Here is a 1,153,433-nt window from a genome sequence, read left to right on the forward strand (position 1 = left end):
TACAACAACTAACAGTCAAGTAACACCAAGCCACTGATGTAAAGAATATAACTATAAAGATCTTGTCTTCTCCCAAAATAATGTACAATAGATTTATAATCATTTTCAGTTTTCTTATATTTTGAAACATGCTGACCTTTATAAATTAATATATTTCTGTTATATGAAGTGATAATGTTTATTATATAAAAAGTGCTTGTCTATATGTTTCACATTCTGCCAGCTTGCAGCTATGAGAAGAGTCACTCCAGAATCGGCATATTGACAGTAAATTTACTTTGAACCCTGTTCTATTGTTCTGGGCACCAAAATTATGGTAATTTCTGCTACACAACAAATAGCCAGAAAAAGACATGGTTTATGTTATTATTTACGGTATTTATGGTGCAGACCAAAAACACTCTTATCACAAGCACTGACAGACAACATATTCTAAAAGCCTGGGCCTCTTTAGATGAATCAGTAACAATAAAAAAAGGCTTTGTATGATTTTAAATGTTTTGTTTTTCCACACAATGCTAAGAACTATGTATTTGCTTCAAATGGTCTAAAACTAATATAGCATTTATGAAAAATCTAACCTATATCCATAGGCTTGTTGTTCAATGTGCCGAAGGACTATAGGGGTCCACTCTCCATTGCAGATTAAAAAAAAAATAGAATACAGTGGAGATAATACAAGACCTATTAGTCAAAATTAACAAATCAGATCACCAGTGAATCTCTCCAAAGTACAAGGGGTCCTGAAAAGGTTGCATATCTCCACACCCCCTCCCCCTTCCCAAAAACACTGTCTGATTCATGTACTGGAGTGGGCCGGAACATGACACGGCTGCAATACAAATGCTTTATTAAATTAACCTTTTAGTGCTTAATGGTGATTTGAATTTAGTGCTTAATAAGTAGACTAAGGGGTGTTATGTAGTAAAAGTCCTAAAGTTTGTTAGTAACTTATAATATTTTTTTTCTTTCAGATGAACAGTAAAAATTACATGCTTATTGGTTGATTTGGGTTTCTAAGACAGGGAAAAGTTGCACTTGTATTATAAGGTTTTTTCTGATACTGGTCTGTGTAATCATTAAAAAGAAGGGAAAGAGAACTGTCTGGGTTTTTCATAGATAAAACATTGAACTGCACTGTGTGTTTAAACTCTTCAGCTATTGAGGTCTACATATGTATGAATAAAAAGGTATATCATCACATTAAGGGATTGAGAATATTTTTACGTTATGTGTTTTGGTAGGTATCATAAATTAATAAAGACTTTTCTCTGTTATTCTGGTGATGGTGCAAATACTAATGAATCCTAAAGCCATTACCTAAAGTCACCTAACAAACTAACAGTGTTAGATTGTGATATACTGGCATATCATATGACACTAACTAGGAAACAACATAAACAGTGAACTGTACAAACTATTTTAGAGGTGTGCACTCAAAATACATTGTAATAAAAGGGAATGGTAGTATGAATATAGTGTTTTTATAAGAATAGATAATGTGCTTACTTTTGTGAAACATAAACCTCTTTGTTTCTCTAATACAGTTCATTAAAAATAGAATTTGTGTATTTAATAAATATGTATCAGGCTAATATGCAGCTATTTTTTACAAAGTGACAAGGTAAAACAAGGTAAATGTATATTTTTTTTCTGCACAAATTGGGCTTTAACATACACTGAATTTTATAATTTTTCTGAAGATGTAACCAAATGTTTTTTGCATTTTGTAACTTTAATAAATAAAGAAAACTTTGAACATTTTTTAAATTTATCATTTTAATTTCCCCCCAAATACATTTTATAATCTTCACATACCTCACTACAAGAGAGAGACATTATAATAAAACAGAGAATAGTAAGAGAAAGAAAAGAAAGAATAAAACATAACATTGTTACCAAAGATCAAGCATGTTCATTTATTACCTTTCTGTATATTATACACATAAATGTACCTATCTACTCTTATTCCACCTATCTAATTTTTGATAGTATTTCTTAAAAAGACTACAGTTCTTGGATTCAATATATATAAGTCCAAGTAGATAACATCCAATACCATTCCCAGCATCAAGGTTACTGCTCACCTCCTCATAAAAAGCAATTAAATTAGTTTGGCAAGATCTGTTATGCATATAACCATGCTGGCACAAACTTATAGTATTGTGATTTGCAATGTATTCAAGTATCCTATCCCTTATTACCCCTTCCAAAAGCTTTCCTACCACTGATGTCTAACAGGCCTATAGTTTTTAGGGGTCCCTTTTTGAATAACGAAACCACATAAGCAATTCACAAATTCCTCGGCACCATGCCAGACCTCAATGAATGAGAGCCAAGATCGTTTAACCCTTTCACTGCCAGCCGTTTTGAACAAAGTGGAACTTCTACTGCCAGACAGTTTTTGAACATTTTGCACTGTTTCACTTTAGGGGCTTTTCCTCGGGGGGACTTTTAGTTTACCCAGGAAAACAATATTTTTTTTTTTCAGGACAACCTAAGCTTTCAAAATATGGTGGTAATTCCAATTCTGTAACAAGATATAGGCTTCTAAATGTCTAAAAAATGAAAAAAATATAATATTTTCTATAATATAAACACACACACCAGAAACAAAAATTTTATGCACAAAAATACAACTGATTTGGAAAGTCCCATGTGTCCTGAATGTGCCAATACCAAATATATATAGTTTTATGGAGATTTCTCACTTGTATAGATCAAAAACTACCAGCAGTACACTACCAAAGCATTGCTCCAGAAAGCTGCATACTTTAGATTTCAAGGTCCGGCTCGTGCAGTTTTTGCACCCGGTATGTGTATTATGTGCCATAAGCAGTGTCTGAGACTGAGACTGCAGGGGCCCACCAGAAAACCCTGGACCATGGGCCCACTCTCACAACTCCTCCTCTCCTCAGTCAAACTCTTTATTATCTTAGTCTCTACATACTATATTCCATTCTTCCATCTATCAAGCTTCCTTGTTCCCATACAGAAATAGGGAATGACCGTAAAACAGGCTAAATAGATAGAAGCAAAAGGGCCCACTGACACCTGGGCCCACCGGGAGTTTTCCTGGTATCCTGGTGGGCCAGTCCGACACTGGCCATAAGACCCCCTAACAGTACGGAGACCCTATAAAACCATACATTTTCTGAAAGCACACATTCTGACAAAACAAAAATGGGTAAATACATCTTTCTACTGCAAACTACCAAACTACAAAGCTAAGCTAAACAGAATGGTTTTTATAACATTTCTGAAAATTGTCACAAGGCTTGCATTTTGCCCCATTATGTAGCCCACATTTCATAACGTACCAATGTAAAACACCCTAAATATGAACGCCAGGGGTCTACTAAACAGTTTGATGCCCAATATGCATAGATTTACCAAACTATGTGGGGTACAGAGGAAGCCAAATTGAAATACAGCAGACAAAATGTCCATGTGCAAGACAAGTAACAAAGAACAATATGAAATGCAATAAAATTGCTAAAATCACAAAAAAACCCTAAAATCAATGGGGTTTTTTTCCTAGTGATATCTGCAATCAGAATCACAGTTTGAGTATTCTGGCTTGGGCAAATTAGTTTTACAGACAAAGTGAACAACAACTATGCATAACTGAAAATGCAATAAAATGGCTAAAAATGCAATAAAATGACTAAAAATGCACCAAAAACACAGAAAATGTAATAAAAACACCAAAATAATACACAAAAGGTATTGCGCAGTGCGGATAGCGAATACGCTATCCACAATGGCAATGAAACAATTTTTTCAGGCAAGAATAAAAACGATGCAATAAAAAAAAATACAAAATTACATGTGTGTAAATGAGTGTGTACACTAGGCAAAATGTGTTTTGAGTGCATGTGTGTGAGTGTGCAAGTAAGTGTGAGTGCTGTAAGTGCTGTGAATGTGTGAAACCCCCCCAAAATGTATGTGTGTGTAAGTGTGAGTATAAGTGTGTATTTGTGTAATGTGTGTATGTAGCACTTAACTTGGGTCAAAGGAGCTGAAGATCGCTGGAGATTGCAGGAGGGAGACAGGAGACGCTGGACAGCAGCTGCAGTGGTGAGTAGCTGGCAAAGGAAGCGGGGGGCAGAGAGGGGGAGCGCAGGAAGGGAGGGAGAGAGCAGAAAAAATCAGGCACATAGAATCTACATGCCCGACTTTTTCTATGGGGCCCCTGGGCGATCACGCCCCAGGGGCCACTGGGTACCCCCCTCCGCTCGTTCCCTAGGGGGTTCTTTACTTTGCGCTCATTCTCTGCACTCGGATTAAGCAGCTAGCACAGAGAACGAGTGCAAAGTAAAGAAAACGTAGCTCCTACGTGCTCGGCGGTTAACATCTTTTTATGCCAGCACGTAGGAGCTACAATGTTGGCAGGGAAAGGGTTAATACCCTGGGATTACCATCTGGTCCTAGACCTTTGTTTACCTTTACATGTTCAAGTCTCTTTTGAATTTCCTCCTGAGTGACCCATGCGTCAGTAGCTAAATTACTAGAATTGGGCATATTAAAAGGGAAGCCTTCATTAGCTGGCTCCTCCGATGTATAGACAGATGAAAAATAAGAGTTCAAAATTTCTGCTTTTTCCCCATTCTCATCAACCAACTTACCCCCCCCCCCCCCCTCGTGATAATAAGGTTCCCACTCATTCTTGCTTCATTTTTTTACTATTCACATAATTAAAAAATAATTTTGGATTATTTTTGCTTCTAGCTGCAATATCCCTTTCCATCTCTATTTTAGCTTGCCTGATAGCTTTTTGCATGCTTTATTTGTTGCTTCCTTGTACCTGATGAACATTTCTGCTGTCCCAGCTAACTTGAATGCTTTAAATGCATGTTTTTTCTTACCAACCTCGACACTAACACTTTTATTCAGCCATAAAGGTTTTGCTTTGCGATGCCTCTCCTCGCTTACAAGGGGAATATACTGTTGTGTATACTTGCAAAGCAATGTTTTAAAGATGTTTCATTTTCCTTCTGTGTCTAACCTTATGAAAAGCCTTTCCCAGTTGACACATTGCAGAGATGCCCTTATACTGGCAAAGTCTGCACGTCTAAAATCAAGCGTTTTAGTTAATCCATTGTAGAGCTGTCTCTGCAGCATTATCTCAAAGGAGACCATGTTGTGATCACTGTTCCCCAAATGCTCACCCACACAAATGTTAGGTAGATATCACCAGGTACAAAATAGAGTCATTCCTAGTAGGTTGTCAATTAGCATATTTACAAACCTACTAGCTTTTCCTGACTTAGCCACCCTATTACTCCAGTCAATGTCCGGATAATTAAAGTCCCCCATAATAACAACTTGACCTAGTTGTGAAGCCTCCTCCATTTGCAACAGTAGCTGAGTCTCATCCCCCTCATCTATACGGGGTGGTTTATAGCATACACCAATGATCATTTTCTTGTGACCTTCAGCCCTACTGAGATTTCTACCCAAAGAGATTCAACATTTTCATTGTAATGTCTTTATTACATGGCTTTAAATCTGACTTTACATAAATACAAACCCCTCCACCCTTTTTAATCCCTCTGCCCCTCCTAAAAAGTGTATAACCATTTAAATTCACGGCCCAGTCGCATTTTTCATCCCACCGGGTCTCAGTGATGCCAATGAAATCATAATTTTCAATACATGCAATAGTCTGCAGGTCCCCTAATTTACCCAACAAGCTTCGCGCATTAGCCAGCATGCAGCGGAGATTATTACTTCTCCCTCTGATGTTTACATTAGCTAACGGAGAGTTAGAAATAAGGTGAAAATTTCCCTTGTAACAACGGAAGCTCCTTATCTGATAAACTATATGCCCCCCACAACCCTCTACTAGTCCCACTACCCTGTCTACACTAGCTTTCCCATAAAACTCTAGCTCACCCCCTGTCTAGTTTTAACACTCCTCCAGCCTCTTAACCATTCTCTCCCCTAGCACAGCAGACCCCTTTCCACTGAGGTGCAATCCGTCACGGCTGTATAGATTGTACCCCAAAGAAAAGTCAGCCTAGTGCTCTAGGAACCCAAACCCTTCCTTCCTACACCAAGACTTTAGCCATGCATTTAGCCTAAGCTCCCGCTGTCTCCCTAAACTTGCACGTGGCACAGGCAAAATTTCCAAAAAAACGACATTGGAGGAACTTTGCTTAATCTTAGAGCCTAGATCCCTGGACTCACTCTTTAAGGTCCTCCACCTACTGTTCATTTTGTCATTAGTACTGATATGTACCAAGACAGCTGGGTCATGCCCAGCCCCTCCCAATAATTTGTCAACTCGATCCACTACATGCCGAACCCTGGCACCAGGAAGACAGCAAACTGTTCGGTTGAAGTGAACCGCACAACAGATTACCCTGTCCACTTTCCTAATGATTGAAATCTCCTATAACCACCATATGTTTAGGCCTAGCTCTGCTCTCCTCCCCACCACTACTAGAGAAACTGGTCACCCGGCTGTTGGAGAGATCAAGCATAATCTAGAACCGCCAGACCACTTCACACTCCCATCTTCTTCACACAATCTGGCAAATCTGTTGGGATGTGCAAACCCTGGCGCAGACTCTGTCTTCCTTTTCCCCCACACTGGATTGTCTAACTGTCACCCAGCTTTCTGGGTAAACTAATCAAACCCCACCCACCTCAAACTGAGACTAATTACAAAGGAATGTAACTTCTGGCAAACCTGCTGTAAGCCTTATAAGCCTGTAAGCCTTCTGTTACTCACCTCCCCCCAAACTATCTGACCCTGCTAGCTCTTGCTCAGTAAGCAAGAGACTCCTCTCAAGATCAAAAGTCAATCGAACGCAGTGTTGCAACTTGTTACAGTAGGGCTGTAACGTGAGCCTATAAAGGGGCAATTCTCTCACAACCACAACAGAGGTATGCACTGTGGAACTGTTGTTCCACAACTGCATACATGTGGCAAGCTGTGCACTGTATCAGACCTTCACTGTTGCTGCCACTCATTCTCCCAGTTACAGAAACAGTTAAACAGAAATAGGTGAAAAGACTTGAAATAAATGCAAACTTAGTACCTTAAACTCCCTTAGTTTGTAACGCCTGTGTTTATAACTCCACTTACAGAGCACCCACTAACTCCTGTGTTTATAACTCCACTTACAGAGCACCCACTAACTTCTGTGTTTATAACTCCACTTACAGAGCACCCACTTAAAGAGCAATCACTTACAGAGCACCAACCACCAGAGCAAGCTCCACTGGAGTGCCAGTAGGTCTATTTATACAGTCTGTCCAGGTAAACTAATCAAACCCCACCCACCTCAAACTGAGGCTAATTACAAAGGAATGTAAGTTCACCAAATTATCACCAAAAACAGCAAATAATTAAACCCAACAGTTAAAAAACAAAGATTTTGTATAAAGTTACCATATATACTCGAGTATAAGCCGACTTTTTTAGCACCAAAAATGTGCTGAAAACGGACCCTTGTCTTATACTCAAGTGTAAGGATTCGAAGATGGAACAAGTTTGTTGGGTGTGCACAACAATATTTTGGGCAAGTACAAATAAAATGACAGGGAATGTGTGAGCAGAAAGGAACAAGATGGTGGAATGTATTGTTGACTTTTTAGCGGTAAATATCCAGGGTGCCTACCCCTGAGGTACTAGGGTTGGTGTCACCAATGAGCATTATGTAAAGCAAAAGCAGAATCGGACTAATGTTCAGGGTGTCCAGGGCCCACCTAGGCTTATACTCGAGTCAATACATTTTTCCAATTTTCTTAGGTAAAATTAGGTACCTCGGCTTATACAGTAATAAAAAATACTTATCCCTATTTTGTTGAAGTGAAAAGCAAGTTGATTCAACCAGCCACTGATTTTTTTCTTGTAAGTGTGTCTACATACACCAGAATGTGTCCCAGGTAGGCCTTTACTGCTAGGGGCACACCAGCACATCACAATCAGCAAGCTCTTTATAAGAAAGAAAGGAAAATATTGGTTACATTTAAAGATAACGTGATAACGTGATAACGTGATAACGTGACCAAACTCATCATAAGCATGGTAATAGCCATTCAGATTGTGTGTGCCACAAACTTCTGTTCTATACCTACACTGTAAGGAGATCCCTATATATCAAGGCTTAACGCCAATCGGAGTTGTTACTGCACTCTCCAAAGTCACTGTTAGGTTCATACAGTGCCAACATTGAGTACAAAAACACACAGTAGCGAAACATACATATTTTTGTTGGCATCATTCATTTTCTTCTGGTTAACAGTTTCAAGAGGAAGTTAAACATATTAATGAGACATATTATAAAGTGAATGATATGCTCAACTTACAACAAAAGTGTGAGGCGATGAGCTGATCATGCACTCTTCTCCCCTGTGGTTGGTTATCCGGCGCCTGGACATCATTGGTGTCTGCACGTAGGCCATGGTGCATTTGCCACATTGTGCAACATGATCTCTGAAATAAAGAAGAGCTCCCCCTGTGATTGGGAGGCATCGGAAGTGTGACTTGAGCACCCCACAAGACATTTCACGTCTTCTGATGGGCCCTGTTGTACCTACGTTGGGCAGGTGTGTGGTGAAACCGGACAGGGGTCATCAGCCAAGGCAGAACCCCATATCCTGCGTCTCCTAAAACAAAGGAAAAAAATTGGGAGGAAACACATCCAACCCTTAATTAAAAAGTCAGATACACACCAATTCTGTAACCTACCTTGGATTCTGTAACCTACCTTGGGTACAAGTCCCTATATTCCGCTAATTTCCCACCCTTGATTCAACGCACTAAACAGCTACTACAGAAGTGGAACACCACCTCAATATCTTGGTTTGGGTGAATCTCAGCCATTAAAATGAACATTTTCCCCAAAATCCTCTATCTGTTTAAAACCATCCCAATTGCAGTCAACACCAAAATGCTCAAAGTGATACAAACTGCATTTCATAAATTCATCTGGGCTCTGAAATGGTACAGAATTTCCAAATCAACTCTTACAACGTCAACCAACAACAGTGGATTAGGGGTGCCTTTGCTCCAAAAATTTTACAAAGCAGCCAATCTATGCCAACTTCTAGCATGGTCACATTGGAACCCCACAATCAAATGGGCCCAAATCGAAAACCTATTTTCCATGGACAAACGCCTAGACTCAATCTGGTCCACTAACAAACCTTTAACACTGCCCCCAACATTGCTAAGCTCAACTACCTTCACTATACACATCTGGAACAGGCTGAAAACAAACATGGACGGACATCCCCTCACCCTGTAAATACTATCTACTTTAAGAACCCAAATTTCAGTCCAAGCCTCAGCCCATCCTTCTTGGGCAATAACAAATTCACATACCATTAAAGACCTGCTACATAATACAACACATTTAATGCTATCTTTCGCAGATATTGCAGATAAATCACCTGGACCACATATCAAGATGTATGAATAATTTCAATTGCGCCATTTTCTAATACTCTACATCAGACAAAGACAAAATACACCCCACAAATAGCCCTAGGGGGCTTGCCTCAAAAATGACTGATATCACGGCTATACAAACTTCTTACTGAACCACCGGAGGACTCTCTCCCTCAGCATACCTAGATGGTATGGAATAATAAACCAATCACTAACTAATGCAGAATGGAGTAGGATTTGGAATAACGCTAAAAAGATGGTAACCTGCAAAAAGCAAAGGGAACATATATATAACATTATGGGGTTGGTTCACTAAAGGTCGATAACGCTTATCACATGTTTTTTTGCGCTAAAATTGACGCGATAAATAAGTACCGATTCATCAAACTCTTTTTGCATGCGTTAAGATGCTAAGGCATTAATTTTAATGATTCACAAACACATAAGAAGCGTTAAATACACTAAATATCGCATTAGTCTGTTCGAAGATTAACACCTAATTGGGGCAGGCGGTACTTAAAGAAAATTGTGGTTCGTTAGCTTTTGGCAACACAACATCCGTAAAACAGGCAGTGGTCAGTCCAGGCAGAGTCCAGGCAAGGTCCAAAGGCAGGCTGAGGTCAGTGGCAGGCAGCAGGCAAACAAAGTCAAGTAACAGGCTGAAGGTCAAACCAGGGAGATCCAAAAAAGACAGGGTACCAGGTGGGGACAGGAGAACAAAGATAGGAATCAGGCAGGGACCGGAGGAGTCACGGGAGTCAAAATCAGGATGGCACAATCAGGCTCAGTAGCAACGATGACCAACTGGGTGTTGCCCAGAGAGGGTTTATATAGGCTGCTGATTACTAAAGCAGCCACACATGTGATAAACAAGGTAGGTTGCGACTGAAGGGAAACTGGTAGAAATGCTGAAAGCACATAAGGGCAATTGACCCCATGTAGCTCAAAGAGTCTCCTCTGGCTCAGCAAGCAAGTGCACCTGCAGCTCGGCACAAAGTCCAGGGTTCGAATCCCCACAGTTCCTGACAGTAATGGTTACATGCATTAAATCATGCATTAATATAGCAAGTAGCGAAATATATCGCGTGCAGCGGGAATTAATGCACACATGGAAAATAATACAAGAAAAACGCTCATCGCAATCTAAATTACTGCAAGTATCCTTTTAATGAACCAAAATAAGAAGCAATAAAATTTTTAACGCATGCTATAAATAGCGCTTGTTTTAACGCACTTTAGTGAATTAACCCCTATGATGTTCTGGTACCACACATCAGACAAACTTAATAAGCTTTTTCCCAATCATTCCCCCTCCTGCTGGAGACTCTGCGGACAACAAGGGACTTTGGAACATATATTCTGGGACTGTCCTGTAATTCAGTCGTATTAGGACAATATTGCCTCCATAATAAACATACTGGTTCCAACTCAACCACCGCAAGACTATCCATTGCTTCAAACTGGAAATCAACAGCAATAAGGATTTTGAATACAGAATTCAACTACACTTGGATACATGGCAAATCTGGGAGTTCCGCAGATTGGCAAACCCACAACCATCATTCTTTTAGACACCGAAACCTAAACTCGAACCCCATCCACTCAGTCCCCCTTTAGGTACCACACCGAATGCTATGGACCCCATATTCCAGAAACAATTTAACATTACCAGAGTTAACCACTTTATTTCCTCACTGCTTATCCTACCCAAGGTGCAGGTTTTGTTCTTGTTTCTTCCCTGTTCTTCTCTCTCTCACTGTTCCCCTCTCTACTACCCTCCCACCCCAACTTTTCCCGTAACTACTCTCCCCTTTACCCTTCCTTTTATACAGGAAAAAATATGTTGAATACAATTTGCTTCAAGACTGGGCTCCCAGACGGTGGATAAAGATAGACTGAGATCAGCACTGGAGTCCTTTTAATGAACAAGAAACGCATCAGTCATTCTCATAATTTTACCTTGAAAGTTGCTAAATTTCTGTAAGATATAATGTTTAAAAATTGCTGATCTGAATGCCATATATTTTGTGAATTCAACAATAAAAAAAAAATCAAGTTACAAAAAAAAAACAAAAAAAGGTCACATACACATGCATGTGAGGGATTCCAAGGCAACAAGGCTGCCTGCCATTCACCAAAATCACAACTATTACACATGCTCAGGTGTGAGGAGTTAATTTGTCCATTAATTAGAAAGAGGCAAGTTCAAATAAATGTTTTACAAAACTACCATTCCCAAGATGCCTAGTCAAACAAGAGTAAACATAATTTGTATGTTTGTACTATTAAGAACTGACATGATTATTTAGTGAAATTCAAACTCAAATAATATTAGGCCAGTTATATGCAAATATGAGTAAGAGGTGTGTATCACCATGACCAATAAACTGTCGCTAGCAGTCACATACATTGCCTTCAAGACAGCATATCCCTTTTATGGGAGTTGATGTAAAAAAAATGATTAAAAAGAACTTACCCACCAGCCCCGCGGCATTTTTCCTTGAGTGAATCTCTCATAGAGGGCTGATTGACGCAGGATATGGGCATTGTGGACACTTCCAGGAAAATCAGATCTTACACTCGTGATTCGCAGGTGGGAATTGCACAACACCTAGACATTGATGGAATGGGTGCTCTTCCTGTAACAGTAGTGCTCCTGAAGATGTCTAGGTGGTGCGAGTGGAATATGAGTGAAATCAATGGCTCCCAGGAAATCGGAAAAACGGCCCGTGAGGTGAAAGTCCTGCTTTACCATTACCACAAGCAGTTTGCGTATCCCGGGCAGAGCCTGAGATCGTGCGGCATGGCTCAGACCGTACATCTGCACCACCTCGTCATCAGACAGCTTGTCAAGGGAAGGGAGCCCTCCAGAATTGATGAGGTTGTCTGATCCTAGCACACGGCAAAGGAACAGGTGGCTTCTGTTGTTGCTCCTCTTGCTACTCCTCTGCCCTTTGTTGCCAAAAATGAAAAAGTGCATGCAGCAGAGGAAAAAAGAAGTCATTCTCCTTATTGCAAAAACTGGTGGATCCTGCCTGCCTGCTAGGGAAGACTGTGGATCCTGCCTGCCTGGGAAGATGATTGATCCTGCCTGACCCCCAAGCCCATGGTAGCCTCCATCAGGCCTGACCATTAAGCCCCAGGGAGAAGGCCTCCAGCCTGCCCAACTATTATGCCCTAGGGAGCACAACTGAAACCCTCCCTCCATCCCACAGACCAGCAAGGAAGCCTCCTTCCGCTGCCATTGCTGGGTGTTCATACCCAGCTTCCCTTCACTTGCACCTGGACACAACTATCCTGCTTTCCCCGTGAGTGCATGGAAGTCTCAGGGGGGTGACCTAGGTGTCCATACCTGGCTTCCCTTCACTCACGCCTGGACACAACTATCCAGCTTTCCCTGTGAGTGCATGGAAGTCTCAGGGGGGGTGACCTGGGTGTCCATTTCCGGCTTCTCTTCACTTGTGCCTGGACACAACTATCCGGCATTCCCTGTGAGTGCATGGAAGTCTCAGGGGGGTGACCTGGGTGTCCATACCTGTATTTTCCCCCTATTCAGGGCTGGAGTATCTCAATTGTGTTATTCCTTCCCTGATCATATGCCAGGTGTTAAATATTGGGTATTGCAAAACAAGTTGTATCCCAGGCCTGAATGGGTTAACATGTTACAAGTGTGCAACTGACTTGCCATTCACACTATACCTCACATACCCCATTGTTCATTAAGTCTAGAATGTGATTAATTGGAAACATATGCTCTTAGGGGATAATACAGTGGGGGAGGGTTTTCCAACAGGGATATATATCAGCAACAAAAGGCTGGTCTCATATACTGTATACCCTTACACACTTACCCTTACACACTTACACTCACACATGCTCTCGCTTACACACATTCACTCTCACACACATGCATACATACTTTGTATTGTATTGGGAAGTAGTTTTGGTCTTCAGTACTCGCATTATTGGCAACTAGGGCAACTAAGCTGGTAAATGGTATGGAAAGTGTCAGTTAAGAAGAAAGACTGGCCAAGTTGGATTTGTTTACACTGGAAAAGAGGCGCTTAAGAGGAGACATGATATCTATGTATAAATAACGGGATCATATAGTAACCTCTCTAATGCTTTATTTACCAGTAGGTCTTTCCAACTGACACATGGGCACCCACTCCGTTTAGAAGAAGGGAGGTTCCGTTTAAATATTCAGAAAGGATTTTTTACTCTGAGAGCTGTTCCCGGAACCAGTCGTACTGGCTGATACATTATATAGCTTTAAGAAGGGACTGGATGGCTTTTTAGCAAGTGATGGAATACAGGGTTATGGGTGATAGCTCTTTATAGGCATATTTTCAATAAGGCTAGGGGAGGCTAAGCCTCCCCAAACCTGCTTGGCACATTAATAACAAAACAAAACAAAAAACCTCACTTTGTTTCTGCACTGTCCTGGAAATCTTCTGTTCCCCCAAACTCCAGTTCTGCTGTGCGCTGATTGGAGAATCCACAAGAAGAAAGATCCAATCAGAGCACAGCTTTTTTGACAGACAGTAAAATTGACCAATCAAAGCACAGATGCAGTCAGGGCAGTGCAGAAATGAAGACTGAAAAGAAGAATCTGCAGCTGTAACTTTACCTGAGAACCAACTCTCAACTTTTGCTGCAGTTTTCAGCCCACTCCCACAGGTACTATACACGGGCACTATACACGGGCACTATACACGGGTACCATACACGGGCACTATACACAGGTACTATACACAGGTACTATACACAGACACTATACACAGGTACTATACACAGGTACTATACACAGGTATGATACATAGGTATTATACACAGGTACTATACAGTTCTAAAGGCTGAATCCCTGACATTAAATTGTTTTTTGCCTTACCTGACATAATAATAATATATAATCTATCCCCTACCCTAACAGATGGAGGGTAAGTTAACTCTTTCCCCCTGAAAAAGCTCATTGTGCTTTTATATATTTGTTGTTGTTTTTTACACATACTATTTTTTTTTAATTTTTGTCATTGTTTTGTTCATTTCTAGTTATTTACAGTGGGGCCAATGTTGTGTATTCGTGCCAGTGTTATAGTGCCAGGGCCTGAATATCTGCCATCAGCAGACATATGAATACTTTTACATCCTAAGAATTTTAGGGTAAAAAAAACCCACTCCCCCCCCCCCCCCCCGCATTTTTGTACAGAATCCTTGGAAGTCAGTGGGAATGGCAAGAGGTAGTTGGGAGGTTAATTTTTTTACTAGTACCACAGAGACTCTATCCGCACACCCTAGCACTCCAAAATTATATGCCCGGTGCACACTGCTGGAGGGATCGGCACCCTCCAAAATCTGTACAACCACAAAAAATGCAAATGGCACTCAGGGCTACAAACAAGGGAAAAACCCTTTTAAAAGTTTATTGCGGAGGTGCAACGTTTCGGGGCAACCTAACCTGCTTGATAAAGGGGTTAGGTTGCCCCGAAACGTTGCACCTCCGCAATAAACTTTTAAAAGGGTTTTTCCCTTGTTTGTAGCCCTGAGTGCCATTTGCATTTTTTGAGGTTATTTTTTTACACCAGCAGCGAATCCACTAAGTCTCACATTAGCTGTAGGTCAGTCTATGTATGGCCCATCTTTAGCCTCCCCAAACAAAAAAATCACCCTCCGCCTATGTAGCTCTTAGTACAAGTTGATCCAGGGACTGGTCCGATTGCCATCTCGGAGTCAGGAATTAATTTTTTTCCCCTCTGTGGCAAATTAGAGAGGCTACACTTGGGTTTTTTTTGCCTTCTTGTGGATCAACTAGCAGTTAGGCAGGTTATATATTATTATTATTAACATTTATTTATAAAGCGCCAACATATTCCGCAGCGCTGTACAATAAGTGGGTTTCATACATTGGACATACAGAGTAACATATACAGCAATCAATAACCGATACAAGAGGTGAAGAGGGCCCTGCCCAAAAGAGCTTACAATCTACAAGGAATATATATAGGCATTATGGTTGAACGTGATGGACGTATGTCTTTTTTCAACCTAACTTAATATATATATATATATACAAATCCAGAAGTATAAGGTGCACACCAGGATTTTAAATATAAAACATGACTTTTATTACATCATACTGATAAAACAGGCCAACGTTTCGGTCTCCACCTAAGACCTTTATCAAGATAAATATAAAGATCTTGATAAAGGTCTTAGGTGGAGACCGAAACGTTGGCCTGTTTTATCAGTATGATGTAATAAAAGTCATGTTTTATATTTAAAATCCTGGTGTGCACCTTATACTTCTGGATTTGTGGATAATTGGATACACGGAGGTAGCACCTAGGTAATTTGCATCTATATGTTTGGTGTGCTGAAATTCTTTTGGACTATATATATATATATATATATATATATATATATATATATAAAACCACCAATGAAATGAAAATGTTGCACTTCTCATGACTTATCATCTCAGTAAAAAAATTTTGTTGCGGGAGACTGATGTTTTGGCCCCACCAGGGCCTTTCTCAAATTGACTATACAACACAATATATACAGGTAGGGGACCCATTATCCAGAATGCTTGGGACCAAGGGTATTCCGGATAAGGGGTCTTTCCGTAATTTGGATCTCCGTACCTTAAGTCTACTAAAAAATCAAATTAACATTAATTAAATCCAATAGGATTGTTTTGCATCCAATAAGGATTAATTATATCTTAGTTGGAATCAAGTACAAGGCACTGTTTTATTATTACAGAGAAAAAGGAAATCCGTTTTAACATTCTTAATTATTTGATTAAAATGGAGTCTATGGGAGACGGGCTTTCCGTAATTCGGAGCTTTCTGGATAACAAGTTTCCGAATAACAGATCCCATACCTGTACAACTTTATAGTCACTTTAAGAAAGGCCCTGGTGGGGCCAAAACCTCAGTCTCCTGCAATAAAAATTTTCACTGATATTATAAGTCCTGAGAAGTGCACGATTTTCTTTATCGGTGATTATGCATATTCCTTGACTGCATTCAAGCGAAGTATTCAGTGCCTGCCTTTTCCTACGTATAAATATATATAGCAAGACAGTGAGCCTCACACACAGGGACTTAGATAGAAAACAAAAAAAAATTTATTAATGAAAAAAATCCAACGTTTCGAGCACCAACTGTGCTATTCCTCAGGGACAAACCAATATATAAATATATATACATATTATTTTCACATCCTTTACTTAACTGTTGCTTGTCTACTAACAGGCTGGAAACAAGGTTTGAAACAACTTGCTTTTTCAAATCAACAAAAAAAAGGGATAAGCATATTTTATTAACTTTATTCCAAATCATTTGCGTTACTCAACTGTTGGGTTTAATTTTTCAAAAGTATTTGCTGTTTTGGTGCTAAATTACAAAGTTTGGTGAACTATAAGGCTTACAGCAGGTTTGCCAGAAGTTGCATTTTCTTTGTAGTTACCTTTAGTTTGTGGTGGGTGGGGTTTGATTAGTTGCACCTGAACAGACAGCATAAATAGAACCAATGGGACGCCAGTGGAGTTTCCTTCTGGTGGTTGGTGCTATTTAACTGACTGCTTTTTAAGTTGGGGCTCTGTAAGTGGAGTTACAAACCACAGGGGTTACAAACTAAGGGAGTTAATAAAAGGTAGTTTGTATTCATTCTAAGGGACACAATCATGAAAACACGAGTTCGAATCCCGAATGGGTTAAATTCGGATTGGATACGATAATTTCTTAAGGTCGCAAATATCACGAATATGCTTACGAAAAATTGTATTAGTCACAGTAATATCGTATTGGTGATCTGAAAGTCACAAAATTTTTGTACCGAATGATCGTAAAATGCAGGAAAACCTTTCCAACTTTGAGCCTTCTGTGCATGATTTTGGAAGCCTCCCATAGGAATCAATGGCACTCTGCAGCTCCAACCTGGCCCAAGGAAAGTCATAATACCGAAGCTTGAATGAATTCTGAAACTTTTGTACTCGGCACAACAATACGATTTTGTCGCACAAATTTTGTCGCAAAGTACAAAAAAGTTGCGTAAAATACGAAAAAGTCATGCAAGGTACGAAAAAGTTGCCAAAATACGCTCGGAGTGTTCATGGATTAGTAAATCTCCCCCTAAGTCTTGTTTAATTGTTTCTGTAACTGGGAGAATGAGTGGCAGCAACATTGAAGGTCTGACACAGTGCACAGCCTGCCACATGTATGCAGTTGTGGAACAACTGTTCCAAAGTGCATACCTCTGTTGTGGATCTGAGCTAATTGCCACTTTAGAGACTCGCGTTAGAGCCCTAGAGGAACAAGTTGCAACACTGCATTAGATTGACATTCTTGAGATGAGTCTCTTGTTCACTGAGCAGGAGCTAAAGGGGTCAGATAGTTTTGGGGGAGGGGAACAGCGAAAGGATGATGAGGCAGTAAGCTGGGTGACAGACAATTTAGTGTAGGTAAAAGGAAGAGGGAGGCTGCACCAGGGTTTGTGCATCCCAACAGATTTGCCAGATTGTGTGCAGAAGATGGGAGTATGACCCCATGATGTGGTTGATTAGGTTGACAAATTATTGGGAGGGGATGGGCATGACCCAACTTTTTTGGTACATATTGGTACTAATGACAAAATGAATGGTAGGTGGGGGATTTTAAAGAGTGAGTTCAGGGATCTAGGCTCTAAGATTGAGGAAAGGTCCTCCAATGCCATTTTTTTGGAAGTTTTGCCAGTGCTGCATGCAAGTTTAGGGAGACAGCGGGGGCTTAGGGAGCTAAATGCATGGCTTAAGTCTTGGTGTAGGAAGGAAGGGTTTGGGTTCCTAGAGCACTGGGCTGATAGTTTATCAGATAAGGAGCTTTCATTGTTACAGGGGGAACAGACTAATATTCACCTTAGCTCTAACCAGTGTCAGACTGAGATGGCAGGGGCCCACCAGAAAAACCTGGACCATGGGCCCACTCTCAAAACTTTAATTCTTCCTCTAATCCCTCAAACTCTTTATTGTCCTAGTCTGTTTTCTCTACATACTATATGCTATTCTTCCATCTATCAAACTTCCATGTTCCCATACAGAAAAAGGGAATGACTATGAAATAGGCTAAATAAATAGAAGCAAGAGGGCCCACTGACACCTGGGCCCACCGGGAGTTTTCCTGGTATCCTGGTGGGCTAGCCCCACACTGGCTCTAACTCTCTGTTAACTAATGTAAATAGCTAATGTAAATATCAGAGGGAGAAGTAGTAATCTTCGCTGCATGCTGGCTAATGCACAAAGCTTGTCGGGTAAATTAGGGGAGCTGCAGGTTATTGCATGTATTGAAAATTATGATTTAATTGGTATCACTGAGACCTGGTGAAAAATGTGACTGGGCTGTGAATTTAAATGGTTACAGTTTTTAGGAGGGACAGAAGGATTAAAAAGGGTGGAGGGGTTTGTCTTTATGTAAAGTCAGATTTAAAACCATGTGTAAAGACATTACCAAGAAAAATGTGGAATACCTTTGGGTAGAAATTTCAGCAGGGCTAAAGGTTACAAAGAAAATGATCATTGGTGTATGCTATAAACCACCCAGTATAAGTGAGGGGGATGAGGCCCAGCTACTGTTGCAAATGGAGGAGGCTTCACAACTAGGTCAAGTTGTTATTATGGGGAACTTTAATTATCTGGACATTGACTGGAGTAATGGGGTGGCCAAATCAGAAAAAGCTTGTCGGTTTGTAAATATGCTAAATGACAGCTTTTTATTTCAGGCAGTTCAAGAACCTACTAGGAATGACTCTATTTTGGACCAGGTAATATCTCAATAACTCATCTCTAACATTTGTGTGGGTGAGCATTTGGGGAACAGTGATCACAAATTATTTTTTAATAATGTGAGTAGTAAAAAAATTAAGAAGGCGTGGAACCTTATTTATCATGGGGGGTAAGTTGTTTGATGAGAACAAGGAAAAATCAGAAATTTTGACCTCTTATTTTTCATTTGTCTATACATCTGAGGAACCAGATAATGCAGGCTTCCCTTTTAATATAGTTACCGAGGAGAAGGAAAGTACATTATCTATTTTACACTCTATATTTTGTATTTGCTTTTATTCCATTTTAGGCTTGCACAAGGTATCTGCCACCAATATCAAATTTGTAAACACAGGAAAGGTTGTATGTGCTCCGCCTTAAAACTTAACCTTTATTAGAAAACTCTATATTAAAAGCACAAAGAAGGAAAATGTTAATTCATTCGAAACCACACCCAAAATCAAGTGAAAATAGAAATAGAAATATTTTATTTGATGTTAGCGAATTGCCTGTTATTAATTAACAGAGATGTAGCGAACTGTTCACCGGCGAACTAATTCGCGCGAACATCGGGTGATCGTGTTCGCGCAAATTCGCGGACTTTTGCCGATGTTTGCCACTTTGGGTTCGCCGCGTTTTTTTTTTTTTGGCGCCGCGTTTTTTCGCCTTGGTTTTTCCGCCGCGTTTTTTCGCTTCGTTTTATCGCCTATGCATATACATAGGAATAGCTTGCGTTTTTTTGGGGGCGTTATTTTTTGGCGTTTTTTTTACAAAGTTTTTTTTTTTTTGCCCTTGATCCCCCTCCTGCATGCCACTGTCCAGGTCGTGGCACTCTTTAAACAACTTTAAAATCAGTTTTCTGGCCAGAAATGGCTTTTCTAGGTTTTAAAGTTCGCCTTCCCATTGAAGTCTATGGAGTTTTGGCGAAAGTCCGCGAACGGGTTCGCGAACATTTTTGGCGATGTTCGCTACATCACTATTAATTAATCTGTTTCACAATATATTACAGAGAGGTCCCATAAATAATAATTCGTTCAAGTAAATTCATTTGCCACCGGACAATCAAAGGGATACAGTGGGGGGAGGAAATCCAATTCATTAATGGAGGTGTTATGTACAGATACCTGTAAATAAATAAATGAATAAGTATGTAAATAAGTACAGCTGAGGAAAATCCCCATAATCGATTCAGACTAATTGAGAATGATGAAGCTGATTCACAGTTCCGGTAGTGCAGTTAGAGGGCACATGCAGTGTGTTATGTCCTATTAATGGCACATTCACAAAGTGCCCCAGCTTTCTAATGTTGGCTTTCCTGCATAGTCTTGTACGAAATGGTGCCCAGCTAAATTCTTATGGCTATCAAGAGCCGTGCTGTAGTGTCAGTACCGACAATCAAGTAGTGTAACCAGTCGGCACCCGCACCTATCACGAGCCGCGCTCCAATATAGGTGCTGACACTGAATCAGTTAGTGTGGTAAGTCAGCCCCGCGGCTATCATGAGCCGCACTGTAATGCTGTAATGTAAGTGCTGATGCTACAGTAAAAGTTACTCGGAGGATGTGGCGAGGTAACTCTCACGGCTATCACACAACACTACAGCACGGCTCTTGATAGCCATAAGAATTTAGCTAGGCACCATTACTTAAAGGTTAAGTTTTAAGGCGGAGCACATACAACCTTTCCTGTGTTTACAAATTCCCTTTTAATACTCCCAGTTCTAGTAATATAGCTACTAATGCATGGGTCACACGGGAGGAGATTCAAAAGAGACTTGAACATGTAAAGGTGAACAAAGGTCCAGGACCGGATGATATTCATCCCAGAATATTAAACAAGCTTAGCGCTGTGATTGCCAAACCTCTTCACTTAATTTTTCAGGATTCAGTGAGGTCTGGCATGGTGCTGAATTGCTAAAGTGGTGCCGTTATTTAAAAACGGATCCCGTTCTCAGCCTGAAAATTATAGGCCTGTTGGTCTGACATCATATTTAGGAAAGCTCTTGGAAGGGGTAATAAGGGATAGAGTACTTGAATATATTGCAAATCACAATACTATAAGTTTGTGCCAGCATGGTTTTATGCGTAACTTGCACAGACTAATTTAGTTGCCTTTGATGAGGAGGTGAGCAGGAACCTCGATGCTGGAATGGCAGTTGATGTCATCTACTTGGAATTTGCTAAAACATTTGATACAGTACGTCACAGAAGATTAATGATAAAACTGGGGAATATTGGCCTAGAACATATTTGGATAGAGAACTGGCTGAAGGATAGATTACAAAGAGTGGGGGTAAATTAAAAATGTTCTAATTGGACCAGTGTTGTTAGTAGAGTACCGCAGGGGTCAGTCATTGGTCCTTTGCTTTTTAACTTGTTTATTAATGACCTGGAGGTGGGCATAGAAAGTAATATTTCTTTTTTTGCTGACAACACTAAATTGTGCAAAACTATACTGTAAGTTCCATGCAGGATGCTGCCACTTTGCAGAGCAATTTGACAAAATTAAAAAACTGGGCAGCAAACTGGAAAATTAAGTTCAATTATTTGAGCAGGGTCCTCCCCCTAGTGTCTCCGATCCTCATCCAGTGAAACTGCAAACCATTTTTGTGAATTGTTTATATGTCTTGTATAAAAAAGGGCATTGGCTCAAGGGATGAAAAAATACTGTTGAGGTTGGGGTTGTTTTCTCTGGAAAAAAGGCGCTTGCGAAAGGACATGATTACTCAAGTATATTAGAGGGGGTTATAGGCAGATAGGGGATGTTCTTTTTTCCCATAAAAATGATCAGTGCACCAGAGGCCACCCCTTTAGATTAGAGGGACAGAGTTTCCATTTGAAGCAGCATAGGTGGTTTTTCACAGTGAGGGCAGTGAGGTTGTGGAATTCCCTTCCTAGTAATGTTGTAATGGCAGATTCTGTTAATAACTTTAAGAGGGGCCTGGATGGGTTCTTGAACAAGCATAGTATCCAAGGCTATAGTGATATCTACAGTTAGTATTAATGTTTAAATGAATAGTTTATGTATGTGAGTGTATGGATAGGTAAGTATAGGTTTGTGTGTGCTGGGTTTACTTGGAAGGGCTTTGAACTTGATGGACTCTGGTCTTTTTTCAACCCTATGTAACTATGTAACTCTGGTATAGACACATTTGTTTTTGTTCACTTTTTATTTTTCAAATGGTGCCTAGAGTTTTGTTTAACCACACATGTAATTGCTTAGTTATTAATTGAATTGGCTTTTCAAGCCCCTAGGCAACGAGCACATGGGGGAACGAGTAGCCCCTGCGGTGTGATTGGCCAGAGGCCCCATAGCAAAAGCCTGGCAATGCACGTGCCTAGCTTTCACTGCTCTCCCTTCCTCCACTCCCCCCTCTGCCCCCCCTTGCACCGCCCACTCACCAATCCGACTGCAGCTGCCTCTCCTGTGTCCCTCCTGCAATCTTCAGCTTCTTGTGCCCAGGTGCCACATACACACAAAAACACACATATTACATACTACACTTATTACTTTAGTACACACTTATACTTACACTTAAACACACACACACACACATACATTTTTGGGGGGGTTTCACACATTCACAGCACTTACAGCACTCACATTTACTTGCACACACACAAAACACATTTTACCTAGCGTACACACACACTTACACACTTATGTAATTTTTTTTTATCGCATCGTTTTTATTCTTGCCTAAAAAAATGTTTTATTGCCATTGTGGATAGCGTATTCGCTAACTGCTCTGTGCAATACCTTTTGTGTATTATTTTGGTGTTTTTACTACATTTTGTGTACTACATTTTGTGATACTGGTGCATTTTTAGGTATTTCATTGCATTTGTAGCCATTTTATTGCATTTTCAGTTATGCATAGTTGTTGTTCGCTTTACTTTGTCTGTAAAACTTATTTGCCCAAGCCAAAATACTCAAACCGCAGATATTACTAGGCAAAAAACCCCCAAAAAACATTGATTTTAGTGTTTTTTTTTATTTTTAGCAATTTTATTGCAATTCACTTGTTTTTGCACATGGACATTTTGTTTGCTGTATTTCAATTTGGCATCCTCTGTACCTCACATAGTTTGGTAAATCTATGCATATAGGGCATCAAACTGTTCAGTAGACCCCTGGCATTCATATTTAGAATGTTTTATGTTGATATAGTACAAAATATGGGGGTACATAATGGGGTAAAATGCAAGCTTTGTGACAATTTTCAGAAATGTCATAAAAACCGTTCTGTTTAGCAAAGCTTTGTAGTTTGGTAGTTTGCAGTAGAAAGTAATGACGAGCGAATCTGTCTGTCGAAAAATTTGCAAAACGGCGAAAATATCGCACGGAAAAAAAATTGTCATCCATGACTATTCTTTTGACGCCTGCAACTATTCTTTTGACATGTCGGACGCGCGACTATTCTTTTGATGCCCGCGACTATTTTTGCGACAATTTTTGGACGTGCAACTATTTTTGCAACTATTTTTGGACGTGTGAACAATTTTTTCATCTGTTTCGTGAAACAATCCGCCAATGGCAAAACATGGAAATTCACCGTGAATCCATGCCTGGCAAAATATTTCGCCCATCACTAGTAGAAAGTTGTATTTACCCATTTTTGTTTTATCAGAATGTGTACTTTCAGAAAATATATGGTTTTCTAGGGTCGCCATACTGTTAGGGGGTCTTATGGCACATAATACACATACGGGGTGCAAAAAATGCACGAGCTGGAGCGTCTTATGTGAAACTTCATATGCTCTATTCAAAATGTGGGGGTACATAATGAGGTCAAATGCAAGCTTTGTGGCGATTTTTTAGAAATGTCATAAAAATCGTTCTGTTTAGCATAGCTTTCTAGTTTGGTAGTTTGCAGTAGAAAGTTGTATTTACCCATTTTTGTTTTGTCAGAATGTGTATTTTCAGAAAATGTATAGTTTTCTAGGGTCTCTGTACTGTTAGGGGGTCTTATGGCACATAGTGCACATGCCAGTAGCTTATATTGCAGTTTATACGCTAACTTACTTTTGGGGTCTCTAAATGCCAGATACATTGGTGATCCTATGCACAATGGGCATCAAACTGATCAGTGGGCCCTTGGCTTTCATATTTAGGATGCGTTTTCTTGGTACCTAATGTTATGTTGGAGATAAGGTTCTTGAAATTGGAAGGTTTAATGCGATTTTCAGGTATTTCATCAAAACCGGCAAAACCAGGTGCCCATTTTGGGGGGGTCAATGTATTTTTTTGTTTTTTTAACCCAAAAAAATGCAATTAATTTGTTGAATTTCCAGTAACTAAAGAGATCTCCTGGGCAATTTGTATGTACTAACTTCCTTTTGGGGTCTCTAAATGCCAGATACATTGGTGATCCTATGCACAATGGACATCAAACTGTTCAGTGGACCCTTGGCCACTGGTATTTCATCAAAACCGCAATTTTGGGAAAGCATTGCGACTCTATAGTTTAATGTAGAAAGAAATGGGTACCAATTTTGAATTCACCCAAATGTGTACTTTACAAAAATATATGGTTTTGGGGGGTCAATGTATTTTTTTGTGTTTTTACCCCACAGAAAATGCAGTAAACGTGTTGAATTTTCAAACTGTTCAGTAGACCCTAGGCTTTAATACTTAGGATGTATTTTCTTGGTACCTAATGTTATGTGGAAGATATGATGCTTGAAAGTGGAAGATTTGAGGCAATTTTTTAGAATTTTCATAATTTTTTATAGAAACTGCTAAATTCAGTAAAGCATTGCCATTTGGTACTTAGGATTTGGAAGACATAGTTACCCATTTTGGATTCATCAGAATGTGTACTTTTCAAAAATATATGGTTCCCTGGGGCAAACCTAATGTTCCAGGATTTTTGGCTTTGGAATCGAAAGTATACCGTATTCTGCTGTAATTTGAAAATTTGGTAATTTACTGCTGGGAGTTTTTGATCTATAGAAGTCAGAAATCTCTATAAAACTATACATATCAGGAAACATAAGGCTTTCCAAATCAGTTGAATTTTTGTCCATAAAATAAAATATGTTTCTGGTATAAATCCCTATATCATGAAAAATAGCATTTTTTTCTTTTTTTTTTTGTATTTCAAGCTCCATATCTTGTTCCAGAAGTGGAAATACACAAAGCTCAGGTTCTTCTGAAAAACAAAACAATATATAGTTTGCCTACAAACAATACTAGTTTGCCCTAGTACTTTGCCCCCAGTAAAAGCCCCTAAATTGAGAGAGCACAGAATGTTTACAAAACGTCTTGCACTGAGGGGAGCCGAAACTTTAAATTCTGCTGGCACTTAAAGGGTTAATAAATAAATTATTAGTTAAAAGAAGGGAATTGAGATATCTAGTAAATCTAAAAAAAAAGTAAAAGTAAATCTAGAGCAACTGGACTGAGTAATCATTGAGTAGTCATTGAAGATGTTTCACTACTCATCAGCTTCTACAGTTCAGCTAACTGGTACAGGGAGTCCTTGGTACATAAACGTTTACACTGATCCAATCACAATGGTGCATTGTAACTTTTCAGAGAGGTGATAACAGAGAGGTGTCATGCAACTCAGAGAGAGATGTTACTTGTGAGAGTTGCATGAATTGATGTGTGAAGTGTTCTGAAGTGATATTTAACATGTCCAGTTGTTCTAGATAAGGAAGGAATAATAGTGGTGAATTGGAAGGAAGCAATAATAGCGGTGAATTGGAACTAAAATTCGGTCTGCTTTTGGCCGTATTCATACTCAGGTACTAAGACTGCGCAGTGATTTTAACTCTATAATTTTCCTTCTTTATAATTTTTTTCTTTTAACTTTAGGATTTTAAAAATTAAATTTAATAAAAATTTGTTTTAAATGTTGTATAGTGGAGTGCCGAGATTTGTGTACTTTTTTCTATTTTTTCATTTTATAAACTTACCATATACACATTGTGCACCAACTTTTTCTTGTGCAAGATTTTTTTGTGCTAATAGTTCTAGATATACCATGCATTGGATGAATAAAAATCTTTATAGTCATAAGGGAATTGAAAGCTATACTGGCTGTAAACTCATCAAGGCCTTTTTTATAGCTAAACAAAGAATGTGTGAATACGGAAATTAATGTGGGAAACATTTGGCAAGCAAGCTTAAAGTGCAATTTAAAAAGGCCTAGATTCAGAGAATGAAAGATAGGAACAAGATTAAGGTCTACAGAACAAAGGATATAACACGAAGCTTTTAGCTATAATTTAAAAGATTCAGAAAATATTAAGTTAGGGAGTAAAAAAGATGATATTGAAAAGTTCTTAAAATAAACTAAGATTTCTCCCCAGATAACAAAAGAACTTTTACCCGTTGTTTCGTATGTGCATAAAGTTGTGTTATATTTTATAAAGTTATATGCTTTTGAAGGATGTTGCCTTGGGAAATAGTGGGAGGAGACTGGAAAGCTAGTCTCTGTGTGTAAAAAATAAAGATGATGAACTGTTAACAACCTGCCTGCATTACTGTCCAGCATCACTGATATAACAATGGCGACAAGGACATCTAAACCCTCTGTGCAACCCCCTGAAAAGTTACTGCAGCACCCTGGGGAGCCTGCAGTGCCCTGGGATCTCTGGTATGAACAGATTTTTATCTACTTACTGGCATCTGGCCTGGATGGGACCTCCCCTGAGAGGAAAAGGGAAAAGGAACTCCCTGGGCTCTGAAGCATATCACATTTTCACAACTCTAGGAGCAGATACCTCATACACTGCTACAGTATAGGCCCTGGAGAATTATTTTAAACCTGCCCCAAATGCTTTAGTGGCCAGAGTGCTTTTTCACAAGTGCTGTCAGGCTGAAGGGGAATCTATACGTCACTATGTAAATTCGGGTCCTTGCAAGACAAAATCATTAGAGACCAACTTATTGAAAAAACAACAAACCCTAAGCTCAGAGAGAGGTTGCTTATGGAACCAGATCCACTTACTTTACAAAAAGCTGTGGAATTGAGGTGCCAAATGGAAATGGTCTTGATGGAGACCAAAAATATTCTGCCCCCTGCAGGAGGGAGTGAGATCCCCATTCATGTACACAAACTGACTGACAGTAAATCTAATGCACACTGTTTCAATTGTGGAGGCAGCCGCCATAAAGGTGGCGTGAAACTGTGCCTGGCACAAGGGAAACGCTGCAGGTTCTGTAATAAAATGAACCACTTTGCTAAATTCTGCCACTCCATGCCAGACACATCAGTTCATAATTTAGTGCAAGATAACTGTGTACCCAAAGTCAGATTCATGCTGTGGGTAAGGATAATGCAAAACTCTGCCACTGTGTTATTGCTAATGTCACAATACCACTTCTTTTGGACACAGGGGCAAAGGTTTCCATTATAAACGCTGCTACATACAATGCACATTTTCAGCATTACCCACCATTATACACTAACGTGCTTAACATGCTACAGAAATACCCAACTTTTTGTCTTGGGCAAGGTAACCTTACCTTTACATTTTATGTCACTGAGAAAGAAGCAAACCTACTAGGCCGGACTTGTTTCATGCACTGGGATTTCTTGACCAGACAAATGCTGAAATACACATAGTAGACACTGTCTGGAAAGAAAAATAGACTAGGTCGCATATGCAAATTCTCTCACAATCCAATGGTGAACACTCAAGTGCATATGCAAATTCTCTCACAATCCAATGGTGAACACTCCAGTATCTCCAGTGATGCAGTCCTTGCGCAGGCCCCCTCTAGCAATCCACGCTGCAGTAGAAGCAGAACTCAATAAGCTGTTAAAGGAGGATATTATAGAACCAATTGACTCCTCCCCATGGTTCTCAAACCTAGTACCGTATATACTCGAGTATAAGCCAATCCGAATATAAGCCGAGATACGTAATTTTACCTTAGAAAACTGTGAAAACTTATTGACTCAGGTATAAGCCCAGCCATCCATTTCTTTTAACACACACCTGCACACTAGCTTGTGTCCGAGTAGTAAGGGCAGAGTAGTAAGGGCAGTGCCGGACAATGTGGTTTCATAGGGACCAGAGCTCACAAAAATCCAACTTGGACATCCCCCTGGCACCATCCCCAGCACTGGTTCTCCTACATGTGCTACCACCAGACTTAGAGAAAGGGAAAGCCGACACAATATGCAGATCCTGCAACAATTCACTGTGGATGGCCTGGCACAGAGTCCAATATATAGAGATTTGCAGACAACTACCTCCCTACCTCCCTTGCTTGAATGCTCTTATTTATTGTTTGCTCTTATTTATTGTTAATTGGTGACGAGAATGATTGTCACACATTCCACACCTAGATCTTATGCAGTCTGGCCAAATTGCATTTCCCTCACGCCATGTGAATTTGGTACAATTTCCTTGAATTTGTTAAAATTGTATAAGACATCTGGGGTGTATATATTTTCATGATGGAGCTACATAATTGGTGGGTGTTATGTTCGCGGGATCACCAAAACTGCCCTCTTCAACATCAGGCACTTTCATGTAGGCACAAATGTAGTACATTCTTAATGGCTGAAAGTGACACTGCTGATGCCTTAACAGCACGAGTTGTGTATGAAATATAGGCACCATCAGTGATTTAAAGCAATTGAAGTAGATTACACAATGTTAATCCCTAAGAGCAGTACGTGTATTTAATAAAAGATAAATCTGCACTATAAAAATAGCTGAAACAAATGTAAATGGGCAGAGTCGTATATTTTTGCACTCCCTGGGACATGGAGGTCTGACGTAGGAAGGAAGGTTGTAGAACATGCTGCCGTCCAGATGTTCATCTACAACTCTTAGCACCCTGGATACTGGGAGTTGTAGTTGAACCACATCTGGAAGGTGGCAGGTTGCTCATTCACCCGATCAATCCTCATATTTTCTTCACACTGCAAACTGAGCGCAGCCTTGGCAAGGGTTACCTTTCCTACCACCACGTCGCGCACGCACGGTGTGCGATGGCCGGTAGGTAAGGTAATACGGGGCTGACTTTACTACTTACATTCCCCTAAACATAAACCAATAACTCGGATTGCTTCATTAATTCCCTGTACTACTTGCCTCGAGTCATGATGCTCGCACGGGGGGGTAGGTGGGGGGTGGCGGCACCCTTTGGCAGTTCTCTTGCCAAGGCTGCGCTCACTTCCTTCCAGATGTGGCGTGCTTGCGCAACGGTAGGAACGGTAATATGGGGCTGACTTTACTACTTGCCTCGAGTATAAGCTGAGGGTTCCTTTTTTAGCACATTTTGAGTCCTGGAAAACTCGGCTTATACTCGAGTATATACGGTAATTGCAAAAAGGATGGGCAGATGTGTGGACTTACATCAGGTAAACAAAGCAATGATACCCGACTGTTACCCTCTGTCCACTACAGAAGATTTAATTTCCCAATGCCATGGGTCAAACATTTTCACAAAGCTGGACCTCTGTCAAGGCTATTTACAAATACCCATGTCTTGGCAGGCTAGAAACCTGACCACTTTCATTACACATCAAGGACTTTATTAATTCAAATGCATGCCATTCGGGCTGTGTTCTGCCCCAAGCTGTTTCCTGAAAGTTATGGTCTTTTTATGTTATATTTTTGCAGGAATCTCTGGGGTAACAATTTATCTGGATGACATACTTATCCTTGCACCCTCTCTGGAGAAACACAATGCAATCCTTGATCAGGTGTTCCACAGGCTGATGGACTAAAACCTCACCTTGAATGAAGCAAAATGTGTTTTCACACTGAAGTTGACTTTGTGACAATCCAATATTGAGGCCATACATCAATTGCCTGAACCAAAAGACAGAGCAGAACTTGCTTCTTTTTTGGGATATACAAACTATTATTTAAGTTTCGTAGCTGACTATGCAGAAATCACAACACCATTACGTGCCTTATTAAAAAAAGATGTACAGTGGGACTGGACACCAGCTTGTTCCCAAGCAGTCTGTACACTGAGGAAGTGTATTGCTTCAGCACCAACCCTTGCACATTTTTCACCAAATGCATCTCTTGTGATGCTTCAGCCGTTGCCATAGGTGTAGTCTTATCACAGATTCTTCATGGAGCGGAACACCCTGTTGCTTTTGCTTCTTGAGCTCTCCCTCCAGCTAAGCAACAATATCCTGTGGGAGAGCGGGAGGCATTGGCTATATATGGGCTTGTGAAAGGTGGCATCATTTCTTTTATGGCAAGATGTTTACCCTGAGAACAGATCGCCAAGTCCTAACTTCCTTGCTGTCTACATCAGGATCAGGCCATTTTCCCCTGCGTGTTCACAGATGGTCAGACAGGTTATATCAATACAACTTTGAAGTCCGCTACAGTAGTGCATTACCTGTCCCGTATGGTCCTCGAGCCTGAGGAGACAAAGACTTTACAGGAGGACAGTCTGGTGATATCCAATTCATTAGTCTCACCTTATTATTAAAGAGTTTTTGATGTGGAGCCCTGGGGGGAAGCAGGGGGGGGCACCTTGTGCAAGGGTGCGTGAGTAAGTGGTATGGGGTCTTTATCCATCTCCTTCTACGTCTAACCAGTCGCCCCAAACTTTTTGGAATTTCTCAAGGCAATTCCTTCTCATATATGTTAATTTATACAGTGGGGCCCTGGTTTGATTTCCAGTGGAGGGCTATAGTTTTCTTAGCATACATTAGCAGAATTGAGAGGAGGGTACACTGTGCCCTTCTGGGGGTTATTTCTTCTACTTGGTTCAGAAGAATTGTTATGGGGTTTAGGGGTATTATAAGTGATGTCTTGCTTTGGATGGTTTGGGTTACTTACGTCCAAAAGTCCTGGATCACTGGGCAGGACCATACCATATGTATGTAATCTGCCTCTGAGGCGAAGCATTTCAGACAGGTTTGTTGAATATCTGGGTTCATTGCATGTAATCTTTGTGAAGTGAGGTATGTTCTATGCAAGTATTTTAGCTGGAGTAGCTTATCCCTGTTGCATACCATGCCCTCAAAGCAGGAGTCTAAAATATCTCTCCATGTTTCAGTGTCTAGTGTGGGTATGTCTTTTTGCCATTTGGTGAGAGCTTTGGCAGCTATAGATGGTCCAGCTATTATTAAAGAGCTGTAGAATAGTGATTGGGGCTTTTGAAGTTCAGGTGTGTGGGCATATTCTTCCAGCCTCCTGGGGGTAGTGTTTGGCACTGGAATTGGTAACTAGCCGCATGTCTCACCTGTAAATATCTAAACAGCATTTTATTAGGCAGTGAATATTTTTCTTTAAGGTTTTGGAACTGCAGAAGTTTCCCCTCTATGTATATATCATGTTTATATCATTGATGTACTTTATGCCATGTGTGGCCCAGGCCTGTGGGTCCGGGACAGTGCTGAAGTGTTTCAGATTTGGATTGTGCCAGAGAGGGGAGTATTTGGAGCAGTGGGAAGGAGGACTGGGGAAGAGATTAAGTGCTATATTCCATGTTCTCACTGTTGTGGACATTAGTGGGGTACAAACTTTTGAGAAATGAGAACTCACCTGTGACAAGGCACACCAGCTTGAGACCATAAAAATTACGTTTTATTTTGCTTGCTTTAAAACCATACTTTAAAATTTATACATACAAAAGAAAAGAAAGAAAAATTAAAACAAAGGTAACCTTATATCTGTTTGATTCTTTCTAGGCACAAATACGTTAGAGAGTTGCAACTGGTATCGCTACGTTGCTAATGTGTCTTAAACTGGGCAAACTGCCAATCAGCCACTTGCAAGTGAAACAATGTAACCACTTAGAAGAGCTGTAAAAAAAGGGCTGCCATTACTGATAATTTGTTTGCTCCTAAAAGCAAAGAGTTATGTGTGAACACACTGGTCTATAGTATTATTTGACCTTTATACCTGCACCACATCACATTTTATAAGTGGGAAATTCTCCAAGGGTAAGTATAGGGTTTGCGTGGTCAGAGAACTGCCTTTTCTACAATCAGCAGTACGTAATACAGTTGTAAATTCAAAAAGTTTGCAGCCTCTGTTTACATGAACAGTAAATAAAGAGTCTGTTTGTATTGTATGATGCAGAGGATCAAAAGAAATGTTACGAGGTAATATTAGCTTAACTAGGCATTCAACTAGTAGACATATATCACTTTTGCCATGGAAATTCAGGGGAGAAAACCGTATCTGCAGATCACACCATTATATTGAGACCCTTTCTCCCATATCACGAGACCAAGAAGGCTTACGATCCCAAACTACTTCTGGATCTCCACATTATATGCGCCTATTACCCACAAAGGAACTTACTAATTATATTTCGAACGGCGCCTATCCCTACTTTCAACCAATGATTCGAGTGATACGATAACGTATAGACACACTGACAATTATTGTGTCTTCACAGAAAGTCCCTCCATATTATAAGGGTTTGATTAACCCATTCAATCTCTGTAAGAGACGCGTAATTACTGCAAATTCCCCCCAAAAATATTACTCATCTTGTCGGATGGTAATTACAAGTAACGTAATTCTGTCCCGCCACTCTGACTCAGGCAACGCTCAGCCATTAGTGGGATAGCTTTCTTTGTGTACTTGGTGCCTGTATAGAGTAAGTTTTTGAGCTCCTCAAGGGAACCAATTACTTGTGCTTCTAGTGTTGTAGTGGCATTTTGTATAGAAGGGGAGGCCCATCGCCATGCCATGACAAGTTGGGCTGCCAAAAAGTACAGAAACAGGTTTGGTGCAGCTAGCCCTCCTTGTCTCACTGGGAGCTGGAGGGTGGCTAAGGCACTTCTCGGTTGTGTGTTATTCCAGAGTAGTGTTATTTCTAAGCTACGGAGGGTTCTGAACACTTTCTTTTTAATCATTATGGTGGATTGCCTAAATATATATGTCAGTTTTGGGAGAAGAATCATCTTAAAAAGATTTATTCTGCCATAGAGCAAGAGGGGTAGGGATGCCCATGCCTTTATTTTGGATTCCGTGAGTTTAAGAATTTGGTGCCAGGTTTAGGTCTGTAAATTTTTTTAGGTCTCTATGGATCCAGATTCCTAGATATTTATAGGTATCAGACCAGGTTAGGCCCTGAGTTTGAGGGGATGCATCTGGGGGTCTAGGGTCAACGGAAAACAGTATGGATTTACTCCAATTTATCTTGAGGCCCAAATAGGCCGTGTGGGTGTTGATTATTGTGCCGGTCTGAGCGCTTTGTCTGGGTTTGCCAGGTATAGAAGGGTATCATCAGCATACATAGAGATTACTTCTGTATTGCCCTGTACCTTTAATCCCTCTACCTCCTTGTCTGATCTTACCCGGCATGCCACAGGTTCCATGGCAAGGGCGAAGAGAAGGGGGTAGAGTGGGCAGCCCTGGTGAGTACCCTTTTTTATAGGGAATGGCTGTGAGACTTTGAAGTTTGTTCTGACCTTGGCGAGCGGGTGTGCGTAGAGTGCCTTTACCCATTGGATATAGGTTGGTGGGATGCCTACTCATTTCATTGTGCCCCATAAATAAGACCATTCGACCGAGTCGAAGGCCTTTTCATTGTCGAGTGAGGCTACTATTCTGTTGCCCCCATTTTCATGAGTGATGGATAGATTGGCGTATAACCTCCTGATGTTTATGTCTGTGGACTTGCCCATCATAAAGCCTGTCTGGTCTGGATTGATTACTTTGTGTAGTATTGGGGCTTGGCGGGAGGCTAGAATTTTGGCTAGGATCTTGGCATCTGAATTGATTAAGGAGATGGGTCTGTATGATGCACACTCAGCATTTGGGATTCCTGCTGTTCAAGAGTGGGGATATCTGTGTCATGGAAGTATATATCTATTTCTTGTTCCCCCTTCTGTATATTCGTGCTGTACAAGTCTGAATAGAAGTTCCTAAAGGCCCCGTTCACTTCTGTTAAATCAGCAGTGATTTCCCCTGAGGGACCAAATTGAAACCTTGATTTGAAACTGTGAACCTTGCTTACTCACTGGGAAAAATCTGAAGAAATCTGCTGCACCACTACAAGTTAGGCCTTTTCCACAATTCAGCTGGATTCAACAAGGACATAGTAAGTTAGGTTGAAAAAAAGACATACGTCCATCAAGTTCAACCATAATGCCTATATATAACCTGCCTAACTGCTAGTTGATCCACAGGAAGGCAAAAAAAACCCTATCTGAAGCCTCTCTAAATTGCCACAGAGGAGAAAAAATGGCAATCGGACCAGTCCCTGGATCAACTTTTACTAAGAGCTATCTCCCATAACCCTGTATTCCCTCACTTGCCAAAAAGCTATCCAGTCCCTTCTTAAACCTATATAATGTATCAGCCAGTACGACTGGTTCAGGGAGGGAATCCCACAACTTCACAACTCTCGCAGTAAAAAAAATCCATTCCAAATATTTAAACGGAACCTCCTTTCTTCTAAATGGAATGGGTGCCCTTGTGTCAGTTGGAAGGACCTACTGGTAAATAAAGCATTAGAGAGGTTATTATACGATCCCCAGATATGATGATATATTTAGACATAGTTTTCATGTCACCTCTTAAAGTGATTCTGACACCTATTAAACCCATTTTTTTTAAAAAAAAATTTTCACACCTGCCATTGTGTTTATGTTATGAGCTTCTAAACTGTTATTTAAAAAAAATCCAGTTTGGTCACATTACTATTAGGAGCAGATCAACTACTGCTCCACAAGGCAGCCATGTTTGCTCTGCTGCACTGCCATGCAAACGCCTCCATCAAAAAAAATCACCCAGTCACATTGCCTGCTTTAGGGGGCTCTCCTTCTCCCTTCTGTTACACACACACAGAGAAATAAACTTTGCTCTTGCTGTCCCATAGGCGGAGGGTGACTTTTTTGTTTGGGGAGGCTAAAGATGGGCCATACATAGACTGACCTAAAGCTAATGTGAGACTTAGTGGATTCGCTGCTGGTGTAAAAAATTAACCTCCCAACTACCTCTTGCCGTTCCCACTGACTTCCAAGGATTCTGTACAAAAATGTGGGGGGGGGGGAGTGGTTTTTTTTACCCTAAAATGCTCAGGATGTAAAAGTATTCATACGTGCACTTCTATGAGGGGATCTGCAAACATTTGTGTTTGTGATCAGTTAGCTTAAAGGGGTAGTTAGCCTTTGAATTCACTTTTATTTTAATGGTTTTTCAGTTATTTAGCTTTTTGTTCAGCAGCTCTCCATTTGGTAATTTAGCAGCTATCTGGTTGCTAGGGTCTTATTTACCCTAGCAACCAGGTAGTGGTTTAAACAATATGGGAATATGAATAGTTAAGGGGCCTACATGGAAAAATAAGTAATAAAAAATGATGACAATAATAAAATTGTTGCCTCGCAGAGCAATAATTTTAGGCGCTAATTTGAAATCTGGAAAGAGGCAGAAGAGAAAGGCAAATTATTCAAGAACTATAAAAAAAATTAATTAGGAAGACCAATTGCAAAGTTGCTAGGAATAGGCCATTTTATAACATACTAAAAGTTAACTTAAAAGTGAACCACCCTTTTAGATGTGTTCACGTTAGTTTTATAGCAAGAAAGGTAGTGGGTACTGACACCCCAGGCACATTATATACAGTGAGACACAGTCTGTATTTACAAAACCAGCACATTATATACAGTGAGACAGTCTGTATTTACAAAACCAGCACATTATATACATTGAGACGCAATCTGTATTTACAAAACCAGCACATTATATGCATTGAGAGGGTACTGATGGCAGATATTCAGGCCCTGGCACTATAACACTGGCACGGATACACAACATTGGCCCCACTGTAAATGACTAGAAATGAACAAAACAATGACAAAAAAAAAAAAAATAGTAAGTGTAAAAAACAACAACAAATATATAAAAGCACAATGAGCTTTTTCAGGGGGAAAGAGTTAACTAACCCTCCATCTTTTAGGGTAGGGGATAGATTATATATTATTATAGATGTCAGGTAAGGCAAAAAACAATTTAATGTCAGGGATTCAGCCTTTAGAACTGTATAGTACCTGCGTATAATACCTGTGTATCGTACCTGTGTATAGTACCTGTGTATAGTGCCTGTGTATAGTACCTGTGTATAGTACCCTTGTATAGTACCCGTGTATAGTGCCCGTGTATAGTGCCCGTGTATAGTACCTGTGGGAGTGGGATGAAAACTGCAGCAAAAGTTGAGAGTTGGTTCTCAGGTAAAGTTACAGCTGCAGATTCTTCTTTTCAGTCTTCATTTCTGCACTGCCTTTAGTTTGTAATATCTCCCTAGCCCTGACTGCATCTGTGCTTTGATTGGTCAATTTTACTGTCTGTCAAAAAAGCTGTACTCTGATTGGAGAATCCACAAGAAGAAAGATCCAATCAGAGCACAGCAGAACCGGAGCTTGGGGGAACAGAAGATTTCCAGGACAGTGCAGAAACAGAGTGAGGTTTTTTGTTTTGTTTTTAATGTGCCAAGCAGGTTTGGGGAGGCTTAGCCTCCCTAGCCTTATTGAAAATCCGCCTATGTGCTGTCCCTTGTCTGCTTCAAAAGGACTCTCCCTCTCCCCCTCCACATTACATGTACAGAAAATTAGCAGACGCCATCAATCAGTAAAGCTGAAGTAACCGTTCTCCAAGCTTGTATTGTGGTTGGAATCAGACCTCAGCTCTGAAAGATTGATGGCGTCTGCTAATTCTCTGTGCATGTAATGCTGTGGAAGGGGAGAGCATTTTGAAGCAGGCTACGGACTGCAAGAATGTGAGTGAAAGGGGAGAGAAGCATAAAAAGCTGCAAAACAAACTCACAAACAGCGAAGGAACACATCCACAGCATTGGGAAGGGAGGTTACATGGTCATGTTTAGTTACGCTGCTTAAAGTAATGTTAGGATCCTCCCAGTTTTTTGATGTCAGCTACTCCACTTCTGACAGACAGCTTCAGAAGCTACAGTCGGCTTGCCAGACAGTCGGGGCCAGCTATCTTTAATAGGATTTACTTAGTAAAACAGAACTTTCAGGAAAAAATGGTCAGCATGACCTATAGGTATGTTTGGATGTAGAATCATATTTTGAAATGTACTTTTTTGCTGTCAGTATCACTTTAAGTGCCTAACTTACAAAGCCAGTCTTTCTTCATAACTGAGACTTTACCCTTTACCAGCTTATTTGCTTTTCTTTGGACCCTCTTTAATTCAATAATGTCCCATTTGAGCATTGGAGACCAAAACTGAACTGTGTATTCTAGATGGGGCCTTACCAATGCTTTCTAAAGGGGAAGAATAACACCATCCTCCTTTGAATCTATGCCCCTTTTAATACAGCTCAAAACCTTGTTTGCCCTAGCAGCTGCTGCCTGGCATTGCTTGCTACAGCCAAGTTTATTTATCCACAAGGACTCCAAGGTATTTCTCCATTATGGATTTGCCTAGTGCAGTCCTATTAAGTGTGTAAGTGGCTTGGAAAATCAAAATTGAAACAGGCAGGCACTCCGGATTTTTTCAAAATGTGGAAAAAGGCAGCCAAAAAAGAAGTTTACATTAAAAAAGTATAAATTTTATTTGATCCATATGTAAAAACAAGAAGCCTTACGCGTTTCGTACCATGAGGTACTTGATCATAGGCTATAGAGCCTATGATTAAGTACCTCATGGTACGAAACGCGTAAGGCTTCTTGTTTTTACATATGGATCAAATAAAATTTATCCTTTTTTAATGTAAACTTCTTTTTTGGCTGCCTTTTTCCAAGTTTTGAAAAAATCCGGAGTGCCTGCCTGTTTCAATTTTGATTTTCCTATGATGGCTCCCTATGCTGAAAGGTCAGGGGCATGAGCACCTGGACCCACCATAACTGTGGGTAAGAGATATTTGTATATTAACAACGTGTGATCATCCCCTTATTGTTTTTGTGTAAGTGGCTTGCACATGACCTTACATTTATCCATATTAAATCTCATCTGCCACTTAGACACCAAGATCGCCAGTTGGTCAAGATCCTGCTGCAAGGATGCCACATCCTGAATTGAATTGACAGTGCTGCAAAGTTTTGTGACATCTGCAAACACTGATATATTACTTATAATACCCTCCCTAAGTCATTTATGAACAAGTTAAACAAAAGTGGACCCAGTACAGAACCCTGAGGGACCCCACTGGTCACCTTACTCCAAGTAGAGAATGTACCAATAACCACCACCCTCTACACCCGATCCTGTAGCCAGTTTCCTACCCACGTGCAAATGACTTCAGGCATTAGTTTAGAAAGCTTCTTACTAACCTCATCATAAAAAGCAACTAAATTGGTCTGACATGATGTGTTCTTTATAAAGCCATGCTGATTACTGCTCATAATGCCATTATCCAGTACATAATTTTGTATGTGATCCCTTAACAAGCCTTCAAATAACTTTGCCACCATGGATGTCAAACTTACTGGCCTATAAACAGAGGCCACTGTAAAACTGACCCTAGCTCTCTCAGTACCTGAGGATGTATTCCATCTTGCCCAGGTGCCTTGTTCACATTAATCTTGTGTAAACCTTTAAGCACCATATCCTGTATCAACCACCGACTAGTTAAAGCTGAGGCAACAGTGCAGCTATTGGGTGGGCTTGGGTGGGTCTGGTGATGTGCAATGCTGAATTTCTAATTACGGATCCCAGAGGCCATCCCCATGCCTGCTCCCTCTCCTCAATCAGCTTCGCACGCAAGCTGGTGCTCCATATGTAAGCAAAGTTCGGGTGCAGTTGGGCGGGCAAAATTTATACCGCCCTCGCCACAATTTGGGCCTGGCGATGTGTCACAGGACCAACCTTGTTTGCTGCTTCTCCAGCTTCCAACTCCCCCAAGCACCACCAACTCACTTCCTGCTGTGCAGAACTCTGCAGGCACGAACCCCCCAAGCAAGCCCTGCATCTATCCTGCTCCAGAACACGTAAGTGGCACAATTACACCCACTTACATACATCTACACACTTTTGCACACTTATAGACACTCATATACACACACTTTCACACAACTTTTTACAGAAACACGCACAAACACTTTTTGACTTATTCATTTTACCCTTTAGTCTTTTGTGTTTCTGATAAAAATGGCTACACAGTGTGTAGTGACTACACAAATTACCCCTCAAATTACTCTTTATTTCATTGATATGCACAATTTTTATAATTTTATTGCATTTCTATCTCTGTATTATTGTTCCTGATCTGGTTTTTAGCATAGCTTTGTAGTTTGGGACTTGAAAGACTAGTTTGGGGTAGAAAGACGTCTTTACCTTTTTTGAATTAATCAAAATATGTACTTTCCAAAAATGTATGTTTTTCTGGGGTTCCTGTATAGTTAGGGGGTCTTAAGGCACATAATATGCTGTCAGGGGGCTCTGTTTGCAAAAGCTGAGTTGGCAGGTAAGAAAATTTATTTTGGGGTCTGTACATACTGCATACTTTAGTATATCTATGCATATTGGGCATGGTGTTCATATTTGGGGTCATTTGCCTTTGTATGCAAGAATTGTTCTATTGCAAATTTAGAAAAGCTTTGCAGATTTGTACATTGGTTTAGAAAGGCATCTTTACCCATGTTGGATTCATCAGAATGTGTACTTTCACAAATATATGGTGTACAACATAAGATGCTGCCAAGTGGAAGTTGTGAGGTGATTTTTGAAAGTGTCATTAATATCTGCAAATTAAGGAAAGCTTTGCAGCTTGGTACTTTGGAGTAGAAAGACGTGTTTAATTTGGGGCAATGTTTACTTTCAAAAATATATGGCATTCTGGAGTGCACATATTTTTTTAGCTTTATCCTACATATAATGATGTAAATGTGTTGAATATGCAGAAGCTGAAATAACACAAATGATAGATCATATGGGGTATGCTCACTTTGGGACCCCTAAATGCTACATGCTTGGGTAAACCTAACCTATAATTGGGAATTAAACTATTCAATGGGGCCCCTGGCATTCATATTTAGTATGTTTTATCTTGGTACCTAATGATATTTAGAAGATAAAATGCTGCTTTGAGGTGATTTATATATATATATATATATATATATATATATATATATATATATATATATATATATATATATATATATCTTTATTTATAAAGTGTTACTTACTGTATGTATGCAGCCATGTACAGTAGAATACATTAATACAAAACAGGGGGTTAAAGATAATAATAGATAAATACAAAGTATAACAATCAATACAAATAAATATAAGATACAGTTGCAATACGTTAAGAGTCAAAGACACAAGAGGATCTCTGCCCTGTAGAGCTTACAATCAAGCTTACAATTTCTGGAAATGTAATCAAAATCCCCAACTTTAGGAAAGCTTAGTGGCTTGGCACTTTGGGTTAGAAAGACATGTGTACCCATTTTAGATTTTGGGTACTGTGTACTTTCCAAAAAAAATATGGTTTGTTGGGGTGAACTTACTTTTCTGTAGCTTTACCCCACATAAATTGATGTAAATTTGTTGATTTTACAGGAGCTGAAATGACAGAAATTATAGACCATATGGGGGTAATTTCATTTTTGGGCCCCAACATTTCACATGCTTAGGTAAACCTATGCATATTGGGCAAACTGTTTGGTGAACCCCTGGCCTTCATATTTAGGATAATCATCAGATCAACCAGATAAATCGGTCTGGTTAGTCTATATTCTGTAGTAAATAAGATGCTATTTCACACATTTTTATAAAAACCGAGAACTTTTGGAAAGCATTGCAACTTGGTAGTTTGGAGTAAACAGTTTTGTCTATTCTGGATTTGCCAGAATCTGTTATTTCCAAAAATGTATAGTTTTCAGGGGTAAACCTTCTGTGTAATTTTTGGCCTTGAAATCTAAAGTATGCAGCTTTCTGGAGCAGCGCTTTGGAAATTTGGTAGAGTACTGCTAAGAGTTTTTGACCTATACAAGTGAGAAGTCTCCACAAAACTAGAAATAATTGCTATTCGCACATTCAGGAGACACGCGCCTCTCCAAATGAGTTGTATTTTGTTTTTTTTAGACATTTAGAAGCCTATGTCTTCTAATAGAAGTGGAATTACACAAAAAGCATAGGTTGCGCTGTTGTTTTCCTGGTTAAACTAAAAGGAAAGGCCCCTAAAGTGAAAGTTTAAAACCTGTCTGGCAATTACAGTTTCACCGTAACCAAATCTGCAGGCAGTGAAAGGGTTAATTAATGCAGCTTAAAAAATATTTGCTATTCTGTAACCTAGTCGCTATAAATTAGCAAATATTTTTAAGAAGGGGAACATAATATAATTAGAGCTTTAAATTTTATTAAAGAGGCAAAAAAAAAATCATAAAGCAACTATTATAACAACTGATGCAGAAAAGGCCATTGAGGGCATATGGGATTTGTGGAAAACCTTTTAAATAATGTCACCGTATTTATTTCCAGTAACCAGAATTAGGATTAAGGTATTTTGTTGGAAAAAATTAATATTCCAAATGGTGCTAGACAGGGATGTCCCCTATTATGATTATTATTTGTTTTAATTCTGGAGACCCTACTAATTGCCATTAGGAGCAAAGAAGATATAAAAGGAATTGTAATGAAAAATGAGCACCACCCCGGGGTATCAGGAAAGTGAGTACAAGTGGGTGTGGCATGTGGGGGCATGGTCACAAAGCAGGCGTGGCCAAACAAATTTTGCTGCACTACCCGCATCACATATTTTTGTCCCTTTTACTCAATGAAATGTTGGGTGGTATGATATGGTATCATGGTATGATATAAGTGTTTGCTTTTGCTGTCAAAAGTAATGAGTTCAATCCCCTTTACCTCCTCAAGATTTACCAAATTCTCTTATCGGTATTGGAGTAAGTATGGCAGAGAAAGAAGGCAGGAAAACATTACAGCAGGACGGTACAATTGAGATCGTAATAGGGTTGCAGTAACTTATTCCCTCTCTGCAGCAGCAGGTGTCCTAGATGACAGCCAGCTCTTCAACTCCTTTCACATCCCTACAGAAAAGCACTCTCACAGTGCATGGAGTCCCACTCTCCACGCTCGCTCCCTAGATTTTACATGAACAAGCTTCCAACTCTCCTCTGATTGGCCCACTTTGCCTGAGCAATACACCCCCCCCCCCCCCCCCCTCTTTTATCTGTTTTACAAGGAAGGCAGATCAGTTAAACCAATATATTAAAAAATGATGTTTTTTTTAATGTTTTTTTTTAATTTTTTCTTTCAGTGGGTTTCATATTTTTATTAGTACAACAACGCTTAATGTATCCATAAGATCCTATGTGGTACCCAGAACTATTACTTTAACATGAAAAGCCTCTTTTACACCTAGTTCAGACCAGCGGTCTTATCTGGAGCAGTTGCTTCATCTCCCAAATGTATATGTCTGAGCACTCTACACTACACAGAGTGTACAGTATGCATATACCACATTGCCTTGGGGTTTTTTTTGGTCTGTTTGTTTTTTGGTGTTGGTATTGGATCCTTTGGGTGTACCAGTTTTTTTCTAGTTCTGATGACACCCAGTTTGTGATTTCTGCGGATGATGGGAATCAAACAACAGATATCGATCCAAATTAGTGGGTTTCCTCTATACTTCTGTTTTCAAGTTCAAGTTTTCAAACAGTTCAAAAAGGCAAGTTTGTTCTCATGAACATCTTCCCTTGTGAACTTGATGTTATTGTCTACTGAGTTAATGTGTTCTGTAAAGGCCGCCACTTCATTGGATCTGATTTTACATCTACATGACTTGGTGTAGTTCCTTTTAATGTAAGTAAGGCCCTGCTTTCCACTTCCTCCATGTACAAGTTGGCTACAGTGGGAGGTACTGAAGTTGGTCCTTGTACTTGAACTATGTGGTGTTAAGGCACAAATCTAACAACAAACATACTTGGTTAGGACTGAGCTTCATTCTGCTGCTGAGGGTATTATCTTCTTGAAATCAATTTCTTACAGTCTCAATTGTCACTTTGGTAGATATACATGTGAAAGGTGAAGTGACATCATATTATAGGATTGTTTTTTCTGTCTCTAGATTAACTCCATGAATCATGGTTACAAAGTCTTTGGAATGCTGAATATAATGCACTGTTTTGCCTACCAGTAGGGTTAAGATGTTAGCCAAGTATTTTGTGATGCTTAGTCACTGAATCAATGCTGCTGACAATGGGCCTAAGTATGGTTTCCTGTATTGTATAAACTGAATTAAAGAACTGATTAATCACATATGCATTGTCTGTATCTGTTATAACCGCATTTTTAGTATTAAACCACATCTTTTTACTATAAATATGCATAAAAAACTTTTTTCAGTATAGTACGGTCAGGTTGAGATTGTAATGCCTTAGAGACCTCGCTATGATGGACAAGGCACTAATGACAAGAGGAGGGAAGGAAAGGTTACTCTCTGATGTCAGCAATTGTAAGTTAGAAATTCCCAGTTATGCAAAAAGAAAATCTATTATATAGATGCATGAGGGCTGCCCGCCCTAGGCACAAGCCCTTGGGTGCCTATATATAAATTTGCCACTGCTTGGGGGTATCTGATACCCCATGCTGGTGCTTCTGTTAGCAGAAAACTGCACCAGCCTGGAGTTCTTCTGTGCAAACAGCACAGAGCAATCCTCTTTTTTTCTGCATGGGTTTGCCTGTGTAGTAGAGTAAGAACCAAGCTTTAAAAAGGGCATTTTTTACTTTACTGCACGCTCTTTTTGATGTGCCACAAATTTTTGCCAATGGTGAAATGTGGAAATTCGCTGCAAATCCATTCCTGGTGAAAAAATTTGCTCATCAGTAGTGACCAACCTATCTGGCACTGAGTACCTGAATTGGCAGAACACTGGCAGGATTACAGGCCAGCAGCTTCAGTTCAGGCCACTGGTTGAGTTGCAACACCTAGAAATCCATGCAATCATCAGTGCGGATATGTACACCAATAGGTCATATGTATTCAGCCCCCATGTTAGCTGCTGTTATTGGAGGCTGTGGCTGCTGCCCTGGCCTGCTGCTGCCGACACTTGAAGAAGTGTCTCCACACATCAATCACATCTACATGTGCTGTTGCTCATTCCACTTTTTGGTAGCCATAGTGGCAGCCTCAGATGTGCCAGACAGGGCAAAAAGCCTCTATCAACTTAAGCACAGAACCCTCTTCAAATGACCCACCTCTCTAACTGGGTACAAGGAATTACCCCCTAAGGTGGTCACTCACCTTGGTCTTTAATGGTTTTTATTTGGGGATCTTTCCTCATGGAGTCCTGTGTATGGGGAGCCATGTAGAAGACATGCCCCCTGCCTTCTCTATCCAACACATAATTTCCTTACTTTTGCTGTTGCGTGCTGTCCTAGCCACAGACATTAGGTGGGGTGTACGGCTGCCCTGGCTCTGCTTCCCCCTCTTTTGCAGACATCCACTTCTCCTTTCCATCACCTTTCTCATCAGACAGTCTTTCCTCGTCCTACCTGCCTCCTCCATCTGCCTGCATGCCTGGCCAGCCCTCTTTCTTGCCCTAATTGGAAACCTTGCTTTTTTCTAGTAGGCCATCTGACATACACTTTAACAAAACCAGGAGGATGATGTTGCTCATACATGCCCTGTCCCTACTAATAAACCATGTGGCCTTCTTAACGAGGGCTAGTATGTGGAAGCAAGCATTGCTCTCTACTGAAATACCCCAGCTGTGCCCCCTTTATACCCCAGTCAACATACACAGCACGTAATTGCTGACCTCCCATCACCACTTTACAAGCTGTTCCACCATATGCAGGATAGCGTTCCAGTGCATCGGTAGGCTACAAATGAGCTGGTGAGTATAGGCAGGTGGTATTGCCACGTTCCTTCTCCAGCATGCCATCCAAACCAGGTTAGCTCCTCCATTTAGGGGATGGGGAATAGGCACCACTTGAATCCACACAGAAGAGGACAGGAGGCATGACTGTTCTGTGCCACATTGGTGTTGCTCCCACATTATTACTATGATGCTTAACTGCCCCCATATGTATCCTCTGATGGCAGAGGTTATATACTGCAAAGCCAGGATCCCCAATCTTTTTTAATTGTGAGCCATGCTCAGATATAAAATGTGTTGGAGAACCACACAAGCATGAAAAAAGTTAAATGGGGGGTAGCCAAATAAAGGCTGTGACTGGTAGCCCTTTGTGGATTGTTAGCTTGCAAGAGGCTCTGCTTGGAATAAAACTGCATCACTATGCTTTTAAAACTTGCCTCCAAGCCAGAAATGTAAAAATGGGCACCTACTTTAAGGCCCCTGGGAGTAACATCAAAGGAAGTGGTAAGCAACATGTTGTTCTCAATTCACTGGTTATGGATCACTACAGTATCACTAAGTACAGTTTAGTACTACTAGTGACAATAAGGTTCTCTCTTTGAAAAGCAACTATATCCTTCTCTATCTACAAACACTATGAACAATTACCTCCCGGCCTGCTCCTAATATAAACATTTGGTGGGCTTCACCCTGTTTTTTTATGTGAAAGACAAGGGGACAGTTATAATGACATTTGTGTTGGGTTTTCAATCAATCAAAATTATAACACATGGTCTACATTTGAAAAAATCCTTACACCTTAAAGGAATGATGAGAAAATACTCTGGCACAGATCTTTTGGATGAGCAAATCCCAGTACATTAGCAGCAGGGAATGTTCCTTAAGTTTTCCAATGCTAGTGTGCAGTCTATAAGGTTATTTAAGATGACATAATACTAACTAGAAAGGGAAGTTTGAGAACAAACTTCATGTTGGGTTGAAAAACATGAAGTCACTGAATGGGCTCTGCCCACTTTCTCTGACCATGGACCACAGTTATAGAGTAAAAAACACTGTGCAAAGTTTGGGGACCCTGGTTTTAATAGTGTCTGAATGGCAGCAACATAAATTTCCCCACTTAAAGTCAACGACATCTGATTGGCGGTTGGTGGCTCCACCCCCTTTTTCTAACCTGGAACTGCAGTTACCCAGTGACTAACTCTGCGAAGTTTAGGGGCCCTAGGATTAATAGTTACAGAACGGCAGCAATTAAAATTTAAGCCAATAAAAGTCAATAGGTGAATTGTGATTGGTGGTTCCGCCCACTTTTTCTAACCTTGAGTCGAAGTCACCCAGTGACAAACAGTGGGCACCCTGGCATAAATAGTTTGAGAATTACAGCATTTTAAATTTAAACCAATAAAATTCAATGGATGAAATCTGATTGGCTGTTAGTGGCCCAACCTATTTTTCCTATTTTTGAACTGAAGTCCCCCAGTGACCAACTTTGCAAATTTTGGGGACTCAGGCATTCATTTTGAGGCTGACAGCATTTTACATTTCCCCATTGAAAGTAAATAGGTGAAATGTTATTGGCTGTTGGTGGCTCTGCCTACTTTTTTCTAACTTTGAATGGCAAATACCCAGTGACTAACTCTGGAAACTTTAACAACCCTGGAATTAATATTTAAATAATGGAATCAGCTTAAATATCAACCAATGAAATCTAATGGGTGGAAATGGATTGGCTGTTGGTGGCTCCTCCCACTTGTTTGGGAACCCTGACACAAATAGTGTGAGGAAAGCAACATTTTAAATATAAACCTAAAAAATTCAATAGGTGAAGTCTGATTGGCTGTTGGTGGCTCCACCCACTTTTTAAAACCTAAAAATGCAGTTCCCTAGTGACCCTGGTGTTAATACTGTGAGAATGGCAGCAGGTTAAATTTCCCATTGAAAATCAATAGGTAAAATCTGATTGGCTGTTGTTGGCTCCGCCCACTTTTTCTAACTCTGAACTGCAGTTACCAGGTAACTAGCTCTGCAAAGTTTGGAGACCTTAGTATTAATATTTAAAGAATGGCTGCAGTTTAAATTTAAACATATGAAGTCTATATTTGAAATCTAATTGGTTGTTGTTGGCCCCACCCACTTTTCTAAACTTGGAACATAGTCACCTAGTGACAAACTGTGCAAAGTTTGGGGACCCTGACATTAAACATGTGAGAATGGCAGCAGTTAAAATTTTCCCACTGAAATCAATGAAAGAAATGTGATTGGCTTTTTGCGGCCCCGCCCACTTTTTCTAACCTTGAGTACAAAGTCACGCAGTGACAGACTGTGCAAAGTTTGCGAACTCTGGCATCAAACCAATAAAATTCAATAGGTGAAATCTGATTGGCTGTTGGTGGCCCCGCCCACTTTTTCAGAACTAAAACTGTAGTCCTCTAGTGACCAACCGTGAAAAGTTTGGGGACCCTGGTGTTATTACTGTCAGAATGGCAGCAGGTTTAATTTCCCCATTTAGAGTCAATAGGTAAAATCTGATTGGCTGTTGGTGGCTTCACCCACTTACAAAAATACAAAAAACCTTAAATGCAAAGTCACCCAGTGTCTGACTATCAAAGTTTGGGAAGCCTGGCAACAAATCAATAAAAATCAATAGGTGAAATCTGATTGGTTGTTGGTGGCTCCTCCCACTTTTCAAAACTAAAATTGTGGTCCCCTAGTGACCAACTGTGAAAAGTTTGGGGAACCTTGTGTTAATACTGTGAGAATGGCAGCAGGTTGAATTTCCCCATTGAGAGTCAATAGGTAAACTTTGATTGGCTGTTGGTGGCTCCGCCCCCTTACAAAAATACAAAAAACCTTAAATGCGTAGTCACCCAGTGTCTGACTATGCTAAGACTATGCTAAAACTAAAATTGCAGTCCCCTAGTGACCAACTGTGAAAAGTTTGGAGACCCTGGTGTTAGTACTGTGAGAATGGCAGCAGGTGGAATTTCCCCATTGAAAGTCAATAGGTAAACTCTGATTGGCTGTTGGTGGCTCCGCCCACTTTTTCTTACCTTGAACCACAGTTACCTGGTACCTAACTCTGCAAAGTTTGGGGACCCCGGTGTTATTACTGTGAGAATGGCAGCAGGTTGGATTTCTGCCAAGTTAATAGGTAAAATCTGATTGGCTGTTAACGTCTCCGCCCACTTTTGGGCATCCAACAATCATCATATATTTATTCAGGCTGAGCCCATGACGGTGTGATTCAAGTTTGGGGAGTGTAGCTTCAAAGCTGTAAGTTTGGCAGCAGTTTCAATTTCCCCATAAAAGTCAATGGGTACAATATGATTGGCTGCTGTTGGCCCCACCCACTTTGCGGGTTTTTTAAAACAAAAAACCTGAATGCATAGTCACCCAGTGGCTGACTGTGCAAAGTTTGGAAAATCTGGCATCAAACCAATAAAAATCAATAGGTGAAATTTGATTGGCTGTTGGTGGCTCCGCCCACTTTTCAAAACTAAAACTGCAGTGCCCTAGTGACCAAGTGTAAAAAGTTTGGGGACCCCGAGGTTATTACTGTGAGAATGGCAGCAGGTTGAATTTCCGCCAAATCAATAGGTAAAATCTGATTGGCGGTTCACAGCTCCGCCCACTTTTGGGCATCCAATAATCATCCTATTTTCATTCAGGTTGAGCCCATGACTGTGTGATTCAAGTTTGGGGAGCTTAACCTCAAAGCTGTAAGATTGGCAGCAGTTTCAATTTCCCCATTAAAGTCGATGATTAAAATTTGATTGGCTGTTGTTGGCCCCTCCCACTTTGGGGTCATCCGACAAATGTTGCTGCTTCATTCGGGGTGACCCCATGATTATGTTATTCAAGTTTGGGGGGTGTAGCTTCAAAGCTGTAAGTGTGGCAGCAGCAGTTTGAAAATCTTCCCTGTCAAAGTCAATGGGAAAATTGGGGGGTTCGGAGCGGCGCCACAAAAAGATGGGGGGCCGGATCGCTTAGAAAAGCACAAGCAACCTGCTCCACTATAGGGCGAAGATGTGTGGGGAGTTTGGGTATTGTACCCCTAAAACTGTAGGAGGAGTAGCGTTTAGAAAATGGGGGGAGCTAAGAAGAAGAAGAAGAAGAAGCGGAAGAAGCGGAAGAATAAGCTAAAGTCGAAGAACAGTATGTTGGGGTTTTCAACCCAACATAATTAAGACACAACTTGACCAATATAATGACCATCTAAGTTTCAGAATCTTAGTTAGAAACTAAATAATAAGAATAATTTAGAGTCTAACATTATGGTTTTAGACTAAAAACTTTACTAGAGACAAAAATGGATTATGATTATCATAAAATGTATAACTGGTCCAGATTTCATAGATAGGATAAACAACATAGAAACTAACATGACAAAACATAACAACATGTTAGTTTTTCAAGTATAGGTTTTAAATCCTCTGATGCCAATAAAATGGATACTTTGGTCTGCTCCTCCACTCCTTCTTTGTCTTTACAGAAAACAAGGGAATCAAAGGCCTTTGAAGTATTGTCAGATGAGGATACTAGGAAAAGATAAAAAAAAAATATTAGCAATTAATCAATATTATGATATTGTTCAACAAAAAAAATGTATGAAGAGGAAAGGCAAAAGTATGAACTAAGTAGAAGTAAGAAGAAGCAGTACTGAATGTATCTACATGTGAACTAACAGAGACTGAATTAAGGGTATTGAATTTGTCTTTTTCTCCATCTAGGAATTTAATAGAAATGGTTATAGATACAAACAAGGAAGTTACTTATAATATAATTCTTAATGAATAAGATAAAAGTGAGTGTAGTAGAAGTAAGAACAAGCAGTACTGAATGTATCCTACATGTGAACTAACAGAGACTGAATTAAGGGTATTGAATTTGTCTTTTTCTCCATCTAGGAATTTAATGGAGATGGTTTTAGATACAAACAAGGAAGTTACTTATAAAGGGTAAAAATTATGTATACTCAAAACAATTGCTGCCATCTTCCTGCAGCAACACATAGGGTATATTTTTTTCATGCTGTGTAAAAAGTGGAGTAAAACATTACTGGCGATGTTGGTCATAGCAGTCAGATGCTTTGCTTTGGTTTTCTAACTGTTGAAATCTAATTGCTAATTGATTGACCAGGGCAACATTACCAGTTCACTCCACTTTATACACAACATGATAAATATACCCCCTGTTGTCTGTCTCTGTTATACTCCCCTAAATCAGCCTCCCCTAGATCAGATTCTACACCCACTCCCAGAATACTGGCCTGCTTCTCTAGACCAGCAACAAAAACCAAAGTACATAAAAAAAAGTCCAAAAAAAAATAAAAAATCTAAACGCTCCAAACGATTTGATGGCTCAGATATTCTGCTAGCGGGTTTTGGGGGTTTTAAGCTTGAAAGCTGCAGGTAAAACTCAGTTCCTTTATTAAATGTATATTGATGCAGTAGAATTCTTAATGAATAAGATAAAAGTGAGTGTAGGACTGGCCAGACCTGGGATGACTTTGACGTAGTTGGCCTGCTTGTAGTAGATTGCAATATATGCAATATTCAAACAATCCCTGTTTTGCTTAAAGGGGAGGGCATTGTTATTTCTATTAATAACCAAATGTGGATGTTTTCCTGTATGCACAGTGGTTTTGGTAACATTATACAGTATAAATGTGAGAGTCTGCATGATATCATTCATGTTAAATGAATGCCAAACCCTTGATCCAGGGAATGTTTTAGATAGCCATTGGGGTCAGGAAGGAATTTTTTCCCTCTTGAGGCATAACTGTCACAGTGGACATATGATAATGTATTTTAAGTTTTATTTGTGCCAGCACCGATAGGACCATGTCAGAGTACTGCACAGGAGGGAGAAAGGAGGTTATCTCCTTTGACTGCACGGTGGGTTGATCAATACAGATGTTACTACTGCTTGTGCTTGGTGACATTCTGCTTGGATTTCCTATCATCGAGACTGATGACTGATGCAGATTCAGGACTGGCAGCAGGGCTGCTGAACTTCTCTGATGGTGGGAAATGCAGCTCCTGCTGGTAGCAGAGTTTGGGGCTATCTTTTCTATAGGCAGAGGCACTAGAGTGGTGGATATACTCAGTGGTGGATATACTCAGTGGTGGATATAATGACATAGTGCTGATCTCAAGTCTTCAGTGAGGCAGAGCATAGTACTGATCTCTTTTGGAATTCTGGCTTTGAATATTGCCTTGGGGTGAGGCGGGCATGGTCCTATTTATTTGATAAAATGTGAATAAATTATGTGGCCATTTTACCAATTTCTGGCTCCTGGTGTTTTATTAAGGTATGTAACCTGCTCCTTCCCCCACTGTATTAATTTAAAATACACGTGACGTAGACCTCCCGGCCTTAGCTCTTTCAGGTCCAGTCTCGCCTCCTTTAAAGGAACAGTAACACCAAAAAATTCAAGTGTATAAAAGAAATTCCAATATAATGTACTGCTGCTCTGCATTGTTACAACTGGGTTGTTTGCCTCAGAAACACTACTATGGTTTATATAAAGAATGCAGCTGTGTAGCCATGGGGGCAGCCATTCAAAGGAGAAAAGGCACAGGCACTTAGCAGATAACAAATAAAACACTATTGTATTCTACAGAGCTTATCCGTTATCTGCTATGTAACCTGTGCCTTTTCTCTTTTTTTCCAGCTTGAATGGCTGCCCCCAGGGCTACACAGCAGCTTATTTATATAAACTATAGTAGAGTTACTGTAGCAAACACACAACTTTTACCAGTGCAGGGCAACAGTACATTATATTTCTTTTACTTTAAACCTCTTTAATTTTTTGGTGTTACTGTTCCACGTATGTGGAGAAAATCCTGCACGCAAGTGGACTTTATCCATTATAAATTCCTGTTGGTCTGCCTCAACTCTGCCTTGTCGAAGGCTAAACAGAAATACTACAATACCCTTTTAACAATAATAAATCCAACTCGGGACGTCTATTTTCTATATTTTCTATATTTCTATATGTTTTACCCTTCTGATTTCTAGGGCAGTTCCCCTATGCTTCTGGCTCCTGCCGCTGCATCTCTTCTGCGTCACCATGGCAACCTGCTGTATGCGCATGTGCCGCCTGCATTTACAAGTCGCCAAGTATTGAGGGAGCGATGCATTATGGGAATCTTCTCTACCCAGCTCAGCGGGGTTTTTTTCTGTTTGGCTTCTGATCTTCTGAATGGGTGAAGTATGGGGAGACTTAAAGGCACTATTAAGACAACTGAAGGTATGCCTGCAGCTTTGTTAGCCTTTCCTTCTCCTTTAACGCCCATAATTAGACCCGCTGCAATCTGGTTTTCGGCCTGTGCACTCTACTGAGACGGCCTATTATTATCTTAATAACTCCCTGTTTGTATTAATGTATTCTACTGTACAGCGCCTGCGTACATAAGTAGCACTTTATAAATAAAGATTTACATACATACAATTTGGTTCAGAGGGATGGTTGAAAGTGAATAGTCAATTTAAGAGTTGTATTGTACTATTAATACATTTGAGTCATGTACAATATGGCATGTACAATATTCTCTATGTTCCTCTAGTCTAACACAATGTTTGTGTGTCAATCAAAGGGAAGAAACAGCTTAAATAACATTCTTGTGTCATTAGGCACTCATTATGATGTAGCAGTGAAAAAGGAATTAAGCGGAGCACTGGATTCTCTCTCATTAAAAGCACTTTTTTATTATTATTTCCATTATTAAAAACATAACAGTGAGCCTTGCTTAACGCGTTTCATGGCAACATGCCACTTCCTCAGAAGCCACTCATTATGATGTACACTACATCATGGTGCATGCCACATCACCCTGTTACTACAGTACTAGAATAGAATAGTAGTATATTTAGTAACTTAGGTTGAAAAAAGACACATGTCTATGAGGTTAAATTTTATACGCCCATATATAGCCTGTTTAACTGTTATTTGATCCAGAGGAAGGCAAGAAATCCTTCTGAGCCCTAGGGCTCACCTGAGAATGAGACAGGGAGCTAGGTAGTGATGAGTAGCTGGTGAGGCCTGATGCAGTGCAGAGGAATATAACAAAGGATTGGTCAGGCAGATTCGGGTCAAGACAGGCAGCAGCGGTTCTTGAGCAGGAGATAGGCCGGAGTCAGAAGAGGAGATGAGCGGGAGGAGGTCAATCAGGCAGAGGTCAAACTGGGAAAACAGGAACAGGCTAGGCTTCTAGGGAAGACATAGATAACCAGGCGCTTATAGCCATTACGGTCACCTTTAAATATCCCAGGAGGAGCGCAAGGATGCACGCATACAACACATACACCGTGTGTCTAAACGTACGCCGTATTTACGCCGCATTTAATTGCCATGCAGCAAGACGTGCACATTGGAATGCACACAGTGTGACGTGATGTTCTGGTCATGACATGCACTGTGCATCGAATTCCACGAGGATGGCGAAGTGCAGGAAAAGCTGTGAGTATCCTTACATTGCCCCAGGACATGAGAAGGGTTCAGCTTATCAGTAAGTTTCCTGTGAAATTCTCTCAGAAGCTTCATTGTGTGAATGTTAGATAGTGGCTCTCACAAGTTTTCTTCTGGACCATAACCTTTCGACTTGACCAAATACTGGATCCGTTTGCCCTTAGCCCGTGAATCCAGAATACTCTCCACTTCAAATTCTTTTTCACCATCTATGAGAACTGGAGGAGGAAGAGATAAATATCGACCCAAAAAAGTAGTCGGTACTAAATGGAAGACTGGATGAATATGCCAAGAACTGGGTAATTTCAGTTGGAAAGTCACTAAGTCAGTTAATTTGACGAGTAATAGGAAAAGGTCCCAGAAAACGTTGACCAAGCTTCTTTCTAGGGCAAGAAAGTTTTAGATTACATAGTTACATAGTGTTGAAAAAAGACCAGAGGCCATCAAGTTCAACCCATCCAAGTAAACCCAGCACACACAACCCACACCTACCAATCTATACACTCACATACATAAACTATATATACAACCACTAATACTAACTGTAGATATTAGTATCACAATAGCCTTGGATATTCTGATTGTTCAAGAACTCATCCAGGCCCCTCTTATAGGCATTAACAGAATCTGCCATTACCACATCTCTAGGAAGGGTATTCCACAACCTCACTGCCCTCACCGTGAAAAACCACCTACGCTGCTTCAAATGGAAGCTCTATTCCTCTAATCTAAAGGGGTGACCTCTGGTGCGTTGATTGTTTTAATGGGAAAAAAGAACATCCCCCATCTGCTTATAATCCCCTCTAATGTACTTGTATAGAGTAATCATGTCCCCTCGCAAGCGCCTCTTTTCCAGAGAAAACAACCCCAACCTCGACAGTCTAACCTCATAGTTTAAATCTTCCATCCCCTTAACCAGTTTAGTTGCACGTCTCTGCACTCTCTCCAGCTCATTAATATCCTTCTTAAGGACCGGAGCCCAAAACTGCACTGCATACTCAAGGTGAGGCCTTACCAGGGACCTATAAAGGGGCAAAATTATGTTCTCATCCCTTGAGTCAATGCCCTTTTTTATACAAGACAGCACTTTATTTGCTTTAGTAGCCACAGAATGACACTGCCTTAAATTAAACAACATGTTATCAACAAAAACCCCTAGATCCTTCTCCATTAAGGATACCCCAACACACTACCATTCAGTAGATAGTTCGCGTTTACATTATTTCTACCAAAATGCATAATTTTGCACTTATCAACATTGAACCTCATTTTCCAGTTTGCTGCCCAGTTTTCCAATTTTGTCAAATCGCTCTGCAAAGCGGCAACATCCTGCATGGAACTTATAGTTTTGCACAATTTAGTGTCATCAGCAAAAATAGAAACAGTACTCTCTATGCCCACCTCCAGGTCATTAATAAACAAGTTAAAAAGCAAAGGACCAAGGACTGACCCCTGCGGTACTCCACTAACCACACTGGTCCAATTAGAAAATGTTCCATTTACCACCACTCTTTGTAATCTATCCTTTAGCCAGTTCTCTATCCAATTACAGATATTATGTTCTAGGCCAATATTCCTCAATTTGATCATTAACCTTCTATGAGGTACTGTATCAAACGCTTTAGCAAAGTCCAAGTAGATGACATCAACTGCCATTCCAGTATCGAGGTTCCTGCTCACCTCCTCATAAAAGGCCACTAAATTAGTCTGGCAAGATCTGTTACGCATAAAACCATGCTGGCACAAACTTATAGTATTGTGAACTGCAATGTATTCAAGTACCCTATCCCTTATTACCCCTTCCAAAAGTTTTCCTACTACTGATGTTAGACTAACAGGCCTATAGTTTTCAGGCTTTTTAAATAACGGCACCACGTTAGCAATCCGCCAGTCTCTTGGCACCATGCCAGACCTCAACGAATCCTGAAAAATTAAGTGAAGAGGCTTGGCAATCACAGCGCTCAGCTCATTTAATACCCTGGGATGAATCCCATCCGGTCCTGGACCTTTCTTTACCTTTACATGTTCAAGTCTCTTTTGAATTTCCTCCCGAGTGACCCATGAGTCAGTAGCTAAATTACTAGAACTGGGCATATTAAAAGGGAAGCCTTCATTAGCTGGCTCCTCAGATGTATAGACAGATGAAAAATAAGAGTTCAAAATTTCTGCTTTTTCCCCGTTCTCATCAACCAACTTACCCCCCCGTGATAATAAGGTTCCCACCCCTTCTTGCTTCATTTTTTTACTATTCACATAATTAAAAAATAATTTTGGATTCTTTTTACTCCTAGCTGCAATATCCTTTTCCATCTCTATTTTAGCTTGCCTGATAGCTTTTTTGCATGCTTTATTTGCTTCTTTGTACCTGATGAAAGTTTCCACTGTCCCAGCTAACTTGAATGCTTTAAAAGCACCTTTTTTCTTACCAACCTGGCAAAGTCTGCACGTCTAAAATTGAGTGTTTTAGTTACTCCCTTATAGAGCTGTCTCTGCAGCATTATCTCAAAGGAGACCATGTTGTGATCACTGTTCCCCAAATTCTCACCCACACAAATGTTTGAGATGAGTTCAGTATTATTAGAAATTACCAGGTCCAAAATAGAGTCATTCCTAGTAGGTTCTTGAACCGCCTTAAATAAAAAGTTTTCATTTAGCATATTTACAAACCTACTAGCTTTTTCTGAATTAGCCACCCCATTACTCCAGTCAATGTCCGGATAATTAAAGTCCCCCATAATAACAACTTGACCCAGTTTTGAAGCCTCTTCCATTTGCAACAGTAGCTGGGTCTCATCCCCCTCATCTATATGATTAGACGATGACAGCCATGCACGATCTGCAACCTTAAATTCTGGACCTCTCCTTCGTTTCTGATCGGCATATGTCTTAAAATTAGACTGCGCTTTGGTCAAGGTCTGTTGCAACATTTTGTAGTTATCAGCCAAAAAGGTGAGTCAGTCTTGGATGGCAGGGACCGAAATCTTTGAAGAAGAAAATCAAGGAAATACTGCTGGAACTCAGCCAGAGGCAATAGCGACAACCAATACCAATCGTATAGATGAGGGGGTTGAGTAACAGCAGAGATATTGTTAAAGTGTTTGGTTTGTCTGACCGTTAGATTGAGGGTGGAAGGCGGAAGAGATCGATATCTTAATTTGAAGAGTATTACAGAGTGACCTCCAAAATTGCGAAGTAAATTGTACACCACGATCAGATATAATCTAATCAGGAAGACCATGTAACCTGACAATTTCCTTGATAAAAACTTCTGTGGTTTCAGAAGCAGTAGGGAGTTTCAGTAGTGCAGAAAAGTGTGCCATCTTGGTTAGACGATCTACACATACCAATATAGTTGAGTGCCCTTCGGAAGGTGGTAATTCTGAAATGAAGTCAAGGAAAATGGAGCCTCAGGGTCGGGAGGGAACAGCCAAGGGTTGAAGGAGTCCCAGAGGATTCATACGAGAGTCTTTATATCTGGAACAAGTTACACAAGAAGAGACATAATTAGCACAGTCTCTTGCCATACCAGGCCACCAGAAAAGTCTCTTGGCCAAAGCAGTGGAATTAAGTACTTCGAATTGTAGTATGGGCGGAATAAAAATTTGATTGTGATGAAAGAAAAGTCCTTTCCTCAAGTATAAATCTTTCACAGAAGGAGAATCAGACATGGTGCTCAAGACTTCCTTTAATTGATCAATCAATCAAGTTTGTAGTATAAGGAAATGATTAGGAGAAAGGTTGGGTACACTAGCTTGCGTAGGGTTTGCATCTTGGAACCTGGTCGATAAATTATATGAAAGTTAAACCTCATGAAAAATAAGGCCCACCTGGCTTGTCTTGGTGATAATTGTTTAGCTGAGTAAAGATATTCAAGGTTGTGGTGGTCGGTGAGTATAAGGATTGGAAATTTAGCACCCTCCAAAAGATAGTGCAATTCTTCCAAGGCTAATTTGATGGCTAAAAGTTCTCGATCCACAACATCATAATTTTGCTCGGACTTACTTAGTTTTCGAGAGAAAAAGGCTACTGTATGTAACTCTTCCTTTTGGCCCGCTCTTTGGGAGAGGATAGCACCTACCGGCGACTCCGAAGCATCCTCCTCCAGCATAAAAGGAAGAGGGTCAGGATGAAAGTGGATGAAGGTGGACGTGAAGAGTTTCTTTGAAGTCTCAAAAGCAGACTGAGCAGACAAGTCCATACAAACTTGTAATTAGTATGGGTTAGTTCAGTAATGGGTAGAATTATGTGGGGAAAATAATTTTAAATTATAATTTTAAATTTCAATTTTTTAATAAGTTTACGGTAAAAGTTAGCAAAACCAATTAGCTGTTGAATGGGCTTGAAGGAATGGGCCAGCTTAAGATGACTGAAATCTTTCTGGAATCCATCTGAACACCAAGAGGAGAAAAAAATGAAACCCAGGAATCCTATATTGTCTTTTTCAAAGAGGCACTTTTCGAGCTTAGCATAGAGTTTGTGATCACGAAGACATAAAAACACTTTCCTCATATGTAACCTATGCTCTTCAAGAAAATATGAGAATATCATCTAGATAAATGATAATGAAAATGTCCAGAAAGTCTCTAAACATGTCATTAACCAAGTGTTGGAAGGGCGCTGAGGCATTGCATAGGCCAAAGGGCATGACCAAGTACTCAAAGTGACCATACAGAGTATGAAATGCCATCTTCCATTCATTCCCTTTACAAATACGGATTAAATTATACGCACCCCCGAAGATCCAATTTGGAGCAAACTTTTGCTTCCCTTAGGCATTAAAAAAGTTCAGGAATAAGGGGGCAAGAGATATCTATTCTTGACAGTAATTCTGTTAAGATCACAATAGTCTATGCAGGGTCTTAACAAGTAATCTTTTTTCTCACAAAAAAAATCCGAGCCCCAGCAGGTAAAGTAGATGAACGAATGAACCCCTTGGCCAACTTATTTATCCAAATAATGGCATAGCTACAATAATTCGGGTTCTGCTAACAGGTAAATATGCCCAAAAGGAATTTGTTCCCCAGGAAGAAGTTCTATTGGGCAATCATATTCCCAATGAGGTGGAAGAGTGTCAGCCCCTTTTTTATCAAAGAGGTCAGCAAATTCATGAAAGACTCCAGGAAGGGCATCAAGTTTGTCAGTAACTGGTACAAGTGAACACACATTTAGTGTGTTAATAACACAGTTCTGGAAACAAAAGTTAGAACAGAAAGTCATTTTCCAGAAGACCCAATCAATAGAAGGGTTATGTGCTTAGCAACCAGGGTAAACCAAGAATTACTGGATATAGGCCTAGAAGTCACAACATCAAAGCACAAAGTTTCTGTATGCTTTTTATTAAGAGAAATCAATAGGGGTAAACTCTCTTGTGTCACTGGGCCAGAATTGATAGAAGATCCATCAGCTAGACGGATTAGGATGGGAACTTTCTTAAACTGAAGAGGAATAAGGAAGGATTTCACGACTTTAGTATCCATGAAGCATCCACTGGCCCCTGAGTCAATGATTGCTTGAAGTCCTGCTGACTTGCCTTCCCACTGCAAGGTAAGAGACACAACGAGACGTGACGCTGGACACAGATCAGAAAAACAACTTTGAGTATTAGGGGCCGATTCACTAAAGGTCGATAATGCTTATGGCATGCTTTTCTCGCATGCCCGATTCATCAAAGTCATTTCGCATGCGTTAAGACGCATATCGCATGCACAAAGAAACACACTCGCAACGCATGATTCACAAACACATAAGTAGTGAAGCATCTATACCTTTTGTCATACCGCCCACTTCTGGTAAAGTGACAGGTGCCCCGCCCCTTTTCTGGGTTAAGCCCCACACACTACACCCATCGATCTGTGCTTGAGACCCGCCCAGTACACACACAAGAATGTCACCACTTGACCCTGAATAACCAATAGGATGGCTTATTCAAGGGCGTCACCATGTGACCCTGATCAACCAATGGGGATGGATTAATGGAAATTGAAGGCATGCCCGAGCATGTATAGTGTTATGCCCAGACACATCTGTGACTAAAAAAAAAAAAAACACAGGGAATTCTGTGCAGTGTGGTTATAGTTTTTGCTGTATATTGTAAAAGCACAAACCCTCTGTAATATGATGCTATGCCCTCTATTAAACTTTTAATAAAATAACAATAGCACAACAGTTTTATTCATTAAATTCTCTTTATTAAATAACAAGTCATACAGTAGAATTATAAACAGTATGAATAGATAAAGCAAAAATGTAATACACAATCAATATTCACATTAAAACAAAAGATGTATTTGCAGTGTTACAAAACATTTACAGCGTCAACCAGGCTGTCTGTAACAAAGGGAAACTTCTTTTCTTTAGAAGTAAACTACCCTGTGTTAATCCTGGTGATGTGGGTGTTAAAGTTTGTTTTTCGTAAGGTCCAAGAGCCCTAGTGTTCAGTGGTGAAGAAGCCCCATGTAGCTGTATGTTTACATTGTCCAGAGGTGATCTTGTAGTTGAATTGCCAATAACTGCAGAGGGGATGCAGCCATGGCATGCATAAAAGAATCCCAGCCATGCGTCATTTTACTTTTGATCATTCCGTGACTCTGTGTGGTAGTTTGTACCAAGTCCAACATGTTGGATCCAGGGATGGTTTTACCTTTGTAAATAAATTCCCTTCTGTCATTCCAAGATGTGATTTCTCCAGCCTGTCGCAGTTTGTTTAGCAATAGTTCTGCATTTTTCTTGAAACGGTCATTTACATGTCTTAGTATTTCTGGGACAGCATTATCTTTGTTACTGATGGCACTTTGTGTTTGCTGTGTATTATTAGGCATTAGCAATATTAAAGTTGACAATCCCCTTGCATCCTGTTTACCAAATACTAAGGGGCTGATTTACTAATCCACGAATCCGAATCCGAATGAGAAAAATTCGGATTGGAAAACGAACATTTTGCGACTTTTTTGTATTTTTTGCGATTTTTTCATCGCCGTTACGACTTTCCTGTAAATTGTCGCAACTTTTTCGTAACCGGTACGACTTGCGCGAATTGTCGCGACTTTTTCATAGCCATAACAAATTTCGTGAATTGTCGCGACTTTTTCATTGCCATTATGCCTTTGGAGAATTGTCGCGACTTTTTCATTGCCATTACGACTTTCGCGAATTGTCGCAACTTTCGTATTGAGAGCTCGAAAAAGTCGCAACAATTTGCGAAAAAGTCGCAAAGTACCGATCATTACGAAAAAAACGCATTCGGACGCTTTTCGGACGTTCGTGGATTAGTAAATGTGCACCTTAGTATCTCTGCAACACAGTTGTGTATTTTTTAATTTTTTCATCATCTGATAGGTCATTCCCATGTAAAATTTCACTGATTTCAGCATCTAAACGCTGTGTAACAGTCTGGCGGATGTCAGGTGCTGCGGGAATGGGCCTTTTTACCCTGTCAAGTTCAAGCTTGGATACCAGGTACATTTTATCAGCATTTTCCATTATGATTAGCTAGCAGTCTTATTACCAAACAAGCTAGCTATTAATGGAATGACAACGCTCAAAAGTAGAGCAAAGAAGCCACCTGTCTGTATCACAAGCCATTTCTTACCTTTTTTAGAATGCTCTTTTGGGACTTTTTTAGAGGTATTCGCCCTTTAAGCACATTAAGAGCAATTCAGTAATGGCGGCTATCAAATCATTACTGGCTTTTTCGTAAAATAGATTTTCTATCAGATGTTCTAGTGGTCACAAGGGCTTTTAAGAGGGCCCAGTTGCAACGTATTCTGCTAGACATCCTACCACCAATGCATATAGTATTAAGAATACCCACAACAATTAACAACTTTTTAGAGCTATTTTTCTTAAGTATGTATACCGCTGGAAGGGCTGGTGGGAATAGACTCATTCTTAACTGGAGTTTCTCAGGGGTGTTGTATCTTAAATCAACTAGTAAATACCCATAGGGCTGTTGTGTTGCATCTTCAAAAGCTTCTAAAAAGAAATGTGTTTTTCCAGGGTACATTTGTCGTGACAGTGTAACAATTTGTAACTTATCACACAGATTTTTAAAAAGCACCATATATTTGATGTTTAAGTTTATTGTCCGGCTTTTCTTACCCTGACAAAACACAGTTTGCACAAGATACATAATACTTAAATTTCTGTGATGCTCATACTTTTTTTTTTTAAATGCTTTTTCTATTTCAACATTCTCACTAGCACTTTCCATAAGGTCATCAACAATTGTCAAATTTACCTTGCCAGGTGGGAACAAATCATCATCCATAAATGATTGAGGTTGCCCCTCAATAAACCTAATATGGGGAAATGAACAAGATAATTCATCATACAATATTTGCCAGCATGCGTAAAACCAAATAATATTATCAGGTTTGTGTGAGAAATGTGTATCAGCATTGACTAATAGCTGTTTTACAAAATAACTTTTCCCTGAGTTAGATGGACCTGCTAAAATACAGGAGAATGGATGCTGAAGCTTTGTATCCATGGCCTCTATTTAGTATCCAAAAGGTAATGTAAAATATCTTGACAGGTGTCTCTTTGTATAAACACACTTTTGTAGCGTCCTGGTCTCTATCTGCCAAGGTTTCTTGTTTCTGACAATACCAGATTATTCAGTTCCTATTGTTTTTTGCGTCTTAACATCTGTGTTGTGTGGGTAATCCAGAACCAGATCTTTTAGGCTGTCAAAATTAATAACCTGGTTGTTAGAAACATTGAGTGTTATGCCCTTCACTTTCAAGGTTGTTTTACCAGTGTTAATCCTGTAACCATATGTCTTGGGCCCTGCAGATACAAATTCTGTGATGTGTGTGTTATTTGGCACCTCACTGGTCAGTTCACCCAGGTGATTACCAGTGGTGGATTCCAGTCACCGTCTTTACTCACAAAAATAACAGAGTCTGTGTCATGATAGAGGCACCTTTCTTGTAGTCTGTCTAGAAGTTTGTATAATTCTAGTCTGGCATCAGTCATGCTGGCTGATACATTATATAGCTTTAAGAAGAGGTTGGATGGATTCTTAGCAAGTGAGGGAATACAGGGTTATGGGAGATAGCTCTCAGTACAAGTGAGGGAATACAGGGGTATGGGGGATTCCAGTCACTGTCTTTACTCACAAAAATAACAGAGTCTGTGTCATGATAGATGCACCTTTCTTGTAGTCTGTCTAGAAGTTTGTATAATTCTAGTCTGGCATCAGTCGTGCTGGCTGATATATTATATAGCTTTAAGAAGGGGCTGGATGGATTCTTAGCAAGTGAGGGAATACAGGGTTATGGGAGATAGCTCTCAGTACAAGTGAGGGAATACAGGGGTATGGGGGCAATCGGGCCAGTCCCTGGATCAACTTGTACAAGTTGATCCAGGGACTGGCCCGATTGCCATCTTGGAGTCAGGAAGGAATTTTTTCCCCTCTGCAGCAAATTAGAGAGGCTTCAGATGGGTTTTTTTGCCTTCGTCTGGATCAACTAGTAGTTAGGCAGGTTATATATAGGCATTATGGTTGAACGTGATGGACGTATGTCTTTTTTCAACCCAACTTACTATGTTACTATATACTGTAGTAAAACAGGCTATAAAGATGTTAGTGTTTTTATTGATTGTGTACTGTTCCTTACTGTATTTCCAATTTACAGCAGCTGTCTCATCATTTATAAAATTAACCTCAGAAAGTTCATAGTAAGGCAGAAATGCTAACTTGAAAAGTCCATCAGGGTCTGTGACAATGCTGGTGTGTGGTAGATTAGATCTCTGACCAAACTTGCCCCACAATGAATTGAGAAATAATTTGGAAATTTTACGTTTTGTAGGGTTTACGGCTATCTTATTAGCACGTAACTGAATGCCCTCTTTTTCATAAAATGTGTCAATGTATTGCTTTTTCTTGGCAGCATCTGTACACCAGGTTGGATAACCTGATTCTTCTTGTTTGTCCCTGAGGTGTAGTTTAATGTATTTGTGTAAACAAGTCATTGCTTGCATTGTAAAAATGTCAGATCTCATAGATTTGTACTATTCTATAACCCTTTTTGTATAGCTACCTCTAGTTCCATAGTCGTCCACGTACCTGTCAGAGAGCGCTGTTCATCAGAGTGCGTGCATAGCTCAGCCTGACAATCCAAAGCACATGTGTAACAGAGAGGGAACATGAGTTTTTTTTCAGTTTCATAGGCAAGACAAATCCCTTGGTGGGTATACTTTGACCTTAGCAAGACCAAAGTATTTTTACTCTGTAAAGCATTTGCATCTAGCTTCCCTAGACTGTTTTGTTGAATATACAGCATCAAAAGTGTTTCCACCCTCAAGACGCAACTGTACAAAATCTCCTGGTGCTATGTCTGGTAAGGTTCTGTTCAGTAAATTTTGAATAGCGGAATGCACAGCATTAACCGCATCCACAAATGAGTGTATTCTGTCTAAGTTTACAAATCTAAAATGGTCAATATACATAACACCGTTAAAGCTGGCAAGGTCTCTATGTTAATGGTAAATAGCATCTAAAAATACAGCATCATGGGGGCGTGGCTAGCCATGGAACTGACTGCACGCACGCAGTAGAAGCTCCGTGCTTTGAGCCAAATATATGCCCGATTATAAGCTAACACCAGCATAAAAACTGAAGCTCGGGACAGAGGATCACAGGGGGACTCCTCGAATATGCCAATTATGGGGAAAAAGAAACCCTGAGAACAGAAAATGACTCTCTCTCCATACCTGCATAGAGCCACTGGGGCCGAAAGCTGCAACGACACACAAGATGGCGGCAGTCAAGCCAACATCGACTTCTCCTCGCCGCTCCTTCAACCTGCATCGCGACCTACATCTGAGAGTTCAACCTCGCCAAGACCCATAACTAATTCAGGTCAGTCTGCTCTTCACCTCGCCAATGCTTCGCACCTCTCAGGCGACACCCCAGTAACGGCAAAGATATTACAAGAGCAACTCGCTCTGCTTCAGACACAACTTAATACCTCCATTGCCCACTCTATAACGACAGCTATTTCAGCAGCAATCAAAGACATGCAGCGAGATGTTATAGAGTTAGGAGAAAGTACATATAAATTGGAAACATAAATGGACCATATAGTCCAAAGATTAGCGAATCTAGAGTAGGAGAATAATGACCTAAAAGACTAAATGGTACAGCTCAGAGACACCTGCGAGGACCTTGAAAATAGATCCCGCAGGCAGAACCTAAGATTCCAGGGAATCCCAGAAGATATCTCTGGTGCTGATATCCCCAAATACTTCACAGAACTATTTACACATCTATGCCCCGAGATACCAATGGAACTATGGAGACTAGACAGGGCAGATAGATAGATCATTGGCCCCTAAGCCTCCACCAACAAAACCACCACGGGACATCATAGTCCGCTTCCATTTTTATGAGAGCAAAGAAGAAATCTTGGCAAAAACCTGCACGCTTAACCCACTGCAATTCCGCAATCATAATCTGCAAATATATACAGACTTATCCCCGGTCACTTTGGCCAAAAGGAGAGAGCTAAAACCATTTACTCAAATATTGAGAGAAGCTAAGATACCCTATCGCTGGGACTTTCCTTTTAAATTGATAATTACTCACAAAGGCCAAATTCACACCTTAACCCACCCGAGACAAGGACGGAAACTGCTATCTGTACTTGGGATAAGGCCCAAAGATACAGCTCAAGCCAACAAATCTCTGCCAACCAAACCCACCATGAGCCCACAATGGTCCAGAACCTCAGGCTCTCCACAACATACAGGGCTTGCACTGTCTCCCTCTCCACCACGAGACAACCTACCACCATGACCAGATGACCTATTACACATTATGCTTTATATTTCAGCGAGGAGTCCAAAGAGAGTCCACCTGTATGCTGACCTGGCTTAAACCACCTATTAAGTCAACCTATTGAACATATTCTAGTTCGTTGCGTAACAAATAGTTCCACGGATCTGTTACCGAAACCCACACTTTCGGAATCTGGAGATACCCACAGGTCCTGTCTACACAGAAGAACTCTGAGACTGGTCCTAGTAAAGAGTTATTTTATCCTTACATTACCTATTTGCCTTTTATAAGCTTGGGGGACAAATATACCCCCAAAATATTACCAAGGATTGTTAGGTTTATATGTTAAATACTGTCATATATCTTCTACTTATATCTCTATTTCCTTCTCTGATCACCATATATTATACCCATGGAGACTCAGTAACTTTATTGCATGTTAATATTTTGCTATGTGAGGGCCCCCGCACACCTGGTCGGCCCGAGAAAGGCCCAACAGCACCACCTTTGATAACCTCAGCAAACACAGCTGATCGCCCCAATAATACAATATGGTAAAAATAATATCCATTAATGCTAAAGGCTTAAACTCGATTACCAAATTATATTTAGTATTGAAAGAAATCCGCCACCTACACGTGGACATAAGCCTTTAAACAGGAAACCCACTTCCAGCATAACAACCCATATAAACTCCAATCAAGGTACTATCCAATAGCATACTACTCCTCAGCCCCATCAAAAACAGCTCGAGTGGCAATACTTATACATAAAGACTGCCCTATAGTGGTTGACCAGGTGTGCTGCGACCCAAAAGGACGATATATTGTCCTGATAGGTAAATACATGAACATCCCTCTGGTTCTGATCAATATTTATGCCCCTAACAAACACCAACTCAGGTTCCTGAAATCCATACTTAATAAATCCTTATCCCAGGACACAGCTTACCCAGTGATAGGAGGTGATTTTAACCTAACATTTTCACAACTTAGAGATAGAAACAACCCATCCCTTGACAAGTCAGCGCATCATATGTCCAGAGAATTTAGAAAGCTGACCAGGCAGTTCTCATTTTTTGATAGCTGGAGGATCAATCATCCAAAAGATAAACAATATACCTTTCATTCCCCAATGCATAAAATACATTCCCTCCACTTGCAATATTCCAGTGAAATTCATCCCATAACATGGTCTGACCACTCACCCATACAATTAACATTAACCGAGGGAACCACACTGGTGCCTCAATGAATCGATATTACATGACCCAGAAACCTTTAGTCAGATTGAAACAACCATTAAAGAATACTTCAGAATTAATGAAGGCACAGTACTCTACATCCACTTTATGGGAAGCACATAAGGCCACACTTAGGGGACACATTATAGTGCTTACCACAAGCAAGAAAAAAGAGATACAAGCCTCATACATAACCCTCCAAACCCATCTCCAAACCTTGGAAACTCAATACAATAAAACACGTACAGAACAGCTCCTAACACAAATCTTAGAAACCAGAAGCCAACTTACAGCACTAAAACTTAAAGCAACAGAGAAAGCTATTTTATGGACAAAACAAAAATTCTACGAGCAGGGAGATAAGCAACATACTCTCTTAGATAGAAAGCTTAAGGATAGTAAAGCCCTATCCAAAATTAACTCAATCAAAACCCCCTCTGGGGAACTGACATACAACCAAAACTCAATCGGAGACATATTCAATAAATATTACACTCATACAATCTGAAGCCCTCCACCTCTGAAAACACACTCACAGCCCAAAACAACACACTGTCAGACTTCTTAACAAAAGCCAGCCTTCCTAAACTTTTGGAAGAAGTTAAACAGGCACTAAATGACACTATCACCCTAGAAGAACTAAGTTATGCTCTCAAAAATATGCCCAATGGAAAGTCTCCAGGACCAGATGGTTTCCCATATAAATATTACAAACTATATGCCCACATCCTAAACCCTAATTTAGTAAAACTCTTTAATGAGTTCCTAGAAGGCCACGCTATCCCCGCCTCCATATTGAGCTCGTATTTCACACTCATGCCCAAAGAAGGGAAAGACCTAAATCTATGCTCCAACTATAGGCCCATAGCTTTGTTAAACTTGGACCTTAAATTGTTCACCAAAATCTTAGCTAACAGACTAGCTCCTATTTTACCCAAACTTATCCATAAGGACCAAGTTGGCTTTATTCATGGGAGACAAGCAGGCGACAACACAAGGCTCACCATTGACTTAATAGTAATTCTCAACAGGAGCACCACTCTGGCGGTCCTACTGAGTTTAGATGCTGAAAAAGCGTTCGACCGCCTGAGTTGGCCCTACCTGTTCTCATTATTAGCACACCTCAACTTCTCAGGACCCTTCCTAGAAGCTCTCTGGTCAGGCTTCTAAACCAATAGCCATATCCAGACAGGGCTGCCCCCTATCCCCCCTTCTGTACGCACTCAGTATAGAGCCACTGGCAGCGGTCATTAGGAACTCACCACATATCTCAGGGATTATAAAAAGACACTTACCTGCCATCGGCGGGGACGCCCGCCGCGCCTTTCTCCCTCTGTGCCGGCTCCTTCCTAAGTGCGCGCACCCTTCCGCATTTTAAAGGCGCATGCGCGCTGGCGTCATGACGTCAGCGCGCAATGGCGCGAAATTCAAACTATTTAAAGGGATCTTTGTTTACATTTGTTGCCCGTGATAGGATTTGATTCCTGGTGCCTTCCTGAGCCTTGTGCATTCTTGTTCCTGCATTCCTGCTAGTGTTTCTCCTGTTTTGACCCAGCCTGCTCCTGACTATCCTGAAATCCGTAACCTGACCCCGGCTTGTACTCTTGACTCCGATTTTGCCTAATCCCGCTGCTTGATTATCCGGTTGACCCTTGCCTGTCTGACGATCCCTGTTTTCCGCCTGCCTCGTTCCAGCCTGCCTGACGACGAACTTGCTTAACCCTATTTGTACTGTGATCTTTGGCCTAACTGACTTTATCTACAGTCGTGCCCCTTTGCTTGCCAGAACTCCTCGCCTTGTTCCCCTCATTAAGTCCAGGTGGCATCCGAGTAGCTGAGGGCTCCTCCCGAAGCCAAAGGCGGTCACAATACTGGTGAAGCCGAGCCGAGACCAGGGAACTTGGCATCAGTTCTGGTTTAGGGTGCCGACCGTGACATTATGGTACAGTTGACAACCTATAAAATAGCTCTCTTTGCAGATAATGTTTTACTCACATTGACAAACCCAATGGTTTCACTCCCAAATTTACACAAAGTCTTAGACATGTATAGCCTACTTTCAGATTATAAGGTCAATCTCAACAAAACAAAATCTGGGAGAACGCAAGACGGATGGTAACCTGCTCGAGACAAAGGGAACAAAATATCTACAAAATATTAATATCTTGGTACCATACCCCCGCCAAGCTGCATAAATTATTCCCAAACCATCCTCCTCTATGTTGGAGAAACTGTGGGGAGACTGGTACTTTGCTTCACATCTTTTGGACATGCTCAATCATAACCCCACTTTGGTCAAAAGTATTTCTCACCATGATACCAATGGACATAAGTACATTCTTTCTGGGCAAACCATTCCCACAGACTCATAGATCTACTCAAACTCTGATCAGTCATGTTCTTATGGCCACTCACAATTGCAGTGAAATGGAAATCCCCTATTCCTCCAATACTAGCAGAAAGCAACAAACTATTTGAATCAAGTATCGCCCGACTACAAAACAAGACCCCACATTTCTTGCAAATATGGTCCCCCTGGGAAATGTTAGCCTCAACATCCTGAGTCTCCATGGCTACCAATGCTAACACATTAGCAATGCATTGGAAATGGAAATAAAACATAACAACATAACAGTTATATTGATCTCCTACCTTCTACCTCTCCTTTCTCTCTTTTTTTACTATCACCTTTTTTTTTCTCTTTCATTATGTATGTAAACCATTGAAATGCCTTTTAAAAATTCAAGTTACAAAAAAAAAAATACAGCATAATTTTGATCATGAACAGCATTAACAGATTCCAAACACAGTCTTTGGTCACTGTCCTGTACATTACTGCCCCCACTATTCTGTTGCGTGGCATGTATTTGTAACCTATCAGATTTGTGTGGCTTGTCATGTGGTTGTATAGTGTCATTACTAACACAAGCATCTGTGTCTGTGGTGTGTCATTGTTTTGAGGGCCCCTGATTGGTTGGGTAAAGAAGTCATTGTAGCACGCAGATTTGCATTGTTACAACAAAGACGTCTATGTGCCCTTGCCTTTAAAGAAGCCCTGGCGCTTATTAACATTTTTACAGCCTGATTGATAGTTTTAGCTCTGTTCACAGACAGTTTAGGAAATTTTTCTAACCTACCACCACCAACCATTTTTAGTCATGCTGTTTCTCCTATTTCTTTTTCAAAAGCCTTAAGAATCTTACTTAATTTTGTGTACTTTTCAGATACAGCTATTATGTCTGCGCCATTAGACTCTTCAGGTGCAGCACTCCCTAATGCCATGCCCTGTCTGTTAATGTGCCCTAAATAATTAACCATGTTAAGCCATCTGTGGTTTAGGCTTCCCATCTGACTCAAGGCACTCTCTAAACTGATTTCTGTTTGTGTTTCTGCGATGCGTTTTTGTTTAGCAGGTGGGGCATTTTCATATGTGAGTCGCCTCTTTACATTACTCACACCCCTACCAGCTAAAGGTGTGCTTATGCACAAACCTGATAACATTACTTGGTATTATACATGTTGACTCACCACCTTTGACTGATTGTGATGTAGATTCATCCAGATTAGAAATTGGCGACAATGGCAAGGTCCCTATCGATCCATTAAAATAATTTTTTAGTAATGGCTTTGATTTAATGGCTTCTGTTTTGTTGAATCCAGGAACAGTGGGGTGTGTGATGTTTTTGGTTGTTTTTCTTTCTTTTGTATCAGATATCTGGCATGTTTTACTTCTCTTAGCTGTAAAGAGACAAGAAAAATAGAATATTTTTTCAGTACAAGTTTTTTTTTAAAATAAATGCTATTTAAAAGAAGAATAGTTTGCTATAGTTCTGTACTTACATATTTTAGTTGTTCTATTGTGTATTTCAGCGTGGGTTACTTTACGTGGAGCTGAAGGCATCAAAACACACTCTACAGGGGGCATATTCTCCTTTTCTGATGCGTTATTTGCCTTGATTTTTTTACCTGTAGAGACAAAATCATAAATTAATTAGGGACCTTGGTGAAAAAAACAAAAAAACCCAAAAACAAATTAACATGTCTTTTTAATGTACACTCACAAAATGTTTTCCCCCTTTTTTCAGTCTGTTATGGTTTTTTGTGTGTTGTCCGGCTTTCAACATTATGCGCAATGATCTCAATGTCAGGCTCTTTTAGAGGTGCACAGTAAAGAATGTTTAGGTCTAAAATAAAAATATAGATTTCTAAGCTCCGTGGTTATGATATCATTTGAGCACTATACTAATAACGGTGATTAATGTACAAACAATACAGTACGCTCACCTCTAGCTGTTACTCCTAAAAATATCTTCTGTTTGTGAATAGGGCAATGGTGGTAATACAGCTTCCATAACAGCCGCTATAACAAAAATTGATTCATAAATAAAAAAGATGGCAGGTATACTACATACAGTAAAGATAGATAGATAGATAGATAGATATAGATAGACATACATAGATAGCTAGCTAGCTAGATACATAGATGATAAATAGATGATGATAATAATAGATGATAGATAGATAAAATAAAAACATACCTAACTGAGAATCTGTAATGTCCCCAAAGTTGTTAAACATGCTGTTAGCGCTGTGTTGATACATCTAGAAATACAACACAATACAAATAAAAATGTGTTAATGTAATATTGACGCTATACTAACATTATTTACAACAATATTAACAGGCTTATAAAGCTATGCTGGGACGTTATCCTTATAATATATACTAAAATAACCATCTGAAAAAAAACAGACTAAATTTTAGGAAACCATCAGCCCTTTATGTGTGAACAACAGGCTGTTTACAGAGTATGCTAAAATGATGTGCATACACAGAACATAAAAGTATAACATTTTAATAAGCTTTAGTTGCACAAAATATAGAACAAAACCATCTAATAACTAAATAATAATTCATTTTTAAGAAATAAATGAAATTAAAATGATCTGTGTATATCAAAAACAAAAATATATATAGCAATTAAGGTATAACTAAAAAATAAATCTACAAGTATAAAAATATAAAAGATATAAAATAAATAAAACATACCTTGTTTTTGTCATCAGAAGTGTTTCTGTGAAGAAAACTTTGCACTGTCCAGGCCTCACGGTACGCTGTATTTATGTGCAGTCTGTATTCCCGCCCATAGATATCTTGTTATGCGATTGGCTAGATATTAGTATATTTAACCCCCTCAACTTACAATTAATTAGACTAGATACTATTTAAACATGTGTTGCTAATTTGTATATGCTTTTGTCCCTGGTCAGTTCCTGGGGTCAAGAGTACCCAGACACAGGATGTCTTGATTGCTTATATAATTGATGTTTCATATGTGTTTTGTCTTTTGTTTCTGGTCAGATCCTGAGGTCAAGATTGCCCAGACACAGGATGTGCTTATTGCTTATATAATTGATATATCATATGTGCTTTGTCTTTTGTTTCTGGTCAGTTCCTGAGGGCCAAAGGGCATACATCTGGCATTAGTGATTATATATTTGAATGGTCACACTTCCATATAATATATGGAATATATAATATAATATATATAATATAATATATATAATATGTTCACTGACAACTACTAATTTTACAATCTGGGAAAACACCTTTGCATCTCAAACTAGCATGTATCACTTTTGCTTTAGAAAATACACACAAATGTTGGACATTAATAAATATGTTTATTGTATAGTTTAATAGTATCAGTTACAGATCATAGCTGTGTTTTCACAATACGGTATAAATGTTTGATTGTTATGATAACACTGTCTAAGCCTAAATGTTAAATACAGCATACGTTTCTTTACAAAATGTTTTACTATTCTATCATTTCTTTTAAAATCACTATTAAAGAATTTTAATACATTTTTATAAGACATACCACGGGCTATATGGTGTAACATGAATATACAGTAATGACCACAGTATGAGCTAACAGTATCCTGTAGCTGTCTATTTTGGTATGTTATTCTTGTAGAATTTCTTTTTAAAAATTGTATAAAATCCTTAGTAAATGCAACATTTTCTAGTGATAACCCATAGCTATCAAAAAATATAGAGTTCTTATTATCACATAAAATAATTAAGACCCAGTGACGGCCTCATTGTTGTGAATTGTCTGTATTTACAATATATGCAGCAGGCTTCTGTTGGACCTTATGTTGCGGTAATAAGTCACATGGAAACACACCCATAAACATTCTCTGGGCAATTGCATCTGATTTCATAATGTGGGTAATTTCTAAGTTATTCATTTTTAATTGCAGTCATACAATATTTCTCTTCTATTATTGATCTCAATGATGTTTGCATTTACAGAATATACAATCATATTAATGGTGTTTAGTGTAGGTTCTGCAAATCTTATTTCAGCTCTTAGCTTGCCCAAATAAAGTAAAACCATTCATAAACTCTTCGCGATCCACTGAAATCCCATTATCTGATTTTTGTTTGCCAGTAAGGTGTACAAAGGTCATGTATTCACGAATTGCAGTGTCATTTTGGAAGGTAGGCTGAAATCCTATCCCACCAGGTACCTGTTGCCCGTCAACATATAAAGCTGCGTGACTTATATTATAATGATGGAAACATAACGGATTCCTCTGGTAGCTTCCACTGAAAGCATCATTATCCACTAACCCTAATATTACAGTTTTAGGAATTTGCCCTAGAAAGATTTTCGTGGTTTGTGATCCTTGTGCCTGCAGGTATACTGTATACTTTCAGAGATACTCTATCAATGGCATACTTTGCTTTGTTGTCAACAGCGCTTGGTTGCGGCCTATTCTGACTGCTGGAGAGACCTGTACTCTTTTAACATGGAGGGCAGCTTGTAAGATTTGCTCATCATCAGCAGTCATCAAACAAAAAGTGTCTTTATTTCTGGACAGTTTAATTTTGAGATGAAGTCCATTTAGTATCAGGCGCAGTGAATTAAAAATATCACTATAAATGTGACCTATGATTTCTACAGTTTTTGAGCCGGCTGTAAACCGGGCCCTTTTGTTGAATTCTGTATTTTCCCCATTAGGTGTCCTATCATGATGATGACCGGCTGTGTCTTTATAAAATAATCCAGCTGTGAATTGTGAAGATAGAGTTTGTGGGCTATAGTTCAGGAGGGTTTCAATGTAAGCTCTGTAAGTATATAGATTATCAGATTGTGAAATGAGTCGATCGCCCAAAGTTATATCCACTTGATTAAAGAGACTGGCTATAGGGTATTGATAAAGCCCACACAATTTTACAAAGTATGTAAAATTCCAGCGGGCATTGTCTGCAAGTGCCGCTATGAGACTCTACATAGAGGGATTTTTCAATACTTGTCTGTGTAGGAGGTATTTGAAAGATGTCCAGTTCAGATTTAGCACATTCATCAGAACTGTCGTGTACAAAAGCCATGTGGCTCTCTTAAAAGATGTCACCGGATGAACGTCTAGTTGCTTTTTACTTATGTATGCAATGCCTGATCCTTCTTGTTCTTGCGCTGGGCGGTTTATTCTATCCATAACAGCTGTTGAGACATTGGCAACTGCGTCTTTGACTATGTTTTTTGCAGCATTCTCTACATGTGGTTTTATAATTTCTAGGCCTCTTCTAAAAGTCGGGGAGATAGTCCTAAAAAAACCACGGAAGAGACCCCCTATTCCTGCTCCATACATATATTCACTGCCACGGAACCCATCCAGCCCATAGCCACTTTGTGTAATGTAATAATGGGTATATACAGCCGGGCCCCCATACGTTCTTTTGGACAACATTTTTAGTATGACAGTTCCTTGCGGGGTCTAAAGTGTAATAGCACCAGGCATTTACCGTACTTGAATTTAACTGGTTTACACTGGTCCGAATAAATTGAAATTACCACTGAATCAAAGTGCTGTTTGCATACAGGTATGTAATCTGGTCATGTGCATCGCTGTGTGATTATTTCATTGTTTTTATCACTGATTTCTACAGTCCAGAGAAGTTGTACATAACTGTCACCCACAAGTTGATGTTGTATTATGTCTGTGTACACAAACAATGTGTAAAATATATCTGCATAAATCTTTTTGACTTTTGGTAGAGAGCTACCGTATGGAGCTATATAACCATCCATACCTAAAATATGGGCCAGCTTTTCTCCGGGTGCAAAAGTGTATATTGGCGATTCAGATACTGATATGCTTCTTTCTAAATCATCATAACGCAGTTTAATATGCTCATGTGGAATTTTTAAACTATCGAGTCTCGCATTTATTGCTTTCACAACCTAATTAATAGTGTTATAATACCCCAATTTAATATGGTACTCTATTAATATTTTCATCTTTATGCTTTCCAACAACAAAATTACCTTCCGGTGGCTCAAATGTGTTCCATGTGTGGGGGTATTGTATTTCTGTAAGGGCTACTTCCCATGGGCCGCAAAGGTCAACACTTTTTGCTAATTTAGTTGTGTCAGGCTATATCTTAGAGGATGCATTGCTGGGTAAGGTCATATAGAATGATCCATCATCCATGGTCTATAAACCAGTCAATTGATTCTCTTCAATCCAGCTGTTAAACTTCTGTGGGTATCCTAACCACTTTACAAAATATAAAGTATTTCCTTCAATTTTATTTCTTTTAATTATTTTCTCTATTCTGTATATGCGATTCTAAACTGGAGGAACTTTTTGTATTTCTTCTGCGTAGAAAGAGCCATCTATGGGGTCATCAGCCAGATCCTTCAGTTTATAAAGTGGTCTGAGCCCCTTGGTGTTTATATCATAAATGGTGAATATTTCATCTGTGTAACTCTGCTCATACCCTTTACTAAAAGTACCTTTATATTTAGAAATTGTGACATTATCACCGAATTTTAATTTGAGTTTAATCTTTTTAGAAGAAAAATATTCATATTAAAGATTCTTCCAGATTATTAATGAATTTTGTTTTGTAACATCAGCTGGTCTACACCGAATTATTGAATGATATGTGTAATTGTAACTGTATACCAAGTTGGGTAAAATATCAATATACCTATAAGTGTTACGTTTTGTGAGATATCGCCACATTTTAGTCTTTAATGTACAGTTAAACCATTCCTCTAAAGAGCATTTCACAAAGGTGCGTTAAAACGAGCGCTATTTATAGCATGCGGTAAAAATGTATTTTATTTTTCTTGTCTTAACGCACGATTCACTAAAAGGATACTTGCGTTAATTTAGACGTGATGCTGTTTGCGTTAGACGAAGACTATTTTTGTGCGGTATTTGACGAAACGTGCGCTAATTAACACAGCATGCTCAAATTGTCACCGCGTACGAAAAAACACACGCCATATTAGCCATACACGCCATTACTTTCGGAAAACTACTGTTCTGAAATGACCATTTCCTGCAAACTGGGGGATGCATCACTCTAGGGCCAACACATACTTGAATAAATCACACTGCAAAGTCCATATTGTGTTGCCAAAAGCTCATGAACTGTACTTATTTTTATATTTAGCGCGTCTAAGTGTTTGTGAATCATGCGTTAGTATTATTTCTGTGCGAGAATTACCGCAATGCGTTAAAATTAATGCATTCGTTTGAACGCTATTTAACATACACGATATGAGACTTAAAGCATGCAATACTAATTTAGCGAATCGCACATTTTTTGGGGTCAATTTTAATGCAAAAAAGCATGCGATAACGCTTATCGCACTTTAGTGAAACAACCCTAAAATGTTTTATTCTGTATTTATCAAAAAGCTGCTTTATTTCTTTATTCAAGAATTCCTTACCACGATCTGTTTGTATTTTAAGCGGGGTTCGGTGATCCTCTTCAAATATTCTCTGAAAGGCCGTGGCCACTGCTGTCCCTGTCTTATTGTGCAGGCCGCAACACCAGGCATAGTTTGATAGGACATCTATAGCTGTCAAAATATATTTTATACCATCATTTTCTTTAGACAAATCTATCATGGATACCAGATCTGCTTGCAAGTCGATATCTGAAACCACAACTTTGTTTCTTTTAAAGTTCTTTCTAACAGGTTTTTGCAGTGCATAGACATCTTGCTGATTTAACCATTCTTTTACATCTTTTCTTTTTAACCTGTGTTTTTTTACTTCTCTGTACAGGTTTTCAATACCGCCATAAAAGCCGGGTGCTCTGGGGTTAAAATATTGTCTTTTTAATATGTGTTTTTTATTCCTCCGCCGCAGCATGATTGTAAAGCAACAACCACTATAACCACACTGCGCAGAATCCCCCGTTTTGTTTTGGGGTTTTTTTTTAAGTCACAGACGTGTCTGGTTATAACACTATACATGCCCGGGCATGCCCTCAATTTCCATTAATCCATCCCCATTGGCTGGTCAGGGTCAAGTGGTGACATTCTTGTGGGTCTACTGGGTGGGTCTCAAGCACGGATCGATGGGTGTAGTGGGCGGGGCTTAAACGGGAAAAGGGGCGGGTCACCTGTCACTTTACCGGAAGTGGGCGGTTTGACGAAAGGTATAGACACTTCACTACCCACATATGAAGCATTAAACGCGCTAAATATTGCATTAGTCTGTGTGAAGATTAACACCTACTTGGGGCAAGCAGTATTTAAAGAAAATTGTGGTTCGTGAGCTTTTGGCAACACAACATGGATTTTGCAGTGATGCAATCACTGATGCATCCTCCAGTTTTCAGGGAAATGGTAATTTTCAGAACAGTAGTTTTCCGAAAGTAATGGTTATAATGGTGCGTAAAATCATGCGCTAATATAGTGAAATAACGCAAGAAAAATGCTCATCTCGAGTTAAATAACGCAAAGAACATTGCTTCTTAATTTTGACATGTCCTTTTAGTGAATCGAGCATTAAGTCACAAAAAATAAGAAGCGATAAAATTTTTAACGCATGCTATAAATAGCGCTCGTTTTATCGACCTTTAGTGAATCAGCCCCTTAAAGTCTTTGCCCGAAGTTGAAGGATGGGTCAGACAATCATGAAGGAGGTGTCCAGCCAACCCACAGTAAAGGCACAAATTCAAACGGCGTCGTCTGAGGCATTCCTCTGGTGATAGAGAGGACCTTAGAGCACCAACCTGCATAGGTTCTGGATCTAGTGGGGAAACAAGGAGAGGGCATAGCTCGAATGGGAAGCAGAGCACGTGGGGTGACCCATGAGGGCACAGGAAGAACCTGACATTCCATCTTCCTCTCTCGAAATCTTTGATCAAGCTGGATTCTCAGCAAGATGAGATCCTCTAGAGAATTAGGAATGCCGGTATGAGCCAGTTCATCTTTTAAATTTTCTGTGAGACCTATATGAATCTGATGCCTCATTCCAATCGTATCAGCAGCAAATTTACGAAATTCCAGGTTGTAATCCTCCACTGGATATTGGCCTTGATGTAGAGAACAAAGGGCCGTTTCAGCAGATGAAGTACAGTGTGGGTCATCATATAGGACCGCCATGGTTTGAAAGAAAGTCTCTACATTGGATAATGCAGGATTCTGCTGGTCCATCAGCTGAAAGGCCCAGGTCTGAGGTTTGCCTTGAAGTAAGGATATGACCACACCGACACAAGCTTGTTCAGAGGGATACGTTCAGGGCTTTAACTTGAACAACAATTTACAGGCATTCATAAAGGAATGGAAAGTCTTTCTATCCCCTGTGAATCTATCAGGAAGACAAGACCAGACTGATGCTCCAAAGAGGGGGCAGTTGTTGCGGCAGCGGCAGTCCTGGCAGTACTATTGCTCCAGTCAATATCAGGATAATAAAAATCCCCCATTATTACCACTTGCCCCAAACTAGCAGCCTTTTCTATTTGTAGCAGGAGCGGAGCCTCCTCCTCCTCACTTACATTAGGGGGTCTATAGCATAACCCTACCATTAATTTACTACCTGTGAGAAGTTCAACCCATAAGGATTCAGCTCCCTCTGTTACCCCCATCACTTCCTCCTTAATATTTGCTTTTAATTCCTGCTTAACGAACAGACACACTCCTCCTCCTTTTCTATTGCCCCTGTCCCTCCGCAACAATGTATAACCTCCAATATTAACTGCCCAGTTATGCGACTCAACCAAGTTTCAGCAACGCCAATCACATCATACAGTATTTCTGCTCCAATGCCAGTACCTCCAGCTCTCCCATTTTACCAGTCAGACATACATTTAATACTAGTGTGAGAATGTTGCGTAAACAACTTATGGTCCTCCCTGCCATTATCAGTAACCCAAAGCAAATCTCCTCCCCCATTTTCCCTTACTATCCCCACTACCTCATCTATCCTGCCTACCCCAGAATTACCCACTGCACCTTCCCCCACCACCCACTTCTAGTTTAAAATCTCCTCCAACCCTCTAGCCATCTTCTGCCCCAAAGCAGCTGCCCCATCATCATTGAGACGCAGCTCATCCCTGGCAAAGAGCCTGTAGCCGATTGAGAAATTAGCCCAGTTCTCTAGAAACCCAAAGCCCTCCTCCCTGCACCAATCTCTTAGCCACGCATTAATCTCCCTAAGCTCCTGCTTCCTTCTTAATGTTGCTCATGGCACAGGTAATATCTCTAAGAAAATTACCTTGGAAGTCCTTGCCCTCAACTTATCACCTAGTTTTTTTAAAATCATTCTTGAGGACTTCCCCCTCCTCTAACTTTGTCATTGGTACCTACAGATGAAGCGCTGGTTATCCCAAAACTTAACTGGTTACAAACAGGATAGCCTGTGTTATCTTGTGCCATCTCCCTGCTGTGTCAGGGAAAAAAATGCCTTCTCCTGCCTTATCTGTATGTTCTTTTTTCTGGAATATGGGAAGTGCTAAGAGTGATTAAGATGACCCCCTGGTAAAAGCAAATAGAGCACTAGTCTCTGCTGTGGGTAATTACACACTGGGCTGTTTCTGGGCACTGCATCAACCTAGGTGCAGACACACGGAGCCAATTTTGGTGCAAAAAATCTGCTTCATGTGTCTGCACCCAGGCCTACTCAGTGCCTCCAGGTGCAGACAGCAAAGGAGAGTAAATGCAAGTGAAGGGGCTGTTTCTTGGCCTGCGCTTATACATAGGCCAAGAAACAGCCATGTGGCATAAGCCTTAGGTTATTTGTAAAATCTGAGAAAGGATTGAGGATGGGTTGGAGGGACTACTACTGGTGGTGAAATATTTTCCTAAGGAATACAAAGGCACAGTTAATTTGTTTGTGACCTTCTGAGCCTTGTACCATATCATAATAATTTTATGTTTGATAATGAATTTTACCTGCAAACCCAGGAAACAGCCAAGGCATGTGCTCCTCATATGCAAATGTTTTCCTGGGCTTTCAGGAGGAGACAACAGCTTCTGGCAAGAATATCACAAATGCCTTGGCATAATTCCTTAATCAGCACAGTTAGGGGCACATTTACTAATCCACGAATCCGAATCACAAATGGGAAAAAATCGTATTGGAAACGAAAATTTCGGAAGATCGCAAATATCACGAAAATGCTTACGAAAAAATTGTATTAGTCATAATATCGTATTGGCGATCCGAAAGTCACGAAATTTTCGTACCGAACAATTGTAAACAGCGGTAAAACCTTTCCGATTTTTTCGTGCAAACGTCCGAAAAAGTCGTGCACCGTACGAAAAAGTCGTGCGGACGCCCGAAAAAATCGTCAAAAATACGCTTGGAGCGTTCGTGCCTTTGTAAATGTGCCCCTTAGTCTTAGGGCAAGGGCACACATAGAATTGAATCCACAGCTCTCAGCCTGTGGTTTTTATACAGGTTGAGACAGCTGCCTCTCTGTATATTTGTATTGAAAATCACAGCTTTCATGTGCCCATACCATACCATACCATACGTTTTTCGGGCTGAAAACGCAAAAGCTGGCATTTTCGGTCCAATCTCCACTTCCACTGTGCTCCATGTAGCTGACTTCTGCCAGCATTGCCCCTGTGTTCTTTGACAAATCCAGTTGGTACAATTTATATCAGGCGCATAATCATATTTTTTTAATGCTGTACTTTGGAATTTTTCCCTTCTCTCTTCACCATTTTTTTATGCAATTTTGTTTTCCTCAATAGTTTAACTATTAGAGCTCCCAGATCCCTGCAAAGAATGGGTCCAGACAATAAATAAGTTTAAGTAAATCTAAGTACAGTTAGCGATGATATAAATAATAGGAACTAGTCTTAACAGCAGATGATAGTTTCCTAACATCCCAGGTCTTAATAATTAATCTTTTAGTAATGTCACTCTCAGCACTCTATAGCAGCTACACATGTTCTCTGCTTACCCCTATGCATACCTATTGACCTGTCTGTGTATGGGGCTCTCAGGAGGGACTGAATAAAAATTGGTCAGATATCAGTGCTGCACATGGCAACAAAAGGCCCTCTCCCAAAACCAGCCTAACAACAAAAAAAAACAGTGTAAAATTTAGGAAAACTAAATTAGAGGATGTAAAACTGAAGTTTTATTTATGACTATGGCACTTATATATATATATATATATATATATATATATACATATATGTATTTATTGTATTTATTTATTATATCACTCATCCTCCCTGTGTGTAATTTTGTATTCTGTAAGACTGTACAGCGCTGCGTACCCTTTTGGCGCTTTATAAATAAAGTTATACATACATACATACATGACTATACATCTATCTAAATATAGCTACAGGTATGGGATCTGTTATCCAGAATGCTGAGTACCTAAGGTTTTTTCAGCTAAGGGATATTTCCATAATTTTCATCACTATACTTTGTCTATTAAAAAATAATTTAAATATTAAATAAACCCAAAAGGATTGTTTTCTCTTCAATAAGAATTAATTATATCTTAGTTGGGCTCAAGTACAGGTATTGTTTTATTATTACAGAGGAAAGGGAATCATTTAAACATGAAATAAACCCAATAGGACTGTTTTGTCCCCAAAATGGGGTAATTATCTTATTTGGGATCAGGTACAGGCATGGTTTTATTATTACAGAGAAAATGGTAATTATTTTTACAAATTTAAATTATCTGATTGAAATAGAGTCTATGGGAGATGGTCTCTGGATAACTGATTTCCAGATATGAGATGCCACAGCTGTAGAGAAATAGACACAAATATCCATAGATATACTAGGTAGGTAAGTCTCATAGGCCCGGTAGAAGAGACTATAACATTAAGTCAAATTACAGTACGGGTGTTGGGATGGAACTGTAGTTTCATGGTCTTTCTGTTCCACCATTCAACTGTAAATTTGCTTATCACTCCTGTTTCCCAAACTGACTACCCTGGAAAGCTGATTAAGCTGGGACTAAAACCACAAGTCCCAGCATCCTCAGTGGAACAAAATGTTGAAAAATTAGGAAAACAATAGCATAAAAATAATGCTCACTAGCAGCATCTAGTGGTGACCTTCATTCATTGCAGTTTGGTTAACTAAATTAGTTATCTTGTGATATCACAACCAGACACCTTTTGGGATAGCTGGTGCTTCATCTGCATGTGTCCCAAGACCACAGGGTCTTCCCCAGCCCCTCACAACAATTTGTCCACTGGTTCCACCACATGCCGAACCCTAGCACCAGGCAAGCAACACACAGTTCAGCATGTAGGGTCCTTGTAACAAATTACCCTGTCCACCTTTATAATAATTGAATCCCCTAAGTAGAGAATGTACCATTAAAAACACTCTCTGTACCAGATATTGTAGCCAGTTTCCTATCCATGTTCAAACTACTTCACTAAGGGCTCTGGCACATGGGGAGATTAGTCGCCCGCGACAAAACTCCCTGTTCGCGGGTGACTAATCTTCCCGAGTTGCCATCACCTGCCATCCCACCGGCGAAAATGTAAGTCGCCGGTGGCATGGCACACGCGGTGGCGTGATTTTGGGAAATCGCCGAAAAAGCCTTGCGAGGCAACTTCGGCGATTTCCTGAAATCGCGCCGCCACGTGTGCCATCCCACCGGCGACTTACATTTTCGCCGGTGGGATGGCAGGTGATGGCAACTCGGGGAGATTAGTCGCCCGCGAACAGGGAGTTTTGTCGCGGGCGACTAATCTCCCCGTGTGCCAGAGCCCTAAGGGAGAAGTCACGTGGAGCTACTAGTAGCAGCTACTAAAAAAGACAATGATGATCATTTACTGATAACTGTTTCTACATATGTTTTAGCAGAGGCAATTCTCGGTATTGTCTATGGCAGGGTATTTTCTGAAGTTTAGGAGCCATGACAAGTAGCTGCTACTAGTAGCTCCACGTGTCTTCACCCTAAGGCCAACAGACCTTAGTTTAGAAAGCAGTTGATTGTGGGACACTGTATGAAACACTTTGGCAAATCCAAATAGGTCACATCTACTGCACACCCCCACTGTCTAGCTTCTTTCTAACCTCATCATAAAAAGCAATTCATTTTGTCTGACATGACCTAGCCTTCATAAAGCCATGCTGATTACTGCTCATAATACCATTCAGAACATAATTTTGAATGAGAACCCTTAACAAGCCTTCAAATAACTTGCCCACAACAGATGTCAAACTTACTGGCCTATAATTGCCAGACTAAGATCATAATCCTTTTTTAAATATAGGAATCAGCTTTCCTCCATTCCATAGGTACCATACCAGATGAAAGCAAGTTTGAGAATATCAGAAGGCCTGACTAGCACTGAACTAAGCTATCTCAGTACCCTAGGGTGTATTCCATCTGGTTCTGGTGCCTTGTTTACATTAATTTTGAGTAACCCTTTTATGTACTGTGACATGCTGACTGTGCCTTAGTGCCCACATCAGAACACCCTATGTGACATGCTGACTGCCTGTACATGCAATTTTGGGGGAATTAGCAATGGTAGGCAGGCATGCAGAGGATCTGGAGCATAGAGACAGGGACACCACATCTTCAGGCAAAACACAAGTTTATTTAGGGCCAATTCTTCCCAACATCAACATAAGACAGTTCATAAACAGTTCAGGGTTATGATTTGTCGCTCCTTCAGGCTCTCACCTTCCAGGGTAACTCACACTCAGGCTTCCCCTTAAGCCTTGCTGACTCCTGTCAGCTCTCATCCACCTGGTCACAACTCCCTCTGCTCCTTGCAGTGGCAGGAGGCACCCCCAGCTCCTCTGGGAGTTCCTGACACAGGCAGGCAGCCTTCCTGCCCTTTGCCCCACTCTGAGAGACTTTACTCAGTGACTCCTGGCACTTCTCTGGGTGACTCCTCCCTTGGTTACCACTCCCTCTGCTCCTTGCAGTGGCAGGTTGCACCCCCAGCACCTCTGGGAGTTCCTAACACAGGCAGACCTTCCTGCTCTGTGCCCCGCTCTGAGAGTGACCTCCAAGAATCAACCTCCAACTCAACCCCCTGTGTAATCCCACAGCCATTTTATTTGCTGCTCACCTGCAGCCTAATCAGGCAGCTCCCTACAGCTGGCCAAATGAAAACATTAACTGGAGTTCGGAATGGAGGGTCTTTCCTGCTCTCCATTCACTCCAGGGACCTTTTAATTTGGCTTTTCCTAAGCCAGTAACATAAAACACGGCATTACCTGCTGCAAAATCAGGCCTTTTACCTGGTGCTACTTGTATCCCACCTTTAACACTGGTGTAAAACACACTAAACAATGATCTTTTCCATTGCATCTCTCCCAGTACCAAATCCTGCATCAGCTACTGACTAGAATGAGCTGAGCCAACAGTGCAGCTATTGGGTGGGCCTTGAAACTCTGGCTCCTCTATTATATACATTGAAGAAAAAAAAAATATTTAGCACATTTGCCTTTTCTGTATCAGTTATAACCATATTGTTACCACAATTCAATGGAGCCACACTTCAACTCACAACTTTTTACTGTCAAGATACTTAAAAAAAAATTTGGAGTTTAGCCTCTGCCACAATGCACTCCTCATTTTCTATCTTTGCCTTCTGGGTTGCTGTTTTACAACACTTATTATAGTGTTTATATTCATTAAATGGCAGCTTCTGCCCCTCTTATTTGTATTGCTTAAATGTTTTTGTTTCCCAATTAACTACTTTACTTCTAAATTAAGTCACATAGGGTAGTTCTTACTGCTTCTACATTTACGTCCTAAGGGAATAAATTGAGAACAGTAATGATTTAATGTCATTTTAAATGACAACCATTTCTGTTCTATATTTTTAGCAGAAAATCTAGTGCCCCAATGCTGTGTTAGATACTATGATGCAACCTTAATCACTAAAGGCCTATTATGGGCCTGATTTTAACAGTTTAAAATAAAGTCCTGCTTTTAGGAGACACAAATAATGATCTTTGAGACTTGATGGAATGTATTTTGGGCAAGGTATATAGGATTGGTGTAATAGGTTTCTCCACAGTAAAGAATTCTTTCAGTTCATTAAAAATCACCCCATTTTCTAGCATCAGGACCAAAAAGAGAATATACGTTTTCTAAAGCCCCACATTGGATCTCCATTAGTTTTGTCTTACATGAGTATAAGGGGGGGAGAGGATACAGACTTTTTTCGGAACTCGTAGTCAGGGAATGTATCCCTGCCTCTCTTGCTCTTAATGTAGCTTTGTGATGAAGGGTAGATCTTTTAGACACCCAGAAACTGGGAGGGAGTTCTTTATTAGGGCATACCATACCTGTTTGACAGAATTTGTACTATATGTCTTGGTCTGTCTGTGTGGTCTCCTTTATGTGGGGGAGACCACTCTACAGATCAAGATGTGTATCTCCCAGCATTGTTCTACTATAAGGAAGGGCAATGTAAAATTGCCCATATCTAGACATTATAAGGAACATGGACACAATGAGAATCAACTTAAATTTATGGTCTTGGAGATGGTCCCCCACATAGGAAGGGTGGTGACAGGCAATGGACATGAGGTGTGGTGGATACACAGGCTTAATTCTCTGGCACCACATGGGTTAAACAAAGACTATGATTTATAGAGCATTTCCTCTGTTCTAGTGGGATATGATTATCCTGTTCTTGATCTATCCTTTTTCCTTTTTTATCTGTAGCTGCTCTGTGACTTGATCAGCATCTGGTATAATATATTGTCGTTTGATGGTTTCCGAGAGACACATGGTGATGTCATATCCTATGTATGGAAGTGGTTCCTGTGTGGGTGTATAAATGTGGGTCACTGACTGTTGTCCATAGCTTGACAAAGGAGTGGAGGTACTCCGAAACTTGCAGTTGGGGAAATGTACAATACACAATATACAATATACAATGTACAATATATAATTATATAATAAATAAATGGAGGGCATTCACTTCACAAAAATATTGTGCAGAGGTAGGCCCAAACTCGCTCAACCCGTGGATAAACCCTTAGGTCCTGCAGGTATTGGGCCGGCCTGTACATCCCATGCTGGATTTGAGAGAATGAGTACTTTACAAAGATATCTAAATGATGTATTTATTAATAGTCACTATAATTTGTAAGTTGAGTGTATGAAAGTTTCAAATTTGTATTATTTTTATTAAAAATTTCAATCTTTTTTCTTGAAAAATTTCATTTCCATCAATTTTTCCCAAACAGGAAGTGCTCCATTTTAGTAGCATTGGCACTCATTCTTGGAAAACAATAATGCTTTTGAGTATTACATGAAAGTGTGTAAAATAAAACATTGATGTGAATAACTTCCCCGTGAAAGTCACTTAGGGACTCGTTTACTAAGATTTATATATGTGTTTTTGACAGCATACATTTTTTTTTTAATTCTGATAATATGGAGTATTTTCTCAAAACATTAGCATAATTTCTTTAAAAACCATAAAAATTTAAGATTTAAAAAACTTTGTGTGGCTTGTAATGTTCAAACAGAGGGAATACCCTGCCCCAGATGACACAGATTTGGACCACATCTTCCCACCTTATCAGTAGGGTTAAGTAATTCTAGGTATCTATGGGTCAGCAGCCCACAGTAACACAGAAAAACGGTCTGCTGACTCTTAGATTGGAAACGAACATTTTGCAACTTTTTCGTATTTTTTGCGATTTTTTCGTCACCGTCGCGACTTTTTCATAGCCATTACGACTTGCACGAATTGTCGCGACTTTTTCATAGCCATTACGACTTTCGTGAATTGTTGCGATTTTTTCATAGCCATTACGACTTTCACGAATTGTCGCAACTTTTTCATAGCCATTACGACTTTCGCGAATTGTCGCAACTTTTTCGTATTGAGCGCTCAAAAAATTCACAAAAAAGTCATGACGGCGATGAAAAAGTCGCAAAATACCGATCATTACGAAAAAAACGCTTTCGGGCGCTTTTCAGACCCCCTTAGGGTCACATTCATGAAATCACAAGTTCAAATGCCGAATGTGAAAAATTCGGATTGGATACAATATCACAAATATCATGAAAATGCCTATGAAAAAATCGGATTAGTCACGATAATATTGTATTGGCGATCCAAAATTTTCCAAATCTTTCTGACTTTGATCCTTCTGTGCATGATTTTGGAAGCCTCCCATAGGAATCAATGGCACTCTGCCGCTCCAACCTGGCCCAAGGAAAGTCACGATGAAAAAACTTGAATGAATCCGAAACTTTCGTACTCGGCGCAACAATGCGATTTTGTCGCACAAATTTTGTCACAAAGTTGCGCAAGGTAAGAAAGAAAATATGCACGGAGCATTTCGAACGAATGCTCGGAGCATTTGTGGATTAATAAATGTCCCCCTTAGGGGCAGATATCCTAAATGTTAACATTTCTCATTTTTTATTTTAAAATTCGATTAAACTTGTTTCCACAAATGTCTTACATATACTAAAAAGTCTGAACTGAAAAAGTCAGAGCAGGAAAAGTCACAAATTTTTGGACTTGTTGGATAAAAACTTGCGACTTTTTGAATTCTACACAAAAAAACAGGATCAAAAATCCAAAACTTCTAGTTTTGAAGTTTTAAAGCAAAAGACGGGTCCTCCAGGGAAAGAAAGGAACATCTGCCATTGACTACATGATCTCCTCTAGTTTAGGCTGGCAGATTGTAGGATTAAGATTTTTAGCTGTCTTGATGCATAGTAAAAGTCGTGACTTTTTATTCTGTGAATTTTAGCTCCTAAAATCCGAGTCAAAATAAGAAAAATCCTAGGGTTAGTAAACGGCCCCCATAATTTCACAATTAACAGATGTGTTCAAAAAACTCCCTGGTAAAACACTTATGATACATAAAGCAGAAACAGACCCATGGTGAAAGTTAAATCTCACCTTCCCTCACAGTAAAAAGGATTTTGTGAGGAAGGGGCAGAAATACTTAAATTCCTGGGATTTGTAGAGTTGGTCATTTTATAAATATGCTTCTAAAATCTCCATAAAAATTAATAGAAAGTTGGTGCATTTTTCTGTAGTGAGTGCTTATCTGCCCCTAAGTGAGCCAAAAAAGGAGAACAAAGGGGTGTAAGGTGCCAATGTTGTAAAGCAGTGCTGTCCTCGTATACATGGTGGAGGGCCGCTAATGGAAGCCAGTTTTGACCACTCCCCCCTTTAAACCACACCCACTTCAAACCACACCCGTTTAATCACAATGGTGGTAGTGGAGCTAAAACCCAAATGCTTTGTCCTCACTGCAGGGATATCAACCACCATTCATATGTGAAAGAATTATATAATGTCATATTAAGACATACCCTTAAATCCATATGCCTCCTCCTCCCCTGTGGATAGCACAGCAACCCCCAGCATATAATTACACACCTTAGGGACCATTTAATCACTATTTCCAACTGCTAACACACTCCCAAAACAAACCCCTGCCAGGTTCACCTCCCACAGCATAGGGAAGGCAGAGTCTGGCACACACAGGCAGCACTCTGCCTGCCCTATGATGCCTGTGTGTGCCATACTCTGCCCTATGCTGCCTGTGTGTGCCATACTCAGCCCTACCCTGCCTGTGTGTGCCATGCTCTGCCAGCCCCATGCTGCCTTTGTGTGCCATACTCTGCCCTACCCTGCCTGTGTGTGCCATACTCTGCCAGCCCTATGCTACCTGTGTGTGCCATACTCTGCCCCACCCTGCCTGTGTGTGCCATACTCTGTCTGTCCTATGCTGCCTGTGTGTGCCATACTCTGCCTGCCCTATGCTGCCTGTGTGTGCTATACTCTGCCTGCCCTATGCTGCCTGTGTGTTCCATACTCTGCCTGCCCTACCCTGCCTGTGTGTGCCATACTCGGCCAGCCCTATGCTGCCTGTGTGTGCCATACTCTGCCCTACCCTGCCTGCATGTGCCATACTCTGTCTGTCCTATGCTGCCTGTGTGTGCCATACTCTGTCTGTCCTATGCTGCCTGTGTGTGCCATACTCTGCCTGTCCTACCCTGCCTGTGTGTGCTATACTCTGCCTGCCCTATGCTGCCTCTGTGTGCCATACTCTGCCTGCCCTACCCTGCCTGTGTGTGCCATACTCTGCTTCCCCTATGCTGCCTGTGTGTGCCATATCCTCCCTGACCTATGCTTCCTGTGTGTGCCATACCCTCCCTGCCCTATGCTGCCTATGTGCCATACTCTGCCTACCCTATGCTGCCTACATACAGGCAACATAGGCCAGGCAGTACATACAATGTCTGAGGTGTGAACAGGAGAACAATGTGGGTGATTCCTGCCTGAGCCTGAGGTGTGAACACTGCAGTGGGTAAACAATGCAGAGATTTAAAGGTGTGAACAGTACAGGGGGTTACGTTTTTAAACAATACAGGGGGATTACAGCCTGAATCTGAGGTGAGAACCATGCAGGGGGCCAGTTAAACTCAGTACTGATACCATTTAAATCTTACACAAAATTAAGCCATCAAAGCAGCCAGACAGGTGGGGGGCCACACAGAGGCCACAAACAAATAAACATTTCAAAGAACAAGTACTTCTCTTATCTGCTATTTTATCAGTAGTCATTGAAAAAAAAACTACACGTGATAACGATTAGATACTGATAACTTTCAAATAATAGCTTTAAACTAGAAAGGGAAGTTTGAGAACAAACTTCATGTTGGGTTGAAAAACAAGAAGTCACTGAATGGGCTCTGCCCACTTTCTCTAACCTTGGACCACAGCTATATAGTAAAAACCACTGTGCAAAGTTTGGAGACCCTGGTTTTAATAGTGTCTGAATGGCAGCAACTTAAATTTCCTCACTGAAAGTCAACGAGTGACATCTGATTGGTGGCTCCACCCCCTTTTTCTAACCTGGAACTGCAGTTACCCAGTGACTAACTGTGCAAAGTTTAGGGACCCTAGGATTAATAGTTAAAGAACGGCAGCAGTTAAAATTTAAACCAATAAAAGTCAATAGGTGAATTGTGATTGGTGATTGGTGGATGTGCCCACTTTTTCTAACCTTGAGTCGAAGTCACCCAGTGACAAACAGTGCGCACCCTGGCATAAATAGTGTGAGAATGGCAGTATTTTAAATTTAAACCAATACAATTCAATGGATGAAATCTGATTGGCTGTTAGTGGCCCAACCCACTTTTCCTAATTTTGAACTGCAGTCCCCCAGTGACCAACTTTGCAAATTTTGGGGACTCAGGCATAAAAATTGTGAGACTGACAATTTACACTTCACAATTGAAAGTAAATAGGTGAAATGTTATTGGCTGTTGGTGGCTCCACCCACTTTTTTCAAACTTTGAACAGCAAAGTTTGGGAACTCTGACATTAAACATGTGAGAATGGCAGCAGTTAAAATTTCCCCACTGAAAACAATGAAAGAAATGTGTGTGGCAGCGCTTTTTCTAACCTTGAGTATGAAGTCACGCAGTGACTGTGCAAAGTTTGGGAACCCTGGCATCAAACCAATAAAATTCAATAGGTGAAATCTGATTGGCCGTTGGTGACCCCGCCCGCTTTTTCAAAACTAAAACTGCACTCCTCTAGTGACCAACTGTGAAAAGTGTTAATTCCATAGAATGGCAGCAGGTTGAATCTCCCCATTAAAAGTCAATAGGTAAAATCTGATTGGCTGTTGGTGGCTCCACCCACTTTCAAAAATACAAAAAATCTTAAATGAGTAGCCAACCAGTGACTGACTATGCAAAATTTGGGAACCCTGGCAACAAACCAATAAAAATCAATAGGTGAAATCTAATTGGTTGTTGGTGGCTCTGCCCACTTTTAAAAACTAAAACTGCAGTCCTGTAGTGACCAACTGTGAAAAGTTTGGGCCCCCCCGTGTTAATTTTGTGAGAATGGCAGCAGGTTGAATTTCCCTATTGAAAGTCAATAGGTAAAATCTGATTGGCTGTTCACAGCTCCACCCACTTTTGGGCATCCAGCAATCATCATATTTTCATTCAGGCTGACCCCATGACTGTGTGATTCAGGTTTGGGGAGTGTAGCCTCAAAGCTGTAAGACTGGAAGCAGTTTCAATTTCCCCATTAAAGTCAATGGGTGAAATTTGATTGGCTGTTGTTGGCCCCTCCCACTTTGGGGTCATCCAAAAAATGTCGCTGTTTCATTCCGAGTGACCCCATTATTATATTGTTCAAGTTTGGGGGGTGTAGCTTCAAAGCTGTAAGTGTGGCAGCAGTTTGAAAATCTTCCCTGTGAAAGTCAATGGGAAAATTGAGGGGGTTCGGAGCAGCACCACAAAAATATGGGGGGCGGGATCGCTTAGAAAAGCACAAGCAACCTGCTCCGCTATAGGGTGAAGAAGTGTGGCTAGTTTGGGTGTTGTACCCCTAAAACTGTAGGAGGAGTAGCATTTAGAAAATGGGGGGCATTAATAATAAGAAGAAGAAGCGGAAGAATAAGCCAAAGTCGAAGAACAGTATGTTGGGGTTTTCAACCCAACACAATAAAGAAAAATGTTTGTTTTTGTAAAATGCAAAAACATATACAGTATCTTATTAATATAGAAATGATTAATATATATTAAATATAGAAACTACTTAACACTTACCTTTGCAGCCTTGAAATCTTCCAGATTTTCCATACCACGTACATTTCCTCCATCAGATCTTTGCTGCAGAAACTTCTTGCATGCTAAATTTCTGTCCCGCTGCTTCATTAGAGTAATATAAAGTATAAATACATTTAAGATGTGTACAAATGCAAGGAATTTTTAAATTTATACTGTATGAATTGAAGTTTATTGTGGTAGCCACTAGCTGTGTTGGTGCAAGCCTCTAGCTGAATACATTTACTTTTCACATGTTATCGCCTTTTAAGTTCCAGCAGAATATGTAATTTCATTTGTTAGACAGTTTTGAAAATTTTAAGTTATTTCTTTAGAGACATTTCCTGGGAGTTACTTTTAGTTTATAGAAAACTATACATAATTTTGTTTCAGGACAACCTAAATTTTGTGTTATTTCACTTTCCTAAATATATAGGGATCTAAATATTGAAAAAGCAAAAACATTTTATATATTCCATAATATAGGAATATATGGCAATTTTGTGCATAAAATATGATTTTGATTTGGAGAACCCCATATCTCTCTAGGAAACCGAATATCTAAAGTTTTATGGAGACATTTCAGGAATATACTACCAACTTTTCAAAGCTCTGTTTTTACATACTTTAGTTTACAAGTTTGAAAATTCCACTGACCGTAAATTAACCCCAAAATAATCACTTTATTTGAAAAGTTCACATTTTGATGAATGTAATGAATACAAATATTTCTTGACTTTAAAGGTTACGATTTTGGCAGGCAAAGGAGACTGGTGGGACGTAGGATTAAAGGGGGCATTTACTAAACCACAACAAATTTGGATTGGACTTTTTGTAGCTGACAATCCAAATTTGTCGAAGAAAGAAAAAAAAAAACACTTTTGCGAGATTAATTATGTGAAACAACAGTGACAATTTTGAATAGGACAATACTCCAGCGAAAAGATCATGAAGAAGTCAATGGCAGATTTTTTTTTACAGAGTCTTTTACAACTGGAAGATCTTTCTTTGCTTTGTTTTCTAGGTTTTCGGTTGTTTTGATGCTGGCTTTTGTGTGACAGTAGAAAAAGGTTGCAGTTACCATGGGAAAAGTCGAAAAAGAAGCAGTTTTCAAGCTGTTTGGATTTATTGTTAGAGATGTAGCGAACCTCATAAAGTCAAAAGTGCGAACTTTTGCGAACTTTGCGAACCCCATAGACTTCAATGAGAAGGCAAACTTTAAAACCTAGAAAAGCCATTTCTGGCCAGAAAACTGATTTTAAAGTTGTTTAAAGGGTGCCACGACCTGGACAGTGGCATGCAGGAGGGGGATCAATGGCAAAAATGTATCTGAAAAATACATTGTTGACACAGTGTTGCGTTTTGTGCTGTAAAGGGCAGAAATCCCACTACATTTCTAAACTTGTGTAATAAACTGCTTTTACAAGGACTACTGGGTTACAGCAGATGAGATCAGCAGGACAGCTGTCCCCAGCAGCTACATACAGAGCAGTAGAAAGTAGATTACTAGTCAGCAAAGCTACCTAAACTGTCCCTCAAACCCCTGCACAGCTCTCTCCCTATGCTAACTCAACAAGCACACAGAGGCAGAATGTAAAATGGCTGCTGGGCTTTGGTTTATATATGGAAGGGAGTGGTCCGGGGGTGGTCCAGGAGGGAGAGCTGCCTGATTGGCTCCCATGTATCTGCTGGCTCTGGGGTGAGAGGTCAACATTTAAGTAGGAAGAAAGGGCACACACTTGGTCAAGGCACACCATATAAATAATAAAATAAACTTTATTAAATTACTACTAAAAGGTTGTTAAAACAACATACACGGGGAAGGGAAGGTTAAAAAGGAAGGATCCTATGTTTGTTGGAGTTGGAACTGTTTCACTTTCAATATTGCAACATTATAACAGTGTCGCAAATAAAGGTTTGGGCTATGATTGTTACCAAGGGACAGTTAAATGTATCGCTCTGTATCAATTGCTAGCTGGTGGCGTCTGCTGGTGAAAGACCAGGATTTCTGAGGTAAATAGGGATTTAACCTCAATAATACCTCAAAAATCATAAATCACCATGCGTCATTCACACATAGCTAAATATTTGAGTGAGTTGTAGTTCACGTGGTTATCTCATACCCGAGCCGAGTGCAAACTATATCGCTAACATGGGTAAGGAATAATTATGTTACTAAGTGCGCATAAATTTAGCATTTATTTCAGGACCCAGGTACGAAAGTGAAGCTGCAACTTGCCGAACGGTCTACTTTGTAGTGTTTGTTCAACTACAGATGGACACAGTTTATCGTATCAAATTAGCTATATTTCTTAACTAGAAGGTAAGTATCGTGTACGTCAGTTCTTTGTACAATCTACTATACCGTGTAGTGTGGGAAGCTGATTATTAGTAAATTGAATTAACCGACACACCCCTCCAAATCATACGGATTACTATCTCTGCCGCCTGTCCCGGTCGGTGGCCTACCTATTGCCAGGCTGGTAGATTATTACCGCTGCCGAAAACCGGCAGTTTGCCCAAGGATTACTATCTCTGTCGCTTGTACCTGTTGGTAATCTGCCTAATGTGTGCAGTAAGGCTAGATCCCTGCAGCGTACAGGCGAACCGGTCGGGCCAGAGCTAAGATACCAAATTATCTCAATATAAAGCCGCAAGCTTTTTCGCATTAATAAATTTCAAGCAAAACTATGTGCAGATGGTATCTCTCCCATTAGTCTTTTTATACTGAGCAAAAAGCGGCTATTCAAGTCCCTTGGCAACCATAAGTTGGTGCCGTCAACATTAACTGTCCCTATTCATTCTAAAGCCTGCTATTAACATTAATTGAGCAGGGTACAGGACCAACAAACATAAGAGATTTAAACGCCGACGCGCGTTTCGCATATGATGCTTTATCAAGGCGAACATCAGAGCCTCCGTGGGAGTTGTTTAAATATATTCCCCCACCAATCGCAATCGTTCGTCATTTTCACGTAGGCTGCGGTTGCTTTTAAGAGATTGTTATCAGCGCAAGAACGGAAAGAAGCATACCGTCAGTATTTTTTAATATGTTAGGTAATTGCTTTTTATTATATGTGATTTTTGGATATCCACAATTAGGTCACCGATCCATTGGGTCCAGCTATTTATTAACTGAATACTTGTATTTCGATTCTTTATTTATTTATTATTTTTGGTGATCTTATTTCAGAAAGAATAAAGTGCCCTCTACTGGCTCAAGAGAATTTTTAAAGAATTACTTATCTAATAAATTTAAGGTTATTTATTGTGTCTTATTACTATGTGATCAAACAAGGATACTATCGTGCACCTATAAGTTATGTGTGGCGAAAAGTTCGGGCTTTCTGCCCGGAGTGAGTAGGTGTGTACAATCAAGTGTTAAGTCTCTATTATGGAAATTGAGAGTATGTGCAATTTGTAATCCCGATGACAAAGGTAAGAATGTGTAGATGCATCAACTGTGAGGGGTTGTGAAAACAATCTATTAAATTCACCATTATTGTTAATAATGGTCAAAGTGAAGTGAGACTAATTGTGTCCATCTAGGGTTAATTAAGGGAACAGAAATAAATCGTGATCATGTGTCTGTTTATAATGAATGTGGCCTTAACAAAAATAAATGTACGTGCTAACACAAGACTTATTAGATTATCAGTGATTTCAGACATAGTCAGATAATCATCTTAAGAAGGTAGAGAAATCAATTTTCTCGTTTAACCCGACCGGGGCTAAAGTGTTAAGTGTGAAAATCCATTTACTTTCACGTTTCAAAAGGAGTTCCGAAATGTTACCTCCTCTGATGCCAAGGGACACATGTTCAATTCCCCAGAACTGTAATTTTTCTGGGTTGGCATTATGATACCTTAAAAAATGACTTGCCACTGTACTTAAGATTTTATTCTTTTTCTGATCTTCTTTGGCCATATTGATGGTACTTACATGTTTTTGTATCCTTTTGTTTAGTTTTTGTGTTGTCATGCCAACGTACTTTATATTGCAGGGACATTCAATGCAGTATATCACATTTTGTGCCCTACAATTAATATAGTCATTTACGTACTGTGTGTACCCAAAACGGTCAGTAAACGAGCTCTGATTTTTCACCATGCTGCAAGAAACACAACTACCACATCTAAATGTTCCTTTTGCTGGAGGTTGGCGTTTCCTTCCAGAGAAGTGACTTCTGGTAAGATGGTCTCCTAAGTTTTGGCATCTTCTATAGCAGAAGGAAACTTTTTCGGGTAGTATAGATTGTAAGTCTGGATCTTGACGTATTATTGGCCATAATTGCTGGATTAACTGTTGTTTTTATATGTTTGTGGGCCATATGTAGTTATGAATCTTAGTTGTTGATCATCCTGAGTTTTCACCAGTTTATTTTTAAGAAGGTCATCTCTCTTTGTGGCAAGTGCTCTATGGTAAGCTTGTTTCAAAATTTTATTGGAGTAGCCCCTATCTTTTAATCTGATCTTTAGCTGTTCTGACCTTAAGCGAAAAATTTCAAGGGATGTACAGTTACGTCTAAGTCTCAAAAATTCATTCGTGTTCTTGTGATAGCTCTCAAAATGTAAAATTGTGTTGGTGGCTGTTTCTTTTCTATATAGGTCGGTGGTGATGTTTAGTTTCTCATCTATACCTATTGTTAGGTCCAGAAAGGGAACCATTTTTTGGGAGGTATTTTGAGTAAGTCGGATATTAAGATTATTAGTATTCAAGATGGTAACAAAGTCATTCAGGAGATTTTGTGGCCCCTCCCACAGGAACAGGATATCGTCGATGTACCGAATCCAAAGTGGAATAAAATTGGTATAAAAACTCAGGTCATCTCCAAAGACGACATCCTGTTCCCATTTTCCCAAAAATAAATTAGCATATGTTGGGGCGCAGGAGGTACCCATCGCGGTTCCTTGTATTTGCAAATAAAAAGCATTATTGAAAACGAAATAATTATGATGTAGTATAAAACTTAACATTTTTATTATAAAATATCCAAAATCTGCATCCACTGTTAAGTCTGTATCCAGAAAATATTTGGCCGCTTCGATGCCATCTTTATGTCTAATTGACGTGTAAAGCGCTTCTACATCTAATGTTACAAGGTAAGTGTCCTTCATTACATGGATGCCATCCAGTCTAGCCAACACTTCCGTTGTGTCTTTGACAAATGATGGTAGTGCAATGACGTATTTTCTTAATAACCGATCCACATATTTACTGGTGTTTTCAGTTAAGTTACCATTCCCGGACACAATTGGTCGTCCTGGAGGTTTTACTTTATTCTTGTGGATCTTTGGTAAAAGATAAAAGGTAGCTATCCTAGGATTGTTGACTAATAAGAAGCTTTTTTCTTGTTCAGAAATTAAAAGATCTTTAAAAGCATGCTTTATATTGAGATAATTTGGTATCTTAGCTCTGGCCCGACCGGTTCGCCTGTACGCTGCAGGGATCTAGCCTTACTGCACACATTAGGCAGATTACCAACAGGTACAAGCGACAGAGATAGTAATCCTTGGGCAAACTGCCGGTTTTCGGCAGCGGTAATAATCTACCGGCCTGGCAATAGGTAGGCCACCGACCGGGACAGGCGGCAGAGATAGTAATCCGTATGATTTGGAGGGGTGTGTCGGTTAATTCAATTTACTAATAATCAGCTTCCCACACTACACGGTATAGTAGATTGTACAAAGAACTGACGTACACGATACTTACCTTCTAGTTAAGAAATATAGCTAATTTGATACGATAAACTGTGTCCATCTGTAGTTGAACAAACACTACAAAGTAGACCGTTCGGCAAGTTGCAGCTTCACTTTCGTACCTGGGTCCTGAAATAAATGCTAAATTTATGCGCACTTAGTAACATAATTATTCCTTACCCATGTTAGCGATATAGTTTGCACTCGGCTCGGGTATGAGATAACCACGTGAACTACAACTCACTCAAATATTTAGCTATGTGTGAATGACGCATGGTGATTTATGATTTTTGAGGTATTATTGAGGTTAAATCCCTATTTACCTCAGAAATCCTGGTCTTTCACCAGCAGACGCCACCAGCTAGCAATTGATACAGAGCGATACATTTAACTGTCCCTTGGTAACAATCATAGCCCAAACCTTTATTTGCGACACTGTTATAATGTTGCAATATTGAAAGTGAAACAGTTCCAACTCCAACAAACATAGGATCCTTCCTTTTTAACCTTCCCTTCCCCGTGTATGTTGTTTTAACAACCTTTTAGTAGTAATTTAATAAAGTTTATTTTATTATTTATATGGTGTGCCTTGACCAAGTGTGTGCCCTTTCTTCCTACTTAAATTAGTTTCCTACTACATTCAAGTGCACCCTAAGAGGAAGCTATAGTGCGAGGTTTCTCAACTTTTAGGTATGAACAAATAAAGGGGTTTATTCTCCTTCTTTCCCTTTTTTTCGACCTCTGCACATAGCGGTTTTCGTACGAATATGTCACTACGCACAGGTTCACAAATAGGGGGGGAACCCCATACGTTTAACGTAAGAGAACGCAATGAACGGAGAAAAGAAAATTTAACTCAGATTTTCTCAAACTCTATGACTGCCAATTTATCCTTATTGTCACCTAACAACAAAGAACTGTTAAGGAATCTTAAGGACACATTGTTACAACAGACAAAATCGTGGTGGAATAAAAGTTTCTTTGAACAATATGTGAAACAAGGCTTAGTCCCTAGAGGTCTGAGGATACACACTTTTCCGTCATTTGAGTTGGCTAATGACAATTTTAAAGAAAAATGGGAAGAAACTCTAACCACGTGTTCCTCAGAATTAATGAATATTTTAATAATTAATGAACATGAGAAACTGGAAAAATTGGAGAGAGAAATAGAGAACATACAACATAAGTTAGACAGTAAGAACACTGAAATTCATAGGAGTTATGAAAGACTAATGACAGAAATAGATAAATATGAATCTATAGTCATTGAACGGAAAAAACGGAAATTGCTAAGGGACCAACAAGATTTTGAAACAAGATCAGTATATATTTGGCCACACAAAACCACTCATGCCCCTAGGAAGTTAGATAAAGAACTAGATACTTCTGACACTGATACAGAACCCCAACCAAGAAGACCAACTAGATTTAGGACTGATTTTTTAGAGAGTATCACTCCACAAGACAGACCTCGTTTAAAAAGAAATCGAGGAGAACAATCGACAGGGTACACCCGAAACGTAAAATCAGGCGGGGACAGGGAAAGAGAAAGGGAATCCCTAAGACCCCTGACCAGGCAGAACTACAATTACAAATATCGGGAGAGACAGCGGAGAATGTAGAAAATGATGCCCTACAAGTTATCAATTTATCAAAACATACCCTTAATAAGGACCATATGACATTACTTTCAAAAGGACTTTCTTTCTGTCCTACACCACATGGTGATTACTTTGAGTTAGAAAAAGATCTAAATCTGTTTTGTAGAAAAGTTCTCTTGAAAAAACACTTTAAAAAAGAAAAATCAAGAGAACCCGATACTGTAGACAAAGATAAAGAAATTTTGGAGGTCTTAGAGGGCCTATTAGAAGAAAATGAGCTCGATAATGGGGACCCGAAAATTAATAGATCAGGGCTAAAGAAAAAATCTGACTTCACACCAGGGTATGGCTTTAGCAATCATGTCTCCGTATTTAGAGACATGGCCTCAGATGCCCTTCTAAAACTTAATCACAAACGACAAATTGATAATCTAAGTAAAGCTGAAAGACAAGCACTAAAAGAATTAAAGTCTTGGGAAGATGTCCAGATAAAACCATCAGACAAAGGAGGTAATGTCGTGATCTGGGATAATGATATGTATAGTTTAGAAGCAAAAAGACAACTACATTCAGATACCTATAAAAGACTGTTCAGCAACCCTACAGAAACCTTTTTGGCGATACATAACAACTTGATAAATGATGCTTTTAAAGATCTTTTAATTTCTGAACAAGAAAAAAGCTTCTTATTAGTCAACAATCCTAGGATAGCTACCTTTTATCTTTTACCAAAGATCCACAAGAATAAAGTAAAACCTCCAGGACGACCAATTGTGTCCGGGAATGGTAACTTAACTGAAAACACCAGTAAATATGTGGATCGGTTATTAAGAAAATACGTCATTGCACTACCATCATTTGTCAAAGACACAACGGAAGTGTTGGCTAGACTGGATGGCATCCATGTAATGAAGGACACTTACCTTGTAACATTAGATGTAGAAGCGCTTTACACGTCAATTAGACATAAAGATGGCATCGAAGCGGCCAAATATTTTCTGGATACAGACTTAACAGTGGATGCAGATTTTGGATATTTTATAATAAAAATGTTAAGTTTTATACTACATCATAATTATTTCGTTTTCAATAATGCTTTTTATTTGCAAATACAAGGAACCGCGATGGGTACCTCCTGCGCCCCAACATATGCTAATTTATTTTTGGGAAAATGGGAACAGGATGTCGTCTTTGGAGATGACCTGAGTTTTTATACCAATTTTATTCCACTTTGGATTCGGTACATCGACGATATCCTGTTCCTGTGGGAGGGGCCACAAAATCTCCTGAATGACTTTGTTACCATCTTGAATACTAATAATCTTAATATCCGACTTACTCAAAATACCTCCCAAAAAATGGTTCCCTTTCTGGACCTAACAATAGGTATAGATGAGAAACTAAACATCACCACCGACCTATATAGAAAAGAAACAGCCACCAACACAATTTTACATTTTGAGAGCTATCACAAGAACACGGTAAAAAGATCCTTACCAATTGGTGAATTTTTGAGACTTAGACGTAACTGTACATCCCTTGAAATTTTTCGCTTAAGGTCAGAACAGCTAAAGATCAGATTAAAAGATAGGGGCTACTCCAATAAAATTTTGAAACAAGCTTACCATAGAGCACTTACCACAAAGAGAGATGACCTTCTTAAAAATAAACTGGTGAAAACTCAGGATGATCAACAACTAAGATTCATAACTACATATGGCCCACAAACATATAAAGTACAACAGTTAATCCAGCAATTATGGCCAATAATACGTCAAGATCCAGACTTACAATCTATACTACCCGAAAAAGTTTCCTTCTGCTATAGAAGATGCCAAAACTTAGGAGACCATCTTACCAGAAGTCACTTCTCTGGAAGGAAACGCCAACCTCCAGCAAAAGGAACATTTAGATGTGGTAGTTGTGTTTCTTGCAGCATGGTGAAAAATCAGAGCTCGTTTACTGACCGTTTTGGGTACACACAGTACGTAAATGACTATATTAATTGTAGGACACAAAATGTGATATACTGCATTGAATGTCCCTGCAATATAAAGTACGTTGGCATGACAACACAAAAACTAAACAAAAGGATACAAAAACATGTAAGTACCATCAATATGGCCAAAGAAGATCAGAAAAAGAATAAAATCTTAAGTACAGTGGCAAGTCATTTTTTAAGGTATCATAATGCCAACCCAGAAAAATTACAGTTCTGGGGAATTGAACATGTGTCCCTTGGCATCAGAGGAGGTAACATTTCGGAACTCCTTTTGAAACGTGAAAGTAAATGGATTTTCACACTTAACACTTTAGCCCCGGTCGGGTTAAACGAGAAAATTGATTTCTCTACCTTCTTAAGATGATTATCTGACTATGTCTGAAATCACTGATAATCTAATAAGTCTTGTGTTAGCACGTACATTTATTTTTGTTAAGGCCACATTCATTATAAACAGACACATGATCACGATTTATTTCTGTTCCCTTAATTAACCCTAGATGGACACAATTAGTCTCACTTCACTTTGACCATTATTAACAATAATGGTGAATTTAATAGATTGTTTTCACAACCCCTCACAGTTGATGCATTTACACATTCTTACCTTTGTCATCGGGATTACAAATTGCACATACTCTCAATTTCCATAATAGAGACTTAACACTTGATTGTACACACCTACTCACTCCGGGCAGGAAGCCCGAACTTTTCGCCACACATAACTTATAGGTGCACGATAGTATCCTTGTTTGATCACATAGTAATAAGACACAATAAATAACCTTAAATTTATTAGATAAGTAATTCTTTAAAAATTCTCTTGAGCCAGTAGAGGGCACTTTATTCTTTCTGAAATAAGATCACCAAAAATAATAAATAAATAAAGAATCGAAATACAAGTATTCAGTTAATAAATAGCTGGACCCAATGGATCGGTGACCTAATTGTGGATATCCAAAAATCACATATAATAAAAAGCAATTACCTAACATATTAAAAAATACTGACGGTATGCTTCTTTCCGTTCTTGCGCTGATAACAATCTCTTAAAAGCAACCGCAGCCTACGTGAAAATGACGAACGATTGCGATTGGTGGGGGAATATATTTAAACAACTCCCACGGAGGCTCTGATGTTCGCCTTGATAAAGCATCATATGCGAAACGCGCGTCGGCGTTTAAATCTCTTATGTTTGTTGGTCCTGTACCCTGCTCAATTAATGTTAATAGCAGGCTTTAGAATGAATAGGGACAGTTAATGTTGACGGCACCAACTTATGGTTGCCAAGGGACTTGAATAGCCGCTTTTTGCTCAGTATAAAAAGACTAATGGGAGAGATACCATCTGCACATAGTTTTGCTTGAAATTTATTAATGCGAAAAAGCTTGCGGCTTTATATTGAGATAATTTGGTATCTTAGCTCTGGCCCGACCGGTTCGCCTGTACGCTGCAGGGATCTAGCCTTACTGCACACATTAGGCAGATTACCAACAGGTACAAGCGACAGAGATAGTAATCCTTGGGCAAACTGCCGGTTTTCGGCAGCGGTAATAATCTACCGGCCTGGCAATAGGTAGGCCACCGACCGGGACAGGCGGCAGAGATAGTAATCCGTATGATTTGGAGGGGTGTGTCGGTTAATTCAATTTACTAATAATCAGCTTCCCACACTACACGGTATAGTAGATTGTACAAAGAACTGACGTACACGATAAACTGTGTCCATCTGTAGTTGAACAAACACTACAAAGTAGACCGTTTGGCAAGTTGCAGCTTCACTTTCGTACCTGGGTCCTGAAATAAATGCTAAATTTATGCGCACTTAGTAACATAATTATTCCTTACCCATGTTAGCGATATAGTTTGCACTCGGCTCGGGTATGAGATAACCACGTGAACTACAACTCACTCAAATATTTAGCTATGTGTGAATGACGCATGGTGATTTATGATTTTTGAGGTATTATTGAGGTTAAATCCCTATTTACCTCAGAAATCCTGGTCTTTTACCAGCATACGCCGCCAGCTAGCAATTGATACAGAGCGATACATTTAACTGTCCCTTGGTAACAATCATAGCCCAAACCTTTATTTGCGACACTGTTATAATGTTGCAATATTGAAAGTGAAACAGTTCCAACTCCAACAAACATAGGATCCTTCCTTTTTAACCTTCCCTTCCCCGTGTATGTTGTTTTAACAACCTTTTAGTAGTAATTTAATAAAGTTTATTTTATTATTTATATGGTGTGCCTTGACCAAGTGTGTGCCCTTTCTTCCTACTTAAATTAGTTTCCTACTACATTCAAGTGCACCCTAAGAGGAAGCTATAGTGCGAGGTTTCTCAACTTTTAGAGGTCAACATTTGGCTCCAGCTAAGGCGAACCCAAAATTGCGAACATCGCTAAAAGTTCGCGAACTTGCGAACTTGCGAACACTCGATTTTCGTGCGAATTAGTTCGCCAGCGAACAGTTCCCCCTTCTTATTCTTAGTGCCCCCCATTTTCTAAACACTACTCCTCCTACAGTTTTAGGGGTACAGCACCCAAACTATCCACACTTTGCCCTATAGCAGAGCAGGTTGCTTGTGCTGTCTCTAAAGTTCTACTTTGTTTGAGCACTGTAATGGTTAAGCTGAGCTCAGGAGAAAAAAATTGAAGCAGACAGCTAGAGCTGAGTTTCTATGGGAACCAGCAATGCCATCTCCCCTTAATCACTTAGATTTGCTTCTCCTCCTGTAACCCACTCAGCCCCCACCCTCAGGAATTTGCTTTGGCTGTTGGCTTGTAGGCATGCTCAGTTGTTCTAAGCTCTGATTACTAAACGTGCCTCCCAGTCTAGCAGCCAGTGAAGAGATGGCATTGCTGGTTCCCATAGAAACTCAGCTCTAGCTGTCTGCTTCAATTTTTTTCTCCCAACCAACTCTCCTGAGCTCAGCTCAAACAAAGCAGAACTTTTATCAAAGACAGTTCTGCCTGTGTGAACCTGCATTCTTGATGAAATGTATGCTGAATAAGGGTCTGTGTGTAGGCTGTTTGCAGATTTAAATGTATCCAATTATGTATCAGAGGAAAAATGGCCATCACGTGAGAGCTGCTGTTTGCTTTAGGAAAATGTTATGGTGCTGGCAAATGGAGGGGATATATACAGTACACATGATGCCATTTGGGTGGGGGAAATAAGCCTAACTGATATACATTGTAGGCAAATGTAGGCTTTACATGTCCTTTAAAGCACAATTTAAAAATGGCTACAAATTGGTATTGAGTTAAAACTGACCCATCCTCGTGACAAAATAAAGATAGATTACCCTCAGGACTGACCCTAATAAAATGACTGTAACAAGAAACAGGACAAGACCAACATCCTAAATTGTCATAAAGGTAAATTGGCAAACCCTTTCCCCATCTGTCTGTCTTAGAACGCAGTATCCTGATGGCCAAAAACCCACCCTTACAGTAGACATCCTGTAACTGAACACTCCCAGGGCATTTCTTGGACTTACTCAGTAACTTGCTAATCCTAAAGGCCCCATAAAAAGCCCATGAAAAAGCAAATTTGAATAAAATTCTTTCATAAAACAAATGACACACTCCCTCCAACTGCTGAAATAAACCAAACAAGATATTAAATGTAATAGGCTTTTTAACATCCTTACAAACCTGACCCTTCCTAAGCCCTCTCAAAATCTGCCGTACCATGAAAATCTTTGTCACATCAGCCAGGCCCTAAACCTTGAACCAGAATGACAGGGTTGCCAACACTTTATTCAAGTATGCAACAGAACCTTGTTCTTCCCAGGACTGGACAGACCTGGACGGCGTGCCCCCGAAACGTTATATAGTTTGTTACTATAAAAAATCAGCAGGGTTTATCCTGCTTAAATTAAGTCCTGTTGTGCCGGTATTTTGTGCTATTTGGAAAGTGGTGGAGAGTGCCAAAGTCTCTCCTAATACTGTGCACCAGGCGGACCAGAGTGGAAAGACCAGGGTATGCTGGTGAGTGTGGATTGGCTTCCCAGGACCAAGCCATAAACCAAAGCAAAATATCCAAATAATCCTTTTCCCTAAAGGCAAAGGAAAAAAAGGAAATAAACTGAATCCAATAGATTAAGTGAGGCTGTATATACAGCCTGAATCTCTCTGATTCCCATCTACCAATTTTTTTGATTAACCCATCCTCCAAACCCCATCTGGCAACTTCCGTAGCCGCCCCGATTCTAAAAGAGTGGGAACCGTAATCTCCCACATCCAAGCCCAAACCTTTACAGGACCCCACACACAAAAATTTTATCAGTGAACAGCCTCTTAGAAATTCAGTACTTGCCACACTGGTTGTCCAGAGGTTAATAGTAAGGCTGCAACATCCCCTTAATCACTCAAGACAAGCCAGATTTTTTGTTAAGCTCGCTTCACACCAAGAACTAGGCCAGACTCCCATGCACCACCTGCCTCCAAAATAAGCTTCAAACCCATGCACCCCTGCAGCATTCGCAAATAAATTAATATCCCCATTAGAAACCATGGTCTCCTGCCACATTGTCCGACCATTGTAATCCTGTAAGAAATTTTCCCAGACCTTCAAATCAGCCTTATGTTTTTTAGAAAGGCAAATGTAATGGTTCTTGGACTCCAATGCTCGACTTATCAAAGATTTGGGTTCCTCCAATTTGTCCAAAGGCAACCTGAACTCCATAGCCATCAAATTAATGGTATTTCCCAAGAATTTCAAAACAGACATAGGGCCCTCGGTCTTCTCCTCCGCAATAGGAACCCAAAACGCTTGAAAACCATTCGTAAGGTATGAAGCAGGATGCCACAATCGCTCAAACCCACTGAACCAACACAGAAAAAATCATCCAAGTAATGTATTATATTAGTAGACCCAGCCTCCTTTCGAATCACCCATTCCAAAAAGGAGCTGAAAGCCTTGAATAGAGAGAATGAAATGGAACAACCCATTGGTAAGTATCGATCAATATATTATGCCACCCTCAAACGAGCAACCCAATAAATGAAGACATTCCGGGTGGATAGGCAAGAGTCAAAAAGGCGCCTCTATATCAGCTTTCACCATGAGGGGCCCTTTTCCACACCTCAGAACCTTCAGAAGTCTTATTGCCTCCTCAAACGATGCATAAACAACTTTGGTGAGTTCCTCATCAATGTCATCATTGACCGATCCACCTTTCGGATAGATGAAGTGATGAATTAGTCTAAATTTACCTGGATCCTTTTTGGGAACAACTCCTAAAGGAGATAACCGCAAACTGGATAGAGGGGGAGTGGCAAAATGGCCTGTCATCCTACCTAATTGCACTTCCTTTGCCAATTTTTCCCGAAACACATTCAAGTGTCTCAAAACAGACACCAAATTTCCACAACTTATTGATCCCGTCACCCTGAAAAGGTATACGAAACCCAAACTCAAAGCCATCTCATAATAAAGTGACTGTATCTTTGTCCTTGTATCTATTTAACCAAGGCAGCATCCTTCCATCCTTCACAGGGATCATCCCTTTTTGCAAAATTGTTTCCAGTTTTACCTCCAGGAGGTTTTTGTCTCTTAAAAGGGGTGATTGGTGCCACCACAACCAGAGCACTCATGTTTGAATCTGCAAGAGTTGCCCCACTTACAATGCCCTTCATTGAACTGCCAACATAAACCTTTTCTCTGCTGCACCGACGGGTTTGCAACACTGGATCCGCCGGTGCTGGAAAGAAAGGGCGAATTACCTGAAGGAATGTGACTCGTCTGAGCTGTCATTAGCCTCATCCAGAGACCAATATCTTTCTGATCCCACTGTAAGGTCAGTCTAACTGCCATCCGTTGCCTAAATTATTCATCATATCTAAGCCACACAGAACCATCAAAATTCCTATAGGCCTCCTATATGGTATCGACAAAACAAACCTGAACAAAATTCTGGATTTTTTTCCCCAACAACACTACCTAAAATGGCAAAGATTTGTAACCAATTACCAAACGTTGCGAGGTATCAAACGAAATCTCCTTCTATCATTATCCTCCTCTTTCCTATGCTCTTTACCTTTTTCCCATTTATCAATATTAAAACGCTCCAAAGGCAAAAGCGTAAAAATGTCCAAATATTCTCTATTCCAAAATCTTTTCTCTAACTTCCTTTTTTAAATGTGCGCACAAGGGGCCTTCATAACATATATATGTACTACTCTTTGCAGAATCAGAAATAGGAACAGGCTTTATCCAAGGCCTGAACTGAAACCTCCCCAGGACCCTTTGGCAGCTCAGAACCAGGGCATGACCCACTGCCGAAACTGAAGAAACCACATTGAATTCAGGTAAATTAGAACTAGGTGGGCCAGATTCCACACCCTGACCCACGCCTTAACTGGAGGTGACCCCATGATACTGACACTAGGGGGGAGATTTATTAAGACACAATTATACAATTTTGCAGGTGTTTTAAGAGACAAATACCTCCTGGAGGTAAATCTGGAGACAATTTTGCAAAAAGGGATGATCCCTGTGAAGGTTGGAAGGATGCTGCCTTGGTTAAATAGATACAAGGACAAAGATACAGCCACTTTATTACGAGATGGCTTTGAGTTTGGGTTTCAGGGTGACGGGATCAATAAGTTGTGGAATTGTTTCATTCGAATGCTCCGAGCGTATTTTTGCTGACTTCTTCGTGCTTGCCACGACTTTTTTGTACGCCCGCGCAACTTTTTCGTACGCTTGCACGAAAAATTCGGAAAGGTTCTGCTGCTGTTTACAATCATTCGGTATGAAAATTTTGTGACTTTTTGATCGCCAATACGATATTATCGTGAATAATACAAATTTTTCGCAAGCATTTTCGGGATATTTGCGATCTTCAGAAATTATCGTATCCAATCTGAATTTTTCCCATTCAGGTTTCGAACTCTTGTTTTAATGAATCGGCACCTAGGCCTTACTGTGTATGAAGTAACCGCATTGTTTTTAAGCGCATCCCATTAACCAACTAGGGTCTTTAGACTTTTGAAAAATTCTGTGACTTCTGAAGTAGTTTGCACATTGCAACAACATCAGCAGACCCAAAAACCACAGATGAAAAACCTGACTCCCCAGACAACATTGACATAGTAGATGTAGCTGAATGTGAAGCCCCTGTCTCTCCACCACTATTTTGTCCAGGCTGCTGACTTTCCAAGGCCTCCAAAGTTGGTTCAGCCACTTGACTAACTCTGTTGCCTCCCACTGGCCCTTGCCAAGGAAGTAGAAGGGAGGCGACTCCAGCTGTAATGGTGCCAGAAGGGTTCTGCCACCCTCACTTTCATGGGAATGACCATCTCTGCCCTCTGTGTGACCTGCAGAAACATCTGTGGGTACCCTGTTTCCCCGAAAATAGTACATCCTCCAAAAGTAAGGCACCCCCCCGATTTTTCACCCCCCTCAGAAAATAAGGCACCCCCTCGAAAATAAGACACCCACCTAGGGCTGGGCGATAAATCTCGCCCAAACGATGGAATAAATGTGTACTGTATTCGTCTTCATGGAAAAATAAGACATCCCCTGAAAATAAGACCTAGTGCATATTTTGGAGCTTAAAAAAATATAAGACAGTGTCTTATTTTTGGGGAAACACGGTAGGTTTTGTAATCCGTTCCCTGAAGCGAGTTCTGTAGAAATGGGCCTGGCATTAAAATCCCCATCCTGTGGTAACCTAGCAGCTTTCCTAGCAATGCCTGCAGACAAGCCAACTCCCACTCCAGTGCTGGTAATCTCCTCCCTGCTGCTTCCAGATATTGCTGTGCCCCTCCTCCTTGACCTGCGTGGCTCCTCACAGCTGGGCAGTGCCACTAGCATGCTCTGTTTGCTTCTCTTGCTCCTCTGTGTTTCCTCCCGGGACCTTGCACACTCTGGACTGCCGCTTGTATCTCCTCCAATCCTGGGGTTACTTACTCTGCTGGTTCCCGGACTTGCACTCCTGTGTCTTCTGCCATGAGGGGGGAAGAAATATTCAAGTGATCCGGAGGACGGCTCCTGCTATGGCTCCCTTTCTGGACATCTGACCTGGTGTACAGGTCCAGCTGTTGCTGCAGCCATGCTCCTCCATTAAGCTCAGCCTGGATTCTAAACCTGGTGAACAGATCTTTTAAATTTGCCTCCATTTCTTTGAAGGTTGATAGATCCTTTGTTGTGATGCTGAAGATTTCAGCAAGATTGCTTGTGATGTTTATTATATCACTTGTCCTCCCTGTGTGTAATTTTGTATTCTGTAGATTGTACTGCGTACCCTTGTGGTGCTTTATAAATAAAGTTATACATACATACATACATACATGTCTGACTCTTTCCTCCCTTCACCAACTGCTACCAACAATGTTTAGGCTCAACAGTATGTATAGCATCCCCCCAACCCACTATAATAGCTGTGGCCTGATTAACCCCCCAATCCTATATTTAGCATGTCCTGCACAGATCGTGTGACTCCTGCCTCCATGCAGAGCCATCCGTCTGTACTTTTTTTTTATTATAAATTATAAAAATTATAAAAAAAAGAAAAGAAAAAAAATATTTTTATTAATGATAACTCGTGGTATTTGAACATACATCATTCATAATAAGGTCATAAACCTGTGGAGATATATTCACTCCATACCCCATACTTGCCATGTAGCGAACTATTCGGCGGCGAACTAATTCGCGCGGACATCGGGTGTTCGCAAGTTCGCGAACTTTCAGCGATGTTCGCAATTTGGGTTCGCCTTAGCTGGCGCCAAATTTTGACCTCTCACCCCAGACCAGCAGATACATGGCAGCCAATCAGGCAGCTCTCCCTCCTGGACCACCCCCCCGGACCACTCCCTTCCATATATAAACCGAAGCCCAGCAGCCATTTTACATTCTGCCTGTGTGTGCTTGAAGAGCTAGTGTAGGGAGAGAAGCTGTGCAGTGATTTGAGAGAGAGTTTAAGTAGGTTTGCTGGCTAGTAATCTACTTTCTACTGCTCTGTATTTGTGTAGGGAGAGAAGCTGTGCAGTGATTTGAGGGAGAGTTTAAGTAGGTTTGCTGGCTAGTAATCTACTTTCTACTGCTCTGTATTTGTGTAGGGAGAGAAGCTGTGCAGTGATTTGAGGGAGAGTTTAAGTAGGTTGTCTGGCTAGTAATCTACTTTCTACTGCTCTGTATTTGTGTAGGGAGAGAAGCTGTGCAGTGATTTGTGGGACAGTTTAAGTAGGTTTGCTGGCTAGTAATCTACTTTCTACTGCTCTGTATGTAGCTGCTGTGGGCAGCTGTCCTGCTGATCTCATCTGCTGACTGCTGCAGCTCCGTCTGTGTGTGTTGGAGACAGGCGTGCTGCTCATAGTAGTGCACCAAACATGTTACACATAGTAGTGATATTGCATTACAATAAAATCACCTGAGTGACGTTTTTCCACCAGCAATAATATATTCCGTATCCACTACTGTATGCGTTGCCCATGCAGGCCTTGTTGCCCGGTGTCTTCAACCAAGTGCCACCTAGCTGTGTGAGCTTTTTCACAATTTGTCTAAATAACAATAATAATTCCGTGTCCAGAAACATCACCTGAGTGACGTTTTTCCACCAGCAATAATATATTCCGTATCCACTACTGTATACGTTGCCCTTGCAGGCCTTGTTGCCCGGTGTCTTCAACCAAGAGCCACCTAGCTGTGTGAGCTTTTTCACATTCTGTCTAAATAACAATAATAATTCCGTGTCCAGAAACATCACCCAAGTTGTTGTTGTTTTGTAAAAATAAAAAAAATGCCAGGCAAAGGCAGGCCGCCATGCAGAGGCACTAGGGGCCGTGCTGCTATGATATCCTGTGGCCCTAGGAAATTGCCCAGTGTTCCGAAGGCACTTACCCTGAACTCCCAAAATTCTGAAGAGGTAGTTGACTGGCTTACACAGCACACCCCATCCTCTACAGTTACTAACTTTGCCACAACATCCTCATCCTCCTCTGCTATGGACAACCCACCTACCACTTCCTCCACCACTGCCGCCCCTTCTTCACTGGAGTCAGAGGAGTTATTTACTCATGAGTTTGTTGAACTGAGTGATGCGCAACCATTATTGCCAGAAGAAGATGAAGGAGATGAGGACGTTACACCAGATATCATAACTCAGGCAGGCAACACAACAGAGATGGACATAAGGTGTGATGAGGTCCCCGCTGCTGCTGCCTTCTGTGAGCTGTCAGAAGAAATTGATGCATCTGAGGAGAATGATGATGAGGAGATTGATGTTTTGTGGGTGCCCACAAGAAGAGAGCAAGAGGAGGATAGTTCAGATGGAGAGACGGAGAGTCAGAGAGGCAGGAGGAGAATAAGACTTAGAAGAAGCAGGGACAGCTCGCAGGGAACAGTAGGGCAACAACATGAATCGGCACCTGTGGTCAGCCAGCCAACGCACCCGCCAGCTTCTACTGTTACCGCTAGAAAGCCCGCATCAAAAGGCTCAGCAGTGTGGCATTTTTTTAATGTTTGTGCCTCTGACAAAAGTGCTGTAATTTGCAATGAGTGCAGTCAGAAACTGAGTCTTGGGAAGCCCAACACCCACATAGGTACAACTGCTATGCGAAGGCACATGAACGCCAAACACAAAGCACTATGGGAGCAACACCTCAAAGGCAGCAGCCAAACTCAAAGCCACCCTCCTTCTGGTTCAGCATCTTACTGCTCTACCGCTGCTGTCCTTGACCCGTCTCAACCACCCTCCACTCCGCCTTTCACCTTGACCACCAGTTCCTGCTCATCTGCCCCCAGCCAAGTTTCTGTGAGGGCCATGTTTGAGCGTAAGAAACCAATGCCTCCGAGTCACCCCCTTGCCCGGCGTCTGACAGCTGGCTTGTCTACGCTCTTAGCCCGCCAGCTTTTACCATACCAGCTGGTGGACTCTGAGGCCTTCCACAAATTTGTAGCAATTGGGACACCGCAGTGGAAGGTACCCAGCCGCAATTTTTTTTCCCAGAAGGGAATACCACACCTGTACCAGCATGTGCAGAGCCAAGTCACCGCATCTCTGTCATTTAGTGTTGGGGCAAAGGTCCATATGACTACTGACACATGGTCCTCCAAGCATGGTCAGGGCAGGTATGTCACCTACACTGCCCACTGGGTGAATCTGGTTATGGCTGGGAAGCAGGGAATGGGTGGTTCAACAACAGTGGAGTTGGTGTCACCGCCACGGGTTGCATGCGGGTCTGCCACCACCTCTACTCCTCCTTCGCTCTCTAACTCGTCTTCTAACTTGGCTTCTTCCTCCTCTGCTGCTGTGTCCTCCTCCACACCTGTGCACCCCCAGCTCCCCATAGGCTATTCGACGTGCCAGGTACGCCGTTGTCATGCTGTCTAGGGCATGATGTGCCTGGAAAGCTAAAACCATACTGGATCTGCACTCCTGTCATCTCTGCACTCACAGGCCGATCGGTGGCTGACCCCACACCAACTGAGGATCGGAAAAGTGGTGTGTGACAACGGAAGCAATCTGTTGGCAGCACTTAGACTGGGCAATTTAACACATGTGCCCTGCATGGCACATGTTCTAAATTTAATAGTCCAATGGTTTGTCTCGAAGTACCCAGGATTGCAGGACATTCTCAGGCAGTCCAGGAAGGTGTCTGGCCATTTCAGACGTTCCTACACAGCCATGGCACACCTTGCTGACATTCAGCAGCGGCACAACTTGCCAGTCAGGCATTTAATTTGCGACAGCCAGACAGCTGGAATTCAACGCTCCTCATGTTTGAACGTCTGCTGCAACAACAAAGAGCCGTCAATGAATACCTGTTTGAACTGGGTGGTAGGACTGGATCTGCAGAGCTGGGGATTTTTTTCCCCCGTTACTGGGTGCTTATGCGCGATGCCTGCAGGCTCATGCGCCCTTTTGACGAGGTCACAAATATGGTTAGTCGCACCGAAGGCACCATCAGCAACCTAATACCCTTTGTGTTCTTCCTGGAGGGTGCCGTGCGACGAGTGACAGATGAGGCCGTAGACCAGCATGACCAGGAGCAGGAAGAGTACGATTTGTGGGCGGAATCACCAGAACGAGCCCAGGCACCTGCTGCAATGCAGGGAGAGGTGTCAGAAGTGGAGTCAGAGGAGGAAGGTGGCTTTGTGGAGGAGGAAGACCAACAGGAGAAGGCTTCCCAGGGGGCTTGTGGTCACCTTTTGGGGACCCCTGGTCTTGTACGTGGCTGGGGGGAGGAGACCGTGGTGGATGACGTAGTCCTTGATAACGAGGAAGGGGAGATGGATACCTCTGCATCCAACCTTGTGAGAATGGGGTCTTTCATGCTGTCATGCCTGTTGAAGGACCCCCGTATCAAGAGGCTTAAGGAGAAGGACCTGTACTGGGTCGCAACACTACAAGACCCTGGTTACAAGCATAAAGTGGCAGAAGTGTTACCAACGTACCACAAGTCCGAAAGGATGCTGCATTTCCAAACCAGCCTGCAAAACATGTTGTACAATGCTTTTAAGGGTGATGTCACTCCACATTCCAGGGGCAGAGCTGCCAGTAATCCTCCCACGAGCACACCTGCAAGGACAATGCACTTTGGCCACTCTGTAACATCAGACATGCAAAGTTTTTTCAGTCCAAGGCAGCGCCAGAACCCTTCTGGATCCACCCTCAGAGAACGCCTCGAATGGCAGGTAGCGGACCACCTGGCATTAACTGCAGATATCGACACTCTGAGGAGCGATGAACCCCTGGACTACTGAGTGCGCAGGCTTGATCTGTGGCCAGAGCTGTCACAATTTGCCATAAACCTCTTGTCTTGCCCCGCCTCAAGTGTCCTCTCAGAAAGGACCTTCAGTGCAGCAGGAGGGATTGTAACTGAGAAGAGAACTCGCCTAGGTCACAAAAGTGTTGATTACCTGACCTTTATTAAAATGAATGAGGCATGGATCTCGGAGGGTTACTGCATGCCAGAAGACTTGTTCTGACTCCCCATGCAGCTGTCCTTCTCTGCACGCCGCATGACTCCACACACAGCTGTCCTTTAGCGTCCTCCTTTTTGAACAGGTAAATCCTGAGTTTTTCTGGCCTCTGTGCTTCAGTGGCTTCCACAACAAAAAAACAAAGATTTTCAACATTTATCTAACATATTTTTTCTGTCCTCTTTGCTTCAGTGGCTTCCACAACAAAAAAACAAAGATTTTCAATATTTATCAAACATATTTTTTCTGGCCTCTGTGCTTTAGTGGCTGCGACAAAAAAAACCTAATTTTTCAGGAATGTACACATTCCTGATTTTTCAGGGTTCTGCAACAGCGGCAAAATCGTATCTTTTATGGTCACCGCAGGTGATCAATAAAGTAGGCCAAAACTGGGCCCACACTGCAGAATCAGTGTTTTTTGGTTCACTTCACTGTACATTGAATTACCTCTGCCTGACCATGCACATGCGCACAAGCACGGTGACTGCTAAACACACCACTACAGAAATATTCCCACCGACAGGACGAACGTCCTGGAGGTGACAAGCAACTAGTAAAAACTATTATTCGCTCACTTGACGGTATCATTAAAGCTTATTGCGTTTTTTTTTCGTTGCAGTAAACGCGGTGTTTTGTCTTTGCGTGTGAACCGGCTAGTAACCTTTACATGACTTGATTGGCATGTAGACGCCGGACATTTTAAAAGCAGTTTATTACACAAGTTTAGAAATGTAGTGTGATTTCTGCCCTTTACAGCACAAAACGCAACGCTATGTCAACAACGTATTTTTCAGAGAAATTTTTGCCCTTGATCCTCCTCCTGCATGCCACTGTCCAGGTCGTGGCACCCTTTAAACAACTTTAAAATCAGTTTTCTGGCAATTATAGGCCTGTAAGTTTGACATCCGTGGTGGGCAAGTTATTTGAAGGCTTGTTAAGGGATCACATACAAAATTATGTAGTGGAGAATGCCATTATGAGCAGTAATCAGCATGGCTTTATGAAGGACAGGTCATGTCAGACCAATTTAATTGCTTTTTATGATGAGGTAAGTAAGAAGCTGGACAGTGGGGATGCAGTAGATATAATCTATTTGGATTTTGCCAAAGCATTTGATACCGTTCCCCACAATCGACTGCTTTCTAAGCTAAGGTCTATTGGTCTTAGTGAAGTCGTTTGCACATGGATAGAAAACTGGCTACAGGATTGGGTACAGAGGGTGGTTGTTAATGGTACATTCTCTACTTGGAGTAAGGTTCTCAGTGGGGTCCCTCAGGGTTCTGTACTGGGTCCACTTTTGTTTAATTTGTTCATAAATGACTTAGGGGAGGGTATTATGAGTAATGTATCAGTGTTTGCAGATGACACAAAACTCTGCAGACCAGTCAATTCTATCCAGGATGTGACATCCCTGCAGCAGGATCTTGACCAACTGGCAATCTGGGCAGCTAAGTGGCAGATGAGATTTAATGTGGATAAATGTAAGGTCATGCACCTGGGATGTAAAAATATGCAAGCCCCATATACCCTTAATGGGACTGCACTAGGCAAATCCCTAATGGAGAAGGACCTTGGAGTCCTTGTAGATAATAAACTTGGCTGTAGCAAGCAATGCCAGGCAGCAGCTGCAAGGGCAAACAAGGTTTTGAGCTGTATTAAAAGGGGTATAGATTCACGGGAGGAGGGGGTTATTCTTCCCCTTTACAGAGCGCTGGTAAGGCCCCATCTAGAATATGCTGTTCAGTTTTGGTCTCCAGTGCTCAAACGGGACATTATTGAGTTAGAGAGGGTCCAGAGAAGGGCAACTAAGCTGGTAAAGGGTATGGAAAGTCTCAGTTATGAAGAAAGACTGGCCAAGTTGGGTCTGTTTACACTGGAGAAGAGGCTCTTAAGAGGTGACATGATAACTATGTATAAATATATAAAGGGATCATATAATAACCTTTCTAATGTTTTATTTACCAGTAGGTCCTTCCAACGGACACCCACTTCTTTAGAAGAAGGGAGGTTCCACTTAAACATTCGGAAAGGATTTTTTACAGTGAGAGCTGTGAAGTTCTGGAATTCCCTCCCCGAATCAGTCGTGCTGGCTGATACATTATATAACTTTAAGAAGGGGCTGGATGGATTCTTAGCAAGTGAGGGAATACAGGGTTATGGGAGATAGCTCTTAGTACTAGTTGATCCAGGGACTGGTCCGATTGCCATCTTGGAGTCAGGAAGGAATTTTTTCCCCTCTGCGGCAAATTAGAGAGGCTTCAGATGGGGTTTTTTGCCTTCCTCTGGATCAACTAGTAGTTAGGCAGGTTATATATAGGCAATATGGGTGAACTTGATGGACGTATGTCTTTTTTCAACCCAACTTACTATGTTACTATGTAATTTTGTAACCAGTGCATGGACATGGGCATAAGGTCCCTCCATACTGGCACAGAAACAAGATATTGGCAGAATGCAATGCCTGCTTTGATAACAGTGTCCACAAAATGGCCCCTGCCTGCATGCTGCAATTGTGAATTCCAAGGCTGAAGAAACTAAGATTAAAATAATATACAGTATATAGGGCCTGATTCACTAAAGTGCGATAAAAATTATCGCACGCTTTTTTGCGTTAAAAAACGCAAAATAATTTGCGCGCGATTCACCATAGTATTATCGCGTGCGAAAAATCGTCATTTTCGCATGGGTTATTTCTCGCGCTAGTTTTATCGCATGCGTTAATTTCCGCACTGAAAAGAATACGATCGCATGATTCACTATAACTTTTGCGCGCTAAATATCGCATTCGGCTATGCGAAAATTAACACCTACTACAGGCAGGCGAAAAATTATACAAAAGTACAGTAAATGAGTTTTTTGCAATAAAATATGGACTTACAGTGTTATTTATTCAAGTATGTGTCTTTTTACTCAATTTTACTAAAGTCTTGGCATATATGGAATTTCGCTACTAATATACAGTACTATAGCGGTTAATATGTTGTCGCCAAAATATACTGTACTGTAGCGGCGAATATTTTTTTCGCACAAAATACATTACTATGTATATTTTGGCAATTTTTTTTTTCGCGATTTTGTAATCTCGCGAATTGCGGACATTTTGTGGCGATTTTGTAATCTTGTGACATGTGCGACTTGGGGCCATTTTGTGTCATTCAGCCAAACTGAGAGGAGATGCCTGGGGTTTCTGACTTGCTACCAGGGGAGAGGCGCTATATTATCAGCGTGCTCCTGCGTGCAGGATATGACCACCCACCTCCGGGGGACTTAGGGGTCCACGAGAGGAAGAGGGCAATCCTGGACGAGCTAAGACAAGGTTTGCTCGCCAGGTTTGCCCTTGATGTGGGCCCACACCAGCTCCGGCGGCTGTGGTCCGACCTTAAGCGCAGGAGCCCAGAACTGGTCGCTGAAATTAGAGAAGGTAATTATTGTACTTTATTATGCTTTTACAGTATACGTTCAGTAAAAGATTTAGCAAGTAATTTGAACTAAAGGTACAAATGTAAGAAATGTCAGGGATGATGAAAGTAACATAGTAAGTTGGGTTAAAAAAAGACATACGTCCATCACGTTCAACCATAATGCCAGTGAGGAACTGAAACGTTGCTCACAACAAACCTCTGAATATTAGATTTTGTTTTGCCACAGGCACCCATGTGTTATTGTTCCTTATGGTGTGCAGCTTCCCAGCACTTCCTATTGTATATATATATATATATACACATCTATTTTCAAATACATATGCATAAATAAGTTTAAAGCAGGGGGGAAGCAGCAGGGAGTGGCCCATAGTGTGAGTCATTTGGGGAAGGGCCACGAATGTTTTAGGGGGCCCTGGCTAACAATGTCTGTGTGTCCTTTGTATTGATGTGAGGGTTCACAGGGGGAGGGGCCATTGGGGCCGTGGGAGGAGGGGGGCCCCAAAAATGTTGTTGTGAGGGGCCCCGTTATTTATGATGGTGTATGAATGTATATATATATAATATATTACACAAAATAACATCTTGCAATACTATTTCACAGAACTTCAGCTGGCGCCTCCTCCCCAGGCCCAACCCCAGGCCCTCCAGCCTCTACCGGCCCCAGCGGCCTGACCTGCGGCCCCCGAGGTCCATCCACCGGCCCCCGAGGCCCAACAATTGGCCCCAGAGGCCCGACCAGAGGCCCGACCAGAGGCCCCAGGACCCAGCCAGGCCCCACAGGCCCCAGGACCCAGCCAGGCCCCACAGGCCCCAGGACCCAGCCAGGCCCCAGAGGCCCCAGGACCCAGCCAGGACTCTGATGAGGGGGAGGAGGCCGCCGAGGCCGAGGAGGCCATGGAGGCCCCGGACACCCCCCCTTTACTCCTCCCCCAGTTTTAGCCCACTTTCCCCGGCCCTTTGGTTCCCCCCCCCAGCCCCCCGGATGCCAGCCACCAGGTTCTCCTGCCGAGGAAGGCCCACAACATCGGTCCATGCAGGAGAACCTGGACAATATGAGGGCTGAGCTGGCCCAGCTCCGGGGGGAAGTTGCTGAACTGAGGAGGGACTTTCAGGAACTCAAGGGCAGCAAGCCCTAAGTTTCCCCCCCCCCCTTTTTTTTATTTTAAATAAAAGTTTTTAGTTTTATATTATTTTTGAATTATATTTGAACTGAGTAATGTGTCATTATTTATCCTTCCTTGATATGGTATTCTATACTTTCATGTAGTTTCCCCTACACTCAATATGCTATATGGTTTAAATGTTTGCAAATATTCTGCCAACAATTTTGTCTTGAGCCCATTTTGCTGAATAGTAAAACTTGCGTTAATTAGTACATAGCGTATGTTCTGGCGAGTGTGATAACTGCCAATCCAATGTTTTGTTGCCAGAATAATTGCAATATTATATTTGTCCCCGTTTAATAAAGTGCCCATAACATATTTGCCATTTATTCTGTGTCTAAAATCTCCCACTTAATTTAAGCCACTTTAGCTAACGGACCCCTAAGTACAACAACAACAAACATTTGTAAAGCGCTTTTCTCTCCCGTGGGACCCAAAGCGCATGTATTTGGCTAAATATTCTTCAATGCCCCCCCCCCCCCCATTTTATTATCTCTAGCACTTCTTTTTTTTCTTACCGTATATACTCGAGTATAAGCCGAGTTTTTCAACCCCCAAAATGTGCTGAAAAAAGCTACCTCGGCTTATACTCGAGTAACCCCCTTCGCTCTGTGCCCCCCTCACCAACAGGACAAGCCCACATGTAAGCCCGCTAAGCCCACATGTAAACAAACAAAACGTGCTGCTACCGGTAAATACGGCACTTCAGTGTTAAGTCCCGCTCCTGCCCCCCTCCGCTCTGTGCCCCCTCCGCTCTGTGCCCCCTGCCGCTCTGTGCTCCTGGCCACCCTGTGCCCCCTTTCGCTCTGTGCCCCTGGCCACCCTGTGCCCCCTTCCGCTCTGTGCCCCTGGCCGCTCTGTGCCCCCTTTCGCTCTGTGCCCCCTTTCGCTCTGTGCCCCCTTTCGCTCTGTGCCCCTGGCCACCCTGTGCCCCCTTCCGCTCTGTGCCCCTGGCCGCTCTGTGCCCCCTTTCGCTCTGTGCCCCCTTTCGCTCTGTGCCCCTGGCCACTCTGTGCCCCCTTCCGCTCTGTGCTCCCTGCCGCTCTGTGCCCCTGGCCACTCTGTGCCCCCTTCCGCTCTGTGCCCCCTTCCGCTCTGTGCTCCCTGCCGCTCTGTACCCCCTTCCGCTCTGTGCCCCTGGCCACTCTGTGCCCCCCTCTCTGCTCCCTGCTGCTCTGTGCCACCCCGATCCTACCCCGCTCTGTGCCGGATGTCTTGCTGCGCTCTTCGTGCGCTCTTCTTCTCTTCAGTGCGCTGCTGTGTCACCTGAGGAGGAAGTGACATCACGAGCCCCTTCATGGCCTCTTCGGTACTTCTCATTCTTACTTTGCTGTTTAGTTACCATAAATATTATATAACGGTTCCAATTACTGGTATATTAATGCATAAAGATCTAATGAATACCTAAATATAATCTAATTATAGTTAAGAATTATTGATTGAAGTTAAACGTGTGTTTAACACATCATGTGTGTTTAACTTTAATCAATCAATAATTACCTATAATTAGTACCTAATTACAGTATTTCCAATTATTTCTGCTCTGTGCCCCCTGATCTGTGCTCCGCTCTGTGCCCCCCGCTATGTGCCCCCCTCCGCTCTATTATTAGCAATGCTGATCAGGTATATCCATATTATGTGATCAGTATTGCTAATACAGGTGAATAGTGTAATTTAAAGTTACCCATCCTCGGCTTATACTCGAGTCAATACGTTTTTCCAGTTTTCTTAGGTAAAATTAGGTACCTCGGCTTATACTCGGATCGGCTTATACTCGAGTATATACGGTACTTATATTTTTATTGTTTTTTGGGGTTTTTTTTGGCAAATAAACTTTTATACAGCACCTCTTTAGCACTCTGTGCTCTCCCAGAGCAAAATGTCGCAATTTTGATGCTGCCGATAAAAAATAAAATAGCGCACGTTTTATCGCCCTTTAGTGAATCAGGCCCATAGTGTAAGTAAAGTTTATTTTGCTTGAAAACCACAATAGAAAACATTTTGGAATTATTTCTTAAGGTGACAGGTCTGCTTTAAGGTTATAAATTTTAATCAATTCTCTCTTTTTCTTTCCTTTTGCATTTTATCTCCAAGTATTGATTTTAATTGGCTTTAATAAAGTTTTGTTTTTTATAGTAAATCTTAGGCAGGTCTGCCAAAATCCCGCATCTTTCCAAAGAAATGTTATACTTACCGTTACACAATGTGCACCCTGTGCACCCTGTGATGTAACTATAGTGCGAGGTTTTTTCCATTACATTCTCACAGTATTAACACCAGGGTCCCCTAACTTTTCACAGTTGGTCACTAGGAGACTGCAGTTTTAGTTCTGAAAAGTGGGCAGTGACACAACAGCCAATCACATTTCTTTTTTTTATTGAATTTCACCTATTGAATTTTATTGGTTTGATGCCAGGGTTCCCAAACTTTGCATACTCAGTCACTAGGTGACTACATACTTAAGGTTAGAAAAAGTGGGCAGGGCCACCAAAAGCCTATCACATTTCTTTTTTTATTGTTTTCAGTGGGGAAATTTTAACTGCTGCTCACATGTTTAATATCAGGTCCCCAAACTTTGCAGTTTGTCACTGGGTGACTACATTCCAAGTTTAGAAAAGTGGGTGGGACCAACAACAGCCAATCAGATTTCACCTTTAGACTTTATATGCCAAACTTTGCAGAGCTAGTCAACAGGTAACTGTGGTTCAGACTTAGAAAAAGTGGGTGGAGTCACCAACAGCCAATCAGATTTTAACTATTGGTTTTTAATGGGGAAATTTAACCTGCTGCCATTCTCACAGTATTAACACCAGGGTCACTAGGGGACTGCATTTTTTAAGGAGTGGGTGGAGCCACCAACAGCCAATCAGACTTCAACTATTGATTTTTTTTATTGTTTATACCAGGGTTCCCAAACTTTGCACAGTCACTGTCACTGGCTGACTATGTATTCAAGGTTAGAAAAAGTGAGCGGAGCCACCAGCAGCCCATCAATTTCCACCCATTAAATTTTATTGGTTTAATATTTAAACTGATGCCATTATTTAAGTATTAATTCTAGGGTTGTTAAACTTTCCAGAGTTTAGTAAAAGTGGGTGGAGCCACCAACAGCCAATCACATTTCACCTATGGTGATGTGAAATGGTGATGTGAAAAATGCTGTCAGTCCCACAATTTTTTTGCAAAGTTGGTCACTGGGGCACTGCAGTTTAAAATAGGAAAACAGCAAATTACATTTCATCCACTGAATTTTATTTTTTTAAATTTAAAATGCTGTCATTTTCACACTATTTATGCCAAGGTGCCACTGTTTGTCACTGGGTGACTTCGACTCAAGGTTAGAAAAAGTGGGAACACCCACCAATCACAATTTACTTATTGACTTTTATTGGTTTAAATTTAAACTGCTGCCGTTCTTTAACTATTAATAGTTAATAGGCCCCTAGGGCCCCTAAAATTTGCAGGGTTAGTCACTGGGTAACTGCAGTTCCAGTTTAGAAAAAGAGGATGTAGCCACCAACCGCCAATCAGATGTCACTCGTTGACTTTCAGTGGGGAAATTAAAGTTGCTGCCATTCAGACACTATTAAAACCAGGGTCCCTAAACTTTTCACAGTGGTTTTTACTATATAACTGTGGTCCAAGGTTAGAAAAAGTGGGCAGAGCCAACAACTGCCAATCAGATGTCACTCGTTGACTTGCAGTGGGGAAATTTAAATTGCTGCCTTTCAGACACTAATAAAACCAAGGTCCCCAAACTTTGCACAGCAGTTTTTACTATATAACTGTGGTCCAAGGTTAGAAAAAGTGACTTCACGTTTTTCAACCTAACCCTTTCTAGTTGTTATTTGAAGTTCGCAAACCTGACTGTTTTGCCAGCTGACTGTCCCTTCTCAACCAGTCAGCTTCTAATGCTAATGGACTCCTGCTGCACAAATATGGCAGTCTCCTCATAAAGGAACATGGGGTATAAGATAGGTAATATAAAAGCATCAGGCAAATAGTTATATAAAAATTAATTGCAAATGTGGATAAGTTATATTTCATTCTACTGCCTCCCCTATACTCATCCTTCCATTGAGTCTGGCATCTCTGTCCTCAGATGATGTGTGAAATTCTGATTGATCAGTAGCTATTAGGCTAATGTAAGTGAGTTAGGCATGGACTCCACGGGTGCTCTCTTGAACTTTGGGATTATTGGAGGTGTAAAAGGGATTTTAACGACAGGCAGCTTTTCCTGCAGGGCAGGAAAGCTGCCTGTGTTAGGAACTCCCAGAGGCGCTGAGGGAGCCACCTGCCACTGCAAGAAGCAGAGGGAGCAATAATCAAGTGAAGAGTGACCCAGAGAAGTGCCAGGAGTCACTGAGTAAGGTTTCTCAGAGCAAGGCACAGGGAAGGAAGGTTGCCTCCCTGTGCCAGGAACTCCCAGAGGAGCTGGGGATGCCACCTGCCACTGCAAGGAGCAGAGGGAGTCATGACCAGGCAGATGAGTGCTGAGTGCGGAGTCAGTATTCCTTTAGGCTTTATGTTGGGAAGAATTTGCCCTAAATAAACCTGTGTTTGCCTGAAGACGTGGTGTCCCTGTCTCTATGCTCCAGATCCTCTGCATGCCTGCCTACCATTGCTAATTCCCCCAATATTGCGTGTACAGGCAGTCAGCATGACATATATGGTGTTCTGATGCGGGCACTAAGGAGCTGTTAAAGAGACATATCTATGTATATCTTTATTGATAAAGCACTACTTATGGACACAGTGCTGTACAGTAGAATACTTTAACCCTTTCACTGCCAGCCGTTTTGGACAAAGCGGAACTTCTACTGCCAGACAGTTTTTGAACATTTTGCACTGTTTCACTTTAGGGGCCTTTCCTCGGGGGGACTTTTAGTTTACCCAGGAAAACAATATATCGTTTTTTTCAGGACAACCTAAGCTTTTAAAATATGGTGGAATTTTTGTGTAATTCCAATTTTGTAACAAGATATAGGCTTCTAGATGTCTAAAAAATGAAAAAAAATAATATTTTCCATAATATAAACACATATACCAGAAACAAAAAATATTTTATGCATGAAAATACACCTGATTTGGAATGTCCCATGTCTCCTGAACATGCCAATACCAAATATATATAGTTCTATGGAGATTTCTCACTTGTATAGGTCAAAACCCTCCAGCAGTACCCTACCAAATTTCCAAAGCACTGCTCCAGAAAGCTGCATACTTTAGATTTTAAGGCCAAAAATTCCGCTAACAGAAAGTTTATCCCAGAAAATTTTACATTTTTAGAAAGAACAGATTCTGGGGAATCCAGAATAGGTAGAACTGTCTGTCTGCTCCAAACTACCAAGTCGCAATGCTTTCCTAAAGTTATTCGTTTTTATCAAAATTTGTAAAAAATTTTAAAAATCGCTTCAAAGCTTCCAGTCAATAGTATCTTAACTCCTAAAGGTCATAAAGTAACCAAATAAAACACCCTAAATATGAACGCCAGGGGTCCACTGAACAGTTTGATGCCCAATATGTATAGGTTTACCTAAGTAAGTGGCATGTAGGGGCCCCAATGGGAACATACCCCCATATGTACTGTCATTTCTGTCATTTCTGCGTCTGCAAAATCAACATTTACATCATTATACGTGGGATAACGCTAGTAAAAAGTAAATTCACCCCAGAAAGCCATATATTTTTGGAAAGTACACATTCTCCCGAATCTAAAATGGGTACCCATGTCTTTCTACTCCAAAGTACCAAGCCGCAAAGCTTTCCTAAAGTTGGAAATTTTGATAACATTTCCAAAAATCCACTCAAAGCTTCCAGTTTCCAGCATCTTATCTCCCACATAGCATTAGGTGCCAAGATAAAACACCCTGAATATGAACGCCAGGGGCCCACTGAACAGTTTGATGCCCAATATGTATAGGTTTACCTAAGAATGTGGCATGTAGGGGCCCCAATGTGACCATACCCCCATATGATCTATCATTTCTGTCATTTCAGCTTCTGCAAAATCAACACATTTACATCATTATATGTGGGATAATGCTAGTAAAATGTACATTCACCCCAGAAAGTCATATATTTTTGGAAAGTACACATTCCCTCGAATCTAAAATGGGTACCCATGTCTTTCTACTCCAAAGTACCAAGCCGCAAAGCTTTCCTAAAGTTGGCAATTTTGATAACATTTCCAAAAATCCACTCAAAGCTTCCTGTTTCCAGCATCTTATCTCCCACATAGCATTAGGCACCAAGATAAAACACCCTGAATATGAACGCCAGGGGCCCACTGAACAGTTTGATGCCCAATATGTATAGGTTTACCTAAGAATGTGGCATGTAGGGGCCCCAATGTGAACATACCCCCATATGATCTATCATTTCTGTCATTTCAGCTTCTGCAAAATCAACACATTTACATCATTATATGTGGGATAATGCTAATAAAATGTACATTCACCCCAGAAAGTCATATATTTTTGGAAAGTACACATTCCCCCGAATCTAAAATGGGTACCCATGTCTTACTACTCCAAAGTACCAAGCCGCAAAGCTTGCCTAAAGTTGGCAATTTTGATAACATTTCCAAAAATCCACTCAAAGCTTCCAGTTTCCAGCATCTTATCTCCCACATAGCATTAGGTACCAAGATAAAACACCCTGAATATGAACGCCAGGGGCCCACTGAACAGTTTGATGCCCAATATGTATAGGTTTACCTAAGAATGTGGCATGTAGGGGCCCCAATGTGAACATACCCCCATATGATCTATCATTTCTCTCATTTCAGCTTCTGCAAAATCAACATTTACATCATTATATGTGGGATAATGCTAGTAAAATGTACATTCACCCCAGAAAGTCATATATTTTTGGAAAGTACACATTCCCCCGAATCTAAAATGGGTACCCATGTCTTTCTACTCCAAAGTACCAAGCCGCAAAGCTTTCCTAAAGTTGGAAATTTTGATAACATTTCCAAAAATCCACTCAAAGCTTCCAGTTTCCAGCATCTTATCTCCCACATAGCATTAGGTACCAAGATAAAACACCCTGAATATGAACACCAGGGGCCCACTGAACAGTTTGATGCCCAATATGTATAGGTTTACCTAAGAATGTGGCATGTAGGGGCCCCAATGTGACCATACCCCCATATGATCTATCATTTCTGTCATTTCAGCTTCTGCAAAATCAACACATTTACATCATTATATGTGGGATAATGCTAGTAAAATGTACATTCACCCCAGAAAGTCATATATTTTTGGAAAGTACACATTCCCTCGAATCTAAAATGGGTACCCATGTCTTTCTACTCCAAAGTACCAAGCCGCAAAGCTTTCCTAAAGTTGGCAATTTTGATAACATTTCCAAAAATCCACTCAAAGCTTCCAGTTTCCAGCATCTTATCTCGCACATAGCATTAGGCACCAAGATAAAACACCCTGAATATGAACGCCAGGGGCCCACTGAACAGTTTGATGCCCAATATGTATAGGTTTACCTAAGAATGTGGCATGTAGGGGCCCCAATGTGAACATACCCCCATATGATCTATCATTTCAGCTTCTGCAAAATCAACACATTTACATCATTATATGTGGGATAATGCTAGTAAAAAGTACATTCACCCCAGAAAGTCATATATTTTTGGAAAGTACACATTCCCCCGAATCTAAAATGGGTACCCATGTCTTTCTACTCCAAAGTACCAAGCCATAAAGCTTTCCTAAGTTTGACGATTTTTATGGCATTTCCAAAAATCACCTCAAAACTTCCACTATGCAGCAACTTATTTTCTACAGATCATTAGGTACCAAGACAAACCTCCCTAAATATGAACCCCAGAGGTCTACTGAACAGTTTGATGCCCACTGTACATAGGTTTATCAAAGCACATGGCACTTAGAGACCCCCAAATATACCTTGTGCACACTAATTTCATGGCTTATCTTTACCCAATTCATAAACACACTGCAGTTTTATGAGGGGTAGAAGCTGCAGAAATGTAGGGTGACCCCTAAAAACCATATATTTTTGTAAAGTACACATTCTGACAAATCCAACAAGGGTAAAGAGTCCTTTCTACACCAAAGTACCAATCTGCAAAGCTTTCCTAAAGTTAGTGGTTTTTATGACATTTCAGAAAATCGCATAAAAATGTTGCAATTTGCCGCAATTATCTCACACAATTTCTTGCGTACAAAGGCAAGTCACCCCAAATAGGAACACCAAAGGCCTACTGAACAGTTTGATGCCCAATATGCATAGATATACCAAAGTCTGTGGTGTGTACTGAACCCAAAATGAAAATAGCGCATATGGATTTCTCGTCTGCCAACTCAGCTTTTGCACACAGAGCCCCCTGACAGCGTATTATGTGCAGTAACCCCCCCTAACTATACAGAGAAACCAAGAAAACCATATATTTTTGGAAAGTACACATTCTGACAAATCCAACAAGGGTAAAGAGTCTTTTCTACACCAAAGTACCAAGCCACAAAGCTTTCCTAAAGTTAGTGGTTTTTATGAGTTTTCAGAAAATTGCATAAAAATGTTGCAGTTTGCCGCATTTATCTCACACAATTTCTTGCGTACAAAGGCAACTCACCCCAAATAGGAACACCAGAGGCCTACTGAACAGTTTGATGCCCAATATGCATAGATATACCAAAGTCTGTGGTGTGTACTGACCCCAAAATGAAAATAGCGCATAAGGATTTCTCGCCTGCCAGCTCAGCTTTTGCACACAGAGCCCCCTGTCAGCGTATTATGTGCCGAAACTTCCCCTAACTATACAGAGACCCCCACAAAACCATATATTTTTGGAAAGTACACATTCTGACAAATCCAACAAGGGTAAAGAGTCCTTTCTACACCAAAGTACCAATCTGCAAAGCTTTACTAAAGTTATTGGTTTTTATGACATTTCAGAAAATCGCATAAAAATGTTGCAGTTTGCCGCATTTATCTCACACAATTTCTTGCGTACAAAGGCAACTCACCCCAAATAGGAACACCAGAGGCCTACTGAACAGTTTGATGCCCAATATGCATAGATATACCAAAGTCTGTGGTGTGTACTGACCCCAAAATGAAAATAGCGCATAAGGATTTCTCGCCTGCCAGCTCAGCTTTTGCACACAGAGCCCCCTGTTAGCGTATTATGTGCTGAAACTTCCCCTAACTATACAGAGACCCCCACAAAACCATATATTTTTGGAAAGTACACATTCTGACAAATGCAACAAGGGTAAAGAGTCCTTTCTACACCAAAGTACCAATCTGCAAAGCTTTACTAAAGTTATTGGTTTTTATGACATTTCAGAAAATCGCATAAAAATGTTGCAGTTTGCCGCATTTATCTCACACAATTTCTTGCGTACAAAGGCAACTCACCCCAAATAGGAACACCAGAGGCCTACTGAACAGTTTGATGCCCAATATGCATAGATATACCAAAGTCTGTGGTGTGTACTGACCCCAAAATGAAAATAGCGCATAAGGATTTCTCGCCTGCCAGCTCAGCTTTTGCACACAGAGCCCCCTGTCAGCGTATTATGTGCCAAAACTTCCCCTAACTATACAGAGACCCCCACAAAACCATATATTTTTGGAAAGTACACATTCTGACAAATCCAACAAGGGTAAAGAGTCCTTTCTACACCAAAGTACCAATCTGCAAAGCTTTACTAAAGTTATTGGTTTTTATGACATTTCAGAAAATCGCATAAAAATGTTGCAGTTTGCCGCATTTATCTCACACAATTTCTTGCGTACAAAGGCAACTCACCCCAAATAGGAACACCAGAGGCCTACTGAACAGTTTGATGCCCAATATGCATAGATATACCAAAGTCTGCGGTATGTACTGACCCCAAAATGAAAATAGCGCATAAGGATTTCTCGCCTGCCAGCTCAGCTTTTGCACACAGAGCCCCCTGTCAGTGTATTATGTGCTAAAAAGTAAAAAATATGTATGTGTGCACACTTGCAAAGAAGTGATAGGGTGTATAGGTGTGTATATGTGTGTGTAAGTGTATGTAAGTGTAAAAAAAAAAAAAAATTGAAACTGCAAAAAAATTAAAATCAGCAATAAAAATGACAGTTAGTGTAAATGGTGTAATGTGTGTGTAATAGTGCAAAAAATGTACCTGGGGGCAGATCTCAAAGGCAGGCAAGGCAGATCTCTGTGCTGGAGGGTTGCAGGGGGCTGCAGGCAGGTCCACGAGGCTCCAAGAGTGAAGGGGGCGGCGCCAGAGAGGGGATTTTTATACACCATGCAGCAGGCACGTCTTGATGACGTCGCTGCGACTTTGGGTCAGTCTGGGGGCGATCGGAGGAGGGAGAGGACCATCAGCGCAGGTAAGCTCGTTGCCTAGGGGGTTGTGGGGCTGGCAGCGCGTCTCTGCACTCGCATTGATCGGCGAGTGCAGAGAACGCGCTGGCTGCATGAGAAACGTAGCTCCTACGTGCTGGGCACTTAGCAACTTTTTTTGTCAGCACGTAGGAGCTACGGTCTTGGCAGCCAAAGGGTTAATTCAAATGTGGTATTAAGATAATAATAGATATATACAAAGTATTACAATATACATACAGCGAAAGTGAGTGACTGGTTTGCTGAAGGCAAAAGTATGTGGGGAAGTGTGTTGAGACACCCACAGCCAAAAAGTGAGCATAGAAGGGTTATATAGGAGCTGCGAGACTGGCAGCAGCAGTTTAGTGACAAGTTTCTGCAACAGCGGTGTGTGGGCTTGCAACAGATGGCAAAGGAAGTGAAGGAGACTTCGCGAGTGGCAAAGGTGGTCGCTTTGACTTGGTGCAAGCCAGGAAAAGTGTTTCAGAGAGGTATTGGAAAAGGTCAAGGAGGTGGTGCCCAAAGGTTGGAGCCCATGGAGTTGGCGCAAGTGCATCATGCCAAGGAGAGTGGCTATGCTGGTAGCACAGTCTGGTCTGGAGAGGTTGGCCAGAGTTTACCCACAGCAGTTCCAGAGTGTATGCCCTACAGGAATGGTAAGACTGTTCTTAAAGGGGTGGTGGAAAAGGAACAGTATGCTAGTGGGGTATAAGACTGGAACTTTAATTAAAGGCAAGGTCCTGGGAGCTGAGGTACAGCAAGAGTTAAGTGCATGGTCAGAGTGTGCTGTGTCTCTAAAAGGGACAGTTAGTGAAAGTGAATGGGATTTCATTAAAGTGATACTGACACGAAAAAATGACTTTTCAAATTATGAATCTACATAAAAAGTTACCTATAGGTCATGTTGATCTTTTTTTTGTATGTAATTGTTGCTTGAAGTTCCTCAACCTGACTGTTTTGCCAACCCGACTGTCCCTTCTCAACCTGTCAGTTATAGCTTCTACATAGTTACATAACTATGTAACTATGTAGAAGCTATAACTGACAGGTTGAGAAGGGTCACTCACTTTCAGTCACTCACTTTCGCTGTATATATAGTTTATGTAACTACATAGGGTTGAAAAAAGACCAGAGTCCATCAAGTTTAACCCATCCAAGTAAACCCAGCACACACAACCCACACCTACCAATCTATACACTCACATACATAAACTATATATACAACCACTAATACTAACTGTAGATATTAGTATCACAATAGCCTTGGATATTCTGATTGTTCAAGAACTCATTCAGGCCCCTCTTAAAGGCATTAACAGAATCTGCCATTACCACATCTCTAGGAAGGGCATTCCACAACCTCACTGCCCTCACCGTGAAAAACCACCTACGCTGCTTCAAATGGAAGCTCCGTTCCTCTAATCTAAAGGGGTGACCTCTGGTGCGTTGATTGTTTTTATGGGAAAAAAGAACATCCCCCATCTGCCTATAATCCCCTCTAATGTACTTGTACAGAGTAATCATGTCCCCTAGCAAGCACCTCTTTTCCAGAGAAAACAACCCCAACCTCGACAGTCTAACCTCATAGTTTAAATCTTCCATCCCCTTAACCAGTTTAGTTGCACGTCTCTGCACTCTCTCCAGCTCATTAATATCCTTCTTAAGGACTGGAGCCCAAAACTGCACTGCATACTCAAGGTGAGGTCTTACCAGGGACCTATAAAGAGGCAAAATTATGTTTTCATCCCTTGAGTCAATGCCCTTTTTTTTATACAAGACAGCACTTTATTTGCTTTAGTAGCCACAGAATGACACTGCCTGGAAATAGACAACTTGTTATCAACAAAAACCCCTAGATCCTTCTCCATTAAGGAAACCCCCAACACACTACCATTCAGTAGATAGTTTGCGTTTATATTATTATATTATTTATATTATTTCTACCAAAATGCATAACTTTGCACTTATCAACATTGAACCTCATTTTCCAGTTTGCTGCTCAGTTTTCCAATTTTGTCAAATCGCTCTGCAAAGCGGCAACATCCTGCATGAAACTTATAGTTTTGCATAATTTTGTGTCATCAGCAAAAATAATGCTTCAAATGCTAATGGGCTCCTGCTGCACAAATATGGCCGCCCCCTCATAGAAGAACATGGGGATCAGATAAGGAATGGAAAAGTATCAGGAAATACTTTTTTGGCAAAATTATAAAGCTCATGCAAAGACAATGTTATGATAGATGTAAAAATGTTTTCATTTCTGGTGTCAGTATCTCTTTAAGCGTCACACCGGACTTAAGGGTAACTTTGTCTAAAGTGCTGCATGAACTGCTGATATTTGTTCTACCCTGGCAAGAGGTACCAGAGATACAAGAGGTCTCTACTAAACCCACTGTATGTTTGACTTTTGAAAAAACAAAAGGGAGAGTTGGCCACTCACTTGTGGTTGTTGATGACATTGATATTGTTATTATTCTGGGAACAGACTTTCCCCTATTCTGGGAGTTGTGGGGAAACAACCATTCGTTGGTTGAGGGGCAAACAAACCAGTTGGTTAATACTGTTTGCTCTATGCGATGCAAATGAGAGTCTGCATGTAGAACTGCTGAGCAGAGTGTGCTCAAGTTCTTCAGTGAACAAGGGGTTAAAACCATGCGTTGAGAGTAACTCTTTGTTACCCTGCTGCAGCTCATCTTCTGAAGGTCTTAAAGGGGATGAGTGTACTAATGAGCAATCTCAGTCAAATGATATAGCTAAATTGACTGATCTAATTGAAAGGAAAAGGTGTACCCACTGTTGTGGTACTGGGTACGTTACTGCTTACTGTCCTGTATATGCAGCAATACAAAGGTCACTAGAAGCATATAAGGAGTGCTGGGGAAGTAAGGCACTTGAAAGTGTGTTCAGTGAGGAGTCAGGTGAACTTCCTGAGTTTATTAAAGGTCAAACGGTGTGTGTGAACAGAACTGTTGGAAATGTTAAAGTGGAAAATGGTAACATGGCTGTGAATGGTGGTAAGCCAGACAGTGTGTCTGAGGAGGTAAATGAGGAAAAGGTAAAACTACCTCCTGATTCTGTGTGTGAGGATGTGCCGGCCACAGAACTGGTCTCCAGTAAGCTGAATTGTGTGAGAGTGGAAACACAATGTGCTGGAGAGAAAAATGTCATGACTGGAAAGTGAGACTGTATGGGGAAGGGAACCTATAAAGTGCACCTATTGCTATGCCCTAGGTTATACTGCAGATAGTTGTGCATTTGTGAAGGCAGTGGCTGCGTTGGCCCTGCTGAGAGAGGCAAATGACCTGCAGTTGGGTGAGCAAGTTGATACAGGCGAGACTAAATGTGTACCTGGTGTGAACACTGAGTGTGTGCCAAATTGTGTGGCACAAAAATGTGCAAGAAGTGACAAATGCTACCAGTGGGCAGGGTGCATCTGGGGAGCAAGAGCTTGAAGGCAAAGACAATCATTTGTTAGAAAACCCCGTGTTGCAGCCTGAAGAAAAGCCCACTGTAGGTTTTGAGACAGAGAGCAATTGTAAAATGCCATGGGTGCATGATTGTGACAAGGATGGTGAGGCATGTGTGTCTGACAGTGTTGGCAACAGTCTGGCCACTGTTTTTTCCATGTTGAATGAGAAGCAAGAGAAGAAAGTGTGTGTGGCTACTTGCATAGATACACATGTGTTAGATCCCAGTGATATAGGCAATAAGGCTGCCTTAAAGAGTTTTTTCAAATGTGACCCACCATTTTCCATTGATGGTAATAAATTGGAAAATAAGCCAGAAACTACAGAGGCAAGTTTACTGGCAGAATGTGTGACTGTGCAGGATAAAGATGACTCCAATAACTCAGATGGGATAACCCTGTTGAGTGAAGCGATGCAGACGTATGAAAGAGGGATGCTAATGCCTGAGAGAAAGGCCTTGCAGAAAAGCACCTGTGATGGCTTCCTGTGTTAGGAACTCCCAGAGGTGCTGGGGGTGTCACCTGCCACTGCAAGAAGCAGAGGGAGTGGTAACCAAGTGAGGAGTCACCCAGAGAAGTGCCAGGAGTCACTGAGTAAGGTCTCTCAGAGCAGGCAGGTTGCCTGCCTGTGTCAGGAACCCCAGAGGAGCTGGGGGTGCCACTGCAAGGAGCAGAGGGAGTTGTGACCAGGCGGATGAGTGCTGAGAGGAGTCAGCAAGGCTTAATGTGAAGCCTGAGTGTTCCAGAGTGTGTAAGTTACCCTGGAAGGTGAGAGCCCTGAAGAAGGGACAAATCATATCCATGAACTGTATGTTGATGAACGGTGTTCCTTTAGCAGGGCCGGAACTAGGGGTAGGCAGAAGAGGCAGCTGGTATGGTATGGCCTGCCTGAGGAGAGTTTCTCACCTCACCTCATGGTGCCACCCCTTATTCCCGAACTACTTAAAAAAAACTTTCATACAGCACAGTTCTATCCACAGTGCTCTGTGTGCCCCCCTTGTGCCATATTTATTAAAATTAGAGACAAACACATACTACAGATGGGGAAACAAACCAGGACATCTATTAGCTAACATAGTCAAATCACAAAAACCAAATACCTATATACAACACTTAAAGCTCACAAACGGATGGGCCACAGACACCATCAACATAAATAAAACCATGGCAGAGCATTTTAAAACCTTCTATAAAAGGGAGCCAGATGACCCAACAGACGGCCTGAAATTCCTACAGGAAGCAAAACTCCAAAAATTGACAGTGATAGGGATATTCTAGACTCCCCCATAACAGAGAAAGAAATAAAAGAAACAATAAAAAGCCTAAAATCAGGAAAAACACCAGGACCAGACGGTTTTAGCGCAGAATTTTTCAAATTGTTAGCAATAGATATCTCACCTACTTTAACAACATTATACAATCAAACATTACAAGGTCACCCTCTCTGGCATACAGCAAACGATGCAAGAATAATTGTCCTATTGAAACCCGGTAGAAACCCAACAGAACCATCCTCATATAGACCAATATCTCTACTAAATCAAGATTTAAAAATCCTGACAAAAACAATAGCCGATAGACTCCAAAAAATTCTCCCAAGAATACTTACCGACAACCAGGTAGGATTCCTTAAAACAAGACACCTAGTCAAAGCCCTCCGAAAAATCATAGCAGTATTATATCAATGTAATCTAGAAAAGAGAGAACATGGCATGCTTCTAAGTCTAGACGCAGATAAAGCGTTTGATAGAATCTCTCACACACATCTCCGTAGACTCCTGAAATTCCAACATTTTGGTATCCACATGCTTAATCTTTTCAAAGCACTATATAAAGAAATATATAAACTAAACCTACGACAGAAAATAGACTCACTACAACAAGAACTTTCAACGTGGAAAAAATTAAATCTCACCTTCCTTGGACATGTACACCTACTAAAGATGGTATTTTTTCCCAAACTATTATATGTAATGCAAATGCTACCATATCAGATAAGACCCAAAGATCTCAAACTAATAAACCAAACATTTCGATCCTTTATTTGGGACAAAAAACGCTCTAGAATAAGCTTCATAAAACTACAACAATCCAAACAGGAAGGTGGACTTAATCTCCCCAACATAAAAGAATATAATGAAGCAGCCCTTACCAGATACATAGGGGACTGGTTATGGCACAGAGACATATATACCACAAACAGCTTAGATCATCTCCCAGCTGCCGAACGATCCTTAAACCATTTACTACATACATCATTTGCCAACATCCCCTACACAATGCGAGAAAACCCACTATTCATTTACTCATACAAAATATGGCAGACACTCCAAAAAAAATGCAAATTACCCTTTACCCAATCTATTTACCAAACATGGAATGGAAACACATCTTTCCCAGTAGGCATAAACAATCCCATTCTATACCAATGGGAACTTGGCCTTTACAATATCAAAAATCTATTAGGACCAAATCACTTAATTCTCTCACAAGAAGCGATACAATTCAAATATCCATTCACCACACAAAATTACTTTCTCCTCAACCAAACGTCAACCAAATTAAAATATCTCCCTGAAACTGATAGGACCAACCCTCTTAACCTCATATGGAAAGACAAAACATCAATAAAATCTACATCCCAACTATACCAAGCATTAAGAATCTCGATATATAAAGAGAGCGAAGATAAAACATTAGCAAAATGGACAAACATGCCCCTGCAGACAACAACGCAAGACATACTAAAACTTCATAGCCATTCAATGCAACTTCTCACATCAAGCAAATACCAAGAAATGGCACTCCAAATCTTACATAAATCTTATCTGACCCCGCTCAAACGCCACAAAATGGGTAACCTACCCACATCCAACTGCCTACGCTGCAACACCCCAGAAGCAGATCTAGAACACTGCCTTTGGACATGTCCAAAAATACAAAACTTCTGGACAGAAATTAGCAACTATTGGTCTAGCCTAACAAATAAAACTTTACATCCCTCCTTCGAATGGGCACTCTTTAGCAAATTAAAACAATCGACCCCACTCACAAAATCTGAAAGAGTCCTCGCAGAATACCTCGCCGCTGCCGCACGCAAAACAATCCTACACCTATGGCTTACTCCAGAACAACCAACAATAGAACTGACCAAACAAAAACTGCAGTATATCTTCTACATGGATTTTCTGGAAACAATGATATATAAAGAACAAAATACAACCAAATTTTTCACACACTGGGAAAACTACATAACATCCCTTCCAGAGCACGCCAAACACCTAACTATATACTCCCTACAGAACACGACATGGTATGAAACAGAACTTATAAGAAACAACCAACTATTATTAGAAACCCAGACATACATACAAACAACTACAAATGATGAGAGATCACAACGATTGGAGCCTCCCAGGAGTCATAGAACTGCTAAGATATTATCAATGAGAACAAACATCTCCTAAGAAAAAGAAATAAACAGACTGAGCTTGAAGGTGGGTCACCAGGTTTATACTTTATTGGTTTATTGAAAAAATTAAGTTAAATGAGATGCATATAGAAGATAAAGTTACAATATCAGTATCTAAACCGTGAAATGTCATAGATGAAACATGCTGACAAACAAATAAATATTTTTGTCAAAAGATACAGAAACGACATAGAAAACACGAACTGTAAATGTAACCTATATGTAAAAACTCAATAAAAACATTTAAAAAAAAAAGAGACAAACATCACTGCTGTTGTTGACCATAACTAGTGATGAGCAAACCTGTCCCATTTCACTTTGCCAAAAAAAAAAAAATGTAAAACATTGAAAAATTTGCAAACTTTTTTTTTGTTGCATCTGACTTTTGACATGCAACATACTTTATTCGTTGTGCAAAGCATTTGAGTGAAACTAAATTAGATTCTAAGGGCATTTTGTTTGTGGGTGGCACCATTTTTCAGTTTTGGGACTACCAGTCAAACATTTTCCCTTACTTTCAAGCTTTGTTGAAAGCGTGTTATAAAAAAAAAAAAAAAAGTTAGCTTTGTGTCAAATTTGTTAACTGGTGTCAAAATTTGCTGAATTCCTTTGGAATCAATGGGAAGACCAATTCACATGCATGTTTTGCTTAGTATGTCTGCTACACATGCCCTACATTGTTAGAAAGCTATGATAGATCTGCTATGCTACAAAAGAAAAAAAGGCTCCCATTTTGCAAGTTTCTTAAAAACATGTCTGTTATTTTCTATATTACTTCTGGTCAACTGGTAATAGTATCTACTACTAAACTATGTTGCTGTTTAGCCAAAAAGTACCATCTATAGTTTATATATTACTACTAGCTTACAAACACAGCCACAACTAATACATCTGAGCAGATAATATCTGGGTGCTTTGTATCCCACATCAAAATGAATAAAACATATAATTATGTGTAGATGTAATGAATCTAAAATGCTATGTAATGTAATGTTACATGACTGAGATCGAAAATAGTCATTGTTGTATTACATAATAAAAAATACAAAGCAACAGTGCTAATCTTAACTATTTATAAACACAATGTTTTAATCTCCTGTAGCTCCAGCCTCATTTGATTGACCTGCTGTACTAGCCTAAACAGCAGGTCAGTGTGTTAGTCTAGCTCCCTGGTTTGTGTAGCAACATGGCTGCCACTGCTTCCTGCTCTTCTGGCAGCTGGGGTGCTTCTGCAGGTTCTAGCTGGAGATCTGCAGGAGATGGTGGTGGTGCTGCTGCTGGTAATCCTGCTGCATCCAGTGCCACAGCCAGATCCACTTGGAACCATTCAGCTTGCAATGAAAGAATTTCAGTTTGAGTAATATAGCACTTGCATTTGTACAGAACAAATTATACAGGCTGAGGTGTGTTATGTAACAGGAAAACCATCATCTATAAGGATGGCAGGTAAGGGGCAGGGGCATCTATAAGGATGGCAGGTATATGCAACATCATTAAGAGATTTTTGCATCAGATAATCTCCATTTGACAGCTGATTTACTTGTTCTCTGCAATTACATGACAGTCAACTGTTCCAATCCTGATGTTTAAGTATTCACCTAAACACACTTTATAGCAAACAAGGGACAAGAGAAATATTTACTGTTTTAAAAAAAATCTACCTTTCACTTCTGCCTGTAGCTCATCAACTAAATATGGGTGCCGTCTCTTCACATCACTCCAGATATGCTGAAAGACACAGACCTTCAGATTCACATTGAATTGATGCCTCCGTCTGCGCCGCAGCCTCTCCATAATTACCCTTTTCAGTTCCTGAATACCGGGGGTCCCTAAAAGGATATTGTCATACTCGTCTCGGTGAAGGAATGTTATAAAGTAGTGCAGCTGCTGCCGATTCAGATTGCTTCCTACAGGTGTAAAGGCAAGGCACTAGGTATTTATGCTGGTGATGCTCATTTCTGACACACAAGCGCCAATTTTGATGAACAAGCACCTATTTTGATGATTCTGCTATTAAATTGAGTGGGCCTCAGATCCATTATGCTTCTTTGATCGCACCTTACACATAATGCAAGCCTTCAATACAAGTAGCAAAAACATAGTTTGGAGCCTTAACAGACCCCAAACCAGAAGAAATTTGAAAGTGGCAGCAGCAGGAAGTTTATTAGAAACTGACATACCCCAAACCATAAGTAATTTGATAATATTTTAACATCAGATTATTAGAAAACGACAGACCCGACACCATAAAAAAATTGACAATATTGTGGTAGCTGTAGCAGGAAGATTATTAAGAGCCCAAACAGGCCCAAACCAGAAGAAATTTGATGATATTTTAGCATCAGCAGAAAGAGTAGAAAACAACAGACCAAAACCATGAAAAATTTGCTAATATTGCGGAAGCAGTACCAGAAAAATGATTAGGTCTTAACAGACCCCAAAACATAGGAAACTTGATGATATTTTAGCAGCAGCAGGAAGATGATTAGAAAATGATAGACCCCACACAATAAAACATTTGACAATATTGCAGCAGCAGTAGCAGGAAGATTATTATGAGCCTTAAAAGACCCCAATCCATAAGAAATTTTATATTTTAGCAGGCATAGCAACAACATTTTTAGGAGCTGTGACATGCTGACTGCCTGTGTACGCAATTATGGGGGAATTAGCAATGGTAGGCAGGCATGCAGAGGATCTGGAGCATAGAGACAGGGACGCCACGTCTTCAGACGAAACACAAGTATATTTAGGGCCAATTATTCCCAACATAAACATAAGACAGTTCATCAACATACAGTTCAGGATTATGATTTGTCCCTCCTTCAGGGCTCTCACCTTTCAGGGTTACTTCCACACTCTAGAACCTTGAACCTTTATGGGGTTTTCCACTGTCCCCAGTGACTTTCACACATCCACAGGGACTTACACTCGTGAACACTCAGGCTTCACCTTAAGCCCTGTTGACTCCTCTCAGCTGTCATCTGCCTGGTCACAACTCCCTCTGCTCTTACAGTGGCAGGAGGCACCCCCAGCTCCTCTGGGAGTTCCTAACACAGGCAGCCTTCCCAGGGGCGGGCTGAGCCGACCAGGCGCCCTAGGCAACCTGGTCGGCCACCTCTCCCCTACACCTGCGCTAATGCACCCCCAAGCCCCCGTTTTGCCACGCACGCGCATTTCGCGGGGGGGTTGCAAAGCAATCGTTCATTGCCCCCGCCGAGTAATCACAAGCAGTGGGGGCAATGAAAACAGAGTGCACAGACTAGGGGGCACATTTACTAACCCACGAACGGGCCGAATGCGTCCGATTGCGTTTATTTGTAATGATCGGTAATTTTGCGTTTTTTTTCGGCGTCTTTACGATTTTTGCGTAAAAACGCGAGTTTTTCGGCGTCTTTACGATTTTTGCGTAAAAACGCAATTTTTTCGGCGTCTTTACGATTTTTGCGTAAAAACGCAAGTTTTTCGTAGCCATTACGAAAGTTGCGCAAAGCCGCGATTTTTTCGTAGCGTTAAAACTTGCACGAAACGTCGCGCCTTTTAAGTTTTAACGCTACGAAAAAGGCGCGACTTTGCGCGCAAGTGTTAACGCTACGAAAAAATCGCGACTTTGCGCAACTTTCGTAATGGCTACGAAAAACTCGCGTTTTTACGCAAAAATCGTAAAGACGCCGAAAAACTCGCGTTTTTACGCAAAAATCGTAAATACGCCGAAAAACTCGCGTTTTTCCGCAAAAATCGTAAAGACGCCGAAAAAATCGCAAAAAATACGAAAAAGTCACAAAATGTTCGTTTCCAATCGGAATTTTTCCAATTCGGATTCAAAATCGTGTCTTAGTAAATCAGCCCCTAGGTGTAGGCAAGAGAGGCTCCTGCCTGGCGCCCCCCAATCGTTGCATCCTAGGCAGCTGCCTCTTCTGCCTACCCCTAGTTCTGGCCCTGAGCCTTCCTGCCCTGTGCCCTGCTCTGAGAGTGACCTTCTGAGTCAAGAATCAGCCTCCAACTCTAACCCCTGTGTAATCTCACAACCCTTTTATTTGCTGCTCACCTGCAGCCTAAACGGGCAGCTCCCTACAGCTGGCCAACTGAAAATACCAAGTCGAGTAAGGAATGGAGGACCTAACCAATTAACCCAGGGACCTATTCATTTGGCTTTTCCTAAGCCAGTAACGTAAACACAGCATTACCTGCTGTAAAATCAGGCCTTTTACCTGGTGCTACTTGTATCCCACCTTTGACACAGGTGGAAAACACACCAAATAATGATCTTTTCCATTGCATCTCTCACAGAGCCTTAACAGAGACAAAAATTTGACAAGAAGAAATTTGACAATATTGTGGCAGTAATAGCAGCAAGAGTATTAGGACCCTTTGACAGGCCCCAACCAGTAAAAAATTGTCTGACAATGCAGCAGTAGTAGCAGCAGCAGTAGTAGCAGCAATAGTAGCAGCAATAGTAGTAGGAGCCTTGACTGGCCCAACCAGTAAAAACTTGTCCGACAATGCAGCAGTATTACTAGTAGCAGCAGCACAGATAGCAGCCAGATGGGGAATAGGCAAACTAGTGAGGAGTCGTATATGAGAGGATTGTATAAAGGAGTATAACTCGGCAATGGAGAGTGGAGGGTACATCTGTGAGGAGGCTAGTTTCTGATGTCTGCAATGGGCACTTGGATATCTTTGCTTATCCATGCCTCTTCCATCTTTATGAATGCAAGTATATAAACGCTGTCCGTGAATAGTCATGACCACCCCACCTGCGGCACTGAAGACATGCTCTGTCAAGACACTGGCAGAGGGGCAAGCCAGCACCTCCAGAGCGTATTGAGCCAATTCTGGCCACTGGTCGAGCTTGACACCAAAAAATGCATGGGGTCATCATCAGTGTGCATGGTGCACACTCCCAGCCACCATATTCTCCAGCCACAGTTGGTGGCAACTGTGGTTGCTGACCTGGCCTGCTGCTGCCTGTCAAGGTTCGCGGAAGCTTCTCCACACATCTGTGAAATTTCCACCACCTCTATCCGTGCTGCTGCTGCTAGGCATGTCTGCATATGGGCAGCCATGTAGAAGAGATGTGCCTGACCAACCTCTTCTTGACTGCTCTCTAGATGTATCAGATGTATAGGGGAGGATCCCCTACTCTGTGCCCTCTCAGCTGTGGACAATAGCTGTGGTGGTTGGGTGGCATGGGCCCTGCTAGTCCTGCTCTCCTTCATCCTCCTCATTGGGCAGCATTTCCTCCACGCATTGTCCCCGCTAACAAAACATGTGGCCTGCTCAAAGGGGGCAAGTACTCGGCAGACAGGAGGAGACAGGGGGGCTGCAGAAGAGGCAAAGCTGCACAGTGGCCACCTCCAACTGCAAGCCTTAGTGGTATTGTGCCGCACTGCGACACAATACTACACCAGCACCATCACCAGTCAGCACCATGGCCTCTCCCACCCTCACCTCCCACCCTTCCTCCCTCTCAAACAGCCCTTCATATTGGACTGCAACCTAAACTAGAAAAGAAAAAAAATAAGGGGGGTTTTGGATATTTGGGGGAAGGTAAGGATACATGAATAAAAGACTAAACTAAACCCAAAATATATGAAAGGCAGGCACTCCGGATGTACATGGAAAAAAGTAAATCAGCAGTAGCTCAGAAAATAACGTAAAATCAAAAAGGTTTATTTAAACTAACACATAATGCTACAAAGCCTTACACATTTCGTACCTACATGGTTCTTAATCATAGGCTCCTATGAAGTCTATGATTAAGTACCATGTAGGTACGAAACGCAATTTTTTTTCCCGCTTAATTGTACTAAACTAAACCCCTCAGCAGTAGTGTGCACCCAAAAGGGATACACAAAATCTAACATAGCCCTAACAAAGACTCTTGTGTCTCACAGGGGAGCGGGGGAGCAGGCAAGCAGAAGTGGAAAAGCAGTAAACTTAACTTCCACTTGCACTGGCTCAGACAGCTAGCTCTAAGAACACCTACAAAAATAAAAAATAATTGGTGAACTTTGTATAAAATACAAAAAAAGCTTTAGCTCCTAGTTGTTGCTCTGTGCTGCAACCAAATACAATTGTAGAAATCCAAAAAATGATTTGTGGATTTCTACTCTAACAACACCTACTCTTTTCCTTAAAGGGATTGTTCCCTTATGTTGTTCAATTTGAAAAATGCAAAATAAAATCTTTAAAAAAAAAAAAACAACACCTACTCTAGCTCAATAAAACAAAGTAACACACTCCTAGCTCCTACACTAGCCACAACCTCTTTACATAGACAGTAGAAGGGCTCAGATTCAATTGGCTGATGTGGAAGCAAAGGGTAAGGTTAAAATGATGTCTTTGTTTGTCGCACACTTCCTGCAATGTAAAATTGTCTCCTCCAACAAAATTTTTTTTGTTTTCTAACTTGTAAGTGACTGTTCAAATCTATTTGCTAATTGGTTGCTATGGGCAACATCACTGGTGAGGTTTGTTTCCAATGTTAATAAATACACCCCTACATTATCATGTGGTTGGTATATAAAGTAGTTTTCATTGAAGCTTGTTAACTTTTCAATGGACATGAATGAAAGTTTAAATTGTTGTGAAACTACTGGGGTAAGTATAATAAAGCTGAATTGTATAATACCCTGTGGTTTCACAACAATTCATATTTTTACACAAGTACATTAAAATATTAACACCTGCTTTAATGAGAATCATGTTGCTTTTGTGATGGGATCACTTATCACATATCTGTGAGTTTCAGTTAACACCTAAATGAATACATTTAATGGAACCATTGTGATTGGGTGTGTGTACAACCCTTAAGAGTTTAAGAATTTAAGAGGATGAATCTAGTAGTGGTAGCATGATTCTCATTGAGGCAGGTGGTAATCTTTCAATGTACATGAATGGAAGTGAGAATTGTTTGTGAAACCACTGGGGTAAGGGCTGAACTTGATGTACTCTGGTCTTTTTTTAACCCTATATAACTATGTAACTATATATTTGCAAATTGCGAATATTTATGCGCACACTCTATGTCTGAGTTCCACCACAACTTAAGTAGCTTGATAAACACTGGAATGCAATGTTGTTGACAATTCTTTTGTTGAATTTTTTTTCCAATGCTCCAGCCACATAGGAGATGACTATGTTGCTTTGCTTTCTATGCTCCTCCCCTGTTTGTTGGTCTGGTGTTCTTGCTTGACTTTAGATTTGTTTTGATAAAGGCCCAGTCTGGGTATGCACAGGTTTTCAGAGCACTGGAAAAACATTTCAACAAAAGAATTGTCAACAACATTGCATCCCAGTGTTCTACTCAGTCACTAAAGTTGTGGCAGAACTCGGACACAAAGTGTGCGCATAAATATTCACAATTTGCAAATATGCCATATTTAAAAGCTTTTAGGACATTCACACTGCAAATACAAATTTAACAATTATATTTGTGTATTAAATGCACCAGTCTAGCCCAGCTTTATAAATATAAACACAGGCAGAGCAAATATGTTTACTATGCAAATAATCCTGCACTGTGCAAATTTTATAAATGACCCCCACAGTAGGGAATTCCCTACCACTCAGTTGAAGATGACTTGTGAAAAGTTTTCAGAAAAACTCAGAGAGTTCAGTTGCTTTAGACTTAATTGTAGTAGATACTATCACTGATTTGGTCTGAAGTGTTGCAGCCACTAAATTTATTGTACATAAATATAGGAGAGCTCAAATTGTAACTTTACATTAAGGAAATGTTTTGCATATTATGGTCATGGACTCAAAAAGGTGCAGGGTTATTTAAAAGTAATTGTGGTTATAGGGTGTGTCTGGGAGAAACTGGGTCTGGCTATAGCAGATCAGGCATTCAGGCTGATGCCACATGTGGAGTTTTTACGCTGCGTATTTTCTAATTCTCTCGGCGGCTGAAAAACGCACGATATCATCATTCATAGAAATAACTTGAAAAGACTAGAAGCAAACCACACAATGCGTAAATACGCTAGAAAACGCCTTACCACGGATTTTTCAAGCGTTTGCTGAAATACGCCAGTATTTGCACAGCAAGCTATTCCTATTTATACACAAAGGCAGCTGCCAGACCTAGCGGAAATACGCAGCGTTTTTTACTATTTAGCACTATTAGCACCATGGAAACGGGATTTGCTATGTCACCAGTACTAGGCTGAAAAACGCCATAGTCAGGGGCAGTGTGGCTTGTGCGGCGTTTTTAGGCTGAGAAAATATGCAGCGTAAAAACGCCACGTGTGGCATCAGCCTCAGGAATGTAAGGGGTATGTTTGCTAATTGACAACATTTCTATTATACAGGCACAATAAAACATAATTTACCTTCATATTACAAGCATCACTGTGGGAGTAGAAATGTAGGAAACTTCCTTCAGACTTTTTAGCCAGCATACAGATGCTATGAGCTACTAGTAAAATGGAGATTAAAATTTGAGCCATCATGTCCACAGGTGCAGATTAATATCAGACCTATATCAAAGCAAAAGAGATAAGGAGGGTTGTAGCTAGATAACATTAAAACATTATAAAATGTAATTGTTTCAAAAGAAATTAATGAGAAGAAATAAATGGTTATATTTACATTATATGCCCGTGTTAGGGTATGAGTTCATACTGCATTTATCAAAGATCAGGAGCTTGCAGTTGTTGAAAGGAAAATTTATTTCCAGAGCAAAAATCAGAACAAAAACAAAAGAAAAATGTCTTTGCTCACTTTTCACGGAAAGCACAGTTCCAACTCCATAATGAAAAAACAGGACGCGTTCAGGCAGCTTCCCTTTCCTGGCCATCCCTGGGCAGCATAAAACGAAAGGGTTAACCCCCACTGACCTAACTAGACACGTCACAAAGCAAACAGTTAAGAGCCCAGCCCCCCCTACCTTCCCTGTCTTTTTTCTTTTCTCACTGGACCTAATTGGACATAAGATTTTTATTTTAGTGCTCACCTTAGCCCTAATGGGCTAGATTCCAGGCACAGTCTTTTATGCACTCCTTCCTCTGCCTGAAGATCCGCGCTCCTGTGATTGCCATAGCGCTCTCTCAGCCCTGATCCCCTCTAGCACCGGGGGTTGTGTCTGGAGCGTCTGCTCTCTGCCGGTCCCTCTGTGGCGACGCGCGCCCGCTGACGTCATCAGCATGCGCCCGGTCAGGCTTCCAGCGATTGGGTAGCGTTGCGCTGGGTGCCTGTTGGTGCCTTTCGGCAAATCTATTTAATTCCGGCGCTGGTGTCCCTGGGTGCCCACTCTGCCTTTGCTTTGTTGGCCCCAGACATGGATCCGGCTGCCGAGAAAGGTGCTGCTCCAAAGTCTACTAGGTGAGTCCTTAGTACAGGTAAGCTTTGCTGCTTCGAAATTAAGGAGTGCTAAAGGGGTCTTTATTTTTTCAGACACCCTGAAGAGTCAACCTTTCATAAAAGGAAAAGGTCTGCGGAGAAGGAGGAGGGGGTTCCCACGTGTAGAGCCTGTAAGGCCCCTACTGAAAGGAACAAGAGACTTTGCAATAAATGTATTATTGATGCTACTAGTGAAGACTCTCTGTCGCCTCCTAGATGGGCGGTTACTGCGCAGGTGCGTCAGCCTCGTGTTCCTGCTTCTCCTATTCCTGAGATCCCATCTACCTCAGAGGTACAACCTGCGGATATCCTTTCTTGGATTAGACAGGCAGTTTCGCAAGGGATCAAGGAAGCTAGCGGAGGTCCGTCTACCTCAGTACTCTCCAGGGAGGAGGAATCTTCGGGCATGTCTGAGGAGGCTGAATCGGAGTCCGCTGAGGAGGATAATATCCCCCTTGCATTTGATTTCAAGATGGTCCCTAACCTTACTAAGCTAGTTAGACAGAACTTAGTCCTGCAAGAACAAGAGGAACCTACTTCACTGTTCTTTTCTAAAAAGAAATCCCATACCTTTCCTGTTCATAAGGAGGTTCAGGACTTAATCTCTTCAGAATGGCAGAAGACGGCGAGGAAGGTTCCCATTGAACCTAAATTCGAAAAGTTATATCCCTTCTCCTCTGAAACTACAAGTTTGTGGGAGACGTCTCCGATAGTGGACGCCCCTGTTGCAAGGTTGTCTAAAAAGACGGCTATTCCTATCGATGATGTCACCAACCTTAAACATCCCATGGAGAGGAAGATAGAGACAGAATTTAAAAAGCTGTACATTACTTCCAGTACAATGTGCAAACCTTCCACAGCCCTGATTGCAGTTTCTAAAACCTCATCTCTACTTTTAGAGAAGCTGGAGCAAGCTTTAAGGTCAGGAGTTAGTAGGCAAAACATCCTGGAGTATGTAGATCAGCTGAAGACTACAGCTTCTTTTTCATTGGAGGCAGCGGCTGATCTGACGAAATTGGCTTCTAGAAATATGCTTATTTCAGTTATGGCCAGAAGGGCTTTGTGGCTAAAGAACTGGTTTGCTGACACGGCCTCCAAGAATGCTCTTTGTAAATTGCCCTTCGAGGGAAAGAGGCTATTCGGAGCTTCGTTGGATGATATAATTTCGAAGTCCTCTGGAGGGAAGAGTACCTTCTTGCCTCAAAATCCCAGGAGGTTCAGAGAATCTAAGAAACGTTCGGAGAGATTTGCTCCTAGACGTAAAGAGGATTCTAGGGCTTATAGACCTGGTAGAGAAAACTTCAGATCTACAACCTGGAAATCAGGTCAAGCCTCTTTTTTTCGAGGGAACAGAGCCAGACTACCAAGATCTCCGAAATCTCAGCCCAAGCCTCAATGAGGACTTGCCTGCCGCACTTCTGCCAGTTGGGGCAAGACTCTTAAAGTTTGCGGAGGTGTGGGCAGGAAATATCCAAGATGCCTGGGTAATTTCAGTGGTGTCCCAGGGCTACCTTATAGAATTTTCAGACACTCCATTCCGAGATCATTTTATCCAGACCACCATTCCGGCAAGAGGAGACAAAAGGCAGGTATTAGAGGAATACATCTCCCAGTTGCTGCTCAAACAGGCAGTGTGCCATGTACCCAGAGAACAGAGAGGCAGAGGGCATTATTCCCCCCTCTTTTTGGTCCGAAAGGCCTCAGGGGATCTTCGTCCTATTCTAGATCTCAGGAGGCTCAATATGAGCGTGAGAGTTCAAACCTTCAAAATGGAGACGATTCAGACCATCAGGGCGGTCATCGGCTCTGGAGACTGGATGATAACGTTGGACTTAAAGGACGCCTACCTGCATGTTCCAGTAGCCGAGAGCCATCAACGTTTTCTCAGGTTCGCATATGGCCCACTACATCTCCAGATCCGGTGCCTCCCATTCGGGTTGTCAACGTCTCCCAGGACTTTCACGAAGGTTCTGGTAGTCGTAATAGCGCTTCTCCGGGAAAGAGGAATCCAGATCTACCAGTATTTAGACGATCTGTTGATTGTGGCAAAGACAAGAGAATTTTTACTGCTTCACAGGGAGGAGGTCAAGAGAACTCTCATCAACTTTGGCTGGATTCTGAATCTAAAAAAGAGTCAGCTCACACCTACCCAGAGAATCGTCTTCCTAGGGGCCTGTCTAGATTCCAGGTTGGGCATCATTTCTCTACCTCAAGAGAAGAAACTGAAAATTACAGAAATTGTCGCGTCAGCAGTCCGAGTCAGAGTCTTGTCAACCAGAAGCTTTATGAGATTTTTAGGGTTTTTGGCCTCAACGATCGGTCTGGTGCTTTGGGCAAGATGGAAAATGAGGCCCGCTCAACTTCTCTTCCTAGACCAGTGGTCAGGCCAGAGCCAAGACCTAGATCAAAAGATCGTCTTGTCCCAAGCAGTAAAGCTACAGTTGCGATGGTGGATGAATCTGGCAAATTTACGTCAGGGGATACCGATTCTAGATCCAGATTGGCTCGATTTATTCATGGACGCTTCAGGTTTAGGTTGGGGAGCCCACCTTCTCGATACGGCTATTCAGGGTTGTTGGCCAGAAGATCTGAGTCACTTGCCTTCCAATCTTCTAGAGCTAAGGGCAGTCGCAGAAGCTCTTTCAGTTCTGGGAGACGACTTGAAGGGCGAAGCGGTCCGTATCAGATCAGACAACCTAGCAGCAGTGTCATACATAAAGCGTCAGGGGGGCACTGGAAGCAGAGCAATGATGGTGGAGTTGGAGCCAGTGATGGAGTTTGCACTGGCAAATCTGGTGGACATAACGGCAGTTTATATACCAGGAGTTTTGAATTCTCAAGCGGATCTGTTGAGCAGAGAGAGACTGGATCCGACGGAGTGGAGCCTGAACCAGGAGATTTTTTTGTGGTTAACAATTATTTGGGTGCGACCCCAGATAGATTTGATGGCGACTCCTCACAATTCGAAGAGCAACATCTTTTTTTCCAGGAGTTGGTGTCATCAGGCTCAGGCGACAGATGCTCTCGCCCAGTCTTGGACAGGCCTCTGGGCCTATATCTTCCCTCCTCTACCTCTAATCACTCGAGTCCTCCGAAAGATCCAATGGTCTCGGATGGAAGTGATAGGAAGTGATAGTTCCGGACTGGCCACGCAGGCCATGGTACCCCCTGCTGAAGAGTTTAGCAGTCAGCGACCAGATACGCCTTCCTCTCAGGAGGGATTTATTAATTCAGAGGGCATTCCTGCATCCAGCTCCGCACCGCTTAAAGCTAGCGGCTTGGAGGTTGAGAGGGCTAGGCTAAGGAGTCAGGGCTGCTCATCGCCGATTCTAGAAACTCTGTCTAAATCCAGGAAAGCAGTCACGTCTCTGAGATACCAGATAATTTGGGAACAATTTCAGGTCTGGGCAAGTAAGAATTTGGTGGATGTAATGCAACCTTCTGTTCCAGGAATTCTCCAGTTTCTACAGACTGGTTTGGAAAAGAACTTCAGTGTCAGTATGTTAAGGGTGCAGATTTCCGCATTATCCGCCATTTTAGGGCAAGCCTATGCGAAGGAGCCTCTAGTGGTAAGATTTTTTAAGGCGGCCATCAGATTAAATCCACCAGCCAAAAGCTATGCGCCGACATGGGACCTTCCTCTAGTACTACGAGCTTTCAGGTCCTCACCCTTCTGGCCTCCTGAAAAGGTCTCCATCTGGAACTTAACATTAAAGACTGTTTTACTGGTTACCCTAACATCAGCAAGACGTGCCTGCGAGCTTTAGGCCTTATCAGTGAATCCAGATTATACCTCTTTTCAAGCGGACTCGGTAGTGTTGTACCCTGTCCCACAGTTCCTGCCCAAGGTGGTCACTAAATTTCACATCCAGGAGCCTATTATCCTTCCGGGTTTTCAACCGTCAGCTGAAGAAACGACAATACGCAATTTGGAGGCTCTAGATGTCAAGAGTTGTCTTCAGGTTTATATCCAGAAGACTGATTCTGTCAGGAAGACAGAGAGACTTTTTGTGATACCCGGTGGTTCGAGGAGAGGGGAGGCAGCCTCAGTGGCCACAATCAGGAGATGGATTGTTTTGGCAATCAAGAAGGCCTATCTAGAGCAGGGTGTTCTAGGGCCGTTTGGAGCTCGAGCACATTCGACCAGAGGGATTGCTTTATCCTGGGCGGCAGAAGCAGGGGCCTCGTCGGAAACCATTTGCAAGGCCGCAACTTGGGCAAATCCTACTACGTTTATCAAGCATTATAAACTAGACGTTAGAGCCTCAACCTCAGCTCCTTTTGGGTAAAAAGTCCTTCGGGCAGCCCTGTGTTATTGAATTAAAATTTTGAAGCAGCCTTGTGATATTCGTTATTCCCCCCCCTGGGTATTGCTTGGGCACTGACCCTTTCGTTTTATGCTGCCCAGGGATGGCCAGGAAAGGAGAAAATCATATCATACTTACCGTGATTTTCTTTTCCTGGCCATCCCTTTGGGCAGCATAAAACGAAAGGGTTAACCCCCACTGACCTAACTAGACACGTCACAAAGCAAACAGTTAAGAACCCAGCCCCCCCTACCTTCCCTGTCTTCGTAACAAGCTATCACCCAAACTACGGGCGGGTATGCTGCCCAAAGGGATGGCCAGGAAAAGAAAATCACGGTAAGTATGATACGATTTTCTCCTATACTCTATATAGTCTATACTATAGACTGTTTGATCTGAGATCTAGAGTTCTAATAAACAGCATTCTGCGTGCCACTTAAGTATGTGAGACTGCCTTTCCCAGCCCATCCTCTTAAAGGAGAAGGAAAAGCCAAAATGTTAGGCACCCCCAAGTGACTTGAATCGCTTACCTTTTAACCCAGGCTGGTGTCCCTGTACGGAGAGAACAACACCAGCCCGGGGTACCTGCAGCGCTTCCTCCTTCCTTCTTTGCCGCACGCGCAGTAGAGTGAAAAGCCAAACTTTAACAGAGAAGTCGACTTTTTCACTCTACTGCGCATGCGCCTGACTCACAGTCAAGGCTTAACGAAGGCGGAAGCGCATCGCCCCAGGTGCCCCGGGCTGGTGCGGTTTTCTCCTAATAGGGGCACCAGCCGGGGGTACGAGGTAAGCAATTCAAGTCACTTGGGGGTGCTTAACATTTTAGCACCCCCAAGTGACTTAGCCTTTCCTTCCCCTTTAAGCTCAGTGCATGTCTCTTGCAATCACACACAGTGCTAAGGTTTTGCTCACATTGTACTGAATGGAAACAGACACACTTGGTAAGTACTATTTTTGGTGATTTTTGTAATGCTGGGTAAGACATGAAGAGCATAGTTTATTACTTTGTCTGCAGAGAAATAAAGTGGACAGGAAAAAAAGGTTTTCTGGCCAGCAATATAGAACAGAAGGGAAAACACATTTATACCACACATACAGGCAGACAAAATAAATCATTATGCTTATGCTAACAGCCCATTAGTACACATTTATGGAGCATTTGCAGAATGCAGCATGTGCCTTGCACAATTCCAATGCAATGTGCAAGGGATATTGCTGAGAGTACAGCTCTGTGCTTAATGCCTGTAATAGGGAAGGCAGTAAATATACAGCACAGTTGCATCCAGCTCCCACTTGTGCTCCCTAACTAGCATATGTAAATGACATACAAGTTAGGAGGCATTATTGAGTATCATGCCTATGCAGACAGTGCTGTATTCACTGTGAAGCCACAGGTTTTGCTTACTGCCCCACATGGTATTCCTTTGCTAAGGGAGTCCGTATAAAGTTCATAAACTCTTTTTGAAGTAATTAAAGCCTTTGTCAAAGTCAATTTTAAATTCACTAAGTACAAGCACTTTGAGAGAAAACCTTTTAGGGTTGATTCACTAAAGTGCGATAAAACGAGCACTATTTATAGCATGTGTTAAAGATTTAATCTCGTCTTATTTTTTCTTAATGCACGATTCACTAAAAGTATATTTGCGTTAATTTAGACGCGATGCTGTTTGTGTTATTTAAGTCGCAAAGACTATTTTGCGCACGGTATTCGACGCAATGCACACTAATTACCGCAGCGCGCTACTTGTCGCGTGGCCTAATTAACGCACATGCGCTACTTATCTCGCGCACGCCATATTAGCCAAACACACCATTACGTTCATAAAACTAATTTTTTTGAAAATGACCATTTCCCTGCAAACTGGAGGCTACATCATTCTAGGACCAACGCATCCTTGAATAAATCACACTGCAAAGTCCATATTGTGTTGGCAAAAGCTCATGAACTGTACTTTTCTATAATCACGGCCTGCCCCAAGTAGGTGTTAATTTTCGCATAGACTAATGCGATATTTAGCGCATCTAAGTGTTTGTGAAACATGCGTAAGTATTATTTATGCATGAGAATTAACGCAGTGTGGTAAAATTAACACATGTGGTTGCACGCTATTTAACGCACGCGATATGCGACTTAGCGCATGCGATAATACTTTAGCGAATTGCGCTTTTTTTGCGTCAATTTTAACACAAAAAAAGCATGCGATAACGCTTATCGCACTTTAGTGAATCAACCCTCTTGTGTGTTGCAATATGTATTTATTTATTGTAATTCCAACCAAACCTGCTCTTTTGCCCCAAGTGCTCCAAACTCAATTTAATTTGCATGCAGAATGTTGTTATCAGAATGTCTAATTGTGTTTTGAATTTGGTTGAGGCTTAACCCTTTCACTGCCAGCCGTTTTGGACCAAAGTGGAACTTCTACTGCCAGTTTTTGAACATTTTGCACTATTTCACTTTAGGGGCACTTTTGGTTTACCCAGGAAAACAATACAGGTCCTTCTCCAAAAATTAGCATATTGTGATAAAGTTCATTATTTTCTGTAATATACTGATAAACATTAGACTTTCATATATTTTAGATTCATTACACACAACTGAAGTAGTTCAAGCCTTTTATTGTTTTAATATTGATAATTGTGGCATACAGCTCATGAAAACCCAAAATTCCTATCTCAAAAAATTAGCATATTTCATCCAACCAATAAAAGAAAAGTGTTTTTAATACAAAAAAAAATCAACCTTCAAATAATTATGTTCAGTTATGCACTCAATACTTGGTCGGGAATCCTTTTGCAGAAATGACTGCTTCAATGTGGCGTGGCATGGAGGCAATCAGCCTGTGGCACTGCTGAGGTGTTATGGAGGCCCAGGATGCTTCAATAGCGGCCTTAAGCTCATCCAGAGTGTTGGGTCTTGTGTCTCTCAACTTTCTCTTCACAATATCCCACAGATTCTCTATGGGGTTCAGGTCAGGAGAGTTGGCAGGCCAATTGAGCACAGTAATACCATGGTCAGTAAACCATTTACCAGTGGTTTTGGCACTGTGAGCAGGTGCCAGGTCGTGCCGAAAAATGAAATCTTCATCTCCATAAAGCTTTTCAGCAGATGGAAGCATGGAGTGCTCCAAAATCTCCTGATAGCTAGCTGCATTGACCCTGCCCTTGATAAAATACAGTGGACCAACACCAGCAGCTGACATGGCACCCCAGATCATCACTGACTGTGGGTACTTGACACTGGACTTCAGACATTTTGGCATTTCCCTCTCCCCAGTCTTCCTCCAGACTCTGGCACCTTGATTTCCGAATGACATGCAAAATTTGCTTTCATCCGAAAAAAGTAATTTGGACCACTGAGCAACCAACAGTCCAGTGCTGCTTCTCTGTAGCCCAGGTCAGGCGCTTCTGCTGCTGTTTCTGGTTCAAAAGTGGCTTGACCTGGGGAATGCGGCACCTATAGCCCATTTCCTGCACACGCCTGTACACAGTGGCTCTGGATGTTTCTACTCCATACTCAGTCCACTGCTTCTGCAGGTCCCCCAAGGTCTGGAATCGGTCCTTCTCCACAATCTTCCTCAGGGCCCGGTCACCTCTTCTCGTTGTGCAGAGTTTTCTGGCACACTTTTTCCTTCCCACAGACTTCCCACTGAGGTGCCTTGATACAGCACTCTGGGAACAGCCTATTCGTTCAGACATTTCTTTCTGTGTCTTACCCTCTTGCTTGAGGGTGTCAATGATGGCTTTCTGGACAGCAGTCAGGTCAGCAGTCTTACCCATGATTGCGGTTTTGAGTAATGAACCAGGCTGGGAGTTTTTAAAAGCCTCAGGAATCTTTTGCAGGTGTTTAGAGTTAATTGTGTGTACTTCAGTTGTGTGTAATGAATCTAAAATGAAAGTCTAATATTTATCAGTACATTACAGAAAATAATGAACTTTATCACAATATGCTAATTTTTGGAGAAGGACCTGTATATTGTTTTTTTCAGGACAAACTAAGCTTTCAAAATATGGTAGAATTTTGGTGTAATTCAAATTCTGTAACAAGATATAGGCCTCTAAATGTCTAAAAAAGTTTAAAAAAATCATATTTTTCATAATATAAACACACATACCAGAAACAAAAATTATTTTATGCACAAAAATACAACTGATTTGGAAAGTCCCATGCCTCCTGAACGTGCCAATACCAAATATATATATAGTTTTATGGAGATTTCTCACTTGTATAGGTCAAAAACTCCCAGCAGTACACTACCAAATTTCCAAAGCACTGCTTCACAGAGCTGCATACTTTAGATTTCAAGGCCAAAACTTCCACTAACAGAAGGTTTATCCCAGAAAATTACACATTTCTGGAAAGAACAGATTCTGGGGAATCCAGAATAGGCACAATTGTCAGTCTACTCCAAACTATGAAGTCACAATGCTTTCCTAAAATTATAGGTTTTTATCAATATTTGTGACGTTTTTAAAAAATTGCTTCAAAGCTTCCAGTCTATAGTATCTTATCTCCTACAGGTCATAAAGTAACCAAACAGTTTGATGCCCAATATGTATAAGTTTACCTAAGTATGTGGCATGTAGGGGCCACAATGTGAACATACCCCCATATGATCTATCATTTCTGTCATTCCAGCTCCTGCAAAATCAACACATTTACATCATTATATGTGGGATAAAGCTAGTAAAAAGTACATTCACCCCAGAAAGCCATATATTTTTGGAAAGTACACATTTACAAATCAACACATTTACATCCTTTATGTGGGATAATGCTACAAAAAAGTACGCTCACCCCAGAAAGCCATACATTTTTGGAAAGTACACTTTCCAAATGCATGCCGCTTCTGCAGAGAGAATCTTTATCTGTCAAATGACATACGGCGCACGCCGTTGGCAAGGAAAGGGTTAAAGGGGTTAAAAGCCTTCCTCTAGCTTCCTCAGAGGAATTACAGACACATTGGCTGAATGTTGCATTAGGTTGGTAGTAGGACAAAATATATATATATATATATATATATATATATATATATATATATATATATATAATATGAGTAAAGGTTCCCAAGGAAACATTCAGTTTTTAGGGGTTCCTCATTATGTTATACAGTAATTGTTGAAGTTATCTAAGCATGTTTTATATGGTGTTTTAAATAGAGTTTTAAACTGTAGTGTGGCTCGAATATAGCATATGTTAAAGAAATACTGACACCAGACTGAGTTTTATAATTTTGCCTTAAAAGCATTTCTTTCTGATCCCCCATGTTCCCCATGTTATGAGGGGGCTGCCATATTTGTGCAGCAGCAGTCCGTTAGAATTAGAAGCTATAACTGACATGTTCAGAAGAGACACTCAGGTTGGCAAAAGTCAGGTTTAGGAACTTCAGGTAAAAATTACTTACAAAATCAAAGTGAAAAATTATCCACACAACCTATAGGTAACTTTTTATGTACATTAATATTTTGAAAAGTATTTTTTTCGTGTCAGTATCACTTTAAAATATACTGAAGTAATTTATAAACTCAGAATTAGCTACAGCAGTTAAACAAAAATGGGCAAAATACTTTTCTTTTTGTACTTACCTTTGCAGTTACCCAGAATATGTCTTTAGGAGAGTCTGCTCAGGATTGATAACTGTATTGTAATGCTGATGCTTTTATAATACTTTGCATGCATTTCTTGTGTCCTTAGAAACACTATTTAATGATTGAAGATAACGTAAGAATTTAGAGAGAAATTCCATTTTAACTAGACAACTAATACTAATTCTGTTCCTGAAGTCTTGCCATCTTGCAAATAAAACCCTATAATAAAACTATCTATTTACAGTCTCTCTAAACAACAAGCTATCACATGTTGTGCTATTTAAAAGCATAAACAAAAGGTTATTTCTTCTAAAAAAACATTTTATCAATTAAATCTGTTTTTGTTTATTTTCCATGAATAATGTAAAAAAATATTCATACTGAATATAAATCATTTTTTTGTTATATTAAAGTGCTATACAGTAGGATATTTACATATAATGTTTGATAGCTTAGTTTCTAACACAAGCACAAAGTGCAAAATAGCATGTTAAAGACTAAAATGCGATTCCTAAATGTACTATATGTGCTTAGAAGTCAGTCTGCTTTGTGAATTGCACTTAAGGTGCAAAGTATAGGCATACAGATTAAAGAGAACCCTGAAATGAACACTTGTTTATTAGTACTTCTAAGGTTACCTTTGCATGTCAGGCATACACAAAACTGACTTGACCTAATGAATCACTGACAAACATCAATTCTGATGGTGCTTGCATTGACACACTGGAAGTGAAATGCTTTGCATCTTGGGGAAGATTTACAAGTATGGGCACTAATAAACACCTGCATTTGTAAATCAGGCACAAGTTGTAGGCACAATTATGCTTGTATGCGTTGTAAGTTAAGATGTTATTTCATTGCATTTTAATACCTTGCACGTCATGCTTGCATTCTAAATAATAAATCCTTTTTTTTTCCTTTACAAACCAACTGGATCATTTTTATTTATTTCTATTGTTTGTTGATATACTGTACATTAACCATTTCTTTGCCACAGATCGTAAAATTTATGATCCCATCAAGTGCTCCACCTGCTGGCAGTGGGATATGTTACAATACACATTACGTCTGGGCTTAAAACCTGATTGTCATCCTTGGAGCCAATGGAGAACTTCAGTCAAGCCATAAATGGGTAGAGGTGCATGTCACTAGGCATGTGACATCTGGGTCATGTCAGAAACCTATATCCTTGTAGCCAATTGGATACTGGCGTAGGCCTGAATTATCTGTTGGCGGAGGCTAATTGCCAAACAACTGAAAACATATCTAAAGTTAATTAAAAATTAGAATTCAAGAGCCAATATGGGATGCACACTTGGGGGCCGATTCACTAAAGGTCGTTAAAGCTTATCGCATAATTTTGGTGTTAAAAAGTGTTCAATAATTAAGTACCGATTAATCAAAGCCATTTCGCATTCCTTACTAATCATATCGCATGCGAAAAAAATGCATTATCGCAAAGCGATATTTGCGTGGCATTGCGGTAATTATCAAATAGAAATAATACTAACGCATGATTTACAAACCCATATGAAGCGTTAAATGCGTAAAATATCAATGTAATCTGTGCTAATATTAACATCTATTTGGGGTAGGCAGTACTTAAAGAACATTGCGGTTCGTGAGCGTCTGGCAACACAAGATGGAGTTTGCAGTCGGATTTTTGTTGGATTGGGAAGAAGAGGATTAAGTATATAAACGTCCTAGAGTGATGCATCCTAGAGTTTTCAGGGAAAGATCAACTCTAAAGGGATTAACAGAGGAGGAAATAGTGAGGCACAATAGGTTAAACAGAGCAGCAATCTATAGCCTGTATGAGGTACTGGAGCCTTACCTGCAGCCACTAACACACAGAAGCCATGCTGTTCCTGACATAGTCAAACTTCTGTGCTCCCTTAATTTTTTTGCCACAGGAAGTTTTCAGAAGGTTGAAGGGATCTATGGTGGAGTGTCACAGCCCATATTCTCACAGTGCCTTGGCCAGGTCCTGGATGCAATACATTCAGTGTCTGCCAATAATATCTCCTTTCCCACCAATAGAAATGAGTGGAACACTATGTGAGTGGCATCCCCAATGTGTTAGGTGCCATAGATTGCACCCACGTGGCATTAAATCCCCCCCTAGACAAGGAGCATATTTTTCGTAACAGAAAAAGTTACCATTCACTAAATATACAAGCTGTAGGAGCATTGTGTCCAGATGCTTACATCCTCAAGCAGTCCAGACTTTATGCTGATTTTCAAAGCCAACAAATGCCTCACGGGTGGCTTTTAGGTAAGTATTTGTGTCATGTATAGCACAAGTTTCCTACATTTGCTTTCTGTCTCCCACTATCAAACCAGGGCCTGCCTGCCATAAGCATGGTTTGCAATTGCAAAAGGTCCCTCTTTTGACAGTGGGAGACTGGAAGCAGCTTATTTGATTTCAGCAACTTATTCCATCTTATTTTATTTCAGGAAATGCTGGCTACCCTTGTTCTAGGTGGCTAATGACCCCAATACCCAGGCCGCATACAAGGGCCGAATCTGCTTGCAATGAAGCACATGTCAGAGCGCAGTCTGTTATCATCGCTTCCAATGCCTGGACAAGTCAGGAGAAAGTTTGATGTACAGCTCCACTAAAGTTGCACAAATAGTAGTAGCCTGCGCTGTACTGCACAATCTAGCTAACCGGAATAGATTACTTGTGTTTGTGGCTGAGGACCTGGATGACCCAATTCATCCCATACATCCTGTCCAAAGTGCAGATGACAGAGGCAATCGAGTACGGGGAGAAATTGTAAACAATTACTTTGCCTGTAAGTAACTACAATCTTTAATACCATAAAAAAGAAACACAAAACAACATCTCAAACAATACTGTTTTTATTTCCACTCAAAATTGTTGCACGCTTCCAAAAGAAATGCTCATTTATTTTATTTCTCTCAGCAGTAGTGAGTGGCAATATGCAATATTTCTGCATTGCCAGGAACTAGGATTGAGTAACTGCTTATTGCTGATAATAATGAAGTAATTAAAGGTGCAACAGCTAAGTTCAAAATAGTTCTATAGGAACAAAAAAATTGATCTTATCCACTAAGACTCATGTCCCTTGGAGCGGGTGATTCCCCCTCCCCAACAAATAGCAAAAAGAGAAATGTTTATTTACATAGCACTAAAAGCACATAGGGCTAATGTGTATTAATATTATTGCTTAATACCAAATGTTCCCATGAAAAATAAAAGATTTCTTTCAAATTGCAAAATAACTCTTTGCTTGCAAATTTACAGTGTGGAAGTATAATTAACCTTTCTACTGCCGGCCGTTTTGGTCAAAGCAGAACTTTTTTGTATTGCCAGACAGTTTTTGAACATTTTGCACTGTTTCACTTTAGGGGCCTTTCCTCGGGGGGACTTTTAGTTTACCCAGAAAAACAATATATCGTTTTTTTTCAGGACAACCCATGCTTTCAAAATATGGTAGAATTTTTGTGTAATTCCAATTCTGTAACAAGATATGGGCTTCTAAATGTCTCAAAATGAAAAAAAAAACACATTTTCCACAATATAAACACACATACCAGAAACAAAAATAATTTTATGCATGAAACTACAACTGATTTGGAAAATCCCGTGTCAATACCAAATATGTATAGTTTTCTGGAGATTTCTCACTTGTATACTGTAGGTAAAAAAACTCCCAGCAGTACACTACCAAATTTCTATAGCACTGCTTCAGAAAGCTGCATACTTTAGATTTCAAGGCCAAAAATTCCTCTAACAGAAGGTTTATCCCAGAAAATTATACATTATTGGAAAGAACAGATTCCATAATAGGCACAACTGTCTGTCTACTCCAAACTTTCAAGTTGCAATGCTTTCCTAAAGTTATTGGTTATTATCAAAATTAGTGACATTTTTAAAAAATCGCTTCAAAGCTTCCAGTCTATAGGTATCTTATCTCCTACAGGTCATAAAGTAACCAAATAAAACACCCTAAATATGAACGCCAGGGGTCCACTGAACAGTTTGATGCACAATATGTATAGGTTTACCTAAGCATGTGGCATGTAGGGGCCCCCCATGTGAACATACCCCCATATGACCTTTCATTTCTGTCATTTCAGCTCCAGCAAAATCAACGCATTTACATCATTATATGTGGAAGAAAGCTAGTATAAAGTACGCTCACCCCAAGTCATATTTTTGGAAAGTACACATTCCCCCAAATCTAAAATGGGTACCTGTGTCTTTCTACTCCAAAGTACCAAGCCACAAAGCTTTTCTAATGTTATAAAAACACCTGTCCTGAAGCAGGGATTGCAGTCCTGGTCCTCCTGCTGCAGTCCTGGAGTCGGCACTTGGGTGGGAAGCAGGAAGCAGGGTCCAAGCAGCAGGCGCAATGCGATCGCATCTGCTGCTTGGAGTTCGGTCCTGTGACGATCGCTCATTGCCAAGGGGGCTGTCAACACTAAAAACCAGCACATGCCACTTCTGCAGAGAGAATCTTTAACTGTGAAACAACATGCAAGCCACGTTGTTGGCAGTTAAAGCTTTTTTCTGCAATGAGGTGCCAAAGTATTAAACAGTTTAACCAAATCTGTCTCTCAGCATATCAACAAAACATGGACATTTTTTTTTTTTTTACAAAGCTGTCGACTTGTAGTTGCAGAAGTGCTTGCTGAACTATCTGCACTATCTTTACTACTAGAGCGTGTTGGCATTACTTGACTGGTATCTAGAACACTTGGCAAGTTTTGGTTCAATTCCTGTAGTGAATTACTCATGTTCTCTAAAATGGCATTTTGTTTTTCCAACAAAGCAATTTTTTTTCATTGGACCTTTGCTCGTGCCCAACCCTACCTTGCTGATCCTTCATTTTTGGGACCTTTTTCCTACCGCCACTGCTGTCTTCAATATCACTATCATCCCTCCTCTCCATTGCTTGCCTCGCCAAGGTGTTCTTTTGCTGCTCCACAGGTGATAATTGCACAGCTGCACTTTCCACGTTCTCCATCTTAACACTGACAGCGGAACTGCACAAAATGGCGGAAGTCATGTGGTATGCGGCACGTAACGCTTACGTGTGGAATAGAGCGCGCTAATATCACGTGCTACGAAATATATTGCATGCGTTGAAATATCATGTAAAAATCTGTCATCGCCAGATAAATAACGACAAGAACCTCGCTTTTTAATTCAGACAAGTGTCGTTTTAGTGAATCGATCGTTAACTATCAAAAAATAAGAAGTGATAATATTAGTGAATCGATTGTTAACTGTCAAAAAATAAGAACTGATGGGGGGGCGGAGCTAACCGACAAGCAATATGGACGCTTGATACGAGAGCTCCACACTAAGACGAGCCCAAAAGCACACTTAAACTAAGGAGACTGTAGCAAACCGAGCACAGCGACAAGATTCGGGACCCCCAGAGAGCATGGGACCGAAACAACAAGGAAAAAAGGCAGCCACACAGGTTACCGCATATTTTTCCACTCCCGCTCACGCGGCCCTACAGACAAGTACGCTAGATCAGCAGACAACCACAGACAGCGCTGATCAGATGCAGGCGCCGGACCCAAAACTTACCTCTACGGAGGAACTAAAAACCATGCTGGTCGACCTAAAACAGACCCTGCAGGCCGATATAAAGCAACTCGCCACAGACATACATAAAGAACTTCACGAACTAGGCGAACGCACGGCCCACATCGAGACAAAAATGGGTGAGTTTGCGGAAGCCCACAACAACCTAGCTGACACGCAGGGAAAGCTAGAAAAAGAAGTAGAGCGACTAGCAAGTAAAGTTGCCGATCTAGAAGACAGATCGAGATGCAATAACATTAAGCTTTTGTAATTGGATAGAGAACTGGCTGAAGGATAGAGTACAAAGAGTGGTTGTAAATGGAACATTTTCTAATTGGACCAGTGTGGTTAGTGGAGTACCGCAGGGGTCAGTCCTTGGGCCTTTGCTTTTTAACTTGTTTATTAATGACCTGGAGGTGGGCATAGAGAGTACTGTTTCTATTTTTGCTGATGACACTAAATTGTGCAAAACTATAAGTTCCATGCAGGATGCTGCTGCTTTGCAGAGCGATTTGACAAAATTAGATAACTGGGCAGCAAACTGGAAAATGAGGTTCAATGTTGATAAGTGCAAAGTTATGCACTTTGGTAGAAATAATATAAACGCAAACTATCTACTGAATGGTAGTGTGTTGGGGGTTTCCTTAATGGAGAAGGATCTAGGGGTTTTTGTTGATAACAAGTTGTCTAATGCCAGGCAGTGTCATTCTGTGGCTTCTAAAGCAAATAAAGTGCTGTCTTGTATAAAAAAGGGCATTGACTCAAGGGATGAGAACATAATTTTGCCCCTTTATAGGTCCCTGGTAAGGCCTCACCTTGAGTATGCAGTGCAGTTTTGGGCTCCAGTCCTTAAGAAGGATATTAATGAGCTGGAGAAAGGGCAGAGACGTGCAACTAAACTGGTTAAGGGGATGGAAGATTTAAACTATGAGGTGAGACTGTCAAGGTTGGGGTTGTTTTCTCTGGAAAAGAGGCGCTTGCGAGGGGACATGATTACTCTGTACAAGTACATTAGAGGGGATTATAGGCAGTTGGGGGATGTTCTTTTTTCCCATAAAAACAATCAGCGCACCAGAGGTCACCCCTTTAGATTAGAGGAAAGGAGCTTCCATTTGAAGCAGCGTAGGTGGTTTTTCACGGTGAGGGCAGTGAGGTTATGGAATGCCCTTCCTAGTGATGTGGTAATGGCAGATTCTGTTAATGCCTTTAAGAGGGGCCTGGATGAGTTCTTGATCAATCAGAATATCCAAGGCTATTGTGATACTAATATCTACAGTTAGTACTAGTGGTTGTATATATAGTGTATGTATGTGAGTGTATAGATTGGTAGGTGTGGGTTAAGTGTGCTGGGTTTACTTGGATGGGTTGAACTTGATGGACACTGGTCTTTTTTCAACCCTATGTAACTATGTAACTATATGTAACTATGTAAGCTGAGGGGAATCCCAGAATCAGTTCACACACAAGAACTAGAAACTTACCTGAAAGAGTTGCTCACAACAATTATGCCCAATATGCCGCCAATAGAGCAAACCATAGACAGGATCCACAGGGTGCCCAAGCCTAGGAACGCACCAGAAGCAGCTCCTAGAGACGTACTAACAAAACTACACTTCTTCCGAACAAAGGAAAAACTGCTGCAAGCAGCACGCCTTAAGGAAAACTGGCCCCCAAAATACCTGGACCTACAAGTATACCCAGACCTCTCACAAGCAACATTAAGTAAAAGGAGATCATTCCAAGAAGTCACTAAAGTCCTACGTGACAACAAGATACCTTATAGATGGGGATTCCCAATAAAACTAATCATCACCAAACAAGGGATTCCAATGGCCTTCACCTCACCAGAGGAAGTTAAAAAAGCACTGCATAGATGGAATCTGCAGCAAGCACCAGGCTCCCCATCGAGCCCCACACCCCAGAAATCACCAAGAAAAATCACGAAAGACTGGGCAACAGCTAAATAACAACTGCCAACCGGACCCTCAACAGATCTCCCTCAGGAAAAAAGAAAACCATGGCTCACTTAAAGGAGCAAGAATTACTGTTCCGACACCCTCTACCCCATTATCTTCCTGCCGCTAGGCACTACCAGGATCGGTTTTGGCCACACCAGAACACCAAGAAGCACCCCCCCGTATCCAGGCCAAGCAAGCCTGGAAACAAGAACGGCGCAGTTCTACCCATTTGGTACACACGCCACAAGGTGGCGCTCCTATCGGCATGAACAGCTGATAAGTATTACCTCCACCTTTGTTGAAATGTTTAAGGTTATAAGTTTTAATGTTACACAAACAAAACTACAGTTAATGTTATTATATATTGGCAATGATCACAAATATCACAACCGGCAGGCACTGGGGCGCGGGCCCCCTGAACCCAACAGTGTATATGTTCTATATGATGTCTGGTATAACCCCCAAATAACATGCAAGTACAGGGTAAAGCAAACAGTTGGTGCACAAAATGGTTAAATTTTACTCACTAAATGTAAGGGGCTTAAACACCCCTCAAAAAAGAAATTTAGCCCTTAACGAAGGTAACCAAGGTAAAAGCGGATATACTCTTTTACCAGGAAACGCACTTCAAAAAACCCAACTCCCCATCGTTCCACAGCAGAAAATACCCAACAGCTTACCATGCCATGTCATGTACCAAATCCAAAGGAGTGTCAATACTAGTAGGCACAGCAATAGCATTCCAGCTGCACCAACAGTTTGCGGATCCCTCAGGTAGATACCTTATGCTGATATGTTCTATAAATAACCAAGTATATACGCTAATTAACGTATATACACCTAACGAAAACCAAATACAGTTTCTTACAAAAACCTTAACACACCTTATGCAACATAGACAAGGCAAATGTATCGTGGCGGGAGACTTTAACAATACACTGAATCCCACATTAGATATCTGCAGAATAAACACGAAACAAAATAACAGAGACCAAGTCCCAGCCAGGAAATTGAGGGAAATACTACACAAATTCGCCTTAATCGATGTATGGAGAGCAAAATACCCAACAGAAAAAGAATACACTTACTACTCTCCCAGACATTTTACGTACTCTAGAATAGATTTAATATTAGCCGACCCCCAAACAACAACACAAATAACAAAAGCCTGGATAGGGATCCAAAGTTGGTCAGACCACGCTCCAATAGGTATAGATATACAACCACTTTCCATACAACATATTATCTCACGGTGGAGACTTAATGATTCCCTGATAGCGCACCAAGACACACAAGCATACATAAAACAAGAAATAGAAAGTTACTTCCAAACTAACACAACGGAAGAAACAAACACTCAACTAATATGGCTTGCACACAAAGCCACCCTACGAGGGACCATAATAGCGAGAGCATCACAATTACGTAAACAAAGAGAACAAAGGGTAAATGAACTAAACACTAAAATAAAGTTAGCCCAAAAAGAACAGCATAACCAACCCTCCAAAACCCAAGAAAAACTAATCCAGACGCAAAAAACAGAACTACAACAAATACTCTTAGCCAAGACAGAATATCGACTTAAACTGCTCAAACAAAAGTATTACACCAAAGGCAACAAAGCAGACAAATTATTAGCAGCACAACTCAGAATCAAACAGGCCCAGACCAGGATACAGTACCTCACAAAACAAAACCATAAGATCACAGACCCCCTACAAATTGCGAACCAATTCGCACAGTACTATAATTCTTTATATAACCTAAAGGATAACAAAACAGAACCCCAACCCACCACTAAATTAATACATCAGTACCTATCAAACTTAAACTTCCCCCAACCATCTCCCAAGCAACGAGAATCCCTTAGTGCCCCAATAACAATAGAGGAGATAACACAGGCAACAAAGCAATTAAAACTAGGAAAATCACCAGGCCCAGACGGTTTCACAAACATATACTACAAAACCTACCAAGCCACACTCCTCCCACACCTACAAAAACTATTCCAAAATATAATGGAAACAGGACAAATACACCAAGAATTCCTGCAAGCGCACATCTCCACAATCCCTAAACCAGGAAAACCACAAGATCAATGTCAAAACTACAGACCAATAGCGCTACTAAACACAGACTTAAAAATTTACTCCAAAATCTTAGCACTCAGACTTAACACGGTTCTACCCTCCCTAATCAATTACGACCAAGTAGGATTTGTACCCGGAAGACAGGCCCCAGACAACACGAGAAAACTACATAGCCTCCTACACATCATCAAACAACAAAAAATACCGGCATTAATACTCTCCCTAGATGCCGAAAAGGCGTTCGATAGGATACACTGGGACTATATGAACCACACACTTCAAAAATTCGGACTAGGAACAAACTTTATAAAAGCAATTTCTCCACTATACTCAAAACCATCAGCCAAAGTGTGCACCGGGGGAGTACTATCGAACGCCTTTCAACTTACTAATGGCACAAGACAGGGCTGCCCACTATCCCCATTAATTTTTGCCTTAATGGTTGAACCGCTGGCAATCAACATACGCCAAAACCCAAACATTACAGGAATACCCACACGTTCAGGACACCACACCATAGGACTATTTGCAGATGACGTCATCCTCTCAATAACAAACCCACAAGTAACCCTCCCCAACATAATGGTAGAACTAAACAACTTTTACCAAATTTCCTGGTACAAAATAAATTCAAGCAAAACACAGGCTCTACCAATTAATATACCAGCACTAGAGATAACAAGATACAAACAAATATACCCATTTGAGTGGAGGGAAACATATTTAACCTATTTAGGAGTCAAACTAACAAAGGACCCAGAGCTATTATATAAACACAACTACATCCCACTCCAAAAACAACTACAAGACCAATACACCAGATGGAAACCCCTACATATCTCCTGGTTGGGCAGGACTGTAACCATAAAAATGAATATCCTCCCAAAAATCCTATATCTATTCAGAAGAATACAAATCGTACTCCCGCCACGATATATAAAGCTACTACAATCCCAAATAAGCAATTTTGTATGGGCAGGAAAACGCCCTTGAACAGCAGCTAACATCCTACAACAAATGGAGGACTAGGCCTACCCAACCTACAAAACTATTACAAGGCAGCCTTACTAGACACGGCAATCAAAATGCACAGCCCACGACACTACCGGAAATGGGTAGACCTAGAAACAGAGGAACTACAGAACACAACAATCCCCCAACTGATATGGCTCCCTCCTCGCAAGAGACCTCACTGCCCAAACCTACTCCCAACCACCAAAGTAATACTAGACACCTGGGATAGATTGTCACAATCTAACACCTTCGTCCACTACCCCTCGCTCAGAATGCCAATTACAAACCTAACACACCTTATTCCAGACCTACACCTACAAACATGGATAAACCAAGGACTACAAACCATCTCAGACCTATATGAGATACGCAGACCCCGGACATTCGAAGAGATACAACAAAAATTCCACCTTCCTGGGAAGGAAAAATACACCTACCTCAGAATAAAACACTTCCTAACCAAGCATTTAGCGAACTATAAAACCAAACCACAACCAACATTCATGGAACACCTATGCAAAGATGGCTGGAATAGTAGAGGTACACTATCACAATGCTACCAAAACCTTAACCTAGATCCCCCAGATCTCAAACACCCCTACATGAACAAATGGGATAACAGCTGAACAATGGCGAGAAGCCACAGCAGCACTATCAGGAGCTACCAACTGCACCAACCACTGGGAATCCTATAAAAAAACTATATACAGATGGCACCTGACACCAGAAAAATGCCATAAATTCACCAAAAACTCATCACCTATGTGCTGGAGAGGGTGTAACCAAATTGGAACACTATTCCACATGTGGTGGGAATGCCCACCAGTTCATCAGATATGGACGCAAATCTATCAACTAATAAACTCAGGATTACAAATAAACCTACCCTGCGAAGCCCAAGTAGCACTTCTACTACACCTCCCGGACAATATTGCCAGAAACAACAAAAAACTCCTATTCCATATCCTAAACGCCACAACTACAACAATAGCAAAGCACTGGAAATCAGGAGGACCCTACAACCTACAAGAAATAATACGAACTATTGACGACAGAAAAACAATGGAGCAAATGGCAGCCAGAAATGCAAACAAAATGACAGTCTATGAGCAGGTGTGGACTACATGGACAACCTACAGAGAAAAAAACACCTCCTCCTCAACACAAAACAGACCAGATAACCAACAACAAATATTATGTCCAAGAGACACTAGTGCAATCCCTGACCCCAGTGACACAAACTCAACACCATAACTGAATAACGAACTAAGTGATCAATGAATGCCATTATTTATGTTTTTTCTTTTTTGTTAGTTTACCTGTTTATTCTTACCTAAGGTGTTAGATTGTGACAATCTATCCCAGGTGTCTAGTATTACTATAAGGTTTGAAATGTTTACTCTCCTATATGCCTTCAGTACTTCAGTAATAAACCCTACGACTGGTAAAGTAACGATAAACAGTAAATATGCATAGGGTATCTACCAATTCAAAAAAGAAAACAAACCACTAAATAACTGAATGCATTTTCATATACCTTGTTGCATGTATGTAACCTCAAAAACCTTCAATAAACAATAATTGTTTAAAAAAAAAAAATAAGAACTGATAATATTTTTAACGCACGTTATAAATATTACTCGTTTTTTTCGACCTTTAGTCAATCGGCCACTTAGTATTTTGTCCAACGAAGGGGCCTTGGTGCTCAAAAAGCTTGTAGTGTATGTTAGTCAATATAGTTATCTTTTGTACAATACTTTTGTATTTGTTGAGTTTAGAGCTTAATAGGTAAAAACTCACCCATGTTCAATTCATTCCTATGCGATTATTAGAAGTGTATTTATCAATGGGTGAAAGTTAGAACTTACTATTTGATAAAAACACTTTTAAAAACCCAATAGGAATAATAAAACATGGGTGAGTTTGTATGTATTAAGCTCTAAACTCACGTTTTGATAAATTTGCCCCTTACTGTGAAGGATAATTAAACCACAATAGACTCACCCCCCCCAATTTAAGCTTTTCAGGGGACCAGAAAAAGATTATGTAAAATCCAGGAAAATGTAAAATCAGGTAAATGTATTACACATTATGAGGGGAAATTTAAAAATAGGGTATATAAAATTGAGGTTTCACTGTACTTCAATATCCATGGAGGTAAAGGTGCAGTATTGTGTAACAAAGATATATATTTCTAAATTTACACGGCTGGCAGGATAAATCTTGGGGTCTCTCTCAGGATCTAGGAGTCTGAAGACTTCTGCAGTAGTTGTAGCCTCTGAGTGATCCAGTAAGAATTCAAGACCCATTAGCCAGGAAGAACCTGCAAAGATAGCTGTGGACACTGGCCTAGTTGCATGCTCCACAGGGTTAATTTCAGATGGTACATAATGCCACTGTTCAGGTTTAGTGGATTTCCTGATTCTTTCTACTCGATTGCTTACATACACGTAAAAGCGACTCGTCCGATTATATATGTAGCCTTAAACAACTATACTGTCTGTGTAGATTTGAACAGCATCAATGTGAATATCCAGCTCACACAAAATAAAGTCTGCAATCTCTACTTCTAATACAGATCCGCAAAGTTCAAGTCTTGGGATGGTGTGCTCTGGTTTTGGTGCTAACTTAGCCTTGCCAAACAGAAAACCTATGTGAGGTTGATCACAGGTGTCTTTTACTTTTAGGTAGGCCACAACTGCTATGGCCTCAGTAGATGCATCTAAGAAAATGTAAATCTCTCTCCTCTAATGTTCGGCAAGGGAAGTTGAAGTGTAGCACCTAGGTGCATTAGATACTTTAGAGGCTGCTTCCAAGACACCCATTTTCTGATAGTCTTAGGAAAGATTTACCTTGTATGGTGATGGGTGTTACAAACCCCAGTGGGTCATACAGGCTGTTCACTACTGACAGGACACCACACCTAGTAAATGGTTTGTGTGTGTTGGTAACCTGGAAGCCAAATGTGTTGTTCAATAAGTCCCATCTTAAACCAAGGCTTCTCTGAATGGGTGGTTTGTCTGTTCCCAAATTTAAATTCTGTGGCATGATCATCAGGTTCAAAGGCCTTCATTATAGTACTGTTTGAAGCAATCTTATGGAGTTTAAGGTTAGCCTCAGAGAGTATACTTTGTGTCCTCTTGAGCAGGTCGATAGCCTCTTCTTCTGTTGGTAATGATTTTAGGCCGTCATCCACATAGAAGTCTCTTTCTACAAAGTGCCGTGCATCTGCGCTATACTCATTTTCACCTTCATGAGCAGTCCTTCTTAGGCCATATTTTGCAACAGCAGCTGATGGACTGTTACCAAAAACATGCACCTTCATACAATGTTCTATTACATCATTGTCGATCTGAGGAAATCTCTGTGGTCCTCTTGTATGATAAAACATTGGAACATCTGCTGGATATCAGATGTGATTGCAACTGGCTCCCTTCTGAACCTCATGAGCATTCCTACAAGGTTGTTAGAAGAACATCAGTGAGGAGAACATCATTGAGAGGTATACCTTGATACTTGGCACTTGAGTCGAATGCCACTCTAATTTGTTGATTTTTGCGGGTGATACACACCAAAGAAAAGTGATACATGCCGAATGTACCAGCATTCATCATGTTCTTGAAGTGGTGGGGCTGGTTCTGCACGATTATCTTCAAATATTTTCTTCCTAAAAGCAACAGAGTGCAGTGAGGCAAATCTGGAAATGGCTTGCTCATGATTGTTATGAAGTTTGATCCTGGTAGTGCGGAATGGTAAGTGTGCAACCCAACTGTTGGCATTGTCTTTGAAGAATTCAGTGTCCATTATTCTGATGGACTCTTTGCCCTCAATGGAAGGTACCATTTTGTTATCTTTTTTTAGTATGAAATACTGTATTCCCAAAGTTATCATCATCTTCAAGAAGTAGCAGTGACACTGGTTCTGGGATCATATCCTTAGTATTCTCTGTCACCTCAAAATGAGGGCACGGTTTGAAGTCAGTGGTGTGTGTGTGTTTCTATTTGACCAGAACAGGTATTGAGGGTATATGGTGATGCATCTCAAAGAACTGTGGTCTTGCAAGAGATATGTTGTTTTGGTCATCAAGGATGGCATTAAATCATGATTGCCTTCTCTAGTTGTCCTTCAGGGTATACCTGTACTAAGGATACATTGGCACAGCATTTGGAACTGCAACCTTCCCCACAGACTTTAGTACATGAAGTTGAAATCTTTGTTGAAGCTGGAACATACCCTTGTTCCTCCCCACCATGATTTGAGACAGGGGTTGGAGACTGCAGCAGTCTGGAGGAGGAGTTGGATGCATTGCTTCAACATGGTTATTGCTATTGCACTCTGTACACTTAATAACAGTCTTACAGTACTTTGAAAAATGGTACGAGGAAGCACAGCACTTATAGCAGACCCCATACTTCTGGAGAAGTATCTCCTTGCGCTCCTGTAAAGACTTTGGGGCTGATTCACAAAAGGCTGAAACAGTGAGTGTTATTTTTAGAATGCTTTAAAAATGGTATCACTTCTTATATTTTTACAATTAACAATCGATTCACCAAAACCTCAGTTGTCTGACTTAAGAAGCAATTTAATTGTCATTATTTTTCGGTGAGCCATGTGCAATATATTTTTGCATGCCATCACAAATCACATGTCTTCCGCCATTTTCGCCATTTCCGCTGTGAATCATAAGATGGAGGATGCAGATGACGCAGTGCGCAATCACCACCTCAAGCGCCAACATGGGGCCCCTTTGCTACCCAAATAAAAATATAAAAAAAATGAAATATGACCAAGGTAGGCATGGCATGATTAGACATGATTGGGCATAATAGAGGTGACAGCAGATGGAGGCATGAGTGTTCTCGGAACACTAAAGCAAACACAATGCAAAAAAGGAAAGAAGAGAGTTGAAAAGAGCAGAGGCCAGAATACAGAAAACTCCAAATTGCAAACAGAAGAGACGAAGGGAACTTTTTTATGAGAGATTTGGCCCAAACCACCAAATATGTAAGCAATACTGAATGTGAAAGAAAAATTAAAAAACCTATTCACCTTAATGAGAGCAGTGAGAGCTCAAGTGTAAGCAAATACGAGAGAATAGAGGCTCAAGAAAAAAAAGGAATCACGTGAAAAGATTATAATTTCTGCAAATTCGGATTTGTTTAACAATGGAAGGTGGAAGAGGCCTCACTACATTTCTTATAACAGCCCAGAAGATTTATCTGATAGTAAACTTAAGGTGGCCACACACGTGGCGATCTGCGATTACACGAAAGGTCATCAGACCCGCCACTAACCTTCAGGGCTGAAACGGCAGATAAGGAGGTAGAAACAATAGGATTTCTACCTCCTTCTGCCGATTCAGCCGACGGCAGATTTTGCTCAGGCACCTTCTATGGCGCCCGATCAAAATCTTTTGACCTGGCCGATCGGGGAGTCGACCGATATCAGCAGCCTCCTGCGATACTGGTCGACTTGCCATACATGCACCGAATATCGTACGAAACGAGGTTTCGTATGATATTATCGGTGCGTGTATGGCCAGCTTTACAGACAAAGATTATCTTCCTAAGGAAGAAAGTGAAATAGAAGGTGAGGAAATTGACACACTCTCCTCACCCAAACAAAGAAAAAGATCAAGAAGAAATCTCAAATTTACAGAGCTTGAAAATGAAGCTCTTATTGAAAAATTAGTGCCATTGTTTGACAGAATAATTGGCAAATATTCTGCTAAAACTGCTACTGTCCTGAAAATTAAATACTGGAAGGACATAGCTGACCATGTGAACAGTATCGGTGTATGTCCAAGAACTGTGCAGCATTGCAAGAAAAGATACCAAGATATAAAAAGGGTCCTCAAGAAAAAACTTTCTGATGAATCCAAATACACATCATATATCACATCAAAAGTAAATATTTCTATTTAAGAGTTGCTCATCTGCTTTTCTGATCAATCTGCTTTTACTTTTTGCTTATATATTATTTAATTCATTACTGCTTTCTTTACTTTTATGTACGTATGCACGCATATCTTTATCTGCACTACTTATGTACCCAAGGTTGTTGAGTAAAACAATAAATTAATACAGTAAATAGGGGGTCATTACAATAATATCCTAAAAAATACATTGAAAAATGTCCTGTACTCTCCTTTATGAAGGAGGATAATTCTGGAAGCATTGTTTAATTCAGAATATAAGGGAGAGAGATAGTAGTTGGCAAGGCCAGTTTGTTGCAAGTTGCAGTACTTTAGTAGGGTTGGATGGTACCTAGAGATAAGTTCAGAGATGTAGGGTGGGGCAAAGTTATGAACTGCTTTGAATGTAAGAGTCAGGAGTTTGAATTTTATCCTGGATGGTAGGGGAAGCCAGTGCAGGGATTGGCAGAGTGGCATGGCAGAGGAGGAGCGGTTGGAGAGGTGTATGAGCCTGGCAGCAGTATTTATTATGGACTGGAGAGGGGACAGTCTTTGGAGGGGAAGGCCAATTAATAGGGAGTTACAGTAGTCCAGGCGAGATATTATAAGATAGTGAATAAGAATTTTGGCAGCATCATGGGTGATAAATGATCATATTTTGGAGATATTTCTTAGGTGAAAATGACATGATTTGATAAGTAATTGGATATGAGGAGTGAAGGACAGGGCAGAATCAAGGATAACACCAAGGCACCCAAGGCTGATGCAGAAGAAGCATGATTTTTTTTGGGTGTTTGGAAATAAGGTACATTTTTAATTGTTTTTATTTAATCAATTATGTGTTTCATTGGTTTTACAAAAAAAGTGTATTTTCATATAAAAATTTTAATGCATTATGATGTGAAAAGACTGCTCACTAGAACTGAGCAATCCATTTATTCAATGCAAATACATGCAATTGCAGGTAACACATTAGTGTTACCTGCAATTGCATGTATTTGCATTGGAATAAACTCTTGATTATAGCAGACAGTAAAATATACTATGCAATTTAAATAATCAAATATATATGTAATATGCAATGTTTTGTGGTATTGATTACGTATCTTATTGCCTTGTATCATAGCAAGTATGAATGAGAGTGAATGGTATAACGTTTTTTGAACTGAGAGATCCACAGGTCCAAAGATGATTTACCACAACTTGCCACTACAGTAATGATTTCGTTTGCATAGGATATCCAAAATTATTCTCACAAAAAAAGAATACAGTACTGCATTTTGGATATTATACAGTGAACCCACATGCACACAACAGGTTACCAGATATGTTGCCTTTCCATTAAATGGCAGCTGCAAAGATCTGGATGATAGACATCCTGCCATAAAACTACACAGCAACCCTTACAGCTCAATAGCAGTTCATATCAAAGAGATGGAAATGACTGTATGTTATGTATGTGCATAAGCTGTGTAATGTTTTATAAAGTTTAATGCTTTTGAAGGATGTTAGAATGTTGCAGCCTTGGGAAATAGTGGGAGGAGACCTGGAAGCTAGTCTCTTTGTGTAAGAAATAAAGATGGTCAACTGTTAACAACCTGCCTGCATTACTGAACTACATCACTGATATAACACAGTGCACACTGGTGTGGGTGCAGGGCCAGAGTTCCTACAGAAAAGAGATCCTGCTGAATCAACAAAGAAAAACCTGCAGCGCTGGACACAATGGGATTTGATCTTCAGGGCAACCTATCTTGATATAACTCTTTTGGCTTACTGAGAAGAGATGAATCATCCTAAAAACAGCTAACATCGACCTGATTGGCTGGGACTGTCCTTTGGGTGTGGCTGTCCTGGGACAGGTATAGTATAGGTTATGATGAGTTGAATGGTCTTCCTCATGTATATAAACAGCATTTGTAAATACTTTGTTAGTTAGGCACATTCCTCTCCCCTCCATTGCACCTTTCCTCTGCCTTTCTTCCTCCCTCTATTTTAGTTATTTTCCCTTTTTATTTTATACCAGTTCTGCTTCACATGAGCCCCGTGAGTTGAAATAGAGTAATAGACTCATAATCAAGAAAACTTGGTCAGTAAATGCAACCTTAAATAGGGCTGAAACAGGTTGCTATGGTAACACTACACTTTTACACCCCTCCCAATTGGGACAGTAGGGGTAAAATATTAGTAATTAGAGTTTATTCACAATAAGTTCATTTGATTACAAATCCATGTATGTGTGGTGTGAATATACATACAAGGGATAGGTTGCTAGGTTGCCGGCATCATAGTAACACATTATATGAGCCATGAACCAGGTAAGCAAAAACACTTGTTGTAGTTCATAAAATATAATTTTATGTCATTTTATGCAAGTCATTATTCTCGCAGGGGATAACACATCCCTATCTACAAAAGCAGGAGAGAATACGCAGATGTGATTTGATATGAAAATAAAGTGACATGTTGAAAGCTTTCTCAAAGTAGAGCAGTACACAGTGAGAGGAGTAAAGATAAAATGAAAGTAATTGGCTGAAGAAAGGAACCTCTAATTGAATAGGCCAAAGAAAAGGTATTGTTGGAGTGTTGCAGTCTACGGCAGAGGGTTAAGGGCACCCGTTGGAGAGTTTTGGACTCAGGTGAGTACTACACACACAGTTGTTATGGTCAGTTGTGGAAGCATCTTGTCACCAATGAGTATAATAGATTATGCAAAGGACCAAAAGGACGCTGGATACTAGGTGTGGTCCACCACCTGTCAAAACCCATACAGGAATTAGGGTATAACCAGGGGTAAGTGACACACCACCCATCCAATAAAGTGTCCAATGGTGATGAACAGGTGTACCCAAATGTGGTTATGGAGAGTATAATAAACCCTTTAATGTGAGGGTACTTGCTGGTGAATAAAAAGTTAGCAGGAAACATTGTAGACCAGACCAGACAGAGCATTTGGGGCCCATAATTAGCCATACTGCGTAATACAATGAGAAGATTAATTATATACCTCGTAGTGTTCAGGTATCCACTGAGGTCCCCTTTGCATGATGACAAGGAAAAGGGAGGTTCCTGTAGCCAGTTACCAAAGAATCTCAGGCTTCGGAAGAATATAAAGTACCCAGTGAGGGCTGAAGTATAGCAGTAGAAAGTAGAGAGTGTAAAGGACACAAAGATCAACAGGAGGATGAGTGCTAGTGCCAGGGAAAGAGTGAAGATACAGATGTGGGGGCTATTAAATTAATAATACGGAGTGTGAGGGATAAATAAATTCAAGCATTATATGCATGTTGTTAATAATATGGAGCATAAGAGACAAGTTCATTGAGTTCTCGTGGGCTGATAGTGTCCAACGTGTGTATCCATCTTAATTCAGTTTCTCTCGGTCACCCCCTCTTAGGGTCTAGGGGCAAAATCTATGATCATACTCCTCATGCTGGCCAGTGTGTGCTTAAGTTCTAGAAAGTGTTTGACCACCGGTTTATCCCCTTTACCTGTAGTGAGAGCTGTCCGAATTGCTGATCGATGATTGGCCATTCTGTCCCTGAAATTGGTGATTGGGACACTTGATGATGTAGATTATAAATTTTGATGTACATGTGACCCTGTGCTTGATATGGATTATCCTACCGGAATGAGGGTGGTTAAATGTGGCTCCTGTTGTCATCTGTCGGCACGTAGTGCAGTCTATGCATCGGTAGCAACGTGGTTTTGTGGAGGGTGGCCAAGTTAAGGTTATATGCGCTTTACAGCTTGTTGCAGTTCCACTGATCTGCCATTTCTGGATTTACAGCTCTGCATCACTGGTACCACCATCAGCACTAAAACATACAGATAGGAACACCTTATTACATCACACATCATTTCACCCCCCACAACTTCTACAGGGTATCCCATATTCACAAATGCTGAGGATGGTCCGCAACAATTCCAGTCGTAATACTCTGATGATCCAACGTGATGAACTCGTGGAACGGTTTTCATACAGAGGCTACCCCCTGCATGAATTGCTAGCCAGCAAAGAAAAGGCTATTGTTTCTTCACAGGACTCTATGCTCATAAGGACTATGAAAACCAGTAATAAGGCACAGGATGACCGAATAACTTTCTTGACAACATACACCCCCTCCATGAGAAGGATCACTGAGGCAATCCACAAACACTGGTCAGTATTACAATAAGATAAAACTTTACCTCCTGTGTTTAAGGTGCCCCCCAGGATTGCCTACAAAAGAGGACGGAACCTAAGAGACCTACCTACCATTCCTCTATAGTAGGAGGGTTTTCGTCTCTCCAGTGTCTAGGGATAAGAACCTTAGCGGCAAGGATCATCTGTAGTAAGAGACTGTGTTTAAAAATATATTCAGGTGTATCTGTATGGTACAATAATACTAATTGGGGAGTTAGTGGTGTTTGGCAGCCTAGAATCTCTTGGCAGGTAGATTGTATACTATTCCAAAAATGTGACAGTTTCGGGCATGTAAACCAGATATGGGTAAGTGACCCCTGTGAGGAGTTACATCTCCAGCATGTATCATTTGCTAGTAGGTGCATTCGGCAGAGTTGGAGTGGGGTTCTATACCATTTCGAGAGTATTTTATAGGAGTTTTCTTGGTATCTGTTGCTGATAGAACATCTCGCTATTAACCTGAAAATTTTTCCCCATTCTTTTTCTTGTAGGTCCAGACAAAGCTCCTCGTTCCAGGCCCGTGTGAAATAAGGTAAGTTTGGGTATTTTGCAGAGAGGACAAGCTTATATAATATAGAAATCAGATGCTGTATGGGCGCTTGGGCATCGCAGATTTTTTCAAAAGCAGTGAGGTTCCTATTAGCTTTATGTAGGTCCGGATTTTTGTGAAGGAAGTGTTTAAGTTGGAGGAATCTCCAGTGGTCTCTCCCAGACCAATGTGCAGCAGTTGAGTGTATCATAGCAGGTTGGGTGGGTGAGTCCAGAATGTGTCTTAGTTGTAGATTTTGTAATCCAAATGCATGGGGTAGACCGTCATCAGTTAGTCCAGGAGGGTATTCCAGGTTGGAGCCGAGCGGGTACAAAGGGGCTATCTGAGATTTCTGTTTGAAGAATTTCCAGAATGCGGAAATAGCAAAGACCTGGGGATTGTTACTGATATTGGGGAATTTGGGGTTGCTCTTGTTTCAGATAATGTTTTGTAGTGGTTGTTTAGCCCAGTAGTCTTCTAATGATTTCCACTGCTTACTTATGTCAGGTTGTGTATGTTCCATTACTTTATCTAGTAGACTTGCTTGATAGTATGTGGTGAAATCTGGTAAACCTAGGCCACCAAGGTTTTTGGGAAGATACAAGATACTTTTCCGTAATCTAGGACGTTGTTTGCACCAAATAAAACTGCTGACAATTGAATTTAGGGATTTAAAGAAGCTTGCCGGTATGTTAATCGGGAGAGTTTGGAAAAGATATAAGACTTTAGGGAGCACAGTCATTTTGATTACACTAATCCTGCCAGTCCAAGTGAAATGTTTGAGGTCCCAGTTTATCAATTGTGCTCAGTAGGGGCGTATAGTTATAATGGAAGGTTTCATTTAGGTTTCTAGGCACATATATCCCTAGGTAGCAAAGCTTGTCTCTTTGCCATTTAAAGGAGAAGTTCGATTTCAATAATATTTCTTGTTGCTTCGATAGGGAAATGGGTAACACCTCTGACTTGGACATATTCACCTTATAGTTGGATATTTCTCCATAAAGATGTAGCTCTTTTAGAATATTAGGCATAGAAATATGTGGTTTCGTTATAAACAATAGGAGGTCATCCGCAAATGCTGCTGCTTTATACTCCTTTTCCCCAATTGTCAGGCCACTAATATCCCGATTAGCCCTGAGTGCTATCAGGAGGTGTTCCATACATAATACATATAAAAGGGGAGATAATGGGCACCCCTGCCTAGTCCCGTTGTGTATAGAAAATGTTTCTGATCTAATACCGTTTATCTTTATTTGGGCCGTGGGAGTAGAATAGAGTGCCATTATCTTGTCCCTAAAAGCATTAGTAAGTCCCAACCCTTCTAGCATCTGTTTCAAAAATTCCCAATTGACCAGATCAAATGCTTTTTCTGCATCTGTTTGATAGGAGTTGTGAGGGTAGGTGTTGTTTTTGGGCAATCGCAATTAAGTGTAGTACTTTCATAGTGTTTTCCTTCCCTTCTCTACCCTTTACAAATCCTACTTGGTCTCTATGTATGAGCCGAGGTAGGAGGGGGTTGAGCCGATTGGCAATAATTTTTGTATATATTTTCAGATCAATATTGAGAAGAGAGATAGGTCTATAACTACTACAGTTAGTCGGATCTTTACCTTGCTTATGGATTACAGATATGTTAGCGGAGAGAAATTCCTTGTCCAGAGGACGGGTTAAGTCTATATCATTAATAAAATTTAAGAACAACGGACTTAGGGTGGGGGCAAATTGTTTATAGAATTGTCCCGAGTAGCCGTCAGGGCCTGGGGCTTTATGTGGCTGTATGTGTTTGATAGCTTCTAGTACCTCTTGCAGTTGGAAGGGGGCACATAGATTTGTTATGACTGATGCCTCTAATTTTGGCAGGGGATGTTTGGTTAGGTATTCTTTAATTTTAAGAGTCAGAGTCTCCTGCTTATATGTTTGCGGTATGTTATAGAGGTCTTCATAAAAACTCTTGAATATATGTGCTATTTTTTCTGGTAGGACTTGCAGCTCACCCTTAGAATTTTTAATTTTATGGATATACTGATTGGTTTGTCTATTTTTAAGGTCCTTGGCTAGTAGTTTCCCGGATTTATTGCTGTATTCATAATATTTCTGTTTGAGTTTAACCATGGCGAATTTGGTCTCGAGATTAAGGTATTGTTTAAAGCTTGTTAAAGCTTGTTAAAGTTTTTTCAGCTTGGCCCCGATGTTTGATTAAAAGTCCCCTAATTATACATTTTAGAGCTTGCCATTTAAATTGGTGGGGGGTAGGGTCGCTGGCCATTGTCTTTTTGTAATCTTCTATATTATCTAGGATTTCTTTTTTGCACTCGGGGTCTTTTAAAAGATTGTCATTTAGCCTCCAGCTCCATACTGTTTTAGTTCTATTAGGGATGAGCAGGGATGCTGAGATAGCGGCATGGTCTGATCAAGTGATATTATCTATAGTAGCTTGCTTTAACCATTGGAGGTGATGTTGAGAGATAAATATGTGGTCAATTCGGGAGTAGCTATTTTGGGCATGCGAATAAAAAGTAAATTGTTTCATAGTGGGATTGAGATATCTCCAGGAGTCAATTAGTCTAAGTGATTGTAAATTTTTATGAATCCTTTTGAGTACTGTAGTTGTGTGATTTGAGACCCCTTTGGAGGTGTCCAAAAGGGGATTAAGAGCTAGGTTAAGGTCACCCCCAATTATAGTGATGCCTTCTGCGAAGTCCTGTATCTTGGGTATTAAGTGTGATAAGAATTTTTGTTGTTTGGTATTAGGTAGATATACACTTCCTAATGTGCAAGGTGTATGGTAGAGTAGTCCTTTGATTATTATGTATCTCCCATTTTGGTCAGAAAGGGTCGCCTGGAGTTTAAAGTCTACGGTATTCCTGATGGCTATTGCTGCCCCTTTCATTTCTGTAAGGGGTTATTGCTATAGAACCATTGGGAAAATGTGCCCAGCTTATGCATTGGGGGAGCTTCTTTCCTAAAGTGTGTTTCTTGTAGGAAATTAATATCTCCCTTTTGTTTCCGCAGAATATTAACTAGTTGCTTTCTTTTTTCCGGTATATTTAAACCATTAAATTACCCGCCATCATATCTAGAGGAGTATATAGAGCAATATTCATACATTAATGACCATACGTTTACAGTATTAATGCCATACCGAGAGTTACTATGAAAGAGAAAGGGGAAGATAGCTAGAGTTTGCCGTGAACTATATACAAAAATATCAAGTATTAGACATTTGCACATTTTCCGCATTAACTGTAACTCATCCGGATCGGTTCCGGAGTGACCAAAAATAGCATAATGATACATATCAATATACACATAAACAAATGGGTATTTTGCCGTGCTGTTTCTGCCTGCAGAAGGCCGATCTAATGGCGGGCCCATTTTATCCAGGGGGGGAGGAAGGGCCTTTCGGAGGTGTCGCACAGCCTCTGTGGAGTTAACGAATCCCTCACGCGGGATAACGGGGAACGCTTAATATAAATGTAGGCATTGTAGTATAGTAAACTATGAGCTATGATGCTCAAGAATCTTCGCAAATAATTGGGAGTAGAGATTAAGTGAGACCATAGTTACCAATGTCAACCGGGTTCCATATCCTCTGGGGGGTTCCCTGTTTTGTCTGGGATTTGCCTGGGTCTTTTCCTTTTAGCTTTTGGAGTAGATACTTCTGTCCAGGCCTCTTTAGCAGGTAGCGGGATTGGTTCTGGTAGCTGTACAAATTTAACCCATTCGGCTAGCGAAATTTCTGGTGTTCCGCAGGCTTGGAGAAAGGGCTGTATATCAGTCGGGTCTGCAATAGTGTAAAGCTTCCCCGCTATTGTGGCTTGTAGGCTGAAAGGGAACCCCCAGCGAAATAATATTTTCTTTTCTTTTAGCATATTGGTGAGTGGCTTTAGCATACGTCTTTGCTGTAGTGTATACCAAGACAGGTCTTGTAGAATGGTAATGTCCGAGTTTTCGAACTTTACAGTCTTCATTTGTCTAGCTTTAGTGAGTATTTCGTCTTTTTCAGTGTAGTGTAGCAGACAGCAGATAACATCTCTAGGTTTTTCTGATGCTAGCCCCTTTGGCCGAAGAGCTCGATGAGCGCGCTCAATGTAGATCTCAGTAGCATCAGGCCTGTTCAATATAAAGTTAAACAGTGATTGAACTTTTTGCTTAAGTATTACGGGGTCTACCATTTCGGGAAGGCCCCTAACTCTCAGATTGCATCTCCTTCCCCTGTTATCTAGATCTTCTATTCGTCTAGTTAGGGATTGAATTGCTTTACCTTGTGTCTGTGTTACCGACATAAGTGAGTCCACGGATATTTCAATTGTCTCTGCTTTCGTTGCGTTCTCCGCGGCTTTGATATGTAGCGATGCTATTTCTGCCTTTAGGTCTGCTACCTCCTTCTTAAGTGTCGCTTGAATTTGTTGTGCTAGTATTGCAAAGTCCTGCTTGGTTGGCAAAGTTTCCAAGTATGCAATTGTGTTTCTCTCAGATATAGATGAATCGTCATCAGACTCAGGATCGTTCCCGCCCGCCTCAGGAGCACTAGGCCTCATTGCGCACCTCTCCTCTTCTCCGTCGGATGGCATCAGGAATTTCTTCAGAAGTTTCTGCGATTCGGTAAGTTTGCGTGGTTTTGATTCATCTTCCGATATATCTTTCATTTTGCCATGTTTGCCCATTTTAATTGCGATCTCTGTCTTATAATCCACAGGTCTGCAGCGGAGCTACAGGACTATGCGACCATTCCGTTAGGCAGTCAGCCACGCCCCCCTCCCTGTGGTTTGGTTTATGTGGGTAAGACCATCACCAATTTCAGGGACAGGATGGCCAATCATCGATTGGAGAGCTCTCACTACAGGTAAAGGGGATACACCGGTGGCCAAACACTTTATAGAACTTAAGCACACACTGGCCAGCATGAGTATGATCATAGATTTTTGTTATTCAGAACTGAATTAAGATGGATACACAAGTTGGACACTATCAGCCCACGAGGACTCAATGAACTTGTCTCTTATGCTCCATATTATTAACAACATGCATATAATGCTTGAATTTATTTATCCCTCACACTCCGTATTATTAATTCAGTAGCCCCCACATCTGTATCTTCACTCTTTCCCTGGCAGTAGCACTCATCCTCCTGTTGATCTTTGTGTGGGTATAATACTTTATTTCTTCTGGGTTCTGAAGCCTGAGCTTCTTTGGTAATTGGCTACAGGAACCTCCCTTTTCCTTGTCATTATGCAAAGGGGACCTCAGTGGATACCTGAACACTACCAGGTATATAATTAATTTTCTCATTGTATTACACAGTATGTCTAATTATGGGCCCCACATTCTGTCTGGTCTACAATGAATAACCTCTAATTACTAATATTTTACCCCTACTGTCCCAATTAGGAGTGGTGTAAAAATGTAGTGTTACCATGGCAACCCGTTACCATAGCAATCCGTTTCAGCCCTATTTAAGTTTCCATTTACTGACCAAGTTCTTTGTTATGAGTCTATTTCAACTCACGGGGCTCATGTGAAGCAGTGTTGATACAAACTTGTTACTTTCTCGGCTCATCCCTGAAAGCTAGCTACAATAGCATGTTAATTTTGATACTTTTGTTTCTGTTTAAGCTGCTGCTTAGACCTTTCGATTACTTGCTTGTACTTTCTATTATTGCTCTTGTGTTTTTTGTTTTTATTGCAAGTTTCAGTTTTTTTATTGGTTTATCTCTGGTATCCTGTCTCTAGCGATGTATGATGACATCATCTCCACTTTTTCCTGCCACTTTGTGATTTTTTAGACACTGTGTTGTATTCACCACTTTGATAAAGGCTAGAGTGCTAGCCAAAATGTTAGTCTCCTCTTTAATAAAAATAATTTGTTTATATAAGTCCTGTGAGTGCTGACCCTCTCTCAAGCACCATAATTATATATATATATATTGTGAGAGATGCAATGGAAAAGATCATTGTTTGGTGTGTTTTCCACCAGTGTTGAAGGTGGGATACAAATAGCACCAGGTAAAATGCCTGGTTTTGCAGCAGGTAAGGCTGTGTTTTTTGTTACTGGCTTAGGAAAAGCCAAATGAATAGGTCCCTGGAGTAAATGGGGGGGTTAATTGGTTAGGTTCTCCATTCCAAACTGATTTGGCCAGCTGTAGGGAGCTGCCTGATTAGGTTGCAGGTGAGCAGCTAATAAAAGTGCTGTATGATTATACAAGAGAGAGTTGGAGGTTGATCCTTGACTGAGTGAAGGTCACTATCAGAACAGGGCAGGAGGGCTGCCTGTGTCAGGAACTCCCAGAGAAGCTGGGGGTGCCACCTGCCACTGCAGGGAGCAGAGTTTTGACCAGATGGATGAGTGCTGAGAGGAGTCAGCAAGGCTTAAGGAGAAGCCTGAGTGTAAGTTACCCCGAAAGGTGAGAGCCCTGAAGAAGGGACAAACAATAATCCTGAACTGTATGTTGATGAACTATCTTATGTTTCTGTTGGGAAGAATTGGCCCTGAATAAACCTGTGTTTTGCCTGAAAACGTGGTGTCCCAGTCTCTATGCTCCAGATCCTCTGCATGCCTGCCTACCATTGCTAATCACCCCAAAATTCTGTGTACAGGCAGTCAGCTTGTCACAAATAAAATACACAAGAGCCATAAACATCATGTAAATGATATCATTAAACTATGGTCCCTGATGTTATCAGTTATAATAAATGTTTAGTGATGTCATTCTGTCACATGACTCACTGAAACATATAAGGATATTAGAAGTCTTACTTATAGACTTATATTATCCCTATATTTTACAATAGTGGGTACATTATTCTCTATCTATATGATATATATTGGAAACATGCTTAGAATTACATTTTCTTTTACTATGCAAAACATTTTTTTACAAAAAAGCCCACCTTAAAAAGGTTATGTATGAACTAGAAAATGTACAGAGACATGCAGCTAACTGCTAAAATGCATTTCAGTATCCTCAGTGAACCAGCCCTCCCTTGTCCTTTAAAGATGTGGCAGATAAAATGCCCTATGTAACCCAGTGTGCTATTGCCCTTTATTTTTTCTGGGATTTGTGACTCATATCAAGGATAAAAATTATTATCAGTATTTTTTACTATGCAAAAAAAATATTTTTGCATGAAAGCCCACTTTAAAAAGGTTATGTATGAGCTAGAAAATTTGCAGAGACATGCAATTAACTACTAAAATGCATTTCAGTACCCTCAGTAAATTAGCCTTTCCTTGTCCTTTAAAGATGTGGCAGGTAAATTGCCCTAAATAACCCAGTGTGCTATTGCCATTTATTTTTTTCTGGGATTGATATGATGTTAGATACAAATGATTGACCTTTTCAAAGTACCATGCCATATGGCATTTACTTTATACACAGAAGATGTTTCACCTTCATTTTTAACATCCTTCACTAAGCTCTACAGTAGTGTTGTAAAATAGAAGGCTCCACTGGCCCATGCCCACACTGTTAGATGTACATATATGTAGGAGACTGGGTCTCATGAAGGGGCAAGAAGATTTACAATCAGAGAACTTGGTTTTGTCATTTTTTTATTATAAACAGTCAAGTAGAAAATCATTTCTCAAGACTCCCTGTGATTTACATGCACACATAATTTGCATAAACACAGGCACAACAAAAACTTTCAAAAGGAGGATCCAGAATAAGATACATTGCCATTCTGAATAATCATATTTAAAAAGTGACAGCAGGAATAGATGCATTTGTAATAAGGTCAGATATCAACCAATTTTCAAAATAATCATTTAAATAGAATTCTGCCCCCTAAAGGAAACTTCTTTTGCTGCTTCAGACATACTACGGTGTTTTTTTTTGTTTTTTTTTAAAACAAAGTTCCATCCTTAAAATAATAAATTTTTTTATTAAAAGTAACTTTCTATCATGAGCTATTATGTTGATTTATAATGCGTGAATATTGATAAAAAAACTATCTGTTAAGTTAAAATGTTATCTGCTGGTACAGGCATACATCGAAATAATGTAGGAGCAGCCTCAAGAACGGACTACTGCTATATTGTTTGAATTGTACATGAAGTCAGGACAAACAGCGCAGTCAATAGCAAAGGACAGACATATTCTGCTTACAATAGCAATTGCCTCCACATGAAAGTTTCCTTTGCATTGCCATTGCACTTCAAAAAGTATTTGCCTCCTTTGATAAGAAGTGAATAGCAAAGGACAGACATATATATGGTGTTCAATAGCAACTACATTTAATACAAGTATTTTAATATTATTAGTATATTTAATGTATGCTAGGAAGCTGCTTAGAATTAAAGTTGCTTTCCAAACACAAAATTTTATATTATGATTTTGTTTCCCTTTATACATTTTTTCAGTTGGGAGTGGAGATGTCCTTAGGGATACATAATATACAATAAAATGCAAAATTAGAACATGTGGTAGGCAAGCAATAGACAGATAGAGAAAGCAAGCAAGCAATAGAATTATATACTGAAGAAATACGTAATGAGAAAAGACATTAGGATATTTATACTGGCATAGACAACATAATCTAAAAGTGAATAACTACTTTATTCATGTTAGCGTTTATAAATTCCATATGTAAAATTTAAATTTAAAACATTCTTCATTAAGAGTAAAATAATGTTTAAAAAAAGAAGTTGCAGGCAGGCAAGAAATTATTAAAACAGACAAGACAACAATATTTATTCCATCTTTAGGAGAAGGGGCATGTTTTACCGCACTACAAGGTTTTATAACAAACTATTGTTTCATTGCAATCTATTGCCATTACACTCACATATCAAATCAGAACTATGAGCATTTCTGAAAAAGAAAATACATGTTTCTGTATATAAATGCATAAGGTAAAACCTGTCTTAAAAACAGAAAAGCTTTAAAATGTAGCTGATAATTTGATTAAGAATATTTTTAAAGAAGGAAATAAATTGTCGTGTCTCCTTATTCTCAGATACTGCCTGACAGAAATCAATATTCTGCTAGGGTGTTGGGCTTTTAAATAGAAGCCATTTCTGTATTCCGAGTTTGTTCCCAGACATTCTGTTCCATCTCACCAGATGACTAGCCATCCTAAATTGTTCAGTGTTCAGTATAGGGCTGACCCAAACATTACAGTTCTACCACTGAGAAAATGCTTATTCATCTTTCCGGTTATATGGCATGGTTACTATAACTTACATAGGTAGGTTTAGTAGCCAAAGCTGTGAAAAGAATGAGAGATTGAGAAAGAAAGAGAGATGGTTAAGATAAAATAAGCAGTAGTAATAATATAGTAATGTAAACTGATGTTTACACGCTTGTACTTTTTAAACTATGCCAATATTTGCATAGCATATGGTTTCTTTCCTTCATAAAATACACACTTCCAGGTTTGTCTACTTCAGATTAGAAATATTTCAGAACCATGGAATTACCTAAAAATTAACCTATTAAAGGAGAAGGAAATTCATTTTGGCATTTTAGGGCCAAAAGATTAGCCACATTAGTGCCACCTAGAATGCTATATTTATTCAGCAGAAAGCTTTACCATACCTGAGTAAACAGCCCCAGAAGCTCCCTCAGTTTGTTTAAGATTTGTTTAAGCAGTCATTGTAGTTTGGTCTTGGTTAGTGATGAGCGAATTATTTTGCCAGGCATGAATTTGCAGTGAATTTCCACATTTCACCACTGGCAAATTGTTTTGCAAAAATTCCCGTGAAAATTTGCTGCTAAAAAATCTCTTTCATAAAGCTACTTAATTTTTACCTTTCCTTCACCTTTAATCATCTCCTAAGGAGACAATACATTGTCTCATCTACCTCATATCAGTACATTAATCATCTCCTAAGGAGACAATACATTTTCCTCATCTACCAGTCATCATTCATAATTGGATATATAAATACCCGCATTGTTCCCTATAAGTTTCTAAATGTAAACCCTAGGTTATAGACCAGGGGTCCTCAACATTTTTAAACAGGCCCCCACCCCTGCTGCGTCCTCACCCCTGGCAACCACCTGTCTGCCTCAGCGTGGTCCTTGGCCCCAGCATGGAACATTGCCTCATCACACCGGCTGGACAGGGTGAGGACGCAGGAGGGGGTGGGGGCTGGGTAAATGACCTAGGGGAGCCATAGTTTGAGAACTCCTGTTATATACTATAAAGTGCTCTTTTCAAGCCTTACTGCATAAACTATATTACAAGAACCGGACAGGTATCATCATAAGCAACTCGATTAGGTAGGTTTGATTTTTCTGTTGGATTGGGCACAGCTTTGGCTTGTTGATATGGTCCCTGAACTGAAATTCAATTTGATTGTTAGCCCAATATTGCCCATCTATAGGTGGGCATATTGGGAGAAGATCTGCTTACTTGGTGACCTCGCCAAACGAGCTAATCTTACAGTGTATGGCCACCTTAAAACAAGTTTTTAATTGATTAGACAGGTATGGGATCCGTTATTAAAAAAAAACCCATTACCCAGATAGTTTAGAATTACATGCCCCCACCCACTGGCCTAAATCACGGGTCATCAACAAAGAGCAAAACTTTGTGGGTGACTAGCAATTTGGCATATGCTGCAGGTCACCCATGGGCTTATAGACAGGCCCAGATATGGCAATTCATATTCTAAAAAGATCCCTTATCCTGAAAACCCATGGTTACAAGAATTCTAGATTATTTATATAGCCCTATACCTGTATTCAGAAAGTTACTTATTTCCATGAGATAAATCTCATTAATTTTTGCTATATTGTTTACCTTTAAGAGGACCTAGGAGCTATAATCGTATTTCCCACAACATAGATATGTATACTTACACACACTTGTGTTAATCATTTAGATATTCTTTTCTCAGTAGTTATACCTTGTACCTCCATGTTGTCACATAATTCAGTCTTGGCTTCCCCATTAGGTCTATAGCTTCCTTTCTGGGTAAACTTGTTGCTCATAGTAGCTGCAGTGACAACGGCCTTCAGACTTCGTTTGCGTTTAGGCACATTTTGCTCTGGATGGAAAAGGATGACATAGACCTTGGGCATATATAGCATTCCCAGGGATACTGAGGCGCTTAGACTTACTGATATAGTCAAGGTTGTGGTTTGTATATGCATCTGAGGAAAGAGTTTTAATAAATTAACAGTAGGACCCAGTATGCACAGCTATATTAAGAAAAACATTTTTTAACTCTAGTAATATATCACTTCTTTAAAGAAAGTCACACCATGTAAACCTTAGATAAATCCACAGTTCATTTATCAAGAATTTAAAAATGCATAATTATTTTTACCTTTGGTAATCCTGGTCATTTAAGATTTAGCCATTTAGCTCCATGTATGGAACTTCTGCCTACATAACAGCCACAACAATGAAGTTTTATATACTGGTAATCAAATTTATCAAATGATCTACCTTTCTAAGACCAAACATGGAGTAGCTTCAGTTTCCTTATTTGCCCTGTTAAGATCAAGCAATAACATAGGTTTTTCAGAATGAAAATAACAAGTAAAAGTATGTTCACCAAATTAACTTTTCATCTTACAACTTGGTAGGATTCTATAGAATAATGCAGACAGAAGAGGAAGTGATTGCAGATATGTGAATCTTGGTCCCAAACTAAAGACAGGGGATAAAAAAAAAGAAAAGGGAAAAACAGGAATATACTCTCAAAGGGTTATCCCTGTATAGACTTCAGAACACTGCACCGAAAACCCCAAAAAAGAGGGTGTAATTATTATCAGGTAAATTCCTTGATCAGGTATGGTACAAAAATTAAGACTTAACAGTCCTTGAGAAAGCTCCGCGTGTATAGGAGCGAAACGCGCGTCGGGCTTGGAGGGGGGAATGAACGGGTGTTGATGTGGGGCTTTGTGGTTGGAAGGGTGGGTTGAAAGGGTTGTACGACTGATGTGCATTTTAGGAAGCGTGGGTGTTACAATCTAGAAACGAGAGACTGGGCTGAAAGCTAGGGTTAACTTCACTTCACTGCGGGGTGTTGGCACACCAAAATTACTTTATTTTAGCCCTATACTTAAAGAGAAGTACATTTCTCATTTAATAACAACGGGGTCTGAATCTCCCTTGTGACAAAGCAGTTATTTTAGATCATAAGGAAACTGAATTTTCTGTGTCCTTATATGGTAATAATTTCGTAACAATAGTTTCAGATATCTTTCAATCTCCCTTGAATTGCCCTCACAGGCCTGGGAGAATTAAGTTATAACGGCTACTTTGTAAGCTGAAACATTGTAGCAAATTTTAGGAAGCAGGTTAACTCTGAGCAGCCTTACTTGGTGTTATAGTTTTCTTTTGAGTTGCATTTCACCTTACGCGTTTTTAATGGGGTTCTGTCCTCGATAAACTTTATCTTTTTAAATGTCAATAATAAAAGTTAAGTCTTAATTTTTGTACCATACCTGATCAAGGAATTTACCTGATAATAATTACACCTTCTTTTTTGGGGTTTTCGGTGCAGTGTTCTGAAGTCTATACAGGGATAACCCTTTGAGAGTATATTCCTGTTTTTCCCTTTTCTTTTTTCTGCCATATAATTTCACTTCAGTTGCACGTCACCCCTATACTCTCAATTTCTTCCATGTACAGTTAATGTGGATGGTGCTAGCCTTTTCTATTTTGTACTATAAAGACAGGGGATACCTGGTAAAGTTTTTCTTTAAGCTTAACTAAACAGCATGAAAACATGCTTTGGAGGTACAGAGAGACTCCAAGAAAAAAAAACAGATCTTATTTTAAACACAGTTTATAATGGTTCAAGTACCATCTGTGGCCCCTTGCTATAGCTTTTCTCCCCTTTTTTGGGAAATGTGACTGAACAAAACTAGTATCAGTGGGAGGTTTTGGATAAGCTGAATACCCTGGTCCCTTAAAGGACAAGGAAAGTCTAAAAACAACATGAGCTCAATAACTTAGCCTTAATACAGTTATAAACATATTTCCTGAACTCACCATTCTGTTGCTTAATCTGGCTCTGACATAGAAAAGTCTTGTCAGTAAATGCAGTACCTGCTCCTAGCCTCTGCAGCTTCCCCAGCTATCCCACAGCCACAGTCTCACATCCCCAGCTATCCCAAAGCCAGTCCCAGAGCAATCCGACCACAGTCCCACTATCACACAGCCTTAAGCCACAGGCACCATCCCACAACCACAGTACCACTATCCTACATCCATTCCACAGCGCCACAGTCACACAAAACCAGTACCAAACAGAATTAAAATTAATATTATTTATTAAACATATCATTTAATAAATACAGCAGGTTGAAAAACAAATGTTTAAGCCACTTACATATCTCAATATTAATAAAAACGAACTGTGCGTAGGGCTCTTAACTGCTCCGTTAAGAGCAGTGAAAGATAAGAGCGCCAGTACAACATACGTCACTAGGGTCACGAAGCCAGCGCATGTGCATTAGAAGCAGGCACAAGGAGGAAGTGATGTCGAAAGTTTTAAAATGGTGGCGCCAAAGAATGAAGAGCGGAGAATCTTCGGATGGATGGTGCACCGATCCAGAAGCAAGTTGTGAGTTATTAATGCGGCAGTTCAAGAGGGGGACTGATGCTTGAAAGAAATATACCATTATCATTTTTTGTCTTTCCTTCTCCTCTAAAGACTTAATGAATAGTAATGAGGGAATTTTTTCACCAGGCATGGATTCGTGGCAAATTTCAGTGTGTCGGATTGGTTTATTTTTTCAAGAAACAGGCACAAAAATTTACTGCCTAAAAAATTTGCAGCATGTAAAAATAGGCGTGCGTGTCAAAAAAAAGTTGTGGTTATGGCAAATTGGACAATGTAGCATCAAAATGGGTGCGGTTGGGTCAAAAGGTTGCATGGTCACTGGCTACAGAGGGTGGTTGTTAATGGTACATTCTCTACTTGGAGTAAGGTTCTCAGTGGGGTCCCTTAAGGTTCTGTACTGGGTCCACTTTTGTTTAACTTGTTCATAAATGTCTTAGGGGAGGGTATTATAAGCAATATACAGTGAGGAACATACGTATTTGAACACCCTGTGATTTTGCAAGTTCTCCCACTTAGAAATCATGGAGGGGTCTGAAAATCACATTGTAGGTGCATTCCCACTGTGAGAAACAGCATTTAAAAAAAAATTCCGGAAATCACATTGTATGTTTTTAAACAATTTATTTGTATTGCACTGCTGCACATAAGTATTTGAACACCTGAGAAAATGTAATATTTGGTACAGAAGCCTTTGTTTGCAATTACAGAGGTCAAATGTTTCCTGCAGTTCTTGGCCAGGTTTGCACACACTGCAACAGGGATTTTGGTCAAAATATTTCAGCCAGCACAACAAGTAAAGTGCAAGCAGGGCTTAGCCCCTGCGTGTTTATTCAAAAAGCAATGTTTCGGGGGCGTACCCCTTCGTCAGGCATACAGACACACCAGTGCACATGATTAAATAGTCACAACCTTAACATATGTGATTGTTTGGTTGATATATTAACCTTTAAAACACTCTAAAAAAAACTTTATCCAAATTGTGCAATACATAATTCACAAAAACTTTGATTAATTATATTATACAAAATTAACCATCCTTCCCAGTATTCAGTGTCCATAACTGAAACCTCCATAAGCAAGGCATAATTCAAACAATGGGTATAGATCTGCAAAAATTAATACATAAAAATCCATAAAAGCATACTCCATCAGTCTTATTTAAAAACATTATCCCTTTAAACAGTTTCCTATGTCCTTAACATTCATTATTGTTACATAGTCTCAATTTAACCGTATAACCTTTTAACAGTGTAACCAATCCTATAAAACCTAAATTTTGTTTCCAAAACTAACGAAAGGTTACAACAGGGGTCGGGAACCTTTTTGGCTGAGAGAGCCATAAACACCACATATTTTGAAATGTAATTCCATGAGAGCCATACAATATGTTTAAGCCGGGCCTCGATTTGCGGCTGCCTGTGGAGGATTATGCGGCTTCAGGCCTGTTTGGCCGGGGATGCTGCGGGGCAAGGTAGGATGGGTACCAAGGATGCTGGATGCGATGCGGAGGAGGGTGTGGCCTGCGCTCAGCCAATAGAAGACGTGTTCTATGCCTTAGACTCAACCTGAAGGAAGAAAGGATTCCCTGTCATTGTAGTTCTGCATGCTTCCTCAAATGTATAATAAATTATCTGCAGGGAGAAATATTTATATATATAATTCACTGAACATACTACCAACAGAGTCTATAAGAAGCAGGACATAATGCATTCCTCATTTAACCCTCTAGGGTATTTCGTTTTTAAAGCCCAGATCCAGTAACACTCCCTTTGTAATAAACGTATTTTTATATCATGATCTTCCCTTCCTTTCACCTGTTCCAGTATTTGCCACCTCAGTTGCGAAACTTGATGGTCACATTCAAAAAAATGTTTAGCTAATGTAGTTTCTCTTTTTTCTTTTCACAATTTTTTAACCGGTTCATTTTTTTTCCTTTTTCCAACACCATGGAGACAGGGGGTTTATAGTTACGTATAGTGGATTTATGTTCATTCAATCGTACCCGTACTGCGTGACTGGTCTGGCCTACATAGCCTAGTCCACAGGAATTTTGGCCCACTTCTCCACACAGATCTCCTCTAGATCTGTCAGGTTTCGAGGCTGTCACTGAGCAACACGGAGTTTCAGCTCCCTCCAAAGATTTTCTATTGGATTTAGGTCTGGAGACAGGCTAGGCCACTCCAGAACCTTGATATGCTTCTTACAGAGCCACTCCTTGGTTATCCTGGCTGTGTGCTTCGGTCATTGTCATGTTGGAAGACCTAGCCATGACCCATCTTCAATGTTCTGACTGAGGGAAGGAGGTTGTTGCTCAAAATCTCACAATACATGGCCTCATTCATCCTCTCCTTAATACAGTGCAGTTGTCCTGTCCCCTTTGCAGAAAAGCACCCCAAAGCATGATGTTACCACCCCCATGCTTCATAGTAGGGATAGTATTCTTGGGATGCAACTCATCCTTACTTTTCCTCCAAACACGGCGAGAGAAGTTTAGACCAAAAAGTTCTACTTTGGTCTCATCTGACCACATGACTTTCTCCCATGCCTCCTCTGGATCATTCAGATGGTCATTGGCAAACTTCAGACAGGCCTGGACATGTGATGACTTGAGCAGGAGAACCTTCTGTGCAATACATGACTTGAAACCATGACGGCGTAGTGACCTTTGAAACTGTGATCCCAGCTCTCTTCATGTCATTGATCAACTCCTCCCTTGTAGTTCTGGGCTGATTCCTCAGCTTTCTTATCATCAGTGATACCCCACAAGGTGAGATCTTGCATGGAGCCCCAGTCCTAGGGAGACTGACAGACATCTTTAGCGTCTTCCATTTTCTAACAATTGCTCCAACAGTTGATCTATTTTCACCAAGCTGCTTGGCAATTGCCCCGAAGTCCTTTCCAGCCTTGTGGAGGCCACAATTTTGTCTCTGGTGTCTTTTGACAGCTCTTTGGTATTTTGCCCATGGTAGTAGTTGGAGTCTGACTGACTGTGGAAAAAAGCTAGATTAATGAGCGGAGTAGAGGTGGACTATTTAAAGGCAGAGTAACAGGTCTTTGAAGAGCCAGAATTTTTGCTGATTGCCAGGGGCTCAAATACTTGCAGCAGTGCAATACAAATACATTCTTTAAAAATCATACAATGTGATTTCCTGAATTTTTTTTTAATGCTGTCTCTCACAGTGGGAATGCACCAATTTGAATTTCAGACCCCTCCATGATTTCTAAGTGGGAGAACTTTCAAAATCGCAGGGTGTTCAAATACTTATGTTCCTTACTGTATCAGTGTTTGCAGACGACACAAAACTCTGCAGACCAGTCAATTCTATCCAGGATGTGGCATCTTTGCAGCAGGATCTTGACCAACTGGCAATCTGGGCAGCTAAGTGGCAGATCAGATTTAATGTGGATAAATGTAAGGTCATGCACCTGGGAGGTAAAAATATGCAAACCACTTATACCCTTAATGGGACTTTACTAGGCAAATCCATAATGGAGAAGGACCTTGGAGTCCTTGTTGATAATAAACTTGGCTGTAGCAAGCAATGCCAGGCAGCAGCTACAAGGGCAAACAAGGTTTTGAGCTGTATTAAAAGGGGCATAGATTCACGGGAGGAGGGTGCCCCCCCATCTAGAATATGCTGTTCAGTTTTTGGTCTCCAGTGCTCAAACAGGACATTATTGAGTTAGAGAGGGTCCAGAGAAGGGCAACTAAGCTGGTTAAGGGTATGGAAAGTCTCAGTTCTGAAGAAAGACTGGCCAAGTTGGATCTGTTTACACTGGAGAAGAGGCGCTTAAGAGGTGACATGATAACTATGTATAAATATATAAGGGGATCATATAATAACCTTTCTAATGCTTTATTTACCAGTAGGTCCTTCCAACGGACACGAGGGCACTCACTCCGTTTAGAAGAAGGGAGGTTCCATTTAAATATTCGGAAAGGATTTTTTACAGTGAGAGCTGTGAAGTTCTGGAATTCCCTCCCCGAATCAGTTGTGCTGGCTGATACATTATATAACTTTAAGAAGGGGCTGGATGGATTCTTAGCAAGTGAGGGAATACATGGTTATGGGAGATAACTCTTAGTACAAGTTGATCCAGGGACTGGTCCGATTGCCATCTTGGAGTCAGGAAGGAATTTTTTCCCCTCTGAGGCAAATTAGAGAGGCTTCAGATGGGGTTTTTTGCCTTCCTCTGGATCAACTAGTAGTTAGGCAGGTTATATATAGGCATTATGGTTGAACTTGATGGACGGATGTCTTTTTTCAACCCAACTTACTATGTTACTATGTTGGGACAACACCAATTATAAGAGGGAAGCCACTGTGCCGTACATGTTTGGACCTCTGTGTCATGAAATGTTAAAGACATAGTGTCAGTATTATGTCATGATATGACATGATTGGGTCACTGTCATTGTACTGGGGGTCAATGTCTGGGGTTACTGTCATATGTCATATATTGCTGGGCTACTGGATCATATATTGCCATATACCATGTCATATGTCACTGAGGGCCACTGTATAAGTAAATACTTCAGTATCTCTGTTATACATTGCATGGGGCACAGTTTGATACCTTGTTTGGGTCACTATCATGAAATGCTGGGGCAATTGTGCCATTATATCACATAATGTTGGGGTCAATGTGACGTGTTTCTGGGCCACTGTGTAAAGGAGAGTTACATTGCTGGTCTGTGCAGTGAGTGACAGTGCTTTCCAATGTGTGGCATGCTTAACTAAAAGGTTGCCTTTGTCTTTAAGGGCATGTACAGATTTTGATGTGTTTGTGCTCTACCTTCACAAGACCTGTGTACTAAATTTTAAATGCAGGAGCCTGTAGATATAGGTAAATGTATAAATGTTGTTGACCATCTTAAATCTGTATAATATGCCTACGTAGAGAGTATATTTAGGCAGAACCCAATAAGAATGGTTTCTATATTGCTACATTGTGCAGGGCTGCACAGCTACCTGTTATATGGATGTGTTAACTCTGACTCGATGTGCAGGTGTAAAGCGCTCTTTGCCCATTCTGTGCCCTTGCACAGAATGGACCCCCTTCTATTGAGGTGCAGTCTGTCATGGAGAGATAGACTTGTACCTCAAGGACAAATCAGTCCAGTGCTCTAGGAGTCCAAACCCTTCCTTCCCATAAAAAGGCTTTAGCCACACATTAAAATATAATGTAATATTGCCCTGCACTGGTAAAACTGGTGTGTTTGCTACAGAAACACTACTATAGTTTATATAAATAAGCTTCTGTGTAGCCATGGGTGGGGGGGCAGTCATTTAATCTGGAAAAATGGAGAAAATGAACAGGTTACATAGCAGATAACGTATAAATTCTGTAGAATATAACAGGGCTTTGTCTTTTATCTGCTGTGTAACCTGTGCCTTTTCTCCAAATGGCTGCCCATTCATATATACTGTATATATAAACTATAGTAGTCTTTCTGAGGCAAACACACCAATTGTACCAGTGCAGAACAACAGTGTACTTTTATACACTTTCATATTTTGGTGTTACTGTTCCTTTAAAGAGAAGTCATCCACTAGAGCAAACTTTACTATAGTCCCAGGAGTTTATATATATCTGCATTACATCTCCAACAAACATCTGATGTATTAAACATGTTTTTTAGTTTTTCTGGAGTGACAAAATTTTATAACTTAGTTCTTGCATTTTTGTAGACGTAAATATGAGTTCTGCACAAATTTATTGATGGGGAATTTAAAGAACGGTTTTATCCACATCCCCAGCAAGAGTGGGAATTTTCTTTGTTAAAGGACCCTTCTCTTAGACCTTGTATTAACTATGAAGTTAATAAATTTACAGTTAAGAGCTGTTACCCTCTCTCTTGATTCATGAGCTTTTTCAAAAACTTTCTTCTGCTTCTGTTTTTTCAAAACTGGATGATATGCATTAGGAAGGGTGACTTTCTGGACTAGATATGGACCTTACAAATAGTAGTTATAGTAATTACAGTCAGGCTTTGTAATGCCCCTACAACCTTTCAAAATTTCTTAAATGATATCCTTAATGTATTTGTAGTTGCATATCTTGACAATTTTCTGATTTATTTCTCCTCTTTAGAGGAACATTGAGGCATATGAGGGAGGTGTTTCCATACCTACCTGTTCTGTCCTCCCTACGTATTACCCTGGGGTAGAATGTAGCTTGACATGCAGCTAAACCTTCCCACACTCCAATTAAAGAGACTGAGAGTGAAGTCTGTAGAATTTTACTGGATGATTATGGGAAAAGTGAAACTGTAATGTAAATGAAATAAAACACAATGAGTATATTGCAAATTATAGTAACACAGAAAAATATCTGCAACATAAACACAACAATGCTGGCACAAATTATATGTAACAGTGACCCTGAGGTGCTAGCAGCTTTAGTGGTGGCTTAGTGCAGGTTTATGTCCCTATGCTTACCAGCAATGCTACCATACAGGGAAGAAGATATGGTGTGCTTCTTCCACAACATAGGCAAAATGGAGTCTGTACTCCCACAATTCATTGTAATATCTCACATGTTAGAAGTATGGTTGTTCCAAAGGGTCAGAGATTACACTGAAAAATGGTTCCCGGCATATACAGCAAACAGCCAGCAGAGGAAGTTCAATGCAAATGAATAACAAAACATGACAAAATGATGGAAGCTTATGCTGGAGACATGACACTCCCCATCTGGTATCTATAGATGCCACCATCAATTTGTTTTTTCCTTGTTTGGAGATTTTAACCTTAACTTTGCAGACTCTTCCATCCTCACTGGGAAATGTTTTGGCAACAAGACCTAAAGGCCATTCATTTATTTGAGACTGGCAGTCTTTCACAAGAACAATATCACCAGGCTTAAGATCAGTTTGGCAGTTGGCAATTTGTTCCATGGCTGCAAAGTAGAAATGTATTGCTTTTTCCATCTGTCCCAAAAAATGTTTGCAAGACACTGCACTTGTCTCCACTGATGCTTGTACAAGACTTTGTAAATTCCCAAGAAGGAGCACTCACTGTCACAGTTTTTTGAGTAAGCAGAGTGGCAGGTGTAAGCAAGAAAACATCTTCTGAGTCATCTGTGACAGGAGAAGGGGGTCTAGCATTTATAATAGCTGAGACTTCAGCCATGAAAGTGGTTAAAGACTCATGGGTGAGCCTTGCAGTTCCTACTTGCAAGAAGATGTAGTTGAGGATCCTCCTGGCTATGCCAATCCTTTCCTAGGCTCCACCCATGTGAGAGAAGTGAGAGAAATGAGGTGGGTTGAAAGTCCAGGTGCAGTCCCGATCAGCTAGGTTTCCCTACATTTTTTACATTAATGTTTGATTAGATTTGCAGTTCTTTGGCTGCCCCATCAAAGTGCCTTTGTCAGAGTGAATATGTTTCACAAGCCCTCTGTGGCCACATGAGCCAAAGTCCATCACAAGCACCAGTGGCCATGCATGTTCATAGGGCCAGTGGCCACACAAACCAAAAGGCAATAGCAAGGACCAGTGGCCATGCAAGTGGACATGTGAGCCAAAAAGCCACAACAGGGGCCAGCGCACATGCGAGCCAAGGGCCACAATAAAGTGCAATGGCTCTGGGAGCCAATGGCCAGTGGCCACGCGAGCCAGAAACCATAACAAGGGTTGGCAGACATTTGAACCTAAGGCCTTAACAAAGGCCAGAGTACAGGCGAGCAAATGGCCATGACAAGGTTCAGCAGCCACACAAGCCAGAAGCCACAACAGGGGCTAATGGCCACGTGAGCAAAAAAGCCACAACAGGGGCCAGTGGACATGCGATCCAAGGGCCTTAACAGGGGCTAGCAGACATGCAAGCAAAGGGCCATAACAAAGGCCAGTGGACACATGAGCCAAAGGCCATAGCCAGGACCAGCAGACATGTGAGTCAAAGACCATAACATTAAGACAGCAATAATCCCTGATTAGTGCTGAAACATAGAAAGAGAGGAAGGTGGTACCAAAGCCCCAAACCACCAGCCAATCCTAGAAGCACCTGGGGTAAAAAAAAATTACCACATATACCAGCTGTGTCTGCACAGAGGGCTCAGGCTCACAATAAAACTTTAGATGTCAAAACAGCAAAGTGCCCTATATGAATACAAGCACCTTACAAGATAGCATTGTCTTGGTGGCAAAATGCAAACTCCAGTCAAAATCCTGAGAAAGGCTGCTTATTGGGTACACAATATTATTGTGTATTATATTATTATGAGAAAGAAATGAGGAACAATACTGCTACAGCAGCGCAATCCCCAACCAGTGCTGGAAGCACCTGGTGTAATAAAGAGCACAAATACCTAATATGTCTGCACAGAGGACTTTCTGTGTTTTAAACACAGTGGATACTGGTGAATTATACTCACAGGATTTAGGCTTAGCTGACACTAGCCTATATCCATACCCATACCCATGGCCCTTTCGTCTAAATCTTTTCACAGGGTAGGAGTACTTTAGAGCCTCGCAAAACCATAGGAAAAGGGAGGCTAACAGGTAGAAACGTGGAAAAAACCCACACCTGTAGCGCTACCCAATAGGCATCAGTTTGAATATTGTGCATAGTTGGGTATACCGCAGGGGGGCTATTTTAGCACAAGGCTAGAACCATGGGTATGCCCGCATCTGCATTTCTTCCCAATAGGTGTCAATCTGAACATTTTGCATACTGGGACATCAGTTAAATCCTTCTCCATTACCTAGGCATCCCTCTATGTCTACACAGAAGTAAAAAATATAAATATATAAAAGGAAAAAGAGAAAAGAAAAACCAAGGGTGGGGAGGGAGATCCCACACAGGGATAGTAGTAAACCGCACAACAGTGTTGTTGGGTCACAAGTTGTTAGTTACAAAATAGGTAAATGACACACAAGTATAGATGTTAAGATGTTATTCTGTCAGGTAAATTAGATATTCTGGTGTCACAATATGTGTTCCACCGTGCCTATATACAGTATTATCAACTTATTATTAACTGTTTTAGTTTGCTCTCATTTCGCTATTTTTTCCATTGCTGCCCTGCAATCCATTGCTAATGATATTTGTTTGGATATCAAAGGGTCCTCCGGATTCACAACATTTTGCTATAGCCATTGTGGCTGCGTTAAATATGTGGAACAGAATTTTTTCTTAAAACTTATACAGTCTGTGAGATGCGGCAGTAATGCCACCTCAGGGGTTTTTGGAAGGTTAAATTGAAAGTCCTTGGTTAGCAATCTGAACACTTGTTGCCATAGTTCCAATACTCATGGACAGTTCAAGCACATGTGTGGCCGCAACCTCTCCAATAATCTCTGCTGCATGCTGGCTAAAGCGCGAAGCTTGTCGGGTAAATTAGGGGAGCTGCAGGCTATTGCATGTATTGAAAACTATGATTTAATTGGTATCACTGAGACCTGGTGGGATGAAAAATGTGACTGGGCTGTGAAATTAAATGGTTACACGCTTTTTAGGAGGGACAGAAAGATTAAAAAGGGTGGAGGGGTTTGTCTTTATGTAAAGTCAGATTTAAAGCCTTGTAGTAAAGACATTACCAATGAAAATGCTGAATCTCTTTGGGTAGAAATTTCAGCAGAGCTAAAGGTTACAAAGAAAATGATAATTGGTGTATGCTATAAACCTCCCCGTATAAGGGAGGGGGGTGAGGCCCAGCTTCTATTGCAAATGGAGGCTTCACAACAACGTTAAGTTGTTATTATGGGGGACTTTAATTAACCAGACATTGACTGGAGTAATGGGGTGGCTAAGTCAGAAAAAGCTAGTAGGCATATGCTAAATGCCAACTTTTTATTTCAGGTGGTTCAAGAACCTATTAGGAATGACTCCATTTTGGATTTGCTAATATCTAATAATACTGAACTCATCTCTAACATTTGTGTGGGTGAGCATTTAGGGACCAGTGATCACAACATGGTCTCCTTTGAGATAATGCTGCAGAGACAACTCTATAAGGGATTAACTAAAATGCTCAATTTTATAGGTGCAGACTTTGCCAGTATAAGGGCATCTTTGCAATGTGTCAACTGGGAAAGGCTTTTCATAGGGTTAGACACAGAAGGAAAATGGAACATCTTTAAAACATTGCTTTGCAACTATACAGATCAGTAAATTCCCCTTGTAAACAAGGAGAGGCATTGAAAAAAAGCAAAACCTTTATGGTTGAATAAAAGTGTTAGTGTTGAGGTTGGTAAGAAAAAAACATGCTTTTAACTAATAAATGGTAGTTTGTTGGGGGTATCCCTAATGGAGAAGGATCTAGGGGTTTTTGTAGATAATAAGTTGTTTAATTCCTGGCAATGTCATTCGTTGGCTACTAAAGCAAATAAAGTGCTGTCTTGTATAAAAAAAGGGCATTGACTTTATTTGTCCCTGGTAAGGCCTCACCTTGAGTATGTAGTGCAGTTTTTGGCTCCAGTCCTTAAGAAGGATATTAATGAGCTGGAGAGAGTGCAGAGACGTGCAACTAAACTGGAAGATTGGAAGATTTAACTATGAGGTTAGACTGTCGAGGTTGGGGTTGTTTTCTCTGGAAAAGAGGCGCTTGCGAGGGGACATGATTACTCTGTACAAGTACATTAGAGGGGATTATAGGCAGATAAGGGATGTTCTTTTTTCCCATAAAAACAATCAACGCACCAGAGGCCACCTCTTTAGATTAGAGGAACAGAGCTTCCATTTGAAGCAGCGTAGGTGCTTTTTCACGGTGAGGGCAGTGAGGTTGTGGAATGCGCTTCCTAGTGATATTTTAATGGCAGATTCTGTTAATGCCTTTAAGAGGGGCCTGGATGAGTTCTTGAACAAGCATAATATTCAAGGCTATTGTGATACTAATTTCTACAGTTAGTATTAATGTTTGTATATATAGTTATGTATGTGTTGGTATAGATTGTTAAGTATAGGTTGTGTGTGGGGTTTATTTGGTACACATTCTGATGAATCTGAAAAGGGTAACCATGTCTTCCAACTCCTAAGTACCAAATGGCAAAGCTTTACTGGATTTAGTAGTTTCTATAAAAAATTATGAAAATTCTAAAAAAATCGCCTTAAATCTTCCACTTTCAAGCATCATATCTCCCACATAACATTAGGTACCAAGAAAATACATCCTAAGTAGGAAAGCCTGGGGTCCACTGCACAGTTTGATGCCCATTGTGCATAGGATTACTAAAGTATCTGGAATTTAGAGACCCCCAAAAGGAAGTTAGTACATACAAATTGCCCCGAACATCTCTTTAGCTACTGAAAATCCAACAAATTAACTGCATTTTTGTGGGGTAAAAACACAAAAAATACATTGACCCCCCAAAACCATATATTTTTGGAAAGTACACATTCAGGTAAATTCAAAATGGGCACCCATGTCTTTCTACTCCAAACTACAGAGTCACAATGCTTTCCTAAATTTGCTGGTTTTGATGAAATGCCTGAAAATTGCATCAAACCTTCCACTTTTAAGCACCTTATCTACCACATAACATTAGATACCAAGGAAACACAACCTAAATATGAAAGCCAAGGGTCCACTGAACAGTTTGATGCCCATTGTGCATAGGATCACTGATGTATCTGGCATTTAGAGATCCCAAAAGGAAGTTAGTGCATACAAAGTGAATATGCTGCAATATAAGCTACTGGCTTGTGCATTATGTGCCATAAGACCCACTAATAGTACAGAGACCCTAGAAAACTTACTGGTCCCTAAAAAAAGTACAAATTCTGACAAAATGGGTAAATACATCTTTCTACTGCAAACTACAAAGCTATGCTAAACACAACGGTTTTTATGACATTTCTGAAAAGTGTCACCAAGCCTGCATTTTACCCCATTATGTACCCCCACATTTTGTACCATATCAATATAAAACATTCTAAATATGAACGCCAGGTGTCTACTGAACAGTTTGATGCCCTATATGCATAGATTTACCAAACTATGTGGTGTACAGGGGCACCCAAGTAAAAATAGAGCATATGATTTTTCACATAAGTTTTTGCACCCGGTATGTGTATTATGTGCCATATGACCCCCTAACAGTACAGAGACCCTAGAAAACCATATATTTTCCAAAAGTACACATTCTGACAAAACAAAAATGGGTAAATACAATTTTCTACTGCAAACTACAAAGCTATGCTAAACAGGACAGTTTTTGTGACATTTCTGAAAATCGTCATAAAGCTTGCATGTTGCCCCATTATATACCCCACATTTAGTAACGTATCAACATAAAACACTCTAAGTATGAATGCCAGGGGTCTACTGAACAGATTGATGCCCAATATGCATAGATTTACCAAACTATGTGGGGAAGAGGAAGCTAAATTAAAATACAGCAGACAAAATGTCCATATGCAAAGAAAAGTAACAAAGAACAATGGGAAATGCAATAAAATTGCAAAAACATTTTAAAAAAATCACTAAAATCAATGTTTTTTTTTTGCCTAGTAATATCTGCGGTCAGAATAACAGTTTGAGTATTTTGGCTTGGGCAAATAAGTTTTACAGACAAAGTCAAGCGAACAACAACTATGCATGGCTAAAAATGCAATAAAATACCTAATAATGCACCAAAATCACAGAAAATGTAGTAAAAATACCAAAATAATACACAAAGGTATTGCGCAGTGCGGTTAGCGAATACGCTATCCGCAATGGCAAGAAAACATCTTTTTCAGGCAAGAATAAAAACGATGCTATAAAAAAAATTACAAAATTGAAGTGTGGGGTCTATGTCCTGTGGTACTTCAAGGGTTAATATTGTCTAAATGGCAACAATTTAAATTTCCCCACTGAAAGTCAACGAGTGACATCTGATTGGCGGTTGGTGGCTCCGCCCCCTTTTTCTTACTTGGAACTGCACTTACACAATGACTAACTCTGCAAAGTTTAGGGACATTAGGATTAAAGAATGGCAGCAGTTTACATTTAAACCAATAAAAGTCAATAGGTAAATTGTGATTGGCTATTAGTGGCCCATCCCACTTTTCCTATTTTTGAACTGCAGTCCCCCAGTGACCAACTTTGCAAAGTTTAGGTGAATAGGTGAAATGTGATTGGCTGTTGGTGGCTCCACCCACTTTTTCTAGTTTCGAACAGCAAATACCCAGTGAGTAACTTTGCAAAGTTTAACAACCATGGAATTAATACTTAAATAATGGCATCAGTTTAAATATAAACCAATGAAATTTATAGGATGGAAATAGATTGGCTGTTGGTGGCCCTGCCCACTTTTTCTAACCCTGAAACGTAGTCAGCCAGTGACTGACTGTGCAAAGTTTGGAAACCCTTTCATCAAACCAATAAAATAAAATAGGTAAAATCTGATTGGCTGTTGGTGGCCCCACCCACTTTTTCTAACCTTGAACTGCAGTTACCTGGTGCCTAACTCTGCAAAGTTTGGGAATCCTGGTGTTATTACTGTGAAAATGGCAGCAGGTTGAATTTCCGTCAAGTCAATAGGTAAAATCTCATTGGCTCTTCAAAGCTCCGCCCACTTGTGGGCATCCAACAATCATATTTTCTTTCAGGCTGACCCCATGACTATGTGATTCAAGTTTGGGGAGTGTAGCCACAAAGCTGTAAGATTGGCAGCAGTTTCAATTTCCCCATTAAAGCCAATTGGTGAAATTTATTTGGCTGTTGTTGGCCCCTCCCACTTTGGGTAATCTAACAAATGTTGCTTTTTCATTCATGATTAGGTTATTTTAATTTGGGGGGGTGTAGCTTCAAAGCTGTAAGCGTGGCAGCAGTTTGAAAATCTTCTCTGTCACAGTGAATTGCAAATTTGGGGTGTTCAGAGTGGCGCCACAAAAAAGACACAAGCAACCTGCTCAGCTATAGGGCGAAGAAGTGTGGAGAGTTTGGGTATTGTACCCCTAAAACTGTAGGAGTAGTAGCATTTAGAAAATGGGGGGCGCTAAGAAGAAGAAGAAAAAGCAGTAGAATAAGTCAAACAACAGTATGTTGAGTTTTTCAACCCAACATAATAAGTAATCCTTAAGTGTGTAAATTGTTGTTTGTTAGGAAGGTAAAATTTTTCCTGCAATTGGGGAAATCAAACCTGCCCAATCAAGATCTGTCCAATTTTAGGCCAGGTGTCAGTCGGGTAGGCCTTTGGTAATATTGCCTTTGTCAATCCAGCTTTGCAAAAGTAGATCATGTATGGGAGTTAATCAGGAGGGAAAGCAAGCTAGTTCCTCTTTTTTTGTTGAGAGTATGTCAGTTTGATAACCAGGGCGTTAGGGGTAGGCAGAAGAGGCACTTGCTTAGGGCACAACAATGGGGGGGGGGCAGGCCTACTCCTACTCCCTGTTCCTTGCCTCTGCCCCTTTGCGTGGCATAACCCCCCCTCCCCTGCAATGTCACTGCGAGGTGGGGGGAGGGAGCAGGGACGATGTGGCCAGCCATCAAACTGGAATATATACATAGGCGGAGGGTGACTTTTTTTGTTTGGGGAGGCTAAAGATGGGCCATACTTAGGGGCATGTTTACTAAGATTGGAGATAAATATCTCTGGTGATGTTGCCCATAGCAACCAATCAGCAATAAGATTTGAACAGTCGCTAACAAGTTAGAAATCAAAGCAAAGACCTAATTGGTTGCTACAGGCAGCATCACCGGTTATATTTATCTCCAATCTTAGTAAACATACCCTATAGACTGACCTACAGCAAATGTGAGACTTAGTAGATTCGCTGCTGGTGTAAAAAGTTAACCTCCCAACTACCTCTTGGCACTTCCCACTGACTTCCAGGGATACTGCACAAAAGTGTGGATGGGAGTGCTTTTTTACCCTAAAATGCTTAGGATGTAAAAGTATTCATACATGCATTTCTGTGAGGGGTTCCCCATCCATTTATGTTTATGAGCAGTGGGTAATGATGGTAGATATTCAGGCCTTAGCACTATAACACTGGCACTAATACACAACATTGGCCCCACTGTAACTAACTAGAAATGAACAAAACAATGACAAAAGTAAAAAAAAAAATAAGTGCAAAAGACAACAACAACAAATATATAAAACCACAATTAGCTTTTTCAGGGGGAAAGAGTTATCTTACCATCGATCTGTAGCCTAGGTCATAGGCATATTAGAAATGTCAGGTCAGGCAAAAACAATTTAATGTCAGCTAGCTTAATGTCAGTTAGCCTTTAGAACTGTATAGTACCTGTGGGAGTGGGATGAAATCTGCAGCAAAAGTTGAGAGTTGGTTCTGTGGTAAAGTTTACAGTCTACAGATTCTTCTTTTCAGTCTTCATTTCTCCACTGGCTTTAGTTTGCAATATCTCCCTAGCCCTGGTCTGCATTCTGTGCCTTAATTGGTTAATTTTACTGTCTGTCAATAAAGCTGTACTTTGATTGGCGAATCCACAAGAAGAAAGATCCAATCAGAGCACAGCAGAACCCACTTGCAGGAACAGAAGATTTCCAGGACAGTGACGGAGTGATGTTTTTTTGTTTCATTTTTTTAAGGTGCCAAGCAGTTTTGGGGAGACAGCCTATATATATATATATATATCAATCCAAATGGTGTCCGCACTCCAAGGCTCAATATTCTGCGGGGTGCTTAGCCAAAATTATGTATGCATAGAAAATAATCATCTGTGGCCAGCACACCCTTCAATGTTTCATCAAAAAATTTTTTATTGCAGATATATTGTTAAAACCAACGTTTCGGTCCTTGTTAGGACCTTTCTCAAGGATAAAAAACAATAGTGCATCACATCACATCTAAATACCTGTGTACCCTAGCATGTGAAATTAGGTGCCCAATCCCCATTCTCTGACCATTATGTAATTGACCAATGTGGTTACTTGTGTACAAATTTGAATAGTCCAATGTGTGGCCATTATTTGTGCATGTGTATATCCATTCTAAAAAATATATATCTCTTATTATATCATGACCTGATTCTATAAAATATCAAACTAAGTGCAATAATCGCATATCATAAATAATTGCATGATATAAAATATTTGTTACAAATAATTTGTTATAAATAATCAAAGTGTAATGCCATAAAATACAATTATAAAGTGCAGTGTACATTCTCACCATACGGTGTCACTAGTGCATCAATGAGCTCAAATAGTGTCCATGTTAAAAAGTTCATTCATGAGATACCTGTAGAAAAAAATCTTTTTATAATACCATCTCAAAAAATGTATATCAATAAAATCATATATGACACATTCAAGAAATACTACAAAGTTATATACAGAACACATCTCTGATCAATATTTCGAGACTTGCTAATCTATGTAAGAAAACAACTCAAATTTAAACTTCCATTTAACCCTTGCGGATACACGCAATTTAATTCACTGATCAAAAAGGCCTCCCTCTTAAGAAGCTTTTTACCACTGTCGCCTCCCCTCGGATGTAGCTCAATCTGCTCTATCGGCATGCACCGAAAGGAGGAGGCATCGTGCTTTGCCTCAGCCCAGTGCTTAGCAACTGGTTGCTGGGCAATATCTTGCTTGTGTTCCTCCATTTTTTTTATTTCAGTCGCCCGCTCTGGATCTAGGGCGGCCCTAATGCTTGCTCGGTGCATGCCTATTCTTGCCGCAGTATAGTAATCCGCATGGACATTTTATGATGTATACCACATTGGCCGATTCACATGTCATACGTTGCCTGATCCTATATGTTTTTCCAGTATGTGGATGTGTGAACTGCGTCCCCAATATTAGACAATTGCACATCACACACCCTGTGCACCTATATACGCCGGGGCGTGGGCTTAGGAATTGTGTGTGACTTCGTGTTACATATTTATCCCTTGGGTCAGTGGGGCTCAAAATTTCTTTCAAATTTCTTCCCCTTGAGTAACTGAATTTTGGTCTTTTGCCTACTTTTGACTTTAATTGTTCGTCAGTGTATATCACATCCCAATACTTCATAATGGTATTCCTCACCTCTCTACTATTGGGACTAAACTGACATACATAATATACCTCATCATTATCTACCTTCTGGCCCTCATCCACTCGATCTTGTTGTGTCAACACTTCATCTCGATCAACCTCCATTGCCCAATTCATTACATCCTGTACCAATTGTTTAGGATATCCCCTGGTAATAAATTTCTTTTTCATTATCTGTAGATCTTGAATTCTGTCGGACAACTCACTATCGATACGAACTACCCGCAACTTCTGTGACTTGGGCAAGGAGTCTAAGAGATGCTTAGGATGGTGGCTCTTATAGTGCAACAGCGTGTTTCTATCAGTGGGCTTCGTATAGATGCGGGTCTGTAGGCCCTGTGTATTTTTATATACAGTCACATCCAAAAAATTGATGCTGTTCCTATCATATTGTGCTTGGAATTTGACGGGGCTATCTGATTGATTCAGGCTGCTTACAAATCGATCAAGCAATTCTATAGGACCCTCCCAAATAAAAAAGACATTGTCAATGTAGCGTCTATAAAATGAGTCATATTTTCTAAATAGCTCATTACCATATATATATAGAGGCTTTCAAACTCATACATATATACATTGGCGTACGATGGTGCCACCCGTGACCCCATGGCGGTGCCTGTGCGCTGTATGTAAAACTGATTTTCGAACTTAAAGTAATTTTTATACAGTATACATTCCAAAAGTGACAGTGTAAATTCAATAGGAGGACCTTTATAGTTTGCATTTTCCGTGATCAAATTTCTAACGGCCGCCAAACCTGCCTCGTGGGGTATACATGTGTACAGACTCTGTACATCCATAGTGACCAGTGTTACCTCGCTTAAAGGTACTGTAATACTGTTGATCAATTTCAAAAAATCATTAGTGTCTTTTACATAACTGTTAATAGTTTTGACACAAGGTTGTAATAAAAAATCCACTAATTGAGCAATTCTCTCATTGAGAGACCCCCTGGAGGAAATGATAGGCCTCCCAGGCAGTTCTTTTAAATTTTTATGTACCTTAGGCAAAGTATATATGACTGGTACCACTGGATGCATCGGCACTAAGTATTGCAACATATTCTCAGTAATCCACCCCTGTAGTTTTGCCATATTCAACAAATCCATCAGTTCTCCCTTATAACTGTTGGTGGGATTAAATGTTAATTTACTGTAGCTATGAGGGTCAGATAATTGCGATAACAGTTCTTTTTTATAGTACCCATAGTCCATTACTACTACCCCACCACCTTTATCAGCATTACGTATAATAATATCCTTCCTTTGTTTCAAAGTCCTGATCGCCTCTTTCTCCACAGCACTTAAGTTCCCACACCATTTATTCCTAGCTGTGTGACCATGGGGTCACGGGTGGCACCATCGTACGCCAATGCATATATGTATGAGTTTGAAAGCCTCTATATATATATGGTAATGAGCTATTTAGAAAATATGGCTCATTTTATAGACGCTACATTGACGATGTCTTTTTTATTTGGGAGGGTCCTATAGAATTGCTTGATCGATTTGTAAGCAGCCTGAATCAATCAGATAGCCCCGTCAAATTCCAAGCACAATATGATAGGAACAGCATCAATTTTTTGGATGTGACTGTATATAAAAATACACAGGGCCTACAGACCCGCATCTATACGAAGCCCACTGATAGAAACACGCTGTTGCACTATAAGAGCCACCATCCTAAGCATCTCTTAGACTCCTTGCCCAAGTCACAGATGTTGCGGGTAGTTCGTATCGATAGTGAGTTGTCCGACAGAATTCAAGATCTACAGATAATGAAAAAGAAATTTATTACCAGGGGATATCCTAAACAATTGGTACAGGATGTAATGAATTGGGCAATGGAGGTTGATCGAGATGAAGTGTTGACACAACAAGATCGAGTGGATGAGGGCCAGAAGGTAGATAATGATGAGGTATATTATGTATGTCAGTTTAGTCCCAATAGTAGAGAGGTGAGGAATACCATTATGAAGTATTGGGATGTGATATACACTGACGAACAATTAAAGTCCAAAGTAGGCAAAAGACCAAAATTCAGTTACTCAAGGGGAAGAAATTTGAAAGAAATTTTGAGCCCCACTGACCCAAGGGATAAATATGTAACACGAAGTCACACACATTTCCTAAGCCCACGCCCCGGCGTATATAGGTGCACAGGGTGTGTGATGTGCAATTGTCTAATATTGGGGATGCAGTTCACACATCCACATACTGGAAAAACATATAGGATCAGGCAACGTATGACATGTGAATCGGCCAATGTGGTATACATCATAAAATGTCCATGCGGATTACTATACTGCGGCAAGACTGTCAGACAATTAAAGGAAAGAATAGGCATGCACCGAGCAAGCATTAGGGCCGCCCTAGATCCAGAGCGGGCGACTGAAATAAAAAAAATGGAGGAACACAAGCAAGATATTGCCCAACAACCAGTTGCTAAGCACTGGGCTGAGGCAAAGCACGATGCCTCCTCCTTTCGGTGCATGCCGATAGAGCAGATTGAGCTACATCCGAGGGGAGGCGACAGTGGTAAAAAGCTTCTTAAGAGGGAGGCCTTTTTGATCAGTGAATTAAATTGCGTGTATCCGCAAGGGTTAAATGGAAGTTTAAATTTGAGTTGTTTTCTTACATAGATTAGCAAGTCTCGAAATATTGATCAGAGATGTGTTCTGTATATAACTTTGTAGTATTTCTTGAATGTGTCATATATGATTTTATTGATATACATTTTTTGAGATGGTATTATAAAAAGATTTTTTTTCTACAGGTATCTCATGAATGAACTTTTTAACATGGACACTATTTGAGCTCATTGATGCACTAGTGACACCGTATGGTGAGAATGTCCACTGCACTTTATAATTGTATTTTATGGCATTACACTTTGATTATTTATAACAAATTATTTGTAACAAATATTTTATATCATGCAATTATTTATGATATGCGATTATTGCACTTTGTTTGATATTTTATAGAATCACTAAGGTCATGATATAATAAGAGATATATATATATATATTTTTTAGAATGGATATACACATGCACAAATAATGGCCACACATTGGACTATTCAAATTTGTACACAAGTAACCACATTGGTTAATTACATAATGGTCAGAGAATGGGGATTGGGCACCTAATTTCACATGCTAGGGTACACAGGCATTTAGATGTGATGTGATGCACTATTGTTTTTTATCCTTGAGAAAGGTCCTAACAAGGACCGAAACGTTGGTTTTAACAATATATCTGCAATAAAAAAAATTTTGATGAAACATTGAAGGGTTTGCTGGCCACAGATGATTATTTTCTATATAATATATATATATATATATATATATATATAAAATCAGTAAATATTGCCCTTTTACATCCTTTCCCTTGATCCACATTTAGTGATGGGCTGTGCACTCTCTCAGATATCAACTGACAGAAAAATAATACAGCTCTAACTGTAACGGGAAGAAGTGTGGAAGCAAAAGAGTGAAGACTGTTCATTAATTGCATAGATCCCAACTGTCCTGATTTTCGCAGGACAGTCCCTCTTTTGACACCTCAACCCACAATCCCAGATTCTTACTGAAATTTCCTCATTTCCCTTTGATCTCCTGCACTGAAAGCTAAAAAAGATTTAATTAAAAAGTAGCTTTTGGCAGATAGCCCAGAATTCTTAACGAGGTTCACCTGCACTTAGAAACATTAGGGCTGATTCATTAAAGGTTGATAAGTTTTATTGCACGCTTTTTTGCGTTAAAATTGACGCGAAAATTAAGGCGCGATTCACTACAGTATTACCGCGTGCGTTAAGTCGCACATTGCATGCATTAATTTACGCACAACCACATACTAGCGCATGATTCACAAAAGTACTTAAAGCGTAAAATGCGTTAATTAGCGCGCAAATGTGTGCGTATTTTAGCGCCTAATTGGGGGAGGCGTTGGGCAGAGCACTTTTTTCATTTTTGAGTGTAAAAACCTAAAATGGGGTTTATGCTTCTTGACATGGAGGAGGAACAGCAACAATAGTCGCAGAATATTCGCCGCCTCAAAGTTGACTAAGCAGCGATGTGCATGTAAATGCCAGCGATCATAGCGGCGGATATTTTGGCGACAAAATTAACTTTGCAACTATTCTTGCTCTAAAATTGTCTACTTTTATGGCGTCCCTAGTGCTATGCTTTCTGCTAATCCCTATGCCAATGTCTATTTTTAGCTTCTCTGTGAAATCAAATCTTCATAATGGTTTACTTTCAACTTTTTCTCATTTTCCTCTAAAAGAAAGAATATTTGGGATTTTCATCAGAGTGAATAAAGTTATCATCTAGAACAATGCAATATTATATAAAACAATTAGAGAAAATTATTATGAGAAATTATTAGGGTGGTGCAAATATGCGACTAATTTGAGCTCATAATTTAACGCACCCTTACAATAAACGCAAGTATATTTGGCGACTATTCGCACAAATACATTACAAGGTATATTTTGGCGACTGTTCGGTCACAACGTGACGTCATTGTAATCTTGTGACATGTGCGACTTGCGGCCATTTTGACTCAGAGAGCCTGCAGTGACAAGAGAGCAACATGCCTGGGGTATGTGAGCTCCGTCTGGAGGAGAGGCGTTACATCTGCCGCTTCCTCCTGCGCTCTTCCTATAACACGCAGCTGCTGGGGACCATAGGGATCCATGAGAAGAAGCGGGCTATCCTCCGCAAGCTAATGCGGAGAATGTGGAGGAAGTTTGCCCTCGAAATGGACCTGCGAGATCTTCAGCGGCTGTGGTCCGACATGAAGCACAGGAGCTGCGATTTAATAGCGGAAATTGTGGACGGTAATTATTGTACTATGTTAATGTTTTAAAGAATACGTTGATGAAAATAATTTGAAATTAATTTTACCTAAAAGTAAAAAAATGTAAGAAATGTATATTCTATGGGGCTGATTTACTAAGACACGAATTCCGACCGAATTGGAAAAATTCCGATTGGAAAACGAACATTTTGCGACTTTTTCGTATTTTTTGCGTTTTTTTCGGCGCCTTTACGACTTTTCGGAAATTATCGCGCCTTTTTCGTTACCAATATGATTTGCGCGAAAAACGCGAGTTTTTCGTAGCCATTCCGAAAGTTGCGATTTTTTCGTAGCGTTAGAACTTGCGCGAAAAGTTGCGCTTTTTTCGTAGCGTTAAAACTTAAAAGGCGCGACGTTTTGCGCAAGTTTTAACACTACGAAAAAATCGCAACTTTTTGCGCAAGTTTTAACGCTACGAAAAAATCGCAACTTTCGGAATGGCTACGAAAAACTCACGTTTTTCCGCAAAAATCGTATTGGTAACGAAAAAGTCGCGATCATTTTCCGAAAAAATCGCAAAATACCGATCATTACGAAAAAAATGCAATCGGACGCATTCGGCCCGTTCGTGAGTAAGTAAATGGGCCCCTATATATATATTTATAAGAAGTGACGGCACTCTTCAGGAATTTACACTCAGAAGTGAAAAAAAATTTTGAAAAATAAATTGAAGATTGACAATTTATTTTTCAAAAATTTTTTTGACTTCTGAGTGTAAATTCCTGAAGAGTGCCGTCACTTCTTATAAATATATGTTCAAAAAATTTTTTGCACAGGCACCCAGGTAGTATCTAAGTCTTGTGGTGTGCAGCTTCCAAGCTTTCTACATCTATATATATATATATATATATGTATATATGCAGATAGGCTTGGAGTGACGGGACACGCAAGATTTACACACTCAGTCGAAGGATTTTGCAAAATAGTAATCCAAGGTTTATTATGACCAACGTTTCAGTTCCATACAGGAACTTTCGTCAGGGATATTAAGTTCCTGTATAGAACTGAAACGTTGGTCATAATAAACCTCGGATTACTATTTTGTAAAATCCTTCGACTGAGTGTGTAAATCCTACATGTGCCGTCACTCCAAGCCTATCTAACTATTTTCTGCACAGGCACCCAGGTATTATTACCCTTTATGGTGTGCAGCTTCCAAGCATTTTTGTATCTATATATGCATGTTTTTTCAAAAACCACACACAATAAAGTTCACAATAAAGAGGTAGTTTTAAATATGTTGTGGGAATTTGAAAAAATAATACATATACACATATATACATCTATTTCCCAAAACATATATACATACGTGTATATATACATATGCATAAATAAGTATATAAAGATCAATATGTATGTATATTTAGATGTGTATATATACATATATATGCATTAATATATGTATATATATATATATATATATATATATTTATATATATATATATATATATATATATATTTAATCGATCAAGAAATAGGCCGCTTCACACAGGACTTATCACAAAATTCAATAGTTTATTGGAAGCTAGTGAAGAACTGATGTTTCGGCTACTCCTGCAGCCTTTATCAAAATTAACACACACGCAAAAAAACTAGACTTAAATACCCAGTGTGGCGGGAAACACAGAACTGCGACGTAAACATGACGTGTTTACAATACTACAGTATATACAGGTTATACATATACCAAAGTGAAAACCAATAAAGTGTCATACGAAAAACAAGATTACTATACATAAAATACAAATAAAATGATATACAAGAAATATCATTTGTATCATTTGTATATCATTTTATTTGTATTTTATGTATAGTGATCTTGTTTTTCGTTTGACAATTTATTGGTTTTCACTTTGGTATATGTATAACCTGTATATGGTACTGTAAACACGTCATGTTTACGTCACAGTTCTGTGTTTCCCGCCACACTGGGTATTTAAGTCTAGTTTTCTTGCATGTGTGTTAACTTTGATAAAGGCTGCAGGAGTAGCCGAAACGTCAGTTCTTCACTATCTTCCAATAAACTATTGAATTTTGTGATAAGTCCTGTGTGGAGCGGCCCATTTCTGGATCGATTATCTACGTGTTGAGGACTGCACCCAGGCGTTCAGTGCTGAGTTATCGTGAGTGCCGACCTGCTCTACATTTTATATATATATATGCATCAGGAGAGAGCCGGCACTCACGTCAATCGGGTCACAATAGCCTGGGTGCAGGTCCAAGTGAAGAATTAGATACAGCAGTGAAGAGATCCGCACTCACAGGTCTTATAGAATTAATCTGGTGTTTATTGAGAAGACTAACGTTTCGGCTACTTCAGTAGCCTTTTTCAAAGTGACTCACACAGCTAAACCAGTGTCTAATTAACATTCAGGGGCGGGAAAAGTGGGGAATGACATCATCAACACAAGTCAATCATTGGGGGAAAACACCAAAGTTGTGAATAAACAAAAGAATTTGCAAAAAAGTAAAAATAAAAGGGAATATATACACAGAAAATACGGCATATAACAACTATATACAGGAGTTCTGAAGCACTTGTGTCTCAGGAAAGCGCAACATTGTATGCTGTTAAATGTAACAAAACAGAGCTCAACTGGTGAGAAAAAAAAACATCAGCTACATCATCACAGATTTGTTGCAAAGTTAATTCAAGTACCTTAGAGTCAGTGAAGGAATAGGGAGTTCACACTAGGCATATGTTGCAATAATTAGGAGCGGTTACAATGTATTAGGGACTTACTGTTACAAATGTTACATCCAGTATTGTAGCCAGATCCTGTCAGTGAGAGGCGGGAATCGCAGGGCAAGGACTGCTGTTCAAAGGGGAGCACACCTGCTTACTACTCCAGGGGAAGACCCTGTGTAAGGTGCTTGTTGCCATGGTAACGTCTATGCGTTGCTATGGTCAAGTGTCTGGTGTGGAAAGGTTGTCAAAAGTAAAAAATTAAAAATAAAAAATGCGAAACTGGAACTTTCCCAATTAATACTCTGTATTGGGAAATTCAATAACCACTAGAGTTACAGGCACTCCTCTAAACTCAGAAACTCCCACCTAATGATCAATTGTGCTCATAAACATATCATTTTGGGGAACAGTGTAGGAAAGTAACCTTACTTATGTTTTACCAGGGTACTATATCATACGTAATTTACTGAATTGGGCGAATTAGAGAGCCCTAGAACAGGAGAATAAAAAGAGGGAAAGAAAAAAAAGAGAAGATGAATTAAGACATATATCACCCAGTGTTGCGCAGCAAGAGTGCATAGTCCACAGGAGCAAAAGTGGTATATAAGTGGTGGTATATAGGGTGAGTGGTCCATAATCCACATAAGTTAATTTACATGGCAAGTTAAGGGACATATAAAGGGGATAGGACACTGATCACCAAGTTATGCCATAAGAGGTATGGGAGAGACCAGACTCAGAACCAGAAATAGATATATAAGGCAATGGTAGCATCTGTATATAATTTAAATAAACCATTAAACCAATGCGTCGTGTTTGAATTGTTGGAAGCATTTGAAGCCACTGAGTTAACGTTGGTATAGTTAGTTTGTGCGGACAGAAGGCGCTGGATTCTGGGAAGGGTCCACCACCTGTAGAGCCCATACTGGAATTAGAGGAAAACACTCAGGCTGTGGAACCAAACACCATATATCCAAGTGAAAATGTGAAACTAAACCAAGAAGAGTAGAATAGAAGTTAGAGTGAAGTAGTAGAGTAAAGTAGTAGTGGTGGACTACTCCTCCTACAGTTTTAGGGGTACAATACCCAAACTCGCCTCACATCTTTACCCTATAGCGGAGCAGGTTGCTTGTGCTTTTCTAAGCGATCCGGCCCCCCCCCCCCCGTCTTTTTGTGGCGCCACTTCGAACCCCCCAATTTTCCCATTGACTTTGACAGGGAAGATTTTCAAACTGCTGCCACACTTACAGCTTTGAAGCTACACCCCCCAAACTTGAATAACATAATCATGGGGTCACTCCGAATGAAGCAGCAACATTTGTTGGATGACCCCAAAGTGGGAGGGGCCAACAACAGCCAATCAAATTTTAATCATTGACTTTAATGGGGAAATTGAAACTAATACCAATCTTACAGCTTTGAGGCTTCACTCCCCAAACTTGAATCACATAGTCATGGGGTCAGCCTGAATGAAAATAGGATGATTATTGGATGGCCAAAAGTGGGCGGAGCTGTGAACCGCCAATCAGATTTTACCTATTGATTTGGCGGAAATTCAACCTGCTGCCATTCTCACAGTAATAACGTCGGGGTTCCCAAACTTTTTACACTTGGTCACTAGGGGACTGCAGTTAAAGTTTTGGAAAGTGGGTGGAGCCACCAACAGCCAATCAAATTTCACCTATTGATTTTTATTGGTTTGATGCCAGATTTTCCAAACTTTGCACAGTCAGTCACTGGGTGACTACGCATTCAGGTGTTTGTTTTTTTTTTTTTTTAAACCCACAAAGTGGGAGGGGCCAACAGCAGCCAATCATATTGTACCCATTGACTTCTATGGGGAAATTGAAACTGCTGCCAAACTTACAGCTTTGAGGCTACACTCCCCAAACTTGAATCACATAGTCATGGGCTCAGCCTGAATTAAAATATGATGATTGTTGGATGCCCAAAAGTGGGCGGAGATGTGAACAGCCAATCAGATTTTACCTATTGACTTGGCAGAAATCCAACCTGCTGCCATTCTCACAGTAATAACGCCATGGTCCCCAGACTTTTCACAGTTGGTCACTAGGGGACTGCAATTTTAGTTTTGAAAAGTGGGCGGAGCCACCAACAACCAATCAGATTTCACCTATTGATTTTTATTGGTTTGTTGCCATGCTTCCCAAACTTTGCATAGTCAGACACTGGGTGACTACGCATTCAAGGTAAGAAAAAGTGGGTGGAGCCACCAACAGCCAACCAGATTTTACCTATTGACTCTAAATGGGGAAATTCAACCTGCTGCCATTCTCACAGTATTAACACCAGGGTCCCCAAACTTTTAACAGTTGGTCACTAGAGGACTACAGTTTTAGTTTTGAAAAAGTGGGCGGGGCCACCAACAGCCAATCAGATTTCACCTATTGAATTTTATTGGTTTGATGCCAGAGTTCGCAAACTTTGCACAGTCAGTCACTGCATGACTTTGTACCCAATTTTAGAAAAAGTGGGTGGGGCCGCTAAAAGCCAATCACATTTCTTTCATTGTTTTCAGTGGGAACATTTTAACTGCTGCCATTCTCACATGTTTAATGTCAGGGTCCCCAAACTTTGCACAGTTTGTCACTAGGTGACTATGTTCCAAGTTTAGAAAAGTGGGTGGGGCCAACAACAACCAATTAGATTTCACCTATAGACTTCAAATGTTTAAATTTAAACTGCGGCCATTCTTTAAATATTAATACTAAGGTCTCCAAACTTTGCAGAGCTAGTCACCTGGTAACTAGTTCAGAGTTAGAAAAAGTGGGTGGAGCCAACAACAGACAATCAGATTTTACCTATTGATTTTCAATGGGAAATTCAGCCTGCTGCCATTCTCACAGTATTAACACCAGGGTCATAAGGGAACTGCATTTTTAGGTTTTAAAAAGTGGGTGGAGCCACCAACAGCCAATCAGACTTCACCTATTGAATTTTTTTGGTTTATATTTAAAATGTTGCTTTGCTTACACTATTTATGTCAGGGTTCCCAAACAAGTGGGAGGAGCCACCAACAGCCAATCCATTTCCACCCATTAGATTTCCTTGGTTTATATTTAAACTGATGCCATTATTTAAATATTAATTCCAGGGTTGTTAAAGTTTCCAGAGTTAGTCACTGGGTATTTGCCATTCAAAGTTAGAAAAAAGTGGGTGGAGCCACCAACAGCCAATAACATTTCACCTATTTACTTTCAATGGTGAAGTGTAAAATGCTGTCAGCCTCACAATGAATGAGTCCCCAAAATTTGCAATGTTGGTCACTGGGGGACTGCAGTTCAAAAAATAGGAAAAGTAGGTTGGGCCACTAACAGCCAATCAGATTTCATCCATTGAATTTTATTGGTTTAAATTTAAAATGCTGTCATTCTCACATTATTTATGCCAGGGTGCCCACTGTTTGTCACTGGGTGACTTCGACTCAAGGTTAGAAAAAGTGGGTGGAACCACCAATCACAATTCACCTATTGACTTTTATTGGTGTAATTGCTGCCGTTCTTTAACTATTAATCCTAGGGTCCCTAAACTTCACAGAGTTAGTCACTGGGTAACTGCAGTTCCAGGTTAGAAAAAGGGGGTGGAGCCGCCAATCAGATGTCGTTGACTTCCAGTGGGGAAATTTAAGTTGCTGCCATGCAGACACTATTAAAACCAGGGTCCCCAAACTTTGCACAGTGGTTTTTACTGTATAACTGTGGTCCAAGGTTAGAGAAAGTGGGCGGAGCCCATTCAGTGACTTCATGTTTTTCAACCCAACATGAAGTTTGTTCTCAAACTTCCCTTTCTAGTTCAGTCTGTAATAGTAATCTTTCACAATTCCCACCTCTGGGGGGTGCCGGCATAAAGTCAATTATCATACTCCTCATGCTTGCCAAAGAATGTTTTAATTCCAGGAAGTGTTTTGCCACAGGCGTGTCACCTTTACCTGTGGCTAATGCCAACCTAATTGCCGAATGATGGTTGGCCATTCTGTCTCTAAAGTTAGTGACCGTCTTTCCCATGTAGACCAAGCCACAGGGACACTTGATGATATAGATGATGAACTTCGTAGTGCAGGTGACCCTGTGTTTAATGTGGATTGCCTTTCCTGAGTAGGGATGATTGAACGTGGAACCAGTTAACATATGTCGACAAGTAGTGCAGTTTGTACAACGGTAGCAGCCTAATTTTGTGGCAGGTAACCAAGTGGATGTTTCAGTGCATTGGTAGCAATGTGTAGGGTCATTTTTAACCAGAAGATCCCTCAAATTGCGTCCCCTTCTATAAGCCAGACGTGGTGATTGCTTAAACGTAGGAGGTAGTGTTTTATCCTTTTGCAGTACTGACCAATGATTATGGACTGCGTTGGTGAAAGTTTTGGTGTGTGGGGAATATGTTGTTAAGAAGGTAAGGCGATCATCACTCATACATGTAATTTGTTTGTCCTTATTGTTGAGTACTGAGTCTTGTGTGAGTGACAAAGCTTTGTCCTTACTGGTGAGAAGTTCATGTAGGGGATAACCTCGTTGTAGGAAACGTTGCATTAGCTCGTCCAATTGCAACATGAGTGTTGTCCGGTCGGTGTTATTGCAAACCATACGCAGCATTTGAGAGTAAGGGATGCTGCGAAGTAAGTGTGGGGGATGGCAGGAGTTGTAATGGAGTATGGTGTTCCTGTCTGTGCTCTTCCTGTGTGTTTTAGTCTTAATGCATGTGCCAGTGATCTCTAGTTGGAGGTCCAAAAATGGCAAGTGTGCAGAGCTACAAGTTGCTGTGAACTGTATAGGTGTGCACAAAGAATTTAAGTTGTTGGTCATCTGGTGAAATTGATCAAGGGTTCCAGTCCATAATATAAATAGATCATCTATAAAACGCCAAAGTCTATATATACATTTACCGTAATTGGGAAAAATATCTTCTGTTCATAGGCCGTCATATATACTGTAGGTTAGCAAATGCTGGAGCGACATTAGAGCCCATGCTCGTGCCACTAATTTGTAAATAGTGGCATAGTTCAAATTTGAAATAATTCATTTTGAGGCACAGCTCCAAAAGGTTAATCAGGAATTCAGTCCTGGGTCGAGTTGGATCATTATGTTGTATTAAAGCATCACGGACAGTTTCTATACCTTGGTCTGTTGGGATGACTGTATATAGGGAAGTCACATCCATAGTGGCAAGAAGTGTATTCGGTGGCAGTGGAAGTGATTCTTTCAATTTACTTAAAAAATTGCCTATATCACGAATATAAGAGGGGGATTGTTGGACAATCGGTTGCAAGTAGTAGTCAACATAAATTGCAAGTGGCTGCAGGATTGAGTCACGGGCACTGACTATTGGTCTCCCAGGAGGGGCCTCTGTACTTTTATGTACCTTGGGTAAAGTGTACAAAACTGGACAAATCGGATAATCCTGTGTGAGAAACGAGTGTGTGGTCTCGGATATATAACTATGTAGTAGTGCAGATTGTAATACTGAGTCAACACGTCGTTTGAATTGGATAGTGGGATCTTGTTCAAGTTTTGTATAAACTGTTGTATCGTTCAGTTGTCTGAGGACCTCTTTTCTGTAGTCACTGTAATTAAGGACCACATCGGCACCCCCTTTGTCAGCCGGCCGTATGACTATATTTGGGTTATTAGCTAATGTTGATATAGCTGTTCGCTCCTAATTGCAACATATGCCTAGTGTGAACTCCCTATTCCTTCACTGACTCTAAGGTACTTGAATAAACTTTACAACAAATCTGTGATGATGTAGCTGATGTTTTTTTTTTTTTCTCACCAGTTGAGCTCTGTTTTGTTACATTTAACAGCATACAATGTTGCGCTTTCCTGAAACACAAGTGCTTCAGAATCTCCTGTATATAGTTGTTATATGCCGTATTTTCTGTGTATATATTCCCTTTTATTTTTACTTTTTTGCAAATTCTTTTGTTTATTCACAACTTTGGTGTTTTCCCCCAATGATTGACTTGTGTTGATGATGTCATTCCCCACTTTTCCCGCCCCTGAATGTTAATTAGACACTGGTTTAGCTGTGTGAGTCACTTTGAAAAAGGCTACTGAAGTAGCCGAAACGTTAGTCTTCTCAATAAACACCAGATTAATTCTATAAGACCTGTGAGTGCGGATCTCTTTACTGCTGTATATATATATATATATATAATATGAGACGCAGGGGAGCCGGAGGAAGCAGGGAGGGGGGCACTGGAGGATGCTTGGGGGGACCCTGTGGGAAGCAAGAGTATGCAGGATGGGGGAACGGGAAGAAGCAGGGGGGAAGCACCAGGGTGCGGGCCATAGTATGAGTAATTTGGGGAAGGACCTCAAATGTTTTAGGGGGGCCTGGCTAACAATGTCTATGTGTCCTTTTGTATTGATGTGAAGGGTCACAGGAGGAGGGGCCATTGGGGGCATGGGAGGAGGAGGGGGGCTCAAAAAATGTTGTTGTGAGGGGCCCCGTGATTTCTGATGGTGGCCCTCTGTGTATGAATGTATATCTATAATATGTGTATAATATATTTAAACAACATCTTGCAATATTATCTCACAGAACTTCAACTGGATATAGCGCCTCAACACCCTCCACCCGCCAACCTGATCCCCTGGCCCCAGATGCTCCCCAGGCTCCAGATGCTCCCCAGGCCCCTGAGTCTCCACAGGCCCCTGAGTCTCCAGAGACCCCTGAGTCTCCCCTGGCCCCTTACTCTCCCCAGGCCCATGATGTTCCCGAGGCCCCAGACATTCCCCTGGCTGAAGACTGGGAACAAAGACCTCATGCAGACCCAGACGAGGGAGCATCATGTCAGACCGAAGATGTGGGGACCCAAACGACAGCTGGGTGGACTGACCCCACACTTCGGTCCATGCAGGAGGACATTACCACCATGAAGGCCCAGTTGGCCAGAGTGGAGCAGAGCCTCAAGGAGCTTAAGGCCAGCAAGGCCTAACCAGTTTTTTTAAAATGTAAAATTTAAAAAAAATGTTATTGTTCGAATAAAAGTTATTTTTGTACTTTTGAACTGTGTAATGTCTAATTATTTTGCCGTCATTCATGGTATTCTATACTTTCATGTAGTTTCACCTCCACTCTTACATTTATCAGTAACAGCATCAATATGCTATATGGGTTAAATTTTTGCAAATATTCTGGCGACAATTTTATCTTTAGGCCATTTCGCTGAATAGTAAAGCTTGCATTAATTATTACATAGCGTATTTTCTGGCAAGTGTGATAACTGACAATCAAATGTTTTGGCGCCAGAATAATTGCATAATTATATTTGTCCCCGTTTACTAAACTGCCCATAACATATTTGGCATTTATTCTGTGTATAAATTGTGCCACTAAATTTAACCCACTTTAGTAAACGGACTCCTAAGTATTTTGCCAAATATTTCTTAAATGCCCCCCCCCCTATTTACTGGACTAATTTGATGTTGTACTCCACAGCTTTGAGGACATAAGTTGCGCACATAATAATAGGCGTGCCGTACATACTTTACATACAAGTAAAGTAAGTAGGAAAGAAGGCAAAAAGGAACGAAAGTCAGTAAGCCAAAAGGAAAAGCCGGTTGAGTATAAAAACAGATAAGCAAGTGTTAAATAGAAAGATGAATGTAAGATATTTACCTGTATCTGGAGTCCCCTGCCAGCTTTTTTTTCAGGACCCTCTTAATGTCCTGGTACTGCTTCTTGCAGTGTTGGACACTGCGCAGACACACCCCCTCACTATTAATGTGCTCCACAATGTCCCTCCAGCAGTGGGTGTCTTAGTGGCATATTTGCCGATGACCTTGTGGTACACCGGCACGAGGCTCTCCACTAACGCCTCATTTTCAAACTCTGTGAATTTTAAATTTTAAGTACCGCACGTGCGTTAATTAGCGTGCACGTTAGTTATCGCGCGTTGCGTCTAATACCGCACGAAAATAGTCTTCGCAACTAAAATAACACATGCAGCATTGCTCGTAAATTAACGCAAGTATACTTTTTGTGCGTTAAGTCGTGAAGATTTAGACGCGATAAAAATTTTAACGTACTTTAGTGAATCGGCCCTATTGTTTCCTACATTTAATTAATTTTAAAGTGAAAAGTAACAAATTATTTGAATCAAGCATTGCCCGACTACAGAATAAGACTCCACACTTCCTACAAATATGGGCCCCATGGAAAATGCTAGCCTCAACCCTCTGAGTCTCCATGGCCATTATGAACATAATAGCACTGTCATTAAAATTGAAACTTTAAAACAACAGAAATGCTAAACTGATCTTCTATCTATCTCTTCTCCAGCTCTTTTCTTTTTCTTTTTCCTATCCACTTTCTCTCAATGTTTGTAAACCACTGAAATGCCGTTTCAATAAAAAATTCAAGTTACAAAAAAAAAAAAAGGGAATTTGGAGTCTCTGCAGATAATAAACTTGGCTGTAGCAAGCAATGCCAGGCAGCAGCTGCAAGGGCAAACAAGGTTTGCAGCTGTATTAAAAGGGGTATAGATTCACGGGAGAAAGGTGTTATTCTTCCCCTATACAGAGCGCTGGTAAGGCCCCATCTAGAATATGCTGTCCAGTTTTGGTCTCCAGTGCTTAAACGGGACATTATTAAATTAGAGAGGGTCCAGAGAAAGGCAACGAAGCTGGTTAAGGGTATGGAAAGTCTCAGTTATGAAGAAAGACTGGCCAAGTTGGGTCTGTTTACACTGGAGAAGAGGCACTTAAGAGGTGACATGATAACTATGTATAAATATATAAGGGGATCATATAATAACCTCTCTAATGCTTTATTTACCAGTAATTCCAATGGAAAAGAGGGCACCCACTCCTTTTAGAAGAAGGGAGGTTCCGTTTAAATATTCGGAAAGGATTTTTTACTGTGAAGTTCTGGAATTCCCTCCCCGAATCAGTTGTGCTGGCTGATACATTATATAGCTTTAAGAAGGGGTTATATGGCTTCTTAGCAAGTGAGGGAATACAGGGTTATGGGAGATAGCTCTTAGTACAAGTTGATTTTTTCCCCCTCTGCAGCAAATTAGTGAGGCTTCAGATGGTTTTTTTTGCCTTCCTCTGGATCAACTAGAAGTTAGGCAGGTTATATATAGGCATTATGGTTGAACGTGATGGACATACGTCTTTTTTCAACCTAACTTACTATGTTACTATATAATTTGGGTTTCATGTTGAATTTGAAAAGGACCTTTAATATACATCTTGTAATGTCTGGAAAACTGGTCCCCTTTAAAGCGACATACACCTGCTTAAAGGGCTGGTGATTACCTTTAAGAGACTGTCATAATATGGCAAGTATTGTTCTTATCTGTGTGGTTCAGCTGTTCCACAGGATGCTATGGGAGCTGTGGTAAAGCAGCAGGAGCAGATATATGGCAGCTGGTGAATGCAGTTTCACAAAGACTGGAGTCTGTAAGCCAAGTGTGGTAAAGATGCCAGTGGTGAAGAGAGGGTTGATAGCCTCAACAATGAAAAGTGAGTGTTGCTATGTGCTGTAGGATCTGGGAGAGCGGCAGCTAAATTACAACCCAAAGTCTCAACAATAGCTGCAAAAATGGGCAAAGAAAAGGCTAGCAGCTAAGCTTGTTTGTGAGTGTGGTGAGTTTCCAGGAGCAGAGTCTTTAGAAAGAGCAAAGTCTTTAGAAAGGGAGACTAAATTGTTGTGTGCCACAGAGATTGCTGTACAGACAGGAGGTCTTAAAGGTACTGCAGAGGAAAATATGACAGATGAAGTACAAGCCAGATGGAGGAGCCATGCTGGAGATGTCAGAGTTCACCAGTGCATCTCATCCTGTCCCATGGTAAAGCGGCCAGAGGTAGGATGGCCAAGCGAGTGTGGTGATGTGCTGTGATGGGCTCACAGCGTGAACAGTCAAGCAACCTGCAGCAAAGGTTTTGCAGGCCCAGTGTGCCCCAGTCCAAGCGTTTAAATCCCAGAGGTGTCTGTAAGATTGTTCTTGGCATAAAGGGAACTGGAAAAAGTTAGACTGAAAAGAGTTTAAACATGGGACTGTGTCAAATTCAGAGACACTGTTGGGCAACGGGCCTAAAGCATACCTCCCAACATTTTGAAAAAAAGAGGGACAAAAATAAACGCCATGCCCATTTTTTGTGACCACACCCCCTAAATACAGCTCCCATTTGACTAAATTTGGCAGGCTATTTAAAGTTTGAACACATTTCTGGGGGTTTCGGGGTCCTGTATTATGTGTTATTACAGTTTTGCTGAAAAGGGTGAAATTGCCCTTTAAGCTGCAAGTCACCGTTCCCCCAGGAGACCTGTTTAGCTTTATTAGTTACAATTGTATCTCAGTGCAGGTGGGTTGTTTTGTTTTTTTTAATAAAAAGCGAGAAACAATGTTTCTAAGTGCAGGTGACGCTCATTAAGATTTCTGGGCTCTCTGCCAAAAGCTACTTTTAATTAATTTTGTATCTATTTAGCTTCAGTGCAGGAGATCAAAGGAAAATGAGGGACTTTTCATTAAGAATCCGGGACTGCGGTTTGAGCTGTCAAAAGAGGGACTGTCCCGCGAAAATCGGGACAGTTGGGAGGTATGGCCTAAAGACTGGCTGGGCAAGCTAGGAAGGCCACTGCCTGGAAAAGGACTTAATGAGTCCAATAATGCTAATGTACTGTGTGTCAAAAGCAATACTGCGATTATGTTGCCTAGATTACTATGATTAGGGTAATATTTATGCTTGTGTAAAGAGCTTTGCTTTGGTTTTCTAATTGTCGATTGGTTGCCCTGGGCAACATCACCAATAATACTTTACTTTTTACACAGCATGATAAATATACCCTTTGGTGTTATGCCTGAGGTAAAGAGAGTGGGGGCAACCACCAATGTAAGCATGTTCGTAGCTGGAGTGAATGATGCAGTGAGTTTAAACTGCTTTGAGTCTGTTAGAACAGAAAATGTTGCCAGTGTGAATGGTGATGTTTGTGCAGCTCTGTTGCAAAAATATGTTGCAACTGATACAGGTGAGAGTCTGCACGTTCGACTGCTGCGCAGAGTGTGCTCAAGTTCTTTAGTGAACAAGGTGTTAAAACCAAGAGAGAGTAACCCTTAAAACGGATGAGTATACTAATGATAGTCAGATGATATAGCTAAATTGACTGAGCTGAAAGGGAAAGGCGTACCCACTGCCGTGGTATATGGTAGGTTAATGACAACTGTCCTATATATTCTGTAATACAAAGGTCACTAGCAGCATACACGCAGTGCTGGGAAAGTAAGACATCTGAGAATGTGTTCAGTGATAAGGCAGTTGAATTCATAAATTGTCAAGCTGTGCGTGTGTACATAGCTGATGAAAATAATGATGATAAAAATGATAGCATGACAGAAGTGAGATAGAGGATCTGAGGAAATTGAAAATGGTAACATGACTGTTAATGAATCAAGATAGAGTGTCTGAGGAGGTGAGTGAGGAAACTGTCCTGATTGTATATGTGAGAGTGGAAACACAATGTGCTGGAAAGGAAAGGAAAAAGCTGTTGTGTAAGCAAGTGAAAGCAGGTAGAGTTTCCCAGTTCACTTGTAAGGATGTGAAATGTTAATAGTTAAAACAAATTAGTTTAGCCTCTAGGTGGCAGTGTGTTCTAAGGTTAAGTAATAAAGTTGCTTTAGAAAAAAAGTAAATAAAGGAAAGAGGAACAGGAAATGAAGTAGCCATTTTGGCAGTGAGAAGATAAGGGAAAGAAGTGCTTGTCAGGGAAAGCTTAGGAAGGAGAAGAATGCCAAAACTGTGTGCTGTACTGAAGTCACACAAAGTTGAACTGGTTTAGAGGAGAGTCTTCCATCACTTGTGTCTCAAGGTAACACACTGATAGCAAGCTTTTAGAGGTATCTGATGAGACAGGTGAAAGGGTGGAGCTCACTGTTTTTTGTGTATTGAGTGGGAAAAGAGCTGAGTGCTGATATTAATGATAATGTGGCTGCCAATGGTAGAAAGCCAGATGGAATGATTCTGAAGAGTGAAGTAATTTTAAAATTTTCTCTTAAGGCTCCTTGCTGTGAGATTCTGGACAGCACAGATCCTACTTATAGTGAGCACAATGGGGTGAAAGAATTGACTGAGGAACTTTAAGGTGAAGTCACCAGTCGTATGCTAAATGTTGGGTAAGAGGAAGGAAAAGAGATTCTCTCTGTATGGTTTCTCCTTGTGTGGCAAAAATGTTCTGCCCCACGGGTCAAAACAGGGAAGGAGGATATCTGACAGTGTGTTTAGATAACAAAGCTGATTAGCCTGAAAATGTACTGGAAAATGTGCATTTGAGGAGAACGATGTGGAATGCAGGGGGCTACCTACAGGAACAGCACCTCTTATCTTTTTAGATTAAAAATGCCTTTATTGCAACATCTTCTTGGGCAAATAACAATAGCAGCAATGTTTCAGGTCACATAAGACCTTTTATCAAGCTAATTGCCAATTACACACAGCACCTTTTATACCCTATGCACCATCTAGTGGATATGTTCTTAATTACAACAATGTATACAATGTAAACAGCAGTGTAACTAAATAGACACTCATGTGTTACAATTAAGTGATCAATGTGTATCTTCCAGTGTTAGTTAAAATACAACATAGCACCCATATATATTTTAAAACATAAAAATGGTATTAAAAACTAAGGCCAGAGGAGAATAGGGAAGAAAAAGATAAGTTTTTTATCTAAAGATTGGTCTTAGGTCATACTCTTTATTCAATCCTAAAGGACTTAACGTTTCTAGTTTACATATCCAGAAAGCCTCTTTATATAGTAGTTCTTTTAATCTATTTCCTCCTCTCCTCTTTGGCTCAACTATTTCAACAACTTGAAATTTAAGCTGATTCACTCTGTGTCCGCATTCAATAAAATGGCCTGCAACAGCCTGATCTGTTTTTCCTGTGTTAATTGCTGACTTATGTTCTCTTATCCATTCGCAGACTATTCTCGTTGTTTGCCCAACATATGCCAGCCCACACGGGCATTTGATGACATATACTGCAATTGTAACATGGAAAAGTGCCTTGTTTCCTTTTCATATCATCTCTATGTACACTCCAAATACAGAGGAGAGCACCATAAAGCAGAATTCTGCTAAAATGCTATTTATTTCAGATCAAAATACACGACATGTTTCGGGCAATGTGACGCCCTTTATCAAGTGTAAGTATTACTTGAACAAGGTAAACTATTTAAACCATAACTCCACCCTCTGTGTCCATTGATTGGTATTCAGAAGTGTCCATCAAAAGTCAAAATTTTCTCATGTGTTGCTTGTTTTTCCTTGCCATTCATTCCAATTTTAACACTGTGTTTCATCAATAACATTGATTATAAATCTGTGAAAAATTCATATACTAAGCTTTAGAAGTGCTGTACCTTTTACCCAAAGTGCACAAAACTTTGTGTAATCCCCCGGGGAGACCTATTGTCTCAGGTATGGGGTCTGTATTAGAACCTTTGTCCAAATATGTAGATAGTTATTTACAGCAAGAAGTACGGAAAATTAAGTGTTGCTTGAAGGATACAACTGACCTCTTAGTGAAATTACAAAAGTTGGGCACTATGCCAGAGAACATGATTCTTTGTGGGATTGACATTCAGAGTTTATACACCTCTATCCCCCATGAAGAAGGAATGGCCTTTGTGGACGAGACTTTATTGGAAACAGATTTGGCTAACTCTAAAATATTTTTCTTGCTTGATTGTTTGAATATGGTTCTGTCTAGGAACTACTTCAATTTTGAAGGTGATTTCTATTGGCAGACGCAAGGTACGTCAATGGGGGCGACGGTCGCCACCTTCTTTTGCCAATATTTTTGTTCACCGGTTGGAGAAGAAGTTTTTCCCTAGATAATGAACCTTTTTGTCAATCAATACATGCCTATTTTAGATTTGTGGACAACATCTTGTTGTTCTGGAAAGGACTATTAGATAAATTGCATGAGATGATTAACGAGGCAAATAAAGGCCACAATACTATTAAATTTACATATGAATGGTCGACATCTGAAATTAATTTTTTAGATGTTAGGTTAACTCTGCAGGATGGTTTATTACAGACAGATCTTTATAGGAAAGATGTTGATAGAAATAACTTATTGCATGCAAAGAGTTATCATAACCCTAAAATAATGCGTGCAATACCGAAGGGCCAATATATGCGTGCTAAGAGAATTCCTTCATGTGCAGAGAAATATGAGGAGGCCAAAACTAGGCTTACCGAAAGGTTTATTGAAAGGGGGTATGAAACAAACATAGTCCAGACTGCAGTTAAGGAGGTAGATAAAATTAATAGAAAAGATTTATTACAAAAAAACAAAAATAAAACTGACGAAAATCAGAGAATAACCTTTGTTTCTACATATGGTAGACACAGTTGGAGAGTACAAAATGTGGTCTATAAATATTGGCCTCTAGTACAGAATGATAAACAGTTTGGCAAATTGTTTCAAAGTAGCCCTCTGTTTTGTTATAAACGGGGGTCCACATTGAAAGATATTTTGTGTCCCTCAGACACTAGAATAAAGAAGTCAAGATTTAAAGGGGTGCAAAAAATTGGCACCTATCCATGTTTAAATTGTAATGGCTGTTCCTCAATCATAAAGGGAAAGTCCATCTGCCACCCTTCCAAAGGGTATGATATACCACTGAGAACTTTTGCCACTTGCAATTCTTCGTATGTGGTCTACTTATTAAAATGCCCATGTGGGTTAGGGTATGTAGGCCAAACTGTAAGAGAAGTGAAACTTAGGATACAAGAACACAAAGGAAATATTAGAAACTTTAAACCTGGTACACAAACAGATACACAGGTGTCCAGACACTTTATTGAGTTTAAGCATAGCGCTGCACAACTTAGGTGGTGTGTAAGAGTAAGAGTAATTTTTGATGGTGTGATTACCATTATTATTATTCAATCAATGATCTATGTATTTTAAAATTGTGTAGTAATATAACACTGGATATGAGATATGTTTTAGCCAGTTTATGTTTGTTTTTAATAATTTCTATATGGTGTAGGGTGGTTGGGGACCATCTATATTGTAATTGTACTTCTAAAGCTTAGTATATGAGTTTTTCACAGATTTATAATCATTTATAATGTTATTGATGAAACACAGTGTTAAAATTGGAATGAATGGCAAGGAAAAACAAGCAACACATGAGAAAATTTTGACTTTTGATGGACACTTCTGAATACCAATCAATGGACACAGAGGGTGGAGTTATGGTTTAAATGGTTCACCTTGTTCAAGTAATACTTACACTTGATAAAGGGCGTCACATTGCCCGAAACATGTTGTGTATTTTGATCTGAAATAAATAGCATTTTAGCAGAATTCTGCTTTATGGTGCTCTCCTCTATATTTGGTTTGTATTGAAGGGCTCAGCGGTGTGCCTTGCGAGGATTGATGCATCAAGCCTGATCTAAGGGCTGTGCGGTGGAATACCTATTTGTTGATCTCTATGTACACTGTTTGTTCCCAAATCTGATCTTACTAGATAGCTATCCACACTCATTCCTTTCTTGTAAGCGATAACTGGGGGCCTCTCGAACTCTTATATATGGCAAATTGTCTCTAACCAGTGACCAGTGTCTCCTTAGAATTTGAGCAACATGCTTACTCAAGGTGTTATATTGAGTCACAAAGGTCACATGTTTTTCTACCTTTTTTGGCTGCATCTCAAGCATCTCCTCTCTACTTTGAGTCTGTACCTCTTCTAGCTGTCTCTGTAATAAATCACTCGGATACCCCCTATCTTTGAACTTGTTACACATTTCTTTCAATCTTTCATCCACCCTTTCCTCAGTGGAAACTATCCTTTTAACTCTACTTAATTGAGATTTCGGCAATGCTCTTTTTAACTGTGGGGGATGAAAAGAATTGAAATGTAGTAACAAGTTCCGGTCTGTCGGTTTAACATAGAGATCAGTAAGTAACCTATCATTACCTTTATAGACTTTTGTGTCAAGAAAAGGAATTTCAACAGAACTAACATTCAAGGAAAATCTAATAAAAGGAAGTGCACCATTTATATCTTGTACAAAAGCTTCTAGGGTCCAACGTGGCCCACCCATAACGCAAACACATCATGTAACCAACCGGAGGTCCTTGACATTACCAATATCTTCTGACAGTTTCAATATAAAGTCACTAGTGTCTCTAATATAGGACTGGTGTGACAACACATAAGATCTTATTACTTTATCCACAAAAATAGCAATTGGAGACAAGATAGAGTCTACACTTGAGATTATTGGCCTCCCTGGAGGATGCTTTAGATTTTCATGGATCTTTGGCAAGACATAAAAGATAGGAGTGAGGGGATGTGCACATTGTAAGTAGGATGCCAATTTCCCATCAATCACTTTCAAATTTATAGCTTCCTGTATTAGTGTTTTTTTCTTCTTACCTATTTCAAATACTGGATTTTCATCCACCCTACGGTAAATTGTAGAATCCATTAGTTGCCGTTTCACTTCTGAGACATAATCCTCTTTATTCATTACCACCAAGGTACCACCCTTATCTGCCGCCTTGATAATAATACCTGGTTTATATTTTAAACCTTGTAGGGCTTGGTTCTCAGTAAATGACAAATTAGTTGGTAACAAGTGCACATCTCCTCTCCTATATTTCTCCTCTAGTTCTTTAATTTCTCTTTCCACATGTTTAACATAAGCTTCAACAAACACATTATCTGATTTTGGCATATATTCACTAATAGGTTTCAACCCCAAGGCATCCCCACAAAAGATATTGATATTATTCAAACAGCTTTTTTCCACAGTATTGGTAAATTGTACTTTTAACCTTAAAGTCCTATATAGACGAAACAGTTCCAAATCTAGACTAAAAAAAATCCGGTTTGTTCACTAAACTATAAGAAAGACCCTTTTGTAATACTTTTAGTTCAACATCAGATAGTTCAACATGAGAGATATTTACTACCGCGCCCGGCGCCGTTTCGGTTGTTTGTTCTCTTTGTTTCTTATGGTGTTTGCGCCCCCCTCGCTTCCTTCCTTTAATCCTGGTGCCAGTGAGTCCTGTGATCCAGTTAAAAAAGAAGAAGAGGAAGCAGGAGAGGAATCCTGTGTGTCAGACATTTCTGACAACCGCTGCTCTCTATGGGTGTCTGGAGACCTCCGTGCGCGACCTCTTCTGTATCGCATTCCCCTCCGGTCATTGCGCTCTGCTGCCCATGAGTAAACCTCACCTGCGGCGTATTCAGCCAGTGTTTGTTTCTGCAGTTCTAATGCAACATAGTTACGTTTCAATTTTTCTATTTTCTGGAATTCCACTGTAGCATAAGGCACATTAAGGAAATCTTCTGTGTGTTTAATCATGCCAGTTATACGTGTAATATCCCCATTGGTATATGTAAAAGTCATTTTTACTCACAGTAGTGCACGACTCACGTGGAACACAATTTGGAGAGTAGTAGTCAGCACCAAACTTTGTGGTTAATTAACGGCAGTGCAGGTTCCCCAATGGCCACTTTCCATCGGTATATCCAAATGTCGAAGAACAGGAACAGCACCTCTTATCTTTTTAGATTAAAATGCCTTTATTGCAACATCTTCATCTCATGTGTTACAATTAAGTGATGAATGTGTATCTTCCAGCATTAGTTAAAATGCAACATAGCACCCATATATATTTTAAAACACAGAGGAAAGAGGAGAGGAGGAAATAGATTAAAAGAACTACTATATAAAGAGGCTTTCTGGATACGTAAACTAGAAACGTTAAGTCCTTTAGGATTGAATAAAGAATATGACCTAAGACCAATCTTTAGATAAAAAAATTATTTTTTTCTTCCCTATTCTCCTCTGGCCTTAGTTTTTAATACCATTTTTATGTTTTAAAATATATATGGGTGCTATGTTGCATTTTAACTAACACTGGAAGATACACATTAATCACTTAATTGTAACACATGAGTGTCTATTTAGTTACACTGCTGTTTGATACATTGTTGTAATTAAGAACACATCTACTAGATGGTGCATAGGGTATAAAAGGTGCTGTGTGTAATTGCCAATTAGCTTGATAAAAGGTCTTATGTGACCTGAAACGTTGCTGCTATTGTTATTTGCCCAAGAAGATGTTGCAATAAAGGCATTTTAATCTAAAAAGATAAGAGGTGCTGTTCCTGTTCTTCGACATTTGGATATACTGATGGAAAGTGGCCATTGGGGAACCTGCACTGCCATTAATTAACCACAAAGTTTGGTGCTGACTACTACTCTCCAAATTAATATCCCCTCTCAGTCGGGTAATCGGCAGCTGAGAGAGGAGCTGTTTGTGGAAGTAAAAGGGGTGTGCTCCAACACCTATGGGCTTTTCTTGGATGGAAAGATGGATGGATCTGGCCTGTGTGTTTGAAGGAGAGACATGGTCCTGGTTGTTCCTGGTGTGTGAGAGGAAACCACAGGAGAGTACCAAGGAGCCCGAGCCTGAGACACTGAGTGTCTGATAAAGAGAGCATAGTGCCTGAGCTTGAGAGAGAATTTGAGTGCCAAGTGGGCCTGTGACTGTGCCTGGAGAGAGGCAGTATTTGAAGAGAGTGCAGCAGTTAAGCTGACTTGGAAGTAGGCTGTGTGGAAGCCTGACTTATAAAGAGCTCATTCTCTGCATGACTTCTCTGCCTGACTTATAAAGAGCTCATTCTCTGCATAAGAAACCCATTTGCTTACCATTAAGGCTAATCTTCTTACACTCCCATAACCCATAATCAAAATTCATATGGAGAAAAACTCATTCTCACATTCTCAAAATGGGATAACAATCACAAAAACATATTAATGACAAGCCAAAGGGACATAACTCCAGAAAATGTGTTTGATAGTACAACTAGTTTACAAAAAATCCCTGGTATATAATCAACTTCAAGAGAAGAATGTTTTCTAATAGCTTCTGTGGTGGCCAGACTTTTGCATTCTATTACTGAAAGTTATTATAAAGCTCTAGCAAAAATAAATTTTCAAATGGACACATTTTCAAAACTATAACAGCCCAAAACAAAAAAAATAGAAGATCTGGAATCATCATTTATTATAGCAAGTGATGACTCTAAACATTAGAGAAAAAAAAGATCTTCAGTATAAACTTAATGATCTTGAAAATAGATCCAGATAAAACAATTTGAGATTCATTAGTATTTCAGAGACATTTAAACAGTAATAACTACTATCACTAGTCTCAAAAGTTATTCCTCAAAAACCGGGTCTTGCTGTACCTCAAGGTCTAGAAAGAGTTCACCAAATTGGTCCATTTAACCTGTGGCAATTACAAGATTCCTTGACTACACAAAACAAAAAATACTCAGGCTTATAAAATTAAGATTTAAGGCAAGAAACTACTGATTTTCCAAAACTACTCTAATGCATTGTCTCATCTAATGTGTGAAAACCTTAGTGAACATAGTAACATAGTAACATAGTAAGTTGGGTTGAAAAAGACATACGTCCATCACGTTCAACCATAATGCCTATATATAACCTGCCTAACTACTAGTTGATCCAGAGGAAGGCAAAAAACCCCATCTGAAGCCTCTCTAATTTGCCGCAGAGGGGAAAAAATTCCTTCCTGACTCCAAGATGGCAATTGGACCAGTCCCTGGATCAACTTGTACTAAGAGCTATCTCCCATAACCCTGTATTCCCTCACTTGCTAAGAATCCATCCAGCCCCTTCTTAAAGCTATATAATGTATCAGCCAGTACGACTGATTCGGGGAGGGAATTCCACAACTTCACAGCTCTCACAGTAAAAAAATCCTTTCCGAATATTTAAATGGAACCTCCCTTCTTCTAAACGGAGTGGGTGCCCTCGTGTCCGTTGGAAGGACCTACTGGTAAATAAAACATTAGAGAGGTTATTATATGATCCCTTTATATATTTATACATAGTTATCATGTCACCTCTTAAGCGCCTCTTCTCCAGTGTAAACAGACCCAACTTGGCCAGTCTTTCTTCATAACTGAGACTTTCCATACCCTTTACCAGCTTAGTTGCACTTCTCTGGACCCTCTCTAACTCAATAATGTCCCATTTGAGCACTGGAGACCAAAACTGAACAGCATATTCTAGATGGGGCCTTACCAGCGCTCTGTAAAGGGGAAGAATAACCCCCTCCTCCCGTGAATCTATACCCCTTTTAATACAGCTCAAAACCTTGTTTGCCTTTGCAGCTGCTGCCTGGCATTGCTTGCTACAGCCAAGTTTATTATCTACAAGGACTCCAAGGTCCTTGGCACAGGATATGGTGCTTAAAGGCTTACACACGATAAATGTAAACAAGGCACCTGGGCCAGATGGAATACACCCTCGGGTACTGAGAGAGCTAGGGGCAGAATTGCAGTGGCCCTTGTTTCTGATATTCTCAGACTCTCTTTCATCAGGTATGGTACCTAGGGATTGGAAGAAGGCGAATGTCATTCCCATATTTAAAAAGGGAGTAAGATCTCAGCCTGGCAATTATAGGCCTGTAAGTTTGACATCCGTGGTGGGCAAGTTATTTGAAGGCTTGTTAAGGGATCACATTCAAAATTATGTAGTGGAGAATGCCATTATGAGCAGTAATCAGCATGGCTTTATGAAGGACAGGTCATGTCAGACCAATTTAATTGCTTTTTATGATGAGGTAAGTAAGAAGCTGGACAGTGGGGATGCAGTAGATATAATCTATTTGGATTTTGCCAAAGCATTTGATACCGTTCCCCACAAACGACTGCTTTCTAAGCTAAGGCATATTGGTCTTAGTGAAGTCGTTTGCACATGGATAGAAAACTGGCTACAGGATCGGGTACAGAGGGTGGTTGTTAATGGTACATTCTCTACTTGGAATAAGGTCATCAGTGGGGTCCCTCAGGGTTCTGTACTGGGTCCACTTTTGTTTAATTTGTTCATAAATGACTTAGGGGAGGGTATTATGAGTAATGTATCAGTGTTTGCAAAACTCTGCAGACCAGTCAATTCTATCCAGGATGTGACATCCCTGCAGCAGGAACTGGCAATCTGGGCGGCTAAGTGGCAGATGAGATTTAATGTGGATAAATGTAAGGTCATGCACCTGGGATGTAAAAATATGCAAGCCCCGTATACCCTTAATGGGACTGCACTAGGCAAATCTATAATGGAGAAGGACCTTGGAGTCCTTGTAGATAATAAACTTGGCTGTAGCAAGCAATGCCAGGCAGCAGCTGCAAGGGCAAACAAGGTTTTGAGCTGTATTAAAAGGGGTATAGATTCACGGGAGGAGGGGGTTATTCTTCCCCTTTACAGAGCACTGGTAAGGCCCCATCTAGAATATGCTGTTCAGTTTTGGTCTCCAGTGCTCAAACGGGACATTATTGAGTTAGAGAGGGTCCAGAGAAGGGCAACTAAGCTGGTAAAGGGTATGGAAAGTCTCAGTTATGAAGAAAGACTGGCCAAGTTGGGTCTGTTTACACTGGAGAAGAGGCGCTTAAGAGGTGACATGATAACTATGTATAAATATATAAAGGGATCATATAATAACCTTTCTAATGTTTTATTTACCAGTAGGTCCTTCCAACGGACACGAGGGCACCCACTCCATTTAGAAGAAGGGAGGTTCCATTTAAACATTCGGAAAGGTGAGAGCTGTGAAGTTCTGGAATTCCCTCCCCGAATCAGTCGTGCTGGCTGATACATTATATAACTTTAAGACGGGGCTGGATGGATTCTTAGCAAGTGAGGGAATACAGGGTTATGGGAGATAGCTCTTAGTACTAGTTGATTCAGGGACTGGTCCGATTGCCATCTTGGAGTCAGGAAGGGATTTTTTCCCCTCTGCGGCAAATTAGAGAGGCTTCAGATGGGGTTTTTTGCCTTCCTCTGGATCAACTAGTAGTTAGGCAGGTTATATATAGGCATTATGGTTGAACTTGATGGACGTATGTCTTTTTTCAACCCAACTTACTATGTTACTATGTTACTATATTACTATGTCCTTCTCCATTATGGATTTGCCTAGTGCAGTCCCATTAAGGGGCACATTTACTAACCCACTAACGGGCAGAATGCGTCCGATTGCGTTTTTTTCGTAATGATCGGTATTTCGCGATTTTTTCGGAAAATTGTTGCAACTTTTTCGTTACTAATACGATTTGTGCGAAAAAACACGAGTTTTTCGTAGCCATTCCGAAAGTTGCGCAAAATCTGGCGATTTTTCGTAGAGTTAAACCTTGCGCAAAAAGTTGCGATTTTTTCGTAGCGTTAAAACTTGCGCGAAACGTCGCACCTTTTAAGTTTTACCGCTACAAAAAAGGCACAAATTTTCGTGCAAGTTTTAACGCTACGAAAAAATCGCCAGATTTTGCGCAACTTTCGGAATGGCTACGAAAAACTTGCGTTTTTTCGCGCAAATCGTATGGGTAACGAAAAAGTCGCCGAAAAAATCGCAAAAAATACGAAAAAGTCGCAAAATGTTCGTTTTCAAATCAGAATTTTTCCAATTCGGTTCAGATTCGTGTTTTAGTAAATGTGCCCCTAAGGGTATACAGGGCTTGCATATTTTTACATCCCAGGTGCATGACCTTACATTTATCCACATTAAATCTCATCTGCCACTTAGCTGCCCAGATTGCCAGTTGGTCAAGATCCTGCTGCAGGGATGTCACATCCTGGATAGAATTGACTGGTCTGCAGAGTTTTGTGTCATCTGCAAACACTGATACATTACTCATAATACCCTCCCCCAAGTCATTTATGAACAAGTTAAACAAAAGTGGACCCAGTACAGAACCCTGAGGGACCCCACTGAGAACCTTATTCCAAGTAGAGAATGTACCATTAACAACCACCCTCTGTACTCGGGTACAACCACCCTCTGTACTCATGTCACCTCTTAAGCGCCTCTTCTCCAGTGTAAACAGACCCAACTTGGCCAGTCTTTCTTCATAACTGAGACTTTCCATACCCTTTACCAGCTTAGTTGCACTTCTCTGGACCCTCTCCTGTAGCCAGTTTTCAATCCATGTGCAAACGACTTCACTAAGACCAACAGACCTTAGTTTAGAAAGCAGTCGTTTGTGGGGAACGGTATCAAATGCTTTGGCAAAATCCAAATAGATTATATCAGTGAAGCTGAACCTGATTTTTTTCTCAATTATCCTGCTAGGCTAATCAATACCACTCAAGTCATTGGGCCTGATTCACTAAAGTGCGATAAAAATTATCGCACGCTTTTTTGCGTTAAAAAACGCAAAATAATTTGCGCGCGATTCACCATAGTATTATCGCGTGCGAAAAATCCGCGCTGAAAAGAATACGATCGCATGATTCACTATAACTTTTGCGCGCTAAATATCGCATTCGGCTATGCGAAAATTAACACCTACTACAGGCAGGCGAAAAATTATACAAAAGTACAGTAAATTATTTTTTGCAATAAAATATGGACTTACAGTGTTATTTATTCAAGTATGTGTTTCCCCTAGAGTGATGCAGCCACCAGTTTGCAGCGAAATGTTCATTTTTAATACAGTAATTTTCTGCAAGTATTGGCGTGTATGGCTAACATGGCGTGCGTTCATTTGCGCGACTATTTATATTTGGCTACAAGTGATAAAATGCTTCGCCAGGCATGGATTCGCAGCAAATTTTTGGACGTGTGTTGAATTTTTTCGCGGCGGATTTTTTCATGCGTTTCGCAAAACAATCCGCCAATGGCAAAACGCATGAAAAAATTCGCCACGCAAAAATTCACCGCACATACAAAAATTGATACAAGCGTCAAAAAATAATAGTCACAGCAACAATTTTTTTGCCCGCACAACATTTTTGCCGTTTCGTGGATCTTTCAAAAGATTTGCTAATTTTTCACTAAAGATAACCAGAACACTTTTGCTCATCACTAGTGGCTACTATTTATAAGCATCTACTATTTATATGATACCATTTATATGCTACCATTTATATGTGGCTAATATTTATATACACCATTTATATGCAGCGACAATTTTTATACACTATTTCTAAGCTACCGTTCATATGCGGCGACTATTCGCGGGCGTAATTTAGCACATGTACCAGCAAATACCGCATTGAAATTTCAACTTCCCTTTTCATAACAGTAAGACAATGCATTTAATATCTTTGTGTCTAAACAACAAAAGGAGGGAGACTAAAGGATACAAAAGTGGGAAAGATTAACATCTTAAAGAGACAGACTCAACCCTTGAAATTCAGTATTACATTTGACAATTTTTGACACTGGGTAACTATATTTTTAACCTTTGTAGTAATATTCAGTGATTACAATAAGGAGTTAATTTTCCATGAAAATCAGAAACTTCCTTCTAATCACATTAGAAACAAGCAATTTACCTCTATTGGTTAAATAATGATCAACCATATTTTAAGAGTAATTTTAGATTACACAAGGGTTATGGCTCCAACACAAATATTCAAGGTTCATATGGCTGTAGATTCCAGGTGTCTGTGTACCAACCCCAAAGTATAAGCAACTGATGCAAATAAATCAAACAGTTCCAAGCAGTATTAAAAAAACTACAATGTTTTTTATTAGCAGTGTATGCACACTACAAGGCTTATTTATCAATTTTCAAGTTTGTAAATTTGAGTTTGTTTTTCTAAATCAAATAAACTTTCATATTGAATGACTATGAAGATTTTCATTCATCCAGGTCATGGTATATCTAGTACAAATAAATCTAAAGCAACTGGACTTGTTAAGTAATCACTGAAGACTTTCACTACTCATCCGAGGAGCTTCTTCAGTTCAACTGACTGGTATGGGAAGTCCTCAGCATATATATATTCTTCCACTAATCCAATCACAATGGCACTTTGTAACTTTTCAGAAAGGTGACATCTGAAACTCAGAGGTGTGAATACTGTGGAGTTACTATGAAAGGATTAGCAAAGTAGCATGCAGCTCTTCAAAACAGGTGTTACTTGTTTGAGTTGCATAAATGGATGTGTGAAGAGTTCTGAAACTGCCGGGATACAGATGTTAGAACAGCACTGTATGTAGCAGACAGATGGTGTTGAAGTCACCGTCTCTGTTTAGGGATGGTTTCTCCACTTTAACATGAATGGCCTCTTTTACACCTCTTTCAAACCAGCGGTCTTCTTTGTCCAAAATTTGGATGTTGCTATTTTCAAAGGAGTGTCCCTTGTCTTTTAGGTGTAGAAAGACTGGCCTGTAGAGTTCGCCCTCCTATGTTGAGCCATTCGCTTGGAGAGCAGTTGCTTTGTCTCACCAACGTAAAGGTCTGTGCACTCCTCGCTACACTGACTGCATATAGAAAATTGCTTTGTTTTTCCTTTGGGTGTTGCTAGGTTTGAAAAACACAGGGATGTGGTCTTTGTTGAAAATTCTCCTGAGTTTCTCTGACACTCCTTCTACATATGGGATGACTATATTGCGCCTCCTCTCTGTCTCAGGAAGGTTATTCCTTTTTGGTGTTCCTGTTGGGCTTAGTTGCTGTTGTTTTGACAAAGGCGCAGTCTGGGTACCCACAAGCTTTCAGTGCTCCTCTGAGATGTTTGCATTCCTTGTCCCTGGACTCTGTATTGGTTGTCACACTTTGCGCCCTGTGGTGTTGAGTTCTAATGACACCCAGTTTGTGTTCCAGCAGATGGTGGGAATCGAACAACAGATATTGATCCGTATGAGTGGGTTTCCTGTATACTTCTGTTTTCAAGTTACCCCCCTCTTGGATGGATATCAAACAGTCCAAAAAAGCAAGTTTGTTCTCATGGACATCCTCCCTTGTGAACTTAATGTCATTGTCCACTGAGTTAATGTGTTCTGAAAAGGCCGCCACTTCATTGGATCAGATTTTAACCTAAGTGTCATCTACATACCTGAACTAGTGGCTTGGTGTAGTTCCATTGAATATAAGTAGGGCCCTCCCTTCCACTTCCTCCATATACAAGTTTGCTACAATGGGAGAAACTGGTGAACCCATTGCACAGCCATGTTATTGCCTGTAAAATTGGTCCTTGTATTTGAAGTATGTGGTGTTAAGGCACAAATCTAGCAATAAACATACTTGGTTAGGACTGAGTTTTGTTCTGCTGCTGAGGGTGTTATATTGCTGCAGCCGATTTCTTAGAGTCTCATTAGACTCTGTGGTAGGTATACATGTGAATAGTGAAGTGATACCATAGTTTGTTCTGCCTCTAGTTTAACTCCTTGAATCTTGGTGACAAACTCTTTGGCATTTTGGATATGATGTACTGTTTTACCTACCTAAGATGTTGGGCAAGTATTTTGCAATGCTGTAAGTCACTGAATTGATGCTGCTGATAATATGCCTGAGTGGTGCTCCATCATTATGTATCTTGGGGAGTCCATATAAGCATAGTGTAGCTTCTCTGGGGTGCAGGCGGTGGTATAAAGCTCGATCAATGGCTTCCTCCTTTTCAAGTTGTTGTAGCCAATCTATCACCTTTTTCTTGTAACTGCTGCTTGGTGTATCCTTGGTGTTCTTGGATGTCTCATCTTTCTGCCTCCAGGTTAGTTCTTCAGTCCTTTGCAAACCGCTGCTACGTGACAGTAAGTTGGTGAACTTGCTTATTTGCCTCACCTGTTGGGCCATCTGTGCATGTTCAATGAACTGAACCACCCTTTCCAGAGTTATCAGGTAGCTGTTTTGTCAGACTCTGTTTCATAGTAACATAGTAAGTTAGGTTGAAAAAAGACATACGTCCATCACGTTCAGCCATAATGCCTATATATAACCTGCCTAACTACTAGTTGATCCAGAGTAAGGCAAAAAACCCCATCTGAAGCCTCTCTAATTTGCCTCAGAGGGGAAACAATTCCTTCCTGACTCCAAGATCAGACCAGTCCCTGGATCAACTTGTACTAAGAGCTATCTCCCATAACCCTGTATTCCCTCACTTGCTAAGAATCCATCCAGCCCCGTCTTAAAGTTATATAATGTATCAGCCAGCACAACTGATTCGGGGAGGGAATTCCACAACTTCACAGCTCTCACAGTAAAAAATCCTTTCCGAATATTTAAACGGAACCTCCCTTCTTCTAAACATAGTGTGTGCCCTCATGTCCATTGGAAGGACCTACTGGCAAATAAAACATTAGAAAGGTTATTATATGATCCCCTTATATATTTATACATAGTTATCATGTCACCTCTTAAGCACCTCTTGTCCAGTGTAAACAGACCCAACTTGGCCAGTCTTTCTTCATAACTGAGACTTTCCATACCCTTTACCAACTTAATTGCCCTTCTCTGGACCCTCTCTAACTCAATCATGTCCCATTTGAGCACTGGAGACCAGAACTCAACAGCATATTCTAGATGGGGCCTTACCAGTGCTCTGTAAAGGGGAAGAATAACCCCCTCCTCCCATGAATCTATACCCCTTTTAATACAGCTCAAAACCTTGTTTTCCCTTGCAGCTGCTGCCTGGCATTGCTTGCTGCAGCCAAGTTTATTATCTACAAGGACTCCAAGGTCCTTCTCTATTATGGATTTGCCTAGTGCAGTCCCATTAAGGGTATAAGTGGCTTGCATATTTTTACATCCCAGGTGCATGACCTTACATTTATCCACATTAAATCTCATCTGCCGCCCAGATTGCCAGTTGGTCAAGATCCTGCTGCAAGGATGCCACATCCTGGATAGAATTGACTGGTCTGTAGAGTTTTGTGTCATCTGCAAACACTGATACATTACTTATAATACCCTCCCCCAAGTCATTTATGACCTAATTAAACAAAAGTTGTTCAGTTTTCTGTTTAAGGGCCTTAATGGTGAAGTTTATGATTCATTTAGTAGATGTTTTTGGGCCTTCTGTAAGATATTGCTGGCTCTGTGACCTTTTACAGTGGAACCCAGGCATAGGCTACAAGGAGTCTGCTGATGTCTGCATCTGAGTGTAGATGGTTTCGATAGTCTGCGAGTTTTCTTGCTGTTCTTTCATATTCCCGAACCAGTTTTAGAGTATTCTCTCCAAAATGAATGGCAATATGACTATGAAGATTTTAGAACAGCATTGTATGTAGCAGACAGATGGCGTTGAAGTCCCCCGCCTCTGTTTAGGGATGGTTTCTCCACTTTAACATGAATGGCCTCTTTTACACCTCTTTCAAACTAGCTTCTGTTCTAAAATCTGTACCTCGGCAGTATCAGAACTCTTCACACATCTATTCATGCAACTCTAACAAGTGACACTTGTTTTGAAGAGCTGCATGATACTTTGGTAATCCTTTCAAAGTTACTCCACAGAATTCACACCTCCTGTAAGTTTCAGATGTCACCTTTCTGAAGAGTTACAAAGTGCCATTTTGATTGGATTAGTGGAAGAGTATATATGCTGAGGACTTCCCATACCATTCAGTTGAACTGAAGAAGCTGCTCAGATGAGTAGTGAAAGTCTTCAATGATTCCTTAACAAGTCCAGTTGCTTTACATTTATTTATACTAGATATCTCATATTGAATGGTTGCTTATTTATTAATAAGGAAACTCATTCGAATAAAAAACATGAATATCTAAAATTTTTCAAGTTTACAAGCTTTTAAACGCAAAACAATTCTACAATCTAGAAAAAAATAGTGCTGATGCTTGGGCCACCAGTTTTGAGAACAGAATCCTCTTTAACTGACCCACCCTCCACTGTCTGGGTACAAGTAATTACCCAGCTTTTTCTTGTACCATGGGTCTGGCAGGGTGGCCACCCTGTAAATATCTTGGTCTTTAATGGTATTTATTGAGGATGACTACTAAGGAATTTGAGCAGTCATATAGAAGAGGTTCCTCTTAGCCAACCTCTAACTGCCTTCCCCTGTTCTATAATTTTCCATCTGCAGACAATTCACTCTGTTTGTCTGGAGGCTCCCAGTCATTCCTATTCACTTACATGCTTGTGTAGTGGTGAACTATAACCTTAAGCTTAAACTTAAATTTAATGGTTTCTTATAACAAGCCAAACGCTCACCAAATTAGACTACAGGTCCGGGTGCTTATGTCTCGAACCTCTCGCTCTGTAGATGTATGTATGTATGTATAACGGTTAGATATACACTCACCGCTGCTTCTTGAATAAAGCTTTTTGAAGTTTTACAACCGCTGTCCTGGAGTCCGTTGAGTGCATACCAGTGATGTTTCTACACCTAATTTGAGGTCATCTGCAGACAATAGCTAAGGTATGTGGGTGAAGTGTGTGAATGGCTCTGCACCACCTCTGCAGTCACCTTGACTTTCTCTCCTTTTATCCTCTTCATCAGGCAGCTTCTAGTCCTCTTGCCTTCCTCCATTTTCATAATCATAAGCAATGTGCATTTAATATCATCCTCTCTATGATGTTCCTGTAAGGAGTCATGGGCATTATATTATTGGTCCAGTCTACACACAGGAGGGTATAAAAAACTCACACTGTTGTGCTAATGACAATGCCCCTTGCATTCCTGGGGGAGGGGAGCGTTTCTAGTTACCTGATGCCCTGATGATAAATTGTGCTCTCTGCACTAGTGGAGCTGAATTTCTGTTTTAAAAAACAGACTCTTAAACTCTTAAATTTACCAGAAGCGTTTTTTTGCCTCTGCTGTAGACAGCCATGCCTATAGTCATGTGCATCTGGTAATAACATAATCGTGATAGCCCTCCTCTTCCTCCTCAGCCCCGGGTAGCTCTTTAGATGTGGTACACCAAAAGCACATGTGGGTTGGAAGGCATATGGGTCAGTTGCCCTTGGTGGAGGGTATCCAGCAGGTTGGATCCATTACTGAAAACCACATTGCCTGTTTAGAGCTGGTGGAAAATTAAGTACCACTGGACCTGTGCCTGAAAAGTGGGCAGGAGTTGCACCACAGCCTGACAGTAGCTAGTCTGCACTGGAGTGTTGTTCTGGGCACACTTCAGGGAGGAAGAATCACTAACTTGTTTTGGGGTTGGGGCAGTGGAGGAGGAGAATGAGGAGGCTGTAGTGGAGGCAGTGGTTGTTTGGAGTTTTCCCTTCCCTTCAGCCTCAGAGTTCTGCCAACCCAATTCCTTTAGTCCCCAAGAGGATTTTGACTAAACTTGTGACTTACATGGCCATGGGTTCAAACTCGAAGGTTCCCCCAGAAGATTTACACACTTAAATTGGGAGTGTAGAATAGTTTGGCACATTTTTACTGAAGTCCTGCATGAAGCTAAAATTTGAAGCAAGATTTCAAAGGGCGGTGCCTGGATATGCATCAGCGGCCGTTATTTTGTGCCTAATGCCGGAAGGAGATGGACGCGACTCGCTGATGCTCCTGTATTGGTATACACTCCCAATACCAATAGTGACAACAACTACGTTGGAGGGTCAGATGCCCAAAAGGCCTGTCCGTGCCAAGTGCAGACTGCTGCTGCGGAGGATAGCTACTAGCGCTAATTTAACTGTCAATCAGACCAGCACCTCAACCATACCTACCATGGCGGATGGAGGGTGGGATGGCTTGGCCCCAATCGCTACCTGATGTGCGGATGGGCAGTTCATGTGAGGGGCCACAGCAAGGTAAAATCTTTACCAGCCTCTGCTCCTGCATCAAATAAGGAGAACTCATGACTGGTCCTATGCTGATATAGAACCCGGATGGGATGAACCGGAGCCCGAGCTGTCCACAGTAGATCCTCCACAGTAGGACTGCAGTCCCTCAGTGGGAAAGGCCCTAACACTTCCTAGAGCTCCAGTGAGAGGCAGTTGAGGACTGTCTCCCATATCCAGCACCTCATTCATGCCCGAGTGCAGGAGGCCTATGGCTACTACATGCCTTACGCACCTGAATGGGTGTATGACGAAGTAGAAAAGAAGTTAGGGGAGTGGATATACGGAGAGTTGCTGAGAAGGGAAAGCTGTGGGAGCTGTGGGTAAAAAGGGACGTGGACTTTTCTTACAATCTCATCCGTGAGTGGTGGTTTGGGCGCACCACCTTTAAACCGCTATGTCAGAAGTTGTGGAAAGTTCCAGGAGGAGAAGCACTTTAGCATGAGGAACCTCCCTACAGAGGGTGTATTGACAAACTGCACCCAAATTACTATCTGTCTTTGGAGGACACTATGGCCAAATTCCGCCGGAACATACGAGTTGTTCCAGAGTGGCCCTCTGACTGTTATGTGAGACTGTGTAAGGTGCTCTGCCGGTACGGCGCGTTCTCCTACCTTAGGACGCGCCGGCCGGCAGGCTCGCTCTCGCAAGGGCTGGGTTCGTCGTGGCGTTACTGCGCATGCGCGATGACGCGCTGACATGCGCAGTTGCGCGCCTTGAAGCTTTAGGCGCCATCTTTGTGTAGGTTTTTTGTTTCTTCCGTTTCCTTTTGTTTGGCGCCAAAATCTGCTATTTAAACCCCTTCCTTCAGTCTTTCATTGCCCAAGCTGGCTTCTGGTTATTTATCAGTACCTGCTCAAGTGTTTTGATTGTTATTTCCGGTTTGACCTTTGCCTGTACCCCGACTACGATTCCTGCTACCTGCCTCGAACTTTGCCTGTACCCCAACTATGATTCTTGCTACCTGCCTTGACCTTTGCCTGTACCCCGATTACGATTTTGCCTTCGCCTTGCCGGTACCTGGTATTTTCGTCTGTACTCTGAAAGTTTGCAGGACCCCAGGTTGGACCGCAGCGGAAAGTTCCGGGGCCCCAAAAGGGCGTCGGTGAAGACCGGGAAGGGCTGGGAGTTCCTGCTATACTGGGAGAGTCAGACTTTGCATCCAGCGGTCGCACACTGGTTCCTACCTAACTTGAACGTTATAGACTGTTCTTATTTTCTCCGGTCCCAAGGATGGGAAGGTGCTCCTGAGAATCCATTTTAAGCTGGCCCTATGAACTCACTGATGTTAGAGATATCTAGGGTTAATATTGTCTCCAGAAACCTAACCTGAGATAGCATGAAGTTGCTGCTACATTTTTGTTCCTGTTGATGGGCTATGGTTTAATTTAGAATTTCAGACATTAAGACTTTGTCTGGAACTTGTAAATAGCTGGGTCAATAAGAAAGACTGTTGAGCCCCCACCACACTACAACTTCTACCTCTACCTGTTAAGTGGGATCTTCAAGTGACTTTGTCCTAATCCTACAGTGCATTTAATGCTACTATGAATGCTGGGTTAGGGTGGGAAAGGTTGCAGGTACTGAGTCCATCACTTTCAACCATAATGCCTATATATAACCTGCCTTACTGCTAGTTCATCCAAAGGAAGGCAAAAAAACCCCCATCTGAAGCCTCTTTAATTTGCCGAAGAGGGGAAAAAATTCCTTCCTGACTCCAAGATGGCAATCAGACCAGTCCCTGGATCGACTTGCACTAAGAGCTATCTCCCATAACCTTGTATTTGCCCACTTGCTAAAAAGCCATCCAGCCCCTTCTTAAAGCTATATAATGTATCAGCCAGGGGGAGGGATTCGGGGAGGGAATTCCACAGCTTCACAGCTCTCACAGTGAAAAATCCTTTCCGAATATTTGAACGGAACCTCCCTTCTTCTAAACGGAGAGGGTGCATTGTGTCAGTTGGAAGGACCTACTGGTAAATAAAGCATTAGAGGGGGGCTGTGTCCAGCCATGCTACTGGGAAGACGCATCCTACGGTGCTCCCGGGTCTGAAGGGTAACCCTCCTGCATCCTACCTTGCCGCGGGGCCCACACTGCTTGTGAGCACCAGGGACTATCCCCCAGTCTCTCCACAAGCATTTGAGGCAGATATCACGGCTGTAGGCACCGGCGCTCACGAGAACCAGCTGCAGCCTAGCAGGGCCTCAAAGCCACAGACTAAATTTGGGCGCACATCCGAGCGCGGCCTAGCGCCCACCCAGAACAGCGGGCTAAATCTGGGCGCATCCAAATGCGAACAAGCCCAATTGGTGGACCGGAGACCCAGCTGCGGCCTAACACAGACCCGGAGCCGCAGGCTAAATTTTGGTGCACATTCAAGCGTTTTGTGGCACATTATCCCCCAGAGCCATCTGCAACCTGGATGCTGGGAACTGCCACTGGGTGAATGCAGTATTGACCTCGGGGGCACCCCCCTTCCAACTCCTGACAAGAATCAAAGAGGGGCTTCTCCCTTATAAGCACTGCAGGTTGATGCCAGCTACACCACTAACTAAGCTGCTCACCTCACTACTCAATATCCATAATATCCCGAAAAACTCTCCACACGACAAATTGGCGCAGGTACTAGCCGCCATTGCTAACTGCCAAGCCACATTAACAACCCCCATAGACGAAGTTAAAATTGATCTATCCCTGATAAAAGTGGACTTACAAACTATCTGTGAGCACACAGCAGCAGCTGAAACAAGGCTGAGCACTCTGGAAGACACATGTAATCCACTGCCAGTGCAGATCTCAGACCTAAAACGGCAACTACAATCACAAGCTGACCAACTCGACGACTACGAGAACAGGCAACGCCGAAATAATGTGTGGGTTATGGGACTGCCAGAGGGCACGATGGGGGATTCCCCACCCGACTTTGCAGAAAAATGCCTGCGCACCCTCTTACCAGCAGCATCATTCACCCTCCACTTCTCGGTGGAGAGAGCACACAGGGTGATGGGCAGAACAAGACCCCCAGAGCCCCGCCAAGACCTTTCTTGATCCGTATGCTACACTTCAGAGACAGAGACATTGCTCTCACAAAGCTGGTCACCTAGAATACAATGGGGCAGTGATCACAGTATACCTGCAGAAACAACGTAGCTCTTTAACACTGGTCAAACGCAAACTAAGAGACCTCAACCTTACCTACACAATGCTCTACCCAGCAAAGCTCAAGGTTATCAATGCTAACAAATCTCACTTTTTTACATGGTCTGAAGACGCATTCGAGTGGCTGGAAGCCAGACCTAGACAACAACCCCCGTGCCTGAGAGAATGGGAACACAGTATACAGGTCGACAATTCGGGGCGAGTTGCTGCCTACACAACACGTACCTTTGTGACTGCACAGATAATATGACCCTCCACACCTTTCCACGTGGAAATAGGTCACCAACCGAACGATGCACCCTGACAGGGAAAACCGCACAAGTCCTGACTTCAGGAGTGAACTCCCCCCTTACTACTTTCCACCCTAACTAGAGACTGTAGGGTGATGACAGACTGGATGCCACACACCCTTCTAAGTGAACCACAAGGCAACCAAGACTAAAACATGCAGTCAATAGACCGCCTGATACCTGGCAACTGACCCCCCCAGGACCACGAGTTTATTTACACAGCTGGGGACTCTTCTCCACCACAGAGCTCCTTAGTTAGAACCTAAAGCACACTCAGTGCCTTCCTAGTTAGTTGGCAACCACATTTCCTTGCCAAATTTGTTATGGGTACAAGGCCCGCCCACATGGGGAGGGTTGGGCAGGGTGGGAACCGGGTTTTGTTGGGGCTACTGTTTGTAATGTTAACTACTCTATTTCTTCTTTACTGTCCTTCCCCCCTCCTTCTTCCTTCTACATCCCCAGGATCCACATTAATGGAGACGTGCATGGCAGCATAAGTGGAGGTGTCTGGACTCCAAGTGACCCATCTGGTAAGGCACACTCACTAACAGAATATCTTTTACAATGGGTGACCTAAAAATTGTTTCATGGAACATCAGGGGCTTGAATGACAAAATCAAGCATTCCCTGATCTTGAACTACCTCAAAACCCACAATCCACATATCTGACTATTACAAGAAACACACCTAACAGGCCAAAAAGTTCTGGCTCTGAGAAAACCCTGGGTAGCATACGCATATCATTCTACTTACTCTTCATACAGTAGAGGGACTTCAGTCCTTAAAAGGAAGGGTGTACCCTTCCATTTGGAAGAGCTGCGCACTGACAGGTCTGGCAGATACCAGATAATTTTTTGCAAGATAGCAGGTACCCCAATAACTTTAGTAAATCGGTACATACCACCACCATTCTCTGACACAGTGTTACTCGACATAGCGTCCATACTAGCACAATTACATCCCCAGTCTGCATAGCAGTCGACTTTAACACATACCTGGACCCAGGTTTAGACAAACTACGTCCCTCTACAGCCTCTCCCTCCAAACTTGCAGACTGGCTCATTGCATACAACCTAACTGATATATGGAGGTGGAAGTACCCGCATACCAAAGAATTCACATGCCACTCAACCACCCACCATACCCTAACCAGGATAGATTTAGTATTGGTCTCACCAGACCTTCTCCCCACAGTAAGAGAGATCAAATTCTTACCCCGCACAATATCAGATCACTCACCAGAGTACCTCTCCTTCCAGTTACTTCCACACCCCCACCACAAACAGTGGAGATTGTCACCAGCCTGACTCAAAAACCAAACAGTAGCGGAAGAATCCTCTACCTCACTTCAGAACTATTGGTCAGAAAACACAGGCTCTGCCAGTCCAAATATTGTCTGGGAGGCAAGTAAAGTGGTACTGCGGGGGTTTTAATACCATCCATAACCAAAGCTAGAGGTATAGCTAAAGATCATATAGCCTCCCTAAATCACAATGTAACTCAAGCAGAGCAAAAATTTGTAGACAATCTTAACCTGTAAAACCACGCTGATTTTACGGCAGCCCTCAGACAGGCAGACTTGCATAGACTCTCACCAAGAAACAGTTGTTGTACTCATCCAGTAAATCTTTTGCACTAGAAGACAAAAACTGGAAACCTTTAGCTTTTCTTACCAAAATAGTGGAAAACACTATAGCAGTTCCCAAGGACATTCTCTCCCCACCCGTCATAGCTACAGAATTTGAGAAGTATTACTCAGCCCTATACACCTCCAAGGCGCAATACACAAATGAGAAGCTACAGTCCTACTTAAACACAATCACCCTTCCTCGCTTATCATAACATCAGACAAAATACATGGATAACAACATTACACAGCTAGAAATTGCAGAGGCCATTTTGTCTGTCAGTGGGGAATTCCCCTGGCCCTGAAGGATTTGGTATTGAAAGGTACAGGCTCCACATCCGCCAACTTGTTGCCAAACTACTAGAAACATTTATGTATGCACACGAAAATTTCTTACTCCCGCCCTCCTTCTCCGAAGCCACCATTATTGTACTACCCAAACCAGGCAAAGAGCCCACCCTATGTGCTTCGTACAGGCCCATATCACTTCTAAATACCAAAATTAAGATCCTAGCCAAAGCTCTTGCAAGAAGGTTAGCAAAGGTTATCACTACACTGGTTCACCCAGACCAATCTGGTTTTATGCCCTCTAAGTCCAAGGCCATTAACATACGCTGCCTCTACTTCAACTTGCAAATAAACTATGAAAATGGGGAGTCAGGCTTGGTGTTGTCTCTAAACACCACTAAGGCATTCGATTCCATTGAATGGCCCTACTTGTGGGAGGTTTTAACCAGACTAGGATTTGGCCCTAGTTTTTTTAAATGGATCCGCCTGTTATACAATAGACCCATGGCAAGAATAAAAGTGAATGAAGTATTATCCCCCCTCTTCAGCCTGACCAGAGGGACTAGACAGGAATGTCCCCTATCCCCCTTGCTATTCTCCCTAGCCATAGAACCAATGGCCATATTAATTAGACAGAACCCTGAGATACAATGCCTAAAATACAAAGGCATTAAAGAAAATGCTGACGACACCCTGTTACATTTAGCAGACCCAATAAAATCCTTAGAAACAACCCTTAATACTATCTCGCTCTTTGGGAAATTCTCAGGCTTGCAAATAAACTGGGACAAATCCCAAATCCTTCCACTTTCAGCCCGGGCATCTCAATCTATAGATCCTGCAATTAATCTTAAAACAGTGGACACCTTCAAATATTTGGGCATTAACATACACAACCCCACAAACTTAATTTCCTTAAACCTCCAACCTCTTATACAACAAATGAAGAATACACTATCACGCTGGTCCACACTACCTCTTACACAAATTGGCAGAGTTAATATATGCAAGATGATATACCTTCCCAAATTACTTTATGTTTTCGCAAATTCGCCTTGCTACATTCCCAAAACCACACTACAAACAATAGACCATATACAAGCTGACTTTGTCTGGGCTCAAAAAACTCCAACAGTAGCTAGGACCACACTCCATGCACCAATCTCACAATTAGTATTAGCAATGACCAAGTTTGAACTCTATTACCTCGCAGCACAGGCAACGCATGCCTCAAACAGGAAAACATTTGACACTGAAAATCCAGCTTCTCTATTAGATCTATTAGAAGCACTGTATTTTGGCTCCATTGAATCCCTACATCATGCTCTATACAGGCCTAGCAAATGCCTTTCCCCCTAATTCCCCTTTTAAATTCTACAAAAGAAGCCTGGGACATGATGTATACAATCTCCAACACAAAAAACTCAATTTCACCTGACATATCTTTGTGGCACAACACCCTCCTTAACAACTTTACAACCTTTGAAAATGGAGTGACATGGGCAAGATCAGGGGTCAAACAACTCCATCACTTACTACACGCAGGGTCCCTAAAAACCCGCAAACAACTCCAACAACTACCTGACGGACCTGTCGGTGTTCAGTTACATGCAAATGCAACATCTCTTCCACATACAGTTCCAAAGCAATACTCATCCAATACAATACAAGGTAGTAGAAAATGTAATCTCTGCCCCGGATAAACTGAAAACTCTCTCCAAAGCATATGCAGCAATCACTGCTCACAAATATGACTCCAGACCCAAAGTCAAACTCAAGTGGGAAACAAGTGGCCTCCACCTGGACCCGGATGACTGGGAAGAGGTGGTAGACAATCTCTATTCCCCATTAATAAGCACGAGAGAAATTCAAAATTATACACCAAACCTACTTAACACCTAAGAAACTACACCAGATGGGTCGCTTGGAACACTCCAGATGCCTTTGCTGCAATGAACCTGATGCTGATTTTATTCACCTACTTTGGAACTGGCCAGACATCCAGAGATTCTGGCAACAAGTCATGTGCTTCGTAGCAGACAAACTTTCCTTACCTCAAGTTCTAAACCCAATTTCATGCCTGTTGGGCCTGGTGGACTCCCTATTACCTAAGACAGCTTCCACATCACTTATGAGGGCTCTTTTGTTTTATGCAAAAAAAAAATCTGTGGCTCTACATTGCATAGGTCCCCTATCTCCTACTTTAAATAAATGGATAAAGCTGATAAAATCTCAACTGGAACTCTGCAGGTTAACTTACTTAGCCAGAAGATGCCCACAAAAGTTTGAGAAGATTTGGAACCCATGGCTGGAGTCTCCAGCAACTGCTGTCTAAAATACCATGATACACTCTCCATCTCCTACTCCCTCCTCCCCCTCCTTCTTCCTTCCCTCCTTCTATTCAAACCCCTTGTTTTAAAAAATAAAATCAATAAAAGTTGACTATTAAAAAAAAAAGCATTAGAGAGGTTATTACTGTATATGATCCCCTTATATATTTATACATAGTTATCATGTCACCTCTTATATATTTATACATAGTTATCATGTCACCTCTTAAGCGCCTCTTCTCCAATGTAAACAAACCCAACTTGCCCAGTCTTTCTTCATAACTAAGACATTCCATACTCTTTATCAGCTTAGTTGCCCTTCTCTGGACCCTCACTAATTCAATAATGTCCTGTTTGCGCACTGGAGACCAAAACTGAACAGCATATTCTAGATGGGGCCTTACCAGCACTCTGTAGAGGGGAAGAATTACATCCTCCTCCCGTGAATCTATGCCCCTTTTAATACTGCTCAAAACCTTGTTTGCCCTAGCAGCTGCTGCCTGGCATTGCTTGCTACAGCCAAGTTTATTATCTACAAGGACTCCAAGGTCCTTCTCCTTTATGGATTTGCCTAGTGCAGTTCAATTAAGGGTATAAGTGGATTGCATATTTTTACATCCCAGGTGCATCATCTGCCACTTAGCTGTCCAGATTGCTAGTTTGTCAAGATCTTGCTGCAAGGATACCACATCCTGGATAGAATTGACTGGTCTGCAAAGTTTTGTGTTGTCTGCAAACCCTGATACATTGCTTATAATACCCTTCCCTAAGTAATTTATGAACAAGTTAAACAAAAGTGAGCACAAAACAGCATGCACTCGTCGGACTCCAGGACAGCAAACAAAAGTGGACCCAGTACAGAACCCTGGGGGACCCCACTGAGAACTTTTCTCCAAGTAGAGAATGTACCATTAACAACCACCCTCTGTACCCGATCCTGTAGATAGTTTTCTATCCATGTGCAAACGACCAATAGACCTTAGTTTAGAAAGCAGTTGTTTGTGGAGAATGGTATCAAATGCTTTGGCAGAATCCAAATAGATCACATCTACTGCACCCCCACTGTCCAGCTTTTTACTAACCTCATCATAAAAAGCAATTAAATTGGTCTGACATGACCTGTCCTTTATAAAGCCATGCTGATTATTGCTCATAACTAGAATCAAAGATAATTATATTTAATGTGACAAAATACATATAAAGATGCAAAGTTTAAGCATCCTGGATGTAAATTGTTTAAGGGCCCCAACACTGCCAGCTTAAAAGAGATACTGACACCAGAAATTATACCCTTCTTACAACTGTCTCTATAAAGCTGCTGCCATATTTGTGCAGCAGTAGGCCGTTATCATTAGAAGCTACTGACAGGTTAAGAAGGGACAGTAAGATTTAGGGAATTCAAGTACAGTAGATCAATTACTTACAAAAGCAACCTGATCAGTGAAAAATTATCAACGTGACCTATAGTTAACTTTTTAAGTACATTAATAATTTAAGTTATTATTAATATTATTAGTTATTAGTTTTTTCATGTCATTATCACTTTAAGAACATTAGGGGAGTTCCCAAGCACACACACATTTTAAATTTCAGATATTTATTTACCTTATCGTTTATTTTAAATGCCAGTGTGGTTTAAATTGCATTGCACTATAATTGGCATTGTTGCCTATTCATATTTTCTGCATTTAAATGCATTTAATTTACCAACTCATTTCCAGTCCCTGTATAATAAATCTTGTTTTACTTCATATTTGTGTTGGTATTTACTGGGAATCTTTAGGATGTCATATCTCTAGTATATAAAGACATACCTGTGCCGGTCCTTGCAGGTATATGCCAAAAACTCCTGGTCCAGGACTTCTAATTTCTGGAAAATTTCTGCCTTTCTTGACCCTCCTTTAGCATTCTACTATGGTTTCTTTTTCACTAATTGCAACAGTTTCTAGATCAATTTTGTACCAAGAGTTAATTTCAGTTGCCCTGCATTGTATCACTTGCTTTAAAGGTATCAAACCCCTTTTTGAAGCTATTGAATGTATTTGCCTGTAAAACAGCTTCAGAGTTCTCAGTGTTCTGCTTCTCCATTCTAAGCATTGAAAGTGTGATCTCTATAATGTATCAAGTTGTCTTGAGATAGCAATAACTTCCAACTTAGTAGGGTTGGCAGACAGTTGATTCAATCAGAATGGCACCTTAGAGATCATTGAGAAGTTTATTCCAAACTGTGAAGATCTTGATAACCGTAAACACACAGATATATGTGTGTGTGTGTGTACTAAAATAGAGTCTAGAAGATACTGCTGGGGGTGGAGTTAACAACACAGACAGAAAACTGAAGAAACTAAGGAGGAAGAGATGGGAACTAATGAAATGAAAGGCAAAGCATAAAACAACAATGCATATGAAACACGACACTCCTCGTTTGAAATCTTTAGATTTCAAATTATAAGCAAACTTTAGTAATCGAGTTCTAACATATGCGATGATCACTCTGTCCTGGAGCATCTGAAAAACAAGAGGGAAGGGAAGAACTAGGAAGACAATGCAAACATCAACATTAATACTTGTTGCCATGTCCTGGGGCTTTAGATGGTGCCTGGAACAGAGGACAGTTCATGAGTCTATTTTGGAGACACATTCTTAACTTTGCATAGAAGAAGCAGCAGTTCATCAATTGGTCTGAAGAAGAGCTCAGGTGAGCCTTCTTTAATGACTTTGACCTTCCGCACCTTTCCATCATAACTGGGTATAGTCTTGGAAATCAGACCCATAGGCCAATGATTACTGTGAGCGTCTTTATCTTTCAGCAAAACTATGTCACCTACTTGTAGGTTGGGTTTGCCATTTGCTACGCCTTTGAGAGTTGCAAAGGTGTTCCTTTTTTCAATGAATCCAGAACACATCAGCAAGGTATTGTACCTGTTTCCATTGTCGTTTGTGAACATTGGGGCAATCAAAATCTCCGGAAGGAGTAGCAGCAATTCCAATTTTTTGAGTGAGGAGAGTGGCAGGAGTCAGCAACACTGGGAACTCTGGGTCTAAAGAAACAGGAATCAGAGATCTGGCATTGATTATAGCAGACACCTCTGCAAGTAGGGTGATTAAGAAAGGGTGATGAAAGAATTACATCATGGGTGAGATTTGTGGTCAAGCAGCATAGAATCCAAGATTTTTCTTGCAATCCCAATAATGCGTTCCCAAGATGGGTTAAATTCCCATCTGCACCTATTTTCGCTCAAGAAATTTTCCACTCTTTGTGCTCCTGTAAAATTAGTTCCACAATCAAATCTCAGTAACTTTACAGGTCCTTGTAAAGAGACAAATATTCGGAAGGCATTAATAAAGCAAGAAGAGTCCATAGATTCTATAACTTTAATGTGCACTGCATGAATGCTTAAGCACGTAAATAGCACGGCCCATCGCTTATTATTAGCGACTCCACCATGAGTCCTGCGTGTGACTATAGACCGGGGCCAAAAACATTTATGCCAACATTGGTAAAGGATAGTTCAGTACTTAATCTGTCGGCTGGGAAATCTGTCATCTGTTGTTGCTGTTGTCTTCCTCTTAATTTTTGACACTTCACACATTTGTGGAGTATGGAGGATATATATGTTTTCATTCCGACAATCCAGAAACCTGCAGATCTTACTGCACCTTCAGAAAAATGACGGCCCTGGTGCTGAACTTGCTCATGGTAATGTCTAACCAGCAGAGCAGTAATGTGATGACGGCCTGGAACAATGAAGGGGTTTATCATTGCTGTACAGGTTGGACTTTCCTAGACGACCACAGACTCGAAGTAACTTGTGGTTATCAAGCACTGGGTTTACTTTAAACATTGGGGTTCCCTTAGAAAGGCTGAGTCCCTTAGATATGTCATCTACCTCCTGTGAATACATTTCATGTTGGACACATTGAATATTGATATTTTCTGATAAAGATCTTCTCAATTGCTGGAGGTCCCTTGCAGATATGCCACCTGCGACACTCCTTGCGTTCCACAGTACTGTTTGCAAAGTGATGAGCAATGTGAATGAGTCATGCGATAGCCCATACAACAGAAGACCACTTTGAAAATTGTTCAAAACGGTAAGAACTCAACTTTATACTGTGACAGCAATATCTCTGATTTCCTCCTACAGCCTGCACCACTGCATTCTTTTCTGCTCCGTTTTGCGTGTCACCCGGCTGCCATTTTGCCGGGTGACGTCATTGAGAGCGCGCGCCTGACCTCTTCAAGGGTTTTTTTTTTCAAGCTTCTGCTTTTTTAAACAAAGCTGTACAGACAGTTTTTTCCTTAAAATGAAACTGTTAGGGCATTAAACAACAATAAAATTAAACAGAAATGAAGTGTACATTGCTTAAGTATTTCAGCAAACACTGTTTAAGCTTACAAGACTCACTTATAAAATACCTGCAGATCAGATTCAGCGGTGAAAAGGTTAAACTTTCCTGCCTGCATCAATAACTTTGGTTTGAAGGGGACATATAAATGTGGCAAAAAGAGATGCACCACTTGTTCTTATGTAGCCCCCAAGAAATTACATATAGAGGGTATACCTACGGTTAGGGAATTTATTAATTGCCGTTCCATTTATGTGGTTTATTTATTGGTGTGTCCTTGTAATAAGTGGTATATAGGGAGAACCATCAGATCCATTGGTACTAGAATAAGGGAACACATACGTAATATTAAGTTAGGCAAAAATAACCATGGGGTCTCGCGACACTTTAAGATGGTACATAATTGCGGTCCCACTGGGCTGGTGTTTTTGGCATTAGAACAAATCTCCTCTAACATTAGAGGGGGTGATAGATTCATTAGATTACATCAGCATGAGACCTACTGGATTTTTAAACTGAACACATTACAACCTCATGGTTTAAACATAGAGCTAGATTTGGCAGCATTTTAGTTTAGCTTTTGTTTTTGTACAATTTTGTGTTTTGTTTTATTTTTACTTATGAGAAGGAAAGGAAGGTGAGAAGGTTAAAGGAATTAATGGTAAAGCGAAAAAGGGAGGGAAATAGAGAAAAAGGGGGAAAAAAAAAAAACTGGCCAGGGGGGACTCATGGGATTTGTATGCAGCTCCTCTATATGGTGGGTGGATCACAACCACACTGATTATGTCACTACTCCCTCCTCCTTTCCCCATTGGTTTATACTTAATGTGCACCTATGTTCTTTGGGTCAGCTGTATCTCATCTTAATTACCATTTTATGCATGTGATTTGCTAGTAAAAGATGTTGTTTTTACATCACATTTTTATTGCTCCTGATGAAGCGTGGCGGACACGTGAAATGCGTAGAGCTATTTGTGATACGTTTTGTTCTTATCCAGATACTGTAAGTAGCCTGTACTGCAGCAGGACTATTTTTAATAAAGGGTATTACACTATATTCTGTTTTTATCTTTTGCTTTCCCAAACTAAATGGAGATCTTGAACCTACCTCTATCAACAGTGGATTTCACTTACCTCTGCATATCTTAACTACCATCTGGTGAGTGTGCAACTACACCACTCTGCCATTTGTATATTTTATGTGCACTTTGCTATTATTTGGAGTTATAGGCATAACTCTTTCATTACAGTTTCATTAACTTTTGAAACATATTGCACTATTTTGTATTTTTATTTTTTATTTTTCATGCGCTTCCAACACACTGGGTCTGCACATGGTAAAAGAGTTCAATCGTCTGCTGTGTAGAGAAGAGATTCATCTCAAGTGAGCATGCTCATTAAAACGGCTTGGAACTGGGCATGTGCACCACGCCAGGCAGACAAGGAGATTCTGAAGGGAGCGGGGAGAGGGAGTTATCCAGCTCTGCAGTGAGAGAAACTCCAAGGGATCACTGCAGCTTCAGTGTTTGCTTTTGAGGGACAGGAGTGGCAGGTATTTAAACTAAAATTTTTGGTTGGGGGTTTGACATGTCCTTTAACCAGATCAAATGTAGAATCTGCATGGCTTAAAACGGATGTACCATTCAAGAATTCAGGTGGAGATGACCATGAAATGTCCTGAAATGCAGCAGCTGGTACTTCACGGTTCTGTAATCTGCAGGGTTGAGGTCAGTAGGTATGTAGTGCCATTGATCAGGTGTGGAAAACTTTCTAATGTGCTCCACTCTATTGCCAACATACACATAACTGTTTTGTTTGATTGTGTATGTATCCCAACACTATCTTGCTGTTGGTATAAAAGTCAAATGAATGAATTTCAAAGTCTACTTCACGTTTTATAAGCTCAGCAATTTCGACAGCTAATATGGCTGCACAGAGTTCAAGCCTTGAAACAGTATGTGCAGGCTTTGGAGTAAGCTTGGCCTTACCCAGGATGAAACCAGCACTTACTTTACCACTTGGATTTGTAAGCCTTTAAATAAGCTACTGCAGTTATGGCTTCAATGGATGCATCTTGTAAAGGATTTCCAACAGTGTAGCAGTGTGGTATCTAAAGTTGTTCCAATGATTTCAGGGACTTTGTCCATGATTCCCATCTTTGTTTTTTCTCTTTGGGTAATGGGCTATGTGTTTTCAGAAGTAAGTTGTCTTAGCAGTATCTTACCATATATGGTAAAGAGTGCTGTGAAACCCAGAGGAACATAAATGCTGTTTAACACAGACAAAACTCCTCATTTCATGAAGGGCTTGCCATAGGCTGCTATTGGAATGTGAATATGCCTTGCTTGACATCCCAAAGCAATCCAAGGCTGCGTTGCATGAGTGAAAGGCTCTCATTACCTTGTCACTGTTAGTAACAATTTTGTGAAGTCTGAGATTGGCTGTGGCAAGCATTGCCCGAGTTCTGGTCCGAAGATAGATTGCTTCTTCTCCTTTTTTTCTTTCAAAAAACTGACGTGCATCAGAGCCAAACTCTCTTTCACCAACTTGAGCAGTTTTTCTCAAGCTATAAATTGCTACTGTGGGTGAAAGGCTGTTACCGAAAACATGTACTTTTATCGGGTAGTCTATCACTTCATTGTTGACATCATTATTGCGGTACCATCGGAACCTGAGGAAGTTTATATTGTCTTCAAGAACAATGAAACAGTGAAACATGTGCTGAACATCAGCCATCAAAGCAACTAATCAGGGTCGGACTGGCCCACCAGGATACTGGGAAAACACACGGCCGACCTTCCCCAATGACAGCAGGGCTCATCGTCACTCTCCCTGCCAGAATGATGCCCTCCCCCCTGACAGCCTTTCAAGGGTGATAAAGAAATTTAAAGATTCCACTGTGGAACGCACAGCCATCTCTAATTTTTTTCGCAGAGGCAGAGCATGATGATGTAATTCTGCTTGTGTACAAGTGAGCAATGCTTTTGATCTTAATTATTTTCAGCACTTATCTTACTGGCATATCTGGGGTTAATTTAGTTTTTGTCCATTTTCTATGCCGATCTTACTAGCAATTCTGGGGTTAATTTATTTATTGTCCATTTTCGGCACTGATCTTAGCCAGCATTACTGACATGTCCAAGGTTAATATACTTGTTTATTTCTTACTGGCATTTCTGGGGTTAATATGCTCATATTTTGTTGAGACAGCCCTGCTTGTGGATGTACATAGCAGGGGGTGTGGAGTTGCGTGCACATGGGGGTCATGGGGCCTGCAGCAGCTGGCATGCTTATTATATGGTGGGCCCCTGGGGTGAGATTCTCTGGTGGGCCCCTAGGTACCCCAGTCCAACACTGCAACTGATTCTTGCCTGAAACTAAACAGAACTCCTACAAGGTTGTTGCTCAGTGAGAAGGTCGTTAAGGGAAACACCTTGATATCTTATGCTTGAGTCAAAGACTCTGATCTGGTCTGGTTTACGAGGATGGTACACACCAAAACATGGAAGGTATCAACATTCCTTTCCCTTCTTTAATGTTGGTGCAGGCTCAGCGTGATCTCTTTCAAACAACTTCAACAAATAGTTTTTTCATCTCAGGTTTCCTGTTTAGGGTGCGCTCTAAAGAAATAAACCATGTTTCAGAAAGCTGACTATTATTTGGTAGTCTCCTTCTAGGGACACAAAATGGTAGGGGTGCTACCCAGCTATTGTAGTCATCCTGGTAGAACCCCTTGTCTTCCATTGAGGTTGCCAACTCATTGTCTTGAGTGGTTACATCGAAAACTATGGTGCCAAGGTTTTGACCTTGTGTGATACACTATTGCATACTTTCACTGCATAGTCTTTCCTTCACACAGTAGTGGTGTGGACACTGTTCAAAAGAAGTATTGCGTCCAATTTGGTAGAATGTATGTCTTAAAGAAAGAAACCATAGTAGGCCTTCTAATTTGGTCTGTTTCCTCCCCACCTTTCTTTGCTACAGGAGGGTTATCTGTGGACATAGAGGGACTGCTTGTACGTGATCATTACTGTTGCATTCTGTGCACTTAATAGTAGTCTTACAGTCTTTAGCTAGGTGCTCTGTGGAGGCACAGCATTTGAAGCAGATCCCAAATTTTCTCAAGAGTTCCTTATGCTCTTGCAGGGTTTTTTTCCTGAAGCCAATACATATCCTGAGCCCATGTGGTTTGTTGTGTAAGGGGCATTGACAATTTGGGTTCTCAATGTTGTTGCTCAATCAGTCCTTTGAGGGACTGTAGTAGGTGCAGATAGAACTTCAGTCCTTTTTACTGACACTGGATGTCTGTGGTCTCTGTGTGTAATGCGTGGGCACGTGGGCTTGTGGGCTTTGGAGTAGGTCGACGAAGAGGGTTGAATTCACCAGAGGCAAAACTTAGGTCATTCTTAGTGTCTGCAATTTTCCTGATAAACTCACAGAAGTAGGAAAAGGGAGGAAATGAAACCTGGTTTCTTCCTTGTTCTTTGATCCAAGCGATGCCCACCTTTCCTGAATACTGTATGGTAGCTTGAAAACTATTGGGTTGACTCCATGGGCGGCGTCAAAGTAACTAAGGCCAGGGAGATGGATGTCAGCCTTGGAGCGTTGGAGCTCCAAAAGAAGGTCACTGAGCTCTTGAAACTTTAAATTGTCCTTGCCAGATATCTTTGGGAAATCTTGCAACCTTTTGAATAAGGCATCCTCCATTGCTTCTGGCCTGTGAAAGCTATGCTCAAGTCTGTTCCAAGCAGCATTAAGTCCTGCAGCAGGGTTGTCAATATGCACTGCTTTGTATGTATTTAACAAACTGCAACAAATCTGTGTTTTCAGGCCTTGGATTTATGGCTTCAGGTGGAACAGAGTTGGAAACAAAGGCTGGTGCATAAGCATTCAGCCCTTGACACTGGTTTAGAGTCCATGGATGTGTTGGGTTGCAGCTGTGGAGCAGTGGCTAGATGTACTGGAGCATAAATATATACAGTAGATTGTCTTGAGATGCAGCAATGGTTTTAAATGATGCAGACATGGTGACTGGGAGCTGTAGTTTTGGAGAAGTATCTGAGTCTGCCATGTTAGATGCAACTGAATGTCTGTTGGGCTGCCACAATTTCTTTCACTCTCATTAGCCTGTTGTCCAAAACTTTCAGCCTTGCCAGAGCTGTGGCGTGCTCACACTGCTTTTCCAATGCCTCCATTTCTGCTTTCTTGCAAGCGGCTTCTACTTCCATTTCTACTTTTTGTGTGTACATAGTTACATAGGGTTGAAAAAAGACCATTGTCCATCAAGTTCAACCCATCCGAGTAAACCCAGCACACAACCTATACTAACCAATCTATACACTCACATACATAAACTATATATACAACCAGTAATACTAACTGTAGATATTAGTATCACAATAGCCTTGGATATTCTGCTTGTTCAAAAACTCATCCAGGCCCCTCTTAAAGGCATTAACAGAATCTGCCATTACAACATCACTAGGAAGGGCATTCCACAACCTCACTGCCCTCACCGTGAAAAACCACCTACGCTGCTTCAAATGGAAGCTCTGTTCCTCTAATCTATAGGGGTGACCTCTGGTGCGCTGATTGTTTTTATGGGAAAAAAGAACATCCCCCAACTGCCTATAATCCCCTCTAATGTACTTATACAGAGTAATCATGTCCCCTCGCAAGCGCCTCTTTTCCAGAGAAAACAACCCCAACCTCGACAGTCTAACCTCATAGCTTAAATCTTCCATCCCCTTAACCAGTTTAGTTGCACGTCTCTGCACTCTCTCCAGCTCATTAATATCCTTCTTAAGGACTGGAGCCCAAAACTGCACTGCATACTCAAGGTGAGGCCTTACCAGGGACCTATAAAGAGGCAAAAATATGTTCTCATCCCTTGAGTCAATGCCCTTTTTTTATACAAGACAGCACTTTATTTGCTGTAGTAGCCACAGAATGACACTGCCTGGAATTAGACAACTTGTTATCTACAAAAACCCCTAGATCCTTCTCCATTAAGGATACCCCCAACACACTACCATTCAGTAGATAGTTCGCGTTTATATTATTTTTACCAAAGTGCATAACTTTGCACTTGTCAACATTGAACCTCATTTTCCAGTTTGCTGCCCAGTTTTCCAATCTTGTCAAATCGCTCTGCAAAGCGGCAGCATCCTGCATGGAACTTATAGTTTTGCACAATTTAGTGTCATCAGCAAAAATAGAAACAGTACTCTCTATGCCCACCTCTAGGTCATTAATAAACAAGTTAAAAAGCAAAGGACCAAGGACTGACCCCTGTGGTACTCCACTAACCACACTGGTCCAATTAGAAAATGTTCCATTTACCACCACTCTTTGTACTCTATCCTTCAGCCAGTTCTCTATCCAATTACAAATATTATGTTCTAGGCCAATATTCCTCAATTTGATCATTAACCTTCTGTGAGGTACTGTATCAAACGCTTTAGCAAAATCTAAGTAGATGACATCAACTGCCATTCCAGCATCAAGGTTCCTGCTCACCTCCTCATAAAAGGCAACTAAATTAGTCTGGCAAGATCTGTTACGCATAAAACCATGCTGGCACAAACTAATAGTATTGTGAATTGCAATGTATTCAACTATCCTATCCCTTATTACCCCTTCCAGAAGCTTTCCTACTACTGATGTCAGACTAACAAGCCTATAGTTTTCAGGCTGAGAACGAGATCCCTTTTTAAATAATTGCACCACATTAGCAATTCGCCAGTCTCTCGGCACCATGCCAAACCTCAACGAATCCTGAAAAATTATGTGAAGAGGCTTGGCAATCACAGCGCTCAGCTCATTTAATACCCTGGGATGAATCCCATCCGGTCCTGGACCTTTGTGTAGCTTCTGCTTCCATTTCTACTTTCTTGCATGCAGCTTCTGCCTCCATTTCTACCTTCCTTTGGGTGAAGGCTGCCTGAACCATAACAGCTTCTGAGTTGGTGCGTGCCTTTAATAAGTTGTTGGCTGAGGATGGAAGTTCTTGATTGTAGGGATTTGGAGGATGTTGTGGAGTGTCTCCCAGATACAGAATGATGAGATCTGGATTCATGAAGTTATGTGAGTCTCACTTCTGCCTTTGTCTTTGTTTGTGATACTAAGCTGTCTCTGTTTAGATTCAACTTATCAAATTCCTTTACTTCTTTCTGTGACTCTGAAGTCACTGAAGTTGGTATCTTGGTACAATTGCTAGTAACTCTCATAGGTAGCAATTAATTGTTTAAGAGTGCCTTCAAGTTGCAGTGGATCAAAGGCAGGTTGAAAAACAGCAGACATACAGTTTACAGTTTTAGACTATTAGTGGTTAATACTAGAAAGCAATACTTCTTAATCCGTCTCAAACATTTGTTCAGACTTCCAAGTCAATTTGGTTGTAAGCTTTGATTTTGCACTGGGTTCAAGGTTTAATTCCTGACAGCACCCCGGATTTCTACTGGAGGCGCCCCAAGTCCACCCCCATTCTGTACTGTGTTTAAGTTGCTGTATTCCTAGTGTCCTAGTATAACATCTCACATTATATTCCAGAGCTATCAAAATATCTTTTGACTGTTCTGCCTCTCCATTCCAAGCATTGAAAGTATGATCTCTTATCAAGTTGTCTTGAGACAGCAATAACCTCAGTAGTGTTGGCAGACATTTGAATCAGAATGGCACCTTGCAGATCACTGAGAAGTTTATTCCAAACTGTGAAGATCTTGATAACAGTGAACACTCAGGTCAAAAGATGATGATCCACTCTAGCAAATATATGTGTGTACAGGTATGTGATCCCTTAATCTGGAAACCCGTTATACAGAAATTTCAAAATTATGAAAAGGCCATCTCACATAGACTCCATTATAAGCAATGTATATATAATATAATTATAATTAATATAATGTATATAATTAATCCTTATTGGAGGCAAAACAATCCTGTTGGGTTTATTCAATGTTTAAATGATTTTTAGCAGACTTAAGTTATGGGGATCCAAATTACGCAAAGATCCCTTATCCGGAAAACCTCAGCATTCTGGATAACAAGTCACATACCTGTACTAAAATGGAGTCTAGAAGATACTGCTGGGGGGTGGAGTTAACAACACAGACAGAAAACTGAGGAAACTACGGGGGGAGAGATGGGAACAAAGGAAAGTGGAAAGGGAAGTTTGAGAACAAACTTCATGTTGGGTTGAAATCTGATCTGTTGTTGGCTCCGCACACTTTTCAAACCTTGGACAACAGTTAAATAGTAAAAACCACTGTGCCAGGTTTGGGGACCCTGGTTTTAATAGTGTCTGAATGGCAGCAATTTCAATTTCCCCACTGAAAGTCAACAAGTGACATCTGATTGGTGGTTGGGGGCTCCACCAACTTTTTCTAACCTGGAATTGCAGTTACTCAGTGACTAACTATGCAGAGTTTAGGGACCCTAGGATTAGTAATTAAAGAACGGCAGTTGTTTGAATTTAAACCAATACAAGTCAACAGGTAAATTGTGATTGGTGGTTGGTGGGGGTGCCCACTTTTTCTAACCTTGAGTCGAAGTCACCCAGTGACAAACAGTGGGCACCCTAGCATAAATAGTGTAAGAATGGCAGCATTTTACACTTCACCATTATACTTCACCATATGAAAGTAAATAGGTGAAATGTGACTGGCTGTTGGTGGCTCCACCCACTTTTTCTAACTTTGAACAGCAAATATCCAGTGACAAATATGAAATTTGCAATGAAATTTAATGGGTGGAAATGGATTGGCTGTTGGTGGCTCCGCTCACTTGTTCTAATCATGAATACATAGTCAGCCAGTGACTGACTGTGCAAAGTTTGGGAACCCTGACATAAATAGTGTGAGAAAGGCAGCATTTTAAATTTAAACCAAAAAAATTCAATAAAAGAGTCTGATTGGCTGTTGATGGCTCCACCCACTTTTTAAAACCTAAAAATGCAGTTCCCTAGTGACCCTGGTGTTAATACTGTGCGAATGGCAGCAGGTTCAAGTTCCCCATTGAAAATTAATAGTTAAAATCTGATTGGCTGTTGGTGGTTCCACCCAGTTTTTCTAACGCTGAACCGCAGTTACCTGGTGACTAGCTCTGCAAAGTTTGAGGACCTTAGTATTAATATTTAAAGAATGGCAGCAGTTTAAATTTAAATATATGAAGTCTACAGGTGAAATCTGATTGGCTGTTGTTGACCCCACCCACTTTTCTAAAATTGGAACATAGTCACCCAGTGACAAACTGTGTAAAGTTTGGGGACCCTGACATTAAACATGTGAGAATGGCAGCAGTTAAAATTTCCCCACAGAAAGCAACAAAATAAATGTGATTGGCTTTTGGTGGCCCCACCCACTTTTTCTAACCTAGTCATCCAGTGACTGGATCTGCATTTCTGTTCTGCAGGTGTAAGACCTAGAATCATATATTTTTACATAAAGGTAAGGCTACTTACATTAGCAACCAAGCAGTAGTTTTGAAGTCAGAATGGCCTTTGGTCGCAAGGGATTCCAACAATTCAAACTCTTATTTCCTACACCAATCCTTTCAGCCATACAGTTAGCTTCCTAAGCTCCCCCTGTTTATTCAAAGTTGTACATGTCACAGGTAAAATTTCTAAGAAAATTGGGATACCTTTTCTTAATGTTAGATCTCTTAAGTTGTTTTCTTCTTACTAATATTTTTTCCTATAACTTTTGTCATGTGTACCAGTATGTACCAAGACATGGCCAGCCCCACCCAATAATGTGGTTTATTTATAAACAGTGGGTAAATTTGCTCCTGGTAGTAACCCATAGCAACAAATCAGTCTTCCTAGAGTGATGCATGCTTGTGTTTTCAGGGAAATGGTAATTTTCAGAACAGTAGTTTTCAGAAAGTAACTGCTACGTGCGTAATAGTGTGCGCTTATATCAAGTGCGGCGGAAATTATCGCACATGCGTTAAAATATCACTTAAAATCGCTCATCGCCAGGTAAATAACGCCAAAAACATCGCTTCTTAATTCAAACAATTGTCCTTTCAGTGAATCAATCATTAACTAGCAAAAAATAACAAGTGATAATATTTTTAACGCATGCTATAAATATCACTCGTTTTTTCAACCTTTAGTGAATTGGCCCCAATGTGTCTACCCCATCATTCACATGCTAAACCCTGGTACTAGGGAGACAGAAAACTATTTGGTGTAGCGATCCAGACTATAGATTGTCTTATCTGTTTAAGCCTTGCTCTACTTTCCTCCACACCACTACAAGATAGGCTAGTCGAGTTGTTAGAAAGATCGGTCCAATTTATACTATCTGTTTAGGTGCAACTTATCAAACCCCATCCACCTCAAAACTAAGGTAAATGCAAAGTATTGCAGCTTCTGGTAAACTTGCTGTAAGTCCTTTAGCTTGCACACATTGCTATTTAGTATCTGAGAAATCTAAATCTGTACCAAAAATTTAAATAAACAACTCTTACTTAAAATAACAGTTAATAAAAATAACACTTTTTTGTTGATTTGTTTGTTGTAGTTGCATTATCCAGCTTGGAGAAGGTGGAATGTACCAGAGAAACATAGAGGGCAGCTGCGGTTTGCACATTATTCTCAAGTGCATAATCTGGAAGTGGCTTAGGTCTACTGGTCATAGGAGATAAAGCAGTCCTATGGCCTAAACCTAGGCCATATTTTGCAGGCTTTAGTTATGCTTTAATGCCATTTAATATATAAAACTTCATGTTTTGCTGTTTCTAATTGAAGCACAATTATTTTTATATTTTTTGTTTCTCCAAAACCAACAGACTAATAAATTAACAACATGCATCACAATTCAATAAATTCATATATGAATATAGAAGTTTAGTAAATAACACAATTTTACCTTTTCAGCAGACTGAGCAGTGCCAAAAAAGATTGGAATGAAGGCCAGCCATATGATGCAGGTTGTGTACATGGTAAATCCAATAGGCTTTGCTTCATTAAATGTTTCTGGGACCCCACGGGTTTTGATGGCATAAACTGTACAAGTGACCATCAGAAGCATGCTGTAACCCAGCAGACAGATGAGGGAAAGATCTGAGATGTCACATTTCAGAACTCCTCTCGTTAACTGGGGATCGGGTGTGCGCTGATTCTCATAGTCTACAATGGGCCTGGAAGGATCAACCAAAAACCACACAAGAACTCCAAGAAGTTGAATTGATGAGAGACTTGCAGTAATGACCAACTGAGAGGATGGGCTAATATATCGAGGAGCACTAACAGATCTTTTCCCCTGTTCAAATATACGATATATGCGGTTTGTCTTAGTTAGTAAAGCAGCATAGCTGATACTCATTCCCAAGCCCAAGAACACCCTTCTTAGGGAGCAAGTTCCAAAACCTGGTTGTGCCACCATTATGAATGTGTTTACATAGCACAAGAAAATACCAGACAGAAGGACATAACTGAGCTCACGGCCTGAGGCTTTAACAATAGGTGTGTCATTGTATCGCATAAAGGTGCCTACTACAACAAGCGTGGCAATGATTCCTAAGACAGCAAGCAGCAGGGGCACCACAGCCCAAGGTGAACTCCACTCCAACTTGATAATAGGAATTGGTATGCAGGAAGTGTGGTTGACATTTGGTCGCATGTGAAGGGGGCAACGTTTGCAGGTGTAGGTATCAAGCTGGTACTGGTATCCATCACATCTCTCACAATGCCAGCAGCAGGGAATACCTTTCACAACTTTCTTGCGCTCTCCAGGGCGACAGGGTTGACTGCAGATAGAGGGTGGGATCTTAGGCAAGTGGCTTGATGAGACAGAAGAACTAGAGGATGAGGACAAGTCTGGCCAGTGCATTTGATCAATCTTTAAAAGTAGACAAGGAAAATAAAGTCAGTTACTGTTAGAAAAGGATAACTTAAGAAGAGAAAGAACAATGAAAACAAAAAATGATTTTTTAATTCAGGTAAAATAAAAATAGAAGTGAGATGCTCATAGTCTCAGTTCTTCTTTGAATGTGAACTGTAATGTGAATATCACACATTTTCAGTCAAGCCTTGCTCAATCAGCCAAGATAAGTTAGTATTTATTAACTAAAATTATCCAATGTTGGTTCAAGAACTGATTGATTTGCCACACATGCCACAGTTGGGGATTTTTTTTGTGTATGTGTGTTTGGTCTCAATATTTAACCCTTTTACTGCCAACGACGTCCGACATACGTTGTTGCAGTAAAAGGCTTTATCTGCCAACAACGTGCGCCACTTCTGCAGAGGGTTTTTAGCAATGATAGCCCCCTGGGCAACGTGCCAGGGGGGCTGTCATGTCGGCCCTGCAACGCGATCGTCACAGGTCCGATCCCCAAGCAGCAGACACGATCGCATCACGTCTGCTGCTTGGTCCCGCTTCCTTCTCCCCCCCCCCCAGTGCCTGCCCACTGACTTCCTGTGACATGGAGGACCAGGACCAGGCAAGCTTCAGGACAGGCAAGGGTGATTTTTTATTATTTTTTTTTGCATTTATACACACTTACACTCAGTTACCCTCACTTACACACAATTTTGCAGTTTTTTGTTTTTCATTTTGCACATTTATATACACCTACTGTATATACACTCATATACACACTTACATGTATGTACACACATGTATACACAAACACTTTTTTTTTTACCACCTTATTTTTAGTCTCTTTTCCCTAAAAACTGTTTATTTTGACAGCATGACTATTGGATCAGATATTCTGACCACTAATTACACTGTCATGTGACTTATTTTGTCATTTTACTAATTTGCACAATTTCTGTTTTTAGCATAGCTTTGCCATGTGTAAATTTTGAATTCATCAGAATGTGTACTTTCCAAAAATATATGGTTTTCTGGGGGTCTCTGTATAGTAAGGGGGTGTTACAGCACATAATATGCTCTGTGTGCTCTGTGCAAAAGCTGAGTTGGCAGGCGAGAAATCCATATGCACGAGTCAATACATACCACAGACTTTGGTATATCTATATATATTGGCCATCAAACTGTTCAGTAGACTTTAGGTGTTTCTATTTGGGGTGATTTGCCTTTGTATGCAAGAAATTGTGTGAGATAAATGCAGTAAATTGCAACATTTTTAGGCGATTTTCTGAAATGTCATAAAAATTGGCAAACAGGAAGCTTTGCAGCTTGGTACTTTGGAATAAAAAGACATGTGTGCCCACTATAGATTTGGGGGAATGTGTACTTTCCAAAAATATATGGCTTTCTGGGGTGAGTGTACTTTTTTTATAGCATTAGCCCACATAAAGGATGTAAATGTGTTGATTTTGCAGGAGCTGAAATGACAGATCATATGGGGGTATGTTCCCATTGGGGCCCCTACATGCCACATATTTGGGTAAACCTATACATATTGGGTATCAAACTGTTCAGTGGACCCCTGGTGTTCAACTTTAGGGTGTTTTATCTTGGTACCCAATGCTACATGCGAGATAAGATGCTGCAAAGTGGAAGCTTTGAGGGGATTTTTGGAGATGTCATCAAAATTGCCAACTTTAGAAAAGCTGTGCAGCTTGGTGCTTTGGAGTAACATAGTAACATAGTAACATAGTAAGTTGGGTTGAAAAAAGACATACGTCCATCAAGTTCAATCATAATGCCTATATATAACCTGCCTAACTACTAGTTGATCCAGAGGAAGGCAAAAAACCCCATCTGAAGCCTCTCTAATTTGCCACAGAGGGGAAAAAATTCCTTCCTGACTCCAAGATGGCAATCGGACCAGTCCCTGGATCAACTAGTACTAAGAGCTATCTCCCATAACCCTGTATTCCCTCACTTGTACTGAGAGCTATCTCCCATAACCCTGTATTCCCTCACTTGCTAAGAATCCATCCAGCCCCTTCTTAAAGTTATATAACGTATCAGCCAGCACGACTGATTCGGGGAGGGAATTCCAGAACCTCACAGCTCTCACTGTAAAAAATCCTTTCCGAATGTTTAAATGGAACCTCCCTTCTTCTAAACGGAGTGGGTGCCCTCGTGTCCGTTGGAAGGACCTACTGGTAAATAAAACATTAGAAAGGTTATTATATGATCCCTTTATATATTTATACATAGTTATCATGTCACCTCTTAAGCGCCTCTTCTCCAGTGTAAACAGACCCAACTTGGCCAGTCTTTCTTCATAACTGAAACTTTCCATACCCTTTACCAGCTTAGTTGCCCTTCTCTGGACCCTCTCTAACTCAGTAATGTCCCGTTTGAGCACTGGAGACCAAAACTGAACAGCATATTCTATATGGGGCCTTACCAGCGCTCTGTAAAGGGGAAGAATAACCCCCTCCTCCCGTGAATCTATACCCCTTTTAATACAGCTCAATACCCTGTTTGCCCTTGCAGCTGCTGCCTGGCATTGCTTGCTACAGCCAAGTTTATTATCTACAAGGACTCCAAGGTCCTTCTCCATTATGGATTTGCCTAGTGCAGTCTCATTAAGGGTATACGGGGCTTGCATATTTTTACATCCCAGGTGCATGACCTTACATTTATCCACATTAAATCTCATCTGCCACTTAGCTGCCCAGATTGCCAGTTGGTCAAGATCCTGCTGCAGGGATGTCACATCCTGGATAGAATTGACTGGTCTGCAGAGTTTTGTGTCATCTGCAAACACTGATACATTACTCATAATACCCTCCCCTAAGTCATTTATGAACAAATTAAACAAAAGTGGACCCAGTACAGAACCCTGAGGGACCCCACTGAGGACCTTATTCCAAGTAGAGAATGTGCCATTAACAACCACCCTCTGTACCCGATCCTGTAGCCAGTTTTCTATCCATGTGCAAACGGCTTCACTAAGACCAATAGACCTTAGCTTAGAAAGCAGTCGTTTGTGGGGAACGGTATCAAATGCTTTGGCAAAATCCAAATAGATGATATCTACTGCATCCCCACTGTCCAGCTTCTTACTTACCTCATCATAAAAAGCAATTAAATTGGTCTGACATGACCTGTCCTTCATAAAGCCATGCTGATTACTGCTCATAATGGCATTCTCCACTACATAATTTTGAATGTGATCCCTTAACAAGCCTTCAAATAACTTGCCCACCACGGATGTCAAACTTACAGGCCTATAATTGCCAGGCTGAGATCTTACTCCCTTTTTAAATATGGGAATGACATTCGCCTTCTTCCAGTCCCTAGGTACCATACCTGATGAAAGAGAGTCTGAGAATATAAGAAACAAGGGCCACTGCAATTCTGCCCCTAGCTCTCTCAGTACCCGAGGGTGTATTCCATCTGGCCCAGGTGCCTTGTTTACATTTATCGTGTGTAACCCTTTAAGCACCATATCCTGTGCCAACCACTGTGTAGTTGGAGCTGAGGCAACAGTGCAGCTATTGGGTGGGACTTGTCCCACTGGCTCCTCTACTGTATACACAGAAGAAAAGAACTGGTTAAGCACATCTGCCTTTTCTGTATCCGCTGTAACCATATTGTTATTATAACTCAATGGGGCCACACCCTCAACCTGCATCTTTTTACTATTAATATACTTAAAAAACTTTTTGGGGTTAGTCTTGGCCTCGGCCACGATGCGCTCCTCATTTTCTATCTTTGCCTTCCGGATTGCTGTTTTACAACACTTGTTATAGTGTTTATAATCATTAAACGCAGCTACTGTCCCCTCTGACTTATATTTCTTAAAAGCTTTCCTTTTTCTCCCTATTAACTTCTTTACCTCAGAGTTAAGCCACATAGGGTAATTCTTAACACTTCTACTTTTTCTTATTAATGGAATAAATTGAGAACAGTAATGATTTAATATCATTTTAAATGACAACCATTTCTGCTCTGTGTTTTTATCAGAAAACATAATGCCCCAATCTATGCCCTGAAGCGCTGCCCTTAAGGAGCTAAAATTTGCCTTCCTAAAATTCATTGTCTTTGTTGCCCCCGTGTAAATTTGTTTCCTGCACCAAACATTAAATGAAATAACATTATGGTCACTATTACCCAGGGGTTCAACCACTTGCACATTTGCTATACGTTCTGGGTCATTAGAGATCACTAGATCTAGTATAGCATGGTTCCTGGTTGGCTCCTCAACAACTTGTGAAAGACATGGGTACCCATTTTAGATTCAGGGGAATGTTCAAAAAATATATGACTTTCTGGGGTGAGCATACTTTTTACTACATTTATCCCACATATAATGAAATGTGTTGATAAATGTGTTGATTTTGCTGGAGCTGAAATGTCAGAGATGATAGATCATATGGGGGTATGTCAGTGTTTCTTTCCCTCCTCCCTGCCAGGTTTTGAAATGATGCAGAAAAAGAAGAACAATCTTGCAGCTGGATTTCAACATATAAAATTGTATTCATTCATCATTTTTAAAGGACCAGATTACAGTGATATATTAGGGCAGGGGTAGGGAACCTATGGCTCGGGAGCCAGACGTGGCTCTTTTGATGGCTGCATCTGGCTCGCTGCCAAATCTTTAATAAAAAAAATAACGAGGGGCGTAGCCTGCGCTCAGCAGATAGAAGACGTGTTCTAAGCCATAGAACACATCTTCTATCCGTCGAGCGCAGGCCATGCCCTCCTCCACATCGCATCCACATCCGGCATCCTTGGCACCCGCCCTTCCTTGCCCCTGCGCTCGGCGGATAGAAGACTTGTTCTAAGCCTTAGAACACGTCTTCTATTCACCGAGCGAGGCCACGCCCTCCTCTGCATCGCATCCAGCATCCTTGGGACCCACCCTACCGCAGCATCCGTGGCCAAACATATTGTATGGCTCTCACAGAATTACATTTTAAAATATGTGGTATTTATGGCTCTCTCAGCCAAAAAGGTTTCTGACCCCTGTATTAGGGGTTTCTGTGTTGCGTGGGGCTCCTTAACAAATTTTGGTTTGGAGTTCCCCTTTAAAATCCAGAACAGGGGTTCTTGACCCTTTTATTTTTCTACCAAAGCCTTAAAGGAGAAGGAAAGGCATTTTGGCATTTCATTGCCACTAGTCACAATAGTGCAAGGTAGAACACTATATTTATTCCGTACAAAGCTTTACCATACCTGAATTAACAGCCCTAGCTGTTTTAGCTGGTCTCAGTAACTTCCATGGTGCAACTCTGGCTGCTGGTAGCTCAGATTACAGCAGAGACAGTGGAAAATGGAGGGGGAGAAAGAAGCAAGCTGCGCAGACTCATGCTGTGCACTGAAGGATTTTTCTGAAAAAAGGCAGTCTGATACTGAAGAATGTGTACACAAAAGAAGAAAAGAAATCCAATGTTCCTTTGATGGAGATGCAGTTGTTCTGTAAATGAGGCTTTATCTACAGATAAAGCTTACTTAGTTTTAAAAACTGCATACCTTGGATTTAAAGGCCACAAATTACACTAAGGGGCTGATTTACTAACCCACGAATCCGACCCGAATTGGAAAAGTTCCGACTTGAAAACGAACATTTTGCGACTTTTTCGTATTTTTTGCGATTTTTTCGGCGTCTTTACGAATTTTTCGTTACCAATACGATTTTTGCGTAAAAACGCGAGTTTTTCGTAGCCATTACGAAAGTTGCGTAAAATCGCCCGATTTTTCCGTAGCGTTAAAACTTACGCGAAAAGTTGCGCCTTTTTCGTAGTGTTAAAACTTAAAAGGTGCGAAGTTTCGCGTAAGTTTTAACGGTACGAAAAAAACGCAACTTTTTGCGCAAGTTTTAACGCTACAAAAAATCGCCAGATTTTACGCAACTTTCGTAATGGCTACGAAAAACTCGCGTTTTTACGCAAAAATCGTATTGGTAACGAAAAATTCGTAAAGACGCCGAAAAAATCGCAAAATACTGATCATTACGAAAAAAACGCAATCGGACTCATTTCGACCCGTTCGTGGGTTAGTAAATGTGCCCCTAACAGTAGGTTTACGCTAGAAAACTATATATTTTGGGTAAGAATAGCTTCTGCCGAATCCAGAATAGTTACATAGTAAGTTGGGTTTAAAAAAGACATACGTCCATCACGTTCAACCATAATGCCTATATATAACCTGCCTAACTACTAGTTGATCCAGAGGAAGGCAAAAAAAACCCATCTGAAGCCTCTCTAATTTGCCGCAGAGGGGAAAAAATTCCTTCCTGACTCCAAGATGGCAATCGGACCAGTCCCTGGATCAACTTGTACTAAGAGCTATAACCCTGTATTCCCTCACTTGCTAAGAATCCATCCAGCCCCCTCTTAAAGCTATATAATGTATCAGACAGTACAACTGATTTGGGGAGGGAATTCCACAACCTCAGAGCTCTCACAGTAAAAAATCCTTTCCGAATATTTAAACGGAACTTCCCTTCTTCTAAACGGTGTGGGTGCCCTTGTGTACGTTGGAAGGACCTACTGGTAAATAAAACATTAGAAAGATTATTATATGATCCCCTTATATATTTATACATAGTTATCATGTCACCTCTTAAACGCCTCTTCTCCAGTGTAAACAGACCCAACTTGGCCATTCTTTCTTCATAACTGAGACTTTCCATACCCTTTACCAACTTAGTTGCCCTTCTCTGGACCATCTCTAACTCAATCATGTCCCGTTTGAGCCCTGGAGACCAGAACTGAACAGCATATTCTAGATGGGGCCTTACCAGTGCTCTGTAAAGGGGAAGAATAACCCCCTCCTCCCGTGAATCTATACCCCTTTTAATACAGCTCAAAACCATGTTTGCCCTTGCAGCTGCTGCCTGGCATTGCTTGCTACAGCCAAGTTTATTATCTACAAGTACTCCAAGGTCCTTCTCCATTATGGATTTGCCTAGTGCAGTCCCATTAAGGGTAAAAGTGGCTTGCATATTTTTACATCCCAGGTGCATGACCTTACATTTATCCACATTAAATCTCATCTGCCACTTAGCTGCCCAGATTGCCAGTTGGCCAAGATCCTGCTGCAAGGATGCCACATCCTGGATAGAATTGACTGGTCTGCAGAGTTTTGTGTCATCTGCAAACACTGATACATTACTTATAATACCCTCCCCAAGTCATTTATGAACAAATTAAACAAAAGTGGACCCAGTACACATTTAATAGGTAAATCTGTCTGTCTACTTCAAACTACCAAGTTGCAATGCTTTTTAGAGTTTTTTCATAAAAATTAGTGAAATGTTTGAAAAATTGCTTCAAATCTTCCATTCTATGGCATCTTATCTCCTGCAGGTTATAAGGTAACCAGATAAAACAAGCTAAATATGAATGCCAGGGGTCCACTGAACAGTTTGATGCCCAATGTCCATAGGTTTACCTAAGTATGTGACTTTTCATTTCTGTAATCAACATATTTACATGCCAGTAAAATTACTGAACTGATAAAGGGCTTATCAACTTCAGACATGAAAACAGTTCTGTGCATTTCCAAAGTTATAAACACGGCCAATTCCAGTGGTACATAAATCTATGTTATTTCCTTCCATTCTTAATCAGTTAAAAGCAAAATAATATTAATGTACTACTAGAATTTCTAGTAGTATTAACAAGGCCAGCCTAAGGTTCCCAAACTTATATGAGCCCATTTTAAATGTCTGCTATATTTTATGAACAGATCAGCGATAACTCTGTCTATTCACCTGCATGCTGTGCTCTGCCAGAGATTCCCAGGAGTGAGAGATATATGTTAGGGGAGGACAAGATGAAACTGTCCAGCACACAAATAAAGGCAGCAGCCTCTTCTGCCTGATAAAAGACAGAGTGCACTCCCAGCTCCTGACACCGGTGAGCAGGAGCAAGGAGATGAATGCACGCCAATGCAGAGAGTTGACCCTTGCCTGTCACAAATGCTCCTCCCAGGACAATTAAACATCAAGGTAAACCTGTGAGCTTGAGGTAGCAGGGGAGATTCAATAGTTAAGGGGGGTGGGCTTTTTTTCCCAGAGCAGAGCAGGCACAGCAATCAATTAAATGGCAATTCTGAGAAGCGGGACATCTAACAATGAATCCAGGACAGCGGGCAGTGCTATAAATATCGGGACTGTCCCGCTGAAAGCAGGACGGTTGGGAGGTATGTACCAAGCTGAAAAAAAGTTTTCTTAAAATTGGGGATTTTGATTATGTCCCTAAAAATCACCTCAAAGTTTCCACTTCTTATTGTGCCAGGGGTGGTCCACTGAACTGTTTATCAAAGTATATGGTACTTAGAGACTGCAAAATATACCTTGTGCATACTAATTTCATGGCTTACATTTACCTAATTCATAAACACATGGCCAGTTTTATGTGTGCCAAAGCTGCCCTGAAAACCATATATTTTGTACACATTTAGACAAATCCAAAATTAATAAATATTTCTACCCCAAACTACCAAACGGCAAATCTTTCCTAATATTAATGGTCGTTCACTTAAAAACAAAATTGTCCCGTGCAACCATGCCTGCCAAAAAATTTTGCTTATCACTAGAAATCAGTTTTATGAAAAAATATTAACACCAGAGATCTACTGAACAGTTTGATGCCATATATGCATAGATATACCAAAGTATGTGGTATTTACAGGCCCCAAATGAAAATACTGCATATGGATTTTTTTCGCCTACCAAATCAGTTTCTGCAAAAAAGAGCCCCATGACTGCATATTATGTGTCATAAGACCCCCTAACTGTACAGAGAAACCTGGAAAACCAGATATTTTTGGAAAGTTCACATTTTGACAAAGACAACATTTTCTACACCAAAGTACCAATCTGAAAAGCTTTCCTAAAGTTCGTAGTTTTGATGTGATATCTGAAAATTGCCTAAAATTGTTGAAATTTGCCACATTTATCTCGCACAATTTCTTACATACATGGGTAAATCACACCAATATTATGGCAGGGTCTACTGAACAGTTTAATGCCCAGTGTGTATAGATATGTACATATGGACCCCAAATGTTAATAGTGCCTATTAATTTTCTCGCTTGCCAACTTAGCTCCTGCAATCGCAGCTCCTGCCAGACTGTTATGTGTTGTACAAAGACCCCCAAAAAACAATATATTTTTGGAAAGTACACAATCTAACAAATTCAAAATAGGCAAAATGGTAAAACTACAGTAAAAAAATTGTAACAAGCCACAATACAAGCATGAAACTGCAATGACATCACAAAAATCAAATGAAATAACAAAATAACTGATTTGAAAGCATGGTTAGTGGTCAGAGTACCTGTTGCAATAGTCGTGCTGTGAAATAGTTTTTAGAGGAAACAAAATGATAAAATAAAGAAATATAAAAAGCAAAAAAAAAGTACAGTATATGTGTGTGTTTGTGTATTCTTCTAAAGAGTGTGTGTATACTGTATGTGTATGTGAGTGTATAAATATGTACGAAAGTGTGCAAAAGCAAAAAAAAAACAGAAAAGCAAAAAACAAAACAAAACTGAAAAGCAGAAAAAAGCTACAGTTAGTAAAAGGTGTATTATATGTGTAAATGCGTGTATGTGTGTGTTAATAGGTAAAAAAAAAATCGCAGGACTGACTTGGCAGCCCCTTGGCTCATTGCTGAGGGGATTGGGGGCATATCTGACTCTCTGTACTGGCAGCAAAAGTCGCCAGTGCAGAGAGAAAGCCTTTACTATGTTCTTGGCAGGTAAAGCCTTTTCCTGCAGAAGAATTTAGTATCTATTTCTTGGCAGGTAAATGGGCTAAAAGGACTAAGTGCATGGAAAAATTTGCCCATGTCAAAATAAATTGTTGTGCGTGTCAAAAAAATGAAGCATGTCAAAAAAAAAATTGTTGAGCGCATAATTTTTTTCACGCGTGTGTAAAAAAATGACATGCACGATTTTTTATTCTCTTTATATGCAAGAGAGTATTACATTCACTTTAGATGACACTGGCAGTCTGTTGTCCAAAAAAGTCTCAAATCCTGTTCCACCGCAGCACATATAGCATTTATTTATTTTTACCAGTGCAATTATTATGTTTAAGTCCAATATTCCTTCATTAAAGCAGTAACCTTCTGTGTGGTGCTGTAGGAAATGTACTAGCAAGATGTAAGTAAATTAAATTCCCCAGTACCACAATGTCTAGGCTTCTGCTCACCTCTTTATAAAAGGCAGTTCAATTTTTTTGGAAGGTCTATTGCGTGCAAAACCATGCTGGCACAAAATGACAGTATTGTGATTTTAAATGTATTCCTGCAACCTATCCCTTATTACCTCTCCCCAGATTACATACTAACAGTGCTATAGCTTTTAGACTGAAACAAGATATAAGCTTCCAAAAACCCAAGACATTTTTCAAAAATTTTTATTTTTTATAATATAGACTTATATGACAAACATATTTTATGCATAAAAATACAATTGATTTGGAAAGTCACATGTGTCCTAAACATGGTAATACCAAATATGTATAATTGCATGAAGATGTCTGGCCTTGCCTAGTTTAAACACTACTTGAGCCTCTTAGGTTATTGGCACACAGGGCTGAGGATCAGCTCTTTCCTATACCTGCACTGACAGACATTGTTCTGTGTACAGACGCTACGTATTCAGGGTTAGAACAAGTGGATGGAGCCAATCCATTTCCACCCATTAAATTTCATTGGTTTATATTTAAACTGATGCCATTATTTAAGTATTAATTCCAGGGTTGTTAAACTTTAGTCACTGGGTATTTGCCATAGTTAGAAAAAAAAGTGGGCGGAGACACCAACAGCCAATCGCATTTCACCTATTTACTTTCAATGGTGAAGTGTAAAATGCTGTCATTCTCACACTATTTATGCCAGGGTGCCCACTGTTTGTCACTGGGTGACTTCAACTCAAGGTTAGAAGTGTTTTGCAAAGCTTGTCACTGGGGGACTGCAGTTCAAAAATAAGAAAAGTGGGTTGGGCCACTAACAGCCAATCAAATTTCACCCTTTAAATTTAAAATGCTGTGATTCTCACACTATTTATGTCAAGGTGCCCACTGTTTGTCACTGGGTGACTTCGACTCAAGGTTAAAAAAAGTGGGCACACCCACCAACCACCAATCACAATTTACCTATTGACTTTTATTGGTTTAAATTTAAACTGCTACCATTCCATAACTATTAGTCCCAAGGTCCCTAAACTTTGCAGCCACCAACCACCAGGTGTCACTTGTTGACTTTCAGTTGGGAAATTTGCATTGCTGCCATTCAGACACTATTAAAACCAGGATCCCCAAACTTTGCGCAGTGGTTTTTACTATATAACTGTGGTTCAAGGTTAGAAAAGTGGGTGGAGCCAACAACAGATCAGATTTCATTCAGTGACTTCACATTTTTCAACCCAACATGAAGTTTGTTCTCAAACTTCCCTTTCTAGTCTAATCATGTTCTCAAACTTTTTGTTGAATTCCAAAGAAAGAAGAAAAGGATAAAAGAAAAAAATCTTTTATTTAAATGTACCAAGTGTCTGATATATCCTTCCCGGCTTCTCTCTGTTTCTCCTCTGGATATAATATTCAACAAGCCATAGATACATTAAAGTCATCGCTAAAAAAAGAAAGTAGTGCAATTAATCCTTAGGGTAAACACTAATTACATGACATGAGAGTTTGGAAAAGTCCACTATAGAAACTGTGCTGCCACAGCAGGAGTTCTGCCCACATTTTAGGTATAACAATTGTAGCCCACTTTACAAATGGTTGTGGCACTACCTGCTGATATTTCACTGGTTGACGCTTCCAGGAGTCCTAAGCCCTGCTTACTATGGGGGAAGCAGGGACTTCTCTGATAAATGGCGTGCCTCCACCCAGGGCTCTGCTATGGGAGAACTACAACTCTCACCCTGGGAATTGATATGGTGTATTAACCCCTCAATGGGATCCACTGGCTTCTGGCCGATTTGCCCCTCCCTGGGGTAACTCCTTACCGGCTTGTAGTGGTCCTGGGTACACACACACAGAATACAGCAGATTGCAATGAACAGATTGATCTTTATTGGGCAGACCTCTCCAGGAGTGTATCATCAGACAGTCAGGGCACATCCACAGGTTACATCATAGCACAAGGAACCTCTCTCAAAGGTACCCAGGGTACTCACGCCAGGATGATCTCATCTAGGAGGTACTACACGCCAGGAGACCCTCTCTTAGGGCTCTCCCCGGTACTCTCGCCAGGCAGACCCTCCACATTACATTACATTACATTAACATTTATTTATAAAGCGCCAACTGGAGCTCCTCTCTCTAGAGACTCCCAGACTAAGATGGCTCACAGCACATGGCTGTTTCCCATTTTATAGGCCTATGCACCACCCTGTGGCCATAACCCGAACTGCAGGGATACTCCCCATTAACTGTAGATATACCAGGCTATACCCATTGTACCTTAACCATTACCCTCCCGGGGCCTATCCTAGGGGTACACATCCTGATGGGCCTATTTTAGCAAACCCCTACACAATTTTTAAAGGGGATCTGTCACCCAGACATAAAAAGCTGTATAATAAAAGTTTTTTTTAAATTAAACATGAAACCCTCCTCACCATCTAATTGTGTTGCCAGTGCTTCAGGTCCCTCATTCTGTCACATAAACAAGATTTTGGGGTGATACAAAGCTTGCCTTAATAACAGTGTCCACAAAATGGCAGCTGCCTGCTTGCTTTGATTATGATTATGTAATTCCAAGACAGAAGGACGCAAGATTTATATTATTTTTACAGTGTAAGTGAAGGTTTTTTTTGCTCATCTAACATGATAGAAAACAATGTGAAAATTATTTCTTAGGATGACAGGTGCCCTTTAAGTGTTGCAAGTTTCTTCATATGTAACGATTCCTCTGGCCACTTCTAGTACTGTGTCCTTGCAGCTGTTTATTTTTTATTCGGATTTTTACTCTTACACCTCTGATCAGGGCCTGATCAGAAATCATGGGGCCCCTCACAAGAAAAAATTCTGGGCCCCCCTCCCACCAGTACAAAGGACTCACACCCAGCAGGGCCCCCCCTAATACATGGTAGCCAGCAGTGCCCCCCATTACATTGGTAGCCAGCAGTGCCCCCCACTAGTACATTGGTAGCCAGCAGTACCCCCCACTAGTACATTGGTAGCCAGCAGTGCCCCCCCCAGTACATTGGTAGCCAGCAGTGCCCCCCAGTACATTGGTAGCCAGCAGTGCCCCCCCAGTACATTGGTAGCCAGCGGTGCCCCCCAGTACATTGGTAGCCAGCAGTGCCCCCCCAGTACATTGGTAGCCAGCAGTGCCCCCCCTAGTACATTGGTAGCCAGCAGTGCCCCGCACTAGTACATTGGTAGCCAGCAGTGCCCCCCCTAGTACATTGGTAGCCAGCAGTGCCCCGCACTAGTACATTGGTAGCCAGCAGTGCCCTCCACTAGTACATTGGTAGCCAGCTGTGCCCCCTCTAGTACATTGGTAGCCAGCTGTGCCCCCTCTAGTACATTGGTAGCCAGCAGTGCCCCGCACTAGTACATTGGTAGCCAGCAGTGCCCCCCCTAGTACATTGGTAGCCAGCAGTGCCCCGCACTAGTACATTGGTAGCCAGCAGTGCCCCCCACTAGTACATTGGTAGCCAGCTGTGCCCCCTCTAGTACATTGGTAGCCAGCTGTGCCCCCTCTAGTACATTGGTAGCCAGCTGTGCCCCCTCTTGTACATTGGTAGCCAGCTGTGCCCCCTCTAGTACATTGGTAGCCAGCTGTGCCCCCTCTAGTACATTGGTAGCAAGCAGGCCCCCCCTAGTACATTGGTAGCCAGCAGGGCCCCCCCTAGTACATTGGTAGCCAGCAGTACATTGGTAGCCAGCAGGGCCCCCCCCCCTAGTACATTGGTAGCTAGCAGGGCCCCCCCAGTACATTGGTAGCCAGCACAGCACGGAACAGAACAGACATGCATGTACGCACAGGGCGCAACCAATAGGATCACCCGCTGACCACCAATAACAGGGGGCCTGAAATTGATTAAAGGGGGCCCGAGCTTTAAGAAAACTGTAGCACAGGCGGGTCCCCTTTTAAGGTTAAAATTGTCCGGGTCCGGGACGACTGTACCCCCTGTGCCCCCTGCCTCTGATTACATCATTTCCTGGTGCTGGGAGGAAGCAGCCATTTCTGTTTTAACAGCCACACTTTGCTAGGGCTAGTGATATCAGCATCTATACTATCTTGAAGCAGGCCTATCCAAGCATCGTTGGTATGTTTCCATTCTGGTTAATGCCTGCTTATTATAAGCTGTGTATTTTAACCATTATGTGCATTCTGGTTGTAGTTTGTGATTCACTATTTCTCCCTTAGCCGCCACCTGTTAGGCCCCACTAGGACTGTATAATTCATATCAGATGTTTATATCTGTATTTTACGTACTCAGAATGTATTCTGATACCATTGTAATGTTTGTACCTAAAGTTCTACCTTCTTTTAATCATCATTATTAAACAAGTTCAAAACTTATACAGTGTGGTGATTGAAGGGTAAGTAAACTGCCCGTTGATTCACTTCTCACAGTGATGGGAACAGGGCAGTAGAACAATGCTGGACACAGGCTGTGATTGGTCTGGGCACCACACCACCATTGAGCAACGCGGTGCAGCCACAGCATCCACCACAGCGTGACTGAAGGTATTAACACACTTAGGGGCCGATTCACTAAAGGGCGATAAAACAAGCGCTATTTATAGCATGCGTTAAATATTTTATCGCTTCTTATTTTTTGCGACTTAACGCTCTATTCACTAAAAGGATACGGCTCATAATTAAGAAGCAATGCTGTTTGCATTATTTTACGCAGCGCGCGGTAGTTTATGCACGGGGTACGCATCATATACATGACTAATGTCATTTTGTGCACGAATGGTGCAATTGCTCAATTGCCCTAGCAACGCAAGGTGAGCCAAGCAGTGTGGGAGTGGGAAAAAGGTGGAAACACACAGGGAACACCAAGGTAGGCTGGGGCCTGAGGAATCTGAGAGGAGGCACAGGCACACTGAACAACACCAACAGAGGTCAAAAAGGAAAAGCCTACATGAACCAAGCAGGTTCTACGTGAGAACCCACACCACCAAAGCTGCAGAGAAAGGGACACTTGCCAAACCAACACCTGCAAGTATTCCAACTTCTGCCCTGTCACATGGCTCCAGCAGTGACACTGAGGGAGAAGCAAGAAAAAAAAACAGGAGAGCAGGCTCCGAAATCTCAAGAGTTAAAAAAGTTAAAAAGAGTTAATCTCAAGCTGCAGGCATACCTTCAGTTGTCTCAATAGTGCCCTTAAGTCTCCCCATATTTCACCTGTTCAGAAGATCTGAAGCCAAACAGGAAGAAAAAACACTGAGCTGTGTAAAGGAAGTTTCCATAATGCCTCACTCCTGTACAGACATGCAGACCAAGTGAACATGCTCAGTTAGTAAGACTAAGGGGGAGATTTATTAAGACACAGCGCTCCGAGCGTATTTTCGCGACTTTTTTGTATGCCCGTGAGGCTTTTTTGTACGCTTGCATGACTTTTTCGTACGCTTGCACGTAATGGTTCTGCCACTGTTTTCAATCGTTCGGTACGAAAATTTCGTGACTTTCGGATTGCCAATACGATATTATCGTGACTAATACGATTTTTTCCCAAGCATGTTCGTGATATTTACGATCTTCAGAAATTATTGTATCCAATCCGAATTTTTCCCATTCGGGATTCAAACTCGTGTTTTAATGAATCGGCCCCTATAAGTCAGCTTCCTGCTGATTGGCTCAGATCCACATTCCTAAGGGGGGGAGTGAGTTCTTAGCATTCTTGAGGGAGGTGGGAGCAGGAAAGAGCAGAGAACAGAAAGCTGTGTGTCTCTGGCACAGGAATTACAGACACAACTAATCTTTTTTCAGAGAAGTCAGTGCAGTGTTTCTGTGAGTGCTTATGGCTGTATTTACATAGACCTTTCTGATAAAGCTTACTTAGATTTTACCTTTCTTTCTCCTTTAATACAGAATATAAGGGATAGCCGTGGGAGTTCGTAAGGCCACTTAGCAGCAACTTGCAGCATTTAAGTAGGGTTTGTTTCAGAGCATGCCTTAATATTGTTTACACTTGAAAGAAAAGGGAATTGATTGGGGCAACAATGAGGAACAAAGAGTGAGTGCGTTGTTATGGCTTGCTTATTGCAGGCAACACAATAAAAGCATTCATATATTTTCTTTAGGTCTGGAACTGGAGGTGGGCCTTCCAAAAAGGGTTTTTATAGGAGGTATGAGGAGAGCGTGATTGGTGTAGTTGGCATCTTTGATTCGGACAGGAATGTCGGCAAGGTAGGTGTAATGACATTAATACACGTGTATTTTCTCTTGCAGAGAAGCTTAATATATTAATATTCCTAATATAATTCCTAATATCCATTAGGAATACAATGTTTTGTAAAACAGATTCATCCTTACCACCACCTGGTAGAAGCAAAGGCCGACAATCCTCATTTGCTCCTATTCCAGGTATTTGTGTTTTGTGTTAGGCTTGTGCAATGGCATGAGAGTTAATTGTGTCCATGTATTATGCAGGTGTTTAAATTACAGAAATGCAGTGTATTGGTAATAAGATAGGTGTGTCTTGCTGGGTTAGGTGCAGTCAGTTCATCTTCATGTATGGCAAAACATTTTACCTTTTTTGCTCATTTGGAATGAATCAATGTCCACAAATATTTTTTGAAAAATAAACTTTGTCATGTTGTAAAAGAAATGATAAACACTATTGTCCATTAAGTTTTCCTGGCATCATGAACATAATTCAAAACATTGAATTTTTTTTTTTTTTTTTAAAGGTGGCCAAAGATGCGTTGGACAGTCCTCAAGTCAGTTCCACTCGCCACAGCAACAACAACACGATCCTGAAATGGAAGAGGCAGCATTTAGTGGGGAAGCTAGTGACAGACGGTCTGGGGAATGTGGCAGTGACGTTGCTATTTTTTCAGAGGATAAGCCCTCCAAAACACCAAGTCACACACAAGGCCAAACCCACCACATCTCAGGTGCCCCCCGAAACAGTGGAACCTAAGAAAGATCGCTTCCACAGATCCCTAATACGGTACAATAAGTCGTTAATGCGAAAAATGCACATTGTCCATCTGGACTTGTGTGTTGCCACCAAAGCATATAATGACAGTCAGGCACGACAAGCCTCGTACAAGGCAGCTATGTTAACCCTGCATCAGGAGCACTTGAAGGTCCAGCAACACAAAGTGGCATTGTTGTAAAATCAAAACTCCCTCTTAACCAAACAAAATTCCCTGATTGAGAGCATGACACATACCCAAAAGGAAATGAACACCAATTTGCTAAGTGTTCTACAAACAAGTAGAGCAATGCCAACACACTCTACTACTAGAGATAGTGCTGATACTTCAGCAAGTACTTCTGCAGCTCCCAGTAGACAGCTGGGTAAAAAATAAATAAATGTACATGTTGTGAATTTTTAAGTCACGTTTTTTTTTAAGTGGCAAATGTTGTATTAAGCAATAATATTAATACACATAATCCTATGTGCTTTGTAAATAAACATTTCTCTTTTTGCTAATTGTGTTGGGGGTGGGGGAATCACCTGCTCATCAAGCTGCCTTCCCAACTTACCCAGGCAGCGGAAGCGGCTTTTAATCACCCCAAATGTTCGCTCAATCACAGACCGCGCTCTGACATGTGCTTTGTTAAAAGCACATTCAGCCCGTGTACGCAGCCTGTGAATGGGGGTGATCAGCCATCTAGAGCACAGGTAGCCAGCATCACCTGAAATAAAATAAGATGTAATAAGATGCTGCAAACAAATAAGCTTCCAGTCTCCCTGTCAAAACATGGCCCTTTTGCAACAGATGGGACAGTGTGAGACTGATAGGTGACACTACAAGTAGCTGCTTTGACTCTCCCAGTGGGAAAAGAGGGCACTTTTCAAATTGCAAAACAAGCTTATGGCAGACAGGGCCTGGTTTGACAGTGGGAGACAGAAAGCAAATGTGGGCAAGTTGTGCTAGACATGACACAAATACTTACCTAACAGCCACCCTAACAGGCATTTGTTCGGTTTGAAAAGCATCATAAAGCCTGGACAGCCTTAAAGGACAAGGAAAGGTTTTTATAAATTAACACCTAGGGGCTGATTTACTAACCCACGAATCCGACCCGAATTGGAAAAGTTCCGACTTGAAAACGAACATTTTGCGACTTTTTCGTATGTTTTGCGATTTTTTCGGATTCTTTACGAATTTTTCGTTACCAATACGATTTTTGCGTAAAAACGCGAGTTTTTCGTATCCATTACGAAAGTTGCGTAAAAAGTTGCGCATTTTTCGTAGCGTTAAAACTTACGCGAAAAATGCGCAACTTTTCGCGTAAGTTTTAACGGTACGAAAAATGCGCAACTTTTTACGCAACTTTCGTAATGGATACGAAAACTCGCGTTTTTACGCAAAAATCGTATTGGTAACGAAAAATTCGTAAAGAATCCGAAAAAATCGCAAAACATACGAAAAAATCGCAAAATACTGATCATTACGAAAAAAACGCAATCGGACTCCATTCGACCCGTTCGTGGGTAAGTAAATCAGCCCCCTAGTCTAGAGGCGTTGGTGTAAAGTACTCACTATATAGCTTGATTTCCAGATCCCTGCTGTCTTGTGTCTGATATGGCACTGGCAGCCTACATCACTCTGAAGACTCCTGTGACGTTACAGAATTTCTCCCCCTCTTCCTGTGGGCTGCCAGCGGCAGCCTTAAGTCGCAGTGCTTTGTATTTTGCTCTTGTGTCCATGTGTATAATGTGGTCTCCCTTCCCTGCTGTGTCTATGCACGCTCCCTTAGTAACGCCCAGTGTCAGACTGGCCCATCAGGATACCAGGAAAACTCCCGGTGGGCCAAGGTGTCAGTGGGCCCTCTTGCTTCTAACTATTTAGCCTATTTCATGGTCATTCCTTATTTCTGTATGGGAACAAGGAAGCTTGATACATGGAAGAATAGAGTATAGTATGCAGAGAAAAGAGACTAGGAGAATAAAGAGTTTGAGGGAGGAGAGGAGGAATTAATTAGTTTTTAGAGTGGGCCCATTGTCCAAGGTTTTCTGGTGGGCCCCTGCCATCTCAGTCCGACACTGGTAACACCCCCTAAACGCCCCCAGCCAATAAGAAGCAGAATTGCCACTGCCATAGCAACGCATGTCCGCAACTGATTCATTCATTTCTTGTGTGCTACCTAGGCTCAGGGGGGAGGGAATGCTGCACATGCTCAGTATAGACGGTGAGGGAAAGGAAGTGGGCAAACCTTTTCAAAGATGGCGGCGCCATTCACAGAAACAAGTATGCAACATGCAGTATGTGTAACTCTATAAATCTTTCATTAGGCAAGCCAGAAATATAGCATTTTTACTTAACAATAGTAGTAATATTGAATAGTGTGCTTAATAGAATTTGACTTTCATTCTCCTTTAAGATGTAAGCATTGTGAGAGGAGCCAGGAAAGCCAGACACGATTGCTCATAATGTTCATGCGTGTATCACACACCACTTGTATATTCAGGGAGTGGTAGCTCTTCCTGTTGTGGAAAATATGCTCCCTGTCTTGGGGGGGTTTAACGCCACATGGGTGCAATCAATTGCACCTAACACACTGGGGATGCCACTCACGCCATAAAACTGCCTTTTCACGGTGTTCCACTCATGTTTCCCTGATTTTGGGGAAATGAGATGTAATTCCCAGACACTGAGCGGATGGCATCCAGGACCTGGCCAAGGCACTGTGAAAAAGTAGGCAGTGACAACCCCCATAGACCCCTCCAACCCTCTGGAAACTTCCTGTGGCCAAAAAATGCAGGGAGCACAGAAGTTTAACCATACCAGAAACAGCGTGGCTTCTGCATGCCAGTGGCTGCAGGTAAGGCTCCAGTACCTCATACAGGCTGTATATTGCAGCTCTATTTAGCCTGTAGCACCTGACTACTTCATCCTCAGTTAAGCCCTCTAGAGTGGATCTTCCACTGAAAAGCCGAGCATGCATCACTCTGGAACGTTCACGGACTTGCTGATCCTCCTCCAAATCCAACAAAAATCCCATTGCAAACTCCATCTTGCCTTCACAAATGCTCAAAAATCTCAATGTGCTCTGACTAACGCCTCCCCCAATTAGGTGTTAATATACACACAGATTAGTGTGCTAATTAGTGCGTTTAACGCTTTATGTGCTTTTGTGAATCATGCGTTAGTATTCTTTCCATTCACTTAACGCAATTCGTTAAAAATAACGCTATTTAACACATGCAATATGCATCTTAACACATGCAGAATGATTTTGATGAATCGGTACTTATTTATCGCGTGCTTTTTAACGCAAAAAAGCATGCGATAAGCGCTATCACCCTTTAGTGAATCTGCCCCTTAGTTACTCATCTAGCAACACAAAGATGTCTGAACGTTCATTCAAGACCAGATCTAGGGTGTCATGCTCATATCATACTCATATCGATCCTACACTTCTGAGACAGCAGCCTATGCTGAACAAGAAGCAGAGATAAAGAAAGAAAAGGCATGTCTAGAAGCTTCACTGGAAGTGCTGAGTTTGAAAAAATCAGTTAGGTCTCTACAAAGGTCCTTTAGGTTGAAGCCTGAAATGTAGGAACATTTCTTTGCATTCATGGAGAAAGTGATGCAAAATGGCCATGCAGAAGTAGTGCCACCCCTGAGTACAGAGGAAGAGCCCTGGTATCTGTCCCTCTTCAGAGTATATCACCCAAAAAAACCTCTGCAGATTAGGGTGGTCTTCGATTCAAGTACTCAGTGCATCTCTCACGATGTCTTCCTAAAGGGCCCAGACTTCAACAACAATCTCCTTGGGGTGTTGCTCAGCTTTCAGAAAGATGTTATTGCCTTTGTGGCTGGCATTGCTCAAATGTTTCACTGTTTTGTAGTCAGACCTGAGAACTTTTTAGATTCTGTTACAAGGATAATGACCAGGCACAGGATATCATTAAATGGCAGATGAAAGTGCATATTTTTGGCAACAGCCCTTCACCAGCAATAGCTATATTTGGCCTCAAATGCGCTGCACGTGAAGAAGAGAAAGAGTTTGGTGCAGACGCTAGATGATTTGTCGAAAGAGACTTTTACGTTGACGATGGATTAAAAACGGTACCCACTACAACACAGGCCATTGACCTCTTGAAAAGGACAAGAGAGATGCTTGCATGCTCCAACCTTCATCTATATAAGATAGCATCTAACAGCAGTGAAGTCATGATGGCCTTCCATTCTGAAGATTGGGCAAGTGATTTGAGAGACTTTGGTTTCACCACTGATACCTTGCCCATCCAGAGAAGTCTCGGCATTTACTGGGATCTTAAATACAATGTTTTGACATTCCAAGTGTCACTTGAGGGAAACCCTTTCACTCATCGAGGAGTCCTCTCTACGATGAACAGTGTGTATGACCCTCTGGGAATAGTTGCAGCAGTTACCATTAGAGGAAAAGCTCTTCTTTGTGACCTTACAGCAGACCCCAAGAACTGGGATGCAACAGTTCTTGGGGTGAAACAGTGGGAAAACTGGCGAGAATCCCTCCAGCACTTGAACAGATCCAGGTATCTAGACCTTATGTTCCAATTTCCTGCTCTAATGCTCAGTACAAAGAACTCTGCATGTTTTCAGATGCCTCTGTACAGGCGATAGCAGTGGTAGCCTACTTAATGGTAGTTGACGTCAAAGGAGAGGCTCACCTTGGATTTGTCTTAGGAAAGGCAAAACTAGCCCCATGTCTAGATCTCACTATTCTATGGCTAGAGTTCTGTGCTGCAGTCCTTGCTGTGGACATCGCCACATTTATAACGACAGAAATTGACTTGAACATAGACATTGTCAGCTATTTCACTGAGAAAAAAAGATTTTATGTGTTTGTCAACAATCAAGTCCAGGGCACAAGGACCAAAAACCTTCTAAGCTTACCCATGAAGTTCTAGTCACAATGATGGCAGAGATGACTGCTATTGTAAACTCAAGACCCTTGACACCAGTTTCATCTGATCCTGAGGACCCACAAGTGCTTACCCCAGCAATTTTACTAACACAGAAGTTTGCATCTAATTCTGTGCTTTCTGAAGAATTTAACAGCAAAGACCTCTACAAATGCCAATGGAGGCAAGTTCAGAGCCTGGCCAAGGTCTTTTGGGACAGATGGTGTAAACAATATCTGTCTACTCTGCAGTAGAAGTGGCAGTCAGACAGGCTTAATATCCAGCCAGGTACCATTGTACTGAATAATCACCAATCCAGGCAGATTAAGTGGCCCATGGGTCAAGTGACCAAGACTTTCCCTGACGAGGATGGTAGGGTCCGTAAGGTAGAGGTAAAACTCACAAAAGAAGGAAGTTCAGTTTTGTTTGTTAGACCAGTCATATAACTAGTCTTGCTTTTACCTTCTTAGGAGTGACCTTCAAGGTTTAGGTTAAATTGTATCTCTTATAGATACCAGGCGGGGAGTGTGCTGCCACAGCAGGAGTTCTGCCCACATTTTAGATATAACAATTCTTAAGTGTTGCAAATTTCTTCATATGTAACAATTCCTTATATGTATTGGTCTTTATGTATCCTTGCACGTCCCCCCCCCCCCCCCTCTCCTCTGGCCATTTCTAGTACTGTGTCCTTGCAGCTGTTTATTATTTATTTTGATATTCCGTGTGACACCTCTGTCTGCATTGCTTTCTGGAGCTGGGAGGAAGCAGCCATTTCTGTTGTAACAACCACACTTTGCTAGGGCTAGTGATATCAGCACCTCATCTTGAAGCAGGCCTATCCAAGCATTGTTGGCATGTTTACATTCTGTTTGATGTCTGCTTATTATATGCTATGTATTTTGCGGTTATGTGCATTTTGGTTGTAATTTGTGAGTCACTATTTCTCCCTTAGTAGCCACCTGTTAGGCCCCACTAGGACTGTATAATGCATATCAGATGTTTATAAATGCTTCTATTCTATTTCATCTGTATTTTATGTACCCAGAATGTATTCTGATACCATTGTAATATTTGTAACTACAGTTCTACCTTATTTTGATCATCATCATTAAACAAGTTCAAAACTTATACAGTGTGGTGATTGAAGGGCGAGTAAACTGCTTGTTGATTCACTTCTCACAGTGATGGGAACAGGACAGAAACTAAACAAATAAAATTTAAAAGAAATTTGGAAGACTATAGCTCTGGTCATGTGAAAAATTGGAGTAAAAGGAGAACTCCACCTTCCCTATTTAAAATACAATAATGGAATAAAGGGGAAGTAGAAATTAGAGAAAAAGAATCAGGTTTGGACCAAAGAACTATAATAAACAAACTCTGCAATCCATTCCAAAATACAAACATAAAAATAATTATGAAAATAACAATGAGAATTAGTTTTTAGGAAAAGGACACAATGGGAGACACAAAGGGAAATACAAGGAACCACCACAGATCAGAACAGAGCAGGGATACAAACAATTTTCCACACAATTTGTAAGCTCCCTGGAGCTAAGAAATCAGAGAAAAGTAACTATCCAGGGACAGAGAGATGCACAAAAAGAGGAAAGAAAGCAGGGGGGAAGCTCAAATCTAAATCACTAATGGAAAAGGGTATATTTAATTTAAGTAAAACATACTTAACATACTTACACACGATTAAGTAAATGTTTTGGCAAATGGGTTAAATTATACACCCACTAACACAGTAAGCAAATGTGGAATGTTCATAGATACAGAAAAATTAATTAGGAAAATTATGCTAAAAAAAGCATTTGCCAAAAATAATTATATAGAAACCAATTTTTAAACCAGAGAACCTTTACCCAGAACGAATAATTGTTTTATTCATACTTCTCTTAAAAAAATTCTGAATATGTCTCCACTAAAGACAAGGGTAATTATGTGCGGATATATGAAGGACTGATAAAGAAAGACTTAATAAAGCTACACTACACTGGAGAAGAGGCGCTTAAGAGGTGACATGATAACTATGTATAAATATATAAAGGGATCATATAATAACCTTTCTAATGTTTTATTTACCAGTAGGTCCTTCCGACGGACACGAGGGCATCCACTCCGTTTAGAAGAAGGGAGGTTCCGTTTAAATATTCGGAAAGGATTTTTTACAGTGAGAGCTGTGAAGTTGTGGAATTCCCTCCCTGAATCAGTCGTACTGGCTGATACATTATATAGCTTTAAGAAGGGGCTGGATGGATTCTTAGCAAGTGAGGGAATACAGGGTTATGGGAGATAGCTCTTAGTACAAGTTGATCCAGGGACTGGTCCGATTGCCATCTTGGAGTCAGGAAGGAATTTTTTCCCCTCTGCGGCAAATTAGAGAGGCTTCAGATGGGGTTTTTTGCCTTCCTCTGGATCAACTAGTAGTTAGGCAGGTTATATATAGGCATTATGGTTGAACGTGATGGACGTATGTCTTTTTTCAACCCAACTTACTATATTACTATGTATATTAAGAGAGTTATGAAAATAACAATAACAGAGTTGCTTAGAACTTAACAAGAATTGAGAAAGCAGCCTTAAAGAAGTTAAGGAAAGACAAATCTATAATAATTAAGATTGCTGACAAGGGAGGAGATACAGTTATTATGGATAAGGTAAATTATTTAGAAATGTGCCAAAAACTATTGTCTGATGGTAACACATATAGCAGCCAATTCACTAAAGGTTGATAAAACGAGTGATATTTATAAGCATGCGTTAAAAAAATACTTCTTATTTTTTGGGACATAACGATCGATTCACTAAAAGGACACTTGTCATAATTAAGAAGCAATGTTCTTTGGCATTATTTATCTGATGACGAGCGATTTTGTGCATTATTTTCCGCAGTGTGCAGTATTATCCACAGCGCGCATTAATATTTCGCATGCGATATTCTGCACGTAAGCGTAACTCGCTGTGTACCGCATGACTAACGCCATTTTGTGCAGTTCTACTGTGAGTGTCGAGATGGAGAGCGCAGAAGGTGCAGATGCGCAATTCTCAGCGGGGAGCAACCAAAAAAGAGGAGGATGGAGAGGAGGGATGACTGATGTGGAAGCCAGCAGTGGCAGGATGTTCTATATAAAGGGGACATGATAGGAACAGATTGTTGGCCCCCATTCTTGAGCAGCTGGTAGCAGTACCACACTTGCAAACCAGCAGAGATCTATACAAACAGCAATAATCTGGCGAGTAAAGATTTGTAATTGATACCACCCTGAGGAGGCGGTCCATTCAAATAACATAAGGTTATCACCCTTCTTTAAGACTTAGTGAAAAAATGGAGGAAGCTGGAGGGCAGAGCTATGCTGCAATTATTTTATTCATAGTGCACAATACTACATGTTTTAGGCGATTTATCAAGGGTATAACATAGCCAAACATACACAACATTTTGAAGACAATCCAATTAGCATGAATTAACTGGACCCTCCCACTTCCTTATCATCCAAAAGAAAATTAAAAGTTTATGAAATTGACAGGGACTGCTCAAAGGCAAACATTTTGGAGCCTACCCTTCAACACATAGTCCATATTATCCACAGATCAATCCATTAGTTAGTAAAGAATCCAATGTGCATAAAGTCTGTAAGTGCTGCAAGTCCAGTCCAATGGGTCTACCCAATAGTGCACACCAAACATATAAAATCCATGTACATTTAGATTAGGCTGCCTCAAATTAAATGTAAATCTTACCATGCATAGCTTCAATTTTAACTAGAGCAGCAAAATTATCTGTGGATAAAAGAACACAAAATTAGCACACAGTTATAGAACACACTTGAAACTCCAAACATTAGAGCCAAGACTATTCAATTCCCTTATTAATACAACCTCACGCTATAACAAGATTTTATTTACATTACCACCCCTTACTGGATAGTTAATTATGTTCTCTGCCACCGAAGTTGGGACTGATTGTGTTTGTACGAGTTTTTTCTTTAAAATTTTGAATGTTCCCCTTGTGTTCTTTAATCCTGCTTTTTACTGGACTATTACTCTGGGCAACTTAAATTTAGCCACATCGACATTTGAGCAAGTAAACTACATGTTTAATGTCACAGGGGGCAAAACACTAATTATTGAATGCCTCTAGAAGTCTCTAGAACTTCAATTGCCTTTTTAATATCATGTGTTGGATAATTTTCTCATAATGCCCAGGGACATTGAGCTGTCTCTCAGCTTCCTTTATATAGCTACTGGTATGCATTACCACAATCGCATTTTCTTTATGAGCTTTTTTTTATAGTTATGACTACAATGCATTTTTTTCTTTTCAGGGCATTTTGTGAGCCCTCCCATACTTTTAGGGCTTCTGAGATTACAACTTGTTCAAATGTGTCAACAGCAACACTATTAACAGCAGGCATGTAAGCATACCTCCCAATATTTTTAAAAACAGAAAGAGGGACAAAGACATGTTTTGACCACGCCCATTATTTCGACTACACCCCCTAATTACCACTCCTATTTGACTAACTTTTGCAGGTTATTTAAAGTTTGAACACACTTCTGGGGGTTTTGGGGTCTTGTTTTATGTGTTATTACAGTTTTGCTAAAAAAGGTCAAAGGGAAATGGACTTTTCAGTAAGAATCCGGGACTGCAGGTTGATCTGTCGAAAGAGGGACTGTCTCGCGAGAATAGGGACGTTTGGGAGGTATGATGTAAGTACTTGGATTTTTAAGGTTATCAAGTAGGGTTTTCTGAGAACTAGGCTTATCTTCCTCTAGGAAGCACATTTTTAACCTTAACAACCAAGTGAATTTTCAAAAAAACAATTTCCCAGTAAGTAAAGTCACTTTTATAGTAGGGAAAAAACCCAATACTTTGTTAAGTAAAAAGAGTTCAGCAGCAGTAAATTCAATGAAAGAGATTTTAATTACAAGGCTGCTTACCTCCACAGTTGTCTGTTCTGCTGAGGATACTTGTCTCTCTGTATTGGTGCTCTTGGGTTGGGCTTGGTGCTGGTGCTGTCTCCTTTTTCCTTTCTTTTCTACCCTTCTAAAAAAGAGGTAGAGGCCAATACAGAGGAGGTAGAGATACCTCTTCTTTTTCCATTATCTGATCTGCTTCTTCTTATAGTCGATGCACATTGCTTCTATGGGAACTGGACCTTGAGTGTCTGTATGCTTTGCTGACCTCCTGTGATGTACTGATGTGTATGATACTTCCTTTTCCAGGTATATACACTGTCTTGTTGGTAATCCTCCAAGTCTCGATTGGACTTATGCTGCTTGCGTTCAGTGATTTTGTTGATGCGATATATCTGCTTGTTCCTTAAGGACTTTCACTTTCTCCCTTGCTTTCTACGATGTAACCTTCCACAGAATCGATTGAGGACTTCAGGTCTGCTAGCTGCACGCCTCAATAGTAAGTACCATCAGGTCCGTCGTGCTGAATTTGTTATACCTGAGTATAATTAGGGAGGAAGTACGCGCTATACCAAGAAAACACCTTTTTACCATTAGAAAGGTTAAAGCAACTAGAGAAAATCAGATGGTGTTTGTGATTTCAGTAAGAAACTGGAGAACATTATTAGATATTATTGGCCTATCTTACAGGGTTATCAAAGAAAACAACATCAGTCATCTACAAAAGGGTACAAGATTTTCCTCAAGTGTTTTGCCACCTGTGAACAGGTAGGTTACTTGCTCAGATGCCCATGTGGTAAAATTTATGTTGGCCAGACTAATATATCAGTAAAAAGCAGGATTAAAGAACATTCAGAATTTTAAAGAAAAAACTAGTACAGACATAGTAGTGTCCCACCACTTTAATGAAGTCCAACTTAATCAGTTCCAGTTCCGGTGGCAGGTACTAAAGATAATTAACTATCCAGTAAGAGGTGGTCATATACATAAAATCTTGTTACAACATGAGGCTGTGAAAAGAAATAGTCTTGCTCTGTATGTACTTAATGATGCTTGGAGTATGCAGTTTTTTTTTATAACTCTGTATAATTTTATAATCCTGTGTTCTTATATCCACATAATTTCGCTGCTCTAGTTAGAATCAAAGCACTCATGGTAAGATATACATTCAATTTGAGGTAACCTAATCTAAATATACGTGCATTCTATATGTTTGGCATGCTCTATTGGGTAGATCCGTTGTAAGGGTTGTTCCCAGGCTGGAGTGATTTCTTGGATTTGACTGAACTGTGGATAATATGGACTATGAATGGAAGGCTAGCCTCCAAAATGTTTGTCTGCGAGCAGTCCCCTTCCGTTTCATACACTTTTAACTTCTTTCGGATATGTATTATAATAAAAAAGGGCGTTAATTAATGCTAAATGGATTGTCTTTAAAAGGTTGTGTATTTTTGGCTGCTTGGTAAAGGGTAAGAATGCCGAAACATGCTGCATAGTTCTGCTCTACAACTTCTTCCTTCTATCACTAAGTTGCATTGTGTGTAAGTGCTAGGGAAAGGAGTATAGGGGGTTTGTCACTGCATTTCAGCCCCTTCACTGAGAGATGCATGGCTTGGTATGTATTAGATACCCTTAATGTGTACCATATGATCAGTTCTCCTCTAGTTTTTATGGCTGATGCTTGGAGCACATTCAATACTGTGGCTAAGCCCCCCAAACCTGCTTGACACCTCAGAGGAAAAAGAAAAAAAAGTCTCCCTTATTGAATGTCTGGTTATGGTGAAAAAGGTGGAAAACTCTGATGCTGCACAAATCAGCTGTAGTCTAATTGGAGCTTTCTCCGTGAAGAATCCCAATCAGAGCACAACAATCTTTACAGACTGTAAAATGTACCAATCAATGCAAAGAAGTAGGCAGGCCTTGCTCTCCTTAGGGACAGGTACTATATACTGTAGGTTTTATAGACTATAGTCAACTTAAATGAAATTGCTTTACTAGCTGAAAGTAAACTGCTCGTATCAATCATATCACAGTTACCCATGACCTGATTCTAAATTAACACTTTCATCTGAAAAAGAAAGTTTAACACATTCATCTGAAAAAAAAGTCGTGCTTTTCAGGGGAAGCCCTTATGACACTGGAGGGAAAAATATACGAAAGAAAGAAGTGACTGTGGAGAGAGTGGGAGTAACAAAAATAAAAGAGACTTATAGGGAAAGGAAACTATAGGGAGTGGGGTCAAAAGACAATATAAAAGGAAAGAAGAATATACTGTATGTGTACCTCTATGTCAGAATAAATACCTATATTCTATTTCAGTGATCATGAATGTACCCTACTGAGAAAGCTCCGTCCGATCTTTAAGTAACGTGGCATCTCACATGGAGGCCTATGAACCACAACAGGCACCTAAACGACAAGTTCTGGAGGCCTTACTCTCCTGTCTTCTTGCCACTGCTCCGGTTCCCAGTGCTTCTTCAGTCACAGCAGTTGCACCACCTACTGTGAGTTCTCCCAAGAAGCCCTGTATACCTCTCCCACCCATGATACAGCAGGAATCCACAGGCTTGCAGCGAGTTTGTAAACCAGTGTCTAATACAATTTGAACTTCAACCTTCACACTACGCATCTGAACAAAATAAGGTGATGAATGCCAATTATGCTAAGGCCTTCCAGACTGTCTTTGATGCCCCTACCCCTGTTGCTACTGCCTCATTACGTTTAATGCAGATCGATCAAGAAAACTGCAGTGCTAGCCAGTATGCCATAGAATTCTAAACACTAGCTGCAGAAACCACCTGGAATAATGAGGCTTATGGCAGCCTTTTATCAGGGATTGTCTGACAACCTACAGGACAATCTAGTTTCAAAGATCTCTCTGAACAGCTGGAGGTTGACACTCGCCATAGAAAACACCAAGTAATAATGATTGTGGCAAAAGATTCCAGCCGATCTTGACACCACAGTTTCAAAGACCTCTTCTCCAAAGTCCCGCTCCCCAGGCTGCTTCTACTCCCACCGAAGGGAGAACAAGATTATGTTCTTACTAACAGTCATAAAATTACAATATTTCTCCAACATATACTTCTGCCATATCCACATCATTCATACCTTGTGTATCAATTATCTCCTCCCCTATAGAATGTAAGCCCTTGCATGCAAGGCCCACATTATCTAATGTATTAATTTGTTAATTATTATGTATCTTGATGTACAGCACTGCAGGAAATATAATAAATGTAATAATAATTCTATATTCATGTACAGATGTTGTCCATATTTCTATTTGTATCACCACTAAGGAACAGGGTAGGGCCATACTAAATTGTAGCCATACAGCATACTGTATCACCATAGTCAGCTATGTCTAATTTTTTTTTTTTAATTACAACTTTATTTGTTAATGTGTACTGTTATGCTGTATAACTTGATTACGTTTCTTAAAATCTCGTCTTATATTAAAGCCAATATAAATATGGTAATTGTTTTCTATACTGTTTAAATATACTTGCCTTTAGGTGCAAATGATCTGCCCACTGTCCAATAACTCTGTATTCTGTGCTGCCATTGTTGATCTGGTACTGATAGATTTCATAGCGTCCTGGAGCATCTCCATTTTCATTGAATGTCACTGGTGTCCCCGCAATACCTGTTAAAAATATTCACTTAGTGTTTTAGAGTAAGGAAACTGAATCTCAAGTGATAACTATGTTTATATTAAGTTTGTATGAATATCAATTTGATTAACTTAAAAGGGATTTAAAGAAGAAGGAAAGGCTAAGTCACTTGGGGGTGCCAAAATGTTAGGCACCCCCAAGTGACTTAGATCGCTTACCTTCTACCCCGGGCTGGTGCCCCTGTACAGAGAGAACAGCACCAGCCCGCGGTAGCAGCGATCGCTTCCTCCTTCCTCTCTCGCTGCGCGCGAATGCGCAGTAGAGTGAAAAGCCGAACTTTAACAGAGAAGTCGGCTTTTTCACTCTACTGCGCATGCACCGGACTCGGAGTCTAGGGGAAAGGAAGGCGGAAGGAGGAAGCGCATCGCCCCAGGTGCCCCGGGCTGGTGCGGTTTTCTCCTAATAGGGGCACCAGCCCGGGGTACGAGGTAAGCGATTCAAGTCACTTGGGGGTGCTTAACATTTTAGCACCCCCAAGTGACTTAGCCTTTCCTTCCCCTTTAATTAAGAATATTAGCACAAAAAGACAAAAAATCTATACTGAGTTTCCGAATACCTTTAGATGCCTGGGCAATAACTGATGAGCCATGAGTATACTGCACATAAACAGTTATACAGTATACTAAGATAAAGTTTCAGAACACAAAAATTACCACTTTTACTTATATATCAACAATCTCAAAGCAATCAAAGTTATACAATTTAAATAAACCAGTAGGCAGCACAACAAAACAGTGCTGGAGTCATAACAATCTCCGTCTGATTTTGTAAGATACCACCCATTTTAAAGTTCTCTGGACCAGATCAATAGGATTAGTTCAGATATTGGTTTTAAGAAAAAGTTTAGTCTCATTCTAACACTGTCCAGATTGCACCTTCACTTCTTCCTTCTCCCTCCCTCTGCTCTCACGAACTGCTCTCATTTCTGAGATCTCTCACTCCTTCACCCCATACTACCAAACACAAGCCCAGAGCATTCAAATCCTGCTCACATCTCCTCTCTTTAAGGTCCCCATACACGGGCCAATTATAGCTGCCGATATCGGTCCCTTGGACCGATTCGGCAGCTTATCGGCCCGTGTAGGGGCAGAACCGAGGGGCCTGGCCGACCGATATCTGGGCTGAAATTGGCCAGATATCAATCGGCCAGGTTAGAAAATCCAGTCGGATCGGGGACCGCATCGGCTCGTTGCAGAATTCGTGCAGAATTCGATCGTTTGGCCCCAGGGCCAAACGATCGAATTCGCCTACATGCCTCCCCGATATCGCCACCCATAGGTGGGGATAACGGTGAAGGTCCGCTTGCTTTGCTTGGCCCGTGTATGGGGACCTTAAAGAGAGGCGATGTGAGCAGGATTTGAATGCTCTGGGCTTGTGTTTGGTAGTGTGGGGTGAAGGAGTGAGAGATCTCAGAAATGAGAGCAGTTTGTGAGAGCAGAGGGAGGGAGAGGGAAGAAGTGAAGGTGCAATCTGGACAGTGTCAGAATGCCAAGCGAGCGGATCTGCGCGTGTATGGCCAGCTTTACACTTCTCCTCCTCCTGGAAGCAGGGGATATCTCTCCAAATCCAGGCCCCCCACCCAAGCTCCTACACCTACCCTACCCCCAATTCCTGCTCTCCTTTAAATTCTCACTCTGCACGCCTCCAAAAGGGTCATAACACTAACAACCTCATCAACATCCCAATCATCCCAGCCACTCCTGCACCAATAGCATGTGCCCTATGGAATGCACGCTCAGTTTGTAACAAACCAGCTGCCGTGCATGACCTCTTCATATACAGGGGCTTCCAGTTTCTAGGCATCACTGAGCTGGCAATAGATATGGAGGTGAGGTTGGTATTTTACTGTCCGAGCATTGCTCATTCCAGCCCATTGCTCAAATACCATCCCTCACCTTAAACTCTTTTGAAGTCCATGCAATTAGGATCTATTCCCCATTTGTTTTACAGGTTGCAATGATCTACCACCCTCCAGGAGCTACTTCTAAATTTCTAGATGATTTTTCGGCCTGGCTCCTATCATTCCTGTCTTCTGACATCCATCCCTGCTATAATTATGGGTGACTTCAATATCCCCAATATCACCATCTCCTTACACTCTCTCTCGCACACCACTCTTCCTCCTCCAAATCCTACTGCCAGATGAAAGAACCTTCATCACATTAATCTTCAACAATTTTCATCAACTCTACAGCCTGTCCTCTCCTCTATCTCTTCATTCACTGACCCTGAACCTGCTGCATCTTTCTACAACCACATAATCAGCACTGTCTTGGACAATTTTGCTCCCCTCTCCATGCACCACCCACGTCGCACCAACACACAACCCTGGCACACTAAGCTCACAAAACAACTCCAAAGGCAGTCCCGCAGGCTTGAATGCTACTGGAGAAGAAAACAACTCCAGGTCTAATTTCGACCACTACAAAAATGCATTACACAACTACAGAGATGCTTTGTCCTCTGCAAAGCAGTCCTACTTCGCCAATCTCATATCCGCACAATCTAACAACCCCAAACAACTGTTCAATACTTTCAACTCCCTTCTACATACACCCACCAAACCTACTGCCACCTCCATCACTTCTGAGGACTTTGCTAGCTATTTCATAGACAAAATTAAAAAAATCCACACAGAAATAAATCAAAACCCTAAGAACATCACACTATCATACATTCCCTCAGCTGCTACTTTTCTTGCATCCTTTCCTGTGCTTACCGAGGAGACAGTCTCCCTTCACCTAAAAAGCCTTCTCAGGATCCTACACTCCCCACTAACTATCGCCCAATCTCTCTACTCCCTTTCTCCTCAAAACTGCTTGAAAACATGTACATAACAAACTCACACCTTATCTAACATCTAACTCCCTACTTGACTCTTTTCAGTCTGGCTTCCGCCCCCCACCAATCTACAGAAACTGCCCTCACTAAAGTAGTGAATGACTTACTCGCTGACAAAGCAAATGGCCACTACGCTCTCTTAATCCTGCTTGATCTTTCTGCAGCTTTTGACACTGTCGATCATTCTCTCTTGCTCCATATTCTATCCTCACTGGGGATTCAAGATAAGGCTCTATCTTGGATCTACTCCTATCTTTCCAACCTTTCCTTCAGTGTCTCCCATTCAGCCTCCACCTCCACTCCTCAGCCTCTCTCAGTTGGTTTACCTCAAGGCTCTGTTCTTGGACCCCTTCTATTTTCAATCTACATCACTGGGCTGGGTCAACTATTTAGCTCCTTTGGATTTTACTATCATTTATATGCAGATGATACCTTTCTTCCCCAGACCTGCCCTCACTCCTAGCCTAACTGCAATTTCTGCATTCATATCCTCTCGCCACCTAAAAATCAACATGGTCAAAACCGAGCTGGTCATCTTCCCACCCTCCAACTCCGTTTCCCTGCCTGACATCACTGTCTGCGTGGAAAATATTCCACAAGCTCCCTGTCTAGGAGTCACATTTGACTCTGCACTCTCTTTCACTCCCACATTCAAACACTCTCTAAATCCTGTCAGTTCCACCTCAAAAACATTGCACGCACTCAACCTCACTCATGAGACAAAATTCTCATCTTGTCCTCGTCATATCTCGCTTAGACTACTGCAACTCACTGCTCTGTGGGCTTCCCCTATCTTACCTATCCCCACTCCAATCCATCATGAACAGTGCTGCCAGACTTATACACCTCTCCTCCCGCTCCTCAAGTGCCGCACCTCTCTGCCAATTCTTGCACTGGCTACCTGTCACGTACAGGATTCAGTTGAAGATTCTTGAACTCCCCTTCAAAGCACTCACTGGTGCCACACCACTCTATTTAACCACCCTAATCTCCAAGTACACCCCCAGCCGTAACCTTCGCTCTACACACGGCATCCTTCTATCCTCCTCACTCATCACCTCCTCTCACTCTCGCATCCAGGACTTCTCACGCACTTCTCACCCATCCTCTGGAGCGCTCTTCCCCATCCCATTAGGCACTGTCAGACTCTCCAAAACTTTAAACGGTCTTTTAAAACTCACCTTTTCACTCAAGCCTATAACCTAAACCCCCCAAACATTCGCTAACCACTGGTTTCCTCCTCTCACTCTGCACATACTGTCACTTTACACACCGACATGAACTCCAACACCATGCTAGTTACCCTGACCTTATGTCTCAGCCCTCCCTTTTAGAATGTAAGCTCCTGCGAGCAGGGCCCTCCCCCTAGTGTCTCCGATTGTCATCCAATGTAACTGCAAACCATTCTTGTGTATTGTTTATATGTACATGTTAACTATTATGTCTTTTGTACCCCTCTATTCTGTAAAGCGCTGTGTAAATTGATGGCACTATATAAATAATAATAATAATTCTGCCTTGAGACCTTGGTCTCCACTTTTCAGACTTTCCCATCTTCACTTGGGAACACTCTAGTATCTAAAGGATCTTCAATGGTGTTAACCTTTTGAATAAGCAAGGTTGATGGTGTAAGTAAGAAGGGATCATTGGCTATTGAGGTCAAAGGTCTGGCATTCATGATGGCTGCTACTTCTTGTTTCATTACAGATGCAGCCCAACACAACTTTGCTATCGGTGTAGCATTCAGCCTCACTTAGTTGAAGGTCAGCCATTTTCACTAACACAGTTGTGCACAATTCTTCTTAACCAGAAGAATCTGAAGAAGTTCCTAATATCTTCTCTCACAAGGAAGCTATGGAACATTTGCTGGGTGTCTGAATGAAGGCAATAGGATCTTTGCGGAAGCATTTGAGTACTCCAAAGAATTTGTTGTTGAGGTCAGGACCTGTTAAAAGTACATCATTTACAAAAACTCTGTCATATTTGTTACTGGAATCAAACACAACTCTGATCTGATCTGGCTTCTTTGGGTGGTATACTCCAAAGATTGGCAAGTACCAGTATTCTTCTTCTCTTTTAATATTAGGAGCAATTTCTGCATGACCATTTTCAAATATCTTTCGCATGAATGTAAAAAACTCTTCTCTCATCTCTGGTTTCTTTTGGAATGTACAAGTGAATGAAGTTAAAATGTTTGAGTGTTTCTTCTCTAGTAAGCCAACGTCTGTGTGGTTTCAAAGGAAGTGGAGCTACCCAGATCTTTATCCTTAGTGATAGAGCTCACAACAATGGCTTCCTAAGAAGTTGGTTAGAAGTTATTTAGTGTTACTTTAAATATCTTCAATCAAACAATGTATTAGTATACAGAATGTTGATATTGGTTGGCCTGTTTACATCTCCCATGCATACATCACCTATGACACATCCAAGATCTAGCTTTAGAGCATAAGTTGCATTGTAAGGGCCATTTATCTGGTCCCTTGCTTTGTGGACCCATAGGATATCCCTCCTAAGCAGAAGCATTATATAAGCCATAGGGTCAAGTTTAGGGATTAAGTGCATTAAACATTTCAAGTGCACATGGTGCATTGCTACAACTGGTGTGTAAAACTTTATTGTGATATAAGAAGGTGTTGTGGTCCTGTATGGGCTTGCCTCTGAAGGCTCTGCATTTCAAACGAGGGTGAGGCTTTTGGTGGTAGGACTCTGCTGACCAGGATTTTTGTTCTTTGTTTCCTCCTAAGAGCTTAGTGTGCTTAGTGTGTTAGACGTTGGCAGAATGGGGCAGAGTGGGTTCTTGGCTTGCTGGTATACAATATCCACAAAAACAGTGAAGGGAAAAAATGTGACATTGTTTCTTGTTCGAATTTAGACCCATGTGCAATCCACCATTCCTGCAAGTTGTAGGGTATCTTTTGCAATATGGGTACCTCTGGCTGTGTCAAGGAATGCAAGTCTTGGTAAGTCTCCTTTAGTTCTGGCTACATGCAGTTCCATTAACAGGTTAATTAGTCCTCTAAGTTTTTGGTAACCATTATTAGATATTTTAGGTAAATCATCAATTCTTTTATATCTGTAGTAAGTCAATCAATTCAATCATTAATTCATTTGAAAAGTGCATTCTCTTTTACCTCTGCTTAGCCATTACACTTGCTGTGCCAGATAATTTTAAGACCAGTCTCTGGGTGGTTTATGTTGATCACCCTGATCCTGCTGTCATGCTCTTCTGATTCATTTCCTAAGTATTTGATTAGAGGTCTATCTCCTTACTGTATGTGGGGTCTAAGTCTCTGAAAGTGTTTTAAAAGGAAGATTGCCAGGCTGTGAAGCCTTCTGGGCTGTCATTAAACTTTAAAAATCCTTTGGTGTTTAGCTCACGCTGGGTAAAGAACTTAGCAAAGTCCATTGTAGACTGATTGGTACCAGGATAGTTAGGTGGATGATTGTAATAGTGTGAAGTATTGTGTAATCATAACTGTCTGGAGGTTCTCCTGCTGATTTGTGACATACCATTTGGGTATTTAGTTGACTTGGGTACCATAAGCTTGATCGCTTTTCCTCTTTGGTGCACTCGCAACTTACTGCTGACATTGAGTCATATAGCCTTCTTGATCAGGCTCACGTGTAGCACATTGACCTAATTCTTGTGCTGAAAGAGCATCTGTGTCCTGCTTGGACTACTGGTGCACAAACTCAGAGGTGCGCTGCAGCAGGTCCTGGGCCTCAATCTCTAGATCAGGCATCCAGCTGTGTTTTTTGCTGTCAGGATATATAAATGTCTCTAGAGCTTCCACTTCAGCTATGGCTGCTGCAGCTTCCTTCTCTATGATGAGCTTCTCTATAAATGCTACTAGATGATCACTTTATATTTTCCTTTATGCTTCTAGGAGCTTACTTTCTAGTTTTCTTTTGGCTTCTAGGCATTCACTTTCTATTTTTCTTTCACTTCTAAGAGCACTCTTTCTGCTTCCAGGCATGCCCACTCCATTTTTGCCTTCATCTCCTTTTCTACAAAGGTCTTGGCTACTTCTGCTTTTGTGCAGGCAATTGCGGCTGCATTGATGACAGATGAAGCCATTATGGTTGTGACCTGGTTATTATTGTGGGTGTCTGCTTCTGTGACATTATGCAACAGTGGAGAAGTCTAGCGTGCTGTAGCTGTTCTGGCTTCTTTGTCCTACCATGAATTAGTAGTAGCGGCTGAATTTGAATATTGCTTCTGCTTGCAGTAGCTCCTAACTTGCTCTGCCCGCTGTGCAGCCATTGTTTCACTGTTCTGTCCTCACTATGTCTTAACCTGAAAATTGGAAAACTGGGCAGAAAAATGGAAAATGAGGATCAATGTTATGCACTTTTGTAGGAATAATTTAAATGCAAGTTACACACTGAATGGTAGTGTGTTGGAGGTTTCCTTAATTGAGAAGGATCTGGGGAATTTTTGTCATTCAATGGCTACTTAAGCAAATAAAGTGCAGTCTTGCATAAAAAGGGCATTACCTCAAGGCATTCCTCTTTATAGACCCCTGTTAGGCCCTCACCTTAAGTATGCAGTGCAGTTTTGGGCTCCAGTAAATAAGAAGGTTAGAGGTTATGAGTTTAGACTGTCAAGGTTCGGGATATTTTACCTGAAAAAAAGGCGCTTGCTAGGGGACATAATTACTCTGTACAAGTACATTAGAGGGAATTATAGACAGATAGGGGATGTTCTTTTTTCACATAAAAACATTCAGCGCACCAGAGGCCACCCCTTTAGATTAGAGTAATGGAACTTTAATTTGAAGCAGCGTAGGTGGTTTTTTTACGGTGAGGGTAGTGAGGTTGTGAAATGCTTTTCCGAGTGATGTTGTGATGGCAGATTCTGTTGATGCCTTTAAGAGGGGCTTGGATAATTTCTTGAACAAGCATAATATCCAAGGCTATTGTGATAATAAAATCTACAATTAGTATTGATGTTGGTATATATGGTTTATGAGTGTATAGATAGGTCAGTAAATGTTTGTGCTTGCTGGGTTCACTTGTGTCTTTTTCCAATCCTATGTAACTATGTAACTGTAAGAATGGCAGCATCACATTAGCAATTCACCAGTCTATCATCACTATGGCAGATATCAATGAATCCTGAATTAAGTGAAGAGGTTTGGCAATTACACATCAAATCTCTTTTTTTTTTGTTGATTTTTGACATGTTTTACAAACATAGCATGTTATTTATTAGGTATGTCATCTTGTTTACGTATTCGTTTTCATTACAGTAATAATAGTAAGGGGGAAGGAGAGGAAGGGGAGAAAAAAAAAAAGAGGGGGAAGTGGGGGGTGGTAATGAGGGGGAATATATATTAATATAACTTTTTGGGCTCTAGGTTTCTATGTTAGTGTGAGTAATTTGTTGCTAACAGATCAGGTTCTCCTTCAGTTATCTTTTGTTTTCTGTCAGGTTAGGAGGGGTCCCTACCCATAGCTTAGTGATCAAGAGAGGTTATCTTTATTTAATATCCAGGTGTCCCATATCTGTAAATAAAGTTCCGTTTCATTTTCCAGTTGGTATTTGAGGATTTCGTTTGTATGTATTTACTCAATTTTTTCCAGAACCTTTTCGATATGTAATAAATTCAACTTCCATTGGGCTGCGATATGGATCCTTGTTGCCATACATATTTGCTGTGTAAGGCGTTGGGCCGGTTTGTTGAGGTTTTGTAGTTTGTGCCCTAAAAGCATTACTTTGGGGCATGGGGAGATGTCTGTGTGGAACAATTTAGAAAGAATAGTGGCCACTTTTGTCCATAGTTCTTGGACCGTTGGGCAGGTCCACCATATATGCCACATGGTGCCTCGTGTGGCACATTTCCTGAAGCAGAGTGGTGAGGATGTTGAATATATATGGGAAAGTCTCTCAGGAACATAGTACATCCTATGGAATAGTTTAAGCGAAGTTTCCAGTATGGTTACATTATAGCTCCCTTTAAAGATGTTTTGAGCCATATTTCTTGAGGCAGTTCTGTTCCAAGGTTGTGTTCCCAGTTCTTCATATGTTGTAGTTTATTATTTGTGTGCATATGGTTTAGGTAGTAGTATAGCATAGAGAGGGTTTTCCTGCCCATTGGTGGTTCTCGCAGATAATTTCCATCTGTGTGTTTTGTGTTTTCTTTTTCCCCCATAGTTGCTGTACAAAATGAGTTATTTGTATTGCCCGGTAGTGTTCGGTTTTTGGTACCTTGAGTTTTTGTATTATCTGGGTTAGCTATAGTGGTTTTGCTCCATCTGTTAGTTGATGTGCATATGTTATTCCTTGTTGTATCCACCACTGGAATGAGTCATTATTATATCCTGGTGTGAAAAGGTTATTTCCCCATATCGGGGTCAGTCCCGAGGGTTTTGATGCCAGTCCATATTTGTATCTAAGTGTGTTCCCTAGCTGTAGCATTTGGTGGGTTATTTGTGAAAGGTCTTTGTGTATTTTGAGGTCTTGGGGCGGGTTCCAGACTAAGCTTGTTAGTGAAGTTGGTTGTATAAGGGCAGATTCCATTTCGGCCCATAGTGGAGTTAATTTTCCCCCGTATATTGCCGCAATTTGGGCACATCTTGCTGCCCTATAGTATTGGTGCGAATAGTGCTGGGGACAGTGGGCACCCCTGTCTTGTGCCCTTTTGTATCTCAAAGTTTTGTAGTGTAGATGTGGGTAATTTTAGCGTGGCTGTGGGAGTAGAGTAGTATGTTTGTAGAATTTTTGTGAATGGGCCTTGTATTCCTATTGATTGCAGTACTGCTTCTAGGTAATCCCAATTGAGGGAGTCAAAGGCTTTTTCTATATCTAATGCCAGGATTCCCATTTGTGTGTTTGTCTTTTTAGCTTTAAATATAATATTTAGTATTTTCCTAATGTTGTCTCCTGCTTGTCTAAAGGGTATAAATCCTACCTGATCTTTGTGTACTATTTTGGGGAGTAGTGCTGACAGTCTCTTAGATAGGATTGAGGTAAGTATTTTAAGGTCTAGGTTCAGGAGGGAAATGGCGCGATAGTGTTTGGGGTGTAGTGGGTCTTCATTGGGTTTTGGGATTAGTGTGATGTGTGCTGCTAGTAATTCTGGGGCTATACTCTTGCCTTGGGCGATATAATTGAATAAGATTTTTAACTGTGGTATGGGCCCTTTCCTGATTTCAGGGTTTTGATGGCTTCACTTATATCTTCTAGTGTAATGTCTCCATTAAGTATAGTTATTATGGAGTGGATGAACACTCCTGAACCCAGCGCTTCTTGATGAGAAATCCGTGCATGTGAATCTTCAATGTAGTAAAAGGTCAATGCTGCTTCCTCCTGATGTCAGCTCCCCTTAAGATGAGCCTCAAAGTATATGTGCAGTAGTGTTGGTGGAAGCGCATAAAAATAAAAATGAAATATATAGTGCAGATCAATATAATAAAGAAATCGAAAAATTGATTAAGGAGGTGTGTGCTTAATTAAAACACCAATGCTTAGGTAAAGTGACCCCAATACCATAGGCTAATATAGAATCTATATCTGCTCACCAGAGCAACTTATAAAGAAGCATGTAGAATCATCCCAACCGGGCATTGATAGAAGAGGGATCCAGTCACACAATATATATGGGATGGAGAACAAGGCAAAATATAGTGTAAAAACGTTTATTATATTAAAATCCTGAACAGTGCAGGCTACTTACAATGTAGTAGAAATGTAAAAACATGGAACAGAAGAAGAGTCAATGGTAGCTCAACGCGTTTCGCGTGCTGACTGCACGCTTCCTCAGGAGCAAACAGGAAATGTCCCAACAATGGCCTTATAAACCATGTTGTAAACAAGGTTAATTAACCCAAAGCGGCAACACCGGTATGAAACCGGAAGTGTAAGTATCAAACCGCATAGTAATAGTGACGCTGATGTCACACCTAAAGTGGGGGTGGTCACTAGCCCAAGAAGGTATACGTCACCTTGGAGACGCGTTAGACCCGGAACCGGAAGTGTGACTCGCTGAGGCGAAGACACGTAGTCATAGCAACACAAAACAATGACACGTGCACTAAACCCAGGGAGCCACTAACCAAGTAAGGGACGCGTAACCCAGGAGACGCTTGGGCTGCAGTTGTTAAGCGAGCTATCTATAGAGGGAGCCGCTCACTAAATAAAGGACGCGTAACCTAGGAGACGCTAGGACTGCAGCTATTGTTAACGCTATTGTAAATTAGAAACATGCATATAAAGTAACTCTACATAATACAAGTGTTGCAAAAGGCCTATAACTAAATAGTGTAAATGAAGTACATAGAAAGTGCTTCAGGAAACCTATAAAATGGACAAAATATATAAATATTGTAATACTACTGCATAAAGGGTTGCTAAAAACATGTACAAATCTAACCATACAAGGACAAAGGGACATGGGAAATAGTTGAGCTGGGACATGTAATGGGACAGTGACAAGAGGGAACATAAAAAGTATAGGATAACCCAATAACAAAATATCTCTCTCTCTCTCTGTATTTAGAAAGCCGCCAGATCTAAGTCAATGTTAAGACCCAAGGGTTGTAACGTGTTCAACTTGAAGATCCAATAAGTCTCACGTTGTCTGAGTTTGATGAAACGATCCCCACCCCTAATATTGGCCGGTATTTGTTCTAAACCAATAAAAACCAAACCCTTTGGATCACAATTGTGTGTTGACTTAAAGTGTCGGGGAACACTATGATTGATTTTGCCTGCCCTAATATTGCGTACATGTTCCCCAATCCTAGTGCCTACTGACCTGATTGTTCTCCCAACGTATAGCTTTTTACATGGACAAATTAATAAGTATATCACATATATGGAACGGCAATTAATGAAAATTTTGATTGGGGGTATATCTGTAATGCTATAATTCTTGGGGGCAACAAAGGTGCAAGATGCACACTTTTTCTTTCCACACTTGTATGTGCCCTTTAAACCAAATGGATTCAAGTGCCTCTTATGTTCCTGGCGATTCCATACCTTCGAGGGAGCCAACATATTATTCAAAGTCTGTGATTTTTTAAAGTAAATTTGTGGCTTTGATTTGCAACACTCTTTTAAAATGGGATCAGCCAAAATCACATTCCAGTGTCGTTGAATAATGTTTCTAATGTTGTAAGCTGACGAATTGAACCTGGTGTAGAAGTTACATTTAGGCAGAATATTCTTTTTAGACTTTTGGGGCTGCAGAAGAAGATCCCTATTGATATTATCTATTTTATGTCTGGCCTCCTGGAGCCAGGATTTTTTATATCCCTTCTCCAGGAACCTACTTTCAAGAATGTGACACTCACGTTGATAGTCATCTACTTTAGAGCAATTCCTTTTTGCCCTCAAGAATTGCCCTTTAGGAATGTTTCTAATGCATTGGGTATGGTGGCTACTGGATGCATGTAAAAGACCATTACGGTCAGTTGGTTTCCGATACAGTCTAGTTTCTATCTTGTTGTTCTCACAAAAAAGAGTCAGATCCAAAAAATTAATGGTATTGGGATGTATCTCTGAGGTAAATTTGAGGTTAAAGGTGTTGGTGTTAATGTGTGCGATAAAAGATTCCAAAAGACCTTGGGGGCCATTCCAAATAAAGAGTAAATCATCGATATATCTAGTATATAGGATAATATGTTCACTAAATCTAGATGAGCCCCAAATGAAATCATCCTCCCACACTGCCATGTACAGATTTGCATATGCAGGGGCAAATTTACTGCCCATGGCTGTGCCTTGTTTCTGTAAATAAAATATACTATTGAAATTGAAATAGTTATGTGTCAAGATGAATGATATGCTGTCCAATAGAAAAGTTTGGAATGTTGATGGTAAATTACTTTCTAAATCCAACTTTTTACGAATAGAGTCAATTCCCCTCCCATGTGGAATATTAGTATATAAAGAGCTGACATCACAGGTAATCCAACAGTAATTGTCTTTCCACTCTATATTATTTATTTTCTTCAATAGATCTCTAGTGTCACATAAGTAAGATTTTTGTTTGATAACTATATCCTGTAAAAAGTGATCCACAAAATCTGAAAGGTTACTGGTCAAGGAGTCTATTCCCGATATGATGGGTCTCCCAGGTGGATTCATAGCATCTTTGTGTATTTTCGGAAGATGATAATACAAAGCTAATCTCGGAAATTTTGGAAAAAGAAAGTTATATTCTCTATCCCCTATAATTCCGGTTTTCTTGGCATCTCCCAATAATAATTCTAATTCACCCATGAATTTGGTGGTAGGGTCTGTAGTTAATTTCTCATATGTATCTATGTCTCCCAGGATTCTCTCTGCTTCAGTGAAGTAATCCTGTTTATTCTGAATGATTATCCCCCCCCCCTTATCTGCTTGTTTAATAACTATACTTTGATCTTTCATCATAGATTGTAAAGCTTTTTTCTCACTATGTGTCAGGTTACTCTTGAGATTATGGGTATTACTAAACAGATCATCAAAGTCCTTTTGAACTAATTTGTGATACATTTTAATGTGTTCACCTTGACTCTCCCTTGGATAAAAATTGGTTTTTCTATAACAGTTAAAACTTTTTGTAGGGGATAAGTCTGAAGTGGTACTAACAGTAGTAATCGGTGTCTGTGCCGTATGATATCTTTTAAGGGTCAGTTGGTGTACAAATTTATGAAGATCGACATAGAGTTCAAATCTATTTGGACCTGTGCTGGGTGCAAATTTAAGACCCTTTTTTAATAATTGAGTTTCATGTACTGTTAATGATCTATCAGAGAGATTAAAGATGGATGTCTGTTTTAACGCCGATAATCTCTTTTTCTCCTGAACCCTGTGTCCTGCCCTAGTTCCTCGATATGATTTGCTCCCCTCTTTGTGCCCCTTGGAACAGGAAACGAATGAAAATCCCTAGTTTCCTTCCCCTGAGGGGATGGAGCTATAGCAGGATTTCTAGCGGACGATGGATTAATAGATGTATATGTGCTCGAGGGGTTAGGACAGTGGGATGTGTCAGTACTAATGGGGCTGAAGCGGTTGGGATGGGCAATTAGATAGTTACTCTTAGGAGTTCCTCGACTATCTGGAGTAGTACGAAAAGGAATCTTATTAGCTTGTCTCTTTGGAGCATGAGTCCGCCCCTTAATATAGTGGTCCTGTTCACGATGTGATTCACTATGTGTGGATTTATTGTAGGATAGTTTTGTAGGTCGACCGTCATGATAATCCCTATAGTCACGTGTCAGTTTTCCCTTTTTGCGGTTCACAACTGTCTTTTCATGAGATTCACAACGTGCCATAATGTTCTGGTTTAACTTCTTACAATTTTCATCCTCACTATATTTGTTAAGTTTATCCTGTATATTGGTAATCTCCTTACCCACCCTCCCTAATCTTCTATCTCTATATTCAATAAGAATGCTCATTAGTTTAAAGGAGCAGTCATCCAAAATCTTGTCCCATTCAGCAATCAAATCGGTGTCTCCAGAGATATTGGAGAAATCCTGCTATAGCTCCATCCCCTCAGGGGAAGGAAACTAGGGATTTTCATTCGTTTCCTGTTCCAAGGGGCACAAAGAGGGGAGCAGATCATATCGAGGAACTAGGGCAGGACACAGGGTTCAGGAGAAAAAGAGATTATCGGCGTTAAAACAGACATCCATCTTTAATCTCTCTGATAGATCATTAACAGTACATGAAACTCAATTATTAAAAAAGGGTCTTAAATTTGCACCCAGCACAGGTCCAAATAGATTTGAACTCTATGTCGATCTTCATAAATTTGTACGCCAACTGACCCTTAAAAGATATCATACGGCACAGACACCGATTACTACTGTTAGTACCACTTCAGACTTATCCCCTACAAAAAGTTTTAACTGTTATAGAAAAACCAATTTTTATCCAAGGGAGAGTCAAGGTGAACACATTAAAATGTATCACAAATTAGTTCAAAAGGACTTTGATGATCTGTTTAGTAATACCCATAATCTCAAGAGTAACCTGACACATAGTGAGAAAAAAGCTTTACAATCTATGATGAAAGATCAAAGTATAGTTATTAAACAAGCAGATAAGGGGGGGGGGATAATCATTCAGAATAAACAGGATTACTTCACTGAAGCAGAGAGAATCCTGGGAGACATAGATACATATGAGAAATTAACTACAGACCCTACCACCAAATTCATGGGTGAATTAGAATTATTATTGGGAGATGCCAAGAAAACCGGAATTATAGGGGATAGAGAATATAACTTTCTTTTTCCAAAATTTCCGAGATTAGCTTTGTATTATCATCTTCCGAAAATACACAAAGATGCTATGAATCCACCTGGGAGACCCATCATATCGGGAATAGACTCCTTGACCAGTAACCTTTCAGATTTTGTGGATCACTTTTTACAGGATATAGTTATCAAACAAAAATCTTACTTATGTGACACTAGAGATCTATTGAAGAAAATAAATAATATAGAGTGGAAAGACAATTACTGTTGGATTACCTGTGATGTCAGCTCTTTATATACTAATATTCCACATGGGAGGGGAATTGACTCTATTCGTAAAAAGTTGGATTTAGAAAGTAATTTACCATCAACATTCCAAACTTTTCTATTGGACAGCATATCATTCATCTTGACACATAACTATTTCAATTTCAATAGTATATTTTATTTACAGAAACAAGGCACAGCCATGGGCAGTAAATTTGCCCCTGCATATGCAAATCTGTACATGGCAGTGTGGGAGGATGATTTCATTTGGGGCTCATCTAGATTTAGTGAACATATTATCCTATATACTAGATATATCGATGATTTACTCTTTATTTGGAATGGCCCCCAAGGTCTTTTGGAATCTTTTATCGCACACATTAACACCAACACCTTTAACCTCAAATTTACCTCAGAGATACATCCCAATACCATTAATTTTTTGGATCTGACTCTTTTTTGTGAGAACAACAAGATAGAAACTAGACTGTATCGGAAACCAACTGACCGTAATGGTCTTTTACATGCATCCAGTAGCCACCATACCCAATGCATTAGAAACATTCCTAAAGGGCAATTCTTGAGGGCAAAAAGGAATTGCTCTAAAGTAGATGACTATCAACGTGAGTGTCACATTCTTGAAAGTAGGTTCCTGGAGAAGGGATATAAAAAATCCTGGCTCCAGGAGGCCAGACATAAAATAGATAATATCAATAGGGATCTTCTTCTGCAGCCCCAAAAGTCTAAAAAGAATATTCTGCCTAAATGTAACTTCTACACCAGGTTCAATTCGTCAGCTTACAACATTAGAAACATTATTCAACGACACTGGAATGTGATTTTGGCTGATCCCATTTTAAAAGAGTGTTGCAAATCAAAGCCACAAATTTACTTTAAAAAATCACAGACTTTGAATAATATGTTGGCTCCCTCGAAGGTATGGAATCGCCAGGAACATAAGAGGCACTTGAATCCATTTGGTTTAAAGGGCACATACAAGTGTGGAAAGAAAAAGTGTGCATCTTGCACCTTTGTTGCCCCCAAGAATTATAGCATTACAGATATACCCCCAATCAAAATTTTCATTAATTGCCGTTCCATATATGTGATATACTTATTAATTTGTCCATGTAAAAAGCTATACGTTGGGAGAACAATCAGGTCAGTAGGCACTAGGATTGGGGAACATGTACGCAATATTAGGGCAGGCAAAATCAATCATAGTGTTCCCCGACACTTTAAGTCAACACACAATTGTGATCCAAAGGGTTTGGTTTTTATTGGTTTAGAACAAATACCGGCCAATATTAGGGGTGGGGATCGTTTCATCAAACTCAGACAACGTGAGACTTATTGGATCTTCAAGTTGAACACGTTACAACCCTTGGGTCTTAACATTGACTTAGATCTGGCGGCTTTCTAAATACAGAGAGAGAGAGAGATATTTTGTTATTGGGTTATCCTATACTTTTTATGTTCCCTCTTGTCACTGTCCCATTACATGTCCCAGCTCAACTATTTCCCATGTCCCTTTGTCCTTGTATGGTTAGATTTGTACATGTTTTTAGCAACCCTTTATGCAGTAGTATTACAATATTTATATATTTTGTCCATTTTATAGGTTTCCTGAAGCACTTTCTATGTACTTCATTTACACTATTTAGTTATAGGCCTTTTGCAACACTTGTATTATGTAGAGTTACTTTATATGCATGTTTCTAATTTACAATAGCGTTAACAATAGCTGCAGTCCTAGCGTCTCCTAGGTTACGCGTCCTTTATTTAGTGAGCGGCTCCCTCTATTGATAGCTCGCTTAACAACTGCAGCCCAAGCGTCTCCTGGGTTACGCGTCCCTTACTTGGTTAGTGGCTCCCTGGGTTTAGTGCACGTGTCATTGTTTTGTGTTGCTATGACTACGTGTCTTCGCCTCAGCGAGTCACACTTCCGGTTCCGGGTCTAACGCGTCTCCAAGGTGACGTATACCTTCTTGGGCTAGTGACCACCCCCACTTTAGGTGTGACATCAGCGTCACTATTACTATGCGGTTTGATACTTACACTTCCGGTTTCATACCGGTGTTGCCGCTTTGGGTTAATTAACCTTGTTTACAACATGGTTTATAAGGCCATTGTTGGGACATTTCCTGTTTGCTCCTGAGGAAGCGTGCAGTCAGCACGTGAAACGCGTTGAGCTACCATTGACTCTTCTTCTGTTCCATGTTTTTACATTTCTACTACATTGTAAGTAGCCTGCACTGTTCAGGATTTTAATATAATAAACGTTTTTACACTATATTTTGCCTTGTTCTCCATCCCATATATATTGTGTGACTGGATCCCTCTTCTATCAATGCCCGGTTGGGATGATTCTACATGCTTCTTTATAAGTTGCTCTGGTGAGCAGATATAGATTCTATATTAGCCTATGGTATTGGGGTCACTTTACCTAAGCATTGGTGTTTTAATTAAGCACACACCTCCTTAATCAATTTTTCGATTTCTTTATTATTTTGATCTGCACTATATATTTCATTTTTATTTTTATGCGCTTCCACCAACACTACTGCACATAATGTCTCCATTAAGTCTGTCTATTTCTTCTTTTGTTAGCATTGGGAGTGGGTGTTGTGTAAGGAATTCGGCTATAATTTTTTTGGAGAGCTTATGGGATTGGGTTTTGTTTTTAAGTAAGTTTGCAAGAAATCTGTCTGGTTTATTGCAATGTTTATAGGATTTAAAGTTTGTCCATCTTATTGCCTTGTCTACCTTATGTTGCTGTAGTGTATCTAGTTCTTGTTTGATCACTTTGATTCGTTTGATTGTATGGCGAGAGTATTTTGTTTGGTTTTGAAGGATTCTTCTAGTCTGTTTTGTGTCTCTCGTGCTTTTCTTTGTTTTATTGCTGCCTGTTGGATAAAGTGGCCCCTTATAGTTGCTTTATGGGCTGCCCAGATAATATCTGGTGTTATTTCAGGGGTATTGTTTTCATTAAAATAGTTGTTGAGTATGTTTTCACAGTCTATGATTAGTTGTGGGTCATTAAAAAGACTTTTCGTTTGTTTTTGGTAGGAATATCCGTTACATGTAAAGAAATAGTTACTAGGTCATGGTCAGACCATACACAAGGCTTTTTTAGTTTTTTTTAGTGACCTTTGTGTTTTTTTTACTGCCTAACACCATCCATGTTTTGATATATATGGCTTTCCGCTCCCCTTCCTGAGGATCTATGGCTGGTGCACCAGTATCATGTCTGAATTGTAGTGAGTTATTTATTGTAAGAGACTTTTTTTTAATTTAAGATACTGTGAACAACTTATTGTTGTTCTTCTCTTGTAAATTAAGTACTCAAGTAACATATTTTGGTGTTACTTTAATACAAAGACAACATATCAAATGTTGAAAATTAGAATTTTTTTGTTTTCTGAAAAATATCTTCATTTTGAATTTGATGCAAGCCACACGTTTAAAAAAAATCTGGAACTGAAGCATGTTTCCCACTGTGTTGTATCACCTCTTCTTTGACCAATAACTGTGGTTTTGTAAGTAAAACGTTGTCCCATTCTTGTCAGTTAAAAGTCTTCTTTGTTGTATTTTTCCTTTCAATTTTTTTTAATAGAGGTGACGGCAAGCCAGTTTAGCACCCAGAAACTTTTATTACATTTGACATATAGTTTATATATGTGAGATAGACAGGTCGGTATAAGTCTATATATGTGCACTGGGGTTCATTTAGAGGGCTTGAATTTGATGGACTTGTGTTTTTGCACCCCAGCTTAACTATGTAAATATATATATATATATATATATATATATATATATATAGCTATTCATGCTTTGTACTGTTTGCAATTAAATATAGGGTTTGAACCTCAATAAGTTTCTGACTGCACAGCGAGTTTGGGAGCTGCTAGCGAGTGTTGCTTTTAATCTAAAGTGTTGCATGTAGATTAAGTGTATAGTAGGCGTTAAAAACAAAAAAGGCACTTGGGGTTTACTGTGCATGCTGGGAGTGCTGGCTGAAAGGAGGAAGTAAGTGCAATTAACTAACTGCTGTGTGACTTGTAAGTGCTACCTGGCTGACTGAGCATACTAATTAAGGGGGTGGAGTAAATCTGGTAAATTCTCAACAGACTTTTGGCTGTTTGGTTTGAACCTCAATAAGTTTCTGACTGAACAGCAAGTTTGGGAGCTGCTAGCGAGTGTTGCATGTAATTTAAAGTGTTGCATGTAGATTAAGTGTATAGTAGGCGTTAAAAACAAATAAGGCTTTGGAAACTTAAAAGGCACTATACAAGGGATTGCACTCGGGAGACTGTAAGTACCCAGTCGCAATATGAGTTGCAGTATGATTGCTGGTGTTACTCAGTGTGCATCTTGCCGCATGTATGTGGTCCTGGAGCAGCAGTTCCATGCAGCATTTACTTGTGAGAGATGCAGGTGGGTTTTCCTCTTGGAATCTGAGGTGCAGAATCTAAGGGGGGAACTGGCAGCACTGAGGGCAGCTGCAAACATGGGGGAGAACAGGAGGCTCACTGAGCAACCACTGGCAGGGGCCGGTGTAGTGGGGGGTGGAGAAGGGACAGTGGAGGTTAATGAGGGAGACAAATTTGTGACAGTTAAGAGGGGAAGTAGGGGATACAAGGGTAGGGGGGCTGGGTCACAGCTTGTACAAACCAACAGATTTGCTGCTTTAGGTGAAGATGCTGGGGAAGACAGCTCTGAGCTAGCATGTATGAAGCGGGCTGACTCTCAGAGCACCCTGGGAGCCGGCACCTCTAATACAGGTGGGGGGAATAGTGCTAGGAAGGGAAGGCAGGCTATAGTTGTAGGGGATTCAATTATTAGAAAGGTGGATAGGGTAATTTGTCGCAAAGACCCTACATGCCGAACTGTGTGTTGCTTGCCTGGTGCTAGGGTTCGGCATGTGGTGGAACGAGTGGACAGATTGTTGGGAGGGGCTGGGGAAGACCCGGCGGTCTTGGTACACATAGGTACCAATACCAAAGTTAGAGGAGGGGGGGAAGTCCTCAAGAACGATTTTAAAAAGCTAGGTGCGAAGTTGAGGGCGAGGACTTCCAAGGTAATTTTCTCAGAGATATTACCTGTGCCACGAGCAACATTAAGAAGGCAGCGGGAGCTTAGGGAGATTAATGCGTGACTGAGAGATTGGTGCAGGGAGGAGGGCTTTGGGTTTCTCCAGAACTGGGCTGATTTCTCAATCGGCTACAAGCTCTTTGCCAGGGATGGGCTGCACCTCAATGATGATGGGGCAGCTGCTTTGGGGGAAAAGATGGCTAGCGGGTTGGAGGAGATTTTAAACTAGGAGTGGGGGGGGAGGGTGCAGTGGGAAATTCTGTGGGAGATAGGATAGATGAGGTAGTGGGCATAGTAAGGGAAAATGGGGGAGGAGACTTGCTTCGGGATACTGATAATGGCAGGGAGGCCCATAAGTTGTTTACACGTCATTCTCACGCCGGAACCAGTATTAAATGTATGTTTACCAATGCAAGGAGTCTGACTGGTAAAATGAGAGAGCTGGAGGTACTGGCGTTGGAGCGGAAATATGATGTGATTGGAGTTGCTGAAACATGGTTGAATGAGTCTCATGACTGGGCAGTTAATATTGGGGGGTATACATTGTTTCGGAGGGACAGGGGCAATAGAAAAGGAGGAGGAGTGTGTCTGTTCATTAAGCAGGAATTAAAAGCAAATATTAAGGAGGAAGTGATGGGGTTAACAGAGGGAGCTGAATCCTTATGGGTTGAGCTTCTCACAGATAGTAAAGAATCTACCAAGCTAATTGTAGGGGTATGCTATAGACCCCCTAATGTAAGCGAAGAGGAGGAGGCCCAGCTCCTGTTGCAAATAGAAAAGGCTGCTAGTTTGGGGCAAGTGATAATAATGGGGGATTTTAATTACCCTGATATTGACTGGGGCAATAGTACTGCAAGGACAGTAAATGGGAACAAGTTTATAAACTTGCTGCATGACAACTTTATGTCACAGGTTGTTGAGGAGCCAACCAGGAACCATGCTATACTAGATCTAGTGATCTCTAATGACCCAGAACGTATAGCAAATGTGCAAGTGGTTGAACCCCTGGGTAATAGTGACCATAATGTTATTTCATTTGATGTTTGGTGCAGGAAACAAATTTACACGGGGGCAACAAAGACACTGAATTTTAGGAAGGCAAATTTTAGCTCCTTAAGGGCAGCGCTTCAGGGCATAGATTGGGGCATTATGTTTTCTGATAAAAACACAGAGCAGAAATGGTTGTCATTTAAAATTATATTAAATCATTACTGTTCTCAATTCATTCCATTAATAAAAAAAAGTAGAAGTGTTAAGAATCACCCTATGTGGCTTAACTCTGAGGTAAAGAAGTTAATAGGGAAAAAAATCAAAGCTTTTAAGAAATAAGTCAGAGGGGACAGTAGATGCGTTTAATGATTATAAACACTATAACAAGTGTTGTAAAACAGCAATCCGGAAGGCAAAGATAGAAAATGAGGAGCGCATCGCGGCCGAGGCCAAGACTAACCCCAAAAAGTTTTTTAAGTATATTAATAGTAAAAAGATGCAGGTTGAGGGTGTGGCCCCATTGAGTTATAATAACAATATGGTTACAGCGGATACAGAAAAGGCAGATGTGCTTAACCAGTTCTTTTCTTCTGTGTATACAGTAGAGGAGCCAGTGGGCCAAGTCCCACCCAATAGCTGCACTGTTGCCTCAGCTCCAACTGCACAGTGGTTGGCACAGGATATGGTGCTTAAAGGGTTACACACGATAAATGTAAACAAGGCACCTGGGCCAGATGGAATACACCCTCGGGTACTGAGAGAGCTAGGGGCAGAATTGCAGTGGCCCTTGTTTCTGATATTCTCAGACTCTCTTTCATCAGGTATGGTACCTAGGGATTGGAAGAAGGCAAATGTCATTCCTATATTTAAAAAGGGAGTAAGATCTCAGCCTGGCAATTATAGGCCTGTAAGTTTGACATCCGTGGTGGGCAAGTTATTTGAAGGCTTGTTAAGGGATCACATTCAAAATTATGTAGTGGAGAATGCCATTATGAGCAGTAATCAGCATGGCTTTATGAAGGACAGGTCATGTCAGACCAATTGAATTGCTTTTTATGATGAGGTAAGTAAGAAGCTGGACAGTGGGGATGCAGTAGATATCATCTATTTGGATTTTGCCAAAGCATTTGATACCGTTCCCCACAAACGACTGCTTTCTAAGCTAAGGTCTATTGGTCTTAGTGAAGTCGTTTGCACATGGATAGAAAACTGGCTACAGGATCGGGTACAGAGGGTGGTTGTTAATGGTACATTCTCTACTTGGAATAAGGTTCTCAGTGGGGTCCCTCAGGGTTCTGTACTGTGTCCACTTTTGTTTAATTTGTTCATAAATGACCTGGGGGAGGGTATTATGAGTAATGTATCAGTGTTTGCAGATGACACAAAACTCTGCAGACCAGTCAATTCTATCCAGGATGTGACATCCCTGCAGCAGGATCTTGACCAACTGGCAATCTGGGCAGCTAAGTGGCAGATGAGATTTAATGTGGATAAATGTAAGGTCATGCACCTGGGATGTAAAAATATGCAAGCCACTTATACCCTTAATGGGACTGCACTAGGCAAATCCATAATGGAGAAGGACCTTGGAGTCCTTGTAGATAATAAACTTGGCTGTAGCAAGCAATGCCAGGCAGCAGGGGCAAGGGCAAACAAGGTTTTGAGCTGTATTAAAAGGGGTATAGATTCACGGGAGGAGGGGGTTATTCTTCCCCTTTACAGAGCGCTGGTAAGGCCCCATCTAGAATATGCTGTTCAGTTTTGGTCTCCAGTGCTCAAACGGGACATTATTGAGTTAGAGAGGGTCCAGAGAAGGGCAACTAAGCTGGTAAAGGGTATGGAAAGTCTCAGTTATGAAGAAAGACTGGCCAAGTTGGGTCTGTTTACACTGGAGAAGAGGCGCTTAAGAGGTGACATGATAACTATGTATAAATATATAAAGGGATCATATAATAACCTTTCTAATGTTTTATTCACCAGTAGGTCCTTCCAACGGACACGAGGGCACCCACTTCGTTTAGAAGAAGGGAGGTTCCATTTAAACATTCGGAAAGGATTTTTTACAGTGAGAGCTGTGAAGTTCTGGAATTCCCTCCCCGAATCAGTCGTGCTGGCTGATACATTATATAACTTTAAGAAGGGGCTGGATGGATTCTTAGCAAGTGAGGGAATACAAGGTTATGGGAGATAGCTCTTAGTACTAGTTGATCCAGGGACTGGTCCGATTGCCATCTTGGAGTCAGGAAGGAATTTTTTCCCCTCTGCGGCAAATTAGAGAGGCTTCAGATGGGGTTTTTTGCCTTCCTCTGGATCAACTAGTAGTTAGGCAGGTTATATATAGGCATTATGGTTGAACTTGATGGACGTATGTCTTTTTTCAACCCAACTGATGATTTGAAATCATCCCATTCCCTTTATATTTTCTACAGTGTCACCATTTTTTGGGGAAATGGGGTTGTAAGTGTATGCCTCTGATGATGCTGCCAACACACCCCATCATTTTTTTTGAAGCACATTACATGCTTTGGGCCTTTGTTACCTTATCTTAGAGACAGATTCACAACATATAGTATATATACATAAAATTTACAATACAGAACTGTAATTAGTTAGCATTTAACTAGCATTTATTAAAATAAATAACTGAATCTAATGCTAAAAACTCAAACATATAGTTAATACTTGTGTTAACCTATTTCTGACATTTCTAAAGAGGTTGTACCTACTTCTTATATTTCTTAAAAGGTTGTACAGGTTGCTCTGGGTTTTCTAAAACACAAATGTGTGTCCTAATGATTGGCAGCTGTGCACAGACATTAACATAGCGAGCAGCTTTTGTTTAAATGTATTTTTTTCCCAAAGGCTGATGCCACACATGGCGTAGGGCTGATTTTTTCGGCAAGCGGAAAACGCTTGCCGAAAATTCAGCCCTATGCCTGCTACTTGTGCCTGCACCCGAATGAATGAGATACACTTGGGTGCAGGCACATGTAGCCGATATACGCATGAAAACTTGTGAGAATGCAAAGTCTCGCGTTTTCATGCGTATATCGGCTACATGTGCCTGCACCCGAGCGTATTCCATTCATTCGGGTGCAGGCACAAGTAGCAGGCGTAGGGCTGAATTTTCGGCAAGCGTTTTTCCGCTTGCCGAAAAAATCAGCCCTACGCCACGTGTGGCATCAGCCTAATCCAGGTATCCTCAAACTACGGCCGCGGGCTGGATTCAGCCTCCCAAGGTAATTTACCTGGCCCCCACTGTGATCTGACGCGTGGACGCAGTGGAGAGTGGGAGGGGAGAGCCAAAGGAAGCAGCAGGGAGAGCCAAAGGAAGCAGCAGGGTGAGCCAAAGGAAGCAGCAGGGTGAGCCAAAGGAAGCAGCAGGGTGAGCCAAAGGAAGCAGCAGGGAGAGGGAGGAAGCAGCAGGGAGCAGGAGGACACAGTGGGGAGTGGGAGGACACAGGAGGGAGTGGGAAGATGCAGCGGGGGAGCAGGGAGCAGGAGGAAGCAGCGGGAGCGGGCCATAGTATGAGTACAAGGGGGAAGGACTTTAGTCCGGGCCCCCCGACAGTCGGAGGGACCATAAACTGGCCCCCTGCTTAAAAATTCTGAGGACCCCTGTTCTAATCGCTCATTTCCCTTTGATCTGCACTGAACGCCAAAAAAGATACAAGGTTTCTCAAACTTAATTAGATAAGTAGGCTTTTGGCAGAAAGCCTAGAATACATAACAGGCAACACCTGCACTTAGATATAATTGTAACAAATAAGCAAAACCTGTCCCTTGGGGGATATGAGACTTGCAGCTTAAAGGGTAATTTCACCTTTTAGCAAAACTGTAATAACATATTAAACTAGACTCCCAAAACCCCCAGAAATGTGTTTAAACTTTAAATAGCCTGCCAAATATGGAAAAATGGGAGTGGTATTTGAATTTTTCAAATGTTAGGAGGTGTGATAGTGTGTGCTATGAGTTTTGAATCTAAAAGTACACATATAAGATAAATTTCCTGAGTACAAAAGACTGGCAATGACACCGGAGAAATTTTGTATTAAGCAATGTGAGAAATAGTTTAAACATGGAATGAACACCTTTTCAGCAAGAAAGGATGTAAGCATTTTTCTTTTTAAAATTCAGCAATACAATAACTTCTTGCATACTTTGTGCATACAAAAAAACTGTTGTATGTCCTTCTCACCAGTAAAGTTGACACTACGGATATATTTCAGAAGTTCAACACCATCAACTGGGTCCATGCGACTGCAAAGTCCAACACTGCCAGGGCAAACAGTTTTGTGCATTGTATGAAGCGCATAGGCCATGGAGTACACCGCATCAATAACAAACTGAACTTTCCCTTCCTGTTCATAGGCAGACCCCACACCAATCCGTTCCTGATCTGTAATGAAGGTAAAATAGAGGGAAAAATATACTAAATACTGATAAAGATTCTGTTTCAACAAATATATTTATTTATCTATGTATAGTTTTATTTACACAGCACTACTTGTGTACATAGCACTGTGCAATAAAACAATATCATATATAACAATAAAAGAAGGGGGTTCTGTACAATAATAGATTATCAACTAGAAACGGAAGTTTGAGAACAAACTTCAAGTTGGTTTGAAAAACGTGAAGTCACTGAATGAAATCTGATCTGTTGTTGGCTCTGTCCACTTTTTCTTGGACCACATTTATCTGATTGGCTGTTGGTGGCGGCTCAACCCTGGTGTTAGTACTGTGAGAATGGCAGCAGGTTGAATTTCCTCATTGAAAGTCAATAGGTAAAATATGATTGGCTGTTGGTGGCTCCACCCACTTTAAAAAAAAAAAAAAAAACCTGCATACGTAATCAACCAGGGTTGACTGTGCAAAGTTTAGGCCTGTGGGTGGGTATTTGGCCCAGGCAACCCTACTTAGCATACTATACTGTCAGGGGTGCTACAGAGGTTGCTGCTGTTTGTAGCAACAACCACAAAGCCATTATTCTTACCCTGAGCATTATGTCCATCACTCTGCCTTGTAAAATGGTTTCCTATGTTCCAAACAACTTGTTTTTCTTTTTATGCTATTGTTTTCCTAATTTTCCACCATTTTGGCCCACTAAGGATGCTGGGACGTGTGGTTTTAGTCCCAGTTGAATCAACTTGCCAGTGTAGTCTGTTTGGGAAACAGGAGTGATAAGCAAATTTACAATTGAATGGTAGAACAGAGAGACCATTAAACTACAGTTCCTTCCCAACACCTACACTGTAATTTGACTCCATCTTATAGTCTGTTCTACCACACCTGAGACTTACCTACCTAGCCCAGTGTGTTGTATATCTATGTATATCTGTGTCTATTTCTCTACAGCTGTGGTATCTCGTATCAGTTAGCCAGAAAGCTCTGACTAAAATATTATCTGTACTTGATCGCAACTAAAATATACTTAATTCTAATTGAAGGGAAAACAATCCTATTAGGTTTATTTTATATTTAAATTATTTTTAGTAGACAAAGTATAGTGATCCAAATTATGAAAATATCTCTTATCTGGAAAACCTAAGGTGCTCAGCATTCTGGATAACAGATCCCATACCCATATTTAGAAAAAAACTTTTATTTTACATCGTAAATTTAGTTTTCCTAAATTTTTCACCGTTTTTTGTGGTTAGGCTAGTTTAGGGAGAGGGCCTTTTGTTGCCATGTGTATCACTGATATCTGACCAATATTCAATATCAGTCCCTCCTGAGAGCCCCATACACAGACAGGCCGATAGGTATGTATAGGGGTAACCAGTACATGTATGTAAAATGTATAGCTGCTATAGAGTGCCAAGAGTGACATTATTAACAGATTGGTTAGACCTTGGATGTTAGAAAATTATCATCTGCTGTTAAGTATAGTCCCTATTATTTATATAGTTGCTGACTGTACTAAGATTCACTTGAACGTATTTATTGTCTGGGCCTATTCTTTGCAGGGGGCTGGGAGCTCTGATAGTTGAACAATTGAGGAAAACAAAATTGCATAATGTGTGAAGAAAGGAGGGAAAAAATGCAAAACTATGGTATTAAAAAAAAATATAATCATGCGGCTGATATACGTTGTACCTACTGGATTTGTCAAGGAACACAGAGGGGCAATGCTGGCAGAAGTCAGCTACATGGAGCAACAGTGGAGATTGGCCCAAAATGCCAGATTTTGCGTTTTCAGCCAGATCTTTGCTCCGTGTAGCCACAGGCATGCAAACTGTGAAAAAACGCAGGCTGACAGCAGCAGAGTCAATACTACATGTGCCCTTGGTCTAAGACTATCTGGATGTACTGCTTAGGGAATTATGCCAAGCCATTTGTGGGGATATTCTGGATTGACAGAAGCTTTTGTCTCCTCCCAAAAGCCTAGGAAAACATTTGTATATGTGAGAGCCTTGGTTGTTGCCTGGGTTTGCAGGTAAAATTCATTATCAAATGTAAAATTATTATGATATAGTAAAAGTCTCAGAAGGTCACAAACAAATGAATTTCTCAAGAAAATATTTCACCACCAGTAGTCCCTCCAAGCGTCTGCATCTGGTGCAGACACATGGAGCAGATTTTTCCACACCAAAATTGGCTCTGTTTATCTGCACCTTGGTTGATGCAGAAACAGCCCAGTGTTTAATTACCCACAGCAGGGACTAGCGCTCTATTTGCTTTTACCAGGGGTCATCTTAATCACTTTGCACCTTCCAGAAAAAAGAACTTAAAGACAAGGCAGGAGAAGCCTGGTGTCAAAGTGGACACCTACTGTGCACATCACTTTCCAGGCACCACCTGCTGTCTGAAAGCAGAATTACAGCCTAAGAAGGCTTTTTTTCCCCTGACACAGCAGGGAGATGGCACGAGATAACACAGGCTATCCTGTTTGTAACTAGTTATATTTTGGGATAGCTGGCACTTCATTTGTACCTTCCCCCAGATGGATCACTCACCGGGGACTTACACAGAGATAAAGGCATCCAACAGCAGCTAATCAGATCTCTCTCTTTATATGGCTGGAGCTCAATGCTACAAGCAGACTACACACACCCTTTTACTACTCTCTAGATCTGACTGGTTGCTGCAGCAGGGCTCTTTTATAACCTCTGCTGATCTACTCCCTGGTTTTGGCTACAAAGCAAGGCACTCCCTGGGTCCTACACTTTTCCAAGACGTGCACTGGGGTTCCCAGCCAATTGGATTTCTCTTCAGTCTGTAACCGAGCTGGATGATGTCACAGACAGCAAAACAGGGGAAAAAGTTCTCTGATCCAATTACAGGAGTTATCTGGAATTGATTTTATAATGATATACAGGATATCTGATTTAAAGTAAATCAAACCATAGAGGGCAGATTAATTAAAATGTGACTTTAGATCTTAATACATAAAAATGCACCCACCTTCTATTCCTTCCCATTACTTTCTCCCATTTATAAATATGCTCCATATTCTAATCACCCTTCTCTGTAAAAGGCTAAAGCTTGTGCTTTTTTCTATTATTTTAATATTTATCACTTTTCTCTTTTCATCTATTTTCACCATCTTTCATTAAACATTACCATTTTTTAAAAACATGTATTTATAACGCGCCAACAATGTTCAGCAGAGTTGCACAATAAATGAGTTTATACATTAAACACAGGTCTAGACTGGGGTTCAAAATTATCCCTAGCACTCCAACTACACGTAAATTCAAACAGCCAGCTCAATAAACAGCAACTCTCTATGGGATCTTACAGCAGCCCCTCTGGCATTTGCCAGAATCCACAGTTTGCCAGTCCAGGCCTGACTGAACAAATAGAATTTCATACAAAGCAACAATCAATACAAGAAGTGAAGAGGGCCTTGTCCAAAGAAAACTCACAATACTTTGTTTATATTTTATCTTGGCTGTCTTCCTTGTGATATTGTCTCGTGGCCCGCTTCTATCTGTCTCTGCAGAAAATTTTCCAGATCAAAGACATCAACCAATCGCTGAATGCTCATGCATGCCTCTTACCTGGGGGGGACTGTACAGTGGAATAGCACATATTGATGGGAATGTGTGGGGGTTCAAAACTAGGTGATTCCCAAAGGAACAAGCCAGTCTACAGGTGCTAATATAACGCCATTTTTGTATGAAATTATTTTATTACAAAAGACCAAAAAATATTATTGTTTGGATAGAAAGGTGTCATCCTTCTCTACATCCTACGTAATAGCACAGATGAGATAATAATATGGATGTCTTTTCATTTAGTTGCAAGAAAAAGCAAAATAGTTCCATTTCATTTTCCTAAAGGAGAAAAGGCACAGGTTACATAGCAGATAACAGATAAATCCCCATTATATGGGGCTTATCTACTAGTTATCTGCTATGTAACCTGTGCCTTTTCTCCTTTTTTCCAGCTTGAATGGCTGCCCCCTAGCTACACAGCAGCTTATTTATATAGTAGCCAGTTTTTTTGCAGAGCAACAGCACATTATATTTTAATTACTTTAAAACACTTTAATTTTTTGATGTTACTGTTCCTTTAATATACCATGCATACTTTTAAGCCTTTACCACTTTTACTGGCAAGCACATATGTGATACATGCTTCCAGTAAAAGGCTTTCTCTGCCAAGCACATATCACATACCTACTTCACAGTAAAAGCTTTCTCTCTGCACTGGCAGTTCTTGCTGCCCAGGCAGAGAGTCAGATGCACCCCAACCCCCCTAGGCAACAAACCAAGTCAGTTCTGCAGTGCTACTGTTTCAGCCCATCAGCGCCTGCTAACGCATTTCTTGCTGCAAAGGCTCCACAATCCTGGGACCCTCATCGCTGGAAAGGACCCCCCTGCACACAGAAAAGGTGAGGAGCCTTTTTTTTTTTTAACACAAATACATACAAATAATACACATTTTACTAAAATTAGCTTTTTATTTGCTTTTCTGTTTTTTTTTTCTTTTGCACATATTTAGCCACTCACATACACACAAGCATACACATACTTTTTTTTTTAGTTCTTTATTTTATCATTTTGTCTTTAGTTTTTACCATAAAACTATATATTTCACAGCACATCACCTATTGGATCTGACCATTAACCATGCTGTCAAATCATGTGTTTTGGTTTCATTTTTGTGATTTTATTGTTCATTAGTGATCATAATATGGTCTCCTTTAAGATAATGTTGCAAAGACAGCTATCTTATTACCACAGAGTAGTCAGTTAGTTGATGAATACAGGGAAAAAGCAAAAATTCTGAACTCTTATTTTTCATGTCTAAACCATGTGCCAAAAACAAGGCCCGTGAGCCAAATTTGGCCCGCCTGGCTGTTTTGTGTGGCCCGTGGTGACTGTGCCTCTGTGCAGCACCAATCGCCTGACTGCCCGCTCCAGTCTCAGTGGCGCTGTGACTGTGCCTGACCGTGCACCTAACCAATTGCCTGACTGCGCCACTCTAGTCCCAGTGAAAGAAAGATTCTAGCTAGAAATTCTAGCCTGATTGCTATGCTCCAGTCAAAGTGAAAGATTCTAGCTAGAAATCAAATGGATGAGCAATTTCTAAACCATATATAGAATTATAGATAAATGTATTAAAAAACTGTTGGGTTTGTAATTTAACCCTTTGGGCGCCAAGCACGTAGCTCCTACGTGCTGCTATAAAAAGGCGTTGAATGCCCAGCACGTAGGAGCTACGTTTTATTTACCTTTCGCTTGTTCTCTGCGCTCGCTGCTTAGTCCGAGCGCAGAGAACAAGCGGAAGGTAAGGAACCCCCTAGACAACGCGCAGAGGGGGGTTACTAGTGGCCCCTGGGGCGCGATCGCCCAGGGGCCCCATAGAAAAAGTCGGGCTCGTATATTCTACGTGCCCGACTTTTTCTCCTCTCTCCCTTCCTTCCTGCGCGCCCCCCTCCGCCCCCCTGCTTCCTGTTACTCACCATTTCTGCTGCTGTGGCTACATCTTCTGCCTGCGTCTGATCTTCAGCGATTCCAGCGATCTGCAGCTCCATGGATCCCAGGTATGTGCTACTTACACACACAAACACACATACACACACATATTACACTAATACACACTTATACTCACACTTACACACACACACATACATTTTCACACATTCATAGCACTTATTACACTCAGTTACTTGCACACACACACACACACATGCACACATGCACACAAAACACATTTTGCCATGTGTACACACTCACTTACTCACTCACTCACTTTTGTAATTTTTTTTTTTTTTTTATCGCATCGTTTTTATTCCTGCCTAAAAAAAATGTTTTATTGCCATTGCGTATAGCATATTCGCTAACCGCACTGCGCAATACATTTTGTGTATTATTTTGGTGTTTTTTATTACATTTTCTGTGATTTTGGTGCCATTTTATTGCCTTTTTTAGTTATGCATAGTTGTTGTTTGCTTTACTTTGTCTGTAAACCTAATTTGCCCAAGCCAGAATACTCAAACTGTGATTCTATTGCAGATATCACTAGGAAAAAAAAAAAAAACATTGATTTTAGTTTTTTGGGGGGGGGATTTTAGCGATTTTACTGCATTTCATATTGTTCTTTGTTACTTGTCTAGCACATGGACATTTTGTCTGCTGTATTTCAATTTGGCTTCCTCTGTGCCCCACATAGTTTAGTAAATCTATGCATATTGGGCATCAAACTGTTCAGTAGACCCCTGGCATTCATATTTAGGGTGTTTTAGGTTGGTACGTTATGAAATGTGGGGTACATAATGGGGCAAAATGCAAGCTTTGTGACGATTTTCAGAAATGTTATAAAAACCGTTCTGTTTAGCATAGCTTTGTAGTTTGGTAGTTTGCAGTAGAAAGATGTATTTACCCATTTTTGTTTTGTCAGAATGTGTACTTTCAGAAAATGTATGGTTTTCTAGGGTTTCTGTACTGTTAGGGGTTCTTATGGCACATAATACACATACCGGGTGCAAAAACTGCACGAGCCGGAGCGTCATTCGTGAAAACTCATATGCACTATTTTCATTTGGGTGCCCCTGTACTCCGCATAGTTTAGTAAATCTATGCATATAGGGCATCAAACTGTTCAGTAGACCCCTGGCATTCATATTTAGAGTGTTTTATGTTTATACGTTACAAATTGTGGGGGTATATAATGAGGTAAAATGCAAGCTTTGTGACGATTTACAGAAATGTGATAAAAACCGTTCTGTTTAGTGTTGCTTTGTAGTTTGGTAGTTTGCAGTAGAAAGATGTATTTACCCATTTTTGTTTTGTCAGAATGTCTACTTTCAGAAAATGTATGGTTTTCTAGGGTTTCTGTACTGTTAGGGGTTCTTATGGCACATAATACACATACCGGGTGCAAAAACTGCACGAGCCGGAGCGTCATTCGTGAAAACTCATATGCACTATTTTCATTTGGGTGCCCCTGTACTCCGCATAGTTTAGTAAATCTATGCATATAGGGCATCAAACTGTTCAGTAGACCCCTGGCATTCATATTTAGAGTGTTTTATGTTTATACGTTACAAATTGTGGGGGTACATAATGAGGTAAAATGCAAGCTTTGTGACGATTTTCAGAAATGTCATAAAAACCGTTCTGTTTAGCATAGCTTTGTAGTTTGGTAGTTTGCAGTAGAAAGATGTATTTACCCATTTTTGTTTTGTCAGAATGTGTACTTTCAGAAAATGTATGGTTTTCTAGGGTTTCTGTACTGTTAGGGGTTCTTATGGCACATAATACACATACCGGGTGCAAAAACTGCACGAGCCGGAGCGTCATTCGTGAAAACTCATATGCACTATTTTCATTTGGGGGCCCCTGTACTCCGCATAGTTTAGTAAATCTATGCATATAGGGCATCAAACTGTTCAGTAGACCCCTGGCATTCATATTTAGAGTGTTTTATGTTTATACGTTACAAATTGTGGGGGTACATAATGAGGTAAAATGCAAGCTTTGTGACGATTTTCAGAAATGTCATAAAAACCGTTCTGTTTAGCATAGCTTTGTAGTTTGGTGGTTTGCAGTAGAAAGATGTATTTACCCATTTTTGTTTTGTCAGAATGTGTACTTTCAGAAAATGTATGGTTTTCTAGGGTTTCTGTACTGTTAGGGGTTCTTATGGCACATAATACACATACCGGGTGCAAAAACTGCACGAGCCGGAGCGTCATTCGTGAAAATGAATATGCACTATTTTTATTTGGGGGCCCCTGTACTCCGCATAGTTTAGTAAATCTATGCATATAGGGCATCAAACTGTTCAGTAGACCTTAGGTGTTCCTAGTTGGGGTGATTTTCCTTTTGTAGGCAAGAAATTGTGTGAGATAAATGCGGCAAATTGCAACATTTTTAGGCGATTTTCTGAAATGTCATAGAAACCACTAGCTTTAGGAAAGCTTTGCAGATTGATACTTTTGTGTAGAAAGGACTCTTTACCCATGTTGGATTTGTCTGAACGTGTACTTTCCAAAAATATATGGTTTTCAGGGGTTACCCTACATTTTTGCAGTTTCTATCCCACATAAAAACTGCCATGTGTTTATGAATTAGGTAAAGGTAAGCCATGAAATTAGTGTGCACTAGGTATATTTTGGGGTCTCTAAGTGCCATGTGCTTTGATAGACCTATGTACAATGGGCATCAAACTGTTCAGTAGACCTCTGGGGTTCATATTTAGGGTGATTTATCTTGGTACCTGATCACCTATAGAAAATAAGATGCTGCATATTGGAAGTTTTGAGGTGATTTTTGGAAATGTCATAAAATTGGCAAACTTAGGAAACCTTTGCGGCTCTGTACTTTGGAGTAGAAATACATGGGTACCCATTTTAGAGTTCGGGGAATGTGTACTTTCCAAAAATATATGACTTTCTGGGGTGAGCGTACTTTTTTGTAGCATTATCCCACATATAATGATGTAAATGTGTTGATTTTGCAGAAGCTGAAATGACAGAAATGACGGATCATATGGGGGTAGGTTCATATTGGGGCCTCTACATGCCACATACTTAGGTAAACCTAAACATATTGGGCATCATACTGTTCAGTGGACCCCTGTCGTTCAAGTTCAGGGTGTTTTATCTTGGTACCTAATGATACATGGGAGATTAGATGCTGCAAACTGGAAGCTTTGAGAGGATTTTTGGAAATATTATCAAAATTGGCAACTTTAGGAAAGCTTTGCAACTTGGTACTTTGGAGTAGAAAGACATGGGTAACCATTTTAGATTCGGGGGAATGTGTACTTTCCAAAAATATATGGCTTTCTGGGGTGAGCGTACTTTTTTTGTAGCGTTGTCCCACACAAAATGATGTAAATGTATTGATTTTGCAGGAGCGGAAATGACAGAAATGGCAGATCATATGGGGTATGTTCACATTGGAGCCCCTACATGCCACATACTTAGGTAAACCTATACATATTGGGCATCAAACTGTTCAGTGGATCCCTGGCGTTCAAATTTAGGTTGTTTTACCTTGGTACCTAATACTATGTGGGAGATAAGATGCTGCAAAATGGAAGCTTTGAGGGGATTTTTGGAATTGTCATCAAAATTGCTAACTTTAGAAATGCTTTGCGGCTTGGTACTTTGGAGTAGAAAGACACAGGTACCCATTATAGATTCGGGGGGATGTGTACTTTCCAAAAATATATGGCTTTCTGGGGTGAGCGTACTTTTTTGTAGCGTTATCCCACACAAAATGATGTAAATGTGTTGATTTTGCAGAAGCTGAAATGACAGAAATGATGGATCATATGGGGTATGTTCACATTGGAGCCCCTACATGCCACATACTTAGGTAAACCTATACATATTGGGCATCAAACTGTTCAGTGGACCCCTGGCGTTCAAATTTAGGGTGTTTTACCTTGGTACCTAACACTATGTGGGAGATAAGATGCTGCAAAATGGAAGCTTTGAGGGGATTTTTGGAATTGTCATCAAAATTGCTAACTTTAGAAATGCTTTGCGGCTTGGTACTTTGGGGTAGAAAGACACAGGTAACCATTACAGATTCGAGGGGATGTGTACTTTCCAAAAATATATGGCTTTCTGGGGTGAGCGTACTTTTTTGTAGCGTTATCCCACACAAAATGATGTAAATGTGTTGATTTTGCAGAAGCTGAAATGACAGAAATGACGGATCATATGGGGGTATGTTCATATTGGGGCCTCTACATGCCACATACTTAGGTAAACCTAAACATATTGGGCATCAAACTATTCAGTGGATCCCTGGCGTTCAAATTTAGGGTGTTTTACCTTGGTACCTAACACTATGTGGGAGATAAGATGCTGCAAAATGGAAGCTTTGAGGGGATTTTTGGAATTGTCATCAAAATTGCTAACTTTAGAAATGCTTTGCGGCTTGGTACTTTGGGGTAGAAAGACACAGGTAACCATTACAGATTCGAGGGGATGTGTACTTTCCAAAAATATATGGCTTTCTGGGGTGAGCGTACTTTTTTGTAGCGTTATCCCACACAAAATGATGTAAATGTGTTGATTTTGCAGAAGCTGAAATGACAGAAATGACGGATCATATGGGGGTATGTTCATATTGGGGCCTCTACATGCCACATACTTAGGTAAACCTAAACATATTGGGCATCAAACTATTCAGTGGATCCCTGGCGTTCAAATTTAGGGTGTTTTACCTTGGTACCTAACACTATGTGGGAGATAAGATGCTGCAAAATGGAAGCTTTGAGGGGATTTTTGGAATTGTCATCAAAATTGCTAACTTTAGAAATGCTTTGCGGCTTGGTACTTTGGAGTAGAAAGACACGGGTACCCATTATAGATTCGGGGGGATGTGTACTTTCCAAAAATATATGGCTTTCTGGGGTGAGCGTACTTTTTTGTAGCGTTATCCCACACAAAATGATGTAAATGTGTTGATTTTGCAGAAGCTGAAATGACAGAAATGATGGATCATATGGGGTATGTTCATATTGGGGCCCCTACATGCCACATACTTAGGTAAACCTAAACATATTGGGCATCATACTGTTCAGTGGACCCCTGGCGTTCAAGTTCAGGGTGTTTTATCTTGGTACCTAATGATACATGGGAGATTAGATGCTGCAAACTGGAAGCTTTGAGAGGATTTTTGGAAATATTATCAAAATTGCCAACTTTAGGAAAGCTTTGCGACTTGGTACTTTGGAGTAGAAAGACATGGGTACCCATTTTAGATTCGGGGGAATGTGTACTTTCCAAAAATATATGGCTTTCTGGGGTGAGCATACTTTTTTGTAGCATTATCCCACATATAATGATGTAAATGTGTTGATTTTGCAGAAGCTGAAATGACAGAAATGATAGATCATATGGGGGTATGTTCACATTGGGGGCCCTACATGCCACATACTTAAGTAAACCTATACATATTGGGCATCAAACTGTTCAGTGGACCCCTGGCGTTCATATTTAGGGTGTTTTATTTGGTTACTTTATGACCTGTAGGGGATAAGATACTATAGACTGGAAGCTTTGAAGCGATTTTTAAAAAAAATCACAAGTTTTGATAAAAACCAATAACTTTAGGAAAGCATTGCGACTTGATAGTTTGGAGTAGACAGACAGTTGTGCCTATTCTGGATTCCCCAGAATCTGTTCTTTCCAAAAATGTACAATTTTATGGGATAAACCTTCTGTTAGTGGAATTTTTGTCCTTGAAATCTAAAGTATGCAGCTTTCTGGAGCAGTGCTTTGGAAATTTGGTAGTGTACTGCTGGGAGTTTTTGACCTACACAAGTGAGAAATCTCCATAAAACTATATATATTTGGTATTGGCACGTTCAGGAGACATGGGACTTTCCAAATCAGGTGTATTTTAGTGCATAAAATAATTTTTGTTTCTGGTGTATGTGTTTATATTATGGAAAATATTTTTTTACACATTTTTTAGACATTTAGAAGCCTATATCTTGTTACAAAATTGGAATTACACAAAAATTCCACCATATTTTGAAAGCTTAGGATGTCCCGAAAAAAACGATATATAGTGTTCCTGGGTAAACTAAAAGTCCCCCCGAGGAAAAGCCCCTAAAGTCAAACAGTGCAAAATGTTCAAAAACTGTCTGGCAGTAGAAGTTCCACTTTGTTCAAAACGGCTGGCAGTGAAAGGGTTAACTGTTTCACTTAGTTTGCTTTGTGCTTGTTGTTATTTTCAAAACATGATTAATGGATGAGGATGGCGTGTAATATGGTGTTTCAGGGCAAGGAAGGATATATCCTTAACTAAAACCAAGGGGCCGATTCACTAGGCCAAAAAAACGAGTGTTATTTTTAGCATATGCTAAAAATATTATCACTTCTTATATTTTGAGAATTAACGATCAATTCACAAAAAGGACACTTTTCTGAATTAAGAAGCAATTTTATTGTCATTAATTATCTTCCAATGACATTTTTAAACAGTATTTGAAAGCACACAAAATATTTATGCATTATTTGGTAGTTATTTGGTATTGCGCGATATTAGCGCCCGCAATTACACACGTAAATGTTACGCGACATATACCACGTGACTTCTGCCATTTTGCCAATTTCCGCTGTGAGTCGCAAGATGGAGGACACGGAAAATGCAGCTGCATAATCACCGCTTGGAGCGCTTTAAATAAACCCCATGGGCAAGGCAAACAACGGAGAGGAGGGGCAACAGCAATATTGTACACAGTAGTGCCGGTAATAAACATCTGAAAAAAAATGAAGAATCACCAAGGTAGGCTGGGGCATGATAGAGGTGATAATAGATGGAGGCATGAGTGCTCACAGATGCCCTAAAGAAGAGTACAAAACACCAGCAGAGGCCACAATCCAGAAAACTCACAATTGAAAACAGAAAGGAAGAAGAGATTCAGCACAAACCACCAAAGATGCAAGTGTTAGTAAATGTGAACGGAAAATTGAAATACCTACTCACTTTAATGACAGCAGTGAGAGTTCAGGTGTTAGTAAATATGACAGAACACAAACTCAACACAAACTCAACACAAAAAAAAAAAACGTGCAAACATTCAAACTTGTGCAACTTCACATTTGTCCAACAGTGAGAAAAAAGAGGCCTGGCTACATTAGCAGCTTGGAATTCTCTGATCTTGAACTTATAGACTAAGATTATCATCCTCAGGAAGCAAGTAGAAAGTGAGGAACATTCAAAGCAAGAAAAAACAGCATGAGAACAGACTTAGAAATCTGAAATTTACCGAATTTGAAAATGAAGTTCTTATTGAGAAATTAGTGCCATTGTTTGACAGAATAATTGGTTAATATTCTGCTAAAACAGCTACTTCCGTCAAAACCAAGTACTGGAAGGACATAGCTGACCATGTCTACAGTGTTGGTGTCTGTCTAAGAAGTGTGCAGCATTGCAAGAAAAGATACCAGACATAAAAAGGGTCCTGAAGAAAAAACTTTATGATGAATCCAAATATAGGTACACATCATACCTAGATATTTCTATTTAACACTTGCTCATCTGCTTTTCTCATCAATCTACTTTTACTTTTTGCTTACTGTGTTTCCTTCCTTGTTTTTTTATTCTTTACTGCTTTCTTTAATTTTATGTTATGTATGTATGTACTGTGGGGATTTAGCTGGTAGCAGCCGGTAGCGGATGGAAAGCTGGGCTTCACAGACGAAACAGGCAACTCGGGTAGGCAACCAAAATGATCAGGCTCCTGTCTGTGCTTTATTTTCCACAGCAAACAATATATCGCCACATGGTATTTGAAAGTAAAACAGTTCAACAAAACAAAATCTCACCAGATTGTAGTTTCCACAACGGGTCTAAACAAAATCCTTACTGCCAATGCCCGGCAGACCTTTTCTGGAGTCCTAGAATAAGTTTGTAACCAGTCCAACCTGCCCCTCACAGTCTCTCTCAGATACTGAACACTTGCTGCACACCCAGGCTCACCTTAAAATCTTCAGGTGTTGCCTAATTGGCTCCAGAATTCTCTCACTTCAGGGTCCTAGCCTCTCCTGCCTTGGGGATTTAAAGGAGCCAGTACCTCAGCCTGGGTGCTATATACCTGCGATCCAACAGACAATTCTCACTGAGGCAAATCTTTTTGTCACATACCTCCCCCCTCTGTTCGAGCCCGTGGGTTCGGACACTGCTTACAACCATACAGTAGGACCTTGATAATGCACCTGCATTACCTTGCAGCCGGCCTGCTCAGTGTTCTACAGTAAAGTTGAAGTTCTGCAAGGAGAGAAACCACCGTGTCACCCTTGCATTCTTTTCTTTTGCTTGTGACATCCAAGTTGGAGGAGAGTGGTCTGTAATGAGTACAAACTGACGGCCCAGTAAATAGTATCGCAAAGATTCCAGTGCCCATTTAATTGCCAGGCACTCCCGCTCCACGATACTATAGTTCTTCTCAGCAGGGTTCAACTTCCTGCTCAAGTAGACCACTGGGTGTTCTTCTCCCCTAACCAGTTGTGACAAGACCAAGCCTACACCAACACCTGAAGCATCGGTTTGTACAATAAACTGCTTTGTGAGATCTGAAGCAACCAATACTGGTTGCTGACACAAAGCTGTTTTAAACTCTTGGAAGGCCTCCTCTGTCTCTGCACTTCACTTAACTTATTGTGTACTCTTTCCGTTTTGTCCGTTTCGTCTGTTAAAGGGGCTACCATGGTAGCAAAATTTGGAATAAACCTCCGATAATACCCAACCATACCAAGGAAGGTACGGGGACTTGCTTCTTGTTGACAGGTGGAGGCCAGTTTCTAATGGCCTCCACCTCGTTTACTTGAGGCTTTATGACACCCCTCCCTATAGTATACCCAAGATAACGGGCCTCTTCCAGGCCTATGGCACACTTCTTGGCTGTCAAGCCTGCATCTCTAATGGAATTTAACACAGCCTGTACTCTGGGGAGGTGACTTTGCCGATCCCTACTATCAGCGTAGTGCTGATAAGGGGCACATTTACTAAACCTAGAATCCGAATCCCGAATGGGAAAAAATCGGATAGTGAATGAAAATTTTGAGATTTTTTCGCCGCTGTCGCGATTGTTTCGTATTTTGTGCAACTTTTTCGTCGCCATCACAACTTTATCGTATTTTGCGCGATTTTTCCGATTTTTTCATATTGAGCAATTGTAAACGGCGGAAAAACCAATCCGAATTTTTTGCAACAATGATGAAAAAGTCACGGAAAATATACTATAAAGTCGTAACGGCGATGAAAAAGTCGCGCAAAATACAAAGAAATCACACTGGTGATGAAAAAATTGCAAAAATACCGATCATTGCGAAAAAATCGCATTTTGACACTTTCGGAAGTTCGTGGATTAGTAAATGTGCCCCTAAGAATATGGTCCATCATCCTCTGGAATGTTGCTGGGGCCCCTTGGAGCCCATTCAGACATACTGAAACAGCCCAGGGAGTGGAAAAGGCAGTTTTAATCTTAGCTGATTCTGTCAATGGCACCTGGTTTAGGAACAAGTACTATGGGGCTACTCCATTCCCTTATGGACTTCTTAATTACCCCCAAATCAAGCATTCTTTGCACCTCCTCTGTTACCGCCTGTCTACGGGCTTCTGGGATCTGATAGGGCTTAAGACGGACCCGGACCTGGGGATCAGTAATAACATCATGCTTTATTACATTGGTACAACCTGGTAAGTCTGAAAACACATCAGTGTTTCTTTGCAGAAACTCCCTGACGTCCTGCTTTTGGGTTCCTGACAGGGTTTCTGCTATTTTTACATTTGAAATCCCTCCTGGTCATGGGACAGGGGTTGAACTACGGCCGAGAGGACTGTCCTTCCAGGGCTTTATTAAGTTTACATGGTAGATTTGTTCTTTTTTCCTTTTGTCTGGTTGGTAAACCTTGTAGTTCACCTCTCCCACTTTTTCCACCACTTCATACGCGCCCTGCCACTTAGCCAGGAACTTGCTCTTCACTGTTGGGACAAGAACTAATACCCGGTCCCCAGGGTTGAAGGTTTGCACCTTAGCTGATCGGTTGTAAACCCGACTTTGGGCCTCCTGGGCTTGCTGCATGTGTTCCCTAACTAGGGGCATAACGGCAGCAATCCTGTCTTGCATAAGAGAGATATGCTCAATTACACTTCTATGGGGGGTTGCCTCTTGTTCCCAGGTCTACTTTGCCACATCAAGGAGACCTCTTGGGTGACACCCATAAAGCAACTCAAAGGGTGAGAAACCAGTTGATGACTGGGGCACCTCTCTAACTGCAAACATAAGGTATGGTAAGAGACAGTCCCAGTCCCTTCCATCTTTATCTACAACATTCTTTAACATACTTTTCAAAGTTTTGTTAAACGCTCTACCAAACCATCTGTTTGGGGGTGGTACACAGAAGTTCTTAGTTGCTTAATTTTCTACAGTTTACACAATTCCTTCATGACCCTTGACATAAAGGGAGTACCCTGATCTGTGAGGATTTCCCTTGGAATGCCAGTGGCTTACTAACAGGCTGGTGGCTGGTTGAATCAACTTGCTTTCATTTCAACAAAAAAGGGATAAGTATTCTTTAGTAACTTTATCAAAACCATTGTGTTTTTTTGTTTTTTTTTAACTGTTGGGTTTTATTTGATTTTTTTTCAAAAATAATTTGGGGTTTGATTAGTTGACCTTTACAGACTGTTTAAATAGAACCACTGGCACTCCAGTGAGCTGCTTACTAACAGGCTGGTGGCTGGTTGAATCAACTTGCTTTCATTTCAACAAAAAAGGGATAAGTATTCTTTAGTAACTTTATCAAAACCATTGTGTTTTTTTTTTTTTTATCTGTTGGGTTTTATTTTTTTTTTTCAAAGTAATTGTTGTTTTTAGTGCTAATTTACAAAGTTTGTGGGATCCATAGGCATACAGCAGGTTGCATTCCTTTGTAATTACCCTCAGTTTGAGGGGGTGGGGTTTGATTAGTTGACCTTTACAGACTGTTTAAATAGAACCACTGGCACTCCAGTGGAGTTTGCTCTGGTGGTAGGTGCTCTGTAAGTGTTTGCTCTTTAAGTGGGGCTCTGTAAGTGGAGTTATAAACTCAGGAGTTAAACACTAAGGGAGTTAAAAACAAGGTAAAACAAGGTATTTACTACAAGCCCTTTCCCCTTTTTTTGTTTAACTGTTCTTGTAACTGGGAGAATGAGTGGTAGCAACATTGAAGGTCTGACACAGTGCACAGCCTGCCACATGTATGCAGTTGGGGAACAACAGTTCCAAAGTGCATACCTCTGTTGTGGATGTGAGCGAATTGCCACTTTAGAGGCTCGCGTTGAAGCACTAGAGGAACACGTTGCAACACTGCGTTCTATTAACAATCTTGAAAGAAGTCTCTTGCTAACTGAACAAGAGCTAGCGGGGTCAGATAGTATGGGGGGAGGGGAGCAGCAAAAGGATGATAGGGCAGTAAGCTGGGTGACAGTTAGAAAATCTAGTGTGGGTAAAAGGAAAAGGGAGGCTGCTCCAGGGTTTGCGCATCCCAACAGATTTGCCAGATTGTGTGAAGAAGATGGGAGTGTGAACTCTGGACTGGCAGTTCTTGATGAGGCTGATCTCTCTAACAGCCGGAAGACCAGTTTCTCTAGTAGTGGTGGGGAGGAGAGCAGAGCTGGGCCTAAACAGATGGTGGTTACAGGGGATTCAATCATTAGGAAAGTGGACAGGGTAATCTGTCAAGCGGATCGCTTCAACCGGACAGTTTGCTGTCTTCCTGGTGCCAGGGTTTGGCATGTGGTTGATCGCGTTGACACATTATTGGGAGGGGCTGGGCAAGACCTGGCTGTCTTGGTACATATCGGTACTAACGACAAAATGAACGGTAGGTGGGGGACCTTAAAGAGTGAGTTCAGGTATCTAGGCTATAAGATTAAGCAAAGGTCCTCCAATGTCATTTTTTCGGAAATTTTGCCGGTGCCACATGCAAGTTTAGGGAGACAGCGGGAGCTTAGGGAGCTAAATGCGTGGCTAAAGTCTTGTGTAGGAAGGAAGGGTTTGGGTTCCTAGAGCACTGGGCTGACTTTTCCTTGGGGTACAATCTATACAGCCGTGACGGATTGCACCTCAATGGAAGGGGGTCTGTTGTGCTAGGGGAGAGAATGGTTAAGAGGTTGGAGGAGTGTTTAAAGTAGACAAGGGGGGGGGGGTGAGCTAGAGTTCTATGGGAAAATTAGTGTAGATGGGGCAGGGGGACTAGCAAAGGGTTGTGGGGGAGAAGTGAAGGGGGCATATAGTTTATCAGATAAGGAGCTTCCGTTACAAGGAAAACAGTCTCATATTTGCCTTAGCTCTAACTCTCCGTTAGCTAATGTAAACATCAGAGGGAGAAGTAGTAATCTCCGCTGCATGCTGGCTAATGCGCGTAGCTTGTCGGGTAAATTAGGGGAGCTGCAAGCTATTGCATGTATTGAAAATTATGATTTAATAGGTATCACTGAGACCTGGTGGGATGATAAATGCGACTGGGCTAAGAATTTAAATGGTTATACACTTTTTAGGAGGGACAGAGAGATTAAAAAGGGTGGAGGGGTTTGTCTTTACGTAAAGTCAGATTTAAAGCCATGTAATAAAGACATTACCAATGAAAACATCGAATCTCTTTGGATAGAAATTTCAGTAGGGCTGAAGGTCACAAAGAAAATGGTCATTGGTGTATGCTATAAACCACCCCGTATAGATGAGGGGGATGAGGCCCAGCTATTGTTGCAAATGGAGGAGGCTTCAAAACTGGGTCAAGTTGTTATTATGGGGGACTTAAATTATCTGGACATTGACTGGAGTAATGGGGTGGCTAAGTCAGAAAAAGCTAGTAGGTAAATATGCTAAATGACAACTTTTTATTTCAGGCGGTTCAAGAACCTACTAGGAATGACTATTTTGGACCTGGTAATATCTAATAATACTGAACTCATCTCTAACATTTGTGTGGGTGAGCATTTGGGGAACAGTGATCACAACATGGTCTCCTTTGAGATAATGCTGCAGAGACAGCTCTATAAGGGAATAACTAAAACGCTCAATTTTAGACGTGCAGACTTTGCCAGTTTAAGGGCATCTCTGCAATGTGTCAACTGGGAAAGGCTTTTCATGGGGTTAGACACAGAAAGAAAATGGAACATCTTTAAAACATTGCTTTGCAGGTATACACAACAGTATATCCCCCTTGTAAGCAAGGAGAGGCATCGCAAAGCAAAACCTTTATGGCTGAATAAAAGTGTTAGTGTCGAGGTTGGTAAGAAAAAACATGCTTTTAAAGCATTCAAGTTAGCTGGGACAGCAGAACCTTTCATCAGGTACAAGGAAGCAAATAAAGCATGCAAAAAAGCTATCAAGCAAGCTAAAATAGAAATGGAAAGGGATAATGCGGATAGGAGTAAAAAGAATCCAAAATTATTTTTTAATTATGTGAATAGTAAAAAAATGAAGCAAGAAGGGGTGGGAACCTTATTATCACGGGGGGGTTATGAGAGGTTGGTTGATGAGAACGGGGAAAAAGCTGAAATTTTGAACTCATATTTTTCATCTGTCTATACATCTGAGGAGCCAGATAATGAAGGCTCCCCTTTTAATATGCCCAGTTCTAGTAATTTAGCTACTGACGCATGGGTCACTCGGGAGGAAATTCAAAAGAGACTTGAACATGTAAAGGTAAACAAAGGTCCAGGGCCGGATGGGATTCATCCCAGAGTATTAAATGAGCTGAGCGCTGTGATTGCCAAGCCTCTTCACTTAATTTTTCAGGATTCATTAAGGTCTGGCATGATGCAGAGAGACTGGCGGATTGCTAATGTGGTGCCGTTATTTAAAAAGGGATCCCGTTCTCAGCCTGAAAACTATAGGCCTGTTAGTCTGACATCAGTAGTAGGAAAAATTTTGGAAGGGGTAATAAGGGATAGGGTACTTGAATACATTGCAGTTCACAATACTATTAGTTTGTGCCAGCATGGTTTTATGCGTAACAGATCTTGCCAGACTAATTTAGTCGCCTTTTATGAGGAGGTGAGTAGGAACCTCGATGCTGGAATGGCAGTTGATGTAATCTACTTGGACTTTGCTCAAGCGTTTGATACAGTACCTCACAGAAGGTTAATGATCAAATTAAGGAATATTGGCCTAGAACATAATATTTGTAATTGGATAGAAAACTGGCTGAAGAATAGAGTACAAAGAGTGGTGGTAAATGGAACATTTTCTATTTGGACCAGTGTGGTTAGTGGAGTACCGCAGGGGTCAGTCCTTGGTCCTTTGCTTTTTAACTTGTTTATTAATGACCTGGAGGAGGGCATAGAGAGTACTGTTTCTATTTTTGCTGATGACACAAAATTGTGCAAAACTATAAGTTCCATACAGGATGCTGCCGCTTTGCAGGGCGATTTGACAAAATTAGAAAACTGGGCAGCAAACTGGAAAATGAGGTTCAATGTTGATAAGTGCAAAGTTATGCATTTTGGTAGGAATAATATAAACGCGAACTATCTACTGAATGGTAGTGTGTTGGGGGAATCCTTAATGGAAACAGTCCATTTTTGTTGATAACAAGTTGTCTAATTCCAGGCAGTGTCATTCTGTGGCTTCTAAAGCAAATAAAGTGCTGTCTTGTATAAAAAAGGGCATTGACTCAAGGGATGAGAACATAATTTTGCCCCTTTATAGGTCCCTGGTAAGGCCTCACCTTGATTATGCGGTGCAGTTTTGGGCTCCAGTCCTTAAGAGGGATATTAATGAGCTGGAGAGAGTGCAGAGACGTGCAACTAAACTGGTTAAGGGGATGGAAGATTTAAACTATGAGGTGAGACTGTCGAGGTTGAGGTTGTTTTCTCTGGAAAAGAGGCGCTTGCGAAGGGACATGATTACTCTGTACAAGTACATTAAAGGGGATTATAGGCAGATGGGGGATGTTCTTTTTTCCCATAAAAACAATCAACGCACCAGAGGTCACCCCTTTAGATTAGAGGAACGGAGCTTCCATTTGAAGCAGCGTAGGTGGTTTTTCACGGTGAGGGCAGTGAGGTTGTTCCTAGAGATGTGGTAATGGCAGATTCCGTTAATGCCTTTAAGAGGGGCCTGGATGAGTTTTTGAACAATCTGAATATCCAAGGCTATTGTGATACTAATATCTACAGTTAGTACTAGTGGTTGTATTTATAGTTTATGTATGTGAGTGTATAGATTGGTAGGTGTGGGTTAGGTGTGCTGGGTTTACTTGGATGGGTTGAACTTGATGGACACTGGTCTTTTTTCAACCCTATGTAACTATGTAACTATGTACTATGTACTATGTAAACATATTAAACAGCTCCTTAGCAATATTCTTGGAGGCGGTATTTTGTAAAGGCACCGCCTCTGGATACCAGGTGGCATAATCCATTACTACGAGGATATACTGATGCCCCCGGACTGACTTTAGTAGAGGCCCTACTAGGTCCATTGCAACCCTTTCAAATGGGACCTCAATGATAGGCAGTGGTACTAAAGGGCTACAAAAGTGGGGCCTTGGGGTAGAGGCATTCTGGGTAAGAGTCACAGTACCGCTTTACCTCCAAAAAGATGCCAGGCCAATAGAACCTTTGAAGTATTCGTTGTTGGGGCCCCCAGGGCATGAACGTGGGCCAGATCCAAGTCGGCAAGTCGACCGATATCACAGGAGGCTGCTGATATCGACTCACCGATTGGGCTGGTTTAAAGATTTTGATCGGGCGCCATAGAAGGCGCCTGAGCAAAATCTGCCGTCAGGGCTGAATCGGCAGAAGGAGGTAGAAATCCTATTGTTTCTACCTCCTAATCTGCCGTTTCAGCCCTGAACGGTTAGTGGCTGATTGTACGATCTTCTCCCAAATTGCTATGTGTGTGGCTACCTTTACACCTTGGACCATGTCAACCCGGTATAATAAATCCTGATTGACCGTAAAATGGGGAAAAATACTCTCAACACCCGGTTCCTGTGGTTCACCATTAATGACCATAACATTTTCCCAAGCCTTGTAAGGTAGGATCCCTCATCTGGGATGTTCCAAAGTTATCCCGAGAAACCTCCAAATCCAGCATAGCGGGCGTTTCGGAGGACTCTGAGGGCAACTCTGTATCCCCGGCTAACACCTCTAGGGAAAAAAATTATTTTTCATCTTGGGTCACCCCTACAGTCTCAATGGGGGAACAAGACTCTAAAGGCTCAGGACAATCTGTGAGTATGGCCATTGAGGCCACCTCTTCCTCCTCTGGCTCTTGTTTAGGGAAGACAGGAGGAATTGACAATGGAGGCACAAGTCCCCTGTAAGCCCCTTCGTTTTGCCCCACACCCTCCACCAATTGTGGGGATTTAAGCTGGTAGCAGCCGGTAGCGGATGGAAAGCTGGGCTTCACAGACGAGACAGGCAACTCGGGTAGGCAACCAAAATGATCAGGCTCCTGCCTGTGCTTTATTTTCCACAGCAAACAATATATCACCACGTGGTATTTGAAAGTAAAACAGTTCAACAACTGAAACAGTTCACTTCAGGGTCCTAGCCTCTCCTGCCTTGGGGATTTAAAGGAGCCAGTACCTGAGCTGTCACAGTACGTATGTACATGACAAAAAGATTTGTATGTACATACATACATACTACTTTTGTACCCAAAGCTGTTGAGTACAACAACAAATTAATACAGTAAATAGAGGGGTCATTACCATAATTTTTGTAAGGATACGTACCCTGCTGCATCTTCCAGTGCGCAGACGTGTGCATTGCCATATCGATGTCCGTCTTGCACACTGAGGCGATAGCGCCACGTCATGATGCGTCATTACACGGCGCACTATTATGCGGTGTGTCATTACGGGGTGCGTCATTATGCAGCGTGTCATTACGGAGTGCGTCATTATGCGGCGTGTCTTTACGTAGTGCGTCAAGATGCAGGCGAATTGGCGCCAAAAGACAAACTATTTAAATCGGTTTGTAGTACTGATCAGTGGCTGGTTATTGTGGTTATCCTGAAGCCTAGCTGTTACTTCCTGTTGATTCTCTGCAGCTGACTTCTGCTTGTCGACCTTGAATCCTTGCCGCCCATCCTGACCTCTGCCTGACCCTGAATCTGAACCTACGCTACCTGCCCTTGACCTGTAACTGCCTGACTACACTTTTGCCCTCTCCTTTGGTACCTCATCTTGGTTAGTTGCTCAGGCTTCTCTTCGCTCTCGACTCCTCCTATCCTCACCCTGCGAGGCTTCGTCTTATGTGAGCCGTTTGTGTGACGCTAACTTTGTGCTATCCTAACCCTAGCTGGTGAGTTTTGGTGACCCCGACTACAGAGCGACCTGGTAAGCCTGACAATATTGGCAAAAATTTTACTATTTGTTGTGGGGGGACTCACCCACTCCAAAGGACATGAGCCTTAGTGGAGACTCTCCAGTTATGTTTTCATATATAACTATTATCAACTTAGCTGTTGCAACTTTAATTACTTCATTATTAGCACCAATAAGCACTTAGTCAATCATAGCTACTGTGAATGCAGAAATATTGCATATTGCCACTCACTACTGCTGAGTTCAATAAAAAAAAAAAAAATTTTCACTGGAAATAAAAAGAGTATTGCTTAAGATGTTGTTTTGTTTTTCTTTTTTATGGTAGTAAAGATTGTAGTTACTTACACGCAAAGTAATTGTTTACGATTTCAGCTTGATTGCCTCTGTTATCTGCACTTTGTACATGATGTGTGGGATGAATTGGGTCATCTAGGTCATCAGCCACAAACCCAGGCAATCCATGACGGTTGGCAATATTGTGCAGTACAGCACATGCTACTACAATTTGGGCCACTTTACTGGGGCTGTACATCAGACTTCCTTCTTACTTTTCCAGACATCTGAAGCAGCTTTGCAGAACCCCAAAAGTTCACTCAATTACAGACTGCGCTCTCACGTGTGCTTTATTAAAAACACATTCAGCCCTTGTACGCGGCCTGGGTATTGGAGTCACTAGCCACCAATAACACCCGTAGCCAACATCTCCTGAAATAAAATAAGATTAAATAAGTTGATGAAATCAAATAAGCTGCTTCCAGTCTCCCATTGTGAAAAGAGGTCCCACTTGCAATTGCAAACCATGCTTACGGCAGGCAGGCCCTGGTTTCACAGTGGGAGACAGATCTAGGAAACTTCTGATAGACATGACATAAATACTTACCTAAAAGCCATCCATGAGGCATTTTTCCAGTTTGAAAATCAACATATAGTCTGAACTGCTTCAAAATATAAGAATCATGTGAGGCGTCTTGAAATCGTGACACAATACTCATGATATTCATGTTAGCATCACAGGCGATTTGGATATTTAGACAATGGTAACTTTTGCGATTACGGAAAATATGTTTTTTGTCTAATGGGGGATTAAATGCCACATGGGTGGGGTGCAATCTATGGTACCTTTTGGGATGCCATTGAGACAATAGAACTCTCTTTTGACAGTGTTCCAGTAATTTTCTATTGTTGGGAAACTTTATATAATTCCCAGACAAGGAACATATTGCATCCAGAATCTGGCCAAGGCAACATGAAAACGTGGGCTGTGACACTCCCCCCATATAATCCTCCAACTTTCTGAAAACTTCCTGTCCCGAAAAAATGAAGGGAGCACAGAAGTTTCACAATGCTAGGAACAGCATGGCTTCTGTTAGTGGCTGCAGAAAACACTCCAGTACATCAAACAGGTCATAGATTGCTTCTCTATTTAGCCTATAGCGCCTCACTATTTCCTCCTCTGATAAACCCTCTAGAGTTGATCTTTCCCTAAAAACTCTAGGATGATCACATACTTGATTCTCTTCTTCACAATACAACAAAAATCCAACTGCAAACTCCAGATTGTCATCACAAACCATAATGTTTTTTGAGTGACGCCCACTCCTACTAGGTGTTAATATTAACACAAATTATCACAATATTTCATGCTTTTAATGCTTCAAATATGTTTGTGAATTATGCGTTAGTATTATTTCATTTAGATAATTACCACAATACGATGGACATAATGCTTTGCGATAATTGAGATTTTTGTGTATGCGATATGAGCAGTAACGCATGCAAAATTACTTTGGTGAATCGTTGCTTAATTAACGAACACTTTTAACGCATAAAACTATGCGTTAAGTGTTAACGACCTTAAGTGAATCTGAAGTATCTAAATTAAATATTCGTCCCGCCTGTGTTTTAAATTTCAGTTCCCTTATGGACCCCTGGACTGTACACAAATGAGTAGCAAGTTAATCAAGGCTTCCCTTTTAATAGACCCAATTCCCTACTGATGCATGGGTCACTCAGGAGGAAATTCAAAAGAGATTTGAACATGTAAAAGTAAACAAAGGTCCAGAACCAGATGGTATTCATTCCAGGGTATTAAATGAGCTTAGCTCTGTGATTGTCAAACCTCTTCACTTAATTTTTTAGGATTCATTGAGATCTGACATGGTGCGAGGCACTGGCAAACTGCTAATTTGGTCCCTTTATTCAAAAAGGGAGTTTGCGAGGGGACATGCTTACTCTTAAGTACTTAAAGGGGGTTATAGACAGTTAGGGGATGTTCTTTTTAAATAAAAAGGATCAGCACACCAAAGGCCATACCTTTACATTAGAAGAATGGAACTTTCATTTGAAGCAGCATAGGTGTTTTTCATGGTGAGGGCAGTAAGGTTGTGGAATACCCTTGCCAGTGATGTTGTGATGGCACATTCTGTAAATGCCTTTAAGAGGGGCTTGGGTGATTTCTTGAACAAGCATAATATCAAAGGCTATTGTGATACTAAAATGTACAATTAGTATTGATGTTGGTATATATAGTTTATCTATGTATACTCTATGTATGAGTGTATAAATGTATGTGTGTGCCGGGTTCACTTGGAAAGGATGAACTTGATGGATTTTGGTCTATTTTCAACCCAACTTAACTATCTAACTATGCAATTTTATTGTGTTTTTATGCTTGCTTTTTTTTTTGTATAGCTTTGCTGTTTGGTAGTTTGGTGTAGAAAGGTGTCTTTACACATGTTGGATTCGTCAAAATGTGTACTTTCCAAAAATATATGGATTTCTTGGGGTCTCTGTACAGGTTGGATGTCTTGCGATACATAATACATAGTCCTGGGATTCTATTTGTAGACACAGATGGCAGGTGAGAAAATTCATAGACTCTATTTTCATTTGGGGTCTGTACATACCACATACTTTGGTATATCTATGCATATTGGGCACCAAACTATTCAGTAGACTTCCAGTTAATTTTTGGGGTGATTTACCTTTGTATGTAAGAAACTGTGTGAGATAAATGTGGCAAACTGCAAAATTTTCAGGCGATTTTCACAAATGTCATAAAAAACACTAACTTCAGAAAGCTTTGCAGATTGATACCTTGGTGTATGTTGGATTGTTGAATTGATCAAAATGTGTATTGGGGTCTTTTGTACAGTTAGGGTGGCTTGTGACACATAATACATAGTCCAGGGGCTCTATTTGCAGAAACTTAGTTGGCAGGTGAGAAAATTCATATGCAATATTTTCATTTGGGGTCCATATCTATACATATTGGGCATGAAACTGTTCAGTAGACCTCTGGCACAGTATGTCACGGTATGTAAGAAATTCTCTGAGACAAAAGTAGCCAATTGCAACATTTTTAAGCGATTTTCAGAAATGCCAAAAAAAGGCTAACTTTAGGGAAGTTTTGCCGTTTGGTAGTTTTTACAACACACAGAAACTGCCTGTGTGCTTATGAATTAGCTAAATTTAAGCCATGAAATTAGTATGCATACAGTATATTTTTGGCTATGTACTTTGGATATGAAACTGTACAGTAGACCTCTGGTGTTAATTTTTGGGTGTTTTATATGGTTACCTAATGAGATATGAGATATAATGCAGCAAAGTAGAAGTCTTAAGATGATTCTTGGAAATCTCATCAAAATCACTAATTTTGGAAAAGCTTTGCAGCTTGGTACTTTAGAGTAGAAAGACACGTGTACCAATTTTAGATTTAGGGGAATGTGTACTTTCTAAAAATATATGGTTTTCGGGGTGAACTTACTTTTTTGTAGCTTTATCCCACATAAAATAATGTAAACATGTTGATTTTGCAGGAGCTGAAATGACAGAAATGATAGATCATATGGGGTATCTTCAACTTGGAGCCCCCTAAATGCCACATACTTGGGTAAACCTATGCACATTGGGCGTCAGACTGGTTATTGGACCTTTGTGGTACATATTTAGGATGTGTTATCTTGGTACCTAATGGTATGTGGGAGACAAGATGCTACAATGTGAAAACTTTGAGGTGATAATCAGAAATATCAAATATCAAAATCACCAGTTTTAGGAAAGCTTTGTGGTTTTGTACATTGTAGTAGAAAGACGTGTGCCCATTTTAGGGGGAATGTCTACTTTCCAAAAATATATGGCTTTCTGGGAGGACAGATCTGATCATATGGGGTATCTGTTACTAGTGCCGGGAGACTGTCGCTTGCTCTTACCTGTAGGTGTGCCAGTCCCCAGACTTGTCTTGTGCACCACACTCGGTGTGCATTCTGATGCTGCGCATGCATACGCACTAGTTTTGGTGTTGACGTGACTTTGGTGCCAAATCTTTTTGGTGAAATAGAAGAGTCCTAGTAACCCAGGCTTTCTGCTGTGGGGAAGACATTTGCTGCTGTTTTACATTCCAAAGAAATTTCCTTCTTGATAATAAGTGTCCTGCCACTCCAGTTATTCTCAGTATACCTTGGTTAGAACATAATCCTGTTATTGATTTGGTTTTCAGGCAACTCATGGCTTCTTCTTCTTCTGTCTCTCCTCGTGTTTACCTGCCAGGTCTTATTGTGAGAGACCCAAGGAGAGAGTTCTGAGCAGGCACAGGAACCAATCATGTGGCAGGCTGGTGGGGAACACTTTGGAGTGGTCAGGACAGGCCGGGTTCAGCAATGGTCAGGCAGTGCAGCACAGAATCAGAATCCAAGAGAATAGTCAGCCAGGCAAAGGTCGGTTCAGGAAGCAGACAAGAAAGGTCAGGAACGGGCAAAGGTCAATTCAAGCAGCAAGCAAGAGAGGTCAGGTACAGGCTAAGGTCAGAACAGCAGATAAATCACACCCAAGAAGTCACCTACGTTGGGCAATGAGTACAAGACAGTGAGCGCTTGAAATATTTGAATTTCGCGCCGAAATGACGTCATGCGCATAAAAGGCGGACCAAGGTGCGCACGTCCCCGCACCGGAGGAGGCGGCGCACTAGACCACCAAGTATTGTTACATTACCCCCCCCCCTCCAGAGGGGGCCACCGGACCCCTAGGCTTATCAGAAAACCTGCCATGGAATTGTTGAACAAGACGATCTGCCCGAACATCAGAGGCTGGGACCCACAACCTCTCTTCGGGGCCATAACCTTTCCAGTGTACCAGGTATTGTAGCCTACCACTGGAGAGGCGGGAGTCCACTAACCTTTGTATCACATACTAAGGCTGTCCTTCAACAGAAACGGGAGGAGGAGACCTCTACCGAACCACTCTAGCAGGTTTTAACAAAGAGACATGAAAAGAATTTTTGAGTTCGGGAGGAAGCTCTAATCAGACTGTGTTGGGGTTAATAACTTCAGATACAGAGAAAGGACTAATATATTTGGGTGCAAATTTGGAAGAAGAAACCTTCAGAGGAACATTTTTAGAAGAAAGCCAAACTTTATCACCAACCAGATATTCTGGCGATGCTTTATGATGCTTATCAAAGGCTTTCTTTTAAACAGCTACTGCGGTGGATAATGACTTTTGAACCTTTTGCCAAATGTTGGAGAACTGATTGACTAAAGAATTAACAGCAGGCACATCCGAAGATGCGGTAGAAAAAGAGAAAACTCTGGGATGATACCCAAAGACAACAAAAAACTGAGATTCTCCAGTGGATGAGTGAGTGGAATTATTGAATGCAAATTCAGCCCAAGGAAGAAAATCAGCCCAAAGGGATTGGTTACTGGAGACATAACACCTGAGGTACTGCTCCAGAGACTGATTTGCCCTCTCCGTCTGCCCGTTGGTCTGTGGATGATAAGCAGAGGAGAAGGACAAATCCGTACCCACCAGTAAACAGAAGGCCCGTCAAAATTTTGAAACAAACTGAACCCCTCTATCAGAGACAATGTTCAGCGGAGCACCATGGAGCCTAAAGATATCAGTCGGGAAACATTCTGCAAGAGACTTTGCAGATGGGAGGGCGGGAAGGGGAATAAAATGAGACATTTTACTAAAGTGGTCCACAACCACCCATATGACAGTACTCCCTTTGGAAGGAGGTAAATCTACAATGAAATCCATGGAAACGTGAGTCCACGGCCTTTCAGGAATTGGAAGTGATTGTAGCAGACCCTGAGGCAAAGATCTGGAAGGTTTAGAGCATATGTGTCAAGCTGGCGGCCCGCGGGGCAATATGATGGCTGCTGGCACAGGTACATGGGGCAATATGATGGCTGCTGGCAAAGTTACATGGGGCAATATGGCTGCTGGCACAGGTACACGGGGCAATATGGCTGCTGGCACAGATACACGGGGCAATAATATGGCTGCTGGCACAGGTACATGGAGCAATAATATGGCTGCTGGCACAGGTACACAGGGCAATAATATGGCTGCTGACACAGGTACACGGGGCAATAAAATGGCTGCTGGCACAGGTACACGGGGCAATTATATGGCTGCTGGGTACAGGTACACGGGGCAATAATATGGCTGCTGGCACAGGTATACGGGGCAAGAATATGGCTGCTGGCACAGGTACATGGGGCAATAATGTGGCTGCTGGCACAGGTACATGGGGCAATAATATGGCTGCTGGCACAGGTACATGTTCGGCCTACGACCGAAAGTGTGTTTTGAATTTTGGCCCCCTGTGCAATTGAGTTTGACACCCCTGGTTTAGAGCGTTGACAGGTTGGTCAGGAATCAACATAATTACTAACATCTTGTCTCAAAGTTGGCCACCAGAGGGTGCGGGACAGAAGAGAACAGGTTTTATAGCGACCAGGGTGCCCAACCAACTTACAATCATGGGCTTCTAAGAAAACCACCTCACAGAGGTTTTCTGCAACAAATAACTTCCCCGGGGGTAGGTTGGGAGGAGAGTTAACCTGGGCCTTAGACAAAGAAGAAAGTAAATCTGGACTTAGGGCCATACAATCAACTCCTTAGGAACAATAGGGTCAGGTTGACACCTCTCCAGCGGATTGGAGTCAAAACTTCTAGACAAGGCATCTGCTTTAACGTTCTTTTCGCCAGGTCTATAGGTTATAATAAAATTAAATCAAGAAAAGAATAATGCCCACCTGGCCTGTCTAGGATTTAAGTGCTTAGCAGATTCAATATATAAGAGATTCTTGTGGTCTGTGATTACTGTAACCACATGTTTAGCTCCTTCCAAGAGGTGTCTATGAATTCTATGAATGCCAATTTTATGGCCAGTAATTCCCTATTACCAATATCATAATTCATCTCCGTAGGAGAAAACTTTTTAGAAAAGAAACCACATGGGTGAACCTTATTGGTCACAGGGTGACGCTGAGATAGGATCGCCCCTGCCCCAACATCAGAAGCATCTACTTCCACCAGAAATGGGAGAGCCGAATCAGGGTGCAAAAGTACAGGAGCAGAAATAAAAGCTTCCTTTAGCAATATGAAGGCTGTTATAGGGCCTCTACCGACCAAATACTTGGGTCGGCACCCTTTTTAGTGAGAGCAGTAATTGGAGCAACTGGTCTGTAATAATTGGGGAAACCCAAAAATCTTTGTATGGCCCGTAGAGACAAAGGTTGTACCCAATTTAGGATAGCCTGAACCTTGGCTGGGTCCATTTCTAGACCTTTATGGGAAATAATATACCCAAGGAAGTGAACCGAAGAGACTTCAAAGATGCACTTCTCAATTTTAGCATACAAATGATTCGGCCTTAATCTAAGTAAGACCTCCTGAACACTGACATGATGATCAGACAGACTATTTGAATAAATCAAAGTATCGTCAAGGTAAACTACTACAGAGCGACCTAAAAGATCACGGAATATGTAATTTACCAATTCTTGGAAGATAGCAGGAGCATTACATAACCCAAAGGGAATTACCAGATACTCATAATGCCCATCGCGGGTATTAAAAGCTGTTTTCTATTCATCCCCTTCCCGGATTCGTATTAAATTATAGGCGCCTCTTAGATCAAGCTTAGAGAAAATAGTGGCTCCCTTTACTCTGTCAAAGAGCTCAGAAATCAAGGGAAGGGGGTAACGGTTTTTGACCGTGATTTTGTTTAAACCCCTATAGTCAATACACGGCCTGAGACCCCCATCTTTCTTCTCCACAAAGGAGAAACCAGCTCCTGCTGGAGAGGTAGAGGGCCTTATAAAACCTCTCTCCAGATTTTCTTTAATATACTCTTCCATAGCCTGGGTCTCAGGAAGAGATAAGGGGTAAGTTCTACCTCTAGGAGGAGAGGAACCAGGAATTAAATCTATGGCACAATCATAAGGTCTGTGTGGGGGAAGTGTTTCGGCAGCCTTTTTAGAAAAGGCGTCTGCAAATGGGGAATAAGGAGAAGGTAGCCCCTGTAAAGAGGTTGCGGCCGCAACTTGGACAGGCTTCAAGCATAAGCTCTGACAGTCTGTTCCCCATTGAAGTATCCTGTTAGTTAGCCAATCAATTTGGGGACTGTGCTTTCGCAGCCAAGGGAGACCTAAGATCACCGGGGTATGCGGGCAATCTATGATAAAAAAGGAAATTTGTTCCACATGAAGAGAACTTATAGACATGGAACAACTTACAGACTTGAAAGATACAGACTTGATACAGTACCTAACACAAGATCAAATTGAGGAATATTGGCCTAGAACATAATATTTGTAATTGCACAGAGAACTGGCTGAAGGATAGATTATAAAGAGTAGTGATAAATGGAACATTTTCTATTTGGACCAGTAGTGAAGTACCGCAGGGGTCAGTCCTTGGTCCTTTGCTTTTTAACTTGTTTATTAATGACTTGGAGGTGGGCATAGAAAGTACTGTTTCTATTTTTGCTGACAACACTAAATTGTGCAAAACTATAAGTTCCATGTAGGATGCTGCCACTTTGCAGAGCAATATGACAAAATTTGTAAACTGGGCGGCAAACTGGAAAATGAGGTTCAATGTGGACAAGTGCAAAGTTATGCATTTTGGTTGAATTAATATAAATGCAAGCTATCTACTAAATGGTAGTTTGTTGGGGCTATCCTTAATGGAGATGGATATGGGGGGTTTTGTAGATAACAAGTTGTCTAATTCCTGGAAATGTCATTCGGTGGATACTTTTTTTTTAATTATTTTTTATTTCTTGATGAAGCAAATTGACGACAACATTGTTACAGTTGCGTGTCAAAAGTTCAATAAAATAGTACAACAAAGAAAATAAAAATCGTGCCTTGTTTCATTTGCAAGGGTTTTAAATCAGTTATAACTTCACCGATTTTATACAAAAAAACAATAATGGTAATAAAGAAAAGAAAGGATAAAAGAAAATAGCAATGCAAAACATATAAAAGAAGATAGAAAATAGACAAGAAAAAAGAAGAAAGAGAGCACTACTGGCTCCAAAGATGTATGTAGCCCAGGATATAAATAAATATTAGTTAGCTTAAAGAATGACAGATTCTATAACAAATTGTGGTTTTATCTGATGACTCAGTAATTCGTGGGGATGTAAATTCAAACATGGTTTAGTAAAAAAGCTGTAATGTTTTTATCTGAATATTTGCTAGTGTTCCATGGATCCCATTTAGCATGATATTTATGTAAAAATTCGGTGGATACTTATGCAAATAAAGTGTTGTCTTGTATAAAAAAGGGCATTGACTCAAGGGATGAAAACATAATTTTGCCTATTTATAAGTCGCTGGTAAGGCCTCACCTTGAGTATGCAGTGCAGTCTTAGGCTCCAGTCCTTAAGAGGGATATTAATGAGCTGGAGAGAGTGCAGAAATGTGCAACTAAACTGCTAAAGGGGATGGATGGAAGATTAAAGCTATGAGGTTAGACTGTCGAGGTTGGGGTTGTTTTCTCTGGAAAAGAGGCATTTGCGAGGGGACATGATTACTTTGTACAAGTACATTAGAGGGGATTATAGGCAGATAGGGAATGTTCTTTTTTCCCATAAAAACGATCAATGCACCAGAGGCCACCCCTTAAGAGGAATGGAGCTTCCATTTGAAGCAGCGTAGGTTTTTCACAGTGAAGGCAGTGAGGTTGTGGAATGCCCTTCCAAGTGATGTTGTAATGGCAGATTCTGTTAATGCCTTTAAGAGGGGCCTGGATTAGTTATTGAACAAGCATAGTATCCAAGGCTATTGTGATACTAATATCTACAGTTAGTATTAATATTTGTATACAGTTTATGTATGTGAGTTTATAGATTGGCAAGTATAGGTTGTGTGTGCTGGGTTTACTTGGAAGGGTTGAACTTGATGGTTTTTTTTCAACCCTATGTAACTATGTAACAGCCGGACTCAAGGCAAATCAGGGAGAATAGTATCAAATGCCCACATAAACTCCTGAACAACAGAATCATGTGTGTCTAAAACACTGTAACAGTGTGTGGTCTCTCAATCATCACTTGGAGCAAATTGCGTCACTTGCATGAGCAGTGGCCAATCATAGACCCACCAAGTCATGAAATTACACAGGACAAACGCTACTCAGAGGGCGTGCTTTTCTTTTTCTTTTCTTTTTTTTTGTATGTATTTTATTTATATTTTTCTATAATTTTAAAATATTCGCACATTTGCTCCACATGTATGTGACAGAGTCTATTGGTTGTGCACTTGTGGTAATTTTTCTAATGGAGCTACATATTTGGGGCGTGTGAATTGGCCAGCATGTCGGAGCTCTAGGCGCTATTATATAGTAATATTCACCCTAGCAGGGTCGTTATTCATGTGCGGCTTGTGAGCGTAAAATGGTTCATGGCGGGGTTTACAATTACCCTTCTTTGTTAATAGACTGCTACATCTTACCCTGAACCTGTGTCTGCTACAGTACAAGTTTGCTGCCTTTCCATTTTGATTAAACATTGGGCTTACTGCAAATGGTGTGAGTTATGGTTTCACCCTGAAAGTCGTGTGAGTTATAGTTTCGCTTCGCAGGTGGTATGAGTTATAGTTATACCTCGCACATGGTGTGAGTTTTAGTAACACCTTGCCCTAATGGTTGACTTTACTTGTGAGATAGTATCACCTCTTGTCACACAGATTTCTATGCATTGGTACAGGGCACTTGAACCTGTCACTGCCTGCCAGCTGACCTGCTGTCTATTACTTCAATCTAGCTTAAAGGACAAGGAAAGTCAAAATCTATTAAGCACACTATTAAATTATACTACTATTGCTGTGTAAAAACGCTGTATTTCTGGCTTGCCTAATGAAAGATTTACAGAGATACACATACTAGAAACTACATACTTGTTTCAGTGAACGGCGCCACCATCTTGTCCAGCATGTGTGTATGGGGTATTGCTGAAAAGCTCTGTGTTGTGCTGTGATTTTGAATCTGGTGAGTGCATTGGCTCACCATATTGTACCTGGTGGTTGATATTTATCACTCAACTCATTTTCAGTGACAATATTCATGATTACACTTGATGGTGTTTATTATAAGAAATATCTAGTATAAATAAATGTAAAGCAACTGGACTTGTTTGGTAATCATTGAAGACGTTTCACTACTCATCCAAGTAGCTTCTTCAGTTCAACTGACTGGTATGGGAAGTCCTCAGCATATATACTCTTCCACTAATCCAATCACAATGGCACCTTTGTAACTCTTCAGAAAGGTGACATCTCAAACTCACAGAGGTGTGAATGCTGTGGAGTTACTTTGAAAGGATTACCAAAGTATCATGCAACTCTTCAAAGCAGGTGTTACTTGTTAGAGTTGCATGAATGGATGTGTGAAGAGTTCTGAAACTGCCGGGGTACGGATGTTATAACAAATACTGCACCACATTTTCACATTTCCTTTATTTTCATGCGCTTTAAATTCACGTTGCTTGGAGAGTTTTTGAGTACCCAGTCAAAGGGGAGTTGTTGAGAAGGAGGCTGCAAACAATCAACGCATTAAAGACTGATTACATATACCTTACGAAGACCACGAGGAGCGCTGAGTATTTTCATGTTTAGGCTGATGCCACACCAGGCGTAGGGCTGATTTTTTCGGCAAGCGGAAAAACGCTTGCCGAAAATTCAGCCCTACGCCAGCTACTTGTGCCTGCACCCGAATGAATGGGATACGCTCGGGTGCAGGCACATGTAGCCGATATACGCATGAAAACGCGAGACTTTGCATTCTCTCACGTTTTCATGCGTATATCGGTTACATGTGCCTGCACCCGAGCGTATCCCATTCATTCGGGTGCAGGCACAAATAGCAGGCGTAGGGTTGAATTTTCGGCAAGCGTTTTTCCGCTTGCCGAAAAAATCAGCCCTACGCCTGGTGTGGCATCAGCCTTAAATCACTTACACTTAACTGCAACACTTGTAACACTATAGTTTCACCTACAGTATTTGCACTCTATTTTCCAGGTATAGGACACATTATCCAGAATGCTCGGGACCAAGGGTATTCCAGATAATGGGTCTTTCCGTAATTTGGATCTTCATACCTTGTCTACTAAAAAATCATTAAAACATTAATTAAATCCAATAGGATTATTTTGCATCCAGTAAGGATTAATTATATCTTAGTTGGGATCAAATACAAAGCACCGTTTTATTTTTACAGAGAAAAAGGAAATCAATTTTAAAAATCTGAATTATTTGATTAAAATGGAGTCTATGGGAGATGGCCTTTCTGTAATTCGGAGCTTTCTGGATATTGGGTTTCCGGCTAAGGGATCCCATACCTGTACTAAATTTCTTTAAATCTTTTTTCCATGCTGTTTGTTTACAGTGGTTGCTATGGTTACCAGGGTCACTTTTTGTCACCAATTTTGTGGGAGGGTACTTAAATTGTGTGTTGGTATTCAGTCTCAGTTGGTTTGTCCCTGAAGAAGAGTTGAGGAAGACTGTTTGTACTTGTAAAATTTGAGTTTTCTCAATAAACGTTTTCTTTTGCACGAAGTCCCTGAACGTGCGGGACTATTTCTCTATATGTCTATTATTTTACCTGCACCCAGGGCTGTAATTTTGGTAACGGCTGTGCTCCACTCTGTTCTCTCTCTCTCTCTCTCTCTCTCTCTCTCTCTCTCTCTCTCTCTCTCTCTCTCTCTCTCTCTCTCTCTCTCTCTCTCTCTCTCTCTCTCTCTCTCTCTCTCTCTCTCTCTCTCTCTCTATATATATATATATATATATATATTGTGAGAGATGCAATGGAAAAGATCATTATTTGGTGTGTTTTCCACAGTGTTAAAGGTGGGATACAAGTAGCACCAGGTAAAATACCTGGTTTTGCAGCAGGTGATGCTGGGTTTCATGTTACTGGCTTAGGAAAAGCCAAATGAATAGGTTCCTGAAGTAAATGGAGGGTTAATTGGGTAGGTCCTCCATTCCAAACTCCCTTTAATGTTTTCACTTGGCCAGCTGTAGGGAGCTGCCTGATTGAGCTGCAGGTGAGCAGCCAATAAAAGGGCTGTGTGATTTACACAGAGAGAGAGTTGGAGGTTGATTCTTGACTCGGAAGGACACTCTCAGAGCAGGGCACAGGGCAGGAAGGCTGTCTGCCTGTGTCAAGAACTCCCAGAGGAGCTGGGGGTGCCTCCTGCCACTGCAGGGAGCAAAGGGAGTTCTGACCAGACAGATGAGTGCTGAGAGAAGTCAGCAAGGCTTAAGGAGAAGCCTGAGTGTGAGTTACCCTGGAAGGTGAGAGCCCTGAGGAAGGGACAAACAATAATCCTGAACTGTATGTTGATGAACTGTCTTATGTTGATTTTGGGAAGAATTGGCTCTTATGCTCCAGATCCTCTGCATGCCTGCCTACCATTGCTAATTCCCCCAAAATTACGTGTACAGGCAGCCAGCATGTCACAATATATATATATATATAATGCTGATTTGGGGGCCCTACCTGGGTATGCTGGTACTTTGTGTAATTACAGCTGAGGGGCATGTTATATAATTAATTCTGCTCTATTGAATATATATTGATATTGCAGAAAGTGCTTTGGCTGGGACCCCAGCCTTTATCAAAGTGAAAATCAAAACACGAGCAATGCCCTAAAAACACTTGTGCAGCTATTATGTTCATAATATATGCCTTGAGAAATCTCTGGGAAATGATGCTTCAATATTAATATTGACCACCTTTGGCACTAGCAATAATGCTAGTGGTATATGGAGTAATTCTTTAACCCAATTGATTACTAATTGAATATTTTAGCCTTTCACCCCTGTGGATTACAAATAGTGTCTTTCTGCTGAATATCCAAAAAACCTACTTGTGATTTTACTATGGTGAAAATATATTTACAACTGACGTCAAAACAAGGTATGGCTTCAAGAGACAATGCAGTAAGACTGAAAACCATATTTCTAGTACAGCACTCTGTGTAATTTTGGATGATTCTACCTGGACATATAAGCTATCAATAGTGATGAGCGAATCTGTCCCGTTTTGCTTCGCCATAAAATTTGCGAAACAGCAAGAAAATTAGCGAAACACTTTTGTCGCTCGATTTTTTTGTTGCCCGCATTTTTTTGATGCGGCCGCGCCCAATTTGACGTGCAAAAAAAAAATTTGCGAAATGTGGAAATTTGCTGCGAATCCATGCCTGGCAAAAAAAACTCGCTCATGACTAGCTATCAAGAGATTTAGTATTTGACTAAAGGAGTTTGTAATCTTTTACAATAGTGGCAAGTTGACTTCTCTGGATTATATCCATTCATCATTGACAGCATAAATTTTGTTTTATGTCACTGTCTAATTACATTTGGGTTCATGGTGCCTCATTAGCGTGATGTCATAATGATGTCACTCAGGCCTCTATTTCTCCGCACACAAGTGTTTTTACGGCATTGCTTCTGTATGGATTTTCACTTTGATAAAGGCTGGGGACCCTGCGGATATGTTAGTCTCTCAAATAAATGCACAGTTGAAATCTTATAATCTACTTCTTTGCAAGATAAATTATATATATATATATATATATATATATATATATATATATATATATATATATATATTAATAGAAATTAACTTACACTTACCTTTCTTGGTTAACAGATGGCATCATCTACAATAGGGATATCTCCCTGCCCTGCAATGCTGACTGGACAGAAAATAACATAGCAATAAAGCTAATTAAAAACGCAGTTACATATACAACCCCCACACTTTACCTTCTCAGTCTTGTTACTTAGCATACCCCAAAAGAATTGTGGGCTGTTATAAATTATGTCATCTGTTAACCAGGAAAAGAAAATTTGGGTAAGTATGATTTAATTTTCTTTTTTCCCTGGTTAACAGTGGCATTCTTTTAAGTACTCTAGCAGTCTAAACAAGACAAGGGAGGAGAGAAAAAAAGAACAAACACTATATATGCTGCTAAATCACAAATATTTATTCTCTACAAGATTCCACGGCACGCAGAACTGCAAGTCAAAAAATTGACTCAAATGTTGAATTCACATCCAAGTAATAATGCTTGAGGAAAGTAGAAAAAAACTCCATGCCACTGCTTTACACACCTCCTTTGTGAAACTTTGTGAATCCTTTTAGCCCAATATGCACTGATAGCTCTGGTAGAGTGTGCCTTTAACCCCTCTGTTTTCCTTTCACTATATAAACCTTCCTGATTGCCTGCACTATCCATCTGCTGATTGTAGTCACCACAGCAGCTTGACCTTTCTAACTTCCTGTGGGAATTACAAATTAGTTGACTTTCTGTAAAATGTTGTTCAGCTAAGGTAAACTGAAATACATCTGACCATATCTAGAGTACTCCATCTTTCTCCTGTTAAGTTTTTGATTCAGAATAGAAACAACTTCTGCATTCAGATGAAAAGGAGTAACTACTTTCAGCAGAAATTAAGGGTCTGGTGTCAATACCACCTTGTCCATATGCACAATAGTAAGTGGCTCCTCTGATGATAAAGCCTGTAATTCACCTTTGGTGTCAGCAAGGTCAGCCAAATCTCCTGAATAGACTCAACAAGAGAATTCTCATTGGAGAATTTTAGGGACAGACAATGACCTCCAACAGTGAATAGGAGAATCACCCAATGTTGTAGAAAGAAGAGCCCCAAAATTGAGAAATATGTTGGTTCCGAGTGATCACTGAAAAAATGCAACTCACACATGGCTGAGGAAAATGAAAATTAAAGGAAACTTCCCTTGTGGCAATTGTGAAAGCTGTACTCACATAGTGAAAGTGGATAGATTCTGAGACATTACTGTAATTTTCATGCAGTAAAAGAGTTTGTAAACTGTAAAACCAAAGGGGTAGTTTACTGTTTAAGGTGCATATGCCAGAAATGATATATTAGTAAAACTATTGGGAATTTTGGCACTCAAATTTTAGAGCATAGGAGGGCCTTTAAAAACCAAGACAGTAAAAGCTCTGTGTCACTACACTTATGGGAATCACATGGGGGAGAATCAGAGGGTTTGCAAGCTTGTGCATTGAAAAAAGAGTGAAATTCCCTAAGACCAAATAGATAACATTAATGGGCTCACTGCACCCCAAAGGAATGATTGAAAGCCATTTCATTTAAGGCTTTTCTGTAATATAGAACACATAGTTCATGGAGAATTTTGGGGAAACTAGTATAATGACTAGTAAACAGTATGCCATCTACTAACATGTAGGATAAAAATTGTATTATTAATGTATGATAGGAATTGTGTGGTTATCAAAAGTCTGGCGTTTCACTTTAAATTCGCAAGGCATTCTGCACTTATCTGTGTTTAAAAGGAAGCATGGAATGTCACAGGAAATTGACCCGGAAAAAACAGCCAGAGCGAAATGTGCGTTGGTCATCTTGACTCATGGAAAAGGAGCATAATGGCTGTGGGTGCCAGGCAGTGAATGAAAGGAGCAGGAGGAAGGTATTGTAATTGTAATATATTGTAATAATAGATTGTAATATATAATTGCCACTATGATAAGGACAGCATCAGTACCTACAAGCTCGTGAGCGGCTGGATGCGGAACGGTGTGGCAAGTATATGACTTTGGAAGCACTAGTTTGGGGTTAAAAGTGTGTATGGGAATATTAGAAAACACAAATACAAGAGTGTTGTAGAAATGATACCTTACGAAGGGGCCTTAGAGCTCTGAAAGCTTGCAATGTATTTTTATTGTTAGCCAATATAGGTATCATTTCTACATTACTCTTGTATTTGTGTTTTTTATTATTTTATTTGACACTGGCTAACACGGTAATACAGTTTTTGTTTTGTGTGGGAATATTGTGATTTCTTCTGCGTCCCTCCATGTCAGTACACATGGGTAGCATCGCCCCTCCCCCACAGGAGGTAGGACCTATACCAAGACAATTAAAATTAATCCTGCCCTTTAAGACCACCTGACTTCCTCCTCACCACTGTTATTTTTTGTCCTACCGGACAGGTAGGTAGGTTCTCCCTCCTCACTTGATTGACTTTTTTTTTTATTTTTCCTTTTTATTTACTTCTGTGTAGACACAGAGGGATGTTTCCCGGGTAATGGAGAAGAATTTACCTGATGCCCCAAATACACAAAATGTTCAAATTGACGCCTATTGGGAAGAAATGCAGGTGTGGGCATACCCATGGTCCTAGCCTTGTGCTAAAATAGCCCCCCTGCGCTATGCCCAACTACGCACAGTATTCAAACGGATGCCTATTTGGTAGGCTGCAGGTGTGGGTTTTTTTCCACATTATTACCTGTAAGCTAACTTAGCCTCCATTTTTTCCTATGTTTTTTTTTGGCAAGGCTTTAAGGACTCCTGCCCTGTGAAATGATTGAATTAAGGGCCATGGGTATGGATATGGGCTAGTGTCAGCCTAGCTTGAATCCGGTGAGTATGATTCCTCAGTTTCAACTATGTGTCGTAACACTCAGTGCACTGGGAATCTTGCATACTAATTAGCAATTCCATCCCTCAGCTGAAAGCTATCAGGGTTCTTGCTGGAGGTCCCATCCTGCAGACGTTCACTTTCATCTGGTAAGGTGCATGTGGCTCTTTTGCTTATAATTTCTTATGTGTAAGCAAAGAGGAGGAGGCCCAGCTCCTGTTGCAAACAGAAAATGCTGCTAGTTTGGGGCAAGTGATAATAATGGGGGATTTTAATTTTCCTGATATTGACTGGAGCCATAGTACTGCCAGTAAATGGGAACAAGTTTATAAACTTGCTGCATGACAACTTTGTCACAGGCTGTTGAGGAGGCAACCAGGAAACATGCTATACTGGATCTAGTGTTCTCTTATGACCCAGAACGTATAGCAAATGTGCAAGTGGTTGAACCCCTGGGTAATAGTGATCATAATGTTTTTTTATTTGATGTTTGGTGCAGGAAACAAATTTACACTGGGGCAAAAAAGACACAGAATTTTAGGAAGGCAAATTTTAGCTCCTTAAGGGCAGCGCTTCAGGGCATAGATTGGGGCATTATGTTTTCTGATAAAAACACAGAGCAGAAATGGTAGTCATTTAAAATGATATTAAATCATTACTGTTCTCAATTTATTCCATTAATAAGAAAAAGTAGAAGTGTTAAGAATCACCCTATGGGCCTGATTCACTAAAGTGCGATAAAATTTATTGCACGCTTTTTTGCGTTAAATAAGTTGCAATAATTAGCGTGCGATTCACCATAGTATTATTGCGTGCGTTAAGTCGCCATATCGCATGCGTTAGTTTTAACGCATGCGTTAATTTCCACGCTGAAAAGAATACGATCGCATGATTCACAAACACTTAGGCGCGCTAAATATCGCATTCGGCTATGCGAAAATTAACACCTACTACAGGCAGGAGAAAAATTATAGAAAAGTACAGTAAATGAGTTTGGCAATAAAATATGGACTTACAGTGTTATTTATTCAAGTATGTCTTTTTACTCAATTTCACTAAAGTCTTGGCATGTATGGAATTTCGCTACTAATATACAGTACTATAGCGGTAAAAATTTAGTTGCGATATTATACAGTACTATAGCGGTGAATATGTTGTCGCGATAATATAGAGAACTATAGCGGTGAATATTTTGTCGCGATAATATACAGTACTGTAGCGGAGAATATTTTGTCGCGCAAAATACATTACTATGTATATTTTGGCGGGTTTTTTTTGTCGCGACTTTGTAATCTCGCGACTTGCGGACATTTTGTGGCGATTTTGTAATCTTGTGACATGTGCGACTTGGGGCCATTTTGTGTCATTGAGCCTGCAGCCACAATACAGAGAGGATCATGCCTGGGGTTTCTTATCTGCTACCAGGGGAGAGGCGCTATATTATCAGCATGCTCCTGCGCTCAGGATATGACGACCTGCCGCTGGGGGACTTAGGGGTCCACGAGAGGAAGAGGGCAATCCTGGGCAAGCTAAGAGAAGGTTTGCTCGCCGGGTTTGCCCTTGATGTGGACCTCCGCCAGCTCCAGCGTCTGTGGTCTGACCTGAAGCGCAGGAGTTCAGATCTGGTTGCTGAAATTGCGGAAGGTAATTATTGTACTTTATTATGCTTTTACAGTATACGTTAAGTAAAAGATTTAGCAAGTAATTTGAACTAAAGGTACAAATGTAAGAAATGTCAGGGATGATGAAAGTAACACCGTAACATAGTAAGTTAGGTTGAAAAAAGACATACGTCCATCACGTTCAACCATAATGCCAGTGAGGAACTGAAACGTTGGTCACAATAAACCTCTGAATATTATTTCACATCTTTGTGACTCCTTGTGAAAATCCTGTGTGGCCCGTCACCCCATGCCTGTCTAGATTTTGTTTTGCCACAGGCACCCAGGTATTATTGTTCCTTATGGTGTGCAGCTTCCCGGCACTTCGTATTGTGTGTGTGTGTATATATATATATATATATATATATATATATATATATATATAAAATATATATATACACAGACATCTATTTTCAAATACATATGCATAAATAATTTTAAAGCAGGGAGGAAGCATCAGGGAGCGGCCCATAGTATGAGTCATTTAGGGAAGGGCCACGAATGTTTTAGGGGGCCCTGGCTAACAATGTCTGTGTGTCCTTTGTATTGATGTGAGGGTTCACAGGGGGGAGGGGGCCATTGGGGGCGTGGGAGGGCCCAAAAAATGTTGTTGTGAGGGGCCCCGTTATTTATGATGGTGTATGAATGTGTGTATATATATATATATATATATATATAATGTATAATATATTACACAAAAAAACATCTTGCAATACTATCTCACAGAACTTCAGCTGGCGCCTCCTCCCCAGGCACAACCCCAGGCCCTCCAGGCTCCTGTGGCTAACCGGCCCCCGAGGCCCGACCACCGGCCCCCGAGGCCCAACCACCAGCCCCCGAGGCCCGACCTCCTCCGGCCCCCAAGGCCCCAGGACAAGAGGCCCCCGAGGCCCCAGGACAAGAGACCCCAGAAGCCCCAGGACAAGAGGCCCCAGAACAAGAGGCCCCCGTGGCCGAATATGCCCCAGAGGCCCCTGGACACCCCCCCTTGTTTCCCCCCAGGCCCTTAAGTTCTCCCCCCAGGCCCCGGACTCCCCCTAGGCCAAGCGCTGGGCTCCAGGTTCTCCTGCGCACGAGGGACCATATGTGCAGGAGGACCTGGCCAACATCAAGGCCGAGCTGGCCCAGCACCGGGGGTAAGTGAATGAACTAAAGAGGGACATGCGAGAACTCAAGGGCAGCCCTAAGTTTTTTTTTTTCCCCCTTTTTTATTTTATTATATTAAGTAAAAGTTTTTAGTTTTCTACTTTTGAACTAAGTAATGTCTCATTATTTTTCCTTCCTTGATATGGTATTCTATACTTTCATGTAGTTTCTCCTACACTCTTACATTTATCAGTAACAGCATCAATATGCTATATGGGTTAAATGTTTGCAAATATTCTGGCAACAATTTTGTCTTTAGACCAAAAACTTGCGTTAATTAGTACGTAGCGTATTTTCTGGCGAGTGTGATAACTGCCAATCCAATGTTTTGTTGCCAGAATAATTGCAATATTATATTTGTCCCCATTTAATAAAGTGCCCATAACATATTTGCCATTTATTCTGTGTCTAAAATCTCCCACTTAATTTAAGCCACTTTAGCAAACGGACCCCTAAGTATTTGGCTAAATATTCTTAAATGCCCCCCCATTTTATTATCTCTAGCACTTCTTTTTTTTTTTCTTACTTGTATTTTTGTTTTTTGGGGGGTTTTTTTGCAAATAAACATTTTTACAGCACCTTTCTAGCACTCTGTGCTCTCCCAGGGCAAAATGTCGCCAGTTTTATGCTGCCGATTGTCGCGTGCGTAATGTCGCAACAATTAGCGCATGCGCGAGTATGCTTATAGTGAATTGTGTGAAAAGTTGCGAAAATTAAGACACAATAAAATTTTTTGCGCACGTTAAATCGCACTTTAGTGAATCGGGCCCTATGTGGCTTAACTCTGAGGTAAAGAAGTTAATAGGGAAAAAAATGAAAGCTTTTAAGAAATATAAGTCAGAGGGGACAGTAGCTGCGTTTACTGAATATAAACACTATAACAAGTGTTGTAAAACAGCAATCCGGAAGGCAAAGATAGTAAATGAGGAGCGCATCGCGGCCGAGGCCAAGACTAACCCCAAAAAGTTTTTTAAGTATATTAATAGTAAAAAGATGCAGGTTGAGGGTGTGGCCCCATTGAGTTATAGTAACAATATGGTTACAGCGGATACAGAAAAGGCAGATGTGCTTAACCAGTTCTTTTCTTCTGTGTATACAGTAGAGGAGCCAGTGGGCCAAGTCCCACCCAATAGCTGCATTGTTGCCTCAGCTCCAACTACACAGTGGTTGGCACAGGATATGGTGCTTAAAGGGTTACACACGATAAATGTAAACAAGGCACCGGGGCCAGATGGAATACACCCTTGGGTACTGAGAGAGCTAGGGGCAGAATTACAGTGGCCTCTGTTTCTGATATTCTCAGACTCGCTTTTATCAGGTATGGTACCTAGGGATTGGAAGAAGGCGAATGTCATTCCTATATTTAAAAAGGTAGTAAGATCTCAGCCTGGCAATTATAGGCCTGTAAGTTTGACATCCGTGGTGGGCAAGTTATTTGAAAGCTTGTTAAGGGATCACATACAAAATTATGTACTGGAGAATGCCATTATGAGCAGTAATCAGCATGGCTTTATGAAGGACAGGTCATGTCAGACCAATTTAATTGCTTTTTATGATGAGGTAAGTAAGAAGCTGGACAGTGGGGATGCAGTAGATATAATCTATTTGGATTTTGCCAAACCATTTGATACCGTTCCCCACAAACGACTGCTTTCTAAGCTAAGGTCTATTGGTCTTAGTGAAGTCATTTGCACATGGATAGAAAACTGGCTACAGGATCGGGTACAGAGGGTGGATGTTAATGGTACATTCTCTACTTGGAATAAGGTTCTCAGTGGGGTCCCTCAGGGTTCTGTACTGGGTCCACTTTTGTTTAATTTGTTCATAAATGACTTAGGGGAGGGTATTATGAGTAATGTATCAGTGTTTGCAGATGGAATAAAACTCTGCAGACCAATCAGGATGTGACATCCTTGCAGCAGGATCTTGACCAACTGGCAATTTGGGCAGCTAAGTGGCAGATGAGATTTAATGTGGATAAATGTAAGGTCATGCACCTGGGATGTAAAAATATGCAAGCCCCGTATACCCTAAATGGGACTGCACTAGGCAAATGGAGAAGGACCTTGGAGTCCTTGTAGATAATAAACTTGGCTGTAGCAAGCAATGCCAGGCAGCAGCTGTATTAAAAGGGGTATAGATTCACGGGAGGAGGGGGTTATTCTTCCCCTTTACAGAGCGCTGGTAAGGCCCCATCTAGAATATGCTGTTCAGTTTTGGTCTCCCGTGCTCAAACGGGACATTATTGAGTTAGAGAGGGTCCAGAGAAGGGCAACTAAGTTGGTAAAGGGTATGGAAAGTCTCAGTTATGAAGAAAGACTGGCCAAGTTGGGTCTGTTTACACTGGAGAAGAGGAGCTTAAGAGGTGACATGATAACTATGTATAAATATATAAGAGGATCATATAATAACCTTTCTAATGTTTTATTTACCAGTAGGTCCTTCCAACGGACACGAGGGCACCCACTCCGTTTAGAAGAAGGGAGGTTCCATTTAAATATTCGGAAAGGATTTTTTACTGTGAGAGCTGTGAAGTTGTGGAATTCCCTCCCCGAATCAGTTGTACTGGCTGATACATTATATAACGTTAAGAAGGGGCTGGATGGATTCTTAGCAAGTGAGGGAATACAGGGTTATGGGAGATAGCTCTTAGTACAAGTTGATCCAGGGACTGGTCCAATTGCCATCTTGAAGTCAGGAAGGAATTTTTTTCCCCTCTGCGGCAAGTTAGAGAGGCTTCAAATATGGTTTTTTTTGCCTTCCTCCGGATCAACTAGTAGTTAGGCAGGTTAGATATAGGCATTATGGTTGAACGTGATGGACGTATGTCTTTTTTCAACCCAACTTACTATGTTACTATGTTACTATGTTATTGTGAGCCTGAGTCCTCTGCGCAGACACAGTGGGTATTGTGCTCTTTATTACACAAGGAGCTTCCATAGCTGTTTGGTGTTGCACTACTGCAGCAGTATGGTTCTCCTTCCTCTCTCATATTGTGTGCTCACAATTAGCAGCCTTCCCCAGGTTCTTACTGGAGTTTGCTAGCTTAGTTGTAGTTCAACCTCTCCCACTGAGTGTTGGTGGCTGCTTGGTTCCCATACTCCTTAGGAATGCCATGTTTGTGTGGATGGGCAGGTACTACTGCCTCCTTTCTGTCTCCTGAGTCCGCTTTTTTATTTTAATTGCATCACAGACTCAAAGTCATTAGACGGTGTAGGACTCACGTACAATGAGGGGCCTTGACGTGGTACGTGAGCTTACATATTTTGGCCAAAGTGTGGTACTAACACCTCATTTTTTGTAAAAATTATTTTTAAAGGCAAACTAAGCGCTGGCAATCTTTCTGTGTCCGCTGGCCCCTGTTTTGGCCCTTGGCTCGCGTGTCCGCTGGCCCCTGTTTTGGCCCTTGGCTCGCGTGTCTGCTGGCCCATGTTTTTGCCCTTGGCTCGCGTGTCTGCTGGCCCCTGTTTTGGCCCTTGGCTCGTGTGTCCGCTGGCCCCTGTTTTGGCCCTTGGCTCGCGTGTCCGCTGGCCCCTGTTTTGGCCATTGGCTTGCGTGCTTGGCCCGCGTGTCCGCTGGTGTGTGTCGTGGCCCTTGGCCCACGTGTCCGCTCTGGGTGGTCTTTGGTGACCATGGTTCATTTGGCCACTAGCCCTTTATCTTACCTGCTTTGGGCATGTGTGGTGCTGTTCCTTGCCACGTCACGGGCCCTTGTTGTGGCCTTTGGTTGGCCCTTTGCTTGCATGGCTATGGGTCCTTGCTGTTATGGCTTTCTTGTCCCTGGATGCTTGTGGTTGCTGACCTTTTCCTGGGGGATTGGCTCATGCGTTAGCTGGTCTCAGGATAGCCTTTGGTGTTGGTGACCGATTTTGTTTGGTGTGGCCCTTGATGCATGCGGATTCTGGGCTTTGCCTTAGTTATAGCCTTGTGTTGTCTTTTGGGCAATGGGCATGCATGAGGGTCTGCTCTCTGGCAGTTCTAGAGAAGACTAGGGTCATTGCCTCCCGGGACTTCTGACTTGGTTCAGTGCTCCAAAAGTTGGCATGCTTGCAGCGGGAGTGCTCATACATGGATTCACATTTGGTGTTTGGCAATGTTTGGTTGTTTTGGGTGCTATGGTGTGTGTGCTAGCAAGCCTTCCCTCTCAGGGTTTTGTCTGTGTGGTTGTTGCATTGGCACACCAGTTGTGCATTCAGGCCAGCTAGCTCGTGCAACATTGTTTTGGTGTTCATTGCCTGGCTTCTGTGCCATTGACTATATACATTTTGACTTTTTGGTTCAGAAGGGTGTGCAGACTGTTAGTTGTTTTAGCATCAGCAGTTGCTTGCACAGTACTTATACCACTGTTACTGGTTCATTAGGTTTTTATGTTCCCCAGTTTGGTTGGGCTTAGTGGGCTTTGAGTGCTGCAGTGTCTCAATACAGTTGGACTTCTTCATGTTGCATCAGCGCTTGTTGGGTCTTCTTTTGGTAGGTGTAGACAGTTGTCCACTCTTTTTTGAGCTGCTCCCATTGAGCTGTGGAGTAGATGCTTGCAGGTGACAAGCTTTATTTTCTAGGGCCACTGTTTGGGGCTTAGGGTCAGTTTCTTAGCCCCAGCACTAGTGAGTTTATTATCCTAGTTGTTGCCAGTTTCTGGTGTGGTTTTTCTGGCCTGCTGGCTGTGCTAGGGTAGTGATAGTATTGAGCTGGTTTTGCCAGGATTATGGTTGTCTGCAGTGAGCATCTGGGTCTTGTGAAAGGCCCTCTGGTCTGTGAGGGAACCCCTGTCACAGGGAATGGACATTTATTGTTCTGGCTTGCTTTTCTCTCATTATGTTAATTGCATTAGTTGGAAATTTTAGCCTTGGTTGTCAGCCACTTACCAATACCTTGGGGGGGGGGGGGGGCATTAGTGTCCCTGTTTCCTCTACGGGATGTTGGCCTTGTTTTTGGCCTTTCTAGCTCTTTTGGGTTTTGTACCTTTTTGTTTCCCACCCCTTACTGTTTTGTGGGGCATGGCTTGGTAGATCCCATGTGTACTGACATGGAGGGATGCAGAAGAAAAGCAGAATTTTACTTACCTTCTTGATGTAAATTCTATTTCTTCTAGTCCCAACATGTCAGTACAGGTTTCCCATCCCCATTTTGCTTCCTGCACTGCTATGGCAAATGTATAACAGTGATGAGGAGGAAGTCAGGTGGTCTTATAGGGCAGGATTCATTTTAGCTGGCTTGGTATAGGTCCTACCTCCTGTGGGGGAGGGGTGATGCTACCCATGTGTACTGACATGTCGGGACTAGAAGAAATAGAATTTACGTCAAGAAGGTAAGTAAAATTCTCCTTTTATGCAGCATGCATTGCCACACGGCCATACAGCAGGGGTGGAAGCCTTACTTGGTAGATGAACATGTTCCCCCACTGATGGTACCCATGATTTATGTTGACAGTGGTATGCAAGAATATATGATAATGCAGTTAAACAGAGGACCAAGTAAGGGGTCTGTTTCTGTACAGGGCACCCAGTTATTTTATGCACTCGAACATTTTTAGCTACTGGACACTGTTAAGAAATCTCAGGGTGTTATCTTCTATTTTAATTTGACTTCAAGAATTTTGCCAACTTTTAGTTTGCTACATCTCATTTATGCGTAGTTGGTGTTTAGTATGTTTGTGATGCACCTGATTCGTGTTAAAATACACAATTGATCCAGGTGGGATGCAGTTTTTATATTTTATTGTAACTTATGGTGTGATGTAGAATAAAGTGGCGGGAAGGGAATGGCACAAATAAAGGATACATTTTCTATTTTTCATAACACATTAGTGTGCCCCAAGTCTTTTTATCTCCATCTTTTTTGAGGCTCAAAAGGTGGTTCAATGAGAGCATCGAGAACTAAAGGTAAACTCCAAGATGGTGTGATACTTTAACTTGGTGGCCTTATTCTTATGACTCCAGCCATAAATTGACTAATTGCTGGAACTTGTGCCCACGTCTTTTCCTTTAAAGGCTGCAGAACCTGAGACTTAACCCATTGTCCAGCCCTGCTAGTAAAAATTCCAACAATTTTGAAATAGTCAAATCTGTAACGGTTATTTGTCTTTCTTGTAGCCAATTTGAAAGAACCTTTCATGTTCTTTCATACACAGCATTTCTTGAATTTCATGATTTCAACACAGTGTCTACAGCCAATTCCAGAAGTCCTTGTTGTATTAATCTTTCCCTTTCAAAATTCACACCCTGAAGGATAGCATTTTCATTTGAGGATAATAAATCAGACCCTGTTTGACCATTTCTGAAATTAATGGTAGCGATATTGGGGGTGCTATCAGCAACCTCTTCAGTAACTAACAGATACCAGGGTCTCCTTGGACAATCTGGAAGGATGGCTATTACTTTGGCTCTTTCTAGCCTGATTTTTCTCCTCAATACTTTTGGAACAAGAGGAATTGGAGGAAAGACATATAGCGCATTCCGAAAGCATCCACTGTTTCTGCTCCTTCCTCTTGAAACTTTGAAAAAAATCTTTCTATCTTTCTGTTCTCTTGTTTTGCTGTCAAATCTATTGTTGGGCATCCCCATTTTTGTTTATTTGATAGAAAACTTTCTGATCCAATTCCTATTCCTTTCTGTCTATTAGATTCTACTTAAGAAGTCCGCTTTGTTTTCCCTATAAAGAAAAAAAAAAAGCAGTCCAGATTTTCTTGAGCCCATTTTAATGGTTTTCATACAAAGAGATGACCCAAAGTCTTTAGGGCCATATGTACTGCTCTCATTTCTTGCACATTGGAAGACAGAAAACCTTCATCTTCCCTCCAATAGCTCTGAGCTCCACGCAAGCCACAAACAGCTCCTTGCATCGGTAGTTAGATGTCTCCACTGAGTCACTCCTAACCTTCTTACTCTTGACAGATTTTCCTCCTTCATCCACCAAAGCAACGCTTCTCTTAAGGCTTGAAAAAGAAATCTTCTGATTCCAATTCTACTCTACTTCAGTCCACTGTTCTAGGAATTGTAGCCGTGGGACATATTCCACCTTGCCCACTGGACCATTGGTATGGTGGAACTTAAAAGACCCCAAAAATTTGATACCTGTCTTGCCATACATGAAGACCTTTTTAAGATCAGTAACACTTCATGCATGATTTTGTTCTTCTTGTCTTGGGGGAGGAAACCAGACCCAAATCTATTCAGAAGTCTGGTGCAATCAAACTGTGACTTTGTAAATATGTTATCATCCAATCTCTGTTTTATAACAATCTTTGAGGGCAACTTCGTATTACCAGTAGGGCATCCTGAATTCATTCCTTCCTTAACTCTGAAAATAAATTTACACTTTTGTAAACACCCTTGGTAAAGATGCCAGGCCAAAATGGAAGGCAAGTGGACTGATAATGTTAAAGACCCCAGACAGCAAGCACTGAACTTAAAATATAGAACATAACACAAGAAAAACACTGCCTTTACCTAGGACTGAAAATAACCAGTCAGCTTGAGAGACAGAAAGAAAAAGACTGAGGAGGTAGAGTGTTGGGATTGTATATGTAACTGTATTGTTAATTAGCTTTATTGGTATGTTATTGTATGTCTAGTCAGCACTGTGGGGCAGGAATTCTTGTAAAGGACGCCATGGTAAACAAGGGAATAAAAAGCTTATATATAGTTACAGATGGCTGAAAAAGAGACCAGAGTCCATCAAGTTCAACCCTTCCAAGTGAACCCAACATCAGTACTAATTGTATATTTTAGTATCACTATAACCTTGGATATTATGCTTGTTCGAGAAATCATCCAACACCCTCTTAATGGCATTACAGAATCTGCCATCACCACATCACTTGGAAGGGCATTCCACAACCTCACTAACCTCACTGCCCTCACTGTGAAAAACCACCTACGCTGCGTTCCTCTTTTTATGGGAAAAAAGAACATCACCTGTCTATAATCCCCAACATACTCAATGTGAGGCCTTACCAGAGACCTATAAAGAGGCAAAAGTATGTTTTTATCCCTTCAGTCAATCCCCTTTTTTTATGCAAGAGAGTACTTTATTTGCTTTAGTAGCCACTAAATGACACTTCCTGGGATTGGACAATTTGTTTTCTACAAAAATCCCCAGATCCTTTTCAATTAAGGATCCCCCAAAACACTACCATTTTGTCATTCGCGCCTTTTTTTGATGCGACCGCACCGTATTTGACGCGCAACAAAAAAAAATTCTGTGCGACTAATTTTTCCGCTGCGAATTTTCACTGAAGTATCGCTAAACAATTGGCCAATGGCGAAATGCAGAGATTCGCTGCTAATCTATGCCTGCCAAAAAAATTCGCTCATCACTAGTTATGAATAAAACCATGCTGGCATGAACTTATAGTATTGTGATCTGCAATGTATTTGAGTATCCTATCACTTATAACTCCTTCCAAAAGCTTTGCTACCACTGATGTCAGACTAACAGGCCTATAGTTTTCAGGCTAAGAATGGGATCCCTTTTTGAATAACAAAACAACATCAATTTCGCCAGTCCCTTGGCACAATGCCAGACCTCAGTGAATCCTGAAAAATTAAGTGAAGAGGTTTGGCAATCACAGAGCTAAGCTCGTCTAATACCCTGAGATGAATACCATCTGGTCCTGGGCCTTTTTTTGACCTTTACATGTTCTAGTTTCTTTTAACTTTCTTTCTGAAACCCGCTATACAGAAAGCTCAAAATTACGGAATGCCCGCCTCCAATAGACTCCATTTTAATCAAATAATTCAGAAATTTAAAACTGATTCCTTTTTTCTCTGTAGTAAAAAAACAGTACCTTGTAATTGATCCCAACTAAGGTTTAAATAATCCTTATTGGATGCAAAACAATCCTATTGGCTTTAATTAATGTTTTATTGATTCCTTAATAGACTTAAAATATGGAGATCCAAATTACGGAGAGACCCCCTTATCTGGAATACCCTTGGTCCCGAGCATTCTGGATAATGGGTCCTATACCTGTACTAGAATTGGGTCTATTAAAATGGAAGCCTTGATCCGATTATCAGTATTTTTGCTTTTTCACTGTTCTCATCTACAAAGTGACCCCCTGTTATAAGGGTCCCACCACTTCTTGCTTAAATGTTTTACTATTTACACATTTAAAAAAAAAAAAATTGGATTCCTTTTACTCCTTGCTGCAATACCCCTTTCCATTCTCTATTTTAGCATGCCTGATAACTTTTTTGCATGCTTTATTTGCTTTCTTGTACCTGATAAATGTTTCAGCTGTCCCAGCTAACTTGAATGCTTTAACCCTTTCACTGCCAGCCGTTTTGAACAAAGTGGAACTTCTACTGCCAGACAGTTTTTGGACATTTTGCACTATTTCACTTTAGGAGCCTTTCCTTGGGGGGACTTTTAATTTACCCAGGAAAACTATATATATATCGTTTTTTTCAGGACAACCTAAGATTTCAAAATATGGTGGAATTTTTCTGTAATTCCAATTCTGTAACAAGATATAGGCTTCTAAATGTCTAAAAAATAGAATAAAAAATATTTTCCATAATATAAACACATACACCGGAAACAAAAATTATTTTATGCATGAATACAACTGATTTGGAATGTCCCATGTCTCCTGAAAGCTGCATACTTTGGATTTCAAGGTCAAAAATTCCACTAACAGAAGGTTTATCCCAGAAAATTATACATTTTTAGAAAGAACATATTCTGTGGAATCCAGAATAGGCACAACTGTCTGTCTACTCCAAACTACCAAGTTGCAATGCTTTCCTAAAGTTATTGGTTTTTATCAAAATTTGTGAAATTTCTTAAAAATCGCTTCAAAGCTTCCTGTTTATAGTATCTAATCTCCTACAGGTCATAAAGTAACCAAATAAAACACCCTAAATATGAATGCCAGGGGTCCACTGAACAGTTTGATGCCCAATATGTATAGGTTTACCTAAGTATGTGGCATATAGGGGCCCCAATGTGAACATACCCCATATGATCTGTCATTTCTATCATTTCAGCTTCCGAAAAATCAACACATTTACATCATTTTGTGTGGGATAACACTACAAAAAAAGTATGCTCACCCCAGAAAGCCATGTATTTTTGGAAAGTACACATTCCCCCAAATCTAAAATGGGTAGCTGTGTCTTTCTACTCCAAAGTACCAAGCCACAAAGCATTTCTAAAGTTAGCAATTTGGATGACATTTCCAAAAATCCCCTCAAAGATTCCACTTTGCAGAATCCTATCTCCCACATAACATTAGGTACCAAGATAAAACACCCTAAATATGAACGCCAGGGGTCAACTGAACAGTTTGATGCCCAATATGTATAGGTTTACCTAAGTATGTGCCATGTAGGGGCCCCAATATGAATATACCCCCATATGATCCGTCATTTCTGTCATTTCAGCTTCTGCAAAATCAACACATTTACATCATTTTATGTGGGATAAAGTTAGTAAAAAGTACACTCACCCCAGAAAGTCATATATTTTTGGAAAGTACACATTTCCCGAAATCTAAAATGGGTACCCATGTCTTTCTACTCCAAAGTACCAAGCCGCAAAAGGTTTCCTAAGTTTGCTGATTTTTTTCCAAAAATCACCTTAAACCTCCAATATGCAGCATCTTATTTTCTATAGGTCATTATGTACCAAGATAAAATACCCAAAATATGAACCCCAGAGGTCTACTGAGCAGTTTGATGCCCACTGTACATAGGTTTATCAAAGCACATGGCACTTAGAGACCCCAAAATATACCCTGTGCACACTAATTTCATGGCTTACCTTTACCTAATTCATAAACACATGTATGTATGTATGTATGTATATCTTTATTTATAAAGCTCAACTTATGTACGCAGCGCTGTACAGACGAATAAATTAATATAAACAGGGGATTATTAAGCTAATAATAGATAAATACAAAGTACAACAATAAATACAGATAGATACAAGATAAATACAGTTGCAATAAGTTAAGAGTCAAAGACACAAGAGGATGGAGGTCCCTGCCCCGTAGAGCTTACAATCTATATACACATGGCAGTTTTATGTGGGATAGAAACTGCAGAAATGTAGGGTGACCCCTGAAAACCATATATTTTTGCAAAGTACACATTCTGACAAATCCAACATGGGTAAAGAGTCATTTCTACACCAAAGTACCAATCGGCAAAGCTTTCCTAAAGTTAGTGGTTTCTATGACATTTCAGAAAATCGCCTAAAAATGTTGCAATTTGCCGCATATATCTCACACAATGTCTTGCATACAAAGGCAAATCACCCCAAATAGGAACACCAGAACAGTTTGATGCCCTATATGCATAGATTTACCAAACTATGCATAGTACAGGGGCACCCAAATAAAAATAGTGCATATGAATTTTCACATATAACGCTCCGGCTAATGCAATTTTTGCACCCGGTAAGTGTATTATGTGCCATAAGACCCACTAACAGTATGGAGACCCTAGAAAACCATACATTTTCTGAAAGTACACATTCTGACAAAACAAAAATGGGTAAATACATCTTTCTACTGCAAACTACAAAGCCATGCTAAACAGAACGGTTTTTATGACATTTCTGAAAATTGTCACAAAGCTTGCATTTTACCTCATTATGTACCCCCACAATTTTTAACATAACATAAAACACTCTAAATATGAACCCCAGAGGTCTACTGAGAAGTTTGATGCCCTATATGCATTGATATACCAAACTACGTGGGGTACAGAGGAAGCCAAATTGAAATACAGCAGACAAAATGTCCATGTGCAAGACAAAGTAACAAAGAATATGAAATGCATTAAAATTGCTAAAATCCAAAAAAATAAAAACTAAAATCAATGTTTTTTTTTTTCCTAGTGATATCTGCAGTCAGAATTACAGTTCAGTATTCTGGCTTGGGCAAATTAGTTTTACAGACAAAGTCATGCGAACAACAACTATGCATAACCGAAAATGCAATAAAATGGCTAAAAATGCAATAAAATGACTAAAAATGCATCAAAATGTAATGTAATAAAAACCAAAATGTAATGTAATAAAAACACCAAAATAATACACAAAAGGTATTGCGCAGTGCGGTTAGCAAATACGTTACGTGCTTGGCGCTTAAAGGGTTAAAAGCACGTTTTTGTGTTTTTCTTACCAACCTTGACACGAACACTCTTACCCAACCATAAAGGTTTGGCTTTGCAATGCCTTTCCTTGCTTACAAGTGGAATATACTGACCTGTACACTTGTTAATCAATATTTTGAAGATATTCCATTTTCCTTTTGTGTTTAACCCCATGTAAAGCCTTTCCCAGTTAATACATTGCAGGAGATGCCCTTATGCTGGCAAAATCTGCAAGTCAAAAATTTTGTACTTTAGTTAATCCCTTACAGAGCTGTCTCTGCAACATTATCTCAAAAGAGACCATGTTATTATCACTGTTCCCTAAATGCTCACCCACACAAAAGTAAGAGATGTGTCCAGTTTTATTAGATATCACTAAGTCCAAAAGAGAATCATTTCTAGTAGGCTCCTAGACTGCCTGAAATAAAAAGTTGTCATTTAGAATATTTACAAACCTGCTAGCTTTTTCTGACCTGGCCATCCCATTGCTCAAGTCAATGTCTGGATAATATAAGTCCCCCATAATAACTGCTTGACCTGAGCTCAAAAAAGATAATATTAAATAACAAGTTTCAATCTTGCCCTGTTTAAGGGAGAAACCAAAACTAAATGGCATGTTCTAAATGAAGCCTTACCTAGCTTTGTAAAAAGGAAGTAGGACTCAGACCCTGAGCTGTGCGGTTACCGTTGCTGCAACAGGAGCCTTTTTAAAGGAGAAGGAAAGGTAAAAACTAAGCTTTATCAGAAAGGTCTATGTAAATACAGCCATAAGCACTCACAGAAACGCTGCACTGAGTTCCCTGTCAAAAGATTAGTTGTGTCTGTTTTCCTCTGCCAGAGACACGCAGATCTTCGCTTCCTTCTCTCTCCTGCTTCCCCCTCCCTCAAGAATGCTAAGAATTCACTCCCCCCCCCCTTAGGAATGTGGATCTGAACCAATCAGCACAAAGCTGACTCATAGGGGCACATTTACTAATCCACGAACGTCCGAAAAGCATCCGAATGCGTTTTTTCCGTAATGATCGATATTTTTGCGATTTTTTTCGTCACAACTTTTTCGTCGCCGTCACAACTTTTTCGTGAATTGTCCCGAAGTTTCCGTCGTGAAAAAATCGTACTGTCGCGCCGAGTACGAAAGTTTCAGATTCATTCAAGCTTCAGTATCGTGACTTTCCTTGGGCCAGGTTGGAGCTGCAGAGTGCCATTGAGTCCTATGGGAGGCTTCCAAAATCATGCAAAGTCGGAAAGGTTTGCCCGCCGTTTACGAGCGCTCAATATGAAAAAGTCGCGACAATTCATGAAAAAGTCATAACGGCGACGAAAAAAACGCAAAAAATACGAAAGTTGCAAAATGTTCACTTCCAATCCGATTTTTTCCCATTCGGGATTCGGATTCGTGGATTAGTAAATGTGCCCCATAGTCTTACTAACTGAGCATGTTCACTTGGTCTGGGTGTCTGTGCAGGAGTGAAGCATTATGGGAACTTTCTTTACACAGCTCAGCGTTTTTTCTTCCTATTTGGTTTCTGATCATCTGAATGGGAGAAATATGGGGAGACTTAAGGGCACTATTGAGAGAACTGAAGATATGCCTGCAGCTTGAGATTAACTCTTTATTAGCCTTTCCTTCTACTTTAAGCACACTTTTGTTGACAGCTCTGATATGTTTCACTAAACTAACTGTTCTCAACATATTCTAGTTTACATAAACTGCAGGTTGTTGCTTAATTAAGGGCCTATTTAAGCCAGTCCATTCCTGTCTCCTATTGCTCGATCATGTTCAGTGCTCTAGTCTCATTTATACCTTTTATATATATTTGTATGTTGTATATATGTATATTTTTTTTAAACAAACATTAAAGGAGATGGCAAGCCCAAATTTATAAATGGTACTACTGAATAGAGCTACAATTGATAAGGAAAAACGCCACACTTTTGGCTCTATTACAGCAACAGAAACGTTTAAAAACTTACTTTGAAGTTTTATCTCTGTTCAAAGAATGGCGCGGCCATCTTGGAAGTGGTATGCCAGCTTCCTTTCCTTCGCTGTCTACACTGCGCATGCACAACCTTCTCTCCACCCCCCCTGGTCCTCCTGAGCGCATGCGCAACCTTCCCTCCCCCCAGCCTAGGCGCGCGTCCGTGTGGGCGCGCCTGATAAAAGATTCCAAGCAGCGCAGGCACGTCTGAACCTCTCCGATCGTCGGTCCTCTTATTAATATTGTGAGTAATCGTCTGCCTTATCTGTCCATCTGTATTTATATTAATACTATCATTTTAATTTTTTTGTTTAAAGTCCAAGTTCATACCAGCTTCTCTATGTTTTACACTGTTTTAAAGGGCAAGTAAATGTATTATATTAAATGTTTTATACTATAGAGAGGAAAGTATATGCAATTTCTAACGTTTAAAGGTCAAGTAAATGCGATTTTTTTTTACACTTTTTAAAGGGGAGTAAATGCAACTTTTTACAATTTTTAAAGTGGAGTAAATGCAAATTTTTACACTGTTTAAAGGGCAAGTAAATGCGATTTTTACACTGTTTAAAGGGCAAGTAAAATCGATTTTTTTTTTCACTTTTTAAAGGGGAGTAAATGCAACTTTTTACAATTTTTAAAGGGGAGTAAATGCAAATTTTTTCAATTTTTAAAGGGCAGTAAATGCAAATTTTTACACTGTTTAAAGGGCAAGTAAAATCGTTTTTTTTAACACTTTTTAAAGGGGAGTAAATGCGATTTTTTACACTTTTTAAAGGGGAGTAAATGCAACTTTTTACACTGTTTAAAGGGCAAGTAAATGCGATTTTTTACACTGTTTAAAGGGCAAGTAAATGCGTTTTTACACTGTTTAAAGGGCAAGTAAATGCATTTTTTACACTTTTTAAAGGGGAGTAAATGCAACTTTTTACACTGTTTAAAGGGCAAGTAAATGCGTTTTTACACTGTTTAAAGGGCAATTAAATGCGATTTTTACACTGTTTAAAGGGCAAGTAAAATCGTTTTTTTACACTTTTTAAAGGGGAGTAATTGCAACTTTTTACAATTTTTAAAGGGGAGTAAATGCAAATTTTTACACATTTTAACGGGCAAGTAAATGCAACTTTTTACACTGTTTAAAGGGCAAGTAAATTCGATTTTGTTTCACTTTTTAAAGGGGAGTAAATGCAACTTTTTACACTGTTTAAAGGGCAAGTAAATGCGATTTTTTTACACTGTTTAAAGGGCAAGTGAATGCAACTTTTTACACTTTTTAAAGGGGAGCAAATTCAACTTTTTACACTGTTTAAAGGGCAAGTATATTCGAATTTTTTTACACTGTTTAAAGAGCAAGTAAATGCAACTTTTTACACTGTTTAAAGGGCAAGTAAATGTGATTTTTACACTGTTTAAAGGGGAGTAAATGCAACTTTTTACACTGTTTAAAGGGCAATTAAATGCGATTTTTACACAGTTTAAAGGGGAGTAAATGCAACTTTTTACACAGTTTAAAGGGCAAGTAAATTCGATTTTTTCACTGTTTAAAGGGCAAGTAAGGTATTGTGGAACGCATACATTATAAGTACCTTATTCATTAATAAGAAAATAATTTTTTAAATATAAAATCTCTACCAACCTTCTCCCAAAGACTTTCCATGTAAATTTTGGTGGTTTGGGGTGATCTACTTGCAGTTGGTGGAATTGATATTAATTATCATTTCTTAGGTCTAATATTTAATATACCTTAATAATTAATTAAACCACATTTTCTCATTATTTATTAATTATAGAATAACTTGACACAAATGTATTATAATGTGAAGAAGAGTCTGTTCCTACTACATCGAGAGCCGCTGAAGAGAAGGTAAATTTTTTTTTTCCCAACAATTCAATGTTATATTTATAAATAATTATTACAATATTTTTTTAGTATCAAAATCTTCTCACAAGAATGAGATCAAGACCATACGTAGTTAATAAAGGTGACACTTTCCCTCACGACCCATCAATGGAAAAAAAGAAACGGGCCTAAATGCAAGCTGAAACAGATTTGGAAACAAGCAGTCAAGCTTTGTCAGGGGCAGATGGAAGCATCATAGAAAGTAAAGCAACAATAGACCCTCAAGAACGAATAGGAAACACTGACTGGTGTAGGTGTGGAAATTGTGTGCCAATGCCAACAGCTATAGAGTGTATATGTTGAGGAGCCAGCAACTGAGGGGAAAATCCCAGAAGGAAGTAAATGTATTATAGAGTGTACACATTTTGAAACACATTTTAAAAACAAAGAGCAGGCGGACTTGAATCTCAAGATGCTATACCCTAAAATGACGAAGCAACCGAAAAGTTCAGAATATCTAAGGTAATTTTTCCTTTTTAATTTTTTTTTTCTTTTTGTAATGAATATTCTGTTTAATTTTTTTATTTGTTTTTGTTTTACAGAGGACTACGCAAGGCAAGCTACAGATGCTTCACTGCATGGGCATATGGATATTTGGGAACTGGTGTTCGTAAACCAATTCCATTGTGTGCCGTAAGAGCTATAAGATCAGCCTTTCCGGACCCAAAAGGAAAATATATTGGCTTTCTACGGGTCTGTGACTATGCAGCTGAGCATATGATCTATGAGTAGATCCCCTATATTTATTATGTTATATTTAATTCATTTATTATGTTTGCCATTCTAAGTTATTAAAAAATATTTTTGAAATGTTTACATTTTTCTGGTTATTAAAATGTTAATTTTGAATTATTTAATAAACATTTTTTTTATAAATAAAATATTAATATCAAACCATTTGATATCATGGTTTAAGAAAAATTATCCCCATATCCCTGTATTCCCTCACTTGTACTGAGAGCTATCTCCCCTACCCCTGTATTCCCTCACTTGTACTGAGAACTATCTTCCCTACCCTTGTATTCCCTCACTTGTACTGAGAGCTATCTCCACTACCCCTGTATTCCCTCACTTGTACTGAGAGCTATCTCCCCATACTCCTGTATTCCCTCACTTGTACTTGTATACATCTACTGCCAATACTTATCTCATTCAAAATTATATTTTATTAGGAAAATACTATACCCGACACAGTTGATAGTTATTGAAAAACTTTCAAATTTTTATAATGGTTTATTTTTACTAAGTTATATTGATTTAAAATAATGACAATTTTTGGAAAATATTTTATTTTCAATATATATACAACAAAAACTTTGTGTTTACTAAAAATAATTTTTTTAATTAACATTCTATACATACAAATTATATACCAACAAGTTTTACATTATAAAAATTTTTTGCTACATATAATCTTGTTATGTATTATTCCCAAAAATATTCAAAATAGTGAGTGTACATAGGATTATAATGTTCCAAACCTTGAGAAGTGTTGTTGTACAACAACAGATTTTTCAGGCCTTCCTTTGTTTGCAATATTTTTAGGCAATCCCTTGGTATGAGATTCTCAACGGTGAACAATCTCACCTTTCACTATTTTGCCTGCATCAGAAATAATGTCAAACAGATGAACATCACTAATTTCTTCAAAAATAGGTTTTGCTATCCATTCTTTTTTATGTTTAGGAAAGACTATTTTAAATCTTTTTTCTCCAACAGGAAATTGAGATTTTTTGCTACAATGAATAGTAGCCTGTGGGCGATCCACGTTTCTGTTGTGTGAAAGCGCTGCCAGCATTGTCTGCGTGTACATGGAATCTAATTTAAAAGCAATTCTCTTAGGCCGGTATTTCAAGACTTTGCTGTGGTAGTTCTCCAGATCCCCCGTATGGCAGAATTTCTCAAATTGGATAATGTCTTTAATCAGTTGTTTGTCGGTTAGTATAGCCACTAAAGTGCTATAAGCCGGATGAGATGGAGTTATCCATTTTTTATCTTTCATTTCCTCTGCTGTAATTTTTTTGTGTTGGCATTTTTTATAAGTTTTGAGATTTCGAAATGTGTGTTTGTTGGCGATATGATAGAGCACTGATCGCCATTTATCTAAGAGATTTTCAACATTCTGGTCGCATGTTTGTGAACACCACCACAAGTGGTTGGTGATTGGACCTATCCAGTGTGCTATATCCTTCAATTTACTTTTTTGCAGCTGTAAGCTTCTTTCTCAGACTTTTACAAATGTGCCATACATCAAATTGGTGGTTCATTGTCTTAGATTTTGATTGCATGATTTTTCTAATACTATTATGTCTATCAGTTGCCATCACTTTAACGTCTACTCCTTTTTTTTCCAAGTTTGATAGACATTTTTCAAATGCAATTGCCTCCATTATCCCTGAACCTTTTCCCGGACAAATTTGCTCTATAGTGAAATCCACTATTTTTTTGGTCATTATGTCCATCATGGTATAGGTACAGTATTTTGCACAATGGCCTGGACTATCAAATTGGCCGTCACCAGCCAAAACAACAGCTTGATCTGCAATATCCTTTTTCAATAAATCTTGTTCCTTGATCCATGCCAAATCAATAGCTGGGAACAGATATTGTTTCTGATAAGTGTAATATGTGGTATGAGAAAAGAATGGTATAGACATTAGCTGAAACATTTCTTTCACTTTTGTAAAGGATGACCCACTTCACTTCTATCATAGTTCCATTCAATTTTTTTTCTATTTCAACTATTGGTGCATGGCATGGTGAGTTAGCACTATGTTGACATTTTATTAGATAAAAGAGTTGGTCCAGTAGTTCTTCAAATACTATAAAACTTCGCTGAAGAATTTCCTCTTTTTTTTCCGTAAATGTGGAATCATCTTCTGTAAAAGTAACACTTTCCTCTGGTTCATAAATAGATGTGTCCTTTTCTTCTTCTATACTGGCCTCCATTGCCTGGATACTGCTTAGCTGACTGTCAGGAAGTTCAAACAATTCCTCTTCTCCCTCCAAATTAGATTCTTGCTCTGTTTGCATGTCTTTACCGGGTAAATTTTGATTAGGTTTATCTATATCCAAGATACATTTCATCAGTGTGGAAAATGCAACGGGATAGCCATGATCTTTTTGGATTCTCCAAGCTTCGGCTGGCACTGAATCATCTCCTGTCTGTACTCCTATATCGAGCTGTGAATGTGGATTATCAGAACCACTGGCTTTATGAATACCAAGCTGCATATCCATGGATGTGGTACTTGCATCAACATAGATCTTTTCTTCAGTTTGGGTTGCAACAGTGATAAAATGTTTGACAATGCGCACAATCGTATGAGAGGTGGAAGGAATATCATCCTCTACTCTTCTTCTCTTGTGACTTTGTAAGGATGTAGATTCCATAGCTGTTACCAAAACTGGAGTGGGCTGAATATCAAAAATCTTGGGAACAGCATTCGGTTTCAGCATTCCTTTCGCACCTTTGACGACGAACGAATCCTCTGTGAAGTGGACAGAACAAATTCTGTGTCTTCCTGTTTTTGCTGATTGATGAATTTCGTTAGCGACGGATTCCAAATTATCACCATACTGCGCAGTTTGTCGTTATTGCATTGAGGTCATTTGGAAAGTGATGCAAGCTGACATTTGGATATTTGTCTTTGTTTTGTGTGGACACCCGCGTACTATGCAATTAGGCATTTTTAAAAATGAGTCTGGAAAAAAAAATATGTAACACAGATATTATAAGACATAGCTAACATAAAACTTTTGTCCAGGGACTGCTTATGCACCAATTTAGAGATGCTTTTTTTTGGTCATAAATATTTTCATAGCAACAAGATTTCATACAGAAAAAAATAACAGTGTAGTATTGTTAGAAGGTAAAATAAATATGGTTATTCAGCTTATCAATAGTGGAAAAATAAAATATATATGTATAATATATATGATATAATGTATAATTGACCAACCAAAATAATAGAGCTATGGCATTTGATAATAAAAATAATAAATAAAAAAATAAATAAAATCTGAGTGAAAATACATCATTATTATATTTAAATTCGTTGTGAACAATCAATTCAATTAAATCTCGTTATATGCCCTTTATCAGGACAGACAGCAGACTCATTGTCTCCCTGAATTAATAATTGCAGTGATTGTTCTAATTAAATTAATTAGTGCCTGATTGAATTAGACATTTAATCTAATCAAAAAAAAAAAAACAATGGTAACATTATAGCTAAGAGACACATTGTCTGGAGCACGCTATAAGTAAGCAATAGGAAAATATTTTATGGTAAACCCCCCACAAGCAAGAATGAAAACAAAATTTATCTTACAATTAAAATAAATCGATCTGAAAATATGCACTTTATATTGCTATAAGATATCTTTTTTTAAAATGTTGATAAACAAACTTATTGGAATGGATATTGTAAAGAAAAAAATTAACTGTGAATAAAAGTATTGTATATACTTATGGCAAATAGGTAGAAATTAATTAATATAACTGTACTGATTTAGGCATATGAAAAGCCCTAACAGGCCTTGAATTTCCTTTTTTATATGCAGCCAAGCAGATAAAGGGTTAAAATGACAGTGCTAAAATGACAGAAGCAATATTGCAGGGCAGATGGATCCAAGCCAAAAAGAATAGAATGTAAGAAGCTCCAATTCCCAGCAGGGAGAGAGAGAGAGCAAACTTAAACATGCAACTAAAGGGTTAATAGATTTGTAAACTTACACTAGCAATATTGCAGGGCAGATGGATCCCAGCCAAAAAGAATAAAATTTAAGAAGCCCCAATCCCCAGCAGGGAGAGAGAGAGAGCAAACTCGAACAGCAGCTAAAGGGTTAATCCATTTGTAAACTTACACTAGCAATATTGCAGGCAGATGGATCCCAGCCAAAAAGAACACGATGTAAGAAGCCCCAATCCTCAGCACTGACATGCAGCAAGGAGAGAGCACAGTCCACAATCGCGTCCTTTGAAAGAATGAATGAGCACCGCCGGTTCAGCTTCTGTTTATAGTGCGTCACCATAGCAACAAGACGCTTGCTAATGGTGCGCGCTTCTAGGGGCCGGCTCAGGGGATTTGATTGACAGGGAGCGCACCTGCTTGTGCGCGCTCCCAGAAGAGACAACTGCGCATGTGCAACTTGAATTACAAGTCCTCAAGTCCCGGCGCGAGGGATCATGGGAAATTTTATCACACTGCTCCTAGGATTTCTTTGCGTTTCTGCTTCGGTTCTACTAAACCATGGGCGTCCACAGAAGGGGGCAAGAGGGGGCACTTGCCTCCCCTGCAAAGGCAGATTTTCCATAAGGCTAGGGGAGGCTAAGCCTCCCCAAACCTGCTTGGCACATTAAAAAAAACAAAACAAAAAAAAAACCTTACTCCGTTTCTGCACTGTCCTGGAAAGCTGTTCTTGCAAGCCCGTTTTGCTGTGCTCCGATTGGATCTTTCTTCTTGTGGATTCTCCAATCAGAGCACAGCTTTCTTGACAGACAGTAAAATTGACCAATCAGAGCACAGATGCACACAGGGATCGGGAGATTTTGCAAAAAGAATCTGCAGAAGAATCTGCAGCTGTAACTTTACCTAAGAACCAACTCTCAACTTTTGCTGCAGATTTCATCCCACAGGTACTATACACAGGTACTATACAGTTCTAAAGAATCACTAGCTGACATTAAATTGTTTTTTGCCTGACCTGACATCTATAATAATTTATAATCTATCCCCTACCCTAACAGATGGAGGGTAAGTTAACTCTTTCCCTCTGAAAAAGCTCATTGTGTGTTTGTATATTTGTTGTTGTTTTTTGCACTTACTATATTTTTTTTTTTGTCATTGTTTTGTTCATTTATAGTAAGTTACAGTGGAGCCAATGTTGTGTATCAGTGCCAGTGTTATAGTGCCAGGGCCTGAATATCTGCCATCAGTACCCACTGCTTCTCACTGTATATAATGTGCTGGGTTTGTAAATACGGACTGCGTCTCACTGTCAGTCTCAGAGTCAGTACCCACTGCCTTTCTTGCTATAAAACTAACATAAACACATCTAAAGGGGTGGTTTACTTTTAAGTTAACCTTTAGTATGTTATGAAATGGCCTATTCCTAGCAACTTTGCAATTGGTCTTCCTAATTAATTTTTTTGAATAATTTGCCTCTGTTCTGCCTCTTTCCAGATTTCAAATGGGGCCAAAAATATTGCTCTGTGAGGCTACAATTTTATTATTATTATAATTTTGTATTACTTATTTTTCCAAGTAGGCCCCTTAACTATTCATATTCCCATCTCTTGTTTAAACCACTACCTGGTTGCCATGGTAAATAAGACCCTAGCAACCAGATAGCTGCTGAAATACCAAATGGAGAGCTGCTGAACAAAAAGCTAAATAACTGAAAAACCATTAAAAATAAAAGTGAATTCGAATGCGAACTAGCCCTTGAAGCTAACTGATCACAAACACAAATGTTTGCAGATCCCCTCACAGAAGTGCACGTATGAATACTTTTACATCCTAAACATTTTAGGGTAAAAAAAAGCACCCCCCGCACTTTTGTACAGTATCCCTGGAAGTCAGTGGGAACGGCAAGAGGTAGTTGGGAGGTTAATTTTTTACACCAGCAGCGAATCCACTAAGTCTCACATTAGCTGTAGGTCAGTCTGTGTATGGGCCATCTTTAGCCTCCCCAAACAAAAAATTCACCCTCTGAGGAGGGTCCATAGGCGCTTACATGGCACAGGGTTATGTTGGGTTTGAGTGCAGCTGCTCAACCCTCATAAAATAAACCACTGTCTCCTGTGAATGTTTCCCGAACCGATGTTGTTTCCATACAGGTTGGAACTGGCCAGTGAGTCCAAACACAGGACTGTAATTTTAGAGGCGATCCCGGGATATTATTAGTTATATTACATATGTGCAACACTTTATACTGTTCTACTCCAGTTGCCCTCTGTCTACATGTACATGTGCAGCACTATCGCTGCTCCTATCCATTTGCCCCGCGGGCTTTTCCCTAGCAGGTACAGGTGCTGGACACGCCCCTAAGTGACTTCAAACTGTCCCCGCCCACATTCTGGTCACGTGACTGTGACATCACGACCTCCTGAAAGCCGCTCCAGTCTGGCACCCAGTGAGAGTTTACATCATGTATATGTATATATATATTTGTCTGTTGCAGGATGATGCTAGCTTACTTGCCCCCCCTTGGAAAATTTTCTGCGGACGCCCATGTACTAAACCATGGAGATATGGGGAGACTTAGGGGCACCTTTGACACAACAGATGGTAAGCCTGCAGCCTGAAATTAACTCTTATCTAGCCTTTCCTTCTCCTTTAAATGAGATAATATTATGGCCACTATTGCAAGATGTACTTGTATATTTGTAATTTATTCAGGGTTGTTATAGATCACTAGATCCAATGTGACATGAAGCTATCATGCAAAACGTTTATATATATATTTTTGTTCATTAACTGTCCTAGCAGTGTTATTTCTCCACTTAACGCCTGATTAATTGATACCGCCATTAATAAGACTTGCCTCAACCTTGCAGCCCTTTCTATTTCTAAGAGACATTGAACCTCTTCCTCTTTACTTACATTAGGGGGACTGTAGACATTCCCCTACAATTTACAATCTGTGAAATTTCAGCCTATATGGCTAAAGTCCTCTCATTCTCCTCCACAACTTCTTTCTTAATCCAAGGTTTAAAATAAAATAGATAAAAATATAACCCTTCTCCTTTTCTATTTCCACTATTCCTCCGAAACAAGATAAAGGGACGATTTATATAACTGGTGATATTTCCCATAGAAACCATAGATTTGAACAGTTACCTTCGTAGTTACAAGAGCAAAGCTCCGATTGGTTGCTATGGGCAACATCACTAGTGTTAGTAAATACACCCCATGGCCCTCAGTATTTACTGCACAGCCATTTGACCCATTCAGCAATGTTTCAACAGTTCCAATAACATAACTTCTTATCCAGAGCCATTAGCTTTTTCATCTTACTGACCAAGCTTCTTGCATTAGTAAGCATATTTTTTAAGTACCAGTTATATTTTCTATTGGTGACTTATGGTCCTTCCCACCATGTGTAATATTCTATCAATCTCTCCATCATCCATTTTCTCTTACTGCTCTCTCCCCCTCCCACCCAAATTTAAAACCTCCAAACTTCTAGTGATTCTTTCTCTAGAACAGCTGCAGGGTGGAAGGAAGAATGTGAGGGAATGAAATGGAGTAAGGCAAGTAACTGATAATTCAAAATGGCTTCTGTCAGGAACTGTGGGGAAACCAACCCTGGACTTTGTGCGGAACCCCAGGTGCTCTTACTTGCTGAGCCACAGGAGACTCTTTGAGCTACATGGGATCAGTTGCCCTTATGTGCCTTCTGCATTTCTACCAGTTTCCCTTATGTCGTAACCTATTGTGTTCATCACATGTGTGGTTGCTTTAATAATCACCTGCCTATATAAACCCTCTCCGGGCAACACCCAGTTGCTCGATCATCGTTGCTACTGAGTCTGGTCTTGCCACTTCTGATTCCTGAGTTCCCTGCCTGGTCCCTGTTTGGTTTTCGTGATATTGACTTCTGCTTGACTTTCTGGATTGCTTGAACTCTGCCTGGACTGACCCCTGCCTGATTAACGGATCTGCTAGAACTCTGCCTGGACCGACCCCTGCCTACTTAACGGACTTGCTTGAACTCTGCCTGGACTGATCCCTGCCTGCCTTACGGATTCACCTTTTACTGGACTCTGTATCTTATCACAGGCTTGTACATTACTTTTATTTTTATTTTGTTTTGTTTTCATTAAACTTCCTTGTTTCATCTCACTTGGCTGTCCGGCCCTTTAACACTTTCACTGCCAGCCGATTTGTCCCAAAAGTTAACATCTACTGCCAAGCCATTTTTAGACATTTTGCACTCATTACATTTGCTTCGGTTTCTTGACAAGAAAACTTACATGAAATAAAGCATGTTATACAGTATATCGTTTTTTTCCGGAACGAATTGGGCTTGAACATTGTAATAAAATTTTGTACTCTTTGTGCAGATTTAACACATTTTTTGAGTGAAATATGTTAAAAAAAAAAAAGTGAAATAAAGAAAAATATTTTTATTTTGTGATTTATTTCCAAGAACGATTACATTAACATACACAAATTTTACTGTTTGTAAAAGCCCCGATTCTGCTGAATCCAACAATACCAAATATGTATTGGTAACCCATTTTTCTTGTCCAGAAGACACCCCAATAATAAAACAGCATTTTGTGCAATTTTACATTGAAAAAAAGTGAAAAGGACATCTCTATTTTAACATGGCATATCTTATTGACAGAAATGGAATACCCCCATAAGTCACACATTTTTAGAAACTGCACACCTCTATATTTTTAGTTGTTGTGTAGTTTTTGCTCTAAATGTAGCTCCTGTCATACAGATACTGTAAAAACCATATACCATCTTTTTTAAAAAAAAAAAAATTCTGAAACACTATCACAGTCACAAAGTACAAAGTAAATTTGAGAATAAAACACCAATGAAAATTTTCAAATGAAGGCAGGTTATGAAAGAACAAGTTATCCCGAGTAAAACGATACCCCACATGCATGGGTGCACCTAAAGACACGGCCTCCAAACAGCCCAAAACAGGGGCAATGCATAAGGGCAATTTCAACTGGAAAGTTTGGAGCGGCGCTCTAAGTGCACACCTTGCAGGTTTTCAGTCTAAACACCCTCTTACTTTACTACATGCAGATATGTGGACACAGTTCTCCGTAAAATTTGAAAAGTTAGATTTCTCCACAAAATTGCCATAACAATGAAAAAAAAACACTAAAATATCAATCTGCAACTTGTCCTGAACAAAATGATACCCCACATGCATGGGTGCACCTAAAGACACGGCCTCCAAACAGCCCAAAACAGGGGCAATACACAAGGGCAATTTCAGTTTGAAAGTTTGGAGGTGTGCTCTAAGTGCACACCATGCAGTTTTTCAGTCTAAACACCCCCTTACCTGTGAAATTGCAAAAATGCAATAAAATCACTGAATATACAAAAAAGTGGTTATGACCTAATTACTACTGAAATAAAAGTAACACAAGCAAAGTTCTCTAAATACAACCAAGAACAATAAATAAGCAAGAACAGTAAATGAACAGCAACACAAATCTAAAAATGCAATGAAACCATGCAATAAACATGCAATAAAATGCAAAAAAAAAGAAATGTGATTATGCATTCAGGGTACCTGATCACTTGTCACACTGCAAAATCAAAGGTAACACAAGCAATATAACTAATCAAAGTACAACACAGAAAATCACTGAAAAATACAAGAAAAATGTGGTTATGTCGTGTGAATTGCGTTCAGGGTACCTGATCACTTGCCACACTGCAAAATCAAAGGTAACACAAGTAATATAACTAATCAAAGTACAATGCAGAAAATCACTAAAAAAAACAAGAACAGGACCAATATAACATTAATAAAAGTATAACGCATAACTTAGATATCAGAAAATCACTGAAAAATTAGATTATGCCGTGTGACTTGCATTCAGGGTACCTGATCACTTGTCACACTGCAAAATCAAAGGTAACACAAGTAATATAACTAATCAAAGTACAACACAGAAAATCACTGAAAAATACAAGAAAAATGTGGTTATGTCGTGTGAATTGCGTTCAGGGTACCTGATCACTTGCCACACTGCAAAATCAAAGGTAACACAAGTAATATAACTAATCAAAGTACAATGCAGAAAATCACTAAAAAAAACAAGAACAGAAGCAATATAACATTAATAAAAGTATAACGCATAACTTAGATATCAGAAAATCACTGAAAAATTAGATTATGCTGTGTGACTTGTGTTAAGGCTACCTGATCACTTGTCACACTGCAAAATCAAGCTAACACAAATAAAGGCAAAAAGTAAAAAATATGTATGTGTGCACACTTGCAAAAGGAGTGTATGTATGTGTGTGAGTGTGTGTATATGTGTGTGTAAGTGTATGTAAGTGTAAAAAATAAGGACAAAAAGTGGAAACTGCAAAAAAATTAAAATCAGCAAAGAAAAATTACAATAGGGGGCAGATTTACCAAAACATGAATTCGAATCCAGAATGGGAAAAATTCGTATTGGAAACGAAAATATTGCAACTTTTTAGTTGCCGTCACAACGTTTCGTATTTTTTGCGACTATTTCTTCGCCGTCGCAACTTTTTCGTATTGAAACGGTGGGAAAACATTTCCGAAACTTTCGTACTTGGCGCAACAATACGATTTTTTCACAACGGCGACAAAAAAGCCACGAAAAATACGTGCAAGATACGAAAAAGTCACGACGGCAACAAAAATGTTGCAAAAATACCGATGTCTATGAAGATTCTCATTCATCCAGGTCATGATATACAGTATCTAGTAGAATTATATATGTGGATGACACCTGGGTCAAAATTAAAGAACACGAGGTTCCAGCCTTCACCAAACACATAAACTAGGTGGACAAAAACATCATGTTCACAAGGGAAGATGTGAAAGACAGCAAACTGGCTTTTTTGGACTGTGCTATAGTTATCAAAGAGGGGAGGGACCTGGATATTGAAGTATACAGGAAACCCACCCACACAGACCAGTACTTGCTGTTTGATTCCCACCACCCTTTGGAACATAAACTGGGTGTAATTAGGACTCTACATCATCGGGCTGAAACTGTGGCATCCAATACAGAGGCTAAGGAGAAAGAATATAAACATCTAAAAGGAGCTCTGAAAACTTGTGGGTACCCAGACTGGGCCTTCATCAAAACCAAATCAAAGACCAACAGAAAGACCAGACCTACAAACAGAAGGGAGGAACACAGCAGGCGAAACAACATAGTCATCCCATATGTTGCTGGAACATCGGAAAAACTTAGGCGAATTTTCAACAAACATCGCGTTCCTGTGTTTTTCAAACCCAGCAACACCCTGAGACAAAAGCTGGTGCACCCGAAAGACCCAACACCCAAGCACATGAAAAGTAATGTGGTCTATGCTGTCCAGTGTAGTGAAGAGTGCTCTGACTTATACATTGGCGAGACAAAACAACCTCTCTGTAAGAGAATGGCCCAACATAGGCGGGCAAACTCCTCAGGACAAGACTCAGCGGTCTATCTACACCTCAAAGAAAAAGGTCACTCTTTTGAGGACAGTAACGTGCATATTTTGGACCGAGAGGACAGATGGTTTGAAAGAGGTGTGAAAGAGGCCATTTATGCCAGCCTGGAAAAACCATCCCTGAACAGAGGAGGGGGCCTGAGACACCGCTTGTCACCAACATACAATGGCGCGTTGACATCCTTACCCCGGCAGTTTCACAACAGTTCACACTTCCAGTCATGTACTTTGAAGGATTAACACCTTCATCAATGAGAATCTTGGTACCATTGTGATTGGATCATACCTTCTTACACCTGTCAGTTTCAGCTAACACCTAACTGAACAAGTTCAATGGAACCATTGTGATTGGATGTCTGTGACTCTACTACCATCAAGAGTTTAAATACCGGGGAATTCCCTACCAGTCATTTGAACTGAAGAAGCCACTTGGATGAGTGGCGAAACGTTTTCAAGAAAAACTCAGAAAAGTCCAGTTGTTTTAGACTTAAAAATACCGATCATTACGAAAAAACGCATTCGGAGCGTTCGTGGATTAGTAAATGTGCCCCAATGTGTAAATGGTGTAATGTGTGTAAATAGTGCAAAAATGGTACCTGAGGGCAGATCTCAAAGCAGGCAGGCAGATCTCTGTGCTGGAGGGTCGCAGGGGGCTCTAGGCAGGCTCCACAAGGCTCCAAGAGTGAGGTGGCGCCAGGGGCAGGATTTAAATACCCCACGCAGCAGGCACATTTTGATGACGTCGCTGCGACTTGGGGTCAGTCTGGGGGCGATCGGAGGTGGCAGAGGAGGTCTAGGAGCGGTGAGCTCGTTGCCTAGGGGGTTGTGGGGCTGGCAGAATGTCTCTGCACTCTCATTGATCGGCGAGTGCAGAGAACGCGCTGTTTTAGTGGGAAACATAGCTCCTACGTGCTGGGCAGATAGCGACTTTTTATGCCAGCACGTAGGAGCTACGGTCTTGGCAGGGAAAGGGTTAAGGGAGTTCTGGGGGTTATCTGCACATAGGCTCCTACCTGCCAGCCACCCACCTGTGGCTGCACCTAAAAGGAGAAAAAAACCTGCTCCTTTGCTGACCCTGCTGGTCCTTTTAAACAGGGCCGCCATCAGAAATCACGGGGCCCCTCACAACTAAATTTTCTAGGCCCTCCCACGCCCCCAATGGCCCCTCCCCCAGTGACCCCTCCCATCAATACAAAGTACACACAGACATTGGTAGCCAGGGCCCCCTAAAACATTGGTAGCCAGGGCCCCCCTAAAACATTGTTGGTCCTCCCCCAAATTATTCATACTATGGCCCGCTCCCCGCTGCTTACTGCTTCCTCCCGTGTCCTTCGGCTCCCCCCCAGCATCCTCCAGGGCCCCCCAAGCATACGGCTGCTTTTTCCAGGGCCCCCCCAAGCATCCTTCAGTTCCCCCCCCAGTGTCGTCCTGCTTCCTCCAGGCCCCCCAAGCATCTTCCAGTTCCCCCCCCCGTGTCCTTCTGCTTCCTCCAGGCCCCCCCCAAGCATACTGCTGCTTTCTCCAGGGCCCCCCCAAGCATCCTCCAGTTCCCCCCTCCAGTGTCCTCCTGCTTCCTCCAGCCCCCCCCCAAAGATCCTTCAGCTCCCCCATCATCCTCCAGTTCCCCCCCCCAGTGTCCTCCTGCTTCCTTCAGCCCCCCCAAAGATCCTTCAGCTCCCCCATCATCCTCCAGTCCCCCCCAGTGTCCTCCTGCTTCCTCCAGCCCCACCCAAAGATCCTTCAGCTCCCCCATAATCCTCCAGTTCCCCCCCCAGTGTCCTCCTTCTTCCTCCAGGCCCCCCCCCCCCAAAGATCCTTCAGCTCCCCCAAGCATCCTTCAGTTCCTCACCGGTCCCCCTGCTACTTCCTCCGGCTTCCACCGCTATGTCCCGCTGCTGTATGCAGCATCTGCGCTTTTATAAAGGTTGCGCCCCGTGCGTGTGACGTCACTACGCATGGGGCGCAACCTTATATAAGCGCAGATGGAGCAGAGAGCAGCGGGACATAGCGGCGGACGCCAGTAGTGACAGGGCCCGGACTCAATTAAAGGGGGCCCGAGCTAAGAAAACTCTAGCACAGCCGGGCCCCCTTTAAAGTTAGAAACGTCCGGGCCCGGGATGACTGTCCCCCCTGATGGCGGCCCTGCTTTTAAACCAAGATGGAAAGCTCCCATTCTCTCTCCAAACTTGATATTCAATATTTCTTCTTGTAGTTTATCCAATTAGAGCACAGCTATCGCTACAGACACCATTTAGGTGCAAAAGTAGGCTGGGCTGTGTATACTTTTCAGGCTGAAACCATTGGCAGAACTGAGAATGAAAAAAAGGTGACATTTTTACTCCTTTCTTAAAGGAGAAGGAAAGGCTAAGTCACTTGGGGGTGCCAAAATGTTAGGCACCCCCAAGTGACTTAGATTGCTTACCTTTTACCCCAGGCTGGTGCCCCTGTACGGAGAGAACAGCACCAGCCCGGGGTAGCAGCGAGCGCTTCCTCCTTCCTTTTCGCTTGCGCGCGCATGCGCAGTAGCGCACTTAAACAAGTAAGTCGGCTTTTCACTCTACTGCGCATGCGCCGCCCGACAGATTTCGCCGGCAGAAGAGAAAGGAAGGAGGAAGCGCTTCCTACAGGTACCTGGGCTGGTGCTTTTTTCTCCTAACAGGGGCACCAGTCCAGGGTACAAGGTAAGCGATCTAAGTCACTTGGGGGTACCTAACATTTTGGCACCCCCAAGTGACTTAGCCTTTCCTTCCCCTTTAATGGGTATATCTGAAGCATCTTCCATTCCTGTCTGAAATGTAATAACTAAATTTTGAGGACTGAGGGTCACTCACAGCAATTGTTTAATGTGCATTTTTTTACTGTAGTTTTTTTTTTTTTAATTTTTAATTGTTTTGTGTTAGTTCAGGTGAAACCCTTGTAAAAGTGCATTACCCTGATAAATATGCTGAGGGTTTTGAACATGCCATTGATTTTGTGTTTAACCTACCATTTTCCCTGAGGCTATTATATGTAAAATTAGCACTTAATTTATCCTAGTGTATTTTCTGATTTTCCACTGCCATTGCAGGGGTCACACTGCACCCCAGCTGCACCCCTTGAGGCCTACCAGAGATGCAATGCCTTCTAATGGTGTGTAAAAATACACAAATTCAGAGGAGATTGTGCACAAGTGCTGAAGGGAGAGGGGCAGGGTATAAATCCGTTACCCAGGGTTAGTCAGCACTAGTTATGTCACTTGTGGATCCTATTAAAGTCAGTAGAAGAGGTACTAGTGGGGGTGGTCACTTTTAAACAAGCAGAGAATCTGCTACATCCAACATAAGCTTGTAGTCAGCCAGTGTATGGCCATTTTTAGCCTCTCCAAATCAAAAAATCACCCTCCACCTATGGCTTCATTGTAGGCAAGACTCCATGGATTTAGTGTGTATAGACTTTCTTTGTTTTGAGGATGATTTCAATGGTAATGATTATGTACTGGTAGTTACAGATCACCTTACCCGGTATGTCCATGCTTCCCCCACCAAGGATCAAAAGGCCTCCACAGCATAGGAATCACCTATGTCCTAAACTCCAAGTGAGTAATGTTTCTACAGATGTTGATGCAGAGGAGGATCCATTGGAGGGTACATCTAAATCCCATGATACCACTGATACTCTACTTCCTGATTAGCAGTTCACTTTGGATACTGGATAGATTGAACCTGTTGAAAATGGCAATGATGCAACTCTGAATGACTCATTTTGATGACTGGTATACTCCAAGCAGAGACAGTTTGAATCCTGCATCTCTAGAGTTTGTTCCAAGGACTAAAGCAAACCAGAGGTTGTTGCAGAGGGATGGAAGTTCATCTCATGAGGACGATTCTAGAGGACTACCCCAGAGTTGTAACAGGAAGCACAAGTTCATCAGGCCCCACATATACTAACTTATGACACTTTGGGGAATCCCTCTTATGTGGCATATGCTGGGCTTTACCATGCCTGGGTGGTAGCTGTGTCAAATTTAGTAAACATTCTTCCAGTATCTGCACCACCAGGACTGTACTGTCATTATGTCTGTTTATATTACATGCATTGGTAACTATCCTATTAAGTATGTTATATGCTGTTTCTTTTCAGCTAGTATTTATGTTACTGGGAACTGTGAACAGGCACCAAATATTTTACTTTGGTTATGTTTTATTGTATGTCATCCAGGTCATCATTTCTAAGATATCATTTCTAACATAGTAAGTTGGGTTGAAAAAAGACACGTCCATCAAATTCAACCTTAATTAAATAGCTTATATATAGGCTAATTAATGCCTATATATAACCTTCCTAACTGCTAGTGGATCCAGAGGAGGGCAAAAAACCCATCTGAAATTCCTAACTCCAAGATAGCAATCGGACCAGTCCCTGGATCAACTTGTACTAAGAGCTATCACTTATAACACTGTATTTCCTCGCTTGCTAAAAAGCCTCCCAACATCTTCTTGAAGCTATTTAATGTATCAGCCAATACAACTGACCGAGAGAGTGGATTCCACAACTTCACAGCTCTCACAGTAAAAAATCTTTTACGAATATTTAGACAAGACTTCCTTTCTTCTAATCGGAATGGGTGCCCTCGTCTTAGTTGGACCTACTGGTAAACAAAGCATTGATGAGATTATTATATGATCCCTTTATACATAGTTATAAGCACCTCTTCTCCAGTGTAAACAACCCTAACTTGGCTAGTCTTTCTTTATAACTAAGACTTTCCATACCCTTTACCAGCTTGGTTGCCCTTCTCTGTACCATCTCTAACTTAATAATGTCCCATTTGAGCACTGGAGACTGGCATATTCTAGATGGGGCCTTACCAGCGCTCTGAAAAGTGGAAGAATAACGCCCTGCTTCCGTGAATCTATGCCCCTTTTAAAACAGCATTGCTTGCTACAGCCAAGTTTATTATTATCTACACAGACTCCAAGGTCCTTCTCCATTATGAATTTGCCAAGTGCAGTCCCATTAAGGGTATAAGTGGCTAGCATATTTTTACATCCCAAGTGCATGACCTTAAATTTATCCACATTAAATCTCATCTGCCACTTAGCTGCACAGATTGCCAGTTTGTCAAGATCTTGCTGCAAAGATGCCACATCCTGGATAGACTGGACTGGTCTGCAGAGTTTTGTGTCATCTGCAAACACCGATACATTACATATAATACCCTCCCCTAAGTCATTTATGAACAAGTTAAATAAAAGTGTACCCAGTACAGAACCCTGAGGGACCCCACTGACAACCTTACTCCAAGTAGAGAATACACCATGTGACATGCTGACTGCCTGTACACGCAATTTTGGGGGGAATTATCAATGGTAGGCAGGCATGCAGAGGATCTGGAGCATAAGAGTCAGAGACACCCTTTCTTCAGGCAAAACACAGATTTATTTAGGGCCAATTCATCCCAACATAAATATAAGTCAGTTCACAAACAGTTCAGGGTTATGATTTGTCCCTCCTTCAGGGCTCTCAACTTCCAGGGTTACTTCTACACTCTGGAACCTTTACAGGGTTTCTCACTGTCCCCAGTGACTTTAACACATCCATAGTGACTCACACTCATGAAAACTCAGGCTTTACCTTGCTGACTCCTCTCAGCTCTCATCCGCCTGGTCACGACTTCCTCTGCTACTTGAAGTGGCAGGAGGCACCCCCAGCTCCTCTGGGAGTTCCTAACACAGGCAGGCAACCTTCTTGCCCTGTGCCCTGCTCTGAGAATGACCTTCTGAGTCAAGAATCTGTCCTTCATAAAGCCATGCTGATTACTGCTCATAATGCCATTTTCCTGTAGATAATTTTGTATGTGATCCCTTAACAAGCCTTCAAATAACTTGCCCACCATGGATGTCAAACTTACTGGCCTATAATTGCAAGGCTGAGATCTTTCTCCCTTTTTTTTCCAGAAATAGAGGCCACTGTAAAACTGACCCTAGAGTTCTCAGTACCTAAGGGTGTATTCTATCTGGCCCTGGTGCTTTGTTCCTATTATCTAAAGGGGTGGCCACTGGTGCTCTGATCCTTTTTATGGGAACATCCCCTATCTGTCTTAATGCATCTTTAATGCACCTGTAAAGAGTAATCACGTCCCCTTGCAAGCACCGTTTTTTCCAAAGAAGACAACCCCAACCTTGACAGTCTAACCTCATAGTTTAAAACTGCACTGCATAATCAAGGTGAGGCCCCATCAGAGACATAAAAGAGGCAAAATTATCTTTTCATCCCTTGAGTAGATGTCCTTCTCAATTAAGGATCCCCCAACACACTACAATTTAGTGTAAAAGTCACATTTATATTATTTCTACTAAAGTGCATAACTTTACACTTTTCAACACTGAACCTCATTTTCCATTTTGCTGCCCAGTTTTCCAATTTTGTGAAATCACTCTGCAAAGTGGCAACATCCTGCATCGAACTTAGTTTTGTACAACTTAGTATCCTCACCAAAAACAGCACCCATACTTTCTATGCCCACTTCCAGGTCAAGTTAAAAAGCAAAGGAACAAGGATAGACCCCTGCAGTACTCCAACAACACTGGCCCAATTACAAAAAGTGGCATTTACCACCAGCCTTTGTAAGCTATCCCTCAGCCAGTTCTCTATCCAAGTATAAGTATTATGTTCAAGGCTAATATTCCTCAATTTTATCATTAACTTTCTGTGTGGCACTGTATCAAATGCTTTAGCAAAGTCCAAGTAGATGGCATCCACTGCCATTCCAGCAAAGAAGGAAATTAAAGTATGCTAGCAAGCGGAAAGTAGAGGAAAATGTGTGGAGTGGGGAGAAAGAGAAAAAGACAGCTGAAAGCATACCTCCCATTATTTGAGAATGAGAAAGAGGGACACATTTTTTTTCTTGCCATGCCCACTGTGACCACACCCCCCTAAGGTGTACTTCCCCTAAAAATATCATAGAGTCATTTGAATGAGAAAAAGGATCAAAAAGTTATTTCTATAATAGTGGAGTGTTGGCAGGACTGCATATGACGTTTAAATTCCTACTGAATTCTATAAAGGTTTTTAACAAGTTTGCAATAACTTTTTGGAAAAAAGTATAAAAAAAAAAGTTCCTTAGTGAAGAGAATGGAGCAAAAGCCATTGGATATGAGAAGGTGAGCTCCATACATAAATATGTATTGATGACTGGTATACTTGTGGGCCTAGCAGTGTTGCTAATTACTAATGCAGTGGAATTTTTAAAGACTGGAGAGCTAGTAGAACTATACAATAATAACGCATGAGAATAAAAGACTATACTCCAAATTTCTGCTTTTATAAACATTGCTTCTTGGTAGGGGGAGTTCCGTAGTGCTTGGGATGCTAGTATCTATTGCCTCTAACTATTTAATGTGCAATTTATATAATTTTTGGGGTGTCAGTCCCTATGCATTAAGTGGCAGCACTTTCTGCCTCTCTCTATATAATGCGCTTTAGATGTCTGTGCTCCTTGCTTTCACTATGTAATGTGCTTGAGGTGACAGTCCCCACGGCTTCTTAATGTATAATCTGATTGGGGTACCAATTCCCTTTAACTGCCAGCCGATTTGGTCAAAGCAGAACTTATATTGCCAGACCGTTTTTGAACATTTTGCCCTCTTTCACTTTAGAGGGCTTTCCTAGAGGGTACTTTTAGTTTACCTGGGAAAACTATATATGGTTTTTTTTCGGGTCAACATAAGCTTTCAAAATAAGTTCGAATTTTTGTCAGAAACATGAATTATTTTATGAACAAACATTCAAAGTCTCTTGATCGTGCCAATACCAAATATGTATAGTTTTATGGAGATTTCTCACTTGTATAGGTCAAAATGTCCCAGCAGTACACTACTAACTTTACAAAGCACTGCTCCAGAAATCTGCATATTTTAGATTTCAAGGCAAAATATTCCACTTAGAGTAGGTTTACCCTAGAAAACTATACATTTTTTAAATGAACAGATTCTGGTGAATCCAGAATAGGCACAACTGTCATTCTACTTCAAATTACCAAGTTCCAATGCTTTCCTAAATTTACCAGTTTTTGTAAAAATGTGTTAAATTGTTTCAAAGCTTTCACTCAACAGCTTCTAATATCTCACATATCATCAGGTACCAAGATAAAACACCCTAAATATGAATGCCAGGGGTCCACTAAACAGTTTGATACATAATGTGCATAGGTTTACCAAAAATATGCGGCATGTAGGGGCCCCAAAATGAAAATAGCCTCATATGTACTGGCATTATGAGCAGTAATCAGCATGGCTTTATAAAGGACAAGTCATGTTGCTTTTTATGATAAGGTTAGTAAGAAGCTGAACATGGGGGTGCAGTAGATGTGATCTATGTGGATTTTGCCAAAGCATTTGATACTGTTCCCCACAAACAACTGCTTTCTTTTTTTTATATTTTATTGGTGAAGAAAAATTGAGAGCAACATTGTTACAATTACATGAGAGAATGTATGAAATAAAGAAGATACAACAGAAAAATTGCGTTGTATATCATACAAATCTATAACTTCACCAGTTATATAACCATTGAACAAAAAAAAAACAGGAAAAAAAGGAAAGGAAATAGGAATCTAAAATAGAAGAATGCTTTATGGGCACCAGAATAATAAAAGAAAAAAAAGTAGAAGGAGAAATAACATGAGAAATATAAACCAATTACTTTATCTAAACTTTGTTCAATTTTATGAGGACCCAAAGACATGTTATAAGTGTGACCATTACCTAAATGTATCTTGGATATCATGATTAAAGTGGACCTGTCACCCAGACATAAAAAGCTGTATAATAAAAGTCCTTTTCAAATTAAACATGAAACCCAAATTCATTTTTATATTAACACATCCAAACCCAATATAAAGGCATTTAAAAATCCCAACTGTCAATCATATATTGCTTGCCCCACCTATAGAGGTGGTGCAAGCAATATATGATTGACAGTTGGGATTTTTAAAGTTTATAGTTAAATGTGCACTGACATCTAGGTAGTGCTGAATGGAAAGCTAAAGTTATTTTCTGCCCCGCCTCTATGCCTAAGGCATAGGCCTTAGGCATAGAGGCGGGGCAGAAAATAACTTTAGCTTTCCATTCAGCACTACCTAGATGTCAGTGCACATTTCACTTTCCCCCTCCCTCCTCATCATCTAACTGTGTAGCCAGTGCATGGACATGGGCATCTGGTCCTCCATTCTGGCACATAAACAAGATTTTGGCATGATACAAAGTTTGCCTTCATAACAGTGTCCACAAAATGGTGCCTACCTGCTTGCTTTGATTGAGTAATTCCAAGACGGAAGGAAACAAGATTTATATTATTTATATAGCGTAAGTAAAGTTTATTTTGCTTAACTAACAATATAGAAAATAATTTGGAGTTATGTCTTAGGGTGACAGGTCCCCTTTAAGAGAGTTTAGTTGATATAACGGATATAAACCTTTCGGCATATTTACTAGTATTGCATAAATTCCATTTGGCATGATACTTATGCAAGAGGTGATAGTTCCTGGCATTATAGTATTCCATGGTACTGTTACTGTTAATTAAAAGCTTTAAGTCTTTTAATGTCGGGATCAGTGTTGATTTCCAATTTCTTGCTATCAGTAATCAGGATGCTGCTAAGGTATGTATTATAAAGCATTTTTTGTTCCAAGTGATGTGATCCATGTCCAAGTTTAGGAGAGTAGATCTGTGAGATTTTGCAAAGTTTGTTTGGGATACTTCTGTTAGAATTAAGAATATTGAGGACCAGAATTCAGAGATCTTAGGGCAATCCCACCATATGTGGATAAAAGGTTCCAATCTGGTAGTTTCTATAAATTTTTGTTCCAATCAATAAAATCTATTGTAGTATTAAGTTCGGATTCCAATTTTTTGGTGTAAGAGTCCATTTCTTGTAAATTTAAATCCAACAGCATGCCATAATACCGAGACATTTTTGAAGGTTGTTGTATTAAAGTAGTGGGGCCATTTTTGTTCAGTTTATAAAGGTTTTTAATTTTTGTAGTGAATGAGTTTTTAAGTAGCTGGATAGTTGCAGGTAGTAGAAAATGTTGTATTTGGGACATTAAATTTGTTCCTTAAGTAAGTAAAGGGTTGGAATATTGTTTTTTTTTTTTTTTTTTTTTTTAAAGATCTGAAAAAGTGGAGATATTCATTTGTTTCCATGGTTGTAAATTAGTTTTTGGAACCCAAATAAAGGAAAAAGAATATGTAGACCATTCTTAAAACAATCAGACTGTCCCAGACTTTGATTGTCCATTGAGGGGGGTTCTCCATATCAGAAAATTGTAAGAAATTAAGATGACAGGCTTGGTTGTATTTTTTAAAGTTAGGGAGGGCTAACCCTCCTTTGTTTTTCGATTTTGTTATATGCAATCCTAGGTTTCCATTTTTGCCAAATAAATTTAGATAGTAGTCCTTGTAGTGATACAGAAAAAATTAGTGGTAATGGAATTTGGAATAGTTCTAAATATATATAAAATGTTTGGTAACAAATTGCTTTTAATAGCTGCTAAGTGGCCGAGCCATGAAATGTCCTTATACATTCAATCCTGTGTAAGTTTTTGAAATAATGCAAGTATAGGATTACATAGTTACATAGGGTTGAAAAAAGACCAGAGTCCATCATGTTCAACCCATCCAAGTAAACCCAGCGCACACAACCCACACCTACCAATCTATACACTCACATAAACTATATATACAACCACTAATACTAACTGTAGATATTAGTATCACAATAGCCTTGGATATTCTGATTGTTCAAGAACTCATTCAGCCCCCTCTTGAAGGCATTAACAGAATCTGCCATTACCACATCTCTAGGAAGGGCATTCCACAACCTCACTGCCCTCACCGTGAAAAACCACCTACGCTGCTTCAAATGGAAGCTCTGTTCCTCTAATCTAAAGGGGTGACCTCTGGTGCCTTGATTGTTTTTATGGCAAAACACCCCCCCCCATCTGCCTATAATCCCATCTAATGTACTTGTACAGAGTAAACATGTCCCCTCGCAAGCGCCTCTTTTCCAGAGAAAACAACCCCAACCTTGACAGTCTAACCTCATAGTTTAAATCTTCCATCCCCTTAGCCAGTTTAGTTGCACGTCTCTGCACTCTTTCCAGCTCATTAATATCCTTCTTAAGGACTGGAGCCCAAAACTGCACTGCATACTCAAGGTGAGGCCTTACTAAGGACCTATAAAGGGGCAAAATTATGTTCTCATGCCTTGAGTCAATGCCCTTTTTTATACAAGACAGCACTTTATTTGCTTTAGAAGCCACAGAATGACACTGCCTGGAATTAGACAACTTGTTATCTACTTGGCTCAGCTCATTTAATACCCTGGGATGAATCCCATCTGGTCCTGGACCTTTGTTTACCTTTACATGTTCAAGTCTCTTTTGAATCAGTGTCAGTAGCTAAATTACTAGAATATTAAAAGGGATTTTTTAGCTGGCTCCTCAGATGTATAGACAAGATGAAAAATAAGAGTTCCAAATTTCTGATTTTTCCCCGTTGTCATCAACCAACTTACCCCCCCCCCCCGTGATAATAAGGTTCCCACCCCTTCTTGCTTCATTTTTTTACTATTTACATAATTAAAAAATAATTTTGGATTCTTTTTACTCCTAGCTGCAATATCCCTTTCCATCTCTATTTTAGCTTGCCTGCATGCTGCATGCTTTTTTGCATGCTTTATTTGCTTCTTTGTACCTGATGAAAGTTTCTGCTGTCCCAGCTAACTTTAATGCTTTAAAAGCATGTTTTTTCTTACCAACCTCGACACTAACACTTTTATTCAGCAATAAAGGTTTTGCTCTGCGATGCCTCTCCTTGCTTACAAGGGGAATATACTGTTGTGTATACCTGCAAAGCAATTACATTACATTACATTAACATTTATTTATAAAGCGCCAACATATTCCGCAGCGCTGTACAATAAGTGGGTTACATACATTGGACATACAGAGTAACATATAAAGCAATCAATAACCGATACAAGAGGTGAAGAGGGCCCTGCCCAAAAGAGCTTACAATCTACAAATGTTTTAAAGATGTTCCATTTTCCTTCTGTGTCTAACCCTGTGAAAAGCCTTTCCCAGTTGACACATTGCAGAGATGCCCTTATACTGGCAAAGTCTGCACGTCTAAAATTGAGTGTTTTAGTGACTCCCTTATAGAGCTGTCTCTGCAGCATTAACATAAAGGAGACCATGTTGTGATCACTGTTCCCCAAATGCTCACCCACACAAATGTTAAAGATGAGTTCAGTATTATTAGATATTACCAGGTCCAAAATAGAGTCATTCCTAGTAGGTTCTTGAACCGCCTGAAATAAAAAGTTGTCATTTAGCATATTTACAAACCTACTAGCTTTTTCTGACTTAGCCACCCCCAGTCAATGTCCGGATAATTAAAGTCCCCCATAATAACAACTTGACCCAGTTGTGAAGCCTCCTCCATTTGCAACTATAGCTGGGTCTCATCCTCCTCATCTATACGGGGTGGTTTATAGCATACACCAATGATCATTTTCTTTGTGACCTTCAGCCCTACTGAAATTTCTACCCAAAGAGATTCAACGTTTTCATTGGTAATGTCTTTATTATGGCTTTAAATCTGACTTTACATAAAGACAAACCCCTCCACCCTTTTTAATCTCTCTGTCCCTCCTAAAAAGTGTAAAAACATTTAAATTCACGGCCTAGTCGCATTTTTCATCCCACCAGGTCTCAGTGATACCAATTAAATCATAATTTTCAATACATGCAATAGCTTGCAGCTCCCCTAATTTACCCGACAAGCTTTGCGCATTAGCCAGCATGCAGCGGAGATTATTACGTCTCCCTCTGATGTTTACATTAGCTAACGGAGAGTTAGAGCTAAGGCAAATATTAGACTGTTTTCCTTGTAACGGAAGCTCCTTATCTCATAAACTATATGCCCCCCTCACTCCTCCCCCACAACCCTTTGCTAGTCCCACTGCCCCGTCTACACTAGCTTTCCTATAGAACTATAGCTCACCCACCCCCCTTGTCTAGTTTAAACACTCCTCCAGCCTCTTAACCATTCTCTCCCCTAGCACAGCGGACCCCCTTCCATTGAGGTGCAATCCGTCAGGGCTGTATGGATTGTACCCCAAAGAATAGTCAGCCCAGTGCTCTAGGAACCCAAACCCTTCCTTCCTACACCAAGACTTTAGCCATGAATTTAGCTCCCTAAGCTCCCGCTGTCTCCCTTATCTTGCACGTGGCACCGGCAAAATTTCTGAAAAAATGACATTGGAGGACCTTTGCTTAATATTAGAGCCTAGATCCCTGAACTCACTCTTTAAGGTCCCCCACCTACCGTTCATTTTGTTGTTAGTACCGATATGTACCAAGACAGCCGGGTCATGCCCAGCCCCTCCCAATAATTTGTCAACCCGATCAACCACATGCCGAACCCTGGCACCAGGAAGACAGCAAACTGTTCGGTTGAAGCGATCCGCTTGACAGATTACCCTGTCCACTTTCCTAATGATTGAATCCCCTATAACCACCAGATGGTGGCCTAGCTCTGCTCTCCTCCCCACCACTACTAGAGAAACTGGTCTCCCGGCTGTTAGAGAGATCAGCCTCATCTAGAACCCCCAGTCCAGAGTTCACACTCCCATCTTCTTCACACAATCTGGCATATCTGTTGGAATGCGCAAACCCTGGAGCAGCCTCCATTTTCCTTTTCCCCACACTAGATTGTCTAACTGTCACCCAGCTTACTGTCCTATCCTCCTTTCTTTGCTCCCCTCCCCCCATACTATCTGACTCCGCTAGCTCTTGTTCAGTAAGAGACTTCTCTCAAGATTGTCGATTGAACGCAGTGTTGCAACTTGTTCCTCTAGTGCTCTAACGCGAGCCTCTAAAGTGGCAATTCGCTCACATCCACAACAGAGGTATGCACTTTGGAACTGTTGTTCCACAACTGCATACATGTGACAGGCTGTGCACTGTGTCAGACCTTCAATGTTGCTGCCACTCATTCTCCCAGTTACAAGAACAGTTAAACAAAAATAGGTGAAACGACTTGTAGTAAATACAAACTTAGTACCTTGTTTTAAACTCCCTTAGTTTGTAACTCCTGAGTTTATAACTCCACTTACAGAGCACCCACTTAAAGAGCAATCACTTACAGTGTTCTTTAAACAGATTTTTAACAGAGAAACTCAGGTGAATACCCAAGTATTTTATGAAAGACTGCTGCCATTCAAACAGACACCTACTGGGGCGTGGTCTGTCCAGGTGGCAATGCCTATATAAACTTTCCATGGATTGTAGGAGAAATTATACATTTTAATTAATTGTTTTAATCCCTTAGCCAAATTCAGAGGAGTACGTAACATTTGACCTTTAGGGTTTGGAAATTTATCTAAGTAATGGTCAGTAGCTATGTTAAAGTCACCTAAAACTATTACTTGTCTTTGGTCCATGAGAAACTCTGGTAGGATTTTTAAAGCTTTATTTACAAATTTAACTTGGCGTGAGTTTGGAGCATATACTGTACATTAAGAATGGAATACTTTTTTGAGTACATTTCAAAGTAAAGCAATAAGAACCGCCATGTGGGTTCTGATATGTCTCCTTAACGGATATTGGTATATAGTTTTTTATCATAATGGCAACTTCTGAGTAGTAAGAAGATTTGAGCATAATGTGTAAGTGGGCTTTAAAGTGTGTCTCTTGAAGACAGAGAATGTCACTTTTGGAATCTCTAGCCCAATTGAGTACTGTTTTCATTTTCTGGGGACTAGTCCTTTAACATTCACTGAAACTAATGCAGTTGTGTTTTAAACATAAACTAAAGAGATTAAAACAAAAAATAAATATCCTGGTACCTAAATAGAAACAATTAAGGTAGGAAGAGAATAAAGAAAGGAGAACAAGCACAAAATATACTTATTAACCTAATCGCTAAAATAAGAAAGGGGAACGAAGAAAGTAACGGCCCACTTGCAGCACTAAGGGCTTGCTTGAGCGATTTAAACAGAAAAATCAGACTGTTATTATAGCAGCACAATCCAGCCAGTGGGGAGATGAGCCAACTAGAATCTAAACTAATGGGGAATACTAATCATAACTAATCATAACTAATGGGGAAGGTAGAGAAAAAAAAGGATGTAAACCATAAAACATAAAAGCACTACCTAAACCATATCCATTAGTTAGATTCTTCAAATTCTCATATAATGAGAAAAATGAATCCATTAGGCAAACAGCATGCATTGAAATCTGAACAGTTTCATCAGCTAGGAGCTGGTCTTTGTTGTTCCGCAGGGAAACAGTAGACCAGTCCAAAAGCCTTTTCTTAGGTATTTTGAGGTAGAATTGTCCATTTGTAAATCCGGCCCCACTCTGATAAAGAGACAATAGCTTCTTTAGGATTCATACAATCCTTAGGATACAAGGAGTATTGGGATCCGTTTCTAATGATAATCAGTCTCACTGGAAATCCCCAACATCCTTAGTATCCACCATAAACTCTTTTCTGGGAGTCAGGGTATGAGCAGACAAATCAGCATATATATGTAGACTTTGATATTGGGTTGGAAGCTGTGTTTTGGTTCTAAAGTGGCTGATTAGAAGCTCTTTGGTTGGGTAAAAATGTATTTTGGCAATTGTGTCCCTTGGGGTTTCCAGTGAGAGACTTTTTGGTTTTGGTATTCTGTGGATACAGTTGACCATTAGTTCAGTGGCCAAGAGATGGGGCATAATTGTAGTAAGTAAAGTGTGTAGATATGAAGGCAGTGCCTCCTGTTTTATTTGTTCCGGAATGCCTCTAACACATATGTTGTTTCGCCTCGTGCGGTCCTCTATGTCAGCCATTTTGTCTTTCATAGTCAATAATAGCTTATTAAATAAGTCCAAACAGTCAGTATATAGATTTTGTGCATTAATTTTTGATCTGTGCTTGTTCAAGGCTGTTCACCATTTGGCCAATATTTTGCATGTTAATGCGTAAAAGGTGTATGGCTTCATTTATGTCAGCTTTTAAGGAGCTTTTTAAGTCAAAGAGTAATTTTTCATTACACTCAAGGTTACAGGCGCTAGATTTGCAGACTCTGTTTTGGAGTTGCTGTTCTGCGTAATCATTTCGGAAGATCCGGCACCATCTTCGATTTTAGCCAGTAACTGTTTCGGCTTGGCCAAAAAAGGGGTTAGATCGGGTTGAGATGATTTTCTGTTCAATTTGGAAGGCATATCTAAATGGTAGGCAAGAGGACCACACAGGATTCGTGAGTCAAATCGGTTTGTAGCCGGTTCTTTTTATGGTTCAGGAAGAGGAGCTCCTTTCCCATGTCTGACCTCATCAGCTTCCTGGCCATGCCCCCAAACGTCTGCTTTCTAAACTAAGGTCTTAGTGAAGTCGTTTGTACATGGGTAGGAAACTGGCAACAGGATCGGGTGCAAAAGGTGGTTGTTAATGGTACATTCTCTACTTGGAGTAAGGTCTCAGTGGGGTCCCTTAGGGTTCTGTACTGGGTGCACTTTTGTTTAAATTGTTCATAAATGAGGGGAGGGTATTATAAGTATGTATGTGTTTGCAGATGACACAAAATTCTGCAGTCCAGTCAATTCTATCAAGTACTGTAAGTAGCATCCTTGCAGCAGGATCTTGACCCACTCCGTTTGGAAGAAAGGAGGTTCCATTTAAATATTCAGAAATTTTTACTGTGAAAGCTGTGAAGTTGTGTAATTTCCCCCCTGAACCAGTCATACTGGCTGATACATTAGCTTTAAGAAGGGGTTGGATGGCTTTTTAGCAAGTGAGTAAATACAGGGTTATGGGAGATAGCTGTTAGTACAAGTTGATCCAGGGACTGGTCCGATTGCCATCTTGGAGTCAGGAAGCAATTTTTCCCCCCTCTGCGGCAAATAAGAGAGGCTTCTGATGGGGTTTTTTGCCTTCTTCTGGATAAACTAGCAGTTAGGCAGGTTATATATTAGCATTATGACTGAACTTGATGGACGTATGTCTTTTTTTCAACCTAACTTACTATGTTACTATGTATGGTGTATCATTTTTGTCATTTCAGTTTCTGCAAAATCAACACATTTGCTGCATTTTATGGGGGTAACGCCACAAAAAACTAAGCACACCCCAGAAAATCACATTTTTGGAAAGTACACATTCCTCCAAATCTAAAATAGATAACTGTGTCTTTCTACTCCAAAGTATCAAGCCGCAAAGCTTTTCTAAAATTGGCGGTTTTGAGGAGATTTCTGAAAATCACCTCAAAGCTTTCACTTTGCGGCATCTTTTCACCCACATACTATTACCCAAAATGTGCTGAAAAATTAACCCTTGGCTTATACTCGAGTCCCTCCAGCTAGCACCCTCTGCTAACTGATTCCCTGTGCGCTCTTTTGCGTGCCGCTCCTTCCTGACTCCTTGCTCAGCCTCCGGCGTGTCACACGCTCCCTGCTTTCAGCTCCATTGTCTATGTGTCTTATGGGGAGGGGGGGAGAGCCCTTAGAAGCAGGCAGGCATGCACGGGAAAGCTCAAAGTAGCCTGCTATTTATTTCTTTGTGTGGCAAGTGGGGAGAGCTCTTAGGAAAAGGCAGGCAACAGAAAGATCAAGCCTGCATGCTATCTAGTTCACAATGCAATGAGGCGAGGAGTGAGTGAGGGGGAGCTCCTTGAAGGAAACAGCAAGCTGAATCCTCTAGGCTGAGAAGCTAGAGTCGGGTTGTCAGACAGTCAGATTCAGGATCTTTAGTAGGATATATGTAGAGAAACAGGACTTTCAGTCAAAATGACCTATAGGTAGGTTTTGAAGTAGGTTCATATTTTCATAAGAAAATTTTTGGTGTCAGTCTCACTTTAAATATCTTACTGTCCCATATATATTGTTATGGGTTAGTACAGAGGATTTGTAATTTTTGTCAATTTCCATCAGCCCCTGGCAACCTTGTGCATTTTGTGGGAATCGGGGAGGGGTGGTCCAATAGCAACACAGGTATTAACGAGTAATTCCTTCTCCAGGTGATCATGCTGTTAAGCCTGTGGGAGGCAGGGGGCACCCTGCTAGAGGAGGCAGTAGGGGGAGCCTGGCATCTTGCATAATCATTCCCTGCACATATTTGTTCAGTAAGATTGATAGATCCTAATGGGGACAGTCTTTGGAGGGGAAGGCCAATTAACAGGGAGTTACAGTAGTCCAGGCGAGATATTATAAGAGAGTGAATAAGAATTTTGGCAGCATCTTGGGTGATAAATGATCGTATTTTGGAAATATTTCTTAGGTGAAAGTGATATGATTTGATAAGTGACTGGATATGAGGAGTGAAGGACAGGGCAGAATCAAGGATAACCCCAAGGCACCGGGCCTGGGAAGATGGGGTGATGGTGGAATTGTTAACCTTTATAGATACCTCGGGAACAATGTGGGCGTTGGATGGGGGAAAGAGAACCAATTCAGTCTTAGAGAGGTTTAATTTAATGTAACGTTGGGACATCCAAGTGGAGATAGCGGACAGGCAGGAAGAGACGTGAGTTAGAAGCTCTGGGTTGAGATCAGGAGAGGAAAGATAGATCTGAGTATCGTCAGCATAGAGGTGGTACTGAAAGCCAAAAGAATTGATTAATTTGCCAAGTGAGGAGGTATAGAGAGAAAATAGTAAGGGGCCCAGGACAGAGCCTTGAGGAACCCCGACAGAAAGAGGCAGGGGAGAAGATGATTCCCCATTGTAAGAGACACTGAAGGAACGACCTGAGAGATAAGATGAAAACCAAGATAAGGCAGTGTCACGAAGGCCAAGAGAGCAAGAGTCTGGAGGAGAAGAGGGTGATCCACAGTGTCAAAAGCAGCAGAGAGATCGAGAAGTTTTAGTAGCGAGTAGTGTTTTTTGGCTTTAGCTGATAGGAGGTCATTTGTTAGTCGGGTTAGAGCAGTTTTGGTGGAGTGTTGTTGTCTAAAACCAGATTGTAGGGGATCCAGGAGGTTATTTTCAGAGAGGAATAGCGTTAGTCGGTTGTAGACTAGGCGCTCAAACAGTTTGGAGATGAATGGGAGCAGAGAGATAGGTCGGAGGTTAGTAGGATTGGAGGGATCAAGGGAGGGTTTTTTCAGAATAGGGGTTACAATTGCATGTTTCAGTTGGGAGGGAAAGATTCCAGTAGAGAGCGAGAGATTGAATAGATGAGTTAAGGCTTTGATAAGACAGGGGTTGGCATTATGTAGAAGTTTGGTAGGAATGGGATCAAGCAGGCAGGTAGTAAGGTGAGAGGAAGACAACAGTTTTATGTGAGGAGAAAGAGTTAACTGGAGTTATAGAGCAAAGCACTTCATGTGCTGAGAGGGAAGGAGAGGAGAGTAGAGAGGCAGTGATTGTTAGACCTTGCTGACTGGATGGAGGCAAGGTCTAACAATCTGGAGATGGCTGGAGATGTTTTAGGAAACATGAAAGTGCAAAGAAAAGGAAGGCAGGATAAAGCATTTTTTGGTAGGAAATAATAAACTACCAGGAACAAGCAAAGTTGTTTTCTTGCAATTCAATGTTCTTCAGTTTTGTTTGGAGATAGTTTGGAGCCTTGTCAATGCCTTGTCCAACTGCCTTGTTTAACTGGCATTTTCCTTCCTCCTAGCACTTGTGAAATAATAGCACTGCCTTGTTTAACTGGCATTTTCCTTCTTCCTAGCACTTGTGAAATAATAGCACTGCCTTGTTTAACTGGCATGTTCCTTCTTCCTAGCACTTGTGAAATAATAGCACTTAGGAAATGTTAGCACCAGTGCCTGCCCCTGACACTAGTGCCATCCCCATGGCTGCATCTGAATTTATATGCAGCTGATTGGGGAAAGCCAGAACCTGATTGACTAATTAATTAAATTAATTAAACAATCAGGGATCAAAGTAAATAGGCTGTGCGGGGAGGGGGAGACTTTTACAAGCACCAGAACTAAGTTTTGGGGCTGTAAAAATATCTCTTGCTCACTGAGGAGTAGACACAGATGTGAGTTTGAGACAGCTATTACAAGTACTAAATCAAGGTAGGCCTAACAGAAAAAGTTATTGGCATAGCAGATACAACAGATAGATGAGAATTACCATTAATAAGGAGGCTGCAATATATTGGCTTATATAGCAGTATACATCAGAGAGATAAGCAGTTGAGAATTACCATTAATAAGCTTTCCTAAAGTTCGTGTTTTTTGTCATTTCTGAAAATCAACTAAAAAAGTTGCAATTTTCTGCATTTATCTCACTTAATTTTTACATACAATGGCAAATCACCCCAAATATTAATGCCAGAGGTCTACTGAACAGTTTGATGCCCAATATGCATAGATTTACCTAAGTATGTGGCTATGTACGGACCCCAAATAAAAATAATGCATATGAATTTTCTCACCTGCCAACTCAATTTCTGCTAACAGAGCACCCAACTGCATATTATGTGGCATAATACCCCCTAACTGTACAGAGACCCCCAGAAAACCATATATTTTTGTAAAGTACACATTCTGACAAATCAAACATGGGTATGGACATCTTTCTACACCAAACTAGCACACAAAAGTTTTCCTAAACTTAGTGGGGTTTTGATGACATTTCTGAAAATGTCACCTGCCAACCCAGCTTCTGCAAACAAAGCCCCCGACTGCTTATTATGTGCTGTAACACCACCTAACTGTATAGTTATAGAAAACCATATATTTTTGAAAAGTACACATTTTGACAAATCTAAAGGTGAAGACTTCTTTCTACACCAAACTACCAAAAAAGCAAAGCTACGCTAAAAGAAATGCAACAAACAACAATGCAAGTGTAAAACTGCAATAACATCACAAAAAATTAATGCTCAGGCAAGAAGTGAAGCTTAATCATTAGCTCATCAAATCAAAAGTTACAAGTTTCTTGTTTCATTGGTTCTTGGCATGATTTATTATTTAAAGTAAATTTTGTTAGCAAAGAATTGCAGAGCAATACAGGTATTTCCTCATTTGAAAAGCTCTTAGACTGGCTGAAAAACTATAGAGAAACTGGCTTTGAACAAGTCTTAGTTGTGGTAAATGAACTCACAAATGACTTGGAAGTTGATCAGGAATTTCAAATACAACATTACAAAAGAAAAAGACACTTCAGTTACGAATCTAATATCTAAGGTCAAACATGCATCAAGAAAGACTCAACAGCTTTGCATTATTATCTACAGAATGTGATGAAGCAAAGAACTTGAACTTTGACAGTATCTTAAAAGAATTTGCAGAGCAAAAAGCAAGAAAGATTTCTTTATAAGTAAGTATGTATGTATGTTATGTTTATAAGTTAAAATAGGCATTGTGCTCAGTGTTTTGCATAGTTTATTTCTGATACTCTAACTTTAAAAGAAAACTGTCAGAATAAATTGTTCACATTGCCAGAAAACAATGAGAAATATTGTGTTTGTGTAGTTTTGGGGAAAATTTAACTTTCCTTACTTTGTAAATTACAGAACATTTCAAATAGTTTTATACATATAAAGTAGTAGGACATGTTTTACCAAGTAATCGTTTATTTTGCAGGTGCTGACTTAAAAGATGCAGACTTAAAATATATAAAATTACTTTTATGTTACTGGTTCTTTAAATCTGGGGGGCCCTGCCAAAGTTCCCCCATTTGGGCCCCGCAGTTAGTAAGACCGGCCCTGGCTCCAAGAATAGTGGCTTTGCTCTACTGCTACTTATTTTTTATACTGGGATATCAGCTGTATGAACTTTTATTTTATGTCAAAACTGCTGTGTTAAATAAATTCACAGACCAAATTTCGGTATGAAACCCTGTGTACCTGTCTTTTACCTGTGTGAAAGAAGATACCGCTTCTACCTAAAGAGTTAAATTCCCACAGTATGTACACCTCTAAAAAGTGTGTGAATGTGTGTATGTAAGTGTGTAAATATGTGCAAAAGCAAAAAAGGCAGAAAAGCAAAAACAGGCAGAAAAGCAGAAAAAAAGCCACATTTATTAAAAGATGCGTTGTGTGTGTGTGTGTAAATGTGTGTACCGTATCTACTCAAGTATAAGCCGATCCGAATATAAGCCGAGTAGTGATGGGCGAAATGTTTCGCCAGGCATGGATTCGCGGCGAATTTCCGCGTTTCGCCATTGGCGGATTGTTTCACGAAACGGATGAAAAAATTTGCCGCGGAAAAATTTGCCGCACGTCCAAAAATTGTCGCCGGCGTAGAAAAATAATTGTCGCAGGCGCCAAAAGAATAGCCGCACGTCAAAAGAATAGCCGCGTGCGACAAAACAATAACCGCGCGACAAAATAATAGCCGTGGGCGACGAAACAATAGCCGCGCGATGAAATAATAGCCGCGTGCGACGAAACAATAGCCGCGCGACAAAATAATAGCCGCGCGACAAAATAATAGCCGCGGGCGATGAAACAATAGCCGCGCCACAAAATAATAGCTGCGGCCGACAAAATAATAGCCGCGGGCGACAAATTTTTTTTGTCGCACGACATTTTCGCCATTTCGCGGATCTTTTTAAAGATTCGCGAATTTTTCGGCGAAGCGAAACGGAACTGATTCACTCATCACTAAAGCCGAGGTACCTAAGAAAACTGGAAAAACTTATTGACTCGCGTATAAGCCCCTCAATGGTGCAGCATGAAAAGCATCCATATACCAGTATAAAAAATCTTTAATCCCATAACTAAATATGGCATACACAATGAGATAGCAGACATGGATACATACAATACTATAGGGGTAATTTACCAAAAAGTATAAAAAACAGGTATAAGCCCTGAGCACATACAAATGCAGGTCTTTTACATAGTAGCCATGTTTCCCAATTATAATTTCACAGTATTAATCTTTAGTTTATATTTTTTAATCTTTAGTTTATATTGTTCAGTAGAAGCATTACAGTCCCTTCCTTTTTTTTTTAAATAAAACATAACATAACCTCATTATTTTCAACTGTAAAATACACAGCTTTCCAACTGATACTCCTCAAGCACATTGTATTGTACAAGACTTGTAAATAACATAAACAGAAGTCCATGTGACATTCTGCAATTACTCACTGTGTCCCGTATCAACATGCTGCTTAGGGAGGGTGGGGGCTTGGGGGTGCTCCTCATGGCCGCGCCACTCCCTATGTGCAGCGGTGCCGCACACTCTATACTGCTGCTCAAGGCTGACGAATGGTCATCCAGGAGGGGGGTCTTGGGGGTGCTCCTCATGGCCGCGCCGCTCCCTATGTGCAGCGGCGCCGCACACTCTATACTGCTGCTCAAGGCCGACGAATGGTCATCCAGGAGGGGGGCTAGGGGGTGCTCCTCATGGCCGCGCAGCTCCCTAATGTCGCACGCACGCTGCGTATACATGCCGCTCAAGTCGCGCGCAAGACCGTATTACCTGTAGTTTGAGTGCAATTACCGTATATACCCGAGTATAAGCCGATGCTTACTTTTTAAGCACATTTTTAGGGCTGAAAAACTCGGCTTATACTCGAGTATATACGGTATATAGTGTAGGTAAAAAAAAGGCCACTTACCTTTTTTGTGAGCAGGAGGGTCCTTGGCTGCACAGAGGGTCCCAGGATCACAGAGTCTCTGCAGCAGGAAGTGAGTGGGCAGGTCCGGATTTGTGGCAAGGCCACAAAGGGCAGCACAAATTTAGGGGCTGTGTGCCACACCGAAGTTTTGAAATTTTGGTGAGGTTAAGTTTCCGCACATGCGCTTGCGGGGGGGATATTTGGGGGCGACGAAGGGTGGCGGCCTCGGGGCATCCAGATGAGAAATCCGGCGCTGTGAGTGGGCAGGCTCAGGGGGGCTGGAGGAGGAAGCTCTAACAGCAGACACAAGTGCGAACGTGTCTGCTGTTAAAAGTCAGGTCTTGCCAGCTCTCTTGGCTCATTGCCTAAGGTATCATACGTGCTTGGCAGTAAAAGCATTACTACCCTAGGATGAATACCATCCAGTCCTGGAAATTTGTTTACATGTCTCTTTTGAATTACGTCCTGAGTTACCCATGCATCAGTAGTTATATTACTAAAAATGGGTCTATTAAAAGGGAAGCATTGATTAACTGGCTCCTCAGTTGCTTTCTGCTTTTTCCTTGTTCTGATCAACCACCTGCCCCCTGTGATAATATTAGCTAACTTGAATGCTTTAGCTTTGGAATGTCTTTCCTTGCTTACAAGGGGAATATACTGACCTGTATACTTGTTGAGCAACATTTTAAAGATATCCCCCATTTTCCTTCTTTGTTTAACCCTGCGATAAAGCCTTTCTTGTTTGATACTGGCAAAGTCTGCATGCCCAGGTCCAAAAGAGAGTCATTCCTAGTAGGTTCTTTAAAAATAAAAAGTCATCATTTAGCATATTTGCAAACCTACTAGCTTTTTCTGACTTGGCCACCCCATTACTCCAATCAATGTCTGGATAATTAAAGTCCCCATAATAACAACTTGACCTAGTTGTGAAGCCTCATCCATTTTCAATAGTAGCTGGGCCTCATCCTCCTCACTTATATGGAGTGGTTTATAGCATACACCAATAATAATTTGCTTTGTAACCTTTAGCCCTGCTGAAATCTCCACCCTACCCTTTGGTGTCTCTAGTAATTTCTTTCAATCTTTCAATCCTACAATATACACAATTATACACAGGGAGGACAAGTGTTACAATAAATACAATAAATAAGTATAAATACACAGGGAGTAAGTGCCATGTGGTATGCGTCTAAATCCCTCTGTCCTTCCTAAAATGGCTGTAAGCATTTGAATTCACAGCCCAGTCGCATGTTTCATCCCAGCAGCTCTCAGTACTACCAATAAATATCATAATTTTTATACATATGTAACCCCTATTTGGCTATAAAAGACAAAAGTCCAGCTAGTGATAGAGCATGGGGTACATAGGACTCTTTCCACAGGATGGGCGTTCGCTAGGTGGAAGTTACTTAATGGAGGGTGTTGTACAACTACACCCCCCACTGACAAGTGTAAGTACTAAATTTAAAGAAAATGGTACCTCTTATGAGGTATAGAGTAATTATTCAGCAGTACAACTGATGATATTGTAGACCAAGCAGAAGGGTATGGTGGTTTATCCCACCACAGCAGTGTGAGCAGGGTAAAAACAGCCAAACAGCAAGCAGGAAAATAGGCAGTTCACTGGTTTATTATACTTCAGGTAAGTGTGGGCAGGGTAAAGACTAACCTGATATCCCTGTCAATACTGCAGTTCCTTCCCTAAGGCAACAGATCCTTTAGGACAGTGGTCCCCAACCTTTTTTGCACCACGGACCGGTTTCAAGCAAGGACCGGGGGTAGGGGCGCAACTAGTGCATAGTATATAATTTAATTATTACATATATAATGTTAATGTAATTATTAAATGTTATATTATGCACTTTATTATTATTACATACAGCTTAATAAAGTACTTTGGTCCTTGTCCTGATCAGTAGAAAGCTTCCTGGGCTTCGAATAGCTGTTGTCATGGCTGTGTAACACATCGGGGAGTTGGGATCACAGGTAATTGGGACCAGAGGTGGCCCGGTTCAGCACAGCCCAGCACCGGTCCCTGGACCTGTGGTTGGGGAGCCCTGCTTTAGGAGACTTCTCCTTTAACTATACTCTCTAGACTGGAGCTGAAAAGCTGCTCTTTTTAGCTAAGTGCTGACTGACTCACTTTCAGAGTTAACCCAACTTTTAGAGCTGCTCCCCAACTTCACTAGAGTTTTGATGGTCTCTAGGGTAGATGGCTTTACTGGGCCCTGTTGATCCCAGGGTCAGCAGAACTTCCACCTGAGGCAACAGATGCAGGCCAAAGAGGAAGATCCCCCCTCTGCTAAACACTATGTTAGCGTGTGAATGGGAGTGGTTTACCTGTGAGCCAATAATGCAGAACATGCTAATAGCAACACAGATACATGGGTCTTCGCCCAGTAACAAGGAATAAGGTAATAGCAAGGTCTAAAGCCATAGGGGCACATTAACCCTATGGATCCCTACACATGCAATAGACTCCAACTCTTCTAATTTCCCTGACAAGCTCTGTTTTGAGAAGGATCCTCCAGGGAAGAGAAGAGGCATCTACTATTGACATTTACATGATCTCAACAAGTTTTAGCTGGTGAATTGTCCGCCATTTTTTTGCATAGTAAATCTTGAAAAAGTTGAAACTTTTTTTTTCTGCGACTTTTAGTGCTAAAAAGTCCAAATCGTAAACAAAAAAAATCTGTTTGTAAATGCCCACTTAGTATTTATTTGGTGCTTGAGACACAGAGGGGTATGTTGATAAAGACATTTGCACAAACCAAAATGTTAATATCACTTTAATATTGACCTTTTGTACAAATCCTGTGTGTGCGCTATACTCCTTCCATTGGTTATATATGTATAATAATAAAATAAAAATCAACAAAAGAGCCCTACATTCTTTAGTTGCTTTTTTGTTAAAAATTATAGAAAAATACAGGCAACGTTTCAGAGCTTCCCGCTCCTTTCTCAAGCCACAATAATTAGAAACCACAGCCACACTTTTAAAAGTCCACCATACCTTACCACTTCAACACAATAAATTAACCCTTCCATTACCTTAGCTCTTTCCACAGACTACTGTATATAGTAGGTTCCACAAACCACTGTACATAGTATGCCCAAATATGATTACCGTATATACTCGAGTATAAGCCTAGTTTTTCAGCACAAAAAATGTGCTCAAAAAATAACCCTCGGCTTATACTCGAGTATACCTCCCCCTACCTACCTCCACTTGTGTCCGTCCTGCCGACGCGTGATCTGAAGATATAACGCGCTCGCAACCCCCCCCCCATGGATGGATGTGCACGGACACGCATGCATGCGCACGCGCGCACGGTCAAGCACCGCGCCTTACGACCGCGTCTTCAGATCCTGATGCGGCAGGACTGACAAAAGAGTCGTCAAGAGTTGACAGGATGGACACAAGTAATGTAGATAAATATTATTTAGGCATTTTATTATTCGAGTGTCAAGACACACTGGCATTTCAATTCCCTCCAGGCCCACCATGTGTAAATCTTGCTGTATACAGATTAGTTAGTGGTGCCAAGGTAATTTAAGAGTGCATTAGGTCTCAAAAACTTTTGTGAGTACAGGGTGTAGATAAAGGCTAAAGCTTTCTTACTAAACCTCAGCTCCAAAACAAATACCTTGCCAATGCAAAAAACAGGGAATATAAAATAAATATACAATAAAAATGTATTGTATAGCTCTGCTTATTGACTGCAATTGGAGACGTTACCTTTGATTAGGATGACAGAGCAGAAGATGCAGCAGGAGAGGGCTTTGCAAGGCAGTACCTGGGGCAAGAAAGTATTACCAATAACTACAGTATGTGATATCATTCACATTCGCATTACCCCAAGGCTTGGTAAACAGCACACTTTGCTTTGGGCAATAATTCCAACTGGGGTAATTGACATTCTCACTGCTCTTTTCACTATTCTGTATCTTGACATTAACTCCCTACTGGTTCATAAAGATTTATTGGAGAAAAGATGAACATCCAGCTGAATTAATGAAAATTTATTAATTTAATAATTTAATTAATTTAATAATAATTTAATTAATTTAATGATTAATTAATTAATGAAATCCACTGGGGGTGAGAAAATAGCAGGTTTTTTTTTGTAAGGTGGCTCATCTAACTGTGAAGGCTTCACCAGCATGCGCGCGCACGCACACCGCACCTTACATCTTCAGATCCTGAGTCGGCAGGACGGACACAAGTGGAGGGAGGGAGGACACACGTCCGTCCACGGGGGGAGGGGGGGGTTGGGTGTGCAGAGCGCGTTACATCTTCAGATCAAGAGTCGGCAGGACAGACACAAGGAGGGAGGGAGGTAGGGGGGAGGTATGTATGCACGGACACAAGTGGAGGGAGGGAGGTATGTATGCACGGACACAAGTGGAGGGAGGGAGGCGGGGCGAGGTATGTATGCACGGACACAAGTGGAGGGAGGGTGCGTGCAACGAGCGCGTTACATCTGCACATCAATCTGCACAACGAGCCAGAGTAAGTAATTGGTACAATAACTTGTTATTCACAAAAATTTAATTTGTCCAGCATCAAGAATTATTTTGCCCTTGTAACTACTATTGTAGTACTGTGGTGGGACTTGTACACCACTTATACTCGAGTCAATAAGTTTTTCCTGTTTTCTTAGGTAAAATTAGGCACCTCAGCTTATATTTGGATCGGCTTATACTCGAGTATATACGGTATTATTCCAGCACATTAAATATACAAAGAATAAAAGCCCATACTCAAGATATCCATTAGTTATTTCCGAACATTCACAATGTACCTCTTTCATACTCTACTACCCCTATTCCCAACATAATTATAAAAAACAGTCAGATCATATTCCCAGTTCATACCTTTCAGCTCTAGAGTTTGTAAAGTATGTATCCAAAGTTTCTCCCGTTTTTGTAAGATTAGTAGTGGACTAATGCTAAATTATTCTGTCTTTAATGGTTTGCACTGTTTCACCTACATACAGAAGCCCACATGGGAACTTAATGAGGTAGACTGAATACTCTGTAAGACATTTATAATACCCATGAATTGCACTCTCTGTATAAACTTCATTAGTCCCAATTCTAATGTCTCTTTATCCTCTTTACCCAAAGGAATTGTGACCTAGGTAGAGAATGGATACACGATTGGGGAGGGGCAGAATAAATAAATTGTTGTGATCCGTCTCTTTTACGAATAAATATGTTAAGATCCTTCCATCCCTTACGAAGACAGTAGTATTCAAAAATTTTACTGATTTAAGATCATATACCATTGTAAATTGTATCGTAGGTAAACATGTGTCCAACACTTCCTTAAAACCTGTCAAGGATCCAATGTCACCCCCCCAGACCACCAAAAGGTTGTCTATATGGCGCCACCAATGTAAGCAATTCTAAAATAATGGATTTGGATACACAAATGGCTCCTCAAAAAAAATTCATAAAAATATTGCGTGCACAGGGGCGACATTGGATCCCATCGCTGTACCTTGGTACTGCACATACCATTGATTTTGACACATAAAAAAACATTGTTAATTAGTACCAATTGCAACATCTTTGTTGATCACCTGTGTAGCTGGAGTCCTGGAGGGTCCAGCGTACCACCTCCATCCCCAATTCATGGGAAATAAGGTACGGTGTATAAACTAGACAGATCTAGAGCAGCCCGAACCACAGGTGATATACCCAAAGAAATTTAGCCAGCAGAACAAGTGTGATGCAAGCGGGGCTTAGCCCCTGCGTGTTTATTCAAGACAGCAACGTTTCGGGGGAGTACCCCTTCGTCAGGCATGTCTGATGAAGGGGTATGCCCCCAAAATGTTGCTACCTTGAATAAACACGCAGGGGCTAAGCTGTGCTTGCATCACACTCGTTGTGCCAGCTAAATTTCTTATTGGATTGTGCTGGGAGCGACGACTCTCTGGGCTGTGCACCGAGTATTAAGTATTGAAGGAGGTAAGGGTGTGCTGGTGGAACTTTTTGTTTTGTGGCACCAACAGTGAGCCAACACTCCGGAGGACAATCCAACCGTTTATGCATTTTTGGCAAAACAAAGCCATAACTGGATAATTAGATAATAAATAAGTACATAAATCATCATTTAACACTCCCAACTCTTTATAATGCTGTAAGAGCCCTTGGAGTTGTTCCTTAAGGGTGAAGACACACAGAGCTACTAGTAGCAGCTACTTGCCATGGCTACTAAAATAGACAATTCTGATCATTTACTGATAATTATCTCAATGTGAGTTTAAGCAGAGGCAATTCTCAGAATTGTCTATGGCAGGGTATTTTCTGGAGTTTAGTAGCCATGAAAACGTAGCTGCTACTAGTAGCTCAGTGTGTCTTCACCCTTAGGACTGTGACAGATGGGGAGATTAGTCGCCGCGCATCAAATCTCCCCGAAATGCCATCACACCAGCTAGAATGTAAATCGCTGGTGGGATGGCATACCCAGCTAAGTTGCCTTCATTCTACCCGGTGGGATGGAATTTCAAGGAGATTAGTAGCTGCGCGGCGACTAATCTCCCCGTCTGTCACAGCCCTAACACTCTCAGTGGGGTCTGCCCATAATGGTTGGTATGTAATATGATCATTACACTGCTGTTTAATCTCAGCAACATAATCTACTTTATTGGTAATTACCAACGCTCCACCCTTGTCTGCAGGTTTACATAAAATATCCTTCTCATGCTTTAATTGTGTTAAAGTTTGTAACTCCTCCCGTGACATATTATTAGAGAAGTGGAAATCATTGTGGCTTGAGAAAGGAGCGGGTAGCTCTGAAAAGTTGCCTCTGTATTTTTCTACAATTTTTAACAATGAAGCAACTAAAGAGTGCAGGACTCTTTTGTTGATTTTTGTATGGAAGCCTGCAGCAATGGGCTAAATCCTTTTGCACCTAAATGAGAACCAGCTGTGCAACTTTTCTTTGGAGATGGAGATATATATATATATATATTGTAATAAAGTGGCTGGGTTAGTTGTAGATGGGCAATATGTTTTTCCTGACCTGAGCAGTAACGTAATTGCTGCAGTTGACTTAGCCTTTTAAAAAGACTCCAGTGGCGGAAGGTGGGTCTCTCTTCCCTTACTACACAGGTAGCAGGAGCTGTGCTGCAAGGGAAAGGTACTGATTATCTGTTATTGTTTTGGTTTTGTTTTCTTATGTTAAGTTGGAAAAGCCACCCAACTGTAGTAAGACTGCCAATTGTGTTTAGCCAGCGCTCTGGTGCAAGGGTTTATTTTTTTGTTTCTTATTTTGTGTTTGTTACCAAAGGTTGTGTAACAAAATAAACTGCAGGCACTTGCCTTTAACCCTTTAAGTGGCAGTAGATTTCAACATTTCGGTTCCCAGGGCCAGAACTAGGGGTAGGCAGAAGAAGCACTTGCCTAGGGCGCAATGGTGCCCCCCACCATTGGGTGCCAGGCAGATACCTCTTCTTTTACTTGCCCCTAATTCCGGACCTTTTCCCCCGCTGCAGCAGCCCCAGCAACCCCGCCACCTTGTGTGTGTGCACAACGTGTGCATGTTTGCACATGGTCTGAATGCTACAATATAAGCTCCTGGTATGTGTATTATGTGCCATAAGAACCCCTAACAGAAAGGAGACCCTAGAAAACCATATATTTTACGAAAGTACACATTCTGATGAAACATAAATGGGTAAATACATCTTTTTACTGCAAACTACAAAGCTATGTTAAACATAACAGTTATTATGAAATTTCTGAAAATCATCACAAAGCTTGCATTTTCCCATTCTGTACCCCACATTTTGTAACATATCAACATAAACCATTCTAAATATGACTGCCAGGGGTCAACTGAACATTTTGATGACCAATATGCATTTACTAAACTACGTGGTGTACAGAGGCACCCAAATTGATATATAGCAGATAAAATTTCTATTGGCAAAGACAAGTTACAAAGAATAATGCGAAATGCAATAAAATCACAAAATTCACTAGGCGGTTCGCCTAGTGTAATCTGCAGTTAGAATCACAGTATTTTGGCTTGGGCAAATTAGTTTTACAGACAAGTGAACAACACCTATGCAGAAATTAAAATGCAATAAAATCACTAAAAATACACCAAAATCACTTAAAATTTAATAAGAGCATCAAATTAACATACAAAGGGTAATGCACAGTGCAGTTAGCGAACACGCTATCCACAATGGCAATAAAAAACAACGCAACAAAAAGAAAATTGTGTAAAATTGTGTACACTTGGGGAAAAATGCGTGTTGTGTGCGCTTGTGCAAGTAAGTGTGAGTGTAATAAGTGTGTGTTTGTGTGTTTTTTTACTGTTACCTGGGGTTGGCAGGCAGATCATCCTGGAGAAAGCAGGAGGGACCCAGGAAATAGATGATAATCTTCATGGCTGAATCAGGTGAGTGGGCGGTGCTGGGGGAAGGCAGGACACCAGGAAACAACAGGTACGTGGTTACTAGGTTCCCCACCTCTGCTCGTTGCCTAGGGGCTGGGGAATGAGTGTGGAGTGAAGGAGCTGCTTAAAAAGTCACTCCTCTGCTCCCAAACACTGAAGCGCAGCACAACATAGATTCTACATTCTGTGGCGCTTCAGTACTTTTATCTACAGAACGTAGATTCTGCATTGTGTGGCACTTAAAGGTTTAAGAGAGCAAATTCTGTGAATGCTTTGTTTACCCTAAAAGACTGTGGAAAGCGGTCCTAGGACACTGACCCAAACACCTTGTAGGCTCAAGTGTCACAATATATATATATATATATATATATATATTGTGGTATGGTGACAAAAAGGTCCCCGGTTTCCTGGGGAAAAGTGATTGACAACATGTATGTTGGGCCACGGATTCTCAGACATTTTTACTGAGGTGAGACCAGCAGTGTTTTGGGGCATAGAAACACTTTGGGGCTGATTTACTAAGACACGATTTCGAATCCGAATTGGAAAAATTCCGATTGGAAACGAACATTTTGCGACTTTTTCGTATTTTTTGCGATTTTTTTGGCGTCTTTACGATTTTTGCGTAAAAATGCGAGTTTTTCGGCGTCTTTACGATTTTTGCGTAAAAACGCGAGTTTTTCGTAGCCATTACGAAAGTTGCGCAAAGTTGCAATTTTTTCGTAGCGTTAACACTTGCGCGCAAAGTCGCGCCTTTTTATTCGTAGCGTTAAAACTTAAAAGGTGCGACGTTTCGCGCAAGTTTTAACGCTACGAAAAAATCGCGACTTTGCGCAACTTTCGTAATGGCTACGAAAACCTTGCGTTTTTACGCAAAAATCGTAAAGACGCCGAAAAACTCGCGTTTTTACGCAAAAATCGTAAAGACGCCGAAAAACTCGCGTTTTTACGCAAAAATCGTAATGACGCCAAAAAAAAACGCAAAATTACCGATCATTACGAAAAAAACGCAATCGGACGCATTCGGCCCGTTCGTGGGTTAGTAAATGTGCCCCTTTGTTTCTCTGCAGTTTTTTTAAATTGTTGATCCGGGGCTGGTCTTACTGGAAATCCGCAAGAGCAGGGTGGGTGGATTCCCAAATCCTTAGGCCAGGTTTTCAGGACGCCCTAGGCCTATTTGTAGTACACCTGAAGCTGTGCAGGAGAACTGTTGAGCCTGTGTGTGTGTGAGAGAGACACGCTGCTGGATTTGCTCAGCTTCAGGAGAAAGAGAAGCATTTATTTTTGTGTTAGCCAGGAGGCTTGATATTTCTGTTCCAATTGTTGTTTTGTACCCCCTGCGAGGGGAAACTTCTGCAGCCGCTGAAAAATAAACGCGGGCAGGAAGCCCTTACACCGGTCTTGGTGTGTGAAGTTGCCTCATTTGCAGCCTACCAGCGAGTGAACCCCCACAATTGGTGTTTCGGATGCGGGCAATCGATTGCCACACGCGGGAGTCACCTGACCACAGTAAGTCTCCTGTGGGTATTGTGCGGACTGTATATCATATAAGTGATATTTAAAGGGATACTGCACATAAAAGTTATAATATGGAGGATGTCCTCAAGGCTTTGCTGCAATCCAGGGCTACCTTACAAAGGGCCCACCAGGAGAGCCTGGTGCTACAGCAGCAGTCTAACGCCAACCAGCAGCAGTCTAACGCCAACCAGCAGGAGGCAAATCGTTTGTTGGAAGCCCAGATTACAGCACTAGCACAGGCTACAGAGAAAGATCGGCAGTTGTAAATTGAGCTGGTAAAACAGCTGACAGCCAAGGTCTCTGGGGATGCTGCTGTGGCCCCTGGAGTGCATCGCTCCATCCCAGGCAGCAACCTCCTGCAGAGAATGACTGGGCAGGATGATGTGGAGGCTTTTCTCTGTACTTTTGAGAGGACGGCAGAGCAGCAAGCCTGGTCGAGGGAGCAGTGGGCGATGATTGTTGCACCACTACTAGTGGGGGATGCCCAGAAAGCTTTTTATGATCTGTCCTCCGAGGACGCCAAGGACTATGACAAGCTGAAGCCTGAAATCCTGCGGAGACTGGGGGTAACCACCTCTGTGAGGGCCCAGCGGGTCCACAGTTGGGACTTTAAGGTTAAGGGGTCACCGCGTTCCCAGATGTATGATCTCATTAACCTAGTGAAACGTTGGCTGCAGCCAGGCTGGCTTTCCGGACCTCAGGTAGTGGAAAGGGTCACAATGGACCGATACCTGACCGATACCTTCCCACTGAATTACGGTGGTGGGTGAGCCAATCTGACCCAAATACAGCAGACCAGTTGGTGGAACTGGTGGAGCGATACCTCGCTGCTGAGGACTTCACTACCCGGGCGGTGTGCACCCCGAAGAGGCTGTCTGCAGTTGTCCTACCCAAGAAGTCGGCTACAGTGGAGAAGCCCAGCACAGAGGACCCCGGGAACCCAGGTTCAGAGTCAACAAGAGGAAGATCTCGCGGAGACAGCCCACGCCAGACCCGCAGAGCTCCCCAGTGCTGGAGGTGCCGAGAGTGGGGACATATTGCCCCCAACTGCCCAGCTGATCCAGAACCCATGGAGTGTGGAACAGAGAGGAAGTTGTCTCTGTTCGCTCGACCAGGTCTTGTTGCGGATCCTGAGGTACCTACTTGTGTCGTCCAGATTGGTAAGCGCACTGTGAAGGCACTATTAGACACAGGTAGCTTAGTCACACTGGTAAACACACAGCTCCTGAAAGACTGTCCTTTAACCCAGCGTCAAGTGGGAGTGGTGTGTGTACATGGGGACTGTAAGAAATACCCCACGGCCCTAGTGACTTTTGTGACCCCCACAGGGACTGTGTGCCATGAAGTGGCATTGTCTCCCATACTCCTGCACAGTGTAATTTTGGGCAGAGACTTCCCCTTATTTCGAGAACTGTGTCAGGAACAGGTTCCTGAGACTGAGCTTGGGGAGGAGAGACTCCACCCAATTGAACTGGATCCTGCCCAGAGTGTCAGAAATCTGCTCCATTGCCCCATTTTCGCAGCCCGTTAGTCCCATTGCCAGTAATTGAAATTCCATTTGAGCGTATTGCAATGGACTTAGTAGGGCCACTAATAAAATCTGCTAGGGGGCATCAGTACATTTTGGTAGTCATGGACTATGCCACTCGGTATCCAGAGGCTGTTCCCTTAAGGAACACCTCCTCAAAAACCATTGCCCGAGAGCTGTTCCACATGTTCACCCGTACGGGAATTCCAAAAGAGATCCTTACAGATCAGGGGACTCCCTTCATGTCTAGAGTAATGAAGGAATTGTGCAAGTTTCTCCAAATCAAACAGTTACACACATCTGTTTATCATCCCCAAACTGACGGGTTGGTAGAAAGGTTCAACAAGACCCTCAAGGGGATGTTAAAAAAAGTGGTTGGTAAAGATGGGGGGCGATTGGGATTGTTTACTTCCCTATCTTATGTTTGCCATTAGAGAAGTCCCACAGGCCTCTACGGGGTTTTCCCCCTTCGAGTTGTTATATGGGCGCCACCCACGAGGGCTGTTGGACGTGGCAAAGGAGACATGGGAATCTGAATCCACCCCATACAAAAGTGCGGTAGAGCATGTTGCAGACATGCAAGACCGTCTTGCAGTGGTCATGCCCCTTGTGAGAGAGCATATGCTTCGGGCCCAGGAAGCTCAAAGCCGGATATATAATAGATCGGCTCGTGGCTGAACTTTCCAGCCTGGGGACAGGGTGTTAGTCTTGGTTCCTACAGTAGAAAGTAAGTTCCTGGCCAAGTGGCAGGGCCCTTACGAGATTATAGAGCGCATAGGGGAAGTTAATTATAAGGTGTCCCAACCAGACAAGCGTAAGAAGGAGCAGCAGACTGATAGCAGTGGGTGGGATCAGTTTGTACCAGTAGATCTCGTAGGCTCCTGCCCCTTCTACATGCAATGCATGGGGGAGTCCTGAAGATGGGAGGAAGGGTACGGTCTTTCTCCAGAACAGACCAATGATACAGTATTGAGTCTGTTAGCGGATTCTTATCCGGGGTATAGGTTGTAGTGAAGGTGAGTCTTTTGACCTGGTCTTTTTGGTGTGAGCCAGACTTTGTCCGCAGGGTCTGTTCATGTGACAAATTAAACGCTCTATCTTTGCACTAAAGTAAATCCTGGAGATTATAACCCCTCTGTAGAAAACGCAATAACACAAAAAAGATTTGCAACTCGGTGTGTGCTTTCAACGCTACGTGCCTCTGCCAGGAGCACCATTGCCAATTGCCCCGATCGCTACTTTCAAATACTATGAGCAGGTCTAGTCGTACCTTATATAAGGTAATGCCGGTTTTGCTTTAATATCCGATCCAGGCTTGAGCACAGATAGTGCGAGTTATAGTTCAGTGTTACTGGGTTTCCAGCGCTCTTTCAATTTTTTATACCTTCATTGTCAAGAACACCTGGTGTTATCTCTTCACATGTTTTCACTCTACTTTTACTTTATTTTTATGTTTATTTTTGTTATGTTGTTGGTTTGATCACTGTATAACACTCCCATAGTATGACGTCACTCTGCATTTGGCGCCACTGTTGGGTTTATTAGGGGGGGTTTGTTTGTCTTGTTTGCACTTTGAAAAAGGCTGCACAGACAGCCGAAACCTTTGCAATAAAATACCTTTTTGTATTATAAGACCTGTGAGTGCGGAATATCCTTTTCAGATGCAGATGATTCTTTGTATACTACACCCAGGCATGATGTACCATTCATAGACGTGAGTGCCTGCTTCTTTTGATTTTTTTATATATATAGTACTCCTCAACGGCACTCACAAGGCACACGCCGGGGGCTCACCAAATTAAATTCATATACTGCCAATCAAAAGCACTCACGGCTCATAGTAGTTCAAAAAAAAATTTTGTTTTATTACTCCACACTTATAGCAACGCGTTTCGGTCCACTGGGGACACTGTACACAGTGTTTAAATAGTAAGCACAACCAATCATTGTACAGAACCAATTGAATATGCAAATGTGTCCAAATAAATACCATACCAATTAAAGGGTAACAAAGCTCATTCAAAATGCAGCTATCTATGTAATAAATAGTTAAATCAGTTAAAAAAGTGAATAAATAGTGATAATTAATTGTGATTAAAAAATCTATGGGTTATCTCATCCATTAAAGGGCTATTTTGATCTTTACTGGTATCTAAAAACTATTCACTAAGAAGGGGCAATTATAGTATTTTTAGTATTATCATAAGGAAATATCATATAATTCAAAGTTTGGATAGGACTTGGTATTTGTTCTTATCCAAAACTATAATTATGAAAAGTCAAGTCCACAGCCCCTTTTAGTGCAAGATCATAAATATACATAACTTTACCGTTATTAATATTAGATATGGTCACAACCAAAATTAACTACATAGATACTTATCCGGTCATTCTACTCATAGTTCACATATCCACATGGCCAATAATCTTACCTAGCCCATCATTATTATGTAACTCATATTCAAAAGTATTTAATAACAAATAAATTCATTTAAATTCAAAGGGAACCCATTCAAATTCATAAAAAAAATAATAAGGATTGCATCTCATTAAGTCCATGAGGAGCTATAGTGTCCAATACATGTATCCATCTTGCCTCCTTCTGTAACAGTTTCTTAGCTCGATCACCACCTCGCATCAGCGGTGGTACATGATCAATCAGTATAGCACGTAAAGTGGAAAAAGAATGTTTAAATTGCATAAAATGTTGTGCCAGGGGGGTATCAGCCTACCCAGTGGCTAAGGCTGCTCGTATTGTTGATCTATGATTATTCATTCTTAGTCTAATTGACGTAATGCATTTCCCAATGTAACATAATCCACATGGACAGGTGATACAATAGATCACATGATCAGATGTGCATGTGAGCCTATAACGTATCTGAAATCTCTTTCCATGATGCGGATGTGGGAAAGTGTTACCAGTTAATAGACATCCACATGTTTTACATCCCCCGCACCGAAAGCATCCTGCTTTCTGAGTATTTAGCCAAGTATTCACTTTTTGTTTGGATAAATCAGTCACCACCAACATATCTTGCAGAGATCGACCTCGACGGTGAGCACAAATAGGTGGTGGAACATTTGTAAAGGGTAAGCCAGAATCAAGTTGTAAAATAGGCCAATGTAAGCTCTTTTGGGCAGGGCCCTCTTCACCTTTTGTATTGATTATTGATTGCTTTATATGTTACTCTGTATGTCCAATGTATGAAACCCACTTATTGTACAGCGCTGCGGAATATGTTGGCGCTTTATAAATAAATGTTAATAATAATAATAATAATGTTTTTTCACTATGTGATTCACTTTATCACTTACTGCTGTGAAGTCTGTAACAAAAACCATCCTCTCAGAGTTATTTTTGCAGGAACAAACCAGGAAACCTAAAGATATAACTAACTCTGAGAGGATGGTTTTTGTTACAGACTTCACAGCAGTAAGTGATAAAGTGAATCACATAGTGAAAAAACATTATTATTATTATTTTACGAGCTTTATCCAGTTCTGACTTCAAAAAATAAGCCGTATACCAACGTTCCAAAAAACGTTCCAGCATTTCCATAGCTTGTATTTCTGCTGTTGCCCAATTGGAATTGGTTCTAAACACTCTCAAAAATTGTGTATATGGTATAGATTTCAAGATAGATGGTGGATGGAAACTATGAGCAAGCAGTATCGTGTTACGATCCGTATCTTTACAAAATAATGTAAAGCCCACCCCTTCAGTTGAGCGATACTGTCTCACATCTAAAAAGTCAACAGTGTCAGTATGCCAATGTAATATAAATCTCACCGGTGTGGGTTGTGAATTCAAGTTTGCCACAAACGATTGTATTCCAATGGAGTCCCCTCGCCAAATAATCAAAATATCGTCAATAAATCTACAGTATAATAATAACTGCTTCTGATACTTGGAGTAAATGAAATCACGTTCATCTGACCCCATAAATAAATTTGCATATGAGGGGGCTACATTGGAACCCATCGCCATGCCAGTCTTCTGCAAATAAAACGTCTGTTCGAATCTAAATCTAAACCTCTATAGCAGGATTCCCTGGGTGACCTTGTATTAACGCTTCCTTACATGCTACTAAACCACCCACCAGAGGTCTACAGGCTACATACATCCAGTGTTGCAAAGATAGTATCATGTGGCAATGGGCCTAATTGTTTCACAATCGTAAGTAAAGCTGACATGTCAGCAATATGGGATGGCAGTTTTGCACATAAAGGTTGTGAAAAACTATCAACATAACAAGGCACATTCGAAAAAAGTGAGCCACGTGCTGACATTATTGGGTGACCCGGTGGTTTAGATGCATTCTTGTGTATTTTAGGGAGAGTATAGATGATCAGACACTTTGGGTATTCAACTGATAGATACTTATAGCAGTTCTCACTTATCCAACCTGCTGTAACAGCAATATCCAATAACATTTTCGATTTGAGCTTAAATCTATCAGTAGGATCTCCCTTTAATTTTTCATGTGTGTCACCATCGGACAACTGTTGTAGCAATTCTTGTCTATAATAAGACCGATCTAATAACACCACCGAGCCTCCCTTTTCTGCCGGGCGTATAATTAACTCCTGATCTTGTTGTAAAGTTTTAATAGCTTCCAATTCAATTTTAGTCAAATTGGAGTAAAATGTATCCTTCCCTTTAGATAATTCCTTGCAATCATGTTGTACAATCCCACAATATGTTTTAATGGAAGTTGCAAGGTTGGGGGGATCAAACGTACTAGTCAGGCGAAATTTCTTAATCGGTTTAACAATCTCATCCTTATCTTTGAAGTGATCTTTCAACTTCAATTTACGCTGAAAGCAAAATAGATCCACCTCAAAATCAAATGAATTATTTTTATGTACAGAGACAAATGTTAATCCACGTGATAACAATGAATGTTGACCTTGTGTCAAACTATGTTGACTTAAATTAAAAATCACTGTATCAGTTTCCTTGGGGGTCTGCCTCTGCGAGTGCCCCCCGCCCAGCCTAGTGTGTTTCCTCTTCCTCTGACCTCTCCTAAAAAATTCATACATGTTTGCACCCCCATTGGGGTATTTTCCTGAGTAGAACCTATTGTTACAGGAGACAGTGTATCAAAGTCAGAGGAAGGGGAATCACCAGAACTATCTACTGTGAATAGTCCCCTAGCTTTCCGAATCTTACGCTTATTCCACCTCTGATTTTCTGTCCTCCCAATCAGCCACCCATATACTCTACAATCTTTATAATCTTGATCAACTTTAATCACTTTAGATTGTTTAAATGCCATTAAATCCTGGCAATACTGTTCTAAACTAGATTCAAGTTTACTCTGCCAATTAACTGATTGATCAGCTTGTAAAATGGCTAACGATTTAAGCTCCAGCTCAGCAATTTCTGTACGTATCTTAACTAATTCTTTCCCAGATTCCTCTATCACAAGCAGCATAAGATCCAAAGAGCATTTATTTAATATCCCACACCAACGACCACATAATTCAGCATTAGACTGCCCTATAGTCGGTACATTACGTATCCTAAAGCCCCTTGGTATCTTACGCTGCCTGTAATAATCGGACAAAAATAAACAATGTAAGTGAAAATCAATTTCCCTCTTTTTGAGAGTGTTTAGTTGGTTGAAAATATCCTTACCAATCCGTTGCGCAACAGCAGAATCGGCAAAGAGGATGCGTGTGGCATCTTCCTGTGTGAATGCGAACTCTCGCGTTGTATCAACATCAAAAGCATGCACAGTCAGACATTCCTCCATTAGTAAACAAGGTGAAGGGTTTCCTTGAATCACTGAATCCCGTAACTTCCAGTATCCCAAGGGAGCAACTAAAAGTCAATTAATACACATCAATAGTCACAATAATAAGCTGCAGGGGTGCTCAGTCCACACCAACAAGTTGGTCAATATCTAGTGCTCCTCGACATCACTCACCACTCACAAGGCACACACCGGGTGCTCACCAAATTAAATTCATATACTGCCATTGCACGACATTTTATGCAGTTTAAACATTCTTTTTTCACTTTACGTGCTATGTTGATTGATCATGTACCACCGCTGATGCGAGGTGGTGATCGAGCTAAGAAACTGTTACAGAAGGAGGAAAGATGGATACATGTATTGAACACTATAGCTCCTCGTGGACTTAATGAGATGCAATCCTTATCATGTTTTTTATGAATTTGAATGGGTTCCCTTTGAATTTAAATGAATTTATTTGTTATTAAATACTTTTGAATATGAGTTACATAATAATGATGGGCTAGGTAAGATTATTGGCCATGTGGATATGTGAACTATGAGGAGAATGACCGGATAAGTATCTATCTAATATTAATAACAGTAAAGTTACTGTATGTATATTTATGATCTTGCACTAAAAGGGGCTGAGGACTTGGCTTTTCAAAATTATAGTTTTGGATAAGAACAAATACCAAGTCCTATCCAAACTTTGAATTATATGATATTTCCCTATGATATTAAATACTATAATTGTCCCTTCTTAGTGAATAGTTTTTAGATACCAGTAAAGATCCCTTTGAAATAAAATATAACAAAATAGCCCTCTAATGGATGAGGTAACTGATAGGTCTTTTAGATTTTGATTACAGAATTTAAATCACAATTAATTATCACTATTTATTCACTTTTTAAACTGATTCTTATCACTATTTATTATACAGATAGCTGCATTTTGAATGAGCTTTGTTACCCTTTAATTTGGATGGTATTTATTTGGACACATTTGCATATTCAATTGGTTCTGTAAGGCTCTGCTGAGGATTGATCCTGGGACCTACTGGTTCTTGGCTGCTCTCCCTAGCCGTTGAGCCAGGAGAGCAGCTGGTGAGAGGGGATTGCCTTGTCTTCCCTTTCACCAGTGTCCTGGGCTTCATAACATTACCCCAGCAGCCTTATTGGCTAGGTGGGGTCAGCCAATCAGGGCTGACTCTGCCCTATATAAGCCCAGCCCTCCTCACACTCAGTGTCTGAACATTGTTTACATTTAGCACTGTGGCCTGACCCTAGCTGGTGTTCCTGTTCTGGCTCCTTTGTCTTGCTTCTTCTTTTCTTTGTTCTTTAGCCTTGTTTTCTTGCCCCTTGTCTTGTTCCTGTTTCGCTCTTTGCTCCTCACTCCTCTCCTCAGTCCTCACTCTTGATCTTGCCTTGTCTTGCCTTTGTCTGCTACGTCCTGTTCTGCCTGATCTTGCCTTTGTCTGCTCCGTCCCTTCCTGTCCCATCTGGTCTACGCCCGCTCCGTCCTGTCCCATCTGGTCTACGCCCGCTCCGTCCTGTCTCATCTGGTCTACGCCCGCTCCGTCCTGTCCCATCTGGTCTACGCCCGCTCCGTCCTGTCCCATCTGGTCTACGCCCGCTCCGTCCTGTCCCATCTGGTCTACGCCCACTCCATCCTGTCCCATCTGGTCTACGCCCGCTCCGTCCTGTCCCATCTGGTCTACGCCCACTACATCCTGTCCACGCCTCCTCCATCCTATAACAGCCCCTGCCTGAAGGACTCAACTTACCTTCTCCCACTCGCAACAGAATAACTCTTGACAGAATGTTCAGGCCACAAGAGTCTGCAAGGGCTGTTTCTGTTCCCTCCTGCCCTGTACTTAAGAAAAAAACATTTTCCCTGGTTACTCGGAGGCACTTGGTGGTACCCCTGCTAAATTGCCTGTATTTCTGGAGGAAGTCCAGCTCCTCATGAGGGCGCAGTGGTTTTTGGATTCCTCCCCCATGGACCAGGTCACAAAGATCATATTTTTCCTGTTGGAGGGGGAGGCTCGATCCTGGGCAGAAGATTTACTGTGCTGCAAGTCCCCGGTGATCTATGATACTGTTCTTTTCCTGAAGGCTTTTCAAGAGAAATTTGTAACTAACTTGCTATCTACGCCTTCAGTACCTGCTCCAGGGCCGGCTGCCCAGCCTTCAGTACCTGCTCCAGGGCCGGCTGCCCAGCCTTCAGTACCTGCTCTAGGGCCGGCTGCCCATCCTTCAGTACCTGCTCCAGGGCCGGCTGCCCATCCTTCAGTACCTGCTCCAGGGCCGGCTCCCCGAAAGCTGTCTGCTCCTGTGCCGGCTCCCCGAAAGCTGTCTGCTCCCGTGCCGGCTCCCCGAAAGCTGTCTGCTCCCGTGCCGGCTCCCCGAAAGCTGTCTGCTCCCGAGCCGGCTCCCCGAAAGCTGCCACTGCCTATGCCCACAGTCCAGTCTCCGGCTCCTGTGTCTGCGCCCCGGAGAGAGGGGCCTCAGCCTGTGCCCCGGAGAGAGGGGCCTCAGCCTGTGCCTGCGCCCCGGAGAGAGGGGCCTCAGCCTGTGCCTGCGCCCCGGAGAGAGGGGCCTCAGCCTGTGCCTGCGCCCCGGAGAGGGTCCTCAGCCATGTCCTGCGCCCCGGAGAGAGGGGCCTCAGCCTGTGCCTGCGCCCCGGAGAGAGGGGCCTCAGCCATGTCCTGCGCCCCGGAGAGAGGGGCCTCAGCCATGTCCTGTGCCCCAGAGAGAGGGGCCTCAGCCATGTCCTGCGCCCCGGAGAGAGGGGCCTCAGCCATGTCCTGCGCCCCGGAGAGAGGGGCCTCAGCCATGTCCTGCGCCCCGGAGAGAGGGGCCTCAGCCATGTCAACCTTTTAGGGTGCTTCCTCCCATGTACCCACCTGAACCCACGAGGGTAGCTCTGCCCTCTCTGCAGTCGACTCCCCGGGCACCCACGAGGGTGGCTCTGCCCTCTCTGCAGTCGACTCCCCGGGCACCCACGAGGGTGGCTCTGTCCTCTCTGCAGTCGACTCCCCGGGCACCCACGAGGGTGGCTCTGCCCGCACTATTGCCTGACCCCCGGGCACCCACGAGGGTGGCTCTGCCCGCACTCCTGGAAGTCGCCTTGTGAGGGGGGGCATAATGTAAGGCTCTGCTGGGGATTGATCCCGGGACCTACTGGTTCTTGGCTGCTCTCCCTAGCCGTTGAGCCAGGAGAGCAGCTGGTGAGAGGGGATTGCCTTGTCTTCCCTTTCACCAGTGTCCTGGGCTTCATAACATTACCCCAGCAGCCTTATTGGCTAGGTGGGGTCAGCCAATCAGGGCTGACTCTGATCTATATAAGCCCAGCCCTCCTCACCCTCAGTGCCTGAACATTGTTTACATTTAGCACTGTGGCCTGACCCTAGCTGGTGTTCCTGTTCTGGCTCCTTTGTCTTGCGTCTTCTTTTCTTTGTTCTTTAGCCTTGTTTTCTTGCTTCCTTGCCCCTTGTCTTGTTCCTGTTTCGCTCCTTGCTCCTCACTCCTCTCCTCAGTCCTCACTCTTGATCTTGCCTTGTCTTGCCTTTGTCTGCTCCGTCCTGTTCTGCCTGATCTTGCCTTTGTCTGCTCCGTCCCTTCCTGTCCCATCTGGTCTACGCCGGCTCCGTCCTGTCCCATCTGGTCTACGCCGGCTCCGTCCTGTCCCATCTGGTCTACGCCGGCTCCGTCCTGTCCCATCTGGTCTACGCCGGCTCCGTCCTGTCCCATCTGGTCTACGCCCGCTCCGTCCTGTCCCATCTGGTCTACCCCCGCTCCGTCCTGTCCCATCTGGTCTACGCCCGCTCCGTCCTGTCCCATCTGGTCTACACCCACTCCGTCCTGTCCCATCTGGTCTACGCCTGCTCTGTCCTGTCCCATCTGGTCTACGCCCGCTCCGTCCTGTCCCATCTGGTCTACGCCCGCTCAGTCCTGTCTCATCTGGTCTACGCCTCCTCCATCCTATAACAGCCCCTGCGCCTGAAGGACTCACCTTACCTTCTCCCACTCACAACAGAATAACTCTTGACAGGTTCTGTACAATGATTGGTTGTGCTTACTATTTTAACACTGTGTACACTTCTGTGAATTATCCTGACGACGGTCTCCAGTGGACCGAAACGCCTAGATAGAGTGTGGAGTAATAAAACACGTTGATTAAACTACTGTGAGCCGTGAGTGCTTTTGATGGCAGTATATATATATATATCTTTTTGAATTGGGATCAGAGTGCACACACACAGAAATATATACATATATATAGTATATACAGCGAGTTGGTGCACACCACTAACAATGATCATACCTGGGTGCAAGAGCAAAATATAGTACAATTAAGCAAAGAAGGGTCAGTAACTCTTAGACAATATGCAGGAATGTTCTAAAAGCAATTAGATCAAGATTATAGTCATATGATAGTTATATCATTAGATATGCCCCATACAACAGTAAGGGAAGCCATTAATATTTGTACAGTGCCACTGTGACCCCACGTGGGGAAATGTACCCTCTGTGTAACTGTATGTGTGAGTTGTAGTTCCACAATAGATAAGCCATGCATAGAAAGAAAATGAGGGCCCAAGAGGGGAGTTGCGAGTATAATAGAAAGAGCCAAGCAGGAGAAAGTCAGATGAACGGAGCAAGAGAGCAGGAGGCAGGAAGCTGGGGGTGGGGGAGCAGAGGTTGTGTGTGTCACTTGTGCAGGGAGCATGTGCGAGTGCGCCCAATTGCCTGGTGTCTTTTGTTATTGCCGGGATCAAAAGAAAGAAAAATAAAGAACAAAGAGGAGCACTACCCTTAACTGTAGAGCCAACTTTCCCAGGTGCAGTAAAGAAAATCATAAAAGAAAAATTTTTGCACTTAGAGGGACTTCTTAAAACAAAAAGTGTTTTATTTACAAAATTCCAACATTTCCAGCACCAGCTTTCCTCTTCCTCAGTGACAATCCTTTAACTATTTAAGTGCCACCCCACGTAAAAGCTACTTTCTGTGTATAAAAGTACCGAAGTGCCACAGAACGTAGATTCTACATTGTGCTGCACCCTCACAGTTTGTGAGGGGAGGAGTGGCTTTTAAAGATGCTCCTTCGCTCCCCCCTCATTCCCCAGCCCCTATGCAATGAGCAGAGGTGGTGAACGAGGTCCCTGGGGTGCAATTGCCCAGGGTCCCCATAGGAAACGACAGACATGTGCCTGTCATTTCCTGCGCTCCTGCCCCCCCCCCCCGCCCGGCGTCGCCCACTCACAGGACCTGCACAGTAAAAAACTTATTACACTAATGCACACACACATACAAACAATTATGTTTAGCATAGCTTTGTAGTTTGGTAGTTTGCAGTATATGGTAGTATACAATATATGTGTAGGGACCCATAGGGTTAAGCTCCCTATGGCTTTATACCCTACCTCTTCACACCTTTATTGTTACTGGCCAAAGCCCTCTGTACTCAGGTTACAGTAAGAACCACTATCCCTATTGGTCTAGTTAGGTTGTTCACACCCCCTGCAGACTGATATAGTGTCTAGCAGGAGGGTGTGACTTCCTCTTTGGCTGAAGTCTGCCTTCCAAGCAACACTCCATTGAGGCCCCATTTTGCCCCAAAGTGATGACATCCACTTTGGAGAAGTCGGGGACAGGGCCCCGTGAATGAGGTTAGCAATCACAGCAGATTGTTTTAAAGCACTTTCTAGGAAAGTGAAGGTAGCCAGTTCTAGCAAGAAAGGGCAGCCATTAGCCCCATCAAGGAGTGATTAGATCCAGGAGTAGTTCTCCTATCCAGCAATGTTGCCTCAGTGCAGGGCCACAGAGTAGAGATAGTGACAGGCAGGATAACCCCTGATCCCTACTCACCCGAAGGACTCATCCACTAGAAGGAGTTCCTACTACTTGGACTACCTCCCAAGGGACACTGGTTGAAAGGTGTGCTTCCCTGCCCAGACTACCAAGAGGTGGGATAAACGGTGCATACCCTCTCTTCTGCAAAAGAGCATTTCCTTATTGTAACATCTCAATCTGCTTGTCTGTGAGTATGATAACCCTGCGTAACATCTGTGTCTTGGGCCAATAAATCTGTATTATAGTTCACCATAAGAACCTCTCTGACATCCTTTTATACCATCTGCACTACACAGCCTCAGAAAGTTGTAGTTCAACTACACCCTCAGCTCCTATCCAGTCTTCTTCCATTTAGCAAAGGCCCATCCTAAGAATTAAGGGTTGCATGTAACACATGCTCTACATCATTTCTAGCCTGGGATTACCCCTGCATAGCCAAATAAGTGTTACGTATGGTTTCCTAAGGTCTCCATACTGTAAGGGGGTCTTACACATACCGGGAGTTTATATTGCACCATTCAGAGCATCAGACATAACAATTCATATGCTCTATTTTCATATGGGTGCCCCTGTACATCACATAGTTTGGTAAATCTATGCATATTGGGCATCTAACTGCTCAGTAGGCCCATGCCATTCATATTTAGAATGTTTTATGTTGGTACGTTATGAAATGTAGAATATAGAATATGGTAAAATGAAAGCTTTGAGAAATTACATTAAAATCGCTGCATTTACCTTAGCTTTGCTGTTTGGTGCTTTGCCATACAAATACATACTTACCGTATATACTCGAGTATAAGCCGATCCGAATATAAGCCGAGGTACCTAATTTTACCTAAGAAAACTGTAAAAACTTATTGACTCGAGTATAAGCCTAGGGTGGGAAATGCAGCCGCTACTGTGGCTATGAGTTCCTGGATTTTTGCCACTGTGATAATGTTGCTATAAGTTCTGGGCAATTATACATAAAATTGACTTTTATTTACTTACTGAGTATGTATCAGTAAAATGTAATAGAGCTGCTAAAGCTTGAGTTTTCCAGCTCTCTCGAGTGGAACCTAGGCAGGAAAACATCAATCCCTAGTTCTGTACACTCCCTACTCTTGGCCAGTGCACCCAGGGCTCTAATCCTTACTAAATCTCTGTGGTTGAGCTCAGGCTGCTCACTAGCTACCCTACTCCTAGCTATCATTCCTAGAGTGATCTGTGACAGGGAATAACCTTGCAACTAACTACCTTTGCCTAGGCTCAATCTTCTTCCCCTGCCTTCCTAGGGGAAAATTCAGAAAGATAGACAGATACACCAAGATAGACACTGGGGGATGATTCAGCTAAATAGAGAAGACCCTGGCACTTGTTCACTCTATTTGGTCCTTGTGTCTATGGGTTGGAAAATCAGAGCCCAATGGGATAGGCCATTCAGTAATTTCAGGCAATCCCCATATTGTCATTGCACTGTGTAGGCACCCATGCTCTCCATTTCCCTCTTCATTACTGTGTTGCTGTGTACTGAGGATGTGACACCTTTCATTAATATCTGTTGTGATGCCTACAGCCTGTGTTTAGTGACCTATGTTTTATCCTCTCCACCGTGCCGTTAGGAGCCTATAAAGAGCTGCTTGCCATGATGAGTGCAGTTGGCGCTGCACCCCCCCCCCAAAAAAAAGCATAAGGGGTCATTTACAATGCACTAGCCAAGGTGCAATTGGCTGTTTCTTACACACTGCCTGATGCCGTTGAAGAATGGCCGCAAGCTGAGGCAGAGACCGGTGACTTTCTCCACAAAGACAACACTGTCTGCACTAGTCAGCGATGTAATGCAGAGGGAGGCACATCGACGCACACACGCGAATGGATCGGCGTGCATGCCGAATGCCAGCGCGCCGAGTGCTGTTGGCAGGTACGCACACAGCGATGTAATGCAGAGGGAGGCACGTCGGCGCACACGCGCGAATGGAGCGGCGTGAACGCCGAATGCCAGCGAGTGCTGTTGGCCAGGTACACACACGGGGATGGTGCGGCATGCACGTCGAATGCCAGCGCGCCGAGTGCTGTAGGCAGGTACACACACAGCGATGCGCACACAGCGATGTAATGCAGAGGGAGGCACGTCGGCACATACACGCGAATGGAGCTTGCCTTCTGTCGAGTATAAGCCGAGAACGAGTTTTTCAGCACATTTTTCGTGCTGAAAAACTCGGCTTATACTCGAGTATATACGGTACCCATTTTGCATTTGCCAGTATATGTATTTTCTGAAAATATTAGGTTTTCTGGGGTCAACCACATTTATTTCTGCTACCAAAAAATACACCGCCTGATTTATATCCCATTAAATATGTATGTACTAACTTCCTTTTGGGGTCTCTAAATGCCAAATACTTTGATGCCCATTGTGCATGGGATCACAAAACTGTTCAGTGGACCCTTGGCTTTCAAATTTAGGATATTTTTTCTTGGTACCTATGTTATATGGGAGTTAAATTAGTGGAAGGTTTGATAAGATTTTTAGGTATTTCATCAAAACCACCAAATTTGGGAAAGGACTGCGACTCTGTAGTTTGGAGTAGAAAGACATAAATACCCATTTTTTATTTGCCTTAATGTGTACTTTCAAAAACTATATGGTTTTGGAGGGTCAACATATTTTTTTGTATTTTTACCCAAAAAAAATGCGGTGGTAAATGTGTTGAATTTTCAGTAGCCGACGTGATCTCTGGGCAATTTGTATGCACTAACTTCTTTTTGGGGTCTCTAAATGCCAGATAATTTGGTAATTCTATGCACAATGGGCATCAAACTGTTCAGTTGGCTTTCATACTGAGGATGGGTTTTCTTGGTACCTAATGTTATGTGGGAGATATGATGCTTAAGAGTGGAAGCATTGAGGCAATTTTTTAGAATTTTCATAATTTAGAAAAAGCATTGCTGTTGGGTACGTAAGAGTTGAAAGACATGGTTACCCATTTCAGATTCGGCAGAATGTGTACTTTTCAAAAATATATGGTTTCCTGGGGAAAAAACTTATGTTCCAGGATTTTAGGATTTGGAATCTAAGAATGCCATATTCTGCTGTAATGCTTTGAAAATTTGGTAATTTACTGCTGGGAGTTTTTGATCTATAGAAGTCAGAAATCTCCATAAAACTATACATATCAGGTATTGGCACGTTCGGGAGACATAAGGCTTTCCGAGTCAGTTGCATTTTTGTCCATAATATAAATATGTTTCTGGTATAAATCCCTATATCATAGAAAATATGATAGAAGTGGAAATACACAAAAACAGATTTGGAAAGTTTGGGTTCTCCTGAAAAAAACTATATATATTTTTTATGCCTTGGTTTTAGGGCTCTGAGGGTGGATATTTGAGGCTGCTACATTAATTTGCCATCTTTCCTTGTCTAATTTGTTTTTTTGGTAAACATATGAGCAAACAGCTGCATTGACTAAAGAAAAAAGTCAATATCCTAATCAAACAGAGTGTCTAAACAGATGTGTTAGTGACTATATGTTCTTCCTTCACATTCCCTGATTATGTAGCAATTTTGCAGCTTGTATGGATTCTATGGACATATGATATATTTTTTTTTTAAGACTTTTATTTTTAACAGCGCTGTATAAAGATTGATTCTAGGGGCATTTTAAAGTATTTGTAATGATTTATGAATTGTATATGAATTCTAATAGTATAAGTGTTATCTGTTTTATTTATTAAATCCTAAAAGTTTTCCATTTTAAACAATAGAGGGCACTATATTACCATTTTTTAAAATCAGATTTTTGGTAAAGACTAGATACAGAAACTGGCTATTATTATGTGTTAACATGAGGTTGTGACAGGTCATTAACATACTTCACATATTTTAAGTCATTAACATATTTTACATATTTAAAGTTAAAGGACATGTCAACCCCAAAAATATTTTTTTGCCTAATAAAGGAAAACATAATTCAAAGGAACTTTCCAATGTGAATTTATTGAAAAATTTTAGTGCTTTAAAAGTAATTATGTTGCTTTGAAAAACACTAAACAAAAGATCCGGCTACAATTTCATTACTGCTGTACACCTGGTATTTGCTACCTCTATTCAAATAAACCTACAAAATTTCATTTGGTGCCTTTTTGCAATTAAAATATAACCTTTAATTTAATCAGTTTAAAAATAGGGAGTAATCACTCCTTCATAAAATCGGATCCACAATTACTAAGAGAAAAAAATCAATGATTTATTAAAAACAATTCTTTATGAGTGCGGAGTTTATATTTATATTATTCTCATTAGAAAATTGCCCCGATGTTCCCAACAGTTCATCTCATATTCAGGCCAATTTACTATTAATTCCAACAATTTTAAATAAATTCATTCCACCACTCAAGGTGCCTATATTTAGTTCTATAGCTGCTCACAGTATAGGGGAAACCACTTCTTTTAAGTCAGAACGCACAGTCAGAAAGTCACAGGTTAGGGGTCTATCAGAGGTTAGGAAAGCTAGCAATCAGGCGAGGTATATAGTTACCCGAATTATCTACACAGCCTGGTCCCTATCCCCCAATTCGCTGCCCTACAGCTTTCTCCCTCCCCCAGGCTGTGTACCCAACTCAGATTCGTATTAAACAATTTACAGCACAGTTTTTTGCTGCTGAATAATGGCGATGCCTGTTCTGTTCCAAATAAACAGGCATCCACGTGGCATCTCAATCACGCCACCACCAATATAAACTGCACAACATCCAGTCCCCTAATCGGCATTTGCTAGCCGCACTGTAACCACTTTCCTCCCCACTCCCCCAACCTCGCGTATCTGCTCCGTTCCCCCTCGAGCTAAGCTAAGGCGCGCTTAGTTTGACGTCACTAAGCTGCGCCCATCCAGACAGAACTACAGGCGCCCATTCCTAAGGTCCGCCCAACGCGTTTCGTCACAAGCATGTGACTTCATCAGGGGCTATCATTGGGTTCCATCTTACTAAGGGATATTTATATCGTATTCAATCAGAAAATCGAGGGGGAACGGAGCAGATACGCGAGGTTGGGGGAGTGGGGAGGAAAGTGGTTACAGTGCGGCTAGCAAATGCCGATTAGGGGACTGGATGTTGTGCAGTTTATATTGGTGGTGGCGTGATTGAGATGCCACGTGGATGCCTGTTTATTTGGAACAGAACAGGCATCGCCATTATTCAGCAGCAAAAAACTGTGCTGTAAATTGTTTAATACGAATCTGAGTTGGGTACACAGCCTGGGGGAGGGAGAAAGCTGTAGGGCAGCGAATTGGGGGATAGGGACCAGGCTGTGTAGATAATTCGGGTAACTATATACCTCGCCTGATTGCTAGCTTTCCTAACCTCTGATAGACCCCTAACCTGTGACTTTCTGACTGTGCGTTCTGACTTAAAAGAAGTGGTTTCCCCTATACTGTGAGCAGCTATAGAACTAAATATAGGCACCTTGAGTGGTGGAATGAATTTATTTAAAATTGTTGGAATTAATAGTAAATTGGCCTGAATATGAGATGAACTGTTGGGAACATCGGGGCAATTTTCTAATGAGAATAATATAAATATAAACTCCGCACTCATAAAGAATTGTTTTTAATAAATCATTGATTTTTTTCTCTTAGTAATTGTGGATCCGATTTTATGAAGGAGTGATTACTCCCTATTTTTAAACTGATTAAATTAAAGGTTATATTTTAATTGCAAAAAGGCACCAAATGAAATTTTGCTTTGAAAAACACAACATACTGTTCTTCGACTTCAGCTTATCTTCTTTTTCTTATTATCCTTATTATCCCCCCCCCTTCATTTTCTAAACGCTACTCAAACTTCCCTTTCTAGTAAAGGTAATTGCTATTGAAAGCAGCATTTGCTGAACTCCTGGTTGTTACTTTTTAAACAATGTTGCAAAGGTCTGTCTCCTCCAGAAAGACAAGTTTGTCAGTCTGCTGGTTTGTGTTACAATGTTTAAATTGCCAGAGCCACCAGGGCAAAGAACAGAAAAGGACTGGCAAACACTATTTCTAAGGGCGAGATCACACATGAAGTGTATATCTGCGGATGTTTTCCAGGCCAACCACCGATCCCCTTCTCTCAGCCTGGACAGAAAAACGCAGGGCTGAATAAAGAGGATATATGCTTCGTGTGACCTCGTCCTTATAGCAATTATATATACAAATAAGTAAAAAAACTTTGCAAATTAGTAATGAATGCATATTGGAAGTCGCTTAGATTTAAGTTTTCTTTAATTAGGCAAAAAATTATATTTTGGGTTGACTTATCCTTTGAATGTATTTCTATTGCATTTATTTTTCTCCGTATACCCATGGCTCCATTATTTCAAGAAATCCCAAGCGGGGAAGTGTTCCTAATTCTTGTTTGTCTAAACAATTCTTTGTTGCCATTATCCTTTGATCCTTTGTTCATTTTTTATACTGACTGAAATGGTGTATACATATATTGCTATATTTGTATTGCAGCACTGTAAAAGCTAAACTATGCCTTTGAAAGTATTTGAACAGTGGCTTAAAGCCACAGCCTTTTTTTTTTTAAGAATATGTTTTTTATAAATACATTTGCATGGTAATAAATAGTATGTGTGTCTCTACACACACAGCTCCATGTTAATGTTTTTGCAATATGCTGTATGTTGTAACACAACTTACTTGTGCACTTTTTCCCATGTCCCCCCCTGCGCAAAGAATTTCTACTCAGTCTGCAGTGAAAATTATCTTCCCAGAATTCAGCAAACCACACATTTCTCCTGTTGTTATCTAATGTCCGACTAGTAAAATAACGATCAAACCCTAAGTCAAAAAGAAATAGGGAAAAAACAGACATTATTTGATGAGTCAAAAGACGTAGCTTTCGATAGGAAAATCAAACGATTTATCAAGTCATGACATTAGGCAAGATACCTTTAACTGTTGCCCTCTTAGGCAGGATGGTAACTGCTCCCTCTGCCACTTCCTCCTGTAGATGCACTGGGGAGATTTTAGAGCCCCAACTGTCAGACCCAACCCACATAAAATGTCCTGTCTGGTTAGCTCTTTTTGCTGCTGCAAGCACACGCCTAAAGGAAAGAGTTAGCAGGGTGTTAGAGGAAGTGCATAGTACACAGCAATATAATAGGAAAAATTATAGTAGATTAGACAAGGGGGTAGACAGAGGTAAGAATGAATAAGCAGACCAGAATAAAACTCAAATGACCTTAAAGGACTTTTATAAATTAAAAGTAAGTCTAAAGGCATTCTTTTTAAGTACTTACTGCATATCTAAATTCCCAGATTCCTGCTTGCTTATCTGAGATATGGTGCTGGCCAGCCTACAGCAGTGTGAAGACTACAGTGGCATCACTGAAATCTCTCTGTCCTTCCTGTAGGCTGCCAGTGGCAGCCTTCCTATTCTCTGAGCATGTGCGTAACTTGATCCTGTCTGCTGTTCTGAGCTACACATGCCCACCAGCCAATCAGAAGCGGATCTGGCAGAGGGGAGGGGGAGGGAGGGAATGAAACACATGCGCAGTATGAAGCAAGGTGGGAAAGGAAGGGAGAATACCTTTTTAGAGATGGCTGCCTGTTCTAGAAATTGTGAAGTAAGTGTGACTTAACCTTTAACCTTTGTTACATAGTTACATAGGGTTGAATTGTATCAGTAACTTTCTGTGCGGTTCTGTATCAAATGCTTTAGCAAAGTCCAAGTGGATGACATCCACTGCCATTCCAGCAGTCCTGCTCACCTCCTCACAAAAGGCAACTAATTTAGTCTGGCAAGATCTGTTACGCATAAAACCATGTTGGCACAAACTTATAGTATTGTGATTTGCAATGTATTCAAGTACCTTATCCTATATTACCCCTTCCAAAAGCTTTACTACCATTGATGTCAGACTAACAGGCCTATAGTTTTCAGGCTAAGAATGGGATCCCTTTTTGAATAACGAAACCACATTATCAATTCGCAAGTCCCTTGGCACCATGCCAGACCTCAGTGAATCCTGAAAAATTAAGTGAAGAGGTTTGGCAATCACAGCATTAAGATTGCTTAATACCCTGGGATGAATCCCATCTGGTCCTGGACCACTGCTTACTTTTACATGTTAAAGTCTCTTTTGAATTTCCTCCTGAGTGACCCATGCAAAAGTAGTTATATTACTAGAATTGGGTTTATTAAAAGGGAAACCTTTATTAGCTGGCTCATCAGTTTCTGCTTTTTTCCCGTTCTCATCAACCAACCCCTTCTCACTTCATATTTTTACTATTTACATATTTGAAAAATAGTTTTGGATTCCTTTTACTCTTTGCTGCAATACCCCTTTCTATTTCTATTTTTGCTTGCCTGATAGCTTATGATCACATAGATAATGTATTAATATTATTTAAAACACACAAAGTAGAGAAAACAAATTGAACCCACCATACGTACAGTGGTGCATTTGTGAACCCTTTTGAGGTTAATATTTTTGCATAAATATAACCTAAAACATGATTTAATGTAGCTCCTAAAACTGGGAAATCAATGCTGAGCAAAATTGAGCAAAATTATCCAAAGTTACGTATTTGCCTATGGCAAAATTATGTGAAACTTTGATTTCAGTGCCCCCCTTGGGCAGCAATAATTGCAACTAAATAATTACAATAACTGTTTATTGGTCTAGTGACTGTATCACCATTAAGAAGTTATAGACCATTTCTCCTTACAAACTCAGGGATGTCAGTGGGCTTTCTTCCATGAACTTACTGCTTCCAAGTTCTTCCACAACATTTATATAGGATTATGGCCTGCTTTTACAAATCATAATATCCAAGGTTGTAAATGCTGATGCTAAAATACAGTTAGTATTGATGTTGGTATATATGGTTTATGTATGTGAGTGTATAGATAGATCATTATAGGTTTGTGTGTGTTGGGTTCACTTGGAAGGGACTTCATGGACTCTGATCTTTTCAACCCTATGTAACTATGTACCTATATAAGATTAGTGGATTGACTTGTGTGACGCTGCCTTGCTGCATGACTTACATTACCCTGAGGTTCATTTGATGGAATAAAACCCTGACATTGCAAAATTTGCTGGTGCAATTCAGAATTCATAGTTCCACCAGGGACAGCAAAGAATAATACTGCTCCCACCATACTTTACAGATGGGGTGAGCTTCTTGGTTGCCTTTCACCAAATATAATGCTTTTCGTTCAAGCCAAAACATTCTGTTTTGGTATTATCCATACACAGAGCATTTTTCCCAATGGTCTTCAGATTTATCAACTTTGCTGCCAGTCTACAACTAAATACAATGTTCTATTAGCATAGTAGTGGCTTTCTCCTTGCACATTTAGTACTTTTCTAAAGGTGGATTCATAAACACTGACATTCACCAATGCAAAAAAAATATTTTTTATTCTTTAGAAATAAACATAGGTTGTCTTTTTTTTTTGGACGGCCACTCCTGGGTAGGTAACAGTGGGGTTGAATTGTATCCATTTATAACCAATCTGCATGACAGCAGACTAGCCATCAATAAAAAATTTTGAAAAATCTTTTTGTTTGAGCTATGAAACACTTCCACAAACCTGTGTTGTTAAGTTCATATACTTTTGCCACACAAATATGTAACTTTGGATATTTTTTCTCAATACATAAAATGTATAATGTTTTTGACTAATTTGTTTAATGATTTCTTGATAGATACACTATGATGGGTAAGTTCTGCATAAAGGGGCACCCTGAAATCCCATAGTGTCCCCCACCAAGACAACCTAAGCCAGGTCAGGAAGAAGTTATAGGTAATATACAAATATACAATAACCCATCTTACAAAACCACAGGGGACGTGATTGTGATGACAAGTTAGCTAATCTCAACATGTGCTTTGCTGTTTGCCCAGTTGTAACCACAAAATACACAGAAAGTTTTAAAGATGGGTGTCATTTCTGATAAGATATGTCATCACCTATAAAAGGCTGATCTCACCTGAAGCTCTCCAGTAACACTTTAGCTTCTATTTTTGTTATTGAGACAATCTTCCACAAGGCTCTGTATTTGTTTCATAAATAAAGTAAAAGCTGTGCTGAGAACCTGATTCTTTTTCTATAACAAGGTTCTGGTAAGTAAAATTACCACCATTCTTAATATCTAGGTTTATGACTTGCTTGAAAAAATAAAATTTTAGGTCATATTGAAGCAAAAATATTGAAAATTTGTGTGGGTTTACAAACGTCCAAACTTTACTGTAATACATGTGCAAATAAACGAGTTCTATAAGTTATCTCTTTACCGTATATCATCCTCACTAGCGAAGATAATCACAGCACGAGCATTGGATGTTTCTAAAAGGCGACGAATGATCTTATCAAAATCACCAGGTTTGGCATCTCTTGGTATCTTGACTGACTGTGCCACACACAAGCTGCCTGAAAAAAGAAAAAGGTTGGTAAGCTGTACTGTATGTAGTTGAAAAACATGCTGCAGACCTAATAAGCTCCAGCATTCCTAGTAATCCACCTGTAAACCATGCATGTTTGCAATGCTAATGTCACACACAATATCCCAAACCAGAATAAAAGCCAAGATCCCAGTCTCAGCTTACTCTTTTGCCTATAACAGCCAGCTTTCACTTCGGGAGGAGCCCTCTGATACTCGGGTGCCGCCGGGACTTAATGTGAGAGGACCAGGGCAAATTTTCTGGGCAGGCTAGGGAACGTAGTGTTTGAGCAGAGTCAGGGAGTGGAGACAAAGGTGGAACAGGCCGAGGTCAACACCGTGCAAGAAACAAGGTACAGAATCGAGATTCAGAAGACGTAGTCAGAAAACAGGCAAAAGGTCAGTACAGGCGGCAATCAGTGAAGTCAATGTCAGGCAAGGGTCAAAACACAAAGGAAAATCTGAAACAAGCACACCCAGAAACCAGGAGGCAGAACCAAAGTTATGCACAGGCGCCTTTAAATATTTGAATTTCACGCTGTGCGCAATGGCATCACGATGTGCCAAATTAAAAGGACGTGTGCACTTGTCACACACCAAAACAGAAGGACACGCATGACTGGAACCAAGAGGTGGGCGTTCGTGTCTGGAGACTGGCCTTTGGGCTGGCAGTGGATGTATATTTGCTTAAGCATTTGATACAGTAAATTAAAAGAATATTGGCCTGGAACATTATATCTACACTTGGATACAGAAGATTGGTGGTAAAATGAACATTTTCTAATTAGAACAGGGTTGTTAGTGGAGTTCATAGTTACATAGGGTTGAAAAAAGACCAGAGTCCATCAAGTTCAACTCTTCCAAGTAAACCCAGCACACTCAACCTATACCTACCAATCTATACTATCACATACATAAATTATATATACAACCACTAATACTAACTGTAGATTTTAGTATCACAATAGCCTTGGATACTATGCTTGTTCAAGAACTCATCCAGGCCCCTCTTAAAGGCATTAACAGAATCTGCTGTTACCACATCACTTGGAAGGGCATTACACAACCTCACTGCTCTCAGCTTGAAAAACCACCTACACTGTTTCAAATGGAAGCTCCGTTCCTCTTATCTAAAGGGGTGGCATCTGGTGTGTTTATCGCTTTTATGGGAAAATACACCCTCTATCTGCCTATAATCCCCTCTAATGTATTTGTACAAAGTAATCCTGTCCCCTCGCAAGCGCCTCTTTTCCAGAGAAAACAACCCCAACTTTGACAGTCTAACCTTATAGCTTAAATTTTTCATCCCCTTTACCAGTTTAGTGGCACATCTCTGCACTCTCTCCAGCTCATTAATATCCTTCTTAAGGACTGGAGCCCAAAACTGCACCGCATAATCGAGGAGAGGCCTTACCAGGGACCTATAAAAAAGGCAAACTTATGTTTTCATCCCTTGAGTCAATGCCCTTTTTTATTCAAGACAGCACTTTATTTGCTTTAGTTGCAGAATAACACTGTCTGGAATTAGACAACTTGTTATCTACAAAAACCCCTAGATCCTTCTCCATTAAGGATACCCCCAACAAACTAACATTTAGTAGATATCTTGCGTTTTTATTATTTTTACCAAAGTGCATAACTTTGCATTTGTCAACATTGAACCTCATTTTCCAGTTTGCTGCCCAGTTTTCCAATTTTGCCAAATCGCTCTGCAAAGTGACAGCATCCTGCATGGAACTTATAGTTTTGCACAATTTAGTGTCGTCAGCAAAAATAGAAACAGTACTCTCTATGCCCACCTCCAGGTCATTAATAAACACGTTAAAAAGCAAAGGACCAAGGACTGACCCCTGCAGTACTCCACTAACAACACTGGTCCAATTAGAAAATGTTCCATTTACCACCACTCTTTGTAATCTATCCTTCAGCCACTTCTCTATCCAATTACAAATTTTATGTTCGAGGCCAATATTCCTCAATTTGATCATTATCAGAGGTCTGTCCTTGGCCCTTTGCTTTTTAACTTGTTTATTAATAACCCTGAGGTGAGCATTGTACTATCTCTGTTTTTGCTAATGATACTAAATTGTGCAAAGCTATAAGTTCCATGCAGGATGCAGACCAATTTGACTAAACCGAAGAACTAGGCAGCAAACTGGCAAATGAGGTTAAATGTTAATATGTGCAAGGTTAAGCACTTTGGTAGAAATTCACTAAAATGCGATAATGCTTATCGCATGCTTTTTTGCGTTTAAAAAGCATGCGATAAATAACTACCGCATGCAATAATCCACATATCGCATGCGTTAAATAGCGCATTATGCCATGCGTAACTTTTAATGCATTGCGGTAAATATCGAATGAAAAGAATACTAACGCATGATTCACAAAAGCACATGAAGGGTTAAACGCGCTAAATATCGCAAGAAGCTGTGCGAATATTAATACCTACTTGGGGGAGGCGGTGCTTAAAGAACATTGTGCCTCATAAGCGTTTGGCAACACAACATGGACTTTGCAGTCGGATTTTTCTTGCCTTGTGAAGAAGAGGATCAAGTATGTGATCGTCCTAGAGTGATGCATCCTACAGCTTTCAGGGAAAGATCACAACTCTAGAGGGATTATCAAAGGAGAAAATAGTGTGGTGCTATAGGTTAAATAGAGCAGCAATGTATAGCCTGTATGAGTTACTTGAGCCTTGTCTGCAGCCACTAGCATGCAGAAGCCATGCTGTTCCTGGCACTGTCAAACTTCTGTGCTGAGGTTGTGAAAATCCCCTTCTGATGCCTCGACAAGTCTGGTGGAAGCCTGATGTACAGCCCCAATAAAGTGGCACAATTTGTAGTAGCCTTTGCTGTACTGCACAATATTGGCAATCATCATGGATTGCCTGGGTTTGTGGCTGATGACCTAGGAGATCCAAATCATCCAATATATCGTATACAAAGTGCAGATGACAGAGGTAATGGAGTACAGGGAGAAATCCTAAACAATTACTTTGCGTGTAAGTACCTACAATAAAAAACAAACACAAAACATCATCTTAAACAATACTCTTTATTTCCTGTGAAAATAGTTGCACACTCATTTATGTTACTGAGCTCAGCAGTAGTGAGTGGCAATATGCCACATTTCTGCATTCACAGTAACTAGGATTAATGTTTGCATGGGTCTTACATTATCATCAACAATAAACCTCTTTTCCATTTCAGGAGATTGTTGTGGTTCTCTGTGGAGCTGTCTTGCTGACTTTACATCCACTGACCTTTCTGATGTTGTTGGAAAATGATATATTTTTGCCAATCTTCTCAATGATGATCATCATGACATGAAACATACAACTTTATGGACAATAATGTAATTCTGGTATTTTTGGACATTACAAAGTTCATGTGAAGAAAACCTTTTTGCAAGGAGCACCTTCAGTTCCAGACTTATATAAAAAAATATATGAATGTTTTTATTGTGTTGGCTACAATAAGCAAGCCCATCACAACATAGTGACTTTTTGCTAGTCATTGTTGCCCCAATGAATCCCTTTCTTCCCATTTTTATCAATAGAATAGTAATGTATGCTCTGACACTAACCCTACTAACCTACTGCAACTTGCTACTAACTGGTCTCACTAACGCCCATCCCTCTCCCTTATATTCTGTATAACTGTACTGTGTAGTTCCTGACTTTCCAGCTTTACTTGTTTCCTCTGGATGATAATCTTTATCTGTGCCCTCAATATCAGACACATCTGGCCTGCTAATGTAGCCAGGTCTCTCGCCCTCACTGTTGGCCAAATGTGAAGGTGCACATATGTTTTTTGGCTTTTTGTGTTGAGTTTGTGCTGTGTCATATTTACTAACATCTGATCTGTCACTGCTGTCATTAACATGAATAGGTATTTCAATTTTCAATTAACATTTACTAACACTTGCATGTTTGGTGGTTTGGGCTAAATCTCTGATTTAGAAGTTGCTTTTTTTTTTACTGTGTTGTTTGGTTTTTGGCATCTGTGATCACTCATGCCTCCTTCATGTTATTCATTTGTTTAATTACTGCCACTACTGTGTACAATATTGCTGTGGCCCCTTGTCAAGGGTTTATTTGGTCGCTCCACAGGCAGTAATTGCGCATCTGCACCTTCTGAGCTCTCCATGTTAAGTATCTCTGTGGAACTGCACAAAATGGCAGAAGTCATGTGGTACGCAATGCGTAATGCTTACTTGCTGAATATTGCGTCGTAATATCGCATGCGGCGGAAAATGTGTTATCGCCAGACAAATAACGTCAATAAAATGGCTTCTTAATTATGACGTGTGTCCTTTTAGTGACTCGAGCGTTAAGTCGCAAAAAAATAAGAAGCAATAAAATTAACGCATGCTATAAATAGCACTCGTTTTAGCGCCCTTTAGTGAATCAACCCCATAGTGTGCATCCTTAAGTAAAAAGGATTTAGGGACTTTTGTGGATGACAAGCTTTGTAACTCTAGGCAGTGTTGCCCATTGGCTACCTAGTAAGTACTGTCTAGTATAAAAAGGTATTATCTTGAGGGATAAACAATAATTTTGCACTTTATAGGTCGCTGGTAAGGTCTCACCATGAGTTTGCCATGCAGTTTTGGGCTCCAGCCCTTCAGAAAGATATTACTAAGAGAGTGTGCAGAGACATGCATCTAGGCAAGTGAAAGGAATAGAATAATTTAGTTATAAGAAAAGAATGTCAAAGTTAAGGTTATTTCTCTAGGAAAAAAAGGCACTTGTAAGGCCACATGATTATTCATTTGGTGGTTATTTACAATAAGGTTGTAGAATTCTCTGCCAGGTGATGGCAGATTCTATTAATGTCTTTAGGAGTGGCTTGGATAATTTCCTGAACAAGCATAATATCAAAATGTGATACTACAATTTGCAGTTACTATACATATTGGTTTATACCACCACTATATATCCCCAATGAGTTAAATAGCTTTATACGCAATGTTAATCTGAAGAGAAGATGCTGTGCGAGGGCTCCTGTTGGGACAGGACTTCAGACTAATGCCCCAAGGAGAGATTATTTATCCGTGATAAATGTCTACTATCACAGGTGACTAATCTCTCCAAAATGCCTTTCCAATGGCAGCCAACGTCAAAATATAAATTGACATATTCCTTTCCACAGCCAATTCACTTTGTTGTTGGTGGAAAGGCATTTTGGCGCAACTAATCTCTCAGTGGGGCATAAGCATTTACCTTTTTTTTTGGTAGATATATGCAGGCAATCCTTTGAATATTTTTAAGCTGATCATTTTCTTCCTTTGCATCTATACATAACTTTGTAAGGGCACAGTTTTAAATTTACAGATGGGATGATGGGAAAAATTTTATTCGGTTCACTGCGATGGTTCGACAGTATTTGAACATCTATGACAAACTGTTTAACAACAGTAGTATGGGGTGACAGCAAGTAATGACATTTGCCAGTTGGGGGTGTGTTGACAGGCGGGTGATGTTTCTTTTGTGTGGTATAAACATTTGTATTAAAAACTATGTACTCCCTTTTTTTAGAACCCTATAAACAGATGAAGGCCAAAAGGTACTACAATTTTACATATATATGTACAATAACTTGTGTATTATAAGTAATTACGTTGCAGGTACGGGACCTGTTATGAAGACTTGGGACCTGGAGTTGTTCCAGAGGGTTTTTGTGTAATAAATTGGATCTCCATACTAGTCTACTACTAATCGTTAAAACATTAAATAAACCCAATAGGTTAATTATAGCGAACAATGCCAAATGTTTTAACTTGAGAGTATATGGGAGATGGACTTCCCTTAACTCTGTACCGTAATGGGGATTGACTTTGAGTACTTACCCTAATATTGTATCCATATATTTTACCAATATATCTATTTTTTTATTTAAAATATAGACATAGATTTAAAGTACATAAATCATATAAGGTTATAAAAAGCAAAACTAATTCAGTTATATGAAGATTGTAAAAAATCTAATTTTTTATTACAAAAAAAACCACGGGTTTTTTTTAAACACGTTTATCATACATAATGATTTCCATTCAAAAGACATTTTCTCACCTATACAACAGACTATTGTCTTTCTATTATAAATTCTGTAATAGACTGATAGAACAGTTTTCAGAAGTCACACAATGTCCATAAATAAAAAATATGCTTTTGTTATTTTTTTGGACATAGGAAACGGAATACAATAAAATGTTCAGGCAATATATTACAATATTTTTTTTATTCTTGTTACAACTTTTGATCATGTTTGTTTGACTTGTTAAAGTAAAGCATTAGGAATAAAATGTGCTTTCTTTATTTGTTTGGACCTCAAAAAAAAATAAAGCTATACAACAGAAAATAATGTCTTTCTGTAATAAATTTTTATGATAGTACAGTTTGCAGAAGACACACAATGAAAAAAATGTTTTGGGTTTTTTTGGGGGGCAAAATATATATATATATAATATAAAATTTTTGGGCTTGTGAATAACTTTAAATGTTTTTGGTTTTATTTTTGCACATACAAAATTAGAAAAAATAGAAAAGAGAAGAAACAGAAACATTTAAAAGACAATATTTAAAAAAAAAAGAAAAAATCTTCAGGCAAAATATATGGCAAAAATTCTATAGGAGTTGCCATTTAATTTTTTTTCTGTCTAACTTCAATTTATAATATGCCAATTTCTTAGTCTACTTGGCTTTTTAATATCACTGAAACTTTGATTTTTATTATAATTAGGTCAGGCTCTTTTTTTCTGTTTCTGTTTCGCAAACCTGCTGTATCTTGTAATAAGATATGAGGCTGTTCCGCTAACATTTCACTGATGCAGTGAATATTCTTTAATAGCACTGTTTTGTAGGTGGCAATTTTCCACAGCTTTCAATAGCATCTTTAGCTGCATGACGTTGATCTTTTCGGGTTCTACCTCAAAGTTTTTTTCCCCTATGGATATGATCGCATATTTAATGAATTTCCCACAAATGAAAGAATGTTTGCTTGAAAAAAATAATATCTTTTCATGTATTTGGTTGATATTTTTTTCCCATCAAAATCTTTTCTTTCAAAATATTGCACCATACAAATCATCTCTGCACAACACATAAGGCTTGCCCTTTTTTTTATCTATGTCACAGGGCTCCTTTTCATGTGTGACTCGTTTTTTTGTTTTGGCTGCGAAGTGTGTTGGTCATCTACACTTTTCTCAGCCGCAGGTCTTGCTCACGTTCCACCTCCATGCTGTGCAGAAATCAAAGTGATGGGAAGACTGAAGTAAGTGACATAACCGGAAGTGGTCAGGTGCTGCAAATGATCAATCTTTGATACGTTTTGAACATTGAAGAAACATTGTTGTGATGAAGTTGCAAGCAAGTTTACATGAAGGCGAGTGAGAATGTAAACGTTGGTAGTGTTATATTAGCATACTGATTGTAAAACCTATAAAGTGGTGCAAAGTCTACAGGAAGTGTGTCAGGAACTGTGGGGAATCAAACTTTGTGCTAAACCGCAATTGCACCTACTTATTGAGCCACAGGAGGCTCTTTGAGCTACATGGGGTCAAGTTGCCCTGATGTGCTTCCAGCATCTCTGCCTGTTCCCCTTCAGTCTCCACCCATCTTGTTTATCGCATGTTTTGCTGGTCTAGCAATTAGTGACCTTTATAATCCCGCTCCTGGCAACACCCAGTTGCTCGGTCATTGTTGCTACTGAGCCTGATCTTGCCACAGCCTGATTCTGACATCCGTGATTACTGACTCCTGATTTCTCCTGATTTCTGCAGTCCTTGCCTGATTCCTGCGTTCCATTCTCCTGTCCCCACCTGGTACCCTGTCTTTTGTAGATCTCCCTGGTTTGACCTTCGGCCTGCTTACTTGACCTCGTTTGCCTGCTGCCTGCCACTGACCTCAGCCTGCCTTTAGACCTTGCCAGTACTCTGCCAGCCCTAACCTACTTGCATGTTATCGGACTCAGTCTATCTTGCCTATCATTACAGGCCTGTATATTTACTCTTTTTGTTCTGTTCAGTTTTTATTAAATATCTTTGCTTCACCACACTTGGCTGTCGAGCCCTTAATGGGAGTTCTGGGGGTTACTCTGCACATAGGCTGGTCCCTCACCAGAAGCCAGTCCTGACAGTATGATCAAGCCATACAGCAAAGAGAATCCTGTGGCTCAATAAGTAGGTGCAATTGCAGTTTAGCACAAAGTCTCCGGGGTTCGATTCCCCACAGTTCCTGACAAAGTGATGTATCAGGAAGTGGTCAAGCCAGGCACTACGAACAATCAATCAAGCACGGAAGCAACCCAGAAAGACATGTGAGAGAAGTCACGTAAGGTATGCGGCCACTTCCACAGATCCCTCACCACCACTATGTCCTTGGAACGGATGCAGCAGCACCTTGTTTAGAACTAGGCCAATGCTCTTTTGGGTTGAGCCTCAGGATGTAGTGTTGTTTACCAGGGCCGGAACTAGGGATAGGCAAAAGAGGCAGGTACCTCTTCTGTCATCTTCAACTTGTGCAATTCAACAGTACATTATATTATAATTGCTTCTATACACTTTTTTTATACAGCATTTTCCTTCAATACCCTGAGCTGGATCATAAGCCTGTCTGCTGAGACCAAGCCATATGAGTTCTTGTCTTGTAAGTGGGTTCCTGCCCTGCCCTTGGCCTCAGTGTTCTGAATATCCTGTTTTGACTCTTGGCCTGTTAAAGGGGTTGTTCACCAAATCATTTAAAAACACCAACAATGCTTTCTGCATGTATGTATGTATGTATGTATATCTTTATTTATAAAGCGCTACTTATGTACGCAGCGCTGTACAGTAGAATACATTAATACAAACAGGGGGTTAAAGATAATGGATAAATACAAAGTACAACAACAAATACAAACTAGAGAGGTACATTTCCTGAAGAAAATGTGAGTGGTGCTTGCCGTGGCAAAACTCGTGCCCCAATATTACAATGTTTCCTTCAGTTCTCTGTGACAATTGCCCCTGCTGGGGCATTTAACCGCCCACCCCTCAGAAAAGTCATAGCACCCCATTCCCGAATAAGCCGCACGGTTTGACACCTCATTCATGGGTCTACGACAAACGGTGGTTAATTGCCCCCTGCTGGGGCAATTAACTGCCCACCCCTCAAAAAAGTCACAGCACCACATTCCCGATTAAGCCACACGGTTTGACACCTCATTCATGGGTCTACGACAAACGGTGGTTAATTGCCCCTGCTGGGGCAATTAACCTCCAATCCCTCAGAAAAGGCATAGCACCCCATTCCCGAATAAGCCGCACAGTTTGACACCTTATTCATGGGCCTATGACAAACGGTGGTTAATTGCCCCCTGCTGGGGCAATTAACCTCCAACCCCTCAGAAAAGGCATAGCACCCCAATCCCGAATAAGCCGCATGGTTTGACACCTCATTCATGGGTCTACGACAAACGGTGGTTAATTGCCCCCAGCTGGGGCAATTAACTGCCCACCCCTCAGAAAAGGCATAGCACCCCATTCCCGAATAAGCTGCACGGTTTGACACCTCATTCATGGGTCTACGACAAACGGTGGTTAATTGCCCCCTGCTGGGGCAATTAACCTCCAACCCCTCAGAAAAGGCATAGCACCCCATTCCCGAATAAACCGCACATTTTGACACCTCATTCATGGGTCTATGACAAACAGTGGTTAATTGCCCCCTGCTGGGGCAATTAACCTCCAACCCCTCAGAAAAGGCATAGCACCCCATTCCCGAATAAGCCGCACAGTTTGACACCTCATTCATGGGTCTACGACAAACGGTGGTTAATTGCCCCCTGCTGGGGCAATTAACTGGCCACCCCTCAGAAAAGGCATAGCACCCCATTCCCGAATAAGCCGCACGGTTTGACACCTCATTCATGGGTCTACGACGAACTAGTTATTTACCAAAATCCCCATTATAAGTCAATGGGGCAAATTTGGGGACCTCTCTTGCCCCGGGGGTAAAACTTATACCCTTGTGTGGGGTATCTTCTGACACAGGTTGCAAACCTCTTCAAATGTGGTAAATTTCACGTTTCTAAAAAATTCCCTCTCTGCGCTACAATCCGTCAAAGTTGGCCTCAATGTTAAGTCAATGGGATTTTTGGCCCGGTTAATTGCCCCCTGCGGGGGGGCAATTAACCACCCACTCCTCAGAAAAGTCATTGCATCCCATTCCCGAATAGGCCGTACAGTTTGACACCTCATTCATGGGTCTACGACGAACTAATTATTTACCAAAATCCCCATTATAAGTCAATGGGGCAAATTTGGGGACCTCTCTTGCCCCGGGGGTAAAACTTATACCCTTGTGCGGGGTATCTTCTGACACAGGTTGCAAACCTCTTCAAATGTGGTAAATTTCACATTTCTAAAAAATTCCCTCTCTGCGCTATAATCCGTCAAAGTTGGCCTCAATGTTAAGTCTATGGGATTTTTGGGCCAGTTAATTGCCCCCTGCAGGGGCAATTAACCGCCAACCCCTTAGAAAAGACATAGCACCCCATTCCCGAATAGGCCACACGATTTGACACCTCACTCATGGGTCTACGACAAACGGTGCGGGACAAGTTCCGTGCCGAACTTTTGTTCGGAAGAATAATAATAATAAGCCTGTGAGATAATAGAAGTGATGCTTTGCTTCGCAAGCACCACTAATAAATACAAGGTACAGTTGCAATAATAGTCAGAAACAAGATGAACGAGGTCCCAGCCCCGTAGAGCTTACAATCTATATGTTAGAAATTATTTTAAATCAGCCCTTCTTCTTGTCTTTCTGATCAGTCTTCTAAAGGGATGGGAGTGGCCTATTTTGAACCTGACACACCAAGAACTTCCTAAATGCTTACATCATCCCATCCAGGCTTTGCAATTAATTTTTGCTATTTGACCAATTCATTGGATGCTTGTGCAGTCTAACCTGTTGCATACATTGAAAGGTCATTGGTTAATTTCTTCCTTTCAACAGCGTAGGCAAACAGACTCGGCATATCACAGATCAAACATACTGTTAGGTTAGATTTGCAGAACTCTGTCACAGACACAGAAAGCAGTGTGAGACTGACAGGAAAAACAGCCAATAGGAGTTATGTCTGCTCCCAGTAAGTACTATGCGTGACACCATATATGGAAATGATTCTAAGGTGAATATCTCTTTAGCTGCACATTTTTTGGTAACTATGTATATGGCAAAGATTGATAAAGAAGCATCCACCATTATGTATTTTAAAGGATCCGTTCAGGTAGATTAGCTGGATCTGTTTAATGAAGTTTCCCATTCTAGTATCATTCACAGAGGGTGGCTCTTACTTGTGTCGTTGGTCTCTTTCAGTGGAGGTAGTCCCAGAGTATTAAGGAACTTATTGCTCATATCTGACAGGGTGTGCGGTTGACCTTGTGTTATAACAATCACTTTAAAGGGGTAGCTCCGTCTCTACATTATTAGCTCACTGGTGTTTCTGTTATATGTTTTAATTCTTTCCTTTTGCATTACGGACTTTGCCCCTTGAAACAGAGGGGAGAGAAATAGCAGCATACTGTAACATCTCTTGGAATCTGCTGGCCAGGCCACTTTGGGCCTAACTCACTGTGGGTCCTATTAAAGCACCATGCTTCTGCTAGTAAGTTGGGACAGAGCTTATAGAATAGGAATTTGAGGATTGCGTAATGTCTTTATGTAGTATGGATCCAGAGGCCCTCTGATTATAAGGTTTTAATGGCTGCTCCAGTCTTCCAAAGCTTTAAGTTGACCAATTCCTCTTGTGGTGTAAGTGGGTCTTCCTCTAGGACTGTGCTGTCCAACTGGCAGCCCCCAAGTCTACCTGGTATGCCCCCCCATTAAATTCTGGCTGCTGTGACCCCTGCGTTGTTGATGACTCAGACTGTAAGTGCCTGCATTGTTTAGCTGTTCATACCATTTACAGACTGTAGGAGTTTTGTACCACTATAAGTAGCATAATTCAAAATGTTCATCTTAGAGTGGTCATGACTGGTTACTTACATAGTCCAGATAGGGTTCCCTGTCTCCTGCCCTGCTCTGCCTGTGCCTACACTACTCTGCCTGTCCTGAACTATCTGTGGCTGTTCTATGCTGCCTGTGTGCCATGTTTGCCCTTTGCTTTCTGTGTGTGCTATACTACCCTATGCTGCCTGTGGGGCGTGAGCCTGGTGCAGGTTTGTTAGCATGTGGAAATAGTTGTTTAGGGGTCTCTTCGGGCAACTTTGGGACATCGCAGCGACACGTATGCCATCCCACCGGCGATTTACATTCTAGCCAGTGGGATGGCATTGTAGGGAGATTAGTTGCCCGCGACAACGAAGATTTGTCACGGGGCAACTAATTTCCCTGTGTACAACTGCCCTTAACCCTTTCACTGCCAGCCGTTTTGGACAAAGCGGAACTTCTACTGCCAGACAGTTTTTGAACATTTTGCACTGTTTCACTTTAGGGGCCTTTCCTCGGGGGGACTTTTAGTTTACCCAGGAAAACAATATATAGTTTTTTTCAGAACAACCTAATCTTTTAAAATATGGTAGAATTTTTGTGTAATTCCAATTTTGTAACAAGATATAGGCTTCTAAATGTCTAAAAAATGAAAAAAAATAATATTTTCCATAATATAAACACATATACCAGAAAAAAAAATATTTTATGCATGAAAATACACCTGATTTGGAAAGTCTCATGTCTCCTGAACGTGCCAATACCAAATATATATAGTTTTATGGAGATTTCTCACTTGTATAGGTCAAAACCCTCCAGCAGTACACTACCAAATTTCCAAAGCACTGCTCCAGAAAGCTGCATACTTTAGATTTCAAGGCCAAAAATTCCGCTAACAGAAAGTTTATCCCAGAAAATTTAACATTTTTAGAAAGAACAGATTCTGGGGAATCCAGAATAGGCACACCTGTCTGTCTACTCCAAACTATCAAGTTGCAATGCTTTCCTAAAGTTATTGGTTTTTATCAAAATTTGTGAAATTTCTTAAAAATCACTTCAAAGCTTCCAGTCTATAGTATCTTAACTCCTAAAGGTCATAAAGTAACCAAATAAAACACCCTAAATATGAACGCCAGGGGTCCACTGAACAGTTTGATACACAATATGTATAGGTTTACCTAAGTATGTGGCATGTAGGGGCCCCAATGTAAACATACAACCATATTGTGATTTCTGTCATTTCAGCTTCTGCAAAATCAACATTTACATCATTATATGTGGGATAACGCTAGTAAAAAGTAAATTCACCCCAGAAAGCCATATATTTTTGGAAAGTACACATTCCCCCAAATCTAAAATGGGTACCCATGTCTTTCTACTCCAAAGTACCAAGCCACAAAGCTTTCCTAAAGTTGGCAATTTTGATAACATTTCCAAAAATCCACTCAAAGCTTCCAGCATCTTATCTCCCACATAGCATTAGGTACAAAGATAAAACTCCCTAAATATGAACGCCAGGGGCCCACTGAACAGTTTGATGCCCAATATGTATAGGTTTACCTAAGAATGTGGCATGTAGGGGCCCCAATGTGAACATACCCCCATATGATCTATCATTTCTGTCATTTCAGCTTCTGCAAAATCAACACATTTACATCATTATATGTGGGATAATACTAGTAAAAAGTACATTCACCCCAGAAAGTCATATATATTTGGAAAGTACACATTCCCCCGAATCTAAAATGGGTACCCATGTCTTTCTACTCCAAAGTAACAAGCCATAAAGCTTTCCTAAGTTTGACGATTTTTATGGCATTTCCAAAAATCACCTCAAAACTTCCACTATGCAGCATCTTATTTTCTACAGGTCATTAGGTAGCAAGACAAACCTCCCTAAATATGAACCCCAGAGGTCTACTGAACAGTTTGATGCCCACTGTACATAGGTTTATCAAAGCACATGGCACTTAGAGACCCCCAAATATACCTTGTGCACACTAATTTCATGGCTTATCTTTACCTAATTCATAAACACATGGCAGTTTTATGAGGGGTAGAAGCTGCAGAAATGTAGGGTGACCCCTAAAAACCATATATTTTTGGAAAGTACACATTCTGACAAATCCAACAAGGGTAAAGAGTCCTTTCTACACCAAAGTACCAATCTGCAAAGCTTTCCTAAAGTTAGCGGTTTTTATGACTTTTCAGAAAATCACATAAAAATGTTGCAGTTTGCCGCATATATCTCACACAATTTCTTGCGTACAAAGGCAAGTCACCCCAAATAGGAACACCAGAGGCCTACTGAACAGTTTGCTGCCCAATATGCATAGATATACCAAAGTCTGTGGTGTGTACTGACCCCAAAATGAAAATAGCGCATAAGGATTTCTCGCCTGCCAACTCATCTTTTGCACACAGAGCCCCCTGTCAGCGTATTATGTGCAATAACACCCCCTAACTATACAGAGACCCCAGAAAACCATATATTTTTGGAAAGTACACATTCTGATGAATTCAAAATAGGTAAAGTTATTTTTGTACACCAAAGTTACACATGGCAAAGCTATGCTAAAAACAGATCAGGAATACTAATATAGGGATAAAAATGCAATAAAACCACAAAAATTGTGCAAATCAATGAAACAACAAAATAAGTCACATGACAGTGTAATTAGTGGTTAGAATATCTGATCCAATAGTCACGCTGTCAAAATAAACAGTTTTTGGGGGAAATAAAATTAAAAAAAAAAAAGAAGTAAAATGAAAAAAAAAATTTTTTGTTAACCTTTTTAGTGCCATAGGACGTAGATTCTACGTCCTAGGTACCAAGGGACCAAAGTGCCATAGAACGTAGAATCTACGTCCTACAGCACTACCGGGTTTACAAGCGCTGCGCTCGCTTTTAAAGCAGCGCAGCGCTTGTAAACCCTTCACAACCCCCTAGGCAACGAGCATAAGCGGTCATACTCACCGATCGCGTCGCCAGCCAATGACAGCAGTGGACACGCGTTTATGACGTGTCCACTGCTGTCCCTTTAAATATCGCCGCCTACTGTCGGCTCCTCATTCCTGCTGCGCACTTCGGACCTGATGGAGCTCCCCTGCTGCCTTCCTGCTGCCTTCCTGCCAGATTGGTCGCCCCTGATCGCCTGCCTGCCTTGGGTAAGCTGAACTACAACTCTCTACCACTGTTTATTTTGCTTATTTCTATCTCAACTGTCTAAAAATTTCATTTTTTCTTCTATCTTTGTCATTATTACACTTTTGCACACATACACACTTATTTACAACTTTCCCAAGCACACACAGACACTTACACACACACTTACACTTTTTTTTTTTTTTTTTTTTCTATCTTTCTTTTTTTTTCTTTCTTTCTTTGCTTTCTTTGGCAGTCTTTTTTTTTTACTAAAACTTTATTTCTGATCTTGCTCTATAATTATCTGATTTATTTGGTTGAATTTTAGTGTTTTTTTGGCATTTTCATAATTGATTTCTGTTTTTTATTTATTTTATTGTATTGTAACTTTTTTTATTGCTATTGGGTGCTGAATTTGCAGTGACGTTGGTGGATCCAGGGCTCTGACCACCGATTTCATTGCAATTATTGTTCTTCTGTTGGTTTAGGTGGTTTTATTGGATTTTACTGATTTTATGGTGTTTTATCTTTGCATTGTTCTTTATTGTGTGTTTAGTGCCCCCAAAAAGGTTGCTTTTGCAGTGACATTGGTGGATCCAGGGCTCTTACCACCGATTTCATTGCAATTATTGTTCTTTGATTGCTTTTAGTGGTTTTATTCCATTTTAACTTTATTTGATTTCAGTTGTTCTAGAAAGGTCCAGAGGTGCTAAGATTGTTCTGGTAGTTTCTATTGCCAAGGGTTAGGCTGATGCCACACATGGCGTAGGGCTGATTTTTTCAGCAAGTGGAAAAACGCTTGCTGAAAATTCAGCCCTACGCCTGCTACTTGTGCCTGCACCCTAATGAATGGAATACGCTCGGGTGCAGGCACATGTAGCCGATATACGCATGAAAACGTGAGCCTTTGCATTCTCACGCGTTTTCATGCGTATATCGGCTACATGTGCCTGCACCCGAGCGTATTCCATTCATTCGGGTGCAGGCAAAAAAAAAAGGGGTGCATAGAGTGCAGCCCCAATATTATGCATTTTCAGGTTTGGCGGCCATGTACTTATGTGCAACCAGACATAGGTATCGTTTTATTCAGGGGAACTTGCAGATTGATGTTTAGTAAGTTTTTGGTAGTTGCCATGGAGATATTGGGGAGAAATCTAGGTTTGTATCTGGTTTTTCCTTGATTTCTGACCAAAGCGCTGACTTCTGCAAGGGACTGCGGCCACAATTTTCCATGTAGAAAGAGAAGAGTGGTGTCTCTGAATAGCTGAAGCTGTGCACTTTTCGTAAATATATAGTTTGCGGGGGTTATTTCACAGGTAGGGGGGTGTTTAGACTAAATAACTGCAGGTAGAACACATAGAGCACAGACCCCCCTTATGCATTGCCCCTGTTTGGGGGCATTTGGTGGCCACGTCTTTATGTGCACCCATACATATGGGGTATCGTTTTATTCAGGGGAACTTGCAAATTGAGGTTTAGTAAGTTTTTGGTAGTTGCCATGGAGATTTTGGGGAGAAATCTAGGTTTTTTATCTGGTTTTTCCTTGATTTCTGACCAAAATCTAGGTTTGTATCTGGTTTTTCCTTGATTTCTGACCAAAGCGCTGACTTCTGCAAGGGACTGCGGCCACAATTTTCAATGTAGAAAGAGAAGAGTGGTGTCTCTGAATAGCTGAAGGTGTGCACTTTTCGTAAATATATAGATTGTGGGGGTTATTTCACAGGTAGGGGGGGTTAACACTGAAAAACTGCAGGTAGTGCACATAGAGCGCAGCCCCCAAAATTTCAACAGAAATTGCCCTTATGCATTGCTCCTGTTTTGGGGCATTTGGTGGCCACGTCTTTATGTGCTCCCATACATATGGGGTATCGTTTTATTCAGGGGAACTTGCAGATTGATGGTTAGTAAGTTTTTGGTAGTTGCCATGGAGATTTTGGGGAGAAATCTAGGTTTGTATCTGGTTTTTCCTTGATTTCTGACCAAAGCGCTGACTTCTGCAAGGGACTGTGGACACAATTTTCCATGTAGAAAGAGAAGAGTGATGTCTCTGAATAGCTGAAGGTGTGCACTTTTTGGAAATATATAGATTGTGGGGGTTATTTCACAGGTATGGGGGGTTAACACTGAAAAACTGCAGGTAGTGCACATAGAGCGCAGCCCCCAAAATTTCAACTAAATTGCCCTTATGCATTGCCCCTGTTTTGGGGCATTTGGTGGCCACGTCTTTATGTGCACCCATACATATGGGGTATCGTTTTATTCAGGGGAACTTGCAAATTGAGGTTTAGTAAGTTTTTGGTAGTTGCCATGGAGATTTTGGGGAGAAAACTAGGTTTTTTATCTGGTTTTTCCTTGATTTCTGACCAAAATCTAGGTTTGTATCTGGTTTTTCCTTGATTTCTGACCAAAGCGCTGACTTCTGCAAGGGACTGCGGCCACAATTTTCCATGTAGAAAGAGAAGAGTGGTGTCTCTGAATAGCTAAAGGTGTGCACTTTTCGTAAATATATAGATTGTGGGGGTTATTTCACAGGTAGGGGGGTTAACACTGAAAAACTGCAGGTAGTGCACATAGAGCGTAGCCCCCACATTTTTAGCTGTAATTGCCCTTGTGCATTGCCCCTGCTTTGGAGTGTTTGGTGCCCATGTCTTTATGTGCACCCATACATATGGGGCATCATTTTATTCAGGAGAAGTTTGTCTTTCAAATTTGCCTTTGTTAGAAAATTTTTATGAGATTTTTTTTTGTCAAATCCACATTTGATCATGCGTCCAAGTTTACGTTTTAGAAAAAAAAAAAAATGTCATAAAAAGTTCCAAATTTCACAATGCACTCACAAAAGGTATTTGGCTTTTGAGTGAAAACTACTTTGCACCTAGAAACCTGAAAGTCTGTAGTTTCTAAAGATACCAAACATGAGGGGATATTTTAGATTTACATATAAGTTATGCTGCATCAACTGTTACAAGCGCTTTTCCGCTTTGTTCTGGTGTGATATTGTACTAAGTATTGCTTTAGTTTGGGGGTTACTTCTGGACAGGAACTGTGGGGTACCACCACATATTTGGTATCGTTGGACTTGGGAGTATCAGGGCTTTTACAAACAATAAAAAAAAGTGTGTAAAATTAACTTTTCTATGGAAAAAAACCTCAAAATATACAGAAATTTTTCATAATTTTTTTTTTTTTTTACATATTTCACCCAAAATACACATCATATCTCCAGAAAAGTTATAAAATTTGGTATGTATGTTGAAGCCCAATTAGTGACGAAAAAAACGATATATAATTTCCCTAGTTTCATGGAGGTTTTCCTACCAAAAAACATTGTTAAAGTGAATGAGTACAAAATGCTTAAAAAACGTCTGGCACTGGGGGGAACCGAAATGACGAATTCGGCTGGCACTTAAAGGGTTAAAGTTTTTGTGAGTTTGTGTATACATGTGCACATGTAAACATTGTGTGACAGTGTGTATATGAGTGTATATAAGTGTGCAAAGTGGAAAAAAAACAAAAAAAAACCTGTGCTAAATTGTGTTGTATGTGTGTATAAATGTATATAAATGTATATAAGTGTGTGTAAAAGTGTGTATAAATAAAAATAAAATCACTCTTACCTGTCCTGAAGGTCAGATCGGTTCCCTGCTCCTCCTTCCTGCAGTCATCGAGGAAGTAGGTGGGAGGCGGCTCTGGGGGGGGAAGCAGGAAGCAGTACAAGCAGCAGATGCGATGCAATCGCATCTGCTGCTTGTAGGATGGTCCTGCGACAATTGGCTCGTTGCCAAAGAGGTTGGGGGCACATCTGTCTCTCTGCACCGGCGGCTTTTCCGCCAGTGCCAAGAGAAGCGCTTAGGCTGAAAGAACGTAGGTACTACGGCATTGGCAGGAAACTGCTTTTTTTAAAACGACGTAGTACCTACGTTCTTGGCAGGGAAAGGGTTAAGGGTATCTCTTTCGGGAACAGTAACACCAAAAAATTAAAGTGTTTCAAAGTAATTAAAATATAATATACTGTAGCCCTGCACTGATAAAACTGATCTACTTGATTCAGAGAGACTACTATAGTTCATATAAATAAGCTGCTGTGTAGCCATGGGGGCAGCCATTCAAGCTAGAAAAAGGAGAAAAGGCACAGGTTACATAGTAGATAACGGATAAAAAAACCATTGTATTATAAAGAGTTTCTGTTACCTGCTGTGTAACCTGTGCCTTTTCTCCTACTGAATGGCTGCCCCCATTGCTACACAGCAGGGTATCTATATATACTATAGTAGGGTTTCCGAAGCAAACACACCACTTTAACCAGTGCAGGTCATCCGTACATTATATTTTAATTACTTTGAAACACTTTTATTTTTTGGTGTTACAGTTCTTAATATGACTTAATAAGCTTCTTTCACATATGAGCGAGGGGTGATACCCCTGCAGTGAGCACAAACCATTTGGTATTTTGGTGCGCTACCACCATTAATTTGGGTATGATCTTAAAAGTTTTTGTGATAACATGGATGTAGTTTAAAGTGTGTTTAAACATAGGAATAGTGGCAAATTTTGACGCAGGTTTCACAAAACAATCTACCAATGGCAAAATACGGAAATTCTCCCTAAATCCATGCGTGCTGAATTATTTCGCCCATCGCTACATAGGAGTAATCAACACTGGCCTATATTCAGCCCTCCACCGTGCTGGCCAGAAAAAGTCCAGCCTTTGGTACCACAGAAGTTGAACAGCACTGCTCTAGGGTCTTAAAATAAGGTAGTAAGGTAATCCCTGACAATCACTGTCCCAGTGACTATATGTCAGTCTTAATTTCATGTACTGACACTTTAACAGTACTCAAAAAAAGAATTCTGAAGCATAGATAGTTGCTGCGCAAGAATGGCTACAGACCAGTTGTGTAGAGTTTTCAGAGAAGTCCAGATCACTGGCTGGTTGAGAAGAAGGAGCAAAGTTTTGCTGTGGTGTACGCATTTTGGAGACTGAGCTTGCCTCTGACTCAAGCTCCATATCTTGCTTTCTATTGCCATCTTGGATCTTTCTCTGCTTGTCCATGGCCACTGGCCATGTGTGCAACACAGCTGGCCGAAGAGACATAGTTATCTTTTTATGATGTTGATGAAAGCTTTTTTCTTTAACTTGTACAGCGCAGTTGTCCATCTTTACAAGCGATGAAGATGGACCTCTCTCACTAAGGAACTCTTGGATGTAGCTGCCATGCATAGGATAAAAATGGGGAAGAAATTTCTTGAGGCGGTGGAGAAGTCCATAATTAATATTAAATTACCCTGGGAAAAGTTGGTGGGACTAACTAACAATGACGTACCTGCAATGTGTGGAGAAAAATAAAGGCTTGGTTGGACTAATGAAGCAGAAAATGTTAAAAAGTGACTGCCACACACATCTGATTACCTATCATTGCATTATCCATCAAGATCCTATGTGTGGTAAGGTTCTGGAAATTAATGATATAATGACTATGGTCACGAAAATGGAAAACTTTATACGGGCGCGTGGCCTGAATCACTGCCAGTTCCAGCTGTTTTTTACAGGAGTTGGTTGCAGAGCATGGACACATATGCCATATCACACAGAAGTAATGAGGCTGAGCAGGAACACAGTCCTCAAAACGATTTTTTGCTCTCAAGGAACAAATCACTCATTTCATGCAAGGTAAAGGAAAGCCCTTGCCTGAACTGTCGGATCCAGCCAGGCTTTGTGATTTTGCTATTATGTGTGATTTAACCAAGCATCTCACCCAAATGAATTAGAGACTGTAGGGACGCAAACAAGTCATCACGAAGATGTTTTATATTACAGCATTACAGTGCAATACATCATATCAGTTCCAACTGGAACAGGACAATCTTTCCGAAATAGCAAAACAGGGGAGCACTCACCAGATGGGATGAACTGCAACTAGGTGTCCGTGCTGCAACGTCTCAAACACGCCCCGATCCAGGCAGAACTCAGTGCAATATAGATAAATTGTAGATGGAGCACAGGAACATCCTTCCATAAAATATCACTTTTATTCAAACGATTAAAACCATCACGGAGTTAGGCCCCCACAGCTTTACGCGTTTCATGGCTTATCGCCACTTCATCAGAAGCTACACAGGTGCCATGACACAATTGCATTTAAATAAACACCCCCAGCCAAAACCCTCTATGTAATTTAACCCTATATAAACCCCAATTGATCCCTTAAAAAAGGTAAGTTAGAAAACAGTGAAAAATACATGTTATTGAATTTTACATCCCAAACTCAGTATTAATCCCCATATAATACGATTTATACATTAGACTCCATTTATACATTGCACATATGTTCATATATATACACCATCTAAATAACTGCAAAACAATCTCAAACATGAAGCTAAACCGGTGGTACCTGTTACAATAAACCATACAGAACAATGTCTATCCCTATTATATCTTCTTGGTCAGAAATATTTTGTTGAGGTACACTATTAGTTGCATAAATTCTATGTATTTATTACAGGCCATTAGCTCTTTTATGATTTTATCATTATAGTATATTTTATGTTAGTATATTCTAATATATTTTATTCAATTATATTTTATCATGACCCACACTGCAAATTTAATTCATATCAGTCATTACACGTCCTAATCCCTTTAACAAAAGCATGAAATCTCCCATTCCCTATTTAAACCACCATACTGTTCCACAGAATTCAAATGATATATCCACTTTGGTTTATCAATGACCCGAAACATCACTGTCCCTCTGCCAGCATGCTTTTCAACGACGTTTGGCAACAGCAGATTTCCAATCCTTCCTATCTATTGCTGCCAAGTGTTCAAGGAACCTAGTTCCTGCTCTCCGAATGGTCTTTACCCACATACTGGACTCCGCATTCACAAGTCACCAGGTAAACTATACCCTTAGATTGGCAATTAAAATATTGAGGAATGGTAAAATTGCGACCTGTGTAAGTACAGGTAAAAGTATCTGAAACCTTAGTCATGTTGCAGACCTTACGCCTGTTTTTACCACATTTGAAAGTGCCCTTATATCGCAGCCATGTCGATCCTTGTTCATCAATACCAGAGGAATACAGACTCCTGGAAACCCAGGAGGCTATGTTCCTTCCTCTCCTGAAAACAAATTGGGGATTTTTATCAAGGGTACTACCCAAAACAGGATCTTGTAATAGCACTCCCCAGTGCTGCCGAATACTCCTGTCTATTGAATACTCCTCTCCCGTATGTTGTGCAGAACCTGTTCGCACCCTGAATCCTTAGTTTTCTGATTCAACATATCAGATCTACTAGTGGCCACGGCTCTATCATATGCCATTTTAATAGTTTGAGTATCATGGCCTTGTTAGGTAAATCTGTTGTTGTGGGGACAAGCAATGCAATTGTGGGAAAGATTTACCCAACTGTTTTGCTTACGGTTTGCTTTGTGCTTATTAGAATCTACGTTCTGTATATAAAAGTACCTAAGTGCCACAGAACGTAGATTCTACGATGTGTAGTACTTTCGGGTTCCCCAGCCCCTAGGCAACAAGCATTGTCTTTTTTCTTGCTGAAAAAAATGTTTTATTGCCATTGCGGATAGCAAATTCACTAACCGCACTGCGCAATACCGTTGTTCGCTTGACTTTGTCTGTAAAACTAATTTGTCCAAGCCATAATACTCAAACTGTGATTCTGCAAACTACCAAACATTGATGCATCTGCAAACATTTTATTGCATTTCACATTGTTTTTTGTTAGTTGTCTTGTAATTTGGCTTCCTCTGTACACCACATAGTTTGGTAAATCTATGCATATTGGGCATCAAACTGTTCAGTAGACCCCTGGCGTTGATATTTAGAGTGTTTTATGTTGATACGTTACAAAATTTGGGAAACATAATGCGGCAAACTGCAAACTTTATGAAGATTTTCAGAAATGTTATAAAAACTGTTATGTTTAGCATTGCTTTGTAGTTTGGTAATTTGCAGTAGAAAGATTGATTTACCCATTTTTGTTTTGTCAGAATGTGTACTTTTGGAAAATATATGGTTTTCTATTGTCTCTGTACTGTTAGGGGGTCTTATGGCACATAATACACACACCGGGTGCCAAAAATGCACAAGCTGGAGCATCATATGTGAAAATTCATATGCACTGTTTTAATTTGGGTGCCCCTGTACGCCACATAGTTTGGTAAATCTATGCATGTTGGGCATCAAACTGTTCATTAGACTCCTGGCACTTATATTTAGAAAGTTTTATGTTGATATGTTACAAAATGTGGGGGTACATAATGGGTAAAATGCAAGCTTTGTGACGATTTTCAGAAATGTCATGAAAACTGTTCTGTTTAGCATAGCTTTGTAGTTTGGTAGTTTGCAGTAGAAAGATGTATTTATCCATTTTTGTTTTGTCAGAATGTGTACTTTCGGAAAATGTATGTTTTCTAGGGTCTCCATACTGTTATTAGGTCTTATGGCACATAATACACCTGCCAGTAGCTTATATTGCAGCGTATGCACTTTGTATGCACTAACTTCTAAATACGTCTCTAAATACCAGATACGTTAGTGATCCTGCGCACTGTGGGCATCAAACTGTTCAGTGGACCCTTGGCTTTCATGTTTAGGATGTGTTTTCTTGGTACCTAATGTTATGCGGGAGATATGGTGCTTGAAATTGGAATGTTTGTTGCCATTTTCAGGTATTTTATCACAACTGCCAATTTTGGGCAGACATTGCAACTCTGTAGTTTGGAGTAGAAAGACCTGGATACTAATTTTGAATTCACCCCAATGTGTACTTTCCGAAAATATATGGTTTTGGGGGGTCAATGTGTTTTTCCCTACAAAAATCCATTTACTTTTTTGAATTTTCAGTAGCTAAAGAGATCTCTGGGGCAATTTGTATGCACTAACTTCCTTTTGGGGTCTCTAAATGCCAGATACATTGGTGATTCTATACACAATGGTCATCAAACTGTTCAGTGGACCCTTGGCTTTCATATTTAAGATGTGTTTTCTTGGTACCTAATGTTATGTTATTTTCATAATTATAGAAACTGCTAAATTCAGGAAAGCATTGCTGTTTGGTACAATTTTTGTCCATAAAATAAAATATGTTTCTGGTATAAATCCCTATATCACAAAAAATATACATTTTTCTTTTTTTTTTTTTGTATTTTGAGCTCTAAATCGGGCAGATTTGGAAAGCTCAGGTTCTCACTGGGATAGCCCCTCTCCACTGCTCCCATCAGAAGGACTATCCACAATTTTTTACACGCCAAACCCTGCCCCCATACAGGTGTCTTTTTTTGTCCTGCATTACTTTTTGTTTTGCTCCCATTGGAAGCAAATTTTTCTATTTAGCCTTGGGAAAGCATAAGGGCTTGCCGGAAAGCATCCTAGGGACAGGGTTTTTTGGACCTTGACATCTTTTATTTGGATTTGCGGCGAATTTCTGCGTTTCGCGAAATGGATGAAAACATTTGCTGCGGAAAAATTTTACACACGTCCAAAAACTGTCGAAAGAATAGTCCCAGGTGTCAAAAGAATAGTCACGCGTCCGAAAATTGCTGCAAGAATAGTTGTGGGCGTCAAAAGAATAGTCGCGCATCCAAAAATTGTGGCAAGAATAGTAGCAGGCATCAAAGGAATAGTCGCAGGTGTCAATTTTTTTTTTGCCGCGCAGCATTTTCGCCGTTTCCCGAATCTTACGAAAGATTCGCTAATTTTTTCGCTGAAGCGAAACCGGACAGATTCCATTTGAAGCAGCGTAGGTGGTTTTTCATGGTGAGGGCAGTGAGGTTGTGGAATTCCCTTCCTAGTGATGTTGTAATGGCAGATTCTGTTAATGCCTTTAAGAGGGGCCTGGATGAGTTTTTGAACAATCATAGTATCCAAGGCTATTGTGATACTAATATCTACAGTTAGTATTAATGTTTATATATATATATATATATATAGCGAACCAAGGGTGGCACTTTGCTTCAGCTCTTACCTCGGGTGCAAGGTAAATTGATTTAAATATCCAAAAAAAGACCAGCAACACCGAGTTATATTCCAAAAAGATCAATCATGTATTAAAAACGTATGAACAGCCAACGTTACGTTTCGGTCCCCATCGGGACCTTTTGCAAGGCCAATGTTGGCTGTTCATACGTTTTTAATACACGATTGATCTTTTTGGAATATAACTCGGTGTTGCTGGTCTTTTTTTGGATATATATATATAATAGAAAGAGTGCCACTCTCACAGGGACTTGATACAAAAGAAAAAGTGTTTTTATTAAAAAAAATTTCAATAAAAACACTTTTTCTTTTGTGCGTGCGGCACTCTTTCTATTATATTTTTGTTTTTGACCTGCACCAAGGGCATTTGGACTTGTATAGGGTGTGCTCCCTCCCTGTGTACTAAAACTATATATATATATATATATATATATATATATATATATAAAATGTATGTGATAGTATAGATTGGTAAGTATAGGTTGTGTGAGCTGAGTTTACTTGGAAGGGTTGAACTTGATGGACTATTAACTATATCCCGGTGAGTGTTGACATGTAGTGGGAAAGGGAAAAAGGAAAATTGTATCATACTTACTGTGATTTTCTACTGTAGGAGAGGTCTCCAACTCCCTATTCCACAACTTCAAGCAAAGATCAGCAGAGGTCAAGGGCAAGGCACCAAAAGTGTCAGGTACTACTGCTCATGCTCTTGTCTATTTTCTTGCTCATTTGTATAGAATAACTTATTTTGCTAGCACATGTGATTAACAGAATGCAAAACAGATAAGAAGCGACAGGACACGCACAGTAGTGGAAACTCAAGCTGCCCTGACTCTTCCCGGACAATGAACTAAGAGTGTGCTATTTATACTGAAAAACCATTTTTTGTATCAAGTCCCTATTGACAAAATGGCTAGTTTGCCAATAGTGACAGCATAGAAGGAGGTTAGGAAAATGTGAACAACTAATTTTAGAAATGCTAAGGATTTTTGTTAAATGAGACCTGAACCCTGAATGAATAGAATGGCTAGATATGCCATATTTTGTATACTGAACTTATTGCACCAGCTAAAAGCTTCAGCATCTCTAGAAGTGATGATCAAGGCCTTCATGTTGCCACAGGAATTCACGTTTTTTTTATTCTGTTAGGAGTATTAGGACACACAAATGCTAAGTGTGCTCTGGGCAGCTATTAATAAACTAAGCTTAGAGGTTGTTTCAAATTATCAAACAGAACATTAGGCTGGCCTGTCATAGAAGCTGATGCTAGAGAGCTAATTATAATGCTAGTTTACTGGTTTCAGAACTATCATGTATTAATAATCTGAATGAATTATAATCCTGACATTTATATTCTGCATATACTTTATACTGTATATTGTGTCAGCCCCAAAGTATTGCTTGTCAGTCTTTAGGTAAAGGTGGCAAGGTCGCCAAGTGAGCGGATCTTCTTTGGATATCCCTACCTACTGATGGGCTATATTGTGCTGTCAGGTCGTTTGGCCCGGGGACCAAACAGTGGGTATAGGCGCTGTCAGTTCAGGGGCTGCATCAATGAGCTAATGCGGCCCCAGATCTGACGGGGGCAGATAAGCTGCTGAATAAGTCTAAAGAAACGATATCGGAAGTTAGAATCAGCTGTGTATGGCCACCTTAACACAGAGCATGTGCAGTGAATTATTAAAAGAGCAACACAGAGCATGTGCAGCGAATCAACAAAAGAGACGATGGGGAGCTACTGGGGCATATTTGGAGGCACAGTATTTAACTCCAAAAGAGCTGTGGTTGCTTTGGTCTAGTACAGAAGCCCAAAACATAATGTCAAAAATATCTGCCCTCCTTTTTTTTAGTTATGCTTTAGCTGTCCTTTAAATAATGAAAATAAACATCACCACGGCTTTCTGAATACCACTTTTATTTTACTCCATTTTGACATAAAATGTTTTAAACAACCTAATAAACATGGTTCTATGCATAGTACTCTTTCTTACCATCCTCTCTAGACTTCTGAATAAATGCTTCTACTCCACTTTCTCCATAGCTGCCTTCAGAGGCCAATGTAGACACATAGCTCCACTTCAAAGCCTTCACAATATCCACCATGGCCTGGGCCTGATAAGTGTCAGAAGGAACCACACGAGAGAAGAAATCATAACGGCTGTTGTCACTAAGTTCTGGAGCAGTAGAGGCATAACTAACTTGAGGGATCTGTGAGAAAGAAAGAAAATAGAAAAGAAATATCATAAATTATATAAATACAAGATTAGTTTTCAGAGGAAAATTTGTCTCTGCTAATATGCCAAGTATGAGAAAGAAAAAATTGGCAAAATAATGATAGCAAAGTGGAGGATTAAGACATGAAAGGTTCAAAAAATGTAAGAAGACATCATATCATAATATTAATTTTGCTACCCGACAATACACAATGATCGTGCACTTGAAACACTATCTGAATCCAGAAATTGTCACCATGACTGCTTAAAATGCCTAAAAGAGACCTTTTTAAATACCCTTGTAAGCAAAACCAGTGTCCATGCCCTTGCTGAGTAATAAACCTTTCTATTTTTTGCATTTACATTTGCTTAGAATTGTTTAAATCCTAGGAGTGCTGTCCTTGTTCCAGTGCATTTTTTTGTTACTACCCAGGTTTTGTTGCCATATATATATCTATAAAAATACTGAAACATGGAAAAAAATTGTAGTTTTTACAATAAGGGTGTAAAAGTAGGTTTTACAATACAGATTTTTTTCTTGAACACCAATATTAAATATATATAGTGCTATAGAGGTCAAAAACTTCCAACTATACACTATCAAATGTTAAAATAACTGCTGCAGCTCATAGCATACTTTAGATTTCCACTTTTGGCAGTATGTTTGCCCCAGAAAATAATTTTTCAAACAAATTCAAGATGGGTAAATAAATGTCTTTCTACGCCAAACTACCTAACTGCCTACTTTAACTTAAAGTTAGTGTAAAATTAGTGTTTTTTTATGAAAAATTCTAAAAATCACCTCAAAGCTTACGTTATACATGATTTTATTTTTCATGTGTCATAGGTACCGTGAAAAAATATTTGTAAATATGAATGCCAGGAATAATGAATGCCATGGTTTTACCAAATAGTTTCATGCCCAGTATGCATAGATTTTCAAAGTATCTGGCATGCAGAGACCATAAAAATAAAAACATGCATGCAAACATGTCACAGCAGTCACTTTAGCTACTGCATAAATATTTAAAACAGGATAATTAGAACTCAGTTAAATGAATGATTAAACAAAATTGTTCAATTGTTCATACTTGTTAACTTATTTATGGAGGAAAATGTATGGCAAAACCATGTGAACATCTAGAATTATTAGTTCATTTGAAGTGAAAATTAAGAATCTGTTGTTTCAGTCAATGGAATGATAATCAGATGTGTGGCAGATGTGGGGATAATTAGAGTGTGATAGGCTCTGGGTCTTCACTATCTAAGTCTGACCTTTCAGAGGACCTCTGAAAAACAGTTATTGATGCTCACCAGGGTAGGTTACGAAACTATTTCTAAAATGAGTTTGGAATCCATCAGTCCACTATCAGGCAGATCATGTACAAATGGAGGCAGTTAAATTGTTACCTTCCCCTGGGAGTTGCCGACCAACACCCAGAGCTATCATCGAAGGAACTAAAGACCTCTCTCGCATTGATAAATGTCAGTATTCATAAATCCACCATCAGGAGAACACTAAAAACAAATATGGTGTACATGGCAGGCTTGCAAGTAAAAAGCCAATACTATCTAAAAGAACATTGCTGTCCATCAACAGTTTGCTAAAGACCATTTAGATAGTTCAGAAAGGAAAGAATATTCTGTAGACAGATGAGAGCAAAATAGCACTTTTTGGCTTGAACGAAAAGTGTTATGTTTGGCAAGGCAAACACTGCATTTCAGAATAAAAATCTTATCCTATCTGTAAAACATGATGGTTGCAGTATTGTGGTTTTGACCTGCTTTGCTGCATCTGAACCTGAACAGCTTGCAATCATTGATAAAACCAATAAATCTAAATTAAACCAGCAAAATCCTGCAGGAAAAGGTCAGGGTTTCTGTCCATAAACAGAAGCTCAAGTGAAAGTGAGTCATGCAGCAAGACAATGGCCCAGAAGTCAATCTAACTAAGAATGGTTAAAGCAAGAGAAGGCTAATTTCAAGTATTGCTAAACTGACATGGCGATTAGTGATTGGACGATTGTCACATCAATGTCAGCGAGTCCTGCCTAGTTTTCCTACTTTGGAAAACCAGGCAGGCAGTTTTGCCACATACAGCCCTAGGAGCAAATTTAACCCAAAATTAAACTTATTAAATGTATCCTCACAGAATGGTTAAAGCAAAAGAAGGTTAATTTTATAAAAATGTAACCCTATCTTGGCTAGTATTATGTCAATGTCCAGCTAGAGGGTATGAGCACGGGCACATGTGACTCTAACACGCAGGTTCAGCCTTCGAAAAGAGGAAGAAATGCACTTATGAGATGTTGCGAAATCCAACCCTCCACTGCCAAAGTTATTAATAATGAAATTAGGACGCCAGAGGTTCTTTGCAAATAACTAGAACTTGATTTATTTGTCCAAGACAAAGCACATGCAGGGTGAATACTCACGGCAATAAGGTTGTAAAATAGAAAATAAATAAAAATAGTTGTAAAATAGTTGCAGTTGGTACAAAGACAGAGTTTTGTAGCACCACTGTGAAGACTGTTATGGGAAAGTTGACTAAAGTCCCAAGGGTGTCCACCTTAAATGAGCTGGATCCCTACAGCTGACTTGAACCAGGGAGCCAAGCCATGCCCGAGTTCCCTGTCACTACTGCAGTCCCAGGGGCAAGTTACCTGCAAGTTACCAGGGCTAGCTCTTATAGCATACCTCCCAACCGTCCCGCTTTCAGCGGGACAGTCCCGATATTTATGGCACTGCCCGCTGTCCCGGATTCATTGTTAGATGTCCCGCTTCTCAGCATTGCCATTTAATTGATTGCTGTGCCTGCTCTGCTCTGGGGGAAAAAGCCTGGCCCCTTAACTCTTGAATCTCCCCTGCTACCTCAAGCTCACAGGTTTACCTTGATGTTTAATTGTCCTGGGAGGAGCATTTGTCACAGGCATGGGTCAACTATCGGCATTGGCAGCATCCCTCTCCCTGCTCCTGCTCACTGGCTCTGTCTTTTATCAGGCAGAAATTTTTCGGAAATTTTGCCGGTGCCACGTGCAAGTTTAGGGAGACAGCGGGAGCTTAGGGAGCTAAATGCATAGCTAAAGTCTTGGTGTAGGAAGGAGGGGTTTGGGTTCCTAGAGCACTGGGCTGACTTTTTCTTGGGGTACAATCTATTCAGCCGTGACGGATTGCACCTCAATGGAAGGGGGTCTGTTGTGCTAGGGGAGAGAATGGTTAAGAGGTTGGAGGAGTGTTTAAACCAGACAAGGGGGGGGTGGGTGAGCTAGAGTTCTATAGGAAAGTTAGTGTAGACGGGGCAGGGGGACTAGCAAAGGGTTGTGGGGGAGGAGTGAGGGGGGCATATAGTTCATCAGATAAGGAGCTTCCGTTACAAGGAAAACAGTCTAATATTTGCCTTAGCTCTAACTCTCCGTCAGCTAATGTAAACATCAGAGGGAGAAGTAGTAATCTCCGCTGCATGCTGGCTAATGCGCGAAGCTTGTCGGGTAAATTAGGGGAGCTGCAGGCTATTGCATGTATTGAAAATTATGATTTAATTGGAATCACTGAGACCTGGTGGGATGATAAATGCGATTGGGCTGTGAATTTAAATGGTTATACACTTTTTAGGAGGGACAGAGAGATTAAAAAGGGTGGAGGGGTTTGTCTTTACGTAAAGTCAGATTTAAAGCCATGTAATAAAGACATTACCAATGAAAACGTTGAATCTCTTATTTCAGTAGGGCTGAAGGTCACAAAGAAAATTATCATTGGTGTATGCTATAAACCACCCCGTATCGATGAAGGGGATGAGGCCCAGCTATTGTTGCAAATGGAAGAGGCTTCAAAACTGGGTCAAGTTGTTATTATGGGGGACTTTAATTATCTGGACATTGACTGGAGTAATGGGGTGGCTAAGTCAGAAAAAGCTAGTAGGTTTGTAAATATGCAAAATGACAACTTTTTATTTCAGGCGGTTCAAGAACCTACTAGGAATGACTATTTTGGACCTGGTGATATCTAATAATAATGAACTCATCTCTAACATTTGTGTGGGTGAGCATTTGGGGAACAGTGATCATAACATGGTCTCCTTTGAGATAATGCTGCAGAGACAGCTCTATAAGGGAGTAACTAAAACTCTCGATTTTAGACGTGCAGACTTTGCCAGTATAAGGGCATCTCTGCAATTTGTCAACTGGGAAAGGCAAAAAAAAAAAAAAAATATGAAAAATAGGGTTAGACACAGAAGGAAAATGGAACATCTTTAAAACATTGCTTTGCAGGTATACACAACAGTATATTCCCCTTGTAAGCAAGGAGAGGCATCGCAAAGCAAAACCTTTATGGCTGAATAAAAGTGTTAGTGTCGAGGTTGGTAAGAAAAAACGTGCTTTTAAAGCATTCAAGTTAGCTGGGACTGCAGAAACTTTCATCAGGTACAAGGAAGCAAATAAAGCATGTAAAAAAGCTATCAGGCAAGCTACAATAGAAATGGAAAGGGATATTGCAGCTAGGAGTAAAAAGAATCCAAAATTATTTTTTAATTATGTGAATAGTAAAAAAATGAAGCAAGAAGGGGTGGGAACCTTATTATCACGGGGGGGTAAGTTGGTTGATGAGAATGGGGAAAAACTATGAGGTTAGACTGTCGAGGTTGTTTTCTCTGGAAAAGAGGCGCTTGCGAGGGGACATGATTACTCTGTACAAGTACATTAGAGGGCATTATAGGCAGATGGGGGATGTTCTTTTTTCCCATAAAAACGATCAACGCACCAGAGGTCACCCCTTTAGATTAAAGGAACGGAGCTTCCATTTGAAGCAGCGTAGGTGGTTTTTCACGGTGAGGGCAGTGAGGTTGTGGAATGCCCTTCCTAGAGATGTGGTAATGGCAGATTCTGTTAATGCCTTTAAGAGGGGCCTGGGTGAGTTCTTGAACAATCAGAATATCCAAGGCTATTGTGATACTAATATCTACAGTTAGTATTAGTGGTTGTATATATAGTTTATGTATGTGAGTGTATAGATTGGTAGGCGTGGGTTGTGTGTGCTGGGTTTACTTGGATGGGTTGAACTTGATGGGCTCTGGTCTTTTTTCAACCCTATGTAACTATGTAACTATGTAGAAGAGGCTGCTGTCTTTATTTGTGTGCTGGACAGTTTCACCTTTCCACCCCTAACATATATCTCTCACTCCTGGGAATCTCTGGCAGAGCACAGCATGCACAATAGAGGTATCGCTGATCCCTTCATAAAATATAGCAGACATTTAAAAGGGGCCCTTATAAGTTTGGGAATCTTAGGCTGGCCTTGTTAATATGGCTAGAAATTCTTGTGGTACATTAATATTGTTTTGCTTTCAACTAATTAAGAATGGAAGTAAATAACATAGATTTATGTACCACTGGAATTGGCCCTATTTATAACTTTGGAAAATGCACAGAACTTTTGGCATGTATGAAGTTGATTGGTAATTTTACTGGCATGTCTGGGGTTAATATGCCCTTTATCAATTTAATGTAGTCATACTGGCATGTTTGAAGTTAATATGTCCTTTATTCTTTTTATTTAGCGATTATACTGGCACATCTGGGGCATGTAAAGTGGGTGTGGCATGTGGGCGTGGTCACAAAACAGGCGTGGGCAAAAAAAATTTTGCCGCACTACCTGCGTCTCATTTTTTTGTCCCTCTTTCTCTTAACGAAATGTTGGGAGGTATGTTATAGTGCAATTGCACAGAGGGGGGGTGGCATTGGGAAAGCCACGTTAGCTCTAGAAACGCCACTGTGTGATCCCTTCACTAAGGCACCAGAGCCTTGGGTGTATTAAAACCACTAAATTCTCTTTGTTGGAGCACACAGCTGCTCTTTTTAAATAATCCTGAACTAGCTCACACTCCTAGAGTGTGCTCTTACAAATATATCTATTAAATATATAATATTTAACTGCACACTGACTTATTCACGGGGTCCCTGCTCCCCGACTTAGATCACTAAAGTATTTGCTTCCTCTAGGGCTCAAGACTTCTGGGGCTAGTTGGTCCAGGCTCCCTGGAACACAACCTTTTGCTTATAAGTAGAGATGTAGCAAACTGTTTGCCGGCGAACTAATTCACGCGAACATCGGGTGTTCGCAAGTTCGCAAACCTTTTCATTATGTTCGCAATTTGGGTTCGCGTGGCGTTTTTCCGCTGCGTTTTTTCTCGGCCTAAAAACGTCGCACAAGCCACACATGGCTCATGGTTTTTCAGCAAATCCCGTTTCCATGGTGCTAATAGTGCGAAATAGCAAAAAACGCTGAGTATTTCCGCTAGGTCTGCCAGCTGCCTTTGCGTTTTTACGCAACGCTGTGTCAACAAAGTATTTTTCAGAGACATTTTTGCCCTTGATCCCCCTCCTGCATGCCACTGTCCAGGTCGTGGTACCCTTTAAACAACTTTAAAATCAGTTTTCTGGCCAGAAATGGCTTTCCTATGTTTTAAAGTTCGCCTTCCCATTGAAGTCTATGGGGTTCGCAAAGTTTTTTTTTGAGGTTCGCTACATCCCTACTTATAAGAGGAAGGCCAAAGAGGAAGTGCCCACGCCCTGCCTGACACTATATTAAAGTGTGTAGGATGTGGTCATCCTATCTAAGGGCCAATAAATGTACAGATGCAAATAGCAAATGTGGAAACGTATTATTCTGCATAGTAACAGCAAATTAGGAAGTGTAGGGGATAAGGCCATAGGGATTGTTAACCCTATGGGTCCCTACAGAAATGTTGTGAATGAAACTGACAGCAGACAGTTCATGCAACAAAGCCCACCAATATCCCCGAGCTAAAGCTGTTCTGATCATGTTCTAGGTCATATTTATGCAGAAAAAAGGTTCACAATTTTTCAAGCCACATTTGCATTTTTACAACAAAACCATACTGCCTGTTTTATATATTAAATAAAAGCTGCAAAAAGGACCCCAGAAAACCATATTTTTCTGGAAGGTACACATTCTACCAAACCCAAAATGATGAAATATATATTTTAACTCCAACTACCAAACTGCAAATCTATTCTAAACTTTTTTATGGCATTCTAAAAATTGTCTTAAACCTTGCATTTTATCATATGCCCAACATATCCAAAAATACCAACATAAAACTTCCTATATATCAATATCAAAGTATGTGCCATGTAGACCCCAAAAAGAAAATAGTACATATATTGCTGCAAAATAAGCACAATTTTTTTATGCTGTTTTTTTGTGTGACAATTAGAAAAATTCGAGGTTCTGGAACAACAATTTGAAAAATTTGGCATTTCGTGATTTTCTGTGACTTTTTCCTGCACAGACCTTTTTAGTTCAGACTTTTAAGTAAATATCAGACATTCATGCATATGAGTTTCATGAAATTCATCAAATTAAATTTCTAAATATAGATTAAAAGCGTGCATTTTACACAAACATATGTCACATATCTTAACACACTAATTATAGAACATCTGAAAGATTACCTCTAGGGGTCTTCTGTACAGTGTTGTGCCCAATATGCCAAGATTTATCAAACTAGGTGGCATATACGGGCACTAAAATAAAAATATTGCTCTTCCTGGGGCAAAAGCAAGTACAGTTATAGGACCCGTTATCCAGAATGCTCGGGACCAAGGGTATTCCGGATAAGGGGTCTTTCCGTCTGCTAAAAATTCAATAAAACATTAGTTAAACCCAATAGGTTTGTTTTGCATCCATTAAGGATTGATTATATCTTAGTTGGGATCAATTACAAGGTACTGTTTTATTACTACAGAGAAAAAGGAAATCAGTTTTAAAATTCTGAATTATCTGATTAAAATGGAGTCTATGGGAGACGGGCTTTCCGTAATTCGGAGCTTTCTGGATAATGGGTTTCCGGATAAGGGGTCCGATACCTGTATTAACAACAATGCAATCAAATCAATTTTTATTTTCCCTAGTGTTCCCTATGTTTTGGTGGCAAAAACATAGTTTCAGTAGTTTCTCTAATGCAATAAACAAGCAATCAGCTATGCAAAACCAAAAATACAATAAAATGATAGAACACAAAATATATTGCACAGTGTGGTTAAATAGTAGGTTGACCTTACACCTAACTTATATTAAATCTCATCTGCCACTTAGCTGCCCAGATTGCTAGTTTGTCAAGAACCTTCTGTAAGGATGAAACATCCTGGATGGAATTAACTGCATAGTTTTGTGTTATCTACAAATACATTATACATTACTTACAATATTTAAGTTAAATAAAAGTGGACCCAGTACAGGACCCTGTATCCCACATCCCCCTACTCCAAATGGGGAATGTTCCATTGACCATCCTATGTACGTGATTCTTTAGCCAGTTTCCTATCTATGTACAAACAATATTACCGTATATACTCGAGTATAAGCCGATCCGAATATAAGCCGAGGTACCTAATTTTACCTAAGAAAACTGGAAAAACTTATTGACTTTAGTATAAGCCTAGGGTGGGAAATGGAGCCGTTACTGCTAAGTTTCAATAATCAAATGTGAACTCTTCATAAATATATGTTGGCAGCTGCAGATTAGGGAAAGGTGATTATGGAGGACCCATTGACCCTCCTGCCTTGAAGAGTTACAGCACTGCTGATAACTTCAGGGAAAGAAAAATGCAACAGCAGCAGACAAAAGCAAGTTTGGGAAGGCTAAGAAAGCTGCCATACTAAGTATCAAGTACTTGCCATACTGCTGTGTGTGCTCCCCTGTGTGCACTTCCATCGTATCAGTCATGGAAGACAGGTGCAGCTAGTCCACTTAATTTTCTTATTTTGTGCTATAAGACGTTATACAGTTTATGTAGAATATGATCGATTGCACCAATTTCCCAAGTATCTGACTCAGCAACGCATTCCAAACTACCTGTTAGGTGCCAGAGATTGCTTCATTAACTCCACTATATCTACTGCTCTTTCCAACCAGGGGGGCGCTGAGCAGCTGGAGGGCCCTGCACAGTAACAGCGCAATAATGTGCACAGCCAATAACACTGAGGGGTATGAGTGCCAGCAACCCATTAGCGCACATCTAGGGATACGCCCTTGAACAAGGGGGTCATAATAGCCAGAGCCCTTTCGCATTCCTAGAGAGCCCACTTCCCACAGTGCCATTCCCAGACCCCTCGGCACCCAAAGGGATCTCACCGGCTCTCAGCTGCTCATTCCCGCATGGCCCGGAGAGATGTGAGGGGCTCCGGTCCCCCCAGCACACGGAGCCGACCGCTCACCCCCCTTCCCCCCGGCTGTGCGTGTATTCGCAGGCACGCACAGCCATGGAGGAGGAGGGGGGTAAAGAATGCCAGAGAGCTAAAAATCCATATACTCGAGTATAAGCCGAGGGTTACTTTTTCAGCATATTTTTGATGCTAAAAAACTCGGCTTACACTCAAGTATATACGGTACTAAGACCAACAGACTTTAGTTTAGAAAGCAGCAGTTTAATAGATCACATCAAGTGAAACCCTGCATCAAACTTCTTACTAACCTCATTATAAAAATGAGGGCCCAGCTTTTCCCTGCTTCTGCTTGTTGCCTATAGGCAAGAGAATATAGGGGTAGGTTTAACCTTTTTACTGCCAACGACGTATGGGGAAAAAGGGCTTAACTGCCAACCAGCGATGAAAGCTCCCTGGGCAACGAGCCAGGGGGGATGTCATGTGGGTCCTGCGACGCGATTGTCACGGGACCATCCATCTCGTCTGCTGCTTCCTGCTTCCCCCCCAATGCCGCCGCCCACTCAGATCCTGCAGCCTGGAGGACAGAGGCAAGCGATCGGTGCTTCAGGACAGGTAAGGTGTTGGGTTTTTTTTGCACTTACACACTTACATACATTTATACACACTTACATACATTTACACATACTTACAGCACACAATTTAGTTTTTTTTTATTTTTCACACTTATATACACTTATATACACTTACACACTGTTACACAACTTTTACACATGTACACACATGTATACACAAACATTGTTTTTTTTTTTTTTTCATTTTACCACTTTGTTTTTAGTTTCTTTTACCTAAAAACTGTTTATTTTGACAGCATGACTATTGGATAAGATATTCTGACCACTAATTACACTGTCATGTTACTTATTTTGTTGTTTCACTGATTTGCACAATTTTTGTGGTTTTATCACATTTTTATCGCTGTATAAGTGTTCCTGAACTGTTTTTAGCATAGCTTTGCCAGGTGTAACTTACACTGTACAAAACTGTACGAAAATAACTTTACCTATTTTGAATTCATCAGAATGTGTACTTTACAAAAATATATGGTTTTCTGGGGGTCTCTGTAGAGTTAGTGGGTGTTACAGCACTCAATACGCTGACAGGGGGCTCTGTGTGCAAAAGCTGAGTTGGCAAGCGAGAAATCCATATGCGCCATTTTCATTTTGGGGTCAGTACACACTGCAGACTTTGGTATATCTATGCATAATGGGCATCAAACTGTTCAGTAGACCTTAGGTGTTGTTATTTGGGGTGACTTGCCTTTGTACGCAAGAAATTGTGTGAGATAAATGCGGCAAATTGCAACATTTTTAGACAATTTTATGAAATGTCATAAAAACAAATAACTTTAGGAAAGCTTTGCAGATTGGTACTTTTGTGTAGAAAGGACTCTTTGCCCTTGTTGGATTTGTCAGAATGTGTACTTTCCAAAAATATATGGTTTTGTGGGGGTCTCTGTATAGTTAGGGGAAGTTTCGGAACATAATACACTGACAGGGGGCTCTGTATGCAAAAGCTGAGCTGGCAGGCGAAAAATCCTTATGCGCTATTTTCATTTTGGGTTCAGTACATACCACAGACTTTGGTATATCTATGCATATTGGGCATCAAACTGTTCAGTAGACCTTAGGTGTTCCTATTTGGGGTGATTTGCCTTTATCTGATCTTTATCAAGAAATTGTGAGAAATAAATACGGCTGGGGAGAGAATGGTTAAGAGGCTGGAGGAGTGTTTAAACTAGACAAGGGGTGGTGAGCTAGAGTTCTATAGTAAAGCTAGTGTAAACAGGGCAGGGGGACTAGCAAAGGGTTGTGGGGGAGGAGTGAGGGGGGCATATAGTTTATCAGATAAGGAGCTTCCGTTACAAGGAAAACAGTCTAATATTTGCCTTAGCTCTAACTCTCCGTTAGCTAATGTAAACATCAGAGGGAGACGTGATAATCTCCGCTGCATGCTGGCTAATGCGCGAAGCTTGTCGGGTAAATTAGGGGAGCTGCAAGCTATTGCATGTATTGAAAATTATGATTTAATTGGTATCACTGAGACCTGGTGGGATGATAAATGCGACTGGGCCGTGAATTTAAATGGTTATACACTTTTTAGGAGGGACAGAGAGATTAAAAAGGGTGGAGGGGTTTGTCTTTATGTAAAGTCAGATTTAAAGCCATGTAATAAAGACATTACCAATGAAAACGTTGAATCTCTTTGGGTAGAAATTTCAGTAGGGCTGAAGGTCACAAAGAAAATGATCATTGGTGTATGCTATAAACCACCTCGTATAGATGAGGGGGATGAAACCCAGCTACTGTTGCAAATGGAGGAGGTTTCACAACTGGGTCAAGTTGTTATTATGGGGGACTTTAATTATCCGGACATTGACTGGAGTAATGGGGTGGCTAAGTCAGAAAAAGCTAGTAGGTTTGTAAATATGCAAAATGACAACTTTTTATTTCAGGCGGTTCAAGAACCTACTAGGAATGACTCTATTTTGGACCTGGTGATATCTAATAATAATGAACTCATCTCTAACATTTGTGTGGGTGAGCATTTGGGGAACAGTGATCACAACATGGTCTCCTTTGAGATAATGCTGCAGAGACAGCTCTATAAGGGAGTAACTAAAATGCTCGATTTTAGACGTGCAGACTTTGCCAGTATAAGGGCATCTCTGCAATTTGTCAACTGGGAAAAGCTTTTCATGGGGTTAGACACAGAAGGAAAATGGAACATCTTTAAAACATTGCTTTGCATGTATACACAACAGTATAATCCCCTTGTAAAGTCTAGTGTGGTAAATGCAATACCGTGTCCTCAGCGCTCTGTAGCTGATGATGTTCAAAATAAATAAATAAGGTGATTAAAATGTGATCTTGCTGCTCCTCCTCAAGTCACCCCTTTGACTGGGTCCCAAACGTACGTAGAGAATTATGGCAGGAGCGCATGTGAAGAATAAGAACAAAAAAAAAACGAACAAATAATAGTGTAATACTGTTAAAACAAATGAAGAGTCAGGAAATAAAGAAACCGAGTCCCAGAGTGAATACGTGAAAGGCTGGTTTTCTTTGTGTATCACCACGTGCTATAATACTTTATGCTCACCAGATGGCAATATTGAGTAGGCAAAAAAGAGATATCCAGAATCAGCTTGCAGCCATAAAGTGTAGAAAAGAGAGCCTGAGAGCCTGTATATTTTCTACACTTTACGGCTGCAAGCTGATTCTGGATATCTCTTTTTTGCCTACTCAATATTGCCATCTGGTGAGCATAAAGTATTATAGCACGTGGTGATACACAAAGAAAACCAGCCTTTCACGTATTCACTCTGGGACTCGGTTTCTTTATTACCTGACTCTTCGTTTGTTTTAACAATATTACACTATTATTTGTTTGTTTTTTTTTGTTCTTATTCTTCACATGCGCTCCTGCCATAATTCTCTACCTATTCCCCTTGTAAACAAGGAGAGGCATCGCAAAGCAAAACCTTTATGGCTGAATAAAAGTGTTAGTGTCGAGGTTGGTAAGAAAAAACGTGCTTTTAAAGCATTCAAGTTAGCTGGGACAGTGGAAACTTTCATCAGGTACAAAGAAGCAAATAAAGCATGCAAAAAAGCTATCAGGCAAGTGAAAATAGAGATGGAAAGGGATATTGCAGCTAGGAGTAAAAAGAATCCAAAATTATTTTTTAATTATGTGAATAGTAAAAAAATGAAGCAAGAAGGGGTGGGAACCTTATTATCACAGGGGGGGGGGGTACGTTGGTTGATGAAAACGGGGAAAAAGCAGAAATTTTGAACTCTTATTTTTCATCTGTCTATACATCTGAGGAGCCAGCTAATGAAGGCTTCCCTTTTAATATGCCCAGTTCTAGTAATTTAGCTACTGACACATGGGTCACTCAGGAGGAAATTCAAAAGAGACTTGAACATGTAAAGGTAAACAAAGGTCCAGGACCGGATGGGATTCATCCCAGGGTATTAAATGAGCTGAGTGTTATGATTGCCAAGCCTCTTCACTTAATTTTTCAGGATTCGTTGAGGTCTGGCATGGTGCCGAGAGACTGGCGAATTGCTAATGTGGTGCCGTTATTTAAAAAGGGATCCCGTTCTCAGTCTGAAAACTATAGGCCTGTTAGTCTAACATCAGTAGTAGGAAAACTTTTGGAAGGGGTAATAAGGGATAGGGTACTTGAATACATTGCAGTTCACAATACTATAGGTTTGTGCCAGCATGGTTTTATGCGTAACAGATCTTGCCAGACTAATTTAGTCGCCTTTTATGAGGAGGTGAGCAGGAACCTCGATGCTGGAATGGCAGTTGATGTCATCTATTTGGACTTTGCTAAAGCGTTTGATACAGTACCTCACAGAAGGTTAATGATCAAATTGAGGAATATTGGCCTAGAACATAATATCTGTAATTGGATAGAGAATTGGCTGAAGGATAGATTACAAAGAGTAGTGGTAAGTGGAACATTTTCTAATTGGACCAGTGTGGTTACTGGAGTACCGCAGGGGTCAGTCCTTGGTCCTTTGCTTTTTAACTTGTTTATTAATGACCTGGAGGTGGGCATAGACAGTACTGTTTCTATTTTTGCTGATGACACTAAATTGTGTAAAACTCCATGCAGGATGCTGCCGCTTTGCAGAGCGATTTGACAAAATTGGAAAACTGGGCAGCAAACTGGAAAATGAGGTTCAGTGTTGATAAGTGCAAAGTTATGCATTTTGGTAGAAATAATATAAACACGAACTATCTACTGAATGGTAGTGTGTTGGGGATATCCTTAACCTTTTTAGTGCCACAGGACGTAGAATCTACGTCCTGTGTATCAAAGGACCAAAGTGCCACAGAACGTAGATTCTACGTCCTGCTGCACTTCCGGTTTTGGGAGCGGAGGAATGGCTTTTCAAGCCATTCCTTCGCTCCCCACTCGTTCCCCAGCCTCCAGACAATAGTCAGAGGTGGGGAACGAGTGGCCCCTGGGTAGCGATCACCCAGGGGCCACATACAACTTACCTGCCATCCACGTGGCTTTCTGTGCAGCTCCTCTCCCTTCCGCAGCTTCCCCCTCTGGCCCCCTGCTTCCTGACACGCCCCCTCACATGAGCTGATGCTGCTGTGCCAGATCGAGTTTCTCCTGCAGATCCTGATCTTCTAGACCCCAAGTAAGTGGCAAATACACACACAAACACACAATCACACATTTATTACACTAATACACACTTATACTCACACTTACACACACACACATGCATTTTTGGGAGGTTTTCAAACATTCATCACTTACAGCACTTAGAGAAAACTCACACTTGGTTGCATACTCACACACATGCACACAAAACACATTTTACACACACACTTACACACTTATGTAATTTTGTAATTATTTTTTTTTTTCTAATCGCATCGTTTTTATTCTTGCCTGAAAAAAATGTTTTATTGCCATTGCGGATAGTGTATTCGCTAACCGCACTGCGCAATACCTTTTGTGTATTATTTTGGTGTTTCTACTACATTTTCTGTGATTTTGGTGGATTTTTGGGTATTTTACTGCATGTTTAGCCATTTTATAGCATTTTCAGTTATGCATAGTTGTTGTTCGCTTGACTTTGTCTGTAAAACTTATTTGCCCTAGCCAAAATACTCAAACTGTTATTCTGAACGCAGATATTATTAGGCAAAAAAAAAAAATTATTTTAGTGATTTTTTTTTATCTTTATCAATTTTATTGCTTTTTACATTGTTCTTTGTTACTTGTCTTTGCACATGGACATTTTGTCTGCTGTATTTCAATTTGGCATCCTCTGTACCCCACATAGTTTGGTAAATCTATTCATATTGGGCATCAAACTGTTCAGTAGACTAGTGGCGTTCATACTTAGAGTGTTTTATGTTGGTACGTTACTAAATGTGGGGTACATAATGGGGCAACATGCAAGCTTTGTGACGATTTTCAGAAATGTCACAAAAACCGTTCTGTTTAGCATAGCTTTGTAGTTTGGTAGTTTGTAGTAGAAAGTTTTATTTACCCATTTTTGTTTTGTCAGAATGTGTACTTTCGGAAAATATATGGTTTTCTAGGGTCTCCTTACTGTTAGGTGGTCGTATGGCACATAATACACATACCGGGTGCAAAAACTGCATGAGCCGAAGCATCTTATGTGAAAATTCATATGCACTATTTTTACTTGGGTGCCCCTGTACCCCACATAGTTTGGTAAATCTATGCATATAGGGCATCAAACTGTTCAGTAGACCCCTGGCGTTCATATTTAGAATGTTTTATGTTGATACGGTACAAAATGTGGGGGTACATAATGGGGTAAAATGCAAGCTTTGTGACAATTTTCAGAAATGTCATAAAAACCGTTCTGTTTAGCATAGCTTTGTAGTTTGGTAGTTTGTAGTAGAAAGATGTATTTACCCATTTTTGTTTTGTCAGAATGTGTACTTTCAGAAAATATATGGTTTTCTAGGGTCTCCTTACTGTTAGGTGGTCGTTTGGCACATAATACACATACCGGGTGCAAAAACTGCATGAGCCGAAGCATCTTATGTGAAAATTCATATGCACTATTTTCACTTGGGTGCCCCTGTACCCCACATAGTTTAGTAAATCTATGCATATAGGGCATCAAACTGTTCAGTAGACCCCTGGCGTTCATATTTAGAATGTTTTATGTTGATACGGTACAAAATGTGGGGGTAAATAATGGGGTAAAATGCAAGCTTTGTGACAATTTTCAGAAATGTCATAAAAACCGTTCTGTTTAGCATAGCTTTGTAGTTTGGTAGTTTGTAGTAGAAAGATGTATTTACCCATTTTTGTTTTGTCAGAATGTGTACTTTCGGAAAATATATGGTTTTCTAGGATCTCCTTACTGTTAGGTGGTCGTATGGCACATAATACACATACCGGGTGCAAAAACTGCATGAGCCGAAGCATCTTATGTGAAAATTCATATGCACTATTTTTACTTGGGTGCCCCTGTACCCCACATAGTTTGGTAAATCTATGCATATAGGGCATCAAACTGTTCAGTAGACCCCTGGCGTTCATATTTAGAATGTTTTATGTTGATACGGTACAAAATGTGGGGGTAAATAATGGGATAAAATGCAAGCTTTGTGACAATTTTCAGAAATGTCATAAAAACCGTTCTGTTTAGCATAGCTTTGTAGTTTGGTAGTTTGTAGTAGAAAGATGTATTTACCCATTTTTGTTTTGTCAGAATGTGTACTTTCGGAAAATATATGGTTTTCTAGGGTCTCCTTACTGTTAGGTGGTCGTATGGCACATAATACACATACCGGGTGCAAAAACTGCATGAGCCGAAGCATCTTATGTGAAAATTCATATGCACTATTTTTACTTGGGTGCCCCTGTACCCCACATAGTTTGGTAAATCTATGCATATAGGGCATCAAACTATTCAGTAGACCCCTGGCGTTCATATTTAGAATGTTTTATGTTGATACAGTACAAAATGTGGGGGTACATAATGGGGTAAAATGCAAGCTTTGTGACAATTTTCAGAAATGTCATAAAAACCGTTCTGTTTAGCATAGCTTTGTAGTTTGGTAGTTTGTAGTAGAAAGATGTATTTACCCATTTTTGTTTTGTCAGAATGTGTACTTTCGGAAAATATATGGTTTTCTAGGGTCTCCTTACTGTTAGGTGGTCATATGGCACATAATACACATACCGGGTGCAAAAACTGCATGAGCCGAAGCATCTTATGTGAAAATTCATATGCACTATTTTTACTTGGGTGCCCCTGTACCCACATAGTTTGGTAAATCTATGCATATAGGGCATCAAACTGTTCAGTAGACCCCTGGCGTTCATATTTAGAATGTTTTATGTTGATACGGTACAAAATGTGGGGGTACATAATGGGGTAAAATGCAAGCTTTGTGACAATTTTCAGAAATGTCATAAAAACCGTTCTGTTTAGCATAGCTTTGTAGTTTGGTAGTTTGTAGTAGAAAGATGTATTTACCCATTTTTGTTTTGTCAGAATGTGTACTTTCGGAAAATATATGGTTTTCTAGGGTCTCCTTACTGTTAGGGGGTCTTATGCCGCATAATGCACATGCCGGTAGCTTATATTGCAGTGTATACACTTTGTATGCACTAACTTCCTTTTGGGGTCTCTAAATGCCAGATACATCGGTGATCCTATGCACAATGGGCATCAAACTGTTCAGCGGACCCTTGGTTTTCATATTTAGGGTGTGTTTTCTTGGTACCTAATGTTATGTGGGAGATATGGTGCTTGAAAGTGGAAGATTTGATGTGATTTTCAGGTATTTCACCAAAACTAGCAATTTTGGGAAGCACTGCGACTCTGTAGTTTGGAGTAGAAAGACATGGGTACCAATTTTGAATTCACCCGAATGTGTACTTTCCAAAATATATGGTTTTGGGGGGTCAATGTATTTTTGTGTGTTTTTACCCCACAGAAAATGCAGTAATCGTGTTGAATTTTCAGTAGCTAAAGAGACCTCTGGGGCAATCTCTATGCACTGACGTCCTTATGGGGTCTCTAAATGCCAGATACAGTGCTGATCCTATGCACAATGGGTATCAAACTGTTCAGCGGATCCTTGGCTTTCATATTTAGGGTGTGTTTTCTTGGTACCTAATGTTATGTGGGAGATATGGTGCTTGAAAGTGGAAGATTTGATGTGATTTTCAGGTATTTCACCAAAACTAGCAATTTTGGGAAAGCACTGCGACTCTGTAGTTTGGAGTAGAAAGACATGGGTACCAATTTTGAATTCGCCTGAATGTGTACTTTCCAAAAATATATGGTTTTGGGGGGTCAATGTATTTTTTTGGGTTTTTACCCCACAGAAAATGCAGTAAACGTATTGAATTTTCAGTAGCTAAAGAGATCTCCTGGGCAATTTGTATGCACTAACTTCCTAATGGGGTCTCTAAATGCCAGATACATTGGTGTTCCTATGCACAATGGGCATCAAACTGTTCAGCGGACCCTTGGCTTTCATATTTAGGGTGTGTTCTTTTGGTACCTAATGTTATGTGGGAGATAAGGTGCTTGAAAGTGGAAGATTTGATGTGATTTTTAGGTATTTCATCAAAACTGGCAATTTTGGGAAAGAATTGCGACTCAGTAGTTTGGAGTAGAAAGACATGGGTACCAATTTTGAATTCGTCCGAGTGTGTACTTTCCAAAAATATATGATTTTGGGGGGTCAATGTATTTTTTTGTGTTTTTACCCCACAGAAATTGCAGTAAATGTGTTGAATTTTCAGTAGCTAAAGAGATCTCCTGGGCAATTTGTATGTACTAAGTTCCTTTTGGGGTCTCTAAATTCCAGATACATCTGTGATCCTATGCACAATGGGCATCAAACTGTTCAGTGGACCCCTGGCTTTCATATTTAGGGTGTGTTTTCTTCGTACCTAATGTTATGTGGGAGATAAGGTGCCTGAAAATGGAAGATTTGAGGTGATTTTTTAGAATTTTCATAATTTTTTATAGAAAATGCTAAATTCAGTAAAGCATTGCCGTTTGGTACTTAGGAGTTGGAAGACATAGTTACCCATTTCGGATTCGTCAGAATGTGTAGTTTTCAAAAATGTATGGTTTCCTGGGGTAAACCTAATGTTCCAGGATTTTTGGCTTTTGAATGTAAAGTATGCCGTATTCTGCTGTAATGCTTTGAAAATTTAGTAATTTACTGCTGGGAGTTTTTGATCTATAGAAGTCAGAAATCTCAATAAAACTATACATATCAGGTATTGGCACGTTTGGGAGACATGAGGCTTTCCAAATCAGTTGAATTTTTGTCCATAAAATAAAATGTGTTTCTGGTAGAAATCCTTATATCATGAAAAATAGCATTTTTTCTTTTTTTTTTTTGTATTTCAAGCTCTAAATCTTGTTCCAGAAGTGGAAAGCTCAGGTTCTCCTGAAAAAAACAATATATAGTTTGCCTACCTAAACTTAACCCTGCCCCCAGTAAAAGCCCCTACATTGAGAGAGCACAGAATGTTCACAAAACGTCTGGCACTGGGGGGAAGTGAAATGACGAATTCGGCTGGCACTTAAAGGGTTAATGGAGAAGGATCTAGGGGTTTTTGTAGATAACAAGTTGTCTAATTCCAGGCAGTGTCATTCTGTGGCTACTAAAGCAAATAAAGTGCTGTCTTGTATAAAAAAAGGCATTGACTCAAGGGATGAGAACATAATTTTGCCCCTTTATAGGTCCCTGGTAAGGCCTCACCTTGAGTATGCAGTGCAGTTTTGGGCTCCAGTCCTTAAGAAGGATATTAATGAGCTGGAGAGAGTGCAGAGACGTGCAACTAAATAGGTTAAGGGGATGGAAGGGTTAAACTATAAGGTTAGACTGTCGTAGTTGGGGTTGTTTTCTCTGGGAAAGAGGCGCTTGCGAGGGGACATGATTAAACATGAATATCCACGTCTATTGTGATACTAATATCTACAGTTAGTATTAGTGGTTGTATATATAGTTTATGTATGTGAGTATATAGATTGGTAGGTGTGGGTTGTGTGTGCTGGGTTTACTTGGATGGGTTGAACTTGATGGTCTTTTTTCAACCCTTTGTAACTATGTAAATCGCAACATTTTTATGCGATTTTCTAAATGTCATAAAAATCTGCAAATTTAGGAAAGCTTTACAGCTTGGTACTTAGGAGCAAAAAGAAATGTTTACCCATTATAGATTCGAGGGGATGTGTACTTTCCAAAAATATATTGCTTTCTGGGGTGAGTGTACTTTTTTTGTAGCATTATTTAGGTAAACCTATACATATTGGGCATCAAACTGTTCAGTGGACCCCTGGCATTCACATTTAGGGTGTTTTATCTTGGTACCTAACACTATGTGGGAGATAAGATGCAGCAAATTGGAAGCTTTGAGGGGATTTTTGGAAATGTCTTCAAAATTGCTAACTTTAGAAAAGCTGTGTGGCTTGGTACTTTGGAGTAGAAAGACACAGGTACCCATTTTAGATTCGGTAGAGTGTGTACTTTCCAAAAACATATGACTTTCTGGGGTGAGCGTACTTTTTACTAGCTTTATCCCACATATAATGATGTATATGTGTTGATTTTGCTGGAGCTGAAATAACAGAAATGATTGATCATATGGGGGTATGTTCACATTGGGCCCCCTACATGCCACATACTTAAGTAAACCTATACATATTGGGCATCAAACTGTTCAGTGGACCCCTGGCATTCATATTTATGGTGTTTTATTTGGTTACTTTATGACCTGTAGGAGATAAGATACTATAGACTGGAAGCTTTGAAGCGATTTTTTAAAAATTTCACAAATTTTGATAAAAACCAATAACTTTAGGAAAGCATTGCGACTTGATAGTTTGGAGTAGACAGACAGTTGTGCCTATTCTGTATTCCCCAGAATCTGTTCTTTCCAAAAATGTAATTTTCTGGGATAAACCTTCTGTTAGTGGAAGTTTTGGCCTTGAAATCTAAAGTATGCAGCTTTCTGGGGCAGTGCTTTGGAAATTTGGTAGTGTACTGCTGGGAGTTTTTGACCTATACAAGTGAGAAATCTCCATAAAACTATATATATTTAGTATTGGCACGTTCAGGAGACATGGGACTTTCCAAATCAGTTGTATATCAGTTGTATATTCATTCATGCATAAAATAATTTCTGTTTCTAGTATGTGTGTTTATGTTATGGAAAATTTGATTTTTCTTTTAATTTTTAGACATTTAGAAGCCTATATCTTGTTTCAGAATTGGAATTACACATATTACCATATTTTGAAAGCTTAGATTGTTCTGAAAAAAACAATATATTGTTTTCCTGGGTAAACTAAAAGTCCCCCCCCCCCCCCCCCCCCGAGGAAAGGCCCCTAAAGTGAAGTGCAAAATGTTCAAAAACTGTCTGGCAATACAAGTTCCGCTTAGACCAAAACGGCTGGTAGTAAAAGGGTTAAAAGCCACTCCTCTTTCTGGAAGTTATTGCAGAATGTAAATTCTATGTTCTATAGTACTTCTAGCCCTTTCTCCACAGAATGTAGATGTTGTATTGCAACTTTATGCCATTTATGGGCAATATTAAGGTATATATCTATACTAGTATCTAACTACCTTAGAACTAGAACTACCTTTATTTCTCTTTACATACACACAAGGAAGCAGGTAAGTGTAATTATGTTGGGTTGAAAAACCCAACATACTGTTCTTCAACTTCAGCTTATTCTTCCGCTTTTTATTCTTCTTCTTAGCGCCTCCCATTTTTTAAACGCTACACCTCCTACAGTTTTAGGAGTACAACACCCAAACTCTCCACACTTCTTCGCCCTATAGTGGAGCAGGTTGCTTGTCCTTTTCTAAGTGATCCTGCCCCTCGTCTTTTTGTGGCACAGCTCTGAACACCCCAATTTTCTTTTACTTTGACAGGGAAGATTTTCAAACTGCTGCCAATCTTACAGCTTTGAGTTTACACTACCCAAACTTGAATCACATAGTCATGGGGTCAGCCTGAATGAAAATATAATGATTGTTGGATTTTACCTGCTGACATTCTCACAGTAATAACACCGGGATTCCCAAACTTTGCAGACTTAAGCACCAGGTTACTGCGGGTTAAGGTTAGAAAAAGTAGGTAGAGCCACCAACAGCCAATCAAGTTTTTTTAAAGTGGGTGGAGCCACCAACAGCCAGTCAGATTTTACCTATTGACTTTCAATGGGAAATTCAACCAGCTGCCATTCACACAGTATTAACACCAGGGTGTTTTCACAGTTGGTCACTAGGGGACTGCAGTTTTAGTTTTGAAAAGTGGGCAGAGTTACTAACAGCCAATCAGATTTCATCAATTGAATTTTACTGGTTTGATGCCAGGGTTCCCAAACCTTACACAGTCAGTCACTGGGTGACTACGTACTCAAGGTTAGAAAAAGTGGACGGGGTGCCAAAAGCCAATTACTGTACATTTATTTCATTGTTTTCAGTGGGGAAATTTTAACTGCTGCCATTCTCACATGTTTAATGTCAGGGTCCCCAAACTTTGCACAGTTTGTCACTGGGTGACTATGTTCCATGTTTAGAAAAGTGGGCGGGGCTAACAAGATTTCACCTATAGACTTCATATGTTTAAATTTAAACTGCTGCCATTTTTTAAATATTAATACTAAGGTCCCCAAACTTTGCATAGCTAGTCACCAGGTAACTGCAGAGTTAGAAAGAGTAGGTGGAGCCACCAGCAGCCAGATTTTACCTATTGATTTTCAAAGGGGAAATTCAACCTGCTGCCATTCTCATAGTATTAACACCAGGGTCACTAAAGGACTGCATTTTTAGGTTTAAAAAGTGTGTGGAGCCACCAACAGCCAATCAGACTTCACCTATTGAATTTTTTTATGCTGCTTTTCTCACACTATTTATGTCAGGGTTCCCAAACTTTGCACAGTCAGTCACTGGCTGACCATGTATTCCTTGGTAGAAAAAGTGGGCGGAGCCACCAACAGCCAATCCAGGATTGTTAAACTTTCTAAAGTTAGTCATTGGGTATTTGCAGTTAAAAGTTAGAAAAAGTGGGCGAAGCCACCAACATCCAATCACATTTCACCTATGTACTTTCAAAGGTGAAGTGCAAAATGCTGGCAGTCCCACATTTGTTATGCCTGAGTCCCCAAAACTTTCCAAAGTTGGCCATTGAGGGACTGCAGTTCAAAAATAGGAAAAGTGGGTTGGGCCACTAACAGCCAATCAGATTTCATCAATTGAATTTTATTTGTTTAATTTTACAATGCTATCATTCTCACACTATTAATACCGGGGTGCTCACTGTTTGTCACTGGGTAACTTCGACTCAAGGTTAGAAAAAGTGGGCACACCTACCAACCACCTATCAAAATTTACCTATTGACTTTTATTGGTTTAAATTTAAACTGCTGCCATTCTTTAACTATTAATCCTAGGGTCCCTAAACTTTGCAGGGTAAATGCAGTTCCAAGTTAGAAATAGTGGGCGGAGCCACCAAGCGCCAATCAGATTTCACTCCTTGACTTTCAGTGGGGAAATTTAAATTGCTGCCATTCAGACATTATTAAAACCAGGGTCCCAAAACTTTGCACAGTGGTTTTTACTATATAACTATGGTCCAAGATTAGAAAAAGTCAACGGAGCCAACAACAGATCAGATTTCATTCAGTGACTTTGTGTTTTTCAAACCAAAAACACACAAGTTTGTTCTCAAACTTCCCTTTCTAGTTATAATATTGTTATGATAAGCCTTGTATGTTGACTGCTTCTTTCACTATAAGATTGAAAGTAATTGATATAATATTATTAGAATATATTTGTGGCTGTATTAACCCTTTTAAGTGTCACAGATCAAAGAATCTAAAATATGTAAATAAAATCCTTGAATCCCCATAAATTGTAGATTCTACAATCATAGCAATTTCAGGCAGGAGAGAGGGATGCTTTTAAAGCAACACATTTGTCCCCTCTTCAATCCACAGCTACTAGGCATTGAGGTAAGAAAGTGCCACAGGCAACAGGAAAAGGCAACCCTATCAACATATCTTCAGTTTACTTGTCTTTGGAAAAAAATGGACTCCTTGCCTTGCCTGAGATCTGCCTTGCCTGCCCCTCCAGGTAACACATTTGATCACCTATTACATGCACACAGCATACTAACTGAAATTTTTTGCTTGATTTGTCTTCTATTTGCAGTTTTCACTTTTTTTTTTTACTTAGTTTAGTAGACTCGCACACATACCTTTTACAAGTTTGCACAGATAAATATTTTAGACTTTACCTTATTTTATATTTTTAGCCTTACCTTTGCACACTAATAACTCTGATCAGTTTTCTTTTATATAATTGATTGATTCATTGCATTTTCAGTAATTTTTCTGAATTTTCAGTTCTGAATTGTACTGTATTACTGTTATATAACCATAGCTCCCAACTGTACCGATTTTCTCTTTTGACAGCTCAACCCGCAGTCCCGGATTCTTACTAAAAAGTCCCTCATATGTCTTTGATCTCCTGCACTGAAACTAAAAAAGATACAAATTTAATTAAAAAGTAGCTTTTGGCAGAGAGCACAGAAAGTTAAAAAGCCCCACCTGAACTTAGATACCATTGTAACTAATAAGCTAAACAGGTATCTTGGGGGAATGGAGACTCTTAAAGTGCAATTTCAGCTTTTTTTAACAAAACTGTAATAAAACATAAAACAAGACCCCAAAACCCCCAGAAAGGTGTTCAAATGTTAAATAACCTGCCAAATGTAGTCAAATGGGAGTGGTATTTAGGGGGTGTGGTTGCAAAAATGGGCGTGGTCAAACAAATGTTGCCGCTACTTTTTCCACACATTCCCCACACTTAGGTAAATCTATGCACACTGGGCATCAAACTGTTCAGTGGACCCCTGGCATTCAGATTTGAAGCAATTTTTCAAAAATGTCTTTTTTTTTATAAAAAAAAAAAAAAAAAGAGTTTTAGGAATACATTACAACTTGGTAATTTTGAGTAGACAGACAGTTCTACTTATTCTGGATTTTAATTAGTTTTTTCCAAAACTGTATAGTTATTTTTAGGGTAAACCTAATGTTAGTTGAAATTTTGCCCATGAAATCGAAAGTATGCATCTTTCTGAAGCAGTGCTTTGGAAATTTGGTAGTGTACTGTTGAGAGCTTTTGACCAATTCAAGTGAGAAATCTCCATATTCAGGAGACATGGGACTTTCCAAATCAGTTGTATTTTTGTGCATAAAATTATTTGTTTCTGATATGTGTATATATTAGACATTTGGAAGTCTTGTTACAGAAGTGGAACACAAACATTCTAGCATATTTTGAAAGCTTAATCAGAGAGTGAAAAGATAAACAGGTATATACAACTGTTTTTCTAAAGTAATTGGCACATACAATGCTCCTGGAGTTCCAGCAACACGTATGCAACAGCAACATTCAGTTATGATGGTTCCTATGTTTAATAAGGTTATACATAATGTGATCCCCCACAAAAGTGTCACAATCAAAACAAATTGTGGCCTGTAGTGACAAACCTAAAAAAACACACTGGACTTCTGCTGCAATCTATAAAAATCTGTATAAAATTTCATGCAGTAATGTAGATACATTTTTATTTTACGTTCATGTTCTTTAGATTCCCAAAGTCTTTTTAAAGGAGAACTAAACCCTAAAAATGAATATGCCATATTTTATATACCAAACTTATTGCATACCTCCCAACATTTCATTAAGAGAAAGAGGGACAAAAATATATGACGCTGGTAGTGCGGCAAAAATGTTTTGGCCACGCCTGCTTTGTGACCACGCCCCACATGCCACACCCACTTTACATGCCTCAGATGTGCCAGTATAATCACTAAATAAAAAGAATAAAAGACATATTAACTTCAAAGGTGCCAGTATGACTACATTAAATTGATAAAGGGCATATTAACCCCAGACATGCCAGTAAAATTACTAATAGAAACTGATAAATATCAACTTCAGGCATGCCAACAGTTCTGTGCATTTGCCAAAGTTATAAACAGGGCCAATTCCAGTTGTACATAAATCTATGTTATTTCCTTCCATTCTTAATCAGTTGAAAGCAAAACAAAATTAATGTACCACTAGAATTTCTTGCCATATTAACAAGGCCTAAGGTTCCCAGACTTATAAGGGCCCCTTTAAAATGTCTGCTATATTTTATGAATGAGCGATACCTCTTCCCCTGCATGCTGTGCTCTGCCAGAGATTCTCAGGAGTGAGAGATATATGTTAGGGGTGGAAAGATGAAACTGCCCAGCACACAAATAAAAGCAGCAGCCTCTTCTGTCTGATAAAAGACAGAGGCACCTTCAGCCCCTGACCCCGTGAGCAGGAGAGGGATGCGCCGCCAATGCCAATAGTTGACCCTTGCCTGTCACAAATGCTCCTCCCAGGACAATTAAACATCAAGGTAAGGCTGTGAGCTTGGGGTAGCAGGGGAGATTCAAGAGTTAAGGGGGCGGGCTTTATTCCCCGAAGCAGAGCAGGCACAGCAATCAATTAAATGGCAAAGCTGAAAAGCAGGACATCTAACAGTGAATCCGGGACAGCGGGAAGTGCCATAAATATCGGGACTGTCTCGCTGAAAGCGGGACGGTTGGGAGGTATATTATTGCACCAGCCTAAAGGTCATCATATCTATCTATCCAAAGGATCTTTGGATTTTGTGAAAAGTGCCAGTGACAATCAGTGTTCTGAGCAGCTGTTGAGAAGCAAATATTAGGGGTTGTCGCAAAACAGAAAATGAGATTTGCCTGTCATATACAAAGATGTTCCAGGGCTGAGTATTAAATTCTGATGCAAACTGCAAACTGTTTCATAGCTGCCACATACCAGTAATCTGTATTATTTTCTAATCAGCCTTATATAGGGACATTTATATTTTATATATACAGTATTGTGAGTCAGTCCATAAACTCAGTAACAGCACAGAGCAGTGCAGTAATTCAGTAGAAAAGATGATGAAGAGCTACTGGCAGCATTTTCAGAGACACAGATCTTCACAGCTAAAGGGCTGTGGTTTCCTTGAGCTGTTACGTGCTGTAATATACAGAATATGTGTCCTACTTCCTTAGTTAACCCTTTCACTGTCGGCCGTTTTGGTCAAAGCGGAACTTGTATTGCCAGACAGTTTTAAACATTTTGCACTTTAGGGGCCTTTCCTCAGGGGGACTTTTTGTTTACCAAGGAAAACAATATATCGTTTTTTTCAGGACAACCTAAGCTTTCAAAATATGGTAGAATTTTTGTATACCGTATACACTCGAGTATACGCCGATCCGAATATAAGACGAGGTACCTAATTTTAGTTTGAAGAAAAATGGCACGCACTCCTTGGTCCACTACAACAAAGGTCCTGACGCGTTTCGTATACAGAAGATACGTAGTCATAGGCACAAATTTCAAGTGAACACAAACAGCTATTTAAAATCCAAAAGGGGAAATGACATCAGAATTCCAATTAGCACATATGCTAATTATTAACCCCTTATCCATGTTTTCATGATCTCCTAAAAACATTGGTTTTACAAATATAAAGTGAGATACAAAAGTTTTCTAATGGAATGCATCTATTGCTACTTTTTAAACAAAATGTATATAAATATAATGAATAAATACAATAAATAAATACAATGTTGCAAAAATGTATAATGTTGCAAAAATTTATACAATTGACATTATCTATTAAGACTTCAAGAGATGTAGCCAAACTGAGCCAAAGAGCACCACCTATTGGTCAGACACAGCACATTACATCAAATTTTAAATTCAAACCTTTTGGCTGCCGGGTATCTAAATGAAATATCCAATATGCTTCCCTATGAAGAAGCCTGGATGTTATGTCACCTCCCCTGTTAGAGGGAAATAACCTCTCAATGCCCTGTATTCTTAAGCATGCCATATCTCCACCATTGCATTCCTTAAAGTGCCTTGATACCACTGTACTTGTACTCTCGGAGACAATCTGATTGATATGCTCTCGCATTCTACATTTTAATTTCCTTGTGGTACAGCCTACATACTGCACTTTGCACTTAAGACATGTTAATACATAAATCACAAAACGCGAATTGCAGTTTATGTATTGCCTAACCTTGGAAATCCTTCCTGTGCTACTGCTGATCACGCTCTGAGATACCTGTATACATTCACAGGTTACACATCGTGCATGCATTCACTCGAGTATAAGCCGAGCACGAATTTTAAAGCACATTTTTTGTGTTGAAAAACTCGGCTTATACTTGAGTATATACAGTAATTCCAATTCTGAAATAAGATATAGGTTTCTAAATGTCTAAAAATGAAAAAAAAACAAATTTTTCCATAATATAAACACAAATACCAGAAACAAAAATTATTTTATGCACAAAAATACAACTGATATATATAATTTTATGGAGATTTCACACTTGTACAGGACAAAAACACACAGGAGTACACTACCAAATTTCCAAAGCACTGCTTCAAAAAGCTGCATACTTTAGATTTCAAGGCCAAAAATTCCACTATTTTACATTTTTGGAACAGATTCTGGGGAATCCAGAATAGGCACAACTCCAAACTATCAAGTCGCAATGCTTTCTTAAAGTTATAGGTTTTTATCAAAATTTGTGAAGTTTTTAAAAAGATCGCTTCAAAGCATCTAGTCTATTGTATCTTATCTCCTACAGGTCATAGTAACCAAATAAAACACCCTAAATATGAATGCAAGGGGTCCACTGAACAGTTTGATGCACAATATGTATAGGTTTACCTAAGTATGTGGCATGTAGGGGCCCCAATGTGAACATACCCCAATATGATATCATTTCTGTCATTTCAGCTCCTGCAAAATCAACACATTTACATCATTTTATGAGGGGAAAAAGCTAGTGAAAAGTATGCTCACCCCAGAAAGTCATATATTTTTGGAAAGTACACATTCCCCCGAATCTAAAATGAGTACCCATGTCTTTCTACTTCAAAGTACCAAGCTACAAAGCTTTCCTAAAGCTGGCAATTTTGATGACATTTCCAAAACTCCCCTCAAAGCTTCCACTTTGCAGCATCTTATCTCCCACATAGCATTAGGTACCAAGATAAAACACCCTACATTTGAACGCCAGGGGTCCACTGAACAGTTTGATGCACAATATGTATAGGTTTACCTAAGTATGTGGCATGTAGGGGCCCCGGCGAACTAATTCACGCGAACATCGGGTGTTCGCAAGTTCGCGAGCTTTTCGCAATATTCGCAATTTGGGTTCACCTTAGCTGCCGCCAAATTTTGACCTCTCACCCCAGAGCCAGCAGATACATGGCAGCCAATCAGGCAGCTCTCCCTCCTGGACCACCCCCCCCTGGACCACTCCCTTCCATATATAAACCGAAGCCCAGCAGCCATTTTATATTCTGCCTGTGTGTGCTTGAAGAGTGAGCGTAGGGAGAGAGCTGTGCAGGGATTTGAGGGACAGTTTAAGTAGCTTTGCTGACTAGTAATCTACTTTCTACTGCTCTGTATGTAGCTGCTGTGGGCAGCTGTTCTGCTGATCTCTCGTCATCTGCTGTAACCCAATATTCCTTGTAAGGACTGCTTATATTTTCTGATTACTGTTACTCTAGTCTTCTTTTCATTGTGTACTGCAGCTTCGTCTGTGTGTGTTGGAGAAAGGTGTGCTGCTCATAGTAGTGCACTAAGCACCAACCACACATTCACATCATTTTTTTTATTTGTGTTTTTTTACTTTGCTACTATAATTTATAGTGCCCAGTGCTATTAGTCTAGCTGTGTTGGGGACTGGTGTGCTGCTCCTAGTAGTTCACCACCAGCACCAACCAGAGATCACTTTTGTTTTATTATTATTTTTTATTTATTTATCTTATTATTTAGATATTTAGATATTAGATATATATTAGATATATATATATATATATATATTAGATATATATATATATATATATATATTAGATATAGATATTTATTTAGACATTCCGTCTAAAAATAATAATAATAATAATAATAATAATAATAATAATAATAATAATAATAATAATATAATAATAATAATAATAATAATAATAATAATAATAATAATAATAATAATAATAATAATAATAATAATTCCGTGTCCAGAAACATCACCTGAGTGACGTTTCTCCACCAGCAATAATATATCCACTACTGTATACGTTGCCATTGCAGGCCTTGTTGCCAGTGTCTTCTTCAACCAAGTGCCACTTAGCTGTGTGAGCTTTTTCACATTCTGTCTAAATAACAATGATAATTCCGTGTCCAGAAACATCACCTGAGTAACGTTTTTCCACCAGCAATAATATATCCACTACTGTATACGTTGCCATTGCAGGCCTTGTTGCCAGTGTCTTCTTCAACCAAGTGCCACCTAGTTGTGTGTGAGCTTTTTCACATTCTGTCTAAATAACAATGATAATTCCGTGTCCAGAAGCATCACCTGAGTGACGTTTCTCCACCAGCAATAATGTATCCACTACTGTATACGTTGCCATTGCAGGCCTTGTCTTCTTTAACCAAGTGCCACCTAGCTGTGTGAGTTTTTTCACATTCTGTCTAAATAACAATAATAATTCCGTGTCCAGAAGCATCACCTGAGTGACGTTTCTCCACCAGCAATAATATATCCACTACTGTATACATTGCCATTGCAGGCCTTGTCTTCTTTAACCAAGTGCCACCTAGCTGTGTGAGTTTTTTCACATTCTGTCTAAATAACAATAATAATTCCGTGTCCAGAAACATCACCCAAGTTGTTGTTGTTTTGTAAAAATTAAAAAAATGCCAGGCAAAGGCAGGCCGCCACGCAGAGGCACTAGGGGCCGTGCTGCTATGATATCCTGTGGCCCTAGGAAATCGACCAGAGTTCCGAAGGCACTTACCCTGAACTCCAAAAATGCTGAAGAGGTAGTTGACTGGCTTACACAGCACACCCCATCCTCTACCGTTACTAACTTTGCCACAACATCCTCATCCTCCTCTGCTATGGACACCCCACCTACCACTTCCTCCACCACCGCCGCCCCTTCTTCACTGGATGAGTCAGAAGAGTTATTTTCACATGAGTTTGTTGAACTGAGTGATGCGCAACCATTATTGCCAGAAGAAGATGAAGGAGATGAGGACGTTACACCAGATATCATAATTCAGGCAGGCAACACAACAGAGATGGACATAAGGTGTGATGAGGTCCCCGCTGCTGCTGCCTTCTGTGAGCTGTCAGACGAAATTGATGCATCTGAGGAGAATGATGATGAGGAGATTGATGTTTTGTGGGTGCCCACAAGAAGAGAGCAAGAGGAGGATAGTTCAGATGGAGAGTCAGAGAGGCAAGAGGAGAATAAGACTTAGAAAAAGCAGGGACAGCTCGCAGGGAACAGTAGGGCAACAACATGAATCGGCACCTGTGGTCAGCCAGCCAACGCACCCGCCAACTTCTACTGTTACTGCTAGAAAGCCCGCATCAAAAGGCTCAGCAGTGTGGCATTTTTTTAATGTGTGTGCCTCTGACAAAAGCGCTGTAATTTGCAATGAGTGCAGTAAGAAACTGAGTCTTGGGAAGCCCCACACCCACATAGGTACAACTGCTATGCGAAGGCACATGAACGCCAAACACAAAGCACTATGGGAGCAACACCTCAAAGGCAGCAGCCAAACTCAAAGCCACCCTCCTTCTGGTCCAGCATCTTACTGCTCTACCTCTGCTGTCCTTGACCCGTCTCAACCACCCTCCACTCCGCCTTCCACTTTGACCACCAGTTCCTGCTCATCTGCCCCCAGCCAAGTTTCTGTGAGGGCCATGTTTGAGTGTAAGAAACCAATGCCTCCGAGCCCCCCTCCTTGCCCGGCGTCTGACAGCTGGCTTGTCTGCACTCTTAGCCCGCCAGCTTTTACCATACCAGCTGGTGGACTCTGAGGCCTTCCACAAATTTGTAGCAATTGGGACACTGCAGTGGAAGGTACCCAGCCACTATTTTTTTGCCCAAAAGGGAATACCACACCTGTACCAGCATGTGCAGAGCCAAGTCACCGCATCTCTGTCACTAAGTGTTGGGGCAAAGGTCCATATGACTACTGACACATGGTCCTCCAAGCAGGGTCAGGGCAGGTATGTCACCTACACTGCCCACTGGGTGAACCTGGTGATGGCTGGGAAGCAGGGAATGCATGGCTCAACAACAGTGGAGTTGGTGTCACCGCCACGGATTGCATGCGGGTCTGCTGCCACCACCTCTACTCCTCCTTGGCTCTCTACCTTGGCTTCTTCCTCAGCTTCTTCCTCCTCTGCTGCTGTGTCCTCCACACCTGTGCACCCCCAGCTCCCCATAGGCTATTTGACGTGCCAGGTACGCCGTTGTCATGCTGTCTTGGGGATGACGTGCCTTGAAAGCATAAACCATACTGGATCTGCACTCCTGTCATCTCTGCACTCACAGGCCGATCGGTGGCTGACCCCACACCAACTGAAGATCTGAAAAGTGGTGTGTGACAACGGAAGCAATCTGTTGGCAGCACTGAGACTGGGCAATTTAACACATGTGCCCTGCATGGCACATGTTCTAAATTTGATAGTCCAACGGTTTGTCTCGAAGTACCCAGGATTGCAGGACATTCTCAGGCAATCCAGGATGGTGTCTGGCCATTTCAGACGTTCCTATATAGCCATGGCGCGCATTGCTGACATTCAGCGGCGGCACAACTTGCCAGTCAGGCGTTTAATTTGAGACAGCCAGACTCGCTGGAATTCCACACTAATGATGTTTGAACGCTGCAACAACAAAGAGCCGTCAACGAATACCTGTTTGAACTGGGTGGTAGGACTGAATCTGCAGAGCTGGGGATTTTTTTCCCCCCGTTCCTGGGTGCTTATGCGCGATGCCTGCAGGCTCATGCACCCTTTTGACGAGGTCACAAACATGGTCAGTCGCACTGAAGGCACCATCAGCGACCTAATACCCTTTGTTTTCTTCCTGGAGCGTGCGGTGCGACGAGTGACAGATGAGGCCGTAGACCAGCGTGACCACGAGCCCAGGCACCTGCTGCAACGCAGGGGGAGGTGTCAGAAGTGGAGTCAGAGGAGGAAGGTGGCTTGTGGTCACCTTTTGGGGACCCCTGGTCTTGTACGTGGCTGGGGGGAGGAGACCGTGGTGGATGACGTAGTCCTTGATAACGAGGAAGGGGAGATGGATACCTCTGCATCCAACCATGTGAGAATGGGGTCTTTCATGCTGTCATGCCTGTTGAAGGACCCCCGTATCAAGAGGCTTAAGAGAAGGACCTGTACTGGGTCGCAACGCTACTAGACCCTCGCTACAAGCATAAAGTGGCAGAAATGTTACCAACGTACCACAAGTCTGAAAGGATGCTGCATTTCCAAACCAGCCTGCAAAACATGTTGTACAATGCTTTTAAGGGTGATGTCACTCCACATTCCAGGGGCAGAGGTGCCGGCAATCCTGCCACGAGCACACCTGCAAGGACAATGCACTTTGGCCACTCTGTAACGTCAGACATGCAAAGTTTTTTCAGTCCAAGGCAGCGCCAGAACCCTTCTAGATCCACCCTCAGAGAATGCCTCGACCGGCAGGTAGCAGACTACCTGGCATTAACTGCACATATCGACACTCTGAGGAGCGATGAACCCCTGGACTACTGGGTGCGCAGGCTTGATCTGTGGCCAGAGCTGTCACAATTTGCCATAAACCTCTTGTCTTGCCCCGCCTCAAGTGTCCTCTCAGAAAGGACCTTCAGTGCAGCAGGAGGGATTGTAACTGAGAAGAGAACTCGCCTAGGTCACAAAAGTGTGGATTACCTGACTGTTATTAAAATGAATGAGGCATGGATCTCGGAGGGTTACTGCACGCCGGAAGACTTGTTGTGACTCCCCATGCAGTTGTCCTTCTCTGCACGCTGCATGACTCCACACACAGCTGTCCTTTAGCGTCCTCCGCCACCGTACAAACTAGGGTGCAAATCCTACTGGTTTAATTTTAAGCCAAACTTTTTGGACAGGTAAATCCTGAGTTTTTCTGGCCTCTGTGCTTCAGTGGCTGCGACAACAAAAAAGCAAATATTTTCAACATTTATATAGCATATTTTTCTGGCCTCTGTGCTTCAGTGGCTGCGACAACAAAAAAACGAATATTTTCAACATTTATATAACATATTTTTTCTGGCCTCTGTGCTTCAGTGGCTGCGACAAAAAAAACATAATTTTTCAGGAATGTACACATTCCTGATTTTTCAGGGTTCTGCAACAGCGGCAAAATCATATCTTTTATGGTCACCGCAGGTAATCAATAAAGTAGGCCAAAACTGGGCCCACACTGCAGAATCAGTGTTTTTTGGTTCACTTCATTGAACATTGAATTACCTCTGCCTGACCATGCATGTGCGCACAAGCACGGTGACTGCTAAACACACCACTACAAAAATATTCCCACCGACAGGACGAACGTCCTGGAGGTGACAAGCAACTAGTAAAAACTATTATTCGCTCACTTGACGGTATCATTAAAGCTTTTTGCGTTTTTTTTCATTGCAGTAAACGCGGCGTCTTTGCGTGTGAACCGGCTGTAACCTTTACACGACTTGATTGGCATGTAGACGCCGGACGTTTTAAAGCAGTTTATTACACAAGTTTAGAAATGTAGTGTGATTTGTGCCCTTTACAGCACAAAAAACGCAACGCTGTGTCAACAACGTATTTTTCAGAGAAATTTTTGCCCTTGATCCCCCTCCTGCATGCCACTGTCCAGGTCGTGGCACCCTTTAAACAACATTAAAATCAGTTTTCTGGCCAGAAATGGCTTTTCTAGGTTTTAAAGTTCAACTTCCCATTGAAGTCTATGGGGTTCGCAAAGTTCGCGAATGTTAACACTTTTTGGCGGAAGTTCGCGAACTTTTTTGTGAGGTTCGCTACATCCCTAACCCCCATATAATCATTTCTGTTATTTCAACTCCTGCAAAATCAACACATTTACATCATTATATGTGGGATAAAGCTAGTAAAAAGTAGGCTCACCCCAGAAAGGCATACATTTAAATCTAAAATGAGTACCCATGTCTTTCTACTTTGAAGTACCAAGCCGCAAAGCTTTTCTAAAGCTGGCAATTTTGATGACATTTACAAAACTCCCCTCAAAGCTTCCACTTTGCAGCATCTTATCTCCCACATAGCATTAGGTACCAAGATAAGAAATTTGAATGCAAGGGGTCCACTGAACAGTTTGATGCCTAATATGTATAGGTTTACCTAAATATGTGGCATGTAGGGGCCCCAATGGGAACATACCCCCATATGATGTGTCATTTCAAAAAATCAACACATTTACAACCTTTATGTGGGATAATGCTACAAAAAGGTATGCACACCACAGAAAGCCATATATTTTTGGAAAGTACACATTCCCCTGAATCTATAATGGGTACACATTTCCTTTTACTCCAAAGTACCAAGCCACAAAGCTTTACTAAGTTTGCCGATTTTTATGATATTTCAGAAAATCGCCTAAAAATGTTGCAGTTTGCCGCATTTATCTCACACAATTTCTTGTGTACAAAGGCAAATCACCCCAAATAGGAATACCTAAGGTCTACTGAACAGTTTGATGCCCAATATGCATAGATATACCAAAGTCTGTGGTATGTACTGACCCCAAAATGAAAATAGCGCATTTGAGCGTTGATTCACTAAAGTGCAATAAAACGAGCGCTATTTATAGCATGCATTAAAAATTTTATTGCGTCTTATTTTTTGCGTCGTAACGCACGATTCACTTGCGTCACTTGTGTTAATTTAGACACAATGCTGTTTGCGTTATTTAAGTTGCGAAGACTATTTTCAAGCGGTATTTGACACAACGCACGCTAATTAACGCAGTGCGCACCAATTGTCACTGCGTGTGAAAAAATGCACGCCATATTAGCCATACACGCTTTCCCTGCAAACTGGAGGCTACTACACTCTAGGGCCAAAACATACTTGAATAAATAACACTGAAAAGTCCATATTGTGTTGCCAAAAGCTCATGAACAGTACTTTTCTATAATTACCACCTACCCCAAGTAGATGTTAATTTTCGCACAGACTAATGCGATATTTAGCACATATAAGTGTTTGTGAATCATGCGTTACTATTATTTCTGAGCACTAATTAACACAATGCATTAAAATTAACGCATTCGGTTGCGTGCTATTTAACGCATGCGATATGCCACTAACGCAATACTTTAGCGAATCACGCATTTTTTTCGCGTCAATTTTTACGCAAAAAAGCATGCGCCTGCCAGCTCAGTTTTTGCATACAGAGCCCCTTGTCAGCATATTATGTGCTGTAACGCCCCCAAACTATACATAAAAACTCAGAAAACCATATATTTTTGGAAAGTACAAATTCTGACAAATCCAACATGGGTAAGGAGTCCTTTCTACACCAAAGTACCAATCTGCAAAGCTTTCCTAAAGTTAGTGGTTTTTAGGACATTTCAGAAAATCGCCTAAAAATGTTGCAGTTTGCCGCATTTATCTCACACAATTTCTAGCATACAAAGGCAAATCACCCCAAATAGAAACACCTAAGGTCTACTGAACAGTTTGATGCCCAATATGCATAGATATACCAAAGTCTGCGGTATGTACCGACCCCAAAATGAAAATAGCGCAAAGCTGTGCTAAAAACAGATTAGGAACACTTATACAGGGATAAAAATGCAATTAAACCACAAAAATTGTGCAAATCAGCAGAACAACAAAATAAGTCACACAAAAGTGTAATTAGTGGTCAGAATATCTGATCCAATAATCACGCTGTCAAAATAAACAGTTTTTAGGGAAAATGAACTAAAAATGAGTGGTAAAATGGAAAAAAAAAATAATACAAAAAATGTGTGCTGTATGTAGGTATAAATGTATGTAAGTATGTGTAAGTGTGTAAATGCAAAAAATAAAAACACACTTACCTGTCCAGAAGCAGGGATCGTATGGCTGGTTGTCCTGCTGCAGTCCTGGTGAGTGGGCCGGCGCTTGGGGGGAAACAGGAAACAGGGGCCAAGCAGCAGATGCGGTCGCCTCTGCTGCTTGGAGGTCAGTCCTGCGACGTTCAAGTCGGAGGACTGATATGACAGCCCCCTCGGCTCGTTGCCCAGGGGGCTTTCATCGCTAAAAACTCTCTGCAGAAGCGGCTTGCACATGCCGCTTCTGCAGAGAGAATCTTTATCTGCTAAACGATGGCAGTTAAAGGGGTAAAGTGATAATGGCACAAAAAAATTTCTTATAAAAATATGAACCTACTTCCAAACCTACCTATAGGTCATGTTGACTGTTTTTTCCTAAAAGTCCTGTTTCTCTACATAAATCCTACTGAAGATCCTGAACCCCACTGTCTGGCAACCCGACTGTAGCTTCTCAATCTGCCAAAAGGACTATGTCCTAAACTGGGATGATTCAGCTTGCCATTTGCTTCAAAGAGTTCCCCCTCCCTCCCTCGCATCGCATTGTGAACTAGAAAGGGAAGTTTGAGAACAAACTTCATGTTGGGTTGAAAAACATGAAGTCACTGAATGGGCTCTGCCCACTTTCTATAACCTTGGACCACAGTTATATAGTAAAAAACACTGTGCAAAGTTTGGGGATCCTAGTTTTAATAGTGTCTGAATAGCAGCAACTTAAATTTCCCCACTGAAAGTCAACGAGTGACATCTGATTGGCAGTTGTTGGCTCTGCCTCCTTTTCGAACCTGGAACTGCAGTTACCCAGTGACTAACTCTGCAAAGTTTAGGGACCCTAGGATTAATAGTTAAAGAACGGCAGCAGTTAAAATTTAAACCAATAAAAGTTAATAGGTGAATTGTATGTATGTATGTATGTATGTATAACTTTATTTGTAAAGCGCCACAAGGGTACGCAGCGCTGTACAATCTTACAGAATACAAAATTACACACAGGGAGGACAAGTGATATAATAAATAAATACAATAAATATATCTAAGTGCCATGTGGTATGAGACACAGTAAGAAAGGCACAAGTTGGAAGGTAAGAGTGCACCAGGTATGGACATTGAATTGTGATTGGTGGTTGGTGGGTGTGCCCACTTTTTCTAACCTTGAGTCAAAGTCACTCAGTGACAAACAGTGGGCAACCTGGCATAAATAGTGTTAAAATGACAGCATTTTAGATTTAAACCAATAAAATTCAATGGATGGAATCTTATTGGCTGTTAGTGGCCCAACCCACTTTTCATATTTTTGAACTGCAGTCCCCCAGTGATCAACATTGCAAATTTTGGGGACTCAGGCATAAAAATTGTGAGACTGACAGCATTTTACACTTCACCATTGAAAGTAAATAGGTGAAATATTATTGGCTTTTGGCGGCTCCACCCACGTTTTCCTAACTCTGAATGGCAAATACCCAGTGACTAACTCTGGAAAATTTAACAACCCTGGAATTAATATTTAAATATTTAATGGCATCATCAGTTTAAATATAAACCAATGAAATATAATGGGTGGAAATGGATTTGCTGTTGGTGGCTCCTCCCACTTGTTCTAACCCTGAATATGTAGTCAGCCCTGACATAAATAGTGTGAGAAAAGCAGCATTTAAATTTAAACAAAAAAAAAAATCAATAGGTGAAGTCTGATCAGCTGTTGGTGGCCCCACCCACTTTTTAAAACCTAAAAATTCAGTCCCCTAGTGACCCTGGTGTTAATACTGCAAGAATGGCAGCAGGTTGAATTTCCCCATTGAAAATCAATAGTTAAAATCTGATTGGCTGTTGGTGGCTCCACCCACTTTTTCTAACTCTGAACTGCAGTTACCAGGTGACTAGCTCTGCAAAGTTTGGAGACCTTAGTATTAATATTTAAAGAATGGCTGCAGTTTAAATTTAAACATATGAAGTCTACAACTGATTGGGTGTTGTTGGCCCACTTTTCTAAACTTGGAACATAGTCACCCAGTGACAAACTGTGCAAAGTTTGGGGACCCTGACATTAAATATGTGAGAATGGCAGCAGTTAAAATTTCCCCACTGAAAACATGAAAGAAATGTGACTAACTTTTAGCGGCCCGCCCACTTTTTCTAACTTTGAGTACGAAGTCATGCAGTGACTGTGCAAAGATTGCGAACCCTGGCATCAAACCAATAAAATTCAATAGGTGAAATCTGATTGGCTGTTGGTGGCCCTTAAATGCATAGTCACCCAGTGTCTGACTATGCAAAGATTGAGAACCCTGGCAAGAAACCAATAAAAATCAATAGGTGAAATCTGATTGGTTGTTGGTGGCTCCGCCCACTTTTCAAAATTAAACTGCAGTCCCCTAGTGACCAACTGTGAAAAGTTTGGGGATCCTGGTGTTAATTCTGTGAGAATGGCAGCAGATTGCATTTCCCCATTAAAAGTCAATAAGTAAACTCTGATTAGCTGTTGGAGGCTCCACCCACTTTTTCTTACCTTGAACCAGAGTTACCTGGTGCCTAACTCTGCAAAGTTTGGGGACCACGGTGTTATTACTGTGAGAATGGCAGCAGGTTGGATTTCCACCAAGTCAATAGGTAAAATCTGATTGGCTGTTCACAGCTCCGCCCACTTTTGGGCAGAGCCGTGGCCCTGCCAATCCTTCATTGGCAGGGCCAGAGTCTGTTCAGTTCTCTCCTCTCTCTCTTCTCCTGCTCCCCCCCCCCACCCACAAGAATGCTAAGAACTCCCTACCCCCTCCCCCTTAGGAATATATGATCTGAGCTAGAGCTATATACAGCAGGAAGCTAAAATGGAAGCTGCAATCTTAAGCAAACAGAGAAAGCATTTAGGGCTTTTTACTCAGGTATGGTAATGCTTTCTGCAGAATTAATATAGTGTTGTAGGTGGCACTATAGTGGCGAATCTATTGGCAGTAAAATGCCAAAATGACTTTCCTTCTTCTTTAAAGAAGCTTACAATCTTAATAAAGATACTTTCTTTAATGCAGACATTTTGAGTCAAATGGGAAGAAATTTAATCTAAATTTAATCAGATGCAGAAAAATATCAAATAAAAAAAGTCTGGCTTCCTACTTTCATGAGTAGGAGATCGATTCCTCACGTTAGTAGTAGAAATGGAGAATGGCCAGGCCAGACATGATACTGGGTGGGACAGACTAAAAACAATTAACACACCTTACAATAGGAGGACAAATCCCTTTACTGGAGGTCCTTGAATCTTTAAAAACTTATGTTAATGAGGACCCCTTTGCTTTCCTTGGAACAGTCTTTGAACAGTCTTACAGACTTGTGATGGGCTTAGAAACAAACAAACTCCGGATACTAGCCTTCATAATAAAAAAGGTAAATACTGCAGCAAGCATAATGGCATCCAAAATGGATACATTAGAACAAGCTGCTACCTCACATTGATAGGAGAGCTAAAGTCTAGACCCAAGATAGCTGAAATCATTCAGAAGTAGTCACAATCATCCCTATCAACCCCTACTATAAATCAAAAACCCACAAGACATGAGGTTATATATCTCATATAAGAGTGCATATACAAAAAGGACATACATAAAAATAATTACAAACAGATTTTGTTTTTTTGTTTTTTAAATAAAAGAGGAAAACATAGAGGTCCTATACTGTACCAAACAAAGTCCTTCTAGTCCTGGAGGCAAGGACAAACAATGGGATGAACTTCGGATCAAAATTGGTCCTCCAAAGTAAATCCAATTTTTAGTCAGAAGAGCTGAATATTTATCACAGTTTGTAGGACATCAGGTAACTGGACATTCCTCCCAATCTCAGGAATGCAAGGGTGCATGGCCATAGCTTGAGTTTTTTATAGCTTCCCATGAAGAGGGACTGGACCAAGAATATAATGCCCATACCTCCTTAGGGGAACAAAATAGAAAGATGATCTTATATTCATTGGTTATAAATTCTTCTCCTGATTAAATAGAGAACAAAAATTACTCCTGTGTTAACTGCTCCTGCCCAGACAATCCTGTCTGATAAACCGAGTGCCCAAAGCCAGTTTGGACTCACTTTGAGGCCATATTAAATTAAACCTATACCCAGTTTTTGACACCACTGGTATAACTGGTATGGGTTTGAGAGCGAGAAATGTGTGTGAGTTTTAGTGTGACCTCCACATCACCTATTATCGGTCACAATGTTACTCTATGTAACCTCTCTGTGGGCTTCCCCTTCTCCCACCTAGCATGGCTCAGTCTGTTACAGCCAGGGCTTGGAAGAGGACATCACTGGTTGAAAGACCTTTACACATGGGTGATTCCAGACCTCAGTGAAAAGATGCCTGTTTCTGATTTTGGCAGAATGTTTATTGAATACCTTTTCTAGTGTAATCCCTGCAAGTCTAAATTAATTTTTTTTTGGCATGACCGTATACCCTTACCGGATTTCAAAGACTTATATGCTACTGGTGGCCATATAATTCTGTAGGACACCAAGGAAAGATTTACCTCCAAAAAAGGCAGGAAAAGAAATTGGGTTTATTAGGCAACCCACTGCACCCCCTATGAAAGTACCATTGGTACCCACGGAATTGCCTTATGTACCTCTTATAAGACAAGTGAGGGAACTGACAGTTGGTTCTGTCCCACAACCTGTTATTTCCAATATACAGAACAACACAGACAAACTGTCCAAAACACAATGACTAGCTGTCCCCATACCCCAGTCATTAGAATCTCTATCACCCCTTCTCTTGGATGAAAGAGAGAGACCCTTTGCCCAGGCAATGCTTGGGGAAAAAAAGAAAGAATTATTGATTGACACAAGGGCTCAACAACAAACAAAAAGTTACCCATGGTCCAAAAGGAGGATGCACCCTTTAGACCTATTGTATGATTTAGTGGAGCAGGAAAGTCTACTGCAACCATGATGTTGGATATTCTTTCTGAAATACCAGGATGGCTAAAAACAAAAACATCCCGAGAATAGATATAATGAAAAATGGGGATGGATTGTTGACTTGGGCAACAAGGCAATTTGGAAAGATGCCAAAGGTAAATAAATAGGGTGATAATTAATTCCACAGAAAAAGGCCATGTAAGAACTATCTGTTCCATGGAAGGAACTCCAAAAGAATTCAAATGGCCAGACACTGGGGAAAATCATGCCCTAAAATAAGTCATTCAGAAATATTCAAACCTGTGGGCCCAAGGGAAGAATGATTGTGGCAGGATGAAATATGTCCTTTTAAACACAAGGACCTAATTCTATCCCACAAAGACAATATAGATTTCCTTCTGAAGTAATTTGGACCTATAGCCCAGATCTTAGATGAAATCTAAAAATGCAACAATCCCCTATGGCTGATGGATCATCGAGACTGACCATTGATTTGAGGGTGTTAAACTAATATACCCCACCCTCTACCCAACCTGTGGTAGAGATGCCAGACATAACATAAAAAAACAGACTACTGCAAGGTGGCTTTTGGTTTTGGGCAAAAGTAATGGCTTCTTTTAAATCCCCATTTCTTCAAATTGTCAGTATAAATTTGAGTTTACTATCTAACACCAATATGTCTACCAAGTCTTATCAATGGGGTGCCACAACTCCCCAACTTTCTTCCAAATTGCAGAAGAATAAGTACTGACACATTTTTCCCATTTAGAATGTTACAGTATGTTGATAGCATACTTCTCCAAACAGTAGATGAGAATAAACATTTGGTGTTGCTAGAAGAACTGTTCACATTGATACAAAACTCAGGCCTTAAACTTAACACCAGGAAAATTATTAAAACTACAAGAAAACCTGTGCAAGAAAGAATTAAAGCTATTGCTACACTTCCTGTCCTAACCTCTAATAAGGCCAATTTTTGGGCCTGGTAGCTTTTAAAAGGAGATGATTCTGTTTTTAGTCCTTGGGAACAAGTGAGACAGGAAGCTTTTGAAACTCCTAAAAGAGCCAGCCCGGCTACACAAATAAACCCTTCATTCAACCCTCATTGTTTTAGAGGATGCCTGGAGGAAGGCACCATGCTACACATATGGTGGAAGTGTAGTGTTGTAGATGATAACTGGGACTCTGTACTTTTATCCAACGAGCTACATACTACGTTTCAGAAGTATCCATTCGTTTTGCTCCAGGGGAAGAAACCCAAAAAACTTCACTATGCCAGCACATTCTAAAGGCAGCACAAATCATAATTACGGCCATAGGCGGAGGGTGACTTTTTTGTTTGGGGAGGCTAAAGATGGGCCATACATAGACTGACCTAAAGCTAATGTGAGACTTAGTGGATTCGCTGCTGGTGTAAAAAATTAAACTCCCAACTACCTCTTGCCACTGACTTCCAAGGATTTTGTATAAAAATGCGGGGGGAAAGCTTTTTTTTTTTTTACCCTAAAATGCTTAGGATGTAAAAGTATTCATACATGCACTTCTGTGAGGGGATCTGCAAACATTTGAGTTTGTGATCAGTTAGCTTAAAGGGGTAGTTCACCTTTAAAATCACTTATTTTTAATGGTTTTTCAGTTATTTTGCTTTTTGTTTAGCAGCTCTCCATTTGGTAATTCAGCAGCTATCTGGTTGCTAGGGTCTTATTTACCCTAGCAACCAGGTAGTGGTTTAAACAAGAGATGGGAATTTGAATAGTTAAGGGGCCTACATGGAAAAATGTCATAAAAAATGATGATAATAATAAAATTGTCGCAGAGCAATAATTTTTGGCCCCCATTTGAAATCTGGAAAGAGGCAGAAGACAAATTATTCAAGAACTATAAAAAAAATTAATTAGGAAGACCAATTGCAAAGTTGCTAGGAATAGGCCATTTGATAACATACTAAAAGTTAACTTAAAAGAGAACCACCCTTTTATATGTATTAACGTTAGTGATGTAGATGTATTCGAGTTAGTGACACCCCAGGCACATTATATACAGTGAGATGCAGTCTGTATTTACAAAACCAGCACATTATATACAGTGAGACGCAGTCTGTAGTTACAAAACCAGCACATTATATACAGTGAGATGCAGTCTGTATTTACAAAACCAGCACATTATATACAGTGAGACGTAGTCTGTAGTTACAAAACCAGCACATTATATACAGTGAGATGCAGTCTGTACGTATAAACCCAGCATATTAAATACAGTGAGACGCAGTCTGTAGTTACAAAACCAGCACATTATATACAGTGAGATGCAGTGGGTACTGATGGCAGATATTCAGGCCCTGGCAGTATAACACTGGCACTGATACACAGCATTGGCTCCACTGTAACTAACTAGAAATAAACAAAACAATGACAGAAATAAAAAAAAAAATAGTAAGTGCAAAAAACAACCACAAATATAAAAAAGCTTTTTCAGGGGGAAAGAGTTAACTTACCCTCCATCTGTTAGTGTAGGGGATAGATTATATATTATTATGGATGTCAGGTCAGGCAAAAAAGAATTTAATGTCAGCTAGTGCTTCAGCCTTTAGAACTGTATAGCACCTGTGGGAGTGGCATGAAAACTGCAGCAAAAGTTGAGAGTTGGTTCTCAGGTAAAGTTTACAGCCTGCAGATTCTTCTTTTCAGTCTTCACTTCTGCACTGCCTTCAGTTTGTAATATCTCCCGAGCCCTGACTGCATCTGTGCTTTGATTGATCAATTTTACTGTCTGTCAAAAAAGCTGTGCTCTGATTGAAGAATCCACAAGAAGAAAGATCCAATCAGAGCATAGCAGAACCGGAGCTTGCAGGAACAGAAGATTTCCAGGACAGTGCAGGAATGGAGTGAGTTTTTTTTAATGTGCCATCAGGTTTGGGGAGGCTTAGCCTCCCCTAGCCTTACTGAAAATCCACCTATGATTGCGGCCAATTGGAAAAAATCTAACCTTTCTTTAGCAAAGCTGAAGGCCAAAATAATTATCATAGCAACTAATGAGAAACTGACTTACATGTTACAAAACAATATGGAAGCATATGATAACAATGAATGACCCTCAGCTATTCTCCTCCCTACATGTGTAAGGTACACTCCAATACAAACTGCACAGAAAGTCAAAGCATGTTTCACTGTCTACCTCAATACTCAATTATAGTTTAACAAAACCCAGCCACTGCTTTAATGGTTCATGTTATATATCTCTTGAGTTCACTAAAATACTCTTTTTTTCTTCTCTTTTCCTTGGTCTTTTTTTTTTTCTGCTTTTTTTCTCTTTTTGTTTTTACTCCTGTAATGCAAAAACAAGGACCCAAGGTCCTTTCTCTTTTTTATTGCTTTATATTTTCTGAAAAATCAACAAAACATTTCAGTTAAAAAAAAAGAGAGAACTTCTGGCTCCCAAACTAGCCACAGTTGAACTATCGGCTCCCTTTGCCATACAAGTACACACATCTGATATTTCAGCTGTGATACTACAATTACAAGGATAAAAATTTTTCTAGACTTTTGATTCCAGTAGAAAAAGATTGATGTATTTGATATATCTCTTGGGAGTCACATAGTAACATAGTAAGTTAGGTTGAAAAAAGACATCCGTCCATCAAGTTCAACCATAATGCCTATATATAACCTGCCTAACTTCTAGTTGATCCAGAGGAAGGCAAAAAAACCCCATCTGAAGCCTCTCTAATTTGCCACAGAGGGGAAAAAAATTCCTTCCTGACTCCAAGATGGCAATTGGACCAGTCCCTAGATCAACTTGTACTAAGAGCTATCTCCCATAACCCTGTATTCCCTCGCTTGCTAAGTAGCCATCCAACCCCTTCTTAAAGCTATATAATGTTTCAGCCAGCACAACTGATTTGGGGAGGGAATTCCACAACTTCACAGGTCTCACAGTAAAAAATCCTTTCCGAATATTTAAACAGAACCTCCCTTCTTCTAAACGGAGTGGTAACACATCAGGGATGCCCACTCTCCCCTTTAATTTTTATACTTACCCTTGAACCTCTTGCAGAAAAGATTAGAAACAATCAATTGATCCATGGTATCCAAGTTGGCGATGCAGAAACAAAGCTAGGCATGTATGCCGATGATATTTTACTATATTTGCAAGATCCCTTAATATCACTACCAATAGAAATAGAATTATATAACTTTTCAAAAATCTCCTATTATAAACTCAATAAAAATAAAACAGTGATTCTACCCTGTACAATCCAGTCACTCAAACAGTCTTCCCCTTACTCTTGGTCTGAAAAGTCAATCAAATACTTAGCTACAGTTTTAGATCAGTCTAGGGTAATCTGGACAGAGGATGGAACTAAAGAGTTGAAGAGTTGGAACAGAATCAAACAATTTTCTCCTCATATAAAAACCTATTAGAAACCAAATTAATATGGAAAACTTACAGATCAATACCCAATATGATGATAACAAATACCCTGAAATTATGAAAGATCTAATCAAATCAAACTCTAACAATCCATTAGCTATCACTCAACCTGTCCCCTTATCTACGTTAGCTAGTGTAATTAAAGAACTCTATTTAGGTAATTGGATAGACCTAGGGGCACATTTACTAACCCACGAACGGGCCGAATGCGTCCGATTGCGTTTTTTTCGTAATGATCGGTAATTTTGCGATTTTTTTCGTATTTTTTGCGGGTTTTTTTGGCGTCTTTACGATTTTTGCGTAAAAACGCGAGTTTTTCGTAGCCATTACGAAAGTTGCGCTAAGTCGCGATTTTTTCGAAGCGTTAAAACTTTTTAAACTTTTAAACGCCTTTTAACTTTTAACGCTACGAAAAAGGCGCGACTTTGCGCGCAAGTGTTAACGCTACGAAAAAATCGCGACTTTGTGCAACTTTCGTAGTGGCAACGAAAAACTCGCGTTTTTACGCAAAAATCGTAAAGACGCCAAAAAAATCGCAAAAAATACGAAAAAATCGCAAAATTACCGAAAAAGTCGCAAAATGTTTGTTTCCAATCAGAATTTTTCCAATTCGGATTCGAAATCGTGTCTTAGTAAATCAGCCCCCTAGGCTTAGATACAGTAGATAAATTGTTTCAAAATACAGAACTAAAATCTTTTGAAAAATTAAGTCAACAATATAATATCCCTAAATCTGAAGAATACAAATATTTCAAAATCCGGAAATTTTTACAATCCCATACTTCAACCCCACTACTCCTACCCTCCCAAGTTACTACCAGAAAAGACATTTCAAAAAGGACTATCCGTGTTCTATAAGACATTATTATCAGATAGAGTAGAACCTCCTAGGTGTCAGTTGACAAGATGGCAGGAATATTTATAGTTAGATTTAGACCAAGAGGAATGGGAGCTAGCAGTCAAATCGCTGAGAAAGTCCACACACTGTGTGTCACATCATGAGAATCTCTTAAAAATGATATGGAGATGGTACCTCACTCCAGTAAAAATCGCCAAATTCGATACCAAAGTTACTCCACTTTGCTGGAGAGACTGTAAACAAGCAGGTTCTTTGGAACATATCTTTTGGGAATGTCCTAAAATCCAAGGATTGTGGAAGGAAATAGAGGTTTTTCTTATGAAATTACCTGTGAATTTGATGTGTATTCCTCCCAGTATGGCCCTTCTCCACATAAAGACCATGGACTTGCCTCCCAAGGAGAGACTGATTTTTAATCAAATTTTTGTGGTTACCAGGTGTAAGATAGCAGAAAATTAAAAAGCTAAAATAATTCCCAAAATTGATGATATTCTTAAAACTGTAGAGTTTAATCTCAATGCAGAAAAAACCTGGGCAATTAGATCAGGAAATTTACAGTCCTTTCTGGTGAGATCAAGTTTATGGCATTCGATATATCCAGATACTAAATTGAATGATCTTAATTAGAGGTTATAAATCCCATAAATCTAATAAATCCAATACATCCTATAAACCCTCTCACAGAGATGGAGACTTTTCCAGTTGTGTACATAACACATTTCTTAAGCAACAATATTAAATTATATCATATCATATTTTATCATATGTTGACCAATACTGAATGTATAAGTTTTCAACGGCTGTTATCATTTGTACTGCAGATTATTTTTCTGCATAATGTAAATATTAATGTTTGAAAATATTTTATTTTATTTGGCTATAATGTTTAAAAAATCCCAATAAAAATTATTGAAACTTAAACGGAGTGGGTGCCCTCTTTGCATCTCAGCACAGTGGGATTTAAATAAATAAGTCTCCAAACTCCACATACTCCAATAAAGTTTCTACTTCAAAGAAGCATCCCAGGGGCATCAGGCCAAGTGGTTGTCAGAAAAACAAATCAAGGTAGCTCATAAAGCAAAATATGTTCTTCCTTTCCTTTTTAGGAGAGAAGCAAATGAGGCAAATGAGATGGTGTAGAGGTTTCATTCAAATGGAAAATACTACATTTCTATACTACAAAGGAATGTTAAGATCAAACAAATTTACTGGACATTACTCAGCCCAAACAACAGAATTGGAAGCAGTAAACATGGTTTTAGAGAGAACCATTAAAGAGAAAAAACACCAATTTGTCATCTACAGTGATAGTTCCTTTGTCAGAAAACCTTTAACATCTAACAATATAGCAAAACAGAGGTTTTAACCCTTTCACTGCCAGCCGATTTGTCCCAAAAGTGAACATCTACTGCCAAGCTGTTTTTAGACATTTTGCACTCATTACATTTGCTTCGGTTTCTTGACAGGAAAACCTACATGAAATAAAGCATGTTATATATCGTTTTTTCCGGAACGAATTGGGCTTGAACATTGTAATAAAATTTTGTACTTTTTCTGGAGATTTAACACATTTTTTGAGTGAAATATGTTAAAAAAAAGTGAAATAAAGAAAAAAGTATTTTTATTTTGTGTTTTTTTTCTAAGAACGATTACATTAATTAATTTACAAAAATGTTACTGTTTCTAAAAGCCCCGATTCTACTGAATCCAACAATACCAAATATGTATTGGTAACCCACTTTTCTTGCCCAGAAGACACCACAATAATAAAACAGCATTTTGCGCAATTTTACATCGAAATAAAAGTGAAAAGGCCATCTCTATTTTAACATGGCATATCTTATGACAGAAATGGAAGACCCCCATAAGTCACACATTTTTAGAAACCGCACACCTCTATATTTTTAGTTGTGGTGTAGTTTTTGCTCTAAATGTAGTTTTTTAAATTTGTTTTTTTTTTCTGAAACACTATCACAGTAACGAAGTCCAAAGTAAATTTGAGAATAAAACACTAATGAAAATTTTCAAATGAAGGCAGGTTGTAAAAGAAAAAGTTATCCCGAGTAAAACGATACCCCACATTCATGGGTGCACCTAAAGCCACGGCCTCCAAACAGCCCAAAACAGGGGCAATACATAAGAGCAATTTCAGCTCGAAAGTTTGGAGCTGCGCTCTAAGTGCACACCATGCAGCTTTTCAGTCTAAACACCCCCTTACCTGTGAAATACCCCCACAACTTGTCCTGAACAAAATGATACCCCACATGCATGGGTGCACCAAAAGCCACGGCCTCCAAACAGCCCAAAACAGGGACAATACATAAGAGCAATTTCAGCTCGAAAGTTTGGAGCTGCGCTCTAAGTGCACACCATGCAGCTTTTCAGTCTAAACACCCCCTTACCTGTGAAATACCCCCACAAACTATATGTTTTCTGAAAGTGCACACCTGTGGCTATTCAGCAGCGCCATTCTTGCTTTCCTGCATGCAGAATTGTGGACGCAGTTCTCCGTAGAAGTTTGCGATTTGGCCTGAAATAAAGAAAAAAAATGATCCAAAGTTAGATTTCTCCCCGAAATTGCCATAACAACGAAATAAAACCACTAAAACATCAATCTGCAACTTGTCCTGAACAAAACGATACCCCACATGCATGGGTGCACCTAAAGCCACGGCCTCCAAACAGCCCAAAACAGGGGCAATACATAAGAGCAATTTCAGCTCGAAAGTTTGGAGCTGCGCTCTAAGTGCACACCATGCAGTTTTCAGTCTAAACACCCCCTTACCTGTGAAATACCCCCACAAACTATATGTTTTCTGAAAGTGCACACCTGTGGCTATTCAGCAGCGCCATTCTTGCTTTCCTGCATGCAGAATTGTGGACGCAGTTCTCCGTAGAAGTTTGCAATTTGGCCTGAAATAAAGAAAAAAAATGATCCAAAGTTAGATTTCTCCCCGAAATTGCCATAACAACGAAATAAAACCACTAAAACATCAATCTGCAACTTGTCCTGAACAAAATGATACCCCACATGCATGGGTGCACCAAAAGCCACGGCCTCCAAACAGCCCAAAACAGGGACAATACATAAGAGCAATTTCAGCTCGAAAGTTTGGAGCTGCGCTCTAAGTGCACACCATGCAGCTTTTCAGTCTAAACACCCCCTTACCTGTGAAATACCCCCACAAACTATATGTTTTCTGAAAGTGCACACCTGTGGCTATTCAGCAGCGCCATTCTTGCTTTCCTGCATGCAGAATTGTGGACGCAGTTCTCCGTAGAAGTTTGCAATTTGGCCTGAAATAAAGAAAAAAATGATCCAAAGTTAGATTTCTCCCCGAAATTGCCATAACAACGAAATAAAACCACTAAAACATCAATCTGCAACTTGTCCTGAACAAAACGATACCCCACATGCATGGGTGCACCTAAAGCCACAGCCTCCAAACAGCCCAAAACAGGGGCAATACATAAGAGCAATTTCAGCTCGAAAGTTTGGAGCTGCGCTCTAAGTGCACACACCATGCAGCTTTTCAGTCTAAACACCCCCTGACCTGTGAAATACCCCCACAAACTATATGTTTTCTGAAAGTGCACACCTGTGGCTATTCAGCAGCGCCATTCTTGCTTTCCTGCATGCAGAATTGTGGACGCAGTTCTCCGTAGAAGTTTGCAATTTGGCCTGAAATAAAGAAAAAAATGATCCAAAGTTAGATTTCTCCCCAAAGTTGCCATAACAACGAAATAAAACCACTAAAACATCAATCTGCAACTTGTCCTGAACAAAACAATACCCCACATGCATGGGTGCACCTAAAGCCACGGCCTCCAAACAGCCCAAAACAGGGGCAATACATAAGAGCAATTTCAGCTCGAAAGTTTGGAGCTGCGCTCTAAGTGCACACACCATGCAGCTTTTCAGTCTAAACACCCCCTTACCTGTGAAATACCCCCACAAACTATATGTTTTCTGAAAGTGCACACCTGTGGCTATTCAGCAGCGCCATTCTTGCTTTCCTGCATGCAGAATTGTGGACGCAGTTCTCCGTAGAAGTTTGCAATTTGGCCTGAAATAAAGAAAAAAAAGATCCAAAGTTAGATTTCTCCCCGAAATTGCAATAACAACTAAAAAAACCTGCCCAATTTAGCCCCAAAATATATTCTATTTACCTTTATCTGTTTAGTTGAACATCTTTTGACTGTATAGCTTCATCTGTATTCCTGCGAATCTTCGGGTGATGCGGGGAGGTGGTGAAAGGGAGTCATTGCCCCCACCGAGTAATGACAACCGGCGGGGGCAAGAGAAGGGAGCGCGGGCTAGGGTTAGGCAGGAGAGGTTTCTGCCTGGCTACCCCCAATTGTTGCACCCTAGGCAGGTGCCTCTTCTACCTACCCCTAGTTCAGCCCTGGCATTAGCTAAAGCATACCTCTCAACATTTGAAAAATGAAAAGAGGGACAAAAAGATTTGGTATGCACAGCGCGGCAATTTTTTGTGTGTGCCAACTTTTTTGTACCAGGCCTTAGTTTTTCGAGTGGCGTTGTAGTAATGTTGGAGTTGATCAGTTCTGTCAACGCCACCCATGTACCTGCTGTATTCCCTGCAACAGAGAGGTTTTGTTTTAGGGGGCCTACCAACTCTCTGTACCACAGTTACTGACTCATCGTGGATTGTCGTCAGCATGAATACATTTTTTGTGTCATAATAATTTATGGCAAGGAGCTCATCATTTCTGAGGGCATAAACTTCTCCACGATTAAGTTTTTTGCTGACCAGATCCCTGGGCAGTCCCTTTCGGGTACGATTTATAGTGCCACAGGCTGGGGTATCTAAGCAATATAGGGCAGTGAACAGGGGGATACTAGTGTAAAAGTTATCCACATATAAGTGGTAACCTTGGCCCAAAAGTGGAGAGATGAGCTCCCATACAATTTTGCCACTGACAGTCAAATCAAGGGGACAACCAGGGGGGTCTAATTTGGAGTCCTTGCCTTCATAAATCATGAAATAGCTGGTGTACCCCGTAATGCTTTCGCACAGTTTGTAAAATTTGATCCCATAGCGGGTACGCTTGCTTGGGATGTACTGCCGAAATGCGATGCGCCCTTTGAAGAGGAGAAGTGACTCATCTATACAAATGTTTTGGGAAGGGGTATACACTTCTCCACACCGCTCAGACAGGCTATTTATAAGGGGCCTCAATTTATGCAGCCTGTCATGGCCGGGCACATCAGGGGGTACAGCCGTTGCATTGTTATTGAAATGCAGAAACCGGAGCAGTAGCTGATACCGGTTTCTCGGCATGGTGGCAGAAAAAACAGGGATAGACAACACAGTAGTGGTATCCCAGTAGGACTCCAAGGAATTTGCTTTTATGAGACCCATAGCTAAAGTGAGTCCCAAGAACTTTTTCATTTTGGCAATGTCAGTGGGATGCCATGCCTGCGCTCGAGCATACCTAGGTAGGGGATTACGGGCAAGGTATTGCTCGGCGTATAAATTTGTGTAGAGGACCATATCCTGTAGGATGGCCTCAGTAATATATAATTGAAAAAATCAACTGGTTCAAAATTCCTGGTGTCCACCTTAACACCAGCGACTGCAGTAAATGGGGGAATCTCAGGGGGAAAATTACAAGGAGGCCTCCACGCAGGCTCTCCTCCAGCTGCAGCATCAGCCCTATCACCCTCTCCCTCATTTGGAACACTCTCCTCTACCTCCACCTCCATGGGCTCCTCAAGAGCACTAACCGTGCTACTACTACACCATGACTCCTCAGTAGAGGAGTCACTCTCTGAATCAGGGGGCACATACTCGGAATCAGAGTCACTGAACTCCTCCGAGCTAGAGGCCATGCACAGTGCAGCAGCCTCTTCAACAGAGTACAACCTTCTAGCCATATTGCCAACAAAATATTTTCAAAACTAATATAACACCCTAGTCTAAATGCCCCCAATCAGTCACACAAAAAATCGAGTAAATCACAATATGATCAGAAGCCAGACAAACTACAGCAACACAGGCAAGGCAGAGTAGAAGAAAAAAAAACCGGATAAGATAAACAAATCTGGCAAAGAAACCCCACCCCTCCCTTGAACTCTAGACCTCCCTAAAAAAAACCACCAAGGACAATGTAGAGCAAGAACAATCCGGAACAAGCAAAGAAAAAAAAAAAAAAAAGCAAAAGCCAGTAGACCAACAGCAACACAAAAGTTCTGTAAATACAACCAAGAACAATCAATAAGCAAGAACAGTAAATGAACAGCAACACAAATCTAAAAATGCAATGGAACCACTGACATGCAATAAAAGGCAAGAAAAGAAATGCAAAATCAAGGTAATACGCAGAACTGGAAACTCAGAAAATCACAAGAAACACAAGAAAAATGAGATTATGCCGTGTGACTTGCGTTCAGGCTACCTGATAACTTGTCACACTGCAAAATCAAGCTAACACAAGCAATATAACTAATCAAAAGTACAACGCAGAACTGGAAACTCAGAAAATCACTAAGAAACCCAAGAAAAATGAGATTATGCTGTGTGACTTGCATTCAGGCAACCTGATCACTTGTCACACTGCAAAATCAAGCTAACACAAGCAATATAACTGTAATAAAAGTACAACGCAGAACTTAGAAATCAGAAAATCAATGAAAAATGAGATTATGCCGTGTGACTTGCGTTCAGGCTACCTGATCACTTGTCACACTGCAAAATCAAGCTAACACAAGCAATATAACTAATCAAAAGTACAACGCAGAACTGGAAACTCAGAAAATCACTAAGAAACCCAAGAAAAATGAGATTATGCTGTGTGACTTGCGTTCAGGCAACCTGATCACTTGTCACACTGCAAAATCAAGCTAACACAAGCAATATAACTGTAATAAAAGTACAACGCAGAACTTAGAAATCAGAAAATCAATGAAAAATTAGATTATGCCGTGTGACTTGCGTTCAGGCTACCTGATCACTTGTCACACTGCAAAATCAAGCTAACACAAGCAATATAACTGTAATAAAAGTACAACGCAGAACTTAGAAATCAGAAAATCAATGAAAAATGAGATTATGCCGTGTGACTTGCGTTCAGGCTACCTGATCACTTGTCACACTGCAAAATCAAGCTAACACAAGCAATATAACAGTAATAAAAGTACAACGCAGAACTTAGAAATCAGAAAATCAATGAAAAATTAGATTATGCCGTGTGACTTGCGTTCAGGCTACCTGATCACTTGTCACACTGCAAAATCAAGGTAACAAGCAATATAACAGTAATAAAAGTATAAAGCAGAACTTAGAAATCAGAGTAATACAGTAAAACAAGTAAAACAGAAAATAAAGTACAATGCAGAACTGAAAAAGCAATGAAACACAAAAGCAATGAACAAATGAAATCAATAATATAAAATAAAACTGATCAAACAGTGATAAGTGTGTAAAGGCTAAAAAATAAAGGCAAAGTAAAAAATATGTATGTGTGCACACTTGCAAAAGAAGTGAGTGTGTGTACAGGTGTGTATATGTGTGTGTAAGTGTAAAAAAAGTAAAAAAAAAAAAAAAAGTGGAAACTGCAAAAAAAAAAATCAGCAAAAAAAAATTACAATAGTGTAAATGGTGTAAAGTGTGTAAATGGTGCAAAAAAATGTACCTGGGGCAGATCTTAAAGGCAGGCTGGCAGATCTCTGTGCTGGAGGGTCGCAGGGGGCTGCAGGCAGGTCCACGAGGCTCCAAGAGTGAGAGGGCGGCGCCAGGGGCAGGATTTAAATACCCCAAGCAGCAGGCACGTCTTGATGACGTCGCTGCGACTTGGGGTCAGTCTGGGGGCGATCGGAGGCGGCAGAGGACGTCCAGGGCCGGTGAGCTCGTTGCCTAGGGGGTTGTGGGGCTGGCAGCGCGTCTCTGCACTCGCATTGATCGGCGAGTGCAGAGAACGCGCTGACTTAGTGTAAAACGTAGCTCCTACGTGCTGGGCACTTAGCGACTTTTTTTGCCAGCACGTAGGAGCTACGTTGGCAGCTAAAGGGTTATAGATGCAACAAACAAAACTTTCACACAAAAAGACACACCAAAACCATATTTAACCTTGCATCTGAATCTCCATGTATGTATGCTATAGTCAAAGTGACTGCACATAAGTAAGGTGATGATCCTCTAACACTAGTTATCACTGTAGCTGACTCACTAGAAAAAGAAACAAGACAAGCAGATGCACAGTTTCCTACTTTATTAGAGGAATAAGGAAAAGATCCATCTCTTGATATTCCTCAGGTTGAACTAACAAGTGAATTCTGGGAACTATAGCATTCTATATATAACATAACAAATATATAATAGGAATCTGTAATAAAGATTCAACATCTTCCGGCCCCATGAACTCTCTTTAGAAGTTCATAATTTTAGATCTTTAGAGGGTACAGTTATTGTATTAATCGCCTCAGCAAAGTTCCTGATGGTAATCTCAAGGAACATGAGCAAATGTGATTGTCTCTTCCTGGAAAAACTGCTTCAGTTATTCCAGTCTGCCACATTTGTCTTGGTATCTTGTCTTCCTTAACTAACACCTAATCTCCAACCTTGACTGAAGATTAAGTACATTCTTTCCCTGAATCCTCCCCCACCAGCCACCTCTCTCAACAATGTTCTTTCAAATAATTCCCTCCTCTGTGAAGGACTCCTTTAGGAAGTAGTGTTAAGGGTTTTCCATAGTTCTTGGAGGGATAAATCAGATCTCTTAAATGTCTTTGCATTGTCAGAATATACAACCTTGTATAACCACCTTCTGACAATAAATATTCTAAAGGCTAATATGTTTTCACTTGTCTGTTCTTAAACAAGTTCTAGGTGAACAGCTCTAGTGATTGCACAAGTAAACAATGCAATGTAAGATGTTTTGTCCTTCATAAATAGAGGATCTGCAAAATCAACCCCTTATACTTCAAAGGGAGGAGCTTCCAAAACTCTTCAGGGAGTGGTGCCGGTGGTTCACTTGCAACCTTGATATTATATTTGTTACAGATATTACATTGTTGTAGCACAAGCTTTACTAACGGTCTGTCTTGCTCTTATTACCTAAAATTGTTCTCTAAATGTTGCCAGTGTTCCCTGTATCCCCAAATGCATCACCTTTTCATGCTAATATTGCACTTCTGACTAGCAGTCCTTTCAGTCAGAATTGCCCAATGTAGCCTTCCAAGTACACACAAGAGATTTGTCAATAAATGGATTTAAGTCTTTTATTTTGGAGTTCTTAGGCAAGCTCCTTCCAGTGTTTAAGGGGATTTCATCGCTGAACTCACATCTTTGTGAGAATCTGACACAGTACCTTTAAGTCTTAAAGATTTCTTCTACAAACAGTTCCACAGTAATTATTTTAGTTGGTTGACAGATGTTTTGAATGAATCTGTATATCCAGGCAGTGATTCTGTACACAGTACCTACTTTAACTAAACCATTCTAAAGGGAAAACTGGATCACATTTAAGCTTTGCACTAAGGTTAACATATACAGTCACTTGGATATCTAATTCCACATCTCTATAGTCTGCGACACTAGTAACCTTTTGTAAATTCTGTGGCCATACTGACTGTGGACCTTGTAACCAGTCTGGCCCATGCCAACAAAGGTGATTGTTAATTAAGTTATTTGTATCTTGACCTCTTGTAAGAAAATCTGCAGGATTATTCCTACCAGCACAGCGTGACCATGCTGCTGGTTCTGTTAGTGATTTTATCCCTGCTACTCTATTTGCAACAAATGGTTTCCACAGGTTTGAGGGACTTTGGATCCAGTGCAATTCAGTTATAGAGTCTATCCATAAATGAGGTGGAATACTGAGACTGGATACTTAGGCAATCTAGCAAACCAACTCTAACCTTGGCAGCGTGCAACTCATCACTTTGAAGCAACAGAGCATGTAGATGCAATACCTTCCTTGATATACAGTAACTAAGCAATGGCTCCATAAGCAGATTTACTGGCATCACAGAAAACATGCATATTAACAGCTTAATCTGAAGGACACTGACAGTATTGTGGGGATTGATAAAGCCTCTAAACGTGGCAGTTCTAAACACCAAGTCCAATTACTTGTTAACCCTTTTAGTGCCACAGGATGAAGAATCTACATCCTGTGTGTAAAAGTAACTAAGTGCCACAGAACGTAGATTCTACGTCCTGCTGCACTTCCGGATTCGCTCCCCGCTCGTTCCCCAGCCCCTAGACAACGAGCAGAGGGGGGAACGAGTGGCCCCTGGTGCGCGATCGCCCAGGGGCCCCATAGGAAAAGCTTTGGCTTTTTCTTCTCTCCCTTTCCCGTCCTCCGCTCCCCCCCTTCCTGCACCGCCCACTCACTGAATCGGCTGCAGCTGCTGTGCCTGATGTGTCTCAGCGATTTTCAGCTTCTTTTGCCCAGGTAAGTGCCACATACACACACAATCACACACATTACACTAATACACACTTATACTTACACACACATACATTTTTTTGGGGAGGGGGGCTGGGGGGTTTCACACATTCACAGCACTTACAACCCTCACACTTACTTGCACACACACACACATATGCACACAAAACACATTTTACCTAGTGTACACACACACTTATCTTATTAGGTAAATGTTTTTTTTTTTAATCGCATCGTTTTTATTCTTGCCTGAAAAAAATGTTTTATTGCCATTGCGGATAGGGTATTCGCTTTTCTGTATTATTTTGGTGTTTCTACTACATTTTCTGTGGTTTTGGTGCATTTTTGGGTATTTTATTGCATTTTCAGTTATGCACAGTTGTTGTTCGCCTGATTTTGTCTGTAAAACTTAATCACCCAAGCCAAAATACTCAAACTGTTATTCTGACCGCAGATATTACTAGGCAAAATTTTTTTTATTTTAGTGATTTCTTTTATTTTTATCAATTTTATTGCATTTCACAATGTTCTTTGTTACTTGTTGTCAGGGAAACGCCACTCACAGATGCGCCTGACACTGGGACGGGGAACCAAGGGGTTACACTCAGTCACCTTTCACACAGGTTAGACTAGCATCAAGCACCCACAAACACACCACTGCCCCAAAAGAACTCTTTGCTGCAAGAGATTGAAAGTCCTGAGCCAATCCCCCAACATATTGGGACCTCAGAATGTGCTAAAGAATACCTGGGCATGCGTGCTTTTATCCCACATTGGGACCCTCCCTCATTACCGTATGCATGAGGAGGGAGTGCCCAGGGGCTTGTCACATGACCTCCCCCTGTAGAGAGCTGCACGTCTCATGCCAGTTTCTTTTCATATGATATTATTACTTGCCATTACCCAATATTAATATGAAAGTATGGGATTGTTTTAACCTATATGTGGGCAATCAAAATGATACCAAACATGAGGGGTGTCTCCTGTACCAGTCCCCCCGAAACTATCCCTCCTAACTGATGGGTATAAAAAGTCCGTTTGGTATCATTGGGAAGCATGGGGCCCCCTCATAAACCCTATGTGATTTATGAGGGTGTGGACCGTAAAGCAGCGGAGATATGGATCCATTTCTATAATCCATATTTTGTGTATGCTGTCCCCCCCTGCTGTTCCTAGGTCCACACTTTGCCTCTCTTTGATCAACAGATCAAAGACCCCAGCTTCATGCCTCAACGGGCTGGTCCCGCATTGTCTGATGAAGTTGTCACCTTCCTGCAGTCCCAGGTTGCATATTTAATTAAGGGTCTCTGTGGGAGCCCGAAACCAGATGTTGATAGTGTGTATTGGGTTAATTAGGGGTGTCTGGTGGACACTTGTCTTTTCACATGGACATTTTGTCTGCTGTATTTCAATTTGGCATCCTCTGTACCCCACATAGTGTGGTAAATCTATGCATATTGGGCATCAAACTGTTCAGTAGACCCTTGGCGTTCATACTTAGAGTGTTTTATGTTGGTACGTTACTAAATGTTGGGTACATAATGGGGCAATATGCATTGTATTTGCCCATTTTCGTTTTGTCAGAATATGTAGTTTTGGAAAATATATGGTTTTCTAGAGTCTCCGTACTGTTAGGGGGTCTTATGGCACATAATACACATACCGGGTGAAAAAATGGCATGAGCCGGAGCATCTTATGTGAAAATTCATATGCACTATTTTTATTTGAGTGTCCCTGTACGGCACGAAGTTTGGCCAATATATGCATATAGGGCATCAAACTGTTCAGTAAACCCCTGGTGTTAATATTTAGAAAGTTTTATGTTGATACGTTACAACATGTGGGGGTACATATTGAGGTAAAATGCAAGCTTTGTGCCGATTTTCAGAAATGTCATAAAAACCGTTCTGTTTAGCATAGCTGTGTAGTTTGGTATTTTGCAGCAAAAGATGTATTTACCCATTTTTGTTTTGTCAGAATGTGTACTTTCTGAAAATGTATAGTTTTCTAGGGTCTCCGTACTGTTAGGGGGTCTTATGGCACATAATGCACATGCCGGTAGCTTATATTGCAGCGTATACACTTTGTATGCACTAACTTCCTTTTGGGGTCTCTAAATGCCCGATACACTGGTGATCCTATGTACAATGGGCATCAAACTGTTCAGTGGACCCTAGGCTTTCATTTTTAGGATGTGTTTTCTTGGTACCTAATGTTATGTGGGAGATAAGGTGCTTGAAATTGGAAGGTTTGATGCGATTTTCAGGTATTTCATCAAAACCGGCAATTTTGGGAAAGCATTGCGACTCTGTAGTTTGGAGTAGAAAGACATGGGTGACCATTTTGAATTTGCCCGAATGAGTACTTTCAGAAAATATATGGTTTTGGGAGGTCAATGAATTTTTTGTGTTTTTACCCCACAAAAATGCAGTTAATTTGTTGAATTTTCAGTAGCTAAAGAGATCTCCGGGGCAATTTGTATGTACTAACTTCCTTTTGGGGTCTATAAATGCCAGATACTTTAGTAATCCTATGCACAATAGGCATCAAACTGTTCAGCGGACCCTTGGCTTTCATATTTAGGGTGTGTTTTCTTGGTACCTAATATTATGTGGGAGATAAGGCGCTTGAAATTGGAAGATTTGATGTGATTTTCAGGTATTTCATCAAAACCGGCAATTTTGGGAAAGCATTGCGAATCTGTAGTTTGGAGTATAAAGACATGGGTACCAATTTTGAATTCACCCGGATGTGTACTTTCAAAAAATATATGGTCTTGGGGGGGGGGGGCAATGTATTTTTTTGTGTTTTTACCCCACAGAAAATGCAGTAAACGTGTTGAATTTTCAGTAGCTAAAGAGATCTCTGGGGCAATTTCTATGCACTAACTTCCTTTTGGGGTCTCTAAATGCCAGATACATTGGTGATCCTATGCACAATGGGCATCAAACTGTTCAGTGGATCCTTGGCTTTCATATTTAGGGTGTGTATTCTTGGTACCTAATGTTATGTGGGAGATAAGGTAATTGAAAGTGGAAGATTTGAGGCAATTTTTTAGAATTTTCACAATTTTTTTATAGAAACTGCTAAATTCAGTAAAGCATTGCCGTTTGGTACTTAGGAGTTGGAAGACATAGTTACCTAGAGACCTATATAGAGGCAAAATTATGTTTATGTTTAACATTAAAATCCTGTATTTCAGTCAGAGGAACTGGCAATTTTATCATACAGGGGCGGTGTCCACAGAAAATTTTTTATTTGTTTTACAACATGAAAACCATTATTATGGTATTAAAAATGTGAAAAGTTGGGGGCGTGGCTAACCTAGCACCGAAGCAGACGTGCTTTCTAAGGGCGCTCCCGGGTTCCCACAGCAATCCTTTGCCATCTGCCCTATCCAACCCCAGCAAAACAGCACAAGCTGCCCCCGAGACCCATTGCTGCAATCTGGGACAAAAACGAGCTTTCCCGCTCCATCCACCGCATAGTTCCAGTTGCGGCCTAGTAACACAGTGAAGCCGGGGACTCACGTGATCGCGGTCCCTGCCGGAGGCCCCATCAGAAGCGTGGTTCTCCCATAATCAGCTACTGGACGCAGCTGCAGGGGATATAAAGGTACAGGAGGAGGCAGAGCGGGGAGAAGAGACTTGGGGGACCCTGGGGCGCCCATCATTTGCCTTCAAAAACCCAATTGCCCTCAAAAACCCAACTCACCAGCCTTATCTGTGGCAAGCAGCCACGTCAACTAGTTCCCATCCAGGCACAGAACACCTAACAGGGACATTAAACAACACACAATACAGCAAAATCTGAGGCACCTGGGAGGGTTCAAGATGGAGATCTGAACAGTCGCACTTAACAGGAGCCCCGTGCATCATTTAGTCCTCCTGCCGGTAATCCGGCGTTTAAATCAGTGGCAAGTTACCCAAATCTGCACCGGAATCACCCAGAGCACCCAGATAACTTAAATGGGGAAAAACACGCAAAGGGCCCGCTCGGAAGCGGCAGGCTCCGCCTGGAGTAATTTGCACACACGCACCAGGTCTCAGGAGACAATGGAGGATCACAGCCACCGTCACCAGCCCTCCTGGATTCGCAACCGGAACCCTCGCCTACAGAACCGACTATGAGTGAACTGCTGGGGGCTATAATTGAAAACCGCACTACCGCCACCACACAGCTGGAGGAAATCAAGGTAGATCTTTCACTACTGCTCCATGACTTAAAAAATATTAGAGAGCGCACCACCTCGCTAGAGAATAGAGTTTCTCACATAGATGACGCTGTCCCCCGCATGCAATCAGATATACAGGCCATCAAACAGCAATTACAGCAAGCCGTAACCAAGTCTGAGGACTTGGAAAATAGACTGCGCCGCAACAATGTGCGCTTGATAGGCCTACCTGAAAGAGCAGAAGGACAACAACCAGAGCAATTTATAGAGAGATGGCTGAAAGACACATTGGGCCAAGATACATTTTCCAGCCCATTTGTGGTGGAAAGAGCGCACAGGTTCCCCACCAGACCTCTACCACCAGGGGCCCCTCCGCGCCCCTTTTTGTTTAAGCTGCTCAATTACAGAGACCGAGATGCTGCACTCAGGGCAGCAAGGCTCAAAGGTCCCATCCTGCTCAATGGCGCCACTATATCTCTATATCCAGACTTTTCACCAGCAGTGCAAAAGGAAAGAGCGACATATACAGCCGTCAAAAAAAGGCTCAGAGAGGCAAATGTTCCCTACAACATGCTCTACCCGGCAAAGCTGCGAGTCCAGGAAGGAGGAAAAGCTATATTTTTCACTACCCCATCCGCAGCAGATGAATGGCTTACCCATAGAGGAATACAGAGATCCCCGCCAAGGGCAGGGAGACCCCCCACTTCCAATTCAAGGCAATAAAGATGGCCAGCGACCGGCAGTGAGTCGGCTACATCTATATGGCAGAACCATGCCCCACGATACTGCATACCAGGCCTGCTCAACGGAATAGAGCTCTAACACAGTTTGACCATCCTGGTAAAACGGCAAGCCATCTTCACCGATCAACCATATGGCCACTTCACACTTAAGATACAATATAATGGTGCACGGGCACAATGTTAGTACATGCTCAGCACAAGGTTGGGCCTAGCTACTGGGTCTCCAATAATATCTGGGAGCCCAGTCTGCCTACTAAAGACCCCTCATAATACACCTGGTTGACTCTAACTGCCTCAATCCCCCACTAATGCAACCCAATGGCTATTAACAACCCCAGCAATCGACAACCCTTGTTAACTATACTCTCCTGGAACATAAGAGGACTCAATTCCAAATATAAACGAAGCTTAGTCTTCAATTATCTCAAAAGAAGACCCTGCGATATCCTCATGTTCCAGGAGACTCATTTAACTGGACAAAAAGTCCTGGCCCTACGAAAACCGTGGATAGGCTGGTCCTACCACTCCACTTACTCCACACACTCGAGGGGTGTCTCAATCCTAGTTAAGAAAAATCTACAATTTGAACTCACCAAGATGGTCACGGACCAGTTCGGTTGATATCTAATAATACAAGCCAACATAGCAAACAAACCACTGATACTGGTTAACCTATATGTTCCACCGCCATTCAACATAGATATACTCAATCAAATAATGAACAAACTAGCACAATTTTCTCCAGCCCCACTTTGCCTAATGGGCGATTTCAATTCATGTATGGACCCATCCCTGGACAGACTAAACGCCAACACCCAAGGCCCAACAAAACTTGCACGATGGACCACCTCCATGCTCCTCCGAAATGCATGGAGATGGAAACATCCGACACAAAAAAGCTTCTCCTGTCATTCACAAGCACATAAATCACTGTCTAGAATAGATCTAGCACTAACTTCCCCAGACTTGCTGCCCCTACTCGACCAAATAACTTATCTTCCACAAGCCATCTCCGACCACTTCCCTTTACTACTAACTCTTAGATGGTTACCCCCAACAACACATAGAGCCTGGCGCCTGAGCCCTCTGTGGCTAAAAAACACAGAAGTAGAAGCCAAGAACACAGAGGCCTATGAGGAATACTGGACTATCAATATAAACACGGCCTCCCCAAACACAGTCTGGGACGCATCCAAGGCTGCTATGAGGGGAACTCTGGCAAAAGCAATAGCACAGGCCCGTAACAATGCTAAAGCCCAAGTGAAACAAGCAGAGGAGAAGCTGACCCAAGCAGAGAGAGAACATATTCTCTCCCCCTCAGACCACTCCTATAATAAGTTACTCCAAGCCAGGAATGCCCTAGAGAGAGAGGAAACAATTCTTACCAAAAAAGCTATCCTATACCAATCCCAACAAACCTTTGAAAAAGGAGACAAAAAACGGGAAACTCCTGGCCTTTTTGGCCAAGGCCCAAACTTCTCCCTCTGCAGTAGCAAGAATCCAAACTTCAACAGGGACATGGGTCAATGAACCCTCACTCATAGCACAAGAATTTGCAATGTTCTACCAAAAACTGTACACCTCCACAGTAAAGTATACCCCTACTGAACTCTCCCAATACTTAGACACTATTACTATACCAACACTATCCCCAGGCTCCCGGGCACTCCTAGACCACCCAATATCCACCCAAGAGATAGAACAGGCCATTGCAGACCTACCCCCCAACAAAACCCCAGGCCCAGACGGACTCCCCGCAGAGTGGTATAAAGCCCTGTCAAAACCAATCTCAATTCACCTTCTGGAAACCCTACAATATGCATATGACAACAAGACGCTCAAATAGAAGCCCAAATAGTGGTGATCCCTAAACAAGGAAAGGACCCAGCTGATTGCTCCTCTTATCGCCCTAATTCCCTCCTGAATACCGACGCAAAAATACTAGCAAAAATCCTGGCAAATAGGCTAAAAAGGGTTATAGCTGACCTCATACACCCCGATCAATCAGGATTTATGCCAGGAAGGTCCACTGCCTTTAAAATCAGACGCTTATTTACTAACCTGCAACTGACACAAGCAGAGAAAGGATCCAGAATCATTGCCTCCCTAGACTCAGCCAAGGCCTTCGACTCAGTCGAATGGCCATACCTCTGGGAGACACTGAAAAGGTTTGGCCTGGCTCCAAGATTCACTACATGGGTAAAACTTCTATACAATGCTCCAAAAGCATGTGTCAGAGTAAATGGGATCACCTCGGCCTCGTTTCCCCTGACAAGGGGCACAAGACAGGGATGCCCCCTATCCCCTATTTTGTTTGCCCTAGCAATCGAGCCCCTGGCCATACTCATTAGAGAATCACAGTCTATCAAAGGTCTCACGTATCAAACTATAACCGAAAAAGACTCACTACTTATATATCTAGCTGACCCCGACACATCCTTATCTGCTCTGTTACAAACAGTCAATCAATTTGGTAACTTCTCAGGATTAAAAATAAATTGGGAAAAATCGGTCCTCTATTCTCTAGATAATCCAAACCCCCCAGCCCTGGCAGTAGATACTCCCCTCAAATGGGTCTCTTCCTTCAAGTATCTGGGCATTACAGTACACCCAGGACTTGATCAATATATACCCCACAATCTAAACCCTATCATAACATCTCTCACGAATGACACGGAGAACTGGGCGAAACTCCCACTAACCCTATGGGGGCGAGTCAACATCTTTAAGATGATCTATTTACCAAAGTTATTATATATTTTTCACAATGCTCCAGTATATCTTACTGCCAAAGTATTCAAAGCTATTAACAAAATACTCATTCCTTTTCTGTGGGGTAATAAACAACCTCGTATTGCATGGGAAAAATTAACTGCCTCCTACACATAGTTATATAGGGTTGAAAAAAGACCAGTGTCCATCAAGTTCAACATATCCAAGTAAACCCAGCACACACAACCCACACCTACCAATCTATACACTCACATACATAAACTATATATACAACCACTAGTAATAACTGTAGATATTAGTATCACAATAGCCTTGGATATTCTGATTGTTCAAGAACTCATCCAGGCCCCTCTTGAAGGCATTAACAGAATCTGCCATTACCACATCTCTAGGAAGGGCATTCCACAACCTCACTGCCCTCACCGTGAAAAACCACCTACGCTGCTTCAAATGGAAGCTCCGTTCCTCTAATCTAAAGGGGTGGCCTCTTGTGCGTTCATTGTTTTTATGGTAAAAAAGAACATCCCCCATCTGCCTATAATCCCCTCTAATGTACTTGTACAGAGTAATCATGTCCCCTCGCAAGCGCCTCTTTTCCAGAGAGAACAACCCCAACCTCGACAGTCTAACCTCAAAGTTTAAATCTTCCATCCCCTTAACAAGTTTAGTTGCACGTCTCTGCACTCTCTCCAGCTCATTAATATCCTTCTTAAGGACTGGAGCCCAAAACTGCACTGCATACTCAAGGTGAGGCCTTACCAGGGACCTATAAAGGGGCAAAATTATGTTCTCATCCCTTGAGTCAATGCCCTTTTTTATACAAGACAGCACTTTATTTGCTTTAGTAGCCACAGAATGACACTGCCTGGAATTAGACAACTTGTTATCTAAAAAAAACCCTAGATCCTTCTCCATTAAGGAAACCACCAACACACTACCATTCAGTAGATAGTTCGCGTTTATATTATTTCTACCAAAATGCATAACTTTGCACTTATCAACATTGAACCTCATTTTCCAGTTTGCTGCCCAGTTTTCCAATTTTGTCAAATCACTCTGCAAAGCGGCAGCATCCTGCATGGAACTTATAGTTCTGCACAATTTTGTGTCATCAGCAAAAATAGAAACAGTACTGTCTATGCCCACCTCCAAGTCATTAATAAACAAGTTAAAAAGCAAAGGACCAAGGACTGACCCCTGCGGTACTCCACTAACCACACTGGTCTAATTAGAAAATGTTCCATTATCACCACTCTTTGTAATCTATCCTTCAGCCAGTTCTCTATCCAATTACAAATATTATGTTCTAGGTCAATATTCCTCAATTTGATTATTAACCTTCTGTGAGGTACTGTATCAAACTCTTTAGCAAAGTCCAAGTAGATGACATCAACTGCCATTCCAGCATCGAGGTTCCTACTCACCTCCTCATAAAAGGCGACTAAATTAGTCTGGCAAGATCTGTTACGCATAAAACCATGCTGGCACATACTAATAGTATTGTGAACTGCAATGTATTCAAGTACCCTATCCCTTATAATACCTTCCAAAAGTTTTCCTACTAATGTTAGACTAACAGGCCTATAGTTTTCAGGCTGAGAACAGGATCCCTTTTTAAATAACGGCACTACATTAGCAATCCGCCAGTCACTCTGCACCATGCCAGACCTCAACGAATCCTGAAAAATTGAGTGAAGAGTTTTGGCAATCACAGCGCTCAGCTCATTTAATACCCTGGGATGAATCCCATCCGGTCCTGGACCTTTGTTTACCTTTACATGTTCAAGTCTCTTTTGAATTTCCTCCCGAGTGACCCATGCGTCAGTAGCTAAATTACTAGAACTGGGCATATTAAAAGGGAAGCCTTCGTTATCTGGCTCCTCAGATGTATAGACAGATGAAAAATAAGAGTTCAAAATTTCTGCTTTTTCCCCGTTGTCATCAACCAACTTACCCCCCCCCCCCCCCCGTGATAATAAGGTTCCCACCCTTTCTTGCTTCATTTTTTTACTATTCATATAATTAAAAATTAATTTTGGATTCTTTTTACTCCTAGCTGCAATATCCCTTTCCATTTCTATTTTAGCTTGCCTGATAGCTTTTTGCATGCTTTATTTGCTTCCTTGTACCTGATGAAAGTTTCTGCTGTCCCAGCTAACTTGAATGCTTTAAAAGCACGTTTTTTCTTACCAACCTCGACACTAACACTTTTATTCAGCCATAAAGGCTTTGCTTTGCGATGCCTCTCCTTGCTTACAAGGGGAATATACTGTTGTGTATACCTGCAAAGCAATGTTTTAAAGATGTTCCATTTTCCTTCTGTGTCTAACCCCATGAAAAGCCTTTCCCAGTTGACACATTGCAGAGATGCCCTTATACTGCCAAAGTCTGCACATCTAAAATTGAGCGTCTTAGTTACTCCCTTATAGAGCTGTCTCTGCAGCATTATCTCAAAGGAGACCGTGTTATGATCACTGTTCCCCAAATGCTCACCCACACAAATGTTAGAGATGAGTTCCTTATTATTAGATATCACCAGGTCCAAAATAAAGTCATTCCTAGTAGGTTCTTGAACCGCCTGAAAAAAAAAGTTGTCATTTAGCATATTTACAAACCTACTAGCTTTTTCTGACTTAGCCACCCCATTACTCCAGTCAATGTCCGGATAATTAAAGTCCCCCATAATAACAACCTGACCCAGTTTTAAAGCCTCCTCCATTTGCAACAGTAGCTAGGTCTCACCCCCCTCATCTATACGGGGTGGTTTATAGCATACACCAATGATCATTTTCTTTGTGACCTTCAGCCCTACTGAAATTTCTACCCAAAGAGATTCAACGTCTTCATTGGTAATGTCTTTATTACATGGCTTTAAATCTGACTTTACGTAAAGACAAACCCCTCCGCCCTTTTTAATCTCTCTGTCCCTCCTAAAAAGTATATAACCATTTAAATTCACAGCCCAGTCGCATTTATCATCCCACCAGGTCTCAGTTATACCAATTAAATCATAATTTTCAATACATGCAATAGCTTGCAGCTCCCCTAATTTACCCGACAAGCTTCGCGCATTAGCCAGCATGCAGCGGAGATTACTACTTCTCCCTCTGATGTTTACATTAGCTAACGGAGAGTAAGAGCTAAGGCAAATATGAGACTGTTTTCCTTGTAACGGAAGCTCCTTATCTGATGAACTATATGCCCCCCTCACTCCTCCCCCACAACCCTTTGCTAGTCCCCCTGCCCCATCTACACTAACTTTCCTATAGAACTCTAGCTCACCCACCCCCCCTTGTCTAGTTTAAACACTCCTCCAACCTCTTAACCATTCTCTCCCCTAGCACAGCAGACCCCCCTTCCATTGAGGTGCAATCTGTCACGGCTGTATAGATTGTACCCCAAGGAAAAGTCAGCCCAGTGCTCTAGGAACCCAAACCCTTCCTTCCTACACCAAGACTTAAGCCATGCATTTAGCTCCCTAAGCTCCCGCTGTCTCCCTAAACTTGCACGTGGCACCGGCAAAATTTCCAAAAAATGACATTGGAGGACCTTTGCTTAATCTTAGAGCCTAGATCCCTGAACTCACTCTTTAAGGTCGCCCACCTACCGTTCATTTTGTCGTTAGTACCGATATGTACAGCTGGGTCATGCCCAGCCCCTCCCAATAATGTGACAACCCGATCAACCACATGCCGAACCCTGGCACCAGGAAGACAGCAAACTGTCCGGTTGAAGCGATCCGCTTGACAGATTACCCTGTCCACTTTCCTAATGATTGAATCCCCTATAACCACCATCTGTTTAGGCCTAGCTCTGCTCTCCTCCCCACCACTACTAGAGAAACTGGTCTCCCGGCTGTTAGAGAGATCAGCCTTATCTAGAACCGCCAGTCCAGAGTTCACACTCCCATCTTTTTCACACAATCTGGCAAATCTGTTGGGATGCGCAAACCCTGGAGAAGCCTCCCTTTTCCTTTTCCCCACACTAGATTTTCTAAGCTTTTCCAGCTTACTGCCCTATCATCCTTTCGCTGCTCCCCTCCCCCCATACTATCTGACCCCACTAGCTCTTGTCCAGTAAGCAAGAGACTTCTCTCAAGATTGTCGATTGAACGCAGTGTTGCAACTTGTTCCTCTAGTGCTCTAACGCGAGCCTCTAAAGTGGCAATTCGCTCACATCCACAACAGAGGTATGCACTTTGGAACTGTTGTTCCACAACTGCATACATGTGGCAGGCTGTGCACTGTGTCAGACCTTCAATGTTGCTACCACTCATTCTCCCAGTTACAAGAACAGTTAAACAAAAATAGGTGAAAGGACTTGTATTAAATACAAACTTAGTATCTTGTTTTTAACTCCCTTAGTGTTTAACTCCTGAGTTTATAACTCCACTTACAGGGCACCCACCCAAGAGCAATCACTTACAGAGCACCTACCACCAGAGCAAGCCTCACTGGAGTGTCAGTGGTTCTCTTTATACAGTCTGTAAAGGTCAACTAATCAAACCCCACTTACCTCAAACTGAGGGTAATTACAAAGGAATGTACTTCTGGCAAACCTGCTGTAAGCCTTATAGATCACCCAAACTTTGTAAATTAGCACCAAAAACAACAATTACTTTTGAAAAAAAAAATTAAACCCAACAGTTAAAAAACACAATGGTTTTGATAAAAGTTAATAAAGAATACTTATCCCTTTTTTGTTGAATTGAAAAGCAAGTTGATTCAACCAGCCACCAGCCTGTTAGTAAGCGATGGAGGATTGTCGCTCCCGATTTTACAGTTGTATTATATGGCTTCACAGATATATTATCTGCATTGGTGCTTCCTCCCAGACCCTTACAATCCAAACATGACACTTCAGGCACTTACTCTGGGCTCAATAGAAGGGATGAACAATTTTCCCTACTGGCACATGAACGACTTTCCCAAACTGGGCAGCAAACTGGAAAATGAGGTTCAATGTTGACAAGTGCAAAGTTATGCACTTTGGTAGGAATAATATAAACGCGAACTATCTACTGAATGGTAGTGTGTTGGGGGCATCCTTAATGGAGAAGGATCTAGGGGTTTTTGTAGATCACAAGTTGTCTAATTCCAGGCAGTGTCATTCTGTGGCTACTACAGCAAATAAAGTGCTGTCTTGTATAAAAAAGGGCATTGACTCAAGGGATGAGGACATATTTTTGCCACTTTATAGGTCCCTGGTAAGGCCTCACCTTGAGTATGCGGTGCAGTTTTGGGCTCCAGTCCTTAAGAAGGATGTTAATGAGCTGGAGAGAGTGCAGAGACGTACAACTAAACTGGTAAAGGGGATGGAAGATTTAAGCTATGAGGTTAGACTGTCGAGGTTGGGGTTGTTTTCTCTGGAAAAGAGGCGCTTGCGAGGGGACATGATTACTCTGTACAAGTACATTAGAGGGGATTATAGGCAGTTGGGGGATGTTCTTTTTTCCCATAAAAACAATCCGCGCACCAGAGGTCACCCCTATAGATTAGAGGAACAGAGCTTCCATTTGAAGCAGCGTAGGTGGTTTTTCACGGTGAGGGCAGTGAGGCTGTGGAATGCCCTTCCTAGTGATGTGGTAATGGCAGACTCTGTTAATGCCTTTAAGAGGGGCCTGGATGAGTTTTTGAACAAGCAGAATATCCAAGGCTATTGTGATACTAATATCTACAGTTAGTATTACTGGTTGTATATATATAGTTTATGTATGTGAGTGTATAGATTGGTTAGTATAGGTTGTGTGCTGGGTTTACTCGGATGGGTTGAACTTGATGGACAATGGTCTTTTTTCAACCCTACGTAACTATGTAACTATGTAAAGTACCCACCACTCTCTCGGTGCCATACATGAACTGGAATGCAGCCCTGAAACTCTATAATAGAGACCCACCACTGGTCTCAGCTAGGCTTCCATTATGGGGGAACTCCTACCTTTCACATCTCCGAAACCTGCAAGAATTTATATTTTGGCCAACTCAAAATTTCAAATACCTCGGGGACCTGCTGATAAACTCTACCTTCCCCACATATGAAAAAATATCCTCAAAGTGCCAGCCCCCAAAACCACAATTCTATAGATATTTGCAGCTCAGGCATGTGCTTTTAATGCCCAATTTGCTACACTTAGCCCAGAAAAAACATCGCTCGACATAGAACATATCATCCATAAGCCTGAGGCTCCTAAACTAGTGTCACATATCTACAGTATTCTCCTTTCTACCAAACCCAGGCCATTCGAAACAGCCAGAACCCGATGGATCACTGACATTCCACAACTGACCTCAGAGGTCTGGGAGGAAGCAACAGATAACTGCTACAATTATTTAATATCAACCAGAGACCGCCTGGTACAGTACAAAATTATGCACCAACTATACATCACACCGTACAGGCTACACAAAATGGGGAGGAACCCAGACCCCTCATGCCCCAGATGCAATGCTTCACCAGCAAGATTTTTCCATATGATATGGAGCTGTCCTGACATCGCCAGGTACTGGTATAAAATCCTAAAAAATCTAGCTGATAACCTGGGTTTTCCCCATGTCACCTCTACCTCCATATGCCTTTTTGGAATACTAGAATACATTATTCCAAGCAGTTACGCCAGAAATCGGTACCGAACCCTTCTTTTTTATGCTAGGAAAAACATCGCCATGCACTGGATAGGAGCACGGCCACCTTCCATAAAAACATGGAAACAGTTGGTAAACCAAGCAATTCCACTAATTAAACTTACCTCAGAAGCAAGGGGAACACAGGCTAAGTTTGACCTGATCTGGAACCCGTGGATTGAGGCAGGGTTGGACTAACTCTATACAACAAGTCTTATAAGCAAAGTGAAATTACATCTCTATGTAGTATGTCTTGCAGATCTGTATAACCAATTTAAAGTATTGGGAAATGTACACAACTGTCTGTCTGCTGTTAATAAAAATTTACCTTTAAAAAAAAAAAAAATGTGAAAAGTTTTATTGGTGAGGCATACTTTTGTGAGAGATGCAATTCTGTGTATCACCACAAGAATAATCATGGCTGTCAGCAATTTTGTAAAGCATGTCATAGAATGGACTGTAGGGATGAAATAGGTATTCAGCCTAGGTGTTTTAACTGTCGTGTGTTTTGTTTTTCAAAAGACTGTTTGGAACTGCATAGACAGATGGCTCTTGATGACGAGAGCATTTGTAGACTTAAAACGTTTTGTGACTCCTGCTACCGATATGTGTGTAATGGGGATGAACATAAATGTGGTGGGCTGCGCTGTAGTGTGTGTGGTGTGCGTGTTGGGAAATGTGACACACACATTTGTTACATGCAAAAGTGCAAAGCACAAAAAAGGTGTGAAAAATACATTATCTATGACTTTGAATGCATGCAGGAGACAGGTACACACATTCCAAATTACATCTGTGCCACAAACTTGTACGGATCACCCACTTGGGAGTTTGAAGGTATCGACTGTGTGCAAAAATTTGTCTTTGTTTTTTACTAGTGGCGTATTTGAACCTTACACATTCATTGCACACAATGCAGGGAGGTACGATTCGTATTTTATTGTTCAAGAGCTGATCAGGGAAAAACTCCAAATACAAATAATAAATCAAGGGGGTAAACTGTTGTGTGTAACACTACCTGATTTGAAAATGCGGTTCATAGACTCTTTAAATTTCCTGCCCATGAAGCTCAGTAAATTACCAGAAGCTATGGGCTTTTCAGGGTCCAAAGGTTATTTTCCACATTTTTTTAACACAGAGCAAAATCAAAACTATATTGGGCCCATGCCAGGCATCAAATTTTATGGTCCAGATTACATGATGCCTGGCGAGAAAAATGAATTCATGACATGGTACACAGAACACAAAGATGACACATTTAATCTTCAGAAATAAGTAAAAGCATATTGCAAACAGAATGTAGAGGTTTTAAAAAGGCCTGTGAGCGTTACAGAGACAGGATCATGGCAATGACAAAAAAAATGTTTACTTATTACTGTAAGCGTAAAAAGAGGCGTGTTATATCTGTAGATATATTGATCCTTTTCAACTTGTTACACTGGCATCTGTCTGCATGGCTATGTACAGATTTAAATTCATACCGTTAAACACTATAGCCATTGTACCAGGAGACAGTTACCACAAGACACAAAAACGTTTTTCTACACCGGCTATCCAGTGGCTGATGTATGTAGCACATACAGAAAATATTACCATTCAGCATGCATTAAGGGGTGGTGAAAGGAGGGTTGGAAGGTACTTTTTGGACAGTTATGCTTTTGTTGATGGTAAGCACATTGCTTTTGAATTTCAGGGCTGTTTTTATCATGGGTGTCCTGTTTGTTCCTATTTGGAGGATGACTCCAGTGATGTAACAAATTCAACATACGGTATTTCACAATACCAGCAATGACTTGTTTACACAATACATTAACCTACACGTCAGGGACAAACAAGAAGCATCAGGTTATCCAACCTGGTGTACTGATGCGGCCAAGAAAAAGCAATGCATTGATGCATTTTATGAAAAAGAGGGCATTCAGTTACGTGCTGATAAGATAGCCGTAAACCCTACAAAACGTCAAATTTCCAAATTATTTCTCAATTCATTGTGGGGCAAGTTTGGTCAGAGATCTAACCTACCACACACCAGCATTGTCACAGACCCTGATGAACTTTTCAAGTTAGCATTTCTGCCTTACTATGAACTTTCTGAGGTTAATTTTATAAATGATGAGACAGCTGCTGTAAATTGGAAATACAGTAAGGAACGGTACACAATCAATAAAAACACCAACATCTTTATAGCTTGTTTACTACAGCATATGCCAGACTAGAATTATACAAACTTCTAGACAGACTACAAGAAAGGTGCCTCTATCATGACACAGACAGTTATTTTTGTGAGTAAAGAAGGTGACTGGAATCCACCATTGGGTGATTATCTGGGTGAACTGACCAGGGAGGTGCCAAATAACACACATATCACAGAATTTGTATCTGCAGGGCCCAAGACATATGGTTACAGGCTTAACACTGGTAAAACAACCTTGAAAGTGAAGGGCATAAAGCTTAATGTTGCTAACACCCAGGTTATAAATTTTGACAGCCTAAAAGATCTGGTTACCCACACAACACAGATGTTAAGATGCAAAAAACAATAGGAACACACAAAAGTGTGTTTATACAAAGAGACAGCTGTCAAACGATTTTCAACATTACCTTTTGGCTACTAAATAGAGGCCATGGATACACGGATTCAACATCCATTCTCCTGTATTTTGGAAGGTCCATCTAACTCAGGGAAAAGTTATTTTGTAAAACAGCTATTAGTCAATGCTGATACACTTTTATCACACAAACCTGATAATATTGTTTGGTTTTACGCATGCTGGCAAAAATTTTATGATTAATTATCTTGTTCATTTCCCCATATTAGGTTTATTGAGGGGCTTTATGGAAAGTGCTAGTGAGAATGTTGAAACAGAAAAAGCATTTACCAAGTATGTGCATCACAGAAATGTTGTCAGGGTAAGAAAAACCGGACAATAAACTTAAACACCAAATATATGGTGCTTTTTAAAAATCAAGTTACAAATTATTACACTGTCACGACAAATGTACCCTGGAAAAACAAGTTTCTTTTTAGAAGCTTTTCAGGATGCAACACGTCAACCCGATGGGTATTTACTAGTTGATTTAAGATCCAACACCCCTGAGGAACTCCAGTTAAGAACGGGTCTATTCCCACCATCCCTACCAGCGGTATACATACTTAAGAAAAATAGCTCTAAAAAGTACGTTTTTTCATTGTTGTGGGCATTCTTAATACTATATGCATTGGTGGTAGCATGTCTAGCAGACTACGTCGCAACTGGACCTTCTTAAAAGCCCTTGTGACTGCTAGAACAGCTAGAAAATCTATTTTACGAAAAGCCAGTAATGATTTGATAGCAGCCATTAGTGAAATTGCTCTTAATGTGCTTAAATGCAAAAGAGCATTTTTAAGAGGTGGCGAAAAGCTATAAAAAAAACGTGATAAAAAATGTCATATCAGAGGTAAAAAATGGCTTGTGATACAGACAGGTGACTTCATTGCTTCGCTTTTGAGCGTCGCCATTCTATTAATAGCTAGCTTGTTTGGTAATAAGACTGCTGGCTAATTATATTGGAAAATGCTGATAAAATGTACCTAGTATCCAAGCTTGAACTTGAAATTTTACACAGGAATGACTTCATCAGATGATGAAAAAATTAAAAGATACACAACTGTGTTGCAGAGATACTTGGTATTTGCTAAATAGGATGCAAAGGAATTGTCAACTTTAACATTGCTAATGCTGTAAGAAATCATTCATCTTGGATGCCCTTATTTGTAATATACAGTGGAGGAAATAATTATTTGACCCCTCACTGATTTTGTAAGTTTGTCCAATGACAAAGAAATGAAAAGTCTCAGAACAGTATCATTTCAATGGTAGGTTTATTTTAACAGTGGCAGATAGCACATCATGTGCCGCCGCTGCAGAGAGTTTCTATCGATGACAGCCCCCCTGGGCAACGTGCCAGGGGGGCTGTCATCAGGGTCCTGCGAGCCGATCGCTCGCAGGACCCTCCAGGAAGCAGCAGACGCGATCGCATCGCGTCTGCTGCTTCCTGCTTCCTCTCTCTCCCCCAGCGCCGGCGCCACTGAAGGAGGAGGAGATCGGTCTTCAGGACAGGTAAGGAGTATTATTTTTTTTTTGCATTTATACACTTACACACACTTTTACATACATTTATACACACTTACATACATTTACACACACTTACAGCACACATTTTAGCATTTTTTTTTGTTTGTTTGATTTTTTTTTTTCATTTTTCACACTTTTATACACTTATTTACACTCATATGTATATATACTTACACATATACTTACATATACTTACATATACTTACACACTATCACACAACTTTTACACATGTACACACATGTATACGCAAACACTTTTTTTTTTTTTTCATTTTACCACTTTGTTTTTAGTTTCTTTTACCTAAAAACTGTTTATTTTGACAGCGTAACTATTGGATCAGATATTCTGACCTCTAATTACACTGTCATGTGACTTATTTTGTTGTTTCACTGATTTGCACAATTTTTGTGGTTTTATTGCATTTTTATCCCTGTATATGTGTTCCTAATCTGTTTTTAGCGTAGCTTTGCCAGGTGTAACTTTGGTGTACAAAAATAACTTTACCTATTTTGAATTCATCAGAATGTGTACTTTCCAAAAATATATGGTTTTGTGGGGGTCTCGGTATAGTTAGGGGGGTTACTGCACATAATACGCTGACAGGGGGCTCTGTGTGCAAAAGCTGAGCTGGCAGGCGAGAAATCCTTATGCGCTATTTTCATTTTGGGGTCAGTACATACCGCAGACTTTGGTATATCTATGCATATTGGGCATCAAACTGTTCAGTAGGCCTCTGGTGTTCCTATTTGGGGTGACTTGCCTTTGTACGCAAGAAATTGTGTGAGATAAATGCGGCAAATTGCAACATTTTTAGGCGATTTTCTGAAATGTCATAAAAACCGATAACTTTAGGAAAGCTCTGCAGATTGGTACTTTGGTGTAGAAAGGACTCTTTACCCTTGTTGGATTTGTCAGAATGTGTACTTTCCAAAAATATATGGTTTTGTGGGGGTCACTGTATAGTTAGGGGAAGTTTTGGCACATAATACACTGACAGGGGGCTCTGTGTGCAAAAGCTGAGATGGCAGGCGAGAAATCCTTATGCGCTATTTTCATTTTGGGTTCAGTACATACCGCAGACTTTGGTATATCTATGCATATTGGGCATCAAACTGTTCAGTAGGCCTCTGGTGTTCCTATTTGGGGTGACTTGCTTTTGTACGCAAGAAATTGTGTGAGATAAATGCGGCAAATTGCAACATTTTTAGGTGATTTTCTGAAATGTCATAAAAACCAATAACTTTAGGAAAGCTCTGCAGATTGGTACTTTGGTGTAGAAAGGACTCTTTACCCTTGTTGGATTTGTCAGAATGTGTACTTTCCAAAAATATATGGTTTTGTGGGGGTCACTGTATAGTTAGGGGAAGTTTTGGCACATAATACACTGACAGGGGGCTCTGTGTGCAAAAGCTGAGCTGGCAGGCGAGAAATCCTTATGCTGTATTTTCATTTTGGGTTCAGTACATACCGCAGACTTTGGTATATCTATGCATATTGGGCATCAAACTGTTCAGTAGGCCTCTGGTGTTCCTATTTTGGGTGATTTGTCTTTATCTGATCTTTATCAAGAAATTGTGAGAGATAAATGCGGCAAATTGCAACATTTTTATGCGATTTTCGAAATGTCATATAAATCTGCAAACTTAGGAAAGCTTTACAGCTTGGTACTTTGAAGCAAGAAGAAATGTTTACCCATCATAGATTCGGGGGGATGTGTACTTTCCAAAAATATATGGCTTTCTGGGGTGAGCATACTTTTTTGTAGCATTATCCCACATAAAGGATGTAAATGTGTTGATTTTGCAGGAGCTGAAATGATAGATCATATGGGGGTATGTTCCCATTGGGGCTCCTACATGCCACATACTTAGGTAAACCTATACATATTGGGCATCAAACTGTTCAGTGGACCCCTGGCGTTCATATTTAGGGTGTTTTATCTTGGTACCTAATGCTATGTGGGAGATAAGATGCTGCAAAGTGGAAGCTTTGAGGGGATTTTTGGAAATGTCATCAAAATTGCTAACTTTAGAAAAGCTGTGCGGCTTGGTACTTTGGAGTAGAAAGACATGGGTACCCATTTTAGATTCAGGGGAATGTGTACTTTCCAAAAATATATGACTTTCTGGGGTAAGCGTACTTTTTACTAGCTTTATCCCACATATAATGATGTAAATGTGTTGATTTTGCAGGAGCTGAAATGACAGAAATGACAGTACATATGGGGGTATGTTCACATTGGGGCCCCTACATGCCACATACTTAGGTAAACCTATACATATTGGGCATCAAACTGTTCAGTGGACCCCTGGTGTTCAAATTCAGGGTGTTTTATCTTGGTACCTAATGCTATGTGGGAGATAAGATGCTGCAAAGTGGAAGCTTTGAGGGGATTTTTGGAAATGTCATCAAAATTTCTAACTTTAGAAAAGCTGTGCGGCTTGGTACTTTGGAGTAGAAAGACATGGGTACCCATTTTAGATTCGGGGGAATGTGTACTTTCCAAAAATATATGACTTTCTGGGGTGAGCGTACTTTTTCGTAGCTTTATCCCACATATAATGATGTAAATGTGTTGATTTTGCAGGAGCTGAAATGACAGAAATGACAGTACATATGGGGGTATGTTCACATTGGGGCCCCTACATGCCACATACTTAGGTAAACCTATACATATTGGGCATCAAACTGTTCAGTGGACCCCTTGCGTTCAAATTTAGGATGTTTTATCTTGGTACCTAATGCTATGTGGGAGATAAGATGCTGCAAAGTGGAAGCTTTGAGGGGATTTTTGGAAATGTCATCAAAATTGCTAACTTTAGAAAAGCTGTGTGGCTTGGTACTTTGGAGTAGAAAGACATGGGTACCCATTTTAGATTCGGGGGAATGTGTACTTTCCAAAAATATATGACTTTCTGGGGTGAGCGTACTTTTTACTAGCTTTATCCCACATATAATGATGTAAATGTGTTGATTTTGCAGGAGCTGAAATGATAGAAATGACAGTACATATGGGGTATGTTCACATTGGGGCCCCTACATGCCACATACTTAGGTAAACCTATACATATTGGGCATCAAACTGTTCAGTGGACCCCTGGCGTTCATATTTAGGGTGTTTTATTTGGTTACTTTATGACCTGTAGGAGATAAGATACTATAGACTGGAAGCTTTGAAGCGATTTTTAAAAAAAATAAAAAATTTTGATAAAAACCAATAACTTTAGGAAAGCATTGTGACTTGATAGTTTGGAGTAGACAGACAGTTATGCCTATTCTGTATTCCCCAGAATCTGTTCTTTCCAAAAATGTACAATTTTCTGGGATAAACCTTCTGTTAGTTGAAATCTAAAGTATGCAGCTTTCTGGAGCAGTGCTTTGGAAATTTGGTAGTGTACTGCTGGGAGTTTTTGACCTATACAAGTGAGAAATCTCCATAAAACTATATATATTTGGTATTGGCACGTTCAGGAGACATGGGACTTTCCAAATCATTTGTATATTCGTGCATAAAATAATTTTTGTTTCTAGTATATGTGATTATATTATGGAAAATTTGATTTTTTTTGCATTTTTAGACATTTAGAAGCCTATATCTTGTTACAGAATTGGAATTACACAAAAATTCTACCATATTTTGAAAGCTTAGGTTGTTATGAAAAAAACGATATATTGTTTTCCTGGGTAAACTAAAAGTCCCCCCGAGGAAAGGCCCCTAAAGGGAAACAGTGCAAAATGTTCAAAAACTGTCTGGCAATACAAGTTCCGCTTTGACCAAAACAGCTAGCAGTAAAAGGGTTAAATAAAAGATAGCAACTGATTTGCATTTCATTGAGTGAAATAAGTTTTTGAACCCCTACCAACCATTAAGAGTTCTGGCTCCCACAGAGTGGTTAGACACTTCTACTCAATTAGTCAACCTCATTAAGGACACCTGTCTTAACTAGTCACCTGTATAAAAGACACCTGTCCACAGAATCAATCAATCAAGCAGACTCCAAACTCTCCAACATGGGAAAGACCAAAGAGCTGTCCAAGGATGTCAGAGACAAAATTGTAGACCTGCACAAGGCTGGAATGGGCTACAAAACCATTAGCAAGAAGCTGGGAGAGAAGGTGACAACTGTTGGTGCGATTGTTCGAAAATGGAAGGAGCACAAAATGACCATCAATCGACCTCGCTCTGGGGCTCCACGCAAGATCTCACCTCGTGGGGTGTCAATGATTCGGAGAAAGGTGAAAAAGCATCCTAGAACTACACGGGAGGAGTTAGTTAATGACCTCAAATTAGCAGGGACCACAGTCACCATTGGAAACACATTACACCGCAATGGATTAAAATCCTGCAGGGCTCGCAAGGTCCCCCTGCTCAAGAAGGCACATGTGCAGGCCCGTCTGAAGTTTGCCAATGAACACCTTAATGATTCTGTGAGTGACTGGGAGAAGGTGCTGTGGTCTGATGAGACCAAAATAGAGCTCTTTGGCATTAACTCAACTCGCTGTGTTTGGAGGAAGAAAAATGCTGCCTATGACCCCCAAAACACCGTCCCCACCGTCAAGCATGGGGGTGGAAACATTTTGCTTTGGGGGTGTTTTTCTGCTAAGGGCACAGGACAACTTATTCGCATTAACGGGAAAATGGACGGAGCCATGTATCGTGAAATCCTGAACGGCAACCTCCTTCCCTCTGCCAGGAAACTGAAAATGGGTCGTGGATGGGTGTTCCAGCATGACAATGACCCAAAACATACAGCAAAGGCAACAAAGGAGTGGCTCAAGAAGAAGCACATTAAGGTCATGGAGTGGCCTAGTCAGTCTCCGGACCTTAATCCAATAGAAAACCTATGGAGGGAGCTCAAGCTCAGCGTTGCACAGAGACAGCCTCGAAACCTTAGGGATTTAGAGATGATCTGCAAAGAGGAGTGGACCAACATTCCTCCTAAAATGTGCGCAAACTTGGTCATCAATTACAAGAAACGTTTGACCTCTGTGCTTGCAAACAAGGGTTTTTCCACTAAGTATTAAGTCTTTTTTTGTTAGAGGGTTCAAAAACTTATTTCACTCAATGAAATGCAAATCAGTTGCTATCTTTTATTTAAAGTTATTTTTTCGATTTTCCTTTTGATGTGCTATCTGCCACTGTTAAAATAAACCTACCATTGAAATGATACTGAGACTTTTCATTTCTTTGTCATTGGACAAACTTACAAAATCAGTGAGGGGTCAAATAATTATTTCCTCCACTGTATATATAGATGTATGTATGTTTGTGTCTCTACACATATACACTGTGTAGAGGGGATCTCTACTGATTACTATAAACCAGTTGTTCAAGTTACATCTGAAGCCAAATCTCCATATCAAAGGGTTTTTCTGTGGATGGTGGTGGGACAGTACGTCTGCGAGAAGCCATAAAACTCAACAGTTACTGAACAATGGGCAAGGAGTGGTTTTTATCAACCCCCATCTGATCAGTTGGTATGTGGGGGGCAGTGGCTGAAAGGTGTATAAATGTGAGCTGGACAGTGGTCAAGAGAGCAACCTGGGGAGAGGAACCTGGTGGAAGAACCTGGGAGGAGCACCTGGGGACTGCATCAGAAGTGACCGGGCAGGATGGGAGACAGACCAGAGAGGAGGCCATGGCTAGAGAAAAGGAACCAGACCACCATGTTCTTTGTTTTTTGGTAGCTATAATAATGTAGACTTGTTATTAATCTGGATATGTAAATAATGTAAATATATTGTGTTTTGTTAACTAATCTTTTCATTGTAACAATCCATTGATTTGCTACTCAATATATTCATTTTAATATACACTTATTGGTGTGGGTTATTTGTCTGCTTCTCAAAAGAACCGGAACCCTAGTAAGAGGGGTGGTTAATATTATTATTAATATTATATTATTATTATATATAGTTCAAATTTTACAATGCCTAATAATACACAACAAACACCAAGTGCCAACAGTAACGTAGATAATGCTGTCCCAGAAATACTAAGACATGTAAATGACCGTTTCAAGAAAAATGCAGAACTATAGTTTAACAAACTACGACAGGCTGGAGAAATCACATCTTGGAATGACAGAGGGGAATTTATTTACAAAGGTAAAACCATATCTGGATCCAACATGTTGGACTTGGTATGAACTACCACACAGAGTCATGGAATGCTCAAAAGCAAAATGCCACATGGCTGGGATACTTTTATGCATGCCATGGCTGAATTAAACATCCCCTCTACAGTTGTTGGCAATTCAACTACGAGATCACTTCTTGACAATGTAAAAATACAGCTACATGGGGCTTCTTCACCACTGAACACTAGGGCTCTTGGACCTTACAAAAAACAAACTTTAACACTCGCATCACCAGGATTAACACAGGGTAGTTTACTTCCAAAGAAAACAGGTTTCCCTTTGTTACAGACAGCCTGGTTAACTTTGTAAATGTTTTGTAACCCTGTAAATACATGTTATGTTTTAATGTGAATATTGATTGTATTGTGTTAATATTGTGTGAATATTGATTGTATATTACATTTTTGTTTTATCTATTCATACTGTTTACCATTCTATTGTATGACTTATAAATAATAAAGAGAATTTAATTAATAAAACTGTTGTGCTATTGTTATTTTAATAAAAGTTTAATAGAGGGCATAGCATCATATTACAGAGGGTTTGTGCTTTTACAATATACAGCAAAAACTATAACCACACTGCGCAGAATCCCGTTTTGTTTTTAGTCACAGACGTGTCTGGGCATAACACTATACATGCCCGGGCATGCCCTCAATTTCCATTAATCCAACCCATTGGCTGCTCAGGGTCAAATGGTGACACCCTTGGATAAGCCATCCCATTGGTTGCTCAGGGTCAAGTGGTGACATTCTTGTTGGTGTACTGGGCAGGTCTCAAGCACGGATCGATGGGTGTAGTGGGAGGGACTTAACCATTTTACTTCCAGCTGTTTTGGTCAAAGCGGAACTTGTATTGCCAGACAGTTTTTGAACATTTTGCACTGTTTCACTTTAGGGGCCTTTCCTTTTTCAGAACAACCTAAGCTTTCAAAATATGGTAGAATTTTTGTGTAATTCCAATTCTGTAACAAGATATAGGCTTCTAAATGTCTAAAAATGCAAAAAAAATTTCCATAATATAAACACACATACTAGAAACAAAAATTATTTTATGAACAAATATACAACTGATTTGGAAAGTCCCATGTCTCCTGAACGTGCCAATACCAAATATATATAGTTTTATGGAGATTTCTCACTTGTATAGGTCAAAAACTCCCAGCAGTACACTACCAAATTTCCAAAGCACTGCTCCAGAAAGCTGCATACTTTAGATTTCAAGGACAAAAATTCCACTTACAGAAGGTTTATCCCAGAAAATTGTACATTTTTTGAAAGAACAGATTCTGGGGAATACAGAATAGGCACAACTGTCTGTCTACTCCAAACTATCAAGTCACAATGCTTTCCTAAAGTTATTGGTTTTTATCAAAATTTGTGAAATTTTTTAAAAATTGCTTCCAGTCTATAGTATCTTATCTCCTACAGGTCATAAAGTAACCAAATAAAACACTCTAAATATGAACGCCAGGGGTCCACTGAACAGTTTGATGCCCAATATGTATAGGTTTACTTAAGTATGTGGCATGTAGGAGCCCCAATGTGAACATACCCCCATATGATCTATCATTTCTGTCATTTCAGCTCCTGCAAAATCAACAAATTTACATCATTATATGTGGGATAAAGCTAGTAAAAATTACACTCACCCAAGAAAGTAATATTTTTGTAAAGTACACATTCCCCCGAATCTAAAATGGGTACCCATGTCTTTCTACTCCAAAGTACTAAGCCGCACAGCTTTTCTAAAGTTAGCAATTTTGATGACATTTCCAAAAATCCCCTCAAAGCTTACACTTTGCATTATCTTATCTCCCACATAGTGTTAGGTACCAAGATAAAACACCCTAAATTTGAACGCCAGGGGTCCACTGAACAGTTTGATGCCCAATATGTATAGGTTTACCTAAGTATGTGGCATGTAGGGGCCCCAATATGATGTATCATTTCAGCTCCTGCAAAATCAACACATTTACATCCTTTTTGTGGGATAATGCTACAAAAAAAGTACACTCACCGCAGAAAGTCATATATTTTTGGAAAGTACATATACCCCCGAATCTATAATGGGTAAACATTTCTTTTTGCTCCAAAGTACCAAGCTGTAAAGCTTTCCTAAGTTTGCAGATTTATATGACATTTAGAAAATCGCATAAAAATGTTGCAATTTGCCGCATTTATCTCTCACAATTTCTTGATAAAGATCAGATAAAGGCAAATCACCCCAAATAGGAACACCTATGGTCTACTGAACAGTTTCATGCCCAATATGCATAGATATACCCAAGTCTGCGGTATGTACTGACCCCAAAATGAAAATATTGCATATGGATTTCTCGCCTGCCAACTCAGCTTTTGCACACAGAGCCCCCTGTCAGTGTATTATGTGCCAAAACTTCCCCTAACTATACAGTGACCCCCACAAAACCATATATTTTTGGAAAGTATACATTCGGACAAATCCAACAAGGGTAAAGAGTCCTTTCTACACCAAAGTACCAATCTGCAAAGCTTTCCTAAAATTATTGGTTTTTATGACATTTCAGAAAATCGCCTAAAAATGTTGCAATTTGCCGCATTTATCTCACACAATTTCTTGCATACATGTATGTAAGTGTGTGTGTAAGTGTGTAAATGCAAAAAAAACAAACACCTTACCTGTCTGCAGCACCCGATCGCCTCCTCCTCCAGTGGGCCGGCGCTAGGGGGGGAAGTAGGAAGCAGCAGACGTGATGCGATCGCGTCTGCTGCTTCCTGGAGGGTCCTGCGACACAATCGCTTGCAGCCTTTAAATGCCAACGACGTACAGGACACGTAGTTGGCATTTAAGCCGTTTTACTGCCACGACGTATCCCATACGTCGTTGGCAGTAAAAGAGTTAAACCGGAAAGGGGGCGGGGCATCTGACACACTAGACCAGAAAAGGGGCGGGGCACCAGTCACTTTACCAGAAGTGGGCGGTTTGACGAAAGGTATAGACGCTTCACTTCTCATGCCCTTATCCTTTCCCGCTTAGATTACTGCAATCTCCTACTAACCGGCCTCCCAGACTCCCACCTCTCTCCCCTGCAATCAATCTTAAACTCTGCTGCCAGGATCCTCCTGCTCCTCTCAGAGACTCCGTTTTTTTTACACCATCCACACCCACTGCTCTCTCTTGTCTTAAAAGTTTCTATCTCGCTGCTCCTTACCTCTGGAACTCTATCCCTGAGCACTCACCCACTCTCTTTAAGATGAAACTCAGATGCTACCTTCTGGAGCACTAAAACACTATTTTGCCCAGTCCTGCGCTTAAGGGCAAATGCCCATACCTGGTGCACTCTTACCTTCCAACTTGTGCCTTTATGTTACCCAACCACTTAGTCTGTAAGCTCTATGGGGCAGGGACCTCCTTCCTGCTGTGTCTCATACCACATGGCATTTATTCCCTGTGTATTTATACTTATTGATTGTATGTATTTATTATTACACTTGTCCACCCTGTGTGTAATTCTGCATATTGTAAGATTGTACAGCGCTGCATATCCTTGTGGCGCTCTATAAATAATAATCTATAATAATACATACAATAAGATAAACTGGTCTCTTGGGGGAACTGAGATTTGCATCTTAAAGGGCAATTTCACCTTCATTAGCAAAACTGTAAAAACATATAAAACAAGACCCCAAAAAAACCCAGAAATTTTGACATAACCTGCCAAATTTTGTAAAATGTGAGTGATATGTAGGAGGTTTGGTCACAAAATCGGGTGTGTTAAAAATTTTTTTATCATGCTAACTTAGAACCCATGTAATGTCAAGCAGTGCAACTTTTGCAGGCATTCCTCTTAACTAGGAGGAAACGGACATATGAAAACTTGAGATCTGTTGCTTCCGTATACCGGGAGACCGGCAGTGATCTCAGGATCATACACATACCCATAGCCTTTTGTTCCCACAAACTTAAATACAGAGGAATATGAAAATAAGGAGTAGTGGAACTTTTTTTAAACAAAGGATGAAATATTAAAACACATACCATATGAACACAAATGGCACATATCTAATTCATCAGGGGCAACAGTCCTATTTTACTGGTGCTAGCTATACTAATTGAGATTAGAGTGGTATTATACTGGCCTGATGTAAAATTACCCCCTGGTTTCTATTTCTTTTCGCATAAGATGTTTCGCCATGTAAAGGCATACTGCAGGCAGTAAATGGAGAGCATTTATAATGAGCATTATCATTTGGACGGCTAACTCAGCACATATATCTCAAGTTTTGTCTCTTCACATACTTTACTGAGTCTATTCTTAATTTAACCTTTAAATTTCCTTGTCATGCCTCCAGTTACTCTTTAATTGTTTTATTGCACCACCTATCGGTTTATTTGATTGACTGCGTTTAGTGTTTTAAGAAATGTCCTTTCTTGGGTCACCATATGTTACCATGTGTTCATGTGTAATCCAGAAAATGATCAGTAAAGCTGTGTCCGATCTGAGACCCGTTCAGCGCATGCACCAAGTAGGTATGTTTATCACGCACAAGCCGTTGTTTTGGCACCAAAATTAGATTTTAAAAGGACGCTGAAGGAAGCAGTCATTGCTTAGTTATAGGCCTAGCTGCTGGTTGTTATTTTTTGTGATTCTACTGACCTCTGCTTAATTAACAGATTCTGCCTGAACTCTGCCTGTCTTGACCTCTGCCTGATTAACAGAGCCCACATTCAGCCCCATATATCCTTCTAACAGTGTGTGTGTTGTGGTGTATTCACAAGGAAATCCTGGCATCTAAGCTCCACCCTCAAGAAATTCTTGACAATATAATCAAGCCAAGCCTAAGTGGGAGTCACCCAACAGACTGCAGCCTTGACTCAAGCTGTATGAGATTTGCAAGGAACAGCTTCTGGATCTTTGGGGAACTTTTGCCCCTGCTACTGCTTTGACTCCACAAGGGTTGTTTGCATCTTCCGCTACGGACTTTTCTTATGGAACCACTTCATTGCCTGAACCTAAAGTGCCTATGCCAGTGAAATTCTCTGGAGACCTAGCCACCTTTCGGAATTATTAATAGCTGCAGATTACGTTTTACCTTAAAGCAGCATACATATTCAATGGATCAAGTAAGAGTTTGAGAAATGTCTAAACCTGTGCTTATATATACTGTGGCCAGTGTGATTTCTTCTTAGAAGTTGCCAAATTCGTCCAAATGGTAAATTAACTCCTGATTCATTGTCTATCACACCACCTCTTTCTTCAGCTCATACCTATTTCGCATTGCATCTTCTCTTACAGATGGATGCAAAGATAACTGAAGTTGATGCAGTCATTGACTCAAGGGGCTGTGGATGTTTTATGAATCAAACTTTTGCTCATATTAAAGGCATTCCACTTCTGTCCAAATCCCAACCAGTTCCCATCAAGATGGCTGACGGCACTCTAATTTCTTCTGGATCCATTCTATTCGAAACCTTACCCCTTAATGTCATCTCGTCAATAAAATTTGATTTGATGGAATCTCATCTCTTCCCTGTATTTCTTGGAATTATATGGCTAAGACTTCATAGTCCTTCTATTGATTGGCAATAAGGAACTGTAAAGTTTGAGTCTGACTTTTGCAAACAGAATTGTCTTCCTTCTTCTCCTCTTCTCGTTTAATCTATTTTGGATGAGGAAATTGATGTCTGTTTTATCATGAATTTTTAGATTTTTTCAATAAAAAAGGAGCAGATTCTCTTCCCCCCTCACAGAGAATGACTGTCCTGTTCCAGGACCCACCACACCATTTGGTAGGGTCTATCCTCTTTCTGAACCTATAATTTTAAAGGAATACACTGAGAATTTGTTGAGAAAGGGTTTATTGGACCATCTACATCTCCTGCAGGCATGGGAATATTTTTTGTTCACAAAAAAGATCATGCTTTGTAGCCATGCATTTATTATCGGGACTTAAATAAAATTACTATTAAAAATCATTATCCTCTACCTCTGATTCCAGAACTTTTTCGAAGACTCTGCCACGATAAGATTTTTTCCAAATTGGATTTAAGAGGAGTTTTTACAACTTCAAGTTCATATTCAGAAAGGGGATGCATGGAAAACTGCTTTTTGTTCCCGTTATGGACATTTTAAGTACATAGTAATGCCTTATAGCAAATGTAATGCCCCAGCAACTTTCCAACATTTTGTTAATGACAGTTTTCATGATCTTCTAGACCAGTGCTGTCCAACTGGCGGCCCTCGACCCCCCTCTGTGTGGCCCCCCACCTCTCTGGCAGCTTTGATGACTTCATTTTGTGTTAGCTTTAAATTGTATCAGTACTGAGATTAAATGGCCCCCTGCATGGTTCTCACCTCAGATTCAGGCTGTAATCCCCCTGAATTGTTTAAAAATTTAATCCCCTGTGTTGTTCACACCTTTTAATCTCTGCATTGTTCCCCCCTGCAGTGTTCACACCTCAGGCTCGGGCTGTAATGACTCACATTGTTCATCTCTTCACACCTCATTGTATGTACTGCCTGGCCTATGCTGCCTGTGTATAGGCAGCATAGGGTAGGCAGAGTATGGTACATAGGTAGCATAGGGCAGGGAGGGTATGGCACAAACAGGCAGCATAGGACAGGCAGAGTGCTGCCTGTGTGTGCCATACTCTGCCTACCCTATGCTGCCTTTATGTGCCATACTCTGCTTACCCGATGCTGCCTGTGGGAGGTGAACCTGGCAGGGGTTTGTTCTGGGAGTTTGTTAGCAGTTGGAAATAGCCATTAAATGGTCCCTAAGGTGTGTAATTTTATGCTATCCACAGGGGAGGAGGAGGCATATGGATTTAAGGGTGTGTATTAATATGACATAATATAATTCTTTAACATATGAATGATGGTTGATATCCCTGCAGTGACCATTGTGATAAAATGGGTGTGGTTTGAAGTGGGTGTGGTTTAAAATGGGGGAGTGGCCAAAACTAGCTTCCATTAGCGGCCCTCCACCATATATGCAAGAGAAATTCCGTCCCTCTGCACCGCAGAAGTTGGACAGCACTGTTCTAGACCAATATGTTGTGGTTTATTTCGTTGACATCCTAGTCTTCTCTTCGTCTCTTCAGGAACACTGTGTGCATGTCAAAGAAGTCTAGTTTCCAGACTCAAAAACACCACCTCAATGCCAAGGTATCCAAATGTGAATTTAAGTATCTTCAAGTGAGTTTTTGGGGTATTTGCAGATGGATTTCAAATGAATATGAAGAAAGTTGAGACCGTTCTGAAATGGCCTCGCCCAACTTACCGCAAGGGGGTGCAATGGTTAGTTGGTTTCTCTAATTTATTCAAAAATATTCTGCCAATATTAAACCGATCACAGATTTAACTAGCAAAAAGGTTACATTTTTGGTTCTATGCTGCTCAAGAAGCTTTTGAAAAACTCCTATTCCCAATAGGTCCTATTTTAATTCATCCCAAGCCTTCAAAACCCTTTGTTTTGGATTTTCAAGAACTACAGTACTGGCTATCAAAAGTGCTCTTGAAGAATGACGGCTCTTTACCCTATTCTCATTTCAACTGCTAATAAGAACTTGGAGTATCCTCAATCCTCAATAAACCAGATGGGCACTTTTCTTTTCCCAGTTCCAATTTCCCATTACTTACAAACCTGGCTCAAAAAATATCAAAGCCAATGCCTTATCTCCTCTGTATCATGAAGATGAATCTGCAACAATTCCAGATACCATCTTACATTCTGGAAATTTCCTTCTGCTCCAATCAGCTTTCACTGAAAATATCAGATTTATCAGTCTATTCAGGACTATCCTGAATCTGTATATCTGCAAGATAATCTTCTTTTATCAAACTCATGTTCATCCTCTAGCTCAGTGTTGTCCAACTTCTGTTGTACCAAGGGCCGGAATTTTTCTGGCCTACATGGTGGGGAGAGCCTATATCGGAAGCCAGTTTTGACCAATTCCATTTTTTATATTACACCCACATCAGACCACACCGATGTTATTACAAGAGCTTTTAAGATCATACCAGTACAGGTATAGGACCCATTATCCAGAATGCTCGGGACCAAGGGTATTCCGGATAAGGGGTCTTTCCGTAATTTGGATCTCAATACCTTAAGTCTACTAAAAAATCAATAAAACATTAATTAAACCCAATAGGATTGTTTTGCATCCAATAAGGATTAATTATATCTTAGTTGGAATCAATTACAAGGTTCTGTTTTATTTCTACATAGAAAAAGGAAATCAGTTTTAAAATTCTGAATTATTTGATTAAAATGGAGTCTATGGGAGACGGGCATTCCGTAATTCGGAGCTTTCTGGATAACGGGTTTCCGGATAAGGGGTCCGATACCTGTATATAATTAAACGCTTTAGAGACCATATATCGTCAATATATTGAAATTGCAGCACTCCCATTTCATATTCAGAAAATTTCAGAAAATTCAAGTTTTCTGAAAGCCTGTACATTATCTACACTGTGTAAGTAGATTCTTTTATTCTGTTACTTTTAAATAAATGATTTGCACTATCTGCTGCTCTCTTTTCCATTTTGTTCCTATGTGTGAGGAGACGGCTGCAAGTTGAATCAGGAAATTTCTAATGCCTACTCAATATTGCCATCTGGTGAGCATATAACATTACAGCACGTGGTGATACACATTAAGCAAACTAGCCTTTCACCTACTTTCTTTGGGATTTGGTAGCTACATCTCCTGATCCTTGATCTGTTTTACAATATTACACTATTATTTGTTCTCTGTTTTATTTCTCACATGCGCTCCTGCAATAATTCTTTGTGTGCCATACTCTGCCTGCCTTATGCTGCCTGTGTGTGTGCCATGCTCTGCCTTCCCTATGCTGCCTGTGTGTGCCATACACACAGGCAGCATAGGTCAGACAAAACATACAGTGACACAATGCTGACACTGCTCCTACAGTGAGTCTGAGATGTGAACAGTGAATAGTGTGGGGGATTACAGCCTGAGACTAAGGTGCGAACAATGCAAGGAGTCAACAATGCATGGATTAAAAGGTATGAACAGTACAGGGGATTACATGTTTAAACAAACAATGCAGGGGGCCAGTTAATCTCAGTACTGATACCATTTAAAGTTTACACAAGGTTAAGCAGTCACAGCAGCCAGACAGGTGGGGGACCACACAGAGGGGGGTCGCGGGCCGCCAGTTGGACAGCACTAAGCTGTCTCTAGCTTGTCACTCTGGTATTCAAAAGGCTTTAGATTTAGTAAGATGTTTCTTTTGGTGGTCCTCTATTGTCAGAGATTGGCATTACCTATGTCTGTTCCTGTGAAGTTGTTGCTAGATCAAAAATTCCTCAATCTAAGATACTTGGATTACTACATCCCGTCACTCCTCCTGAAAGACTTTGGAGTTCTATTTCTATGGATTTCATTGTAGAACATCCGCCATCCGAAGGTTTTAATACAATATTTGTAGTGGTGGACAGACTAAAATGGCCCATTTAATTCCGCTTTCCCAGTACATAAATACTAATTGTAGATTTTAGTATCTCATTAGCCTTGGATATCATGCTTATTCAAGAAATCGTCTAAGCCACTCCTAAAGGTATTAACAGAATCTGCCATAACAATATCACTCAGAAGGACATTCCCCAACCTCACTGCCCTCAGCATGAAAACCCACCTACGCTGCTTCAAATGAAAGTTCAGTTCCTCTAATCTAAAGGGGTAGCATCTGCTGTGCTGATTGTTGTTATGAGAAAAAAGAACATCCACTGTTTGTCTATAATCCCCTCTAATGTACTGGTATAGAGTAATAACGTCACCTCATAATTGTTTTCTTAAAAAAAAAAAAAAAAAACCCCACCTTGACAGTCTTGCGTCATATTTTAAATATTCCAAGCCCCCCCCCCAACCCCACACACAAACCTGAACTGCAGAGGCAAAATTATATCTTCATCCCTTGAGTCAATGCCCTTTTTTTGCAAGACAGCATTTTATTTGCTTTAGTAGCCACAGAATGGCACTGCCTGTAATGAGACAACTTGTTATCTACAAAAATCCCTAGATCCTTCTCAATTAAAGATATGCCCAACACACTACCGTTTAGTGTATAACTCACATTTATATTATTTCTACCAAGTGCATAACTTTGCACTTTTCAACACTGAACTTTATTTTCCAGTTTGCTACCCAGTTCTCCAGATTACTCATATTGCAAAGTGGCAGCATCCTGCATCCTTTGCACAATTTCATATTATCATTAAAAATAGAAACAGTACTGACTACCCACCTCCAGGTCACTAATAAACAAGTTAAAAAGCAAAGAACCAGGGCAGACCCCTGCTGTGCTCCACTAACAGCACTAGTCCAATTAGAAAATGTTTTGTTTACTAACACTCTTTGTAATCTATTCTTCAGCCAGTTCTCTATCCAAGTAAAGGGTTAGGACCCATTATCCAGAATGCTTGGGACCAAGGGTATTACGGATAAGGGGTCTTCCGTAATATGGATCTCCATACCTTAAGTCTACTAAAAAATCAATAAAACATTAATTAAACCCAATTGGATTGGTTTGCATCCAATAAGGGCTAATTATATCTTACAAGGTACTGTTTTATTTCTACTGAGAAAAAGGAAATCAGTTTAAAAAATCTGAATTATTTGATTAAAATGGAGCCTATGGGAGATGGGCTTTCCGTAATTCGGAGCTTTCTGGGTAACGGGTTTCTGGATAAGGGATCCCATACTTGTACAAATATTATTTTCCAGGCCAATATTCATCAATTTTATCATTAACTTTCGGTGTGGTACTATATCAAATACTTTAGCTGTCATAAAGCAAAAATTACACTGTTACTAGATCCCCCTAACTTGAGACCTGAAACGATCCCCAGTGGATTTCTGGTGGACCACGTCAAAGCCCAGGAAATGCGGCGGTCCTGCGCGTTTATCGGGTATGCCTAAGTACGCTGCGTCGTGTACATACGTGTACACAATGAGTCCGAAGTCAATTGCCACGGGCACCCCTGTGACTACCGAAACTATTGTAACAAATCGCGGCTGCTGGCTTACAAACAAAGTAACAAGTCTGTAACTTGTCAGCAGGATAGCTGCTAGGCTGACTATTGAGACATTTGTAATATCTCACAGCTTGGCTCCCAGGTGCACCTGATGGCTTGTATGGGACTGAGGGAAGAGCAAGAGACAGCAGTTGGAAGGTAGGGAAGCCGCAGAACATGGGAAGTGGAGGGGTCAAGACCCCTAACGCTACTCAGAAGGGACTGCTAACTAAACGCGTCCGCCTAGGCCCCCTTGGGAGCAACTAGAAGTGCCTAATGTGGCGTTCAGGAACAAGGCACCCAGTACAGGTGAAATATGGCCACAAAAGGAGGTTACTGTGCCCAACTTGTATGAGGCACATCGAGGGAGCGCGCTCAGGTTTGCAAAGGTACTAGCTGTGTGAGTGACAAAAACTGAATGGCAAAGGAGAGTGCACTTATGGGTTTAAGAAACCTGTGCCTGACGATGATAGGCTGCGTGGCCAGTGAATATTAACTCATTCTCACCCTACAATCCTAACATTAGCAAAGTCCAGGTAGATAAAATTGACTGCCATGCCAGTCGAGATTCCTGCTCACCTCCTCATAAATGCAATTAAATTGGTCTGGCATGATATGTTATGCATAAAACCACGCTGGGACAAACTTATATTTTTGTGATTTGCAATGTATTCAAGTATATTGTCCCTTACCAAGCCCAGATTTGTGGAGGGCGGCATGCTGCCCGCCGCACCAAAATTTTTAAATGTAGCTCCCATACGGAGCAATGGGCACCTCTGCGAGGAACGAGGGGGGGGGGTCGCTTCCTTATGAAATCCGGCGCTGTCCCTTATTACCCTCCGAAAGCACTTATGTCAGATTAACAGGTTTATAGTTTTCAGGCTAAAGATAGCGGCACCACATTAGCCATTTGCCAGTATCTGGGCACCTTGCTAGACCTGAAGTGAATCCTAAAAAATGTGTCTCTTTTGAATTTCTCCTGAGTGGCCCATGTATCAGTAGTTATATTACTAGAATTTGGTCTATTAAAAAAAAAAAAGCTTTCATTAGCTGGCTCCTCAATTGTGTAGATCAGTGCTGTCCAACTGGCGGCCCGCGGCCCCCCTCTGTGTGGCCCCCCACCTGTCTGGCTGCTTTGATGGCTTAACTTTGTGTAAGTTTTAAATGGTACCAGTACTGAGGTTAACTGGCCCCCTGCATGGTTCTCACCTCAGATTAAGGCTGATGCCACACGTGGCGTTTTATACGCTGCGTATTTTCTAATTCTCTCGGTGGCTGAAAAACGCACTATATCATCCATAGAAATAGCTTGAAAAGACTCGAAGCAAACCACACAATGCGTAAATACGGGAAAAAATGCCTTACCACGGATTTTTCAAGCGTTTGCCGAAATACACCAGTATTTGCACAGCAAGCTATTCCTATGTATACACAAAGGCAGCTGCCAGACCTGGCGGAAATACGCAGTGTTTTTTACTAGAGATGTAGCGAACTGTTCGCCGGAGAACTAATTCGCACGAAAATCGGGTGTTCACAAGTTCGCAAACTTTTAGCGAAGTTCGCAATTTTGGGTTCGCCTTAGCTGGAGCCAAATTTTGACCTCTCACCCCAGAGCCAGCAGATACATGGCAGCCAATCAGGCAACTCTCCCTCCTGGACCACCCCCGGACCACTCCCTTCCATATATAAACCGAAGCCCAGCAGCCATTTTACATTCTGCCTGTGTGTGCTTGATGAGTTAGCATAGGGAGAGAGCTGTGCAGGGGTTTGAGGGACAGTTTAGGTAGCTTTGCTGACTAGTAATCTACTTTCTACTGCTCTGTATGTAGCTGCTGGGGACAGCTGTCCTGCTGATCTCATCTGCTGTAACCCAATAGTCCTTGTAAGGACTGCTTTTATTTTCTGATTACTGTTACTCTAGTCTTCTTTTCATTGTGTACTGCAGCTCCGTCTGTGTGTGTTGGAGACAGATGTGCTGCTCATAGTAGTGCACTAAGCACCAACCACACATTCACATCATTTTTTTTTATTTGTGTTTTTTTACTTTGCTACTGTAATTTATAGAAATTATATAATTTTTGTTTTTAATTTAAGTTACTGTTCTTTAATGTGTCCAGTGCTGTTTGCTGTTGTTCATAGTAGTGCACCAAACACGTTACACATAGTAGTGACATTGTATTGCAATAAAATCACCTGAGCGATGTTTTTCCACCAGCAATAATATATTCCGTACCCACTACTGCGGCGTTTTGTCTTTGCGTGTGAACCGGCCGTAACCTTTACACGACTTGATTGGCATGTAGACGCCGGATGTTTTAAAGCAGTTTATTACACAAGTTTAGAAATGTAGTGTGATTTCTGCCCTTTACAGCACAAAACGCAACGCTGTGTCAACAACGTATTTTTGAGAGACATTTTTACCCTTGATCCCCCTCCTGCATGCCCCTGTCCAGGTCGTGGCACCCTTTAAACAACTTTAAAATCAGTTTTCTGGCCAGAAATGGCTTTTCTAGGTTTTAAAGTTCGCCTTCCCACTGAAGTCTATGGGGTTCGCAAAGTTCGCAAAAGTTTGCACTTTTTGGCAGAAGTTCGCGAACGGGTTCGCGAACTTTTTTTGTGAGGTTCGCTACATCTCTATTTTTTACTATTTCGCACTATTAGCACCATGGAAACGGGATTTGCTACATCACCAGTACTAGGCTGAAAAACGCCATAGTCAGGGGCTGGGTGGCTTGTGCTGCGTTTTTAGGCTGAGAAAATACGCAGCGTAAAAACACCACGTGTGGCATCAGCCTTAGGCTGTAATCCCCCTGTATTGTTTAAAAATGTAATCTCCTGTATTGTTCACACCTTTTAATCTCTGCATTGTTTACCCCCTGCATTATTCACACCTCAGACTCAGGCTGTAATAACCCATATTGTTATCCTGTTCACACCTCAGATATATGTATGTACTGCCTGACCTATGCTGCCTGTGTGTAGGCAGCATGGGGTAGGCAGAGTATGGCACATAGGCAGCATAGGGCAGGGAGGGTATGGCACACAGAGGCAGCATAGGTCAGGGAGGATATGGCACACACAGGCAGGGTAGGGCAGGCAGAGTATGGCACACACAGGCAGCATAGGACAGACAGAGTATGGTACACACAGGCAGCAACGGGCAGAGTATGGCACACACAAGGCATCATAGGGCTGGCAGAGCATGGCACACACAGGCAGGGTAGGGCTGAGTATGGCACACACAGGCAGCATAGGGAAGAGTATGGCACACACAGGCATCATAGGGCATGCAGAGTATGGCACACACAGGCAGCATAGGGCATGCAGAGTGCTGCCTGTGTGTGCCATACTCTGCCTACCCTATGCTGCCTGTGGGAGGTGAACCTGGCAGGGGTTTGTTCTGGGAGTTTGTTAGCAGTTGGAAATAGCAATTAAATGGTCCCTACGGTGTGTAATTATATGCTGGGGGTTGCTGTGCTATCCACAGGGGAGGAGGAGGCATATGGATTTAAGGGTACGTCTTAATATGACATAATATAATTCTTTCACATATAAATGATGGTTGATATCCCTGCAGTGAGGACGAAGCAGTTGGGTTTTTGCTGCACTACCACCATTGTGATAAAGTGGGTTTGGTTTAAAGGGGGAGTGGTCAAAACTGGCTTCCATTAGCGGCCCTCCACCATGTATGCGAGAGAAATTCCGGCCCTCGGCATTGTAGAAGTTCGACAGCACTGGTGCCTAGCTATTTTGAATTCTTAAAAAGTATGTTTTTTCTTACCAACCTCAACACTTTACACTTTTATCCTCAACACTTTACATTTGTAAGCAAGAAAAGACATCACAAAGTGAAACCTTTATAGGTTTCACTTTGTGATGTCTTTTCTTGCTTACAAGGGGAATATACGGACATGTAAAGATATTTTAAAGATATTCAAATTTTCCTTCTGTGATTTTTTTAAAAGGTTTTAATTTTGCATTTATAACATACTGTAAAATCAACAATAAACAGTACAGCATTGGTTCTACAAATGTGTTACATTCCTTTGTCTAAGTTTACTTTGTCTCTTGTGGAAATCAAATAGTCGTAAGCCCTCCCTGTCGCTTCCTCCCAGTCCTCATTGTCAAGCTCCGGTAAGTCATGACACCAAGCTGCATGAGCTGTGAGGAAGGGAGACTGGATGCTAGAGAGAAGAAGGAAATATAGAATAGTGATCAACTTTTTGAGGAGGGGTTTCGGAGAGTGGTATCAATATTGGTAAGCACAAGCGGCCCTATAGTTTTTTGGAATTGCTGCAGGAAGGCTTGTTTAAGTTGTAGGTATGAAAACCAGAGGAGCAACTCTCCAGTTTCTGTGTGCCTCATCTGGTCTCTAGGTAACAGGGCCCCAGCATTGGTCACATCTCCCAACATGTGTATGCCCCAGTGGGGCCACACTCGGTAAAATTTGGTGCAATTTGCTGGAACTGTATGAAGTCAAGCACCAGGAGAGTCCAGGTACAGCAGAACCTCATCTGCATATAAGGATATACGTTCCTCTAGAGTTCCCAATTTAAGACCTGTTACAGCTGGGGAGTGTTGGATTAAAATAGCAAGGGGCTCTATGGGGTGATGATGGGCAGCCTGGGCGGGGTACCCCTGGATAGAGAAAACTCTGGAGAGAGATGGACATTTACATTGACTTGCTGTTGGTGCTTCGAACAACATTCCCACCCATTTGGTGAACTGCTCACCAAGGCCAAACCTCTCTAGTTATTTCAGGAGATAGGGCCATTCAACAAAGGCTTTGGCCGTGTCAAGTAAGACTACAAAATGAGAGCCATTGTTAGTATGGTTTGCATGGATATTGAAAAATAACCTATGGGTGTTTATATTGGTGGACCTATGAAACCTGTCTGATTGGCCCAAATTAATTCCTCAATTACTACTTTCAGTCTGTTAGAGAGGAGTTTTGCAAAAAATTTTGCATCCACATTGAGGAGCGAAATGGACCCATAGGAACCATACTCTAGTGTGTCCTTGCCTTTAGGGATGACCACAAAGAGGGCAGTGTTAGAGGAGGGTGGTAGTCGATTGTTCTCTGTCGCATCAAGCATCAAAAGTTTTATGAAGCTAGGGGGGAAAGAGTTCAGTGGAAGCCTTGTACCAGTCGGCTGGAAATCCGTCCAGTCAAGGCATTTTATTAGGTTGGAGTGAGGCTATTGCATCCTGCACCTCCTCTAGTGTGATGGGGGTATGGAGATGAGCCATAAGATGTAAGGGGGGCAAGGATAGGGACAGAGTCCAGGTAATTTGAGGGTTATAGTGGGTATAATTGGCTTTAGTGGTATAGAGCTGTTGGTAATATTGTGCAAAGGTGTTAGCAATGTGGGCAAACTCAGTGGCTGTATCCCGATTCGCAGAGTTGATTTTAGTAATAGTGTTGGAGGGTATCTGGGCTCTGGAGAGAGGCAAGGATCTTTCCATTTTTTCCCCTTGATCAAATGTTCTCTGTCTAGCATAAATCAATGTTTTACATGTTAGCTTAATCCTGTGCCGCCCTAAAAGTGCATAAGGTATCTGGACCTGTGTGGGCTATGTACTCTTTCTCTGTTTCCACCAATCTTTTTTGTCTCTCCTCTTACTCCTCTTTTGCTTTTTTTTTTACCCCTTTAATTGCTGAGGTGAGAGCACCTCTAAGGGTGGCTTTCCCGGCCTCCCATAGCACATCAGTAGAAGCAATTCTAGGGATGAACTTCCAAAAATCTTTCAGGCCCCTATCATCAACCTCCTTGACACTCTTGTACGTCAACCACAGGGGGCTGAGGCGCCATAATGTTTTTGCTGGGTTTTGCAAGGTCAAGTTGTACCATAATTGGGGAATGGCCAGAGATTGCCCTGGGTAAATATTCAACCAAGTTCACCTTAGGGAGGAGGACAGAGGAGGTAAGGGCTTTGTCAATATGAGATATACTGTATTATACAGTATGTGGCCGAGAAACAAAAGAACACCTTCTGGTCTGGATATTTCCAGCGCCATTAATCAGTTAGATTCATTGCTTGTACCCATGCTGGAAATTTGGGTGTGGGTTGGGAACCTGCAGTCAATTCGTCCAAAGTGGGGTCTAATATGGCATTATAGTCACATCTACGGATTGGTGACAAAACCCTAACTTCAATAAAAGTATTGCTGTTCTCCCACATCCTTCACAGGATCTTCCAACCCTGAATACAGCAAACATTGCTTCTAATATAGCAAGCTACATGTAAACATTTTTAATGCACACATATTACAACCTTTATTGTACTAGGTGGTGTTTCCTTCTTTTATTTTGATACAATGGTTTACATGATGTTTCTGGGCAATATCTATGTATATTTGCCTATGATGATGTAATGATGACGTATTTTTGACACACAGGGATATTTAATGTTTGATTTCATTTAGGTATGCATCTTGATAAAGGTCTTAATATTGGGTTCTCTATATGGGTAAACAGGTGACACACCTAGCTCTCTACATCAGGAACAATACGCAGTACTATTGGGCAGAGTCCATGCTTTCCTTCTTCTCTTTCCTTGCAGAGGAACTTCCTCCAAAACCTCCTTTTAGGAGGATACATTACAAAAATTTGTGGTAAATGCAGGATGTTGCAGCTTTGCTACTAAATGGAGAAATGGGCAGCAAACTGGAAAGTAGGTTCAAGGTTGATAAATACAAGGTTATGCACTGCATTAGAAATAACATAAATGCTAGTTATATAATAAATGGTTGTGGGTTGAGGGCCACCTTTACCGAGAAGGATTTGGGGGTTTTGTAGATCAGTGCTGTCCAACTGTTGTGTCCCACATACATGTGTTATGATGTTCATCAGCTAGTTTGCCTGTAGCTAGTTTGTCCCTCTCTCTTCCCTGTAGTTTGGTTCCTCCCATTTAGTCTCCCCTCCCACAGTCAGTATTTTTCAGACAAGTATCTGTAAGCATGTGCTGCATCCATCTTTCTGTACCTGGTAAAGTTACTTCGTTTTGACCTATGGATTTGTCACTGTAAGATCTGCACTGCAAGATTAAACTTCTTCAAGATCTTCACCTGTGTCTTCCATTGAGTCGCCTATCTGTGGATACTGCCCTTATGTAAGTTATTGCCATTCCACTGGGACTTGGGACAGTCTAGGGATCAGTAATTACATAGCCACAGCAGCTGAAACAGAATAGTCAAAATGAAGAGAAGGCCATACAGTCATCACTGTGATGTTCAGCAGCCTGAGAGCCCTGCTAGTCACACTACAGATTGCAGTATATTGCATCCGGCATATTACAGAACTTACACAGCATCTCAGTCAGAACTACTCCAGCTACACTACAGTAATCTGTGAAAAGGCCAGTAGGAATGTAAGCTGTGTGTCTGCATTATAAACTGTGTGTCTAAATTACAAATTGTGTGTCTGCATTATAAATTGTGTACTCTCAATACTGCTTATCAGCCTGCACTAAGCTAAGAGAGGCAGCACTTCTCCCTGCAGAGCATCCCCCCTGTGCCCGCCCTCTGCAAACTGTTACATTGTATCAACCCACGCGCAGCAGCTCCCTGTAACCTGACACTCATGGCTGAACCAGTCTCCCCTCTGAGCCAGGCTGAAAACACTGAAGGTCAGCAAATGCCTGACACTCTGCTGCAAAAGGAAAGTGCAGATAATCTGACAGAAGCAAGTGTCAAACCCAAACGTATAACCAAACTTTCTTGGAAATCTAAAGAAAACTTTGAAATTACTATGCAAGAGTTCTCAGTTGATCTAGCACATCGCTGGGAGAGGACTGTGCATTACATGTCTGAAGTCACACAGCCTAGCCAGAGAGTACTGCAACTAGAGGGCGCTCTATTACGCTTCAAGTCTGTTTATGAAAGTTATCAGAAGCTCTGCACTAAGTACATGTCATTCCTAAAGAGCACAAACACAGAAGAATCTTTAGAAGAACTGAAAAGGTTTGAACATCTGAACCAGGAGAGAAGTAAGAAGGTGTCTGAAACCAAAGCTAATGTAGAGGCAAGAATTACACAGGCGCAAGAAACTGCATCTCATTGCTCCACATCTACTAGACACTCTAAGAGATCTTCGAGATCATCCCATTCAAGAAGTTCCATGCTCAGTGAACTTATAAGGGCTCGTGCAGAGGTAGAGGCAGCCAAGGTGCGAGCTGTCTTCGCAGACAAGAAAGCAGAGATGGAGGCAGAAGCTGAGCGTAAGAAAGCAGAGATGGAGGCAGAAGCTGCCCGCAAGAAGGCTGAAATTGAAGTCTTAGACAGAAAATGTGAGCAAGCTACAGCAGAAGCAAAATTAAGAATTTTAGAACAGGCTGTTGGAAGTGATTTAGACAGCGTCAGCATGGCAAATTCAGAAGATACCATGGAGCGCACTAAGAACTATGTCCTCAACCAGAACAGCAATTTCTCTGCCACTTCTGAGGCTCCTGATGACACAGACACTCCTTTAAGACATCAGCTTTCTGAACATATTGTGACCATGCAAGACCTCAAACCTTCTGGTCCCTCTGCCCATCAAAATGGGTCCTCAAGCCATACCTCGCCTCACAAGCCCCAGACTATTAAGTATCAGTCTGTCAACCCAGGGGTCAACATCCTGGCCGAGTTACCATCACCTCTTCAGGTTACTGATATGCTTCCTGACAACAACATTTCTTCTGGATCATGTCCTGCCAATGCAATGAACTTCCAACCTGTTCCTGGCTTAAACCCCCATGCAAACCCATACCTCCCTAGGCCACCATGTGCCGATGTCTCAGATCTTGCTAGATACATGGTTCGCCGTGAGCTCACAAGCACTGGCCTTGCAAGCTTCGATGACCACCCTGAAAATTATAGAGGATGGAAGTCTACCTTTAAGGCTGCCATAAATGACCTTGGAATACCTCCTGGTGAAGAATTTGACATGTTAATAAAGTGGCTAGGTCCTCAGTCAAGAGAACGCGTGAATCGACTGAAAGCTGTTCACGTTGACAATCCATCTGCAGGCCTACGCGCAGCTTGGGAACGCCTAGACCAGAGTTATGGTAGTCCGGAAGCTGTAGAAAGTGCTCTGCTTAAAAGATTGAAAGACTTCCCCAAGATATCCGGCAAGGATAATCAGAAATTTCAGGAACTGAGTGATCTTTTGCTTGAACTACAGCTCGCTAAAGCAGATCCACACCTCCCAGGCCTCAGCTATCTTGACACGGCCCATGGTGTGAATCCAATTGCTGCAAAACTGCCATATGGAATACAGGAGAAGTGGGCAACCATGGGCTCAAGGTACAAGAGAGAGAAACAAGTTTCCTTCCCACCATTCTTCTACTTCTGTGACTTCGTCAAGAACATTGCAGAAACCAAGAACGATCCAAGCTTCCTTTTCAACGAGTCAAACATCTCAGGTCCGAATTTCGGTAAAGACAAATTTGCTCTGGATAAACCTAGGAGTCATAGGGGCCCCATGTCAGTTAAAAAGACTAATGTGCTACCTGATCCTGTTGCTAAACCTGAAAGGGGCGGACGAGGGGAGACTACGGAAAATCCCAATCGCCAATGTCTGATTCATAAGAAACCACACGCCCTTAAGAACTGCAATGGGTTCCGGAAAAAACCACTGCAAGAACGCAAAGAAATCTTAAAGAAATTTGGGATTTGCTTTAAGTGTTGTGCTTCAACAGAACATCTTGCAAAGGATTGTAAGGCTGAAATCAAATGTAAAGATTGTGGAAGCAGTACCCATGTACAAGCACTCCATCCACTTCAGCATACCTCTTCTTCTGCAGATTCTGATCCTGCCACAAATCATGGCGGGGAGAAAACAAATCAGACAGCAAACTCTACTTCAATTTCTTCTACATGCACTGAGGTTTGTGGAGAAGATCTTTGCAACAGATCTTGTGCAAAAATATGCCTAGTCAGAGTGTACCCCAACGGACAGCCTGAAAGAGCCATGAAACTATATACAATTCTGGATGATCAAAGCAATCACTCGCTTGCCAAGTCAGAATTCTTTGACCACTTCAGGGTTAAAGGAGATTCCCTACCATACACACTTGGCACATGTGGAGGTGTTACAGAAGTGTCGGGAAGAAGAGCTAATGGATTTACGATAGCTTCTCTTGATGGTATTGTAGAACTGCCACTGCCTACCCTTGTTGAATGCAACAAGATTCCTTCCCACAGAGAAGAGATCCCTACTCCTGAAGCTGCCTTTCATCATGCACATTTAAGAGCTATAGCTGAACACTTACCACCACTCGATAAAAATGCAGAAATCCTTCTTTTGCTCGGCAGAGACATTCTAAGGGTGCAGAAAGCATGCCAGCAAATAAATGGTTCCCATGATGCTCCGTATGCCCAGCGACTTGATCTTGGCTGGGTTGTCATTGGCAACGTGTGTATAAACAGAACAAAGAGAGCTACCAGTATTTCCTCTTGCAAAACCTACGTGCTGCCTAATGGACGTGAAACTCTTTTCGAACCATGTCCTTATCATTACAGTGTAAAGGAGAGATTCAACAGCACCAGAGACTGGCAATCCATCACCAGTGACAATAAATCCACCTTTAATCACCAGGAGGATTGCATTGGTGACACAGTATTCATTTCAACTAGTAATGATGACAAACCAGCACTTGCCATTGAAGACAAAGAGTTTCTCAAGATCATGGATAAGGATTTCACTCAAAACCAAGAAAACAGTTGGGTAGCCCCTCTACCCTTTCGTACACCTAGAGAGAGACTGCCAAACAACCGTCAGCAGGCAGTTTCCAGATTTGCTTCATTGAAACGTTCCTTTGAGAAGAAACCAGAGATGAAGAAACATTTTGTATCGTTTATGCAGAAGGTTTTAGAAAATGATCATGCTGAACCTGCTCCACCATTGAAGGAAGGTGAAGAATGCTGGTATCTTCCATCCTTTGGTGTGTACCACCCCCGCAAACCTAGTCAAATTAGAGTAGTATTTGACTCGAGTGCTCAATATCAAGGAGTCAGTTTGAACAATGTTCTCCTTACTGGGCCTAATTTGAACAATAATCTTATAGGAGTGCTCATCCGATTCAGACAAGAGCCTATAGCAGTAATGGCCGACATCCAACAAATGTTTCAGTGCTTCATTGTCCGTGAACAGGACAGAAATTACCTTAGGTTCCTATGGCATAGGAACAATGACTTGCATGACAAGGTTATAGACTACCGCATGAAAGTGCATGTATTCGGGAACAGTCCTTCACCTTCAGTAGCAATCTACGGGCTGAGAAGAACCGCCCAAGAAGGTGAACAAGAGTATGGAACTGATGCTCGTCTTTTTGTGGAGAAAAACTTCTATGTGGATGATGGACTTAAATCCTTTCCTACAGAGGAAGAAGCCATTGACCTTCTACGAAGAGTCCAAGAAATGTTGTCTGTGGCCAACCTCAGACTCCACAAGATCATCTCCAACAGCAACAAGGTAATGAAGGCCTTCGACAAAGATGACTACGCCACTAACTTAAAGGATCTTGACTTAGGGTCTGAAGACCTTCCCATGCAGCGCAGTCTCGGCTTGCTCTGGGATATCAAGCAAGATACATTCACCTTTCAAGTGTCAACCTGTGATAAGCCCTTCACAAAAAGGGGAGTTTTGTCAGTAGTCAACAGCATCTACGACCCTTTGGGATTTGTAGCTCCAGTCACAATCCAAGGAAAGTTTCTGCTGAGGCAACTCACCTTGGAGAAAGTAGACTGGGACACTCCACTACCTGACAATAAGCTGAAGGTATGGAAAACATGGAAGAATTCCTTAAAGGCACTCCAAAGTTCCCAAATCCCACGCTGTTATACATCTATCTCCCTAGCTTCTACTAAAAGAAAGGAGATTCACATCTTTTCAGATGCATCTGTTGAGGCAATTGCAGCTGTAGCTTACCTTCATCTTACTGGACTTGATAATAAACCTTCTGTGGGATTTCTCCTTGGTAAGACTAAGCTGACACCGAAGTCTAGACACACTGTTCCAAGGCTTGAACTCTGCGCAGCTGTGTTAGCTGTAGAAATGGCAGAAACCATAAAGAGTGAAATGGACAGTAATTGATTCCTTTGACTTCTACACTGACAGCAAAGTTGTGCTCGGGTACATTCACAACCAAACCAGACGGTTCTACGTGTATGTCAGCAACAGAGTGGAATGTATCGTAAGTTCTCCACACCATAACAATGGCACTACATTTCAACTAATCAGAACCCAGCAGACCATGGCACTAGGGCATTACCAGCAAATGAACTTGCAAGGTCAAACTGGCTATTGCCCCCGGATTTCTTATATGATCAATCTGAGTCCAGCTCTACTGATGTCTTCAACTTAGTGGGTTCTGAAGTTGACAAGGAAAGTATCACTCTTTACACGACCATACATCAGAAGAAAACACTTGGATCACACCGCTTCCAGCAATTCTCCACATGGTCATCTATAATCCGTGTCATTGCACGACTGAAACATATTGCTTGCTGCTTCAAGGGTAATTCTGGAATGCCACTTGAGTGCCGTGGTTGGCACATTTGTAAGAATCATCCCACCATTGAAGAAATCTCTCATGCTGAAGAAATTATACTTCAATGTGTGCAACAGGAGATCTACACAAAAGTGATCAACCTTATCACAGAAAACTGCAAAGTTCCCAAAAACAATCCTCTTCTAAAATTGAATCCAATTATTGATGAACATGGGTTGTTACGAGTAGGAGGTAGGATTGGAAAATCCAACCTTTCTAGCAAGGAGCAAAATCCAGTTATTGTTCCTGGCAGTCACCATGTAGCTGCTCTTTTAGTTTGGCATTACCATGAACAAGTGAAGCACCAAGGCCGACAGTTCACCGAAGGTGTTGTCAGATCAGCAGGTCTGTGGATCACCGGCATGAAAAGATGCATTTCTTCAGTGATTCACAAGTGTGTTAAGTGTCGTAGGTTGAGAGGAACTCATCAGCATCAGCAAACGGCTAATCTCCCAATAGACAGATTGAGCACTGACCCACCTTTTACCTATGTTGGTGTAGACGTCTTTGGCCCATGGTCGGTCTGTGCACGCAAGACCCGTGGTGACATGGCTAACAACAAACGCTGGGCCGTACTGTTTACTTGCCTAAGTGTAAGAGCTGTGCATATTGAGGTAATTGAATCTATGGACTCCTCCTGTTTCATCAATGCACTTCGCAGGTTTTTCGCCATTAGAGGTCCCGTTAAGCAACTCAGGTCTGACTGTGGAACCAACTTTGTTGGAGCCTGCAAGGAACTGCAACCTGATAATTTCTTGAAAAACAGTGGATGCTCATGGGTTTTTAACCCTCCTCACTCTTCCCACATGGGAGGTTCCTGGGAACGCATGATTGGAATTGCAAGGCGAATCTTAATTTCCATGTTGTTAGACTCAGGTTCTCGACTTACCCACGAGACATTGACTACTCTTCTAGCTGAAGTTTCTGAGATAATTAATGCAAGACCACTTGTGCCAGTGTCCTCAGATCCGGATTCTCCAACAATATTGACTCCTGCAACTCTTCTCACCCAGAAGATTGGCAACATCCCACTACCACCTGTGGACTTGGACTGCTCTAATATTCACAGACGTCAGTGGAAGCAGGTCCAACATCTGGCCAACGTATTCTGGAGCCGTTGGAGGATAGAATATCTGCATACCCTTCAAAGCCGCCATAAATGGCAAGAGACTAAGCCGAATCTTCAAGAAGGAGACCTCGTGCTACTGAGAGATAAAGAAGTTTCTCGCAATGACTGGCCAACTGGACTTATTGTCAAAGCCATTCCCAGTGAAGATGGGAAAGTGAGGAAGGTCGAAGTTAGGACTACCAAAGGAGGTACAACTAAAATCTTCTTCAGACCGAGGTGGTGTTGCGTCTACCTTGTGAAAAACATTCTTCAGGTCAAAGCAAGACTCCTGAGACCTGAAACTGCTTATCCTTTGGATTACAATTGTGAGTCAGCTGAGGTTTGACATATTGTGGCCTCTCTGACTTGAAGATGGGTTGTTCTTTGTTGTGTTACAAGAACTTCTGTCAAGAGAACCTACTGAGACATCTTCAACATGTTTGCTATGTTTATTGTTGTTTGCTTTATTTTTCAGGTTCAAGGACTAATTCGTTGAGCTATGAACTTAACATTAGACTAATGTTGGTATAATATTAGTGAAATCTAAAGATTTCAGGCGGGGAGTGTTGTGATGTTCATCAGCTAGTTTGCCTGTAGCTAGTTTGTCCCTCTCTCTTCCCTGTAGTTTGGTTCCTCCCATTTAGTCTCCCCTCCCACAGTCAGTATTTTTCAGACAAGTATCTGTAAGCATGTGCTGCATCCATCTTTCTGTACCTGGTAAAGTTACTTCGTTTTGACCTATGGATTTGTCACTGTAAGATCTGCACTGCAAGATTAAACTTCTTCAAGATCTTCACCTGTGTCTTCCATTGAGTCGCCTAACTGTGGATACTGCCCTTATGTAAGTTATTGCCATTCCACTGGGACTTGGGACAGTCTAGGGATCAGTAATTACATAGCCACAGCAGCTGAAACAGAATACCAACTGACGGCCCGCGGGCCGACCCCCCTCTGTGTGGCCCCCCATCTGGCTGGTTTACCTTTGTGTAAGATTTAAATGGTATCAGCATTGAGATTAACTCATGGTTCACACCTCAGATTCAGGCTGTAATTCCCCTGTATTGTTTAAACATGTAATCCTCTATACTGTTCACACCTGCATTGTTCACACCTCAGGCTCAGACTGTAAGTACCCACATTGTTCACCTCTGCACACCTCAGACCTGTAGGAACAGTGCCAGCATTGTGTCACTGTATGTACTGAGTATGAGACATACAGGCAGCATAGGAAAGGCAGAGTATGGCACACACACAGGCAACAGGCAGTACTCTGTCTGCCCTATGCTGCCTGTGTGTGCCATACTCAGCCTGCCCTATGTGTTCCATACTCTGGCTACCCTACCTGCCCTACCCTGCTTTGTGTGCCATAGTCTGCTTGCCATATGCTGCCTGTGTGTGCCATACTCTGCCTGCCCTATGCTGCCTGTGGGAGGTGAACCTGGCAGGGGTTTGTTCTGGGAGTTTGTTAGCAGTTGGAAATAGCCATTAAATGGTCCCTAAGGTGTGTAATTATGTTCTGGGGGTTGCTGTGCTATCCACAGGGGAGGAGGAGGCATATGGATTTAAGGGTGTGTCTAAATATGACATAATATAATTCTTTCACATATGAATGATGGTTGATATCCCCGCAGTGAGCACCAAGCAGTTGGTTTTTTGCTGCACCACCACCATTAACGTGGGCATGGTCTTGTGATCTTAAGAACATGGGTGTGGTTTGAAGTGGGCGCAGTTTAAAAAAGGGGAGTGGTCAAAACTGGCTTCCATTAACGGCCCTCCACTATGAATGCTAGAGAAATTCCGGCCCTCGGCACAACAGAAGTTGGACAGCACTGTTGTAGATAACAAACTGTGTAACTCTCAGAAGTCAGACAATGCAAATAAAGTGTAAGTGAAAATAAAGCAAATAAGGTGTTGTCTTACACAAAAAAGGGCATTATATGGGCTTTAGGCATAGAAATTACATTTACTTTCCATGCTGCATTTTCTGGATGTCATTGTACTCCTCTCATTCCCCCTTCTACTCACTGTCTATAATTGTGGGACTGGCCCCCTTTAACTTAAGGCATGAAAGCATAATTTTTCCTTGAGTAGGCAGTGCAATTTTGGGCCCCAGTCAATAAGAAGCTCAATAATAAGCTAGAAACAGTGCAGAGATGTGGGATCAAGTACAAGGTACTGTTTTATTATTACAGAGAAAAAGGAAATCATTTTTAAAAATTCGAATTATTTGCTTATAATGGAGTCTATGGGAGATGGCCTTTCCATAATTCGGAACTTTCTGGGTTTCCGGATAAGGGATCCCATACCTGTATTATAAGGATGCCCTAAGGTTGGAACTGTGTGATGCACACTTTATATCTGCTTCAATTTCATGTCACCATAAATTATAGGTATTTATTTAATTATATTTTTGATGGCCATAAACTTCCCACTATATTCATTTATAAAATAAATAAATATCTCTACCTAAGAAAGACCTCTTTTTCATAAAGGATTAAGTAACCGGTATGTCATAAACTCTTCTATAGGCTCAATAAATAACCTCCTCCAGATAAGACCTCCTTTCCAATCTATTGCTCAACTCCTTAGCATGTGCACTGAATCTGTTAAGCCGTTCTTCCTTACATGGAGTAACTACCCAACAGGTATGCACCTCACTGTATGTTTTGGATGGGAACTACGTGCATGCAATATTGCGTTACCAGAGATTTTCTGGTATCACAATAAATATCTCCATTACTCAGTCCCCTTAAAACAATGTCTAAGAACGATATAGATGTATTGTCATAAGCCAGGGGTCCTCAAACTATGGCCCCCTTACCTTACCTGGCCTGCCCCCCCCTCCCTAGCTAGTACCTGTGCGCCGTTCTGATTTGCCCCAGCGACTCACCATGTTGCGGTGTAATGCCGCGCAACACGGTGACGTCACTGCATTACACAGCGTTACGCATGGTTACGCAGGGACGTCACCGTGGTTCAATCCATTTTGCGTCAACGCACTGGGGCAGAGCAGAACAATTATATTACTGTGTAAGTTTACATTAAAGGACAAGGAAAGTCAAAATCTATTAAGCACACTATTAAATAGTACTACTATTGCTGTGTAAAAACGCTATATTTCTGGCTTGCCTAATGAAAGATTTACAGAGATACACCTGCTATATTCTACATACTTGTTTCAGTAAACGGCGCCGCCATCTTCAATAAGGCATGCCCACTCCCTTTCCCTCACTGTCTCTACTGCGCATGCGCCCCCCAACATCCTCCCTGCGCCCCCCCCACGTCCTTCTGTGTCTCCCATCCCCAGCAGCTGCGTCCTTATATGTATCGAGATATCTGTATCCATAACATACATCCTCGTCTGCACAACCCCCTCGACGCCCCCCCCCCTTGTCACACACCACCCGCTCCGCACGCTTCCTTTTGTCAGTACCCCACCCCCCATTCGCTCGTCCACTCTCTCAGGTCCGCTCCCCCCTTGCCTCTCCCCCCACCGCTGCTCGGAACTCTCCCCCCTTGCCTCTCCACCCACCAGCACCCCCCCCCCCCCCCCCGCCGCCTCTCGGAACTCTCCCCCCTTGCCTCTCCCCCACCAGCTCATAGGGTGCTGAATGGAGAGCGCGCCTGCTTGTGCGCACCCACTGATTATCAACAATGCTCATGTGCCACCTCTGTTCACAAGTCGTCAAGTCTGCGAAGGAGAGAGGCATCATGGGAACTTTATTCACACAGCTCGGAGGTTTTTTGTCCGGTTTGGCTTCAGAACCTGTAAACCATCACTATATGGGGAGACTTAAGGGCACCTTTGAAACAATGGATGGTAAGCCTGCAGTTTGAGATTAACTCTTTTGTAGCCTTTCCTTCTCCTTTAAGGCTTGATTATTGTTCTGTGTTATATATTCCATATATGTTCCATATTCAACCTGCAGCCCCTAGATTTGTGAGTTGTAGTGGGAAACAGCTGAAACTACTGCACAAGCCTGATCTAAATAAATCTGCCCAATTCCAGATGGGGGCTCCAGCCTCCCTGCACACCAGGGGCTACATGACTCTAATCATGCCCTGAATGGGGGAAGCTAGGTTGGTTAATGGGGCAAATCTCCTCAGGCATTGCCCAGAATGCCGGTGCTACTACAGTGTTGTATTAATCATAATTAATGGGTATTTTGGAGCCAAGGCCAGTTATAGTGTAGTAGTTCATGAAGAACAGCCAAAGAAAGATCTGGGTACCTGAACTGCCACATAGAAATCCTGCCTGCTGCCGCATCTCAATGCTCTCCCTCCCACAATATTTACCAGAATCATTTATCATAGAATCATTTCTTTATAATTCTGCAGGCATTATAAGTAGCCGAGAGTAGAGTAGAGCGATAATCTGATAATTAAGGGCTGATTTACTAACAACATTGTGGTCATATATTTAATGAATTGAAACCTAAATCTGTGGCCCTTAGTGCCTGCTCTGCAGTATGGCTGGATGCTGTGCTTTACACATGTCTTTGAGCTAATACTTTTGCAAGTTTTTTTATATTTTGTTTTTTCAACAATATTTCTTTTTATAATTTTCATTAAGTTTCTTGTCATGCCTGGGAAGAGCTGCCCCCCCCCCCCCACCCCCTGGCCAGTACACATATTTATCTTTATTTCTTCATTTCATAACGCATTTGTAAATATACAAATTAGGGGTGTCCCCACTATTTTCTGGGGAGTGCATGCCTTGTGACGGGGCAACGTGACACGCTGGAGCAGAGGAGAACGTGCTGGGCCAGAGGAAAACATAATGTGCACAGAGGACAATGCTGACGCAGGTAGTAGCCACTTCACTGCAACTACTTACTGGGCGACGTTCATGGCAATGGTCCAAGCCAGGCTTGGAATGAGAATGATGCAGTTATAGTCCAGACTCCATACACTACTAGCGAGTATTTTTAGCTCTGTATTTTTATAGTAGATATGTTCAGCTTGGACTCCAAGCCGAACATATGTACTATAAAAATTCAGAGCTACAAATACTCTCACTAGTAGTGTACGGAGTCAACAATTTATGAAAATTGCAGACTGCTTATTGGGCTTTGTCAAGAAATAATTCTTTATAGTCTCTTAAACCTGGCATTGGTGAAATGTAATTACAGACCAAGTTATTGCATATAGGTTTGTCTAAGATAACAGGTTACTTTTGTTGATGACTTTGACCCCAGTAAACATTTTCTGCTGATGCCTATGGCTGGAGGCACTTCATAGATGTTTTTACCTATGCACAGTATTAGTGTAATCTGCCCATTTCAGTGTGTTGGCTAAAGTAATCAAGTTTATAACCATTTATAATTTGCCTTTGGACAACAACATTTATTATTTGTTTCTATAATGCCAGCTAATTGTGCAGTGCTTTAGAAAACACACATCTAATTAGCAAACCAGGACATCAGGAATGGAATTCTGAGTGTGGCTGGTCTGACAGCACACTTATCTCTTACATGCAGAAAATAAATATATCCATTATCAATTACATCTGATCAAAACAAATAAAAAGATGGTTTAACATAAAACTACAAATGCACTTATAGTATACTGATATCATACGAGCCATGTCTGCTTCATAGATCCTAAATATATACTACTGTTCCTGTCTGATTGTTAAAAACTGGTCTTTATCTAGTAATTTTACTGAGCAAGTTAATCCTTTCCCTTTTACCCAGAAAAATTTGTCCATGCCCAAGTCAACTGAAGTGGATGATTTTCAAATACATTTTAGAAGCATGTCTAGTGAACTTGAGCAGTTACATATCTTACAAAGTATTACTTTTGCTTTTAAACAGTTAAAATTGTAATTTTATGCAACGTTTTACAGATATTTTTTATACTTATGGTCTATTGTATTCCTTATACTGTAAGAACCTAACCTTTTGTACAGAAACCCTAAGCCTTTTGTACAGAAACCTTAAAAGTATACAGTTTGTCTTCCTGCCATGCATGTGCACTCACCTTAAAAAGACGTAAAATGTTGGCCACCATTATAGAAACAGAGCTTGATGATGCCCCAATCACACCAATTACCCTCTCAGGTTGGGCAATTATTGGATTCCCGCCACTGAGACACCGCACCTCTGCTCTGTCTTTGTCTATAAGTGGTTGTACAAAGCTCAGCGACTGCTCCAGTGCATGCGTATCCCGAGAACAGGTGTCCAAAATTCTGGCCCCTAATGTAATATTGGGAAGAAGCTCAAGATCAGAATTAATGCGATCAAGCGCAAAGAGCATTGCTTCCAAGCGGTGGATTCCTTTTTCTTTCTTAAGTTCTCCACAGGCTCTGCCATCACTTCCCCTTCCATGGACAGGAAAAAGGCCTCCTAAGATCAGATCTCCATCTATTCTTACAGAGTTCATATGTGTTGAACCTTTGGGTTTTGACCAACAGCTACTTGAAAACAGTAGTACTAGTGTGGATGATATCTGGAGCCAATGCACTTCCATGGCAAAGATTTTTGGTTAATCAATATAAGTGTCTCTTCATTTAAAGACTACTCAGCACTTATATTTTGTTGGAAACTTCACAAAATTGGAATCAGATGATATATCAAAACGTAACCTAAAAAAATTAAAAAGAACATTTTCAAAATACAACTTATTTGCATAAAATTACTGAAATATGAAAAATAGCTGAGGGGAACAGGTAACAAGTGCAAAACAGAACATAATGAAAGAGGAAAGCAAGAGGTTCGCTTAAAGGACAATGAAAGGTTAATATAAATTAAAAGTAAGTCTAAAGGCATTCTTTTTAAGTACTTACTGCATATCTAAATTCCCAGATCCCTGCTTGCTTCTCTGAGATATGGTGCTGGCAGCCTACAGCAGTGTGAAGACTACAGTGACATCACTGAAATCTCTCTGTCCTTCCTGTAGGCTGCCAGCGGCAGCCTTCCTATTCTCTGAGCATGTGTGTAACTTGATCCTGTCTGCTGTTCTTAGCTACACATGCCCACCAGCCAATCAGAAGCAGATCTGGCAGAGGGGAGGGGGGAGGGAATGAAACACATGTGCAGTATGAAGCAAGGTGGGAAAGGAAGGGAGAATACCTTTTTAGAGATGGCTGCCTGTTCTAGAAAATGTGAAGTGTGACTGAGTAAATATTTGATTAGGTGAGCCAAAAGTGTGGCGTTTTTACTAAACAATAGGAGGACTATTGGGCAGTATGCTTTCTAAATTTTGACTTGCATTCTCCTTTAATATCATCAAATTTTTATTTACAAAGTTGCTAATAATTACTATACTTAATATGTTATGCTATGCATAAAATTAAATACCGTATGCACAAAAATAAAAGAGTTGCACAGTTGCAGAGTTAAATATATATTAATCATGCAAAATAGACATTTGCAAAGTTCCAAGTACATAAATTGAGGTGAAAAAAGCTGCTATATTCTTAAAGGTGTACCAGTAAATTTATTATACAGAACAGCATTGTAATTTCAGAATTAAACATAGATGAGCAAATCTTGCTCAATAATAGTGTATATATATATATATATATATATATATATATATATATATATAGTCATGGCCAAAATTGTTGGCACCCCAGAAATTTTTCCAGAAAATCAAGTATTTCTCATAGAAAAGTATTGCAGTAACACATGTTTTGCTATACACATGTTTATTCCCTTTGTGTGTATTGGAACAGAACAAAAAATGGAGGAAGAAAAGCAAATTGGACATAATGTCGCACACAACTCCAAAAATGGGCTGGACAAAATTAATGGCACCCTTTCAGAATTATGGATAAAAAAAGATTGTTTCAAACATGTGATCCTCCTTTAAACTCACCTGGGGCATGTAACAGGTGTGGGCAATATAAAAATCACACCTGAAAGCAGATAAAAAGGAGAGAAGTTCACTTAGTCTTTGCATTGTGTGTCTGTGTGTGCCACACTAAGCATGGACAACAGAAAGAGGAGAAGAAAACTGTCTGAGGACTTGAGAACCAAAATTGTGGAAAAATATCAACAATCTCAAGGTTACAAGTGCATCTCCAGAGATCTAGATTTGCCTTTGTCCACAGTGCGCAACATTATCAAGAAGTTTGCAACCCATGGCACTGTAGCTAATCTTCCTGGACGTGGACAGAAGAGAAAATTTTTTGAAGGTTGCAACGCAGGATAGTCCGGATGGTGGATAAGCAGCCCCAAACAAGTTCCAAAGAAATTCAAGCTGTCCTGCAGGCCAAGGGACCATCAGTGTCAGCGCCAACTATCCGTCGACATTTAAATTAAATGAAACGCTATGGCAGGAGACCCAGGAGGACCCCACTGCTGACACAGAGACATAAAAAAGCAAGACTACAGTTTGCGAAAATGTACTTGAATAAGTCACAATCCGTCTGGGAAAACGTCTTGTGGACAGATGAGACCAAGATAGAGCTTTTTGGTAAAGCACATCATTCTACTGTTTACCGAAAACAGAATGAGGCCTACAGTGTACCTACAGTGAAATATGGTGGAGGTTCAATGATGCTTTGGGTTGTTTTGCTGCCTCTGGCACTGGGTGCTTTGAATGCGTGCAAGGCATCATGAAATCTGAGGATTACCAAAGGATTTTGGGTCGCACTGTAAAGCCCAGTGTCAAAAAGCTGGGTTTGTGACCGAGATCTTGGGTCTTCCAGCAGGACAATGACCCCAAACATACATCAAAAAGTACCCAGAAATGGATGGCAACAAAGCGCTGGAGAGTTCTGAAGTGACGAGCAATGAGTCCAGATCTAAATCCCATTAAACATCTGTGGAGAGATCTTAAAATTGCTGTTGGGAAAAGGCTCCCTTCCAATAAGTGAGACCTGGAGCAGTTTGCAAAGGAAGAGTGGTCCAAAATTCCCGGTGAGAGGGTGTAAGAAGCTTATTGATGGTTATAGGAAGCGACTGATTTCAGTTATTTTTTTCCAAAGGGTGTGCAACCAAATATTAAGTTCAGGGTGCCAATAATTTTGTCCAGCCCATTTTTGGAGTTTTGTCCAATTTGCTTTTCTTCCTCCCTTTTTTGTTCTGTTCCAATGCACACAAAGGGAATAAACATGTGTATAGAAAAACACGTGTTACTGCAGTACTTTTATGTGAGAAATACTTGATTTTCTGGAAAAATTTCTGGGGTGCCAACAATTTTTTCCATGACTGTATTATATATATATATATATATATATATATATATATTTTGCGACATGCTGACTGCCTGTTCACACAATTTTGGGGGAATTAGCAATGGTAGGCAGGCATGCAGAGGATCTGGAGCATAGAGACAGGGACACCACATCTTCAGGCAAAACACAGGTTTATTTTAGGGCCAATTCTTCCCAACAGAAACATAAGACAGTTCATCAATATACAGTTCAGGATTATTGTTTGTCCCTTCTTCAGGGCTCTCACCTTCCAGGGTAACTCACACTCTGGAACACTCAGGCTTCACCTTAAGCCTTGCTGACTCTCAGCACTCATCCATCTGGTCATAACTCCCTCTGCTCCCTGCAGTGGCAGGAGGCACCCCCAGCTCCTCTGGGAGTTCCTGACACAGGCAGCTCTCCTGCCCTGTGCAGTGCTCTGAGAGTGACCTTCACTCAGTCCAACTCTCTCTCTCACCCCTGTGTAATCACACAGCCCTTTTATTTGCTGCTCACCTGCAGCCTAATCAGGCAGCTCCCTACAGCTGGCCAACTAAAAACATTAAAGGAGACATATTAGATAAATGGGGAAAACCCTAATTTTGTAGGTAATTATGAATAATATATGGTGCTGGTTTTACTTTGGGCTAAACATTAATCCTATCTGTAACAATGGCCCCTTTATTGGAGCTCCCTATAGATCCTTTTGCTTCTCTGTTGGTGTGTGAAATGAAGAGTGGGCGTGTCCTAACAATCCCTGCCAGAAGCACAGTAGGAGGGGGAGAGCCAATAACAGTCCTGCAGTCACACAAGCACAGACAGGCTTCAGTTCCCTATCAGGTCAGCTTAGCAGCTGATTGGTTCCTATCCTACATTTCCTGTACTGAGGGCTGCCGGCTCCCCTGCACATCCAGAGAATTCGGCCAGGAGGAAGTGGAACATATGGGCGGGGCTAGTGAGGTTTTGGTGGAATTTCTCAAAAAATCAGTTCAAAACACAACATTTTTAAGCACAATCCTTAAATATCTAGAGAAGTAAAATTCACTGGCACATTCATCATTTTTATAGGATATGTCTCCTTTAAAGGGAGTTTGGAATGGAGGACCTAACCAATTAACCCTCCATTTACTTTGAGAAAGGCTGAGGTGTTCAGCCGAAACGTCAGTTCACTGATTTACCATTAAAAGTTTTTTATTTTTGTACTTAAGTCCTGTGAGTGCGGCTTCTTTTCCCAATTCGTGTTCATTCTAATTTTGAGGATTGCACCCAGGCCAAGCTGTGGATTATACGTGAGTGCCAGTATTTCATTTTGTTTTTATATATATATATATAGTTACACAGATATATATATATATACCAAACATAAAGTTGAGTTAAAAAAAAGACCAAAGTCAACCAAGTTCAAACCCCGCAAATGAACCCCAGTCAACATGTATACTAACTTTTGCTAATCTATATACTCATGTAGGGACCCCAAGATTTGGGCCCCTTAGACTGGGTTCCCCTTTAGACAGGCAAATCAGTGGGTGGCCTTGTGGGATATGGACACCTACAGGTGGCCCTAACTGTGTGTGTGTACTAGAATTATTCTTTCCAGGTTAAAAGAGAGTTTCCTCTGTAGTAACCACTAGAGGGTGGTGGATTATAAAAGGATTATAAAAGGGGATGACTCACAAACTTTGAGGTCTTTCTTCCTGGGACTTCCCCTCTCTAAGAGGTTAGCTACAGGAGCCAGTTTAGATAATTCAGTTAGAAATTGTATAGTCACTTTAGGAGTGAAAGGATAGATAGTTTTATTTAGTAGGACAGCTTGAGGTGCCGAGGAGATCAGTGAGGTTATTACCTCCCCGCATTACTGGCCGTAGGTCAGGTACATTCAGTGTTTAGCTCAGGTCACAGCATATTCCCAAAGAGGTGAGATTATCTGGATAAAGAGAATCTCCTGGTTTGGATAAAGGGGAGATATACCTGAATCTGCATATCATGTTACTGAATACTGTTTGGAATAAATAAAGAAGTTCGTTCGGTTCACCAGCAATCTAAAGTCTTCTGGTCAATTCCTCCCCAGGTGGATTACCAGCAAATGGGTAAGCACTCACCCAAGGGGCAGCAAGGTCCCGGGAGTTGCAGGGAGTTTGCCAAGTTGAGGCCTATACAACCCATCACGGTTCAAACAGCAGACACGCTCAAAGATACTTATAACCAAACTCACGGGTGTGCTACACTCACATATAAATCTTACATATACAAACTGTATATAGCAACAGCTAAACTAACCATAGATTTTAGCATCACGGAAGCTTTTGATATTCTGCTTGTTCAGGAAATCATACAAGCTACTCTTAAAACATCTTTTTAGCGGGACAGTGTCCCGATATTCATAGCACTGCCCGCTGTCCCTGATTCATTGTTAGATGTCCCGCTTCTCAGCATTGCCATTTAATTGATTATTGTGCCTGCTCTGCGAAAAAAAAACGCCCCTTTAACTCTTGAATCTCCCCTGCTACCTCAAGCTCACAGCCTTACCTTGGTGTTTAATTGTCCTGGGAGGAGCATTTGTGACAGGCAAGGGTCAACTATCGGTATTGGTGCGAAATCCCTCTCCTTACTCCTGCTCACCAGGATCAGGGGCTGATGGTTCTTTTATCAGGCAGAAGAGGCTGCTGTCTTTATGTCTTTATTTGTGTGCTGGACAGTTTCACCTTTCCACCCCTAACATATATCTCCCACTCCTGGGAATCTCTGGCAGAGCACAGCATGCAGGGGAATAAGAGACAGAGGTATCGCTGATCTGTTCATAAAATATAGCAGACATTTAAAAGGGGCCCTTATAAGTTTGGGAACCTTAAGTTGGCCTTGTTAATATGGCTAGAAATTCTAGTGGTACATTAATATTGTATTGCTTTCAACTGATCAAGAATAGAAGGAAATAACATAGATTTATGTACCACTGGAATTGGCCCTGTTTATAACTTTGGCAAATGCACAGAACTGTTGGCATGTCTGAAGTTGATATGCCCTTTATCAGTTTCATTTAGTAATTTTACTGGGATGTCTGGGGTTAATATGCCCTTTATCAATTTAATGTAGTCATACTGGCACCTTTGAAGTTAATATGTCCTTTATTCTTTAGTGATTATACTGGCACATCTGGGGCATGTAAAGTGGGTGTGGCATGCGGGGGCATGGTCACAAAGCAGGCGTGGCCAAAAAAAATTTGCGTCACATATTTTTGTCCCTCTTTCTCTTAATGAAATGTTGGGAGGTATGATTTAATTGCAATTATTACTTTTTATTACTTATCTTTCTGTTCCCACTCACTTATATTCCATTCTTTCACTCAAACAATTTTTTTTGGGGGGTGCCAAAATGTTAGGCACCCCCAAGTGACTTAAATCGCCTACCTTTTACCCTGGGCTGGTGCCCCTGTTAGGAGAGAACAGCACCAGCCCGGGGTAGCTGCAGCACTTCCTCCTTCCGGCTTTGCTCGCGCGCACAGTAGAGTGAAAAAGCCGACCTTAAACTATAAAGCTGGCTTTTCACTCTACTGTGCATGCGATTGTCCGGGGAATTTGGGGCAGAATGTAGCCTTGAGCCCGGGGTTCAAGGTAAGCGATTAAAGTCACTTGGGGGTGCCTAACATTTTGACACCCCCAAGTGACTTAGCCTTTCCTTGTCCTTTAAGGACTGGAGCCCAAAACTGCACTGCATACTCAAGTTGAGGCCTTACCAGAGATCTATGTGGGTGTCGGTCATGGAATGACACTGCCTGGAATTAGACAAATTGGATAAGATCCAACATATTTGCGCCCATTTTCTAAGACTTTAATATCTTTCAGCACTGATCCTCATCTCTATGCAAGCTGGCAGGCTGTGTATAATGCACCTCTGGCAGCTCAGCCCATCTAGGGCACAAGGATCATATAAAAAATAGTAGCAATGGTGAGTTTACAATTAAATAGAATTATAATTTATATGCATGAGAAGTTGGAGCTGCTAGAAATAATTTTATTGAACTTGCATATTGCAAATATGTAGATTAAAAGTTACATATAAAGGTGGCCATACACGGGCCGACTATAGCTGCCGATATCGGTCCCTTGGACCGATTCGGCAGCTAATCGGGCCGTGTATGGGGAGAGCAGATCGGCCTGGCCGACCGATATCTGGCCTGAAATTGGCCAGATCTCGATCGGCCAGGTTAGAAAATCTGGTCGGATCGGGGACCGCATCGGCTCGTTGATGCGGTCCCCGATCCGACTGCCCCATTGCCGCCCACATAATCCGATCGTCTGGCCCCAGGGCCAAACGATCGGATTATTATTTTTTTTACCTAAATGGTCCCCGATATCGCCCACCCGTAGGTGGGGATATCGGGGGAAGATCCGCTCGCTTGGCGACATCGCCAAGCGAGCGGATCTGCTCGTGTATGGCCAGCTTAAGTCATGTTGATAATTTTCCACTGATAAGGCTTCTTTTGTAAGTAATTGTTACTTGGAGTTCATAAACCTGACTGTTTTGCCAACCTGACGGTCCCTTCTCAACCTGCCAGTTATAGCTTCTAATATTAATCAATTTCTGCTGAAATATGGCAGCCCCCTCATAGGAGAAATGGGGATCAGGTAGGTAATATTAAAGAATCAGGAAGTACTTTTACGGCAAAGTTATAAACATCATTCAAAGACCATGTTATGATTTATTTGAGAGACAGTTTCATTTCAGTCGTCAGTATCTCTCTAAACATTAATAGGATTACTTGGGTCCCAAAACCCAGATTGACTACAGAATCAGCTCCAAGGGATGTGCTCACTAAAATATTTTTTTTCCAGGTCAAGGAGAAACTTTTACAAGTAGCTAGCAAAAAAATAAAACTGGGCAGCAAAATATGCCAATTTACACTAATCTTTCACAAACTAAACTCATTTGGTTAAAAGGTAAGCCTTCGACTATATCATGACAAAATGGCAGGAAAACATAATCCCAGACCATGGGTCATTCCTGGTTATAGTCCTAAACAATAGTTATCCAATCATATTGGCTATGTCTTGGTATCGGTAAATCTTCATCTGTGCGTAGCCCTTCTCCCATTCTGTCACCAGAAAATAGCAAACAGAATCTCACTACTTAAAAGAGTGGCTCAGTTTTAACCCTTTTACTGCCAGCCATTTTGGTCAAAGCGGAACTTGTATTGCCAGACAGTTTTTGAACATATTTTACTCTTTCAATTTAGGGGCCTTTCCTCGGGGGGGGGGGTCAGGGACAGGCTTATAAAGGGTCATAATTAACCCTTTCACTGCCAGCCATTTTGAACAAAGTGGAACTTCTACTGCCAGATAGTTTTTGAACTCGGGGGGACTCGGGGGGACTCTTAGGGGCACATTTACTAACCCACGAACGGGCCGAATGCGTCCGATTGCGTTTTTTTCGTAATGATCGGTATTTTGACGCGACTTTTTCGTTACTAATACGATTTTTGCGAAAAAACGCGAGTTTTTCGTAGCCATTCCGAAAGTTGCGCAAAATCTGACGATTTTTTCGTAGCGTTAAAACTTGCGCAAAAAGTTGCGATTTTTCGTAGCGTTAAAACTTGCGCAAAAAATTTCGATTTTTTTTTTTTTTTTTTGTAGCGTTAAAACTTGCGCAAAAAGTTGCGATTTTTCGTAGCGTTAAAACTTGCGCAAGAAAGTTGCGATATTTTGCCCTGGCACCGAGTGCTAGAGAGGTGCTGTATAAAAGTTTATTTGCAAAAAAAACCCCCAAAAATTATAAAAATCTAAGTAAGAAAAAAAAAGAAGTGCTAGAGATAATAAAATGGGGGGGGGGGGGGGGGGGGGGGGGGGCATTTAAGAATATTTAGCCAAATACTTAGGGGTCTGTTTGCTAAAGTGGCTTAAATTAAGTGGGAGATTTTACACACAGAATAAATGGCAAATATGTTATGGGCACTTTATTAAATTGCAATTATTCTGGCAACAAAAAATTGGATTGGCAGTTATCCCACTCGCCAGAAAATACGCTACGTACTAATTAGCGCAAGTTTTACTATTCAGCAAAATGGGCTAAAGGCAAAATTGATGCCAGAATATTTGCAAACATTTAACCCATATAGCATATTGATGCTGTTACTGATAAATGTAAGTGTAGGGGAAACTACATGAAAGTATAGAATACCATATCAAGGAAGGATAAATAATGACACATTACTCAGTTCAAATGTATAAAACCAAAAACTTTTATTTAAAATAAAAAAAAAGGGGGGGGGGGGAAAACCTAGGGCTTGCTGCCCTTGAGTTCCCTCATGTCCTGCTGCAGCTCGGCCACCTGGGCCTTCAGAGTTTCCAGGTCCTCCTGCATTGACCGAAGTGTGGGGTCAGTCCTCCCAGGTGTTGTTTGGGTCCCCACATCTTCGGTCTGGCGTGATGTACCCTCATCAGCAGGAGGACCTGGTGCCCAGCGCTTGGCCTGGGGAGAGTGTTGGGCCTGGGGGGAGAACTCAAGGGCGGGGGGGGAAACTGGGGGAGAAATCAAGGGGGGGGAGTGTCTGGGGCCTCGGGGGCCTGCCAGTCTGCTGGGTCCTCGGGGGACCCTGGGGCCTCGGGGGCCATTTGTCGGGCCTCGGGGGCCATTTGTCAGGCCTCGGGGGCCGCAGGTCGGGCCTCGGGGGCCGCAGGTCGGGCCTCGGGGGCCGGTAGAGGCTGGAGGGCCTGGGGTTGGGCCTGGGGAGGAGGCGCCAGCTGAAGTTCTGTAAAATAATATTGCAAGATGTTATTTTGTGTAATATATTATATATATATACATTCATACACCATCATAAATAACGGGGCCCCTCACAACAACATTTTTTGGGCCCCCCTCCTCCCACGCCCCCAATGGCCCCTCCCCCTGTGAACCCTCACATCAATTCAAAGGACACACAGACATTGTTAGCCAGGGCCCCCTAAAACATTCGTGGCCCTTCCCCAAATGACTCATACTATGGGCCGCTCCCTGCTGCTTCCCCCCTGCTTTAAACTTATTTATGCATATGTATTTGAAAATAGATGTGTATATATATATATATATATATATATATATATACACAATAGGAAGTGCTGGGAAGCTGCACACCATAAGGAACAATAACACCTGGGTGCCTGTGGCAAAACAAAATCTAGACAGGCATGGGGTGATGGCACACACAGGATTTTGACAAGGAGTCACAAAGATGTGAAATAATATTCAGAGGTTTATTGTGACCAACGTTTCAGTTCCTCACTGGCATTATGGTTGGACGTGATGGACGTACAGTGGTGTGAAAAACACCTTTTAACTATTAGTCAAAGATAACACAAGTAAACACAAAATGCAGTTTTTAAATGAGGGTTTTTATTATTTAGGGAGAAAAAAAATCCAAACCTACATGGCCCTGTGTGAAAAAGTAATTGCCCCCTGAACCTAATAACTGGTTGGGCCACCCTTAGCAGCAATAACTGCAATCAAGCGTTTGCGATAACTTGCAACGAGTCTTTTACAGCGCTCTGGAGGAATTTTGGCCCACTCATCTTTGCAGAATTGTTGTAATTCAGATTTATTTGAGGGTTTTCTAGCATGAACCGCCTTTTTAAGGTCATGCCACAACATCTCAATAGGATTCAGGTCAGGACTTTGACTAGGCCACTCCAAAGTCTTCATTTTGTTTTTCTTCAGCCATTCAGAGGTGGATTTGCTGGTGTGTTTTGGGTCATTGTCCTGCTGCAGCACCCAAGATCGCTTCAGCTTGAGTTGACGAACAGATGGCCGGACATTCTCCTTCAGGATTTTTTGGTAGACAGTAGAATTCATGGTTCCATCTATCACAGCAAGCCTTCCAGGTCCTGAAGCAGCAAAACAACCCCAGACCATCACACTACCACCACCATATTTTACTGTTGGTATGATGTTCTTTTTCTGAAATGCTGTGTTACTTTTACGCCAGATGTAACAGGACACGCACCTTCCAAAAAGTTCAACTTTTGTCTCGTCGGTCCACAAGGTATTGGCAATCATTGAGATGTTTTTTAGCAAAATTGAGACAAGCCTTAATGTTCTTTTTGCTTAAAAGTGGTTTGCGCCTTGGAAATCTGCCATGCAGGCCGTTTTTGCCCAGTCTCTTTCTTATGGTGGAGTCGTGAACACTGACCTTAATTGAGGCAAGTGAGGCCTGCAGTTCTTTAGATGTTGTCCTGGGGTCTTTTGTGGCCTCTCGGATGAGTTGTCTCTGCGCTCTTGGGGTAATTTTGGTCGGCCGGCCACTCCTGGGAAGGTTCACCACTGTTCCATGTTTTTGCCATTTGTGGATAATGGCTCTCACTGTGGTTCGCTGGAGTCCCAAAGCTTTAGAAATGGCTTTATAACCTTTACCAGACTGATAGATCTCAATTACTTTTGTTCTCATTTGTTCCTGAATTTCTTTGGATCTTGGCATGATGTCTAGCTTTTGAGGTGCTTTTGGTCTACTTCTCTGTGTCAGGTAGCTCCTATTAAAGTGATTTCTTGATTGAAACAGGTGTGGCAGTAATCAGGCCTGGGGGTGACTACAGAAATTGATATTGAAATTGAAAATTTAAATTGATAAACCACAGTTAAGTTATTTTTTAACAAGGGGGGCAATAACTTTTTCACACAGGGCCATGTAGATTTGGAGTTTTTTTTCTCCCTTAATAACGTAAACCTTCATTTTAAAACTGCATTTTGTGTTCAATTATGTTATCTTTGACTAATAGTTAATGGTTTTTGATGAGCAGAAACATTTAAGTGTGACAAACATGCAAAAGAATAAGAAATCAGGAAGGGGGCAAATAGTTTTTCACACCACTGTATGTCTTTTTTCAACCCAACTTACTATGTTACTATGTTACTTTCATCATCCCTGACATTTCTTACATTTGAACCTTTAGTTCAAATTACTTGCTAAATCTTTTACTGAACGTATACTGTAAAAGCATAATAAAGTACAATAATTACCTTCCGCAATTTCAGCGACCAGTTCTGGGCTCCTGCGCTTAAGGTCGGACCACAGCCGCCGGAGCTGGTGGGGGCCCACATCAAGGGCAAACCTGCCGAGCAAACCCTCTCTTAGCTCGGCCAGGATTGCCCTCTTCCTCTCGTGGACCCCTAAGTCCCCCGGAGGTGGGTGGTCATATCCTGCACGCAGGAGCACGCTGATTATATAGCGCCTCTCCCCTGGTAGCAAGTCAGAAACCCCAGGCATCTCCTCTCAGTTTGGCTGAATGACACAAAATGGCCCCAAGTCGCACATGTCACGAGATTACAAAATTGCCACAAAATGTCCGCAATTTGCGAGATTACAAAATCGCGGAAAAAAATATCGCCAAAATATACATAGTAATGTATTTTGCACGAAAAAAATATTCGCCGCTACAGTACAGTATATTTTGGCGACAACATATTCACCGCTATAGTACTGTATATTAGTAGCGAAATTCCATACATGCCAAGACTTTAGTAAAATTGAGTAAAAAGACACATACTTGAATAAATAACACTGTAAGTCCATATTTTATTGCAAAAAAATCATTTACTGTACTTTTGTATAATTTTTCGCCTGCCTGTAGTAGGTGTTAATTTTCGCATAGCCGAATGCGATATTTAGCGCGCAAAAGATATAGTGAATCATGCGATAGTATTCTTTTCAGTGCGGAAATTAACGCATGCGCTAAAACTTGTGCGAGAAATAACCATGCGAAAATGGCGATTTTTCGCACGCGATAATTCTATGGTGAATCGCGCGCAAATTATTTTGCGTTTTTTACTAAAGTAAAGTGCGATAATTTTTATCGCACTTTACTTTAGTGAATCAGGCCCTTTAAGTTTTAACGCTACGAAAAAGGCGCAACTTTTCGCGCAAGTTTTAACGCTACGAAAAAATCGCCAGATTTTGCGCTACTTTCGGAATGGCTACGAAAAATTTGCGTTTTTTCGCGCAAATCGTATTGGTAATGAAAAATTCGCGATAATTTCCGAAAAGTCGTAAAGGCGCCGAAAAAATCGCAAAAAATACGAAAAAGTCGCAAAATGTTCGTTTCCAATCGGAATTTTTCCAATTCGGATTCGAAATCGTGTCTTAGTAAATCAGCCCCTTAGTTTACCCAGGAAAAGGATATAAGCTTTCAAAATATGTGTAATTCCAATTCTGTAACAAGATATAGGCTTCCAAATGTCTAAAAAAAATTTTACAAAATCATATTTTCCATAATATAAACACATATACAAGAAACAAAAATAATTTCATGCACGGAAATACAACTGATTTGAAAAGCACTATGTCTTCTTGATCATGCCAATACCAAATATATATAGTTTTATGGAGATTTCTCACTTGTATAGGTCAAAAACTCCCAGCAGTACACTACCAAATTTCCAAAACACTGCCCCAGAAAGCTGCATACTTTAAATTTCAAGGCCAAAACTTCCACTAACAGAAAGTTTATCCCAGAAAATTAGACATTTTTGGAAAGAACAGATTCTGAGGAATCCAAAATAGGTAGAACTATCTGTCTAATCCAAACTAGCAAGTTGCAATGATTTCCTAAATTTATTGGTTTTATCCAAATTTGTGAATTTTTTGAAAAATCGCTTCAAGGCTTCCAGTAATAGTATCTTATCTCCTACAGGTCATAAAGTAACCAGATAAAACATCCTAAATTTGAGTGGCAGGGGTCCACTGATATACACAATATCTATAGGTTTACCCAAGTATGTGGCATGTAGGGGCTCCAATGTGAAATCTATCATATCTGTAATTTCAGCTCCTGCAAAATCAACACATTTACAACATTTTATATGGGATAAAGCTACAAAAAAGTATGCTCACCCCAGAAAGCCATAATTTTTTGGAAAGTACACATTTCCTTTAAATCTAAAATGGGTACCCATGTCTTTCTACCCCAAAGTACCTAGCCACTTTCCTAAACTTGGCAATTTTGATGACATTTCCAAAAATCCCTCAAAGCTTCCCTCAAATTGCCTAAACTTGGCAATTTTGATGACATTTCCAAAAATCCCTCAAAGCTTCCACTTTGCGGCATCTTATCTCCCACATAGCATTAGGTACCAAGATAAAACATCTGAAATTTGAACGCCAGGGGTCCACTGAACGGTTTGATACACAATATGTATAGGTTTACCTAAGTATGTGGCATGTAGGGGCCCCAATGTGAACTTACTCCATGCAAGCTATCATTTCTGTCATGACTTTTCTGAAAAACGCCTATAAATGTTGCAATTTGCCACATTTATCTTACAACATTTTTTACATACAATGACACATCACCCTAAATATGAATGCCAGAGGTCTAATGAACAGTTTGATGCCCAATATGCAAACGAATGTGGTATACAGAGGCACCCAAATGTTAGTGGAATTTTTGTCCTTGAAATCTAAAGTATGCAGCTTTCTGCAGCAGTGCTTTGGAAATTTGGTAGTGTACTGCTGGGAGTTTTTAACCTGTGCAAGTGAGAAATCTCCATAAAACCATATATATTTGGTATTGGCACGTTCAGGAGACATGGGGGTTTTCAAATCAATTTTTGTGCATAAAATAATTTTTGTTTCTAGTATGTGTGTTTTATATTATGGAAAATATTATTTTTTTTAAAATTTTTAGACATTTAGAAGACTATATCTTGTTACAGAATGGGAATTACACAAATATATATATATGTATGTTTGTATGTATTGTCATGATCAAAAGACAGTGCTTTTCAAATCAGTTGTATTTCCGTGCATAAAATTATTTTTGTTTCTGGTATATGTGTTTATATTATGGAAAATATGATTTTTTAATTTTTTTTTTAGACATTTAGAAGCCTATATCTTGTTACAGAATTGGAATTATACGTATTTTGAAGGCTTAGGTTGTCCTGAAAAAAACAATATATTGTTTTCCTTAGTAAACTAAAAGCCCCCCCGAGGAAAGGTCCCTAATATTTGTATTTTTTTTTTTTGTCTATGTAAATTTGGGATGAACACGGGTCAAAAAAATTTCATTACAGTAATGATGCTTCATTGTTATTTGTATATGACAATAAAACTTGAAACTTTAAATAAGAAGAAGAAGAAAAAGCATTAGAATAAGCTGAAGTCAAAGAGAAGTATGTTGTGTTTTTCAACCCAACATAATAAATGTAGTGATTTATATGTAATTACTGAAAATTTCTGAAAGCTTGCAATTTACCCCATTATATACCCCACATTTCGTAACAGACCATCATAAAACTGGCCTACTGAACAATTATATGCCCAGTATGCATAGATTTAGAAAACTATGTGGCGTACAGTGGCACCCAAATGAAAATAGTGCACATGAATTTTCACGTTTGAAATTCTGGTTGCTGCAATATAAGCACCTAGTATGTGTATTATGTATCATAAGACCCCCTAACAGTACAGAGACCCTAGAAAAACATATATTTTCAGAAAGTACACATTCTAATGAAACAAAAATGGCTAAGTACATCTTTATACTGCAAACCACCAAAGTACAAAGCTATGCTAAATGTAGCAGTTTTTATGAAATTTATGAAAATCGTCACAAAGCTTAGATGCACAGATTTTACAAAACTATGTGGCACCCAAATGAAAATAGTGCATATGAATTTTCAGATCTGGTATTTGTATTGTGTGCCTTAAGACCTCCTAACCGTACCCTAGGAAACCATATATTTTCCGAAAGTACACATGCTGATGAAACCAAAATGGGTAAATACATCTTTCTACTGCAAACTACCTAACAGCAAAACTATGCTATTTTCAGTGGGTTTTATAAGAAATTTCTGCAAAATCATCACAAAGGTTACATTTTACCCCATTATATATGCCCTGCATTTTGGAACATACCAACATAAAATAGATGCCTAATATGCATAGATTTACCAATGTATTTGGCGTGCAGATACATACAAAATTTCCATGGGCACACTCAAGTAACAAAAAGCAATGCAAAATGCAATAAAATCCCTAAAATCCAATAAAGCCACTCAAATCAATTTTTTTGCCTAGTGTTATCAGCAGTCAGAATCACAGTCTGAATATTTTAGCTTAGACATATAAGTTTTACAGACAGAAACAAACCAACACCATACCCCCCCAACTGTCCCGGTTTTAATGGCGCATCCCGCTATCTCGGATAGTTCAATGAATGACCCGCATTTCCGTAATAGATGGTGGCACTTTCTCTTGGGGGTACTGTCTATGGGGGCACTGTGTATTGGGGCATTTTGTATGGGGGGTACTGTCTATTGGGCCATTGGGGGCACTGTGTATGGGGGGCAAAACTGATACATAGTTATAACTCGCTTATAACTGACTGCCTTCTCTATATTTGTATTTTATATGTAGGAGTACAGTATGAGGGTATAGCACATTTTGCGTCTGATCCCATTTCAACTATATAAAAGGAGTATTTTTTAAAAAAAAAAAGGAGCGGGGTGGTAATTGGGGCATGGCCACAAATGTGGGCATGGCAAAAATTGCCATGCTGTGCGCGCCAAATCTTTTTGTCCCTCTTCTCGTTTTTCAAATCTTGGGAGGTATGCAACACCTATGCAGAACTGAAAATACACTAAAATGACTGAAAGTGCAATAAAATTGCTAAAAAATGCACCAAAACCACCAAAGTAACATACAAAAATGTATTGCAAAGTGCAGTTAACATATACGCTATTTGCAACAGCACTAAAACAAAATTTTTCAGGCAAAAAAAACCCACGTTGTGATTAAAAAAAATAAACAGCTACAAAATTGTGTGTTTATTTGTTACATAGTTACATAGGGTTGAAAAAAGAGTCCATAAAGTAAAACCCTTCCAAGTAAACCCAGCACACACAACCTATACTTAGTGCTGGGCGGTATGACCAAAAATTTATATCACGGTATTTTTTTTATTATATCGGTATCACGGTATTTGACGGTATTTTTTTTTCCCCATGCATGATAAGGTGACCACCCCAAACACCCCCCCATCCAACCCCAAACACCCCCCCATCCAACCCCAAACACCCCCCCATCCCCTTCACATAAATATAACTTACTGGCCAGGCAGCCGCAGGCACCCCCGACAGCTCACAGAGCCTCCTGGCAATTTTTCTTACTATTTCCGGGTTGCGCGCGTGACGTCAGCGCGCACGTAACGTCAGCGCGCACGTAACGTCAGCGCGCACAACCCGGAAATAGTAAGAAAAATTGCCAGGAGGCGCCCACACCGGTATGCCGGTAAGTTAAAAATTTTTATCATTTTTTTTTTAAAAAACGGTGTTCGGTATATACCGGTATACCGCCCAGCACTACCTATACTTACCAATCTATACACTCACATACATAAACTATATATACAACTACTAATACTAACTGTAGATATTAGTATCACAATAGCCTTGGATACTATGCTTGTTCAAGAACTCATGCAGGCCCCTCTTAAAGGCATTAACATAATCTGCCATTACCACATCACTAGGAAGGGCATTCCACAACCTCACTGCCCTCACTGTGAAAAAACACATAAACTACTTCAAATGGAAGCTTCTCCTTCTCTATTAAAGATACCCCCAACAAACTACCATTCAGTAGATAGTTTGCATTTATATTATTTCTACCAAAGTACATAACTTTGCACTTGTCCACACTGAACCTCATTTTCCAGTTTGCTTCCCAGTTTTCCAATTTTGTCAAATCGCATTGCAAAGCGGCAGCATCCTGCATGGAACTTATAATTTTGCACAATGTGTGTGTGCATTTGGCAAATTATATTGTTAAATGGGTTGTTCTCCTTTAAATTAACTTTTGGTATGATGTAGAGTGTGATATTCTAAGACAATTGGCAAATGGTCCTCATTTTTTATTATTTGTGGTTTTAGAGTTATTTAGCTTCTTATTTAGCTAATTTCCAGTTTGCAATTTCAGCATCTGGTTGCCAGGGCACTAGCAATAATACACTGATTTGAATGAAAGACAGGAATTCAGGCAGGGGCCTGAACAGAAACATTAGTAATAAAAAGCAATAACAAGAAATAATGTAGCCTTACAGAGCATTTGTTTTTTAGATGGGGTCAGTGACCCCCATTTGAAAGCAGAAGAAGGCAGCAAATAATACAAAAACTATAGAAAATAAAAAATGAAAGCTAATTAAAGAGTTGCTTAGAATTAGGGTTACTATAACATACTAAAAGTTAACTTAACCTTTCTGCTGCTGACGACCTATGGCGAAAGTGATTGCAGAAATATTCATTATTTGCCAAGCACGTTGTTTGGCAGATCTAGATTTCTCTCTGCAGAGAGTTCTAAGTGATGACAGCCCCCTGGGCAACCAGCATGTCGGTCCTGAGATGCGATCATCTGCTGCTTCTCCTTCGGGTCTCCCTTGCTTTGCCCCCTCCAACGACACACCCACTCACTTCCTGGTGCTGCGAGCCGTGCACAGAAGACCATGCAGGACCATCCAGGATTTCTCCAAGCAATCTGATCAGCCATCTAGCTCCAGGACAGGTACAGATGAAGCCCTGGGTTTCCCAAAACTTAACTAGTTACAAGATAACACAGGCTATCCTGTTTGTGTTATCTCATGCCATCTCCCTGCTGTGTCAGGAGAAAAAAAGCCTTCTTAGGCTGTTATTCTGTTTCCAGACAGCAGGTGGTGCCTGGAAAGGGAACATGCAGAGTAGGAGGTCCACTTTGACACCAGGCTTCATCTGCATTATCTGTATGTTTCTGGAATGTGGGAAGTGCTAAGAGTAATTAAGATTACCCCTTGGTAAAAGCACTAGTCTCTGCTGTGGGTAATTACACACTGAGCTGTTTCTGGGCAAATCCAGTCGGTACAACGTATATCAGGCGCATTAACCATATGTATGTATGTATAACTTTATTTATAGTGTGCCACAAGGGTACGCAGCATTGTACAATCTTACAATATACACAATTACACAAAGGGAGGACAAGTGTTATAATAAATAAATACAATAAATATATATAAATGCACAGGGAATAAGTGCCATGTGGTATGAGACACAATAGGAAGGAGGTCCCTGCCCCGTAGAGCTTACAATCTAAGTGGCTGGGTAACATACAGACACAACTTGGAAGGTAAGAGTGCACCAGGTATGGGCATTTCCCAGGACTAGGCAAAATAATGTTTTAGTGCTCCAGAAGGTAGCATCTGAGTTTTATCTTAAAGTGGGTGAGTGATCTTCCCTACGGAGGGATTCAGGGATAGATCATATATTTTTAATACCGTAGTTTGCCATTTTTCCTTCCTCTCTTCACACATTATGCATTTTTGTTTTCCCTCAATAGTTTAACTATTAGAGCTCCCAGATCCCTGCAAATAATGGTCCCAGACAATAAATAAATTCAAGTAAATCTTAGTACAGATATCAGTGCTGCACAGGCCAAAAAAAGGCCCTCTCCCAAAACCAGCCTAACCACAACAGTATAAAGTATAGGTACTGTTTTATTATTACAGAGAAAAGGGAATCATTTAACCATGAAATAAACCCAATAGGGCTGTTCTGTCCCAATAAGGGGTAATTATATCTTAGTTGGGATCAAGTACAGATACTGTTTTATTATTACAGAGAAAAGGGAATCATTTAAACATTAAAGGACATGTAAACCCCACACACAAAAATGTAATCGGTTGCCCAGAGGTTAATAGTAAGGTTAATAGTAATAGTAAGGTTGCAACATCTCCTTAATCACTTAGATTTCCTTCTCCTCCTAGTTCGTAGACTCGGACCAAATTAAAACTTAACCTTTAATCAACCATTAAAATATATCAAAAAGTTAAAAGTAAGGGGTATGGCTCGGTGGCACACTGAGGTGTCCACAATAGCACTCTGTTCAAAACGGCTGGCAGTGAAAGGGTTAAACCAGGCACAAAGTGGAACTTCTACTGCAAGACAGTTTTTGAACATTTTGCACTGTTTCACTTTAGGGGCTTTTCCTCAGGGGGACTTTTAGTTTACCCAGGAAAACTATATATTGTTTTTTTCAGGACAACCTAAGCTTTCAAAATATGTGTAATTCCAATTCTGTAAAAAGATATAGGCTTCTAAATGTCTAAAAAAAAAATTAAAAAATAAGAACAACCTAAGCTTTCAAAATATGGTAGAATTTTTGTGTAATTCCAATTCTGTAACAAGATATAGGCTTCTAAATGTCTAAAAAATGAAAAAAAAAATATTTTCCATAATATAAACACATACACCAGAAACAAAAATGATTTTATGCACGAAAAAACAACTGATTTGGAAAGTCCCCACTGCTCCAGAAAACTGCATACTTTAGATTTCAAGGTCAAAAATTCCACTAACAGAAGGTTTATCCCAGAAAATTATACATTTTTAGAGAGAACAGATTCTGTGGAATCCAGAATAGGTAGAACTGCCTGTCTGCTCCAAACTACCAAGTTGCGATGCTTTCCTAAAGTTATTGGTTTTTATTAGTGGTGCTTGCGAAGCAAAGCATCACTATTGTTATCTCACAGGCTTATTATTTTTCTTATTAGTGGTGCTTGCGAAGCAAAGCATCACTACTATTATCTCACAGGCTTATTATTAGTTACATAGTTACATAGGGTTGAAAAAAGACCAGTGTTCATCAAGTTCAACCCATCCAAGTAAACCCAGCACACCTAACCCACACCTACCAATCTATACACTCGCATACATAAACTATAAATACAACCACTAGTACTAACTGTAGATATTAGTATCACAATAGCCTTGGATATTCTGATTGTTCAAGAACTCATCTAGGCCCCTCTTAAAGGCATTAACAGAATCTGCCATTACCACATCACTAGGAAGGGCATTCCACAACCTCACTGCCCTCACCGTGAAAAACCACCTACGCTGCTTCAAATGGAAGCTCCGTTCCTCTAATCTAAAGGGGTGACCTCTGGTGCGTTGATTGTTTTTAAGGGAAAAAAGAACATCCCCCATCTGCCTATAATCCCCTCTAATGTACTTGTACAGAGTAATCATGTCCCCTCGCAAGCGCCTCTTTTCCAGAGAAAACAACCTCAACCTCGACAGTCTCACCTCATAGTTTAAATCTTCCATCCCCTTTACCAGTTTAGTTGCACGTCTCTGCACTCTCTCCAGCTCATTAATATCCTTATTAAGGACTGGAGCCCAAAACTGCACTGCATACTCAAGGTGAGGCCTTACCAGGGACCTATAAAGGGGCAAAATTATGTTCTCATCCCTTGAGTCAATTCCCTTTTTTATACAAGACAGCACTTTATTTGCTTTAGTAGCCACAGAATGACACTGCCTGGAATCAGACAATTTGTTATCAACAAAAACCCCTAGATCCTTCTCCATTAAGGATACCCCCAACACACTACCATTCAGTAGATAGTTCGCGTTTATAGTATTCCTACCAAAATGCATAACTTTGCACTTATCAACATTGAACCTCATTTTCCAGTTTGCTGCCCAGTTTTCCAATTTTGTCAAATCGCTCTGCAAAGCGGCAGCATCCTGCATGGAACTTATAGTTTTGCACAATTTTGTGTCATCAGCAAAAATAGAAACAGTACTCTCTATGCCCTCCTCCAGGTCATTAATAAACAAGTTAAAAAGCAAAGGAACAAGGACTGACCCCTGTGGTACTCCACTAGCCACACTGGTCCAATTAGAAAATGTTCCATTTACCACCACTCTTTGTACTCTATCCTTCAGCCAGTTCTCTATCCAATTACAAATATTATGTTCTAGGCCAATATTCCTTAATTTGATCATTAACCTTCTGTGAGGTACTGTATCAAACGCTTTAGCAAAGTCCAAGTAGATGACATCAACTGCCATTCCAGCATCGAGGTTCCTTCTCACCTCCTCATAAAAGGCGACTAAATTAGTCTGGCAAGATCTGTTAGGGGGTGGGTGGTTAATTGCCCTGGCAGGGGGCAATTAACCACCATTTGTCATAGACAAATTAATGAGGTGTCAAACCGTGCGGCTTATTCGGGAATGGGGTGCTATGACTTTTCTGAGGGGTTGGCGGATAATTGCCCAAGCAGGGGGCAATTAACAAAACTGAAGGAAACTTTGTAATATTGGGGCACGAGTTTTGCCACGGCAAGCACCACTCACATTTTCTTCAGGAAATGTACCTCTCTAGTTAGTGGTGCTTGCGAAGCAAAGCATCACTACTATTATCTCACAGGCTTATTTTTTTTCTTCTTCTTTTTCTTCTTCTTCCGTACAAAAGTTCGGCACGCTACTTGTCCCGCACCGTTTGTCGTAGATCCATGAGTGAGGTGTCAAATCGTGCGGCCTATTCGGGATGTGCTATGACTTTTCTAAGGGGTTGGCGGTTAATTGCCCCTGCAGGGGGCAATTAACCGGCCCAAAAATCCCATAGACTTAACATTGAGGCCAACTTTGACGGATTGTAGCGCAGAGAGGGAATTATTTAGAAACGTGAAATTTACCACATTTGAAGAGATTTGCAACCTGTGTCAGAAGATACAAGTTATATAAGTTTTACCCCCGGGGCAAGAGAGGTCCTCAAATTTGCCCCATTGACTTATAATGGGGATTTTGGCAAATAGTTGTCGTAGACGCATGAATGAGGTGTCAAACCGTGCGGCCTATTCGGGAATGGGGTGCTATGACTTTTCTGAGGGGTGGGCTGTTAATTGCCCTCCGCAGGGGGCAATAAACCGGGCCAAAAATCCTATTGACTTAACATTGAGGCCAACTTTGACGGATTGTAGCGCAGAGAGGGAATTTTTTAGAAACGTGAAATTTACCACATTTGAAGAGGTTTGCAACCTGTGTCAGAAGATACCCCGCACAAGGGTATAAGTTTTACCCCCGGGGCAAGAGAGGTCCCCAAATTTACCCTATTGACTTATAATGGCCACGTTTCTAGTATGTGTATCTCTGTAATTCTTTCATTAGGCAAGCCAGGAATATAGCGTTTTTACACAGCAATAGTAGTACTATTTAATAGTGTGCTTAATAGATTTTGCCTTTCCTTCTCCTTTAAAAATCACTTCAAAGCTTCCTGTCTATAGTATCTTATTTCCTACAGGTCATAAAGTAACCAGATAAAACACCCTAAATATGAACTCTAGGGGTCCACTGAACAGTTTGATACCCAATATGTATAGGTTTACCTAAGTATGAGGCATGTAGGAGCCCCAGTGTGAACATACCCCCATATGATCTATCATTTCTGGCATTCCAGCTTCTGCAAAATCAACACATTTAAATCATTTTATGTAGGATAAAGCTACAAAAAGTACACTCACCCCAGAAAGCCATATATTTTTGGAAAGTACAGATTCCCCCGAATCTAGAATAGGTACCCATGTCTTTCTACTCCAAAGTACCAAGTCGCAAAGCTTTCCTAAATTTGGCAATTTTGATATTTCCAAAAATCCTCTCAAAGTTTCCAGTTCACAGCATTTATCTCCCACATAGCATTAGGTACCAAGATAAAATACCCTGAATTTGAACACCAGGGGTCCACTGAACAGTTTGATGCCCAATATGTATAGGTTTACCTAAGTATGTGGCATGTAGGGGCCCCAATGTGAACATACCCCATATGATCTGCCATTTCTGTCATTTCAGCTTCTGCAAAATCAACACATTTACATAATTTTGTGTGGAACAACGCTACAAAAAAGTACGCTCACCCCAGAAAGCAATATATTTTTTGAAAGTATACATTCCCCAAACTCTAAAATGGGTAACCATGTCTTTCTCCTCCAAAGTACCAAGCCACAAAGGATTCCAAAAATCACCTCAAAACTTCCAATATGTAGCATCTTATTTTCTATAGGGGATTAGGTACCAAGATAAAACACCCTAAATATGAACCCCAGAGGTCTACTGAACAGTTTGATGCCCACTGTACATAGGTTTATCAAAGCACATGGCACTTAGAGACCCCAAAATATACATTGTGCACACTAATTTCATAAGTCACAACTATGGAAAAAAGGCAGGCACTCCGGTGTTTAAGTAATTGAATAGCAGTCATTCAATGAAAAAAGTAAAATCACAAAAAGTTCATTATACTAACACATATTGCAATTAGCCTTAACTAATTTCATGGCTTACCTTTACCTAATTCATAAACACATGGCAGTTTTATGTGGGATAGAAACTGCAGAAATGTAGGGTAACCCCTAAAAACCATATATTTTTGGAAAGTACACGTTCAGACAAACCCAAATGCACCCAAATGAAAATAGTGCATATGAATTTTCACGAATGACGCTCCGGCTCGTGCAGTTTTTGCACCCGATCTGTGCATTATGTGCCATAAGACAGTATGGAGACCCTAGAAAACCATACATTTTCTAAAAGTACACATTCTGACAAAACAAAAATGGGTAAATACATCTTTCTACTGCAAACTACCAAACTACAAAGCTATGCTAAACAGAACGGTTTTTATAACATTTCTGAAAATTGTCACAAAGCTTGCATTTTGCCCCATTATGTATCCCACATTTCATAACGTACTAACATAAAATACCCTAAATATGAACGCCAGGGGTCTACTGAACAGTTTGATGCCCAATATGCATAGATTTACCAAACTGTGGGGTACAGAGGAAGCCAAATTAAAATACAGCACACAAAATGACCATGTGCAAGACAAGTAACAAAGAACAATATGAAATGCAGTAAAATCGCTAAAATCCCCCCCAAAAAAACTAAAATCAATGGGTTTTTTTTCCCTAGTGATATCTGCAGTCAGAATCACAGTTTGAGTATTCTGGCTTGGGCAAATTAGTTTTACAGACAAAGTCAAGCAAACAACAACTATGCATAACTGAAAATGCAATAAAATGGCTAAAAATTCAATAAAATGACTAAAAATGCACCAAAATAACAGAAAATGTAATAAAAACACCAAAATAATACACAAAAGGTATTGCACAGACGGTGAGCGAATACGCTATCCGCAATGGCAATAAAACATTTTTTTCAGACAAGAATAAAAATGATGCGATAAAAAAATAAATGTTACAAAATTACATAAGTAAGTGTGTGTGTACACTAGGCAAAATGTGTTTTGTGTGCATGTGTGTGAGTGTGCAAGTAAGTGTGAGTGCTGTAAGTGCTGTGAATGTGTGAAACCCCCAAGCCCCCCCCCCCAAAATGTATGTGTGTGTGTAAGTGTGAGTATAAGTGTGTATTAGTGTAATATGTGTGTGTGTGTATGTAGCACTTACCTGGGGTCCAAGGAGCTGAAGATCACAGGAGGGAGACAGGAGACGCAGGGACAGCAGCTGCAGTGGTGAGTAGCCGGCACAGGAAGCAGGGGGTGGAGGGGGAAGCGCAGGAAGGGAAGGAGAGAGTAGAAAAGTCTGGCACGTAGAATCTACGTGCCCAACTTTTTCTATGGGGCCCCTGGGCGATCGCACCCCAGGGGCCACTAGTAACCCCCCTCTGCTCGTTCTCTAGGGTGTTCTTTACCTTGCGCTCATTCTCTGCATTCTGATTATGCAGCGAGCGCAGAGAACGAGCGCAAGGTAAAGAAAATGTAGCTCCTACGTGCTTGGCGGTTAACATCTTTTTATGCCAGCACGTAGGAGCTACGTGATTGGCAGGAAAAGGGTTAAAGACGGAAAACACATGAGGATAATGAGGAGGGCAGAGGAAAGGGAGGAGGCAGCATAAGTACAAGGAGAATGACAGGTACATCAAGAATTCAAGGCAATACAACACTAAGGACCTACAGTGGCGCAATACGTAACTGCTTGAGTAGTTCAGCACAAAGTCCAGAGTTTGAAACCCAGTAAATCCTGACAGTCATCAAGGTATGTGGAAGCATATTTAAGATGAGGTTTAAAAATGTGGTCCATCAGCCCCTGAAACGTAGCAGGAGACCAAATAGTAGCACTTTATACAGAAATAGCCCTTCTGGGGTAGAAAAAGCAGTTTTCTCTTTTGCTCTGTCAGTTAGAGGCACCTGCCAATAATCTTTTGTGAGGTCCAGGGTGGTTATATACCTTGCTGGGCCTAAAACCCTGGGCATCAGATATATGTCAAATTTAGAGACTTCATTTAACTTTCTAAAGTCATTGCAAAAATGGGACTGCCATCTGGCAACTCACCTATTACCCCAAGCTCTAGCATTTTTTTTTTTTTTTGAAAGTTTTTCTTTATCAATTTTATGCAAACAAAAATATTGAGAAGTAGGAAAGAATATAAAGAAAAGAGAGGAAAGATAGGAAAAGGTGATGGCGGGCGTTCCAGTGTCACAGATACAGCCTAGCTTAGCAGTACATGGCTACATCATTAAGGTTTTTTTGGACAATCAACTGGGTGTGTTAATCTGTCATATTGCTTGTTCTCTAGCATCTTTTTAACTTCATCAGAGATGGCCTGCCTAAGAGCCTCAGGGACCCTATAGGGTTTCAAGTTTACCTTTACACCAGGCTAAGTCACAAGGTCATGTTTTATGACAGCAGTGCACCCTGGTAAATCTGAAAACATATCCTTATTTTGCTGCAAAAATTCTTTTACCTCATGCCTGACTGACTTGGCGACAGGTTCTCAGATATTTTTAACTCTGGTATTGAACTATCTGCTGTTTCCACAGGGGAATTTACAGCCACAAGAGACTCTTGCCCTTTCCAGGGCTTAATCAAATTAACATGATATAGGATTTCCACTTCCCAGGTTGGTGCACCCTGTAATTAACTTCTCCTATCTTTTCTACAATCTCATAAGGTCCTTGCCATTTTGCTAAGAATTTACTTTCTAAAGTGGGAAGAAGAACCAGTATTCTATGCCCTAGATTAAAAGGTTTTCACTGTAGCAGAACCCGGGACTGGGCCTCTTGAGACTTTTTTTAAATGCTCCCTTACAATGGGCATAGCCTTTTGAATTCTATCTTGCATTTGGCTGATATGCTCAATAACACGCTTAAAGGGAGTGGCTTCCTGTTCCCAGGTTTCCTTGGCAATATCCAGGAGACCCCTTGGGGGTCTTCCATACACAAACTCAATGGGAGAGAATCCTGTGGAAGCTTGGGGCACCTATCTTATGTCGAACGTGAGGTAGGGTATCAGGCAATCCCAGCCCTTGCCATCTGTGACTACAACTCTTTACATAGTAAGTTGGGTTTAAAAAAGACATACGTCCATCACATTCAACCATAAAGCCTATATATAACCTGCCTAACTACTAGTTGATCCAGAGGAAGGCAAAAAACCCCATCTGTGAAGCCTCTCTAATTTGCCGCAGAGGGGAAACAATTCCTTCCTGACTCCAAGATGGACCAGTCCCTGGATCAACTTGTACTAAGAGCTATCTCCCATAACCCTGTATTCCCTCACTTGCTAAGAATCCATTCAGCCCCTTCTTAAAGTTATATAATGTATCAGCCAGCACGACTGATTCGGGGAGGGAATTCCACAACTTCACAACTATCACAGTAAAAAATCCTTTCCGAATATTTAAACGGAACCTCCCTTCTTCTAAATGGAGTGGGTGCCCTCGTGTCCGTTGGAAGGACCTACTGGTAAATAAAACATTAGAAAGGTTATTATATGATCCCTTTATATATTTATACATAGTTATCATGTCACCTCTTAAGCGCCTCTTCTCCAGTGTAAACAAACCCAACTTGGCCAGTCTTTCTTCATAACTGAGACTTTCCATACCCTTTATCAGCTTAGTTGCCCTTCTCTGGACCCTCTCTAACTCAATAATGTCCTGTTTGAGCACTGGAGACCAGAACTGGACAGCATATTCTAGATGGGGCCTTACCAGCGCTCTGTAAAAGGGAAGAATAACCCCCTCCTCCCGTGAATTTATACCCCTTTTAATACAGCTCAAAACCTTGTTTGCCCTTGCAGCTGCTGCCTGGCATTGCTTGCTACAGCCAAGTTTATTATCTACAATGTACAGTGCTGTCCAAATGGCGGCCCGTGACCCCCCTCTGTGTGGCCCCCCACCTGTCTGGCTGCTTTGATGGCTTACTCTTGTGTAAGCTCTAAGTGGTATCAGTACTGTGATTAACTGCCCCCCTGCATGGTTCTCACCTCAGATTCAGGCTGTAATCAGGCTGTATTGTTTAAATATGTAATCCCCTGTGTTGTTCACACCTTTTAATCTCTGCATTGTTCACCCCCTGCAGTGTTCACACCTCAGGCTCAGGTTGTTATCACCCCCATTGTTCCCCTGTTCACACCTCAGGAGCAGTAGAAACCCACAAATAATCCCTGCACATTACAAAAAGAACATATACTGAGGTGGTACTTCAATTAAAAAGTTTTTTAATATATAGTTATTGTGCAGACTGTAGGAGCAGTGCCAGCATTGTGTCACTGTAGGCTGCCTGTGTGTGCCATATACACAGGCATCATAGGGCAAGCAGAGTATGGCACACACAGGCAGGGTAGGCAAGGCAGAGTATGGCACACACAGGCAGAGTATGGCACAAACCAGCCAAAAATGGCAAACACAGTGAAAGTATGGCACACGCAGGCAGGGTAGGGAAAGCAGAGTATGGCACACACAGGCAGGGTAGGGCAGGCAGAGTATGGCACACACAGGCCAAGTATGGCACAAACCAGCCAAGAATGGCACACACAGTGAAAGTATGGCACACAGGCAGGGTAGGGAAGGCAGAGTATGGCACACACAGGCAGGGTAGGGAAGGCAGAGTATGGCACATACAGACAGGGTAGGGCAGGCAGAGTATGGCACACACAGGCAGGGTAGTGAAGGCAGAGTATGGCACACACAGGCAGGGTAGGGCAGGCAGAGTATGGCAGGTTTTTGCTGTACTACAACCATTAATATGGGTATGGTCATGTGATAACATGGGTGTGGTTTCAAGTGGGTGCGGATTCAAAAAGGGGAGTGGTCAAAACTGGCTTCCATTATCGGCCCTCCACCACGTACGTCGGAAAAATTCCGGCCCTCGGTACAACAGAAGTTGGACAGCACTGATCTACAAGGACTCCAAGGTCCTTCTCCATTATGGATTTGCATAGTGCAGTCCCATTAAGGGCATAAGTGGCTTGCATATTTTTACATCCCAGGTGCATGACCTTACATTTATCCACATTAAATCTCATCTGCCACTTAGCCACCCAGATTGCCAGTTGGTCAAGATCCTGCTGCAAGGATGCGACGTCCTGGATAGAATTGACTGGTCTGCAGAGTTTTGTGTCATCTGCAAACACTGATACATTACTTGTAATACCCTCCCCTAAGTCATTTATGAACAAATTAAACAAAAGTGGACCCAGTACAGAACCCTGAGGGACCCCACTGAGAACCTTATTCCAAGTAGAGAATGTACCATTAACAACCACCCTCTGTACCCGATCCTGTAGCCAGTTTTCTATCCATGTGCAAACGACTTCACTAAGACCAATAGACCTTAGTTTAGAAAGCAGTCGTTTGTGGGGAACGGTCTCAAATGCTTTGGCAAAATCCAAATAGATTATATCTACTGCATCCCCACTGTCCAGCTTCTTACTTACCTCATCATAAAAAGCAATTAAATTGGTCTGACATGACCTGTCCTTCATAAAGCCATGCTGATAATGGCATTCTCCACTACATAATTTTGTATGTGATCCCTTAACAAGCCTTCAAATAACTTGCCCATCACGGATGTCAAACTTACAGGCCTATAATTTCCAGGCTGAGATCTTACTCCCTTTTTAAATATAGGAATGACATTCGCCTTCTTCCAATCCGTAGGTACCATACCTTAAACATTCCTTTTAGGGTTTTGTTAAATCCCTATAACAGCCAATCTGTTTGGGAGTGGTACACAGAGGTACACAGTTGGGAGATTTTTAAAAATTTACTTAATTCTCTGGTAACCTTTGACATAAATGGCATACCCTGATTAGTAAGAATTACCTTTGGGACAAGATATAATCAGATGCAATGTTTTTTGTTTCTGGATATCGAGTGGCATAATCGAGAACAACAAGGATATATTGGTGTCCTCTAGCAGATTTGACTAGAGGGCCTACCAAATTCATGGCAACCCTCTAAAAGGGTACCTCAATTATGGGTAATTGTACAAGGGGACTTTTGAAATGGAGCTCTGGTGCAATTAATTTACAAACAGGACAGGAATCACGATACTGTTTCACACGTCGGTATACTCCAATCCAATAAAACCTTTGTAGCACCCTGTTTTTAGTTTTTTCATAGCCCAAATGTCCCCCTAACACATGGGAATGTGCCATGGGGCAGTGCTGTCCAACTCCTATGGTACTGAGGGACGGAATTTTTCTGGCATACATGGCGTAGGGCCAATAAAGGAAGCCAGTTTTGACCACTCTCCTTTTTTTAAACTGCACCCACTTCAAACTACACCCAATGTTATCACAAGAGCTTTTAAGACCATACCCTCATTAATGGTGGTAGCGCAGCCAAATCCCAAATGGTTGGTGCTCACTGCAGTGATGACACCCTTCATTCATATGTGAAAGAATTATAAAGCATATAATTACACACCTTAGGGACCATATAATGACTATTTTCAAATAGTAACAAACTCCCAGAACAAACCCCTGCCAGGTTCACCTGCCACAGCCGCATAGGGCAGCCAGAGGCAGCATAGGACAGGCTGAGTACTGCCTGTGTGTATCATACTCTGCCTGCTCTACCCTGAATGTGTGTGCCATACACAAAGGCTGCATAGGGCTGACACTACATACAGTCATACAACGCTGGCACTGCTACTACAGTCAGAGGTGTGAACAGGTGAACAATGAGGGGGGCTTACAGTCTGAGCCTGAGGGGTGAATAATGCAAACACTAAAAGGTGTAAACAGCACAGGCAATTACATGTTTAAACAATACAGGGGCTTAAAGCATAAATCTGAGGCAGGCTCGGACTGGCCCACCGGGATACCGGGAAAAATCCCGGTGGGCCCTGGCCTTGCTGGGCCCCTGGCCCCACTACCATTGCAAATAAGGCCCCCCGCAACCACCAAACCCTTCAATGCCCTAGCGGCTCCCAGACGCTCCGCATTACTTCCCTCCCCTTACCTATCTTCTAGGTCTGCTGCCAACCTGCCGGCGAACACGCGATGACGTCACTCGCATGTGTCCTTCACGCTGGACGCAGGTACTGGCGCATAAGGGAGGGAGTGGCTGCTTTATTCTAGTACTCGGACTCTTCTACTGGTGCTTGCTGCAGGCAGGATAGGGCAGGCTGGGCCTTCTGATCTGCTGGTATGGTCAGGAGAATATTCTAAACCTTAAGAAGTGGATTTGCTTGCTGCTGCATTTGGTGAGTTAACATGCTGCAGCAAACTTTGGGGTTGGGGGGTTCAATATGCCATAATAAGTTTTTGAATTATGTGCATTTATTTTCTGTTAGGTGGTTATTGGGATCAGCAGGGCCCAAAAATCTGATACATTCTGAGCCAGAGAAGTTGTATTCTAACTTTACATGGAACCAAGCTGGCAGCTTTTATGTTCCCGTGTATGGTCACCTTTTTCATATATATTTTAAAGCTATTCCCATCATTACACTTTGTTTGTTTAAATAATACCTTTTACTCAGTGTTTCTTTAGGCTTTGTATTATCAAACACTTCACACTGATTATATCACATTGCTTTGCATGGCTTGAGCTAAGTACTGAGGCAGAGAACCTTTTTAGTAAGAGAGTAGTACAAAATGCTGCAGCAAACTTTGGGGTTGGGGGTGGTTGTGGGGGTTTTAATTTCCCTTGTATTCTTTCGCGAGTAAATGAGGGGCCCTTGAGATCAAGTTCTCTGGTGGGCCCTAGGTGCCCCAGTCCGACACTGATCCGATGTGTGAACAATGCAGGGGGGGGCCAGTTTATCTTACTACTGATACCACTATAAGCTTACACAAAGGTAAGCAGTCATAGCAAGAAAAAATTCCATCAGAACATCCGTACCCCTTCCTTTTTTCGACATGGTCCTCAGTCTAGACAGGGTTGGCACCCTTAAATTACACAATACAATTATGGGTCGAACCAATTTGTCAGGCCCCGAACGTTGCTTCACTTGAAATAAACACGCAGGGGTTAAGCCCTGCTTGCATTGTACCTGTTGTGCCGGCCAGAACTTTCTTGAATTAAGCAGTCACAGCAGCCAGACAGGTGGGGGACCTCATAGAAGGGGGCACCAGTTGGACAGCATTAGTCTATGGCATTGGGGAACTAGCAATTGTTATGTCCTCTCACCCTGTGTGTACCTCATTTATTCTATACAGTAAATCATTAACTATTGAAAAGTGGGGAAATATTTTATCTGCACTTGGTTCCTGGGGTACCCCATTTACAACCTTTATTTGATCCTGAGCTTTATTAAGGTGGGGTCCCTTACTTGGGCAGTGCCAAAATTATCACGGGAGATTGTTAAATCTGGTAAATCCAGTTCCAGATCAGCATCCTCTCCTGCTAACCCCGCTAGGGGAAAATTTCACTTTTCATCTTGGGTCACCCCTAGAGCCTCAACTGGTAAAAAAGACTCGGGACACACTGGGGGCATGGTCATCGGAGGCATCCCTTCCTCCTCTGGCCCTTGTTCTGGGCACATGGGAAAATGGACAATGGATGCACACCTTCCTCTTCCTCTTGTTACTTTGGCCCACAAGTCCCAAAAAACAGGGAAGTCACATCCTAATATAACATTATGCAGTATTTTTCAATTATCATTTAAGTTCACAACTCCCACCTCATGAATACAGATTCCACCAGCAGTTTCAAAAAGAGTAAAGCTGTGGGATAGTTTTTAACATCCCCATGAATGCAAATAACTTCCATCTGGTATGACTGTAGCTTTCGGTTGTCTACCAGGCGGGCATGAACCAGAGTCACAAGACTTCCAGGTGGGGCGGACAGTAGTGATGTGTGGGCTGGCCCGATGCCAACGGGACCCGCTGGTTTTGCCACCACATCAGTTCTGCTTTTTGGGAAATTATACCAGGATGCTGAACAGAATATCCGATTAAGAACACTGTCCCTTTAAAGATCTGCCCACATTTAGGTAGAAGCGATAACTCATTTCACACAGATAAGAGACAGACAACAGGGTTTGAAACTGAAATCTAGGGGGACATTTACTAATCCACGAACGTCCGAAAAGCGTTCCGAATGCGTTTTTGTTTGTTGCCGTCACGACTTTTTCGCGAATCGTTGCGAAATAATCATACTGTTGCGCCGAGTACGAAAGTTTTGGATTCATTCAAGCTTCAGTATCGTGACTTTCCTTGGGCCAGGTTGGAGCTGCAGAGTGCCATTGAGTCCTATGGGAGGCTTCCAAAATCATGCAAAGTCGGAAAGGTTTGTCCGCCGTTTCCGAGCGCTCAATATGAAAAAGTCGCGACAATTCGCGAAAAAATCGCGACGGTGCCGAAAAAAACGCAAAAAATACGAAAAAGTTGCAAGATGTTAGTTTCCAATCCGTTTTTTTCCCATTCGGATTCGTGGATTAGTAAATCCCCCCCCTAGTGTGTTATTTAACACAACAGATTTTGGCAGAAACTGAAAGTTCATATATCCCAATACGTAGCAGGCCTGCCACAAAAGAAACTGTCCTTCTCAGAGGACACACACACAGCCCCACATGGGCAGGTTAAACCAACATAAGTAAATGCTGCATACACTCACAGTCCTTTGTAGAATCCCTGTGCTCTCTCAAAAACAGCAGCACTTCAGTCCCACTTTTACAAGCATTATGAGCTCCACACTGCAGCTCCAGTTACTTACATAGTTACATAGTTACATAGTTACATAGTTACATAGGGTTGAAAAAAGACCATTGTCCATCAAGTTCAACCCATCCGAGTAAACCCAGCACACAACCTATACTAACCAATCTATACACTCACATACATAAACTATATATATACAACCAGTAATACTAACTGTAGATATTAGTATCACAATAGCCTTGGATATTCTGCTTGTTCAAAAACTCATCCAGGCCCCTCTTAAAGGCATTAACAGAGTCTGCCATTACCACATCACTAGGAAGGGCATTCCACAGCCTCACTGCCCTCACCGTGAAAAACCACCTACGCTGCTTCAAATGGAAGCTCTGTTCCTCTAATCTATAGGGGTGACCTCTGGTGCGCTGATTGTTTTTATGGGAAAAAAGAACATCCCCCAACTGCCTATAATCCCCTCTAATGTACTTGTACAGAGTAATCATGTCCCCTCGCAAGCGCCTCTTTTCCAGAGAAAACAACCCCAACCTCGACAGTCTAACCTCATAGCTTAAATCTTCCATCCCCTTTACCAGTTTAGTTGCACGTCTCTGCACTCTCTCCAGCTCATTAATATCCTTCTTAAGGACTGGAGCCCAAAACTGCACTGCATACTCAAGGTGAGGCCTTACCAGGGACCTATAAAGCGGCAAAAATATGTCCTCATCCCTTGAGTCAATGCCCTTTTTTATACAAGACAGCACTTTATTTGCTGTAGTAGCCACAGAATGACACTGCCTGGAATTAGACAACTTGTGATCTACAAAAACCCCTAGATCCTTCTCCATTAAGGATGCCCCCAACACACTACCATTCAGTAGATAGTTTGCGTTTATATTATTCCTACCAAAGTGCATAACTTTGCACTTGTCAACATTGAACCTCATTTTCCAGTTTGCTGCCCAGTTTTCCAATTTTGTCAAATCGCTCTGCAAAGCGGCAGCATCCTGCATGGAACTTATAGTTTTGCACAATTTAGTGTCATCAGCAAAAATAGAAACAGTACTCTCTATGCCCACCTCCAGGTCATTAATAAACAAGTTAAAAAGCAAAGGACCAAGGACTGACCCCTGCGGTACTCCACTAACCACACTGGCCCAATTAGAAAATGTTCCATTTACCACCACTCTTTGTACTCTATCCTTCAGCCAGTTTTCTATCCAATTACAAATATTATGTTCTAGGCCAATATTCCTCAATTTGATCATTAACCTTCTGTGAGGTACTGTATCAAACGCTTTAGCAAAATCTAAGTAGATGACATCAACTGCCATTCCAGCATCAAGGTTCCTGCTCACCTCCTCATAAAAGGCAACTAAATTAGTCTGGCAAGATCTGTTACGCATAAAACCATGCTGGCACAAACTAATAGTATTGTGAACTGCAATGTATTCAACTATCCTATCCCTTATTACCCCTTCCAGAAGCTTTCCTACTACTGATGTCAGACTAACAGGCCTATAGTTTTCAGGCTGAGAACGAGATCCCTTTTTAAATAACGGCACCACATTAGCAATCCGCCAGTCTCTCGGCACCATGCCAAACCTCAACGAATCCTGAAAAATTATGTGAAGAGGCTTGGTAATCACAGCGCTCAGCTCATTTAATACCCTGGGATGAATCCCATCCGGTCCTGGACCTTTGTTTACCTTTACATGTTCAAGTCTCTTTTGAATTTCCTCCTGAGTGACCCATGCGCCAGTAGCTAAATTACTAGCACTGGGTATATTAAAAGGGAAGCCTTCATTATCTGGCTCCTCAGATGTATAGACAGATGAAAAATAAGAGTTCAAAATTTCAGCTTTTTCCCCGTTCTCATCAACCAACTTACCCCCCCGTGATAATAAAGTTCCCACCCCTTCTTGCTTCATTTTTTTACTATTCACATAATTAAAAAATAATTTTGGATTCTTTTTACTCCTAGCTGCAATATCCCTTTCCATCTCTATTTTAGCTTGCCTGATAGCTTTTTTGCATGCTTTATTTGCTTCCTTGTACCTGATGAAAGTTTCCGCTGTCCCAGCTAACTTGAATGCTTTAAAAGCACGTTTTTTATTACCAACCTCGACCTTAACTCTTTTATTCAGCCATAAGGGTTTTGCTTTGCGATGCCTCTCCTTGCTTACAAGGGGAATATACTGTTGTGTATACCTGCAAAGCAATGTTTTAAAGATGTTCCATTTTCCTTCTGTGTCTAACCCCATGAAAAGCCTTTCCCAGTTGACACATTGCAGAGATGCCCTTAAACTGGCAAAGTCTGCACGTCTAAAATTGAGCGTTTTAGTTACTCCCTTATAGAGCTGTCTCTGTAGCATTATCTCAAAGGAGACCATGTTGTGATCACTGTTCCCCAAATGCTCACCCACACAAATGTTAGAGATAAGTTCAGTATTATTAGATATTACCAGGTCCAAAATAGACTCATTCCGAGTAGGTTCTTGAACCACCTGAAATAAAAAGTTGTCATTTAGCATATTTACAAACCTACTAGCTTTTTCTGACTTAGCCACCCCATTACTCCAGTCAATGTCCCGATAATTAAAGTCCCCCATAATAACAACTTGACCCAATTTTGAAGCCTCCTCCATTTGTAAAAGTAGCTGGGACTCATCCCCCTCATCTATACGGGGTGGTTTATAGCATACACCAATGATCATTTTCTTTGTGACCTTCAGCCCTACTGAAATTTCTACCCAAAGAGATTCAACGTTTTCATTGGTAATGTCTTTATTACATGGCTTTAAATCTGACTTTACATAAAGACAAACCCCTCCACCCTTTTTAATCCCTCTGTCCCTCCTAAAAAGCGTATACCCATTTAAATTCACTGCCCAGTCGCATTTTTCATCCCACCAGGTCTCAGTGATACCAATTAAGTCATAATTTTCAATACATGCAATAGCTTGCAGCTCCCCTATTTTTCCCGACAAGCTACGCGCATTAGCCAGCATGCAGCGGAGATTACTACTTCTTCCTCTACAGCTTACATTAGCTAAAGGACAGTTAGAGCTTTTACCTCTCCCACAACAGAGCAGAGAGATATACTTTTGGAGCACACCTTTTTAACTACAGGTGAGGCTAATCAGCCTTCACATCTACACAGACCCTCAGTTTCATGGCCCTCTGTGCTGCTTCATAGAGGATTCTATACCTTCCTTATATGAACCAAGATTAAACATCCTAATTATGTACCCCAGGAGTCCACTGAACAGTCTGATGCCCAATGTGCATAGATTTACCTAAGTATGTGGCATGTAGGGGCCCAAAGGTGAAGATACCCCATATGATCTATCATTTCTGTAATTTCAGCTACTGCAAAATTTAACACATTTACTGCATTTTATGTGGGGTAAAGATATAAAAAAAAGTACACTCACGCTAGAAAACCATATATTTTTGGAAAGCACACATTCCCCCGAATCTAAAATGGTTGCCCCTGTCTTTCTACTCCAAAGTACAAAGTTGCAAAGCTTTTCAAAAATTGGCAATTTTGATGAAAACCTTCCACTTTGCACCATCTTATCTCCAACAGGTCATTAGATAACCATATAAAACAAACTAAATACGAACTCCAGAGGTCTACCGAACAGTTTGATATCCAATATACATAGGTTTATCAAAGTACATGGCACTTAGAGCCCCAAAATATACCGTGTGGACACTAATTTCATGGATTACATATACCTAATTTAAAAACACGTGGGTAGTTTTGTGTGTGGTAAAAAATGCAAAAATGTAGGGTGACCCCTGAAAACTATACATTTTTGGAAAGTACACATTCAGACAAATCCAACATGGGTAAAAAGGCCTTCTACACCATAGTACCAATCTGCAAAGCTTACCTAAAATTAGCATTTTTATGACATTTCTGAAAATCACCTAAAAACTTTGGAATTAGCCGCATTTATCTCACACAATTTTTGTATACAAAAGCAAATCACCCTAAATATGAACTCCAGAGGTCTACTGAACAGTTTTATGTCCAATATGCATAGATATACCAAAACATGTGGGTATGTACGGACCCCAAATAAAAATAGTGCATACAAATTTTTTCGTCAGCCAGCTCAGTTTCTGCAAACAAGACCCCATACATGCATATAATGTGTTGTAATACCCCCTCTAGCGGTACAGAAACTCCTGAAAATCACATATTTTTGAAAAGTACACATTCTGAAAAATTTTATGTGGCTAAAGACACCTTTCTACACCAAAGTACTAATCTGCAAAGCTTACCTAAAGCTAGCATTTTAAATAAAAATCACCACAATTTCTTACATACAAAGGTAAATCACCCCAAATATTAAATGCCAAATGTCCAATATAATGCCCAATATGCATAGATTTACCTAAGTATGTGGTTATGTACAGATGCCAAATGAAAGTAATGCATTTGAATTTTCTAGACTGCCAACTCAGTTTCACATTTACAAATATAAATAAGTGCAATTCTCAGTGTATGCTCCTCACTTCAGATACCTCGTGTCCCAGGTCAAATAAAATTCAATAAATAACTCCAAAGTGCCCTCTTCTGCTTTAGACTTAGCGATGAGGTCTTATGAGGAAAAGAAGGAAAAAAAAAAAAAAAATATAGTGTAATACTGTTATTACTTCACAATGTGCACTCTCATGTGCTTTTTAACACCAGTGATGACTTTTACTTATATCACCCTTTTGTGTCCAGTTGTGATATCCCTTTCCGATTGCCAATCTACTTACAGACCCCCTTGGGTTTATATGGCATCCAATTGGTTCGCTTGTAGCTCACGACTCTCTGCTTTCCCACCTCTTAGTTTCAGGCAGTGTTAGGAACCACTTCACATAGGTAAATTTCCAACTTTAGCAACTTTAGGTTAATTCCACGACCTTTCCGCTTCCCTTCCCCTTCTGTGCACTTTCTGTGAGATAAATGCATACGCCATATGTGTAAAAACTTAAATACTTTAATATAAATAAAACTTCCCAATACACTCACAAACAGAGTATAGGATGCGCATGTCAGGAGTCACTGGTATGGATCAGGTGGCTGCTCCTTTTTCTTTCCCTGTTCCCGACCTGCAGTGTCGTTTCTGGGTTCAGCAGTCCTGCCCTGTATAGTGCTCCTCCTCTGCGTCCTCTCTCACCGCTGACGCGTTTCGCCACTTCCGGCTTCCTCCTGAGCGATCGGGAACAGGGAAAGAAAAAGGAGCAGCCACCTGATCCATACCAGTGACTCCTGACATGCGCATCCTATACTCTGTTTGTGAGTGTATTGGGAAGTTTTATTTATATTAAAGTATTTAAGTTTTTACACATATGGCGTATGCATTTATCCCACAGTAAGTGCACAGAAGGGGAAGGGAAGCGGAAAGGTCGTGGAATTAACCTAAAGTTGCTAAAGTTGGAAATTTACCTATGTGAAGTGGTTCCTAACACTGCCTGAAACTAAGAGGTGGGAAAGCAGAGAGTCGTGAGCTACAAGCGAACCAATTGGATGCCATATAAACCCAAGGGGGTCTGTAAGTAGATTGGCAATCGGAAAGGGATATCACAACTGGACACAAAAGGGTGATATAAGTAAAAGTCATCACTGGTGTTAAAAAGCACATGAGAGTGCACATTGTGAAGTAATAACAGTATTACACTATATATTTTTTTTTTTTTTTCCTTCTTTTCCTCATAAGACCTCATCGCTAAGTCTAAAGCAGAAGAGGGCACTTTGGAGTTATTTATTGAACTCAGTTTCACAAACAGAGCCTCCAGAATGCGTATAGTGTGTCATAAGACCCCCTAACTGTACAGAGACCCCCATAAAACTATATATGGAAAGTACACATTCTAACAAATTAAACACGGGTAAAGACACCTTTCTACACCAAACAACAAAGCTTTCCTAAACTTTGCGGTTTTAATGGCATTTCTGAAAATCACCTAAAAACATTGCAATTTGGGTTTCTCTCACACAATTTTTTACATACAATGGCAAATCACCCCAAATATTAACGCAAGTGGTCTGCTGAACAGTTTGATGCCCAATATGAATAGACATAACAAGGTATGTTTACGCCGAGTTTTTCGGCGTCTTTACGATTTTTGCGTAAAAACGCGAGTTTTTCGTAGCCATTACGAAAGTTGCGCAAAGTCGCGATTTTTTCGTAGCGTTAAAACTTGCGCGAAACGTTGTGCCTTTTAAGTTTAAACGCTATGAAAAAGGCGCGACTTTTCGCGCAAGTGTTAACGCTACGAAAAAATCGCGACTTTGCGCAACTTTCGTAAAGATGCCGAAAAACTCGCGTTTTTACGCAAAAATCGTAAAGACGCCGAAAAACTGGCGTTTTTACGCAAAAATCGTAAAGACGCTGAAAAAATCGCAAAAAATACAAAAAAGTCGCAAAATGTTCGTTTCCAATCGGAATTTTTCCAATTCGGATTCGAAATCGTGTCTTAGTAAATCAACCCCTAAATGTGAACGCTAGCGGTCTACTGAACAGTTTGATGCCCAATATACATAGATATACCAAATTATGTTGTTATCTAAGGACCCCAAATAAAAGTAGTGCATATGAATTTTTTCACCTGCCAACTTAGCTTTTGCAAACAGGGCCCCCGACTGCCTATTATGTGCAGTAACACCCTCTAATTGTACAGAATCCCCAGTACACATTTTGACAAATTCAAAACAGGTGAAGATATCTTTCTACACCAAACTAGAAACTACGCTAAAAGAAATGCAACAAACAACAATTCAAGTATAACACTGCAATAAAATCACAAAAATGAAATACAATTAGGCAAATCAATAAAATAACAAAATTAATTATTTTACAGCATTGTTAGTGGTCAGAATACCTGATCCAATGGTCATCAATGGTCATTGCTGTGATAAATTGTTTTTAGGGGAAAACCAAAAAACAAAATGATAAAAAATGGTATATGTGTGTCTGTTTGTAGTGAGCAGGAGGGTCCTTTTCAGCAACGAGGGTCCCAGGATCACAGGGAGGAAGTGTGTGGGTGGGCTAAGGAGGGCTGCAGGAGGACGCACAAGTTTGATTATGTCTGCTGTTAGAAGTAGGGCCCTGCAGCAATCGCATCACAGGACCGACTTGTCAACCCCCCTGGTTCATTGCCTAAGGGGTTGGGGGCGCACCGGACTCTCTAAACCATCAGCAAAAGCCGGTGCAGAGAGGACCGTAAACTGCAAAGCATGTATGTGATACGTGCTTGGCAGTTAAAAGCTTTTTCTCCAAGCACTTTCAGCAAAAGCCGGTGTAGAGAGGACCGTAAACTGCAAAGCATGTATGTGATACATGCTTGGCAGGAAAAGCATTATACAGTTATACCTAGAGCTGGGCGGTATGACCTAAAATTTATATCATGGTATTTTTTAAAATTATATCGGTGTCACGGTATTTGACGGTATTATTTTTTTCCATGCATTATTAGGTGTTAACCCCATTTCCTAATAAATTAGAGAATAATTACTGCAGTATTGAAAATCAGAGTCAGGCAAGCGAAGGATCGGCAACAGAAAGTCGTAAGGTAAATCAGGCAGGCTTAGTTTCCCAGGCAAGGCCGCAGACAACATAGCACAGGAGGAGGCGTTTGATAGCTTTAAATACCCCCCCACGCATGCGCAGAACCGGCGCCGTCAGCGCGTCATGGACGTGCACGCTTTGACATGTACGTGCACTTTGACCTGGATGCGCGTGCGCAACGTCCCGCGGACAATGGGACGCGCGCTCGCACGCAAGGTTATTTTAAATAGTTATTTTAAATAGTCCACATTCTCCCCTTGCTAAATAGTTCTATTCTGACCTATTCTCGCTACATAAATTACCTACTTTTGATTAAGGTGGATGGGATAGAGGCAGTACTAGCCTTCCAACAAGGGATTAATGACTTGGACTGTCCCGTCAAACTGACACTAAGGGGTATACTGTATTTATCATGCTGTGTAAAAAGTGGAAAACACATTACTAGTGATGTTGCTCATAGTGGCCAATCATATGTTTTATTTTGGTTTTGTAACTGTTGAAATCTAATTGCTGATTGGTTTCCCTGGGCAACATCACCGGTAATGCTTTATTGTAACTTTTTACACAGCATGATAAATATACCCATAAATGTTCTGACAACAACACTGAATAACTGCGAACAACTTTTCCATAAACTGACTGATCAGAACCACCTACTTGCCACCATCAAGGGTATTACCTTTTCCATGCATAAATTAAGTTCTAAGATCAATGCACATGGTGTTTCCCCTTCATATGCATATAAAACAAAACCAATATTGAAACTAAACCACAAGGTTAGAACTTGGAACTTTCACTCCAAAGTAATATGTATACAAAATCTAAGAGATATAAATTTTATTCTTTGGCATCATAGCAATTAATTAAAAAACATCCCTATCCCATAAAAAAGCAGTATTTCAAGAGGGGCCTCTCCTATAAAAAAAGAAAGTATATACAGGTATGGGATCCCTCATCTGGAAACCAGTTATCCAGAAAGTTCCGACTGAAAGGCCATCTCCCATAGACTTCATTACAAGCAAATAATTCTAATTTTTAAAAATGATTTCCTTTTTCTCTGTAATAATAAAACAGCACCTTGTACTTGATCCTAACTAAGATATAATTAATTAATATTATTGGAGGCAAAACAAGCCTGTTGGGTTTATTCAGTATTTAAACTTTATTTTTTAAAGTAATGCTCCTTTCCCTGGCCACTCCATGTCAACACTTACCGGGATAGCCCCTCCCCTCTGCTCCCATCAGAAGGACCCTCCCCAAAGCTTTAAAAGACTAACCCTACCTCCACTCCGGTGTCTTTTTTGTCCTTCTGCCTCACTTTTTGTTTTGCTCCCATTGGAAGCAAATTTTTCTTTTTAGCCTTGGGGAAGCATTAGGGCTGCCTGAAAGCGTCCTAGGGATAGGGGGGTTTTGGTCATGGAGATCTTTTATCCCCCCAAGCACATTACCTCTTTTTTTTTTTTTTGGAGTCCTTGATGTCTGGGCTCTGGGATCAGGAGGGCACAGTGGTGCTATGGCAGGTATCACTTGTTTGTCCTTGATCCATGTGCCCTCCCAGCTGCGGTTAGCAGGTCTGGTGGCAGGTGCTTATCCCCCCATCTGTGTGCCCTACTGGGCCTGCTTGTGAAGCGTCCAGCGGCAGTGGAGTGTGTGGCCCCTACACTCCTCCTCATTTTTACAGATGGGAGAGGGAGGTGGCAGTTAGCTAAGCATCAGGAAACATGGACTTAGTTAGCGGCCTGAGCCTTATGGCCTCCTTTCCTTATTTCCCCTATACTGGGGCATTATTTTTTTCTTTAAATGGAGGATTCCAGGTTTCAGAGCCAGCTGCCTTCCTCACAAGTCTTTTCCAAGGTTGAGGTAATTATATATATATATATATATATATATATATATATATATATATATATATATATATATATATATATATATATATATATATATATATATATTAAAAAAAAAAAAAAGGGGTTCCTTCCAAGCCAGCACATGGAGGTAATGCTCAAGATGCAAGCTTGATTTCCAAAATCTCAACACTTGGAGCAAATTGGTAAGTTTGCAATTTTGTCTATTCTGGGAGCTGTGCAAATGCAATGCCTGTTGGAGCAGACACCAGTTGCAGGTAATTAGGTAATTACTTGGCAGGGCAGTATTCAGCTATAGGTAATGGGGTAGGTAGGTCCCCTCCCCCTTTCCTTCCTTCCCTTTCTCCTTCCTGGCTGTGAGGATGAAGCCCCAGGAGTATGAGGTAAGGTCTCTGTGTTACACTTATGTTTTGGTGCCTTAAGTTGCTGTTACTTCCCTTCATACTGCTTCTCATAAAGAGTTGAGCTAGTCTTTTTAAGCTAGGGAACTGGTGTCTGCAATATTTATATGTAACCTGGTTCAGCCAGTGTGTACATGGGGATATGTGCTAGCCTGGAATGGGCAGCATGGCACATGGCTCTGTAGCAGAATCTTTATGGGCCAGATTATTGGAACAGCCTACTGAATGTATTTGTTAAATCATTTCAGTGGTTCCCCATGCATAATATACCATCCATGCTGAATGTATATGTTAAATCATTTCAGTGGTTCCTAGGTGTAATATACCATCCATGCTGAATGTATATGTTAAATCATTTCAGTGGTTCCTAGGTGTAATATACCATCCATGCTGAATGTATATGTTAAATCATTTCAGTGGTTCCCCATGCATAATATACCATCCATGCTGAATGTATATGTTAAATCATTTCAGTGGTTCCCCATGCATAATATACCATCCATGCTGAATGTATATGTTAAATCATTTCAGTGGTTCCTAGGTGTAATATACCATCCATGCTGAATGTATATGTTAAATCATTTCAGTGGTTCCTAGGTGTAATATACCATCCATGCTGAATGTATATGTTAAATCATTTCAGTGGTTCCCCATGCATAATATACCATCCATGCTGAATGTATATGTTAAATCATTTCAGTGGTTCCCCATGCATAATATACCATCCATGCTGAATGTATATGTTAAATCATTTCAGTGGTTCCTAGGTGTAATATACCATCCATGCTGAATGTATATGTTAAATCATTTCAGTGGTTCCCTATGCATAATATACCATCCATGCTGAATGGATATGTTAAATAATTTTAGTGGTTGCTATGGGCAATTTACCATTTATACTGAATGTATATGTTAAGTCATTCCAGTAAAATACCATCTATGCTGAATGTATAGGTTAAACATATTAGTGGGTATTATTCCATGTAATTCTGAATGTTTAGGTTCAAACACTTGAGCGGTCCTCATGCAGGGTAATATGCCATTTAAACTGATATGTATGTTAAAACACATCTGTGGTTGCCTGGCGGGCTTAGATAACTAACAATTTGAATGTATATGTTGCAGCATTTTAGCGGTTCTGTGGGTTGGAGGCTAAGGCAATGTCCATACTGTATTGATTCAGTTTTGGGTCATATTGGCTTATGCAGCTTCCAGGTAAGTAGGGGTAACATTATCACTGATAGTGACCCTGTATCATGCTTGTTTAAACATTTATTTTGGTTTAAAGCATAGTTTCTATTGAAACGGGCTGTTTGGGTATTGCTCACCCAGTGACTATGGCTTATGTAGAAGCAACAGCCAAGCGGGGTAATGTAGTTTGCATGTTAATGCAGTCCCTACGCTGTATTTTATTTGTTTTTAAGATAGTGGTCAACTGACTTAAGGGTACAACCAAGCGGAATTGTGGTTGTATATGTATTATATCTAACAGAGGTGTTGCATGCAGGTATTATACTGTATATTTGCAAAAAGCTAAATTCTGAAGGGGCAGCAACACAGTGTATATGTATTTTTCTCTTCTTTCAATACAGGACCAGTACAAACAGCCAAGACTGTGTTTAGGTAGGATACACTGGTCTGAAACCAGCAGCCATCTTGGCTTCATATGCACTGTTATACTGTGTAGATGCTAAGGGCCACACTCGGAGTGCAGGCAGGTATTACACACTGCGTCTGCACTGGCATGCTACAGCTGTTCAAATTATATGTGTATGGCTTTAATGTGACTTAACTCTGAGTTTTAGCCTTACTGTAGACACGGTAGTCGTGTTATTTTCCAATTACGTTATGGTTTCAGATCTGTTAGGTGCTGGTTTTTCTCAAGACTAGCGGTTGGAGGATTCCCACTATGGCTGTGCTGCTGGGGTGTTATAAATGTTTATCACTTTTTAAATTGCCAGGGCTTCTGATCTGGCAGATACTTCTAGGAACAAGGAGCGGCTCAGAGGAACGTGGCTCACAATGCCTTGTAGGTTTCCATGGTTATCCATATAGAAGGGCATTATGCTAGAAGCCTGATCAATAGGGCTCTGTATGGTCAAAAAACATTCCCTGGCTCTGGACACTATGATTGGTTCACCATTTAAGTCCAGTATTCAGTCGGTGCATCGGTTTAAAGAACTTCTTGTATATGTGACTGCAGAGATAGTAATCTGTATAGGCAACTATGGCCATGACTAGTGCATCATTTTCAGGCCTTGCTGTTGGGGTAGATAGTAAGATAGGCCTGTCCAGTATCCTTGGTCAGGTACATAGAGGGGCCAGTTAGCGGACTAAGTTTAGGCTCAGAGGCCACATATTACAACTGTCACATTTAGAATCTTAAAAGGGTGCTTGGACCATCAGCAGGCTAAGGCTATGGGACAGACCCATGAGCTAAGTGGTCTGTGGGTTTGAGCACTGTCATACTGTTTGGTATGGGTCGGTTTCCTTTTATATCTATAGGTGGATAACTGTCCCCTTACCTAGATTTAATCCTTTCTTTACCTGGGTCTTCACTTCCTGTTGGTGCCCTTATTTTAGAGCATGCAAATGAGTCATAGGTTCTAGATCCAATCTACATGATGAAATCTATTATCCTTGTTAAGGTATATATCCTCATAGGAGGAAAAAGAAAAAAAAAAAGCATTTCTGCAAATGCTAGTCTTGTGGGCATGTATTACAGCTGGACCCCCATTCTATTTTGAGCAGATCCTGTAGTGCCATTCAAATTATGCTTGGGCAGGGTACCAAGCACGTTGTTTCAGGCGTGCTGGTAAGTAGTGGAAGTAAGAAGACCTTCGGGTCTGTAACTATCCTCCTTCCTTATCGGTAAGTGTTTGGTCCTCTTTCCCCAGATGCGGGTTGCACATTTGGTATCATTATTTTGGTGTGGGCTTTACCTTTTATAGGTAAAGTCATTACCCTGGCGATTCACACAGCTCAATCCTCTTTGATTTCAGCCCCGATTCCTGGGCAGATATAGGGTTCACAGGTTTTTACCAGATTTGGTTTCTACACCCCACAGTGCGGTTTTCACTTAGTTTGGGATGTTTCTGGAATAGATTTATACTCTGGGATCCAGACTTCCTTCCTTTGTGGAACTTTTACCCTCCCGATTAGGGATATTAGCTTGCTATGTCCCAGTAAGTGTTGACATGGAGTGGCCAGGGAATGAGGAAAATTGTATCATACTTACCGTGATTTTCCTTTCCTGGCCCCTCCATGTCAAGATTCCCACCCTTTTTCGGTAAGTTTCTAGAAGCTCATTACTAGACACCGGAGTGGAGGTAGGGTTAGTCTTTTAAAGCTTTGGGGAGGGTCCTTCTGATGGGAGCAGAGGGGAGGGGCTATCCCGGTAAGTGTTGACATGGAGTGGCCAGGAAAGGAAAATCACGGTAAGTATGATACAATTTTCCTCATTCTCGCAAAATGTGCCTTCTAGTTAGTTGCTGTATTTGCAGTCTGTCACGGCCGCCATCTTGGATTTTTTTTGTGCAGCAAAATGTGCATCCTCCAGCACCCCCCAGCATCGTCCCTGCGGCAACCAAACACCCCAATGTCCCCCCAACCCCCCCCCCACTATCCGCTCCCCGCAGCACTCGCCTGGTCCTTCTGTGTGCTGATGTGTAGTTAATTGTGCACGCTCACAGGGGCCAGGGTAGGGGAGAGGAGGGGAGCACGCCTGCTTCTGTCACTGAAAAGAGCAATGCGCATGCGCCGCCTACAGTGTCCTGGTCGTAGGGTCTGAGTAGGAGCGATGCATTATAGGAATCCTCTTTACCCAGCTCAGCGTTTTTTTTTTACTGTTTGGCTTCAGATCTTCTGAACAGGTGAAATATGGGGAGACTTAAGGGCACTATTGAGACAACTGAAGGTAAGCCTGCAGATTGAGAATAACTCTTTGGTAGCCTTTCCTTCTCCTTTAAAACATTGCTTAGCGAGTATACAGGTTAGTATATTCCCCTTGAAAGCAAGGAAAGGCATCGCAAAGCAAAACCTTTATGGCTGAATAAAAGTGTTAGTGTTGCGGATGGTAAGAAAAAAATGTGCTTTTAAAGCATTTATGTTAGCTGGGACAGCAGAAACTTTCATCAGGTACAATGAAGCAAATCAAGCATGTAAAAAAGGCAAGCTAAAATAGAGATGGAAAGGGGTATTGCAGCTAGGAGTAAAAGGAATCCAAAATTATTTTTTAAATATATTAATAGTAAAAAAATGAAGCAAGAATGGGTGGGACCCTTATTATAACTGAGGGGTCAGATGGTTGATGCGAACAGGGAAAAAGCAGAAATTTTAAACTCTTATTTTTCATCTGTCTATACAACTGAGGAGTCAGCTAATGAAGGCTTCCCTTTTAACAGACCCAATTCTATCAATATAACTACTAATTCATGGGTCACTCAGGAGGGAATTCAAGAGACTTGTAAAGGTAAATAAGGGTCTAGGACCGGATGATATTCATCCCAGGGTATAAAACGAGCTTAGCTCTGTGATTGCCAAACCTCTCTATTTAATTTTTCAGGATTCATTGTAGTCTGGCATGGTGCCGAGAGACTAGCAAATTGCTAATGTGATGCCATTATGTAAAAACCTATAGGCCTGTTAGTCTGACATCAGTAGTAGGAAAGCTTTTGGAAGGGGTAATAAGGCATAAGGTACTTGAATAAATTGCAGTTCACAATACTATAAGTTTGTGCCAGCATGGTTTTATACGTAACAGATCTTTTATGAGGAGATGAGCAGAAAGCTCGATGCTGGATTAGCAGTGGATGTCATCTACTTACATTTTGCTAAAGTGTTGTAGCACACAGAAAGTTAATGATAAAGTTAAAGAATATTGGCCTAGAACATAATATTTGTACTTGGATAGAAAACTGGCTGAAGGATAGATTACAAAGAGTGGTGGTAAACATTTTCTAATTGGACCAGTGTTGTTAGTGACATACCACAGGGGTCAGTACAGTTTCTATTTTTGCTAAAGATACCAAATTGTGCAAAACTATTAGTTCCATTCAGAGAAATCTGACAAACTTTGCCACTCTGTAGAGCAATTTGACAAAATTGGAAAAATGGGCAGCAAAATGGAATATTAGGTTGAATGTTGAAAAGCGCAAAGTTATGCATATTGATAGAAATATATATATATGATCTCAGAGATAGGCACTCTCGAAAAAGGAAAATCTCTTGCCTGGGTGCAGTCCAAATATTAATACAAAAATATTCAGAACAAACGGACCGCTGCTCACAGGACTTATAAACATAAAAATATTTATTGCAGCAAAATAACAAAGACTGACGTTTCGGCTGGATAACCAGCCTTTCTCAAAGTTACAAAACATACTGTGGGACAGACCTAAAAACAAGTATTGGCGGGAACGCACCTCAGTGACGTAGGTGTGTGACGTAAGTGTACTGTATATTTCTACAAAAACGTGAATCAAGTTTGTATCCGAAAATATACAGAGATAAGTACAAACTAATATTAAAAGTGTCCAACATTTATCGCCTACTGTGAAACCAGTATCAACCTCAAAACATAATACAACATACCCCCTAGCGATTGGGCCATAAGACAATTACGTCGCTTCATGGTTGTTAGGGCCAACGTACATGGCAACCGCAAAATTGTAATGTGCTTGTCAACGTAGTGCGGGTATTGTTAGCAAGCCCGTAAAGGTAGAAATTGTGCCTCAGGCACAAATTACATACGGGGCTATGCTATACGTATTGCCCCCCTTCTTGGCTTTCCAATTTCTACCTTTACGGGCTTGCTAACAATACCCGCACTACGTTGACAAGCACATTACCGACTGCAACTAAGCATGCCCGGGTGAGTAAGCTAAATGTGGCGACACTCGTTGTGTTTCTCTTTCTACACACACTCTGTTCCTCTATTTTTGCACACACTCCATCCTGGTTATACTCTTTCTGTACACCTCTTATAACTGTTTTTTGTTGTTGTGTCTCGGGGAGTTATCACAATTTTGCGGTTGCCATGTACGTTGGCCCTAACAACCATGAAGCGACGTAATTGTCTTATGGCCCAATCGCTAGGGGGTATGTTGTATTATGTTTTGATGTTGATACTGGTTTCACAGTAGGCGATAAATGTTGGACACTTTTAATATTAGTTTGTACTTATCTCTGTATATTTTCGGATACAAACTTGATTCACGTTTTTGTAGAAATATATACAGTACACTTACGTCACACACCTACGTCACTGAGGTGCGTTCCCACCAATACTTGTTTTTAGGTCTGTCCCACAGTATGTTTTGTAACTTTGAGAAAGGCTGGTTATCCAGCCGAAACGTCAGTCTTTGTTATTTTGCTGCAATAAATATTTTTATGTTTATAAGTCCTGTGAGCAGCGGTCCGTTTGTTCTGTGTGTATATATATATATATATATATATATATAATATATGCGCAAGTTATACACTAAATGGTAGTGTTGGGGATATCCTTCATTGAGAAGGATCTGGGGATTTTTTACATAACAAGTTGTCCAATTCAGGCAGTGCCATTCAGTGGCTACTAAAGCAAATAAAGTGCTGTTTTGCATAAAAAGGGCATTAACTCAAGGAATGAAAACATAATTTTGTCTCTTATGGGTCTTTTGTAATGCCTTACCTTAAGTATGCAGTGTATGTTTAGGTTTAAGCCCTTAAGGATATCAATGAGGTTAGACTGTCAAGATTGGAGTTGCTTTCTCTGGGAAAAAAAAAAACACTTGCAAGGGGACGTGATTAGAACATTTAGAAGAAATTATACACAGATATGGGATGTTCTTTTTCCCGATAAAAACGAACAGACTAGAGGCCACTCCTTTAGATTAGAGAAACAGAATTTTCTTTTCTTTTGAAGCAGCATAGGTGGGTTTTCACAGTGAGGGAAGTGAGATTGTAGAATGCCGTTCTGAGTGATGTTGCAATGGCTTTAAGAGGGACTTGTATGATCTTGAACACACATAATATCCAAGGCTATTGGGATACTAGAATCTACAATTAGTATTGATTTTGTTATAAACAGTTTATGTTTGTGTATAGATATTTTAGTATGGATTTATGCGAGTGCCGGGTTCACTTAGAAGGGTTAGACCTGATAGAATTTGGTCTTTTTTCAACACAACATAACTATATTTGTAACTATGATTGACTCTCCTGCACTCGCTCATTCACCTGTGACAGCAAGAGGTGGATGTGACTCACCCTCCTACATCACACACATGCGCATAATGAACAAGTTGTGGCACTTGCTCATTATGCCCATGCAACATGGTTGCCTGCACCAAGAGCTCCCTTCTGGTGTGGGTAGTCTGGCCCTGACAGGGACTATTTTTTTTTTTTTTTTTCTTCCAAGAAAAATCTTGTTTTCCCCAACTGGAGTGTGATACCCTTTTGGTCACCTACGGACTATTTAAGAAGGGTTTTAGAGCTTCCAGTCACACACTATCTCACTGGCTAGTGGACACGATCACATTTGCTTACAAGCAGGCCAAAAGACCACCACACTTGTGGGTGCATGGCCATTCTACAAGAGCAATGAGTACCTCATGGGCCCTCAGGCTTCTCCTAAAAAAAATATTCAAAGCAGCCACCTGGCACTTCATTCTTACCTTCATAAAGTTTTACCAACTCCACACTTTTGCTTCTGCAGAAGCTTCTATTGGCAACAATGTTGTACAAATGCTAATTTAAGAAAGGCTTTGCAGATTGCACTTTTGTGTATAAAGGTGTCTTTACCCATGTTGGATTTGTCAGAATGTGTACATTCCAAAACTATATGGTTTTCAGGGGTCTCTGGACACTTATGTGGTAATACAACACATAATAGGCAAGCATGGGGTCTTATTTGCAGACGCTCAGTTGGCCTGGTGTTCATATTTTGGGTAATTTACCGTTGTAAGTAAAAAAATTGAGTGAGATAAATACAGGGCTGTGTAGTCTGAGTCGGAGGCAATTTTGGGTACCTGGCGTCAGTCGGCAAAAAATGAACCGACTCCGACTCCTACTAAATTTAAATGGGAATAAAAAAAAAAAATAAAGCAAGTTTAAATGTCCCAATTCACAAAGTCATAATTAATTACTACTTACACTCCCTTCTTGCTCCTGAGGAAGCGTGCAGTTAGCACGCGAAATGCGTTGAGCTATCATTGACTCCTCTTCTGTTCCATGTTTTTATACTTCTACTACATTGTAAGTAGCCTGCACTGTGCAGGATTTTAATATATTAAACGTTTTTACACTATATTTTGCCTTGTTCTCCATCCTATATATATTGTGCGACTGGATCCCTCTTCTATCAATGCCCGGTTGGGATGATTTTACATGCTACTTTATAAGTTGTTCTGGTGAGCAGATACAGAATCTTCATTAGCATATATATAGAGTTGGGGTCACTTTACCTAAACATTGGTGTTTTGACTAAGCACTCACTTTGATAACTATTTTTTGGACTCCTTTACTATATTGATCTGCACTATTTTATTTTTTATTTCTATTTTTATGCGCTTCCACCAACACTACTGCACATATAATTAATTACTTCTCTGCTATAAGAATAAAGCCCAATACACGCAGTGCATAAACGAACACGTTGAGTGACCATGAAGCATGCTTTTCATTGACTGTATGCTTCACTAAATATATTAGCATATTAAAAACAGAGGAGTCGGAAGTATCAGAAACTGAGGAGTCGGAGAATTTTATCTACCGACTCCACAGCCCTGGATAAATACGGAAAATAGCAATATTTTTAGGCGATTTTCATAAATGCCATCAAAACAGGTAACTTTAGGAAAGCTTTGTTTGGGGTAGAAAAATATTTACCCATTTTGTATTTGTCTAAATGTGTACTTTCCAAAAATATATGGTTTTCAGGGGACAGCTTACTTTTTTGCAGTTTTTACCACACAAAAATGTTTAGGAAAACTTTGTTGTTTGGTGTATAAATGTTTTTACCAGTGTTGGATTTGTCAGTATGTGTCTCTGTACAGTTAGTTGGCCTTATGACACATAATATGCAGTCCAGGGGCTCTGTTTGCAGACACCGAGTTAACAGGTAAGAATTGTCTTTTCACCAGGAGAGGATTATTTTTTATGTTCTGTGTTTGTCTGGCTTTTGAAGTATGCTTTCTTGCCTTAAAAGGCATCTATCACCCCCATATTGTTTCCCACAAAGGAGCTGCAAGCTAATAAAGCCCACACTCCAGTTGGGGAAAACAATAGTTTTTCTTGGAAAAATACAGCCCCTGCCAGCGCTAGACTATCCGCACCAGAAGGGAGCTCCTGGTGTAGCCAGCCATGTTGTAATACACACATTCACATAATGAGCGAGTGCCACAACTCACTCTTTATGCACATGTGTGTGATGTAGGAGGGTGAGTCGCATCCACTGCTCCTGCAACAGGTGAATGAGCGAACACAGGAGATTCAATCATCATAGTTACAAATATAGTTAAGCTATGTTGAAAAAATACCAAATTCCATCAGTTCAACCCTTCCAAGTGAACCTGGCACTCGCATAAATCCATACTGAAATATCTATACACTCACAAACATAAACTGTTTATAACAACATCAGTACTAATTGTAGATTTTAGTATCACAAAAGTCTTGTATATTATGCATGTACAAGAAATCATCCAAGCCCCTCTTAAAGGAAAAGTAACACTAAAATGTTTTAAGTGAAAAAGCTATTCTACCCTGCACCAATAACTGCCCTATCCTGCAAACCCCTTAGTATTTTGAATGCTTTAAAGGAACAGTAACACCAAAAAATGAGTGTTTTGAAGTCATTGAAATATAACATACTGTTGCCCTGCAATGGTAAAACTGGGGTGTTTGCTTCAGGAACACTACTATAGTTTATATAAATATGCTGCTGTGTAGCCATGGGGGCAGCAATTCAAGCTGGAAAAAAGGAGAAAAGGCACAGGTTACATAGCAGATAACAGATAAGAAACCATTGTATTCTACAGGGTTTATCTGTAAGCTGCTATATAACCTGTGCCTTTTCTTCTTTTGAATGTCTGCCCCCATCGCTCATGCATGCTCTCATCCTATCCCGACTTGACTACTGCAACCTGCTATTAACCGGCCTCCCCAACTCCCATCTTTCCCCCCCTACAGTCTATATTAAATACTGCTGCCAGAATTTTCCTCCTCTCATCCAGGAGAGTTCAGGCCCTGCCCCTGCTAAAGTCCTTATCGTGGCTTCCTATTAAACAAAGAATATCTTACAGAATAACTCCTTCTCTTAACCTTCAAAGCCCTCCATTCCTCTGCTCCTCACTACATCTTTCCTTGTGTCTCCGTACGTTCCTGGCCGACTCCTTCTTTCCTCACAGAGCAATCGTTTGGTTGCGCCCCCCACTACTACTGCGGTTTCCCACCTTAAACCCTTCTGCCTTGCTGCCCCTTACATTTGGAATGCCCTCCCTGATTTCCTCCGGAGAGAATCCTCCCTCAGTCTTTTTAAAACCAAACTAAAAGACTACCTTTTGGAGCACTCACCCAGCACCTGATCTGGGAACTAGCACTTATGTTGTACTGTCACCCACTGTGACCTACAGCACTTATATTTGCTTATTTGTATCTGTAAGTTACCCTCCCATATAGATTGTAAGCTCTACGGGGCAGGGACCTCCATCCTCTTGTGTCTTTGACTCTTAACTTATTGCAACTGTAACTGTATCTTGTATTTATTTGTATTTATTGTTATACTTTGTATTTATCTATTATCTTATTAACCCCCTGTTTGTATTAATGTATTCTACTGTACAGCGCTGCGTACATAAGTAGCACTTTATAAATAAAAATATACATACATACATACATACACCAGGGTTTATATAAACTCTAATGTTTCTGAAGCACACACACAACTTTTACCAGTGCAGGGCAGCAGTACATTATAGTTTAATTTCTTTAAAATATATACATTTTTTGGTGTTACTGTTCCTTTAAAAGAAAATACCTGTTAAAACTTGGCTTCCTGTCAATTGAACTAAGGCATGCGCATCAACTATGCGACTAGGTGAAGGAAGGAGCAGGCATCAACTATGCGACTATCGATTGATCGAGTCTAGCCTGACTCCTTCCTATACAGAAGCAAGGCTAGACTCGATCGTCACATAGTTGATGCCTGCTCCTTCCTTCGCCTTATCACCTTAGTTCAATTGATAGGAAGCCAAGTTTTAACAGGTATTTTCTTTTAAAGCATTCAAAATACTAAGGGGTTTGCAGGATAGGGCAGTTATTGGTGCAGGGTAGAATAGCTTTTTCACTTAAAACATTTTAGTGTTACTTTTCCTTTAAAGGCATTAACAGAACCTGCCATTACAATATCACTCGGAAGTGATTCCACAACCTCACTGCCCTTACCTACGCTGCTTCAAATAAAAGTGCAGTTCCTCTAATCTAAAGGCGTGGCCTCTCGTCTGAATGTTTTTATGGGAAAAAAGAACATCCTCTGTCTATAATTCCCTCTAATGTACTTGTACAAAGTAATCATGTCCCCTCGGCAAGTGCCTTTTTTCCATATAAAACAACCCCAACCTTGAAAGTCTAACATCATAGTTTCAGCCCCTTTACCAGTTTAGTTGCGCGTCTCTGTATTCTCTCCAGTTCATTAATATCCTTCTTAAGGACTGGAGCCCAAAACTGCACCGCACACTCAAGGTGAGGCCTTACTAGGAACCTATAAAGAGGCAAAATTATGTTTTCATCCCATGAGTCAATGCCCTTTTTATACAGGACAGCACTTTATTTGCTTTAGTAGCCACAGAATGACACTGCCTGGAATTAGACAACTTGTTATCTACAAAAATCCCCAGATCCTTTTCAAGTAAGGATACCCACACAACTACCATTTAGTGTATAACTCATGTTTATATTATTTCTACCAAAGTGCATAACTTTGCACTTGTCAACACTGAACCTCATTTTCAGTTTTGCTGCCCAGTTTTCCAATTTCGTCAAATTGCGTCAACTTTAGCATCCATTTAGTTTAAATTTTTGTGCCAAAATGCGGACCCACAATGGTTTGCAACTAATCTCCCTGAAATATGTATCGCTAAATTGCCCAAAGTTTCCTTGCAAGAGAGAGGGAGTTGCAGCATATTCTTTAAAGGGGAAGTAAAAAACTAAGAACCCTGATGGCCCCAGGTTCTCCATTAAAAGAAAACTATTTCTAATATACATTGATAAATTCATACCGTTTTTATAAAAAACGCAATCCCTTGTCTGTGGTCCCTCCCTTCACTCCACTAGCTCTGATTACTGACTGCACAAATCCTTAGACAGCCACTGGCTGGACTACAGTGAAATGATCAGTGGTGCAGCGCAGAGGGTTGTTTCATGTCTTAGAAAACCAGGATGCGTTTTTTAATGAATTTTTATTAAAAATAGGTTTCTTTTCTAATGGAGAGGCTGAAACAATTGGTTTGGTTTTTAACCGCTAGGTTCACGGGGGGGGGGGGGGGGGGGGGGGCCTTGATAATTTTGTTGCACGGGATCCCTGTGACTTCTGATGGCAGCCCTGAATATCACCATCCTAATACAGGGAACCTCACATAGGAGATGAAAGAATGTCACTTTGAACAGAGCAATACTTAAAAATGGTCCAAAGTAAAATTCTCAAACCTAATTCAAATGTATGTGCAGGTCTATGCAGGACTTTAAAAGCTTATTGTCAATAATAATACAAGCAGCAGTCCAGGAATAATGGAATGAATTGGATCAGACAATAATAGTTTACAAGGCTGAATGGGTGTGGTTTAATGGTAAGAACCTGTAAGAAAAATGTTGGCAAAAGCAGGACAATGTGCATCAGTAATTTTTGATCTTCAATTTCTGTTTTACAATCTGCTAACAAAACTGTGTTCATGAAAAGATATTGTATAAAAAAAATCAATAACTTAGGACCATTGTTTGTTGGTAATAGAGAAAGTAAAAATGAAATTTCTTGATTTAGGGGCCTCCATTCCCTAAACAGAAACATCATAAATTGTTTTTTACCATTACAATTTTACATGGGTACATTTTGATTTACCACGAAAGACAGAAGTAAAGGTTTACTCTAAGCTAAACAGTTTTTGCACAATAAAAATGTAATTCTAAGCAACTTTCCAATATAGGAAAATAAATATTTTAAAAACTTATTTGTAAATGAAGTTGCTAATGAAAACATCTGGCTGGCTGTTGTATTCTTCTATTGCTGGTTCTGACTCCTGAAACAATGTAGAAGAAGCCAAACGAAAATCCCTGGAGAACTAACTTCTGGTACACTGTTTCAAAAGTCCCAACCAGACATAAGAGAAAAATAAACAAATATAACTATAACATTTGAAAATAACTTTAAAACTATTAAAACCATTAATATATATTGTGATTACTAAGAATAATTTTTCTTTTATTATGCAAAACAAGATTTTGGGTGGACATCACCTTTAGAAAGTGAGAAATTGAAAAAGAAGCAGACTGAAAAGAAAGCAAGACCAGATTAGGGCCAGATTTATCAAAGTCCGAATTTCGCTAAATATTAATTAACTGCGTGAAAAATTGCATCGTGGTCGTACAAAAATATTGTGGTACGATCCGAATATTACAAATATTAATTCTTCAGTGCATGATTTTGGAAGCCTCCCATAGGACTCAATGGCACTCTGCAGCTCCAACCTGGTCAAAGGAAAGTCACAATACCGAAGCTTGAATGAATAACAAAACTTTTGTAGTCGTTGCGACAAATATGACTGACGCAAAGCACAAAGAAGCCATGTAAATTAACGAAAACATTTTAGAAGCACAGTTCTAGAAAATACAAATTTTTCCCATTTGGACCAATTTGTACAGGTATCAGACCCCTTATCCGGAAACTCCTTATCCAGAAAGCTACGAATTGTGGAAAGCACATCTCCCATAGACTCCATTTTAATCAAATAATTCAGAATTTTAAAACTGATTTCCTTTTTCTCTGTAGTAATAAAACAGTACCTTGTAACTGATCCCAACTAAGATATAAATAATCCTTATTGGATGCAAAACAATCCAATTGGGGTTAATTAATGCTTTGTTGATTTTTTTAGCAGACTTAAGGTGGCCATACACGGACCGATTTTTTACTTACAAACGACCGATTCCCGAACGATCCGATGCTATCGTTAAGTTATCGTATAGTTGGTGGTGTACCAACGATTGTCGGCCCACTAAACGAGCCGACATTATCGTCCCCAAAATCGATCGGCCAGGTTTAAAAATTTTGGTCGTTTAACGATAAAATCTGCCAGTTGGTGTGAGTGTCAGACATTTGTCTTTCAACGATTGTTCTCTGCGCATGTCACGATTGCCAGCAGCGGAAGTCAACGACATTCGATCGTACGTAGATGTACGATCGTACGTATTTTACGATAATGATGCGACGAAATCTTTCCCGAATTATCGTTGCCCGTGGATGGCATATCGTATGGGAACTCGATCGCCATACGATCGTTTGTCGATATAATCGTTCATCGCACAACGAGCGAAATCGCCTCGTGTATGGCCACCTTTAAGGTATGGAGATCCAAATTACAGAAAGACCCCTTATCCAGAATACCCTTGGTCCCGAGCATTCTGGATAACTGGTCTTATACCTGTACTTTGATGAATGTGCCCCCATGAGTGTTACAGAAAAATAAAAAGCAAAGAGGAAGAAAATACATTTATAACTATCATGATGAGTGTCTTAAAAAAGAAAAGAAATGGCACAGAATGGCCCTATGATTTTGAGACTTTAATATTAGGTACGGGTACAGAACCCATTATCCGGAAACCTGTTATCCAGAAAGCTCTGAATTACGGAAAGGCCATCTCCCATAGACTTTTTCTCTGTAATAAAACAGTACCTTGTACTTGATCCCAAATAAGTTATAATCCTTATTGGAGGCAAAACAAGCCTATTGGGTTTATTTAAGGTTTAAAAGATTTTTTAGTAGATTCTAGGTGTGGAGATCCAAATTACGGAAAGACCCCTTAAGCGGAAAACCCCAGGCCCTGAGCATTCTGGTTAACAGGTCCCATACCTGTACCAGCAAAAGAAGCACCAGTAAGCCAGTAAAAGCCAAGATAAAAGCAAATGTTTAACAGGATGGAAGGGTATGCTGAGAGAAAAAAAGGGATAAGACAAATGTATTGGGTGTGTAAAGAAAAGTTTAAGACAGGAGGGAGACTGTAAAAGGAGCATTTCAGAATGAGTGTGAGGAAGGCACCATGGGCACAGAAGGAATGAAACTAGATCTAGAGCAAGAAGAAACAAAAACATACTGTACTATGTAAGAGGGTGGAAATGAAAAGGAAATGTGCATACACAATCGGGGAACACACATGCAACATCTGTGAATATAATTCTTGCATCTTATTCTGCTTATTCCTCACTAATTTCATGATATGAAAATAGCCATCTATTTATTTATGTGCCATTGTGTAATATATCTGACAAAAACGTGAAATATGATGCTAATGTGCTTTACAGGGAAGGTAAATGAGAGGATTTTTTTTAATGAAAAGTGGCAACTGGAGACGTGGTTCATGAAACATTCTAGATAACTAAAGACATAGACTGTATTTCATTTGTGACTTATAGGTGTACATGATATTTATGTTAAACATATAACTGTGTTCTAAAAGTCAGGCAGTAGCTTACCAACAGGAAGTTTAGGAATGGAGGGATGTATAGCAGCCCTAGAGGACCCATAAATATAGCCCGGCAGTGCCAGATAGCCGCTGTCCATGGAGACTGAATGGAATTGACAATAACATAGCTTCGCATATATCCCAGAGCTGTGATTTGCAAGACCGATCTGTGGGGCTAAGATGCAGTTCTAAAGGTCTGGAAAATGCAGCTGCAGTGGCGTGGGTGGTATATGGGCCGTCCAAATATCCCTATGTCAGCAGGGCCGGCTCAAGAGCAAGGCAGCAGAGGTATTCACCTTAGGCCCGCGTCTAAGAGGATCCCAATAGGATTAACCTTGTTTGAAAAATATTTGGCTGCCCAGTAAAGGTTTGCCTTGAAACGCCTTTTAATCAAGCTTCCTCACTCCATCCTTCTCTGCCTCCGTCTCCCGGCCTGCAGCTGTGGATCACATGGGGTATAGATCGTTAATATATGGATCACATGGTCTGCAGTTCCATACTGCTTTTCTTCCTATCAGTGTTCAGGTCCCCTGAGAGAAATTGCAAGCCAAATGATCAGTCATGCTGAACGAGCCAGCCAGCCAAGTTCTGCTTTCCTTTATGAAGGCACAAAGCAGGGCAGGGGTTGTGTTCGAGTGTTGAAGCAATGCAATAAAGCATGCTTGGTTTTGTAGTTGGAATATCAACATATAGATTACTGCATTAAAGGTAAAATATTTTCATCAAAACCTTATTTTCACATTATTGTGTGCTTAGGAAAATATATTGGTGCATATTATTCTAAACGGCTTCATTTAACTGCATATATATGATATAGGGTGTGGCCATACTGCCTATTCCTCTTGAGAAAGATAAAATATTTTCCATAGACATCAGACACAGCAAGCTCATTTACCAATTATTTTGAAAAATGTAAAGATGCCTGTTTTTTTTGTTTTTTTAATTTAACACTTTAGCACAGATAAGATTTTAGTGCATACTTTACAAGGTGCATATGTTGTGTTTGTGTGCTAATGATCCTGTGCCTGTCAGCATTCAGAAAGCAAAAGTGCCCCCCAAAGACAGTAGCCCCCATAGATAGTACCCCCATACACAGTGCCCCCATAGACAGTTACAGAGCCCCCCCAATACACGCTCCTACTTCTTCAGCGGTTCCTCTCCTTGTGTGTGGCGGTGCCAGGCCCTTTCATAAGGTTGTGCCACGTGTGACGTCAGTACACACGGGGCGCAACCTTATAAAAGGGCCTGGCACCGCCGGAGAAGGAGCCACATAAGGAGAGAAGCCGTGCAAGGAGCAGGAGCGCCCAGCTTCAGCCGGGGCATCCCGCTATCACGGATCGTTCCATGAATGTCCCGCATTTCTGTAATCTATTACGGAAATACGGGACATTCATGGAACTATCCGGGACAGCGGGATGTGCTATAAAAAGCGGGACAGTTGGGGGGTATGGAATTATAGTTTGAAGAGTTGGCCCAAGGTCTAAGGTTTTTGATGGGCCCTTGCCTTCCCAGTCTGACACTTTTCTCCATGTTTCATTTATTTAGGGCAACTATTGTGAAAATCAAATTGTTCAGATTGATAGATACAATGAAAATTGTAATAGGATCTATTATGCGGAAACCTGTTAACCAAAAAGCTTAAAATTATGAAGCTTATGGCCATCTCCATAGACTCCAATATAATCAAATAATTCAAATTTTAAAAAATGATTTGATTTTTTTATAATAATAATAAAACAGCACCTTGTATTCAATCCCAACTAAGATATAATTAATCTTTATTGGAGATAATAAGGAAAAGAATCCTATTGGGTATGGTGGTCCATGTTACGGAAAGACACCTTATCTGGAAAACCCCATGTTCCAAGCATTCTGGACAACAGGTCCCATACCTGTATTCTGAAACGTAAAAATATTGCTTTTTTTAAAAAAAATAAAACTAATATTACAATATTGTGTACATTTAAGAGTGTGTTAGTGTAAAAAGTGTTTGTGAGTGTTTTACAAGGCACATAGTGTAAAAGTGTAAAACAAGGCACATAGTCATGCAAGGCAGGAGGTCTGCAGCAGCAGGAGGAAGTCACCATCATCGCTCAGGATCCAGAGAAGGCAATGCTGTGGGCCACAGGAGGTGGGCCTACGGCCCCTGTGCCACTCACGCTCTGCTCGTTGCTGGGCTGGGGAACAAAGGAGCAGTTTCTGCCTGGCAGTGCTGCAAAACGTAGAATCTGTGATGTGTGGCCCTTAGACCATTTCACCCACAGAACGTAGATTCTACATTCTGTGGCACTTAAAGGGTTAAACTTCAACAAGATGGACATGCACTAGTGCTTAATATGAGCAAGGGGGAGATAGAAGAGAAAACAAATAAATCTATATATAGTGAAAAAATAACTTTTATAAACATATATATACTGTTTATATATTCCACAGTTATAACTAGTACTACACTATGCAGGGTTTTCTTTCCTATCTTGTCCTTGCTGCTTTTGCAGTGGCATTCTCTTTTCCTACGCTCACATATCTCCTGCTCTCTCCTTCTTTGATCCCCCCTCCCCACAAAGCCAGCTTCAGTACAGAAGTGACTACTCTGTTACCTGACCCACACAAAACTCCTGCTTTCACCCCTAGAAAAACACAGCGAAAGGCAAAATTGGTAACTCAGTGGCTTTCTTTATTGTTCCCCACCGCGTAGATAGGTCAGTATAGGTTTGTGTGTGCTGGGTTTACTTGGATGGGTTGAACTTGATGGACTCTTTTTTTTTCAACCCTATGTAACTGAGGTGTCAGTGTTGTATACATATTTCTCTAGTGAGTCACTAGCTATAGTTTTGAGAATCTTGGAAATTAGTTATTCTCACTTGTGCCTATGTAAAAAGAGGAGGGACTGTGGACATCTGACCACCACCCTGGACTAGTTCAATCTGAACTTGGCACCAGTTGGAAAATGTAACTCTTGGAATAGAGAACATTAATTAATATAAAAGAAAAGGAATTGTTTGGGACTCTTTGGAACGTCACCTATGAGCAGACGTCCTGCAAGGAACCTTTTCTCGATTGACTGGTTGCTCCTATCACCTTCACTGTGTTCCGGGGTTCTCCAGCTGATGCAGGCTAGGATGATGTTTCCCAAATCACCCATGGTCAGCATTCACCAATGGGTTAACCTCCCCTGCAGGCCAGCAGACTGGACCTCCCACCAATAGGTTAAAAGTACTACTCCCCTTTCCCTCCTTAGTGTTTTTTGTCATGTCCTGGCCAGTGGTAGGATACATAAGCTTGCAGTATGATCTCTACTGGGATGGTTAAGAAGAACCTGAATGAGGGGCTCATAGGTTTGGAAGTAGCTTTGCCTCCCTTGTGTGGGTCAGGCTGGAGCACACTGGCTCCCTGCCTACTGGATATGTTTAGTGTGCAGGATGCATGTAAAATCACATGCTCAAGATGTGCGACGAACGCGCACGCAGGAGGCAAGCATGAATGAGCCTGCAGGAGGCACAGGGAAATGACGTCCTCTCGTATTGGCGCCGCCAATATCTTGGATCTTGGATATGGGTAGTATGTGCCTGGCAGCATGCTGCTGATGGAAGTGACAGTTTTTGGCACCAAATTCAGAGTTCTGCCCTGCAACCAGCACACCTTATCGGTCTGGCTTATTGGGCTTGGCCAATTATGTTTTCTACTAGTGTCAGTCAAGGGCTATTTCACGTTTCCTGCATGTACCATTTGCGGGAATTGCATTGGAGTATACAGTGCAGCTGCTGTGTGCAGGTATGTAGCTTTATAGGGTTTATTCTTTACAACCCTATAAGTGTATGGAGCTTATTATCAACTTTTTTTAATAAAGTATTGCCAATGGAATCTGGTTCAACACGCAAAGCTTCTCACCCCACAGGGAAAAGGTAAGGATAATTTCAAGTGGAAATTGAAGAAAGTTGTTTTGGGGGGACGATTCTAATAATATTTTATTATTATTTGCATCCAGCCTTCCTGCCTCAGATTCTAAAAAGGACAAGTCTCGAGGAAACCTGCGGTTTGAGGAAATATATTGTGAACCCAGCTCCTCTATGTCACAGGAAAACTGGATGTTTGCAGATTCACTAGCTTCTGTGATTAAGCAAGCGGTTATTTAAGGGTTTCAGGAAGTGTCCAGCTCAAGAAAGAGACCAAGGCATTCACAGTCAAGACAAACCGAGGTTTCAGATGGAGACTTGTCAGATGATTCTGAGATTCACTCACTAGAATGCTCTGAAGAGGGGGAGATTTGCAAGGTTCCCTTGCAAAAAGGGCCTTTGACACCCCTGCCTTAGGCCATCCACTGCCAAACTCAATCACATAAGGGGGCCGAAATCTAAAACACAGGCTAAGTCACTGTCAGGAACTATGGGGATTCGAACATTGGACTTCGTGCTAGACGGCAAGTGCACTTGCTTAGTGAGCCACAGGAGGTTCCTTGAGCTCCATGGGATCAGTTGCCCTTATGTGCCTTCTGCAATTTCCACCAGTTTTCCTTATGTCACAACCAATATTGTTAATCACATGTGTGGCTGCTTTTCTAATTACCTGCCTATATAAACCCCCTCCGGGCAACACCCAGTGGCTCGATCATCGTTCCTGCTGAGCTTGGTCTTGCCACTTCTGATTCCGTGTTCCCTGCCTGATCTCTGTTTGGTTTCCCCAATTTGACCTCTGCCTGATTATTGGATTTGCTTGAACCCTGCCTGGACTGACCTCTGCCTGCTCACAGATTTGCCTATTGCCGGACTCTGTACCTTACCTTACCACAGGCTTGTACTTTACTTTTATTTTTGTTTTGTTTTCATTAAACTACCTATTTTCATCTCACTTGGCTGTCTGGCCCTTTAAGGGAGTTCTGGGGGTTATCTATACAAAGGCTCCTACCTGCCAGCCACCCACCTGTGGCTGCACCTGACAGTATGATCGAGCCATACAATAAAGAGCCTGCTGGTAACCCCTCATTAGCACATGAACAGAATGAACTACAACTCTCTGCTCAGTGGCTTTCTTCTGTTAAGAAGTATGAAGGGGAAGAAGGGACTTTTTCTGACTTTCTGCTCACCTGTAAAAAGTTCGCTACAGTTCCCTTTGTCAAGCAAGCCCCTGATTATATGAAAAGTCGGCTCATCATTTTGTTTCTCTTGGGGGGGCAATGCTCAAGAATGGGCAGAAGGTTGCATTGATGAAGAGGATCCTTGTACTTTTCTTTCTTTTCTGAAAGCAACCTTCACAGGGGATTTATGGCCAGTCTCTTCTGACATTTTTCCTTCCACTGCAGTTAAGAAACCCGTTAAGAACTTTCAACTTATTCCTCCGGTTCCAAGATATTCTAAACTTGTGCGGCCCCAAAGCACCTTCCAGCCAGCAGTTCAGAATGATGAATGATGAATCTCCCAGTTGTCCACTGTACCTGCAGTTCAGCCCTATATATCTATACCCACAGATCAGTCGCCTGCATCTCTGCCTGCAGTTAAGTCCCCTGATCCAGTTCCTGCTCATTTGCCTATTTTCCTGGTACCTACTCTCAGGCGGCTTGGTCCTTTGCCAGCTTTCCCACGAATTGGGTCCCTACCAGTCCTCCGACAGTCCGCTCCCCGAAAGCTGTCTGCTCCTGTGCCGGCTCCCCGAAAGCTGTCTGCTCCTGTGCCGGCTCCCCAAAAGCTGTCTGCTCCTGTACCCACAGTCCAGTCTCCGGTTCCTGTACCCGCAGTCCAGTCTCCGGTGTCTGCTACCCAGCCAGTGCCTGCTCCGGTGTCTGCTACCCAGCCAGTGCCTGCTCCGGTGTCTGCTACCCAGCCAGTGCCTGCTCCGGTGTCTGCTACCCAGCCAGTGCCTGCTCCGGTGTCTGCTACCCAGCCAGTGCCTGCTCCGGTGTCTGCTACCCAGCCAGTGCCTGCTCCGGTGTCTGCTACCCAGCCAGTGCCTGCTCCGGTGTCTGCTACCCAGCCAGTGCCTGCTCCGGTGTCTGCTACCCAGCCAGTGCCTGCTCCGGTGTCTGCTACCCAGCCAGTGCCTGCTCCGGTGTCTGCTACCCAGCCAGTGCCTGCTCCGGTGTCTGCTACCCAGCCATCGCCTGCCTCTGTGCCAGTTCTCCAGCCATCGCCTGCCTCTGTGCCAGTTCTCCAGCCATCGCCTGCCTCTGTGCCAGTTCTCCAGCCATCGCCTGCCTCTGTGCCAGTTCTCCAGCCATCCGTTCCTGCCTCTGTGCCAGTTCTCCAGCCATCCGTTCCTGCCTCTGTGCCAGTTCTCCAGCCATCCGTTCCTGCCTCTGTGCCAGTTCTCCAGCCATCAGTTCCTGCCTCTGTGCCAGCAGTTGTGCCTGCTCTCGCTTCAGTGCCAATGCTTCTACCACCAGCCTCTGAGGACAAAATTGCTTCCGGGCCTACCTTCCCTGCTACTAGGTCTGGTGGTTCTGTTGTCGTAGACTCTGCCAGTCCAATTGCAGTGAGTGGTGGTCTTGTTGCTTCCCTGGGCATCTCCCTTCCACCCGTAGTGGGTGTCTATGTTGGTCCTCCACCTGTAATGGGTGTCTATGTTGGTCCTCCACCTGTAATGGGTGTTTTGTGTGGTAATTCATCCACTGTGGCTCGTGACCCTGGCTACTCCTCCGCTGTGGCTCGTGACCCTGGCTACTCCTCCGCTGTGATATCCGATTCTGGCGTCTCATCCGCTGTGGCTCCCGATTCTGACAACTTCTCTGTTCTAAATCCTGATCCTGGTGGCCTACCTTGTGTTAATGATCCTAGTGACTCTCTGGCATCTGCTCCTGACTCTGGGTGCATTCCTGTCCTGGCTTTGGCTCCTGACTCTGGCAGCACCCCTGTCCTGGCTCCTGACTCTGGTGGCACTCCTGTCCTGGCTTTGGCTCCTGACTCTGGGTGCATTCCTGTCCTGGCTTTGGCTCCTGACTCTGGCAGCACCCCTGTCCTGGCTCCTGACTCTGGTGGCACTCCTGTCCTGGCTTTGGCTCCTGACTCTGGCGGCATTCCTGTCCTGGCTTTGGCTCCTGACTCTGGCAGCACCCCTGTCCTGGCTCCTGACTCTGGTGGCACTCCTGTCCTGGCTTTGGCTCCTGACTCTGGCGGCATTCCTGTCCTGGCTTTGGCTCCTGACTCTGGCAGCACCCCTGTCCTGGCTCCTGACTCTGGTGGCACTCCTGTCCTGGCTTTGGCTCCTAACTCTGGCAGCATTCCTGTCCTGGCTTTGGCTCCTGACTCTGGCAGCATTCCTGTCCTGGCTTTGGCTCCTGACTCCGGTGGCACCCCTGTCCTGGCTCCTGACTCTGGCAACACCCCTGTTCCGGCTTATGATCCTGACATCCCTCTGGCTTTGGTTCCAGACCCTGGCGACTCACTCCCTGTTGATGGTCCTGTCTCTGATGGCTCACCCTCGGCTGAAGGTTTTGAGCCTTGCAGTATACTCACTTGCATATCCAGTCCTTGCAGCATCTTTAATGACTTGATTCTAATGCATAAATGTTATTTGTCTAAAAGGTTGTTGCCTGACTGGGAGATCACCCGGAGGGCGATCTTTAAGGGGGGGGTAATGTCAGGAACTATGGGGATTCGAACATTGGACTTCGTGCTAGACGGCAAGTGCACTTGCTTAGTGAGCCACAGGAGGCTCCTTGAGCTCCATGGGATCAGTTGCCCTTATGTGCCTTCTGCATTTCCACCAGTTTTCCTTATGTCACAACCTATATTGTTAATCACATGTGTGGCTGCTTTTCTAATTACCTGCCTATATAAACCCCCTCCGGGCAACACCCAGTGGCTCGATCATTGTTCCTGCTGAGCTTGGTCTTGCCACTTCTGATTCCGTGTTCCCTGCCTATGCCCTGCCTGATCTCTGTTTGGTTTCCCCGATTTGACCTCTGCCTGATTATTGGATTTGCTTGAACCCTGCCTGGACTGACCTCTGCCTGATTATTGGATTTGCTTGAACCCTGCCTGGACTGACCTCTGCCTGCTCACGGATTTGCCTATTGCCGGACTCTGTACCTTACCTTACCACAGGCTTGTACTTTACTTTTATTTTTGTTTTGTTTTCATTAAACTACCTATTTTCATCTCACTTGGCTGTCTGGCCCTTTAAGGGAGTTCTGGGGGTCATCTATACAAAGGCTCCTACCTGCGAGCCACCCACCTGTGGCTGCACCTGACAGTCGCGGACCAAATTTTTTATTCATGTACTTAGTAAGATACTAAGGGGTATATTTATCACAATGTGTAAAAAGTGGAGTAAGACATTACCGGTGATGTTGCTCATAGCAGCCAATAGATGCTTTGCTACTGTTGAAATCTGATTACTGATTCGATGCCTTGGGCAACATTACTGGTAATGCTTCACTCCACTTTTTACACAGCATGATAAATATACCACTTAGTCTTAGTTACTATGTGAGGAAAATGGAAATTGATCAGGCTGGATGGTCAGACACACTCGCCAAGGGCCACATAAAACAGCCAGGTGGGCCGGATTTGGCCCCCGGGCCTTGTGTTTGACATATATGGCCTAAGGCAAGATTGGGGAGAGTATCTGATTTATGTATTTCCTCCGTTTCCCCTGATTTGTAGAGTTCTAAAAAGGATCAAGCAGGACAGATCGATTGCGATCATCTCCTTTTGGCCCACAAGGCCATGGTTTCCTCTGCTTCGCAAACTAGCCATAGAGAAACTATTGGAAGTTTGGAGATATCCAGGGTGGCTGTCACAGGGCTCAGTTCGGATCCAATGGACGCCCTTCCATTTTTGATGGCTTGGAGGTTGAGAGGGCACAACTGAAGTCTTTATCTAATGGATGAGATTGTAGACCTTCTTTTAAGATCTAGGAAGAGCAACATGTTCCTTCAGTATTGCAAAATCTGGAAGAAGTTTGCAGAGTTTGTCTGTTTTAAAGCAGATGACCCCATGTCTCCTACTCTTCTAGTAGAAGGAAGAATCTGCACTACAATACATTAAAGGGTCCGATATCTGCAACTGACAGGGAGATCTTGAGCGGAGAAGCCCTTGATTGTGTAAGGAAGAGTTGTTTACCTCCTTGGGATCTTCTGTTTGTACTGAAAACCCTTACTACTCCTCCTTTTAAGCCATTAGAGGTATCCTTTTGGAACCTTACTCTGAAAGTACCATTCAGAGGTTACAGCCATCAGAACTAGAGTTGGAAAAATAGCTGCTTTGGCAGCCTCTGAACTGCACACCGTTGTCTTCAAAGATAAAGTGGTGCTGAAGCCTGACTTTAACTTCCACCAAAGGTAGTGCCAAAATTTCACCTGGATATGGAGGTGGGTCTACCGTCCTTTTGTCCTCATCCTAGTTCTGGTTATGATAAAGAAGCTCTGTGGCACGCTCTTAATCTTGTGAGGGCAATAAAGATTTACTTGGAAAAAGTCCTGGATGAAATCAGAATGGTTGTTCGTAATTCCCAGAGGCTTTAGGAAGGGTTAAGCACCAACAAAGAGGACAGTTAGTGCTTGGATTGTGACTGCAATTGCAAAAGCTTATAATTTGGCAAGTTTCCCAAGGGGGAAAAGCCCATTCCACCAGAACATTGGCCAGTTCCTGAGTGTCAGAAGCTGGGGTGTGGCCAGAAAATGCTTGCAGATCAGCAAGATGGTCTTCATTTAATACTTTTATTAAGCATTACAAACTATATTGTTTTGGAAGAAGAATTTTGCAATCTGTTATCTATGCTGCTGATTAAATTTCTGCGTGAAAGCATAATTTACCCTCCTTCTATGTAGCTTTCCCATTGGTGAATGCTGACCATGGGTGACTAGGGAAAACATACTTACCGTAATTTCTGTTCCCTGGTCACCTTCCATGGCAGCATTCACCAGGGATTTCCCGCCCTAAAGGAGGGAAAGAGAAGTAGAACTTTAACCTATTGGTGGGAGGTCCTGTCCATTGGTGAATGCTGCCATGGAAGGTGACCAGGAAACAGAAATTACAGTAAGTATGAAACAATTTCTTATTTTTTTTTCTTCAAAATCAGTGGGTGATATATTAAATTTCTACCATATTACTTGAATTAAAAGCTTATTAAACCTTAATTATTGTCAATAAAACTGTTTTTTGCCTTCCTCTGGATCAACTAGCAGTTAGGCAGGTTATATATAGGCATTATGGTTGAACGTGATGGACGTAAGTCTTTTTTCAACCTAACTTACTATGTTACTATGGCAATGGGATGCGAAGATTGTTGTTGGCTGCGGAAGGACACTTGGGAGGTTACTTTGTTCTGCTAATCTGCCACTCCATCACTTCTGCGTCCCTGGGAGACACTACTGCGCAGAATCACAGGTCTTGTCTCAAAGCACAGTTTTATGGGAGATTTAGAACAAGACAAGTCAGCTTGCTGCTTGAAAATGCTCTTGGAGGGGATTACAGAGCATGGCTGAAGTTATTAAAGCAAGTCCTTTCTTACAGAAAGACAAGTTAAGCTCCTTCTCCCCTAATCAGCCCACACATCTGACCAGGGGAATGGATATGGAATGGAAGTACAACTTCTTCCCTTGGTCCTTTTCTCCACGCATGTTAATATAGCATTGTGCATTAAAGTCTTTACCACTCTGACTATGCATGGAGGATCCACAAGAGATTACAAAGTAGGGTAGAGCTGTTGGATAGTTCTTAATATCCTCATGAATGAAAAATAACACCCATATAGTGTGACTATAGCTTCTGTGTCTCTACTAGGCTGCCATGATACACTTTGAGCATCCCTGTGTATCTCAGATCACACATCCACAGATCCCCAGCTTACTGAGGCGTAACACACAAATTTGACCAGGCACTTATGTTCACTGCTCTCTGTACTGCGCTCTCTGTACTGCTTCATATAACATTCTGGGAGGTGGATATATACTTTCCATGCTTTTTGCCTGTCCAAAAATACATAGAGGCCCACTTAAAGTCATAAGAAATCTGCCTTCACAATATCTCCCAGCAGGGTATTTCATATCTTCGCTCCACAGATCCATCATATGCTGCTGCCTGTAATGTCCTCAAAACATTCATGCTCTCTTGAAGGTGCCTTTTGCCCAGAATCTTTTCTTGTAGATTTCCTCTTACCGCCTCTACACGTATTAACATATTGAAGGAATACTAAAAGGATCACATGGGGCTAGCCATGTTCTTCATTTCCCAGGGTGCCCACAGCTATGCGGCCCGTGCTTTAATAAACTTTAGTCACTCTTGCCTAATAGCACTGCTGGTATTGTCCTGAGTTTTAGTGAGTGGGATATTGCTTATACTTAACAATAATTTAGGGTTTCAGTCATTTCTTTTCCAGCTACAATACACTGTGGAAAAGCTAACCCTTGTGCCATCAGTGAGCTTGTACAGTAAAGGATATATACAGATATACACACAGTATGCACATGTAAATAATGGTACACTGATATCTATGAAAGTAACGCCAGATCCTAAATACATTATACAGTGAAGGGCAGAAGTAGTGGCACCCATATTGCATTTATTACAGTGAGAGACAGAGGACACTGGAACCACAAATAAACTAAATGCAGTGAGAGGCAATGATTTCTGACAACCCAGACCCTCTTACCCTTTCAAAAAGCAGGTCTCATGAGGGCTAAAGTCGATTTCAGCATTATATGTATGAAAGAAAAAAAATCAAGAATTGTTTGTATTGCTCACATGCCCCACCTAGTGGTAGACATAAGAATATTGCCCAAGCAGGTAAAACCCTATTTTGCTTTTACAGTGGATATAAAAAGTCAACACACCCCTGGTAAAATGTCAGGTTCCTGTGCTGTACAAAAATGAGACAAAGATAAATCATTTCAGAACTTTTTCTACCTTTAATCTGACCTATAAACTGTACCACTCAATTGAAAAACAAACTGAAATCTTTTAGGTGGAGGGAAGAAAACCAAAAAAACTAAAAGAATGTGGTTGCATAAGTGTGCACGCCCTCTTCTAACTGGGGATGTAGCTGTGTTCAGAATTAAGCAATCACATTCAAAATCATGTTAAATAGGAGTCAGCATACACCTGTCATTATTTAAAGTGTCTCTGATTAACCCCAAATAAAGTTCAGCTGCTCTAGTTGGTCTTTCCTGACATTTTTTTAGTCGCATCCCACAGCAAAAGCCATGGTCCACAGAGAGCTTCCAATGAGGGATCTCATTGTTAAAAGATATCAGTCAGGAAAAGGGTGCAAAAGAATTTCCAAAGCATTTAATAAATAAGTTAGTAACAAACAATCACTCTCTCCCTCTCTTCAGCCCTCCAATATATTCAAATTACTCTGCAAGGTGAGAAAAATCCTGCCCAGAACCTATGTATTGTTGAATTTAGCATCATAGCATGATCAGCAAAAAAAAAAAAACATAAACATACTGTTAGGGGACCTGGGAGACCAGGGCGCCATCCTACTGCTCTGCATGTCAGTCCCCAGTTCAGTGTGTGTATGTTTCTACTACAGCGTGCATTTTCATGTTGCATGCATCTTCGAGTGCTACAGACACTAGCCCATCTAAAAAATGTTGTATTTATCACAACTCTGTAATTCAGTCTTTTGCCCAATATTCCTTTAGACAGACAGATTAAGAGTAAGCCATATGATGGGTGCTCATCTGTCTGACATGGATCATGTACCCACCCCCTTACACTGGCAATTATCCACTCCCTCATTGTGTACAGTGTGATTACAGGGAACTGAAGTCCCTCCAGAGAATTTGTGCACTGCCCACCATGCCCACTCACCCTTCCTCCTAAAATGCAGCATAGAAGGTATTCCCGCCCATGGCCTGCCAACTAGAGTTAAAGGAAGGTAAAGTTTATTTGACACGTATGTGGGTTCAGACAACAAAACAAAGAGAGTTACAGGGTTTTTAGAGGGAAGTTTTCAGACATTAACAAAGGGAAATTCCTTATTGTTTAAAGTGCAAGGTTACTCACTGTTACCAGAAACTGTTATCCTGAACTGTAATCCTAACACGTGTAATCCTAACATTTGTTGAGGACCCTGTAATCAATACAAGCACAAAAACCCTTTATCTTTCTTCTTGATGAGACTTCCCAACCTCACCTAGACATTGTTGTTTCCCTGCTTCAGAGGGCAGTTATTGGGAAAATGAGCCTTGCCCCCACAATAAAGACATAAGCCAGCAGTAAGCCTCTGACGTTCCCTTCCAACGTGCCCTTCCAATTTGCACAGGTTCCTCAGAGGAATGGAAGGGGACTGAGGAGTGGGTTGTGGGGTTGACCTCTTGTCTTTGAAATTACAGTGCCAGAAAAGGCTAGAATCTCTTGCCTAGAGATTTTTCAGCTTGACACTCCCAGTGATGTGGGTGTCTAGCTTAATGCTGAGAGCAATCAAACCTACCAGTTGCTCTAGAAATAATCAACAATTTTACCAGTGAAACAAACAACTATTTATTGGCTCAAATTGTTAACAAAATTACTCTGCACCATTGGGTACTTAATCAGAGGGGGTGTGGCATTCACATATTCACATATACCGCAGGGGTCAGTCCTTGGCCCTTTGCTTTTTAACTTGTTTATTAATGATCTGGAAGGTGGGCATAGAGAGTACTGTTTCTATTTTTGCTGACGACACTAAATTGTGCAAAACTATAAGTTCCATGCAGGATGCTGCCGCTTTGCAGAGCTATTTGACAAAATTGGAAAACTGGGCAGCAAACTGGAAAATGAGGTTCAATGTGGACAAGTGCCAAGTTATGCACTTTGGTAGAAATAATATAAACGCAAACTATCTACTGAATGGTAGTTTGTTGGGGGTATCCTTAACCCTTTAAGTGCCACAGGATGTAGAATCTACGTCCTGTGTATAAAAGTACCTAAGTGCCACAGGACGTAGATTCTACATCCTGCTGCACTTCCGTGTTTGGGAGTGGAGGAGCGGCTTTTCAAGTCGCTCCTTCGCTCCCTGCTCGTTCTCCAGCCCCTAGGCAACGAGCAGAGGTGGGGAATGAGTGGCCCCTGGGGCAGGGGCCCCATAGGGAAAGTCGGGCATGCTGACAGTTCCTGCTCTCCTGTCCCTCCCTCCTCCCTCTTAAGACTCACGGATGGGATCACAGGAAGGAGCTGCAACAGCTCCTGGGTCCTTCCTCCCACCTCCAGATGATCTGTGTGCCTGCTTGTCCCAGGTAAGTGTTAAAAAACACACATACACACACATAATACACTAAAACACACTTATACTCACACTTGCACACAAACGCATACATTTTAGGGGGGGTTGGGGGGTTTCACACATTCACAGCACTTACAGCACTCACACTTACTTGTGCACACACACATGCACACAAAACACATTTTACCTAATGTACACACACACTTACACACTTATGTAATTTTTTTTTTTTTTTATCGCATCGTTTTTATTCTTGCCTGAAAAAATTTTTATTGCCATTGCGGATAGCTTATTTGCTAACCGCACTGCGCAATACCTTTTGTGTATTATTTTGGTGTTTCTACTACATTTTCTGTGATTTGGGTGCATTTTTGGGTATTTTATTGCATTTTTAGCCATTTAATTGCATTTTCAGTTATGTATAGTTGTTGTTCGCTTGATTTTGTCTGTAAAACTTATTTGCCCAAGCCAAAATACTCACTGTTATTCTGACCGCGGATATTATTAGGCAAAAAAAAAAAAAGATTTTACTTATTTTTTTTTTTTTTTTTTATCAATTTTATTGCATTTCTCATTGTTCTTTGTTACTATTCTTTGTACATGGACATTTTGTCTGCTGTATTTCAATTTGGCATCCTCTGTATCCCACATAGTTTGGTAAATCTATGCATATTGGGCATCAAACTGTTCAGTAGACCCTTGGCGTTCATATTTAGGATGTGTTTTCTTGGTACCTAATGTTATGTGGGAGATAAGGTACTTAATGGGGCAAAATTCAAGCTTTGTAAAGATTTTCAGAAATGTCACAAAAAACGTTCTGTTTAGCATAGCTTTGTAGTTTTGTAGTTTGCAGTAGAAAGTTGTATTTACTCATTTTTGTTTTGTCAGAATGTGTACTTTCGGAAAATATATGGTTTTCTAGGGTCTCCGTACTGTTAGGGGGTCTTATGGCACATAATACACATACCGGGTGCAAAAACTGCTTGAGCCGGAGCGCCTTGGGTGAAAATTCATATGCACTATTTTTATTTGGGTGCCCCTATACGGCACATAGTTTTGCCAATATATGCATATAAGCCATCAAACTGTTCAGTAAACCCCTGGCGTTCACATTTAGAATGTTTTATGTTGATACGTTAAAAATTCAAGCTTTGTGATGATTTTCAGAAATGTCATAAAAACCGTTCTGTTTAGCATAGCATTGTAGTTTGGTTGTTTGCAGTAGAAAGATGTATTTACCCATTTTTGTTTTGTCAGAATGTGTACTTTCGGAAAATGTATAGTTTTCTAGGGTCTTATGGCACATAATGCACGTGCCGGTAGCTTATATTGCAGCTTATACACTTTGTATGACCTAACTTCATTTTGGGGTCTGTACATGCCCGATACATCGGTGATCTTATGCACAATGGGCATCAAACAAACTGTTCAGTGGACCCTTGGCTTTCATATTTAGGATGTTTTTTCTTTGTACCTAATGTTTATATGGGAGATAAGGTGCTTGAAATTGGAAGGTTTGATGCGATTTTCAGGTATTTCATCAAAACCGGCAATTTTGGGAAAGCATTGCGAATGACATGGGTGCACATTTTGAATTCACTCGAATGTGTCCTTTCCGAAAATATATGGTTTTTGTGTTTTTACCCCACAAAAATGCAGTTAATTTGTTGAATTTTTGTTTTGTCAGAATGTGTACTTTTGGAAAATGTATAGTTTTCTAGGGTCTCCGTACTGGCAAGGGGGTCTTATGGCACATAATGCACATGCCGGTAGCTTATATTGCAGCGTATACACTTTGTATGCACTAACTTCCTTTTGGGGTCTGTACATGCCAGATACATCAGTGATCCTATGCACAGTGGGCATCAAACTGTTCAGTGGACCCTTGGCTTTCATATTTAGGATGTGTTTTCTTGGTACCTAATGTTATGTGGGAGATAAGGTGCTTGAAATTGGAAGGTTTGATGCGATTTTCAGGTATTTCATCAAAACCGGCAATTTTTGGAAAGCATTGCGAAAGACATGGGTGCCCATTTTGAATTCACTCAAATGTGTACTTTCCGAAAATTATATGGTTTTGGGGGGGTCACTGTATTTTTTGTGTTTTTACCCCATGTAAGGTCCCTGACCGCCGATCTTAGATTTAGTAATCCGTGGGAGCCCTCCTACCAGGACAAAGGCGTATACGGAGACAAGAAGGACACAGCTCCAAGGGAAGTTCAAACTTGTCAAGTTTATACTTACGTGATCATAGTATTTATACCACTCGTGTACATGCAAAGACAAAGGAATCATTATAAAATAAAGGTGGAGTAGAACCTCATTATCTACAAGGATGGCCTTCAAGGATGGCTAATGCGGGACAGGAATTTAAAGGAGGATACAAGGAGTAGAAAAGGCGTTAGTGCACAGATAAGATTAAATTGTTTCTCAAGGCTTATGTTTTGTCAGGTGCAAGTTGTGCAAGTGTACTATTTGGGAAAAACAGCTTATTATGGGATGTTCAAACCTTGCTGGTTGCTGTTACAAAATGGAGATACATCTCTAAAATGGAGTATGATATGCTAAGTATCAAAGTGTATCAAAGTATCAAAATACATGCATATATGAATATATAATTACATGAATATATGATTATAGGATATTATATCAAACCTTACACCCCACAAAAATGCAGTTAATTTGTTGAAATTTCAGTAGGTAAAGAGATCTCCGGGGCAATTTGTATGTACTAACTTCCTTTTGGGGTCTTTAAATGCCAGATACTTTAGTAATCATAGTAAGGTGCTTGAAATTGGAAGGTTTGATGCGATTTTCAGGTATTTCATCAAAACCGGCAATTTTGGGAAAGCATTGAGAAAGACATGGGTATCAATTTTGAATTCGCCCGAATGTGTACTTTGCAAAAATATATGGTTTTGGGGGGGGTCAATGAATTTTTTTTGTATTTTTACCCCACAGAAAATGCAGTAAATGTGTTGAATTTTCAGTAGCTAATATATTATTCAAATTGCAGGCGGGAAGTTGCTCGCCAAAGTCAATCACACATCCTTAAAATTAAAGTGCACTTAAATATGGAGTGTGAGGGTTGTGTGAACAGAACACTGGTCGACAAACTCAGTTAACCAACCAGCAGACACCGCCTCGGGTGTACTCCACTTTGATGCGGGAACGCACCAGCACCCGAAACAATACCTCTGCTGACAGAGGGTTGCCACCTTCCAAATGCTTCTTCCTGGACTTATAAATGGCTAGTTTGGCCAAAGCCAGGACCAAATTGGAGAGAAGGTTTTTCTCGATTGTCCCGGGACACTGGGTGTCCAAAAATAAAAACATGAGGGGAAAAGTGTTACCAGAACTGCAGGTGGAGTTTCCTCAAAAGAGCTAAAAGAGGTTGCAGTCTGGCACATGAAAAGTAAATATGAAACAGGGACTCCCCTTTGCCACAGAATGTACAAGCAGCCAGGGGGTCTGTAAAATGAGCCAATTACTCTCCTGTGCTCAGTGCACCATGGAGCACTCTCCAACTCAGGTCTCCAGTGGGTCTGGGCACCAAGCTGGAATAAAGGGCTTGCCACTGGGGTCTCTCACCCTCTTTGAGCACCCGCCTCCAGATGGTATCATAGCGGGAGATGAGGGCAAGGAAGTGTACAGTGTGGAGCATGAGAGAGTACAGTAATTTTCTTGGCATGTCAGAAAAGCGTGTCAAGGTAAAATTCTCCTACTGGCTCAGGTTGGGAGAAGGAGCAGCCTGAGGGGATTGACGGATCTAAGGTGCTATTATTATGGCTGGAGGTGGGGCATTCCAAGGGGAATATGGCTCTCCAGCATGTAAAACCTCATTAATAAAGGTGTGAGAGCCAGAGGAGATGGTGTCCTTGATCTCCTTGATTAGACTGTTTGGAACTCTGGTGGTGCACAATTCCATGCACTGCATAACTTCCTGAGTTTGCACCCAATCTATTCTCTCAAAATCCAGGAGATCCCTAACTCTGGTTAACTGTGCCCGGCAAAGGCGGCGGTGGATGCTGGTGGATTCTAACATCCTAGTCTTTAAAGACGAATTGTAAAGTAAGGGCTCAGTTAAAATTTCCTCCCCTTGAATAACTCCTTCCCTTAACACGGAGACCATGCTCCAGGTTTTAGGAGTCTCTTGGTAGTATGCCGGTAATGGTGAGAGTTTTTTTTAAGAACCCTTCAGGTTCGATGACAAATAATTTTCGGTCATACCCCCATGTTGTGTACCTTGTGATAAAAGCTGGATTCCAGAGTACACCACTGTGGAGCAAGGTCTGCATAAAGGTATCTCTGTATCTGTTGGAGACGGAATGTATGCACTTGGGAGTGTATGCACACAACTCCCTGCCCACCCTCTCTCAAGGGAAGGAAGGCTTGAAACACCTGCAGATACCCAGTGCTTTACCATCCAGAGAAAGTCCAGTAACCTTCTCTGGATCTTAGCAATGAATTCTTGAGTTGGGCTAAGGCACACAAGCCGGTAACAGAGTTGAGAGGCCACAAGCTGGTTGATCACCAATGCCCTCCCCCTCAAAGAAAGCACTTTAGCAAGACCCTTCCATTTTTCAAGACAGATGAGGACACGCTCCTCTAGTTCACTGAAATTCAGTGAGACAGGGCACTCCTCAGCTGACAGGTAGACTCCTAAATATTTGATGACCTTGGTCTCCCATGGGATGTCTTGAAAAATAGGAGGCAGATTGTCTACTTCTAAAGGACCTTCCAGAAGGCCTGAACTTTTGGACCAGTTGATCCGAGCAGATGAGGCAGCAAGTGTAGATCTCTTGGCACTGTTGTGCCCGCTCAAGATCAGATAGGTCTTGGGCCACAAGGATTACATCATCTGCATAGGCTGAGAGAACCACTTTCATATCTGGTTCTTTGAGCACCAACCCCATTAGTCTTTTTCTTAGGAGACACAGGAAGGGTTCAATGGCCAATGCATACAGTTGTCCTGACAAGAGGCATCCTTGCCAAACTCCTTGCCCGAAGGTCAGAGGTGCAGTTAGAAACCAATTGATTTTTACCAGACACTCTGCAGAGGTGTACATCATTTTCAGGTAGCCTACAAAATGTGGACCAAAGCCATAGGCTTGCAGAGTACCTAAGAGGTATTAGTGATCCACCCTGTCAAATGGCTTCTCTTGATCTAGGGAGTAGAGATGTAGCGAACTGTTCGCCGGTGAACTAATTTGCACGAAAATCGGGTGTTCGCAAGTTCGCATGTTCGCGAACTTTTAGCGATGTTCGCAATTTTGGGTTCGCCTTAGCTGGAGCCAAATTTCACCCCAGAGCCAGCAGATACATGGCAGCCAATCAGGCAGCTCTCCTTCCTGGACCACCCCCGGACCACTCCCTTCCATATATAAACCGAAGCCCAGCAGCCATTTTACATTCTGCCTGTGTGTGCTTGATGAGTTAGCATAGGGAGAGAGCTGTGCAGGGGTTTGAGGGACAGTTTAGGTAGCTTTGCTGACTAGTAATCTACTTTCTACTGCTCTGTATGTAGCTGCTGTGGGACAGCTGTCCTGCTGATCATCTGCTGTAACCCAATAGTCCTTGTAAAAGCAGTTTATTACACAAGTTTAGAAATGTAGTGTGATTTCTGCCCTTTACAGCACAAAACGCAACTCTGTGTCAACAACGTATTTTTCAGAGAAATTTTTGCCCTTGATCCCCCTCCTGCATGCCACTGTCCAGGTCGTGTCACCCTTTAAACAACTTTAAAATCAGTTTTCTGGCCAGAAATGGCTTTTCTAGGTTTTAAAGTTCGCCTTCTCATGTTCGCAAAGTTCGCAAAAGTTCGCCCTTTTTGGCAGAAGTTCGCGAACGGGTTCGCAAACTTTTTTTGTGAGGTTCGCTACATCTCTACTAGGGAGAGAAAGGCAAGGGATAGACCAGCCCTCCGAGCAAAATACAGCAAATCTCGGACCAGAAAAACAGACTTGAGTCTGAGTGAGATCGCTTTGGCTACAATCTTATAGTCTGTGCTGAGCAAGGAGACTGGACGCCAGTTCTTAATAAGATGGAGATCCCCCTCCTTAGGTAGCAGTGACAACACTGCCCGACAGCATGAAAGGGGCATCTCACCTCTCTCAAGGGCTTCAGTTAGGACCCTTTGGAAATCAGGTCCCAGAGTATCCCAGAAAAACTGAAAGAACTCTATGGTAAGTCCATCTAGCCCCAGAGATTTATTGTGGGGCATTAAACTGAGTGCTTGAGAGAGCTCATCTAGAGTGATAGGTTTCTCCAATCTTTCTCCTCTCGCTGACTACTGGAAGCCCTTCCCATAGTTCCTTGCAGGCATCTGGAGAGATAGGATCCGGAGAAAAAAGGTTTTGATAGAAGGACCGAGCTCTGTCCCGGATAGCCTCTGGGTCCTCAAGGGGGGTGCTATCTTCATCAAGGATGCATGTGATTTGTTTTCGGTTCCCCTTCTCCAGAGCATAGAAGAAGCACTAGCCACAATCTAAGTCACAGAGTAACTGCATACGGCTTCGTACATAGGCACCACGAGCCTGACGCTGTTCTATATTACGCAGAGTCTCCTTCTTTTCTAGGTATTCTCGCTGCAGGTTTTGGTCTTCACATCCCAACAGCTTTTGCTCAAGATCAAGCACCTCCTCATTCAATGCCTCTATCTCTGCATTGTGCTGCCTGCTCACACTATTGGTATACTCTTGACACAAGAGTTTTAGGTGAACCTTGCCTATGTCCCTCCACTGACTCAAAGTGGCAAATTCATCCTGAAAACCCCTCCAGTCCATCCATATTTATCGGACCGACTTTGCAAACCCCTCATCCTCCAATAAACTCTTATTAAAGTGCCAATAAGCAGCTTTGGCCAGTGATGGCGCATCTGCCACTATCACAGAGGCACAGTTGTGGTCTGTAAATGGAGCCAACCTAATGGTACGGCACCTGGCTCGTGATGGAGTGGTATGGGTCTCTTGAAGAAAACTTAGAGTATCCTCCTTGGTTAAGAAAGGAAAGTACCCGAAACATGCAGAAAGGCTCTCGACAGCCATTTGTATTTAGTGTGCTTATACTCAAGGCCATTATTGTGTATTAGGAAGTGCTTTAGCCCTCACAGAGGCCTGGTGAGACAAACACTTTTTGTGGAACTTAATGATACAGAGAGATTCTGCTGTGCCATAGTTCTTGGCCTCTTTTATGACCCCAATATAATGTCTCACAGAACGTATTATTAAAGGCAAATCATTCCAATTCTTCAGGGCCATACGCAGTTTGTTATCCAATTTTACACCAAGGTTGCTCTCAAGAAACCTTTTGAGTTCCTCAGCAGGGATGAGAGGGGCAGAAGGATTTGCCACACCTGTTTCACCCTCTGCAATGGTTCAGTTGCTTTTTTGATTTCTCCTGCAACACCTTCAGAGGTGTCTGATGGAATCAGCTCCTCCACAACAGGGGGAGTGTCAGGCTTACCTCCACCAGATGCTTGTCAACCCGGAACTGGACGATAGGAGCACTCCCCTACGCCTCCCACTGAGTGCTCAGGGCCTGAAGATGCAAACAGGGTGAGTTCAGATGCAGAGTAGCAGAGGTGCAGATAATGAAGGCACAGGTCACCGCTGACATGGCAAACGGGTAATAAGGAGCAGACAGAAACGTAGTCACCAGGCAGGCCAAGGTCAGGACAGGCAGCGATCAAACGAAGTCAGTAGGCAGGCCGAGGTCAGGACGGGCAGCAGACAAGAATGGTCGAGGACAAGCCAAAAGTCGGGAACCAGGAACTCAATCAGAAGTCAGAAGGGAGCCGAAGTCAGGAACAGAAGAACAGATCAAAACCAGAATATCAACAGGAACCGCTTAGTGTCACTCAGGAGAACGATCACCTCGCACTGGACTGAAGGCCGCGGCGTCCTTTTAAACGCAATGCGCATGCGTTTGTTTTCGCGTCAAAATGCGCCGAAGCGTGCGCACGCCGACGTGACCGCGGCAATGCACGCGCAGATACGCACAGGTGCGCGCGAATAATCGCGCATGCGTAGAACGGGCAGCTTAGCGTGATCGGTGCGGATTGCCTGACATTGCCCCCCCCCCGGAGGTGCGACCTCCGGGCGCAGATAGGTGCTGGTTTCTTAGGATATTTCTTATGAAAGTCTTTTACCAGCAAAGGGGCATGAACATCAGATGCGGATTCCCAAGAATTCTCTTCTGGTGAATAGCCCTTCCATTGGACTAAATACTGTAACCGACCTCTTCTTTCCCTAGAGTCCAAAATTGATTCCACTTCAAATTCCTCGACCCCCTCAATGGAAATAGGATCAGGTGGCTTGGCATTTCTTCTTACAAAACGATTCTTGATTACAGGTTTTAGAAGAGCAGCATGGAATACAGGATGTATTTTGTAGGAAGGGGGTAATTTCAGTTTGAAAGCTACCTCGTTTACCTGCTTAGTAATCAGAAATGGGCCGATAAACTTTTGACCCAACTTCTTGGATGGAGATGGTAACTTGATATGACGGGTAGATAACCATACAGAATCCTCCGACTTAAACTCAGGATCCTTTCTGCGTTTACGATCTGCAAAAAATTTGAAGTTTCTTTGAGCCTGTTTCATAGCTGTTTGAATCTTTTGAGAATTATCCGAAATGAAAGAAAGTCTATCTTGAACCGCTGGTACTGAAACTTCTTTCGTAAAATTCGGCAGAACCTGTGGATGGAATCCGAAGTTAGCAAAAAATGGAGTCTGTTTGATGGATGAGTGAACCGAATTATTGTATGCAAATTCTGCTAATGGCAAAAGCTCATACCAATTATCTTGTAAAAAAGATGAAAAACAACGCAAATACTGTTCAAGGGTCTGGTTAGTTCTCTCAGTCTGTCCATTGGATTCAGGATGAAAGGCAGTGGACAATGCAAGTTTAATCTGCAAGGCATGACAAAGGGTCCTCCAGAAACGAGAAGTGAATTGAACACCTCGGTCAGAAATAATTTCATCAGGGACTCCATATAGACGAACCACCTCCTTGATAAAAACTTCAGCAGTGGTTACTGCGGATGGAATACTGGTGAGAGGAATAAAATGTGCCATCTTCGACAACCGATCAACGACTACAAAGATAGTATTAAACCCATGTGAGGGGGGTAACTCAACAATAAAGTCCATGGACACTGATCCCCCAAAGTCTGTCAGGCACTGGTAGTGGGTGAAGGAGGCCCAAATGTTTGGACCGTGAATCTTTAAAACGAGCACAAACTTCGCATGAAAGAACATATTGGTTACAGTCTTTAACCATCCCAGGCCAATAAAACGATCTCTTTGCCAAATCAATAGTCTTATGTCCCCCCATATGACCAGCTAATGGATGATCATGAATCATACGGAGAACATCTAGTCGTAATGATTCTGGCACAAAAATTTTGTCATTAAAAAACAGAAGTCCATCTTTATTTTGTAACTGATCTGAAGGAGAAATAGAGGAAGACTGTTCCATTATCTTCTAAACTAAATCACTTTGTAGTAATAAAAAATTCTGAGAACGCAGGATAGTATCTGGTTGAACTTTTGAATTGTCATCATGGAACATACCAGAGAGAGCATCAGCTTTATGGTTTTGGGAACCAGGTCTGTATGTTATGTGGAAATTAAATCTGGAGAAGAATAGTGCCCAGCGAGCCTGTCTTGGTCTTAAACGTTTAGCTGTACGCAGATATTCTAGATTCTTGTGGTCCGAGAAGATTAGAATAGGATGGAATGATCCCTCTAAATACTGATGCCACTCCTCAAATCTACTTTAATAGCCAAAAGTTCTCTGTCAGACACATCGTAATTTTTTTCGGAAGATGAAAGTTTTTTTGAGAAAAAAGCCACTGGGTGAAGAAAATCTTGTGATCTCAATCTCTGTGAAAGGACCGCTCCAACCACCGTTTCTGAAGCATCAACCTCTACGACAAATGGCAGGGAAGGATCTGGATGCTTGAGGATGGGAGCAGAGGTAAAAAGTTCCTTTAATTTGTCAAAAGCAGTTTGAGCTTGAGGAGACCAATGAAAACGTTTAATAGTACTGGTTAAGTCAGTGATAGGAGAAATAATTTTGGAGAAATTACGGATAAACCTTCTGTAAAAATTAGCAAAACCGATAAACCTTTGTGTTGCTTTTCGATTTGTTGGGACTGGCCAATTCAGGACTGCTGAAACCTTCTTTGGGTCCATGAGAATTCCGTCGGTAGAAATGATGAAACCAAGAAATTCAACAGAAGTTTTATGGAACTCACATTTTTCAAGTTTAGCAAATAACGAATGCTCTCGAAGTCTAGTGAAAACTTTTTTCATATGGGTCTCATGTTCCTCCATGGAAGAAGAAAAAATTAGAATATCATCTAAATAGACTATAACAAATTGATCAAGATAGTCTCTAAAAATATCATTAACAAAGTGCTGAAAAGTTGCGGGCGCGTTACATAGTCCAAAAGGCATTACAAGGTATTCAAAGTGACCATAACGAGAACGAAACGCCGTCTTCCATTCATCACCCTCGCGAATTCTTACCAGATTGTAAGCTCCACGTAAATCCAACTTAGAAAAAATCTTTGCCTCTCGTAAATTCTGAAACAACTCTGGAATTAGAGGAAGAGGATAACGATTCTTAACAGTGATTTGATTTAACTGTCTGTAGTCGATGCAAGGTCGTAGAGAATGATCTTTCTTTTCAACAAAAAAAATACCGGCCCCAGCTGGGGATGTAGAAGGACGAATGAACCCTTTCTCAAGGTTTTCATCAATATACTCCTTTAAAACAACAAGTTCAGGTTCAGACAATGGGTAAATACGACCAAACGGAATGGAGGCACCAGGTAAAAGATCTATTGGACAGTCATATACTCGATGAGGAGGAAGAGAGTCGGCACCCCTTTTGTCAAAAACATCTTTAAAGTCAAAAAGGTAATCAGGAATTATTGTAGTTTGAGGTTCAATAATGGAAGACACCGCCATAGAATGAGAAACTTCTAATGTATGAGAAGAACACATCGTAGAATCAAACTGAATGTCCTCAGTGTTCCAATTTATTGAAGGGTTGTGCAATTTTAACCATGGAAAACCCAGGAGAATAGGAAATAAAGGGGAAGCAACAACATCAAATGAAATTGTTTCAACATGTTTAGAGTCCAGAAACCTCTTTAGTGGAACAGTCTCTAAGGTTACTGGTCCCGAAGTGATGGGCGAACAGTCAGCTGTCCTTAAGGAAAGTGGTTGTAACTTAGGGCAAGTAGGGACTGCATGTTTTTTAATAAAGTCCAGATCCATAAAACAACCACAGGCTCCCGAATCAATGACCACTGCGCTTTTGAGGCAATCCTGAGGCCACTGCAAAACAACAGGGAGTGTAAGGGAGGTGGATTCTCTGAAAGAAAGACAAGAGGACATAGCAGGACACTCAATCTTACCCTTTGGACGGGTTGGGCAATCTCTCAGAAAGTGTCCAGGCAGGCCGCAATAGAGACACAAATTCAACTGACGTCTACGGGCACGTTCTTCAATAGATAAGGCAGGTCTCACCAGACCAATCTGCATTGGTTCAGAGGTGTCAGTAACGGGAGCAGCAGCTTGAGCATTTCCAAAAACTCTGGGGGGCACCCATGAGACTGAAGAAGGTTGAAGTCTCTCAGCACGTCTCTCCCTTAGACGTCAATTTGAACAGAGAGGTCAATGAGATCCTCGAGGCCCTGAGGAATCCCCACACGAGCCAGTTCATCTTTCAAAGTCTCTGACAGTCCTATACAAAACTGGTGTTTTAAAGCCTGAGTGTTCCACTCTGTGTCAGCAGCATAGCGACGAAAATCAGAAACATATTCTTCCACTGGTCTTTTACCTTGCAACAGGGAACGTAGAGCTGCTTCAGCCGTGACTTCTCTATGGGGGTCATCATATAACTGAGCCATAGCTTGAATAAAGGTATTGGCATTAGCAAGAAGAGGGCTGCGATGCTCCAATAAACGATGGGCCCAAGTCTGAGGTTCCCCTGATAATAATGATATCATTACCCCAACCTTAGTTTGTTCAGAGGAAAAGGTATGAGGTTGAAGAGAAAATAACAGTCTGCAACTATTAATAAAAGTACGGAATTGACGTCTATCACCAGCAAATTTTTCAGGCAGTGGTACCTTGGGTTCAAAAGGACGCCCGGTTTGTACAGCAGATGAGGCAGCGGGCATGGGTGGCATAACAGGTGGAGAAGGGTTAGATGGACCAGCTAGCCCTTGAATCTGAGTTTGTAGTTGCTGATATCCCCCCTGCAAGTCTCTTACAGCCTGAGTCAACCAGGAACTCAATCAGAAGTCAGAAGGGAGCCGAAGTCAGGAACAGAAGAACAGATCAAAACCAGAATATCAACAGGAACCGCTTAGTGTCCCTCAGGAGAACGATCACCTCGCACTGGACTGAAGGCCGCGGCATCCTTTTAAACGCAATGCGCATGCGTTTGTTTTCGCGCCAAAATGCGCCGAAGCGTGCGCACGCCGACGTGACCGCGTCAACGCGCGCGCGCAGATACGCACAGGTGCGCGCGAATAATTGCGCATGCGTAGAACAGGCGGCTTAGCGCGATCGGTGCGGATTGCCTGACAGGGAGCTTTAGAGGCTTGATAGTCAGCCTCTGCCCTTTCTACTGCCCCCTGATCACTCCGGATTGGCAATAACATTGGAGTCAGTTGAAGGTAAGGGAGGAGAGACCTCCACAATGACAGCAGACTTCACAGGGTTGTTTTTTTCTGAGTCTGCCATGCTATCCTCCTTCATATCCACGACCCCAGCCCCATCATCCCCCCATACAGTCTTATCTGCAGATTCCAGTATGGGGGTTATCCCAATACTTTCCCCCTCCAGGAGTGGAATACCCTGAGGCACTGAAAACGGAGTATGTTTGCAGTCCCCAAAGCACCTCAGGGACATTGACTACCCACGCTGCAGGTGTTTCATTGGGTGTCCCTTTGTAGTGCAGAACCTCTAAATGTGTTGGAGGCAGGTGCTGCACCCCTGACTCTGTGGAGAAACCCATGTTCCCCTGTTCTAGGCTCTCCAGACCTTTAACCTCACTATTTCTTACTGAATCTTTAGTTGAGAGTGTATGATCTGGCACTGCAGTCTAAAAGATGGGTTAGACAATGTCACTACATGAGGGCCAGATGTTTCACTGCTCTTCTTGCCCTTAGATGGGGGTGCTCCATCATTGACTACTAATGCCCATTCCTCAGGTTCCAGGTGGTTGGACTTAAATTTCCTCTTCTTTTCCTTGCCACCTAAAGAGGAAGGGTCACTCTCTGCTCCTACCCCAGCAGATGTTACAATCTTGAGTGCCCCCACACCCACAAGGGAAGGTTGATGTGTGGTAGGAATAGCTGTGCCACTGGGGGATGTGGTGAATTTATTTCCCCTCTTCTCCTTTGCTGCAGTTGCAAGACAGGCTGGCGACTTAGATAACTTCAGTGAAGAAGGGGGAGGTTTTGAAGTTGTGGAGGTGGGTTGTGTAACAACCTCCTTTGAGTTCTCCAGTGAAGGGGATGTCCCATTTAAAGGGCCTGCTGAGATAGTCTTAGCAGGACAAGCTGTTGCACATGAAGTGCCAGGGGTGCAAGTATTGGCCGTGGTCTTAATTTGCCTTTTGGGGCAACTCTGGCGAGTGTGCCCCATCTCCTTGCAAAGGAAACACCTCACTTCCTCTGTGTTGTAAAAAATTTTATACAACACCCCCTCAAACAGAACCCCGAAAGACCCCTCAATACTGTCTTGACCCCGAGGAAGAAGCAGTTGAACCAGCCGTTTAAAAGAGAGGACATGTTTCAGTCTGCTCTCTTTGCATCCTAAGGGGATTTTAGAAATATTTGATTTTAATTCCCCAAGGGCTTGCAGGTGGGGACGCAGTATGGGGTCTTGTAGGAAAGGGGGCACATTGGATAGGACTACCCTAGTGCCCAACCCTTCTAGTGGTTCTACAGGGATATAACTCCCCCCCCCCCCCCCCCCCCCCCCCCCCCCCCCACTGTGATACCTCTCTGCACCAAAGTGTGTACTGCAGCTAGTGTACGGGCAAAGATTATTGCTTTCCCATACATTTTGCTGGCTGCCACTATTGCAGAGGGGCCCACTACTTCAGCTGCATGATGTCTTTTGACATTAGACATCGGACCCCATGTTTCCGTGTAAGTTGCTCTGCCCCAGTGGTGACTTGGCTTGGGCTGCTGCCAGCAGCTACTGCCTGCGCAAATGTTTTAGCAGGGGTCACGTTGGGGTCAAGCAGCAGATGTAGAAGCACTGGGGTTTTTTGACACAGGCTCTGACTGCTGCTTAGCTTGCAGAGCTGTAGCCGGGTCTTTCAGGTCTTTTGCCTTTAGAACCCTGAGGCATTTTGTTATCATTTTTGTTTTTATTCCCTCCCAATATTTACAAAATACCCAACAAAAAAGGAAGCTTAATTCTATTAATCAACAAAAAGTAGATATAAAAGAGAGAGGCTCTGGCAGGGAGAGGGTTAATATGAGCAGGTGCCTGGGCGTTGCACTGCTGCTGTGAAAAGATTTTAAATCCCAAAACCCTTCTCCCTTTAGTTTTCTCACATTACAAAACTAAAAATGCAATATGAAAATAAAAATACCCATACAATCTGAGAAAAAAGTATTTGATTTAAGCTGAAACAGAATCAAAATGCAAATGAAACTGACACCCAGGTGTGGGGGAGGGGTAGGGGATCTATCATGGAGTTTGTAGCCCAAAGGAAGTGAAGGGAAATGGGCTAGCAATCACTCACCTTCTGGGTGAAACTAAAATTCGATTTTAAATAAAGTAAATCAACTCAAAACTTCTCAAAATTCAACCAACAAATGTCCAACACCTTCACACATCAAATGAAAACAAAAAATCTTCCCTTAGACAGGGATTTCTCTGCTTAATTTGAGCTTAAACAGAGAGCTTGCTTTTTTGTGGCTTTACACCTTCAGTAGCTACAGAGACCTCTGAGGCAATTTCTATGCACTAACCTTGGAGTCCTTGTAGATAATAAACTTGGCTGTAGCAAGCAATGCCAGGCAGCAGCTGCAAGGGCAAACAAGGTTTTGAGCTGTATTAAAAGGGGTATAGATTCACGGGAGGAGGGGGTTATTCTTCCCCTTTACAGAGCACTGGTAAGGCCCCATCTAGAATATGCTGTTCAGTTTTGGTCTCCAGTGCTCAAACGGGACATTATTGAGTTAGAGAGGGTCCAGAGAAGGGCAACTAAGCTGGTAAAGGGTATGGAAAGTCTCCGTTATGAAGAAAGACTGGCCAAGTTGGGTCTGTTTACACTGGAGAAGAGGCGCTTAAGAGGTGACATGATAACTATGTATAAATATATAAGGGGATCATATAATAACCTCTCATGTTTTATTTACCAGTAGGTCCTTCCAACGGACACCCACTCCGTTTAGAAGAAGGGAGGTTCCATTTAAATATTCGGAAAGGATTTTTTACAGTGAGAGCTGTGAAGTTGTGGAATTCCCTCCCCGAATCAGTCGTACTGGCTGATACATTATATAGCTTTAAGAAGGGGCTGGATGGATTCTTAGCAAGTGAGGGAATACACGGTTATGGGAGATAGCTCTTAGTACAAGTTGATCCAGGGACTGGTCCGATTGCCATCTTGGAGTCAGGAAGGAATTTTTTCCCCTCTGAGGCAAATTAGAGAGGTTTCAGATGGGGTTTTTTGCCTTCCTCTGGATCAACTTGTAGTTAGGCAGGTTAGGTATAGGCATTATGGTTGAACTTGATGGACGTATGTCTTTTTTCAACCCAACTTACTATGTTACTATGTATGTTACTATGTAACTTCCTTATGGGGTCTCTAAATGCCAGATACATTGGTGATCCTATGTACAATGGGCATCAAACTGTTCAGTGGACCCTTGGTTTTCATACTTAGGATGTATTTTCTTGGTACCTAATGTTATGTGGAAGATATGATGCTTGAAAGTGGAAGATTTGAGGCGATTTTTTAGAAATTTCATAAGTTTTGATAGAAACTGCTAAATTCAGTAAAGCATTGCCATTTGGTACTTAGGAGTTGGAAGACATAGTTACCCATTTCAGATTTGTCAGAATCTGTACTTTTCAAAAATATATGGTTTCCTGGGGTAAACCTAATGTTCCAGGATTTTTGGCTTTGGAATCTAAAGTATGCCGTATTCTGCTGTAATGCTTTGAAAATTTAGTAATTTACTGCTGGGAGTTTTTGGCCTACAGAAGTCAGAAATCTCCATAAAACTATACATATCAGGTATTGGCACATTCGGGAGACATGAGGCTTTCCAAATCAGTTGAATTCTTTTTTTTTTTCATTTTTTCTTTTTTTTTTTTTGTATTTCAAGCTCTAAATCTTGTTCCAGAAGTGGAAATACACAAAAACTCAGGCATATTTGGAAAGCTCAGGTTCTCCTGAAAAAAAAACATATATATTTTTCCTACCTAAACGTAACCCTTCCCGCATTAAAAGCCCCTAAATTGAGAGCGCACAGAATGTTTACAAAACGTCTGGCACTGAGGGGAACCGAAATGTCAAATTCTGCTGGCACTTAAAGGGTTAATGGAGAAGGATCTAGTGGTTTTTGTAGATCACAAGTTGTCTAATACCAGGCAGTGTCATTCTGTGGCTACTAAAGCAAATAAAGTGCTGTCTTGTATAAAAAAGTGCATTGACTCAAGGGATGAGGACATCATTTTGCCTCTTTATAGGTCCATGGTAAGGCCTCACCTTGAGTATGCGGTGCAGTTTTGGGCTCTAGTCCTGTAGAAGAATATTTATGAGCTGGAGAGAGTGCAGAAACGTGCAACTAAACTGGTAAGAGGAATGGAAGATTTAAGCTATGATGTTAGACTGTCAAGGTTGGGGTTGTTTTCTCTGGAAAAGAGGCGCTTGCGAGGGGACATGATTACTCTGTACATTAGAGGGGATTATAGGCAGATAGGGGGTGTTCTTTTTTCCCATAAAACGATCAATGCACCAGAGGCCACCCCTTTAGATTAGAGGAACGGAGCTTCCATTTGAAGCAGCGTAGGTGGTTTTTCACAGTGAGGGCAGTGAGGTTGTGGAATGCCCTTCCTAGTGATGTGGTAATGGCAGATTCTGTTAATACCTTTAAGAGGGGCCTTGATGGGTTCTTGAACAAGCATAGTATCCAAGGCTTTTGTGATACTAATATCTACAGTTAGTATTAGTAGTTGTATATATAGTTTATATATGTGAGTGTATAGATTGGTAAGTATAGGTTGTGTGTGCTGGGTTTTCTTGGAAGGGTTAAACTTTTTTCAACCCTATGTAACTATGTAACCTTTATATACCCTCTATCTATATAGTATGCAGCATGCAGGGCTACAATTTAAGCCTGTATTAAGCATACCAATATATAGTATATGCACTCCACAGGGCCCCAAGTGAAAAATCTGCGCACCTAACATAAATCATACATAACACACATTACACCTAGTTTTTATTAAGGGTAAATAACAAGTGAAGGACCTAAAACAAATATCATATTTTTTATTTCTCATGTCTTAGTGATCTACACCCCATTAATTTCAAAACATCAGTCTCCTTATCATATATATATATATATATATATATATATATATATATATATATATATATATATATATATATCATATGAGCTATATAAGTATTTGAAGCTTTTGCTTTTACTGTGATTATTTGATTATATATATATATATATATATATATATATATATATATATATATATATATATATATATATATCAAATAATCACAGTAAAAGCAAAAGCTTCAAATACTTATATAGCTCATATTTACCACCTAAAGTGCATAATATTGCAATTAATTATACTAGCCAATAAATAATTCATAAAACCATTAATATTAGATTTCTTTAAAACTCCTTCTTATATTTATAAAAACAATGCATTAGTTTACCCATATAAGCATTATCCCAAAGATCCTGACCAGTTTTTCTTTATTATTTAAATTCCATTTAATTGAATCTCATAAATAATTGACACCCCAAATATCTATTCCAGAAGAAACAATTTTAATTCAAACTTCATATTGATACCTTTTGGTATTACTGTATTAGGTGTGAATATCCACTTAGACTCTAACCTTGATAATTTAGTTACAAGATTTCCTTCACTTTTCTCATTTATCTTATCTATTCCAAACATACTGAATTTCATCTGTTTTTCTTCTTGTGTATACTCAAAATGTTTATATAATGGATTATTATTATCTTTGTTTTTCAGTCCTCTCAAATGTTCTCCTACTCTTGTTCTTAATTGTCTTATAGTTTGTCCTATATAGAGGGAACCACATTCACACTGTAGACAGCAAACCACATATTGTATTTGACATGATATGTAAGTCTCGATTTTGTACTCTTTAGGGCTCTGGCACACGGGGGATATTAGTCGCCCGCGACAAAACTCCCTGTTCGCGGGCGACTAATCTTCAGTGAAATCGCGCCGCCGTGTATGCCATCCCACCGGCGATTTAGATTTTCGCCTGTGGGATGGCAATTCGGGGAGATTAGTCGCCCGCGAACAGGGAGATTTGTTGCGGGTGACTAATCTCCCGTGTGCCAGAGCCCTTATACTTATTCTTACTTAGAAAACTTTACATTACCACTGTTTTTACATGACTTGCAAGGTTTATACAGAAAAAAACCCTTAACTTCTCAAAGCCATGTTATTCCTTTCATTTTCCTTTCCTTTAGTCTAGTGAGGGCTACAGTCCCTGCTATTGGCCTAGACCTAGCCTTTCGACTTACCACACCTGGTTTAATATCAAATTTGTTTAACACTGGATCTGCCTGTAAAATATTCCAAAATTTAGTTTTGCAAATTTCTTTATATTGTACACCAAAATCTAGGACACATCTTACTTCTTCTTTCTTATCTATTATATTAGTTTTTTCTTTCCTACCTTTTTGAAACCTTTTTTTTCCCTCAGATTATCCACTCTTTGTAATGCTATTTCAAGATCACTTTTTATATCCCCATTTAACCTTTCACATTCTTGTCTCGCTAGCTCTTGGAATCTCATGACTAGAGCAGTTTCTATATAGTCTCACCAATTGTGCATATGGTATTGACTTTACTGTATGTTCTAGATGAAAAGAATCTCTCCTTAAAATTGTATTACCTGCAACTGCTTTCCTAAACAATTTTGTATTAATCTGCCCTCTCTCAACATAGAAAGTCAGGTCTAAAAAATTGATTGTTTACAAGTCATGTTCCAGGGTAAACTCATTTACTTCTCAATCCCACACCATGATGACATCATCAATGTAGCGATACCATTTGACTATGTTCTCATGGTATGGGTTGTCAGCTCCGTAATATGTACTCCTCTTCCCAAATTGCCATAAAAAGACAAGCATATGAGGGCGCAAATGTTGCCCCTATTGCAGTTCCTATCAGTTGTCTGTAATAGTTCCCATCAAAATCCATAGCATTATGTGAGAGGATAAATTCTACAGCATCTAATAAAATAGGTCTAGGTCTCTAGAAACAAGGTAATTTTTTAACTTGTCAGACAACCCCTGCCAAAAAGCTGCCAGATGTACCTCATTGTTCCAGGTGGTCTTGGCAGCCAGAGTTTGGATTTCGATGGCATAATGAGCACTGTGGTTGTCTTGGCAGGTCTGCATGAGGTGAGAGGAGACTGCTCCGATGCGACCAGGGGCATCAAAGACAGTTCATATGGTTTGGAGGAATGCTTTGGCACCTTCCAGCATGAAAATGATATAACTGACCTTGGCACTGTCATGATCGGTATCCCGAAACTCGGAACAGGCACCAAGGGTCCGGTCACGGCTCACGCTTCCGCCTATAACAGCCACCTTTTACATTGGAAGGAGCCCTTCACTACCAGGACTGCAACCAGGACTTATTGTGAGAGACCCAAGGAGAGAGTTCTGAGCAGGCAAGGGGACCAATCGTGTGGCAGGAAGATGGGGAACACTTTGGAGTAGTCTGGGACAGGCCAGGGTCAGCAACGGTCAGGCGGCACAGTACGGAATCGGAATCTAGGAGAATAGTTAAACAGGCAAAAGTCAGTCCAGGCAGCAAACAAGAATGGTCAGGAACAGGCAAGAGTCAATACACTGCAAAACACTAAACAGATCAGACCCAGGAACTCACAAGAAGTAAAGCTATGTTGGCAAATGAATACAGGCAGAAAACGCTATAAATGAGACCGGCACGAGTGCGCATGCATAGAATGGCCCATAACCTTGCCAATGTACCAAGTTCTGCAATTTACCCCTGGAGAGACGAGAATCTACCAACCTCTGCACCATATATTCAGGTTGCCCTTCAACAGATATTGGAGGAGGAGGAGACCTCTGCCGAACATTTCTAGCAGGTTTTAACAGAGATACATGAAAGGAATTATACATTTTGAGTTCCGGAGGAAGCTCTAATCGCACCGTGTTGGGGTTTATAACTTCAGATACCGAAAAAGGACCAATAAATTTGGGTGCAAATTTGGAAGAGGAAACCATCAAAGGAACATTTTTAGAAGAAAGCTCTTTCACCAACCTGATATCCGGGTGGCGCTTTATGAAATTTATCAAACGCTTTCTTTTAAATAGCTACTGCGGTAGATAATGCATTTTGAACCTTTTGCCAAATGTTAGAGAAATGATCGACTAAAGAATTAACAGCAGGAACATCAGAAGACAAAGTAGAAAAAGAAAAAACTCTGGGATGGTAACCAAAAACAACAAAAAACGGAGATTCCCCAGTGGATGAGTGGGTGGAATTATTGAATGCAAACTCAGCCCACGGAAGGAAATCAGCCCAAAGGGATTGATTACTGGAGACATAACATCTGAGGTACTGCTCCAGAGACTGATTTGTCCTTTCCATCTGCTCATTAAGGTCCCCATACACTGGCAGATCCGCTCGCTTGGCGATGTTCTGCAAGAGACTTTGCAGATGAGAGGGTGGGCAGGGGAATAAAATGAGACATTTTGCTAAAACGGTCCACTACCACCCATATGAGAGTATTCCCTTTGGAAGGAGGTAAATCTACAATGAAATCCATGGAAATGTGAGTCCATGGCTGTCATGATTGCGCCACTTCAGACGCACGTGGCTTTAGGCGTGGCTGTCTAGAGGGTCACCTGCTCAGTCTCACATACCTGGCACACAGGTCAGACTAGCGTCACAGCACCCCAAAGTCCAGCCCACAATCACAAACTCAGACACAACTTGCTGCCACCACTCTCATACTTCATACACTGGCAATGAGAGATGCCAAGCACACTGGTTGTCATGGTCGGTGTCCTAAAAACTCAGAACCAAGGGCCCGGTCTCGGCTCACACTTCTGCCTCTAACAGCCGCCTTTCACGTCGGGAGGAGCCCTTCGCTACTCAGATGCCATCAGGTCTTATAGTGAGAGACCCAAGGAGAGAGTTCTGAGGGAACCAGAACTGTGTTGCAGGGAGAAGGGGAACAAGACAGCTTAGTCAGAGGTCAGGCCGGGGTCATCAACAATCAGACAGTGAAGTATCAAAAACGGAATCCGGAAGGGTGGTCAAACAGGCAAAAGGTCGGTCCAGGCCGCAAACGAGAATAGTCAGAATCAGGCAAAAGGTCGGTCGAGGCAGCAAATGAGAATAATCAGAACAGGCAAGGATCAAGACAAGGCAATACAACAGAGGAAAACACCCAGGAACTTACAGGAAGCAGAACCTGCATTGGGCAATAATCAAAATCCAAAAGGCGCTTTAAATATTCCATTTTCACACCAAAGTGACGTCATACATGCCATCGAACACAAGTGCGCATACGTGAGCGAACCCCGGAAGTCGGCGCATGCGTGCATACGCATGCGTCTCAAAAGGGTGAAGGAGGCGCGAGAGTCCACTACCCTTTGTACTACATACTCATGCTGACCTTCCACAGAAATGGGAGGAGGGTGCCAAACTATTCTAGCAGGCTTTAATAAAGAAACATGAAAAGGCTTTATTTTGAACAGCTATTGCAGTAGATAATGACTTTTGAACCTTTTGCTGAATGTTGGAGAACTGACCGACTAAAGAATTAACAGCAGGCACATCAGAAGACACGGTAGAAAAAGAAAAAACTCTTGGATGATACCCAAAAACAACAAAAAACGGAGATTCCCCAGTGGATGAGTGAGTGGAATTATTGAATGCAAACTCAGCCCATGGAAGGAAATCAGCCCAAATGGATTGATTACTGGAAACATAACATCTGAGGACTTGTCCTTTCCTTCTGCCCGTTGGTCTGTGGGTGATAAGCCGAGGAGAAGGACAAATCTGTACCCATCAAAACACAGAAGGCCCGCCAACACCTGGAAACAAACTGAACCCCCCTATCAGAGACTATATTCAGCGGAGCACCATGGAGCCTAAAAATATCAGACAAGAAACGTTCAGCAAGGGAACTGGCAGATGGGAGGGCGGGAAGGGGAATAAAATGAGACATTTTACTAAACCGGTCTACTACCACCCATATGACAGTATTTCCATTGGAAGGAGGTAAATCTACAATAAAATCCATGGAGATGTGAGTCCATGGTCTTTCAGGGATAGGAAGTGATTGTAGCAGGCCCTGAGGCAAGGATCTGGAGGGTTTGGAACGTTGACAAACTTGACAGGAATCAACATAATTACCAATGTCTTGTCTTAAAGTAGGCCACCAGAGGGTGTGGGATAGAAGAGAACAGGTTTTGTTGCGAACAGGGTGCCCAGCTACCCTAGAATTATGGGTTTCCAACAAAACCGCCTCACGAATATTTTCAGGAACAAATAATTTCCCTGGAGGTAAATTAGAAGGTGGATTAGTCTGAGCTTTAGACAAAGAAGAATGTAAATCCGGACTCAGGCCTGCTATAATCATATTTTTAGAGATAATGGGACCAGGATGCCCCTCTTCCTGTGGGTTGGAGTCAAAGCTCCTGAACAGGGCATCTGCCTTGACATTTTTGTCCCTGGGTCTATAAGTTATGATGAAATTGAAACGAGAAAAGAATAGTGCCCATCTGGCCTGTCTAGGATTTAAGCGCTTAGCAGACTCAATATATAGGAGATTCTTATGGTCTGTAAACACTGTAACCACATGTTTAGCCCCCTCCAGAAGGTGCCTCCATTCTTCAAATAACAATTTTATGGCCAATAACTCCCTATTACCAAGATCATAATTCATCTCTGTAGGAGAGAACTTTTTGGAAAAGTAACCACAAGGGTGGACCTTATTGGTGACTGGGTGACGCTGGGACAGAACTGCTCCTGCCCCAATCTCAGAAACATCTACCTCTACCAAAAAAGGAAGGGTAGTATCAGGATGCTGAAGTACAGGAGTAGAAATGAAAGCTTCCTTTAGTTTCTTGAAGGCAAGCAAGGCCTCTTCAGACCACATAGTCGGATCAGCACCTCTCTTAGTAAGAGCAGTGATTGGAGCCATGAGAGAGGAATAATTTTTAATAAATTGCCTGTAATAATTGGCAAAACCCAAAAACCTTTGTATGGCTCGCAAGGACAAAGGTTGTACCCAATCTAGAATAGCTTGAACCTTGGCAGGGTCCATTTCCAGGCCCCTTTTGGAAAAAATATACCCCAGAAAATGAACCGAGGAGACTTCAAAAATACACTTTTCAATTTTAGCATACCAGTGATTTTAGGCGTTTTCCTTATTTTAATGGATGAATAAAGATTGAGTTTTAGAAGTATATCCTGCTCGTCCGGTGTGTTCAGCGTTACCGCTACAAATTTGGATACCAGTGATTTTGCCTTAATCTCAACAAAACTTCCTGGACATGGGCACGATGATCAGACAGATTGTTGTTGAATAAATCAGGATATCCTCCAGGTAAACTACCACAAATCGGCCTAAGAGATCATGGAAAATGTCATTCACTAATTCCTGGAAGACCGTGGGGGCGTTACATAAACCAAAGGGCATTACTAAATATTCATAGTGCCCATCGCGGGTATTAAAGGCTGTTTTCCACTCGTCCCCTTCCCGGATTCGTATTAAATTGTACGCACCTTTAAGATTGAGCTTAGAAAAAATAGTGGCTCCCTTCACTCTATCAAAGAGTTCAGAAATCAGGGGAGGGGGATAACGATTCTTGACCGTGATTTTGTTTAGACCCCTATAATCTATACATGGCCTAAGTCCCCAATCTTACTTCTCCACGAAGAAGAAGCCTGCGCCTGCAGAAGAAGAGGAGGGCCTTATAAAGCCCCTCTCTAAGTTTTCTTTAATGTACTCTTCCATAGCCTGAGTCTCGGGAAGAGATAAGGGGTAAGTTCTACCTCTAGGAGGAGTGGAACCAGGAATTAAATCTATGGCACAATCGTAGGGTCTGTGTGGAGGAAGGATTTCGGCTGCCTTCTTAGAAAAGACGTCCGCAAATGGGGAGTAAGGAAAAGGTAACCCCTCAATAGAGGTAGTAGCAAGCATTTGAGAGGGCTTACTACAAGATCTCTGGCACTCACTTCCCCATTGAAGTATTTTATTAGTTAACCAATCAATTTGAGGGTTGTGCTTATGTAACCAGGGGAGGCCTAAAATCACAGGGGTATGAGGACAATCAATGATGAAAAAAGAAATTGACTCTGTATGGCAGGGGTTCAAAGACATGGAACATTCTACTGACTTGGAGGAAATAAATCCAGAACCTAAAGAAGTTCCGTCAATAGCAAGCACCTTAACTGAGGGGAACAAAGGAAACGTGGGTATTCCGTACCTATGAGCAAAATTACTATCCAGGAAATTCCCTTCTGCCCCCGAATCAATGAAAGCTGAGCTTTCCACAGGGCCCATATCCCATCCCAAAAGGACCGAGACCATGACTTTAGACGAATATTTTTGGGGAGTAGAAATGACATTGCCCAGACCTGCTTAGGCTCTGTTGTTTCCCGGCCTTTTGGGACAGGTACCACGGAAGTGACCACTATCCCCACAGTATAGACACAACCCGTTAGCCCGCCTGCGACCTTTTTCCTCAGAAGATAAATGGGTAGAACCCAACTGTATAGGTTCTTCTGAAGACCTAGAGAAAACCACTTCAGATTTTGGCACAAACTCCGCAGGAATGGTTTGTGTAGTGGCTACTGGAATCCTCTCCTGGCGTCTCTCCCTATGCCTCCTATCAATCTGAATGGCAAGATGCATCAGGGAGTCTAGGGAGGACTGGGCAGGAAAATTTACCTGGCTATCTTTTACAGCATCTGATAGCCCTATTCTAAACTGACTACGTAAGGCAGTATCATTCCAGCCTGTTTCAACCACCCAGCGGCGGAATTCAGTACAATAATCCTCGACCCGTCATTTACCTTGTCTGAGATTACGAATAGCTGAGTCAGCAGAGGCAGAACGATCAGGATTGTCATAGATTATTGCCATGACCCTAAAAAAGGAGTCTAGAGATGTACAGGCTGGATCTGAGGGGGTTAAAGTAAATGCCCATAACTGAGGATCCCCAATAAGAAGGGTCATAACAAAATTAACTTTGAGTTCTTCAGTGGGAAAAGAGCGAGGGAGGAACCCAAAATACAATTTACATGTAAAATTTTCTTCGCTCCCCAGAAAACTTTTCGGGGAATGGTACCTTTGGCTCCACTACTTGCATTCCCGGGGCAGTAGACAGGGATCAGCTTCCTGGAGGAGCAGGAGTAGCAGCGGGCGGCTGTTGCTGGAGCCCATCCAACCTTGCGGAGAGTCTCTGGATGATTTGATCCTGTTGAGCTTCTTGTTCCCCAATACGCTGAAGGAGGTTTGCCCGAATTGCTTCAGAGGAAGTAGGTGACGCAGCAGCACCTTCAGCATTCATATCTGGCCCAACGTAATGTCACGGTCGGTATCCCAAAAACTCAGAACTGGCTCCAAGGGCCCGGTCTCGGCTCACGCTTCTGCCTCTAACAGCCGCCTTTCACGTCGGGAGGAGTCCTTCTACTCGGATGCCACCAGGTCTTATAGTGAGAGACCCAAGGAGAGAGTTCTTGTTGCAGGGAGAAGGGGAACGAAACAGCGTAGTCAGAGGTCAGGCCGGGGTCAGCAACAATCAGACAGTGAGGTATCAAAAACGGAATCTGGAAGGGTGGTCAAATAGGTAAAAGGTCGGTCCAGGCAGCAAATGAGAATAATCAGAACAGGCAAGGATCAAGACAAGGCAATACAATAGAGAAAAACACCCAGGAACTTACAGGAAGCAGAACCTACCTTGGGCAATGATCAAAATCCAAAAGGCGCTTTAAAATGACGTCATACGCAGCATCAAACGCAAGTGCGCATACGCGTGCGTCTCAAAAGGGTGAAGGAGGCGTGTACGCGTAGGAAGAGAAGGCGGGCGTCCCCGCACGGGAAGCGGCAGGCATCCCCTCTGTCGCCCTAGACCACCAGGTACTGTTACACTGGTAGAGAAAGGGTTAATGTAAGGAACTGACACACGCACTCTACTTACCAGCAGTCAAAGGGTTAATCAGCATACTACATGCAGAGGGCTAAGGCACACAACAAAGTTACACACTTGGAGGGTAGGTACGTTTTAGAGCATCAAGGACAAACTTATTAAATTTTATATTTTATATTATGAAAGGTATAACAGTGCATATATAAAACAAGATGCTACAAAAGGACATATAGTAAAATGAGTACAAACAGTTTTGTAAAATAAAAGGGAAAAACATAGAAGTCCCATACTGTACCAAGCAGAGTCCTTCTAGTCCTGGAGGCAAGGGGAATCCACAGAATAAACTTCCAATAGAAACTGGTTCTCCTAAATCAAAGTATGGTCAGAAGAGGGACTGGACCAATGATACAAATATCCATAACTCCTTGTGTGAACATAATACAAAGATGAAATTAAATTAATCAATTCTAAATGATCCCACCGGTCCCATACAGACTAAACATCACAACTGTGTGACCTGCCCCTGCCCAGATATTCCTATCTGACAAACCGAGTGCCCAAATCAAGTCCAAATCATATTTGGACTTGTATGAAAGGCCATATTAAATTAAACATATACTCAGGTTTTGGTACCTCTAGTATAAATGGTATGGGTTCTGGGACAATAAATGTTTGTGAGTTTGGGTTATGGTGTGACCTCCACATCACCTATGATGGGTCCCAATGTGAACTCTAATTCACCCCCTCATGGGCTTTCACTCCCCCACATGGCATGGCTCTTATCAGCCAGGGATTAGAGCTGGGCGTTCCAGGTTGTGAGGCCTTTACACATGGCTGATTCCAGACCCTAGTGACCAGAGGCCTGTTATATATCTGTTTCTGGCACATTAGGGAAGCTTTTTGGGATACCTTGGCCTGCTTCATTAACCCTTACAAGGCTCTATCATGACAATGGCCTTTCAGGAATCGGAAGTGATTGTAGAAAGCCCTGAGGCAAGGATCTAGAAGGTTTAGAGCGTTGACAAGCTGGACAGGAATCAGCATAATTACCAACATCTTGTATCAAAGTTGGCCACCAGACGTTGCGGGACAGAAGAGAACAGGTTTTGTTGTGACGAGGGTGCCCAGCCACCCTAGAATCGTGGGCTTCTAGGAAACAAATAACTTCCCTAGGGGTACATTGGGAGGAGAGTTAACATGGGCTTCAGTCAAAGAAGAAAGTAAATCCGGACAAAATCGCCTGGCAGCATCCGAGTAGCGAAGGGCTCCTCCCGGCCTTTCAAGTCGGGAGGAGCCCTTCGCTACTTGGATGCCACCAGGACTTATTGTGAGAGACCCAAGGTGAGAGTTCAGAGCAGGCAAGGGAACCAATCATGGGGCAGGAAGATGGGGAGCACTTCGGAGTAGTCTGGGACAGGCTGGGGTCAGCAACGGTCAGGCAGCGCAGTATGAAATCGGAATCCAGGAGAATAGTCAAACAGGCAAAGGTCGGTTCAGGCAGCAAATAAGAATGGTCAGGAACAGGCAAGATTCAATTAGAGATGTAGCGAACCTCACAAAAAAGTTCACGAACCCGTTCGCGAACTTCCGCCAAAAAGTGCGAACTTTTGCGAACTTTGCAAACCCCATAGACTTCAATGGGAAGGCGAACTTTAAAAACTAGAAAAGCCATTTCTGGCCAGAAAACTGATTTTAAAGTTGTTTAAAGGGTACCACGACCTGGACAGTGGCATGCAGGAGGGGGATCAAGGGCAAATATTTCTCTGAAAAATACGTTGTTGAGACAGCGTTGCGTTTTGTGCTGTAAAGGGCAGAAATCACACTACATTTCTAAACTTGTGTAATAAACTGCTGTAAAAGTCCGGCGTCTACATGCCAATCAAGTCGTGTAAAGGTTACAGCCGGTTCACACGCAAAGACAAAAACGCTGCAGTAGTGGATACGGAATATATTATTGCTGATGGAAAAACATCGCTCAGGTGATTTTATTGCAATGCAATGTCACTACTATGTGTAATGTGTTTGGTGCACTACTATGAATAACAGCAAACAGCACTGGACACGTTAAAAAACAGTTAAATTAAAAAAAAAAAATAATAATAAAAAAAAAGTGATCTCTGGTTGGTGCTGGGGGTGAACTACTAGGAGAAGCACACCAGTCCCCAACACAGCTAGACTAATAGCACTGGGCTCTATAAATTACAGTAGCAAAGTAAAAAAACACAAATAAAAAAAAAAAGATGTGAATGTGTGGTTGGTGCTTAGTGCACTACTATGAGCAGCACACCTGTCTCCAACACACACAGATGGAGCTGCAGTACACAATGAAAAGAAGAGTAACAGTAATCAGAAAATAAAAGCAGTCCTTACAAGGACTATTGGGTTACAGCAGATGAGATCAGTAGGACAGCTGCCCACAGCAGCTACATACAGAGCAGTAGAAAGTAGATTACTAGTCAGCAAAGCTACCTAAACTGTCCCTCAAACCCCTGCACAACTCTCTCCCTATGCTAACTCATCAAGCACACACAGGCAGAATATAAAAAGGCTGCTGGGCTTCGGTTTATATATGGAAGGGAGTGGTCCAGGGGTGGTCCAGGAGGGAGAGCTGCCTGATTGGCCGCCATGTATCTGCTGGCTCTGGGGTGAGAGGTCAAAATTTGGCTACAGCTAAGGCAAACCCAAAATTGCGAACATCGCTTAAAGTTCGCGAACTTGCGAACCCCCCCGATTTTCGTGCGAATTAGTTCTCCGGCGATCAGTTCGCTACATCTCAAGATTCAATACACGGCAAACACTAAACAGATCACACAAAGGAACTCACAAGAAGTAAAGCTACGTTTGGGCAATGAATACAGACAGAGAACGCTTTAAATATTTGAATTTTCATGCCAAAATGATACCACCGGCGCAGTGAAGAGACCATCGTGAGTGCGCATGCGCAGAATGGATGCGCGCATGTCAAAAGGGAGACGGACGCACGTGCGCACCTAGAAGAAGATGATGGAGGGCGTGGTACACCCAGGACTCTAATCCTTCTACTTTCCTTGTAGGAGAATCAGGCTATTCACTGTACCCTGTACGCTCACTCCTAGAGGGAGCTATAACAGAGAATATCCTTACAACTAACTTTTACTAGGCTTGCCTCCGCCTAGGCTCCAGTCTTCCTGCCTAGGTGGAATCCAGAGAAGAGAAGAGGCAGAGCACATGTTGACTCCCCCTTTTATAGAATAAAACAGTGACATGTACTGGCCAGTTACTGAACTGCCAGGAAAATACTTTGACACAGGAAACTCATCTAACTTGAATGCCATAAATCAGGGGTCGGGAACCTTTTTGGCAGAGAGAGCCATAAACACCACATATTTTTAAATGTAATTCCGTGAGAGCAATACAATATGTTTGACCGCAGATGCTGCGGAGCAAGGTAGGGTGGGTCCCAAGGATGCCGGATATGATGAAGATGAGGGCATGGCCTGCGCTCAGCGGATAGAAGACATGTTCTAAGGCTTAGAACACGTCTTCTCTCCGCCGAGCGCAGGGGCAAGGTAGTGTGGGTCCCAAGGATGCCGGATGCGATGCAGAAGAAGGTGTGGCCTGCGCTCGGCAGATAGAAGACGTGTTTTAAGGCTTAGAACACGTCTTGTAACCACCGAGCGCAGGCCACGCACCCGTTATTTTTTGTATTAACGATTTGGCAGGGAGCCGGATGCAGCCATCAAAAGAGCCACATCTGGCTCCCGAGCCATAGGTTCCCTACCCCTGCCATAAATACACAATTGTCAGGACTGGCCACTGGTGAGTGACCAGCAGGTTGGAGCCTGTGCCGAGTAACCCTAGAAACACCCTTTAATGGCTGGATAGTGAGCAAAGGCAAAGTAAGAGCCAAGATACAGGCCTATGATGAGGCAAAGGTAAACAGGCAAGTTGGTCAGGGCTGGCAAAAGACTGGCAAGGTCTGAAAGGCAGGCTGAGTTCAGGGGTAGGCAGCAGGCAAACAAGTTTGTGTAAACAGGCCGGAGGTCAAACCAGGGAGCAAGGAACCAGGCAGGGAACGCAGAAGTCAGGAATCATGGATAACAGGCTCAGGAACAATGATGATTGAGCACTCTGTGTTGTAAGGAGCCAGCTTATAAAGCCTCTTACTTGCATGATCATTACCACCTGTACTTAACAAGATGGGTGGCAAGAGAGAAGTAGGTAGAGAAGCTGAATGCACATCAGGGCAACTGACTTAACACTGCTCAAAGAGCCTCCTATGATTCAGTAGGTAAGTGCAATCGTAGTTCAGCACAAAGTCCAGTGTTTGATTCACCACAGATCCTGACATTACATTACCCCCCCCTTAAAGATCAAACTCCAGGTGATACCCCAGTCAGCCAACAAAATTATAAACAGTTAACATTTATTCATAGGAATAAAGTCATCATAGATGCTGCAAGGACTGGATATGCAAATGAGTGTACTGCAAGGCTCCAAACCATCAGCAGAGGGTGAGCCATCAGAGACAGGACAATCAGCCGGAGCCGGAGAGTCGCCAGGATCAGAAGCCGGAGCCGGAGAGTCGCCAGGATCAGAAGCCGGAGCCGGAGAGTCGCCAGGATCAGAAGCCGGAGCCGGAGCTGGAGATCACTATGGTCATTAACACAGGGTAGACCACCAAGGTCAGTACAGAGAAGTTGCCAGAATCGGGAGCCATAGTGGATGAGAAGCCAGGGTCTGGAGTCACAACGGATGAGACACCAAGTCAGGAGCCACAACTGAAACACCACGTGAGATACCCACTACAGGTGGAGGGCCATCACAGGCACAGGTAGAGTTTGGGGCAACAGAACTACCAGATCCAGTTGCAGGGAAGGCAGGTCCGGAAGCAGTTGTGCCCAAAGTCCAGGGCAGTTTTGTCCTCAGAGGCTGGAGGCAGGACTGCTGGTACAAGCAGGAATGCTTGTACTGGAGCTGGAACAGCCAGAACCACTGGCACTGAGACAAGAGCAGGTACAACTGCTGGCATGGAGGCAGGAGCTTGATGGCTGGGGTACTGACACAGAGACAGGAGCTGGTGGCTGGAGTACTGGCATGGAGACAGGAGCTGGTGGCTGGAGAACTGGCACAGAGGAAGAAGCTGATGGCTGGCGCACTGCCACAGAAGCTAGAGACTGATGTACAGGCATATGAGCTGGAACAGGATAAAGCCACTGTTGGGGTGCTGGAACTGGACAAGGCAGTTGTTGCTGGAAAGCTGGCACAAAGGCTGGAGCAGGTGACTGGAGCACTGGCACAAAGGAAGGAACTGGTACAGACATAACTGCAGGCACAGGCGAAGGCAGCTGTCAGGGTGCAGGCTCAGTGGCTGGAGACATGGCTGTAGGCACAGGGGCTGGAGACCTGGCTGCAGGCACAGGGGCTGGAGACTTGGCTGCAGGCACTGGCTGGGTAGCCGGCACAGGAGCAGGTTAATTTTCAAAGCTGGACTGCTGGAGGGCTGGTAGGGCCCCATGCCATGGAAAAGCTGGCAAAGGACCAAGCCGCCTGAGAGCAGGCACCAGAAAAATAGGCAAACAAACAGTTGACTGAATGGCAGGCAGAGATATAGATGACCTGTAGGCACAGATATAAATGGCTGAACTCTAGGCACAGGTACAGTTGGCAACTGGGTGATTGACTGTCCCTTGAACTTGGCTGTAAATGCTGTGGATAATTTAATCTTCTGAGTCCATATCTTCCCACTCATCATCAAAAATAAAATCTAGACTTGCCTCCCAAGGAGAGACTGTTTTTTAATCACATTTTTTGGTTACCAGGTGTAAGATAGCAGAAAATTGGAAATCTAAAATAATTCCCAAAATTGAAGATATTCTTAAAACTGTAGAGTTTAATCTCAATGCAGAAAAAACCTGGGCAATCAGATCAGGAAATTTACAGTCCTTTCTGGTGAGATCAAGTTTATGGCATTCGATATACCCAGATACTAAATTGAATGATCTTAATTAGAGGTTATAAATCCCATAAATCTAATAAATCCAATACAGCCTATAAACCCTCTCACAGAGATGGAGACTTTTCCAGTTGTGTACTCTGCATAACACAATAATTTATGAGGAGAGCGTACTGTTCTTAACTCTTAGCAATTGAATACAACTTCATTAGTTGTAGTATTAGGTGTAGTTGTAGTTATAGTTTTTACTATATGTATACTTCCTTATTGGGATATATCAATTTATTATAGTAAAATATTGCTCTATATTTTTGGTGAAGCAAAATTTCTTAATGATACAGCTTGACTATGTTCAATCAATCCTTAGATGGATGCGACCCCTAGGATCTCAGTAGTGTCAGTTTATACGCGTTTTGCATGTTTTCAGCGCGTGATTAGTATACGGGTATAAATATACGTGTACATAACAAATTTCTTAACCAACAATATTAAATTATATTATATCATATTTTATCATATGTTGACCAATACTGAATGTATAAGTTTTCAACGGCTGTTATTATTTGTACTGCAGATTATTTTCCTGCATAATGTAAATATTAATGTTTGAAAATATTTTAATGCCTTTATTTGGCTATAATGTTTAAAAAAATCCCAATAAAAATGATTGAAACACAAAAATAAAATCTACACAGTCACTCTTATCCTCCCAGCAGAATTCCTCTTTAGGGATGTAGGGAACTGTTCGCCGGTGAACTAATTCGCGCGAACATCGGGTGTTCGCAAGTCCGGAAGTTCGCGAACTTTCCGCGTATGTTCGCAATTTGGGTTCGCCTTAGCTGGCGCCAAATTTTGACCTCTCACCCCAGACCAGCAGATACATGGCAGCCAATCAGGCAGCTCTCCCTCCTGGACCACCCCCACCCCCCCGGACCACTCCCTTCCATATATAAACCAAAGCCCAGCAGCCATTTTACATTCTGCCTGTGTGTGTTTGAAGAGATAGCGTAGGGAGAGAAGCTGTGCAGGGATTTGAGGGAGAGTTTAGGTAGCTTTGCTGAGTCTGACTAGTGATCTACTTTCTACTGCTCTGTATGTAGCTGCTGTGGGCAGGCAGCTGTCCTGTGCTGATCATCTGCTGTAACCCAATATCCTTGTAAGGACTGCTTTTATTTTCTGATTACTGATACTCTAGTGTTCTTTTCATTGTGTACTGCAGCTCTGTCTGTGTGTGTTGGAGACAGGTGTGCTGCTCATAGTAGTGCAGCAGCACCAACCACACATGCACATCATTCTTTTTTTTTTTTGTATTTTTTTACTTTGCTTCTGTAATTTATAGAGCCCAGTGCTATTAGTCTAGCTGTGTTGGGGACTGGTGTGCTGCACCTAGTAGTTCACCACCAGCACCAACCAGAGATCACTTTTGTTTTATTATTATTATTTTTTTTTAATCTTATTATTTAGATATTAGATATATATTATATATATATATATATATATATATATATATATATATATATATAATATATATATATATATATATATATATATATATATATATATATATATATATATATATATATATATATATATATATATATATTAGATATAGATATTTATTTAGACATTCTGTCTAAAAATAACAATAATAATTCCGTGTCCAGAAACATCACCCACCAGAGTGACGTTTTTCCACCAGCAATACTATATCCACTACTTACTATATACTTTGCCATTGCAGGCATTGTTGCCAGTGTCTTCTTCAACCAAGTGCCCTCTAGCTGTGTGAGCTTTTTCACATTCTGTCTAAATAACAATAATAATTCCGTGTCCAGAAACATCACCCAAGTTGTTGTTGTTTTGTAAAAATAAAAAAAATGCCAGGCAAAGGCAGGCCGCCACGCAGAGGCACTAGGGGCCGTGCTGCTACGATATCCCGTGGCCCTAGGAAATCGACCAGTGTTCCGAAGGCACTTACCCTGAACTCCAAAAATGCTGAAGAGGTAGTTGACTGGCTTACACAGCACACCCCATCCTTTACCGTTTCTAACTTTGCCACAACATCCTCATCCTCCTCTGCTATGGGCACCCCACGTACCACTTCCTCCACCACCGCCGCCCCTTCTTCACTGGATGAGTCAGAGGAGTTGTTTTCACATGAGTTTGTTGAACTGAGTGATGCGCAACCATTATTGCCAGAAGGAGATGAGGACGTTACACCAGATATCATAATTCAGGCAGGCAACACAACAGAGATGGACATAAGGTGTGATGAGGTCCCCGCTGCTGCTGTCTTCTGTGAGCTGTCAGAAGAAATTGATGCATCTGAGGAGAATGATGATGAGGAGATTGATGTTTTCTGGGTGCCCAGAAGAAGAGAGCAAGAGGAGGATAGTTCAGATGGAGAGACGGAGAGTCAGAGAGGCAGGAGGAGAATAAGACTTAGAAGAAGCAGGGACAGCTCGCAGGGAACAGTAGGGCAACAACATGAATCGGCACCTGTGGTCAGCCAGCCAACGCACCCGCCAACTTCTACTGTTACCGCTAGAAAGCCCGCATCAAAAGGCTCAGCAGTGTGGCATTTTTTTAATGTGTGTGCCTCTGATAAAAGCGCTGTAATTTGCAATGAGTGCAGTTAGAAACTGAGTCTTGGGAAGCCCAACACCCACTTAGGTACAACTGCTATGCGAAGGCACATGAACGCCAAACACAAAGCACTATGGGAGCAACACCTCAAAGGCAGCAACCAAACTCTAAGCCACCCTCCTTCTGCTCCAGCATCTTACTGCTCTACCTCTGCTGTCCTTGACCCGTCTCAACCACCCTCCACTCCGCCTTCCACCTTGACCACCAGTTCCTGCTCATCTGCCCCAGCCAAGTTTCTGTGAGGGCCATGTTTGAGCGTAAGAAACCAATGCCTCAGAGTCATCCCCTTGCCCGGCGTCTGACAGCTGGATTGTCTGCACTCTTAGCCCTCCAGCTTTTACCATACCAGCTGGTGGACTCTGAGGCCTTCCACAAATTTGTAGCAATTGGGACACCGCAGTGGAAGGTACCCAGCCGCAATTTTTTTTTCAAAGAAGGGAATACCACACCTGTACCAGCATGTGCAGAGCCAAGTCACCGCATCTCTGTCATTTAGTGTTGGGGCAAAGGTCCATATGACTACTGACACATGGTCCTCCAAGCATGGTCAGGGCAGGTATGTCACCTACACTGCCCACTGGGTGAACCTGGTGATGGCTGGGAAGCAGGGAATGCATGGTTCAACAACAGTGGAGTTGGTGTCACCGCCACGGGTTGCATGCGGGTCTGCCACCACCTCTACTCCTCCTTTGCTCTCTAACTCGTCTTCTAAGTCGTCTTCTAAGTCGTCTTCTAACTTGGCTTCTTCCTCGGCTTCTTCCTCCTCTGCTGCTGTGCACCCCCAGCTCCCCATAGGCTATTCGACGTGCCAGGTACGCCGTTGTCATGCTGTCTTGGGCATGACGTGCCTGGAAAGCAGAAACCATACCGGATCTGCACTCCTGTCATCTCTGCACTCACAGGCCGATCGGTTTCTGACCCCACACCAACTGAAAACTGGAAAAGTGGTGTGTGACAACGGAAGCAATCTGTTGGCAGCACTGAGACTGGGCAATTTAACACATGTGCCCTGCATGGCACATGTTCTAAATTTGATAGTCCAACGGTTTGTCTCGAAGTACCCAGGATTGCAGGACATTCTCAGGCAGTCCAGGAAGGTGTCTGGCCATTTCAGACGTTCCTACACAGCCATGGCACGCCTTGCTGACATTCAGCGGCGGCACAAGTTGCCAGTCATGCGTTTAATTTGCGACAGCCAGACTCCCTGGAATTCCACGCTAATGATGTTTGAACGTCTGCTGCAACAACAAAGAGCCGTCAACGAATACCTATTTGAACTGGGTGGTAGGACTGGATCTGCAGAGCTGGGGATTTTTTTCCCCCTTTACTGGGTGCTTATGCGTGACGCCTGCAGGCTGATGCGCCCTTTTGACGAGGTCACAAATATGGTTAGTCGCACCGAAGGCACCATCAGCGACCTAATACCCTTTGCTTTTTTCCTGGAGCGTGCCATGCGATGAGTGACAGATGAGGCTGTAGACCAGCGTGACCAGGAGCATGAAGAGCATGATTTCTGGGCGGAATCACCAGAACGAGCCCAGGCACCTGCTGCAACGCAGGGAGAGGTGTCAGAAGTGGAGTCAGAGGAGGAAGGTGGCTTTGTGGAGGCGGAAGACCAACAGGAGCAGGCTTCCCGGGGGGCTTGTGGTCACCTTTTGGGGACCCCTGGTCTTGTACGTGGCTGGGGGGAGGAGACCATGGTGGATGACGACGTAGTCCTTGATAACGAGGAAGGGGAGATGGATTCCTCTGCATCCAACCTTGTGAGAATGGGGTCATGCTGTCATGCCTGTTTAAGGACCCCCATATCAAGAGGCTTAAGAAGGACCTGTACTGGGTGGCAACGCTACTAGACCATCGTTACAAGCATAAAGTGGCAGAAATTTTACCAATGTACCACAAGTCTGAAAGGATGCTGCATTTCCAAACCAGCCTGCAAAACATGTTGTACAATGCTTTTAAGGGTGATGTCACTCCACATTCCAGGGGCAGAGGTGCCGGTAATCCTCCCACGAGCACACCTGCAAGGACAATGCACTTTGGCCACTCTGTAACGTCAGACATGCAAAGTTTTTTTCAGTCCAAGGCAGCGCCAGGACCCTTCTGGATCCACCCTCAGAGAACGCCTCGACCGGCAGGTAGCGGACTACCTGGCATTAACTGCAGATATCGACACTCTGAGGAGCTCTGAGGACACTCTGATGAACCCCTGGACTACTGGGTGCGCAGGCTTGATCTGTGGCCAGAGCTGTCACAATTTGCCATAAACCTCTTGTCTTGCCCCACCTCAAGTGTCCTCTCAGAAAGGACCTTCAGTGCAGCAGGAGGGATTGTAACTGAGAAGAGAACTCGCCTAGGTCACAAAAGTGTGGATTACCTGACCTTTATTAAAATGAATGAGGCATGGATCTCAGAGGGTTACTGCACGCCAGAAGACTTGTTCTGACTGCCCATGCAGCTGTCCTTCTCTGCACGCCGCATGACTCCACACACAGATGTCCATTAGCGTCCTCCTCCGCCACCGTACAAACTAGGGTGCAAATCCTACTGGTTTGAGGCATGGATGGTTACTGCACGCCGGAAGACTTGTTCTGACTCCCCATGCAGCTGTCCTTCTCTGCACGCCGCATGACTCCCCACACAGCTGTCCTTTAGCGTCCTCCTCTGCCACCGTACAAACTAGGGTGCAAATCCTACTGGTTTCATTTTAAGCCAGGTAAATCCTGAGTTTTTCTGTCCTCTGTGCTTGGTACGCTATCTTAGTTTTTTTTAAAGGTTCTGCCTTGGGAATGGTTGTGATATCATTTATCTAACATTTTTTCTGTCCTCTGTGCTTGGTACGCTATCTTAGTTTTTTAAAGGTTCTGCCTTGGGAATGGTTGTGATATCATTTATCTAACATATTTTTTCTGTCCTCTGTGCTTCAGTGGCTGTGACAACAAAAAAACAAACTTTTTCAACATTTAGAAAATGAGGAGCGCATCGCGGCCGAGGCCAAGACTAACCCCAAAAAGTTTTTTAAGTATATTAATAGTAAAAAGATGCAGGTTGAGGGTGTGGCCCCATTGAGTTATAATAACAATATGGTTACAGCGGATACAGAAAAGGCAGATGTGCTTAACCAGTTCTTTTCTTCTGTGTATACAGTAGAGGAGCCAGTGGGCCAAGTCCCACCCAATAGCTTCACTGTTGCCTCAGCTCCAACTACACAGTGGTTGGCACAGGATATGGTGCTTAAAGGGTTACACACGATAAATGTAAACAAGGCACCTGGGCCAGATGGAATACACCCTCGGGTATTGAGAGAGCTAGGGGCAGAATTGCAGTGGCCCTTGTTTCTGATATTCTCAGACTCGCTTTCATCAGGTATGGTACCTAGGGATTGGAAGAAGGCGAATGTCATTCCCATATTTAAAAAGGGAGTAAGATCTCAGCCTGGCAATTATAGGCCTGTAAGTTTGACATCCGTGGTGGGCAAGTTATTTGAAGGCTTGTTAAGGGATCACATTCAAAATTATGTAGTGGAGAATGCCATTATGAGCAGTAATCAGCATGGCTTTATGAAGGACAGGTCATGTCAGACCAATTTAATTGCTTTTTATGATGAGGTAAGTAAGAAACTGGACAGTGGGGATGCAGTAGATATCATCTATTTGGATTTTGCCAAAGCATTTGATACCATTCCCCACAAACGACTGCTTTCTAAGCTAAGGTATATTGGTCTTAGTGAAGCCGTTTGCACATGGATAGAAAACTGGCTACAGGATCGGGTACAGAGGGTGGTTGTTAATGGTACATTCTCTACTTGGAATAAGGTCCTCAGTGGGGTCCCTCAGGGTTCTGTACTGGGTCCACTTTTGTTTAATTTGTTCATAAATGACTTAGGGGAGGGTATTATGAGTAATGTATCAGTGTTTGCAGATGACACAAAACTCTGCAGACCAGTCAATTCTATCCAGGATGTGACATCCCTGCAGCAGGATCTTGACCAACTGGCAATCTGGGCAGCTAAGTGGCAGATGAGATTTAATGTGGATAAATGTAAGGTCATGCACCTGGGATGTAAAAATATGCAAGCCCCGTATACCCTTAATGGGACTGCACTAGGCAAATCCATAATGGAGAAGGACCTTGGAGTCCTTGTAGATAATAAACTTGGCTGTAGCAAGCAATGCCAGGCAGCAGCTGCAAGGGCAAACAAGGTTTTGAGCTGTATTAAAAGGGGTATAGATTCACGGGAGGAGGGGGTTATTCTTCCCCTTTACAGAGCGCTGGTAAGGCCCCATCTAGAATATGCTGTTCAGTTTTGGTCTCCAGTGCTCAAACGGGACATTATTGAGTTAGAGAGGGTCCAGAGAAGGGCAACTAAGCTGGTAAAGGGTATGGAAAGTCTCAGTTATGAAGAAAGACTGGCCAAGTTGGGTCTGTTTACACTGGAGAAGAGGCGCTTAAGAGGTGACATGATAACTATGTATAAATATATAAAGGGATCATATAATAACCTTTCTAATGTTTTATTTACCAGTAGGTCCTTCCAACGGACACGAGGGCACCCACTCCGTTTAGAAGAAGGGAGGTTCCATTTAAACATTCGGAAAGGATTTTTTACAGTGAGAGCTGTGAGGTTCTGGAATTCCCTCCCCGAATCAGTCGTGCTGGCTTATACATTATATAACTTTAAGAAGGGGCTGGATGGATTCTTAGCAAGTGAGGGAATACAGGGTTATGGGAGATAGCTCTTAGTACTAGTTGATCCAGGGACTGGTCCGATTGCCATCTTGGAGTCAGGAAGGAATTTTTTCCCCTCTGTGGCAAATTAGAGAGGCTTCAGATGGGGTTTTTTGCCTTCCTCTGGATCAACTAGTAGTTAGGCAGGTTATATATAGGCATTATGGTTGAACTTGATGGACGTATGTCTTTTTTCAACCCAACTTACTATGTTACTATGTATCTAACATATTTTTTCTGTTCTCTGTGCTTCAGTGGCTGCGACAAAATAAACATAATTTTTCAGGAATGTACACATTCCTGATTTTTCCGGGTTCTGCAACAGCGGCAAAATCGTATCTTTTATGGTCACCACAGGTGATCAATAAAGTAGGACAAAACTGGGCCCACACTGCAGAATCAGTGTTTTTTTGGTTCACTTCACTGTACATTGAATTACCTCTGCCTGACCGTGCACGTGCGCACAAGCATGGTGACTGCTAAACACACCACTACAGAAATATTCCCACCGACAGGACGAACGTCCTGGAGGTGACAAGCAACTAGTAAAAACTATTATTCGCTCACTTGACTGTATCATTAAAGCTTTTTGCATTTTTTTTCGTTGCAGTAAACGCAGCGTTTTGTCTTTGTGTGTGAATGGCAGTTGATGTCATCTACTTAGATTTTGCTAAAGCGTTTGATACAGTACCTCACAGAAGGTTAATGATCAAATTGAGGAATATTGGCCTAGAACATAATATTTGTAATTGGATAGAAAACTGGCTGAAGGATAGAGTACAAAGAGTGGTTGTAAATGGAACATTTTCTAATTGGGCCAGTGTGGTTAGTGGAGTACCGCAGGGGTCAGTCCTTGGTCCTTTGCTTTTTAACTTGTTTATTAATGACCTGGAGGTGGGCATAGAGAGTAATGTTTCTATTTTTGCTGATGACACTAAATTGTGCAAAACTATAGGTTCCATGCAGGATGCTGCCGCTTTGCAGAGCGATTTGACAAAATTGGAAAACTGGGCAGCAAACTGGAAAATGAGGTTCAATGTTGACAAGTGCAAAGTTATGCACTTTGGTAGGAATAATATAAACGCAAACTATCTACTGAATGGTAGTGTGTTGGGGGCATCCTTAATGGAGAAGGATCTAGGGGTTTTTGTAGATCACAAGTTGTCTAATTCCAGGCAGTGTCATTCTGTGGCTACTACAGCAAATAAAGTGCTGTCTTGTATAAAAAAGGGCATTGACTCAAGGGATGAGGACATATTTTTGCCGCTTTATAGGTCCCTGGTAAGGCCTCACCTTGAGTATGCAGTGCAGTTTTGGGCTCCAGTCCTTAAGAAGGATATTAATGAGCTGGAGAGAGTGCAGAGACGTGCAACTAAACTGGTAAAGGGGATGGAAGATTTAAGCTATGAGGTTAGACTGTCGAGGTTGGGGTTGTTTTCTCTGGAAAAGAGGCGCTTGCGAGGGGACATGATTACTCTGTACAAGTACATTAGAGGGGATTATAGGCAGTTGGGGGATGTTCTTTTTTCCCATAAAAACAATCAGCGCACCAGAGGTCACCCCTATAGATTAGAGGAACAGAGCTTCCATTTGAAGCAGCGTAGGTGGTTTTTCACGGTGAGGGCAGTGAGGCTGTGGAATGCCCTTCCTAGTGATGTGGTAATGGCAGACTCTGTTAATGCCTTTAAGAGGGGCCTGGATGAGTTTTTGAACAAGCAGAATATCCAAGGCTATTGTGATACTAATATCTACAGTTAGTATTACTGATTGTATATATATAGTTTATGTATGTGAGTGTATAGATTGGTTAGTATAGGTTGTGTGCTGGGTTTACTCGGATGGGTTGAACTTGATGGACAATGGTCTTTTTTTCAACCCTATGTAACTATGTAACTATGTAACCGGCCATAACCTTCACACGACGTGATTGGCATGTAGACGCCGAACGTTTTAAAGCAGTTTATTACACAAGTTTAGGAATGTAGTGTCATTTGTGCCCTTTACAGCACAAAATGCAACGCTGTGTCAACAACGTATTTTTGAGAGACATTTTTGCCCTTGATCCCCCTCCGGCATGTCACTGTCCAGGTCGTGGCACCCTTTAAACAACTTTAAAATCAGTTTTCTGGCCAGAAATGGCTTTTCTAGGTTTTAAAGTTCGCCTTCCCATTGAAGTCTATGGGGTTCGCAAAGTTCTTTTTTTGTGAGGTTCGCTACATCGCTATTCCTCTTCATCATTCTGAATACCGGATGGAACAGCAGGCTGGAAGGTGCTTTGGAGCCTCACAAGTTAAGAATATCTTGGAACTGGAGGAGTAAGTTGAACGTTTGTGACAGGTTTATGAACTGCAGTGGAAGAAAAAATGTCAGAAGGGACTGGCCATAAATCCCCTGTAAAGTTTGCTTTAAAAAAAATAAACAAAGGGGGGGGGGGGCGTGGCTAACTGCCAAAGAAGAAGGCTGCATAAGAGTGTCCCTCATCAGACTCATTTTAGGTGAAGTACTGCCAGGTCCACACACTACAATTACACAGCAGAGCATCTAGAGGGTGTCCTTGGCGTGTTAGCAATGGGCAGGTCAAAGAAAGTTTGTGTTCCACTGAAGTTAACAGAGCTTTATAGTGCAATGAAGGAGAAGTTGCCAGAGGCCTCACAAAATGGCGCCAAAGGCAGCACAAGCACAGCTTCTGCTCCTCAAACATATACAATTTTCCCAAATATCTCAGAACAAAATTGGGAAAACACTGACTTGAAACAATCCATGTCAGATATCAAAACAGAGATAAGGGGGTTAGGAGAAAGAATTGCTCATTTAGAGAACACGGCAGTGGAAACATTCACTTCTCATGATCTAGTTGTTGATATTTGTACTACTCTTGAGAAAGATATAATCTCACTACAGAAAAAAGTTACAGATCTGGAAGACTGGCAGCTACTCTATCTCAAAGAAAGGAATTTGCAGACGTTGCTTTACGTTTGAGAGCTAACAATGTACAATACAAGTGGGGTTTCCCTACAAAACTGACTGTAACCAGAAATTACAGTACTTTCATTCTAAATACTCCTGAGGAAGCTAAGAAGGCTTTTCAGGAATGGGGTTTGGATAATGGAGATTCAATCGCAGACCTTCCTGTAAAAAAAGAAGCCTAGACTCACTTCAGAATGGGAAACAGTGCATCATACACCAATCAAATGAGTGCCTAATAAAAAGAATAGGAATAATTCCTATTAATTCCTGCCTATTACATATACAGGTATGGGACCAATTATCCACAATGCTAGGGACCTGGGGTTTTCTGGATAAGGGATCTTTCTGTAATCTGGATCTCCTACCTAAAAAAAATTTTTAAACAGTAATTAAACCCAAAAGGATTATTTTGTCTCCAATAAGGATTAATTATATCTTACAAGATAATGTTTTAATACTAAAGAAAAAAAGGAAATGATTTTTAAAAATGTGCATTATTTGATTAAAATAGAGTCTATGGGAGATGACCTTTCCGTAATTCGGAACTTTCTGGATAACGGGTTTCTGGATAAGGGGGCCAATACCTGTAATACACAAAGTTAAAAGAGCCTGATGTTGGTACTCTTTATTAAGTTTTAATTTGTTTATATAAACTTTACTAAGTTATTTTATTAATTATACATCTGCATACTCCCATGAAATGTGCTCAGAGATATGAGGGCTGATTCCCTAAAGTGCGTTAATTTTTATCGCACAGTTTTTTGTGTTAAAATACACACGAAAATTAACGCGCAATTCGCTACAGTAGTACCGTAGTAGTCGTGTATCAAATGCGTTAATTTACGTGCAACCGCGTGCGTTAATTTTAACGCAATGCGGTAATTAGAGAATGAAAATAATATGAACGCATGATTCACAAAAGCACCTAAAGCGTTAAATGCGTTAATTAGCGCACGAATGTGTGCATATTTTAGCCCCTAATTGGGGGAGGCGTTGGGCAGAGCACATTTTTCATTTTGGAGTGGAAAAACCTAAAATGGAGTATGCTATGGGGTTTATGCTTGACATGGAGGAACAGCAAGACCCCCAGCCTTCCCGAGTCATCCGCCCTCGGATTTTCAGGGAAGGGGCCACTTTAGAGGGCTTAAGCGAGGATGAAGTGGTCAGGCTATACAGGCTCAATAGGGCAGTGATATCCAGCCTGCATGAGCTGCTTGAGCCTCCCCTGCAACCACTGACTTGCAGAAGCCGCGATGTCCCTGGGATTGTCAAACTGCTGTGCTCCCTGCACTTTTTGGCCACTGGCAGTTTCCAGAGGGTTGGGGGGGTTTACAGGGGGGTGTCACAGTCTACCTTTTCACGGTGCCTTGGCCAGGTCCTGGGCGCCATGCGCTCGGTGTCCGGGAATTTCATCTTGTTCCCCCAACATCGGAACAAGTGGAATGCTGTGAAAAGGCATTTTTATGGGGTAAGTGGCATCCCCAATGTGTTGGGTGCAATTGATTGCACCCATGTGGCTTTAAACCCCCCCCAAGACGGAGCACATTTTCCACAACAGGAAGGGTTACCACTCCCCTAACGTGCAAATGGTGTGCGATGGCAAGATGAACATCACATGCCCTCTTTTGCCACTGGGAGAGTCAAAGCAGCTACTTGGGTAGTGTCACCTATCAGTCTCACACTGTCACATCTGTTGCAAAAGGGCCGTGTTTTGACACAGGGAGACTGGAAGCAGCTTATTTGTTTGCAGCATCTTATTACACCTTATTTTATTTCAGGAGATGCTGGCTACCCATGCTCTCGGTGGCTCATCACACCGATTCACAGGCCACGTTCACGAGCCGAGTGTGCTTTTACCAAAGCACATGTGAGAGTGTGGTCTGTGATTGAGTGGACATTTGGGGTCCTTAAAAGCAGGTTCCACTGCCTGGATAAATCAGGAGGCAGCCTCATGTACAGTACCCTCCAAAGTTTCTAACATTGTGGCTGCGTGTGCTGTACTGGCGAACTGGGCATGGCTTACCAGGGGATGTGGCTGATGACCTGGAGGACCCCATACATCCACAAGATCCTGTCCGAGGTGCGGGGATGCCAGAGGGAGTGAAGTCCAGGGACAAATCATTACCAATTACTTTTCCTGTAAGTACCTACAATCTTTAATCCCATACACAAGAAATACCAAACAACTTTAAAAAAAAAAAAAAGTTTTATTTCCAGGGAATCCACTTCCAAAATAAATGTTTTCAGCAGGTGATTCCCCCACCCGCAACACAAATAGAAAAAACACAAAGAAAGATTTCAAAAAAACATATGCCTAAGAAAAGATAGGTTCCACAAATCCCTAATGTGTCCGATTTATTTTCATACATACATACAAGGCAGGTCTATCAGTCTGCTGACTTGTGTTATAATGTTTCAACAGTCAGAGCCACCAGGGCAGAGAACAGAAAAGGACAGGCAAACACTGCTTCTAATAGCAATTATAAATACAGTACATATAACTCAAAAACCATTACAAACTTGTAATAAATGTATACTGCAAAGCTGCTTAGGTTTATTTTAATATAAATATAAATATAAATGTGAAGTATGAAATATACGTCTAATATGCCATATTATAAAATCACAAGGGCCTGACATGATAGAGCTAACTAGCTAAGCCCCTACATGCAGTTTGCTATTTGCAAAGCTATAACCACAGAGTACACAGAAAGTTGTAAAAGGGGTGTTATATACTTTTGAGATAAGGTATATTATTATCCATAAAAGGGTCTCACTTGAAGCTGTTATTGGCACAATTACAGTTATGATTCTGTGTTGCTGAAAGCTTCCACAAGACTCTTTCATTTATGAATAAAGCATCAGTTATGCTGAGAACCTTGTCTCAGGGTCTTGTTCTATAATAAGGTTTGGTAAATTACAAATTATCAACATTCCTCTTGTCTACTTCTGCCATAATCTCTTTTTGAAGGAACAGTTCTGAGCAATATGTGAAATCTGTACTGAACATAAAAAATTTGTAAAACAGAAGGTAAAGTTAAAAGCAGAAGAAAGCACTGGTTAGTTTAAGGCAGGGGTCAGGAACCTTTTTGGCTGAGAGAGCCATAAACACATAAATGTAATTCCGTGAGAGCCATAGCATACAATATGTTTGGCCGCGGATACTGCGGGGCAAGGTAGGGTGGGTCCCAAGGATGCCGGATACGATGCAGAGGAGGGCAAGGCCTGCGCTCGGCGGATAGAAGATGTGTTCTAAGGCTTAGAACACGTCTTCTATCCGCTGAGCGCAGGCCATGCCCCCGTTATTTTTTTTATTAAATATTTGGCAGCGAGCCAGATGCAGCCATCAAAAGAGCCACATCTGGCTCCCGAGCCATAGGTTCCCTACCCCTGGTTTAAGGAATCGAACCCCCAACCTCTCCAGTCAAGGTTCCCATACAGAAATCTTGCCAGCAAAACAGTAGAAAATACTATAGAAATGTGCTACCTGGTAATGAATGTTGATATTTATTTTTATCATTGTGTTGACTGGATAATCAGTTAGAGAGATAAAGTGACAACATGGTTAATGTTAGGGAATCACATAAAGGGTGTTATAGACTCCAGAGTCACCAAAGAACAGGCTGCAGGGTGCATACATGAATACACCCCTGAAATGAGTACTACAGGCTAGAGAACTGTGCAGGCACAGATAGGAGCAGTAACTCAGAAAAGCAGCACCTGTTCAGATGTTAGAGCGGTCTGTGGGGGAAAGCCTCAATCAGGTCACACAACAGAGCAGTTTGGGAAGCCTAGCCAGTTCAAACACAGAAATTGGAGACATGCAGCACCAAGGTATTAGACTAAGTGGATGGCCAGGAAACAAGCCAAAGTCATACACAGGAATCAACAACGCAGTACCAGAGAATTAGGATCAGAATTAGAGTCAGACAGGCAGATGTCACAACAGTATCTAGGTAAAGCACAAATGCTAAACTCTCTCACAACAGAACCTGTTTGCTCAGGCAAGGAGCAAAGCAAAGCAGAGTCTATAAAAAGGTTTCTCCTGTTGGTGATTGGGGAGAGGTGCAGGTAATATTAACCCCTACCATTGCTGAAGCTACACCTAACAGTAAAGGATATTGGTTGCATTTGTACAAACAAACCAATGGCACACAAACATGTTAGGTCACATCAACCAATTAATGGAACAGTTCTGTCTTTTGCTCCAACACTTCTTCATGTTATGTTACAGCTGCATTATTTCTGGTTAGGTGATTTCTGAGAGAGGGCACAGACTATGACAAAATGGTGGCTCAATGTAAGATTTAAAAGAGCAATATTTAGTAACATATATGTATGTAGGTATGTATAACTTTATTTATAAAGCGCCACAAGGGTACGCAGCACTGTACAATCTTACAGAATACAAAATTACACACAGGGAGGACAAGTGATATAATAAATAAATACAATAAATATATATATATATGTGTGCCATGTGGTATGAGACACAGTAGGAAGGAGGTCCCTGCCCCGTAGAGCTTACAATCTAAGGGGTTGGGTAACATACAGGCACAAATTGGAAGGTAAGAGTGCATCAGGTATGGGCATTTGCCCTTAAGTGCAGGACTGGGCAAAATAATGTTTTAGTGCTCCAGAAGGTAACAGCTGAGCTTTTTCTTAAAGAGAGTGGGTGAGTGTTCCCTACGGAAGGATTCAGGGATAGAGTTCCAGAGGTAAGGAGCAGTGAGATAGAAAGGTTTAAGACGAGAGAGCGCAGTGGGTGTGGATGGTGTAAACAGACGGAGGCTCTGAGAGGAGTGGAGGAGACAACCAGGAACGTGCAGGGAGACCAGTGAAGAAATGTAGTGAGGAGCAGAGGAGTGAAGGGCTTTGAATGTTAGCAGAAGGATTTTGTAAGCTATCCTTTGCTTTACAGGTAACCATGCAAGAGAGCTTAAGTGAGGCTGAACAGGTTCCCTCTTTGGAGAGAGCAGGAGGATTCTGGCAGCAGAGTTTAAAAGTGATTGCAGGGAAGAGAGGTGGGAGTCTGGGAGGCCGGTTAGTAGGAGATTGCAGTAATCTAAGCGGGAAAGGATAAGGGCATGGATTAGTGTTTTAGCTGTTACTTGTGAAAGAAAGGGGCGTATCTTGCCAATATTGCGGAGGAAAAAACGGCAGGTTTTGGCAGTGTTATTAATATGGTTAGAGAAGGAGAGTGACTGGTCAAAGATAACCCCAAGGCAGCATGTAGAATTTACTGGGTTGATGGTCATGCCATCAATAGTAATGGTGAAAGGAGGAGGAGGGCCAGGTTTGGGTGGGAAGACCATGAGCTCTGTTTTAGTTAGGTTAAGTTTGAGCTGGGTTCATCCAGGAGGAGATAACCAGGAGGCAGTAACCAATCTGGGTTTGAACATCAGCAGTTAGTGCAGGGGTGTCTAAATATATCTGGATGTCATCTGCATATAAGTGATATTTAAGACCAAAAGAAGAAATAAGGTCTCCGAAAGAGAGAGTGTACAGGGAGAACAGCAAAGGACCAAGCACAGAGCCGTGAGGCACCCCCACACTAAGCGAAACCGGGGTAGAGGATTTGTTAGCAAGAGCAACACAGAAGGAGCGGTTAGAGAGATAGGAAGAGAACCAGGATGCTGCTTGATCACGGATACCCAGAGAATAGAGAATTTGCATAAGGACAGAATGGTCGACAGTATCAAAAGCAGAGGAAAGGTCTAGGAGAATGAGAACGGAGTAGAGTCCTTTGACCGTGGCAGTCTGGAGATCATTTGCCACTCTACATAAGGCTGTCTCAGTGGAGTGCGCAGGCCGAAAACCAGACTGCATAGGGTCCAGCAGATTATGGGTGCAGAGGAAGTTAGTGACACGAGAAAAGACAAGACGTTCCAGGAGTTTAGAGGCTAGGGGCAGGAGAGAGATGGGACAGTTAGAAAGGCAGGACGGGTCCAGTGTAGCCTTTTTAAGAATGGGTTTGACACAGGCTTGTTTGAAGAGAGAGGGGAAAGTACCAGAAGCCAGAGAGGAATTGAATATGTGGGTAAGAGCTGGAGTAAGGGCAGGGGCACACTGTTTTAGTAGGGATGAGGGCATAGGATCCAGTGAGCAGGTAGTAGGCGGAGAGGATCGGAGAAGCTGAGAAACTTCAAACTCTGTTATGAGATTGAAGGAGCTGAATACGGAGAGAGGAGATTTAGGAAGGTTGAGATTACCGATATCTGAAGGTTGGGAAAATTGATTGCAGATAGAATCGACTTTGCTTTTAAAGAAGTCAGCAAAGTCCTGGGGGGTGTGTTCAGATATGATTGATTCATTAGGTGAAGGATGAAGTAGTGCATTAAATATGGAGAATAAGCGCCGTGGGTTTGATTTATTATTATTTATAAGTGTGTTATAAGTGTGTTATAGTATACTTACTTGGCCTGGGATAGGGCAGTATTGAGGCATACCATAAGAAATTTATAGTGGAGAAAGTCGGTTTTCACACGTGATTTCCTCCAAATGCGCTCAGCAGATCGTGCACAGGAGCACAGAAATCGTGTCTAAGGGTTAAGCCAGGGACGGGGATTGCGGTGACGATTTCGTTGGGGCTGCAGGGGGGCATGGGTGTTAATTGCGGATGATAAAATAGAGTTGTAGCTATTTACCAGTAACTCAGGATCAGAGGAAGCACAGAAGGAGGAGAGGCTAGAACTAAGAGAGTTAGAGAAGGCAGTTATATCCACCCTTTGAGTGTTGCGAATCAGGGTTTTGGGCTGAGCGTTAGTAGAAGGAGAAGGAGACACATGTGAGATAGAAAAAGAGATAAGATGATGATCTGAAAGAGGAAAAGGCTCACTGTTAAATGTAGATAGATCTAGATTTTTGGAAAAGACCAGATCTAGGAAATGACCATCTTTATGGGTAGCTGTATTAGTCCACTGCCGGAGATCAAAGGAGGAGGTTAGATGGAGAAATCGAGAGGGCCAGGGCTGAGAGAGGGTCATCTATGTGGCAACTGAAATCGCCTAAAATGATTGCAGGGGTGTCAGAGCATAGAAAAAAAGAGAGCCAGGATTTAAAGTCAGAGAGAAATGTAGCTAAGGATTTTGAAGAAGGAGGTCTGTAAACAACCGCCACCCGCACAGAAAGAGGGTGGAACAGCTGAACTGCATGCACCTCAAAATAAGCAAACCTGAAAGTAGGAGGTATAGGGATTAGTTTAAACTGGCAATGAGGGGAGAGCAGAACCCCTACCCTCCCCCACGGCCAGTAATGCGGGGAGTGTGAGAGAATGAAAGGCTGCCATAAGAGAGAGCTGCCTCAATAGCATTATCATTCTGAGAGAGCCAGGTCTCTGTTATGGCAAAAAGGTGAAAAGACTTGGAGCAAAACAGATCATGAATAAAAGCAGCTTTGTTAGAGCCGTTATAGAGCGGGTATTAAGAAGAGCACAAGAGAAGGGGACATAAGAAGAGGAGAGAGTGGGAATTTCAATAATGTTAGACAGGTTAGCGGTTTGTGAGGGTTTTACCAGAAGAGAAGCATTGCGTGGGCGATAGGAAATGGGTATATGGCAGGGACCAGGATTAAGAGAGATATCGCCTGCGGCAAGTAGTAGCAGTAAGGAGAGGGAGAGGAGGCGTGAGAAATTTCAAATTGTTGTGCTTTTGTGAGGTATTGGTTGGAGGTGCTAGATTTTTCAAAAATGTATAAAGATTATAAGAGCAGCAGTGTGTAGAATGGAGCAGAGAGGAAGATATTGTAATGGAGTAGGGACAGTCAGCTGGAAGGCTAAAGGAAGAAGTTACCTTTGGAAGCATAAACATGAAAGATAAAACTAATAAGAGCAATGACATTATGCAGGTATATCCAGTAAACTGGGTCCCGATTCAAATGGACTGAGGCTGGCCGGTCTTCTGCTTTTGCTTCCCTAGTTGCTTCTCCTGTTGCTCCTCTTGTTGAACTCCTTGTTAAACTCTTTTTCCAGTTCACTTGTGAATGATTCACTTTGGAAGGATTCACTTGTGCGCTGCTATCCTAGCGCTGCTTTCCCAAATGAGGTTCTTAAGATATAGGGAGAGCAAGCTGGGCCACTCCTGAACACAGGACATATATATATATATATACATATATATTCCAGTTCACTAAGATTCTTTAATATGCCACTTCATATAATATAAACTATTTGTCAGCTAAGCATTCTGGGAGTATAGTTTTCTTTAAACAAAGCAGACCCTCTTGTTAAGAATGTGCTCAGTCTGGACAACTGACTAATTTTTATTACAATCTCATAAGTTAAAACTGCCTTGCTTGTTCTGCTTGTGTTAGGGCTCTGGCACACGGGGGAGATTAGTCGCCCGCGATTAACTCCCTGTTCTTTTGCGGCAGCGCGATTTCGCGCAAATCGCCCCGCCGCGTCTGCCATCCCTTACATGTTCGCCGGTGGGATGGCAGGGGTAGGCAACTCGGGGAGATTAGTCGTCCGCGAACAGGGAGTTTTATCGCGGGCGACTAATCTCCCCCGTGTGCCAGAGCCCTTAGACTTGCTACTTTTCCAGCAAGGATAGGGGTTAACTGCATGTTGTGTCTGCACCAATCAGGTGCCATCAGAGACTATAAATAGGACTCCTGGGGCTGCAATTCCTTGAGAGTCTGCAAATTGTAGTTGCTTTACTGAAAATGTTAGTGTTCTGACTCTTGGCTTGCAGGGCCGCCGTTATAAATCGTTGGGCTTCATACACAAAATTATCTGAGGTGGACACGGGTCCAATTTTGGTGGCAAAACCAGAAGGTTCTTTCTAAAGCAGTGGCTACTAGCACGCCAAGGACATCATATCAAGTGGACATTATACACATTTCGTATTCAGAAAATACGTAGTTATAGGCTACATATAACTATGTATTTTTTGAATATGAAATGCGTCAGGACTTTTTTGTTTTAAGATCTCTACAATACAAGACAAGACAAGATTTAGTGGACTAAGGAGTGCGTGCAATTTCTCCTTCAATTGATGTTTGTTTAATACCTCAGGCTACGGGTTTGGGGTGGTGCACCTGGACCACCACTTGTCTTTGGTGAGTCGATTTTCCCTTTAATTTTTACTTGAAGTCACGTGTTGGAGGTGGAGGGTCCCGGGGTTTGTACACCCGGACCACATAATTTACTGGGTGAGCTTATCATCACTTTATTTGTAACTAAGGTAGTTTACACATCTGGGCTCACATCTAGTAATGGGAAGCTATTAAAAGGGCTTTAGAAAGTCTTCAAAATGTTTTTCTCACCCTCTAGTTACCATATAACTGAGCCACTTATTTTTTATGATTGATATTTTGTAGACCTGCACTGTTACTGCTTTCAAATAAAGTCAGATGCAACCAGTTGTCAGAATCACTGTATGGCTCCTCGGTCTACAGGTTAATCAACACAACAGTGTATGGTTCTATCAGCAAGGCAGGAATTATGGATAAGCAGATGAAGCAACTGCCTAGGACAGGGGTGGCCAGACCTTTTTCCTTCACGATCGACTGACGACCGGGGAATGTGGAAGTGCGGCGTGAATGCGTATGTACGTGACGCATCGTATGTACGCATTTACGCAGCACTTACGCATCCCCGGCTTCATCGTGGTCCACCAGAAATCCACTGGGGATCGACTGGTGGACTGCGATCGACATATTGGCCACCCCTGGCCTAGGGTGCAACAAAAAGGTGGCACCAGGCAGGTCCTTTTCTGCCTACTTTTAGTCCATACTCTCTTGACCCTGCTAATGCTTGGCGCCCCCTGCAATCGTCAATGTGCATGCAAGTGCTTCTTCGCTTATGCACACAGGGGAGAGGGAGCAGGGGGAAAGGTGGCCAACCAGATTGTCTAGGGAGCCTGGACGGCTTGGCTCACCTCTGTCCATCAGCACATGCACACCACTGTGCATCACCAACAAGGTTTTTACTAGGTACACAAGAGACCTAGGGCAAAGGGCTAACATAATATTTTTATTTTCCTATGCTTATATAGCAGTTTTGCCAAAAAATTCACAAATGGCAAAAATTCACAAAATGCATTGTAGTCAGTGGGTGTTTTTTATGGCAACCACACTACAATTTTTTTTTACAACATGACATTTTTTTTACCCATTGGAGTCTATGGCCTACGTTTCCTTATAACTATCTTATTAAAAAAATAATATTTCTACTCTTCATTGGGAATTCAATTACAGTCATGCTTCATATTTATAGTCTTCAGAACAGTTGTTCTGTAAGTGGTAAGCTGGTAAGAAAACCAACCAGCTATAGCGCAGTAAATATCTTCTCCTCCCCACCCCACCCCACCATTGACTTGTGAATAATTGCATCCCTCACTGTTTCTCTGGTGACTGCACAGACAGAATGAAAGAGGAACATAAGTAAACATTACTTTATTGTATATTTCGGTAACAATTAGATAACCCTGCCTAGCCCCAGGCTAACCACACAACCTGCCAATTCTTTCTTCACTCTCTTCTCTTACAACACAGAGCTGCTGCTGCAGAAATCTGGCCCCTTTTTCCTACCATGTGAGCAAGTACAGCCATTGGGAGCCTTGCAGTTATAAGTGGGTTGGGAAAAGTAAATGTGATTGCGGGCATTTCAGGTTATGGTAGTTTTCTGCCCAGGCCCCCCTTTAGGCTCAAAACTCTCTGGGCAGATTTCCCCCTGATGGCGGCTTTGTTGGCTTGTCTAACCCTTTTGTGAATTATCCATTGGCATAACTTCCAACATTTGAAAAGTAGAAAGAGGGACAAAAATATCTGCCGCGTGTAGCGCTGCAAATTTTTAGGCCACGCCCACTTTATGGCCACGGCCCCCCCCAACAGGCCCATTTTACAAAACCACACATGAAAAGTATAAAATACACAAAAGCGCACCAGAAGACAGACACAGTAGCCCCAATCATTTAATGACATATTGTGGACCTAAGGATTTCATTATGCACTGTGGCACCTGTATATCATGACTCATGACAGACATAGCTAGCCAGGGCCCCCTAAAACATTGGTCGTTAGGGCCCCCCTAAAACATTGGTAGCCAGGTGTTATGTTTTGCATTAGTGCCAGAGCAGGGACCCCCTAAAACATTGCTAGCCGGCCCAGGGCCCCCTAAAACATTGCTGGTCCTCCCCCAGTATCCCCATACTATGGGCCGCTCCCCACTGCAGCATCCTTCCCAACATCCTCCAGTTCCCCCAGCATCCTTCAGCTCCCCCCAGCATCCTCCCAACATCCTCTAGACCCCCCAGCATCCACCCAACATCCTCCAGCTCCCCCGAAACATCCTCCAGCTGCCCCTTACCTTCCTCCAGCTGCCTCCCAGCATCCTCCAGCTGCCCCTTACCTTTCTCCAGCGTCCTCCACCGCGTCCCCCTGCATTCTGCTGCTCCCCCTGCTCGTTCTACCCCCTGCCCGCCCACTTCCTCCGGCTGTGCCCCCGGCTCTTCTTCTCCTCCCCGTGACGTCACACGCGTCTTTCGTTAGCACCGCAGCTTCTGCACAGTGAATCCATAAAATGTTAGAACTGAACTGAGCGGCGCAGAAGCTGCGGTGCTAACGAAAGACGCGTGTGACTTCACGGGAGCAGAGAATTTTAAAAGCGGGACAAATTGGTGGCTATCCGGGACTGCGGGACAGAGAGACAAAATCGGGACTGTCCTGCATAAAGTGGGACAGTTGGGAGGTATGCATTGGTACCGTTATTTAGGTTGTTTGTCTTTCTGCATATGTCCTGGCCTACCTAACTTCTGAGTCCTGTGTTTCCTTAAAACTGTACTGGTGTGTAGTTCAGTCATTCCTCCTGCCAGTCCCCTCTCTCTAGCAGCTTGCAGGTTGCAGGTTTCTCTATGTTTCAGTGTCAGCTGATCCCTTGCCTGATACTTGTAAGGTATTTTCTGGAACCAGTGCAGGTATTGATTTACTGATATTTTCAGGTCTCAGCCATTGGCATCTAATTATTGTTACCCCTTATAAGCTTTTTCAGATTTTTCAGGCCAGATCCTGCTGAGACAGCAATTTCTTACTGGGTTAACACAGCAAATAGTTGCCACGGCTCATGTGGTTCAGAATCTGCAATTTGCAGAAATTGAGTTGAAAGGCAAAAAAATTAATATGCACTATTTTTGTGGGGTACATACCACATACTTTGGTATATCTATGCATATTGGACATCAAATTCTTCATTAGTCTTGTGTTCACTAGTGATGAGCGAATCAGTCCCATTTTGCTTCGCCGAAAAATTTGCGAATCTTTCAAAAGATTCACGAAATGGTGGAAAATTTGCGAAACGCCAAAAATGTTGTGCGTCAAATCCATGCCTGGCGAAACATTTTGCCCATCACTAGTGTTCACATTTGGAGTGATTTGCCTTTGTATGTAAGAAAAGGTGCAAGTAATTGTGGCAAATTGCAACATTTTTAGGCGATTTTTAAAAATGCCATAAAAACTGCTAGTTTAGGAAAGCTTTGCAGATTGGTAGTTTGGTGTAGAAAGACATCTTTACCCATGTTGGATTCCTCAGAATGTGTAATTTCCAAAAATATATGCTTTTCTGGGGGTCAGCGGATACAGTTTGGGGGCCTTGGACATAATTCACAAGCAATGGGACTTGTTTGCCGAAGCAGCCGAAAAAATGTGTATGCACTATTTTTCTTGTTTTGTATACTTTCGTTTTTATTGATTTTTGACACATTTTTATAAGCATAACACATTGTTTGTTAGGTACATTATTAGGCTTAGATGATTTTTTCATTCAGCTTGTTGCATATTAGGGAGGGAGGAGGGGGAAGGATGAGGGTGGGCAAAGACAACAGGGAAAGGGAAGGGAGGGGAAAAGACAAAACAATAACCAATATAACTTTTTTGCGCTCTAGGTTTCACTGCTAATGTGGGATGTTCGTTGTCGTTAATTTAGAATCTCCCACAGTTATCTGTTGTTTTTTATCAAGTTAGGGGGGGGACCTTACCCATAGCTTTGTGCTCTAGAAAGACTGTCCTTATTTAGTATCCATGTGTCCCAAATCTGATAATAGAGTTCTGTTTCATTTTCCAGTTGGTATTTGAGGGTCTCGTTTGTGTGTATATATTCGATTTTTTCCAGGACCTTTTCAATATGTAATTAATTTGATTTCCATTGAGCTGCGATGTGGATCCTTGCTGCCATGCATATGTGCTGTGTTAGTCGCTGTGCCAGGTTGTTGAGGTTTTGTAGTTTGTGTCCTAGGAGCATTACCTTTGGGCATGGGGTAATGTTTGTATAAAATATTTTGGAAAGGATACCAGCAACTTTAGTCCAGAGTTCTTGGGCCACTGGGCAGGTCCGCCAGATGTGCCACATAGTACCTCGTGCGGTACATTTCCTGAAGCAGAGTGGTGAGGATGTGGGGTAGATACGAGAAAGTCTTTCAGGCACGTAGTATGTCCTGTGGAATAGTTTAAGCGAGGTTTCCATTATTGTTACATTGTAGCTCCCTTTGCAGATGTTCTGGTAGTTTTTGAGCCATATTTCCTGAGGCAGTTGAATTCCTAAATCATGTTCCCAGTCTTTCATGCATTGTAGTTTGTTGTTTGTATGCGTATGGTTTAATTGGTAGTATAGCATAGACAATGTTTTCCGTCCCATCTGTGTTTTCTCACAGATAGTTTCCATCTGTGTGTTTTGTATTGTCACTTTTCCCCAGAGCTGTTGTACGAAATGGGCTATTTGTATTGTCCGGTAATGTTCAGTTATTGGTACTTTGTATTTTTGTATTATTTGAGTTGGTTGTAATGGTTTTATTCCATATGTAAGCTGATAGACATATATTATTCCTTGTTGTTTCCACCACTGGAATAGGTTATTGTTGTATCCTGGTGCAAAAAGGTTGTTTCCCCAGATCGGGGTCAATCTCGAGGGATTTGATGCCAGTCTATATTTGTATCTAATGTAGTCCATAGTTGTAGCATTTGGCGGGTTATTGGTGACAGGTCTTTGTGTAGTTTGGTGTCTTGGGATGGGTTCCAGATTAGGCTTGTTTGTGAGGTTGGGTGTATAAGAGCAGATTCCATTTCTGCCCAAAGCGGAGTTAGTTTTCCTCCATGCAGTGCGGTGATTTGGGCACACCTTGCCGCTCTGTAGTACTGTTGTAAGTTTGGGACTCCCAGTCCCCCCTTTGATTTGTGTAGGTACATTATTTTTTTATTAATCCTTGGTCTTTTGTTGGCCCATATAAAAGTCATTATAGTTCTTTGAAATTTTTGTAGGTCTGTCTGCTTAATTGCTATGGGTAAGGTCCTAAAATAATACAATATTTTTGGTAGAGTCATCATCTTCACACAATTAATCCTTCCCACCCAAGAGATCTGTTTCTTGTTCCAACCCTGTAATTCTAGCACTAAGTTTCTATATAGTGGGGGATAGTTGCGTGTATACATAGTGTCTAAAGTTGGGGTTAGGTTTATGCCTAAGTATGGTAAATATTTCTCTCTAATCTGGAACTCGAAATTGAGTTCTATAAGTTTCACTGTGTTTTTGGGAATGTTGCATGGTAGGAATTCACTTTTATCCTGGTTCAGTTTAAGTCCTGAAACCTGAGTGAACTCCTGTATCAGTTTTAGCAGATTGGGAAGAGAGATTAATGGATTTGTGATGGTGAGCAATAGATCATCAGCAAATAGAGAGATTTTTTGATCTGCCCCTGCCATTTGTACTTCTTTAATGCTTTGATGTTGCCTAATCGCTATGGCCAGGGGTTCCATTGCCAGGGCGAATAATGCTGGGGATAGTGGGCACCCCTGTCTGGTGCCTTTCTGTATTTCAATGGTTTGTTGTGTGGATGTTGGTAGTTTTAGTGTAGCAGTGGGGGTGGAGTAGTATGTTTGTATAATTTTCATGAAGGGGCCTTGTATTCCTATCGATTGCATTACTGCTTCTAGATAGTCCCAATTAAGGGAGTCAAAGGCTTTTTCGATATCTAAAGCTAGGATTCCCATTTGTGTATTTGTTTTGTTAGCTTGGTGGATAATATTTAGTATTTTCCTAATGTTGTCTCCTGCTTGCCTATAGGGTATAAATCCTACCTGGTCCTTGTGTATTATCCGGGGGAGTAATGCTGACAGTCTTTTAGCTAGGATTGAGGTAAGTATTTTAAGGTCCAAATTTAGTAGGGAGATAGGGCGATAGTGTTTGGGGTGTAGAGGATCTTTATTGGGTTTCGGGATTAATGTAATGTGTACAGCTAGTAGTTCTGGGGTTATGGTCTTACCCTGGGCTATGTAGTCAAATAAGGTTTTTAGTTGTGGTATTAATATTTCCGAATTTTTTTTATAGTAGCCAGCTGATAGGCCATCTGGCCCTGGGGCCTTGCCTGATTTAAGGGTTTTGATAGATTCTCCTATGTCTTCAAGTGTGATGTCCCCATTAAGTCTGTCTAGTTCTATTTTTGTTAATGTTGGGAGTGGGTGTTGTGCTAGGAATTTGTTTGTTATTTTTTGGGGGGGTTTGTGGGATTGGGTATATAGCTTTCTATAGAATTCTAAAAAAGTATCCCGTATTTTTTCTGGGTTAGAAGTGATGTCTCCCTGGGTTGTCTTGATTCCTGGGATTTGGTTGATCTGAGTTTTGTCTTTCAGTGTGTTTGCGAGGAATCTATCTGGCTTGTTGCAGTATTTATAGTATTTAAAGTTTGTCCACCTTATTGCTTTGTCTACCTTGTGCTTCTGCAGTGCGTCTAATTCTTGCTTAATCGCTTTGATTCTTTTAGTGGCCTGGTGGGAGTATTTTGTTTGGTTTTGGTTTTCCAGTATTTGTAGGGATTTTTCTAGTCTGTTTTGTGTTTCTCGTGCTTTTCTTTGTTTTTTCGCTGCTTGTTGGATGAAGTAGCCTCTTATGGTTGCCTTATGGGCTGCCCAGATAATGTCTGCCGTTATTTCTGGGGTAGTATTTTCCCTAAAATAATTGTTGAGGGCAATTTTGGAATCTATGATTAATTGTGGGTCGCTAAGAAGATTTTCGTTAAGTCGCCATTGCGTGCTTTTTTTGGGGATATCTATTACTTGTAGGGAGATAGCCACCGAGTCATGGTCAGACCATACACACGGCTTAATGTATGTTTCCTTTAGAGTAGGTGTTGCTAGTGAATTTATTAGGATAGTGTCTATCCTAGAGTATTGCATGTGTGGAGCGGAATAATAGGTGTATTCTCGCGTTTTGGGGTGTAGTTCCCTCCATGTATCTATATAATGTTTTGTGTTGAGTATGTCTTGAGTTGCCATTGCTGCTCTAATATCTTTTGCTAGATGTGTTGAGTTGGATTTGTCCATCACTGGGTTAAACGGAAAGTTAAAGTCACCACACCATATGTCAATGTTAACTGGGGTTTGGGTAAGTTTTTTGGCTGTGCGATTGAAAAAGGCTTTAGGGTTATCGTTTGGTGCATAAGTTGCTGTTATACGAATGGTTTTCTCGTATAATGTGCCCATAATAGAAATGAATTGCCCTTCCTTGTCTGACTCTGTGTTGGTTATTATTACGGGTAGTTTGTTGTGTAATAGTATAGCGACTCCTCTATGTTTTTTCTGGGGTGTAGATGCTAAGTAAAATCTAGTGTACTGTCTATGGAAAAATTGTGGGTGCGAGGTTTTTGTAAAGTGTGTTTCCTGAATACAGATTACATCCGGGTGCAGCCGCTCATACCACTGAAAGGCTTGTCTACGTTTTCTGGGGGAGTTTAGGCCCCTAGCGTTATGGGTAATTACTTTCAGTGCCATCATTCTTTTTTAGTTCATGTGGGGATCGGCTGAAACCGGATGGACCCATTATCCCTCGACCTTTCAGGTTAATTGATCCGTATCTGCATTTCCATAGATGGGAGTGCAGATAGGGAGATACATGCATACATTTCACAGTGATACACCATATTGTTATCTGCAACCTAGAGCGCTTTGTAAACATTTGAACTTTAACTAAATTAAACTTAGCGATAAAGTTATTTAACTGGCAGTGAAAATTCTGCAACTTTACCGTCTTGTTGTAGAGTCCCACTAAGGGGATATATGTCCTGACCGGGTGGCGACTAATATTAAGTTGTCGCCTCAGGGTTAGGTGGTGTGGGCAGCATTTGTTCCAGGCCCATGGATACCGTAATGGTGTCCAGTGTTAGATCCAGCGGTGGTGGTAGATGATTTGACATTCATCTGTTGTTGTCCTCCTGTGGGTTGTCGGGTTTTGGTCTCTGGGGTTTAGGTGAAGGAGTTTGTCGATCTGGTGTACTGGAAGACCGTGGGGACCTAGCTGTGTGCCATTCATTATGTGGTCTCGGGCTGTTAGTAGTCGGCATCGTTGGTGTTATTGCGGTGAGGCCTTCCTTGCCCAGTACCAGGAGAGCTGCGTCTGCTGATTTAAAGGTGTAGTACCTGTTGTTGATAATGCAGTGGAGCGCGAAGGGGAAGCCCCATCTGTATTTGATCTTTGCTTTTTGCAGAATTTGGGTTGCCTCTCTCATTTGTCTCCTTTTTTGAAGCGTGGTGGGAGCGAGGTCATCAAATATGTCTGCGGGTAATTGGCTGGCATCCTTTCTTGTAAGTAAGCGTGCTGCCTGTAAGACCGCGTCCCTGGTAGCTTCGTATTGGAATTTAAGTACAATGTCCCTTGGGGATTCTTTGTTGCGTGGTTTTGCAAGTACCCTGTGTATCCGAACCATTTGTAGCTGTTCCTGGGGCATGTTTGGGAGAATCTTTGAGAAAAGACTTAGCGCAAATTTTTCCAGGTCTGTTTCTGTTTCGGGTACTCCTTTCAGGCGGAGGTTTGCCCTTCTCGACCTATTTTCAAGGTCCTCTAGCTTTTCCTCCATTAGGTACATTTTTTCTTTGTACGTTTCCAGGGTTTCGTGGTCTGCCTGCATTGCCGTTACTATTTCTTCGGTACGGAGCTCTAGTGTATTAGTTCGCGTACCTAGCTCCTGTATCTACATAGTAACATAGTAAGTTGGGTTGAAAAAAGACATACGTCCATCAAGTTCAACCATAATGCCTATATATAACCTGCCTAACTACTAGTTGATCCAGAGGAAGGCAAAAAAAACCCCATCTGAAGCCTCTCTAATTTGCCACAGAGGGGAAAAAATTCCTTCCTGACTCCAAGATGGCAATCGGACCAGTCCCTGGATCAACTAGTACTAAGAGCTATCTCCCATACCCCTGTATTCCCTCACTTGCTAAGAATCCATCCAGCCCCTTCTTAAAGTTATATAATGTATCAGCCAGCACGACTGATTCGGGGAGGGAATTCCAGAACTTCACAGCTCTCACTGTAAAAAATCCTTTCCGAATGTTTAAATGGAACCTCCCTTCTTCTAAACGGAGTGGGTGCCCTCGTGTCCGTTGGAAGGACCTACTGGTAAATAAAATATTAGAAAGGTTATTATATGATCCCTTTATATATTTATACATAGTTATCATGTCACCTCTTAAGCGCCTCTTCTCCAGTGTAAACAGACCCAACTTGGCCAGTCTTTCTTCATAACTGAGACTTTCCATACCCTTTACCAGCTTAGTTGCCCTTCTCTGGACCCATTGCCCTGCTGCTTCGCAAATTCTGCTACTGTGGCAGCTAGCTCCGTTCGGAATAGCTTCTGTATCGATTGTAGTAATTCTGGAGCATCTGATGCTGTGGTTTGCTCAGCCTGCAGGTATGTCTCATCAGGTTCCTGCGTAGTGGGCAAAGATGGCGGAGTGTCTGGGCCCCGTTGTTGAAAAAACTTGTGTGCGCTCTGGGTTGTCGTTCTTTTTTTTTTTCTATGAATGATGGGCATGTTGGATTTGTCTCTGTACAGTTAAGGGGTCTTATGTCACATAATATGGATACGCTCAATTTTAGACGTGCAGACTTTGCCAGTATAAGGGCATCTCTGCAATGTGTCAACTGGGAAAGGCTTTTCATGGGGTTAGACACAGAAGGAAAATGGAACATCTTTAAAACATTGCTTTGTAGGTATACACAACAGTATATCCCCCTTGTAAGCAAGGAGAGGCAGCGCAAAGCAAAACCTTTATGGCTGAATAAAAGTGTTAGGGTCGAGGTTGGTAAGAAAAAACGTGCTTTTAGGGCATTCAAGTTAGCTGGGACAGCAGAAACTTTCATCAGGTACAAGGAAGCAAATAAAGCATGCAAAAAAGCTATCAAGCAAGCTAAAATAGAAATGGAAAGGGATATTGCAGCTAGGAGTAAAAAGAATCCTAAATTATTTTTTAATTATGTGAATAGTAAAAAAATGAAGCAAGAAGGGGTGGGAACTTTATTATCACGGGGGGGTAAGTTGGTTGATGAGAACGGGGAAAAAGCTGAAATTTTGAACTCTTATTTTTCATCTGTCTATACATCTGAGGAGCCAGATAATGAAGGCTTCCCTTGTAATATGCCCAGTTCTAGTAATTTAGCTACTGGCGCATGGGTCACTCGGGAGGAAATTCAAAAGAGACTTGAACATGTAAAGGTAAACAAAGGTCCAGGGCCGGATGGGATTCATCCCAGGGTATTAAATGAGCTGAGCGCTGTGATTGCCAAACCTCTTCACTTAATTTTTCAGGATTCATTGAGGTCTGGCATGGTGCCAAGAGACTGGCGGATTGCTAATGTGGTGCCGTTATTTAAAAAGGGATCCCGTTCTCAGCCTGAAAACTATAGGCCTGTTAGTCTGACATCAGTAGTAGGAAAACTTTTGGAAGGGGTAATAAGGGATAGGGTACTTGAATACATTGCAGTTCACAATACTATTAGTTTGTGCCAGCATGGTTTTATGCGTAACAGATCTTGCCAGACTAATTTAGTCGCCTTTTATGAGGAGGTGAGCAGGAACCTTGATGCTGGAATGGCAGTTGATGTCATCTACTTGGACTTTGCTAAAGCGTTTGATACAGTACCTCACAGAAGGTTAATGATCAAATTAAGGAATATTGGCCTAGAACATATTTGTAATTGGATAGAGAACTGGCTGAAGGATAGAGTACAAAGAGTGGTTGTAAATGGAACATTTTCTAATTGGACCAGTGTGGTTAGTGGAGTACCGCAGGGGTCAGTCCTTGGGCCTTTGCTTTTTAACTTGTTTATTAATGACCTGGAGGTGGGCATAGACAGTACTGTTTCTATTTTTGCTGATGACACTAAATTGTGCAAAACTATAAGTTCCATGCAGGATACTGCCGCTTTGCAGAGCGATTTGACAAAATTAGATAACTGGGCAGCAAACTGGAAAATGAGGTTCAATGTTGATAAGTGCAAAGTTATGCACTTTGGTAGAAATAATATAAACGCAAACTATCTACTGAATGGGAGTGTGTTGGGGGTTTCCTTAATGGAGAAGGATCTAGGGGTTTTTGTTGATAACAAGTTGTCTAATGCCAGGCAGTGTCATTCTGTGGCTACTAAAGCAAATAAAGTGCTGTCTTGTATAAAAAAGGGCATTGACTCAAGGGATGAGAACATAATTTTGCCCCTTTATAGGTCCCTGGTAAGGCCTCACCTTGAGTATGCAGTGCAGTTTTGGGCTCCAGTCCTTAAGAAGGATATTAATGAGCTGGAGAAAGTGCAGAGACGTGCAACTAAACTGGTTAAGGGGATGGAAGATTTAAACTATGAGGTGAGACTGTCGAGGTTGGGGTTGTTCTCTCTGGAAAAGAGGCGCTTGCGAGGGGACATGATTACTCTGTACAAGTACATTAGAGGGGATTATAGGCAGTTGGGGGATGTTCTTTTTTCCCATAAAAACAATCAGCGCACCAGAGGTCACCCCTTTAGATTAGAGGAAAGGAGCTTCCATTTGAAGCAGCGTAGGTGGTTTTTCACGGTGAGGGCAGTGAGGTTATGGAATGCCCTTCCTAGTGATGTGGTAATGGCAGATTCTGTTAATGCCTTTAAGAGGGGCCTGGATGAGTTCTTGATCAATCAGAATATCCAAGGCTATTGTGATACTAATATCTACAGTTAGTACTAGTGGTTGTATATATAGTGTATGTATGTGAGTGTATAGATTGGTAGGTGTGGGTTAAGTGTGCTGGGTTTACTTGGATGGGTTGAACTTGATGGACACTGGTCTTTTTTCAACCCTATGTAACTATGTAACTATAATATGCAGGAATGGGGCTGAGTGAAAAATCCATATGCACTATTTTCATTTAGGGTCTGTACATACTACATACTTTGGTATATCTATGCATATTTGGTATCAAACTGTTCAGTAGACCTCTGGTGTTCATATTTGGGGTGATGTGCCTTTGAATGTAAGAAATTGCGCAAGATAAATAAAGCAAATTGCAGAATTTTCACACTAAATTTAGAAAAGCTTTGCCATTTGGCAGTTTGGGGAACAAAGAAATATTTACCCATTTTGGATTTTCTGTGTACTTTTCAAAAATATATGGTTTTGAGGGGGTCACCCTACTTTTTTGCAACTTTTGCCACACATAAAACTGGCCATATATTTATGAATTAGGTAAATATAAGCCATGAAATTAGTATGGATAAAATATATACTGGGGTCTCTAAGTGCCATGCACTATGAACAGTGGGAATCAAACTGTTCAAACTGTTGGTTACAAAATGACCTAAAGGAGATAAGTCGCTGCAAAGTGGAAGTTTTACATTTTTTTCAGAAATTTCATATAAACTGCAAATTCTAGGAAAGCTTTGTGGCTTGGTAATTTGGAGTAGAAAGACGTGTAACCATTTTCGATTTAGGGGAATGTGTACTTTCCAATAATATATGGCTTCCTAGAGTGAACATAAATTTTTGTAGGCATATTCCACATAAAAATGCTGGCAATGTGTTGATATTGTAGTAACTGAAATGATAGAAATTATAGATCATACTGGGTATGTTCACCTTGGGGCCCCTACATGCCACATACTTAGGTAAACCTTTGCACATTAGGCATCAAACTGTTTACTGGACCCCTGGTGTTTATATTTAGGATATTTTATCTTGGAGATAAGATGCTGCAATTTGGAAGCTTTGAGGTGATTTTCAGAAATATAATCAAACTCACCAATTTTAGTAGAGCTTTGTGGCTTGTTACTTTAGAGTAGAAAGACGTGTACCCAAGTATATGTTTTTCTGGGGTGAACTTACTTTTTTGTAGCTTTGCCCCACATAAAATAATGTAAATGTGTTGATTAGGGATGCACTGAATCCCAGATTCAGTTCGGGATTCTGGCTGAATCCAAGCTTTTTTTGAAGGATTTGGTTTCGGCCAAATCCACGGTCCCGGGCGAACCGAATTGGAATCCGAATTAGCAAAAATTAGCATATGCCAATTAGCACTCGGAAAGGATTAAATGGTCAGGGGAAAAAATATAGCAATTTTTAAACCCTTCCAATCCTAATTAGCAAATTTGGTTCAGAATTCGACAGAATCTGTCAGGGTGGGTTCGGGGGTTTGGTGCATAGCTAATATAGGGGTATTTTCATTTTAGGGCCCCTACATTCCACATACTCAGGTAAACCTATGCACATTGGACATCAAACTGTTCAGTGGACCCCTGGCATTCATATTTAGCTTGTTTTATCTGGTTACCTTATGCCCTATAAGAAATAAGATGTTATAGACACTTTGAAGCTATTTTTTAAAAATCACACACTTTTATAAAAACCAATACATTTAAAAAAGCATTGCAACTTGGTAGTTTGGATTAGACAGATAGTTTTACCTATTCTGGATTCGTCAGGATCTGTCTTTTTGAAAAATGCATTGTTTTCTAGGGTAAACTTACTTTTAGTGGAATTTTTGACCTTGCAATCATGCAGCTTTCTGGAGTAGTGCATTGGAAATTTGATAGTGTACTGCTGGGAGTTTTTACCTTTACAAGTGAGAAAACTCCATAAACCATATATATTTAGTATTTGCACATTCAGGAGACATGGTGCTCTTTAAAATCAGTTGTATTTTTGTGCATACAATAATGTTATTAACTTATTTAATCATTTGGATTTAAAAAAAAAAAAATTCTTTAGAAGCCTACATCTTGTTACAGAAGTGGAATTACACTTACGTATATTTTGAAAGCTTCACTTGTCCTGAAAAAACAATATATCTTTTTCATGGGTAAACTAAAAGTTTCCCCAAGGAAAGACCCCTAAAATCAAAGACCATGCCAAACCAACAAATCTTACTGTGTATTGCGACCTTAACTTAGCTCTGTGATTGCCATTACTTAATTTCTCAGAATTCCTTGCAGTATGACAAGAGACTGTCAAATTGCTAATGTGATGTTACTATTTAAAAAGGACCCCATTCTCAGCCTGAAAACCACTATAGGCCTGTTAGTTTGATGTCAGTGGTAGGAAAGCTTTTTTAGAAGGGCTAATAAAGGATAAGATAGTTGAATACATTTAAAAGCACAATACTATGAGTTTGTGACAGCTTCGTTTTATGTGTAAAAGATCTTACCAGAGGAGGTGAGCAGGAACTTAGACTCTGGGAAGGCAGAGATGTGATCTACTAAGACTTTGCTAAAGCATTTTATACAGTACTACGGTTAGTTAGTATAGGTATCGATATATAGAGTTTATATATGTAAGTGTATAAGTATTTGTATATATGCACTGGGATTCATTTGGAGAGCTTGAACTTGATTGATTTCATTGACTGGTCTTTTTTCAACCCAACTGAACTTACCTTAAAGTAACTTTACAACAATATTTTGGAAAGTACACATTCTCCCAAATCCAAAATGAGTAAATCTGTTTTTGTATTCCAAACTAATAAATCTCCTCAATGCTTCCAACTTGCATTATATAATTTCCCACATATCATAAAACATCCTAAATATGAATGTGAGTGGTCTATGGAAAGTTTGATGCCCAGTGCACAGAGGTTTATGGATTTTTTAATTCTGCCAATTTAGCTTCTGCAAACAAAGCATACTACCTGCCTATTATGTGTCATAAGACCCCGTAACAAAGAGATAAGGCCTCCTAAGGAGAGAGTGTACAGGGAGAACAGCAAAGGATCAAGTACAGAACCTTGAGGCACTCCCACACTAAGCTGAATTGGGGTAGAGAAAGAGAAAGATAGGAGGAGAACCAGGATGCAGCCTGATCCCAGATACAGTATCAAAAGCAGAGGATGGGTCCAGGAGAATGAGAACTGAGTAGTGTCCTTTGGCCTTGGCAATCTACATAAGGCTGTCTAAGTGGAGTGTGCAGGCAGAAAACCAGACTGCATAGGGTCTAGAAAGTGTACCAGATCGCGGATAAATGGAGGGGAAAAGAAATAAAACATCTTTCAGCTCACCATGCATCCCCGGAAGCTGCCTCCTTAATCTCGTGGACCCGGACCACACCAGATTTCAACAAACAGAGCGAATCACGCGCTCATCTGGGTTCCCCACTGTCTACAGGGGTATCAGCTGCAACCGTCTGTTAGGTCTGGATTCAGGAGGGCCAGCACAACCACCCATAGGTTATTTGGGTGGGACGCGAAACGGATTGCAAGGCCAGGCCACGAATTAAACATAATACGGTCTAATTGCGCATCACCTAATAAAACTTGTTAATACTACTAACGGAGACCTAGAGAAGGTTCAACTGTTCCATAGCTCAATCTTTGTGGACCCAGGCCAGAATTTACTACAAGCAATATAGATCACTTGATTGGCGATATTTGGGTGAGACACGAAACGGATCGCAAGGCCAGGCCACACATCACACATGATAAGGCCCAACTGCGCAACACCTAATAAAACTTTTCAGAACTACTAGCAAAGGCCTTAAAATGCCAAAATTTTACACAGCAATACCCAACTGTGTTCCACACAAAATATCATATAACCTACTCCGACAAGAGGTATTCATAGTATCAACTGGGGCTAAGGAAGCTAAAATACCCCAGACAATCACAAAAATTGTATATTCAACTGCTGGACACACTCTACAAAAAAAAATTAACCATTTTCCTTGACACTACTATAAATGTAAAATAAAAGAGGAAAAATAATAAAACCCTTGCAATACTGCTACCATATATCTGCAACCGGGGCACAGTAAATATATATGAGTATAAACCAATATACATTGAATAATCCACAATTACAAGACTAATTTAAACAGGGGAAAGCCTTTAGTAAAATCAGTGAGGCAATGTATATACAATCCTCTATTATGCAATTGTACATAGAAAACATTCAACCTAATATGCATACTTCCATACTGTGAGAGAGATGGGCAAATGTCTCTCTATACATGTTTTTGTTAAGGAGCTCCTACTAAAAGATGACCCTACAACATATTTAAACAACTGAAGTCACTACTTAGACCACTGAACTTTAATATATAGACTTGAACCAGGAATGGAAAAATACTTAGAGCAACCATCTGCAATGCCCCAAATAAACACAAAATCTAAAACCAAAGAAAAAAACACTCAAAATTCTACATCAAAAGACAGCGAGCTAGAAATGTCAACAACACCAACAACTGTTCAAACACAAGACTTTGTGACACTTGCTAGACCAAAAGCTGGCAGGCACCAAAGACACTGTAACCCAGGGGTCCTCAAACTTTTTTGCTCAAAGGACCTGTTTCAAGCAAGAAAATTTTTCCAAGGACCGGCGGGGGTGAGTGCGCATTTCAAGCGCATAATAAAACACAATAGGGTTGATTCACTAAAGTGCGATAAGTTGTATCTCACTACATTATTACCGCGTGTGTAGTCGCATATCGCATGCGTTAAATTTCACGCTACCGCATGCGTTAATTTGCGCACAGAAATGAATACGAACGCATGATTCACAAACACTTAGGCGCGCTAAATATCGCATTAGTCTATGCGAAAATTAACACCTACTTGAGGTAGGCGATAATTATAGAAAAGTACAGTTAATGAGTTTTTGGCAATAAAATATGGACTTAGCAGTGTTATTTATTCAAGTATGTGTTGCCCCTAGAGTGATGCAGCCTCCAGTTTGCAGGGAAATGGTCATTTTTAATACATTAATTTTACGAAAGTATTAGCATGTATGGCTAACATGGCGTGAATATTTAGTCGCCACAATATTCGCTTCTATAGCAGTGAATATTTAGTCGCACAAATACATTACTAGGTATATTTTGGCGACTTGTCGCGACTTTGTAATCTCGTGGCACGGGCGACTTGCAGCCATTTTGTGTCATAGAGCCTGCAGTCACACAGAGAGCCTACAGAGACATCAGCAGCAAGCATGCCTGGGGTTTCCGACCTGCTACTGGGGGAGAGGCGCTACATTGTGCGCTTTTTCCTGCGCTCAGGATATGATAGGCTGCATATGGGGCCCTTAGGGGTCCATTAGAGGAAGAGGGCAATCCTGCGTGACCTCCAAGACAGGTTGAGCAACAGGTTTGCCCTTGAAATGGACCTCCGCATGCTCCAGCGGATATGGTCGGACCTGAAGCGCAGGAATTTCGATCTGATCACTGAAATAGCGGAAGGTAATTTTGTACTTTTTTATGCTTTTACAGAATACCTTCAGTAAAAGATTTACCAAGTAATTTGAACTAAAAGTACAAATGTAAGAAATGTATATTCTATATATATATATATGTATATTTGCATGTTTTTTCAAAAACACACAAAAGAGGGAATTTTAAATATGTTGTGGCACTTTGAAAAAAAAAAAAAAAAATTATATATATATATATATATATATATATATATATATATGTAGCAGAAGCCGGCACTCACGTGTAGAGAAGAATAGTATGCCTGGGTGCAGTCCCAACGAAAAATGTATACAAACTCTTGTAGGAAGGTACCGCTCACACAGGTCTTAAAGTTCTATTTTGAAGCTTTATTGTAGAGGCAGGAAAACTGACGTTTCGGCTGTAACACCAGCCTTTGTCAAAGTTACAAAAAATAGTGAACAGAGACCCTATATATCGTGTTTGGCGGGAGTACCACCGGACAATTACGTGAAAGTGTAAACCACCCCCACAAAACAAACGTGATGATATCAAACAATACATATACCAAGGCCAATCAAGAAAAGTGTAACTGGACATACATATAATAAAATATACAAAATGTACATAAAATAAATGAACTAAATCACGGGCGTGTGTATGAAAAAATCTAAGATAACCAAAACAGATTGCGAGGGAATATAGAAACAAAACCAAATTAAAAACAAACGAGATCAAGGTGCGAGGTAAGGGAAGGTAAATTCGAAGCGCAAATACTGTCTGGGTACCGGTCCCATGGATAGCGCTAACAACTAAATAGTGATTATTAAAACCAAATAATAATATCTTACTCATCTTACGGCAATATAAGCCGTAGCAGAGAGGTATCAAATACAGAACATCGCTAAGGCTAATGTGGACAAAAAGCAGAAACCTGAGAGTCAGATAAAAAACTTTGGCTCCACTGATGTCAAGACAACAACGGGGACTCTGCCAGAATATATTTGTTTAAGTAATTTTAGAGAAAGATAAAGAACCATGGGGTGTCAGAGCAGGTCATGAGCTGGGCAGACCAGATCACACACGGGGGAAACAGAAAATCGGATCAGCGCAGAGGAAATCAATCATCCTCCGGAGAAGTTATGTCCGATCAGAGGAGTCTGTAGCCCACACACTCAGATACTTAAGGCGTAGGTATTTCCAACTGCAATAAAGTTTTTTTGTTCTCAGGTAATTGTTGCCAATTGTGTTATGTTGCTACGTCTCACAGGGAGATGTTGCCAAGTGGGTTGGATTCCTCGGTATGGACATTTTAGTAAGCCAATTATGTAAGATACTGTAATAAGTTGTATCCATTCAAACAACAAAGTATTACCTTGTTGCTCGTTTGGGATAACAGAAGGGAGAGAGGATAAAGTGACAAATAAAGAAAAGAGCAGAAGTGAGCAGTAAGATCCAATCTGATGGATAACCAAGTGATGAAAGTAAGTATAGAAATAAAAATAACAAGGAGGGGGGACTGACAAGGCGGTAATTTTAAGATCACCGACCGATCGGTACAAAAAAAGTAATGAGGCTGGGTCCTTAAAAGATATATAAATAAATAAATCCGACCACACATGTCCATGGTAGAATTAGATTTTATTTCAACTTATAGCTGGAAGTGCAGGGAGTGTGTAAGAAGGTTATACCTCTTATTCGTCCATCCGAGATGCCAGGTTAAAATTTCTCAATGTCCTATTTGATAAATATTAGGACAGAGCCAGGCTGGTAGCAGGACGTGGAATGTGTCGAATTGGGGAGGGGTCACACAAGACCGGACATCACTTCAAACTCAAGGAGCCTAGTGGCCTCCGGAGCAATAAATTTTAAAGAGGTTATCAGCAGAGGGACTAGGTGACGGCTGTGAAGCATTATACCCCTATGGTGTGGGGATAGTTATTCAACAGACACCATAAACAGCTAAATATATACCCACGTCCGCTGCCTGTATTGCGGGTGCGTCGGCAAAGTATTTTTGAAAGATGCCAAATAAGAAAAACAGGAACATGAGAGGTCGGATAAAGTCGGACCCCAGAGAATATGTTGGAACCGGAGCAAGAGGAAAGTGAGCAGAAAAAGATAAGACAGGATATAAGATGGGACGTGTTAATAAATTATATGTGTCTGTGAGAATGAACTAAAGTATTAGTGAATGATTGAAAGTGTGACACATGGTTTTCGGGCATTCAGAGGGGGAGAGTTTTTAAAAAATTACCGGTATGCAGTTAGAAAAATGTAAGGAAAATATACAAGACCAAAAAATTGAAAATAAAACTAAACGAGAAATGACGGGTTGAAAGAGAAACATTCATGTACCGTTAAAGTCCAACTAAGTTCAGAGAGCAAAGACTCATGATCACAGTTATGGTGACTACCGATCCGAAATCTTGAAACAACTTTCAGATGAAACAGTTTATAAACGTATGATGGGGGACCCTACACTTAAGTTCAAAAAACAGATTGACCAATTCCTACATACTGGCCTCAGCCTGGGAATCCTTAATCAGAACACATTTGCTTACCTCACCAAGGACTACCCCATTTGCCCCATTTTGTACACTCTACCCAAGATCCATAAGAACCTGACTTCCCCTCCGGGCCGCCCGATAGTGAACGCCCGCGACTCTGTTCTGCAACCCTTGGCGGTATTCATTGACCATTATTTGCAACCTATTGTTCAGAAAACCCCGACCTACATCAGAGATTCTGGTGATTTTCTGTTACAACTACAGAAAGCCTGCCCTTTACCTAGAAACACCAAACTAGCCACTATGGACGTGTCTTCTCTGTATACGGTAATACCTACAGAAGAAGGAATGGCTGTAGTAAGGGATGCTCTACTTCAACACCCGGATCCAAAACGACCACACACTGACTTTTTAATGGATTTATTACGATGCTGTCTGACTATGAACTATTTCAAGTTTGAACTCGCTTACTACCTACAGATCAGCGGCACCAGTATGGGCTCCAATGTAGCCCCCTCATTCGCCAACCTGTTCATGTCAAACTATGAGCAATTGTACATCATATCTAAATCACATATCCACAGACTCTTCCGCTTCATCGATGACTTGTTTCTATTATGGACGGGTACCACCGACCAGTTTTTGCAAATGGTACAGGAGCTGAATGAACTCCCCTCCACCATACGGTTTACTGCGAATATTAATGAACATAATATTTGTTTTCTTGATTTGGACATCACAGTTACTGATACGGGAGTAAGTACCACCACCTACAGGAAGGGGACTGATAGGAATACGTTACTACACCATACCTCATGCCACCCTCCTCATCTGTTGAAGTCCATCCCATATTCCCAAATGATCCGTATGGTACGCAACAACTCTGACATGACCCAGCTACATGAACAACTGGATGATCTGGCCGCCCGCTTTGACCGCAGGGGCTTTGACCACCACCACTTATCGAAATGCAGAGAGAGGGCTCTCTTGCGCACCCAGAAGGAATTACTGGAATCAGGAAGATCGGTCCCTGCTCCAATTCAAAACGAAAGACTGACTTTCTTAACCACCTATAACCCCGATGCCAGATTTTTAACACAAGCAATACATGATCATTGGACAGTTTTGAGTAAGGATAAAACCTTACCCCCTATCTTTAGAGACCAACCCCGCATTGCTTACAGACGTGGTCGGTAGAGATGTAGTGAACTGTTCGCCGGCGAACTAATTCGCGCGAACATTGGGTGTTCGCAAGTCCGCAAATTCGCGAACTTTTCGTGATGTTCGCAATTTGGGTTCGCCGGCACCGAAAAAATCGCAAAACTTCCGATAACGGTACGAATTCTCCGAAAAAATCGCAAAACTTACGATAACGGTACGAAAAAGTCGCAAAACTTACGATAACGTTACGAATGATCCGAAAAAGTCGCAAAACTTACGATAACGTTACGAAAGCTCCGAAAAAGTCGCAAAACTTACGATAACTTTACGAAAGCGCCGGAAAATACGAAAAAGTCGCAAAATTACCGATCATTTCGAAAAACGGCGTGTGTCAATTTTTCAGAGGTTTTTGCCCTTGATCCCCCTCCTGCATGCCACTGTCCAGGTCGTGGCACCCTTTAAACAACTTTAAAATCAGTTTTCTGGGCAGAAATGGCTTTTCTATTTTTTAAAGTTCGCCTTCCCATTGAAGTCTATGGGGTTCGCAAAGTTCGCGAATATTCGCAATTTTCGGCGGAAGTTCGCAAACAGGTTCGCGAACTTTTTTTTTGAGGTTCGCTACATCCCTAGTGGTCGGAGCCTCAGGGACCTATTGGTGAAAACCGATCCTAAACATTGCTGTAAGATGGATACCAACACCACATGGCTTAATACAACAAAAGTTGGTTGCTTCAGATGCCCATCGTGCACCACCTGTAATTATCTCAACACGGGATCACACTTCAACCATCCACACACCGGCAAGCCGATTCCCATCAAACACTGAGTGACCTGCACTTCAAAATACATAATTTATTACATCAAATGCCCGTGCGGCCTATTCTACGTGGGCAAGACTATCACAACGTTTCGTGATAGGATGGCGAACCATCGGTCGACCATCAGAGCTGCGTTGGATACAGGGAAAGCAGACACTCCACTCGCTGCTCACTTTCTTCGCTCCAGACACTCTCTCGCTAGTTTACGCTCAATGATTATCGACCATGTGCCCCCACCAGAGAGGGGAGGGAATCGGGAGAAATTGCTGCTAAAGTCAGAACTACGATGGATACACAGACTTAACACTGCCAGTCCCTATGGACTCAATGAACTGATCACATACTTCCCCTTTTACCTGCCGTAACTGTGATCATGAGTCTTTGCTCTCTGAACTTAGTTGGACTTTAACAGTACATGAATGTTTCTCTTTCAACCAGTCATTTCTCATTTAGTTTTATTTTCAATTTTTTGGTCTTGTATGTTTTCCTTACATTTTTCTAACTGCATACCGGTAAATTTTTTATTTTTTTGATGAAGCATGTTATCCATAACATTTGTTACATTTGTACAATGGGAATTCAATAAAGTAATACAACAGTGAAGATTCAGAATACGTCATCATTTACAAAAGGCTTAACTTGGTTATGGCTTCACCAAAATTATGCCTAAAATAAGAACTAACACGAAAGAAAAAAGAGAAAGAAAAGAGAAAAAAGAAAAGAGAAAACCAAACCAATAATGGTAATAGTGGGAACTGATAGAAGGGGGAAAGAATAGAAAGAAGAGAGAAGTATAAGCATTGTTATGCTACGAATGAGAAGGCAAATATGTAGTAAACCAAGAGAAAAAATAAAAAGCGCTACTAGGTCTAGGTGAATTTCTCTAGTGAATCGGGGGTTTGTAGATAAAGAAGCTTGAGGGTAATTAATAGAAACAGGCTGGATTGCGTTTATCTGAGTATTTAGTAGAGTTCCAAGGATTCCATTTAGCATGATATTTATGCAAAAGGTGGTTATTCCTAGCATTATAATATTCCATAATGTTGGTATTGTTGATTAGGGCTGAGATTTCCTCTAGGGAAGGAATTGATGTTGATTTCCAGTTTCTTGCTAGTAGGAGTCGAGAAACTGCTAAAATATGTGTTATCAGACATTTTTTGTTCCACGGGATGTGATCCATGTCTAAATTTAGGAGAGCAGTTCTGGGAGAAAAGGTGATAGTCATTTCAAGTATTTCTGTTAGGAGTGAAAATACCATGGGCCAAAATTCTTTAAGCTTGTGGCAGTCCCACCATATATGCATAAAGGTTCCCACCTGATTGCAATTTCTCCAACATTTATTTGAGGCTGTGGCTGGATAGATTCTGTATAGTTTTGCCGGGGTGAAATACCATCTGTACATTAGTTTCACGCTGGATTCAAGAAAGCGAACTGATCGTATGGATGAAAAAAGGACAGAAAGTGCTATATTCCAGTCTATAGGGTCAATTGTTGTGTTCATATCAGTTGCCCATTTTGTGATAAAAGAGTCCTGTTCTGGTAAATTTATATCCAATAAAGTCCTGTAATAATGAGAAATTTTTGATGGCAGTTGTATTTGCGTAGTAAGGCACTTTTGCTCTGGTGATGCTTCCTTCAGAGACTGTAGAGAGTGCATTTTTAGATAGCTCCTAATTTGCAGGTATGTTAAAAAAGTTGTGTTTGGGACCTTAAATTTCTTTCTTAAATAATTAAACGGTTGGAATATCGAGTTATGGAATAAATCGGCGAAGGTAAGTATATTTGCTTCTGTCCACAAGGTTAGAGTTAAATTGTCTATCAATTTTTGAAGTCCAGATAGTGGAAATAGTGGGTATAGCCCATCTTTTAGGTTAGCCGTATGCATTAATGAATCCCAAATTTTAAGTGTCGCTGTGGTTGTTGGTAAAAGTAGTTCTTTTCCTGGCCGGAGTCTAGGAGGAATCCATATAGTGGAGGTAATGGGGAGCTCGAGAGATGGTGAGATTGACTTCTCTTGTAGTGTCCATTGAGGTGGGTTGGTTAAATCAAAAAATCGCTGCAAAAAGTTGAGGTGACACGCTTGATAGTATTTTCTGAAGTTAGGCAGAGCTAGGCCTCCTTTGTTTTTTAACTTTGTCATTGTGGTGAAAGCAGTTCTGGGTTTCTTTTTTTGCCAAATAAATTTGGATAATAATCCTTGCAGGGAAGAGAAAAATTTAGCTGGAATGCATATTGGAATGGTTCTGAATAAATATAGAATTTTCGGAAGTAAATTACATTTGATTGCTGCTAGACGGCCGAACCAGGAAATATTCTTATACATCCAGTCCTGTGTTGTTTTTGTAAATGTTGTTAACATGGGAGTAAAGTTATCTTTAAATAAGTTCCTAACAGAAAAACTTAAATTAATGCCTAGATATTTGATGGAAGACCGCTGCCATTCAAACTTATAGGAAGCTTTTAAATCTTGTAATATATGGTTTGGTATCCAGATAGGCAATGCTTCAGTTTTAGATGTGTTTGTTTTATAGTATGAGACTACTGAAAACTGCTGAAGAGTGTGGAATAATACAGGTAATGAGTTAACCGGATCGGTAAGAGTAATAATCACATCATCAGCGAATAATGAGATCTTGCAGGTGTGGGAGCCAATTGTATAACCTTGAATGTTCTCGGAGTTCCGGATAGTTTCTGCTAGAGGTTCCATTATCAGGGCAAATATTAACGGAGATAGAGGGCAGCCTTGTCTGGTGCCATTAGTCAGTAAGAATGGGGCTGAGCTGAAACCATTTGTGTAAACTTTAGCTGATGGGTTAATGTATAGCGCTAAGATACTATTAAAAAAAAAATCAGAAAAACCGAATTTAATTAATACTGCTTTAATAAAGGGCCACGCAACTCTATCAAATGCTTTTTCAGCATCTAAAGAAAGGATCAAACATGAAGTTTTGTGTGAGTTAGCGTGGAGAGCAACATTAATTAATTTCCTGGTATTGTCTGGGGCCTGTCTAGTAGGAACAAATCCCACTTGGTCATTAACTATAAGGGTTTTCAATAGTGGATTCAACCTAGTGGCTAGAATTTTCGCATAAATTTTAATGTCTGAATTTAATAAAGAGATTGGTCTATAATTGGTTACTGAATTTGGGTCTTTCCCTGGTTTTGGAATAGTAGTAATAGTAGCTTGAAACAATTCAGATCGAGGGGAGGGGTTGCTACTTAAGTTATTAAATAATTGAGATAAAAGTGGAGAAATGGCAGGTAATAGTTTTTTATAGAAATTGTTAGTAAAACCATCAGGGCCTGGGGCTTTATTATTCTTTAGTATTTTGGTCGCCTGTAAGATTTCCTCTGGGGAAATTGGTTGATTTAAGTTTTCTATTTGTTGCTGAGATAAAGTTGGTAGAGTAAGGGAAGCTAGAAAATTTTTAATATTAGTTTGCGTAGGTTGTGGGGTGTTAGGAGCATTACGTAAATTATAAAGTGTAGCATAATAATTTGCAAACTCTTGAGCAATTTGGTTTGGATTTGTAAGCATTTTGCCGTCCGCAGTTTTAATACTTTCTATTCTAGATTTAGCTCTTGCTTCCTTAAGTTTGTTGGACAGCAGTTTTCCCATTTTATTGTCCTCTGAATAGTACTTTTGTTTTAGCATTAGTAGTTGGTAAGCGATTTTTTCAGCATTTAAGTCGTTAATTTTTTGTTTTAGCATAGCCACCTTTTGGGAAATAGCTTTAGTAGGTTTTTTCTTTAGGTTAGCTAATTCGTTAGTCAGTTGCTCATGCAGTTCAGCTAGAGTCTTTTGTTTGTTTTTTTTTTAATTTAGAAGTTAGTGCAATTATGTGGCCTCTTATAAAGGCTTTGTAGGAGCACCACAGCAAATCTGGACTATAGTCATTCTGTGGATTAAAGGATTTAAAGTCTTCTGTAAGTTTAACCAAATGGTCTATATTTTCGGGAGTGGACAAAATTGAGTTTTTAATTTCCATAAGGCACTTGGGTTTGGGATTGCGGATAAGTTGAGATGGATACCTACTGGAGCATGGTCCGTCCAGGTGGCTATGCCTATGTAGGCCTTTTCCATGGATTGCAACAGAAAGGGATCTAAGAAAATTAAGTCTATCCTTGAATGAGATAAATGAACATGTGAAAAGTAGGTGAAATCTTTACCATTAGGGTGATCAGCTCTCCAAATACCGGTAATTTTTAGAAAAATTCTCCCCCTCTGAATGCCCGAAAACCATGTGTCACACTTTCAATCATTCACTAATACTTTAGTTCATTCTCACAGACACATATAATTTATTAACACATCCCATCTTATATCCTGTCTTATCTTTTTCTGCTCACTTTCCTCTTGCTCCGGTTCCAACATATTCTCTGGGGTCCGACTTTATCCGACCTCTCATGTTCCTGTTTTTCTTATTTGGCATCTTTCAAAAATCCTTTGCCGACGCACCCGCAATACAGGCAGCGGACGTGGGTACTTGATATATTTAGCTGTTTATGGTGCAGTGGTAGATGTGTGGACATTCAGAAGGGATACTTGCGGCACGGTCTGTTGAATAACTATCCCCACACCATAGCGGTATAATGCTTCACAGCCGTCACCTAGTCCCTCTGCTGATAACCTCTTTAAAATTTATTGCTCCGGAGGCCACTAGGCTCCTTGAGTTTGAAGTGATGTTCGGTCTTGTGTGACCCCTCCCCAATTCGACACATTCCACGTCCTGCTACCAGCCTGGCTCTGTCCTAATATTTATCAAATAGGACATTGAGAAATTTTAACCTGGCATCTCGGATGGACGAATAAGAGGTATAACCTTCTTACACACTCCCTGCACTTCCAGCTATAAATTGAAATATAATCTAATTCTACCATGGACATGTGTGGTCGGATTAATTTATTTATATATCTTTTAAGGACCCAGCCTCTTTACTTTTTTTGTACCTATCGGTTGGTGATCTTAAAATTACCGCCTTGTCAGTCCCCCCTCCTTGTTATTTTTATTTCTATACTTACTTTCATCACTTGGTTATCCATCAGATTGGATCTTACCGCTCACTTCTGCTCTTTTCTTTATTTGTCACTTTATCCTCTCTCCCTTCTGTTATCCCAAACGAGCAACAAGGTAATACTTTGTTGTTTGAATGGATACAACTTATTACAGTATCTTACATTATTGGCTTACTAAAATGTCCATACCGAGGAATCCAACCCACTTGGCAACATCTCCCTGTGAGACGTAGCAACATAACACAATTGGCAACAATTACCTGAGAACAAAAAAACTTTATTGCAGTTGGAAATACCTACGCCTTAAGTATCTGAGTGTGTGGGCTACAGACTCCTCTGATCGGACATAACTTCTCCGGAGGATGATTGATTTCCTCTGCGCTGATCCGATTTTCTGTTTCCCCCGTGTGTGATCTGGTCTGCCCAGCTCATGACCTGCTCTGACACCCCGTGGTTCTTTATCTTTCTCTAAAATTACTTAAACAAATATATTCTGGCAGAGTCCCCGTTGTTGTCTTGACATCAGTGGAGCCAAAGTTTTTTATCTGACTCTCAGGTTTCTGCTTTTTGTCCACAATTAGCCTTAGCGATGTTCTGTATTTGATACATCTCTGCTACGGCTTATATTGCCGTAAGATGAGTAAGATATTATTATTTGGTTTTAATAATCACTATTTAGTTGTTAGCGCTATCCATGGGACCGGTACCCAGACAGTATTTGCGCTTCGAATTTACCTTCCCTTACCTCGCACCTTGATCTCGTTGTTTTTAATTTGGTTTTGTTTCTATATTCCCTCGCAATCTGTTTTGGTTATCTTAGATTTTTTCATACACACGCCCGTGATTTAGTTCATTTATTTTATGTACATTTTGTATATTTTATTGTATGTATGTCCAGTTACACTTTTCTTGATTGGGCTTGGTATATGTATTTTTTGATGTCATCACGTTTGTTTTGTGGGGGTGGTTTACACTTTCACGTAATTGTCCGGTGGTACTCCCGCCAAACACGATATATAGGGTCTCTGTTCACTATTTTTTGTAACTTTGACAAAGGCTGGTGTTACAGCCGAAACGTCAGTTTTCCTGCCTCTACAATAAAGCTTCAAAATAGAACTTTAAGACCTGTGTGAGTGGTACCTTCCTACAAGAGTTCGTATATATATATATATATATGACAGGCATGGGGTGACGGCACACACGAAGACTCCTTGTGAAAATCCTGTGTGTGCTGTCACCCCATGCCTGTCTAGATTTTGATTTGCACAGGCACCCAGGTATTATTGTTCCTTATGGTGTGCAGCTTCCCAGCACTTCGTATTGTATATATATATATATATATACACTGTCCCTGATGAAAGTTCCAGATAGGAACTGAAACGTCGGACTGAATAAAGCCTCACATTTATTTATCTAAACCTCTGTGATTCTTCTTGAAAAACATCCTGCGTGTGCTGTCATTCCAACCCTGTGTATATATATATATATATATAATATAGTCCATAGGGTGCACACCATTTGCAGCAACAAAACCTGGGTGCTAGTACAAAAAAATGCACTGGAACAAGGACAGCACTCCTAGGATTTAAAGAATTGTGAGCAAAATATAAATGCAAAAATAGAAAGGTTTATTACAATATATATATATATATATATACAGATTGCCAATAAGCTGCACACCATAAAGATAGACAATACCTGGGTGCCTGTGCAGAGAGTCAGATATCCAGGGATGGGGTGACGGCACTCTCAGGGATTTACACAACGAAGTCTTTGAATTTTGCAAAAAATGTGAGGCTTTATTTAATCCAACGTTTCAGTTCCAAAATGGAACTTTCAGCAGGGATAGCAACACCACACTGTGCTATATATATATATATACATCTATTTTCTATTTTTTCATATGCATAAATAAGTTTAAAGCAGGGGGGAGCAGCAGGGAGCGGCCCATAGTATGAGTCATTTGGGGAAGGACCACATATGTTTTAGGGGGCCCTGGCTAACAATGTCTGTGTGTCCTTTGTATTGATGTGAGAGTTCACAGGGGGAGGGGCCAGTGAGGGCGTGGAAGGAGGGGGGCCCAAAAAATGTTGTTGTGAGGGGCCCCATTATTTATGATGGTGGCCCTCTGTGTATGAATGTATATATATGTATAATATATTTAAATAACATCTTGCAATACTATCTCACAGAACTTCAGCTGGATGTAGCGCCTCATCCAGAGGCCCATCAACCCCAGGCTCCCCAGGCCCCACAGGCACCCGAGGCCCCACAGGCACCCGAGGCCCCACAGGCACCCGAGGCTCACAAGGCCCCTGAGGCTCATGAGTCCCCCCCGGCTACACCACCGGACTCTCCCCAGGCCCATTTCGCTCCCCTGGCCAAAGACTGGGAAGAGGCAAGTCCTCCGACCGAAGATGTGGGGATACAAACATCACCATCCCAGATTGACCTCACTCTTCGGTCCATACAGGAGGACATTGCCTCCATGATGTTGGCCAGAGTGGAGCGGAAAGTTGATATGTCTATGGCCAGCAAGCCCTAAGTTTTTAGATTTTTATATTTTTCTAGTTTTTAAAATTTTATTATGAGAATAAAAGTTGTTTTATTTTTGTACTTTTGAACTGAGTAATGTCTAATTATTTAGCCTTCATTGATATGGTATTCTATACTTTCATGTACTTTCTCCTCCACTCTTACATTTAGCAGTAACAGCATTAATATGCTATATGGGTTAAATGTTTGCAAATATTCTGGCAACAATGTTGTCTTTAGGCCAGTTTGCTGAATAGTAAAGCTTGCGTTAATTAGTACGTAGTGTATCAAATGTTGTGTTGCCAGAATAATTGCAATATTATATTTGTCCCCATTTAATAAAGTGCCCATAACATATTTGGCATTTATTCTGTGTCTAAAATGTGCTACTAAATTTAAGCCACTTAGTAAACGGACCCCTAAGTATTTGACTAAATATGTAAGGGTACCTGGTGGTCTAGGGGCCCGGCGGGGACGCCCGCCCTCCGGTCCTCTTACACGCGCGCGCACGTCCGTCACCTTTTTGACGTGCGCTCGCATCTGCTCATGCGCCTTCTCTCCTGTGCTGCGCGCGCATGTGCACTTTCCTTCTTCCGCGTTGCGCTGCGTATGACGTCATTTTGGCGCGAGATTTGAATATTTAAAGCTGTTCTTAGAGCAAAATCATTGCCCAACGTAGGTTTTCCTCCTGTGAGTTCCTGGGTGTGTTATTCCTGTTCTGCTGTTCTGTTTTGACCCCTGCCTGTCTTTGACCTTCCTGTACTGCTGCCTGAACCGACCTTTGCCTGAATTTTGACTACCCTTCCGGATTCTGTTTGGTACTGCGCTGCCTTATTGTTGTTGACCCCGGCCTGACTTCTGACTACCCTTTTGGACTCTGATTTGGTACTGTACTCTCTGAACGTTGCTGACCCCGGCCTGACCTCCGACTGTGTCCTCTTGTGCCCATTCTCCCTGTAGCAAGGTTCTGGTCCCCTTGCCTGCTCAGAACTCTTTCCTTGGGCTCCTCACTGTAAGACCTGGCGGCATCCGAGTAGCGAAGGGCTCCTCCCGACGTGAAAGGCGGCGGTTATAGGCAGAAGCGTGAGTCGAGACCAGGCCCTTGGGAACTGTTCTGAGTTTTGGGGTACCGACCGTGACAAAATATTTCTTAAATCCCCCCCCCCATTTACTGGCCTAATTTGATGTTGTACTACACAGCTTTGAGGACATAAGTTGCGCATATAATAATAGGCGTGCCATACATACATTACATACAAGTAAAGTAAGTAGGAAAGAAGGCAAAAAGGAAGTAAAGACAGTAAGGAAAATACCACGTTAATTAGCGCGCATGCGAAAAGTATCGCACACGTTATTTAGCGCGACTAAAATATCGCATGCAGTATCGCGCATAAATTAGCGCAAGTGTGCTTATAGTGAATCATGCGTTGTCGCGAAAATTTAGACGCGATAAAATTTTTACCGCATGCTATAAATAGCGCACGTTTTAACGCACTTTAGTGAAGCAACCCTAATATCCATATCAGTGCATAGTATTTAATTATTACACATATAATGTAAATGTAATTATTTTATATTATGCACTTGATTCCTATTATTTTTATATAAATTACACACAACTTACCATAATCAGTGGGAGACCTGGGCTTGTTTCCCTGCAACTAGGCGGTCCCATCTTGGGGTGATGAGAGAAAGTGACACCCGAAGTGGTGTTCCTTATGTCCAGTCTACTCTGTAATCTTGTTTTGGTTGCTGTCACTGCAGAAAACACAGCTTCACAAAGATAGGATGTTGGAAATGGAAGCAGGGCTTTCAGTGCTTTTGTGGCAATCTCAGGATATTCCACCTTGACTCTACTCCAGAACATATGGAGATTTGAAGTTGTCTCAAACATACTTTTAAGACCACCACAATTTGCAATGTCAAGCAGTTGATCCTCTTCTAGCACAGACAAAGTTGATTCACCTGGCTTGTTCACAAATGGGTTGCGGATCCATTCCTTCCCAGTTCGAGGGTCCTTTGCGGTTGGGAAGTAATGCTCAAACTGTTTTGCAAGCTGAGATAGGTGATCCTGCACCAACTGGGAGAATGAAGGCACAGGCTCAGTCTCTTCCAAAATACCTGCTAATGTTTGAAAAATGTAAAAAATCCCCAGTGTTCACTCGTCGTCCCCATTATTCCAGTTTGGCTTTGAATGCAGCCACTCTATCTGCTGACTTGAATACAGATGCTGTTCTCCCTTGAAGTGACAGATTGAGCTCGTTGAGCAGGTTGAATATGTCACACAAGTAAGCAAGTTTTGTGACCCATTCTGTGCTACTGAAATGTGCTGCCAGTGGTGACTGTTTTTCTAAAAGAAATCTCTCAAGGGGGTCTCATAACTCAAAAACTCTGGCCAGCGATCTACCTTTAGAAAGCCATCTCACTTCTGTGTATAAGAGAAGACGTTTGTGCTCAGCATCCATCTGCTCACAGAGCTGCTCGAACAGACGCGAGTTACGGTTCAGGTGACATCTTTCTGCTAGCCAGCTTTTCTCTATGGATGACACAGTGCGTAGACTCACATTCAGAAGCAACCTCCTTGACCTGAGTAGTTAAACCAGAAAGCTGTCCAGTCATGGCAGCCACTCCATCCGTGCATATACCAACACAAAATGACCAATTCAGTTTTCCTGATATGTAATCATTCAAAGACTTGAATAGTTCTGCAGCTGTGGTGTTGATTGGCAACAATAATGCACATAACATATCCTCATGCACATCCTCCTGAAAAATATATCGCACAAAAACAAGCATTATTGCCTTGTTTTCAACATCGGTAGACTCCTCAACCTGGATTGCATACCACGGTGACTCACTGATCCTCTCTAACAATTGTGCCTCAACATCCTCTGCTATTTCATCAATTCGTCTAGTTATGGTGCTAGCTGAAAGAGTAACACATGCCACCTTTTGAACTGCAGCCTCTCCTAAAAGTTCATAGCAAATGTCCTTAGCAGAAGGCAGGATCAACTCTTCAGCAATAGTAAAGGGCTTCTTTCTTAGCTTTAGCAATGCGGTTAGCAACTAAGAATGATGCCCTTAGTGCAGAAACATTTAATGAAGTGGTGGTCTTCAATAATTGCTTTTGTCCTTCATGTTCACTTTTTTTCTTTTGAAAAACTCCAATGGCTTGTCTTTTAATGCAGGGTGCTTGGTCTCCAAGTGACGAAGCAGTTTTGAAGGTTTCATTGCTTCATTGGATAGCCGTTCACCTGTTGCAATGAACTTGAATGTTGCAATTTTAAGTAAGACTTTTGGTACTTTCTTTTAAATGCAGCTTTTTTGGGGGGGTAGTCTTGGGGGCACATTTACTAACCCACGAACAGGCCGAATGCGTCCGATTGCGTTTTTTTCGTAATGATCGGTATTTTGAGATTTTTTTGGAAAATTGTCGCGACTTTTTCGTTACTAATACGATTTGTGCGAAAAAACGCGAGTTTTTCGTAGCCATTCCGAAAGTTGCGCAAAATCTGGCGATTTTTCATAGCGTTAAAACTTGCGCAAAAAGTTGCGATTTTTTCGTAGCGTTAAAACTTGCGTGAAACGTCGCACCTTTTAAGTTTTAACGCTACGAAAAAGGCGCAACTTTTCGCGCAAGTTTTAACGCTATGAAAAAAATCGCCAAATTTTGCGCAACTTTCGGAATGGCTACGAAAAAGTCGCGTTTTTTCGCGCAAATCGTATTGGTACCGAAAAAGTCGCGACAATTTCCGAAAAGTCGTAAAGACGCCGAAAAAATCGCAAAAAAAACAAAGTCGCAAAATGTTCGTTTTCAAAACGGAATTTTTCCAATTCAGTTCAGATTCGTGTCTTAGTAAATGTGCCCCTTGGAGTCTTCTGCTGTCTCTTTATTGGGTCTTTCCCCCTTTTCAAAGAGTTTCTGCAGTGACATTTGTTTACTCATTTTTGTGTCTGTAATGATGCAGGGTGCACCTGGCACAGGGCAAATATCTCTTTGTCTAGCTAGCAATAGCAGAGCGTGCAGACAGTTGCGACCTATACACTCTTTGCAGTTATCAGCCAGTATCCATTAAATCCTGGTCAAAGTGCAAATCTTTACACATTAAATGCAGTGGTTTTGTTCACTATAGGCTGCTTTTGCACATGTGGGTACAAGCTATTCAAGATAGCTATGGTATTGATTTGGTTCATCAGTCTTTTAACCTCCTCCTGAGCAATACAAGGCCAGTAATTGCTTTATTTGAAACTGCCTAATACTTTTCTTGTACTGTGCTTAAAGGCTTATTTAACCAATTCCACGCTGGATAAGACTACTGTAGCTTACTCAGTATTTGGAAGCGCAGTGATAGCAATACACTGGAATGGAATTTGTGCATTCATTGGAGCTTGAGCATGCACTTGCAATCAATACTTTTTACACACTGGCTGCAATGGGATTGCAAGCAGAGGGACCATGGACCAACAGCAGTTGTGAAGCCCAAGGGAACTGGCACATACAAGGAGGGGCAGCTGCTATACATCCGGCTGGCTATGGGACTGGCTATGGCAGGGGTCCCCAACCGCATTCGCGTCACTGGTTAAGCGTCGCTACGCGAGTGACGCGATCATTCGCGTCACTACGCGTGCGCTGCAAATGCGTACATTACTTCTCTTGCGACATCTGGACAGCAGGGATCAGAGGCGGCCCAGTCCAAACAGACAAAATTACTATTCTAACCTAGAAAAGTCAAGGAACACTATGAAAATCAACATGTCTTTCAAGATTTTTCAGCTACAGTAGCTACTAAATGTAAAGAATACTCACAAGTGTGCAAAACTCTAGTTACTGCTGGATACAGATTTTCTCTATAATACACAGCAAAGCTAAAAATAATTGACAAATCTAACTGACATCCTCTGTTCTTTGAAAACCCAACAGCCCAAAAAAAGCATTTAATGACAAATATAATACCCTTCAGAATAACAAAATATTATTCAGCATACACAGAGGCCAAACAACTTTTTTAAACTTTATTGACAGAGAAAGCATATAAATCTTTTTATCATTCTACAAACAAATTTTATAGATGGGGCAATAAATCTGGAAAACTATTGGCTCATCTAGCAAAAAAACAATCACCTCAGAATTTATTCAAAAACTTTAAACTCCTGAAGGGTGGATGGGAAACACAACACATATTACAGAATTATTCGCTTCCTATTTTAAGCAATTTTATGAAGGCCCTCAAGATGACCCAAAGACGGACTGCAATTTTCATCATTTTTTGGGGTTTCGCAAATTCACACCTCAAGATAGCGAAATCCTGGATACACCTGTAACAGAACAAGAAATATCACAGACAATAACATAATTAAAAAATGGGAAAACACCAGGCCAAGACGGATGCTCAGAATTTTATAAATTATTAAAGAGAGAAATTATACCCACACTTACAACTTTACTGCAACCCTTCAAGGCTCTCCCTTGTGGCAGGAAGCAAATGTGGCCTGGATTATCAGACAGTACATCTTGATTTAGCCAACTCATACAGACCTATCTCATTGCTAAATCAAGATGTTAAAATACTAACTAAAATCATGGCCAATCGACTACAACAAATCCTCCCATACATACTTACCAAAAATCAAGCAGACTTCCTACAATGTAGGTATCCAGTCCAAGCCTTGCAAAAAATCCTAACGCCATTATACCATAACAACCTGGAAAAAAGAAAAAATGGTACATTATTAAATCTACACTCTGATAAAGCCTTTGATAGAATCACATATGCACACATAAAACGCCTTTTAAAAAAACACTTCGGCATACACATGTTAAACGTCTTTAATAGCCTATACTCTACACTCTCTACACTGCATTTCTGGCAGTGAACAACTTCAATTCTCCAAATTTCCAGTTAACAGAGGTATGCATCAGGGATGCCCACTATCCCCTCTATTATTTAATTAGGGCATACAAATAGGACAAAACACTTTGAAAGTAACAGCATTTGCAGATGATATACTACTATTTTTAAACAACCCCCTACAAGAAATACCAACGATACTCTCTACAATTATTGGATTTGGTCAGGTAGCTGTTTTTATAAAACCAAAGCTCTTCAAGTTACAGTATACACACCTTACCAAGAACATGGTCACAAGATCTTTATCTCAAAAAGGCAACCAACATTAGATCCCCAAACACTTTAAATATATCTCTGAACTGAACATTAGGAGAATAATTGACACACTTCAACAAGAAACAACAATGGAAACGTTTGAATCTAACACTTTTAGGTAGGATACACTTTATTAAAATGATTTTATTTCCAAAATTGCTATATCTACTACAAATGCTACCCTATCTTATAAAACTCAAAGATCTCAAAAATCTAAATCACATATTCAATACATTTATTTGGCAAAATAGAAGACCCAGAATTGGATGTTTTAAACTACTACAAACTAAAACACTGGGAGGAGTAAACCTCCCAAATATACAAGAATACAATGAGGCAGTGCTCCTCAGATATGCAGTTGATTGGTTACTATCTAGAAATCTATATTCTAGACCAACAATTAACAAATGGCCTCACACTCAATTATCTGCCCCAATATCTAATAATCCTCCAGACCTCCAATCAAATCCACTATTTATCGATACATACCGAGCATGGCATTCAGTAAGATATAAACTACATCTATGCCCCCATTTATAACCATATTTAACATGGATGGAAAAAAAATTCCAGTTGGGTTTTAGAACCCAATTCTTCAACAATGGAGTACACAAGGACTTTATAAGATACAAGACATATTCAAAAAAGATAATACTCCACTATTGATGGCAGAAATAACAAAATATACAATTATAGAGTGATAGATAAACAAAATACATTGCACCAAATTTGGAAGAACTTCTTATATTTACCAAATTACCCACTCACTAATTAAAACAAAATACAATCCTTTTGGTCGGAGGTCACTCCATACTTCATACATGTGCATTATTTAGTGATACTAATTCCTATGAAAATTTAACAAAATCTGAGAAAACAATTAGCAAAAATATTGGCAGCAGCAGCTCGAAAGACAATACTACAAGTGAACTTGGTTCACTTGAAAAAGGGCTTTGCCCAAAACATTATCTTTTATGATGTCTACATGTAATTAGTGCTACAACAGGAGCACAGGAGTGATAGCCTGCCTGAAGGAGGTAGCTGAACTGCAATACTGGATTTGGAAAAATACTACCATGATACAATTGGCTTCATACATCTCATGAAACCATAACCCCAGAACTGGTAACTATAAACAGAAGTGAGTCAATTATTACTATTATTATTTTATTATTGTTATTATTATGAGTTTTGTTACTGCTTTTATTACAAAATTAGGTATAGAATATCCTACAACACAACTATTATTCTCTCATGATTTTGTGTACTTATTATATCATATATTTATGTTTTAATATGAACTGTGAAAAAACTTAAATAAAAAAAAACACAAGGTTAATCACCTCATTGTTTTCTATTTCACCCAGTTGCAAAGGGAAGTTAAGTCCAAGCTTTATATGCTGGTATCCTATGTTGGGACCCATAGGGTTAAGCTCCCCTATGGCTTTAATTCCCTACTTCTTCTTCTTTTACTGTAACTGGGCAAAGACCCATGTATCAGTTTATAGTTATGCACTTCCACCTTATTGGTTTATGTGGTTTTCCCCACCCCTTGCAGCCTCATATATCTAGCAAGGTGTGGCTTACTCTTTGGCTGCCTCTGTATCTCAGTTGAAGGTCCACTGAGCCTGGGAGAACATAATAACATAGTAACATAGTAAGCTGGGTTGAAAAAAGACGTACGTCCATCATGTTCAACCATAATGCCTATATATAACCTGCCTAACTTCTAGTTGATCCAGAGGATCCAGAGGAAGGCAAAAAACCCCATCTGAAGCCTCACTAATTTGCTGCAGAGGGGGAAAAAATTCCTTCCTGACTCCAAGAAGGCAAACGGACCAGTCCCTGGATCAACTTGTACTAAGAGCTATCTCCCATAACCCTGTACTCCCTCACTTGCTAAGAAGCCATCCAACCCCTTCTTAAAGCTATATAATATCAGCCAGCATAACTGATTCGGGGAGGGAATTCCACAACTTCACAGCTCTCACAGTAAAAAATCCTTTCTGAATATTTAAACGCAACCTCCCTTCTTCTAGACGGAGTGGGCGCCCTCATGTCTGTTGGAAGGACCTACTGGTAAATACAGCATTAAAGAGGTTATTATATGATCCCCTTATATATTTATACATAGTTATAATGTCAGCTCTTAAGCGCCTCTTCTCCAATGTAAACAGACCCAACTTGGCCAGTCTTTCTTCATAACTGAGACTTTCCATTCCCTTAACCAGCTTAGTTGCCCTTCTCTGGACCCTCTCTAATTCAATAATGTCTCATTTAAGGACTGGAGACCAAAACTGAACAGCATATTCTAGATGGGGCCTTACCAGCGCTCTGTAAAGGGGAAGAATAACCCCTTGAATCCCGTGAATCTATGCCCCATTTAATACAGCTCAAAACCTTGTTTGCCCTTGCAGCTGCTGCTGAGAAGAACTAGGCCCCAGTAAAGGCATTTGCCCCAGAGTGTTACCATAAAGTCGGGGACAGGGACCCCATGAATGAGGACCAGTAAGATAGTTACTCTTGTCGAGCACTCTCTAGGAGAGTGAGGTAGAGAGGGAAGGAAGCAAGGGCAGTTTTCCAGCCCCACCAAGGAAAGTAGAAATGAAGTACCCTTCCATCCAGCAATGTTGCCTCATCGTAGGGCCAGGGAATAGACATAGGAAACAGGTTAGAACAAACCCTGATCCCTAGTCACACGGAGGACTCTCACTCTAGGGGTTATCAACCTGAGGACTGAGGTATCTATCCTGACTGCTTCCAAAGGGTTGCCAAGCTAAGAGGTGCATTTACCCTGCCCAGACTCCCAAAAAGAGGTGGGATAAACGGTGTGCATCCTCTCTTGTTGTCCTCAGAGTACTACTAGTGTTATAACCCTGCATCATCATTTGTCTCTGACAATAAACTTGCTCATAGTTCAACTGCAAGAACCTTCTGACGTCAAATCTTTGCTAAATCTGCACTACAGTGTGTTGTAGGTCCACTACACCCTTGCTCCACATGGTCTCTTCCACCTAGCGAAGGCACATCCTGTTTAAGAGAGTCACATGTAACCCATGCTCTAAACCTACCATTAGCCTGGGTTTTGCCTAAATATAGCCAAAAAAGCATTACATTTTGGCGCCCAACATGTTTTGGAGTCATTTTAAAAAGGAACGGAGCCATTACTTTGAGGGCACTAAGCTGTTGTGCATATATCTTTAAAAATTTCTGACAGGCTGCCGGACTCAATAGGAAAAAGGCGCATGCAGTCCCTGATGGTAAATTCTACCCTGTAATTGGCCGTGGGTTCAGGCTTGGAGGTTCTCCCTGTGTATTCTCATTGGCTAGCACTACTGTCACTCAATGTAGCAACATTTTGGTGCTCTTTTCTGCAAATCCCGCAAGAGGTGGATTATTTGTGAGATTTCATTGTGTGTTGGCCAGAGCTGACGTCATAGCGGCCATCTTGTGCTGTGCCTTTGACAGGAGAGAATGTGTGCGTTCCAGCTCCTGCGACATACATATAACACAAGCGTGTTAAATGACTGCTTTTAGCAAGCAATTTTTGCATTCACCCTTCCACTTCAGTTACCCTGCCTCTACCAGCGGCTGCGGAGAGGTCGAGCCGGAACTGAAAGGTACCCCGAGCTCCAGGACCAGCAGCTGCAGCCTGGTTTGCCCTTCGAGGGAAGGGTGAGTCGCTTGCCCACAACACCTTTAGCGGATCGTCAGTACTGCCTTACACCGCTACTTATTGTATACTCAGCATCACCCTGCCCACACTGCGGCTGCAGAGAGGGATAAAACGGCATCTGAGGGTGAGGATCCGTGCCCTGGGCAAGTTACCGGAAAGGGAAGACAAATTACTGTGAGTACCATCCGCGGCGGTGGACTGCTCCACAATAACCCCTGGTATCACCGGTTCTATTTTACTGGATAGATTAGCGGGACTTTAACAATTTTTTAATATATAGTTATTGTGCTGTAGGAGCAGTGCCAGCATTGTGTCACTGTATGCTGCCTGTGTTTGTCATACTCTGTCTGCCTTATGCTGCTGTGTGTGCCATACTTTGCCTGCCCTATGCTGCCTGTGTGTGCCATACTCTGCCTGCCCCATGTTGTGTGTGTCCCAAACTCTGCCTGTCCTATGCTGCCTGTGTGTGCCATACTCTGCCTGCCCTACCCTGCCTGTGTGTGCCATACTCTGCCTGCACTACCCTGCCTGTGGGTGCCATACTCTGCCTGCCCTATGCTGCCTGTGTGTGCCATACTCTACCTGCCCTAGGCTGCCTGTGTGTGCCATACTCTGCCTGCCCTACCCTGCCTGTGGGTGCCATACTCTGCCTGCACTACCCTGCCTGTGGGTGCCATACTCTGCCTGCCCTATGCTGCCTGTGTGTGCCATACTCTACCTGCCCTAGGCTGCCTGTGTGTGCCATACTCTGCCTGCCCTATGCACACACAGACAGTACATACAGTGACACAATGCTGGCACTGCTCCTACAGTCTGCACAATAACTATATATTAAAAAACTTTTTAAATTGCAGTTCCACCTCAGTATAAATGTCACCTCCCACAGCATTGGGCAGGAAGAGTATGGCACACACAGGCAGTACTCTGCCTGAACTATGATGCCTGTATGTGCCATACTCTGCCTGCCCTACCCTGCCTGTGTGTGCCATACTCTGCCTGCACACACAGGCACTACATACAGTGACACAATGCCTGCACACACAGGCAGTACATACAGTGACACAATGCTGGCACTGCTCCTACAGTCTGCACAATAACTAAATATTAAAAAACTTTTAAATTGCAGTATAACTTTTAAATTGCAGTTCTTTTTGTAGTGTGCTGGGTTTATTTGTGGGTTTCTACTGCTCCTACAGTCTTAGGTCTGAGGTGTGATTAGGTGAACAATGTGGGTGATTGCAGTCTGAGCCTGAGGTGTGAACACTGCAAGGGGTGAACAATGTAGGGATTAAAAGGTGTGAGCAACACATGGGATTACATTTTTAAACAATACAGGGGGTTTACAGCCTGAATCTGAGGTGTGAACCACGCAGGGGGGCAGTTAATCTCAATACTGATACCATTTAAATGTTACACAAGAGTAAGCCATCAAAGCAGCCAGACAGGTGGGGGGTCGCAGGCCGCCAGTTGGACAACACTGCTCTAAACCTAACACTAGCCTGGGTTTTGCCTAAATATAGCCAAAAAATTGATACACCTATAATGCTACTGTAAATACAATACAAATATCTCTTAGGGCTATGTAAAGTTTTCTTTCCAATTTTTTCTGCTATAGTCCCAAGTAACACATACCCTACTTGTCTTTGTAGTCTTCTCAAGGTCAGAAATATCTATTTTGCTACATCAGAGAAATGGAATGTGCAACGGCAGCTGCAGCTGTATATTTTGAACATTCCAGTTAGTGTACAGTGTGTTTTAAAGATACACACTGCCTAACATGCAGATTTCTTACAAACTAAAAAATAAGACAGAATTTTAAGTTCTGGCTTGCTGACTTCTAGGATGGGTATAAGCTGGTTGTGCACATCTAAACTGATTCTTATGTAGTGCCCTTTGTCTTTTACTTAGCTGATCTTGTCTAAGCTGGGGAGTTCTGCAGGTTGGAAGAAGCTGTCCCAAAATAGCAAAACATGGACTGACTCAGCCACCATCACTTCGTGTTTTGTACGAGTAAGCAGCAGCCTGCACAGGAAAATCTGATACATTTAGATTGAATCTTCTGTCCACGTTAAAAGGAAGTGAGAAAGTCAAAGGAGAAAGCAAGACAATCAAAGAAGAAAACAGGAATCAAACAGAAATTAATAAAAGAGTTAAGGAAGGAGAAGCAAAAACAAGCAAGAAAGTGGTAAGTATTTTTATGAAAGAACTTCCAAGAAATAGTTAAGTGGTGAATCTGCAAGGCTTTGGGGTCAGCTGCAGAACTAATCAAGTCTGTAGTGCAACGAAAACACATTTTTGGCTAAAGCAAATTAATGTTCGTTTATAGTAAAACTTTTTAAACGGTTTAAACTAATGTTAATATAATTGAACAGCTTCATAAGTAGAGTATGAGTATCAAAAGGGAGTGTCTTAGAGCAGAATATCTGTTTTTATATCTGTAAAGGCACAGAACTGTTTACATATTCTGTTCCTATAAAACAGTGGGCTTGCATATCATTTATTTGGAAGGTCTAAAAATAAAGATGAATACCATTATCTTGTAGTGTAATATTACTGCATGTGTTGGAAGGATTTAGAATTCATGAAGAAGAAAATATTTCAACTGTAAAAGATTTGCATGTTTTATTTTATGTTCATTAAAGATTACTTCTTTATATATGTTCCTGTCTGTGAAGATTTAAGCAGTGTAAGTTCAGGAACTTTCTGTATTTGTGAAACACAGATTTAATAAACAGAAATATTGAAATGTTCACCACAGTATTTAACCTCCCAATGGTAAATTTTAACTTTCAATTAAAACAACAGGCAAACATTATGTACAGGCCCTATGTATGAGCTAGTGTTGATAAAGAGTGCATGTTGCCTCTTTTAAATAAACTTTTTGTTTAGTTTGTAGTGTTCTATTTTGGCATGTAAGCTGGTTGACCACACAAATTAGACAGATAAAAATCTGTTGTCTAAGTACTACAGTCGTTCATTTCCGCAACCACATTAAAATTTCAGGTTGCAGAAAAAGAAAATAAAGAATAAAATGCTACTGCCTGAAATAACTCTGAAATAACCTACAAGACATTAGAAAGTCATCGGAGGTTTCCAATCTATTTCCTAAATAGAGCAACACCATTAAAGTTCTCTTTTCCGTCTGAACCTGTTCTCTCTGACAGTGCAGTTGAAAAACTAACCAAAATGTGGTGCTTTTGTTACAAAATTTATTGTATTCACATTTTAAAAAAAGCTTAACCTTTAAACAAAAGAAAAATGCTGTAAATTGCAAAAGTACTCAGTAATTTTACATTTACTTTTTTTTTAAATGTAAATTTCCTTTAATGTAAAACAGCTCATAGGGGCAGACTTACTAAGACACGAACGCTCGGAGCATTAATTTGAACGTTTCGAGCATATTTTCGGCAAAATTTTCGGCACTTGCGCAACTTTTTCGACTCCTGCACAACTTTTTCATAAGCTAGGTTTTCCTGCTGTTTACAATCGTTCGGTACAAAAAACTTCATGGCTTTTGGATCGCCAATACGATATTATCGTGACTAATACGATTTTTTCGTAAGCATTTTCGCGATATTTGCGATCTTCGGAAATTTTCGAATCCAATCCGAATTTATCCCATTCGGGATTCGAACTCTTTCATGAATTTGCCCCAGAGAGTTGTGTTGCTCTGCTCAGTACTTACTAGAGATGACTCTTCTAACTTTATATTCTAAGCAGAGTAACACCATAACACCTTTCTTTTATCAGAGTTTATGTTTTTTTTCCTGCTGTAGACAATCACAGAAAGACCAGCAGGTAGTAAACGTGTTACCAAATTAATTAGACTCCCACTTAAAATAGTCAAATTGTCTCTCTTGGAAATGAAAGAAAAAATATGCAAGAGCAAAGTACAGAAAAGTGCACTGAGAAATTTTACATAAAGTTGTTTTCAGGGTTGACATATGCCTTAATACTACTGACATTTATACCAAACTTTCCCCATCCCTCTTGCATGTTTAACTGCCATATCCTCAAGGATAATATAAATTATCTGTTCCCGTGCCACCAGAAAAATGTTTATTTTTATCTTTAATATTATTTTCTTAACTAGAGCTTAATACATAAAAACTCACCCACATTCTATTCATTCCTATGGGATTTTTAGAGCCATATTTATCAAATGGTAAGGTCTAACTTTTACCCATTAATAAATACAATTCTAAAATTCCCATAGGAATGAGTAAAACGTTTGTGAGTCTTTATGAATTACGCGCTAAACTCACATTTTGATAGATTTGCCCCTAAGTCTTATGCATCATGGCACAAGCTCATTAAAGAGGCCCTTTTCAATATAAGTTCACTAAATGGGGCTTATATTGAACATACTTTTTTCCTATTGTTTTATTTAAACCAATATTTTCTTTTTTTACACTGTAATGCCAGAGAAGTATTGTTTAACAACATTGTGGCAACCATCAGGGAGGAGAGGGACATTAGAGGCCAGTATTCTTGTTGTGAGGGTTGTGATGTGGGCAGTGCTAAAACTGCAAGAGCAAATACTCAGTGAGTTTGTTAGAAAATGTGGCTCTTGCGTGTGTATCTGGGCTACCCAGCTCATGTAGCTCTCTGTTATGGGAAAAGGGACATGGAATGCCTTCACTGTGTAATGCAAACATTTCACCTGTTAATGTGATAAACCAGGGCAGGACTTTTATTGAAACAGCACACACAGGGTGTGTGGCAAAGTACAACACCAAGCACAGATGACCCAACTTTAGTGTCTTTTCAGTTAAACATCAATAAAAGAAGCACTTCTGTGAGGATTCTCTCATATCATACCCTCACAAAGTCTGCAGTACCCATGTCCTTTGCAAAGAACGAATCAGGGGCCTCCTCTCCTAATCAAAAAATCCCTCTTCTCTTTGGTGTGTACATACTGTGTACAAGCTGCTGCAATATTAACCCCATGGTCAACAAATGTTTTACAGTTGGCTAATAGGGGACTGCAGTCTTAGTTTTGAAATGTGGGTGGAGCCACCAACAGTCAATCAGATTTCACCTATTGAATTTTATTGGTTTGATGCCAAACTTGCCCAAACTTTCCCACAGTCAATGGGTGACTACGTACTCAAGGGTAGAAAATGTGGGCAGGGCCACCAAAACCAATCACATTTCTTTCATTTTTCTCAGTGGGGAAATTTTAACTGCTGCCATTCTCTCATGTTTAATGTCAGGGTCCCCAAACTTTGCACAGTTTGTCACTGGGTGACTATGTTCCAAGTTTAGAAAAGTGGGCGGGGCCAACAACAGCCAATCAGATTTCATTTATAGACTTCATATGTTTACATTTAAAATACTGCCATTTTTTTAAATATTAATACTAAGGTCCCCAAACTTTACAGAGCTAGTCTGTCAGGTGATCTGCACTGCATGCACATGCACATGCGCATGCACAATTATTCGCACGCACCCGTGCGTATCTGCGTGCACGCTTCGGCACATTTTCACGTGAAAACTGATGCATGCGTATCGCTTTTAAATAGACACCGCGGCCTTCAGTCCAGTGTGAGGTGATCGTTCTCCCTGAGTGACACTAAGCAGTTCCTGTTGCAATTCTGGTTTTTGATCTGTGCTTCTGTTCCTGACTTCGGCTTGTTCTCGACCATTCCTGATTGCTGCCCGTCCTGACTTTGGCCTGCCTTGGGACTACGCTTTTTGCCTGCTCCTTGTAACCTGTCTGCCATCTCAGCAGAGACCTGTGCTCCAGCTATTAGCACCTTTGCTACTCTGCATCTGGGCTCACCCTTTCTGCATCCTCAGGATCTTAGTACTCAGTGGGAGGCTTAGGGGAGTGCTTCTGTCGTCCATTTCCAGTGTGACAAGGCAGAGGTAAGCCTGACATAGTCACCAGGTAACTGCGGTTCAGAGTTAGAAAAAGTGGGTGGAGCCAATCAGAATTCAAGTATTGATTTTCAATGTGAAAATTCAACCTGCTGCCATTCTCACACTATTAACACCAGGGGACTGCATTTTTAGGTTTTAAAAAAAAAAATTGGGTGGAGCCACCAACAGCCAATCAGACTTCACATATTGATTTGTTTTGGTTTAAATTTAAAATGCTGCCTTTCTCACATTATGTCAGGGTTCCCAAACTTTGCACAGTGAGCCACTGGCTGACTACATATTCAGAGTTAGAACAAGTGGGTGGAGCGCCAACAGCCAATCCATTTCCACCCATTAAATTTCATTGGTTTATATTTAAACTGATGCCATTATTTAAGTATTAATTCCAGGGTTGTTAAACTTCAGAGTTAGTCACTGGGTATTTGCCGTTCAAAGTTAGAAAAAAGTGGGCCTTAGCCACCAATGGCCAATCGCATTTCACCTATTTACTTTCAATGGCGAAGTGTAAAATGCTGTAGTCTCACAATTTTTATGCCTCAAACTTTGCAAAGTTGGTCACTGGGGGCCTGCAGTTCAAAAATAGGAAAAGTAGGTTGGGCCACTAACAGCCAATCAGATTTCATCCATTGAATTTTTTTGGTTTAAATTTAACATGTTGTTGTTCCCACACTATTTATGCCAGGATGCCCACTGTTTGTCACTGGGTGTCTTAGACTCAGGGTTAGAAAAAGTGGGCACACCCACCAACCACCAATCACAATTTACCTATTGACTTTTATTGGTTTAAATTTAAACTGCTGTCGTTCTTTAACTATTGATCCTAGGGTCCCTAAACTTTGCAGAGTTAGTAACTGGGTAACTGCAGTTAGAAAAAGGGGGTGGAGCCACCAACCACCAATCAGATGTCACTCGTTGACTTTCAGTGGGGAAATTTAAATTGCTGCCATTCAGACACTATTAAACCAGGGTCCCCAAACTTTGCACAGGGGTTTTTACTATATAACTGTGGGTTCAAGGTTAGAAAAAGTGGGCGGAGCCAACAACAGATCATATTTCATTCAGTGACTTCACATTTTTAAACTCACCATGAAGTTTCAAGTTCTTGATGATATTTATGTAAAAACAGGTGTGTGTGTAAGGGGCACCAAGCGACCAGCATGTGTTCCTACCTCTATGTGCAATGGTCCCTGGACTCCTTTGTTGAGGCCCGCCCCTGTTCACCCTTTGATGCGCTCCGGGGCACACTGGCCCTAGGAACATGCGCAGTAATGCGAACCCACTGATGTCACTTTTGGCTCCAAATTCACATTTAAATAGTCCTTATTTGTTTGATTTAACGCCCAAGCTGGTTAAGAGTATTCTGACTTTCCTAAAGCCTTTGTTGTTCTGATTTCTGTTGGCTTTTGACTTTTGCCTGTTCCTGGCTTACGAATCTCTTCTGCCTGCCACCAACCTATTTCCTGACCTTGACTTTTGTTGCCTTTGTCTGTTCCTTTTTGTACCACGTTTTCTGGAATAACCTTGGCCATGTGTAGGGTCCCTGTCAACTCTGCTGCAGAAAGTCCGGGGCCCCTAAAGGGTGTCGGTGAATACCGGGCTCTCCTGCTACACCTAAGAGGTTAGTCCTGGCAGTTTCCAGGCTCCTCTACAGGAGATAACAGTTAGCTTTGGCCAACATGGAGCCCTCTCACTCTGCCGCTATTGGCTCCTCAGAGAATGTACTGGAAATGCCCCTCAAGCATCTAGAGATCCAGGAGGCTGAACAGGTTCATCTCTCTGTCCCATCAGCTTTTTGCCTCCTGTCTGGATGCCCTCCAAGGTGCTTCTGCTCCGACTCCCCAGGTTTCTGCCCTGGTTGCTCTTCCAGCCTTGGTACAGCATTCGGAGCCAAAGATTCTTGCTCCTATGTGCTGTGCGGAAGATCCTGAGGTTTGCCACGGGTTCCTGAATCAGTGTCTCATCCCCACTCAAGTTCCCCACTGAGAAGTCCAAGGTGGCATACATTATTGCATTGCACTATGGCAGTGCTGTCCAACTTCTATACTGCCAAGTGCCGGAATTTCTCTAGCATAGTGGAGGGCCGCTAATGGAAGCCAGTTTTGACCACACCCCTTTTTCAACCACACCCATGTTATCACAAGAGCTTTTAAGACCTTACCCACATTAATGGTGGTAGCGCAGCATAAACCCAAATGGTTGGTGCTCAACTGTGGGGATTTCAACCATCATTAATATGTGAAAAAATTATATTATGTTATATTAAGACACACCCTTAAATCCATATGCCTCCTCCTCCTTTATTGGCTTTTTCCAACTGCTAACAAACTCCCAGAACAACTCCCTGCTATGTTCACCTTCCACAGCATAGGGCAGGAGGAGTATGGCACACACAGGCAGCATAGGGCAGGCAGAGTATGGCACACCGGCAGTACTCTGCCTGCACTATGCTGCCGGTATGTGCCATACTCTGCCTGCCCTACTCCACCTGGGTGTGCCATACTCTGCCTGCCCTTAGCTGCCTGTGTGTGCCATTCTCTTCCTGCCCTACCCCACCTCTGTATACCATACTCTGCCTGCCCTACCCCACCTGTGTGTGACACAATGCTGGCACTACTCACACTAGGTGTGAAGATGTGAAAAATGTGGGTGATTAGAGTCTGAGCTTGAGGTGTGAACACTGCAGGGGGTCAACAATGCAGAGATTAAAAGATGTGAACACTGCAGGGGGTGAACAATGCAGAGAGTAAAAGGTGTGAACAGTACAGGGGATTACATGTTTAAACAATACAGGGGGTTTACAGCATGAATCTGAGGTGTGAACAATGCATGGGGGGGCCAGTAAATCTCAGTACTGATACCATTTAAAGCTTATATAAAGGTAAGCCATCAAAGCAGTGGGGGGGCCACAGAGAGGGGGATCAGCCTGCGGGCCGCCAGTTGGACAGTACTGCTCTATGGTAAAGCGCTGGCCTGGGCATCACTACTTTGGGAACAAGATGATCCCTTAGTTCACAACTCCTCAGTTTTTATTTCTACATTCCGTGAGATTTTTGATGCCCCTGGTTGAAAGATCAATGCCTCTGCCCTACTTCTGAAGATAACTCAGGGCACTATGTCTGCGGTGGAATACGCCATTGATTTCCATACTTTGGGGGCCGAAGTCTCCTGGAACAATTATGCCCATATATTCTGGCAAGGTCTGAGTGAAAGCATCAAGGATGAATTGACCACAAGGGATCTGTCTACACAGTTTGAACAGGTAGTGTCCCTAGTTTTCCCGCATTGACACCTGAATTAAAGAAAGGCAATCTCGCAATATTGCCAAGATACGCCCCTTTCTTTCACAAGCAACAGCTAAAACACTAATCTATGCCCTTATCCTTTCCAGCTTAGATTACTGCAATCTCCTACTAACCGGCCTCCCAGACTCCCACCTCTCTCCCCTGCAATCAATCTTAAACTCTGCTGCCAGGATCCTCCTGCTGTCTCCTAAGAGGGATCCTGCTCAGCCTCAATTAAGCTGCCTGTCAAGCAAAGGATAGCTTACAAAATCCTTCTGCTGACATTCAAAGCCCTTCACTCCTCTGCTCCTCACTACATTTCTTCACTGGTCTCACTACATGTTACTGGTCGTCTCCTCCGCTCCTCTCAGAGCCTCTGTCTCTTTACACCATCCACACCCACTGCGCTCTCTCGTCTTAAACCTTTCTATCTCGCTGCTCCTTACCTCTGGAACTCTATCCCTGAATCCCTCCGTAGGGAAAACTCACCCACTCTCTTTAAGAAAAAACTCAGCTGTTACCTTCTGGAGCACTAAGACATTATTTTGCCCAGTCCTGCGCTTAAGGGCAAATGCCCATACCTGATGCAATCTTACCTTCCAGTTTGTGCCTGTATGTTACCCAACCACTCAGATTGTAAGCTCTATGGGGCAGGGACCTCCTTCCTACTGTGTCTCATACCACATGACACTTATAATAAATAAATACAATAAATATATATATATATATCACTTGTCCTCCCTGTGTGTAATTGTGTATATTGTAAGACTGTACAGCGCTGCGTACCCTTGTGGCGCCTTTATAAATAAAGTTATACATACATACATACATACAATCCCGAAATCAGGATCCCCTAGACTCTAAACAAAAGAAGGTTCTGAAAGTGGCACCAGTAGGAATGGTGCTACTTTCAAAACCTTCTTCTGTTTAGAGTTCTCAAGCTGAAGAGCCTATGCAACTTGTGGTCACTTGTCTGTCCCTAGAAGAGAGGACATGGGGGCATGGCCTGACCAATGATGTGAGCGCACGCACTTGTTAGAGCTCCGCTGTTGACATTGTACCTTAAACATTGGACAATAGCTGTCCCAAAATCTGCTGCTTTTACTTGACTCAAACCTAAGATTTGATTCATATGTATAAGCAGATGTATTTATTGTAAATCATTATAAAATCAATAGAAAATCCACCATGCTACAAGATTTGATAACCTAAAGACCGACCCCAAGGGCAGATTCATCTTCCTACACTGCTATTTTTACTCATATGAAATACTACTAGTTAATATCTACATTCCCCCCCCATTTGATGGAGAGGTATTAAGCACCCTTGCAGACCATTTGACACAGAACCTGAGGGCACTGGTGTTGGTGGCAGGCGACTTTAACAAAGTGCTACTCTCTGAGCTAGATAGGCTCTGGAAGCATCTCCCCCGGGGCATTTCAGACCATGCTTCACTTCAGCTCAAACTAAAGCTCCCACACAAAATTAAAAGCCTGCGCCCCTCCATAAACCCAGTATGGTTAAAACTGTCGATGACACCATATATGATTTTATAACACTAAATCAAGCAGCAGACCTCACTCTCCCTTTTGGGACTCCTATATAAGAGATTCAATATCAGCTGAAATAACGGCATACAAGAAGCAGGCACAGAATGCAATACAAACACTCGAGACGCAAGTTTCCCAACTGAATACTTTAGCTGCAGCCTCTCCCTCTCCAGAAAACTTAAAACAGCCCTATGAAATGCAAAACAACTATACCCAAGCTATTAAACAAAAAACGCTGAATAAACTCTATTTCACTAAAACAAATATATATGAACGAGGAGAGAGGGGCTGGTAGAATGCTTGCACAACTAGCTAAAGCCCATTAGGAATAAAAATAAGAGAAGCAGGCAGGCACTCCGGAACTCCAAACAAAGAAAGTAGATGTAAAGTTCAGGTGTCAGTAAAATAAAAAAAGAAGTTTATTTATTATATACACATAAATGCTAAGAAGCCTTACGTGTTTCGTACTGTAATGGGTACTTAATCATAGGCTAAATGACATCTCACAAACAAAGAATATTTAAAGGCAAAGTGGCCAATAACATTTCCAGAAATTTGACCAATCACAATGGACCATGTAATTAGATTTACCTAACCCTCACTCCTAGTGTTTCGGGGGGTAGGGCCATAGCAGCCCTTGACATCACAAAGGCCTATAACACAGTGGAATGGCCCTATCTCTGGCAAGTGCTTACCGACTTTGGATATGGTAAGAAATACATACAAATGGTTCAGCTCCTTTACAAGTACCCCAAGGCCAGTATCCGCATCAATTCCCTTACCACCTCAGCTTTTGCATTATCCAGGGGCACAAGACAAGGGTGCTCATTATTCCCCCTGCTTTTTGCCATAGCTATAGAACCTTTTGCTCAGGCAGTGTGGGCACACCCCCAGATCAGGGGTTTCGAGTACCCTGGCTTTACAAAAAAAGTGCAACTCTATGCTGATGACACTTTAGTTTACCTAGGTGACAGAGGCCCCTCTTTGAAGGCACTGATTGACCTTACTCAGGGGTTTGGTAAGATCTCTGGGCTACAAACTAGCACTGCTAAATCGGTACTCTTCCTGGTGGATAAGAAACAGCCTAATAGGCCCTGTACAAACAGCTGTACAAACCACTACATATAGATCCTGAACTGCGAGCACAGGGTCCTGGGAGGACGAATTGGGTGCCCTCCTAGATGTTCAGTGGGAATGGATATTTACCACCCATTTACCAAAGCTTGTATCATTCTCATACAGGCATAGCCTATTACAACTGTATTTAATACACAGAGCCTATTACACTGTACAAAGATTGTATGCTATGAAAGTACTTACTGCACCCTTGTGCCTGAGATGTGGCTCCGAGGTTGCCACACTTGTACACACTATATGGAGTTGCCCAAGTTTAAAGCAATATTGGGATAAAATAACAAGGTGGCTCACAATTGCCATCCCAGGCTGGGGTACAGGTACCGCTAGAAATTTTTTACTGGCAGTGGACTTGAACGAAAACCTCGCCAATCATACAAAATTTTTGTTGTGAAAACTATTTTCCATGGCAGAGTGAGTACTCTGCACTGGAAAGACCAGGTGTACCCCCAAAAACCCAAAAATGGAAAAAGGCCATGGACGAAACCGCAGCTCTAGAAAGGACTATCCTGGATAAGAGAGGAAAAATGCTTACCTTTATGCAAACTTGGCGCCACTGGACAGACTGCCTTGGCACCCCAGTCCCCTTTCCCCCAGGAGATTCCCTCACCAATGGCAATTGCCCCCCAGTAATGACTCCTTAGTCCCCAGTGCCAACAGGTCTGCCCATGGACTGGATCTTTATAAGTACCAACACCCAACATATACTAATGCACAATGTAAATATGTTTTCTTTTTCTTTGTTGATTAACAATCAATTTGTTTATATTGTGCTCAATGTCAGGGAAACACTCCTGCCTAGGTCCGAGTAGGGAATCTCCCCTAGGCAGAATAGATTCACTCCCAGATAAGCAAGTTTCTAGAATTTTTGTACCGGCTACCCTATCATATTCCTCTTAGTCCTTTTCCTCTCAAGCATTCCTGAACTCTTTGACAGATTAAAAAAAGCCCAAGGTTTTCTCCAATTTGATCTTCAAGGTGCCTACAACCTGATTCGCATTCGTTAAGGGGATGAGTGTAAAACTGTGTTCAATACCTGTGATGGCCACTACGAGTATCTAGTCATGTCCTTTGGGCTGTGCAATGCCCCCACAGTCTTCCAAGACCTCATAAATGACATATTTTGTGACATGTTGCAAGCGTGTGTTGTAGGTAGGGATGCACCTAACCCCTAAACCCACCCCAAGGGATTCAGCCGAATACCGAACCGAATCCTGGATTCGGTGCATCCCTAGTTGTAGGATACCTTAATGATATCCTGGTGTTTTTTTCCTCCTTATCTGAACATATTCCTCAAGTCAACTCAGTTTTACAACGTCTCAGAGAAAACAATCTTAATGCAAAACTGGAAGAGATGGATCCTGCCAAGGTTTCTGTGGTTACCGAGTGGACTGCTTTACAGAAGGTTTATTAAAGGCATTTCTTAAATTGTGGCTCCCATCATTGCCCTCACTCATAAAGACTCTAAGTCACTCTGGTCTCCCGAGGCCCAAAAAACTTTTAAGTCTCTAAAGCCAGATCTTGCTTTTGCTCCAGTTCTGATCCATCCAGATACCTCTTGTCCATTTACCTTGAGAGTGGACGCCACTAATACTGGGCTGGGAGCTATATTATCCCAGCAAATTGATTTCACTGTGTCTTTTTTCTCCTGAAAATTGTCACCTGCCGAGAGAAATTATGATATATAAACCCTCGACAAGCTAGAAGGGCATACTTCTTCTGTAAGTTCAGTTTCATCATCTCCTATAGACCTGGGTTCAAGAATGCAAAGCTGATGCCCTATCCAGATCTCTGACTTCAGAAGAAGTTTCCTCAGTCCTTCCCTGTCCAATTATACCCCCTGAGCGAGTGGTGGCCCCTGTATCCTTAGTCTGGCTGACTTTTGAAATTTCTCCGGAAAGTCTCCGTAAGACTTTTGTCCCTCAGGCTAAAGTCTCTCAGATCCTCTAGTGGGGTCATCCTGGCGTTAAGAAGTAATTCAATCTCATTTTCAGATGTTTTTGGTGGCCTTTTTTTCATCCAAGATGTTACCCATTATTTTGCTACATGTTCTGTTTGTGCCCACAAGAAGATTCCTTTCTCTCTCCCCTGTGGTCTCCTCAATCCACTGCCTGTTCCTAAGTCAACCCTGGTCTGATATATCCATAGACTTTATTGTAGATCTACCAAAGTCAGCACCCAAGCTGGTTTAGAGTATTATGACTTTGCTAAAGCCTTTTTCGTTCTGATTTCTGCTGGTTTTTGACTTTTGACTTTTGACCTTTTGCCTGATCATTTTTGTACCACGATTTCTGGAATAACCTTAGCCGTGTGTAGGATCACTGTCACTCACGGCACTCTCCTGTTACACCTAAAAGACTACTTCTGGTTGGTGATGGAATTACTACGGGGTGCCTAACTTGGTATTTCCCAGTAATTTCAACCTTTACTTCTGCTTTAATTATCTACCAGATAGCTGTATTTTTGGTGTAGAGCTGAATACTTGAGCAGTTTTCTCCCAAATCTGCTACATGTGCCTGCCGATGCAATGGGTCTGAGTGCACATCAAGAAGCTTTTAGGAGCTTAGATGCAGATTCTCTGCCTGTGTTTATCCACAAGCCGAGGATCAGTCATGTGTGGCTGTAGCCTAAAATCATATGGCCTGTAGCCATACAAGGACAGATTTTCAGGCCCTTCAGACTGATTCAGCAGATCTGCCCGTGTAGGCCTACCTGACCGATTTCTGGCTTAACATTGGACAGTTCTCCGCATCTTCTCCTTGATGCAGTGCTTGGTCCGAAGGCCCATATACCCACCATTTTAATTTGATCATTTGGCCCAAGGTGGGCATATCTGGAGATGATCCGCTGATTTGGTGACCTCGCACCATTTGGTGAAGATTGCACCATGTATGGCCACTTTTAGTAGATCACATGCACTGCCAACCCAAGTCCAGGTTTTTGTGATTTTCAATGCAGTATACAATACACTTGAACAGATAACAGTGTTGTTTCTTTCATTAATGCAGATAAGTGTTAATTTCTGTTCTGTGTAATGCACTACAAGGCATCTTTTAGTTAATTGATGAAGCACTTAATGGCCTTTTATTTGTGTCTTAATACTAATAAATATCTACTTAGATTGTAATTTATACCTCCCAACTGTCCCGATTTTCACAGGACAGTCCCAAATTTTAGCAACTCAACCTGTAGCCACAGATTTGAATTTGAAAAGTCCGTTATTCCCTTTTGATCTCCTGCACTGACCGCCAAAAAAGATACAAAGTTTCTCAAACTTAATTAGATAAGTAGGCTTTTGGCAGAGAGCCCAGAATACTTAACAGTCAACACCTGCACTTAGATACAATTGTAACTAATAAGATAAACAAGTCTCTTGGGGGAAATGAGACTTGCATCTTAAAGGGCAATTTGACCTTTTTTAGCAAATCACATAAAACAAGACCCCAAACCCCCCAGAAATAGGTTAAATAACCTGCCAAATTTTGTTAAATGGGAGTGGTATTTAGGGGGTGCGATTGTAAAAATGGGCATGGTCAATTTTTTTTTCTTTTTGTCCTTTGCACTTTTCAAATGTTGGGAGGTATGGGGAAGAGCTCTCCTTCTTCTTGTCTCTAACAATAAGGTGGTTATTAAAGTAAATATATATTTGTGTAATGTTCATATTTAAAAAACTTGATTGAATAAAACCATTGAATACCTCAAATTTTAAATTTTTGTGTAATTTTTATTGGGACACAAAGATTGAAAGAAAAAAAATTTGAAAAATAGTTAATTTTTCTAGGCCAAATTTCAGTGACTTCTATATGAACTTGCAAGCTTTTAGATGCAGAAATTTACATTTGCGCTTTCTTGCTCAAAAAAACAATAGCAGGAAAAAAATATGAATTTTGATAAATAACCCCCTTTGCTTATGTAGATTGTAAGCTCTTCAAGGTAGGGATGTCCTTCCACTTGTCTATTCAACACAACACTTAGAGGCCCATTTATCAACATTCTCACTTTTGTGGTTTTAGAGGTTTCTGAAACCTCAACTACACATACTTTCGTGAATCTCATTTATCAAAATATCCAAACTGAAAAAGCACAAACCAAAAAAGACTTATTCGTATTGTCACACATATGCAAGCATCAAAAAAACCTGAAATCTCTAAAACCACAAAGCAAAGAAAGATCTTCCTATTTGGACATCTGCCATGATCTTGACAGGTTTTAGAGTTTTTTGCCTAATAAATCTTGAAAAAAAAATTGTTTTTTTTTCTGTAACAAAATTGTATTTTGGCAGAAAAAAATATGAATCACAAATATATATGACCTTTAATAAATGCCCCCTTAATTTTTAATTAAGCTATATAAATAAAAATATACCTGCATATGTATATCATTTGTGCTTCATGTTTGTTTATTAATCATTTTCTTGGTTGCAGGCTGACAAACATGAACAAGAAAATACTGGTGGAAAATTGCTGCCAATCAGAACTTAGGTCTCTGCCTTTGCAGCTTTTTAGAGCCCCCGGCTGGCAATGGGCATGCCTGCCTGACATCTCTGCCCTGTTGGGCCAGTGGACTGAAATGAATCATCACGATGCACTAAGGTTGCTTCATGCCAGGTATGTATTTTATGTTATACTAAGGAAGGAGCATTCTGTTTTTAGAAAGGGCATTACTTCAGTTTGAAATCAGACTTCATATGACGAAAGTCTGACCCCCCTACGCTGGAAATTCCAGCAGTGTAACTGCATCTGGGCCTATGCAGTGGCTTCTTGTGCAGCCACAACTACTCAGAGGAAGTGACTTACTGCACTGACAACATGGGCCTAGAAGAAAATAGACCCTAGTGGTCATATCTGTCAGTGCAGATGTCTGGGGATGTAAAAAAAGCAGTCCCATCCAGGGACTACAAGGAAATAACTGACTGCAGCACCTTTTGCCTGAAGTCTATTTAGCAACCACTCCCAACAGAGGAAGAAAGATTGTGCATTTTATAGTTTGCACCAGTGCACAGTGTATTCAATAAGATGTGTAGGGACCCATAGGGTTAAGCTGCCCTATGGCTTTAAACCCTACCCCTTCTTGATTTGTACTGTTACTGGGCAAAGACCCTTGTATCAGTTAACAGTTATACCCCATAGTAAGAGCAGTTCAGGCTCCAACAAGGAGGTTAGCTGGAAGTACCCTTCCACACAGGCAATGTTGCCTTAGCCCTAGGGCCATGGTTAAGACACAGGATACAGGTCACTGTAAATCCTTGATCCATAGTCGGCTGTAGGACCCATAAACCAGTGGCATCCTCTCTATATTTCTGCATATGTGAGTATTGATTTATTCCTGCACTACTACAACTTGTCTTGGACAATAAAGAGTTAAAGTTTGATTTCAAGAGCTCCTGGCGTTCAGCTTATCTTTTGATATAAACAGTTACATTACACAGTGGCAGTGGGAGGTGTAGTGCAACAACACCCTCCAGCACTTCCTTCCATATAGCGAAGGCCCATCCTGTTTAAGAGAGTCGCAATGTACCCAGTGCTCTACTAATAGCTGGTGTTTAACTGGTTTACGGTCAAATAGGGGGTTACAGATGTCTTACAGAAAATGTTATGTTTGTTTCAAAAGAATGCACAACCTTCAAGCAATTTCTTTGCAATAACAACAATGAATAGGATGGGCGAAATGTTTCACCAGGCATGGATTCGCAGCGAATTTCCGCGTTTCACCATTGACGGATTGTTTCTCAAAACGGATTAAAATATTCACCGCGGAAAAATTCACTGCGCGTCCAAAAATTGTCACGTAGCTTCTTTGCAGGTTTGTTCTGGAGTAGTTAGGTGCTTCAGCAAATTATAATATATGATATATATTATATAGTTCTAGAGACATTATCCTCATAAAAGATAATTCAGAAAGGTGAAGCTTTAATTTCTGAGACTCTTCTTACTAATGCTTAGTTAGTGTTTACTAACAGGCTGGTGGTTGGTTGAGGCAACTTTTTTTCAACGCAACAAAAAACAAAGGATAACAAGTATATTTTATTAACCTTATTTTAAGTCCAATCCAATGCCCAATGTCATTTTTTTTGCCAGTGCCATGTGCACATGTGTGGCTAAAGTATTGGTGTAGGAAGTAAGGGTTTGGGTTCCTAGAGCACTGGGCTGACATTTCTTTGGGATATGAATAAACAACAAATATTTCAATGGAATAAAAACCACAACATTTATTGGCTCAAATAAATACAACAAAAACTAACATATAAATCATACTATACCAAAAAGGACAGGTGAATCCCAGTGCCTCATGCTACCCACTCTCCTAACTCGTTTCGCACCGTGTGGCGCTTCATCAGAGGAGGTGACAGATATTTAACAGGCCTCTGGTCACTACCGTAGGGTCTAGAACCAGCCATGTGCAAATGCCTCACAACCTGGAATGCCCAGCTCTAATCCCTGGCTGATAAGAGCCATGCCATGTGGGGGAGTGAAAGCCACGTGGGAGTGACTTAGAGTTCACATTGGGACCCATCATAGGTGATGTGGAGGAGGTCACACCATAACCCAAAGTCATACACATATATTGTCCCAGAACCCATACCATGTATACTAGAGGTACCAATACCTGAGTATATGTTTAATTTACCATGGCCTTTCATACAAGCCAAAAATGACTGGATTTGGGTACTTGGTTTGTCAGATAGGAATATCTGGGCAGGGGCAGGTCACACAGTAATTATGTTTAGTCTGTATGGGACCGGTGGGATCATTTAGAATTGATGAATTTAATTTAATCTTTCTATTATGTTCCCACAAGGAGTTATGGACATTTGTATCATTGGTCCAGTCCATACACTCAGTCCATACACAGGTCATAAAACTCACACTGTGCCTTGCTAATGGTGACACCCCTTGCATTTCTGAGGGAGGAGGGAGTGTCCAGTTACCTGATCCCCTGCAAACTGGGATAAAAATAGTCGGCTCTTCTGACTATACTTTGATATACTGTGGAGGACCAATTTCTATTGGAAGTTTAGCCTGTGGTTTCTCCTTGCCTCCAGGATTCTGCTTGGTACAGTATAGGACTTCTATGTGTAGGGGTTTACCAAAAATGGGCCCTTAGGACAGACACCCCTAGGATAGGCCACCGGGTGGTGCTAGTTAACAGGGACACTGGGATGACTGGGTTCTAAATAGTTAACAAGGAGTATACCTCTAGTTTGGGTTATGGCCACAGGGTGGTGCATAGGCCCATATAAAGGGTTGTACCCATCTTAGGCCTGGGTAGTAGAGCTACCAGGGCCCAGTCAATAGATAGTAGTTTCAAGTAATAGTTACATAGTTACATAGTTACATAGGGTTGAAAAAAGACCAGTGTCCATCAAGTTCAACCCGTCCAAGTAAACCCAGCACACCTAACCCACATCTACCAATCTATACACTCACATACATAAACTATAAATACAACCACTAGTACTAACTGTAGATATTAGTATCACAATAGCCTTGGATATTCTGATTGTTCAAGAACTCATCTAGGCCCCTCTTAAAGGCATTAACAGAATCTGCCATTACCACATCTCTAGGAAGGGCATTCCACAACCTCACTGCCCTCACCATGAAAAACCACCTACGCTGCTTCAAATGGAAGCTCCGTTCCTCTAATCTAAAGGGGTGACATCTGGTGCGTTGATCGTTTTTATGGGAAAAAAGAGCATCCCCCATCTGCCTATAATCCCCTCTAATGTACTTGTACAGAGTAATCAAGCATGCTTGATAAAGGGGTCACATTGCCCCGAAACGTTGCACCTCCGCAATAAACTTTTAAAGGGTTATACCCTTGTTTGTAGTCCTGAGTGCCATTCGCTTTTTTTGTAGCTACAGTGTTTTTGGAGGGTGCCGATCCCTTCAGCAGTGTGCACCGGACAAATATCTTTTGGAGTGTTAGGGTGTGCGGATAAGGTCTCTGTGATCCAGTGAGATCTATCAAGCCCAGAGGACCACTACCAAGCTGGTAAGGTATAACCCCAGGGTGGGGTACATTACACCAGGAGTACGTGGGTCCCAGAAGGGGCATAGCATCCTGATCGTTTCCCAGGGGGTGGATTACAGTTCCACAAGACCATCCCTGGGTGGAGGCACGCCTTTAAGGGGAGAAATCCCTGTAAACCTCCATAGTAAGCGGGGGCTCAGGACTCCTGTAGCGCCAAACCAGAGAAATCAGCAGGTAGTGCCACAAGCGTTTAAAAAGTGGGCTACATTTGGAGGCACTGCTGAGATCGTTTTGAGAACTGTTTACCAGACAGGGCCCTAAGGGAACTGCGGCCTAGATTGTCTGTTGCACCCTTCTCCCGACCGGGCTAAATTTGGGCCACCCTGATCCAAACCCCAAGGTGGGATTTGGCGAGAAAGAGGAGCAAGGCAGCTCCTGGCCAATTGGATTGCAGGATAGTTGGCGCCAAAAGAGAGCCGGGGAAGACACGTGAGATTGAGGCCTGCCAGAGGGTGAAGTGTACCTAATTTGCATATTGACCGCCTGTGAGGCTGATCGGCCAATAAGAGATGTTAGAAAGTGCGCCAAGGGCTGAGGAAGTGACGAAGCCTGTTAACGTCACGGCGGCCATCTTGGGACTTTCCCAGTTCGTATTCAGTGCGAGTCACGTGAGTGAGCTCCTCTGCCATATTACAGCAATTATGTCGGCCAAGTCTGGAACCGGGCAGGGCAGTGTACTGTCGCTGCATGAGAGACCAGAGGATGGTATCCGCTATGTGTGGCTGGGATCCTTTGTGGAGAAACCCACGTTTCAAGGGGATTCCATTATGGTGCCAATCTGTGGTGACTGCGGGGCCGAAGCCTACTACGCCCTAAAACAGGCCATGGGACGCTGCACAAGCTGCGGACACCAATGTTGGATGGGCCCACTGAGAGACGAAAGGTTGAACCGTGGACACGGTACAACGCTAGGCATGATTACCACTCTGAATGCTGACAAGTCGAGTGCATCGCTGTATGGGAGATACCTGGGGGATAGTGAGCTTACCCTGGTGTCGGGACCCCTACACCTGTACCCTTGGAAAGTGGAGGCCTCAGGGTCCGTGGCCGACGGTGACGTGAGTACAGACAGACCCCAAGGAGTAAGTGATGAGCCACAGGGCCGGGTATCCCCAGCTGAGAGGGAAGAAAGTGAGCCCACGGCCATTTTGCCCGAAGCCCCATGTACCACTCCAGCCCAGGCTGCCGACAAGATAGAACCCCAAGGGGTGCAGCAATACTCGGAGGAGGCAGAGCGGGGCCCCAAAGCCGATAGTGATGAGGGGGAGACACCCGAGGTTAAACCTCCCCCACATTATATAGAGGTCCTCAGAAAGCGAAGTGGATCCTCTGAAGGAGCCACCGGGGCAGTTAATACCCCCAATCCTGGATGGGAAAATATAGAGGAAGCTGATGAGGAGGATGCCTACAGCCCTCAATTGTTTAAGTTACCAGACGGCTTCTTAGCTCCCCGGAAAATTACCAAGGAGGAGAAGGATTTCTGGGTATTACCTGGTCGGGGTGACCCAGACATATTCTGCCGTGTGTCCCGAATACAGAGGGTAATGAACTACAAAATCTTTAAGTTATGGGGATATTATATGCCCTATGCACCCCTCTGGGTGTATGACAAGATGGAGACCTTAATGGACGATTGGGTTATGGCTGAAATAGCTTCTAAAGAAAAGAGGGCTGGAAAGTGTCTGCACAAGGCTGATCCAGTGAAGAAAATGGCGGCCTGGAAGTTCATCAGGGCGCTGGAAAAAAAATGATGGTGGGGCCGCACAGTCTTACGTCACACAGTGTACAGCTGTGGACGAAAAAATCCAAAGCCACGTTATTTCAGCACCGAGGTAGAATTACCCACCGGTGTCAAGGTGGAAAAGCCGCACTCAAGTTATTACGCCTCTTACATCGATATCCAGATGCGATTTACCTATATGGTATGAGAGAGTGTCTCCTATGGGACTTGTGTAACCCCAGGAGGGGAGTTCTTCAGTTAGAGGGTGAGGGACACCTACGGTTCTGGTGTGCCCCCCCCAGGAGGGACTTTTCCTTTTCCACGAAGGAACTGTTGGGGATGGGTGAGGAATACCCACACTACAGCCAACCGGCTGGTTGGGAGGCAAGTGCTGCTACATGCCCGGTTGGGAGATTCTGAGTTGACCCAGGAGGGTCCGGTCCGTCGAAAAGGGCTGATGCTAGTACCCACCCATTGGTGGAAGGTATCCCAGGGTGCTGATCACCTTGGGATATGGACTCCCTCAAGGAGGAGGGGGGTTCAAGAAAATCATTTTTGCTGTTTAATAAAAATGTTGATTTTTGGGGCAGTAAGTTGTCCTTTTTGCTTCTTTGAGTTGTGAAATGTCTAAAAGGGACAGAGACTCTTGTGGGGACTTTCACCAAGACTTTGGAGGGTGGGAATGTTGTAATGTCTCACTTTTCCCTTCCAGTTCATCCATTGTACCCTGGCAGTCTCCTGGAGGAGCTGTGAAGCGTGATGTGAACAGTATGGTAAAAGTATTGTGTTTGGTATTTGGGTTGTGATGGGATGTGTCAGTAGAGATGTAGCGAACTGTTCGCCGGAGAACTAGTTCGCACGAAAATCGGGTGTTCGCAAGTTCGCGAACTTTTAGCGATGTTCGCAATTTTGGGTTCGCCTTAGCTGGAGCCAAATTTTGACCTCTCACCCCAGAGCCAGCAGATACATGGCAGCCAATCAGGCAGCTCTCCCTCCTGGACCATCCCCAGACCACTCCCTTCCATATATAAACTGAAGCCCAGCAGCCATTTTACATTCTGCCTGTGTGTGCTTGAAGAGTTAGCATAGGGAGAGAGCTGTGCAGGGGTTTGAGGGACAGTTTAGGTAGCTTTGCTGACTAGTAATCTACTTTCTGCTGCTATGTATGTAACTGCTGTGGGCAGCTGTCCTGCTGATCTCATCTGCTGTAACCCAATAGTCCTTGTAAGGACTGCTTTTATTTTCTGATTACTGTTACTCTTCTTTTCATTGTGTACTGCAGCTCCGTCTGTGTGTGTTGAAGACAGGTGTGCTGCTCATAGTAGTGCACTAAGCACCAACCACACATTCACATCATTTTTTTTTATGTGTTTTTTTTACTTTTTTACTGTAATTTATAGAGCCCAGTGCTATTAGTCTAGCTGTGTTGGGGACTGGTGTGCTGCTCCTAGTAGTTCACCCCCAGCACCAACCAGAGATCACTTTTTTTTTATTATTAATTTTTTTTATTTTTTTTATTTAACTTACTGTTCTTTAACGTGTCCAGTGCTGTTTGCTGTTATTCATAGTAGTGCACCAAACACGTTACACATGGTAGTGACATTGCATTGCAATAAAATCACCTGAGCGATGTTTTTCCACCAGCAATAATATATTCCGTATCCACTACTGCGGCGTTTTGTCTTTGCGTGTGAACCGGCTGTAACCTTTACACGACTTGATTGGCATGTAGACGCCAGACATTTTAAAGCAGTTTATTACACAAGTTTAGACATGTAGTGTGATTTCTGCCCTTTACAGCACAAAACGCAACGCTGTGTCAACAACGTATTTTTCAGAGAAATTTTTGCCCTTGATCCCCCTCCTGCATGCCACTGTCCAGGTCGTGGCACCCTTTAAACAACTTTAAAATCAGTTTTCTGGCCAGAAATGGCTTTTCTAGTTTTTAAAGTTCGCCTTCTCATTGAAGTCTATGGGGTTCGCAAAAGTTCGCACTTTTTGGCAGAAGTTCGCGAACGGGTTCGCGAACTTTATTTGTGAGGTTTGCTACATCCCTATGTGTCAGCCAGGAGGTGACAATTTCCAGCAGGGGGAGAATGTAGGGGTTTACCAAAAATGGGCCCTTAGGACAGACACCCCTAGGATAGGCCACCGGGTTGTGCTAGTTAACAGGGACACTGGGATGACTGGGTTCTAAATAGTTAACAGGGAGTATACCTGTAGTTCGGGTTATGACCAAAAAATACGCTACGCACTAATTAACGCAAGCTTTACTATTCAGCAAAATGGCCTAAAAACAAAATTGTTGCCAGAATATTTGCAAAAATGTAACCCATATAGCATATTAATGCTGTTACTGATAAATGTAAGAGTGGAGGAGAAACTACATGAACGTATAGAAAACCATATCAATGAAGGCAAAATAATTAGACATTACTCAGTTCAAAAGTACAAAACTAACTATTTTTATTTTAACATTGAAATCGTAGAAATTTTTTTAAAAATATAAAAAATAAAACTTAGGCCTTGCTGGCCTTGATTTCGGCCATGTCCTGCTGGAGCTGGGCCATGTTCCCCTGAAGCTGGGCCAACTGGGCCTTGATGGTGTCCAGATCCTCCTGCATTGGCCAAAGTGTGGGGTCAGTCCACCCAGGTGTTGTTTGGGTCCCCACATCTTCGGTCTGGTGTGAGGGTCCCTCATCTGCTGGAAGACCTGGCGCCCAGTCTTTGGCCTGGGGAGAGTCCGGGGCCTGGGGTGAGAACTCCAGGGCCTGGGGAGTGTCTGGTGGTGTAGCCAGGGGGGCCTCTGGAGCCTCGGGGGCCTCTGCAGCCAGTGGTGTAGCCTGGGGGGCTTGGGGAGCCTGGGGAGCCTCTGCAGCCTGGGGTTGATGGGCCTCTGGATCCAGCTGAAGTTCTGTGAGATAGTATTGCAACATGTTATTTAAATATATTATATATATATATATATATATATATATATATATATATATATATATACACATTCATACACAGAGGGCCACCATCATAAATAACGGGGCCCCTCACAACAACATTTTTTGGGCCCCCCTCCTCCCACGCCCCCAATGGCCCCTCCCCCTGTGAACCCTCAGTACAAAGGACAGACAGACATTGTTAGCCAGGGCCCCCTAAAACATTCGTGGTCCTTCCCCAAATTATACTCATACTATGCATACTACTACAAAGTTTTATTTTTAACTGTCAGGCAAGTTTGGGAAGGCTAAGAAAGCTGCCATACTAAGTAAGGATAGTAATGATAAGATGGAAATCCAAGCAACTGGCAAGCTTTGGCAAATTCTGTTTTTCTGCCCCAATGTCCTGCTGAGGGTACCATATCTAATAATAATAATAATAATATATATATATATATATATATATGTATATATATATATATATATATATATAATAAAGTACAATAATTACCTTCCGCTATTTCAGCAACTAAATCTGGACTCCTGCGCTTAATATCCGACCATATCCGCTGGAGAAGTCTGAGGTCCATTCGGAGGGCAAACCTATGTTCCACCCTCAGCATCAGCCTGCGGAGGATTGCCCTCTTCCTTTCATGGACCCCTACGATCCCCAGCGGCTGCCTGTCATAGGATTTGCACAGGAGGTAGCGGCAGATGTAGCGCCTCTCCTCCGGTCGGAGCTCTGATACCCCAGGCATGTTGGCTCTATGGGTCACCGCAGGCTCTGAGACAAAATGGCCTCAAGTCGCGCCTATCACGAGATTCCAACAACGTAATGTCCCGACAGAATAGTCACCAAAATATAACTTGTAATGTATTTGTCGCGACAAAATATGCGCCGCTATAGTACCATAATAATGCCATTATTTTCGTAAAATTACACATACTTGAATAAATCACACTGCAAAGTCCATATTTTATTGCCAAAAGCTCATTAACTGCACTTTTCTATAATTACCGCCTGCCTCAAGTAGGTGTTAATTTTCGCATAGCCTAATGCGATATTTAGCGCGTCTAAGTGTTTGTGAATCATGCGTTAGTATTCTTTTCTGCACGCTAATTAACGCATGCGTTAAAATGACCACATGCAGTTGCGCGAAAATTAACGCATGCGATGTGCGACTTAACGCACGTGGTAATACTGTAGTGAATTGCGCACTAATTTTTACGTCTATTTTAACGCAAAAAAAGTGCAATAAAAATTAACGCACTTTAGTGAATCAACCCTCTGGAGTGATAATAGACTGAGCATGATTAAGGTGCATTGAAGGATAGAGGGTTAAAGCAATAGGGGGTAAGTGGGGTTCAGTGGGGTTCCAAAGCTATGAAAAGCATATAAGTCTGAGTTTGCATGTATCAAGTACAAATATAGAGGATGTTCGGTGTATACAGGATGTAAGCGAAGAAGGTTACCTTAATGAAGTGCATACATACATATAATACATACATACAAGATAGCAGATAAAGGATTCTCTCTGCAGCGGCGGCATGTGCCAGGGGGGCTGTCATGTCGGCCCTGTGACGCGGTTGTCGCAGGACCGACCTACAAGCAGCAAATGCAATCTCATCTGTTCCTGCTTCCTCCTTCCCCCCCAGCGCCGGCCCAGTGACTTCCTGCTACAGGAGGACAGAGCATGGAGGACAGAGCAGCGATCTGATCTTCAGGACAGGTAAGGCTGATTTGTTTTTTTTCTTTTGCACTTACACACACACTTACATACATTTATACACACTTACAGCACACAATAAAGCAGTTTTTAATTTTTTTTTTCATTTTGCACACTTATATACACTCATATACACACTTACACACTGTCAAACAACTTGTACACATGTACACACATGTATACACAAACACTTTTTGTTTTTTTTGTTGTTTTTTTTTCATTTTACCACTTTGTTTTTAGTTTCTTTTCCCTAAAAACTGTATATTTTGATAGCATGACTATTGGATCAGATATTCTGACCACTAATTACACTGTCATGTGACTTATTTTGTTGTTTCATTGATTTGCACAATTTTTGTGGTTTTATCGCATTTTTATCCTTGTATAAGTGTTCCTAATCTGTTTATGGCATAGCTGTGCCGTGTGTAACTTTGGTGTACAGAAATAACTTTACCTAATTTGAATTAATCAGAATATGTACTTTCCAAAAATATATGGTTTTTTGGGGGTCTCTGTATAGTTAGGTGGTGTTACGGCACATAATACGTTGACAGGGGGCTAAAAGTGTGCCAAAGTTGATTTGGCAGGTAAGAAATCCACATGCGCTATTTTCATTTTGGGGTCAGCACATACCGCAGACTTTGGTATATTTATGCATATTGAGCATCAAACTGTTCAGTAGACCTTAGGTGTTCCTATTTGGGGTGATTTGCCTTTGTACGCAAGAAATTGTGTGAGATAAATGTGGCAAATTGCAACATTTTTATGCGATTTTCTGAAATGTCATAAAAATCTACATACTTTAGAGCAAAAAGAAATGTTTATCCATTATAGATTCGGGGGAATGTGTACTTTCCAAAAATATATGGCTTTCTGGGGCGAGTGTACTTTTTTGTAACATTACTAACAGGCTGGTGGCTGACTGAATCAACTGCTTTTTCAATTCAACAAAAAAAAGGGATAAGTATTTTTTATTAACTTTATTCAGAATCATTGTGTTTTCTAACTGTTGGTTTTAAATTTTTTCAAAAGTATTTGCTCTTTTTGGTGCCAATTTACAAAGTTTGGTTAACTATAAGGCTTACAGCAGGTTTGCCAGAGTTACATTCCTTTGTAATTACCCTCAGTTTGAGGGGGTGGGGTTTGATTAGTTCACCTTAACAGACTGTATAAATAGAACCACTGGCACTCCAGTGGAGCTTGCTCTGGTGGTAGGTGCTCTATAAGTGATTGCTCTTTAAGTGGGGCTCTGTAAGTGGAGTTATAATCACAGGAGTTAGTGGGTGCTCTGTAAGTGGAGTTATAATCACAGGAGTTAGTGGGTGCTCTGTAAGTGGAGTTATAATCACAGGAGTTACAAACTAAAGGAGTTAAAACAAGATTAAAAAAAAAAAATTTTTGTGTTTATTTTAAAGCCTTTTTCACCAATTTTTGTTTAACTGTTTCTGTAACTGGGAGAATGAGTGGCAGCAACATTGAAGGTATGACACAGTGCACAGCCTGCCGCATTTATGCAGTTGTGGAGCAACAGTTCCAAAGTGCATACCTCTGTTGTGGATGTGAGCGAGTTGCCACTTTAGAGGCTCGCGTTAGAGATCTAGAGGAACAAGTTGCAACACTGCATTCTATTGACAATCTTGAAAGAAGTCTCTTGCTAACTGAACAAGAACTAGCGAGGTCAGATAGTATGGGGGGAGGGGAGCAAGGAAAGGATGATAGGGCAGTAAGCTGGGTGACAGTTAGAAAATCTAGTGTGGGGAAAAGAAAAAGGGAGGCTGCTCCAGGGTTTGCGCATCCCAACAGATTTGCCAGATTGTGTGAAGAAGATGGGAGTGTGAACTCTGGACTGGCGGTTCTAGATGAGGCTGATCTCTCTAACAGCCGGGAGACCAGTTTCTCTAGTAGTGGTGGGGAGGAGAGCAGAGCTAGGCCTAAACAGATGGTGGTTATAGGGGATTCGATCATTAGGAAAGTGGACAGGGTAATCTGTCGAGCGGACCGCTTCAACCGGACAGTTTGCTGTCTTCCTGGTGCCAGGGTTCGGCATGTGGTTGATCGGATCAACACATTATTGGGAGGGGCTGGGCATGACCCGGCTGTCTTGGTACATATCGGTACTAACGACAAAATGAACGGTAGGTGGGGGACCTTAAAGAGTGAGTTCAGGGATCTAGGCTCTAAAATTAAGCAAAGGTCCTCCAATGTCATTTTTTCGGAAATTTTGCCGGTGCCGCGTGCTAGTTTAGGGAGACAGCGGGAGCTTAGGGAGCTAAACGCGTGGCTAAAGTCTTGGTGTAGGAAGGAAGGGTTTGGGTTCCTAGAGCACTGGGCTGACTTTTCTTTGGGGTACAATCTATACAGCCCTGACGGATTGCACCTCAATGGAAGGGGGTCTACTGTGCTAGGGGAGAGAATGGTTAAGAGGCTGGAGGAGTGTTTAAACTAGACAAGGGGGGGGTTGGTAAGCTAGATTCTTATGGGAGAGCTAGTGTAGATGGGGCAGTGGGACCAGTAAAGGGTTGTGGGGGAGGAGTGAGGGGGGCATATAGTTTATCATATAAGGAGCTTCCATTGTTAAAAGGGAAACAGACTAATTTTAACCTTAGCTCTAACTGTCCTTTAGCTAATGTAAGCATCAGAGGAAGAAGTAGTAATCTCCGCTGCATGCTGGCTAATGCGCGTAGCTTGTCGGGTAAGATAGGGGAGCTGCAGGCTATTGCATGTATTGAAAATTATGATTTAATTGGTATCACTGAGACCTGGTGGGATGAAAAATGCGACTGGGCTGTGAATTTAAATGGGTATACGCTTTTTAGGAGGGACAGAGGGATTAAAAAGGGTGGAGGGGTTTGTCTTTATGTAAAGTCAGATTTAAAGCCATGTAATAAAGACATTACCAATGAAAACGTTGAATCTCTTTGGGTAGAAATTTCAGTAGGGCTGAAGGTCACAAAGAAAATGATCATTGGTGTATGCTATAAACCACCCCGTATAGATGAGGGGGATGAGTCCCAGCTACTTTTGCAAATGGAGGAGGCTTCAAAATTGGGTCAAGTTGTTATTATGGGGGACTTTAATTATCCGGACATTGACTGGAGTAATGGGGTGGCTAAGTCAGAAAAAGCTAGTAGGTTTGTAAATATGCTAAATGACAACTTTTTATTTCAGGTGGTTCAAGAACCTACTCGGAATGAGTCTATTTTGGACCTGGTAATATCTAATAATACTGAACTTATCTCTAACATTTGTGTGGGTGAGCATTTGGGGAACAGTGATCACAACATGGTCTCCTTTGAGATAATGCTACAGAGACAGCTCTATAAGGGAGTAACTAAAACACTCAATTTTAGACGTGCAGAATTTGCCAGTTTAAGGGCATCTCTGCAATGTGTCAACTGGGAAAGGCTTTTCATGGGGTTAGACACAGAAGGAAAATGGAACATCTTTAAAACATTGCTTTGCAAGTAGGGATGTAGCGAACTGTTCGCCGGCGAACTAATTCACGCGAACATCGGGTGTTCGCGAACTTTCGGCGTATGTTCGCCATTTGGGTTCGCCTTAGCTGGCACGAAATTTTGACCTCTCACCCCAAACCAGCAGATACATGGCAGCCAATCAGGCAGCTCTCCCTCCTGGGCCACCCCCCCCCTTGGACCCCTCCCTTCCATATATAAACCGAAGCCCAGCAGCCATTTTACATTCTGCCTGTGTGTGCTTGAAGAGATAGTGTAGGGAGAGAGCTGTGATTGATTTGAGGGATAGTTTAAGTAGGTTTTCTGGCTAGTAATCTACTACTGCTCTGTATTTGTGTGGGTAGAGGAGCTGTGTATTCATTTGAGGGAGAGTTTAAGTAGTTTTTCTGGCTAGTAATCTACTTTCTACTGCTCTGTATTTGTGTGGGGAGAGGACTGAGGAGCTGTGTATTCATTTGATGGAGAGTTTAAGTAGGTTTTCTGGCTAGTAATCTACTTTCTACTGCTCTGTATATTTTGTCTAAATAACAATTTGTTAATTGTTGTTTGTTTGTTATTTGTTAATAATTCCGTGTCCAGAAACACAACCTGAGTGACGGTTTTCCACCAGCAATAATATATTCCGTATCCACTACTGTATACGTTGCCCTTGCAGGCCTTGTTGCCCGGTGTCTGCAACCAAGTGCCACCTAGCTGTGTGAGCTTTTTCACAATCTGTCTAAATAACAATAATAATTCCGTGTCCAGAAACACAACCTGAGTGACGGTTTTCCACCAGCAATAATATATTCCGTATCCACTACTGTATACGTTGCCCTTGGAGGCCTTGTTGCCCGGTGTCTGCAACCAAGTGCCACCTAGCTGTGTGAGCTTTTTCACAATCTGTCTAAATAACAATAATAATTCCGTGTCCAGAAACACAACCTGAGTGACGGTTTTCCACCAGCAATAATATATTCTGTATCCACTACTGTATACGTTGCCCTTGGAGGCCTTGTTGCCCGGTGTCTGCAACCAAGTGCCACCTAGCTGTGTGAGCTTTTTCACAATCTGTCTAAATAACAATAATAATTCCGTGTCCAGAAACACACCCTGAGTGACGGTTTTCCACCAGCAATAATATATTCCGTATCCACTACTGTATACGTTGCCCTTGCAGGCCTTGTTGCCCGGTGTCTGCAACCAAGTGCCACCTAGCTGTGTGAGCTTTTTCACAATCTGTATAAATAACAATAATAATTCCGTGTCTAGAAACATCACCCAAGTTGTTGTTGTTTTGTAAAAATAAAAAAAATGCCAGGCAAAGGCAGGCCGCCACGCAGAGGCACTAGGGGCCGTGCTGCTATGATATCCTGTGGCCCTAGGAAATTGCCCAGTTTTCCGAAGGCACTTACCCTGAACTCCCAAAATGCTGAAGAGGTAGTTGACTGGCTTACACAGCACACCCCATCCTCTACTGTTTCTAACTTTGCCACAACATCCTCATCCTCCTCTGCTCTGGGCACCCCACGTACCACTTCCTCCACCACCGCCGCCCCTTCTTCACTGGAGTCAGAGGAGTTATTTACTCATGAGTTTGTTGAACTGAGTGATGCGCAACCATTATTGCCAGAAGAAGATGAAGGAGATGCGGACGTTACACCAGATATCATAATTCAGGCAGGCAACACAACAGAGATGGACATAAGGTGTGATGAGGTCCCCGCTGCTGCTGTCTTCTGTGAGCTGTCAGAAGAAATTGATGCATCTGAGGAGAATGATGATGAGGAGAGTGATATTTTGTGGGTGCCCACAAGAAGAGAGCAAGAGGAGGATAGTTCAGATGGAGAGACGGAGAGTCAGAGAGGCAGGAGGAGAATAAGACTTAGAAGAAGCAGGGACAGCTCCCAGGGAACAGTAGGGCAACAACATGAATCGGCACCTGTGCTCAGCCAGCCAACGCACCCGCCAACTTCTACTGTTACTGCTAGAAAGCCCACATCAAAAGGCTCAGCAGTGTGGCATTTTTTTAATGTGTGTGCCTCTGACAAAAGCGCTGTAATTTGCAATGAGTGCAGTCAGAAACTGAGTCTTGGGAAGCCCAACACCCACTTAGGTACAACTGCTATGCGAAGGCACATGAACGCCAAACACAAAGCACTATGGGAGCAACACCTCAAAGGCAGCAGCCAAACGCTAAGCCACCCTCCTTCTGCTCCAGCATCTTACTGCTCTACCTCTGCTGTCCTTGACCCGTCTCAACCACCCTCCACTCCGCCTTCCAGTTCCTGCTCATCTGCCCCCAGCCAAGTTTCAGTGAGGGCCATGTTTGAGCGTAAGAAAACAATGCCTCAGAGTCATCCCCTTGCCCGGCGTCTGACAGCTGGATTGTCTGCACTCTTAGCCCGCCAGCTTTTACCATACCAGCTGGTGGACTCTGAGGCTTTCCACCAATTTGTAGCAATTGGGACACCGCAGTGGAAGGTACCCAGCCGCAATTTTTTTTCACAGAAGGGAATACCACACCTGTACCAGCATGTGCAGAGCCAAATCACCGCATCTCTGTCATTTAGTGTTGGGGCAAAGGTCCATATGACTACTGACACATGGTCCTCCAAGCATGGTCAGGGCAGGTATGTCACCTACACTGCCCACTGGGTGAACCTGGTGATGGCTGGGAAGCAGGGAATGCGTGGTTCAACAACAGTGGAGTTGGTGTCACCGCCACGGGTTGCATGCGGGTCTGCCACCACCTCTACTCCTCCTTTGCTGTCTAACTCGTCTTCTAAGTCGTCTTCTAACTCGTCTTCTAACTTGGCTTCTTCCTCGGCTTCTTCCTCCTCTGCTGCTGTGTCCTCCTCCACACCTGTGCACCCCCAGGTCCACATAGGCTATTCGACGTGCCAGGTACGCCGTTGTCATGCTGTCTTGGGCATGACGTGCCTGGAAAGTAGAAACCATACCGGATCTGTACTCCTGTCATCTCTGCACTCACAGGCCGATCGGTGGCTGACCCCACACCAACTGAAAATTGGAAAAGTGGTGTGTGACAACGGAAGCAATCTGTTGGCAGCACTGAGACTGGGCAATTTAACACATGTGCCCTGCATGGCACATGTTTTAAATTTGATAGTCCAACGGTTTGTCTCGAAGTACCCAGGATTGCAGGACATTCTCAGGCAGTCCAGGAAGGTGTCTGGCCATTTCAGACGTTCCTACACAGCCATGGCACGCCTTGCTGACATTCAGCGGCGGCACAAGTTGCCAGTCAGGCGTTTAATTTGCGACAGCCAGACTCGCTGGAATTCCACGCTAATGATGTTTGAACGTCTGCTGCAACAACAAAGAGCCATCAATGAATACCTATTTGAACTGGGTGGTAGGACTGGATCTGCAGAGCTGGGGATTTTTTTCCCCCGTTACTGGGTGCTTATGCGCGATGCCTGCAGGCTGATGCGCCCTTTTGACGAGGTCACAAATATGGTTAGTCGCACTGAAGGCACCATCAGCGACCTAATACCCTTTGCTTTTTTTCTTGAGCGTGCCGTGCGACGAGTGACAGATGACGCTGTAGACCAGCGTGACCAAGAGCCTGATTTCTGGGCGGAATCACCAGAACGTTCCCAGGCACCTGCTGCAACGCAGGGAGAGGTGTGAGAAGCGGAGTCAGAGGAGGAAGGTGGCTTTGTGGAGGCAGAAGACCAACAGGAGCAGGCTTCCCAGGGGGCTTGTGGTCACCTTTTGTGGAGCCCTGGTCTTGTACGTGGCTGGGGGGAGGAGACGGTGGTGGATGAGGACGTAGTCCTTGATAACGAGGAAGGGGAGATGGATACCTCTGCATCCAACCTTGTGAGAATGGGGTCTTTCATGCTGTCATGCCTGTTGAAGGACCTCCGTATCAAGAGGCTTAAGGAGAAGGACCTGTACTGGGTGGCAATGCTACTAGACCCTCGTTACAAGCATAAAGTGGCAGAAATGTTACCAACGTACCACAAGTCCGAAAGGATGCTGCATTTCCAAACCAGCCTGCAAAACATGTTGTACAATTCTTTTAAGGGTGATGTCACTCCACATTCCAGGGGCAGAGGTGCCGGTAATCCTCCCACGAGCACACCTGCAAGGACAATGCACTTTGGCCACTCTGTAACGTCAGACATGCAAAGTTTTTTCAGTCCAAGGCAGCGCCAGGACCCTTCTGGATCCACCCTCAGAGAACGCCTCGACCGGCAGGTAGCGGACTACCTGGCATTAACTGCAGATATTGACCCTGAGGAGCGATGAACCCCTGAACTACTGGGTGCGCAGGCTTGATCTGTGGCCAAAGCTATCACAATTTGCCATAAATCTGTTGTCTTGCCCTGCCTCAAGTGTCCTCTCAGAAAGGACCTTTAGTGCTGCAGGAGGGATTGTAACTGAAAAGAGAACTCGCCTAGGTCACAAAAGTGTTGATTACCTGACCTTTATTAAAATGAATGAGGCATGGATCTCGGAGGGTTACTGCACGCCGGAAGACTTGTTCTGACTGCCCATGCAGCTGTCCTTCTCTGCACGCCGCTTGACACCACACACAGCTGTCCTTTAGCGTCCTCCTCCACCACCGTACAAACTAGGGTGCAAATCCTACTGGCTTAATTGTAAGCCAAACTTTTTGGACAGGTAAATCCTGAATTTTTTTCTCTTCTACTCTTCTGTGCTTGTCACCCTATCTGAGTTCTTTGAAAGGGTTTGCCTGGGGCATGGTTATTATACCATCTATCTAAGATATTTTTTCTGTCTTCTGTGCTTGGTACGCTATCTTCGATTTTTTAAAGGTTCTGCCTCAGGATTGGTTATGATACCATCTATCTAACATATTTTTTCTGTCCTCTGTGCTTCAGTGGCTGCAACAAAAAAAACATAATTTTTTAGGAATGTACACATTCCTGATTTTTCAGGGTTCTGCAACAGCGGCAAAATCGTATCTTTTATGGTCACCACAGGTGATCGAAAAGGTAGGACAAACCTGGGCCCACACTGCAGAATCAGTGTTTTTTGGTTCACGTTACTGTACATTGAATTACCTCTGCCTGACCATGCACGTGCGCACAAGCACGGTGACTGCTAAACACACCACTACAGAAATATTCCCACCGACGGGACGAACGTCCTGGAGGTGACAAGCAACTAGTAAAAACTAATATTCGCACACTTGACAGTATCATTAAAGCTTTTTGCGTTTTTTTTCATTGCAGTAAACGCGGCGTTTTGTCTTTGCGTGTGAACCGGCCTTAACCTTTACACGACTTGATTGGAATGTAGATGCCGGACTTTTTAAAGCAGTTTATTACATAAGTTTAGGAATGTAGTGTGTTTTCTCCCCTTAACAGCACAAAACGCAACGCTGTGTCAACAACGTATTTTTCAGAGAAATTTTTGCCCTTGATGCCCCTCCTGCATGCCACTGTCCAGGTCGTGGCACCCTTTAAACAACTTTAAAATCAGTTTTCTGGCCAGAAATGGCATTTCTAGGTTTTAAAGTTCGCCTTCCCATTGAAGTCTATGGGGTTCGCAAAGTTCGCGAACGTTCGCACTTTTCGGCGAAAGTTCGCGAACATTTTTTTTTAGGTTAGCTACATCCCTATTTGCAAGTATACACAACAGTATATTCCCCTTGTAAGCAAGGAGAGGCATCGCAAAGCAAAACCTTTATGGCTGAATAAAAGAGTTAGGGTCGAGGTTGGTAATAAAAAACGTGCTTTTAAAGCATTCAAGTTAGCTGGGACAGCGGAAACTTTCATCAGGTACAAGGAAGCAAATAAAGCATGCAAAAAAGCTATCAGGCAAGCTAAAATAGAGATGGAAAGGGATATTGCAGCTAGGAGTAAAAAGAATCAACATGGCTTTATGAAGGACAGGTCATGTCAGACCAATTTAATTGCTTTTTATGATGAGGTAAGTAAGAAGCTGGACAGTGTGGATGCAATAGATATAATTTATTTGGATTTTGCCAAAGCATTTGATACCGTTCCCCACAAACGACTGCTTTCTAAACTAAGGTCTATTGGTCTAAGTGAAGTTGTTTGCACATGGATAGAAAACTGGCTACAGGATCGGGTACAGAGTGTGGTTGTTAATGGTACATTCTTTAGGTACAAGGAAGCAAATAAAGCATGCAAAAAAGCTATCAGACAATCTAAAATAGAGATGGAAAGGGATATTGCAGCTAGGAGTAAAAAGAATCCAAAATTATTTTTTAATTATGTGAATAGTAAAAAAATGAAGCAAGAAGGGGTGGGAACCTTATTATCAAGGGGGGGTACGTTGGTTGATGAGAACGGGGAAAAAGCAGAAATTTTGAACTCTTATTTTTCATCTGTCTATACATCTGAGGAGCCAGATAATGAAGGCTTCCCTTTTAATATACCCAGTGCTAGTAATTTAGCTACTGACGCGTGGGTCACTCAGGAGGAAATTCAAAAGAGACTTGAACATGTAAAGGTAAACAAAGGTCCAGGACCGGATGGGATTCATCCCAGGGTATTAAATGAGCTGAGCGCTGTGATTGCCAAGCCTCTTCACATAATTTTTCAGGATTCGTTGAGGTTTGGCATGGCGCCGAGAGACTGGCGGATTGCTAATGTGGTGCCATTATTTAAAAAGGGATCTCGTTCTCAGCCTGAAAACTATAGGCCTGTTAGTCTGACATCAGTAGTAGGAAAGCTTCTGGAAGGGGTAATAAGGGATAGGATAGTTGAATACATTGCAGTTCACAATACTATTAGTTTGTGCCAGCATGGTTTTATGCGTAACAGATCTTGCCAGACTAATTTAGTTGCCTTTTATGAGGAGGTGAGCAGGAACCTTGATGCTGGAATGGCAGTTGATGTCATCTACTTAGATTTTGCTAAAGCGTTTGATACAGTACCTCACAGAAGGTTAATGATCAAATTGAGGAATATTGGACTAGAACATAATATTTGTAATTGGATAGAGAACTGGCTGAAGGATAGAGTACAAAGAGTGGTGGTAAATGGAACATTTTCTAATTGGGCCAGTGTGGTTAGTGGAGTACCGCAGGGGTCAGTCCTTGGTCCTTTGCTTTTTAACTTGTTTATTAATGACCTGGAGGTGGGCATAGAGAGTACTGTTTCTATTTTTGCTGATGACACTAAATTGTGCAAAACTATAAGTTCCATGCAGGATGCTGCCGCTTTGCAGAGCGATTTGACAAAATTGGAAAACTGGGCAGCAAACTGGAAAATGAGGTTCAATGTTGACAAGTGCAAAGTTATGCACTTTGGTAGAAATAATATAAACGCAAACTATCTACTGAATGGTAGTGTGTTGGGGGCATCCTTAATGGAGAAGGATCTAGGGGTTTTTGTAGATCACAAGTTGTCCAATTCCAGGCAGTGTCATTCTGTGGCTACTACAGCAAATAAAGTGCTGTCTTGTATAAAAAAGGGCATTGACTCAAGGGATGAGAACATATTTTTGCCTCTTTATAGGTCCCTGGTAAGGCCTCACCTTGAGTATGCAGTGCAGTTTTGGGCTCCAGTCCTTAAGAAGGATATTAATGAGCTGGAGAGAGTGCAGAGACGTGCAACTAAACTGGTAAAGGGGATGGAAGATTTAAGCTATGAGGTTAGACTGTCGAGGTTGGGGTTGTTTTCTCTGGAAAAGAGGCGCTTGCGAGGGGACATGATTACTCTGTACAAGTACATTAGAGGGGATTATAGGCAGTTGGGGGATGTTCTTTTTTCCCATAAAAACAATCAGCGCACCAGAGGTCACCCCTATAGATTAGAGGAACAGAGCTTCCATTTGAAGCAGCGTAGGTGGTTTTTCACGGTGAGGGCAGTGAGGCTGTGGAATGCCCTTCCTAGTGATGTGGTAATGGCAGACTCTGTTAATGCCTTTAAGAGGGGCCTGGATGAGTTTTTGAACAAGCAGAATATCCAAGGCTATTGTGATACTAATATCTACAGTTAGTATTACTGGTTGTATATATATAGTTTATGTATGTGAGTGTATAGATTGGTTAGTATAGGTTGTGTGCTGGGTTTACTCGGATGGGTTGAACTTGATGGACAATGGTCTTATTTCAACCCTATGTAACTATGTAACTATTATCCCACATAAAGAATGTAAATGTGTTGATTTTGCAGGAGCTGAAATGATAGATCATATGGGGGTATGTTCACATTGGGGCCCCTACATGCCACATATTTAGGTAAACCTATACATATTGGGCATCAATCTGTTCAGTGGACCCCTGGCGTTCAAATTTAGAGTGTTTTATCTTGGTACCTAACACTATGTGGGAGATAAGATGCTGCAAAGTGGAAGCTTTGAGGGGATTTTTGGAAATGTTATCAAAATTACTAACTTTAGAAAAACCAAGCGGCTTGGTACTGTGGAGTAGAAAGACACAGGTACCCATTTTAGATTTGGGGGAATGTGTACTTTCCAAAAATATATGACTTTCAGGGGTGAGTGTACTTTTTACTAACTTTATCCCACATAAATTATGTAAATGTGTTGATTTTGCTGGAGCTGAAATGACAGAAATGATAGATCATATGGGGGTATGTTCACATTGGGGCCCCTACATGCCACATACTTAGGTAAACCTATACATATTAGGCATCAAACTGTTCAGTGGATCCCTGGTTTTAATATTTAGGGTGTTTTATTTGGTTACTTTATGACCTGTAGGAAATAATTATAGACTTTGAAACTAGCTTTGAAGCGATTTTTTAAAAATTTCACAAATTTTGATAAAAACCAATGTATGTATGTATAACTTTATTTATAAAGCACCACAAGGGTACGCAGCGCAGTACAAACTTACAAAATACAAAATTACACACAGGGAGGACAAATGTTATAATAAATAAATACAATAAATATATATATAAATACAAAGGGAGTGCCATGTGGTATGAGACACAGTAGGAAAGAGGTCCCTGCCCCATAGAGCTTACAGTCTAAGTGGTTAGGTAACATACAGGCACAAATTGAAAGGTAAGTGTGCACCAGGTATGGGCATTTGCCATTAAGAGCAGGACTATGAATGAGTCGCATGACTGGGCAGTTAATATTGGGGGTTATACATTGTTTCAGAGGGACAGGGGCAATAGAAAAGGAGGAGGAGTGTGTCTGTTCATTAAGCAAGAAATAAAAGCAAATATTAAAGAGGAAGTGATGGGGGTAACAGAGGGAGCTGAATCCTTATGGGTTGAGCTTCTCACAGATAGTAAAGAATCTACCAAACTAATTGTAGGGGTATGCTATAGACTCCCTAATGTAAGTGAGGAGGAGGAGGCTCAGCTCCTGTTGCAGATAGAAAAGGCTGCTAGTTTGGGGCAAGTGATAATAATGGGGGATTTTAATTATCCTGATATTGACTGGAGCCATAGTACTGCCAGGACAGTAAATGGGAATAAGTTTATAAACTTGCTGCATGACAACTTTATGCCACAGGTTGTTGAGGAGCCTACCAGGAACCATGCTATATTGGATTTAGTGATCTCTAATGACCCAGAATGTATAGCAAATGTGCAAGTGGTTGAACCCCTGGGTAATAGTGACCATAATGTTATTTCATTTGATGTTTGGTGCAGGAAACAAATTTACACTGGGGCAACAAAGACACTGAATTTTAGGAAGGCACATTTTAGCTCCTTAAGGGCAGTTCTTCAGGGCATAGATTGGGGCATTGTTTTCTGATAAAAACACAGAGCAGAAATGGTTGTCATTTAAAATGATATTAAATCATTACTGTTCTCAATTTATTCCATTAATAAGAAAAAGTATTAGTGTTAAGAATCACCCTATGTGGCTTAACACTGAGGTAAAGAAGTTAATAGGGAAAAAAAGGAAAGCTTTTAAGAAATATAAGTCAGAGGGGACAGTAGCTGCGTTTAAAGGAGACATATCCTATAAAAAATAACAATGTACCAATGAATTATACTCCTCTAGATATAGAAGGATTGTGCCTTAAAAAGTTGTGTTTCTGACTGATTTATTGAGAAATTCGCCCAAAACCCCACTAGCCCCACCCATCTGTTCCACTTCCTGCTGGCTGAATTCTCTGGATGAGCTGGGGAGCCGGCGGCCCTCCGTACCCTTCTCTGTAGGATAGGAACCAATCAGCAGCTAGGCTGACCTGATAGGGAACTGAAGCCTGCTGTGCTTGTGTGAGTGCAGGGCTGTGATTGGCTCACCCCCTCCTACTGTGCTTCTGGCAGGGACCGTTAGGACACGCCCATTCTTCATTTCCCACTGGACAGAGAAGTGATAGGATCTATAGGGAGCTCCAATAAAGGGGCTATTGTTACAGAGAGGATTAATTTTTAGCCCAAAGGGAAACCAGCACCGTATATTATTCATAATTGCCTCCAAAATATGCGTTTTTCCCCATTTATCCAATATGTCTCCTTTAATGAATATAAACTCTATAGTAGGTGTTGTAAAACAGCAACCCAGAAGGCAAAGATAGAAAATGAGGCGCACATTGCGGTGAGGCCGAGGCTAACCCCAAAAAGTTTTTTAAGTATATTAATAAAGATGCAGGTTGAGGGTGTGGCCATTGAGTTATAGTAACAATATGGTTACAGCGGATACAGAAAAGGCAGATGTGCTTAACCAGTTCTTTTCTTCTGTGTATACAGTAGAGGAGCCAGTGGGCCAAGTCCTACCCAATAGCTGCACTGTTGCCTCAGCTCCAGTACACAGTGGTTGACACAGGATATGGTGCTTAAAGGGTTACACAAGATAAATGTAAACAAGGCACCTGGGCCAGATGGAATACACCCTCGGGTACTGAGAGAGCTAGGGTCAGAATTACAGTGGCCCTTGTTTCTGATTTTCTCAGACTCGCTTTCGAAGGCGAATGTCATTCCTATATTTAAAAAGGGAGTAAGATCTCAGCCTGGCAATTATAGGCCTGTAAGTTTGACATCTGTGGTGGGCAAGTTATTTGAAGGCTTGTTAAGGGATCACATAAAAAATTATGTACTGGAGAATGCCATTATGAGCAGTAATCAGCATGGCTTTATGAAGGACAGGTCATGTCAGACCAATTTAATTGCTTTTTATGATGAGGTAAGTAAGAAGCTGGACAGTGGGGATGCAGTAGATATAATTTATTTGGATTTTGCCAAAGCATTTGATACCGTTCCCCACAAACGACTGCTTTCTAAACTAAGGTCTATTGGCCTTAGTGAAGTCGTTTGCACATGGATAGAAAACTGGCTACAGGATTGGGTACAGAGGGTGGTTGTTAATGGTACATTCTCTACTTGGAATAAGGTTCTCAGTGGGGTCCCTCAGGGTTCTGTACTGGGTCCACTTTTGTTTAACTTGTTCATAAATGACTTATGGGAGGGTATTATAAGTAATGTATCAGTGTTTGCAAATGACACAAAACTCTGCAGACCAGTCAATTCTATCCAGGATGTGGCATCCTTGCAGCAGGATCTTGATCAACTGGCAATCTGGGCAGCTAAGTGGCAGATGAGATTTAATGTGGATAAATGTAAGGTCATGCACCTGGGATGTAAAAATATGCAAGCCACTTATACCCTTAATGGGACTGCACTAGGCAAATCAATAATGGAGAAGGACCTTGGAGTCCTTGTAGATAATAAACTTGGCTGTAGCAAGCAATGCCAGGCAGCAGCTGCAAGGGCAAACAAGGTTTTGAGCTGTATTAAAAGGGGTATAGATTCACGGGAGGAGGGGGTTATTCTTCCCCTTTACAGAGCGCTGGTAAGGCCCCATCTAGAATATGCTGTTCAGTTTTGGTCTCCAGTGCTCAAACGGGACATTATTGAGTTAGAGAGAGTGGGCAACTAATTTGGTAAAGAGTATGGAAAGTCTCAGTTATAAAGAAAGACTGGCCAGGTTGGGTCTGTTTACACTGGAGAAGAGGTGCTTAAGAGGTGACATGATAACTATGTATAAATATATAAGGGGATCATATAATAACCTTTCTAATGTTTTATTTACCAGTAGGTCCTTCCAATGGACACGAGGGCACCCACTCCGTTTGGAAGAAGGGAGGTTCCATTTAAATATTCGGAAAGGATTTTTTACTGTGAGAGCTGTGAATTTGTGGAATTCCCTCCCCGAATCAGTCATGCTGGCTGATACATTATATAACTTTAAGAAGGGGCTGGATGGATTCTTAGCAAGTGAGGGAATACAGGGTTATGGGAGATAGCTCTTAGTACTAGTTGATCCAGGGACTGGTCCGATTGCCATCTTGGAGTAAGGAAGGATTTTTTAGAGAGGCTTCAGATGGGGATTTTTGCCTTCCTCTGGATCAACTAGGAGTTAGGCAGGTTATACTGTATATAGGCATTATTGTTGAATGTGATGGACATACGTCTTTTTTCAACCCAACTTACTATGTTACTACTTTGTTACTATGACTAGGCAAAATAGTGTTTTAGTACTCCAGAAGGTAACAGCTGAGCTTTTTCTTAAAGAGAGTGTAATGAAAAATTACCTACCGGCACGGCGGGGACGCGTGATGACGCCAGCGCGCAATGGCGCGAAGTTTAAAAGTATTTAAAGGGACTTTGGTTAGTTTTTCATTGCCCGTGATAGGAATTTGTTCCTGGTGCCTTTCTGAGCCTTGTGCGTTTGTTCCTGTATCCTGCATTTGCTTTCCTGTGTTTTTGACCCGGCCTGTTCCTGACTATTCTGATATCCGTAACCTGACCCCGGCTTGTACTTTGACTCCGATTTTGTCTCATCCTGCTGTTTGATTATCCGGTTTGACACTTGCCTGTCTGACAATCCTTGATTACTGCCTGCCTCGACCCAGCCTGCCTGACTACGAACTTGCCTAATCATTTTGTACCATGATCTTCGGCTTAACTGACTTTAACTACAGTCGTGCCCCTTTGCTTGCCAGAACTCCTCTCCTTGTTCCTCTCGTTAAGTCCAGGTGGCATCTGAGTAGCTGAGGGCTCCTCCCGAAGCCAAAGGCGGTCACACTACCGGTGAAGCCGAGCTGAGACCAGGGAACTTGGCATCAGTTCTGGCTTAGGGTGCCGACTGTGACAGAGAGTTAGTGAGTGTTCTGAATGGAGGGATTCAGGGATAAAGTTCCAGAGGTAAGGAGCAGCGAGATAGAAAGGTTTAAGCCGAGAGAGCCCAGTGTGTGTGGATGGTGTAAAAAGACGGAGGCTCTGAGAGGAGCGGAGGAGACGACCGGGAATGTGCAGGGAGACCAGTGAAGAAATGTAGTGAGGAGCAGAGGAGTGAAGGGCTTTGAATGTTAGCAGAAGGATTCTGTATGCTATCCTTTGCTTAACAGGCACCCATGCAAGAGAGTTTAAGATTGATTGCAGGGGAGAGGAGATTGTGAAAGAAAGGGGCATATCTTGGCAATATTGCGGCAGGTTTTGGCAGTGTTATTAATATGGTTAGAGAAGGAGAGTGACTGGTCAAAGATAACCCCAAGACAGCGTGCAAAATTAACAGGGTTGATGATCATGCCGTCAACAGTACTGATGAAAGGAGGAAGAGAAGGGCTAGGTTTGGGCGGGAAGACCATGAGCTCTGTTTTAGCTAGGTTAAGTTTGAGGTGGCTTTGGTTCGTCCAGGAGGAGATAGCCAAGAGGCAGTTACCAATCTGGGTTTGAACATCAGTGGTTAGTGCAGGGGTGTCTAAATATATCTGGATGTCATCTGCATATAAGTGATATTTAAGACCAAAAGAATAAATAAGGTCTCCTAAAGAGAGAGTGTACAGGAGAACAGCAAAGGACCAAGTACCGGCTGTAATAATGAATCAACTCCTGAGACAATGGGCCTCCCTGGGGGGTTAACCAGTGTTTTGTGCACCTTAGGTAACAAATAGAAAACTGGAACATGGGGATTTTCTTTACATAGCAATCCTTCTTCTTCTGGTGTAATAATACCTGATAAACATGCATCAGTAAGAAAGTATTTAATATCTTTCTTTAATATACCTGTGGGATCATTATCCAATTTACAGTAGTGTCTCAAATTTGTTAATTGTCTATTCGCTTTCTTCACATAATCCTCCTTATTCAGCACAACTATACTGCCCCCTTTGTCAAATTTCTTTATCACAATAGCCTAATTGTTTTGTAAATTAAGTAAAGCTTTTCTTTCCAAATTAGACAGATTATTATTTTTAGGTAACATAAATGCTGACAAACATTTTTCTATTTCCTTATTCACCATATTATAAAAAATATCCAAGGATTGCATTATTAATTACCGGATTATAGGAACTACGATTTTTTAATTTCCCACTTACAATCTCCGCTCTATTGCGAGGCCATACCCCCTTACTTTTGTCCATAAATGACATTTTTAATTTAATAGATCTATAAAATTTAAACATTTCAACTTGTACCAAAAACGGATCACATTTGTGTGTGGGAACAAAACCTAGACCCTTATTTAAAACCCTTAGTTCAGGGGGAGAGAGGTAGTAGAGAGGTTAATCACTAAATCATTTACCTTCTTAGTGGATATTACCTGCCCCCCTGTCTCTTGATCCCAGGCATTTGTCTATACGTTCCTCCACTTGCTTCTTCTTTCCTCCTCCTCTTCCCCCTCCTCGTTCACTTGTATCCGATAAAAAAGTCTGGCTAAGTGAGGTAGTATCCAAGTCGTGTTTGAATAAGGTTAGACAGGTTAGAAGTTTGTGAGGGTTTTACCAGAAGAGAAGCATTGCGTGGGTGATAGCAGATAGGTATACGGCAGGTGCCAGGATTTGGAGAGATATCGCCTGCGGCAAGTAGTAGGAGTAGGAGGAGAGGGAGAGGAGGTGGGAGAATGATCTAAAGTTGTAATGCTTTTGCAGGGTATTAGATGGAGGCTCTAGATTTTTTAAAAATGTGTAAAGATTATAAGAACAGCAGTGTGTTGAATGGAGCAGAGAGGAAGATATTACAATGCAGAAGTGACAGTCAGCTGGAGGGCTAAAGGAAGATGTTACCTTTGGAAGCACAAACATGACAGATAAGACTAACATTAAGAATGACATTATGCAGGGATATCTAGGAAACTGGGTCCCGATTCAAATGGACAGAGGCTGGCCGGTCTTCTGCTGTTGCCCCTCCTGTTGCTCCTCTTGTTGAGGAGGAAAATAATTTTTAGGAAAGCATTGCGACTTAATAGTTTGGAGTAGACAGACAGTTGTGTCTATTCTGGATTCCCCGGAATCTGTTCTTTCCAAAAATGTACAATTTTCTGGGATAAACTTTCTGTTAGTGGAATTTTTGTCCTTGAAATCTAAAGTATGCAGCTTTCTAAAGCAGTGCTTTGGAAATTTGGTAGTGTACTCCTGGGAGTTTTTGACCTATATAAGTGAGAAATCTCCATAAAACTATATATATTTTGTATTGGCATGTTCAGGAGACATGGGACTTTCCAAATCAGTTGTATATTATTTGTGCATACAATAATTTTTGTTTCTAGTATGTGTGTTTATATTATGGAAAATTAGATTTTTCTTTTCATTTTTAGACATTTAGAAGCCTATATCTTGTTACAGAATTGGAATTACAAAAAAATTCTACCATATTTTGAAAGCTTAGGTTGTCCTGAAAAAAAGTGTTTTCCTGGGTAAACTAAAAGTCCCCCCGAATAAGGGCCCCTAAAGTGAAACAATGGAATATGTTAAAAAAACTGTAACATAGTAACATAGTAAGTTGGGTTGAAAAAAGACATACGTCCATCAAGTTCAACCATAATGCCTATTATATAACCTGCCTAACTACTAGTTGATCCAGAGGAAGGCAAAAAACCCCATCTGAAGCCTCTCTAATTTGAGGGGAAAAAATTCCTTCCTTCCTGGGATACTAAGAGCTATCTCCCATAACCCTGTATTCCCTCACTTGCTAAGAATCCATCCAGCCCCTTCTTAAAGTTATATAATGTATCAGCCAGTACGACTGATTCGGGGAGGGAATTCCAGAACTTCACAGCTCTCACTGTAAAAAATCCTTTCCGAATATTTAAATGGAACCTCCCTGCTTCTAAACGGAGTGGGTGCCCTCGTGTCTGTTGGAAGGACCTACTGGTAACTAAAGCATTAGAAAGGTTATTATATGATCCCTTTATATACAGTATTTATACATAGTTATCATGTCACCTCTTAAGCGCCTCTTCTCCAGTGTAAACAGACCCAACTTCGCCAGTCTTTCTTCATAACTGAGACCTTGCATACCCTTTACCAGCTTAGTTGCCCTTCTCTGGACCCTCTCTAACTCAATAATGTCCCGTTTGAGCACTGGAGACCAAAACTGAACAGCATATTCTAGATGGGGCCTTACCAGTGCTCTGTAAAGGGGAAGAATAACCCCCTCCTCCCGTGAATCTATACCCCTTTTAATAAAGCTCAAGACCTTGTTTGCCCTTGCAGCTGCTGCCTGGCATTGCTTGCTACAGCCAAGTTTATTATCGACAAGGACTCCAAGGTCCTTCTCCATTAAGGATTTGCCTAGTGCAGTCCCATTAAAGGTATACGGGGCTTGCATATTTTTACATCCCAGGTGCATGACCTTACATTTATCCACATTAAATCTCATCTGCCACTTAGCTGCCCAGATTGCCAGTTGGTCAAGATCCTGCTGCAGGGATGTCACATCCTGGGTAGAATTGACTGGTCTGCAGAGTTTTGTGTCATTTGCAAACACTGATACATTACTCATAATACCCTCCCCTAAGTCATTTATGAACAAATTAAACAAAAGTGGACCCAGTACAGAACCCTGAGGGACCCCACTGAGAACCTTATTCCAAGTAGAGAATGTGCCATTAACAACCACCCTCTGTACCCGATCCTGTAGCCAGTTTTCTATCCATGTGCAAACGACTTCACTAAGACCAATATACCTTAGCTTAGAAAGCAGTCGTTTGTGGGGAACGGTATCAAATGCTTTGGCAAAATCCAAATAGATTATATCTACTGCATCCCCACTGTCCAGCTTCTTACTTACCTCATCATAAAAAGCAATTAAATTGGTCTGACATGACCTGTCCTTCATAAAGCCATGCTGATTACTGCTCATAATGGCATTCTCCAGTACATAATTTTTTATGTGATCCCTTAACAAGCCTTCAAATAACTTGCCCACCACAGATGTCAAACTTACAGGCCTATAATTGCCAGGCTGAGATCTTACTCCCTTTTTAAATATGGGAATGACATTCGCCTTCTTCCAATCCCTAGGTACCATACCTGATGCAAGCGAGTCTGAGAATATCAGAAACAAGGGCCACTGCAATTCTGACCCTAGCTCTCTCAGTACCCGAGGGTGTATTCCATCTGGCCCAGGTGCCTTGTTTACATTTATCGTGTGTAAGCACCATATCCTGTGCCAACCATTGTGTAGTTGGAGCTAAGGCAACAGTGAAGCTATTGGGCTACTTGGCCCTCTGGCTCCTCTACTGTATACACAGAAGAAAAGAACTGGTTAAGCACATCTGCCTTTTCTGTATCCGCTGTAACCATATTGTTACTATAACTCAATGGGGCCACACCCTCAACCTGCATCTTTTTACTGTTAATATACTTAAAAAACTTTTTGGTGTTAGTCTTGGCCTCGGCTGCGATGCGCTCCTCATTTTCTATCTTTGCCTTCCGGATTGCTGTTTTACAACACTTGTTATAGTGTTTATAATCATTAAACGCAGCTACTGTCCCCTCTGACTTACTGTATATTTCTTAAAAGCTTTCCTTTTTTTCCCTATTAACTTCTTTACCTCAAAGTTAAGCCACATAGCAGCTCCTTACCCAGCAGATGGCGACCCTCACTCGAGCGGTGCAAGAACTACAGGCAGGTTTCCAAGAAGTTCAAGCCCAGTTACAACCCCTGCCCAGGGATCCTACTGATGCTCCTATTGCACCCCCATCTGTTGCTGCCCAGCCGCCAATTGCCAAGCTTAAGCTCTCTCTGCCGGAGCGTTTTTTGGGGGATCGCAAAAAGTTCCGGGCTTTTATGAATAGCTGCAAGCTGGAATTCACACTTAACCCCCAAGTTTATACGACTGAACAGTCCAAGGTGGGGTTCGCTATCTCACTCCTGTCCGGGGAGCCACAGACTTGGGCTCATCGTCTTCTGGAACAACAAAGTCCGTTGTTTAGTGACTCTGCTGCTTTTTTCCAGGCGATGGCGGTATTGTACGATGGCCCCCAAAGAGAAGCCTCGGCTGAAGCCGCACTCAGATCTTTGTCCCAGGGTAAACGGCCAGTTGAGGAATATGTTACTGATTTCCGTAGCCACGCTGCAGATACCCGGTGGAATCAAGCTGCACTGAAGCATCAATTCAAAATAGGGTTGTCTGAAGGTCTAAAGGACGAGCTAGCCTGAGTTGGGATTCCTGAAGACTTCGATTCTCTCATCGATGTCGTGGTCCAGTTAGACCGACGTTTGAGGGAGAGGAGACTGGAAAAGTCTGGGACATTTCAACCTAGTTGGCTGCTCCCTAAAGCTCCTCTATTCCCTAAACCCATTTTGGCCCCATCCACCACTGCCTCGTCATCGGCTGGGGCTGCTGAACCCATGCAAATCGGGCTCATCCGTTCCCCTCTGACTCCCGAAGAGAGGCTACGCAGACGTCGCCTGAACTTGTGCCTTTATTGTGGTGCCTCTGGTCATCTGCTCCGCGCATGCCCGGTGCGACCCACAAGTAAGAGATCTATACCGGGTCTTCTTAGTGCGGAAGCTGTTGATGGACTGTCTCTTATGTCAGTTATTACTATTTTGCAGTGGTCAAGGAAGACGCTCCAGACCCCTGCGTTGATTGACTCCGGGGCGTGCGGTTGCTTTATCGATCGAGACTTCGCCCGTTCTCATGACATTCCTTTAAGACCCAGATCCTGCCCACTGACGGTGAAGTTGGCCGACGGATCTAATATTTCTTCTGGTCCAGTCCTGTTTGAGACTATTCCTTTGTTAATAAAAATTCAACAGCATACCGAAACCCTATCGTTTAACGTGGTTTCTTCCCCTCTATATCCTATCATTTTGGGGTTTCCGTGGTTAAAAGCTCATAACCCTCTCATTAATTGGGGCTCGAATCAAATAACATTTCCCTCCGATCATTGTCCTTGTTTTGAGGTGGCTCCTGGGAGATTGCTGGTTGTGACTCCTGATCCTCGACTCAAACTGGTTCCAGAACCCTACCATGAATTCTTAGATGTCTTTGATGAGAAAGGGGCGGATGTACTTCCTCCACACCGGATATATGATTGCCCGGTGGATCTTCTTCCTGGAGCAGCGATCCCATTCGGACGGATTTACCCTCTATTCGAACCCGAACTTAAAGTTCTCAAGGACTACATTGAGGAAAATCTTAGGAAGGGATTTATCTGTCCGTCTACCTCTCCTGCTGGGGCAGGTATTTTCTTCGTTGGGAAGAAGGACCATTCCTTACGCCCCTGCATAGGCTACCGAGACCTGAACAAGGTAACCATTAAGAACCGATATCCGCTACCCCTCATCTCGAAACTGTTTATAAGATTACGTTCAGCACGTGTGTTCACGAAACTAGATCTTCGGGGGGCATACAATTTGGTCCGCATTCGACAAGGAGACGAGTGGAAAACAGCCTTTCGCACCCGATATGGGCACTATGAATACCTAGTGATGCCCTTCGGGCTATGCAACGCCCCAGCGACGTTTCAACACTTTGCAAACGACATTTTTAGAGACTTTTTGGATCTTTTCGTTATTATTTATCTCGATGATTTCTTAATCTTTTCATCTTCCTTGGAGGAACACCGACACCACGTCAGACAAGTCTTCTCTTGGTTACGAGCATATAAACTTTTCGCCAAACTGGAGAAGTGTGAGTTCGAAAAGTCTTCTATAGAGTTCCTAGGTTTTATCATTTCATCAGACGGAATATCTATGGACTCTCGCAAGGTCTCTGCGGTGTTAGACTGGCCCGTTCCTAACAGTCGTAAGGCTGTACAAAGATTTGTGGGCTTCGCCAACTTCTACCGAAAGTTCATCAAGAATTTCTCTGAGATAATCGCCCCTATCACTGCCCTTACCAGCTCGGTAAAAAAATTCTGCTGGACTCCTGAGGCTCAGCGGGCTTTTTTGGATCTCCGCCCCCATTCTAAAACATCCAGATCCTACACGACCGTTTGTTCTAGAGGTGAATGCCTCAGAGTATGCCATCGGAGCCGTGCTGTTGCAAAGAAACGATGTACAGAGCCTACTTCATCCTATTGCATTCTTCTCTAAAAAGTTATCTTCCTCTGAGCAAAATTACGATGTGGGAGACAGAGAGCTACTTGCGATTAAATCTGCATTTCAGGAATGGCGACACCTGTTGGAGGGGGCATCTCACCCTATTTTAGTTTTCTCTGATCACAAGAACTTGGAATATTTACGCTCAGCAAAGAGACTCCGACCTCGTCAGGCCAGATGGGCACTCTTCTTTTCTAGATTTAACTTCCACGTTACCTTTAGACCGGGTTCCAAAAATGGCAAGGCGGACGCGTTGTCCCGTCTGTTTTCTGCACCCGAGAATGATTCTGCCGCCAGCACTGTCCTTCATACCTCCAATTTTCTCCTTCTTCAAGCCGATCTGCTTGACAAGATCCAGAACGCCTCCAAGTCTGTGGACAATTTACCTACACATATTGATCGTCGGGGTAATTACCTCATGTCTCATAATAAGATTTTTGTCCCTGAAGGCCTGCGCCTCGAGGTACTCAGATTTGTCCATGATCATCCTGTTTCCGGCCATCTGAGGGTTCGCAAGACACTAGAACTTGCTAATAGGAATTTTTTTTGGCCCGGCATGTCAAGGGATTGCATGAAATATGTTACTTCCTGTCAAACATGTGCCAGATTCAAGGATACACACTCTCGACCAATGGGGTTACTTCAGCCTCTCCCGGTACCTGAGAAACCCTGGGAGAGAATTTCCATGGACTTTATTGTGGATCTGCCAAAGTCGGGGGGTTTTAATACAATCATGGTGGTGGTTGACGGATTTACCAAGATGGCTCACTTTATACCTTTGGTTGGGTTACCATCTACAGCCACAACGGCAGAAGTGTTTATTAAAGAGATCTTTCGGCTCCACGGCTTACCCAGGGAGATAGTGTCTGATCGGGGGTCGCAGTTTACGTCTCGCTTCTGGAGGTCGTTATGCCAGGGACTCCATATTGAGCTCGCCCTGTCCTCTGCTTTTCATCCTCAGACGAATGGGCAGACGGAGCGTACCAATCAGACTTTGGAGCAATATATTAGATGTTTTTCCTCCTATTCTCAGGAAGATTGGTCGGTGCTCTTACCTTTAGCGGAATTTTCTTACAATAATGCGGTACATAGCTCCTCCAAACAGACTCCTTTTTTCTCTTCTAAAGAAAGTGGTGGAGAATCCGTTTCCAGGTCGTATTGGGGCACCTCCGGAGCCAGTGACAGTACAGGGTGTTGAAGAATTCGAAGTCCAAGCTATTCTCGATTACAGGTATCGAAGAGGTCGCTTGCAGTATTTGGTCCAGTGGAAGGGCTATACGCCTGAGGACAATTCCTGGGAATCTTCAACCAATGTTCATGCTCCTCAACTGATTCGGGCCTTCCATAAGAAATTTCCAGAGAAACCTGCGTCAGGGCGCGTCCGGAGGCCGCGCCTTGGGAGGGGCAATGTCAGGTACCTGGTCGTTCGCCTAAGGTAGGCGCGCGCCCGATCGCCAGCGCACGTTCTGACGGCCGCGCGCGCTCCGTCGCTCGCGCACGTATTAACGCCGGCGTGTGTCTTGACGCATTGCGCTCAAAAGGACGCCAAAGGCCTACTAGCATTGCGAAGTTATCGTTTCCTTGTGAAAGGCGCCAAGCTTGTTTCTCGTGATTGCCTATTTTGATTCTCTGACCCGGCCTGACTCTCGATCCTGAAACCTGCTGCCTGTACCGACTTCCCGCCTGTCCGACCTCGCTTTTTGCCTGCTGATTTTGTTCTGGCGTTCCGGTTCGGCACTCCTGCCACTCCTCCACTTGGTTCAAGTCCTGTTTCATCCTCAGTGGCTGTGTTCCTTAGTGGGAGGTGTAGGAGAGGTCCTTCCTCTACGAGTTCTTCCAGTGACGCGTCCGGCTAGTTCTGACCGTGTTTTTATCAGAAAACATAATGCCCCAATCTATGCCCTGAAGCGCTGCCCTTAAGGAGCTAAAATTTGCCTTCCTAAAATTCAGTGTCTTTGTTGCCCCCGTGTAAATTTGTTCCCTGCACCAAACATCAAATGAAATAACATTATGGTCACTATTACCCAGGGGTTCAACCACTTGCAAATTTGCTATACGTTCTGGGTCATTAGAGATCACTAGATCTAGTATAGCATGGTTCCTGGTTGGCTCCTCAACAACTTGTTATGTCAAGTTGTCATGCAGCAAGTTTATAAACTTGTTCCCATTTACTGTCCTGGCAGTACTATTGCCCCAGTCAATATCAGGGTAATTAAAATCCCCCATTATTATCCCTTGCCCCAAACTAGCAGCCTTTTCTATTTGCAACAGGAGCTTGGCCTCCTCCTCTTCGCTTACATTAGGGGGTCTATAGCATACCCCTACAATTAGTTTGGTAGATTCTTTACTATCTGTGAGAAGCTCAACCCATAAGGATTCAGCTCCCTCTGTTACCCCCATCACTTCCTCCTTAATATTTGCTTTTAATTCCTGCTTAATGAACAGACACACTCCTCCTCCTTTTCTATTGCCCCTGTCCCTCCGAAACAATGTATACCCCCCAATATTAACAGCCCAGTCATGAGACTCATTCAACCAAGTTTCAGCAACACCAATCACATCATATTTCCGCTCCAACGCCAGTACCTCCAGCTCTCCCATTTTACCAGTCAGACTCCTTGCATTGGTAAACATACATTTAATACTGGTTCCGGCGTGAGAATGACGTGTAAACAACTTATGGGCCTCCCTGCCATTATCAGTATCCTGAAGCAAGTCTCCTCCCCCATTTTCCCTTACTATGCCCACTACCTCATCTATCCTGTCTACCACAGAATTTCCCGCTGCACCCTCCCCCCCCACTCCTAGTTTAAAATCTCCTCCAACCCGCTAGCCATCTTTTCCCCAAAGCAGCTTCCCCATCATCATTGAGGTGCAGCCCATCCCTGGCAAAGAGCTTGTAGCCGATTGAGAAATCGGCCCTCCTCCCTGCACCAATCTCTCAGCCACGCATTAATCTCCCTAAGCTCCCCCTGCCTTCTTAATGTTGCTCGTGGCACAGGTAATATCTCTGAGAAAATTACCTTGGAAGTCCTCGCCCTCAACTTTGCACCTAGCTTTTTAAAATTGTTCTTGAGGACTTCCCCCCCTCCTCTAACTTTGTCATTGGTACCTATCTGTACCAAGACCGCCAGGTCTTCCCCAGCCTCTCCCAACAATCTGTCCACTCATTCCACCACATGCCGAACCCTAGCACCAGGCAAGCAACACACAATTCGGCATGTAGGGTCTTTGCGACAAATTACCCTATCCACCTTTCTAATAATTGAATCCCCTACAACTATAGCCTGCCTTCCCTTCCTAGCACTATTCCCCCCACCTGTATTAGAGGTGCCGGCTCCCAGGGTGCTCCGAGAGACAGCCTGCTCCATACATGCCAGCTCAGAGCTGCCTTCCCCAGCATCTTCACCTAAAGCGGCAAATCAGTTGGTTTGTACAAGCTGTGAACCAGCCCCCCTACCCTTGTGTCCCCTACTGCCCCTCTTAACTGTTACAAATTTGTCTCCCTCATTAACCTCCACTGTCCCTTCTCCACCCCCCACTACACCGGCCCCTGCCAGTGGTTGCTCAGTGAGCCTCCTGTTCTCCCGCATGTTTGCAGCTGCCCTCAGTGCTGCCAGTTCCCCCCTTAGATTCTGCACCTCAGATTCCAAGAGGAAAACCTACCTGCATCTCTCACAAGTAAATGCTGCATGGAACTGCTGCTCCAGGACCACATACATGCAACAAGATGCACACTGAGTCACACCAGAAATGATACTGGAACTCATATTGCAACTGGGTACTTACAGTCTCCCGAGTGCAATCCCTTGTATAGTGCCTTTTAAGTTTCAAACGCCTTTTTTGTTTTTAACGCCTGCTATACACTTAATTTGCATGCAACACTTTAGATTACATGCAACACTCGCTAGCAGCTCCCAAACTCGCTGTGCAGTCAGAAACTTCAAGCAATACCTGTCTGGCAATACAAGTTCTGCTTTGACCAAAAAGGCTGGCAGTAAAAAGGTTAAACTGTAGAAAGTAAGGTTTTATTTTTGCACTTTTCAGAGAGATCCTTAGCAGCTGAAAATGTAAAGTCCCAGACGGAGCATGTTCATTGCTGTTCCAACTGCTGTCCAACTCCGTCAGTAAACGTGCTATACTGTCATGCTGCAACCCCCCAGTCATCATGAGCAGAATCCATGTTTACTTGATGTTAAATGGAACGCATGGCCATTACAAATTCTGTACCATTTCTGAAACCATTAAAAAAAGAAAACAATGTAAATTGCAAAACTACTCAGAGAAGCACTGTGAGCAAGTTTATATCAATTCATTTTTTGGGTTTAAAACATTTTACAGAAAGGAACATCCACTTACTTAATGACACTGTCAAATAACTGAATCTTTGCCTGATTTGGTCACATATCCCAGCCAATGAAGCAGGTGACTGTATGAGAAGTTTAACAAATTCACTCTTTATTTATGCATAGATATCCTGATCAGGAAGTGAGGGATACTGCAAAACAGTGGATTGATTCCATATCTGATGCTGAACTTTTAGAGTATCTCCCTCAGCTTGTACAGGTGAGTATGATGCACTTTTTCCATGGTTATCTTTCAGCTAATGTTCTAAAGTTAGTAATAGCGAAAATAGGGTTGGTATCCATAACTGACTGATGCTGCCTTTTTTAAGTAAACTATTGGGCCTGATCCTTCATCAGTGTGTGTAAAATTACTTGGTCAATTCACTTTTTGTGGACTGATAAAGGCTAAGGTATGGCTGTGCCAAGAAAATGTAACCTATTTAAACATAAAATAAGCAATATAAATGGATAAAATAGTAAGTAGGTGGAAATATAGGTAAAAATATTCTATTCATAAAAAATATTGTTCAGTATTAGTAACAAGTAAGCTAATAAATACAGGGGAAAAATAACTAAAGCACTACCACTATTTTTCCTGCTGAGGCTTTCAACTGATGTGTTCTTTTTGTGGTGTCTCAGGCCTCCTCCTCTGTTCAGGGATGGTTTTTCCAGGCTGGCATAAATGGCCTCTTTCACGCCTCTTTCAAACCATCTGTCCTCTCGGTCCAAAATATGCATGTTACTGTCCTCAAAAGAGTGACCTTTTTCTTTGAGGTGTAGATACACTGCTGAGTCTTGTCCTGAGGAGTTCGCCCCGCATATGTTGTGCCATTCTCTTACAGAGGTTGTTTTGTCTCCCCAATGTATAAGTCAGAGCACTCTTCATTACACTGGGCAGCATAGACCACATTACTTTTCATGTGCTTGGGTGTAGGGTCTTTAGGGTGTACCAGCTTTTGTCTCAGAATGTTGCTGGGTTTGAAAAACACAGGAGAATTTTCAACAAACATTGCATTCCTAAGTTTTTCTGATGTTCTAGCAACATACGGGATGACTATGTTGTTTGCCTGCTGTGTTCCTCCCTTCTGTTTGTTGGTCTGGTCTTTCTGCTGGTCTTTGGTTTGGTTTTGATAAAGGCCCTGTCTGGGTACCCACAAGTTTTCAAAGCTCCTTTTTTTAATCCTACTAGATACTGTATATCATGACCTGGATGAATGAGAATCTTCATAGACACTATTATATGTCTTTTGAAAGTACATATGCATTGCAATGCAGGCCTAAATATACAAATTCCTAAAATAACAATCTGACAATGCAACAGCTTTATTAGTGGTCAAAATACCATATCTGAGTATTTAGCTCAATAGCAAGAAAGGCTTAATGTGTGTTACCTGTTGGAAACTGGAGTACTGCTCTGTTGGGTATCCCATACAGAACCCCAGCAGGAAGTCACTGAGGTGGCACAAGGGGCTCCAGGAATGTTGGTTGTCATGAGCCTGCTGTTTATATCACCGGATGATCTAGACCCCTCTAGTGTTTTTCTGAGCTATTACAATAGTGTCACACAAATTGTTTGTCGAAAAGGGAAACATTTTTACCTATTAAGAATGATCAATTTAGATCTTAAGAACCAGAATACATTATGAGGGTGTTAAACTAATGAAATTAAGGAGAAAAGAAAGACAACTTGCTTAAGGTCAATTCAATTTACTTTTCTAAGAAAAAAAAAAATAACCTCTGTAGGTCTCTTCAATCCACTTCTCTAAACAAAAGATACTAGTACAAATTTCACCAGAATGTATTGATTGCCCCCTTAGGGAAGAAGCAAGGGACCCTGTGAATGAGGCTTTAGTCAGACACAGGTTATTATTTGTAATAGCACTTTCTAGGAAAGTGAGTCAGTCTTGATTAGAAAGAGCAGTTATTTGTGCTCCAACCAGGAGAGAAAGCAGGGAGTAGTCTCTTAACAGGCTCTGCCATCTTAGGAAAGGGACCCAGTAGTATCAAGAGTATCAGACTTAGATTTATTTCCCTGATCTATTTGCCTGGGATTTGGGCTAGTAAAGGTGGAAACTCTAAGAACAAGCTTGCCCAAGCATTGTGTTGTCTTGGGCCATAAATGCAAACTCAATTTGATTTTGCTACAAAGGAACTCCTGGTGTCCTTCTTTTCCATCGCTATTTTACATTTGGCAGTTTGGTAATTTAACAGCACCATCCATACATATTCTTCCACATGAAGGCCCATCCTTTGAAAGAGAGTCTCTTTAAGTGGATGCTCTGTAAGTGGAGTTATAAACCACAGGAGTTTGTATTTATTTCAAGTCTTTTCACCTATTTTTGTTTTACTGTTTCTGTAACTGGGAGAATGAGTGGCAGTGACATAGAAGGTCTGACACAGTGCACAACCTGCCACATGTATGCAGTTGTGGAGCAACAGTTCCAAAGTGCCTACCTCTGTTGTGGATGTGAGCAAATTGCCACTTTTAGAGGCTCGCGTTAGAGCCCTAGAAGAACAAGTTGCAACACTGCATTCGATTGACAATCTTGAGAGGAGTCTCTTGCTCACTGAGCAGGAGCTAGCGGGGTCAGATAGTTTGGGGGGAGGGGATCAGCAAAAGGATGATAAGGCAGTAAACTGGGTGACTGTTAGACAATCTAGTGTGGGGAAAAGAAAGAGGGAGGCTGCTCCAGGGTTTGCGCATCCCAACAGATTTGCCAGATTGTGTGAAGAAGATGGGAGCATGAACTGGCCGTTCTAGATGAGGCTGATCTCTCTAACAGCTGGGAGACCAGTTTCTCTAGTAGTGTTGGGGAGGGGGGCAGAGCTAGGCCTAAACAGATGGTGGTTATAGGGGATTTGATCATTAGGAAAGTGGACAGGGTAGTCTGTCGAGCCGATCACTTCAACCGAACAGTTTGCTGTCTTCCTGGTGCCAGGGTTCGGGATGTGGTTGATCGGGTTGACAAATTTTTGGGAGGGGCTAGGCATGACCCGGCTGTCTTGGGACCCTAAAGAGTGAGTTCAGGGATCTAGGCTCTGAGATTAAGGAAAGGTCCTCCAATTTAATTTTTTCAACATTTTGCCAGTGCCACATGCAAGTTTAGGGAGACAGGAGCTTAGGTAGCTAAATGCCTAGCTAAAGTCTTGGTGTAGGAAGGAAGGGTTTGGGTTTCTAGAGCACTGGGCTGACTTTTCTTTGAGGTACAATCTATACAGCCGTAACAGATTGCACCTCAATGGAAGGGGGTCCGCTGTGCTAGGGGAGAGAATGGTTAAGAGGCTAGAGGAGTGTTTAAACTAGACAAGGGGGGATGGGTGAGCTTGAGTTTTATGGGAAAGCTAGTGTAGATGGGGTAGTGGGATTAGCAAAGGGTCATGGTGGAGGAGTGAGGGGGGCATACAGTTTATCAGATAAGGAGCTTCCGTTGTTACAAGGGAAACAGACTAATATTTACCTTAGCTATAACTCTCCGTTAGCTAATGTAAATATCAGAGGGAGAAGTAGTAATCTCCGTTGCATGCTGGCTAATGCGCAAAGCTTGTCGGGTAAATTAGGGGAGCTGCAGGCTATTGCATGTATTGAAAATTATGATTTAATTAGTATCACTGAGACCTGGTGGGATGAAAAATGTGACTGGGCCATGAATTTAAATGGTTACACACTTTTTAGGAGGGACAGAAAGATTAAAAATGGTGGAGGGGTTTGTCTTTATGTAAAGTCAGATTTGAAGCCATTTAGTAAAGACATTACCAATGAAAATGCTGAATCTCTTTGGGTAGAAATTTCAGTAGGGCTGAAGGTTACAAAGAAAATGATCATTGGTGTATGCTATAAACCACCCCGTATAGATGAGGGGGATGAGACCCAGCTACTGTTGCAAATAAAGGACTTTAATTATCCAGACATTGACTGGAGTAAAGGGGTGGCTAAGTCAGAAAAAGCTAGTAGGTTTGTAAATATGCTAAATGACAACTTTTTATTTCAGGCAGTTATTAAAACCCAGAAGAGGGGAACAAACATGGCTGCTCCGTGGGTCTGTAAATTCGTGCTACCATAATTATGAGTCGAAAAAACTTTGCAAATTTAGTTTATAAGGAATTTAAAGCTGATACATATTAAAACAAAACAGCAGGTGTAAAAAAAAATTTTAAGTGGCTGTCAGTATCACTTTAAGAAGGATATTAATGAGCTGGAGAGAGTGCAGAGACATGCAACTAAACTGATAAAGGGGATGGAAGATTTAAGCTATGAGGTTAGACTGGCGATGTTGGGGTTGTTTTCTCTGGAAAAGAGGTGTGACAGGGAGGAGGTCAATTTTCTTAGAAACTGAGGCTACAAGGAGGTTCTGATGGTGGTTTATGGAGACTGATGGCATTGAGTATCAAAACACAAGTGAAAATTAAAATTATTTAAATATTATAACTTTACCTATAGGACTTGTCACTGTAGAACTGGGGGCTGCAATAATAAATACAAGATCATTAATATGAAGTAAACCAACGTTATTGCAAGAGATGTCTTTTTTTTTCTTCTAAAAAAAGTAAATTGAATAGACTTTGAGGGGGTTGTCTCTTTTCTCCTTAATTTTGCACAGAGACCGATACTGACCTATCTATACACTCACATACATAAATGATAAACCATCAATACTAAGGGGGAGATTTACTAATCCACGAACGTTCCGAAGGCGTCCGAATGCGATTTTTTCGTAATGGTCGGTATTTTTGCGACTTTTTCGTATGTTCCGCGATTTTTTTGTATATTTTCCACAACTTTTTCGTAATTTTTTCGCCTTTTCGGAACCATTTCACGATAAACTCGATACATTTTTCGCAAAACATACGAACATTACGGAATTCATTAGCGCTTTGGTTACGCTTTTTTCGGGCTTTCATTTTGGCAGGTACAGTCGTATTTAAGGCTTCAAAAGTCCGAAATTTTCATGTGGAACGCAAAAAAATTCCAAAAAGTGAATAAACATTGTCAGACTGTCATTTTACTACTTGCCTTTCAAGGGGAAATGAAACCAAATAGGGATTTTCAATAATACATGCCTTTCAAGGGGAAATGAAACCAAATAGGGATTTTCAATAATACATGCCTTTCAAGGGGAAGTGGAGTATTTTGTGTGCAATTTGTATTTAGAGAAAAATGTAGTCATTTACAGCCTGTCCTTACCTTTTTAGATAAAGAAACAGGAAAGAGTTAAAGACTGCACAGCTTGCTCGTTAAAGGCTGGCAAAGATATAAAACCTCTTCCTATAACTCACTGTAACAGTTTGCCTAAAGATGGAACATGACATAGTAGTTCCATTACTGCTTGCAGTCATCAAAGGCTTGGAGAGGGCAGAAAATAAACAACAACAGGAGCCCCCTGTTCGTTTGCCACTTGCTAGGATCAGACAGCCTCGTCGATTCTGGAGAGCTGTCCCTTCCCTTAATGATGATGATGACTGATGATGACTGATGATGATGTCTGATGATGAGGTGGTGCGGATGTACCACCTGAGCCAGGCCCTGCCCCGCATATGCAAACTGCTTGCAGTTTTGCATTTCCTGGGCAGTGGCAGTTTCCAGCAGGTCTCCGCACGCCTTGTCGGTATGAGCCAGCCCACCTTCAGCAGGATACGTAGGCAAGTGCTCAGGGCACTTCTACCGCACTCGCAAAGGCTCATTTCCTTTCCCTCAACAGAGGCAGAGTGGACAAGGGTAAAGCAAGACTTTTACCTCAATGGTCATTTTCGAAATGGCCTGGGAGCCATTGATTGCACTCATGTTCCGCTCACACCACCTCGGCTTCACCAGGAGTGCTACCTTAATAGAGAGCGCTCCCATTCTATCAATGTCCAGGGGGTGTGTGATTCCCACCTGCGGATCATGAGTGTGAGATCTGGTTTTCCTGGAAGTGTCCACGATGCCCATATCCTGCGTCAGTCAGCCCTCTATGAGGGCTTCACTAAAGGAGAAATGCTGCAGGGCTGGCTGGTGGGTAAGTACTTTTTAACCTTTTTTTTACCTCAACTTCCACAACTATTAACATGACTGTCTTGAAGGCACCGTATGCAACTGCTAGTGACAGTTAATTAGTCATGGCGATACACACCCATTAGTCCAATGTGCATACAAGTGGCCTAATATTATGTGCAGTAGAATTTCACTATTTAATCATGTGAGTTCTTGATAGTACCAAAATGTCTCTCCAAATGAATACCACTTTACTTACCCTTGTTTTATAAGCATCTTGGAAATGGTAGTTTTAGAAAGCATTTCTTTGAACTTGTGTGTTTCTGATAGACTAATTAACTCCTCACACCTGAGCATGTGTAATAGGTGGAATTTTGCTGAATGGGAGGCAGCCTTGGAATCTGTCACATGCATGTGTATGTAACTTTTCAATCAAGGGGTGGATGTGCTTCCACTCATATTTTTTCCTTTGTTCTAGGAGACACAGGATATGGGGTTCTGCCTTGGCTGATGACCCCTGTTCATTTTCCCCGCACACCTGCCCAACGTAGGTACAACCATGCCCATCGGAAGACGCGCAATGTGATTGAGCGCCTGTTTGGGGTGCTCAAGTCGCGCTTCCGATGCCTCTCAGTCACTGGGGGAGCTCTTCTTTATTCCCCCATTAAGGTTTCAGAGATCATCAATGATGCTCTGGAACCTGAGATTGAGGGGTATGTTGGCAGGCGCAGGGATAACCAACCACAGGGGAGAAGAGTGCGTGACCAGCTGATTGCCTCACACTTTAGTTGTAAGTTGAGCATATCATTCACTTGATAATATACCTCATTAAATGTGTTTAACTTGCCCTTGCAACTGTGTTAACCAGAAGAAAATGAAGGATGCCAACAAATATGTGTATGTTTAGTTACTGTTTGTTTTTGTAGTAAATGTTGCCACTGCATGAACATAAGTGACTTTGGCCAGTGCAGTTAGAACTGTGATTAATTGGTGCTTAAGCCTTGATATAGAGGGATCTCATTACAGTGTTGGGGTAGAACTCAAGTTTGTGGCACACACAAACTGGATGGCCATTATCATGCTTATGATGAGTTTGTTCACATGATCAGTGCAATGTCTTTTTAAATGTAATCAATCTTTTCCTTTTCTTAATTATAAAGAGCCTGCTGATTGTGATGTTCTGGTGTGCCCCTAGCAGTACAGGCCTTCCCGGGACACATTCTGGTGTAAGTAAACATGCTTACAAACAAAAATCAGTGATGTTAAAATTGTCAACCATTTAAAGGACAAGTCAAGCCCAATCAATTTAAAGTTTTTTTTGTATTAGGTCAAAATGAAGTTTGAGGTTCACTTGTCCTTAACTTATTAGCATAACTAACTAATTCTACTTTCAGGGTTGTGGGATCCTACTGTGTTATGTGTGGCTACCCCTACTGGAATCCTTTGGTGCTTTTGAATGTTGCTACTAAGAAGCTAAAACCTCATTTCTGTTGCTTGGACCTGTCACTACTGTTGCCAACCTTCTGGGAGACGGACCTGCTATGGAGAAGTGCCAGACATTCTGCCCTTTGCTGCTAACTGCCACGTTCAGGTGACTACCACTTACTCTGCTTTAATAAAAAAATATATTACTTGTTACCGAAAAATGTTTACTTTCAGCCTATAAAAAAACCAAAATGCATTCTGAATGACAAGACCAACTAGACTCCTTGGCAGGATCCATGGGACTGCCCCAGATGCTGCCCTATCAAGTTGACCACCTCTTATGCTTGGACTAAGAGCTGTTTTAAAGGGACCTACAAATACTGGGTAAGGGACTGTTAATGCTGTTCAAGGTTAAAAAAAAAACAATTTTTTGGGGTTAATTGAATCATTGTTATTTTAGGAAATTTCCCACACTTAGCTTACAGTGGAAGAAGACTGCACGCTGCTGAGACTGCTGTTTGCTGCTGAGACTCAGAAAGATGCGACTCTTGGCCAGCTGTGCGAAATCCCATTGCCTGTGTTCCCTCCAATCAATGGCCCCTTACTGACTGGAGCAATAACTTCACCTTTACACCTTCCTGCCTTTCACAACTAAATTGATCTAGAAAATGATGATTGATGATGATTGAGGATGATTGATGATGATGATGCAAAATAAAGTAAACAAAAGCCATTTTGAATTTGTCTTTTTAATGACAAAATCATAATAAATATCAAATCAATACTTTAAACATCCAGCAAGGTGTATAGATGTTTTTGTAAAACAAAACTAACATTTGAACATTTCCACAAGAAATATAAATAGTTACTGTAGGCCTAGGGGGCATTAGAAACCCAGCCATGCTTGACCCATAAAGGATGAAGGCTAAGAAAAAGGTAAAGTGCAAAGCACTTATTGCGTGACACTTGTTGCACCCCTACAGCCAGGCAATAGAAACATATTAACAAAAATACAAGACATGATAAACAATATTTAACATTTATCACATTTGTAAACATATCTGTTTTGGTTTTGAAAAGCAGTCACAGATAAATGAGGTAAGTGCTGGCCTCTTGTCTGAGGCCCTTGCATAGTAGTACAACATTCAATTACCCTCGTAGGCATTAGTGACTTTCATTTTGGAAAGCAAAGGGAAATGAGGAGTTGTAGAGCTGCCCACCGGGAACAATATATCAGCACGAGACAGCATATAAACCATACTTTCAATAAACTGCATAGTAACGACATACACAACCTGAAAAGCATATAGTTGTTTCTTCTGCACATTAGACTGCACAGCAGAGAATAAGGAGCTTAAAGAGATACCCCTTTTTAGTCAGTCATACAACATGGGAGAAGGAGGTACGTTTCTACGTACCAACCATACGTTGGTATGTCGGTACAACACAAATTTGGTACAACACAAATGTCTTTTTTTTTTAAGGATGTTAGAATTGCATCATTAGTTGTGTTTAAGTAGGCCAATTCACAGGCCAATATTCATGTTAAAGCAAATGCACTTTGATGTTCTAAGTGCTTCCCAGATGGTATTAAGGAGGGTGCAACAAGATGTTATCGTGGCACAAACTCAATGGGCAAACACACAATATAGATGTTATAGCAAATGCACTTTGATGTTATAAGTGCTTCCCAGATGGTATTGGGGAGGGCACCACGAGGTATTATTATGGTGCCCCTCAGTGAGGAAAATTCGGCTTTGGTTGAGGAAGATTAAGAACAATGGGACTACTTGTTTGGTGCTTAGTCCTGTCAGCTCATTTCGCCGAAAAGTGCGAACGTTCGTGAACTTTGCGAACCCCATAGACTTCAATGGGAAGGCGAACTTTAAAACCTAGAAAAGCCATTTCTGGCCAGAAAACTGATTTTAAAGTTGATTAAAGGGACAGTGGCATGCAGGAGGGGGATCAAGGGCAAAAATGTCGCTCAAAAATACGTTGTTGACACAGCATTGCGTTTTGTGCTGTAAAGGGCACAAATCACACTACATTCCTAAACTTGTGTAATAAACTGCTTTAAAACGTCCGGCGTCTACATGCCAATCAAGTCGTGTAAAGGTTATGGCCGGTTCACATGCAAAGACAAAACGCTGCGTTTACTGCAACGAAAAAAAACGCAAAAAGCTTTAATGATACCGTCAAGTGAGCGAATAATAGTTTTTACTAGTTGCTTGTCAACTCCAGGACGTTTGTCCTGTCGGTGGGAATATTTCTGTAGTGGTGTGTTTAGCAGTCACCGTGCTTGTGCGCACGTGCACGGTCAGGCAGAGGTAATTCAATGTACAGTGACGTGAACCAAAAAACACTGATTCTGCAGTGTGGGCCCAGTTTTGTCCTACTTTATTGATCACCTGTGGTGACCATAAAAGATATGATTTTGCCGCTGTTGCAGAACCCTGAAAAATCAGGAATGTGTACATTCCTGAAAAATTATGTTTTTTTTGTCGCAGCCACTGAAGCACAGAGGAGAGGACAGAGCCTTTAAAAAAATGAAGATAGCGTACCAAGCACAGAAGACAGAAAAAATATGTTAGATAAATGGTATCACAACCATTCCCATGGCAGAACCTTTAAAAAAATGAAGATAGCGTACCAAGCACAGAAGACAAAAAAAATGTTAGATAAATGGTATCACAACCATGCCCCAGACAGAACCATTAAAAAAACTAAGATAGCGTACCAAGCACAGAAGACAGAAAAACTCAGGATTTACCTATCCAAAAAGTTTGGCTTAAAATGAAACCAGTAGGATTTGCATCCTAGTTTGTACGGTGGTGGAGGACGCTAAAGGACAGCTGTGTGTGGTGTCAAGCGGCGTGCAGAGAAGGACAGCTGCATGGGCAGTCAGAACAAGTCTTCCGGCGTGCAGTAACTCTCCGAGATCCATGCCTCATTCATTTTAATAAAGGTCAGGTAATCCACACTTTTATGACCTAGGCGAGTTCTCTTCTCAGTTACAATCCCTCCTGCTGCACTGAAGGTCCTTTCTGAGAGGACACTTGAGGCGGGGCAAGACAAGAGGTTTATGGCAAATTGTGACAGCTCTGGCCACAGATCAAGCCTGCGCACCCAGTAGTCCAGGGGTTCATCGCTCCTCAGAGTGTCAATATCTGCAGTTAATGCCAGGTAGTCCGCTACCTGCCGGTCGAGGCATTCTCTGAGGGTGGATCCAGAAGGGTCCTGGTGCTGCCTTGGACTGAAAAAACTTTGCATGTCTGACGTTACAGAGTGGCCAAAGTGCATTGTCCTTGCAGGTGTGCTCGTGGGAGGATTACAGGCACCTCTGCCCCTGGAATGTGGAGTGACATCACCCTTAAAAGCATTGTACAACATGTTTTGCAATACATATATATATAGATCTCACAGACTAACAAAAACATCGTATTTGAAGTAGAATCTTACCCCCTACTTAGGTGGGTCCAGGTGCTCATGCCCCAGACCATCAGCTTGGGGAGTCATGCAGAATCATACTAGAAGAAACAGGCAGGCACATCTGGGATCCCTTTTGCGTCGCTCAGTTTGTTCAAAAAAGCAGCTTGTATGTTAATAAAAGTATCAAAAATTTTTTATTTATTCCATAAAAATAACAACTGCAACAGCCTTACGCGTTTCGTACCTACCAGGGTACTTAATCATAGCCTATGATTAAGTACCCTGGTAGGTACGAAACGCGTAAGGCTGTTGCAGTTATTTTTATGGAATAAATAAAAATTTTTTGATACTTTTATTAACATACAAGCTGCTTTTTTGAACAAACTGAGCGACGCAAAAGGGATCCCAGATGTGCCTGCCTGTTTCTTCTAGTATGATTCAACATGTTTTGCAGGCTGGTTTGGAAATGCAGCATCCTTTCGGACTTGTGGAACGTTGGTAACATTTCTGCCACTTTATGCTTGTAACGAGGGTCTAGTAGCGTTGCCACCCAGTACAGGTCCTTCTCCTTAAGCCTCTTGATACAGGGGTCCTTCAACAGGCATGACAGCATGAAAGACCCCATTCTCACAAGGTTGGATGCAGAGGTATCCATCTCCCCTTCCTCGTTATCAAGGACTACGTCCTCATCCACCACCGTCTCCTCCCCCCAGCCACGTACAAGACCAGGGGTCCCCAAAAGGTGACCACAAGCCCCCCGGGAAGCCTGCTCCTGTTGGTCTTCCGCCTCCACAAAGCCACCTTCCTCCTCTGACTCCACTTCTGACACCTCTCCCTGCATTGCAGCAGGTGCCTGGGAACGTTCTGGTGATTCCGCCCAGAAATCATGCTCTTGGTCACGCTGGTCTACAGCGTCATCTGTCACTCGTCGCACGGCACGCTGCAGAAAAAAAGCAAAGGGTATTAGGTCGCTGATGGTGCCTTCGGTGCGACTAACAATATTTGTGACCTCGTCAAAAGGGCGCATCAGCCTGCAGGCGTCGCGCATAAGCACCCGGTAACGGGGGAAAAAAATCCCCAGCTCTGCAGATCCAGTCCTACCACCCAGTTCAAATAGGTATTCATTGACGGCTCTTTGTTGTTGCAGCAGACGTTCAAACATCATTAGCGTGGAATTCCAGCGAGTCTGGCTGTCGCAAATTAAACGCCTGACTGGCAACTTGTGCCGCCACTGAATGTCAGCAAGGCGTGCCATGGCTGTGTAGGAACGTCTGAAATGGCCAGACACCTTCCTGGACTGCCTGAGAATGTCCTGCAATCCTGGGTACTTCGAGACAAACCGTTGGAGTATCAAATTTAAAACATGTGCCATGCAGGGCACATGTGTTAAATTGCCCAGTCTCAGTGCTGCCAACAGATTGCTTCTGTTGTCACACACCACTTTTCCGATTTTCAGTTGGTGTGGGGTCAGCCACCGATCGGCCTGTGAGTGCAGAGATGACAGGAGTGCAGATCCGGTATGGTTTCTGCTTTCCAGGCACGTCATGCCCAAGACAGCATGACAACGGCGTACCTGGCACGTCGAATAGCCTATGGGGAGCTGGGGGTGCACAGGTGTGGAGGAGGACACAGCAGCAGAGGAGGAAGAAGCCGAGGAAGAAGCCAAGTTAGAAGATGACTTAGAAGACGAGTTAGAGAGCAAAGGAGGAGTAGAGGTGGTGGCAGACCCGCATGCAACCCGTGGCAGTGACACCAACTCCACTGTTGTTGAACCACGCATTCCCTGCTTCCCAGCCATCACCAGGTTCACCCAGTGGGCAGTGTAGGTGACATACCTGCCCTGACCATGCTTGGAGGACCATGTGTCAGTAGTCATATGGACCTTTGCCCCAACACTAAATGACAGAGATGCGGTGACTTGGCTCTGCACATGCTGGTACAGGTGTGGTATTCCCTTCTGTGAAAAAAAATTGCGGCTGGGTACCTTCCACTGCGGTGTCCCAATTGCTACAAATTGGTGGAAAGCCTCAGAGTCCACCAGCTGGTATGGTAAAAGCTGGAGGGCTAAGAGTGCAGACAATCCAGCTGTCAGACGCCGGGCAAGGGGATGACTCTGAGGCATTGGTTTCTTACGCTCAAACATGGCCCTCACAGAAACTTGGCTGGGGGCAGATGAGCAGGAACTGGTGGTCAAGGTGGAAGGCGGAGTGGAGGGTGGTTGACACGGGTCAAGGACAGCAGAGGTAGAGCAGTAAGATGCTGGAGCAGAAGGAGGGTGGCTTAGAGTTTGGTTGCTGCCTTTGAGGTGTTGCTCCCATAGTGCTTTGTGTTTGGCGTTCATGTGCCTTCGCATAGCAGTTGTACCTAAGTGGGTGTTGGGCTTCCCAAGACTCAGTTTCTGACTGCACTCATTGCAAATTACAGCGCTTTTGTCAGAGGCACACACATTAAAAAAAAGGCCACACTGCTGAGCCTTTTGATGTGGGATTTCTAGCAGTAACAGTAGAAGTTGGCGGGTGCGTTGGCTGGCTGACCACAGGTGCCAATTCATGTTGTTGCCCTACTGTTCCCTGCGAGCTGTCCCTGCTTCTTGTAAGTCTTATTCTCCTCCTGCCTCTCCGTCTCTCCATCTGAACTATCCTCCTCTTGCTCTCTTCTTCTGGGTCTGGGCACCCACAAAACATCAATCTCCTCATCATCATTCTCCTCAGATGCATCAATTTCTTCTGACAGCTCACAGAAGACAGCAGCAGCGGGGACCTCATCACACCTTATGTCCATCTCTGTTGTGTTGCCTGCCTGAATTATGATATCTGGTGTAACGTCCTCATCTCCTTCATCTTCTTCTGGCAATAATGGTTGCGCATCACTCAGTTCAACAAACTCATGTGAAAACAACTCCTCTGACAGTGAAGAAGGGGCGACGGTGGTGGAGGAAGTGGTACGTGGGGTGCCCATAGCAGAGGAGGATGAGGATGTTGTGGCAAAGTTAGAAATGGTAGAGGATGGGGTGTGCTGTGTAAGCCAGTCAACTACCTCTTCAGCATTTTTGGAGTTCAGGGTAAGTGCCTTCGGAACACTGGTCGATTTCCTAGGGCCACAGGATATCATAGCAGCACGGCCCCTAGTGCCTCTGCGTGGCGGCCTGCCTTTGCCTGGCATTTTTTTTATTTTTACAAAACAACAACAACTTGGGTGATGTTTCTGGACACGGAACTATTATTGTTATTTAGACAGAATGTGAAAAAGCTCACACAGCTAGGTGGCACTTGGTTGAAAATGCCATTGCAGGCCTTGTTGTTGCCACTGTCTTTTTCAACCAAGTGCCACCTAGCTGTGTGAGCTTTTTCACATTCTGTCTAAAAATAACAATAGTAATTCCGTGTCCAGAAACATCACCCGAGGGACGTTTTTCCACCGGCAATACTACATCCACTACTGTATACTTTGCCATTGCAGGCCTTGTTGTTGCCACTGTCTAAGTATACAGTAGTGGATGTAGTATTGCCGGTGGAAAAAACGTCCCTCGGGTGATGTTTCTGGACACGGAATTACTATTGTTATTTTTAGACAGAATGTGAAAAAGCTCACACAGCTAGGTGGCACTTGGTTGAAAAAGACAGTGGCAACAACAAGGCCTGCAATGGCAAAGTATACAGTAGTGGATGTAGTATTGCCGGTGAAAAAACGTCACTCGGGTGATGTTTCTGGACACGGAATTACTATTGTTATTTTTAGACAGAATGTCTAAATAAATATCTAAATATCTATATCTAATATATATATATATATCTAATATATATATCTAATATCTAATAAGATAAATGAAAAAAAAAATAATAATAAAACAAAAGTGATCTCTGGTTCTGGTGGTGAACTACTAGGAGCAGCACACCAGTCCCCAACACAGCTAGACTAATAGCACTGGGCTCTATAAATTACAGTAGCAAAGTAAAAAACACAAATAAAAAAAAATGATGTGTTAAACGGTGGTTAGTGCTTAGTGCACTACTCAGAGCAGCACACCTGTCTCCAACACACACAGACGGAGCTGCAGTACACAATGAAAAGAACAGAAAATAAAAGCAGTCCTTACAAGGACTATTGGGTTACAGCAGATGATTAGGGATGTAGCGAACATTGCCAAAAATATTCGCGAACCCCATAGACTTCAATGGGAAGGCGAACTTTAAAACCTAGAAAAGCCATTTCTGGCCAGAAAACTGATTTTAAAGTTGTTTAAAGGGTGCCACGACCTGGACAGTGGCATGCAGGAGGGGGATCAAGGGCAAAAATTTCTCTGAAAAATACTTTGTAAAAAAAACGCCAAAAAAAACCAGCAAAAAAAAATGCCAAAAAATAATGCCAAAAAAACCCGCAAGCTATTCCTATGTATACGCAAAGGCGAAAAACCGAAGCGAAAAAACGCGGCGGAAAAAACCGAGGCAAAAAAACGCGGCGAACATCGCCAAAAGTTCACGAATTTGCGGACTTGCGAACACCCGATGTTCGCGCGAATTAGTTAGCCGGCGAACAGTTCGCTACATCTCTACAGATGATCAGCACAGGACAGCTGCCTGCCCACAGCAGCTACATACAGAGCAGTAGAAAGTAGATCACTAGTCAGACTTAGCAAAGCTACCTAAACTCTCCCTCAAATCCCTGCACATATCTCTCCCTATGTGCTATTACAGAGCAGTAGAAAGCAGATCACTAGTCAGACCCAGCAAAGCTACCTAAACTCTCCCTCAAATCCCTGCACAGCTTCTCTCCCTACACTATCTCTTCAAACACACACAGGCAGAATGTAAAATGGCTGCTGGGCTTCGGTTTATATATGGAAGGGAGTGGTCCAGGGTTGGGGGGGGTGGTCCAGGAGGGAGAGCTGCCTGATTGGCTGCCATGTATCTGCTGACTCTGGGGTGAGAGGTCAAAATTTGGCGCCAGCTAAGGCGAACCCAAATTGCGAACATATGCCAAAAGTTTGCGAACTTCCACGTTCGCAAACACCCGATGTTTGCGCGAATTAGTTCGCCGGCGAACAGTTCGCTACATCTCTACAAGCAGGGTCAGACCCTCTTCTGCGGCCTCTACCACGGCCCCTTGCCCTAGGCTCAGGACTTGGAGGTGGTGGTTGAGGTGCAAAAGAGGGCCCAGGCAGCGACCCTTCAGCAGACCCGGCAGAAGCAGAGACAGGAGCATGCAGTACATGCCCCAGAACTGCCAGCAGAGCATTCCGGGACAGCTCGTCACTTCTTAGCCGCTCCTCGTGATGTTGTACAGCTAGAGCCATTTGTTCTCTAGCTAGAGCCATTCGGTCTCTAGCTGTTGATGCCTGCTCTTGGCGGAGGGTCTGTAGCTCGACCCTCAACGCAGCCACTTCTTGCCTGAAGGCTACATGTACGCCGAGCATGCGGGACAACAGCCACCTTTGAGAAACAAAGTGGCTGCGTTGTGTGCCAAGAACAGGCCCGGGGGCGGCTACCATGAGCCGGGACAACAGTCGATTCCTCACTGAACCTTCCACTGATCGACCTTCCAGTTCTTGTCCTCGGTCCTGGCCACTCCCCCTGGCAGCAGCAACATTCGAAGCAGCATCTAGGATAAGAGTATAAACAAATAAGTAAATCATGTATTTGAATTGAAAAAACAGTTTATTCAGAGAAGAGCATTTTCAATAACATGGTGCAGATTGATAAAAATGTGAGTTTAAAACTTAATACAGGAAAAAAACACCCACATTCTGTTCATTCTAAATAGATTTAAAAAAAAAAAAAGTTTAGTTAGCAATAACTCACCCTTATGCTTAGAAAATGACGATAGGAATGAATAGAACGTCACTCGTTTTTATGTATGAAGTTGTAGCCTCACATTTTTAAACATCTGCCCCTTAAAGGGGTCCAATTATGTCAATTCATGATTAAAAAGTCACCTATATTGTTGAAATATATGTGAATCCAAACCAACGACTACGGCAATAACCGCAATAATTAGAAAGCATTATCCTACATGTACTCCAAAAAAAGCATGGTTATCAAATATTCTTTTCAAACTGCATTCAGGATTGAGAAGAGTGGGCGTACCTTACCATCTACTATGTCATCTGAACACCCACAGCTGCCCCCCCCCCCATGCTGAGTTAGAGAAGTCAGACTGGCATGTCTGTAAAAGGGGTGGCTCACCTTTAAGTACAATTTTAGCATGTTACAGAATGGACAATTATAACCAATATTTCAATTGGTCTTATTTATTTGTTAGACTTTAATTATTTTCCTTCTTTTACAAACTCTTTGCAGTTTTTAAATGGGGGTCACTGACCCCACCGGTGCAGGTTAATAGAGCCACACTCCAGGTAGAGGAAAAGAAAGCACTAGGCCAGCTGCACAATCTGCCTTCACAAGCATGTGTGTAATGAGTGAGTTTTGCGGCACAATTGGCTGCTCATTATGAGCATGTGTGCGAGATTTTGGAGGCTGATTTACATTCACCACACTTACGTCAGGTGCATTTTAAGTCAGTGAGGAGTTACCTTATTTTGCACATGTGCGGCCAGCAACATGGCCACCCGCACCAGGAGGGTAGGCCAGTGTTGGCGGGGGGATTTTTGGGTTCAAATTCTGTTTGGGACACAACCACAGTGTGGGCTCTATTAGCTCTATTGAGGTCTCTTCCGGCAGCAGTGAGCTGACAGGATCGCGCACAAAAAATATGGTCCCATTCTCTCGCTACTTCCTCCACCATTGCCAAATTTTCCTCACTGGTGAATCTTGGGGCTTTGTAGCTGGGCCCTGCCTCTGCCTCCTCCACCTCCACCTGTACTGCCTCCTCCTCCTCCACCACCACCACCACCGGCCGGCTCCTCCTCCTTTCCACAGGGGGTTGCTGCTGCCCCTCCTCCATAGCCACCCCCCTGCCCTGGCCAGCCCTAACTAAACTCCCCCCTGCCCTCTAGCTGCCCCCCCACACTACCTACCCCCCTCCCTCTTGCTGCCCCCCCGCACTACCTACCCCACCCCTCCCTCTATCTGCCCCCCCGCACTACCTACCCCACCCCTCCCTCTATCCGCCCACCTGCACTACCTGCCCCACCCCTCCCTCTATCTGCCCCCCCCCCCGCACTACCTGCCCCCCCTCTATCTGCCCCACCATACTACCTGCCCCCCCACTCCCGCAAAATCGGTGCACAGATGATGCCATAATGGCTGCCTTGTATTTTTCTCTTTCACATCTAAAAAATAAAAATACCTATGTGAGTATGTTGCTTATTGATTTTAACTTTGCTTTTAATACAATTATTCCACAAAACCTGATTGATAAACTTGTAAATTTGGGAGCAAGAATTTCCTTCTGTAAATGGATTTTTACATTTTTTTAATAGCACGGCTACAGATAGTTATGTTCGGAAACAAAACTTCAAACTTAAACTAAGCACATAAACGTTAGTGCGTCCTCTCCCCAATGCTCCGTATGAGTTGTGATATGCATGCGCGGGGGGGGTGGGTTGCGCACATGCATGGCGGGCGGGCGGGCGGCCATAGGGGTTGGCCTTGGGGCCCCCCAATCCAAAATCCGTCCCTGCCTGTATACCTTCCCAATATGCACCTGCACACTGGCATACATGGGAATAGAGCAGGGGGGCTATTTAAGCACAAAGCTAGGACCATGGGTATGTCCACACCTGCATTTCTTCCCAATATGTAACAGTTTGCCTACTTTACTTATTGGGGCATCAGGTAAAATCTTCATTACCTGGGAAAAGTAAATCTTACCTCCTCTATAGTTTTATCTTTTTATAAAGGGGCTATAGAGAGCATAGTGACAAACTCTAATAATGTGTGGTATGGAAACTGTAGCGCAGCTGATCGGAAAATATTACAACACATAATGAAAACTGTACAAAAGATTATAGGTGAATCTCTCCCTTCAATTCATGATATTTTTAAAACACGTGGTTTCCAAAGGGCAGTCAGTATCGTAGAAGATTCTTCACATCCCTGCTGTAAGCTTTTTATCCTCTTGCCATCTGGCAGGCGGTATTAAAGTATATATGCTAGATCAGCCAGATTAAGATCAGCCATAAGACTTTTAAACAATCTTAAATTTTAATTATGTCAGGCTGTTGTAGAGTAAATTAAGTAAATTTATACTTAACGTAATTTACATTTCCCTTAGTCCCTGCGGCAGCAACCATGAGATTATTTTGTTCCCCTGTCAGGTAGGACAAGCATATAGAGAGTTAATAGCAAAAAAAACCCACCTATAAGTAGGAGTTTCCTTCCAGCCTTCGGTTAGTGTAATTAAAAATTAACACAGAAAGCAATGCTTCAAACAAACTTTAATGGGAGGGTAATTCTTGCTGCAGCAGGGACTAAGGGAAATGTAAATTACGGTAAGTATAAATTAACTTATTCCCTTACGTCCCCTTGCGGCAGCAACCATGAGAGCTAACGAGTAGTTTAGGGTGGGTCTAAGGTTACACCACCCTCTGGATTATGCTACTGCCAAAGGAAGTTCCTGAGAGGCTAAGATGTCCACCCTATAATGCTGAACAAAAGTATTGGGATTACTCCAGGTAGCTGCACGGCAAATGTTGTCTATGGACACTCCGGCCATCTCCGCCCAGGAGGTTGAAACTTTCCTTGTGGAAAGGAGCTTTTATCTTGAATGGTGGAATAAGACCATCTTTAATATACGCCATCTGGATAGTCTCCGGGATCCATCGGGCAATAGAGGGTCTAGAAGCTTTAAGCCCCCTCTGTTTCCCTGCAAAACTGAGGAACAGATTCTCCTCTCTCCTGAACGATTTTGTTTGTTCAAGGTAATTCTTTAGAATACTACCAACATCCAACAGAACGAGTTGACTATCTTGAGCCTGAGATCCTTGATTAACATAAGGAAGCACAATTTCCCGATTTATATTATCAGTTGTAGACACCTTAGGTCTAAAATTAGGCAGAGTTCTTAACACCACTTGGTCTGGCAAAAAGGAGATGTATGGTTCTTTAGATGAGAGGGCTTGGAGTTCTCCAATACGTCTAGCAGATGTGATAGCCACTAAAAAGAGAGCTTTAAAGGAGAAACACTTTATAGAACAATCCTGAAGTGGCTCATAAGGCAACTCACAAAGTTTCCTCAAAACTAAAGAAAGATCCCATGTAGGACAAGGGTAGAGAACTCTAGGACAAATCTTCGATATGGCTTTCAGAAATCTCTTGACCAAGGGTACTGAAGAGAGAGGTCTATCCAAAAGGGCAGAAAGTGCAGAGATCTGTACCTTGATGGTGTTAACAGAAAACCCTTCTTGAAGGAATTTCAGTATAGATTTGATTGGTGGCTGTTTCTGAATAATTTGATGATTGCAACATTTTCCAAATTCTGGAGTAGATTCTATTAGTAGACTGCTTCCTGGAATGGATGAGGATGTCAACTACTTCAGGAGATAAGTCTTGCTCCGTTAAAATGGACCTATCAGTCTCCAAGCTGTAAGTTGAAGCCTCGCAAGATCCTGGCATCATAGAGACCCCTGGGTCAACAAGGCAGGAAACTCCGTCTGGACATTCTCATCAATGGTGCAAACCAGCTTCTCCTGGGCCAGAAGGGAGCTATTAGTATGGCATCTGCCTGATCCATCCTGATTTTCTGAAGCACTCTGGGAATCATCGGAATTAATGGAAAAATATACACTAGGGGAAAGTCCCACCTGAAGGACATGGCGTCCAAGTAACCTGGATGATCCAGTTTGTTGAGAGAGCAGAACTTCTGGTACCTTGCGGTTCTTCCTGGTTGCCATCAAATCTATTACCAGTGCTCCCCATAGACTGGAGATCTTCTGAAACATCCTGAAGTCTAGTGACCACTCCCCTGGCATTAACAATCTCCTGCTCAGACAGTCTGCCAAAAGGTTGTCCTCTCCTCTTATATGGACTGCCATTAACTGGATTACATTGTTCTCTGCCCATGACAGGATCCTGTAGACCTCCTGACTCAGGACAGGCGCTCTGGTACCCCCCTGCTTGTTGATATAAGCAACTGTTGTGGAGTTGTCTGACATAATCTTCAGATGGGTTCCCTTTAGGAGGTGCTGAAAGGACTGGATTGCCTTGAAGACCGCTCTCAGCTCCCTGAAGTTTGAGGACATTGAACTCTCCATGGGATTCCAGGACCCTTGGGCTGTCATCCCATTCACGTGAGCACCCCACCCTGTCTGGGAAGCATCTGTGGTAAGGACAGTCCATTCCATCAATCCCCTGGATATCTTGTTCTTCTGAAGCCACCATTCCAGCTGAAGTCTTGTCTCCCTGCTGACAATAATTTTCTCTTCTAGTGAAGACAACCGACGATCCCTCCTGGATCTCCCAGGATTTCTGTCTGTAGGGGCCTCATATGAAATTTTCCCATGGCACTGCAGCTATGGATAAAGTCATTAGACCTAAGACACTCATCGCTAGACTGAGAGAAGATTACGGCAGCTCTATAAAGTTGCGAACAGCACTCATCAATCTGAGTATCCTGTTCTCCGGTAAGTATATTCTCATCTCTGCTGAATTGATGAGAAACCCCAGGAATTGAATCTCTCTTGATGGAACAAGGGTCGACTTTTCCCAGTTTATAATTCAACCCAGTCTTTGGAGTAAGTCTATAGTCTGAGTTAAATGTTTCTGCAGAAGTGTGGCTGATACTGTTGAAATCAGCCAATCGTCTAGATTTGGGACCACCAAAATCCCATCCCTCCTCAGGACTGCCACCACAGAGACTACAGCTTGGTAAAGGCTGTTGTTATCCCAAATGGTAAGACTCTGAATTGCAGGTGGAGAAGAGAACCTCTGATTACTATAGCTATGCGTAGAAACCGCCTGTGGGGTTGAAACAGGGGCACATGCAGGTAAGCGTCCTTGAGATCCAAAGAAACCATGTGGTCTCCCCGATCTATCATACTCATCACCGACTTGATAGTCTCCATTCTGAAGGACTTTTTCCGGATGTATTGATTGACAAACCGTAAATCTATTATGGTTCTGAAGGAACCATTCAGTTTGGGCACTTAAAAAACCTTTGAGTAGGTGCCCTGAAAGACTTCTGAGGGAGGAACCTTCTCGAGCACCCTGGAAGAAATTAACCCCTCGATAGCCTCCTCGAGGGCTAACTGTTCTGCAGACTGGGCCAATGGAGTGTGAAGAAACCTCTGAGGTGGAAACTGATGGAACTCTATCCGATAACCATCTTCTATAAGCTGGAGAACCCAGATGTCTGTTATAGTCTCCTCCCATTCTGGTAGAAAAAAATGTAGTCTTCCTCCTACTGGAAGAGAGCTTCTGACGTCAGAAGGGCGACTTCTTTTTTTGGAAGGAGGGCTTATCACCTCCCTTGTTGAATGAAGAGTTCTTCCTGAAGGGACAAAAGGAGTCCTTATCTGACCTCCTCCTATCCTTCCTAAAGGGCTACTCCCGTTTAGGAGACCTTCTGGCCCTGAAAAACGAGTTTCTACTCTTCTTTACATTTTCCTGAGGCAGACGTTTGCTTTTGGCACCTGACAAAGACTCTAGTAACTTATCCAATTCAGAGCCGAATAGATGCTGTTCTTCGAAGCAACATCAGTTGTCCAGGTTCTTAGCCATAGGGCCCTCCTAGCAGCGGTGGATAAGGCCATAGCCTTAGCTGACAACTTGATTCCTTCTAATGTAGCATCGCATAGAAAGTCTAGAGCCATATTGATTCTTGCAAGGGAATCGGACAAATTCTCTCTAGGAACTTTGTTGGCTACATCTTCCCCGAGCTGTTTAAGCCAAAATCTAGTGGAGCGCGCAACACCTGATGCTGCGAGAGCTGGCTTGCATGATGCAACTGCTGTAGCATAAGATCGTCTGAGAACACATTCCACCTTATGATCCATAGGATCCTTCAGCCCGGATCAGTCTTCCACCGGAATTAAAGTCTTTTTGGAAAGTCTAGCAATTGCTATATCTACCTTGGGAGGTGTCTCCCAGGCCTGTGACTCCTCCTTCTGTACTGGAAATAAAAGCTTGTGTCTTTTAGTTATTGTAGGAGCCTTCTTCGGGTCTTTCCACTCCCTTTTCATGAAGTCTTTCATGATAGGATGAATAGGAAAAGTCTTAGCTTTTTTTACAGTCTGAGCAGATGTATCTGTCTCTGTACCCTCCAAAGAGTCCATAGTAAATCTGACACGTCTGATCTATGCAGAATTCTCTGGAGAAAATAAAGCTAATGTCTCCTCTTCCTCTGAGGACGAATCTTCCCCTGACTGCTCAGGTGAGATAGTAACTGTTTCAATAGGTGATTGAGATGCATCAGCCAGATTACTGGAGCTACTCCATGAATGAGACATCATTTCCCTCACAGTGGTTTTAATAAACTCTTTAATCCACAGAGATGAGTCTGCATCTGCATCTTGTTTCTGTGCCACAAAAGCCAGACAATCTTTGCATAATCTTTTCTCATATCCATCAGGTAACATGTCATCACATGCTCTACACTGTAGGTGTTTGGATTTCTTATGTCAGCATCCTGAATAGGAGGGGTGGATATCTGAAAAAAAAAAAAACATAAGTAATTGAGTGTAAATCCTATCATACACAGCAGTTACCACAGACCCCACACACCTCTACACTACCTTACAGCCTACTCAGAAGGCTGCAGCCTAGGCAGGAGAGACACTCTGTAGGTTTGCTCAGCGTCTCTTAGAACCGCAGTGTGAATCCAGGCACCGCGCCAAACAATCGCAGGCTTTAATCCCTTCACTTTTCGCCGCTTCCGCCTGTCTCGGCGCACGCGTGGAACGTCATTGCAACCCGCAATCGTCACCTGCGCGTGCTCTGAGCAGCACGTTCTCCACATGGCGGCCATCTTGGTAATGGGCAGCCCTAGGCTGCATTCCCTTACTGTGGCGCCGCACAACCTAAGGACATACCGCGTCCTTTGGATATTCTGCCCCTTGGACAGCTAACCCAGCGGTCTTCAAGTCCCCTCGGGACCTGGCACTTAGGCCTGAAAAAAAGAAAAAGAGGAATTAGAATGATTCCGCTTGACCTACCTCATAGGACAAAAAACACTAACCGAAGGCTGGAAGGAAACTCCTACTTATAGGTGGGGTTTTTTGCTATTAACTCTCTATATGCTTGTCCTACCTGACAGGGGAACGAAATAATCTCATGGTTGCTGCTGCAAGGGGACGTAAGGGAATATGTGGCTTCCTGTAAAATGGTATTCTTTCTTTTGGCACAATATTTAAATATTTTAAATATTTTATTATTGCACTTTGGAGTATTGGTTACAGTGATAGATTTCAGCACAATATTTGTTAACAAAGTAAAAAGAGAATATACATAGGTTCTTCACAGGACAGTAGCTTGGTTGTAGTTATATATTTATATGTAAAATCTTACCCCTGATGGTAGTAGGTCCAGGTGCTCATGCCCCAGACCTTCAGCTTAGGGAGCCATGTGGGAACATACAGGAACAAAAATAGCAGGCAGGCACATCTGGTATCCAAAAAATGTGAATGAAGTCTAAAGCAGCAGTTTGTAGTCTTAATAAAAGTTAATGTGTTTATTTCAATCCATATAGAACAACAGCAATAGCCTTACGCGTTTCGTACCTAGAGGGTACTTAGTCATAGGCTGCTTTTTCATCACAAAGACAAACACTATTTAAAGTCCTGGTGGCCAGTCAGGAAATCCCAAAAGGGGATAGGCCAATCACATTATACATTTCATTACATTTGCACAACCAATTGTAAAGAGTCACAAAGTAGCCAATCACCTTAGTAGAGAGAAAAACCTAAGTGATGAGTCATAAAGGACTAGATACTTTGAATTCTTTTTGACTTTAAACAATCTATAGTGTGGAAAAGAAAAATTGTTGAGGATTTTAAGTATACTTTTAAAGGTAATATAGTGAGTTTTCTTACCAAGCAAGTTTTATAAACATTTAATAATTTTAATAAGAACTAAGAGCAGAGGTTTTAGACATAACTTCATTCATATTTTTTGGATACCAAAAGTAAAAAGAGAACTGTAAAAGTGTAGGCACTAAAATGAAAATTGGAATTGTTGGTTTGCTAAGTAGATTTGATTTTTTTGGCACATTACTATTTATCCATTGCTTTGTATATGTATATGCACAATTTGTGCTGCACTTTAATTAGTATGTATTTATGTATGGAGAATGTAATATGTTTCTTTTGGGTGAGCCTTCAATTTGCAATTTTGTCTCATTTATTATACACTTGCCATATATGTATGCAAATGTGATGACAATAAAGCTGGATTTGAGGAAACTATGATAATAGACGTTAACTGAAATGTTTACTAAAGCTATACATAATTACTTCTGTACTAATAACATTAAGATGTTTAATAAAACTCATTTTAGGGAGACTTCAGATTGTCTGGATCAATAGGCAGGTTATACAATATAAAAGAAAATTAATACATACTTACCGAAATTTTCTTTTCCTGGTTAATAGATGGCATCATTTACAAGTGGGTAATCTCTACCCCCACCTCTGACTGGACAGAGCACATGATTTACTAATTAAAGAATAACAATCCCCTATACATGCAAGCCTCCACCTACGGGCCCTTGTCTTATTATTGAGCTATCCAGGGAGGGTCTTGTAAATGATGCCATCTATTAACCAGGAAAAGAAAATTTCGGTAAGTATGTATTAATTTTCTTTTTTCCCTGGTTAATTTGGCATCATTAACAAGTGGGATCTATTTAAGCAATCCCAAGGGAGGGTAAATATGAGAAACAAACCGAAAAGCAGTTGTATGCATGAAATTCAAAATATTATTATTATTTTGTTCTAGTCTGGACTGCCTTTAGCACACTTTGCCCAAACTCTGTCTCTGACGTCGATCTGACATCCAACTGATAATGCTTCAAGAATTTCGCAAATGAACTCCAAGCTGCAGCTTTACAGACCTCTTCTGGCGGAACATTCGCTTTCACAGCCCATAAAGTACTCACTGCCCTGGTGGGAGTGTGCCTTAATGCCTATTGGCATTCGTTTCCCCTTTGAAGTGTAGGCTGTCTGTATGGCCATTACTATCCAACAACTCGTTGAGATTGCTGCTGCTTGTCCTCTTTTCACTCCTGCCAGAATAACAAATTGCTGTTGTGACTTTCTGAATTCTGCTGTCCTCTTTAGGTATATCAATAGACATCTGACTAGATCTAATGTACTTCTCTTCCTGCTCTGAATGTGGTTGCTGAAAAAAAGCTGGTAGCACAATTTCTGAATTTAGATGAAAAGAAGTCATCACTTTTGGTAGAAATGCTGGATTTGCTCTCAAAATGACCTTATCTAGCAGGAATACAGTGTATGGCTCTTGAGCTGACAAAGCTTGTAGCTCACTTACTCTCTTTGCTGAGGTCACCGCCGTTAGCAGGATTGTTTTGTAAGTCATAATCGTGTCTGAAGCCTCCTGCAAAAGCTCAAAAGGTTGTTCTGTTAAAGCCTCTAGGACTAACGGTAGATTCCATGATGGAGAAATATTTTTTCTTGGTGGTCTAAGTCTAAGTACTGCTGCCATGAACTGAATGATCTCAGGTTCTTGTGCCCAAGCCTTTCCTGTAAAGGCTGAAATTGCCGAGACCTGCGCTTTCAAGGTTCTGATACTTAGGCCTTTCTCCAAGCCTTTTTGTAAAAAATCCAAAATCTGTACAATAGTGAACTGTTCTATTGTCACTTCTTTGCTCTGCAAATATGTCATGAACACTTTCCAAGTTTTCTGATACGTCTTATATGTGGTTCCTTTTCTTGCATTCATCATTGTTTCTATTACTGGCGATGAAAGACCTGATACCCTTAATCTTGACCTTTCAAACGCCATGCCTTGAGGGCTAGAGTATGGACCTGTGGATGTTGTACTGGTCCCTGGGTCAATAGCCATGGTGCCAATCGTAGCCTCATTGGTGCCCCTATCGCCATTCGCTTGAGCAGCGGATACCACGGCCTTCTTGGCCAATCTGGAATGACTGCTATTACCTCTGCTCGTTCCTGTCTTATTTTTCTCAATACCCTTGGTATTATTGGAATTGGCGGAAACACATACAGGAGACCTGAACTCCAATCCTGCATTAATGCATCCATTGCCTTTGCTTTCAGTTCCCACACTCTGGAATAAAACTGTTTTACTTTCCTGTTGGATTCCGTTGCCATGAGATCTATGTCTGGTCGACCCCATCTGTGCACCATTCTCTTAAAAATCTGTTGGCTGATTTCTCACTCGTTTCTGTTCAGTAGATTTTACTCAAGAAATCTGCCATCTTGTTCTCCTTCCCTGGAAGAAACATTGCTGACAGATCTATCAGATTGTCTTGCACACTTGCATCAACTGGATGCTTCTTATGCCTCCCTGTTTCTTTATGTAACACATTGCTGTCATGTTGTCCATTCTGACTAGTAATGGCTTGTTGTTTAACAAGTGCCCAAAATCTTTCAGGGCTAATGCCACTGCTTTTAGCTCTCTGACATTCGCTGAGAGTACACTCTCTTGCACAGACCAAACTCCTTGGGTCACCTCTGACTTCCAATAAGCTCCCCAACCTGTCGAGCTGGCATCGGTGGTCAACACCTCCCAAGAGGTGTCTCTCTGCTGTTCTAACATCTGAGGATCTCTTGCTAAGAGCAAGATGTCGTCTAAATAATAGTAGATGTTGATTGCTTTTCTTTTCAACTCTGCTATCAGTGTTGCCAGGCCGAATGGCAAACATGTGAACTGGTAATGTCGATGGGCTCCGACTGTGAAACGAAGAAACTTTTGATGTGAAGATGCGATTGGCACATGCAGGTAAGCATCCTTTAAATCTATTGAAATCATCCAGTCCCCTGGTCTTACTTCTGGAATTATTGTGAACAATGACTCCATCTTGAACTTCTTTACCACCAAATATTGATTAAGTTCCCTGAGATCTAGTACTGGTCTGAAGTCTCCTGTCTTTTTCTCTAGCATGAACAGAGGTGAATAGAACCCCATCCTTCTCTGTGAGATGGGTACTTCTTTGACTGCCCCTTGAGCCTGCAGCTGCTCTATGTAATCCAACAGAATTTCCTTCTTTTTCCTGTTGTGTGGAATGAAGGAAATCACAAAATGATCCTGTTGGGGGATCTCTGAAAATTCTAGAAGATATCCTCTTTCTATTGTTTTCAATACCCAGACGTTCTGATATTGACTTCGCCCAGACCTCTGCAAAGTTTGATAGCCTTCTGGGAATCTTCTCGGTCTGGGCTGTCTTCCCTTCAGAAATATTTCTTTGAACCTCTTGAAGATGAACCTCTGACCCTCGAGGTTCTGGAAGATAAGTTGCTATCTCTCCTCCAATTCTGTGCTTGTCCTGAAGAAGGAAAATTCTGCCTCCGCTCCTGAGGCAAAAATACGCTTTTTCCCCCTGTGACTCTTTTTATTAGGTCTTCCAGTTTCGATCCAAATAGCATGTCACCTTCAAAAGGCATATTGCATAAATTTGTCTTAGAGGCTTTGTCTGCATTCCAGGATCTCAACCATAGTGCCCGTCTTGCTGCAACTGATAATACGAGAGCTCTAGAAGAGGTTTGACTAGATCAATCGATGCATCTGCTACAAAGTCGCTAATTTCAAGTCTGCCAGTGATTTGACGATATCCTCTCTATCTACCCAATGTTTAATTGCCTTCTCCAGTCCATGAAGCCAGGATTGCATAGCTCGTGACACAGATGTCAACGCTATAGCTGGCCTACAAGAGGCTGCTGTTGCCAAATAACTCTTTTTCAGTAATGCTTCCATCTTCCTGTCCATTGAATTTGAAAATGATGAAACATCATCAACTGGGAGTACTGTTCTCTTTGAGAGTCTGGCTACTGCCGCATCCACTCTTGGAAGCATTTCCCAAACCTTTTCCTGATCTGCCAAAAAGGGGTATAACCTTTGAATCTTACTCTGGACTGTAAATCTAGCATCCATCTTATCCCATTCCTTGTAATAATCTCTTTTATAGCCTCATGTAATGGGAAAGTTGCCCGTTCTCTCTTCAAAATCTTAAAGGGGTTGCTTGTAGACAGGGGCGATGCCGCCCCCCCCCCCCCCCCGCTCCCCAGCGCTTACCTTCTGAGCGTAGGAGCGGGTCCGGGGGCGGTGAGATCGCTAGTGCAGAGAGCGCAATTGCGCTCTCTGCACTAGAAGAGCCGAATTTCCGGTTTAAAAACTGGAAATTCGGCTCTTAAAGTTACCAGGAGCGGCTTTTTGACGCCCCTGGTAACTGGGGCGCTTCTGCCGCCTGAGGCGAGTTTCTCAACTCGCCTAATGGCAGAAGCGCCCCTGCTTGTAGATGGTTGACTCTCCTGAGTCTCTGGTAATTTTGATTCTTGCCTAACTGCTTTTACTAAGGGCTCTACCAAGGCAAAATCAAATCCAGCAAACTTCTCCAGATTCTCTTCCTGTTCCTCCTCAGACAACTCTCCTGTTGACGATTCCTCCACTGGTGATTCCTCTCTGGTGAACACTTCTCTTTCAGCTACTCTTTTTCTTATTTGCCTTGAAGTACTAGGAACTGTTGCATCCTTTATGCCTTGAGCAACTGCCTCTTTAATCCAAGTCATGATGTCCACAGACTCTGTTGAAGTTTCTCCAGATAGTTTTTTGCACAAGATTGACAACATTTAACATGCCTTGGTGCTGGATTATCACAAGCTGCACATCTTGGCCTTTCTTTAGTTCTAATTGGGGAAGACACACTGCAGAACAAGGGAGATATAAACAGAGAGAGAGCAAAACAAAAAATAAAAACTGTTTTTTTTTTTTTTTTAGAAAAAAAAAAATGATTGTACCTCCTATCCTCTCTTCTGGCACACTCTGGGCTATAGGAATGGCGCTACTCCATCTCTGTTAACAGATTAAAAAATATCCATCAGATTCTCCCAAAAAAAATATGTCTGCTTGTGTATCTACTAAAAGGTTTTCCAGAGACATACCTGTCTGCTGTATAGATGCGCTCCCAAAGATGCTCCAGTCTTAGTATGGCAGTGCCACACGCTCTGCTTACTTCCTTAAAAGAAAAAACGCCTTCGCGTCATAACCCCGCCCCCCGCGTGATGTTCCGCCGACGTCATACGCGGAAGTGCCGGTACTGCACAGCGCTACACGCGCTTCACCACATACAGCGTCGGCCACCAGGCAGGACGTTCCATATGCTTTCTGCTGCCTTCCTACCAACAGGTAAAGAAGTACTCTGCAGCGCTCCTTTAGTATTATAACTAGCCTGCTACTCAGCCACCAGGCATGACCTGCATGACAGTACACTCCATGAACCCCCTGGAAACGGAAGCCATACACCTATGAGTTGCTAATCCTTTATCCAGTGTTAGTGGGACAGAGAAAAAAAAGACAAGGGTGCGTAGGGGGAGGCTTGCATATATAGGTGATTGTTATTCTTTAATTACTAAATCATGTGCTCTGTCCAGTCAGAGGTGGGGGTGGAGATTACCCACTTGTTAATGATGCCAAATTAACCAGGGAAATAGGCATTATGGTTGAACTTGATGGATGTATGTCTTTTTTCAACCTAACTTACTGTTACTATAATAAGTATGGTTATATTAAAATAAAAATTTAGTATGATGTAACTAGACCATTTTTAGTTTGTATTGTTTCTGGTCTTTTAATGAAAGGGCAATTTTTGCAATTTATTATGGCAAAACCATGAAAAACACTACAACAAAACTTTACAATTTAACCATTTAAGTACCACAGAATTAAGAATCCACAGAACATAGATTCTATGTTTTTCTGCAATTCCAGGTCTGGGAGTGGAGGAACATCTTTTAACCCTTTAAGTGCCAGCCGAATTCGTCATTTCGGTTCCCCCCAGTGCCAGACGTTTTTTAATGTTTCAATGTTTTTTGGTAGGAAAACCTCCATGAAACTAGGGAAATTATATATCGTTTTTTTCGTCACTCATTGGGCTTCGACATACATACCAAATTTTATAACTTTTCTGGAGATATGATGTGTATTTTGGGTGAAATATGTAAAAAAAAAAAAAAAATTATGAAAAATTTCTGTATATTTTGAGTTTTTTTTCCATAGAAAAGTTAATTTTACACACTTTTTGTTGTTGTTTGTAAAAGCACTGATACTCCCAAGTCCAACGATACCAAATATGTGGTGGTACCCCACAGTTCCTGTCCAGAAGTAACTCCCAAACTAAAGCAATACTTTGTACAATATCATACCAGAACAAAGTGGAAAAGCGCTTGTAACAGTTGATGCAGCATAACTTACATGTAAATCTAAAATATCCCCTCATGTTCGGTATCTTTAGAAACTACAGACCTTCAGGTTTCTAGGTGCAATGTAGTTTTCACTCAAAAGCCAAATACCTTTTGTCAGTGCATTGTGAAATTTGGAGCTTTTTTTGACATTTTTTTTTTTCTAAAACGTAAACTTGGACGCATGATCAAATGTGGATTTGACAAAAAAAAAATTCTAACAAAGGCAAATTTGAAAGACAAACTTCTCCTGAATAAAATGATGCCCCATATGTATGGGTGCACATAAAGACGTGGCCACCAAATGCCCCAAAACAGGGGCAATGCATAAGGGCAATTTCAGTTGAAATTTTGGGGGCTACGCTCTATGTGCACTACCTGCAGTTTTTAAGTGTTAACCCCCCTACCTGTGAAATAACCCCCACAATCTATATATTTACGAAAAGTGCACACCTTCAGCTATTCAGAGACACCACTCTTCTCTTTCTACATGGAAAATTGTGGCCGCAGTCCCTTGCAGAAGTCAGCGCTTTGGTCAGAAATCAAGGAAAAACCAGATACAAACCTAGATTTCTCCCCAAAATCTCCATGGCAACTACCAAAAACTTACTAAACATCAATCTGCAAGTTCCCCTGAATAAAACAATACCTATGTCTGGTTGCACACAAGTACATGGCCGCCAAACCTGAAAATGCATAATATTGGGGCTGCACTCTATGCACCCCTTTTTTTTTTGCCTGCACCCGAATGAATGGAATACGCTCGGGTGCAGGCACATGTAGCCGATATATGCATGAAAACGCGAGACTTTGCATTCTCACGTGTTTTCATGCATATATCGGCTACATGTGCCTGCACCCGAGCGTATTCCATTCATTCGGGTGCAGGCACAAGTAGCAGGCATAGGGCTGAATTTTCGGCAAGCGTTTTTCCACTTGCTGAAAAAATCAGCCCAAGCCATGTGTGGCATCAGCCTAACCCTTGGTGTAATAGTGTAAAGTGTAATAATGACAAAGATAGAAGAAAAAAATGGGAAAAAAAAATTTTTTTAGACAAGGCAGGCAGGCGATCAGGGGCGACCAATCTGGCAGGAAGCGGCAGGGGAGCTCCATCAGGTCTGAAGTGCGCAGCAGGAGTGAGGAGCCGACAGTAGGCGGCGATATTTAAAGGGACAACAGTGGACACGTCATCAACGCGTGTCCACTGCTGTCATTGGCTGGCGACGCGATCGGGGGACCGGATCCGTGAGTATGACCGTCCTTGCTCATTGCCTAAGGGGTTGTGAAGGGTTTACAAGCGCTGCGCTGCTTTAAAAGCGAGTGCAGCGCTTGTAAACCCGATAGTGCTGTAGGACGTAGATTCTACGTCCTGTGGCACTTTGGTCCTTTGCTACCCAGGACGTAGAATCTACATCCTATGGCACTAAAAAGGTTAAGGCTGCTCCTTCACTCCCCGCTCATTCTCCAGCCCCTAGGTGGGGAAGGAGTGGCTCCTGGGACATGATTGTCCAGGGGCCCCTAGGCAACAGTAGGCACATGCAAACTATTTGTCTGCACTTTCTGGACCCCCCAGCACAGCCCCTCACTGGATCCTCCCTGCAGACGCCTAACCCCAGGTTAGTGTAAAACAAACACACATTTATTAGACGTGGGGGTCGATTCTCAAGTACGAATTATGAGTACGATTTGCGAAAATTTGCATTAAATACAAAAATTTCTGATGTGCGTTAATTTTGCAAAAAGTTGCATCGTGCTTGTACGAAAATATTGTGGTACGATCCGAAAGTTATGACAGTTACTTTTAACCTTCAGTGCATGATTTTGGAAGCCTCCCACAGGACTAAATGGCACTCTGCAGCTTCAACCTGGCCAAAGGAAAGTCACGATACCGAAGCTTGAATGAATTCCAAAACTTTCATACTCGTTACGACAAATACAATTTTGTCGCACAAATTGTCACAAACTACGAAAAAGTTGCAGAAAATAGGCACAGTTCTAAAAGTTAGAAAAAATTTGATTTTTTTTCTATTCATAACCAATCGTACATTGATAAATGGGCCGCTAATACTCACATTTATACAAATGACACACAAATGACAAAAAGCTGTCATTTTAGCATATTTACAAACCTACTAGACTTGGTCACCCCATTACTCCAGTCAATGTCTGGATAATTAAAGTTCCCCATAAGAACAACTTGACCTAGTTGTCAAGCTGCCTCCATTTGCAATAGTAGCTGGGCCTTATCCTCCTCACTTATACAGGGTGGTGTATAGTATACACCAATGATAATTAGGTTAGTTGGAAAAAAACACAAATTAAATATAAAGACACAAAATTGATGGCACACCAAACACTAAATATTAAAACAACCTTTATTTAATCTCATTAAAAATCCATCGATTAAAAAATAGAAAAAAAGTGAAAAATTCAAGAGTTAAAATAAATAGAAAGCAATACCTATTAATTTGAACACGGTCAGGAATAGACCAAATTAATGTTCTATCTGCGGCTGATGTGTCTTGTAAATGGCGTCTAGGTTAGCGAAAAGTAACAGACTCTTACAAATAACAACTCCAGCAGACTTACAATCACATCGCTACCTCTAAGAATGAGTCAAAATGTATCACTCGCTCAGACTTAGGTTCAGTGCTAACAGCCGTGTAGTAATCTTACACCATCATTCACAACAAATGGTGCTAATATCGTGATGTCTTTGATAGCTTTCCCCGGCTGCTCTCCAAGTGGCTCATTCAGTGGAAAAGAAGTTCTATATTCTGATAGTTGTGGACAAACTAAACTCTAATTCAAAACGAAGGTTCAGGCAAGGGTAAGTATATCTCAGAGAGTCCTACCGTAGAAAACAGCTCTAAGCAGCTTGATAAATATGCGGTATTGGAAATTACTTTTTTATACAAGTTTGAAAGCGAATTGTGGTTAAGTATTCATATTGTAGCAACCAAGGGTTGTAACACGTTGCATGACTCGTCAATTTCAAAGTCTTTAATTCTGTTATCATGTGGGCTAATTACTGAATATGCTTCCCCTCTCTACGAGTCAGAAGGAGCAATAACTCAGAATCAGGAACTTACCAATGTTGAAAGTGAATCCTGCTGTTTTTTTTTTTTTTATAATAGCGACTATGGGTTCCTAGTCACTTGGCTGCGCCGTCACTTTTTGAAATCTTTATTTCCCTGGTCGTACTCCATATCAGCACCATGCCCCATCAGAAGGATCCTCCCCAAAGCTTTAAAAGCCACCCTCACCCCCTCTATGGTGTCTTTTTTTTCCCTTCTGCTTTCCTTGCTCCATTGGAAGCAACATTTGTGCTTTTTAGCCTTGGGAAAGCATTAGGTGACCGGAAATGGCACCTAGGGACTGGGGTTTTTTGGTCCATGAGATCTTTTCCCCTGCACATTACCTCATATCCTGGGATCTTCGGCTCTGTTCTGCTTGACAAAGTAGGACAATGCTGTTTGGTATATTTGATCCCATGTGCCTTTCTGGTTTGTCATAATGGCATCCAATGGCAAGTGCTAGTCCCCCCATCCGTATGCCCTCCCAGGCCATGAGTGTCTGGTGGCAATGGTGTGTGGCCCGACACACTTAATATTTTTGCGAATGGGTGAGGGAGGTGGAAGTTAGCAGTCCTCAACATTTAGTTAGTGGCCTGAGTCTGGCGATCTCCATATTCCTTTTTGTTCTACTGTGTGGAGAGATTTTTTTTTTTTTTGAATGGAGCCAGAGTTCAAAGCCTACTGCCTCCCTCACAAAGTCTTTCCTAAGGTTTTGTATTAAGAGGTGTTTAAAAAATAAAAGGGCCTGAAAACCCACTCTTTAAACATCGGGCTGCATTATGTACTACAGATGGGATAGTTTGCCTGCTAGTTGTTACATACCTGCATAGCTTTAGCTGAATGTAACCAGTCAAATATTATGGTTACTTGCAGACAGATTGGGTGATTCATTGAACCTTTCAGTTGCTCTGGATTGTGTTACAGTTGCTAGGGCAGAGCCATGTAGTAACCTTGGGAACTGCCTAATGAAATACATTCCTGAGTAGCCTCAGGTGAATGTGATTGTGCTAAGCTACACTTTACCTGAGCTTTCCAGAGATTGCAGCAGTCCTGTGTTATTGCTACTTGCTGATACATGGGGTAATGCGTCAACTCCTTTCAGCTGCCCGCATTGTGTTATGGTTACTAGGGCACTGTAGTGTAGTTACTACTAAGAACTTGCTAATTAGATGCATTCCTGAGTAGCCTCAGGTGAATGTGATTAGCTACACTCCAGCTGAACTTCCCAGAAAGTTGCACCAGTTCTGTGTTATGGCTACTGCTGTAACACCAAGTAATGCACTAACATTTCACTTACTGTGGAAGGTGTTTATAGTAGTCAGGGCATTATAGAGTTGAAGTACCTCTGAGATCTGTATCTGCATTAGCGGTGTATAATTATGTGTATGCACATGGATCCAGTACTTTGCCACCACGATTGTAGCCAGATTGTATTGCTGCATTAGGTCTGAAGTTGTTCATGTGCCTAGCTAGTAGTAGCCTGGCTAATTATGTTTAAAACTCAGTATAAGGGTCTGTAGTATAACCCTACTGGCTAATTGGGGTGTAACCAGAGTACCGCTGAATGTAAGGTGTTGTGGCTCTCATTCCAATCCTGAGTTCCCAGAGTATAGCACCATGGGCTGGGAAGGTAAGGTTCTGTATACTTATTTTGTTTGCTGGTTTCTTTATAATCAGTCCTCCTTTAGGAATCTCCAGTTTTTGATGCATAAGGTAGGCCATAACTGTTGGCTTAGAGAGCTATAGTATTAACTCAAATAGAGTTGGCGCTTACTCAATATAGTGAAAAAATAATCAGTAAATTACTTACTAGAATAAAAAATCAAGTGATGAAACAAATTTATATTTATTGAAATAAATAGATATATTACACCATAGTACAATCAATTAGATAAAATAATCAATCCAGTGAATAAAAAAGATTAAAAAGTAACCAAATGAATTTTATATACAGGAGACATTAGGTAGAAATTCATTAATTACAATAAAGGACAGAAATTACCTACAGATAATATACCCTAGATTGCCTATCTACTAGAGTTCATTCAATCAGTATTGATCAGAATAATTAAATCAGAAGGAGAATTCAGTTAGCAGACTCATATTAAAAGCAGAGAAAATCAGTATATACAGTTAAAAATCACTCACTGCTCCCCTGGAGTGTTAAATCCAAATGTCAAATACAATATTAAGCCCCTAATAGTAAATATACATTAGATAAACCAAGTAAATGCACTCAATATGATGATTACAACAAAAAAACCTCTATTTCCCTTCTCACTTAGTGACGGAATCCAGGCTACAGATGAGTATAAAGGACGCTACTTGTTTGCCCCCATATGTCGCCTATATTTGTTATACAGTAAACGGCACAACTAACCGAGGGTTAGCCCCATACAGGCTTAGAAAACATACACAAACCTCCCTTGTCCTGGCCGGGAACTTACTTGGGATAAAATGGTGAGAGGCGCTCAGGCTGTTGCAAGCTTCGGCTTGCACGCCGTTCCCTTCTCTCCGGTGACATCACCGGTAAGCGCCAACCCGTCAGTACGGGTCCTCTCTCGTGTCACAATACAGGTTGTCGACGCGTTTCGCGCTCAGCGCTTCCTCATGGACTACCAAGTCTGTACGTGCTAACCCCCATATATATACCCATCTGTGTTTAACATCAATCACGGATTAACCCCTTTGTACCCTTCCCAATAAACACTTCTAGGGGATGTTGGGTACTACTATTTATAGGACACTAAAAAACTCAACAGAAAGTAATACCTTATATAGGGCAAAGCTAGCCCACTTGTGCCTACCTTATAAAAAAAAAAATATATATATATTAAAATATTAAGACTAAGAGGGGCCAAACAAATATTGATTAGGGTATTGAAACCCATATTGATGCTACCATACACGCAAACTGAAAGCGTTCATTAAGGGATAAAAACCTATTACAAATATATATACCTATTTACACTAAGATGTAAAAGGAAATTACGATTATAATCATAACTACCAATCAATCTGTACTAGGATATAAAAGACAAGGTTAAAACCTATTAATTACACTACAAATGATTTAATATTCCTATTAATTACACTACAAATGATTTAATATTCCAATTCTCATTGAAACCTGCTGGTTCGAATGTATTTAGAGAGAAAATCCAGAAGGACTCTCTCCTATCTAAGGCTGCCAATCTATCACCACCTCTATAGTCTACCTCAACTTGATCAATGGCCCAAGCTTTAAGATGTCTCACGTCTGAACTATGTACAGCCTTAAAATGTTTATAAAGTGGTATTTCTACAGCAGCGTTTTTCAACCGCTGTTCCGCGGCACACTAGTGTGCCGCGAGATGTTGACTGGTGTGCCGTAGGCAGGGCCGCAATTTTTACTTTCAAAGGGGGCCCGGCGATGCTACAGTTTTTCTTAGTAGCTCGGGCCCCCTTTAATAAAATCCGGGCCCTGTCATTGGTTGCGCCCCGTTTGTACGGGTGACGTCAGTACGCACGGGGCGCAACGTTATAAAAGGGCCTGTGTGCGGTCGCGTGTAGGCAGAAGTGCAGAGGCGGCGCGCCTGAGGGATACGAAGATGCTGCTGAAGCCACCGGAGAAGCCGCCGAAGAGCAGAAGTAAAATGCTGCTGGGCACCAATGTATTAGGGGGGGCCACGGGGCACACTGACTTATGGGGGCACTGCTGCTGGGCACCAATGTACTAGGGGGGCTGGCTCTTGACACCAATGTACTGGGGGGCACTGCTGCTGGGCACCAATGTACTAGGGGGGCACTGCTCTTGGCACCAATGTACTAGGGGGGCACTGCTGCTGGGCACCAATGTACTAGGGGGGCACTGCTCTTGGCACCAATGTACTAGGGGGGCACTGCTGTTGGGCACAAATGTACTAGGGGGGCACTGCTGCTGGGCACCAATGTACTAGGGGGGCACTGCTGTTGGGCACCAATGTACTAGGGGGGCACTGCTGATGGGCACCAATGTACTAGGGAGGCACTGCTCTTGGCACCAATGTACTAGGGGGGCACTGCTGTTGGGCACAGAGTTAAATTTTTTAACATTTTCTAATGGTGGTGTGCCTTGTGATTTTTTTCATGAAACAAGTGTGCCTTTGCCCAAAAAAGGTTGAAAAACACTGTTCTACAGAACCCAATCTGATTTTCCTAATGTGTTCATACAACCTCGTACGGAAAGATCTTATAGTTCGTCCCACATATTTCATACTACAGCTGCATTCAACTACATATATCACATATTGGGACCAAAATGAAATATGATTTTTAATTATATATTTTTTCCTTGTGTTGTAATATTCCACACTCGTAATCTTTTTTGGGCAATAGTTACATTGGGAGCATCTACCACACACATGCCAACCACCAGACACTAAGTTCTCCCCTTGTTCCTTTACTTTAGGAATGCTACAAAAGTAATCTAAAATAGACTCACCCTTACTAGCAGAGTTATTTCTATGTTGTCTCAGAACTGTAGGTGCCAAAATATCTCTTAAGGATTTATTCTTCTTATAAATCACAGGTACATTATTTGTTAGATTATTTTTCAAAATAGGGTCATTCAATAATATAGGCCAGTATTTTTCAAGTAGAGTTATTATCTCTATCAATATGTAGTGGTACCTCACCACTAAAGCCAACTCGCCATGCACATTGGATGGCTCATTGACAGTGGGTTGCGCCATATTTAATATATATATATATTTTTTTTTATATAAGGTAGGCACAAGTGGGCTAGCTTTGCCCTATATAAGGTATTACTTTCTGTTGAGTTTTTGAGTGTCCTATAAATAGTAGTACCCAACATCCCCTAGAAGTGTTTATTGGGAAGGGTACAAAGGGGTTAATCCGTGATTGATGTTAAACACAGATGGGTATATATATGGGGGTTAGCACGTACAGACTTGGTAGTCCATGAGGAAGTGCTGAGCGCGAAACGCGTCGACAACCTGTATTGTGACTCGAGAGAGGACCCGTACTGACGGGTTGGCGCTTACCGGTGACGTCACCGGAGAGAAGGGAACGGCGTGCAAGCCGAAGCTTGCAACAGCCTGAGCGCCTCTCACCATTTTATCCCAAGTAAGTTCCCGGCCAGGACAAGGGAGGTTTGTGTATGTTTTCTAAGCCTGTATGGGGCTAACCCTCGGTTAGTTGTGCCGTTTACTGTATAACAAATATAGGCGACATATGGGGGCAAACAAGTAGCGTCCTTTATACTCATCTGTAGCCTGGATTCCGTCACTAAGTGAGAAGGGAAATAGAGGTTTTTTGTTGTAATCATCATATTGAGTGCATTTACTTGGTTTATCTAATGTATATTTACTATTAGGGGCTTAATATTGTATTTGACATTTGGATTTAACACTCCAGGGGAGCAGTGAGTGATTTTTAACTGTATATACTGATTTTCTCTGCTTTTAATATGAGTCTGCTAACTGAATTCTCCTTCTGATTTAATTATTCTGATCTATACTGATTGAATGAACTCTAGTAGATAGGCAATCTAGGGTATATTATCTGTAGGTAATTTCTGTCCTTTATTGTAATTAATGAATTTCTACCTAATGTCTCCTGTATATAAAATTCATTTGGTTACTTTTTAATCTTTTTTATTCACTGGATTGATTATTTTATCTAATTGATTGTACTATGGTGTAATATATCTATTTATTTCAATAAATATAAATTTGTTTCATCACTTGATTTTTTATTCTAGTAAGTAATTTACTGATTATTTTTTCACTATATTGAGTAAGCGCCAACTCTATTTGAGTTAATAATTTTATTTGTGGGCACTAAACGATTAGTAAAGAGGAGGGCTGCTTTTGCTCAATATCACATATTTAATTAAGTTAATTACACAGTTTTTTTTTTCTCCTTCTCTTCTCTACAGTCCTATAGTTGGACCCAAGCGCGGATAAGATTTATATTAACATTTTAGAGAGCTATAGTATTATAGACATTGAGAGCACTTTATTCTGATCACTTAAAGGTGTTTTGTAGTACACCGCAGAAGGCTGTAATCCTTACCTTGTCAGCCAGCAGCAATTATTGGCCACGCTTTGGGGTCCCCAGGCCAGGCTTGTGTTGCTACCAGTAAACTAACACAATTATTTGATTTGTGATTAGCATTCATCTGCATATGTGTTATAGTGTATTGCCATGTAGTTTTCATTCAGGCTATGCATGGGCACGTCGCCATTAAGTGTTCCTATACTTATGCTGTATGTTTCTCTGTACAATAATCACCAGCAGATTTTTTCACTTTTCTGAGGTGATTTAGAACCCTGTATTATGCATGCTTAAACTGCAAATGTCTCGGTACCAAATAATATTCATTAGTTCTTCAGCAACCATTGGCTGGTAACAATTTGGGCAGTAAGCATACCTAAAAGCTTTAGCTGACTGAATGTTTTGCTGTACTGGGCAATGTGCATGTTCATGAATCTGCAGCCCAAACAGAGTGATCAAACTCATGAGAGAGCCCTGTAGAACACACAAGTCAGATGCCGTTCACCAAGTGTATATACTACTAAAGCGATGCCTCCCTGTGGCACAGAGGAACGCATGTTCAAACTGCTATGAATCTGCAGCCCAAACAGAGTGATCAAACTCATGAGAGAGCCCTGTTTGAGGGTGCCTCCAGCTGGGAAGCTTGAAACAGGGTGTTTTTGGCTTCCATCAGATTAGTCCAGATACAAGGCATACACACTGGTTAGGTCTAGAAGCTCTAACCTTAACTCATACTTGAAAGACATTCCTTATTCAAATGCTGGCAGGTTGCATTTCCAAATCTGTGCTATTAGCATGCCTAAAGCTGCAGCACAATTCATGGTTCCTGTATTATGCATGCTTAAACTGCAAATGCCAGGGTACAAGATAATATTCATTAGTTTCTGCAGCAACCAGAGTCTGGTACCAGTTTGGGCAGTAAGCATACCTAGAGCTTTAGCTGACTGAATGTTTGCTGTACTGGGCAATGTGCATGTTTATGAATCTGCAGCCCAAACAGAGTACTATCTCCAGTATTTCTTTTATCTGTGCTATTAGCATGCCTAAAGCTGCAGCACAATTCATGGTTCACTGTGTCCTATTATTGATAAGCTTCATAAGCAGTTGCCAGTTCAGGGTTTTGTAGGCCTTTTTTGCAGTACTTCTAAGACCAGGTAGTATGTATGTGCCAAGCTGCAAGTTTCATTGGGCCCTGTGGTATGCAAGCTGAATGCATTATGGTTATAACTACAGCTGAACAAAAAGGGGTTAGGCTCACATGCTGTAGCTCAACTTGGGGCCATTGGGCCTGTAGTAATTATTGAGCCTGGTATAAACCATGATCCATAATATGCTGCCAAACAAACATTCCTATGAGTTTGCAGTTATTCTAGAGCCTAGAAACATGCGTTCCTCTGTGCCACAGGGAGGCATCACTTTAGTAGTATATACACTTGGTGAACGGCATCTGACTTGTGTGTTCTACAGGGCTCTCTCATGAGTTTGATCTACATGGTAAGTCAGTCCGAAAACATTTGAGTTAAATAGGGGCTGGCTCCAAGACCGGTTTGAAGCAAACCCATCAGTGTGTTCATGAATCTCCACATTGCTAGTGTATAACACTAGCCTTTTTTGAAAGGTGCCATTACATTTGTTGGTATTGCCTCTTGGCTGGCAGGTTGCAGCCAATCACTTGGCATCTGCTGGATCGCAATAGCTCAAGCAGGGTAATAAGATGGAATGTACATTACATCTTAATTATGTTGCTGGGTATCTTCTCTGCCTTGAATAGCTTCACAGCTGGACGCTTGAGAATTTATAAAGGTTCACCTGGCTTCCAGTAACATGCTATGAAAAAATATTTTGGGGTAGCTGCCATGAAAATACCTAAAATCAAAAATGAAGAAAACAGCAGCACTCCGGTTGTTTTGAAAAATGTGAATCTTTACTTAAGTGCCAAAGGCAACGTTTCGGGCTTCACTCCAGCCCTTTATCAAGCCTCACTGATTCGATTTGCCATTTCATACCTAGTTCCCCCAAGAGGACACGTGTTTGCTCTTTGGGTTTTCTGTTATATACTGTTCTGATTGCAGGGCATATGGCATGGAATGACCTTGTCTCTCAAGGGATGTGTCACATTCGCACTGCTTGGGATGACCTATGCTTTCAATTTATGGACTGTGCCATCAAAGTCTTTAGCGGTAAGTTCTACCTACATCTCCCTGCCTTGGGCCCAGTTATCTGGCCCATAGTATTGCCTGCGCAACAGTTAATTACTTGCCCTGAAGTATTCTCCCTTGGGTGAGGGGAATAGTGCTAGGAAGGGAAGGCAGGCTATAGTTGTAGGGGATTCAATTATTAGAAAGGTGGATAGGGTAATTTGTCGCAAAGACCCTACATGCCGAACTGTGTGTTGCTTGCCTGGTGCTAGGGTTCGGCATGTGGTGGAACTAGTGGACAGATTGTTGGGAGGGGCTGGGGAAGACCCGGCGGTCTTGGTACACATAGGTACCAATGACAAAGTTAGAGGAGGGGGGGAAGTCCTCAAGAACGATTTTAAAAAGCTAGGTGCGAAGTTGAGGGCGAGGACTTCCAAGGTAATTTTCTCAGAGATATTACCTGTGCCACGAGCAACATTAAGAAGGCAGCGGGAGCTTAGGGAGATTAATGCGTGGCTGAGAGATTGGTGCAGGGAGGAGGGCTTTGGGTTTCTCCAGAACTGGGCTGATTTCTCAATCAGCTACAAGCTCTTTGCCAGGGATGGGCTGCACCTCAATGATGATGGGGCAGCTGCTTTGGGGGAAAAGATGGCTAGCGGGTTGGAGGAGATTTTAAACTAGGAGTGGGGGGGGAGGGTGCAGTGGGAAATTCTGTGGTAGACAGGATAGATGAGGTAGCGGGCATAGTAAGGGAAAATGGGGGAGGAGACTTGCTTAGGGATACTGATAATGGCAGGGAGGCCCATAAGTTGTTTACACGTCATTCTCACGCCGGAACCAGTATTAAATGTATGTTTACCAATGCAAGGAGTCTGACTGGTAAAATGGGAGAGCTGGAGGTACTGGCGTTGGAGCGGAAATATGATGTGATTGGAGTTGCTGAAACTTGGTTGAATGAGTCTCATGACTGGGCAGTTAATATTGGGGGTTATACATTGTTTCGGAGGGACAGGGGCAATAGAAAAGGAGGAGGAATGTGTCTGTTCATTAAGCAGGAATTAAAAGCAAATATTAAGAAGGAAGTGATGGGGTTAACAGAGGGAGCTGAATCCTTATGGGTTGAGCTTCTCACAGATAGTAAAGAATCTACCAAACTAATTGTAGGGGTATGCTATAGACCCCCTAATGTAAGCGAAGAGGAGGAGGCCCAGCTCCTGTTGCAAATAGAAAAGGCTGCTAGTTTGGGGCAAGTGATAATAATGGGGGATTTTAATTACCCTGATATTGACTGGGGCAATAGTACCAGGACAGTAAATGGGAAAAAGTTTATAAACTTGCTGCATGACAACTTTATGTCACAGGTTGTTGAGGAGCCAACCAGGAACCATGCTATACTAGATCTAGTGATCTCTAATGATCCAGAACGTATAGCAAATGTGCAAGTGGTTGAACCCCTGGGTAATAGTGACCATAATGTTATTTCATTTGATGTTTGGTGCAGGAAACAAATTTACACGGGGGCAACAAAGACACTGAATTTTAGGAAGGCAAATTTTAGCTCCTTAAGGGCAGCGCTTCAGGGCATAGATTGGGGCATTATGTTTTCTGATAAAAACACAGAGCAGAAATGGTTGTCATTTAAAATGATATTAAATCATTACTGTTCTCAATTCATTCCATTAATAAGAAAAAGTAGAAGTGTTAAGAATCACCCTATGTGGCTTAACTCTGAGGTAAAGAAGTTAATAGGGAAAAAAAGGAAAGCTTTTAAGAAATATAAGTCAGAGGGGACAGTAGATGCGTTTAATGATTATAAACACTATAACAAGTTTTGTAAAACAGCAATCCGGAAGGCAAAGATAGAAAATGAGGAGCGCATCGCGGCCGAGGCCAAGACTAACCCCAAAAAGTTTTTTAAGTATATTAATAGTAAAAAGATGCAGGTTGAGGGTGTGGCCCCATTGATTTATAATAACAATATGGTTACAGCGGATACAGAAAAGGCAGATGTGCTTAACCAGTTCTTTTCTTCTGTGTATACAGTAGAGGAGCCAGTGGGCCAAGTCCCACCCAATAGCTGCACTGTTGCCTCAGCTCCAACTACACAGTGGTTGGCACAGGATATGGTGCTTAAAGGGTTACACACGATAAATGTAAACAAGGCACCTGGGCCAGATGGAATACACCCTCGGGTACTGAGAGAGCTAGGGGCAGAATTACAGTGGCCCTTGTTTCTGATATTCTCAGACTCTCTTTCATCAGGTATGGTACCTAGGGATTGGAAGAAGGCGAATGTCATTCCCATATTTAAAAAGGGAGTAAGATCTCAGCCTGGCAATTATAGGCCTGTAAGTTTGACATCCGTGGTGGGCAAGTTATTTGAAGGCTTGTTAAGGGATCACATTCAAAATTATGTAGTGGAGAATGGCATTATGAGCAGTAATCAGCATGGCTTTATGAAGGACAGGTCATGTCAGACCAATTTAATTGCTTTTTATGATGAGGTAAGTAAGAAGCTGGACAGTGGGGATGCAGTAGATATCATCTATTTGGATTTTGCCAAAGCATTTGATACCGTTCCCCACAAACGACTGCTTTCTAAGCTAAGGTATATTGGTCTTAGTGAAGTCGTTTGCACATGGATAGAAAACTGGCTACAGGATCGGGTACAGAGGGTGGTTGTTAATGGCACATTCTCTACTTGGAGTAAGGTTCTCAGTGGGGTCCCTCAGGGTTCTGTACTGGGTCCACTTTTGTTTAATTTGTTCATAAATGACTTAGGGGAGGGTATTATGAGTAATGTATCAGTGTTTGCAGATGACACAAAACTCTGCAGACCAGTCAATTCTATCCAGGATGTGACATCCCTGCAGCAGGATCTTGACCAACTGGCAATCTGGGCAGCTAAGTGGCAGATGAGATTTAATGTGGATAAATGTAAGGTCATGCACCTGGGATGTAAAAATATGCAAGCCCCGTATACCCTAAATGGGACTGCACTAGGCAAATCCATAATGGAGAAGGACCTTGGAGTCCTTGTAGATAATAAACTTGGCTGTAGCAAGCAATGCCAGGCAGCAGCTGCAAGGGCAAACAAGGTTTTTAGCTGTATTAAAAGGGGTATAGATTCACGGGAGGAGGGGGTTATTCTTCCCCTTTACAGAGCGCTGGTAAGGCCCCATCTAGAATATGCTGTTCAGTTTTGGTCTCCAGTGCTCAAACGGGACATTATTGAGTTAGAGAGGGTCCAGAGAAGGGCAACTAAGCTGGTAAAGGGTATGGAAAGTCTCAGTTATGAAGAAAGACTGGCCAAGTTGGGTCTGTTTACACTGGAGAAGAGGCGCTTAAGAGGTGACATGATAACTATGTATAAATATATAAAGGGATCATATAATAACCTTTCTTTTTTTTTTAATTCAGGTAGTTTTTATTGGGCATACAGTATACGGTACAACATTGGAGATATACAGTTGATATGCATGTAATACTTATTCGATTAACATTGTCAATAAAGGTATGGTTCCTTCGCAGGCTCGTATGGTTTTTATTATACATCAACTCTTGTTTCAAGTGCTATTGCTTATACATGTAAAAAACCCTGTATACACATTATTGATCGCTGGCTGTATTGGGGGGGGGTGTCTGTCCAGCCATTGATCCCATATCTTGTGGAATTTAGTGGGGCTGCCTCTTTTGAGGTATATTAATTGTTCCAGCTTGCAGGTTTCGGCGACTAGGTTTTCCCAGTTTTGGATATCTGGGGGGATCGTGCTTTTCCAATTTTGTGTTATGAGTTTTTTGGCTAGGAAGAGTGCTTCACTAATAAATATACGGTGGTATTGATTGGGAACAGCTTTACTAAGAATATTTAACAAGCAGACTTTAGGAGTCCTGGGTAGATTACTTTGCACTATGGTATCTAGTTCATCTAGAATGGCAGACCAATATGGTTTGATGCGGGAGCAATCCCAGAGCATATGTATCAGCGTACCCTTCTCTATATTGCACCTTGTACAGGTGTCTGGTATGGTTGGATAGATAGAGTGCAGCCTGGTTGGTGTATAGTAAGCTCTGTGTATAGTATATAGTTGGATCATGCGAAATCGGTAACATACAGATACTGTTTGGTGTGACTCTTGTGCTTCTTGCCATTCGTCATCTAGTATTATTTCGGTGTCTACTTCCCACCTGCTACGTAGATTTTCTAGTGGTTTTGCTCTACTTTCTTGGAGAAGTAGTGCATATAAAATAGAGATTAGCCCTTTAGTGGAGGGTCTGTTAATATGGGATAGTAACCGGTTCTTACATATTATTAATGGTTCTTTTTTGTGGGCCAGCTGTAGAGCTTTTTTGATTCTGTTGTATTGCAACCATTGGTTGTTCGGTATGTCCCAAACTTGTCTAAGTGTTCTAAAGGGTACCACGCCATCCTCTGTCCACACATCACCTATGGTCTCAACTCCTTTATCAAGCCATATTTTCATGTGTCCAGTGCCTGTTAGGGTTGGGTACATTGAGTTGAACCAAATGGGGGTATGTGGGTCAACACCCTTGTCTCGGACTATTTGAGTTGCGGCCTTCCATATACGGCAGATATTTACTAGTATTGGGCTTGTCATATTCTTGTAAGCACATGTCGAGGGTTTACCTAGTAGCCATCCTATTGGGTGGGTTGGGAGACCTGTAATTTGGGCCCAGATGTTTTTTAGGGTAAGATGGTTGGAGTGTTCCAGCCATGTTATCAGGTGGGATAATTGTGCAGCTATATAGTACAGGTACATGTCTGGGAAGGAGGTACCTGCATTCGATTTGGATCGCATTAGAGTATCCAGCTTAAGCCTACACCTGGAGTTGGCCCATCTGAGTTGTCTAAACAAAGAGTTTAATTTCACAAAGTTTATTCTTGGTACCCAAGTTGGGGATTGTTGTAGAGTGTATAGAAGCTTAGGTAATACCAGCATCTTTATTAGGTGTATTCTGCCCATAGGGCCCAGTGGTAGTGAGGACCATGTTTTGAGTTTCGATTGTAACCAGTTTATCATTGGGTCAATATTGATGGAGGTATATCTGGTTATGGGTAGTGCTATGTTCACCCCTAGGTAGGTTAGTTGTGAGACAATTTTAAAGGGAAAAGTAGACAGGTCCTCATTAGCACCTGGGGGGTCTATGAGCAGTGCCATAGATTTGGAGTTGTTCGTTATTAGGCCTGAGTTGCACCCGAACCGGTGTATAGTTGTCATTGCACTTTGAACTGAGTTCCCTCTATCTCCTAGATATAACAATGTATCATCAGCATATAGTTGTATGCGTTCTTCTATTGGTCCTATCCTTAGGCCCTTTATTGTTGGGTGAGACCTTATGTGTTGGGCAAATGGTTCCATGGCTAGGGCGAATAGTAGGGGGGAGAGGGGACATCCCTGTCTGGTTCCCCTTCCCAGTGTAAAAGGTGGGGATTCCCCATTTATGCGGATGGAGGCATTGGGGGAGTTGTACAGTAGTTTTACCATATTAATATACTTCTGCCCAACACCAAATTTCTCCATTACCAGCCATAGGTAGGACCATTCTACCGTATCGAACGCTTTAGCTATATCAAGTGCCACAATTGTTCGTTGCCCTGTGTTACTATGGGGGTATGTTAGGTTGGTATACAGTCGTCTTATATTTAGTGCAGTAGATTTGCCCGGCATGAAGCCTGTTTGGTCTTCATGCACTAGTTGGAGTATGACTTTTCCTAGCCTGTTGGCAAGGACTTTTGCTAGGATTTTTATGTCAGTGGTGAGGAGTGAAATAGGCCTGTAAGAGTCGCTGTACTTAGGGTCTTTGCCTGGTTTGGAAAGCAGCACTATTGTGGCATTGTATAGAGATGGGGGTAGAGTACCAGCTGTAAGTGCATTATTGTACAGTTTAGTTAAGTGGGGAGTAAGCTCTTTGTGGAACCTCTGGTAGATTTCTATGGGCAAGCCATCTGAGCCAGCTGCCTTTCGGGGGGGGAATGCCTTAATGGCTTCATATATTTCAGTTTCTGTTATGTCTTGAATTAGTGTTTCATTGAATTCCTGGGGAAGAGTCGGGAGAGTGATGTCAGTAAGAAATCGGTTGATTTCTTCCCTGGTGTTTCGCTGTTGTGAGGTGTATAGATTTTGGTAGAAGTGGTGGAGGGTTTCCTTAATTTGTTCTGTTTGGGTGGCCAATTGTCCCTGTGTATTGTATAGTTCTGTTATTATGGGGGGGGATTCAGATGTTCTAGCTATGTATGCTAATAGTTTGCCTGCCCTTTCACTGTGTTCAAAAAAGTTTGCCCTGTTGAATAGGAGGCTACGTCTAGCTTTTTGTTGTAGACCGTTGTTATAAGTTGCTTCTAGCTGCCTTAAAAGTTGTAGTTTCTGGTAGGAAGGGTTTACTTGGAGTTGTGTTGTTATGTTCTGTATTCTCTGTTCTATCTCTGTTTCCTCTTTTGTGGAAGCTCTTTTGATGGCTGTAATTTCTGAGTGTAGTAGGCCTCTTAGGTATGCCTTAAAGGCTTCCCAAACAATATCTATGTTGTTATCTGAAAAATTCTTTAATACTGTCTGCTAGGCCTTGATCGTTATTTATAATATTTAACCAAACTGGGTTAAAAGACCAAGGTTTATTTCGCCTTTGTGGGGGGTACCTAGCATTCCATATTAGTTGTAGAGGGGCGTGGTCTGAGATACCTCTTGCGAGGTATGTGGCTGAGTGTATGTTAAGGAGTAGGTCCTTGGATATGAATGCCATGTCTATTCTGGAGAGTACCATATGTGAGGTTGAGAAGCATGAGAAACCAGTCTCGGTGGGGTGGGTATGCCTCCAAATTTCGGTCAATCCTAGGTTTTCCATGTGTGTATGGAGGTTAGAGGGTTTGTTTAGGCCGGGCAGGTTTTGTTTACGTAGTCTGTCAAGCTGTTCATCTAGAACAGTGTTGAAGTCCCCTGCGGCTATTACCCTTGCATGCGGGTGTGTTGCAATAAATGTAGCCAGTTGTGTTATGCAGTTGTCTGTGTATGGGGGAGGTATATAGATATTGGCCAGTATTGTCTCTACCATGTTAAGGTAGCAATGGATAAGTAGGAAACGCCCTTGAGGGTCTGACTGGAGAGTTAATAGTTTAAAATTTGCTGTTCTTTTAATTAGGGTAGTTACTCCTCCAGTGTATGTGGAGAAGGTAGAGTGGAATGCCCAGCCTACCCAAGGCCTTTTGAGTGCTAGAGTTTTGCTGCCTTGTAGGTGCGTTTCCTGGAGCATGATTACCTCTGGTGTTTGTTTTTTAACATAGTCTAGGACCAGTTTCCTCTTAATCTGGTCATTGAGCCCTCGGACGTTCCATGATAGGATAGAGAGGGGTCTAGCCATTGTTTGTAGATTTAGTTATGGGCTTAAGTTTTATGTTTAGGGCATGTATTGGTGTATACCTCTTAGCTGAACTACCTGTGGTAAACTTTAAAACTTTACAAACATAAACATCCCGCTCCCTGTCTTCCACCTTACATGTGGATGACATACCCACCCTTTCTGCTTTGCCCCAACTTAAGCAGAATTTCTCCCCAAACCTAGAACAATACATAAAAGAAAAAGAAAATCAAGTTATATTTAACCAAATGCAGTTAGACAGTAGGGTGGGCAGATCGTAGCTTGCACACCTTGGTGTGGTAGAGTGGATGTGAGGTACGGTGGTGAGGGTATGGGCCCCGCTGCTCCAGGGCTTGAGCAGAGTGAACAGGAGTATGTATTACCTGGGGTATGTAGTCAGTATCGGTGGATATATCAATAGGGATATGTAGAGTGTTCGGCTCCCCAGAGTACCTTTGAGTATACGTCCCTATATTGAAGTATGGACTCCGAGCTTTCGGGTATACACAGGTGTTCGTGTGTGGTTTAAGTTCCTTTGCTGGAGGCATCTTTGGCAGATCCATAGTACTTCTGTAGGGATGTTGGGGCTCTGCGCAGGTAGGGTAGTAGAGGTATGTAGTTCCGCTGCTGGTGGAGTGGCTTGTACAGCGCTGAACTTGTGGAGTTCCCTCCTCTTAGTAGGCTGTAGTCATCTGGTAATCCCGCCTGGGTTTATATTCACTTTTATATCTATTGCTGGGAGTTGTCGTTTGAAGTGTCTTCTTTGCCAGGTATCTTTGTAAGGTCATCGAGTGGGTTGTGCATTGTATTCTGTTAATTGTGTCTTTGCGCTTCCCTGTTGCATATCTCTCTTGCAAGGGAGTAAGATTTGGCACAGTTAAGTAGTCCTGAGTTGGCAATTTCTGCGGTTGATATAAGGGTTTCACTGAATAGTTGCAGGTAGGCATTGGCAGTTTGTGTAGAGAGAGGGGTGGTGAGCCTTATTTTAGTTTATCTTTGCAGATTGGCAGTGTCCAGCCAAGTTGAGGCTTCCTGCGGTGTGGTAAAGAAGTATGTGGTGCCATTGGATTGTATTCTTAAGCGGGCAGGGTACAGCATTGAATATTCAAGTTTTTGGTCCCTGAGCCGTTTTTTGACTTCTTGGAACCTGGATCTTTGTTTTTGTATTTCTTGGGAGAAATCCGGGTACAGTGATATTTTAGCGTTTTCATACGTTAGGTGGCCCTTGGCTCGCGCCATTGCTAATAGGGAATCTCTATCCTTAGCATTGAGTAGGCGTGCAATTAGAGCTCTAGGGGGGGCACCTGGAATTGGGGCCCTCATCAGGATGCGATGGGCTCTTTCTATGGTAAATGCGCTAGAAAGGTTTGTTACCTGGAACGTGTCCCTTATCCAGTTCTCCAAGAAGGTTTCTGGGTTGGGGCCTTCTACCCGCTCCGGGAAGCCAAGTAGGCGGATATTATTACGGCGGAGGCGATTCTCCAAATCGTCAGCTTTGGTTTGCCATTGTGCTACTGCTTGTTGGAGGTTTTGTAGTTGTTGTGGGAGAGGACTGTAGGAGTTTTCCAGTGAACTTATACGTTGTTCTGCCTCCACTGTACGCTCTCGCAGCTTTTGAATGTCGTGTTTCAAAATGGAGAACTCAACTTTTAGTTCCTCTGTTTTGGCGGTTATAAGAGTAGTGCATACGTCTCTGTTGGCTTTTATTTCGAGTAGCAGGTCTGTGAGAGAGGGTTCCTCCGTCCTAGCTGGGCTGCCGGGAGTTGAAGGGCTAAGGGACACTGGTTGTTCATCAGCGCCATTTTGCGCAGGCCTTCCTTCCCTGGCAAATCTCTCTAGCCGTGCCGCTGTCTCCGCCGCTTTTTTCTGCGCTTTATTTGGCCCCATTTTGTTGCGCTGGGGAAGAGGAGTCTGGCTGTTAATTTTGGCGTCCGTAGTGTCCGTGTTAGGGTGACTCCAGGGAATTATTTTAGGCCCGAGCAGCGGAGCCCAAAAGAATTGCGGCCGCTCACATCAAGCTGGTAGCCACGCCCATATATAATAACCTTTCTAATGTTTTATTTACCAGTAGGTCCTTCCAACGGACACGAGGGCACCCACTTCGTTTAGAAGAAGGGAGGTTCCATTTAAACATTCGGAAAGGATTTTTTACAGTGAGAGCTGTGAAGTTCTGGAATTCCCTCCCCGAATCAGTCGTACTGGCTGATACATTATATAACTTTAAGAAGGGGCTGGATGGATTCTTAGCAAGTGAGGGAATACAGGGTTATGGGAGATAGCTCTTAGTACTAGTTGATCCAGGGACTGGTCCGATTGCCATCTTGGAGTCAGGAAGGAATTTTTTCCCCTCTGCTGCAAATTATAGAGGCTTCAGATGGGGTTTTTTGCCTTCCTCTGGATCAACTAGTAGTTAGGCAGGTTATATATAGGCATTATGGTTGAACTTGATGGACGTATGTCTTTTTTCAACCCAACTTACTATGTTACTATGTATGTTACTATGTGAGGGTGCCTCCAGCTGGGAAGCTTGAAACAGGGTGTTTTTGGCTTCCATCAGATTAGTCCGGATACAAGGCATACACACTGGTTAGGTCTAGAAGCTCTAACCTTAACTCATACTTGAAAGACCTTCCTTATTCCTACCCAGTTGTCTACATTGGCTGGGATTATGACTTCCTGTTCCTATGCTATATATTAGTTTAGCGGCATGGTAGCTATGCGTATGCCTTCCCGTCCAGGGCATATCATATGTAGTGGCATTGCCGTTCATGTCTTCTGCTTGGCTTGCTCAGGGACCAAGGTAGTAATGAGTCATGGGTTGCCCTGCTTGTCTCATTTTATGCCAGTCATCCTCAGAAATGTTTACCATAAAGGGACAGCATATAGCCCAAAAATTAGGGACTGTTTTGTCATTGCAGTACCTGAGATTCCTGGAATTAGGTTACCCTTGTGGAGGGTTATCATTCTAGTATGTGACCTCGGCATGAGAGCAACCTTTAAAGATTGTTATGGGAGTGCTACTAGCGGTCAAGAGGTCAGCATAAGCACATATAGGACTCATAAAGGTCTGACAAGGCTCACATGGTTTCTGCCTATAGTACTTCCTTCATGATGCAAATCTTCTACCTTGTGATTTTCATGTTGCATTAGTTTCAGATACTGATGTGTATAGAGACCTGATTCTCTGCTATGGTTTAGCAGGTATTTTCCGTGAATTTCACAGCTGTCAAATGGTATGCCTCTAAATAGTTTTGTGAAATTCTGGGAGTTTGTTCTTAAGGTGTAAGGCACTGTCCACCTCTAACCAAGTGGAGATGAGATGGTCAGTTTGGGGTCACATTCACTGTGTGTGTTTCTCTGTGTAGGTCTGGGTCCTTAGCAGGATCATCTTTCCTTAGTATCACTGTTCATTCTTTCTCCTGGTTTGGTTTTGAGATCAGCCAATCCTATTAGAAGTCTTCAATACATTGCTAGGTTCTTTTCCTAAAGTCGTTATCATGACAATGGATAGGTTACTATGACGTTCAGCAAAGTTATTGTAGTACCATCCAGAAGTCTGCCAGAGCCTAGTTTCCCTCCCAACTGGGTATTAGCTTGCTATGTACCAGATAGTACTGATATGGAGTACGACCAGGGAAAAGGGAAAATTGTATCATACTTACCATGATTTTCCTTTCCTGGGAGTACTCCATATCAGCACTAAGTATGATACAATTTTCCCTTTTTGTCACCGTACGTGCGAATTACTGCATGTGCTCCCCCCCCCACATTTGGTCTTCTCAATTCTGACCATTTAACAGTTGTAGAAGTGAGATAGAAGGAGTAATTATTTTGGATCAGTAACTTACTAAAGCTAACACAGTTTGAATTACTAAGATATCCAACTTGAGTTAATACACTCGGATGTTCATTTATAAAAGGTATATTGGGGAATGAGTTTTAACTGCGGGCACAACTGGGAATAATGTAAAGTTGTGTTTCCCCTTTGCTTGAATAAAGGTACCCGTAGTTATCCTCCCCCTTTTGCTTAGCACATTCATTTCTTAGGACATATGACCTACTTGTGCTGTCCCTTCCAATCAGAATAATTAGAATTCTAATTATATTTTGAAATTCAATGTGAAGGCATGGTGTTTTTACTAATAATTTTGGCTAATCCGGAAAACTTACAGCCCTAACATAGGTGTACAAACTTGTATAAAAGTAATTTCCAATACCACATATTTTATGGAGCTGCTTAGAGCTGTTTTCTACGGTAGGACTCTCTGAGATATACTTACCCTTGCCTGAACCTTCGTTTTGAATTAGTGTTTATTTTGTCCACAACTATCAGAATATAGAACTTCTTTTCCAATGAATAAGTCACTTTGAGAGCAGCCAGGGAAAGCTGTCAAAGACATCACGATATTAGCAACATTTGTTGCGAATGATGGAGTAACATTACTACACGGCCGTTAGCACTGAACCTAAGTCTGAGCGAGTGATACATTTTGACTCATTCTTAGAGGTAGCGATGTGATTGGCGTCTTGCTCAAGTTATAAGAGTCTGTTACTTTTCGCTAACCTAGTCACCATTACAAGACACATGAGCCGCAGATAGAACATTAATTTGATCTATTCCTGACTGTGTTCAAATTGATAGGTATTGCTTTCAATTAATTTTAACTCTTAAATTTTTCACTTTTTTCTATTTTTTTAATCAATGGATTTTTAATGAGATTAAATAAAGGTTGTTTTTATATATTTAGTGTTTGGTGTGCCATCAATTTTGTCTATATATTTAATTTGTAATTATATTACACACATATTGTGCACCCAGTGCTCTAGTGCAAGATAACCCCCTCTTTTTTCCTTGTATAGTTTGAAAAAACCAACATACTATTCATCAGACTCCAGCTTATTCTTCCACTTCTTTTTCTTCTTTTTCTTATTCTTAGTGCCTCCTCCTCCTACAGTTCTAGGGGTACAACACTCTCCACACTTCTTCGTCCTATAGTGGAGCAAGTTATTTGTGCTCTTCTAAGCGATCCTGCCCCCTGTCTTTTTGTGGCATCGCTCCAAACACCCCAATTTTTCCATTGACTCTTACAGCTTTGAAGCTACACTTCCCAAACTTGAATAACATAATCATGGGGTCACCCCAAATTAAACAGCAACATTTGTTGGATGACCTGAAATGGGAGGAGCCAACAACAGGCAATCAAATTTTACCCATTGACTAATGGGGAAATTTAAACTGCTGCCAATCTTACAGCTTTGAGGCTGCACTCGCCAAACTTAAATCATGGGGTCAGTCTGAATGAAAATATGATATTTATTGGATGCCCAAAAGTGGGTGGAGCAACGAACAGATTTTACCCTTTGACAGTGGAGGAAAATCAACTGCCGTTCTCACAGTAATGCCAGGGTCGCCAAACTTTGTAGAGTTAGGCACAGGTAACAGTTTAGGTCTGAAAAAGTGGGTGAAGCCGCCAACAGGCAATCAGATTTCATCTATTGAATTTTTTTGGTTTCAATTTAAAATGCTGCCATACTTATGTCACTGGGTGACACTAATTGAAGGTTTCAAAAAAAATGGGTGGAGCCACAGACAGCCAATCAGATTTATTTTATAGATTTTAATGGGGAAATTTAAAGTGCCAGTGTCCACAAGCTTTTCACAGTTGGCCACTGGGGACTAAGGTTAAAGAACATACCGACAGAAAGGTTTTTTGTGCTTGACCTTATAAATTAATACATAATTTTATTTCATATTACTTTAAAATAATAAATACATAAACTATATACAATTACAATTGAGATCCCAATTCATTAGTCCATGTCAACTATAGACATGGATCCAGTATTTAAAAACACCCAATGACTAACAAAGTTGACAAATTCACTTATTTTACTTTAATTAAATTTATTATATCAGAGAAATCAATAATTCAGTCTCAAAGCGTCATTGGAATAGAGTGACGCACAGCAGCCTATTTCATACATTTACACTCAAGTATGGATCCGGGAGAGGCTACCAAATAGCACTGGTCACTTCTAAAATGCGTATATATGTGTGCTATTAGGAGGGGGGATAGTAGCATTCTGTGTGAGGAACAACGGTTCCGTGTATCCGTGTTTAGATAGCCTTAAGATCAATCACACGAAAATCAGCTGTGCTCGTAACCGTTGTAAAAATTATAGACTGTTGTGGTCTCATAAAAAAGGAGAGGAAGAACCCTTCCAATTGGTAGCTATACAGCTGTTACTTCAAAATCTTAGCCAGCGTATTGTTACTTAGTATCACAGCAAATATACACATTTTGCAACTCCGTATCAAGTGCACTTTTTACCATTTTTACCCGATTGGTGAGTCGACCGATATCAGCAGCCTCCTGCGATATCGGTTGACTCACCGACTTGCCATACACGTACCGAATATCGTACGAAACGTGATTTCATACAATATTATCGGTGCATGTATGGCCAGCTTTACTCTCAATCAAACATCCTTAAATAGTCACTCATTAATGACGTAAGTGTTTTTTATACTGCCATCTATAGGCCCATAGTAGTGTTCTCACTGTTGTCCACTAGTCTCTGGCACAAAATGGAAAGCAAATAAATTTAAAAAAAAAAAAATATATATATAAAAATATAAATCACAAGTTACGAATTTAATACCAGCAGGAGGATTATACAGTAACTCCTAAGGTAGTTCCCAGAAAACAGGGAGAAGAAGAAGCAAAATGAATTAAATCAAGATAGGGTTTCAGAGACTTTCTTCAGACCATCAGACTTAAATTCAATCCGTTTTTTGTAATGAACGGAGTATACGTGAAACCCTCATTCAGGCCCAATGGTGATTTAGTTTGTAATCTGTATATCCATTGGCACTCTTTCCTTAAAAATAGTTTATCAGTGTCCCCTTTTCTGGCACCTAGTTCCACTCTCTCAATGTCAAAAAAGAAAATCGCCTGTACATCTGATTGATGGAAATCTCTTATGTGTCTAGCCAAGGCTGTATCTTTCTTATGAACGATTGTGCCGATGTGTTCCAAGACCTTCTTTCTCAGTTCTCTAAAAGTCTTGCCCACATACAGCTTCGGACAGCTGCAAACACCCACATAAATGACTCCTGGCGTACGGCAGTTGATAACCTGTCTTATCACATAAGAACAGTTTGAATGCGGGCTCTGGAAAGCCTTTGTGAGTCTCATATACTGGCACGCTTCACAATTATAACACTTATAGGACCCTATTGTAGGACTCAGAAAGTGTTCCTTTCCGGTCTTGGTTTCAGAATAATGGCTGTATACCAGTATATCAGAAAGACACTCCGATCTCCTAGCCACTATTGATGGTCTCTCTGGTAGTACTCTTTCCAAGTCCTGGTCCCCCTTAAGGATATTCCAGAATTTACACAAAATGCTTCTTAAGTGCCTATACACCTGACTTCTCTAGATTATTGTAAGTTCTCAGTCTCATAGAGAAGTGTATCATGTATCATGTCCGGGGGCGGTGAGATCGCTAGTGCACTAGAAGAGCCGAATTTCCGGTTTAAAAACCGGAAATTCGGCTCTTAAAGTTACCAGGAGCGGCTTTTTGCCGCCCCTGGTAACTGGGGCACTTCTGCCACCTGAGGCGAGTTTCTCAACTCGCCTAATGGCAGAAGCGCCCCTGACTAGTATAATGTAATAGGCTATTCGTAGCCGTTTGGTTTGCGGTAAATTGTTGTCTTTATTTGTCAAGTTGTACTGATGTGTAAGCTCAAGTCCAAAAAAGGAAGAGCCTCTCCACCAAAGTCACATGTGAAGTGTAAGCCTATATCATTGTCATTCAACAAAGAAATCATCTTCAAGAAATCAACTTTGTCTCCACGCCATACTATTAGGATATCCGTCAATGTAAGCGCTTCCACAAAACAATTTTAGGCAGAAATACATTAAACTGGGGATCCAGAGCAAACTGGGATTCCCACCTGCCTAGGAACAAATTTGCATAACTAGATGCGCAGGCACTGCCCATGGCCGTACCTTGGATCTGATGATATGATAAAACATATTATTGAATAGAAAGAATTTGTGAGTAAGTATAACATGAAGTAACCTGACCAGAAAGGATACTCGTATGTCACTATAAACGTCAGTGAGACTATGGGGCACATTTACTAATCCACGAATGGTCCGAATGCGTACGAATGTGTTTTTTTCATAATGATCGGTATTTTTGCGACTTTTTCGGCGCCGTCACGACTTGTTGACGTCGCCAAAAAAATCATATTGTTGTGCCGAGTACGAAAGTTTCGGATTCATTCAAGCTTCAGTATCGTGACTTTCCTTGGGCCAGGCTGGAGCTGCAGAGTGCCATTTATTCCTCTGTGAGGCTTCCAAAATCATGCAATCATGCAAAAAGTCGCAAAAAATACAAAAAACTTGCGACGGCAGCAAAAAAAGTCACGAAATTTTCATTTCCAATCCAAATTTTTGCCATTCTGGATTTGAAATCGTGCTTTGGTAAATCAGCCCCTATGTCTCGCTGCCTATGTCTCGCTGCCCTATGAGTGTATAGGGCTTCAACGTCAATGCTAGCCAAGTGGCAATCAGGACTTATCCACAAACCTTGTATCTTTTGAATAACATCTTTAGTGTCCTTCAGGTATGAAAATAAAGATACTGCTAAGGGGGCCAAGTATGAATCCAAATACTTGCTAATATTCTCGGTCAGTGAGTTATTACTGGAGACAATAGGTTGTCCCAGTATCGGTTTAACCTGTTTGTGTACCTTTGGTAAACAATAAAAAGTGGCTATTGTAGGATGTTGATTACATAAAAACAGGTACTCCTGCTTGGATATTATCCCTTCGCTTTTGGCTTCTATCTTAGTGTATCTAAATACAAGGCAGTGGGGTCTGATTTGAGTATTTCATAACTTCCGGTATCAGATAAAAGGTCAAGTGCCATATGTTTATAGTCAGTTTTGTTCATAATCACTATATTACCACCTTTATCAGCAGGTTTAATTTCGATATAATTACAGCTCCTAAGTTCCTCTAAGGCGGATAGTAACTCCAGAGTCATATTACCCCGCATATCTGTAACTTTAATTTTTTCAATTTCATATGTAACCAAGTAAACAAAAGTGTCGATGTGACAGTAAGCTGTGATACTGGGGGTAAAATCACTCTGTTTCTTATGTGTGCTAATTGTGACACCTTGGTCATTATCCCCTTCATTCTGGAGAGATTCTAATATTTGTAAAGTAGACAAGTCATCGCTACTAAGACCTAACTTCCTGATTTCCCTCTCATCCTTATTCTTAAAGAATTTATGTAAGGCCAACTTGCGGGCGAATAAATTAATATCTTTGATCCATTTTAAATTTGTTGAGGTTCTTATTTGGGACAAAGTTAAGGCCCTTTTGTAATAGGGCAATGTGATGCTCATTCAGAGGGAAGGCTGACATATTTAAAATCTGAACTTTTTGTTCTGAGTCCTCTTCCCCGTTATTGGGTTTCACGGGGCCTGATATCATTGTCTATTTATTCCATTGGTCTCAGATTTGGCCCTTACCTTGTATCTCTACTAGGGATTCCCCTAAAAAAGAGACCTCCTTTCTCCGTGATTTCCTAGTATCCGTCTTAAGTATTGATCTCGGGCCACCATCATTATTCCCACTATTTCCCACTCTCTCCTCATCACAGGAAGATTCATTCACAGACATAGTGCTCCAATATCTCCTGAGAGCCTTTCCTAGTAAACTTGACGTAAACATTACCCTTCTCATAATCTATTGTATCTCTGAAGAACTTCTTCTGTTTCCTTTCCTTAAGAGATCTACGAAAATTCTCTATAGAAGTCTTAAGTTTCAGCTCTAAGCCTTGAAAATCACAATCCTCTTTAAATTTGTGTGCTTCCTTAATGGCCATCTCTAGTGTCATATATTAGATTTGTCAAGTGTTACTGACTCATATTCTAGCAGAATTGCCATTAGTTCTAGTGAACACTTGGTAAGGGACCCTTCCCATCTTGTTTGAAAGGTATCACAATCCTCTTGGTATCCTGTCATGTTGTAAATAGTGTTTCAGGTTTGTGACCTCCCACCAATTCCAAATTTGTTGTTTTATAGAGACTTGTAAGTTTCAAAAAGACACCATTAATGTCTTTAGTAGATTCAGAGTCAGTAGATTAAGAATTGGCTCAGAAGGCCCCATCCGCTTCCTTTTGCCATTCCTCCAAATTAATGGGCGTAAATAGAAACCCTGCCATCTTTTAAGATATTATTTCTTAATTGATGGAGTACCTCTTCTGTTAGTTTGACTAAGGTTAAAGGTTAGAAAAAGTTGGTAGAGCGACCAACAGCCAATCAGATTTCACCAATTGAATTTCATTGGTTTATATTTAAGCTGCTGTCTTTCTCACATTATTTATGCCAGGGTTCCCAAACTTTGCACAGTCACTGGGTGACTATATATTCAAGGTTAGAAAAAGTGGGAAGAGCTACCAACAGCCAATCACATTTTTTTAGTTGATTTGAGTGGTTTGTTACTGGGGAACTAAGGTTTTAACCTTTAGGTTAGGAAAAGTGGGCAGAGCCACCAACAGCCAAGCCATTTCCACCAATTACATTTTATTGGTTTATATTTAAACTGATGCCATTATTTAAGTATTCCAGGGTTGTTAAACTTTGCAAGTTGGTTTCAGCCAATCACATTGCCACCTATTACTGACTTCTGTCAGTAATACAATTTTTATGCCAGAGTCCCCAAACTTTGGTCACTAGGGGACTGCAGTTCAAAAATAGGAAAAGGTTAGAAAAACTCCCACCAACCACAATTCCTCTATTGACTTTTATTGGTTTAAATTTTAACTGCTACTGTTCTCTAACTATTAATCCTAGGGTCCCTAAACTTTGCAGAGTTGCAGTTCCGGGTTAGAAAAAGTGGGCAGAGCCACCAACCAGATGTCACTTATTGACTTTCAGTGGGGAAATTTAAGTTACTGCCATTCAGACACTATAAAAACCAGGGTCCCCAAACTTTGCACAATGGTTTTTACTATATAACTGTAGTCCAAGGTTAGAAAAACTGGGTGAAGCCAATAACAGCCAATCAGATTTAATTTAGTGATTTCACATTTTTTCAAACTAACATGAAGTTTGTTCTCAAACTTCTCAAAAATCTCTACCCAAAGGGATTCCACACTGTTCCTTGGATATTCATTTAGCAAATGGCTTTAAATTTGACTTTATATAAAGACAAACCCCTTCACCCTAACGATGTTGTGATGGCAGATTCTGTTAATTCCTTTAAGAGGCGCTTGGATGAATACAGTTAGTATTAATGTTGGTATATATGGTTTATGTATGTGAGATTAGAAGAGGTTTGTCTTTGCTGGGTTCACTTGGTAGGGCTGAACTTGATGGACTCTTTTTTTCAACCCTATGTAACATACATTTTTGGGGAATGGGGGACTTTTACACATTCACAGCACTTAAGTGCACATAAACATAAAAACACACGCAAGTTTGTGACTGTATTTATTTTAATTGCATAGTTGGGTTTTTCTGCCTGAAAAAAATGGTTTTATTGCCATTGCTAATGGAATATTTGCTAACTGCACTGTGCAATTCTTTTTTTATATTATTTGCCATACAAAGAAATATTTACCCATTTTACATACAGCAACTTTTAAAAAATTACCAACATTTGTGGTTTATAGAAATGTTTATTGGTGGTTTAAAAAAACTCTAAAACCACAAAAATCTAAATGTTGATAAATGTGCCTACACAAGATGTCTAATTGCTTAATTACTTTTAAGTAGTTATAAAAATTGAAAAAAAAAAGCTCTAAATTAGGTTAATGACACTGACCTCCAGTAGCACTTCAGATTTCAGGAAGGAAACTAAAGGCAATAAATTATAATAAGTTGCAAATAGATTCAGAAAAATATTGTCTACATAATGATAAATGTTAATTCTACTGTAAAATCTTTAGTATAGGTATGGGATCGGTTATCCAGAATGCTTAGGACCTGTGGTTTTTTAGATAAGGGTTCTTTCTGTAATTTGGATAACCGTACCTAGCAAAAAAAAATAATGTAAACATTTATTAAACCCATTAGGATTGTTTTGTCTCCAATAAGGATTAATTGTATCTTAGTTAGGACCAAGCAGTTGTTACTGTTTTTATTACAAAAGAGAAAAAGGAATTCATTTTTAAAAATTATAATTATTTGCTTCTAATGAAGTCTATATGAGATGAGATAGCCTTCTCATAATTTGAAGCTTTCTGGATAATTGACCTATAGCTGTACAAACAATTGTATTTGTTTTGTTTGAGATAGTAATTATAGTTTGCATAAGATGTATTTTGTGATTTAACATTTCCTATTTCATACAGTGTTACTGATTCAATTTATTTTCATTCTCCTTTACTATTTTTTAGGCTCTGAAATATGAATGTTATCTAGACAGCCCACTGGTCAGATTCCTTCTAAAACGAGCCATTTGTGATTTGAGAATAACTCACTATTTCTTCTGGTATTTCTTTTTATTTCTTTTTAGTTTGTGAGTGGCAGATGACATACTAATTCATTAATCTAATAAATTCAGTATTAATGTAGGCATTACTAAACAAAATTGCAGCTGGTAATTGTTTGTGGTGACAAGATGGAGTTTGCAGTTGGATTTTTTCTGGAATCTGAAGAAGAGGATCAGAAGTGATAATATTTTTAATGCATGCTAAAAATAACACTCATTTTTTTCGGCCTTTGGTGAATTGGCCTCATAGTTATGTCTGTATTAAATTAATATGAGGTTTTTTTATGTTTTAAATACATGCTTTGTTTTTTACATTTTAGTTTCTCTTTAGCATTGCAACCATTTCTTGATTCATGGAATGTAAAAATCATAGTAAAGGTCAGTCTTGAATTGTTAAAATCATAGTAAAGGTCAGTCTTGAATTGTACTGCTCCTTTCAGCTTAGTAGCATATTTTAAAATTTACAGTGTGGGACATTTTCCTGATCATCACTTGCACAGTCATAAAACTGTTTTGCACATGCACCAGTTGACTATGTAACTATGTAACCGCTGACAAAGAGAGAGGCACTGGACCAAAATACATACAGCCCTGACCATAACATTAAAGGACATAAACATTAAAACATTAACCCTTTCACTGCCAGCCGTTTTGAACAAAGCGGAACTTCTACTGCCAGACAGTTTTTGAACATTTTGCACTGTTTCACTTTAGGGGCCTTTCCTTGGGGGGACTTTTAGTTTACCCAGGAAAACAATATTTTGTTTTTTTCAGGACAACCTAAGCTTTTAAAATATGGTAGAATTTTTGTGTAATTCCAATTTTGTAACAAGATATAGGCTTCTAAATGTCTAAAAAATGAAAAAAATTATATTTTCCATAATATAAACACACATACCAGAAAAAAAAAATTATTTTATGCATGAAAATACACCTGATTTGGAAAGTCCCATGTCTCCTGAACGTGCCAATACCAAATATATATAGTTTTATGGAGATTTCTCACATGTATAGGTCAAAAACTCTCAGCAGTACACTACCAAATTTCCAAAGCACTGCTCCAGAAAGCTGCATACTTTAGATTTTAAGGCCAAAAATTCCGCTAACAGAAAGTTTATCCCAGAAAATGTTACATTTTTAGAAAGAAGAGATTCTGGGGAATCCAGAATAGGCACAACTGTCTGTCTACTCCAAACTATCAAGTCGCAATGCTTTGCTAAAGTTATTGGTTTTTATCAAAATTTGTGAAATTTTTTTAAAATCGCTTCAAAGCTTCCAGTCTATATTATCTTAACTCCTAAAGGTCATAAAGTAACCAAATAAAACACCCTAAATATGAATGCCAGGGGTCCACTGAACAGTTTGATGCCCAATATGTATAGGTTTAGCTAAGTATGTGGCATGTAGGGGCCCCAATGTGAACATACACCCATATGCACTGTCATTTCTGTCATTTCAGCTTCTGCAAAATCAACATTTACATCATTACATGTGGGATAATGCTAGTAAAATGTACATTCACCCCAGAAAGCCATATATTTTTGGAAAGTACACATTCCCCCGAATCTAAAATGGGTACCCATGTCTTTCTACTCCACAGTACCAAGCCGCAAAGCTTTCCTAAAGTTGGCAATTTTGATAACATTTCCAAGAATCCACTCAAAGCTTCCAGTTTCCAGCATCTTATCTCCCACATAACATTAGGTACCAAGATAAATCACCCTAAATATGAATGCCAGGGGCCCACTTAACAGTTTGATGCCCAATATGTATAGGTTTACCTAAGTATGTGGCATGTAGGGGCCCCAATGAGAACATACACCCATATGATCTATCATTTCAGCTTCTGCAAAATCAATACATTTACATCATTATATGTGGGATAAAGCTAGTAAAAAGTACATTCACCCCAGAAAGTCATATATTTTTGGAAAGTACACATTCCCCCGAATCTAAAATGGGTACCCATGTCTTTCTACTCCACAGTACCAAGCCATAAAGCTTTCCTAAGTTTGACGATTTTTATGGCATTTCCAAAAATCACCTCAAAACTTCCACTATGCAGCATCTTATTTTCTACAGGTCATTAGGTACCAAGACAAAACACCCTAAATATGAACCCCAGAGGTCTACTGAACAGTTTGATGCCCAATATGTATAGGTTTACCTAAGTATGTGGCATGTAGGGGCCCCAATGTGAACATACCCCCATATGTACTGTCATTTCTGTCATTTCAGCTTCTGCAAAATCAACATTTACATCATTACATGTGGGATAAAGCTAGTAAAAAGTACATTCACCCCAGAAAGTCATATATCTTTGGAAAGTACACATTCCCCCGAATCTAAAATGGGTACCCATGTCTTTCTACTCCACAGTACCAAACCATAAAGCTTTCCTAAGTTTGATGATTTTTATGACATTTCCAAAAATCACCTCAAAACTTCCACTACGCAGCATCTTATTTTCTAAAGGTCATTAGGTACCAAGACAAAACACCCTAAATATGAACCCCAGCGGTCTACTGAACAGTTTGATGCCCAATATGTATAGGTTTACCTAAGTATGTGGCATGTAGGGGCCCGAATGTGAACATATACCCATATGTACTGTCATTTCTGTCATTTCAGCTTCTGCAAAATCAACATTTACATCATTACATGTGGGATAAAGCTAGTAAAAAGTACACTCACCGCAGAAAGTCATATATTTTTGGAAAGTACACATTCCCCCGAATCTAAAATGGGTACCCATGTCTTTCTACTCCACAGTACCAAGCCATAAAGCTTTCCTAAGTTTGACGATTTTTATGGCATTTCCAAAAATCACCTCAAAACTTCCACTATGCAGCATCTTATTTTCTACAGGTCATTAGGTACCAAGACAAAACACCCTAAATATGAACCCCAGCGGTCTACTGAACAGTTTGATGCCCAATATGTATAGGTTTACCTAAGTATGTGGCATGTAGGGGCCCCAATGTGAACATACCCCCATAAGTACTGTCATTTCTGTCATTTCAGCTTCTGCAAAATCAACATTTACATCATTACATGTGGGATAAAGCTAGTAAAAAGTACATTCACCCCAGAAAGTCATATATCTTTGGAAAGTACACATTCCCCCGAATCTAAAATGGGTATCCATGTCTTTCTACTCCACAGTACCAAACCATAAAGCTTTCCTAAGTTTGATGATTTTTATGACATTTCCAAAAATCACCTCAAAACTTCCACTACGCAGCATCTTATTTTCTACAGGTCATTAGGTACCAAGACAAAACACCCTAAATATGAACCCCAGAGGTCTACTGAACAGTTTGATGCCCAATATGTATAGGTTTACCTAAGTATGTGGCATGTAGGGGCCCGAATGTGAACATATACCCATATGTACTGTCATTTCTGTCATTTCAGCTTCTGCAAAATCAACATTTACATCATTACATGTGGGATAAAGCTAGTAAAAAGTACATTCACCCCAGAAAGTCATATATTTTTGGAAAGTACACATTTCCCCGAATCTAAAATGGGTACCCATGTCTTTCTACTCCACAGTACCAAGCCGCAAAGCTTTCCTAAAGTTGGCAATTTTGATAACATTTCCAAAAATCCACTCAAAGCTTCCAGTTTCCAGAATCTTATCTCCCACATAGCATTAGGTACCAAGATAAAACACCCTAAATATGAACGCCAGGGGCCCACTGAACAGTGTGATGCCCAATATGTATAGGTTTACCTAAGTATGTGGCATGTAGGGGCCCCAATGAGAACATACCCCCATATGAACTATCATTTCTGTCATTTCAGCTTCTGCAAAATCAATACATTTACATCATTATATGTGGGATAAAGCTAGTAAAAAGTACACTCACCCCAGAAAGTCATATATTTTTGGAAAGTACACATTCCCCCGAATCTAAAATGGGTACCCATGTCTTTCTACTCCAAAGTACCAAGCCATAAAGCTATCCTTAGTTTGATGATTTTTATGGCATTTCCAAAAATCACCTCAAAACTTCCACTATACAGCATCTTATTTTTTACAGGTCATTAGGTACCAAGATAAAACACCCTAAATATGAACCCCAGAGGTCTACTGAACAGTTTGATGCCCACTGTACATAGGTTTATCAAAGCACATGGCACTTAGAGACCCCCAAATATACCTTGTGCACACTAATTTCATGGCTTATCTTTACCTAATTCATAAACACATGGCAGTTTTATGAGGGGTAGAAGCTGCAGAAATGTAGGGTGACCCCTAAAATCCCTATTTATTTTTGACAAATCCAACAAGGGTAAAGAGTCCTTTCTACACCAAAGTACCAATCTGCAAAGCTTTCCTAAAGCTAGCGGTTTTTATGACATTTCAGAAAATCACATAAAAATGTTGCAGTTTGCCGCATTTATCTCACACAATTTCTTGCATACAATGGCAAATCACCCCAAATAGGAACACCAGAGGCCTACTGAACAGTTTGATGCCCAATATGCATAGATATACCAAAGTCTGCGGTATGTACTGACCCCAAAATGAAAATAGCGCATAAGGATTTCTCGCCTGCCAGCTCAGCTTTTGCACACAGAGCCCCCTGACAGCCTATTATATGCAGTAAGACCCCCAAACTACACAGGGACCCCCAGAAAACCATATATTTTTGGAAAGTACACATTCTGTCAAATCCAACAAGGGTAAAGAGTCCTTTCTACAGCAAAGTACCAATCTGCAAAGCTTTCCTAAAGTTAGTAGTTTTTATGATATTTGAGAAAATCGCATAAAAATGTTGCAGTTTGCCGCATTTATCTCACACAATTTCTTGCGTACAAAGGCAGCTCACCCCAAATAGGAACACCAGAGGCCTACTGAACAGATTGATGCCCAATATGCATAGATATACCAAAGTCTGCGGTATGTACTGACCCCAAAATGAAAATAGCGCATAAGGATTTCTCGCCTGCCAGCTCAGCTTTTGCACACAGAGCCCCTTGACAGCCTATTATATGTAGTAAGACCCCCAAACTACACAGGGACCCCCAGAAAACCATATATTTTTGGAAAGTACACATTCTGATAAATCCAACAAGGGTAAAGAGTCCTTTCTACAGCAAAGTACCAATCTGCAAAGCTTTCCTAAAGTTAGTAGTTTTTATGACATTTGAGAAAATTGCATAAAAATGTTGCAGTTTGCCGCATTTATCTCACACAATTTCTTGTGTACAAAGGCAGCTCACCCCAAATAGGAACACCAGAGGCCTACTGAACAGATTGATGCCCAATATGCATAGATATACCAAAGTCTGCGGTATGTACTGACCCCAAAATGAAAATAGCGCATAAGGATTTCTCGCCTGCCAGCTCAGCTTTTGCACACAGAGCCCCCTGACAGCCTATTATATGCAGTAAGACCCCCGAACTACACAGGGACCCCCAGAAAACCATATATTTTTGGAAAGTACACATTCTGACAAATCCAACAAGGGTAAAGAGTCCTTTCTACACCAAAGTACCCATCTGCAAAGCTTTCCTAAAGTTAGTGGTTTTTATGACTATTGAGAAAATCGCATAAAAATGTTGCAGTTTGCCGCATTTATCTCACACAATTTCTTGCGTACAAAGGCAGCTCACCCCAAATAGGAACACCAGAGGCCTACTGAACAGATTGATGCCCAATATGCATAGATATACCAAAGTCTGCGGTATGTACTGACCCCAAAATGAAAATAGCGCATAAGGATTTCTCGCCTGCCAGCTCAGCTTTTGCACTTAGAGCCCCCTGACAGCCTATTATATGCAGTAAGACCCCCAAACTACACAGGGACCCCCAGAAAACCATATATTTTTAGAAAGTACACATTCTGACAAATCCAACAAGGGTAAAGAGTCCTTTCTACACCAAAGTACCCATCTGCAAAGCTTTCCTAAAGTTAGTGGTTTTTATGACATTTGAGAAAATCGCATAAAAATGTTGCAGTTTGCCGCATTTATCTCACACAATTTCTTGCGTACAAAGGCAAGTCACCCCAAATAGGAACACCAGAGGTCTACTGAACAGTTTGATGCCCAATATGCATAGATATACCAAAGTCTGCGGTATGTACTGACCCCAAAATGAAAATAGCGCATAAGGATTTCTCGCCTGCCAGCTCAGCTTTTGCACACAGAGCCCCCTGACGGCCTATTATATGCAGTAAGACCCCCAAAGTACACAGGGACCCCCAGAAAACCATATATTTTTGGAAAGTACACATTCTGATGAATTCAAAATAGGTAAAGTTATTTTTGTACACCAAAGTTGCACATGGCAAAGCTACGCTAAAACAGATCAGGAATACTAATATAGGGATAAAAATGTGCAAATCAATGAAACAACAAAATAAGTCACACGACAGCATAATTAGTGGTCAGAATATCTGATCACGCTGTCAAAATAAACAGTTTTGGGGGGAAATAAAAAAAAAAAAAAAGAAGTAAAATGAAAAAAAAATTTAAAAAAATTTAAAAAGTTTTTGTGAGTTTGTGTATACATGTGCACATGTAAAAGTTGTGTGACAGTGTGTATATGAGTGTATATGAGTGTATATAAGTGTATATGAGTGTATATAAGTGTGCAAAGTGGAAAAAAAAAAAACTGTGCTAAATTGTGTTGTATGTGTGTATAAATGTATATAAATGTGTGTAAGTGTGTGTAAAAGTGTGTATAACTAAAAATAAAGTCACACTTACCTGTCTGAAGGTCAGATCGGTTCCCTGCTTCTCCTTCCTGCAGTCGCCGAGGAAGTAGGTGGGAGGCGGCTCTGGGGGGGGGAAGCAGGAAGCTGTACAAGCAGCAGATGCGATGCGATTGCATCTGCTGCTTGTAGGATGGTCCTGCGATAATCGCATCGCAGGACCATCCCCCCCAACCCCCTCGGCTCGTTGCCGAAGGGGTTGGGGGCACATCTGTCTCTCTGCACCGGCGGCTAAGGGAGAAAGAACGTAGGTACTACGTCGTTAGCAGGCAACTGCTTTTTTTAAAACGACGTAGTACCTACGGTCTTGGCAGGGAAAGGGTTAAACACCCTAAAATTGCTTCCCCCACCAGAAGTGCAGGCTAATAGAAACCACACTGAAGTTGGTGGAAACAAATGTTTTTGTTTGTTTTTTAAATAACCCCTTCCCCTACACCAACAAGCAAATGTAATTTTTCCTGTATAATTTTATGGGGATAATACACTGGCATAATTACACAAAACATCAGCAAAAGTTTGGCACATATTTGACACAGAATTATGATTTTAAAATAATGCAGGATGCCATTAGGAAACTACGCCTGATGAATTAAGGAGAACTAGGTTCAACTATTGGGCTTATTTATCCAAAAGTGAGTATGGGCAGCAGAATTGTCAGGATTTCCTCTTGTCTGACAAAGCATGCATATATTATTATTAACATTTATTTATAAAGCGCCAACATATTCTGCAGCATATAGGAACACAACTTCTCTTACTGTGCTGATAAATGTATATTCTTAATTTTGCTCTTTCTCGAGCTGTACATAATAAAAGTCCTGTATACACAGGTTGCTGAAAGATTGCCTGAAAGATTCTCAATTTAGCATCAGGTATCAATACCTGCTGGCTGCTCTACTTTGCTGTTGTGGGAAGGGTCTGAGAGAGGAGTTTGATCATCAGTGTTGGCTTGTGAATACTTTGTCTAAACTTGCTCAGAAGGTGCGAGAGGGAGCGCCGTCTTCCAGGCGGGTGAGTGCAGCATTTCCATGTCTTTTATGTTGGTTCAAACTATTTATAGTAATGTTTGCTTAAAGGGGATCTAAACCCCCCAAAAATATCATAAATATCCTCTTCACTTTTGCTCTTTACATCCATGGGTATAAATATGGAGGGTTTTAGATCTTGTGCTAGCCAGTTTCCAGGCTTTCAGTATCTCTCCCTTCAGCGCAGTTACCTCTTCCTACCTTGTTAACAATTGAGGGGCTTTATAAGCCTGCTTGTTTCTTATTGCCAGCCTGATCCAGCTTGTTATTCTGTTGAGCTCATGCAATTCCGTACAATTCTGTACATGGTTCAGGCCTAAGTCCCTGTCTGGTTCATTGCCTTGTTTCTGCTCTCCAGTCTAAATCCTATGCCGATTCCTGATTGCTATTGATCTCCTGGTTTTCACCTCTGGTCTGTTTCTGACTCCGCTTACCCACTGCCTGCCAAGACCATAGCTTGTCTTTCCACTGTTTCTGTCTTATGCCAGCAATGACCCCCAGCTTGTTACAGAATTCTGCCTCAGTTTGCTGGTAGCCTCAACCATCAGCAAATGTTGGACTTCAGTTTTCACTTCAATGTAATTTAGTTTTGCACCTTGTACTGTTTCTACTATTTTCCTTCTTATTTATGAAATCATTGCTTCCATTTAATCTATACATTAACCAGTGTACACCAGATTATCCAGAACATAGGCTCCTACCTGCCAGTCACACATCTATGACTAAACCTGAAATAGTGTCCTGGCAAAATAGGAGCAGCTATATGTTAGATTGAAGTTGGTGAGAAACTAAAGGATGTGTGATGATAGAGAGTTGATAGAGAATAAAAGAGTATTTGTTTTAATGAAGGTAAGCTTGGAGAGATAGCAAAAGAACCTGTATAAAGCATAACAAGTGATATCAAGCACTATGTAGAAAGTGGTTACATTGTACAAATGCGGGATCTGTTATCCGGAAATCCAGTATGCATTCTGGATAATAGTTCCCATACCCATATAATGTCCCTGATCCTTAGCAACAAGAATGCCATTGATGAAATTGACTAAAGTAGTTTCAGCAGCATTAGCTGTGTTGAAACCTAACTGAAAATGGGTCAATGTTTACCACCACCTATAGGCTCTGAAAAATACAGCAAAGAAGCAGTAGAACTAAAATGTAGAAAGTAATGTACAATAATGCAGTACAAAGGCTAACAGAGAAGAGAAACAATATAGCACAAAAGAGAGCTGGCTAAAGAAGAATCATAGGATAACAAGGATGAAAGCAGTGTTAACAGGATTTTTCGTGGCGACCCTTCACCCTTTCTGAAACACAGAGCATTAATTCATTTGTACTTTTTCCAGGTTCTGCTTTTGTTTGTCTTTATTCCCAGCAAAGATAGGAAAGAAGTCAAATATATTGCTACAGATAAGTAGGAGAATCCAGGGTGGTTGTTATATATAGGTATATAAGTAAGGGTATATATAGGGTTGGCAGAAATAGCTTATGTGCACAGTGTAGATAGTTACATAGTTACATAGTTACATAGGGTTGAAAAAAGACCAGTGTCCATCAAGTTCAACCCATCCAAGTAAACCCAGCACACCTAACTCACACCTTCCAATCTATACACTCACATACATAAACTATAAATACAACCACTAGTACTAACTGTAGATATTAGTATCACCTCTTAAAGGCATTAACAGAATCTGCCATTACCACATCACTAGGAAGGGCATTCCACAACCTCACTGCCCTCACCGTGAAAAACCACCTACGCTGCTTCAAATGGAAGCTCCGTTCCTCTAATCTAAAGGGGTGACCTCTGGTGCGTTGATTGTTTTTATGGGAAAAAAGAACATCCCCCATCTGCCTATAATCCCCTCTAATGTACTTGTACAGAGTAATCATGTTCCCTCGCAAGCGCCTCTTTTCCAGAGAAAACAAACTCAACCTCGACAGTCTCACCTCATAGTTTAAATCTTCCATCCCCTTTACCAGTTTAGTTGCAAGTCTCTGCACTCTCTCCAGCTCATTAATATCCTTCTTAAGGACTGGAGCCCAAAACTGCACTGCATACTCAAGGTGAGGCCTTACCAGGGACCTATAAAGAGGCAAAATTATGTTCTCATCCCTTGAGTCAATGACCTTTTTTTATACAAGACAGCACTTTATTTGCTTTAGTAGTCACAGAATGACACTGCCTGGAATTAGACAATTTGTTATCAACAAAAACCCCTAGATCCTTCTCCATTAAGGAAACCCCCAACACACTACCATTCAGTAGATAGTTCGCGTTTATATTATTCCTACCAAAATGCATAACTTTGCACTTATCAACATTGAACCTCATTTTCCAGTTTGCTGCCCAGTTTTCCAATTTTGTCAAATCGCTCTGCAAAGCGGCAGCATCCTGCATGGAACTTATAGTTTTGCACAATTTTGTGTCATCAGCAAAAATAGAAACAGTACTCTCTATGCCCTCCTCCAGGTCATTAATAAACAAGTTAAAAAGCAAAGGACCAAGGACTGGGATGGGAATGAAAGCGCTCTTACACATTTTGTACCAGCAACCGTGCAACAAACATAGCATCAAATACTACACACAGGAAACACAGCTGCCTACATAGAATTGGAATCTGTCACATTAGTTGATGTGATATCTCTATGTTAAAATGTTTTTCATAGTGAAGTCATATCAAGAGAATTTGAATGGAGAAAAGAGTACAGTAAGAGTACAGCAAGCTCAGAACTCTGAATCAGGACTACAGAATTAACAAATTTGAGTCTGCCAGAGTGAAATTCCATTGTGTTCTATTCCATGGAATTTTTAACAGCGTATTTATTAAAAGGGTCAACTCTCACTTCACCCATTACATACAGCAGTTTGATTTGGTTGAAAAAAGACTAAAGTCCATTATGTTCAACCCCTTTAAACAAACCCTGGTACACATACCTGTATATACACACAATTATACCGACCTATCTATAATTTCACATATATAAACTATATACCACTATCTGTCTATAATACTCTCTAATGTACTTGTAAAGGGTAATAATGCCCCCTTGCAAGCACCTTTTTTCCAGAGAAAACGACAACCTTGACAGTCTACCGTCATTGTTTATAACCTCTATCCCTTTTACCAGTTTAGTTGCATGTCTCTGTACTCTCTCCATCTCGTTAATATCCTTCTTAAGGACTGAAGGCCAAAACTGCATTGCGTACTCAAGGTGAGGGCTTACCAGAGACCTTTAGATTTATAAACAAGTTAAAAAGCAAATATCCAAGGGCAGACCCCTGTAGTACTCTACTAGCAACACTGGCAGTAAATGGAACATTTTCTAATTGGGCCACTGTTTGTAATCTATCCTTTAGCCCAACTTCTGTGGTACCAAGGGCCAGAATTTTTCTGGCCTACATGATGGAGGGCCAATAATGGAGGCCAGTGTTGACTACTCCCCTTTTTTAAACCACATGACCATACACATATTAATGGTGGTAGTACAGCAAAAACCTGCCATACTCTGCCTTCCCTACCCTGCCTGTGTGTGCCATACTCTGCCTGCCCTATGCTGCCTGTGTGCCATACTCTGCCTGCCTGTGTGCCATACTCTGCCTGCCCCTATGCTGCAGGCAGCATACAGTGACACAATGCTGGCACTGCTCCTACAGCACATTAACTAAATATTTTAAAAAAAGCTTTTTAATTGCAGTACCACCTCAGTATATGTTCATTTTATATTGTGCAGGGTTTATTTGTGGGTTTCGTCTGAGGTGTGAACAGGATGCTTACAATGTGGGTGCTTACAGTCTGAGCCTCTGAACAATATGTGGACAATGCAGGGATTTAAAGGTGTAAACAATACAGGGGGATTACAGCCTGAATCTGTACCATGCAGGGGGCCAGTTAAACTCAGTACTGATACCATTTAAATCTTACACAAAGGTCACACAGAGGGGGGTCGCATTGCTTTAGCCAGTTGTCTGTTCAATTACAAATATTAAGTTCCAGGCCAATATTCCTTAATTTTACCATTAGCCGTCTGTGCAGTACTGTATCAAATGCTTTAGCAAAGTCTAAGTTACACTAACAGGCCTATAGTTTGTTAAATATGCCCTACAAAAATCCCATAGAAATAAATGAAGAATGGATGGATCACACTCTGGCATATTGTAGTAAGCTCTAGTTCAGTGCTGTCCAACTGGCGGCCCGCGACCCCCCTTTGTATGGCCCCCCACCTGTCTGGCTGCTTTGATGGCTTACTCTTGTGTAAGCTTTAAATGGTATCCGTACTGTGATTAACTGCTCCCCCCTGCATGATTCACACCTCAGATTCAGACTGTAAACCCCCTGTATTGTTTAAAAATGTAATCCCCTGTGTTGTTCACACCTTTTAATCTCTGCATTGTTCACCCCCTGCAGTGTTCACACCTCTGGCTCAGACTGTAATCACCCACATTGTTCCTCTGTTCACACCTCAGACTGTAGAAACCCACAAATAATCCCTGCACACTACAAAAAGAACATAAACTGAGGTGGTACTGAAATTAAAAAGTTTTTTTAATACAGTGGTGTGAAAAACTATTTGCCCCCTTCCTGATTTCTTATTCTTTTGCATGTTTGTCACACTTAAATGTTTCTGCTCATCAAAAACCGTTAACTATTAGTCAAAGATAACATAATTGAACACAAAATGCAGTTTTTAAATGAAGGTTTACGTTATTAAGGGAGAAAAAAAACTCCAGATCTACATGGCCCCGTGTGAAAAAGTGATTGCCCCCCTTGTTAAAAAAATAACTTAACTGTGGTTTATCACAAATGAGTTCAATTTCTGTAGTCACCACCAGGCCTGATTACTGCCACCCCTGTTTCAATCAAGAAATCACTTAAATAGGAGCTACCTGACACAGAGAAGTAGACCAAAAGCACCTCAAAAGCTAGACATCATGCCAAGATCCAAAGAAATTCAGGAACAAATGAGAACAAAAGTAATTGAGATCTATCAGTCTGGTAAAGGTTATAAAGCCATTTCTAAAGCTTTGGGACTCCAGCGAACCACAGTGAGAGCCATTATCCACAAATGGCAAAAACATGGAACAGTGGTGAACCTTCCCAGGAGTGGCCGGCCGACCAAAATTACCCCAAGAGCGCAGAGACAACTCATCCGAGAGGCCACAAAAGACCCCAGGACAACATCTAAAGAACTGCAGGCCTCACTTGCCTCAATTAAGGTCAGTGTTCACGACTCCACCATAAGAAAGAGACTGGGCAAAAACGGCCTGCATGGCAGACTTCCAAGGCGCAAACCACTTTTAAGCTAAAAGAACATTAAGGCTCGTCTCAATTTTGCTAAAAAACATCTCAATGATTGCCAAGACTTTTGGGAAAATACCTTGTGGATCGACAAGACAAAAGTTGAACTTTTTGGAAGGTGCCTGTCCCGTTACATCTGGCGTAAAAGTAACACAGCATTTCAGAAAAAGAACATCATACCAACGGTAAAATATGGTGGTGGTAGTGTGATGGTCTGGGGTTGTTTTGCTGCTTCAGGACCTGGAAGCCTTGCTGTGATAGATGGAACCATGAATTCTACTGTCTACCAAAAAATCCTGAAGGAGAATGTCCGGCCATCTGTTCATCAACTCAAGCTGAAGCGATCTTGGGTGCTGCAGCAGGACAATGACCCAAAACACACCAGCAAATCCACCTCTGAATGGCTGAAGAAAAACAAAATGAAGACTTTGGAGTGGCCTAGTCAAAGTCCTGACCTGAATCCTATTGAGATGTTGTGGCATGACCTTAAAAAGGTGGTTCATGCTAGAAAACCCTCAAATAAATCTGAATTACAACAATTCTGCAAAGATGAGTGGGCCAAAATTCCTCCAGAGCGCTGTAAAAGACTCGTTGCAAGTTATCGCAAACGCTTGATTGCAGTTATTGCTGCTAAGGGTGGCCCAACCAGTTATTAGGTTCAGGGGGCAATTACTTTTTCACACAGGGCCATGTAGGTTTGGATTTTTTTTCTCCCTAAATAATAAAAACCCTCATTTAAAAACTGCATTTTGTGTTTACTTGTGTTATCTTTGACTAATAGTTAAATGTGTTTGATGATCAGAAACATTTTGTGTGACAAACATGCAAAAGAATAAGAAATCAGGAAGGGGGCAAATAGTTTTTCACACCACTGTATATAGTTATTGTGCAGACTGTAGGAGCAGTGCCAGCATTGTGTCACTGTATGCTGCCTGTGTGCGCCATACAGCATAAGGCAGGCAGAGTATGGCATAGGGCAGGCAGAGTATGGCATAGGGCAGGCAGAGTATGGCATAGAGCAGGCAGAGTATGGCAGACGCAGGCAGGGTATGGCAGACGCAGGCAGGGTATGGCAGATGCAGGCAGGGTATAGCAGACGCAGGCAGTGTATGGCACACGCAGGCAGGGTAGGGCAGGCAGAGTATGGCACACGCAGGCAGGGTAGGGCAGGCAGAGTATGGCACACGCAGGCAGGGTAGGGCAGGCAGAGTATGGCACACGCAGGCAGAGTATGGCACACGCAGGCAGGGTAGGGCAGGCAGAGTATGGCAGGTTTTTGCTGTACTACAACCATTAATATGGGTATAATCATGTGATAACACGGGTGTGGTTTCAAGTGGGTGCAGTTTCAAAAAGGGGAGTGGTCAAAACTGGCTTCCATTATCGGCCCTCCACCACGTAGGTCGGAAAAATTCCAGCCCTCGGTACCACAGAAGTTGGACAGCGCTGCTCTAGTATATCTTTTAAGAACTATGCCCCCTTGTTTTGTTGTAGAGCATGATGTGTCCTCTTCAGTGGTGAGTACACATACAATGAAGAGGACAGAACTCTTAATCAGGACTACAGAATTAATGAAGTTGAGAACCTGGGTTATACACCAATTGTGTATGGCTTTTAGTTCAGTCAGCAACAACACATGGAAAAACAATTTTCTGGATTTTAGAGATTTGCAAATGGTTTTTATTTTTTTGTGGTTTTTCCATTTTTTAACCTTTTTGTTGAGCAGCTGTTTGCTATGGTCTTGTCTTACCTTAGCAATGAAAATAAAATGTAAATTAGGAGAGCTGGAGTTTATTGCATGTGGTAAAAATTATGATATAACTGGCATTACTGAGGCCTGGTAGGATGAAACATTTGACCGGGCTGTGAAGTTGAATGGCTAGATCCTTTTAAGGAGGGACAGAGATTAAAAATGGTAAAGGAGTTTGTCTTTATGTAAAGCCATGCACTAAAGAAATTACCAGGGATAGCACTTTAGAGGCTCGCGTTGCCACTTTAGAGGCTCGCGTTAGAGCACTAGAGGAACAAGTTGCAACACTGCGTTCTATTGACAATCTTGAAAGAAGTCTCTTGCTAACTGAACAAGAACTAGCGGGGTCAGATAGTATGGGGGGAGGGGAGCAAGGAAAGGATGATAGGGCAGTAAGCTGGGTGACAGTTAGAAAATCTAGTGTGGGGAAAAGAAAAAGGGAGGCTGCTCCAGGGTTTGCGCATCCCAACAGATTTGCCAGATTGTGTGAAGAAGATGGGAGTGTGAACTCTGGACTAGCGGTTCTAGATGAGGCTGATCTCTCTAACAGCCGGGAGACCAGTTTCTCTAGTAGTGGTGGGGAGGAGAGCAGAGCTAGGCCTAAACAGATGGTGGTTATAGGGGATTCGATCATTAGGAAAGTGGACAGGGTAATCTGTCGAGCGGATCGCTTCAACCGGACAGTTTGCTGTCTTCCTGGTGCCAGGGTTCGGCATGTGGTTGATCGGGTCGACACATTATTGGGAGGGGCTGGGCATGACCCGGCTGTCTTGGTACATATCGGTACTAACGACAAAATGAACGGTAGGTGGGGGACCTTAAAGAGTGAGTTCAGGGATCTAGGCTCTAAAATTAAGCAAAGGTCTTCCAATGTAATATTTTCGGAAATTTTGCCGGTGCCGCGTGCTAGTTTAGGGAGACAGCGGGAGCTTAGGGAGCTAAATGCGTGGCTAAAGTCTTGGTGTAGGAAGGAAGGGTTTGGGTTCCTAGAGCACTGGGCTGACTTTTCTTTGGGGTACAATCTATACAGCCCTGACGGATTGCACCTCAATGGAAGGGGGTCTATTGTGCTGGGGGAGAGAATGGTTAAGAGGCTGGAGGAGTGTTTAAACTAGACAAGGGGGGGGTTGGTAAGCTAGATTCTTATTGGAGAGCTAGTGTAGATGGGGCAGTGGGACCAGTAAAGGGTTGTGGGGGAGGAGTGAGGGGGGCATATAGTTTATCAGATAAGGAGCTTCCATTGTTACAAGGGAAACAGACTAATTTTCACCTTAGCTCTAACTGTCCTTTAGCTAATGTAAGCATCAGAGGGAGAAGTAATAATCTCCGCTGCATGCTGGCTAATGCGCGTAGCTTGTCGGGAAAAATAGGGGAGCTGCAGGCTATTGCATGTATTGAAAATTATGACTTAATTGGTATCACTGAGACCTGGTGGGATGAAAAATGTGACTGGGCAGTGAATTTAAATGGGTATACACTTTTTAGGAGGGACAGAGAGATTAAAAAGGGTGGAGGGGTTTGTCTTTATGTAAAGTCAGATTTAAAGCCATGTAATAAAGACATTACCAATGAAAATGTTGAATCTCTTTGGGTAGAAATTTCAGTAGGGCTGAAGGTCACAAAGAAAATGATCATTGGTGTATGCTATAAACCACCCCGTATAGATGAGGGGGATGAGTCCCAGCTACTTTTGCAAATGGAAGAGGCTTCAAAATTGGGTCAAGTTGTTATTATGGGGGACTTTAATTATCCGGACATTGACTGGAGTAATGGGGTGGCTAAGTCAGAAAAAGCTAGTAGGTTTGTAAATATGCTAAATGACAACTTTTTATTTCAGGTGGTTCAAGAACCTACTCGGAATGAGTCTATTTTGGACCTGGTAATATCTAATAATACTGAACTTATCTCTAACATTTGTGTGGGTGAGCATTTGGGGAACAGTGATCACAACATGGTCTCCTTTGAGATAATGCTGCAGAGACAGCTCTATAAGGGAGTAACTAAAACGCTCAATTTTAGACGTGCAGACTTTGCCAGTATAAGGGCATCTCTGCAATGTGTCAACTGGGAAAGGCTTTTCATGGGGTTAGACACAGAAGGAAAATGGAACATCTTTAAAACATTGCTTTGCAGGTATACACAACAGTATATTCCCCTTGTAAGCAAGGAGAGGCATCGCAAAGCAAAACCCTTATGGCTGAATAAAAGAGTTAAGGTCGAGGTTGGTAATAAAAAACGTGCTTTTAAAGCATTCAAGTTAGCTGGGACAGCGGAAACTTTCATCAGGTACAAGGAAGCAACTAAAGCATGCAAAAAAGCTATCAGGCAAGCTAAAATAGAGATGGAAAGGGATATTGCAGCTAGGAGTAAAAAGAATCCAAAATTATTTTTTAATTATGTGAATAGTAAAAAAATGAAGCAAGAAGGGGTGGGAACTTTATTATCACGGGGAGGTACGTTGGTTGATGAGAACGGGGAAAAAGCTGAAATTTTGAACTCTTATTTTTCATCTGTCTATACATCTGAGGAGCCAGATAATGAAGGCTTCCCTTTTAATATGCCCAGTGCTAGTAATTTAGCTACTGACGCGTGGGTCACTCAGGAGGAAATTCAAAAGAGACTTGAACATGTAAAGGTAAACAAAGGTCCAGGGCCGGATGGGATTCATCCCAGGGTATTAAATGAGCTGAGCGCTGTGATTGCCAAGCCTCTTCACATAATTTTTCAGGATTCGTTGAGGTTTGGCATGGTGCCGAGAGACTGGCGGATTGCTAATGTGGTGCCGTTATTTAAAAAGGGATCTCGTTCTCAGCCTGAAAACTATAGGCCTGTTAGTCTGACATCAGTAGTAGGAAAGCTTCTGGAAGGGGTAATAAGGGATAGGATAGTTGAATACATTGCAGTTCACAATACTATTAGTTTGTGCCAGCATGGTTTTATGCGTAACAGATCTTGCCAGACTAATTTAGTTGCCTTTTATGAGGAGGTGAGCAGGAACCTTGATGCTGGAATGGCAGTTGATGTCATCTACTTAGATTTTGCTAAAGCGTTTGATACAGTACCTCACAGAAGGTTAATGATCAAATTGAGGAATATTGGCCTAGAACATAATATTTGTAATTGGATAGAAAACTGGCTGAAGGATAGAGTACAAAGAGTGGTGGTAAATGGAACATTTTCTAATTGGGCCAGTGTGGTTAGTGGAGTACCGCAGGGGTCAGTCCTTGGTCCTTTGCTTTTTAACTTGTTTATTAATGACCTGGAGGTGGGCATAGAGAGTACTGTTTCTATTTTTGCTGATGACACTAAATTGTGCAAAACTATAAGTTCCATGCAGGATGCTGCCGCTTTGCAGAGCGATTTGACAAAATTGGAAAACTGGGCAGCAAACTGGAAAATGAGGTTCAATGTTGACAAGTGCAAAGTTATGCACTTTGGTAGGAATAATATAAACGCAAACTATCTACTGAATGGTAGTGTGTTGGGGGCATCCTTAATGGAGAAGGATCTAGGGGTTTTTGTAGATCATAAGTTGTCTAATTCCAGGCAGTGTCATTCTGTGGCTACTACAGCAAATAATGTGCTGTCTTGTATAAAAAAGGGCATTGACTCAAGGGATGAGGACATATTTTTGCCGCTTTATAGGTCCCTGGTAAGGCCTCACCTTGAGTATGCGGTGCAGTTTTGGGCTCCAGTCCTTAAGAAAGATATTAATGAGCTGGAGAGAGTGCAGAGACGTGCAACTAAACTGGTAAAGGGGATGGAAGATTTAAGCTATGAGGTTAGACTGTCGAGGTTGGGGTTGTTTTCTCTGGAAAAGAGGCGCTTGCGAGGGGACATGATTACTCTGTACAAGTACATTAGAGGGGATTATAGGCAGTTGGGGGATGTTCTTTTTTCCCATAAAAACAATCAGCGCACCAGAGGTCACCCCTATAGATTAGAGGAACAGAGCTTCCATTTGAAGCAGCGTAGGTGGTTTTTCACGGTGAGAGCAGTGAGGCTGTGGAATGCCCTTCCTAGTGATGTGGTAATGGCAGACTCTGTTAATGCCTTTAAGAGGGGCCTGGATGAGTTTTTGAACAAGCAGAATATCCAAGGCTATTGTGATACTAATATCTACAGTTAGTATTACTGGTTGTATATATATAGTTTATGTATGTGAGTGTATAGATTGGTTAGTATAGGTTGTGTGCTGGGTTTACTCGGATGGGTTGAACTTGATGGACAATGGTCTTTTTTCAACCCTATGTAACTATGTAACTATGTAACTATGTAACTGGGGAGGAAAAATTATTATTGTTGTATGCTACAATCCAGCCCATATAAGTAAGGAGAATGAAGCCTAGCTACTATTGTGAATTGAGATGGCATTACAGCAAGGTCAAATTGCTATTATAGTTATAATAATTATAACTATAGTAAAACTTCAGTTATCCAGGCATTGACTGTGGTAATGGGATGGCCATGTGAGAAAAAGGTAGCAGGTTTGAAAATTTGTGTGGTTGAGCATTTAAGGAATAGTGATCATAACATGGTCACCTTTTGAGATTATGTTACAGAAAACTGTATAAGGGAGTAACTAAAATAATACTAATAAAACTTTGCCAGTATAAGCACATCCCTGCAATACAGTAAAGGGATTCTGTCATGATTTTTATGGTGTACTTTACTCCCATGTAACTCGAGGGGTCACAAGCCGGACTTGCATTTCTTACTGTTGAGTGTTATTCTGATATCTACTGGAAGCTGCTATCTTGCCAATTCCCCATTGTTCTGCTGGAAGGTGGGTTGCTCAACAGTGAAGTGTGACTGAATTTTATCAAAGCACAAGTCACATGGATAAATGTGGATACATGGGCACCCTGGAAAATAAAGAATATTGCTAACCCCATGTGAAATTTCAAAATTAAATATAAAAATTCTGTGTTTTTAAATCAGTGTATTCCCCTTGCAAGCAAGGAAAAACTTTGCAAAGCAAAACCTTTATGGTTTGATAAATATTGGCGTTGAGGTTGGTAATTACAAAAACATGAATTTGAGTCATACAAGTAAGCTGGCACACTGGCTTCTGGAACATCACAAAAGGAGGAAGTCCTGGTGAAAAGCTTAGGGATGTTAACCATAGACACACAGAAAAGGTTATCTCCCAGTAGAGGCATGAGAGGAATTGTTATGAGTGAACTGCAGCCACGGGAGAGATCAGAACAGTCATCCTGGCAAAGAAACATGTAACATCTTGAAAATCGCTGAAGAGCTTGGTTTACTTATTCATCAACTCCTTTTAACTGAGGGTGATAAGCAGAGGAAAATTGGTGAAACTGCTGAGGGATTTGCACAAGAAACGCCAGAATTTGAAGATCAATTGGGAATCTCTATCAAACACAATTTCTGCTCGCACATACATGGAGGAGAAAAATTTTATGAATGTTGAGGAAGGTCCACAACAGATAGTAGTTTGTGTAGTGAGAAAATCCACCCATATAACTGTGTTGGTTTTGGAAGGTGGTAATTCGATAAAAAAATCAATGGCTAAGAGAGTCCATGGACAACAGGGGACAAGAACAGGCTGCTGTAAACCAAACAGAAGAGAGTGACTAGGCTTAGAAGAGGTACAGTCAGAACAAGAACTGATAAAGTCCTGAATCTTTCTGCACTATACAAGATGATTTAACAAATCCATGGTCTTTTTTACACCTGGCTCGAAGGGGCCAATCCTGGATTTGGCAGGGTATATCCTAAAACCCTTTCTGAGAGATAAGCCAAGGAAGGGAATCTTGGGGACTTTGAAAAAGCATTGTTCCTGTTTAGATTTTTTTCCTAAATCGAAAGGGCACTTCTTGCACCTGAGCTCTATGGCTGTACTATGTCCTTGGAATAGATTAGATTAGAAAATGTCTAAATAGATGACCCATGGATTGTCCCCAAAGGATGCTGAAGATGTAGCTGACAAAGACAGCAGGAGTGTTGCAGAGCCCAAAGGGCAATACCAGATACTCATATGCCTGTCTCTGGTGTTAATGGGAGTCTTCCACACATTCCCTTCTCATATCCAGATCAAGTTGTAGTTTAGTTAAAACCCTAGCCCCCTTCAATTGGTTGAGCAGCTCAGAGATGAGGGGTAGGAGATAACGTAATAGTTATCTTGTGTATCTGGAGCACAACTCCTTTCTTTAATGGCCTGGAAACTGAGCTTGAACCTGAACCTGAAACTGGTGGTAGCTACTCTGCTGAAAACTAAGAAACGTTCTACCTCTATCACATCTGAAAGTTCAAGTAGCAGCTATGACAGAGATAAAAGGCAGAAGATCTGGATTTTATACATTTCTTTTACATTTTAAAGGTTTGTCCTTCTTTCAGTGCTGATATCCCTGTGTAAAAACCCATTTTGGTTGGTTACCTAAACATTGTTTCAGCAGCAAGGGTTAGCTTGCTGCATGATTTCTCTATGGAAGTTCAGAACATTTCTTTTTGGACGGTTACAGTAATTATTAAAACAATCAATTTCTTCCTTTTCAAAGTAACTTTTCACCTTGCTCATGAGACTGTGATTCCAGTCATTTCAGAATATTCCAGCTTCTTTACCAAGCTCAAAATGCTATTTATCATTACCTCATCTTTTGAGAAAGACTAAAAGACTTTTTGTGATTTCAGCAGGTCCCCTAAAAAGTGAAGCCCAGCTAAATCTGCGATTGGCAGATAAATTGTATTTCTTATCCAAAAAGCTTACAGCCTACAGGGCAAGAGAGTTCCAATGGGGGCTTAAAGCTCACTCTACAAGGGCTGTAGCTACCTCCTGGGCAGCAGAAGAAGATGCACCATTGTTTGAATGTTAGACAGGCTTCTCAGCCTAATTTTGCTCGCTCCTTCTTGTGTTTTTTTTTTTTTTTCTCCTTTCATTTTTTTGGTATATCCATAGTATTATTGACATGATGAGGCCAGGAAAAGGGAAAATTATCACATTTACCGTAGATTTCCTTTCCTGGCCACTTTCAGTAAGCCCACCCTTTTAGACAATGTGGTAAGGCTGTTGGGTCTTTTATTGGTATTCCTTGGGGAAGGGACATGTCTAACGAGGGTATGGAGGAGGGGCCAATTACTGTAAGTATTCTGAACAGTTTTATAATTCATAGTAATGATGTTTTGTCATTGTAATCAAAGAGCATGTGGGAGAAATACTATAAAATAGAGGCTTTAAGATTTTCAGAGATTTGAGAAGTTACGTTTAGCAAAGATTTAAGATTAGTGATTTGCATGGCTCATAAAATGATCCCAAGATCATGTAAGAGATATGAGATAGAGCATAGTTTGTATGCTTGACATAGTTTGTAGTTTGACATAGGCATTTTTACTTAGTCTTAATTCTTCAGAAACACTACTTTCTTAAAGCATGCGGTTGTATTTATCAATCTTATTATTAGGGATATTTGCAACAAAACAAAAAAAGCAGTCTGTAAAAATTGTAATGCACTTTTACATTAAGGTATCTGTAGAGGGCACCAAAAATATGTGGCATCTCCAGATCCCAAGCTGAAGTGCATCACAATTTTTACAGATTGAGCTAGTCTAATGATTTCATTTTATTTAGGAGATGTTGAATTTAATTGCTAGGACATGTTTAAAAAGAAAAATGCTGTACAAAAACAGCTCCTCCTGTACATATTGTTATGAGACTTTTACCAAAGCATATTTACCATAAAAAGATGGTTCTTTATGTTAACAGGCAATACTAAGGGAAGGACTGGAGGAAGTCAAACGGTTTTTTAATGTGAATGGTTCCTGTCGGCTACCACTGAACCCCAGCCTTCTTGTTAAAGGGATAGTGCCAGAGGTATGCTATGTTTTCTACAGATAATCACATATTGAAATCACAAAAATCATATAACTTGAAAATAGACAGGCCATTAAAGGACCAGGTCCATTACTCCCAATTTAGTTGTTCATGGAGGTCAGCACTTAATATTAGATACTTTTATAGTTGTTCTGCAAAGACCCAAACTATGCTCAGGATTTATCCACCACACTGCACACTGCCCTCTCCACACTGCTTAACAACGCTATTGTGTGTGTGTGTTTTGTTTTTTTTGTTTTGTTTTTTTCTAAATTTGTTTGTCTGGGATCAGATATTGAGTGTTGAGCCTGATAATGGCACAATCTCTTAATGGGAGTGAGGTACTTATTAATGGCCACCTCCTTTAATTATAACTGCAAATATGTACCACTACATTATAGTCTAGTACTCTGGTCCAAAATGTAAATAAAGCATTGTGACCAATGGTGTTATGCCATCTTTAAATAGTCCTTGATGAGTGTATGAAAAGATTATAAAGTTCACATGCCAACATCAATATAAATTGCAAATTATTAGATGTCCAAAATTATAATATTTGATTCTGCTAATTTCTTCAAATTAATTGTATTAGACTGAGTCCATCAGTAATTTTGTGGACACTGTTATTAAGGCAAGATCTACATCACGCAAATCTTGTTTATGTGCCTGAATGGGAGACCTTATGCAATTAGATTGTGAAAAGAGAGGGGGAAAAGTCATAGAGGCTGGGCAGGCGATATATGATTGACAGCTGGGATTTCTAAATTACTTTAAAACAGGTATGGATGTATTAATAAAAAAAAGGAATTTGGGTTTAATGTTAAAGATATTTTATTACACAGATTTTATGTTTGGATGACAGGTCCCCTTTAATTACAGTCCTGCATTAGATTGTTATGCACATTATTGTAAATGTAAGTGGACATTTTTAGGGCATAACTTATGTGATTTTTCTGACTTAAATTGTGCTTTTAGTAAATGTATTATTTGTAATTTCAAATCATAGGTGTAAATGGATTGCATGCTAATGAGTTAAATTACACAGTTTTTTACGTATTTAAAAATCATTTTTTTCTGTGCACCACAGGAATGTTCCCATTTTAATTCAAATGCAGTGCCACTGAAACTCACATTTCAAAATGTGGATACTTTGGGGGGAAATATCCAAATAATATTTAAGGTAACACTTTTTGGCTTTCTTCCTATGTATATGTAACATTAAAACATTGTAAACTAAATGACTATAATTAGCAAAACTTTGCAGAAGTATATTTGGGTATGTTAGCCAAAAGCCATGCGTTAATGCCAGAAATCACTCGAGATATTATAAATCAGTTTTAGATTACCAATTACATAGACATATTTCATAGTATTCTCTGCTTGACTTTTCAACTTATTTCCAAATAATGAACTGCATTAAACTCTTTTGGGGGTGTCAGCCAATTATACTTCATTGCCCAAGATAACATTGCCCTATTGATATGTTTGCAAACAACAAGCTGTTTAAAATTTATACAGGGATATGGTTGCCCTCGAATCAGACTTCATTACCAGAAATAAATCTGCACTCTTATCAGCCTCTTTTTAAGGAACAATACCATGGCCTTCTTCATCTCTGTTTTAAATTTTTTTTGAAGTGAACAATTGCATTCAATGGTAAGGTTATTAGGTCACACACCCCTAGCCAGAATTCACTCCATTACTTAGTAGTCATTTTCCAAGTGATCAACTAAATAGTTTTTTTTTTTTTTTTCCAACCTATATTATTAACCTGATTTCAACTGAATAGGCGTATTGATGGAGTATACTAGCCTCATTGCTAAATATCTAAAAATCAATTTTCAGTGAGGTCATCAGTAAAATTGGTAAAATGTATGTCATATGACTGATAGTAAAATCATGTAAACAAAGACAGCACAAGAAGATCAAACTAAAGGGCTAACACACACCTACCGAATCTATAAGTTATTGTTGATATGTATAAAAACTGTTATTTTTACATCATATTAAGTAAAACTAAGGTTTAAGGTATTAATAGAGAGTACATGTATAAGATGAACAATTACTCTGCAAAATGTATCTTTCTATGATTATATTACCCAAATAAAGCCTTGAATAGACAAAAAAAAATCATGTAATAACTAGAAAGGGAAGTTTGAGAACAAACTTCATGTTGGTTTGAAAAACATGAAGTCACTGAAATCTGATCTGTTGTTGACTCGGCCCACTTTTTCTAACCTTGGACCACAGTTATATATTATATAAACCACTGTGCAAAGTTTCGGGACCCTGGTTTTAATAGTCTCTGAATGGCAGCAATTTTAATTTCCCCACTGAAAGTCAACAAGTGACATCTGGTTGGCGGTTGGTGGCTCACTTTTTCTAACCTGGAACTGCAGTTACCCAGTGACTAACTCTGCAAAGTTTAGGGACCCTAGGATTAATAGTTAAAGAACAGCAGCAGTTTAAATTGAAAGCAATAAAAGTCAATAAGTAAATTGTGACTGGTGGTTAGTGGGTGTGCCCACTTTTTATAACCTTGAGTCAGACACTCAGTGACAAACAGTGGGCTGGGCACCTTGGCATAAACAGTGTGAGAATGACAGCATTTTAAATTTGAACCAATACAATTCAATGGATGAAATCTGATTGGCTTATCCCACTTTTCCTGTTTTTGAACTGCAGTCCCCCAGTGACCAACTTTGGGTACCATTTTACACTTCACCATTGAAAGTAAATAGGTGAAATGTGATTGGCTGTTGGTGGCTCTGCCCACTTTGTTTGGTGTTAATACTGTGAGAATGGCAGCAGGTTGAATTTCCCTATTGAAAGTCAATAAGTAAAATTTGATTGGCTGTTGGTGGCTCCGCCGAGTGACCAACTTGCAAAGTTTAACAACCCTGGAATTAATACTTAAATAATGGCATCAGTTTAAATATAAACCAATGAAATTTAATGGGTGGAAATGGATTGGCCGTTGATGGCTACTCCCACTTTTTCTAACCCTGAATACATGGTCAGCCAGTGACTGACTGCAAAGTTTGGGAACCCTGATATAAATGGTGTGAGACAGGCAGCATTTTAAATCTCAACCAAAAAAATTCAATAGGCGAAGTCTGATTGGCTGTTGGTGGCTCCACCCACTTTTTAAACCCTAAAAATGCAGGCACCCTGGTGTTAATACTGTGAGAATGGCCCACTTTTCTAAACTTGGAATGTAGTCACCCAATGACAAACTGGGCAAACTTTGGGGACCCTGACATTAAACAGGTCAGAATGGCAGCAGTTAAAATTTCCCCACTGAAAACAATCAAAGAAATGTGATTGGCTTTTGGCAGCCCCTCCCACTTTTTCTAACCTTACGTCAGTCACCCAGTGACTGACTGTGTAAAGTTTGGGAATCCTGGCATCAAACCAATAAAATTCAATAGGTCAAATCTGATAGGTTGTTGATTGCTCCAGACTGCAGTCCCCTAGTGACCAACTGTGAAAAGTTTGGGGACCCTGGTGTTAATACTGTGAGAATGACAGCAGGTTGAATTTCCCCATTGAAAGTCAATAGGTAAACTCTGATTGGCTGTTTGTGACTCCGCCCACTTTGTCTAACCTTGAACCACAGTACTCTGCAAAGTTTGGGGGCCCCAGCGTTATTACTGTGAGAATGGCAGTAGGTTGAATTTCCGCCAAGTCAATTGGTAAAATCTGATTGGCTGTTCACAGCTCCACACACTTTTGGACATTCAACAATCATCATGTGTTTATTCAGGCTGACCCCATGACTATGTGATTTAAGTTTGGGGAGTGTAGCCTCAAAGCTGTTTCAATGGCAGCAGTTTCAATTTCCCCATTAAAGTCAATGGGTGAAATTTGATTGGCTGTTGTTGGCCCCTCCCACTTTGGGTCATCCAACAAATGTTATTTCACTCAGGGTGACCCCATGATTATAGTAACATAATAAGTTAGGTTGAAAAAAGACATACGTCCATCACCATAATGGGAAAAAATTCCTTCCTGACTCCAAGATGTCAATTGGATCAGTCCCTGGATCAACTTGTACTAAGAGCTAGTGTGGTAAATGCAATACCGTGTCCTCAGCGCTTTGTGGTTAATTATATTCAATGAAAAAGAATCAGTGAATAAAGTGACGAAAACTCTGTGTGACCCTGCTGCTCCTCCTCAAGTCACCCCTTTGACTGGGTCCCAAACGCATACAAAGAATTATGGCAGGAGCGCATGTGGAAAATAAAGAACAAAGAACAAATAATAGTGCAATATTGTAATGCAAATCAGGGATCAGTAGGAATTACTACTGAATCCCAAAGAAAGTGTGTGAAAGGCTAATTTGCTTAATGTATCACCACGTGCTGTAATGTTAGATGCTCACCAGATGGCAATATTGAGTAGGCAAATAAAAATTTCTGATTCAACTTGTAGCCGTCTCCTCACATATAGGCATAAAATGGAAGAGAAAGCAGCAAAAAGTGCAAATCATTTATTAAAAGTAACAGAATAAAAAGGATCTACTTACAAAGTGTAGATGATGTACAGGCTTTCAGAAAACTCGACGCGTTTCGCGTACTGGCGGTACGCTTTCTCAAGAGTATTTACAGTGTGGCCTCCTTAGGGCCCTTTTATACAGTACTACAGCATGGGGTGAGTGCCCATCCCCCTCGTAGTAGATGTGGCTGGTAATGATGACATCACCACTAGTGTGTGACGTAAGTATAGTGCCCCTGCTGGCCACAGTTAGGAAGTGCAAGGGATTTGTCCCTCCTCTAATAACTCAGGAAGGGCAGACTAGAAGAGTAGAGCGTTGCCTTAGCAACGCGTCACTGAACGAACTGAGTTTTTGCAATGAACTTGCAAAAACATTCTACTTGCAAAAACAAGGTACCGCAATGGGTAAATTTGCACCCTCATATGCCAATTTATACATGTCTTTCTGGGAGGATAGTTATATCTGGGGTTCATCTAAGTTTAATCAACATATCATCCTTTATACACGCTACATTGATGACCTACTTTTTATCTGGGATGGCCCTAAGGAACTTGCTGATTTATTCATGAAACATATCAACACCAATACCTTTAATCTAACCTTTACTGCCAACATTGACACTACTACAGTAGATTTTTTAGATCTCACGCTGTTCATTGCCAACGATAGGATAGAAACCAAATTATACCGTAAACCCACCGATCGGAATGGGTTACTCCATGCCACCAGCAGTCATCACAAACAATGCATAAAAAATATCCCCAAAGGACAATAATTAAAGCGATTCTGACATGGTGTAAAAAAAATTTTTTTTTCTGGCCATGTTATATACTTACATGATAGCTTCTGAAACGCTGTAAAAAAAATTCCCACGGTCCAGCTGCTCCTCCGTCGGCACCTTCTGAATGTGAGTCCCGCGACGCCGCCATCTTCTTTCTTCCCTTCCTGCTTGCTGGAACGCCGCCCCTGCAATCAAAAAAACCGCTCACCTTTTAACCAATCGGCGATGAGTCCAGCGTTGCCCTCTCTAGCTTCAGTGCGCGATGACGTCATCAGTGACGTCATCGCGCACGCCGGCGCTTAGCAACAAGCGCGCCGATGCTTCTAGGCTATTCCTAAGCCTGTTTGACTGCGGGAGGGAGGGAGGGAGAGAGACAGAGCAGCACAGCAGCACAGCAGCACACAATCAGGACGCTAGAATAAGATAACTCACAGGCAGTCAGCACTCGGCAGTCTCCAGTCTCGAGAGAAGACACCAAAATCACGGAAGGGTCACATGATTGATGACGCTTCTCAAAGTAAGGGGAAAGGAAAGGAGGAGGATCTTTGTGAGACTGACGTCAGCCTTGCTCCTGCTTTGACTGACAGGCTTAACAGAGACAGTCGTGCTTGGCTGACAGTCGGGTCCTGGATCTTAAGAAGCGTTTATTAAGAAAACAAGCGCTTCCCATAGAAAATGGTCAACATGTGTAATAGGTCATTTTGGAGGTAGAATGATATAATCAAATGTTTTATTTTACTGTCAGTATCCCTTTAAGAGCAAAGAGAAATTGTTCGAGGCCAGGTGATTTCTTTAAGGAATGTGGTGTTCTAAAAGAGAGATTCTTGGAAAAGGGATACAAACCCTCCTGGTTAAACGAGGCAGAGCTATAACAGCTATTAATAAAGATAGAGACCTTGTTAGTAGGGCTAGGCGATATACCGTTTAATACCGAATACCGGTGTTTTTTTTTAAAACTATATTCATTTTTCAGATACCGCAATACCGGGGTGTCAGGGTACTCACCCGTGTGGCCCGGTCTCGCACACCTCCTTGCGTGCGAGCGCGCGTCCCATTGTCCGCGGGACGTCGCGCACGCGCGTCCAGGTGCGCGTGCGTCAAAGCGCACGTACATGTCAAAAGCGCGCACGTCTGTGACGCGCTGACGGCGCCAGTTCTGCGCATGCGTGGGGGGGTATTTAAAGCTATCAAACGCCTCCTCCTGTGCTATGTTGTCTGCGGCCTTGCCTGGGAAACTAAGCCTGCCTGATTTACCTTACGACTTTCTAATAATACCGTCAAATACCGTTATAATATAAATTTTTGGTCATACCGCCCAGCTCTACTTGTTAGTCAAGAAACATAAGGATGTGTCCTCTCCCCATGACTTTAATTTTAATTTCTACACTAAGTTTAACAACTCTGCACATCACATCCGCAGGATTATCCATAGACACTGGAACATTGTGTCAGCAGACCCTTTACTGGGCAATTTGTGTAAACAAACCCCTAAGGCAGTGCTGTCCAACTGGCGGCCTCTGTGTGGCCCCCCACCTGTCTGGCTGCTTTGATGGCTTACTCTTGTGTAAGCTTTAAATGGTATCAGTACTGTGATTAACTGCCCCCCCTGCATGGTTCTCACCTCAGATTCAGGCTGTAAACCCCCTGTGTTTTTCACACCTTTTAATCTCTGCATTGTTCAACCCCTGCAGTGTTCACACCTCAGGCTCAGTCTGTAATCACCCATATTGTTCCCCTGTTCACACCTCAGGAGCAGTAGAAACCCACAAATACACCCTGCACACTACAAAAAGAACATATACTGAGGTGGTACTGCAATGAAAAAGTTTTTTAATATATAGTTATTGTGCAGACTGTTGGAGCAGTGCCAGCATTGTGTCACTGTAGGCTGCCTGTGTGTGCCATACACACAGGCATCATAGGGCAAGCAGAGTATGGCACACACAGGCAGGGTAGGGAAGGCAGAGTATGGCACACACAGGCAGATTATGGCACACACAGGCCAAGTATGGCACAAACCAGTCAAGAATGGCAAACACAGTGAAAGTATGGCACATGCAGGCAGGGTAGGGAAGGCAGAGTATGGCACACACAGGCAGGGTAGGGCAGGCAGAGTATGGCACACACAGGCCAAGTATGGCACAAACCAGCCAAGTATGGCACACAGGCAGGGTAGGGAAGGCAGAGTATGGCACACACAGGCAGGGTAGGGAAGGCAGAGTATGGCACACACAGGCAGGGTAGGGAAGGCAGAGTATGGCACACACAGGCAGGGTAGGGCAGGCAGAGTATGGCAGGTTTTTGCTGTACTACAACCATTAATATGGGTATGGTCATGTGATAACATGGGTGTGGTTTCAAGTGGGTGCAGTTTCAAAAAGGGGAGTGGTCAAAACTGGCTTCCATTATCGGCCCTCCACCACATAGGTCGGAAAAATTTCGGCCCTCGGTACAACAGAAGTTGGACAGCACTGCCCTAAGGTATGCTTCCGCAAATCCAGAACCATCAGTAACATAATAGCACCTTCTAAGGTCTGGGGCCGAGATCATCCACACACCAAACAAAATGCATTTGGCCTTAAGGGCACTTATAAATGCGGTAAGAAACTCTGTGCATCTTGTTCCTATGTCATGCCTAGGAAACACATTGTGAGGGATATTCCACCCCCAAAGACCTTCATTAATTATGCGCTTTGGGTCCCACGGGAGAAAAGCGCTTTACAAATGTTTGTTGTTGTTGTTGTTGTTGTTGTAATTGTCGCACTATATATGTGGTTTACATACTCATTTGTCCCTGTAATAAATTTTATGTGGGGCGAACCATAAGATCGGTGGGGGTTAGGGTTAATGAGCACATTCGCAACATTAAAGCAGGGAGGATGAACCATGGAGTATCCAGACACTTTAACCCTTTCACTGCCAGCCAATTTGCCCTAAAAGCGAACATCTACTGCCAAGCAATTTTGAGACATTTTGCACTCATTACATTTGCTTAAGTTTTTTGACAAGAAAGCCTACATGAAATAAGGCAAATTATATATCGTTTTTTCCGGAGCGAATTGGACTTTAACACTCTAAAAAAAAAAATCAATTTTTCAAGAGATGTAACAAAAATTTTGAGTGAAATATGTAAAAAAAAAATAAATAAAGAAAAATATGTTTTTATTTTGTGTTTTTTTTTCAAGAAAAATTACATTTACTGACAAAAATTTTATTATTCGTAAAAGCCCCGATTCTGCTGAATCCACCAATACCAAATATGTATTGGTATCCCACTTTTCTTGCCCAGAAAACACCCCAATAATAAAACAACATTTTCTACAATTTTACATTGAAACAAAACCGATAAGCGCATCTCTAGGTTAACATGGTATATCTAATGATAGAAGTGAAAGACCTCCATAAGTTACGTATTTTTAGAAACTACACACCTCTAGGTTTTTGGGTCTGGGGTAGTTTTTTGCTCTAAATGCAGTTGGCGTCATAAAGATCACTACGAAATTCAACAATACTTTTTTGGATTTTTTTTATTTTATGAAATGCCATCAAAGTCACAAGACAAAAGTGAATTTGAGAAAAAAATCTCTAATAAAAATTTTCAAATGAAGTTAAATATGAAAGAACAAGTTCTCACAAGTAAAACAATACCCCACATGCAAGTGTGCACCTAAAGATGGGGCCACCAAACACCCCAAAACAGGGGCAATACATATAGCAATTTCAGCTGGAAAGTTTGGGTCTACTCTCTAAGTGCACTCCTTGCAGTTTTTTAGTCAAAACACCCCCTACCTGTAAAATAGCCCCCACAAACCATATATTTCTTGAAAGTGCACACCTGCAGCTATTCAACGGTGCCATGCTTGTTCCCCTACATGAAAAACTGTGGACGCAGTTCTTCGTAGAAGTTCGCAGTTTGGCCTGAAATGAAGAAAAAAAAAGATCCTAAGTTAAATTTCTCCCCAAAATTGCCATGACAACTACAAAAAACCTGCTCAATATCAATCTGCAAATTCTCCCGAACAAAACGATACCCCACATGCAAGTGTGCACCTAAAGACAGGGCCACCAAACACCCCAAAGCAGGGGCAATACATACGAGCAATTTCAGCTGGAAAGTTTGGGGCTACTCTCTAAGTGCACTCCTTGCAGTTTTTTAGTCAAAACACCCCCTACCTGTAAAATAGCCCCCACAAACCATATATTTCTTGAAAGTGCACACCTGCAGCTATTCAACGGTGCCATGCTTGTTCCCCTACATGAAAAACTGTGGACGCAGTTCTTCGTAGAAGTTCGCAGTTTGGCCTGAAATGAAGAAAAAAAAAGATCCAAAGTTAAATTTCTCCCCAAAATTGCCATGACAACTACAAAAAACCTGCTCAATATCAATCTGCAAATTCTCCCAAACAAAACGATACCCCACATGCAAGTGTGCACCTAAAGACGGGGCCACCAAACACCCCAAAACAGGGGCAATACATACGAGCAATTTCAGCTGGAAAGTTTGGGGCTACTCTCTAAGTGCACTCCTTGCAGTTTTTTAGTCAAAACACCCCCTACCTGTGAAATAGCCCCCACAAACCATATATTTCTTGAAAGTGCACACCTGCAGCTATTCAACGGTGCCATGCTTGTTCTCCTACATGAAAGACGCAGTTCTTCGTAGAAGTTCGCAGTTTGGTCTGAAATGAAGAAAAAAAAAGATCCAAAGTTAAATTTCTCCCCAAAATTGCCATGACAACTACAAAAAACCTGCTCAATATCAATCTGCAAATTCTCCCGAACAAAACGATACCCCACATGCAAGTGTGCACCTAAAGACGGGGCCACCAAACACCCCAAAACAGGGGCAATACATACGAGCAATTTCAGCTGGAAAGTTTGGGGCTACTCTCTAAGTGCACTCCTTGCAGTTTTTTAGTCAAAACACCCCCTACCTGTAAAATAGCCCCCACAAACCATATATTTCTTGAAAGTGCACACCTGCAGCTATTCAACGGTGCCATGCTTGTTCCCCTACATGAAAAACTGTGGACGCAGTTCTTCGTAGAAGTTCGCGGTTTGGCCTGAAATGAAGAAAAAAAAAGATCCAAAGTTAAATTTCTCCCCAAAATTGCCATGACAACTACAAAAAACCTGCTCAATATCAATCTGCAAATTCTCCCGAACAAAACGATACCCCACATGCAAGTGTGCACCTAAAGACGGGGCCACCAAACACCCCAAAACAGGGGCAATACATACGAGCAATTTCAGCTGGAAAGTTTGGGGCTACTCTCTAAGTGCACTCCTTGCAGTTTTTTAGTCAAAACACCCCCTACCTGTGAAATAGCCCCCACAAACCAAATATTTCTTGAAAGTGCACACCTGTAGATATTCAGCGGTACCATCCTTGTTCCCCTACATGGAAAACTGTGGACGCAGTTCTTTGTAGAAATCTGCGGTTTGAAATGAAGAAAAAAAAAGATCCAAAGTCAAAATTCTCCCTAAAATTGCCGTGACAACTACAAAAAACCTTCTCAATATCAATCTTCAGCTTCTTCTGAATCAAGCGATACCCCACATATGTGAGTATCAAAAGACACACCCACCAAACACCCTAAAACTAGGGCAATAGCTAAATCTGGTGGCTATGCTATAAGTGCATATCTGCTAGATTTTGAGTCTTAACACCAGGGCCGCTGCTGGCCAAATGGGTGAAATTTACTTTGGTGCCCCCTCCCCCAAATATTACCGAGGAAAAAAAAAACCTACTATAGGGGCCAAAATAGAACCAATTGCCCCCATAAACAGTACCCCCCATAGACAGTAGCACCCACACAAAGTGCCCCCAATTGCCTCATACACAGTACCCCCCATAGACAGTAGACCCCACACACAGTGCCCCCATAGAAAGTACCCCCAATTGCCCCCATAAACAGTACCCTCCATAGACAGTAGCCCCCACACAAAGTGCCCCCAATTGCCTCATACACAGTACCCCCCATAGACAGTAGCCCCCATACACAGTTCCCCCAATTGCCCCCATAGAAAGTACCCCCAATTGCCCCCATAGACAGTAGCCCCCACACAAAGTGCCCCAATTGCCTCATACACAGTACCCCCCATAGACAGTAGCCCCCACACACAGTGCCCCCATACAAAGTACCCCCAATTGCCCCCATAAACAGTGCCCCCAAAAACAGTACCCCCAATTGCCTCATACACAGTACCCCCCATAGACAGTAGCCAGCCCGCACAGTGCCCCCACAGAAAGTACCCCCAACAGACCAGTGATCGTCGGCGCCTCCTTCTCTCTTATGCCGCGGCAACAGGCACTTCTATAAGGTTGCGCCTCGTCGCTGATGTGTGACGTCATACGCACGGGCGCAACCTTATAAAAGGGCCTGTTGCCGCAGCATAAGAGAGAAGGAGCCGCTGGCGCTGACTGGCTGACTGGCGCTGGCGAAGACTTGGTATGTTGTTGCGCAGAGTGCGCACTCTGCGTAGGGAGCGGCGGTACTGTCTGGGTGCCCCCCTGGGAGTTGGTGCCCTACGCAGAGTGCGTACTCTGCATATAGGGAGCGGCGGTACTGCTTAACACCCCCCCTTACCTGGAAAATACCCCCAAATTCCTTGATAGTGCTTACCTGCAGCTATTCAGGAAAACCATCCTTGCTTCCCTACATATAGAATTGTGGACACAGTTCTCCGATGAACTTTGCAGTTTAGCCTAAAATAAAGGATAAAAAAAGATCCAAAGTTAGATTTCTCCTTGAAATTGCAATAATGACTAAAACACCCTGCCCAATTTAGCCCCAAATAAATTCTACTTACGTTTATCTATTTAGTTGAGCATCTTTCGGCCCTTTCGTTTCATGTGTACTTCACTGAATTGTGAGCATTTGAGATGCTAACAATAAAGCTTGCATTAGCTAAAGAGGTGATGTCAAGTCTGATCACGCTTGCGGTTCATGTAAGCCAGACATCCTCAAACTATGGCCCTTGGGCTTGATACGGCTCCCTAAGATAATTTACCTGTTCCCCAATATGATGCGAGGCGGAGAGCAGATGGACGCAGCGGAGAGCGGAAAGACCCAGCGGAGAGCGGAAGGACACAGCACTTAAAAAATTTGACGACCCCTGATGTAAGCATTTAGCTTTTTGCTAAATTGTGGTGCTAGGTGACTAAGAAGAAAATATAGGCTTCCCAAAATTAAAGATATCCTCAGTAAGTTGTCAGTTATGCCTTCAGCTCAGTACTAAAATCCATAATAAAGAGAAAGACTACAATTAGCATTGAATTAGTTGATTAGTAGATAATAGTTGATTAGTATTGAAATGCAAACTGTCCCCATCTATCAGCAAACCATAACTACTTTCACAACTGCAAAAAAAAACCCCTAAACATGCAAAAATCACTTTACAAAAAAGCTGGAGCCCATAATAAAAACAAGATTTCAGGGAGACCCAATAAACTAGTAAAATCTGAAATATTGTCCAAAAAAACAGATAGCAAGGGCAGCTTATGAGGTGTTAGTAAAAACTTTGTGGCATCAGCAGGGGAGATGAAATCATCAGCAGGCAAGATGAATCATCATAATCATCACGCACCACAACTTTGTAGGCGCCCTGTGCGTTACCTAACACCTCAATTGGCTATACCCCCAGTGCCATCCATAATAAGGAATATATTAGGGTACTGAAAATTGCAAAAAAAACACAACTGCCCTGAATACATAAATCAAAGTATACTATATAAATTTTGCACAAAATGGGATACCAATGCTTACTATAAATCCAATCCAAACCAATACACAATTTATAAACCTTTCAGTAGTGCAGCCGTGTATGGTATATTTCAAAACATGGTTTGAAACATAACCCGGGGTAGCGAGGGCACTTTGGGCAATAGTACCGTGTATCTCGTCTTATACCATTTTTGCGGCACACTTTGCAGGCTTTCTGGGCTCTCTGTTTGCCAGGTGTGGGTGGAAGCGTATCTATAAAATGCTTCCCAATCAATCGGGCCACATTGTCACTAGGGGGCATCTCAGGCACTGTCTCCTCTACACCACCAAACAACAGGGCAGGGAGTATCTGCAGCTGGTATTTATAATAGGACAATTTGGGACCTGGTACTGCTGCCTTATACACAATATATGAATTTTGGAGGGCCATTTGAATCAAATACATACCAACTTTCTTGTACCAGGCCCTTGTTTTCCGGGTGGCGTTGTAATAATGATGGAGTTGGTCAGTTCTATCAACACCACCCATGTACTTACTGTACTCCTTGCTACAGAGAGGCTTATTTTTGGGGGGCCTACCAACTCTCTGTTCTGTAATTACTGACTCATCGTGGATTGTGGTCAGCATGAAAACATTTTTTTTGTCAAAAAATTTGATGGCAAGGAGCTCATTATTTCTAAGGGCATAAGTCTCTCCACGATTCAATTTTTTATCAAGCAAAGGCCTGGGCAATCCTTTTCGGTTACGATTTATGGTGCCACAGGCTGGGGTATCTAAACTATATAGGGCAGTGAACAAGTGGATACTAGAATAAAAGTTATCCACATATAAGTGGAAACCTCGGCCCAGAAGTGGAGAAATAAGCTCCCATACAATCTTTCCACTGACAGTCAAGTCAGGGGGACAACCAGGGGGATCTAATTTGGAGTCCTTGCCTTCATAAATCAGGAAATAGCTAGTGTACCCCGAGCTGCTGTCGCAAAGTTTATAAAATTTGATCCCATAGCGGGCACGCTTGCTTGGGATGTATTGACGGAATTTTAGGCGCCCTTTGAAGAGAAGAAGGGACTCATCAATACAAATATTTTTTGAGGGAGTGTATACCGCTGCGAAGCGCTCAGACAGGCTGTCTATAAGGGGCCTTAATTTATGCAGCCTGTCATGGCCGGGCTGATCAGGGGGTACAGCTGTAGCATTACTATTGAAATGCAGAAACCGGAGCAGTAGCTGATACCGGTTTCTAGGCATTGTGGCAGAAAAGACAGGGATAGACAACACTGTAGTGGTATCCCAGTAGGACTCCAAAGAATTGGCTTTTATGAGACCCATAGCTAAAGTAAGTCCCACAAACCTCTTCATTTCGTTAAAATCGGTGGGATGCCATGCATGAGCTCGAGCATACCTAGGCAGGGGATTTTGGGTAAGATACTGCTCGGCATATACATTGGTATAGAGGACCATATCCTGTAGGATGGCCTCAGTCATAAATAATTGGAAAAAATTTATGGGCTCAAAATTACTGGTGTCCACCTTGACGCCAGGGACTGCAGTAAATGGGGGGATCTCAGGGGGAAAATTACAAGGAGGCCTCCACGCAGGCTCTCCTCCAGCTGTAGCATCAGCCCTATCGCCCGCTTCCTGATTTTCCAAATCATCAACATCCTCATCTACCTCCATAGGCTCCTCAAGAGCACTAACAGTGCTGCTGCTACACCATGACTCCTCAGTAGAAGAGTCACTCTCTGATGCAGGGGGCACATACTCAGAATCGGAGTCACTAAACTCCTCTGAGCTAGAGGCCATGCACAGTGCAGCAGCCTCTTCAGCAGAAAAAAACCTTCTTGCCATGTTGCTAACAAAATATGTACCGGCTAATCTAAAACTCAATCAGTGACAAAGAACTAACAATCAAGCAAAAGGATTACTTGTAAAACCACTGCAACAGGCAAGGCAGAGACTGGAGAAAAAAAACCCAACTGATAATATAAACAAACCAGACCAAGAAAAAAAACTGCTAATAAGCTCAACCCCCTGAACTCTCCCAACTCCCTGGAACTTTCTGGAACAAAAACCCTATCAGACTAGCCAAAGAACTAGAGGTCAAGTTAGAGGCAGTTATAACAACAATGCAAAATAAAGATAAAATAAAACCACTGAAAATCAAGAGCAATGAACAGCAATATAAAACTGAAAATCCAAAGTACAAAGAAGAACAAGTTACAACTAGTAATTAGAGCAAAATCAAGCAATGAACAGTAATTAGAACCAAGCAAAACTCAAAATTCAAAATAAAATCACTGAAAATCAATTGAACTAGTAATGAAAAGCAATATAAAACTAGAAGTACAAGCAAGAACTAGTCAGAAGTAAAACTAGTCAGAAGTCAAAGCAAAACTCAAACAACAATGAGATGGTGGTAACAAGCAAAATATATAATAAAGCAATAAAATGGGATACTTGTAAAACTACTGCAACAGGCAAGGCAGAGACTGGAGAAAAAAACCCAACTGATAATATAAACAAATCAGACCAAGAAAAAAAAAAAATGCTATAAGCTCAACCCCCTGAACTCTTCAACTCCCTGAACTCTCTGGAACTTTCTGGAACAAAAACCCTATCAGACTAGCCAAAGCACTTACAATCAAATAAAATGCAATTAGTAGTAACTAGTGGTCAAAATATCACAAATCAATAACAAGAGAACCAGTAATAATTAGGAATAAAAAACTATAAATTCAAAGCACAAGCAAAAACAAGTTAGAACCAGTTATAAAAAGCAATGCAAACCTCAAGATTCAATACAATAACTGAAAATCAAAACAACCAGCAATGAACAGTAATATAAAACTGAAAATGCAAAGTACAACCAAAAACAAGTAATAAGAGCAAAGCAAAACTCAAACAATAAAATCACTAATAATCAGAAATGATGGTAACAAGCAAAAGTATATAACAAAAGAATAATCAATAATAATCAATAAAATCACAATAAAAGGCAATGAACAAAATCACAATAAAAGGCAATGAACAAATAACAGTGAACAAATAAATGAAATAACAAACAGTGAATAAAAGGGCACAACACCAAATAAACAGGTTTTTTTGGACAAAAACAATGACACAAAGACACAAAAACAAACGTAAAGCAAAATATTTTTTTTTTTTTTTTTTTTATAGATGTGTGTAAGTGTAAGTGTATGTGTGTAAGTGTATGTGTATAAGTGTATGTGTGTAAGTGTAGTGAGTGCAAATGTAAGTTAGTAAGTGTAGTTAGTGTAAATCTGCAAAAAAAAAGTAATGTAAAGTACTAAAATGTAAAAATGTGTAGTAAGTGTGTAGTAAGTGAGTAGTAAGTGTGTAATGTAAAAGCAAAGGGACTACCCGAGGGCAGGCACAGCAAATCTCACAGCCAAGGACCGCAGGAGAACAGCAGCACACAGCAGGAGGGCTCCAGCAACATCCAGGACCAGCAGAGAGGCAGAGGGCGGCGCTGGGGGGCTGAGTTTAAATACCCCAGCAGCAGGCACATGTCTATGATGTAGCCGCTGCTCTGGGGTCCTTCTTGGGGTCATCTGACGCAACAGCGTCACTTCCAGCCCCCAGCGCTCGTTGCCTAGGGGATCCTGCAGCGATCGGCGGCTTTTGAAAGAGGAAGAAGCCGCCGATCAGTATCCACATGGCCACAAGCAGGAAGACGTACAAGGTACGTCGCTGGCACTCGGTGCATTGGCAGGCAAAGGGTTAAACAGGGAAAGTTTTTCTTTATGGGACTCGAACATATCTCTTCAAAATTAAGAGGGGGAGACAGATTTACTAGACTTAGACAGCGTGAAACCTATTGGATTTTCAAACTGAATACACTACATCCTGAAGGACTTAATGTGGATCTAGATTTGGCTGCATTTTGATTTTTATGGAAGTAATTGTTGTTGAAATCATTTTTTATTGAAATAATTAAAAAAAATTTTTTTTTTTAAATTTTAAGAAAATGTTTAAATAACGTTTAACTTTCATTTTAACATACTCATTAGTTTTAACACACCTATTAGCATCTTGATATGCATGGGTTACTATAGGTACAGCTTCACTGCACTTACAACTTGCCCATTATACACGCGTTGTTATGACAACGCGTGTCGCTTTCACAACATGTAGAGTGGTTAAAGACTCTGACTCCCGTATATTGTTAGCCCCCCCGACTACTCCACTTTTGAGGGGCTTTCCTATTATAGTTTTCATTGCCACAGTCCGATGCGAGCATAGAGGCATTGCTACGGCAATGCGTCTTCGCCTCCACTAGGCGTTTACAGTTCCCTTCTCCAGTCTTTATCACATTTGGACTTACTCCCGTGATTACTGTTAGCCCCTACCTGATATCTCCACCTTCAAGGGGCTCTCCAACTATAGCATTGCCATAATCTGTTGGGGGTCACAGACGCGTTGCTATGGCAACGCAATTTCTGTTCTGTTACTAGCGCTCATGCGCTTGCTATATTGAGAACTTCTGCACTCTCCTTACCCCTTGGAGGCATAGCTCTTGGTTACTATACACTAAGAGACTGCCCTCAGTTCGTTCAGTGACGCGTTGCTAAGGCAACGCTCTACTCTTCTAGTCTGCCCTTCCTGAGTTATTAGAGGAGGGACAAATCCCTTCCTAACTGTGGCCAGCAGGGGCACTATACTTACGTCACACACTAGTGGTGATGTCATCATTACCAGCCACATCTACTACGAGGGGGATGGGCACTCACCCCATGCTGTAGTACTGTATAAAAGGGCCCTAAGGAGGCCACACTGTAAATACTCTTGAGAAAGCGTACCGCCAGTACGCGAAACGCGTCGAGTTTTCTGAAAGCCTGTACATCATCTACACTTTGTAAGTAGATCCTTTTTATTCTGTTACTTTTAATAAATGATTTGCACTATTTGCTGCTTTCTCTTCCATTTTGTGCCTATATGTGAGGAGACGGCTACAAGTTGAATCAGAAATTTCTATTTGCCTACTCAATATTGCCATCTGGTGAGCATCTAACATTACAGCACATGGTGATACATTAAGCAAATTAGCCTTTCACACAATTTCTTTGGGATTCGGTAGTAATTCCTCCTGATTGTCAGCGGGGGCCTTCGGCACCCACGGGGAGGGTGAAGTCAGGATCAAGGAGGAAGGCCGCTTCCAGTGAGTCCGAGCGAAGTACAGATGCAGGGTAATCCAAAAGCAAGGTCAGGTCCAGGCAAAGGTCACTTAAGGCAGGCAGCAAGGTTCAAGGTCAAGAACAGGCAAATAAACAGCAACAGGAAGGCAGATGAGACAAATAGAGACCCAGGAACACAATAGGTAAATTGAGCTATACTCGGGCATTGAACCTGGGTCTCTGGCGTCCTTTTAAGTTTGAATTTGGCGCCATAGCGCGTGACGTCATCGCGCCGGCGTCCTTGCGCCCACGTGGAGCCCTGGGCGCCGCCATCTTGGATTCGCCGCGCCGGGAGGAAGGACGCCACCGCACAGGAGCAGGTAGGGAGCGTCGCCGATCCATGACAGTACCCCCCCCCCCACGGGGGGCCACTGGACCACTAGGCCGAGGCTTCTGAGGAAATTGATCATGGAATGCCTTCACAAGACGAGGAGCATGTACATCAGAGTCTTTCTCCCAGGAGCATTCCTCAGGGCCGAATCCCTTCCATTGGACGAGGTATTGGAGTGATCCCCTGGAGAGCCTAGAATCTAGAATCTTCTCAACTTCGTACTCTTGCTGACCATCCACGAGGACGGCAGAAGGAGGGGACTGAGCAGAGGAGAAGTGATTGAGCACCACTGGTTTCAACAGGGAGACGTGGAACACGTTAGGAATCCGCATCTCTGGGGGAATTTGTAGCCGGACTGCTACGGGATTGATCACCTCAGAGATGGAGAAGAAAGCCAGACTTTTTCACCAACCTTGTATGGAGGGGAAGGCTTTCTCCGACGATCAGCGAAGGTCTTGTGTACCAAGGAACTTTTTTCCAAATTAGACTTGGTGGCAGCCCAGATAACAGACATGTGAGCCGCCAGGTCATCTGCAGCGGGAACTTCGGAGAGAAGCAAATCTTGAGGGAAGGCCAAAGGATGTTGACCATACACCGACAAGAAAGGAGATCTTCCAGTGGAGGAGTGACTGGCATTGTTGTGAGTGAACTCTGCCCACGGGAGTAAATCCGACCAGTCGTCTTGGCAAAGGGAAACATGGTTTCGCAGAAACTGTTCAAGAAGAGCTTGGTTTACACGCTCTGCTGCCCCATTGGTCTGAGGATGATAGGCCGAGGAGAACTGAAGAGATACTCCCAGAGACTTGCACAAGGAGCGCCAAAATCTGGAAACAAACTGGGACCCTCTATCAGAGACAATTTCCACAGGGAAACCATGTAAACGAAAGAAATGCTGTATGAAGAGATGAGCCAGTTCTACAGCCGAGGGGAGTTTCCTCAAGGGTATGAAGTGTGCCATCTTGCTGAAGCGGTCTATCACTACCCAAATGACAGTGTTACCACAGGAGGGCGGCAGCTCCACAATAAAGTCCATACCCAAATGCGTCCATGGGCGAGAGGGTATTGGCAATGGATGCAGAAGACCGCAGGGTCGAGAGTGGCTGGCTTTAGTGGTGGCACATACTGTACAAGCTGCGACAAAGTCTCGGACATCCTTGCGGATGGTCGGCCACCAAACTAGGCATCGAAGAAGCTCAAGAGTTTTTTCAGAACCCGGGTGGCCAGCTTGTTTGGAGCTATGAGTCTGCTGGAGAATAGGAAGGCGTAACTCGGGAGGTACAAATGCCATTCCTATGGGAGTATCGGAAGGAGCGGCAGACTGGCTTAGCAAAATTTGTCCAGCAAATTGGGGCAATACAGAGGCAATGATCCTGAAAGGAGGAATGATAGGCTCTTGCTCTATAGGTAGACGATCTTCGGGGGAGAAACTTCGAGACAGAGCGTCTGCCTTCCGATTCTTGGTCCCAGGACGATACGTCAGGACAAAATTGAAACGGGAGAAGAACAGCGACCACCTCGCCTGAAGGGGATTCTGTCTCTTGAGAGACTGAAGAAATTCTAGGTTCTTATGATCAGTATAGATCGTGACCGGATGAGATGCTCCCTGAGGTGTCGCCATTCCTCGAGGGCGAGTTTGACAGCCAGGAGTTCACGATTCCCAATGTCGTAATTCTGCTCGGCGGAGGAAAACTTCTTGGAGAAGTATGCACATGGATGGAGCTTACCATCAGCAGAATGTCTCTGGGAAAGGATAGCACCCGCTCCTACATCAGAGGCGTCGACTTCAATAAAGAAGGGTAAATGAGGCTCAGGGTGTCGAAGAACAGAGGCCGAAATGAAGGCATCCTTCAGGGACTGGAAGGCTTCAAGGGCCACAGGAGGCCAACAATTGGGTCTCCCTCCTTTGCGGATGAGGGAAAGGATAGGAGCAATGCGGGAAGAAAAGCCTTTAATAAATTGGCGATAATAGTTCGCAAATCCTATAAACCTCTGGATTGCTTTAGTACTCTGGGGAAGTGGCCACTTCTGGATAGCAGATACTTTGGCAGGATCCATTTCGAAGCCCCTAGACGAGATAATGTAGCCCAGGAAGGAGATCTTTGGTACTTCGAAAGTGCATTTCTCCAACTTGGCGAAAAGGAAATTTTCTCTAAGGCGAGAAAGGGCTTCTTTGACTTGGGAGCGATGGGTCTCCAAATCTTGAGAGAAGATGAGGATGTCATCCAGGTACACGACAACAGACTTTCCCAGGAGGTCCCGAAAAATATCGTTAACGAACTCTTGGAAGACGGCTGGAGCATTGCAGAGGCCGAAGGGCATCACGAGGTACTCGTAATGCCCATCACGGGTATTGAAAGCCGTCTTCCACTCATCGCCCTCTCGGATCCTGATGAGATTATAGGTCCCGCGGAGATCCAACTTAGAGAAAATCTTGGCCCCTTTAAGTTGGTCAAAAAGTTCAGAAATAAGGGGTAATGGATATCTGTTCTTAACAGTTATTTTATTGAGACCCCGGTAGTCAATACAGGGGCGGAGTCCACCGCCCTTCTTTTTGACAAAAAAGAAGCCAGCTCCTGCTGGGGAGGTAGAAGGACGGATAAATCCACGCTGGAGATTCTCAGAGATATACTCCTTCATGGCAGCCGTCTCTGCAGGGGATAAAGGATAGGTCCGCCCACGGGGTGGCATGGTTCCAGGAAGGAGATCAATAGGGCAGTCATACGGCCGATGCGGGGGAAGAAACTCTGCTGACTTTTTACAAAAAACATCAGAGAAGTCCCTGTAGACGGAGGGTACAGCTGAAAAACTCGTAGAGGAGACTGTAACCCGCTGGAGTGGCTGAGGAATTAAACAATGTCTTTGGCAGTACTGACTCCAACGGGAGATTTGACCCGATGACCAGTCAATGGAGGGGTTATGGAGTCGTAGCCATGGCAACCCCAGCACAACAGGAGACGAAGGACATGAGATGATCAGGAATGACATCTTTTCCAGATGTAGTGCTCCAATCTGGACAGATAGTTCACCGGTGGTTAAAGTGATGGTGTCCGTGGAGAGAGGTCTGTCATCGATGGCGAAGACCCGAATAGGAGGAGCCACTGGAAAGAGGGAAATGCCAACCTTTTTTGCGAATGCCAAGTCCATAAAGTTTCCTGCAGCTCCGGAATCAAGGAAGGCTGAGACTGGAATTGCCTGGGAGGACAACCGGATCTGCACAGGAACATGAAATTTGTGAGATTGTTCCACTGACTTAGGAACAATACTACCAGCAAAAGAAACAACAGTCTTACTTGAAGCAGGAGTATTCCCCAGCTTGACAGGGCAGGAAACCGCTAAGTGGGATTGTCCGCCGCAGTACAGACATAGGCCGGAAAGGCGTCTCCGAAGCTTCTCTTGTGCGGATAGTCGAGCCTTCCCAAGTTGCATGGGTTCCTCCGAAGGGGAAGTGGTAAACTGCGGAGAAGACGGGGGTATCATAGGGTTCTGGAAGCGCAGAGCCAGGGCTGGATGAGACTTTTTACTCCGCTCTTTATCAGCCTGATGTTCTTTAAGGCGAGTGTCCACCTTAATAGCGAGAGCAATCAAATCTTCAAGGGAGTCAGGTAGATCTCTGGATACCAGGTCATCCTTCAGACGGGACGATAGGCCTTGGTAGAAGACTGCCTTATACGCCTCCTCATTCCAGGAAGTTTCCGCCATGAGGGTTCTAAAGTCTATGGCATACTCACTGGCCTGTCGGATTTGCAGCAGGCGTGAAGAGGCAGTAGCGACCCGACCAGGGGCATCAAAGATGGTTCTGAACATCTGTAGAAATTCCTTCACATCAAATGACAGGGGTGACTGGCTCTCCCAGAGAGAAGTTGCCCATTCCAGTGGTTTGCCCTCCAGACGAGACATAACGTAGCCCACCTTTGCTCGCTCACAGGAGAATTGGGAAGGTTGGAACTCAAACTGAATCTGGCATTGAGTCACGAATCCCCTGCAGGCCTGCGGATTGCCACTGTAGCGCGGAGGAGGAGGTATTCGTGGCTCACGAGCTGGTGACATTGCTGGCAGAGGAACCACCACAGCAGGAGGAATTTCCGCGACAGCGGGAGTAGCGGGCAAACGGGACAAAATGGAATCAAGTACTTGCCCAATTCTGACTTGCTGGGATTCATATGCCTCCATACGGGACGCCAGCCCGCAAAGGGCTCTTCCGACGTCCGGTACCGCTTCCTCGGGATCCATGGCCCGCGTATAATGTCAGCGGGGGCCTTCGGCACCCACGGGGAGGGTGAAGTCAGGATCAAGGAGGAAGGCCGCTTCCAGCGAGTCCGAGCGAAGTACAGATGCAGGGTAATCCAAAAGCAAGGTCAGGTCCAGGCAAAGGTCACTTAAGGCAGGCAGCAAGGTTCAAGGTCAAGAACAGGCAAATAAACAGCAACAGGAAGGCAGATGAGACAAATAGAGACCCAGGAACACAATAGGTAAATTGAGCTATACTCGGGCATTGAACCTGGGTCTCTGGCGTCCTTTTAAGTTTGAATTTGGCGCCATAGCGCGTGACGTCATCGCGCCGGCGTCCTTGCGCCCACGTGGAGCCCTGGGCGCCGCCATCTTGGATTCGCCGCGCCGGGAGGAAGGACGCCGCCGCACAGGAGCAGGTAGGGAGCGTCGCCGATCCATGACACTGATCCCTGATTTGCATTACAATATTGCACTATTATTTGTTCTTTGTTCTTTATTTTCCACATGCGCTCCTGCCATAATTCTTTGTACTAAGAGCTATCTCCCATAACCCTGTATTCCCTCACTTGCTAAGAATCCATCCAGCCCCTTCTTAAAGTTATATAATGTATCAGCCAGCACGACTGATTCGGGGAGGGAATTCCACAAATTCACAGCTCTCACAGTAAAAATACCTTTCCGAATATTTAAATGGAACCTCCTTTCTTCTAAACGGAGTGGGTGCCCTCGTGTCTGTTGGAAGGACCTACTGGTAAATAAAACATTAGAGAGGTTATTATATGATCCCCTTATATATTTATACATAGTTATCAAGTAAACAGTGTAAACAGACCCAACTTGGCCAGTGTTTCTTCATAACTGAGACTTTCCATACCCTTTCCTAGCTTAGTTGCCCTTCTCTGGACCCTCTCTAATTCAATAATATCCCGTTTGAGCACTGGAGACCAAAACTGAACAGCATATTCTAGATGGGGCCTTACCAGTGCTCTGTAAAGGGGTAGAAACCCCCCTCCTCCCGTGAATCTATACCCCTTTTTAATACAGCTTAACCCTTGTTTGCCCTTGCAGCTGCTGCCTGGCATTGCTTGCTACAGCCAAGTTTATTATCTACAAGGACTCCATGGTCCTTCTCCATTATGGATTTGCCTAGTGCAGTCCCATTAAGGGTATAAGTGGCTTGCCTATTTTTACATCCCAGGTGCATGACCTTACATTTATCCACATTAAATCTCGTCTGCCACTTAGCCACCAAGATTGGCAGTTGGTCAGGATCCTGCTGCAAAGATGCCACTTTGTGGATAGAATTGACTGGTCTGCAGAGTTTTATGTCATATGCAAACATTACAATGCATTACATTCTTTATAATACCCTCCCCTAAGTCATTTATGAACAAGTTAAACAAAAGTGGACCCAGTACAGAACTCTGAGAGACCCCACTGAGAACCTTACTCCAAGTAGAGAATGTACCATTAACAACCACCCTCTGTACCCGATCCTGTAGCCAGTTTTCTATGCGCAAACGACTTCACTAAAACTTCAATTAGAACAATAGACCTTAGTTTAGAAAGCAGTTGTTTGTGGGGAACGGTATCAAATGCTTTGGCAAAATCCAAATAGATTATATCTACTGCATCCCCACTGTCCAGCTTCTTACTTACCTCATCATAAAAAGCAATTAAATTGGTCTGACATGACCTGTCCTTCATAAAGCCATGCTGATTACTGCTCATAATGCCATTCTCCAGTACATAATTTTGTATGTGATCCCTTAACAAGCCTTCAAATAACTTGCCCACCACGGATGTCAAACTTACAGGCCTATAATTGCCAGGCTGAGATCTTACTCCCTTTTTAAACATAGGAATGGCATTCGCCTTCTTCCAATCCCTAGGTACCATACCTGATGATAGCGAGTATGGGAATATCAGAAACAAAGGCCACTCTAAATCTGCCCCTAGCTCTCTCAGTACCCGAGGGTGTATTCCATCTGGCCCAGGTGCCTTGTTTACATTTATCTTGTGTAACCCGTTAAACACCATATCCTGTGTCAACCACTGCATGGTTGGAGCTGAGGCAACAGTGCAGCTATTGGGTGGGACTTGGCACTCTGGCTCCTCTACTGTAAACACAGAAGAAAAGAACTGGTTTAGCACATCTGCCTTTTCTGTATCCGTTGTAACCATATTGTTACTATAACTCAATGGGGCCACACCCTCAACCTGCATCTTTTTACTATTAATATATTTCAAAAACTTTTTGGGGTTAGTTTTGGAGTCTGCCACCACGCGCTCCTCATTTTCTATCTTTGCCTTCCAGATTGCTGTTTTAGAACACTTGTTATAGTGTTAATATTCATTAAACGCAGCTACCCTCTGACTTAAATTTCTTAAAAGCTTTCCTTTTTTCCCTATTAACTCCTTTACCTCAGAGTTAAGCCACATAGGGTGATTCTTAACACTTCTACTTTTTCTTATTAATGGAATAAATTGAGAACAGTAATGATTTAATATCATTTTAAATGACAACCATTTCTGTTCTGTGTTTTTATCAGAAAACATAATGCCCCAATCTATGCCCTGAAGCACTGCCCTTAAGGAGCTAAATTTGCTTTTCTAAAATTCAGTGTCTGTTACCCCAGTGTAAATTTGTTTCCTGCACCAAACATCAAATGAATTAACATTATGGTCACTATTACCCAGGGGTACAACTACTTTATAAACTTGTTCCCATTTACTGTCCTGGCAGTACTATGGCTCCAGTCAATATCAGGATAATTAAAATCTCCCATTATTATCACTTGCCCCAAACTAGCAGCCTTTTCTATTTGCAACAGAAGCTGAGCCTCCTCCTCTTCGCTTACATTAGAGGAGCATACCCCTACCATTAATTTGGTAGATTCTTTACTATCTGTGAGAAGCTCAACCCATAAGGATTTGGCTGTCACACACGGTATCCCAAAACTCAGAACAAAAGCCAAGGTCCCGGTCTGAGCTCACTCTTCTGCCTATAACAGCCAGCTTTCACTTCGGGAGGAGTCCTCCACTACTCGGGTGCCGCCAGGACTTATTGTGAGAGGACCAGGGCAAATAGTTCTGAGCAAGCTAGGGAACCTAGCGTTATGCAAAGTTTGGGGAGGAGAGATGTTATGAACAGGCCGAGGTCAAACCAATCCGGCAGCGAGGTACAAAATCAAATTCCGGAAAACATAGTCAGTAACAGGCAGAGGGTCGTACAGGCAGCAAACAGCAAGGTCAGGCAAGGTTCAAAACACGAATTAGAATCAAGAAACAGAAAAAACAGGGACCAGGAGGCGAAACCAAAGCTGGGCACTGAAAATACCCACAGGCGCCTTTAAATATTTGAATTTCGCGCCAGCGCGATGACGTCATACGTGCGCGCCGATCTTTAAAAGGATGCGCGCGTACCTTTGCGTGCCAGAAGAGCTGGAGACGCGCATCGGGGAACACGAAGAGGCGGTCGTCCCTGCCTGGAGAGTGGTGGGCGTCCCCGCCTAACCACTGGACCACCAGGTATTCTTACATCAGCTCCCTCTGTTACCCCCATCACTTCCTCTTTAATATTTGCTTTTAATTCCTGCTTAATGAACAGACACACTCCTCCTCCTTTTCTATTGCCCCTGTCCCTCTGTAACAATATATAACCCCCAATATTAACTGCCCAGTCACCACAGAATTACCCGCTGAACCCCCCCCCCCGGTCCTAGTTTAAAATCTCCTCCAACCCTCTAGCCATCTTCTCCCCCAAAGCAGCTGCCCCATCATCATTATATTATTCAAATTTGGGGGGGTTTAGTTTCAAAGCTTTAAGAGTGGCAGTAGATTGAAAATCATCCCTGTCAAAGTCAATGGGAAAACTGGGGTGTTCAGAGCAGTGCCATGAAAAGACGGGGGATGGAATCGCTTAGAAAAGCACAAGCAACCTGCTCTGCTATAGGGTAACGAAGTGTGGAGAGTTTGGGTGTTGTACCCCTAAAACTGTAGGAGGCATGGTATTTAGAAAATGGGGGGTGCTAAGAATAAGAAGAAAAAGCAAAAGAATAAGTCGAATAAGTTTTTCAACCCAACATAATCATAATATAGTAACTACAGGTATGGGACCTGTTATTCAGAATGCTCAGGACCTGGATAAGGGATCTTTCCGTAATTTGAATCTCACTACTTTGTCTACTAAAAATTGTTTAAACATTAAATAAACCCAATAAGAATGATTTGTCACCAATAAGGATTAATTATATCTTAGGATCAAATACAAGGTACTGTATATACTCGAGTATAAGCCAAAATGTGCTCAAAAAGTCACCTTCGGCTTATACTCGAGTTGTGCCATGAGTCCCTCCAGACTAGCACCCTCTGTCCTTTGTGTGCAAATTAGGTCTCCCTCAACCAGACCCTCCAGTGCCCTGGCCCGCTCCTAAATTCATCTTCATCTACCATCCTCACCTGTCTCATTATGCACTAGACATTGCACTTTATATTCTATATAAACTATACATAGTTTTGAAGGATTTTAACTTTGGGTTTTAGCTTGGTTGCTTATTGAGCTAATTTACTGTATGTCTTTTAAATAAATATTTAAAAACATATACCCCACTGATGCCTCATTTAAAGGAGAAGGAAAGGCTAATAAAGAGTTAATCTGAAGCTGCAGGCATACCTTCAGTTGTCTCAATAGTGCACAGAGGGATTACAGACACAAGAAATCTTTTTTCAGAGAAGTTAGTGCAGAGTTTCTGTGAGTGCTTATGGCTGTATTTACATGGACCTTTCTGATAAAGCTTACTTAGTTTTTACCTTTCTTTCTCCTTTAATGTAATTTTATTGGTATTTATTTTGACTATTGAAACTTAGCAGTAGCTGCATTTTCCACCCTAGGCTTATACTCGAGTCAATAAGTTTTTCCAGTTTTCTTAGGTAAAATTAGGTACCTCAGCTTATATTCGGATCGGCTTATACTCAAGTATATACGGTACTTATTACTACAGAGAACGAGAAAATTAATTTGAATTATTTGCTATTATGGGAGGTGTCCATCCCATAATTTTTAGCTTTCTAAATATTAGGTTTTCAGTTAATGGAGCAGCCAGCTTTCCAAAGAGGAAGGTACTCTGGTGCAGGTAGCACTACGTGGGGTTAAGAGCTCTTGGGGAATGGACTTAACTAAATAAAGGGGTTGTGGTCTATCTGGGTCCAAGTTGGGACTGGGCACCTACAGGGACTGTGTCAGAAGTGGCTGCATGGTTTCCTCAGGGCAGGATTATCAATTATCCATAAAGTTGTGTTTATACTTTTTCAACAGTTACATAAAGTTATCCTTGCTGCAAAGTGTGTGCTAATTATTTTTCCTAGTGGAAATCCCCTTGAGGTGTGCTCCTCAGTCTCCACTAGGTGGAGGCACTGTGCTAAAATGCCAGTTCCCAGTACCTTTCACTATTGCAAAAGGAACTAAATCTACTGTTAATCAAGTATACAGTCCAAAATAATTGAAATTGCCAAGAAAGGGTTACATAAGTTTTGACTTATGCTCCTCATGCAGCTTCTTCATCGTGAGATGCACTATAAACAGTAATTGAAATAATGCCTACATCACCAAACTGACCGATATCCATAGTATAAAGATATCCATTCAGCTGGGATATCCATTTTTGCTTTACACAGTATTATTGGAACATGTTTGGCCAGCTTAACTCTCACACACTCTGTGCCTATTAAAGTGCTCACACCACAGATTCAGACACACGTTAAGCTTTTTTTTATTAAAGGAGAACTTCAGGAAATCTAGGAGATTCTACCTTCTCTTCTTCACCCAATTCTAACCTGTGTATGCAATCAACTTCAGGGGATGCCTGGGACACCGAACAAAATGGTGGTGCCAGTGCATTTTTGGAAGGATATACAGTATTTTACAGGATACTCTTTGCATTGTGTCACAGAGTTCTGTGGCCATATAAAAAGGAAAAGGTGCTTTTATAATGGTCATGGAACTCCATGATGACTTTTAATAATATATATGTTATCATTTATGATTTTCTTTTTCCAGCTTTTTAAATTATTTTTAAAATGATTAAAAAAAGAACGTTATTGGTAATGAATTTCAATTCCAAGGGAAAGAGAAAAAGGGGGAGAGAGATATAGAGATTTTATATTTGTTGATATTTATATTTCATATTTTATGAGATAGAGACATGGACTGTTTTCTTTCATCAACAGGAGACATTTTATTCCTCTATGTGTAGATATGTTTTTCCAAATGACAGAGCAATTCTGTATAGGCAGAGTTCACCCACATTATTACCCCCCTCCCCACTTAATTGGTCAGAGACTGCAGAATCCGCACAGCTTGTGTTTACTAGTTAATAAACTTTGTCTTTCACTTTAAGTGGTATTTAAGTTTTGTCTTGTGGTGTAGCAAAGAAACCTAGCATTTACTTGCATATCATACAGATGAATAATTATCCAGAAGTGCAAGACTTGCCCTCTTTATGTGTATTGTGATTAAAGGAGAAGGAAAGGCTACATAAGAGTTAATCTCAAGCTGCAGGCTTACCACCCGTTGCCTCAATAGTGCCCTTAAGTCTCCCCATATAGCGATGGTTTAGAAGTTCAGAAGCCAAACCAAAAAAAAACCGCAGAGCTGTGTGAAGAAAGTTCCCATGATGCATCGCTCCTGCACAGACACTACGACCAGGAACAGAGGTGGCGCATGTGCATGTCTATGATCAGTGGGCGTGCACAAGCAAGCACGCTCCCCATTCATCACCCTCTGAGCCGGCCCCTATGAGCGCGCACCATAAGCAAGCATCCGGTTGCTATGGTGACACACAATAAACAGAAGCGATCCGGCAGCGCTGATTCATTCAAGGACGTGATCGTGGGATTTGTTCTCTCTCCCTACTGCTTATCGGTGGTGCTTCTTGGATTATATTCATTTTGGCATGGATCCATCTGCCCTGCAATATTGCTGCTGTGATTTTACCACTGGATTAACCCTTTAGCTGCTGGGCTGCACATAAAGAAGGAAATTCAGGTCTGTAAATGTGTTTCATATGCCAAAATCAGTACAGTTATATTAATTAATTTCTAGCAATTTGCCATAATTAGATACAATACTTTTATTCACAGTTAATTATTTAATTTCTTTATTAATATTAATTTTAATAAGTTTATGACCATTTTAATAAAGATAACTTATAGCAATATAAACTGTATATTTTTAAATAGATTTATTTCAATTGTAAGATAAATTTTGTTTGTGTGGGGTTTAACATAATTCCTATTGATTATTTATAGCATGCTCCAGACAGTGTGTCTCTTAGCTATCATGTTACCATTGTTTATTTTGATTTAATTAAATGTGTAATTCAATCAGCCACTAAATAATTTGATTACAACAATCACTGTAATTCTTAATTCAGGGAGACAATGTGTCTGCTGTATAATATCAACAAATGATTGTTCTTAAAGAATTTAAATATAATAATGAAGTATTTTCGCTAAGAGATTTTATTTATTCATTTATTTTTTTTACCTTATCTAATGACATAGCTCTATTATTTCAGTTGGCCAATTATATAAAAAAAATGCATCTATAAATTGATGCATAGGCAGTCCCTGGATAAAAGTTTTATGTTAGCTATGTCTTATAATATCTGTGTTATATATTTTTGTTTTTCCAGACTCAATTTAAAAAATGCCTATTTGCATAGTACACGGGTGTCCACACCGAACTGGACAAAAAGAGAAATATCCAAATGTCACTTTACTGTTCTAACTTACTAACTGTGCAGTATGGTGATAATTTGGAATCAGTGATGAATTTCGTTAGCTAATCAGCAAAAACAGGAAGACACAGAATTTGTTCTATCCACTTCACAGAAGATTCGTGCTAAAAGCGAATGCTGTTCCCATGATTTTTGATTCAGCCCACTCCAGTTTTGGTAACAGCTATGGAATCTACATCCTTCCAAAGTCACAGAAGAAGAGTAGAGTAGATGACCTGGTGATATCTAATAATAATGAACTCATCTCTAACATTTGTGTGGGTGAACATTTGGGGAACAGTGATCACAACATGGTCTCCTTTGAGATAATGCTGCAGAGACAGCTCTATAAGGGAGTAACTAAAACGCTCAATTTTAGACGTGCAGACTTTGCCAGTATAAGGGCATCTCTGCAATGTGTCAACTGGGAAAGGCTTTTCATGGGGTTAGACACAGAAGGAAAATGGAACATCTTTAAAACATTGCTTTGCAGGTATACACAACAGTATATTCCCCTTGTAAGCAAGGAGAGGCATCGCAAAGCAAAACCTTTATGGCTGAATAAAAGTGTTAGTGTCGAGGTTGGTAAGAAAAAACGTGCTTTTAAAGCATTCAAGTTAGCTGGGACAGCAGAAACTTTCATCAGGTACAAGGAAGCAAATAAAGCATGCAAAAAAGCTATCAGGCAAGCTAAAATAGAGATGGAAAGGGATATTGCAGCTAGGAGTAAAAAGAATCCAAAATTATTTTTTAATTATGTGAATAGTAAAAAAATGAAGCAAGAAGGGTTGGGAACCTTATTATCAAGGGGGGGTAAGTTGGTTGATGAGAACGGGGAAAAAGCAGAAATTTTGAACTCTTAATTTTCATCTGTCTATACATCTGAGGGTCAAAACAAAAATATTAGACGGAGCACTGGGAACATTGCCTTATTTAAAATATCACTTTTATTAATAAAATTAAAAACATAACCGTCCTATATAGCTCGCTTGACGCGTTTCGTGGCTTCGTACCACTTCATCAGAAGCTGCTGATGAAGTGGTACGAAGCCACGAAACGCGTCAAGCGAGCTATATAGGACGGTTATGTTTTTAATTTTATTAATAAAAGTGATATTTTAAATAAGGCAATGTTCCCAGTGCTCCGTCTAATATTTTTGTTTTGACTGTTGGAGTACGCCGGAACCGGGGGCGCAACAGACGTTGTAGCACGAGAACTGCTTTACAGCTGGAAACTCCGGTGAGTGCTCCCCTTACTATATTGTTATACATCTGAGGGGCCAGATAATGAAGGCTTCCCTTTTAATATGCCCAGTTCTAGTAATTTGGCTACTGACGTGATATTTTAAATAAGGCAATGTTCCCAGTGCTCCGTCTAATATTTTTGTTTTGACTGTTGGAGTACGCCGGAACCGGGGGCGCAACAGACGTTGTAGCACGAGAACTGCTTTACAGCTGGAAACTCCGGTGAGTGCTCCCCTTACTATATTGTTATACATCTGAGGGGCCAGATAATGAAGGCTTCCCTTTTAATATGCCCAGTTCTAGTAATTTGGCTACTGACGCATGGGTCACTCGGGAGGAAATTCAAAAGAGACTTGAACATGTAAAGGTAAACAAAGGTCCAGGACCGGATGGGATTCATCCCAGGGTATTAAATGAGCTGAGCGCTGTGATTGCCAAACCTCTTCACTTAATTTTTCGGGATTCGTTGAGGTCTGGCATGGTGCCGAGAGACTGGCGGATTGCTAATGTGGTGCCGTTATTTAAAACGGGATCTCGTTCTCAGCCTGAGAACTATAGGCCTGTTAGTCTGACATCGGTAGTAGGAAAGCTTTTGGAAGGGGTAATAAGGGATAGGGTACTTGAATACATTGCAGTTCACAATACTATTAGTTTGTGCCAGCATGGTTTTATGCGTAACAGATCTTGCCAGACTAATTTAGTCGCCTTTTATGAGGAGGTGAGTAGGAACCTCGATACTGGAATGGTAGTTGATGTCATCTACTTTGCTAAAGCGTTTGATACAGTACCTCGCAGAAGGTTAATGATCAAATTAAGGAATATTGGCCTAGAACATAATATTTGTAATTGGATAGAGAACTGGCTGAAGGATAGAGTACAAAGAATGGTGGTAAATGGAACATTTTCTAATTGGACCAGTGTGGTTAGTGGAGTACCGCAGGGGTCAGTCCTTGGTCCTTTGATTTTTAACTTGTTTATTAATGACCTGGAGGTGGGCATAGACAGTACTGTTTCTATTTTTGCTGATGACACAAAATTGTGCAAAACTATAAGTTCCATGCAGGATGCTGCCGCTTTGCAGAGAGATTTGACAAAATTGGAAAACTGGGCAGCAAACTGGAAAATGAGGTTCAATGTTGATAAGTGCAAAGTTATGCATTTTGGTAGGAATAATATAAACGCAAACTATCTACTGAATGGTAGTGTGTTGGGGGTATCCTTAATGGAGAAGGATCTAGGGGTTTTTGTAGATAACAAGTTGTCTAATTGCAGGCAGTGTCATTCTGTGGCTACTAAAGCAAATAAAGTGCTGTCTTGTATAAAAAAGGGCATTGACTCAAGGGATGAGAACATAATTTTGCCCCTTTATAGGTCCCTGGTAAGGCCTCACTTTGAGTATGCAGTGCAGTTTTGGGCTCCAGTCTTTAAGAAGGATATAAATCAGCTGGAGAGAGTACAGAGACGTGCAACTAAACTGGTTAAGGGGATGGAAGATTTAAACTATGAGGTGAGACTGTCGAGGTTGAGGTTGTTTTCTCTGGAAAAGAGGCGCTTGCGAGGGGACATGATTACTCTGTACAAGTACATTAGAGGGGATTATAGGCAGATGGGGGATGTTCTTTTTTCCTATAAAAACGATCAACGCACCAGAGGTCACCCCTTTAGATTAGAGGAACGGAGCTTCCATTTGAAGCAGCGTAGGTGGTTTTTCACGGTGAGGGCAGTGAGGTTGTGGAATGCCCTTCCTAGAGATGTGGTAATGGCAGATTCTGTTAATGCCTTTAAGAGAGGCCTGGATGAGTTCTTGAACAATCAGAAAATCCAAGGCTATTGTAATACAGGTATAGGACCCATTATCCAGAATGCTCGGGACCAAGGGTATTCCGGATAAGGGGTCTTTCCATAATTTGGATCTCCATACCTTAAGTCTACTAAAAAATCAATAAAACATTAATTAAACCCAATAGGATTGTTTTGCATCCAATAAGGATTATTTATATCTTAGTTGGGATCAATTACAAGGTTCTGTTTTATTTCTACATAAAAAAAGGAAATCAGTTTTAAATTGCTGAATTATTTGCTTATAATGGAGTCTATGGGAGATGGGCTTTCTGTAATTCGGAGCTTTCTGGATAACGGGTTTCCGGATAAGGGATCCGATACCTGTACTAATATCTACAGTTAGTATTAGTGGTTGTATTTATAGTTTATGTATGTGAGTGTATAGATTGGTAGGTGTGGGTTAGGTGTGCTGGGTTTACTTGGATGGGTTGAACTTGATGGACATTGGTCTTTTTTCAACCCTATGTAACTATGTACTATATTCCTTCCACGATTGTGCGTATTGTCAAACATTTTATTACTGTTGCAACCCAAACTGAAGAAAAGATCTATGTTGATGCAAGTACCACATCAATCGATATGCAGATTGGTATTCATAAAGCCAGTGGTTCTGATAATCAACATTCACAGCTCGATAGGAGTACAGACAGGAGATGATTCAGTGGTAGCCGAACCTTGGACAATCCAAAAAGATCATGGCTATCCCATTGCATTTTCCATGCCGATAAAATGTATGTTGGATATAGATAAACCTAATCCAAATTTACCAGGTAAAGACATGCAGATAGTGCAAGAATCTAATTTGGAGGGAGAAGAGGAATTGTTTGAACTTACTGACAGTCAGCTAAATAGTATCCAGGCAATGGAGCCCAGTATAGAAGAAGAAAAGGACACATCTATTTATGAACCAGAGGAAAGTGTTAGTTTTACAGAAGATGATTCAACGTTTACTGAAAAAAAAGAGGAAATTCTTCAGCAAAGTTTTATAGTATTTGAAGAACTACTGGACCAACTTTTTATCTAATAAAATGTCAACATAGTGCTACCCTCACCATGCCATGCACCAATAGTTGAAATTGAATAAAAAATTGAATGGAACTATGGTAGAAGTCAAGTTAACATGTCTTTCTGGACATTGCTCTTTGATATGGAACTCTCAACCAATAGCAGGACAGATATCTATTGGAAATGTATCAGTAGCATGTGCCATTTTACTGAGTGGATCATCCTTTACAAAAGTGAAATAAATGTTTCAGCTATTTTCTATCCCATTCTTTTCTCATACCACATATTACACCTATCAGAAAAGATATATATTCTCCACAATTGATTTAGCATGGATCAAGGAACAAGAATTATTGAAACAGGATATTGCAAATAAATCTGTTGTTTTGGCTGATGACTGCCAATTTGATAGTCCAGGCCATAGTGCAAAATACTGTACGTATACCATGATGTACATTATCACCAAAAAAATTGTGGATTTCACTATAGAGCAAGTTTGTCCTGGAAAAACTTCTGGGCAAATGGAAACAATTGCTTTTGAAAAATGTCTATTAAGCTTGGAAAAAAAGTAGTAGACATTAAAGTGTTGGCAACTGATAGACATAGTAGTATTAGAAAATTCATGTAAACTAAATCTGAGACCATCAACCACCAATTTGATGTATGGCACATTTGTAAAAGAAGCTTACAGCTGCAAGTAAACAAAGAAAATGCAAGGATATAGCACACTGGATAGGGCCAATCACCAACCACTTTTGGTGGTGTTCCCAAACATGCGACCAGAATGTAGAAAATCTTTTAGATAAATAGCGATCACTGCTCTATCATATCGCCGACAAACACACATTTCGAAATCTCAAAACATATAAAAAATTCCAACACAAAAAAATTACAGCTGAGGAAATGAAAAATAAAAAAATGGATAACATCATCTCATCCGGCTTATTGCACTTTAGTGGCTATTTTAACCAACAAACTACTGATTAAAGACATTAGCCAAATTGAGAAATTCTGCCATACAGGGGATCTGGAGAACTTCCACAGTAAAGTGTTGAAATACCAGCCTAAGAGAATTGCTTTTAAATTAGATTCCATGTACGCTAGGACAATGCTGGCAGTGCTAACACATAACAAAAATGTGAATCGTCCACAGGCTACGGTTCATTTTAGCAAAAAATCAGAAGTTCCTGTTGGAGATAAGATTTAAAATAGTCTTTCCTAAACAAAAAAAAGAATGGATAGCCAAACCTAATTTTGAAGAAATTAGTGATTTGCATCTGTTTGACATTATTTCGGATGCAGGCAAAATATTGAAAGGTGAGATTGTTCACCATTGGGAATCTCATAGCAAGGGATTACCAGAAAATATTGCATCCAAAAACAGGCCTGAAAGATCTGTTGTTGTAGCACAACACTTCTCAAGGTTTGGAAAATGATAATCTTATGTACACTCAATAATGAGACAATTTTGGGGGGTAATACATAGCAAGATGATATGTAGCCAAACAAATGTTAGAATGTAAAACTTGTGATTATATAATTTGGTTGTATTTTGTTATCTAATGAATGTCACTTAAAAAATCAACCTAAAAATAATTTTTCAATTTATTATTTTGGTCATTGATTATATGTCTTCCAAAAATGTTTTGTCTTGTGTAGAAAGTGTTATACAAGAATCACCCAAAAAAATGTTAATTTTTTAACACAATGTTTTTATTCTTTAAATAAAATATTTTCAATAAAATAATCTTATATAATCTAAAAAAATCTTTAAATCTATAAATTGTTTAAATTTATTTAAATATAACCTATTAAAAGAAAACCAGTATAAAAAATTTGAAACATTATAAATAACTTTGAACATTTGCAGTTATAATATATAATAAAATATCATATCTTCGGCTGCAAAATCACAGGCTTGTAGAAAACCCACATATTGCCCTTTTGGCTTGGGGAATGCTGCTCTGATGGCCTTCACCGCACAAGCTGGTATCATTTTCCATTTACCAGACCCAAGATACCCGTATACCCATACGGTAAAGCTGTGATAGGCAACTTTTCTGATTGCCCTGTGTAGAAAAAGAATATAATATGTAAATAATTAAATTATAATTTATGAAAAAACAAATTTTTTAATAACCTCATATATGCAGCCTTATTGGGTTTCTTTTTCTTTACTGTTTGTGATTTTAAATGCCCAATCTGCTCTCTCTGGGTCAAGGATATCCATTTTAAATCGATCCCACTGGACAATACATGATGCGTCTTCGGGAATCAGGTCTTTAATCGACGGCGCCTCGTGGCAACAAACACATTCCATCACTGTCGTCATCGGAGAACATGTAAAAAATAAAGACAAAAAGGAACACCAAGAGCCCCAATAGTGTAATATGTTTTTACAAGGAGTAATGGTAGAGTAAACAAATTAATACTCACAAGCCAGGGTTACCATTAGGCAACCACTGTATAGGCAGGTGGGGAGATTATCCTGACCCCACTCAGGAATAAGAAGTCGCTCTCTGTAGAAGGAAGAAAAATGGGGATGACACCCCTCCACTCGGGGTGGACTCGATATAATGATAAGACAAAAGAGAGGCGCCAAAAGGATAAAATTAGCTAAAAACACTTAAAAACCCAATGGGTAATTCAGAGGAGGTAGTAGTGAACTTACCTCCTCCAGGCAGATACCAACAAAAATGGTAATTTTCAATAATAATTTATTCACAACAATATTGCAACGCGTTTCGCAGGCTTTCCTTGCTTCATCAGGCAATGTAGAATAGGAGCAAAAAAACAACTAAAAACACAGAAACAGGCAAATTATTATAAAACAATGTTGTATACAACTATTCGAATTATGGGAAAGTGAAGATACTGATACAGGACCCATTAAACACTACAACACACTTTCTTCAGATCCCACACTTCCCCTTAACAAGATCCTTAAAGAATTTATTAACCAGGCTTTCTTCCAGAATATCATAACCAAACATGAACGTAATTTCATTATTAATCATCACCCAAACACCCCCTTCTTTTATTATCTGCCAAAAATCCATAAAAACCTTCATAAACCTCCTGGTAGACCTATTATTTCTGGAATAGATTCCATGACAAGTAATTTGTCCAAATTCATAGACCAACATCTTCAGCCACTAGTCCATAACCTACCATCCTTTCTCAAAGATTCTTACCATCTCATACAAATATTATCCTCCATATCCTGGTCCACAGATTACCACTGGCTCACCTGTGACATCACATCCTTATACACGAATATTCCTCATCAATTTGGTCTATCCGCTATTCAATTCTTCCTGGCCACTGTCCCCACAATGCCGTCTGTACAACAACGATTCCTATTGCAGTTCATAGAATTCATCCTTCATAATAACATTTTTTCATTTAATAATAAATTCTATCACCAAATCAGCGGCACCGCAATGGGAAGTTCCTTTGCACCTTCAAATGCCAATCTCACCATGGGCCTCATAGAATCACAACTTCTTTTTCCTAATCATCCATTTTCAGGCAATATTATCCTTTATAAACGCTACATAGACGATCTGTTTTTTATTTGAAAGGGTGACATATCCTTAATCCCTGAATTCATTCAATACCTCAATAATAATAAAGCAGGTTTACAGTTTACATCACAACACTACCCCAATTTCACAAATTTCCTCGATCTCACCATTTTTACTGAAAACAATTCTATTAAAACAAAAACTTTCTTTAAATCAGTTGATTCAAACAATTACATTCACTATAATAGTTTTCATCACCGGCCCTGGACCCATAACACACCATACAGCCAATTTAGACGAATCCATAGAAATTGTACAGACAGTCACGAATATTCCAGACAATCTAAAATACTTAAAAGGAAATTCACAGCACGTAAATATCCAAAGAAACTGGTCAATGATGCTTTCATGAAGGCAAAATCCACTATTCGAAAAACCCCCACACCCCCACTTAGTGACAACCCACCCATTCGGTTCATCACACATTTCACCAAGGAACATCAGGGCATTAGGACCATTTTAGCTCCTAGCAAATTACGCTACAGGAATCATAACAATCCAGTAGGATCCATTCCCCTTACACCTGGTTCATATTCCTGTAACCATTCTCATTGTTTAGCCTGCCCTTTTGTTACCAATACATCCACCTTCTCATCCCTCACCACCAACATTCAGTATACCATCAAGAGTCATATTTCCTGCCAATCCAAATACATTATCTACCTCATAACATGTCCATGCCGTCTCCAATATGTTGGCAGGACAACACAAGATGCCCGGAGCCGTATAGGCCAACATAAAAGGAACATTATTAATACATTTCCTATGCACAGTGTGTCACGTCACTATCACAGAGCACATAACAGCAGCCCCGACACTTTTTCCATTACACTTATTGACTCCATCAGTTCCTCAGATTCTGCAGCTTATGACAACCTAAAAAAACGAGAAATGTGCTGGATTCAGACCCTCAGGACTCTGGTACCTGAGGGTCTTAATGAAGTTTTAGAAAAACTCTATTAATTCATCTTGTACCATTCCATATGCCATATTGTTCCGTTTTAAGTTTTCTTAGTAGTCTTTTTATTTAGTTTTATTACTTTCTTATATATGTTTGATGCTTTTATGACCGATTATCTATATCACTTTGCAATATTTTGGAAAATGTAATATGCATATTTGGTTGCATACGTTTGCATGGACGTCCGCATAGTTTTGCATGCTATACCAAAATTTGTATTCATCATGTACATTGCTTTTACGGATTATTACTATGCTATTATTATCATCACAATTATTATCATTTGTTGTTATTATTACTGATTTTACCGATGTAATACGGTGGCTATTTTATTATGTGAGATTTATCCCTCATTTATATCGGTCCAGGTTTTTATATTTTGTTTAACATTATCAATATTGTTTAGAGTTCTTACAATAGGTTGTTTTATGTGTGTATTTTTAATTTGTGTATTTACATATTTATTGATATATCTATCAATAAATGGGCACTTGGATATATCTGCTTGCCCATGCCTCATTCATCTTTATGAATGCAAGCAAATCCACACTGCCACCTTCATTGCACCTTCATTGGTTATGACATTTTATTAGTCCCAACAAAAATGGCCGCTTATACCACTATCCATTTTCCACCACCAATATGACTACACTATTTCCTTTTTGTCTTCCCTCTAATTAGTCACACTGTGTTGTGAACTACTCATGTTCTCCTTGTTTCCCCCTCCCCCCACATACTCTCCTCCAATTAGCAACAATATATAACACGCTCAGGTGTCCTCAAGCAGCACAGAGGCTCCTGGTGTGTTTATACAAAGACACTGGTAAGTTTCATTCACTCTATCTTAATTTTATTGATTTCTTGTTTTGTTGTTTTAGTTATCTGTGCTACATCCCCTTGCTTTTAATATACCTTAGTTCATGTTTCTATTATGTTACTATTTTATGTCTCCTATATAGTTTTATTTTTTTTATTTCTCCCACCCAGATACTTTGTTTCCCATTTAGATTAATATATACCAACAGCCCATCCCCCATGTCTATCAGCACTTGCTTCTCCAGGTTGTTTTCACCTTCCCTCCCATATACCTGGTCCAGGGGCTCCCCTCACTCCCGTTCTGTCCCTTTCCCTTCCCCACTTTCTTTTTTCCTGTTTCCCCCCCAACTACTATTATTCACCGTATATCCGCACTCCTCCATACATCACTCACATCAGTATCTTCACTTTCCCATAATTCGAATAGTTGTATACAACATTGTTTTATAATAATTTGCCTGTTTCTGTGTTTTTAGTTGTTTTTTTGCTCCTATTCTACATTGCCTGATGAAGCAGGAAAAGCCTGCGAAACGCGTTGCAATATTGTTGTGAATAAATTATTATTGAAAATTACCATTTTTGTTGGTATCTGCCTGGAGGAGGTAAGTTCACTACTACCTCCTCTGAATTACCCATTGGGTTTTTAAGTGGTTTTAGCTAATTTTTTCCTTTTGGCGCCTCTGTTTTGTCTTATCATTACGTCATCGGAGAACAATTCGAACATAGACACCAGTTGTTCTTGCCAAGCCTATCCTCCTTTTTTTGGCTCTCAATGTCTTCCTCCTCACTGGTGTCCATGCTTTCTTTTTCTGTGTCCTCCTCAAATTTCTCTTCACTCTCAGTGACAGTGACTTTACTTGCATGCGTCGAATCTGTTGTAAAGCAATCAACGCCTCTTTCGTAACTTGGGGCGCTGACGCACTCTTTGTAATAAGTCTTCATACTATAAAAATGTAATAATAGAAAATGACAACAATTTTAATTTGAATAAGATTTTACAGCTATGTACAATGCAGGCAATTAGAGACATGCAAAATACAAAAGGTTTAATGTTAACATATGCATGAGCTTACAGGTTTGAAGAATGTGTGTACAGGTTTTGAAAAAAATGAAATACCTTTTCTGCATGAGAAGTTGAGGTTGTTGGAATCTGTAAAAAAAAAAAAAAATCTAAAATTTAGAACTTAAACAAGGCAGGGACATCAATCAACTTGTTTTTCATTATTAACTTATAGCAAATGAACCTTAAATTTGCATTTACTTGCACTTTATATAGTGTAAAAAATAGCTTTTACTTCCCTTTATTTAGTATAAAATATTGCATTTACTTCCCTTTATATAGTGTAAAAAATTGCATTTACTTGCACTTTATATAGTGTAAAAAATTGCATTTCCTTGCACTTTATATAGTGTAAAAAATTGCCTTTACTTCCCTTTATTTAATATAAAATATTGCATTTACTTCCCTTTATATAGTGTAAAAAATTGCATTTACTTGCACTTTATATAGTGTAAAAAATTGCATTTACTTGCACTTTAAACAATGTAAAAAATTGCATTTACTTGCCCTTTAAACCGTGTAAATTGCATTTACTTGCCCTTTAAACAGTGTAAAAACAGATGGATAGATAGGCGATGATCCAGACTTACAATGTCGACGATTGACTAGGTGCGGGCATGCCTGCGCTGCTTGTGTATGTTAGGAGGCGCGCCCAGACGGACGCACGCCTAGGCTGGGGGGGAGGAATGTTGCGCATTCGCAGTGTAGTGCGCTGAAGAAAAGGAAGTGGGCTAAGCGAGTGTTGCATGTGAATTAAGTGTTTAGCAGGCATTAAAAACGAAAAGGCGTTTAAATCTAAAAAGGCACTATACGAGGGATTGCCGGTGTTACTCAGTGTGTATCTTGTCGCATGTATGTGGTCCTGGAGCAGCAGTTCCATGCAGCATTTACTTGTGAGAGATGGAGGTGGGTTTTCCTCTTGGAATCTGAGGTGCAGAATCTAAGGGGGGAACTGGCAGCACTAAGGGCAGCTGCAAACATGGGGGAGAACAGGAGGCTCACTGAGCAACCACTGGCAGGGCTCAGTGTAGTGGGGGGTGGAGAAGAGACAGTGGAGGTTAATGTCAGAACTAGCCGGACGCGTCACTGGAAGAACTCATAGAGGAAGGACCTCTCCTACACCTCTTACTAAGGAACACAGCCACTGAGGATGAAACAGGACTTGAACCAAGTGGAGGAGTGGCAGGAGTGCCGAACCGGAACGTCAGAACAAAATCAGCAGGCAAAAGCGAGGTCGGACAGGCGGGAAGTCGGTACAGGCAGCAGGTTTCAGGATCGAGAGTCAGGCCGGGTCAGAGAATCAAAATAGGCAATCAGGAGAAACAAGCTTGGCATCTTTCACAAGGAAACGATCACTTCGCAATGCTGGTAGGCTTTTGGCGTCCTTTTGAGCGCAATGCGCATGCGCCGGCGTCAGAACGCACGCCAGCGTCATGACGCACGCCGGCGTTAAGGCGCGCGCGGGCGTCAAGACGCACGCCGGCGTTAATACGTGCGCGAGCGACGGAGCGCGCGCGGCCGTCCGAACGTGCGCTGGCGATCGGGCGCGCGCCTACCTTAGGTGAACGACCAGGTACCTGACATTGCCCCCTCCCAATGCGCGGCCTCCGGACGCGCCCAGACGCCGGTTTCCCTGGAAATTTCTTATGGAAGGCCCGAATCAGTTGAGGAGCATGAACATTGGTTGAAGATTCCCAGGAATTGTCCTCAGGCGTATAGCCCTTCCACTGGACCAAATACTGCAAGCGACCTCTTCGATACCTGGAATCGAGAATAGCTTGGACCTCGAATTCTTCAACACCCTGTACTGTCACTGGCTCCGGAGGTGCCCCAATACGACCCGGAAACGGATCCTCCACCACTTTCTTTAGAAGAGAGACGTGGAACACAGGATGGATTCGAAGATTAGCAGGCAACCTCAATTTAAAGGTAACAGAGTTAATTTGCTCCAAGATTGGGAAGGGACCCATAAACCTTTGGCCCAACTTCTTGGAGGGACACGATAACCTAAGGTTGCGAGTGGATAACCAAACGAGATCCCCCAGCTTGAATTCAGGACTCTTTCTCCGTCTCTTATCGGCATATCCTTTGTAATTCCTTTGAGCCTCCCGTAAAGTCTGCTGGAGCAACTCAAAATTATGCTTTAAGAACGAAAGTCTATCGTGAGCTGCAGGAACCGAAACCTCTGCTAGGCCTGGCAGAGCGGTAATATGAAATCCATAATTAGAGAAAAAAGGAGTCTGTTTGGAGGAGCTATGTACCGCATTATTGTAAGAAAATTCCGCTAAAGGTAAGAGCGCCGACCAATCTTCCTGAGAATAGGAGGAAAAACATCTAATATATTGTTCCAAAGTCTGATTAGTACGCTCCGTCTGCCCATTCGTCTGAGGATGAAAAGCAGAGGACAGGGCGAGCTCAATATGGAGTCCCTGGCATAACGACCTCCAGAAGCGAGACGTAAACTGCGACCCCCGATCAGACACTATCTCCCTGGGTAAGCCGTGGAGCCGAAAGATCTCTTTAATAAACACCTCTGCCGTTGTGGCTGCAGATGGTAACCCCACCAAAGGTATAAAGTGAGCCATCTTGGTAAATCCGTCAACCACTACCATGATTGTATTAAAACCCCCCGATTTGGGCAGATCCACAATAAAGTCCATGGAAATTCTCTCCCAGGGTTTCTCAGGTAGGCTGAAGTAACCCCATTGGTCGAGAGTGTGTATCCTTGAATCTGGCACATGTTAGACAGGAAGTAACATATTTCATGCAATCCCTTGACATGCCGGGCCAAAAAAAATCCCTATTAGCAAGTTCTAGTGTCTTGCGAACCCCCAGATGGCCGGAAACAGGATGATCATGGACAAATCTGAGTACCTCGAGGCGCAGGCCTTCAGGGACAAAAATCTTATTATGAGACATGAGGTAATTACCCCGACGATCAATATGTGTAGGTAAATTGTCCACAGACTTGGAGGCGTTCTGGATCTTGTCAAGCAGATCGGCTTGAAGAAGGAGAAAATTGGAGGTATGAAGGACAGTGCTGGCGGCAGAATCATTCTCGGGTGCAGAAAACAGACGGGACAACGCGTCCGCCTTGCCATTTTTGGAACCTGGTCTAAAGGTAACGTGGAAGTTAAATCTAGAAAAGAAGAGTGCCCATCTGGCCTGACGAGGTCGGAGCGTAAATATTCCAAGTTCTTGTGATCAGAGAAAACTAAAATAGGGTGAGACGCCCCCTCCAACAGGTGTCGCCATTCCTGAAATGCAGATTTAATCGCAAGTAGTTCTCTGTCTCCCACATCGTAATTTTGCTCAGAGGAAGATAGCTTTTTAGAGAAGAATGCAATAGGATGAAGTAGGCTCTGTACATCGTTTCTTTGCGACAGCACGGCTCCGATGGCATACTCTGAGGCATTCACCTCTAGAACAAACGGTCGTGTAGGATCTGGATGTTTTAGAATGGGAGCAGAGGTAAAACAATTCTTGAGATCCAAAAAAGCCTGCTGAGCCTCAGAAGTCCAGCAGAATCTTTTTACTGAGCTGGTAAGGGCAGTGATAGGGGCGATTATCTTAGAGAAATTCTTGATGAACTTTCGTTAGAAGTTGGCGAAGCCCACAAATCTTTGTACAGCCTTACGACTGTTAGGAACGGGCCAGTCTAACACCGCAGAGACCTTGCGAGAGTCCATAGATATTCCGTCTGATGAAATGATAAAACCTAGGAACTCTATAGAAGACTTTTCGAACTCACACTTCGACGCTGGCGTCATGACGCATGCCGGCGCTAACGCGCGCGCGGGCGTCAAGACGCACGCCGGCGTTAATACGTGCGTGAGCGACTGAGCGCGCGCGGCCGTCCGAACGTGCGCTGGCGACCGGGCGCGCGCCTACCTTAGGTGAACGACCAGGTACCTGACAGTTAATGAGGGAGACAGGTTTGTAACAGTTAAGAGGAGAAGTAGGGGACGCTGGTTAGGGGGGCTGGTTCACAGCTTGTACAAACCAGCAGATTTGCCGCTTTAGGTGAAGATGCTGGGGAAGACAGCTCTGAGCTAGCATGTATGGAGCAGGCTGACTCTAAGAGCACCCTGGGAGCCAGCACCTCTAATACAGGTGGGGGGAGTAGTACTAGGAAGGGAAGGCAGGCTATAGTTGTAGGGGATTCAATTATTAGAAAGGTGGATAGGGTAATTTGTCGCAAAGACCCTACATGCCAAACTGTGTGTTGCTTGCCTGGTGCTAGGGTTCGGCATGTGGTGGAACGAGTGGACAAATTGTTTGGAGGTGCTGGGGAAGACCCGGCGGTCTTGGTACACATAGGTACCAATGACAAAGTTAGGGGAGGGGGGGAAGTCCTCAAGAACGATTTTAAAAAGCTAGGTGAGAAGTTGAGGGCGAGGACTTCCAAGGTAATTTTCTCAGAGATATTACCTGTGCCACAAGCAACGTTAAGAAGGCAGCGGGAGCTTAGGGAGATGGGCTGAGAGATTGGTGCAGGGAGGAGGGCTTTGGGTTTCTGGAGAACTGGGCTGATTTTGCAATCAGCTACAGGCTCTTTGCCAGGGATGGGCTGCACCTCAATGATGATGAGCAGCTGCTTTGGGGGAAAAGATGGCTAGAGGGTTGGAGGAGATTTTAAACTAGGAGTGGGGGGGGGGGGAGGGTGCAGCGGGTAATTCTGTGGTAGACAGGATAGATGAGGTAGTGGGCATAGTAAGGGAAAATGGGGGAGGAGACTTGCTTCGGGATATTGATAATGGCAGGGAGGCCCATAAGTTGTTTACACGTCATTCTCACAATGGTACCAGTATTAAATGTATGTTTACCAATGCAAGGAATCTGACTGGTAAAATGGGAGAGCTGGAGGTACTGGCGTTGGAGCGGAAATATGATGTGATTGGCGTTGCTGAAACTTGGTTGAATGAGGAAGGAAAAAAAGGAAAGCTTTTAAGAAATATAAGTCAGAGGGGACAGTAGCTCCGTTTAATGAATATAAACACTATAACAAGTGTTGTAAAACAGCAATCCGGAAGGCAAAGATAGAAAATGAGTAGCGCATCGCGGCAGAGGCCAAGACTAACCCCAAAAAGTTTAAGTATATTAATAGTAAAAAGATGCAGGTTGAGGGTGTGGCCCCATTGAGTTATAGTAAAAATATGGTTACAGCGGATACAGAAAAGGCAGATGTGCTAAACCATTTCTTTTCTTCTGTGTATACAGTAGAGGAGCCGGAGTGCCAAGTCCCACCCAATAGCTGCACTGTTGCCTCGGCTCCAACTATGCAGTGGTTGACAGAGGATATGTTGCTTAAAAGGTTACACAAGATAAATATAAACAAGGCACCTGGGCCAGATGGAATACACCCTCGGGTACTGAGAGAGCTAGGGTCAGAATTACAGTGGCCCTTGTTTCTGATATTCTCAGACTTGCTTTCATCAGGTATGGTACCTAGGGATTGGAAGAAGGCAAATGTTATTCCTATATTTAAAAAGGGAGTAAGATCTCAGCCTGGCAATTATAGGCCTGTAAGTTGGCAGACTTTGAAGACTTGTTAAGGGATCACATACAAAATTATGTACTGGAGAATGGCATTATGAGCAGTAATCAGCATGGCTTTATAAAGGATAGGTCATGTCAGACCAATTTAATTGCTTTTTATGATGAGGTAAGTAAGAAGCTGGACAGTGGGGATGCAGTAGATATAATCTACTTGGATTTTGCCAAAGCATTTGATACCGTTTCCCACAAACAACTACTTTCTAAACTAAGGTCTTTTGGTCTTAGTGAAGTCGTTTGCACATGGATAGAAAACTGGCTACAGGATCGGGTACAGATGGTGGTTGTTAATGGTACATTCTCTACTTGGAATATGGTTCTCAGTGGGGTCCCTCAGGGTTCTGTACTGGGTCCACTTTTGTTTAACTTGTTCATAAATTACTTGGGGGAGGGTATTATAGGTAATGTATCAGTGTTTGCAGATGACACAAAACTCTGCAGACCAGTCAATTCTATCCAGGATGTGGCATCTTTGCAGCAGGATCTTGACCAACTGGCAATCTGGGCGGCTAAGTGGCAGATGAGATTTAATGTGGATAAATGTAAGGTCATACACCTGGGATGTAAAAATAGGCAAGCCACTTATACCCTTAATGGGACTGCACTAGGCAAATCAATAATGGAGAAGGACCTTGGAGTCCTTGTAGATAATAAACTTGGCTGTAGCAAGCAATGCCAGGCAGCAGCTGCAAGGGCAAACAGGGTTTTGAACTGTATTAAAAGGGGCATAGATTCACGGGAGGAGGGGGTTATTCTTCCCCTTTACAGAGCACTGGTAAGGCCCCATCTAGAATATGCTGTTCAGTTTTGGTCTCCAGTGCTCAAACGGGACATTATTGAGTTAGAGAGGTTCCAGAGAAGGGCAACTAAGCTGGTTAAGGGTATGGAAAGTCTCAATTATGAAGAAAGACTGTCCAAGTTGGATCTGTTTACACTGGAGAAGAGGCGCTTAAGAGGTGACATGATAACTATGTATTAATATATGAGGATCATATAATAACCTTTCTAATGTTTTATTTACCAGTAGGTCCTTCCAACGACACAAGGGCACCCACTCCGTTTAGAAGAAGGGAGGTTCCGTTTAAATATTCGTGTCCGTTGGACACGTTGGACACGGGGCTTGCATATTTTTACATCCCAGGTGCATGACCTTACATTTATCCACATTAAATCTCATCTGCCACTTAGCTGCCCAGATTGCCAGTTGGTCAAGATCCTGCTGCAGGGATGTCACATTCTGGGTAGAATTGACTGGTCTGCAGAGTTTTGTGCCATCTGCAAACACTGATAAATTACTCATAATACCCTCCCATTTATGAACAAATTAAACAAAAGTGGACCCAGTACAGAACCCTGAGGGACCCCATTGAGAACCTTATTCCAAGTAGAGAATGTGCCATTAACAACCACCCTCTGTACCCGATCCTGTAGCCAGTTTTCTATCCATGTGCAAACGACTTCACTAAGACCAATAGACCTTAGCTTAGAAAGCAGTCATTTGTGGGGAACGGTATCAAATGCTTTGGCAAAATCCAAATAGATTATATCTACTGAAACGTTCAAGTAAGTTTTATAAAGTTATTTTTGCAATAATCGATCCAAAAATATGGCATTTTTCTTTGACTAGTAGCACTATTGAATGCTACTATTTACATATTTTGCCTTTCCTTCTCCTTTAAGATAAGTTGTTCCTGATGCATTTGTGATGGGTTGCTAGCTTTTAATGTAGGTTTGCATTTTGGTAATTTCCAGTAGAAAGACATATTTACCAATTTTGGATTCTACAGAATATAATTTTTTTGAAAATATAGGGCCAAATTCAAACCTTTAAAACCGTTTTCCTTGCTTCCTTGCCCAAGCTGGTTCTGAATTTCTGGTACCTTGCTAAGCTATTTTGTGTTTGATTATCTGGTTTTGACTTCTCGCTTGTCTTTTGGTTTACGATCCTTGCTGCCTGCCATTGACCCTTGCCTGACCTTGACTCTGATTTTGTCTAATCCTTTTTGCACTGCCTTTTGGAGAATAACCTTGGCCGTAAGTAGGATCCCTGTCTATCCCGCCGCAGAAAGTCCGGGGCCCCAAAAGGGCATCAGTGAACACCGGGGTCGGCAGGGCTCTCCTGCTCTACCTAAGGGGTTATTCCAGGTATACAGACTGTAACAATAGTAACATAGTAACATAGTAAGTTGGGTTGAAAAAAGACATGCGTCCATCATGTTCAACCATAATGCCTATATATAACCTGCCTAACTTCTAGTTGATCCAGAGGAAGGCAAAAAACCCCATCTGAAGCCTCTCTAATTTGCCGCAGAGGGGAAAAAATTCCTTCCTGACTCCAGTCCCTGGATCAACTTGTACTAAGAGCTATCTCCCATAACCCTGTATTCCCTCACTTGCTAAGAATCCATCCAGCCCCTTCTTAAAGTTATATAATGTATCAGCCAGCACAACTGATTCGGGGAGGGAATTCCACAACTTCACAGCTCTCACAGTAAAAAATCCTTTCCTAATATGGAACCTCCCTTCTTCCAAACGGAGTGGGTGCCCTCGTGTCCGTTGGAAGGACCTACTGGTAAATAAAACATTAGAAAGTTTATTATATGATCCCCTTATTTACATAGTTATCATGTCACCTCTTAAGCGCCTCTTCTCCAGTGTAAACAGACCCAACTTGGCCAGTCTTGTTTTTGTCATCTGCAAACACTGATACATTACTTATAATACCCTCCCCTAAGTCATTTATGAACAAGTTAAACAAAAGTGGACCCAGTACAGAACCCTGAGGGACCCCACTGAGAACTTTATTCCAAGTAGAGAATAGTTACATAGTTACATAGGGTTGAAAAAAGACCATTGTCCATCAAGTTCAACCCATCCAAGTAAACCCAGCACACAACCTATACTTACCAATCTATACACTCACATACATAAACTATATATACAACCAGTAATACTAACTGTAGATATTAGTATCACAATAGCCTTGGATATTCTGCTTGTTCAAAAACTCATCCAGGCCCCTCTTAAAGGCATTAACAGAGTCTGCCATTACCACATCACTAGGAAGGGCATTCCACAGCCTCACTGCCCTCACCGTGAAAAACCACCTACGCTGCTTCAAATGGAAGCTCTGTTCCTCTAATCTATAGGGGTGACCTGATTGTTTTTATGGGAAAAAGGAACATCCCCCATCTGCCTATAATCCCCTCTAATGTACTTGTACAGAGTAATCATGTCCCCTCGCAAGCGCCTCTTTTCCAGAGAAAACAACCCCAACCTCGACAGTCTAACTCTCTCTCCAGTTCACTAATATCCTTCTTAAGGACTGGAGCCCAAAACTGCACCGCATACTCAAGGTGAGGCCTTACCAGGGACCTATAAAGAGGCAAAAATATGTTTTCATCCCTTGAGTCAATGCCCTTTTTTAAACAAGACAGCACTTTATTTGCTTTAGTAGCCACAGAATGACACTGCCTGGAATTAGACAACTTGTGATCTACAAAAACCCCTAGATCCTTCTCCATTAAGGATACCCCCAACACTCTACCATTCAGTAGATAGTTCGCGTTTATATTATTTCTACCAAAGTGCATAACATTGAACCTCATTTTCCAGTTTGCTGCCCAGTTTTCCAATTTTGTCAAATCGCTCTGCAAAGCGGCAGCATCCTGCATGGAACTTATAGTTTTGCACAATTTAGTGTCATCAGCAAAAATAGAAACAGTACTCTCTATGCCCACCTCCAGGTCATTAATAAACAAGTTAAAAAGCAAAGGACCAAGGACTGACCCCTGCGGTACTCCACTAACCACACTAGTCCAATTAGAAAATGTTCCTTTTACCACCACTCTTTGTACTCTATCCTTCAGCCAGTTCTCTATCCAATTACAAATATTATGTTCTAGGCCAATATTCCTCAATTTGATCATTAACCTTCTGTGAGGTACTGTATCAAACGCTTTAGCAAAATCCAAGTAGATAACATCAACTGCCATTCCAGCATCAAGGTTCCTGCTCACCTCCTCATAAAAGGCGACTAAATTAGTCTGGCAAGATCTGTTACGCATAAAACCATGCTGGCACAAACTAATAGTATTGTGAACTGCAATGTATTCAACTATCCTATCCCTTATTACCCCTTCCAGAAGCTTTCCTACTACTGATGTCAGACTAACAGGCCTATAGTTTTCAGGCTGAGAACGAGATCCCTTTTTAAATAACGGCACCACATTAGCTATTCGCCAGTCTCTCGGCACCATGCCAAACCTCAACGAATCCTGAAAAATTATGTGAAGAGACTTGGCAATCACAGCGCTCAGCTCATTTAATACCCTGGGATGAATCCCATCCGGTCCTGGACCTTTGTTTACCTTTACATGTTCAAGTCTCATTTGAATTTCCTCCTGAGTGACCCACGCGTCAGTAGCTAAATTACTAGAACTGGGTATATTTAAAGGAAAGCCTTCATTATCTGGCTCCTCAGATGTATAGACAGATGGAAAATTAAGAGTTCAAAATTTCTGCTTTTTCCCCGTCTTCATCAACCAACGTACCCCCCCCCCCCGTGATAATAAGGTTCCCACCCCTTCTTGCTTCATTTTTTTACTATTCACACAATTAAAAAATAATTTTGGATTCTTTTTACTCCTAGCTGCAATATCCCTTTCCATCTCTATTTTAGATTGTCTGATAGCTTTTTTGCATGCTTTATTTGCTTCCTTGTACCTAAAGAATGTACCATTAACAACCACACTCTGTACCCGATCCTGTAGCCAGTTTTCTATCCATGTGCAAACAACTTCACTTAGACCAATAGACCTTAATTTAGAAAGCAGTCGTTTGTGGGGAACGGTATCAAATGCTTTGGCAAAATCCAAATAAATTATATCTATTGCATCCACACTGTCCAGCTTCTTACTTACCTCATCATAAAAAGCAATTAAATTGGTCTGACATAACCTGTCCTTCATAAAGCCATGTTGATTACTGCTCATAATGCCTAACGCCATAATTCTCCAGTACATAATTTGTATGTGATCCCTTAACAAGCCTTCAAATAACTTGCCCACTACGGATGTCAAACTTACAGGCCTATAATGCCAGGCTGAGATCTTACTCCCTTTTTAAATATAGGAATGACATTCGCCTTCTAGGTACCATACCTGATGAAAGCGAGTCTGAGAATATCAAAAACAAGGGCCACTGTAATTCTGACCCTAGCTCTCTCAGTACCCGAGGGTGTATTCCATCTGGCCCAGGTGCCTTGTTTACATTTATCTTGTGTAACCCTTGAAGCACCATATCCTGTGTCAACCACTGTGTAGTTGGAGCTGAGGCAACAGTGCAGTTATTGGGTGGGACTTGGCCCACTGGCTCCTCTGCTGTATACACAGAAGAAAAGAACTGGTTAAGCACATCTGCCTTTTCTGTATCTGCTGTAACCATATTGTTACTATAACTCGATGGGGCCACACCCTCAACCTGCATCTTTTTACTTATATAGTTAAAATATACTGTAAAAAACTTTTTGGGGTTAGTCTTGGCCTCTGCCGCAGTGCGCTCCTCATTTTCTATCTTTGCCTTCAGGATTGCTGTTTTACAACACTTGTTATAGTGTTTATATTCATTAAACGCAGCTACTGTCCCCTCTGACTTATATTTCTTAAAAGCTCTCCTTTTTTTCCCTATTAACTTCTTTTAAACTCTTGAACTCTTATTTTGAACTCTTATTTTTCATCTGAGGAGCAAGCTAACGAAGGTTTCCCTTTTAATATGCCCAATTCTAGTAATATAACCACTGACGCATGGGTCACTCGGGAGGTAATTCAAAAGAGACTTGAACATGTAAAGGTAAACAAAGGTCCAGGATGGTATTCATCCCGGGGTATTGAACAAGCATAGTACTGTGATTGCCAAACCTCTTCAGTTTCAGGATTCATTGAGGTCTGGCATGGTGCCAAAAAACTGGTAAATTGCTCATGTGGTGCCATTATTTAAAAAGGGATCCAGTTCTCAGCCTTAAAACTATAGGCCTGTTAGTCTGACATCAGTAGTAGGAAAGCTTTTGAAAGGGGTAATAAGGTATAGGGTACTTGAATACATTGCAATTCACAATACTATATGTTTGTGCCAGCATGGTTTTATGCATAACCGAGCTCGCCAGACTAATTTAGTCACCTTTTATGAAGAGGTGAGCAGGAACCTTGATGCTGGAATGGCAGTGGATGTCATCTACTTTGACTTTGCTAAAGCGTTTGATACAGTACCTCACAGAAAGTTAATGATAAAATTGAGGAATATTGGCCTAAACATTAATATTGTAATTGGATAGAGAACTGGCTGAAGGATAGATTACAAAGAGTGGTGGTAAGTGCTTAGTTCCATGCAGGATGCTGCCACTTTGTAGAGTGATTTGACAAAATTGGAAAACTGGGCAGCAAATTGGAAAATTAGGTTAATTTGGACCCAAAGTAAACGAGAGCTATCTACTAAATGATTAGTGTGTTGGGGGTTTCCGAGAAGGATCAGGGTTTGGTACATAACAAGTTGTCTAATTCCAGGAAGTGTTATTCTGTGGCTACTAAACCAAATAAAGTACTGGCATTGACTCAAGGGATGAAAACATAATTTTGCCTCTGTATAGGTCTCTGGTAAGGCCTCACCTTGAGTATACAGTGCAGTTTTGGGATCCAGTCCTTACGAAAGAAGAACGAAAGGTAATAGTATGTCTCTGATAGTACTAGCAGATTGCTATGTTTTTAGTCCATAAAATCCTTTTATGAAAAAGTTTTACCTGTTCCTAATCTGCATCCTGTCTGTAGTAACACCGCCGTCATCTTAGTAAAGAGAAGCGCTGACCACAAATCGCTAATGCGCATGCACAAAAAATCTGTCCACTTGTCCCAAGCTGCACATTATTGCTGAGAGGAGAATTGAGTTTTACAGGCATGCGCAATAGATAAACATCGGCTCATGCGACTTAAGGCTGCCAGTGGCAGCGGGGAGGAAATAACAGGTTAACTCTGTGATGATAGCCAACTACTGGACTCACTATCTTCAGAGCATTTCCTACTGAATGCCAGCAGGCACACATGAATAAGCCAGTGCTGAAATATGCCTTTATAATAAGAGTTTTTTTTTTTTTTTTAACCTTTCATTGTCCTTTAAAAGGGATATTAGTGAGCTGGAGAGACGTGCATCTAAACTTAAGGGTTGTTTTTTCTGGAATAAAGGCACTTTAGGGGACATGATTACTCTGTACAAGTAGATTACAGGGGATTATAGGCAGAGAGGGGATGTTCTTTTTTCCCATAAAAATGATCAGTGCACCACCTTTAGATTAGAGGAACGGAGCTTCCATTTGAAGCAGCGTAGGTGGTTTTTCACGGTGATGTTGTGGAATGCCCTTCCTAGTGATGTCATGCCAGATTCTGTTAATGCCTTTAAGAGGGGCCTGAATGAGTTCTTTAACAAGCATAGTATCCAAGGCTATTGCGATACTAAAATCTACAGTTAGTATTGTTGTTGGTATATATATAGTTTATGTATGTGAGTGTATAGCTAGGTCAGTATAGGTGTGTGTGATTGGGTTTACTTGGAAGGGTTGAACTTGATGGACTCTGGTCTTTTTTAACCCTATATAACTGTGTAAGTCTACACTTATAATAAAAATCTTTCAACCCTTTTACCAAATTGCACATCATTGCATGCTCTCCAGCTCATTAATATGTTTCTTTAGGACTGAAGCCCTAAAACTGCATTGCATGTGCTGCCTAACCAGGGACTTATAAAAAGGCAGAATTATGTCTCCATCCTTTGAGTAAATGCCCTTTTTACTTGCTTTAGTGACACTGCCTAGAGTTACAGACTTTGATAAACCCAGGCAATCCATAAGGATTGGCAATATTGTGCAGTACAGCGCAGGCTACTACAATTTGTGCCACTTTACTGGGGCTTCCACCCGACTTGTCCAGGCATCTGAAGCGGCTTTTCACAACCCCAGCACAGAAGTTTGACAATGCCAGAAATCACCAGAAATTTGTTATTTCTACCAAAGGGCATAACCTTGCACATTTATCAAAGTCTGAATTTCGGGCATTAAAAAGCACAATACAAAAAATTCGGATTAAATACTATATTTTCTGATGTGCGCTAAAAGTACGAAAATTTAGGACCATGGTCGTATGAAAATATCGTGGTACGATTCGAAAGTACCGAAATTTTCATATCCAAACGATTGTAAAAGGCACAAAAAACTTTTGACTTTGAACCTTCTGTGCATGTTTTTGGAAGCCTCCCATAGGACTCAATGGTACTCTGCAGCTCCAACTTGGCCCAAGGAAAGTCATGATACCAAAGCTTGAATGAATTCCAAAACTTTCGTACTCATTGTGACAAATATGATTTTGTCGCACAAATTGTCGCAAAGTATGAAAAAGTCGCGCAAATTAAAATCGCAGAAAATACACACAGTTCTAAAAGTCATTTTCCAGTTTACTGCCCAGTTTTCCAATTTAGTCAAATCTATTGGAATGCCAACTGCACCCACAGCTTTGCCCAGAGGAAAGGAGTTTATAGCATCTTGAATCTCTACTTCAGTAAACTCAGAGACCACATTGTCTCCGTACTCCTGAAGTAGCACTGGTAAGGCTAGGGGGTTGAGAAAAGATTTAGTTTCTGACTCCAAAGCTTTGTATCGCATAAGTCTGCATAATATGACAGCAGTGTTTCTTTCACTGCCTGGGGGTCTGTATGGAGGTTTCCCTGATGGTCTTTTAACCCTTTTACTGCCAGCCGTTTTGGTAAAAGCAGAACTTTTATTGCCAGACAGTTTTTGAACATTTTGCACTGTTTTAATTTAGGGGCCTTTCCTTGGGGGGACTTTTAATTTACCTAGGAAAACAATAATTTGTTTTTTTCAGGACAACCTAAGCTTTCCTATTCTGTAACAAGATATGGGCTTCTAAGGGGCCAATTCACTAAAGGTCGTTAACGTATAACGCATATTTTTATGTGCTAAAAAGTGTTCAATAATTAAGTACCGATTCATCAAAGTCATATCGCATGCGCAAAAAACAGCATTATCTCAAAATGGTATTTGCATCGCATTGCGGTAATTCTTGAATCAAAATAATACTAACGCATGATTCACAAACACATGAAGCATTAAATGCGTAAAATATTGCGATAATCTGTGCTAATATTAACTCCTACTTGGAGTAGGCAGTACTCAAAACACATTGCGATTCGTGAGCATTTGTGAAGACAATATGGAGTTTGCAGTCAGATTTTTGTTGGATTGGGAAGAAGAGGATTAAGTATGCGATTGTCCTAGAGTGATGCATCCTACAGTTTTCAGGGATAGATCAACTCTAGAGGGATTATCAGAGGAGGAAATAGTAAGGCGCTATAGATTAAATAGAGCAGCAATCTGTGGCCTATATGAGGTACTGGAGCCTTATCTGCAGCCACTAACATGCAGAAGCCATGCTGTTCCTGGCATTGCCAAACTTCTGTGCTGGGGTTGTGAAAAGCCGCTTCAGATGCCTGGACAAGTCGGGTGGAAGCCCCAGTAAAGTGGCACAAATTGTAGTAACCTGCGCTGTACTGCACAATATTGCCTGGGTTTGTGGCTGATGACCTAGATTTACATCACATAATATCGTTTACAAAGTGCAGATGACAGAGGCAATCAAATACAGGGAAAAATCCTAAACAATTACTTTGCGTGTAAGTAACTACACCTGAAAAAATATTCTTTTTATTTCCAGTGAAAATAGTTGCAACACTTTATAAAAAAAAAAAAAAAAAAAAGCAAATTTATTTGATTGAGCTGAGCAGTAGTGAGCGCCAATATGCAACATTACTGCATTCACAGTAACTATGATTCACTAAGCACTTAAGGCTCATGTCCCTTGGAGCGGGTTAGCCCCCCCCACAACAAATAGTAAAAAGAGAAATGCTTAATTACATAGCACTAGAATCACATAGGACTTACAGTATTAAAAAAATAAAATTATTGGTGAACTTTGTATAAAATATAAAAAGCTTTAGCTCCTAGTTGTTGCTAGATTGGTAAATTTGAGCAAATGGTATCTGAAGCAAATAAATCACACCCAACGGTTAAATTCACTTTTGAGACCTCTACCAATTTTCTTGATGTCGTCAACATTAAATTGGATGGTAATAAACTAGTCACGGGGCTATATCGCAAAAAAATGGATAGGAATAACCTTTTGCATATCAGGAGCTGCCACCACCTCCTTACATTGAAGGCAGTACCCAAGGGTCAGTATATCAGGGCAAGGAAAATCGCTTCTAATGACTCTTTGTATAGAGATGCTGCTAATGATTTGACGACGCGCTTTATGGATAGGGGTTACTCCAAACAAAAATTAGAACGTGTCGCTAATGAGGTTGGTAAGTTGCCTCGTGAGCAATTATTAAAGCCCAAATCTCATATTTATAATGACAATAGAATTACTTTTGTGGGGAAATTTGATAAGAAAAGCCGGAAAATAGAAAATGTCATCAGAAAGTACTGGCCCATATTGCAATCAGATACAAAACATGGTAGTTTATTCAGCAAGCTTCCTAGGTTTGCGTATAAAAGAGGTTCGTCTCTTAAGAACATTTTATGTCCAATACAATCATTTGGTACAAAGACATTGTTTGAAGGCAAACCTAAGATAGGCACTTTTCCATGTATGGAATGCAATTGCTGCAGTTCCATTATTAAGGGACCTAACGTACACCATCCACTAAGTGGGGTGGTAATCCCTTTAAAAGCATATGCCACTTGTAAGAGCAAGTTTGTGATATATGTATTAAAGTGCCCGTGCGGAATGCTATATGTGGGAAAAACCTTCCGTTCAGTGAATACACGTATAAAAGAACATAAGAACTATATTCGGAATTTTAAGAAGGATTCTTACACTGATACATCTGTGTCACGTCACTTTATTTATAATAAGCACAGTGCCTGTCAGTTAAAATGGAAAGTGTTAGAGGTGGTACAAAAACCTGTAAGAGGTGGGGATTGGAAGAAGCTGCTATTACAAAAAGAGGCTAGGTGGATAAGGCGCCTAGACTGTGTCATGCCCAGAGGTATGAATGAACAATACAGTTTACTCTGTTTCCTGTAGGTTCAATTATATATTGTCCACTCTATTTTTCAGGTGAATAAAGTTAGCCAGCTAGTCGTTGTGAAACATGGATCTCCTGCCGTAAAAAAAATTGGTATGGGTGAGTCACTATTACAGGAGATATAAGATATATAATAAGGCCGGCCGTTAAAGGTAATATTTCATTAGTAACTGTTGCATATCTTGCAGCTTATGTTATCCATTTTGTAACAGTATTTATATGTAAATGACTTGAAAATATTGCATTTAAACATGTATAGGCAATTTCAATATATAAAGAATTACATTACCCTGGATAGGCCCTGTATGGGCAGTTTCCAATCATTGGTGTGGTTAGACACGTGTAAACGTGCAGTGGCCCCCAAGAGTGTTTCTTGTGGATTCGGTTCAACTGGACCTCCCTTCTTTTTTACGTAACTGTTTTTAATGGATTTCTAAGGACATTGGTTCAACACTTATGGATTTACTATTTGGACTGTATGCTTTATTCACATTGGACTTGTTTTTGATCATCTTATATATTATCATCTTATATATTATTGTTTTAGCAAATCCTTGAACATTGTGGCATTATCTATGCTTAATCGCTGCACTATCTCTTTAATGTTAATGTATAATGAAACATTACTTTGCTTAACTGTAGCACTTTTTTCACAAGGTATATTATATAATGACCCCTCACTTATGTTCAACTATTGTACTACCACTTTAAGTAGTTTCCTGAAATGTTGTGTGCTTGGTGGGTAAAAACGCCACGTGTGGCATCAGCCTAAGGAGATTGTTGTGGTTCTCTGCAGAGCTGTCTTGCTGACTTTACAACCCACTGACCTCTTGGATGTTGATTGAAAAAAAACCAACATATTTTTTGCAATCTTCTCAATGATGATTATCATGACCTGAAATATACAACTTAATGGACAATAATGTAATTCTGTTATTTTTGGACATTACAAAGTTCATGTGAAGAAAACCTTTTTAGAAGGACCACCTCCAGTTCCAGACCTAAACAAAAAATATGAATGCTTTTTTATTGTGTTGGCTACAATTAGCAATTCCATCACAACATAGTGACTTTTTACTACTCATTGTTGCCCAAATGAATCCCTTTCTTCCCAGTGTAAGCAGTAGAATACTAAGGCATGCTCTGACACTAAGGGGCTGATTTACTAACCCACGAATCCGACCCGAATTGGAAAAGTTCCGACTTGAAAACGAACATTTTGCGATTTTTTCGTATGTTTTGCGATTTTTTTGGATTCTTTACGAATTTTTCGTTACCAATACGATTTTTGCGTAAAAACGCGAGTTTTTCGTATCCATTACGAAAGTTGCGTAAAAAGTTGCGCATTTTTCGTAGCGTTAAAACTTACGCGAAAAGTTGCGCATTTTTCGTAGCGTTAAAACTTACGCGAAACTTTGCACCTTTTAAGTTTTAACGCTACGAAAAATGCGCAACTTTTCGCGTAAGTTTTAACGCTACGAAAAATGCGCAACTTTTTACGCAACTTTCGTAATGGATACAAAAAACTCGCGTTTTTACGCAAAAATCGTATTGGTAACGAAAAATTCGTAAAGAATCCGAAAAAATCGCAAAACATACGAAAAAATCGCAAAATACCGATCATTACGAAAAAAATGCAATCGGACTCATTTCGACCCGTTCGTGGGTAAGTAAATCAGCCCCTAAGGCCTAGTAAACTACTGCAGCCTGCTACTAACTGGCTTCACTAACTCCCATCCCTCTCCCTTATATTCTGTATTAAACAATGCTTCCACAATGATCCTCCTTCATAAAGGGGCATTAACAATTAACTGGGCATTGACAATTTTAAGGAATGTTATGGTAACGACCCCCCTAATTACTGTATAAATTTGTTGTTGTACTCAATAGCCTTGGCTGCGTAAGTAGCACAGATAAAGATAGGCGTGCGTACATACAGAACAGAAAAGTAAAGAAAGCAGTAAAGAAGGGGGAAAAAAGGAAGGAAAGGCAGTAAGCAAAACGTAAAAGCAGACTGATGAGAAAAGCAGATGAGCAAGTGTTAAAGGAGAAGGAAAGGCTAATAAAGAGTTAATCTCAAACTGCAGTCATACCTTCAATTGTCTCAGTAGTGCCCTTAAGTCTCCCCATATTTCACCTGTTCAGATGATCAGAAGCCAAACAGGAAGAAAAAATGCTTACCTGTGTAAAGAAAGTGCCCATTAATGCCTCACTACTGCCCCGAGACCGACACCAAGGGGCTGATTTACTAATCATAGCCATTACATATTTAGTGAATTGTCGCGACTTTTTCATAGCTATTACATATTTCGTGAATTGTCACGACTTTTTCATAGCCATTATGACTTTCGTGAATTGTCGCGACTTTTGCATAGCCATTACGACTTTCGCGAATTGTCGCGACTTTTTCGGATTGAGCGCTCGAAAAAGACTGAGTCAGCTTCTTGCTGATTGGCTCAGATCCACATTCCTAAGGGGGGGGGAGTGAGTTCTTAGCATTCTTGAGGGAGGGGGGAGCAGGAGAGGGGAGAGAGCAGAGAGCTGCATGTCTCTTGCGCATGAATTACAGACACAATAAGTCAGTGCAGCATTTCTGTGAGTGCTTATGGCTCTATTTACATAGACCTTTCTGATAAAGCTTACTTAGTTTTTACCTTTCTTTCTCATTCAAATAGAAATATCTATGTATGATGTGTACCTATATTTGGATTCATCAGAACGTTTTTTCTTCAGGACCCTTTTTATTTGTTGGTATCTTTTCTTGCAATACTGCACGCTTGTTAGACATACACCAACACTGTTGACATGGTCAGCTATGTCCTTCTAGTACTTATTTTTGACGGCAGTAGCAGTTTGCCAATTATTCTATGGCAAATAATGGCACTAATTCTTAGTAAGAGTTTCATTTTGAAATTGCCTAAATTTCTGATTTCCCAGTCTGTTCTCATGCTCTTTTTTCCTGCTTTGTTTGAGTGAGGAGATCAGAGAATTGTGGCCTGCTATTGTAGCCAGACCTCTCTTCCTTCACTGTTGGACAAATGTGAAGTTGCACGTTTTGGTTTTTTTTGGGGGGGGTGAGATTGTGTTCTGTCATTTTTACTAACATCTGAACTGTCACTGCTGTCATTAACATGAATAAGTATTTCAATTTCCATTAACACTTGCATGTTTGGTGGTTTGGGCTAAATCTCTGATATAGAAGTTGCTTTGTTCCTTTCTGTTTTCATTTGTGATTTTTGTGTATTTTGACCTCTGCTGGTGTTTTGTACTGTGTTTCGTTTTTGGCATCTGTGAGCACTCATACCTCCATTTTATTCACTTGTTTATTACCGCCACTACTGTGTAAAATATTGCTGTTGCCCCTCCTCTTCATTGTTTGCCTTTGCAAAGGGGTTTTTTAGAAGCGATCCAGGCAGTGCTTGCACAGCTGCATTTCAAGTCCAAAAATTCTACGAACAGAAGGTTTATCCCAGAAAATTATACATTTTTGGAAAGAACAGATTCTGGGAAATCCAGAATAGGTAGAACTGTCTGCCTACTCCAAACTACCAAGTTGCAATGCTTTCCTAAAGTTATTGGTTTTTATAAAAATTTGTGAATTTTTTGAAAAATCACTTCAAAGCTTCCATTCTATAGTATCTTATCTCCTACAAGTCATAAAGTAACCAAATAAAAACCCTAAATTTCAACGCCAGGGGTCCACTGAACAGTTTGATACACAATATGTATAGGTTTACCTAAGTATGTGGCATGTAGGGGCCCCAATGTGAACATACCCCCATGCAATCTATCATTTCAGTCATTTCAGAGCCTGCAAAATCAACACATTTACATCATTTTATGTGGGAAAAAGCTACAAAAAAGTACGCTCACCGCAGAAAGCCATATATTTTTGGAAAGTACACATTTCCCCCCCCGAATCTAAAAAGGGTACCCATGTATTTCTACTACAAAGTACCAAGCCGCAAAGCTTTTCTAAATTTGCTAATTTTAATGGCATTTATAAATATCACCTCAAAGCTTCCACTTTGCAGCATCTTATCTCCCAAAGGTTTGTAGCATACACTAATGATAATTTCATTTGTAACCTCTACAAAGGAGGCTTCACACCCTCCTGTAAATATGGTCCCAGTAGTTCCCTTAAAATCCAGATTTTAAGAGCATATTAGATATATAAAGAATCATCTTTTAAAATCTATCTTTTTTAATTCAAGTTTTCTAATGAGATTTATTAATCGAGAAAATCTTGAACATTTTAATATGCATTGTATTATGAACATACAAGCTATTTTGATTTGTGAGTGTTTTAAACATTAAATTTTAAAACAATCCATAAAACAATGATTTTATGGTACAATTTTTTTCCGCAAATTAATGCAACTGAGTTCTTTCATTAATATCAAACATGAAATGTTTAAATTTAGCATAACACACAGTGTTAGGGTTATACCGATTATTAGGACCCCGGGCTCTTTTGTTGGTACACTGTCACGTGATACGGATCCGGGAACTTGCACAGAGACACAATCCAGTTTATTGATGGTTTATTGATCTCCTAACAAATCCAGTTTATTGATGGTTTTGCCACAGATTATATACATGTAGATAAAGATATTCCATTATGCTTACGTAACATGAGGTGGGCACATATGCTTTGCAGTTATTAGCAGAAAACAGGAATTCATTTAGAGTAGCTGCTGAAGCTTATTTTGTTTTATTAGCCTTGAACATTTGCTGAGATAATAACTTGGACAGAGACAGGATGGTCAAGGCAATCATAACAACTGAAGTAGCACATACACAGACCTTCTTAGAATTGTGCATACATATGTTAACCCTTCACACAGCAGTGCCCTTTCTGTCAGTATACCTCACTTGTTCAATTAACACTAGAGGAATCACCAGTATTTTCACTGTTTGTACATTTTAGCTTTTAATAATTCCTAAATGCTGCTTCTGTCATAAAACACATTTTTAAAAATATGTTTTAGATATATTTGTGAAGACATATTAAATGCACTGTTTTGGTTTCATTTGTAGTGTGGAGATGACCTTCGTCAGGATATGCTAACGCTGCAGATGATACGCATCATGAATAAGATCTGGGTGCAAGAAGGCCTTGATATGCAGATGGTAATCTTCCGATGTTTCTCTACAGGACGTGGGAGAGGTACAAATTTTATTTTTGTACAACTTGGTGCTCCCCCCCCCCCCTCCAAAAAAAGGTAATTGAATAGTTAGAGGCTTTATTTTTTTCTTTTAAATATTATTAATTTATTTTAAGAAACTAAATGTAGAGTAAAAACAATCATATACTAGATTAAGGCATACAATTTAGTGTCACAAATTTGTAACAAAGTAACAGCCAAGAAAACAGAATTTTACTGGAGGGTATAAATACAGTAAGGCTACATCATAGCTCCCAACTGTCCTGATTTTTGCGGACCAGTCACAATTTTTAACAGCTACTCCTGCAGTTCTGGATTCCTATTGAAAACTCCCTCATTTCCCTTTGATCTTGGCACTGAACACCAAAAGAGATACAAAGTTTCTCAGACTTAATTTAGACCTGTTGCAGTTATATATCCTTGAGGTAAAAACAGAATTCCTTTAAACACTAGGCTAAACAAGGCAGCAAAACTGATGCCACTAAGCCCTTAAATAGCTGTCCTAAACCTCTGATCACATGGCATACTTATAACCAGTAACATGAGTCAAATGTTGGCTGGCAAGTTAAACCTTGTGCACTACAAGAATGTAACACTAGATGACATGTGAAGTAAACAACAGACTGTGGGTTATCAATAAATGTATATGAAAAACTGTATATGCCCAAGGGACTGCACAACTTTAGTACTTAGTGATGAGCGAACCTGTCCAGTTTCGCTTTGCCTGAAAAATTCACTAAGTTGCTCAAAAAAGTTCAAAACAATGAAAAAATTAGCAGATTGCGGCTACTGTATGACTTTTCTGATTAGCACAACTTTTTTTGATGCTTTCGCATCTTTTATTGATGCCCTGCAAACTTATTTGACACAACGGTGACTTTTTCCTCACTTGGTGAATTTTTGTCACAGCAAATTTTTCCGGCAGTTTCGCGAAAAATTTGGAATTTCCCAGTGAATCCGTGCCTGGCATAAAAATTCACTCATCACTAGTAGTACTCTTGCTTGACCTTTGACCAGGGAATATCTGAGGCATCACGGTAGAAATTTATAATGGATAAAGTCTACTTATGTAAGGGATTTGCTCTGTAAATCTTGTACAGGAGTATAAGAATCTCATTTGTGAGTTAAGCCAGGGACATGGCTTTCAAGCATGGGTATGCTTAGCCTGTAATTATGCAAATAAGCCAATGGTGGAGTAGAGAATGTGGTTATACTCCCTAACCAATGTAATGAAAACAGCAATTTTAGTCACATGGAACTCTGAGTCTCTCACCCACCTTACAAACAGGTCAGATTAATGTAGGATGCCCCAAAACAGACGACCACCCACAAAAACTCACTTGCTGTAACTATCATTAACAGGTGATAGCAATATAGTATGTTTATTTGCCTGCTAAATATAACCGGTAAAGTCAGATAAGGGTATCACCCTTGAACAGCCTCCCTTCTGAGGTGGATAATCAGGGGTCTCTTAGTGAACCTGCGATGAAGTGGTGCTAGAGTTAGTCCTTATAATGCCAGATGAATATGAATTGAACCATGACCGTAGAAATGTATTCTCACAGATATACAGGAGTATACAAATCTAATTTAAGTTGAGCCAGTTCCAGCATGAGTATGCTTAGCCTGTAAGGGTGTAAATAAGCCAGTGGTGGAGGATGTGGTTATAAACAACCAGTGTATCAGGATTATACATAACCATGAAGAAGGAAAGGCTGGACCTAAGATAAGTAAGTTAAGATTAGAAAGTCTATATCAAGTCTAGTTTGAATTAGAACAGTGGGGATAGTAGTAGGTGGGGGAGTGCAAGACAGAAAATGTAACCAGATGATGATGAGAGAAGGCATAGGGGTTACTGTTAAAATCAGAGACTATATCCAGAAAGTGGGTAATAAAAATTGTAGGAACAAAAATAGGCTCAGTGACAGGACTTAATTCCTTGCAGAGGGGTGTTAATTGTGTCATTTTTCACAACATGTTTCAGGGATGACCCCTTTGTCACGTGTTCTCACATGTTTTTCTAGGTCTAAATGCTTCAAAACTTGCCCCTTCATTACATCATTAACGAGGGACCCAATGTGAGCATTTGTCTCTTGATTACATCATAAAGTTGTGAAAACTATATTAATCATCAGTCCCAGGACAACCCATGAAAAAAACCAAAATAAAACAATGTTCAACAGAAGTCCATCATTGGATTGTCCGTTCATACATTTAGTGAAGAGCTGCAGTATCTGCAGAAATTAATGCATCTATTATAATACCAATACAGAAAACTGCTCACTAGGAGGCTATCCAGGGCCCCACATATGTATATCACTTATGATCATAAACTGTATATTACAGCATATGTAATATCCTAACTCACCAACTATAAGCTCCTTTAACTGTACTCTACAATAGTTACCGTAGTTATGGTGTAAAAAATACCTTACAGCAGGAGCTCTGTGTGATTAATTTTTCTTCTAGTATCTTACAAGAATGGTTTGATGTTTCAAGTTTTATCTATACCATTGGGGTGCAAGCTATCCAATAGTTTAATCCAGAGCACTTTCCTTTGTTTCTTTTGCCTATTGCCCTATTTTAGATATGGTTTCACCACTTCTATGACTTGCCATTTGAGTTGTGATCCTAAGGGGCTGATTTACTAACCCACGAACGGGTCGAAATGAGTCCGATTGCGTTTTTTTCGTAAAGATCGGTATTTTGCGATTTTTTCGTATTTTTTGCGTTTTTTTCGGCGTCTTTACGAATTTTTCGTTACCAATACGATTTTTGCGTAAAAACGCGAGTTTTTCGTAGTCATTACGAAAGTTGCGTAAAATCTTGAGATTTTTCGTAGCGTTAAAACTTGCGCAAAAAGTTGCGCTTTTTTCGTAGCGTTAAAACTTACGCGAAACTTCGCACCTTTTAAGTTTTAACGCTACGAAAAAGGCGCAACTTTTCGCGTAAGTTTTAACGCTACGGAAAAATCGCAAGATTTTACGCAACTTTCATAAAGGCTACGAAAAACTCGCGTTTTTACGCAAAAATCGTATTGGTAACGAAAAATTTGTAAAGACGCCGAAAAAATCGCAAAACATACGAAAAAGTCGCAAAATGTTCGTTTTCAAGTCGGAACTTTTCCAATTCGGGTTGGATTCGTGGGTTAGTAAATCAGCCCCTAAGTGTTTATGAGTTACAAAATGTTTTGATTCTGAAGTCTCGTATTTACTATTACCATTTTACAGGTTCCTAATTGCACTGTTATATTCTTTTTATTCCCTCCTTAACTGGGTGTATACTTTTGCCACACGGGCATTTCAACAGATATACCACAAAGTTCGTATCACATGTTGCATACAGTTTCAGTAGTATATTTTTGCCTGTACAAGGATGTTTAATGCTCTGTCCTATGCAGTTCAGACACATGAATGTGCCATATCTTCACTCCCTTGAACCTACTGGTTTTTAATCGTTTTCAAAGAGCAGAGTCCATCAAGTTCAACCCTTCCAAGTAAACCAAGCACATACAATCTATACTTACTGATCTATACTATCACATACATAAACTATATATACAACCATTGAAGGGGACTTGTCACCCTAAGAAATAATTCAAAATTATTTTCAATTGTGTTTGTTAAGCAAAATAATCTTCACTGACACTACAGTATATAAATAATATAAATCTTGTTTCCTTCAGTCCTGGAATTACACAATCACATCAAATAGGCAGGAGCCATTTTGTGGACACTGTTATTAAGGCAAGCTTTGTATCACCCCAAAATCCTGTGTATGACCAAAATTGGGGACCAGATGCCCAGGCCAATGCATTGGCTACACAATTAGATGGTTAGGAGGGAGAGAAAAAGTGAGAGCTTAATTGAAATTTAAAGTACTTGTCTGCCCCGCCTCTATGCCTAAGGCATAGAGGCGGGGCAGACAATACATGATTGATCGCTGGGATTTTTAAATGCCTTTATAATGGGTTTAGATGTGTTAATATAAAAATGAATTTGGGTTTCTTGTTTCATTTGAAAAGGACTTTTATTATACAGCTATTTATGTTTGGGTGACAGGCCCACTTTAATATTAACTGTAGATATTAGTATCACAATAGCCTTGGATACTATGCTTGTTCAGAGGCCCCTCTTAAAGGCATTAACAAAATCTGCCATCACAGCATCACTAGAAAGGGCATTCAACAACCTCACTGCCCTCACCGTCCAGGCCCCTCTTAAAGGCATTAACAAAATCTGCCATCACAGCATCACTACGAAGGGCATTCAACAACCTCACTGCCCTCACCATGAAAAACCACCTACACTGCTTCAAATGGAAACTCTGTTCCTCTAATTTAAAGGGATGGCCTCTGGTGCGTTGATCACTTTTATGGGAAAAAACACCCCTTTAATCCCCTCTAATGTATTTGTACAGTGTAATAATGTCCCCTGGCAAGCGCCTCTTTTCCAGAGAAAACAACTTCAACCTCGACAGTCCCACCTCATAGCTTGAATCTTCCATCCCAGTTTAGTTGCAGGTCTCTGCACCCTCTCCAGCTTAATAATATCCTTCTCAAGGACTGGAGCCCAAAACTGCACCGCATACTCAAGGTGAGGCCTTACAGGGACCTATAAAGAGGCAAAATTTTGTTTTCATCCCTTGAGTCAATGCCCTTTTTTTATACAAGACAGCACTTTATTTGCTTTAGTAGCCACAGAATGATCCCCCCATAACTTTACACTTGTCCACATTGAACCTCATTTTCCAGTTTGCTGCCCAGTTTTCCAGTTTCGTCAAATCACTCTGCAAAGTGTCATATCCTGCATGGAACGTATAGTTTTGCACAATTTAGTGTTGTCCGCAAAAATAGAAACAGTACTCTCTATGCCCACCTCCAGATCATTAATAAACAAGTTAAAAAGCAAAGGACCAAGGACTGACCCCTGTGGTACTCCACTAACAACACTGGTACAATTAGAAAATGTTCTATTTACCACCACTCTTTGTAATCTATCCTTCAGCCAGTTCCCTATCCAGTATTATGTTCTAGGCCAATATTCCTCAATTTGATCATTAACCTTCTGTGAGGTACTGTATCAAACCCTTTAGCAAAGTCCAAGTAGATGACATCAACTGCCATTCCAGCATCGAGGTTCCTCTTCATAAAAGGCGACTAAATTAGTCTGGCAAGATCTGTTACGCATAAAACCATGCTGGCACAAACTTATAGTATTGTGAAATAGATAACATAATACTAGTTGGGGGGCGTGGCCAACTGCCAACTAAGATGGACGCGTAGCGCTGGAGCTCCGCTGCAGACCTGTGGGAGAAAGTAAGAGAACGCAGTAATAATGGGCAAACATGGCAAAACAAAAGAGCAAACGAAAGAGGATCCAAAGATGCATAAACTCACCGAGTCGCAGAAACTCCTAAAAAAATTCTTGACACCCTCAGACGATGGAGGCGAGCGATGCGCACAAAGGCCTAGCGCGGCAGAGGCGAGAGGGAGAGACTCTGATCCAGACTCCGACGGGGACTCCTCGGCTTCTGAACAAAACACAATGGCATATCTAAAGACACTACCAACGAAGCGAGACTTAGCAAACTTAGCACAGCAAATTAAAGATATACTTAAAGAAGAGGTAGCGGACCTCAAAACGGAAATAGCAGCGCTCCACATCAGAGCGGCTGAAAATGACACAAAACTCGAGGCGGTAGAAACCTCAATGGACTCAATTGTGGCGGTGACACAAATACAAGGTAAGGCAATACAAGCCTTAACTAAACGGGTGGAAGACCTAGATAATAGAGGCAGAAGGTGTAACTTAAGAGTGCGGGGCATCCCGGAAACGGTAGAACCTACGCAGTTAAAGCAAACAACAATGGCAATATTTAACCTTGTGCTGAATAGGCCTGAAGCCACCGAAATCCATATTGAGCGAATACATAGGGCTCTGAGGCCCAAAGGGTTGGCATCAGAGAAACCGAGGGATGTGATTTGCTGCCTCTTACACTTCACCGTCAAAGAGGAAATCCTCATTAAAGCTAGACAACTAAAGAATATAAAGCATGGTAATGCAGAAATCATAATTCTTCAAGATCTTTCTTGGTTCACTTTGCAACAGAGACGCATGATGAAACTTACTGATATTCTTAAGGAAAAGAAGATTTTATTTCGATGGGGATACCCATTCAGTATACAGGCTACAATAGCAGGGAAATTACATACACTGGCATGTCCGGATGACATACAGCCCTTCCTGCAAGCCTGCAACGCAACAGGTATATCCCTCACAGAATGGATAAAATTTGTGCAAATACCGGAACCAATCTCCCTACCAGCAAGAGAATACTGGACTGAAGTCTCTACTCCTAAAGCAAAAAGAAAGCGACCGCGCCAAATAATAGATAAAAATGGGGACCAGATGGAAACCACAGAACCCGGATGAAACTGGTAACTATAAGAAACAGCAGTACAACAGACAATGCCTACCTATAAAGCCCATACTCAATACTTTGGCAAAACTATTTTGCCTATTAAGGTTTAAACCTGCGTTCCCTGGATTTGAACTAAGAGACAAAACACTACCCACTAAGGCTATGCAGACACTTAGAAAGCATACCCACCCTCCCCAACAATAGATGGGAATACTACAATGCGCGCCTATAATATACAGGCGGACAGCATTAAACCCATTTTTGATGATGTGTACTAAAAAACATAACTATGCTGTTTATGGTTGGACCGGAACCAATCCGGCCAAAATACAAAATTGTTATATGACAGAAATAGTAAATACGATAGATATATATGTATATAGTTCTTGGCACAAATCCTTCTTTTTTCTTAGGTGGCTATCTCGCTGTGGCAATCTTCAAATTGTAAGTTGGTACAAATGCATGTGGTATAGTAACACTCACCTTGATATGTATGATGGCGGATAATTTGAAAATTGTGTCCCTCAATGTGAATGGCTTGAACACTCCTGAAAAAAGGAAACAAATAGTTAACATTATGAAAAAACAAAAGGGTGATATAGTTATTATGCAAGAAACACATTTTAGAAAAGAAGCTCCCCCAATGCATAAATTGGGCACCTATACACAATGGTTTTACAGCAACAACCCCATGCAGAAAACAAAAGGAGTAGCCATAGCCATTAAAAATACAATTGATTTTAAAGTACAGGCAATACTAGCAGACCAGAATGGGAGATATTTAGTAATTAAAGGCCTACTATATCATACTCTATACACCATAGGAAGTGTGTATGTACCCAATGTAAAGCAAGGAAAATTCTTTACGCAATTTACTAACAAACTGGTTAATTTTGCGGAAGGGGTTACAGTATTAGGAGGAGACCTGAATTTAGCCCTTAACCCAATGTTGGATACATCCAAAGGTATAGCCAGCTCCCCCATCCAAACTAGGAAAGAGGTGAATAGAAAGTTGCAAACACTTAGATTAATAGACTCTTGGAGATTCCTTAACCCCTCTTCTAAGGAATACTCTTTCTACTCTTATGCCCAGAATGGATACTCACGAATTGATTATATATTTATCTCCCAACACCACCTCCAACAACTCCGACAAGCTACTATTAGCAATATCATGTGGTCAGACCACGCAGCAACATCTGTAACTATTCAAATTATAAACAAACCTAAGCACGTATGGAATTGGAGGTTAAATGATAATTTACTAAAAGACTCTGACTGTAAAACAGAAATCCAGTCTACCATAGATGAATATAAAAACAACGTAATAGCAGACCCCTCAACCCACCAAAGCAAATGGTTAGCCCTCAAATGCTTACTTAGGGGAATTTTAATTAAACATGGCACACATAGTTACATAGTTACATAGTTACATAGTTACATAGGGTTGAAAAAAGACCTGTGTCCATCAAGTTCAACCCATCCAAGTAAACCCAGCACACCTAACCCACACCTACCAATCAATACACTCACATACATAAACTTTAAATACAACCACTAGTACTAACTGTAGATATTAGTATCACAATAGCCTTGGATATTCTGATTGATCAAGAACTCATCCAGGCCCCTCTTAAAGGCATTAACAGAATCTGCCATTACCACATCACTAGGAAGGGCATTCCATAACCTCACTGCCCTCACCGTGAAAAACCACCTACGCTGCTTCAAATGGAAGCTCCGTTCCTCTAATCTAAAGGGGTGACCTCTGGTGCGTTGATTGTTTTTATGGGAAAAAAGAACATCCCCCAACTGCCTATAATCCCCTCTAATGTACTTGTACAGAGTAATCATGTCCCCTCGCAAGCGCCTCTTTTCCAGAGAAAACAACCCCAACCTCGACAGTCTAACCTCATAGTTTAAATCTTCCATCCCCTTAACCAGTTTAGTTGCACGTCTCTGCACTCTCTCCAGCTCATTAATATCCTTCTTAAGGACAGGAGCCCAAAACTGCACTGCATACTCAAGGTGAGGCCTTACCAGGGACCTATAAAGGGGCAAAATTATGTTCTCATCCCTTGAGTCAATGCCCTTTTTTATACAAGACAGCACTTTATTTGCTTTAGTAGCCACAGAATGACACTGCCTGGAATTAGACAACTTGTTATCAACAAAAACCCCTAGATCCTTCTCCATTAAGGATACCCCCAACACACTACCATTCAGTAGATAGTTTGCGTTTATATTATTTCTACCAAAGTGCATAACTTTGCACTTATCAACATTGAACCTCATTTTCCAGTTTGCTGCCCAGTTATCTAATTTTGTCAAATCGCTCTGCAAAGCGGCAGCATCCTGCATGGAACTTATAGTTTTGCACAATTTAGTGTCATCAGCAAAAATAGAAACAATCCTGTCTATGCCCACCTCCAGGTCATTAATAAACAAGTTAAACAGCAAAGGCCCAAGGACTGACCCCTGCGGTACTCCACTAACCACACTGGTCCAATTAGAAAATGTTCCATTTACAACCACTCTTTGTACTCTATCCTTCAGCCAGTTCTCTATCCAATTACAAATATTATGTTCTAGGCCAATATTCCTTAATTTGATCATTAACCTTCTGTGAGGTACTGTATCAAACGCTTTAGCAAAGTCCAAGTAGATGACATCAACTGCCATTCCAGCATCAAGGTTCCTACTCACCTCCTCATAAAAGGCAACTAAATTAGTCTGGCAAGATCTGTTACGCATAAAACCATGCTGGCACAAACTAATAGTATTGTGAACTGCAATGTATTCAAGTACCCTATCCCTTATTACCCCTTCCAAAAGTTTTCCTACTACTGATGTCAGACTAACAGGCCTATAGTTTTCAGGCTGAGAACGGGATCCCTTTTTAAATAACGGCACCACATTAGCAATCCGCCAGTCTCTTGGCACCATGCCAGACCTCAATGAATCCTGAAAAATTAAGTGAAGAGGTTTGGCAATCACAGCGCTCAGCTCATTTAATACCCTGGGATGAATCCCATCCGGCCCTGGACCTTTTTTTTACCTTTACATGTTCAAGTCTCTTTTGAATTTCCTCCCGAGTGACCCATGCGTCAGTAGCTAAATTACTAGAACTGGGCATATTACAAGGGAAGCCTTCATTATCTGGCTCCTCAGATGTATAGACAGATGAAAAATAAGAGTTCAAAATTTCAGCTTTTTCCCCGTTTTCATCAACCAACGTACCCCCCCGTGATAATAAAGTTCCCACCCCTTCTTGCTTCATTTTTTTACTATTCACATAATTAAAAAATAATTTTGGATTCTTTTTACTCCTAGCAGCAATATCCCTTTCCATCTCTATTTTAGCTTGCCTGATAGCTTTTTTGCATGCTTTATTTGCTTCCTTGTACCTGATGAAAGTTTCTGCTGTCCCAGCTAACTTGAATGCCCTAAAAGCACGTTTTTTCTTACCAACCTCGACAATAACACTTTTATTCAGCCATAAAGGCTGAGTAACAAAGACAAAGTAACATAGAAAACCTTATTACAGAGATTAAGCAATTGGAAGAGCAACACCAGCAAAACCTAGAAAGTGAAACTCTAAAGGCCCTAACTAATAAAAGACTTGAGTTGAAACAATATTTGAACACCCAGACAAAATTCGCAATGTCTAGGCTAAAACAAAAATATTATGAATATGGAAACAAGTCAGGGAAACTGTTAGCTAGAGCTTTAAAAGATAAGCAAATAAATCTACACATACACAAAATTAAAAATAAAAAAGATGAAATGCAAGTTATCCCTGACAAAATAGCATTAGCCTTTAAAAATTACTATGAAGGCCTATACAATCTACCACAAAAAAACAACAAGAACACATTGCAGACCAAGATTAAGGAATACATAGCGAAATATCCTCTTCCTAAATTAGAAGCCACTACTTTAGAGAACCTCTGTATACCCTTCCAAACCCAAGAAATAATATTGGCTATAAAACAGACACAACCTCATAAGGCCCCTGGACCAGACGGCTACACAAACCAGTTTTACAAACAATATGCTACATCCATTACCCCTCTCTTCCTAAGCTTTATTAATGAAATAGACCAAAACCACCCGTTAAACAAAGAATTTCTAGCAGCTCATATTTCAGTAATTCACAAACCAGGCAAGGACCCTACTTGCTGTAGCAGCTATAGACCGATATCTCTACTCAATACAGATCTCAAAATATACACAAAAATTATAGCTACAAGACTTAGCCATCTACTCCCTACTTTGATACATAGGGACCAAGTAGGCTTCGTAAAGGGAAAAGAGGGAAAGGAAAACACGATGAAAATCTTACATCTAATTGCTATAGCTCAAAAACAACACATACCTTCTCTGCTCCTCTCAACAGATGCAGAGAAGGCATTTGATAGAGTCAATTGGTCATTTTTGAAACATATGCTAGAAGGAATGGGCCTAACCAACACCTTTAGAGACAAAATAATGGCAGTCTATTCTGAACCCACAGCTCAAATTAAAATAAATGGTATCCAGTCAGATCCTTTTTGTATAAGCAATGGGACAAGACAAGGTTGTCCGCTGTCCCCGTTACTGTATGTTTTGTGTATGGAACATCTGTTAATAGCAATTAGAGCAAATCCAGATGTTAAGGGATTGACAGTTGGAACACATGAGTATAAAGCTGCGGTATTTGCAGACGATCTAATGATGTTTGTGACAAACCCATATATTTCTATGCCCAACATTATGAAAGAGATTCAAACATATGGAGAAATTTCGAATTACAAGATTAATATGTCTAAATCAGAAGCACTGTCAGTATTTATGCCTAAACAAATGGGGGAACTACTGAAAACAAATTTTCCGTTCAAATGGCAAAAAGATAAGATTAAATATTTGGGAATATTTATACCACAAAACCTAAGCAACATATACTTATACAATTATAAACCCTTACTTTCTACAATAGAGGGACTGCTTCAAAGATGGGACCTTCAACACTTTACATAGACAGGAAGGATAAGTATAATTAAAATGACGATACTACCTAAGATCCTATACCATTTTCAATCACTCCCGATTCATCTCCCCAAAAGCTTTTTCCAAACATTGGATTCCTTAATCAGTAGATTTATATGGTGCAAGAAACATCCCAGACTGAGGAAAACTATCCTATATATGCCCAAAAGCGCAGGAGGACTAAGTCTCCCAGACATTACATCATACTACCAAGCTACTTTACTGACCAAACTAACGGACCATTCACAAACTATGGTTAATAAACAATGGAAAACACTAGAGAATTACTGGACAACATTACCAACACAAAATATCCTCTGGAACAGAGACCCACATATTAAGCTATACGCAGGCAACAACCCTCAGATACAAGCTCAAGTAAAGTTCTGGAAAATCCTTAACTCTGCTCACCACCTGATACCATACCCTTCACCGTTAACCCCGTTAAGCCTAAACCCGGAATATCCCCCGGGCTTAATAGACAATGGACTCTCCCAGGCCTTTGGAATACAAAACCTACAACTACAACATGTCTTAGAATTACCAGATAAACCTTCTACCATCCAAACGGACACGTCACTCTGGACCAAAAGAGACTACTGGAGATATATTCAAATTAAACATTATCTGGAAAAAAACCCTACTCTACAAAGAGCAGATAGACCGCTCACAGACTTAGAAAGGATATGTAACTCTAAGGAACCCACCAACCACCTAATATCTCAACTGTATAAACTAATAATTGCAAAAAAATACTCTAACTTACCTCACTTTACACGCACCTGGGATACGGAACTGCAACTGAACCTGCAAGAAGAAGAATGGGGGAAAATCTTTAGGCTGATAGCCAAATGTTCTATAAGTAATAGATATCAAGAGAACTCATACAAGATACTTTCAAAATGGTATAGAACCCCGGTGCAACTACACCAAATGGGTCTGTTACCACATGACAAATGTTGGAGATGCAATTCTGCCCAAGGAACAATCCCCCATATTTGGATATCTTGCCCAGTACTTTCTCACTTCTGGAACAATGTACAAATGATTACTCAGGAGATCTTGGGTACCCAGGTGATACTTACTCCTCAATTAGTACTTTTATACCACACAGATCTACCAGAGCATATATTTAAACATAGCCTCCTCTTACAGCTGCTTTTAGCAGAAAAGTCTTTAATTCCTAAACATTGGAGGGATGTAAATCCACCAACAATAGAGGAATGGTTTACGAATATTAATGATATCTGCACAATGGAAGAGATTACCTCTTCAATTCATGGAAAACAACAGGAGTATGTATTAACCTGGAGACCTTGGATATCCTACCTGTACTCTCATAACAAGCTGTAAAATAATATAAAATATTGCATATGATTGCCATAGCGAGATACCTAATACTCACCGATTATGTGCCAAATGATTTCAAGTTTGATATCTTCCATCTTCTCTCCCCTCTCCTCAAGACTCCCTTCTAGCCTCGAACGGTAAAGATAGTCCGGAGTCTCTACAAAAGATGTTTTCTGTGTATTCAGCTCCTATGCTCTTTCTTCTCCTCCCCTTTGCTTATTTCGTTTCTCCCTTCTTTTTTTTTGTTTCTTTCTCCTTTAAGTGCCTTAACAATACTTAAGAAGATATTAAGATTGTTAAACGAATATTTGCATAAGATGTATGTGCAACTTTGCATTTATTACTGTAATAAAGAATTTGGTGAAATACAAAAAAAAAACCATAATACTAGTTATCAAAAGAGATAACTTGTGAAGATAATAAAAGTAATGTTTATTTAGATGGGTTGTAAATAATCCAGGGGTCTGGATTCAGTCAGGTCACATAGTGCGACATTTGCCTGATGAGGGGGCCTTAGAGCTCTGAAAGCTTGCAATGTATTTTTATTGTTAGCCAATACAGGTATCATTTCTACAAAACTCTTGTATTTGTGTTTTTTTTCATTATTATTGACACTGGCTAACACGGTACTACAGTTTTTGTTTGGTGATTAACATGGAAGATACCACAATGTACAGCCTGCAGATGAGACTTAAAACCCTCCTGAAGAAACTGGCTCAACTGGACAGTAACATTTTCTGTTTAACAAAGTGCAAAAAAGAAAACCTGATTCCAAAAGGACTCCAATTCAAAAATCTTGCAACAGAACCTACAACAGCCAGTTTGCACATAAATTATGCTTCAGAACTGCAGAAAGGCTTTGAAATCAAAATATCCTACAATAACAAGAAGAAAATTCAAGATTAAATTCTATTGAATGGTAAACTATATGGACCAAATGCAGACAGCATCTGGCACTGCAGGCACTGCAACAATTTTACAAAAGTATACAATATCATCTGATCCAAAACAAAAGAAAGAAACTTGACAGACTGAGACTAAAGTCAGGCTTGACTCTGGACCCACCAAGGAAACAAAATACGCTGTCCAACACTGACTGCTCAGAAATTAACCACTTAAAATATTAATCTAGTACAGTGGAACTCAAAGTACTCTCAAAAGGACTGACATTCTGCCCTACAAAAAGCCTCGATAAAACAGAGCTCTGCAGTGACATGGAGGAATATTTCCGGAGATTATGACTTCCATGATATCCGAATATAACACCAGAGGAAAACCCGGAGAATCCTTTAATCAAAACAAAAAAGAAAAGCAAATGGACCCCACAACCAGGATAAAACCCTAAACTGGACCAATACACTGATTGCTTCAGAAACAGGGTTATAGCTAATATACTGGCCATGCAAATACAATATCAGTATCCAGGAAAAAAATGCTATACGGGCTTTGAAAACCAACAAAGACTCAATAATAAAACCAGCTGGTAAATGGGGTGCCAATAGACAATTGTCTAACACCACATATTATAAAAGGCTGGAAGAGGATCCAACTCATAAATATACAAAGAAACTTAAACAAGTCACCAGTAGCCTCTCCACCCTCAGACACACTTAATGGATTTGATGCCAGTTAACCCCAAAATTGGTACTTTTACATGTTACCCAAAATTCATAAGGAAGGGAACCCAGGATGACCCATCATCTCTGGTATTGGAACATTAACCGAGGGCATATCTGGCTGGGTAGAAAACATACTGAAGCCAATTGTCAAGAGAACACCCAATTTCATACAGGACACCACTGACCTTTTAAACAAACTGGCTACCATAAGTCCACTTCCATCCTAGCTACCATGGATGTGGATCTCTTTATACCAACATCACACATGAAGATGGTTTTGCAGCCTGCCAATATTTCCTTGAAAAATCTCATATGCCAATACTACAACTAATCATATTTATACACACAACTACTTCTCATTGGAAGATGCCATATACTGCCAACTGATGGGAAGTGCTATGGGAAGTAAAATGGCACCTCAGTATGCAAACAGGTTTTTGATGATCAAATCCACAGAGCAACTCAAATACCCAGAGACACACTCTTGGAATACAAACAAAAAATAGAAATCAACAGGGTACCAATTGTAGTCACCTACAACCCACTGCTGAACATTATAAGAAAAATAGCCAGGGACCTGCAGCCCATGCTCCATACAGATACCAGACTAAAGAGGAACTACCTCTTCTGTTCAATAGACAACCTCCCAGTATGAGGAAAATGATTGTCAGAAGTGCTCTTCTCCAAACAACTAAAGCAGGTACGTTTCCCTGCAACAGCAAAAGATGTGAGACTTGCAAATACACCCTGTGCAAAGATCAAATTGCAATACCGAATACACAAAAAGTCTACACCATTCGGGACTGCTATTCATGTTCTTCCTCCAATGTGGTGTACATGATTATATGTACTAAGTGCCCTACAGGAGGAATGTACATTGGAGAAACAGGGCAAAAACTATGCTCAAGGATGAACCATCACAGACATAAGATCAAGACCATAGCGTGTGATACACCAGTGGGACAATGCTTCTGTAATCGTGACCACAGGCTTCAGGACATGAAGGTGTTAATTCTAAAAGGGAACTTTGAAACTGAACGAGAAAGATCTATGAATTCAATACAATTTATTATTTTTGATACTGGCTAACTGGCTACTACAGTTTTTGTTTTCTAAATCTCCATAGAAACCATGCTTTCAAATGTTTCAGTGGAAGCATTATTAATATCTGAAATGTACAGATGCAGTGACGCAGAAATTTGTAAGTGACAGAGCAGAGTGAAAGCTAATTTGCTGTGGTATGCCATGAGGCCATAGAAAAGGAATGGAGCCGGACTGGGCTGGCTGCATTTGTACATATAACAGCTTATTGTTTATAGCATTTATATCCATATACAGTGGAGGAAATAATTATTTGACCCCTCACTGATTTTGTAAGTTTGTCCAATGACAAAGAAATGAAAAGTCTCAGAACAGTATCATTTCAATGGTAGGTTTATTTTAACAGTGGCAGATAGCACATCAAAAGGAAAATCGAAAAAATAACTAAATAACTAAATAAAAGATAGCAACTGATTTGCATTTCATTGAGTGAAATAAGTTTTTGAACCCTCTAACAAAAAAAGACTTAATACTTAGTGGAAAAACCCTTGTTTGCAAGCACAGAGGTCAAACGTTTCTTGTAATTGATGACCAAGTTTGCGCACATTTTAGGAGGAATGTTGGTCCACTCCTCTTTGCAGATCATCTCTAAATCCCTAAGGTTTCGAGGCTGTCTCTGTGCAACTCTGAGCTTGAGCTCCCTCCATAGGTTTTCTATTGGATTAAGGTCCGGAGACTGACTAGGCCACTCCATGATCTTAATGTGCTTCTTCTTGAGCCACTCCTTTGTTGCCTTTGCTGTATGTTTTGGGTCATTGTCGTGCTGGAACACCCATCCACGACCCATTTTCAGTTTCCTGGCAGAGGGAAGGAGGTTGTCGTTCAGGATTTCACGATACATGGCTCCGTCCATTTTCCGTTAATGCGAATAAGTTGTCCTGTGCCCTTAGCAGAAAAACACCCCCAAAGCAAAATGTTTCCACCCCCATGCTTGATGGTGGGGACGGTGTTTTGGGGGTCATAGGCAGCATTTTTCTTCCTCCAAACACAGCGAGTTGAGTTAATGCCAAAGAGCTCTATTTTGGTCTCATCAGACCACAGCACCTTCTCCCAGTCACTCACAGAATCATTCAGGTGTTCATTGGCAAACTTCAGACGGGCCTGCACATGTGCCTTCTTGAGCAGGGGGACCTTGCGAGCCCTGCAGGATTTTAATCCATTGCGGTGTAATGTGTTTCCAATGGTTTTCTTGGTGACTGTGGTCCCTGCTAATTTGAGGTCATTAACTAACTCCTCCCGTGTAGTTCTAGGATGCTTTTTCACCTTTCTCAGAATCATTGACACCCCACGAGGTGAGATCTTGCGTGGAGACCCAGAGCGAGGTCGATTGATGGTCATTTTGTGCTCCTTCCATTTTCGAACGATCGCACCAACAGTTGTCACCTTCTCTCCCTATCAGGCTATCTTTTACAGCATCAGCCCCACTCTAAACTGACTTTGTAAGACAGTAATAACTCCAGCCTGTTTCTACCGCCCAATGGCTGAACTCAGTACAATAATCCTCAACCAGTCATTTACCTTGCCTGAGATTACGAATAGCAGAGTCAGCAGAGGCAGAACGATCAGGATTGTCATAGATTATTGACATGGCCTCACGCTGCCTTTCACGTCGGGAGGAGCCCTTCGGTACTCGGATGCCACCAGGACTTATTGTGAGAGACCCAAGGAGAGAGTTCTAAAAAGGCAAGGGAACCGAAGGTGTTGCAGCAAGAGGAACAATTCTGAGTAGTCAGGAACAGGTCGGAGTCAGCAACGATCAGGCAGCGCAGTACAAAGTCGAAATCCAGCAGAATAGTCAAAACAGGCAAAGTTCGGTTCAGGCAGCGATACAGGGATAGTCAAGGGCAGGCAGGAGTCAGAACACGGCAAAACAATACATAGAACGCACCCAGGAACTAGCTCTTACACAGGCCAATAAGAGCTTTAAATATTCAAATTTGACGCCAAAATGACGTCACGTGTGCGCATGTCAAAAGGAGAGCGGACCTGCGTGCGCTTAAGGGGGGAAAAGCAGCAGATTCACTAGCCTCAATTCCTATCATAGTGGATCTGGGTATAAATAACGCAAAGCACGGCTTCAAACATAAAGCTGGTCAACTGGGGCACTTGGGGCAGTAGTACCGGACATTCCGTCTAACCCCCCTTTTTGAGCATACTTTGCAAGCTCTCTGGGGATACTGTTTAATTAGTGTGTGTTTGGGATCAGGTCAATAAAATTTTTCCTCATCAGCCAAGCAACGTTTTCTCCATCAAGCATCTCTGGTGCCTCCTCCACATCACCAAACAGCAAGACAGGGAGCAACTGCAGCTGGTTAATTTGGAGCCTAGTGCTGTGGACAACCTGGGGGGTCTAAACAGGAGTCCCTGCCTTCAATGAAAAATTTTTGGGTGTAACTGGTGCTGCTTTTGCAGAGTTTGTAAAATTTGATCTTGTAGTGAGAATGCGGGGTGTGCTGCCGAAATTTTAGGCAACTTTTGTAAAGGGACTCTTCTATGGAAATGTTTGGGAGGGGGTGGAAACCTCTGCCAATCGCTGAGACAGGCTATTGATAAGGGGCCTCAATTTATACAGCCTGTCATGACTGAGCTCATCGGGCGTGGGCCCAACGCATTATCGTTAAAGTGAAGAAACCTCAGTAAAATCTGGTAACGGTTTCGGGGCATGAAGGCTGAGAAGAGAGGGATGATGAGCAGTGTAATGGTGTCCCAGTAGGCTTCTAAGGTGTTGACTTTCACGAGTTCCATTGCTAAGGTGAGTGCCCAGAACCTTTTCATTTCATGGATATCAATGGGGCGTCATCGCTGAGCTCGAGAATGTTGGCCTAGGTTCTTTTGGGCTGGGCAATATACTGCTCAGCATATAAATTGGTGTAACCATACCCTAACCATATCTTCTATGATGGCCTTCTAGAAGAAATCTAGAAGGCCAAAGTTAGCTGTTTCAACCTAACTCCACGGACTCCAGTAAAAGGGGGAATTTGCGAATTTGCTACCTTCTGATGCATCAGTAACTGAGCCAGTTTCTAGGTCACTCAGCACATACTCTGGATTGGAATCACTAAATTCCATTGAACTAGAGGCCTCTGCGGCTGTGCAAAACCTTTTGGCCATAGCCACCCCCCCCACCAGGAAGACAGGCAGGAAGACAGGCAGGACGGCTGGCTGGCAGGCAGGATTGTCTTCCCAGGCAGGTAGGATGGCTGCCTGGGAAGATGGTAGGTATCAGGCAGGATCAACCATCTTCCCAGGCAGACAGGCAGGATAGCTGGCAGGCTGGCAGGTGGGCAGGATCGACCATCTTCCCAAACAGGCAGGATCGACCATCTTCCCAGGCAGGCGGGCAGGATCAATCATCTTCCCAGGCAGATGGGCAGGTTCAATCATCTTCACAGGCAGGCAGAACAGCAGGATCAATTGTCTTCCCAGATAGACAGGACGGCAGAATCAATTGTTTTCCCAGGCAGGCAGTTTTCCAAAGTGCAAGTAGGCAGCAGGAGAACTTCAACAGGGTGCAGCAAGGAGTGAGGCCTGAGCTTGTGAACACAGCCTTATATAGGGGAACAGCAGTCACGCAAACTCCCATGAGATACCCGATTGGCTACAAGGATGTCTGTCAGATTCCAAACCGGGTCCTAACATGACCCAGACGTCGCGTGCCTAGTGACAAGCACCTCTACCCAATTATGGCTTTGATAGAGAACTATATATTTTTTCTACATTAAAGGAAAAGGAAAGGCAAAATTTATAAATACTACCATTACATAGTGCTAGTATTGATAAACAAAAACGCTACACTTTGGGGCCAATTATATTAAGAAAAAGTTATAAAATCTTACTTTAAACTTTCTGCTCTATCTAAAGAATGGCGCGGCCATCTTTGAAGTTGTTCGCCCTCTTCCGTTCCTTCGGCGTCTGTACTGCGCATGCGCAAGCTTCCTTCTTTCCCCCAGCCTAGGCGCGCATCCTTTTCTGCGCATGCACTTACTTCCCTCCCCCCTAGCCTAGGCGCGTGTCCGTGTGAAGAGGGGGAGCGCGCCTGCCTGAGCGCGTCCACGGCTTCTGCAGACTGCGCATGTGCTGCCTGGATTAGAAGTCGTGAAGTCTTCAGAAGCGCGATGCATCATGGGAGCGTTCCTCACACAACTCGGCGGTTTTTGCAGCGCTTTGGATTTAGTGCACCTAAACGATCTGGATATGGGGAGACTTAAGGGCAGCGTTGAGACCACAGATGGTAAGCCTGCTCTTAGAGATTAACTCTTGTGTAGCCTTTCCTTCTACTTTAAAGTATTTCTTTAGATTTGCATTAAAAATATGTTGAATAATTTTAATCATTGCTTTAATATTGCAGTTCTGGATTATGCCAGAACTATTAAGGCTAAGCTAGTCTGTTGCCTGTTTCATCTGCATCCTTTCCCTTTGCAAGAAATAAATGTCTCCTTCAAATGATGCAGGTTATTTTTCTAAAGTAGATGCGTGAACCTTTTCAGGCCCGGATTTGTGGCAAGGCCACAAAGGCCCGGGCCTAGGGCAGCACAAATTTAAGGGTGGCATGCCGAAATTTTGCTCTCATACAGAGCAAAGGGGACTTCTCCCCACTGCTCCGTATGGGAGTTTAAATGCCCGCGCATGCACACTTGCAGCGGTGGGGGGGATGTGAATGGGGGGCGGCCTTGGGGCACCCAGATTTGAAATCCAGCCAAGGTGTTTGTGAATGTGTGTTAGTATAATAAGCTGTGTGTTTTTGTAAATGCAAGTGTGTTGAGTTTAGTTGTGTGAGAGGACTTGATAATTTAACTTATGCATTTGTATAGTTTAATTATCAGATTATTAAATATCTGAAATATAGCTGGAGTTTTTGTTTCCCTTTAACTTTTCTCGGGTGCATTTTGAGTCCATATACTCTTTTGCTCAGTGCATTAACCTACGGTCCCTATGTTATTTTTCCCATCACTGTATCCACTTACTAACTCCTGAAATATAGCATGCCACTGTTTTTTACATTTTTTTATTGGACTTTTCTAACAGGAATAATTTCTGTAAAGTATATCAGATCACAGTATATGCCATTAAAAGGTAATTAAAAAGAAAAATAGGAAAATTTTTGTATTAGGAATAGAAATCCCCTGTGGCAAGACCCTTTCCCACCTGGAACTTTGCGCTCCAGCCACAAACTTGTGGTAGCCAGCAGATGTGTGTGTAAGCAAAGTTTATAGTGTAAGCAAAGTTTACTTTGCTCAACTAACATGATGAAAAAGGTTCTGGAATTATTTCCAAAAGGACATGTGACAGGTTCCCTTTAAGCACAATTCCAGCGCTAAGAAAAATCTGCAGTTTGATTTGCACATATACACTGATTTTGTCCAGCTTTTTGAATATAACCACGCATAAGACTAATTTCTAATTGTGTTAATAATTTAGCACAGCACTGCATTTTTTAAATAAGCCACTGTGTGTGTGTTTAAAACATAAAGCCATTTATGTTGCAGGAATGGTAGAGATGATTCCATCTGCTGAAACTTTGCGAAAGATCCAAGCTGAACATGGAGTCACTGGTTCATTTATGGACCGTCCACTTGCTGACTGGCTACAAAAACATAATCCAACAGTGAACGAGTATGAAAAGGTAATAAAAAAAAGTGTTTTTATTACATTTAACAGAGCAGATCCCTGTATAACTTATTATACAGATATGGGGCCCATTATATGGAAAATAGTTCTCCAGAAAGCGCCTAATTGTGGGAATACCACTTAACCTATAACAGAGCTGAGGATGTTAAGGGTGGGACAATGACATTCAGGTGTAGTCAAAGAATTGGACTATGATGTAGCACCCCCTCATTGCCTGCATTACACATCAATCAGAATCTTTTCCGGGTCTCAAACTTCTGAAATACAGATGGCAGTTTTAACAGCTGGACCAGACAGGTGGCAACCCTTGCTTGCTATGCCACAGTAAGGGATGAAGTGTCAGTGTTAGGACTAGCAGAAAAGGCCTTTGGCCCAGTAGAACTGATTGCTGATCGGAACAGTACTTTTGGATATACAGTATGTGACCGGCTGGAAACTGAATGAATATTTCTTAACAGCATTTATATGTGTGGCCATTCGTCTATTTGTGCTACATAATATTTGGCGCTGCATGCAGGGTCTCCAGACTGTGACTGTGCAGAAGGGGAACTCTGTGAATGCCCCATTGCCCAGAAGTGTATAGGGCTGGAAGTCTTTTATTGTGAAAGTACTGATGGCTGTGGATACAATCTTTTGAATTGGGAATGTAAACAGGATTGGGGACAATCTTGACAATTCCTGAAGCAGTCACCATTTTGGAGTGAGCAGGATGCCTGGTCAGAGGGTGGAACCGGATTTAGTACTGCAGCCATTTTGGAGAGAGCAGTTATGCCGTTTACTTTGGTGTGAGCGGTTGTATGCACATGAGGGCTGTGGGTGATGGCAGCCAAGACTGAACCCGCTGAATCAGAAGCTTTTGTGGATACAGGCCAGCGTTACCAGTGATCTGGATACCACGCACAGAAGCTGACAAGCTGAGGGGTGTTCGTGCTTGTCCCTGTGTGTGAAGGCTGTGGTACGGAGTTGCGTTGGGTCATGTTGGAAGTAGATGGGGTCTGTCAGTGTGGTCGGCCTTACTTTAGTTACTTTACCTACCCTTCTACCAGTCAACTATTATGGAAGTGCTGGAGCGCTGCCTCCACATGCTGAACATTAAACAGCCCACTGGTGAACCTGCTGTTACGGTGCTGCACATGTTGCACACAGAGGTATTACACACAAAAAAAGTAGATGAGGCCAGAAAAGGACAGTACACCGGTGAGTCCGAGCTGGCAATAGAATCAGCAGGTGGAATGCAGCAAATTACTGGCACATTGCAGCCTAGTGGAGAGGGTGCAGATAACATTGTAGTGGTTGTCGCACAGCCTGCTAAGATGGCGCAAAGTGTTCAGTTCAGCCTACAAGACTTTCAGCCCGAAAGCTCTACCTTGGAGGATAACTGGGAGCCTTCGGATTCTCAAGCAGAGAGCCACCTGCAGAGCTAGGCAGCAGGACTCAGCGACTGGGGTTGAGAGAAGCCACTTCCACTGTATTACATGTCCCTGGAGCACAAACGACAATGGTTCCATCTCATGATGTGAACTGTACTTAAGTTAACTGTTACCTGTTGGAAGTTTAGCAACAAGTCCTTATTGGGTCTATGACATTTTTGAAAGACATACCTGTTTGAGTTGTCGCTATCATATATGGACTATAAATTGGTTTAATATAACAGAATCACCGGGACTGATGTTATCGGACAAGGAAGATCTGTGGCTCCATGATGTAATAGGACTACATAAGACAAAATATTTTTGGATCTGGTTGCACTCACTTGTTTAGCTGCCTTTGTTTGCCCTAATGGCACTTTATTCATGATTGTTAGAAAAAATGTATAGCATTGCATAATACTCTCTATTGCTGATATATGCATGCATGTGTTGATGTGAATGATTTAATGTGTGGCACAAGGACCTGCCATTGTTAACTGGGGGTGAATGTAGGGGAGTGCCCGAGTGATTGCTTATTCCCCAGCATAGGTTTTAGTTATTGTAGAATGTATCTTTGCAAGTTTAGCCACTAGGTGGCAGGGTTTTGCAGGTTTGGGAAAATTAGGTGTAATAGAGCCTCCAGCCACTAGAGGAAAACATAGGGCAGAAATGTATGTAAGCACCCAGTTTGGGGATTTTTGATAGTAGATCAGCAGGATAGATAGACAGAGAGGGTGTCACAGTGAGAAGCACTAGGTGTTTAAAGCAAAAAGGCTTTTTAGCATGAAGTGTCAGTGTTAGGAGTAGCAGAAAAGGCCTTTGGCAAGGGACGTCGCCAGAAAAGTCCTGTTCAGAGAAGGGCAGAGGGGCATTAGAGGAACACCGGACTGTCAAGTGGACAGGTGGGGATTGAGCTCCCAGCAGGGGTGAGGTTGAGGAAAGCTAGTCGGAGTGAAAAGTATGTGAGTGACTGCATTATGAGGTAAGCCAGTCTGTGTTTCCCAGTAGAACTGAATGCTAATCGGAACAGTACTTTTGGATGTATGTGACTGGCTAGAAATTGAATAAATATTTGTTAACAGCATTTATATGTGTGGCCATTCGTCTATTTGTGCTACAAGCTGAATTGCCAGTGGCAAAATTCATGTGTGATATTTTAATTTTAGGGTCCCTACATCCCCAAACTGTTCAGTGAAATAACAAAATGACTTTGCTTTAAAGTGGGGCTTGATTTTACCACTCTGTTACTCACAGCAACATAGAATCCCTCCATTTTTTCCATTGCATAAGTGTAAAATAGTTTTTACTTGTTTCTTTCAAACAGACTGTTTAGCTTTCTCTGGGTTCGGTAAAATGCAAAGGTGTGTCCCAATGACTGACAGCTGTGCACAAGTAAAAATTCAATATACTTGTAAATCTCCAACCCAATCCCTGCCAAAGTTGTAGTACTCCCAAACAATCCTGTAGAACAATTAAACCAGAATAAGAACCATCAGCACCAAGGGCTATGGAATACAACAAAACAATATTTCTCTATAGTGTAATATTTCTTAGCAATAATATCACACCTCTGTGCAAAGAGGGTGCAAAGAGAGAAAATACAGAAGTTTAGAAGTAAACTGTATTGACCAACAGAATCAGAAATTTACATATGCTAAAATTAACCAGTCACCAGCAGATGACTCTTATATTTCACTCTCCTTGATGATCCAGTTAATAAAAAAACATGGTTTACAGAATGATATTTACATTTAAAACGGGTTAAGTATCTCTTATCTACTAGAACAGAGAGCTCCTCTCACACTGCGCATTCAGGGGTATATTTATCATGCTGTATAAAAAATGGAGTGAAGCATCGCCCAGGGCAACCAATCAGCAATTAGATTTCAACAGTAGGAAAACCAAAGCAAAGCATTGGATTGGCTGCTATGAGCAACATCACCAGTAGTGTTTTACTCCACTGTTTACAAAACCTAATAATAATATAATAATAATTAAAATAATAATAAAAATATACCCCTCCGCGTAATTTTTTCCTTTTCTCTCTACATACCCAATGAATGTGATTTATCGATTTATGATTTGGTTGATGATTTATTAATTTATTGATTCAATAGATAATTTTTTCACTCTTTTTAATAACAAGATTATGTAACTGCTGATATTTGAGTTTATGGAACAAGCACTTTTCTAATTGATGAATTCATGTTTTTGATTGAATTAATGAGAACATGCAATTGAAATAAGCACATTCACTTTATTGGATGGTTTTTCAGAAGTCTTTTATAAAAGTAAATATAAAAAAGAAATATTTGCACACTTTTATTTTAGCACTAGTCACTAATTGATGGTTTTGAAGAAAACTTATTAGGATATAAAATTGATATAGCATATGCACTTTATTGAATTGTTTCCTTAAAAGGCCTTTTAATTGAGTGACATTCTTGAAAAAGCTCAGCACCTCCAAGTGTATGCACTTTGTATTTATTCAGCCCTAGTCCCTTTATTGAATCAATTAATTAATTAATTAATTCCTGATTGGTATTGCAGTTGAAGTGAACAGTGGAATGCCATTGGTCAAGTGTTTCTTAATTAAGGGGTTGTATTCCTCTTACCTATAAAGTAAGCAGTAGTTTGTTATTAACCATGAACTGTGGAGAGCTTAGTCACACAGAAACATAGGGGGAAGAAAAGGCAGATAAGGGGGGCAGGAAATAGGGCTCCCAGTATTCTACTGATGTGTTTCATGGTGCTCCTAGCTGTTCTCTTTTGTACTCCATCCAGGGGTACCACTGTAACTCGTGGTTGAAACCTTTACCCTGTAGTTGTGCCCTTATGGCCTCCATTTACCTAATTCACTTCACCTTAGCAATTTTTGCATATTGAGTGGAAGAGATCATTTTCCAGTTGGCTGCTCTGAGCTTTTTTGCTGCGGTCAGTATGCAGGTTGCAATTTATTGGTATCAGAGGATTTGAGTGACTCAGGATATCGGTCAGGGCATCTGGATCAATTCTTTGTTTATAGATGAGTGACAGAATGTTAGCCACCATCTCCCAAAATGCTAATACTACCCTGCCATACCTTCCAACATTTGAAAAATGAAAAGAGGGATAAAAAGATTTGGTGCATGCAGCGAGGCAATTTTTGACCATGCCCACTTTTGTGGCCACGCCCCAATTACCACATCCCATTAAAAAAAATCCTCCTTTTATATAGTTGAAATGGTGGGATCAGACGCAAATGTGCTATACCCTCATACTGTACTACCTAAGGAAAACAATATAGCAACTCCTACATATCAAATACAAATATAGAGAGAAGGCAGTCAGTTATAAGTGAGTTATAACTATGTACCAGTTTGCCCCCCCCATACACAGTGCCCCCAATGGCCCAATAGACAGTGCCCCCCATAGACAGTGCCCCCATATACAATTGCCCCCATAGGCCGTACCCCCCATACACAATGCCCCCTATACACACAGTACCCCCCCATAGGCACTCTGGCTTCTTCTGCTGCTATGCTTCTTATGTGGCTCCTTATACGGTGGCTACAGGCCCTTTTTATAAGTTTACACCCGTGCGTATTGACGTCACACATATGCACGGGGCGCAACCTTATAAAAGAGCCTTTCACCGCTGCACAAGGAGCGGCATAAGAAGCAGAGAAGCAGAAGAAGCCGGAGCACCCGGCTCCAGTCAGCGCATCCTGCTGTCCCGGATAGTTCAATGAATGTCCCGCATTTCTGTAATCTATTACGGAAATATGGGACATTCATTGAACTATCCGGGACAGCAGGATGGACTATAAAAACTGGGACTGTCCCACGGAAGGTGGGACAGTTGGGGGGTATGCCCTGCATATTCACCACATATGCAAAAAGGTACCCCTCACTCCACAGCCTCCAAAGCATAGGGAAGTGCAAGTACCGTCTGTAAATCAAGCTTGTAGGACTTTTTTGTTTGAACCTCTATAAGTTACTGACTGCACAGCGAGTGTGGGAGCTGCTAAGCAAGTGTTGCATGTGATCTAAGTGTTGCATGTGAATTAAGTGTTTAGCAGGCGTTAAAAACAAAAAGGCGTTTGGGGTTTACTGGGCATGCTGGGAGTGCTGGGTGAAAGGAGAAAGTAAGTGCAATTAACTAACTGCTGTGTGATTTCTAAGTGCTACCTGGCTGACTGAGCCTACTAATTAAGGGGCAGGAGTATATCTGGTAAATTCTCACCAGGTGCTTGGCTGTTTGGTTTGAACCCCTATAAGTTACTGACTGCACAGCGAGTGTGGGAGCTGCTAAGTGAGTGTTGCATGTGATCTAAGTGTTGCATGTGAATTAAGTCTTTAGCAGGCGTTAAAAACAAATGTGTTTAAATCTAAAAAGGCACTATACGAGGGATTGCACTTGGGAGACTGTAAGTACCCAGTGGCAACTGAGTTCCAGTATGATTGCTGGTGTTACTCAGTGTGTATCTTGTCGCATGTATGTGGTCCTGGAGCAGCAGTTCCATGCAGCATTTACTTGTGATGCAGGTGGGTTTTCCTCTTGGAATCTGAGGTGCAGAATCTAAGGGGGGTACTGGCAGCATTGAGGGCAGCTGCAAACATGGGAGAGAACAGGAGGCTCACTGAGCAACCACTGGCAAGGGCCGATGTAGTGGGGGGTGGAGAAGGGACAGTGGAGTTTATAGAGGGAGACAAATTTGTGACAGTTAAGAGGGGCAGTAGGGGATGGAAGGGTAGGGGGGCTGGTTCACAGCTTGTACAAACCAGCAGATTTGCCGCTTTAGGTGAAGATGCTGGGGAAGACAGCTCTGAGCTAGCATGTATGGAGCAGGCTGACTCTCAGAACACCCTGGGAGCTGGCACCTCTACTACAGGTGGGGGGAGTAGTGCTAGGAAGGGAAGGCAGGCTATAGTTGTAGGGTATTCAATTATTAGAAAGGTGGATGGGGTAATTTGTCGCAAAGACCCTACATGCCGAACTGTGTGTTGCTTGCCTGGTGCTAGGGTTCGGCATGTGGTGGAACGAGTGGACAAATTGTTGGCAGGGGCTAGGGAAGACCCCCGGCAGTCTTGGTACACATGGGTACCAATGACAAAGTTAGAGGAGGGGGGGAAGTCCTCAAGAACGATTTTAAAAAGCTAGGCGAGAAGTTGAGGGCGAGGACTTCCAAGGTAATTTTCTTAGAGATATTACCTGTGCCACGAGCAACGAGGCAGCGGGGGCTTAGGGAGATTAATGCGTGGCTGAGAGATTGGTGCAGGGAGGAGGGCTTTGCCAGGGATGGGCTGCACCTAAATGATGATGGGGCAGCTGCTTTGGGGGAAAAGATGGCTAGAGGGTTGGAGGAGATTTTAAACTAGGAGTGTGGGGGGGGAGGGTGCAGCAGTTAATTTTGTGGTAGACAGGATAGATGAGGTAGGGGGCATAGTAAGGGAAAATGAGGGAGAAGACTTGCTTCGGGAAACTGATAATGGCAGGGAGGCCCATAAGTTGTGTACACGTCATTCTCACGCCGGTACCAGTATTAAATGTATGTTTACCAATGCAAGGAGTCTGACTGGTAAAATGGGAGAGCTGGAGGTACTGGCATTGGAGCGGAAATATGACGTGATTAGCGTTGCTGAAACTTGGTTGAACGAGTCACATGACTGGGAAGTTAATATTGGGGGTTATACATTGTTTCAGAGGGACAGGGGGAATAGAAAAGGAGGAGGAGTGTGTCTGTTCGTTAAGCAGGGATTAAAAGCAAACATTAAAGAGGAAGTGATGGGGGGGGGGGCTTCAGGGTCTGCTTCCTTTATAGTTACACCAGTGAGTACAGGATTATGCTGAAGCAATGTGATTAACTCATGCATTCTGTCAAAATATGTTTCTTCAAGACCTGTAATCTGTACTTAAACGCCTGTTCCCTATTGCTACACAGCAGATATTTTATACAAGCTATAGTAACGTTTTGGAAAAAAAATATATATGGGAACAATAGGTTATATATGCCTACTGTTACTATTCCTTTAGCACACTTACCTCATCAAACTCAAAAGATCTGTCTTTAACCCTTAGAAGGCTCCATTATAATACTGAACTGTTGTACAGACTGTACAAACAACTGTACCACAGGCCAACATTATAAAGGAAAGATTGATATATAGGGGATATGATGCAAAAAAAGTAGAAAAGGCATCAAAAGGCTGGAAGAAGAAAGAGACAATGTTGTGTCAAAAAAAGGGCGCGGTTGCATAAAAAAAATGTTAGTGATCATACATATGTGCATGTATGTATGTATGTATATATATATGTGTGTGTGTGTGTGTGTGTGTGTGAACAGCAACTTAATGAGATGAGAGTTAGAAAAAAACTGTTTAATTTTCTCCACTCAATACAATAGTATAACAGAATTTGGGAAAAACATTGCGTGAAAATTGGGCGAAACTGTGTCCTAACCCTCCCATCGTTGGGTATTGTACAGGTAAGAATTTAAGAGATCTTTTGGTGGTTAGCGATCCCGTCAGGAGTTATTTAGCAGATAAGGGCCCCTCAACATAGTTGAAAAACAACAAATTGGGCTGCTTTAGATGCCCAACATGTATATCTTGCCGCTATATGACACCAGGGGTGAGTTTTACACACCCCCATACGGGACAGCGGTTCAAGATTCGGCATCACATCACTTGCACTACCACACACGTAATATTACGTGTCCATGTGGGCTCTCATACATAGGCAAGACTGATCTTATGTTACGCCTACGTATGGATGCCCATAGATCAGCTATTAATACAGCCTACCGGAATAATATAACTGAAACCTGTAGCTAAGCATTTTTTGGAATTGGGTCATAGATTGCCCACATTTAGGTATATAGGCCATTGACCATGTACCAATGCCTAGACGCGGAGGAGACAGATCTAGATTATTGCTGCAGCGTGAATCTTTTTGGATTAAGAAACTTGCTACTTTTTCACCGAAGGGACTAAATGAGTATTGTTCCCTTAACTGCTTTTTAGAGATCAGATTTATTATAATGTATTTTAACAAGTAATGTATTCTTTATTTGTGTATAATCATGTATGTATTATCTGCTGTGCAGGCAATAGTCCTACTTCCCTTGATTAAAGCATACTGTATGTTATGCTCGTCAGGGGCAGTGGGACTAAATGGCTGATACGAGTCATGGGGGTGGGGTTAATTTTGTATATAAAGTTTAATTGAGTGGATTTGTATTTAGGGTATGACTTTGTGAACAAGGTCCTAGACCAGGACCAAGACGTTGATGTACTAATCATGTAGTTATTTACAATAAAGTGGATTAATTGAGCCGGGAGTTCGCATAATCTTTTAAAAAATGTATATATGTAGGGAGGTAGTGCTGGGTCCCTGCACTTACCCCCCTCCTGCAGCTGTTCCCTGTAGGGGAGCAGGCACTGAGCCTGAGTCTGTGTGTTGTGAGCTGCTGCCTAGCAACAAGCTGAACAGCAAGCTCAGGGCTGCAGGAAGTTGCAAAGCAGCCTGGGAGCCACAGAAAGGAAAAGGAAGCTGGAAAGCCTGGCAGAGGAAGTCAGGAGGAGGAGAAAGAAAGTTCCAGAGCTCCAGAAGCTGCAAGTGGGCTCAGAGAGAGGAGCAGCACAAGAAGAAGCTGTCTTTAGGAACAGGCTGGTACAGGGAAGGCAGATCCTGTACCTGGAGAGACAGAGATCATGTGAGGAGTCCTGATTGGAGGAACAAACACCTGCAGGGGAATCCCATCTGAGTACCTAAAAGGGCTAGTAGTCGCACTGCATGTCTGTAAGTGCTGGACTCGCCTGAAGGTTCTGTGTGAAGCAGCCACAGAGATCCCTGGAGTGAGTATAATTAAAGTGACCGTAATAAAGGAGCACTTGAAGATTTACAGTATATAGACTGTTTCCTTTGGACTGAGCTAAAGACTTTACATAGTTAGTGAGATAGCTTGCGCTGGCACAGATATTTAGTAAGGCCCTTATTGCCACTTTGATAGGAGTGTTATGTGTATTAGTTTCCCCTTTATTTCAGATAAAAGTTATTTCGTTTATCAAGTACTGTGTGTGCATTATTATTGTTCCTAGTGGGGCCACCCGGGCACTCCCGGATCCCACTAGGTGGAGGCACTGTGCTAATAAGTACTAGGTACCCAGTCTCTCCCAATACCACTGCGGAGTGATTCAGGTTTGTCCCGTGCCATCAGGTAAGCGCCACACGTGGAGTGTAACACTGTCAAAAGTGCCATAAGCGGTGAGGATAGGGTTACATATATATGTTGTAAAGTTCAGGGGATAAGGGATCGCCTGTGCACTAAGGCCACACCACAGCAGTTGAATAAATGTCCATTTATTTCTGGATCACACTCAGATAAGCTTTGTCTTCAGCAAGTATAACAATAAAGGGGAAATATACCTATCATCCAGGAGTCCTGTACATACCCCCCCCCCCCCCTCTGCCTCAACACCACAGGTTCCTAAACAATGTACCCGGGACAGTGCATCTGCATTTCGATGTAGTTTCAGTAAACCAGATATCTTGGAGGGCTAAGAACCAATTTGTCGTCCTGGCATTGGCATCCCTATTGTTTCTTATTGAGGTCAGGGGTGCATGGTCTGAGACCAAACGGAATCTCCTTCCAAGAAGGTATTAGTGTAAGAAGTCCAGGGCCCACTTTATGGCTAGGCACTCCCTTTCAACTACTGTATAATTTTTCTCCGCAGGAGTCAACTTCCTACTGAGGAAGGCTTTTGCGTGTTCTTCCCCAATTGACATTCTGCGACAGCACATCCCCAAGGCCAACATCGGATGGGGTGTTGGCACAATGTAGACTTAAGTTCTTTAAAGGCCTGTTCTGCATTGTCATTTCACTTTATCATGACAGACTTCTGGCCCTGAGTCAAGTCTGTCAAAGGAGCAGCCAGGGTAACAAAATTGGGCACACACCGTCTGTAATAGCCCACTATGCCCAAGAAGGCCCTTACCTGTCTCTTAGTTAGTGGTTGAGGCTAATTCAGAATTGCCTCCACTTTGTTTAATTGGGGTTTTACCATTCCCCTTCCTAGAATGTACCCTAAGTATCGGGCTTCCTCCATCGCTATAGCATATTTTTCTGGATTTACGGTGAACCTACCTGTTTTTAAGGAGTTTAGCACTGCTTGGACTTTTGGCAGTTGGGATTCCCAATCAGTACTAAAAATTACAATGTCATCTAAGTAAGCTGATATGAACTTAAAGTGGGAGAGCTATTATTTGTCCATTGCCCGTTGAAAGGTAGCTGGGGCAGTCTGAATCACAAAAGGCATCCTTTTATACTGAAAATGCCCTTCTGGGGTGGAGAAGGCAGTTTTCTCCCTAGCCTCTCGGGTTATAGGTATTTGCCAATACCCTTTAGTAAGATCAAGGGTGGTGATAAACCTGGCTGGTACTAACCTCTCAATAAGTACATCAACCCGGGGCATAGGGTAGGCATCAAATTTGGATACCTCATTCAACTTCCGGTAATCATTACAAAACCGTATAGTCCCATTGGGCTTGGGGACTAGTACAGTTGGACTTGACCAGTCACTCTGTGACTCCAAATTCCAACATTTTTGTTATTTCATACGTCACTGCTCGTCTGCAAGCTTTAGGGATGCAATATGGTTTTACCCAGACCTTTTCATTGGGCTCAGTGCTCTATGACATTTGTAAGTCAGAGAAAAATTCCCCCCTTCCCCCCAGAGGTTAGCTCAGTCTCCTGGCTTGAATCCTCAGACACAACCTATTCATCAGGTACACTTTTTAACATTTCATGATTCAAAACATTTTGTTTTGACGGTTCCACATGTTCCCCTTCTGGTAAGGGTGCAGTGAAAGTGTTGTTTTTACCTGTAACTCTGTATTGGTTCAGACTCATTTCATTTGTACTTTTCCCCCACAGTTCCCCAAGGATAACCTGGTGCACCAGTTTTTTTACCACACCAATCTCATGAGTAACGGTGCCGCAAGCAGTGCCAATTGTCACTGGCAATAGTGGATATGTGCGAGTGTCCCCATGTATGCAAATTACACTAAGAGTTTTTGCACCCTGTCTAACATGGCTTTACCAGGAACATTGTTCACATAAACTTTACATTCAAAACACCCCTCAGACACCGCTGGGCATGCAATGCAAACCTGTTGAGCATAAAAGGATACTCTCTGCAGGGCACTACAATGCATTGGTTCCTCCTGTAAGGGACACTAAGCCCGAATGTGTCCCCCCGAATGTGTCCCCACTGCCAACACTGCACACCCCCAGACCTCTGGGGTGTTGTGGGGCCTGGCTCTGATACAGGAGGAGCTACTGAAGATACCCTTTCGCTGTCCTTCATGCTGGTTCCAGGGGTCCGCAGAGGCCCTCTTCTTGAGGTTGTAGGTGATCTCATCTCACGTGAAGAAGCAGACGCACGGCGACTGGCAGGGGCAAGTAGCTCCTCGGCTACAGTGTAGTAGTAGTGTAGTCCACCATCTCGACTAGTTGCTCTGCTGTTTTTGGGTCTCTGTTGCACACCCACCTCTAGAGGTCAAAGGGAAGAGACTGAAAATACCAGTTCAACACAACCCACTCCACAATTTGGGGGCCCGACAGGGATTTAGGCTGCAGCCATTTGGTCACTAGCTGTACCAGATCATGCATCTGGGAATGAAGGGAAAGCTTTGCTTGAAAAGTCCAGTTGTGCACCCGCTGGGTTCTAACTGCTGTAGTTACCCCAAGGCGAGCCAGAATCTCCCCTTTAAGCCGTTTATAGTCCATGGCATCCTGAGCGGAAAGGTAAGCCTTTTGATGTACACCAGACAGGAAAGGAGCAATGAAGCCAACTCAATTATCCTGGAGCCACTCCTCTCTTTCTGCTGTTCTCTCAAAAGTAGTTAGAAATGCTTCAACATCATCACTGGGGGTTAATTTCTGTAGGTAATCACTTGCCCCGGTAACCCCTTGACTACCTGGGGTGATGGCTGCTTGCTCCCTCCCATGAGTTAGCTGTTGCACTGCCTCAGTCAGTAGCTTTAACTGAGCACCTGAAGTTTCCTGCTGAACTGTAACACTCTGCTGAAGTTGGATTGTGGCACTTGCCAACAGGTGCACCAACTCCTCTATTGCAACAGAGAGCTATAGTTTTTCAAAGGTCACAGGTAAAATAAAGTGGCCTTTTCTGTAGTGCATATGCCAACATCCGAGCACCAGTTCAGGGGATAAGGGATCGCCCATGCGCTAAGGCCACACCACAGCAGTTGAATAAATGTCCATTTATTTCACACTCAAATGTGATTTACTGTATATCACACTCAAATAAGCTTTGTCTTCAGCAAGTTTACAGGGTAACCCTTTTGAAATAAAAAATAACAAAAGTGGTATAATGGTGATACCTTTATTGGCTAACTAAGATAATCATAGAAAGCTTTCAGAACATTTTAGTTCCTTTTCAAGCTGATGTTCTGAAAGCTTGCTATGATCTTAGTTAGCCAATAAGACTAACCAACGTTTCGGTCCCTCCTGGGACCTTAAAGGTCCCAGGAGGGCCCGAAACGTTGGAACGCACGGTAAATAAATAAATAGAAGAATTGCTGTGAAATGGTTTACCTTTGTACATGTGTAAAGGCTAAATAAACACATTTCTACAGTTACCAGTGTACTGCTAGATTTTTTTTTTTTTTTTTGCTCAATACGTTGTTTTTATTGAATAGTTTTGCAGGGTACATACATGCAGTAATTACTGTGCATTAAAGTAAACAAGCTTATAATATTTCAGACTTACAATCATTTATACTATTTTCATGCAAGGGTTTTCCCTCTAGCATAACTCCCCTTATAAGTACCATGTTGGCCTGTTTTGGGTTATAGTTTGTGGGGTAGGGTTTGTGGTAGGTTTACTAGAGTTAAGTGTTATATGTTGTCTGCCCAGTGACGCCAGATTTGGATGTATTTCAGCATCTGTCCTTTTTTGTCCAGTATGGTTCTTTCGAGTGAAGCTAGGTCCTCCATTGCTTTTTTCCATTCTTGGATAGAGGGAGGCGCTATATCTTTCCAGTGGAGGGTTAAAATCCTTTTAGCTTGGAACAGTGCCTTGGTGATAAAGATTTTCGTGTGTAGATCCAAAGAGGCATTGAGGTCAAGTACCAGGAGACATTTTCTGGCATCACTAGGGCCCCACTCTGGAATTTTGCTCGTTAACCATTCACAAACCCCATCCCAGTAGATTCTTAGTTGTGGACATCCCCATAGTGTATGTACCAGTGTGGCTATTTCAGTCTTACATCTAGGGCAGTAGGGGGAATTGAGTACCTTCATTGTATGGAGTCTTTGTACTGTATAGTATTGTGTAAAGTTGTAGAAGTTTGTGTCTCTGAGAGAATGATACTATCAGAGGGGTGTTCAGTACCCACTCCCACTGATCATCTGAAATTGTCCCCAGCTCCTCTTCCCAACGGGTTCTAGAGCGTAGCTCAGTGTCTCCGTAGGTGGGTTTACTGAGCAGTTTGTACAGGAGAGATAGCTTGCCTCTTTGCATGGGGTTTAGCAGGCTATCTATCATCGGGGAGTCGTTAACCTCGAGACTCGCTGCTGGCAGGTTCGCTGTTAGGGCTGTTCTAAGTTTATGGTACATTAGCCATTGGTTTAGTGGCAAGTGTTTGGTGTTATGCAGGCTCAGAAATGGAACGATTTGGCCGTTCTCCCAGATATCTCCTAGGGTAGTAATTTCGAGGGATCGCCATATTTCGGGGGGATTACTCTTTGCCAACTTGGGGAAAGTGGCATTGTGCCATAGTGGTGTTTGTGGTGGGTGGCCCGTATACTTTATCAGTTTATGGGCAGTGGATATCACCGAGCGCTGTAGTGCGATGATTGGAAGGAGTTGGCTGTTTTTTTGCTTAGTTAGTAGAGTGTGCCAAGGTGCTCCCTGGCAGTTAGTTGCTTGTGCCCATAGCTGGTAAAGTGGGGGGACTGCTGGATTTTTTACATTGATTTTTAACCACTTGGCAGGAGAGAGGTCTTCTGGATTAGCACCTGATGCTTCCATAAATGGACTTCATATAGGTGGTTTGAGCTCTCCATCTTTGTGCCACCTTATAACTTTTGACAGAAAGGAAGGAAGAGCATGTGGGGCTTTTTGTTCTCCAAAGACAATGCAGTGACCACCATAATATAAGATTTACTTATATGAGTAGATTAATCATAACTGAAAAACTTGGACAGGCACTCCAAAAATACTAGCAATGACGGTTCAAATAAAGTAAAAACATATGTTTATTGAGTATTACATGTCTATAAAAAGCCTGACATGTTTTATGTTACAAGGCACAGACTCAGGCAAGGCACCAAAAACCAGTGTTTTAACTGTACCCATAATATCCCCACTTTTGGTCTTTAGCTAAAAGTGAAAGCCAACAACCTCCATAAGATTTATTTACAAAATCTCAGAATTCGGCTGTTCCAGCTCAGTAGGTTTACCCCCAAAGGTAAAGTAAAAGCTAGGGTAGGGAAGTATTTGTACAGATGCCTTTTGCTTATCATAAGTAAAATAACAAAAAAAAAACAATTGCAAAAACAACTAAGGGCTCTGGCACACGGGGAGATTAGTCGCCCGCGACAAATCTCCCTTGTCACGGGCAACTAATCTCCCCGAGTTGCCGTGACCCGCCATGGCACACGCGGCGGCGCGATTTCGGTTGGGTATCAACGCATTGGTGCATTTATGCAGTCCTCACCCAAAAAAGTTTCTTGGGCCCACTGTATCATCAGCCTTGATCTGACTCATCACATGGGACCTCAGCAAACAAGTAGAGCTCACCTTAAGTCCATCAAAGTCCAAGCTTTTCAATCAGATTGCTTCTGGATAATTTATTGAACCTGAATTTAAATGGGACTTAACCCTTGCTTTGATCACTGAAGCAAGAAATTGGTTAAAGCAAAAATCTTTATTTCCCCACTATCAAAACATAAAAATTCTTTTAAAATGTACATACCCCATAAAAACAAAGCAGCAATAGTAGAAGGAGCGCCCCTCCATGTTGTATTAATCACCTTTTTAACATTCGTGTAATATGCATATATGTCCTTATAGCACATCAGTACACATGTATAACACATATAACACATGGTTATAACAAAATAACATTCCCCAAATTATAGCATATATATATATTGATATATTTGATAAAATATCAAAAATGCCCAAAGAAAAAAAGATGTGCATGAATGCCCTAATGTAAATTTATTGTTGTATTAGACACCCAATATGGTACCTGTCCGTCTTAATTATTTCAAATGTTAATAAAAGTTCCAAAGGAGTTTTTTTTTCCCCACAGTTCAATAGAACAATGAGTTAAATAGTATCATGTGCCTACTCCTGAACTTGTAATCCAGTTGCTTGAGATTATTATTATATCCTCTCAATATCAACATCCATACATGTCCAATCAAGGATATGCAATGTCCCCCAACATGGCCCCCCAACCTTCAGGACTTGCCGCCAAACACCTTGACGACTGTTTTGCTATAAATGTAAACCTTATCTGTGCTCAAAAAAAAAAAAAAAAAACCACACCAGTGAATAGATACAAAAAAACGTATTTCTAATATCAATATATAGTGATTGATTTTAGCTGCCCTCCTCCGTACTAACCCTAAAGTGTTCAAAAATTGTTTCAAAAAGAGTTGGTTACTAAGCGCCAACTCTTTTTGAAACGACTGGTTTGCTATAACTATAGCTTTCTCGAGTCTTGGATAATTTACTTGTGATGCTTCAATAAATTATTATATACCTTTTTTTCATTTTCAGTAAACAGTGATGCAGTCTTTTTTGTACGGCAGGCAGTTGTGAATTTTATCTACTCATGTGCTGGATGCTGTGTAGCAACATATGTACTGGGTATCTGTGATCGGCATAATGACAACATCATGCTGAAGACAAGTGGGCATATGTTTCATATTGACTTTGGCCGCTTTCTTGGACATGCGCAGATGTTTGGCAACATTAAGCGGTAAGAATACTAATCTACACTTGTGATAATGCGTGCAGCCAATAATATAGCTCCTACTCTATGGGTCAAATATATATACTGTATACCAACTAGTAATAATAATTAAACACAATGCAAAGATACAGTTGTTCTAAACTGAAAATCTTGGTTACGTGTTCTGTATTTATTTTAGATGTTGATCAAAGACAGGTATTGAATTTATTGTTAAATGCCCAGTACCAGATTTTTTCCAAAATCAGAAGGTATTCCTTAAAGTGTGTTCTTATTTTTTTTTATTGATTTACTGTTGCTGAATAATAATAAGTCTTACAGATAATTACAACTTGCCCAGCATAAATCCATGTTAAAGGAGCTCTCCAACCAGAATTTGTTACATAGTATAATTCTAAGCAACTTTCCAATACACATTACTTATACATATTCAGTAGTTTTCTGGTTCTGAATCTAATTTTGCAGAATTCAGCTCCAGGTGCCACCTGGATATTATGAAGATTGGCTTGATATTTCTTTACATAGGTGTAGAATAATGAATGTTTAGGTCAGTGACAAAGAGTGAGATTCCCAATAATTTCTGTCCATGAAATTTATGTGCAGTAAATGTGTCAACAATAAGGGGTGTGTCTTAAATAAATAGAAGGGTGATACTTCTGGACATATATTCATTTTAGCATCATGTATATTGTCCCTTTAAATTATTTTGGTTGTATATAACCTCCCTACCTTTGCAGTGATCGTGCTCCTTTTGTCTTCACATCTGACATGGCATATGTCATCAATGGAGGAGATAAACCATCCAGTCGCTTCCAGGACTTTGTTGATTTATGTTGTCAGGCCTATAATCTTATCCGCAAGCACACTCATCTGTTTCTTAATTTGCTGGGACTGGTGAGTCATTCTATGTTTGAGCTATTCATTTTAACTTATTATAGGGATTTTTGTGACAAAGTGTGCAGAACTAGAACGAGGCACTATAAAGGTGACAATGATTTTATGGTGTATTTTTAATACTTTATTACACTCTGTACATTGCAAATGATTAATTATGCCATTTAGAATATTATTCTTGAACCAATACATTGGTAATAATTATGTGTAGGCAGCCATCTCAGTTTATTATGCATGATCGTATACTTTTAAACAGCCAGCACAGCACAATGCAAGCCCTTTTAGGAAGCTATTGTTTCTCCTTTTTAATGTTATCTAATCTTCCATGTCCAGATCTACAATTCAATTGTGTATTTTAGCTGCCAGAAAAATGCTACAAAAAGATCACCTATGCCACTTACTATTATACATTGAAGCTGTCTGACATAGCACATTAGAGCATTTTAATAACCACCTGTAGTTTCAGGGTTTGCTATGAGGTCTGTGGTCATTTTGTCTGCCAGCAGTCAGGACACTTAAAATGCCACTTAATAATGCCAAATGAAAATCACCTTGAGTGACATACATGAAGCAGTGAAAAGCAGACCTCCCCCGGTCACCTCCATGGTCAACCAATATAACATTTAATGTTATCAGAAGTCATGACAGACATACTGTACAGCGCTATTTTAATCACCACCGATTTTTCCAGACAGTAGCAGCACTCAAACTCCACAGTCTCCATGTGCTGCAGCCCTAAGGTTGCCACCTTTGCTAGTGGCTAAACCCATATAAAGCATGTTGAATTAGAGGTCAGCCTGAAAAACGCCTGCGCTTTTACGTTTTCAGGCCAACCTTGGATCCGCTCCACTGTATGTACTGCACTTAGGCGGATACTGTGGTTTTCAGTGCAGGCACGCAGAGCAGCATAGGGAATCTTGCCCTAATATTTAAATGTGTTTAATTTACTGGTCAGATATTCGGGTTTCACAACTGAAAAGACAGTTGAGACCCAAACAAGCCTTAGAAAAACCGAACTGTTTGGGTCAAAACCGAACAGGCAGATTGGGTTCTTTGTCACCTTCAAGATATATTGCTCCCTGCAGACCAGAAAATACTCTTTAATTTCTCCCTATGTGCAAACATTTTTGCAATTTTAACTATTTCTACATCTGCTGGCCAGCACAAACAAAAAAAAAATCTTTTTTGTCCTACACAATTCTCAGAAAAACCAAACTAACTGAAAGTTATATCCCATATGGCCCCCCCTCAAGTAACTGATTGGTTACTGACATTTTAGAGTCAGCTTAGAGAGCTGTAAAGGAGGAAGTAGTGTTCTGGCTATTATGTTAGACATTTGCCCACTCCAGTCTTTATTAATTACATTTTGGCTATACTGAAATCATTTTTTATTTTGTGCAGTCTATCTATTTTACCCAGTTTCATTTTTACACTGAATTGTTCCTTTAAGCCTTAAACCTTTAACTTGTGCAATACATTTTGAAACCTATTGCAAACTTCAAACATTTGCTTAAAATACTTTTTACCTGATTTTTTTTTAACAAATTGTTTTGTATGCTCTGGGTTTGTTAAAGGTAAAGGAAAGGTAAAAAGTAAGCTTTATCAGAAAGGTCTATGTAAATACAGCCATAAGCACTCACAAAAAAAGGCTGCACCGAGTCCTCTATCAAAAGAAACAAAGGATTTCTTGTCTTCTTTTGTCTACACATGTACTGCGGTATCAGACTTCATTCCTGGGCCAGAGTCTGCGCAGCTCTCCCCCCTCCCATAAGAATTCACTCCCCCTCCCATCAGAATGTGTGATCTATGCTACCAGCAGCACAGAAGCTACAGAGACCAAGCTACAATGGCAGCTGCTATCTTAAATGGAGGGAGCTTCTAGGGCTGTTTACCCAGGCATGGTAAAGCTTTATGCTGAATAAATATAGTGTTCTATTGTCAAATATTCAGTTTGGGAATCAGCTAAGATTTGCCCTTTTTCACCAGTGAAATGTGTTGTTCATTCAAATGCAAATCATTCTGGGAACTTTGAGTATAAAAGGTTGCTCCCAGTCAGCAAGAGTCAGCACTGCACTGCTGCATGTGATACTATGCTTTATTGAGCTGTGTACTACTTTTCATTCTGTCTTAAAGAAAGAGCAGTGTAAAAATAAAACTAGGTAAATAGTTAGGCTGTGCAAAATAAAAAAAACAAAAAACATTTTTTAATCTAGTTAGCCAAAATGTGATCTATAAATTCTGCAGTGAATGGATGTTTAATGTAATAGATGGAACACAACTTCCTCTTTTGCATCTTTCTAACCTATTAGTCGGCAACAAGAACAAGAGCAAGAAACTGTCCTGACCTGCATGCTCAAGATTAAAAGCAGACTAATGTAACCCTATCCTCACCGCTTCGGGCACTTTTGACAGTGTTACACTACACGTGTGGCGCTTACCTGATGGCACGGGACAAACCTGAATCACTCCGCAGTGGTATTGGGAGAGACTGGGTACCTGGTACTTATTAGCGCAGTGCCTCCACCTAGTGGGATCCGGGAGTGCACCTATGGGGGCCCCACTAGGAACAATAATAATGCACACGCAGTACTTGATAAACGAAATAACTTTTATCTGAAATAAAGGGGAAACTAATACACATAACACTCCTATCAAAGTGGCAATAAGGGCCTTACTAACTAGCTTTGCCAGCGCAAGCTGTCTTACTAACTGTGTAACGTCCTTTAGCTCAGTCCAAAGGAAAGTTTATATGCTTTAAATCTTCAAGCGCTCCTTTATTACTGTCACTTTAATGATACTCACTCCAGGGATCCCTTTGGGTGATTCACACTGAATCTTCAGGCGAGTCCAGCACCTACTGACATGCAGTGCGACTACTAGCCTCTTTAGCTACTCATATGGGATTCCCCTGCAGGTGTTTGTTCCTCCAGTCAGGACTCCTCACAGGATCTCTGTCTCTCCAGGTACAGGGTCTGCCTTCCCTGTACCAGCCTGTTCCAAAAGCCAGCTTTTCTTTGTGCAGCTCCTCTCTCTCAGCCCACGTGCAGCTTCTGGAGCTCTGGGACTTTCTCTCTCCTCCCCCTGACTTCCTCTCCCAGGCTGCTTTGCAACTTCCTGCAGCCCTGAGCTTGCTGTTCTCAGTGCCGGCTCCCCTACAGGGAACAGCAGCAGGAGGGGGGTATGTGCAGGGACCCAGCACTACTTCCCTACACTAACTTAACAGTTATGTCCCATTTTGGCCCTTCAAGTAATTGACTGTCTAAGGCCCCATACACATGGGCATTTCACCCTGAATTCCCCTACAGTGGAGTTTTTCGGCTTTTCAGCCTGTACTGACACAAGTGTATGTAAGTGCTGAACGTGGGTGAAAGGCATCATGTTGCTTTTCACCTGCCTTCAAGGCTTACATGCACCTGTGTTAGTACAGTACAGGTCTATAAGAAAGAATAGATTGTGTTTAGTCCTGTGCTTCCCTGCAGTGGAACAGAGGAGAATTCCACCACAGGGCAACACAGGGTGAATTGCCCGTGTGTATGAGCCCTAACAAGAATACAGGGGGAAACATGTTTTCAAATTATACCAGTTAATAGTGCTCCTATTTCATTTTGGTCTCTTCTTACTGCTTCACTGCAAGTTGAGATAATGTCAAACTCCCTTTCCCCTCTAGAATTTCAAAATATGCAAACAGAGGCAAGTCTGGACAGCCTGTCTATAGAACAATGGGCAGCTAATGAGACACCAGCTCTCCCGACACCTATCCCGACGGATCTCAATGTTTCTGTTCTGCTCTGTTTTAGGCAAATAGCATGCACCAGTGAATAAACTACCTTGCTGACATTAGTGTGTGGAGACAAGCAAAACTGCTCATGCTGCCTTCAGTCTTTAAGGGCAATGGCAGGTAGGGTCATAGGCGGATGGTGACTTTTTTGTTTGGGGAAGCTAAAGACGGGCCATACAGAGTCTGACCTACAGCTAATGTGAGACTTAGTGGATTTGCTGCTGGTGTAAAAAATTAACCCCCTAACTACCTCTTGCGGTTCCCACTGACTCCCAGGGATTCTGTGCAAAAGTGTGGTGGGAGGGCTTTTTTACATTAAAATGCTTAGGATGTAAAAGTATTCATACGTGCGCTTCTGTTAGGGGTTCTCCATCCATTTGTGTTTGTGATCAGTTAGCTTAAAGGGGTAGGTCACCTTTAAATTAACTTTTAATATAATGTAGACATTGATATTCTGAGACAATTTGCAATTGGTCCTCTTTTATTTTTAATGGTTTTTCAGTTATTTAGCTTATTGTTCAGCAGCTCTCCATTTGGTATTTCAGCAGCTATCTGGTTGCTAGGGTCTTATTTATACTAGCAACCAGGTAGTGGTTTAAACAAGAGATGGGAATATGAATAGTTAAGGGGCCTGCATGGAAAAATAAGAAATAAAAAATTACAATAATAATAAAATTGTAGCCTCACAGAGCAATACTTTTTGGCTGCCGGGGTCGGTGACCCCCATTTGAAAGCTGGAAAGAGGCAGAAGAGAGAGGAAAATTTCTCAAGCACTATAAAAATATAAAAAGGCCATTCTATAACATACTAAACGTTAACTTAAAAATGAACCTCCCCTCTATATTTGTTTACGTTAGTTTTCTAGACAGGGTACTGACATCCCAGGCACATTATATACAGCGAGACGCAGTCTGTATTTACAAAACCGGCATATTACATGCCAGAAGCAGTGGGTACGGATGGCAGATATTCTGGCCCTGGCTCTATAACACTGGCACCAATACACAACTAGAAATGAACAAAACAATGACAAAAGTAAAAAAAAAACAAAATAGTAAGTTCAAAAAACAACAAATATATAAAAGCACAATGAGTTTTTTCAGGGGGAAAGAGTTAACCATTCATATGTTAGGGTAGGGGATAGGGATATTATAAATGTCGGATAAGGCAAAAAAAACAATTTAATTTCAACTAGTGATTTAGCCTTTAGAACTGTATAGTACCTGTGTATACAGCGCCTGGGTATAGCGCCTGGGTATAGCACCTGTGTACAGTACCTGTATATAGTACCTGTGGGAGTGGAATAAAATCTGCAGCAAAAGTTGAGAGTTGGTTCTCAGGTAAAGTTACAGTCTGCAGATTCTTCTTTTCAGTCTTCATTTCTGCACTGCCTTCAGTTTGCAAAATCTCCCGATCCCTGTGCGCATCTGTGCTTTGATTGGTCAATTTTACTGTCTGTCAAGAAAGCTGTGCTCTGATTGGAGAATCCACAAGAAGAAAGATCCAGTTGGAGCACAGCATAATCGGCTTGCAGGTACAGAAGGTTTCCAGGGCAGTGCAGAGACGGAGTGAGGTTTTGTTTTTTGCGAAGCAGGTTTGGGGAGGCTTAGCCTTTGCTTTTGTGCCTTTAAGCTATTGTGCACCCAATGGAGAACAAAGAACCTTTGAATTATGCCCTATGTGAATTGTCATGTTAGAACAGACTACTCATGCATTTACACACTTATTACTCACTGTAATTCACTTAAGGGCATTCAGTAGTATTACTGGGTGTTTTGTCACCAGCAGGGTACTTGTACAGTAATGCTGTAATGTGCGATTTTGGGACTTGAATCTATTGTATTTGCTGCTTTAGTCCGACTAAATTTAAATCATTAGACATAAGTTTTGTCAGGAGCGCTCTGCTCCACCTGACCTGATCTTTTGCCTGAATATAACTTTGCTAAGCTTTGTTAACCCCTTGGATACTGAATATTGGACTACCTATACACAGCTTCCTCCTTGGTCCTCTACATGCTGGAGGGCAAAGCACTGGAATGGGCATCTGTTCTCTGGGAAAAATGTTCTCCCCTTATTAACAAATAAATAAGGTTGAGGAGACTGCCTCATACAGACAAAAGCAAACAAAAGGAATTCTGGGAATGAATTCCAAACTCTTAAAAAAATCCCATTTACATGGGTTTATCCTATAGGCTACAGCTCACCCACTGGGTTTGAAGCTGAAGCCAGGACAATAGCTGATCAGATTCCCAACTGGCCCCTCACAACAACATTTTTTGGGCCCCCCTCCTCCCACGCCCCCAATGGCCCCTCCCGCTGTGAACCCTCACATCAGTACAAAGGACACACAGACATTGTTAGCCAGGGCCCCCTAAAACATTCGTGGTCCTTCCCCAAATTACTCATACTATGCATACTACTGCTAAGTTTTATTTTTAACTCAGGCAAGTTTGGGAAGGCTAAGAAAGCTGCCATACTATTTGCATACTTATTTGCATACGTATGAGGCGGTCTCCTCAACCCAATTAGCTTGTTCGTGAATCCCCACTCCTGGCTCTACCTAAGCTGATCAGAAAACCCTGCACTACACTGATGAGCCCCAAAAAGGGCGAAACTGGTCTGTAGTTGGGAATCTGATCAGCTATTATCCTGGCTTCTGCTTTAAACCCAGTGGGTGAGCTTTAGCCTATAGGATAAACCCATGTAAATGGGACAAAGCCCATGTAAATGGGACTTTTCTAGGAGCCTTAAGGAATTTCTTCCCAGAATCCTGTTATGACTTAATGATAAGATGGAAATCTAAGCAACTGGCAAGCTTTGGTAAAATCTTTGGTTTTTCTGCCCCAATGTCCTGCTGAGAGTACCATATCTAATAATAATAATATAATATAATAAATATATTTAATTAACGTATTCTTTAAAACCCTAATAAAGTACAATAATTACTTTCCGCTATTTCAGCGATTTAAATCTGGACTCCTGCGCTTAATATCCGACCATATCCACTGGAGAAGTCTGAGGTCCATTTGGAGGGCAAACCGATGTTCCAACCTCTGCATCAGCCTGCGGAGGATTACCTTTTTCCTTTCATGGACCCCTACGATCCCCAGCGGCTGCCTGTCATAGGATTCGCGCAGGAGGTAGCGGCAGATGTAGCGCCTCTCCTCTGGTTGGAGATCTGATACCCCAGGCATGTTGGCTCTATGTGTCATTGCAGGCTCTGAGACAAAATGGCCGCAAGTCGCACCTATCACGAGATTCCAACGACTTCATGTTGCGACCGAATAGTCGCCAAAATATAACTTGTAATGTATTTGTGCAAATATTCGCCTCTATAGTAGGGAATATTATGGCAACTAAATATTCGTGACAAAATATGCGCCGCTATAGTACCATAATAATGCCATTACTTTTGTAAAATTACTGTATTAAAAATGACCATTTCCCTGCAAACTGGAGGCTGCATAACTCTAGGGGCAACACATACTTGAATAAATAACACTAGGGATGTAGCGAACATCGCCAAAAATGTTCGTGGACCCGTTCGCGGACTTTCGGCAAAACTCGCGAATATTTGCGAACTTTGCGAACCCCATAGACTTCAATGGGAAGGCAAACTTTAAAACCTAGAAAAGCCATTTCTGGCCAGAAAACTGATTTTAAAGTTGTTTAAAGGGTGCCACGACCTGGACAGTGGCATGCAGGAGGGGGATCAAGCAAAAATTTATCTGAAAAATACTTTGTAAAAAAAACGCCAAAAAAAAACGCAAGCTATTCCTATGTATACGCAAATGCGAAAAACCGAAGCGAAAAAATGCGGCGGAAAAAACGCGGCGAACCCAAAATGGTTCCGCGTTCGCGAACACCCGATGTTCGCACGAATTAGTTCGCCGGCGAACAGTTCGCTACATCTCTAAATAACACTGCTAAGTCCATATTTTATTGCCAAAAGCTAATTAACTGTACTTTTCTATAATTACCGCCTGCCTCAAGTAGGTGTTAATTTTCGCATAGACTAATGCGATATTTAGCGCGTCTAAGTGTTTGTGAATCATGCGTTAGTATTCATTTCTGCGCGCAGAATCATGCGTTAGTATTCATTTCTGTGTTAAAATTAACGCATGCGATAGCGCGTTAATTAACGCATGCAATACTGCAATAATGCGGTAATACTGTGAATCGCGCGCTAATTGTCGCGTCTATTTTAACGCAAAAAAGCATGCGATAAAAATTAACGCACTTTAGTGAATTAACCCTAATGTCTTTGTCTCAGAATAATTATGAGTGTTATGTGAGTATAGCTTTTCCTAGTAATTTTTGAATATATCAACTATTTTATTGGGATCATTAGTTAATACATTGTTTTTATCTTTAATTCTAATTAGTTTAGTATGTCTATCATGTAATTTTGTTTGATTGAAAAGCATATAATTAGCTTTGTTATTTAAATTACTATATTTAGCATGTAAATATGAAGCAAAAAAAGTGTTTCTAAAGTCAATCCAGGCCTTGAGGTCTTCAGGAACTTTTTTGTATTTTAAAGCATTCTCCATAGAGGGAAATTGTTTAAGGCGAAGATATAAATCTTTTTGCCTTTTACTTAGGTTTAGAAAGTTTTTTTGTACCTTACGATAATAATGAGACCTAAAAGATAAAATCTCTCCCCTAATCACAGCTTTCCAAGTTTCCCAAAACAATGGGAGATTATCTAAATGGTCAGGGTTATCTTTCAAAGGACTAGGGAAGGACCAAGAAACAAAACTTTTAGATGTTGTTGAATTGGAGAACTGGATAGAAACTGGTGCATGGTCAGATATATCAATGTTACCTATATCAGCTCTTATAATTTTACTTAGTAAATTATTTGATGTCAAAATATAATTTTGTTCCTATATTGTGGGGAGAGGAGAAAAAGGTAAAGTCTTTCTCTGTTGGATGGAAAATTCTCCAAGTATCATTTAGGCCAGTGTCTTTAAAGAATTCATGTAAAAGTTTAGATTTTTTGAAATGATCTTTAAATTTCCAGTCAGTTCTGTCAAGGGACCATAAATAAGATTCATTTAAGTCACCTGCTAAAATTAGATTAGTATGGGGAAGTGAAAAAATTTGTTGTTTAAGCCAGGAGAAGTATTCATTTTTGGCATTATATAATGATATGTGAGGGGTTAATTCCCCTTGGAGGATGAGGAAACCTTGATCTTGATCTGGAATTGGAGTGAGTTTGTAGTTTAGTAGGCTTCAGCTCTTCGGAAATCTTAGAATGGCGTGGTTTATCATATTTGCGGGCTCTCTGGCTATTAGAGTGGATTTTAGTTGTATTGTCTATTTTTCCATCAAGAGAAGTTTTGGTTACTTCCTTTCTTTACAGATAGTTGACAAAAGTGGATGCTTCTAAAGGATCATTAAAGATTCTTGTACCAGAAGGCAAAACGATTTTGAGTTTTGCAGGGTACATTAGAGAAAAGTTGATGTTGCTGTTTATCAGCGCTTGGCAGACCTTTGAGAATTCTTTACGTTTTTGAGAAAGGAAGAATGAATAATCCTGAAAAATAAGGATTCTTTTTCCTTCTAAATCTAGCATTTTCACTTTTTGTATGCTTGAAACAATCAATTTTTCTCAGAATAGTCTAAGTATTTGACAATTACAACTCTCGGTCTTGGGTTTTGAATGTCTTTTAATGGACCAATCCTGTGTAGTCTTTCAATCTTGAAATTGCCACATTCTGGAGGAAGTCCAAGTTTATGAGGAATTGTTTAGGAGACAAGATTATACAGAGAATCATTCTGGAAAGATCGTCTAGTTTCAGTTTTAATTCTTGTGCCTGTTTTTCCAGAAGGTCCAACAGAGACTGCAAGATCAGTGTATCATTCTGAATTAGAGAAACTGTTAAATCAAATTCATCAAGACGTTTCTCGTGGTTGATTGAGTTGTTCAAAGATGTTGGTAATGTTTATTTGTAATTTATCAATAGCCTTTTCAATAGTAACCTCAATGACAGGATTGATGAGCCTGGCAACTTCCACTGCAAAGAGAGAATAGTCCTCAGTCAGAGGGGTTTTAAGAGAAGTGGGTTTGTGAGGTAAAGAAATGTTGGAAGCATCTGAATCTTGTTGCTTTCCATTTTTTCTGTATCCTTTTTCATATGTTTTAACATTTGTTTTAGAAGCCATAGATGATGATGAAAAAAAAAAAATTATATATATATATATATATATATATATATATATATATATATATACACACAGTTCACTAACTTAGAAACCAATATAACAGAGTAATATTTGAATCACATTCAAGTATTATATGAAAAGGCAGAGTAGCTTCATGAATAATGAGCAAAAAAGCACTATGGTTCCAAAGTTCAGAACAGGACTAAGCAGCTAAAACAGTACCTCAGAAGTGCCTTATGCAGCAGCCATTGGAGATGATGTCAGCAGACTGTTACAAATGTTGCTACTCGATGAGGAGAATGGTAAAAAAAAACTACCTGATACTGTGTCAGGCTTCAATTCCACCTCAAGACACAAAGGGGCTTTTCGAACTATGTAAGCAGACTGTTACAAACTCGACGGACAAGGGTCAGGCAGAGGCCATTTGGATACAGCCTATAACAATTGTTGCAAACTTGATGCAGATACTGTTAAAAGTCTGCCTGTCACTACCTCGGCTTCTCTTCCACCTCAGGGGGAAGGTGTATGTGTAGAAACTTTATAAACAGCAGCTTTTTAATGCAGATTTTTTGACCCGTGAGAAACAGGAGCTTTATCCCTGAGCCTCCATCCTAACCGGCGCCAAACAGGAAGTTCTGTTTTTTGATTTTATGTTGTATTGAAGTTTGTTCTTATTTTAATTTTATATATGTGTGGGAGGTAAGGGTTAATTATATCTAATAATCTCACTTGGTACTGATCAGTGTGGTCAGTTGGGTATATATTTTAATGGAGATAGAAAGCACACACTTAATCGAGGCACACCATCTAGTAAATATAAAACTTTGTTTTTATTAAACTTGCTGTAAAAAAACTGATTAAAATAACATACAAGGGAAGAGATGGGGAAGGTTAATATCAATGACCCTGTGCTTGTTAGGCTTAATAGTTACAATTCCAGTAGCCTGTTTAGGCTTGATACAGTTGCAATAACTACAACAGATTATCAGTATTCCCAAAACCAAAACAATGTAGCAACTTTTGGGACTAGGCTCCGCTATTATAAGGGCTACTGTGAGACCCGAACTTACATACTTTTCTCCACTAGGGGTCAGGATCAACACACCGCAGCTGATACGTATTAACAGGATGGAATTTCCCTAGTGGGAACGCATACGATCGGTAATCCAAACTATCGGTCAGGTGCAATTGTAATAAAGATTAGCGCAGGTTTATCCTACTGGGTACAATTGGGGTAATCAAGCCTCCCAATGAGGTTAAATATAATCATAGCCACCGATCGTACTGAATGTGCTGGAGGTAAGTCTCTCAGGAGTGACCCTCGATCCTACCAGTGAGGCTAAATAAGGAAAGCAGTGCCCCCTCACCTAGGTATCTACCTTTCTACGATCCGCCAGTCACAGTCATATCTACGATCCACCAGTCATCGGTGTACAAATTAAGCTGGACTCGTAAGGTTACCTACATGTATACCGGCGTTAGGTGCCTCTACTTATGAAGGGTACTGTCCGGACTTGCCCCTACTAGGGTTAGTTCTTAGATAACACCAGCAGTTACGGGAACAGCGTATTTGCCTATTGGTCTCCCCCACATGAGAGACCCTGTCCCCCACTCAAGAAACTGCCCACAAAGGACGACAACCGTAACTCTCCAATTTACATCATACACCCCCGAGGCAAAGTCAATCGCACAAGGAGAGGGGAGTTGACTTAAAGGAACAGTAACACTAAAAAATGAAAGAGCTTTAAAGTAATAAAAATATAATGTACGGTTGCCCTGCACTGGTAAAACTGGTGTGTTTGCTACAGTAACACTACTATAATTTATATAATAAGCTGCTGTGTAGCCAAGGGGGCAGCCATTCAAGCTGGAAAAAAGGAGAAAAGGCACAGGTTACATAGCAGATAACAGATAAGTTCTGTAGAATACAATAGTGTTTTATCTGTTATCTGTTATGTGCCTGTGCCTTTTCTCCTTTGAATGGCTGCCTCCATGGCTACATAGCAGCTTATTTATATAAATTATAGTAGACTTTCTGAAGTAAACGAACAACTGTTACCAGTGCAGGGCAGCAGCACATTATATTTTAGCTACTTTTATACACTTTCATTTTTTGGTGTTACTGTTCCTTTAACTGCACATCAACAACTACGGGAACGGCCCGTCCATTTAGCAGGAATGGATTGCAGTGCTGGTCTACCCACAATTTTCCGATCTCCAAGATCACTACAGGCCCTCCTTACACCTTAGCAATAAAAACTGCTATAACCCCCACATTCAAATCACCATAGCGGTGTATGCCAAAATCAAGCGCGTTCCTTTCCACACGCTAGTACTCACGCATAAGAGTTCACCAAGCGTTAGAGCCTTATCTGTCCCTTAGCAGCTATAAATTGGTGCTTTCAACATTACATATCCCTAACTTCTCTCGTGCCTACAACCTCATCGGTTGTACATCAGCACGAGATTTCAACAAGCACAGGGTCACAACGCCAACGCGCGTTTTGAGCTGGACGGATGATCCGCCTTGAAAAAGCAATTTGCGAAACGCGCGTTGGTGATTTGAATGTGGGAGTTATAGCAGTTTTTATTGCTAAGGTGTAAGGATCTGTAGTGATCTGTAGTGATCTTGGAGATCGGAAAATCCCCTCTCCTTGTGCGATTGACTTTGCCTCGGGGGTGTATGATGTAAATTGGGGAGATACGGGTGTCATCCTTTGTGGGCAGTTTCTTGAGTGGGGGACAGGGTCTCTCATGTGGGGGAGACCAATTGGCAAATACGCTGTTCCCGTAACTGCCGGTGTTATCGAAGAACTAACCCTAGTAGGGGCAAGTCCGGACAGTACCCTTCATAAGTAGAGGCACCTAACGCCGGTATACATGTAGGTAACCTTACGAGTCCAGCTCAATTTGTACACCAATGACTGGTGCATCGTAGATATGACTGTGACTGGCGGATCGTAGAAAGGTAGATACCTAGGTGAGGGGGCACTGCTTTCCTTATTTAGCCTCACTGGTAGGATCGAGGGTCACTCCTGAGAGACTTACCTCCAGCACATTCAGTACGATCGGTGGCTATGATTATATTTAACCTCATTGGGAGGCTTGATTACCCCCAGTGTACCCAGTAGGATAAACCTGCGCTAATCTATATTACAATTGCACCCGACCGATAGTTTGGATTACCGATCGTATGCGTTCTCACTAGGGAAATTCCATCCTGTTAATACGTATCAGCTGCAGCCGTTAATGGGAGATTCGGTGTGTTGATCCTGACCCCTAGTGGAGAAAAGTATGTAAGTTCGGGTCTCACAGTAGCCCTTATAATAGCGGAGCCTAGTCCCTAAAGTTGCTACATTGTTTCGGTTTTGGGAATACTGATAATCTGTTGTAGTTATTGCAACTGTATCAAGCCTATACAGGCTACTGGAATTGTAACTATTAAGCCTAACAAGCACAGAGTCATTGATCTTAACCTTCCCCATCTCTTCCCTTGTATGTTATTTTAATCAGTTTTTTAAAGCAAGTTTAATAAAAACAAAGTTTTATATTTACTAGATGGTGTGCCTCGATTAAGTGTGTGCTTTCTATATCCATTAAAATCAGTCTCTGAATACATTCGAGTGCACCCATATATAAGCCTTAGTGCGAGGTTCTATTCTAACTTTCTAGTTGGGTATATATATCTCCTCCCCTTTAAGGACTGCTTATGCTTCTGATGAAGTGGCGAGATGCCACGAAAAACGCGTCAAGCGTAAGTCCGTAGGATGTACTTGTGCCTATTTAAAGTGATTGAATAAAGACTGTTTCTATTTTTAAATCATGTGGTGCTCCGCTTTTTTGAAGTTCTTCTAAAATGTATTTAGTTTATTTCAAACCATGGTTCTGAATGCAGATTACACTAGGTGAAATAAAAAGCACTGATTTTAGTGGGGGTTTTTGGACTTTAGTGATTTTCTTCAATACTCATTTTTTTTTATTTTTTTTTATCCATGGAAATTTTGTCTGCTATATATTAGGGTGCTTTTACACACCACACACTTAAATCTATGCATATTGGGCATCAAACTGTTCAGTAGACCCCATGCTTTCATGTTTAGAATGTTTTATGTTGGTACATTACAAAATGTGGGGCATATAATGGTGTAAAAAGCAGATTTTTTTTAGAAATTTCAAACATGAAAATTTATATTTTCACTATTTTCATTTAGATGCCTCTGTACACCACATAGTTTTGTAAATTTATTCATATTGTGCATAAAACTGCTCAGTAAGACCCCTGGCATTCATATTTAGAATATATTATACAAAATGTGGCGCATTTAATGGGGTAAAATGAAAACTTTTTTTTATATATTTTTAGGTATTTTGCCTGATGAAGGGGCCTTAGAGCTCTGAAAGCTTGCAATGTATTTTTATTGTTAGCCAATATAGGTATCATTTCTACAATACTCTTGTATTTGTGTTTTGTTGTTTTTTTATTATTATTTTTGACACTGGCTAACACGGTACTACAGTTTTTGTTTTGTGATATACATTTCATAAAAACTGTGTATGTTTAGCATAGCTTTGCAGTTTAGTAGTTTGCAGTAGAAAGGTGCATTTACCCATTTTTGTTTCCCCAGAATGTGTACTTTAATTATATTATGTTTTTCTAAGGTCTTTGTACTGTTAGAGGATCTTATGACACATAATACACATACCGGGTGCTTATATTGCAACAGCCAAAGTGTCAGATGTGAACATTCATGTAGGGACCCATAGGGTTAATGTGCCCCTATGGTTTTTTTTTAAAATTTGACAATTTTTATTTTTTCCGAAGAAAGGGAAACAAACAAAGTATCAGTAGCCATTGCACATGTTTTAACAGTACAAATGTATGTTTCAGGCCATACAAATTTAGAGAACCATAACTTGTACTCTACCTAAATAGAAGGTAGAGAGTAAGGAGGAAGAAAGAGAAAGAGAGAGGAAGGAAAGAGAGGGGAAAAGGAAGGGGAGGGGGGGGGGGGGAAAGAAAGCTTTGGGTTAGGAAAGAGAGAAAAAGGAACCAGGAGATATTTATATACCAGAGTTCTATAGGCATCTTTAAACAGACTTATACCTTTTCCATAAAGACCATTTTTTATCATATGAATTTAAAGCATTTTTGTTTCTAGCATCAAAGAATTCAAATTTCTCAGTTAAGTCTAATAGGTTTACCATGTCATTCATGCCTGGAATAGAGTCTGATTTCCATCTCTGTGCGATTAACAGTCTAGCTATTTCTAGGAAGTGTACCACCAATTTTTTTTGGGCAAATTTCAGAGAATCAAGGTCTAAATTTAGTAAAGCAGAGAGCGGTGTTTTCGGGACTGGGGTGCTAATAACAGTGTTTATTAAATCGAATACCTGATTCCAGTACGGGAGCAGATTGGGGCAGTCCCACCAGATATGGGTAAAGGTGCCTTCAGGACCACAACCTCTCCAGCATCCGCTGGTTGATGTTTGCGGATAAATTTTGTGTAGTCTCGTTGGGACCATGTACCAACGGTAAATTAGCTTGATATTGGATTCCAATAGTCTGGCTGACTTGGTTGTTGCTGTGATCAGTGAGAATGCAATGTTCCAGTCTATTGGATCTATTGTCATGTTTAGCTCTTTTCCCCAGGCTACCAGGTATGAGTCAGGAGGTTTAGAGGCTTGATCATTAATGGCAGCATAAAAATGAGAGATCCGCGCAGCAGACATAGTAGCTGAGGAGATTTTTTGTTGAATAGCAGACAGTTGTTTCGAGGTACAGTATGGGTTAGCTTTAACAAAGCTGGAGAGTTGAAGATAGATATAAAATGTCTTTGTAGGTATATGCCACTTTCTTTGCAGAGCTCCGAATGTGGGAAATTGGTTGTTAATCAGTACGTTAGACCATGTAGTCATTCCCGCTTGTACCCATGAGTGAGGGTTGAAATCTGGTATGATCCCTTTAAACGCAGAGAGAGGGAAATTAGGGTGGAAACCTTGGGTCAGAGGGTCAGAATGCATATATAAGTCCCATACCTTCATTGAAGCTTGGAATGTTGGGAAAGGCTTAATGGATTTTAGCCTTAGTTGTGGTAGTATCCATATAAGTTCATCAAGGTAAAGGTCTGTTGACGTGATTAGATTTTTTTCTTGAAGTACCCATTGAGGTTGGTTTGATGTAGTGAAGAGTCGTTGGATAAAATTTAGATGGGAAGCTTGATAGTACTTTTTAAAATTGGGGAAACCGAGGCCCCCTTGTGTTTTGCTTTTGGAGAGTGCTGCCGTCCGGATTCTGGGTTTTTTGGCTTTCCATATATATTTCGATATCAGCTTTTGTAGTAGTGAGAAATAGTTATTGGTGATCCTTATCGGTATTGTCCGAAATAGATATAGTACTTTAGGTAGTATCATAGTCTTTATAGCAGATAATCTGCCCAACCATGAGATTTCTTTGAAAACCCAAGTTTTAAAGTATTGTTCTATTTTTCCTAGCATAGGATTGAAATTAGAATTACAGACTTGAAACTGAGAAACCAACTTTTATGCCTAAGTACGAAATAACAGATTGCTGCCACATACATTTATATGATGCTTTCAATTCGTTTAATGTATTTTGGGAGATCCAGATTGGTAGGGCTTCAGTTTTAGTTGTGTTGATTTTATAGTAAGAAATCTCTGAGAACTGATTAAGTAGTTGAAACAGTGCCTGTAGGGATTCTAATGGGTTAGTAAGCGTTAAGATTATATCGTCTGCAAATAACGATGTTTTATAAGGTTTTTTACCTATCTGGAAACCAGAAATTTGTGGGTGTTGTCTTATAGCTTCTGCCAGCGGCTCCATTAATAGGACAAAAATTAAAGGTGATAAGGGGCAACCCTGTCTCGTGCCGTTTGAAAGTGTAAAAGTGGGAGATGATTGACCGTTAGCTTGAATTGATGCCGATGGAAATTTATATAAGGTAAGGACGTGTTCTAGGAAGGTACCTGAGAAACCGAACTTTTCCAATACTTTTCGCAAATAAAGCCAGGAAACCCTATCGAACGCTTTTTCTGCGTCTAATGCAACTAGCAAGCATGGGGATCTGGTCTGGTTAGCACTAATAGCAATGTTAATTACCTTTCTTGCATTGTCTGGGGCTTGTCTTGTGGGAACAAATCCAACTTGGTCATTAGAAATTAAACCTCTTAGAATTGGGTTTAACCGATTTGCCAAAATTTTTGCGTAAATCTTAATATCCGAATTAAGTAAGGATATCGGGCGATAGTTTTCTACTTTTGTAGTATCTTTGTTGGGTTTTGGTATGGTCGTTATAGTGGCTTGGAAAAGTTATTTTCTCGGTGACTGTGATAAATGTAAGGAGTTAAACAATTTAGTTAGTTGGGGAGCTAAAGAACTTGATAGTTTTTTTTAAAAATTGTTTGAGAACCCATCCGGTCCTGGGGCCTTATTATTTTGGAGTGATTTAATTATGGAGATCACTTCTTCTTGTGTTATGGGAGCATTAAGATGGGCAGATTGAGTATCGGATAATGTTGGCAATGTTAGTTTCGATAGGAAACTATTAATAGAGTTTGAATGCGGCTGTGGGGTTAAGGGGTCATCTTTTAGATTGTATAGTTTAGAATAGTATTTAGCAAATTCTTGTGCTATATGTTTTGGGTTGGATATATTGCTTCCATCTACTGTTTTAATAGATAGAATTCTATTGTCTGCCCTTGCATCTTTTAATTTACTAGCCAGCAATCTGCCATTTTTATTGTCCTCAATATAATACCGTTGCTTAGTCAATAAAATTTGGTGCGCCACTCTTTCCATATTTATAACATTAATTTCTTTATTCAGGGATGCCACTTTGTGAGCCAGCCTTTTAGTAGGATGCAGCTTATGTTGCCTTGAGGTTTCAGCAAGTTTGGCAAGTAGTTCTGCAGCTTTAGTATTTCTGTTTTTCCTCTCTCTAGTAGCTATAGCTATTAAATGACCTCTAATGTAGGCCTTATATGAACACCAAAGTAGGTCATTAGAAATTTCTGAAGTTGAGTTTAAAGCAAAATATTCCTCAGTTAGTTTCGTTATTTTTTCTGCGTGATTTTTATTTTGTAGTAATGTATTATTTAGTTTCCAGTTATAAGATGGATTAGGAATTTGGCGAAGCTCAATAAAACATCTGACTGGGGCATGGTCTGACCAAGTGGCAACCCCTATATAAGCCTTAACCATTTACTGTAGTGTTCCTATCAGTGAGAATTAAGTCTATCCTGGAATAGGAAGAGTGTACATGAGAAAAAAAAGTATAATCTCGCTCCGAAGGATGGGCTGCTCTCCAAACATCAAAAAGTTCCGTTTGTTTTATAGCGGAGAAAAAAGCCTTAAGCTCTTAATGCGTTGCCTTTTGGAGTTGGCGCTTTATCTATCAGTGGATCAGGGGACAGATTGAAATCTCCTGTAATTAGGAGTTTCATTTCAGGTTCCTGTTTAACTCTACTGAAAAGTTTGTTTATAAAAGACATTTGGTGAAAGTTTGGGGCATACAAGTTAAATAGTAGGTATGATTGGGAGAAAACCTCTAATTTAACGATTAAGAACCTACCATTCTTATCTACCTGGGTCTCAATAACTTTAATGGGAAGGGACTTTCTAAATAAAATGGCCACTCCATTTTTTTTTAACAGGAGCATTGGCATAGATGGTCTCATTAAAGTGTCTGGAGACAAGTTTAGGGTGGTCTTTGCCTGCTAAGTGTGTTTCCTGGATACATAATATATCTATTTTTGAATCTTGTGCCCAGTTTAATAACAGTTTCCGTTTCTGAGGACTGTTCAGTCCTTTAACATTAAGTGAGGAGATATGGAGTGCATAATAGCTTGATCTCTCCTAATTTAGTAAATCACAATATTTGTAGAGAGAAGGGACAAAGCAGGGGAAAAAGGGAGGAGAAAAAAAAAGGGGGGGGGGGAGGGAAAGAAAGGCTAGGTGTGTAGTAAATAGAAAAGAAAGAAAGGGGGAAAATAGAAAAGACCTAATGACAGCTCTAAGGGCTTGTCAAGTCACTAAGGCTGGTAAGGGCAAACTGCCAAACTGTGCCTACTGGCTGCACTTTTCAGCCGGCTATTGGGGAGTGAACCCTAGTACAGATATCAAATAAAAAAAGGCACACACTAAAATTATATACTTTAAAATAGAAGAAAGGTGGTCTCCTGGACCTTCCCCGTTTCGGGAACCCCTGCAGTATAAAATCAGATAGTCTGCCAACCTTTCGAGTTGAGGTCTCTATAACCATATAGTAGGTGACATTCATTACGCAACAGACTAAGTATGTATAAGGATGAAATAACTTTCTGTATATAAGCAATTTTAACAGTCAAACATATAGAAACGCTTTTTTTTATAGAAAATTTTGCACAACATTATTAGCATAAATTTCTACTCTATCAGGTAGGTGCCGAACGTAAAGCCAACTTTTCCTTCCTAGGTGAGACGGTAGACCAATCTAGTGATCTTTTTTTGGAAGGTTTAGGAGCAGTGGTGTCCATCTCCTCAATCGTACAGTTCCAATCCTGCATAGCTTTGATTGCCTCCTCTGGCCTTTGAAATGCTTTGTGAACCCCATTTCTGAGAACAATCAAGCGTACTGGGAAACCCCAGTGATACGGGATACCTTTTTTGCGTAGGACTGCCGTTATTGGGGAAAATTCCCTTCATTGCGTTAAAGTATATGCGGATTAGGCAGCAAAAAATCGAAGTGATGAGTATTGCTTGGGGACATTATTACCCCCCCGGATTGCTTGCATTAATAGCTCTTTAGTAGTGAAAAAGTGAATCCTGACAATTGTGTCTCTAGGTGCTTCTGGAGGTGCATACTTTGATTTAGGCAATCTATGGATTCTATCAACTTTTGTTTCCATTGCTGTAAGTTGTGGTAAAAAAGTTTGAATAAGAGAACAGATATATGGCTGTAATTGTTCTTGAGAAATTTCCTCTGGTATGCCTCTAATTCTCAAATTATTTCTGCGGGTACGGTCCTCAAGATCTGCCAATTTGCTCTTTAAGGAGCATATTTGTTCCGCTTGATTTGTGACTGTATCAGAAAGAACAGCATAAGAGTTAATTGCCTCGTCTGCCTTAGTTTCAGCTACCTGGACCCTAGCCCCCATGATATCAGATTGGATAGAGTCTTTGAATTCAACTAGCAGGAGTCGCATAGTTTTTTCAGTAATAGGCACAGTTAAAGGCTCACCTTCAGAAGTTTGATCGACTTCTGATTCCGTGGGTGATTGCGAGGCAGAAGTTTGTTCTGGTAGTTGAGCGACCGCATCCGTCTTTGCTTGCGCGCCGCCATCTTGTTGTTTTGCTGCCGCCTTGTTTTTCATCAGAAACGACTGCAGTTCTGTTTGTGTCGGCTTCTTAACCAATTTAGGTGGCATCCCGAAGGTGAGTAGGTTATTGAGCAGAATGTTTCAGGAGAGTTTGTTGCTGGCTTACAAAGAAGTAAACTGGGTTCCCGTTACGGAGCTCCTTTCTATGCGACTGTTCCGCTCGCTGTCATGGCCACGCCCCCCTGCCCCTATGGTTTTAAACTCTACCCTTTCTTTCTCCTTGTCACTAGGCAAGGATTAATGTATCTATTTGGTATAGGTTAACAATAGGTTGTTATTGACCCAAGGCTAGACCACACCCTACCACACTTTAATATTGTGTTAGGAAAGGGGTGGTTCTTTCTTCTTGGCCTGTAGCATCTGACCTAAGTGGATGTCTCCAGGAAGCCTGGGATCCACAAGGCCCAGAAGGTTAAGCCCTAAGGGGACAAGTACCTTTAATGAAGCTGGGGAGCAGGGACCCCGTGAATGAGGTAAAGAAAAAACAAGTTAATTAATATCAGAGCACTTTCTAGGAAAGTGAGTCAGACAAAGTGTATCTAGAAAGAGCAGCTTTCTTTCTCCACCTAGGAGAGGAGAGTCAGGGAGTAGTCTCCTACAGGCTTACTTGCCTTAGCTTAGGGACACAGAAGTGCCAGGGACTACGTCAGTCTTAACCCTGCCAAAACTCTATAAGAGAGGTATTAAACCGGTGGATTTACCTCCTGTCACTCTGTTAGTTGTCTTTACCCTGCCTAAACTGTGAATGAGGATGATAAACTGGTGGACTGGTGTGAATTGACTTGCCCTGCATTTATCATCATTTGTCTTGGACAAATAAACTGTTAGCTTTTGTTTGCAAGAGCTCCTGGTGTCTGCCTGCTTAATTATTGTACTTTTCACACACACATTGCAGTGGGAGGTGTAGATGCTTCCACTTTGCAAAGTCTCATCCTATGGAAAGAGAGTCACGTGTACCCCATGCTCTATCCTAGCTGGACATTTTGACTAATATAGCCAAAAAGGGGTTACATTCATTTGAAATATTTTTATTTGGGTGCCTCTATATAACTATAGGGTAGAAAAAAGTCCACAGTCCATCAAGTTTAACCCTTCCAAGTAAATCCAGCACACACAAACCTATACTGAAGTGTCTATACACTTGCATACATAAACCATATATACCAACATAAATACTAACTGTAGCTTTTAGTATCATTATAGCCTTGGATACTAAGCTTGCTCAAGGACTCATCCAAGCCCCTCTTAAAGATATTAACAGAATCTGCCATCACCACATCACTAGGAACGGCAGTCCACAACCTCAGTGCCCTCACTGTGAAAAACCACCTACGCTGCTTTAAATGAAAGTTCTGTTCCTCTAATCTAAAGGGGGGTGGCCTTTGGTGCACTGGTTATTTTTATGGGAAAAAAAAGAACATCTCCTATCTGCCTAAATGTATTTGTTAATCATGTCCCCTCGCAAGCGCCTTTTTTCCAGAGAAACCATCCCAATGTTGACAGTCTAACCTTACAGCTTAAATCCCCTTTACCAGTTTACTCAGCATTTTTTTTTCCTATGAGGCTTCTGATCATGTGAACAGGAGAAATATGGGTAGACTTAAGGGCACTATTGAGAGAACTGAAGGTATGCCTGCAGCTTGAGATTAACACTTTATTAGACTTTCCTTCTCTTTTAAGGAATGGAAACCAAAACGGCACTGCATACTCAAGGTAAGGCCTTACCAGAGACCTATAAAGAGGCAAAATTGTGTTTTCATCCCTTGAGTCAATGCCGTTTTTTATACAAGACAGAACTGTATTTGCTTTAGTAGCCACAGAATGACACTGCCTGGAATTAGACAACTTGTTCTACCAAAATCCCCAGATCCTTCTCAATTAATGATACCCCCAACACACATACTTAGTGTATAACTTGCATTTATATTATTTCACCAAGATGCTTAACTTTGCACTTCAAATCACTTTGCATTAAATGTATAGTTTTGCACAATTTAGTATCGTCAGCAAAAAATAGAAACAGTACTTTCTATGCCCACCTCCAGGTCATTAATAAACAAGTTAAAAAGCAAAGGACTCTACAGCATATTCTGCTGTAGTGCTTTAGAAATTTGCTAATTTACTGCTTTGAGTTTTTGATCTATATATATATCTATAAGTCAGAAATCTCCATAAAACTGTATAAAACATATTATAAAGTTACATGGCCATTGTTTTCCCTACTGAAAGAAATGTGATTGGCTTTTGGTGGCTGCACCCACTTTTTTTCACCTTGAGTACGACTGTGTAAAGTTTGGGAACCCTGGCAACAAACCAATAAAAATCAATAGGTGAAATCTGATTGGTTGTTGGTGGCTCTGCCCACTTTTCAAAACTAAAACTGTAGTCCTCTAGTGACCAACTGTGAAAAGTTTGGGGACCCCGGTGTTAATAGTGTGAGAATGGCAGCAGGTTGAATTAAAAGTCAATAGGTAAAATCTGATTGGCTGTTAGTGGCTCCACCCACTTAAAAAACTACAAAAAAACTTAAAATGAGTAGTCACCCAGTGACTGACTATGCAAAGTTTGGGAACCCTGGCAACCTGGTGTTAATTCTGTGAGAATGGCAGCAGGTTAAATTTCCCCATTGAAAGTCAATAGGAAACCATGATTGGCTGTTGGTGGCTCTGCCCACTTTTTCTTACCTTGAACCACAGTTACCTGGTGCCTAACGCTGCAAAGTTTGGGAACCCCTGATGTTATTACTGTGATTGGCTGTTCACAGCTCCACCCACTTTTGGGCATTCAACAATCATCATAATTTCATTCAGGCTGACCCCATGACTATGTATTTCAAGTTTGGGGAGTGTAGCCTCAAAGCTGTAAGATTGGCAGCAGTTTAAATTTCCCCATTAAAGTCAATGGGTGAAATTTGATTGGCTGTTGTTGGCCCCTCCCACTTTGGGGTCATCCAATAAATGTTGCTGTTTCATTTGGGGTGACCCCATTATTATGTTATTCAAGTTTGGGGGCTGTAGCTTCAAAGCAGTAAGTGTGGCAGCAGTTTGAAAATCTTCCCAGTCAAAGTCAATGGAAAAATTGGAGTGTTCGGAGGGGCGCCACAAAAATACGGGGGTCCGGATCGCTTAGAAAAGCACAAGTAACCTGCTCCGCTATAGGGCGAAGAAGTGTGGAGAGTTTGGGTGTTGTACCCTTAAAACTATAGGAGGAGTAGCGTTTAGAATAAGAAGCGGAAGAATAAGCCAAAGTCGAAGAACAGTTTTCAACCCAACACAATTACTTAATTTGCCCTTTTTGTCACCATTGAACTTAAAGGAGAAGGAAAGGCTAAGTCACTTGGGGGTGCCAAATGTTAGGCACCCCCAAGTGACTTAGATCGCTTACCTTTTACCCCGGGCTGGTGCCCCTGTACGAAGAGAACAGCACCAGCCCGGGGTAGCAGTGAGCGCTTCCTACTTCCTATTCGCTTGCGCGCGCATGCGCAGTAGTGTGAAAAGCCGAACTTAAACAAGAAAGTCGGCTTTTTACTCTACTGCGCACGCGCCGGCCCGCGGATTTCGCCGGCAGAAGAAAAAGGAAGAAGGAAGCGCTCACTACTACAAGTACCCTGGGCTGGTGCTTTTTCCTCCTAACAGGGGCACCAGTCCAGGGTACAAGGTAAGCCTAACATTTTGGCACCCCCAAGTGACTTAGCCTTTCCTTCTCCTTTAAGTTCTTTTTCTAAACTGTAGAGAAAATCTTTGATTTCGTACTGGGAAAAAGAAAAGTATTTCACAACATACTGCAGATTTTGGTGATCCTCTTTCCTGGGAATTTATCACTTTTTTATGTGATAAATTTACATATTTGAAACTCTTATGTGGTCTTGAATTTACAGCAAAGTAAAACCGCTTTAACCCGCTATTAACATCAATCCTTAAAAAAATAATAGTAAGTGGCTCAGTTATGCGTTAACAGGAGGGGGGAAAAAAGTTAATGAAAACTTTCTAAAGCCCTTTTAACGGCTCCCAAATAATGAATGTGAGCACAGGTGTATAATCTCCGGGCTCTCCACCAAAGCTAATTACAAATGAAGTGATGATAAGCTCACCCCGTAAATTATATTGTCCAGGTGTATAAATTGGAGGAGAAATGGCACGCACTCTTTGGTCCACTAAAATTTGTCTTTTTATAGATATCTTAAAACGAAAAAAAGGTCCTTTTTTGTTTTAAGATCTCTATAATATAGACAAGTTTTAGTGGACCAAGGAGTGCATGTCAATTCTCCTCCAACTAAAGTAATACTATTCTTCTTTGAGTTGCTCCAGAGAATTATTGAGGTGTCATCCTTATATCTAATTAAATTCTTCAACCCGCTTAAAAAGACTTTCATCCTTTCCAGAATTTAACTAAATATATAGTCATTATTTTTAGATGATATTGTCTCCCCTCAACAACGTATTTATTTTATTAAGAATTATAATAAATGCATTAAATGTGAAAGCTGTAGAGACCAACAAATCTATTAAAAAAATTCTGATGTCTATCTGTCCTAAGTATAAAGAACTCAACATAACCATTTTAAATTATTTATGGCATTGCCCTAAAATACTGGCTATGTGGAATGAACTTCAATGAATGTTTACAAGAAATATTTTAAACATATCAAAATTTTTCTCCATATTGCTTTACTTGATTTTCATAAAGTAGTGAAAACTATTTTTTTTTACCTTGCATTTGCTGCAGTCTGTAAATCCATATTCCTGTTGGATTAAAGAAGAATACCCCAGTATGAAAGATATTTTATCATATCTGAGATCCTTGTTTACAAGAAGCGGTCAGATTTAGATATGGTAGTTTAAAAAAAAAATTTTTTTTTTTTTTTTTATAAAAACTTTGTCTGCACACCTAGACACTCTGCAAGATGTGGAAAAGAAAAGAATCCACAAATGTATATGTAACTCCTGAGTATGAACACTTGCTTTACTGCTACACATTCTGCTTATTCTTTGCTACTTAACACGTTTCTTCATAGCTGTAATAATTTGCTCTATCCCTTAATCCTAAACAGAAAACAATAGATAATTAAATATTAATCTACATGTTGATGTATTTATCTGTACTTTTGCCTACTCTAGTAGTATTGTTATATTGTCACTTGTCTAATTATGTATAAACTTCAATAAAAACAAGGTAAAAAGAAAAGAATAATACTGGACTTTAGTTATGATATGATCTATATAGGCTATGACTAATTTCTCACTTCTCCCTGCAGATGCTGTCTTGTGGGATTCCAGAACTTTCAGATCTACGGGATTTAAAATATGTATATGATGCACTGCGTCCTCAAGATTCAGAGTCTGATGCCGCTACCTACTTTACAAGGTAATCAAAATTGTTCTTTTCTTCTTTTCAGCCTTTGTTCAGTGTAAGTGTTCCGCAATAGTAATGAGCAAATCTGTGGTGCTTTGCCAAAAAATTGATTAAAACTAAAAAAAAAATAAATAGCAAAACCGTGAAATTTCACCAGAGTCAATGGGAAAGCAAAATTACATTGCAGTCAAAGTGGTTTTTGCTTGGCAATTACATGGTTATTGTCCTAAATTTTTTATACTGTATTCAAACAGTTACACGTTCACAACATATGTCATTAAAGAAATGGTTTCCATGTTGCCAATTTCTTACAAATATGTCTGTGACTTCTCCTTCAATATCATACCATCTAAATATTTTTTAGGGCAGGCAGAGTATGGCTTACACAGGTGGGGTAGGGCAGGCAGAGTATGGCTTACACAGGTGGGGTAGGGCAGGCAGAGTATGGCACACAGGCAGCATAGGGCAGGCAGAGTATGGCACACACAGGCAGCTAAGGGTAGGAAGTGTATGGCACACACAGGCAGCTAAGGTCAGGTAGAGTATGGCACACACAGGCAGGGTAGGGAAGAGAGAGTATGGCACACACAGGTGGGGTAGGGCAGGCAGAGTATGGCACACACAGGCAGCATTGGGTAGAGTATGGCACACACACGCAGGGTAGGGCAGGTAGATTATGGCACACATGGGCAGCATAGGGCAGGGAGAGTATGGCACACACAGGCAGCATAGGGCAGGCAGAGTATGGCACACATAGGCAGCATAGGGCAGGCAGAGTATGGCACACACAGGCAGCATAGGGCAAGCAGAGTATGGTACACACAGGCAGCATAGTGCAGGCAGAGTACTGCCTGTGTGTGCCATACTCTGCTTGCCCTATGCTGCCTGTGTGTGGTGTCCAATACTCTTCCTGCCCTATGCTGCTTGTGGGAGGTGAACCTGGCAAGGGGTTGTTCTGGGAGTTTGTTAGCAGTTGGAATTAGCCATTTAATAGTCCCTAAGGTGTGTAATCATGAGCTGGGGGTTGTTGTGCTATGCACGGGGGAGGAGGAGGCATATGGATTTAAGGGTGTGTCCCAATATGACATAATATCGTTCTTTCACATATTAATGATGGTTGATATCCCCACAGTGAGCACCAACCATTTGGGTTTATGCTGGGTAAGGTCTTAAAAGCTCTTGTGATAACATGGGTGTGGTTTGACATAGGTGTGGTTAAAAAAAGGGGAGTGGCCAAAACTGGCTTCCATTAGCAGCCCTCCACTATGTATGCTAGAAAAATTCCGGCCCTTGGCACTGCAGAAGTTGGACAGCACTGAGCTAAGGTATTCATCCTGAGGACTGAGGTATCTATCCAGACTGCCCTCCATAGTGGTGCCGTGCTGACCAGAGGGTTGATTCACTAAAGGTCGATAAGCTGGTGGGCATCCTCTCTTGTTGTCCTCAGAGTGTGTTACTGCTAATTCCTCGATTTGAGTATGATCTAACCCTGTGCACTACTTTGTCTTGGATAAATAAACCCAGTTGCATTGTTTCATCAGCAAGAACCTTCTGCCGTCCATAATTTCCTAATTTACTTTGCACACCACATCAGTGAGTTGCAGTGGCACTACACTCCGGGATATTTCCACTTAGTGAAAGCCCATCTGAGGGGGAGAGTCCTATGTACCCCATGCTCTAAACTAATTCTAGCTGGCGCTGCCTGTTTTTACAGCCAAATAGGGGTTACAGATGATTTGGAAATTTCTGCAGGCCTCTAAAAGCTGCTGCCCTACCGACTTTCTGGTGGAAGTTGCATACTTTTACTACAGCAGTTACTGTAGCAACTGAGGATGATTTAATATCACCATGTTCTCAGTGCTGTAACTGGGGCTGGAAAAGTGGAAGCAGTGATAGCGGTTGGTTCTGCTTTCGTGCTGCTACATGGTCTGGGGCATTAAACATAAAGTTAGCACTACATATATCCTGCCATGTGTATTTGGGCATTCAACATTAAATTGACATCCACTCCCACAATCTGTCCGACTTTCTCCCAATTTTTTTCCTTCAAAAGATCATTTTTTGAAAGGAACATTTATTTAGAGAGGGTTACCCTCATTAAGTGTAGCACAAACTCAGTAGGCTGCTAATTCTGATCTTGTCCAATCCCACACCATGTGCCTCAACCCCTATCCTTATATATTGTAAGCTTTTTGGACAGATCTCTTTTTACCTCCTGTATTGGTTAATAGTTGCTTTAAAGTAATTACTGTATGTATGTCCAATGTATAAACCCATTTATTGTGGAGTGCTGTGTAATATGTTGGTGCTTTATAAATACATGTTAATACAAATGAAGGTGGAACTACATTTATATACTTATAGAATAGAATAGAATATATCTTTATTGTCATTGTCACATAGTAAACAACGAGATTTAAAAGAAGCAAGCAACAACTCAAAGCAGTGGCATAGTAAAAGATAATATCAGTCTACTGTTACATATTTAAAGCCATAATTGCTCTTGGATAAAAGCTGTCTCTCAGACGATTAGTTCTGGCTTTAAATGCTCTATATCTCTTCCCTGATGGCAAGAGCTGGAAGAGACAGTGGCCAGGGTGTGTATTGGCAGGCTTTAAACATGAAGTTGGCACTGCTACACTATGGGGCACATTTACAAAGGCACGAACAGTTGGAGCGTTCATTTGAACGCTCCGAGCGTATTTTAGCCAAATTTTTCGGGCGTCCACACAATTTTGTTGTACGCCGCACGACTTTCGTACGCTTGCACGAAAAAATCAGAAAGGTTTTACCGCTGTTTACAATTGTACGGTACGAAAATTTTGTGACTTTCGGATCACCAATACGATATTATCATGACTATACTGATTTTTTCGTAAGCATTTTCGTGATATTTGCGATCTTCAGAAATTTTCGTTTCCAATCCGAATTTTTCCCATTCAGGATTCGAACTCGTGATTTGATAAATCTGCCCCTATGTGTATGGGAAAGTTATCAACAGTCAAGTTTATTTTTCATTAATTCGAATTATGGTTTAAAAACTTGAATGTTAAAATTCGCTGTCAAAAAGCTTGCAAGTTTCTACAGAAGTCAATGAGAGTTACCCTAGGCAAAGTCAAGCCATATTTTCAACTCGAGATATTCAAGTTTTTCACAGGTATTCAAGTTTTTTTTATTCACATGAGTTTTCCTTATTAACAAATAAGAAATTATATTTGCAGTGAATGTGTTTTTATTTCTTGTATATGAATGTAAATTTTATTTTGCTTTTACTCATGCAGATATATTATATATTTTACACTATTTACAGTATTTTACAATATTTTTTACACTGAATGCACATAGTAAGAAAGTTTGAACATGCTTTAGTTACAAGTTCAACCCATCCAAGTAAACCCAGCATACTTAAACCTATACTGACCTATCTATAAATTCACATACATAAACCATATATACCAACATCACACAATAGCCTTTGGATACTGTGCTTTTTGCTTGTTCAAGAACTCATCAAAGCCCCTCTTAACAGAATCTGCCATCACAACATTGCTCAGAAGGGCATTCTACAACCTCACTGCCCTCACTGTAAAAAAAACACCTATGCTGCTTCAAATGAAACTTCTGTTCCCCTAATCTAATGGGTAGATTAGGGGCACTGATTGTTTTTTTTTATGGAAAAAGAACATCCCCTATCTGCCTATAATCCCCTCTAATATACTTGTACAGAGTAATCATGTCCCCTATCAAGCACATTTTTTCTAGAGAAAACAACCTCAACCGTGACAATCTAACCTCATAGCTTATATCTTCCATCCCTTTACCAGTTTAGTTGTACACTCTCTCCAGCTCATTAATATCCTTCTTAAGGACTAGAGCCCAAAACTGCACTGCATACTCAAGATGAGGCCTTACCAGAGACCTATAAAGAGGCAAAATTTTTCATCCCTTGAGTCAATGCCCTTTTTTATATAAGACAGAACTTTAATTGCTTTAGTAGCCACAGAATGCACTGCCTGGAATAAGACAAAATGTTATCTGTAAAAATCCCTAGATCCTTTTAGAGTAAGGATACCCCCAGCACACTACCATTAAGTGCATAACTTGCATTTATATTATTTCTACCAAAGTGCTTAACTTGCACTTGTCTACATTGAACCTCATTTTCCATTTTGCTGCCCAGTTTTGTCAAATTGCTCTGCAAAGTGGTAACATCCTGCATGGAACTTATAGTTTTGCACAATTAGTATCAAAAGCAAAAATATAAACAGTTCTTTCTATGCCCACCTCCAGGTCATTATAAATTATAATTATAAATAAGTTAATAAGCAAAGGATAATGGACTGACCCCTGCAGTACTCCACTAACAACTACCACCACTCTTTGTAATCTATCCTTCAGACAAATATTATTGTCTGGGACAATATTCCTAAACTCTATCATTAACTTTCTGTGAGGTACTGTATCAAATTCTTTAACAAAGTCTAAGTAGATGACAGCCACTGCCATTCCAGCATTGAGGTTCCTGCTCACCTCCTCATAAAGGCAACTATATTAGTCTGGCAAGATCCGTTACACAGAAAACCATGCTGGCACAAACCTATAGTATTGTGATTTGCAATGTATTTAAGTGTAATTTTAATGTATATATTTAAGTATTCTATCCCATATTACCCCTTCCAAAAGCTTTCCTACTACTGATGTCAAACTAACAGGCCTATAATTTTCAGGCTGAGAACAGGATCCCTTTGTAAACAACTGCACCACATTAGCAATTTGCCAGTCTTTCGGCCTGAACTCAATGAATCCTGAAAAAATAAGTTAAGAGGTTTGGCTAAGCGCTAAGCTCGTTTAACCCCTGGGATAAATACCACCCGGTCCTGGACCTTTGTTTACCTTTACATGTTCAAGTGTCTTTTCAATTTCCCCCTGAGTGACCCATGCATCAGTAGACCCATGCATCAGTAGACCCATGCATCAGCATTACTAGGACTGGGTCTATAAAAGGGAAGCCTTGATTGTCTGGCTCCTCAGTTGTATAGACAGATGAAAAATAAGAGTTCAAGATATCTGCTTTTTCCCTGTTCTCATCAACCAACTGATTCCCTTGTGAGAATAAGGGTCCAGCCCCTTCTTGCTTCATTTTTTTTTTACTATTTACATATTAAAAAAATCATTTTGGATTCCTTTTACTCCTAGCTGCTGTACTCCTTTCCATCTTTATTTTAGCTTGCCTGATAACTTTGTTGCATGCTTTATTTGCTTCCTTGTACCTGATGAACGTTTCTGCTGTCCCAGCTTACTTGAATGCTTTAAATACTGACCTGTACACTTGCTAAGCAATGTTTTAAAGATATTCCATTTTCTTTTAGTGTTTAACTCTGTGACAAGCCTTTCCCAGTTGATACATTGCAGAGATGTCCTTATACTGGCAAAGTCTAAGAGTGTTTTAGTTACTCCCTTATAGAGCTGTCTCTGCAGCATTATCTCAAAAGACACCATGTTATGATCACTGTTCCCTAAATGTTCACCCACACAAATGTTAAAGATGAGTTTAGTTTTATTAGATGGAGTGGAGTTATAAACTCCGGAGTTAGTGTGTGCTCTGTAAGTGGAGTTATAAACTCAGGAGTTAAACACTAAGGGAGTTAAAAACAAGGTACTAAGTTTGTATTTACTACAAGTCCTTTCACCTATTTTTGTTTAACTGTTCTTGTAACTGGGAGAATGAGTGGCAGCAACATTGAAGGTCTGACACAGTGCACAGCCTGCCACATGTATGCAGTTGTGGAACAACAGTTCCTAAGTGCATACCTCTGTTGTGGATGCGAGCGAATTGTCACTTTAAAAGCTCATGTTAGAGCACTAGAGGAACAAGTTGCAACACTGCGTTCAATCGACAATCTTGAGAGAAGTCTCTTGCTTACTGAACAAGAGCTAGCGGGGTCAGATAGTATGGGGGGAGGGGAACAACGAAAGGATGATAGGGCAGTAAGCTGGGTGACAGTTAGAAAATCTAGTGTGGGGAAAAGGAAAAAGGAGGCTGCTCCAGGGTTTGTGCATCCCAACAGATTTGCCAGATTGTGTGAAGAAGATGAGAGTGTGAACTCTGGACTGGCAGTTCTAGATGAGGCTGATCTCTCTAACAGCCAGGAGACCAGTTTCTCTAGTAGTGGTGGGGAGGAGAGCAGAGCTAGGCCTAAACAGATGGTGGTTATAGGGGACAGGGTAATCTGTCAAGCGGATCGCTTCAACCGGATAGTTTGCTGTCTTCCTGGTGCCAGGGTTCGGCATGTGGTTGATTGGGTTGACACATTATTGGGAGGGGCTGGGCATGACCCGGCTGTCTTGGTACATATCGGTACTAACGACAAAATGAACGGTAGGTGGGGGACCTTAAAGAGTGAGTTCAGGGATCTAGGCTCTAAGATTAAGCAAAGGAAATTTTGCCGGTGCCACGTGCAAGTGGAGCTTAGGGAGCTAAATGCGTGGCTAAAGTCTTGGTGTAGGAAGGAAGGGTTTGGGTTCCTAGAGCACTGGGCTGACTTTTCCTTGGGGTACAATCTATACAGCCGTGATGGATTGTACCTCAATGGAAGGGGGTCTGCTGTGCTAGGGGAGAGAATGGTTAAGAGGTTGGAGGAGTGTTTAAACTAGACAAGGGGTGGGTGAGCTAGAGTTCTATAAGAAAGTTAGTGTAGACGGGGCAGGGGGTTGTGGGGGAGGAGTGAGGGGGCATATAGTTCATCAGATAAGGAGCTTCCGTTACAAGGAAAACAGTCTAATATTTGCCTTAGCTCTAACTCTCCATTAGCTAATGTAAACATCAGAGGGAGAAGTAGTAATCCCCGCTGCATGCTGGCTAATGCGTGAAGCTTGTCGGGTAAATTAGGGGAGCTGCAAGCTATTGCATGTATTGAAAATTATGATTTAATTGGTATCACTGAGACCTGGTGGGATGATAAATGCAACTGGGCTGTGAATTTAAATGGTTATACACTTTTTAGGAGGGACAGAGAGATTAAAAAGGGTGGAGGGGTTTGTCTTTATGTAAAGTCAGATATAAAGCCATGTAATAAAGACATTACCAATGAAAACGTCAAATCTCTTTGGGTAGAAATTTCAGTAGAGCTGAAGGTCACAAAGAAAATGATCATTGGTGTATGCTATAAACCACCCCGTATAGATGAGGGGGATGAGACCCAGCTATTGGTGCAAATGGAGGAGGCTTCAAAACTGGGTCAAGTTGTTATTATGGGGGACTTTAATTACCCGGACATTGACTGGAGTAATGGGGTGGCTAAGTCAGAAAAAGCTAGTAGGTTTGTAAATATGCTAAATGACAACTTTTTATTTCAGGCGGTTCAAGAACCTACTAGGAATGACTCTATTTTGGACCTGGTGATATCTAATAATAATGAACTCATCTCTTTTTGTGTGGGTGAGCATTTGGGGAACAGTGATCACAACATGGTCTCCTTTGAGTTAATGCTGCAGAGACAGCTCTATAAGGGAGTAACTAAAACGCTCAATTTTAGACGTGCAGACTTTGCCAGTATAAGGGCATCTCTGCAATGTGTCAACTGGGAAAGGCTTTTCATGGTGTTAGACACAGAAGGAAAATGGAACATCTTTAAAACATTGCTTTGCAGGTAAACAGTATATTCCCCTGGTAAGCAAGGAGAGGCATCGCAAAGCAAAACCTTTATGGCTGAATAAAAGTGTTAGTGTCGAGGTTGGTAAGAAAAAACATGCTTTTAAAGCATTCAAGTTAGCTGGGACAGCAGAAACTTTTCTCAGGTACAAAGAAGCAAATAAAGCATGCAAAAAAGCTATCAGGCAAGCTAAAATAGAAATGGAAAGGGATATTGCAGATAGGAGTAAAAAGAATCCAAAATTATTTTTTAATTATGTGAATAGTAAAAAAATGAAGCAAGAAGGGGTGGGAACCTTATTATCACGGGGGGGGGGGGTAAGTTGGTTGATGAGAATGGGGAAAAAGCAGAAATTTTGAACTCTTATTTTTCATCTATGCATCTGAGCCAGATAATGAAGGCTTCACTTTTAATATGCCCAGTTCTAGTAATTTAGCTACTAATTTTGGATTATTTTTACTCCTAGCTGCAGTATCCCTTTCCATGTGTATTTTAGCTTGCCTGATAGCTTTTTTGCATGCTTTATTTGCTTCTTTGTACCTGAGGAAAGTTTCTGCTGTCCCAGCTAACTTGAATGCTTTAAAAGCATGTTTTTTCTTACTCGGGAGGAAATTCAAAAGAGACTTGAACATGTAAAGGTAAACAAAGGTCCAGGACCGGATGGGATTCATCCTAGGGTATTAAATGAGCTGAGCGCTGTGATTGCCTAACCTCTTCACTTAATTTTTCAGGATTCATTGAGGTCTGGCATGGTGCAGAGAGACTGGCGGATTGCTAATGTGGTGCCGTTATTTAAAAAGGGATCCCGTTCTCAGCCTGAAAACTATAGGCCTGTTAGTCTAACATCAGTAGTAGGAAAACTTTTGGAAGGGGTAATAAGGGATAGGGTACTTGAATACATTGCAGTTCACAATACTATTAGTTTGTGCCAGCATGGTTTTATGCGTAACAGATCTTGCCAGACTAATTTAGTAGCCTTTTATGAGGAGGTGAGTAGGAACCTCGATGCTGGAATGGCAGTTGATGTCATCTAATTGGACTTTGCTAAAGCGTTTGATACAGTACCTCACAGAAGGTTAATAATCAAATTAAAGGAACAGTAACACCAAAAAATGAAAGAGCTTTAAAGTAATAAAAATTTAATGCACTGTTGCCCTGCACTGGTAAAACTGGTGTGTTTGCTACAGTAACACTACTATAACTTATATAATAAGCTGCTGTGTAGCCACGGGGGCAGCCATTCAAGCTGGAAGAAGGTGAAAAGGCAGAGGTTACATAGCAGATAACGGATAAGTTCTGTAGAATACAATAGTGTTTTATCTGTTATCTGCTATGTGCCTGTGCCTTTTCTCCTTTGAATGGCTGCCTCCATGGCTACACAGCAGCTTATTTATATAAATTATAGTAGACTTTCTGAAGTAAACACACAACTTTTACCAGTGCAGGGCAGCAGCAAATTATATTTTAGTTACTTTTATACACTTTCATTTTTTGGTGTTACTGTTCCTTTAAGGAATATTGGCCTAGAACATAATATCTGAAATTGGATAGAGAATTGGCTTAAGGATAGATTACAAAGAGTAGTGGTAAATGGAACATTTTCTAATTGGACCAGTGTGGTTAGTGGAGTACCGCAGGGGTCAGTCCTTGGTCCTTTGCTTTTTAACTTGTTTATTAATGACCTGGAGGTGGGCATAGAGAGTACTGTTTCTATTTTTGCTGATGACACAAAATTGTGCAAAACCATAAGTTCCATGCAGGATGCTGCCGCTTTGCAGAGCGATTTGACAAAATTGGAAAACTGGGCAGCAAACTGGAAAATGAGGTTCAATGTTGATAAGTGCAAAGTTATGCATTTTGGTAGAAATAATATAAACGCGAACTATCTACTGAATGGTAGTGTGTTGGGGGTTTCCTTAATGGAGAAGGATCTAGGGGTTTTTGTAGATAACAAGTTGTCTAATTCCAGGCAGTGTCATTCTGTGGCTACTAAAGCAAATAAAGTGCTGTCTTGTATAAAAAAGGGCATTGACTCAAGGGATGAAAACATAATTTTTCCTCTTTATAGGTCCCTGGTAAGGCCTCACCTTGAGTATGCAGTGCAGTTTTGGGCTCCAGTCCTTAAGAAGGATATTAATGAGCTGGAGAGAGTGCAGAGACATGCAACTAAACTGGTTAAGGGGATGGAAGATTTAAACTATGAGGTTAGACTGTCGAGGTTGGGGTTGTTTTCTCTGGAAAAGAGGCGCTTGCGAGGGGACATGATTACTCTGTACAAGTACATTAGAGGGGATTATAGGCAGATGGGGGATGTTCTTTTTTCCAATAAAAACAATCAACACACCAGAGGCCACCCCTTTAGATTAGAGGAACGGAGCTTCCATTTGAAGCAGCGTAGGTGGTTTTTCACGGTGAGGGCAGTGAGGTTGTGGAATGCCCTTCCTAGAGATGTGGTAATGGCAGATTCTGTTAATGCCTTTAAGGGGGGCCTGGATGAGTTCTTGAACAATCAGAATATCCAAGGCTATTGTGATACTAATATCTACAGTTAGTATTAGTGGTTGTATATATAGTTTATGTATGTGAGTGTATAGATTGGTAGGTGTGGGTTGTGTGTGCTGGGTTTACTTGGATGGGTTGAACTTGATGGACTCTGGTCTTTTTTCAACCCTATGTAACTATGTAGGTTAAATAAACAACGTTTACTCTTAAAGTAACTGTTAATAAAAAAATACATCTTCCTTTTGTTGTTTTTTTTTGTTGCAGTTGCTTTAACCAGTCACTAGCATGTTAGTAAGCAGCATTAACTTCAAATAATTCAAATTAATTTAGTTAATTCACAAAATCGATTACCAACATTATGTAGTAGTATTTAGAATATGAATTGGGCATAATAAGAAAAAATCATTGTTCACTAAAAATGAGTACAAAGTATAGTTACTTTAATGATTAAATGTTAAGAGACAGGAGGAAGGAGTTTCCTGCCCTGTAGAGCTTAAAATCTAAGGGTATGGTTGACTTACAGACTCAAATAGAAGGAAGTTGAGTTATACAGTTTACATTGGTTGTCACTGCACTAAAAGTGCCATAATATTAGATGAGTGCTTCAAGAGGTAGTCGTTGATTTTATTTTTAAAGTTACTGAGGGGAGATTCTCTTTGGAGGAATTCAGGGATGGCATTCCAAATGTATGGAGCAGCAAGGCAAAAAGGTTTAAGGGTGAAAACAACAGTGGTATTTTGTGGTATGACAGATGTTATTCATTCTTATACGTTACTTTATGAGAAGCCACATTAAGGACTTCAAAATTTAATTGAATACAGACTACAGTGGGGAGAGATGGGGAGTAAGGGTTAATAGTAGTTTACAGTAGTCTAGACAGGATAGGATTGGAGCATGATTAAAGCGGACCTGTCACCCCAAGACATAACTCCGAATTATTTTCTATATTGTTAGTTAATCAAAATAAACGTTACTTACGCTATATAAATAATATAATTCTTGTTTCCTTCTGTCTTGGAATTACTCAATCACAGCCAGCAGGCAGCTGCCATTTTGTGGACACTGTTATGAAGGCAAACTTTGATTCATGCCAAAAGCTTGTTTATGTGCCAGAAAGGGGGGCCTGATGCCTATGCCCTTGCACTGGCTACACAATTAGATGATGAGGAGGGAGGGGGAAAGTGAGTAATGCAGTGACATCTAGGTAGTGCTGAACGGAAAGCTAAAGTGATTGTCTGCCCCGCCTCTCTGCCTAAGGCATAGAGGTGGGGCAAGCAATATATGATTGACAGCTGGGATTTTTAAAGGCCTTTATAATGGGTTTGCATGTGTTAATATAAAAATGAATTTGGGGTTCATGTTTAATTTGAAAAGGGCTTTTATTATACAGCTTTTTATGTCTGGGTGACAGGTCCACTTTAACCCTTTTAAAGCCTTTAAAGGGCTTTATCTGCCAACAACGTGTGCCGTACGTTGTTTGGCAGATAAAGATAGAGCTTTTAGCGATGACAGCCCCCTGGGCAACGAGCCAGGGGGGCTGTCATGTCGGGCCTGCAATGCGATCGTGGCAGGGCCGACCCCCAAGCAGCAGGCGCGATCGCATCACGTCTGCTGCTTGGTACCACTTCCTGCTTCCCCCCCAGCGCCGGCCCACTGAGTTCCTGCGACATGGAGGACAGCACTGCTGCACCAGGACCAGGCAAGCTTCAAGACAGGTAAGGGTGATTTTTTTTTTGCATTTATACACATTTATACACACTTACACACACTTACATACAATTACACACACACATACAGCACACAATTTTCCAGTTTGTTTGTTTTTTTCATTTTGCACACTTATATACACCTATATACACTTATATACACTCATATACACACTTACACACTGTCACACAACTTTTACACATGTACACATATGTATACACAAACACTTTTTTTTTGTTTTTGTTTTTGACCACTTTGTTTTTAGTTTCTTTTCCCTAAAAACTGTTTATTATGACAGCGTGACTATTGGATCAGATATTGTGACCACTAATTACGCTGTTGTGTGACTTATTTTGTTGTTTCACTAATTTGCACAATTTTTGTGGTTTTATTGCATTTTTATCGCTGTCTAAGTGTTCCTGATCTGTTTTTAGCATAGCTTTGCCATGTGTAACTTTGGTGTAGAAAAATAACTTTACCGATGTTGGATTTGTCAGAATGTGTACTTTCCAAAACGATATGGTTTTCTGGGGGTCTCTGTATAGTTAGGGGGTGTTACGGCACAAAACACGCTGTCAGGGGGCTTCTGTATGCAAAAGCTGAGTTGGCAGGTGAGAAATCCATATGCGCTATTTTCCTTTTGAGGTCAGTACATACTGCAGACTTTGGTATAACTATGCATATTGGGCATCATACTGTTCAGTAGAGCTTAGGTGTTTCTATTTGGGGTGATTTGCCTCTGTGTGCAAGAAATTGTGTGAGATAAATGCGGCAAATTGCAACATTTTTATGCAATTTTCTGAAATGTCATAAAAATCGGCAAACAGGAAAGCTTTGCGGCTTGGTACTTTGGAGTAAAAAGAAATGTGTACCCATTATAGATTCGGGGGAATGTGTACATTCCAAAAATATATGGCTTTCTGGGGTGAGTGTACTTTTTTTGTAGCATTATCCCACATAAAGGATGTAAATGTGTTGATTTTGCAGGAGCTGAAATTACAGATCATATGGGGTATTTTCCCATTGGGGCCCCTACATGCCATATATTTGAGTAAACCTATACATATTTGGTATCAAACTGTTCAGTAGACCCCTGGCGTTCACATTCAGGGAGTTTTATCTTGGTACCTAATGCTATGTGGGAGATAAGATGCTGCAAAATGGAAGCTTTGAGGGGATTTTTGGAGATGATTTTTGGTACTTTAGAGTAGAAAGACATAGGTATCAATTTTAGATTTGGAAGAATGTGTACTTTCCAAAAGTATATGGCTTTCTGGGGTGAGCGTACTTTATACTAGCTTTATTCTTACTTTTTACTTCATGGAGAGCGCCCATGCTGGCTGCTGCTCTCCTAAGCTCCAACCTTGTCTCAGAATCTGGCACATTTGTGCATAGACAGAACCCATAATTCAATGGAATCCTATTCATGACACCTCTGGCAACAACAGGGACCGATCAGAATACACGGATCATTTCAGATTGCCAAGATGTCAAAAGGATTGATATGGACTGATATTTTCTTTGAAGTCTCCCATTACTGCAACATCCCAGCCTGCTGGAAACTGACTCCAGACAGTGAAACCCTCGACATTCAGCTGCTATTTAACCCTGTAAGTAGCCATTGGATTAATGCTCAATAGATCTAGCCTTCGTCACCTGTGCCATCTATCAATTTCTCTCTAATGCATCCTATTATAATTTTACATCTGGAAACATTTGAACTGTTTTAAAAAAGCTAGGCTGAATCTCCCTGACTTTTAGAAGCACACAGTTTTTGCAAGCCTCCCTTTGATCTCAGCAGGATGCCTATGTAGTCAACTGTCCAAATGATAACAACTCTTAAGTACACAAAAGAGACCCTTCTCAGCATAAACACCTCTGTCCCTAAGGAGCTATTACGAATAAAACCTGCTGTGTTCCAACTGCTAAAATCCCTAGGGGCTCTGAGAAAGTCAAAAAGAGGGAAAAGGGGGAAGGGAGGAAGATCTCGTAATTGGAATACAAAGCAATCCTTAATTACCACCAAAAAAGCTAATTTAGCGGTGCTAGGCGAGACTTTCTAATGCTAGATCCTTGGCAAATAAACTGGATGAATGGAAACTGCAAACTGCAACAGACAAGATCTTAAGGGGCTGCTGCATTCTGCTGATTACAGAGACATGGTTAAATCCTTGCATTCCTGACTCTGCTATTGAATTGGCAGGCTACACAGTGTATCGCCAGGACAGGTCACAGAATTCTGGTAAGAAGCGAGGAGGGGGGTTGTGCATCAATGTAAATAGCAGCTGGTGTACAAATTCCACTGTTGTTGTTAGTCACTGTTCCCAGGACGTGGAATTTATGACTATTAGGTGCAGAGCCTTTTATCTCCCACATGAATTCAATGCTATACTGCTAACAGCTGTGTATATACCGCCGAGCGCTAATGCTAGTGTGGCTCTGGGGCTTTTGTATGAAAGCATTAGCAGCAAACAGAACAAGTATCCTGAGGCTGTTCATATCATCTCTGGGGATTTTAACCATGCAGATCTGGAAGACGTCTTACCTAAATTTTACAAACATATTAAGTTCACGACTAGAGGAGAGAGAACCTTGGATAAACTATACACGAACATCAAACAAGCCTATAGGGCTAAACCTCTAGCTCATCTCGGTCAATCGGATCATGTGTCGCTGTTTCTGATACCTACGTATACTTCTCTCAGAAGACAAGCTCCAATTACGACCAGGACTGTTACTGCATGGCCTGCGGATGCCTCTATACAATTGCAAGACTGTTTTGAAAGAACAAATTGGGAGATCTTTAAACAACAGGATCTGGAGTCCTATACCTCAACAGTTCTGGATTACATTAGGTTCTGTACAGATAATGTCACCAAGGATAGAACGATGAGGATTTATCCAAATAGGAAACCCTGGATGACGAGGGAAGTGCAGAAACTACTAAAAGACAGGAATATTGCTTTCAGAAGTGGGGACAGAGCTCTCTATAGCGCGTCGAGAGCCAACCTGAAGAGAGGCATCCGGGAGGCAAAGGCAGCCTATAGAAAGAGGATAGAGGAGCATCTGAGGAGCAATGACACCAGACAGGTGTGGAGAGGCGTTTAGCATCTCACCGGCTATAAATCCAGCAATACTGGGATCACTGAGGGAGACGCTTCTTTAGCAGAAGAGTTAAACATCTTTTTTGCCCGTTTTGAGGTGCCACAAAGCTGGAATATTGCAGTCACCCAGGTACAATGAAGACGTGTTTACGGTGGGAGAGGTGGATATGTGGCAGGTATTGAGGAAGATAAATCCAAGGAAGGCCGCTGGACCCGTTGGCGTGGTTGGAAGGGTGTTGAAGGTATGTGTAGAGCAACTGGCCGGAGTACTTACAGAGATCTTCAATCAGTCCCTCTCCCAGGCTTTTGTTCCATCTTGTCTCAAGGCCTCCATCATTGTTCCGGTGCACTTACATCTGTTATCATGAAGTGTTTTGAGAAGTTGATGCGGAATCATATCATTGCGTGCCTGCCAGTAGATTTAGATCCATTCCAATTTGCTTACAAGGCAAAAAGATCTACTGAGGATGCCGTGGCTACAGCTCTTCATGCTACCTTGACTCATCTGGAGCAACGGGGGAGTTATGCGAGGCTGCTTTTTGTGGATTTTAGCTTGGCATTCAATACCATACTTCCACAACGATTAGTGTCCAAATTGGCAGTTTTGGGTCTTCCATCTCTTACGTGTAGCTGGATCTTGGACTTTTTGTCTGGTCGCTCTCAGAGGGTTAGACTGGGCTCACACATCTCAAACGCTCTATGCTTAAGTACCGGCTCACCCCAGGGTTGTGTATTAAGTCCGCTATTATTTACCTTATACACATATGATTGTGTTCCTACACACTCTGGAAATAAAATCATTAAGTTTGCGGATGATACTACGGTGATCGGACTTATCTCTGGAAAAGAGAGTGAGATGGACTACAGGGATGAAGTGGAACGGCTGTCAGAGTGGTGTAAAGACAATAACCTGCTCCTGAACATTGAAAAAAACACCAACGTTGAACCACTCATCATTGATAAAATGCAGGTGGAGAGGGTTTCGTTGTTTAAATTCCTAGGAATGGAGTTGGAGGTTGATTTGACATGGAGTGTAAACACTAAGGGGCTGTTAAAGAAAGCGCAGCAAAGACTGTACTTTCTGAGAGTTCTGAGGAAAAACCATCTACCTAAAAATCTTCTTCTTGCCTTTTATCACTGTTCCATCGAGAGCATACTTACGTATGGACTATGTGTGTGGTTCGGTGCCTGCACCTCCAAAGAGGTTAAGGCACTTCAGAGGGTTGTTAGATCTGCAGAGAAGATAATTGATTGTCCGCTCCCAACCCTGGAACACATCTCCCGTTGCCGGAAAAAAGCTCTGGGCATTGCACACGGCCCGACTCACCCTGGCCACTGTCTCTTCCAGCTCTTGCCATCAGGGAAGAGATATAGAGCATTTAAAGCCAGAACTAATCATCTGAGTAGGGATGTAGCGAACCTCAAAAAAAATGTTCGTGAACCCGTTCGCGAACTTTCGCCGAAAAGTGCGAACGTTCGCGAACTTTGCGAACCCCATAGACTTCAATGGGAAGGCGAACTTTAAAACCTACAAAAGCCATTTCTGGCCAGAAAACTGATTTTAAAGTTGTTTAAAGGGTGCCACGACCTGGACAGGGGCATGCAGGAGGGGGATCAAGGGCAAAAATTTCTCTGAAAAATACGTTGTTGACACAGCGTTTTGTGCTGTAAAGGGCAGAAATCACACTACATTCCTAAACTTATGTAATAAACTGCTTTAAAAAGTCCGGCGTCTACATGCCAATCAAGTCGTGTAAAGGTTACGGCCGGTTCACACGCAAAGACAAAACGCCGCGTTTACTGCAACGAAAAAAAACGCAAAAAGCTTTAATGATACTGTCAAGTGAGCGAATAATAGTTTTTACTAGTTGCTTGTCACCTCCAGGACGTTCGTCCTGTCGGTGGGAATATTTCTGTAGTGGTGTGTTTAGCAGTCACCGTGCTTGTGCGCACGTGCACAGTCAGGCAGAGGTAATTCAATGTACAGTGACGTGAACCAAAAAACACTGATTCTGCAGTGTGGGCCCAGTTTTGTCCTACCTTTTTGATCACCTGTGGTGACCATAAAAGATACGATTTTGCCGCTGTTGCAGAACCCTGAAAAATCAGGAATGTGTACATTTCTGAAAAATTATGGTTTTTTTGTTGCAGCCACTGAAGCACAGAGGACAGAAAAACTATGTTAAATAAATGTTGAAAAAGTTTGTTTTTTTGTTGTCGCAGCCACTGAAGCACAGAGGACAGAAAAAATATGTTAGATAGATGGTATCATAACCAATCCTGAGGCAGTACCTTTAAAAAATCGAAGATAGCGTACCAAGCACAGAAGACAGAAAAAATATCTTAGATAGATGGTATCATAACCATGCCCCAGCCAAACCCTTTCAAAGTACTAAGATAGGGTGCCAAGCACAGAAGACAGAAAAAACATCAAAGCTAGATGGTATCATAACCAATCCCCAGCCAAACCCTTTCAAAGAACTAAGATAGGGTGACAAGCACAGAAGACAGAAAAAACATCAAAGCTAGATGGTATCATAACCATGCCCCAGCCAAACCCTTTCAAAGAACTAAGATAGGGTGACAAGCACAGAAGACAGAAAAAACATCAAAGCTAGATGGTATCATAACCATGCCCCAGCCAAACCCTTTCAAAGAACTAAGATAGGGTGACAAGCACAGAAGACAGAAAAAACATCAAAGCTAGATGGTATCATAACCATGCCCCAGCCAAACCCTTTCAAAGAACTAAGATAGGGTGACAAGCACAGAAGATAGAAAAAACATCAAAGCTAGATGGTATCATAACCATGCCCCAGCCAAACCCTTTCAAAGAACTAAGATAGTGTGACAAGCACAGAAGACAGAAAAATTCAGGATTTACCTGTCCAAAAAGTTTGGCTTAAAATTAAGCCAGTAGGATTTGCACCCTAGTTTGTACGGTGGTGGAGGAGGGCGCTAAAGGACAGCTGTGTGTGGTGTCAAGCGGCGTGCAGAGAAGGACAGCTGCATGGGCAGTCAGAACAAGTCTTCCGGCATGCAGTAACCCTCCGAGATCCATGCCTCATTCATTTTAATAAAGGTCAGGTAATCAACACTTTTGTGACCTAGGCGAGTTCTCTTCTCAGTTACAATCCCTCCTGCTGCACTAAAGGTCCTTTCTGAGAGGACACTTGAGGCAGGGCAAGACAACAGATTTATGGCAAATTGTGACAGCTCTGGCCACAGATCAAGCCTGCGCACCCAGTAGTCCAGGGGTTCATCGCTCCTCAGAGTGTCAATATCTGCAGTTAATGCCAGGTAGTCCACTACCTGCCGGTCGAGGCGTTCTCTGAGGGTGGATCCAGAAGGGTCCTGGCGCTGCCTTGGACTGAAAAAACTTTGCATGTCTGACGTTACAGAGTGGCCAAAGTGCATTGTCCTTGCAGGTGTGCTCGTGGGAGGATTACCAGCACCTCTGCCCCTGGAATGTGGAGTGACATCACCTTTAAAAGCATTGTACTAGGGATGTAGCGAACTGTTCGCCGGCGAACTAATTCGCGCGAACATCGGGTGTTCGCAAGTCCGCAAATTCGCGAACTTTTGGCGATGTTCGCCATTTGGGTTCGCCTTAGCTGGCGCCAAATTCTGACCTCTCACCCCAGACCAGCAGATACATGTCAGGCAATCAGGCAGCTCTCCCTCCTGGGCCACCCCCCCCCCCCTTGGACCACTCCCTTCCATATATAAACCGAAGCCCAGCAGCCATTTTACATTCTGCCTGTGTGTGCTTGAAGAGATAGTGTAGGGAGAGAGGCTGTGATTGATTTCAGGGAGAGTTTAAGTAGGATTTCTGGCTAGTAATCTACTACTGCTCTGTATTTGTGTGGGGATAGGAGCTGTGCATTCATTTCAGGGAGAGTTTAAGTAGGATTTCTGGCAAGTAATCTACTTTCTACTGCTCTGTATTTGTGTGGGGATAGGAGCTGTGCATTCATTTCAGGGAGAGTTTAAGTAGGATTTCTGGCTAGTAATCTACTTTCTACTGCTCTGTATTTGTGTGGGGATAGGAGCTGTGCATTCATTTCAGGGAGAGTTTAAGTAGGATTTCTGGCTAGTAATCTACTTTCTACTGCTCTGTATTTGTGTGGGGATAGGAGCTGTGCATTCATTTCAGGGAGAGTTTAAGTAGGATTTCTGGCTAGTAATCTACTTTCTACTGCTCTGTATTTGTGTGGGGATAGGAGCTGTGCATTCATTTCAGGGAGAGTTTAAGTAGGATTTCTGGCTAGTAATCTACTTTCTACTGCTCTGTATTTGTGTGGGGATAGGAGCTGTGCATTCATTTCAGGGAGAGTTTAAGTAGGATTTCTGGCTAGTAATCTACTTTCTACTGCTCTGTATTTGTGTGGGGATAGGAGCTGTGCATTCATTTCAGGGAGAGTTTAAGTAGGATTTCTGGCAAGTAATCTACTTTCTACTGCTCTGTATTTGTGTGGGGATAGGAGCTGTGCATTCATTTCAGGGAGAGTTTAAGTAGGATTTCTGGCAAGTAATCTACTTTCTACTGCTCTGTATTTGTGTGGGGATAGGAGCTGTGCATTCATTTCAGGGAGAGTTTAAGTAGGATTTCTGGCTAGTAATCTACTTTCTACTGCTCTGTATTTGTGTGGGGATAGGAGCTGTGCATTCATTTCAGGGAGAGTTTAAGTAGGATTTCTGGCAAGTAATCTACTTTATACTGCTCTGTATTTGTGTGGGGATAGGAGCTGTGCATTCATTTCAGGGAGAGTTTAAGTAGGATTTCTGGCTAGTAATCTACTTTCTACTGCTCTGTATTTGTGTGGGGATAGGAGCTGTGCATTCATTTCAGGGAGAGTTTAAGTAGGATTTCTGGCTAGTAATCTACTTTCTACTGCTCTGTATTTGTGTGGGGATAGGAGCTGTGCATTCATTTCAGGGAGAGTTTAAGTAGGATTTCTGGCAAGTAATCTACTTTCTACTGCTCTGTATTTTTTGTCTAAATAACAATTTGTCTAAATAACAATAATAATTCCGTGTCCAGAAACATCACTTGAGTGACGGTTTTCCACCAGCAATAATATATTCCATATCCACTACTGTATACGTTGCCCTTGCAGGCCTTGTTGCCCGGTGTCTGCAACCAAGTGCCACCTAGCTGTGTGAGCTTTTTCACAATCTGTCTAAATTACAATAATAATTCCGTGTCCAGAAACATCACTTGAGTGACGGTTTTCCACCAGCAATAAAATATTCCGTATCCACTACTGTATACGTTGCCCTTGCAGGCCTTGTTGCCCGGTGTCTGCAACCAAGTGCCACCTAGCTGTGTGATCTTTTTCACAATTTGTCTAAATAACAATAATAATTCCGTGTCCAGAAACATCACTTGAGTGACGGTTTTCCACCAGCAATAAAATATTCCGTATCCACTACTGTATACGTTGCCCTTGCAGGCCTTGTTGCCCGGTGTCTGCAACCAAGTGCCACCTAGCTGTGTGATCTTTTTCACAATTTGTCTAAATAACAATAATAATTCCGTGTCCAGAAACATCACTTGAGTGACGGTTTTCCACCAGCAATAAAATATTCCGTATCCACTACTGTATACGTTGCCCTTGCAGGCCTTGTTGCCCGGTGTCTGCAACCAAGTGCCACCTAGCTGTGTGATCTTTTTCACAATTTGTCTAAATAACAATAATAATTCCGTGTCCAGAAACATCACTTGAGTGACGGTTTTCCACCAGCAATAAAATATTCCGTATCCACTACTGTATACGTTGCCCTTGCAGGCCTTGTTGCCCGGTGTCTGCAACCAAGTGCCACCTAGCTGTGTGATCTTTTTCACAATTTGTCTAAATAACAATAATAATTCCGTGTCCAGAAACATCACTTGAGTGACGGTTTTCCACCAGCAATAAAATATTCCGTATCCACTACTGTATACGTTGCCCTTGCAGGCCTTGTTGCCCGGTGTCTGCAACCAAGTGCCACCTAGCTGTGTGAGCTTTTTCACAATTTGTCTAAATAACAATAATAATTCCGTGTCCAGAAACATCACTTGAGTGACGGTTTTCCACCAGCAATAAAATATTCCGTATCCACTACTGTATACGTTGCCCTTGCAGGCCTTGTTGCCCGGTGTCTGCAACCAAGTGCCACCTAGCTGTGTGATCTTTTTCACAATTTGTCTAAATAACAATAATAATTCTGTGTCCAGAAACATCACCCAAGTTGTTGTTGTTTTGTAAAAATAAAAAAAATGCCAGGCAAAGGCAGGCCGCCACGCAGAGGCACTAGGGGCTGTGCTGCTATGATATCCTGTGGCCCTAGGAAATTGCCCAGTTTTCCGAAGGCACTTACCCTGAACTCCCAAAATGCTGAAGAGGTAGTTGACTGGCTTACACAGCACACCCCATCCTCTACTGTTTCTAACTTTGCCACAACATCCTCATCCTCCTTTGCTATGGGCACCCCACGTACCACTTCCTCCACCACCGCCGCCCCTTCTTCACTGGAGTCAGAGGAGTTATTTACTCATGAGTTTGTTGAACTGAGTGATGCGCAACCATTATTGCCAGAAGAAGATGAAGGAGATGCGGACGTTACACCAGATATCATAATTCAGGCAGGCAACACAACAGAGATGGACATAAGGTGTGATGAGGTCCCCGCTGCTGCTGTCTTCTGTGAGCTGTCAGAAGAAATTGATGCATCTGAGGAGAATGATGATGAGGAGAGTGATATTTTGTGGGTGCCCACAAGAAGAGAGCAAGAGGAGGATAGTTCAGATGGAGAGACGGAGAGTCAGAGAGGCAGGAGGAGATTAAGACTTAGAAGAAGCAGGGACAGCTCCCAGGGAACAGTAGGGCAACAACATGAATTGGCACCTGTGGTCAGCCAGCCAACGCACCCGCCAACTTCTACTGTTACTGCTAGAAAGCCCACATCAAAAGGCTCAGCAGTGTGGCATTTTTTTAATGTGTGTGCCTCTGACAAAAGCGCTGTAATTTGCAATGAGTGCAGTCAGAAACTGAGTCTTGGGAAGCCCAACACCCACTTAGGTACAACTGCTATGCGAAGGCACATGAACGCCAAACACAAAGCACTATGGGAGCAACACCTCAAAGGCAGCAGCCAAACGCTAAGCCACCCTCCTTCTGCTCCAGCATCTTACTGCTCTACCTCTGCTGTCCTTGACCCGTCTCAACCACCCTCCACTCCACCTTCCAGTTCCTGCTCATCTGCCCCCAGCCAAGTTTCTGTGAGGGCCATGTTTGAGCGTAAGAAACCAATGCCTCCGAGTCATCCCCTTGCCCGGCGTCTGACAGCTGGATTGTCTGCACTCTTAGCCCGCCAGCTTTTACCATACCAGCTGGTGGACTCTGAGGCTTTCCACCAATTTGTAGCAATTGGGACACCGCAGTGGAAGGTACCCAGCCGCAATTTTTTTTCACAGAAGGGAATACCACACCTGTACCAGCATGTGCAGAGCCAAATCACCGCATCTCTGTCATTTAGTGTTGGGGCAAAGGTCCATATGACTACTGACACATGGTCCTCCAAGCATGGTCAGGGCAGGTATGTCACCTACACTGCCCACTGGGTGAACCTGGTGATGGCTGGGAAGCAGGGAATGCGTGGTTCAACAACAGTGGAGTTAGTGTCACCGCCACGGGTTGCATGCGGGTCTGCCACCACCTCTACTCCTCCTTTGCTCTCTAACTCGTCTTCTAAGTCGTCTTCTAAGTCGTCTTCTAAGTCGTCTTCTAACTTGGCTTCTTCCTCGGCTTCTTCCTCCTCTGCTGCTGTGTCCTCCTCCACACCTGTGCACCCCCAGCTCCACATAGGCTATTCGATGTGCCAGGTACGCCGTTGTCATGCTGTCTTGGGCATGACGTGTCTGGAAAGTAGAAACCATACCGGATCTGCACTCCTGTCATCTCTGCATTCACAGGCCGATCGGTGGCTGACCCCACACCAACTGAAAATTGGAAAAGTGGTGTGTGACAACGGAAGCAATCTGTTGGCAGCACTGAGACTGGGCAATTTAACACATGTGCCCTGCATGGCACATGTTTTAAATTTGATAGTCCAACGGTTTGTCTCGAAGTACCCAGGATTGCAGGACATTCTCAGGCAGTCCAGGAAGGTGTCTGGCCATTTCAGATGTTCCTACACAGCCATGGCACGCCTTGCTGACATTCAGCGGCGGCACAACTTGCCAGTCAGGCGTTTAATTTGCGACAGCCAGACTCGCTGGAATTCAACGCTCCTCATGTTTGAACGTCTGCTGCAACAACAAAGAGCCATCAATGAATACCTATTTGAACTGGGTGGTAGGACTGGATCTGCAGAGCTGGGGATTTTTTTCCCCCGTTACTGGGTGCTTATGCGCGATGCCTGCAGGCTGATGCGCCCTTTTGACGAGGTCACAAATATGGTTAGTCGCACTGAAGGCACCATCAGCGACCTAATACCCTTTGCTTTTTTTCTTGAGCGTGCCGTGCGACGAGTGACAGATGACGCTGTAGACCAGCGTGACCAAGAGCCTGATTTCTGGGCGGAATCACCAGAACGTTCCCAGGCACCTGCTGCAACACAGGGAGAGGTGTCAGAAGCGGAGTCAGAGGAGGAAGGTGGCTTTGTGGAGGCAGAAGACCAACAGGAGCAGGCTTCCCAGGGGGCTTGTGGTCACCTTTTGTGGAGCCCTGGTCTTGTACTTGGCTGGGGGGAGGAGACGGTGGTGGATGAGGACGTAGTCCTTGATAACGAGGAAGGGGAGATGGATACCTCTGCATCCAACCTTGTGAGAATGGGGTCTTTCATGCTGTCATGCCTGTTGAAGGACCCCCGTATCAAGAGGCTTAAGGAGAAGGACCTGTACTGGGTGGCAACGCTACTAGACCCTCGTTACAAGCATAAAGTGGCAGAAATGTTACCAACGTACCACAAGTCCGAAAGGATGCTGCATTTCCAAACCAGCCTGCAAAACATGTTGTACAATTCTTTTAAGGGTGATGTCACTCCACATTCCAGGGGCAGAGGTGCCGGTAATCCTCCCACGAGCACACCTGCAAGGACAATGCACTTTGGCCACTCTGTAACGTCAGACATGCAAAGTTTTTTCAGTCCAAGGCAGCGCCAGGACCCTTCTGGATCCACCCTCAGAGAACGCCTCGACCGGCAGGTAGCGGACTACCTGGCATTAACTGCAGATATTGACACTCTGAGGAGCGATGAACCCTTGGACTACTGGGTGCGCAGGCTTGATCTGTGGCCAGAGCTGTCACAATTTGCCATAAATCTGTTGTCTTGCCCTGCCTCAAGTGTCCTCTCAGAAAGGACCTTTAGTGCAGCAGGAGGGATTGTAACTGAGAAGAGAACTCGCCTAGGTCACAAAAGTGTTGATTACCTGACCTTTATTAAAATGAATGAGGCATGGATCTCGGAGGGTTACTGCACGCCGGAATACTTGTTCTGACTGCCCATGCAGCTGTCCTTCTCTGCACGCCGCTTGACACCACACACAGCTGTCCTTTAGCGTCCTCCTCCACCACCGTACAAACTAGGGTGCAAATCCTACTGGCTTAATTGTAAGCCAAACTTTTTGGACAGGTAAATCCTGAATTTTTCTCTCTTCTACTCTTCTGTGCTTGTCACCCTATCTGAGTTCTTTGAAAGGGTTTGGCTGGGGCATGGTTATGATACCATCTAGCTTTGATGTTTTTAATGTCTTCTGTGCTTGTCACCCTATATGAGTTCTTTGAAAGGGTTTGGCTGGGGCATGGTTATGATACCATCTAGCTTTGATGTTTTTAATGTCTTCTGTGCTTGTCACCCTATATGAGTTCTTTGAAAGGGTTTGGCTGGGGCATGGTTATTATACCATCTAGCTTTGATGTTTTTAATGTCTTCTGTGCTTGTCACCCTATATGAGTTCTTTGAAAGGGTTTGGCTGGGGCATGGTTATGATACCATCTAGCTTTGATGTTTTTAATGTCTTCTGTGCTTGTCACCCTATATGAGTTCTTTGAAAGGGTTTGGCTGGGGCATGGTTATGATACCATCTAGCTTTGATGTTTTTAATGTCTTCTGTGCTTGTCACCCTATATGAGTTCTTTGAAAGGGTTTGGCTGGGGCATGGTTATGATACCATCTAGCTTTGATGTTTTTAATGTCTTCTGTGCTTGTCACCCTATATGAGTTCTTTGAAAGGGTTTGGCTGGGGCATGGTTATGATACCATCTAGCTTTGATGTTTTTAATGTCTTCTGTGCTTGTTGTCACCCTATCTGAGTTCTTTGAAAGGGTTTGGCTGGGGCATGGTTATTATACCATCTAGCTTTGATGTTTTTAATGTCTTCTGTGCTTGTTGTCACCCTATCTTAGTTCTTTGAAAGGGTTTGCCTGGGGCATGGTTATGATACCATCTATCTGAGATATTTTTTCTGTCCTCTGTGCTTCAGTGGCTGCAACAAAAAAACCATAATTTTTTAGGAATGTACACATTCCTGATTTTTCAGGGTTCTGCAACTGCGGCAAAATCGTATCTTTTATGGTCACCACAGGTGATCGAAAAGGTAGGACAAACCTGGGCCCACACTGCAGAATCAGTGTTTTTTGGTTCACGTTACTCTACATTGAATTACCTCTGCCTGACCATGCACGTGCGCACAAGCACGGTGACTGCTAAACACACCACTACAGAAATATTCCCACCGACGGGACGAACGTCCTGGAGGTGACAAGCAACTAGTAAAAACTAATATTCGCACACTTGACAGTATCATTAAAGCTTTTTGCGTTTTTTTTCGTTGCAGTAAACGCGGCGTTTTGTCTTTGCGTGTGAACCGGCCGTAACCTTTACACGACTTGATTGGAATGTAGATGCCGGACTTTTTAAAGCAGTTTATTACATAAGTTTAGGAATGTAGTGTGATTTCTGCCCTTTACAGCACAAAACGCAACGCTGTGTCAACAACGTATTTTTCAGAGAAATTTTTGCCATTGATGCCCCTCCTGCATGCCACTGTCCAGGTCATGGCACCCTTTAAACAACTTTAAAATCAGTTTTCTGGCCAGAGATGGCTTTTCTAGGTTTTAAAGTTCGCCTTCCCATTGAAGTCTATGGGGTTCGCAAAGTTCGCGAACGTTCGCACTTTCTGACGAAAGTTCGCGAACGGGTTCGCGAACATTTTTTTTTAGGTTCGCTACATCCCTACATTGTACAACATGTTTTGCAGGCTGGTTTGGAAATGCAGCATCCTTTCGGACTTGTGGTACGTTGGTAACATTTCTGCCACTTTATGCTTGTAACGAGGGTCTAGTAGCGTTGCCACCCAGTACAGGTCCTTCTCCTTAAGCCTCTTGATACGGGGGTCCTTCAACAGGCATGACAGCATGAAAGACCCCATTCTCACAAGGTTGGATGCAGAGGTATCCATCTCCCCTTCCTCGTTATCAAGGACTACGTCCTCATCCACCACCGTCTCCTCCCCCCAGCCAAGTACAAGACCAGGGCTCCACAAAAGGTGACCACAAGCCCCCCGGGAAGCCTGCTCCTGTTGGTCTTCTGCCTCCACAAAGCCACCTTCCTCCTCTGACTCCACTTCTGACACCTCTCCCTGCGTTGCAGCAGGTGCCTGGGAACGTTCTGGTGATTCCGCCCAGAAATCATGCTCTTGGTCACGCTGGTCTACAGCGTCATCTGTCACTCGTCGCACGGCACGCTCAAGAAAAAAAGCAAAGGGTATTAGGTCGCTGATGGTGCCTTCAATGCGACTAACCATATTTGTGACCTCGTCAAAAGGGCGCATCAGCCTGCAGGCGTCGCGCATAAGCACCCAGTAACGGGGGAAAAAAATCCCCAGCTCTGCAGATCCAGTCCTACCACCCAGTTCAAATAGGTATTCATTGACGGCTTTTTGTTGTTGCAGCAGACGTTCAAACATCATTAGCGTGGAATTCCAGCAAGTCTGGCTGTCGCAAATTAAACGCCTGACTGGCAACTTGTGCCGCCGCTGAATGTCAGCAAGGCGTGCCATGGCTGTGTAGGAACGTCTGAAATGGCCAGACACCTTCCTGGACTGCCTGAGAATGTCCTGCAATCCTGGGTACTTCGAGACAAACCGTTGGACTATCAAATTTAAAACATGTGCCATGCAGGGCACATGTGTTAAATTGCCTAGTCTCAGTGCTGCCAACAGATTGCTTCCGTTGTGACACACCACTTTTCCGATTTTCAGTTGGTGTGGGGTCAGCCACCGATCAGCCTGTGAGTGCAGAGATGACAGGAGTGCAGATCCGGTATGGTTTCTACTTTCCAGGCACGTCATGCCCAAGACAGCATGACAACGGCGTACCTGGCACGTCGAATAGCCTATGTGGAGCTGGGGGTGCACAGGTGTGGAGGAGGACACAGCAGCAGAGGAGGAAGAAGCCGAGGAAGAAGCCAAGTTAGAAGACGAGTTAGAAGATGACTTAGAAGACGAGTTAGAGAGCAAAGGAGGAGTAGAGGTGGTGGCAGACCCGCATGCAACCCGTGGCGGTGACACCAACCCCACTGTTGTTGAACCACGCATTCCCTGCTTCCCAGCCATCACCAGGTTCACCCAGTGGGCAGTGTAGGTGACATACCTGCCCTGACCATGCTTGGAGGACCATGTGTCAGTAGTCATATGGACCTTTGCCCCAACACTAAATGACAGAGATGCGGTGACTTGGCTCTCCACATGCTGGTACAGGTGTGGTATTCCCTTCTGGGAAAAAAAATTGCTGCTGGGTACCTTCCACTGCGGTGTCCCAATTGCTGCAAATTGGTGGAAAGCCTCAGAGTCCACCAGCTGGTATGGTAAAAGCCGGGCAAGGGGATGACTCGGAGGCATTGGTTTCTTACGCACAAACATGGCCCTCACAGAAACTTGGCTGGGGGCAGATGAGCAGGAACTGGTGGTCAAGGTGGAAGGCGGAGTGGAGGGTGGTTGAGACGGGTCAAGGACAGCAGAAGTAGAGCAGTAAGATGCTGGAGCAGAAGGAGGGTGGCTTAGTGTTTGGCTGCTGCCTTTGAGGTGTTGCTCCCATAGTGCTTTGTGTTTGGCGTTCATGTGCCTTCGCATAGCAGTTGTACCTAAGTGGGTGTTGGGCTTCCCAAGACTCAGTTTCTGACTGCACTCATTGCAAATTACAGCGCTTTTGTCAGAGGCACACACATTAAAAAAATGCCACATTGCTGAGCCTTTTGATGTGGGCTTTCTAGCAGTAACATTAGAAGCTGGCGGGTGCGTTGGCTGGCTGACCACAGGTGCCGATTCATGTTGTTGCCCTACTGTTCCCTGGGAGCTGTCCCTGCTTCTTCTAAGTCTTATTCTCCTCCTGCCTCTCTGACTCTCCGTCTCTCCATCTGAACTATCCTCCTCTTGCTCTCTTCTTGTGGGCACCCACAAAATATCAATCTCCTCATCATCATTCTCCTCAGATGCATCAATTTCTTCTGACAGCGCACAGAAGACAGCAGCAGCGGGGACCTCATCACACCTTATGTCCATCTCTGTTGTGTTGCCTGCCTGAATTATGATATCTGGTGTAACGTCCTCATCTCCTTCATCTTCTTCTGGCAATAATGGTTGCGCATCACTCAGTTCAACAAACTCATGAGTAAATAACTCCTCTGACTCCAGTGAAGAAGGGGCGGCGGTGGTGGAGGAAGTGGTACGTGGGGTGCCCAGAGCAGAGGAGGATGAGGATGTTGTGGCAAAGTTAGAAACAGTAGAGGATGGGGTGTGCTGTGTAAGCCAGTCAACTACCTCTTCAGCATTTTGGGAGTTCAGGGTAAGTGCCTTCGGAAAACTGGGCAATTTCCTAGGGCCACAGGATATCATAGCAGCACGGCCCCTAGTGCCTCTGCGTGGCGGCCTGCCTTTGCCTGGCATTTTTTTTATTTTTACAAAACAACAACAACTTGGGTGATGTTTCTGGACACGGAATTATTATTGTTATTTAGACAAATTGTGAAAAAGCTCACACAGCTAGGTGGCACTTGGTTGCAGACACCGGGCAACAAGGCCTGCAAGGGCAATGTATACAGTAGTGGATACGGAATATATTATTGCTGGTGGAAAACCGTCACTCAGGTGATGTTTCTGGACACGGAATTATTATTGTTATTTAGACAAATTGTGAAAAAGCTCACACAGCTAGGTGGCACTTGGTTGCAGACACCGGGCAACAAGGCCTGCAAGGGCAACGTATACAGTAGTGGATACGGAATATATTATTGCTGGTGGAAAACCGTCACTCAGGTGATGTTTCTGGACACGAAATTATTATTGTTATTTAGACAAATTGTGAAAAAGCTCACACAGCTAGGTGGCACTTGGTTGCAGACACCGGGCAACAAGGCCTGCAAGGGCAACGTATACAGTAGTGGATACGGAATATATTATTGCTGGTGGAAAACCGTCACTCAGGTGATGTTTCTGGACACGGAATTATTATTGTTAATTAGACAAATTGTGAAAAAGCTCACACAGCTAGGCGGCACTTGGTTGCAGACACCGGGCAACAAGGCCTGCAAGGGCAACGTATACAGTAGTGGATACAGAATATATTATTGCTGGTGGAAAACCGTCACTCAGGTGATGTTTCTGGACACGGAATTATTATTGTTATTTAGACAAATTGTGAAAAAGCTCACACAGCTAGGTGGCACTTGGTTGCAGACATCGGGCAACAAGGCCTGCAAGGGCAACGTATACAGTAGTGGATACGGAATATATTATTGCTGGTGGAAAACCGTCAGTCAGGTGATGTTTCTGGACACGGAATTATAATTGTTATTTAGACAAATTGTTATTTAGACAAAAAATACAGAGCAGTAGAAAGTAGATTACTAGCCAGAAAACCTACTTAAACTCTCCCTCAAATCAATACACAGCTCTCTCCCCACACAAATACAGAGCAGTAGAAAGTAGATTACTATCCAGAAATCCTACTTAAACTCTGCCTCAAATCAATGCACAGCTCCTATCCCCACACAAATACAGAGCAGTAGTAGATTACTAGCCAGAAAACCTACTTAAACTCTCCCTCAAATCAATACACAGCTCCTCTCCCCACACAAATACAGAGCAGTAGAAAGTAGATTACTATCCAGAAATCCTACTTAAACTCTGCCTCAAATCAATGCACAGCTCCTCTCCCCACACAAATACAGAGCAGTAGTAGATTACTAGCCAGAAAACCTACTTAAACTCTCCCTCAAATCAATACACAGCTCTCTCCCCACACAAATACAGAGCAGTAGAAAGTAGATTACTATCCAGAAATCCTACTTAAACTCTGCCTCAAATCAATGCACAGCTCCTATCCCCACACAAATACAGAGCAGTAGTAGATTACTAGCCAGAAAACCTACTTAAACTCTCCCTCAAATCAATACACAGCTCCTCTCCCCACACAAATACAGAGCAGTAGAAAGTAGATTACTATCCAGAAATCCCACTTAAACTCTGCCTCAAATCAATGCACAGCTCCTCTCCCCACACAAATACAGAGCAGTAGTAGATTACTAGCCAGAAAACCTACTTAAACTCTCCCTCAAATCAATACACAGCTCCTCTCCCCACACAAATACAGAGCAGTAGAAAGTAGATTACTATCCAGAAATCCTACTTAAACTCTGCCTCAAATCAATGCACAGCTCCTATCCCCACACAAATACAGAGCAGTAGAAAGTAGATTACTAGCCAGAAATCCTACTTAAACTCTGCCTCAAATCAATGCACAGCTCCTATCCCCACACAAATACAGAGCAGTAGAAAGTAGATTACTATCCAGAAATCCTACTTAAACTCTGCCTCAACTCAATGCACAGCTCCTATCCCCACACAAATACAGAGCAGTAGAAAGTAGATTACTATCCAGAAATCCTTCTTAAACTCTGCCTCAAATCAATGCACAGCTCCTATCCCCACACAAATACAGAGCAGTAGAAAGTAGATTACTATCCAGAAATCCTACTTAAACTCTGCCTCAAATCAATGCACAGCTCCTATCCCCACACAAATACAGAGCAGTAGTAGATTACTAGCCAGAAAACCTACTTAAACTCTCCCTCAAATCAATACACAGCTCCCTACACTATCTCTTCAAGCACACACAGGCAGAATGTAAAATGGCTGCTGGGCTTCAGTTTATATATGGAAGGGAGTGGTCCAAGGGGGGGGGGTGGCCCAGGAGGGAGAGCTGCCTGATTGGCTGCCATGTATCTGCTGGTCTGGGGTGAGAGGTCAAAATTTGGCGCCAGCTAAGGCGAACCCAAATGGCGAACATAGCCAAAAGTTCGCGAATTTGCGGACTTGCAAACACCCGATGTTCGCGCGAATTAGTTCGCCGGCGAACAGTTCGCTACATCCCTACATCTGAGAGACAGCTTTTATCCAAGAGCAATTATGGCTTTAAATATGTAACAGTAGACTGATATTATCTTTTACTATGCCACTGCTTTGAGTTGTTGCTTGCTTCTTTTATATCTCGTTGTTTACTATGTGACAATGACAATAAAGATATATTCTATTCCACATATAATGATGTAAATGTGTTGATTTTGCTGGAGCTGAAATGACAGAAATTATCATATGGGGGTATGTTCACATTGGGGCCCCTACATGCCACATGCATAGGTAAACATATACATATTGGGCATCAAACTGTTCAGTGGACCCCTGGCAATATTTAGGGTGTTTTATTTGGTTACTTTATGACCTATAGGATATAAGATACTATAGACTGGAAGCTCTGAAGCGATTTTTTTTTAAAAATTCACAAATTTTGATATAAACCAATAACTTTAGGAAAGCATTGCAACTTGATAGTTTGGAGTAGACAGACAATTGTGCCTACTCTGGATTCCCCAGAATCTGTTCTTTTCAGAAATGTGTAATTTTCTGGAATTTTTGGCCTTGAAATCTGAAGTATGCAGCTTTCTGAAGCAGTGCTTTGGAAATTTGGTAGTGTACTGCTGGGAGTTTTTGACCTATACAAGTGAGAAATCTCCATAAAACTATATATATTTGGTATTGGCACAATCAGAAGACATGGTTCTTTCCAAATCAGTTGTATTTTTGTGCATAAAATAATTTTTGTTTCTGGTATGTGTGCTTATATTATGGAAAATATGATTTTTTTACATTTTTAGACATTTAGAAGCCTATATCTGAATTGGAATTACACCAAAATTCTACCATATTTTGAAAGCCTAGGTTGTTCTGAAAAAAATCAATATATAGTTTAACTGGGTAAACTAAAAGTCCCCCCGAGGAAAGGCCCCTAAAGTAAAACAGTGCAAAATGTACAAAAACTGTCTGATCATGGGGTACATGTGACTCTCTTAGACAGGATGGTCCTTCGCTAGATGGAAGTGACTTGCAGAGCTAGGGGTGTAGGGTAACTAAAACTCACTTTAGCTGGGTGCAGAAGGTTCTTGCAGTTGAACAATAAAACAAGTTTATTGTCAAAGACAAATGGAAAGGCAGGGTTTGATCAATACTCACAAGCAGATGGTATATGGAGGATGCACACCAGTTTATCCCAGCTTCTTTAGAGTCTGGGCAGGGTAAATGCACCTGGTCAGCTTGGCACCCCCTTGGAAACAGTCAGGATAGATACCTCAGTCCTCAGGTTGAATACCTCTAACTTTAAGAGTCATACAGCCGACTGTGGATCAGAATTTAGGTACTGCCTGTCTCCTATGTCTTAACCGTGGCCCTATGCTGAGGCAACATACATGCCTGTATGGAAGAGTACTTCCAGCTATGTTCCTTGGTGGAGCCAAAACTGCTTTGCTTCCTTCCCTCTCTATCTCACTCTCCTAGAGAGTGCTCTTACAAGAGTAACTATCTAACCGGTCCTCATTCACGGGGTCCCTGTCCCTGATTTCTCTGGAGCAGATTGTGACTTTATGGCAGTCAATAATGGCTTTACTGGGGCCTTGTTCTGATCCCAGGCTCAGTGGACCTTCACCTGAGACACAGAGGCAGCCAAAGAGCAAGACACACCCTCCTGCTAAACACTATGGATTTGATTCACTAAAGGTCGATAAAACGAGCGCTATTTATAGCATGTGTTAAAAATTTTATTGCTTCTTATTTTTTGCGACTTAACACTCGATTCACTAAAAGGACAGGCGGCATAATTAAGACACAATGGGCCCGATTCACTAAAGTCCGAAATAAGGAGTGCTATTTATAGCATGCGTTAAAAAAGCTTATGACTTCTTATTTTTCACTCGATTCACTAAAAGGACACTTGTCATAATTAAGAAGCGATGTTCTTGGCGTTATTTATCTTGCGACGACATATTTTCAAGCAATGTGCTGCGTAATATGTTGTGCGCTGCGTAATATATTGCTTGAAAATATGTCGTCGCAAGATAAATAACGCCAAGAACATCACTTCTTAATTATGACGTGTCCTTTTAGTGAATCGAGCGAAAAATAAGAAGTGATAAGATTTTTAACGCATGCTATAAATAGCACTCCTTATTTCGGACTTTAGTGAATCGGGCCCAATGTTCTTTGCGTTATTTAACTCGCAATGAGCGTTTTTCTTGCGTTAATTCCCGCCGCATGCGTTATTTCCCGCTGCGTGCAATATATTTCACCGCTTGCTATATTAGCGCACAATTTTACACACATAACCATTACTTTCGGAAAACTACTCTTCTGAAAATTACCATATCCCTGACAACTGGAGGATGCATCACTCTAGGGTCAACATATACTTGAAAAAATTCCACTGCAAAGTCCATGTTGTGTTGCCAAAAGCTCATGAACCACAATTTTCTTTAAGTACTGCCTGCCCCAAGGTGTTAATACTGGCACAGACTAATGCGATATTTAGTGCGTTTAATGCTTCATTAAACACAATGCGAGGTAAATAACGCAGTGCGTTTTTTGCACATGCGATATGCATCTCAACGCATGCCAAATGACTTTGATGAATCGGGACTTAATTATCGCATGCTTTTTAACGCAAAAAAGCATGCGATGAGAGTTATCGACCTTTAGTGAATTGGCCCCTATATGAGAGTGCAAGGGGTATGATCAACCAAATAAACCAATAGGGACATAATGCAAATTGTAAACTAGATATATGGGTCTTTGCCCAGTAACAGCAGATATAAGTAAGAAGTAGGGTTTAAAGCCATAGGGGCAGTTTAACCCTATGGGTCCCTACACTTGTAAAAAAACAAGACAGATTTTTGGCAATATTGTGTAGTGATTGTCAGAAAAGAAGAGGTAAGAGTCAAAGGCTACCCCCAGACAACCAGCTAAGTTGACAGGATTAATATTGCATGCTTTTACTTCTCCCTGTCTCTATTTCAAGAGTTCATGACTCATGCAACCATGCACCCATATTCTGCTGTGTAGTATTTGTATTGTTCCCCAGTCCCTTCCATTGACCTTTCACTTGCAAATGCCAAAACGTGTCTTCATTTCTGGTGTCTTCAGGGCAGAACAATATGCTACTTCCATCTTCTTTTTTATTTTATTGTGGATGACCATTGGTGAAAGAATTTGTTGCTTAGCAACCTTAAACTTTTGCCTCACTACATCACTGCATATATATGCCTATGCCTAGTGATGAGTGAATTTTTTCACCAGGCATGGATTCACAGCGAATTTCCGCCCATTGTTTTGCAAGACTTCAGTGAAAATTTGCCGTGTGAATTTTTTTGTCACGCGTCTAATTGGGTGCAGTCGCGTCAAAAAGGGCGCGGTCACGGCAAATCGGCCACAAACGCGTCCAAAAAAGGGCGCAGTCGCTGAAAAAAGGGCACAGTCGCGTGAAAAATTGGTTGCATCAAAAAACGCAGGAGACAAAAAAAATATACGCGGACCACAAAAAAATCGTGCGACAAATGCGTTTTGCTAATTTTTCTCCACTTCGCAAATTTTCTTGCCATTTCGCACATTTTATGGCGAAGCGAAATGAGACAGATTCGCTCATCACTACCTATGCCTCTATATATATTGTTGATAAAAAAAAAAATTTTTTGCATAATTACATAAGTGCTTAAATAAATTCTTGTACACATTATTTTTTAACAATCTAAAATTTTCAATTGTGAATGAAAATAGAGGACATACAATACTACATTATTAAAACATTGAAATCGTAAGGCTACAAAGATCCTAGTTCTTAAATTTATTTAGCTCCTGATTGCAATAATTTAATATCAAGATTGCCTTTTTCTTATATTAAATTGTATTTGTTCTATTCCTTTTTTAATTCCTGTTCAACATTTATAGAATAAATTATTCCGTCATGGAATGCTGTGCAACACTACTTTTTACTGGTTTTGTTCTAACACTTAATCTTCTCTTTGTGTTTTCTACATATAAGAGTGAAAAGACCCATGGGTCAATTTATAGATTACTCCAATTGTCTGGCAACTTATAAATGATTTTATCTAATAGTTTTTTTAACATTCTTGAACTTTTCTGTTCCCTATATATTACAAAGCCTTTGCACCACATTTAAAACAAACTTGTACTGGATTCATTACCCATATCTTTGTCAATATTTATCAGTTTATCTTTAAGGGACTAAAAACTTCTTGCTGTCAAATTTGGATAGTCGGCACCCCTGTAATGTAAATCGCTGGTGGAAAAACATAAGGCATTGCTTAGTTTTCCAAAGTTTCCTCATTAGGCAATATTGTGGAGGAAAAAACGGCAGATTTTGGCAGTGTTATTAATATGGTTAGTGAAGGAGAGTGACTGCTCAAAGATAACCCCAAGGCAGTGTGCAGAATTAACAGGGTTGATGGTCATGCCATCAATAGTAATGGTGAAAGGGGGAGAAGGCCTAGGTTTGGGCGGGAAGACCATGAGCTCTGTTTTAGCTAGGTTAAGTTTGAGGTGGCGTTGGTTCATCCAGGAGGAGATAGCCAGGAGGCAGTTAGCAATCTGGGTTTGAACATCAGTGGTTAGTGCAGGGGTCTAAATATATCTGGATGTCATTTGCAGATGCAGGTCCAGCAGATTATGGGTGCACAGGAAGTTAGTGACACGAGAAAAGACAAGACGTTCCAGGAGTTTAGAGGCTAGGGGCAGGATAGAGACAGGACGGTAGATAGAAAGGCAGGACAGGTCCAGGTCCAAGAATGGATTTGACACATGCTTGTTTGAATAGAGAGGTAAAAAGTACCAGAAGCCAGAGAGGAATTGAATATGTGGGTAAGAGCTGGAGAAAGGGCAGGGGCACACTGTTTTAGTAGCGATGAGGGCATGGGATCCAGTGAGCAGGTAGTAGGCGGAGAGGATCGGAGAAGCTGAAAAACTTCAGACTCTGTTACGATTTTAAGGGAGCTCAATACAGAAAGAGGAGATTTGGGAAGGTTGAGATTACCGATATATGAAGGTTGGGAAAATTGTTTGTGAATAGAATCGATTTTGCTTTTAAAGAAGTCAGCAAAGTCCTGGGGTGTATGTACAGATATGATTGATTTATTAGGTGAAGGATGAAGTAGTGAGTCAAATATGGAAAATAAGCGACGTGGGTTTGATTTATTATTATTATTTACATTATTATTTAAGTGTGTTATAGTACACTTGCTTGGCCTGGGATAGGGCAGTATTGAGACACACCATAAGAAATTTATAGTGGAGCAAATCCGCTTTCATGCGAGATTTCCTCCAAATGTGCACAGGAGCGCAGAAATTGCGTCTGAGGGCTAAGCTAGGAACGGGGATTGTGGGCATGACTTACGCTGCAGGGGGGTATGGGTGTTTATTGCAGATGATAAAATAGAATTATAGGTATTTATCAGTAACTCAGGATCAGAGAAAGCACAGAAGGAGGAGAAGTTAGAACTAAGAGAGTTAGACAGAGCAGTCATATCAACTATTCGAGTGTTGCGAATCAGGGTTTTAGGCTGAGCGTTAGTAGTGGAGACGCGTGCGAGATAGAAAAAGAGATAAGATGATGATCTGAAAGAGGAAAAGGCTCACTGTTAAATGCAGATAGATCTAGATTTTTAGAAAAGATCAGATCTAGGAAATGTCCATCCTTATGGGTAGCTGTATTAGTCCACTGCTGGAGATCAAAGGAGGAGGTCAGATGGAGAAATCGGGAGGGCCAATATGGCAATTGAAATCTCCTAAAATAATTGCAGGGGTGTCAGAGCATAGAAAAAAGAAAGCCAGGATTCAAAGTCAGAGAGGAACGTAGCCAAGGATTTTGAAGAAGGAGGTCTGTAAACAACTGCCACCCACACAGAAAGAGGGTGGAACAGCTGAACTGCATGCACCTCAAAAGAAGGAAACCTGAAAGTAGGAGGTATAGGGATTAGTTTAAAACGACAATGCGGGGACAGCAGAACACCAGCCCCTCCCCCACAGCCAGTAATGCAGGGAGTATGAGAGAAGGAAAGACCGCCATAAGAGAGAGCTGCATCAATAGCATTATCATTCTGAGAGAGCCGGGTCTCTGTTATGGCAAACAGGTGAAAAGACTTGGAGCAAAACAGATCATGAATTAAAGTGGCTTTTTTAGTTACAGAGCGGGTTTTAAAAAGAGCACAAGAGAACGGGAGATAAGAAGAGGAGAGAGTGGGAATTTGAATAAGGATAGACAGGTTAGTAGTTTGTGAGGGTTTTACCAGAAGAGAAGCATTGTGTGGGCAATAGGAGACAGGTATATGGCAGGGACCAGGATTTGGAGAGATATCACCTGCGGCAAGTAGTAGCAGTAAGGAGAGGGAGAGGAGGTGGGAGAATGATTTGAAAGTGTTATGATTTTGGGAGGTACTAGTTGAAGGTGCTAGATTTTTCAAAAATGTATAGAGATTATAAGAGCAGCAATGTGTTGAATGGAGCAGATTGGAAGATATTACTGTGGAGTAGGGACAGTCAGCTTGAGGGCTAAAGGAAGACGTTACCTTTGGAAGCACAAACATGAAAGATAAAACTAATCAGAACAATGACATTATGCAGGTGTATCCAGGAAACTGGGTCCCGGTTCACATGGACAGAGGCTGGCTGGTCTTCTGCCGTTGCTCCCTGGTTGTTCCTCTTGTTAAACTCCTTGTTAAACTCCCTTTTTGGATGTGGGACTGTGGCTGTGGGATAGTGGGACTGTGGCTGTGGGATGGCTGGGAATGTGGGATAGTGGCACTGTGGGATGGCTGGTGGATGTGGGATAGTGGGACTGTGGCTGTGGGATAGTGGGACTGTGGCAGGACTAGAAAAAACAGGAGCATTCCGATTGGACAATAGAGTGAAGTGGGTGGGGCTAACGGGGTCTAGCATTTCTTCAGGGACTGCAGATCTTCAAAGGAAAAAAAAAAAAAAACGAGCTCTCTGCTCTGCACTGAGCATGTCTGTGTCCTGGACAATCTGTGTTCAGTGAGACAGGAAGCTGCACAGGCTTAGAGCAGGTACTGCATTTACTTAAAAGACTTTTCCATGTCAGAGGCAGATTAAGCAACAGAAAGGTGAGTTCAGGAAATATGTTTATGACTGTATTAAGGCTAAGTTATTGAGCTCATGTTGTTTTTAGACTTTCCTTCTCCTTTAAGGCTAAATCTTTTGCCTGCATCACCTCTGGGCAATTGGGCAGTTTATACAAATTTGCAAAAACTGCATCTGACAAATACCTTTTATGAATTAATCTGGGCGGTAACTCTCTGCTCTCAATGAAGTATTTTTAGCAGTTAATTTTTTAAAAGTCTTAGCTTTTAATCACCCTTGTTCATTCATTATTAACAAATCTAAAGGATTTTCTTTCAAATCATAATTCAAAGTTACTTTGACATTTTTTTTGTTCAGACTTAATTGCCAACAACTTTTTCAAGCTCTGCTATTGAACCATCCCTGTCAGGATCAGTCAGAATTCAAACACTGCCTGATGTGTTTCTGACAGCATGCATTTACCTCCTGAGCCACTTGAGGCATTTTGGGCTGATTCTGACTAATTCTTTTGTCTCTCTTCTGGTATTCTGTCTGCTCCCTTTTCTCCACACGCCTCATTATTCTCATGTGTTTCTCATCTTCTAATCATGACCCTTTATAAGCCTGTCCCTGACCATTGCACCTTGCTTGGTCATTAAGCTGTTCCTGTGACCCTGCCGCTGATTCCCATGTTCCTGTCATATTATCTTGTGACCCCCTTCTGGTTCCAAGCTCCACATTCTGTGTCCTGTTGCCTTGCCCTGTTCTGCTGCTAGCCCTGACCTTTTGCCTGATTTGTATTGTGTCTCCAAAGAAAAATAGCAGGAGTGCATATATGTAAAATAAAAACAAAAAACGTGCAAAACGTTTAAAATATATAATTCCTAAGTGAAACCAACAACCAAAATGAAGAGTGTGGAACTTGATTAATAAGTTGATACACCCCGTGCAGTAATGCAAACTGCTCACCAGATGGTGACAAATACGAGCCAAATGTATAAGATGTCTCCAAAAGCGAATAGCAGCCGTATCCTCAATATAGGCACAATGAATGAGAAAAACAGCAAATTGTGCAATATTATTTATTACATGGAACTGCTAAAAAGACTTCTACTTACAAGATGCAGAAGGTAAAATGCAGAAGATAAACAGGTTCTGGTAAAAACTCGTTTCACGTACTTTCGGTACGCTTCCTCAGGAGTCCAATAACACAGTGATCCAATAACACATCACTGTGTTATTGGACTCCTGAGGAAGCGTACCGAAAGTACATCTTATACATTTGGCTCGTATTTGTCACCATCTGGTGAGCGGTTTGCATTTCTGCATGGGATGTATCAACTTATTAATCAAGTTCCACACTCTTCATTTTGGTTGTTGGTTTCATTTAGGAATTATATATTTTAAACGTTTTGCACTATTAGTAGTTTTTTGTTTTTTTATTTTACATTTATGCGCTCCTGCTATTTTTCTTTGTAAACGTTTTTGGACCCAGTCAAACGGGTTGATCTGAGGAGGAGCTGCAGGATCACCAGCACATGCAAAAAACTTTGTTGTCTTCACTACACACGGATTTTCATCACTACAAGAGCGCTGAGGATTGGGTATTATATTCTATATATACCACACCACACTTTTTTCTCTGCCTGCCGTTTCCAACCCAGTCTTTAGGCTTCCAACTTCCTGGTACTCCACGGCGTCTCCACGGGAGATCGTGACAATCCCACAACATTAATAGGTCATCAATATGTCTTCTTCATAGGAGGATATGTGATCCCACCCACATGCCAACACCTCTAAAACGTCTGTGTCCTCCCATTGACCATACCCCCCAACTGTCCCGCTTTTCGCAGGACAGTCCCGATTTTTTATGGCGCATCCCGCTGTCCCGGATAGTTCCATGAATGTCCCGCATTGCGCACAGCGGGATGCGCTGGCTGGAGCCGTACGTTACGACTTCTCCTGCGGCTTCTCTCCTTATGCGGCTCCTTATACAGCAAGACAGGCCCTTTTATAAGGTTGCGCCCCTGGGTACGTGTGACGTCATTATGCACGGGTGCAACCTTATAAAAGGGCCTGCCGCTGCCGCACAAGGAGCCGCATAAGGAGAGAAGACGAAGGCGGAGCCATATGGGGGGCTACTGTGTGTGGGGGGGCTACTGTGTAGGGGGGGGCTACTGTGTATGGGAGCTACTGTGTATGGGGGGTACTGTGTATGGGGGCACTGTGTATGGGGGTACTGTGTAAGGGGGGGCAAAACTGGTACATAGTTATAACTCACTTATAACTGACTGCCTTCTCTCTATATTTGTATTTTAATGTAGGAGTTGCTATATTGTTTTCCTTAGGTCGTTCAGTATGAGGGTATAGCACATTTGCGTCTGATCCCACCATTTCATCTATATAAAAGGAGTATTTTTTTTTAAATGGGGTGTGGTAATTGGCTGCGCGCACCAAATCCTTTTGTCCCTCTTTTCATTTTTCAAATGTTGGGAGGTATGCATTGACCAAGGTGCGGGCACATGTAGGTGGGTACACATGTTACTCCCATGGCTTGGTGAGCCTTATGAAAATTAACATTAGCAATGCAACAACAGTCTAATGAAGACTATTACTTTGTGAAATGCAAATTTTTATTCTTATTTGTGTGATTTTTTTCTAGTTGTGCCATTTATTACATTCCCCCCAAAATCTAATACATACAATTATTTATATAGATATTGGGAGGGCTCCAATTATACTGGCTGATGTAGAAGACAAGGAGAGGATAATATGATGTTTTTCCCACCATTTACTGATGACTTTTTCTACAAAATGCACAGCATCACAAGATTTTTGCCATGGGTAAAACCACAAATTTACCACAAAATAGTATCTAATTAAATAGTTTACTCATCTCTATTCTGGAATTATAAAAAGTTAGATGTATTTGTCTGATGTAATTTGTATTATATATATTGTAGTGACATTGAAAGTTTATTTATTATGTTTTGTAAGGCTTTGTTGAGAAATCCTGATTGCTGGTTGCTCTCCCTAACCACTGGCCCAGGAGACCAGCCAGCAAGTGTCCATCTCATTTTTACCTATATCCCATGTTATATCACTCCAACATCCTTATTGGCTGGTTGGAGTTGGCTTATTAGGGCTGACTATGCCCTCTGTCCTACATAAGCCCAGCCCTCCTGTGCCTGAGCATTGGCCTTGGTTACCTGAGCACTGTGGCATGGTCCTGACTCTTGTTTCTTTGATCTGGCTCCTTGTCTGCTCTTACCTTCCTCAGTCCTGTTCCTGTTTGGTCCTGTTCCTGTTTGGTCCTGTTCCTGTGTTCCTGTTCTTGTCCTGCCCTTGTTCTCACCGCTGTTCTTGCTCCTGTCCTGCTTGTCCTCTCCATCCTGCTCCTGCCATTCCCAGATCCTTTGCCCACTCTGCCTTGTTCCTGCCTGTCCCAGATCCTGCATCGTCTCCGTCCCTGCTCATGTCAGTTCTCCAATTTTTCGCTTGCTCCATCCCGCTCATTTCTGTTCTTCACCCTCTACACCCCAAATCTGGGGCTAAAGCCAGCTCTTTAGTCTCACCTTTTCTGCACATGTTGGCACAAAATTGGTCCTTGCCTCAAGGACTCACACACCTAAGATATATTGGTGCTCTTCATATGTATAAATTAAACCCTTGTAATGAAGCCAGTTGAAGCTTTACTACAGTAATAATAGTTCTTGTTCCTTAGGTCTAAACTATTTCTTTGCTCCAACCTCCTTATAGGCTCATAGAATCCAGTCTTGGGTCAGTAGCAACTAAGCTAAACTTTTTTATTCATAACCTGGCACAGCTGAAGTTTAGCTGCACAGATGAACACCTGTCACTTTCCTTCTGTCCACGGATATATACATTGAAGTTAGATGGAAGGATAAGTAATGTTTTACTGACCAAATGCAAGAAGATATTCACCCCTAAGAAAGGATACGTAAGTCAAATAGATAACATTTATGTTTGTTTATTGACACATAAGTATACTGAAATGCTAAAATGTATGAAGCAAAATTATGTTAAAGAATCCATCTGCTTATAGTAAAAAGGACAAGTGCCTGTTTTTTTTTTTTTGTTCTTTTTGTTTTATTCATCTTGTGTGTTTCTCACTGATAGATCTCTCCCTAACTGTATATTTGCAAGGATTAACAAAGATTCTTATGTGATCTACAGATATTTATCATTAAAGTGGTAAGAGAATGCCCCCAAGAGTCCACTCTCATCCAAAGATCATTTGAAGAGTTCCGGGAGCTACATAACAAACTAAGACTTCTCTTCCCTTCATCACAACTCCCTAGGTAACTTAATTAGGATTCAGTGATATTTTTCTATTATTTTACAAAACCTCAACAGTAAAAAATACCAAACTCAAATTCCAACATTTCACCTATTTACTTTCAATGGTGAAGTGTAAAATGCTGTCAGTCTCACAATTTTTATGCCTGAGTCCCAAAAATTTGCAAAGTTGGTCACTGGGGGACTGCAGTTCAAAAATAGGAAAAGTGGGTTGGGCCACTAACAGCCAATCAGATTTCATCCATTGAATTTTATTGGTTTAAATTTTAAAATGCTGTCATTCTCACACTATTTATGCCAGGGTGCCCACTGTTTGTCACTGGGTGACTTTGACTCAAGGTTAGAAAAAGTGGGCACACCCAACAACCACCAATCACAATTCACCTATTGACTTTTATTGGTTTAAATTGTAACTGCTCCAGCTGTAATGAACTCTGACATTCCTGCCTTGTCTGCTTTAGTGCTGTCTATCAGCCTGTCCCAGTTCTGGATTTGTGGAGAGGCCACAAAGGCCTGGTCCTAGGGTGGCACAAATTTGAAGACGGCATGCCACCCCGATGCACCAAAATGTTGAAATTTTGCTCCCATACAGAGCAATGGGGACCTCTCCCCACTGCCTAGGGGCCTAGAGGCACCCGGATAAAAAATCCGGTGCTGGCCGGCTCCCTGTCTGCTCCAGTTAAAATTACAGCTCCTGTACTCGCAGTCTAGTCTCCCACTGCCAGCTTGCCTGTTTCAGTACTTCCAGGAAAAAGTCTACTCATTTGTGTACTCAATAAACTTTTTCACCTAAAGCCCTTTCCACTGGACCCAGGGATCTTTTGGGGGGAGGTAATGTAAGGAACTATCGGGACTTGAACGCTGCATGGCCTGTTCTGTGGCTGTCCAGGTACCTCTCAGCAACAGGAGTTCCTGTTGTGCTATTATTATTCCTGGGAGTACCTTGTAGCAATATTCTCCCACCTTTTGCCAGTTGTTGGCAATTACTCATTCTGTTCCCTTTAAAAGGTCCCTCCCTGTTTGGTCTGAGTTGAATCATTTTGCTAATTTTGCTAACTTTGCTGATTTTGTTCATTTTTGGATGGTTCTTGAACCTGTATCTTGTTTTGTTTCTGACCTTGTTATGCAATCTGCTGTTTCTGAGTTCTTGGTATTCTGTGTTCCTGTACCTTGAGTTTCTAGTAAAGTTCTGTGCTCAAGCTTCCTTTGAATTTTGTGGTTTTATGCAGAATTAAATGCAATAAACTGATTTTACAATAGCTCAAGGAACAACAAAGACAATTTATATGCATTATATTTTATTTAAGTATCTTATGGTGTGTTTGGGAGGCATGGAGATTTTCAAATCAGTTGTATTTTTCTATATAAAATATAATATGTTTATGATCTGCAATGTTGTATTTCTCTATATTACAAAAAATATGAAAATGTCTCATTTATTAGTTATTTAGAACCCTATGGGCATTATGTAATTAAAGGCACTAAGTTTGCTCAGGAACAGAAACAACCCATAGCATCCAATCAGCAAGTAGAACTTACTGGTCACCTGCTTAAAAGCAAAGATGTTATTGGTTGCTATGGGTTACTGCTACTGGGAAAACTGTATGTATTTTTACTGATGTTGATAAGTTACACAACATTTCAGATATAGAAAACATTTACAGAATTATGTGCCAAAATAGATGCAAAGATATGTGTACTGATGCTTTTCTTTAAAGGTACTTGCCCCTAACACTTGCACTTCTGCGTTGCACTGCGGTGTCAGAAATTATGCCAGACCCTCTCTGCACTTTGCACACTGCACCTGCTTTTTTGTAACAAGAGTTTGTGGGGGTCCCCTGCAGAGGAACTTTCACACCCCCCCCCCCCAAGGAGTCTATAAAACTGTGGAAAATTTTGATTGAGAAATAAAAAGCACCAGTGATCAGTTTACCCAAACATCATCTAGCTTAATTTGGCTCACCTGGTGTTTCTCCTGCATCAAGTGCCTGGCAATGGGAGATGTACTATTACCTAATCTAACATCACTTCAATGCTTACCAATTCTCTTTGTCAAGGCCCTTGGAGTTTCTCTCACTGCAGAGCTGTGTAACTCCCTCTCCCCCCTCCCTTCAGAATCTCCTTGTCTGCCTGGTGTGGTGCACATGCCCAGTTCCAAGCCGTTTTAATGAGCATGCTCACTTGAGATGAATCTCTTCTCTACACAGCAGATGATTGAACTCTTTAACCACGCCCACAGTCAATCCTCCAATGAGCGATCTCATAGGCAGTTGCTATACTAACTCTGCCTTTGTTAAAAAGAGCTCTCTGCTCCCTCTCTTGGAACACATTCTTCTGACTGCAGGCAGGAAAGTTTAACCTTTTCACCACTGAATCTGATCTGCAGGCATTTTATAAGTCTTGCAAGCTTAAACAGTGTTTGCTGAAATACTTAAGCAGTGTACACTTCATTCCTGTTTAATTTTTAATGCCCTAACAGTTTCATTTCAAGGAAAAAAGCTGTCTGTACAGCTTTGTTTAAAAAAGCAGAAGCTTGAAAAAAAAAACCTTAAAGAGGTCAGGCGCGCGCTCTCAATGACACCACCCGGCAAAATGGCCGCCGGGTGACACGCAAAACGGAGCAGAAAAGAATGCAGTGGTGCAGGCTGTAGGAGGAAATTGAGGGAGCGGCACTTATGCGGTTTAAGTGGGGGGAAGGCGCCCTATCCATTAGAAGTGAAATTAAAATTAGGGTTGACATCTCCTTTAATCTCATACCCTTTCCCTGCCATAGGGTGATGAAACTTGTCAGAACGGACTACAAAATTGCAATTTACACAAAAAAGCATTAGAGGAAATATCTGACCTTTCAGAGCCACTCGCCCTCACTTTCAACTGACTTAAAGTCACTATAGCATCTCCTTCTAATGGGTACCCTTTTCCAATTGTACACCCTATTCTACTGATAGTCAATAATGTCCCTTTTAAAATTACCGAGTTTCACTTTCAGCAAGTCAGATTGATGCTTATATATAGTATCTTTCAATTTCTCTGTCAATTCATTCAGATCTGAAGTTGCTGATAGTGTTTTTGCAATTTAGATTTTCACCCAAGTTAGGTCTGATGAGGAGGTTGAGTTGGAGGATGAAACGCAATGTATATCCTGGTATGATGTCACCGGATGCAGACCCAAAAGTAAGTTTGTCCCTCCAAATACAAATTATTGTGTTGAAACATTTGTACAGGCAGTCGAGAGAGATATCATACATAGGGCCCGATTCACTAAAGTCCGAAATAAGGAGTGCTATTTATAGCATGCGTTAAAAATCTTATCACTTCTTATTTTTCACTCGATTCACTAAAAGGACACTTGTCATAATTAAGAAGCAATGTTCTTGGCGTTATTTATCTTGCAACAATATATTTTCAAGCAACGTGCTGCGTAATATGTTGTGTGCTGCGTAATATATTGCTTGAAAATATGTCGTTGCAAGATAAATAACGCCAAGAACATTGCTTCTTAATTATGACAAGTGTCCTTTTAGTGAATCGAGCGAAAAATAAGAAGTGATAAGATTTTTAACGCATGCTATAAATAGCACTCCTTATTTCGGACTTTAGTGAATCGGGCCCATAGGGTTGAAAAAAGACCAGAGTCCATCAAGTTCAACCCATCCAAGTAAACCCGGCACTCACAACTCACACCTACCAATCTATACACTCACATACATAAACTATATATACAACCACTAATACTAACTGTAGATATTAGTATCACAATAGCCTTGGATATTCTGATTGTTCAAGAACTCATCCAGGCCCCTCTTAAAGGTGCAACTGTTGTGATGGATTTGGAGTACTACAGACAGGAAGCTTTGTCCCAATTACAGGATGTCACGCATTATAGAGTATTGGGTGGTGATCCTACATGTGAGTTAAAAAAGCAATATAGATAGGTTGTTAAAGATCTATGAGGATGAAGGGATAATTAATAGTCGACTAAGGAGATTCTTACAAGTCGATAACCCAATTGTAGCTACCTTATATCTTCTCCCTAAGATCCACAAAGACCCTATGAAACCTCCTGGAAGGCCAATTGTTGCTGGGATGTCATCTGTTTTTCAGCTGCTGGCTATCCTTTTGGATACTGTTGTTTTTTTTGTAACTTGTAATTTTTATTGAGTTTTAATAAAGAAGGGAGGGGAGAAAAAATAAAAAAGGAGAGTCAATACAAGCAAAATATACATAGTATATAAAAGATGTATGACACTTCACTGCATTATTTTGGTGGTGGTTGTTCTGCTTGGCATAGTATATTTGTTGGGGTTTGTAGATAATGGTCAACGGAGCTTACTCTCATATCTTGGGGGGGAAGCGGTCTGTGGAGTATTGGAAGGTTGTCTCAGGGGTAGGAGACATATCCTCTTAGTTCCCATATGGACCAAATGTGTAAATAGCTGTCTTGTTTTGCATAAAATATATTCTGGATTTGAAGAGTCTGTTGTCGTTTACTTTCTTTGTGATTTCGGCAATTGTTGGTATAGTTGTTGACTTCCATTTGGAGGCTATTGCTAGTCTTGTGGCTGTGAGGATTTGGTTGAACAGTGCTTAACTGTGCTTATGCATTTTGTCAAAGGCTTGCCCAATAAAAAAGTTGATATTTACTCAGGAACTGAATATCCTAGAAGAGGGTTTATCATATTGGCTAACCATTATCTGCCCATAATGGTTGGAAAAGTGGGCATTCCCAAAATATATGGGTTAGGGTGCCTTGTGCTCCATAGTTTCTCCAGCAGAGGGGAGAGCAGTCTGGAAATAGCTTGTGAAGTTTATGTGGTACCAGAACATCATTACTTTGTAGATGTTTTCCTTTTGTCATGCACATGTTACTATTTTTTTTGCATTGGACCATATAGCATCCCAATCTGACTGGCGAAGAGGCTTCTGGCGTGCGGAGGAGGTTTAAAGTTGAAATAATACAGTTGATGGTAGTCTGCTGTTATCTGTGTCCCCAGATATGAGAGTGCATCTGTTTTGCAGCTATAATTGAAAGTCTTTTTAAGAGCGTCCAGAGTTATAACAGGGATATGTAATGGGAGAGCTTCTGTTTTACTTAGGTTTACCTTGTAGCCTGAAATTAAACCATAATTGTCCAACAAGGAGTGCAAGTTAGGGAGTGAAATTATTGGATTAGTCAGTGTTAACAAAACATTGTCTACAAAGAGGGCTATTTTGAATTGCATTGAGTTTACAGTGATACTGCTGCTAGGGGTTCTATACTAAGGGCGTAGAGAAGGGGAGATAAGGGGCAGCCCTGTCTTGTACCGTTTGTAATTGTAATAGGGTCTTGAGTTTTGCTTGGTAATTTCAGATGGGTTTGAGGATTGTTATAAAGGCTATATAATGCTATTAGAAAGGGACCTGAAAGGTTAAGATGCTTTAAAAGGGTGAATAAATAGGGCCATTGTAAGCAATCAAAAGCCTTCTCTGCATCTAGGCTTAGTAGAAGGAAAGATGAGCTTTTCCTATTGATTAGGCGTCTAATCAAATCCAGTCGATTGTGCATCTGGTGTTGTACCCTGCTTGATGGGCAAGTATAAAACCTACTTGGTCTTTATGGATCATCTTTGTTAAAATTGGGGCTAATCGATTTGCTAATATTTTGAAGAATAGTTTCAAATCTGAATTTAGGAGTGCAATTGGCCTATAGTTAGAACATAAGGTGGAGTCTTTTCCTGTTTTGGGAATCAGGGATAAAAATGAGGCTAGATTGGATGCTGGTATTGAAATTCCTGAGAGGTAGTCATTAAATAGCTTTAGTAGGTATGGTGAGAGAATGTGTGCATATATTTCACAGTATTTATACATTAGGCTGTCAGGGCCGGGTGTTTTTCCATTTGGCATATTCTTAAGGGCGTATGCTAGTTCTTCACTGGTGATTACTTTATTTAAAGTTTCTAGGTCGTTTTCGGAAAATTTTTGGAGGGGGAGTTTATTTAAAAATTGGGTGATGGATTCAGAGCCCTGGTTCTCTGCGGATGTATGTGTCCGTAAGTTATATATTTATATTATAAGTTATATATTTCTGATAGTATGTTTGAAATTGAGAGGCTATCTGGTCTGGAGTTAGGTGCCTGGAGGGAGTTGCTAGGGAGGTTATTCTAGTTTGCATTTTTTGATCTTTTAATTTCTTAGCTAGTAGTGTGTGTTGTTTGTTGCCATTTTCATAATAGTTTTGTTTAGTCCAAATTATGGCCTTCTCAGCTTCTTTATTTTTATATGATGCTAGCTCTTTGCATAGTGTGATGATTTGTGAGAGCACTGATTCAGTTTTCAGGGTATTATAGAGATTTTCAAGACTCCATAATTGTTTTTGTGTAGTTAGATAGTCCTCATTACGTTTTTTTCTTTAAATGTGAAGCTATGGAGATAAGGTGACCTCTGATTGTTGCCTTATGGGCTTCCCAAAGTGTTGGTAGAGAGGAGACCCTGCCTTCATTCTCTCTAAAGTAATCTTTGAGATTTGATTCAATCTACTTAAATTATTGGCGATAAGTCGGTAAAAATTTGTAGCTTGTGTTTACCAAAGTCCAAGGAGGTCATTTTGCGAATTTTTGCTAAAATTGCCTCTTTGGAGGTTTTAGGGCAAGTGAGAGGTGTGCTCTGTCAAAATGCCACAGATCTGGTTGTATGTCTGGGCATATTGTAGAAAATAAATTTTTTAAGTATGTCTGGATTTCCGTGTTATTTACCTCTTCTGGGACCCCTCTTATTCTGAGGTTTTGCCTTCTAGATCTGTTCTCTTGGTCTTCACAATAGGTTTCGTAATTGTGTCACTTTCCTCCTCTATATTTATAAAGCTTTGTGTTATATCATCTGTGAGCGTTTCTAGTTTGTCAGTTCTTTCTCCTATATCGTTTAACTCCCTTTGTATTTCTTAAATGGCAGCAGCTACTGCTGTGATACAGCCTGTGTGACAGTAGTTTGTAATGTGGACTGCAGTTTGCTTAACTGATCGCTCAGTATTTGAGCTGTAACTGGGGTATTGTCGGCTGTGCAGTACATTTCAGGCTGAGAAGGTGAGTGTGGAGGCGATTCAAATGCTCACAGAATCTGGAGGGGAACCGTCCATTCAGGTTGCTGTATTCTGCGCTGCATCTGACTCTTTGCCATCTTGTAGAGCCGCGTGTTTGTCAGGGCCTGCAGTCTTGTGGAGGTATGGCGACATGGTGGTGAGCTGGTCACAGAGTTTTTTCTTCCCCATTTTGTAGTGGGTGTCTCAGGGAGTTGTAGTGGCCCGAGCTGTCTTCAGTTTGCGATCGGGGGTGCTATTTTTCGGGCTAGTAAAGGAGTAATGGAGCAGAGCTCCTAGATTGTGAGTGTGCCTGCTTTCATGGTTGGCCACGCCCCCCTTTTGGACACTGTTCTAAACCCGGTGGTGATAGATCATTTGTAAGAGACACTTCAGATTTTATTAACAAAATAAATTTGGCAGGTGAGATTACAGATGATGTATTTCTCTGTACGATGGATGTGTCATCATTGTACACATCCATCCCACACAATCAGGGTATAGAAACTATTTCATTGGTGTTACAGGAATTATCGCTCCCAGATGTGTTGCCGAAATATTGTTACAATTCCTTGAATGGGTTTTGAAAAAGAATTATTTCATCTTTGAGGGCAGGTACTATGAGCAGAGCCAAGGTACGTCGATGTGTATGCTAATTTGTATATGGCCAGGCCCGGATTTGTGGGTGTGCCCCACCTAAAGGACTTCCCCCCACTGCTCCATATGGGAGTTTAAATGCCCGTGAATGCACGCTTGCATCTGTGCGGGGGTGATAGAGATGTTTGTTTGCAAAAATTTGAAGTGAGAGTGGAGGAAATGATCACACATTTTAAAAGTAGAGGCTATGATACATATCTTTTAGAAAAGTCAAAAAGGAAAGTTGAGAGAACCTGTAGATCCAATTTACTTTCAAAGAAATTATCTAAAAAATCTAACAGATTACCTTTTGTCAGCACATATTCTTGCCAGTCAGAATATGTGAAGGATACAATACATAAATATTGGCAACTACTGCACTTGGATGACAAATTACGGCCTAGGGTGTCAGAACCCCCGATGATGGCGTACAAGCGAGCTACCAATCAGAGACCAATTAGTCCATGCTTTGAGTGAACCAGCAAAAAAGCAAGGTACATGTTAAGTGGCACTAAGGGGATGTATAAATGCGGTAGTTATGTAAATTGCAATTTTGTAGTCCGTTCTGACAGGTTTCATCACCCTATGACAGGGAAAGGGTATGAGATTAAGGACTACATTAACTGCCAATGTGATTTTGTTATCTATATCCTGAAATATCCCTGTGGCAAGATATATGTGGGTGAAACTACTAGGGCCTTAACAACAAGAATTGGTGAGCATAGAAGTGATGTTAGATTAGGTAAAAGTACATCTCCCAATGCCAGGCACTTTATGCAGGAAAAACACCAGGTGAGCCAATTGCGGTTCATGGGAATTGAAAGAGTGATGGCCCCTAAATGGGGTGGTGATAGGGAATTACTGTTAAAACAACGCAAGTTAAAATGACACATCCTTATTGGTGATGTTTTCTAAATTGATTGAGGCATGTTATACTACTGGAATTAATCTTATGCACTATGAATTTTTATTGACACCATGACTATATCAATGCACCGGCACTTTATATTTAACTGATCAATATGTATATTTTGAACGGTCCTTATGTATTTTTAGATTGGCCATGCCTATTATATGATATGCACTGTCACTTTTTTTTATTAAGTATATAAATTCTGATTACTTCACTGAATAATGATTTCTTGTGAGAGAAGGAATCAAACAATATATGGATTTTGAATGATTTGGTATGCACATTAGCAGTCTACCTATCAAGCCATGCTTATTTATTAATTTTATGCATAATATTTAGTTCTCAGAATATGCACTTTCATTTTTACCACTGTCTTCATTTTTAATGATTTTATGTCTCTCACTAAGTAAATGATGTGCCATTATAATGTTATTTTTTAAATGTATACTGTTTATTTGTATAAATATCCCTCTTTTTGTATATGCGCTATGAGATTAAAGATGTTTTTCTTGAATAAGGGCATTGTGTTGGTTGCTAGGGTTGGTTGCTATGATACCAGTTTGGTTAATATGCCAATAGTACCTGCAGAATTTCCTATGTGTGTGAAGTAATACACCTGTATGCACATGCGTGAAATTGCGTGCCTGTGTGCGCATGCGCAAATTTGCGCTCCTATGTGTGCGTGCAAATTTATGCAAAAAGGCTGCGTTACTCTGCGGGAAAGTGTTCCTGCGGAAGTGACGTTGGCATACATGGCGTCACGTACCTGGAAGTAAGCCAGGTGCTTGCTGTGAGAGAAAATTGGAATTTAATGAGAGAGGGTATTTATATCTTCCACATTAGCTTATGCATCAGGATTCCCCTTGAGAAAGGCTTTCTGCCAAAACGTTCTCATCTTTGGCAAATGTATCCGCTAACCTGTGTGTCTCTTTTTGCCTGTGCACATTTTTGTGGTATGTATTATTTTACAACTTTATGTGTTATTTTCTGTAATTTTGTAATTAAAGGAACAGTAACACCAAAAAATGAAAGTGCATAAAAATAATTAATATATTATATACTATTGCCCTGCACTGGTAAAAGTTGTGTGTTTTCTACAGAAACACTACTATAGTTTATATAAATACCCTGCTGTGTAGCCATGGGGGCAGCCATTTAAATTGAAAAAAGGAGAAAAGGCACAGGTTACTAAGCAGATAACAGATAAGTAGCATAGATTCCCATTGTGTTCTACACAGTTATCTGTTATCTTCTTATGTAACCTGTGCCTTTTCTCCTTTTTTCAATTTAAATGGCTGCCCCCATGGCTACACAACAGCTAAATAGCTACTATTTAACTACTAACTAGTCTTTCTGAAGCAAACACACAACTTTTACCAGTGCAGGGCAACAGTACATTATATTTTAATTATTTTAAAACAATTTTATTTTTTAGTGTTACTGTTCCTTTAATGCAGAGCTTGTGTTTTGTAAGTCTGGCAAATGTGTGACTTGAACGGGAATACAGAAATATATTTTTACTGACATATCTATTAATTATTTTTCTTTTAACAGATGGCTATGGAACATTTTGTGAAGAAAAGCAATATAAAATAAAGTCTCATTTCATTCTTCTCCATAATGGGAAGTTTATAAAAACAAGTCCAGATGTATTTTATGCTACAGTTCATGATGTATTGCAGGGAGTGAAATTTATTAACACCCCCCCATGAATACCTGAGTGGGGGCAATGCTGAATTTCTGGTTTAGGAGACATTTTACATTTTAAATGTAACATCTTTGTGACATCACTTAACTGACCTTTAAAAGTACCAAAAATCCTTTAAGGTTCATTGTGATAATATAAGGTCTCCTCAGTACAATAGTGCCCCATTTTTATTAGCAAAAACACATTAGCAAGCACAGGGAGCATACCAACTATCAACCCAAACTGTCCCATTGCGTTGTATTAGAATTCATTTAAAAACACTCACTGCAACAACAGGATTCTAGCATAGGGAAGATTGGATAGTAATATTGTAGATATATATTTAATGTATCTCAAAAGCAGAATATATAGTGTTCACCTTATAGTGACCATAGTGACCAATGCAAGTATTTCCCATGTTTTCCCCCATTTAGAATGTATACACATGAGCCACTCAGGATAAGCTGCATTTGCCACCATTAACAAGGACTGTCTGGCTGACTATAGGTCGGGGGTATGCCATTTCTCTGGGGAAAATAAAGTAAGAGTAAGAAAATGCAGGAGACCCCTCCCCACCAGGTATAAGCCGAGGGTTACTTTTTGAGCACATTTTTAGTGCTGAAAAACTCTGCTTATACTCGAGTATATACGGTAAATAGAAATGTAACTAGATGTATAAATATTAGGAATGTTGTATATAGCCATGGCATGAAGTTATTAACAAACTTATACACAGGGGTTGATTTATTAGCACACACAATTGCACAAATGTAGTTACCTATAACAAGCAAAGCAATAGATTTATGTGCTTACAGCAGACTGATCAAAAGTAATTGCTATCTGCAGTGGTGTAATTGTGCATATATGTAAGTAAATCATCCCTATAATGTTAAACACCATCAGGCCAGGTATTTATAAATGGGTCTTTATAAATGTCTTTGTAATCCACTAATTTGCAATAACAGATTATCAACCCACTACAGGTATAGGATCCATTATCTGGAAACGCATTATCCAGAAAGTTCCAAATTACAGGAAGGCTATCTCCTATAGACCCCATTATAAGCAAATAATTCTAATTTTTAAAAATTATTTCCTTGTTCTCTGTATTAATAAAATAGTAACGTGTGCTTTATCCCAATTGAGATATAGTTAGCTTAATGGAGGCAAAACTTTCCTATTGGGTTTAATTAAAGTTTAAATTATTGTTTAGTAGACTTAAGGAATTGAGATCCATATTATCTTAAAAACCCCAGGTCGCAAGCATTCTGGATAACAAGATCCCAGACCTGTACATAGAAGCGGTTAGACACTGCTGATCTATGTTAGGGCTTATACACATGAGTGTTTTTTTATATGTTTGACACATGTTTGAGAGGCATTGTATTCTGCCTGCTAGTATTCAGAAATTTTATGGCATTTGTATTTCATTTATTTATTTTTTTTTTAAATACCATATGCTACATTTTCTTGCACTTGACATGCATTTACAAGACAATAGAACAGAGGGTTATATTTAAAAACTGACAAAACCACATATAAATACAATGGGCCCGATTCACTAAAGTCCGAAATAAGGAGTGCTATTTATAGCATGCGTTAAAAATCTTATCACTTCTTATTTTTCGCTCGATTCACTAAAAGGACACGTGTCATAATTAAGAAGCGATGTTCTTGGCGTTATTTATCTTGCAACGACATATTTTCAAGCAATATATTACGCAGCGCACAACATATTACGCAGCGTGCAATATTTTACGCAGAGCGCAATATATTACCCACGTAACCATTACTTTCTGAAGACTACTGTTCTGAAAATTTTGCGCTCTGCGTAAAATATTGCGTGCTGCGTAATATGTTGTGCGCTGCGTAATATATTGCTTGAAAATATGTCGTCGCAAGATAAATAACGCCAAGAACATCGCTTCTTAATTATGACAAGTGTCCTTTTAGTGAATCGAGCGAAAAATAAGAAGTGATAAGATTTTTAACGCATGCTATAAATAGCACTCCTTATTTAGGACTTTAGTGAATCGGGCCCAAAATGTGCTCAGAATCCATTTCTAAACACATTAAAAAATATCCATGTGTCAGAGTCCTAATAAAACACATTTTTTATAGTGGATCTGCTTGTATTTTTAGATTTAGCTTCCCTTTAGCACTGGTATAGTCTAGCAGATTTTACAGGGAAATTACAGTGCAGTAATCCATGGTCTGCTGTAATTTCCTCTAGAAATGAACTTTTTTGTTTAGCTTCACTTGAGCAGCTTTTTGAGCAGTAAACAGTGACCTTTTAGACTTAAATTTACTCTTTTCCAGTTTTCCTAGTTGCTTTGTGATTGGTCGATTGCATGGGGAGACAGCAGCTGAGCGCAGGAAAGAAGAACTGGACAGATATGTGTGGCATTTATTTAATTCAGGCAATGGGGTGGCTGAGGTAAGTTGAAACATAAACTTGTTCTGTGTAAAAGTTTTTTTTTGGGTGCATAACTTCTGCAACGAGAGCAGCTATAGAGGAAGCAGACCCCCCATGTGTGTTCTGCCTCCTCTATAGCTGCTCTCGTTGTATGGGATCCCTTATCTAGAAACCTGTTATCGAGAAAGCTCCAGATTACGGGAAGGCCTCTCTCATTTTAATCAAATAATTTTTAAAAAATTATGATTTTTTTTATTGATTTTAATTCAAAACAAAATATACATAAAATACAAAAAAATAGAGAAATTTTATTTCCTTACCATAATTTCTATTTCCAAGTCACTTTTCATGGCAGCATTCACCAACATTGGGTAATCCCCGCCCCTCTAGGTCACTAGACAGGAAAGCGTTAACACAGCATATAAGCATCCCCCCCTCCCACAGCACCTAACACAGTAACCAAGCAACTGAAGGGAGGGAAGTTGGTGAATGCTGCCATGAAGAGTGACTTGGAAATAGAAATTACGGTAAGGAAAAACATTTCTCTATTTCCCAAGTCACCATTGCAGCACTTCACCAACATTGGGAATTCCCCAAGCTAAAAAAGAAGGGAGGGACAACAAAGGCTGCTTTATAAATGGAGAATTTTCCTCCCAAATCTCGCCTCCTGGGACTGCAAACATCCAGCTTGTAATATCTTGCTGCCTTGCAGATCACTTCTGGCGGAGCCCTGGCTTCTGCCACCCAGGATGTAGCCATTGCCCTGGTGGAATGTGCTCTAAGATCCCTTGGGACCTCCCTACCAGCCAACTGATACGCCAACATGATACAGGAGACAATCCACCGACTGACCGTCACTTTAGATGGGGCCGAGCCCTTTCTTGGAACCCTTGGAATCACAAACAACTTGTTCGTTCTAAGTAAAGTGATATCTCCTGAACTAAGTCCAATGTTTGCCAAAGTCTCTCTTGTTCCGATTTTGGATTTGAACAAAATGAGGGTAAAACCACCTCTAGCTCAGAATGGAACTGGGACATTACCTTTGGTAGAAATCCAAAGACTGGCCTCATGACCACTTTGTCTTCAAACACCACAGTATGAGGTTCTTTAGCTGAGAGAGAGTATAACTCCCCGACCCAACAGGCCGATGTTACGGCCACCAAAAACAACACCTTTAAAGTTGCATGCCAGTCCAAGGCTTTCTCCAGTGGTTCAAATGGAGTGGACATCAAAGTCTTTAAGACTAAGGGCAAATCCCAGGGAGGAACTCTGGGTTTAAAATATGGACAGATCCTTTTCAAAGCATTGAAAAATCTCTTAACTAGGAGGTCCTCTGACCAGGCCTTTTCTGTCAATGCTGATAAGGCTGACACCTGGCCCCGCAATGTGCTATTGCTGAAGCCCTTCTTCTATCCTGAGAACAGGAACTGAACCACTAAGCTTGAATCAGGATGTCCTGGATCTAAACCTCTCTCCAGGGTGAAATGCGCGAAACAATTCCACATTTTATAGTACTGCGCAGAGGTAGAGTTCCTCTTTGATATTAGCAGGAAGGCCAATTATTCTTCCTGGCAAATCTTTTTTAACATCCCCTGCCTTTTAACTTCCAAGCCATCAAGGATAGATGACACACCTCCTTGCAATAAACTGGGCCCTGCGACAGCAGATTCTGCCACGGAGGAAGCTTCAACGGTGTCCCTACTGCCAACTGCCAAAGCAGCGGATACCATCCGTGAAATGGAGGACTTCCAAATTCTTGAACAATTAACTGGAATACTGCCAGATTTAGACTCCATTCGTTTGGATCTAATGTATTGCGACTGAGGAAGTCGACCTGAAGATTCTGTACTACTGGTACGTGCAAGGCGGTCAAACCTGCCAAATTCTGCTCTGCCCAAATCATTATTGGAAACACCTCCCTCATCAGACTTCTGGTCCCTCCTTGCCTCTTGGATATAGGCTACAGCTGTAGCACTGTCCGACCTGACTTTTACCCACCTTTGGGATATTTATGGGAAAAAGCCAATAATGCTTGATTTATTGCATTTAACTCCAGGACATTGGAGGAAACACCTCGACGGTCCCACAGACCTTAAGCGGTATGGTTGCCTAGGACTTCCCCCCCAACCTGATTCCGACCCCAGCTGCCACAAATAACTTCTTTAGATTCAATTCCAAACGTTTCTCCATTGGATCTTTAAATGCTGCAGCATCATCCACAGGAAGTCTTTCTTGCTAAACGAACTACCGCAGCATCCACCTTGGGAGGGCTGTCCCACATTTTGGAAAATGCCTCATCCACCAAATTTCTCTTCGCAAACTTCCCCGTAACCAACACCTTTTTCTCTGTCACCTTTCCACTCTATGGTGATTAACTCCTTGATGGACTCGTGAACTGGAAAGGTGGCTACTTTCTTTTTCAGGGAAGGAAAGAACTTATCGGCTGCTGACCCCTTAGGAGTCTCTTCCGTTAAGGTTAAAGCCTTCCTCACAGCTTTAACAGCTGCAGAATCCAATGTGGTCTCTTCTTCTGACAAAACTTCACCTTCCTCCGATACGAAAGATTGACCTTCCCCCGGGTCATACAACTTTTCCTCCGATACTTCCGACAAAGAGTCATAAATTGAATCTCTCCCTCTCTTTGATCTTTTTTGCAGTCAGGAAAGAAGAAGCTTCTTGAACCCCTTGCACCACCGCTTGCTTTATAAGGGAAACAAGTGCATCAATTTGTGGTAATCCAGCTTCCCCCAATGGTTGCTTTGTATCTGCAGACCTTCTAGCTTGAGCAGTTTCTTTGTGAGTTTCACTGTTGGCAGGGAGGCTGATATAAAAATATCAGCATTAATCTCCTGCCTAGGTACTTTCCCAGTCAAAAACCCGGAGCATTGCTTACCAGGGACCCTTAGGCTGCGACCCCTTCCCAGAGCTAGACTGTTTCATAACATTAGCTGCAAAAAGAAGGAAATCCATAAACATCATGCTTCCCAAACGGTAGAGCAAAGAAGACTTACATAAACTTGCAAGTCATTAGGATTCAGTCAAACGCTCACCATTCCGTGGTCAGACTGAATTTCGCGCCAAAACGCACAAAAATAGGCGCCCAGTATGACGTCAGAGGCGCACGCTGCATTCAGCGTGCCAACATCTGCCTCCGTGTCATTTCCGTACTTCCGCGTTTCGGTGGCACAAGTTTACCCACCGACACCATGGCAACCAACACAGTTGCGGCTTCCTCCGGTAGCGAATCATACTGGCGCCACCCGGAAACTCTACAGACTGCGCGAAACAACAGTCCGTTGCCGTGGCCTGTCTTCCTTCAAAGTAGCTGCCCTTTCGCCCAGGAGACTTCAACACGCTCTCTGGTAAGGAGCGCCTCACCAGTGACCTGGACAGGAAAAAGACTAGGTGCTGTGGGAGGGGGGGGATGCTTATATGCTGTGTTAACGCTTTCCTGTCAAGTGACCTAGAGGGGCGGGGATTACCCAATGTTGGTGAAGTGCTGCCATGGTGACTTGGGAAAAATTAGTCAGCAAGCAGAACATAGTACCGCTTTGTACATACATTTTTGAGCCAAGGTACATACAGATTTTATACCTATATCAGTAATAGCAGTAATCTCAGACACTGACATCCACAAAATCATGTAGAAAATCTAACCAATATTGCCAAACATGATCATACTCCTTTGAATATAAACTCAATGGGTCTGTAACAATGTAACATGCTCTGTTAGGAGAGTCTTCCACATGCTATTCTAGGGGTATCAGTTGAAAGCCATCTGAGGCCAAAACATTTAAGCTCATGAAACAGCAACAATGGAATTTAGTGAGATGTTTTATAACCGCAAATATCCATAATATCCATCCATAAGTCTGAACTTGAATCATAGTGGCCAGATTTAGCACGCTACTGACTTTGGGCCAGAAAGGTACAATTGTAGAGCAGCTACACATAAGTTGGAGAAAGTATGCACCTGCTAATTTGACTTAGGGTCAACAGTCATTACAATGTATTTTGACACTATACATTATAACAGGCTTAATGTAGGCTTGGTGCAGAATGAGGGTTTAAGAAAAACTGCTTCTAACATTAAAGGATAATAGGCAAAGTGTTTTTCCTCCTCCATCAAATTTGGAATGCTTAACTCTCATTTGCTTCTAAATGTATACACAGTTTGTTATTATTTTTAAGCAGTGTAAAATAAATCCATGATAATGGCTAAGCCCTGTAAATATTTACCATGTTATTTAGTATATTTTCCAACTGATGAGTTAGAAACCAGCACAGATGATGTCAGATATTGGGCAGTAGGTGTATGCGTGAGATGACAATAATACAACCAAGCTATTGCTGTAACGTTAAAATTAGCCTTGATCAACTTAGTTACATAGTTACATAGGGTTGAAAAAAGACCAGAGTCCATTAAGTTCAACCCATCCAAGTAAACCCAGCACACACAACCCACGCCTACCAATCTATACACTCACATACAGTACATAAACTATATATACAACCACTAATACTAACTGTAGATATTAGTATCACAATAGCCTTGGATATTCTGATTGTTCAAGAACTCATCCAGGCCCCTCTTAAAGGCATTAACAGAATCTGCCATTACCACATCTCTAGGAAGGGCATTCCACAACCTCACTGCCCTCACCGTGAAAAACCACCTACGCTGCTTCAAATGGAAGCTCCGTTCCTCTAATCTAAAGGGGTGACCTCTGGTGCGTTGATCGTTTTTATGGGAAAAAAAGAACATCCCCCATCTGCCTATAATCCCCTCTAATGTACTTGTACAGAGTAATCATGTCCCCTCGCAAGCGCCTCTTTTCCAGAGAAAACAACCCCAACCTCGACAGTCTAACCTCATAGTTTAAATCTTCCATCCCCTTAACCAGTTTAGTTGCCCGTCTCTGCACTCTCTCCAGCTCATTAATATCCTTCTTAAGGACTGGAGCTCAAAACTGCACTGCATACTCAAGGTGAGGCCTTACCAGGGACCTATAAAGAGGTAAAATTATGTTTTCATCCCTTGAGTCAATGCCCTTTTTTATACAAGACAGCACTTTATTTGCTTTAGTAGCCACAGAATGACAGTGCCTGGAATTAGACAACTTGTTATCTTCAAAAACCCCTAGATCCTTCTCCATTAAGGATACCCCCAACACACTACCATTCAGTAGATAGTTTGCGTTTATATTATTTCTACCAAAGTGCATAACTTTGCACTTATCAACATTGAACCTCATTTTCCAGTTTGCTGCCCAGTTTCCCAATTTTGTCAAATAGCTCTGCAAAGCGGCAGCATCCTGCATGGAACTTATGGTTTTGCACAATTTTGTGTCATCAGCAAAAATAGAAACAGTACTGTCTATGCCCACCTCCAGGTCATTAATAAACAAGTTAAAAAGCAAAGGACCAAGGACTGACCCTTGCGGTAATCCACTAACCACACTGGTCCAATTAGAAAATGTTCCATTTACCACCAATCTTTGTAATCTATCCTTCAGCCAGTTCTCTATCCAAGTACAAATATTATGTTCTAGGCCAATATTCCTTAATTTGATTATTAACCTACTGTGAGGTACTGTATCAAACGCTTTAGCAAAGCCCAAGTAGATGACATCAACTGCCATTCCAGCATCGAGGTTCCTACTCACCTCCTCATAAAAGGCAACTAAATTAGTCTGGCAAGATCTGTTACGCATAAAACCATGCTGGCACAAACTAATAGTATTGTGAACTGCAATGTATTCAAGTACTCTATCCCTTAATACCCCTTCCAAAAGTTTTCCTACTACCGATGTTAAACTAACAGGCCTATAGTTTTCAGGCTGAGAACGGGATCCCTTTTTAAATAACGGCACCACATTAGCAATCCGCCAGTCTCTCGGCACCATGCCAGACCTCAACGAATCCTGAAAAATTAAGTGAGAGGTTTGGCAATCACAGCGCTCAGCTCATTTTAATACCCTGGGATGAATCCCATCCGGTCCTGGACCTTTGTTTACCTTTACATGTTCAAGTCTCTTTTGAATTTCCTCCCGAGACACCCATGCGTCAGTAGCTAAATTACTAGAACTGGGCATATTAAAAGGGAAGCCTTCATTACCTGGCTCCTCAGATGTATAGACAGATGAAAAATAAGAGTTCAAAATTTCTGCCTTTTCCCCATTCTCATCAACCAACTTACCCCCCGTGATAATAAGGTCCCCACCCCTTCTTGCTTCATTTTTTTACTATTCACATAATTAAAAAATAATTTTGGATTCTTTTTACTCCTATCTGCAATATCCCTTTCCATCTCTATTTTAGCTTGCCTGATAGCTTTTCTGCATGCTTTATTTGCTTCCTTGTACCTGATGAAAGTTTCTGCTGTCCCAGCTAACTTGAATGCTTTAAAAGCACGTTTTTTCTTACCAACCTCGACACTAACACTTTTATTCAGCCATAAAGGTTTTGCTTTGCGATGCCTCTCCTTGCTTACAAGGGGAATATACTGTTGTGCATACCTGCAAAGCAATGTTTTAAAGATGTTCCATTTTCCTTCTGTGTCTAACCCCATGAAAAGCCTTTCCCAGTTGACACATTGGAGAGATGCCCTTATACTGGCAAAGTCTGCACGTCTAAAATTGAGTGTTTTAGTTACTCCCTTATAGAGCGGTCTTTGCAGCATTATCTCAAAGGAGACCATGTTGTGATCACTGTTCCCCAAATGCTCACCCACACAAATGTTAGAGATGAGTTCATTATTATTAGATATCACCAGGTCCAAAATAGTCATTCCTGGTAGGTTGTTGAACCGCCTGAAATAAAAAGTTGTCATTTAGCATATTTACAAACCTACTAGCTTTTTCTGACTTAGCCACCCCATTACTCCAGTCAATGTCTGGATAATTAAAGTCCCCCATAATAACAACTTGACCCAGTTATGAAGCCTCTTCCATTTGCAATAATAGCTGGGCCTCATCCCCCTCATCTATTCGGGGTGGTTTATAGCATACACCAATGATCATTTTCTTTGTGACCTTCAGCCCTACTGAAATTTCTACCCAAAGAGATTTGACGTTTTCATTGGTAATGTCTTTATTACATGGCTTTAAATCAGACTTTACATAAAGACAAACCCCCCACCCTTTTTAATCTCTCTGTCCCTCCTAAAAAGTGTGTAACCATTTTAATTCACAGCCCAATTGCATTTATCATCCCACCAGGTCTCAGTGATACCAATTAAATCATAATTTTCAATACATGCAATAGCTTGCAGCTCCCCTAATTTACCCGACAAGCTTCGCGCATTAGCCAGCATGCAGCGGAGATTATTACTTCTCCCTCTGATGTTTACATTAGCTAACGGAGAGTTAGAGCTAAGGCAAATATTAGACTGTTTTGTAACGGAAGCTCCTTATCTGATGAACTATATGCCCCCCTCACTCCTCCCCCACAACCCTTTGCTAGTCCCCCTGACCCGTCTACACTAACTTTCCTATAGAACTCTAGCTCACCCACCCCCCCTTGTCTAGTTTAAACACTCCTCCAACCTCTTAACCATTCTCTCCCCTAGCACAGCAGGCCCCCTTCCATTGAGGTGCAATCCGTCAGGGCTGTATAGATTGTACCCCAAAGAAAAGTCAGCCCAGTGCTCTAGGAACCCAAGCCCTTCCTTCCTACACCAAGACTTTAGCCACGCATTTAGCTCCCTAAGCTCCCGCTGTCTCCCTAAACTTGCAAGTGGCACCGGCAAAATTTCTGAAAAAATGACATTGGAGGACCTTTGCTTAATCTTAGAGTCTAGATCCCTGAACTCACTCTTTAAGGTCCCCCACCTACCGTTCATTTTGTCGTTAGTACCGATATGTACCAAGACAGCCGGGTCATGCCCAGCCCCTCCCAATAATGTGTCAACCCGATCAACCACATGCCGAACCTGGCACCAGGAAGACAGCAAACTGTCTGGTTGAAGCGATCCGGTCCACAGATTACCCTGTCCACTTTCCTAATGATTGAATCCCCTATAATCACCATCTGTTTAGGCCTAGCTCTGCTCTAATCCCCACCACTACTAGAGAAACTGGTCTCCCGGCTGTTAGAGAGATCAGCCTCATCTAGAACCACCATTCCAGAGTTCACACCCCCATCTTCTTCACACAATCTGGAAAATCTGTTGGGATGCGCAAACCCACACTAGATTTTCTAACTGGCACCCAGCTTACTGCCCTATCATCCTTTCGCTGCTCCCCTCCCCCCATACTATCTGACCCCGCTAGCTCTTGTTCAGTAAGCAAGAGACTCCTCTCAAGATTGTTGATTGAACGCAGTGTTGCAACTTGTTCCTCTAACGCCAGCCTCTAAAGTGGCAATTCGCTCACATCCACAACAGAGGTATGCACTTAGGAACTGTTGTAAGAAACACCTCACAAGGAGATAACATCCAGAATGAGGCTGAAACAGTAAAACTTCCTGTGATATAGGTCACTTCCTGATGACATACTAAATGCAGGTTTTTTATAACTGCTTTCATAAAGGTGGCCACTAGGTGGCAATACATCCATCAATCATTGTATTCTGCCAGAATGTTTATGATGGCAGTACACTCCCTGCCTGGCATAATAATTTGTGCCACTACATTTAAACACAGCTTATGCTAAGCAAAATATAACATAACATAGCATGTCTAACTATCTTCTGAAAGAAGAACAATAAGGTCTGAGACTGGTCTCATGTAAACGTTAGCAGTTCCTTGCTTGACAACCTTTGCTTCCACTTTTCTGACATTACCATCTCTGCTCGGTAGTGTGTTGACGATAAGTCCCACAAGGCCAGTCATTCCTATGTGCTTGAATGTCCTTAAGCAACACAACATTTCCAACTTTAATATTAGGCCGATTTTCAGTCCATTTTCTGCGGCCTTGTAGGGTAAACAAATAATCCATTCTCCATCTTTTCCAAAATGTATCAGCCAAACACAGAACTTGCTTCCATTGTTTTGTGTGAAGTTCTCCCAATCCAAAATTGCCAGAAGGAGCAGACAAAGGGTTCACCTTTTGAGTCAAAATCATAGCTGGGGTAAGGACCATAGGATCATCCGGGTCTGAAGATACCAGTACTAATGGTCTCACATTTATGATAGCCATAACATCTGCCATAAAGGTACTCAAAGTCTCATGAGTCAGATGGGCTGGTTTAGCTTGGAGTAACACTGCTTCTAAAATACGCCTAGTTACACCTATTAGTCTCTCCCAAACACCACCCATGTGAGATGAGTGGGGAGGATTAAAGATCCATGTACATCCTCTGTCTTGAAGATAACTTTGTAGTTCTGCATCATTTGTACAAATATTCAGTTCTTTACAAGCTCCCACAAAGTTTGTACCTCTGTCAGATCGGAGTAACTTTCCTGGGCCTCGAATTGAAAAGAATCTTCTTAAAGCATTGATGAAGCTAGATGTTGATCTGTTGTTCTATATGAACAGCTCTTGTAGACAGACAGGTAAAAAGAACTGCCCAACGCTTGCTGTCAGCACTGCCTCCTCTAGTGTGACAGGTTACAACTGACCAAGGACCAAAAACATCAATACCCACTCTAGTGAATGGAGGTTCAGGCTTAATTCTATCGTCTGGTAAATCTGACATCTTTTGACTTTCCAGTTTTCCTCGCAGCTTACGACAGGTAACACATTTGTGGATGATTGCAGATACCAGGCGCTTGCCACCAAGAATCCAGAAACCTGCAGCCCTGATTGCACCTTCTGTTATGTGGCGCCCTTGATGAACCACTTGGTTGTGGTGATATCTTTCGATCAGTGTAGCAATGTGATGATAATGAGGTATAATAATAGGATGTCTCTCTGTCAAATCTGCAAGAGTCAAGTGCCCGCCTACTCTCAGCAGTCCATCTTTATCTATGACAGGACTGAGTTTCTTCAGACAACTTTGCCTTGGGAGTGACTTTTCTTTTTTGATATAGTTGAATTCTTGTTCAAAGTGTCTGTGTTGAACAGAACAAATTATCACAATCTTTGCTTGGGAAAGTTCTTCCAAGCTGATTCATTCATGGAAACTTTTGGCAACATGAATGAGTCTAGCTATAGTCTTGACTAATATCTTCCAGTCAGAGAATCTCTCAAAGCAGTGTGAATGGAGAGTGGCTTCAGAAGCTTTAGTGCTGAGGCTTGCCACTTCTGATCTGATTTCAGGATCAACTTCAGGTTCTATGAGAGGGTATGTATTTGTGACACAGGAATTTTCTCTATCCATGATCTGAAGAAAGGCTTGATCTTCTATAGAAAGTGCTTGTTTATTATCATCCTTTGTTTTCTGGAACACTTCAATGCCTAAAGTGTCTGTTTCCAGTACTGGGTACTGTGCTGATCTGTTGAGAGTTTCTTTAACAGTGAAACCGTTCTGGCATGGACTGAGAAAAGATGTGGGACCATTTGCCAACACAGATGTTTTTAATGTGCTGATGCTATCTGGCTGGTGCACTGATCCCAGACAAACTTCTCCCACAACAACCCACCCCAGGTCAAGTCTCTGAGCATAAGGGGCATTAAAAGGTCCGTTAATTCTCTCACGTACCTTATGTACTTCTAAAATGTCTCTTCCAAGAAGTAAAAGTATAGGAGCTTCCGACTTAACAGCTGGAATGAGGTGAGCAATTGAATAAAGGTGATGATGGTGATAAGCTACCTCTGGAGAAGGAATCTCTGCTTTATCTTCGGGTATCATGTCACACTCTATTAGAGTGGGGAGTGGTAGTTGCAGCTTTCTGTCAAGGGATTCAATAGTGAAACCTGTAGCTCGCATTTGTTTTAATATTAAAGATATCAAAAAAGTCTGACCTGGCAAGTGACCTGTTACTCTGCTCATCGAGAACCACATACATTTCCACTGCTCTCTCTCTTTTGCCTGTAGGGTACACAGTTGCTAGGCAAATTTTTGAACATGACCGTAGACTCTTGCCTGGGCTGCAGACTTCTGTGCACTTAGACATTACTGAGGAAGGTGAGTTCTCTTTTCGCTCCCTGCCCTGATCTTTCCCGGGTTGTGCAGTCTCCAATGGTGGAGGAGGCGGATCAGGGTGTAGTGCTGTAATGTGTCCCTTACTGTTACATTCTGAGTATTCAACTGCTATCTTACAGTCTTTGGCTATATGTTTAGTGGATTTGCAGCACTTGAAACAGATGCCATTTTGTTTTAGAAAGGTTATTCGTTCCTCAGTAGGTTTGCTCCTAAACCCTTTGCATTTCTTCAGAGGATGGGGCTTTCGATGAATTGGGCACTGTCTGTCGGCTTTCCATAGCGCTTACCTTGTGGCTATTTTGATGGTCTGTGTTTTCTGAAGGTACAGTTGTTTTGTGTGCAGACACAGGAGTCTTACTGTATGGTCTAGAAGGCCTTTCTAATCTTGATGACTGGCTGCTGGTAACAAAGGAAAAGCTGGGATCACACCTGATCTTTGCTTGTTGACGGACAAACTTTGAAAACACAGAGAAAGGAGGGAAGGCAACTTTGTTATCCTCTTTGTGTCTAGCTCCAACATGCACCCACTTCTCTTGTAGGTTGTGGGGTAGTTTCTCTACTATAGGGTTAGTGCCACTGGCTGTGTCTAAATAAGCAAGTCCTGGCAAATAGCCTTCCTCTTTGGCACACTCTATTTCTAGAAGAATGTCACCGAGTTCTTGGAGCTGTATATTGTCTCTGTTGCTCAACTTGGGAAAAACTTCAAGCCTTTTTAACGGAGCACCTTCAATTGCTTCTGGCGATCCATACTTTTCTTCTAGTCTTTGCCATGTCAGATTGAGCCCCGTAGCAGGGTTGAATATGTGTATTCTGCGCATCCTTTTTGCATGCTCTGCTGACTCAGCACCAAGCCATTTTATCATTAAGTCTAGTGTCTCAGCTGCTGGTAAATCCAGATCTCTGGTGAAAGGAAGACTTCCATGCCCAGTAATTTTCAGGGTGATCATCAAACTTGAGGAACCCTGAGTTAACCATTTCTCTGCAAAGGAGGTACATTGTGACATCTTGCACACTTTGGTGTTCAGGCGTGTGGTCTTTATGTGGAGGTACCGAGAATCCTTCACTTCTGTATGTAGGGATTCTTTGAATTTGATCTTTAGCTGCTCTGGCACTGTTAAAACCATAAGTCTGATTTGGTGTATTTTGTTATTTTGTTAGTTCTGGTTTGAACTCGGCTTGTTCAGTCCCAGGCGAATGTTCTCTTACGTGTGTGTCAGTAAGTTTCTGGATGTACTTACTGGTGTGTTCTGCAGGGGTAAGAGATTTCTCTGGAACTTCTGGACCTTCATAAGGTTCTTCACTTCCCAACTGGTCTGCTTCTAAATAAGCTGCAGCCTCTGCTGCTGCCGCAGCTGCTGCACTCTGTCACTGCAAAATGTGCATTTTTGCTTCTAGTTGTGCTTTTTCTTGTATCATGCCGGCCTCTTTCTCAGCAAATGTTAGCTGTATGCGGGCTGCTTCTGCTTTGGCGCGCGCTTGGGCTGCTAGGGAACTTGCTGAGGACAGCTTACTGGATCTGATGATTTGGAGACACATGACCGTGCATCATCTTGTTGTACACTAGGGGTTTTCTCTTGTCTGTATTTCTTTCCTGATCTCAGACTCATGTCTGCCGTGTGGTGACTTCTTGTATTCAAGCCTGTTGCGTAGTTGTCTTTTCACTGTACTGCCCTCACGGCACTGTACTGTGTGTGTGCAGCTAGACAGTCAGCTAAACAATAGCCAAAATCTTCAATAAACAGAAGAAGTTCCTTTCTTGTAATATTTATTGGTGGATTCTAACATTTTTATTCTACGGGCTTTTTGTGAAACTGAAATGCAATACAAACAACAACAGTACATCAACATCAGTATGCTGTATATATAGAGAACAGGTATAAACACACTTCTACATAGGTATATAGGTGTCTTGGTGCAATAACACTTACAGACAATTGATGTCCCAGGACTGAGGAAGAAACACCACACCATAACTGCTTTCATAAAGGTGGCACTAGGTGGCAATACATCCATCAATCATTGTATTCTGCCAGAATGTTTATGATGGCAGCACAGACACAGTGGCCAGAGGAGAGAGGGAGGAAGTGCTGGGATACATAAAGTGCAAGGATACATAAAGCCCAAAATGTATAAGAAATTGTTACATATGAAGAGATTGGCAACACTTGAGAATTGCTGTATCTAAAATGTGGACAGAACTACTGCTGTGGCAGCACAAGGGTACATTCACAAGTTTAAACAAAGGCCTCAATCAGCTATTTTTTTGCACTTTGTCCACTGCATGGAGCATTGTACAAATTGCTGCAGGCCTCTGCACTTCATTTCAGGGCTTTGCCACTTGGATATGTATAAGTAACATACCTTATCTATTGCTCAGTTATCTCACTATCCAAGGAGTCCCTGCCATCAGGGTTCAGAATAGGGAAACATACTTCCCTCAGGTATATGTAATTTGCTCCTCAGTAGGTAACCCTGGATTTGTATACAGACATACAGTAAAATATTGTCAGCACATATTTATCTCTTAAATCTCTTAAATACGCCATAGTACCTTTACGGGTGCAAATGTTAAAATTTGCAGTAGTGAAGGGCTAAATCCCTACACGTTTGCTAAAAGGTGCCCAGTTCTGTCCCCTATTGTGACTTTTTATACAGAATTCTTTTATGTGCCTTGTTGTTTAGGAAGCCATGCTGCCTTATTATCTGAAGTGGATTATATTGTGTTTCTGCTTCAGCAAGGCACCGCTCAAGTTAAACTCCCTTCCCTCCTGTTACTTTTTACAACTGGCTACTAATCTCACTAATTGACTCACTAATCATGAACAACAAAATTCTATCTTATGTCATATATGTTTCCTGCATTATAATAATATTTTCTGTTTCTTTAAGAAGTTCAAAATTAGGGATCTTAGCCTTGGATATTATACTTGTTTAAGAAATCATCCAAGCCACTCTTAAAGGCATTAATTGAATCTGCCATTTCAGGATCACATGGCAAGGCATTTCACAACCTCAACCACAATGCCAATGTGAAGAGATATATCAGTCTCTGCACAAAGGAGAGTTGAAGCCAGTACTCCAACCTGCGAATCACTTGTTAAGGCATCAGGAATGTAAATATATTGCCCTTCAAACTCTATCCCATTACCAGGTTCACATATCCCTCCCCTCTGCTTCAGCCCATAGGGCTGAGCACAATAACCCTCTTGGCAATGAACTCTTAAAAAGGGCATCTGCATTCCTTTGCAATGCCCCAGATCTATGTTCCTCTGTAAACTTAAAGTTTTGAAGCGCCAGAAACCATCTGGTGACTCAAGCATTTTTTCATTATTTTCTGACATCCACCTAAGGGGGCATGGGCAGTGTCATCAGTCTAAAATTACGACCCAGCAGATAGTACTTTAGGGCCTCCAGTGCACACTTAATTGTCAGGCACTCTCTTCCTACAGTGGAGTACCTACTCTCAGCAGGTTTAAGCTTTCTGCTTAAATAGGCCACCAGGTTTTTCTCACCATTTAACATCTGGGAGAGGACAGTCCCCAATCCTACATCTGAGGCGTCAGTTTGTATAATGAACTTATTTTTCTTTTTTTTTTTTAAATCGGGTTATCAGTACCAGTTGTCTACATAGGGAATTTTTAAGCTCTATAAAAGCTTTCTTAGCCTCTGCAGACCACTTAATCATCACTGAGGCCTATAGTAAGGTTTGTTAGGGGAGTGCATTTAAAGCAAAGTTATGTATAAGTCAGGCTTGAACTTGCTTATTTGTAACTGGTTGGGGCCATTTTTTATGGCCTGTATTTGAGGTTGTATTACACCTCTTCCAATCACATATCTTCCATCCCTACTGCACAAATTTTAGGGTTGGCAGTAAGTCCAGCCTCTCGTTTCGAGTCTAGCGCCATCTGCACTTTTGCTAAGTGAGACTACCAATCGGTGCTAAAGATAACCACATCGTCTAAATAGGCTGATGCATAGGGTTTATGTGGTTTAAGGACACGATCCATTAACCTTGGATCCATTAACCTTTGGAAAGTAGCAGGTACCCCATGTAAACCAAATGGTACAACATTGTACTGGAAAAGACCCTCTGGGGTTGAGAAGGCTGTCTTTTCCTTAGCCTGCTTAGATAAAGGCACCTGCCAATATACTTTAGTGAAATATAGAGTGGTCAGGTACCTAGCTGGGCCTAGTCTCTCTATGAGTTCATCTACCCTGGGCTTTGAGGTAGGTGCCTCAGGGATTCTAAATGGCTTAACCTTTACTTTTACCTGGGGTTCGATAATAATATCATGAGATTAGTTCACCCAGGAAGCTCAGAAAAAACATCCATATTTCTCATCAAAACTCTTTTACTTTCTTTTTTTGTGACACTGACAGGGTTTCTGTGATTTTCACTTCAAGGTATCAGATTATACCCATGGCACAGAGGCACTGGCTCTAATGCAAGGACCTCCTGCTGCCTCCATGGCTTTAACAAATTCACGTAATAACTTTGAATTTGCTTTCTCTTATCAGGTTGTGGTACTATATAGTTTACTTTACCAACCTTTTCGATTATTTCATAAGGCCCCTGCCATTTGGCCATGAACTTACTATCAACTTTGGGAACAAGCACTAACACCAGGATTAAAGGTGCCAACTTGTAAATCCAACTTTGAGCCTCCTGAGCTTGGGCCATGTGTTCCCTTACTATAGGTACCAAAAAAAGCAAATGGCACTCAGGGCTATAAACAAGGGAAAAACCCTTAGAATTTTATTGCGGAGGTGCAACGTTTCGGGGCGACGTGACCCCTTTATCAAGCATACAAATCAGTGAAGGCAGGTGCAATTTATACATATGCAGTGACCCCGAAACGTTGCACCTCCGCAATAAAATTCTAAGGGTTTTTCCCTTGTTTATAGCCCTGAGTGCCATTTGCTTTTTTTGGTGGTTGTACTGGTTTTGGAGGGTGCCGATCCCTCCAGCAGTGTGCACCGGGCATATAATTTTGGAGTACTAGGGTGTGCGGATAAGGTCTCTGTAGTACCCTTACTATAGGTAACACAGCTGAAATACAGTCCTGCATTTGAGCGATGTGGTTTACCACAGTCTTAAAGTGGGTAGTCTCTTGATCCCAAGTTTCCTTGGCTATATCTTAGCAGCCCCTTTGGGTGTCTACCATATAGTAACTCAAACAGTGAAAACCCCGTTGAGGCTTGAGGTACCTCCCTGATCGAGAACGGAAATGGCAGTAGACAGTCCCAATTTTTTCGATCCTTGTCTACAACCTTATTCAACATGGCCTTCAGGGTTTTATTACATTTTTCCACTAACCCATCAGTTTGAGGGTGGTAAACTGATGTGCATAAGTGTTTAATACCTGAGAGGCGACACAACCCTTGGTTACCTTGGACATAAATGGGTTGCCCTGATCTGTTAGGATTTCTTTTGGTATCCCCACCTGGGAAAAAAAGTGAACAAGCTTTTTTGCTTAAGTATTTCTTAGAGGGATTGCTTCAAGATATCAGGGGGCGTAATCCAATATTACCAGTATGTGTTGGTGCCCTCTAGCGGACTTTGGTAGGGGACTTACCAAATCCATGGCACCTCTCTCAAATGGGACCACAATGATGGGAAGGGGAATGAACAGACCTCTATAATGAGGTTTAGGTGCTGTTATCTGATAGTCAGGGCAGGAGTTACAGTATTGTTTAACATCTCCCATTACCCCAGGCCAAAAGAATCTCTGGAGGACTCTGTCTGCAGTGTTATCAACTCCCAGGTGTCCCCCAAGCACATTTGTTGGGGCACCACCAGTTGTTCTGTTATTTCACCTCTTATCTTACTCACTTTACAGTTCAGGACCATGCTTGGGAACATTGTATCTGCCCCTGGGAATTGGGGTTCCCCATTTATTACTTTTACACCCTCTTGGGCTTTGCTCCGAGTTAGGTCCAACATATTTGGACAGTTCCAAAATTGTCTCAGAACACCTCTAAATAAGGTACTATGTCACCCCCCTGTACTACTTCTTCTAGGCCAGCAAACACATCTAGAGATGAGGGAATATCAGGGGTTACCCCAACCTTTCCAGTACTATAACTAGATGTAAAGGGTTCTGGGGACAAGTTGGGTTCCTCTCTCTTCCCTGGGGACCCCTTTTCATAGTTACTCCCTCCATCCCACTGCTGCCAAAACAATGGAAAATATTTTCCCTGTATCACAGCATGCATTTGATTTTTTACCACACCAACTTGATACTTAACTGTTCAATCATAACCACAGCAGTTGGGCATTTATTTGTGTCCCCATGTATGCACAAAACCCCAACCTGCAAGTTCAGAAAGTCAATTGTGTCCACCAAACTGGGGTGCACTAATGTTACCAAGCTCCTTGAATTCAGGAGAGCTGTTATCTGCTGTCCTTTTATGCCTACCATGCAAAACTGTTTGCCAGTCTCTTGCTGTTGAGAGGCAAGACATGCAGGCTGAGCTTTTAGGGTTAACCTGTGAATTAAGGTGCTACTACCTCTGGCCATTCATCTGGAGGTAACTTTTCCCTTGCTGCAACTCTTTCAAATACAGCCAGATACACCTCCACATCATCTGCTGGTGTCATCTTTTGCAGAGACCTTTGCACCTCTTATCGGATATTTATTGGTGCTTGCACCAGGGCTGCACTACCATGAAACTTCTCAGTCTGTGCTTGAATGCACTGCTGTAAATGCAAGTTAACCTGCTGTTGTTGCTCTAATGCAGTATTTAAGGCAGCTTTACTGGCTTCTACTTGTACATTAATATGGGTAATCAGCAGCTAATTAGTTTGCTGTTGACCCTTAAGATCTCCTCCATTTTAGTATCTGTTGGGAAACTTCACCTTTAATTGTGCCTGTCTCTGTAAATTTGACTTAGCTATTTCTAAGTGAAATTGTCTATGCCTGCGTCCTCCACCATATATAACTTTTTCTACACATGGGCTCTAACTATTACACAGAGTACTTTCCCTCTCTGCTACCAGGCCCCTACTGGGATTCCTGGCTAAACCCAAAAACACAACTCCACAGAGTTGACTGTACCTTCAGAGAGTCCTTTTTTTGTTTGAGAGAAAAAAACAGCAGCACTCTGTTATCTCACACAGGCACAGACCTTGCCTCTCTCAAGCCTTAGTTCTCAGTCAGTCTGGGTCATTTACTCTCTCTGCCTGTTAGCAGATCTAGCCTTCTTATTATTCCCCAGGGGAGATTTCTTGGGGGAATTAACCCACTCAGGACCGCAATACATAAGGGAGTAGGAGATGAACCTAGGGGAAATATATCTCTCTTCAAACTCTTATGTGTGTATATATATATATTGTTGTAGAATGAGCGAAAGATATTTAATTCTATAGAAAGGTGTGAGACAGTCACTCAGAGCAGGGAGGACACCAGTCTGTGTTTTAGGACTCCCAGAGGGGTTGGGGGTGCTTCCTGCCACTGCAAGGAGCAGAGGGAGCCCAGACTTGAGAAAGCTACCAAGAGACTGAGGATCTAAGGAGCTGAAAGGAAAGCTAGGAGGCTAAGCTAATCCCCCAGAAGTGTTGTGAGTACAGGGGTGACCTGTGTTTTCCCACTGGTAGTCCACAAGGGACCCAGGTTAGTGAGGGAACTAATCTAATGTGAAGGTAGTGCCCAGAGGGCAGGATTTACTTATATGACTAGGAAAAGCAAAGGTTTAAACATTTAGAGTGACAGACACCATCTTAAAGGCAAGGTTAAATCTGACCAACAACAGTAAAGTTGGAAAAAAGTATACCGTGAGTTTAAAGTACACATGCTGTGTGTTGCAGGTGCTGTGGGACTGTGTAAAGTAAATTTGGGCTAAAACCAATGCTGAAAATTCTATGAGAGGTGTGTGGAATCATTGTATGTGATTCAGAAGTTTGCTGAGAGCTTGCTAACAGGTGCAGGACAATTAAAGTGGCTAATTGAGTCAGCCTGTTTATCCAATGCTCAATGGTAAAAAAATGGGAAATAAAGAAAAGGTTCTGTGAAAGCTAACTGTTTGCTGAAAATGTGTCTTGAACAAGAGAAAAGTTTGGGATACCAAAATTATGCTCTTGAAGAGTGTTTACTGCAAAAAGATGTGAATTCTGTGATTAAACCAGAAACTGCTGTTGGTGTTTAACAGAAATGGGGCATAGACTGTGCAGTGCTTGGGGATGTGAATAAATGTGATGCAAGTAAAATATCTCTCTGTCAAGCTGAAGATTGTACAGTTAAAATGTGTGTTTCACAGCCCAAGGGAGTTAACACAAAGGCAAACTTCCAGGTGCAGCAATGGTTAAATAAAGTGAAAACTGATGAGAGTCAGAAGCTGCAGTGCCTTGCTGAATTGATTCAGTGGTTAAAAGAAAGGACTGTAAAGTTTTTAGAAAGTTTTCCAGTACAGAGTGTTGTAGTTGTACTGGTTAAACTGCTGGAGATGGACCATAACTTTGATATTATGAACTTTACCTGCTAAGCATTAAAAAGTATTTTGAAAATATTTCCTCTCTCTTCTGAAGTAGAAGTTGATGCAGTTCCCTTACTACTGGAAGAGGTACAGCGTGCAAGAAACCTTGATGTGGTGGAATAAGCTTTTGCTATACTTGAGATTTTGTCTCATACACATGGCAGGGCCATATTACTGACTGGTGAACTAGGTGATTGTTTCTATGACCTAGAATGCTTCAGCATCCAAGCAAAGAGAAATGCTTTAGCCGTGGCTGCCAAATGTTGCCAGGAAATTCAGCCCAGTGAGTTTCATTTGATTGCTAAAGCTTTGCCAGAATTATCACAAAGGTTAACCCATCAGGACAAGGAGTCATTGGAAAGTATACTGGAAAGTATACTCCTGTGTTTTCTGCATCTCATTAATAACTTTCAGTTTAACCAAGTGATGTTGGAAAAAGTGCTGAGTCCTGAACTGGTGTCCCACATCCAGCAATCTGATGGCAAGGGGAGCAATACTGGCATCCCTACTCTCACTGGTAAAGGTATTGGCAAATAGTGAGAGTGTATCCTTGGTGGGAAGTGTGCCCGGTATAAAGAGTGAATGTGCTCTTGCGTCTCAAGAGGTTGGTGCCTCAAATATACCCAAGGCAAAAGAGGTTAAGTTGGCAGCTGGAGTGAAAGTGCCCACTCAAGCTGTGGTAAAAGAGGCTGAAAGGAGTGTTCAGTCTGAACAGGTAAAATACATTGAAAAGTTATGTGGAAAGAGAGATCAAGTCTCTAAAGGAAGAGTCTTGCTTCAGAGGCCGAGAGAAATGCACTGGAGTCAGAACAGAAAAATAAAGTCATGATGGAGCTACAGAAGGAGGTCGCTGACCTGACAAAGAGACTTGCTGAGGCCTCAAACCTTCACAAATATACTGCTGAGAGTGAGCAAAAATGTGAGGAAAAGTGTACAGAGTTAGCCCAAGCAAATGCAGCACTGCACACACACGTAGTAAATTTGCAAAGGCAATGTACAGAGCTGACTGATGCCAAGGTCATATTGGCTGAGAGAGAAAAGAATCTGCAGGCCAAAGCTATGGAGCAGCTTCAGGCACAACTAACAGTACGTCAGACTGAGGAAAAGTTGCTGAGGGAACAGAACTTTGATTTAAAAGTTGAGAGATTCCCTGCAGCAAAGACTTTGCATGTTACAGGATCAAGTGTTGCAGGAGGAGCAACACAGAACCACAGTTTTCAAAGAGATGGGGTCTTTAAAAATTTGTGTTGGAAAGAAGGATGCCAAGATCCAGCTGCTAAAGAAGCAGTTGCAACGACGACAAAAGTGGGAAGATGACCTTCCAAAGAAGAATGTGGTTGCATCATCTCCTAGGCCTGAGGAGGCAGGAGGGTTTTGTAAAGTCTTGCCTTCAGAGGAAGTAAGTGTTGTGGTTGTGCCAGGACTGGAACCCCAATCTTTAAAAGTGACAACAAAGTTATCTTGGGGCCGGTCCGTACATACCAGGAATAGAACATTGGTGGTAAGATCCCAGTGGTAAGTATACCTCAAGGTAAAGAACTGAGTGACTTTGAGCTAGAAAGTCCAGTTTGTAATGTGCAGCCATTTAGTAGTCCTCTTGTTGATTCTGATGGCCATAGTCCTGATGCTATAAAGACTTCAGCTAAAGGATTAATACTGTGTGACTTACAACCAAAAGTAAAGTGTGCTGCTGAAAATGAACATTGAACTTTTTAATGTGAAAGATCAAGAAGGACTGGGAACAAAAAAAGAACTGTGGCAGGACTGTTGCACAAATATATCACAAATGTTCATACTCTAAAACTGTGATGCCAGAAACTAGTGATAAAGTGGTGCCTTATGCAAAGGAACAGTTTAGAGACTCCAAAAGTTATGTTTTATTGCCTAACAGTTTTTCTCCACAGGTTCCAGATCCAGTTGTGTTACAACAGGAAATAAAAATGTACCCCTACGACAGGTATCCCAAGTGGAGGGGATTCCAAAAGTGCACTTAGGTTCTCCAATTGAGGAAGTGTTGAGTAAAAATGGTCTCACTCCAAGTTCCACTTTGTTAAAGGAGAAGTAAAAGGACTAGTAAAGAGTTCATCTCAAGCTGCAGGCATACCTTCAGTTGTCTCAATAGTGCCCTTAAGTCTCCCCATATTCCACCTGTTCAGAAGATCAGAAGCCAAACAGGAATAAAAAACTCTGAGCTGTGTAAAGAAAGTTCCCATAATGTCTCACTCCTGCACAGACACACAGACCAAGTGAACATGCTCAGTTTGTAAGACTATGAGTCAGCTTCCTGCTGATTGGCTCAGATCCACATTCCTAAGTGGGGTGAGTCAGTTCTTAGCATTTTTGAGGGAGGGGGGAGCAGGAGAGAGCAGAGAGCTGTGTGTCTCTGGCACAGGAATTACAGACACAAAAAATCTTTTTTGAGAGAAGTCAGTGCAGCATTTCTGTGACTGCTTATGGCTGTTTTTACCTTTCTTTCTCCTTTAAAGAAGCAAGAGTGCATGGAACTGAGCTTGAAAAGTCAGGCCCTGGAAGCTACTGCGACTGCAGTAGTTCTGGAAGGAACAAGCGGATCAGGCAATCCATTCCAGTAGTCCAGCTTACCTTTTGGAGCTTACTTTCCACAGGAAGGCTGTCCTGTGGAAAGGTATTTAATTGTATAGAAAGGTGTGAGACAGTCTCTCAGAGCAGGGCACAGAGCAGGGAGGACACCTGTCTGTGTTTTAGGACTCCCAGAGGGGCTGGGGGTGCTTCCTGCCACTGCAAGGAGCAGAGGGAGCCCAGACTTGAGAAAGCTACCAAGAAGACTATGGATCTAAGGAGCTGAAAGGAAAGCCAGGAGGCTGAGCTAATCGTGAGTACAGGGGTGACCCCAACATTTTTGTTTTCACACAGGTAGTCCACAAGGGACCCAGGTTAGTGAGGGAACTAATCTAATGTGTGAAGGAAGCGCACAGAGGGTAAGATTTACTTTTATGATTTGTTTTGTATGCTGCCTTAAAGCCAACAAAGTGTCTGTCGTGGATCCCGCTAATTTACAGTATGTGTGTGTATATATATATATATATATATACAGTGAGGAACATAAGTATTTGAACACCCTGCGATTTTGCAAGTTCTCCCACTTAGAAATCATGGAGGGGTCTGAAATTCACATTGTAGGTGCATTCCTACTGTGAGACGGCATTTAAAAAAAAAATCAGGAAATCACATTGTATGATTTTTAAAGAATGTATTTGTATTGCACTGCTGCACATAAGTATTTGAACACCTGAGAAAATCAGTGTTAATATTTGGTACAGAAGCTTTTGTTTGCAATTACAGAGGTCAAACGTTTCCTGTAGTTCTTGACCAGGTTTGCAAGAGGCATAACCTTGATATGCCTCTTACGGAGCCACTCCTTGGTTATCCTGGCTGTGTGCTTCGGGGCATTGTCATGTTGGAAGACTCATCTTCAATGCTCTGACTGAGGGAAGGAGGTTGTTGCCCAAAATCTCAGAATACATGGCCCCATTCATCCTCTCCTTAATACAGTGCAGTCATCCTGTTCTCTTCACAGAAAAGCACCCACAAAGCATGATGTTACCACCCCCATGCTTCACAGTAGGGATGGTGTTCTTGGGATGCATCTCATCCTTATTTTCCTCCAAACACGGCGATGGAAGTTTAGACCAAAAAGTTCTACTTTGTTCTCATCTGACCACATGACTTTCTCCCATGCCTCCTCTGGATCATCCAGATGGTTATTGGCAAACCTCAGATGGGCCTGGACATGTGATGACTTGAGCAGGGGAACCTTCCGTGCAATGCATGATTTGAAACCATGACGGCGTAGTGTTCTACCGACAGTGATAGGAAAGGAAAGTGTTGCTCTCAACGCAAGCCTTAAGGCAGAGTTTCTCAGAAAACAAAAATTGTAAGGAAATATTAAATAAACAATTAGGTAAAGAAGGAGAATGTAAATAGAGAGGATAATAAGTTATAAGTACCGCATAGTCAAGTGAGGTTCGGGTGTTCAAACCCCGAACCTGCCGCTTGAAATCTAAAGTCAATCTCTTATATAAACCAATGTCCGAGAAAACAATATGCTCACCAGTGCCCGGCAATGGTCCTGGTGCTCTCAGCCCCGAACCTGCAGCTGAATGGGAGTAGTTTCACAGTAGAAAAAGGACATCAAGCACCTTTCGGACACCAGGGATCCGTTTAAAATCTGAACTTTATTTCGTCATGTTTAAAAACAAAGAGTGCCTGGCGCGTTTCGTGCGTTAGGAGCACTTATTCATAGGCAAACCACGGTAAGTATCAAAGGTCTTTAAATAGCTAAATTGATATGACGTGGGGTTGAGGATGCCTGCTAAGGCCCCGCCCACCCCCACAATTTAAAAAGACAGACATGAGAAATGCATCGTAATGGATTTCTTCAAACAGATCCCATCATAAATTGAAAAATGCAAAAATGCAATAAATGTATAGTAAAACAATCAATTAATATTAGATTCCAACAATGCTGAATATTAAGTCTATACAAATTTGTAAATGATATATTATATTTAAGACAAAGCAATAAAGTTAAGATACATAAATGAATACAAATAAGAACATGTTAACAAAATGAGACACTATAAATGAATAGATACACCATTAAATCTCCGGCTTAAAAAAATCAATACTTAGTGCTAAAAGAACTTATTATAGGGACAAATCTATAAAATGCAGAGGCTATATTTTTTTAAATATTTAAGAAACTATGTTTCATTTTAGGAAACATATGTTTCATTTTTAAGAGGCACATATTTCATTTTTAAGGGAAAGTAAGGCTATATATTCATAGGGACCAAACAACTGTATCCGGGGGGCTTAATATATTACATTATATATATATATATTATATAATATTATAGTCCACCATTACACGTAACAACTGATGTCAAAAATCGAGTTTAAGCCCACAGGATAACGAGTATTGAGTGTAAAGATCCATTTGATCTCTAAACGTAAGAGCCTAGAGAGTCTGTCAGAGTCTCTTTCATCAGGCAAAACCCTGTCTATTACCTGTATCTGTAGATTGGAGACATTAGATTTGCAACAATGTTTAAAGTGCCTTGCCACTGGACTGCCTTCATTACCTGAAACTATGTGTCTGATATGTTCTCGCATCCTATTTTTTAAAGGGCGGATAGTACAGCCAACATACTGTATTTGGCAACTTGAACATGTCAAAAGATACACAACAAACTGTGTGTTGCAATTCGCATAAAAAGGTATGTCAAATGTTTTACCTGTAATAGAACTACAAAAACTCGTAGATTGTTTGATATATGCGCATGTCACGCACTTTCTTGCACCACAAATGTAAGTACCTCTTGTTTCTAACCATGTCTTTCTTATTTTATTTTTATTCAGTTGTGGATCTAACTTTAACCGTTGAAAATACTAGTATCGAAACATCAGTCTTTAGGAAGGCCTGTGCGGGTAACTCCCTTTTGAGGGCAGATTCCTGCCATCCGGGTCATTTAATGGTGTATCTATTCATTTATAGTGTCTCATTTTGTTAACATGTTCTTATTTGTATTTATTTATGTATCTTTACTTTATTGCTTTGTCTTAAATATAATATATCATTTACAAATTTGTATAGACTTAATATTCAGCATTGTTGGAATCTAATATTAATTGATTGTTTTACTATACATTTATTGCATTTTTGCATTTTTCAATTTATGATGGGATCTGTTTGAAGAAATCCATTACGATGCATTTCTCATGTCTGTCTTTTTAAATTGTGGGGGTGGGCGGGGCCTTAGCAGGCATCCTCAACCCCACGTCATATCAATTTAGCTATTTAAAGACCTTTGATACCTACCGTGGTTTGCCTATGAATAAGTGCTCCTAACGCACGAAACGCGTCAGGCACTCTTTGTTTTTAAACATGACGAAATAAAGTTCGGATTTTAAACGGATCCCTGGTGTCCGACAGGTGCTTGCTGTCCTTTTTCTACTGTTCTACCGACAGTGACCTTTGAAACTGTGGTCCCAGCTCTCTTCATGTCATTGACCAGCTCCTCCCTTGTAGTTTCTGGGCTGATTCCTCACCTTTCTTATCATCAGTGATACCCCACGAGGTGAGATCTTGCATGGAGCCCCAGTCCTAGGGAGACTGACAGTTGTCTTTAGCTTCTTCCATTTTCTAACAATCCAACAGTTGATCTATTTTCACCAAGCTGCTTGGCAAGTGCCCCGTAGCCCTTTCCAGCCTTGTGGAGGTCCACAATTTTGTCTCTGGTGTCTTTTGACAGCTCTTTGGTCTTGCCCATGGTAGTAGTTGAAATCTGACTGTGGGGTGGACAGGTGTCTTTAAAGAGCTCAAGCAGTTGCTACTAATTTAGATTAATGAGTGGAGTAGAGGTGGACTTTTTAAAGGCAGAGTAACAGGTCTTTGAGAGCCAGAATTCTTGCTGATTGCCAGGTGTTTAAATACTTATGTGCAGCAGTGCAACAAATAAATTCTTTAAAAATCATACAATCTGATTTCCTACATTTTTTTTTTAAATGCTGTCTCTCACAGTGGGAAAGCACCTACAAGGTGAATTTCAGACCCCTCCATGATTTCTAAGTGGGATAACTTGCAAAATCACAGGGTTGTTCAAATACGTACACAAACACACACATATATATTATATATACAGTGGTGTGAAAAACTATTTGCCCCCTTCCTGATTTCTTATTCTTTTGCATGTTTGTCACACAAAATGTTTCTGATCATCAAACACATTTAACTATTAGTCAAAGATAACACAAGTAAACACAAAATGCAGTTTTTAAATGAGGGTTTTTATTATTTAGGGAGAAAAAAAATCCAAACCTACATGGCCCTGTGTGAAAAAGTAATTGCCCCCTGAACCTAATAACTGGTTGGGCCACCCTTAGCAGCAATAACTGCAATCAAGCGTTTGCGATAACTTGCAACGAGTCTTTTACAGCGCTCTGGAGGAATTTTGGCCCACTCATCTTTGCAGAATTGTTGTAATTCAGCTTTATTTGGGGGTTTTCTAGCATGAACCGCCTTTTTAAGGTCATGCCACAACATCTCAATAGGATTCAGGTCAGGACTTTGACTAGGCCACTCCAAAGTCTTCATTTTGTTTTTCTTCAGCCATTCAGAGGTGGATTTGCTGGTGTGTTTTGGGTCATTGTCCTGCTGCAGCACCCAAGATCGCTTCAGCTTGAGTTGACGAACAGATGGCCGGACATTCTCCTTCAGGATTTTTTGGTAGACAGTAGAATTCATGGTTCCATCTATCACAGCAAGCCTTCCAGGTCCTGTAGCAGCAAAACAACCCCAGACCATCACACTACCACCACCATATTTTACTGTTGGTGTGATGTTCTTTTTCTGAAATGCTGTGTTACTTTTACGCCAGATGTAACGGGACACGCACCTTCCAAAAAGTTCAACTTTTGTCTCGTCTGTCCACAAGATATTGATCTTGGCAATCATTGAGATGTTTTTTAGCAAAATTGAGACGAGCCATAATGTTCTTTTTGCTTAAAAGTGGTTTGCGCCTTGGAAATCTGCCATGCAGGCCGTTTTTGCCCAGTCTCTTTCTTATGGTGGAGTCGTGAACACTGACCTTAATTGAGGCAAGTGAGGCCTGCAGTTCTTTAGATGTTGTCCTGGGGTCTTTTGGGGCCTCTTGGATGAGTTGTCTCTGCGCTCTTGGGGTAATTTTGGTCGGCCGGCCACTCCTGGGAAGGTTCCCCACTGTTCCATGTTTTTGCCATTTGTGGATAATGGCTCTCACTGTGGTTGAAATGGCTTTATAACCTTTACCAGACTGATAGATCTCAATTACTTTTGTTCTCATTTGTTCCTGAATTTCTTTGGATCTTGGCATGATGTCTAGCTTTTGAGGTGCTTTTGGTCTACTTCTCTGTGTCAGGTATCTCCTATTTAAGTGATTTCTTGATTGAAACAGGTGTGGCAGTAATCAGGCCTGGGGGTGACTACAGAAATTGATATTGAAATTGAAAATTGAAATTGATAAACCACAGTTAAGTTATTTTTTAACAAGGGGGGCAATCACTTTTTCACACAGGGCCATGTAGATTTGGAGTTTTTTTTCTCCCTTAATAACGTAAACCTTCATTTAAAAACTGCATTTTGTGTTCAATTATGTTATCTTTGACTAATAGTTAACGGTTTTTGATGAGCAGAAACATTTAAGTGTGACAAACATGCAAAAGAATAAGAAATCAGGAAGGGGGCAAATAGTTTTTCACACCACTGTATGATACTGTATATATGTGTGTGTGTGTGTATTTTTGTGTGTGTGTGTGTGTATATATATATATATATATAATATATGTGTGTGTGTGTGTATATATATATATATAATATATAGGCCCCCTGATCCATTGGACTTTTCCACTTCAGGGATAACCCATGCTACTCTAAGGGTGGCATTGTGCTGATGGACTACTCCAACTATAAAAAGGAAATACAATAATAAATAAATAAATATAAATAAAATAATTATCTGACAGGTCTAGTGATGAGCAAATCTGTCCTGTTTCACTTCGCCGAAAAATTTGCGAAACGGGGAAAATGCCGCAAGTCGAAAATAAACTGGCACACGCGACAATACGTTTGACACGTGACAATTGTTTTTTGACGCACAACAATTCTTTTAATGCTTGCAACTATTTTTTGATGCAGGCGACAATTCTTTTGACATAGGCAACAATTCTTTTGAAGAGGGCGACAATTTTTGAATGTGCGGTGAATTTTTCCGCTGCAAATTTTGACGCCTGTTTCGCAAAAGAATCCGCACTATTCCAGGCTTGGTGAATTTTTTTGCCCCCCCAGACATGTCTACATATTATAAATTATCTTGTGACCCTACCTCCAAATTTAAATGTATAATTGATGCTAAATTTTGTACTGCCCTTCATGCAGGCTGGATTGACCAGGACTCTACACATTTGTAGATTGTAAGCTCTTTTGGGCAGGGCTCTCTTCATCTCTTGTATCAGTTATTGATTGCTTTATATGTTACTCTGTATGTCCAATGTATGTGCCAACATATTCTGCAGCGCTGTACAATAAGTATTGTACAGCGCTGCGGAATATGTTGGCGCTTTATAAATGAATGTTAATAATAATAAAGGGTTAAGGGCCCTAATAACATTATTATTAAGTGCCACAGGACGTAGAATCTACATCCTGTGTATAAAAGTACCCAAGTGCCAAAGGACGTAGATTCTATGTCCCGCTGCACTTCTGGGTTTGGGAGCGGAGGAGCGGCTTTTCCGCTCATGGGGGGAACGAGTGACCCCTGGGGCGTGATCGCCCAGGGACCCCATAGCAAAAGCCAGGCAATGCACGTGGCTTTCACTGCTCTCCCTTCCTCCGCTCCCCCCTCCCTTCCTGCACCGCCCACTCACCGATCTGACTACATCTGCCTCTCCTGTGTCCCTCCTGCGATCTCCAGCTTCTTGACCCCAGGTAAGTGCCACATACACACAAACACACATAAACACACTTATTACGTTAGTACACACACACACACATTTTGGGGGGGTTCACACATTCACAGCACTTACAGCACTCACACTTACTTGCACACACACACACACATGCACACAAAACACATTTTACCTAGTGTACGCACACACTTACATACAGATGAAGCACTGGGCATCCCATAAGGTGTCTGGTTACAACTAGTTGTGATATCACAAGATAACTAATTTAGTTAACCCAAACTGCAATGAAAAGGTCACCACTAGATGCTCCTAGTGAGCTTAGTCACTCAGTAAAACCCAAGACTGGAATGCTTTTGATCTTCAGTGTCACATTTGGCTTCTATGCTAATGAAGTGTTAGCTTTGGAGACTAGAACAATTTACAGACAGTCACAGATTATTTAAATGTGCAGAAGTGTAATTATCTATTCATATGGATGCAGCCTTTGAATTACTGGTGAAAGTTAAAAGCTATAGGAGAAACACCAATATGTGTTTATTGTGCATATATAAATATCAGTATGCAGCGTTATATATTAAAATAAAACCCATACCATACATGTGCTCTTGTAGCTCAGTGAGTAAGTGAAGATGTACAATGGGGTGTATGAATGTATTTATTTGTTTATATAGTACCAAAATTGTATGCAGTGCTTTACAAGGTGTGAACTTAAACAGGGGTATAGTTCTAATAAGTTATGTTTCTTAGATCACAATATTGTTTATTACTCTACTGCTAGATCTGTATATATATTATTTGCTGCGCAGGAGTAAACTGACACTACAGCTCCTTGCACCTTAATAAATGCTATTGTCAGGCACAATACTTGTGGCTAAACCTTGTATATGTATCAGTTTCTTAAACTTGTTTGACAGTCTTGCTCTGGACTACAACTCTCAGAAACTTGATAATCAGTAATGCCCAGTGAGGATTTCTGAACATTATTTCTCATTTCACTTTCTTTGTGTATTCAGTATGTGTGTTATAACCCTTAGAAGACCTGGACTGGCAATCTGTGGATTCTAGCAAATGACAAAGAATGCTGGGATTTGTGGTCCCAGCTGAATCAGCTTGCCAGGGTAGTCAGTTTGCTAAACAGGAGTGATAATCAAATTTACAATTGCATGGTGGAACAGAAAGACCGTTCCTTCCCAACACCTGCACTGTAATTTGACTCCATATCATAGTCTGTTCTACCAGCCGCAATTAAGGAAGAAAGAAAGAAGATCAAAATACTGCACCACCCACAGCTGTGTTAGTTCGTAGATTCAGACCAAGTTAAAACTTTATCTTTAATTAACCATTAAAATGTCAAAAAGTTAAAAGTAAGGGGTATGGCTCGGTGACACACTGAGGTGTCCACAATAGCACTCGTTGCCTGGTTTAGGGAGAGCAGGTTGGGGAGAAGAGTAAATGCGGGAATAACTATACCTGTGCTGGTTTGAACGACACACCACACCACCCACCAACATCGTTTAGGACCACCACGCACCCTTTAACAAACCATACCCTCGTCCCCTCTCCCACACCATCAACACCCACAGCGCTTCAACACCTGCCTACCCAGCTAAGTTAAAATAAGTATTATGGCAGGAGTGCATGTGAAAAATGAAGAACAAAGAACAAATAATAGTGCAATATTGTAATGCAAATCAGGGAACAGGAGGAATTACTACCGAATCCCAAAGAAAGTGTGTGAAAGGCTAATTTGCTTAATGTATCACCACGTGCTGTAATGTTAGATGCTCACCAGATGGCAATATTGAGTAGGCAAATAGAAATTTCTGATTCAACTTGTAGCCGTCTCCTCACATATAGTATTATATAGTATTATTACTCTTGAGTTTTCTGAAAGCCTGTACATCATCTACACCAGCGGTTCCCAACCTGGGGGTTGCGACCCCTTTGGGGGTCGAATGACCCTTTCACAGGGGTCGCAACAGTCCCGGTTTTTACAGCGCGTCCCGCTGTCTCGGATTGTTCAATGAATGTCCCGCATTACGGAAATGCAGAACATTCATTAAACAATCCAGGCCAGCGGGACGCACTGGCTGCAGCCGACCGCTCGGGCACCGTCTCTTCTTGCGGCTCCTGCTTCTTATTCGGCTCCTCGTACGGCAGCGACAGTTCCTTTTATAAGATTGCGCCCGTGCGTACGTGTGACGTCACACGTACGCACGGGCGCAACCTTATAAAAGGTCCTGTTGCCGCAGTACGAGGAGCCAAATAAGGAGCAGGAGCCGCAAGAAGTCTGTGGGGGAATTTTCTATTGGAGGTACTCTCTATGGGGGCAATTGGGGGGCTCTGTGTATGGGGGGGTACTGTGTATGGGGGGCACTGTATGGGGGGACACTGTAAGGAGGGCTACTGTGTATGGGGGGGGCTCTGTGTATGGGGGGGCTCTGTGTATGGGGGGGCTCTGTGTAAGAAGGGCTACTGTGTATGGGGGCACTGTGTATGGGGGCATTGTGTATGGAGGGTACTTTCTATGGGGGCTACTGTCTGTGGGGCAATTGAGGGCATGGTCTATGGGGTCAATTGGGGGCACTGTCTATGGGGGCAAATGAGGCACTGTGTATGGGGGGCACTGTATGGGGGTGCTGTCTATTGGGCCATCGTGGGTACTATTTTAACTATTTGAAAAATGGGGTGTGGCAATTGGGGCATGAGCACAAAGTGGGCGTGGTCAAAAAATTTGCCTTTTTGTGGGGGTCACCACAACATGAGGAAATGTATTAAAGGGTCGCGGCATTAGGAAGGTTGAGAACCACTGATCTACACTTTGTAAGTAGATCCTTTTTATTCTGTTACTTTTAATAAATGATTTGCACTATTTGCTGCTTTCTCTTCCATTTTGTGCCTATATGTGAGGAGACGGCTACAAGTTGAATCAGAAATTTCTATTTGCCTACTCAATATTGCCATCTGGTGAGCTTTTAACATTACAGCACGTGGTGATACATTAAGCAAATTAGCCTTTCACACACTTTCTTTGGGATTCAGTAGTAATTTCTCCTGTTCCCTGATTTGCATTACAATATTGCACTATTATTTGTTCTTTGTTCTTTATTTTTCACATGCGCTCCTGCCATAATTCTTTGTATGCGTTTGGGACCCAGTCAAAGGGGTGACTTGAGGAGGAGCAGCAGGATCACACAGAGTTTTCGTCACTTTATTCACTGATTCTTTTTCATTGAATATAATTAACCACAAAGCACTGAGGACACGGTATTGCATTTACCACACTAGAAGTTAAAATAAGTGCCTGTGCACATTTTGCTCAGTAAGCCCAAGCTTTTTCAAAGGCATTAAAGTCAGGCAGATCATGGGGAAAGTTAAATAGGCAAAGGACTGCCCCCCTAGTTTGAACAGACCAATCATACATGCCCCTGGGAACCCACCCTAGATAGCATCATACTCCGTCCCACAGATATTTTTCGTAAGAGTACAGCCACCAACTCAATTCTACATTTTGACAGTCACCACCTCATAGCCACAAAAAGAGGAATCCCTATTGGGGAATTTTTAAGGTTGCACCGGAATTGTTCGGATCAAGATATATTCAAACAGAGAGAAGGTGAATTGAAAGCTCGGTTGTTGGATAGGGGCTATAACCATAACGTGATCAATAGGGCATATTCCCTACAGACTAAGAACAAAGGTGAATCCACTCCTAAAATACGCTTTTTACTGGAACTTTCAACAATCAATGGCATTCAATACAACAGATACTCAGGCATCACTGGCATGTATTGCAGACTGATCCAACTCTAGTTCCTGCCATTAGCCAATATCCACAGACGTGTTGTCGACAGGCACCCAATCTGCGCAACAAATTAGGAGTCATTTGGGTAGGAACAAGCCACTGACTAACAGGACCCCGAATGGGACAGATGGATTTGGTACTGTACATAAGATTAAACAACACTTTACCTGTTGGACTGAAGGAGTAATTTATATGCTCAGGTGCCTATTTGATAAGATATATATAGGAAAGACCTATTGGGCTTTTAAACAGAGAGCACTGGAGCATATTTCTAGTACTGACAATGCCTCTGATTTGGGTAAAGGCACATAAAAAACTACCACCTGTCAGCAGACACTTTTACGAATGCCATCATGGTCGCAATATGGGTTTATCACATATATCCATGGGGATTAGAGGCAGAGATTTAGAAACAGCTTTGTTGAGAAAAGAGAGCGAGTGGATCTTTCTCATAAACGCACGTGGATCCTGGGGCTTAAATGAAAGCAATAACCCTCAATGTTTTTATCTGAAACTTGTGCCTAAGGAAATACTGTATCTGATTGACTCTGACTCTGGTTTAAATCTCTTATGCCTCACTACCCCATTGTGATATATTTCCCTATAGCACTCCCTGTATAGACAATCTTTTTAATTTCTATATTGAATTAATGCCTGTGTCTAGATTTATTAAAAGTATTTATAACTATACATTGAAGGCAGAACTCTTGCATGGGGAGAATTGCTGCCATTGGGATGTGAAGCTAGTTCTCCTGTAGCGGCACGCCTACTTGAGAGGAGCTTAGCGCTTGTGCTGGGAGAGGCGTTGGTAGGGAGACATGAGGCTGGAAACCCTGTAGTGCCGCACCTGTTTTTAACGTCTCCCTGGAGATGCTACTCAGTATACACATGCAGAGTGGAAAGGAGGTTGGGGGTGTGGCACTGAGTATGATTCTTTATGGGGTGGGTTCCCAGGGGCATGTAGGATTGGTCTGTTTAAACTAGGGGGGAGTCCTTTGTCTATTTAACTTTCCCCATGATCCACCTGACTTTAATGCCTTTGAAAAAGCTTGGGCTTACTGAGCGAAACGTGCGTCAAGCACTTATTTTAACTTAGCTGGGTAGGCAGGTGTTCAAGGGCCGTAGGTGTTGATTGGTGTGGGAGAGGGGAAGAGGGTATGGTTTGGTAAAGGATGCGTGGTGGTCCTAAACTATGTTGGTGGGTGGTGTGGTGCAACGTTCAAACCAGCACAGGTATAGTTAATCCCGCATTTACTCTTCTCCCCACCTGCTCTCCTTAAACCAGGCATAGAGTGCTATTGCCGTTCCCCTTACTTTTAACTTTGATATATTTTAATGGTTAATTAAAGGTTAAGTTTTAACTTGGTCTGAGTCTACGAATCAATACAGCTGTGGGTGGTCCAATGTTTTGATCTTCTTTCTTTCTTCCTTAATTGCATGTAAAGCCTACAATGTATATCAGTTGGGCACATCTCCCCCGCCCAAATGGCATTATTTGTACTGTATATACAGTATCCCCTCCACTTGCCAGCACCATCACATTTTCCTAAAGCAAATAGCAGCTTTCACCCGGTGGCCATTTTTCCTCTAAAACATAATCACATTTAAATCTGCAAACAGCATACACACACAGACCCTTATTCAGCATACATTCCATCAAGAATACAGGCTCACACCAGGTAGAACTGTCTCTGCTAAAAGTTCTGCTTAGAGCATTGTAATGGTAAAGCCAAGCTCAGGAGAAAAAAATTGAACCAGACAGCTAGAGCTGAGTTTCTATGGGAACCAGCAATGCCATCTCTTCACTGGCTGCTAGACTGAGGGGCGTGTTTAGTAATCTGAGCTGAGAACAACTGAGCATGCCCACAAGCCAACAGCCAAAACAAATTAAGAGTGATTAAGGAGATGTTGTAGCCTTACTATTAACCTCTGGGCAACCAGAGTGGCAGGTATTGAAGGATTTCAAAGAGGCTGTTAAATGATTCCCTTTTCTCTGTAATAATAAAACAGTAACTGTACTTGATCCCAACTAAGATAGAATTACCCCTTATTGGGGGAAGAACAGCCCTATTGGGTTTATTTAATGGTTTTCTCTGTAATAATAAAACAGTACCTGTACTTTATACTGTTTTGTTTTTTTTTTGTGGTTAGGACGCTTTTGGGAGAGGGCCTTTTGTTGCCAATTGCAGCACTGATCTGAGAGCTGACTGTACTAAGATTTACTTGAAATTATTTATTGTCTGGGCCCATTATTTGCAGGGATCTGGGAGCTCTAATAGTTAAAGTTGAGGGAAAACAAAATTGCATAATGTGTGCAGAGAGGACGGAAAAATGCCAAACTGCAGGTATTAAAAATATATGATCTATCCCTGAGTCCCTCCGTAGGGAACACTCGCCCACTCTCTTTAAGATAAAACTACCTTCTGGAGCAATAAAACATTATTTTGCCTAGTCCTGCGCAAATGCCCATACCTGGTGCACTCTTACCTTCCAATTTGTGCCTGTATGTTACCCAACCACTTAGATTGTAAGCTCTATGGGGCAGGGACCTCCTTCCTATTGTGTCTCATACCACATGGCACTTATTCCCTGTGCATTTTTATATATATATATATATATAAAGCAAGAGAATGAGCTGCACACACCAGGACTTGGCAAAAATATAATAAGTTTATTTAAGAATAGAGATCCAACGTTTCGAGCACTAACTGTGCTCTTCCTCAGGGAAAAAAACCACTGAGTTTTTTCCCTGAGGAAGAGCACAGTTAGTGCTCGAAACGTTGGATCTCTTTTCTTAAATAAACTTATTATATTTTTGCCAAGTCCTGGTGTGTGCAGCTCATTCTCTTGCTTTTATATTTTTTTGCTAGCACCCTGGGCATTTGAATTTCAATAGGGTGTGCTCCGTTTGTTCTTGTTATATATATATATATATACAAAGAAGAGTGGAGCACACCCTACAAAGGTTCAAATGCCTTGGGTGCTGGCAAAATGAGGAAATATAAGGACAGAGAGCCGCACGCACAAGGACTTAATGATTAGTGAAAACATTTATTTGAAAAAATCCAACGTTTCGAGTACTGACTGTACTCTTCTTCAGGGACAAAACCTGTCCCTGAAGAAGAGTACAGTCAGTACTCGAAACATTGGATTTTTTCAAATAAATTTTTTCACTAATCATTAAGTCCTTGTGCGTGCGGCTCTCTGTCCTTACATATATATATATATATATATATATATAATGTAAATATATATAAAATGTATAGTTTTCTAGGGTCTCCGTACTGTTAGGGGGTCTTATGGCACAAAATGCACATGCCGGTAGCTTATATTGCAGCGTATACACTTTGTATGCACTAACTTCCTTTTGGGGTCTCTAAATGCCAGACATATTGGTGATCCTATGCACAATGGGCATCAAACTGTTCATGAACCCTTGGCTTTCATATTTAGGATGTGTTTTCTTGGTACCTAATGTTATGTGGGAGATGCATGGATGTTAATGTTAAGTGGAAGGTTTGATGCTATTTTAATAATTTTTTATAGAAACTGCTAAATTCAGTAAAGCATTGCCGTTTGGTACTTAGAACTTGGAAGACATAGTTACCCATTTTGGATTCGTCAGAATGTGTACTTTTCAAACAAATATGGTTTCCTGGGGTAAACCTAATGTTCCAGGATTTTTGGCTTAGGAATCTATGCCGTATTCTGCTGTAATGCTTTGAAAATTTGGTAATTTACTGCTGAGAGTTTTTGATCTATAAAAGTCAGAAATCTTCCATAAAACTATACATATCAGGTATTGGCACGTTTGGGAGACATGAGGCTTTCAAAATCAGTTTAAATTTTGTCCATAAAATAAAATGTTTCTGGAATAAATCCCTATATCATGAACAGCATTTTTTCTTTGTATTTCAAGCTCTCAATCTTGTTCCAGAAGAGGAAATACACAAACACACAAATAAACACTCAGGCAGATTTGGAAAGCTCTGGTTCTCCTGAAAAAAACAATATATAGTTTGCCTACCTAAACTTAACCCTTCCCCCAGTAAAAGCCCCTAAATTGAGAGAGCACAGAATGTTTACAAAACGTCTGGCACTGAGGGGAACCGAAATGTGAAATTCTGCTGGCACTTAAAGGGTTAAATAATTGGGGGGTTTGCAAAGGGATTGTCTCCTAGCCATGATGAATGTCAAAAGCCTGTACACCATCATTCCGTAATAAGCAGAGATCTGTGCATTGCAGGGTAGCACTTGAAACATGTCTCCTTTGAGATAATGCAGCAGAGACAGCTCTATAAGGGAGAAACTAAAACGCTCGATTTTAGACGTGCAGACTTTGCCAGTATAAGGGCATCTCTGCAATGTGTCAACTAGGAAAGGCTTTTCATAGAGTTAGACACAGAAGGAAAATGTAACATCTTTAAAACATTGCTTTGCAGATATACACAACAGTATATTCCCCTTGTAAGCAAAGAGAGGCATCGCAAAGCAAAACCTTTACAGCTGAATAAAAGTGCTTTTAAAGCATACATGTTAGCTGGGACAGCACAAACTTTCATCAGGTACAAGGAAGCAAATAAAGCATGCAAAAAAGCTATCAGGCAAGCTAAAATAGAGATGGAAAGGGATATTGCAGCTAGGAGTAAAAAAAATCCAAAATTATTTTTTAATTATGTGACTAGTAAAAAAATTAAGCAAGAAAGGGTGGGAACCTTATTATCACAGGGGGGGGGGTAATTTGGTTGATGAGAACAGGGAAAAAGCAGAATTTTGAACTCTTATTTTTCATCTGTCTATACATCTGAGGAGCCAGCTAATGGAGGCTTCCCTTTTAATATGCCCAATTCTAGTAATTTAGCTACTGACGCATGGGTCACTCAGGAGGAAATTCAAAAGAGACTTTAACATGTAAAGGGAAACAAAGGTCCAGGACCGGATGGGATTCATCCCAGGGTATTAAATGAGCTGACCGCTGTGATTGCCAAGCCTCTTCACATAATTTTTCTGGATTCGTTAAGGTCTGGCAAATTGCTAATGTAGTGCCGTTATTTAAAAAGGGATCCTGTTAGTCTGACATCAGTAGTAGGAAAGCTTTTGGAAGGGGTAATAAGGGATAGGGTACTTGAATAAATTGCAGTTCACAATACTATAAGTTTGTGCCATCATGGTTTTATGCGTAACAGATCTTGCCCGACTAATTTAATCGCCTTTTATGAGGAGGTGAGCAGGAACCTTGATGCTGGAATGGCAGTTGATGTCATCTACTTAGACTTTTATTAAGGACAAGAAGCACACACTTGATCAAGGCACACCATCTAAAGAACATTAAAATTAAATTTTTTATTTAACTCACTTAAAAACAAGTTAAAATAACATACAAAGGAAAATTGGAAAAGTTAAGATCAAAATAACCCTGTGTTTGTTAGACTTGATATAATTTCAAACCCAATGGTTACAAACGGATTTTCTGTGTTACAAATACTAAAACAATGTAACAACCTATGGACTAGGCTTCACTGTTGTAATTGTTGCAAAAAAGAGATCCAAGCTTTCATATTTCTCCCCACTAGGAGTCAGGATAATCACACTGAATCTCCTATTTACAGCTACAGCTGGTAAGTATTAACAAAGTAGGGTCTCCCTAGGGTAAGTAAGGGTTGAGCACAATAATGTATCAGTAATAGAGCATTTAGCATTCCACTGCCCGCATCAGATATCAAATAACGGACAGCCCAAGTGTAGGACCATGGGACTTGTAGTTCGCACTACTCATACATAACTGACATACAATCTAATCCTGACTAAACCGATGGCTAAATAAATACCAAGGGCGAGTACAAGGTAAGTAGATAGTTATATAGCGGCAATTGAGTCCTTATTTACACATTATGGTCCAATAATCCGAACTATCAGTCGGACATAATTATTACAAATGTTAGCGCAGGCTTGTATTGCTAGATACATTTAAAGTAAGCTTTTCTGGAACGGCAATCAAACCTACCAGAAAGCCAAGTATAGGGAGACGGCGCCTCTTCATCTGGCACCTACCTTCTGCGATTCGCCAGCCCCTATCCTACAAGGAAAGCTTGGCTAGTAAAGGCTGCCTACATAATTATCGGCACTAGGTGCCTCTGCCTATCGAGGATGTCGTCCACACTCTCACCAGCACAAGGTAGTTCTTAATTACACATCGGCAGCAACAGGAGCGGCGCATCTACACGTTGGTCTCCCCCAAACGCAGGAAACCCGGTCACCCACTCAACAACCTGCCCACAAAGGTATTTATTTAGCCATCGGTTTAGTCAAGATTAGATTGTATGTCAGTTATGTATGAGTAGTGAGAACTACAAGTCCCATGGTCCTACACTTGGGCTGCCTGTTATTTGATATCTGATGCAGGCAGTGGAATGCTAAATGCTCTATTACTGATACATTATTGTGCTCAACCCTTACTTACCCTAGGGAGACCTACTTTGTTAATACTTACCAGCTGTAGCTGTAAATAGGAGATTCAGTGTGATTATCCTGACTCCTAGTGGGGAGAAATATGAAAGCTTGGATCTCTTTTTTGCAACAATTACAACAGTGAAGCCTAGTCCATAGGTTGTTACATTGTTTTAGTATTTGTAACACAGAAAATCCGTTTGTAACCATTGGGTTTGAAATTATATCAAGTCTAACAAACACAGGGTTATTTTGATCTTAACTTTTCCAATTTTCCTTTGTATGTTATTTTAACTTGTTTTTAAGTGAGTTAAATAAAAAATTTAATTTTAATGTTCTTTAGATGGTGTGCCTTGATCAAGTGTGTGCTTCTTGTCCTTAATAAAATTACTCTTTGAATACATTCAAGTGCACCCATACAATAAGCTTTAGTGCGAGGTTATTTTCAATCTACTCAGACTTTGCTAAAGCGTTTGATACAGTACCTCACAGAAGGTTAATGATCAAATTGAGGAATATTGGCCTAGAACATAATATATGTAATTGGATAAAGTACTGGCTGACGGATAGATTACAAAGAGTGGTGGTAAATGATACATTTGGACCAGTGTGGTTAGTGGAGTATCGCCAGGGTCAGTCCTTGGTCCTTTGCTTTTTAACTAGTTTATTAATGACCTGGAGGTGGGCATAGAGAGTACTGTTTCTATTTTTGCTGATGACACTAAATTGTGCAGAACTAGTTCCATGCAGTGTCATTCTGTGGCTACTAAAGCAAATAAAGCGCTGTCTTGTATAAAAAAGGGCATTGGCTCAAGGGATGAAAACATAATTTTGCCTCTTTATAGGTCCCTGGTAAGTGCAATGCAGTTTTGGGCTCCAGTCCTTAAGAAGGCTTTAATGATACTATGTGACAAAAAGGTTTGTCTCAGTGAGAATTGTCTCTTGGATGGTAGATATATAGCACGCAGGTTGAGGTAATGTCTCCTTTAAATCTCTAGGGCAGGTGAGGCTATCCAGGATTCTCTAGCCATACTTCAGGGCACTCACTGTTTTTTTTTTTTTGTTTTTTTTTTTCATTTTGCACACTTATATACACTCATATACACACTTACACATTGTCACAACTTTTACATATGTACATACATGTATACACAAACACTTTTTTTTTTTTTTCATTTTACCACTTTGTTTTTAGTTTCTTTTCCCTAAAAACTGTTTGTTTTGACAGCGAGACTATTGGATCAGATATTCTGACCACTAATTACACTGTCGTGTGACTTATTTTGTTGTTTCACTGATTTGCACAATATTTATGGTTGTATTGCATTTTTATCCCAGTTTACGTGTTCCTAATCTGTTTATGGCATAGCTTTGCCGTGTGTAACTTTTGTGTACGAAAATAACTTTACCTATTTTGAATTCATCAGAATGTGTACTTTCCAAAACTATATGGTTTTCTGGGGGTCTCTGTATAGTTAGAGGGTCTTGTGGCACATACAGTAATACTGACAGGGGGCTCTGTATGCAAAAGCTGAGCTGGCAGGCGAGAAATCCATATACGCTATTTTCATTTTGGCGTCAGTACATACCACAGACTTTGGTATATCTATGCATATTGGGCATCAAACTGTTCAGTAGACCTTATGTGTTCCTATTTGGGGTGATTTGCCTTTGGCAGGCGATAAATCCTATATTCACCCTGTTCCAAATTATTATGCAAATTATATTTTTCTCATTTACCATAATAATTGATGTAAATAACAGTCAGCATAATTCTCATGTTTTCAGTTATTAAGAGTACAATTCAAAGTTTATTGAACAAAAATAAACTTTTGCATTATAATTTGCATAATAATTTGGAACAGGTTGTATATAGATTTTCATTTTGGGGTCAGTATATACCACAGACTTATCTATATCTATAGATATGTATATCTATGCATATTGCGCATCAAAACTGTTCAGTAGACCTTAGGTCTTCCTGTTTGGGGTGCTTTGCCTTTATCTGATCTTTATCAAGAAATTGTGAGAAATAAATGCAGCAAATTGCAACATTTTTATGAGATTTTCTGAAATGTCATAAAAATCTGCAAACTTATGAAAGCTTTATGGCTTGGTACTTTGGAGTAAAAAGAAATGTGTACCCATTATAGATTCTGGGGAATGTGTGCTTTCCAAAAATATATGGCTTTCTGGGGTAAGTTTTTTGTAGCATTATCCCACATAAAGGATGTAAATGTGTTGATTTTGCAGCAGCTGAAATGATAGATCATATGTGGGTATGTTCCCATTGGGGCCCCTACATGCCACATATTTAGGTAAACCTATACATATTGGGCATCAAACTGTTCAGTGGACCCCTGGCAATCATATTTAGGGTGTTTGGTTAATTTATTACCTGTAGTAGATAAGATACTATAGACTGGAAGCTTTGAAGCAAATTTTAATAAATACCAATAACTTTAGGAAAGCATTGTGACTTGATAGTTTGGAGTAAACAGACAGTTGTGCCTATTCTGGATTCCCCAGAATCTGTTATTTCGAAAAATGTACAATTTTCTGGGATAAAGCTTCTATTAGTGGAATTTTTGGCCTTGAAATCTAAATGATGCAGCTTTCTGAAACAGTGCCTTGGAATTTGGTAGTGTACTGCAGGGAGTTTGGAACATTCATAAGACATGGGACTTTCCAAATCGCATTTTCGTGTATTAAATAAGTTTTGTTTCTAGTATGTGTGTTTATATTATGAAAAATTTGTTTTTTCATTTTTAGACATTTAGAAGCCTATATCTTGTTACAGAATTGGAATTACACAAAACTTCTACCATATTTTGAAAGCTTAAGTTGTCCTTAAAAAACGATATATTGTTTTCCTGGGGAAATTAAAAGTCCCCCCAAGGAAAGGCCCCTAAAGTGAAACAGTGCAAAATGTTCCAAAACTGTCTGGCAATACAGGTAATAGAATCTGCCATCACAGCATCACTGAGCAGGGCATTCCACAACCTCACTGCCCTCACTGTGAAGAACCATCTACACTGCAATGAAAGTTCTGTTCCTCTAATCTAATGGTGTAGCCTCTGTTTCATTAACTGCTTGTAATGTATTGTACATTAATGTAAAGTAATGTAGGGTAATCATGTCCCCTGGCAAGTGTATTTTTTCCAAAGAAAGCAAATCCAACCTTGACAGTATAGCCTCATATGTTATATTCTCAGTTCCTCTTACTAATTCAGTTGCATCTCTGCTCTCTCTCCAGCTCATTAATATCCTTTTTAAGGACTGGAGCCCAAAACTGCACTGCATACTCAAGATGAGGCCTTACCAGAGGCCTATAAAGAGGCAACATTATATTTTAATTCCTTGAGCTAATGACCTTTTCTTTTTGCAAGACAGTACAGGTATGGGACTTATTATATAGAATGCTTGGGACCTGGGGGCTTTCACATAAGTGGTCTTTCCCTAATTTGGATCTTTGTGCCTTAAGTCTACTAAAATCATTTTAGTATTAATTAAACCCAATAGGGCTGTTTTGCTTCCAATAAGGATTCATAATATCTTAGTTTAGATCAAGTACAAAATACTATTTCATTTATTAAATCTCAGGCATCCTGTAACCCAGCCACTAAGCACCTATACTAGTTCAGGTAATATCAATACCATTTTGAGGTTCTTGGTATCTTTGCAGCTACCCTGATGTAAAACAATCATAACTTATGGTCCATACACAATGAAAAAAAGGGTTGACTTTAATAAGCAATAATCAACACAGTCTTTAGTCTGTTAAAGACTGAGTCCAGGCACAGACAGAATCAAGAGGAATGAGACACTTTGTCAGCAGTTCTTAAAGTTTAGAATAAAATCTGTTTCTCAGATAAGCCATATAAATGTTATCCTTCAATGTTAATGTCATCCTGAGTCACAGAATGTATTGCAAATCACTTTACTCTATAACCTTCACTTCTTTTCAAAGGATGGTGTTCCTCTTCCGTTGATTTGCAGCTTCTTGCCCAATGTGGCCTTTCGCTAGTGCTAAAACTGCACTTATTTATGATATTAACCTAAACTTCTATCACTGTGCTATTCTCGGGAATATGGTGTCGTATTAAATTCTTTTCAAACTTAACAATGTTCTTCTTAATGAAATTATGAATATCTTTTGTGAAAATCAACAAAACCTAAAAGTACAATATATTAATGAAAAAAATAACAAATATAAACCATCCTAGTGAATAAATAAAATAGTCATATAAAGCATACATATATAGAAGTATGAAATCCCATGCATCCTAGCTGTTGCTGAAGTAAACCTAGAATCACAGAAGGGTCTGAATTTTGCTACAGATCTAGATCTAAAGACCTGCTCAATCTTGAAAAGAAAGAAGTGAGTTTGTCACTACATCAAAGTACATTAATACGCTATGTAAAAGCCAAACAGTGATTTATTGGCCACTAAACTTTCACTTCTGAATAAGGGACTTGGCTTGTGCTGAGCTATAAATCACTGATGGAAGATTGGGAAAGGGGAAAATCTTATCATACTTACTGTGGTTTTCTTTTCCTGGACTGGTAAATGGCAGTGGGCACCAACGGGTTAATCCCCTTGTCATGCGAAGGACAGGAAATTACATCTCAACCAATAACTTCTTCCCCACCCAATGTCCGGTATCCTATTTTTGACTGAACAAAAGCTCTCCCCCACTGCCATGTTCCAGTCCAGGAAAAGAAAATCACGGTAAGTATGATAAGATTTTCCCCTTTCCTGGTCCTTCACATGGCAGTGGGCACCAACCAGACCTTACAAAGCAGTAAAGCATACCACACAGGAGGGAGTAAAAATGCACTTATAATTTATTCATTCAAAACTGTCTGAAGGACAGATGTGCCAAAATTAGCTTGATTTGGTGAAAAAACCTTCCAGATGAGTTTCTGCCCAACCACATATCTGTTGTGCGATTTTCAGCAATGACTTGCTTCTTGTACCTCCCTGTTTCAAAAGATATCTGACTGCTGTCATGTTGTCCGAATTAATCATAATCAACTTCCCCTTGATCTCCAACTTGAATTTCAGGAGAGCCAATTGGACTGCCATAAGCTTTTTCCAGTTCGAGGAAAATCCCATTTGAAAATATTTCCACTTCCCCTAAACTGTCTTCTCTCCTAGATGGGCACCCCAACCTGACTTGGTTGCATCCGTTGTCAGGTGTACCCACTTCGGCTCTTTCAAGGACTTGCCTGCAACAAGATTTTGTGGTTTCATCCACCAACGTAAATTGTCTCTGACCTCTTGACTGATGAAAATTGGTTGATCCTCCTGGTACTTGTTCTATTGTTTCAAGAATTCCACTTGAAGGGGTCTGATGTGATGCATTGCCCAATTTACTGCTTCTTTGGATGCAACCAACTTCCCTAGCAACTGTTGGCAAACAAGGGAGGTTGAAACCGGAAAATTAGATGAATTTTACTGTATCTATTATCAACCCTAAATACACCATTCTCTGAGTTGTGTTGAGGTATGATTTCTGTGTGTTCACAATCCATCCATGCTTTTCCAGCATATTCAACACCACTCTTGTATGTTGACTGAGAACCACCGGGCATGCTGCTTTTATCAGTATATCGTCTAAATAGGTAAATATCTCTATTCCTTGAATCCTGAGTGCTGCGTTCAAGGGAGCCAACACTTTTGTAAAAGTTCTTGGAGCTGATGCCAGCCCGAAAGGAAGTACTGTGTACTGGAAGTGTACTGCAAGACCATCCAGTCTTGTGGCTGAATTACTTGACAAATCGTTTTGATGGATTCCATGTGAAAAGTTTTTATTAACAATGACTTGTTTAATTTCTTTAGATTTAAAATGACCCGAAAATCTCCCAAAGGCTTTTTTCTCAGGAACAGATTTGAATAAACCCCCAGCCCTTGTTGTTGGACTGGGACCTGAATAATCACATTTCTCTTTAGAAGTTGAACAATGATGTTTTCCATAGCCTTGACAGCTTCTTGGTTCTTTGGTAATCTTGAAATCACAAATTTCTTCTGTGGCATTCCTACAAACTCCAAACAGTAGCCACTTGAAATAATCTCCAGAACCCAATTGTCCGAAATAGTTTGAGCCCACACAGTTTGAAATGTGAGAAGCCTTCCTCCAATCTCCCACTGCTGGGCTCGTGCCCCTTCGTTGGTTTTTACATTTATCTGGTTTTCCTTCTTTCTTGTTATGCTGAAAAGACTGGTTCTTGCCTTTCCAGAAATTTCTTCCCGGGCTGTAGGATCTAACTTCTTTAAATGAAGGTCTGGAAGATCCTGACGCCTGTCTTTTCCCCCTCCTATCCTGGGGAAGAAAGGAAGATTTCCTTGCTGACGCTTTAGAAATGATGCTATCTAACTTAGCACCAAACAGAAGACTGCCTTCAAACGGGAGAGCACAAATTATGCTTTGATGGGGTGTCTGCCATCCAGTGTCTCAAACATAAAGAGCGTCTAGCTGCACCAAGCTACTACCTTTAACCACAAAAGTAACTTGATCCAATGATGCTTCACACAAAATCATTTACTGCTTTAATCTTCTCCAACATATTAAGCATTTCTTCCCTGCTGGTTTTATCCTCTAAAGCCATCTCCAAAATCTTGGATTAAGATCTTATGGGCCCTGGCCAAGGATGTAAATAAGATTTCTTCAAAATTGAATCTTGCCATCTTTCCATTGCATCACGAAGAGACACCCCCTCATATACTGGCATCTACCCTCTTATTCAAATAAAACTTCTTATCAGGAGAATTGCACTCTTCCTTTACTAAATCTCTGATAACTTGATGTACCGGAAACACTTCTGATTTCTTATTTGCCGACTTGAACATGACGTCAATATCATCCAAAGATTTACCTTAGAGAAAAATTAGAATCACAGGAAATCGGGTAATCCGAAAGCGGCACCCCTTGACTAGCAGCTGCTTTCTTTCCTTCAACTTGTACTTGTGACCGAGAATTCTGGACATAACATTATCTGTTACTTTGTCAATCATATCATTCATATTCTGGTCAACGAATTCTTCATCCACTCCATAAGAACAGACTCATCCTGTGAAGATGATGTTCCAGCAGCCTGTTCCAGACATACTTGACATAACTTCTTGTTGTATATTGCTGGATTGTTGCAAGACACACATTCTTTTCTACTTGATTTCTCCCTTCTGGTATCTCTTCTGTTCGACTTCCTGAAAAGCTGCATAACAAGCAAACTCGTTAATAAATTTTTAGTGACCAGCTAAAAAGACTCTGCATGCTGTGCACTCTCCGACTTGATCTTGAATGGGATCTCCTCCTAGAGCTCATAGCTGTATAGGGAAAAGGAAATATTACCAAAAAGCCTGTAAGTCCCCAGGAAGCACTTACTGCAGTGACTTCAGCAGAGACAGCGAGGAGAGCAAACACCCGCAAAATTTAAACTTTCTGCGCAAAGCTGACATCACTCACGTCACTTCCACCCACAGAGCACAGTCCGAGATCAGATGCCTTACTGCCCATGCGCCCCAAACAAAACCGTAGCATTGCGACTTATCATATCAGATGACAACGAAAGGAGATAGCCCAGGAGATAGGCCCTGCCAAGACACACAAGGCATTACGCAGGTCCCACAGCATCAGCGGAATAGCCAGGTCCGGCGGATTGGGGTGAGCTTCCTGACGAGACAGGAAAAAATAGGAGACCAGACATTGGGCGGGGAGGAATTTATTGGTTGAGATGTCATTTCCTGTAATTCACATGATGTTGGTGCCTACTTCCATGTGAAGGACCAGGAAATTGACTTTCTTAAATTCATTTGCAAACTAAAGCTTAAAATGTGTTACCAAGATTGTAACGTTTCTGGACCGGTAAATAAGTTTAAAAAGCCTAGCACCGTGAAACCAGATGTAAATAATAAATGAATTCACACCTTTGAACAAGTTGTTTTCTCTGAATTAAAAAATGTATGGAATGTGAATGAGGGTAGAGATGTGCATAATCCAACCTATAATGAACGAGTAGACCTTGTTACGAAATATTACGTAATGTTCCGAAATAACAATGATATTAATATACAAAAATTTGACAAAGGAGGAAGCATTGTGATATTAAATAAAGCTCAATATAATATTGAAGCATTTAGAAAACTTAATACCCCATGTCACTATATTAAGATGGTCAGGGGCGATTCTTGGATGACGCCCCCCCCCCCCGCTCCCCAGCGCTTACCTTCTGAGCGCAGGAGCGGGTCCGGGGGCGGTGAGATCACTAGTGCAGAGAGCGCAATTGCAATCTCTGCACTAGAAGGGCTGAATTTCCGGTTTAAAAACCGGAAATTCGGCTCTTAAAGTTACCAGGAGCGGCTTTTTGCCGCCCCTGGTAACTGGGGCGCTTCTGCCGCCTGAGGCGAGTTTCTCAACTCGCCTCATGGCAGAAGCGCCCCTGAAGATGGTTAAAGAAGCTAGGTTGAATTCCAGTTCTGTACCTTTTACCAAAGGTTCACAAGACCTTGCCCCCTGGATGACCAATAGGAATGGGGTCAGTATAAGAACTTTTGTCCATCTATGTAGACCATTTACTTCAAAGTGAAGTATTTAAAAGTAATGTGTGCTTCAGAGATACTACTGATCTCCTTTGTAGAATTAATAACATGGGCATTAGAGGTCTTTTTATGCGGGATTGATATACAAAGTCTCTATACCTCTATCCCCCACAGTGAAGGTATGGCTTGCATTGAACAGATTTTACAAGAGACTAACTTAACAAATCAGAAGATCTTTTTTATTCTTGATTGTCTACAGACAGTTTTAACAAAGAATTACTTCACCTTTGAGAACGAATATTATTGGCAAACACAAGGCAAGTCAATGGGTGCCATGGTCGCACCCTCATTTGCCAATTTATTAGTACACAAGTTGGAGAAAAAATTATTTTTGGAGAAAGAACCATTGTGTAAATTTATTGTTGCCTATTTTAGATTTGTGGATGATATTATTTTGCTTTGGAATGGTCCCATTGAATTATTTGAAACTATGATGGGTGAGGCTAATTAGAAACGTGATACGATTAAATTAATTTATGAATACTCAAACTGAACTGAATTTTCCTGAGACTAAGTTAAGTATATGTGATGGTTAGTGATGAGCGAATCTGTCCCGTTTTGCCATAAAACGCAAAACAACAAGAAAATTCGGGAAACGGCAAAAAAGCTGTGAAACGCATTTGTCGCACGACTATTTTGTCGCCCTGCGTTGTTGTCTGCATCTTTTTTTGTCGCCCACAGTTTTTTTGATGCGCAACTAATTTTTCTGCAGCGAATTTTCACGGACGTTTCGGGAAACAGTTCGCCAATGGCAAAATGCAGAAATTAGCCTGCTGAAAAAATTTGCTCATCACTAGTGATGGTACTGTACACACAGACCTTTATAGGCAACTTATTGATAGGAACAATCTATTGCATGCCCAGAGTTTCCATAGCTCTAAGGTAAAATACCCTATCCCAAAAGGGCAATTTGTGATAGCTAAAAGAATTTCATCTAGACCAGAAAAATAAGAGGAAGCAATTATAGATCTCACTAAATGTTTATTGAAAAAAGGGTATAGGCCAGAATTGATTAACAAAGCCATTGAAGAGATTAAACATCTCCCTTGTGAGAACTTACTAACCAAAAGTACACGGGGAACAAGTACTCAAAGAATTCCCTTTGTCTCTACTTTTGTTCATATTGCTGTTAATATTGGGGGGTATACATTGTTTCGGAGGGACAGGGGCAATAGAAAAGGAGGAGGAGTGTGTCTGTTCATTAAGCAGGAATTAAAAGCAAATATTAAGGAGTAAGTGATGGGGGGAACAGAGGGAGCTGAATCCTTATGGGTTGAGCTTCTCACAGATAGTAAAGAATCTACCAAACTAATTGTAGGGGTATGATATAGACCCCCTAAAGTAAGCGAAGAGGAGGAGGCCCAGCTCCTGTTGCAAATAGAAAAGGCTGCTAGTTTGGGGCAAGTGATAATAATGGGGGATTTTAATTACCCTGATATTGACTGGGGCAATAGTACTGCCAGGACAGTAAATGGGAACAAGTTTATAAACTTGCTGCATGACAACTTTATGTCACAAGTTGTTGAGGAGCCAACCAGGAACCATGCTATACTAGATCTAGTGATCTCTAATGACCCAGAACGTATAGCAAATGTGCAAGTGGTTGAACCCCTGGGTAATAGTGACCATAATGTTATTTCATTTGATGTTTGGTGCAGGAAACAAATTTACACGGGGGCAACAAAGACACTGAATTTTAGGAAGGCAAATTTTAGCTCCTTAAGGGCAGCGCTTCAGGGCATAGATTGGGGCATTATGTTTTCTGATAAAAACACAGAGCAGAAATGGTTGTCATTTAAAATGATATTAAATCATTACTGTTCTCAATTTATTCCATTAATAAGAAAAAGTAGAAGTGTTAAGAATCACCCTATGTGGCTTAACTCTGAGGTAAAGAAGTTAATAGGGAAAAAAAGGAAAGCTTTTAAGAAATATAAGTCAGGGGGGACAGTAGCTGCGTTTAATGAATATAAACACTATAACAAGTGTTGTAAAACAGCAATCCAGAAGGCAAAGATAGAAAATGAGGAGCGCATCGCAGCCGAGGCCAAGACTAACCCCAAAAAGTTTTTTAAGTATATTAATAGTAAAAAGATGCAGGTTGAGGGTGTGGCCCCATTGAGTTATAATAACAATATGGTTACAGCGGATACAGAAAAGGCAGATGTGCTTAACCGGTTCTTTTCTTCTGTGTATACAGTAGAGGAGCCAGTGGGCCAAGTCCCACCCAATAGCTTCACTGTTGCCTCAGCTCCAACTACACAGTGGTTGGCACAGGATATGGTGATTAAAGGGTTACACACGATAAATGTAAACAAGGCACCTGGGCCAGATGGAATACACCCTCGGGTACTGAGAGAGCTAGGGGCAGAATTACAGTGGCCCTTGTTTCTGATATTTTCAGACTCGCTTTCATCAGGTATGGTACCTAGGGATTGGAAGAAGGCGAATGTCATTCCCATATTTAAAAAGGGAGTAAGATCTCAGCCTGGCAATTATAGGCCTGTAAGTTTGACATCCGTGGTGGGCAAGTTATTTGAAGGCTTGTTAAGGGATCACATACAAAATTATGTAGTGGAGAATGGCATTATGAGCAGTAATCAGCATGGCTTTATGAAGGACAGGTCATGTCAGACCAATTTAATTGCTTTTTATGATGAGGTAAGTAAGAAGCTGGACAATGGGGATGCAGTAGATATAATCTATTTGGATTTTGCCAAAGCATTTGATACCGTTCCCCACAAACGACTGCTTTCTAAGCTAAGGCATATTGGTCTTAGTGAAGTCGTTTGCACATGGATAGAAAACTGGCTACAGGATCGGGTACAGAGGGTGGTTGTTAATGGTACATTCTCTACTTGGAATAAGGTCCTCAGTGGGGTCCCTCAGGGTTCTGTACTGGGTCCACTTTTGTTTAATTTGTTCATAAATGACTTAGGGGAGGGTATTATGAGTAATGTATCAGTGTTTGCAGATGACACAAAACTCTGCAGACCAGTCAATTCTATCCAGAATGTGACATCCCTGCAGCAGGATCTTGACCAACTGGCAATCTGGGCAGCTAAGTGGCAGATGAGATTTAATGTGGATAAATGTAAGGTCATGCACCTGGGATGTAACAATATGCAAGCCCCGTATACCCTTAATGGGACTGCACTAGGCAAATTCATAATGGAGAAGGACCTTGGAGTCCTTGTAGATAATAAACTTGGCTGTAGCAAGCAATGCCAGGCAGCAGCTGCAAGGGCAAACAGGGTATTGAGCTGTATTAAAAGGGGTATAGATTCTCTGGAGGAGGGGGTTATTCTTCCCCTTTACAGAGCACTGGTAAGGCCCCATCTAGAATATGCTGTTCAGTTTTGGTCTCCAGTGCTCAAACGGGACATTATTGAGTTAGAGAGGGTCCAGAGAAGGGCAACTAAGCTGGTAAAGGGTATGGAAAGTCTCAGTTATGAAGAAAGACTGGCCAAGTTGGGTCTGTTTACACTGGAGAAGAGGTGCTTAAGAGGTGACATGATAACTATGTATAAATATATAAAGGGATCATATAATAACCTTTCTAATGTTTTATTTACCAGTAGGTCCTTCCAACGGACACGAGGGCACCCACTTCGTTTAGAAGAAGGGAGGTTCCATTTAAACATTCGGAAAGGATTTTTTACAGTGAGAGCTGTGAAGTTCTGGAATTCCCTCCCCGAATCAGTCGTGCTGGCTGATACAGTGGTGTGAAAAACTATTTGCCCCCTTCCTGATTTCTTATTCTTTTGCATGTTTGTCACACAAAATGTTTCTGATCATCAAACACATTGAACTATTAGTCAAAGATAACACAAGTAAACACAAAATGCAGTTTTTAAATGAGGGTTTTTATTATTTAGGGAGAAAAAAAATCCAAACCTACTTGGCCCTGTGTGAAAAAGTAATTGCCCCCTGAACCTAATAACTGGTTGGGCCACCCTTAGCAGCAATAACTGCAATCAAGCGTTTGCGATAACTTGCAACGAGTCTTTTACAGCGCTCTGGAGGAATTTTGGCCCACTCATCTTTGCAGAATTATTGTAATTCAGCTTTATTTGAGGGTTTTCTAGCATGAACCGCCTTTTTAAGGTCATGCCACAACATCTCAATAGGATTCAGGTCAGGACTTTGACTAGGCCACTCCAAAGTCTTCATTTTGTTTTTCTTCAGCCATTCAGAGGTGGATTTGCTGGTGTGTTTTGGGTCATTGTCCTGCTGCAGCACCCAAGATCACTTCAGCTTGAGTTGATGAACAGATGGCCGGACATTCTCCTTCAGGATTTTTTGCTAGATGGTAGAATTCATGGTTCCATCTATCACAGCAAGCCTTCCAGGTCCTGAAGCAGCAAAACAACCCCAGACCATCACACTACCACCACCATATTTTACTGTTGGTATGATGTTCTTTTTCTGAAATGCTGTGTTACTTTTACGCCAGATGTAACGGGACACGCACCTTCCAAAAAGTTTTGTCTCGTCGGTCCACAAGGTATTTTCCCAAAAGTCTTGGCAATCATTGAGATGTTTTTTAGCAAAATTGAGACGAGCCTTGATGTTCTTTTTGCTTAAAAGTGGTTTGCGCCTTGGAAATCTGCCATGCAGGCCATTTTTGCCCAGTCTCTTTCTTATGGTGGAGTCGTGAACACTGACCTTAATTGAGGCAAGTGAGGCCTGCAGTTCTTTAGATGTTGTCCTGGGGTCTTTTGTGGCCTCTCGGATGAGTTGTCTCTGAGCTCTTGGGGTAATTTTGGTCGGCCGGCCACTCCTGGGAAGGTTCACCACTGTTCCATGTTTTTGCCATTTGTGGATAATGGCTCTCACTGTGGTTCGCTGGAGTCCCAAAGCTTTAGAAATGGCTTTATAACCTTTACCAGACTGATAGATCTCAATTACTTTTGTTCTCATTTGTTCCTGAATTTCTTTGGATCTTGGCATGATGTCTAGCTTTTGAGGTGCTTTTGGTCTACTTCTCTGTGTCAGGTAGCTCCTATTTAAGTGATTTCTTGATTGAAACAGGTGTGGCAGTAATCAGGCCTGGGGGTGACTACAGAAATTGAACTCAGGTGTGATAAACCACAGCTAAGTTATTTTTTAACAAGGGGGGCAATCACTTTTTCACACAGGGCCATGTAGATTTGGAGTTTTTTTTCTCCCTTAATAACGTAAACCTTCATTTAAAAACTGCATTTTGTGTTCAATTATGTTATCTTTGACTAATAGTTAACGGTTTTTGATGATCAGAAACATTTAAGTGTGACAAACATGCAAAAGAATAAGAAATCAGTAAGGGGGCAAATAGTTTTTCACACCACTGTACATTATATAACTTTAAGAAGGGGCTGGATGGATTCTTAGCAAGTGAGGGAATACAGGGTTATGGGAGATAGCTCTTAGTACTAGTTGATCCAGGGACTGGTCCGATTGCCATCTTGGAGTCAGGAAGGAATTTTTTCCCCTCTGCGGCAAATTAGAGAGGCTTCAGATGGGGTTTTTTGCCTTCCTCTGGATCAACTAGTAGTTAGGCAGGTTATATATAGGCATTACGGTTGAACTTGATGGACGTATGTCTTTTTTCAACCCAACTTACTATGTTACTATGTAACACAGTGGACGCATGAAGATAGTGATCAAGAAGTGCTGGCCACTTTTTCAGTCTGCTAGACAATTTGGTCATCTATTTATTAATCCACCTCTGTTCTGCTATAAACGTGGCCATGCATTGAAAGACTTTGTGTCCCTCAGATACGAGGGAATCCTAAAATTAACCATCCCACAAAAGGCCACAAGATCAGTATTAAAAGTTATGCTTGGACACTTGTAATTCTACTTATGTGGTGTACCTATTAAAAATGCCCTTTTGGCATAGGCTTTGTTGGCCAGACCAAAAGAGAAGTTAAAGCAAGGATACAAGAACAACATTAGGAATTATAAAGAAAACACTCAAACTGATATGCAGGTTTCAAGACATTTTACTGAGTATAAACACAATCCTATGCAGTTGCGATGGTGCGTACTAGAAGTGATTATAGCGGATAGAAGAGGTGGGGATAGACTAAAAAGACTTTTACAAGCTGAAGGAAAACGAATTAAAAAATTTAATACGCTAAGCCCTGGACTGAATGATTTCTGGAGTCTTAAACAGTTTTTGTGAGCCTGATTTTTCCTTGCTTCATCCTTGTAGGTCATGATATATAGAGCGCACCAGCAAGATAAATGAATGCTGGTGTTAAATTTTGGATATGATTAATTTCCAAAAAAAAAAATATATATATATCTTTGTGAATTAGCTAGTACAGTTTTGGTCCAGAGTAGGCACTCTATGTGCAGTACTGGTCTTTTGATGACTTTTTGTTACCTGGTGGAAATGGAGGAGGAAAAGGGGTGGATTTATAAAGGTTTCATGTTTTTGTATGTTGTTACACAAAACATGTTGTGTAATAGTAGTCTGCATTTCACTGCTTTTTTCACAGCAGTTAATTCTACCTAACAAATGCTCTCCTACATCCTAAAATTATAGGATTAGCGAATCTGTCCCGTTTCACTTTGCCTAAAAATTTGTGAAACGTGGGTGGCATGCACGACTTCTTATTTACGCAACCACACCCATTTTGCCGCGACTGCACCTATTTTTTACGTAACCACAACTTTTTCTGGACGGGCGGCAAATCTTTTTGCAGAAACAATTCACCAATGGCAAAATGTGGAAATTCGCTGCAAATCCATGCCTGCCAACAAAATTTGCCCATCACTCTTCCAACTTATTTGACTGTCCTCACTACGTGTTACCCTGAGGCAGTGTGTTGTTTGATATCCAGCTAAACTTCCTTCATCAATTAAATGAGACAAATTGGTAGGCTTCAGTTTACTAACAAAGGGTAAGGTGTGAAACTGGGGGAAACTGAAAATATAGCAGCATTTACTATACAGTATAACACAGCAAAGTACAGTAAACTTGTGGTTCATATCATATACAATAATGCATAAAAGAAGAGAGTTATATGAGTGGGAGTAATGCCTAGATGCCTGGGCAAGAAAAGATGTGCCATGAGGTGACTGCACATAAACAGTTATAAACTAAGATAACGTTTCAAAACCCAAAAATGACCACGATAATACCTACCAACAATGTTTCCACAGGGCTGGATGGGGTAGTATTAATGCAGATTGAATATTAAGCCTACTGCTAAGATGGCAACTATACTGGTCACTTTCTGAACTTACATATGGTCACATGGTAAAAGTATGGTAGGCAAGTAAGGACATTTCTAAAGAAAATCACAATATAAGCATTAAGAAACCAATAAAACACTAAAGTGCTTAAGGCATAATACTCCCTGCCTGATATTGTAAGATATCGCCCATTTGAAAGTTCTCTGGAAGAGAGAAATAGGATTAGTTCAAATATAGGTCTAAGGAAAAGTTTAGTCTCATTCTGCTTTGAGATCTTGACCTCCACTTTCGGACATTCCCGTCCTCACTTGGGTAAGCTCTGGTAATAAGTCCTAGAGGCCATTTATTTCTCTTTGATCTGAAAGTCTTTCATAAGAACAATGTTGCCAGGATCAATTTTCTGTTTGTTGGACTGCCACTTATTCTTAGACTGAAGATGAAGGTGCAGATGTACTGCTTATTCCATTTGTCCCAGAAGGTATTAGAAAGACTTGCTCCACTGGCACTTATATAAGTCTTTGGTATCAAACTCACCAGGAAGAACTTTAATAGTGAGCAAGGCTGATAGTGTAAAAGTAAGAAGGGATCCTCAGGATCATTGGATACTGAGGTCAAAAGTCTGGCATTCATAATGACTGCTACTTCTGCCATGAACGTAACGAGAGTCTCATGAGTAAGCTTGTTGATCCTTTTTTGTAAGAACATAGGATAACGAATTCAGTGAGCTATTCCTATCATCCTTTCCCAAGCACCTCCCATGTGAGAAGAATGAGGAGGGTTAAATGTCCATGCGCAACCTTGGTCAGACAAGTATCTCTTTGTAGTTGTTAGATGTTGAAGGGAAATCTTTCTTGAAGAACTTCACTATATGAAGCAGAACGGTAATAGATCTGACTAGAGACTTCCAAGTAGAGAATCTCTTGAAGTGATGGGATCCAAAGTGCATACTTGAAGTATCAGTGTAGAGTGCAGACACTTGGGGAGGAATCTCCAGATCAGATGTTGTTTCAACTAGTTCATACACATCAGCAGGGTATTTCTGTTCAGATGTAAACAGGAAGGTAGGTCCTGTTTATTTAAAAAAATCTGTAGGTACCGCTCTTGTTGCGTGATCTGCTGGGTGTGTTGATCTCCATATGTGCAGAATTCTGCTACAGACATAGAATCGTCTGGTCTCATTGCAGATGTAGCCCAACACTACCTTGCTAACAGTGTAGAATTCAACCTCATTTAGTTGAAGATCAATTTTTGAAGTGATGAGCTCTTGTCTGTGTATAGTGTGTTCAGGTGATGGAGTTAGTTTTGCTTTACCCATAACATCCGATTTGGCACTGCCCTTTGCAGTCTACAGTCTTAAGGTAAGCAACCATAGGCGGATTTTCATTAAGGCTTGGGGAAGCTAAGTCTCCCCAAAACAGTCTGGTACTGTAAATTGAAAAAAAAAAAATTAGATGAGTAAAAGACCCTCTGCCTGACTGCATCAGCATGGCTTGTATCCCACTACAACTGCAGGAATCTGATTGGCTAGAGGATGATCTTTGACCCTCTATCCAGCCAATGTCTGCACAGCTGTACCGGGACAAGTTTAAGGGCATATCGACCCGCATAAAAGACTATATAGGCAGAGTAATATTACTGCAGGAGTGGTAAAATCAAAGATAAGGGAAATACACACAATTTTAGAAGATTATAGAGATTAGTGGTGGGACATTGTATTGAAGAGCTATAAAAAGGGCAGACAAAAAGGTTAAAGGGTAGGGAAAGTAATCGGAGAGGGAAGTGAGAGCATTAGGAGAGCATAAGTAAATAAATGGTGATGAAAGGGTGATGAAGTTGGCAATAATTTATACCTAGGCAGAAGCAGGGCTTTCATGGAGGAAGTTTAGTGAGAGGCAATAGGGAGGTGGGGGGCCCTAAAATGCAAGGACTAATTTGCAGGCTGCAAAGGGGACTTGTCTAGATTGTAAACATTATTTGCAGCCTTGGCCAGAAGTCAGAGGAGAGAAAAAAGAAGAGTTTAAACAAGAAGAATATCTGGAATGTAAAAAAAAGTAATATAGGCACAAAAATAATAATGAAAGAATGAAAAGAAAAAGGGAAAGTTAAGAAAAGCAGGAGAAAATAGAGGAGAGTTAATAGAAAAGCATAGAAATAGAAAACAGTAGGATATAGCATACTGTTTGTATTTCTATAATTTATATGATTGTGGGCCAGTGACTACGGTTGCTTCAGTAGTTAGTTGTGCCCATGTTTATGGACAGAAATTACTTTAATTGTAATCTGATAACAAAGTGCTGTCTAACTGGCAGGAGAAAAAAGCAGCACAGTTGACAGTAGTTTGTCCTTCCCACTTTATCATTGCAGTCACATGTTGCTTTCTGTCCTGAACAGTGGCAGCACTGTAGTACCAGCTACAATATTTTATTGATGTGCGGTGGGTGGCAAGCAGTACTTGGGCTGCCAGTGCCCACTGCCTATTACTGAATGTCATGTGCTTAGTGTGTCAGTATCCACTGCCACACACTGCATATAATGTGCCTGATCTGCTTCTGTGTATTTACTATTAAAGTAAACGTGAGCTTCGGGAGATAATTATAGGGGTATTTTTACACCAGTGCAAAATTTGCTACATCTGACATGTATAGGCAACTTTAGCCTCCCCAAACAAAAAAAAAAAATCACCTTCCGTCTAAGCAAGCAATTGCTTTGGTTGAAGGTAGAAGAATCGGAAGATATAAAAAGTTTCCTTTCTTTCATTCTTGTACAAGTGTATTGCCTTGAAATTTGAATGCTAGACAATGCTTTTAAAGAGTCTCTCCATTCTAATCATACTTGTTCTTTTTCCACTGGAAGTGGGGAATCCCAGTCACAAGATTCTACTATTAGTTCTCGTAGTAGAGCTTTGCCTTGAACAGTCACTGGAGCTATTTACTGTAGATAAGAGTCCTCTGCGAGTGAAGGGTTTCATATCCTTGTTTACTTGAAATGTAAATGTGTCGGATTTCAAGTCCCAGTTTAGGCCAAAGCTGCGTTGTACAGGTAAGGTATCTGTTCCCAAATCTAGGTCTCTTAAATCATTAGCGTGGTCTTGGGAAGGGAAGGCTTTCATTACCTCTATGCTATTGTAGGCAATTTTGTGCAATCTGAGGTTGAAGCACACCAGCATGTCTTGTGTTTCCTTAAGTAGACTGGTCATCTCCTCAGATGGTGATGATTTCAGACCATCATCTACATAAAAGTCTCTATTCACAAACTTTCATGCGGTACTCTAGGACATCTTTAGATGGATCATTGTCTCTTAATCAGAAGAATCTCAAGAAGTTCCTATGATCTTCTCTCACAAGAAAGCTATGGAACATTTGCTGGATGTCTGCTATGAAGGCAATAGGATCTTTACAGAAACATACAGGTACTCCCAAGAGTTTGTTCTTGAGGTCAGGACCTGTTGAAAGTACATCATTTAAGGAAACTCCATCATATCTGGAACTTGAATCAAACACAACTCTCATCTGACCTGGCTTCTTTGGCAAGTACCAACATTCTTCTTTCCTTTTAATACTGAATCAATCTGTGCATGACCATTCTCAAATATTTTTTCATGAATGTAAAGAAGTGTTCTCTCATCTCATCTGGTTTATTTTGGAATGTGCAAGTGAGGGAAGTAAAATGTTTAAGTGCCTCTTCTCTGTTATTAGGAAAGCAACATATATGCTCTTTGAATGGAAGTGTAGCTACCCAGCTATTAGCATTGTCTTTACACATACTTTGATCCATGATCTCCAGGAAGATTTTGCCTTCTATGGAAGGGATAGTTGATTTTCATTTTTGGATCTCTGGAAATCTGTGCAACCCCAGTGATCATCATCCTTAGTGCAGGGATAGCTCTCACAACAAGGGCTTCCTAAGAAGTTGGAAGAATTGCTCTGAATTTCTTTCTTTTAAAATGATTTGGACATGGTTGAAAAAGAGAATGGCCACCCTTCTCAACATGTTAGTATACAGAGTGTTGATGTTGGTTGGCCTGTGTACATCTCCCAGGCATACATCACCTATGATGACCCATCCAAGGTCTAGCTTCTGAGCATAAGGGCCATTTATCTGGTCACTTGCTTTGTGGACCCGTAGGATATCACTCTCAAGAAGATACATTATGTGAGCTATCTGACATGGTGCAGTGCTACATCTGGTTTAGGGATTTCAGTTAATTTCAATGCCTGGATATAAAGAGGATGGGCACCAGGCACCCAACAAAACTCAGTAGTAGCAATAGTAAAACTACAACTAGGCTCACACCCAAGCCACTAGATAGGAATGAAATCATATAATGAAAATGCACAACAGAAAAATAAAAACTGACTGATAAGTGCTGAAACTTAATAAGAGAGGAAGGAGATACCATACTGCTTCAGCAGCCCACACTCACAGGCAATCCTGGAAGCACCTGGTGTAAAAAATGAGCACACAGCTGTGACTGCACATAGGGCTCAGAGTCACAATAAAACTTTAGATGTCAAAATACAACCCGGATTCCAAAAAAGTTGGGACACTAAACAAATTGTGAATAAAAACTGAACGCAATGAAGTGGAGGTGCCAACTTCTAATATTTTATTCAGAATAGAACATAAATCACGGAACAAAAGTTTAAACTGAGAAAATGTACCATTTTAAGGGAAAAATATGTTGATTCAGAATTTCATGGTGTCAACAAATCCCAAAAAAGTTGGGACAAGTAGCAATAAGAGGCTGGAAAAAGTAAATTTGAGCATAACGAAGAGCTGGAAGACCAAATAACACTAATTAGGTCAATTGGCAACATGATTGGGTATAAAAAGAGCTGGCAGTGTCTCTCAGAAGCCAAGATGGGTAGAGGATCACCAATTCCCACAATGTTGCGCAGAAAGATAGTGGAGCAATATCAGAAAGGTGTTACCCAGCGAATAATTGCAAAGATTTTGCACCTATCATCATCAACTGTGCATAACATCATCCGAAGATTCAGAGAATCTGGAGCAATCTCTGTGCGTAAGGGTCAAGGCCGTAAAACCATACTGGATGCCCGTGATCTCCGGGCCCTTAAACGACACTGCACCACAAACAGGAATTCTACTGTAAAGGAAATCACAGAATGGGCTCAGGAATACTTCCAGAAACCATTGTCAGTGAACACAATCCACCGTGCCATCCGCCATTGCCAGTTGAAACTCTACAGTGCAAAGAAGAAGCCATTTCTAAGCAAGATCCACAAGCTCAGGCGTTTTCACTGGGCCAGGGATCATTTAAAATGGAGTGTGGCAAAATGGAAGACTGTTCTGTGGTCAGACAAGTCACGATTCGAAGTTCTTTTTGGAAATCTGGGACTCCATGTCATCCGGACCAAAGAGGACAAGGACAACCCAAGTTGTTTTCAACGCTCAGTTCAGAAGCCTGCATCTCTGATGGTATGGGGTTGCATGAGTGCGTGTGGAATGGGCAGCTTGCATGTCTGGAAAGGCAGCATCAATGCAGAAAAATATATTCAGGTTCTAAAACAACATATGCTCCCATCCAGACGTCATCTCTTTCAGGGAAGACCCTGCATTTTTCAACAAGATAATGCCAGACCACATTCTGCATCAATCACAACATCATGGCTGCGTAGAAGAAGGATCCGGGTACTGAAATGGCCAGTCTGCAGTCCAGATCTTTCACCTATAGAGAACATTTGGCGCATCATAAAGAGGAAGGTGCAACAAAGAAGGCCCAAGACGATTGAACAGTTAGAGGCCTGTATTAGACAAGAATGGGAGAGCATTCCTATTCCTAAACTTGAGAAACTGGTCTCCTCGGTCCCCAGACGTCTGTTGAGTGTTGTAAGAAGAAGGGGAGATGCCACACAGTGGTGAAAATGGCCTTGTCCCAACTTTTTTGGGATTTGTTGACACCATGAAATTCTGAATCAACATATTTTTCCCTTAAAATTGTACATTTTCTCAGTTTAAACTTTTGTTCCGTGATTTATGTTTTATTCTGAATAAAATATTAGAAGTTGGCACCTCCACATCATTGCGTTCAGTTTTTATTCACAATTTGTTTAGTGTCCCAACTTTTTTGGAATCCGGGTTGTAGTGCCCCATATGAATACAGGTATGGGATCCCTTATCTGAAACCCCATTATCCAGAATGTTCCGAATTACAGGAAGGCCATCTCCCATAGACTCCATTTTAATAAAATTCACATTTTTAAAGATGATTTTATTTTTCTCAGTAATAATAAAACAGTACCTTGTACTTGATCCTAAGATATAGCTCATCCTTCTTAGAGGCAAAACAATCCTATTGGGTTTATATAATGTTTAAATTATTTTTTTATTAGATTGAAAGTACAAAGATCCAAATTACAGAAAGACCCCTTTTCGGGAAAAATCCCAGGTCTGGAGCATTCTGGGTAATAGGTCCAATACCTGTACAAGCACCTTAAGTGGAAGAATAAAAACTCCAGTCAGAATCTGTTGAAAGGCTGCTTATTGGGTACACACTCATTATGAAAAAGGAGGAACAATACCGCTACAGCAGTGCAACCCTCAACCCTCAAACCCTCGTGGAAACACCTGGTGTAATAAAGAAAACAATTACCCACTGTGTCTGCACAGCGAACTCAGGCTCACAAATAAAACATTAGATATCATTCAGCACAAGCAAAGAATCCAAAAGGAGTACTGTTGTACCTACATTGGGCAGGTGTGTGGAGAAAATGGACAGGAGTCATCAGCCAAGGCAGAACCCTATTTCCTGTGTCTTCTAGAACAAAGAATAAAAAGTTTGAGGGGAAGCACATCCACCCTTTAATTTCAAAGTCAGAGATACACATGCATGTGAGAGATTCAAAGACATCAAGGCCTCCCATTCCCCAAAATCACACCTATCACAAATGATCAGATGTGAGGGTTAATTGATCCATTAATTTGAAACAAATCAAGATGCTTAGTCATTTTGTCAATTCAGGTTTTGAATATTCACGCTCACATGTCAAATTTGCAAGAATGAATTCCAACACAAACAAGGGTAAGTAACCTGCCACATAATTTGGATGTGAATATTGTTACTATTAAGAACTAACATGATTTTATGGTGCAATTTGAATTAAAATAATATTAGGCTTCACAACTAGGTCAAGTTGTTATTATGGTGGACTTTATCTTTAATTATCATTGACTAGAGTAATGGGGTGTGTAGAAAAACAGCATACAGCACCTTAATGTCTCCATTAAAAAAACCTTTATTTGATTCACATGGCTTTTGGATATAGCAACCTTTCAGGCCTAACCTGGCCTTTTCTCAAGCTTACCAACCACTGAGTAAGCAAGCCTTTTATACATGACATTATTTTGCCATCTACTGGCAATTATACATATACACTTTGCAACATATTCATAAAAGGCAAACTTGTTACAATGTTACATTAGATATAAAAAAAATCTGTTACTTCTTTTCAATTTACCCGGATTTATTCAAAACATAGTAGGGCCGATTCACTAAAGTGCGTTAAAATGTGCACTATTTATAGCATGCGTTAAAAATTTTATCGCGTCTAATTTTTTGTGTCTTAACGCACGATTCACTGAAAGCATATTTGTGTTAATTTACACATGATGCTGCTTGCGTTATTTTAGTCGTGAAGACTATTCAGAAATTAACGCACGCAATATGCGACTTAACACATGCATTAATACTTTAGCGAATTGCGCGTTTTTTGCGTCAATTTTAAAGAAAAAAAGCATGCAATAAAATTTATCGACCTTTAGTGAATCAGCCCTAATATCTGTAAAACACAAAGATTATAAACCCATTAAAATCAGTTACACTTGAAAATAGCTTGCAAACCATATACCCTATTCAATCCTTGGGGGGTTAGGGTCTCCAGTCTCCTTATCCACATACTGTAGCTTCTTTTCTCAACAACATTTTAGTCCTGTGTCCTCCTCTTCATAATTTTGGGACATTATCCATTAACTGGAATTTTAGTTGTTGAACCCCATGGCACAGTTCCACAAAGTGGCCAAAACTGCTTGTTTCACTTTCCCTGTTTTAACAGCCAACTTATGTTCCCTGATGCTTTCACGTATGGGGCAGCATGTCTGCCCCACATAAAGTAAGCCACAAGTGCATTTGACCACGTAGACTGCAAATGTCATGGCACATGTATAATATCCCCTTATTTTTATAGGGGTGCCCATACCACCTCTCCTTTTTGGCAATTTGAACAGCAGCTGCAGCTCAAACTTGGACATGTTCCATGTTTACTGTACATGTTTCACTTGTCTGACCACGTTTACCAGTCCCCATGTCTAACTTAGTCAGCATTGAACCAATTGTACAATTTCTTTTATAGGATATAAGTGGGAATTCCCTGAAACTGGAGACCCCCAGAACCCCATCTCTCCAAACCCCCCAGTGTTTCCTGACAATGTCAGCCACCTGATGGCTCAAGACACTGTACTTTGTTACAAGGGAAATACGATCACTCAATTTTTTAGCTCGGCCTTTCATTATGAGATTCCTGTCCTGTTTCTAAATCTCCTCTCTCTGACTCACTAATAAATTATTTGTGCTGGGTTTACTCGGATGGGTTGAACTTGATGGACAATGGTCTTTTTTCAACCCTATGTAACTATGTAACCCCTCTCCCTAAATTTCTCTAGCATCTCACACAACCTTACACTAAGTTGATCACTGTTGGACACTATCCGTCTCACCCTACAAAATTGGGGTTTGCGAAGTGAATTTTTTACTTGTTGTGGATAAAAAGATTCGAAGTGCAATGGGGTGTTTCTGCCCGTGGGCTTAACTCACATGTCTGTTGACCCATTGCACTTAAAAAATAGTGATGAGCTCATAAAAATATTCACATTGGATGGGGCCACATTGGACCCCATAGTCTCCCCTTGTATCTGTCGATACAGTTGGTCTTGGAATTTGATGCGGACAGCCTCCACTCCTCTATCATGTGGGATGGAGGTGTAAAGGCTATCCACATCAAATGTAACCAACAATGCGGCATCCTTCAAATCTTTTATTGTCTGTATTTTCATCAAAAAATCACTTGTATCTTTATTGTATGATTTATGCAGTATCACATAAGAGTTAATAACCCGATCTACAAAGATGGACAGTGGTGTTAAAATAGAGCCCATACAGGAGACTATTGGATGTCCCCATGGATCCTTCAACTTCTTACTGGGTGATCAACTTTAATAAACTGAGCCAAAGTCCTACCAATCACTTTTACATCTTAGGCAGAATCCACTAAAATTTGATCTGATTACGAACAAGGGGGAGAGGGCTGGTGCCTAGCTTTTTATATGTTATTGTATCAGGCAACTGTCAATTGATCTCATTCACATAAACACTTCTATCCATAACTACCAGTGCTCCTTCCTTGTCCTCTCCCTTAAAAATCAGTGTTTAATTTTGTTGTAATTCTTGTAAAGCCCAGCTCATGGGATACATTTTGATGTCTCGACACATATTCTCCTCGCCTATATTTACCCTCCAATTTTGTTATTTCTCTGTTGACGTTAATAAATGCATCTATAAACACATTATCTGTTTTTAGGAACAAACTCGCTGGGAACCTTAAGACCCAGGGAACCCCCTCTATATGTGCCCACAAGATCCTTTCAACCCTGTTCCTGACTATTTGCAAAATTTACTTTTAATTGGATAGTCCTAAAAAAACAGAAAAGTTTCAAATCTAGTTAAAAAAAATCCGGACCTGTAAGTAGTCAAAAAGACAATCCTTTTTCAAGTACCCAGGGCCACTGATGAGATATTCACCATTGTGAATCTCCGTCTGTATGCTGCTCTTGTTTTTAGTTCTCGTGTTTCCGTCCCCCACGCTTTCCACTTCTGAGATCCCTGATCCTTGTGATCCCTCTAAAAAAGAAGAGGTAGTGCAAGCCGAGGCAGACCTGGAGTATTGCAGTACCCTCCTCCTCATATTACATGAATCACTGAGGACGTGAAAACTCTCCCTCCTGGTTGCGACCCAGATTCCCATGGCTCCTTACCTGCACTAAATGTCTTGGTGTGAGTGCCCACCTGTACACGCTTCCGGTCGCATAGTCCCTTGCGTCCCTCTGGAACTTCAGGTGCTTCTGTGACTCTATCTCCTACCTCTCCAAATCCCAATTTAGTAGGGTGAGACAGATAGTTTCCAATAGTGATCAACTTAGTGTAAGGTTGGATGAGAGATGGGGTTTTGATATATGGGGTACCGGGGGTTTCACGTAATTCCCACTTATATCTTATAAAAGAAATCATACAATTGGTTCAATGCAGACTAAGCCAGACATGGGGACAGGTAAAGGTGGTCAGACCATATTAAGTACAGTGAATGTCCATGTTTGAGCTGCAGCTGCTGTTCAAATTGCCAAAAAAGAGAGGTGAGGTATCAACCAAGTATCAAAGTAAGGGGATATTATACATGTTCCACAACATTTGCAGTCTACGTGGTCAAATGCCCTTGTGGCTTACTTTATGTGGGGCAGACATGCCGCCCTGTTTGTGAAGGGATCAGGGAACATAAGTCGGCTGTAAAACAGGGAAAGTGGAACAAGCAGTTGCGGCTCACTTTGTGGAAATGCACCAACAACTAAAATTCCAGGTAGCGAATAATGTCCCAAAATTACGAAGAGGAGGAAACAGGACAAAAATGTTGAGAAAAGAAGCTATGTGGATAAGGAGACTGGAGACCATAACCCCGCAAGAATTTAATAGGGTATGTGGTTTGCAAGCTATTTTTCAAGTGTAACTGATTTTAATGGGTTTTTAATCTTTGTGTTTTACAGATACTACGTTTTGGATAAATCCGGGTGAATTGAAAAGAAGTAGCAGGTTTTTTTGTATATAATGTGACATTGTAACAAGTTTGCGTTTTATTAATATGTTGCAAAGTGTATATGTATAATGGGCAGTAGATGGCGAGATAATGTCATGTATAAAAGGCTTGCTTACTCAGTGGTTAATAAGCTTTAGAAAAGGCCAGGTTATGCCTGAAACAGCGCTATATCCAAAAGCCATGTGTATCAAATAAAGGCTTTTTTAATGGAGACATTAATATACTGTTTTTCTACACAGTAATTGGAGTGCATTGTGGCCATTGAACATATGGGCACTTGCTTGTATTGAGAGAGAGAGAGAGAGAGAGAGAGACATAGGAGCTTTTCTGGTGGCAGAAAAGCTAATAACTTTCAGAAAAAGCTAATAAGTTTGTAAATATGCTAAGAACCTTCAAGAACCTACTAGGAATTTTGGACCTGGTGATATCTAATAATACTGAACTCATCTCTAACATTTGTGTGGGTGAGCATTTAGGGAACAGTGATCATAACATGGTCTCTTCTGAGATAATGCTGCAGAGACCACTCTATAAGGGAGTAACTAAAACACTCAATTTTAGACATGCAGACTCTGCAAGTCTAAGGACAAACTGTGGGCAGTGTTGTTTACCTCCATGTGTGTACATGCAGTCAATGCACACGTTGAGGTCATTGAGGTCTTTGGATACCTCAAGCTTCATCAATGCTCTTAGGTGATTCCGTGCAATCAGAGGGCCAATGAAACTGTTGAGATCAGACTGTGGAACTAACTTCACTGCAGCTTGCAGAGAGCTACAGTTTGACACTAAGCATGTCAAAGACTATTTAGCCAGTAATGGTTGCACATGGATCTTCAATCCTCCTCATTCTTCCTACATGGATGTATCATGGTGGATCTTGGGAGAGAATGATAGGTATCACATGTAGAATATTGGACTCCATGTTGATTGAATTGAATTCCACAAGGCTCACTCATTAGACCCTAACTACATTCCGTCTGCCAAAATCAATTCAAGACCTCTAGTTCTAGTGTCTACAGATCCAGAATCTCCAGTAATTCTTATGCCAGCTTCTCTTCTCCAGAAAATTGGGAATGCTCCTGTTCCACCTGATGAATTTGCAGCAGGGAATCTCTATCAGAGTCAGTGGAAGCGTGTGCAACACCTATCCAACTGCTTCTGAGACAGATGGAAGGAGTAATACCTCACCCTTCTGCAAGGAAGCAGAAAGGACACCTTGTCCTACTAAAAGACCAACAAGTTTAGAGGACTGATTGCCCCTTGGGTCCTCAAGTAACTTGATAGCCAAGGGAACCTACTATGCACATTAAGTTATTTTATAATACCATGTGTGTGCATTGCATGCTTGTTTTTCTTTAGTCTTTCAGGTCTCAGGTAGACACTATAAGCAAAATTGCACTAATGTTTATTTTGAATTTTCATAACTGCTGTTATATTTATAATATAGTTGTATCTAAAGATACCAGACAGGGAGTGTGCTGCCCCAGCAGTTAGTGTGTTAAGTTTAAAATGAATGGTTTAAATTCATAAATATTGCCACCTAGTGACCAAAGTCATATTGCAAGGTGTTTGTTTCTTAGATTGTAAACCCTCCCATTCCCCTTCCTTATGTGTGGTGTCAGTTCCTCCCATCATCCTGTTCCTGTTCCTGCTTTTCACTTGAAGCTGCATCAGAGGTTACGAAAGCAATATTTTTTTTTGACCTCCAGCATTTGTTTGTCCACCCCAAATAAAGAACCTTTGTGGATCCAGGTGAGTTCTGCTATCTGACAAAGATCGGCCACAGTAGTTGTGCCCAACTAAATACAGGTCCAGGGAGAGAGGTCTTAGGGGAAACTCAGCCACTATAAAAGCAACTGAAGTCAGCAAATAATTCACTCCATTTACAAATTTATTACTGAACCAACATATATATTTCTTTTGTATTTTGGCATGTAGGCAGCCATCTCAGTGCATTGTGCTTGATTCTGAGTATTCAGAAGGAGCCAGCACTACACATTAGAACTGCTTTTAGATAACCTATTGTTTCTCCTACTGCTATGTAACTGGAGGAGTCCCAAGCCGGACTTGGGACTAATGTTCTGCACACACAGGTCTTAAGAAAATAGCGAAAATGTTATGCAAAACATGAACTAATGTTTCAGCTGTAGCCCCAGCCTTTCTCAAAGTTTGAGAAAGGCTGGTGCTACAGCTGAAACATTAGTTCACATTTTGCATAACATTTTTGCTATTTTCTTAAGACCTGTGTGTGTGGCTTCCAATTTTTCCTCTATATACTATTATATATTGTAAGAAAATTTAACAAATTCTCCTAAACTCTGCTCTGTGTTGGTTAATTGCCTTTAATTGTTTTGGCCACACTAGTGATCATAAGATGCATGTATTATTCCACCACTATAAAAGTTGCATTTTTTTTATATAGCGAGAGGTGCAGAGCACAAAAAGACCCCTTACGCATGTGTTCTTTAAAGAAGGAAAGGTTGCATCACTGGGGGTGCAAAATTGTTAGGCACCCTCCAGTGATTATATACACTTTCCTGATACCCTGGTCCAGTGCTTCTTTAAGCAGAAATCCGCACCGGGGGCACATAGTTACATAGTAAAGTTAGGTTGAAAAAAGACATACGTCCATCAAGTTCAATCATAATGCTATATATAACCTGCATAACTGCTAGTTGATCCAGGAGGAAGGCAAAAACCCCATCTAAAGCCTCTAATTTTCCGCAGAGGGGAAAAAATGGGAATCAGTTATCTCCCATAACCCTGTATTCCCTCACTTTCTAAAAAGCTATCCAGCCCCTTCTTAAAGCTATATAATGTATCAGCCAGTACGAGGGAGGAAATTCCACAACTTCACAGCTCTCACAGTAAAAAATCCTTTATGAATATTTGAACAGAACCTTTCTTACCTACTGGTAAATAAAGCATTAGAGCGGTTATTATGATCCTCTTATATATTTATACATAGTTATCATGTCACCTCTTAAGTGCCTCTTCTCCAGTGTAAATAAACCCACCATGGCCAGTCTTTCTTCATAACTGAGACTTTCCTTTCTCTTTACCAGCTTTATTGCCCTTCTCTGGACCCTCTCTAATTCAATAATGTCCAGTGTTCTGTCCTCACTACTTTTACCCTGGGGCAGTGTGTAGTTTGACATAAAGGTAAACTCCTTCTCACCTTAAATTCCAATTTTACCCCGGGACTAGAAAAAGGCTCCTTTTCTAGATGGGCTTCATGGGATAACAAACCAACTAGAATGAGAGACTTTATGAAAGACAATAAGATGATTCCATTGGCGGATATCCAAAAGAAATGGGGCACGCACCCAAGGGACGCATGGAATTACAATCAAATTCATAATTTCCTGCAAACTAACAAGGCTCAAAGATGGAATAGGACATTGACACCATGGGAGCAAATTATATTAGAATCAAAAATGATCAATAAACCATTTTTGAAAACCTACAGGTACCTATTAAATGCCATGCCCTTCTCAATCTGGTCATTCTGTAAAGCGTGGGATAAGGAGTTGGCCTCTAATATACCAGAAGAAGCATGGGAGAGAATCTTAAGCACTATGCATAAAACATCTAGAGCATCGAGAACAAATGAGGCAATTTATAAATTGGTAACACGGTGGCATTATACACCAACAAAATTGAATAAAATGTTTCCCAACACCTCCGACTTATGCTGGAGATGCAACACACATAAAGGGAACCATACACATATTTGGCTGACATGCCCAAAAATACAAAAATACTGGACGGAAGTACTGAACACAATAAACGCAATCACGAAATTTAATATAGATATCGGTGACCCCGCGTTAGTTCTACTCAACATCCGTTTACGTAACAATGTCTCTATTTCAGATCCACTCACATTACATTTATTACAATCCGCTAAATCACTAATACCCAGAAAATGGAAATCAGTCGATCCCCCCCTCTTTACAGAATGGCTAGCTAACACGGAAGATATCAGGCAAATGGAGGAAATAACCTTCATGATACATAATCAAAGCAATTACTACAGAAATATATGGACTCCCTGGCTAGATTATTTAAGATCCTTATGAAAAAATTACCACATATCAGTCATTTAAAAGAAACATTCTGGAACTAATGTTTATAAGGTTTAGTTAAACGAATATTTACCTGAAAATGTAGAAATAACTTGATGACAGCTTGCTTGAAATTGTAAATGTATAAGAAATGTCAAGATTATCATATGCAATGTTCCTTCCCCCCCCTACCCCTCCCTTTTGCCTTCTGTATCCCTTCCCCATACCTGAAAAATTACAAAATAAAGAATTATAAAAAAAAAAAAAAAAGGTAAACTCCTCCCTTCATCAATTCACTGAGACAGGTTGGTAGGCTTCAGAATCTGGGGAAACAGAAAATATAGCAGCATTTACTATACAGCATAATAAAGTACAGTAAACAAACATTATGGTTCATATAATGTACAATCATATAAAAGGTGGCATCCAATTGGGGGTAAGGCCTAGATGCCTGGGCAAGAACAGATGTGCCATGAGGTGACTGCACATAAACAGTTATAAACCCAAATTATGGTATATACATTAAACATATCTACTGGTATTAATTATCTAGGGGCTAGGGATGGATAATACCTACCAACAATGCTTCCACAGGGCTGGATGGGATATGATTTATGCAGGATAACTATTGCACTGTTAACACTGCTAAGATGGCAGCTATAATGAAACTTTTCCTGTATTACACATGGTGACATGGTAAAGTACGGAAAGTTGAAAAGGACATTTTTTTAAGCAATCACAACATTATTCTTAAGAAACCACTAGGTGGTGCAATAAAACATTGGAGGTATAACATCCAGTTTGAGCACTGGAGATCAAAACTGAACAGCATATTCTAGATGGGGCCTTGCCAGCGCTTTGTAAAGGGGAAGAATAACACCCTCCTCCCATGAATCTATGACCCTTTTAATACAGCTCAAAACCTTTTTTGCCCTAGCAGCTGCTGCCTGGCATTGCTTGCTACTGCCATGTTTATTATCTACAAGGTCCTTCTCCATTATGGTTTGCCTAGTGCAGTCCTATTAACGGTATACGTGGCTTGCATATTTTTACATCCCAGGTGCATGACCTTACATTTATCCACATTAAATCTCATCTGCCACTTAGCTGCCCAGATTGCCAGTTTGTCAAGATCTTGCTGCAAGGATGCCACATGCTGGATAGAATTGACTGGGCTGCAGAGTCTTGTGACGGAACAAGCAACCCTGTTCCATCTTGTTTGTCCACGCCGGCTACGAATGTGCAGTAGAGTGAAAAGCCGTCTTTTTCACTCTATTTTGCATGGGCCAGCTCCAGGATCACAGAGAAAGAATAAGAAAGGAAGAGGATTGATCACCTGAATGTATCCCAGGCCAGTGCAGTTAGGAGCACCAGCCGGGGTATCAGGTAAGTAAATACAATCAATGGGGGATGCCTATCATTTGGCACCCCCTAGTAATTTTGACTTTTCTTCTCCTTTAACGGAGCACAATGCCCCATTAGTGCTCTTGCACTTGCATCCAGGATCTGTTTTAGCAAAAAAAAAAATCTGTTATTTTCCTGTTTTAAAGCTTAATCTTTGTCATTTTTTTGTCTGCAGTGTGACCTGGTCTATACCTTTTTCCATTCCTTTTTTCGTGATGAGAAAATTCCTAGCAACACTACAACCACAGGTAATTTTTCTTTCTTGATTTGTACAAAATAAGCACAGAATAATGTGGAATCAGAAATGTTTAAATTACAGTTTATAGTAGAGCACAGTGGGGCAAAGGGCAGAAATAATTTGTTTTTTTTACAATTTTTACTGAAGACAAACACAGTAGCAACAATATACTTAAAAGCTGTTCTTGTTGCCTGATCAAACACAACAGTATAAACTTGCAGAATAACCTAGCTTTTGTTATTCTCCGATTAGTTCTAAATTAGGATTCATATGTTTCTTCCTGCAATTTTACAAAAGAAAAAGTATGACCATAAAGATGCACCTGACCTTCTTGGATGTCCAAGAAAAAATTCCTCATTAAAAATATAACTTTTATTAAGTATAGATAAAATGCACACCATTAGTATGTGTAATAACAGAAAAATAAAATATATTAAAATTATCAAAACAATGCAGGGTTACCTGATAAAGGGGATCAAACTCCCAAGGGAGAAAAAAAATCAATAAACAATTGCACTACTGGGTTATAACACACGTGGAATGCTGGAATATATTAAATTCCTGAACCACTATAACTCATATTTGACTATCTATAAAAGATAAAGCTAAAAGATACTGCCATCACTGTGTGAAATCACACAAAATCAAACCCACACACATTCCATATGTTATGTATGTGCATAAGCTGTGTTTTGTTTTATAAAGTTATATGCTGTTGAATGTTGCAGCCTTGGGAAATAGTGGGAAGAGACTAGGAAGCTTGTCTCTGTGTGTAAGAAATAAAGATGGTGTTGAAAACCTGCCTGCATTACTGTCCAGCATCACTGATGTATCACCATACATCAATACCACGCTCACTAGTAATGAGTCTCAGTGGCAAGAAGTGGGTCAAACCTGCCTCTCATGCAAACTACTCCCCAGTGCCTAGTACTTAAAAAGAAAAGCTCCCCATCAGGTAAATAATAAAAAAGACAATTCAAATGCACCACTAAAAAAGAAGCTATCAGGGCCGTAGGGTGATGAGCCGCTGGAAGAATTCACAGAGGAAGGACCTCTCCTACACCTCCCACTGAAGTAACAGCCGCTGAGGGTGAAACAGGTCTGGACCAAGTGGAGGAGTGGCAGGAGTGCCGAGCCGGTCGTTTAAGCAGAATTGTAGGGCAGGAGAATAGTCAAGCAGGCAGAAAGTTGAGGCAGCGTGGTCCGAATATCCAAGGTCAAGCCAGGTCAAAGATCAGAAAATCAGTAATAAGGCTGCTATTTTCACAGAGAAAAGATCACTTTGTAGTGATTCTAGGCCTTTGGCATCCTTTTAAGCACAATGCACATGCGTCGGTGTAAAAAAAAAAGGCTGTGCGCGTGCATGCGCCGCCGTCAAAACAGACGTTTGCATGCACCAAGTGAAAAGACGCGCACCATGTGCGGCCAAATCGTTGCGTGCACCTGCTCTGTTCAGACGCACCATCTTGGATCCTGGCAGATGGCCCCAGAGCGGACGCCCAGGTATTGCCTCCTCCCAAGGCACAGCCTCTGGTTTACCTGGAAACTTCTTATGGAAAGACCGAATTAACTGAGGAGCGAGGACATTGGTAATTCCCAGGAATTATCTTTAGGAGGACCCTTCCATTGGACCAAATATTGTAAACGCCCTCTTCAGAACCTTGAATCAAGAATAGCCTGCACTTCAAATTCTTCCAAACCTTGTACAACCACAGGTTTGGGAGGGACCTCAGTACAACCGGGAAACGGATTTTCAATAGTGTTCTTTAACAGAGAAACATTAAATACTGGATGTACCAGGAGATTTGTAGGTAACTTCAATTTATAAACGATAGGATTTATCTGTTTAATGATTGGAAAAGGCCCCATAAATCTTTGGCCTAACTTCTTAGAGGGGCAAGAAAGCTTGAGGTTACGTGTGGAGAGCCAGACAATGTCACCAACTTTAAATTCAGGGTTCTTTCTTCGTCTCTTAAAAGCAACTTGCGCCTCCTTAACCGCCCGTTGAAGTATATTAAAATTGTTGTTCAAAAATGAAAGGCGATCTTGTGTCCCAGAAACTGGCACTTTAGAGAGTCCAGGCAGGGCAATTAGATGAAATTCATAATTGGAAAAAAAGGAGTCTGTTTGGATGAGGAATGCATAGGAAAACTCAGCCAAGGGTAAGAGAACCACCCAGTTTTCTTGAGAATAAGAAGAGAAGCATCTAATATACTGTTCCAATGTTTGATTGGTACGCTCAGTTTGTCCATTTGTTTGAGGATGGAAAGCCGTTGACAAGGCAAGCTGAATATGAAGTCCCTGGCACAATGATTTCCAAAAACAAGAAGTAAATTGTGAGCCTCAGTCAGACACTATATCCTTAGGTAAGATCAATCATGGGAATGAAATGAACCATCTTAGTAAGGTCATCAACCAC

At 41.2% G+C, this 1,153,433-nt stretch overlaps 3 protein-coding genes and 1 long non-coding RNA gene across 5 annotated transcripts in view; 2 read left to right on the forward strand and 2 right to left on the reverse strand.

The window, feature by feature from the left end:
• Positions 1-1,764, forward strand: part of itpr3 (inositol 1,4,5-trisphosphate receptor, type 3) — a 350,279-nt gene extending 348,515 nt beyond the window's left edge. Inside the window, exon 58 of the mRNA XM_018091571.2 lies at positions 1-1,764. This exon is cut by the window's left edge and continues 65 nt beyond it. Within this exon, the coding sequence (XP_017947060.1) occupies positions 1-37 (37 nt within the window). The 3' untranslated portion in view covers positions 38-1,764.
• A 181,640-nt stretch (positions 1,765-183,404) lies between these two features.
• Positions 183,405-653,215, reverse strand: grm4 (glutamate receptor, metabotropic 4). The gene is made up of 11 exons (XM_031896847.1): positions 652,622-653,215; positions 593,221-593,824; positions 480,463-480,679; positions 453,205-453,340; positions 449,848-450,002; positions 449,596-449,736; positions 324,553-324,753; positions 298,803-298,939; positions 267,364-268,335; positions 186,725-186,971; positions 183,405-185,077 (listed from the first exon to the last, which is right to left on the reverse strand). Exons 2-11 carry the CDS (start codon positions 593,707-593,709, stop codon positions 185,028-185,030), a joined length of 2,745 nt encoding a protein of 914 aa, XP_031752707.1. The 5' UTR covers positions 593,710-593,824; positions 652,622-653,215; the 3' UTR covers positions 183,405-185,027.
• A 106,308-nt stretch (positions 653,216-759,523) lies between these two features.
• On the forward strand, positions 759,524-1,078,039 carry pik3c2b (phosphatidylinositol-4-phosphate 3-kinase catalytic subunit type 2 beta). Of its 2 annotated transcripts, XM_031896848.1 has the most exons (15): positions 759,524-759,930; positions 774,021-774,203; positions 812,172-812,265; positions 874,184-874,278; positions 881,841-882,021; positions 896,809-896,916; positions 898,004-898,096; positions 959,714-959,843; positions 980,849-980,985; positions 997,231-997,400; positions 998,129-998,285; positions 1,023,863-1,023,972; positions 1,066,140-1,066,341; positions 1,066,578-1,066,702; positions 1,076,855-1,078,039. In XM_031896848.1, exons 2-15 carry the CDS (start codon positions 774,031-774,033, stop codon positions 1,076,874-1,076,876), a joined length of 1,797 nt encoding a protein of 598 aa, XP_031752708.1. In that variant the 5' UTR covers positions 759,524-759,930; positions 774,021-774,030; the 3' UTR covers positions 1,076,877-1,078,039. The 2 variants fall into 2 exon arrangements, with proteins under 2 accessions (XP_031752708.1, XP_031752709.1); XM_031896849.1 differs by lacking the exons at positions 1,023,863-1,023,972; positions 1,066,140-1,066,341; positions 1,066,578-1,066,702; positions 1,076,855-1,078,039 and adding an exon at positions 1,005,025-1,005,485.
• LOC116408827 lies at positions 966,748-972,964 on the reverse strand. Its single transcript, XR_004221283.1, has 3 exons — positions 972,698-972,964; positions 972,059-972,099; positions 966,748-966,812 (listed from the first exon to the last, which is right to left on the reverse strand). It is a non-coding gene; the product is annotated as an uncharacterized LOC116408827 (long non-coding RNA).
• Positions 1,078,040-1,153,433: the final 75,394 nt, after the last annotated feature.

Source organism: Xenopus tropicalis, chromosome 2 (genome assembly GCF_000004195.4).
Source record: "Xenopus tropicalis strain Nigerian chromosome 2, UCB_Xtro_10.0, whole genome shotgun sequence".
Classification (NCBI taxonomy): Eukaryota; Metazoa; Chordata; class Amphibia; order Anura; family Pipidae; genus Xenopus; species Xenopus tropicalis.

Bases quoted from the DNA above. Each gene is read 5' to 3' on its own strand.
- grm4 (XM_031896847.1), bottom strand. From the start codon at position 593,709: ATGGAAGTGCATTGGCTCCAGATATCATCCACACTAGTACTACTGTTT. The intron at 450,003-453,204 runs GTAAAGAGATAA...TCTTTCCTTTAG, and splicing joins GCTAGTGAGGATGATATACG to GCGTGTGCTTGCAGCAGCAA. The intron at 298,940-324,552 runs GTGAGAAGGACA...TATTTTTAACAG, and splicing joins CCGTAGTGTCAACTTTACTG to GTATTGCGGGGACACCAGTG.
- pik3c2b (XM_031896848.1), top strand. From the start codon at position 774,031: ATGAACAAGAAAATACTGGTGGAAAATTGCTGCCAATCAGAACTTAGG. The intron at 898,097-959,713 runs GTAACACTTTTT...TTTCATTTGTAG, and splicing joins ATATCCAAATAATATTTAAG to TGTGGAGATGACCTTCGTCA. The intron at 1,066,342-1,066,577 runs GTAAGTCAAATA...TGTGATCTACAG, and splicing joins TCACCCCTAAGAAAGGATAC to ATATTTATCATTAAAGTGGT.